This window comes from Pelobates fuscus, chromosome 2 (genome assembly GCF_036172605.1).
Source record: "Pelobates fuscus isolate aPelFus1 chromosome 2, aPelFus1.pri, whole genome shotgun sequence".
Classification (NCBI taxonomy): Eukaryota; Metazoa; Chordata; class Amphibia; order Anura; family Pelobatidae; genus Pelobates; species Pelobates fuscus.
This window is the reverse complement of record NC_086318.1, coordinates 171,630,534-172,729,454: the sequence shown is the minus strand read 5'-3', so window position 1 is coordinate 172,729,454 and position 1,098,921 is coordinate 171,630,534. Positions and strand designations below refer to the sequence as shown.

General features: G+C 40.7%; 6 protein-coding genes and 1 non-coding gene across 8 annotated transcripts; 3 read left to right on the top strand and 4 right to left on the bottom strand.

Moving 5' to 3' along the window:
- Positions 1-103,710: 103,710 nt before the first annotated feature.
- On the bottom strand, positions 103,711-111,054 carry PTP4A1 (protein tyrosine phosphatase 4A1). Its single transcript, XM_063442957.1, has 5 exons — positions 110,950-111,054; positions 108,091-108,183; positions 107,802-107,932; positions 106,543-106,617; positions 103,711-104,998 (listed from the first exon to the last, which is right to left on the bottom strand). Exons 1-5 carry the CDS (start codon positions 111,052-111,054, stop codon positions 104,881-104,883), a joined length of 522 nt encoding a protein of 173 aa, XP_063299027.1. The 3' UTR covers positions 103,711-104,880.
- A 359-nt stretch (positions 111,055-111,413) lies between these two features.
- Positions 111,414-117,514, bottom strand: LOC134586973 (uncharacterized). The gene is made up of 2 exons (XM_063442959.1): positions 117,281-117,514; positions 111,414-111,514 (listed from the first exon to the last, which is right to left on the bottom strand). The coding sequence occupies exons 1-2, from the start codon at positions 117,317-117,319 to the stop codon at positions 111,419-111,421; spliced, it is 135 nt and encodes a 44-aa protein (XP_063299029.1). The 5' UTR covers positions 117,320-117,514; the 3' UTR covers positions 111,414-111,418.
- A 29,685-nt stretch (positions 117,515-147,199) lies between these two features.
- On the top strand, positions 147,200-167,034 carry LGSN (lengsin, lens protein with glutamine synthetase domain). Its single transcript, XM_063442956.1, has 4 exons — positions 147,200-147,277; positions 147,745-148,588; positions 156,236-156,426; positions 165,670-167,034. The coding sequence occupies exons 1-4, from the start codon at positions 147,248-147,250 to the stop codon at positions 166,864-166,866; spliced, it is 2,262 nt and encodes a 753-aa protein (XP_063299026.1). The 5' UTR covers positions 147,200-147,247; the 3' UTR covers positions 166,867-167,034.
- An 81,180-nt stretch (positions 167,035-248,214) lies between these two features.
- LOC134586975 (isoaspartyl peptidase/L-asparaginase-like) lies at positions 248,215-348,452 on the bottom strand. 2 transcript variants are annotated; one of them, XM_063442961.1, is made up of 7 exons: positions 348,329-348,452; positions 319,767-319,973; positions 314,323-314,465; positions 285,461-285,624; positions 271,093-271,211; positions 256,884-256,994; positions 248,215-248,480 (listed from the first exon to the last, which is right to left on the bottom strand). In XM_063442961.1, exons 2-7 carry the CDS (start codon positions 319,957-319,959, stop codon positions 248,266-248,268), a joined length of 945 nt encoding a protein of 314 aa, XP_063299031.1. In that variant the 5' UTR covers positions 319,960-319,973; positions 348,329-348,452; the 3' UTR covers positions 248,215-248,265. The 2 variants fall into 2 exon arrangements, with proteins under 2 accessions (XP_063299031.1, XP_063299032.1); XM_063442962.1 differs by lacking the exon at positions 348,329-348,452 and adding an exon at positions 342,338-342,389.
- A 150,864-nt stretch (positions 348,453-499,316) lies between these two features.
- On the top strand, positions 499,317-1,094,391 carry KHDRBS2 (KH RNA binding domain containing, signal transduction associated 2). The gene is made up of 9 exons (XM_063442960.1): positions 499,317-499,714; positions 591,787-591,914; positions 683,937-684,053; positions 763,239-763,385; positions 847,178-847,305; positions 854,738-854,930; positions 956,630-956,712; positions 1,014,743-1,014,801; positions 1,093,614-1,094,391. The coding sequence occupies exons 1-9, from the start codon at positions 499,624-499,626 to the stop codon at positions 1,093,709-1,093,711; spliced, it is 1,044 nt and encodes a 347-aa protein (XP_063299030.1). The 5' UTR covers positions 499,317-499,623; the 3' UTR covers positions 1,093,712-1,094,391.
- Positions 800,801-802,292, top strand: LOC134585675 (dnaJ homolog subfamily B member 6). The gene has a single exon (XM_063441130.1). It carries the CDS (start codon positions 800,881-800,883, stop codon positions 801,619-801,621), a length of 741 nt encoding a protein of 246 aa, XP_063297200.1. The 5' UTR covers positions 800,801-800,880; the 3' UTR covers positions 801,622-802,292.
- On the bottom strand, positions 982,470-982,543 carry TRNAN-AUU (transfer RNA asparagine (anticodon AUU)). Its single transcript has one exon. It is a non-coding gene; the product is annotated as a tRNA-Asn (tRNA).
- Positions 1,094,392-1,098,921: the final 4,530 nt, after the last annotated feature.

Here is a 1,098,921-nt window from a genome sequence, read left to right as displayed (position 1 = left end):
AATCAGTAGAAACATGTGAATAGCGTGTTCGTGCGTTTAACCGCATGAACGTCGAAATTTATGTGAAATTCTATGTGAGTAAGAAATGAGCGGGAGAAATATACAGTAAATAACATCATAAGTACCGAACGTGTAAATGCATATTCCTGAAAATGCCCTGTAAACGAACAGCTGAAAAACCGGACGGCTGAAAAAACGGACGGATATTCTGATTTAGCAGAGCAGAATTAGCCGAACGAGACAGTAAAGTGAGGACCTGAACCGTAATTGATGCCGTGGGACTTGTTGCCTGGCGTAACGGTTAGGTCTACTTACTGTTTGACAGTCATTAGGACGTGATCTGCGGCGATAGTAAAGGCAAGAAGCTGATCCAACAGAAATCTGCAGTAGGATTCCTGCACACAGCTCAGCGATGGAAAACCTCGTGGGAAACAGAAGTACTCCAAAATGGCGACTGGATTAACCGGAAGTGCATTCAGACGCTGACCTTGATCGGTGTGGAGTCAGGTAAGGGTTGTACCTTATATAGGGGAGTGAATTAATTTAAGCCCCTCCCACAAATACAGGCCAAACGGCCTTAATACATGTGAAAAACTATGGGGATTTAGTTACATTATATGATCATACATTGCATTAGCCTGCCACAACGCCAATGTGCCCCATATTTGGCAGGACCTACTCTGCCTAATGTCTGCTAAATAAACCATAATAAAGTACATACAGCACTTACCTGCAAGAAAAGGCAGAGAACTTGAGCAACTGCCTGCAGGGACAAACTGAAGCAAAAGGAATCATGGAAAAGGAACGGGTGTGGCAACATAAAACATACATTTAACAGAATCCAAGAGACTGGGAATTCCAGGAACGGAATACAGGAACCCAGAAAACCCAGCATAAAGAAAACCAGACATAGAATAGAAAACCATAAAAACCAAGGAAAACAAAACAAGAATCGTAAAAAGAGTACTGGATACCAGAAGCCATTGCCAGAATGATCTGCAGCTAGGAACAGGATGTGACACCAATAGAGTCTGTACTGCATGAGGAACTCGTACATAGAGTTCTTGACCCAATGTGAGTTTATCGACCTCCGCTATCAACAAAGCTGCGCCGCTACTGCTCATAAACAAGGTGGGAGGCCACTAGCCACTGCATCCAGCTGCTTAGACATGTATGCTACAGGTCGTTGCCATGATCCCAAGTATTGTGTCAACACTCCTACAGCCATTTTCCTTTGCTCATGTACATAGAGAAAAAAAGGGAGGGTGTGGTCTGGTAGGCCGAGGGCTGGGGCACTCATAAGTGCTTTCTTGATTTCCTCAAATAACTTCTGTTGCTCTGTAGTCCACAGGAACGGATCATGTTCTGTGCCTTTTATAGCCTCATACAGTGGTTTTGCCAGTATCGCATAGTTAGGAATCCATATCCTACAGAATCCAGCTGCTCCCAAGAATTCTCGAACTTGTCTTCTATTTTTTGGTGTTGGTATGTGGCATACAACTTATTTTCTTTCAGGTCCCATTGTTCTTTGACCCTCTGAAATATGTAATCCTAAATACAACAGAGTGTTCAGCACCCGTATCAATCATGAAGGGACTTTTCTTTCCCCCTATTGTTACTTTGACCATAAGCTCCGCTCGGCCAAAGGGGAGGGAGCCAAGTCTGTATCAATAGTCCTCCATGACTGTGTCAGCTAGACCCACAAAGTCCCTATCATCCCTATCCCTTGGTCTCTGAGTAGGGGGATAGTATCTACCTTCCTTGATATCTCCTCTGTTACTACTGTCGCTCCCTCCAAGACTTCCTCTTCCTCTATAGCCACCTCTATAACAACCTCGTCCCCTTTTTTCCTCTTGTCGAAAACTTGCTTTATATCCCCACTGTGGGCAGTCACTTTTCCAATGTGGCCTTAGTGGACAAACAAGTTCTGTCAACCATGAGACTGCATTGTTCCTTGTGGCATAACTTGATCCAATTAGGCTGTTTTCCCAACAATTTGCTTCTAACAATCAATATACGGAAACTAATCATAAAGCCCCGTCATACTAGCTATAACATTGTGAACCTGCTGTATTAAATCTGGATCAAGGCTACCACAGGAGAGCCACTACTACACAGAGTATTCAACCTTTTTGGGGGACAGTGTTACATAATAATCCCAAACAGCATATCCCTTAGCAAAGCTTTTTTTTTTTTTTTTTAACATGCAAGACAAAGGATCAACAATCTTTGAATCGGACGCACCCATGATTTCAACGAGAGTCTGATCAAAGCAATACAAATATACAAACACAGTTACAATTGACACACAAATCTCCTTATCAATAACACTACGGGGCGCGGTTACCAGGCCAGTACACACACGCACAGGTTCATCACATGTTTCACAACATTAATGACGTCTCACACATACAGAACAAAGTCAAAAGCCACCAAAAGCCATGCAATTATCTATACAGTTAGAAGTCAAAACCCACCAAAAGCTATACAATTATCTATACACTGCGTGCAGAATTATTAGGCAAATTAGTATTTTGACCACATCATCCTCTTTATGCATGTTGTCTTACTCCAAGCTGTATAGGCTCGAAAGCCTACTACCAATTAAGCATATTAGGTGATGTGCATCTCTGTAATGAGAAGGGGTGTGATCTAATGACATCAACACCCTATATCAGGTGTGCATAATTATTAGGCAACTTCCTTTCCTTTGGCAAAATGGGTCAAAAGAAGGACTTGACAGGCTCAGAAAAGTTAAAAATAGTGAGATATCTTGCAGAGGGATGCAGCACTCTTAAAATTGCAAAGCTTCTGAAGCGTGATCATCGAACAATCAAGCGTTTCATTCAAAATAGTCAACAGGGTCGCAAGAAGCGTGTGGAGAAACCAAGGCGCAAAATAACTGCCCATGAACTGAGAAAAGTCAAGCGTGCAGCTGCCAAGATGCCACTTGCCACCAGTTTGGCCATATTTCAGAGCTGCAACATCACTGAAGTGCCCGAAAGCACAAGGTGTGCAATACTCAGAGACATGGCCAAGGTAAGAAAGGCTGAAAGACGACCACCACTGAACAAGACACACAAGCTGAAACGTCAAGACTGGGCCAAGAAATATCTCAAGACTGATTTTTCTAAGGTTTTATGGACTGATGAAATGAGAGTGAGTCTTGATGGGCCAGATGGATGGATTGGTAAAGGGCAGAGAGCTCCAGTCCGACTCAGACGCCGGCAAGGTGGAGGTGGAGTACTGGTTTGGGCTGGTATCATCAAAGATGAGCTTGTGGGTACTTTTCGGGTTGAGGATGGAGTCAAGCTCAACTCCCAGTTTCTGGAAGACACCTTCTTCAAGCAGTGGTACAGGAAGAAGTCTGCATCCTTCAAGAAAAACATGATTTTCATGCAGGACAATGCTCCATCACACGCGTCCAAGTACTCCACAGCGTGGCTGGCAAGAAAGGGTATAAAAGAAGAAAATCTAATGACATGGTCTCCTTGTTCACCTGATCTGAACCCCATTGAGAACCTGTGGTCCATCATCAAATGTGAGATTTACAAGGAGGGAAAACAGTACACCTCTCTGAACAGTGTCTGGGAGGCTGTGGTTGCTGCTGCACGCAATGTTGATGGTGAACAGATCAAAACACTGACAGAATCCATGGATGGCAGGCTTTTGAGTGTCCTTGCAAAGAAAGGTGGCTATATTGGTCACTGATTTGTTTTTGTTATGTTTTTGAATGTCAGAAATGTATATTTGTGAATGTTGAGATGTTATATTGGTTTCACTGGTAAAAATAAATAATTGAAATGGGTATATATTTTTTTTTGTTAAGTTGCCTAATAATTATGCACAGTAATAGTCACCTGCACACACAGATATCCCCCTAAAATAGCTATAACTAAAAACAAACTAAAAACTACTTCCAAAAATATTCAGCTTTGATATTAATGAGTTTTTGGGGTTCATTGAGAACATGGTTGTTGTTCAATAATAAAATTAATCCTCAAAAATACAACTTGCCTAATAATTCTGCACTCCCTGTACAGTTAACGTCTATTTCTACAACCCCGTATCAATAGTCAGTGGTTATAGTATCGGTGGTTATGGTGTTGGGGGTTATGGTGTCAGTGGTTATGGTGTCGGTGGTGATTGTGTCAGTGATTATGCTGTTGTGCGTAATTAAACACTATCTACACTTTAAAAGTCTTCTAAACAGCATATACATCAAACTTTATAAACCAGAGCTTAGCTATACATATTATAAACCAGAGCTTAGCTATACAATATTTACACTTGAATCTAGCTAAACAATATATATACACATCAGGGTTTAACTAAACAGTATTTTTGGAGACTATGTTCTAAACTGAACAGAGCTTATACTGGAATTCAGTTAATCAAATAGCTCCACATTTCGAGATCTAGTGAACCAAATTTACCAAAGAATTAATCTAGTCTACTAACTCCAGAAACTGTGATCTAGTGGATGGAATTTACAACAGAATTCAACTAGTCCAGAAACCAGAATCCGAACATACTTCGAGATCTAGCGAACGGAATTTACAACAGAATTCGGCTAGTCTACTCACTCCAGAATCTGCGATCTAGTAAACGGAATTTACAACAGAGTTCAACTAGTCCAGAAACCGGAATCCGATTGAACATATATACATCAGAATTCAGATGGACAAACAGACCCTATGCTAAACGGGCTAACTACAGAGCATTTAGCTTAAGGCGATCAGGCACCTCTTCTTTCCTGTGGGAAAGGTCAGATACAGATACAGATTTTACCCCTAGTGGGTTACCTGAAATTCCTGGACCTGGGGTTTGAAATTCATCGACGGGACACCCCGATACCCACTCTGCAGAAGCCAATGTTCTCCTGGACAAAAGGCAGGTGGCGCCAAGAGATGAAAGGAGGTCCACGCAGTATCGGCCCAGGGGTGTTGCCATGGAGAGGTGGGTAAAAGTTTACCGTCACGGCGGTTTCTGTGATGGCTTCCCCGCGATGATTTCTCGGCCAATTGCACCAAATATGTTACAGAGGAACACTGAAGAAGCCACACACAGAGAATCCAGACACAAGTCATTTCAGGAAGCAAAGGTCTTTATTTCTCACAGATCGGGTCTCAGATGAACTCGTGTTCAAAAGGTCTGAGCACTGAGCACATGGAGTAGAGGCTTTTTATAAGCTATGCATCCCCCATCTGTACCCTTACACCAATCAGCAAACAGGATACACAGGATTACGTTACATTGACAGGCAACATGGCCCTTGAAGAGAATGGAATGTGGTTTCAGTTCTTGCACACGCTCAGTACATTGATGACAATATCTTAGCTTCATTTAACTAACAGATACCTGTACTTGTATATGCCACATGGAGATTTTAGGCCTACTAAATTTTGGGCCTAGCTGAAATCCCATCACAATACCTCACAGTCGTGTATAAATGATTAGCATAATTGCTAATTAAATTTGTGTATTACAAATTAATTTAGTTTGCAAATGATGCCATAACTACAGTCAGAGAGCTCACAACACAGCGGCACAGGGATATGCGACACTGCAAGCTCTGAACAATGAATACAGAGACTAGCTCAATACAACTTCAGCACCTTGTATACACAATGCAACCTCTATTTTTTTTTTTTTTTTTAGTGTTAGTGGGGGCCTCATGTTTGAGTTTCGCCTAATGCCTCACAAAGTCTAGAGCCGCCACTGGGATTACCTGTTCCATACTGGCAGTGCTCAGACTTAAGTTTTCAGTAGTATCCCTGAATGAATTAAGGACTGTCTGTAGCTGAGCGATCACTGTCTAATTGTCTCATCCCAGTGGAAACACAATACAAATGTACTAGTCTGATACCAGACTATGGATTGCCCTCTGCTGCTTTCAAATTCTCTCCAGCATCTCTCTAGTAGAGTTCCACCGCGTACTCAGTGGTGTATTTTGGATCTGTGCTGCCCTAGGCATGACGGAACTCGGGCACCCCCTAATTTACATTAGCCCCACCCCTTCCTGTCAATGCCACACCTCTTCTTGTTAAAGACTAACACACATACTATGACTGACACACACACACTCTCAGATACACTGACATACACAAACACACTGATTTGACACAATTTGACAGACACACATAATCACTGACATACACATACAATGACGCAGACACACACACTCACTCATACTCACAGACACACACACTGACAGGCATACACAATCGCTCAGACACACACACATTCACTGACAGACACACACAATCACTCAGACAAACAGGCTTCCTCACAGACACACACACTTACAGACACACTTACCGACAGACACACTTACAGACAGACAGACACACAGGCACCCTCACAGACACACACAATCACTCAGACACACATGCTCCCTCACAGACACACACGGACAGACATACTCACTCACAGACACACACTGATAGACATACACTCACTCACAGACACACACTGACAGACATAGTGACAGACATACACACACACACACACACACACACTACCACAGACAGACAGACACACACCCCCCCCCCACAAACACTTATTGGCCAGATTGTTTTTTAATTTTAATTTAAATCCACCCAGCCTCCCTACCTTTGGGAGAGCTGGGTGGATTTTTTTACCTGTGGGGCTGCTGGCTGGGCTGCTTGGGCGGCTAGCTGAATTCCAAGGCGGGCGGTGAGGGAGCACTGATTTGTGAGCTCTCTCTGCTCAGCTCCCATACGTCATGTAACAGATTCCCTCTGGGCTCATTCACGGGATCTGTATTTTATGTGAACTGTTCATTCGTTTGAAACCACCGTATAACTGATTGCCATAGACTACAATACAGACTGTTCAAAAATCCCGAATTAACTATCGAACACCGGACCACCCTGATGCTTAATTGTGCTTCAATTTACCTCCCTGTTCGGCTAATGTATTCCTATTGAAACCCACGAACGCTTTGTTCAAGTACCTGAGTGGCCGCCATTTCGGGAGTTTTACACGTGGTGGCGGCCATCTTAAACTCCCAAACAGCGGTGTTTTGGCGTCCAGTGTCTGGAACTAAAATCGGACACTCGACTAGGCAAACACCGCTGAGACCTCCAGACTTCCATAAATCCGTGCTGAAACTACCGAACGTCCCGCCGTTCGGTAAAACGACTAAGTTAATCATGGGGATTCATACGAACGCCAGGATACCTATGGAATTTCAAGCAGTTCGGGACTTTTAAGTACACAAACAGAGACAGACCGCAAGGCCAAAACTTATGGAACAGTTTTCGGCTACTGTGCCTGTGCGGTCGGTCAAAACTTTCAACCCTCATAATGCCCGAACCCCTGGCCTAATCTGGGTGATTTTTAAATATGTTGCTCACCCAGATTAGGGCTATCAGTGGATACCGGATTTATGAGGGTACCCCAGATATTTGGGGTACATCCAAAACTCGGGGAGAAATGTGTTCTTGTTAATTGTGTTAAATGCTTATCTAAGGGGAGGAGAAGTGTGGGTTGTGTCTTGTGTTTTATTGGTTACTGTATAATTGCTTGTGGGTGTCCCCCTTGCATGGGAGCACTGCATAAAAGGAGAGCATCTGCCATTAAACATCAGTTCTTCTTCACCTTCAAGACGTAGCTGTATCTCGTTATTGAAAGGGAACCTGCAGCATAATCACTAGCTCTTCTCAGAGCTCTGCCTCTCTATTGCTCCAGGGATCTAGCTGATGGGACTTCGCCTCTTCACTTCAACCAAGCACCTGACCCGGAGGAAGGACGTCCCCAACGGCAAATACCCCTCTCCACTCTGGGTAGCCGTTACACGTCATATTCCAGCTCCCGGCATCACTCTGCGCCGCCCGCCTTGGAACTCAGCTAGCCGCCTGCCACCAGGCTAACAAGGTATTTGCCTGGGCATTTGGGGGTGAAGCTTTTAAACGCCCCCTGGAGAGTGCCGCCCAGGCCAAATGCCTTATTTACCTTGCGGTAAATACGTCACTGCGCGTACTTACATCTTGACATAGACAGTGTTTGGGAAGACCTGCCTTCTCTTCTCCTGCCTCAACAGTTGGCTAGTCTTCACACTGCGGTGGAAGAGCTCGGCAATCTTCCTGCACCGTTCAATTACACTTGCTGCTCTATTATTTCATTCTATGTTTGACTTGACCACAATATGGAGAACGTGAGCTGCACAGCGCACACCAGCAATGTTACCATTGCGCAGAGCTTTCACCATATTTGAAGCTCCATCAGTTACCACAAATCGCACTACATTGGTGCCTAACACCGGTTCTACGCAAACTGACACCATCCTCTTTATTGCCTGCAAAAAATTCTCTGAAATGTATTTTTCATCCATCAATTTAGCTTGTAGAAGCTAGGGATCGACAGATATTAAATTTTTTAGAGCCGATACCCATACAGATAATCTGTGAACTTTCAGGCCGATAGCCAATAACTTACTGATATTCTGTACATTTACCGTTTTTTGTTTTTTTTTTTATCTTTTTTTTTAATTAAGTAGTAAATGCACAAAATATACATCCAGTCAGATTTTGGTTTTATGTTTTCAAGAATATTTATGTGTGTGTGTAGTAAGAGTATTTGATTAGTAAATGCATTGTGTGTGTGTGTTTGTGAAGTGGATGCAATGTGTTTGTGTAGTGGATGCAGTGTGGGTAGTGGATGCAGTGTTTGTGTAGTGGATGCAGTGCGCTTGTTTGTGTAGTTGATGCAATGTGGGTAGTGTATTCAGTGTATGTGTGTGATGTGTAGTGGATGCAGTGTGGGTAGTGGATTCAGTGTGTGTGTTTGTGTGTACATATGTGTGGTAGGAACTCCCCTCCTCCCTACCCCTTACCTGTCTCTTAGTGCCCTCCCTTACCTGTCTCTTAGTGCCCCCCTGCCTCCCCATTCCCCTGTTCCTCTCCCATCTCTTTTAGTAGATCAAAGCAGGGGTTCAGAAAATTCCTGGAAGTCTCTTTTTACCGACCGCATGCATGGCTTCATGCCTAAAATAGTCCCAGAGAATTAGGCTGTGCGGCCAGTCTATTTCCAATGATTAAAGTGTACTTCAAGGGGGGCGGGGCCTGACCGCCGACCGGATCAGACGCATGTCGTCTGAGCTCCTGCACCAGAACTGGAATATCGGTGCTAACGGCGATCCGATCACAGCTACAGCCCTAACTTTGGACCCACAGTACTCACTAGCTGACGCTGAACACGGGGATACCCCTCAAGTTCCGATCCGGATTCAAAGTAACCTGATTGAGGTCTGCGGCCTAGGAAGGCTTGAGCTGGGGTGAGACGGCCGCTCTCCCAGTTCTCCGGTCGGCGCTCCGCTGCCCCGTCCCCCCCCTTGGACCGGTGGGGGTCATCCCGGTCCCCATGGCAAACCACTGCTACACTTCACCACACTTACCCATCCTGCGGAGAATCGCGGCCTGGACACGGCGCCCTAAGATGGCGGCCGACTGACTGCCTCGTGCACTAGGTAGTGAGGATCAGAGGCGACACAGCAGAGAAGGGGCAGATAACAGCCACTGGAACCAGCTCCTGACATCACCAGCACTACTTATACTATTCCAGTGATTGAACAGGGGACAGAGAACAACCAGGACCCCCCCGGGCGCCCCTCTCACACCATCTCCTCATTCCTACTTACAAGGCCCTTCCGGGCTGAAGGCCACCGGGGACGCAATCCCGGAGCACCGGCCACTAACGTTGAAGACTCAACACCGCTGGCGGCGCCAAAATGCAGGGACCGAGAAAGAAAACTGCGACCTCCTGCCTGAGGACCCAGCTACAAGGCCAAGAGGTGCAGGCCTACCAAACAGCCCGGGCTCTGGGGGGGGGGGACTGCTTAGACGCTGCCCCCAGCCCTCACATCACCCCCTGAGCTGGAATCCGACACAGAGCATAAGAGGGACAGAGTCTTTGCTGCACACTGGCGCAGACAGCCACAGTAAACAGGACTAAATATCCACTAATGACAATCTTGCTTTTGCTCCAGCCATGCACAGGGCCACCCTCATAGCGAACTGTGATACTTGTACCCTGAAACAGTAGAACTGCCCCGGACACATGTTAAAGCAATTGATTCAGAATGTTGGCAGTGGCGTCGCTAGGGGGGGGCCAGAGGGGACCATGGCCCCCCCTACATCATGCTGTGCCCCCCCCAAATGCCAGCAACCTACTGGCTATGTGTTTAAATTATATTCCCTCGGGCTGTAACAGCATGTTACAGCCCGAGGGAATGCAGGACAGAGCAGCTGGAACTGTGCAGGGGGCTGTCTGGGGCTGGAGGGAGCACTGACAGGCTCCCAGGCACAGGCCCCACCCCCAAACGAAGCCCCGCCTCCCGCACACAAGCCCCGCCCCCGCCGTTAAGCAGCAGCCCATGCTGCTGCTGGAAAGGATGAAAGATGGCTGCCTGACCAACAGCCTCCAGTGACAGGTAGGCTTGCTTAATGTGCTTGTGTGTGTGTGTCTGTCTGCTAGTGAGGAAGAAGTTTGTGTGTCTGTATGTATGTACCACTCTCCCCACCACCCTCAGCCTCATTACCCTCCCTACCGCCCTCAGCCAGCCTCACCACCCTCCCCACCCTCCCTACCACCCTCAGCCTCCTCACCCTCCCTACCACCCTCCCCACCACCCTCAGCCTCCCTACCAACTTCAGCCTCACCACCCTCCCCACCACCCTCAGCCTCCTCACCCTCCCTACCACCCTCAGCCCCACCACCCTCAGCCTCACCACCCTCAGCCTCCCTACCAACTTCAGCCTCACCACCCTCCCTACCAACTTCAGCCTCACCACCCTCCCCACCACCCCCACCACCCTCAGCACCCCACAACCCTCAACCTCAGCACCCCACACCACCCTCAGCCTCCCCACCCTCCCCAATAACCTCAGCCTCCCCACCCTCCCCAATATCCTCAGCCTCCCCACCCTCCCCAATACCCTCGGCCTCACCACCCTCCCCACCACCCTCAGCCTCACCCCCTCACTACCCTCAGCCTCACCACCCCACCAGCCTCAGCACCCCCCACCACCCTCAGCCTCAGCACCCTCAGCCTCACCACCCCCACCACCCTCAGCCTCACCACCCTCAGCATCACCCTCCCTCACCACCCTCAGCATCACCCTCCCTCACCACCCTCAGCATCACCACCTTACCATCCTCAGCATAACCCCCTCACCATCCTCAGCATCACCCCCCCCCCACCCCAACCACCCGCAGCATCACCCCCTCACCATCCTCAGCATCACCCCCACCCCCCTCAGCCTCACTCCTCACCACCCTCAGCCTCACCCCCCACCCCCCTCAGCCTCACCCCCTCACCCCCCTCAGCACTCTGTGTGTGTATGGACTCAGCAGTCTATGTGTGTGTGGATGGACTCAGCAGTCTATGTGTGTGTGTATGGACTCAGCAGCAGGCCCGCCATCAGGGCATAACAACCATAACGGTTGTCATGGGCCCGGCGGTCCTGGGGGGCCCAAACTACTCTGGCAGTCCGAGCCCCACATTCCTTATGTGCACTTATATATAATTTTTGCTAAATATATGTGCACAGTAGAGGGCCTATATGTGTGTAGAGGGCCCCTTGCTACCTGTACATTGAAGAGGGTGCCCAGCAGTACACTCTGTCCTCCTTTCCAGCTGCTCTCTGTCTAACTTCCCTACGCCCTGCGGCCGCCAGCGCGTTGCCATGGGTTACCATGGCAACGCTCCGCACAGCACGCAGACCTGTCTCGCGAGAGTTAGTCAGAGAGGAGCTGGAAAGGAAGACAGTGGGCCCCCTCTTCAATGTAACGCGGCTGGCTCGCTCCACCATGCCACTGGACCACCAGGGAATGCGATCTCCCCCCTCCCTGGCACAGAAAGAACCAGGGAGGGGGGAAAAAATTGAAATATACACAAATAAATAAAAAAAATACTCCCCTCCCCCCTATTTTACACACACACTGCATCCTTACAAGTACACACTCTGCACTACACACACTACATTCACTAAACACACTCTGCACTACACATACACACACTACATTCACTAAACACACTCTGCACTACACATACACTACATTCACTAAACACACTCTGCACTACACACACTACATTCACTAAACACACTCTGCACTACACATACACACACTACATTCACTAAACACACTCTGCACTACACATACACACACTACATTCACTAAACACACTCTGCACTACACACACACTACATTCACTAAACACACTCTGCACTACACACACACTACATTCACTAAACACACTCTGCACTACACACACACTACATTCACTAAACACACTCTGCACTACACACACACTACATTCACTAAACACACTCTGCACTACACATACACACTCTGCACTCACTACAAACACTACATTCACTAAACACACTCTGCACTACACACACACTACATTCACTAAACACACTTTGCTCTACACACACTACATTCACTATACACACTTTGCACTACACATACACAAACACACACACTACATTCACTAAACACACTCTTCACTACACATACTCACACTACATTCACTATACACTCTCTACACTCACTACAAACACTACATTCACTAAACACACTCTGCACTACACACACACACTACATTCACTAAACACACTTTGCACTACACACACACACTACATTCACTATACACACGTTGCACTCACTACACACTACATTTACTAAACACACTCTGCACTACACACACACACACACACACACTACATTCACTAAACACACTTTGCACCACACACACACTGCATTCACTTTACACACGTTGCACTCACTACAAACACACTGCATTCACTACAAACACACTACATGCTCTATACACACTACATTTACTATGCACACTACATCCACTACAAAAACACACACTCTGCATTCACTATACACACCTACATTCACTACACACACTCTGCATCTAATGCATGCATACAAACATTACATACATTACACAAAACGTACAATCTGCATCCACTATACACACTGCATCCATGACACACATACCGCATCCACTACACACATTCTACATCCACTATACACACTGCATCCATGACACACATTCTGCATCCACTATACACACACACACACCCTTCATCCTTGTGGGCAGCTCGGGGCTGGCCCTGGAGGCCCAGATCTTGAGCTGTGTCAGGGGCCCTAAAATTTCTGATGGCAGCCCTGCTCAGCAGTCTGTGTGTGTGTATGGACTCAGCAGTCTGTCTGTGTGTGTGTATGGACTCAGCAGTCTGTGTGTGTGTCTGTGTGTATGGACTTAGCAGTGTGTATGTGTGTATGGACTCAGCAGTCTGTGTGTGTGTGTATGGATTCAGCAGTCTGTGTTTGTGTGTGTGTGTCTTTGTGTCTGTGTGTGTGTATGGACTCAGCAGTCTGTGTGTGTGTCTGTGTGTATGGACTTAGCAGTGTGTATGTGTGTATGGACTCAGCAGTCTGTGTGTGTGTGTATGGATTCAGCAGTCTGTGTTTGTGTGTGTGTGTCTTTGTGTCTGTGTGTGTGTATGGACTCAGCAGTCTGTGTGTGTGTCTGTGTGTATGGACTTAGCAGTCTGTATGTGTGTATGGACTCAGCAGTCTGTGTGTATGGATTCAGCAGTCTGTGTTTGTGTGTGTGTGTGTGTGTGTATGGACTCAGCACTCCCTGTGTGTGTGTGTGTATATGGACTCAGCAGTCTGTGTGTGTATGGACTCAGCCCACTGTGTGTGTGTGTATGGACTCAGCCCACTGTGTGTGTGTGTGTATGGACTCAGCCCACTGTGTGTGTGTGTATGGACTCAGCCCACTGTGTGTGTGTGTGTATGGACTCGGCGGTCTGTGTGTATGTGTGTGTGTATGGACTCAGCAGTCTGTGTGTTTGTGTGTGTGTGTGTATGGACTCAGCAGTCTGTGTGTTTGTGTGTGTGTGTGTGTATATATGGACTCAGCAGTCTGTGTGTGTGTGTATGGGCTCAGCAGTCTGTGTGTGTGTGTGTGTGTGGACTCAGCAGTAAATGTGTGTGTATGGACTCAGCAGTGTGTGTGTGTGTGTGTGTGTGTATGGACTCAGCAGTCTGTTTGTGTATGGACTTAGCAGTGTGTGTGTGTGTGTGTGTGTATGGACTCAGCAGTCTGTGTGTTTGTGTGTTTGTGTGTGTATGGACTCAGCACTCTGTGTGTTTGTGTGTGTGTGTGTGTGTGTGTGTATATGGACTCAGCAGTCTGTGTGTGTGTGTATGGGCTCAGCAGTCTGTGTGTGTGTGTGTGTGTGTGGACTCAGCAGTAAATGTGTGTGTATGGACTCAGCAGTCTGTGTGTGTGTATGGACTCAGCAGTCTGTGTGTGTATGGACTCTGCAGTCTGTGTATGTGTGTGTGTATGGACTTAGCAGTCTGTGTATCTGTGTGTGTGTATGGACTCAGCAGTGTGTGTGTGTGTATGGACTCATCAGTCTGTGTGTGTATGGACTCAGCAGTCTGTATGTGTGTATGGACTCAGCACTCTGTGTGTGTGTGTGGACTCAGCAGTCTGTGTGTCTGTCTATGTGTATATGGACTCAGCAGTCTGTGTGTGTGTGGACCCAGCAGTCTGTGTGTCTGTCTATGTGTATATGGACTCAGCAGTCTGTGTGTGTATGGACTCAGCAGTCTGTATGTCTGTGTGTGTGTGTGTGTTGGATTCAGCAGTCTGTGTGTAAGTGTAAAAATCAGCCTGTGTGCATTCAGCAACGTCTGTGTGCATTCAGCAACATCTGTGTGTGTGTATTTAGAAGTTTCTCGGTGTTCGTATTTGTGTACTGTGTGTATGTACTCAGCAGTTTATCAATAATTACAATTTTTATTCCTGTGAGTTGTTGTGTAGGAAGGGCCCCAGTGCACTGCTTTGCCCGGAGGCCCTTAACACTGTTAAGATGGTACTGCTTGTGTGTGACAGTGAGCTTCTATTTATTGAGCATGTGTGTGTCCCTGAACTTCTTTGCAGTGAGCCTTGTGTTTATACAAGTGAGTTTGTCTGTAGTAAGCCTGTGTGCGAGTCAGAGAGTTTTTTGTCTGTCAGTGAGCCTATTTGCGCATGTCAGTGAGCTTGTGTGCTCACTGTACTATACATATATATATATATATATATATATACATATATATATAGACCTGTAGGAATGGCATACATTTTTTTTCCAGGGCTGCTTTCCAGTTTGGCTCTGCCAGCGAGTGCGCTTTACCGCTGAATCATCTGTGTGAGCTGCCGCACACTTTAGCCCTGTTACACGCATCTGGGAGCTGCTGTTGACAGGTACTTGTAGTCTAGAGATTGTGACATGGGATATATGCTCAGCTATCTGTATAATACTATAGTGCTGTTCTCTGTATAATACAGGTCTGTGTCTGTATAATATCCTGGGACAATCATTGTTCCCTGTATAGTGCTACTCTCTATCTTTGGATATTATACACAAACAGATCTGTATTTACAGAGAGCAGCACTATACAGGGAGCACTGGTTGTCCCAGGATATTATACACACAGCCATGTATTATACAGATAGCAACACTATACAGGGAGCACTGACTGTCCCAGGATATTATACACACAGCCATGTATTATACAGAGAGCAGCACTGTACAGGGAGCGCTGAATGTCCCAATTTCTCAAATGTTGGCAACTATGGCACTATATCAAGGGAAATGTTTGTTTTTTTAATAATCCCTGGTGGCAAATAATGAATCCTCCACCAGGGATTATAAAAAAAAAAAAACACATTGTGTCGGGGGCGGGGCTTAACATGAGGCAGGGGCGGGGTCAAACTGCGGCGAGGGCGGGGTTAAATGTGCCCCCCTACTTTTGTCCCTGGCCCACCATGTGCCCCCCCTAAAAATGAATCCTAGAGACGCCACTGAATGTTGGGTATACATGTGAATTAGCTGAGCGACTCACCAATAACCGACAGGTTTCGTACCAGTACACACATAGCATGCAACTGATACACGCATACAAATGAAAGGAGCAAAGCCACCTACCTACCCAGCAGACCACAAACATCCGCACACACTTACCGCACACACGGCAAGCCTATATGGGGGACACCAGACCAGACCCACATCTCTCACTAGTGTAAACCGCAGGGTGGAGGCCATGGCTCCCTGAGCCTGCCGCTAAGCAATGCGACCTAAGCACTTCTACCAAGCACCCAAATATGAGCATAACGTTTAAGCGCACTATGATAGCTGGTATACCTAGCCTAACACACTCATATCTACAGTTTACAAGCATTGCCTAAATGTTTATTCTAATGATCCTCGACTATTGTTTTCAACGAATGGCACACCGTCAGATAACCTGAATATAGAAACATAGAAACATAGAAACATAGAATGTGACGGCAGATAAGAACCATTCGGCCCATCTAGTCTGCCCAGTTTTCTAAATACTTTCATTAGTCCCTGGCCTTATCTTATAGTTAGGATAGCCTTATGCCTATCCCACGCATGCTTAAACTCCTTTACTGTGTTAACCTCTACCACTTCAGCTGGAAGGCTATTCCATGCATCCACTACCCTCTCAGTAAAGTAATACTTCCTGATATTATTTTTAAACCTTTGTCCCTCTAATTTAAGACTATGTCCTCTTGTTGTGGTAGTTTTTCTTCTTTTAAATATAGTCTCCTCCTTTACTGTGTTGATTCCCTTTATGTATTTAAATGTTTCTATCATATCCCCCCTGTCTCGTCTTTCCTCCATGCTATACATGTTAAGATCCTTTAACCTTTCCTGGTAAGTTTTATCCTGCAATCCATGAACCAGTTTAGTAGCCCTTCTTTGAACTCTCTCTAAGGTATTAATATCCTTCTGAAGATAGGGTCTCCAGTACTGTGTACAGTACTCCAAGTGAGGTCTCACCAGTGTTATGTACAATGGCATGAGCACTTCCCTCTTTCTACTGCTAATACCTCTCCCTATACAACCAAGCATTCTGCTAGCATTTCCTGCTGCTCTATTACATTGTCTGCCTACCTTTAAGTCATCAGAAATAATCACCCCTAAATCCCTTTCCTCAGATGTTGAGGTTAGGACTCTATCAAATATTCTGTACTCTGCCCTTGGGTTTTTACGTCCAAGATGCATTATCTTGCACTTATCCACATTAAATGTCAGTTGCCACAACTCTGACCATTTTTCTAGTTTACCTAAATCATTTTCCATTTGGCTTGGAACATCAACCCTGTTACATATCTTAGTATCATCCGCAAAAAGACACACCTTACCATCAAGACCTTCTGCAATATCACTAATAAAAATATTAAAGAGAATGGGTCCAAGTACAGATCCCTGAGGTACCCCACTGGTGACAAGCCCAAGCTTCGAATATACTCCATTGACTACAACCCTCTGTTGCCTGTCACTCAGCCACTGCCTTACCCATTCAACAATATTGGGATCCAAACTCAAAGATTGTAGTTTGTTGATAAGCCTTCTATGTGCAACAGTGTCAAAAGCCTTACTGAAATCGAGGTAAGCAATGTCTACTGCACCACCCTGATCTATAATTTTAGTTACCCAATCAAAAAAATCAATAAGATTAGTTTGGCATGATCTCCCTGAAGTAAACCCATGTTGTCTCTGATCTTGAAATCCATGTGTTTTTAGATGTTCAACAATCCTATCCTTTAACATGGTTTCCATCACTTTCCCCACTACTGAAGTTAGGCTTACTGGCCTATAGTTGCCCGACTCCTCCCTATTACCTTTCTTGTGAATGGGCACAACATTCGCTAACTTCCAATCTTCTGGGACTACTCCTGTTATCAATGATTGGTTATAAAATTTATGTTTGTGTTGATGCCTACCAGTGTCACCTTTTGCATATGTGTTTGGAATGTGCAGTAATATCTAATGCCACCGAATATGTATGATACAGTACTGTGATTAGTCCAATATGTTGTTAATACTAAAATGAAAGGCTTTTGGTAAAACTGATGACACATCACTGCACTAATTAGGTGGCTTCTAACATGGCTTTCGCAACGATCTAACGTTCATATACCTTCACTCTATGTTTAAATCCAATTGTTTACGCCTGATAACAATATAAAAAATGTGCTTGATATTCATGTACCCCACATGTTCCACGTGGAAAAGCCTGAGGACTGCTATTGGGGCACCTCTCGCCTGCTTGTACTATGTATTTGCACGTCAAAAATAAAGAATTGAAAAAAAAAAAAGTGTACTTCAAATAGTCGAACGGGACCGTTCGTGCACAAAGTCAGGGTTGAAATGTGTTCGGTAGATTACCTCTACTGAACTTGCGCTCTGTTCATGGGGATTTAGTCAAACTTAGCTGGAGGTAGAAGTCCCAGCGGTGTTCGTGCCGTTGAGTGGCCGATTTTCATTCCATGAACTCGACAGTGAAACACTGCTGACCACGTTCGACTAAACAAGATGCGCTTCGTGTTTGGATTCAGTAGAAAAGGGGAAATAATATAACCACTGGGCAAAACAGAGGGCTCCTGTTACACCAAAACCCTGCTAATTTACTTCCCACAAATTCTGAATTTTTCAAAGCTCCCATCTCCAGGACTTTCAAAGTAGTTCCAAACTTTGGTGCAGCACAAAACATTGGCCTCTATCCTTGCTGTGGGTGTGAGCACCAACAGAAGCATGACCATTTGGAGTTGGCACAGTAGCATCTGCACTGCTACTGTGTCCAGTAGTACCAGTGGTGATGGTGACTGATGGCACAGTTACACTGGTGGTGATAACTGTGCCACTGCTTAGTGGAACTGGTAGTGGGTATAGTTCTACTTCAAATAGATTTTGAAGGCAAAGAGCTTGGCCTCCTAGGCAGTGACTAGGACACTTCAAGCAGTGACCAAAGGACAGCAAAAAGGTTAAAATTAGATTAATGGGGACAAAATGACTTTAAAATTCACTGATACAATTTATTATCTTGTAACAGACAAAGTAACTCTGATCGTCTCTTTCCACATCACAATTCACAACACGGTGGAAGGAGGTGGATCATATGTCCTTATGGGTAGAAAAATTTCCATCTTGCATCGCAGTGGGGTTAAGAGCTCCTATTGACATACTAAAATACTATATTGGGCAGCTTACCACTAATAAAATACACTAAAATAAGTTTCCGGCAAATCCATATTAGGTTACAGTTGCTAACACAGAGAGTAATTTACTGTTCAAAGATGAAAAACGGGCCAGCATCTGCAAGTTTGTACTCACAATGTGAATAAATTCTGATTTCGTCCGAAAATTTGTCCGAAAGCCCTACATAAGAAATATAAACGAAACTAAACCATATGACGAATGCATTACCTTTTCTTTTTGTTTATTTAATAGACTAAATGCTGCAGGGGAATTAACCCCCACAATACGGAGAAATCACACTGTGCATGCGTGTAAAAAAAAAAAACAAGGAGGGAGCCAGCAGCGCTACCAGCTCCCTCCTTGTAATAATATTAATTCCTACCCCTCTCCCCCATTAAAACCTATGGGGGTAACAATGACCCCCATATTAATAAAAGGGACGTTAAATCCTCCCACATGCACCTACTCATGGCATGCCGTGAGTAGGGGCATGTCGCCTAAACAGCCTGTGGCTTCTCGCTGTCATTTAAAACTGGATAAAAAATCCAGTATGGGGGTCACTCTGAGAGTGACCCCCATATTAATAAAAGGGAGGTTAAATCATCCCGCATGCCCCTAAACAATGGGGGGGGACCTAATGTCCACCCCAGGTCCCCACCAATGAGCGGCGGATGGGGACCCTAAATAAATAAAAAAAATGGGGTAGACCTAATGTCCTCCCTGGTCCCCACCCATGAGCGGCGGGTGGGGACCCTAATTAATTAAAGGGGGGACCTAATGTCTCCCCTGGTCCCAACCCATGAGCGGTGGGTGGGGATCCTAAATAAATAAATAATGGCTGACCTCCTCCCCCCCCCCCCGTCCCCACCCATAAATCCAGGATTTAACCTCCCTTTTATTAATATTGACTTATATTTAGTTTTAAATGACAGCGAGCAGCGACTGACTGCTCACTGCTTAAACGACATGCCTGATATGGTGCTATTATAAAACTGTATTTTAATCTGTTGAATTTGGAGTGAAGCAAACAAACTATTCAGCTGACACCCTAGCTACAACTCCAATGATTCTTTGCGTCCCTTTAGAATTCTTTAGAATGACAAAGCATCATGGAAACTGTAGTTTTAAAACATCTGTGGATCTACCTTTTGGGCACCCCTATCACCACTGCAACATATGTGAAGACTATAGGAGAGGAGGACAGACCAGGGCTTGCGGGGGTCTCCACTAGTGATGTTGCGAACATAAAATTTTCCGTTCGCGAACGGCGAACGCGAACTTCCGCAAATGTTCGCGAACGGGCGAACCGCCATAGACCTCAATAGGCAGGCGAATTTTAAAACCCACAGGGACTCTTTCTGGCCACAATAGTGATGGAAAAGTTGTTTCAAGGGGACTAACACCTGGACAGTGGCATGCCGGAGGCAGCTTCCCGGGGGCGGGGCCTAGCTGTCATGGAGGAAAGACGCACTTCGTGTGAGCTCCCTCAATATCTCACTTTAAGCAGCTATCAACAAGCGAATTTCACCCCAGAAGGGGATGACCCAGCAATGTTGCTCCTACCTGACCGACCCGACATGCTTAATAGTGGTCAGCAACTCGACAGAGTCTTACCTCCGCGTGGCAAGTGTGGCCTGGTGCTCACCGGGTGGGAGAGGTGGACAATCTCCCAATCCTGGGATGCCCAGGAGCAGCTACTTCCCGGCAGGAGCTCCGTTACCCCCCCCCCCGGACCGGTGGGGGTTATCCCGGTCCACCCCTGAGAGGCTGTCTGGAGCTAATGGACGCACAGAGCACAGCCGCCCAGGCTGACATACTCATCTGCGACTCTCCCAATATGGCAGCAGCCGTGTGTCCTCCTGGTACCAGCAAAGCATGGCAGGATATTGAGTCTAAGCTGGACAGACTCTTTAATCAATTTTGGAAGCAAATAACAAGCAGGAAGCCCCAGCAAGCTCCACCACAGCCCCAACAAGCTCCACCACAGCTAAGCGAAGCAGTCCCCATGAAAATCCACCAACGCAAAAGGCGTCGAAGACGGGACCGGAGGCACAAACAGAAATGCAGAGCCTGCCCCACGTCAAGCACTCGCCTCCACCTTAAGTCACCACAATCCTGCACCGGACGTGAAGCACCACCGGGACAGATCCGACCAAGTTCTCCTAAAAAGTTTATTGTCGTAGTTCCTTACATGCCTTTACCTTAACCGTTCATGTATTATGTTATTCACTAGTCTCATCTCATGGGGCGACTCACACTTGATTTACAACTAGTGGTGGAGCTGCTGATATAAATACACAGTTGATAACGTGCAAGCTACACCCTAAACATGACAGCCATCTTTCACAACAATGTACTGCTATATACTCATACCCTCAGTGCAACTAGCCATGATATACGTACGTTCAGCCTAGCATGCTCAAATATAACACACTTCTGTCTAAAAAAAAAAAAAGTAATACAAAAAAAAAAGAATGCAGCTTCCGAATGAATCTAAAATGGATGCTGTCCAGGAGGTGGGAGGGTCTGGGAGGGAGGGTCTGCTGCTGATTTGCTGGAATGTGTCTGCTGACTGTGAGGTACAGGGTCAAAGTTTACTCAATGATGACGAATAGGGGGCGGACCGAACATCGCATATGTTCGCAGTCTGTGGCGAACGCAAACAAGCTATGTTCGCCAGGACCTATTCGCAAGCGAACTATTCGAGACATCTCTATTCAGGATAGATGCCTCTGGAATGGGAGGTACGGGTTGAGATGGTACACATACCAGTGTCTCAGGGGCCAAATAATCATTTCTGGACAAAAGTGTCTGATGGGCCTGGGCAATCTGGTCCATACGGTGATCCTGTTCTTAAAATCTTGCCTCATAGGAGGCCTTTTTCTGTCCTAAACCTGCAGGGCTCATGGTCCTATCATAATGTCATGATGTAATACCCCAACACGCAGAGTTTAGGATAGCAAGGGACAAGACTAGGATATAACTTATTACCTGGACTGAGAATAGCCAGACTAAACGTCAGACAGAGATAAAGCGTAATCAGAAACGAGACGAGGTCATGGTAACAGGGAGACTACGAAAATGAGAACAAGCCATAGTCAGGTAGATGGTAATCAGTCACACGGGCAAACAAGACAGGAAAGGGTTAAAGATAAATTCAGAGTCAAGAACAAAGCCATGGTCAATACAAAAATAAACAAAATAGAACGCACTAAAGGGTACTGACACAGAAACCACGATAGGACAAAGTGGATAGGGTTAGGGAAGTTTAAATATCCTTTAACATTTGATTGACCCACGTCATGCCTACGCCCCCAAAACGTTTGTGTGTGGGGGTGCTGGAATGACGTGGGCCAATGGGAGCCTGAATCAACTTTTGGCTCCTACTGCCCCTTTAAGAGCGAGCTAGTGACTCGAGCCGTGCTCCTAGTGCCAGGCGGGCCACGTGACCGATCACTGCGATCAGTGCATGCGGCTAAGTCAGAAGAGGAGATCAAGCCGCATTCGGCTCGTGTGGAGGCAGTAGTGATCCAGCCACGCGCGGCTCAAGCTTTGGAGCCAGGTCGGTCCCAGGATAAGGTAAATACAGCCACAACCACTTATCCCAATCACACACCTTTCATAACGTCCTATCCCGATATTCTGAGCCCTCTCTGATTTACATGTACACGACTCGATATTCCCACAAATTTTATATAGCATTTTATGTTTGTTTGAGACCACCTTAAAAATATTGGATATCGCTAAAAATCATGATCACAATATACTTTCTCTACAAACCTCTAAAACGAACCAAACTACTCATCCATCCGCTATACCACATAATCCCACCTAGAACTAGTGCCCAGTTAAAATACTTGACTCTTACTTACCCACACTCAGTCATGCCACACACATTTCACCACTACTCTCATTGAATCCCTCTGACTACGGCTAAAGGATAATGTATAATAAACACAGGTTACTGGCTATGGGGGATAATGTATAATAAACACAGGTTACTGGTTGTGGGGGGATAATGTATAATAAACACAGGTTACTGGCTATGGGGGGATAATCTATAATAAACACAGGTTACTGGCTATGGGAGGGATAATGTATAATAAACACAGGTTACTGGCTATGGGAGGATAATGTATAATAAGCACAGGTTACTTGCTATGGGGGATAATGTATAATAAACACAGGTTACTGGCTATGGGAGGATAATGTATAATAAACACAGGTTACTGGCTATGGGGGATAATGTATAATAAACACAGGTTACTGGTTGTGGGGGGATAATGTATAATAAACACAGGTTACTGGTTGTGGGGGATAATGTATAATAAACACAGGGTACTGGCTATGGGGGGATAATGTATAATAAACACAGGTTACTGGCTATGGGAGGGATAATGTATAATAAACACAGGTTACTGGCTGTGGGAGGATAATGTATAATAAACACAGGTTACTGGCTATGGGGGGATAATGTATAATAAGCACAGGTTACTGGCTATGGGAGGATAATGTATAATAAACACAGGTTACTGGTTATGGGAGGGATAATGTATAATAAACACAGGTTACTGGCTATGGGGGGATAATGTATAATAAACACAGGTTACTGGCTATGGGAGGGATAATGTATAATAAACACAGGTTACTGGCTATGGGGGGGATAATGTATAATAAACACAGGTTACTGGCTATGGGAGGATAATGTATAATAAACACAGGTTACTGGCTATGGGGAGGATAATGTATAATAAACACAGGTTACTGACTATGGGGAGGATAATGTATAATAAACACAGGTTACTGGTTGTGGGGGGATAATGTATAATAAACACAGGTTACTGGTTGTGGGGGGGATAATGTATAATAAACACAGGTTACTGGCTATGGGGAGGATAATGTATAATAAACACAGGTTACTGGCTATGGGTGGATAATGTATAATAAACACAGGTTACTGGCTATGGGAGGATAATGTATAATAAACACAGCTTACTGGCTATGGGGTGATAATGTATAGTAAACACAGGTTACTGGCTATGGGAGGATAATATATAATAAACACAGGTTACTGGCTATGGGAGGGATAATGTATAATAAACACAGGTTACTGGCTATGGGAGGGATTATGTATAATAAACACAGGTTACTGGCTATGGGGGGATAATGTATAATAAACACAGGTTACTGTCTATGGGGGATAATGTATAATAAACACAGGTTACTGGTTGTTGGGGGGATAATGTATAATAAACACAGGTTACTGGCTATGGGGGGGTAATGTATAATAAACACAGGTTACTGGCTATGGCGGGATAATGTATAATAAACACAGGTTACTGGCTATGGGAGGATAATGTATAATAAACACAGCTTACTGGCTATGGGGTGATAATGTATAGTAAACACAGGTTACTGGCTATGGGGGATAACGTATAATAAACACAGGTTACTGGCTATGGGGGGATAATGTATAATAAACAGAGGTTACTGGCTGTGGGGGATAATGTATAATAAACACAGGTTACTGGCTATGGAGGATAATGTATAATAAACACAGGTTACTGGCTATGGGAGGGATTATGTATAATAAACACAGGTTACTGGCTATGGGGGGATAATGTATAATAAACACAGGTTACTGGTTGTTGGGGGGATAATGTATAATAAACACAGGTTACTGGCTATGGGAGGGATAATGTATAATAAACACAGGTTACTGGTTGTTGGGGGGATAATGTATAATAAACACAGGTTACTGGCTATGGGAGGGATAATGTATAGTAAACACAGGTTACTGGCTATGGGGGATAACGTATAATAAACACAGGTTACTGGCTATGGGGGGGATAATGTATAATAAACAGAGGTTACTGGCTGTGGGGGATAATGTATAATTGTGATGTAATTCCAGTAAAATACAAGTTTAGCAGGCTAAGATTGCCACAAGGCATATGTATGTATATGTGTTTGTAGTATCAGTTAGTTAATTACACGTAGCTAAGATACTGTTATCACTGTACTGACCAGGTGCAGGAATGTAAGAACTGGAATTACGCGTCCCTCTCCTTTGTATCAGATGAGCCACGTGGTTAGACCGGATGGATGAGTTTAGACTCTATTTATTAAATAGGTTAAGGGTATGTGTGGGTGTAGTTAATTGTGGGAGGAGCTACAGTGCTATATAAGGAATGTACTCTATGTATTCAGTACTCAGACTTTGCTGTATTTTGGTGACGCTAGTCCCTCTGAGTCCCGATCGGTGATCCAATAAAGAATCTCTTCCTTCCTGAAGAAACCTGTGTCCATCTCTCTGTGCTTGGCTTCCGTCAGTTTCTCCGGTATCATTTGGTGCATTGGCCGGGAAGCTCATCGTTCAACGGTAGCTGAGAGGCAGAGGCGTGAGACGGTCTATCTTTGCCCACGTTCTCTACGGCTGCACCCCTGAACTTCTGCGTGGACCTCCCTTCGTCTCGGCGCCACTGGTCTGTTGTCCAGGAGATCATCGGCCTCTACGTAAGAAGTGCTGGGGTGTCCCCGTCGATGAGTGTGAACTCAGGTTCAGGAACGAGGAGGTAAGACAACTGCTGTTTTAGACGGCAGGACCCACTAGGGGTATACCGATTGTGCGGTAGGCCCAAAGGGGTTTTGAATCTGTGTATCTGCCCCCTCTGTCGGAGGGAAGGAGCGAAGGCGCACCGCTCGATCGAACGCTCTTTAGTCAGACCGTTTGATTTGGTTAGTCAGGCGGGGTCCTGGTGTAAATAGCCCTAGCCGGACACCGGTGTCTTGTCTAGACTAGCGTTCTAGGGTGTATATTACGTTCGCTAGGTCGGAGGGACCGGGAGACTAAGCGGCGCCTGTGTAAATTCGGTTCGCTAGTTCTCATCCTATCTGGGCTAAGTGGGAAGGCGTGTAAATTTGGAACCCACTAGACTTTTGATAGTGCGACTAAGAGGCGCCTGTGTAAATTCGGTTCTCTAGCTCGCTATATATGTGGTGATTGGGCAGTGTGGCTAACCAAAACGGGTGTATATAGTTTTAGGTAGTCCATTCAAGGTACTGGCCAATAGTTTAGTTGGGAATTGTAAATGTGTTAACGATTGTTTTAGTAAAGTGTATATCTTGTTAGATAGCGCGAGCTCAGCCGTCTAGCGAGAGTGTTAATAGTGTGTTGCTGTATTATAGTGCACGGTACCATAACCCTGTATATTTACTGACATTATATAATAAGTACTAATCATTGTCGTCCATTGCATGTTTAACACCATAACCACTAATAATTGTATTGTGACCTTAACTTGTGCTTTGACCTATGCTAACCGTACTGTAACCGCTATTTGTAAAAGACGATGTTACTGGGGTGTGTTATAGACGGGTAATTCGTATATAGAGAATTATAGCGTGGGTGACTGTATAGTTACGCCAAAGGGCATAATATTGATTATATAGTGACTGGTGTAACAGCTGTGTGTGTACGGGAATTCCCTGAGTGTTTATTGTTATTGTGTACGTTTCACTTGGTAACCGTACCACGTGGTGCTGTTGCCAGAGGAAACGGGTGTGACTGTTGAATAGTACGCGTGTATAGTATTCGTTGTCGACGACGTTCCATTGTTAAGTATGGGTGCGTCGCAGTCAACGATTCCGGATCCCTTAGGATGTATGGTTAAGAATTTTAAAAAGGGATTCAAAGTTTGTGATTTTGGGGTAAAGATGTCTCCTGTACGTTTGGTCACTTTGTGTACTAGGGAGTGGCCTACTTTGGTTGCGGCATGGCCGCCACGTGGCAGTTTGGATCCAACTCTGGTACAGCGCTTACACGTGGCTGTATCGGGTAGGCCTGAACTTTACGGCCAGTTTCCTTATATTGACTGTTGGAGACAGGCCGTAAATGACTCGCCAAAATGGCTCCAGACATGCCACGAGGAGCAGTGTCGCCTCATGGTAGCTAGGACTTGCTCGTCCACTAGGACTGGTGTTAGGCCCATTTTGGACACGCCCCCTGAGTCCGAGATCCCTTTGCCGCCCCCTTACTTTCCGTTAAGAAGAAGTGACGCAAACGCAGGAAGTCCTGCACCCCTCCCCTCATTACCCTCATCCACTTCCGCTTCCTCCTCCAGTACAGGATCCACCCCCCCTCGTACTAAATCTCCCCTTCCGGAACCAGAATCCACCCCCATTAGAAACGAATATCCTGATTTGGCGCCACTTCAGACTTCCGGTCAAGCTTCATCTAGCTCGGCTCGAAGTGTTTTATTTACGACCTTTTCCCAAAACCGACCTCCCACATCCCCATACCCTATCTCTCCCCGACCGGAACCCATGACTGACGCCTCTCTACGTAGCCCCATCCAAACCCGACAGTTGACTGGTGCCCAACAATTAAAGCACTATCAGATGCCTCTTCGTCTGAATCCCGGGTCAGCTTATATCGATGCCGCAGGTCAAATGGCACACGCTGACCCAGTCTTCGTATATGTCCCATTTACCACAACCGATCTTTTAAACTGGAAGACCCATAATTCCTCGTATACTGAGAAACCACAAGCTATGACTGATCTGTTCACCTCAATAGTACAGACGCATAATCCGACATGGGCTGATTGCCAGCAGTTACTAATGACTTTATTTAACAATGAGGAAAGGACAAGAATAAATCAAGCAGCCATTAAAGCATTAGAGGATAGAGCCCGTGCTTTGAACCAAGCCAATCCAGCAGCATGGGCCGCGACACACTATCCCAACACCGATCCCGATTGGAACGTAAATGGTGCTGATATGGTTCAACTCAGAGCCTATAGAGACGCTATAATTGCTGGCATGAAAGCCGGAGGAAAGAAAGCCATTAACATGTCGAAGACAGTTGAGGTGATCCAGAAAAGCGATGAAGCGCCCAGTGTCTTTTATGACCGATTATTGGAGGCATACCGCTTGTATACCCCCTTTAATCCGGAAGACGCAGACAATTCCCGAATGGTTAACTCCGCCTTTGTCAGCCAAGCATACGGAGATATTAAGCGCAAGCTACAAAAGTTAGAAGGGTTTGCAGGTATGTCCATCACCCAACTAATGGAGGTAGCAAATAAGGTCTATATGAACAGGGATACAGAAAGTAAGAAAGAGGAAGAGCGCAAGATGCGTAAAAAGGCTGATATGCTAGCGGTAGCGATCGCAGGCGTAGATAAACGGGGCCCAGATAGAGGCAATAATAGATGGAGTAGGGAGCCTTTGAGTAGGGATCAATGCGCGTATTGCAAGGAAGAAGGGCATTGGAGGAACGAATGTCCGCAAAGAGAGCAGTACGAGAGAGACCAACCCAGGGCAGGCTACGGAAACTTTAGAGGTAGAGCGAGAGGTAGAGGAGGCCCCGGAGGGAGTAATGGTTATAGAGGGAGTAATGGGAACAGAGGAAGTGTTAGGGAAGACAGGTATATTCCAGCAGCGCAAAGGTCCCGCGATAGAGAAGGTAGGGACTTTGTAGGATTGGCTGACACTGTCATGGAGGACTATTGATACCGACCGGGCTCCATCCCCCTTGGTCGAGCGGAGCCTATGGTCGATGTATCAATAGGGGGGAAAAGGAGTGCGTTCATGATCGACACTGGTGCTGAACATTCAGTGGTGACTAATCTAGTTGCTCCTCCATCTGGAAGGACTATTACTGTGATAGGAGCAACTGGAAGAAGTGCTGAAAAACCGGTTCTTAAAAGTCGACTCTGTACATTGGGAGGCCACGTAGTAAAACACCAATTCCTTTATATGCCTGAATGTCCAGTCCAATTGCTGGGACGTGATATGCTATCAAAATTACAAGCGCAGATTACGTTCCTACCAAATGGAACAACATCCTTAAAGTTTAATGGACCTTCAGGTATTATGACTTTATCCGTACCAAAGGAAGAAGAGTGGCGACTTTATACAGTGTTGACTAGCCAAAACCCTAGGAGTGATGAGACATTGTTTAACATACCAGGAGTTTGGGCAGAGAACAACCCACCAGGACTGGCCCGCAATATTCCACCAATAAAAATTGAACTGAAACATGGGGTTTATCCAGTGAGCCTAAGACAATATCACATTCCGCAGAAGGCTAAGAAGAACATCCAATCCTATCTGGATAAGTTCATACGGTATGGTATCCTAAAATTCTGTACTTCCCCCTGGAACACCCCATTGCTGCCTGTTCAAAAGCCCGGTACAGATGAGTATCGACCTGTACAGGACTTAAGAGCAGTCAATGATGCGGTTGTTAGCATACATCCAGTTGTACCCAATCCATATAACCTGCTTGCTTTAATTCCGGGCGGGGCTACTTACTTCACAGTCTTAGATCTCAAAGATGCCTTCTTTTGCCTCCGAATTGCCGCAGAAAGCCAATGTATTTTCGCTTTCCAATGGGAGAACGCTGTAACGGGCTCAAAACGCCAAATGACTTGGACAAGACTGCCCCAAGGGTTTAAAAATTCACCTACCCTATTTGGTTCAGCTCTAAGTCAAGATCTACTGGATTTCGAGTCTATCCCAGGAGAATGTGTATTGTTACAATATGTAGATGACTTGTTGATAGCAGCAGTTACAAAAGAAAAATGTCAGCAAGCAACGCACGATCTACTACATATTCTCTGGAAGGCAGGATACAAGGTGTCCAGGAAGAAGGCTCAGTTGTGTTTGCCAACTGTCAAGTATCTGGGATTCCATATCTCTGAAGGTCAAAGGATTATGGGGCCAGAGAGAAAAGAAGCTGTCTGCCAAATACCAATACCCAAGAATAGAAGACAAGTGCGAGAATTCTTGGGGGCAGCAGGCTTCTGTAGGATATGGATTCCCAGCTATGCGATACTGGCAAAACCTCTGTACGCAGCCATCAAAGGTACAGAGCACGACCCCTTCTTATGGACCCAAGAACAGCAAACGGCATTTGAAGATGTGAAGAAGGCTTTGATGAGTGCCCCAGCATTAGGTCTACCTGATCACACACGACCATTCTACTTATATGTACACGAGCAAAGAAGAATGGCTGTGGGAGTATTGACACAGTACTTGGGATCATGGCAAAGACCTGTTGCCTACATGTCTAAGCAACTGGATGCAGTGGCCAGCGGACTTCCACCTTGTCTAAGAGCCGTAGCTGCAGCCGCCCTGCTAGTAGCTGAAGCCGATAAACTCACTCTGGGTCAAGAACTTTATGTACGAGTCCCACATGCAGTACAGACGTTGTTGGATTACAAAGGAAATCATTGGTTTAGTAACAGCCGTATGACCAAGTATCAAGCAATGTTGTGTGAAAACCCAAGAGTGCATTTAGAGACTGTAAACACCTTAAATCCAGCTACCCTTTTGCCGCAACCTACTGAAAGTCAACATGATTGTTTGGAAGTAATGGATGAAGTATTTTCAAGTAGACCAGATCTTCGTGATTTTCCCATCCAGAACCCCGATGTTCAATATTACACCGACGGCAGTAGTTATGTGAAAGAAGGGATCCGCTATGCAGGATATGCAGTGACAACAATAGACAAGGTGATAGAAGCTCGGCCACTGGCGAAAGGAACATCAGCACAAAAGGCAGAATTAATAGCACTAACACGAGCGTTACAATTGGCTGAAGGTTTAAGAGTAAATATCTATACGGACTCTAAGTATGCGTTTTTAACCACTCATGCCCACGGAGCTTTGTATAAAGAAAGAGGACTACTGAATTCAGAAGGCAAAGAAATCAAGTACGCAGCTGAAATCCTACAACTATTGGAAGCAGTGTGGGAGCCGAAAGAAGTCGGTATCATACATTGTCGAGCGCATCTGAGAGGAGATGGTGATGTAACCAAGGGAAATCGGATGGCAGATAGTGCAGCTAAGCGTGCTGCTGAATCAGGAAGACAGGAGTATGTGGGGCATATAGCTGCTCTTATACCAACTCCACTGTCCCAATGGACTCCAGTTTATACAGCTCAAGAAGAGGAGTGGTTAAAGACTGAACCGGGAAAGTATTTGGAGAACAAGTGGTATCAGCTAGAAGATGGAAGAATAGTCATACCAGCATCACTAGCGGTAGAAATTGTCCAAAATTATCACAACGGGACACATTCTGGGAGAGACAGTACTGAAGAATCTCTCAGGAAACATTTCTACATACCAAGATTGTCCAACTTGACTCAGGCCATTGTACGCAGATGTGTAACGTGTGCTAAGAATAATGCAAGACAAGGACCAGTAAAGCCACCAGGAGTCCAGTTTATGGGGGGACTCCCCATGTCCGATCTACAAATAGACTTTACAGTAATGCCTAAATCGGGTGGACATCGTTACCTGTTGGTAATTGTGTGCACCTATTCAGGCTGGGTAGAAGCATGTCCTACTCGTACAGAGAAAGCAGGAGAAGTTGTAAGATTCCTGCTACGAGAAATAATACCCCGATATGGACTACCCTGTTCTATAGGATCGGACAATGGTCCAGCTTTTGTTCATCAGTGCCTACAACAACTGACTCATATGCTTGGTATAAAGTGGAGGCTTCATACTGCATATAGACCCCAGAGTTCTGCGATAAAAGTAGCCGAAGTAACTCCGTGGATACATCACTCCAGGGTTAAACCAGCAGCAGTCGATTCTTGGCAAATTACAGCAGATCCAGAGAATCCCTGCAAGATCCGGTTGAAACGCACTACTCAGTCGGAGTAACGAGGAATTATTGTGGATTACAAATTTTATTGTTACAGGTGTGAGTGAGAAGGCCATAATAAAGCCTGTCCGCTTACCAACACATAGTGTATAAGCCAGGAAAGTCTCGAAGGGACACCTGTGAAGACGAGCAGAACTCCATTCCCTGCAGCCCTCACATCCTGGAAGCTGAGGTTCCATCGCACGGACGAAGACTGAGGATGACGGCGAAAGATGTGCTTTTGATTGTGTTTATTTATATGTGTTTTTATATTCAGGAAGGTAGAGGTACCGACACTCCTAGCTGTGAGGTATGCATTAAGACTACGAGAACAGGTAACCATATTTCCCAAACCCTAATTTGGCATTCACAATACGAATGTAAAGGAGAGGTATCAAGATGTAGATACCTAAATATAGACTATAGTGTGTGCCATTTAGGAGTAGGAGAACCTAAGTGCTTCAGTCCAGAGTATCAACCTCGTACAATTTGGTTGACTCTCAGGAATGGAGATCCTCAGGGGACCCTAATTAATAAGACGGTGTTAGAATCCGTACATTCTTCGGGTGTTCTGCTATTTGATGCATGTAAGGCGATATCAAGTGGTAGAAAACCGTGGAATGTATGTGGGGATCTTAGATGGGAGAGGACGTATGGGTCTAATGATAAATATATTTGTCCCAGTAGTAAAAATAAATATGTGAGTCCTAGATGCCCAAATAAAGACTATAACTTTTGTCCATATTGGTCTTGTGTGGGGTGGGCGACTTGGGGACAGACAGTAGATAAAGACATGATAGTGACTAAGTTGCCGACTAGCCCTTATTGTAAGTCTATGGAATGCAACCCAGTCCATATACTTATTAATAACCCCGACAAGTTCCTAGATAAGTATGGAAATTTATTTGGGTTTCAGATATACGGGACGGGTTTAGATCCTGGGACATTATTGTTTATAGGAATAGAGACTGATACGGTATCCTCCCAGACTCATCAAGTATACCATTCCTTTTATGAAGAGATGAGTATAGATAATAAGATCCCCCATAACGCTAAAAACCTGTTCATTGACCTAGCTGAAAGTATTGCCGGTAGTCTTAATGTTACCAACTGCTATGTGTGTGGAGGTACTAACATGGGAGACCAATGGCCTTGGGAAGCAAAGGAGGTAATGTCCGGTTCTGAGGCAGTTGACCAACTAATATCTACACAAGCCGATTATCATTTGAGTGTTAGAGGTAAATCTGAGTGGAGATTAAAGACCTCCATCATAGGTTATGTTTGCATAGCAAGGAAAGGAATAATGTATAATACTTCTGTAGGAGAATTAACTTGTCTAGGGCAAAAAGCTTATGATGATGATACTAAAAATACAACTTGGTGGTCGGCTTCAAATGTCTCAGAACCATCTAACCCGTTTGCTAGATATGCCAGTTTAAAGGATGTGTGGTTTGATTTATCCATCACATCTACCTGGAGAGCCCCAGCAAATTTGTACTGGATCTGTGGTAAGAAAGCCTATTCGGAGTTGCCACAGGACTGGGAAGGGGCATGTGTGTTGGGTATGCTCAAACCATCCTTCTTCTTGTTACCGATTGAAACAGGTGAGACTTTAGGTGTTAAAGTGTATGATGTGAATCATAGGAAGAAAAGGGGACCCTTAGAGATAGGCACCTGGGAAGATAATGAATGGCCTCCCCAGCGTATCATAGATTATTATGGGCCAGCCACGTGGGCAGAAGATGGTACCTTTGGTTATAGAACCCCAATTTATATGCTCAACCGTATTATAAGATTACAGGCGGTGGTTGAGATTATTACTAATGAGACCTCACAAGCACTCAATCTTCTAGCGAAGCATAATACCAGGATGAGGACAGCAGTGTACCAAAATAGATTAGCCTTGGATTACCTTTTGGCAGTAGAGGGAGGTGTATGTGGGAAGTTTAACCTGAGCAATTGCTGTCTTCAAATAGATGACGAAGGGCAAGCAATAGCTGAGCTTACTAGCCATATGGTTAAACTAGTGCATGTGCCTACTCAGGTATGGAAAGGGTACAATCCAAGTAGTTGGTTTGGTAGCTGGTATGAGTGGTTTGGAGGGCTTAAGGCAGTGGTAGGTGGAGTCCTACTGATTTTACTGTTGTGTCTACTCCTACCGTGTCTTATACCCTTAGTAGTTAGGTCTGTGCAAAGCCTGATAGGAAGTATAGCAGAGAGGAAGGCTGCTGCACAGATAATGGCGATATATAAGTATAAGGCTCTAGATCAAGGAGAACCAATGCAGGAAGATGAGTGTTAAAAGATTCACATCATAAGATAAGTCTGGTCTGGTTCATGGTAACCTGAGGTATATGCAAACCAAGGTTAAGTGATGCCTCAAGTAATTGTGAAATATCAGAGGCATCAAAGGGGGGAATGTGATGTAATTCCAGTAAAATACAAGTTTAGCAGGCTAAGATTGCCACAAGGCATATGTATGTATATGTGTTTGTAGTATCAGTTAGTTAATTACACGTAGCTAAGATACTGTTATCACTGTACTGACCAGGTGCAGGAATGTAAGAACTGGAATTACGCGTCCCTCTCCTTTGTATCAGATGAGCCACGTGGTTAGACCGGATGGATGAGTTTAGACTCTATTTATTAAATAGGTTAAGGGTATGTGTGGGTGTAGTTAATTGTGGGAGGAGCTACAGTGCTATATAAGGAATGTACTCTATGTATTCAGTACTCAGACTTTGCTGTATTTTGGTGACGCTAGTCCCTCTGAGTCCCGATCGGTGATCCAATAAAGAATCTCTTCCTTCCTGAAGAAACCTGTGTCCATCTCTCTGTGCTTGGCTTCCGTCAGTTTCTCCGGTATCAGTATAATAAACACAGGTTACTGGCTATGGGAGGGATAATGTTTAATAAACACAGGTTACTGGCTATGGGAGGGATTATGTATAATAAACACAGGTTACTGGCTATGGGGGATAATGTGTAATAAACACAGGTTACTGTCTATGGGGGATAATGTATAATAAACACAGGTTACTGGCTGTTGGGGGGATAATGTATAATAAACACAGGTTACTGGCTATGGGGGAGATAATGTATAATAAGCACAGGTTACTGGCTATGGGGGGGATAATGTATAATAAACACAGGTTACTGGCTATGGGAGGATAATGTATAATAAACACAGGTTACTGGCTATGGGGGGATAATGTATAATAAGCACAGGTTACTGGCTATGGGACTATAATGTATAATAAACACAGGTTACTGGTTATGGGAGGGATAATGTATAATAAACACAGGTTACTGGCTATGGGGGGATAATGTATAATAAACACAGGTTACTGGCTATGGGAGGGATAATGTATAATAAACACAGGTTACTGGCTATGGGGGGGGATAATGTATAATAAACACAGGTTACTGGCTATGGGAGGATAATGTATAATAAACACAGGTTACTGGCTATGGGGAGGATAATGTATAATAAACACAGGTTACTGACTATGGGGAGGATAATGTATAATAAACACAGGTTACTGGTTGTGGGGGGATAATGTATAATAAACACAGGTTACTGGTTGTGGGGGGGATAATGTATAATAAACACAGGTTACTGGCTATGGGGGAGATAATGTATAATAAGCACAGGTTACTGGCTATGGGTGGATAATGTATAATAAACACAGGTTACTGGCTATGGGAGGATAATGTATAATAAACACAGCTTACTGGCTATGGGGTGATAATGTATAGTAAACACAGGTTACTGGCTATGGGAGGATAATATATAATAAACACAGGTTACTGGCTATGGGAGGGATAATGTATAATAAACACAGGTTACTGGCTATGGGAGGGATTATGTATAATAAACACAGGTTACTGGCTATGGGGGGATAATGTATAATAAACACAGGTTACTGTCTATGGGGGATAATGTATAATAAACACAGGTTACTGGTTGTTGGGGGGATAATGTATAATAAACACAGGTTACTGGCTATGGGGGGATAATGTATAATAAACACAGGTTACTGGCTATGGCGGGATAATGTATAATAAACACAGGTTACTGGCTATGGGAGGATAATGTATAATAAACACAGCTTACTGGCTATGGGGTGATAATGTATAGTAAACACAGGTTACTGGCTATGGGGGATAACGTATAATAAACACAGGTTACTGGCTATGGGGGGATAATGTATAATAAACAGAGGTTACTGGCTGTGGGGGATAATGTATAATAAACACAGGTTACTGGCTATGGAGGATAATGTATAATAAACACAGGTTACTGGCTATGGGAGGGATTATGTATAATAAACACAGGTTACTGGCTATGGGGGGATAATGTATAATAAACACAGGTTACTGGTTGTGGGGGATAATGTATAATAAACACAGGTTACTGGTTGTGGGGGATAATGTATAATAAACACAGGGTACTGGCTATGGGGGGATAATGTATAATAAACACAGGTTACTGGCTATGGGAGGGATAATGTATAATAAACACAGGTTACTGGCTGTGGGAGGATAATGTATAATAAACACAGGTTACTGGCTATGGGGGGATAATGTATAATAAGCACAGGTTACTGGCTATGGGAGGATAATGTATAATAAACACAGGTTACTGGTTATGGGAGGGATAATGTATAATAAACACAGGTTACTGGCTATGGGGGGATAATGTATTGTGGTGGAATCTCGGTAAAAATAAATTTAGTAGGCCGAGATTACCACGTGGCATGTGTACGTGCATATGCTGACGTATCGATCAGTTGGTTGCACGAGGCAAGATACGATCAGTAGTGTACGGAGCATGTGCAAGAATACAGGATATAGTATTCCCCCTCCTCCATTGTGCTGGACAAGCCATGCGGTCAAACAGGAAGTTAATTCTTATTTGGGTTGATTGGTTAAGAGAATGTGCGGGTGGAGCTTAATATGGGAGGAGTTATGTGCCTATATAAGGAGCCTGCACTATTGTCCGGGGCTCAGACTTTGCTGTATTTTGGTGACGCTAGTCCCTCTGAGTCCCGATCGGTGATCCAATAAAGAATCTCTTCCTTCCTGAAGAAACCTGTGTCCATCTCTCTGTGCTTGGCTTCCGTCAGTTTCTCCGGTATCATTTGGTGCATTGGCCGGGAAGCTCATCGTTCAACGGTAGCTGAGAGGCAGAGGCGTGAGACGGTCTATCTTTGCCCACGTTCTCTACGGCTGCACCCCTGAACTTCTGCGTGGACCTCCCTTCGTCTCGGCGCCACTGGGCCGTTGTCCAGGAGATCATCGGCCTCTACGTGAGAAGTGCTGGGGTGTCCCCGTCGATGAGTGTGAACTCAGGTTCAGGAACGAGGAGGTAAGACAACTGCTGTTTTAGACGGCAGGACCCACTAGGGGTATACCGATTGTGCGGTAGGCCCAAAGGGGTTTTGAATCTGTGTATCTGCCCCCTCTGTCGGAGGGAAGGAGCGAAGGCGCACCGCTCGATCGAACGCTCTTTAGTCAGACCGTTTGATTTGGTTAGTCAGGCGGGGCGCTCTGGTGTAAAATAAGCCCTAGCCGGACACCGGTGTCTTGTCTAGACTAGCGTTCTAGGGTGTATATTTTGTTCGCTAGGTCGGAGGGACCGGGAGACTAAGCGGCGTCTGTGTAAATCCGGTTCGCTAGTTCTCATCCTATCTGGGCTAAGTGGGAAGGCGTGTAAATTTGGAACCCACTAGACTTTTGATAGTACGACTAAGAGGCGTCTGTGTAAATTCGGTCCTCTAGCTCGTTGTATAGTGCGACTAAGAGGCGTCTGTGTAAATTCGGTTCTCTAGCTCGCTATATATGTGGTGATTGGGCAGTGTGGCTAACCAAAACGTATGTAGATTGTTTTTAGGTAGTCCATTCAAGGTACTGGCCAATAGTTTAGTTGGGAATTGTAAATGTGTTAGCGATTGTTTAGTAAAGTGTATATCTTGTTAGATAGCGCGAGCTCAGCCGTCTAGCGAGAGTGTTAATAGTGTGTTGCTGTATTATAGTGCACGGTACCATAACCCTGTATATTTACTGACACTGTATATAAGTACTAATCATTGTCGTCCATTGCATGTTTAACACCATAACCACTAATAATTGTATTGTGACCTTAACTTGTGCTTTGACCTATGCTAACCGTACTGTAACCGCTATTTGTAAAAGACGATGTTACTGGGGTGTGTTATAGACGGGTAATTCGTATATAGAGAATTATAGCGTGGGTGACTGTATAGTTACGCCAAAGGGCATAATATTGATTATATAGTGACTGGTGTAACAGCTGTGTGTGTGTACGGGAATTCCCTGAGTGTTTATTGTGTTATTGTGTACGTTTCACTTGGTAACCGTACCACGTGGTGCTGTTGCCAGAGGAAACGGGTGTGACTGTTGAATAGTACGCGTGTATAGTATTCGTTGTCGACGACGTTCCATTGTTAAGTATGGGTGCGTCGCAGTCAACGATTCCGGATCCCTTAGGTTGTATGGTGAAGAATTTTAAAAAGGGATTCAAAACTTGTGATTTTGGGGTTAAGATGTCTCCTGTACGTTTAGTTACTTTGTGTACTAGGGAGTGGCCTACTTTGGTTGCGGCATGGCCGCCACGTGGCAGTTTGGATCTAACTCTGGTACAGCGCTTACACGTGGCTGTATCAGGTAGGCCTGAACTTTACGGCCAGCTTCCTTATATTGATTGTTGGAGACAGGCCGTAAATGACTCGCCAAAATGGCTCCAGACATGCCACGAGGAGCAGTGTCGCCTCATGGTAGCTAGGACTTGTTCGTCCACTAGGACTGGTGTTAGGCCCATTTTGGACACGCCCCCTGAGTCCGAGATCCCTTTGCCGCCCCCTTACTTTCCGTTAAGAAGAAGTGACGCAAACGCAGGAAGCCCTGCACCCCTCCCCTCATTACCCTCATCCACTTCCGCTTCCTCCTCCAGTACAGGATCCACCCCCCCTCGTACTAAATCTCCCCTTCCGGAACCAGAACCCACCCCCATTAAAAACGAATATCCTGATTTGGCGCCACTTCAGACTTCCGGTCAAGCTTCATCTAGCTCGGCTCGAAGTGTTTTATTTACGACCTTTTCCCAAAACCAACCTCCCACATCCCCATACCCTATCTCTCCCCGACCGGAACCCATGACTGACGCCTCTCTATGTAGCCCCATCCAAACCCGACAGTTGACTGGTGCCCAACAATTAAAGCACTATCAGATGCCTCTTCGCCTAAATCCCGGGTCAGCTTATATCGATGCCGCAGGTCAAATGGCACACGCTGACCCAGTCTTCGTATATGTCCCATTTACCACAACCGACCTTTTAAACTGGAAGACCCATAATTCCTCGTATACTGAGAAACCACAAGCCATGACTGATCTGTTCACCTCAATAGTACAGACGCATAATCCGACATGGGCTGATTGCCAGCAGTTATTAATGACTTTATTTAACAATGAGGAAAGGACAAGAATAAATCAAGCAGCCATTAAAGCACTAGAGGATAGAGCCCGTGCTTTGAACCAAGCTAATCCAGCAGCATGGGCCGCAACACATTATCCCAACACTGATCCCGATTGGAACGTAAATGGTGCTGATATGGTTCAACTCAGAGCCTATAGAGACGCTATAATTGCTGGCATGAAAGCAGGAGGAAAGAAAGCCATTAACATGTCGAAGACAGTTGAGGTGATCCAGAAAAGCGATGAAGCGCCCAGTGTCTTTTATGACCGATTATTGGAGGCATACCGCTTGTATACCCCCTTTAATCCGGAAGACGCAGACAATTCCCGAATGGTTAACTCCGCCTTTGTCAGCCAAGCATACGGAGATATTAAGCGCAAGCTACAAAAGTTAGAAGGGTTTGCAGGTATGTCAATCACCCAACTAATGGAGGTAGCAAATAAGGTCTATATGAACAGGGATACAGAAAATAAGAAAGAGGAAGAGCGCAAGATGCGTAAAAAGGCTGATATGCTAGCGGTAGCGATCGCAGGCGTAGATAGACGGGGCCCAGATAGAGGCGATAGTAGATGGAATGAGGAACCTCTAAGTAAAAATCAGTGCGCTTACTGTAGGGAAGAAGGGCATTGGAGAAATGAGTGCCCGCGAAGGGAACAGTCTGAGAGAGACAGACCTAGGACAGGTTATGGAAATTTTAGAGGCAGAGCGAGAGGTAGAGGAGGCCCCGGAGGGAGTAATGGTTATAGAGGGAGTAATGGTTATAGAGGGAGTAATGGGAACAGAGGAAGTGTTAGGGAAGACAGGTATATTCCAGCAGCGCAAAGGTCCCGCGATAGAGAAGGTAGGGACTTCGTAGGATTGGCTGACACGGTCATGGAGGACTATTGATACCGACCGGGCTCCATCCCCCTTGGTCGAGCGGAGCCTATGGTCGATGTATCAATAGGGGGAAAAAGGAGTGCGTTCATGATCGACACTGGTGCTGAACATTCAGTGGTGACTAATCTAGTTGCTCCTCCATCTGGAAGGACTATTACTGTGATAGGAGCAACTGGAAGAAGTGCTGAAAGACCGGTTCTTAAAAGTCGACTCTGTACATTGGGAGGCCACGTAGTAAAACACCAATTCCTTTATATGCCTGAATGTCCAGTCCAATTGCTGGGACGTGATATGCTATCAAAATTACAAGCGCAGATTACGTTCCTACCAAATGGAACAACATCTTTAAAGTTTAATGGACCTTCAGGTATTATGACTTTATCCGTACCAAAGGAAGAAGAGTGGCGACTTTATACAGTGTTGACTAGCCAAAACCCTAGGAGTGATGAGACATTATTCAACATACCAGGAGTTTGGGCAGAGAACAACCCACCAGGACTGGCCCGCAATATTCCACCTATAAAAATTGAACTGAAACTTGGGGTTTATCCAGTGAGCCTAAGACAATACCACATCCCACAGAAGGCTAAGAAGAACATCCAATCCTATCTGGATAAGTTCATACGGTATGGTATCCTAAAATTCTGTACTTCCCCCTGGAACACCCCATTGCTGCCTGTTCAAAAGCCCGGTACAGATGAGTATCGACCTGTGCAGGACTTGAGAGCAGTCAATGATGCGGTTGTTAGTATACATCCAGTTGTACCCAATCCATATAACCTGCTTGCTTTAATTCCGGGCGGGGCTACTTACTTCACAGTCTTAGATCTCAAAGATGCCTTCTTTTGCCTCCGAATTGCCGCAGAAAGTCAATGTATTTTCGCTTTCCAATGGGAGAACGCTGTAACGGGCTCAAAACGCCAGATGACTTGGACAAGACTGCCCCAAGGGTTTAAAAATTCACCTACCCTATTTGGTTCAGCTCTAAGTCAAGATTTACTGGATTTCGAGTCTATCCCAGGAGAATGTGTATTGTTACAATATGTAGATGACTTGTTGATAGCAGCAGTTACAAAAGAAAAATGTCAGCAAGCAACGCACGATCTACTACATATTCTCTGGAAGGCAGGATACAAGGTGTCTAGAAAGAAGGCTCAGTTGTGTTTGCCAACTGTCAAGTATCTGGGATTCCATATCTCTGAAGGTCAAAGGATTATGGGGCCAGAGAGAAAAGAAGCTGTCTGCCAAATACCAATACCCAAGAATAGAAGACAAGTGCGAGAATTCTTGGGGGCAGCAGGCTTCTGTAGGATATGGATTCCCAGCTATGCGATACTAGCAAAACCTCTGTACGCAGCCATCAAAGGTACAGAGCACGACCCCTTCTTATGGACCCAAGAACAGCAAACGGCATTTGAAGATGTGAAGAAGGCTTTGATGAGTGCCCCAGCATTAGGTCTACCTGATCACACACGACCATTCTACTTATATGTACACGAGCAAAGAAGAATGGCTGTGGGAGTATTGACACAGTACTTGGGATCATGGCAAAGACCTGTTGCCTACATGTCTAAGCAACTGGATGCAGTTGCCAGCGGACTTCCACCTTGTCTAAGAGCCGTAGCTGCAGCCGCCCTGCTAGTAGCTGAAGCCGATAAACTCACTCTGGGTCAAGAACTTTATGTACGAGTCCCACATGCAGTACAGACGTTGTTGGATTACAAAGGAAATCATTGGTTTAGTAACAGCCGTATGACCAAGTATCAAGCAATGTTGTGTGAAAACCCAAGAGTGCATTTAGAGACTGTAAACACCTTAAATCCAGCTACCCTTTTGCCACAACCTACTGAAAGTCAACATGATTGTTTGGAAGTAATGGATGAAGTATTCTCAAGTAGACCAGATCTTCGTGATTTTCCTATCCAGAACCCCGATGTTCAATATTACACCGACGGCAGTAGTTGTGTGAAAGAAGGGATCCGCTATGCAGGATATGCAGTAACAACAATAGACAAGGTGATAGAAGCTCGGCCACTGGCGAAAGGAACATCAGCACAAAAGGCAGAATTAATAGCACTAACACGAGCGTTACAATTGGCTGAAGGTTTAAGAGTGAATATCTATACGGACTCTAAGTATGCGTTTTTAACCACTCATGCCCACGGAGCTTTGTATAAAGAAAGAGGACTACTGAATTCAGAAGGCAAAGAAATCAAGTACGCAGCTGAAATCCTACAACTATTGGAAGCAGTGTGGGAGCCGAAAGAAGTCGGTATTATTCATTGTCGAGCGCATCTGAGAGGAGATGGTGATGTAACCAAGGGAAATCGGATGGCAGATAGTGCAGCTAAGCGTGCTGCTGAATCAGGAAGACAGGAGTATGTGGGGCATATAGCTGCTCTTATACCAACTCCATTGTCCCAATGGACTCCAGTTTATACAGCTCAAGAAGAGGAGTGGTTAAAGACTGAACCGGGAAAGTATCTGGAGAACAAGTGGTATCAGCTAGAAGATGGAAGAATAGTCATACCAGCATCACTAGCAGTAGAAATTGTCCAAAATTATCATAACGGGACACATTCTGGGAGAGACAGTACTGAAGAATCTCTCAGGAAACATTTCTACATACCAAGATTGTCCAACTTGACTCAGGCCATTGTACGCAGATGTGTAACGTGTGCTAAGAATAATGCAAGACAAGGACCGGTAAAGCCACCAGGAGTCCAGTTTATGGGGGGACTCCCCATGTCCGATCTACAAATAGACTTTACAGTGATGCCTAAATCGGGTGGACATCGTTACCTGTTGGTAATTGTGTGCACCTATTCAGGCTGGGTAGAAGCATGTCCTACTCGTACAGAGAAAGCAGGAGAAGTTGTGAGATTCCTGCTACGAGAAATAATACCCCGATATGGACTACCCTGTTCTATAGGATCGGACAATGGTCCAGCTTTTGTTCACCAGTGCCTACAACAACTGACTCATATGCTTGGTATAAAGTGGAGGCTTCATACTGCATATAGACCCCAGAGTTCTGGTAAGGTAGAGAGAATGAATAGAACTATCAAGAACCAGTTGGCTAAAATGTGTCAGGAAACCCAACTTAAGTGGAACGTTCTCTTACCTATAGCTCTATTGCGAATCCGCAGTACCCCTACCAGAAAGATGGGCCTCTCTCCTTTTGAAATTATGTATGGGCGACCACCTCCCGTACTTGGTAACTTAAGGGGGGATTTGAGTCAGTTGGGAGAAGGAATTACTCGGCAGCAGGTTGTAGAGTTGGGTAAGACTATGGAGGAGGTACAGAAATGGGTACAAGATAGATTACCTGTGAATATTTATCCCCCTGTTCATAGTTATCATCCAGGAGACCAAGTGTGGATTAAAGAGTGGAATAATGTACCGTTAGGGCCCAAGTGGAGAGGTCCTTATGTTGTTCTTTTGTCTACCCCTACAGCGATAAAAGTAGCCGAAGTGACTCCGTGGATACATCACTCCAGGGTTAAGCCAGCAGCAGTTGATTCTTGGCAAGTTACAGCAGATCCAGAGAATCCCTGCAAGATCCGGTTGAAACGCACTACTCAGTCGGAGTAACGAGGAATTATTGTGGATTACAAATTTTATTGTTACAGGTGTGAGTGAGAAGGCCATAATAAAGCCTGTCCTCTTACCAACACATAGTGTATAAGCCAGGAAAGTCTCGAAGGGACACCTGTGAAGACGAGCAGAACTCCATTCCCTGCAGCCCTCACATCCTGGAAGCTGAGGTTCCATCGCACGGACGAAGACTGAGGATGACGGCGAAAGATGTGCTTTTGATTGTGTTTATTTACATGTGTTTTTATATTCAGGAAGGTAGAGGTACCGACACTCCTAGCTGTGAGGTATGCATTAAGACTACGAGAACAGGTAACCATATTTCCCAAACCCTAATTTGGCATTCACAATACGAGTGTAAAGGAGATGTATCGAGATGTAGATACTTAAATATAGACTATAGTGTGTGCCATTTAGGAGTAGGAGAACCTAAGTGCTTCAGTCCAGAGTATCAACCTCGTACAATTTGGTTGACTCTCAGGAATGGAGATCCTCAGGGGACTCTAATTAATAAGACGGTGTTAGAATCCGTACATTCTTCGGGTGTTCTGCTATTTGATGCGTGTAAAGCGATATCGAGTGGTAGAAAGCCGTGGAATGTATGTGGGGATCTTAGATGGGAGAGGACGTATGGGTCTAATGATAAATATATTTGTCCCAGTAGTAAAAATAAATATGTGAGTCCTAGATGCCCAAATAAAGACTATAACTTTTGCCCATATTGGTCTTGTGTGGGGTGGGCGACTTGGGGACAGACAGTAGATAAAGACATGATAGTGACTAAGTTGCCGACTAGCCCTTATTGTAAGTCTATGGAATGCAACCCAGTCCATATACTTATTAATAACCCCGACAAGTTCCTAGATAAGTATGGCAATTTATTTGGGTTTCAGATATACGGGACGGGTTTAGATCCTGGGACATTATTGTTTATAGGAATAGAGACTGATACGGTATCCTCCCAGACTCATCAAGTATACCATTCCTTTTATGAAGAGATGAGTATAGATAATAAGATCCCCCATAACGCTAAAAACCTGTTCATTGACCTAGCTGAAAGTATTGCCGGTAGTCTTAATGTTACCAACTGCTATGTGTGTGGAGGTACTAACATGGGAGACCAATGGCCTTGGGAAGCAAAGGAGGTAATGTCCGGTTCTGAGGCAGTTGACCAACTAATATCTACACAAGCCGATTATCATATGAGTGTTAGAGGTAAATCTGAGTGGAGATTAAAGACCTCCATCATAGGTTATGTTTGCATAGCAAGGAAAGGAATAATGTATAACACTTCTGTAGGAGAATTAACTTGTCTAGGGCAAAAAGCTTATGATGATGATACAAAGAATACAACTTGGTGGTCGGCTTCAAATGTCTCAGAACCATCAAACCCGTTTGCTAGATACGCCAATTTAAAGGATGTGTGGTTTGATTTATCCATCACATCTACCTGGAGAGCCCCAGCAAATTTGTACTGGATCTGTGGTAAGAAAGCCTATTCGGAGCTGCCACAGGACTGGGAAGGGGCATGTGTGTTGGGTATGCTCAAACCATCCTTCTTCTTGTTACCGATTGAAACAGGTGAGACTTTAGGTGTTAAAGTGTATGATGTGAATCATAGGAAGAAAAGGGGACCCATAGAGATAGGCACCTGGGAAGATAATGATTATTATGGGCCAGCCACGTGGGCTGAGGATGGTACCTTTGGTTATAGAACCCCTATTTATATGCTCAACCGTATTATAAGATTACAGGCGGTGGTTGAGATTATCACAAATGAGACATCACAAGCGCTCAATATTCTAGCGAAGCATAACACCAGGATGAGGACAGCAGTCTACCAAAATAGATTAGCCTTGGATTACCTTTTGGCAGTAGAGGGAGGTGTATGTGGGAAGTTTAACCTAAGCAATTGCTGTCTTCAAATAGACGACGAAGGGCAAGCAATAGCTGAGCTTACTAGCCATATGGTTAAACTAGCGCATGTGCCTACTCAGGTATGGAAAGGGTACAATCCAAGTAGTTGGTTTGGTAGCTGGTATGAGTGGTTTGGAGGGCTTAAGGCAGTGGTAGGTGGAGTCCTACTGATTTTACTGTTGTGTCTACTCCTACCGTGTCTTATACCCCTAGTAGTTAGGTCTGTGCAAAGCCTGATAGGAAGTATAGCAGAGAGGAAGGCTGCTGCACAGATAATGGCGATTTATAAGTATAAGGCTTTAGATCAGGGAGAACCAATGCAAGAAGATGAATGTTGAAGATTCACATCATAAGATAAGTCTGGTCTGGTTCAAGGTAACTTGCGGTGTAAGCAAAACTAAGGTTATGTGATGCCTCAAGTAATTGTAAAATATCAAGAGGCATCAAAGGGGGGAATGTGGTGGAATCTCGGTAAAAATAAATTTAGTAGGCCGAGATTACCACGTGGCATGTGTACGTGCATATGCTGACGTATCGATCAGTTGGTTGCACGAGGCAAGATACGATCAGTAGTGTACGGAGCATGTGCAAGAATACAGGATATAGTATTCCCCCTCCTCCATTGTGCTGGACAAGCCATGCGGTCAAACAGGAAGTTAATTCTTATTTGGGTTGATTGGTTAAGAGAATGTGCGGGTGGAGCTTAATATGGGAGGAGTTATGTGCCTATATAAGGAGCCTGCACTATTGTCCGGGGCTCAGACTTTGCTGTATTTTGGTGACGCTAGTCCCTCTGAGTCCCGATCGGTGATCCAATAAAGAATCTCTTCCTTCCTGAAGAAACCTGTGTCCATCTCTCTGTGCTTGGCTTCCGTCAGTTTCTCCGGTATCAGTATAATAAACACAGGTTACTGGCTATGGGAGGGATAATGTTTAATAAACACAGGTTACTGGCTATGGGGGGGGATAATGTATAATAAACACAGGTTACTGGCTATGGGAGGATAATGTATAATAAACACAGGTTACTGGCTATGGGGAGGATAATGTATAATAAACACAGGTTACTGACTATGGGGAGGATAATGTACAATAAACACAGGTTACTGGTTGTGGGGGGATAATGTATAATAAACACAGGTTACTGGTTGTGGGGGGGATAATGTATAATAAACACAGGTTACTGGCTATGGGGGAGATAATGTATAATAAGCACAGGTTACTGGCTATGGGTGGATAATGTATAATAAACACAGGTTACTGGCTATGGGAGGATAATGTATAATAAACACAGCTTACTGGCTATGGGGTGATAATGTATAGTAAACACAGGTTACTGGCTATGGGAGGATAATATATAATAAACACAGGTTACTGGCTATGGGAGGGATAATGTATAATAAACACAGGTTACTGGCTATGGGAGGGATTATGTATAATAAACACAGGTTACTGGCTATGGGGGGATAATGTATAATAAACACAGGTTACTGTCTATGGGGGATAATGTATAATAAACACAGGTTACTGGTTGTTGGGGGGATAATGTATAATAAACACAGGTTACTGGCTATGGGGGGATAATGTATAATAAACACAGGTTACTGGCTATGGCGGGATAATGTATAATAAACACAGGTTACTGGCTATGGGAGGATAATGTATAATAAACACAGCTTACTGGCTATGGGGTGATAATGTATAGTAAACACAGGTTACTGGCTATGGGGGATAACGTATAATAAACACAGGTTACTGGCTATGGGGGGATAATGTATAATAAACAGAGGTTACTGGCTGTGGGGGATAATGTATAATAAACACAGGTTACTGGCTATGGAGGATAATGTATAATAAACACAGGTTACTGGCTATGGGAGGGATTATGTATAATAAACACAGGTTACTGGCTATGGGGGGATAATGTATAATAAACACAGGTTACTGGTTGTTGGGGGGATAATGTATAATAAACACAGGTTACTGGCTATGGGAGGGATAATGTATAATAAACACAGGTTACTGGTTGTTGGGGGGATAATGTATAATAAACACAGGTTACTGGCTATGGGAGTCAACTTGGTCCCTACCGGTTTGGGATTTCAGGTGGGCTGTGGTGGGTTCTACAGGAAACGCCTAGTAGGCCTCAATGGCTGTAAGCCCTCTCGGGCTGGTGAGGAGATCAAAGATCTCCCTCACCAGCCCGCTGTCATTTAGTTCCAGCAGAGGGAGGAAAGGGCCTGGGCTCTGTGTTCCTCCCACGAGCAGGCTGGCAATGCTCTGATACAGTGCTGTGCTCACAGGTGGACAGGAGAGTCAGCCTGCAGCCGGAGTAGCTGCAGGCCAACGTGAATATGCCAGCACAAGACCACCAAGGCTTGCAGCATTATGTCCACCTTCCTGGCAAAAGGTAAGGGAGGTGGAGAAATTAAGATAGATTTTCACATCTCACCTACCTACACACAGCATAGACCCTATGCACCCTTCAATCATAAACACACACTACAACCCTCACAGACTCTACACCCCTCACACACATACTGCCCCCCTCACAGACACACAGACTGCCCCCTTACATACACCACACCCCTCACACATACACACTGCCCCCTCACACACACACTGCCCCCCTAACACACACACAGTATGCCCCCTCACACAGACTGCCCCTTCAAACAGAATGCCCCCTCACACAGACTACCCCCTCACACAGACTGCCTGTAATGGACCGCCTGGCACCCCGACTGGGTAGCTCCGTTACTGGATGCTCCTAGCACTTCCAGTGGGCTCCAAGTGCTCCTCCAGACACCACAACCACCGCAGACCCCACGCACCGCCGTAGCTTGGTTGGGGTCTCGCCATCTCCTACCCACCCTGGACCTACGACAAGACTCCAGGCTCCAGTGGATGAACCTCTCCTCCAAGAGAGTGAAGCAGGAACAAGCTCTTAAAAGAGCTTAGAAGTGATTATTCAAGGGAGCATGTAGAGCATAGCAATCCCTTGTAGTGATATAGCCGGTTACCCCCAACAAGAGACAAGACTCTAGATTGAGGGTGAAGAAGAACTGCAATGAGCATTTATTCCTGCTTATATACAACTTTCCCAGCAAGGTTACCACCCATGTGGACCTTGTGGGGCACTGGAACTGTAAATTTAACAACCAATAAAATAAAAGCACATGGATAATCACACCCACTTTTTACAACAAGAATCCTCCCCTCTGCTTTGGAGATAATTGAGTTAATTACTTTATCAACTCAATTATCTCCAAGCTAAAAAAACATACTTTTATGCTATTTTTGTAACTTTGTGAGTTTCCATGCAATATTAATAAATATATATATATATATATTTTTATAACAAGCATTATTTGGGGATAAACATATTCAAAATTCACTTGAATCGGTTAAGTGGTTCAGGAGATTGGTGGAAGTTATATTTTGACAGAGGAGGGACAAAACAGCCAGTTCCAACTGGTTTCGCAGTGTCCCTGGGACAACACCCTGCTGGAGAACAATGGGACAGGAGGAGGGGAATTCAAAGGGGCAGAAAAAGTTTCCCAAAAGTTTCAATATGTCCATACACTGTTTTTAAAGGGCCAGCACTAGTCCAAATAAAAGTCCATGAGACCAAGTAATGGTTTTAACCCCTTAAGGACACATGACATGTGTGACATGTCATGATTCCCTTTTATTCCAGAAGTTTGGTCCTTAAGGGGTTAAAGGGCCATACACCCCAGGGCCATAGTCATGTGGCAAGAGGCTGGCAAGCAGGCTTCTCCATAAGCCAGGGGAGCAGAGTAGTTTGGCACATAGAAAGCAAATGGCAGTTTGTCACACTGCCCTATTACACTCACTGCCATCCACACACATACTACCCCTCTCACACACGCACTGCCCCCTTACACACGGACTGCCCCTACTTAGACACAGACTGCCCCCCACTGCCCTCTTCACACATGCACTGCCCCTTTCATACATGCACAGCACCCTTCACACACTCACAGCACCTCTCACACATGTACAGCACCTCTCTAACACACACTGCACCCTTCACACACATACAGCACTCTTCACACACACTGCCCCCTCACACAGACTACCCCACAACACTCACTGCCCCATCATATTCACTACCCCATCACATACACTGCCCCATCACAAGCAACTGCCCCTCACACACGTACTGCCCCACTCACACACGCACTGCCCCCTTACATACGCACTGCTCCTTTACATACGCGCTGCCTCCTTACATAGGCACTGCCCGCTTACATACGTACTGCCCCCTTACACATGCACTGACCCTTCACACATGCACTGCCCCTTTAAAACATGCACAGCACCCTTCACACACATACAGCACCCGTCACACACATACTGCACACTTCATCCACACCCTGCACCCCTCATCAAGACACAGCAACCATCACCAACACACAGCAACCATTACCCACACACAGCACCCTTCACACACACACACACAATGCACCCTTTGCACACACTTCCCCCTCACACACACTGCACCTCTCACACACACAAACACTACACCAAGCATGTCAAACTCAAGGCTTAAGTTTATGTTGGCCACAAACTGATTCCAACCCGGAAGTGACAGGAAGCAACAAGTGTCGTTATGACGTTATGACGCTCACAGAGATATCGTTGTTACTAGAAAACCAGCTAGATTATGAGACCAAGCTGACGTGGTAACTAGGTGATAAATCAACAAATAGGACAAAGGGAAAATGTAATCACGATAAAAACACCAAGCAAGAATGACATATATATATATATATATATATATATATATATGTGTGTATCTTATTTAATAATTAAAGCATATTTATTTATTAGTCCCTTTCAATTTTCATTTAATGGATCTTCTAATGGAGTCCAATAGAGCCTGGATGGGGTCTTATATGGCTGTTTGGCGTGAAAGTGGTGGTGGTGACTGATAACCCGCCTCCCCCCGGCACATTCACAATATGCTGCCCCCTCCCCCCCTATCCGATTTCTAAAAAAAAAAAACAGCACCCCCTATACTAAGTCCTAGCACCCCCTCTCTACTAAACTCCAGCACCCCCTGTACAAAACCCCAGCCCCCCTTTACAAAACCCCCTTTTAGAAAAAAAAAAAGCAGAATAGAAAATAGAAAAAAAATAGATACATTTAAGTACATATTAAAAAAATAAATCAAATATCGCACTGGAGCTATAAAATTAGTAATTGAGGCACTGGTGGGCGGTAAGGTATTAAAAGGTTGACTACCCGTGATCTAACCTACTGGAATATATAGCCATTCTGGTCCAACTATTGGTGCAGAACACAAAATCATATTTAAAAGCTAGTATGGGCATACTTAAAATCTAGAATGAGCATACTTAAAATCCTTAATGATGTTAAAGTGCCACTATCAACATTTTGGGTTTGTACTGAATTCAGAGAGTCCCCAGATGGCAACATTGCCAGTGGTGGTCCAGTGGCCAAGGGTTTGCAGGTAATGGTGATTTTACTTACTGAACCTGTCCCTCGTGGGCACCACAATCTTGGTCCGGTGCAGTCCTCCTTGACACTGACGTAACTGCTGAGAGAACAGCATTAAGGTCCATGGGGGATCCTGTGAGACCTCAAGAGACAGCCAATTCCCTGCAGCAGTCACTAATGACTGCTACAAGGACTGACTCTTAGGCTCCACCTTACATAGTCCATAGTTACATAGCTGAAAAGGGACTTGCGTCCATCAAGTTCAGCTGTCCTCACATATGTTTTTGCTGTTGATCCAAAAGAAGGCAAAAAGCCCAGTCTGAAGCGACAAACTAGGAAAAAACTAGGAACAACAAACTAGGAAAAATTCCTTCTTGACCCCAAAATGTCAGTCAGATATCTCCTTGGATCAAGCAGCTATTACCCCACTAATTAGAAATTATATCCCTGTATGTTATGTTTTTATAAGTATTTATCAAATTGCTGTTTAAATATCTCTATGGACTCTGATGAAACAACCTCTTCAGGCAGAGAATTCCATATCCTTATAGTTCTTACTGTAAAAAAAAACTTTCCTTTGCCTTAAATCTCCTTTCTTCCAGCCTAAATGCATGACCTTGTATCCTATATATAGCCCTGTGTATGAATAGATTTCCAGATAATGCCTATGACTGGCCCCGAATATATTTGTATAACGTTATCATATGCCCTCTGAGGCGCCGTTTTTCCAAACTAAAGAGATTTACATTTTTTTATTTTTCTTCGTAACTACAGTGCTCCATTCCTTTTATCAATTTTGTAGCTCGTCTCTTTAATTTTTCTAGTGCCATGATATCCTTCTTTAGAACAGGCGCCCAAAATTGTACAGCATATTAAAGGTGTGGTCTTACCGGCGATTTATAAAGAGGCAAAATTATATTTTCATCCCAAAAATTTATGCCCCTATTTATACATGACAAAACCTTACTGGCCTTAGCAACTGCAGATTGACATTGCATGTTGCTGCCTAATTTGTTGTCTATAATAATTCCCAAATCCTTCTCGTGTGTGGTTATCCCTAATTCACTACCATTTAGGGTGTAAGTTGCTTGTGCATTCTTGACTCCGAAGTGCATAACTTCGCATTTCTCTAAATTAAATTTCATCTGCCATTTTAGTGCCCAGTCCCACAATCTATCTAAATCCCTCTGCATCAAAGCAATATCCTGCTCACATTTTATTACTTTACAAAGTTTTGTGTCATCTGCAAACAATAAAACATGGCATTCAATGCCTATTGCATGATCACTTATAAATATGTTAAATGGAAGCGGTCCCAAAACAGAACCCTGCGGGACACCACTTACCACTTTTGTCCAGCTTGAAAATGTACCATTAATGACAACATGTTGTACTCTATACTTAAGGCAATGTTCTACCCAAGATCAAAAATATTCATCTAGACTAGGGATAGGCAACCTTCGGCTCTCCAGATGTTTTCGACTACACCTCCCATGATGCTTTGCCAGCATTATGTGTGTAAGAGCATTATGGGGGATGTAGTCCACATCTGGAGAGCCGAAGGTTGCCTATCCCTGATCTAGACCAATTTCTTTTAGTTTAAAGACTAACCTCTTGTGAGGAACCGTATCAAATGTCTTGGCAAAATCCAAGTAGATCACATCCACTGCAACACCCTGATCTATACTTCTACTTACTTCTTCGTAGAATGCAATCAGGTTAGTTTGGCATGACCTATGTTTCATAAAACCATGCTGAATATTGCTAGTAACAAAGTTCTTCCCAATGAATTCCTGAATATTATCCCTTAATAGCCCTTCAAATATTTTCCCAATCACAGAAGTTAAGCTCACAGATCTATAATTTCCAGGCATGGATTTTAAACTCTTTTTAAATATAAGAATTACATCTGCCTTCCTCCAATCCTTCGGTACAATATCTGAAACAAATAAATCTTTAAAGATTAAATACAGAGGTTCCTTCTGTCAAGAGAAGTCAAATGAAGTCCTACTTTGTCTCTGTATATCTCTTGTCTGGGTTGTAATTTCAGTGAAGTTCCAACACAGTCATAATTAATATTTCATAAAAAATCTATCTTTAAGAAATACTCATTTTTATGAGGATAACTGTGCCACTTTAAGTGGAAGTCCAGTTACATTCTAGTTACAAGTAATGTTCATTCGTTATATACAATTATACCCTGTGAAATAGGATGCATGGCAGTTAGATGTATCCTTTCGCAAGATAACACCTATTTGTTTGAGGAAATAATAGTATCATAGGAAGATATAAAGAAATATTTACAAAAACAAGGCAACATGATGGGAACTAGGTCCAGTTCCAACTATGCCAATCTCTTTATGGCACATTGAGAAAATTCTGCTGTTTGGGGCGGGCATGGCTGGGTTGCGAATCTGGTGTTATATCAATATTATATCAATGTTTTATTTTGGGTTTTTTATTTGGGATAGTCTAGAATAGAGCTAATACTTTTTGGGGGACTTTGAAGTTCTAATGATAAAGGAATCATGTTAGTAAAGTTACGTTTTCAGACTGTGCTATAAAGGAAGTTTAAACATTAGATCTCTCTTTACAGGAAGTGTGTATGAAGACTATGTAAGGCACACGCAGGGAGGTGTCACTAGGGCTGTATAAACTATGTGATTTAACTCCTGATTTAACTGCTTACTTAAGTTAAAGTTGTTTTGCTGTCTAAAATATCTGTAACAGGAAAGACTTCTGAAAGTGGCACTGCCATTGAAGTCCTTCTCTATTACTATTAAGTTAGACCATTCGCATGTATTTAAATTTGTGTTTGTATGACTCACTATAAGTTGAATTATGCATTTCTGGAGGCTAATCCTTGTGGTGAATAAAGTATTTTAGGGTATTCTTTCCCACCTGAACAGTACTGTTGTTGCTTATCTGAGGGGGCATGGGGACAGAGTCTCTAGACCTGTGTGCTGAAAGCATAGTCACTTAGACCTGTGAGCAAAAGCATCTTTGTAAAGACCATGTCAAAAGCACTCAGATGAACTGTTTCTTTATACAAGAAGAAGCACAGAATATTTGCGTGTGGGTAGAGGACAAGACTTTATCCTGAAGAATCATGGTGGTCGACTCTGATGCCAGTGGAGAAGGGATAGACAATATAGCAGGACAGGTCTGCATTCAAGCTGGGGTCCAGTGTACCCTGTTCCCATTACAATATCACTTTAAATGACCAACTATTCTGACTAGAATTCAAAAGTAGATTAGGTCTTCATTCAAAACTGAACATATTTAATTCCTGATTCTATTTAGCTTCTCTTCCCATTAATTTAAAGAGTTGCCTCTGAGGATTTCTTTGGAATTCTAATTCAAAACTTGAGATGGATTAAAAAAATGTGTTTATTTTTTTAAATGTATTTATTGAGAAACAGAAATGGGTTAGAAGATTTAAGATCTCTTCCATATGAGCAAGTATTGTTTATAGAGTTTAAGATATAAAAATGATTATCATCATCATCAGTTGGACATAGCACAAATATATTCCGCAGTACTTTACAATAATACAATGGAGATATAAAACATCAAGTGTTGACATACAAGCAATGTATACAGAAGAGATGAAGAGTGAGAAAGTCTAATAGGAAGTGGTAGAGCATTCCACAGAAAAAGTGCAGCCCTTGAGATGTCCTCTATATGAGATTTAGTAGAGGTGGATCAAACAGGACAGGATAAGGTAATTGGCAGGGTGAAGGTAATGGGTATATTTGAAAATTTGAGAGGAAATGTAATGAGGATTTGTTAAGGGCCTCCCTGAAGTAAATCCATGTTGTCTCTGATCTTGAAATCCATGTGTTTTTAGATGTTCAACAATCCTATCCTTTAACATGGTTTCCATCACTTTCCCCACTACTGAAGTAAGGCTTACTGGCCTATAGTTGTCCGACTCCTCCCTATTACCTTTCTTGTGAATGGGCACAACATTCGCCAACTTCCAATCTTCTGGGACTACTCCTGTTATCAATGATTGGTTAAATAAATCTGTTAATGGTTTTGCTAGTACACCACCAAGCTCTTTTAATAGCTTATTTGTCTTTACTTTTGAGAGTTGAAATAGAACCTCTTCCTTTGTAAACTCATGTGTAATAAATGACTCATTTATCCTTTTTCTTAACTGAGGTCCCTTTCCTTCATTTTCCTCTGTAAATACCGAATAAAAATATTCATTGAGGCAGTCAGCTAGACCTTTATCCTCTTCTACATACCTTCCTTCTTTTGTTTTTAATCTAACTAATCCTTGTTTTACTTTTCTTTTTTTTTCTTTTCTCATTTATGTATCTAAAAAAAGTTTTGTCCCCCTTTTTTACTGACTGTGCTATTTTCTCTTATGTGTGTGATTTGGAAGCTCTTATAACTTGCTTAGCCTCTTTCTGCCTAATCTTATAGATCATTCTGTCTTCCTCACTCTTTTTTTTTTATAATTACTAAATGCTAACTTTTTGTTTTTTACTATTTTGGCCACATCTGCGGAGTACCACAGTGGTTTCTTGAATTTTTTGCTTTTTCAGTAGTGCAACTTTTAAATAATCCCATTTCTATTGGACTCCATTTAAATTGCTCCAGTCTGATAATGACTCCTTTACACATATTATAATTTTAGAAAAGTCTGTTTTTCTAAAGTCTAAAACTTTTGTTTTTGTGTGGTGTGACTCAGTCACTGTTCTTATATTAAACCACACTGACTGATGATCACTGGATCCTAAACTTTCACCTACAGTAATATCAAATACCAAATCTCCATTTGTTAACACTAAATCTAGTATGGCCTCTTTACGAGTTGGCTCCTCAACGACTTGTTTTAGAGACAATGCCAGTAGGGAGTTTAGAATATGTGTGCTCCTGGCACAAGCAGCTATTTTTGTTTTCCAGTTCACATCAGGAAGATTAAAATCACCCATGATGATAACTTCCCCCTTCATTGTCATTTTAGCTATTTCCTCAACTAGTAGATTATCTAACTCTTCAATTTGTCCTGGGGGCCTATAAATCACACCTACACGAGTTACTGTGTGATTACCAAATTCTAACCTAACCCAAACTGACTCTATGTTCTCCTCACTAACTTATATTAGGCTAGATTTTATGCTATCCTTCACATACAGGGCCACCCCTCCCCCTTTCCTGCCTTCCCTGTCTTTTCTATATAAAGAGTACCCTGGTATTGCTATGTCCCAGTCATTTTTTTCATTATACCATGTCTCAGTAACAGCGACTAAATCTATACTATCAGTTGCCATTATTGCCACAATGGATCTAATTTCCTAAACTGCGAGCATTTGTAGACATGACTCTAAGCTTATCATTTTTTAACACACTTGCTACAGGCACCTTCTGTCCTTGTTTTGGGGGACAATTGGATTGATGTTTTATCACCCTTTTGCCCCCCCCTCCTAGTTTAAATACATCCAAGCAAAACCTCTGAACTGCTCACTGAGAACATTTGTTCCCTTTTGAGCAAGATGCAAACCATCTTTTTTGTACAGTTTATTTCCATTCCAAACAGAGCTACCATGAGAAATAAAGCCAAATCCTTGCTCCCGACACCATTCACCAAGCCACAAAATAAAGTCCCTAATACACATCCGCCTGTCGTTCTGAGTGTTATGCACAGGCAGAACTTCAGAGAATGGCAGTGTGGAAGCAACCTGCCATATATCATTGGCAAAAACACTAAAAACGTCCTTAACCTCTGAAACCTCATTGCAAGCCAAGTCATTTGTTCCTAGATGGACAAGTACATCTAATTCGCCTTCCTGCTTTGCTCGCTTAACAATATTACAGATACGTCTCCTGTCTCTGTGAGCAGTAGCTCCGGGAAGACACCTCACAAGACCACCATTGTCCATCTCCACACCTCTTATGATGGAATCCCCTAACAACAACTGCTTTCTATTAGGCCTCACCATAGTCTCCAAGCCTCTTTCCACAACACCACTAGCCTCAGTGCCTCTCTCGACAACACCACTAGCCTCAATGCCTCTCTCCACAACACCACTTGCCTCAGTGCCTCTCCCTAAAACACAACTAGCCTCAGTGCCTCTCTCCACAACACCACTAGCCTCAATGCCTCTCTCCACAACACCACTAGCCTCAGTGCCTCTCTCCACAACACCACTAGCCTCAATGCCTCTCTCCACAACACCACTAGCCTCAGTGCCTCTCTCCACAACACCACTAGCCTCAATGCCTCTCTCCACAACATCACTAGCCTCAGTGCCTCTCTCCACAACACCACTAGCCTCAATGCCTCTCTCCACAACACCACTACCCTCAGTGCCTGTCTCCATATCACCATTACACTCTGAAAGTGCAGAAAATGAATTATGTAGAGCAACAGACTGTGCAATTTGCCATTATCCACAACTCTAAGTCTACCAGATCCTACAGTGATCCATCTGCCATTCCTAGTATGTCTCTGCGGCAGTGGCTTTGCAGCAGTTCCAGCCTGAGTTTGTTTACCAGATAATTTACAAATCTCAGTCTTCAAAAATACAATCTCCTGCCGCAAGATAGAGAACTGTCTACAGATTAGACAACAACCAAACCTCCAAAAAGTGGAACGTGAAACAAATGCATAGCAACTATTATATTGAACTAAGTCTGCCATTCCAATGAGGTGAATAATTTAAATCAAACAAATCTTAACTTTTTATTTATCCTACTGAATACCTCAGATTACCTCTAGGTTATCTCCAAAATATCTCCAACCACACTTAGAAGCAACACTCTCCAGAATATCTCCAACCACACTTAGAAGCAACACTCTCCAGAATATCTCCAACCACACTTAGAAGCAACACTTAGATGAAGCAACCAAGCTATATTAGCCAAGCTAATGACAACAACCCTTATATAACTCCTAAAATCACCACCCACTAGGAATGTTTAACACCTGGGTAGGCCTCTGCTTATTTGCACACAATAGCTAATTAAACAGCAATCAGTGCCAATTTAATATTTTTGGATAAGCTTTCCAAATAATTTAATATTTTTTAATAAACTTTTAAGATGATGTTTATTTTAAATTAAAAAAAAAAAAAAATATATATATATATATATATATATATATATATATCTCAATATATAAAAAAATATATATTTTTTTCAAAATATTCGATTATTTTAAAAGTTTATCCAAAAATATTATATATCTTGTATAAAAAGCTTATCCAACAATATTAAATCAAAGCCTACAATGGCTCTTTTAGCAACAAGTAAATCAACTGCAATGTATTTTATTCCCCTCACACTGCCTTGCGTAATAGTAAGACTATTACTTAACTTTCATATCTGCATGTTAGATTGCACAGCATTTCATCATTTTTTTTTTAAAACTCCCACAGGACTCAGCTTGTAGTTTGTTTGCAAGAGCCGGCTAATATAAATCTCTTCACTACCAGGTGATTGTCAAAACAATGACCACAAAAACAAGGGATTAGGATATTTTTTGTTCTGAAAAGTAATCCGTATTTAATTTTTCCAATCAATATCTATAATTACAACATTGATAGTATAAAAATTAAATAGATGTTGATTTACCCCTCCACACCCAAGCACTTAAAAAATAAGAGATGCTTTATTTACGTACAATCATGAAACTACACATAAAAAACTCAATAAATTTATAGGTGTGTGAACCTATACTTAAAATAAAAAATAAACATTACATTTTTGTATTTTTAAAGAGATTAAACAGTGCAAGTGGAATATAGGCAAACATATAGACCATGTCATAAAGTATAAATGAATAAGTCTTGTTGACTGACGATATTTTCTCTTCATAATGCTTGTTTTTAGAGCAGATTCCATGGACAGGGTTTTCACCAAATAATCTTTTTGATTAGCATGGCTTCACCTCAATAAAAATTTTATAAAACTAAATTAACACAACAGAAACAACAATATATATCAAACTAAGGTGTGCCTAGGGTGGGGGGGACAACCAGTGTCACCTATATTTAATGTCTTTGATACTGCTCCCATGGAGCACAGATTGTGTTAAATGTGGACAATGTATTTCTAACCTGGGCAATCAGTTTGTCCATCAAGCAAGCATACTTTATTTTTTATATAACCTGAGCTAATGGTGGCGCTTCTGGTTTAACCCCTTAGTGACCAGACCGCTTTTTTAATTTTCTAACTGTTAACCCCTTAAGGACACATGACATGCCGTTTGTGTGTGAAAAATGCAAAAAAATCTTCACTTTCACTGACAATATCATCGATGTGACATGTTTTTCTATTTATAAACAATAATATTTGTGTTCAGCAAAGTCTACTGAGCAGGGCTGGCGCGTCCATAAGGCGGCACAGGCGGCTGCCTTAGGGCGCACCGGCTCTGGGGGCGCAAAATTCCAGTGACCGGCAGGAGGGAAGTGCTCCCTCCTGCCTGGTCACCTCCTGGATCCCCGGAGCCGCGCGGCGTGTGGCTGAACTGAATTAGGAGGCGGCGAGGGAGCTCTGATCTCTCTGACCGGCTCCCTCGTGCACCTTTTGCTGATGCCGCGGGAGCCGGAATATGATGTCATATTCCGGCTCCCGCGGCATCAGAAAACAGCCTGCGAGGGAGCCGGTCAGAGAGATCAGAGCTCCCTCGCCGCCTCCTAATTCAGTTCAACCGCACGCCTCCCAGCAGCCCCACTGGACAACCAATGAGAGACCCACGCCAGCTCTCCAGGTAGGGAGGCTGGGTGGGACATTTACATTTAATTTAGATTATTAATTACTGTGTGTGTATGTGTGTGTGCATGTGAGTGTGAGTGTGTATGTCAGTGTGTATGTGTGTCTGTGAGTTTGTGTGTGTCTGTCAGTGTGTGTGTGTGTGTGTGAGTGAGTGTGTGTGTGTCTGTCAGTGTGTGTGTGTGAGTGAGTGTGTGTGTGTCTGTCAGTGTGTGTGTGCATGTGAGTATGTGTGTCTGTCAGTGTGTGTGTAAGTGTGTCTATGAGTTTGTGTGTGAGTGAGTGTGTCTGTGGGTGTGTGAGTGTGTATGTCAGTGTGTGTGTGCGCGCGCGCATGTGAGTATGTGTGTCTGTCTGTGTGTGTGTGTTCGAGTATGTGTCTGTGAGTTTGTGTGTGTGTGTGTGTGAGTATGTATTTTTCTGTATGCCTGTCTGTATGTATGTATCTGTATGATGGTATGCCTCTGTATGTATGTGTCTGTATGCCTGTCTATATGTATGTGTCTGTATGACGTTATGTCTCTGTATGCATGCATGTATCTGTATGTGTGTATGTCTTTGTATGCCTGTATGTATGTATGTATGTGTCTGCATGCCTGTATGTCTCTGTATGTATGTTTCTTTATGCCTGTATGTCTGTATGTATGTGCCTGAATGTCTTTGTATGTATGTTTCTGTATGCCTGTCTGTATGTATGTGTCTGTATGACGATATGCCTCTGTATGCATGTATGTCTTTATATGCCTGCATGTCTCTGTATGCATGTATATCTCTGCTTGTATGTGTCTGACTGTATGTGTCTGTATGTCTCTGTATGATTATTGCTGTCTTTGTATGACAGTGTACCTGTATGACTGTGTGACTGAAAAATGATGCCTGTGTGCCTGTGGCTTGGGAGGAAAGACACACAGGTGAAGATGCATTTTTTTTTTTTTAATGAGGGTTGGGGGCGCAAAAATGCATCTTCGCCTGTGTAACTAAAAATCCTAGCACCGGCCCTGCTACTGAGTAAAACAGTACCCCCCATGTACAGGTTTTAGGGTGTCTTGGAAAGTTACAGGGTTAAATACAGTGCTAGCAAACTAAATTCTCTAGACTTTTGGCCTGGGTTGTCAGGCAGGTCACCCAAATTGCAATCAATAAAATTACTTAATTATGAAAAAAATATTAAAAAAATATGCACGTAGAATTTAAATATATATACATATTTATATATTTGAAATATATGTGCGTATTTATGAAATTATTTATGGAATTATAGAAATAAAGCAAATAAAGATAATAAAGGAGCAAGTCCAAAAGGAACCCTATAATATAAAGGGACCAGATAATAGCTCCCAAGAAAAAGCCACTTGTTATTCTCTGTGTGGGGGTAACCCACTAGTTAGGCGGTAAACAAATAGAGAGAAAGTGGACTAAAAAGTCCAATCAGAGAATAATGTGTTAAAAAAGGAAGCCCTACCTTTAATAAACCAATAAGAGAAAGGTAAAGGCTAGAGAACAATCTAAATGTCTATATTAGAGACATATAGTAGAAGGCATATAGGCACAGAAAAAACTGTATGTAAGATCAGCTAAAAAGCTGAAAATGCCGAGCTGCCTATCCAGAGGGTATATTCTTGTCCCTCTGGATAGGCAGCTCGGCATTTTCAGCTTTTTAGCTGATCTTATATACAGTTTTTTCTGTGCCTACATGCCTTCTACTATATGTCTCTAATATAGACATTTAGATTATTCTCTAGCCTTTACCTTCCTCTTATTGGTTTATTCCCTATACTATTTCCTTTATGTTTATTAAACGTAGGGCTTCCTTTTTTAACAAGTTATTCTCTGATTGGACTTTTTAGTCCACTTTCTCTCTATTTATTTATGGAATTATGGATATGGACATATGTATTTTTCTATTATTTTTATTTATATATACTTCGATATATATAAAATGTCATTCTAAGTGTATTTTGATATATATATATATATATATATATATATATAGTAATATAAAAATACAGTTAGAATAAATTACATATATATATACCTTATTTATCAGCGTATAACACGCACCGGCGTATAACACGCACCTCATTTTAAGAAGGAAATTCCAGGAAATTCCCCCCCTCCCATAGTATTCCCCCCCCTCATCCCATAGTGTCCCCCCCCCTTTCCATAGTATTCTCCCCCCCATAGTATTTTCCACACCCTCCCATAGTGTTCCCCCCCTCATCTCATAGTGTTCCCCCCTCATTCCATAGTGTTCCCCCCTCATCCCATAGTGTTCCCCCCTCATCCCATAGTGCCCCCCCTTTCCATAGTATTCTCCCCCCCTTTCCATAGTATTTCCCCCCCTCCCATAGTATTCCCCCCCTCCCATAGTATTCTCCCCCCTCCCATAGTATTCTCCCCCCCTCCAATAGTATTCTCCCCCCATAGTATTCTCCCCCCCCTCCCATAGTATTCTCCCCCCCTCTCATAGTATTATCACCCCCCTCCCATAGTATTCTCCCCCCCATAGTATTCTCCCCCCCATAGTACTCTCCCCCCCCTCCCATAGTGTCCCCTAGTGCACTTTCCCTTGTCCCATAATTACTTACCTGTCTTGAAGCGTGGACCGGCTTCACAGCACGCACCGCGGTACAGGAACTTCAATTTCAGGTTCCGGTTTCCGGCGGGACTGAAAGGAAGTGTGCACAAGTCCCGCCGGAAACCGGAACCTGAAATTGAAGTTCCAGTACCGCGGTGCACGCTTCAAGACAGGTAAGTAATTATGGGATATCGGCGTATAACACGCACCCACGAATTTCTCCCTATTTTCAGGGAGAAAAAGTGCGTGTTATACGCCGATAAATACGGTAGTTATTTTTAAATTTTTTAAATTTATGTTTAATTAAATATTTATTTTCAAAAAAAAAAAATATATATATATACAATATTTATAGTTATTATATATATATATACGTGTGTAATTTTACTCTAAGTATATTTTTATATTAAAATATGTATATATTAATAAAAAATACACTTAGTATGACATTATATATAAGATATATATATATATATATATATATATATATATTTGTGCTCAGGACAATAAAGCCATATGTGTATTGATACAACATTACTCTGTAGAATCGCTGTATCTGCTGCTAGGGATGGAGCATTGGATAATGGTGGGTTAGTTGCCAAATGGCCCGAATCTAATTTATCGATTCTGTCTCTTATCTGGCCCATGGAAGATAGGAGAGAGTTCATTATGGTCTGTAAGTCAGGCATGTTGATGTTACTGCTAGACCCCTCCCCTGCTTCAGAGTTATCGGTGTTCGTTTGCATCAATCTGAACAACTCCACTTTTCTGGCAGTAGCTGGGAATGGAATGCCCCTTTTCCTTAGTTCTGCTTGAATGTGTGGTATGGTCCATGAACTCATACATGAAGGACTGGCAGATTCTTGCCTTCTAGAAGGTGAACCAGACCTAGCTGGAGTGCTAGGGAGTGAAAGCTCATCTCCCCCTTTTGGAGTTTGTGACATACTAAAAGGAAAATTTGAGATTTAGAATGTTTACCTGCAGGGTACTGCAGGGTACCAGTGCCAAGTGGCAAAGACATTTGCTTAAGTGATGATAGATGAGGCCCTACTAATGCCAAGCGGCTTGAGAGGCTCTATATATGCGTTGGACCTAGAGGCTATACCACGTAACGTAGTAGTGGGATTTTGGGTGTTGGCCTCTCCGTGAGGTGTAAAAGAAAATAGAATTGGCCATGACTGGTGAGGCCCTCTCTATGTAACTTGCGAGGCAGCTAGCTATACGTTGGACCGAGGGCCGATACCTAAGAGTATGAGGATGGGTGTTGGCCTCGCGGGACCATTAGTATAAGGCGTAGAAGGCCTTTAGAAAGCTAAATATGGCTCCTATTGCCCTGTAGCCAGTAATTCACTTCCCTGAAGGACTGAAAAAGCAGGGAGATTTGAATATATGTCACAGGGGAACGTATCTGTAAGACTTGAAACTTGAGTGCGTAAGCCAAGTAATTTGGAGGTTCAGTGGTTATTGGTGCACCTAAATTATGTGGAAGGGAAAATTATGTCTAAGGAAATTGAATCTTAAGACCATAGTATAGTCAAAAGAGTAATGGCCTATCTGGTTTTGTACAGAATGAATATGAGATTTGGAATTCTTAGGGCAACGCCTATAAGTTGTAGTATGTAGTATATCTTGGAAGTGTCCGTGTGCCATTGATACTCTATAAATACCGTAACAAGACATACTATAAGACATAAGTATTCACGTCCATGAAGTTACAACGTATGATATGACTTATGCTCCTATCCCTTAAGGTGATTCCAATTATGTCGTTATCAGTACAAGCGTATTGATATTAAGCCAGCACAATCATGCTTCCCCTAGGAACTAGTGTGAATACCGTAATGTTGCTGAATAACACCATTGTTCTATCCGTGTAGCCTCTGTGATGCTTATACTTTAACAATATATAAGTAGCCATGGCCCCCCAGTATTGCTAGAGGACTATATATGTTTAATTAATAACTGTTATATGGCGTTACTGTAGTAACCATGAAGAACGTATGCTTGGTATGGAGAAAAAGGGGAGTATGTAACCATCACCAACCTATCAAGATAGTTTAAATCTTAAATCCCTCATCTATATCAGTGACTGTTGAGGTGTTGTAAAGTGAGCACGTGTTGACTTGCCATAAGAAACGTATTTGTAATTTGTACATGTACCCCTTTAATAAGCAGAACATACACTTGGACTTTTGAATGGCTAAAGTTCATATGAAGTGCAGCCTATAGCCTAAAGCAACAGAAAAAGGTAATAAAGGGTTAACAGAGATATGAGTAATGCCACAATATATCCCATAGAGAAGAGATGGAAATCTCCGTTATCTGACACATAATATGAGTACTGTATGTAGAACAAGATAATCCACATCAAATAACAGTACATAGAAAGGTGCTTCCGCCTCCATTATTCTGACTTAAAATTATGTCTCAGTCAGAATCTATCCTTACTAATAGCGTAATGACAGAATCTAATAACATCTATACCAAGCCACATTGTGGCAATCAGTCGGCATAACTGTCAATCTTGTGCATGACAAGCTAAGACAGTGTGCGTGCAAGGGAACGTGTATAAGGAGATATCCCTGAATGAACTGTTGTTCAACCCATTGGGTTGGAGTACAGCGAAACCCCAGCCAAGCTCTGGCAGCTAAGAGGCTACAGTGCTTATTGTGTCTAGTGGAGTGCTAGGAGTCCTCAGTGAGCACTAGGAGCATGGATTGATGGAGGCACCCTGGCGGGGTGCCAGGCGGTCAGTCACAACCGCTCTTTCAGAGTGTTCACATGGCCCCTGGGGGTCCTAATTTGCAGAGGGGGGACTGTCTGGGCTGTCAGACAGTCCTGCCAGTGAAAAAGAACACCGATTGCCGGCGGGGAAACGGCGCAATCGGGTAAGTACATGGGAATGGAGGGAGAGAGAGGATGGGAGAGGTGTTAGTTTTTTTTAAATGATTTATTTTTTATTTTTTATTATTTATTTTAATCTTCCCTGAGTGCCTCACTGCCGGGCGCCACGTGGGGCAACCCGCAAATAATTGCTCCGGGGGAGCGATCAAGCAGCGGACCGGCAGTGAGGGGGGTATTGCAGGATGCCTCGACATCGAGGCATCGCTGCAATACCATCAGAGTGGCTGGAAGCAATCATGATCGCTTCCAGCACTCCAATTCACCGCGGACGTATAAGGTACATCCGCGGTCCTTAAGGACCATTTTTTGTCGGACATACCTGATACACGGTCGGAAAGGGGCTAAAGGGATACTATAGTGCCAGGAATACAAACCTGTATTCCTGGTACTATAGGTCCCCCTTCCTCCCCCTTCCCTTACCCCACCCCCCTCGCCCAAGTGAATAAAGGTGAGTTTTTTTACTCACCTTATTCCAGCGCTGATGTTCCTTTAATGTGCATCCGCTGCAAATCAATGAATCAATGCTTTCCTATGGGAAACAATTCAATGCTGGAGGTCCTCATGCAGAGTTTGAGTACGTCCAGCATCAGATACCGGACCAAAGGTCCACTTCAATTCAGGAAGCTGCCCACTGAGGGCAGACTTAGAGCTGCAATGTAAGCATTGCAGTTTCTCTGGAACTGCAATGTTTAACATTGCAGCACTAGGTGCAAAAGTGACACTGCAGCCAGACCACTTCAATGAGCTAAAGTGGTCTCTGTGCCTACAGTGTCCCTTTAAGCCAAGATTGAGCTAATGTTCTGCTTGAAGCCAGAGAGAGCATGTGAAAGAGTTTTATCAAGCACCTTTTGATTGAAAAAATATTATGATAATATTATTTGATGTAAGGAATGCATAGCGTATAAACATACCACAGCACATCAATCTTGTGTATAGAATGTTTTTCAGACAAATGCAAACACTTTAATTATGTAAATTTACACCATTTTTATTTTTCACTTATTCGTTCAGCCTCGAAACCTTAATGATGAGAGGATCTGCAAAGAGGAGTGGGACAAAATCCCTCCTGAGATGTGTGCAAACCTGGTGGCCAAATACAAGAAACATTTGCCCACTCAGCAAAGCATCCCGAAACAGAGTGTCTAGTGCCTGTGGTTCCTAATAAGGTGTGTGACACTCCAGAGGGAGACCCTAAGATAATACAGTTTCTAGCTAAATTGGGTTGGAACCCACACAAAGGGCTGGACTCGGACCTAGGTCGTGCCAGGACAAACACCTAGATGTATTTGGCCCCTTGGCTAAACTGTTTGCTTTGGCGGAAGACACTAGAGCTCAGAGCTGAATGGTCGACCCGGAGAAGTTCTGTGGTTTGGTCCAAAGGGCGAGTGGTAACACCTCCTGTCCGTGGAACGGTAAAAAGCCCTTCTATTTAAAATCAAGCCCAAACTGGCCAATCTTGCCTTCACTGAGGCTGGTAAAGACAACCAAGGCATGTTATTTGGCAATTCCTTTATAAAAGATCTGGGGCGCTTTGTGGGGGCATTTACTGTCCTTGATAAGGCCCATTCCTCTTTGAGGAGGGTGTTCCAGGGGCGGTTTCTACCAGTGCCGGCAGATCCAGGGGCTGTCTGGCCAGCTCCAGTTATTTCTAATCCCATGGCTCAGGACGAGGCTCCTCTCAGCACCGCTACAATTACCAGGAGGCGATTACCCGGTCCCCTTTCTTCCCATCACATGGACGACCATGGCAGTCGAGAGGTTTCAGTGGAAATTTTGGCTCAAGATGCCCATACGGTGAGTTTACACCATATGGGCATTTTTGCTCATTTTTATGTTGGTGGCAGACTCCATCATTTTTTCCCCCGCTTGATCAGTGATAACCTCAGATGCATGGGTGCTCGACACGGTTTGAGGTTTCCACATAGAACTCCTGGAAACACCCTACAATATTCCGTCTCCTCGACTGATCTGCTTCTCCCTCCAGGAACGCAGGTTGATCAGCTTCCTTGGCAAAGAAGCGATAAAACTAGCCCCACGGTACCCTGAAGGGGTCATAAGTTATATCTACCTCGTGGAAGAAAAACGTGGATAGATGCGAGCTGTCACCAACTTACGCACGCTCAATTCTATGGTACGCTACCGCCATTTCAAGTTGGAGGGCATCCACCTTCTGAGGGACCGTTACCTACGAACGGATTGGTTGGCAAAACTAGAATCGAAGGACGCATATCTGACAGTTCCGGTGGCTGACCTTCTCGGGATCTACTTCGCTTCCATTGGAAGGACAGAATGTGGCGCCTTACATGTCTTCCTTTTGATCGCTCCTCAGTGTCTTTGTGAGCACAAAGCTGCTATGCCCGGTGATGGCCTGTCAGGGCGTGCACCTGATCGTCTACCTGAACAACATACTACTCATGGCTCAGGAGCATTCCACCCTTACACAATATGTACAATGAACCATGGATCTACTCTCCTGACTGGGGTTCATCATCAGCTGAGAGAAATCCTGCCTGATCCCATCCAGGAGCATAGAATTTCTGGGTTTCCTCGTGGATTCAGAGGAGGAATCGTGAAGCCCTCTGTCCGACAAGATTCGGGCGTTCTGCAAGGAACTTTGCAGGGCGATTCTCCGTCTGCAGATCACCCTACGTCCTATGGCATGGCTCATTGGTCTGTTTGCCTCGTCTATCCAGGTGGTGTTTCTGGCCTCTTTCCACTACAGGACCCTTCAGCGATTGAAGATAGCTCACCTACGCTAGAGTGCGTCTTACACGGACCTGGTTACTATGGATAGTAAAACGAGGGCCGAACTGCAGTGGTGTATCCGAAACCTGTCTGCATGTAATGGCAGAGTGATCTTCGGTTCGCAACTGGAGTTCACCATAGACTCGGACGCGAGCCTCCATGGCTGGGGTACCCACTGCAAAGGCGTGTCGACGGGAGTCCGTTGGTCAGACTCCGAGCCCCGGCTCAACATAAATGAGTTGAAACTCTTGGCGGGCTCCTTTGTGATCCGGAGTTTTGCGAGGGCCCAGTCAGATGTGTGCATTCGCCTCCACATGGACAACATCTCAGCGGTGAGATTGTCAACAACATGGGCGGCACCCAGTCAGCAGCCCTAGCCAGGTTGGCGAAGGAATTTTGGGAGTTTTGTTTGGCTCGGAACTTGGTGGTCCAGGCAGAATATCTACCGCGTCAGTACAATGTCCAGGCGGATTGAAGTTCACGGTATCTCTCGGACGGCAGCAACTGGAAATTGGACGCGGAGGTGTTTTCAGCAGTGTAATTTCTTTGGGGTCCTTTTGCTATCAACCTATTCATATCATGGCTCAACGCCTAACTCCCACAGCTCTTCAGCTGGAGACCAGACCCGACAGCAGAGATCGAAGACGCTTTTCTGCAGGACTGGCATGGGAACCTCCTGTACGCATTTCCCTTTTTTCTTTATGATTCCCCGCACACTCATTCAGGTCTGCTGCCATCAAGCCGAACTGGTCCTCGTGGCCCCCTTTTGGGGGATGCGGTCATGGTTACCTCAACATATGGATGATGTCGGTGGATAGCCCCAGACTGTTGACATCTTTCCCGTGTTTACTGCGCGATCCATCCGGATGTGGTCACCCTCCGCTTGTGGAGGGATTCCTCCTTCTCATGCAGTGTGTGAGGATATTTACGGGGTGTTTTTCGTAAAAATTATCAAAAATTTATTTAATAAATTTTATTATATTAAAATTTAAATTTTGGCACTGTTTCCCTGATTATATTAATTTAAAGCTGAGAATTACCAACTATTTTAATTCTCATAGATCCTGGAGTACGTTTCATTAGAGGATTTTATTTCACATATTAATCACAAATTAATTATAAAAATATAATTTATTGTACCAATAATAATAATAATAATATGTAACATGCATGACAATAATTAGTGAATATTTAGGTATAACATAAGGATACAATATGGCAGTGTTTTAATTTACCCACCACCAGCTATAGTACCCCTAGCACTACCACGTTTGAACCAAGAGGGTTAAAAGACAAACTGGATAGACCGATAGTCTTCTTGGGGAATGCGCCAATATGCAACAACTTCAACGCATGGGGGTTGCAGTTTCAGTGCCTGCAGGGTGATGCATGTCTGCTCCATTTGTTTAAGAGCCCATGCCAAGACCATGTGCCTTAATTGTCTCTTTTCTAAGAAATTACTAACGGAGGTACAAGTTGACACACAAGCCTTTTACCTCGTTACACACCCGTCACCAGACCTAGTCAATTTTCTCATCACAGGCTTCACCGAAGGGTTGATTGCACTACCAATGGGCACGTTTGAATGTAATAACTTACAGTCAGCAACTTCAGATCCCACAACAGTAGATACACTCCTCTGCACCGAAGTAGAGAAAGGCTTTTTGATCGGGCCTTTCCAAACACCCCCATTCACTTGTTGGCGAACCAACCCTATAGGTGTCGCTACCGGCAAGTACAACAATAACAAACGGTTGATCATAGACCTGTCGGCTCCTCATTCTGTCATTACACCAAGTCTCAATTTACTCATACCTTCAGAAGAATTCTCCCTGCCATATGCCACAGTAGACAATGCCATACAGGCAATATTGGAGGCAGGGGAGGCAGCTTGGTTGGGAAAAACTGACATTTCCATTGCCTTCAAACTGCTCCCAATACACCCATCACTGTGGCATCTGCACGGAATAAAATGAAAAGGTTCATACTATTTTGCAAGCCGACTTACTGTTGGAGCAAAGAGCAGCCCAAAAGTTATTCGATTTGTTCGCAGAGACACTGTGTTGGCTGTTGTTAAATATAAGTGGCTGTCCAGTCGTCATTCACTACCTAGACGGTAGGTTTTTCTTCCTGACCATAGAAAAACACGAGACCACACCACTAAGCATAACCAAAACAGCTGCACTCTTTTCAGCCCTAGTAGCCCTAGTAGCCTTGGAAAACTGTGGGACCCGTCACCAGGTTGCCATTTCTGGGCATATGCTTAGTCACTATGCAGGCAAGTCTTCCCACAGACAAAGTTCAGAGAATCAGGACTGAGGGAGAGTTGTTCCTCGACAGAGGTACCAAAAGCTGGAAAAACCTACAATCCCTTATTGGTTCTCTGAACTTTGCCATGAGGATTATCCCACAAGGATGAGCTTTTATATCCAGACTACTCAGCCTCTTACCCAAACTACCTAACGACCACAGCACGGTCACTCTGGACCAACAAGCTAGGTCAGACTTATCCATGTGGAGTCAATTCTTGACTCAATGGAACGGTATCAATATGTTTATACCAACCTGGAGAAAGATTTCCCCAGTTATATGGACAGATGCAGCAGCCCACACAGGGTACGCAGCTATTTTTTTGTAACAAATGGTTCAGACCTTAACAAAATAGGGGACCACTATGTTTTGACACTTTGACACTCCAAAACTAATCAAACAGGACTACCCGACAAGATACCAATATACCCCACAGGCAACAAATGGTGCCCAGTACAGTTATTTGACCGACTATATCAGTGTATAACAATACAAGATCATTTACGGTCTATATACGGACCCTCTTTCAAAAATAGGTGACCCATCAGCTTTCACCGGTCATTCATTCCGCATAGGTGCAGCAACTGCCGCTTCTAGTCAGAACGCCCTAGCAAATGTAATTAAAAAATTAGGAAGATGGAAGTCGTCCGCATACAACCGGTACATATCCCAACCGGAAAAAGAACAGCATTTAAGAACATAACCAAATAAGGTGTACGTGTCAATCACAGTCTTGTATTCAACTGATACGTATTAAAGATGTTTTTGCCTATACCTTTTTGCCCTCTTTATTTTATAGGCCTGCCCGTTCATTCAGTTTCAGCACACCACAATCGAACTTAGCTAATAACATGATCAACGCTTACTCGGCTAATTTTCCCTGACCACAAATGGAAAGGCGGAGTCTGGAGTTGTGGTAGGGGGTGATCCGGCCTGTATAAACACAAACTTACCTCCATACTAGCCCAACGTTGATTGGTCACCCAACCCACCGCACCACATATACACATCTATAGATTCAATCCTTGGCGGGCCTTCTTTATTTTACAGGCCTGCTCGTATATTCGGTTTCAGCACACCACAACCGAATTTAGCTAATAACACGATTAACGCTTACTCGGCTAATTTTCCCTGACCACAAATTTATATATATATTTGTCTCTGGGTTGTTGCGTCCAACCCCCCTCACTGCAGACATCATGTCTTATCTCTGCCAATGTTTACATTAGTCGCATTCCTTAGCTCAGGCTTGAATGAATAGAATTAAGACAGAGAAGCAAAAATATGTCTGTCTTTACACTTTTGTTCTGATGGTGACTTACAGTATACACTTTTCATTTCTGTCTTAACACAAAATGTCTGCCAGTATAAATATACTGACAAGTGGCAGATTTCAGGGACCCTGTGATCCAGGGAGTTTCGGAGACTACTCAACAATTGTTGGTGGCTGCATGCGCTCCCAGCACTAGACGATCATATTGGTCAGCTTGGTGATCTTGGGCTGGCTGGTGTCTGGCTGGTGTCTGGCTATGGACTTGGATCCCGTTTCAGCCCCTGTGACCCCGATTATGCAATTCCTGACGTCTATTTGAAAGACCGGTACGGCTTATCGGATTATAAACCTGTACAGGTCGACTATATCTTCGACCCATCGCAGTTTTGATGATTGTCCCGCAGGCCAACATCCTTTGGTGTGTCGCCTTCTACTAGGTTCCCGTCTCTCTCTCGTCCACCTAGGCCTTTTTATTCCTCTACTTGGAATGTTTCTGTTGTTTTATCTGTTATCAATGCCTGGCCTTCTAATCCAAATCTCTCGTTACACCAGTTGTGGGCAAGATTGATTTGTCTTTTTTGCCTCATCTCTTGCAAAAGGGTGTCTGTGCTTTGGATTTTGATGCCAGGTACTACACCCCAGAGGGTGTGACTTTCAATATTTACAGGCATACTAAGACTTCTATTAAGTCAGTGTCGTATACATTCCATTCGGCACCAGCTTTATGTCCTGTGGCTTGCTTACGCGAATATAAGGATTGTACCAGGCCGCAGTATTCCGTGTCTACACCCCACATTTTCCTGTCTTTTCTTCCTCCTTTTGCTCCTATAGTGAGCGCCACATTGTCCCGCTGGTTGAAGTGGATGTTGGGCCAGGCTGGTATCGGCACTTCTGTTTTTGGCGCTCAATATGTTAGGGGTGCTTCTGCCTCCACGATTATGGTATCGGGCGCACGTTTAGAGGATCTTATGCCGATTGGTTGCGTGAATTTTATTTTCTACCTGTTATTCAAATGTTTTCTGCGTGTCTACTTGCAATAAAATTACATGATTTTGCTATTACATGACGAAAAGTCATGATTTTATTAAAGACACAGAGGCGAGTATTGTCCCACCTGATATGAAAATTTTGTCAGCTTGTATTATGTGTTTTTCCCACAAATGTTGCTCGTTTTATGGGATTGGATACGATGGTACGGTAAGTGGGGCATTGTATTTACGGCGGTTTGGTTTGGCTATACGTTTTTAGACTTTTGGGATGTGGATTGTTGACCATTCTGGGACGTAGATTAATGCCTATAAGTTCTCTGGCCTTGAAATGGCCTATGTTAGTATGTATGCATTATTTTTTTCATTTTGTTTGTATTCTTTGCTGCTATTGCATGATTTTGCTATTACATGACTAAAAGTCATGATTTTATTAAAGACACGGAGGCGAGTATTGCATATCCCTTTCTTTACTGTCCACCAATAGCAGCAAAGAATACAAACAGAATGAAAAAACAATGAACATACAGTAGTATAGGCCCCTCCTTGCACAGGTCCCAGTATAATAGGCAGCACTTCCCTTCCATTTCCTCTTTCTGAAGATGCGACACTATACACAAAGTCTATAACAGGAACAGCAATATAGCCCGGAGGGAAGCCAAAAAGACATATAAACTTCAAACCAAGAGAAGGATCATCACGTCAATAAACAGGGAAGTATAACTGGATAACTGCCAACCAAGCTTCATTTGCAGGGAAAGGTCCACACATGTTGAAGCCAGACATTCCGCAGGATCGGTTTAGGCTGGGAAAACATAAAGAACAGGAGCCATGGGGTTAAACCTGTACTTGAGACTAACATCAAGGCCAGACAGCGCAAGGCCCCACCAATATCTGCAGTAAAAGAACCAGATAGACCCAAACTGACATAGTTACATAGTCAAATCCCATCCAACACAGGCCCTACTTACCGTACCAAGCAAGACGATACATGTCACCTATACAGTGAAATAAACTGGGGTGGGGGGGGTGGAAACAAGCTAAACATAACATGGGTACTATAAATGGGTGGGACAATACTCGCCTCCGTGTCTTTAATAAAATCGTGACTTTTCGTCATCTAATAGCAAAATCATGCAATTTTATAACAAGACACGGAGGCTTATATTGCAAGTTTAAAGCCAATCGACCATTGCAGCAAACGTATGAGGAACCGGTCTAAAGTAAAATTCCCAGAAAACCGATTCCCTCGACCAGTCAGCCATCTTCATGAGATCCTCCAGGCATGCACCTGAAGCCATCAATGAAGATGTCGAGGCTCCCCTGATCGAGTGGGCGCCTAAAAGCGCAGTATCAATACCGGCTTGAGAGAGTAGCCATTTAACCCAGCGAGACAATGTGGTGCTAGTGACGGGGTTAAACGGAGGACGGATAGATAAAAATAGATGGGGAGAGGATGCAGAACGGTGTAGCTTGGTGCGATCCTCATATTCACTTAGGCAGGCCACCGGACACAGCGCCGGTGTAGAGGGGAAACTCGGATAAAATATTGACCTAATAGACGTTTTGGTGCGTCTGCTGATAATGAATGTTACACCATCTGGGGTATATGTCTGGCATCAAAGTCCAGTGCACGGACATCTGAGACCCTTTTGCAGGAGATGAGACAGAACAAACAGACCAACTTGGCCGATAGCTGTCGTAGGGAGAGAGCGGAATTAGTGGGCCAAGAAGTGAGGAAGGATAATACCACCGATACATCCCAGGTCGTGGTGTAGCTCGGCCTGGGCGGTCGAGATAGGTGAGAACCTTTGAGGAGCCGACACACCAGGGGGTGCTGGCCCGCCGGGCAGCCATTGAACCCTTGATGCGTCGAGGAGATGGCCGATCGATATAGGTTGATGGTCCTGTAGGCCTTACCTGCTTGAAAGAGGGAAGTCAGGATCTGTAGGACCGTAGTTGCAGGGGTTGAAACAGGATCCATGTTCCTAGCCTGGCACCAGCCAGCCCAAGCTCGCCAAGCTGACCCATATGCTCGTCTAGGGCCGTGAGCCCATGCCTCTGCCAGCAGGTGTCTAGTAGTGTCCGAAACTCCCTGGACCTCCCAGGGTCCCCTGAAATCTGCCACGCCGGGAGCGGGAGGGAACCCTCCAACAGGAGGGGGTGGCAACACCCTAACGACTCCAGTAAAAGTTCCTGGGAGGATGGCAACAGCCTGGGATAATCCACTGTCATCCAGAGAAGCTGGGGGAATCACGATTGTGTTTCCCAGAATGGGGTCACTAGGACCAGCTCGGCTTGGTGTCTGTAGGAGTGAACAAGAGTGCGAGGGATCATGGAGAAGGGGGGGGGAGGCGTATAGGAGGCCTCCGCTCCAGTCCTGCAGGAAGGTGTCCACTGCCTCTGCTGCCGGGTCCGGCCGAAGAATCGTGGGAGTTGGGTGTTGAGCCGGGATGCGAATAGGTCTATAGCAAAAGGGCCCCAGAGAGACGATATACTGGAGAACATGTTCGTGTCCAATTTCCATTCGCTGGCGTCCGATAGATATCGTGAACCCCAGTCCGCCTGGACATTGTGTAGTCCTGGTAGGTATTCCGCTTGGACAACCAGGTTCCGGTCTAAGCAAAAGTCCCAAAAGTCTTTCGCCAATCTGGGCAGAACCGCAGACTGAGTACCGCCCAAGTGGTTGACATGAATGAGCCCGGTCCCTCGCGAAGCTGCGGATCGCGAAAGATCCTGCCAAGAGTTCCAATGCGTTGATGTGGAGTCGGGATTCAGATTCCGACCAGCGACACCCTCGCAATGAGCCCCCCAGCCATTGAGGCTCGCATCTGAGTCGATGGTAAACTCCGGCATGGAGCCGAAGATTGCCCTGCCGTTCCAAGCGGATAGGTTGAGGATCCACCATCGCAGCTCGTCTTTCGTCTCGTTGTCTAGTGACACGAGGTCCGCGTAGGATGCGCCGGCTTTCAGGTGAGCTCGTTTCAGGCGTTGCGGTGCACGGTAATGGAGTGGACCCAGGAACACGGCTTGAATGGAGGAAGCGAGGAGGCCGAGGAGGCGCGCCAGTTGCCTCAAGGTGAGTTGTGGCCGTATGAGAGCTCTGCGGAGCTCCTTGCGTATCGAACGAGTCTTGGACCTCGGAAGGCTCAGAGTGGCCGTCTCCATATCCACTAGGAATCCCAAGAATTCCATACGAGTGGCGAGAGCCAGGCACGACTTTTCCTGGTTGATAATGAAACCCAGGCGGCAGAGTAGGTTCATCGCCAGCCGCAGGTGTGCCAGAAGGATGGAGCGATCCTGGGCCATGAGCAGGATGTCGTCTAAGTATATAATTAGACGAATGCCTCGACTGCGTAGCCAGGCCATAGCTGGGCGCAGCAATTTTGTGAAACACCATGGTGCTGATGACAGGCCAAATGGAAGGCAGGTGAACCTCCAAGTCCCTGTCCGCCAATGGAAACACAGGAGATCTCGGGATGTTTTGGCTATAGGCATGGTGAGATACGCATCCTTGAGATCCAGCTTTACCAACCAGTCCCCCTGAAGGAGTAGGTCTCTCAGCAGATAGATATACTCCATCCTGAAATGGCGGTACCTCACCATAGCATTGAGTGGGCGCAAGTTTATGACTGGGCACATTTGGCCGCCTTTCTTTTCCACTAGGAAAATATTGCTTACGACTCCTGTGGAGCTCGGGGGTGCTCGTTCTATCGCTCTATTGGTGAGGAGCGCAGATAGCTCGTCGTCGATCGACCTGCGATCTCGGAGGGAGAAGCCGATCGGTTGAGGAGGAGGGATACTTACACGGTTCCTTCAAGGTCTATGTGAAAACCGCAAATAGTGTATAGTACCCAGGGGTAGGAGGTTATCTGTGCCCAGGCTGGGAAAAAAATGTTGGAGCCTGCCCCCTACATAAACATGAGAAAAAGCATGTGGTATGTGTAAAATCACCATAAGGTCGTCTGGAACCGGTGTTACCCCGGAAGCCTCTGGATCGCCATGGGCATCCGCGTGACGGGAAGAATGGGGAGCGGGTACTTGTCTCCTGGAAGTTGGAGCGGTGCTGTAAAGAGCCTTGTCCCGAGGACTGAAAGTAAGACCTGCTGTACAGATGGCTCCTGGATCTGCCGGCCCTGGTGGAGACCCGTCCCTGGAATACTCTTCTCATGGAGGCTTGGGCCTTGTCAAGGGCTGTAAATGATCCCACAAAGCATCACAGGTCTTTAATGAAGGAGTCGCCAAAAAGTAAACCTTGGGCGTCCTTCCCAGCCTCTGTAAGGGCAAGGTTGGCCAATTTTGGCTCTATCTTGAATAAAATGGCTTTATGCCATTCAATAGAGAGGGAGGTATTGACACTCCCGGCAATACCATATGGTTGACCCAGAATACCTCCGTGGTTGGGTCCCTTTGGACCCAACCACGGAGGTATTCTGGGTCAACCATATGGTTTCCGGCTCTGGTATCCTCCGCCAGTTCAAAAAGTTTTGCCAGTGTGGAAAAAATGTCTAGGTGCTTATCCTGACATGCCTTTTGGGCAGAGTCTAGACCTTTACGTGGATTCCAGACCAATTTTGTCAGGAATTGGGTCATTTTTGGGTCAACCTCAGGGGTATCACAGACTTTATTTGGCACCATCGGCCTCGGGCATGCATATATGGTCCGCTGGGAGTCACTCTGCCGACCTCGGATGGTTTAGCTTATCCGGGTTGAAGAGAGGTTCGCCCAACGGATCCAAGAGGGCGGACCCCGCAGTTGCGGGGTGAAGCGCCCCCGTGTCACCTCCGGACATCTCTGCCTGAGCAGAGGGAAGGAGATCAAGGCCCAGCTCAGCGGAATCAACATCGGAGTTGTCATTCGACTCAATCATAGCCTCCTCACCAGACCCGATTTCTGAGTCGGAGTCACTCTCAGGTTGTGTTCTGGCACATTTCCATAACAGTCAGACACACACACACAAGCAGACATTCACACATAGTTACCTCTGTTCATTGTGGAGGCAGACAGGCAGTGCAGCTCCTAAAGACTGCTTGTTGGGGAAGCAGGGACTCCTTCCTGCTTCCCATGCTGCAGTTACCCAGCACATTTAGCTCTGCCCCTGCCGTCATTTTAGCCCCGCCTCCGCCGCACGGTAAGCCCCACCTCTGTCTCAGTAAACTCCCCCACTGCATAAGTTGGCCGATTTAAAAAAACCAAAAAGCAATTATAATCCCGTCCGGCCATGTGTGAGCTGTGTCTGCCACACGGCGCCCCCTGCTCCATGGCGCCCTGTGCGGCCGCACAGCTCGTACACCCCTAAGGCTGGCCCTGCCTGGATGTACCCATCCAGGGTCCATACCTCTGTGACGGTTGTGTGCGAGTGGCTTTTCTGGAACCTCAGATCGGAGATCTCGAGAAGTAAATTGCAACATTGAGGGAGATAGACAATCTTGAGAGGAGTCTGCTCACTGAGCAGAGTTTATTGGGGACAGTTTATTGGGGGAGAGGGAGGAGATAAGATAGATGGGGAACTGGCACGTAACAGGGTGACAGTGGGGCGAGGAAGCAGGGAGGGAGGGAAGAGGAAAGGGATAGCTAGTCCTGATTTAGTGCAACCTAGCAGATTTGCCCATTTGAGTGAAGATGTTGGGAGCATCAGCTCAGGAGTAGCTGTATAAGAGGAAGCTGTTACTTCTAACAGTTGAGGGAAGAGTCCATCTAGTAAGGGTGGGGATGAGAATGTAAGGAAGGCTAGACAGGTTGTGGTGGTATGGGACTCTATCATTAGAAGAGTAGATAGGGCAACCTGTTGATTGGCAGGGCCGACTTTGCACTTGGGTACAACCTTTATAGCAGTGATGGGTTGCACCTAAACGGGAGAGGTTCTGCATTGCTGGGGATAGGATGGCTAGAAGGTTGGAGAAGATTTTAAACTAGTAGTATGGAAGAGGGTCATAGCAATCTGCAAATTGGAGATAAGACAGAAAGGAGATGCTTTAGCTCAGTATAAGGGGGGTGGAGATGGGGGGAGTGGCAAGCTCAGAACATAGAAGGTATGTAATGTTGATAATTCACAAAAAGTACAAGTGACTCATGATATTAAATGTATGCTTATTAATGCAAGGAGCCTAAATAACAAAATGGAGGAACTAGAGGCAATGGCATACACTAAACAAAATTACATTATAGGTATAACTGAAACATGGTGGGATGAGACACTTGACTGGGCAATTAACTTACATGTTATTTAGAAAGGATAGGAAAAACAAGAAGGGTGGTGGGGTATGTGGTGGGGTATGTTTGTATGTCAACCATGAGTTAAAGCCAAATCTTAAGGAAGTGGAATGTGATGAGGAAAATGTGGAAGCTTTATGGGTAAATATCTGCTTGGGGCAAAAGAAGCAAAATCAACTATTGGTTGGAAAATTTTATAAACCACCTATTGTTAATATTGACAAGGAACAACAGCTGTTTGAGCAAATTGAGAAAGCTGCAAATCTGGGTAACACTTTAATTATTGGAGATTTTAATTACCCGGACATAAATTGGGACAGAGGGACTAGTAGCTCAGCAAAGGGAATTAGGTTTTTGAACGTGTTAAATGACACCTTAATGTCACAACTTGTACAAGCACCAACTAGAAAGGACGCTTGTCTAGACCTGGTTTTAACAAACAACGTTTATCTTTTAAACCTAACATTTAAGTAGGTGAGCACTTGGGAAATAGTGATCACAATATAGTGTCCTTTGAAATAAACTCAAAAAAACAAAAGCACATGGGGTATACTAAAACATATAATTATAAAAAGGCCAATTTCTATAAGTTAAGGGCAGCTTTACAATATATTGACTGGCATGAACTCTTTCGTGAAAAGAACACTGAGGATAAATAGAACACCTTTCAACACAAATTAGAAAGGCACATTTCTCAGTATGTACCGTTGGGTAATAAATATAAAATAAACAAATTGAAACCAATGTGGCTTAGTAGAAAAGTAAAACAAGAGATTAAAAATAAGAAAAGGGAGTTTAAAGCATTTAAATCGGACAAATCATATGCATCCTATAAAAGATATAAGAAAGCCATTAATGTGTGAAAAAGGCGATTAGATTCGTTAAACTTCAAAATGAAAAAATGATAGCCAAAGAGAGCAAAACCAACCACAAAGCATTCTTTAAGTACATAAATTTAAAAAAGAAGAAAAAATGAAAGTGTAGGTACACTAAAAACTGCAATGGGGGTGTTAGTTAATGAAGACCAGGAAAAGGTAGAAATTTTAAATAACTATTTCTCCTCCGTATATACTAAGGAATAACCCATGGCAATAGATGTGCAAATGATTGCTGCTAAAAACTTGCAGAATAATTGTAATTGGTTAACTCAAGACAAGGTGCTTCAGCAACCAAAGAAAGTTAATATAAATAAAGCTCCAGGGCCTGACGTTATTCATCCATGTGTACTTAAGGAACTAAGTGTAGAAATAGTGAACCTCTGTTTTTAATCTTTCAAGATTCTTTTCTTTCAGGAAATGTTTCGGAGGATTGGAGGAAGGCATATATGGTTCCTATATTCAAAAAGGGTTCAAAATCCTTGCCTGTAAATTATAGACCTATAAGCTTAACTTCTGTGGCTGGGAAAATATTTGAAAGGTTATTAAGGGATAATATTCAAGAATTCCTTGAGAAGAACATGGTTATCAGCAAAAATCAGCATGGTTTTATGAAGCACAGGTCATGTCAAACGAACTTGATTGCATTCTACGAAGAAATAAGTAGAAGTATAGATCAGGGTGTTGCAGTGGATGTGATATATTTGGATTTTGCCAAGGCATTTGATATAGTTCCACACAATAGATTAGTGTTTAAACTCAATGAACATTGGCTTAAAATAGAGTACAAAGAGTTGTCATTAATGGTAAATTTTCAAGATGGACAGAGGTGGCAAGTGGTGTCCCTCAGGGTTCTGTTCTGGGACCCCTTCTATTTAACATGTTTATAAATGATCTTGGAAAAAAAGCATTGAAAGGCATGTTTCAGTGTTTGCAGATTACACAAAACTCTGTAAAGTGATACAATGTGAGCAAGATATTACTTTGATACAGAAGGATTTAGATAGACTGGGGGACTGGGCACTCAAATGGCAGATGAAAGTTAATGTTGAAAAATGCAAAGTTATGCACTTTGGCATAAAGAATGCACAAGCAACGTATACCCTTAATGGAAGCGAATAAGGGATAACAACACACAAAAAGGACTTGGGAATTGTTATAGACAACAAACTATGCAACAATTTGCAATGTCAATCAGCAGTGGCTAAGGCCAGTAAGGTATTGTCATGCATGAAAAAGGGCATTCATTCTCGGGATGAGAATATCATTTTGCCTCTTTATAAATCACTGGTAAGACCATATATTGAATGTGCTGTGCAAGTTTGGGCACCTGTTCTAAAGAAGGATATTATGGCACTAGAAAAAGTGCAGAGACGGGCTGCAAAATTATTCAAAGGAATTGAACATATCAGCTATGAAGAAAGTTTAACAAATGTTTTTTTTGAAATTCTTTATTTTTAAGATTTTCGTGTTCATTCAGGTTAGGGTACAGAAGACAACAAGGGAGTAAAAGTATTGGTACATTTTGCATAGAGTTCGTTTTACATTTGTAGGTTATGACAGTCATGCATGTGATTCTTGTTTGGCATTTGCATCATTTGGTAGTTGCTTATTCAAAGTTGCTCTGTATATAACATTTGCTATGACTCTAGCTCTATGGGTCGGGGGGGTTACAGAATAAAAGGGAGGGGACAGGGGTGTCCTATTGGGTTGCTCCCCCTACCCCCTGTCCCCCCTCCCCCCACCCCCGCGGCCGCTCCACCCTCTTGTAGGGTCTGTATTGTGTTTTTTGCTATATAGGCGACCATGCGGGTGACCGAGGTCTGAGAAGAGGGGGGACAGGTTGGCGTGTGTTTCCATATGTGTTCTTTCTCGTGTTACAGCCTTCCGGTGGTTGGGAACCATCCGTCTGTAGCTGCTGTGTGTCAGTGCGCTCTAGGGTTCGGGGCGTGTGTTCTTGCCCTTTGTTGCAGGCGTATAGTGGGCTGTTGGTCAGCGAAGGATGGGTGTTCTAGGGGCATATCCGTGGTTGCAAGGCCTGTAACTCCTGGGTGCTCTTATTTGTGTTAGGTGTTGTTTGCATGCCTTGGGTAGGGTTGCTGTCGGGGGTCTGGGCCCCGTGTGCTTTTGGGCAAGGTGGTTAGGGGGTTGGGGTGGGGGGGTGCGGTATTCCGCGTTTGGTTGGTCTTATGTAGGGTGGCTTGGCGGGAGGCGCCGCTCCTCGCCCGCGCGGGCAGGGTCCCTGTTGGGCGGGGAGAGAAGGAGAGGAGGAGGGGGGGGAAAGAGAAGGGGGTAAAAAAAAAAAAGAGGGGGGAGTTCAAGTGGAAAGGGGATGCCCACCCGTGGTGCTCCTTCTGATTGGTTCGTATCCGCAGTGTTTGTTCGACTCGGGGCGAGGTTCGATGTGGCTACTGATTGGAACTGTTGTGCGTTAATTCGTTGCGTTTTCGTTCAGTTTCGCGGTGGAACGCTTTGTACGTATCGTTTATTTGTGCCGTTAGTTCGTCCAGATCGCGGGTTTCTTTGATTTTGCTTATTATGGTTGAGGTCGTGGGTATTTTTGGGTCAGCCCACACATTCCGCTATCGCTCGCCGCGCCACTAGGTTGATGCGGGCGGTTAGTTTGTTTTCACTCCTTGTTAGCGAGTCTAGCGGTTTGCTGAGAAGCATGGTCCATGGTTGTGCGGTGACTGGTTTGTCTATGATCGTTTCAATGAGGTTGCTTACCTGGCCCCAGAGCGGTTTGAGTTTGGGGCATGTCCACCAGCAATGTAGGTAGGAGCTGGTGACGCCACACAGTTTCCAGCACCCATCATCAGGTTTTTGGCCCATTTTGTAGAGTCTGTGTGGTGTCAGATACCAACGATGCAGCGTCTTGTATGCCTGTTCCTTGTGCGTGACGCAGACCGTTAGAGAGTTTGTCGCTTCCCAGATTTCGGCCCAATCGCTCGGGTCTTCTGGTGGTCCCAGATCCCGCTCCCATGCGGCGATGTAGGTGAGGTTGACTTGTGAGGCGTGGGTCGTCAGTGTGTTGTAGAGGGCGGAGATTTGTCGCGATTGTAGGTGTGCGTCGAAGCACTGTTTCTCGAATGTCGTCGGAGGTGAGATCCCTGCTTGTTTGATCATGGGCTGTTGCGCCAGGTCTCGGAGCTGTATATATCGGAAATGGTCTGATGTGGTTAAGGTGTCCGCTTGGGGAAGTTCGTTGTATTTGAAGATTTCTCCCTGGCGGTACAGGTGGAGTAGTCTTGATATGTCGCGTTGGTCGAATGCGAGGAAGTGCTTCGCTGTCATGCCTGGTGGGAAGAGTTTGTTGCGGTATATCGGTGTTACCGGGGAGAGGAAGGAGGATAGGTCGTATCTTGGGTTGAGTTTGTCCCAGAGGGTTAGTGTGTGGGTGATTGCCGGCGAGGTAGGTGGTGGAAGCGGTCGGTGTATGCGTGGCACCCACATGTATGAGGAGGGTTGGTCCCAACCCAAGATGTCATGTTCCAAATCCACCCAGCGTTTGGTGCCTGGGGGAGCGTGCCATTGTTGGATGTGGGCCAGTTGGGCTGCATTGTAGTATTGCTGAAAATTGGACAGTACTAGGCCGCCTCTGGGTCTAGGGATGTACATTGTAGCTCTGCGAATTCTAGGTCTCTTGGCTTTCCATATGAACTTGTCTATTGCCGCCTGAAGGCGTTTGAAGTCCGATTTTGGTATCGGGATGGGCAATGTCTGGAAGAGGTAGAGGAATTGTGGGAGGACATTCATTTTGATGGTGGTGATTCTTCCCAGCCACGATATCCCCAGTTTGTCCCAGCGTTGTAAGTCTGAGTACGCTGTTGCAAGGAGCGGTGTATAGTTGAGGCCATAGATGTCTCCTAGTGTTGGAGCTAGTTTGGTGCCCAGATACATGAGGGCAGTCATGGTAATGCGGAAGGGGAAGGAGTGGTGAAGCAGGTGGAGTTGAGTGGGAGTCATTGCTATTGGCATTAATGTTGACTTGGTTAAATTGATTTTGTAGCCCGATATGATTGAATATTCGGCGATGAGGGTGAGTGTGGCGTGCAGGGAGGGGATGGGGTCCGTCAAAGTTAGGAGGATATCGTCTGCGTAAGCTGCCACGGTGTACGTGTCTTGTCTGATCTGTACTCCTTGTATGGTGGAGTGAATGCGGATAGCTTGGAGCAGTGGTTCCAGGGATATTGCAAAGAGTAACGGGGAGAGGGGGCATCCCTGCCTGGTCCCGTTTGCTATCTTGAAGGTTTGGGCTTCGACATGGGGGAGTAGGAGCTTTCCGGTTGGGCGGTTGTATATTGCCCGTATGATGTTCAGGAATCCCGGTGGAAATTTCAAGTGCGCTAATACTCCGTACATGTATGGCCAGAGAAGGCGGTCGAATGCCTTCTCGGCATCCAGTGATAGCACTACTGAGGGGATGTTTCAGTGTCTGGTTAACCAGATTGTGTCATAGGCTCTCCTGGTATTGTCTGCCGCATGCCGTTTGGGGATAAAGCCGACCTGATCTGGGTGAATCAGTGATGGGAGGTATGGATTGAGGCGGTTAGCCAGTGCTTTCGTTAGTATTTTCAGGTCGGTATTTAAGAGCGAAATTGGGCGGTAATGTCCTGGGTCAAGGTGTTCTTTTCCCGGCTTCGGTAGGAGGCATATGTCGGCTGTCAGCATGTCGGGGGGGAGTTCGTGTCCTTGTAGCAGTGAGTTGAAGGCTTTGCACAGGTGCGGTATTAGGATGGCCTGAAATGTATTGTAGTAAATGGCTGTGAAGCCGTCAGGTCCCGAGCTTTTCCTGGGTTTCAAAGTCTTGAGGACCAGGGCGATTTCCTAGGGTGATCATGGCTGGTGCCCTGTTGGAGAGGGAGGGTAAATTGAGGGGTCGTAGGAATGAGGAGATAGTCTCCGTCTGATCTGAATCTCTCGTGAGTATCATGGCGGTGTGATTGTATAGGTTGGTGTAGTATTGAAGGAATTCTTGGGCTATTGCTTCTGGATTTGTTGTCGTTTCTCCTGTCTTATTATACGAAGACCAGGCATTTTATTAAGGGGTGCCCTCGAAGGCACAAGACTCAGGAATCTTTATTCTATATGCCTTCCTCTGTCACTTTCTGTATATTTTCTACTACCTAGGCAACCTGTTCAAAACTGTTTGCAAACCCTCTCTTTATACTTTGACCTACTATTTAGATGCAGCTAGCACTTAGGCAACTTGTGTGACTTTTAACCGGTTAACTGCTGCCTGTCAGCAGTCCTTCACAGGTGAGCTACTACTTTGTGCTCCACTGTGGTAAAGCATAAGATAACTCAGTGCAGTCAGCCGTTGTTACACTAGAATATACTGCTGGGTATCTTGGAGAAAAAACGGGGCCAGGTCAGCAACCCCTTATTTTACACTTTACTGCTTGACAGCAACCTTAATTTATTATCAATACGCTGCTATGATCTAGGCAGCTTTTGTGATATTTAACTGGCTAATCGCCGTCTGTCAGAAATCTGTCTGAGCTGAACCATTATCTTGGATCTTTCAGAGGTTAAGCACCATAGAACATTATCAATTATTGTATGTGGGGCTAACCCATGTCGCTAGTTGTACTATCATGTAGGGATTTACTTATCCATAAATCTTTTAACTATTGACAGCACTGGTTTAGCAGTCGTCTTATCTCCCCCCTCTTGTTACAGCTATTAGTGATATATAATATAGTATCACTTCTATTACTTGGGAATACACTGATGTTATATTATAGCAAAACAGTATTGCTTCAGCATTAGTGTTATGTATACACTTTTACAGCTTGTATAAGTAGTCAGAGTTTTACTCACTGTATAGTCTCCACCCACTCCTGTTGTTCATATGATTTTTCTTTAACATATTTTTATTTTAGATTAATTTATTAAAAGTTACTTTTTAAGCCTATAATCTTCTCAGTAAATCATACACAGGTAGAATGGCATTTTTTTCTTTTTTTTGTTTATTCTCTATGAGTTTCTCCTGTCTTAGTTCGAATTTTCAATATTTTCTTGTTATCCTGTCTTTTTTTGAGGCAACGTGCCAATAGTGAGTCCGCTTTGTTACCCTATTCGTAGAATCGTTGCTTGGACCAGATGAGGTTCCTTGCCACGTCCGTTGCCGACAGTTGTTTGATGAGTTCTCGTATTGTCTTGAGCTGTGCAAGGAGCGTGTCGGACGGGCTTTGTTTGTGTAGGGTTTCGAGCCTTGTTAGGTCAGCCAAGGCGTCCGTAGGTTTCCGGAGCCTTTGCTTTTTGAGGGCCGTGGCTATAGCCATAAGATTGCCTCTGATCGTTACTTTGTGAGCTGCCCAGACCGTTGGTGGCACCACGTCGTCAGTGGTGTTGAGGTCGAAGTAGGTTTTGAGTTTCTCAGTCACGGTGTGGACCGTAGCCGTCTTTGAGTATCCATGGATTGAGTTTCCATCGCCAAGGGCGTGCCAGTAGTGGGATCTGTGCCATCAGTGCCACTTCAGCGTGGTCGGACCACGCAATGTTTCCTATATGCGTGTGGGTGGTCCAAGGTTGGACTGCCGGGGAGATAAGGAAGCTGTCGATTCGGGAGTAGGACCTGTGTGTGTGGGAGTAGATGGTAAAATTGATCGACAGTGGGTGCTGGATTCTCCAGGAGTCTAGTAGGGGCGTGTCAGTAAGGAAATCCGCGTATAGTTTGTTGTTTCTAGTTGGGACCGGTGTGCTGACGGTGTGTGTTCTGCGGTCCGGGCGGGCATTGGGGTCGCGTTGAAGTCGCCGCCTACGATTAGGTGTTTGGCTGCGAGGCTCGTGAGGTGGGTCTTGAATGTGCTCCAGAATGAGGCGTCCGGGGTGGTGGAAGCGTATAGCGAGCATATGGTTAGGGAGGTTGTTCCCGCACGTCCTGTGAAAAAGAGGAATCTCCCTGAGGGGTCTTTGCGGGTTTGCATGTCCTCTAATGGACAGGAGTTTCGCAGCAGTATTGCGACCCCCTTTGTTTTTGCTTCCGGCGAGTTGGCCAGGTAATACCTTTTAAAGTGTTGGTTGACTAGCGGGAATTGTTTGTGGTCGGTAAAGTGGGTTTCCTGAAGCAGGATGATGTCCGCTCCCGTGCGGTTGGCCCAGCGCAGTATCCCGTGTCTTTTCCCTGGTGAGTTAAGTCCCTTGACGTTGAGGGAGGTGAGGCGGATTTGGAGGTTCTTTGACGCCATGTTGTCGTCGATGGGTGGTCCCGGTCGAGCGTGATAACTTCGGGTGGCCAATCAGTTCGGTTAGGGGTCGGCGGGGAGAGCGGGGGCGGGAGAGAGGGGGAGGGGGCTGGTAGGTCCTGCCGCGCGGGCTGGTCGGGTCGCAGAGCCCTCCCGCGAGGGCCGGTGTCTGAAGGACTGGGCTTATCTAACTGGCCAGTCGTAGGTTAGGCGGGGATCTCGATTAACTGACCCAAGGTCCGTGTAGCGATCCTCGGGAGAGTCGAGGCCGGTGGGGTGGGGTGTACACAAGTGATGGCAGGGTCCACCTGTGACCTGCCCATGGATGTATTGATTTGGCTGAGCCGGGTATTGGGTTGTGGGATGGGGGAGATGGGTCTTGGGTGGGGGCTCTCGTATGTGCGGTCCATTCTATGGCGTGGTAGTGTGCTCGTGTACGTGTAGTTAGTGTGTTGGAGAGATCCCCATGTGCGGGTCTGGGTTCTGCTGTGCTGGCTTGTCGATGTGGGCGTGTGTTATGTGTCGTTAGGCGTTGATACCGGAGAAACTGACGGAAGCCAAGCACAGAGAGATGGACACAGGTTTCTTCAGGAAGGAAGAGATTCTTTATTCGGTTCACCGATCGGGACTCAGAGGGACTAATGTCACCAAAAAACAGCAAAGTCTGAGTCCTGATCATACAGTGTAGGTCCCTTATATAGGCATGTAGCTCCTCCCATAATCAGTTCAACCTACACATACTCTTATCTAATCAACCGAATAGAGACTAAAATCCTGTTTGACCACATGGCTTGCCCAGCACAATGGAGGAGGGGAAATACTCATATATCCTGTATTCCTACTTTTGCTCCTTACACTACTGATTGTATCTTAGCTACGTGTAACTGACTTAACTGGTACATCAACATATGCAAATGCACATACCATGTGGCAATCTTGTCCTAGTAAATTTATTTTTACTGAGATTCCACCACAGCGTGTGAGTGCCGGGTGTGTGTGTTCCTTTGCGGGGTGTGGTTGTGTGTGCCAATGGTACAAAAAAACAGCGCTATGCGGGGTATCGCTAAACGGGGTATCCCTGTACATATATATATACATGTATATGTTACATCAAATTAAAGCCCTTTCTGTCCTTTAAAAAACAGTATATAATATGTGTCGGTGCAATAAATTAGTAAAATGCAAATTGCAGTTGAACGCAAACAACAACAAAATGCAAAAATTGCTTGTGTCATTAAGCGTGAGATAAGCTTCTGAAGCTGTGTCCTTAAGGGATTAAAGAACTAAGGAATCACAGTGCAAATTATCGAATCTCAGCAACTGGTAACAAATATTTTGTATGTTTTGAATCTTCCTGGTTCCTATATTTTGAATATTCAAGATATTGTTCTTTGATTTTGTCATAGAGGATGCTGTATTGTTCGCTCTTTAAAATTATGGATACAAGGAGGGCAAAGGTGAAAGCTGACGTAATTAGTCCCCAAGAAGGTTAAAGCAAATATTCGCCTCCTGTCTTTAATAAAAATTTAGATTATTCGGTCACTGCAAGCTAGAATAATCCCTAATTATCTCATTTATTGCTTCATTTCCTCCTTTATAAAATTGTAAAGAGCTGCAGAATAAGTTGACGATACAATGACAATAATAAGCTTTTGTTAAAAATATTCATAGAATCTGTTTAGATATTCTCTAGGAAGAGAATTCAACATCGTTTTTGTTTTTTACTGTAAATAACAGTTTTTCTTTCCTGTAAGCAAAACTGCTTTTCTCAATAGGTAAAATCTTTTCTGTTTTATATTCCTATTAAAGGGACACTATAGTCACCAGAATAACTTTATTTTATTGTAGTTATTCTGGTGAGTATAATCAGCCTCTGCAGGCTTTCAGAGAAAAGGCAGTGTCTACATTACAGCCTAGGGACACCTCCAGTAGCCACATCTCAGAGGGCTACTAGAGGTGCTTACTGAGGCAGTGCTGCACATTGTGCAGCACTGACATTCAGTGTTTCTGCCCTTTGCATTAAGACACTGAACTTTTCTGATAACGATGCATTGATTCAATGCATCTCCATGAGGAGATGCTGAATGGCCAGGGTGGCGTTTGGCTCTTCCTTGGCAATCTCAGCCAATCCAATGCTTTCCTATGAGAAATCAATGTGCTTGGCTGGCTGAAATCATCACTTCTGATGATGTCAGCTAAGGAGGCAGATCAGGAGCAGAGCCAGCACCAGCAGACTGGAATGAAGGTAAGATTTTACTATATTTAGGGTGGTTAGGGTGCCAAGGGGGCTAGATAGTGATTTTAACAAAATAGTGACAGGAATAAAGGCATACCCCACTTTTAAGTGCACAATGGGACCAGAGCATGTATGTAAAACAAAAATGTACTTAAAGTGAAGCAATACCTTTTTTCACTTCCCACTGCATGTACTGCCTTGCAATAGTAACCAGTGAGAGCCAGAAAGAGAGAGAGAGACAGCAAAATCCAACCTGGAAAATCCATTGGCAAGGTACAGAATGCTTTCTTTGTTCCCTTGTTTGTAATAATGTGATTATTATTAGCTGTCTAATACAATTTTTCCCCCTGGTTTCTTTGTTCCCTTTGTTTCCCTTTAACTTTCTTTGTTCCCTTGTTTTTAATAATGTGATTATTAGTTAAACAATTTAAAAAAAAAAATGGGGGGGGGGGGGGGGGGGAGGGTAATGCAGATAGAGTCACATCTAGTGATTGTTATCAGGGACCCCCAAATCCTGCAGAGAACATCCGCTGGCAAGGTACAGTACAGAAAATACTGTATTGTCATTGTTCCATTGTGTTGCATAATGAAAATCTACATTCATTGTACTGTATTTTTATACTGTTTTACAGATGCCTGGGTGCAAAGAGGAGCAGGCTAAGGGCAAGCGCCAGAGTATTCCTCTGGATGTCAAGATCCAAGTACTGGACCGCCTGGATAAAGGAGAGCGCCAGGTGGATATCGGGGCAGATCTCCATTTGCCTACCTCCACTATCCGCACTATCCTCAAAAACAATGATAAGATCCGCACTTCAGCGACGACTAGCACTACTTCTTCAGCCAAGAAGATCACCCGCTCCAGGTCCTACGCTCTTGAGGAGATGGAGAAGAGGCTTTCCATATGGATAGATGATAAGCTGGAGTGTAACATGCCTCTCAGCCAGGCCATCTTGATGGAGAAGGCGAAGAACATTTACGCTCACTTACAGAGTCAAGATCCAGATGTGATGGAGAGTTTTGCAGCAAGTAGAGGTTGGTTTGACCGCTTTAAGAAAAGGTACAACCTCTACAACCTTAAGATCACCGGTGAATTTGGGTGGGAATGCCAGCGGTGACTTCCGTATAAAGCCATTGCTGGTATACCACTCCCAGACACCGAGGGCAATGAGGGGCATTAGCAAGTCCAGCTTGACAGTCATTTGGAAGGCAAACAGGAAGGCATGGATCACCAGGGATATTTTTACAGAGTGGTTCACTGACCATTTCTGCCCTTCCGTGCAGCGTTATTGTCGGCGCAAGGGACTGGAGGAGAAAGCGCTGCTCATCATGGACAATGCGCCGAGCCACCTGACTAACTTGGCTGAGCTGCCCACCTGCATTCCTGTGGAGGTCCTGTTCCTACCGCCCAACACAACTTCGCTTATCCAGCCTATGGACCAGGGGGTGATTGCCACCTTCAAGGCCTACTATCTCCGCCGCACATTCCATCAGCTGATTGAACACACGGACCGCGAGGACAAGCAGTCAATGTTGGACTTCTGGAAGCAGTACCACATCATGAAGGCTGTCTCCAACATTGATCTTTCCTGGAAGGAGGTGACACAGCAGTGCCTCAAGGCTGTGTGGAAAAAGATCTGGCCAGATCTGTGTGAGGATGTGCAACTACCAGAGCCCATCATAGCGGAGATAGTTGACCTTGTGACCACGGCTGGACTAGGAGACACAGATGCTCAGGACATTGAGCAGTTAGTCCAGGCTTCAGGTGAGAGCCTCAACAATGAGGACCTTAAAGAACTGGCTGAACAGGGCACACAGAAACCTCAGGACACCAGCGACTCGGACACTGAGCCTCCAAAAGAGCTTTCCTCTGAGCTTCTGAACAGGGCATTGCATCAGGTCAATGACATAATGGATGAGCTGGTGGCCAATGATCCTGATGCAACTAAGAGCAGGAATGCAAGGAGCATTGTGCTGGGAGGGGTGTTTTGCTACCGCCATCTGCTGAATAGCCGCAAGAAGCATAGACAAATGACCCTTGACCAATTTGTGGCCAAAAAAACGAGGCAGGAGGAGGACCCTGGAGCCTCCACATCCACCATTTAAACCTTTTTTTTTGGACTGTTACTTTAATTTAGTACTGTTTCTTTAATGTAATGGGTGCAAAACCCTTAGTTTATTTAGCTTTTTATTTATGCTGCTGTGTGCAGTTCACAGCAAGTAAAAAAAGTTTTAAAATTCTATTGGTGTTGTGTCTTTTTTTCCAAAGTTAATTCCCTATGCCTATCTTCCCCATGTTAAACTGCACCTTTTAGAGCTGTTTTGCTTAGCAGTCATAGCAGTTGGAACCTATCTACAGCGTTAAGCGAGGTATTCCTGTATATAAATGCTTATTTATTATAAAAAAAAATACAGAAAAACTTTGTTTGTTTTTTCTTCAGTTTTTGCAATAATAATGTGTGAATTAGGAAAGTAATTAAAAATAAATTCATTAAGTTGTTCTGATTTACAGAATATATAATGTGTCTGGGATTTTAAGTTTTTTTTTTATTGGTAGTTACAGGTCACAAAGCACAAGGAGTAAAATTAACTTTTAATGTGGAGCGATTTTAGAATTTGGTATGTTTGTCTTGTAAGATGAATAGCCATAAATGAAAACAAAATTGCCACACAAAGGTATATATTTATCTAACAGAAAAACTGACAACCTAAAATGGTGTAAATGTTCCAGCAGCTAATCCACCTAAAATGGCTATTGATATACCACCAATAGGATTGTGTTAAAATTGATATTTGTTAGAAATAAATAAAAACACAATTGGGCATTTCAGGAAAAAAATCAGCAGTAGCGTGTGGTGTGTACACCTTTAAATCTGCTATAGGTAGGATAATTGGAGTATGCACCAAATACTATTCTTCATAGGTAAAGTTTGTAGACCATATATGATAGAGATATAGTACACAGAACTATTCTCTATAATGTGATGGAATTAAGTCACCTGACTTGGTAACAAAATACAACCTTATATGGTGTATATGTCTTCCAATCTGTTATAGACAGACAGAATTAAGTACACACCTCTATAATATACTTTATCGTGAAAAGATGTAAACCATATAAGATATAGGAATACAGTATTTAAAGCTTACAGCTTTAAAATTAGATAAGAAACCACTTGATGTCTAAAATACTTGATGTAAAAAGATGATTTAAATGACAAGAAGTTTATTAATATAACAAATATATATTAAAAAGTTAAAATATATGAAAAAAACAAGCCAGGAACGATGTGCATGAATGTTACCAGCAAAATAGTAGTCCTTGTTTGAACTTTGCCACAGGGACCGGCTAGGATGGATATGGATGCTTTGTGTTGTAGTTGTTTTCTCTATCTACAAATAGAAGGTACGGGACACGTTTTGCGCCAAGTTATGCAAACCTGTTTATGGGCAAATGGGAAGAAGAGTTCATCTGGAACCATTGCCCTTTCGGCGCAAATCTGTCCCTATGGCGTAGGTACATAGATGACTGTTTTTTTATTTGGAAAGGGGACTTTTAAGAAATCTGTGGACTGTAACAGTTTTATCCCTTTTAATAGTCACCTCAAACAGACTTGGCTCAAGAACATTCCACACAACCAATTCAGGAGGATCAGACGAAACTGTTCAACAATGGAAGTATGTGAAGAACAAATGGAAGAAATGCAACAGAGATTCGTGGACAAAGGATACCCCACGACATTACTGATTGAAGCCAAGAAGAAAGCCTTAGCTATCCCAACTAAGTAACTTTCAAAAACGCTATAAAACCTGTACATGGGGGGTACTGTTATACTCAGGAGACTTTGCTGAACACAAATATTAGTATTTCAAAACTGGAAAATGTATCACAACAATTATATCATCAGTAAAAGTGCTGTTTGTGTGTGAAAAATTAAAAAAAAGTCACTTTCACTGACAATATCATCGCTGTGATATGATTTACTGTTTTGAATCACTAATATTTGTGTTCAGCGAAGTCTCCCGAGTAAAACAGTACCCCCCATGTACAGGTTTTAGGGTGTCGTAGAACGTTACAGGGTAAAATACAGTGCTAACAAATTAAATTCTCTGGACTTTCGACCTGGGTTGGCAGGCAGGTCCCTTAAATTGCAATCAATAAAAATACTTAATTATGTAAAAATATTACAGAAATACACACGTAGAATTTAAATATATATGCATATTTATATATTTGAAGTCTACGTGTATATTTATATAATTATTTATGTAATTTTGTATATGGACATATGTATAGTTCGTATTCTTTTTATTTATTTATATATACATAGATATATATACAATTTCATTCTAAGTGTATTTTGATATAAATATATATATATATATATATATATATTAATATCAAAATACAGTTAGAATAAAATTTCATATAGATATATAATTTTTTAAATTTTTATTATTATTTTTAAAAAAATTTAATTTAATTTAAATTACTTATTATTAGTATTTTATAATAATATATATATACAATATATATAGTTATTATATATTATATATATACACGTGTGTAATTTAATTATAAGTGTATTTTATATTTATATATGTACATATTAATATAAAAATACACTTAGTATGACATTATATATATATGATATATAGACGTATATAATTATCATATATATGCACATATATAATTATCATTTTTATTTATTAACTTTAACCTTTATTTTTTTTTTATTTCTTTGATTTTACACTAGCAGGGAGACTGCCTGTCAGCACAGACAGTCCCCCTGCAGGCAGACACATGGACACCTATTGTGACCATGTGGTCGCTCTGTTGAGCGATCACATGGCCACAGGGGTCCTAATCTGCCATGGGGAGACTGTCTGGGCTGCAGGCAGTCTCCCCACAACGGGAGCACCGCCGATCGCCGTTGGGGGAACGACGGCGATTGGGTAAGTAACTAAGACCGTTAGGACGGTTCAGGACCGTCAGCGGTCGGCAATGCAAGAATGCCGATGACGGTCCTGAACCGTCCTCGGTCCTTAAGCGGTTAAACCACTACTGAACTGCTAAGCTCTATCCTATCTCTGAAGAAGTGGGGCTGACACCCACGAAACGCGTCAGATTGAAACTAACCAAGCAGGATACGTATGCAGTCTGCAGATCCAGCAGTAGGAACACTGTTTGTGCCAGAAGACTTTCCACGAATTGGGGACCGATCGGCATACGGCGTTCATTTCTCAGAGTGAGGTCTGAGACGCACGCCAACCTCACTGACAGCCGACCGCTAGAGAAAACAACTACAACACAAAGCATCCATATCCATCCTAGCCGGTCCCTGTGGCAAAGTTCAAACAAGGACTACTATTTTGCTGGTAACATTCTTGCACATCGTTCCTGGCTTGTTTTTTCATATATTTTAACTTTTTAATATATGTTTGTTATATTAATAAACTTCTTGTCATTTAAATAATCTTTTTACATCAAGTATTTTAGACATCAAGTGGTTTCTTATCTAATTTTAAAGCGATACCTGACTTTATTGCAAAATAGGAAGCAGTTCTATATACTGCATTCCTATATCTTATATGGTTTACATCTTTTCACGATAAAGTATATTATAGAGGTGTGTACTTCATTCTGTCTGTCTATAACAGATTGGAAGACGTCTACACCATATAAGGTTGTTTTTTTTTACCAAGTCAGGTGACTTAATTCCATCACATTATAGAGAATAGTTCTGTGTACTATATCTCTATCATATATGGTCTACAAACTTTACCTATGAAGTATAGTATTTGATGCATACTCCAATTATCCTACCTATAGCAGATTTAAAGGTGTACATACCACACACTACTGCTGCATTTTTTTCCTGAAATGCCCAATTGTGTTTTGATTTATTTCTAACAAATATCAATTTTAATACAATCCTATTGGTGGTATATCAATAGCCATTTTAGGTGGATTAGCTACTGGAACATTTATACCATTTTAGGTTGTCAGTTTTTCTATTGTACTTCCAGACAGGTTTTTGGTGAACTCCTGTTTTTATCCAGTTCTGAGCAATTTACTGAAAGTCAGACTCCCTCATCCCTGTGTGTTGCAATAGGCATACCAGACAACTTTATATATATTTATATAAAGTTGACATCACAGGCTATTTACCTAAGGTTGTTTTGACACTTTCTACGTAGCCATTTCACCGCCAATCTCTGCTAAATATTGGAGTAAAATTGTTTTTTTTTTTGTTTTTTGGCACACAAACTGAACTTCTCATGTGTATTTTGTAAAGTTTTTGTGTGCTATTCCTGTACAAAATTTATTTTGTGTTCAGCTACATCTGCTGAGTACGATACCCCCATTGTATGTCTTTGGCACTATTTCGTGAAGCTACAGTGCCATATAGGAGACCTGTCCTTTTCAGTATTTACAGTAGAAGAGACGGATTTAATGGGCCTATGCTTCAATTTGGGGTATTATAGCAGTTTGACTGTTCAAAAAACCCCCACAAAGGCCTACCATTTGTAAAAGTAGAGACTCCAGGGTATCTCATATGGTGCATATTGTGCCTTACCATGCCCCCATCTTTTCACCAATATATGCCAAAGCATGTGGTAAAAAATAATTTTGGGCATTTTTTACATACGGATTACATTTTTGCTGCGCATTTTGTATATTTCATATGTGCCACTAAGTTCAAACCCCCCAAATTATGCTCAGCTACGTCTTCTGAGTAAAACAATATGCCAAATGTATGACCTAGACACTATTTTGTGAAGTTACAGTGCTGTAAAAGAGACGTGACAAGTTCAGGTTTTTAAGTGTGAATTTTCATGGAGGGTTTTGATGCGTTCGTGTCCCACTTTGGAGCACTTGAGCAGGGTACATATTACAACTACACCATAAAGGCATACCATTTCTTAAAGAACACATCCCAGGGTATTTCAAAAGGCATATTTTGAACCTTGACGCTGGATAATTTTTCCGCTAGCTTGTACCAAGTGTAGTGGTAATAAGTGTTTTTTCTGCCTTTTTGACACACAAAGTGAGTTTGGACAGTATATTTTGCAAATCATATGTGTGCTACGACTGTATAATACTTCATATGTTGCTCAACTATGTCGGCTGAGTACAGCAATACCCCCGTATGTGCCTTTGCCAGGTATATGTGGATATCAGAGGGACACATTTGGGACACAGCCATTCTAGTTTTTTTCAAACTTTAAAGTTTTACGCTGTGCCCATGTCCCATTTTAGCGTATTTTACCAGGCTATTTAATCCAAATACCCCATAAAGCCATACCATTTCTTAAAGAAGACATCCCAGGGTATTTCAAAAGGCATATTTTGGACCTTAGCATGGGATCATTTTTCCGCTAGCTTGTACCAAGTGTAGTGGTTATAAGCGTTTTTTCTGCCTTTTTGACATACAAAGTGAGTTTGCACAGTATATTCTGCAAACCTTAAGTGTGCTACGACTGTATAATACTACATATGTTGTTCAGCTATGTCATCTGAGTACAGCGATACCCCCGTATGTACCTTTGCCAGGTATATGTGGATGTTGAAGGTGTACATTTGAGACGCAGCCATTCAGTTTTTTTCTAACTTTGAAGTTTTACGCTGTGTCCATGTTCCATTTTGGAGTAGTTTAGATGGTTTGTTATTGAAACTTCCCCACAAACACGTACTATTTATTAAAGAACACACCCTGGGGTAATTCAAAAGGCGTATTTTGAACCTTAGCGTGGGATCATTTTTTCTCTAGTTTGTTCCAGGTGTAGTGGTACTGAGCATTTGCAAATGTATTTTTTTTACTTTTTAAATCTATTTTTTGCTTATTCATTTTTTAAAACTTTCCTAAACTTTCTTAAAACTTTTATTTACAGATTTAACATTTGTATAAGCTTTTTTTTTTTTTTTTTTTACTGTTAACCCCTAACTTGCAGTAAGCAGCACTAACAGGTAAATTCCCCAATTTCCCATAACTCCCAACACCCCAGCTAGCAAAACATATAATTTTAAAATATTTAAATTAATGAATTAAATAAATTGAACCCCTGAGGGTTAAAACAAATAAGTTAACCCTAAGGTGTTAAAAAAATAACGGATCACAGTATAATACTGTGATTTGTATTTTGATCACTGTAAGTAGTGATCAACTGGCAGGGAAGGGGTTAATTTTTATTAGGACTGGGTAAAGGAGGGTTGGATTTTTTTAACTTTTAAAAAAAAATTATTAAAATTTTTTTGTAACTTTTTAAACTTTTTTTTAAAAACTTTTTTTTTTGCGTTAACCTCTAGCTAGCCTAACACCAAATTTCCCAATTCCCCACTAACTTCCACCCACCCCAGCTAGCTAAATATACAATTTTAATATTTTTTAATTAATTAATAAAATAAAATTACCCCTGAGGGTTACAAAAAATAAAAGTTGACCCTCATGGGGTTAAAAATAAAATAAAAAATCAGATCACAGTAAAATGTATACCCTGCCAACTGATCACTGTAGTCAGTGATTAATTGGCAGGGAAGGGGTTCAGTTTTTATTTAAAAGGGGTAAAGTGGGGTGGGATTTTAATTTAACTTTATTTTTTTTTACACAGGAAAGCAGATCATCACTGATCCGTCTCCTTGCACTTCACACAGAACCCGGAAGTGCAGGGAGGCGGATGGTAAGTCCCTGCAGCACATGTGCTCGCTCTGACAGCCTGACCGCGATCTGGGGTTAATTTTAACGCGTGACGGACAAGGTCCGTCACCCGGCGTTAAGGGTCTTAAGGGGTTAAGACTGAAGAACACTTCACAAAATGATTAGTTTCAGGGGTGTGCAACTGTTTGCACTCCAGATGTTGTGTACTACATTTCTCATATAGCTCTTACAGTCATAATGCTGACAAAAAATCAGAAAGTTGTAGTCCACAACATCTGGAATGACAAAGATTGCCTAATAGGGGTTGCATTGTGTGTACAAGGTGCTGAAGTTGTATTGAAGGCCAAGCTTGCAGCGCTGGATACATTGTTCAGAGGCTTGCAGTGTCGCAGATCCCTGTGCCGCTGCGTTGTGACCTCTCTAATTGAAGTTATGGCATAATTTGCTAACAAAATAATTTGTTATAAATTTAATTAGCAAATATGCTAATTGTTTATACACCATTGCAGGGTATGGTTACATAGCCTGGTAGTCGTTTATACATAAGTGCAAGTGTGTGTATTTCTGAGTGTGTCTGACATTCTCTACCTGTGTATGTTCCTGGAAGTGTGTGTCTGACAGAGAGTATCCTTGTGTTTTAATGTATGTCTTTGTAAGCATGTGTATGGGACCTATGTGTGTGGGGTAGTTGCTTGCGGTGTATTATGTTTAATGGGGCCTTTGTGCATTGTGTTATGGCACACAACTACGTTTCATGTCTGTGTGTGTGCGAATGATGAATGTCTTCAGGTGGTGAATATGACAGGGTGTTTTACATGGTGAGGGGGGTGTAACGGATCGCCTGGCACCCCGACTGGGTACCTCCGTTAATGGATGCTCCTAGCGTTTCCTGAGGACTCCAAGCACTGCAGCAGACACCACAACCACCGAATCAGAGAAGCGTATAAATCTTCTCAAGCATATGAATGCTGTAGACAGTTGAATAGGAAACCATACGAATAGGTTTACACTCCTAGTAGTCAAACTGGAACAGCATACAATAAATCCTCCCCCAATAATGAGACGACACTTCACTTTGAGGGTTAAGCAGGAACTCTGGACTGGCACATCCAGCCTGGCTTTTATTACAAGAGTACACATACAGGCCACACCCAGGGGGAGGCATAAAATAACCAATAGTATCACGGGTGCAACCCACACATCCCCTCCCCTTAGTGTGACACATAATCCCATTATTCATACAGTTTAAAATATACTTTTTACACAATATTTATAACTTCAAAACCATACATCACATAAAATTACATATCCACAATCCATCCATTCAGGGGAACAACATATTAAAAAATGGCATGGATCAGACCAGGGGTTCAAAAGTTAGTAAAGTATCTTTTAAAACCCCTAGCTTTCCAGCTCAGACCGGTTTTTCTCTGTGCTGGAGAAGTAATCCAATTACCTCCCAGCACAGAGACAGACTCCATTGAGCACATGGGGACACAAAGACAGTAAAACACTTTAAAATACATAAATTCACCTTTTACACATAACACACAGACATTTCACCTATTCCCAGATAGCTGGGATCTGAGCGGACAAAACTACCGAATAGCGCGCAGATCCTACTCACACAGTTCACTTGCCATGGGGCCGAAGTCTTTAACTACACGAATGGGCTCCATGGCATAGCTATCTGGGTTAACACATTCACATAAAGTCTGGTCCATAGTCCAAAGGCAAGAGGCGGGCAAGCAGCCCCCTCCAAGGACACGTGGCGAGGTCGGTTTCGCCACAGGGGGTAAATGAGACAGGGTTGGGAAGGTGAGTGTGACATAATAAGGGAGGGTGAGAATGATGGGGGGGTTGTGACATGGCTGGAGGAGGAAGGGTGACAGGATTGGAGGAGGTTAATGTGACAGGGTGAGTGTGGCATAGTTGGGGGGTGTATCACAGGTTTTGGGTGAATATGCTTTGTTTGGAGGAGGGAGTGTGACAAGATTAAGGGGGTTTACAGTGACTGTGTGTGGTGGTGACGGTGGATGGGGATGACTGAGACAAGGTGTATGTGGAGTGATAGGATGGGAGTGGGTAGGGAGATTGTGAGAGGCTGGGGAGCTGTGAGGTTGGTAAGAGGTCTGTAAGTAGGTAGGGAGGCTATGAGATGGGTTGGGTGGCTGTGAGTGGGGTCCCCTACCCACTCACAGCCACTCTATCCACCTCACACCCCTCCTACCCACTCACAGCCACTCTATCCACCTCACACCCCTCCTACCCACTCACAGCACACTTTCAGAGTTCTTGTGGAGTGCATCCCTCGATGCATCAGAGCGGTTTTGGCAGCAAATGGGGGACCTACAGAATATTAGGCAGGTGGTTTTAAAATCCAACACTCACCCCTGTACGCAAATGCAAACATTACCTACAAACACATAACCTGTATTAATATGCTAAAATTATATTCGAACTTAACTCTACACACCTGCTCATGAGTGCTACAATTTGTTTACTATCTTTAGAAATGAGTGTGTGTATATGGCGGAAAAAAAAATACATTATTGTAATTAAGAGGTTGGTGCAACGGTTTTTTGGGGGCTTCACAATGTTTATACACTATGTCAAAGGGTTCCACAGGAAAAACATTCATTGGGAACCCCGGTCTCAGCGAGGTTTGAAGAGGTGGACTTGCAAAGGCTTCAGGTAAGCAGTCTGTTATTAGATATACCCCCAACGAAAGCATACATGGATTAAATTATGCATTTCTTTCATTGAGATATGTCTACTGAACAATGTTTGATTAGGTCAGTGGAGTGTAAGTGTTTGGATTAACCCCTTAAGGACCAAACTTCTGGAATAAAAAGGAATTATGACATGTCACACATGTCATGTGTCCTTAAGGGGTTAAGCAACCTTCATTGGTTTGGATTTTTTTTTTTTTTTTTTATATGGGGGATTCTAAAGATTACAATAAAATAAAAATGTCATTGCTAACATTTTAAATAGCATAGTCCTAGCCTAAAACGCCTTGTGTGTGCTGGGGCAAGATGGTAGCAAAGCAGCAGTTGACAAGAGCCAACCTGGAGTCTTCATTAGCTATTTTGGGCTTTATATGTCTAAATCTGAAACCTCACAAACATTTTTACACCAAGTGCTACAACGGATTTGTACATATGTATTTTCACCCCTCGATCACATGCAGTCCACAAGAGTGACAGGCAGATAATGAGGAGCTTTTACTTTTGCTTTTATATCTGATCTCTAAGATTTGAGATCTTCAAGCAAGATACGCAGACACCTTTACTGGAATCCACTAATTTACACATGTTTGCTGGATGTATCGGTTATAAACTTTGAATCTAATGTCACTTCTGGTTTATTGTCCGAAAACCGGAAGTATTCTAGGAATCCAATGAGAACCTTTGACCAACACCTGCTAATACAGAACTTGTCAATTCCCAGGCACCAGGGCATCTGGGATAAGCCAGCTCTTTAGTTAATGTGGCCGCTGAGAGAGCTTTGAAGGCCCGCTGCATTGAATATTGGAGCTGGCTAGCATTGTAGGCGGTGCGCGGGGGAGCAGTACTCTGCATGCAGCTCCTTTCTTCTCCCTCACTCTTTTTAATGATGCAGAGAGACAGAATATGACACCACTACAGTGAGGAGCTGCAGTAAGTTTACTGCTCCCTTGCAAGCAGGAAGAGAGCAGCCCTACTGGACTCAAGGGAAAAGACCCACTCAGCTCTCCCAAAGGTAGGGAGGCTGAATGGGTTTCAATTAAAACAAAAATGTTTGTTAGCCAGTCAGCATGAGTGCGTTTAGGTACCTGCCCCCTCTGATTGCATGAGGAAGGTGTTTTTACTCATCTTTTTCCTATACAATGCCAGTTTCGCCACAGCTGGTCCCACCTCCATGGCTGAGATTATCAATATTTATGATCTCTGCTAAACCAATGCTTTCCCTTAGGAAAGCATTGGGAGGATTTTGCGAATGCGCAGATCGACATCTCCTTAGAGATGCATTAAATTAATGAATATGAGGAACATCCAGTACCTCCATACAGGTGCAGCAGTGACCCAGGACACTAATTGCCTTCAGAGTGACTGTAACAGCTATGTTAACACTGCAAAGCCTGCAGGGACAGGCTATAGACACCAGAACCACTACAGCTAGTGTCCTTTTAAGAATAGCATTTTTCTCGTTGACAATTACTGGCTCCTAACTTTTTAAGCCAGCTCCGAGATTCCAAACAGATGTGTCAAGTCATGTACCAATAATAAGGACAATAAAACTTGACTCATAAACAGACTCTTCGCAAATTAATTTCACACTTCTAAAAAAACACCTTAGTGAAATCTGGATTGTTTTGATATTCTATTTTTTCCTGTTTGTTTATTATTTTTGGATTAAGGTTTATACATGTAAATTGAATTTATTTGGAATTTAACTTGTATTTTATGGCTTCCTGATTTTCTCTACCATCTGCATTTCCCACGTGGGGATTTTATCACCAAAGCTCCACCATACCAGAACAGGTTCATGCTCTATGCAGAAAGATAGGCCCTGCGCTCACTCCCATTACTACTGGGCAGCAGCAAAGACTACAGTACACATCAGCCCCAATATATAGTAAAAACCAAAGAAAAACAAGTTACCTGTGCTCTCTCCTTAATCCCCATGTATTTTTAATCAAATTAAGGTTGTGTTTTTTTTTTTTTTTTAGTTACCTCCAATGGCCAGGAGAGGATAAGCCCACCTGCCAACGTCAAAGCAGACCCACCTAAGTGGGTCCTAACTAACCATTCACCTTGTTTCCTTGAGCCTCTGGCAAAAATATCTCAGATAAGAGATAAGAGAGATAGAGATAATGAGAGATAGAGATAAGAGATAATGAGAGAGATAGAGATAAGGAGAGAGATAAGAGAGAGAGAGATAAGAAGAGAGAGAGATAAGAAGAGAGAGAGATAAGAAGAGAGAGAGATAAGAAGAGAGAGAGAGATAAGAGATAAGGATAGAGAGAGATATATACACACACACACACATATATATATATATATATTGGATGTAACTAAGAAACCTTCATTTGTTTTAAAAATACCTAGGGATTAAGGAGAGAGCGCAGGTAACTTGTTTTTCTTAGGTTCATGCTCTACTAAATGTGAGTAGAATACTTAGCACTACACTATTTTGAGCTTTATCATACATATTACACTATTGCATGTTTCTGTTTATGTCTCCGCATGCTGCACGAAAGGGATTTGTGCTTTTGTTACAAAATGCTATTTAGTAACTTTAAAAAAAAAAAAAAAAAAACTGGTTCTTTTACCTTTTGAGATTTCTACAACAAATAAGACAGTGTTAAAATAAGTATGTATACAAGTGTATACCTCTATGGTTTGTTTTTGTCTAGATCAGCTGCAGATAGGGGTGGAATATGTTCAAGCAAATTATTTTATATCTTAAGTCCAGCATGTCTTCTGAGGAACAGCTGTTAAACCCACTGCTCATGGCTAACGTGACGACACTCCAAAACTGATTTAGTTTGCACCTGGCAGCTGTAACTAAACAAGGCTTTAAATATATTTATTGAATAATTCTGAATTGGGTTGTGGCACAAAGTGTGTTCCCACGATTGTATTGTGCATATTTTATGCACATTACTTTCATATGGCACAGAGCCTGTGTGCACATTCCACCTTTGAATAGCCCCCACCAGGGCTTGGAAGCACATCCTCCCATTTCTGGCAGCAACATTCTGTAATATGCAGGTGCCCAGCATGAGTTCCTGTAACACCTTAACATTTTGAAATAATCTGTTCCTTCAATGAGAAAGGTACAAACCAATTTAATAGGAAAGACCAGCAAAATATTTATTTCCTTCTTTATTAAGATGTTTTTAGCTTCCATATTAGATTTTACAAGCTGGTGAACACTGGTAACTTATTCTCCTACAAAAAAAAAAAAACACATTCCCAAAACAGTATAAATATATGGTTGAGCTAACATTAATACAGATCACTGTTTTTATTACATAAAACAAATCATCAAGTATCCAAATATTTAAGTTACACTGCTCAAAAGGCTTACAAAATATTACAGACATTGAGCTCTGCACTGGCAGTAGCAGAATCTCTAGAAGAAAAATAAAAATAAATCACAAAGCAATTATTGGAAAACTCAAATGTACAGTAAAATGACAATTTCATAAATTTATGATAAAGGATTTAGCTACATTAAAGCGTCTACATTTAAAAAAAATATTCATGAAAAAAAAAAAATGATATTCTATACTTCCTGCACAAGACAAAGGCAACATTTTACGAGAAAAAAAAAAAAAAAAAGAAACCCATACACAAAAACATCCTCCATATCAAGGAGCACCAAGAGGTGCGGACATTAATTGAAACTGTAAGGCTTTGTCTGGAGAATTGTAAAATGTGATAGGTGTGCTTTTATAACACAATCATCAATTAGGTCATTGCAAGTCTGATATGGACTTAAACCAAATCAGTTTTAGAGTGGCTATAAAAGCATCAAAAGGAAAAACAGAACAGGTGTAACATTGCAAAGTTGTGCAAATCCTCACACCACTTCAACCTTGGGAGAAGCTGTAAAGACACAGCTAGCAGTTGGCCAACTGTGAACTCATGCCCACGGTTAAAGTTACAGTGGGAAGCAAAATATTTAAAAACGTCAACATGTCAAGAAATAAACAATTACAAAATGTGCTGGGAAGTTTGGCATTTTTTTCTACAAATATACCACTCAACATACTTGTATTAGCAGTTGGAAAGAAGTTTCACTATCACATGATTAGTGTAAGTTATGAGCAAGGAGGGATGTTTTAACCACAAATAAGCAAAAAATTGTAAGCTCAATTACATGAATATTAATTTATGTGACAGCAGTCTCATTCCTGCCAGGGATATCACCTACACATGTTCATAATGCTTGAAAAGCTTTATTATACCTAAAACATTAGCATTTAAGCCAGTGAAGGACTTCCCTGCAGTCAGCAGCATACACTTGTAACCATCTTATTGAATGCAGCAGTTATTACGGTGGCCATTTGAATCCTTAAAGCGTAAACGCATCTTGGGACGATACTTTTCCAAGTATAGCAGCTGTTTGCTATTAAAGGCTCCACGGCGCTTCCTGCAGAAGAAAATACATTAACAATTTTAAAAGATGCAGTTACAACTTTTTATTTTGGAAAACTTTAATAAAAACTTACATCATTTTATGCTAGCACATCACCTGTACCAAAGTGCATTATATACAAGATGGGGCAAAAGCATGTAGTCCATTGAAGGAACACAAAACTCTCAAACTAATTACATCAGTTTGTGTGGTCTGGAGTCCCTTGGTGCCTTCATGTTACTTGTTAAACCATACCAAATAGTTTAAGTTCGTTCCCCAGAAACCCTTACAGACTGTATTATGCTCATAGGAGAACAGGAAGGAAAACAGAGGCGCTGGGGAAAGGTTAGGTCAGCTTTTAAACAATTTAACAGCTTATGGTAAGACAGTGCCCAAAAGACTCCAGCTCTCTCTGTGTCTAATAAAGTTGGCATTTTAAAGAAAAAAATTATAAAAAAAAAAATTGAAGACAGCATTTGAATTCCAGAGATATTTGAAGATTAAAGACAGAAGTACTAGACTACATTTTGCAAAGAGTTCTCCCAGATGAGATATTACTGGTCTATACTATGAATCAATATTTTGGCAACCATTTTCTCAAAAAGGGTCTAAAAAAAAAAAAAAAATTATATATATATATATATATATATATATATATACACACACACACACACACACACATATATATATATACATACCAACTGTCAAATGTGAACATAGGGTGCCAATGAAATAAGTTATGTTAGTGTAAGTAAAAACTAGTTTGCAGTAATTATCTAAACTTCAGAGAAGATTAAAGGACCACTATAGGCACCCAGACCACTTCAGCTCAATGAAGTGGTCTGGGTACCAGGTCCCTCTAGTTTTAATCCTGCAGCAGAAAACAGCAGTTTCAGAGAAACTGCTATGTTTACACTGTGGGTTAATCCAGCCTCTAGTGGTTGACTCACTGACAGCCGCTAGAGGTGCTTCAGCGATTTTCACTGACTCTGGACGTCCATAGGAAAGCATTGGGTAATTCGCATCTGACGTCGGCAGTGTGTGTTGAGTTCCCCAGCACAGAGGGGGCCCGGCGCTGGAGAAAGGCAAGTGGCTGAAGGGGTTTAACCCCTTGAGCCCAGCAGGAGGGGGGACACCTTATTACCCTATAGTGCAAGGAAAACTATAGTTCTTTAAGGATCAAATGTATGTATTAGCATGTAACAACAAATTCAAGTTCTACTCCACTGTACTGTGAAGTGACTTGAAAATAAAATATTTCATTACCATATGTGCAAGTGACGCAGAAATTAGTACATTTTCTAGTGAACGTTGTAATAAATTAATGGACAGTTTAAATTGTAAAAATAAAGTTGCTAATTTTGCACCTGTATAACTTTGTAAACACAGAAGATAAAGACCTGCAATTTTGCATACTCTCATATCTCAGGTGACCCTTTTAGCACGCAAAATGTATTAAAAACCCCAAAATCAAACTTAAAGAATGTGAGGTTGGTGACATCGAATGTACTGTGTGTTAAACTAAATAGGTCAATATTTCAGAAATTGTATATACTTACTGCCTTATGAACTGCACTGCATCTTCATATTTCATTCCACATTCAATGAGAGCAAGTGCAACAAGTACAGGAGCCCTGAAATAAGCAGTAAGCAATAGTTAACATTTTGCACCGCCTGCAATTAAAACAGTAAACGACAGTGAACCAGACACCCTCACAAGGAAATCGAAAATTGAAAAACCACAAGAAATATCTATTATAGAACAAAATACAAAATCCTTTCACTATATAACTTAGTGAAAATACAATTTCACCAATGTGAAATATCACTTTTCAAAACATATCAAATGATATCAAACATATCACTTTTATAATAATTTCAAACAGAGTTGCACTGTTATTTTTTATTTCCCTATAGTTGGATTGACCCATATTTTGGTTTCACAGAAATATCTATTATACAGCAGGAAATCTCAGCTGAATACCAGAAAGGTGTAAATACTGTAGAAAGGTGTAAATACTGTAACTATATACAGACATATATGTGTTAATAGGCATATAAACTCACATGGGATAAGAAAATCAATTTACTGCCCATGCTCAGAATTCTAGCTATGGATTCTAAGACACTGTCAGAACAGTCATAATGCCGCAGACAATCTATTTTGTGAGAGGACATGGCAGAGCCAACATGCATGTAGTTATGCCTTGCATTTTAATAATGGCTGGACTCAGTTGATCACAAGCAGAACATGTGCACCTATGGAGGTGGTAAGCAACATTCGGCACTTCAGATGTTGTGGATTACATTTCCAGCCATAATGTTGGCAAAGCACTAGGGGAAGTGTAGATCACAACCTCAAGTGCCAATGGTTGCCTAAACGTGACCATGGCATTGGAGAAAGTAAAACGGTCTGCCAAATTAAATACAGATGTTGCGTTATTTCTAAAAAGAGAAAGAACTCAGATAAAAAGACATTGCCAAGTGCCACGATTAGTACATCTGGTAATGGTTTCCTAGGCAGGCTATATCAATTTTATTTATATATTTATTTATTTACGATTTATAACTTGGGCCGAGCCGTTACCGTTGACTGCTTAACTTTGCAAGACTCAATCAAGAGTAGAGCTATGGGTAACCTAACATTGCTAAAGAGAAAGGGTAACTTAAGCAATAGCTGTGCTTAGTGAGGGGCTGAGACACAAGTATCAAGATTTTGTATCAAACCGCTTAAATTTAACATCCTTACACTATAGTGGCAGTTTATGTACACAGAATATCCCTTACTTTAAAGGCTACACATATAAAACCATCTTACCTTCCAAGGCCAGCAACACAATGCACTGCAATACAGCAGCCAGGTTCTTCACGGAATTTTGCTTTAAGAAGATTTAACCAATCATCTACAATCTGACTGGATGGTGGGGCACCATCATCAAATGGCCAATCCTTAAAAAAAACAAAAATAAGAGATTAGAATACATATACACACACACACACACACGTTACAATATACACAGGAAATCATCAAGCCAATTAAGTGCAATTTCCTACACAAAAACAGTAAAAGTAAAAAAATAAAATAAAAAAAATACATGTTTACTCACCAAAACCTGAATGCCTTCTTTTTCTACTAAAGTGGTGTCATAGGTGGCTTCACATACTCGTACGACTGTAGTGACACCATACTTTTTAAGCTCCTACAAGGAAAACGTTGCCATATTAATAGACCTATACTTTCTGAAAATTTTAAACAAATTCAACACAAGTACATTAGACACACCAGGAGATATGCTTAGAATTTTTTAAAAATCGCCTCATATAGTGGAAAAAATTTCGCAGTGGAATGATCTTCACGTTAAGAAGAGTTGAGATTTAAAAATAAAAACTACAGCAACATTTTAACATTTTGCTAGCACTGCTTTGTATGGGAAATAAAGCATTATAATAAAACCCTTTCTACTCACCTAGACAGATTCTATAGCATAATCAATATAACATTTTATATCCAAGTCTTGAGCACAGTACACACATACCTCTATTAACAACAGCATTAAAACTATGTAAAAGCCACTGCCAGAGGCTCACATGTACAAAGTGTGCTTCAGAGGCCAAAAACATGACCCCATACTTAGAGTGCTTTTAAGTTGTCTACTTAGCCTCCCTGATTTTTTACCGTCACTCCGGCAGTCTGCTCTGAAAATCAGAACTGGCAGAGTGCATACAGCACTATAATTGAATTAAACAATATCTGAGTAACTGATTCTCACAATATTAATCTCCATCAGCTAATGTGGTCATCCAGTGAAGACAAAAAGACACCACAACAAATATCTGCCAAGTCAAACTTCTACATAACAATTTAGCATTACCCAAGTTACATTTATGAAATTCACATTGTACTCCTTATCTTTATCATCAGTATTCCTACATGCTGAACATTTTTTCCTTATATTCTGCCTCTGCAGTTATAGACACTACACTATATTAGCATTCCTTTCCCATTTTGTTTTCTCCCTTATATTGGCTCCATTGGACTCAACACAAGGATTTTTTTTATTGTTTTCCTGGCACTGCAGGTTCTCTCTCTCTCCCACCCCCCAATCCCCGGTTGCTGAAGGGGTGAAAAACCCTTCAGTTACTTACCTGAGGCAGCGACGATGTCCCTCGTCGCTGCCTCCTCCTCTGCGCCGCTTCTCCTACTGACTCCGTCGGCCGGTGGGCGAGACTGATCCCTCCCACCGGGATTAGCGCTCCCCATAGGAAAGCATTGAAAAATATTTTCAATGCTTTCCTATGGGGAATTGAGCGACGCTGGAGGTCCTCACACAGCGTGAGGACGTCCAGCGACGCTCTAGCAAAGAAAATCTTTGCTATAAATCAAGAAGTTCCCTCTAGTGGCTGTCTAGTAGACAGCCACTAGAGGTGGCGTTAACCCTGCAAGGTAATTATTGCAGTTTATAAAAAAAATGCAATAATTACACTTGCAGGTTAAGAGTAGTGGGAGTTGGCAACCAGACGACTCCAATGGGCACAAGTGGTCTGGGTGCCTGGAGTGTCCCTTTAAGCGCTGCTTCCCTACATCCCCCGTTTTAAATATTTATCCCCGGCTAGTAGGGACCTTCTGATGAGTCACATTTTGGCAAAATGTGCACGTCAGAGGCTTCCTGACAGTTCCCAAAATGCTCATCTTATGGTAGCTGTATGATTGTACATTTTGATTTAAATAAGATCATTGAAGAGTGGGGTTTGGAAAGAAGATACACTAGTTTTCACAGAGTAGTGAGATATTTTATATGCAATATCCTTCACAGTAAATCTCTTTATAGTAGATTAGAAACATTTAGTGAGAGAGTTATCGCCCAGTGCAATATTTAGTTAATAGGTGGCCTCTACAGGTTTTTATTGCACAAGTATATCCATATAGTATGTGAATAGGGAGATCCTTTTTTTTAGTGTCAGAGTCTTTTTACCCAACTTTTATTGTTTTTGCACTCAGTTTTTTGGATATTATATAGTCACATTGTTTTATTACTAGCTTTAAAGGAACACTAGTCACCTAAATTACTTTAGCTAAATAAATCAGTTTTAGTGTATAGATCATTCCCCTGCAATTTCACTGTCATTTAGGAGTTAAATCACTTTGTTTCTGTTTATGCAGCCCTAGCCACACCTCCCCTAGCTATGATTGACAGAGCCTGCATGAAAACAAAACTGGTTTCACTTTCAAACAGATGTAATTTACCTTAAATAATTGTATCTCAATCTCTAAATTGAACTTTAAGCACATACAGGAGGCTCTTGCAGGGTCTAGCAAGCTATTAACATAGCAGGGGATAAGAAAATCTTAATTAAACCGAACTTGCAATAAAAGAAGCCTAAATAGGGCTCTCTTTACAGGAAGTGTTTATGGAAAGCTGTGCAAGTCACATGCAGGGAGGTGTGACTAGGGTTCATAAACAAAGGGATTTAACTCCTAAATGGCAGAGGATTGAGCAGTGAGGCTGCAGGGGCATGCTATATACACCACAACTTCTTCATTAAGCTAAAGTTGTTCAGGTGACTATAGTGTCCCTTTAAGGTTTGTGTGCAACAGTTATTTCTAAGTGTCAATTTTTCAATTGCAACTATATCCTATGTAGGCAGTTGCTACATTCTCACCATAATTTGTATACTCTGTTTTAGGAATATACCTGATTTTAGTAGGTGCAAATAACCAGCCCCTCTAAAGATATAATCAAATACATACAAGGCTGCAATTCAGATTCAGATTCACACACAAGCATTCAGTAAAAAAATAAAACCCTGTACTTTTAACCCCTTAAGGACCAAGCTTCTGGAATAAAAGGGAATCATGACATGCCACACATGTCATGTGTCCTTAAGGGGTTAAACAGATTGTGCACACATTTAATGGAGAAGGCATTTCTAGATTAACAGATAGAGTTTTAATAGAGAAGGCATACCTCTATAAATTTGTTTAAGGTTGCGTTGGTTGGATTGTGTGTAATAAGAAATCTCATGTTCTTGTAAGTTATCTCAACTGGAGCAGGGCGGTTCATACGAGCCATTTTGAATTTAGAAAAAGCGTGCAGCAAGTTAAAAACAAACTAAAAACCTTAAACTTAAATTGAAAAACAAACAAAAAAAACTGCTCTTCAACCGAAGTCAGCTTCACTCTACTCCACACACAAAAAAAATCTCCGTGCTTGCTTGGATGGAAGCAATGGAAGTGAAATGAACCTCCTTATGAGAAGCAGCAAATCTTCAATCCAGTAATACTGAGGCAAAAAGAAATGCAGAGCACCGAAGTTTACCCCATCCAGATTTTAGCCCCTTAAACAAAGTGCTATTCCAAAATCAAACACCTGTTTTCAAGGTTTACTTCTTTTAGGGGGGTTTCTTGGTGGAGTAGAAATGAATTTCTTTTACAGTTCACTTGTCTGCATATAGGTCATGCTGTGCCTGGCAGTAGTCTCCACTGCCCTTCAGAAACTCCATAAATGTGTGACCAAGAACACCACAGAACTGCTGTAAGAAAATGAAAATATGAAAAGATTAAACAAAATTATCATTTACGAGAAGCTAAATACATTGAATGGTAGATTTTGACTCAGTCTGATTACCAGGAACATCTAAAATTAGAGCTAGCAATTTGTTACCTTGGCTGCTGGACATTGCACTAATCTCTCACGTGATTTAGAGCCCACCAAAAACAAAGCTGACTTGGGAGCCTGCAATAACGTTAGTCAGTTCTGACTATTTCTAGCAATGGGCAAGACACCTCCCACAAAAGGTTAACTATGGGTGCACTGCAGGCAAATGCATATTTGTAGGAACCCAAACATACTCTGTACCCGTGGCATCTACTTCGCAGCAACACTAAGCCCAGTGTCCAAGTCAATAAATCCAGTAGAGAGAGAATTGGTTCAGTTAAGTGAAAATTGCTAATTATATTTTATAAAGTCACCTCAACTGTAGCCTTGAAATGACAGTCACAAATTCAAGTTGTGGTGTGCAAATAAAGTAAAACTGCACACCATAATAAGTATTCAACACCCAATCATATTAAGGAGGCAAATGAAGAGGACGGGAAACTGTCACCAAGATCTTTAACATGATAAAATCTAATTTAGAAATACACTGACAATAAGCACATCCATGTTAGCTCCCTCTCAGACACTATAGCCACAGAAACATCTAACTTAAAGGGACACTATAGTCACCTGAACAACTACAGCTTAATGAAATTGTTCAGGCGAGAACTATAGCTCCTTGCAGCCTCTCATGTAAACACTACTTTCTGAGAAAATACAGTGTTTACATTTGAAGCTAGGAACACCTCCAGTTGCAGTCAGACTGCCACCAGAGGGACTTCCAAGTTGATGAATGCATAATTTGCATTCATCTTCACGCTTGGGTGAAGACATCAAACGTGCCATCAGTATACAGGAGAAAGGAGGCACTGTAAACGCGCCTCCTATGTCCTGTAGTAACCCCGGAGCCTGTCAGCTCAGAGCCGACAGTGGGGAAGATAAGATCTCCTGCATACAGCATCGGCTCGAGCAGACAGGCTGAAGGATGCAGAGATCTCCTGACTTCAAACATTAAGTACACTTATTTAAAAAATTGAGAGCGAGTGCGAGATAGTTAAAGAGATAGCTAGAAAGAGAGACAGATCGAAATAGCGTGTGTATGTTTGAAATATATATATTTTGTATATATATATTTTGTAAATATATTATATATTTTGTTTGTAATACTAACTTTGGGCTGGAGGGTTGCCGTGGGAGGGCATAGGCAGCGAGACCAGATATTTGAGCTCAAAATGACAAAATATCTGTGTATATGGTTGACATTTAATAAAGTCAGATGGGATGCATGGGAGCAATTAGATGCGGAGATATAACGCTAAATGTGTTTTGGATGAGGAGTGACAATTGAGTATATGACAGGAATATTGAGACAGTGGCTTTGGTTAGGGAGAGGCATCGCAAGAGTAGAAATTATTGATCAATGATGGTGCGATTGTTGAGGAATCAACAGAATGCGGATTTTAATATTTTCATTGAGGATTGTTTCCCTGTGCAAACCGTGAAGTTTATGGATACAAAAGCCAACACAGGAATGCCCGAAAGGAACTGAAACTTACAATGTTTGACTAACTGGAGCTGCTCCTCCTAACCTGACCGCTACAAACTTGTCAACTCACTTCACTGAAAAGATTTCTGCAATAAGAAGAGACCTATAATCTCTTTCCTATCCCTGCCAATACTTCCCTCAAACCCACATCATCCCATGTTCTATGCTCACTCGCAAGCATATCTGTAATCCAGCCCCTCCATTTGTGTTTTCCATCCTATTCCCTGACATCTCACTTGTGCACTGCCCCTCACAGAGATATTCAATCTCTACCCCTCCTCTGGCATATTTTATTCACACATGAAGCATGCAACTGTTACCCCAATTCTAAAAAGAGTCCAACCTTGACTACAACTCCCATTCTCTACTACCGTTGGCCTAAAAGATCCTTGAGAGAGTTGTGTATGCTAGATCGACTTCCTTGAATCAAATTCTCTGCTCAACATGCTTCAGTCTGTATTCCATGCTTGTCACTGTCGAAACTGTCCTGAGTAAAGTATCCAATAATTTAATGACTAAACCCAGTGGGGTGCTGGTCCACGCTGCCATCATCTATCGCCTTGATTAGAGCAAATCACTTCTCAGTGGACTTACGCGTTCCCAGGCAGACCTGTTACAGTCTATAACGAATGCAGCGATGAAGCTCATCTCCCTGCACCTCCCACGTCCCCCTCCTCTGTCAGTCCTTCCACTGGCTTCCCGTAAGACTTAGGGCTCAATTCTTCTCAAATCTCCACATAACACCGCTCACGCTTATCTCACTAGTAACAAGCATGTTCCGCCCGGACCCATTATCTCAGCCAAAGATCTTTGTATATTTTCTGTTTGCACTCGCACCTCTGATGCCCAACGTTAAGTCTTCACACGGAAAGCACTGTTCCTATTGAACTCCCTTCCCTACTTTCACCCAAAGTTCCTTCAAACTATCATTAGAAACTCACTTCTTTAGGAAGGCATATAAAATTAAACTGTTAAAGGGACATTCCACTGCCTAAATACATATTCATACGATAGCCACAAATGAGAGATTCATGCTCCACACACAAAGCCTTTAATCACATGTATTTACAGAATAATATCTGCTGCACTTGTCATAAAATGCTACACAGAAAACTTATTCTATTTCTTAAAGGACTGGACTGCCTTCACTACAGCACTTAAGTCTGGTAACCCGGTTATGTGAGTATTGTTAGATCCAGAACTAGCTACTTAGTATAGCGGATTAATTTCCTTCATAGTACAAATGAAATTCAGCCTTTAGTAGCAATCAGTTGTTTATCAGTTTAACTCAGGTGACAGTTGACTTGCAGGTTCACCTACAGCAAAGTCACCATTGAAGATTGTTGGTAAACCAATATATAACATACACACATGCTAAAACTAAATTTAAAGTAAACCTCCTATCCTGCTGTATGCCAGGAGTTTGTTCATGAACGCGGTTCAACAGCATTTCAAAATTACAGCACAACACACGACAAAACAAAAAACGCAAACACCTGTATAAGAGTAACTGTAACTAGAAAAGCTACAATTTCTGGGGAAATTGTGAAGTGTTCTTGCCTCCACCAGTAGTATACAACTGGAGTGGGCGGAGTAACTGTTATTATTTATTTATATAGCACATTTAATTGCAACGTTGTTGCACAGTTACATTAAAACATACAGTTATAAAAACATTAGCAGGTGCAAATGGCCCTGTCTATGACATCACTTGCTGCTGCAGCCTTGCACAGGTCAGAGTATTTTTGTGGTTGCCAGCTTTATATTGTGAGAATCACAAGACCCAGACCTACATTTTGATGTATAGTATGTCTCTGAGATATTAACAAGGAAGGCACAGTCGCAGTTTAGAAATTGCCCTTCAAATGTGAGCTTTGCAGAGTGGCGTTTCAATGAATGTCAATGGACTGCGTGAGTTGCAAACAAATGGTCATATTGCGAAAACAATCAGGACTATGGCTTAGCCGTGGACATTTTTAGTGGCAGCAGGGATAGCTGAACGTTTTGATATAAGATTTGTGTAGGTGGGCTTGAAAATGAGGGAGTAGTGGCAGTTTAGAAATCATGTCCTGATTTTTCAGCTTTTGCCAGCTCCCACTCTAGCTTTGCCATTCATTCCTATGGGACAAATTTCGCCACAAGAACGACGATATTCCGAGAACCATTCAGCGAAAGGTTCCACAAAGTAACAGCAACGCGATCGGGAACAATCTGCACGTTTTGGTAAATTTTTGTCTATGTAGTGTAAAAACTGTGGGAGGAGTTAGGGTGGCAAATTTGGCTATAATAAGAATAATAACTAGAAAAGCTACAATTTCTGGGGAAATTGTGTGAAGTGTTCTTGCCTCCACCAGTAGTCGACAACTGGAGTGGGCGGAGTAACTGTTATTATTTATTTTTATAGCACATTTAATTGCAACGTTGTTGCCCAAAGTGCTTCACAGTTACATTAAAACATACAGTTATAAAAACATTAGCAGGTGTAAAAGGCTTTGTCTATGACATCACTTGCTGCTGCAGCCTGGCACAGGTCAGAGTATTTTTGCGGTTGCCATCTTCAAATGGTCGTATTTTTAAAACTATAAATCCTACAGTGAAGAGCTTTATATTGTGAGAATCACAAGACCCAGACATACATTTTGATGTATAGTATGTCTCTGAGATATTAACAATGAAGGCACAGTCGCAGTTTAGAAATTGACCTTCATGTTTGAGCAGGCTAGAGTGGAGTTTCAATGAATGTCAATGGACGGCGTGAGTTGCAAACAAATGGTCATATTGTGAAAACTTACAGGACTATGGCTTAGACATTTTTAGTGGCAGCAGGGATAGCTGAACATTTTGATATAAGATTTGTGTAGGTGGGCCTGAAAATGAGGTAGTGGTGGCAGTTTAGAAATCATGTCCTGATTTTTCAGCTTTTGCCAGCTCCCACTCTAGCTTTGCCATTCATTCCTATGGGACAAATTTTGCCACAAGAACGACGATATTCCAAGAACCATTCGACGAAACGTTCCACAAAGCAATAGCAATCCGATCGGGAACAATCTGCACGTTTTGGTATATTTTTGTCTATGTAGTGTAAAAACTGTGGGAGGAGTTAGGGTGGCAAATTTGGCTATAATAATAATAATATATATGTGAGATAACATTAAGTGGTCTTGCTATGCAAGAACACTTAATAATATATATGTGAGATAACATTAAGTGGTCTTGCTATGCAAGAACACTTAATTAGACATGAAGGCTAGTCAAATCTGTACAAAGGAAACCTGATGAGCCACTCCAAACCTGATGAGCAAACCACCACCTAGAAACAAGCAGATCATGCACTTCTACAGTAACCCAATAGTGGAGCCTGTTAGTGACCCCTGCAGACCATACTGGAAAGAGCACAGCAATTCTATGGACAAGACCCAACTTGTCTGAGCACTTCCAGCCATACAGGTCCTGTAGGCGGATATAAGCACCCAGATGACTGAGGGCGAACAATGCAACAGTTATAGAAAACCCACACGTCTGTATAAAGCAGTAAGTGTTGCAGCCAGCACTGTGCTATATGGCTTAACCTTCATACCTGGGAACCGGCACATGTCACAAAATAGCCAGGAATCCAGACAGTGCCATTACAGGTACACATGGATCCTTAACAATCATGGAAACAGACTGACATTTCTAAGGAATATTCGCACTAGACAAGCTCAGCACAGAGATAATGCAGAGACATTGGATTAACAGGATTTGCTTTGATTGACAAGTTCACCTGAGTAAATCTTTTAAAGGTCATCGAGCCTGCCGGCCGGACAGACTGCCGGCACAACACAGTCAGACCCGGACAGGCTGCCGGCACACAGTCAGACATGGGATTAGAAAAAACTTGGTCATACCGGGAGAGCCAAAATACCGAGTCTCCCATTACAATCCCCGCTCGGTAATACAGGGAGAGCCGGGGACCAGCCGGTATACCGAGTCCCCCATTACAATCGCCGCCCGGTAGCGGTAATGCAGGGAGAGCCGGTATACCGCGTCTCCCATCACACTCTGCGATAATCCCACACACAGACCGATTAGCAGGCGCCTATAGCCACCCACACAAAGGCCGCTCTGGGCCCTGCCGCTCGCAGTCCGTTATGGGAGCGCGGACACGATACTTACAGGGCTATGCTTACTCATTGAAGATTGTAGCTTAATCATACAGCCGGTTCCTAGGAAGACGCGGTGGCACAGGGCAGGGGCGGCCGGTGATGGGGCATACAGCAGCTCGCTGTGTGCCGTGTGTGGGGCGCGGTGTGGTGGGCTCTGATGATGCGCTCGAAGCTGCTCCGACCTCCTCTTTTCTTTCCCCCCTCCTTCTCCTCCTTCTCCTCCTCCTCCTCTGACTGGTCTATCCGCAGTGACCAGCTAGCAGCAGGAGACGCAACTCACGCACGGCCACAGAGCGACGCCGGAGCGCGTGCGTCACACGAAGAGCATTATATATGTCACGTGACGTCTTCGCCGCCGCCGTCCAATCAGCACCCGAACTTTCCTCTGGAAAGGCGTGTTACGGCTGACCACGTGCCCTAAGTGACGTCAAGCCGCTAAAAGCCGGCGAGGACCGGTTGAATAATCAGAGATCCCACGTTGTGCAGTGTGTGGTGCGGGGGAGGGGGCACGGCCACTGTGTGTCTTGGGCCGCACGGAGACTTCAATCTGTGGACTCTGACTGTAAGCCTTTGTCCGCCGGGTTTCGGAGCCGGCCCGGTCGAAGCTCGCCGGCAGTCTCCATACCAGCCCCGGTTCAGTGTGTGTCGGGGTCGGGCGATGTCACGCTTACGTAGACTGAGAAGTCGGCGCATTGCGTCAAAAGCTGATCTGGCGCAGTTCTATTAATATTCTGAAGTGTGTCGCAAGCCTGTCTGTGTTTTAAACCTTACAGTGTGACTGTAACAAGCACCTTTAACACGTGTTAGCAGACACGAATAATCTCCATCTTGTTGGAGAGAAGGTTAGCCTGCCAGTGTATCAATAAATAGAGAATAAAAGGCACAGCAGTGCCCATTGTTATGTAAATGCACACACACTGGCTCATTTCACCTCTCACTACAATTAATACATAATATTACATCGGGTGGCTTCCACCATTTCTTCTGGACACCTAACTCTGCTGGTTGGCAGTACATGCACTAACAGCCCTGTGATACGGTATGTATAGTGTGCCCGACTGCCTGGCACCCCGACTGGGTACATCCGTCAATCGCTGCTTTCTAGTAATCCTTGAGTACCATAAGCACCGGACACCGTAAACCCCACAAACCACCGCAGCTTCCAGTGGGTAGACCTCTCCTAGTCCAGAAATCAAAGCAGGCTGCTCTTAAAAGAGCAATCGAGGGAGTATAGTGATTATAGCTCTCCAGTCCTCCAAACATAAGCCTAGACTTCATGAACAAATCTATTTAATGGCTTCCACAACTGGCCTAGTATGCAGGTCCCAACATATCCAAAATTCACCTAGATCGGTTCAGGAATTTCCTGGAAGTCATAATTTGACCGACTGCCCGCATAGTCCCATGCCCAAAACAGTTCCAGAGAATCAGGGCTTGCGGTCAGTTTAATTCGGTAGTTTAAAAACCGGACAAACTACCGAATAGAGTCAATGTTCTTACCCTGGAGCTTGTTCACCTTGTTCGTAGAACGTTTCCACCTAACAGCGCCTTTCTAAGTGTTGTAGAACCGAATGCAGGTGATCAAGGAAGTCCAGCGGTGTTCAGGAGTTTCAGTGTCCGAAAATAGTTCCATGAACTCGACAACCTAACACCGCTGCCTGTTTTCATGCAAACAAGATGGTTGCCACCTCGTGGTCATCCATAGGAATTGTGGCCATCTTGACGAACACTTAGAACATTGTGGTGGAAATTGCTACAAAGTAGCAATTAAAGGACCACTATAGTGCCAGGAAAACATACTCGTTTTCCTGGCACTATAGTGCCCTGAGGGTGCCCCCACCTTCAGGGTCCCCCTCCCGCCCGGCTCTGAAAAGGGGTAAAACTTACCTTTTTCCAGCGCTGGGCGGGGAGCTCTCCTCTCCGCCCCGTCGGCTGAATGCGCACGCGCGGCAAGAGCTGCGCGCACATTCAGCCGGTCGCATAGGAAAGCATTTACAATGCTTTCCTATGGACGCTTGCGTGCTCTCACTGTGATTTTCACAGTGAGAATCACGCAAACGCCTCTAGCGGCTGTCAGTGAGACAGCCACTAGAGGATTAGGGGGAAGGCTTAACCAATTTATAAACATAGCAGTTTCTCTGAAGTCAGAGTGAGAAATCCAAACAAGTTCCTGAGACAACCTACTCATATGATGAGAATATCTACCTAACTGGTAATTATACTGGTTTCATTTAATTAATCTAAATTAATAAAAAATTTCTAATAGCATGATATATGACTGGATAAATCACGATCAGAATTTAATATTTAGAAATCTTAGTTACTTAAGAATATATAGTTATAGCATCCCATTCTGCAGGTGGGAAAATAATAATTATATATATTAATGTGGTTACAATCACATGTTAGCATATCGTGTTATTTATCCAGGTGTATTGATTTGCTCTAAATTAAGATAAGATATCTTTTTAGGCAAGTTAAAATTCAGTTTATAGAATATGGTAGATTACTCTTATTGGATGGTTCCAGGAAATGACTAATGAGCTGGTTTAGGTGTTATTTTATTTAAAATTACATGAGAATAGGTCTTAATTACCTAGGAGGTCTAGCCAGCATTGAAAGGGTTATTCTAACTGTTAGCTAAAGTTTTATGGCCTTACGCTGCAAGCTGTGTGAAAGAAAGCTTTTCTGTGTGTGTAAGTTTCACTTTCGTTCTCTGTGAAGTACTGTCATAAATCTTGTCTTGACAGCTAATGTTGTAGATTCTATACTGTGTCAGCCATTGGAGTGTATTGCCATTGGATTGCATATTCATGTTATACTAAATATTCATTGATTATTATCACGCATGTTACATATTATTATTATTTAATTTGTCACAATAAATTGTATCTATTTTTTATAACAAATTGTGATTTTATTTATATGGAATACATTTCACTTACATGATAACGATCTTTGGGATCTGAGAATTGAAATAGTGGGCAAATTCTCAACTGTTTACTATTATCACCCCACAAATTGGAGGCACGGTGCTGAGATCGTTTAAGTTGAAATTAATATTCCATAAACAAATAATAATATTTGTAATTCATGCAATATTAATCTTGATATAGAAAAGAGTTTTGTATTGAGATTAAATCAGTGTATAAATATGGCCAGCGATGCATCTGTATCCGACAATGCTGAAATTATTGAAGACCTAAGAAAAAATGCTTTAGTCCATATTCATAAACATATTAAGAATGATTTAAGCTATGAGGTTTGGTTGAAAGGCATAGAATGGGAAGCTAAAGAAACCATTCTAAGTGATACACACATAATAACATATCTTAAAGAAATTGCTGGACAAAAGAACATAGAAAGGAAAATGGCGTTCATAATACACTCTTGGCCTTTCTTTATGACAGCACTTCTTAAGGCGTTAGATGAAAACAAGTTACTGAATGCCAAATTGGACACGTACAGTGACCATCTGGGCATTCAAGACGGGAAATACCAAGATTTACTTGCTGAGCATAAAACTCGTCAGGCTGATCATAAAAAAGAAATGAAAGCTTTGACGGATAAATATGCACAGGAAATAAGTCAGCTTAAAATGCAATTGGATGAGTATGAAAAGGAGAGGCAGGAATCAGGCAGTGAGGTTAGTAGCCATCATTGTGTGCCAAAAAGTTGCACAAAAATGCAAGAAAAGACTATCTGTAAATCCCCTCCTTATTATGATTTTCCCACACCAGACCGGGGTTTCATAAAACAGTCTCAAAGAAAAGATATGAGTAATTCAGAAATATCGCCTGTGAAACAGAATTCTCCATCTCACAATATTGTCTCTCAACCTTGGGAGAACTTGGCAGAACAGTTTGAAAAAAGACTGTCTTGGCCAAACTTGAGAGGGAGAGTCCAGTTATGGCAGATATGCCATCTGCACTGTTGTACGGATCTAATTCCTCTCCAGCAGCCAGATTGCATAGACGTTTACCCAGACACAGGGAAAGTAAAAGAGATTGTAAATTAACGATGCCTGTTTATGAAACGCCAAAGGTTATTATATTCCTTAGAGAGACTGTCCCACAATTTTCTAGAGGTACAGGAAACATCTGAACATCTGGAAAATTATGATAGAGCCATTAATTCACTGGGCATGTATGATGACATCCATAAGAAATGGTTCATCGCATGGACCTTTGATTCAATGTGCCGTGTTTATCTAGAAAGTCTTCAAGCTATACAGCTAATGTCCTGGTCCAAGATGAAATATGAAATAATCATGCAATATGGTAAGTATAAAACCATTGCTTCTGCAAAGAAATCGCTTTATAACTTAAAGTGCCGTCCAGATCAAAGCCCCAGAGAATTTTTAATAATTCTTAAGAATGCATACTCCGTGACCCAAAGAAAACCCAGGTATGAAAGTACAGACTTCAAAGATCTGTATTTTCATGCCATGCCGGTAAACATACCAATGAATCTCGCAAGAGATTACGATTGTAAGTTACCATTAGAATGGCTAGTCAGTCAGTGCATGAAATTGTATACTATACACCATGCACATGACGAAAATCAACCAAAGGTTAAGAAACCTGGTGATAAAATGGTGTCAGAGACTAAAATTCAGTTAGGTTTAGAAACCCAACCGAAAAAGAGGACCTATTCTGAGGTTTTGAAAACAAACACCAAAACCTCAGAAACAGGAAAACACCAGAAGCAATTCTGCAAATTCCTCTGATAACTCTGAAAAATCCAATGCCAATGGGAATAAACGCCCCCGGGTTAATAAGAACCAAGGCAATTCCCAATGGAGAAGGAATCCTCAGGGAAATAGGAGATATGGAAACAGAAAACAACCAATCTGCTTCCAATAACTTCCAACAGTCTCAGCCATCCCAGCCAAATTCTAATGGGCAAAGACAAAACGGCAATGGGGGAAATAATTTGCGTCGTCAGGTTGGTCAATTGACAGACCAGATGGGCAAATTAATGGAGGAAATGACAAAGATTAACCAAGTCTTTGACAACAATGCTTTTTTAGGGACAGCTCCAATTGCAGAGCCACTTGTGCAACTGCAGCAGCAACAACAGGTGCCACAGCAAATATAGCCACTGTGACTAAACAGGCTAGGCTGTCAGTAGATGTAATACCTACCCCTGTTTCCTTTCCAGGTACTAACAGTCAAATAAACAATAGTTTTGTTAGGATACCTATTGCCTACCCCGTCACTTCACTTCCGGGTGAAGGAGGCGCAACGTTTTCCTCTGCTTTTTCATTTCAGCCAAAGGCTAACATAGCCCCAACAGCCACTAGTTTCCAGGATCCAGACCTGAAAGGGTTAACTGATGAGATGCCGACCGCTAGTTCCCGCTTGACAGTTCAAGATATTCCTAAAAAGGATGGGCCTGTGGGTATGGTCACAACTAAGGTTCCTATAACCTATGAGAAATCACATGTACAATCTGATCGTAACTGCCATGTGATAGAAGAAAGACCTGACTCGATTGAGATACATTTTAGGAATAGTCAGTCACCTGATGTGACTATCCGGCAGGTGAATGATGCAATCGCACCTGTAGATGAGCATTCCGTAAGAATTGCTCCAGAAAGGATCCAGAATGTCTCTCTGGAAGGTGATGTTTTAACCATTTCTCTCCACAGGGACTGTGTTGAATCTGTCGATCTGGCAGGTCATGCTCAATTCCTTGCCAGAATTGAAAGGGCTAATAACAATTTATTCTTTGCTATGCAAATAAATGACTTAGGAAGAAGTAGGAATGCAAAGCTGGACTTAAAGAATGAGAACAGCTATATTAGCAGAAGTCTGTTAAAGCAGATCGCTAATCCTAAAATGATCAGGTACGCTTCCCCACATGACAGGTGGATCCAAAACCTGGATGGCGAATCAGAGAGTCACAATGTGATAGCAAAATGTTTACTATCTATTTCCATCGGAAATAAGACAGTTAAACATTTATTCCTAGTGATAGACGAACCTCGCTATCAGGTTTACATCGGCAATGATGTCATACATCGCTTTGCCATACACCTTAACCTGATTAATTCCAACTTGTGGACAGGGTTAAAAGGTAATCCTTGTTGATACCTACACGAGGAAAACGCCCTGAAATCAGGACAAATACTCCCATATGCAGTAAGTATTTAAGTACCTGATGACATAACCATTCCACAAGGGACAAGTAACTTTCTTTTACCCCTACAGGCCAAGGAGGGTCAGAGATTAGAAAATTGGGCAGACTAGATGGGCCGAATGGTTCTTATCTGCCGTCACATTCTATGTTTCTATGTTTCTTGTGAAGGCTTTTTCTCCATGCATCAGGAGTTGAGCTCAGTTTTAACAATGAAAGAAAATACCCTGCACTCCAACCCTCTCTGAAATGGATAATTCTGGTGATCCTCCTGTCAGCTATGATTTAGATTTTGATTTATGTTCTTCCAAAGCTAAAATCAAAGATTCCAGCTAGTGCTATTTTATGGCTCAATTGTATTTTTAATTTTTAGGTGTTTTATGTTATTTTAAGTGATTTCCCTATCCACATTTGTTTGCAGGGCACTTGTCCTACTCTTACCCCCTTTTACTTCATTTTGAAGCCCTCTAGCCCTTTCCAGGACTTTTTTAGAGGCATTTTAGTGCCCAAAAGTTCGGGTCCCCATTGACTTCAATGGGGTTCGGGGTCAAGTTCGAGCCCGAACTCGAACTTTTTGACGAAGTTCGGCTGAACTCGGCAAACCTGAACATCCAGGATTCCGTTCAACTCTAGTCATGATAATAGTAAAAAATTGGTAATTAACTAACTGCAAATTCAGAACTATAGAATTTCCATTGTTCATTTATGTATTTTAAAAGTTCAATTACATATTTACGTAAATCAGTTTCTGAATTTCAGCTGTTGCAGCCAGATACTTCAAATATATTGTACATACATGTCCACTTGTAAGTGGTATTGCAAAATCTGTCCTTTGATAAATATTGAAGCAATGTCTGTATTTTGTTTTCAAACACCCACAGATGTGGACATTTGGACTTCAGCAAATAACTATATCAGGGCTATTTGCTAAAGTCCCGGCATACAAGGCTATCCACTAAAGTGAGAATTCAAAGTGGATTTGAAATTTAAGGCCAGAGTAACTGAACTCAAAACAAAGATGACTTCTCACTTTAGTACATAGTTACATAGTTACATAGTTAGATAGCTGAAAAGAGACTTGCGTCCATCAAGTTCAGCCTTCCTCACACCTGTTTTTTGCTGTTGATCCAAAAGGAAAAAAAAAAAAAATAAAACCCCAGTTTGAAGCACAATTTTGCAACAAGCTAGGACAAAAAAATTTCTTCTTGACCCCAGAATGGCAGTCAGATTTATCCTTGAATCAAGCAGTTATTACCCTACATTGAAAGATTATATCCTTGAATATTCTGTCTTTGCAAGTATGCATCTAGTAGCTGTTTGAACATCTGTATGGACTCTGATAAAACCACTTCTTCAGGCAGAGAATTCCACATCCTGATTGTTCTTACAGTAAAAAAACCTTTCCTTTGCCTTAGACGAAATCTTCTTTCTTCCAGTCTAAACGCATGGCCTCGTGTCCTATGTAAAGTCCGGTTTGTGAATAGATTTCCACACAATGGTTTGTATTGGCCCCGAATATATTTGTATAATGTTATCATATCCCCTCTCAGGCGACGTTTTTCTAAACTAAATAGGTTTAAATTTGTTAACCTTTCTTCATAGCTGATATGTTCCATTCCTTTTATTAATTTTGTAGCCCGCCTCTGCACTTTTTCTAGTGCCATGATATCCTTCTTTAGAACAGGTGCCCAAAATTGCACAGCATATTCAATATGTGGTCTTACCAGTGATTTATAGAGAGGCAAAATGATATTCTCGTCCCGAGAATGAATGCCCTTTTTCATGCATGACAATACCTTACTGGCCTTGGCCACTGCTGATTGACATTGCACATTGTTGCATAGTTTGTTGTCTATAACAATTCCCAAGTCCTTTTCGTGTGTTGTTATCCCTAATTCGCTTCCATTAAGGGTATACGTTGCTTGTGTATTCTTTACGCCGAAGTGCATAACTTTGCATTTTTCAACATTAAATTTCATCTGCCATTTGAGTGCCCAGTCCTCCAGTCTATCTAAATCCTTCTGCAGCAAAGTAATATCTTGCTCACATTGTATTATTTTACAAAGTTTTGTGTCATCTGCAAACACTGAAACATGACTTTCAATGCTGTCTTCAAGATCATTTATAAAAATGTTAAATAGAAGGGGTCCCAGAACAGACCCCTGAGGGACACCACTTGCCACCTCTGTCCAGCTTGAAAATTTACCATTAACGACAACTCTTTGTATTCTGTTTTTAAGCCAATGTTCTACCCAAGAACAAGCATTTTCATCGAGACCGATTTCCTTGAGTTTGAACACTAATCTTTTGTGTGGAACTGTATCAAATGCCTTGGCAAAATCCAAATAGATCACATCCACTGCAACACCCTGATCTATACTTCTACTTACTTCTTCGTAGAACGCAATCAAGTTAGTTTGACATGACCTGTGCTTCATAAAACCGTGCTGATTTTTGCTGATAACCATATTCTTCTCAAGGAATTCTTGAATATTATCCCTTAATAACCTTTCAAATATTTTACCAGCCACAGAAGTTAAGCTCACAGGTCTATAATTTCCAGGCAAGGATTTTGAACCCTTTTTGAATATAGGAACCACATCTGCCTTCCTCCAATCCTCCGGAACACTTCCTGAAAGAAAAGAATCTTGAAAGATTAAAAACAGAGGTTCACTTATTTCTACACTTAGTTCCTTAAGTACACGTGGATGGATACCGTCAGGCCCTGGAGCTTTGTTTATATTAACTTTCTTTAGTTGCTGCAGCACATTGTCTTGAGTTAACCAATTACAATTATTCTGCAAGTTTTTAGTAGCAATCATTTGCACATCTATTGCCATGGGTTCTTCTTTAATATATACGGAGGAGAAATAGTTATTTAGAATTCCTGCCTTTTCTTGGTCTTCATTAACTAACACCCCCGTTTCAGTTTTAAGTGTACCTATACTTTCATTTTTGGGTTTTTTGGAATTTATGTACTTAAAAAATGCTTTGGGGTTGGTTTTGCTCTCTTTAGCTATAATTTTTTCATTTTGAAGTTTAGCAAGTTTAATTGCCTTTTTGCACGCATTATTTGCTTTCTTATATCTTTTATAAGATGCATCTGATTTGTCTGATTTAAATGCTTTAAATGCCCTTTTCTTATTTTTAATCTCTTGTTTTACTTCTCTACTAAGCCACATTGGTTTTAATTTGTTTCTTTTATATTTATTTCCCAATGGTACATACTGAGAAATGTACCTTTCTAATATTTGTTGGAAGATGATCCATTTATCCTCAGTGTTCTTTTCACTAAAGAGTTTATGCCAGTCAATATATTGTAAAGCTTCCCTTATCTTATTGAAATTGGCCTTTTTAAAATTATATGTTTTAGTATACCCCATGTGCTTTTGTTTTTTTGAGTTTATTTCAAAGGACACTATATTGTGATCACTATTTCCCAAGTGCTCACCTACTTGAATGTTGGTCAAAAGATCAACGTTGTTTGTTAAAACCAGGTCCAGACAAGCGTCCATTCTAGTTGGTGCTTGTACAAGTTGTGACATGAAGTTGTCATTTAACAAGTTTAAAAACCTAATTCCCTTTGCTGAGCTACTAGTCCCTATGTCCCAATTTATGTCCGGGTAATTAAAATATCCAATAATTAAAGTGTTACCCAGATTTGCAGCTTTCTCAATTTGCTCAAACAGCTGTTGTTCCTCGTCAATATTAACATTAGGTGGTTTATAACATATCCCAACCAATAGTTGGTTTCCCTTCTTTTCCCCCAAGCAGATATTTACCCATAAAGCTTCCACATTTTCCTCATCGCATTCAATTTGCTTAAGATTTGGCTTTAAATCATGGTTGACATACAAACATACCCCACCACCCTTCTTGTTTTTCCTATCCTTCCTAAATAATGTGTACCCATTTAAGTTAACTGCCCAGTCATGTGTCTCATCCCACCATGTTTCAGTTATGCCTATTATATCATATTGTTTAGTATATGCTATTGCCTCTAGTTCCCCCATTTTGTTATTTAGGCTCCTTGCATTAGTAAGCATACATTTAATATCATGCGTCTCTTGTTTATTTTGTGAATTACCAACATTACATAGCTTCTCTGTTCTGAGCTTGCCCCTCCCCCCGTCTCCACCCTCCTTATACTGTTCTAAAGCCCATCTCCTTTCTGTCCTATCTCCATTTTGTAGATTGCTATGACCCTCCCCCCCTACTACTAGTTTAAAATCTCCTCCAACCTTCTAGCCATCCTATCCCCCAGCACTGCAGACCCCCTTCCGTTTAGGTGCAATCCATCACTACTATATAGGTTGTACCCAATCGCAAAGTCGGCCCAGTGCTCTAAAAACCCAAAACCCTCCTTCCTGCACCAAGACTTCAGCCACGCATTAACCTCTCTAATCTCCCGCTGCCTTTCCACTGTAGCACGTGGCACAGGTAATATCTCAGAGAATACCACCTTGGAGGTCCTTTTCTTGAGTTTGCTACCTAATTCCCTGAAATCATTCTTTAGGACCTTCCATCTTCCTCTTACTTTGTCATTGGTACCAATATGGACCATGACCGCTGGGTCATCCCCAGCCCCTCCCAATAATCCATCCACTCTGTCAGCAACATGCCGGACCCGAGCACCCGGGAGACAGCAAACTGTCCGGCATAACTGATAGCATTAGAAAATTTGATTCAAATATCAGAATTTTAACTGAATATACAATTCTTATGTCGTAAATGTGTTGAAATTAATTTATTTCAGCCAAATGAGTATATCTCTTTGGTACAGTCTTATGTCTGATTTAAAATTAGTAATTCACATTTGCAAATCCTATACAAACTAGATAATTTGCACTTTTACCAATTTTGCTATATATATATATATATATATTTTTTTTTTGTTTGTTTCTTGATCCTGATTAGTGATGTACCGAACTGTCCGCCGGCGAACAGTTCTCGGCGAACTTAGCGTGTTCGCGTTCGCCGCGGCGGGCGGACACATGCGCAGTTCGATCCGCCCCCTATTCGTCATCATTGGGCAAACTTTGACCCTGTGCCTCTCGGTCAGCAGACACATTCCAGCCAATCAGCAGCACTCCCTCCCTTCCACACCCTCCAACCTCCCTCCCAGCATCCATTTTCGATTCATTCTGAAGCTGCATGCTTAGTGAGAGGAGGGAAAGTTTAGCTGCTGCTGATTAGATAGGGAAATTGATAGCTAGGCTAGGGTATTCAGTGTCCACTACAATCCTGAAGGACTCATCTGATCTCTGCTGTAAGGACAGCACCCCAAAAAGCCCTTTTTAGGGCTAGAACATCAGGCTGCTTTTTTTTTTTTTCCTGTGTAATGTAATTGCAAGTGCCTGCCTGCCAGCTTCTGTGTGAGGTTCACATTGGATACTGTGCCCACTTGCCCAGTGCCACCACTCATATCTGTTTTTACAATAGCTTAAGCTTTAGATTTAAAAGAAATATTTTTTTTCACTGTAATAGAAGAGCTGTTGCCTGCCTGCCAGCTTCTGTGTCAGGTTGGATGCCTTGCCCATTTGCACAGTCAGTGCCACCACTCATATCTGTTTTTTACAATAGGTTAAGCTTTAGATTTAAAATAAATAATTTGTTTTCACTGTAATAGAAGAGCAGTTGCCTGCCTGCCAGCTTCTGTGTGAGGTTCACATTGGATACTGTGCCCACTTGCCCAGTGCCACCACTCATATCTGTTTTTACAATAGCTTAAGCTTCAGATTTAAAAGAAATAATTTTTTTTCACTGTAATAGAAGAGCAGTTAGGTGTCTGCAAGCGTCTGGGTGTCAGGCCTACTTCAGCGTGTGCTCTGCAGACCTGTGCCAGCGTGCTTTGACAGTTGCCAATCATATTTGGTGTCTCTTTAGCGTGCTTTTACAAAGAAAAAAGGTTTCCAGTGTAAGCTAATAGCAGCCAGTCAGTGTCCTTCAAGCGGCTCTGTCAGGCCTTCCTTCAGCGTGTGCCCTGCACAACCCTGCCAGCGTACTTTGACAGTTGCCACTCATATCTGGTGTCTCTATAGCGTGCTTTTACAAAGAAAAAAGGTTTCCAGTGTAAGCTAATAGCAGCCAGTCAGTGTCCTTCAAGCGGCTCTGTCAGGCCTTCCTTCAGCGTGTGCCCTGCACAACACTGCCAGCGTGCTTTGACAGTTGCCAATCATATCTGGTGTCTCTTTAGCGTGCTTTTACAAAGAAAAAAGGTTTCCAGTGTAAGCTAATAGCAGCCAGTCAGTGTCCTTCAAGCGGCTCTGTCAGGCCTTCCTTCAGCGTGTGCCCTGCACAACCCTGCCAGCGTACTTTGACAGTTGCCACTCATATCTGGTGTCTCTATAGCGTGCTTTTAAAACCAAAATTTTGTTTCCACTGTAATAGAAGAGCAGTTGCCTGCCTGCCAGCTTCTGTGTGAGGTTCACAGTGGATACTGTGCCCTCTTGCCCAGTGCCACCACTCATATCTGTTTTTACAATAGCTTAAGCTTTAGATTTAAAAGAAATAATTTTTTTTCACTGTAATAGAAGAGCAGTTAGGTGTCTGCAAGCGTCTGGGTGTCAGGCCTCCTTCAGCGTGTGCTCTGCAGACCTGTGCCAGCGTGCTTTGACAGTTGCCAATCATATCTGGTGTCTCTTTAGCGTGCTTTTACAAAGAAAAAAGGTTTCCAGTGTAAGCTAATAGCAGCCAGTCAGTGTCCTTCAAGCGGCTCTGTCAGGCCTTCCTTCAGCGTGTGCCCTGCACAACCCTGCCAGCGTACTTTGACAGTTGCCACTCATATCTGGTGTCTCTATAGCGTGCTTTTAAAACCAAAATTTTGTTTCCACTGTAATAGAAGAGCAGTTGCCTGCCTGCCAGCTTCTGTGTGAGGTTCACAGTGGATACTGTGCCCTCTTGCCCAGTGCCACCACTCATATCTGTTTTTACAATAGCTTAAGCTTTAGATTTAAAAGAAATAATTTTTTTTCACTGTAATAGAAGAGCAGTTAGGTGTCTGCAAGCGTCTGGGTGTCAGGCCTACTTCAGCGTGTGCTCTGCAGACCTGTGCCAGCGTGCTTTGACAGTTGCCAATCATATTTGGTGTCTCTTTAGCGTGCTTTTACAAAGAAAAAAGGTTTCCAGTGTAAGCTAATAGCAGCCAGTCAGTGTCCTTCAAGCGGCTCTGTCAGGCCTTCCTTCAGCGTGTGCCCTGCACAACCCTGCCAGCGTACTTTGACAGTTGCCACTCATATCTGGTGTCTCTATAGCGTGCTTTTACAAAGAAAAAAGGTTTCCAGTGTAAGCTAATAGCAGCCAGTCAGTGTCCTTCAAGCGGCTCTGTCAGGCCTTCCTTCAGCGTGTGCCCTGCACAACACTGCCAGCGTGCTTTGACAGTTGCCAATCATATCTGGTGTCTCTTTAGCGTGCTTTTACAAAGAAAAAAGGTTTCCAGTGTAAGCTAATAGCAGCCAGTCAGTGTCCTTCAAGCGGCTCTGTCAGGCCTTCCTTCAGCGTGTGCCCTGCACAACCCTGCCAGCGTACTTTGACAGTTGCCACTCATATCTGGTGTCTCTATAGCGTGCTTTTAAAACCAAAATTTTGTTTCCACTGTAATAGAAGAGCAGTTGCCTGCCTGCCAGCTTCTGTGTGAGGTTCACAGTGGATACTGTGCCCTCTTGCCCAGTGCCACCACTCATATCTGTTTTTACAATAGCTTAAGCTTTAGATTTAAAAGAAATAATTTTTTTTCACTGTAATAGAAGAGCAGTTAGGTGTCTGCAAGCGTCTGGGTGTCAGGCCTCCTTCAGCGTGTGCTCTGCAGACCTGTGCCAGCGTGCTTTGACAGTTGCCAATCATATCTGGTGTCTCTTTAGCGTGCTTTTACAAAGAAAAAAGGTTTCCAGTGTAAGCTAATAGCAGCCAGTCAGTGTCCTTCAAGCGGCTCTGTCAGGCCTTCCTTCAGCGTGTGCCCTGCACAACCCTGCCAGCGTACTTTGACAGTTGCCACTCATATCTGGTGTCTCTATAGCGTGCTTTTAAAACCAAAATTTTGTTTCCACTGTAATAGAAGAGCAGTTGCCTGCCTGCCAGCTTCTGTGTGAGGTTCACAGTGGATACTGTGCCCTCTTGCCCAGTGCCACCACTCATATCTGTTTTTACAATAGCTTAAGCTTTAGATTTAAAAGAAATAATTTTTTTTCACTGTAATAGAAGAGCAGTTAGGTGTCTGCAAGCGTCTGGGTGTCAGGCCTCCTTCAGCGTGTGCTCTGCAGACCTGTGCCAGCGTGCTTTGACAGTTGCCAATCATATCTGGTGTCTCTTTAGCGTGCTTTTACAAAGAAAAAAGGTTTCCAGTGTAAGCTAATAGCAGCCAGTCAGTGTCCTTCAAGCGGCTCTGTCAAGCCTTCCTTCATCGTGTGCCCTGCACAACCCTGCCAGCGTACTTTGACAGTTGCCACTCATATCTGGTGTCTCTATAGCGTGCTTTTAAAACCAAAATTTTGTTTCCACTGTAATAGAAGAGCAGTTGCCTGCCTGCCAGCTTCTGTGTGAGGTTTACAGTGGATACTGGGCCCTCTTGCCCAGTGCCACCACTCATATCTGTTTTTACAATAGCTTAAGCTTTAGATTTAAAAGAAATAATTTTTTTTCACTGTAATAGAAGAGCAGTTAGTTGTCTGCAAGCGTCTGGGTGTCAGGCCTCCTTCAGCGTGTGCTCTGCAGACCTGTGCCAGCGTGCTTTGACAGTTGCCAATCATATCTGGTGTCTCTTTAGCGTGCTTTTACAAAGAAAGAAGGTTTTATCTGGTACCCGTGGTGTTGTACGTGGCTGGGGGCAAGAACATACCTTCAATGACATCAGTGAGGAGGAGGAACGGGAAATGAGTAGCTCGGCATCCAACCTTGTGCAAATGGGGTCTTTCATGCTGTCCTGCCTGTTGAGGGACCCTCGTATAAAAAGGCTGAAGGAGAACGACCTGTACTGGGTGTCCACGCTACTAGACCCCCGGTATAAGCAGAAAGTGGCGGAAATGTTCCCGAATTACAACAAGTCGGAAAGGATGCAGCATTTGCAAAATAAATTAAAAAGTATGCTTTACACAGCGTATAAGGGTGATGTCACAGCACAACGGGAATCTAACAGGGGGAGAGGTGGAAGTCATCCTCCTCCTCCTCCTCCCACGACCACGCCGGCAAGGACAGGACGCTTTAAAGACGTGTTGTTGATGGAGGACATGCGGACCTTTTTAAGTCCTATGCATCGCCACAGCCCTTCGGGATCCACCCTCAGAGAGCGACTCGACCGACAGGTAGCAGACTACCTCGCCTTAACTGCAGATATCGACACTCTGAGGAGCGATGAACCCCTTGACTACTGGGTGTGCAGGCTTGACCTGTGGCCTGAGCTATCCCAATTTGCGATAGAACTTCTGGCCTGCCCCGCTTCAAGTGTCCTGTCAGAAAGGACCTTCAGTGCAGCAGGAGGTATTGTCACTGAGAAGAGAAGTCGCCTATGTCAAAAAAGTCTAGATTACCTCACCTTTATTAAGATGAATGAGGGATGGATCCCGAAGGGACTGACACTGGGCGATACATTCGATTAAAAAAGGCCTGATGAGATGAGCTGCCTTGGGCTAAAAATGGTCCACACGCTGCTGTATTTTAGCTCTGAATGACGTTTGACTTGCGTGACTTATCCGCCACCAACTAGGGTTCAAGCCGCCATGTTTTAGGGCACTTTCTGCCTGTGAAACAAACATCAATTTTTCTGGCCGCTGCTACAGCAGCGGCTGCAACAATACCAAATTATTCAGGCATGTGTACATGCCTAATTTTTAGGCCCACTGGTGCAGCACTGTGGCTTCAAAAACCAAACCAAAAAAAAATCCTCCAAGATGGCACCAATATACCAGTGGTCTAAGCATCTTCCCACCTTGGCCTAAAAAGGGGAGGTGATTCAACAATTAAAAATCTCTGCCATTTACACGTCCACTGATAGGAGACGCGGAAGGTATTAAACTGATATGAACAATACTAAACTCACGACTCCTATCTGGTGGCACATTAGCTTGCCCGCGCAGTGCCCCAAATTTCAAGTAAGAGGACCGACTAAGCATCTTCTTCCATCTCCCTGTTACATAAATCAATGCCATATCCATAGAAATTGTAGAGAATATCCAGGATAGTTTTACAGGGCCAAATCATGTCGCCTGTTGAAAGAGGTGACCTTGCTCGGGTCCCAGGTGTGCGGTTCCTAAAATGGCTGCCATATACATGTCCTCTGATAGGAGACGCGGAAGGTATTAAACTGATATGAACAATACTAAACCCACCACTCCTATCTGGTGGCACATTAGCTTGCCCGTGCAGTGACCCAAATTTCAAGTAAGAGGACCGACCAAGCATCTTCTTCCATCTCCCTGTTACATAAATCAATGCCATATCCATAGAAATTGTAGAGAATATCCAGGATAGTTTTACAGGGCCAAATCATGTCGCCTGTTGAAAGAGGTGACCTTGCTCGGGTCCCAGGTGTGCGGTTCCTAAAATGGCTGCCATATACATGTCCACTGATAGGAGACGCGGAAGGTATTAAACTGATATGAACATTTACTAAACTCACCACTCCGAGTGCTGTTATTTATTTAATTTTTTTGTGGTGAGGCTTTACAGGACAGAGTGCTTCTCCACGGGACATGTTAACTCACGGGCAGCTGGCTCATCAAGGAACCAGAGCAGCTTGAACGAGGTGACCTTGCTCGGGTCCCAGGTGTGCGGTTCCTAAAATGGCTGCCATATACACGTCCACTGATAGGAGACGCGGAAGGTATTAAATTGATATGAACAATACTCCACTCCTATCAGTAGGTCCGTCCCATTGTGATTTATGCCCCCCACCCACCGCGCAGGGATGGGGGCCGGGGGGGAGGAAAGTAGGCCCCCCATTGTGATTTTTGGCCCCCACCCACCGCGCAGGGGTGGGGGCCGAGGGGGGGAGGACAGTAGGTCCCCCCATTGTGATTTATGGCCCCCACCCACCGCGCAGGGGTTGGGGAGGACAGTAGCTCCCCCCAGTGTGTATCATGGGCTTTGAGGACAGGTGTCAATCCATACCTGCCAAGTGACCCTATGTAGGGGTAACAGTCCCTATTCTGCTCTGTGTCAGTGTGTATCATGGTCTCTGTGGACGGGGAACAGTCTCTATTCTGCTCTGTGTCAGTGTGTATCATGGTCTCTGTGGACGGGGAACAGTCTCTATTCTGCTCTGTGTCAGTGTGTATCATGGACTCTGTGGACAGGGAACAGTCTCTATTCTGCTCTGTGTCAGTGTGTATCATGGTCTCTGTGGACGGGGAACAGTCTCTATTCTGCTCTGTGTCAGTGTGTATCATGGACTCTGTGGACAGGGAACAGTCTCTATTCTGCTCTGTGTCAGTGTGTATCAGGGGCATTGAGGACAGGTGTCAATCCATACCTGCCAAGTGACCCTATGTAGGGGGAACAGTCCCTATTCTGCTCTGTGTCAGTGTGTATCATGGTCTCTGTGGACGGGGAACAGTCTCTATTCTGCTCTGTGTAAGTGTGTATCATGGTCTCTGTGGACGGGGAACAGTCTCTATTCTGCTCTGTGTCAGTGTGTATCATGGTCTCTGTGGACAGGGAACAGTCTCTATTCTGCTCTGTGTCAGTGTGTATCAGGGGCTTTGAGGACAGGTGTCAATCCATACCTGCCAAGTGACCCTATGTAGGGGGAACAGTCTCTATTCTGCTCTGTGTCAGTGTGTATCAGGGATCATTAGGATAGGTGTCAATCCATATCTGCCAAGTGACCCTATGTAGGGGGAACAGTCCCTATTCTGCTCTGTGTCAGTGTGTATCAGGGATTTCACTATCTTTATTCAGATTGAAAAATTACAATTCCAGGAAAAATTTTACAAACATTTACAAGAACATGTTATGCACATCATAGAAACAACGTGAACCTCTTTAAAGCCACAAACTTAAGACAAAAAATATGTACACACAATGTGTAAGGGTTTGAAAGAATATTCTGAATCCTTACATGTTTACTTTATCGTTTGTTTGATTTTTGTGAACCATATATAAACTACAAGCAGCGTGAAAACTATAAAAACTCAAGTGGCCATGCTGATCAAAATAAATAGTATGCTTTACACAGCGTATAAGGGTGATGTCACAGCACAACGGGAATCTAACAGGGGAAGAGGTGAAAGTCATCCTCCCCCTCCCACGACCCCGCCATATCTGCCAAGTGACCCTATGTAGGGGTAACAGTCTCTATTCTGCTCTGTGTCAGTGTGTATCATGGTCTCTGAGGATGGGGAACAGTCTCTATTCTGCTCTGTGTCAGTGTGTATCAGGGGCTTTGAAGACAGGTGTCAATGTTAGGTGATTTCTGCCCTTTATGGATTAAAAGCAGACTCTGCATCAACTGTGTAATTTTCCATGGGAGTTTTGCCATGGATCCCCCTCCGGCATGCCACAGTCCAGATGTTAGTCCCCTTGAAACAACTTTTCCATCACTTTTGTGGCCAGAAAGAGTCCCTGTTGGTTTTAAAATTCGCCTGCCCATTGAAGTCAATGCGGAAGTTCGCGTTCGCCGTTCGCGAACCGAAAATTTCGGGTTCGCGACAACACTAATCCTGATGAAAGTCCTGGACGAGGACTGAAACGTTGATCCACATTTAAACATTTTATTTTTCAATAAAGCATGACATTTTAACCCTGGAAAAACAGTGAGTACAATCAGGGCCGGACTGGGAATTAAAAGCAGCCCTGGAAAAAAAATATTTACCAGCCCCATAATGCATTGCGCCAGCATAGTGTGCAGATACAGAGTTAGAAAAGATAACTTAAAATTAAAAATTATTACTCCAACGTGGAAAAAAAACACATATAAGCTTAAAAAAAAACCAAGAGTGCAGATTTATTTTAAGCAGACGTGCCTTTGCATGTAATCAATGTTTCAGTCCAACTACCATGACATATTAAGGGAAGCTTGGTAATGGGACTGAAATGGTGAATGTATGTAGGGCACAACTGTGAAAAATTGACGTTCTCTTGTTTATTTTGAAGTCCTGTGGGTGCGCTCTTCACTTTAAATATGTTATTGTGCTGGAGTATGCACCTAGCAACAAGACTCGGCCAATATCTGCTCATTACATATGGTACATATTAATGACATTTCTCTGTGTATTATGCATATATAAATGTACATTAATATATGTGTAAATATTAAAGGCATAATTATTTATATATATCTCTCTCTCTCTCTCTTGTGTCTCTTTCTCTCTCTCTTTCTCTGTCTCTTTCTCTCTCTCTCGTGTCTCTTTTTCTCTCTCTTGTGTCTCTTTTTCTCTCTCTTGTGTGTCTCTCTCTCTTGTGTGTCTCTTTCTCTCTTTCTGTGTCTCTTTCTCTCTCTCTTTCTGTGTCTCTTTCTCTCTCTCTTTCTGTGTCTCTTTCTCTCTCTCTTTCTGTGTCTCTTTCTCTCTCTCTTTCTGTGTCTCTTTCTCACCTCTCTCCTATCCCCCCCCCAAAATTTACCTGAGAGGAGTCAGGGGACCGGCCGTGTTCCACGCTGGAGCTGCCAGGCTGCAGCCTCGCCGGTACGGCGGCACACTTAATGCTGAGGACTGAAGGAGGAGGGAGCATGTCTCGCTACCATGCTCCCTCGCGGTTCCCACAATTCACAGCAGCTGCTGTGAATTGTGGGAACCGCGAGGGAGCATGGTAGAGAGACATGCTCCCTCCTCCTTCAGTCCTCAGCATTAGGAGTGCTGGCGAGGCTGCGGCCCGGCTGCTCCAGCGTGGAACACGGCCGGCCCCCTCTAAGTGTGCCACCGGACCGGCCACCCGGTGGCACATACCTGCGCAGCCCCCAGATGCCGCGGCCCACCAGGAAATTTCCCGGTATCCCGGTGGGCCAGTCCGGCCCTGAGTACAATCTACGTCTTTGATAGTTTTATACTTATTGTTCCTGGCAAACAGCACCCAGCAGTAGATTTGAATATATGGCCTGAGTGCAAGGATCTATTGGAATAAATAAATATACGTATACATATATGAATTAGGGTTGACTAAATAATTTGCTACCATTCCAAAATTGTGCACAGTAACACACACAACCTCTCACTAGCATATAATATTAATAATAATAATACAAATAAAAAAAGTGTTTTATAGATTGTGCAAAAGCACAAATAGGCAGTTAAACAGCCGCATTAAAGTACACTGAACAAAATTATAAAGGCAACACTTTTGTTTTTGCCCCATTTGTCATGAGCTGAACTCAAAGATCTAAGACTTTTTCTATGTACACAAAAGGCCTATTTCTCTCAAATATTGTTCACAAATCTGTCTAAATCTGTGTTAGTGAGCAGTTTTCCTTTGCTGAGAAAATCCATCCACCTCAAAGGTGTGGCATATCAAGATGCTGATTAGACAGCATGATTATTGCACAGGTGTGCCTTAGGCTGGCCACAATAAAAGGTCACTGTAAAATGTGCAGTTTTACTGTATTGGGGGGAACCGGGGAGGTCCAAAACCAGTCAGTATCTGGTGTGACCACCATTTGCCTCACACAGTGCAACGCATCTCCTTCGCATAGAGTTGATCAGATTTTTGATTGTGGCCTGTGGAATGTTGGTCCACTCCTCTTCAATGGCTGTGAGAAGTTTCTGGATATTGGCAGGACCTGGAACACACTGTCGTATACGCCGATCCAGAGAATTCCAAATATGCTCAATGGGTGACATGTCCGGTGAGTATGTTGGCCATGCAAGAACTGGGATGTTTTCAGCTTCCAGGAATTGTGTACAAATCCTTGCAACATGGGATCGTGCATTATCATGCTGCAACATTAGGTGATTGTCATGGATGAATGGCACAACAATGGGCCTCAGGATCTCGTCACGGTATCTCTGTGCATTCAAAATGCCATTAATAAAATGCACCTGTGTTCGTTGTCCATAACATATGCCTGCCCATACCATAACCCCACCATCACCATGGGCCACTCGATCCACAACGTTAACATCAGCAAACTGCTCACCCACACAATGCCATACAAGCCATCTGCCCTGTACAGTGAAAACCGGGATTCATCCGTGAAGAGAACACCTCTTCAAAGTGCCAGACGCATTTGCCCACTCAAGTTGGTTACAACGACGAACTGCAATCAGGTCGAGACCCCGATGAGGACGACGAGCATGCAGATGAGCTTCCCTGAGACGGTTTCTGAAAGTTTGTGCAGAAATTCTTTGGTTACGCAAACCGATTGTTGCAGCAGCTGTCCGGTGAGTTTTCTCAGATGATCTTGGAGGTGAAGATGCTGGATGTGTTGAGCTGGTGTGGTTAAATGTGGTCTGCGGTTGTAAAGCTGGTTGGATGTACTGCCAAATTCTCCAAATTTGGAGACAGCTTATGGTAGAGAAAAGAACATTCAATTCACAGGCAACAGCTCTGGTGGACATTTCTGCAGTCAGCATGCCAATTGCATGCTCTCTCAAAACTTTTGACATTTGTGGCATTGTGCTGTGTGATAAAACTGCACATTTTAGCGTGGACTTTTATTGTGGCCAGCCTAAGGCACACCTGTGCAATAATCATGCTGTCTAATCAGCATCTTGATATGCCACACCTGTGAGGTGGATGGATTATCTCAACAAAGGAAAAGTGCTCACTAATACAGATTTATACAGATTTGTGAACAATATTTGAGAGAAATAGGCATTTTGTGTACATAGAAAACGTCTTAGAGCTTTGAGTTCAGCTCATGAAAAATAGGGGCAAAAACAAAAGTGTTGTGTTTATAATTTTGTTCAGTGTATGAATCAACTCTAAGCAATCATTCCAATAGTATTGAGACAGCTCAATTCTTGCTTTAACAAATGTATGATTTTTTTTTTTTTTTGCTGGTTCTAATGTTGAACTTTCTGAATAGTTAATGCTTTCTTTGTCTGAGAATCCTGCTGCTCCTGGATCCTTGTTGTATTTGCTGACTGAGGAACGTTGAGAATGTCTGGCTAGACATATGAAGATGATGATCCATGATGAAGAAGAAGGGTATTTTTTTATAATCTCAGTTTTCAGCCACCAATATTTTCCACCAAAAATATGTAAACCAATATTATATTAATTTGTGAAAAAAAACTCATTGTCAATAACATCAGAATAAGTATTAGTGCAGTGCACGTAAATGGACTCTCAATGCACCAACACAGCATTTATGCATTTTATAGCGTTTAGTCTAATTAGCTGCATATTGTGCATACCCAATTTTAAATATTTTTCGAAAACAGTTATACACAAAAATAAAACAACACTTTGTTTTTTGCAGAATTCTGCGTCTTTACCCTGCATCCTAACCTTCATATGGCTATTCACTGAATTCTGAATTGAAGGAGATTAAATCCAAATTGCAAAATGCATGCAAAAATAGGCACTATGAAAATGAATCTCCAACTCCGCTTTAATCACAGCTGGATCCAAAGTTATCAATTTGTATTTAATTTGCTCACATTCAGTCTCGTAAAGAAACCTGGCAATATCCATTAGAACAATTGTGTTGCCAAAAAGCACCAGCAAATGTTTCTCAGAGATCTAGTTAACAGCTTTTATGACTAGAAAGTGGATATCTTAATTACAAGTCTCAGAAACCGCTGCACAAAGTTTTGAAATCTGTTAATCATAAACATCCCATTGCTTTTTAATCACAGCTTTAGCCTAATGAAGCAGTTTTTATTGTATAAATCATGCCCCTGCAGTCTCACTGCTCAATTCTCTACTTTCTTTGAGTTAAATCATTTTGTTTATGCAGCCCTAATCACGCCTCCTGTAGTTAGGCTGTGAGCTGTGCAGCCTTGCAGAGGGGCTGGGCTTAATGAGAGAGGCAGAATCTACTCGAGGGGTGAAGCCTAACGCCGAATACCCAACCTATCTACAGAGAACATGGGCAGTCCACAACCCATCTAGGATCATCCCTGCCTCCCTGCATGTCACTTGCACAGCCTTCCTACTACAAAGTGAGAGCTAATGTTTAAACTTCCTTTATTGCAAAGTCTTTTTTATTTAGAATGTCTTATCTCCTGCTCTGTTAATAGCCTGCCAGACCATGCAGGAGCCTCCTCTATTGAATTAAAGGAGTAAAGGAGATGAAAACTCAGACTTAATGTCTGATTAAAAAATTAAACCCTTTTTTTAATGCAGGCTGTGTCAGTCACAGCCAGTGGAGGGGTGGCTAGTTCTGCATAAACAAAAAACAATAGTGATGTAACTCCTGAATGGCAGAGAATTGAGCAGTGAGACTTCAGAGACATGATCTATACATAAAACAAATGCTATAATGGGGTCTCTGAGAGAAGCAAGTTCTGTATTGGAGAAAGGAAATGGTCAGTGGGGCCAGATGGAAACAAGTGGAGAATTGATAACGTAAGGCAGTGATGGAGGTATCCCCAACATGTCTCTGTTCAGTAAGGGAGAGCAGCGAGTGATATCTGCTAATGAGAGAGGCAGGGAGAGAAGAAAATTAGTGATCATACAGACAGTAAAGGAGTGTGAGTAGATAAGGCTTTAGGATATGGTTGGATGTGGAGAGGACAAGGTCCTAGCATACGAAGGTTGACACCATGGCTAGGAGGCAAGCAAGCATCCTAACCCTAGTTGTTCTAGTGCTATCCATTGCTTTTAAAGGAGAGCCTAAGAGCACTCCCCAAAACACCAGAGAGGCTTTATAATGTTATAAAGTTGTCCATATTAGAAACAGATAGGCCATCTTGAAATTTAGGCATAATCAAGTTAGAGTAATTGAGCCAGGTTAGCTTTAAAGCCAGGTATCTCGAGAGAGTATCTTCAAAACCAGCACAAAGGAAAAGACAGTGATGTGTTTAGGGAGGTCTTGTAATAAATAAATAATTCAGGGTAGTATATTCATTTTTATTACATTAATATGGACAAGCCAGGTATAATTTGAATATGATCAGTGGGACAGGTCATTGGAGATGGCATGAGCAAAAAAAGGAAAGTTATATTGGAATGGATCTCTAATGTGTGGGGTCAATAATATTCCTAGAAATTCGAGGTTGTTTTGGTACCATTGAGAGGCGCAAAGGAAATTAGATGTGTTTTGGGAATTGTGTCTATATGAGTCGGACTTATAATTTCTCACCTGGTTATATTAATTTTCAGGTTCCCAAGAACTCTATATATAGAGAATTCTTGAATAATTGTAAAAAGAGAAATTGATGTTTGTGTAACAGCAAAAATCATCTGCTCTGCATGAGTTCTTGTGTTTTACTATCATTGAGTTGTCCATGAATAGAAGGACTGTGCCATAGGTTCGAGAGGAAAGGCTCTAATGCAAGGACAAAAAAATGATAGTGAAAGAGAACCTCCCAGCCATGGACCATTAGTGATAAGAAAAAGTTGTGAAAATGAGACATTAATACAAGAAGGCCCTGTAGATATCTTGAGTGCCACCGTGAGAAAATTGGGACCCAACTCCATATGTCTCAAGGTGGAAAATATAAAACCATTGAATACTTTTTCTGTGTTTGAGGACATGTGCACGGTAGGAACAATGAATTTAATTGCTTGGTAAATAATGTTCTTAACTCTAGTTGTGCCATTGTATGCCTTCCTGACGGAGATAAACCCCAACTGATCTACGTATTTAGTAAATGTAGCAAATGTGTTTGCATTCAATTTGAGATTGATGTTTAAAAGGGGGATAGGGTGGAAACTAGTGCATGGTTCTGAGTCCTATACCAGTTTAGGGAGTAACGTGATTGTGGTTGGAGATGCATTCCACAAAGGGGGCACTTGTATATATCATTAAAAGTCATGTAATCTAAGTAAAGCTTATAATAATATGATGTGAGGCCACCTGGTTTAGGGGAATTATCTAAAGGAAAGTATGAATATTAAAAAAAAAGTCTAGAATCTAGACTCTAGATCAAAACAGTGTGCACTACCTAGAAGGAAAACTGGGAGGTGCTGCCTTTTCACTACAGGAAAAAAGAAACTCCCCAAAAGAGGATCATAAATCCCTGTATAGATTACATTTAAAAAAAAAACACAAACACATATAGGTGCATACACAAAACAAAAATATGTGTACAAACTCCTGACCAGACAGCACCTCCCAGTTTTCTTCCTGGAAAGTGCACACTATGTTGAAGTATGTATATTCTCAGTAAATGTTATATCTGCTTCTAAAGCATCTCATGTACTGTCACATTCATCTATAGCAACAGTGGAATCTGAAAGATGACCTTTCTAGAGCTTATCAAAAGTATGTTCAACCATATGACAGAAAGACAATCTTAGGTGACTAGGATATACAGTAGGCAGAAGAGAGAAGAACTCATACAATGTAACAAGACCTCTGCATCAGAGATGGAAATATCAGGTGTTCTGTAGAATCTCAGGTAGTATTTGATGAAGAATGTGCCTCCTTAAACAGTGGATTGTTGAAATGTTGCTTGGTCGAAGGAGGCTTATGTTCATGTGGAGGAGCAAGAAGATATCCAGCTAGAAGGTCACGCTAACCTTGGATAAAAGTGCAGGATCCGTGGAAGGTCTGCTTCTGCATTCATGATAGTGAGCCCTGTGGTGCACCAATTTTTAAACCAAAAGTAAACAACCATCTGTATTAGACTGCATTCTTGTAAGGCTTACGTAGAATTGAAGTTGAAATTTTGATGAAATAGAATGGAGGATTGTTCTCATGCTTCATAATCTACTCTTTGAGTTCCTGGTGGGGCAGGCATAATACAACAGCTCATGAAAGGTCAATAAGCAGATGGAGGGCTCTGTGAAAGTGGTCTGATTCAATGGCCCTAGCAGACTCTCTAAACAATAGTTGAATAAATTAAGTTGTCAGTAGAGTTGAGCGAACCCGGACTGTAAAGTTCGGGTTCGTACAGAACATTATGTTTTTTGGACCCTGGATCCGAACACGGACATATCACTGTATGTTTGGGTTGGAGTTCAGTGTTCGGTGATTTAATGGCGCGTTTTCAAAGGCTGCAGGGCAGCAAATTAACAAGCATTTGACTCATGTGCCCTTAGAAGCCATCACAGCCATGCCTACTAATGGCATGGCTGTGATTGGCCAGTGCAGCATGTGACCCAGCCTCTATATATAAGCTGGAGTCGCGTAGCACCGCATGCACATGAGGTCTTATTAGTATAGGGAGAGGATGCTGCCGCTATGAGGGACAGCTTAGGAAAGAATTCTGCAAACTAGTACATTAGTGGGGTGCACTTCATATCTGAGCGTCAAATAGAAGCGTCAAATACTGCGGTTACATCGGAGTTTTAAAAAGTAAATTTTTTTGGGTGCTAAATAGTACATTAGTGGGGTGCACTTCAAATCTGTGAGTCAAATAGAAGCGTCAAATACTGCTGTCACATTGCAGTTTTAAAACTTAAATTTTTTTGGGTGCTTAAAAGTACATTAGTGGGGTGCACTTCATATCTGAGAGTCAAATACTGCGCTTACAGCGCAGTTGTAAACATTCTTATTTTCTGGGTGCTAATCTGCTAAATAGTACATTTTGGGGCCTGCTCTTCATATCTGAGAGTCAAATTGAAGCGTCTAACAGTGCGCTTACAGCGCAGTTGTAAACATTCTTATTTTCTGGGTGCTAATCTGCTAAATAGTACATTTTGGGGCCTGCTCTTCATATCTGAGAGTCAAATCGAAGCGTCCAATAGTGCGCTTACAGCACAGTTCTAAACATTCTAATTTTCTGGGTACTAAATAGTATATTCGGGATGTGCACTTCATACATCCTTTCATGTGCTTTTCAGATGTCATATTGTGAATTACCAATTTTTGTGTAGACTGATTTTTTTTTTTTAAAAGTGAAAAATAAGTGTTATTGTGATCGCTTCATATACAGAAGCAATAATATATATTTCTATATTGTGTAAAGACACAACTACAAAGTTAAAAAACAAACACCAAAACAACGTGCTAGACAATCTACCTGTGCATGGCTAGTGTGATACAATAAGTCTATATCTTAAAAATGCAATAACCCACAGAAGATGGGCGAGATTTTTTTTGCAAATGGAACTTGGATTCGAATTTACTACATCAGTCACTTGTAATATTGTTTCACACCTACAACACTTGTTACACGGATCTAAGTGATAGAAACAGACTGATATTTTCTACACTAGAAGACTACCAGATAACAAGCTGCTATATTTAAACCAGTTATCAATAGCTAAGAGGTACTTAAACAATATTGTAATTCTGGGGCAATACCTTCACAAGTCAAACTGAGAGGTCATGCTGGAAAAACACAGCTGCCAACTGCTGTGGCTTTCTGCAGTGTGCATACCGACAAGGAAGGCAGGGTTGAGGAGTGGGTGGAAGATGATGTGGAGGATGATGAGGTCCTAGACCCCACATGGAATGAAGGTCATGCGAGTGACGTGTGCAGATTGGAGGAAGAGGCGCTGGTCGCACAGAGGCACCAGCACAGCATAAGAGGGAGCAGGGTGCAAAAGAGGAGTGTCCATCCCCTAGCGCTCGTCGGCATCTATTAGCTTGAGAATTACCAGTTATCCAAGTAATACATGTAGCAATCAAAGGATCCATAATAGAGTTGAGCAAACCCGAACTGCAAAGTTCGGGTTCGTACCAGATTTAACGATCCATTCGTAGTTTGACAGTCAGGTGGGCAGTCTGGTGACCAGGACCCAGACACTGTCTGGGCGGCAGTCAGACAACCGGAACCCAGTATGCCTGATGTTGAAGTTAGGAGTCACAGTGTGGAATGGATTAGCAGGGTCTGGTGCAGGGTAACCGCACGCCCCCTGGTGTTGAGCACCAGCGTTTGTGCGGCCACATACCAGGACCCTGATGCAGCTTCAGTAAAAAAAGTACTGTATACCAGAAGCCATCACCAGACTGATCTGTAACTTGGAACAGGATGTGACATTCACTGTAGTGGCTCTGCACGCTTTTGGCGTTCTCACCCTGCTGCTGCTCGCCTGTCTACGCTGCAGCATAACTTCGGCCTTCCCGCTCACTGCCTCACGAGACTGTGCGAGCACGTTTCAGCTGCAGCACGCACGGGTCAGTGGCACTGCACCAGACTTCCCTCCAATTGATCAGAGTTAAAGGATTTCAAGTGGACTCATTACAATTACAGGGCCTCTAAAGAGCCCTGTATTGTTATTTGTCGTCACTACCTTCCCGCGTCAGGAGTGGGTCATTTGCGCTCCTGCTGCCTTCCTTGCATGTGGTAGCTGTTTCTCAGAAACCTGTACGGAATGGGAATCATAAAAGATATGGACAATAGTCATATTTGTGCGCAATCTCCAGTTGTGTCACAGGGCACAAATAGTGTTTTCAAATGCCATATATCCCAGGGCCATAGTCAGAAGGTAGGAGGCGGGCAAGCAGCCCCCTCCAAGAACACATTGCGAGGTCTGTTCTGCCACAGCTTGTGAAAAGTTTGAACAATGAAAGAGAATACCCTGCACAGCAACCCTCTCTCAAATGGATAATTCTGGTGATCCTCCTGACAGCCATGCTTTAGATTTAGATTTATGTTCTTCCAAAGCTAAAATCAAAGATTCCATCTTGTGCTATTTTATGGCTCAGCTGTATTTTTAATTTCTAGGTATTTTATGTTATTTTAAGTGATTTCCCTATCCACATTTGTTTGCATGGCACTTGTCCTACTCCTACCCCCATTTTACTTCCTTTTGCAGCTTTCTAGCCCTTTCCATGAGTTTTTTAGAGGCATTTTTGTGCCCAAAAGTTCGGGTCCCCATTGACATGGACTTTTTTTCAAGGTTCGGCCGAACCCGCTGGAGCCGAACATCCAGGTGTCCGCTCAACTCTTTTAGGGACAACAGTACAGAATCACTACCCTATAAGCAATGCCCTAACTAACCAACAACATGGCCACCTACCCATGTAAACATTTCTAAAATATGGCTACTCCAGGTAATTTAGCTTTTAATAATCTTAAAATAGCTTCACATTTTACCATACAATTATGGTATTCTTTGTAGATAGTGACATCTGCTGGATGTTTTTTTTATTTTTATTATGTTATGTAAATGCATAAAATTAATTTCTGTATAAATGTTGAAATCTTTTCAGTTGTGACATATGCAAAAATGAATTTGACTTATTTTTATCACCAAAAGCAATGAATTTGACTTATTTCTAATAGATGACATGTTAGGACTGTCACTATACAAGGAAGCTTGCATAACTATTGACACAAAAGGGTTACAATGCAGTGGCTATTCAAGTTCAGCAGTACAAAAACATTAATTGTTAATTTTGTTAGCTACTATATAAATGCAATATAAAACATTAATAGGAGAATACGGGATAACACACAAATAAGTAGTTTTTTTCAGGCGATAGACACAAATACAAATAAAATGTTAGAAAACAATCTATGAAAACTTTATCAGGCAGGAGATACATTTTCCAGAATGAGGTCTAATTACAATCAGGCCCTTTGCAAATTAAACACTGTTGGCCATATCAACATCAGTGTTTGAAACAAGGGAACCTTTTGTTCCCTTTGTTTCAAACTGGCAGCAAACTATTAAAGTATAGTATCATTTGACCACCTCTACTTCATTCCAGTAAACTATGGACACTGTTTAAACTCATCAACAACAGTTTTTTACCATTCATTGTCTACACTGACTTAGAACTCTGGAAAATGCTGTAAAATAAAGGTTCTAGGTCATCAGTATTATTACATAGCCTATAAATATTGTCTTCATTTGTGTCATTATCTGTTCCAGATGGTAACCTGAGCTAGCACTGTGTATACTTGTAATGGACAAAGAAACTACTATCAATTCAGAGGTATGAAATACAAGTCTTTATTGTTTCCAGTAGAAATTATCTGATAACGGCAATTGTTTAAATACAGTCCCATAAAAACATTACCAACAAGTTTCTTTCAGAAACATTAATTGTTTATATATAACAATATCTAATTAACATTGAGTGGCATTTTTCTCTCACCTATTTTGGCCTGGCAGTTAATCATAATTCTCTGGTTAGTGAGTAAACCCCTTAAGTAACAATCCGATTTATGGAATCACATTACGTACTATATCTTTTATGGAATTGCAAAGTAAAAATTCACAATGACATTTGAAATTGCTTTCCGTACTGTATAAATAAATACTACTTATGCATTTTTCAAATGGTAAAGTTTGCCATTTAAGAAGACAATCACTAAAGTTAGCAAACTATATATGACTAATAATGCACGTACGTACATAAGGATACACTTGGTAACATTTGAATTAATTTCCTGGATCCAGGAATTGGCCATCACTGAAAATGATGAAATTGATGGGAGTGTGCTATCCAGAATAAGAAGAAAGAGAGGTGTCAAAGTTACGGGCAAGTATATTCCACCACTAGAATGGGAGAAAAAAGATACATTGCATACTGCAAGTTTCTGGGATCAGTCTAACTTTGAAAAAGTGTATGATGGTATGGAAAATTCCACAGATTCTTCTTTTCAAACAATTGACCGTATGTCTACTAAACTGCTTCTCAAAGAAGAAAAACAAGGTTTTGCTCTCACAAATAACAGAAGAGAGGACACACCTAAAATGGAACAAGAGAAACAAAGAAAAGATACCAAACAAGTGGAATCTCCAGAGGCTTTTGGGTCCAAAAGTACCAAAGATGTATCTCAGGAAAAAATAAAAGATAAGAAAACGGACACTAAACATAGCACAGAAAGAGTCTCTGAAGAATTGTTACCTCTTGGTTCTGCAATACCTAAAGAGACACTGGAAGAACTAAAACACTTTCTTAAGGAAAGTCCATTATTTATCAGCAGGAACAAACACAATCCTAAGCAAACTACACCTATAGCTTTAATACCACTTCCAAACACAATGGAAAATCTGGCTGACGGCTCAAGTTTAGCTTTTGAAACTTTTCGGCCAAATATGGAGAAGAATAACAAGCTACAACCTTTAAATACACTAGAAAGAAACCAGTCAAATGAAGCTAAAACTGGTGAAAAAACATCTGGATCCGAGCAATCACAAGTAGTAGAGGAAGCTGTTGAAGGGAAACATTCATTGCTGAATGCTAAATCAGGTACAACCAATGGAAAAGAAGACGACCAAGGATCAGTTGATTTTGCTGGTAAGTACTACCTTCTTAGATATTGTCATGTCATGTTTTTATGTTTGAATAAAAAGAGTTACCTGTGCAGGAGCCCAAATTCCTATACTTATTTAAATAAAAGTAGGTTATTTAGTAACTCCAATGGCCATTAGATGTAAGCCCACCTGCCACGTCAATGCAAACCTCTTAGGTGGGTCCTACACTAACAATTTACATTGCTTCTTTGAGCTTCAGGCAAAGAAATCTCTAATGAGACAGAGAGGGGTATTTTTCTGAACCGCCACCTACTTATTAACTCTTAATAAGGAACACAGGGGATGGGTGGCAGCATTGTAACATGGCTGTGTGATACAAAAGTGAATACAAATACCCCAAGATAGATCCTGCGTTCAAACTCCCACTACTCCTGGGAGGCAGCAACGACCATAGCACACATCAGCCCCAATACATACAAAACAAGCAAAGAAAAAAACTGTTACCTGTGCACTAGCCTAACTTCCTATGCATATTTAAATATATGGAGGCTATTTAGTAAGTCCAATGGCCATAAGATGTAAGCAGGGCCGGCGCTACCATTAAGGCGGACTAGGCAGCCGCCTAGGGCGCCGATTGGGAAGGGGCGCTGCCAGGAGCGCCGGCCCCCCTAATGCTGCAGCCGCCCGAGCGCTCTGTAGAGCGCCTCAGGCGGCTGCAGATTCGCCCGGGCTGGTGCGTCCATGAGGGCGCACCGCCCGGGCGCAGCATGAGGAGAGAGGCTGACAGGAGGGAAGCGCTCAGCGCTCCCTCCTGTCACTCCCTCACTGTAGCGTGGCCGAGCCCTGCACTGAGTGTTCACTTCCTTTTAGTCCGGCCGGGTACAGGAAACAAAAGCTCCCTGTACCCGCGGACAGTACAGAGCTCGGCCATGCTACAACATAGGTAGGGGAGGGTGGGGGGAAATAAAGGGAGGGGGGGGAGAAATAAATGGAGAGGGAGGGAGGGAGGGGGGGAAATAAATGGAGAGGGGGGGAGAAATAAATGGAGAGGGAGGGATGGGGGGAGAAATAAATGGAGAGGGAGGGGGGCAGGAGAAATAAATGGAGAGGGAGGAGGGGAAATAAATGGAGAGGGAGGGGGGGGAGGAGAAATAAATGGAGAGGAAGGGGGGAGGAGAAATAAATGGAGAGGGAGGGGGGAGGAGAAATAAATGGAGAGGGAGGGGGGAGGAGAAATAAATGGAGAGGGAGGGGGGAATAAATGGAGAGGGAGGGGGGGAATAAATGGAGAGGGAGGGGGGGAATAAATGGAGAGGGAGGGAGGGGGGGAAATAAATGGAGAGGGAGGGGGGAGGAGAAATAAATGGAGAGAGAAGGGGGGAGGAGAAATAAATGGAGAGGGGGGATAAATAAATGGAGAGGGAGGGGGGGGAGAAATAAATGGACAGGGAGGGGGGAATAAATGGACAGGGAGAATAAATGGACAGGGAGGGGGAATAAATGGACAGGGAGGGGGGGAATAAGTGGACAGGGAGGGGGGGATAAATGGACAGGGAGGGTGGGGGAATAAATGGACAGGCAGGGTGGGGGGAATAAATTGAAAGGGGGGGGAAATAAATTGACAAGGTGGGGGGAAGTAATTGACAGGGATTGGAATTGACGGGGTTAGGAGGGGGAATGAGAGTGGGGAGGGGAGAAGAGAGTGACAAGGGAGGGGGGAGAAGAGAGGGACACGCAGAGGAGAAGAGAGTGACAAGGGAGGGGGGAGAAGAGAGGGACAAGGGGGGGAGAGAAGAGAGGGACAAGGGGGGGAGAGAAGAGAGGGACAAGGGGGGAGAGAAGAGAGGGACAAGGGGGGGGAGAGATGAGAGGGACAAGGGGGGGAGAGAAGAGAGTGACGAGGGGGGGAGAAAAGAGAGTGACGAGGGAGGGAGAGGGGGAGAAGAGAGTGACAAGGGAGGGGGGGAGAGATTGACATCCATCACACACACACAATGCACCCCTTGCACACAGAAAAACACACAATGCATTACACACACAGACACACACACACAAGCAATTCATCCCTTACACACACAGAAACACACAATGCATTCCTTACACACACTCAATACACCCCTTACACACACTCAATGCACCCCTTACAGACGCACACACTGCATCCCGTACATACACAGAAACACACATTGCAGCCCTTACACACAGGACATCCCCTACTCCTGTGAACAAACTATTTGGTGGAACATGAAGGTGGACCCTGGGGCCCAGACCATGAGCTGTGTAAAGGGCCTTTAAAAAAATGGAGCTGCTTTCCGTTCTCCCAGAACACAAACAGCCTCCAGAGAGCCTGTTCTACACCAGACGAGTGGAGCCAGACTGCAGCTAGAGCCCATCACCATCCTCATCTGATTGTAAGTAGGCAATCTAGTATATTATTCGTGGCACTAATCTCTAATTTACCTCACATTAAAGGGACACTTTAGTCCCCAGAACCACTGCAGCTTAATGTAGTGGTTCTGGTGTCTATAGCCTGTCCCTGCAGGCCTTTTAATGTAAACACGGCGGCACTGCAGCACTTGCGTTAGTTAACATGGGGCATTGTGATGTCATATGGGGGGGGGGGGGGCGGCGACAAACTTTACTTTTGCCTAGGGTGGCAAAAATCCTTGCACCGGCCCTGGATGTAAGCTTAACTGCCACGTCAAGGCAAGCCTCTTAGGTGGGTCCTACACTAACAATTCACCTTGCATCCTTCAGGCAAAGACATCTCTAATGAGACAGCGAGGGTGGAGTATTTTTCTGAACCTCTATATACATATTAACCCTTAATAGATGGATGGCAGCATTGTAACATGGCTGTGAGATATGAAAGTGAATACAAATACACAAAAATAGGTCCTGCGCTCAAACTCCCACTACTACGTGCTATGGTTGTTCCTGCCGCCCAGAAGTAGTGGGAGTTTGAGTGAAGGACCTATTTTTGTGTATTTATATTTGTATGTCTACCCCGGCATTTAACATTGACTAAATAGTTTCAATTTAGATGACTCGCTATCCAAGACAAAATTTGAAAAATTGTGAGAATTCAAAGTGAATTCCAAGTCTAAGGTGGGAGTAGCCAAACTGAAACCATAGCAGCTAAGAGAATTTCCATCTTGGTATTTTTGAACTTAAACATATAGTCACCAGAACTACTACAGCTAAATGAGAAAATGCTGTTTTTACACTGCTGCCTAGGAACACCTCTAGAGGCAGTCACTCAGACGGCTACTAGAGGGTTTTCCTGGGTCAATGCTGCACAACATTCTATGAGGAGATGCTGATTGGCACAGTGTGGCGTTTTGCTGTGCATACGTGATAGCCTCCCAATGCTTTCCTATGGGAAACCATTGGATTGACTGAGATAATCAACTTTGATGATCTTAGCCAATGAGGTGGAGCGTTGGAGGAGCCAGCCTTTGATGGACCCACAAAGCACTGGAAGAAAGGTGACCAAAAACACCTTTCAGTTTGCTGACTGGGGGCCTAAAATGTGTTTTAATAACTATAGTAACAGGAATAAGCAGGGACGGACTAACAGTGGCCTGGGCCCCCGGGCAAAATTAGCACCTTGGCCCCCAGCAGACCGATATATATGCTGGTATAGGTGTACCGTATATTTGATTGTATGTGCATGTTTCTGTGTGTATATTCACTGTGAGCGCTACTGTAAGTTAATATATGTATGTCTTTGTGTGTAGTGTCAGGATATGTGGATGATTAGTATATTTGAATACATGATTTTGGCTTTGTGAATAGGGTAGTATTTTTTTGTGTGTGTTTGTGTAGCATGGCAGTATGTATAAGGGGGTATTTGTGAAACCAAGTGTTAAATGTTACAAGCCACCTTAAAGGGACTCTCCAGTGCCAGGAAAACAACCCGTGAAAACCCCTTCAGTGACTTACCAGAGGCAGCGACATGTCCCACGTCGCTGCTTCTTCCTCCGCTCACGCTCCTCCCCTTCATCACGTCAGCCGACAGGGGAGACCTAATGCGCGTGCGCGGCAATGCCGCGAAGGCACATTAGACCTCTCCATAGGAAAGCATTGAAAATGCTTTTCAATGCTTTCCAATGGGGATTTTAGCGACGCTGGAGGTCCTCACACAGCATGAGGACGTCCAGTGACGCTATAGCACAGAAAGCCTGTGCTATAGACCAGGAAGTGCCGTCTAGTAGCTGTCTACTAGAGGAGGAGTTAACCCTGCAAGGTAATTATTTCAGTTTATAAAAACTGCAATAACTACACTTGCAGGGTTAAGGGTAGTGGGAGTTGGCACCCAGACCACTCCAATGGGCAGAAGTGGTCTGGGTGCCTGGAGTGTCCCTTTAAAGGAACACTATAGTGTCAGGAATAAAAATGTGTATTCCCCCCTTAAAAATGCGATTTACTCACCTGTTTCCCAGCACCGACTAAACTCCTTGGCAGAGTTCATCAATTTAGATGATCTCAGCAAACCCAATGCTCTACCATAGGAAAGCACTGGAAGGCTATTGTGCACACGCAGCAAAACGCTGTGCTGTGCCAATAACCATCGCCTCATAGAGATGCATTGAATCAGTGCTTCTCTATGACAAGCGTTCAGCGTCGACATGCAGAGCATGGAGATGCTGAATGTCAGTGCTGCACATTTTGCAACACTGACATAGGAAGCGCCTAGGTGTTCCTAGGCAGCAATGTAAACTCTCTTTACAGCAAAAAACCTCCAGTGGTAGACTATACTCACCAGAACAACTACATTAAGCTGTATAATATAAATTAAGCTGTAGTTGTTCTGGTAACTATAGTGTCCCTTTATGTTTGTGCGTGCAAAGGGGTAGGGACTGCAGAGGGTGCCGAAAGGAAGGGGCTGTAAAGGGTGTGAGTGGAAGGGGCTGCAGAGGGTAAAGGGGGAAATAGAGGCTGTAGTGGGTGCAGAGGAGGGACAGGATGTAGTGTGTGCAAAAGGTAATAGGAACTGCAGTGGGAGCAGTTGGGTAACCCACTAGCCACTACCAAAAGCGAAACCCTACCATTGCGCACAGTGCAGGGGGTAGGAGCTGCAGTGGGAGCAGCAGGTAAGGGCTGCAGTGGGAGCAGAGGGGTAGGGGATTCAGTGGGAGCAGGGAGGTAGGGGCTGCAGAGGGAGCAGGGAGGTAGGGGCTGCAGAGGGAGCAGGGAGGTAGGGGCTGCAGAGGGAGCAGGAAGGTAGGGGCTGCAGAGGGAGCAGGGAGGTAGGGGCTGCAGAGGGAGCAGGAAGGTAGGGGCTGCAGAGGGAGCAGGGAGGTAGGGGCTGCAGGAGGTAGGGGCTGCAGTGGGAGCAGGGGTAGGTGCTGCAGATGAAGCAGGGAGGTAGGGGCTAAATGAGGTAGGGGTTGCAGAGGGAGCAGGGAGGTAGGGGCTGTAGGGGTTATGGGCTGCAGTGGGTAGGAGCTGCAAGGGGTATGGGCTGCAGTGGGAGCAGGGAGTAGGAACTGCAGTGGGTAGGGGCTGCAGTGGGATCAGGGGATGCAGTGGGGGTGGGGGCTGCAGAGGGAGCAGGGTATGCAGTGGGAGCAGGGGGTAGGGGCTGCAGAGGGGGCTGCAGAGGGGGCTGCAGAGGGAGCAAAGGGAGCAGGGGGTAATGATGTAGTGGGAGCAGGGGGTAGGGGATGCAGGGGGAGCAGGGGGGGTAGGTGATACAGTGGGAGCAGGGGGGTAGGGGATACAGTGGGAGCAGGGGGGTAGGGGCTGCAGAGGGAGCAGGGGATGCAGTGGGAGCAGGGGGTAGGGGCTGCAGAGGGAGCACGGGCTGCAGAGGGAGCAGGGGTAGGAGATGCAGTGGGAGCATGGGGGCTAGGGGCTGCAGAGGGAGCGGGGGGTAGGGGCTGCAGAGGGAGCAGGGGATGCAGTGGGAGCAGGGGGGTAGGGGCTGCAGAGGGAGCAGGGGGGTAGGGGATGCAGTGGGGTAGGGGATGCAGTGGGAGTAGGGGTAGGGGATGCAGTGGGAGCAGGGAGGTAGGAGATGCAGTGGGAGTAGGGGATGCAGTGGGAGCAGGGGGGTAGGTGATGCAGTGGGAGCAGGGGGGGTAGGGGATGCAGTGGGAGCAAGGGGGAGGGGGGTAGGGGCTCCCCAAACCTTACCTCTCTGGTGGTCCTCTTCTGAAGGAACCTCACTGAGGGCACACAATGCTGACATACTGCCTGTAAGTCTGCTCAGGGCAGCTCCGCATAGCTCACTGTGACTGATGATGTCACTTCCTGCAAAACAACCTGCACGGAGCTGGCCTAAGCAGTGTTACAGGCAGCTCAGTGAGGCTGTGTTTGGAGACAGGCACACTGCGGTGCAGCCTAGTGGGGTATTTGGAAGGCCCCTTAGCTGTCTCTCAGTGTGCCCTGCACGGAGGACATGATTAGTAGCAGCAGGGGCCCGCGGAAGGCTGTGCGGGCCCTTACTGAGTGCAGGCTGGCTGGGGAGATTGTTTAACTCCCCAGCTCAGCCATTACTTACTGCAGCAGGGGCGGGCCCCCCAGAGCCTCGGGCCCTTGGTCCATGACCGATTTGCCCGAGTGCTCAGTCCGCCCCTGGGAATAAGTTTGTTGTCCTGTCACTATAGTATTCCTTTAAATTTATAATTCACTTTGAATTCTCAATGACTCTGCAAGTATTACCAGATACACACACGTTTAATTAAGCTAAGCTACATTGTATCAAAGGAACACAACAAACTTTCCGTATAACAATTGTATCAATGTATCAAAAACATAACATTCTTTTATAGGTTTAATGTCCCCTAAAGAGTATAAGATACAATACTAAAAGGATACATTCCTAAAATGAGGACCCTATTAGATATGCATAATTGACTCACATGCCCAACGATGCTGAACTAAGTAGCATAGACTTTGTCAAGTTCCAGTCAGCTACTTAATTTCACATACCCCATACACATACTGTTTCTCTACAGAGGGGTTTGGATAAATCAGTGAACTATGTAGACAAGTGGCAGATGAGATTCATTACAAATAAGTTACTCTCACCCACTGGGCACTTAACAGGCTCCCAGCTTTCCTAAAGGGTGACTTACAGAGTGAAGAGATTTCAGGCAGTAAAATAACCATAAAAATCTGATAACATATACACACAAAGATCACATTACTTTCTTTTTAGCCACCTCTGCTTCCATAACTTTTTGGTGCAGGAGGATGGTTTACCTGGGGTCCAGTGGCAGATGGCTGTGTGTGATGAGAGTTGGATCATCCCTGCTGTCATGGAGCTCCGTCTCCTTCCTCTCTGGTCATCTCCCCCGCGCTTCTCTTTGGTAAGCTGGGAGGAAGTGATGTGTGCTCACTTCCTCCCAGCACTGTACCACGAAAGAGCCCTGTTACTCTGCTAAAGGGCCGGGGCGCCTGACTGGTTCCCCAATCAAAGATGCCCATCAAGTGGCCCTAAGTGCATGGGTCACCTGATGGGCCCCCTGAGCCAATGGGCCCAGGTGCAGCTGCACCAGCGGTAATTTCGACACCTCTGCACGTGAACCTGCCATGACACAGTAATTTTTTGTTTTTTCCATTAATGTTCTACACTAATGTATAACATTTTGGAGCAAAAACACCATACATAAAAGTTATACCTAGTATAGGAATAATTGTTTACTACAAAATTATTTAACTTATGGCTATTGTCTTTCAGAATGTAAGTATTTCAGCGAGAAGGATCTTAATTCATGTGACAGTGGAATTCAAAACTCTCTTCATTTGATAACTCTTGTTGAACATGTTAAGCAACAGATTGCTAGAGAAGATATACGCTTTGTAAGATTTGAAGCTGCTGACCTTCATGGAGTGTCAAGGTCAAAGATAATTCCTTCACGTCTTTTCCATGTAAGTGTAAACATGCTATCCTAGTTATAGATATTAAAGGAACACTAAATTGTTAGGAATGCAAACCTGCAAATGCTATAGTGCCCCTGTCACTAGTCATATACAGGCACCCCTCCCCACCATGTGCAATAATTGAAGATGGCCTTCTGATGGACCAATCCATTGCTCCTGATAGAGGAGCATTGTTCACCTGATGTGTGTCATAGCATTCATTGTATTCAATGTTTTCCTACGAGCTTCCGTGTCATGTGTTTGGGTTTTATTTTGTCAGTGAAGTTGACTCTCCTCAGTGACCGTAAGGAAGACAGCCACTAGAGGTGGATTTAACACTACATTGTAAACATTGCATTTTAGGAAAACCCATTGCAGAATTAAAAGGACAGGACCACTGTATCCACTTCATTGAGATGAAGTGGTCTGAGTGACTTTAGTGTCCCTTTCAGAAAAGTGCTAAAAACAGATATTGGACAAATGATAAGGCAAATATTTTTGTACACTTTTTTTAATGTACTTTTTTATGTACCTCTAATGCAATTTTTTAACCAGCGTTGCTGTATTTATTAAAAGGACATTTTTAGAAATTCTTGCCCAGAGCATTCTCTCCATTGGCAGGGGTGGTGCCATGTAAAAGGGGCACTCTATCTACACTATACAATATTCTAATAACATATTGTTATATTTGAGTCTGAAATGTTCTCTTTTGATGATTAACCTCATAACACGTTCCATACTGTCCTGCATTTAATGGGTTTTAAAGCCATTGTAGTGGCATGGAACGCCTAATGGCTTTCAGCCCCAGAGCCTGCAAGACACTTACCTCCACCACAATCCTCTTCAGGAGGATTGCCTGATATCCCAAGCAGTCCCCCCCCCTGCTGAATCAGGCACCTGTGGGCAATGTGGTCACTCTCACTGTCACGCAGTCCCCCATCAACTAAACAGTGCATTACAAAATTAAAATCAGTACTCCTAAATATTATATATTATATATGTATATATTTATATATATAAATATTTATAGAAGATATATGCATCTATTATATATATATATATATATATATATATATATATATATAATAAACAATACACAAGATCCAGCGCACTCTCCTATCTACTAAACAGCAACTTCAATGTTGACAGATTTTATTAGTTTTTAAAAGTTTTTTTAAAAACACCTAATCTAGGCAAAAAAAATAATGGGGATTTAGTTACATTATATGATCATACATTGCATAAGCCTGTCACAACGTCAATGTACCCCATCTTTGGCAGGTCCTACTCTCACAGTCTAATGTCTGCTCTTATGAGATTAACCCACTTACTTGGGAAAAAATTCCATCTGAGGCTGTCCATCTGAGATCTGCAGTACAAGGCTAAATAGGGACCTGTTTTTGCCTAGATTAGGTGTTTTTAACAAAACTTTTAAAAACCAATAAAATCTGTCAACATTGAAGTTGCTGTTTAGTAGATAGGAGAGTGCGCTGGATCTTGCGTATTGTTTATTGTATAATATGGCCCCCAGCAGCACCCCATTTAAGCATGTTCAGGTGAGTGCAACCATCCCCCATGTTTCATATATATATATATATATTTGGGAGTCTAGCCAACTCCTTGGTTTTGCACCCCTCCCTGTTACAGGTGCCTCATCTCAGGTCCCTATTTAGCCTTGTACTGCAGAGAGCCTCAGATGGATTTTTTTCCCAAGTAAGTGGGTTAATCTCATAAGAGCAGACATTAGACTGTGAGAGTAGGACCTGCCAAAGATGGGGTACATTGACGTTGTGGCAGGCTTATGCAATGTATGATCATATAATGTAACTAAACCCCATTATTTTTTTTGCCTAGATTAGGTGTTTTTAAAAAAACTTTTAAAAACTAATAAAATCTGTCAACATTGAAGTTGCTGTTTAGTAGATAGGAGAGTGCGCTGGATCTTGTGTATTGTTTATTGTATAATATGGCCCCCAGCAGCACCCCATTTAAGCATGTTCAGATGAGTTCAACCATCCCCCATGTTTCATATATATATATATATATATATATATATATATATATATATATTAATTTGTGTATTTTTATATTACTATATATTAATAATATAAAAGTACACTTTCAATGAATATATATATATATATACCGTATTTATTCGAGTATAACGCGCAAATTTTTTTACCGATTTTTAATTTAAAATTAGGGGTGCGCGTTATACTCGAATAAATATACCTCCCAAGACCGCCGGGCTCATTACAAGCCCGGCGGTCCTGGGGGGGCGGGCAGCAAGCGTTTACTCACCTCTGTGCAGCTCCTCCAGCTTCCCAGTGTAAATCTCGCGAGACCCGCGGCCAGCTCTGACGCTCTGACGTCGTCAGAGCTGGCCGCGGGTCTCGCAAGATTTACACTGGGAAGCTGGAGGAGCTGCACAGAGGTGAGTAAATGCTTGCTGCCCGCCCCCCCAGGACCGCCGGGCTTGTAATGAGCCCGGCGGTCGGTATTATCGAGCACCCACTCGAATATTTATTCGAGTATAACAAGCACCCTAATTTTAGATTAAAAATCGGTATAACATTTTATACCGATTTTTAATCGAAAATTAGGGGTGCGCGTTATACACGTGTGCGCGTTATACTCGAATAAATATGATATATATATATACTGTATTTAAATAAATAAAAAATGCTAAATAAATAAATACAAAAAATACATGCATTTATATAAATAAATTATATTAAATATATACAGTGAGGGAAAAAAGTATTTGATCCCCTGCTGATTTTCAATGTTTGCACACTGACAAAATAAATGATTAGTCTATCATTTTAATGGTAGACGTATTTTAACAGTGAGAGACAGAATAACAACAACAACAAAAATCCAGAAAAACGCATGTCGAAAAAGATATCAATTGATTTGCATGCCAATGAGTGAAATAAGTATTTGATCCCCTATCAATCAGCAAGATTTCTAGCTCCCAGGTGTCTTTTATACAGGTAATGAGCCGAGATTAGGAGCACTCTCTTAAAGGGAGTGCTCCTAATTTCAGCTTGTTACCTGTATAAAAGACACCTGTCCACAGAAGCAATCAATCAGTCAATCAGATTCCAAACTCTCCACCATGGCCAAGACCAAAAAGCTGTCCAAGGATGTCAGGTTCAAGATTATAGACCTACACAAGGCTGGAATAGGCTACAAGGCCATCATCAAGAAGCTTGGTGAGAAGGTGACAACAGTTGGTGGGTTTATTCGCTAATGGAAGAAACACAAAATAACTGTCAGTCTCCCTTGGTCTGGTGCTCCAAGCAAGATCTCACCTCATGGAGTTTCAGTTGATCATGAGGAATCAACGGTGAGGAATCAGCACAAAGCTACACGGGAGGATCTTGTTAATGATCTCAAGGCAGCAAAACAATTGGTAACACACTATGCTGTGAAGGACGGCAGCACCCGCAAGGTCCTCATTCTCAAAAAAGCACATGTACATGCCAAAGAACATCTGAATGATTCAGAGGAGAACTGGGTGAAAGCGTTGTGGTCAGATGAGACCAAAATCGAGCTGTTTGGCATTAACTCAACTCGCCGTGTTTGAAGGTGGAGGAATGCTGCCTATGACCCCAAGAATACCATCCCCACTGTCAAACATGGATGTGGAAACATTATGCTTTGGGGGGGGAGGGGGGGGGGATTTCTGCTAAGGGACCATCAAATCTTGGGTGAGAACCTCCTTCCCTCAGCCAGGGCATTGAAAATGGGTCGTGGATGGGTATTCCAGCATGACAATGACCCAAAACACATGAGATCTGTGCAAACCTGGTGGCCAAATACAATAAACGTCTGATCTCTGTAATTGCCAACAAAGGTTTTGCCACCAAGTACCAAGTTGAAGTGGTCAAATACTTATTTTACTCATTGACATGCAAATACATTTATAATTTTTTTTACATGTGTTTTTCTGGATTTTTTTTTTTAGTCTGTCTTTCACTGTTAAAATACACCTACCATTAAAATTATAGACTTATCCTTTCTTTGTCAGAGGGCAAATGTTTAAAATCAACAGGGGTCAAATACTTTTCCCCCTCACTGTATATTTATATATGTAATTCTATTCTAACTGTTTTTTGATATTTATATATATATATACCGTATATACTCGAGTATAAGCCGAGTTTTTCAGCACATTTTTTGTGCTGAAAAACCCCAACTCGGCTTATACTCGAGTCATAGTCTGTATTATGGCAATTTGCATTGCCATAATACAGACAGGGGGGAGAGGGGGGTTGGCAGAGCTGTACTTACCTTTCCTGCAGCTCCTGTCAGCTCTCTCCTCCTCCGCGCCGTCCGTTCAGCACCTCGGTCAGCTCCCAGTGTAAGTCTCGCGAGAGCCGCGGCTCTCGCGAGACTTACACTGGGAGCTGACAGAGGGAGCTGCACCGACCGCGCGGAGGAGGAGGGAGCTGACAGGAGCTGCAGGAAAGGTAAGTTCAGCTCTGCCAACCCCCCTCTCCCCCCCACTGAACTACCAATGACACTGGACCACCAGGGAAGGAGCCCCCCTCCCTGCCATGTATCAAGATCGATAAAGACCTTAGGGTCGAAACGTCGATTTTTTACACGTAATAAATTACTTCAAACAAGTCCTCTGGAGTGTTCTCCTCACTTCCCGTATATATATATATATACACACGGTATGTATAATGACATAAATAACGCCATAAATATACACGTAGACTTTAAATATATAATTATGTATATTTAGATTCTAAATGTATATTTATGTAATCTTTTTTACATAATTATTTGATTTTACGAATTACAATTTGAGGGACCTACCTGACAACCTAGGCAGAAAGTCCAGAGAATTTAATTTGAAAGCCCTATAGTTAACCCTGTAACGTTTCACAAAACCATAAAACCTGTACGTGAGATGTACTGTTTTACTCGTGAGACATTACTGAACACAAATATGAGCGTTTTAGAGCACTAGAACATATAATGCTGATGATATCATCGGTGAAAAAAAAAGGATCGCCAACTTTGGCCAGTGCTTGTGACTAAGTGGTCACTAGGAAAGACTGGACAAACCCCATTTTGAACACCGTGTGTTGTCTACTTTTCCAAATGTTGTGCCATAATAGGGGACATTTTCATGACTGGACTGCCATATGGTCTCAAACGCAACATAACCAGTATAGCAAAATTCAATGTGCAAAAACTGGAAAGGGAAATGTGCTATCTTTGACCCTGTAACTTTCCAAAACACCATAAAACCTTTACATGGGGGTTACTCTTGTGCCCGTGAGACATAGTAAATACAAATATGTGTATTTTATTGCAGTAAAGGCTAACCGTATTATGACATTCACAGTTAAAATGCCACGCAGAACATAGAAAATAACATTTCTTAATTTATCCCACATTTTTAGTTTTTATTCCCATGAAATTATGTTTCATATATAAATATTTGATGTGAAATTAAATCCCTGTTTCTTCTGAACAAAATGATATACAGTGGTACCTCAGTTTACAAACGCCTCAGTTAACATAATTTTCGGTTTACAAATGAAAATCCATTGAAAATAATGCCTCGGTTTACCAATTTTCTTTGCAATACAAAGCAAGTTTCCCCAGGATGCATTGCATCTGGGAGGTTTATAGCGCTGCCCCCATGCATGCTGGAGTCTGAGGGTAGCACGAGGTCTTGGAGGTGTTGGATCAGTTTTTGCAGCGGGTTTTGGAGCAATTCTGGAATTCTTTTCAGTGGTTTGGGGACTTTTTGGAACTTTTTTGGTGCATTTCTCAAGCGGTGGAAAGGTAGGGAGCTGAGCTTTGCCATTTGCATGCCTTTTGTGTGTTCTGCATTGTGGGTTAGTTTCCATGCCAGCTCATTTTGACTTTTTTCTGACCTCCGAAGAATGCTTTTCAATGCATTCTTTTGGGAAACCGTGTTTTGGTTTACAAATTTTTTGCAATAAGAAATGTCCCGGAGAATGCATTAAATTCGTAAACTAAGGTACCACTGTATAATAAGTTTGGGTGCACTTAATATGAAAGAGGTGAATTATAGTTGAACAGACATAAAGTCAAATATCAAGGATTGTTTCGATTTTGTTTTGATCAGAACGTGTACAATTCCCTTTGTCCTTAAAGGGACACTCCAGGCACCCAGACCACTTCTGCTCATTGGAGTGGTCTGGGTGCCAACTCCCACTACTCCTAACCCTGCAAGTGTAATTATTGCAGTTTTTTATAAACTGCAATAATTACCTTGCAGGGTTAACTCCACCTCTAGTGGCTGTCTACTAGACAGCCACTAGAGGGAACTTCCTGCTCTATAGCACAGAAAACCTGTGCTAGAGCGTCGCTCAAATCCCCATAGGAAAGCATTGAAAATCGTTTTCAATGCTTTCCTATGAGGAGACCTAATGCACATGTGTGGTATTGCCGCGCATGCGCATTAGGTCTCCTCGGCCGGTGGGCGGGATCAGTCTCGCCCACCAGCCGACGGAGACAGTAGGAGGAGCGGCGCGGAGGAGGAGACAGCGATGAGGGACATCGTCGCTGCCTCAGGTAAGTGACTGAAGGGGTTTTCACCCCTTCAGTAACCGGGGAGTGGGAGGTGGGAGGGAGAGGGTACCTCCAGTGCCAGGAAAACTGATTGTTTTCCTGGCACTGGAGTTTTACTTTAAGGTGTTAAGTAGGTTTAGTGACAATATTTACAATAATATTTACAATACTATCAAGATTGGAGATGCAAGTGATCTCTCAAAAATAATTTTCAAACAGACAATTCATACAGTTTGTTACAACTGACGTTGATCGTCCCCACGCAATATCAGAAAAAGTGTGTACGTGTATTAGGTAAAGTCTTTAAGTTAGAGGTTGCTAATTAACAAGTTAGGTATGCGTGTCTAAATTAAGCATCTTGAAACTAGGAATTCCCAACTCTAACCAGGTAAAGTCATGCAACAGGACAGGTGGCCTTTGTTTTGGACATAAGACCAGAACAGCATTCCCTTTGGCCAAATACATAATGAACAAGTGCATGAGAGAGACAAAGATAACCTGCATGTATTTCACAATTCTACCATACCCTAAGGCCTTCTATATACACTCACAGCCCATCCTCAAGAACACATCTCTGGATTGCAGTAAGCTTGGTTTCTTTTGGAACAGTTTAAAAGATCATGTAAGCATAATATGGTGAAATCCGAAATAAGATGGAGTCATATAAGAAGCAATATTGCATTTACAATATGAAATACATATAAAAAAAAATTAGAACATGAATGTATGTATGTTTGGTGCTTATTGGCTTGTTAAATCATTAGATGATAATTTCCCAAGTTGAAAATTTGGCAGCACACAATGGTCAATAAATAACCAAGAAAATGTATATTTTAAAAGGATATTACAAACTGTAATATAGAAATTGTTATATACATATATGCTTTGATTAACTTAAAATCTATTAATTGTGTAATCTAGAAAACAAATATACCATGTTATATGGTAGTGTAAAATGACATATTACTAATTTACAAGGCAGACTAATACATCAACTACACAAATAATGTAATTCTCATATGTTGATCCCTACCCAGGATGATTTTGAAAGATTAGTGACTATACTTTATGGGTTACAGACAGTAAATTATGTACTTAGGTTTATTGACACAATAAATAGAAAAATCCAACAAAATGTCTTATCTAGCCTTTATAGTACTTCATTACAAAATAATATATGGGTCACTATGTATAACAAATTTACAGACTTCACTTCTTGAACTGACCTTGAAATACCTCATGATGCTGATTAGATGTTAAATAATGCTATATGACAGCTGACTTGTTTAAGAGTGCTGTCAGAAAACACGTTCCGTGAAATAAATGGGACATGAATGTAACAAGGGCATAGCTACTGGACAATATGCATATTTTGTTTCTGCTTGAGATTTCTGATAAAAAATATTTTGTTACAGGTATTTGTATTGGGTTAGGTTAGTAAAAAGACCTTCTATTTCCACACAATTGTAGGTAATTTAAGGCACACACATGCAAAAAGATCAAAGAGTTATGGCATTATTGGTGACAATGCATGAACACCTCTCTAACATTTGGGGGAAATATGTTATATCACTATCAATGGCAGAGGGTAGAAAAACCCACATGTGATGTCCATAGTATTGGGTGTGGGCAGCTTCAATAGTCTGGAGGATAAAGGACCTAATGGACTATAATTTAATAAGATGCAGGAAAAGCAGTTCCAACATACCAACACCACAATGTGAATTCATCTAGAATTCATCTAGAAGAGTGCTTTAATGATGAATGCACATTGTGGGTAATGTCTTCTTACGTTTCACAAACTGCCTGGTACTAAAAAAAATATTCCCAAATAATTTCAAAATACTGATACACTGTGGTGTCTACTATTTTACAAATCTTTTTATAATGGATTATTTAGTACTCCAGAGTTTAGGATATTTGGTGCAACCCAACTGTGATTGATGCTTCTTCGAATCATTATTCTTGACTAAGGCCTTGATTTAATTTGTTTGGATCAACATCATAAATGATCACAATATGTTAAAAAAAAATGATGATGATAATGATTTATCTGTAAAATTCCCATAGACTTTAATGGTGACTTCTGTAGATAAATTTGAAATGTTATTCTAACAGATTGTGATAATTTATGAAGCTGATCCAATAAAATTAAACTGAGGCCTAATTTTGAAACCCATAAGTTTCATGATTCCTTTTTTGAGATTGTTTGATACTTTAACAACACAGATGGCCCTAATTCAATTATTATGCCACTTCTGAAGGTAATTGGTTGTTTATAATTTTTAGGGGCTTTATAACAAGGGTAAATGCTATGCATTCAATATCTGTTTTGTTTAACTAACTTTTAATAAATATATTTTGCACTTAAATGTGTTAGGCATATTGTGTAAAGCAAACTGAAAACAATTCAATAAAATCTATCTTAATTCCATTTTGTAACACTACAAAACATGGAAACACCATTACTTATGTAAAACATTTGTAGATAGATAGAATGACATATACATGCTGACAGGCACAAGGTCAGGCAGATAGATTAGTAGCTTGACTTACAGTTTGACACATGAATATAGAGATAGATTGTTCGATTATGAAGTCTTGCTTTTTCACAAATATGTATACACATATAAATATATAGCTCAGCAACTCTCTCTAAACCCTGTTTTATCCGTCCTAATACAGGAAAAAAATGTGAATGGCATCTACATGCCAAGAGATCATCTTGAATTAATTAAGAATCCAAGAAATGTCGAAGTGGACAACATAAATGCAGGACAGTCTAACAGTGATATTAGGCTGAAACCAGATCTAACAACTTTCAGAATCCTACCCTGGTTAGAAAAGACTGGCAGGGTAATTTGTGATACTTATACAATTTCAGGAAATCCTCTTTTAACCTCACCAAGGTATCTAGCTAAACAAATGCTTAATCAGCTGCAAGAAAGTGGATTTTCTCTGCATTCTGCTTTCACTTACGAGTTTTGTGCTTTTGGTGTTGCTGATATTATAAATTCCAAGTCGATAGCTTTTCCTGCTGCAACCTTGCTAACTGATCATGACCAATTATTCATGCAAGAACTTTTTGATGGAATGTATTATACAGGGGGGAGCATAGAGAGCTTTTCATCTTCCTGCGGGCCTGGACAAATGGAAATTTCCTTTCAACCTGAGTATGGTTTGACATGTGCTGACAATGCATTCACTTTTAGGACTGGCTTAAAAGAAATAGCTAAGAAGCATGGCTATATAGCAAGCTTCCATGCTGACACTGAAGGGTTCTATAATTCTGGGCCTTTATCACATTGTCTGTGGAATGCAAATGGAACTAAAAACTTATTTTCCAGTGACTGTCAAACTGAAGATCTTACGGAGATTGGCAAAAAATGGTTATCTGGTCTGCTTACTCATGCCGCTGCCATAAGCTGCATAGTTGCACCTGGAGTTAGCAGTCGTAAACATTTTTCTAGAGATGTGAAGGATTCCCAAGACCGTATCTGTGCTACTTGGGGATCAAACGATAATAGATGTGTATACAATATTAAATGTCATGGCTCCAAGGGCACATACATAGAAAACAAGTTAGGTTCAGCCACAGCAAATCCATATTTAGTACTTGCTGCCACTATTGCTGCAGGTTTGGATGGAATCAAGAGGAATCTTAACTTTTTTAATGGTGAAAATAGCAACTGTAATCTAGATAAATTGTCTACTGTACCACTGAAACTAGAAGATGCCCTTTCCTCATTGGAAGAAGACACATATATAACTGCAGCCTTGGGAGAGACATTCATAAGATATTTTGTTACTGTGAAACAATATGAGCTAGAAACAGAAGAACTAGATTCAGAGAGAAATACATTTCTAGAATACTTTATCTAGAACCAAAACATATTAAAATTGTTTAGTGATGTTAGATTTGTTCACAAAGATCTTACAATATAAATACATTAGCAATCTCAGATTTTCAGAAAGTTTGCTTTCTTTTCATATGGCAATGCATAATAATGACGGCAAATATATTTTCTATATTACAATGTGTCATTTTAATTTGACTTCTTAAAGCAAGTTCCATTGTTTCTATTGTTTTAAGAAGATGGTATGAAAAAGAAAGGAAAAATACGTATATAGAAGTATATATAATATACAAATTAAACATACTCCTTAATTATGCATATTTTCAGGTTTTTGAAAATGATCATGCAGTTAAATGAAACATATTTTAGAAAAACATTGAGGGCAATTCATTCCTGAAGAGACACATAGATATAAAAAAATTTAAAAGGGGGGGCGGGGTCTGACTAGCATGTAGGACAGACGTGCTTTAGCAGAGCTCCTCTGAAAACAGGGTGATTGGTGGGACTTCTAGCCCAACTAAACCTAAACTTGGCGAAAGCACTCAACTTACCTAAGCCACGATTGGGCAGGGATCCGACACAGTGGACTGTGACCCTCCTGAAGCCTGCTGGCCGCACTCCTCGCAGCATGAGGCCTAGCGTGGGTCGGGCGGGAGAGGCGGCCGATCTCCCGGTCTGGCACTGCGCGATGCCAATTCACGACAAGCAAGAGCCTTGTTACAACTCCCCCCCCGGACCTACAGGGGTGATCGTGGTTCACCCAAGTGAGGCAAACCTGTAATAGAGGGAGCATAAGGCGAAGCACCACCAAAACACCTTTGACCCAGTACGGCCCCCATCATGGCAGATGCCACATGTCTCTCCGACCCTACTGACTCAAAGCATGGAGTCCTACAAAAGCTGGACGCACTAATCACCAATTACTGTCGCAAGCTGGAAGGCAGGACACAGCCACTTGCCTCGCAGCAGTCAAGCAGCCACCTACCCAAGAAGCGACCTTCAACCTGGAAGAACGCCCCACAGATCCAACGAAGACGAAGATGCAAGGCGCACCAGAGCAGCATAAATCGACCGGCTCATTCACACCGCCTGGGTCCAGAGGGCTGCAAAATCCTACTCCACAACAGCTCCGGACTCGACAAGCAGATCGGCCCCTTCTACTGACACTTGGGCACAGAGACTCGCACTGCTTTGCTGTGATACAAAAATACAGGATACCCATGGTGGGCATTAGCGGCATGCAATACCAGCCTTTGCAACCAACTATGTCAGGGATGTTTTACTGCCCATCAGCACACTCCTGGATCTACCCGAACCTGGGAATCGTCTGACTTTCTGATATTTAAGCTTCAAATATTTTAGATAGCCACCATTAGATCTGTTTTACACCAATTTTATTTTTTATGCCATGCTCTTGTGTTTTTTTTTTAGCTCTCATTGTGCAAGGAGCAGTAGTGAGGTGAAACCTTTAGCTGTGTTAGTAACTGTCATCAAGTAGACCTAGCCCGTTCTCCATCTCATATACTATATAATGCACAGTTCTCCATGCCTAAAGTGTTTCATGCATATTGGAATTGTTTCTTTCCTGAATGAAGACATAGATGCTTAACTAAAACATGTACATAATGTCCATCGTCATCACTCATGGCTTAGCCACTTTGCAGGATAATAATACTATGTTGTTTCAAGCAGAGGTGAGTCAGGTTTGCCTGATTGTTTTCTTAAGGTTTCCATAAAAACGTGCAAATTACTCAGCTGCCTGTTATATGGAAGTTAACCCCCTTCGCTGCCATTACTGAACCCTATATAGCATGATATTACTGCTCCACACTCTAACTGTCACCAGCCTGGGACCTCCCTGGGGGCCTACCCTTGTCTTACAATCGTTACTTACCATTCTTATTAATTTGTCTATGACCTTCTTAGCCGTAGCTCTGTACGTCCTAACTTACTGTTAAAAGCAGGTCTTGTGATATAAACTGATGTTTTTAATTTGTTTTCTCTATAACATAAAAATGTGCTGTTTGATATGCTATGAAAATGATTGTTACTGCATTGCTTGCTTCAGCTGTTGTGGCGAAGTAAGCCTGTTTGCTATCCTAAGCACAACAAAATAGAATTAAAAAAAAGAAAAAAGAAAAAAAATCAGAGTATTAGTGCTTGATGTCACAAGTTCTTGATACTTTTTGTTACATTTGCTACAAAGTATGTATTTAGTAAGAAAAAAACATCACAACTTCTAACTCAGGGAAATCTCAGATATGTCTCATTAGTGGGTCTAAAGTTACAGCTAACCATCCAGGGATAAATGTCTAATTAATCCTACTTTCACTGTAATTTACAATTGTGCATTTACAATAGTAACATATATAAAGCATACAGGTTTAGTCAAAGGCTGTCTGTCTGTCAGATTAACAATGATAACCAACAGAGTCATTACAGCGACATGGAACCTAATGTTTTTTTTCCAGCTGTCTTGTCTTTAACCCCTTTTTTTTACCTGAATTATTATGACATTTTGCTTTCTGAGACTTAACGGGTTACTCTAACTTTTTTTTTTTTTTTTAATTCTTTATTTGTGATGTGCAGAAAATAAACAGGTACATAGAGGTGGCCACGGTAGCCGATGCAGACCTCTAGCAAGTGTACGTATAAAACAATGTCGTGGCACACAAATTTAAATAACATTAATAGCTGCACAGTTTTCGTTGGTGGTAAACATTTGAAACTAGTCAGTGATTAGTTATAAAACATAGTTAAACAGTTTAAACATAGTAGACAAATCAGTGGTTATTTATAATATATGATTGCGATTATGTTGGTGTGCATGTATACAGGTGAGTTTCGATTTATGTCAGCGGGTAATGCCTTTCTATAAGGAGGCACTGAAGGTGGACCTTTTCTCTGCCGCCACATGGGTGAACCATTGATGAACTTATATGGTGCTCTATACGGGGGGCAACCCTTGTAGCTGAAGGCTTATATCTGGTATCAGCTGCCCTGTGCCAGGGACGAAGTAACAGATAGTGCTAATTTGCAATCTGCACAAGAAAGCCACTAAGTGGACCCTATAACGTTCCACGACTTCCAGGAGGCTCAGCAGAGCCTGGTTCAACAGGCATAGTGACTTATAAAATATTTGCCGTCCTAAGTATATTAATGGTAGATAATCATTATTTAAACCCCCTTCTGCAGTTATGTGGAACGTATTTGGTCACGTATTATGGGCGCTTAGTGCAGGAGGGTTAGGGAGACCCATTCTATGCCAACCACAGCCACTGGCACCAAAGCGTCTTTCAAGATTAAGAGTTTGATGTTTCACGTGCTGCCTAGATTCCCAGGTAAGTGAGGGGATATGATCTATGCTAGTGTGCATCGCATCATGCCCTGTAGTATATGCAGTCTTTTGGGGGGAAACTGGCGATTATGCTGATGTGTGTCTGTACCTATGGGGTTTGTTCTAAATTATCTGGTAGTGCCTTTCTGGGGGGAGGCACTTAAGGTGGACCTTGTCTCTGCTGCAGCTTGGGTGATCAAGTAAGATGCCCATAATTCTGCTATACGGGGTACAACCCTTAATGCTGCCGACATATATCAGGTATGGGCTGCTATGGGTCCAAAAATGGAGCAACAGACATTACTAATTTACATTCTGCGTAAGAGAGTATCTGAGCAAATCCTGCTTCATAACAAAACTATTAGGAAGTAAAACAAAACCTGGGTCTATATGCTTAGTGGTGTTTAAAGTGTATGCTATCTAAGACATTATATAATAATTAAAACCTTGGCTGCAGTTATACGCCACGCATTTTGTCATATAGCCTATATGCTTAGTGTAAACAGGATAAGTAAATATATTCTATACATTCCATAGCTATTGGCAGGACATAAACACTCAAACTTTAGGGTTAGATCGTTCATTAGTTGCCTAGATACACATGTAGGCGAGGGGAAACTGTCTGCATACGTTTACTTCTTATCATGCCCTGTAATACTTGCAAGCTGTCAAGGGGACACTGGATGCTGAGAGAACTGGAAACTAAAAAAAAAAAACCAAAAAAAAAAAAGGAGTGGTCAAACACTGCGAACATGACCTGACTCAGTGGAGTAAGGTCCAAATCACGTATGTTTCGGTGCCGCTTCTGTCTCAGGTTCCTGCAGGGCCTGAAGCGCTTGATGTGCTTGTAGTACGCGGAGCTGTGTTCCCCGTGCGACGGTGGGTGTGCAGGCTGTTATCTTTGCCCCTTTCAAGTCCGTGAGGGGTTCTGTGGGTGTTGTGTTCACGGGCACGCACTGTCCCTGTTCCATTGTCACTGTCCATGGTGTCTGGTATGTCTTCCACGGGTTTCTGTCGTTGCAGCTGTAGGGCCCGAAGGAATTCCGCTGGGTCTTCGTCTGCAGACAATGTCAAGATTGAGTCTTTTAATGGGACTACCAAAGTACCCGCCACTCCCCATCGGTACCTGATGCCCCTATCTCTCAGTTGTCTTGTAATCGGCAAGAACTTCCTTCTTTCCACTAGGGTGAGGAACGAGAGGTCAGCATAGACCTGCACCTGATGATTGTCCACTTTGATGGAGGGAGTCTTCCTGGAATAGGCCATTAAGGCGGCCTTTACCGCAGTATCCCGGGTAACCGCTATTATGTCCCGTGATGCGTCTGCTGGAGCGGTCGGGGCTTTGCTTATCCTGAACGCTGCCTTTATCGGCCAGGCGTCATCTTCCTTTCTCGCCCCCATTAGCTCGGCCAAATTATTGACATAAGTCAGCAGGGCCTCCGTGCCCACGTCTTCTGGGGCTCCGCGGATGCGGACATTCCGCTTGCGGTGGCGTGTTTCCAGAGCTGTTACGGAGTGGGTAAGTCTGTGGACTTTAAGTGTTAACGTATCAATTTGTGTTTTGGCTTCAGCCAGCAGGGTGTCCCTTTCACCCCCTTGTGTTTCAACTTTGTCCAACCGCTCTTTGACGCCCGTTACCTCAGTTTGGACCCCCGTCAGATCCGCCTTCCACAGCGCCCTTAGGTCCAGGAGAAGTTTTTTAATGTCTCCCTTTGTAGAAGGCAAGTCGTCAGGGTCGGATGTTTCCGATTCAGACGGGTTTGCGACCTGAGGGTTCTCCCCTTCTGCGGATGAGTCTGAGTCGCTGGAACTTCGAGGCCTGTCCGGCGCCATTTTAGGCTGTGGATGCGGTTGCGGCCTTTCGAACGATCGCCTGATATCAGGCTGATAGGGGCTCTCCAGGCGGGCGATTTTTTTATTCTTTCTACCCATTCTACTGTTGAGGGGTTCCCCGCTTGATGTGGCTTGATTTACAGGTGATTGCTCTTCTTTTTGCGGCAGATATAGACTTTTTCCAGGCGATGAGGCAGGAGCTCCCTGAAAACACGTCTGCCATGCAGCTCGGCTAGCCACGCCCCCCTACTCTAACTTTTTATATAAAGCATTTTTAAGTTAACAATACCCTTCAGGACATTATTAGCTAGTCTCCCCTTTAATCTTGCAAATAAAATAGAAACCTGGAATTCAGTGCTGGGCGAAGATCCCTGCGCTGATTTCCATGACCCCTGTAAATGTCATTGCTGCCCACTCATACAGAAGCATTTGAGTGGATCTTTCTACAAGCTCAGAGTACATGTGCGCTCTCTGAGTCACGTAGGGGAGGAATCATTTTTTTTTTTTTTTTAAATTAAACATAAAAATCTTTATTTATATATTTTATATAGTAAAAACCAAAGAAAAACAAGTTACCTGTGCTTTCTCCTTAATCCCTATGAATTTTTAAACAAATGGAGTTTTTTTTAGTTACCTCCAATGGCCATGAGAAAATATATATTATTTATCTGATAATTACATAATATATAACTAAATACATTTTTGCTGCTCCTCGTTTATCTCTTCTTTCTTGATCTATAACCAAATTGTGTGGAAACGCGCCAATCAGTGTAATGTAAAATAAATACATCTTATTTAAATTTTACAGTAAACTAATTGGCCAAGTTTTGTGCCTTTTTGGTTTGTCCGAATCTGTTTTAACCAAAACGCCACATGGGTGAAAAATTACCCACCTCCCCATTTTTGTTTTTTTGTTTGATGAATTGATTTGGACGTGGCAACTGTTTTCATTGTGCACAAGTCTAATGTCTACTGCTTGTGTTTTATGGTTAATGGACTATAGATTAACCCCTTAAGGACACATGACGTGTGTGACACGTCATGATTCCCTTTTATTCCAGAAGTTTGGTCCTTAAGGGGTTAAAATTGCTAAAATCCTAATTTAAAATTAAAAATCAACCTAAATTAATTTTAAAGCTAAATGCAAGCTGCTTGTAGTTTAACAGAGCTTTTTGATGATTTGGATAGTTTAAAAAATAACATTGTCCCCACTATGTTTTTTATACTGGCTATTAATGAGATAGCTCAGTGATTAGGACTCCAGCCACCAGAGGCATTGACTGAGGGGACTGGAGCCCCAAATGTAGGACCCTATAGCCTTGGATCTCATCCCCCTCCCCCCCCCCCCCCATCTGCAGGCCTAGTACTACCTTAAAACATGGCACACTGGCCCATGCAGACGGGTGTCTTTATGAACCAAGAATCTTAATCATTAGCCGACTGCACCCTCTCTCCCTCTGATGGGTGCCGACCTGGTATATAGCTAATGCAAGCTCCAGGCAGTGTAGCACATTTCCACAGGTTACCATGGCAACTCTCTGATACTGTAAACCTAGCAGATGCGCACACACACAAAGACATCCACACCCTCAAAGAGGCAGACATCCACACCCTCACAGAGGCAGACATCCACACACACAGGCAGAAATCCACACACAAAGGCAGACACACATATACACAGGCAGACACACACACACACAGGCAGACAGTCACACACACACACAGGCAGCCACACACACACACACACACACACAGAGGCAGGCAGACAGTCACACACTCTCACACACACACACAGGCAGGCAGTCACACACACACAGACACACACACAGGCAGACAGCCACACACACACAGGCAGACAGTGTCACACACACACACACTGACCTGCTTCTTACCTCCACATCCCTTGGAGCTCCTAGAGACTGGTTGTTGGGGAAGCAGGGACTCCTTTCTGCTTCCTATGCTGCAGTTACCCGGGTAATTAAGCCCCACCCCTGCCGCACAGTAATCTCCACCGCTGCCGCATGCTAAGCTCCGCCCCACTGCAATATTGTGGTTTTTTTTGTTGGTGTTTTTTTTATAATCCCGGCCGGCCATGTGCGAGCTGTGTCAACTGCCTGGCACCCCTGCTCCCAGCTCGCATATGGCTGGACGGGATTACAGGAGCCTGATTAGTGATGATTAGGGCTGTCAGCCCAGCCCCAGGTGCCGCGGCCCACCGGGAAATTTGATGGCATGATGTAGGAGGGCCGTGCCCCCTCTGTGCCCCCTACCTAGTGGCACCCGGGGCGGACTACCTCCCCATCCCCTGCTCCCTCCTTAGTACGTCATTAGCTGTTGTGTCACTTTACCCCACTTTCTCTAGAATGTAAGCATGTTTGAGCATGAACCTCAACACCATCTGTACCTGTGCGTCCAACTCCTCTTGTTACGAATACATATCTGTTAGCTTGCCCATTGTACAGTGCTGTGGAATTTATTGGCGCTTTATAAATAATAATTATAATAATAATTTTTGGTATTAAATTGCCGCAGCTTATTAATGTACTTTTTTTTGTGCTTGCATGTTATCAGTATGGATATTTTGACTTTATTTTTTGTATTTACTTTGAATTCCTGATGATCAACAATTTAGTGACAGTGTTGCACTATTTTATATTAATTAGTGGTTCACATTATATGTATACGCAGATTGTTTTGTGCACTTTTGAGGTGATAATGATTATACATTTTTGGTGATTGTGGTTTAGAGAACACAATTGATTTAAGTGCATCATTTCTTTGGGGCGTACTTAATGTTTATTTATTTTTAAGTGCCTTGCAAACGTGTTTGGTGTACTTGAATGACCTGAGAGTGTGATAGTACACTTATAAGGAAAAGGGTTGTTTTAAAAAAAAAAAAATATATATATATATATATATATATTGTTTTCTTTGATTCTAAAAGTATACATCTCTCAGCTTCTTAGATATTTTAATTGAAATACATTATATATAGTATATAATATTTTTTAATTATAATGAAATATTAACTTTTACGTTTTAATGACTAAATTAAATATTTAATATAGTTGAAAAATCTAGTGTATAGGAAATGTGAAGGGTAGAAAAATCATTACGTTTATAGATGCAGGTCTCTCTTCTGTACTTGTTAGTAATTATGTTTTTATGTTTCAAGAAGTAGTGCAATTTCAGATAATGAACTTTGTATCACCTTAAGGCATTTTAATCATAGTACGGCTGTATTATGTACAAGAGCTAATATAATAAATCCCCTAAATGAGAGAAAATATATACAGTAAAGGATTATACTAGCCATTATTATTTTACTTAATTTAACATCAATATACAGGCAATATAGCCAGAATATGAAAATCTGCAATGCAGCAATAATGACATAACTACACTATAGAAATACCAGAACAAAAACAATTAACACTATATACTGTATTGTTTCCTATGTGTAGTTATATGTTATGGTGAACCTGATATGACATGCTTACTTTACTAATTTTCACTCTCCTAAATGGAGTTTAAAAATGTGTGTGAAGAAACAAATCATGTAAAGAATATACAGAGGGAAATATTGTCAAAACCATGTATTCATTTTCAACTCACATCAGAAAGTAGTTACATAGTTACATAGCTGAAAAGAGACTTGTGTCCATCAAGTTCAGCCTTCCTCTCATATGTTGTTGCTGTTGAGCCAAAAGAAGGCAAAAAAAAAACCTAGTCTGAATCGCTTCCAATTTTGCAACAACTAGGAACAAATTCCTTTTTGACCCCAAAATGGCAGTCAGATATCTCCTTGGATCAATCAGCTATTACCCCACTAATTAGAAATTATATCCCTGTATGTTATGTTTTTGGAAGTATTTGTACATTGCTGTTTAACCCCATAATGACACATGACATGTGTGACATGTCATGATTCCCTTTTATTCCAGAAGTTTGGTCCTTAAGGGGTTAAACATCTGTATGGATGATAAAACCAACTATTCAGGCAAATAATTTCACATCCTTATAGTTCTTACTGTGAAAAAACAACAACTTTTCTTTGCCTTAGATTAAATCTCCTTTCTTTGAGCCTAAATGTGTGACCTCGTGCCCTATGTATAGCCCTGTTTATGAATATATTTACAATTAATGGTTTGTACTGGCCCCAAATATATTTGTATAGTGTTATAATATCCCCTCTGAGGCAACGTTTCTCAAAATTAAAGAGATTTACATTTTTTGAACCTTTCTTCATAACTAAAATGTTCCATTCCTTTTATCATTTGTGTAGCTCGTCTCTGCACTTTTTCTAGTGCCATGAAATCCTTCTTTAGAACAGGTGCCCAATACTGCACAGCATATTCAATGTGCAGTTTTACCAGCAATTTATAAAGAGGCAAAATAATTTTTTCATCCCGAGAATTTATGCCCCTATTTATACATGACAAAACCTTACTGGCCTTAGCAACTGCAAATTGACATTGCATATTGCTGCCTTTTTTGTTGTCTGTAACAATTCCCAAATCCTTCTCGTGTGTTGTTATCCCTAATTTACTACCATTTAGGGTGTAAGTTGCTTGTGCATTCTTGGTCCCTGAAGTGCATAACTTAACTTGCTTGCGCATGCTTGGTCCCTGAAGTGCATAATAGTGCTTATATTTTATTACTTTGCAAAGTATTGTTTCATCAGCAAACACTAAAACATGGCTTTCAATACCTATTTCAAAATCATTTATAAATATGTTAAATAGAAGCGGTCCCAAAACAGAACCCTGAGGGACACCACTTACCACTTTTGTCCAGCTTGAAAATTTACCATAAATAGCTGTGTAATAGGGGGGTGAGGAAGCAGTGAGGGAGGGAAGAGGAAAGGTTTAGCTAGTCCTGATCTTGTGCAACCTAACAGATTTGCCCGTTTGAGTGAAGATGTTGGGAGCTTCAGCTCAGGAGTAGTTGTACTGCAGGAAGCTATTTCTTCTAACAGCCGTGGGAACAGCCCTACTAGTACAGGTGGGGCTGAGAGGGTAAGGAAGGTTAGACGGGTTGTGGTGGTAGGGGGCTCTATTATTAAGAGAGTAGATAGGGTAATCTGCCACTCTGATCATCTCAACCGGACAGTTTGCTTTTTCCCGGGTGCTCGGGTCCGGCATGTTGCCGACAGAGTGGGGATGACCCAGTTGTCATGGTCCATATTGGTACCAATGACAAAGTCAGAGGGAAAATGGAAGGTCCTAAAGAATGAGTTCAGGGAACTGGGAAGTAAGGTATACTTCCTATATATTACTTGTGCTGCGCGCTACAGCAGAAAGGCAGCAGGAGATTAGAGAGGTCAATGCGTGGCTGAAGTCTTGGTGCAGGAAAGAGGGTTTGGGGTTTTTAGAGCACTGGGACGATTTTGCACTTGGGTACAACCTGTATAGCCGTGATGGATTGCACCTAAATGGAGGAGGGTCTGCTGTGCTGGGGGATAGGATGGCTAGAAGGTTGGAGGAGATTTTAAACTAGTAGTAGGGGGGGAGGGTCAAAGCAATCTAGAAAATGGAGATAGGATAGAAAGGAGATGGGCTTTAGCTCAGGATAAGGGCAGTGGAGATGCAGGGAGGGGAAAGCTCAGAACAGAGGAGGTATGTACTATTGGTGAAAATTCACAAAAAGTACAAATGACTCATGATAATACTAAATGTATGCTTACTAATGCAAGGAGCCTATATAACAAAATGGGGGAACTAGAGGCAATAGCATACACTGAAAAATATGATATAATAGGCATAACAGAAACATGGTGGGATGATACACTTGACTGGGCAGTTAACTTAAATGGGTACACAGTATTTAGGAAGGATAGGAAAAACAAGAAGGGTGGTGGGGTATGTTTGTATGTCAACCATGAGTTAAAGTCAAATCTTAGGCATGTGGAGTGTGACGAGGAAAATGTGGAAGCTTTATAGGTAGATATCTGCTTGGGGAAATCAATTATTGGTTGTGATATGTTATAAACCACCTAATGTAAATATTAATGAGGAAGAACAGCTGTTAGAGCAAATTGGGAAAGCTGCAAATTGGGGTAACACGATAATTATTGGAGATTTTAATTACCCAGACATAAATTGGGATAGAGTGACTAGTACTTCAGCAAGGGGAATCAGGTGTTTTAATGTGTTAAATGACACCTTTATGTCACAACTGGTACAAGCACCAACTAGAAAGGATGCTGGTTTGGATCTCGTTATAACAAACAATGTTGATCTTTTGACCAACATTCAAGTAGGGGAGAATTTGAGAAATAGTGATCACAATATGGTAATTTTTTAAAAATAAACTCAAAAAAGCAAAAGCACGTGTTGTATACTAAAACGTATAATTTAAAAAAAGCCAATTTCAATAAGATTAGGGCAGTTCTACAACATATTGACTGGCATAAACTCCTTAGTGAAAAACAAAAACAAAATTGAGGATTCAAACAAATACTAGAAAGGTACATTTCTCAGTATGTACCATTGAATAATATAAAAGAAACTAATTGAAACCAATGTGGCTTAGTAGAGAAGTAAAACAAGAGATTAAAAATAAGAAAAGGGCATTTAAAGCATTTTAAAGCATTTAAATCGGACAAATCAGAGGCATCCTATAGATATAAGGAAGCCAATAATGCTTGCAAAAAGGCAATTAAAGAGGCTAAACTAGAAAATTAGAAATTGATAGCCAAAGAATGCAAAACCAACCCCAAAAGTTTTTTCAAGTACATCAATTCTAAAAAAAAACAAAAAATGAAAGTGTAGGTACACTGGAAACAAAGATGGGTCTGTTAGCTAATGAAGACCAGGAAAAGGCAGAAATGTTAAATAACCATTTTCTTCAGTATATATTAATGAGCATCCTATGGTAAGAGATATGCAAATGATTACTGCAAGAAATTGCAGATAACATGTGATTGGATAACTCGAGACAAGGTACTACAGCTGTTAAAGAAAATTTATGTAAATAAAGCTCCGGGGCCTGATGGTATTCATCCACGAGTACTTAAGGAGCTAAGTGGGGAAATAAGTTAACCTCTGTATTTATTTTTTCAAGATTCTGTTGTTTCAGGTATTGTACCAGAGGATTGGAGGAAGGCAGATGTTGTTCCTATATTTAAAAAGGGTTCAAAATCCTTGCCTGGAAATTATAGACCTGTGAGCTTAACTTCTGTGACTGGGAAAATATTTGAAGGGCTATAGATAATTGAGGATATAAAAAGACAAATAAACAATATTCCAAGAGAGAAAACATATAAAAATCTGGAATATATGAGTACTAAATGGTACTGCAGGGGTTATAGATCGGACAAAATGCTAACTAATAAAGTGAAAGTGAAAAAAAATGTAGTATATAAATATATATAAAAAAATAATAACAGAAGACGAACCTCAAATATCTCCCCCAAAAATAGGAGATGCCTTTAATACCTATTATCAAAAATTATATAATATTCCAGATTCAAATATGGATGTAATTGAACCACATAAACCCAATGAGATGAGAATTATTACAAAAGAACAACTTAAAGAATTAAATATACCTTTTACAGTAAGAGAAATGTCAACAGCTATAAATCTACTAAAAAAAGACAAAGCACCTGGCCCAGATGGTTTCCCAAATATATTTTATAAGATATTTATAAAATAAATAATGGAAGAATTGACTAATACATTTAATGAGATGGTAAAACAAAAAACTATGTCAGAAGAGATGCCGTATGGAAACATTCCTATTTTAAAACCTGAAAAAAAAAAAACTAACAAACTATAGACAAATTTATTTGATACATTCGGATACAAAAATATATGCATCGATATTAGCCAATAGAATACAAAAGATATTAACAAATTTGATTCATTTAGACCAGACGGGATTCATAAAAGGAAGATCCTTGGTAAATAACATAAGAAGAATGATAGATATCTTAGGCAATGTAGACAGATCGGGAGTCCCATTTGTAGCCCTATCATTAGGGTCAGATGGGACTACCTGAAGTCAATATATATAGAACGGGGACTGACCGGATGGATATATGATGTGATATGGGCATTATATACAGATCCTAAAGCAAGAAGGATGGGGGACTGCAGGGGAGGATATCCTCAGACTGGTTTAGGATGACTAACGACACTAGACAGGGGTGCACCCTGTCCCCATTATTATATGTAATGTCCATCGAGTCTCTAGCAGATGATATTAGAAATAATACAAACATGAAAGGGTATGTAAGTAATAGGAGAGAATATAAGATCTCGCTCCTTGCGGATGATGTCCTTATAACACTGGAAGAGCCGATATCTTCATTTAAAGAATTGATGAGAAGTATAACTGAATATAATAAACAATCTAACTATAAATATCGACAAGACATTGATTATAGATTAAAAAAAAAACTATGTTTAGACATGAAAAGAGAGATGGAGAGTACATACAAGATTAAATGGGCAAAAAACAAGATCCAACACTTGAGTATAAAATTAACAAGAAATCCTAGATAAATAAAGTGGATATCAAAGAAATTAGAGTACTCTCCCGCATCCGCACTTCTACATATAGGATGGCAAAAAATATAAATTAGATCTAATAATCCATATTCTATTCGCAACAAAATTACATATAGCTAAATATTGGAAATCTAATCATCCACCAAAATTAGTAGATATAAAACTCCAAATTATAAACTAGTGCCAAATTGGAAAGTATGGATAGAAAAGATCAAAAAAGAGTAATAATTACAAAGAAAATGAAAGGAAAAGGGGAAGGAAGAGTACAAATTATACGTAAAACATAGATTGTAGAGGTAAATGAGTTACTAGTATGTATGATACAGGATAACAGGAAACAAAATTATGAGAGTTTTATGTAGGTGTGTTATGTGTTATAGTCCTTTATACCTATTATATGATCCAGGAGAGAAAGATGAAAATACAACTTTAAAGAAAATCTAATATAATATACTATGCCAACACTAGTTAATAGGATAAAGGAATGTATTGATGTAGTGATGTATGTTTTTAGTTTTTTGTTATGTTAAACAGTTATTGACTCAAGATAGAATGGGATCTATTAAAAATGGAACTACTTATTTAATATAAAGCCCTGTGAGAACACCTTGCCTTGGGACTCATTACAAATAAATGTAATATAGATGTGATAATATTTTGAGGTTAGGAAGACAGATGCAGTATACTCAAGGTTTCATGATGACATTAAACTGGGCTTCATGGATGGCCAGATATCCCAATTTATAGCTTTAAAAAACGCTCAGGAAGTAAGTGAGTATTCTCCCTCAATTAGTATTTTTATCCTTTTTGTTTTTCAAATATAAAATCAACTTAATTGGGAATGTCTTGCTCTATACTTGAGGTGTTTCATATGTTTTGTCTTATGTGTCTTTTATGTAATGCATTTATAAAACATTAGAAATATAAATAAAGATTAAATGTAAACATTTTTTTTGCAAAGATATGCAACAAGAAATTTAAATAAAACACCAACACTGACTCAATCGTGTTCTCAAAAAGAGGAATGAAGTAATTAAAACAAATGAAAGATGCAATAGAGTTGTAAAATAGCATGTAGACTACTAATAAAGAAGTCAACAACTACGAAGAAGGGCTTAACAAAGGTCTCCAAGGGTACAGTGTCCTTGGGGGGTTCTAGGCACCCAATTAGGAGGAGATGTCAAAAAATATATACAAAGATAAACCACAATACAGAACATATAAATAACAAAATATCTCAAATATATATATATATATATATATATATATATATATATATTCATACACAAATATATACGATCCTGCTCTCACATTTGTAGCATAAGTGCCATGAGGCTCTTTCAGCCAAATCAACATAAATCTCCACGGAGAAAGGCACACATAGAAACATAGAATGTGACGGCAGATAAGAACCATTCGGCCCATCTAGTCTGCCCAGTTTTCTAAATACTTTCATTAGTCCCTGGCCTTATCTTATAGCTAGGATAGCCTTATGCCTATCCCACGCATGCTTAAACTCCTTTACTGTGTTAACCTCTACCACTTCAGCTGGAAGGCTATTCCATGCATCCACTACCCTCTCAGTAAAGTAATACTTCCTGATATTATTTTTAAACATTTGTCCCTCTAATTTAAGACTATGTCCTCTTGTTGTGGTAGTTTTTCTTCTTTTAAATATAGTCTCCTCCTTTACTGTGTTGATTCCCTTTATGTATTTAAATGTTTCTATCATATCCCCCCTGTCTCGTCTTTCCTCCAAGCTATACATGTTAAGATCCTTTAACAGTTCCTGGTAAGTTTTATCCTGCAATCCATGAACCAGTTTAGTAGCCCTTCTCTGAACTCTCTCTAAGGTATCAATGTCCTTCTGAAGATACGGTCTCCAGTACTGCGTACAATACTCCAAGTGAGGTCTCACCAGTGTTCTGTACAATGGCATGAGCACTTCCCTCTTTCTACTGCTAATGCCTCTCCCTATACAACCAAGCATTCTGCTAGCATTTCCTGCTGCTCTATTACATTGTCTGCATACCTTTCAGTCATCAGAAATAATCACCCCTAAATCCCTTTTTCCTCAGATGTTGAGGTTAGGACTCTATCAAATATTCTGTACTCTGCCCTTGGGTTTTTACGTCCAAGATGCATTATCTTGCACTTATCCACATTAAATGTCAGTTGCCACAACTCTGACCATTTTTCTAGTTTACCTAAATCATTAGCCATTTGGCTTATTCCTCCTGTTACATATCCCTGTTACATATCTTAGTATCATCAGCAAAAAGACATACATTACCATCAAGACCTTCTGCAATATCACTAATAAAAATATTAAAGAGAATGGGTCCAAGTACAGATCCCTGAGGTACCCCACTGGTGACAAGCCCAAGCTTCGAATATACTCCATTAACTACAACCCTCTGTTGCCTGTCACTCAGCCACTGCCTTACCCATTCAACAATATTGGAATCCAAACTTAAATATTGCAGTTTATTGATAAGCCTTCTATGTGCAACAGTGTCAAAAGCCTTACTGAAATCTAGGTAAGCAATGTCTACTGCACCACCCTGATCTATAATTTTAGTTACCCAATCAAAAAAATCAATAAGATTAGTTTGGCATGATCTCCCTGAAGTAAATCCATGTTGTCTCTGATCTTGAAATCCATGTGTTTTTAGATGTTCAACAATCCTATCCTTTAACATGGTTTCCATCACTTTCCCCACTACTGAAGTAAGGCTTACTGGCCTATAGTTGCCCGACTCCTCCCTATTACCTTTCTTGTGAATGGGCACAACATTCGCCAACTTCCAATCTTCTGGGACTACTCCTGTTATCAATGATTGGTTAAATAAATCTGTTAATGGTTTTGCTAGTACACCAATAAGCTCTTTTAATAGCTTTGGGTGTATTCCATCAGGTCCCATTGACTTATTTGTCTTTACTTTTGAGAGTTGAAAGATAACCTCTTCCTCTGTAAACTCACGTGTAATAAATGACTCATTTATCCTTTTTCTCAACTGAGGTCCCTTTCCTTCATTTTCATTTGTAAATACCGAACAAAAATAGTAATTGAGGCAGTCAGCTAGACCTTTATCCTCTTCTACATACCTTCCTTCTTTTGTTTTTATTCTAACTAATCATTGTTTTACTTTTATTTTCTCATTTATGTATCTAAAAAAAGTTTTGTCCCCCTTTTTTACTGACTGTGCTATTTTCTCTTCTGTGTGTGATTTGGAAGCTCTTATAACTTGCGTAGCCTCTTTCTGCCTAATCTTATAGATCATTCTGTTTTCCTCACTCTGGTTTTTTTTATAATAACTAAATGCTAACTTTTTGTTTTTTACTATTTTGGCCACATCTGCGGAGTACCACAGTGGTTTCTTGAATTTTTTTGCTTTTACTGACAAGCTTAATGCAATTTTCTGTTGCCTTCAGTAGTGCAACTTTTAAATAATCCCATTTCTCTTGGAAACCATTTAAATTGCTCCAGTCTGATAATGACTCCTTTGCACATATTCAAATTTTAGAAAAGTCTGTTTTTCTAAAGTCTAAAACTTTTGTTTTTGTGTGGTGTGACACGCTGGGCTTTTTCAAGAAAATTATTTGTCTTTATTCATAACACACGGGTTACAACTAATTATTCGTCTTTATTCATAATACACGGGTTACAGCAGGACGTTTCAGTCCTTAATAGGACTTTCATCAGGATACCCCATAGCTCCAAACACCATCTTTAAAAAGCAAAAAAGTGGACACTTGTAAAGGTGAAGAACCCTCCCCCTTGGCAAAGGTAATACCTGTGATCAAAGATCCAGACTAAACAGTGCAAACTGTAGATTGATGAGCCACATGTGGACCACAAAACTTCACTTAAGCACTAAGCACTAAATTGTGTGTTTCATGTGAATATGAATATAACTAGATACAATCCATGTATCATAGTGTATAAGATACATTATATAAATATTAAACAAGAAAAAATGTGACAGATATGTGAATCGTATGATATCACCCTTGGTGTAACTAAAAGTGAAAAGTGAAATGATATATATGCATGCAAGACAATTTACATACATAATATATAAAAAAAATAGAGTGGAAGCTTGATATGGACTAAATCGTTAGGACAGTGAAGGGGATAACCCTGATTAAAGAATATAAGTAGAGAAGGAGAGAAACACTGTCCGATGCTAGGATAATTTAAAACATAACTTTTAATCTTAGACAAAATAAATAAAATAATAGTAAAAAAAAATAAACCTAATTGTATAAAAAAGAGGATATATAAAATTAAAAAGAATATTTAACTAATAGACACAATGTCCTTGGACAAAATGTCTATATGGACAGACCTAAAGAAAGATATATATCTTAGCTTTCTATGAAATCTAAAGTCTCATATAGCAGTAAGGTCTACAAATGCTATTGAACGTAACTTATAAATGTGGCAATAAAGTGTATAATTGTTGTAGCAACATCAAGAGCATGGATTTATTAGTAACAGTAACGTTAATGCCAAGGAGAGTAAGTTCAACAGTAAATATATGTTGCCTAAACGGTTGTTTTGTCAGGACTGTATATACTGTGAAAATGCTTGTGAATATGGTAAGACTTTAAAAAGGAGATTTGTGTTTTTCGGTCTGCTTATTAACTCCACGCATTTACTGAATTGTAAGAAATGCTGGAGATGGTAAAAGTCTGTTAGTGCTAGTTGGCGTTACAAATAGAATTGCTGAGTAAATCTATTAGATAAAAGTAACTTGAATCTGTGCCTTCGAGGGCACCTTGCTGTATTAACAGCTATAAAGCTGACTTTATATCAGAAAAATACTATCTCACGCTGGCTTTCATAAAAATATATATAATTATGACATCCTAATTGACTAATAGATACGTTTAACTTTGCCTTCAAGGGCACCTGTCCATAGATGATAACTTCTCAACTAGCTTCACTAACTCAGAACTACCTGCAAGACACAACACTGCATCAACTGAATGGCAAGTGTTTGTCTGCAGTATATAACTGCACTGTTAGTGCCCGCCATGGTTTTACAATTAGGTCCCCCCCCCCCAATTTTTATTTATAGCCCCCACCCACCGCTCAGGGGTGGGTGCCGGGGGGAGGACAGTAGGACCCCCCTCCACATTCTTATTTAGGGCCACCACCCGTCGCACCGGGGTGGGGGCCAGGAGGGGAGGACATTAGGTCCTCCCCCAATTTTTATTTATGGCCCCCACCTGTCACACAGTGGTGGGGGCAATAGTTTTTGTTTGTTTTTTTACAGTGAGCAGCCACTGGCTGCTCACTGTTTACTAGACACACCCCTTCTCCCGGTATAGCGAGTGGGGGCTGAATTTACTAAATGTGGCTGAAAGACCAATTTAGGTGACCAATTTAGGTCTTTCAGCCTTTTGGTAGATAGCTCCCTAATACCGTGGGAATTAGGGAGTTATCTACTAAGCGGCTGCTTATTTTATGTTATTTTTAAGTGATTTCCCTATCCACATTTGTTTGCAGGGCACTTGTCCTACTCTTACCCCCATTTTACTTCCTTTTGCAGCCCTCTAGCCCTTTCCAGGAGTTTTTTAGAGGCATTTTTGTGGCCAAAAGTTCGGGTCCCCATTGACTTCAATGGGGTTCGGGATCAAGTTCAGGGTCAAGTTCGAGCCCGAAACCGGACTATAATAAAAAGTTCAGCCAAACCCGCCGGACCCGAACATCCAGGTGTCCGCTCAACTCTAAACAGAACTAGACCCATAGCACTGTCATTTATACAAATAAAATATTGTAACTAAGGCCACAAAGTGGCGATATAAGCTCAGTAACCTGCTACTAGACGTTAAACAAAAGGCGGACATCCAGACAAACTGAGGGGAATAAAATGAAAAGTCCACATCCTAAATTTGTAAGTGAAAATTTCGTAAGGAAATGAAAAGTGCCGAACGCGTCATGAAATAGAATGATTCATGCAAACCGTTAATGAATATACATTAGGTGAGACATTCAAACAGCCGAATACTCCTTTGGTAAATGAAAAGCCAAAATGCCACAAGTTTGAAACAAATTAAAAGTGTACGTGGCAAACCCAGTGTTTTATCTGTGTGGTGGTAGGGGTCTTTACCACCTACAACGTGGTGCAGAGGGAAACCTGGTAAGTCAATGGGTTCCGTGCCCCCGGTCACACATAGCGGGTAAATGCTGCAGACGGTGTGCAGAGAGGCACCCAACTGTAAAGGCTCTCTGTTTGGCATGAAGAGACACGAAGTCAGTGGACAACAGGCGCCTGGCAGAGGGGACTCTCAGCGAGAGCAGGATCTCCGTGAAGCTATGCCATTCAGGATCATCTGCAGACTTGATTTGGAAGTGAAACCCGACCCAGAAGTGAAAACCCACAGCAACGCTGGAACTCAAGTGCAGGTAAGGGGAGGAGGTCTGGGCTTAAATAGGCCAGACAACTCCTCCCACAACTACAGGCTGACACCTTTACATATATGTAAGTTAAGTGTTAAATGAAGGGGGGGAATGAAATCCTTTTGTTGAGTCCCATGAGACTCAGTGTTTTTTTAGACAGTTTATACAGAATGCCTCCCTACAGTGTAGATGTAAATCCCTTCACAAGGTTGTTCTGGTATATGCTGAATACCCATAAACCTTAGGCCAGCTGCCAACGCTCCATGATTTTCTTTCAGATATCTAGAGAGGGGAGTTTCCATTCTATTCAGGAATGCAATATTTAAATTGTCTAAAGATCTTGCCTACATATAGTAGACTACAGGAGCATGTTAACAGGTATATCACTCATGTGGTACAGCAATTAAAAAAGGAATGTACTTTGAATACTTCAATGTTTTGACTATCTAGATTTAGAATGTTGAGAAATACATTTACAGGCTGTATATCAGCCACATAGTAAAGTACCAACAGGTTTGGACAGCCATGTGGAATAGATAGTCTCAATATGGGTTAAGTGACTTGGCACCAGGGAGTCCCTCAAGTTTTTTCCTCCTAACTGTAATAGATGGACTTGTATATGACCCTGTCTCAGCTTGGTATCCAAAGTTAAAACTGGCTAATAATTATCCAAAATACATTGCATAATGGGCCAACCTTCATCTAATGTCGTTATAAAACTAATTGGCTGGACTTTTTGTCAAGGTTTTTGATCTGCCAAGAAGTTTTCATTCTTCGTATTCAAGGCGTGCAAATAAGTGGGGTTCAGGCAATGAACAGCCTATCCCTTTTGGTGTTATGTTCTATGAAGATCATTGTATTTTACCTTAACGTCATTGACAGATGATCAATTATGTCTAAATAGTAACTATTGGCTAGTGGGGATGCTTTGCTTCAAGGATTTTGGATGATGGTTTTGCCAATTCAGGAGAATATTGCAGGTTGTCTCTTTACTAACTAGAGTAGTAGATATTATGAGGTCTTCCTGGATGGATATTGTAAGATCTAGAAAATTGACGGTACTTATTATTGTTACATACTCCAGAAAGCAATGTATCGTCAATGGACCTACGCCACAAAAATATGTTCCTTTTTTTTTTTTCATATATCGTTTTTATTGAAAGATGTTCATTTGTGCATTATTACAACAATATCTCACATGCAACTTGCGATCGGGTCTTATACATTGTCTTCATGTTGCGTTCTGCATTAACAATTAATTCAAGCTAATTTGTGTGCTTACATTCAGTTTTGTAGTCATTTTATGTTTTTGAGCTGAAAATCTTATCCTGCAGGACTGAGTCGCATATTCAGTGCACAAGTCCCTAAGCAATGCACCGTGATCGTCAAGTGGTTGCTTGCATGTTTTATTTAACCATACTATAGATTCAAACATTGTATTAACATAGTATCAACATGGGGGGGGGGGGGGGAGGGCAGGAATACAGAAAGGAAACATTAGGGGTAGTGGGTTCACATTGTTACTGGTCCGTTACCATGTCCTGTTGTCGGTGTTCCTAAACCTTTAGTTGTCTTTAGTTGGTAGTCCCGCAGTATTTTGTGTTCTCATTGATAGTTTTGTCAGTCAGTTGTTTCTCTGTGGCTCTGCCTTTCCCTTTGCTGTAGCCTTGGTGTGCCCTGCTAGTCTATCCGCTCCAGGGTTCCTTTTCTAGTTTTTGTCGATGACCTCTGCTGCTGTCCTTGCAGTCCAGCTTTCCCAGTCTCAAGCATATTTATTCTCACATCCCTGTAGTCTACATGCCATCTTTTCAGAGGAGCTAATGATGTATAGCTGATACTCTCCATTGAGGGGACCATTTTGCTCTTCCAGTAGAATGCTAAACTAATTTTCCAGTAGAATGCTAAACTAATTTCTGCTACCATGAGAATGTTGAGTATCACCTTTTGGTTGGGGTCGTTCACTAACCCCGGGATTACATGTAGGAGGTAGCATTTTGGGTTTGTAGGGAGGTACCAGTGTGTAGTTTTGGAGACAAGTGATCCCACCCGCTCCCATTAATTCCCTAAGGATGGGCAATCCCAAAATATATGCAGCATAGTGCCTATCCCTTCTTCACACCTCCAGCATAGCTCCGACGCACCACTGTAGATGCGCGACAACCTATAGGGCAACAGATACCACCTCATTGTGATTTTACAGAAGTCCTCCCAGAGTGATAAGCTCCTTGAGGCTCGTTTAGTGTTCGCCATGGCTTCATGCAATTGTGACAGTGAGATTGTGCACCTCCCACTGGGTCATGTAGGACATCTTTTCTTGGGCCAGTCCCTGGAGAAGAGCATTGTAGCATAAGGATAGAGGTTTTACTAGCGTGGACGACAGTATATGTGGCGGATTCAGCACCGCTATAGGGAGTAGGTTCCGCGCTGTGTTCATCTTATCTGATAGGATGTTTTTCACCCTCAGATACAGAAATAAATCCCTCAGTGGTAGAGAGTATTTCTGTTGGAGGAAAATCTGTTGGAGGAAAATCTCCCACTCTAACAGGTCCTCTCTGCACTCCTTTAGCGACCCATGGTTTTACCGTTAAGTCAGGGGATAGAGCCACCAACGACTCCACCGGTGCTAAGTGGAATATAGATTCTGGTTCTATAATGCTTTGACACCAGGATTTCCAGGACTGTACTAGGAACTTTGAGCATTGCAGCATGTATGTTTCTGCTACCAGGGGGATTGTATTTGTCCACAGAGAATGTGCAAGATCGTGTGGGCGCAAGCATGCTTTCTCCAGGGGCAGCCATAGCGGGCATTGGCATGTATGTGAGAGCCTTAGAATGCATATACCCTGTGCTAGCGCAGAGGCCCTATAGAAGGCTCTAATGTCAGGCAGGCCTAATACCCCCTTTCCATAGGGAAGCCCTAGTTTGCGGTGCACCACTCGAGGGGGTTTCCTCTTCCATATGTAAGATTGAAATTAGTTGATGAGCTTGTTTGATAGTGCTATTGGCAGTGTTCAGAACAGGTAGAGAAATTAAGGGCAGTACCATCATTTTTAACGAATTCGTCCCAGCCAGGACACCTCTAGGTCAGCCCACCTCTCCAGCAAAGCTTTGATTTTATGTAACACCGGATGGGATATTTTGAATTGTACCCCAGGGTATTTAGTTAATTGTACCCCAGGGTAGGACAGGGTTTTCTTCCACCAATCAAAGATAAATTGTTTCTCCAGCTTAGCCACTGTAACTTGTGGGAGATTTATGGATAGTGCCTAGGTTTTGGTCATGTTGTTTTTGTAGTAAGAAACTCTGCCATATGTTCCCAGGAGTTCTAGAAGTTTCGGGATAGAGTTTACTGGGTCTGTTAATGGTATATAGCTGTTTTTCCGTCACCGGCGCATCGGTGTGGTGACACACGTTTTGCTCTAGCTCAGGCTGTAATTAACCTTCCTGAAATGACAGCAGGCCATCGTCGCCATCTTGGGTAGGCCTCAAGTGGTCTTTATTAGTCCTATGGAGCAGGTCCATGAGTTTTGTCTGCTTTGCCAGTTCCATTGTGAATATCGAGGCAGGAGGCTTATGTGTAGTCTTTAGGCAGTGTTTTGCTTCGGTTTATCAGGCTTTTGGGTCATTGAGTACCGGAGCACTCACTCCATGTGTCCTTTTGCCTTGGAAGTCATCCATGCCCCCCACTAAAATATATTCTTAATGAAATTACTTAAAAAGGGTGCTGCCATGGTATGTTACTCCCACAGACCAAGGTACAAGTTTAAGTATGAATGAGCACAAGACATACCTATGGCAATCCCCTTGATTTGATGATAAATGTGTCCATCGAAGAGAAAGAAATTACTAGTTAGGACAAATTGTTGTAAGGTGAAGACCAAATTGACAAAGTTCATATCAAGACAATACTTAATGGGCTGAATGGTTAGTTCAAATAGTATGGGACTATATGGTGCCTTGACGTCAAGGCTACATAAGATAGCGGGAACTTTGAGGTTATTCATAGTATGTAAGGTACATTTTGTATCAATCAGAAATTATGAAAGTTTCTTACTGAGGGTTTCAAAATCCAGTCAATATAAATGTTAGGGTTTTGAGTTAGAGTCTTGTTGCCAGACATGACTGGCCTGTAAATGGATCATTAAGATTTTTATGTACTTTGCAAAGGCAATAAAGTGTGGCAGTGGTGTGTATGGGACACCACATTAGACAAACTCATATTTCTTCATTTTCTCTGTAAATAGATCTTTCAAGTCAAGGAAGAATAAATGGGATGGATCTTTAGGTATGAGTTTGAGTCTCAGTCATAGAGATGTAATGAGACCAATCCATTATAGCAACATTGCCACACTTATCTGATGACTTAATGATGATATCATGGTTATTCTGAACATCCTGAAGTGCCCTTTGTTTACCTATTGTTACCGGGGGAATAACAGGAACAAACCGCAGAAGCCACACATAGAGATATGGACACAAGTCTTCAGGAAGCAAGAGGCCTTTATTAACATACCGATCGGGTCTCAGATTGACTCCTGTTCCAAAAATATCTGAGAGGCAGAAAGCATGGTGCATAGGACTTTTGATAGCAGCATATCCCCTCCCATACAGTACAACCCCTCCTTTATTCCTCAGACCAATCAGCACACAGGCTATTCAGGATCACCTTATATGGGCAGACCACATGGCTTGTTGAAGACAAAGGAATTTACTAACCACTTCCACACATGCTCAGTATACTGATGACTCATCCAACTGTTTGTAATCAGATACTAATTAGCATATGCCATGTGGAGATTTCGGCCTACTAATTTTGGGGTTCCAACTCCAATAATGTTGGATCAATTAGTTCCATTTCCCTACAAACCATCTCCACAAAAACCTCAATATTATGATAATTGTTAATGGGGGGTATATATTTGGTTGTACGGACCAATTATAATCCTTAACTGTCAAGCCCTCATATTTTGCTTTTTGTTGCTTACAAGCTAGATTGTATTTATTTAGTGCTTGCTTACGGGCGAAGAAGGAATTTCCTAAGTCTACCCAGATTTATCAAATGGTGGGCCAGGGACAAAGACAGGCCTTTGGACAGGATGTTAGTTTGGCATGTAGCAAGTGTTGTATAAGACAGGTTAATCACTTGAAGTCTCGGTACTTCTGTAGTTAGCATTTCCAGCATCTGTCTGTCCTGGGCTGAGATATCAATTATGTCTTTGGTCCCTAAAACGCCTCTGTTTGTTTGTCAACTCTCTTGATCCTTTTACATTTTCATTATAGCCTGCCTGTCTGGAGCTATCTTTCAAATATTATAGATGCTTCTTGTATTTTAGTTGATTAGTACATTTATCCAAGTTGTTTTTTTAATTATCACATTTGTGTAAACATGTTATACTCAATCAAGTAGGTGTGTACGGAGTGCTGTCAATCTCCAACCCCAGGCTGCCCACTGGAGGAAATGCACATGGCTAACTGCCTAATGACACTTAAATTAGAAAAATGGTCAGAGTTGTGGCAGCTGACATGTGGATAAGTGCAAGATAATGCATCTTGGATGTAAAAACCCAAGGGCAGAGTACAGAATATTTGGTAGAGTCCTAACCTCAACATCTGAGGAAAGGGATTTAGGGGTAATTATTTCAAATGACTTAAAGGCAGGCAGACAATGTAATAGAGCAAGAGTAAATGCTAGCAGAATGCTTGGTTGTATGGGTAGAGGTATTAGCAGTAGAAAGAGGGAAGTGCTCATGCCATTGTACAGAACACTGGTGAGACCTCACTTGGAGTACTGTACACAGTACTGGAGACCGTATGTCCAGAAGTATATTGATACTTTACAGAGAGTTCAGAGAAGGGCTACTAAACTGGTTCATGGATTGCAAAATAAAACTTAAAAGGAAAGGTTTAAGGATCTTAACATGTATAGCTTGGAGGAAAGACGAGACAGGGGATATGATAGAAACATTTAAATACATAAAGGGAATCAACACAGTAAAGGAGGAGACTATATTTAAAAGAATAAAAGCTACCACAACAAGAGGACATGTTTTATATTAGAGGGGTAAAGGTTTAAAAATAATATCAGGAAGTATTACTTTACTGAGAGGGTAGTGGATGCATGGAATAGCCTTCGAGCTGAAGTGGTAGAGGTTAACACAGTGAATGGGTTTAAGCATACGTGGGATAGGCATAAGGCTATCCTAGATATAAGATAAGGCCAGGGACTAATGAAAGTATTTAGAAAATTGGGCAAACTAGATGGGCCGAATGGTTCTTATCTGCTGTCACATTGTATGTTTCTATGTAAATAAAAGGTAGTGAGACTCACTCTATTGGCTAACATTGACAAAGGTGTGTCATCACAGAGAAAAGTGATATAGGCTATTTGCTTTTGTTTGTTTCATTTATGGGTAGCACACAGTTTTTTTCCCCTTATCTTTCTGCTCCACCATGGGAGCAATCTCTTTGGTATTGTAGATTCACAGCTCTTTATTGTGTGCAGAGGAAGTCTTACGGATTTTAGTGCAAATTAAGCCACAAACAGGCAGTTTATCATTTGCTCACTTAGGTCCACTGCTTAGCTGACAAGTGCCCTTTATAGCAAGACGTATATATAATTTTTTAGCCTGCCCTTTTAACTGACTATATGTCCCTTTCAATCCCTTCTATTAACATTCTTTAACCATTTTGCAGATATAAAGTACTGCTCCCTCTTTAGTGGTTTTCCATTAATTAGCAGAATTTATTCTCTATATTTCTTTTTTTATATTTAGGCATCTTTTGCCTTCAACCTGCATCATTTCAATTGCTTTATATGTTATTTTTGTCGTGTATTTCTGAGCAGATTGGTCTCTTCAGACTAGATGGGTCGAATGGTTCTTATCTGCCGTCACATTCTCTGTCTTTATGTTTCTCTGTTTTTATATTTACTTTTCTATTTTATGGTCAATCTAAGTAAAGATGTATTAGTTTAGCCTTTTCAACATTCCTGTAATTTCTGTTTTTTTTCCAAAAATTGTTTAGGAATAATTTGTAATTTTGTGCTCTGATTTTAGATACACATATTTACCAAACACAGAAATGGATACCAAATTTCCACAAAATCTTGTCAGGAGAAGGGAAAATCCACAAAATAAATTATTTTTCTTTTTGAGCATGTGTATTCACGGAAATCTACTATTTACTGCTGGCAGGGATGGTTAAAAAACCACCAGCAGCACAAAGGTTAACTTTGAGGCAGTTGACTCAGAATCACTAGTCACAAGTCAAGAAAGCACATCATGGGCAAAATAAGTCAGTGGTGGAATCTATATATAATTGTTTTCATATTGTTTATTTATATTTATATATTGTAATACAAGTCAATATTATTTCAGATAAACTTGAAGGCTGCTTGTGTATCTGGGTTATGTCCTCTCCATTAGATGTCCACTGGTTGGGACTCTAACACCAATTGTCTTGAACACAGAACAGGTAGATCGATCTGCATAGGGTAAGTATGCTATTACTAACATTTTTTTCCTATTTTCTGTATTTATAGTCTTCATTATATATTGCCTCTTTTCTTTCCTACACACTACAGACTTTTTGGAAGATACATGCCCATGCAGAAGCGGGAGACAGATTGGTATTTCATATCCAGAGACAGGGATTTTACTGCCCACGCTGCTTCTATTTAATCTATTATAGCTGTAAATGTGAGGTTATCTGAGTTTATCTATTTTGAAAATCTAGGTAATGGTCCTGTAAGGAAACTCTTTTTTAAAAGCAAAATCAAAGGGTTATGTAGACAGATAATGATGCATTAATAAGGCAAAACTCGAACCCTGTTGTCTAATGGAAATATTCAGAAATATGAACATATTTTGTATTTTGAAACCAGTATCTTAAACGAGAACAAAAAATGTTATCCACAAAATAGACATTATAGAGAGGAGTGTGAGAAAAAAAACTCCTGTTGTGGTTTTTCTTGCACTTCAAATTGTTTTTTCTTATCCAAATAGTTGAAAGTCGAATAAATCAACGCATTCCAAAACTGTGATTTTTCTAACTCTCGAACAAATAAAATTGAGTTTTTGTCTTTAGCCTAGATATTCAAGTAATATGTGAGAGACGTGAGCGAGTATATATTTGTGATTATTTTATTCAAACATTCATATATTTTTCAAACCAAGTAAGTCTATTTTTTTCTCTGAACATTGTGATTTATACAAGTTTCTATTAGCACCACTAGATGCCACCCTAGTGCAGTAACAGTACAGCTAATGCTTATCGGAGTGGATTAACTATTTCATTGTTCTGAAGTACTAATCTGAAGATAAGTACAGGAAATGCACAATAAGCTTGTATTGGCTTATTATTGTTATAATTTCTGGTAATTATAAAGTGCCAACATATTACATTCTGTGAGCTTTGAAATTGCTGATCTCATAAGAGATAATTGGTGACATAATTGGTGACTCACAAAGTCTAAACTAGTTGAAGAATCTGTAATTGCAGTAACAGAGTTAGCTACGCCTACAACAAGTAGAAGTGTGATAGTAAAGCATTCTTCCACTGGCACTGCAGCTCCTTTTACCACAACTACTTCAAGCATTATACCTTCTGTGTTTTATGGTCATAGCAAGAGATTGGTGAAACCAGTGGACTTGTTGCAATTCTCAATGTTACCCCTATTCCTTCTAGACTAGGAGAAGGCAACTTTTAGCCCTCCAATGTTGTGGACTACATCATCAATTAATGCTCTTGAGCAATAATGCTGGCAAAGCATCAGGGGAGATGTAGTCCACAACATCTGGAGTGCCGAATGTTGCATACCCCTGGAATAGACCATCCAAGGAGCAACTAAGGGAGAGAAAGGAGTATAGTTTATTGGTGCCTGAAGAGGTAGAGAAGAGTACCAAACTAGTGCCTTAAATGTCTGATCTTTGTGGTGGTGATTAATCTAGTGATGATATTACTCTTACCCCCACCACTGCAGATTTAGCTTGTTTAGCTTTTAGCTCTGGTCAAGGAAGAGTTCAACTATGAACTTAGCAAATGGCTGCCCGCTTTCTCCCCTCTTATATGTCTTGGCGCTCGAGCCATTGGCGATGCAATTTTGGGCCCAAACATCGATCCAAGGGGTTCATATAGGGCACAAACTAAGCCTCTTTGTGGATGATGTCCTCCTCACCATCACGGACCCTAAAGCCTCTCTACCAGCACTCACAGAAATCCTAGGCGAATATAGAAAAGTTTCTTAATATAAGCTAAATACGATTAAAACCCAGGCCATGCCCATCAACTTTGACCACGACACCACACACCACCTTAAAACTTGCCATGACTTCGACTGGAGGAATGACCATATAACCTACTTGGGTGTAAAATTGACCAAAAACTTAGACAATATAGTTAAAGTGAACTATGCTAAAATAGCCTCTGAAATCTGGTCCACTATGGACAAATGGACAGACACATTTCTGTCCTGGGTGGGCAGAATTGCAACATTTAAAATGATGTTACTCCATAAACTGCATTTTTTATTCCGTTCTCTGCCTGTAGAGGTCCCAAAGTCCTATTTTACCCAATTGCAAAGATATATAGACAGGTTCGTCACTGGCCGTCGTAAAGCTTGCATCCCCAAGACCACTGCCACCAGGAAATTGGGGGACGGGGGAGTGGGGAGACCTGATATACGCACCTACTACCTAGCCACACTCCTCAATCATGCAATTGAAGCACACAACTCAAAATCCAAACCTCAATAGGTAGAGATCAATTCACATTGGTCCCTATCCGAGGGGCTTCAATATCTACTGTGGATACCTAGAGCATTGCGTAGCCAAGTTTTTCTCCTGGTCTCCGGTATCTCTAGCCACACCACTCAGATGCTTTAAACATTTCATCCACATGTTTGATAGCAGGGGTTGGGAAGACAAGGGCCTACTGTTTCTACACCAAGTATGGATGGGAGAGGGCTTGACTGCCTATTCCCAACTTAGGTCTTCTTACAACTTACATCAGACAACTTGCCTGCAATATCTGCAATTGCAATCACTACTACGACACGTCAAGCAAACTAGGTCACCTAAACTGCCCACGGTCCAACACATTTCCATAATAGAGAAGATATGCATGGGCCTCGTACCCAAAAAAAAGGTTATCCCAGTCTGCTACCATACACGGTCGTGGGACACGAAAAACCCCATTACCCAAATACACTAAAGAGTGGGGGAGGGACCTGGGCCTGGAAATTTCAGACATAACCTGGACCAGGGCCTTTACGATCCTTCACAAAATGCAACTCATATGTGGAATTAATTCGGAAAATTGCTACTAGATGGTATCTTACATCTGGCACATATGTTCCCCAGTTCCTCGGACAAATGCTGGAGGTGCACATCTGAAAGGGGAACGATGTTCCACATCTGGTGCACAAAAATTAGGCCCTACTGGGATGTGATCGCCAAACTCATTTCAAAGGTCCTACACATCCCCATGCAGGACTCTGCAGAGGTTTTTTTCTATTATTTATGTTCCCAGAACACATGAACAAAAGTCAGGGGGCCATAGCATTTCAAATTCTGATCACTTCCAACTTACTACTGGCTAGAAAGTGGAAATGCACAAGCACCACCACATTGGATGAAGTGGTTAGTCAGGTAGCCACCAATGGGCAATATGAAAAAATGGCCCATATGAGCTCAGAAAGGTCCAACAAGGGACTTTGGGCCATATGGGAGGCATGGTTGGAAAAGCACGCTAGCTTACGACGCTAGCATAGAAACATAGAAACATAGAATGTGACGGCAGATAAGAACCATTCGGCCCATCTAGTCTGCCCAGTTTTCTAAATACTTTCATTAGTCCCTGGCATTATCTTATAGTTAGGATAGCCTTATGCCTATCCCACGCATGCTTAAACTCCTTTACTGTGTTAACCTCTACCACTTCAGCTGGAAGGCTATTCCATGCATCAACTACCCTCTCAGTAAAGTAATACTTCCTGATATTATTTTTAAACCTTTGTCCCTCTAATTTTAGACTATGTCCTCTTGTTGTGGTAGTTTTTCTTCTTTTAAATATAGTCTCCTCCTTTACTGTGTTGATTCCCTTTATGTATTTAAATGTTTCTATCATATCCCCCCTGTCTCGTCTTTCCACCAAGCTATACATGTTAAGATCCTTTAACCTTTCCTGGTAAGTTTTATCCTGCAATCCATGAACCAGTTTAGTAGCCCTTCTTTGAACTCTCTCTAAGGTATCAATATCCTTCTGAAGATATGGTCTCCAGTACTGTGTACAGTACTCCAAGTGAGGTCTCACCAGTGTTCTGTACAATGGCATGAGCACTTCCCTCTTTCTACTGCTAATACCTCTCCCTATACAACCAAGCATTCTGCTAGCATTTCCTGCTGCTCTATTACATTGTCTGCCTACCTTTAAGTCCTCAGAAATAATCACCCCTAAATCCCTTTCCTCAGATGTTGAGGTTAGGACTCTATCAAATATTCTGTACTCTGCCCTTGGGTTTTTATGTCCAAGATGCATTATCTTGCACTTATCCACATTAAATGTCAGTTGCCACAACTCTGACCATTTTTCTAGTTTACCTAAATCATTTGCCATTTGGCTTATCCCTCCTGGAACATCAACCCTGTTACATTTCTTAGTATCATCCGCAAAAAGACACACCTTACCATCAAGACCTTCTGCAATATCACTAATAAAAATATTAAAGAGAATGGGTCCAAGTACAGATCCCTGAGGTACCCCACTGGTGACAAGCCCACGCTTTGAATATACTCCATTGACTACAACCCTCTGTTGCCTGTCACTCAGCTACTGCCTTACCCATTCAACAATATTGGAATCCAAACTCAAAGATTGCAGTTTATTGATAAGCCTTCTATGTGCAACAGTGTCAAAAGCCTTACTGAAATCTAGGTAAGCAATGTCTACTGCACCACCCTGATCTATAATTTTAGTTACCCAATCAAAAAAATCAATAAGATTAGTTTGGCATGATCTCCCTGAAGTAAACCCATGTTGTCTCTGATCTTGAAATCCATGTGTTTTTAGATGTTCAACAATCCTATCCTTTAACATGGTTTCCATCACTTTCCCCACTACCGAAGTAAGGCTTACTGGCCTATAGTTGCCCGACTCCTCCCTATTACCTTTCTTGTGAATGGGCACAACATTCGCTAACTTCCAATCTTCTGGGACTACTCCTGTTAACAATGATTGGTTAAATAAATCTGTTAATGGTTTTGCTAGTACACCACTAAGCTCTTTTAATAGCTTTGGGTGTATTCCATCAGGTCCCATTGACTTATTTATCTTTACTTTTGACAGTTGAAATAGAACCTCTTCCTCTGTAAACTCACGTGTAATAAATGACTCATTTATCCTTTTTTTTAACAGAGGTCCCTTTCCTTCATTTTCAGCTGTAAATACCGAACAAAAATATTCATTGAGGCAGTCAGCTAGACCTTTATCCTCATCTACATACCTTCCTTCTTTTGTTTTTAATCTAACTAATCCTTGTTTTACTTTTCTTTTCTCATTTATGTATCTAAAAAAAGTTTTGTCCCCCTTTTTTACTGACTGTGCTATTTTCTCTTCTGTGTGTGATTTGGAAGCTCTTATAACTTGCTTAGCCTCTTTCTGCCTAATCTTATAGGTCATTCTGTCTTCCTCACTCTGGGTTTTTTTATAATTACTAAATGCTAACTTTTTGTTTTTTACTATTTTGGCCACATCTGCGGAGTACCACAGTGGTTTCTTGAATTTTTTGCTTTTACTGACAAGCCTAATGCAATTTTCTGTTGCCTTCAGTAGTGCAGCTTTTAAATAATCCCATTTCTTTTGGACTCCATTTAAGTTGCTCCAGTCTGATAATGACTCCTTTACACATATTCTAATTTTAGAAAAGTCTGTTTTTCTAAAGTCTAAAACTTTTGTTTTTGTGTGGTGTGACTCAGTCACTGTTCTTATATTAAACCACACTGACTGATGATCACTGGATCCTAAACTTTCACCTACAGTAATATCTGATACCAAATCTCCATTTGTTAACACTAAATCTAGTATGGCCTCTTTACGAGTTGGCTCCTCAACGACTTGTTTTAGAGACAATCCCAGTAGGGAGTTTAGAATATGTGTGCTTCTGGCACAAGTAGCTATTTTTGTTTTCCAATTCACATCAGGAAGATTAAAGTCACCCATGGTGATAACTTCCCCCTTCATTGTCATTTTAGCTATTTCTTCAACTAGTAGATTATCTAACTCTTCAATTTGTCCTGGGGGCCTATAAATCACACCTACACGAATTACTGTGTGATTACCAAATTCTAACGTAACCCAAATGGACTCTATGTTCGTCTCACTAACCTTTATTAGGCTAGATTTTATGCTATCCTTCACATACAGGGCCACCCCTCCCCCTTTCTTGCCTTCCCTGTCTTTTCTATATAAAGAGTACCCTGGTATTGCTATGTCCCAGTCATTTTTTTCATTATACCATGTCTCAGTAACAGCGACTAAATCTACACTATCGGTTGCCATTATTGCCACAAGTTCATGGATCTTATTCCCTAAACTGCGAGCATTTGTAGACATGACTCTAAGCTTATCATTTTTTAACACACTTGCTACAGGCACCTTCTGTCCTTGTTTTGGGGGACAATTGGATTGATGTTTTATCACCCTTTTGCCCCCCCTCCTAGTTTAAATACATCTTAGCAAAACCTCTGAACTGCTCACTGAGAACATTTGTTCCCTTTTGAGAAAGATGCAAACCATCTTTTTTGTACAGTTTATTTCCATTCCAAACAGAGCTACCATGAGCAATAAAGCCAAATCCTTGCTCCCGACACCATTCACCAAGCCACAAGTTAAAGTCCCTAATACGCATCCGCCTGTCATTCTGAGTGTTATGCACAGGCAGAACTTCAGAGAATGACAGTGTGGAAGCAACCTGCCGTATATCATTGGCAAAAACACTAAAAACTTCCTTAACCTCTGAAACCTCATTGCAAGCCAAGTCATTTGTCCCTAAATGGACAAGTACATCCAATTCCCCTTCCTGCTTTGCTTGCTTAACAATATTACAGATACGTCTCCTGTCTCTGTGAGCAGTAGCTCCGGGAAGACACATCACAAGACCACCATTGTCCATCTCCACACCTCTTATGATGGAATCCCCCAACAACAACTGCTTTCTATTAGGCCTCACCATAGTCTTCAAGCCTCTCTGCACAACACCACTAGCCTCAGTGCCTCTCTGCACAACACCACTGGCCTCAATGCCTCTCTCCACAACAGCACTAGCCTCAGTGCTTCTCTCCACAACACCGCTAGCCTCAGTGCCTCTCTCCACAACACCTCTAGCCTCAGTGCCTCTCTGCACAACACCACGAGCCTCAGTGCCTCTCTGCACAACACCACTAGCCTCAGTGCCTCTCCGCACAACACCACTAGCCTCAGTGCCTCTCTGCACAACACCACTAGCCTCAGTGCCTGTCTCCATGACACCATTATACTCTGAAAGTGCAGAACATGAATTATGTAGAACAACAGACTGTGCAATATGCCTTTTATCCACAACTCTAAGTCTACCAGATCCTACAGTAATCCATCTGCCATTCCTAGTATGTCTCTGTGGCAGTGGCTTTGCAGCAGTTCCAGCCTGAGTTTGTTTACCAGATAATTTACAAATCTCAGACTTCAAAAATACAATCTCCTGCCGCAAGATAGAGAACTGTCTACAGATTAGACAACAACTAAACCTCCAAAAAGTGGAACGCGAAACAAATGCATAGCATCTATTACACTGAACTAAGTCTGCCATTCCAATGAGATCAATTATTTAAATCAAACGAATCTTACCTTTTTATTTATCCTCCTGAATACCTCAGATTACCTCCAGTTTATCTCCAGAATATCTCCAACCACACACTTAGAAGCAACACTCTCCAGAATATCTACAACCACAGACACTTAGAAGCAACACTCTCCAGAATATCTCCAACCACACACTTAGAAGCAACACTCTACAGAATATCTCCAACCACAGACACTTAGAAGCAACACTTAGATGAAGCAACCAAGCTCTATTAGCCAAGCTAATGACAACAGCCCTTATATACTCCTAAAATCACATCCCACTAGGAATGTTTAACACCTGGTTAGGCCTCTGCTTATTAGCAAACAATAGCTAATTTACACAGCAATCAATAGCAAGTAGCTAACTAATCAAATCAAATGCCTTATAATTACCAACAGGAAATCAAACCGTGTGCAATCAGTAACCTTCTCCTACAGATGAATCTTACCTGTAACAGTAAAAAAGAAAACTCTTAGCACAAGTCTTAGACAGTTGAAGCTTCTGTAAAACTCTCCAGAATATCTCCAACCACAGACACTTAGAAGCAACACTTAGATGAAGCAACCAGGCTTCAGGGCCCCACACCCAGAGGGCCATAGATATAAGCCGCTGCCCCGCGACCAAAGGGCCACGGACACTAGCCAGTTATTACTCATACAAAAAACCCTTAAAACTATCAAGAGGGAAATCTACGGAACCTCGCACTATTGCTCCCTCCCATCCACTTACTCAACCAGCGCACCCCGTGGGGACATACTTATCGCTTGGTCCGCTGCACTGTACTTAACTTTACTCCTCTTTACTTTTCCCTACTCTTTACCTCCTGTTTATCCTCTTTTATGCCTACTACCTTCTACCTAGCTGAATGCTGGGTGTTATCGCAAAACCCAGTGACCTCAAAGATAGGGAAGCACCCGACGGGCACACAACCCAGTGTCTGCCCAGGATTAACCCCTAGTCTCACCCAAGAGTATGGTGAAGAGTGGACACTTGATATTGGAACCAGGGGAATAAGTAGCATATCAGGACAGATTTCTATATATTCACGCTGGGTCTTGATCAATGTGCCATGCTGACACTCACAGCAACAGAGTCCGACCCACGTCTAAGGACATGTTCACATTGAGCACCTGCCTTGTCAATATGTATACATATAAGTTTATGTTTTATTTTCATGTATTTATGCATACATGATTTGTTAATGTACTTGACACCGGAATAAAGAAATAAAGAAAAAATAATAATAATAATACCTGCTACCAAACAATGTAATTTATCAGTAGAAATCTAGGTAATACAAATAACATTTCTTATAAAGAGGTGAGACAAAAAAAGTTAAGACTACCATTTCATAAATATAAGGAAAAGGCAAGAGAGAAAAACAATGAAAGAGAAAGAAAAATGCTTTAAAAATTGTGTTCCAGAGACCTGCCAGACTTGCCTCAACAAAGGGACACAATTATAAAATGTTTTTAACTCTAGAATAATATTTTAAACCTATGGTGGTATGAATGTGTTTTTTTTTTATATTTAACACAACATGGTGTTTGTTTAATTTAATACTTTTGGAAGGATTATTATACTAAAATCTGACTTAATGTACATTAATATTAACTTGGTATCATCTAGAATAAAAAGCTGCTCATAGTTTGTATTCATTTCTTATATTTTTTTGTATATTTGTTTTTGTTTCATTCCTAGCTGAAATATATCATATTCAATATATTAAGATGATGTACAACTTATTTGTACTTATCCAATGGTTTTGGTGATGTCTCTGCTATTCTTGAATTTTCATTTTAAACTTTTAAGACATGGATCAGACTGCCATGTTTTTACAAGTTCAGACAGCCACAAGAGGCTGTCATTTTTTATACAATGAAAAGTTTATTTTGCTAAATATATGAATTGAAAAACATTACTTTAGGCAAGAATGTAGGATTATTTCAAGACAAAACAGAACATACTTGATTTTAAAAGAGTTTGACTGCAACTTTAATGTTATTATTTCATGCTGAGCAAATTCATTTAATTATGCAATGCATTAATATAAAAATAAAGCTTTTAATAATGCACAAGTAAATCTTTGATTCTCAAACTTTTGCAGCCTTATTACTCATTGTTATAAATGACTGTATCTTTATTTTAAATAATTTCCAGTGTTTAATTACACACTAATTTAATGAGATGGCTGATCTTTGATTGTATTGATATATAACACCTTTTTGCCTTACTCTCAAAATATTGTTTCTTTGACCAGTGTAAGATGTCAGCAAAATAAACTTCTGTTACTTAGTTGTTGAATATTTGTATCCATTATAAAAGAAAAATATGTAATCAAGTTTTTGTTTTCATAGAAAAAAATATATAGACATTTTGTTACACTCCTGATCAAATTCCAACTTGCATCCTATTTTTAGAATTATTAAATGCATTAACAATATAAATTGGAGGGAGTGGTTTGGCCGTTCATGGATCAGGACGTGTGAGTGTTGAGCTCTGCACTTTTAAACTTGGAACTCTAGCCTCTATATACACGATTATGCATAACAAGAGGTTTCAAGCATCTAGTAACTTACACGTGAGCTCACCAAGGAGACTCAACAGCCCTATGGATGACTATATCTCCACACCGGACAATCTGAGAGGCCAAAGCATGTAGGCAAGATGGTGCTCCCCTCTCCAAGCTCAGAGAGTGTAGTGGATTCCGTACATGCATCGGCGAGTGAGGGAATCCAAGCCCAGTGCAAAATTGAGTGGATCACGATTTCAGCTAGAAGGCTCATGAAAGCCACCACACGTGCACTGATAGCAGAGCTCTACTGCACCGGCTATGAAAAGGTGGCTAAATTACATAAAACACCTTTCCACTCTAGGGATGCAAATCTAGGCAACGGAGCATGAGGCAATACTTTGTGCCCAACATCATCAAGCTACTGAGCTTGCCACTACACGCCAAGGAAACATACTCTTTGAACTCCGATGTCAAGTTCAAAATAATTCAATTAATTTTCAATTAATCGCAGAAAGGCAGAACAACATAAGGGTATGAGGCCTACCTGAACCCAATGAAGAGTCACCCTTGGTAAAGTTTGAGGCCCTATTTAAACAGGTCTTGGGAACTGAGGCTCCAGACATGAACCAACTAGACCAGGCATATAGGGTCCTTCAATTTCCTCTCCAGGATTGACAGCCACAAGACATAGACTTTTGCCTACATGTCTTCACTCTGATGGGGGCGACCAGAACTTCCATCTTAATTCAATTTCGAGGAGCCCCGATCTCTCTCTACTAGAATCTTTTGACCCTAGCCCTGGATGCTAGATGGACCCTGTTACCAGTGCATTGAGTGAGTAGGGCTTCCTGTTCAGCCTCCAAGCCTGCCAGACTCCTGGCATATAGTTCGATAGCCTGATGATATCCCACGTTTTCTCCGATCTCTGCACCTACCGAAGATTCCGGTCTAGAACTGGATCATGGACAACCCAAGTGCTAACAGAAATACAGATCCAAACGAAAACAAAACTATCTCTCTTTTTAGGGATAGTGGGTGATACAGTATAGTGCCTAAACAAAAAGCAGCTCAATATATATGTAAAGTGGAATACCCTTATTTCCGCAATCAATCTTAAGTATCAAAAGAATATATGGTATAAAACATATACCAATTACTGGAGCGCTATATAAATAAAAAATAGTGCAGGGGTTCACTTACCTCATCACTTGAGTGTAACAACACACTTGGGAATACAAATTTGAAGGTACATATAAAAAAAGAAAAAACAGATATATAGTGCAGATAGTCTTCGATAGTAATTGGTGGTAAATAAATAACTAGAACCACTCACATGGTCTGGAGCCTATATGGTATTGGCTCTGTAAAGTAAACCTTTTTGCTCTTTGGGTAGAAACACACAACTCTCTCAATGATGTTCCTCCAAAGATACAAAATCGAGAAGAAAACAACCAGATGTATAGTACTGTGCAAAATCACCTTTTTAAGAGCCTTCAGTTCCTGGCCCTAAGGATAATCAACGTTTTGCCACTTGCTTGGGATGGCACTTCCCTAATAAAGGTTCTTAAAGGCTCCAAGGACATGGTTTGGAATAACTAGACTTCAATAGAAGATAAAGAAATAAATTAAACTTAACTAGGGATGGATAGTGTTATACCCATATTTTGTAATTATAGCCATGGTAACCAACAATTTAGGAGAATTATTAACAAAACATTGGCCAATTTTAAATGAAGACCTGATTTTATCCAGTATTTTGCTGGACAAACCAAGAGTGATTTTTAGAGGAGCACCAAACATGAAAAAACTATTAGTAAAAAACCATGTTAAAAAAGAATGTAATATAAAACCTATTGAAGCAAGGAATGGTTTCTTTGGGTGCGGCATGTGTTTAGCATGCAGAAGCACTAACAGCAAAAAAAGACATAGGTTCAATTTAGTTTAGCTCTGTAAATTGAATAAAGTTTAATTTACAGAGCTGGAGTTAGCATCTGATTGAAAAGTTAGCATCTGATTGAAAATAAACACTTTTTGTCATGCAGGTTGTGTTAGCCACAAGGTGTGGTCAGGGCTGCATAAACAGATATTTTTTTTTTTTAAATACTTAACATAATTTTATTTTCCTGGCTAATATTCATGTCAGCATCACCAATGGGTTAAGCTCCTCCCTCTCGCTGATAGGACAGGAATAATAAACTTTGAGTTAGCATATATAAGGACCTTCCTCCCCTATACCGGCAGTCATGTATCCAAGCCAAGCAAAAAAGAGGGAATTTATTTATGCTGACATGGATATTAGCCAGGAAAAGAAAACAAAAGTAAGTATTTTTTTTAATTTTCTGTTTTCCTGGCTAATCTATGTCAACATAACCAATGGGACTTCCAAAGCTAAAAGGGTGGGTATAAAACAAAAAACACACACATAATGATGAAATAAAATTTATTTGCAGGACAAAGCAGCAGAAAGAAAACTTTCCCAGAAAGATTGAGAATCTTTAGAATCTTGCTGCTGAAGTCTTGGTGCAGGAAAGAGGGTTTTGGGTTTTTAGAGCACTGGACCGATTTTGCGCTTGGGTACAACCTGTATTGTCGTGATGGATTGCACCTAAACGGAAGAGGGTCTGCTGTGCTGGGGGATAGGATGGCTAGAAGGTTGGAGGAGATTTTAAACTAGTAGTAGGGTGGGGACTCTCAAAGCAATCTAGAAAATGGAGATAGGATAGAAATGAGATGGGCCTTAGCTCAGAACAATGGGGGTGGAGATGGGGGGAGGGGGAAGCTCAGAACAGAGGAGGTATGCAATATTGATTCACAAAAAGTACAAATGACTCATGGTAATATTAAATGTATGCTTACTAATGCAAGGAGCCTATATAACAAAATGGGGGAACTAGAGGCAATAGCACACACTAAACAATACGATATAATAGGCATAACAGAAACATGGTGGGATGAGACACATGACTGGGCAGTTACCTTAAATGGGTACACATTATTTAGGAGGGATAGGAAAAACAAGAAGGGTGGTGGGGTATGTTTGTATGTCAGCCATGAGTTCAAGTCAAATCTTAGGCATTTGGAGTGTGACGAGGAAAATGTGGAAGCTTTATGGGTAGATATCTGCTTGGGGCAAACAAAGGGAAATACGTTATTGGTTGGGATATGTTATAAACCACCAAATGTAAATATTAATGAGGAAGAACTGCTGTTATAGCAAATTGGTGAAGCTGCAAATCGGGGGAACACATTAATTATTGGAGATTTTAATTACCCGGACATAAATTGGGATAGAGGGACTAGTACTTCAGCTAGGGGAATCCGTTTTTTGAATGTGTTAAATGACACCTTTATGTCACAACTGGTACAAGGACCAACTAGAAAGGATGCTTGTCTGGATCTCGTTATAACAAACAATGTTAATCTTTTAACCAACATTCAAGTAGGGGAGCATTTGGGAAATAGTGATCACAATATGGTAACTTTTGAAATAAACTCAAAAAAGCAAAAGCATGTGGGGTATATTAAAATGTATAATTTAAAAAAAGCCAATTTTAATAAGATTAGGGCAGCTCTACAACATATCGACTGGCATAAACACCTTAGTGATAAAAACACTGAGGAAAAATGGAAACTATTCAAACAAATATTAGAAAGGTACATTTCACAGTATGTACCATTGGGTAATAAATATAAAATAAACAAATTAAAACCAATGTGGCTTAGTAGAGAAGTAAAACAAGAGATTAAAAAAAGGAAAAGGGCTTTTAAAGCATTTAAATCGGACCAATCAGATGCATCCTATATAAGATATAAGGAAGCCAATAATACTTGCAAAAAGGCAATTAAAGTGGCTAAAATAGAAAATTAGAAATTGATAGCCAAAGAATGCAAAACCAACCCCAAACATTTTTTCAAGTACATTAATTCTAAAAAAACAAAAAATAAAAGTGTGGGTACACTGAAAACAGAGATGGGTCTGTTAGTCAATGATGACCAGGAAAAGGCAGAAATTTTAAATAACTATTTTTCTTCGGTATATATTAATGAGGATCCTATGGCAAGAGATATGCATATGATTGCTGCAACAAACTTGCAGATAACTTGTGATTGGATACCTCGAGACAAGGTGCTACAGCTATTAAAGAAAATTAATGTAAATAAAGCTCCGGGGCCTGACGGTATCCACCCACGAGTACTTAAGGAGCTAAGTGGGGAAATAAGTGAACCTCCGTATTTAATTTTTCAAGATTCTTTTGTTTCAGGTATTGTACCGGAGGATTGGAGGAAGGCAGATGTTGTTCCTATATTTAAAAAGGCTTCAAAATCCTTGCCTGGAAATTATAGACCTGTGAGCTTAACTTCTGTGACTGGGGAATTATTTGAACAGCTATTAAGGGATAATATTCAGGAATTCATTGGGAAGAACTGTGTTATTAGCAATAATCAGCATGGTTTTATGAAACATAGGTCATGTCAAACTAACCTAATTGCATTCTACGAAGAAGTAAGTAGAAATATAGATCAGGGTGTTGCAGTGGATGTGATCTACTTGGATTTTGCCAAGGCATTTGATACGGTTCCTCACAATAGGTTAGTCTTCAAACTAAAATAAATTGGTCTAGATGAATATTCTTGTTCTTGGGTAGAACATTGGCTTAACCCCTTAAGGACCAAATTTCTGGAATAAAAGGGAATCATGACATGTCAGACACGTCATGTGTCCTTAAGGGGTTAAAGATAGAGTACAGCGAGTTGTCATAAATGGTAAATTTTCAAGCTGGACAAAAGTGGTAAGTGGTGTCCCTCAGGGTTCTGTTTTGGGACCGCTTCTATTTAACATATTTATAAATGATCTTGAAATGGGCATTGAAAGCCATGTATCAGTGTTTGCAGATGACACAAAACTTTGTAAAGTAATAAAATGTGAGCAGGATATTGCCTTGCTGCAGAGGGATTTGGATAGATTGGGGGACTGGGCACTAAAATGGCAGATGAAATTTAACGTAGAAAAATGCAAAGTTATGCACTTCGGGGTTAAGAATGCACAAGCAATTTACACCCTAAATGGTAGTGAACTAGGGATAACCACACACGAGAAGGATTTGGGAATTGTTATAGACAACAAATTAGGCAGCAATATGCAATGTCAATCTGCCGTTGCTAAGGCCAGTAAGGTTTTGTCATGTATAAATAGGGGCATAAATTCTCGAGATGAAAATATAATTTTGCCTCTTTATAAATCGCTGGTAAGACCACACCTTGAATATGCTGTGCAATTTTGGGCACCTGTTCTAAAGAAGGATATCATGGCACTAGAAAAAGTGCAGCGACGAGCTACAAAATTGCTAAAAGGAATGGAGCATTTTAGTTATGAAGAAAGGTTAAAAAATTTAAATTTCTTCAGTTTGGAAAAACGGCGCCTTAGAGGGGATATGATAACATTATACAAATATATTCGGGGCCAGTACAAACCATTATCTGGAAATCTATTCATAAACAGGGCTATACATAGGACACGAGGTCACACATTTAGGCTTGAAGAAAGGAGATTTCATCTAAGGCAAAGAAAAGGTTTTTTTACAGTAAGAGCAATAAGGATATGGAATTCATTGCCGGAAGAGGTGGTTTTGGCAGAGTCTATACAGATGTTTAAATTGCAATTGGATAAATACTTGCAAAAACATAACATACAGGGATACAATTTATAATTAGTGGGGTAATAGCTGCTTGATCCAAGGAGACATCTGACTGCTATTTTGGGGTCAAGAAGGAATTTTTTTCCTAGTTTGTTGCAAAATTGGAAGCGCTTCAGACTGGGTTTTTTGCCTTCTTTTGGATCAACAGCAAAAGCATATGTGAGGAAGGCTGAACTTGATGGACGCAAGTCTCTTTTCAGCTATGTAACTATGTAACTATGTAACTATGTAACTAATAAGAAATAATCAGGCAATGATGTCTCACAAATGTGTTTGATGAAGACCGAGCTGCAGCCCTGCATATTTCCTCAGTTGAAGCATCCGCCAACGATGCCCACAATGCCGAAACAGCCCTAGTTGAATGAGCTTTAATTCCTTCTGGAATAACTTTACCAGCCACTTTGTAAGCTTTTTGGATGGCCGAAGTTATCTACCTACGTATTGTAGGAGTTGATGTTGGCTTTCCTTTTCTTGATTTTAGAATGGTTTCTACCACTTTATCAGTCAGACCTTTAGATTTTAAGAAATTATTTTCAACATCCAGGCCCTCAGTTGGAATCGTGGTGAACCGGAACTTTCCATGGTACTTACTGAGATAATTAAAGAAGAAGCGGGAACAATGGTCTTCTCGGTCAGTATGGAAGAATGGCAATGGCTGTTGCTTGTTCCTTCCAGATTTTCTTGAGAACCCTCGGAATCAAAGGGAAAGTAGGAAAAATTTAACTAAGTTTGAAGTTCGATTTCTGGGAAAGTGAATCTTGAACCATTGCCCTTAAATCGAATCTTCTGGAAAATAATCTGGGGAGTTGTTTGTTTTTGAAGGTTGCCATGAGATCTATCACCAGTTTTCCCCATTTCTTGCAAACTTCCAAAAATATTTCCACATCTAGCTACCACTCTCCTGGATCTATATAGTTCCTGCTCAGATAGTCTGCCACTATGTTGTCTTTTCCCTGGAAGGTGGATAGCTATAAGCCCTTCTAAGTATTGTTGGGCACAGAAGATAATAGGTTTTGATTCTTGAATCAATTTCCTGCTTTTCGTTCCACCTTGGTAATTTATATATGCCATGTCCGTAATGTTGTCCACTTGTACTTTCACTCACTTGTTTATCTGGAAGGGTTTGAATCCGCGCTTGGAACACTGCTCTCAATTCTAATATGTTTGATTGTAGATTCCAGTTTTTTAACAGCCATACTCTTTGAGCCACATGGTGTTTGTAATTGGCATCCCAACCTGTTCCGCTGGTGTCCATTACTACTATTTCCCATTCTGGTTCCTCCAATGGGAAGCCTCTCCTGATGTTTTGTTCATTCATCCACCAATGAAGACTCAGTCTCACTTCTTCTGTTAATACAATTGGTTCATGCCAATTCTGAACTTTCTGGTTGAATTGTAATAGGAACATAATTTGAACCGGCTTTAGGTTCCATTGTGCCCATCTCACAAGACCAATAGTCAAGGAGAGGGTTCCTGTAAGACTCATGCATTCCGAGGCTGTCATTTCCAGGCAATTTATGGCTTTCTGCACTTTGTTCCATAATCTCAATATATTGTCTTCCGATAATGATACCCAATTACTTTTTGTGTTGATACTTGCACCTAGAAAGTTTATCTCTTGGGAAGGACTCAATTAACTTTTGTTTATGTTTACTATCAATCCAAATTCCTGTAAGGTTTTTATCACCATATCCATGTGATGTATTAGAGAATCTTTGCACTTGTTTACTACCATGATGTCATCTAAGTAATGGAATATTTTTATTCCTTTTTCTCTCAGAATAGCAATCATGCTGACCAGGATCTTCATAAATGTCCTGGGAGCTGAGGTGAGACCGAAAGGCATCTCTTGGAACTGATAATGATTTTTTAAAATCCAGAACCTTAGATACTTTCTGTGATTTGATGCTATAGGAATATGGTAATAGGCATTCTGAAGGTCTATTGATATTAACCATTCTGATGTTTGAAGTTGAGGAATTATTGAGTGAAGATTCTCCATTTTGAATGTTCAGGAAAGTATTCAGTCTGAATAGGTCCAAAATCATCCTCCAACTTCCTGATGCTTTTGGAGCCTGGAAAACAGGAGAATAATTCCCTGTAAATTCTTCCACGTAAGGTACTTAACAAATCACCTTCTGTTTTAGAAGCTTTTTTATGCAATTCTTTTTCTACCGATATCCCTGTTTTTGTATTCTATTGTACCCTAATGTATCAATGCAATGTTTTGTTGACCCAGGACATACTTGAAACCTAGAGAAATCTCAATGTATCTTTCCTGTTAAAATATTTTCTTTCCTTACGCTGCTTTCAATATAGCCACATCCAAGGCTTTGCCGAATAGAAGGTGTAACGGATCACCTTCCGTTGACGGATGCTCCTAGTGCTTCCTGAGGACTTCAAGCACTGCAGATGACACCACAACCACCGCAGACTCCACAACCGCCGTAGCTTAACTGGAGCCGCGCCGTCTTCCTTCCACCCTGTGTGAACCTCCAGCCTACCTGGTTTATACAAACCTGCATAACCACTATCTGGACATTGCTGCTCACTCTTATTTTCAAGGTGTTATTTTCTTACCCTGAAACCTTATTGTTCCTGTCTTACAATCTATCTATAATTTTATCTCTAGCTTTCTTATTATTTGCAACCCTGTTTATTATCAATATAGGGCATATTGCCTAAACGTTTATTTCTTCATTTCCTTCTCCTTATTATTTCATTCTATAAGTTATACCGCTGATATGTCAAAACCTGCAAATAAAGCCTCTTTAGTTAACTGGCAATCGTCTCCTACCTGACCTGATCAAGAGCATGACAATGCATATCTTAAAAATAGACGTCAGATTCTTTAAGATCACCCCGTTCTTCTGGGATATGTAAAGTGTCTCTGATAGGGAATCTACTGATTTTTCCATCCAAATTATAGGGATATTCCAAAGTTTCTTCCTCAGAGGATTTAGATCGTTGTGGTAGTTAACCTTCAGATTGGGAGCTAGAGGAATCCTCTCTTATTTGTATATGAGGAAAGACTTTTTTGAGTCACCTCTTTAATACCTGCCTTAGCGATAATGTCTGCTAGTTCTACATTAGTGTTCTGGGATGAAGTAGATGCTCCTTCGTTAGCAATAACACGGAGGAAGTCCCGGCAGACGTTTTTCCCTTCAATAGCCACAGCAGGACAAGCATGACCCTGTTTATTCTTTCCTTTTTCTTGTGGAACCTTCTTAACCGGCTGTCTTGGGCAGCAATATATGTATATAATTAGTGTTGTCGCGAACATAAAATTTTCGGTTCGCGAACGGCGGACGCGAACGTCCGCAAATGTTCGCGAACCGGCGAACCGTGCGAACCGCCATAGCCTTCAATAGGCAGGCGAATTTTAAAACCCACAATAGTGGTTGAAGAGGGGGGGAGGAGAACTACTCTCCTCCCCCCCCCGGCCCCCACCCCTGGGTTTGGGTGGGGGCCATAATGATAATGAGGGGGGGACCTACTGTCCTCCGCCCCCCGGCCCACACCCCTGGGCGGCGGGTGGGGGCCATAAAGATAATGAGGGGGGGACCTACTGTCCTCCCCCTCTCCGGCCCCCACCCCTGTGCGGCGGGTGGGGGCCCTAAAATTAACAATAGGGGGGGACCTATTGTCCCCCCCCGGCCCCCACCCCTGAGCGGTGGGTGGGGGCCCTAAAATTAACAATAAGGGGGGGACCTTTTGTCCCCCCCGGCCCCCACCCCTGAGCGGTGGGTGGGGGCCCTAAAATTAACAATAGGGGGGGACCTATTGTCCCCCCCCGGCCCCCACCCCTGAGCGGTGGGTGGGGGCCCGAAAATTAACAATAAGGGGGGGACCTATTGTCCCCCCGGCCCCCACCCCTGAGCGGTGGGTGGGGGCCCTAAAATTAACAATAAGGGGGGGACCTATTGTCCCCCCCCCGGCCCCCACCCCTGAGCGGTGGGTGGGGGCCCTAAAATTAACAATAAGGGGGGGACCTATTGTCCCCCCCGGCCCCCACCCCTGAGCGGTGGGTGGGGGCCCTAAAATTAACAATAAGGGGGGGACCTATTGTCCCCCCCCGGCCCCCACCCCTGAGCGGTGGGTGGGGGCCCTGAAATTAACCTATTGTGGGGGCCCTAAATACAAAGGGAGGGGGGGGGTGCCCTTGTTAACCCTCCCCCCCCAAAAAAAATGATCAACCTACCTACCCCCCTCACCCTAAAAATAATGAGGGGGGGGGGACCTTTAACTAAAACCCTGTAAAAAAAAATAGATAAAAACAACTTACCATTTGATGTTTTCTTTCTTCTACAATCTTCTTTTTTCAGCCCCAAAAAAGGCCAAAAAAATCCAATAAGAGTGCTCTTTGTCATTTTACACAGTGTGAGAAAATTCCAAAGAACTTTCCCACGCGTGTAAAATGACACAGAGCACTGTTATTGGATGGCTTGAAATCCATCCAATCACAGTGCTCTGTGTCATTTTACACAGCGTGGGAAAATTGATCTTTCCCACGCTGTGTAAAATGACACAGAGCACTGTGATTGGATGGCTTGAAATCCATCCAATCACAGTGCTCTGTGTCATTTTACACAGCGTGGGAAAATTGATCTTTCCCACGCTGTGTAAAATGACACAGAGCACTGTGATTGGATGGATTTCAAGCCATCCAATCACAGTGCTCTGTGTCATTTTACACGCGTGGGAAAGTTCTTTGGAAAGTTCTTTTTTGGCCTTTTTTGGGGCTGAAAAAAGAAGATTGTAGAAGAAAGAAAACATCAAATGGTAAGTTGTTTTTATCTATTTTTTTTTACAGGGTTTTAGTCAAAGGTCCCCCCCTCATTATTTTTAGGGTGAGGGGGTAGGTAGGTAGATCATTTTTTTTGGGGGGGGGGAAGGGTTAACAAGGGCACCCCCCCTTTGTATTTAGGGCCCCTACCCACCGCTCAGGGGTGGGGGCTGGGGGGGGACAATAGGTCCCCCCTTATTGTTAATTTTAGGGCCCCCACCCACCGCTCAGGGGTGGGGGCCGGGGGGGGGACAATAGGTCCCCCTTATTATTAATTTTAGGGCCCCCACCCACCGCTCAGGGGTGGGGGCGGGGGGGGACAATAGGTCCCCCCTTATTGTTAATTTTAGGGCCCCCACCCGTCGCTCAGGGGTGGGGGCCGAGGGGGGACAATAGGTCCCCCCTAATTGTTATTTTTAGGGCCCCCACCCGCCGCTCAGGGGTGGGGGCCAGGGGGGGACAATAGGTCCCCCTCTTATTGTGATTTTTAGGACCCCCCCCCTTTTTTTTTTTAACAGTGAGCAGCCACAGGCTGCTCACTGTTTAATAGACATGCCCCTACTCGCGGTATTGCGAGTAGGGGCACAATTTACTAATACTAAGTAATTTTTACTTAGTATTAGTAAATTAATAGGGGGCGGACCGAACATCGCATATGCTCGCCCGCCGTGGCGAACGCGAACACGCTAAGTTCGCCGGGAACTATTCGCCGGCGAACAGTTCGGTACATCACTATATATAATGTAGTTTGAGTGTGTATATATATATATATATATATATATATTTTTTTTTTTTTTAAAAACCCTCATGCTCCTATACATATGTATATATTGAACCTAAATACACATATACATATGGCTAAATTTAATATAATAAGTTTTTAATATAGATCAATGAGAACCGCTCTTACCTTGCAGCAGTATTCAGACAATCCCACACTGCACCAGTTCCCCTAAACCAGGACTTTTCACCAGAAGAAAGCTATTTGCAAGGACTCCCTTTAACCCCTTAAGGACCAAACTTCTGGAATAAAAGGGAATCATTACATGTCACACATGTCATGTGACCTTAAGGGGTTAAACACCATACCACCTTAACTGACCTTTTGTACACTACTGGCGCTCTAACAGACGCTCGCACATACGCAATTGCTCCCGAGAGATGCCGGTCGGCCATGTTAGATTTTTGTAGAACACACATACAAGCTGAGCCGGGAACCGCAGTATACAAATAAAGTTTCCCCAATACCTCCTGATAATCAGGGACAGTCCAGCAGACATGGTGAATCGGGAGAAAAGGATGATTCTTTCGGCCAATCTCTTAGTTTTGTGACATTCAATCGGATGGGTTCCAGACAACAAGCTTAACAGAGGAATAATTGAGCCCTTACCCTTCTATGCACACTAAACAGCAGAATGGAATTAGATAGGGAAATAAAGAGAGAAGAGAAACAAATGAGGGAGGCTTTCTTACCTCCTATAAACAGATATAATACTGTGAGATTTCTTAAATTACTATATCCTAAAATAGTAATCATAACCCATGGAGTCCGAAACTGCTTGGGCTGTATCTGGGCTCTTCCTTAGGGAGAGAGGCTGAACTCCCAAGAGGGCCCTAATGAAAACCTAATGGCAGGTGAGCTTTAAAAGAAAAATAATTTAGTTGCCTAGAGGACAGGAAAAAAGACTGCCGGTATAGGAGAGGAAGGTCCTTATATATGCTGACTCAAAGTTTATTTCTGTCCTATCAGCTGAGACGGAGGAGCTTAACCCATTGGTGATGCTGACATGGATTAGCCAGGAAATAAAGGTGATTTAACTCCTAAATGGCATGGAATTGAGAAGTAAAACTGCTGGGCATGATCTATACACCCAAGCCGTTAATTAAATTAAAGCTGTTTAAATGCCTACAGTATACTTTTAGCCCCTTAAGGACACATGACATGTGTGACATGTCATGATTCCCTTTTATTCCAGAAGTTTGGTCCTTAAGGGGTTAAAAACACCTGTGGTGGCTTATGTAACACAGTTTTTAACAACAAGCTATAGTTTAGGAGATAGGGCACAAACAATTATTTGTTTCAAAATAGGTTTCTTCTTCATTGTGTACTGTATCTCTTTCCTAATATTTATAGTTTAATTTTTGGCTCAAACGAATTGCAATAACATAGGTGTTTTTGGAAGATTGTGTAAGAAACCAGCAAAAAAATAAAATAAACAAAGGCCATGGAAAAAAAAACATTAATAGTGCAGTATTTAAGCTACTAATACAAAAAACAATTAGTCGAAAACAGGCATACCCATATCTACAATTTGATTTAGACTAAATTTACTCTTTCAAAAATAAATCCAGGTAGATAGATTCACATATAAGGATCATGTGTGCTACTGTGAACATCAATGGCTTCATATATACAGCACTCCTGCACTAATGTGATTTTAATTAGGTTTTTTTTTTTTAACATCTGCAATTTTTCCTTTAAATTTACATTTCAGTTATCAATTTCCTACACTTCAATGTTACACAATATTAATACTGCTGAGGTGTTATAGAAGACCAGGATGCTTCAATAGTGGCCTTCAGCTCTTCTGCATTGTTCGGTTTCATGTCTCTCATCTTTCTCTTGGCAATGCCCCATAGATTCTCTATGGGGTTCAGGTCAGGTGAGTTTGCTGGCCAATCAAGCACAGTAATCCCACTGTCTTTGAACCAGGCTTTGCTGCCAAGTCCTGTTGGAAAATGAAGTCAGCATCCCCATAAAGCTCGTCTGCGGAAGGAAGCATGAAGTTCTCCAAAATCTCCTGCGTTGACCCTGGACTTAATGAAGCACAGTGGACCAACATCAGCAGATGACATGGCTCCCCAAATCAACACAGACTGTGGAAACTTCACACTGGACTTTAAGCATCTTGCAGTGTATGCCTCTCCATTCTACCTCCAGACTCTGGGTCCTTGGCTTCCAAATGAGATGCAAAAGTTGCTCTCATCAGAAAAGAGGACTTTGGAACACTGAGCAACAGATCAGGTCTGTTTTTCTTTAGCCCAGGTAAGGCGCTTCTGACGTTGTTTGTTTTTCAGGAGTGACTTGTCAAAAGGAATACGACATATGAAGCCCATGTCCAGGATCCGTCTGTGTGTGGTGGCTCTTGATGCACTGACTCCAGCCTCAGTCCACTCCTTGTGAAAGTTCCCAACACTTTTGAATGGCCTTTTCCTGGCAATCCTCTCTAGGCTGCTGTCATCCCTGCTGCGTGTGCACCTTTTTCTTCCACACTTTTCCCTCCCACATAACTTTCTATTAATGTGCTTTGATACAGCACTTTGGGAACATCCAACTTCCTTCGCAATTACCTTTTGAGGCTTTCCCTCCTTATGGAGGGTGTCAATGATGGTTTTCTGCACAACTGTCAGGTCAGCAGTCTTCCCCATGATTGTGATTCCTACTGAACCAGACTGAGAGACCATTTAAAGACTCAGAAACCATTTGCAGGTGTTATGGCTTAGTTAGCTGATTAGAGTGGGACACTGTGAGCCTAGAATATTGCACCTTTTCACAATATTCTAATTTACTAAGATTGTGGATTTGGGGTTTTCATGAGCTGTAAGCCATAATAATCGCAATTGTGACAAATCACGGCTTGAACTATCTTGCGTTGCATGTAATGCGTGTATCTCATATATTAGTTTCCCCTTTAACGTTGCATCACATCCAATAAATGAATGTGTTTAAATTCATTGGTAACAAACAATGTTTAATTGCACATATAACACTTTAATAGAATCCATGCAAAATGGTCAATGCATACAGAAGATTTCAAATATGCAGAAAAAACAACTCACTGAATCATAATTGTACTATACTAAGATGTCTGATCACGATAATTAATCATCAATAAGATACATTTCACTTAAGGTTGAAATATTTAAATTATGAAAACCCATTTATTTGACTAATTTTAGATACAAATATTCATCTGCGATTACACTACTTGCTTTGAAGAAGAAGCAACAGATGCCTTAATAAATATCAGCCAGCTGGTTTATTGATAAAACATCACAATCAATTATATCTACAGATTAAAAGTACATAAAACCAGGGCCGTCTATAATATGATTAGGACCCTGGGCAATGTATTTTCGTGGGCCCCCTCGGCCCTGCCCCTCCCACCGCCTCACCCCCCAATTACGCCCAACCAGCAATCACACTGACAGACGTACTGGCACAAACACACACAGAACATTAAAACATTCACAGATACATACTGACACACACAGTCACTGACACACAAATATATACTGGCAGACATACATACATACACAGACACATACACTAAAAGATATACTGACACACACACAAACACATACGCTGACAGATATACTGACACACACACACAGGCATACTGACATACACACTGACACACACACAAAGGCATACTGACATACACACAGACAGACGTACTGGCAGATACACACAGACAGACATTAAAACATTCAGAGATACATACTGACACACACATACACTGACACACAAATATATCCTGGCAGACATACTGACACACACACAGATGTACATACACACACACACACACAGGCACATACACTGACAGACATACTGACACACACACAGGCCTACTGACACACACATACACACACAGACATACTTACATACACACACACACACACACACAGACATACTGACACACAGACATACTGACACACACAGACATGCTAACACACACACACACACAGACATACTGACATACACACTGACATACACACAGACTGACGTACTGGCACATACACACAGACAGATATTAAAACATTCACAGATACATACTGACACACACATACACTGACACACAAATATATCCTGGCAGACATACTGACACACACACACACAGACTTACATACATACACACAGACACATACACTGACATACATAGTGACACACACACAGGCCTACTGACACACACACAGACATACTGACACACACACACACAGACATACTGACACACACACATACTGACACACACACACACAGACATACTGACACACACACATACTGACACACACACATACTGACACACAGACATATTGACATACACACACACACACACACACACACACACACACACACACAGACATACTGACATACATTTAGCCACCCTCCAGGTTCTTACCTTTTCCTGGAGGGTGGTTTCCCTGGTCTAGTGGCAGGCTGAGGCAGATAGGAGTTCTCCTCTGGAACTCCCCTCCTCCCTGCCTTCCTCCTCCCGTGCGGCTATTATCTTCGGTGGGAGGAAGTGACGTCACAAACACACATAGAACATTAAAACATTCACAGATACATACTGACACAGATAGGAGTTCTCCTCTGGAACTCCCCTCCTCCCTGCCTTCCTCCTCCCGTGCGGCTATTATCTTCGGTGGGAGGAAGTGACGTCACAAACACACACAGAACATTAAAACATTCACACATACTGACACACACAGTCACTGACACACAAATATATACTGGCAGACATACATACATACACAGACACATACACTAAAAGATATACTGACACACACACAAACACATACGCTGACAGATATACTGACACACACACACAGGCATACTGACATACACACTGACACACACACAAAGGCATACTGACATACACACAGACAGACGTACTGGCAGATACACACAGACAGACATTAAAACATTCAGAGATACATACTGACACACACATACACTGACACACAAATATATCCTGGCAGACATACTGACACACACACAGATGTACATACACACACACACACACAGGCACATACACTGACAGACATACTGACACACACACAGGCCTACTGACACACACATACACACACAGACATACTTACATACACACACACACACACACACACACACACACACAGACATACTGACACACAGACATACTGACACACACAGACATGCTAACACACACACACACACACAGACATACTGACATACACACTGACATACACACAGACTGACGTACTGGCACATACACACAGACAGATATTAAAACATTCACAGATACATACTGACACACACATACACTGACACACAAATATATCCTGGCAGACATACTGACACACACACACAGACTTACATACATACACACAGACACATACACTGACATACATAGTGACACACACACAGGCCTACTGACACACACACAGACATACTGACACACACACACACAGACATACTGACACACACACATACTGACACCCACACATACTGACACACAGACATATTGACATACACACACACACACACACACACAGACATACTGACATACATTTAGCCACCCTCCAGGTTCTTACCTTTTCCTGGAGGGTGGTTTCCCTGGTCTAGTGGCAGGCTGAGGCAGATAGGAGTTCTCCTCTGGAACTCCCCTCCTCCCTGCCTTCCTCCTCCCGTGCGGCTATTATCTTCGGTGGGAGGAAGTGACGTCACTTCCTCCCAGCTGGCTGCAGAACAGGAAGGGGCCCGGTCGCGCTGTTTAAGTGCCACAGCGCCCAACCGGGCCCCTGCTGACACATGCTCCCCTGGTGGCCCTTAGTGCATGGGCCACCCGGGGAGCCTCCTCAGTGTGTGGGAGCCGCACCGCCCGGTCCATAGGGGCTTTGCAAATTGCGGGGCCCACAGAGCAGCTGCTCTGGGCCCCCCAGGATCAACTGGGCCCGGGGCAGCTGCCCCGTTTGCCCCATGTTAAAGACGGCCCTGCATAAAACATCTGTACTCAGCTAAGAGCTTTTAATAATTTCATATTAGTTTTGCAATATTACTCATAATTTCATAATAAAATACACATTTTGTTGGTTTAATATTTTAATATAGTCATTTGAAAAATCATCTTAATGTAGACAATTTTGCTACTCAGTTAAAATTCTCTAATTTGTTGTCTATCTTTAAAAAGGCATCCCTATATGTGTAATCCATGCTATGTCTTGAAAATGCCATAGAATTATTTAAAGAATGAGAAAATAGTGCAGCGCACTCAGACTACAAAAATACAAAAAACAAAGAAGGCTACTAAAATGCCTAACTAAGTATAAATATGGGGATTTGGTTCCACCATATGGCCATATGTTATTAAGCCCACCACTACTTTCAAAGTACCCCATTATCGGTGGGTCCTACACTACAATGTGGGGGACAAATAAATAGTAATAGTGTCATAAATAAAATAGTGTTAAATACTAGTAAGAGCATAGTGAGTATACAAACAAAAGTGATGAAAGCAATTAAAAGCAGTGTTAAAACTAAATAATGTGTTAGTGCTGAAAATGAGTATACTCACTAATGCAGATGACTGTGTTCACTGGAAAAAATAATAAAAGTGACTTGACTAATGACAAACTCCTCCTTAATATACACACCTGTGGCCACCTCTAAAGGAGACTCTGAAGCTGGGGGGCCTGGGCGGGGTGCTTAACCCCTAAGGAATCTGGTCTGGACTCCAAATATAGTATAAACAGAGAAAGGATGGGGGCACTCCCGAGACCTGAATTTTGCATGAAAGGTGCTGCCGCTGTGACCAAAATTTCATGAATGAGAAAATAGTGCAGCGCACTCAGACTACAAAAATACAAAAAACAAAGAAGGCTACTAAAATGCCTAATAATGCCCATAATAAAATACACATTTTGTTGGTTTAATATTTTAATATAGTCATTTGAAAAATCATCTTAATGTAGACAATTTTGCTACTCAGTTAAAATTCTCTAATTTGTTGTCTATCTTTAAAAAGGCATCCCTATATGTGTAATCCATGCTATGTCTTGAAAATGCCATAGAATTATTTAAATACTTTAGCTTTTATTCTACCTATCTTACATTCTACATATTTTAACAGTGTGTATGTTTTTTTTTCTTTTACATATGAACATTCAGTACACTATGATATGTTGATATGCATATGCTAAGTTGTTTAGACAACAAATTTATACAATTCTTAAAAATCTGCTCTTTAGCTAGTTACTTTACTTTTTTTTCTTATTGAATTTGTTCTGAATTTGTTCTGGTGAGTAGAATCATTACCTTCAGGCCTTTTGCTGTAAACACTGTCTTTTCAGAGATAATGCAGTTTTTACATTACAGCCTAGTGATAACTTCACTGACCACTTCTCATATGGCTGTTAGAGATCCTTCCTGGGTCATGGCTGCCTAAAATGCATCCAAACTTTCAGTCTCTACTCCCTCTGCATGCAGACACTGAACTTTCCTCATAGAGATGCATTGATTCAATTCATCTCTATGAGGAGATGCTGATTGGCCAGGGCTGTGTTTGAATCATGCTGGCTCTGCCCCTGATCTGCCTCCTTGTCAGTCTCAGCCAATCCTATGGGGAAGCATTGTGATTGGATCAGGCCACCACTTCTGATGATGTCAGCAGACAGCTTGTTTTTCTGAATCAAACAGCATGCAGAGTTACAGCTTCAGGCTTGAATTCAGTAAGATTTTGCTATATTTATGGAGGCATGAGGGGCCCAGGGGGGCTAAATGGTGGTTTTAACACCTAAATCACGGGCTTCCCACCAACTGTGAGGTGAGATGAGGTAGCAATTATTGTAACTATGGACAAACAACTGATATTTGTAGCCTTCAGTAGTGATTGGGCAGTCATCTGATTTCAGAATAGGCAAGAAGCTCCAGTCATGCTCTTCCTGCTTCCTCTTCTTTCTCTCAGCGGGCAATTTATATGATAATGACTGCTAGTACTTACTTAGCAGGCAGCTGGCACACAATGCCCTGCAACTCCTCATGTGCACCCACATGCTAAGAATAGTCAGATTTTGTGTAAAGTATTTGGAGGTAGGGCGAACATATTTTCCTGAACTGTTCATTTCTAGAAGTCAGAGGGGAGTTGAAGAGGTAGGTAGAAAAAAGGAAGAAAAAAAAACCCAAAAAGGGATGTCTTATATAAAGACCGCCCAGAGGGTAAATGAAGAGGTAGGTACATTTTATTGTTGGCTAGTAGTTCAGCATATCTAATATGCAACATACCTAACCACTCTTTCCCAAACATAGTCTCATATTCCACACTCTGCTCTCCACCTCTCCCACTCTATAGACCATAGGCATTCAGTACTTTTCTTCTCTGCATTATAAAATAGAGGATATAGAACTGGAAAAAATGATAAACACACACACGTATGCCTATATTACCATATACGCCCATTTTTTGGGGTTCAACATGAATCAAAATAATTTATTGTGATAGGAAAATGGGTTGGCCCATACGATAATTATAATGTAACTGGACAGAGAGGGGGTAACCCTCAAAAGTTTGAACAAGAACAAAGAGAGAGAACACTGTCCTAAAGAATGAAAACACAATAGTGAATATTGGTATCACAAGGGACGTTCCCAACGTCAAGTGTCACAATTATTCAAAATAATGTGCTCTAGAATATAAAACGTTTAAAAATCAATATTTTAATGAGTAACAGAAAAAAGTTCCTAAGGTAAACTGTCCCCAGTGTATTTAATCCAGTGTATCGTGGCTAACTAGTAGCTGGTAGCTGAAAAATATTTTTTATGTACTTTAAATGTATTTAACGTGTTGCTATAAATATTATAAGTTTTATTCGGATTGCTTCAAGAACACTGAAATTGAGAAGCCATACCTTGGCCTATAGAGTATTACAGACTTTCATTGTATAGGAATGGAGACCACATCTGGTTCACTTTAAGAGTGATGTTGAAGTGCTTGTTTATAGTAACCTTTGACCTAGCCTTGAAAGCCTGAATTCCTTTGAAGACTCACATTTCTACAGGCAATTATTCATTACATCATGTATATAGAAGTTCTTTGTCTCACATATATTGCCGCCAAATATAACGTATGACTTTAATCATAGATTTCAAATGATGCTAAGTCACACCCCTTTCTCTAAGATAGCCACTTATTTTAAAGTAAGGCAATCTTATGTATACTCCCCTCTGTAACTGAATTTTAAACCCATAAAACTAATTGTAGTTTAGAATTCGTGGCCAATACCTTTAACATCAAAAATGGATAACACCTGGAATATTGCTCTGTATTGGACAAAGACTGTTAAAGACATTTGTTATTACCAGATGGATGATAATTGTTATGTTTGAATAAACATAAGTTAAACTGCAAGATACTTGATTCGATTGTTAAGAAAACTGATATGTGACAAACAAAGATTTCACGGAATGCCAATTTCCTACATTTAATGGTGGAGAATGCGGGCACCAACAACAGCAAACTTTTGATTTAAGCCTGAATTATGACTGCTACAAGCTACAAGAAGATTACAAGAAGAAGACAAGAAACTCACTGAAGAAAAGTTGAAATTGTTCCCTGAAGAAAAAGCTTTAGTACCCGGCTTGCAACAGGAGAAACACAAGTGACTGATACAGCAGGATGGCATCCCAAAAATACTTTATTTAAACATTCAGTTTTACTATGCGAAAATAGAGTTGCGCAGGGTGAAAAATCGTTCGAACGTGGAAATATGCTCAGTACTGACGGAAGAATATGACGATAATAATTGAGATGACAATCTGGATCCTTTTATTTTACTTTATTTATGAAGAAATAAATGTTATGACGAATTGCAGATCGAAGATGACATTTCGGAGGATTCTCAAGAAATAACTACATATTCCAAAAAGTATTCTTCCATCATGATGCGCACACCTGTGGAAATCAAATACTTCAAGGGTATGTGTCTTTAACATGTCTGTAGAAGTTGCTCATATGTATATTGAAACAAATTATATTAACTGTTTAGTTAATTATGGATTGGCAGCAAAAGACTGCTGTCAAATGTAACAGGATCTGTCTGTAAACGAGTTAATCCTGAAAACGCTATTGTGTATTGAAATAGTTAGACAGATTAACTGGTAATGAGCAAAGCAATGTGGTTAAAAGGGAAAGAAAAAGTTGCATTACTGGCAAAAGGCTTTCTGGAAACTAAAGATTCTATAAAGGAATGGTGTCAACTTAAAAAGACCAGTAATTGTTATGTTTGTAATACATCGAAACAAAAAAGAAATGTGTTGTTAAAAACAATTGAAAAATATATGTGTTGTTGCAAGGTCTAGTAATTTACCTAGCCTCTAGCTAAACTGTAAATCTCCTTAAAAGTGTTAAAAGAAGGAAATCGCCCCCCATGGCTCTCTTTTGAGAGTGCATTGGATGCAACATTAGTTGAAACAAAAACTCAGACTCTCGGCAGTTGTTGAAAGGATTAAGTAATGTCAAGGAAATTAAGATTTTAATATAATGAAAGAAATGCTTAAGAATCAGACTGATCTGTTAAATAGAACCCATAAAACAATGTCTCACATGTCCAATATTAGACGTTGTTGCTAATTTTGACAATTTGCAAAAATTGTTAGTCTGGGGAATGTTACAGATATTTGTGGAAAAATCTGAAAGATTTGGATTAAAGTAGAAGTTGTGTGAAAAGGGCAGAAGAGAAGAAAAGATATAGGAAAATGGGGAAATTGTGCAAGAAAAAGGGTCAGATGGATACTCTCAGATTAGCCAGATTGATTAAAAATGTGTCTAAATATGATGAGCAGAGAGGACCTTTTTAAAATATGAGGGTTTTTGAAGGTGAAATGAATAAACGAAAATTTAGTGATGTGGTAGCCACCAGATGTCGTTTGATCTGGCTGTCAGTCTCATTAAGTGAATGGGTTAAAAATTAACTCATTGATGTGTTGGAGGATAAAGAATGTGAAAAAGCCCAGAGTTTAGTTGCAGGAATTGTTTCCAAATATATTGCTAATGGTTGTACAGTGTGCAACTGGTTTGAATAGTTTTGAATTTTCTATTTTTGATTAATTTAAATGGAGAAAAATTATGATATACATGTTTGTGCTAATTTAAGGAATAAGGCATGGAATTGATTAATGATAAAAAAAAAAACCAGTTTACTATGTCTAAAGAGTAACACAGGCAGAGTGTTAGTGAATATGTCTCTAGAATATCAGGGTAACCAAATGAGCTAGATTAAGAGATTTTGCTGCTATGGAAATTATGAAATCCTTGCAATTGTTAAAAAGGAAAAACACAGGAATAACTACAATGTTGCACAGACACACTTTTGTCTAGGGATACTTCAGCAGGACTGGCCCCTATTAAAAATGTAAAATCAAACCAATATGTGAGCGCTATAGAAACACTGTACAGATATTATGGCAGCACTTAAAATACAATACACAAAAAATGTGCAAAAAATAGACAATAGTTACCAAAACAGCGCGCTAAAATAATCTGCAAATATAAAATACAAATAATAGTGCAGACTGTCTGAATACACTCCTATATATTTAGAGAAATCTTAGGGAAAAAAAACTCACATGTCCCAGAGCCCTATCACCCCTGGCTCTGGGTTTGCAAGGCTCTTTAGGAGAGGGGATATCCCCACACCGCTGAATTCTTCAAAGGATATGTTCACTGCCGATCCCTGCTGTGCTGTGTGTGAAAACAGAAGGGGAGGACCTCCAATTGAATAATATCTTAAGTAAGTTTATTACATAAAAAAATTAAAACCCTTACTTGGGATGTGGTGGGTATAGACTCGCAGAGTCACCCACATAAAAGCATGAACAAATATTGTAAAAACGCTTCCTGATTGCAGTCCGATCAGTCCGATCACGTGACCGTTTCCGGGTCCGCCCCTCCAGTGACGTTCGTGTGACGCGTTTCGCCCGCCTCCACAGGCTTCCTCCGACCTATTAAAAATGTGTCTAGTGAAGAAGGTAGAAGGAGAAATGAGGTTATTAATTGAATATGGTAATTTTAGAGTGAGGTTTAAGGAAAGACCACAAAATTAACAAAATTACCAGGGTACTAAAAACTATTTGGCCACACCCCAAGATAGATATTATAGGGTTTTATTAGAGTAATTCTATGGTATGCTATAATTGCAACCAATAAGGTCATGTTAGGAGATATTGTCCTAAATATGAAGAAAAAACTTACCCAGTGAAAGGGAAAGAAAATTGAATTTCCCAGACCATAAGAATCTACAGAGAGTGGCAGCTGTAAAAACAGAGCATACATCTTCAACCAACCCCCCCTCACATATCAAATTCATGTGAAGAGTGTATACTGATGTTAAGTGCCATTGAAAGAAAGGTGGAGGCAGTCACAAATCGACAAGTAAAATCTGCCTAAACTCACCAATAAATAGGGATGTGAAACCCCTAGCTATTATCAGATCTATCTTGCTGATAACGAAGTGAAGATGGGCGACCATATATTTATGGAAGACTAGAGGGAAATATAACAGAGTTTTATTAGAAACAGGAGCAGGAATGACTCTAATAAAACACGCTTGCCTTTAAAAATGTAAGCATATCAACAAATCCCTTCTAAGTTTTTAATGGAACACATGCACATGCAATTCTATCCACTGATAATGACGTTGAGTTTGAAGGAGGTAAAATAAATTGTGACTTATGGGTCGACCTCTCCTCACACTGTACTATTATGGGAATGGATGTTATCAATGAAAAGAAATTGTATGTGGATTTATTAAATTTGGTTTTATGGCAAGCTTTAGGTGAGAGCAAAACAGGTTGAGTGCTTAAACCTAATAATTTAAGATAGTTTAGTCATGATATAACTGTAAAACAGAGTGAAGTGTCACCTTCTATACAACAAGATGATGAGGTTGTACCATATCTTAAAACTAAATACCCCACAGTGTGCTCTAAGTCTAAACAAGATTGTGGGATAGTGAATTTGCAAGTTGTAATTGTAGTTCTAGACCCCCTGCAGTTAAACAATATAAGATCCCAAAGAATAAGAAGAAGGTGTGAATCAGGTGATAAAAGCATTAGTATCTCAAGGAGTGTTGAGAGTGGGTAATTCCAAATGTAAGTCACCATTTGGCTAATAATCAAGTCGATGGCACTTATAGTTTAATTGTGGACACATATGTGGTGAATAAGTAAATCTCATCAGATATCATGGTGCAAGTAGATGGCACTGTTAAGTACTTTCTGTATTGGATATAGTCAATGTGTTCTTTTCTATACCATTCAATCCAGATAGCTAGTATCGCTATGCTTTTACCTTTAAAAATCATCAATATCTGTTCCAGGTGTTGCTACAGGGCTTCCACGCCTCACCAGCTTACTTTCATAAAGCAATGGCTCAAGTATTGGAACCCCTGGGGTATGGGAATAAGATTTTGCAATATATTGATTATCTGTTAAGTTCAAACAGTAACAAGGGAAGAGCATGAGCAGATACTGTGTGATATTTGTCAAACACTGGCAGATAATGGGTTAAAACTGAACACATTCAAAGTGCAGATCTTGAAGGAAAGATTTACTTTCCTAGGAGTTAATATAGATCCAGAATGTAAAACGCCATGTACAGCAAGGGTTAAAGCATTGCAGCAATTGCCAAGGCCAATGACAGTGTATCATCTACAGAAATGTTTAAGCTTGATAAATGTTAGCAGAGAATTTATATATGATATGGCAGGGATAGCAAAACCCTTATGCAATATGCTAAAATATATAAAAGATAAGATCATCTGGACAGGGGAAGCTGAAAAGAGTTAAATCTGTTAAAAGATGCTCTCACACAAGCGCCTGTGCTAGCTGCTCCCATTGAAACAGTACCATATATTGTTCAATGTTACGCAGGTGTCTCTTCATTAATAGCAGTTTAATGCAAAGGTAGCATGAATCTTTATGAATACTGGGATACATTTCTAAAATTATGTATCCAGTGGAAAGAGGAATGTTTTCCTGTGTAAAACAGCTCATGGCTGTATGATGGGCTTTAGAAGCAACACAACACATGTCAGGATTTGGACAGATAAATTTACAAACCCCTCAAATATCTAAAACTGTTACAAAATTGTTCTGAGTTAGGAGTATATAGCCAGTTACAAAATAAACCACCCAGGGTAGAAACCAGTAAAAGCTATGTTATTCCTGATTTGATGTCAGAAGGAAATGGAAATATAATGCAGATCTCCTTTTGAGAAACAAACAATACAAGGGATTTCTAGTTTGTATGTGGAGGAACAAGATTTTATGTTGATGGATTACATCACACAGGTTATGCCATATATGACGATTAAACAAAAGAATTGCAAAGATAGACTGCCAGGCCATATGTCTGCTCAGAAAACTGAGTTAGAGTCTGAAAAGAAAGTTCTAGAAATAACAGTATATGACCCAGTGAATATAATCAGTGACAGCAGTCATGTAGTTAAAGCTTTAACACTTCACCTCCCAATATGGAGAAAAGAGGAATGGTAGATTCTCAGGATAAAGCTTTAAAACATGCAGGTATTCTGGCAGAACTGTTTAATTATGAAAAAGAAAAAAAAGGGTTTAACTTGTTGTTGTGAAACAGACTTGTAGATCAGGAATCAAAGGAAACTTTGTCTGAGGAGTTGTAATACTTGGAAAATCTAATGAGTGCAACTGTTATTAAAAGACAAATAACAAATACCCTATAAGATCAGATAGAGAATGAAAGGATGTAGCTTTCAGTATAGAAAGAATGGGTCTAGATACTGAAACTGGCATGTACAGGGTTAAACACAATGAAACACAAACATTTGTACCTAGTGTCTTATTACAAGGGCTGATTGTATTCAATCATCGTACACAGGGCATTTGGGTACAGGACAACTGTTTAAGGTCCTGCAAAATAAATTGTATCATCCTAATTTAAAACAAAAAGTGTAGAAATATATTGCAGAAGTGTCTCATATGTGCTCAATTTAATCCAAGACCTAAATACTAGAAACCAAAATTGCAGAGAGTTCCTTTGGCAAAAAGAACATGGTACTCTATATAAATTAATTTCTAAATTAAAATAAATAAAATAAAATAGAAATAAAAATGCTTTAAGATAAGAGTAATTGGTTAACATATTTACCAGGAGTATTAATGTCTATTCCTGCAAATCCAAACTCAAGTGTCACCTCATGAGTTAGTGACATGTAGAACTATGTAATCACTTTCCCTAATGAACCTTTTGTTCCAAGTTACAGCAGAACATGCTGAATAGTTGAAAGTATTACAGGAACATCTATTGTTAGATTTGAAGTTTGCTACTTCAAATGTCGTCCCTTATGGTAAACTATGTGTTAAAGTTGTACAGCGCTACGGAATCTGATGGCGCTATATAAATAAATTAAATAAATATAAAGAAGTAACACAGGGGAATTATGCAGATATGTTTAAGCCAGGTTACAAGGCAATGGTAAAATCCTTTAAAACACCAGGTCTATGAAAAGCAAGTTGGGAAGGTCCTTATGGTCCTTATGTTGGTCTAAGAATAAAAATTAGAACAAACTGTGTTACAGGTTTAAAAAGCAAACATTGGTACAAAGTGTAATAAATCAATTCTTGTGTCCAGTGATCAATGTAAAAGAAATGTACTAAGGTATAAGAAATTTACTAATGTATAAGACATTTACTAATGTATAAGAATAGTAAACTGCCATCTGTTTTTCATTACAGAACTAATACTGTTTTACATGGACAAAAACCTGTATGATTTTAAATAAAAGGACAAATTGTTTGGACTTTCAAAGGACATTATGGACTTTCAAAGAGACTGTGCTTGTGGATTCGATTGGAGAGGACAGTATTTCATGGACTAAATCAAACCGATTGTGTTTTTTGGTTAATGTAAACTGTATACAATTGCACAGCATAATAACTATGATACTGTTATTATTAATGTTAGGTAAAATCAATGCCCAAGGTAAATTAATGAATTAGTGAAAAATTTAAAGGTAATTGTAACAAGAATTTTGTTCTTAGGAGTTCAGAAATGAAAGGGTTAAAATGGCTTGCTTCTCCCTCTTGGAGTGTAAAAAGCAATACAGACAACTGGAAATGGCTGTGTTAAAAGGCCTTTCCTTGTAAAGTAATACTTAGATCAATATCAGAAAACAAAATTAAAATCCCATAAGTAATTGGTATAAGTAAATTATGATGCATTATATTTACATAAAAAGCATCATAGAGGGGCTTGAAAAATATTTTTTTATGTACTTTAAATGTATTTAACGTGTTGATATAAATATTATAAGTTTTATTCGGATTGCTTCAAGAACACTGAAATTGAGAAGCCATACCTTGGCCTATAGAGTATTACAGACTTTCATTGTATAGGAATGGAGACCACATCTGGTTCACTTTAAGAGTGATGTTGAAGGGCTTGTTTATAGTAACCTTTGACCTAGCCTTGAAAGCCTGAATTCCTTTGAAGACTCACATTTCTACAGGCAATTATTCATTACATCATGTATATAGAAGTTCTTTGTCTCACATATCTTGCCGCCAAATATAACGTATGACTTTAATCATAGATTTCAAATGATGCTAAGTCACACCCCTTTTTCTAAGATAGCCACTTATTTTAAAGTAAGGCAATCTTATGTATACTCCCCTCTGTAACTGAATTTTAAACCCATAAAACTAATTGTAGTTTAGAATTCGTGGCCAATACCTTTAACATCAAAAATGGATAACACCTGGAATATTGCTCTGTATTGGACAAAGACTGTTAAAGACATTTGTTATTACCAGATGGATGATAATTGTTATGTTTGAATAAACATAAGTTAAACTGCAAGATACTTGATTCGATTGTTAAGAAAACTGATATGTGACAAACAAAGATTTCACGGAATGCCAATTTCCTACAGTAGCCAGAGTAATGGATATAACACCTATGGAGGCGTGTACCTAGGGGGTGAGGTGGGAAACAGGAAAACGAATGGGGGAGGGTTGGGAGGACAAAAAGACACAAAGTGTAGCAGAAGATGTGTTGCCACGATAAGTGTGATCCACTACACCAATACTCCCATAATAGTTAAATCTCTCACTAAAATGGTAAGCTTGTAGTGACAACCATTCAAATAATTTGTCGGTTCCAGTACAGGTAGTCTGGATGGACCGGGATGAGGATATACCTCTGAGAATCCCTGTGGTCCAGACCTTATAGCCAAACTATTAGCCAGTGTCAAAGCCTCAGTAGGAAATCACTTAGTGAATCTCTAGCGCTACAGGAAGTTAACCAAGTTATCCTGAGGTGGTCACGGTAATAATGTATCGTTATAGATACTGTGTTACAATGGGGATGATCCGTACAAGTGAGTCTAGCGGTCTCAGCAATTTCACAGGTGCTACGGTAAGCAGTGTAGCCCTTGGCACCACACCAAGATACTTTGGGGGGTCCGTATAGAGGGATAACTATTGCACGGATCATAGAAATCCTATTGATCCTGATAGTTCTCAATGCTACAGAAGTTTTGTTGGCTAGATACGGAGTGTGGTAATATCTAGTCCAGCATAGGGTGATAGCTGAGAGAGCGCCATAGAGATACAAATCAAAGCCTTAGGATTGCTACAAAGTAGGAAAAAATGCCTTCATGGGCATTTAGTCATAGGAAAGAGAGGTTTAGAAAGGGTTTGAAAGAACTTGCTGGTATAAAAAGTAAGTACAGGCAGAGAGTGGCTATAGTACCAGATGGTTGGCACCACAAACGGTATGGAGCTCAATACTGCTCGTCATTTACTACCATCAGGTAAGTATGCTGACGAAAGTGCAGAGAGCTTAGTAAAAGTGTGTATGTATATATATACAACCCTGGTCGGAATAGCACTCAATACTACTCGTCACTGTACTACCTTCCCGGTACCACGGTCAGTAATGCGAACAAATTGGTTTGCTCAAAAACCCAGGAGGCAGTCATAGATGAGTATCTTGACGAAAGTACTAAGAGCTTTGTCGGAATGTCTAGAGACCCGACGAGCGTTTCACCCTGTTTAGGGGCTTGTCAGGGGAAAGAAATGAATCCCCCAGGGGCAGAGTTATATATCCCGCCCTTGCAGCCGATTGGTCCGTTTTCAGCCGGCAAAAATAAGGTGCTCTAGAATATAAAACGTTTAAAAATCAATATTTTAATGAGTAACAGAAAAACTTTTTTCTGTTACTCATTAAAATATTGATTTTTAAACGTTTTATATTCTAGAGCACATTATTTTGAATAATTGTGACACTTGACGTTGGGAACGTCCCTTGTGATACCAATATTCACTATTGTGTTTTCATTCTTTAGGACAGTGTTCTCTCTCTTTGTTCTTGTTCAAACTTTTGAGGGTTACCCCCTCTCTGTCCAGTTACATTATAATTATCGTATGGGCCAACCCATTTTCCTATCACATTTCTCTGAGGTTTTAATACCAATTTGGCCATGCTGACAAGCTCCTTCACAGATTATTAGCGGTTGGGCTCTCCTCCATCCTATTGTCCTCCTAGACTTGATCACGTGGAACTTTACTACTTGTATTAATGACTGACCTTCTTGATAAACTTGGTGACCCGAACCTAGGTCAAGAGGAAATCACAAACGTTTTCTCCATCAATCCATTATCTTCACAAGGTATTAGCAATGATAATATCAACACAGCATTTTTCGAAATTCAAAAAACGTATCAACAACAACTAAAGAGTTTCTGGGAACTTACGAGCCTCAAACAATACTTAGAACAGAAACTAGTTCAGAGAGGCCTACGTCCCGAGATCCTACTCCCTGATAAAGTCCAAACCGATGAACAACTCAGCGAATGGAACTCAATTTTGCTGAGCTGTTCCTTCAAGTTAATGGATTTCCTGGTAAAACTGGAAACTAGCAATTTTGAAGTCTGCAACTTAAAACTTAAGGGTGAAATCACACAAATTAAAAACTATAAGACAGATGACCTATACCCATCCATGGAAACTAAACTGCAACAGAATATAACTAATTTTAAACAACATCTAAAAACAAAGAAACATAACAAATTCCAAAGAGATTTCAAAGATTTTAAAAACGGAAACATCTTTAGACAAACTAATATCACCAGACGTAAAAATACCTATAGGGGTTCCTCATCCGGGGAAACTGACTGGTCGGATCAGGAACAACAGCCACAGAACAGACGGAGACCCCCATTCCCACGGAATAGGTCACAGATAAGAGATACGAGTTCACAGCCAAACTCAAACAGGAGTATCCTCAAAAACTCAGATAAAGCGGTCTCATTCCTTGATATTCCCATCTCAGGGGACAGCAATATTGCTGAACCGACCGTCCCAGCTGCAAATCCTTTTTTAGACCAGGTACAGCCACACCAACTGCGGGGTCGCCTAAGAGACAGGGACCGATGGTCATACAAGACCCAAAATCGTACCCAAAGGCAGTAACAACAGAGAAAATAATTAATTTGTCTGACGTACACCTCTCAAAACATCACATGAGTCTGCTAAACAAGGGATTATCCTTCGTACCTACCCCTATTTGTGACAAATTCAATTGGGCTAAGGATTTAAACCTTTTTGGAAGAAAACTAGCTCTTAATATAATGCACGCAAAAAAAGACCAAGCAGCAGCCAACGAACTAGGTTTAACTATCCAGGAATATGAAATGTCGAAAACACTGGATAGCCTCCTATATGAAAATGACCCTATGAGACCACTCACAGAATTCAAACCACCAAGCTACTTCACCCCCAATTTCTCGGACACTCCTCATGTGGACCTATTCCTTCAAATGTCACTAAAAGAATTTGAGACAAATAGAGACCTGAATCGTAGAACAAGCAATTAGAGTTTTTCTGAACGTAGAGCTCTAAAAGAATTACAACAACAACCTGACCTGGTAATAAAACCAGCCGTCAAAGGCAGCAATATTGTGGTCCTAAAACGCTCAGACTATGTCGAGATGTGTTTATCTCATCTGAATGACAGCTCATATTACAGAACACTCCCTTCAGATCCCACCAACATCTATGTCAAAGAACTTGAATCTTTACTACAAGATGCCTTGAGTCAACAGATCATCAACCAAGACAAACTCAAATTCTTGTTGCCAAATAAGACACCGACTATCGCAACATTCTACTGTCTACCCAAAGTCCACAAGGGTATTCGACCTCCCCCAGGTAGACCGATTGTTTCCGGTAACAAATGCTTAACAGAGTCCTTAAGCTAATTTATTGAAAGAATTCTGCATCCCTTAGTATTGAAACTACCATCCTATCTTCAGGACACAAAATCCACCCTACTTGCATTACAGGACTTGATTGTCCCCCCGTACACACAACTAGCGAGTTTAGATGTGGTCTCCCTCTACACTAATATTCCCCACCAGTTGGGACTTAGGGCCTGTAGGTTCTTCCTAGACAACACAGCGTACAATGACTCCCAGAAGGATTTCATTTTATCCTCACTTGAGTTCATTTTGATGCACAATTATTTTGTGTTCAATGGCTCTTACTATCTCCAGGTCTCCGGCACTGCCATGGGGACAGCTTGCGCACCCACATATGAAAATCTATTTTTGGGGTGGTGGGAGCAGCATGTCGTCACCACCGCAAGGTTCAGCCAGTTTCATGAATTTATCCTAAGCTGGCACAGGTATATAGATGACATGCTGCTCTTTTGGACAGGCTCTGTGACCATGTTTGAAGACTTTGTTCAGCTGTTAAATGACAACGACATCAATCTCAAATTGACACGCGTGATTGACGAACATCAATTAGTGTTTCTGGATCTCAAAATTCTCTTAGAACAAGATGGCACTATCCAGACGGAACTGTTTAGAAATGAAACGTCTACAAACAGTTTGTTACATTGGACCAGCCACCACCCTTATTGCCTCAAAGCTTCAATCCCCTATGGCCAATATTTGAGGGCAAGACGTAACTGCTCACAGGATGAAACCTTTTACAAAGAATGCAGGATCCTCAAATCCCGTTTCAAAAAATTACAATACCCAAATCGGGTCTTGAAACGGGCATTCCAAAGGGCTAACAGCATTGACAGAAACTCTAGTCTCCATCTCACAAGACCAGCTCAGGAATCCAAGGCTCCTCGATGCATAGCCACTTTCGATCAAGGGTGGGACCACATGACTAACATCTTCAAAAGGAACTGGCCCATTCTGCAACATGACCCAGTTCTCCAAAAAAATACTTCCTGGTCACCCTTCCCTAACAGCACGGAGACCTTCCAACCTTCAGGATCAACTTGTCCATAGCTACCTTTCATCCCCCGCAACACCATCCAACTGGCTGTCTGATCTCAAGGGAACCTATAAATGCGGCCATTGCAAGGCCTGCCAATACGTCTCACCTAGCAAGTCGGTGGTTTCCACTCAGACGCGTATAAGCATTGACACAAATGCCTTAATAAACTGCGGCACCACCCGGCTCATCTATCTTATCACCTGTAGCTGTGGAATCCAATATATCGGGAAGACCTATCAACAATTTAGAAGGAGGATCCTGCAGCACGTCAATTCCATCAAGAATACGGTCACCCCAACCACAGTTGCAAGACATATCCAGAATTTCCAAAACGGCATTGCTGACAATCTACGTTTTCAAGCCATCGAGAAACAAATGCCTAATCCAAGAAAAGGCGACTTCAATAAGACTCTATTACAAAAAGAATCCCGCTGGATATTTATCTTTAAGACCATAGCCCCTTGTGGCTTAAACGAAGAATTTAATTACACACCATTCATACACCGATAATTGGAGGTCATCGAGCACCACTGTTCCTCCCTCCTCTGGTCCTTTTGTAAATATGTAAATAGCCAATAATTATCATGTACTTACAAGTGACCTCATCTCGTGCTCTCAAACACGGCATGCTTTAATTGACAAATAAATGTCATGAACTTCCTTTCTATAAACATCGCTAGGATGTTCACCAAGGGCTGGAATCCGGCCACTTTTTGATCTGTGCACTACTTCCTTATCACAAAACTTTCCTTGTAAAATATATTCAACATATAATTTCTAACAATGCAACTAGGGATTACGGTACCTTTATGCATCTATAATGAGGGGTGCTTTAGCCTTATCTGGCTTAAATACTCCTGTTTATCATACTTCACCTCCTCTTGGCATAATAACAATAATCTGTGTATTATGCCACACTCTAGGATCCCTAACAACTTCTGAGAGGATTACTAGCACTACAGATATGCTCAGAAATGGATACGATGAGAACTCTTTTGGAAACTCAGTCAGTAAAAAAATGTTTTATTTTTTTTTTACACCGACAGATTTTTGACCCTACTGAGCCACCGTAGTTTTTTTTTTTTTCTTGACACCGACAGATTTTTGACCCTACTGAGCCACCGTAGTTCTCCACTTTTTGCCGGCTGAAAACGGACCAATCGGCTGCAAGGGCGGGATATATAACTCTGCCACTGGGGGTATTCATTTCTTTCCCCTGACGAGCCCCTAAACAGGGCGAAACGCGCGTCGGGTCTCTAGACATTCCGACAAAGCTCTTAGTACTTTCGTCAAGATACTCATCTATGACTGCCTCCTGGGTTTTTGAGCAAACCAATTTGTTCGCATTACTGACCGTGGTACCGGGAAGGTAGTACAGTGACGAGTAGTATTGAGTGCTATTCCGACCGGGGTTGTATATATATACATACACACTTTTACTAAGCTCTCTGCACTTTCGTCAGCATACTTACCTGATGGTAGTAAGTGACGAGCAGTATTGAGCTCCATACCGTTTGTGGTGCCAACCATCTGGTACTATAGCCACTCTCTGCCAGTACTTACTTTTTATACCAGCAAGTTCTTTCAAACCCTTTCTAAACCTCTCTTTCCTATGACTAAATGCCCATGAAGGCATTTTTTCCTACTTTGTAGCAATCCTAAGGCTTTGATTTGTATCTCTATGGCGCTCTCTCAGCTATCACCCTATGCTGGACTAGATATTACCACACTCCATATCTAGCCAACAAAACTTCTGTAGCATTGAGAACTATCAGGATCAATAGGATTTCTATGATCCGTGCAATAGTTATCCCTCTATACGGACCCCCCAAAGTATCTTGGTGTGGTGCCAAGGGCTACACTGCTTACCGTAGCACCTGTGAAATTGCTGAGACCGCTAGACTCACTTGTACGGATCATCCCCATTGTAACACAGTATCTATAACGATACATTATTACCGTGACCACCTCAGTGTCACGTCTAAACATTTGTTATGAAGGAACATAACTGCAGATTTCGTATAGTTTGAATATTTATTAAAGAAAGTAAAAGGTAAAGACTTTAATTCCAATTTACAGGTACTGTAGTTTTAAGTAGTAAACGATAACTGAAGTCCACAATTACAGGCACTGTAGCTTTAAGTAGTAAATGATAACTGAAGTCCACAGTTACAGGCACTGTAGCTTTAAGTAGTAAACGATAACTGAAGTCCACAGTTACAGGCACTGTAGCTTTAAGTAGTAAACGATAACTGAAGTCCACAATTACAGGCACTGTAGCTTTAAGGAGTAAACGATAGTAAATTGCAGACACTGAATCAATAAGGAGTCTCTTAGTAGAGTTAACGGTTTAGGTGATAAGTAATTACAATAGCTGTTCCATACTTTAACTGAAGCAAGACAGATGCAGATAACTGATATGAAGTATGAGTTGAAGTTAGCTGTAACGGAATTGTTTTTACCGAAGGACTTTTGGAGACAGGTAATAACAGCTTTAGATGCAACTCTTATCACATTGGTTTTACTTAGCTTCCGGCATATAGAACACTGGTTCCCGAGATCTCCTCAGAGGCGTATGAAGAGTGTTTAATCTTTAGTCGTGGATGAGGAGAGGTGAAGGGAACTTTGCAGAGTCTTTCAGTCCGGTCTGGTAGCAGAGGCTTTCACAACGAAGTTGTAGCCGGGTTGTGAGTAAGGAACGTAGTTCAATAATCCAGCCCTGATCAGCTGGTGCAGTCAGATTAAGTAGGCAGACCGTGTCATAAAGGGGTGTGGCTAGGCTCTGTGGAACCAGGAAGTAAGAGGATACCATAGTTAAGGCATGACAGTACCCCCTCTTTAATGAGCAACCTCTGGGTGCTATTGACTTGGTTTAGAAGGGTAACGCTTGTGAAATTTGGAAATCAATATGTCAGCATGAACGACAGAGGAGTTTTCCCATGTATCTTCATCAATTCCATATCCTTTCCATCTGATGAGGTATTGTAAGGAGCCACGATGGATCCTTGAATCCAGTATACTTTGAATTTCGTATTCTTCTTCACCCTGGACCAATATGGGATCAGGAGAAGTAGTGACATTTCTTTGGAAAGGGTCAGGATGATGAGGCTTCAACAAGGACAATTGATTGGATCTTTGGCATACAGAACAAGATTTGACATAAGATTCGATAGTTTGGTCTTGACGAGGCCACCAACAGTATCTTTTAGACAATTCAAGGGTCTTTTTTATACCTGGATGACCTGCCAGAGGAGAATCATGAATACATTCGAGTACTTTAATTCTGAAAGAGGGAGGTACGTAAATCCGGTCTTTGAAGTAGTAGAGACCGTTTTTCTTGGATAATTGAATTGATTTAGGAAGTTCGAGAGCATCTTCACTGAGATCTTTAATGTCATCAATAAGAGAAGATAAGATTCCAATGACTTTAGGCAAAGGAGGTTCTTGAGGAGTTTTGTGTTGAGAAAGGACAGCTCCAATTGCAAATTCCGAAGCATCCGTTTCAAGGACATAAGGATATGAAGGATTTGGAAGTTGAAGGATAGGAGCTGTTGTAAACTTTCTCTTTAATTCACCAATGACTGTAGGAGGAGGAGACTCCAGTTCGGTGTCAGAACAACATGAGGTTTTAGCTGGTTCTTTCGTAGACTGAAGAATTGGAATTTGCTGTAAACATGTTTCTTTACAATAATGTGAGTTAAAGGTGAGAGAGAAAGGAAACCATGAGATTTGAGGGTTGTGGTTCCTTAACCAGTTGATCCCTAATATAATAGGAAAAAATGGTGATGAGATAACATCAAATATAAGACTTTCCGTATGAGTATGATTGATGGTTACTGTTAGAGGGACGGATTCATGAAGTATTGGTCCCGATGAGATGAGGGACCCGTCAATCACTTTAACAGGTACAGAAGTTCTTTTACGAACACAAGGAATTTTATTCTTTGTTACAAAGGCTGAGTCGATGAATACTCCATTTGCACCGGAATCGATAACAGCCTTGGTTATGATTCTTTTATTGTCCCACTGTAATACAAGAACGATAGGGGACATTTGAGTATTTGCTGTAGAGGGAAGTACACTTAGGATGGAAGAGGCATGAGACTGCCTTCTGCCTTTTATCCGTTTTAATGAAGGACAATCAGAGACTAAATGAACTTGAGAGGCACAATACATGCAGAGGTTTAACATACGTCTTCGATTTTTCTCTTCAGGAGTGAGGGGACTTCTTATTATCCCTATTTCCATAGGTTCGATTGGTTCAGATGGGTTGTCAGGAGGCTTTGGAGCCCCTATTTCCATAGGTTCACTTGGTATGGAATTCTTATCTGGAGCTTTTGAGGGAGTGAAAGGTTTGCGGTCTTTTGAATGTGAAAGGGCTTTTTCGGCCTTTCTTTCTCTTAATCTTCTGTCAATGCTGATTGATAGGCGAATTAGAGCGTTCAAATTAGTAGGGAGTTCTGTTCTAGATAATTCATCTTTTACAGCTTCCGATAAACCAATTCGAAACTGGTTGCGCAATGTGATGTCATTCCATTGCGTTTCTATAGCCCATCTTTTGAATTCAGCAATGTAATCTTCAACGGGTCTATTTCTTTGCTGTAGTGTTCTGATTGTTAAATCAGCTGTAGCTTGTTTGTTAGGATCTTCATAGAGAAGAGACATGGCTTCAAAAAATTCATCTAGTGAATTTAAAATGGGGTCATCGTTTTCCAGAAAGGAATGAGCCCATGACATAGGTTCACCTCTTAGAAAGGAAATAACCGAACAAACTTTAGTTCTTTCTGTAGGATAGGATCTAGGTTTCAAAGCAATTAAAAGTTTGCAAGAGTTGAGGAACTCCCTGTATTTTGAACGATCTCCATAGAACTTTTCAGGGTTACACACAGCAGGATCACTAGCCGAGTGCAGAGTAGTATGAGGAGTATGAGTTTGTAAATCTCTGATATAAGTGAGAAGTCTTTCGTTAGTAACTTGCAGGTCTTGCACACTTTGGGCTAGTGCATTAACTCTTTGATTCAGCGTAGTTATAGTAGAATCGAAATCTGCTGGATCCATTACAATGGCTGGATTATTCTGTCACGTCTAAACATTTGTTATGAAGGAACATAACTGCAGATTTCGTATAGTTTGAATATTTATTAAAGAAAGTAAAAGGTAAAGACTTTAATTCCAATTTACAGGTACTGTAGTTTTAAGTAGTAAACGATAACTGAAGTCCACAATTACAGGCACTGTAGCTTTAAGTAGTAAATGATAACTGAAGTCCACAGTTACAGGCACTGTAGCTTTAAGTAGTAAACGATAACTGAAGTCCACAGTTACAGGCACTGTAGCTTTAAGTAGTAAACGATAACTGAAGTCCACAATTACAGGCACTGTAGCTTTAAGGAGTAAACGATAGTAAATTGCAGACACTGAATCAATAAGGAGTCTCTTAGTAGAGTTAACGGTTTAGGTGATAAGTAATTACAATAGCTGTTCCATACTTTAACTGAAGCAAGACAGATGCAGATAACTGATATGAAGTATGAGTTGAAGTTAGCTGTAACGGAATTGTTTTTACCGAAGGACTTTTGGAGACAGGTAATAACAGCTTTAGATGCAACTCTTATCACATTGGTTTTACTTAGCTTCCGGCATATAGAACACTGGTTCCCGAGATCTCCTCAGAGGCGTATGAAGAGTGTTTAATCTTTAGTCGTGGATGAGGAGAGGTGAAGGGAACTTTGCAGAGTCTTTCAGTCCGGTCTGGTAGCAGAGGCTTTCACAACGAAGTTGTAGCCGGGTTGTGAGTAAGGAACGTAGTTCAATAATCCAGCCCTGATCAGCTGGTGCAGTCAGATTAAGTAGGCAGACCGTGTCATAAAGGGGTGTGGCTAGGCTCTGTGGAACCAGGAAGTAAGAGGATACCATAGTTAAGGCATGACACTCAGGATAACTTGGTTAACTTCCTGTAGCGCTAGAGATTCACTAAGTGATTTCCTACTGAGGCTTGGACACTTCCTGTAGCGCTAGAGATTCACTAAGTGATTTCCTACTGAGGCTTTGACACTGTCTAATAGTTTGGCTATAAGGTCTGGACCACAGGGATTCTCAGAGGTATATCCTCATCCCGGTCCATCCAGACTACCTGTACTGGAACCGACAAATTATTTGAATGGTTGTCACTACAAGCTTACCATTTTAGTGAGAGATTTAACTATTATGGGAGTATTGGTGTAGTGGATCACACTTATCGTGGCAACACATCTTCTGCTACACTTTGTGTTTTTTTGTCCTCCCAACCCCCCCCGTTCGTTTTCCTGTTTCCCACCTCACCCCCTAGGTACACGCCTCCATAGGTGTTATATCCATTACTCTGGCTACCAGCTAGTAGTTATCCACGATACACTGGATTAAATACACTGGGGACAGTTTACCTTAGGTACGTTTTTCTGTTACTCATTAAAATATTGATTTTTAAACGTTTTATATTCTAGAGCACATTATTTTGAATAATTGTGACACTTGACGTTGGGAACGTCCCTTGTGATACCAATATTCACTATTGTGTTTTCATTCTTTAGGACAGTGTTCTCTCTCTTTGTTCTTGTTCAAAATAATTTATTGGTCATGGTTGATGAATGTTAAAACAAAAAAGTAAAATACAAAATAAAAATAGTAGCAAAGAAAAAAGTGAAATATGGCGAGAAGTAGTAGACAACAAAAAAGAGACCACAATAAACATAATTATTAAAGGGACACTCTAAGCACCATCACCACTACAGTGCACTTTTGGGGTTATGGTGCCCACAGTCTCCTGGTGCCATACTATGGTAAATTGTTGTGTCATTTTCAAATGATTTGATGCTTACCTATCTCTGTTGGGCTCTATGTTCTATCTGAGCTGATATGCTAAAGTAGTAGTAGAGAAGTAATGTAGAAGTCCTGCACCTTGTCAGACTTCCTCCATTATAAATTCATATTGTGTTCATACAGCACAGCCCTCACCCTTGCTTCTTCTCCCTTTGCTCCTCCCTCTCACAACCATACCTGGACCGTACCATCCCTGCCCTACAAGCCTTCTCCCCAGCTACAGAGGTGGCTGCACTTCTCCTTTCCTCTCGTCCCTCTTCAACCTCCACTCTACTGAGACTGCTCTTATTAAAGTTACAAATGACCTAATCACAGCTAAATTCAAAGGACACCACTCCATACTAATCCTTCTTGACCTTTCTGCCACCTTTAACACTGTCTCCTGACCTGTCACTTCTGCCTTTAAGGTGTCTCCTTTTGCAATGACACCTCCTGCTCTCGTCCTCTCTTGGTTGGAGTCCCCCAAGGATATGTTCTTGGTCCCCTTCTGTTCTCTCTTTATACTGCCTCTCTTGGCAAACTCATTAACTCCTTTGGATTCCATTACCATCTGTATGCCGACGACACCCAGATATATCTCTCTTCCCCTGACCTCTTCCCTGCTGTCCTACAGCATGTCACTGCTTGTCTTTCTTCAATCTCAGACTGGATGTCCTCCCGCTTTCTGAAACTCAATCTCTCTAAAACTGAGCTTCTTATCCCCCCCCCTCACAATGCTGATCCTCCTCCTACGCTTTCCCTGCAAGTTGACGGTACTTACACCAGTCCATCCTTGCAAGCTCGTTGTCTTGGTGTTATCTTTGATCCTAGCCTCACCTTTGGGCCATATCCAGAATGTTGCTAAAACCTGTTGATTCCACCTTAAAAACATTGCCAGCATCCGCCCCTTTCTCATGCAAGATGCTGCCATGGAGCTTGTTCATGCTCTGGTAATCTCTCGCATGGATTACTGTAATTCTCTCCTAGTTGGTCTCCCCAGAAGATGAACAGCTCCGCTGCAATCAGTAATGAATGCTGCCACCAGGTTGATCTTTCTCACCCATCGCTCCTCCCATGCCTCGCCCCTATGTAAATCCTTACACTGGCTTCCTGTATCCTATAGGTGTCAATTCAAAATATGAAGCCTTACCTATAAAGTTCTAACCAACTCTAGCCCATCTTACATTTATTCACTGATTTATAGATATGCCCCTTCTCGGTCTCTCCGCTCTTCCGTGACCACCTCCTGTCCGCTGCTCGCACCCTTATTGCTAACTCGCGCTTGCTGGACTTCTCGCCAGTGGCTCCCTTCCTTTGGAACAACCTACCTACCCCCATCAGACTCTCCCTTTGTTTTCAATTGTATAAAAAGTCCCTCAAAACGTATCTGTTCAGAAATGCTTATGGACTCCCATAGTAACTTATCTATACCTATCCATATCTGTCTCTTGCTCTTCTGAAGAGCCACACTTCACTCTCTCCTCCAGTTCTGCTATTTTTCACCTTGGTTTGTGGCTGTCAAACTTGCTGCCCTGTTGTATATTTGTACCCCATCTCCTCTAGAAAGTAAACTTGTTTGAGCAGGGCCCTCATTAACCTATTGTTCCTGTTTCACTGTGTAATTGTCTAATTTATTGTAAATATCCCCCCCTTTCATAATATTGTAAAGCACTGAGGAATTAGTTGGCGCTATATAAATACCAATAATAATAACAGTAATAATAATTATCATGCCATCTCGTACCAAGTTTGGACACTATTCATTAGCTGTGAGCCATCAGGTGAATTCATAATAAAAATACCAAACATTACAGACAAAATAATTTGATGAATTCAGATTATTACACCAAAAAAATTATAATCTATTAATATTGCAGTTTGCATTCAGAGACTTCGGTGTCTTCTATTTTGAGCTAGAAGACCTGAAGCAAGAAAACGGAATTTGAATTCCATAGGTCATTCATTTGGAGACAATGGCACTAATATAAATATATATATATATATATATATATATATATATATATATATACACACACATTTTAAAACAAGTGTACAGATTCTCTACAAGAATAATGTAATTGCTTATAGTTACTGTAAAGTGCTGTATAAACATGAAAATAAAAAGTTTTATTTGTTGAATAACAATACGTCACACATAAAGGAGAAAACAAAGTTTGATGACTAATCCAGATACACACATAATGATACACATGCAGATACACAGACACACAGAATGACATACACTCACATATACAGTATGACACATAGATACACAGACACACTCTGACACACACGCGAGTACACAGGCACACACACATACAGATACAGATACAGATATAGACACCCCTACAGACACACATACAGATACACTTACAGACACACAGATATACATACAGGCACCAATACACACACACATGCAAACTGTATTTTTTTTTTATTCACTCTCCTGCCTTTTAGGTACAGGAGGGTGACTTCCCTGGAGTTATGAGGCAGACTAAGGCTGATAGAAGTCAGAGCTCCCACTCTGACTCCCTCTTCTCCTTTCACCTTCCACGCGTTGCTCTCCTCCTTTTCCAACTTCATGGCTCTGTAAGCTGGGAGGAAGTGACTGCTCACTTCCTCGCAGTTTGACGTCATCACAACAGGACCTGGTCTCAACAGGACCTAATCCCCCTAAGGGTTGAATTATAGGTAGGAATAGGGGTTGGATTATACATTCTATTATGGGTGAATTATGGGTAGGATTTTAGAGTGGATTATGGGATGGATGTAGGTTGGATTTTTTTAAATAAGATTATGGGTTGGATTAAGGGTTGGAATAGGGTTTGTTTTAAGGGTTAGCTTAGAGACAAGATTAGAGGTAGAATTACAGGCAGGTTCAGGGAAAAAAGTATACATGTGGCATATCATTGTACATGAGATCAGCTGCAGAATACACATATATAGTGTTTGCAGAAGTAGGACATGCATATTTTACGAATTAAAAATAACAAAACATGTGTAGAAAAAAACAAACAACGAAGAAACAAAGTTTTCAAAATGCCCTTGCTTACATTGCCTGGTGGATGTACTTTCTACAAAGAAATACTTTTGTGTAGCGGTTTTGGATTCTGTGACTACTATAAAGCTGTAGTCCCAGCATCACAGGTGTCACTAGAAACCATCTGGCCCCAGTGTGAAAACCAGGCCCCTCTCCCATGAGTCTTCATCCCCCCCTCCAATGTCTCATTCCCACCTCCAGCTTTTCCGGATGTCTCATTGCAGTACCCATGCCCCCTCAGCCCCTCCATTTGTCCCAGGGCCTGATCGCACTCTTAAAGTGCTGCAATGCTGACTGGGCCCCTTAAAACAGTGCATCGGGTGACCCTACGATTATGGGCCATCCGATGGGCCCCCCGGGGCCCTCATCCAATGGGCCCCCTCTCTCCCCTTCCCCTCTGTGTCCCATTCCTCCCTCTCTCCCCCCTCCCGATGGGTACCCTATCTCCCCTTCCCCTCTGTGTCCTATTCCTCCCTCTTTCTCTCCCCCTCACCTCCATGTGTCCCATACCCTCCCTCTCTCCCCTCCACGTGTCCCATTCTTCCCTCTCTCCCCCTCCCTTCCATGTGTCTCATCCCCTCCCTCTCTCCTCCCTCCCCTTTATGTGTCCCATTCTTCCCTATCACCCCTTCCCTTCCATGTGTACGATGCCTTCCATCCCCCTCCCCTACCTCTCTCCTCTGCTTCTGTACCTGCTTCTCTGCCGCAGTTCCCGGTCTGACAGGAAGTGCTCTCACAGTGAGCTCTTCCTGTTAGACCGCTCCTCCATGCTACACATGGGCAGGAAGGGAGCAGCATAGATCTCCCCTTTAGCCAGACACCCAGGAACCACGTACTAGGGCCAGTGCAGATTTGCACCGGCCCAGAAGGTATCCAGGTGGCCCTCCAGTGTGGGGCCCGGTTTCAGCCGCGATCCCTGTGACCGTGGTAGGTACACTGCTGCTCAGCATACCAAATTTTGCAAAGTTTTAACTTTAAAACTGTAATTCACTCCTTAAAGTAGTTGTTTTATAACTTCAATTAATTCATTTTAGTCCTAGACAGATTGGGCATTTTAACAATCAGTACTAATTAGTGGATCTATTTTGAGTTAGTTTTCTTTAGTTGCACTTGGTGCGTACAAATTATTAAATGTAAAACTGAAATGTTTATTTTAAAAATAGTTTTTTAAATTTTTTATATTTTATTCTATTTAATATTATGTTATGTATACATGTAGGGTATCAAAAGAAAGCTCTGTTTCACTTATTCTTTTTATCTATAACATGTATGGGTGAACTTATACAGAAAGGGGGAAATTGTGGTAGAATTAACTCAAGGCAAAAATTGCAAATTTTTAAAATATTTTTTTTAAATGTCTTTGCTCTCTAATGGGTCACATCTCAAACAACCTTGGTGCTTAAGGGATTAACATATTTTCACAAGAAACATTGTTGATGCATTTAAGTTAGGCATAGTTTAATTTTTGTTGCAATATAACTTATGTTTTTCTTTATATCGCATTATGTAATGATTCTTGAAATTGTTCTCCAGAGTTCAGGCCATAGTATAACATTTCTCCATCAATCCCTGCCCATGCCATCCTTTGTGTGGTAAACCTTGCAGCCCATTCTCCGGTTTTACTGACAGTAATCAGTCCACCTCTCCCATGTACTTTGTTTTTCATGTAGTCAAGTGCTTGATCTGAAGCATCCCTTGGACTTTTACCTAGAAAAAAGTAATATAAAATATGAATTAATGAATAAAAAGGTGATATGATATACAGTATATGCAACCTTTCTAATGTCACAAACATACTTACAAGTAGAAAATATATAAAAAAAAATGCATGTTTTAGAGCACTCATTGACTAAAAACTGAAACTTTGTTTACGGTAGATGTCTGTTCCACTGTGAAATTTCGCTCGGATTCTGGGATACAATTCAGTTTTAAATCAATTAACTATATAAATATAAATAAAAACTTTGTCTTTATTTAAACACCTTACAATCATGTTTTTTTTCCATATTCTTTATTTTTGTCATGCAAAACAATAACATGTCAGAAAGAATATACAAATTTTCAAGTTTGGGTCAAACATGTTAAGAGTTATTGCACTTTTTTTTTGTCATGCTAAGTTAACACATCTAGATACTGCTGAAACACAAAACATTGCAAATTGTGAGTAGGTGCTTGCAGACTTGTTGTGCCTTGAGGGGGAATCACCTTCTCTGGTGCAATGGGTCAGGCAGGAAGCCTGCATTAATAATTTTAGCAGAAGGTTTGCTGTATACCAAATTAACCATTGAAAGAAATAGTTTAGGACATGCAAATCTATTCATGATTGTCTCTAAGAAACACCAGCCTAATCGGTCAGATGTGTTTTTGGAATCTAAGTAAAACAGTAGTCCCTCCTTTGTAATAGAATTTAAGCTGTGTACAATGTCCAATACTTTTCTTGTATTGTATGCAATTTGTCTCGCCTTTACAAACTCCACCTGATTGTCCCCTATATTTTGAGGTAAAATCTTGCTCAGATCATCCACAGATAATTTTGCAAGTATCTTAGCATTGGGAAATAGAGCAAAAGTTTTGGCACCGGGTGGGTGCTTTTCCAGGTTTTGGAAGTGTAAAACCATGGGCTGACAATTTTGTTGGTAAGCTTTCTTGAGGTTGTTTCAGTTGGTCAGTGTGGGTATTTTGGACATGTATCTAATACTTGATGTTAGATATCTGCTCCTGATCTTGGTCATCTCTGCATTATATTTTGGAAAGAAACATTTGTTTGTTACCAGAAATGTGGTGATGCATATCTTACTTTATGATTATCTATTCATTGTCATTCATCATTTCTGTACTCTACTTCCCAAACTTTGTTGATGATTAATCATTCTGAAAATGTACAGCCCTTACGTTCCGACGTGTACTCTTTTGACATTAATAGGCTAAGATTTAAGACTGTGTTTGCTGGAGTGGGATAAAATGAGTTGCTTAAATCAATGAAGAAAAATGATCATCAGTATTCTCACTTGCGACTTTTTTATGTGTCTCAAAGTTTGATTATATTGAATTATGAAATTGATTTTTCATAATCATATTTATAGACAGTCTTTGCAAACAAAATTATACTTGCTTAAAATATTTTTGTTCCCTTTCTTATGATTTTAATCTTTAAATTAATGTATTCACACTACTCAACTTTTCGCTTGCCCATCCAGTGTATTGAAAAATAATATAATGCACATTATGCAAAATAATTGAAATTTTAACAAAGTCCAATTACATTGATCAATGTACTAAAGTCAGTTTTCATTCTCATTTAAAGAAAAGCTATTACTGGACCCAGAGTGCAGCAACAGAAATGTAGGGATAGAGACAAATGGTTTTACACTTTGTTTTACAATAAATCTTTTGAAAGGATTAAACCATACAATTGTCATTGGTTTCACTCACGGGCTAGAACTCTTCAATTCAAAAACATAAAATGTAAATTACTTGACTCAAAACATGTGGATGTGAATGTCTTCTTCAAATAAACATTAGGATAAATTGATGCAAAGTATTGGTAAAATTGTATTAGCCCCTTAACCACCAAGCAGTTTTGTTTGAAAAAGCATAACATTTATTTGAAACATGGAATGCATAGCACATAAACATAAAACAAAACAGCAATTTTGTGTATAGATTGCTATTCAGACAAAATGAAAAATGAAATTAGGTAAATGTACACATTTAATGTATTTGTGTGTGTACATTTACCTAATTTCGTTTTCAATTTTTTCATATTAAGGTTATTTAAGGGACACTATAGTCACCAGAACAACTACAGCTTATTGAATTTGCTCTGGTGAGTAGAATCATTACCTTCAGGCTTTTTGCTGTAAACACTGTCTTTTCAGAGAAAGTGCAGTGTTTACATTACAGCCTAGTGATAACTTCACTGGCCACTCCTCAGATAGCTGTTAGAGATCCTTCATGGGTCATGGCTGCCTAAAATGCATCCGAAAATTCAGTATCTCCTCCCTCTGCATGCAGACACTAAACTTTCCTCATAGAGATTCATTGATTCAATTCATCTCTATGAGGAGATGCTGATTGGCTGGGGCTGTGTTTGAATTGTGCTGGCTCTGCCCCTGATCTGCCTCTTTGTCAGTCTCAGCCAATCCTATGGGGAAGCATTGTGATTGGATCAGGCTACAACTTCTGATTATGTCACCAGGCAGTGGGCAGGTCTAAAGGAAACAGGGACAGAGACAGAAGCGTCAGACTTGAATACAAGTAAGATTTTACTATGTTTAGGGAGCCATGAGGGGACCAGGGGAGCTAGATGGTGGTTCTAACCCTGTAGGGTCAGGAATACATGTTTGTGTTCCTGACCTTATAGCGCTCCTTTTACAATGTTACCTGAATCATAACCAGTGTAGCCCAAAACACAAATATATATATATATATATATATATATATATATATATTTATATATTTGTGTTCGGGGCTACACTGGTTAAGATTGAGGTAAAATTGTTAATAACCTTAATATGAAAAAGTCTGTTGAAATGTGCCAAAACCAACGTATGCTGTAGGCCAGTAAATAAAGTGGGCCTACACTAGCAGTATATATTAAAGGTAGTGGTGGGGCAGCAGATCGTCGGACCAATTACGATGAGGTAAGGAAGGGGGGAGTCCCTTTTAAAAGTCCACAAGCCCCTCCCACAACTTCAGGCCCTGCCTTCCAATTTGTGTTCGAGGGTACACCGGTTATGATTCAGGTAAGATTGTTAATAACCTTAGTATGAAAAAGTCGGTTGAAATGTGCTGAAACCGACGTATGCTGTAGACCAGTAAATAAAGTGGGCAAAAAGTAACACATCCTTGCTTACACACATTTATTGATAAATACACATAATGCAACCTAGGTACTTTAAGAGGAAATTTTCTCAAAGGCTTTATGCATCTCTTGTATTGGTTGAGGAATGTAGGTTATATAAGATGATGACTTCCAGTGGCCCAGCGATTTAATGACATGGACTGGAACATTCTGGCTGGATGCCGTAGATGCGGCCCCTATTCTAAATGAGTGTCCTGAATAAATGCTAGGGTTCAGGCTGAGTCTCATTAACAATAAGCGGACGTAAAACATGAATTTGGACGTAGTGAGGCTAGCCCAGTGCAGTGACAGAAGTGACCGTGAGGCATGAGTTTGTAGGGTAAGAATCAAAAACTTTAACTGAGCACCAGGAATTGTTCGTGGGGTAATAAGGAATGTGGACAGGCTGGCATAGCTGGCTCATTTTGGTCACTGGTAGAGTGAATATATAATGATCTAGGTGTTACCTTAAATATGAGACATAGAGGCAGAGTTGTGCGTTATGTTGTCTACTTATGGGGAACTCCCTTGGTCTCAGGAAGCCGTAAAAGGCTAGGTATATGGCTTCCTTAATGACTGAGTTAGTCTGGGGTTCGAACGGGGCTGAATCTAGTACCTTGGACATGTCTTTGAATAACTGTTTGTTGATAGGTAGCCTTTTTTGTGGGTTAGGGCCATCAGGCTTGGCTATGCCCTTAAGTATGGTCTTGATGGGGTATAAGGAGAGGAAACTAGAGTTATTGGGGAAGGCGGTGTACATATGGTGTTGGATGCCTATCAGGTATAACTTAATTGTGTTGTGTGATAACCTGGAATGCCACCAGGGAGGTCATATCAAACATGTTGTCTAGTTGATGGTTCATCATAAATTTCCTATATAAGGAAAATGCCCTGTCATAGGTAGTATGAGTGTTGGCGGATAGGGACAGTTTTGTCAGAGTCTGGCTATGGTGTAATAACCCGCCTTGTCCATAATTAGTTCTTGGAATAGGGGAACTGTTTTGGCCAGATGTGAGGCAGTGGGTAGGGATTCTAGGAAAGCTTGAAATTGAAAGCGAGACAAATCGATCAACTGCAGTATTTAAAACACCTGAGACATGGCAGCACACTAAGTAAAACTGATTGCAGGCTGCCAGCCATGTCAGTCTCCTGATGAACTTCATTATTATCAAAGAATCCGAGCGGCCTTTGTTAATAACGTGGCAAATCGCCTGATTGTCTGAAAAGCATTGTATTCGTTTTGCCTGACCACAAATGACCCCATGCTACTGCTGTGGCTACAATTGGGTAGACTTTGAAAAGCGCTGAGTTCTTGTAGAACCCCTCTATATCTTGTACCTCCTCAGGCCATCTACCCCAGAGCCATTCGGTGCCAAAAATCGCTGCGTAACCTGTGGTAGCTGCGTAACCTGTGGTAGCTGCTGCATCCATCCAAATGACGGGGGAGTGTATAGACAACTGTGGGAGAAACATGCTTATCCCATTCCATTCATGTGAAACATGTTCCACATAAGAAGATCTGCTGTGGCTTGGGCGTTGAGGGAGATGCAACTTTGGTCGTCAGGGAAAATGGGTACTAGACTCAACAGTCTGGAAATGAATGCTCTATTTGTGGGATGATTCTCATTGCAAAGTTTAGTGAGCCTAGCAGGGATTGTAATTCTTTCCGGTTACATGAGCCGGTATGTCTGTAATGATTGATGTCGTGGAGGATGCTCGTGATTTTCCCCTGGGGAAGATTGGCTTCCATAGCCACTAAATCTAGTTGTATCCTTAAGACATTGATAACTGTGTCGGGACCCTCCGTCTTCTTAAGTGAAACTGGTACCCCTAGTGAAATGAAATAGCTTGACTGCTTTACCCAAACTGCAAGAGGGTGAGGAATTACTTTAAATAAATAAGAAATCATCTAGATAATGTACAATGGTGTGGCACCTGCATGAATTCATCAGGAGCCAACACAGAGTTTCTGCGAAGGTTATAAAAATCCTTGGGCTACTCTTAGACCCAAAAGTGAGCCTAGTGAAAAAATGTAGGCCTCTCCATTTGATCCCGTGCAATGGATGTATGGGTAACAATTTAAAGGCGTTGACAATATCGGTCTTGCTAAGCCATGAACCCATGCCAGTCACCATCTATGGCATTGTCAATTGTGGTGTATTGCAGTGAGAACTCCTCTGAGGGTATTAGTGAGTTAAGGCTCAGGACAACCGAGGAGTGCAGATGGATCTATAATCAGTCTCTGCTTAGCCGAGTTTTTCCCGGTGACCAGGCCAATAGGTTTAGTCCTCCAGTTGGAAAAAGGCGGCACTTTAAACGACCCTAATATAAACCCCTGCTCCAGTTCTTGTTGTAATAACACCTCTACCGACTCGGTGTGAGCCATAGCTGACTGTAGGTTATTACACTCTAAAATTCCCGCTGGCAAGTGAATAAGGCCCCTGTGGATCCCCTGGGTGAAACCTGTTATCAATCCACCAGGTGTCATGAAGGGTGAGTGGATAGCAGATGAACTAGAATACCAACTGTAACTGATGTCAAATAAGGTTTATGATGCATTTTATTTGGGCACATGGCTTTCGCATGAGCTCTGAAACAGTGAGAGCAAACATGCAACAAACGACAGGCACTGTAACCACATGCACCTTCATTAAAATTATTGCAAATTTGCAACTTGCCAAGGTATATAATCCAGGGGTCCCAGTTTATCCTTGCCTTGTTTCTCAACCCTAGTAGTGCCCGGGATGGCTGTGTTAGCGGTGGTGTCAGGTGTATTGGGACAGAAGTTGGCCGAATGTGCAGTTGATGAGCAAAGTGCACAAGCTGGGGATCTTAGCCCAGCGAAGTGTCTAAGGAACAGCTCTGTATCCAGTTGGCTCCAATCCAACCTGACATTGTACTGGGCCAGAGCTGCCACTGCCTTTGCTGAAAACGACCGGTGGTAGTCATAGAAAGACGTACCCCTGTATTTGCTGCAAAGATCTACCAGCTTGTGCATATAGAGGTCTAATTCCTCCCTACTATGTGGGTGCCCTGAGCACAACACATCCCTATAAATACCCAATGCTATAACAAAATCTGGAATTGATAGTTTTTTACTGAGTCTTGGATCTCTAGCTTTCAGCACAACGAGATATCCCTATATGCGTAAGTGCGATTCTCAACGACATCCTGAGAGGCAATCCAAAGGGAGACAAGATTTACATCTTGGTACTCCAGGATGTCTTTTTTAAGATTCGCCGAAACCATATGGGCCGGGTTAATGACGTGCTCTTCTGCACTAGAGTGGGTACACTATTACCCGGTTGTAGCTGTGGTGAACCTGGCAGTTCAGCTGAGAAAGGCTCAATTGTAGTAACGGGAAGGCTACATGCTTTCAGTCTTTCTAGCCTGTCTTTTCCCCATTGAGGATACTAGGGAAGCGATCATCATATGGATGCTGGTGTCGTTTTAGCCACTCGAGCCCTCCCCTGCGTCTGTATTGTCTGTGCAGGTGCGCATAAGCCGGAATAGTACCGCTTTGTTTGCTGTTGCTGGGAAAGGGATGCTGCATTTGCTTAGCTCGGCTGTGATGTCCATGACCTGATGGATGCGGGGCTACTGGTGTCGCCCTTGCGTGTGGGAGTAGCAGATCTGGCCGGAGTGCTGGGGACTGATACATCATCACAGTCATCGGGAATCTGAGACATACTGAAATATAGTAATAATATGCTTAGACCCGGGGGTATGTACTGGCTGGCTAGCTAGCTAGTGCCAAGTGGCAAAATGATTCACTGGGCCAGTGACAGGTGAGACCTACCTAGTTGCCAAGTGGCTTTAGAGGCTCTACCTAAGTGTTGGCGCAAGGGGTTTCGTGGCCACTGAAAAGTTGTGGCGGGGTGTTGGCCTCTTGGTGACTGTTAAACAGAAGATAGACAGGCCGTGACAAGTGAGGCATTAACTATGCAACAAGCGAGGCAGCTGGCTATGATTTGGCCCATGGGGCGTATTATCTCCTATGTGGAGAATGGAGGTAGGCCTCTGAGACTAAGGCAAAGAGCGCCAAAATTAAATTACCTAAATGGCCACCTAGCTCTCTATCAGCCAGTAACCTAATTGTTAAGCCAAAAGGCTCATGGAGCGGAAATGGAGCGGAAATCTCATACCTGGTGGTAAGGAGTGTGTTTGAAGGATCAGCCATGTGATAATCTGAGATCCCAGCTAATAAGGAAGGCCTAAACCAAATAAAAGGTATATAAATAGTCATACTGAATCAGCAAGTGGATATGACATATAATACCTTAAGCTACCCACCTATAAATTAGGCTGAGGCTTTAAATGAGTCAAGCGTGTTTCAAACAGGTAACCTTGTAATCTGCTAAACTTAATGTAAGATATGAAACCTGTTATGCTTCATGCCCCTGAGTAATATAGTAACCTCACTATAACCAAAATATATAACCGGTATCCATAAAGCTTAATAAACCGTACTCAACCCATAATACTATGACCTACCCACCTATGCATTTAGGATTTGAGGTTTGAAGAGCCAAGCGCTGCTCTACTAGGGAACTTTGCAATCTGTAAAACATGACATATGGTTTGTCAGAACCATAAATTCCCCAGAGTGACTGAGCAAATGACCCGACACCTTAGACTTTAATATATTAACCAGTTAACCAGGTTCTGAAAGCATATAAAATAGTGACATCCACAATCTTTGAAACCAGAGGTGAAACCAACACAATATATTTTTTTTTTTTTTTATGATTTGTTACAGATTTAGATTTAAAGAGTTAGGCTTAATTCTATATATATATAATGTACAACCAAACCATGGTAAAGCATAACAGTACTTGACCCCTGCCAAAGAGGAATTAAACACCACGGAGGCCAGTCCTCTCCAAGGGGGAAGTTCCAGTATACCGAACTAATGACACATGACTGCGGGAACCAAAGGTGCGAAATGTGTCTAGCCACAGAATGTAGCCTGTGACCTTCCATGGTTTTCCTTTAGGTACAACAGTAGCAGAACTAACAAGCTCCCCGCCGAAGTATGCAAAAGATAAACATGGGGCACGGAGGCCCTATACGGCCATAGAGTCTCTGTGCCCTTCACCCACCTAACTCTGCGACCGTGTCCATGGGACTATGTCCCCATTTGTCATACAGGTTGTGTGACAAAAAAATAGATAAATAAACATGGTAAAATAGCTTGCTGAATATTTTGAAAGATTTTTTTTCTGCTAAGGAGAAAACATTTTATGACACCTATAGAACAGGTTTACCTTGTTCCATATGCAACAGTACACGTCTTGCAAGGGTGACTTTCATTATAGATTCTCCGTGCCCAGTTGTGGATACAGCACCAACAAAGTTATCAGCATATCCACCAGATCCTTAAAACAAACAAAAATAAAACAATCTATCATAATTTTTTATTAGATCTCTAAAAAGGTATACTATCTGTAAAGAATATTTCTTACTAATGATATTAAATTGCTATAACCTGAATTTCCACTAATGTTAAAGAATTTCTTTCCCCCAATATTTTTAGGTCTGATAAGAAGCCTAGATTTTTTAATATGTATGCTTCAATAAACAATCAGTTGTGCAAAATTGACTAGTAAGTGCAAATTGAGGACAAAATAACTAAATCAAAAACATACACTGAACAAAATTATAAACACTTTTGTTTTTGCCCCCATTTTTCTTAAGCTGAACTCAAGATCTAAGACTTTTTCTATGTACACAAAAGGCCTATTTCTCTCAAATATTGTTCACAAATATGGCTGATAAATCTGTGTTAGTGAGCACTTCTCCTTTTCTGAGATAATCCATTGCTGAGATAGGTGTGGCATATCAAGATGCTGATTAGAAAGCATGATTATTGCACATGTGTGCCTTAGGCTGGCCACAATAGAAGGCCACTCTAAAATTTACAGTTTTACTGTATTGGTAGGGTCCGGGGGGGGGGGAGGGGTTCGAAAACCAGTCAGTATCTGGTGTGAACACCATTTGCCTAACGTGGTGCAACACCTCTCCTTCGCATAGAGTTGATCAGGTTGTTGATTGTGGCCTGTGGAATGTTGGTCCACTTCTCTTCAATGACTGTGCGAAGTTGCTGGATATTGGCAGGACCTGGAACAGGCTGTCATATACGCCGATCCAGATCATCCCAAACATGTTACATTCTGTGGTTTTTTTCTGGTATTGGCTTTTGATATCCAGTGCACTTTTTACAATTCTTCTTTAGTTTTTCTCGTTATCTATTCTATGTCTGTTTTTCTTTATGCTGGGTTTTCTGGGTGCATTCCTTTATTCTGTTCCTTGAATTCCCAGTCTCCTGGATTCCTTTATATGTTTGTTTTTTGTTGCCACACCCATTCATTTAAACTCAACCTGTCAAACAGAACTTCTGGTCTTTCTTCCCTCAAGTGTTACCACTCCTGTGTCTGTCTCCCTCCAAGTCAACGGCGCTACCATCACCTCTACCTCACAGGCTCGCTGCCTGGGTGTTTTTTTTTACTCAAACCTCTCCTTCACCCCTCATGTCCAATCAATCACCAAATCCTGTTGCTTCCACCTCAATAACATAGCGTGCATCCGCCCCTACTTAACGCCAGATGCAGCTGAGGTGCTGGTCCATGCTGCTGTTCTCTCTCGCCTTGACTACTGCAATCCCCTTCTCAGTGGTCTTACATGTTCCCAGATTGCACCGCTGCAATCTATAATGAATGCAGCGTCGAGCCTCATTTTCCTGTCCGCTCGCACCTCCGTCAGTCCCTGCAATGGCTTCCAGTTAGATATAGGGCTCAATTTAAATTCTGGTGCTTACTTACAAGTCCCTAAATAATGCTGCTCCAACCTACCTATGCTCCCTAATACGTAAGTATGTCCCGTCAAGGCCCCTATGCTCTGCCAAAGACCTACGTACATCCTCTGTCTGTGCTCCCACCTCTAATGCTCGCCTCCAAGATTTCTCCAGGGCTGCACCTCTGGAACTCCCTTCCCTCCTCCTTAAGACTTTCACTCAGTCTCCACTCATTCAAAAAAATCATTGAAAACTCACTTCAAGAAAGCATATCAATTAAACTGCTAGCATGTTTTTATCCGCCACGCCCCATGACTCCTCTCCTGCAACTGTCAAAATTACCTAGTAAGCCCTCAGTGAATACTTTTCTAACAACCTACTTAATACCCCTACTTTTACCCTTTGTGTCACTATACCCCACTCCCTCTAGAATGTAAGCTCATTGAGCAGGGCCCTCCACCTCTCTGTTTCTGTACATCTAGTTGTCTGGTTACAATTGCATGTCTGTTAGTCCACCCAATGTACAGCGCTACGGAATCTGATGGTGCTATATAAATAATAATACTTAATCCTTTTTGTTTCAGTGGGCTCATTCCTCTGCTCCTTTCCTTGCAGGTAAGTACTGTGTGTGTTTTATTATTGTACTTTGAGTCATGCATAACTAGGCAATTAGGACCCACTGTAATTGGAGTACTTTGGCACAGTGGTGGGAAACATACATCTTGGCCATTTATGTATGTCTAAATCGTCAATGCTTATTACATATATGGTACTTAGTTATTTCTCCTCTTGTTTTGCCTTGTATCTTGTCTTGTTTTATTTTGTCTTGTATTCCCAATTCATGCCCTGTCCATGTCCTGTTCTTGTTTTCCCTCATGTCTTGTGTACTATTCTCGGTTCTGCTTTCTGTCCTGCTCAGGTTCTGTGTTCTTCTAGTAATATCTTGTTATCTTGTTTGGTGCCTTTTCTAGTCTAGCTTTTTTATAGTACTGGATACATATCTGCATAATATCTAGCTCTTGGGATCCGCAGAAGCTGCATCAGGGTCCTGGTATGTAGCCGCACAAACCCAGTGGGCATGTGGTTACCCTGCACCGGGCCCTGATTGTTCATTTCCATGCTGTGACACTTACCAACATCCGGCATACAGGGGTCCCGGTCTCCGGACCGCCACCAGTGACACTCAATGGGTGACAGGTCCGGTGAGTATGCTGGCCATGCAAGTACTGGGATGTTTTCAGCTACCAGGAACAGATCCTTGCAATATGGGGCCGTGCATTATCATGCTGCAACATGAGGTTATGGTCGTGGATTAATGACACAACGATGGGCCTCAGGATCTCATAACGGTATCTCTGTGCATTCAAAATGCCATTAATAAAATGCACCTGTGTTCGTTGTCCATAACATACGCCTGCCCATACCATAACCCCACCGTTACCATGGGCCACTCGATCCACAACGTTGACATCAGCAAACTGCTCACCCACACGACGCCATACATGCTGTCGGACATCTGCCTTGTACTGTGAAAACCGGGATTCATCCATGAAGAGAACACCTCTCCAAAGTGCCAGACACCATCGAATGTGAGCATTTGCCCACTCAATTTGGTTACGATGACGAACTGCAGTCAAGTCGAGATCCAGATGAGGACGACAAGCATGCAGATGAGCTTCCCTGAGACGATTTCTGACAGTTTGTGTAGAAATTCTTTGGATATGCAAACCGATTGTTGCAGCAGCTATCTGGGTGGCTGGTCTCAAACGATCTTGGAGGTGAAGATGCTGGATGTGGAGGTCCTGGGCTGGTGTGGCTACACATGGTCAGCGGTTGTGAGACCGGTTGGATGTACTGCCAAATTCTTTGAAACACCTTTGGAGATGGCTTATGGTAGAGAAATGAACATTAGATACATGGGCAACAACTCTGGTGGACATTCCTGCAGTCAGCATGCCAATTGCATGCTCCCTCATAGCTTGCGACATCTGTGGCATTGTGCTGTGTGAAAAAAAAGATCAGGGTGGTGCAGTAGACATTGCTTACCTAGATTTCAGTAAGGCTTTTGACACTGTTGCACATAGAAGGCTTATCAATAAACTGCAATCTTTGAGTTTGGATTCCAATATTGTTGAATGGGTAAGACAGTGGCTGAGTGACAAGCAACAGAGGGTTGTAGTCAATGGAGTATATTCGAAGCTTGGGCTTGTCACCAGTGGGGTACCTCAGGGATCTGTATTTGGACCCATTCTCTTTAATATTTTTATTAGTGATATTGCAGAAGGTCTTGATGGTAAGGTGTGTCTTTTTGCGGATGTTACTAAGATATGTAACAGGGTTGATGTTCCAGGAGGGATAAGCCAAATGGCAAATGATTTAGGTAAACTAGAAAAATGGTCAGCGTTGTGGCAACTGACATTTAATGTGGATAAGTGAAGATAATGAATCTGAGGAAAGGGATTTAGGGGTGATTATTTCTTATGACTTAAAGGTAGGCAGACAATGTAATAGAGCAGCAGGAAATGCTAGCAGAATGCTTGGTTGTATAGGGAGAGGTATTAGCAGTAGAAAGAGGGAAGTGCTCATGCCATTGTACAGAACACTGGTGAGACCTCACTTGGAGTACTGTACACAGACCATATCTTCAGAAGGATATTGATACCTTAGAGAGAGTTCAAAGAAGGGCTACTAAACTGGTTCATGGATTGCAGGATAAAACTTACCAGGAATGGTTAAAGGATCTTAACATGTATAGCTTGGAGGAAAGACGAGACAGGGGGGATATGATAGAAAAAATTAAATACATAAAGGGAATCAACACAGTAAAGGAGGAGACTATATTTAAAAGAAGAAAAACTACCACAACAAGAGAACATAGTCTTAAATTAGAGGGACAAAGGTTTAAAAATAATATCAGGAAGTATTACTTTACTGAGAGGGTAGTGGATGCATGGAATAACCTTCCAGCTGAAGTGGTAGAGGTTAACACACTAAAGGAGTTTAAGCATGTGTGGGATAGGCATACGGCTATCCTAACTATAAGATAAGGCCAGGGACTAATGAAAGTATTTAGAAAACTAGGCAGACTAGATGGGCCGAATGGTTCTTATCTGCCGTCACATTCTATGTTTCTATGTTTCTAAACTGCACATTTTAGAGTGGCTTTTTATTGTGGCCAGCCTAAGGCACACCTGTGCAATAATCATGCTGTCTTTGATCTTGATCTTGATATGCCACACCTGTGAGGTGGATGGATTATCTCAGGAAAGAAGAAGTGCCCACAAACACAGATTTAGACAGATTTGTGAACAATATTTAAGAGAAAAAGGCCTTTTTTTGTGCATAGAAAAAGTCTTTGAGTTCAGCTCGTGAAAAATGGGGGCAAAAACAAAAGTGTTGTGTTTATAATTTTGTTCAGTCTATGTGTCCCAGAACCACTACATTAAGATGGAGTGGTTCTTGTAATTATAGTGTCATTTTAATTGTTTGCCTTTAATTTTGGAATAGTACATACACGGGTACATGTTATTGTTTGGCTAATGTAGCTGAATGCATTCCTCAAATCTAACTCATAATAAAAAAGTTATACAATTAATTCTACATAGGAAAGTTATAGAGATAGTAGAATATCTTATTTTGTTGTTCACGCTATTTTCCTATATATAAAAATTTTATCCCTTAAATGAATCCAAAGGGATGCATTCCAAATCACCATAGAAACACTAAAGAACAAAATCTAGCTTTACAGTGGAGGAAATGTAACGTTTACAAAGTTGTAATTTCAAACATTATAGTTCTATTGAAAAAAAAAAACAGATTAAAAATGAGACACTATTATCATTTACTATATTGTTTTAAATACCGGTTTTATTTTTGGGAAACTTAAATGCTGAATAGGGAAAAGGGTGGAAAAAAAGTTGTACACTGCAGCTACAATGAGTAATAACAGATATCAGGCTGCGAACATCTAAATTAGACTAACTTGGAAGGTGTTTTGACAGTTTCATAGGTTATTGTAAAATAATTGAACATAAAATATTTGATCTCAGTCAGAAAATATGTATCTCACTTGCACATCAATTGTGAAATGATGTAGTAATTTAAAAAGGCTTGTAAACTATGTGGATTCTATTAAACAATTGTATAGAAAGAATCAATTTCTTATTGAAAGTCTATTTTCTCCATATTCCTAGGGACTAAAACTTTCAGAGAATCTGATTATAAATGAAGAGAGAAATATTTGTAAAAAACCATAGAGAAAATGTACAGCTGCTAAAGTGTTCCAATTTTTGGATAGGGGATATTTATATTTTTTGTTGATTAATGTTTAAAATTTTAGAATTTTAGAGTTTTGGTATAATTGCATTGTAATAAAAAATAAAGGTTTCTGATTATTTAAATAAATGTCATACCTTGCTAATATGCACAGTATTAAATGTGCTAAAAACAAATCTTCAAACCTTAAAGTGAAAATATAAAAATAATAAATGTCCAGCACAAACCTTTAAGTTCAGTGATCCTTTATTAAAGTGTCAAAGAAAAAGGTGACATAACTTAGCATGTACTAAACATTCTTTATCTTACTAAACTATTTTTGGATGGGGTGGAGCCAGGGTCTGTGCACCCTACGTGACCAATAGTGATGTCCCGAACTGTTCGCTGGCGAATAGTTCGTGGCGAACATCGCTTGTTCGCGTTCGCCACGGATGGCGAACACATGAGCTGTTCGGTCTGCCCCCTATTCATCATCATTGAGTAAACTTTGACCCTGGCCTGTACCTCACAGTCAGCAGACACATTCCAGCCATTCAGCAGCAGACCCTCCCTCCCAGACCCTCCCACCTCCTGGACAGCATCCATTTTACATTCATTGTGAAGCTGCATTCCTAGTAAGAGTAGGGACAGTGTAGCTGCTGCTGATTTGATAGGGAAATTGATAGCTAGGCTAGTGTATACAGTGTCCACTACAGTCCTGAAGGACTCATCTGATCTCTGCTGTAAGGACAGCACCCCCAAAAAGCCCTTTTTAGGGCTAGAACATCAGTCTGCTTTTTTTTTGTGTAATGTAATTGCAGTTGCCTGCCTGCCAGCCAGCCTGTGTGTCAGGCTCACAGCATATACTGTGCCCACTTGCCCAGTGCCACCACTCACTCACTGGTGTCACAATAGCTTGCATTTAAACAAAAGAAAACTTTTTTTAACGTAGTATAATAGCAGTCAGTTTCCTTCACTAGTGTGCATTTCAGGGCCTACCCAGTGCCACCACTCACTCACTGGTGTCACAATAGCTTGCATTTAACAAAAAAAAACTTTTTGGACTGTAATATAATAGCAGTCAGTTTCCTTCACTAGTGTGTGTTTCAGGGCCCTCCAGGGCACAGTGTCACACCAGTGCAACTCATATCTGGTGTAACAGTAGTGTACATTTTTTAAAAAAAATAAAATTTTGACTGTAATAGATTGAAGAGCAGTTAGTTGTCTGCCAGCGTGTGTGTCAGGCTCACAGCGTATACTGTGCCCACTTGCCCAGTGCCACCACTCATATCTGGTGTTACAATAGCTTGCATTTAACAAAAAAAAAAAACTTTTTGGACTGTAATATAATAGCAGTCAGTTTCATTCACTAGTGTGCATTTCAGGGCCTGCCAGGGCACGGTGTCACACCAGTGCAACTCATATCTGGTGTAACAGTAGTGTACATTTTTAAAAAAAAAAATTTTTTTGACTGTAATAGATTGAATAGCAGTTAGTTGTCTGCCAGCATGTGTGTCAGGCTCACAGCGTATACTGTGCCCACTTGCCCAGAGCCACCACTCACTCACTGGTGTCCCAATAGCTTGCATTTAACGAAAACAAAACTTTTTTGACTGTAATATAATAGCAGTCAGTTTCCTTCACGAGTGTGCGTTTCAGGGCCTGCCAGGGCACAGTGTCACACCAGTGCCACTCATATCTGTTGTCACAGTAGCTTGTACGCATATTACCACTAATCGAAAAAAAAAATGACAGGGGCCGCAGGGGCCGTCGTGGTCGTGGTTCTGTGATTCCCTTTGGCCCTAGAATAATGCCCAGTGTTCAGAGGCCACGTACCCTGAACTTGAAAAGTTCTGAGGACATAGTTGACTGGCTAACATAGGACACCCAATCTTCTACAGCTTCCGCTCGGAACCTCGACGCACCATCCTCCTCCAGCTTAGCTTCGGGCACCTCTCAAGTTACCACTCGCCCGCCTGACGCCACCACCAACACTAGCACCACAGCCGCTTCACTTGATCTGTCAGAGGAGTTATTTACACACCAGTTGGAAGAAATGAGTGATGCGCAACCATTATTGCCAGAGGATGTAGATAACAGGGATATGTCTCAGTCAGGCAGCATTACACATGTACAGTGTGATGATGATGATGTTGTACCCACTGCTGCTTCCTTTGCTGAGTTGTCAGATACAAGTGAAGCGGTTGATGATGACGATGCGTCTGTAGATGTCACGTGGGTGCCCGCAAGAAGAGAAGAAGAACAGGGGGAAAGTTCAGATTGGGAGACAGAGAGGAGGAGGAGGAGACGAGTTGGAAGCAGGGGGAGGTTGTCGCAAGGAGCTAGTGGCACAGTCAGACAGCATGCATCGGCACCCGGTGTCAGCCAGACAGCATGCCAATCAACGCATGCTGTTGCCACCACCAGAATGCAGTCATTGCAGAGCTCAGCAGTGTGGCATTTTTTGTGTGTCTGCCTCTGACAACAGCGATGCCATTTGCAACCTGTGCCAAAAGAAACTGAGTCGTGGGAAGTCCAACACCCACCTAGGTACAACTGCTTTGCGAAGGCACATGATCGCACATCACAAACGCCTATGGGATCAACACATGAGTACAAGCAGCACACAAACTCAAAGCCGCCATCCTCCTCCTGGTCCAGCATCTTCAGCCACGTTAACCACTGCTAAACTCCTTGCCCCCTCTCAACCATCCGCCCCTCCGTCTCTCGCCTTGAGCAGTTCCTGCTCATCTGCCCACAGTCAGGTGTCTGTCAAGGACATGTTTGAGCGTAAGAAACCAATGTCACAAAGTCACCCACTTGCCCGGCGTCTGACAGCTGGCTTGACTGAACTCTTAGCCCGCCAGCTTTTACCATATAAGCTGGTGGAGTCTGAGGCGTTCAAAAAATTTGTAGCTATTGGGACACAGCAGTGGAAGGTACCCAGCCAAATTTTCTTTGCACAAAAGGCAATCCCCAACCTGTACTCGATTGTGCAAAAGGAAGTAATGGCATGTCTGGCACACAGTTTTGGGGCAAGGGTCCATCTGACCACTGATACCTGGTCTGCAAAGCATGGTCAGGGCAGGTATATCACCTACACTGTGCATTGGGTAAACCTGCTGACGGCTGCCAAGCATGGAATGCGTGGCTCTGCAGAGGAGTTGGTGACACCGCCACGACTTGCAGGCAGGCCTGCTGCCACCTCCTCTACTCCTCCTACTCCATCCTCTTCCATAACATCCTCGACTGAGTCCTCTTGCGCTGCTGCGTCTTGCTCCACATCAACGGCACCCCCCCCCAGCTCCCCAGGTACTGTTCCACATCCCGGTTACGGCAGTGTCACGCCGTCTTGGGGTTGACTTGCCTGAAAGCAGAGAGTCACACTGGACCAGCACTCCTGTCCGCCCTGAACGCACAGGTGGATCAGTGGCTGACTCCGCACCAACTGGAGATCGGCAAAGTGGTTTGTGACAACGGAAGAAATTTGTTGGCGGCATTGCATTTGGGCAAGTTGACACATGTGCCGTGCATGGCACATGTGTGTAATCTGATCATACAAAGCTTTGTGCATAAGTACCCAGGCTTACAGGACGTCCTTAACCCCTTAAGGACACATGACATGTGTGACATGTCATGATTCCCTTTTATTCCAGAAGTTTGGTCCTTAAGGGGTTAAGCAGGCCAGGAAGGTGTGTGGCCATTTCAGGCATTCCTACACGGCCATGGCGCACTATGCAGATATCCAGCGGTGAAACAAACTGCCAGTGAGGCGCTTGATTTGCGACAGCCCGACACGTTGGAATTCAAAACTCCTAATGTTCGACCGCCTGCTCCAAGAAAAAGCCGTTAACGAGAATTTGTACGACCAGGGTGCTAGGACAGCCTCTGCGGAGCTGGGAATTTTTTTGCCATGTTACTGGACGCTCATGCGTAATGCCTGTAGGCTCATGCGTCCTTTTGAGGAGGTGACAAACCTAGTCAGTCGCACCGAAGGCACCATCAGTGACATCATACCATTTGTTTTCTTCCTGGAGCGTGCCCTGCGAAGAGTGCTGGATCAGGCCGTAGATGAGCGTGAAGAGGAAGAGTTGTGGTCACCATCACCACCAGAAAAAGCCTTATCAGCATCGCTTGCTGGACCTGCGGCAACGCTGGAAGAGGATTGTGAGGAAGAGGAGTCAGAAGAGGAATGTGGCTTTGAGGAGGAGGAGGAAGACCAACCACAACAGGCATCCGAGGGTGCTCATTGTCACCTATCTGGTACCCGTGGTGTTGTACGTGCCTGGGGGGAAGAACATACCTTCAGAGAGATCACTGAGGACGAGGAACAGGACATAAGTAGCTCGGCATCCAACCTTGTGCAAATGGGGTCTTTCATGCTGTCGAGCCTGTTGAGGGACCCTCGTATAAAAAGGCTGAAGGAGCCTGTACTGGGTGTCCACGCTACTAGACCCCCGGTATAAGCAGAAAGTGCCTGAAATGTTACTGAATTACGGGAGTCGGAAAGGATGCAGCAGTTCCAAAATCAAATAAAATGTATGATTTACACAGCGTATAAGGGTGATGTCACAGCACAATGGGAATCTAACAGGGGAAGAGGTGAAAGTCATCCTCCTCCTCCCCCGACCACGCCGGCAAGGACAGGACGCTTTAAAGACGTGTTGTTGATGGAGGACATGCGGAGCTTTTTAAGTCCTACGCATCGCCACAGCCCTTCGGGATCCACCCTCAGAGAACGACTCGACCGACAGGTAGCAGACTACCTCGCCTTAACTGCAGATATCGACACTCTGACTACTGGGTGTGCAGGCTTGACCTGTGGCCTGAGCTATCCCAATTTGCGATAGAACTTCTGGCCTGCCCCGCTTCAAGTGTCCTGTCAGAAAGGACCTGTCAGGGTACCTGTAGTCTCTACCTCAGAGGAGGTGAGAGACTTAGACGTTTATCCTCCCAGAGGGGTTGTTTCTTCCGTTCCTCGCGGTTCTATCGGCCATTTACAAGCCAACCGCGAGGGATCCACTTCCTTATATGACGCGACGCTCAGTAGTCGACGTCATGACGCCAACCCGGGTCGACCTGTCAGTCAAGTCCCGAGCACTAATCAGGACTCGTCGGGGGCGTGATTACCCTCTAGAATCAAGGTATAAAGTAAGGCTTTTGGCATCTGCTCATTGCCCTGTCGTGGTTCTAGCCTGTCTAGTCACTCAGTGCTCTTGTATTCTAGTTGTCTCTTTGGTTCTGACCCGGCTTGTTTGTACTACCCTGTTTATCTCTGTTACCCTTTGACTCGGCTTGTCTCTCGCTTACCTGTCCTCTCGTTCCCTCGACCTCGGCTTGTTCCTAGACCATTCTCTACTTACTCCTTACGTTAAGTCCGGCCATTCTAAGGTCCGGTATACGTACCTACCACCTGTTTGTACTCTGCGTGTTGGATCCCTGTCCCGATCCTGACAGGACCTTCAGTGCAGCAGGAGGTATTGTCACTGAGAAGAGAAGTCGCCTAGGTCAAAAAAGTCTAGATTACCTCACCTTTATTAAGATGAATGAGGGATGGATCCCGAAGGGACTGACAGTGGGCGATACATTAGACTAAAAAAGGCCTGATGAGATGAGCTGCCTTGGGCTAAAAATGGTCCACACGCTGCTGTATTTTAGCTCTGAATGCCGGTTGACTTGCGTGACTTTTCCGCCACCAACTAGGGTTCAAGCCGCAATGTTTTAGGGCACTTTCTGCCTGGGAAACAAACATCAATTTTTCTGGCCGCTGCTACAGCAGCGGCTGCAACAATACCTAATTTTTCAGGCATGTGTACATGCATACTTTTTCGGCCCTCTGGTGCTGCACTGTGGCTTCAAAAACCAAACCAAAAAAAGGCACATAACAGGGATTAAACTGATAGGAATAGTACTACTTAACACACCACTCCTATCTGGTGGCACATTAGATTGCACGCGCAGTGCCCCAAATTTGAAGTAGGAGGACCGACCAAGCATCTTTTTCCATCTCCTGGTTCCTAAAATCGATGCCATATACACGTCCCCTGATAGGGCGCCAGCTCGTTATTCTCTTGGGCGCCAGCTCGTTATTCTCTTTTTCACTTCACTAGGGACACTTTACTGCACTATGGGCACTTAGACCCACTCTTTGTCTTGCACACTGTTATTCCTAGCCAGCATCTGTGATGGGAAATCAGGCAGTCATCTAAACGTTTAGATTGAGCTGTAGCTTAGAACACCCTTGAAGGTGTTTAAGGAGATTAGGGCTAGTTTAGAGGATTCTTCTTAGACTTCTCTGGGTCTTTATATCCCTTCTACTTATCCAGCATTTCTGGAAACTAGCTAAGAGAAAGGGTGACTGTGTGTCTGTGATACATTTAACTTTATATCACCTTATTGACACTTTATTACTCCGGTCTCCATACTCTCTGCCTATACCCATCTATTTAGAGGGAATTTCCTTGCCCCTGCCAATATTATATAATAGGTAATAGTATTACCATTATTACACAATTAGGTCTCTGAGGACAGGTGTCAATCCATATCTGCCAAGTGACCCTATGTAGGGGGAACAGTCTCTATTCTGCTCTGTGTCAGTGTGTATCATGGTCTCCGAGGACAGGTGTCAATCCATATCTGCCAAGTGACCCTATGTAGGGGGAACAGTCTCTATTCTGCTCTGTGTCAGTGTGTATCATGGTCTCTGAGGACAGGTGTCAATCCATATCTGCCAAGTGACCCTATGTAGGGGGAACAGTCTCTATTCTGCTCTGTGTCAGTGTGTATCATGGTCTCTGAGGACAGGTGTCAATCAATATCTGCCAAGTGACCATATGTAGGGGGAACAGTCTCTATTCAGCTCTGTGTCAGTGTGTATCATGGTCTCCGAGGACAGGTGTCAATCCATATCTGCCAAGTGACCATATGTAGGGGGAACAGTCTCTATTCTGCTCTGTGTCAGTGTGTATCAGGGATCCTTAGCATAGGTGTCAATACATATCTGCCAAGTGACCCTATGTAGGAGGAACAGTCCCTATTCTGCTCTGTGTCAGTGTGTATCAGGGATCCTTAGGATAGGTGTCAATCCATATCTGCCAAGTGACCCTATGTAGGGGGAACAGTCTCTATTCTGCTCTGTTTCAGTGTGTATCATGGTCTCTAAGGACAGGTGTCTGCCAAGTGACCCTATGTAGGGGGAACAGTCTCTATTCTGCTCTGTGTCAGTGTGTATCATGGTCTCTGAGGACAGGTGTCAATCCATATCTGCCAAGTGACCTATGTAGGGGGAACAGTCTCTATTCTGCTTTGTGTCAGTGTGTATCATGGTCTCTGAGGACAGGTGTCAATCCATATCTGCCAAGTGACCCTATGTAGGGGGAACAGTCTCTATTCTGCTCTGTGTCAGTGGGTATCATGGTTTCTGAGGATAGGTGTAAATCCATATCTGCCAAGTGACCCTGTGTAGGGGGAACAGTCTCTATTCTTCTCTGTGTCAGTGTGTATCATGGTCTCTGAGGACAGGTGTCAATCAATATTTGCCAAGTGACCCTATGTAGGGGGAACAGTCTCTATTCTGCTCTGTGTCAGTGTGTATCATGGTCTCTTAGGACAGGTGTCAATCCATATATGCCAAGTGACCCTATGTAGGGAGAACAGTCTCTATTCTGCTCTGTGTCAGTGTGTATCAGGGATCCTTAGGATAGGTGTCAATCCATATCTGCCAAGTGACCCTATGTATGGGGAACAGTCCCTATTCTGCTCTGTGTCAGTGTGTATCAGGGATCCTTAGGATATGTGTCAATCCATATCTGCCAAGTGACCCTATGTAGGGGGAATAGTCCCTATTCTGCTCTGTGTCAGTGTGTATCAGGGTCTCTGAGGACAGGTGTCAATCCATATGTCAAGGTGTCAATATGTCATATGTCAGGTGTCAATCCATATCCATTGTGAATTAGGAATGTTAGGTGATTTCTGCCCTTAATGGATTAAAACGAGACTCTGCGTCAACTGTGTAATTTTCCATGGGAGTTTTGCCATGGATCCCCCTCCGGCATGCCACAGTCCAGGTGTTAGTCCCCTTGAAACAACTTTTCCATCACTTTTGTGGCCAGAAAGAGTCCCTGTGGGTTTTAAAATTCGCCTGCCCATTGAAGTCAATGGCGGTTCGCCCGGTTCGTGTTCGCGACATCACTACTTGTAACCCTTGAAATTCAAGAACTGACTGGTCACTTGCTACCTGATATATCCCACCACTTGACAAGTATCACTGTAATGATATAATCAATGTTATTAATTTCACCTGTCAGTGATTTTAATGTTGTAGCTGATCTGTGTAAGAGTTTTAAACCATTAAAGAATAAAACATACTAAAGAACAGAAATTTTAATTAATATGAACATTTTTTGTAATAATTATTTTAAATGTCTTACCTATAATTGGACTGTCTCCAACACGTCCAACCATTTTATTGGTTATGCCTCCAGTTGATGTTGCACAGGAAACATTTCCATCAGAATCGATTGCTACAGCACCAACTGTATCATGTACCCTAAGAGGAAAAATTGATTTATGAAGCAGGGAAATAGACCAATATATATAACATTAACAATTTAACACCTCTCAAATTTAATATACCACATACCACAAATATACCACAGACCCCCCCTAACATATGATTGGCTTCACATGCTAACTATAGATAAGTATATGTTTTAAATCTATACTCTTAAGGGAATATAAATCGAGGTTATCTATCTCTAAATATGAACTTAAAATTCTGAAGTAAAAATGTATGGTTACTAATTAAATAAAATGTATAACCCCTTCACTGACAAAATCCAATATGTTTTTATTTTCATGTATTTTTCAATCTGATATTTAGACAATAAAGCTTCACACATCCTATGCATGATTATCAGCCTGTATAGAAACAAATTGGGCAGCCGGAAACCACTAGTCACTGATATAATGCCTGCAAACTTGCAGAACATTTAAACTCACCCCATGCTTCCAAACAGTAAAGGATATTTTAATTGTCATATCATTCCTACAGTTGGCGAGGGGGAGAAATGGATAGACTCTACCATTTCAACATTTTCTAGAGATTGATAAACATTGCTATAGCAGTTTTAAATGCATTCATTTTAGCACTATATGATTTTATTACATATTTACTGTATGTTGGCATGACACATAAATGCAGAAATTCTAGCAAAGCCTTTAGGGTCCTTACAACTACATATAAACAAAGTATTTAACTTTTTTTTTTTTTTTTTGTCACGCCTAAAATGTTTCACTTACATTTCAGACTCTGTGTGAAATAATGCAAACGATAATGTATACGGTCTCAGGATTTAAATTTCCTAGATAATTTTAATAAATGATGATTGAATAAGTTAAAAATACAATTTGTGTAAAAATACATAATTTAAATTTGTGTTTCTGCAAAATTGCTGTGTTATGATTTGTTTATATGCTAGCTACACATTGTTCCCTATGCTAACATTGTTAAATCAAAAAGTACTTGACAGTGAATAAGTTATATAAATGAACACAGATGAACATTCATACGTTTGGTGATAACTTGCATCCATATCATGTTTTAAAGACTTACTGTGACAAAACGCCTTTTGTTACTGGATTGTTAAGCGACAAGCTGCCCTTTTCCCCTGGCTGTTGGAGGAGCCTGATTGCCAGCCTCCTTCCGCATGACTATGGCCCCTGGGAGATTGGGCCCTTTAAAAACATTATTTAGCCATACCGTAGTGTATTTCACTACTTCTGGCCCTTTAAATACTATGGGGAAGGATTGGTACTTTTTATATGGCACTTTGGATGCAGCCGAAGTGCCGAAGTCGTCGAAGTGGCCGCCATTCGACAAACGAACACGTGGCGGAGGCCATTTTAATTTAGTCGAACATGGTCAGCGGTGTGTGCTAGTAAAGTCATGGAACTAAAATTGGATACACAAATGCACGAACACCGCTGACCCTTACCTTACAATTCGAACGCCATGTTACACTGTGCTATTTGCACGAACAGGGCCCGTTCGTGCATTCGAATGGGACTTAGTAGTTTTTTCTAAGTGAACTGCCTTTAACATCAGAAATTGACCGGCCGCACAGCCCAAATCTATGGAACTGTTTTTGGGCAGGAAAATGTGCTTGCGGTCGGTCATAAAGGACTTCTGTCTATCTTTTTATGTACTGGAGGGATTTGTATGATTTTTGGTTTATATTCAAAGTATGCTGATTCTGAATATGTATGTGAATATGATGCATATTTTTAAAGTTACAGTGAATGTATAAAAAGTGTATTTTTCCTGCCTGTGATAAATTACATTAATCCATTGTGTTCAGTAATTATATCACAGGCAGAGGGGAGGGATTGTAGGTTTGTGCTGGGTGTGTTTTACGGTTTTCCTGTAAATTATTGGTTTACTGTGTCCCACCCTGTGGGATGTTCCCTTGCATGGGGACTTGCATAAAAGCCAGTGTGTGGTCATTAAAAGTTCAGATCATCTTGTACCTTCATGATGTTTTGGCTCATGTTTGGGGGATTGGAGAACTACACTCTGGGGATTGCTATAATCTCTATACTCCCCAGGATATAATCACTAAGCTCTGCTAAGAGCTTGTTCCTGCTCTTTGGAATTCGGAGAGGTCGACCTACTGGAAGCTGGACCCTGGTCTTGGGTCCAGAGTGGGTGGACACGGCGAGACCTCAACCAAGCTGCAGCAGTTCGTAGGAGTCTACAGTGGTTATGGTGTCTGGCTGAGTGTCACGGTAATATACCCCAACACGCAAGAATAGTCCAGATAGTCAGAGGCAAGAAAACAAGATACGTCTTACCGGACCTTAGAATGGACGGACTAGACGAGGACAAGAAAGGACAGAGTCCAGAACAAGCAGAGGTTAAGGGGACAGAGAGACAGCAAAAACTAGAACAAGCCAAGGACTGGTACATGGGAGAGCAAACCGGTGGACAAGACAAGCAAGGATAAAGAGAAAACGGAGTCAGCAACAAAGCCAAGGTCTAGCACCAAAATAACAACTGAACGATACAAGCACTAAAGGGAACTGAACAGAAACCACGATAGGGCAAGGTACTAAGGAACAGGTGTGTATAAATACCCTAGACTTCACTTTGATTGGCCCCTGTCATATCCACGCCCCCCAAAACGTGAGTGTATGGGGAATGTGGCATGACAGGGGCCAATGGGAGACCGTTTCAAATTTTGGCTCCCACTGTCCCTTTAAGAGCGCGCCCGAGACACGCGGCACGCTCTTAGAGTCAGGCGGGACAGGTGACCGCTTCTCGCGGTCACTGCCCACCTTCCTGATTTCGCCAACGGATGAGCCGCGCGCGGCTCGTGCAGAAGCAGGACCGCGCGCGGCGAGAACAGAGGACCCCGGCCGGCCCCTGGAGAGGGTAAGTACCGCTATAGTACCCCCCTGAAGACATGCCCACCGGGCGGGGAGGACCAAGCCTGGCAGGAAAACGAGAATGGAAAGAACGTTTTTCTTCTTTTAAATATAGTCTCCTCCTTTACTGTGTTGATTCCCTTTATGTATTTAAATGTTTCTATCATATCCCCCCTGTCTCGTCTTTCCACCAAGCTATACATATCCTTTAACCTTTCCTGGTAAGTTTTATCCTGCAATCCATGAACCAGTTTAGTAGCCCTTCTTTGAACTCTCTCTAAGGTATCAATATCCTTCTGAAGATATGGTCTCCAGTACTGTGTACAGTACTCCAAGTGAGGTCTCACCAGTGTTCTGTACAATGGCATGAGCACTTCCCTCTTTCTACTGCTAATACCTCTCCCTATACAACCAAGCATTCTGCTAGCATTTCCTGCTGCTCTATTACATTGTCTGCCTACCTTTAAGTCCTCATAAATAATCACCCCTAAATCCCTTTCCTCAGATGTTGAGGTTAGGTTTTTATGTCCAAGATGCATTATCTTGCACTTATCCACATTAAATGTCAGTTGCCACAACTCTGACCATTTTTCTAGTTTACCTAAATCATTTGCCATTTGGCTTATCCCTCCTGGAACATCAACCCTGTTACATATCTTAGTATCATCCGCAAAAAGACACACCTTACCATCAAGACCGTCTCCAATATCACTAATAAAAATATTAAAGAGAATGGGTCCAAGTACAGATCCCTGAGGTACCCCACTGGTGACAAGCCCAAGCTTCGAATATACTCCATTGACTACAACCCTCTGTTGCCTGTCACTCAGCCACTGCCTTACCCATTCAACAATATTGGAATCCAAACTCAAAGATTGCAGTTTATTGATAAGCCTTCTATGTGCAACAGTGTCAAAAGCCTTACTGAAATCTAGGTAAGCAATGTCTACTGCACCACCCTGATCTATAATTTTAGTTACCCAATCAAAAAAATCAATAAGATTAGTTTGGCATGATCTCCCTGAAGTAAACCCATGTTGTCTCTGATCTTGAAATCCATGTGTTTTTAGATGTTCAACAATCCTATCCTTTAACATGGTTTCCATCACTTTCCCCACTACTGAAGTAAGGCTTACTGGCCTATAGTTGCCCGACTCCTCCCTATTACCTTTCTTGTGAATGGGCACAACATTCGCTAACTTCCAATCTTCTGGGACTACTCCTGTTAACAATGATTGGTTAAATAAATCTGTTAATGGTTTTGCTAGTACACCACTAAGCTCTTTTAATAGCTTTGGGTGTATTCCATCAGGTCCCATTGACTTATTTGTCTTTACTTTTGACAGTTGAAATAGAACCTCTTCCTCTGTAAACTCACGTGTAATAAATGACTCATTTATCCCTTTTTTTAACAGAGGCCCCTTTCCTTCATTTTCAACTGTAAATACCGAACAAAAATATTCATTGAGGCAGTCAGCTAGACCTTTATCCTCATCTACATACCTTCCTACTTTTGTTTTTAATCTAACTAATCCTTGTTTTACTTTTCTTTTCTCATTTATGTATCTAAAAAAAGTTTTGTCCCCCTTTTTTACTGACTGTGCTATTTTCTCTTCTGTGTGTGATTTGGAAGCTCTTATAACTTGCTTAGCCTCTTTCTGCCTAATCTTATAGGTCATTCTGTCTTCCTCACTCTGGGTTTATTTATAATTACTAAATGCTAACTTTTAGTTTTTTACTATTTTGGCCACATCTGCGGAGTACCACAGTGGTTTCTTGAATTTTTTGCATTTACTGACAAGCCTAATGCAATTTTCTGTTGCCTTCAGTAGTGCAGCTTTTAAATAATCCCATTTATTTTGGACTCCATTTAAGTTGCTCCAGTCTATACTTAGGAATGGTTTCAACATTTGGTTAAACCTCAGCACAAAATTCCCATTAACACTGAGTCTATCACATAAAGGTGGAAAAACAGAACATCAACATTAGCATAAAAAGTACGTTGAACATAATTGCCACACTATGAAACATTTGTACTTTTTGCATTTATATTATAGCAGGTTGTCAAAGCTCAAGCACAAAAATACATTCTAAAAATATTGATAAGAACTGTTACTTTGTTCACTGCAAGAAAGGCATTTCAATTTGCAGGCTCCGTATATACAGTTGTGTCATTAATAATAGAATTTAGCCAAATAAGACGAATGACGGCAAATTAACACTGTGCCTCAGAGGAGGGATGCTAGACTATTTTTATTGCCACCCCTAGGAGATCGCCTTACTTTGTTATATCAGTAACAAAGCTACTCACTAATTTCCTTTTAAGCTTTTAACTTTGCAAATTCAAGGTGACAATGAACAAACTTCTGTACGATCTGTCTGGCAGGTTTCACACTATGCCTGCCGGACGTCTCAATTTCCATTTCATACGTCTCCAATTTAAATTGCATGGTACTGTTCTTTGAATGGCATTATACAGCTTGGTATGATACCTTATTTAATGGTCTCATTTTACAGCTGATTTCAGCTTTTTACATTAAGAAATGATTTTGTTTTTAGTCCCTGAGGATAAATTGAAACTTTGAAACCTATATAGTTCTTAAAAAGTAAATCAGTATTTTAAAAGTTTTTGAACTGTGATTGCCATCACTAGCTCCAGGTATTATAGACCACTGCATCCACTATAATGATATGCAGTATATAATCTAGCTTATCAAGCAGTTCCAAGGATCGTGGAGCCCCACATCCTGAAAAAAAAGGGTGGTTAAGGGACACTCCAGGCACCCAGACCACTTCTACCCATTGGAGTGGTCTGGGTGCCAACTCCCACTACCCTTAACCCTGCAACTGTAATTATTGCAGTTTTCATAAATTACATTGCAGGGTTAAGTCCTCACCTAGTGCTGTCTACTAGACAGCCACTAGAGGGCACTTCCTGGTCCATAGCACAGGTTTTCTGTGCTATAGCGTCGCTGGACGTCCTCACGCTGTGTGATGACCTCCACCGTCGCTAAAATCCCCATAGGAAAATATTGAAAAGCATTTTCAATGCTTTCCTATGGAGAGGTCTAATGCGCGTGCGCGGCATTGCCGCGCATGCGCATTAGGTCTCCCCAGCCAGTGGGCAGGATCAGTCTGCCCTGCCGGCTGACGTGATGAAGGGGAGGAGCGGCAGTGGAGGAAGAAGCAGCGACGAGGGACATCGTTGCTGCCTTTGGTAAGTGACTGAAGGGGTTTTCACCCCTTCAGCAACCGGGGATGGGAGGTGGGAGGGAGAGGGGACCTGCGGATTGTTTTCCTGGCACTGGAGAGTCCCTTTAAGCCCAATATATCAAATGTTACACAAGGGTGTATTCGCCTGCTAACACTGTTAAATGATGTAGATGTGTTCTTGAAAGAAAACGGATTATAGCATGTTAATCCCTTAAAACATAAGTATAACAAATGATGATGATATCACTGCAAACCTTGCAATTTAATCAATAAAAAAAGAGAAAGTAAGACAAATCCATATGCTAATGGATTCGGGTTAGCAGGGGAATCCACCCTTGTGTTACATATAATCTAGTTTTAAACATATATCATACTGTAGTAAGGAACAATCTAGTAGTTTGCTGTAGTATTTATGGTGGCATGAGTGTCCTGATGTAAGGAGCCAAACCATAATAGAATATTTAACATCTTACCTGGGTTTGTCTGGGTGCTACTCTCAGTCTTCACTTCCTATGGAGAGTTGGATGCTCCTAAGCAGGGGCTTCCCTTAGCTCTCCTGTAAACTCCCGTGGAACAAATTAACACTACATAAATGTCAATAATAATAATAATTATTATTATTATTGGCTGAGGGTGTCAGCTGATCTAAGTAGAAATCTGATTGCCATTTCGGAGTCAAAACATTTACTTAATATTTTTGGACATCATTTGAAACCAGCTTGCATTTTTGGACCAGCAGCAGTAACACTGTAACAAACAGTAATACATTAAAATATAGATATAATTCAATCTATACAATATATAGGTAGAGAGAAAATCATTTCAAATAAGTATACCCCCCACTTGTCAATCAATTCTTATCTATAGAGACAGTATAGATATTTATGCCTAAGAAGTTACTAACTGTAGAGAGTAGTATAACTTTCCTGCAGGCTTTTATCCTGCTCTCTGCAAGAGCAAAAGTGCAGTGGTTGCTATGGTTACTTATAGCTGTTGCTACTAGCGCTGGCAAAGGATAATTGGAGTGGAGTGACTGATGCCCCTCTGTTCTGATATGAATGTTCAGGCCAAAGTCTTTTGGCATAATTGAAGAGGATTACACTGCTTGGGAAAGCATCGTCAAACATGGTAAGTAAGGAGACAGTCAGGACACCCACAGAGCTTCAGAAATTGTGATGTTGGGCCTAAGATAATTATTTTTTATTTATTTATCAGGGTGATCGATGACTCCCCATTCATTTGTCTTTGTATTGACTTCAGTTAGAAGTGTGCTATTGGTCCTTAATCAAGGTCTAGCACAGAGTAAAAAGTGTATTTTAATACCCTTACACTACTAAGTGTAATTAATCCACATACCTTCACTATGTAATGAACTTCACAGTGAAGATTATTTGTGTCATAATAACTGACATCATTACTTAACCCCTTAAGGACTGGACTTTTTTTGCGATGTTGTACATTTGCGACAGGCATCTTTTTGACACTTTTGTGGTGTTTGTGTTTAGCTGTAATTTTCCGCTCTCTCATTTACTGTTCCCATACAAATTATATATTGTTTTTTTCAGGACAAAAGGGTCTTTCTTTACATACCATTATTTATATAATCTCATGTAATTTAATTTAAAAAAAATGAAAAAATATGATAAAAAATTGAAAAAAAAACGTGTTTTTTGACTTTTACTTGGAAAATCTTTTACTCATCTACAAAAGCGAATGAAAAAAACTGCTAAATAGATTCAAAATGTTGTCCTGAGTTTAAAAATACCCAGTGTTTACATGATTTTTTGCTTTTTTTTTTGCAAGTTATAGGGCTATAGGTACAAGTAGGATATGGCGGTTTCAAAACATACATTTTAAAAATGTATCACTTGTGACATTGTAACACTATTATCTGTCATAAATCTCTGGAAAACACTCCACATGTATATATATTTTTTTAAAGTAGACAGCCCAGGGTATTTATCTAAGTATATTTTGACACTTTCTATGCATCCATTTTACCACCAGTCAATGCCAAACTTCACATAGGTATTTTTTTTTCTTTTTTTTTTCACATACATTGCCATTCAGGTATAAACTTACAGATCCTGTTATGTCTTGCTGCCAAAAAACACACTAATATATGTTCAGCAACATCTCCCGAGTACAGTGATACCACCCATGCATAGGCTTGTTGAGTTGTTTGGGGGCTAAAAGGCCCAATTTGGTAGGTGCGCATATCCATTTTCCAACTTGGAATTTTGACATGTAGTGAACCGGCGCACATGTCCTATTTGGGACATTTGTAAAGCCGGCCAATGTATTTTACCCCCACCAAACCATATATTTTTGGAAAGTAGACACCATAGGGTGTTTCAAATGGTGGTTTTTTAACACTTTCCATGCACTAATTCTACCACCAGACTTTGTCAAACATTTAGGTAGTCCTTTTTTGTGTGTTTTTTTCACACACATTGTACTTTAGGCATGAATTAACAGATCGTGTTATGTGTCACTGCCAAACAACACGCCAATATGTGTTCAGCAACATCTCCTGAGTACAGTGATATCACCCATGCATAGGTTTGCTGGGTTGTTTGGGGGCTAAAAGGCCACAATCGAGACTTGTGCATATCAGTTTTTCAACTTCATATATAGGTATGCTTGGCCTATCTTCAGTTTGGCATATTTTTGCATCCCCCAGGTAATGTTAACATCATGAAAGTTAATATTTTTATAAAGTAGACATTCCAGGGTATTGTATATGAGGTGTTTTCACATCCTTCCCCCAACCATTGTGCTAAACAAATTTCAGAGAACGTGCATGGTGGTAATTTTTGAATTCTGCTTTTTATGCACACGTCATCTGGTTTTGGCCAGCCAGTTATATGTTACTACCATAAAACTTGTTTAACCAAATGTGCAGGTATCAAATGCACCTTTAGCAGCATTCTCTAAACTAACTCCTGCAAAAAGAATCTAAGTGGAGATTTGGGGGAAGGAAACTGACTAACTATAATGTGCTGCTTTCAAAAGAAAAAAAAAACAGTGCAAAGGGGTGTCTGTCGTTTTCCCTTTTTTTATAACAGACCCAGCAACATTTCAGGGGATTTGTGTTTTTTTGCAGTTGGCGGTATCTTAAAAATAAAATGTCTGGACTCCTCTGGCACCGTTGTTGAAACTTCTCCAACCATCTCCATAAATTATTGTGGAAATCAGCTTGAACTGAAATTGGAGAAAGGTGTTTCTTTCTGGATTTATTTTTTTAAAGAGTAAAAATGAATTATGTGTCGCTACTTGCATCAGGTAGATAGCCACCTTTTTATACCAGGTTTTTGTCTTTCTTAAGACAAGATATGGCTGCGTCAGCTAATCAGCCAATTAAACACCCCCATGTGCATTTTATAAGCCCTGATGCAAACAGGTTTGGTCTGTACTCTGCCTCGGACAGTGACGTCTGACATGCTTTCGTCATGGATGGTGGTTAGTATATTAACATCCTTCCTGTCCTTAAATTTTATTGCAAGCACTTTAGCTTTGTGCAGACCTTTACATTCACTTTTTTTTTTTTTTTGGCCTCTATAAAAGGTCTGGGAAAATCCTTGGCATATCTTCTCACAATGCCACAGGCCAGTATCTAGAAACCCTAAAGAGTTTGAAACAAACGGACAATGCTATAAAAGTTGTCCACATAAAGGTGGTAACTCTTATTGAACAAGGGGATCAGTAAGTCAAAAACAAGTTTCCCACTTGTCCCCAGAGAGTCAGTACAGCCAGGAGGGTCCAGTTGACCATATTTCCCCTCATATATACGAAAGGCAAATGAATAGCCACTTTCGCTCTCGCACAGTTTGTAGAATTTTACGCCATACCTAAAGCGCTTTGAGAGGATGTATTGTTTGTATCCTAATCTGCCTTTATTTTTCATTAACGATTCATCAATAGATAAAAAAATTTGTGGAGTATAAACTTCAGTAAATTTGTGCTGAAGATGGTCTACCAGTGGGCGTATTTTATGAAGCCTATCATATTGAGTGTGATCTCTGGGGTGACAGAGGGTATTTTCATTGAAATGTAAGTATCTCAGCAGCAGCTCATATCTTGTTCTAGACATGGTTTGAGAGTACACTGGACTAGAACAGATTGGGTTGGTGCTCCAGTAATAGATGGCTTCTTTATAATCCCCATGAGAATTGTAAGAGCCCAGAATTTTTTAAGTTCAGCGACATCTGTGGGATGCCAAGCACGCTCCTCCCTGACTGCATAGCTATCTGGATTGGTATCAATAAATTGGGTAGCATATAAATTAGTCTGGGGAGCAATCTCCTCCCAGATGGTATCCCCTAAAAATAGCTCCATATATTGCATAGGGGAGAAGTCATCCACATTGACATTAATGCCTGTGTTGGCACTAAAAGGGGGGATTTTGGGCTCAGCTGACTGTGGAGAAACCCGTTCCTCCTCCACATTCGGCGTAGCAGAGAAAGCACAGCTTCTTTTTGCAGCTGGCTCACACACAGATGACATGTCACTAGATGTGTCAGAAAACTGACCTGGGTCAAAATCGGACGCAGTGTCAGTGGCGTCAGAGTCTGACTAACACAGAGTTACTAACACACAATTTTTTTTTTTATACTAAAAACAGACTAAAACTGATAAAAACAAACTAAATGAGACTAAAACTTCCGTTAGCAGCAATCTGTAAACTAACTCCTGCAAAAAGAATCTAACTGGAGATTTGGGGGAAGGATACTGACTAACAGAAATTTGCCACTTTCAAAATAAAAAAAATAAAAAAATCAGGAACAAGTATTATAAAAATGTATTTTCTGTGTGGTAGACCTTAAAACATGCTCCGATACACAGTCCAGGTTTTGTAGGGCAATCGGGACAGTGAAAAGGGGTGTCTGTCCTTTTCCCTTTTTTATAACAGACCCGGCAACGTTTCTGGGGATTTCTTTTTTTTGGTGTTGGCGGTATCTTAAAAATAAAATGTCTGGGCTCCTCTTGCACCGTTGTTGGTACTTGACCATCTCCATAAATTATTGTGGAAATCAGCTTGAGCTGAAATTGGTGAAAGGTGGTTCTTCCTGGATTAATTTTTTTAAAGAGTAAAAATGAATTATGTGTTGCTACTTGCAACAGGTAAATAGCCACCTTTTTATACCAGGCTTTTGTCTTTCTTAAGATAAGATAAGGCTGCATTAGCTGATCAGCGTATAAATTAGTCTGGGAAACAATCTCCTCCCAGATGGTATCCCCTAAAAATAGCTCCATATATTGTGTAGGGGAGAAGTCAACCACATTCACATTAATGCCTGCGTTGGCACTAAAAGGGGGGATGTTGGGCTCAGCTGACTGTGGAGGTACCCAGTCCTCCTCCACATTTGGCGTAGCAGGGGGAGCACAGCTTCTTTTAGCAGCTGGCTCACACACAGATGACGACATGTCACTAGATGTGCTGCTAAACTGACCTGGGTCAAAATCGGACGCAGTGTCAGTGGCGTCAGAGTCTGACGCCAAGAAGGCATATGCCTCCTCCAAGCTGTACATGCGCTGCATGTTTCACACTAACAGACTAAACTAACAAAATACTAAACACAATTTTTTTTTTATATATATTTTTTTTTTTTTTTTTTTTTAACACTAAAACAGACTAAAACAGACTAAAACAGTAATCCCTAAACTAACTCCTGTTACAAAAATCTAATGGAGATTTGGGGGAAGGAAACCGACTGACTACGACAGACTACGACAGACTACGACAGACTACGACAGTCTAAGACAGTCTAAGACAATCTAAGACACAGATCTTTAAAATAAAGTTAACCCTTAAGGGCAAAAAAAAAAATACAGACAGTACCAATGCACTGTCTGTAACAGATCTGGCAGGGAAGGGGTTAAAAAGGGATTTTTTTTTTCACTACAGATACTTTTGACAACTCTGGAACAACTGCTGCAACAATATATCACGATCTCTGTCTCTCTCGCCTCACAAAACGCTACAGAGGGGAGAGAGGCAGAGATCAGTGTCAAAGTGAGTGTTTGTAACACCCACTTTGACACCAGCCAATTGTGAGCGATCGCGGATCGCTCACATGCCGCAATTGGCTGTTACTATCTGCCTGGGATGCCAGGCAGATAGTAACAACGTGATTTCGGCGGAAGTTTTCGCCGATCGCTCCTGCCGCCCGTTTTCCGTTAGGACGGTTCAGGACCGTCCTCGGTCGGCAACGCAAAAATGCCGAGGACGGTCCTGAACCGTCCTGCGTCCTGAAGGGGTTAAAGACTAGCTTTTATGACACTAGCAATACACACCAGTTTTAAAAATAAAGACAAGGGATAAATAGTCTTCATGGGGACATTATTATTATTATTATAGATATGGTAATAATAACATGGCATATAACCAACAGCTGTAATGATTTTAAGCAACCTAACATATTATGCAGCCAGAAGTTTCTAATTATGGCCTCAATTTAATATTTTTGAATAAGCTTTTTAAATAAGTTAATATTTTTGGATACACTTATAAAATTATTTAATATTTTGTAATATTTTGCTAGTTCTTTATATATTGATATATATCGATATTTTATTATTTTAAAAAAAATAATTTACTTTAAAAAATATTAAATTGAGACCTATAAATGGATAGAAAGGGATCACCAAAGAAAACTGTTGAATGAATACTGCATTACATATTAGACTGGCACACAGTCTTTTGTAGGGCTAGCTTCCATTACGATGTATAAATAAAAGTTATCAGTTCTCCAAGATTCTGGGTTTGTGATCATTAAGGTAACATGAAGGGCTGATTGTTCCTTTAGAGGAACTATGTGAAGTACAGGGCCAATCAGGATGACATCACAGGCAGAAAGAGAGGTTATAGAACAGGAAAGAGAAAATAGACTAATTGAAAGGAAATAGAAAAGTTCCCTGAACTCAGCACTAGCAGGGCTGGGCTGTGTGTGTTTTGACTAAATTGACTCTTTTCCCTCAAAACAACTTCACCTCAATAAAGTTGTTTTAAAGGCTGGGGACCCCTAAAAATTCTGACCATGAGATATTAACACGTAAGATGAACACTGAGCACCTGGCACCACTCATTTGTCATTTTTCTGCTTACCCACTGTAGTGAGCAGAGAAGGAAAATACCGAGAAGCATTGAGTGCCAGTGATTAGCGGTCAGTCACTGGCAACCCATGGTTAGTACAGTACATATTGTTATTAAATGGGTGGCCAATGGGCATTAGTTGATGCTCTCAGCCAACCACCGGTATCCAATACTTCTCAATGATTCCCCTCTCTGCTCACTATGATGTCTGAGTAGAGGAGATATGGGACAGTGCACATGGGCATCCGGAAAGCACCTTAGGTGTCAAACTATTCAAAAAGGCAAGGTAAGGTTACACCCAGGAATTCCAACCCTCAAAACAACAAATGAAAAATGTTTTGAGTGAAGAAAGCCTTTGATAATCTTAGTGACCCATGGCTACCTATTATTTCAAAATCAATATATTTAATGTATATTTGACATTGGATGTAAATGTATAATTTAAATACACTGTACAAATATCAGTTCATCATATTTTTACATAGCAAACCTGCTGGAGTAAGAGTTTTTTAGTTTTAATTTAATTTAGTTGCTGTTTATCCATATTGTTATTAGGTTTACTGTCAACTTGCAAGGATTACAACTTGAGTTGACTTATAAAAAAACATTTGGATGGTCCTTCTGAATATCAGGCTTATTAAAGAAAAATACTTTAAAACCATCACCTGATCACTTTCAGGCATTGAACTAAGACCAGGAGAGCTAACATAAGTTCCTGCTGAGCAATGTCTGTCTCTCCAGAGACAGAAGTGGAGGTGGGAGCAGTGTTTGCAGACCACAGTTAAGAGGTCAAACCATTCAAAAACAGTTTGACTACTTATGGTGAGAGGGTGTCAGGGCACTGCGCATTGTATTGGATATGGTGTCTAGATTGTTCCTTTAAAGCAGTGCTCTTGTATTAGAATTAAGTTGTGTAATTTGCAAGAATGAGTTAATGAGCACATATACATCAATGTCATTCTTTTTTATGAATAAAATGTATATATTTACTTTTATACACGGTCTGTCTAATCTATATGTCTGTCTATCTTGTGCAATTCTTATTATACAAACTGTGTACTTACTTTTCCGAGTTAAAAAGATTTGTGACACTTTGTGTATATTTTTGGTACTCTTCCCACTCCTTAATGCTATGTTCTGTCACTAATTCATCTGTTGACACTCTTGGAATATTCATCTTTTCAGCAAAGGCATTTGCTCCCTCCCCAGTCAGCATAGCGTGCGGTGTCTAGAAAACACACATATTATATCAAACATTATTTAAACATAATTATCGTCTCTGTTATAATAGAGGAATACATTGTACTATATCCTGAACACATACTATAGGATATTATAGTGGTTAGAGAAAACATTTTAATAATTTGCCAGGATACAAATCTTCCGCATGGATATATATATATATATATATATATATATATATATATTTATTTCACGCTGGGTCCCGCACTCCTGCTCCCAGTCTTGTTTATTGCCTAGGTGCCACTCCGACCTCAAAATATGAAATACCTTGTTGGAAGTGCACTCACAGGACTCGATACTGTTGCCAAAAATGTGCCATTTATTCAAGCTTCAAAAGTTGATTACATAGTGTTGACGTTTCAGTCTACTAGAGACTTTTTTCAAGACAATCTAACAACGTGACTCATTGCATTTAAATATACACTGTGATTGTATACTGATCGCTCCAGTCCAGTATGTATTCTCTGCTTGGGGAAAACATTTTGTTATGTTTTGTATATATGTAAATAGTTGAGTTTTTTCACTTTAGGTATGTTCAATGGTTTTATTGAATACCATATATATAATTAATTAAACACTTTAGTAATTGGTACCATATGTTATACTCACGATGCACATGATGTAATTGAACCTCGTTAGTGTTCCTTTACCCTCCAATCAACAGTTCACAGTGTATATTTAAATGCAATAAGTCACGTTGTTAGATTGTCTTGAAAAAAGTCCCTAGTGGACTATGTAATCAACTTTTGAAGCTTAAATAAATGGCACATTTTTGGCAACAGTATCGAGTCCTGTGAGTGCACTTCCAACAAGGTATTTTTTATTTATATATATATATGTATATATATATATATATATATATATATATATATATATATATATATATATATATATATATACACACATACATTGAAGTCTTTTTTGTAACAAATTAGATATTAAATAAATCTCTCTCAATGGTGACATTGGTTCAACAAAAGAGCATTCAAAAGTTAATTCTCTTATTAATTCCATTTTTCTCTGTCTCTTGTCAGGGAGAGATTACACTGAGGTAAACATTGTTTAGTCTAATGTGTTTAGATTTATTTATCAACTTGACAATAGTTCCATATATGTGCAAAGTAAACCATTACATCATATTTTCAGAAATGCTTGATCTGTGTTTTACTAAACAATTTTCTGAATATCAGGCTTTAAAGTGAATAGAATCGTAAGAATTATTCACCCGTTTATTATACTCTGATTGTAGTTATTCATGAAATAAATATTTAAGACATACAACAGCATGCAATTACATAACAGCGTGAGTCATTACTTTGAAGAAACATAATAACACAACCTGTGATTCAGATGTCTCAGTATAGGGGTAATTAGTAATAATTCCTATTGTAAGGAAATATTAAGGACAATAAATAAATTGGAGTCTAATTTAAATTATACATAAAACACAACTGGTAAATTTGGGTGGATTCTAGATTAAACTGCATAATGACTCAAAAGGTTCAAACAGATACATTTGAAAAACTGTCAAGTTGAATTTATCTTCCAAATTATCCATTATATAATACATTTTGTACACAAGAATTCAATTAATCACTGTCCACCATTTAATAAATGCACTATTTTATTAATATGCGTATAATAGATTAGTAACCAACCTTGGAAAGAAACTATAATGATGCACATAAACATATAACAATTATTTACCAATTGCCAAACTACATAATAAGTTAAGTACTTAATAAACAGGATTATTAAGAAATGGGGTTTCTTCCCTAAAAAAATGATTCTATAAAAAAATACATTTATGAATTTCCAGGGGAAGTATTCCAAGCATATGAAACCAATTCAGAAGTTAAAGAATAGTTTGCCAGGTTCATGACTTTTCATGAGATTTTGTGGTAAGTTCAGCATAGTCACATGATTTCAATCATTGTTAAATATAAATAAAATGTAAAATAGCAGTGTTATTTAAATTATACATATTCTATATTTATTTATATTCAAATTAGGTTGTTTTTATAACACTGACGTCTTTACATGGGCAGCTTTCCCACCTTGTACCAGGTTTAATCTATTAATCTAACCAGAAAAACTTCTTTAACCCCTTAGTGACCAGACCGTTTTTTAATTTTCTCACGGTTAAGGACCAGGGCTCCTTTTACATTTCTGCAGGGTTAGAAACATAGAATGTGACAGAAGATAAGAACCATTCGGCCCATCTAGTCTGCCCAATTTTCTAAATACTTTCATTAGTCCCTTGCCTTATCTTATAGTTAGGATAGCATTTGTGTTTAGCTGTAATTTTCCTCTTCCTCATTTACTGTACCCACACATATTATTTACCGTTTTTCTCGCCATTAAATGTTTTTTCTAAATATACCATTATTTTTTATCATATCATATAATTTACTAAAACATTTTGTATAAAATATGACGAAAAAAAACAAACAAAAAAACCACACACTTTTTTGAACTTTGACCCCTAAAATCTGTTGCGCATCTACAACTGCCAAGAAACACCCATGCTACATAGTGTCAAAATTTTGTGTTAAATTGTTTTATTTTGTATGCATAACATTGTCACATATAGAACAGGTTTAAGGTAGAGATGCTTGTTTGCTTACGCAGAGGCATAGGTTGCTTAAGTGGACTAAACTTATACAGCAAATTTCACATTGATTCCAGCCTGAATAATGATATGGCATTGGCAACATTTAAAGGTAAACATTGTGCCCACGCAGGGGCGGTTATGCTCATTCAAAAAGCAGTTAGGGTTGTGGGATTGATACATCAACAATCTTGTAACGGGTTGCCTGTGCAGAGGCTGTTATCACGTGATCCCAGTTGTCCCTGAGATTGGTAGTTTCATCTTTTTTTTTTTTACTCCAGTTGGGGGGCAGGTGGGGGGGAAGGTGGTATGGCTATTGTGTCATGTGAAGTTCCTGGTCGCCTACTGTGCTCTGATGTTTTATAGAATCGTTCAACTTTGCTGAGAATAGAATAGCTACTCCTCTTTTCTTTTTCTCCTTAAAAGATGAATAAATGGAGAGAGGAAAAATCTTTAAGCTTATATATTTTTTCATCTGCTTGTCGCCATTGGGTCTCTTGAATACATATAATATGAGCATTTTCTATTTTCATGCGGTCAACTAAGATTCTCCTTTTTTGAGGCGAATTGAATCCCTGAGCATTAATGGAAACAATATTTAACATTATGCTATCTGATTTTGAAAAACCACACATCTAGGCATACAGAATTCTATCCTTGTAATATCAATGTGTGTCCTATATTTAGAGCACAAGTACCTTCTATTTGATATCATAACCTCAAAAGAAAAAGTTAAAACCGCCACAGGAATTCCCGACTCAGTTATCCAGTGCAACACTTACTGATTCAATTTTACCTGAAGACAAGGCATTAATACAATAAAAAAAACGACCCTATAAGGAAGTCTGGAAGAATCAATGAATTATCCCGCCTCATTTGGCCTTCCACCGTAATCCTATTCAATGATCAATCTTAATGCTATGTTACCTCTGTGAGAGAGTTGTAACAGCTAATCTCATAAACCATTTAAAGTTTCCCCTTTAGAGAGAGGTAGAATATTTTTTATTTTTTTTTTAATTCCCACCACACAAAATTTTGAAAATTATCATTCTGGCCTAAATTATCCTACTTATTGTCGTACTTTTATTGCAATTTGTGTTTGAAGTTATCTTTACCCTTTTATGTGTCTTGTGTAAACATTATTTTATATATCGACAGTCAATGTTCCTATATCCGGTGTTTATTCTCTCTTATTCTATTTCCTTCTTCCCCTTTACCCTCCTTTTCCTTACAGCTGTGTATTATTCATAAGCCTATAAAAAAAAAGCACTCTTACATGGATTGTCGAGCTTATCATCCTGCTTTAAATTGTATACAGTGATTAGTGCTTATAGTCATTTTTATCATCTTATGTGACTTATATAAAAATTGCTTAACATATCATTTATCTGTAATTATTTTAAATTGTCCTTACATTTGTTTTTTAAATCTATATGGTTTTCGTGAGTTATACAATTATAATAATATTTTAAATCTAATTTACTCATAAGATATTCCAAGTAATCCCTTATATTAATTTGTCAATGTGCATAATAACGTGAAATATCCCTCTTTCAAAAATTGTGATACTTCGAGGGGAGGAACTAAAAGAAAAAATAAAGAAAAAATAAATAAAGAAAGAAAAACAAACATAGTCCCCATCCTGTGTTCTTTATAACTTTTTGCTTTTCTTTCAGTTTCCTTACTGCCTCTTAACTCAATTCAGAATTCAGTTCCTTGAACCACTTGGATAGAGCTAGTGTATCTGAAAATGCACATGTCTTTGCCTCATAAGAGGCAATAATTTTACATGGGTATCTCCAGGCATAACGAATGTTCCTTTGTTGTAAGATTTCCATATGAGTTGAGAATGGCTTTCTTTTCATCCTGGTATAATATGACAGATCAGGAAAAATAGAGATGTAATTGTATGGTTCCTTGAGTCTGATCACTCGTGCTGCTTTCAAGACTTGTTCTTTCACTTTATAAGATGTACAACAGATAAGAACATCTCTTGGTGAACGTTCCACAATGTTAGATGGTTTCATTGCTCTGTGACACCGTTCTAAAGCGTTTAGGGGATTTGTTAATTGAATGCCCAATTGTAGAAATAGATCTAAAATAAATTCATTCAGTTTATTGTTTGCTATTGTTTCTGAAATTCTGCTAAATCTTAAATTATTGCATCGCGATCTGTCTTCAAGATCTGCTAATTTAAATTCTAAATCTGCTATTTTCTTTTTTGAGCTTTCCTGTGAGTCTTCTAGTTGGGCTTGTTGGTATACCAAGGATTCTATTTTTTTTTTCATTCATCTTAACTTTTTTTCTCGATCAATAAGAGTTACGTTCTGAATTCTGTGAGACCAGTTTGAATTTAATTTTTAATTTTATCTAGTTGACGTTCAAAACATGCATCCAGGTATTTGTGTAAATAATCCTGAATGATCTCCTTTGGAAGCTGTTTAGTAGATATAATCTTTGGTGTCATTGATTCTGTTTCTTTACCTGCTTATATCGAAATATCCATTTCTTTCTGATGATCTGTTTCTTGTCTTTGTAAATGAGGTGGAGTAAAAAAGGATAGCCGCTTTTCTGTCTTATTCTCCTGTTTTTTTTCCTTCTCCTTCTTTAGAAGTTGCTTGTTTTCTTGGGCTTTTTTTGGAGCCATAATAAATGAATCGAAGCAAAATACCTTACGTTGTCTCAATAAGGGGTAAAACTCTTGGCTCTTTCTTTTCTGAGTCTTCCACTGCTTGCTGCTTTTAAAGGGATTAACAATTCAACACTAACCCCTAAGGCTTTAATAATATATGTGCTATTGCTTTAAATCTGGATCCTCACTTGCATCTTTTCTATTGCTTATCTCTTTGCCTCTCCTTTTTTTTTTTTACTTAGCTTTAGCTTAGTTGTAGTGAAGCAGTCACAGAGCTCGTCTCCAATGATCTGGGTTTAGATTTCTTCTGCTAATCTTTCATCACAGATTCTGCTCTGTTTCTGCATGCTTGGCATTATCTCTTTTTGTATGTTTTTTTCCTTTCTTTTCTTTCTCTCCCTCCTTTTCACTTTTGGGAAGTACGCCACATGGAACGCTGAATGTTACTGCGGATTGCCCCGCGTCCTACGTCATCGCTCCTCCCCCTGTCACCCAAACCATATATTTTTGAATAGTAGATACCCTGGGGTATTTAAAATGGTGGTATTTTAAAACTTTCCATGCACTAATTCTACCACCAGGCTTTGTCAAACGTTTGGGTAGTCATTTTTTTGTGTTATTTTTATCACACATTTTACTTTAGTAATGGATTCCCAGCTCCTGGTAGGTGTTACTGCCAAAGAACACCCCAATATGTGTTCAGCAACATCTCCTGCGTACAGTGATACCACCCATGTACAGGTGTGTCGGGTTCTCTGGGGGCTAAAATACCTTATTTGGAGGGTGTGCATTCCAGTTTTCCAACTTGGAATTTTCATAGCTGGCCATCATGCACCCATGTCCCATTTGTGAAATTTTTAAAGCCGGCCAATGTAACTTACTCCCATCAAACCACTGCCAAAGAACACCCCAATATGTGTTCAGCAACATCTCATGAGTACCGTGATACCACCTATGCATAGATTTGTTGGGTTGTTTGGGGGTGCAATGCCAAACGACTGACATGTGTTTTTCAAATTTGACATATCTTCTTTGCCTATCTTCTTTTTGGGGGCCTTTTTAGATATCACAATTTTTTTTCTTGCCACGAGCGTGCATATATTTGAAAAGTTGACACCCCAAGGTATTGTATATGGAGTATTTTGATGCCTTTGATGCAATCGTTTTACTCAAAAAATTTGAGAAAATGTGTGGTGGTAATTTTTCAATTTTCATTTTTACACACACATTTGTGTGTGATTTAGGGGACCGCCTGTTGGTTATTGCAAGAAAACACTCCAGGCTGTTTTCTTCAAGGCCTCATGAGTACACCCATGCCCCCAATGCATAGCTTTGCCAGGATTTTGGGAAGGTTCAGTTACAATTGTATAGTTTGTAATTTGAGTTAAAATTGAGAGTATTTCTTCTGATAGGCCTATCTTTAGTTTGGGGCTTATCACATAACCCAGTTTTATTTATTGCCATGAAAGTGTATATATTTGAAACGTAGACACCCCGAGGTATTGTATGTGGAGTGCTTTGATGCAACCATTCTAGCCCCAAAAATTGGAGAAAGTGTGTAGTGGTAATTTTTCAGTTTTCATTTTTACACGCTTTTGGACTGATTTAGGAGAACCTTTATTGTAAGAAAACACTCCAGGTTGTTTTCTGCAAGGCCTCCTGAGTACACCCATGCCCCCCATACATAGGGTAAACGTAACCAAAAAAAACTGAACAGCAAATGTTAAAAAAAAATAAAAAATGCACCAGTGTGTGGTATCGTTTGAAGCAGTCCCCCTGTCCAGGGCAATCAGGACAGTAATATACAGTATCTTTTCTCTGCCCCCTCTTAAAACAGACTCTACATTTTTGGGGGGGATTCTGCTTTGCCACAATAGAGGGGGATTTTAAAAATAAAATGTGTAGCCCCATCACCGCCTGGGGAGCAGGTGCATCACAGTTCAAAATCCCCAAAATAATTTGGAGCTTAAACTGTAAAAAAAACTCAGTTGCATTCCGGGGTTTGCTTTTTTGAACAACAAAAAGCGTTGTGGATTGCAACCTGCATTAAGTAGATTGCAACATTTTTGTACCAGGCCCTTGTCTTCCGTATAACTAGGTAGGGCTGCAGCAGCTGATCTGCAAGATCAACCCCACCCATATGCCAGTTATAGGCCTTAATGCACACTGGCTTCCTTGTGCTCTCAGCTCTGCCACATACAAAGACCTCCACAGTCCTCTCAGTGTGGATGGTGGTACTTAACTACCAACAGCTCCTCTTGGCGCAGAGCTGAGGTCTCCCCCCTTCGTAGCCGGGTGCGTGCAAGTTCTCCTGGGAAACTTGTGTGATTCTTTTTTATTGTACTGCAAGCTACTGTATCAAAACAATACAATAGCTTGAACAAAGGGACACTTGTATAAACATTGTCTGTATACAAGTGGTACCCTTTGTCCATCAGGGGGAATATCAGGTCCCAGACAATTTTGCCACTGGTTCCCATATGTTCTGGGCAACCTTTCCCTCATACACCCGGAAGGACTGAGTATACCCAGTCTCACTATCACAGAGTTTATACACCTTTACACCATACCTAGAGCGCTTGAAAGGAATATACTGCTTGAATCCCAGCCTTCCCTTATATTTTATCAGGGATTCATCCACACATAAATTCCTTCCAGGTGTATAAGCCTCTGCAAACCTGACAAGTGGGTAATCAGGGGGAGGATTTTATACAGCCTGTCCAACTGGGGATGTTTCCTTGGGGGGCACAGGCTGTTGTCGCTGAAGTGCATGAAATGTAGAATCATTTCATACCTCTTCCTCGATATACACTGGGAGTAAATAGGGGTGGCCCATCAGCATAGTCAATGCCCAGAAATTTTTAAATTATGGCACATCGATGATGGCGCATTGCTGCTTTGCCAAAGAAGAGTCAGGCTTTGCAGCACGGAACTGATCGGCACATAAATTAGTTTGGGCGACAATGTTCCCCAATACATCATCACCCAGAAACATCTCCATAAACTGCTGAGGGATAAATCTTGTGACATCCAAATTGATGCCAGGATTCGCCTCTGGCGATGAGGCACTACCCACTCCTCAGCAGTACTCCCTGCTGGAGCAGCACATCTCCTGGACTAGCAGCCACAGATACATCATAACTAGATACATCACTAGCAGCAGACACTGTATCTAGTGATGCATCTAAGCACCTGGCAGGGTCAAAATCATGGTCGAGTCACACATAGAGGCGTCAGACTCTAACGCAAGGATGGCATATGCCTCCTCAGCGCTATACGACCTCTATGACATGATCACAATCACTTTACTAAGTGATCTGTCACAAAAAAACACAAAAAAATGAATCACCCCAAAAAATGCACAGACAGCAAAATAAGTGCTGCTCTGCAAGAGCCGGTGATCTATACACTGATAGGACTAGGAATATTTTGAAAAGTACAGTATATAAAAAAAAAAAAAAAACAGCATCCCCCTCTACTAAATCCCAGTCCCCCCCCTATACTAAATCCCAGTCCTCCCCCTATACTAAATCCCAGTCTCCCCCTCTAGCCAACAAGCAGACTCCACTCATATTGCCGCAGGCCCTATGCTACTCCGGAGTCCGGCCTCTGGTATACCCCTAGTGGCGCTGTCTGCACCCTGTGCCAAAGCAGACCCTCAGGCTACTTCTTGAAACCCTGTGAAGGTGGAGCACGTCAACGTCACGTCCTGGAGGTGCCTTTGTGCACCTCCAGGAACTCCACTGTCCAGTTGCGGCCATCGCAACACTGACCGACACACACACACACAGACACACTCACTGACAGACACACATACACACACACACAGACACACTTACTCACAGACACATACACACTCACTCACTGATGGACACACACAGACACACATTTAAACATTGTTGCACACACTCACATCATTCCCTGGGGTCCAGTGGGGATCTTCATTTGGGAGGTCTCCTTCCGGCTCCTCACTGCTCCTTTGCACGCAGTTTAGATGACTACAGGCGTCGCACGCAAGGGAGCAGTGAGGAGCAGGAAGACTGAGCTCCCTTGCTGCCACAAGCATCCTGCTTCCTCCCTGGCCGGGTAAATTTCTGCAGAGTAGGCACCTGCAATGTGGAGAAAGCAGGTACCTACTTGGCTTTAACAGTAAGCATGTACATGCGGCTCGCAGGGCCACAAAGATGTCCATTGTGGGCCGCATGCGAGTTTGACATGCTTGCTCTACTCACTAAGCTGTAATATGTTTACACCTAGCACGAACTACTTCTTTAATCTAAAAGATATGCTGTTGTCGTTACATGCCTTGTGTACTAGATATGATTTTACTGTTGACTTTAAAAGGTATGACATGCTATCCTTGTTCTTGCACAGCACAACAAAAATAAAGAATTGAAAAAAAAATATATATAGTGCAGATGGTAATTAAATTGTGTACTGTTTGGTAATACAGACAAATTGCTATGTTATTGGAAGAAGTATCAATTTTACATCAACACTGGCCCTGCCATGTTACTATGTCATCACATTCAATTGGAAAAAAAATGTGTTGCCTAGAATATAGGTAGGCAAGGAGTTGTATTCATGTTTTGACACCAGGTATGTTTATTTAAGCAATGCTGGATCAGATAGCCTCATCAACTAATAAAGAAGCCTTACATAAAATTAGATGCACAGAGCTGATATTTGTCTCACCAGCTATGCGGTACCTTGTTACAAGGTTAGTGTAATTAGCTGGATTTTCTAGTCACACTGATATTTTGTTATGACAACACAGCATATTATTAGTCTCATATACCTCATCTTTAGGAGAGAACATATCTCCACGCCCCTTCTGGATAAGTATAGGAAACCTCAATTTCTTTTTAGTTTCCCCTCATTTCTTTCTTTTTTTTTTTTATTGTTTTCTGGCAGAACATTTGCTGTTTTTTTTCAGTGACACATTTCTTCAAATCAGAAGGGCAAATTTTACAAAAGCAAGATAAAGAAGTGAAAAAACAAGGGCACACAAAATGTATTAATTTAAAAACGTATTAAAGTTCTAATATGTGATGTTAAAAATATGGTGTGTGTATCACTTTAAGTGATATTTTAACATGAGTAAGTCAAATTGAAAATACACTAATCTTGCCCCCAATTTTTTTTTCCATTTACCAATATAATTTGCAAAAGAAAATATTTTGTGCAGAAAGAAATCATATAGTGCAGCAACCAACAAAGAATCTGAGCCTGGTATGGACATGAGGAAATTATTTAAATATGGCGCAACTCATGTAATAATTTGGTTTTGTATTAGGTAGAGTTTCTTTTGTGTGTGTCTTTCTTTTTCATACAAATGTTAACCTCGAAAGTCTACTAGTTTAAATACATTAATAGTTGGAACATCTATCCGAGTAATGGATTTTTGTACTCTGGATATTGTATGGGTTTGTGTTTTCGGTTGGCTCCAGTAATTTGTAACAACCTGTCTATTTTTGTAACCTTTGAATAATGTACCAATATTTAATTGCTTTGTAAACCTATCGAAAGATTTAGAGAAAGATTCCCAAAAGCTATTAGAAACCAACACAACACAAAAAAAGCAGAGGCAGTATGGAAGGCAATAAAAAAAAAAAAAAATCATAAAGCACCAGGCCCAGATGGGTTCCCTAACTATTATTTTAAATTTGCAAAGGAATTGATACCAAAGCTTATAAACCTTTTTAATAGCATCTTAGATTCAGGAGAGATGCATCCGGAACTATTGGAAGCCAATATAATTACTTTGCCTAAACCAGGAAAATCACCCTCTAGCTGAGCTAACCTAAGACATATACCATTGCTTAATGCAGATATAAAATTGTTTGCAAAAGTTATGGCATTAAGATTAAATCCACTACGATCTAAATTGATAGGAGGAGGACAAACAGGCTTTTTGCCAGTGAGACAGGTGGAGGACAATACCAGAAGGTTCATCGATATATTGGAAATAATGAAAAGACAAAAAATTGAGGGACTTCTGGTGGCACTTGACGAGGAAAAGGCATTTGATCAAGTTATAAACTCAGGGTTTGTATCACGAAAGTTCTGCATTGCTAATGGCACGAGACAGGGCTGTCCTCTCTCTCCATTATTTTTTATTTTGACCCTTGAATCTTTAGCATATAAGATAATAAAACATGATCCAATAACGGGATTAAAGGGAAACTCCAGTGCCAGAAAAACGATCCGTTTTTCTGGCACTGGAGGGTCCCTCTCCCTCCCACCCACCAATCCCCAGTTACTGAAGGGGTGAAAACCCCTTCAGTTACTTACCTGGGACAGCGGCGATGTCCCTCGCCGCTGTCTCCGCCTCCGCGACACTCCTCCCAGTGATTGCATCGGCCGGTGGGCGAGACTGATATCGCCCACCAGCCGAGGAGACCTAATGCGCATGTGCGGAAATGCCGCGCATGCGCATTACGTCGTCCCATAGGAAAGCATTGAAAAATCATTTCAATGCTTTCCTATGGGGTTTTGAGTGACGCTGGAGGTCCTCACACAGCGTGAGGACGTCCAGCGATGCTCTAGCACAGGTTTCCTGTGCTAGAACCCAGGAAGTGACCTCTAGTGGCTGTCTAATAGACAGCCACTAGAGGTGGAGTTAACCCTGCAATGTAATTATTGCAGTTTATGAAAAACTGCAATAATTACACTTGCAGGGTTAAGGGTAGTGGGAGTTGGCACCCAGACCACTCCAATGAGCAGAAGTGGTCTGGGTGCCTGGAGTGTCCCTTTAAGCACACATATGGGACCCCAAAAACTAGCTTTACTTGTGGATGATGTCCTGATAATACTCACAAATCCATATAATGCAATAAAATCGGTAATGGATTTATTGAAAGATTATGGCACAGTGTCATATTATTACCCATGTGCAATTAGTTTCATTCTGAATGTACATTCAGACGAATTACATGCAATTCGGACATTTGGATGCTTACAAATGTCCGAAGTTTGAATTCACGAATTTCCGAATTGACGAAGTTCCGAATTGCAGAAGTGCTTTGGATTTCTGAAAAGTGACAAAACAAGTGGTTAGGGTTAGGGGTTAGTGTTAGGGACAAAGGGCAAAACAAGTGGTTAGGGGCTAGTGTTAGGGTCCTAATTACCGAAGTTCCGAACCAAACCGAATGCCATTGGTCCAAATTGCCAAAGAAGACAAATGTTTTTACAACCCTACATATTATAAAAACAATATTGTTAAAACCCAAGCTTTACCTATAAATATGCACCAATCAACAATGCAGTTGTTAAAAACGGAATACCCATTTGAGTGGAGAAAGAATTCGATAAAATATTTGGGAATTCAGCTGTCAGTTTCGAAACAGGTTGTGATAGAGAATAATCATTGCAAATTATTGAGAGAGGTACAAGACATATTACAGCATTGGGACCAGGGCACTACCTCATGGGTGGGATGAATTAATTCCATTAAAATTTGCATCCTACCACAGATTATTTTTCTTTTTAGAACTATAACAATAATGATCCCGAAGTTAATTTTAACAAAATTCCAGAATATTATAAATGCACACAACTGGAAACGTAAACCCATAAGGATATCATTAAACACAATGAGCCATAAAATCACAGAGGGTGGTATGAGAGTACCGCACATTCAGAAATATTATATAGCATCCTTACTTGCAGAAACATAGGCGCTAATAGATAAGAACAACACACCACTATGGCATACATTAGAACAATCTATTGCCAAGAAATATTAAACCTTATTTGGGTAGCACACCAAGGAGAACCTGCAAATCTTAATTTTGTATCTGCAACACAAACATCTTTGTTGATGTGGAGGAACTGGGCCCCTAAACGTTTGAGAAAATATAACGATCTGTCAAGGTGGTAGTCCTGTGCCTGGACACATGTGTCCAGGAGGCGGTGCGTGGACCGGGACCCATTATGCCTGATGATAAGTAGGAGTCACAGTGTGGAGGTGGATTAGCAGGGTCTGGTGCAGGGTAACCACACGCCCCCTGGTGTTGAGCACCAGCATTTGTGCAGCCACATACCAAGACCCTGAATCAGCTTCAGCGGATACCAGGAACTAGGAGCTTGGAAATTAAGCAGACCTCCCAGGAGCTGAATAGGGAGGCTCTGCAGCAAGATTGTATCCAGTACTAGAAACAAGGCTAGACATAGGCACCAAACATGAAAACAAGACAGAACTAGTAGAACCCAGAACCAGAGAAGGATAGTAAGCTAAACCCAGAACATATACACAAGACATGAGGAAAACATGAACATAACATGGGCATGACTGGACAGGACTGTACATGGGCTGGGTATACAAACTAAAACAAGACAAGATAACAAAGGCAAAACAAGAGGAGAAATAACTAAGTACTACATATGAAAATCATGGGGATTTAGTCACACTATATGATCATACATTGCATAAGCCTGCCAACAACGCCAATGTACCCCATATCTGTCAGGTCCTACACTGCCTAATGTATGCTAAAACATCCTAAGTAGACATACTTACCTGCAAGAAAGGGCAGAAGCTTTGAGCAGCTGCCTGCAGGACACTGAAACAGAAAGGAATGATGGAAAACAAATGGGTGTGGCAACATAAAACAAACATTTAAAGGAAACCTGGAGACTGGGAAATCCAGGGACAAACTATAGGAATGAACCCAGAAATCCCAGCATAAAGAAAACCAGACATAGACTAGAAAACCAAAAAAACAAGGAAAACTAAGCAAGAATAGCAAAAAGAGTACTGGATACCAGAAGCCAAGTCCAGACATCAGAACATCTTTACTATGGAACTTTGCAAAGTCTAATTTACTACACATAAAAGATTTAAATGTATCAACATGGAGAAAAAAATGGAATAAAAGTTCAACATTTAATAACAGGTACGGATACATATCAATTCCCAAATATACAAACCAAATACGGATTACATAATAGTGAGCTGTATACATATTTCAGAATGAAATACATTTTAATAAAATTTCAATTGGTAGAGGTGAAACTTCTGATATACTGGAATTTTGTAAATTATGCCTAGAGGGGAGATCCCAAGCTCTTTCAATATGTTAAAGAGAATTATTAAACAAAGCAAACCTGATTAACTGTATTTTATGTTAGACTGGGAGAAGGAATTAAACAAGGAATGGGAATCCTCGCAGTGGTATAGGGCTATGAGACTGACCAATGTCACCACTCACAGTATATAACACATAGTGGCAACATATAAAATGTGGTCACGATGATATATGACACCCCAACAATTAGAATATCCAGGGAATTTGGAGATAAGTTGGAGGTGCGGGGAAGCGGAGGGGTCTATGCCCCCTATGTTTTGGTACTGTAAAATTATTACTGCTATGTGGAAACATATTCAACAATTGATATTTAATGTTACAAATAATTTGGTACCCCTACAACCAGATATCTATTTGTTACATATTATGCCAGAGAGGCTCATGAAGCAGGAAACCACAATGATGATACATATCTTAATGGCCACAAAAATTGCAATTGCTAGCTTATGGAAAACAACACAAGTGCCATCAATACATACAATAAAGGAAAAGATTTCTAACACAAAACAATTATGAGGAGATTGCATATAGGATAATAGGTAACCAAAACATTTAAAAAAAAATCTGGGTGAAAAGTAGGTAGCAAGGAGAAATCAATTAATCAGTTAGATATTTAGGAATAAAGATATTCCATACTCACTGAAGATAGTGTTATTGAGTGATAAAATATTTCAAATTTGATAGGGACCCCAGAAGGGGAGAAGAACTAACATAGTTGTCTGTATAGATTTGCTAAAAAAAAATAAAATAAAAAAATTTGAAATTGCAAACTTATGGAAAAAAACGATTAGCACATGTATTTGTTTTTATTTTATTTCTTTTGTTTTTATTCGTTCTTATTTGTTTTTCTATATTATTTAATCTGTGTTTTTGATTATATTTGTTTTAGAGTCACCATGCATAATTACGTACTTACAGTTTGGCCAAAATCACTACAAACTAGCCAATATATAGATAGAACAGGAGGGAGTATAAACCAATAGATTGAGAAATAGAATAAGTGTAATTCATATAAATGATTGTGTGATCATTTACTGCTGTGGATGACCACTGTGTTGCTTATACAAAATGCCTAGAGAGATATCAGCTATGCCTCACTGATGATGCCTAACAAGGCTGAAACGATCATCTGGGGTTGCTGTGTCTCTCGTGCAGAGAGAACTTGCTGGCATTTTGGATCTTAACTGCCCGTATGGGTGGGACCAGTCTGTTATGTTTCAGAGATGCTCTTTCTGTAATGGCACAATATGAGCTAAAACCAGATGGAGATCTGAGCGGGGACCCACCGAAGGGCAAGCTATTTCAGCTGCTGCCCGTTCTCAGTATTCTCTTGCGCCCTGTTTTTTGCTTATACAAAATGATTTGAATTGTTAAGGAATGAAATGAGGTGACTGAACAGACTGTAAAATTAAAATTTGTGACATTATATTACTTTATATATTAATTTGTAATAATGTAAAAAGTAACAAAAAAATAGAAACCATCACATTAAGCTAGTTTCAATAAATGCCTGTAGGATCAATACATTGTTCAAAATATCTTTATTTTTAGATTTCTTGGGAAGAAATCAAGTAGAGATCTGTGCGCTTCAAGAAACTCACTGAAAAAATCTGACAAAATCAGTATAAATTAAGAAACACACCCAATTATTGTAAGTGCTGCTCTAGAAGAGAGAAAAAAAAGAGTCATTGCTTTTATGTTTTCTTAAAATGTATATATTAAATATCAAGAATTAGATCAAGAGGAACAATTCATTATTTTAGTATATACCTGTAACGACACCCCCAGGCATAAAAGGGTTAAACCACCGTTTAGTAGATCTTCCCCTTCCAGAGACACAGGCACAGCTACTGCAGAACCCCAAACTCCCGAACAGGATACCAAGTAGCACTCCAAACTCCCGAACTGGAAACTCACGAATAGCTGCTAGCAGCTGAACAGGAAAAGCACCCAAGCGGCTTAGACTCCTGGCAATCAGTCTCTAACAGCATACAGTAAATCCCCCCAAGAATGAGACATAGCTCTGTGTTGAGGGTCAAGCAGTGAACAGGCAGAGCTGTGGGTTTATTGTTCTTATATACACATTAGTACCACCCACAGGGTTTTGGAAAACAACCAATAAAACGTACAATACACTCAGACACTCCCACACAAAATCCTCCCCTCTGCCTGTGATACAATTACCTTACACAATGGGTAATGTAATTATCACAAGCAGAAAAATACTTTTTTTCCACGTTATTCATAACAGACAGAGGCAAAACTCCATTGAACACATGGCAGCAAAAGACAATAAAATACATAAAAATATATAACTGTGCAGCGATTGCATAAAACATATACATTCAACATATCCCCAGATAGCTCAGATCTGAGAACACATTATTACTGAATGGCTCTCAGATCACATACATACGGTTCAATTGCCATGGAGCTAAAGTCTTTCCCATAGTCTTTCATTATACGATTGGGCTCCATGGCATAGCTATTTGGGGTATCACCGCTCAAACAGGGCAAGCACCAAATGACACGGCTTTCATGTCTTTGCAGGGGAAAATCAAGCGTTTCAACATGGGGCCATAGTCTAAAGGCAGCAGGCGAGCAACCAGGCTCCTCCAATGCACAGTGGTGAGATTGATCTCGTGATAATACCAAAATTTTGTGTTTATACTAGCCAGGAGAAAACCTGTGACACAGAAAATATTATAGAGATAAAATATCAATACAAACGTATATCCATAAAAATGAAGAACACAGGTTACCACAGGTAGCCTAAAAACAGAAAATGCAGAAAAACATAGTGTAAACCATTAAAGGACATGTAGAGATAAGAGATGGGGTTGGAATATCACTCACATGGCCCAGAGCCATCCCAGGCTCTATATAACAGGCTCTAGGGTGCCACAGATACCTAAATGTCTCAATATCCCCAGAATTAAACAACAAATGATGATGGATCTTCAGTATAAAATACTTTATTGTATAAAATAGAACAAGCAAAATATCACCTATTTTATCACTCGTCACATATTTAGTTACCCAAAGAGTAAAATAGCAAAGTGCCTGTGTTGTCAGCAGGCGCGTTTCGGCAAGATAACCTTCTTCCAGTGCTCCAGTATTATTTTAGTATGTGTAATAAATAACAAAATGTTCACACTAGTTAATATATATGCACCAAATAAGTCCCCAGCAATATTTATTGCAAGAATACTGAAGAAAATCAATCAGATTAAATAGGGAGGATATTAATTATGGGTGATTTTAATTGCATACTAGTTTTTTTCTAAAGACAGAAGAAACCAAAGCTAGAAAAAACAACAACTACTAAATAAATATTATCTCAGACATATGGAGAACATTACATCCTCCTGAGATTGATTTTACATGTTACTCTAGAACATTTAATCCTTTCTCTAGAATTGATCCTATATTCGGCAATGTGGCCATACTTAATCTGGTTAAAAAAAAAAAAATAGAATAGAAAAAGATATATAACATGGTCAGACCACAGCCCAATTATGTTAGATTAAAGATGCTTTTGATGTATTCCGTAAAGATTGGCGATTTAACAATCAAATAATTCATAAAAAAAAAAGAATTTAGAAGAGAATTCACTTTTTTTTTTTTTTTTTTTAAGAAAATAAAATAAAGGTATATCAGATATAAGAGTTTGGTATTCTTACAAAAATGTAGTTAGCGTAAACTTGAGCAGCATGACAGCTATTGCAACAACAAGAAAGAAAGCAGTCCCTTCTATAGCTATATCTAGCATTAACTGATTTTAAGAGGCAGAATAAAGATGTGCTCCCAAAAGAAACTGCAAGCAAGATTGTAGATCTAGAAATATGTGTAAATGATTATCAAATTAATAAAGCAGCTAGAACTCTAGAATGCATTCAACCCAAATGGTAACCAAAAAGGCATTAAGAAAACAGAAGCTCTAATGACTAATAAAGTAAAAAGAAATTAAGAAGTAAAAGAGTTATATCTAAAATCAAGGATAAAGATACATACTTGTTGGCCCCAGGACAAATAGGTAGATGCTTTTTAAGAGTTCTATAGAGATTTAAACAATTACCAATAGAGATGTTTAGGGAGAAGAGGAGATTAAGAAATTATTCACGATTAATTACATTTATAAATCAACCTATGTCAGAGGAAGAAGTAATACACAATTGATAAGCTTAAATTCAAAGCTTCTCCTGGTCCTGATGGTTTCACAAATACATTTTACAAATTGATGGAAGAAAAGTTAAAGGGAGAACTTACACAATGTTTTAACATTATAATAAAAACAAGGAGATTCCCCGTAGAATTATTGAGAGCAAGCAATGTTCAAATTCCAAAGGAGACAGAGATCCTGAGTTGATCAGTAATTATAGATCAATCTATCTGATGAACACGGATAAAAAAATATTTTCCTCTATTCTTGCTGAAAGATCAAAAATAGCTATATTAAATTTAATCACGAACGATCAGCTAGGCTTTATACCAGGCAGGTTGTTAGTTAATAACTTCATAAGAATAATAGATGTCTTTGATGAAACAGGGGTTAATGGAACTCCACTCATACTCCTATGAATAGATGCAGAAAAAGCATTTAATAGGGTAGGGTGGGTTTGAATGTTCACTACTTTGAAAGAATTTGGAATTACAGGCTCCATGTTACAAGCTATATCATCTCTCTTTAATTCCCCACAGGCTAAAGTTACATGATCAGGATTCACTTCACAGTGTTTAATATTACAATGGGATAAGACAAGGGTGCCCTTTCTCCCCATTGTTATATATGGGGATTGGAACCACTAGCCATTGCAATAAGACAGAATCGTGCATCTGTTTCTGCATCTATTCATAGGAGTATGAGTGGAGTTCCATTAACCCCATGTTTCACAGTGTTTCAATATTAAAATGGGATAAGACAAGGGTGCCCTTTCTCCCCATTGTTATATATGGTGATTGGAACTGCTAGCCATTGCAATAAGACAGAATCATGGAAGTCATGGTTATATACATCCCTCAGGTTAACTAAAACAGTTAAGCCATTACAACAAATAATTGAGGAATGCTCCATTCCATATAGAGATATTTTCAATTTGAGAATTAAAGGTTTAATTTTAACATATCTCTAAAGTAGTGGAGAGACAACAAGAGAGTTTACTCAACTCCTCAAGCTATAGGAAACTGTAAACATTTATTGGCAAAATATGTCAAAGTTTTATGTAACTTGAGACAATCTTACAGGAGCAATAAATAAGTTGGAAAAAGATTTAAAAATACACATCGAAGAAGAGGATTGGAAAAACTCTCTAAATAAATTATATAAGCATATCCACTGCTTAAATTTGACTGAAATATATTTTAAATTATTAAAAAGATGATACCTGACACCAAAACTCTGGATGAAAATATTCCCAGATATATCTGACATTTGTTGATATGTAACTTGAAGACAGGGAGCTTGATCTATATTTGTGACAGTGTGACAAATTATACAACAATATTCGAAATATATAATAAAACTAATTTATTAAATTAGAGAAATCAAACTGGAATGAGAGACTTTAAATTTAAAGTGGCCAAAAATGAGAAAAAAAGGCCTTAATGATAATTTTACACATTATAACTGCTGCTAAACTATTTATGGCACCTAATTGGAATATGGTTAAGTCCCAAGTGTCCAGAAAGTTGTCTTACAAGTTATATTGCAAATGGAAAAGTATATACTAAAAAAACTTAGAAAACACTCAGTTAGAAGACTGGGACACTTGGATAAAGAAGCTAGAATTATTAAAACAAATTACCTAAAGGCAGTTAAATTTCTATAGGGGTGAGAAGTGGGGGGAGGGATTCCGGTTATTATTATTTTCTTTTTCTTCATCCTTTCTCTCTTTTCTTTGCCTACCCAGATGTAAAATTAAATATGAGTACAAACAGATGACAAAACTGACACTATAAACAAGCAAATAATTTAGTACATAAATTAACATTGAACTAAATAGATACATGGACTCTCTCCAAACAAAAAGAAAAGAGGATTACAAATTATATATAAAAAAGTGCTCAACGGAGATTAATAAGATAAGGTAAAAAATAATAATAAAAAATTAAATAATTCAAATATATATATATATATATATATATTTGTGTTCGGGGCATTCTCATATGATATAGAATAAGATTATTGTAGCGATGTAGCTTTAGGAATAATCGGTTGAGGTGTGCCGAAACCGACGTATGCTGTAGGCCGGTAAAAAGTGGGCTTACATAGAGGAAATATGAACAATGGGAGTGGAGGGAGGGGCTATTCGTCTGACCCACAAAGGTAAGTAGGGAAAGGGGGGAGTCCCTTTTGTAGGTCTATAGCCCCTCCCACAACTTCAGACCATGCCTTCCAATATATATATATATATATATATATATATATTGTGCTCGGAATTTTTAATACGTAATGAAATGTAGAAGGAGAAGCAAAGTTGGTAGAGGTGTGCCGAAACCAACGTACGAGTAGGCCTGTAATAAAAGAGGGCCCACAAAGGTGAATTGTTAATATAGATAGGTGTAGGTGGGTGGGGACAAACAGCTTGCACGACAAAGGTAAGTAGGGGGGTAGGGTTTAAATAGGATCATAACTCCTCCCACAAATTCAGGCCAAGTGGCCTTCCAACTTGTGCTTGGAATTTCTAATACATAATGGAATGTAGAAGGAGAAGCAAAGTTGGTAGAGGTGTGCCGAAACCAACGTACGAGTAGCTCTGTAATAAAAGAGGGCAAAAGAGGATTCAAAGAAAACACACTTTATTGCAAGTTTATAGAGCTTGGGTACTCTGATTGAGGTATATATGTAACTGAGCTGAGGATTACCTGTGGCCCCATCACATAGTGATGTAGACTGGGGTGTAAGAGCTTGAAGCTGCTGATGCAGCGCTTTTGCGAAAAAGAGAGACCAGAGAAGGAAGCCATGATGTAGCTCACCTTAATGGAAGGTTTAGACGTGACGTAATGGATTAGGACTGATAATGTGCAGTTGAACTTGGATACGTAAAAGCGGAGTGACAGCATAGGAGGTATAAGTAAGATGCTTGACTTGTAGGTTTAGAGGAAGAGGCAAAAATTACCATAAGTTAACTGCAAAAGTCTTGAATCAAGCAAACTCTACTTGTGACATGGTACAATACACAAAGCCCTGGCGTGAGTGATAGAGTAGTCATGAAACTGCGTGAAGCGTGCGTACCTGTACGAGGTATAATTGTGTGCTTAGTCCAAGATTAGCTCATGGAATGGTGGTATCCTGGATGGTAGGTAGTGGGTCGTAGGGAGTGCCTGAAAGAAGACCTTAAATTGAGCGTGAAAGAGCGTCAGTGGCTGTGTTGTGGACACCAGGAATGTAAAAGCAGACTAAAAAGAGCTGAGAAGTTTCTGCCAGCCAAATCAGCCTGCGAATCAGCCAAAAAATGGTTAGTGAGGATGGACGCCCTTGTTAATGATGTTGAAGGCTGCGGACTTGCCAGTCCAACGATGACCCCATGTGAGGGTGGCCACCACAATGGGGTAGATCTCCGACAAAGTAGAAGTCTCTCTGCCGGACAAGGCATCCGTCACAGTGGCCAGGCATCCCTAACCAGTGGTTGCCTGGTGACAGAGAGACCCCGAGTGTTGTGAAAATGAGGCTGTGGTGGTGTGAACCCTGTTAGGTGTTTGTGAACCTGTTAAATCAACAACAAATTCATCCAGATAGTGGATGACTGATGGACACCTGAATATTTTTAGGAGCGGCCAGCAGAGGGTTTGTGCGAAGATGTTGAATACTTAGGGCGGCTCCTAGAGTCAAACGTAGGCCAGGTGCCATAATGAAGGGTGAATAGGTAGTAGATTAAAGGCATTGGCCAAGTCTGTCTTGCTCAACCAAGCCTCACAACCTGCTGAAGTGATAGTTTGCATGGCATCATCGATTTGCGCAGTGCAGTGAGAACTCCTTAGCAGGAATGAGGGAGTTGATGCTGGGAATGGATGTAGAGTGCGGTGCAGAAGGTCTATGATCAGATGTATTATAGAGTATTGTGAATGGCTACCTCGATGGTATTGGTACGCCAAGATGTGAAGTGTGAAGACTGGAAAGAGGCGATCGTGAAACCAGCATATGATTGCTGTGGACAGAAGGTGGTCCACCGTAAGTTGGTCAATGGATGCAGATAATAGGTTAGGGCATACAAGTGTACCTGTGGGAATGGCGATAAGGCCCGTGTGAAACCCCTGTGAGAAACCCAGCCCCAGAATCTACCAGATGCCTAACTGGGTGTAAATGCAGATTGTATTCTAGGATATCAATGTTAACCTTAGTTAGGCGTATCTTAGGTGACAAACAGTCTGTATATGTGGACTAGGTGTGGGCTCTGGAGCAGATGTGCAATACCCTGCATGTAGTGAAATAGCATACCCCAGCATTAAAGACAGACCAGCGAAGGAAGCCATGATGTAGCTCACCTTAATGGAAGGCTAAGACGTGAAGTAATGGATTAGGACTGATAGTGTGTAGTTGACCTTGGATACATAAAAGCGGAGTAAGATGCTTGACTTGTAGGTTTAGAGGAAGAGGCAAAAATTACCATAGTTTAACTGAGCCTTCCCCAGAAATGAAATGGTCAGCCCAGTTTGTCTCTCTGCCCATCTCGCTGTCTAGCGCGTGTGGTGAATGAGTGATGAGAAGTGGAAGTGGCTGACTCTATGTGAGAGGTAATGACAAACAGAGGAATGGAAAGCTTTGTTTAGTCGTCGGATTTAGGACTACAGAAATGTCACCATGAATATAACCTTTGTACTGTAGGGTGTCTTGGGAAGTTAAGTAGTGATGTTAGTTTAACGTCCTTTGCATCGAGAATTTCCTTCTCCATGGAAATTGGAACAGAGTGGGCCGGTGAGACGTATGGAGTAGTGATAGTGGGTGATGGGAGGCGGGGAGGGAAATGAGGGGTAAGCCAGACTGTATGACCGAGATCGCCAGGGGAAGGATGAAATAGTCAAACGTAAGTTTGTTCAGTGCGGTTGGCAGTTAGCTTATATGAAAATACAAACAAAAGGATTGTGTACTCTGCGGTCGGCTGTTAGCCGCACGAATGCAGAAGTACACGAACAGTGTAAGAGCACGAACGGGTAAGTAATGAAGGGAGTCTATCCCCACGTTTTTAGGCCCAAACATAGGAAATAGCCTCATGAGTATCCAACTATATGTATTGAGGCATGTCTGCCTAGTACACCCCACAGGGCAAACTTCATCTATATTATATCTTCAAATCAATATGTTTGACACATACAGCTTTATTTACAAAAGTGGGAATTGTTGGGAATTGAAAGTGAATTTCAAATTTAAGGGCAAAATAGCAGAACTGGCAACATTCTTCAAGTATGCTTCCAGTTTTTCTATTATGGTCTGCAATTCATTTCTAACAATTCTCAGTTTAGTAAATAACCGTGCTAAATAAAATGTTATCACTTACACAACGTGTATTCTATTAGACACATTTTACAAGAGACAGGCGCACTTTAAGGTTTAATTAGGAAAAAATATAGAAACCATAAGAGCTTGTGACAAAACCCACTATTTTGCCTATTGCATAGTTACATAGTTGCATAGCTGAAAAGAGACTTGCGTCCATCAAGTTCAGCCTTCCTCACATTAGTTTTTTGCTGTTGATCCAAAAGAAGGCAAAAAAAAAACCCAGTTTGAAGCACAATTTTGCAACAAGCTAGGAAAAAATTCCTTCTTGACCCCAGAATGGCAGCCAGATTTATCCTTGGATCAAGCAGTTATTACCCTACATTGAAAGATTATATCCTTGAATATTCAGTTTTTGCAAGTATGCATCTAGTAGCTGTTTGAACATCTGTATGGACTCTGATAAAACCACTTCTTCAGGCAGAGAATTCCACATTCTGATTGTTCTTACAGTAAAAAAACCTTTCCTTTGCCTTAGACGAAATCTTCTTTCTTCCAGTCTAAACGCATGGCCTCGTGTCCTATGTAAAGTCCGGTTTGTGAATAGATTTACACACAATGGTTTGCATTGGCCCCAAATATATTTGTATAATGTTATCATATCCCCTCTCAGGCGACGTTTTTCTAAACTAAATAGGTTTAAATTTTCTTCATAGCTGATATGTTCCATTCCTTTTATTAATTTTGTAGCCCGCCTCTGCACTTTTTCTAGTGCCATAATATCCTTCTTTAGAACAGGTGCCAAAAATTGCACAGCATATTCAATATGTGGTCTTACCAGTGATTTATAAAGAGGCAAAATGATATTCTCGTCCCGAGAATGAATGCCCTTTTTCATGCATGACAATACCTTACTGGCCTTGGCAACTGCTGATTGACATTGCACATTGTTGCATAGTTTGTTGTCTATGTCTAATATATCCTCCTCCTATGAGCAATACTAGGTTATCGAACTCCATTCATGTTTCCCCATTCGGGAACTACCCACTTCCGAACACAGACCACACCTGACTCATTAAACATCAACGAAAACCACAGAATTAAGTGCTCTCTCTGTGTGGCCATCTTGTCGCACGAACATAGGCAGCTGGACCTGGTCGTGTCTGGAACTACAAGTCGGACATTCAACCGCACAAACACCGGTGAAAGTATATAAACGCCTGCTTCTTTCCACGACAAGCCAGGATAGCACTGTTCGGTAGGTTTGTTCGGACGAACAAGGCAAACAAACGCTACCTATGAGCCAGGGGAACTGTTAGTATTTGTTTGGTTTGGAACTCCCGAAATTGACAGACCACTAAAACTCCAGCCAAGGGTTTGAGAGACACCAGGTACAGCCACACATGATGCATCTGGTACAGCCACGCATGATGCATCTGTCCCAACATACAAGTTGCCTGTAGTCCAGGTCCATATTGACTGGGGTACCAGAGCTAAATCCCTGGAAGAGGGGATTTTGAGAGAAGTACTACTGGAAATGACTTAGGGTGTTTAACCTCAAGGTTCGTTCCATCAAACCTGGAGAGAGCACTACCCATAACCACCCAGCTGCATGCTTGAGAGATGAACTCCTCACACTCTCAGGAAAACCAGGTAAGAACCAATACCCCGACCCGGGCCATAGACCCTGCTCCATATTAGGGCACCCCACAAGACTTTGCGAAAGAGCAGAGGGAGGTGGGCAGACACCCCACAGGGGGACCTAGATCAGGACTGGTTCCAATGGGAGAAAGGACTAGTGGAACCAGAGGAACCGGGGTAGGAGCGGGCAAAGTACCCAAGAGACAGTTAGTTAGTATTACCCCAGAAATACCATGCTGAATTACTAAGCATCAGCCACAATATACCCATAGCAGGCCACATAAGGAAGAGGAAGGACCAGTTGACCTGGCATTCTTTTGGCCTGGAGATGAGCATCAACTAATAGGAACGAGGTGTGATCACCCTAGGGCTAAACTCAGACCACTCCCCATAGTAGAAGAACCCTTATACCGGGTAGTGGTAGATCTGGTAGGACCCCTAGGTAAGCCTAGTCCCTCGAGGAAGAAGTATATTCTTACTGTGGTGGACTACGCTACTCAGGGCCCTGAAGCCGTGGCCCTTTCCAACATCCATACAGAAACCATAGCAGAAGCCTACTTTACTCGGGTAGGATTTTCCAGGGAAATCGTATTCGATCAGGGGACCTAGTTCACAGCAACCATTACTCACTAGCTCTGGCAGAGCTGCAGGGTGAAATCCATATTTAGCTCTTCTTATCACCCTCAGACAAACAAACTCTGAATGATTCAGTGGCACCCTTAACCCCTTAAGGACCAAACTTCTGGAATAAAAGGGAATCATGACATGTCACACATGTCATGTGTCCTTAAGGTGTTAAAAAGATGCTACGAACTTTCACAGAGTCCTGTCAAACTGGGAAAAGTTTCTTGCCCATTTATTGTTCACGTACAAGAAATTGCCCCAGGATTCAACCAGATTCTCCCCCTTTGAATTATTGCATGGGCGGCGAGTTCAGGGACCCCTGGACCTTGTACGAGAGCATTGGGAGGGAGTTATGGGAGAAGCAGATACTCCTATAGTACCCTATGTTCTGGAGCTATGGGACCGACAGCAAGCTCTAACTGAGTTTGTGCGAGAGAACATATGGGTGGCCCAGCAGCTCCAAAAATGTTGGTATGACCGGGGGGCTAGGAATCACATTCTAGAACATGGGCAAAAAGACCCACTAAAGCAGATAGGCTACAAGCAGCCTGGCAGGGTCCCTTCAGGGTAGTAGAGAGGATAAGCAACACCAGCTATATAGTGGTGAAATGTTTGGATGAGAGGATCAGAAGGTCTTTCATGTGAACATGCTTAAGCCTTATCTAAAAAGGACAGAAGAGGTAGCATCAGTTTGCGCCCTTGCCTTCAAGGAAAGTGAAGGTCTTCCCTCACCCGATATGCTCCCCGCCACCCAAGTTAGAGTAGAGCAAGTCAGTCTAGTGACTGACTTAAGCTCCTCTGAGAGACAGCAAGCCTCCCAACTGCTAGGGGAATATCATGAAATGTTTTCTGCCATACCAGGGTACAAAACGTCGGTGATACACTGAGTGGAAACCCCAATACCTCTCCTTCAGCAACCGTATCACATCCCTAAAGATGTTAGGGAGAGCATGCACAAAGAAATTTAGAACATACTAGAATTAGGGGTAATAGAACCCTCCCAGAGTCCTTGGGCTTCCCGGTGATTTTGGTGCCTAAACGGGACGGTACGACTAGCTTCTGCATTGACTAGCACAAACGCAATGAATGGTCGGTTACCAACGCCTACCCTATGCCCAAAGTAGATGAGCTATTAGACCAGATGACCGGAGATGGCAGGAGAGAAGTACTTGACCACTATAGACTTGTGCAAAGGGTATTGGCAAATCCCCTTGGAGCCTGATGCTATTCCTAAGTCACCAGAGTGTGAGGACTCCTTCCAGAAGCTGAAAATGGCACTGAGCGAGGAACATGTATTAGCTGCACCTGACCACACTAAAATATTTCTCATTCATACAGATGCCTCAGTGTTTGGACTGGGAGCAGTATTAAGCCAGGTTGAAGACAATGGCATGGAGCACCAGTTGGCCTGAGTACAAATGGTTACCCTGGGAAGTCAGCTATGCCACCGTAGAGAAGGAGTGCCTAGCCCTAGTTTGGGCACTAAAGAAATTACAGCCTTACTTGTATCATCATCAAGACTGACCACAACCCCCTAATTTGTCTCAGCCGAGTGTCTGGAGACAACCCCAGGCTGTTGAGATGGAGCCTGGCACTGCAACCATACAACTTTACAATGCAATACCGGTCAGGATTGCAGAATGCCAATGCTGATGGGTTGTCTAGACATAACGATTACTTGTCCAGCTATCCCCAAGCCAACCCATTAGGCGCGTATGCCATCCCATGGAACTGGGGGTGAGCAATGTGACAAAACCCACTTTTCCTGTGTCCAAGATATCCTCTTCCTATGTGCAATACTAGTTTATCGAACCGCAGAATAAAGTGCTCTCTCTGTGTGGCCATCGTTTGTATAACTGAACATCACGTGCTGGAGAAAACAGCTGCCATCTTGTCTCACTAACGCAGGAAGCGGCACCTAGTCGTTGAGTGTCTGGAACTATAAGTAAGACACTCGACCGCATGAAGTATACGAATGTCTGCTTCTTTCCCCGATTAGCCAGGAAAGTGCAGTTTGGTAGGTTTGTTCACATGAAATGCTACCTTTGAGCCAGGGGAACCATTCGTCTTTTTGTTCAGTTTGGAACTCCCGAAATTGACTGACCGCTACCACTGAAACTCTGGAACTGATTTGGGCAGAAGTCTCAGGAGGGGTAAGTCAAAACTTTACCCCGGTGGCGATTCAGCTGTGTTCATGGGAGCGCTATTTGGACAACTTGGGCGCTCAGATCCAAGCTATCCAGAGATATAATATTTGTGTGCGTTTCTTTATGTTTTATAAGTATTAATGTTTTGATATTTTATGTTTTTGTGCCGAGTCACTCTGACACAGAAATTTGTAGACATTTTGTGGGAGTATTCTGGGCGTGTTTTACTGCATCCTTGTTTGTATATAAGTGGGCCAGTTGGCCATATCAAAAACATTAGTTTCTACACTTCATCATGTCTAGGCTGATGTTTGGGGAACTTGGAGCTATAATCACTATTTCACTTGGGACTCGGGAGATTTATAACGGATATACTCATCCGGAGTATAGGCGATCTGTTACAGAGTTACCTAACTTGTCTCTAGCAAATGTTATTCACTGAACAGATGCCAATACCATTAAAGCACAGAGTGAAGAACGGGCTTTGTCAAAAGTTTAGTACTTTACCTTTTCTAAGACTGAGCGAGCAAACGTGATTGGATTTGAAATATTTCTGATGCAAGAAACAGCACCTACAGCAAGATTTTTCCCATCCATTATGATTGCATCAAGCTCTACGTTACCATCAGCATTCAGTACTGCACCATGACCTAAATGAAAAAAGTCAGTTTGTAACAGAAGCAAACATATATGTCCTAAGGCTTTATGAATAAATATGATAAACTATTTTAAAACAATTTACTACAACTGGTAGCTTTTGCACTACATTCTCATAAAAAAATATTTATTTTTATTGTCATAAGCTTTTAAGTAAATAAAATGCTTCTGGCAACTAAAAAATATAATTGGTTTTATTCAGTCATAAGGCTTTTATCGTCTTTCTTTTAAGTGTGAAAGACTGCAATTCAGTGCTTACGATGTCTGAATTTATTGACTGATATACCGGTACTTCATTCTTAAGGTAATTATATAGCACTAAGGATGCAATAGCTTATGCTATCTAAGAAAACCCAAATATTACTACCATAGCTAATGTTGTTGATATTTTTTTTTAATATAGTAATAGATGTCTTCTTATCATTGCCATATTTTAGGCTGCTACCATTTTATATTCATTGTTGCAATACAGTGCTTTTTACTTACCGGTACTTAAACACTACTAAATATATTTTAAATCTCACTCCACTCAACCCTAGTGCAGTCACTGTTTGCATGAAGGTAAAACCTTTAATTGTATTGTAGTTTTGTTATACCAAAACTCTTTTTTTATTTCATATTGTCAATTTTTCAAAGGACCATCAGCCTACTAATATTAATTTTCATAATATTTTAGGAGGCCTGTTAGCTAAATGTATCTACCTCCTTTTTATATGAATTATGTGTTAAATTTAACAGCACAATCTACTGAGATAGCGGATTCCATATGTTTATTTTCCTTACTTTAAAGAATCCTTTCTGTTGCAGCAGATTCTAGCTCCTGTCCATACACTTTAACCCCTTAAGGACAGAGGGCAGCATAGAACGTCCCCACCGTCCTATGTACTTACCCGGTCGCCGGTGATCCCACTCCGGCGATCGCGGTGTGGGGGCTCTCCTGGAATGCAAGGGAGTCCCCCTGCTTCCAATCCGGCCCTCCTGGGCCATGTGATCGCGAGGTCCTTGTGAGGACCTCACGATCACATGGACAGCATAACTGTCCACAGCATTGCCAGCAGGGGGACGGTTTAAATAAATAAAAGTAAAAGTTAATAATTTTTTTTTTTATATATATATATGATCTAAGTATATATATATATATATATATATATATATATATATATATACACACACACACACACACACACACACACACACACATTTACATATACACACATATACACTAATTGTATTTTAATATATATATATAAATTTAAAATACACGTAGAATGATATTGATTAAATATATATAATTGTAATTATATATATATATATTTATATATAATATAATAAAATATGTATATACGTTAAAAAATTAAAAAATTTAAAATAAATAATTAAACTATATATATATGTGTGTAATTTCGTTCTAACTGTATTTTGATATTAATATATATATTGATATCAAAATACACATAGAACGAAATACATATATCTGTAAACATAAGTATATACGTATATATCTTGTATTAATTCTACGTATATATTTATGTAATACTGTTGCATAATTTGGTCATTTTATTAATTACAATTTGCGGGACCTGCCTAACAACTCAGGCCGAAAGTATAGGGCAGTGATGGCGAACCTTTTTGAGCCCGAGTGCCCAAACCGCAATACATGCCAACTTTTTTTTTCCTTAAAGTGCCAACACGGCAATTAAACCTCAATACTGAGGTTTAAGTTTAGAAAAAAACAACTCGTACTGTTGTCCGAACTAATTAACAACTTTTGTTTTAAAAGAACACAACAGCAGAGAGTTCAATAATACAAATTTTAAATAATGATATAAATAGATCAAATTAAGCTTATATTTATTAGTATCTCCAACAAATGCAATACATACACACAGAGACTGCTGAATACATACACACAGTCTGCTGAATATACACACACAAGACTGCTGAATACAGAGACTGCTGAATACACACACACACAGTCTGCTGAATACACATACAGACAGACTGCTGAGTACACACACAGAGACTGCTGAGTACACATACACAGACTGCTGAATACATACACACAGTCCGCTGAGTACACACACACAGACTGCTGAATACACACACACACACACACACACACAGACTGCTGAATACACACACACACACACACACACACACAGAGACTGCTGAATACACACACACACACACACACACAGACTGCTGAATACACACACATACTGCATTGAGGGGTGTAGTTTAAGGGGCATTGAGGGTGCTGTGTGTGTCTGAGGGTTTCTGTGTGTGCTGTGTGTGTGTGAGGGGTGCTGTGTGTGTGTATGAGGGGTGCTGTGTGTGTGTATGAGGGGTGCTGTGTGTGTGTATGAGGGGTGTGTTTGAGGGGTGGTGTGTGTGTGTGTGTGTGTGTGTGTGAGGGGTGGTGTGTGTGTGTGAGGGGTGCTGTGTGTATGAGTGGTGGTGTGTGTGTTAGACAGGGGTGCTGTGCTGTGTGGGGGGTACGGCTGCTGTGCAAGGGTAGGGGTGCTGTGCTGTGGGGAGTAGGGGTGCTATGTGGGGGGTAGGGCTGCTGTGTGTGGGGGGTACTGTGTGGTGGGTAGGGGTACTGTGTGGGGGGGTAGGGGTACTGTGTGGGGGGGGGGTAGGGGTACTGTGTGTGTGGGGGGTAGGGGTACTGTGTGTGTGGGGGGTAGGGGTACTGTGTGTGGGGGTAGGGGTACTGTGTGGGGGGTAGGGGTACTGTGTGGGGGGTAGGGATACTGTGTGGGGGGTAGGGATACTGTGTGGGGGGTAGGGATACTGTGTGGGGGTAGGGGTACTTTGTGGGGGGTAGGGGTACTGTGTGGGGGGTAGGGGTACTGTGTGTGTGGGGGGGTAGGGGTACTGTGTGTGTGGGGGGGTAGGGGTACTGTGTGTGTGGGGGGGTACTGTGTGGGGGGTAGGGGTACTGTGTGGGGGGTAGGGGTACTGTGTGTGGGGGGGTAGGGGTGCTGTGTGGGGGGGTTGGGGTGCTGTGTGGGGTGGTAGGGGTGCTGTGTGGGGGGGGGTTGGGGTGCTGTATGGCGGGTAGGGGTGCTGTATGGGGGGTAGGGGTGCTGTGTGGGGGGGATAGGGGTACTGTGTGTGGGGGTTAGGGGTACTCTGTGGGGGGTAGGGGTGCTGTGTGGGGGGTAGGGGTGCTGTATGGGGGGTAGGGGTGCTGTATGGGGGGGTAGGGGCGCTGTGTGTGGGGGGGTAGGAGTACTGTGTGTAGGGGGGTAGGGGTACTGTGTGTGGGGGGTAGGGGTACTCTGTGGGGGGGTAGGGGTGCTGTATGGGGGGTAGGGGTGCTGTATGGGGGGGTAGGGGGGTATTTAAGTAATAAAAAAATAAAATAAAATAAAAAGTATATTAAATTAGTCCCCCCCCCCTTCCTCCTTCTTACCTCTAATGAAGGAAGGGGGGGACACAGCCATCCCTGGTGGTCCGGTGGTGGCAAGCAGTCTTCCGGGTTGGGAGGCAGGAGAGGGATCTTTGCAGCAGCTCCCCTGTCCTCCCGCGCGATGCTGTGTAGAGCGTTGCCATGGTAACGCGCGGCAACGCTCCACACAGCTTCCTCGCGGGAGGACAGGGGAGCTGCTGCAAAGATCCCTCCCCTGCCTCCCGACCCGGAAGCAGAGTAGGCGCCTGCCTTTTCGGGCAGGCAGGCGCCTACTCTGCATTATTGGCGAACCTATGGCCACATGCCCACCGAAAGGGCCCGGCGTGCCACCACGCGTGCCATAGGTTCGCCATCACTGGTATAGGGAATGCAATTTGCTAGCACTATATTTAACCCTATAACTTTCCAAGAAACCATAAAACCTGTACATGGGGTATACTGTTTTACTAAGGAGACGTCGCTGAACACAAATATTAGTTTTTCAAAACAGTAAAATGTATTACTGATATCGTCAGTGAAAGTGACTTTTTGCATTTTTCACACACAAACGGCACTAACACGGACGATATTAATGTAATTCTTTTTAATGGTTTGAAACACAAATATTTATGTTCAACGAAGTCTCCCAAGTATAACAATACCCCTCATGTACAGGTTTTAAGGTGTTTTAAAAAGTTATAGAGTCAAATATAAGGCGGCTTGTGTTTCAGTTTTTTCACATTGAAATTCGCCAGATCGGTTACATTGCCTTTGAGACCGTATAATAGCCCAGGAATGAAAATTACCCCCATGACGGCATACCATTTTTAGTACCCAATTAGTCACAAACACTGGCCAAAATTGGCGTTACAATTAGTTTTTTTGCATTTTTCACACACAAACAAATATTAACGCTAACTTTGGCTAATGCTTGTGACCAAGTGGCTACTAAAAAAGATTGGACATACCCCATTTGCAATACCTTGGGTTGTCTACTATTGCAAATGGTATGCCTACATGGGGGTAATTCTCATTCCTGGGCTACCATACGGTCTCAAAGGCAACGTAACCAATCTGGCGAATTTCAATGTGAAAAAACTGAAAAATTTAACATGCTATATTTGACCCTGTAACTTCCCAAAACACCATACAAACCTGTACATAAGGGATACTGTTTTACACGTGAGACATTGCTGAATACAAATATGTGTATTTTATTGCAGTAAAAGCAAAGTGTATTATGACATTCACAGATAAAATGTCACGTAGAACTAAAAAAAAATTATCTTATTTTCTCCCATTTTTTTATATTTTAATCATATTGAATTATGTTTCATAGCTAAATATTTGATGTTAAATGAAAGCCATGTTTCCCCTGAATAAAATGATATATAATAAGTGTGGATGCACATAATATGAAAGAGGTGAATTACGGTTGAACAGACATATAGTCAAATTCTAGGTTGTGTTTATGTTTTGTTTTGATCGCAACGTGTACATTTGGCTAATATTTGGCTTGATCGCAACGTGTACATTTGGCTAATGCTAATAAACAGGTAATTGGTGTAAATGTGTTTGTGTTATCGAATACTATTAAACATTCGGCTTTTTGCATTCCACTTATTCATTTTTACATAAGTTCATAAAGGTCTGCCTATCAAGTGAGAGAAAAAAAAAAAAAGTTGACAGACCAAGTTGGACTAGGCTCAGAAACCTGATACAGGTAGGATGGCCAAATTGGAGATTTTACTAAGGCTCAGAGAGAGACATTGTGCAAGGACTAGGACAGGTATCCAAGGATTACCATGACCTCGTCTTCCAAGATGTTAACATTAGTAAATATATGAAAAGAAAAAAATAAATAAACCAAGTCATGGGTCAAAACACAAATCTGTACCTGCATCGAATGCTTTGTCGTCTTCCAGAACACGCACTGCTGCCTCTACAGCGTGCATGCTGCTTCCACCCTGTGCAAGTATGGAAAAACCACAGCATGCTGCACTTTTTACACCATTTGTGCTACTTTCTGCAAGATAATCTGGTATTGCCCATGCCCCTCCATGGACCACAATCACTGGTTTACGGTCCATTTATTGGATTGAATCTATAAAATAAACAAACATATGGTTGCTGAATTAATTAAGACACACTTTCATACTATAGCCTCAATGTTAATGTTTTTGGTTAACCTTGTCAAATAATTTTATATTCTTGAATACACTTTTAAAGTGCCTTAATATTTTGAAAAATGTATTAATTTGATATTTTATATATTGATATAGTTATTGATATTGTTTTATATTTTATATATATATATATATATATATATATATATATTTTATTTTTTTATTTTACAAATTTGATAACATTATTTTAAAGGTTAATCCAAAAATAATAAATCATTTGAAAAGCTGATCCAAATATATTAAATTGAGGCCTATAACAGGCAGTTATACAATGATATATTCAATCAAATTCTTTTTACCGGTATACTGTATTGTCTTTTTGCAATTCTCCTTCAGTACTTGACATTTTATTTACAAATATGCAGTTTTAGATATATTTTATGATGTGAATAGAATTTGTTTTTGCATTACATACTTAGTATAATTGAATAAATATTGATCTATTTCTTTATTTCTATCTATCTGGTGTAACATTTATGAGAGATCATTTCACTGCTCCTCCCCTGGCTGATTATAGCACTATAAACACGTGACATAACCACTGACAAAGAGACACATCTGTTTGATATTAAATTATACTACAGAATACATTAGTTGTTATATGGTTGTGACATTTTATTTCTTATTTTCTTGGTTGATTCACTAGGCTAAATAATGGATTTGAACCAAGCCATTAGTAGATAAAATAATTACTACCCATTACTACCTATTAAATAAAACATAAACACAAACCATGAGAATTAAAAATCTACAAAGCTAGTCTACAAATACCTTAAGGTATATTTTTTCAAGAATGAATCCCAGAACACGACATCATACATTTTCTTTAATTTTTGAAAAATATTTTTTCCAAGAAATAAATCACATAGATGGTATGATACAAATTTTTTTTTTTTTTTTTTTAACTACTACATTTTCAGGCATTCATACAAACCATGGATGAAATTACATTATGCCAAATGATATTTAAACATGGAGCTCACAAAAAATAATGTCTTAAAATAAATGCAGGTCTACCGATTAAGCAGTTTATTAGAACAAGAAAAGAAGCAACGTTTCAGCCTACACAGAGGATTTTGTCAAGCTATCACTTAAGTGCACAAAGTCCTAATAAATAGGATACACAATACACGTATAACCCAATCATATTAGAAAATAAAAATCAATCAGTTAAACATTATCAGAAATTAAATTACCTACCACCTAAAATTTCTACTCCAGAATCTGAGAAAATGACAAAAATTACTAAAATTATATGGAGTAGATTTTTACATACCTCATTACTACTGGTATTCATAGTAACTAAGCCTGCCTTGTACAGGCAAGCATAGTAAATAGGATAATCCCCGGGGGGTGTAGTGCTAGCCTTCCGGAACCGGGTCTTCTAATAAGGTTATGTAGTAACTATTCCCAAAATAGCCGGTCACAACCATAGAGCAACCCGGTCGCAAGAGTAAAGACTGGAGCAGAACAAGACACCATGGGTGAGGACACACGCAATGCTGATGGAATCTGGCAAAGCTCAAAAGAAATTTAGTGTAAAACTACCTGGGATAGTGTGCAAGACAAAGAATGGTATGGCGTCTATGGAAACAGCAAAGGGACCAATTAAACGTTCAGTCAAACCTTATATTTATTTATTTATAAAATATTTTACCAGGATAATTATCCTATATAATTATTTAACACTATGATTACCGAATCTCTATCATGTCTAAAATTCAAACATTCAGATTCTGGATAACGAAGCTCAGTAGCAGATCATATCAATAAACAATTATTATAATAACTGCATAATTTTTTTCTGAATTGATTTCACTAGGGTTTGCCAGCACAAGACCTGGAGCACTTTGATCTATATATAAGAGTGTGTTATCCTCTTCCAGTGTGGATTAAAATAAATATTTATAAGAGGCCCCACATTTTTTTCAGATGCTGTAATAGGTATACATGGATCTGACATATGATTCTGCCAGCAACAGTACATGTGAAACAGAGGTGGCAAAAGAACATAGAAAAGGAATTTAATTTATGATTGGCTTAGCATAGATTCTTTTATCGTTCCAGTATATTTGCACATTATTCTATGCAAATTGAACTGAAGGTGAGAGAGGCACAATAAGCTTTGTCATAGTTCAGGAAATATATTAACATCTTTCTTATAATATAATTTCATCTTTCACCCAGTTCATTAGATTGTAGGAGTTACACAAGTATTAAATGTCATTATACCTTGAGTAATTTGCATTTAACATTCCCAAAATTAGATATATATTCTGATCTCTTGTCAGATGCTATTTTGTCAGGTAAACTATGGTAAACACTATTTCAATAAGAAAAATCACAAGGCACTTTTAAAATACAGTTTAAACCAGCTTTTTGTGAAATAAACCAAATCTCCCACAAGTACTGAGACTTTGGAGATCTTACAGAGACTTTGGAGTTGAATATCAGCCACAAGAGTTCATATGAGAACATTGCATTTAATGGTTTCCTATGTATAGCTTTTAGATATGTGCACGGTGCTTGCAGTGCATGCTCCTCAGTTTCCTCTGTGAGGAGCATTGGATTGGTCATCAGCTCAAAGCCAGAAGAAATCATGTGACATGAAGCAGCTGCCAGCAGCCATGGTAAAAAACGATAAGTAAAACTTTTTATTGATTCTTAGCACAACAGAGAGGACCTAAAACCAACCTGCAAATAGGGCACTCTAGCACTTGGATTCCTAACGCTAAAGTGTTCCTTTAAGAGCTAATGATGAATGCATGTGTATGGCAGGATAAATGGCTTTAAAACCATGCCAATGGATTGTTGCAGCCACTTTGTGATCAAGGCATGCATTTTCGACAAACTTTTAAAGAGGAAAGTTCATGATCACCTCTATTGATTGCTAAATTGTATATTTGATCTCTACTTATTACGGTCTTGCTTTTCTAATTATCACAAACTGGTTTGCTTTCTTCTTTGTTTAATTTGTACATGCTCAAAAATAATCCTAAGTGTTTGTATACATGTGAGGTGTTGTGTAGTAATGTATAGCACAAAGTACTACATACTGGCACCAATAAAATTTGTATAATTGCACACTACTGATGAATGTGCATTCATCCTAAAGTATATAATGTTAATATGTGTCTTGGGGTTCTCTGAATATATTTGTCAAACACTTTAATTTTGTCTGAAGATACATATATATCTAACATGATATATCGTGAAAAAAGTCCTGGTATATGGACTGAAACGTTGATGATTGTACAAGTGTGATTTAACACAATAAAGAATATTGACACTTATTACGAAGCCCTCTGGAGTGCAGTGATATGTTAAAAGCTGGAAGATGCACCGAGACAAGAACAAGATGGAAGAGTGAGTGACGGGCCCACGGCAAATAAATGTGTTTTATCTGGACCAGTCTGCTGGAGATGGCTTCCTTATTTTTGTCGTGGAGGAGGTCGATCTGCTAAGCTGTACGGTGGTCGCTTCAGGTGTTCTCTTGTGATGCTTGGTTCCTGTTTCGTAGTAGTGTTCCTTTTCTGGTGGTTCCTATGCAGGAGGCCCTTCGTCTGGCAGGGGATCCTTGCCTTTGTGGAAGTCAAGAGGACTTCATTGCAGGATCCGCTCGCCATTCCTGGTCTCTACCTTGGAGCTGTTTGGGGCATCTGGAATTCGCTACTTAAGAGGGGCGTTAGGTCACAACCTACTCTGATTCTGTTTCCTGGTAATGCTTCTGTTTTTGAGTGGACCTTCTTTCGTTGCTGGTGGTTCCTATGCAGGAGGCCTTTCCAGTGGGGGATCCTTGCCTCCGTAGAAGTCAAGAGGACTTCGTTGCAGGATCCGCTCACCTGGTCTCTGCCTGGGAGCTATTTGGAGCGTCCGGAGTTCGCTCCTTAAGAGGGGCGTTATGTCACGTCCTGCTCTGTTCTGTGGAGATGTCTGGCCCTGGCTTCTGGTATCCAGTACTCTTGTTACAATTCTTGTTTAGTTTTCCTTGTTTTTTTTGTTTTCTATTTTATGTCTGGTTTTCTTTATGCTGGGATTTCTGGGTTCATTCCTGTAATCCATCCCTGGGATTCCCAGTCTCCAGGTTTCATTTAAATGTTTGTTTTATGTTGCCACACCCATTTGTTTTCCATCATTAATTCTGTTTCAGTGTTCCTGCAGGCAGCTCCTCAAGGCTTCTGCCCTTTCTTGCAGGTAAGTGCTATATATGTCTTCTTAGGATGTTTTAGCATACATTAGGCAGTGTAGGACCTGCCAGATATGGGGTACATTGGCGTTGTTGGCAGGCTTATGCAATGTATGATCATATAGTGTGACTAAATCCCCATGATTTTCATATGTAGTTATTTCTCCTCTTGTTTTGCCTATGTTATCTTGTCTTGTTTTAGTTTGTATACCCAGTCCATGTACAGTCCTGTCCAGTCTTGCCCAAGTTCATGTTTTCCTCATGTCTTGTGTATATGTTCTGGGTTTAGCTTACTATCCTTCTCTGGTTCTGGGTTCTATTAGTTCTGTCTTGTTTTCATGTTTGGTGCCTATCTCTAGTCTTTCCTTGTTTCTAGTACTGGATACAATCTTGCTGCAGAGCCTCCCTATTCAGCTCCTGGGAGGTCTGCTAATTTCCATGCTCCTAGTTCCTGGTATCCGCTGAAGCTGATTCAGGGTCTTGGTATGTGGCTGCACAAACGCTGGTGCTCAACACCAGGGGGCGTGCGGTTACCCTGCACCAGACCCTGCTAATCCACCTCCACACTGAAGACTCCCACTTATCATCAGGCATTATGGGTCCCGGTCCATGCTCCGCCGCCTGGACACTGTCTGGGTTCCGGGCACCGGACCGCCACCCTGACACTTTCCCACTTACCATTTTCCAAGAAAACAAAATAGATTTCCAATAAACACAATTGTTCTCTCTCCTTCAGCTATCCTAGCTGGCTTTTTCTCCCTCTCTCCGCCGCAGGCTGATCTCTTCTTTTAAAGGCCAGCCTGCTAATTGACCTGCTACAGGTGAGTGTCAATTAGTTCACATCTCTGGAACTCTTACGTGAAATCCAAGTTCTGGTCTGTTACAGAGCAACTAGTGCTGTTGGAGCACTGGCCCACCCTGCTCTACAAATGCTCTGCCTCAGGGACCCATACCGTGTTTAACATCTCTCCCTGGGACATTTTACTGAAAATCCTCTGGCTGCTGTTTAGCAAAGCATATATATATATTTTTATATATTTTCCTTCAACCACTATTCCACATTTTTACTCAAAAAATATATCTATCTATATATATATATACATAGGGACTTCAAAAAAGTATGGTGAAAAAATAACTTAGCTTTTATCTCTATCTATATAAAAAAATGAAACATTTATATTTTAATTATATATGTATATTGCTGTAGTATTTTTACATAAGTAATTGATTTTTTTAATTACAATTTGTGGGGCCTGACTGACAACCCAGACAGAAAGTCCAGAAAATGTAATTTCCAAGCACTATACTTGAAACCTGTTGTACTTGGAAGATTTCGCTGGACACAAATATGAGTGTTTCAAAACAGTAAAACATATCACGACGATGATATTATCAAGTGTGAAAATTGCAAAAAAGCAAATATGAATGATAAATTTGGCCAGGGTTTGTGACTAAGTGCCTACTAAAAAAGACTGGACATACCCCATTTTGAATACCCTGGGTTGTCTACTTGGTGCAAATGGTGTTCTATGATGGGGTTGATTTTCATTCCTGGGCTGCAATATGGTCTCATAGGCAAAGTAGCCAAACTGACAATTTTTTGTGTGCATAAACTGAAAAGAGAAAACCCTATATTTGATCCTGTAACTTTCCAAAACCCTATACAACCTGTACATGGGGGGTAAACATGGACATAGTAGAGGAATGAAAAGCTGTAGAATGTTTAGAATTTCCTTGTCACATGAATTTAACCTTGTCACATTTCATACATGGTCACAAAAAATAGTATAAAGGCAAACATATTTTTTTTCACATACAGTTGACCTGACAAATAAAGATATATAAAATGGATGGCACAGTTGCAGTAAGGCTCACTAGAATACAAAAGAATGTAAAAAGAATGCCTGCATGGAGTAAGTACAGTTAACCCATTAAGGTATAATAAAGATATGTACAATGTTATGTAGTAATCTCAAGAATGCTAAGAGCAAATACAAGGCAGATGTCATTCACTCTTCCCCCTCCCTTGCTGTAGGAATGGTATTGACTGAAGCTTATTTTAGTATGTGTAAGGGGATGGCTGTTCTGGACAATTGCAGATTTACATGGTTGAAATGGGCTCCTGGCAAATGCATTCTTTCCTGGGGTGTAAGCAGGGCCAACCTTAGGCCATTAGATGCCCTGTGTGAAAAATGTTCACAGCGCCCCCTCCCCAGTCATGCACCTTTATCCATGTATGTGTGTTTGTATAGGGGATTAATTACATTAATAATAATTTAAAAACAAATATTCGTTCTCTCTTCTCGGCTGTTACCTTGCAGTGAGAGAGGCAATGCTGATCTCTGGTGTTCCAGTGTGCTGGGATCTGTCCCTTCGCTGGGTGCAGACTATGAATAACTGCCTCGTTAGCTCAGGCATTTACAGTGTCAGAGCTTTCCTGTGGTAATCCACAGCAATGCACTGATTGGCTGGAGCTCGGTAGACAGCTACTTATGGTCTGCAGCCAGCAGAAGTGCAAGCCAAAGTTGCCAAACTCCTCAGTTACAGGCAAACAGTCACACACACAGTCAAACAGTCACACAAACCTACTTACAGAAGTGCAAGCCAGAGGCGCCACACATGCTCAGTTACAAGCAGACAGTCACACATGCTCAGTTACAAGTAGACAGTCACATACGCTTAGTTACAGGCAAACAGTCACACACACAGTTACAATTAGACAGTCACACATGCTCAGTTACAGGCAGACACACAGACAGAGTTACAGACAGACACACACACACACAGTTACAGACAGTCACACACACACTCTCAGTTAACGGCACATAGTCACACAGACAGTTGCAATCACACAAACAGGAAAAGTTTCAGTCACACACAGGCAAACAGTCACAGACTCATGCACAGTTACAGGCAAACAGTCACACACACTCAGTTCCAGGCAAACAGTCACACACACAGGCAGACTGTTACATTGGCAGTCACACTCACACAGACAGTTACAGGCAGACAGTCACACACACTCACTCAGTAACAGGCAGACAGTCACACACACACACACCGTGGCAGTCACACACACAGGCAAACAGTCTCACACACACACAAACCGTTACTTGTGATCTGCAGCCAGCAGAAGTGCAGGCCAGAGGTGCCAGACTGCCTCCCATGTATTACAGAGGGGCAGACTAAGTATCTCACACACAGGCAGACAGTCACACATGCTCAGTTACAAGCAGACAGTCACACTGACACACACACACAGTTACAGACAGACAGTCACACATGCTCAGTTACAGGCAGCCACACATTCAGTTACAGGCAGACAGTCACACACACACACACACACACACACACACACACACACACACACACACAGATGCAGGCACACACACACAGGCAGACAGACATAGTTACAGGCAGTCACACACACAAATTTACAGGCAGATAGTCACACACGCACAGTTTCAGTCACACACAGGCAGACAGACACACAGACAGAGTTACAGGCAGTCACACACACACACACACACAAATTTACAGGCAGATAGTCACACACGCAAAGTTTCAGTCACACACAGGCAGACAGTCACGCATAGTTACAGGCAAACAGTCACACACAGTTACAGACAGACACACACACACTCAGTAACAGGCAGAAAGTCACAGACAGTCTCACACACACACACACACACAGACAGTCAAACAGGCAGTCACACTCACATCACACACTCACTCACTAACAGGCAGACAGTCACAGTCACACACAGAGGCACACACAGGCAAACACTCTCACACACATACAGAGGCAAACATTCACACACACAGGCAGACAGACACACAGTTACAGTTACTCCTTGGCTTTAAACCCCACCCCCGATGCCATGTTAGCTGCGCATCAGCCTTGCGATAAGCTCTGCCTCTCATTATTTTTTCCATAGACCCGGGTAGTTAATAATGAAATCCTCCACCCACGTACCTGCTCTAGCTCCCCCATGCATACCTGTTATGAGGCCATGTGTGAGCTGTTTCGGCCGCATTGTACCCCTTGCTCCATGGCGCCCTGTGCGGCCGCACAGCTTGCACACCCCTAAGGCCGGCCCTGGGTGTAAGTGTAGGTTAGTGAGGATTTATGACCAAGATTTTCTTTCCTAAAGCATATTCAAGTCTAAAAAAATTATACATGCTTTTGTTGAGATGAAATGTTAAATAATAAAAATGGTTTTGCAAAGTAATGCTTTTATTATTTGCGTATTTTGTTTTACTTTATTTAAATTAAAATGTTATATATTGTGGGACAAGTAAATTATTAAAATATACATTTGAAAAACTGCTTGATATTACATTCCCTTTTATGAAAACTATTGTGACAAAAGCTAGATGCTTTTTTATTTTTTTATTATTCTTTATTTTCAAGATTTTTTTTTTATAAATGTCTTATTTACAGAAATAAGTTACACATGTTGGCAATGCATATTTTACCTACTAATATTTTTGCATTTAGATATATTTCCCAGCAGAAGAATACTTTGAATTTAAAGTAATTACAGAAGAAGCATTAGTGTAGAATTTAGCAGCATATTGACTGTAATAAGGGAGAGCCCTTTATCAACACCCAAATGATAATAGATAAAGAATAATATAAAATATAATGTTACTTTACAAAAGGAACATTTTGAAGGCATGCATGAATTATAAAATGTGTTAGGAAAAAAACAAAACAGCAATAGTCTCAGTGCTGAACGTACTCTTATGGGCCATTAGAGATCTGAAATGATTGATAGATGCATTTAGATGGTAAAATGAGAAAGATTGCCTTACTTTAGTAAAAGAGTTGTCAAGATATGACTCAAAATGTGACACACATTTCAAAACAATTAGGGATTATTCTAGCCTCGGTGAGGGAATAATCTAAATTTTATTAAAGACAGGTGGCAAATTATTGTTTTACCTCCTTTACTGAAACCTCCAGCAGTAAGAAATAGTAAACATAACTTTTCAAAACAACCAATCAGAACAAAATAACAGCAGTATAAAACCACTTAGGCAGACCCTCCCACTTCTTCTTTCTTTGCCGCTGCCTCCAGGTGAGCACTCACCAACTCAGAGTTGTCTCTGCTCTGGGTTGTTTTTTGCATAGTACTTACTTGCTGTGTTATTTGCTATGTTTACTTGTAAACTGTATATGTGGCTTTTGCTGGGCTGTCTGTGGGGTGGGTTCCCTGCTTCCTGTTGAGGGGTTTTGGATTTTTTCTCTACCCTGTTACACAATCCTGGGGTTTTCCCTGGGGTTTCCCCGGCCGGCCCTCACACTGTGCGTTCCAGCGATTCCCTCCTGGGTTCTACCGCCCCCACTTTCTCCCCCTCACTCCACAGCTGCTCCTCTTCTTCTTACTCCCCCCACCCCTCTTCTTACTCCCCCACCACTCTTCTTACTCCCCCACCCCTCTTCTAACTCCCCTTCCCACTTCTTACTCCCCTCCCCCTTCTTACTCCCCCCTCCACTTGTCTTCTTCTTACTCCCCCACCTTCCCTCTTCTTCTTAACCCCCCTCCCCTCCCCCAGTTCTTCATAACCCCCTCCCCCAGTTCTCCTCCTAACCTTACCTCCCCTGTAGCGTGGCAGAGCTCCTCTCCGGTCCGCGGTACAGGAGTTTCTGTTTCCTGTACCGGCCGGACTGACAGGAAGTGCACACTAAGTGGTCGGGTCGCGGACCGGAGAGGAGCTCGTCCACGCTACAGGGGAGGGGAGGTGAGGCAGTGCGGCAGCCCTCTATAGAGCGCTCAGGCGGCTGCAGCATTTAAAGGGCCGGCTATGGGGGCGCTAGGCGGCTGCCTAGTTCGACTTATAGGAAGCGCCGGCCCTGCCTGTCACGACAGTGACCCCTTCACACAGAGTGTAACCCAGAGGAAGACGTTTACCGGACCTTAGAATGGCCGGGCTTACGTCAGAGAATAGTCAAAGGGAATAGCCAAAAGGTCAAGGGAGTACAGAAGACACACAAGATAAACCAAGCCAATAATACGGGAAACCAGGGAGTAGAATAGTCAGAAGGAGAGCCAATAGTCAAATACCAAAATCAGTCAGAAAATATCAAGAGCGCTAGAGGGAATCAACAAGAACCACACTAGGGCTCTGAACAAATGACAGGGGCGCCTTCTATAGTGTGGGATCTTTAGCTTTAAAACCATGCCCCCAAAAGGTCCGGGAGCATGGTCACGTTGAAATTTAGGCTGCACTATTTTGTTGACGTCGGCGCGCATGCCCTGCGTCATAAAAATGGTCGTGTTGCGAGCGGCCAGCGTCAGTAAGACTGTGCCGCCTCCCGGAAGTGTGAGCAGAGGACGCCGTGAACATCAGAGGCATCCACCCATGAACGTTCCTCGGGACCGCAACCCTTCCAATCTATAAGATATTGTAGTTTCCCCCTAGAAACACGGGAATCTAAAATGGACTGCACTTCGTATTAGTTTTGGTCCTCTACGAGTGCAGTAGGAGGTTTCGAGGATTTTTGAGTATAACGATTACATACTAAAGGTTTGAGGAGGGAAACATGGAAGGAATTAGGTATCTTCATGGCAGTCGGCAAGCATAGGCTATAACAGACTGGATTAATGCGTCTGAGTATTTGGAAAGGACCTATAAAACGTGGAGCAAACTTCATAGAAGGGACTTTCAATTTTATATTATGAGTGCTCAACCATACTTTGTCCCCTGCTACGAATACAGGAGCATCCCTTTGATGTCTATCCACACTACTTTTTTGTACATTGGCCTTTTGAATCAAAATATGTTTAACCCCTAACCAAGTCTCTTTCCTATCATTGATAGTGCTGTCAACACTTGCCACTCCAGTAGATGAAAAAGAACTCGGAAGAGTTATAGGGTCAAAACCATAATTGACAAAAAAGGGACTGTGTTGAGTAGATTCATGCACCAGATTATTATGGGCAAATTCAGCCCACGGAAGTAACTCCACCCAATCGTCTTGATGAATGGAAGTGAAACAGCGGATGTATTGCTCAAGGGATTGATTCATCTTTTCCGTAACCCCGTTCGATTGGGGATGGTAAGACAGATTTAGATTGATCCCTAAATGGTTACAAAACACCCTCCAGAACCGTGAAACGAATTGCGGACTTCTGTCGGAAATAATATCTTGAGGTATACCATGTAAACGTGCCACCTCCCTTATAAACAAAGAGGCCAGTTCGGAGGAAAATGGTAATTTGATTAGCGGGACCAGATGGGTCATTTTAGAGAATCTGTCTATAATAGTCAATATCACACTGTGATTCTTTGAAAGAGGTAGGTCGACTACAAAATCCATGGTAATACTCGACCATGGTTTATCGGGAATAGGTAATGGCATGAGAAGACCAAAAGGACAACCTTTAGATGATTTAATAGAGGAACAGATAGTACAGGCAAGAACGAATTCACGAACATCCTTCTTGTATGAAGGCCACCAGAATAGTTTTTCCAGTAGCGATTCAGTTTTATGAATACCGGGATGACCTGCTAATTTGGAGTCGTGTACAAGAGATAAGACCTTTTTTCTATACGTCAAAGGCACGTATAATTTCCCCTGAGGAACAGTCAAGGAGGTATGATCCTGGAATCTGAATAGTTCCTCCATCAACCCAGAAGAGATTTTGACATGAACAGTGGCTACTATGTGATCGGCTGGGATTATGGAGGACAATTGGGTTTAGGGGGGTGATTGATGTTCATATTGGCAGAATAGGGCATCAGCCTTAGTATTCTTTGATTACATGTTTCAAGGTAATTAAAGCATGTTAAAAACAAAGACCATTGAATCTGCCTGTCTGACATTCTTTTAGCCTCTCAGAAATAGGAAAGGTTTCTATGGTCAGTGAGAATGGTAACAGGAACAGATGACCCTTCTAATAAATGATGCCATTCTTTAAGAGCTGAAATAATAGCCAACTGTCAGGATCGGGACAGGGATCCAACACGCAGAATACAAACAGGAGCTAGGTACATATACCGGACCTTAGAATTGGCCGGACTAACGTAAGGAGAAAGCAAAGAATGGTCAGAGACAAGCCGAGGTCGAGGGAACGAGAGAACAGGTAAGCGAGAGACGAGCCGAGGTCAAAGGACACGAGAGGTAAGCAGGAACGAAAATACAAGCCGAGTCAGAACCAAAAAGACAAACAGTAATAAGAGCACTGAGTGACCAGACAAGCTAGAACCACGACAGGGCAATGAACCATTACACACATCCCTATTTTATACCTTGGCTCTTTAATTGATGACTCCGCCCCTGCCGAGCCCTGATTCGTTGTTCGGAACTAGATTGACAGGTCGGGACGTGATAGCCGTCATGACGTCGGCTCCTGAGCGCCGCGTCATAAAAGGAGGTGGGGCTATCGCGGCCGGCGTGTAAACGGCAATGAGAGCTGTGAGGATTGGGTGAGTCAGCCCCCCTGAGACGGCCATCTGAAAGTCTAACCTCCTCCGAGGTAGAGACTTCAGGTACCCTGACAGTACCCCCCCTCTCAGAAACCGGGGCGAGACGGAATACGAGCATGAAATGCCCTGAGGAGACGAGGGGCATGCACATCTTCCCGGACCACCCAAGACCTTTCCTCAGGACCATAACCTTTCCAGTCAACAAGATATTGCACCCTCCCCCGAGAAACCCTAGAATCGAGAATGGACTTGACTTCATACTACTCCTGACCCTCAACCTGGACAGAACGAGGGGAGGACACAGCGGAGGAAAACCTGTTACAAACCAAAGGTTTCAATAAGGAAACATGAAAGGAGTTGGGGATGCGCAGGGCAGGCGGAAGAGCCAGACGATATGCAACCGGGTTTATACGAGACAGAACCCTGTAAGGACCTATGTAAAGAGGAGCAAATTTCATGGAAGGAACCTTCAAGCGGATGTTTCTGGTACTCAACCATACCCTATCACCCGGGGAAAAAACCGGAGCCACCCGTCTGCGTTTGTCAGCGTGTCGTTTGGACACTGTGGAATTATGAAGAAGAATTCGTCGAGTCTGATCCCACAACTTCCTCAGATTGACAACATGAACATCAACCGACGGTATCCCTTGGGAAGGGGAAACCGACGGAAGAACGGAAGGATGAAAGCCATAATTCATGAAAAAAGGGCTAGAACGAGTAGAATCGCAAACGAGATTGTTGTGCGCAAACTCCGCCCAAGGAATCAGACCGACCCAATCGTCCTGGTGTTCAGAAACAAAACAACGCAAAAATTGTTCAACCTTTTGGTTGGTGCGTTCGGCAGCTCCGTTGGACTGGGGATGATAGGCAGAAGAAAAATTCAATTTGATGCCAAATTGAGAACAGAAGGACCTCCAAAACCGGGAAACAAATTGGGACCCTCTATCAGAAACAATTTCAGAAGGAATACCATGTAAACGAAAAATCTCCCTCGCGAAAATCTCAGCCAATTCGGGAGAAGAGGGCAATTTAGGCAGGGGTACAAAATGAGCCATTTTAGTAAACCTGTCAATCACCGTGAGGATAACAGTATGTTTTTTAGAAACAGGCAAATCGACAATGAAGTCCATAGCCAAACAAGACCATGGTTTCTCGGGAATTTCTAGGGGGTGCAAAAGCCCACATGGAAGCGTATGAGCTTGTTTAGTCCTCATACAGACATCACATGCCCCGACGAAGTCCTTAACATCCTTACGTAACGAAGGCCACCAGAAATCTTTAGAAATCAGAGAACACGACTTGTGTATGCCAGGGTGTCCGGCAAATCTACTGTTATGAAAACACTGCATCAGTTCCAGTTGGAGTTCAGGAGGAACGAAGTACCGATCCCCAGGAACAAGTCTGGGAGCCAGATGCTGTACTTTCTTGATCTCAGCAAGCAACGGGGAGTGAATCTTGATGCTCGTGTTGGCAACAATATTACACTTGGGAACTACAGAAGAAAAAAACATATCAGACATAGTAGAAGGTTCATGTTGGCGGGACAATGCATCAGCCTTAGAGTTCTTAGAACCAGGTCTATAAGTGAGCACGTAGTTGAAATGAGTAAGGAACAAAGACCAACGAGCCTGCCTGGTGGACAAGCGCTTGGCTTCCCCTATATAGGACAAATTCTTGTGATCCGTCAAAATAGTAACCGGGTGTAAAGTCCCTTCCAACAAATGTCTCCACTCCTTTAAAGCCATAATGACCGCTAATAGTTCCCTGTCACCAATATCATATCTGCTTTCAGGCCCAGACAATTTCTTGGAAAAAAAACCACATGGGTGCAGCGGTTTATTCAAACCTAGCCTTTGGGACAAGATAGTGCCTATACCTGTCTCTGAGGCGTCTACCTCGAGTAAAAAAAGGCAAAGAGGTGTCAGGATGAACTAATATCGGTGCTGAGGCAAACTGTTCCTTGAGTGTTCTGAAAGCAACAAGCGCCTCAGGAGACCAGGTCTTGGTATCAGCACCCTGTCTAGTCATATTGGTAATAGGAGCAATAATAGAAGAGTACCGTTTAATGAAGCGCCTATAATAATTGGAGAATCCGATAAACCTCTGAATGGCCTTGAGTCCCTTGGGCAATGGCCAATCTAAAATTGATTGGAGTTTAATCGGGTCCATCCTAAACCCGTCTCCAGAAATAACGTAACCAAGAAAGTTTATCTGAGATTGGTCAAAGCTACACTTCTCCAATTTGCAGTACAAACCATGTTGTAGAAGTTTGCGCAATACCCTTCTGACTTGTTTGTGGTGAGTCTCAGGCTCTCAAGAGTGTATTAGTATATCATCCAAATAAACTATAACACATTCATGTTGAAATTCCCTAAGAACCTCATTAATTAGGTCCTGGAATACAGCAGGAGCATTGCAAAGCCCGAAGGGCATTACCATATACTCATAGTGGCCATACCGGGTATTGAAAGCCGTTTTCCATTCGTCTCCCTGCTGAATTCTCACCAAGTTATAAGCTCCCCTCAGATCTAACTTGGTAAAAATCTTGGAGCCTTTCAGACGATCAAATAGCTCAGTAAACAAGGGAATAGGATAAGCATTTCTGATCGTTATCTTATTCAAGCCCGATAATCAATGCAAGGCCGTAGAGTGCCATCTTTCTTATCTACAAAAAAGAAACCGGCCCCGGCTGGAGGAGAGGATCTCCTAATAAATCCCTTGTCTAGATTCTCCCGTATGTACTCCTCTAAGACTAAGTTCTCCTTAGTGGATAGAGGATATACTGTACCCCTCGGAGGCATAGTACCAGGCAGGAGTCTAATCTTACAGTCAAAGGACCTGTGTGGGGGTAAAGTATCAGACCTCTTTTTATCAAAGACTGCCTTTAAATCCAGGTGCTGAGATGGTATCCGTAAATCTGTGGACTGGTTAGAGTTACTTGGTGCGTCAACTACGCAAACCGGTGAGATTTTCTGTAAACAACCTCTCTGGCAACCCTGACCCCAGGAGACTATCTCACCTTGTTCCCAATCAATAATAGGGTTATGCTTCTTAAGCCAGGGATACCCCAAGACTATTGGAACTGAAGGAGATGAGATAAGCATGAGGGATATTCCCTCCTCGTGTAAAATACCAATGGTTAACTTAACTGGTATAGTCTCACGAAAAATAACAGGGTCTGATAATGGTCTACCATCTATGGCCTCAACGGCCAAGGGTGTATCCCTTAGCTGAGATGGGATAGAGTGGTAAAAGGCTTGGTCAATAAAGCTTTCAGCTGCTCCGGAATCTATCAATGCCATAGCATTCCCAAGCTAAAGAAACAGGTAACAGGCCTGTCCTCTTGAGAAACTTAGGTGCGAGCGTTTCCCGGACGGTTAGGGCAATTTAGGCGTAGGTGACCTCTTACTCCACAATACATACACAGACCCTCCCTTCTCCTGTATTGTCTTTCACTTTCTGAGAGACGAGTGTTACCTATTTGCATAGGTTCTGGGAGAGCTAGAGTTGTAGATTCAGAATTCTGAAATGCGGGAGCTAGTCTTAAGGAAGGTCTATGAGTTCTATCTCGAGTGTTCTGCCTCTGTCTCATGCGTTCATCTATTCGAGAAATAAATGAAATTAATTCTTCCAAATTTTCAGGAAGATCTCTTGTGGCAACCTCGTCTAGGATCTCATCTGATAATCCGTTCAGAAATACGTCCATATAGGCCTGTTCATTCCACTTGACCTCTGCCGCCAAGGATCTGAACTCTAACACTGTCTAAGACGTAATAGTAGTCTAGCTGCATTGGCCTTTCTTCCTGGAGGGTCAAAAGTCCTCCTAAAAGTAGCGACAAATGCATTATAATTATAGACTAACGGATTATCATTTTCCCACAGAGGGTTAGCCCATCTAAGAGCTTTGTCAATGAGTAACGAGATTATGAATCCAACCTTCACCCTGTCTGTAGGGTAGGCGCGGGGTTGTAATTCAAAATGAATCCCTATCTGGTTTAGGAAACCTCGACAGGTATCCGGAGAACCGCCATAGCGTAAAGGGGAAGTAACACGGGAAGAGGCTCCCACTGTGGCTACCTCTAGGCCTGTATTAACAAGAGAGATGGATGGTGTACGCATCTCCTCTGATTGATTACTAGGATGGGATAGCAATGCTTGCAGCGCCAGAGCCATCTGGTCCATTCTATGGTCCATGGCTTCAAATCTCGAGTCAGGAGAACCAATCTGAGCGTTTGTACCTGCAGGATCCATTGGCCCTGTCGTAATGTCAGGATTGGGACAGGGATCCAACACGCAGAATACAAACAGGAGCTAGGTACGTATACCGGACCTTAGAATGGCCGGACTAACATAAGGAGAAAGCAAAGAATGGTCAGAGACAAGCCGAGGTCGAGGGAACGAGAGAACAGGTAAGCGAGAGACGAGCCGAGGTCAAAGGACACGAGAGGTAAGCAGGAACGAAAATACAAGCCGAGTCAGAACAAAAAAGACAAATAGTAATAAGAGCACTGAGTGACCAGACAAGCTAGAACCACAACAGGGCAATGAACCATTACACACATCCCTATTTTATACCTTGGCTCTTTAATTGATGACTCCGCCCCTGCCGAGCCCTGATTCGTTGTTCGGAACTAGATTGACAGGTCGGGACGTGATTGCCGTCATGACGTCGGCTCCTGAGCGCCGCGTCATAAAAGGAGGCGGGGCTATCGCGGCCGGCGTGTAAACGGCTATGAGAGCTGTGAGGATTGGGTGAGTCAGCCCCCCTGAGAGGACGGCCGTCTGAAAGTCTAACCTCCTCCGAGGTAGAGACTTCAGGTACCCTGACACCAACAATTTCCTATCCCAAATATCATATCTTTTTTCTGTTTCTGTTAATTTCTTAGAAAAAAATCTACAGTGGTGCAGAGGTTGATCATCAGAAGGTCTGAGATAATACAGCCCCGATACTAGTCTCTGATGCATCTACCTCTAACAGAAATGGACGTGAAGGATCTGGATGTCTCAATACTGGCGCTGAAGAAAAAGCCTTTTTTAATCTCTTTAAAAGCTTGCTCAGCCTCGAGACTCCACTCCATATAATTCTTACCCTTTTTTGTCATGGCGGTAATAGGGGAGGTGATGGAGGAAAAACCCTTGATGAATTTCCTGTAATAATTTGCAAATCCCAGGAAACGTTGGATAGCTTTGAGTCCAATGGGTAAGGGCCAGTGTAGGATTGCCTCCAGCTTTTTTGGTTCCATTTGAAAGTCAGACCCTGAAATTATATAACCCAGGAAATGTACTTCGTCTTTGTCAAACAGACATTTCTCTAATTTATAATATAGCTGGTTTTTTAATAGTTTAGAAAGAACTAACCTGACATGCTTATGGTGTTCCTTAACCCCTTAAGGACACAACTTCTGGAATAAAACTGAATCATAACGGAATATTTCCATCATGTGTCCTTAAGGGGTTAATGCTCTTAGAGTAGATCAATATATTGTCTAAATAGACTATTACAAACATCTGTAAATATTCTCCTAGAACATCGTTTATGAAGTCTTGAAAGACTGTAGGAGCGTTACATAAGCCAAAAGGCATAACCCGATACTCGTAGTGCCCATAGCGAGTATTAAAAGCAGTCTTCCATTCATGCCCTTTCTTGATTCTGACTAGATTGCATGCTCCCCGCAAATCCAACTTAGTGAATATGGTTGCCCCCTTCAACCTGTCAAAAAGTTCAGTTGTTAATGGTAGAGGATAAGCGTTACATATCGTAATTTTGTTTAACCCTCGGTAGTCAATACAGGGTCTTAAATCTCCCTCCATTTTGGAGACAAAGAAAAAACCAGCGCCAGCTGGGGAGGAAGACTTAGTGATAAACCGTTTTCTTAAGTTCTCTGTGATGTACTCTTCTAATACTTTATTCTCAGCCACAGAGAGGGGATATACGGTACCTCTAGGGGTCATAGTACTGGGTAACAAATCAATGAAGCAGTCATATGAATGATGCGGAGGTAACTTTTCTGCCTCCCGTGGCTCAAAGACTCCTTTAAGGTTCAAGTACTGTTTGGGTATCTAGGTGGTCAATGGCTCCATAGTAGGAACATTGAGCAAACCTACAGACAAGAATCACCCCATTTTAAGATTTATTTTCTCTCCCAGTCTATTATCCCCTTAAGGACCAAACTTCTGGAATAAAAGGGAATCATGACATGTCACACATGTCATGTGTCCTTAAGGGGTTAAAGGATTATGCTTGGAGAGCCAAGGAAAACCAAGGATAACAGGAAAGGTGGGAGAGGTGATTTGTTACAGGGTTATAACCTCCCTATGCAAGGAACCTACGGTCAATACCACTGGATTATTTTCTTGAGTGATAAAAGGAATTGACAGTGGTCTACCATCTATGGCCTCAATGGTCAAGGGTGAAGATCTATTTAGAAATGGGAGAGCATGTTTCTGACCGAATTTGCGATCAACAAAATTCTCGGCTGCCCCAGAATCTATCAACGAAATGGTAGGTACCTTATTTTCTTCCCATTCAATAACCACTGGTAGAAGAAGCCTAAGATCTTTCTTGTCTTTTAAGGAGGACATACACACTACACCCAAGGCCTGTCCTCCTTGAGGGCTTAGGTGCTGGAGTTTTCAGGCCTGCTAAGACAGGTTAAGCGAGAATGTCATTTTTTGCCACAATATAGGCATAGTCCTTCCCTTCAAATGTATTGTTTTTCAGTCTCAGACAAATGCGTAACTCCCAATTGCATAGGGGGAGTGACTGCTGTTGTCTCAGATGAAGGGAAAGTTAATGCCAGGCATTCCGGCACCCATCTAGGTCTATCCCTGGTATTTTGCCTATGCCGCAGACGCTCATCAATGTGGGCTAGATATGTTATTAATTCCTCCAGCACATTCGGTAAATCCCTGGTAGCGACCTCATCTAAGAGCTTATCAGAGAGTCCATTCATGAACACATCCACAAATGCCTGCTCATTCCATCTAACTTCGGCAGCATGAGTACGGAATTCTAGAGCATAGTCGACTAGGGAACGAGAACCCTGTCTCATACGTAACAAGGTCTTAGCAGCGTTAGTTCTTCTCCCTGGAGGTTCAAAAGTCCTCCTAAAAGCTGCGACAAATTCTGCATAGTTAAAGACTATCGGATTGTCGTTCTCCCATAAGGGATTAGCCCAAACTAACGATCTATCTACTAACAAGGTGATTATATAGTCAATTCTCGCCCTATCAGTAGGATACACTCTAGGATGAAGTTCGAAGTTAATACTGACTTGGTTTAAGAAGCCTCGACATCCCTTAGGATCACCCCCATAACGAAGAGGGGATGTAGCATGATTGGAAATACCTGCTGCAACCATTTCCATAGGCTGTTCCTGGGGTCTATGGGCAGGGACTTGATCCTCCGGTTGGAGATGAGCAGTACGGGCTAGTAAGGTCTGTACGGCTATAGCGATCTGGTCCATGCGATGGTCCAGCTCCTCAAACCGGTTATCAGGTACCAGCCCAAGAGGGTTGACACCTGCAGAGTCCATGGCTCTAGTGTAATGTCACGACAATGACCCCTTTACACATAGTGTAACCCAAAGCACGACGTTTACCGGACCTTAGAATGGCCGGGCTTACATCAGAGAATAGTCAAAAGGAATAGCCAAAAGCTCAAGGGAGTACAGAAGATGGACACACAAGATAAACCAAGCCAATAATACGGAAAACCAGAGAGCAGAATAGTCAGAAGGAGAGCCAAGAGTCAAATACCAAAATCAGTCAGAAAATATCAAGAGCGCTAGAGGGAATCAGCAAGAACCAGCTCCCCCTTCTGCTCCTTTCTCTTTCTGATCCCTGCAGACCCTTTCTGCTCCTTGCTACCCTTTTCTGCTCCTTCTCCTACTTTACCTTTGTGCTCATTCTGATTCTTTCTGCTCCTTAACGGGTGTACTCCTTCTGTCCCTTTCTGCTCTTTGCAGTCCCTTCCTTCTCCTTGCAGACCCTTCCTGCTCCTTGCTGCCCCTTGCAGATCATTCCTGCTCCTTACTGCCCCTTCCTGCTCCTTGCAGACCCTTCCTGCTAATTTCTGCTCCTTCTACTTTACATTTGTGCTCCTCCTGCCAGTTCCAGCTCATTGCTGACCCTTCCTGCTCATTTCTGTTCCTTCTCCTACTTTACTGTTGTGCTCCTTCTGTCCCTTCCTGCTCCTTGCTGACCCTTCATGCTCCTTGCTGACCCTTCATTCTCCTTTCTGACCCTTCCTGCTCCTTGCAGACCCTTCCTGCTCCTTGCAGACCCTTACTACTCCTTGCAGACCCTTCCTGCTCCTTGCTGCTCATTTCTGTTTCTTTGTGCTTCTTCTCCTACTTTACCTTTTGTGCTCCTTGCTGTCTCTTCCAGCTCCCTGCTGCGCCTTTCTGCTCCTTGATGTCTCTTCCTGCTCATTTATGTTCTTTCTCCTCTCTGCTCCTTCTCTTACTTTACCTTCCTGCTCCTTGCTGACCTTCCTGTAGGCTGCCCCATCCCTCACTTACCTGATCTGTAGGTGAATCCCCCCATCTCTCACTTCCCTGATCTATAGGCTGCCCCCAATCCCTCACTTCCCTGATCTATAGGCTGCCCCCATCCCTCACTTCCCTGATCTATAGGCTGCACCCCCATAACTCACTTCCCTGATCTATAGGCTGCACCCCCATCCCTCACTTCTATAGGCTGCATCCCTATGCCTCACTTGCCTGATCTATAGGCTTCCCCGCGATCCCTCACTTCCCTGACTTATAGGCTGCCCCCCTATGCCTCACTTCCCTGATCTATAGGCTCCTCCCATGCCTCACTTCCCTGATCTATAGGCTGCCCCCCCATGCCTCACTTCCCTGATCTATAGGCTGCCCCCCATGCCTCACTTCCCTGATCTATAGGCTGCTCCTCCATGCCTCACTTCCCTTATCTATAGGCTGCCCCCCATGCCTCACTTCCCTGATCTGTAGGATGCCCCCCATCCCTCACTTACCTGATCTGTAGGCTGTCTCTGCTGGCTGCATGTGCTGCTCCCCTGCGGTTTCAGTCAGCAGAGAGAAGCTGGGATAAGATGTAGCTTCCTATCCCTGTTTCTCTCCATAGACTGGCCAGCACCGGTATTGCATTGTATTTTCAATCTCTCAAGAAGAATAGCAGAACAAGCTGAAAAATCCAGGGGGGGGCAAATGCCCCCCTCCCCCCTCCACCAGCCCTGTGGACACCCATGCTTTACGTACCTTATAATATCACACTTTCTGGAAGCTCAACCTACTTTTAAATGATAAAAAGTATGTATATCCACTACTACAATGGATATTCAAAAGCACACATGTAAGCACACATAAACTGGATCCTGCAAATCCACGAGGGCTACATGTCATAGCTAAAATGCATTTAGGTACAAATCACTGAACTGCGGCAGGTTAAAATGTGAATAGCAAAATTTATGCTAAAGGAACCAGTTTACAAAAATATCTGGATTAAAGATGTTCTGTAACTCTAACATTTTTCTACAACATTTGCAATACAGTTGTTAGTACACTGTAATTCACTGTTTAGTGAATATATGTTTAGTGCAGAGAACAAGATACAAACATGGTTAGTCATTGTCTGAACGAGTAACTGGACTGTGAAAGTGTTAACATTTAAACTTACTTATTTACTGGAGTTTTCTTTCATAGATCAAAGGGCACACTGAATTGTAGACACTCTTCCTGTTGTGACTAGCAATCTGGCAAAATCGGCTGTCTATTCAAGGAATTTCAAATCTCCCGCCTCTGTGCTATTGTGTCATTCATATCCCAGGATGCATTGTAAGCTTTCTTTTTCTATTTCATAACATGTTCACAGTAAGAAGATTGTGAGAGCATGCAGTCCACTGTGAACTGTGCATAATTACAATAATGTTACATAAATATCAAAAGCAGGCATGTAATTCCAATGACACATAAGCAAATATAAGATAGTATAATATAATATATATATATATATATATATATATATATATATATATATATATATATATATAAATAACATCTCATAGAGAATGGCTGGTCTTTTAAAAATGCAAATCTTTTATTAGATAAAGTTTAAAAAAGGACAGGTGAGCAGCCATTCTCTATCAGATGTTGTGTTGTTGGAGCTCTGGCTTATGCACCCGGCAGTGAAGGAGTTAAAGCGTGAGGGCAGTGGATTTATTTCATATATATATATATATATATATATATATATATATATATACAGAAAAAATTGAGAGCACTCAATGGATTTTGTAAATAAATACTATATTAAATCAAACGCATACAAATCAACGTTTCGACCGTCTAGCGGTCTTTATCAAGATGCTATGTTATGTGAAAATATTAAATATATACAATATCAGGTGTTAAATTTACCCAATCACCAAGTGCACCCTGTCTGTCCGATTTGCTCTGTGAATAGAACCGCAAAGCGCAGACTGTCGAGCGTGCTGTCGAAAAGTGACGTAAAGCACCGCCACCCAGTGTTGCCTAGAAACAGCAAAACTAAAAAAGAGAAAACCGGAGCAAATATGGAGGAGAAAAATGTTTTAAAGTCTAAATATATAGTCTAAATTTGTATAAATGTGGAATGTTGAAAACAGCAGTCTGAATATAAGCGGATAAACCGGCAATTAAATAGAGCAGACTAATATGTTGTGTACTGAATGAAAAGAAGGGCTATAAACAACCTGAAGTGAAAAACTGAGTGAATGGAAGAAATGCAAGGAAGTGAGGTGTGTGAGATGTAGTGTGGTGTTTGAAATAAAACCAAATATGAAAATTATATCGAAAAAGATCTGTATGATCTGAATAGACTGAATGTATGACAAAAAATATGTGATGATGGAGATTATGTTGAACAGACAAATGTGATGTGTGAGGAGCTGACAAAAAAAATGTGATGAAACATGAGTAGAGGATAGTCTAAAAAGTGCTAAGTGAACGTGAAATGGGTGAATGATTGTGATGCACAACCCACATGTTATAATGCCATGCAGAATGTAAGCAGTGTGACGAAAGTCTAATAATGCCAATGGACTGATATGTGTTAATATGCTGAATCATGAAAACGTAATAAAAATAGAAACTATGTGGTATAAGGTAAATGAATATGCTGAGCTGAGATATGTAAAGTGTATTGTGAGAATTGGAAACTGTAACTATGATGAATGTGTGATATGAAAAACTAGAAATACACCAAGAAATTATAATGTGTGCAGATAAAAAATAAATAAACAAACCATAATAAATGATGCTAGGTCCAGAATGACCTAAATTGTCTAATGAACCGAACAAAAAAGTATATATATTTCCTGGCTAATCATGGCAGCATATACATATGGGTTAGCTCCTCCCCTTACAGCCGATAGGACAGGAATAAAATAAACGCCTTTAACCCCTTAAGGACTGGACTGTTTTCGCACTGTTGTACATTTGCGACCAGGCCTCTTTTTACACTTTTGCGGTGTAACAATAATTGTGTTTAATTATTATTTTTACATTTTTTAATTTAATTTAATTGACGTATTATTTGTATTTTATAATATATATATATATATATATATATATATACATACAATTTATATAAAGTTATTATATATATATATATATATATATATATATGTGTGTGTAATTTAATTCTAAGTGTATTTTTATATTAATATAAAAATACACTTAGTATGACATTATATATATATATGATATATAGACATATATTCTTGTGCAAACTGTAAAAGTGCAGCAATGTTTTGTTTGGACAGCAGTGGCTTCCTCTGTGGTATCCTCCCATGAAATCCATTTTTGTTTTACATATTGTAGATTCGCTAACAGGGATGTTAGCTTTTGCCAGTGACTTTTGAAAGTCTTTAGCTGACACTCTAGGATTCTTCTTCACCTCATTGAGCAGTCTGCGCTGTACACATATATAATTATATATTTTATATTAACATTAACCTTTATTTTTTATTTTTATTTTACACTAGCAGGGAGACTGCCTGTCAGCACAGGCAGTCCCCCTGCAGGCAGACACTAGGACACCTATTGTGACCATGTGACCGCTCTGTTGAGCGATCACATGGCCCCAAGGGGTCCTAATTCGCCATGGGTAGACTGTCTGGGCTGCAGGTAGTCTCCCCACACTGCGGTCGGCAACGCTAAAATGCAGATGACGGTCCTGACACCTCCTTGGTCATTAAGGGGTTAAAAGGAGTATCCTTGTATAGGTCCCTCAGTCTTTTTCCTGTCCTACAACCCTTAGGATGTGAGCATTTTGCTCCCTTTACTTTATTTGTATGTGCTATTTTAGGGTGCCTATATTCTGTGGTACCTTTATATTATGGTTCCTTTATATTGTGGTGTTGTTATACAGTGGTACTTTTACACTGTGATGTCTTTAGACTGTGGTGCATTATGCAGCTGTGTCTTATTACTATTATTATTATTGCCATGTATATAGCGCAAGTTATATTTACATAGAATACTCTGACTAAAATTTGGAATTTCGATCTGACGTACATATTTTTCAAAAGGAGACAGTGGAAGGCCACAAAGATTCTAAATCCCTATGTTGAGTAAGATGAATCTGGAACCGCCAAGGTAAATTCCTATATGTCCAAACCTATTTTTACAAGTTCCCTTGACACACCAAGATCCACAAGCTCTGGTGTTCATGCGGGAGTCTCTATAAGTATAGGCATCCCTGAGACGGTCATTAAGATCCTCTTAAAGTCCTATAAATACTTTACATATTACTAAACTTGACATTCATTTGTCTGTTGGTCTCAAGAATTGAGGTTGGAATTACTCCTCAATCCGGCCTAGAAAGGGTCTAAGTTATAACACTCTAGAGGAGCACATATTGGCTCTTTCCATATTGATGGGTCCCATTGAGCATTAGAGCCTATGGTGCTTTGCTTCATGTAAGCAGTGATTTAACTCAAGCCTCCGTTGGGGGTGTTCATTCCAATATGTGACCTACCACTGGTCTTACAAGCTGTGACTAAACCAGGGGTGGGGAACCTTCGGCTCTCCAGATGTTTTGGACTACACCTCCCATGATGCTTTGCCAGCATTATGTGTGTAAGAGCATTATGGGGGATGTAGTCCACAACATCTGGAGAGCCAAAGGTTGCCTATCCCTGGACTAAACCATCATTCAAACCTTGAGCTTCCATAGTGTTAGCACAGAAGGTAGTACCTCAGCAAGGAGAATGAGTGAACTCCAGGCTTGGTCCTATGAACCCCCATTCACTAATTTGTAACAGGATATGGTCTTGCATTTAGCACCAGAGATCTTGCCTAAGGTGAAAGCTTATCAATGCCATTCTCTACCTGTACCAAAGGGTATCAGGGCACTCTCCACTAGTGCAGTTGCAGCATCTTGGGCTTCTATGGCAATGGTCTCTGCTAAAACTTTGGTAAAGTTGGCATTTGAACCTCTTTGAACACGTTTGTCCGGCATTACATACTGGACATTAAAACAGTGATGTGGCGCAATATGGACGTTAAGTTCTTAACTCGGTTCAATCTTCTAATCTATGTTGAATTGTTCTGATTATTTGATTGGCAGTTATTTACATTTCTGTCCCTCCCTGGTTAGCTTGGGTATTCCCATATGTATATGCTGCGATGATTAGCCAGGAAAGAGGAAAATGTATTCATACTTACCATAATTTTCTTTTCCTGGCTATTATTCATGGCAGCATAAACTACCCGCCCAGTATTGGTTTTACATATTCTGTAGGAGCTTGTTACTGACTGAGGGACTTTTACAAGGATACTCCTTTTAAAGGCATTTGTTTTATTCCTGTCCTATTGGCTGTGAGGGGAGGAGCTAACCCATATTTATATGCTGATTATATTATTGCTTTGTTTTTTTGCTTATGTGTCATTGGAATTACATGCCTGCCTTTGATATTTATTTAACATTATTGTAGTTAATCTTAATGTAGTTGATCTGGTGAGTATAGTCAGTTCCTGCAGGCTTTTGCTGTAAACACAGCTTTTTCATAGAAGTGCTGGTCCTCCTTATTGTCTACATATCATTAAACCAGAGACAGAGAAGAACTGGAAAACTATAGTTTTAAATAACCCCATGTTGCTTTACATAAAAAACATGAAATGCAAAATTTAGAAATCCACAGACCTTCATAAAGGTGACCCCATTTAAATATTTACAAATGAAAATGCCTCTGGGATTATGCAAAAAAAGTATCACATATTACAGATTTATAGATTGTAAGCTTCTTTGAGCAGGGCCTTCTTTAACTTTTGTCTCTGGCAATATTATTCTTTATGTCAACTACTTGTAAAATATTCTACACTGATCAGCCACAACATTAAAACCACCTGCCTAGTATTGTGTAAGTCCTTCTCGTGCTGCCACGGTAGCTCTGATGTGTCGAGACATGAACTGCACAAAATCTCAGAATGTGCCCCTAGGAATCTGGCACCAAGACATTAGCAGATGGATCATATGTGTACATCACACAAATGCTCGCTTGGATTGAGATCTTGGGAATTTGGAGACCAAGGAAACAGCTTGAACTTTTTGTCATGTTCCTCAAACCATTCTGGAACATTTTTTGCACCATGGCAGGCTGCATTATTTTGCTGTAAGTGGTCACTCTCAGGGATCACCATTGCCATGATGTGGTGCGGTATGTTAAAATATAAGTGCATATGACTAAAATGCAAACAATACCTGTTAAAGGGCACTATACCAATAGTGCTAATGCAATATTGTGCAAAGAAAGTGCTAATACTAACTGTGCAAAAACAGTGTAAAGTTTGTGTGTGTCTTTCTCTATCAGCTCCTTTGAGTGTCTCTAATGAAGTGAGAATTGTCTGTCAGAGCACTATGATTTTTTTTTTATTTTTAGCAAGTGCTGGCCAATCACCACATGATTAACTCTCACAGTGATACACATTTTAACTGTATGCTTGCTGGTTGCTAGAGCTGCAATTGGGCAAACTAAAATAGATGAGATTTTTAAACTCTGGGTCTGGAATAATTCAGGCCTGGATTGCAGCCACCTGGCAGCTTTCTTTCTGACTGAAATATGGACTAAAATCTGGCACCTGTCAAATAATGTAAACAATTTCCTAATTTCACAGTCAGTTTGAAATGTTGGGAGGTATGCGATCAGTCAGCCACAAGACCTATCGCCTCGTTACATACTCTGATTTTGAAGGATTTCATGTTCTTTACTTACATATGATGACACAGAATGTGACTAATACCACATTCTGGGGGCCTAATCTAAAAATAAACACATGGGAGAGGTACATAAACTATATACCCTGTGTGCACTATGGTATGTCAAACATGCATAAGTTGTCCCTTCAACAGTTCTTAACTAGGTAAACTGAATACACATAATTATATAATACAGAACCATATCTCAATCTTACCTCCAATAATGGCTACCAACCTGCCCTTTCAATTACAGATTGCATCTAGAATCCACAGGTAGTGTAAAACCAACATTGGAATATACAATGGCCAAAGCTAAAAGTTTACTCTCCTCTTAACTTTAAATAAATTAACTTGTAACTAACTAGTTAACATTATTAACTATAAAAATACACTCTATGTGTTAACTCTGCTTGAAGTCGCCAAACTTACCTGTAGTTTAAAAAGGAAACAATGTTGATTCTTCACAGTCCTTGAAAAGACAGCTAGAATTAGCAACTTTGTCCAGTACAGGAAAAATGTTTGTAATTGCTTCTGTGCCTCAAGGATCTGAAAAGTCAGCCCCACATATAAAAGACAAACTATGGTATATGCCTTCCACAAATGCAGTAAGTTCAAGTTAATAATTAGCTATACATTATATCTTAACTTATTCTGCATTGCTAGCATTTCTAGCATTGACATAGTAGACAGCAATTCTGGAATGGGGAAAAACAATAGGTCTTGGGTGGTTTATTTTAAAGTCTCTGTCACCCCCCTCAAAATGTGTATTTTATATAGATAGATCTATCTCTATGGAAGATCCCATGATCTCCTGGAATCCTTCATAGATCTTTGCTTGACCTTGAACTTGTTCTTAGTGCTGTTATCGCACACATGAGCGAGAGTACAGCACTGACGTTGTATCCTGGTAGCTAAAACACCAGGAGCTGAAGTGGATATGGCAGATCAAGATGGCGGCGCCCTTGAGAGACAAGTAAGTAAATCTCACCTTTCTCTGCCCCCGGAAACTCAGCGGTGATGTAAGCATTCAGGTCTTTGCAATTAAAGTCTACTACCGTATATACTCGAGTATAAGACAAGGTTTTCGGCACATTTTTTGTGCTGAAAAAGCCCCACTCGTCTTATACTCGAGTCAGTGTCTGTATTATGGCAACTTACATTGCCATAATACAGACCAGGACCGCCGGGCTAATTATAAGCCCGGCGGTCCTGTTGAGGGCTGGGAGCAAGCTGTTACTTACCTTTACTGCAGCTCCGTTCAGCTCCCTTCTCCTCCGTGCCGTTCAGCTCCCATTGTAAGTCTCACGAGAGCCGTGGCCGTCAGAGCGTTACCACTGGTTACCGTGGCAATGCTCCGCGCGGCTTGCAGAACACGAGATTTACAGTGGAGCTGAACGGCACGGAGGAGAAGGGAGCTGAATGGAGCTGCTGTAAAGGTAAGTAACAGCTTGCTCCCAGCCCCACTCCTGCACAGCCCATCCACTAGACCACCATGGAATAATATAGCCCCCCTCACTGGCCATGTATCAAGCAGGGAGGTTGGACCAAAAAAAATAAAGATTTAAATAATATTATAATAAAATAAGAATTTAATAATATCAAAACAAATAAAAATAAAATGTAATATTAAAATAATAATAATAATAATAAAATAATAATAAAAATGCCCACCCCCACCAAGGTTACACACTCTGCATCACATACACAAACACACTCTGCATCATATACACAAACACACTCTGCATCATATACACACACTGCATTCATAAACACACACTCTGCATCACATACACAAACACACTCTGCATCATATACACACACTGCATTCATACACACACACACACACTGCATTCATACACACACACACACGCTGCATTATATACACCCACACTGCATTATATACACACACTGCATTATATACACACACACACTGCATTATACACACACACAAACACTGCATTCATTATATACACACACTCTGCATTCATTATATACACACACACACTCTGCATTCATTATATACACACACTGTAAATAAATATTCAATGAATATAATTTTTGGGGGATCTAATTTTATTTAGAAATTTACCGATAGCTGCTGCATTTCCCACGCTAGTGTCAGGGTACCTGTAGTCTCTACCCCTGAGACGGGTAGAGACTTAGACGTTTTTCCATCCAGACGGCATGATTCTCCCGTTCCTCGCGGTCCCCTCGCGCATGTAAACGCCGGCCGCGAGAGAACTATGCCTTTTTGTAACGTGACGCTCAATAGTCGACGTCATGACGCTATTCTAGCCCGACCTGTCAGTCAAATCCCGGACACGAATCAGGTCTCGGCGGAGGCGTGATTAGTCTCTAGAACCAGGGTATTTAAGGGAGCTCTCAGCATTTGCTCATTGCCCTGTCGTGGTTTTAGCCAGCCTAGTCACACAGTGCTCTTGTATTCTCTTGTCTTTTGGTTCTGACCCGGCTTTGTTATTACTTACCTGTCTTCTCTGTTATCCTTGACCCGGCTTGTCTCTCGCTTACCTGTCTTCTCGTTCCCTCGACCTCGGCTTGTCCCTGACCATTCTATACGTAGTATTACGTTTAGTCCGGCCATTCTAAGGTCCGGTATACGTATCTGCTACTCTTTGTACTCTGCGTGTTGGATCCCTGTCCCGATCCTGACATTACGACAGGGCCAATGGATCCTGCAGGTACAAACTGTCAGCTTGGTTCTCCTGATCCTAGGTTTGACGCCATGGATCATAGAATGGATCAGATGGCACTGGCACTACAGGCGTTACTATCACGTCCTAATAATCCACCTGAGGAGATGCGTAATACTTCTATTCCCCCTGTGAGTTCAGGGCTAGAGGTAGCCACTGTAGGTGCTTCTTCTCGAGTTACCCCACCTGTACGTTATGATGGTTCTCCTCAAAGGTGTCGTGGCTTTTTGAACCAGATCAGTATCCATTTCGAGCTACAACCCCGTTCCTACCCTACTGATAGGGCAAATGTGGGATTTATTATCACCTTACTCATTGTGAAGGCTCTGAGATGGGCTAATCCCTTGTGGGAGAATGATAATCCATTAGTCTATAACTATAATGCCTTTGTAGCTGCTTTTAGAAGAACTTTTGACCCCCCTGGCAGAAAGGTCAATGCAGCTAGATTACTGTTGCGCCTTAGACAAGAGAACCGAACACTTGTGGATTACGCACTAGAGTTCAGGTCTTTGGCGGCAGAGGTTAAGTGGAATGAACAGGCTTATATAGACGTATTTTTAAGCGGATTATCTGATGTAATACTTGACGAGGTAGCGACGAGAGAGCTTCCCGAGAATTTGGAGGACTTAATTTCCTTTATCTCTCGCATTGACGAATGTCTAAGAGAGAGGCACAACACTCGAGATAGAACCGGTAGACCTTCCTTTAGACTAGCTCCTTCATTTCAAAGTCCTGAAACCAAAACTCCACAGTTTCCAGAACCTATGCAGATAGGCCTTACTCGCCTCTCAGAAGAGGAGAGACAGTACAGGAGAAGGGAGGGACTGTGTATGTATTGTGGAGTCAGAGGTCACTTACGTTTGAATTGTCCCAATCGCCCGGGAAACGCTTGCACCTAAGTTTCTCTAGAGGACAGGCCTTGGGTGTTTCTATTTTGTCCTCTACTCATAACTACAAAGAACACAGGCTTCTATTACCCGTCTCTTTAACTTGGGAGAAGGGAACTTTAGAGACTGTGGCATTGATAGACTCCGGAGCTGCTGAGAGCTTTATCGACCAAGTTTTTCTCACCAAACACGCTATCCCATCCCAGTTAAGGAAGACACCTTTGGCTGTTGAGGCCATAGATGGTAGACCTTTAGTTGAGCCTGTGATTTTCCGGGAGACCACACCTCTTAACTTAACTACTGGTATTCTACACAAGGAGGAGATATCTCTACTACTCATTTCATCTCCTACTGTTCCCATAGTCCTGGGATACTCCTGGCTGAAGAGACATAACCCCATTATAGATTGGAAATCAGGGGAAATAGTCTCGTGGGGTCAGGGTTGTCAAGAGAGATGTTTAAAGAGAGTGTCACCCCTTTGTATTGTTAACACACTTAATAACTCTACCAACTCTACTAAAGTACAGATACCGTCCTTGTATCTAGATTTAAAGGCGGTATTTGACAAAGGAAAGGCTGATACCTTACCACCACACAGGCCTTTTGATTGCAAAATTAATTTACTTCCTGGTACTATGCCTCCCAGGGGCCATGTATACCCTTTGTCTACGAATGAGAACTTAGTCTTAGAGGAGTATATTCGTGAGAACCTAGACAAAGGGTTCATTAGGAGATCCTCCTCCCCTGCTGGGGCTGGATTTTTTTTTGTTAAAAAGAAGGATGGTTCTTTAAGACCTTGCATTGACTACCGAGGTTTGAACAAGATAACCATTAGAAATGCCTATCCGATCCCCTTGATCACCGAGCTTTTTGATCGATTAAAGGGTTCCAAGATTTTCACTAAGTTAGACCTCAGAGGTGCTTATAACTTGGTGAGAATTCAGCAGGGACACGAGTGGAAGACTGCGTTCAATACTCGTTATGGGCACTATGAGTATACTGTAATGCCTTTTGGTCTCTGTAATGCCCCGGCGGTATTTCAGGATCTTATTAATGAAGTTCTTAGGGAGTTTCAGCATGACTGTGTTATTGTATACCTCGATGATATACTTATACATTCCAGGGATATTGAGACTCACCACGGACAGGTCAGAAGGGTTTTGCACAAACTTCTTCAACATGGCTTGTACTGCAAATTAGAGAAATGTAGCTTTGACCAATCCCAGACTACCTTTCTTGGTTACGTGATTTCTGGAGAGGGGTTTGAAATGGATCCGGAGAAACTCCAATCCATTTTAGATTGGCCTTTACCTAAGGGTCTCAAGGCCATTCCGAGATTTATTGGTTTCTCTAATTATTACAGACGTTTCATTAAGGGTTACTCCTCTATTATTGCTCCTATCACCAATATGACCAGACAAGGGGCAGACACTAAGAATTGGTCTACTGAAGCACTTCTGGCTTTTAAGACTCTCAAGGAGCTGTTTGCTTCCGCACCAATTTTAGTTCACCCTGATACTACTCTACCTTTCCTACTCGAAGTTGACGCTTCTGAGACGGGTATAGGTGCCATCCTGTCCCAAAGGTTGGGTGTGGATAAACCATTACATCCATGTGGGTATTTTTCCAAAAAATTATCGGGTACTGAGAGCAGATATGACATTGATGACAGGGAACTCCTAGCGGTTATCATGGCTTTAAAGGAGTGGAGACATCTATTGGAGGGGACTTTGCATCCTGTTACCATTTTGACGGATCATAAAAACTTATCCTATATTGGGGAGGCTAAACGATTATCATCAAGACAGGCCCGTTGGTCTATATTCCTCACTCACTTCAATTACATACTCACATATAGGCCTGGTTCTAAGAATTCTAAAGCTGATGCCTTGTCTCGCCAACATGAACCTTCTGCCATATCTGAGCCGGTTTTATCCTCTATAGTACCTAAGTGTAATATCATCGCTAACACAACTCTCAAAATCCATTCTCCGCTTCTGGATCAGATCAGGAGCTTGCAGCATCTGGCACCTAGACTGACTCCTGCATCTAGACACTTCGTTCCTCCTGAACTCCAACTGGAGCTCTTACAGTGTCTTCACGAGAGTAAGGTGGCTGGTCATCCGGGCGTTCGCAAAACATATTCCTTGATCTCTAAGGATTTCTGGTGGCCTTCTTTACGGAGGGATATTAAGGATTTTATCGGAGCCTGTGAGGTCTGTACTAAGACTAAACTACCTCATTCGCTTCCTTGTGGTCTCTTACATCCCCTGGAAGTTCCAGAAAAACCTTGGTCCTGTTTGGCGATGGATTTTATTGTGGATTTGCCTGTTTCGAAAAAGCACACTGTTATTCTCACAGTGGTGGATATGTTTACCAAGATGGCTCATTTCGTGCCTTTACCTAAACTTCCGACTTCACCTGAATTAGCGGAGATTTTTGCTAAAGAGATCTTTCGCTTACATGGGATACCTTCCGAGATTACTTCTGATAGAGGTTCCCAGTTTGTTTCACGTTTCTGGAGATCATTCTATTCTCAACTAGGCATTAAATTGAATTTTTCTTCTGCTTATCACCCTCAGTCTAACGGAGCCGCTGAACGTACCAATCAAAAGATTGAACAATATCTGCGTTGTTTTGTTTCTGAACACCAGGACGATTGGGTCGGTCTGATTCCTTGGGTAGAGTTCGCACACAATAATCTTGTTTGCGATTCAACTTGCTCTAGCCCCTTTTTCATGAATTATGGTTTTCATCCTTCCATTCTTCCGTTGGTTCCTTCTTCCCAGGGGGTACCGTCGGTTGATACTCATGTTGCCAATCTGAAGAAGTTGTGGGATCAGACTCGACAAATTCTCCTACATAATTCTATACTGTATAAAAAACACGCTGACAAACGCAGAAGGCCGGCTCCTAGTTTTGTTCCTGGTGATAGGGTATGGTTGAGTACTAGAAACATTCGTTTGAAAGTACCGTCTATGAAATTCGCTCCTCGCTACATTGGACCCTATAGGATCCTGAATCGAATTAATCCTGTTGCGTATCGCCTAGCGCTCCCCTCTGCCTTACGTATTCCTAATTCCTTTCATGTTTCCTTGCTAAAACCCCTGATCTGTAACATATTCTCCTCCAAGGTCTCCTCTCCTCACTCTGTTCAGGTTGAGGGCCAGGAGGAGTACGAAATCAACTCCATCATCGATTCTCGAATCTCCCGGGGGAAAATTCAATACCTGGTTGACTGGAAGGGATATGGTCCAGAAGAGAGGACCTGGGTACCACAGGAGGATGTCCATGCTCCTCGTCTTCGCAGGGCTTTTCATTCCCGCTTTCCATCTTGTCCCGGTTCCTTCCGCCCGGTGGGCGTTTCTGAGAGGGGGGGTACTGTCAGGGTACCTGTAGTCTCTACCCCTGAGACGGGTAGAGACTTAGACCTTTTTCCATCCAGACGGCATGATTCTCCCGTTCCTCGCGGTCCCCTCGCGCATGTAAACGCCGGCCGCGAGAGAACTATGCCTTTTTGTAACGTGACGCTCAATAGTCGACGTCATGACGCTATTCTAGCCCGACCTGTCAGTCAAATCCCAGACACGAATCAGGTCTCGGCGGAGGCGTGATTAGTCTCTAGAACCAGGGTATTTAAGGGAGCTCTCAGCATTTGCTCATTGCCCTGTCGTGGTTCTAGCCAGCCTAGTCACACAGTGCTCTTGTATTCTCTTGTCTTTTGGTTCTGACCCGGCTTTGTTATTACTTACCTGTCTTCTCTGTTATCCTTGACCCGGCTTGTCTCTCGCTTACCTGTCTTCTCGTTCCCTCGACCTCGGCTTGTCCCTGACCATTCTATACGTAGTATTACGTTTAGTCCGGCCATTCTTAGGTCCGGTATACGTATCTGCTACTCTTTGTACTCTGCGTGTTGGATCCCTGTCCCGATCCTGACAGCTAGTCTTATACTCGAGTCAATACGTTTTCCCAGTTTTTTGGGGTAAAATTAGAGGCCTCGACTTAAATTTGGGTCGACTTATACTCGAGTATATACGGTAATTAGGTACATTAAGTTAATGAAGTATGTGTTATATATATTTTATTTGAATAATTTAATTTTATTAAATCAAATATACAAATTTCAAATATATTTTCAATAAAATACAAAGTGTATATAAACATTGAGTGGAAACTATGTACATTTTAAATCTCAGTTGACAAACTGAGCTAGAAAAGCCACATAAAAAGACCACACAAAATCTACATCTGATTAGCCTTGTATTTGCAGAGATGGAAAATAAACAGTTTCTAGACTCTATTAGTGCCAGGGTGGCACTAAAGCTAGATCCCTACCTGTCATACAACTATGCTATGCTATGCCAGCAGGAGATCTACCATTTGTCCTTCCTTGCAGAGTTGTATTTGTGTACAGTGTTTGTGTATTTGAATGTAAGCATTTTTTTTGTACCAAGTATGTGTGTATGCAGGGCTGTATTATTTTGTACTGTTGTTATTGGAACACAGTGGTGCACTTGTGTAAACTATTTGCATTTGAATGCAGAGATGTGTTTGTATATGGAGTACATCCCAGCGATCAAACATACTTACATAGATATACATACACATTAACTGACACATTCTGATACACACTGCAACATACACACACTCAGAAATACGCATCACGTCCTGACGAAGCCGTCCGAGAACGGCGAAACGCGTAGACAAACACGTAATCACGCAAAAGAGGAGGCGGAGCCTAAACACGAGCCGGGAACACGGAAGAAGGAAACGAGTCTATACTCACCTGCCGACCCGACTCCATTCAACTCGTGTGATTCAGGAGACATCACCCAGTGTGGGACAGTCTTGCTGTGAGCAAACGGGAATATATACCGTTATGCTCACCACCATTTCCAGTAAGCAGGAATTTGTTTTTACTGCCATTTAGCTATATTTTAGCGGTTTTTTTTTATAAATTGTATACAATAAATTGTTATTTTTATATCATACACACGTATATGAATTCATACCAGTTTATGCAGATCTGTACTATGATCTCTTGTTGATCTCTCTTTTTTGCATGCTGTATCTGAAATTTGAGTCCTATCCAGCAAAGTCTAAGTATAAATTCATCTTTGTTTGGTGATAGGGGCTTATTCACTCTATAACGCTCCACTTCTTATACATTTTACTACACACTGACAAATACATATACCCTGACACACAGATCCACACACTGACACATACAAATACTCTGATACAGATACATACACTGCCACATGTGCACACCCATATACACAAACTCATTGATACAGAGATGCACACAATTACACACATTGATTCACACTTACACATTCACACATACTGTTACTTACACAAAAAAATCATAATTTTATATTTGCAGCCATCCTCATGCTAGCATACCTTTTGTGCACAGGAGGGTGGCTTACTTGGGATCCAGCTGCTGGCTCTCTCCTTTCTTCTTCCCACTCATGTGCCTCCTCTCCCTCCTGGTCATGCTGTTAAAGGGTAGCTGTTCAGCAAAAAACAACGGGTAGCCCTAAGTGCATGGGCCACTCGATGGGTCCCCTGTAAATGCGGGCCCCTGTGCAGCTGGACCAGCAATAGTTCTGCCACTGTATGTGCTGCTGGGGAGTTAATAAAGTCATCGGAAAAAGAAAGTACACCCTCTTTAAATTTTATGGTTTTACATATCAGGACATAATAAAAATCATATGTTTACAGGACTTAAAATTAGACGAACAACACATGACATATTACACCATGATAAAAATCATACCTTTGCAGGACTTAAAATTAGATAAACAACACATGACATATTACAACCTGAATCGACACACACACATATACTCACTCACTCACAGACACACACACACACACACACTGACAGCCAAACACACACACTAAGACTCACACACATTCACTGACAGGCACACAATGACAGACACACACTGATACTGACACACTCACACATATTTTCTCATACGCTCACAATTTATTTATTCATTTTCATTTATTATTATTATTATTATTATTATTATTATTATTATTACAGGTATTTATATAGTGCCAGCATATTCCGTAGCGCTTTACAATATTATCAGAGGGGAAGATTTAACAATAAATGAGAATTACAAAAACTCACAGGAACAATAGGTTGAAGAGGGCCATGCTCAAACAAGCTTACAGTTTATAGGAGGTGGGGCATTAAAAACCCAACAGGACAGGAGATAGCAATCAAACAAGGTAGGATAGAATAGAGTGCTGCCCTTTAGGAGAGAGCAAGGGATAGACATGTGAGGTAGAGGTTACTCTGGAAGGCCATAAGCTTTCCTAAAGAGAAGGGTTTTGAGGCACTTTTAAAATGATTGAAGACTAGGGGAGAATTTGATGGTCGTAGGCAGGCTATTCCAAAGGAAAGATGCCACCAGCGAGAAGTCCTGCAAGCGTGAATTGGCCATACAGGTGCGAGCAACGAAATATAGGAGGGGCTAAAATTGGTCAGTGCTTTATAGGTGTAGATTAGTACCTTGAATTGACTCCTATAGGATACAGGAAGCTAATGTAAGGACTGACAGAGGTGTGAGAAGAGCTACAGGAGAAGAAAATCAGTCCAGCTGCAGGATCCATTACAGACTGTAGCGGGACAATATGACTTGTGGGAAGACCTATTAGGAGAGAATTACAATAATTTGTGTGAGAGATTACTAGAGCAAGGACAAGCACCTTAGTAGCATCTTGTAACGGATCTACGGGCACCCCAACTGGGTACCTCCATTGAAGGATGCTCCTAGCGCTTCCTGAGGACTCCAAGCACTGCAGCAGACACCACAACCACCGAAACGGAAAAGCATACGAATGCTCTCAAGCATATGAATGCTGTAAACAGCTGAACAGGAAAAGCATACAATCAGCTTACACTCCTGGCAATCAGCATACAATCCAATTCCCCCAATGACGAGACGACACTTCGTTTTGAGGGTCAAGCAGAACTGACTGTACTGCCACATACAGCCTCTTTTATTCACAATCCACAAACATAGTACTGCCCACAGGGTTTTTGAAAACAACCAATAAACACGTACAATAAACACAAAATCCTCCCCTCTGCCTGTGATATGATTACTGAACACAATGGGTAATATAATTATCACAGGCAGAGAAATACAGTTTTATAAAACATATCACAGGGACCCCAAAACATGCAATAACCGGGGGATCTGGGTGAACCACATATCCAAAATTCACCCAGATCCGTTCAGTAGTTTGGAAGATACAGTTTAATGCAGATTCCGCAGAACCTATACAGGCTATATGAAAAATAATTACTGTATAATGTGTCCCCTGTTGTATAGTTTAAAACTACTGCACGATGTCTTTGTGCACCAAATACCGGCGAGATGGCACCGTATAGAAAAGTCCAAACAGTGTCTGTGAGTTAAAATGGCCGCCATCCATTGTTCTCACCATGTGCTTCATCCATTGTTCTCACCATGTGCCTCTGATACATGAAATGGTGGCCACCCAGTGACTCCACAGTGTGTCCCCAGATGGTTCTTAAAGGGCCAGCAGCAGCATAATAAAATACAATATGCCCAAATCTGTTCCTCGAAGGGCAATACATCCCAGGGGTCATAGTCAGCAGGCAGGAGGCTGGCAAAAAGGCCCCTCCAAAACCCTGTGGTGAGGCTTGTTCCGCCACACATCTTGCATAAGAAAAGGGCAGATGCGGGTTATATTTTTAATGTGGAATCTACAGGATTTGGTAACAGACTGGTTGTGAGGATCAAATGTGCCAGAATCAAGTATAATGCCTGATGTGGGTACCATTCACTTGAAGGGAGAGCGAAAGAGTGGATCAATATTAGGAAGAGGAAAGATAAGGAGTTCAGTTTTAGAGAGACTGAATTTTAAAAAGCAGGAGGACATCCAATCAGAGATGGAAGAAAGGCAAGCAGTGACACATTGCAGGACGGCAGGGGAGATGTCCGGGAAGGGGAGAGTCATAAGCATACCGGTGGTATTGGAATCCAAATGAGGTAATACGTTTGCCAAGAGAGGCAGTATAAAGAGAAAATAGAAGGGGACCAAGTACAGAGCCTTAGGGGACTCCAACAGAGACAGGACAAAGGGAGGAGGTATCATTAAAAAAGGAGATACTGAATGAGTGAAAGGAGAAAAACCAAGAGAGGACAGTGTCACAAAGGCCGAGTGATTGAAGAGTTTGGAGAAGGAGAACATGGTCAACAGTGTCAAAGGCAGCAGAGGGGCCAAGAAGAATTAGCATAGAGTAGTGCCCTTTGGATTTAGTTGCAATTAGGTTGTTAGGTACTTTACTAAGAGCAGTCTCAGTAGAGTGGAGGGGGCAGAAGTCAGACTGAATAGGGTCAAGGAGAGGAAGCAATTGAGGAAGCAAGTCAGGCGGGTAAAGACTAGTCTTTCCAGAAGCTTTGAGGAAAAAGGGTGCAGGGATTTGTAATGATAGTTAGGAGGAGACGGGTCAAGATATTTTTTTTTTAAAGATAGGTACTACAGTAGCATGTTTAAGGGCAGCAGGGACAACACCAGAAGAGAGAGAGCAGTTGAAGATGTGTGTTAAGGAAGGCACAAGACAAGAGGAGAGAGATATGAAAAGGTGAGACGGGACAGGATCAAGCGGGAAAGTAGTGGGTCGAAAGGAAAGGAGAAGCGCAGCCACCTCTTGTTCAGTAGTCTGAGAGAAAGTCTGAAGGGTAGGAAAGGCAGGACCTAGGTGTTGTTGAGAAAGAGAAGGGCAAGGTGGTGAGAATTCTTTCCTTAGATGTTCAATCTTGTTGGTAAAGTAGCATGCAAAGTAGGGATGCCAAGCAGCAAAGTGGTCAAGGTAGAAGAGAGGGGAACCAGGGGGACAATAAATAATGGCCATGTTAGCAGAGATGGGTTTGAAAAGACAAATTGAGTGAAATTTAAATGAGGAGAAATAGAGGGAAGGGGAGGTGGGTAGAGGTTTGAAGAAGGAGGGAGGTGAGAGCAGAAACCTTACACCACCACCTTTGCTTTCAGAGTGTCTTGAGTTTTGGGAGATTTGAAGACCACCAAAGGATAGAGAGACAGCGGTAGCGGTGTCAGAGGGAGAGATACATGTTTCTGTTATGGCTAGTAAGTCTAGGGAAGAGATGAAAAGGTTGTGCACAGCAGTGGATTTAGTAACACTGCAAACAGAGCATACATTCCAGAGGGCAGTATGGAAGGAGGATTTAAAGGAAGAGTGACATGAGATGGGTATGAATTATTGTGATTCCTAGAGTTACCACATGGTGAGTTTGCTGAGGTGGGACTGGGATTTGGAGAGACATCACCAGCTGCTAGGGGCAGTAGGATAGAGAGTAAGAGAAGATGGGAGTAGGATTTAAAAGCTTTGTGAGAGGGTGTGTATTTAGACGTTTTAGAAAGGATTGGTGGAGATAGGCTGGAAAGGTATAAGTAGAGTGCATGGGATGAAAAGAGAGGGGAGGGAAGTAAAGTGGGAGCAATAAAAATGGTGTCAGTAGGGACAAGGGAGCTTTTATTCCAGAAGTTTGGTCCGTAAGGGGTTAAATAGGGAGCTAGCAGCTCTGCATATGAGGAGGTTGTTGTGTTTAGAGAGAGGCAGCCTAACTAAGTAATTAATGCTAAACATGACTGCTGTTTATCTCACTATGCACAGCTTGGGTGCTTTTAACCAACACGCACAGCCACAATATGCATAAATGTTTACATATTCACCATGCCTCCTTTTTATGTGAGCTATTCAAATTTTGGTGTGTGTCTGTCACATATAGCAATAACTGTATTTTGCTATATGTTTTTCAAAATGGCTTTATATTTTTTTCTATTATTTGTAGTGAGTTGTGAGCTAAGGTTGATGTTCATAGGGGGTATGATATATCGTAAAAACAAAGTGTACATCTGATTTATTGAATGCTCTGCAGTTAGAAGCTAGCAAATTGTATATATGTATATATGTATATATATATATATATATATATATATATATATATATATATATATATTGTAGATCTCGAAAGCTGGTCTTTGAAATATTATGTTAGTCCAATAAAAAAGGCATCATTGCATACTGCAATACTCTAGTATTTTGGCATATATTTTGGCATATATATATAAATCCCCATTATTTTTTTTGCCTAGATTAGGTGCTTTTAAAAACTAATAAAATCTGTCAACATTGAAGTTGCTGTTTACTAGATAGGAGAGTGCGCTGGATCTTGTGTATTGTTTATTGTATAATATGGCCCCCAGCAGCACCCCATTTAAGCATGTTCAGGTGAGTGCAACCACCCCCAATGTTTCATATATAGAGGGGGGGGGATGAGGAGAATGAGGGGGGGGATGAGGAGAATGAGGGGGGTGAGGAGAATGAGGGGGGGTGAGGAGAATGGGGGGGGGTGAGGAGAATGAGGGGGGGTGATGAGAATGAGGGGGGGTGAGGAGAATGGGGGGGTGAGGAGAATGAGGGGGGGTGAGGAGAATGAGGGGGGTGAGGAGAATGAGGGGGGGTGAGGAGAATGAGGGGGGTGAGGAGAATGAGGGGGGTGAGGAGAATGAGGGGGGTGAGGAGAATGAGGGGTGGAGGGGGAGAGTCCACTAGGAGAGGGGGGTGGTGAGGAGAATATGGGGGGGGCAGGAAGAGTCCACTGAGGGAGGGTAGGTGTGAGGAGAACGTGGGAGGGAGGGGGTGAGGAGAACATTGAGGAGAACGTGGGGGAGGGGGAGACCACTAAGGGAGGGAGGGAGGGGGTGGCGGAGAGACCACTAAGGGAGGGGGGGTGAGGAGAATGTGGGGGGGGACATGGGAGGGAGGGTGAAGAAAATGGGGGGGAGGAAGAGTCCACTAAGGGAGGGAGGGGGTGTGTGAGGAGGAAATAGGAGGGAGGGGGGTGAGGAGAACATGGGGGTGTTGAGGAAAATGTGGGGGGGAGACCACTAAGGGAGTGAGGGGGTAGTGGAGAGACCACTAAGGGAGGGGGATGGAGAAGAGACCACTAGGGAAGGGTGGGAGGAGAGGAGAGGAGAGACCACGAAGGGTGGGGGGGAGGGAGGCGAGACCACTAATGGAAAGTAGGTGAAGAGGGGAGAGACCACTAATGGAAAGGGGAGGAAGAGGGGAGACCACTAATGTAAATGTGGGGGGAGAGGAGAGATGACTAATGGAAAGGGGGAGAGTAGAGACCACTAGGGGGCAGAGGAGAGCAGAGACCACTAAGGGGGAGACGAGAGACCACTAATGGAAAGTTGGGGAGAAAAGGAGAGACCACTAAGGGGGGGAGGAGAATAGAGACCACTAAGGGATAGGGATTGAGAGGAGAGACCACTAAGGGGCAGGGGAGAGGTCTAAGGGATCGAAGGGAGAGCTCTATAGGACAGGGGGCAGGACAGGGAGCTCTTTCACACCACGCACACACACACACACACATAATGCATCCCTATACATACACAGAAACACACAATGCATTCTTACACACACAGAAACACAACATGCTTCCCTTACACATAGATAAACACACAATGCATCCATTACACACACACAATGCAACCTTTACACACTAAGACAATGCATCCTTTGCACACATACACAGAATCACACAATGCATCCCTTACACACACATGCAAACACACACTGCTTCTTTTACACACACAGAAACACAATGCATCTCTTACACATACTCAATGCACCCCTTACAGACACACACATTGCATCCCTTACATACACAGAAACAAACCTTGCATCCCTTATGCATATAAACACAGATTCACACAATGCATCCCTTACACACAACCAGAAACACACAATAAAACCCATATACACAAACACACACTGCTTTCTATCACTTACACAAAAACACACTGCTTCCACTACACACAAACACACTACATCACCTACACAAACTGGTATCCCTATACACTACAATTCATAAGCACACACATTAGATCATCTACAATAACACATAACACATCCCCTACACACTACACTCCCTGTTTTGAAACTCATGGATGGAACATATGGGTCAGCGTTATGGGCATACTCACCATCAGGCCCTGGGGCCCAGACCTTGAGTTGTGTTAGGGGCCCCAAAAAATGGAGCTGCTTCCCGTTCCCCCAGAACATTGAATTTTGTGACCACAGTTACAAACAGCCTCCAGAGATCCTGTTCTACACTAGACCAGTGGAACCAAACTGCAGTCAGAGCCCATCACCATCCTCATCTGGTTGTAAGTAGGCAATCTAGTATATTATTAGTGACACTAATCTCTAATTTACCTCACATTAAAGGGACACTATAGTCCCCAAAACCACTGCAGCTTAATGAAGTGGTTCTGGAGTCTATAGCCTGTCCCTGCAGGCTATTTAATGTAAACACACACTGTGTGCAGCACTAGGGAAGAGGGGGCACATTTTTCTTTTGCCTAAATATCTTTTGCACCGGCCCTGCATATGGCAGGCCAGGAATGAGAATTACCCCCATGGTGGCATACCATTTGCAAAATAAGACAACCCAAGGTATTGCAAATGGGGTATGTTCAGTATTTTTTAGTAGCCACCATAAAACCTGTACATGGGAAATACTGTTTTACTTGGGAGACTTCGCTGAACACAAATATGTGTTTAAAAACAGTAAAACATATCACAGCGATTATATTGTCAGTGAAAGTGACTTTTTTGCATTTTTCACACACAAACAGCACTTTTACTGATGATATAATTGTTGTGATACGTTTTCCTGTTTTGAAACACTAATATTTGTGTTCAGCAAAGTCTCCCGAGTATAACTGTAACCCCCATGTACAAGTTTTATAGTGTTTTGTTAAAGTTACAGGGTCAAATATAAGGCTTGATTTTTAGCCAGATTGGTTATGTTGCCTCTGCGAGCGGAATAGTAGCCCAGGAATGAGAATCACCCCCATGATGGTATACGATTTGCAAAAGAAGACAACCCAAGGTATTGCAAATGGGGTATGTCCAGTATTTTTTAGTAGCCACAAACACTGCCCAAAGTTAGCGTTCTTAATTGTTTTTTGAATTTTTAACACACAAACAAATATAAATGCTCATTTTGGCCAGTGTTTGTGACTACTAAAAAAGACTGGATGTACCCTATATTGAATACCCTGGGTTGTCTAATTTAAAAAAAAAAATATGTACATGTGAGGTGTGATTCAGAGATTTATGACAGATAACAGTGTTACCATGTCACTATTGATACATTTTTAAAAAATAAATATTTTTAAACAGCAATTTCCTATTTGTACTTATAGCCCTATAACTTGCAAAAAAAAAAACAAGGACACATTTTTGAATCTATTTAGCAGTTTTTTTCATTAGCTTTTGTAGATATAATAATAATTTTTCACCATATTCTATTATTTTTTTTTTAAAGTAAGTTATATTACATGATACAAATAATGGTATGTAAAGAACGTCCTTTTTGTCCTGAAAAAAACAATATATAACTTGTATGGGAACAGTAAATGAGAGAGAGAAAAATTACAGCTAAACACAAACACCACAAAAAGTGTTAAACAGCTCTGGTCCTTAACGTACAACATGGCCACAACAGACCGGTCATGAAGGGGTTGAAGGGGAAACTATAGTGCCAGAAAAACAAACTAGTTTTCTTGGCACTATAGAATCCCCCCTCCTCCTCTGCCCCCCCCCTCCCCCCCTGGGTCCAGCGCCGATGTCTCTCGGCACTGGTTCGAGTCCGCCTTGCCAACAACAGCCAGTGGGGAGCCCTAATGCACATTATATAAAAAACATGCAATTTTACCATTAGTCTGTAGACATCCTAAAAATATAAAATACAGAACATAGTATAGCCTGTGTAACGGATCGCCTGGCACCCCGACTGGGTACCTCCGTTAATGGATGCTCCTAGCGTTTCCTGAGGACTCCAAGCACTCTGGCAGACACCACAATCACTGAATCTGAGAAGCATATAAATCCTCTCAAGCCTCTGAATGCTGTAGACAGTTGAATAGGAACCATACGAATAGGTTTGCACTCCTAGCAGTCAAACTGGAACAGCATGCAATAAATCCTCCCCCAATAATGAGACGACACTTCACTTTGAGGGTTAAGCAGGAAATGAGGCTGGCACTCCCAGCCTGGTTTTTATTACAGTTGTTGAGAATACAGGTCCGCCCACAGGGAGGGACAAAACAACCAATCAATCGGTACAATACACACAGACACTCCCACACAAAATCCTCCCCTCTGCCTGTAATATGATTACTGAACACAATGGGTAATCTCATTATCACAGGCAGAGGAGTACAGTTTTATAAAAAATATCACAGGGACCCCAAAACATGCAATAACCCCATATAAAGTATATCCTCAGAACCAGGGGATCTGGGTGAACCACATATCCAAAACTCACCCAGATCCATTCAGTAGTTTGGAAGATACAGTTTAATGCAGATTCCGCAGAACATATACAGATTATATAAAAAATTATTACTGTATAATGTGTCCCCTGTTGTATAGTTTAAAACGACTGCACGATGTCTTTGTGTGCCAAATACCGGTGAGATGGCACCGTGTAGAAAAGTCACAACAATGTCTGTGAGTTAAAATGGCCGCCATCCATTGTTCACAACATGTGCTTCATCCATTGTTCTCACCATGTGCCTCTGATACATAAAATGGTGGTCACCCAGTAACTCCACAGTATGTCCCCAGATGGTTCTTAAAGGGCCAGTAAGGTCATACATAATCCATTATGCCCAAATATTGTACTTGCAGGGCCATATCTCCCAGGGACCATAATCACAGGGCAGGAGGCGAGCAAGCATTCCCCTCCAGGAAACTGGGGCAGACTCTGGTGCAGGGTCCAGTCCGCTACAGCCTGCATATAACAGATGATTTAAAATAGATAAAAAAATCTCCCACTCACGTGGTGCTGAGTCGTTTAGAAGTGGTTCAGACTATATGCGCCTTTTCCAAACAATTTGGAGACTGTAATGCTGGAAACAAGGTCAAGATGCTCACTGTAAAGTTGCTACTTCCCCTTGTATAGCTTAGATAAACGCCAGGTTGAAGGTAGATACAGGAACAAAAATCTTTATTAGTAACATAAAATACAGCTAAAACGGAATCTCCTATACAAAGCTGCACTGACGCGTTTCGACCGGTCTTTATCAAAGTGCTGAGTATCATAACAAACTTTTACGTTTAAATATCATCAAAAAAGGCGCGCTGTTTCTCCTCGTCTTCTCACTTCCGGTTTCTGTTTGTTACTCCCGGTCATCTGACTTCAGGTTACGTTACGTGTTCCAAAGGCACTTCCGGGTCAGCGGTCATGTCTCTGTTGAATGATCAAACTTCCGGTGAAAATAACTTTATACAAATGTTCTTAATGTGCATGTTGCTTTAAAAAAACTTAAATAAAACCATCCATACAGAACAGACGAAGCGATCTTCTTTATACTATGCCATAATAAAACTATATAGAAACACATGACATTTAAATGCTCAAAAGAAAAGAAAAAGCATAAGAAATAAAAATGTGTATATGAATCATATGAACTATATCAACCAATACATATATGGGGGTGGGGGGGAGGGAAAAAGAGGAAGGAGATATATATGATTAGATGAATAAAACATGAATTGCATCAAAATTCAATAGTTACACAAAATATGTATATCTCAAAAGACAATACAAAATAAATAATAAATATATAATATAAGTCCATATAGAATACATAAAAGCATATACAAGGTATCATCATAAAAAGGAGGTAATCTCGAAACCTACATTTAGACCATCTGGAGTTAGGGTGTTGAGGTTGAACATCCACCCAATTTCTGCTATACTTAAAATATTGTCTTTACATCCCCCTCTCCAGTGTACTTTAATTTTTTCTATACCTATAAACATTAAATCATCCGGGTTACCACCATGTTGCTCAGAAAAATGTTTAGAAACACTATGATTTATCCATTTTTTCTTTATGTTGTTAATGTGCTCACCTATTCTTAACTTCAGTTCAGTTTTCTTGTTGTTTTACCAACATACTGGTAACCACAGGTTAAAAGATATATAACATTAGTTGTATTGCACGTAATTTTATCACAGGACAGGAGGCGAGTATTTTGCATAATCTTTCTTTACTAACTCCATAGCAGCAAAGAAAAGAGTGACATAACTGAGAACCAATCACAATGCAGTATAGAGTATAAGAGGTGTTACATATGACAACATTTCCTCTTTCTTTGCTGCTCCATCACAAGATAAGTACAGCTTTTGGTTTATCCTCTCTGTCCTTACACTTTTACTGTGTTTTATATCATATTTTATAGCTATTCTATTATTGTATTTCTGTTACTACTATCCTTTGGGGCTATTCCCCTTTGTTTATGACCACCCCCCCCCCCCCGGCTCAGGGACCTTTCTAGCGCCTTTTCTCCCCTATCCCGTTTACAGGAGTTCTTACCGGCATTCTCTCAGTCTTCACCTCTACTCCCCAGAGCCAGATCTCTCTTCACGGTATTTTCCGCCTTTCAACGTCATTCACACGTTCTTTTCGCTTCACGAACGGCCCTAATCTTACCATTCATTCGGGTAGGTTCGTTTCACTTGGTGAACACCTAGCGTTCGGCGAATTTCCCGCGAACGCCTTGTATTAGGCGCTCGCGTTCGTTTAGTGCGCAGAACTGTCAGGGTACCTGCGGTCTCTACCTCCGAAAGAGGTAGAGACTTAGCTGTTCCTCCATCCAGACGGCCTGATGGCTCCCTTCACCAAGGTCTATCCGGTCATGCAAGGCCGGCTGCGAGGGAGTGAATGCCTTTTACAGCATCTAGGCAGGAAGTTGTCATCAGGACACTCCTCCGGAACGACCTGTCACTCAATTGCTGCAGGACCAATCAGGACGCCTCGGAGGCGTGGTTACTGCTCTGAACAGGGTATTTAACAGAGCTTTGTTCATTAGCTCATTGCCCTGTCGTGGTTCTAGCTTGTTCTAGTCACTCAGTGCTTGTGTATTCTATTATCTCTTTTGGTTTTGACCCGGCTTGTTTACCTTACTCTGCTTATCTCTGTTACCCTTGATTCGGCTTGTCTCTCGCTTACCTGTCTTCTGTTACCCTCGACCTCGGCTTGTCTTTGACCATTCTATACTGTACTACTTACGTTAGTCCGGCCATTCTAAGGTCCGGTATACGTATCTGGCTACTGTTTGTACTCTGCGTGTTGGATCCCTGTCCCGATCCTGACATTACGACAGGGCCAATGGATCCTGCAAGTACAAACAGTCAGCTTGCTTCTCCTGATCCTAGGTTTGAAGCCATGGATCACAGAATGGATCAGATGGCGCTTGCGCTACAGGCTCTATTATCTCGTGCCAATAACCCACCAGAGGAGATACGTAATACCCCTGTTTCTCCTGTTGGTTCAGGTCTAGAGGTAGCCACAGTGGGTGCTTCTTCTCGCATTACCCCCCCAGTACGCTATGGTGGGGCTCCTGAGAAGTGTCGTGGTTTCTTCAACCAAATTAGTATCCATTTTGAATTGCAACCTCGCTCTTACCCTACAGATATGGCAAAGGTAGGATTTATTATCACCCTACTTATTGAGAAAGCTCTGAGATGGGCCAACCCATTATGGGAGAACGATAACCCATTAGTTTATAACTATAACGCCTTTGTAGCTGCTTTTAGAAGAACATTTGACCCTCCAGGTAGAAAGGTTAATGCAGCCAGATTACTGTTGCGTCTGAAACAGGAGAACCGAACACTGGTGGATTATGCACTAGAGTTCAGGTCTCTGGCGTCAGAGGTCAAGTGGAATGAGCAGGCGTATATGGATGTATTTTTGAATGGCTTATCTGAAGTAATCCTTGATGAGGTTGCTACCAGAGAACTCCCTGAGAATTTAGAGGATTTAATTTCATTCATCTCTCGTATAGATGAACGTTTAAGAGAGAGACAGCTCGAGAGAGGAACCGGAGACCTTCTTTTAGGTTAGCCCCCGCTTTTCCAAGTCCTGACTCCATGGTATCTTTGCTTCCTGAACCTATGCAGATAGGGTATACCCGCCTCTCTGAGGAGGAAAGACAGTACAGGAGAAGAGAGGGTTTGTGTATGTATTGTGGAGCTAAGGGTCATTTACTCTCAAACTGTTCTAACCGCCCGGGAAACGCTCGCACCTAAGTCTCTCTAGAGGACATGCCTTGGGTGTTTCTATTTTGTCCTCTACTCCTAATTATAAAGATCACAGGCTTCTCCTACCAGTTTCCTTAACTTGCGGGAGGGAAGTAGTAAGGGCTATGGCTTTGATAGATTCCGGTGCTGCTGAGAATTTTATCGACCAAGCCTTTGCTAGTAAAAACAATTTCCCATCCCAGCTAAGGGAGACACCCTTGGCCGTTGAGGCCATAGATGGTAGACCACTACTAGACCCTGTTATCTTTCGTGAGACCATACCCATTGAGTTAAATGTTGGTATCCTACACGTGGAGAATTTATCTCATCTGCTCATTTCGTCTCCTTCTGTTCCCATAGTTCTGGGGTACCCATGGTTGAAAGAACATAACCCTATTATTGATTGGGAGTTAGGGGAGATACTCTCGTGGGGCCAGGGCTGCCAGGATCGGTGTTTGTGCAAGGTTTCTCCATTAGCTAATATTAACATACAGGAGAATCCTACTCAGTCCACAGAGAGACAAATACCAGACCTTTACCTAGACTTAAGGGCAGTGTTTGACAAGAAGAATGCCGATTCTTTGCCGCCACACAGGTCATTTGACTGTAAAATTAAGCTTCTACCCGGGACTATGCCTCCGAGTGGCCATGTATATCTTTTGTCTGTTCAGGAAAACTCGGTTCTAGAGGAGTATATTCAGGAGAATTTAGAAAAGGGATTCATCAGGAGGTCTTCTTCTCCGGCCGGGGCGGGGTTCTTTTTCATTAAAAAGAAAGATGGCACGCTGAGACCTTGTATCGATTACCGAGGCTTGAATAAAATAACTGTCAGAAATGCCTATCCCATCCCACTGATTACCGAGTTATTTGATCGTCTTAAGGGCTCCAAAATCTTCACCAAGTTAGATCTCAGAGGGGCTTACAATTTGGTGAGAATCCAGCAAGGTCACGAGTATGAACAGCATGCATCCGGTATGGCCATTACGAGTACACTGTTATGCCATTTGGACTATGCAATGCTCCTGCAGTATTTCAAGAGTTGATTAATGAGGTACTTAGGGAGTTTCAGCATGATTGTGTTATTGTTTACCTGGACGACATACTAATACACTCTAAGGAGATTGAGACTCACCATAGACAGGTCAGAAAGGTGTTACACAAACTTCTGCAACATGGTCTATACTGCAAATTGGAGAAGTGCAGTTTTGATCAGTCTCAGGTAGACTTTCTTGGGTACGTGATTTCTGGGGAAGGTTTTAAAATGGATCCTGGTAAACTCCAATCTATTTTAGACTGGCCTTTGCCCAAAGGAATCAAGGCTATCCAAAGGTTTATTGGTTTTTCCAACTACTATAGGCGCTTCATTAAGGGTTACTCCTCTATCATTGCGCCTATTACCAATATGACGAAACAAGGGGCTGATACTAAGTTCTGGTCTGAGGAAGCTCTTGGTGCTTTTAAGACTCTCAAGGAACTTTTTGCCTCAGCTCCCATTCTAGTTCATCCTGATACGACTCTGCCTTTCTTGCTCGAGGTCGATGCTTCTGAGACAGGAGTTGGGGCTGTTCTGTCTCAAAGGTTAGGGGTGGATAAACCGTTACACCCTTGTGGTTTCTTCTCTAAAAAATTTTCTGGGCCTGAGAGCAGATATGACATCGGGGAGAGGGAACTGTTAGCGGTCATTAAGGCTTTAAAGGAGTGGAGACATTTACTGGAAGGGACACTACACCCTGTTACTATCCTAACGGATCATAAGAACTTGTCTTATATTGGGGAGGCTAAGCGCTTGTCCGCCAGGCAGGCTCGCTGGGCTTTGTTCCTCACTCACTTTAATTATGTACTTACGTATAGACCTGGTTCTAAGAACTCTAAAGCCGATGCTTTGTCTCGTCAATATGAACCATCCACTATAACTGAACCACTTCTGTCCTCCATAGTTCCTAAGGGGAATATCATCGCGAACACGAATCTCAGGATTCACTCTCCATTGCTTTCTGAGATCATGAAGTTTCAGCATTTGGCACCCAAACAGACTCCTGGGGATCGACACTTCGTTCCTGCCGCTCTCCAACTGGAGGTGCTACGCTGTCTCCATAACAGCAAGGTGGCTGGGCATCCTGGTATCCGCAAGACTTATGCGCTGGTCTCTAAAGATTTTTGGTGGCCTGACTTACGCAAGGATATTAAAGAATTCATCGGGGCATGTGAAGTTTGTACCAAGACCAAGCTACCCCATTCGCTTCCATGCGGATTTCTGCACCCTTTAGAGGTTCCTGAAAAGCCTTGGTCCTGTCTGGCAATGGACTTCATTGTTGATTTGCCTATCTCTAAAAAGCAGACTGTCATCCTCACTGTGGTAGACAGATTTACTAAAATGGCTCACTTCATTCCCTTACCTAAACTCCCATCTTCGCACGAATTAGCGGAGATATTCGCCAGGGAGATTTTCCGGTTGCATGGGATACCTTCCCAAATTGTCTCTGACAGAGGCTCCCAATTTGTTTCCCGTTTTTGGAGATCTTTCTGCTCCCAACTAGGCATCAAATTGAATTTCTCCTCTGCCTATCATCCTCAGTCCAATGGAGCTGCTGAACGCACTAACCAAAAAGTTGAACAATATTTACGTTGTTTCGTTTCAGAACACCAGGACGATTGGGTCGGTTTGATTCCTTGGGCGGAGTTTGCACATAACAATCTCATTTGTGATTCTACGCATTTTAGCCCTTTTTTCTTGAATTATGGCTTTCATCCTTCCATCCTTCCTTCGGAGTCTTCTTCTCAAGGGATACCGTCGGTGGATGTTCATGTTGCCAATTTAAGAGAGTTGTGGGATCAAACTCGACAAATCCTTCTGCACAATTCTACGCTGGTTTAAAGACACGCTGACAAACGTAGAAGGGCAGCACCGGTGTTTGTTCCAGGCGATAGAGTATGGTTAAGTACTAGAAACATTCGGTTAAAAGTGCCGTCCATGAAGTTTGCTCCTCGATATATTGGACCTTACAGGGTACTGTCTCAAATTAACCCAGTTGCGTATCGTTTAGCGTTGCCTAATGCCTTACGCATTCCTAATTCATTTCATGTTTCCTTGCTAAAACCATTAATATGTAACAGGTTCTCCTCCACGATCGCCCCTCCCCGCTCAGTTCAGGTGGAGGGTCAGGAGGAGTATGAGGTCAATTCCATCGTTGATTCTCGAATCTCCCGGGGGAAAATGCAATATCTGGTCGATTGGAAGGGTTATGGTCCTGAGGAGAGAAGTTGGGTACCTTAGGAGGAGGTGCATGCTCCCCGTCTCCGCAGGGCGTTTCACTCTCGATTCCCTTCTCGCCCTGGTGTATTCCGCCCGGTGGGCGTATCTGAGAGGGGGGGTACTGTCAGGGTACCTGCGGTCTCTACCTCCGAAAGAGGTAGAGACTTAGCTGTTCCTCCATCCAGACGGCCTGATGGCTCCCTTCCCCAAGGTCTATCCGGTCATGCAAGGCCGGCCGCGAGGGAGTGACTGCCTTTTACAGCATCTAGGCAGGAAGTTGTCATCAGGACACTCCTCCGGAACGACCTGTCACTCAATTGCTGCAGGACCAATCAGGACGCCTCGGAGGCGTGGTTACTGCTCTGAACAGGGTATTTAACAGAGCTTCGTTCATTAGCTCATTGCCCTGTCGTGGTTCTAGCTTGTTCTAGTCACTCAGTGCTTGTGTATTCTATTATCTCTTTTGGTTTTGACCCGGCTTGTTTACCTTACTCTGCTTATCTCTGTTACCCTTGATTCGGCTTGTCTCTCGCTTACCTGTCTTCTGTTACCCTCGACCTCGGCTTGTCTTTGACCATTCTATACTGTACTACTTACGTTAGTCCGGCCATTCTAAGGTCCGGTATACGTATCTGGCTACTGTTTGTACTCTGCGTGTTGGATCCCTGTCCCGATCCTGACAAGAACCCCCTGAACCACCTATTGGCGCTCGCGTTCGGCTAGTTCATTGCGCACGAATGCCTGGCGTTTGTGTTATTCCTTTTGCCGCCCTAGCATCTAGGGGAGGTACTAAAACCTTCCCTATTTCAACTGCTTTCAGTCCGGAGACCATTTTAAACGGCTACTGCTGTCCTGTTGCAGACTCCAGTCAATTCTAACTGCCAGATTCTCTGGAATATTCTTCTGAATTCTGCCTCCTTTTCACAGCTCACTGTGGGACCAGTATCAGGTTAGTGCTTTGCACTTGGGGTCGGTTTGCGCCAGTTGGATTATCCTTATTCTGGCCGGGGTGAGCCCCCATTCATGTGCTGCTGAACGGACCTGTCCATGCAGGATTCCGAATTCCTGGGTGAGCCCCAGTGACAGCCCTCACTACCTTACTTGACCTACCAGTCACATACCCTCTCAGGTTAACCATTACCTACTTCTATACCACACCCTGATCCCCAGGCCTCTCTAATTTTTTGTGCCACAAGTGCCCTCACGAATATTCACCGGGTGAGCCCCGAGTGTGATTGTAAGACCATGAAAGAATCTCAAAACCCCTCAGATCTCCAGGCCATGATTGCAGCAGCTGTAGCTGCATCTATGGAAAAGGCCTTTGCTAAATCGTTCCAATCGGAACAAGACGCATCTAAGCCACTTCCAAAGTGGGCTCACTATCGGGCGGATTCTGAGGACTCCGATTCCTCTAGGGAACGCTCCCACCCTCCTAAGCGCCATTGGAAAGGCGAGGCCATGGGACCACGTAAGTCCAAAGTAAAAGCCCCTGCTAAACACAGAAGAGCCACAAGCCTATCAACCCAAAAACCCGCTCAGGCTTCCTCTGTTTAAGATGACGCAGGACCATCACACGCTCTAGCCGTGGTTGACGAATGGCAGATGGCAACCTCCGACGAGGAGGAATCCGACTGGGACTCCGCTGCCAACTCTGACCCTTATCTCGTAAGGGAACAGACCCTGGGTGAGCCCCAGGACTCCATGGCCACAACCTTGGATAACCCACATCTTTGAGTGTGGAATACACCACTGACGGAGGAAATTTTCCCTATATCCTAGAAGCGGGGATCATACCACTGCACGCCTTCTATACTAGAACGAGTTATAGCTCTTACAAATGTGAGTTTTATACTAGCTTTTAATATTTTATCTATTTTATTATTGGACGTATTGCACTATCCTGTTTTTTTATTTGTTTTATCTTTCACATACGAGTGAATTTCCAAGAAGGAGAACAGCGAGGACCTCTTTCTCTGATCAAGCACCCACAGATTCCTCATTCTTCATAGGAGCATCATTTAGATAAGACTTTCTTTTACATTTTGGACTCATTGCTATTCTATATTGTTATTTATATATTGATTCCCCTCGGCGCAGCCCTTTCTTGTTATTTCTTTTTCATATAAATAGATATAATTACATAAATATACACGCAGGATTTAAATACATATATATTTAAATTCTGTGTGTATATTTATGTAATCTATTAACATAATTAAGTCATTTTATTATTTATAATTTGAGGGACCAGCCTGACAACCCAAGCAGCAAGTCCAGAGAATTTAATGTGCAAGTACTGTTTAACCCTGTAACTTTCCAAAACACCATATAACCTAGACATGAGGTGAACACAAATATGTGTGTTACACAACTGTAAAACTGGGCTACTAAAAAACACTGGACATAACCCATTTTGAATAACTTGGGTTGTCTACTTTTTCAAATGGCATGCTATGGTGGGGTTAATTTTCATTTATGGGCTACCATACCATCTCAAAGGCAGGATAGCCAATCTGGCACATTTCCTTTTGCAAAAACAGAAATTGGCAAATCTTATATTTGGCCCTGTAACTTTCCAAAACACCATAAAACCTGCACATGAGGAGTACTGTTGTACTCATGAGACATTACTCTACACAAATATTAGTGTTTTAGAGCAGTAAAATGTATTATACTGATAATATCATCGGTAAAAGGGCAGTTTATTTGTGAAAAAACACAAAAACAAAACAAATATAAACCAACTTTTGGCCAGGGGTTGTGACTAAGTGGCTACTTAAAGATTGTACATACCCCATTTTGAATACCCTGGGTTGTCTACTTTTACAAATGTTTTTCCAATGTTTTCCAATTTTCATTCCTGGGCTACCATACGGTATCATAGGCAACATAGCCCAGCGAACCAATCTGTAAGTTTCCAAAAACAAATAGAACTTGTATGGGGGGCGGGTGAGGTGGGGGGAGGGGATTCTGTGTTACTCGTGAGACATTGCTGAATACAAATATGTGTATTTTATTGCAGTAAAATCTAACAGTATGATGACATTCACAGTTAAAATTTCATGTATAAAAAATGTATTGAAAAATAAATAGTTTTTCTTAATTTCTCATACTTTTTTTTAGATTTTATTCACATTGTTATGTTTCATATATAAATATGTGATATAAAATGAAAGCCCTTTTTCTCCTGAACAAAATTATATATAATAAGTGTGGGTGCACTAAATATGGAAGAGGTGAATTATGGTTAAACAACATATAGCGCAAATTCCAGGATTTGTTTACGTTTTGTTTTGATCACAACTTGTACAATTGGCTCCGTCCTTAAGGGGTTAAAATATCTATAGAGAAACATCTGTCTTCTACATCAATTTGATTGGAAAAAATAAACAGAGCTAATATTTAATAGATATTTAAGTATATGGTGTATAGGTAACACACTTTGTATTTCCTGTGCACTTTTAGCCTTAAAATATTGCTGAATAAATTATTTACTAAAGCTGCCTCTATATGCGTCTTTATAAGTCAAAGCTTGTATCCTTGCCTTTTGCACATAAAAACAAAAGGAAGAAAAAGGAGGAAAAAAAAGTTATTGTTTAGTATGTTGAATGAACTACAAAACTGCCAATGAAAGCTTGCATACCACAGGGCAGACTAATCAATCACCTTTTTAATCATACTGGCAAGAGTGCAAGTCTATAAAAAATAAAGCAACTTGCTTTAGGCTGCAGGTGATTCATTCTGCCATTATAACCAGGGCTGCTCTTTCTGTGGCCTTTTTATTGTCTATATTAATTTCCACAGAAGAGCTGCTCAGGTAATCTGGAAAGGCTATGTGTATTCATTAGTGACAAAATGTTGCGCTGTGTCATATTCATTAAAGATTGTTACAGTGTACCTTATCCAAATTTTTCCTATTAGAGTTGCATGATTAGAAGACATTATAGAACAGTATGGCACTAGTAAGAAGTGACAGAAATGTAAACAATGCTTTGTCTCTGTAGTACAGCAACAACATAACATAATACTTATTCTCTCTAATCATGGCAACTACCAGTTTCCCACGCCATATATGGGAGGTCATCCAATAAATTGCCCCCATTGTCCATTGTCCTCTTGGACAAGAAATGTACAAATGTCAAGGGTTTGTATAATATATTTGCACATAAGGCTTGGAACTTATCTAAGTATTACTCATGAACAAATACTGTAACAAAAAATGTGATCTTTTGCACTAGCTTTGCTAAGGTAGATGTTTATACCCTAACTAAGACCTTGATTTAATTATTTTTGGTAAGATTTCCAAAATGTTTAAATAACCAGAGCACTGGTTATTTAAACTCATACACAATCCCGCTATTCTAAGGTCTGGTAATACATTGGAGTTTCTTTGTTTATTTGTGTTACTTAAGTTCTGCATGTTGGTTGTTCCATTATCCTGACATTATGATAAGACCCTGCAGGTTTAAATTAACAAATGTTGACTAGTGAGGCTAAGATTGAGGAACTCAATCACATCATGGATCAGTTTGCTCAGGCTTTTCAGAACTTGCTGGCACGTACTGTCCATCTCCAGCCAGAAATATTCCCTTCTCCACATGTTCCGCAACAAGCTACTGTGGCAGTATCTAGTAAAACAGGAGAATAAGAGATATAGGCACCAATAGTACCTAAAGAGTTGAATAATATAAATAAAAGGATTTGACCTGTGCTGCAACACCTCTTACAGTATAAGCAGTGTAATCGGGCAAACATAAGAAAAATTAGGTCTGTGCATCCAGTTTAGATGTGCACCAAAGTGCTACCAATGTTTTATTTAAAGGAAATAGTAGAAAAGGCAAAAGTTTCAGGCAAAATCCCTTTTTTAAAGTGTCTTTAAACATGAATCAACACTCATGAGTTTATATACAGTGCAGTGATACAAAAACCAGTGTGACATAAGCTCACCGGCACCGCACCCCATCAATTTATTGCACCCAGGGCCGTTTGAAGGAATTTGGGGGCCCCAAGCAAAATGGACATGAAGGCCCCGCGAACCCCCTCCCCCCCCACACGCACGCAAAGCCTACAGGAACCACAGCATAGCCATACAGTTTAAAGGACCACTCTAGTGCCAGGAAAACATACTCGTTTTCCTGGCACTAGAGTGCCCTGAGGGTGCCCCCACCCTCAGGGACCCACTCCCGCCGGGCTCTGGGGGGAGGAAGGGGTTAAACTTACCTCTTTCTCCAGCGCCGGGCGGGGAGCTTTCCTCCTCCTCTCCTTCTGCCTTGCGACGTCATCGGCTGAATGCGCATGCGCGGCAGGAGCCGCGCTCGCATTCAGCCGGTCGCATAGGAAAGCATTTACAATGCTTTCCTATGGACGCTTGCGTGCTCCCACTGTGATTTTCACAGTGAGAATCACGCAAGCGCCTCTAGCGGCTGTCAATGAGACAGCCACTAGAGGTTTTGGAGGCTGGATTAACCCTCAGTATAAACATAGCAGTTTCTCTGAAACTGCTATGTTTATTTAAAAAAGGGTTAATCCTAGAGGGACCTGGCACCCAGACCACCTCATTAAGCTGAAGTGGTCTGGGTGCCTAGAGTGGTCCTTTAAGTTAACCCACACTTTATATAAATAAAAAAGGTTTACAGTGCAAATACTGCTGTTGCATATAATGTGCATACAATTTTAACATTTTCAACTATTTAACATTTGCAAAAAACACCAGTGTACCATAAAATCAAATATACATTAAAAAAGTGCACAATAACTAAATCCAACATACTTAAAATACACACACATTTTTCAGTTTTCACAAACATGAGAAAATTATCTAAAACTGCTGTGCACGTAGTGTGAAAGAGCTCCCTGTCCTGCCCCCTGTCCTTTAGGGCTCTCTCTTCCGTCCCTTAGAGCTCTGCCCTGCCCCTTAGTGGTCTTTCCTCCCCCGCCCCCCGTGTTCTCCTCATCTCCGCTTCTCCTCACCCCCTCCCTGTGTTCTCCTCATCTCCACTTCTCCTCACCTCCCCCCTCCGTGTTCTCCTCGTCTCCTCACCCCCCTCTCCCTGTGTTCTTCTTACTCCTCCCCTCCCTGTGTTTTTCTTACTCCTTCCCCCCTCCCTATGTTCTTCATACTGCCCCCATTTTCTTATTACTCCTCCCCCCTATGTTCTTCTTACTCCTCCCCCCTCCCCCCATGTTCTTCTTATTACTCCTCTCTCCCCCTCCCTATGTTCTTCTTACTACTCCTCTCTCCCCCTCCCTATGTTCTTCTTACTCCCCTCCCCCATCTTGTCCATCTTACTCCCCTCCCCCCTCCCTGTGTCCTTCTTACTCCCCTTCCCCCTCCCTGTGTCCTGCTTACTCCCCTTCCCCCTCCCTGCAGGGCCGCCATCAGGGCATGACAACCGTGACAATTGTCACGGGCCCGGCGGTCCTGGGGGGCCCGGCCCGCAGCCGGATTGCTGGAGCGGGCCGGGACTGAGAAGAGGACTCATTTGTCGGGTGGGCTCGAGTCCCGACAGTAGGGGGGCTCAGCAGCTTAGCCTCTGTGCCGCTGGATGCTGGGCCCCCCTGTGTGCCGCCGGGAGAGAGCTGTCACCGTGCACTGTGACTGCAGACAGTGCACAAATCCGGATCCCTGTGACTCCTGTCTGCAGCTCCGCCTCCACGGGTGCAGAGCTGCAGACCATGATTGATTGTCAGCGAGCTCAGCCAATCAGAGCTCGCAAGACAATCTCCACATGGTCTGACTGCAGCTCTGAACCCGTGGAGGCGGAGCTGCAGACAGGAAGGAGAGCATGGGACCACGAGGGTGCTGCTGCTGCAGGAAAGAAGATCACCAGGGACAGAGGTAAGTTATTTTATTGTCTCACTCTCACTGCCAACCTCCCCTCACTGCCACCCTCACTTCCCCCACTCACTGCCACCCTCACTTCCCCCACTCACTGCCACCCTCACCTTCCCCACTCACTGCCATCCTCCCTTCCCCCATCACTGCCACCCTCCCCACTCACTGCCACCCTCCCCTTCCCCACTCAATGCCAGTCTGCCACCCTCACCCCCCCACTCACTGCCACCCTCACCTCCCCCCATCACTGCCATCCTCCCTTCCCCCCATCACTGCCACCCTCCCCACTCACTGCCACCCTCCCATCCCCACTCACTGCACCCTCCCTTCCCCCACTCACTACCATCCTCCCTTCCCCCACTCACTGCCATCCTCCCTTCCCCCATCACTGCCACCCCACTCACTGCCACCCCCACCTCCCTCCACTCACTGCCACCCTCCCCCACTCAATGCCAGTCTGCCACCCTCACCTCCCCCATTCACTGCTACTCTCACCTCCCCCACTCACTGCCACCCTCCTGCTGCTGCAGGAAAGAAGATCACCAGGGACAGGGAGTCACTTCACTCTTGAGGTAAGTTAATTTATTGTCTCACTGCCACCCTCCCCTCACTGCCACCTTCACCTCCCCCACTCTCTGCCATCCTCCCTTCCGCCCTATCACTGCCACCCTCCCCTCCCCCATCACTGCCCCTCCCCTCCCCCCATCACTGCCACCCTCCCCTCCCCCCATCACGGCCACCCTCCCTTCCCCCCATCACTGCCACCCTCCGCTCCCCCACTCAATGCCAGTCTGCCACCCTCACCTCCCCCACTCACTGCCACCCTCCCCTCCCCACTCACTGCCACCCTTCCTTCCCCCATCACTGCCATCCTCCCTTCCCCCAATCACTGCCACCCTCCCCACTCACTGCCACCCTCACCTCCCTCCACTCACTGCCACCATCCCCATCCCCACTCAATGCCAGTCTGCCACCCTCACCTCCCCCACTCACTGCTACCCTCCCCTCCCCCACTCACTGCTACCCACACCTCCACTCATTCACTGTCACCCTCACCCCCACACAAAGTCATCCCCTTTACCATGCCACACTCACATCTATCCCTGCTAATCCTGTATCACACTCCCCTCCAACAACGTTGCCACACTCACATTAATACATCCAATCCTGTCACACTGAAAACCCTTCGCTCTGCCACACTCACCATGTCATAATAATCCCTCAATCCTGTCACACTCCATCCTCCAACCATGCCACACTAGCACCAAATGCTGTCACACTCACTGATTCACACTTCAACCATGTCACACTGAACCTGAATATTAATCCTCCTTAAAGGGACACTCCAGGCACCCAGACCACTTCTGCCCATTGGAGTGGTCTGGGTGCCAACTCCCACTACCCTTAACCCTGCAAGTGTAATTATTGCAGTTTCATAAACTACAATATTTACCTTGCAGAGTTAACTCCTCTAATGGCGGTCTTCTAGACTAGACAGCCACTAGAGGACACGTCTGAAAAGTGTGCTATAACGGCACAAGACGTCCTCACGCTATGTGAGGACCTCCAGCGTCGCTGAAATCCCCATAGGAAAGCATTGAAAGCATTTTTCAATGTTTTCCTATGGGGAGGTCTAATGCGCGTTTGTTTGTGTGCGTCTCCCCCGCCGACGGCCGCGCATGCTCTATAGGTCTCCCCGTCTGATGTCGGTGGGGGAGGAGCGTGAGTGGATCCTGACCCAGCGCCGAGGGACATCGGCGCTGGATACAGGTAAGTCACTGAAGGGGTTTTAACCCCCTCAGCAACTTGGGATGGGGGGTGGGATGGAGAGGGGACCTGCAGTGTTTTCCTGGCACTGGAGTGTCCCTTTAACCCCTTAAAGGACCACTCTAGGCACCCAGACCACTTCAACTTAATGAAGTGGTCTTGGTACTAGGTCCAGCTAGGGTTAACCCATTTTTTTTATAAACATAGCAGTTTCAGAGAAACTGCTATGTTTATAAATGGGTTAATCCAGCCCTCAAAGCCTCTAGTGGTAGCTCTTGCCCCGCGTGCGCATTCAGCCAAATGGGAGGAGAGGAGGAGGATCGGAGGAGAAGAGCTCCCCGCCCGGCGCTGGAGAAAGGTAAGTTTTAACCCCTTTCCTCTCCCCAGAGCCTGGTGGGAGGGGGACCCTGAGGGTGGGGGCACCCTCAGGGCACTATAGTGCCAAGAAAACGAGTATGTTTTCCTGGCACTATAGTGGTCCTTTAACCCTTTAAGGACCAAACTTCTGGAATAAAAGGGAATCATGACATGTCAGACATGTCATGTGTCGTTAAGGGGTTAAGGACACATGACATGTGTGACATGTCATGATTCCCTTTTATTCCAGATGTTTGGTCCTTAAGGGGTTAAGCATGCGTGGGATATGCATAAGGCTATCCTAACTATAAGATAAGGCCAGGGACTAATGAAAGTATTTAGAAAATTGGGCAGACTAGGTGGGCCGAATGGTTCTTATCTGCCGTCACATTCTCTGTTTCTATTAACACCCCTCATCCTGTTACACTCCCTCCTCCAACTATGTCACACTCATCCCCAAATCTTTCCCTGCCACACTCACCCTGTCACTTTAACCCCTTAAGGACACATGACATGTGTGACATGTCAAGATTCCCTTTTATTCCAGAAATTTGGTCCGTAAGGGGTTAAGCCCCACATTCACCCCAATTCTGTCACACTCGCCCTGTCACCAGTGGTGTATCCTGGTTTTGTGCTGCCCTAGGCAAGGCTAACAAGACATTTGCCTTGGGCATTTGGGGGCGGCTTTTTTTGCCGCCCCCTGGAAAATGCCGCCCAAGGCAAATGCCTTGTTTGCCTCGCGGCTAATACGCCCCTGCCTGTCACACTTACTCTCATGTTTTTTACTCCCCCCTCCCCATGTTTTTATACTCCCCCCTCCATGTTTTTTTTACTCCCCCCTCCATGTTTTTTTACTCCCCCTCCATGTTTTTTTACTCCCCCTCCCTATGTTTTTTTTTACTCCTCCCTCCCCCCCACTATGTTTTTTTTTTACCCCCCATGTTTTTTTACTCCCCCTCCCTATGTTTTTTTACTCCCCCCATGTTTTTTACCCCCCCTCTCCATGTTTTTTTACTCCCCCAATGTTTTTTTTACTCCCACTCTCCCCCATCCTATGTTTTTTTTACTCCCCCCCTCCCTATGTTTTTTTACCCCCCACTCCCTCTGTTCTTTTTACTACTCCCCCCCCATGTTCTTCTCAGTTACCTCCACTTCCCTGTAGCGTGGCCGAGCTCCTCTTCCTCCTGGCTGTCAGTCCGGCCGGGTACCGCGCGGTACAGGAGATTCAGTTTCCTGTTCCCGGCCGGACTGAAAGGAAGTGTGCACTTCCTGTCAGTCCGGCCGGGAACAGGAAACTGAATCTCCTGTACCGCGCGGTACCCGGCCGGACTGACAGCCAGGAGGAAGAGGAGCTCAGCCACGCTACAGGGAAGGGGAGGTGACGAGAGAGGAGTGCTGCAGCCATCTGAGCGCTCTCTATAGAGTGCTCAGGCGGCTGCAGCCTTATAGGAAGCACCGGCTCTGCTCGGGGCCCCAAGCAATTGCTTGGTTTGCCTGCCCGGTAGCGACGGGCCTGATTGCACCTGTGGGTAAAAATTTGGCATTCCTCCACCCTCTTGTGGCTCTCTTCCGGTTCTCAGCAAGCATGTACATGGCGTCATGACGTCAGACATCACGAACGCCGCGTGCGATGTCATGGCATTCGGTTTCTAGGAAACGAGCACACAAATGCTTGTTGACATTAGTGAATACATAGAAACGAAGGATAAAGATGCAGGGATTCAGTACTGGTTAAATAAATATGCCCCACAGAAATAGGGTATGCCCTCTGCCCACCCATTAAAGTATTCTCTTGTTTTGCGGGTGCATGGTTTTCTTTTGTTTCCAAGGAAGAGGGAAATCTATGCCCATGCATCGATTACAGGGGTCTTAACAAAATAACTATAAGGAACATCTATCCTATTGCCTTTATCACTGAGCTATTTGACAGATTGTAAGGGGCCAAAATATTTACCAAACCTGAACTCAGAAGTGCTTACAACCTAGTCAGAAAAAAGTGGGCCATTAATAGAAAACCACATTTAGCACATGAAGTGGACATTACGAATATCTTGTAGTGCCATTGGGATCGTGTAATGCTTCAGTGTGTTTTCAAGATATTATTAAATACGTTTTATGAGAACATACCCATTCATGTGTTCTAGTGTATCTTGATGATATACTCATGTATTCATCTGATATCTTCACTCACTACAGTCATGCCAACAAAGAACTCTTTTGCAAAATGGGTTATACTGCAAACTGGATAAATGTTTATTCCATCAAACAGAGGTACAAATTGACTTATATCAACCAGTGGTTTTAAAATGGATCCCAGTAACTTAGAGACAGTCTTGCAATGGACCATATGTAAGGGGTTGAAAGCTATATAAAGATTTATTGGATTTGCTAATTACTACTTCAAGTTCAGAAAATGGTTTTCCTCTGTCATATCTCCAATCACTAATCTAATACAAAATAGAGCCAACACCAAAATATGTCCTCCTGAAGCCATATCTGTTTTTTAACTACTTAAGACCGCTTTTTTTACTGCCTCTATTCTCCCTTAACCATATCCTTCTAAACCCTTTGTCTTTTTGGTTGGTACCTCATAAACAGGATTAGGGGCTTTACCACCACAAAAGGAGTCAGAAAATAGTCCTCTACATTGATGTGGCTTTTTCTCGTAGAAAGTATCTCTTGTAGTAGTCAACTATGACATTGGAAACAGGGAACTGGTGGCTATAATTCTGGCATTAAAAGAATGGAGACATTAAAGGGACACTATAGTCACCTGAATAACTTTAGCTTAATGAAGCAGTTTTGGTGTATAGAACATGACCCTGCAGCCTCACTGCTCAATCCTCTGCCATTTAGGAGTTAAATCCCTTTGTTTATGAACCCTAGTCACACCTCCCTGCATGTGACTTGCACAGCCTTCCATAAACACTTCCTGTAAAGAGAGCCCTATTTAGGCTTTCTTTATTGCAAGTTCTGTTTAATTAAGATTTTCTTATCCTCTGCTATGTTAATAGCTTGCTAAACCCTACAAGAGTCTCCTGTATGTGATTAAAGTTCAATTTAGAGATTGAGATACAATTATTTAAGGTAAATTACATCTGTTTGAAAGTGAAACCAGTTTTTTTTTTCATGCAGGCTCTGTCAATCATAGCTAGGGGAGGTGTGGCTAGGGCTGCATAAACAGAAACAAAGGGATTTAACTCCTAAATGGAGGTGAATTGAGCAGTGAAATTGCAGGGGAATGATCTATACACTAAAACGGCTTTATTTAGCTAAAGTAATTTAGGTGACTATAGTGTTCCTTTAAGTGGAAGGATCTAAGGTACCCATAATGATCATCTCAGATCATAAAAATGTGGCTTATATGAGTGAGGTAAAATGTCACTGATCTAGACATAAAGATGGTCTTTGTTTATCACCTGCTGGGAAACTTCCTGATAAATTATTTGTTCCACCAACAGAAAGAAGAGAAGTACTCTCATTAAATCATGACACTAAATCCAGTGGTCATCCTGGGATTCGTAAAACCGTGTCCTCTGTTTATAGATTATTCCGAAGGCCTTCCTTGAGTTCCGATGTTCTAGACTATATTAAAGCTTATGCCACTCCTGCCATGGCCAAAACCTCACATCAATTACCTTGTGGTATTTTACAACCACTTCCTATTCCAGAGGTACCGTGGTCTCATCAATGGACTTCATTGTAGATTTACCACAATCAAAGGGGCATACTACCATCCTAACTGTGGTAAATACAATTTTCAAAAATGGTCCATTTGATTCCACTCCAAATATTACCTATGTTGGCTGAACTAGCCAAAATATTCATAAAATAAATCTACAGATTACATAGACTTCCTCAGGAAATGGAGTCTGACAGATGAAGACAATTTATATTCAAATTCTGGAGAAAGTTCAGCTCTGAACTTGGGATTTATCATTTTACTTCATATCATCCTCAAACAAAATGGGGCACCAGAGAGAGCTAACCCGTCTTTGGAAGCTTTTTTGTGATGTTTTATTTCTCACAATTAGGATAATTGGTCTGACCTTTTGTCTTGCGCAGAATTCACCTGCAATAATACCAGACGTGACTTTTCCCGACACAGTCTATTTTTCTTTAACTCTGGTAGACATTCCTCTGTTATTCCATCTCAGTTTAATATTACTAGGTTACCTGCTCTTGACCACGATCTTGATAGGAAAGGTGGAAAAATGTGGAACGAGCCCTGACTTTGGCTTCATCTTGCCAAGTATCATGCTGACAAATGCCGTACTATAATGCCTAGTTATCAGGTTTGGGAAAGGGTCTGGCTTCCCACACATAATATACAATTTAAAGTATCAACTATAAAGCTATCTCCCATATTTAATTAATCTACACATTATTACAAGGAGGATTAACCCTGTGTTCTATCCTTTGGCTCTCTCTCTGGCCTTGCGCATACCTTGTGTTCCATTTGTCTTTGCTCAAGCAACTGTTTAACTCTGCACTGTTCATTCTGCCCCTATTAGTGTTGAGGGATATGGAGCTAAGGAGCATTCATGGGTTCCCATCTCTGATATGCATGCTGCTAGGTTGATCTTTTCTTTCAATGCCAGGTTTCCTCACAATCCATCACCTTCCCAGCTGGGGGGCAGTTTCTTGGGGGGGTACTGCCAATGCACCAGCATCTTATTCAATTGTGGCCTTGGATCCCGTGGGTGCCTTACCATGAGCTTGTGGGAATGCCGCCAAGGTCTACTCAACCAAGCAGCGGCCGAGACTGTAAGAATTAGAGACACCGGCCGCTTAGGGGCAAAGCCTTTTTGTAAGCTTCCTAAGTACCCCTGATTGTTGATGATTGCGGACATGCATGCGCACATGTTCTGACATCACATTCTGACCTCTATGAGCCAATCAGAGCCCTTCCTTGGTTGTTTAAACTTAATTTAGCTAGTTTTTATTGTCCTGTTTTTTGCTTGACTTTGGCTTGTCTACCATTTATATACATTCTGTTTTTCCTGTTTCCCTGACCTCGGCAGCGGCCCACGTCAAACTTTATGCCAGCACAATGACAACCATGAGGGGGGTGATTGGTAAAATGATGTATGGGTGCTGTGTGCACAGTGATACTGCATTGGAGTTGGATGCATGGTACTATGTCGCACTGATGCCGTGATACCATTAAAGTGTAATTTTACAAGATAAATCATTTGGAAAGTTTTTCTAACAGTATAGAATTATTTGGAACGCTTACAAAAAGCTTTTATGAGTGACTTCTGTTGATTCGTCATTTGAAAATAATGTTTCTAACAGAATAGAATGATTTCTGATTTTGATTCAAACAAATTAAATCAAGACACGCCTGTGTTAATTTAAAATGCTTATCCAAAAATATTAAAATAAGGCCATTGTGGAGCTTTGGCATCAAAGTAGACATCAGAAGATGTATAATCAATACTTTTCATACATACTGTACTTAATTTAGACAACAAGTTAAATGCCCTATTCCAAAATATAACTAGAACTTTCTATACATTTGCAAGCTTTTATAATATATCGCAAAAGATAAATTTTTCCATAAAGCAGAATCATTTGCCATTTATCAGGGCATACAAAATATTGTGTTACATTTTGAAACTAACAACATGCAAGAATTTATAAGGTGACTTAATACATATTCCAAAGGTTGCAAAATCAGGGATGAATATAAAAAACAAACAAACACTGTAATTATTCATACAGAACTCTAATGGGAGCTATACTTCAAAGCAGAAAAAATAGCAGAGTATAACAAAAAAGCATGCTGGCTTGGCACCCCACTTGACAGGTATGATGTAGGAATATAACTATTCCTCACAGCATCTGTTTGCAACTATCAAAAATCACCATAGCAACTGCTAAGGAATTTTGCAGTAAATGTTACCTGCTAAAACTAATTTGCTGTTTATTTATTTTTTTCAGGGATGAATCTTATAAATGTCAGGCCAGCAGTAATAAATATTGCAAGAATCTTCTGTTTTCTATATTCTGCCAATAAACAAAGAATTAAAGAAATGTATTAAAAATGTGTATTGCATGTCATAGACTAGATAAAAAGTTTTCTCTGTTTTTCTGTATAGTACCATGGGAGAAACTAATGATGTAATGATCCTCAGATTTCTGTGCTAGTTCTGGTGATTTTCATTTCACAATACAGAATTATTGTTGTTTATATTAATACTCCTGTGATAGTTTACTATATTGCCATATTTTCATTTAAAGTCAGATCAAGGATAGGTTTCACATGTGGGTTAAAATATCGTCATTTAAAAAAAGCTATTTCATTTTTTATTCTGCTGATCAGTGAGTTTGTTAATATATTTATTTTACTTTAAGATTTGCTTTGCAGATTAGTAGGCTCATATGGTAAATGGCCATCAATTAGAGAAGTAGATTAAAACATTATAAATACACTGCTCAAAAAAATAAAGGGGACACAAGAATAACACATCCTAGATCTGAATAAATTAAATATTCTTCTGAAATACTTTGTTCTTTACATAGTTGAATGTGCTGACAACAAAATCACACAAAAATTAAAAAAATGGAAATAACCCATGGAGGTCTGGATTTGGAGTCACACTCAAAATTAAAGTGGAAAAACACACTACAGGCTGATCCAACTTTGATGTAATGTCCTTAAAACAAGTCAAAATGAGGCTCAGTAGTGTGTGTGGCCTCCACGTGCCTGTATGACCTCCCTACAATGCCTGTACATGCTCCTGATGAGGTGACGGATGGTCTCCTGAGGCATCTCCTCCCAGACCTAGACTGAAGCATCTGCCAACTCTTGGACAGTCTGTGGTGCAACGTGACATTGGTGGATGGAGCGAGACATGATGTCCCAGATGTGCTCAATTGGATTCAGGGAGGGGGGGGGGGGGGGGTCAGTCCATAGCATCAATGCCTTCATCTTGCAGGAACTGCTGACACACTCCAGCCACATGAGGTCTAGCATTGTCTTGCATTAGGAGGAACCCAGGGCCAACCGCACCAGCATATGGTCTCACAAGGGGTCTGAGGATCTCATCTCGGTACCTAATGGCAGTCAGGCTACTTCTGGCGACCACATGGAGGGCTGTGCAGCCCCCCAAAGAAATGCCACCCCACACCATTACTGACCCACTGCCAAGCTGGTCATGCTGGAGGATGTTGCAGGCAGCAGAACATTCTCCACGGCGGCTCCAGACTCTGTCACGTCTGTCACATGTGCTCAGTGTGAACCTGCTTTCATCTGTGAAGAGCACAGGGTACCAGTGGCGAATTTGCCAATCTTGGTGTTCTCTGGCAAATGCCAAATGTCCTGCATGGTGTTGGGCTGTAAGCACAACTCCCCCCCCCCCCCTTTGGATGTCGGGCCCTCATACCACCCTCATGGAGTCTGTTTCTGACCGTTTGAGCAGACACATACACATTTGTGGCCTGCTGGAGGTAATTTTGCAGGGCTCTTGCAGTGCTCCTCCTGTTCCTACTTGCACAAAGGCGGAGGTAGCAGTCCTGCTGCTGGGTTGTTGCCCTCCTACGGTCTCCTCTACGTCTCCTGATGTACTGGCCTGTCTCCTGGTAGCGCCTCCATGCTCTGGACACTACGCTGACAGGCACAGCAAACCTTCTTGCCACAGCTCGCATTGATGTGCCATCCTGGATGAGCTGCACTACCTGAGCCACTTGTGTGGGTTGTAGACTCCGTCTCATGCTACCACTAGAGTGAAAGCACCGCCAGCATTCAAAAGTGACCAAAACATCAGCCAGGAAGCATAGGACCTGAGAAGTGGTCTGTGGTCACCACCTGCAGAACCACTCCTTTATTGGGGGTGTCTTGCTAATTGCCTATAATTTCCACCTGTTGTCTATTCCATTTGCACAACAGCATGTGAAATTGATTGTCACTCAGTGTTGCTTCCTAAGTGGACAGTTTGATTTCACAGAAGTGTGATTGACTTGGAGTTACATTGTGTTGTGTAAGTGTTCCCTTTATTTTTTTGAGCAGTGTATATTGTAGTGTATATAATGCAGATGGTCTTTGGTAAAGACAACAGTTAGTTACCTGCCCTGTAGAAATATTGCCATTTATTGCATTAAAATATATTTCAGTTCACCATATAATCTGTGAATGCAAATGCTATTAATGTTCATTTAACTAATATTTTCTTTATTTATATTTTCTTTAACTAATATATTTTTAACTCAAATCCCAATTCAGGCTAATGTTGGATATAAGTCATTTTTTTTATAATGCATCATATACATGCTACATTAAAATGCGCAACAAAGCAAATGTTTAAAAATTAGGAATGTGCATGGGCAAAAAATTTGGTTCGGAAATTTAAGTAAGTAAAAATGTGTCTGTTTCGACAATTCGGACCAATGGCGTTTGGTTCGGAACTGCCGGACGTCTTCACTTCAGAACTTCAGTGCTTAGGAACTTCGGCACTTTGGACATTCGTAAGCATCTGAATGTCTGAATGGCATGAAATTCGTACGAATGTACATTCGGAACCAAACAAATTGCACGTGCCTACTTTATATATCCTATATAATAATTGGCTAAGGATGTTTGTCCGATGCAGTCGTGCGCTATAGAGACTGCGCAAGACTGCATGGTACAGACATACCAGGTGGTGAGGGAGCAAAGTACTTACTGTAACAACCAACAGAACAAACACCAATCCCTCACACAGTGGTGAAATGGTGTTCAGAGGTGGAGCGCTTAAATCATACACTTACCCCTCGGGGTTGAGGAGAGGTGTGCAGTAGTGATAGAATCCTAAATGGTATACAAAAATGCAAATATAGAGTAGTATTGTATAACAAATATACTTTATAAGTTTCTAATAGGAGCGCACTCACGTGGTTCAGAGCCTATGGGTGATCGGCTCTGATCTTGAGGGCAGACGTGTACTTTGAGGTGACACACACCTATCTTGCGTGGATAATAACCTCAGAAACGAAAAGAATAAGGAAAACAGGGAAGCAGAATCGACCCTGGTGTAGAGACCTTCAATAAATTCGGCAAATGCAATAAAAATTCAGATAATTGCTCACCTTCTGATGAGCCTATGACTTGGCTCTCAGTATATACGCAGATATATCGATTCAGGGTGATATTAGCCCTTCTTGTCAGCAGTAAACAGAATTCCTCCAAACCAGCTTGTAGTAAAATTAAAACATTTATTTCAATAAAATATACATACATACAAATGATGCTGGTATAGGGAAATCCACCAAGCCTCGAAAGCCTCTTTCACCAGCATCATTTGTATGTATGTATATTTTATTGAAATAAATGTTTTAATTTTACTACAAGCTGGTTTGGAGGAATTCTGTTTACTGCTGACAAGAAGGGCTAATATCACCCTGAATCGATATATCTGCGTATATACTGAGAGCCAAGTCATAGGCTCATCAGAAGGTGAGCAATTATCTGAATTTTTATTGCATTTGCCGAATTTATTGAAGGTCTCTACACCAGGGTCGATTCTGCTTCCCTGTTTTCCTTATTCTTTTCGTTTCTGAGGTTATTATCCACGCAAGATAGGTGTGTGTCACCTCAAAGTACACGTCTGCCCTCAAGATCAGAGCCGATCACCCATAGGCTCTGAACCACGTGAGTGAGCTCCTATTAGAAACTTATAAAGTATATTTGTTATACAATACTACTCTATATTTGCATTTTTGTATACCATTTAGGATTCTATCACTACTGCACACCTCTCCTCAACCCCGAGGGGTAAGTGTATGATTTAAGCGCTCCACCTCTGAACACCATTTCACCACTGTGTGAGGGATTGGTGTTTGTTCTGTTGGTTGTTATTTTATATTAGGATAAAGGGATCCTATTTTGGTGGTAGCTGCTATCTGACTATAACTGTTTCTATATTATACAAAGCGCCTATTTCACAGATATACACATCTTTTCTAAAGTACTTACTGTGCTCTTGCAGCACAACTCCCTTGCACGTCCTTCAGGGTCCGCTGGCAGTCGTGATGTGACGCGTACAGGAAATGACGTCATTGCACAAAAGGAATTAGCTTATTGGTAAAGATTCCTGTCATTATTCACATAATTTTCCCTCCCTCTTTCTAGTTTTGCCACTTTTCAGAAATCCGAATCACTTCGGAGCTTTGGGACTTCCGAACTACGGAACTTCGGTACTTCGGACATTTGTAAGCATCTGAATGTCCGAATGGAATGAAATTCGTATGAATGTACATTTGGAATGAAACGAATTGCACATGTCTATTAAAAATAATTGAAAAAAATATATATATACACATATGAAGTCTGCAAACCTCTACCCATGCTCCTAGACTTTGCAGCACATGCAGCAAGATAGCTAATCAAACTTAGTTAACTTTATGCAAAGCTAGAGAGTTTATACCATCAATGGGGGTTTCTGTAAATTGGACTTTAGTTCTTAGTTTTAAATGTAGAAAGTGAAAATCTGAACTACAACTCCCAAAAAACTAAGACATTGTATCTTGTGCAGCAGTACCTTTGGAGGTGTGGGGGGGGGGGTGGGGGGAGCAGAAAAGGTAGGCGCATGGAGCAAAAGTGATTATTAATTATGATAAACAAGGAGATTTAAGCAGCTCTGTCACTGCCCTCCCCCCCCCCCAAAAGAGCATTTCATAAAGATAAATTATTTATGGAAAACTCACATTGACTGTGTAGGAATTTCACTGGTCAAGTCCATGCAGTGATTTTATCATAGACTTTCCTCCAGAGACAATACTGTCATATTAATGGTGGTAGACAGATTCACCAAAAATACCTTCATCTGCAATATGGCTGCTGTTTTTGCCAAGGAAGCATTTCAAGGTCACGACATCCCAAAGAAACAATCTTCAACAGGGGTATCCAATTTATGTCAAGCATTATGTCCTTTAGTGGAGATTATATTACCTACACAGTGAGGTCTAAGAAATATCTTATCTGTTAGTATTTTTTCAGCTTTCATGCACCGCAAAGGCTGGTAGGGAGATATAGAAATCTCCCTGCAGGACACTATGTTCCTCACTTTGCAGGTTGCTCTCTGACTGAGAGCAGCGCTAGCCAAATACTCCCTCATCAACCCACACACAAACATAGAGAGACCCTGTTACATCACCCCCACTCACATACATAAAGACACCTTGTCACATCAGCTAACATACACACATACAGACAACCTGTCACATAATCCACCCAAACACATACAAACAATCTGTCACATAACCCCACATACACACATACAGACAACCTGTCACATCATCCATCCAAACACATGCAGACAACCTATCACCCCCAAAACACATACAAATACCCTGTCACATCACCCACTATAAACATACAGACACCGTGTCAAACATGACATCACCCATCCCACACATGCATTCAGTCAATGTGTCATTGTCGCTCCCAACACTTACATTTCTCACACGGTCACATTGCCAAATTCACCCAGCATTTCTGATCAAGACGTTACATAGAATTCAAAGTTGAGTTGTGATACAAGGGCTAAAACAACATGTACAGATAGGACACAGGTTTCATAGAAAATAGACACCATTTTAGCAGAGGGTCGTAAATATCTTGTGAAGATTAGAGTGAGGGGAAGAGAGAGAGGAAAAAAAACCAAGAAAACAGTGCAGAAGATGGTGCTAGAAGGGGAGAATAAAAACTAAATAATTACTTGTATTAAGAATGCATGAATTCCCATCCAAGAGTTACAGGATATGCATGAAGGCCTATATCCAGCATGCAAGTAGTGTATATGTACAAGTATACACAAGCACATACACAATATACATAAGCACATACAAAAATATATGAACAACCCATCAGCGCAAATATATTAGACCTCACAGAGATAAATATAAGGCAGCACACCTGAAAAATAGGGCTCCCTCATAGGCCCTATATAGTAGACAAAGCAAATAAAGGTGGAGGGGCAGGCTGTGTCACAGGTAAATAAAACATGATTATAAACTATACAAGCACATATACAAGACACTATATAAGAGAAAATACATACAAGATAAAAAAAAAAAAGAGTGTAAAATATAATGAATAATAAGCAGGAGTCCAAAAAGTAAGTCCAAAAGAGTCTATGCCTGATAAATACAGAAAAAAGTCCAAATAAAACATTGTATATGAAGTAAATCACAATCTTGTCAGGGGAAATATTCCTCAGTAAGGTATGGGCATGGGATATTTGTGAGATCCGTATGAAAAAAAAATAAAAAGACAGCAAATAATGGTGCAGTATATCCCAACAGGTACTAAGTACTATTTTGTAAGAGGTCTATATGATCCTACTCACGTTTTCCAGAGCTATAAGACTAGCTCTAGTGTGAATTGCATACAGTCCCCACTTATGGGATACGTGAAGTTTTGTAGTAGATGGATATTTTGTTGGTATAAGGACCATATGAAATATAAAAGAAACAATAAAATAAACAATAATAGTTCTTATTGTAAAAAAGGCCAGTGGTGAAATAATAAAATACCAAGTGGTTACTTACATTTTATTGAGCAGGCAGACTGCTCAATGGATAAAGCTAGAGTGGTATAATCCCCACCAAGGATTCTTTGGAGTAAAATTCTCACTGGAACAATCAAAACTCAACAAACTCAACAATCAAAACTCTGGTGGAAGAAAGGCACCAGAATTTGAGCCAATATATATAGCAGTCCAGTGTGTGTGGAATTAATTAATTATCTTGCAGTACTCCTCAGTATTTGGCTTCATAAACTTTTGTTACCACTACTCTTCATTATTGTATAGCAGAGAAGGAAAGGGAGATGCCGCCCTCAAAACAAACCAAGCTAACAGATTCAACACGTTATTCAAAAAAAGATAAGCAAAGGCAAATGCAGGAAGAAGATGAAATACAATCACGGGATTATCAGCTGGAATCAGACCCCATGCAAGATAGTTCTCAAGAGGGGCATATCTCTAAGGGGGTTTTAAAACAGGTACTCCAAGATCTAAGGATAACTATTAAAGAGGACTTTGCCAACATAATAACAAGTATACACCAGGAACTATCGGAATTAGGTGACCGTACTGATCACTTGGAAAAAAAATCTGATGATTTGTGTAAAGCACAGAATATGCTAGATGAGAAAATGAGTAGATTGGAGGAAGAAAACAAGAAATTATGGCATAAAGTTGCAGACCTTGAAGATAGGTCTTGTAGAAACAATGCCAGATTTAGAGGCGTGCCTGAAGCAATTTCGGCTGATAATTTGGAAGAATACATCACAACATTATGTTCTACCTTGGCTCCTTCTATGGATACAAATATATGTGGAATACAGAGAGTACATAGACTACCGAGACCTACAAGGCTTGCAGCAGATATACCAAAATACACCATTGTGTGCTTTAATCGATATACTGCCAAGGAAGCTTTATTTTCAGCAATCCGCAAGACTCCAGTTCTACCTTCCCCGTATGAAGCATTAACTGTTTATACGGACTTATCTCCACTTACTATGGCAAGGAGCTGCAATCACTAAAGTATTAAGAGATAATAAAATACCCTATCGTTGGGGTTTCCCAACTAAAATTCTAGTTTAGAAAAATGGGAAATTGACAGTAATAGACGACCAAGTCAGTGGCTTGTCCACTTTGAAAGAATGGGAGGTTGAGCATATTGAAAAAGTAACAAATGTTAGTCAAAGTCCCTACTCTACAAATATACAAACAGAATGGAAGTTAGTAGGGAAAACTTTAACAAAACCCTAAAAATGTTAGAAAGTTTGAAAGAAAAAGGAAAAAAAAAGAAAGGAAAAAAATAATAAAAAAAAGGAAAATAAAAAGTCTGTAGATGCATTTGTACAGGATGTATAGAATTCTGGTAATTTAATTAGCCTAATTTAACATTTTGGAAGTTTCTGTTGATAACAGACCTTTAAAAGGGAGGCTTGGTATAATTATAGGTGAGTGTGAAATATTAATATTGCATTTACTACAATTCGAAACTCATATCTTAGAGGTCCTTTGTCAGTTTATTAAAGTAATGTACCCCAGACGGCTATGTCGGAGTAAGAGCAATTAGTTGCTCTTTAAATTATAAAGGCGGGTTTTGTTTCTAATACGGTATGAATTGGGATTATGATTTAAACACTGTAATAGGAAGCTTTTTTTAAGCCCATAATCAATGGGTTATGTTTTTTTTTTGGTTTTTTTTCTTGCATCTAGATATGTAAATATTGGTCTCAGAGAGGTTTGAAGAGCCATATTTAAGGCTAGATAATGCTCTTTATGCTCTATTCTATTCTTTAAAAAACTTTTGTATCATATCGTTCCATGTTACCATCATCGTGAGCTCCCATTGTGATGGGGATTCTCACGTTCACTACTCCCATAGTATGCATACGAGTTGTACTCGGGGCATTTTGGCTCCTAACTAGGGAGCTATATAGGGCTTATTGCCAACGTCAATTCCCCCTTCCCCCTTTCTCTTATCCCTTTTTGTGTTCCCTTTCCATCCTCTTTCTTATACATCCAATTTGCCTGTTTTTGTTACACAAAATTAACATAAAACATACTGTTCAAAACGAGTGGCTTTGGCCTTAGTATAGATATAAAGGAAATATGTGTAGGAACCATTATTACAAAGGGTTTTATTATAGATTTATATAATTAAATTAGTGTCATATAATGTAAAAGGTTTGAACTCCCCAGGAAAACGAAGGTTACTTTTTAGGGACCTTACCAAACACGCAATTGATGTAGCATGCATACAGGAGACCCATTTCAAGAAAAATAGTATCCCAGCTATTTTTAGTAAACAATTCCCTATACAGGTACACTCTTTGTCTAGTTCTAAATCTAAAGGTGTATCAATTTTAATTCCTAAAGATACAGCCTATATTCCTCAAAGACAGTATGTGGACCCAGGAGGGAGATGTATTATATTGGTGGGTAAATTTAATAGCGTGCAAATGACGTTGGTAGCGGCCTATTTCCCCAATGACAACCCAAGGAATTTCCTGAGCTCCCTCCTGAGTAAAATTTAAAAATATAGACAGGGAGACTTGATACTCTGTGGGGACTTTAATTGTATTCAGTCACCAGGGTTAGATACGACCGCAACCCCGAAAGGTGTGAATAAACAGAGAGCAGAAACTTTATCTAAAGCGTTTATAAAATTATTAGATCAATATGATTTATGTGATGCATGGAGAGTTTTACACCCTACAGATAGGGATTATACCTTTCATTCACGTGTACATAACACATACACTCGCCTAGATACCTTCCTCTTGCATAGAGCACTTTTACCACAATTAACACAATGTAATATAGGGGAAATAACTTGGTTGGACCATAGCCCAATGTATTTAGAGCTCTCAGAGACGTTTTATTCTCAAGGTCGGGGGTCATGGCGATTGAACGATTCCTTGTTGTCAGATGCAGTCTTAACAGAAGATATTAGGTTAAGAATACAAGAATATTTTCAGCTAAATGCGACTGAGGAAGTCTCAGATTTTACAATATGGTCAGCACATAAAGCGGTGTTTTTGAGACGTGTTTCTTTTCTGAAAAAGCAAAACGGCCTAAATCTATTTGATTGTCATAGACAAATCACCATTATTTCAAAACAAAATAAAATATGTCCCTCCCCTGAATTGGCGGAACAGCTTACTGTGCTCTATGCGAGACTGAAGGTACTTAATGCGGAAGAAACTAAACATATGCTTCATAAATTAAGAGCCAGGGCATATTATAGGGGTGGGAAAGCCAATAAATATTTAGCCTCCAGACTTCGAAACAAGTATTCCAATTCTAAGATACCCTATGTAATGGGAAGCGATGGCTTGAAGAAAATCACTCCAATAGATATTGGTCAAGAATTTGCAAACTTTTATTCTAGTTTGTATAATTTGTAAGGAGACAGTAGTGTCTATAATGTCAGCATAAAAGATATAACTCAATTTTTAACCCAAGCTCACTTACCCCAGATCACTAACACCCAATTAGATATACTCCTTAGGCCTATTAAGCTTACAGAGTTGTTAGATACAATTGCTAAATTACCACAGGGGAAGTCACCCGGAGCAGATGGGTTGACAAATGCCTATTATAGAAAATATGCACAAGATCTAGGCCCTTATTTATTAAAAGTTTTTCATAAGGCCACAGTCTTAGGTAAGCTCCCAGCGGAGATGCTTCGAGCTACTATAGTAACCATCCCTAAGCCTGATAAACCCTTTGAGGCATGTAAAAATTATCGCCCAATATTGCTTTTAAACACCGATGCAAAGATATACGCAAAAATTTTAGCAAATAGGCTTAAGGAGGTGTTACTGTCCCTTATTGGAGATGATCAGACAGGGTTTATTCAGGGTAGACAGGGGATGGATAATACTAGGAAATTAGCACTGATTTTGGATCACTTAAGGGGGGCCAGAGGAGGCAGACTTTTTTTGGCACTAGATGCTGAAAAAGCTTTTGAACGCCTCAGCTGGCCCTTCCTGCAACAAACGTTGCTCGCCTATGGGTTTCCACAGCAATTACTTAAACAGATTTTCGCCTTATATGCAGGCCCCTCGGCCCAGGTGTTACAGGCAGGTTTCATATGTCCTCCATTTAACTTAACTAATGGAACGAGGCAGGGGTGTCCATTGTCCCCATTGCTATATGTTCTTGCATTAGAGCCTCTCCTGCAAACCATTCGAAACCACCCTCTTATACAGGGTATTCAAGTTAAAGGAATAGAATACAAAATCAGCGCCTTTGCAGATGATATTTTACTTTATATTACCGATCCTTTAAACACCCTTCCTATACTTATGCAGATAATAAAAGAATATGGTCTGCATTCTTATTATTTGTGAAATACTACTAAAATGCAGGCCTTGGGAATAGATCTATCTTCTCAAGTCTTAAATATATTATATAAAACATATCCCTTTGAATGGAGATGTGATAGTATTAAATATTTAGGGATAATTTTCACCAGAAGACAAACGGATTTGAGTGCAGGTAACTATATTAGGGTATGGAGGGAGTGTAAGCAAAATCTGTTAAAATGGAGGTCTCTTTTTCTTACATGGACTGAAAGAATAATAACTATTAAAATGTCTATACTTCCGAGATTACAATATGTTTTTCGGAATCTTCCGCTATTGATGCCACAGTCTTATTTTAAATCGATTCAAAAGGATATTACTAAGTTTATTTGGGACAAGGGGAGCCCTCGAGTATCTATGAAACTTTTGAGAGCACCAGCTAGGGTAGGAGGATTGGCAGTCCCTGATATTCGCACTTACTATTATGCATCTATATTGGCAGCCGCCATATCGCATTTTTCCAACCATAATCCTCCTCAGTGGGTCCGAATTGAACAGCACATGATGGCACCATATGACATTACGCATATATTATGGCTCCCTAAACAGTTATGACCCCCTTTAAAAGCTGACCCTGCCCAAATAGCTTTGTTAATACAAATTTGGGATATACACAGACATAAGTTAAGCAGATACCCAATCTCCCCCGCTACTCCTATAGAAGCTCTTATATATTGTATACCTACCTTCCATGCTAAACCATGGCGTGAGAGGGGTCTTACACATTTAATTTATTTTTAAGGATTTTCAAACCCTTCAATCACTTTATGATATTCCATTGACCTCTCAATTTTCTTATAGACAATTACATTCCTTTTTACAAAAACAAAATACACAGCCTCTTCTTCGCTGTATTGGTGAACAACTTACGATATTAGAAAAATTCTGTATTTATAAAAAACCATCTGCATTATGTAAACCAATCTCCATATGTTACCAATTATTATTAGATTATACACCACTTTCAGACTCTACTCCAGGGAAACAATGGGCAAATGATTTGGCTATGCAGCTTACCCAGGAACAATGGATCAATATATCCATAAATATTAAGAAATTTATTAAATCCACTTCACTTATTGAACAAAATAAAAAAATGATTTATAGGTGGTATATGGTCCCAGAACGGATACATAAAATGTTTCCTTCCTTTTTACCTACCTGTTGGAGATGTCAAAATAACATTGGATCAGTTATTCACATATGGTGGAATTGCCCACACCTCCAACCCTCTTGGGAGGAGGTACATATATTGTTACAAAATCTTACAAAACTTAAATTACCATATGACCCCCTTTTATTTTTGCTATTGTACATGCCCTCAGATATCCCCAAATATCTAAAAAAACTAATTTTTCATATAGTACTGACGGCTCAACGCCTTATTGCACGAGCGTGGAAGACTTCAAATATTCCTAAAATTCAGAAAGTATATTCTGAGATGGATGAGCAGAAGCTTTACTAAAGTTGTTTTTCTAACACATACTACTCTACTCAAAATGTTATAGCAACATGGGACATATGGGACAAGTGGAGATTGGGGAAGCAATAATGTATTCTATAGTTCATATTATATTGTCTTACATATGACGATTTTAGAATATCTTAACATTAATTAAGTTTTAGTCAAAGAAATTACTTAGGTATATTGGAATTTGCGATTTAGGAGGGTTTATGAGGATATGTTAAAGTATTGTGTATTACCAAGGTTAACTACGTTTTTTTTATGTCTCTTCAAACTGATGGATGGCACTTGGATGTTACCCCTTCCCCCTTTCCCATTTTTGACTTGTGTATCCCTTCCCCATCCTTATGTTTTCTATAAATAGAATAAAAATTGTCAAATAAAAAAAAACAAGAAAAACAACTCTGGTGCCAGGTAAAAATAAAAGTAAAAATAAATAAAATAGTAAAATGGCTGTCTCACAAGTTGGAAGTGGACAAAATACCTTTAATAAAATACAGAAATTAAAATACCACAACGTGTTTCTTCCCTTAGGGCTTTCTCAAGTGGATAAAAACATGTACCTGACAACACTGGCTTTATATAGGCCTCAGACTACTTGATTTTGGCGCAAAAGTGGCATCATGCTTTTTTTTGTTTTGTACCATAGGCGTGCGCACGGGGTGTGCCGGGTGTGCCTGGGCACACCCTTATCACACCTCCGTGCTGCACTGCCTTAGGGCAGACTAACATGTCGGGTCTGAGGACCCGACACAGGAGGGGGCCGGCGGCTTGCCCACAATGCCGCCGGGTGCGAGGCCCCTCCTGTCCGTCTGCCCTGACGGAGATCCAGCCTCAGTCTGCAGCTCCGCCGGGAGTGAGCTGCAGACTGAGGTGTCTCGCGATCTCCAGACTGTCAGAGCGTTGCCGCGGCAACGCTCTACCTAGAGATCGCGAGACTCACCATGTGGTCTGCCGCTCACTCCCGGCGGAGCTGCAGACTGAAGAGAGAGGGCGCCCACTGGACCACCAGGGAAGGTATTTAAACCCCCCTTCTACTCCCTGTCACTCACTGCCCCCACCCCCTTCTACCCCCTGTCACTCACTGCCCCCCACCCAACCCCCTGTTACTGCCCCCCGCCCCTCTACCCCCCTACCCTCTGCCACTGCCCCTCTACCCCCCTAACCCCTGTCACTGACCCTCCATTCCCCTCACCCCCTGTCACTGCCCAGCTACCCCCCTAACCACTGTCACTACCCCTCTACCCCCTAACCCCTGTCACTACCCCTCTACCCCCCAAAGCCCTGTCACTACCCCTCTACCCCCTAACCCCTGTCACTACCCCTCTACCCCCTAACCCCTGTCACTAACCGTCTACCCCCGCTACCCGCTGTCACTGCCCCTCCACCCCCCACAACCCCTGTCACTACCCCTCTATCCCCCTTAACCCATGTCACTGCCCCTCCACCCCCCCTAAACCCTGTCACTGCCCCTCCACCACCCTAACCCCTGTCGCTGCCCCTCCAACCCCCTACCCCCTGTCACTGCCCCTCCACCCTCCTACCCCCTGTCACTGCCCCTCCACCCTCCTACCCCCTGTCACTGCCCCTCCTACCCCCTGTCACTGCCCCTCCACCCCCCTAACCCCTGTCGCCCACACAGTGCACCCCTCACAATCATACACACTGTGCCCCACACACACTGCATTCCTCACAATTACACACATTGTACCCCTTACAATTACACACACTGCACCCTTCACAATTACACCACACTGTACCTTTTACAATTACACACACACACACTGTACCCCTTACACGCTGCACCGCTCACAATCACACACACTGCACCTATTTATATTTGTGTATATATATATATATATATATATATATATATATATATATGTATGTGTATATAAAAATACATATACACGCGGCGTGTGTTTGTGCTTTAAGGTGCACACCCTAATGCAACAGGCTGCGCACGCCTATGTTTTGTACCTTTATTATGGAACATGTTTCAGCCATATTAGGGAGGGCAATGAAACATGTGTCAGCCATATTAGGGAGGGCAATGGAAGAAATTGGAAGGAGGGAATGAATGAATAAAACATATATGTGACAAGTAGCAAGTGCAAATATGGTTACTCAGACCAGGTTTCTTTTTTAGCATACATTTTAACTTCTTAACGCCGTTACGGCGTTCTATGCCGTCCCGGCTTTAAAGGGCTTTAAAGCCGTTGCGGCGGCATAGAACGTCGTAACGGCTTAAGCCCCCAGGAGGTGAGATGTACTCACCTCCGACGCAATCCTCTTCTGGAGGGCTGCTTCACAGCCCAGGCAGCCCTCCCCTGGCAAATCAGGCCCCTGGGGGCCATGTGATCGCTCTCAAAGAGCGATCACATTGCCCCCTATAGATGGCTGTGGATCCGCCAGCAGGGGGGGACTGTCTTAAATGTCAGACAGTCATACAAAGTGTATTTTAATATTAATGACGTTACATATATATATATGTAGTGCGTAGTGCCAAATTTGGAATTGCTGAAGTGCTTCGGACTTCTGAAAAGTGACAAAACTGGTAGGGGTAGCATTGGGGTTAGGGATAGGGGTTGGGGTAGGTTTAGGAGTATCAGTATGAGGAAAGAGAGACTGTTTGTATCGATCTCACACAATTTGGGAATCGAACGCACAGAGGTCAGTATGGTGGTTCCAGATCCACCATGAGGGGCTTGTACCCCAAATATTGTAAAGAAAACGAAAATAATAAATTAGAGTCTCAAGGGAAAGAGGCTCAAATATGGTTTTAAAACAAAGTCAAGGACAATAATGATTACAGATATATACTATAAGCAAATTGGTAAATCAGCACTGAGTAGTAGTAATGGGGGTAACCTAACCTAATTGCTAACATATGACCGTTCCAAAGAGGTGCCAATATTAATAAACGCTTTATTATATAAAAAAAGAGGCACTATAAATGGAACATATTCAGTGAAGCAAAAAAGGACAATGATAGTGTCTATGTAGAGGGATCAAGTATAAAACATGAGGCAGTTAAACATAAAGTAAAGGTTATCCACAACAATAAAAAAAAAATGGCTGGTGAAAGAAAGTCTGCTAAATGGTGATAGTACACATATCCAAGTCTACAAAGGAGGTAATGGACACATATAGTTGGAGGACACTGTAAAGGTTAAAGGGTAAAGGGAGAAATACTGCAATGCTTCAATCCCTGTCAACTCCCCAGGGCACTCCAGTAAGTATATGACATTTTTTGTGTTACAACATATTAGGTCTTTCATGGAAATGATGTATTAGTATTATTAGAAGTAAAGTGCATGTTTTTTAACTTGATTTGTGGGTCTGTGGTTCTGCAACCCAACCATCTGTTACATTAAAAAAACTTTAGATTTAGTTAAAAACAATGAATTAGTGGTAGTGGGATCTTTTGTATAGTTTTTGGTAAAGTGTCAGGATTATGTTTGACACTTTATGACTATATTTATGACTATATTTTAGCTTCATTTATTTATGTTCCTTTAAAATAAGTTACAGCTCTCCACCACTAGTGGCCTCCCTAACCACTAGTCACCTCAGTCCTCACCTGGATAGGACTAATTAAAGGTCCTACAAAAGGCCACACCTGAGAATACCAGTGGCCTTTACATTAAAGTTGGTGATTTACCTGAATCACTTTATATCCTGGCTCCTGTGAACCTGCTCCAGATTTACCTTCAAACCTGCTCCTAACAATAACCTGCTTCAACCTTACCTATACTTCAAACCAGCCTGCCTCTGTAACCAGCCTGCCTCTGTTACCAGCCTTCCATTGTTACCAGCCTGCTTTGATACCAACCTGCCTTTGTTACAACCCTACATGGAAATATCAGACATTCTTTATTATTTGCAAGTAACCTGTTCTGTGGCAAGTATCCTGTTTTGTGGCATATTGCCTAAAGTCTGTTTTCCCTCAAGTTTCATAATATGTCTAAAAACACTAATAAAGTACCTGAAGCCAACCCTGGCATAAGTCTCCTATTTGACCTGCTAAAGATCATGACATAAAGTTAAACATGACTACCAAAGAGGGTGGATCTTTTTTTTTATTCTTTGTTTTAAGATCCACCCTCTTTGCCAGTCATTTTTAACTTTAACAACAAAAGATTGTGAAAAAAAATCATCAAGAAACACTGGCACATCTTAAAACAGGATGAAATACTTAAAACGCTCATTCCAGACAAACCCAGTGTGATTTTAGAGGCGCTCCTAATTTTAGAACTATTCTTACCAAAAACTATACTTAAGATCTCACTACCACTAATTCATTGTTTTTAACTAAATCTAAATGTAACATACATGGTTTGCAGAACCACGCACCCACAAATCAAGTATCTAGTTTTATTAGAAGTAAAGTGTGTGTTTTTTGTTACTTGATTTGTGGGTCCGTGGTTCTGCAAACTATGCATCTGTTACATTTAAAAAAAACTTTAGATTTAGTTAAAAACAATGAATTAGTGGTAATGGGATCTTTTATATAGTTTATAGGTGCATTATTTTGAGATCCTGAGGCCCATTGTTGTGCCATTCATCCATGACCATCACCTCATGTTGCAGCATGATAATGCATGGCCCCATGTTGCAAGGATCTGTACACAATTCCTGGAAGCTGAAAACATCCCAGTCCTAGCATGGCTAGCATACTCACTGGGGTGATGAGATGCTCTGGATAGGGGAATACGACAGAGTGTTGGCAGGTCCGGACAATATTCAGCAACTTCGCACAGCCATTGAAGAGGAGTGGACCAACATTCCACAGGCCACAATCAACAACCTGATCAACTCTATGCGAAGGAGATGTGTTGCACTTCGTGACACAAATGGTGGTCACACCAGATTCTGACTGGGTTTCAGACCCCCCCCCCCCCCCACGCCCGCCCCCCTGGACCCATCCCACTACAGTAAAACTGCACATTTTAGTGTGGCCAGCCTAAGGCATACCTGTGCAATAATCATGCTGTCTAATCAGCATCTTTATATGCCACACCTGTGCGGTGGATGGATTATCTCAGCAAAGGAGAAGTGCTCACTAGTGATGTACCGAACTGTTCGCTGGCGAATAGTTCCCAGTGAACATAGCGTGTTCGCGTTCACCACGGCGGGTGAACACATGCACGGTTCGATCCGCCCCCTATTCGTCATCATTGAGTAAACTTTGACCCTGTGCCTCACGGTCAGCAGACACATTCCAGCAAATTAGCAGCAGACCCTCCCTTCCAGACCCTCCCACCTCCTGTACAGCATCCATTTTAGATTCATTCTGAAGCTGCATTCTTAGATAGAGGAGGGAAAGTGTAGCTGCTGCTCATTTGATAGGGAAATGGATAGCTAGGCTAGGGTATTCAGTGTCCACTACAGTCCTGAAGGACTCATCTGATCTCTGCTGTAAGGACAGCACCCCAAAAAGCCCTTTTTAGGGCTATAACATCAGTCTGCTTTTTTTTTCTGTGTAATGTAATTGCAGTTGCCTGCTTGCCAGCTTCTGTGTCAGGCTCACAGTGGATACTGTGGCCACTTGCCCAGTGCCACCACTCATATCTGGTGTCACAATAGCTTGCATTTAAAAACAAAAAAATGTTTTCACTGTAATAGATTGAATAGCAGTTAGTTGTCTGCAGGTGTCTGGGTGTCAGGCCTTCAGCGTGTACTCTGCCAACCTCTGCCAGTCCACTTTGCCACTCATATCTGGTGTCACAATAGCCTGCCTTTAAAAAGAAAAAAAGGTTTTCACTGTAAGCTAATAGCAGTCAGTGTCCTTCAAGCGGGTGTGTGAGGCCTTCAGCGTGTACTCTGCCAACCTCTGCAAGTGCACATTGCCACTCCTATCTGGTGTCACAATAGCGTGCATTTAAAACCAAAAAACTTTTTTCACTGTTATAGATTGAATAGCAGTTAGTTGTCTTCAAGCGGGTGTGTCAGGCCTTCAGCGTGTGCTCTGCCAACCTCTGCCAGCGTACTTTGCCACTCATATCAGGTGTCACAATAGCGTACCTTTAAAAGAAAACAAACTTTTTTCACTGTTATAGATTGAATAGCAGTTACTTGTCTTCAAGCGGGTGTCAGGCCTACAGCGTGTACTCTGCCAACCTCTGCCAGTGTACTTTGCCACTCATATCTGGTGTCACAATAGCGTACCTTTAAAAGAAAAAAAACTTTTTTCACTGTTATAGATTGAATAGCAGTTACTTGTCTTCAAGCGGGTGTCAGGCCTACAGCGTGTACTCTGCCAACCTCTGCCAGTGCACATTGCCACTCATAACTGGTCTCACAGTAGCTTGCACGCATAGTAACACTAATCCCCAAAAAAATGACAGGCAGAGGCAAGCCACCCCGCAGGGGCCGTCGTGGTCCTGGTGCTGTGATTCCCTTTTGCCCTAGAATAATGCCCAATTTTCAGAGGCCACGTAACCTGAACTTGAAAAGTTCTGAGGACATAGTTGACTGGCTAACACAGGACACCCAATCTTCTACAGCTTCCGCTCAGAACCTTGACGCACCATCCTCCTCCAGCTTAGCTTCGGGCTCATCTCAAGATACCACTCACCTGTTTGCCGCCGCCACCACCAACCCTAGCACCACAGCCGCTTCACTTTATCTGTCAGAGTAGTTATTTATACATCCGTTTGAAGAAATGAGAGATGCGCAACCATTATTGCCAGAGGATGTAGATAACAGGGATATGTCTCAGGCAGGCAGCATTACACACATGGACGTACGGTGTGATGATGATGATGATGATGTTGTACCCGCTGCTGCTTCCTTTGCTGAGTTGTCAAATACAAGTGAAGCGGTTGATGATGACGATGCGTCCATGGATGTCACGTGGGTGCCCACTCGGCAAGAAGAAGAACAGGACAAAAGTTCAGATTGGGAGACAGAGAGGAGGAGGAGGAGGAGACGAGTTGGAAGCAGGGGGAGGTCATCACAAGGAGCAAGTGGCACAGTCAGACAGCATGCATCGGCACCCGGGGTCAGCCCGACAGCACGCCAATCAACGCATGCTGTGTCCACCACCAGAATGCCGTCATTGCAGAGCTCAGCAGTGTGGCATTTTTTTGTGTGTCTGCCTCTGACAACAGCGATGCCATTTGCAACCTGTGCCAAAAGAAACTGAGTCGTGGGAAGTCCAACACCCACCTAGGTACAACTGCTTTGCGTAGGCACATGATCGCACATCACAAACGCCTATGGGATCAACACATGAGTACAAGCAGCACACAAACTCAAAGCCGCCATCCTCCTCCTGGTCCAGCATCTTCAGACACGTCAACCACTGCTGTCCTACTTGCCCCCTCTCAACCATCCGCCACTCCGTCTCTTGCCTTGAGCAGTTCCTGCTCATCTGCCCACAGTCAGGTGTCTGTCAAGGACATGTTTGAGCGTAAGAAGCCAATGTCAGAAAGTCACCCCCTTGCCCAGCATCTGACAGCTGGGTTGTCTGAACTATTAGCCCGCCAGCTTTTACCATACAAGCGGGTGGAGTCTAAGGCGTTCAAAAAAATTGTAGCTATTGGGATACCGCAGTGGAAGGTACCCGGCCGAGATTTCTTTTCACAAAAGGCAATCCCCAACCTGTACTCCATTGTGCAAAAGGAAGTAATGGCATGTCTGGCACACAGTGTTGGGGCAAGGGTCCATCTGACCACTGGTACCTGGTCTGCAAAGCATGGTCAGGGCAGGTATATCACCTACATTGCGCATTGGGTAAACCTGTTGACGGCTGCCAAGCATGGGATGCGTGGCTCTACATAGGAGTTGGTGACACCGCCACGACTTGCAGGCAGGCCTGCTGCCACCTCCTCTACTCCTCCTACTCCATCCTCTTCCATAACCTCGTCGGCTGAGTCCTCTTCTGCTGCTGCGTCTTGCTCCACATCAACGGCACCCCCCCCCCCCCAGCTCCCCAGGTACTATTCCACATCCCGGATACGGCAGTGTCACGCCGTCTTGGGTTTGACTTGTTTGAAAGCAGAGAGTCACACCGGACAAGCACTCCTGTCCGCCCTGAACGCACAGGTGGAAAAGTGGCTGACTCCGCAGCAACTGGATATCGGCAAAGTTGTTTGTGACAACGGAACAAATTTGTTGGCGGCATTGAAGTTGGGCAAGTTGACACATGTGCCGCGCATGGCACATGTGTGTAATCTGATCGTACAACGCTTTGTGCATAAGTACACAGGCTTACAGGACGTCCTGAAGTCGGCCAGGAAGGTGTGTGGCCATTTCAGGCGTTCCTACATGGCCATGGGGCACTTTGCAGATATCCAGCGGCGAAACAACATGCCAGTGAGGCGCTTGATTTGCGACAGCCCGACACGTTGGAATTCAACACTCCTAATGTTTGACCGCCTGCTCCAACAAGAAAAAGCCGTTAATGAATATTTGTATGACCGGGGTGCTAGGACAGCCTCTGGGGAGCTGGAAATTTTTTTGCCACGTTACTGGATGCTCATGCGCAATGCCTGTAGGCTCATGCGTCCTTTTGAGGTTGTGACAAACCTAGTCAGTCGCACCGAAGGCACCATCAGCGACATCATACCATTTGTTTTCTTCCTGGAGCGTGCCCTGCGAAGAGTGCTGGATCAGGCCATAGATGAGCGTGAAGAGGAAGAGTTGTGGTCACCATTGCCACCAGAAACAGCCTTATCAGCATCGCTTACTGGACCTGCGGCAATGCTGGAAGAGGATTGTGAGGAAGAGGAGTCAGTGGAGGAATGTGGCTTTGAGGAGGAGGAGGAAGACCAACCACAACAGGCATCCCAGGGTGCTCGTTGTCACCTATCTGGTACCCGTGGTGTTTTACGTTGTTGGTGGGAAGAACATACCTTCAGTGAGATCACTGAGGAGGAGGAATGGGAATTGAGTAGCTCGGCATCCAACCTTGTGCAAATGGGGTCTTTCATGCTGTTGTGCCTGTTGAGGGACCCTCGTATAAAAAGGCTGAAGGAGAACGACCTGTACTGGGTGTCCACGCTACCAGACCCCCGGTATAAGCAGAAAGTGGCTGAAATGTTACCAAATTACAACAAGTCGGAAAGGATGCAGCAGTTCCAAAATCAATTAAAAAGTATGCTTTACACAGCATATAAAGGTGATGTCACAGCACAACGGGAATCTAACAGGGGGAGAGGTGAAAGTCATCCTCCTCCTCCCACGACCACGCAGGCAAGGACAGGACGCGTTAAAGACGTGTTGTTGATGGAGGACATGCAGAGCTTTTTAAGTCCTACGCATCACCACAGCCCTTCGGGATCCACCCTCAGAGAACGACTCGACCGACAGGTAGCAGACTACCTTGCCTTAACTGCAGATATCGACACTCTGAGGAGCTATGAACCCCATGATTACTGGGTGTGCAGGTTTGACCTGTGGTCTGAGCTATCTCAATTTGCGATAGAACTTCTGGCCTGCCCCGCTTCAAGTGTCCTGTCAGAAAGGACCTTCAGTGCAGCAGGAGGTATTGTCACTTAGAAGAGAAGTCGCCTAGGTCAAAAAAGTCTAGATTACCTCACCTTTATTAAGATGAATGGATCCCGAAGGGACTGACAGTGGGCGATACATTCGACTAAAAAAGGCCTGATGAGATGAGCTGCCTTGGGCTAAGAGCATGTCTGGAAACTAGCTAAGAGAAAGGGTGGCTGTGTGTCTGTGATACATTTAACTTTATATCACCTTATTGACTCTTTATCACTCTGGTCTCCATACTCTCTGCCTATACCCATCTATTTAGAGGGAATTTCCTTGCCCCTGCCAATATTATATAATAGGTAATAGTATTACCATTATTACACAATTAGCCACTATAGGGGAATGAGTATAGTATCCCTTTGTTATTTATAAATGATACAATAAAGACTTTTGTCCATTACTCAATTTACATTAACAAAGGGTACTAACCACGGTATTAGGAAGCATTACTCTGCTTTCCTTTTCTCCCTCTATTATACACCTATGCTCACTAGGATTTGTAGGTATCACTTTATTATAGTTGTCTAACCTTTCCCTATGCCAGTTTTAGATCTCCTTCTTGGGAGATGTTTTCTTTTTTCAGTTTATTAGCATACTTTCAGGGACCCTTGGTGTTGTACGTGGCTGGGTGGAGGAAGAGACCTTCAATGACATCAGTGAGGACAAGGAACGGACATGGCTAGCTTGGTATCCAACCTTGTGCAAATGGGGAGTTTGCAGTTGTGCAAATGGACTGTTTGCGGTGCGTTACATGGGGAGTTTGGTCTGTCACTGTGAAGCGGGCGTAACCCTTACACTACTTGGTCGATACAACATCATACAGTAGGTCCCCCCTCATTATTTTTATGGCCCCCACCCACTGCTCACAGGTGGGGGCGGGCGGGAGGACAGTAGGTCCCCCCCATTGTGATTTATGGTCCCCACCCACCGCGCAGGGGTGGGGGCCAGGGGGAGGACAGTAGCCCCCCCCTTATCCTTATTTACTGAATATTCCCCTGTATAACAATGTTTGCCATTTAGTGAATATTCCCTATTCTGCTCTGTGTCAGTGTGTATCAGGGTCTCTGAGGACAGGTGTCAATCCATATCTGCCAAGTGACCCTATGTAGGGGGAACAGTCCCTATTCTGCTCTGTGTCAGTGTGTATCAGGGTCCCTGAGGACAGGTGTCAATCCATATCTGCCAAGTGACCCTTTGTAGGGGGAACAGTCCCTATTCTGCTCTGTGTCAGTGTGTATCAGGGATCCTTAGGATAGGTGTCAATCCATATCTGCCAAGTGACCATATGTAGGGGGAACAGTCCCTATTCTGCTCTGTGTCAGTGTGTATCAGGGATCCTTAGGATAGGTGTAAATCCATATCTGCCAAGTGACCCTATGTAGGGGGAACAGTCCCTATTCTGCTCTGTGTCCGTGTGCATCAGGGGCTCTGAGGACAGGTGCCAATCCATATGTCAAGGTGTCAATATGTCATATGTCAGGTGTCAATCCATATCCATTGTGATTTAGGAATGTTAGGTGATTTATGCCCTTTATGGATTAAAACCAGACTCTGCATCAACTGTGTAATTTTCCATGGGAGTTTTGCCATGGATCCCCCTCCGGCATGCCACAGTCCAGGTGTTAGTCCCCTTGAAACAACTTTTCCATCACTATTGTGGCCAGAAAGAGTCCCTGTGGGTTTTAAAATTCACCTGCCCGTGGGGCGGAGCCTAACTGCCGAAGCGAGCGGACGCACCACATAGAAGCTCCGAGCACAAAACGGGGAAACTGAACCCAAAATTACCCTCACCAACCCCTGCACAGCTGTGGGAACTTACCAAGGTCCATGGGACGAAAAAATAAAAAAACGACTGACAAGCCTACTCCGGGGCTGACAATCGGAGATATGTGGAGGCAGGCATGCAGCACCAGCGGCTCCAATATGGCGGCTCTCCACGGAGGCTGCTCATACTTCTCGGACGACTGCTCGGGGGAAGACTACCCCACAGCCTCAATCCCGATGCAGAAGGCGAAAAATAATAAAACTGGAGCGGATTCTGACCCAGTCACCACAGGGATTTTAAAATCATTACTTGCAGATCTGCAGAAGAACATTCTGGTAGACGTCACAGCTCTCCGGGGTGAACTGCAGGCTCTGACAGGCCGCATAAACTCCTTGGAAGACTCATCAAAAAACCACCTAAGGGACATTTTATCATTGCAAAAAGCCGTGCAGGACTTGCAACATCAGAACACAATACACGAACGCCGCTTTGCGGCCCAAGAAGATGCTAGAAGAAGAAACAACCTAAAAATTAGAGGGATTCCTGAGGAGGTGCCAGAAGCTGAGCTGCCACAGGTACTCAGGCGCATACTAACAACAATTCTACCACCCGGACAGGCTAAAGCTATCATCCCCACAGACCTCTTCCGCGTCCCCAAACCCACCAGAGCCCCAGCTACAGCCACAAGAGACACAATAATCACCTTCCGAACTGGGAAGGACAAAATGGTGGTCCTTTCAGCTCTCCGGGATAAACCCCCCTCCAGCTGGAAAATATGGCACTTACCGTATATACTCGAGTATAAGCCGAGTTTTTCAGCCCATTTTTTGGGCTGAAAAACCCCAACTCGGCTTATACTCGAGTCAAGGTCTGTATTATGGCAATTTGCATTGCCATAATACAGACCGGGGGAGAGGGGGGCTGGCAGAGCTGTACTTACCTGTTCTGCAGCTCCTGTCAGCTCTCTCCTCCTCCGCGCCGTCCGTTCAGCACCTCGGTCAGCTCCCAGTGTAAGTCTCGCGAGAGCCGCGGCTCTCGCGAGACTTACAGTGTGAGCTGACAGAGGGAGCTGCACAGACCGCGCGGAGGAGGAGAGAGCTGACAGGAGCTGCAGAACAGGTAAGTACAGCTCTGCCAGCCCCCCTCTCCCCCCCACTCAACTGCCACTGGACCACCAGGGAAGGAGAGCCTCCCTCCCTGCCATGTATCAAGCAGGGAGGGGGGACGAAAAAAAAATAAAATAAGAAATAATAATAAATAAAAAAAATAATAATAATAAAAAAAAAGGGGGTATAAGGACCACTGTGGGAGGGGGGGGGTATAAGGACCACTATGGGAGGGAGGGGGTGGGATAAGGACCACTATGGGAGGGAGGGGAGGGTATAAGGACCACTAGGGGAGGGAGGGGGGGGATAAGGACCACTAGGGGAGGGAGGGGGGGATAAGGACCACTAGGGGAGGGGAGGGGGAAGTAAGGACCACTAGGGGAGGGGGAAGTAAGGACCACTAGGGGAGGGGTGAGTCAGGACCACTGGGGGAGGGGGGTGAAGGAACACGGGGGTGGGGAGGTAAGGACCACTGAGGGAGGAGGAGGGGAGGTCAGGACATATGGGGGGGGGGCAAATATCCTTGCACCGGCCCTGCACACACTGCATTCATACACACACACTGCATTCATACACACACACACTGCATTCATACATACACACGCTGCACTCATACACACGCTGCACTCATACACACACGCTGCACTCATACACACACACGCTGCACTCATACGCACACACTGCATTCATTATACACACACTGTAAATAAATATTCAATTAATATATTTTTTTTAGGATCTAATTTTATTTAGAAATTTACCAGTAGCTGCTGCATTTCCCACCCTAGTCTTATACTCGAGTCAATAAGTTTTCCCAGTTTTTTGGGGAAAAATTAGGGGCCTCGGCTTATATTCGGGTCGGCTTATACTCGAGTATATACGGTACCTTTTTCGCCGGCATATCCAACGGAACCCTAGCATGGCGCAGGTCACTCCGACCTCTTACGTCCCTTCTCCAACGACAAAAAATAAGCTACAGATGGCGGCCTTCCCGAATACTCCTAGTACAACATGGAGCCAACACACATCGGATACAAGGCACCCAGGACACAGCGGATCTCTTACAGTCGCTAGGCCTACCACAGGACTCACTCTCCCAAGACAGAACCCACGAGCTAAACTCGCCCACCCAAAATTGGGATCCATCCAGAATCATCCCGTTCTTCCCGCGAGGCTCCACGCCTGACATCTACGCCTCAATCACCACCTAACCGGGAACGATGAGCAACACCCACTTGCCTTATGGGAACATAAAGTGCCTCCTAGAACTGTTGCAAACCGTTTCTGGGGTTCACTTTATTTCACTTTTTTTTTTTTTTTTTTTTAACCTTATAGAGTTGAGTTAAAAATGTTGATGTCCCATTATATGCTCACTTTCACCATTGATTATACCTACATCCACAGAAACAACTCATACAATCTACCAGTTCACGTCCACAGTAACACGAACATCATACATGCTCTCTTACATAGTTACCGATAAAACAAACAAGGGTAGACACAACCCAGGTAGCAGGGCCGGTGCAAGGATTCTTGCCGCCCTAGGCAGCAATCCATTTTGCCGCCCCCTCATGTAGGCAACTACATTCTCTCACAGGTTTATTCACTAAATTCTGAATTGCAATGAATTGTAATAGAAATACTCATCCAGTATATGCATCCATATAAACACACTGCCTGATACATCGATCCACACAGACTGCCTCTTACATACACTCAACCATATGCACATTACATAAATCCTCTCACACACACACCGCCTAATAAATACATTCATACACTCATACTTCTGAATGCATAGATCAATACACACGTACTGCCTAATACATACATCAATAGACACATACTGCCTAATAAATATATCCACACACTCTTTATCAATGCATTTGGTGCTGTTTACTACAAACTACAAATGTTACTACAATCATTTTTTCGGTTTAATATAGAATTCTCTTAATATATATTTTAAATATAATTTAATATATACGTATCTAATTACATGGTCACTCACACACTCTGACATACATACACATTTTCACTAACACACTTTCACTGACATGCAATGTCACATACACATTCTCACTAACACACACTCTCACTGACATGCACAGTGTCGCTTACACACTCACTGACATACAGTGCCAGTTACACACTTTCACTAACACACACACTGACATACACACTTTCACTAACACACACTCTCACTGACATACAGTGTTACTTGCACATTCACTGACATACACAATGTAATTTACACAGTCACTAACACACACTATCACACACACACACACTGTCACTGACATGCACACACAGTTTCACTTACACACACTCTCAGTGACATTCACAGTGCCACTTACACACTCTCATTAACACACACACTGTCACTCAAGCACAAACTCACACCACTTTACATATAGTCACACTTTATTTACACACACAAACACAGCAATTCAATACACACAGACCAATTTACCATCATACACATAATCAGTTCCACTTACCTTCAGATGGATCATTCATAAGTGCTGTGAATGGAGCAGAGGGGTCTAGCCTGCAGGTAGCTGGTGCTGTTCCTGGTGGGGGGAGCTACTTCCTGTTCCCCTCAGAGTGCTTCCGGTGTTCACAGGCAGGGGGCAGCTGGGATATTAAGTTATGTCCCGCTTCCCCTGCCTGCAGGAAGCACAGAGCTCTGCTCAGGTGCTGGGGTTACAGCCTACCTCTCTCCCGAGCAGGCAAGCAGCTGAATGGCTGCGCTGGGGGGTGGCTAAGAAGCCGCTCGCCCAGCACACCAGCCCCAGGCAGCAGCAGGGCAGCCCACCAGGAAACCTCCCGGTGGGCGCCCCCCAGAGGCCGGCTCCCCAGGTGAATGCCTTATTCGCCTTAATGGTAGCGCCGGCCCTGCCAGGTAGTTGCAATATACACTAACCACGTTACTTCTGAAATGTTCATGTCGTTGATCTCGTTTTTCTTTAATCACTCACATGTCCAGCTAACCCACACATAATGTAGCACCTATAGTACTAGCTAACCGGGCATACATGAATAGTCTGAAACCCAGCCACTCGACTGGGAACAAGAGCAATAACACTATACTGTGATTTAAGCTAACATCTATCTACTATACATTAACAAGCACTTACATCCTGGATACTCACCTTGGCTAATCACTCCCATGTGGGCAGATAAAGTATTTAAAACTTAGCCTATTGCCTCAATATTGTTTACTGACACATGTTTAACGTGTCATCTTCTCGCTATGTGCTTAAAAATTGTGTCTAGCCTGCTATAACATAATATCTAAAAATGTGCAGTTTTCAAGTGCCTAATTGATTGACTGTTACTTAATCTATGCGTGCTGTTGTGGCACTCCACGAACGCTTGTAATTTTCTCGCACAGTAAAAATAAAGAATAAAAAAAAAAAAGAATTTGCCTGCCCATTGAAGTCTATGGCGGTTCGCTCGGTTCGCCAGTTCGCGAACGTTTGCGGAAGTTTGCGTTCGCCGTTCGCGACCGAAAATGTTGTGTTCGCGACATCACTAGTGCTCACTAACACAGATTTAGACCGATTTGTGAACAATATTTGAGAGAAATAGGCCTTTTGTGTACATAGAAAACTCTTAGTTCTTTGAGTTCAGCTCATGAAAAATGGGGGCAAAAACAAAAGTGTTGCGTTTATAATTTTGTTCAGTGTGTGTGTGTGTGTGTATATATATATATTGTGTGTGTGTATATATATATTGCAGAGAGTCCCAGTAAGGAAGCATTTCCCAAGTAAGTGGATTCATCTCATAAGAGCAAGCATTAGGCTGCTAGTGTAGGACCTGCCAAGAATGGGGTACTTTGATGCAGTTGTTTTTACATAGTACTATTTAGGATTTGAAATCACTATTTAGTTAATAAGCGAGTGCACTGGTTTATGTATTATATATATAAAACAAAATAACTCCTGCACTCACGCTCCAACATCCCTTGATTACCGGGTGCCAGACAAAAAACAGCTTTGATATCCCAAAAAATCCAAATAGATGGCTGCACTCACGGTTTAAAAGTCCAAAGTTTATTGAAAAATAGTTAAAACATCAGCGATCAACGTTTCAGTCCCTCTCGTGAGTGCAGCCATATCTCTTTCTCTCTCTCTCTCTCTCTCTCATCGCTGATGTTTTAACTATTTTTCAATAAACTTTGGACTTTTAAACCGTGAGTGCAGTCCTCTCTCTCTCTCTCTCTCTCTCTCTCTCTCTCTCTCTCTCTCTCTCTCTCTCTCTCTCTCTCTCTCTCTCTCTCTCTCCTCCTCCCTCCTCCTCCCCCCCCCCCCGGGGGGCCTGTTCAGCAGGGGGAGTACAGCCTGGGCTGTCAGACAGTCCCCCAGAAGTGAATCGCCACAGAGGTAAATAGCGGCTGGCTCCAGGCGCAGAAAGCCGTTATAGCATTCCATGCCACCGCAATGGCTTTAACCTCTTAGTGAACAGACTGTTTTTTCAATCTTCTTACCGTTAAGGACCAGGGCTGTTTTTACATTTCTGCAGGTTCTGTTTAGTTGTAATTTTCCTCTTGCTCATTTACTGTACCCACACATATTATATAGTGTTTTTCTCGCCATTGAATGGTCTTTCTAAAGATATTATTGTTTTCACCATATAATATAATTTACTATAAAAAAAACTATAAAAAATTATGACTTTTTTTTTTAAAAAAAACACACTTTTTCTAACTTTGACCCTCAAAATCTGTTGCGCATCTACAACTGCCAACAAACACCCATGCTAAATAGTTTCTAGACTTTGTCCTGAGTTTAGAAATACCCAATGTTACATGTTCTTAGCTTTGTTTTGCAAGTTATAGGGCTATAAGTACAAGAAGGACATTGCTGTTTCAAAATATATATTTTTAAAATGTATCAATAGTGATATTGTAACACTGTTATCTGTCATAAATCTCTGAATCACACCTCACATGTACATTTTTTTTTTTTAAAGTAGACAACCCAGCTTATTCAATATGGGGTATGTCCAGTCTTTTTTAGTAGCCACTTAGTCACAAACACTGGCCACAGTGAGCATTTATATTTGTTTGTGTGTTAAAAATGCAAAAAACAATTAGAATTACCCCCAATATACGATTTGCAAAAGAAGACAACCCGAGGTATTGCAAGTGGGGTATGTCCAGTATTTTTTTAGTAGCCACTTAGTCACAAACACTGACCAAAGTTTGCGTTCTTAATTGTTTTTTGCAATATATATATTGCAATATATATATATATATATATATTGCAAAAAACAATTAAGAACGCAAACTTTGGTCAGTGTTTGTGACTAAGTGGCTACTAAAAAAATACTGCACATACACTTAGTATGACATTTTTTTTATATATAATATATATATATATATAATTTCATACTGTGTATTTTGATATAAATATACAGATATATATTAATATCAAAAACAGTTTGAATAAAATTACATATATATAATTTTTGTAATTTTTAAAAATATGTTTACTTTTTGTATTTATTGTTATTTAGTTATTATTTATATTTTATAATAATATATATTCAATATATATATATATATATATATATATATATATATATATATAGTGCAGAATTATTAGGCAAGTTGTATTTTTGAGGATTAATTTTATTATTGAACAACAACCATGTTCTCAATGAACCCAAAAAACTCATTAATATCAAAGCTGAATATTTTTAGAAATAGTTTTTAGTTTGTTTTTAGTTTTAGCTATTTTAGGGGGATATCTGTGTGTGCAGGTGACTATTACTGTGCATAATTATTAGGCAACTTAACAAAAAACAAATATATACCCATTTCAATTATTTATTTTTACCAGTGAAACCAATATAACATCTCAACATTCACAAATATACATTTCTGACATTCAAAAACAAAACAAAAACAAATCAGTGACCAATATAGCCACCTTTCTTTGCAAGGACACTCAAAAGCCTGCCATCCATGGATTCTGTCAGTGTTTTGATCTGTTCACCATCAACATTGCGTGCAGAAGCAACCACAGCCTCCCAGACACTGTTCAGAGAGGTGTACTGTTTTCCCTCCTTGTAAATCTCACATTTGATGATGGACCACAGGTTCTCAATGGGGTTCAGATCAGGTGAACAAGGAGGCCATGTCATTAGATTTTCTTCTTTTATACCCTTTCTTGCCAGCCACGCTGTGGAGTACTTGGACGTGTGTGATGGAGCATTGTCCTGCATGAAAATCATGTTTTTCTTGAAGGATGCAGACTTCTTCCTGTACCACTGCTTGAAGAAGGTGTCTTCCAGAAACTGGCAGTAGGACTGGGAGTTGAGCTTGACTCCATCCTCAACCCGAAAATGCCCCACAAGCTCATCTTTGATGATACCAGCCCAAACCAGTACTCCACCTCCACCTTGCTGGCGTCTGAGTTGGACTGGAGCTCTCTGCCCTTTACCAATCCAGCCACGGGCCCATCCATCTGGCCCATCAAGACTCACTCTCATTTCATCAGTCCATAAAACCTTAGAAAAATCAGTCTTGAGATATTTCTTGGCCCAGTCTTGACGTTTCAGCTTGTGTGTCTTGTTCAGTGGTGGTCGTCTTTCAGCCTTTCTTACCTTGGCCATGTCTCTGAGTATTGCACACCTTGTGCTTTTGGGCACTCCAGTGATGTTGCAGCTCTGAAATATGGCCAAACTGGTGGCAAGTGGCACCTTGGCAGCTGCACGCTTGACTTTTCTCAGTTCATGGGCAGTTATTTTGCGCCTTGGTTTTTCCACACGCGTCTTGCGACCCTGTTGACTATTTTGAATGAAACGCTTGATTGTTCGATGATCACGCTTCAGAAGCTTTGCAATTTTAAGAGTGCTGCATCCCTCTGCAAGATATCTCACTATTTTTGACTTTTCTGAGCCTGTCAAGTCCTTCTTTTGACCCATTTTGCCAAAGGAAAGGAAGTTGCCTAATATTTATGCACGCCTGATATAGGGTGTTGATGTCATTAGACCACACCCCTTCTCATTACAGAGATGCACATCACCTAATATGCTTAATTGGTAGTAGGCTTTCAAGCCTATACAGCTTGGAGTAAGACAACATGCATAAAGAGGATGATGTGGTCAGAATACTAATTTGCCTAATAATTCTGCACTCCCTGTATATATATATATATATATATATATATATGTGTGTGTGTGTATTTTTATATTAATATATGTATATATTGATATAAAAATACACTTAGTATGACTATATATAGTGTGTATATATATATACATATTATATATAGATATAATATATGTATTTATATCTCATATATATATATTTTTATTTTTTTAACATTGTTTTTTATTTTCCAGATGCAGGGAGACTGCCTGTCAGTTCAGGCAGTCCCCCCTGGAGGCAGCACTATGGACGGCTATTGCGGCCATGTGAACGCTCTGTCAGAGCGATCTCATGGCCCGCGGTAGCCTAATTTGTCGAGGGGGGACTGTCTGGGCTGTGATGGTGGGAAAAGCGCAGAGGACCTAATTAAATATAACTCAGTATATGCAGTGTTTCAAACTGAAACATTGCACATATATGCTCCTACCACTATGACCACTTCAAATCATTGATGTGGTATTAGTGGTTGGAGTAACCCTTTAACCCATATTCCCTAGGTGGTAGTTTTCTTGCATTCAATTTGTCCTGTATCTGCTTGCAGAAGAGGTCAAACCAAAAATGTAAACCATAATCCAGAGTACAGTCAAGTTAACTCAGCATTACAAAATAAGGATATTGATAAATGTCATCATTAGCTGTATTTTGTGTTCTGAATTCATCAGATGATATTGTTTTTTTTGTTTGTTTGTTTTTTTATGATCTGGATTGGTTCAGCCTTTAGTAAATAACCCTCATTTTCTTTATGGTGGTTTTAGTTGAAAATTAATTGATAGGAAGCAGAGTTAATAACTATCTGCAAATAAGTTTACAGCTAACCTTTTCTCCTGGGTATCACACTAAGACCAAATGCATATTATACTTATTGATGTTATAATAAGTGTTGCAGTTATTTAAAACACATTAGTGTAGCCAAGGACAGGCTCTTTGCCAAGCTGCAGTAGTGGCGAGAGTGTGGGCATGAAAGGATTAATGATGGCACTAGACTTCCTGACAAGTTATCACTCTTTTCTAACAGGACAAGTTTAAAGGGCAATCCAGATGTGGACCCCTTGCTCACGGTGTCTAGAGGGATATTGGCTATACCTCACTGATGATACCTTACAAGATTGAACCGATCGTCTGGGGTTGCTCTATCTCTCGTGCAGATGGAAATTGCTGGCAATTCAGATCTGGACTGCCCGTACAGGTGGGACTAGTCTGATATGCTTCAGATATGTTCTCTCTGTAATGACATAAGATAAGCTAAAACTAGCTTGAAATCTGAGCGGGGACCCACCGAAGGGCAGGCTAATTGAGCTGTTGCCCGTTCTCACCTCTCTTGCTACTTGTTTTTCTATATATCAATAACACATTCACAACCTAAACCTACAATATTTGAATCACCAGGCTTTAACTATTGCCCTATCAATACCTCCTATATGCAAGCATTTATTACATTCATGCATGGGTTACTCTATTGAAGTTATGTGATTCCAAAGTCACAATCCGCATATATATATATATATAGATATAGATATATATATCTATATCAGGCCTAGCCAATAGGCGAAGCCTGTCATTTTGGGAGGAGTTACCCGGCCTATAAATACACAGACCGCCCCTTCCTCAGGGCTGAGACTGCCTGGTTCAGTAGAGAACCATCTACTTCCGGTTCAAAGATCATCAACACAAACTGCCTAAACTCCAAACAAACTGGTTTTGGCCTTGTGCGGCCTATGCAAGTATTCATTTGACCTCACTTTAGTAAAAAAACAGCCACCTCCTTTGATGCTCATGGGGCACTGCCACTTTTCCTGTTGCTGTTTGCGCATTTGTGACAGCAAAACCGTAAGTTTGTTCATTCAGCCCACCTTGGGCCACACTGTCCCTGACATTAAACATGTATTTGCCCCATGTTCAACCTTTTACTAACTTGCTCCGGAAGAGCAATTATTTGCTGAAACATGGGTTGGGACAGTTTAGTGTAGATAGATAAGCCTCACTCAATGGTTTTACTATACCTTCACTTTATTTACTTAAATTAATTATTTTTCTTTTACTATCAGACAGCTATATGTATGTGGTGAGAGTACTCTTATATTGACTTACTTCGTATTTACAGATGTTTCTAGTCCTTAGCTGGGGAGCGGGTAGGGTTTAGAATTTAAGGGGTGCCCACGAAGGCACGTTAGGGAACTACTAAGCGCTATAGGTTATTCCTTCCCTATATTACTGTTTACTTTTCTCCCCTTGATGTGCTCTACTCTTTAGCAGTCCCACCCCAATAGACACATCTATTTGTTACACAAGTTGCATTTATTTCCACTAGTTAGTGTTTCTTTTCCTCTTACTTTATCTGCTACCTAAGCATTTCACTCTCAATTTCTGCTATGGCTTGCTTGGTCATTTTTTATTTGTTTGATTTATTATTTGGTTTCTATTAGCCTTTTTTCATATTATCTGATGGTTTTATTAGCCTGGTGCAGGCTAGCATACTATGAATAACCACGTGGTGTATACTCTAGAATTCATTTTATATTATATTTATTAAAGGTTATGTTTTATTAACTATTTATCTTTCAGTTGCTTTTTAGTCCGGGGAAGGTCAGGATTGTGAGGTATTAACATTTATCTGCCTCTGATCCTTCTTTCCTCTCCGTTCCAACATTACTAACTAAGGAGGCATTCGCAGTTCAGTCCGTATTCTGCCCTTATTCGGATATGGCGATTTTTACTACTAATGTGAATTTGGCCTATTTTAATCATACGTAGCATCATAGTGATACCTCAATTAGATTTGTGCATTCTGCTTACTGTATTCGGCTCTCATTTGACCATATCAATTTCATCATATGCAATTAATTTAGTCACCCTGCATTATAATGTTTAATGCTATGCTATATATTTAGTTTTTCATCATATTTACAGATTATTATTGTTGGCCCATACGGCCTTGGTTATACTTGTCAGATTTGAGCAGATCAGCATTTGTTACTTCTGCTCACCAGGCCTCTTCCAGCTTCAGTACCTATATGTCTGCCATCTGGGTATTCAGGCACTCATTGGGCCTTCATTGTTTAATAATTATATGGGTAGGTGTTACTACTGACTGTCTAAATTTATGTCAGGCCCAAACTTGGGCCTATACATGTTGTTAGCATTTATGGTACTGCCTGTTAATAATCTTATTACACTGTTCATCATTACTATTTACATTGTTTAATCCCTTTCTGGGTTCCGCACAGGCCTGGTCAGGTGTACTTTAACATAATGTTGATCATAATTATGTCTGTTATATGGTTATATGGACATATTCATGGCCCTCATCTAAATGTTATTTTTACACTTCAAATCAAGACATGCCACGAACTAGGTCCGCCACTTGGGTTTCACCAATAACATACTAAATTGCAACCGGTCTACTTAAATATTTTCAACATTCATTAAACCCCATTTAATTGTGTTATTATGCACCTGTAACTTCTCATTAGGCCCTCATTTGCCCACCCTGCATCTAAGTATAGTTATGTTGGGCCCTCATTTGACCTACACTATCATAAGAACGTGAAGGGTGTGTTAAACAGTGTGAAAACAATATGTATACTTATTAATATAGAGGTAACTGCATACATGTAGAGAAAAATAAGGCACAACCTTTCATAAAAAAAAGGGACAACTTTTCATGAAACAAAAAAAAAAGAAAGGTAAAATTATTAAGTCCCCACGAGAGATGCAGGATATCACACATATACGCTTATGTTAGGCTTTCACTTGGCCTTCCACGACATATGCTTAATATGGCCCTCAATGTCACAGTGATCCAGACAGTCAGACAGTCAGACGTGGTCGCACCAGAAATGCCCAACAGGGGATCTGAACTCTGGACTCTTTCTGCCTTAGTCCTGCTGTCTTGCCTCTGGGCCACACTTTAGTTCTTGTTGCTGCCTAATGTTTATCCTTGCCTTGTCTCCAGTACTGGAGGCTGGACTTTACCTGTGGCTGCTCCTGTCAATCTCAGCCCACCTGAAGCAGATGCATAATTAGCCAGGAATAAGACACTGCCTCTCCCTGAAGGCAGTGTCAGTTCAGTGACTCTGGTTCACGTTTTTAGTTCCTGTTTCTGCGTATCCAGATTGTGTGTTCTCGACTCCTGACCTTGGCTCTTCTCATAATTTTCTCTCACCTCTGGCTTTCCATGACTCCTCTTCTGCTTGTGCTTGCCTGTACGGCGATGAGGATTGGATTGTTGAACATCTAAAATCACACGGATTTCAAGATCAGAGACACTATGGGTTTACTTCAGGGATATCATGCCAAATTAATCTTATTGATTTTTTTTGATTGGGTAACTAAAATAATAGATCAGGATGGTGCAGTAGACATTGCTTACCTAAATTTCAGGAAGGCTTTTGACACTGTTGCACATAGAAGGCTCATCAATAAACTGCAATCTTTAAATTTGGATTCCAATATTGTTTATTGGGTTAGTCAGTGGCTGAATGACAGGCAACAGAGGGTTGTAGTCAATGGAGTATATTTGAAGCATGGGCTTGTCACCAGTGGGTACCTGAGGGATCTGTACTTGGACCCATTCTCTTTAATATTTTATTAGTGATATTGCAGAAGGTCTTGATGGTAAGGTATGTATTTTTGCTGCTTATTCTAAAATTTGCAACAGGGTTGATGTTCCAGGAGGGATAAGCCAAATGGCAAATGATTTAGGTAAATAAGAAAAATGCCACAAAACAAAATACAGTACGCACTCAGGAGTAAACCCTTGCGATCCACAAAAAGAAAAGCACAGACATTTTGAAAAAAAGTGCACATTTATTGATATAAAAATTGCAGCGATGTATGGCAGAAAATAGTCATGGCAGCACTCCAAAAAGCTGAATATAGGAGTAGGAATATTGAGTCATGCAAACAGCATATAATAATCACAAGGTGAGTATACAGATATCCAAGCAAGGACAACACACTTGCAAAAAATAGGAACATTTAGGGAAATGAAATATTAGGTAGTTGTGATACCTGCTGCTGCCAGACGTGAGGAAGACCACCTACACTGCCACCCACAAAGTGAGTACCCAGAGTGAGTACACTAGATGCGTTTCGCACCCCCGATGCTTTCTCAACATGAGTGAACATAGAAAATTCTGGAGAGATATAGGAGGAGGAATCCATTCAAAGTGAGGCTCCTTATAATATAAACCACCCACACCTGAATCTAGACATGGGTGAAAGGAAACTAAGGCAGACTTACTAAAGTGATTTAGTGGATTAGTACGATAAAGAAATATATACCAGATAAATGAATCCTAGCCCATGATAAATCCTAACTCCATCTTTTAAAAAAAGCCTGGATGTATGGAAGGAAGATCTATACTAATTGGCAGAAAAAACACCACTGACCTTAAGCACTGCTTAGAAATAGTTAAAGGCCAAGTGTGGATAATATATAAAATTCCTTTTGAAAGGTTTGATCGAAACAAAGGTGAATACACCAATAAACAAATCAAAATTAGCAAAAAAGGGGGGTGTACTAGCGCTAATTTAGTGATTGTGATATAAGTGAATAAGCTGCTTCAACATAAAATTCTTATCTTTAAACAGTAGTGGAACAGTGAGATATAAAGTGAAGCGCTGTATATTTAAACAATGTGAGGTATATAAATTTAGATAATACCTTAGTTTCATACATACAAATCCATGTGTGACATATAGTACCTTCAAATAAAACACAGATAAAAACAAAATAGTGTATCCTGTGATATACAGAAATAGGTATAAAACGAAATAATTTCCCACTCACACTTTTAAGAGCTAATGGATATAGCTCAATAAAATCGCTTGTAGGATCCGTAAAGGCGATCCTAATCCCTTCTTTTTTGGTGGGAGATCTTCCTCTTCCTTGGTTTCTAAAATCAGGAGAGGTATATGGTGCAGTACCTTAGATAGTATGTCTTAAAAGGGTAAAGTAAAAGGGTACTTACAAACCCAGAGCCATCCAAATCGGCTCTGATCAAGGGCGTATGTGGTTAAGGACCACAATCCTTCTTTGTGCAAATAAAAGCAGCAGGAACAATGCCAGTGGTGTTTAAAAATATATATAAATACTTTATTACATAAAACTATATAACATTATAAAAACACTTGACTAGGCATTAAAAAAGTCCAATTCCGGTGGTTTCCAAATTCCCAGGACGCGTTTCGCTATATCAGCTTCATCAACTGGATGTGCAAAAATGGAAAAGTCTTCATTTTCCTCCTTGGACCTGTTCCTGCTTATATACTCTTCTTAAATCCGTAATGTCAGTCCTGCTTGTAAATTTGCGGGTAATTACCATGGAAACGGTGACGCCCTGCGTTTCAAGTCTCACTTTCAGTCCATTTCCTTGGTTTCGCCGTCATTTCCGGTCACATGGGGATATGCCGATATGTCATGCGTTCCAATTTGCGGTTCATTAGGACCGCATTTCCGGTAAAACATAAGTGAGATCGTAAAAAGAACAGCCTTTCTAACAATTATTCATAACTATGTACAATCATTTTGTTTTAACTTAAATCCCAAGCCATTACATTATTTCACCATATGGCTATCGATAAAAAGTATAGTGGCATATTATATATGCATGCAATTTTATATTAAAAGGATAATAAAGATGTATAATATCTTGTGGAAGAGCAAATCATTTCATTATTTCGGCATATAACTTAGTATAGATATAGTATATAGGATGATTTCCTATACATACAGTAAATATTAAAGGGATAGTATAAAATATATTTTTTTTAGAGAGTGACTCCTAAAGTGCATAAATCTTAATCCATTTAAAAAGGCTAAATATAAAGTTTTTTATAAAAGTGAAAATTATGTCATTTAAAAAATTTAAAAAATTAAAAAGAATTAGAAAATAGATGAAAATCTAACTTTAAAATTCTATTTTAAAAAATGGCACATTTCAAAATCTGTATTAAGACCATAGGGAATAAGTGTATTTAATTTAAAAATCCATTCCATTTCATTTTTGCTTAATTTGGTATCGAAATCTCCTCCTCTCCAATCTTTTTCTAGTTTTTTTATTCCCAAGAATTTCGTATCTTTCATTTCACAATTGTGGTATGTTTTGTAGTGAGCAGAGACACTGTGATTTTCAAAACCCTTTACTATGTTTCTTCCATGTTCTTCGATTCGAGTATGTAATGCCCTTGTGGTTTTACCAACATATTGTAAACCACAAGGGCATATCATTAAGTATATGAGATTATTTGAATGGCATGTCAGAAATTCTTTGATTTGATACTCTATTCCCTCTTTGCTAAAAAAATGTTTTATGTGTCTTTTCTTATTTACGGTCCTCTTACAGGCCAAGCAATAACCGCACCCAAAAAAGCCTTTTTCCGTGTTTAAAAAAGTGCTAGTTTTTCTCTTCTCTTTTATAAAACTTGATGTGAGGGCGGTGCGGAGATTGCTGACTCCTCTATGTATAAAACGAGGTCTTTCTGGGAGAAATGTTTTAGCAATAGGGTCTTGTAAAAGAATGGGCCAGAATCTTGAAATTATTTTTCTAACTTTATAATTTTCAGTGCTAAAGTTGCATACAAATGGTATATCTTTGAAGTCTTCTTCTTTTTTCTCTTTATATTTTAATAAATTTTCCCTTTCTACTTCCTTTACCAGCTTTCTATCATTTTCTAATTTTTCTTCTTCGTACCCTTTCTCCAAAAAGTCTTGTTTAATTTTGTTTGATTGAGTTTCAAAGGTTTTAGAGTCGGTGCAATTGCGCCGTATGCGTAAGAATTGACCTTTGGGGGCATTTTCAAGCCATGGGGCAAAATGGCAGCTATCTCTCCCTATGTAGCTGTTGGCTTCTACTGTTTTAAAATAGTTTTTAGTCTTTATTTTATTGTTCTCTATATATATATGTAAATCCAAAAATACAATCTCTGACTTACTCCAGTTATTAGTGAGTTTTATTCCCCATGAATTGGTGTTTAAATAGTTTAGAAATTCTTTCAGATCACTTTCTTCTCCCTCCCATATGAAAAAAATATCGTCAATGTACCGGCCATAGGTAACCAAGTTCCTCCTCCAGCTATGTTGCCCATAAACAAACGATTCTTCCCAGTGGGCCATAAATAAATTTGCATAGCTGGGGGCGAACTTGGTTCCCATGGCCGTTCCATTTGTCTGGAGAAAAAACTCCTCTCCATACCAGAAGAAATTATTTTTGAGAATGAGGTCTATTCCTTCCAAAATATATTCTATTTTTACTTCCGTCAGATCTGAAAAATTGTTTAAAAAGAATTTTACTGCATTTTGTCCATAAGAATGAGGGATATTACTATAAAGTGCAGTGACATCACTAGTGACTAAAAAGCAATCTGGATTCCAAGTGCATTCTTTTAAAATATTTAAAATGGTAATCGTGTCTTTTATATATGAGGTAGTTGCTTTGACGAGGGGTTGTAGATGGATGTCTACAAAATGGGATAGTCTACTTGATACTGAGTCTATCCCAGCCACTATAGGTCTTCCCGGGGGGTTGTTAACATCTTTATGTACCTTTGGTAAAAAATAAAATACCGGTATTTTAGGGTGTTTGATATTTAAAAAAACAAATTCTTTTTCATTAAGGATTTTGAGTTCTTTACCTTTATTAAAAAATTTTAAAAATACTTCATTTATATCTTTATTGGGGTTATAATTTAATTTTTTATATGTCTGTTCATCTGCTAGTATTCTTTCGGCTTCTTTGCAGTGGTTGGAAAATGCCCCAAAAGGTCAATTCTTACGCATACGGCCCAATTGCACCGACTCTAAAACCTTTGAAACTCAATCAAACAAAATTAAACAAGACTTTTTGGAGAAAGGGTACGAAGAAGAAAAATTAGAAAATGATAGAAAGCTGGTAAAGGAAGTAGAAAGGGAAAATTTATTAAAATATAAAGAGAAAAAAGAAGAAGACTTCAAAGATATACCATTTGTATGCAACTTTAGCACTGAAAATTATAAAGTTAGAAAAATAATTTCAAGATTCTGGCCCATTCTTTTACAAGACCCTATTGCTAAAACATTTCTCCCAGAAAGACCTCGTTTTATACATAGAGGAGTCAGCAATCTCCGCACCGCCCTCACATCAAGTTTTATAAAAGAGAAGAGAAAAACTAGCACTTTTTTAAACACGGAAAAAGGCTTTTTTGGGTGCGGTTATTGCTTGGCCTGTAAGAGGACCGTAAATAAGAAAAGACACATAAAACATTTTTTTAGCAAAGAGGGAATAGAGTATCAAATCAAAGAATTTCTGACATGCCATTCAAATAATCTCATATACTTAATGATATGCCCTTGTGGTTTACAATATGTTGGTAAAACCACAAGGGCATTACATACTCGAATCGAAGAACATGGAAGAAACATAGTAAAGGGTTTTGAAAATCACAGTGTCTCTGCTCACTACAAAACATACCACAATTGTGAAATGAAAGATACGAAATTCTTGGGAATAAAAAAACTAGAAAAAGATTGGAGAGGAGGAGATTTCGATACCAAATTAAGCAAAAATGAAATGGAATGGATTTTTAAATTAAATACACTTATTCCCTATGGTCTTAATACAGATTTTGAAATGTGCCATTTTTTAAAATAGAATTTTAAAGTTAGATTTTCATCTATTTTCTAATTCTTTTTAATTTTTTAAATTTTTTAAATGACATAATTTTCACTTTTATAAAAAACTTTATATTTAGCCTTTTTAAATGGATTAAGATTTATGCACTTTAGGAGTCACTCTCTAAAAAAAATATATTTTATACTATCCCTTTAATATTTACTGTATGTATAGGAAATCATCCTATATACTATATCTATACTAAGTTATATGCCGAAATAATGAAATGATTTGCTCTTCCACAAGATATTATACATCTTTATTATCCTTTTAATATAAAATTGCATGCATATATAATATGCCACTATACTTTTTATCGATAGCCATATGGTGAAATAATGTAATGGCTTGGGATTTAAGTTAAAACAAAATGATTGTACATAGTTATGAATAATTGTTAGAAAGGCTGTTCTTTTTACGATCTCACTTATGTTTTACCGGAAATGCGGTCCTAATGAACCGCAAATTGGAACGCATGACATATCGGCATATCCCCATGTGACCGGAAATGACGGCGAAACCAAGGAAATGGACTGAAAGTGAGACTTGAAACGCAGGGCGTCACCGTTTCCATGGTAATTACCCGCAAATTTACAAGCAGGACTGACATTACGGATTTAAGAAGAGTATATAAGCAGGAACAGGTCCAAGGAGGAAAATGAAGACTTTTCCATTTTTGCACATCCAGTTGATGAAGCTGATATAGCGAAACGCGTCCTGGGAATTTGGAAACCACCGGAATTGGACTTTTTTAATGCCTAGTCAAGTGTTTTTATAATGTTATATAGTTTTATGTAATAAAGTATTTATATATATTTTTAAACACCACTGGCATTGTTCCTGCTGCTTTTATTTGCACAAAGAAGGATTGTGGTCCTTAACCACATACGCCCTTGATCAGAGCCGATTTGGATGGCTCTGGGTTTGTAAGTACCCTTTTACTTTACCCTTTTAAGACATACTATCTAAGGTACTGCACCATATACCTCTCCTGATTTTAGAAACCAAGGAAGAGGAAGATCTCCCACCAAAAAAGAAGGGATTAGGATCGCCTTTACGGATCCTACAAGCGATTTTATTGAGCTATATCCATTAGCTCTTAAAAGTGTGAGTGGGAAATTATTTCGTTTTATACCTATTTCTGTATATCACAGGATACACTATTTTGTTTTTATCTGTGTTTTATTTGAAGGTACTATATGTCACACATGGATTTGTATGTATGAAACTAAGGTATTATCTAAATTTATATACCTCACATTGTTTAAATATACAGCGCTTCACTTTATATCTCACTGTTCCACTACTGTTTAAAGATAAGAATTTTATGTTGAAGCAGCTTATTCACTTATATCACAATCACTAAATTAGCGCTAGTACACCCCCCTTTTTTGCTAGATTTGAACTGTGGTAATTTTTCTTATCTTTTTACTATTCGTACTTAGCCGCTCTTAGATTAAATATGTCACTGTTTGACACAAGGAACAAAACATATCTAGATATGGAAACAGAAATAGCAAAATGGACAGATCCACAATGCATTAGACAAAAAATAGCATACAATGATGAGCAATTAGAAAAATTATTGCAAAAAGAATTAAAAATAAAATGGGAAATAGCTACATTGGAAAAATATTTAAAAGAAGGCATAACTCCTAGGGGTTTAAGGTACTTTAAGACCCCAACATTTGATAAAGATGTAGAAAGTTTCATGGAGGAGTGGAACTGCATGCTGGAAAATTTTTCCATTACCTCCATGAACCTTATAATAAAAAGAAGGAAGGAATACCTAAAGGAACTAGATTTGAAGATAAATAAAAATCAAAATGCTATCCTTAATAAACTAAATCAGGAACAATTTGATGATATGACACAAGAAATCAAAGAAAATCTAGACATATTAGAGAAAGAAATTATTAATACAAAAAAAAGCAAATACTTGAGAGATATTAAGGATTACAAAACTAAACAGGTTAGAACATTCTCCAAATATAACCATCAAAATAAAGATCCTGAAATAAGGGAAAACCCAAAAGGACCTTTCAACCATAGAACTACCTCATACCATCAAAGAGAGAATACAGATAGTAGGGCCCATACAAAATACAGGGATTACAAACCCCACAACTATAGGAAAAACTATGAACAAAACCCTGTTAGAAATTGGGATAATTTTAAACCCAGAACATATAATTTTAGAAACAGGGACAATCATGGGGAAGAGAGAGAAGGAAGGAAACCCATATATGAAGAAAAAGTATGGGAAAGAAACGACTATAAAAAGAGATCGATGTACAATGAACAATCAAGGGAAAGAAATAGAGAAGGACACAGATTTGAGGAAGTACGACCAAAAGAGAGAAATAATAGAAGAGAAAATAGAGACAGGACCCCGTATAAAAGACCCACTTACTACAGAAAGGATGAACCTTTACCCACTAGCAACAGATTCCAAATTCTAGATGAATTCGAAGATCAGGATTTTTGGAAGAGCAAGGGAAAAGAGAGGTACAAAAGAGAAAATATTCCAAACACTTTGACACCATACAAAAGACGGAGAAATTCGAGTGTAGAGGAACTAGAGGAGGTAAACTTATCCAAAAAAGAAAAAAGAGAGCGAATACAGAGAAGCCAAATCCCATAAAAGGTATTTTTAATTTAAGCCAAAAAACTCTAACTGAACACCATAAAAGAGTGCTAGCAAAAGGATTAAAATTTGCACCAAATAAACCTTTGAATCAGTTTGAATTTTATATAGACTTAAATAAATTTAAAAGAAATATCTGTCTAAAAAATTTTTTTTTAAAAAATCCAGTAGAAACACAATACAATAAGGAAGAGGAATCGAAACACACAAAATTGAGAGAAAAATCATCATTTTACCCAAAACAAATGATCTCAGAAAAAATGGTGACATTTGAGACAATGGTATTAACTGAAATAAAAAAATTAGAAAAACGGGATAATTTTAACAATAACCTTACGACTCAAGAAAGAAAAGCATTCAGGGATTTAAAATCAGACACTAACCTTGTAATTAAGCCAGCGGATAAGGGAGGGGGGATAGTTTTAATGTCCAAGGAATCATACTGCAAAGAAGCCGAAAGAATACTAGCAGATGAACAGACATATAAAAAATTAAATTATAACCCCAATAAAGATATAAATGAAGTATTTTTAAAAAATTTTAATAAAGGTAAAGAACTCAAAATCCTTAATGAAAAAGAATTTGTTTTTTTAAATATCAAACACCCTAAAATACCGGTATTTTATTTTTTACCAAAGGTACATAAAGATGTTAACAACCCCCCGGGAAGACCTATAGTGGCTGGGATAGACTCAGTATCAAGTAGACTATCCCATTTTGTAGACATCCATCTACAACCCCTCGTCAAAGCAACTACCTCATATATAAAAGACACGATTACCATTTTAAATATTTTAAAAGAATGCACTTGGAATCCAGATTGCTTTTTAGTCACTAGTGATGTCACTGCACTTTATAGTAATATCCCTCATTCTTATGGACAAAATGCAGTAAAATTCTTTTTAAACAATTTTTCAGATCTGACGGAAGTAAAAATAGAATATATTTTGGAAGGAATAGACCTCATTCTCAAAAATAATTTCTTCTGGTATGGAGAGGAGTTTTTTCTCCAGACAAATGGAACGGCCATGGGAACCAAGTTCGCCCCCAGCTATGCAAATTTATTTATGGCCCACTGGGAAGAATCGTTTGTTTATGGGCAACATAGCTGGAGGAGGAACTTGTTTACCCATGGCCGGTACATTGACGATATTTTTTTCATATGGGAGGGAGAAGAAAGTGATCTGAAAGAATTTCTAAACTATTTAAACACCAATTCATGGGGAATAAAACTCACTAATAACTGGAGTAAGTCAGAGATTGTATTTTTGGATTTACATATATATATAGAGAACAATAAAATAAAGACTAAAAACTATTTTAAAACAGTAGAAGCCAACAGCTACATAGGGAGAGATAGCTGCCATTTTGCCCCATGGCTTGAAAATGCCCCCAAAGGTCAATTCTTACGCATACGGCGCAATTGCACCGACTCTAAAACCTTTGAAACTCAATCAAACAAAATTAAACAAGACTTTTTGGAGAAAGGGTACGAAGAAGAAAAATTAGAAAATGATAGAAAGCTGGTAAAGGAAGTAGAAAGGGAAAATTTATTAAAATATAAAGAGAAAAAAGAAGAAGACTTCAAAGATATACCATTTGTATGCAACTTTAGCACTGAAAATTATAAAGTTAGAAAAATAATTTCAAGATTCTGGCCCATTCTTTTACAAGACCCTATTGCTAAAACATTTCTCCCAGAAAGACCTCGTTTTATACATAGAGGAGTCAGCAATCTCCGCACCGCCCTCACATCAAGTTTTATAAAAGAGAAGAGAAAAACTAGCACTTTTTTAAACACGGAAAAAGGCTTTTTTGGGTGCGGTTATTGCTTGGCCTGTAAGAGGACCGTAAATAAGAAAAGACACATAAAACATTTTTTTAGCAAAGAGGGAATAGAGTATCAAATCAAAGAATTTCTGACATGCCATTCAAATAATCTCATATACTTAATGATATGCCCTTGTGGTTTACAATATGTTGGTAAAACCACAAGGGCATTACATACTCGAATCGAAGAACATGGAAGAAACATAGTAAAGGGTTTTGAAAATCACAGTGTCTCTGCTCACTACAAAACATACCACAATTGTGAAATGAAAGATACGACATTCTTGGGAATAAAAAAACTAGAAAAAGATTGGAGAGGAGGAGATTTCGATACCAAATTAAGCAAAAATGAAATGGAATGGATTTTTAAATTAAATACACTTATTCCCTATGGTCTTAATACAGATTTTGAAATGTGCCATTTTTTAAAATAGAATTTTAAAGTTAGATTTTCATCTATTTTCTAATTCTTTTTAATTTTTTAAATTTTTTAAATGACATAATTTTCACTTTTATAAAAAACTTTATATTTAGCCTTTTTAAATGGATTAAGATTTATGCACTTTAGGAGTCACTCTCTAAAAAAAATATATTTTATACTATCCCTTTAATATTTACTGTATGTATAGGAAATCATCCTATATACTATATCTATACTAAGTTATATGCCGAAATAATGAAATGATTTGCTCTTCCACAAGATATTATACATCTTTATTATCCTTTTAATATAAAATTGCATGCATATATAATATGCCACTATACTTTTTATCGATAGCCATATGGTGAAATAATGTAATGGCTTGGGATTTAAGTTAAAACAAAATGATTGTACATAGTTATGAATAATTGTTAGAAAGGCTGTTCTTTTTACGATCTCACTTATGTTTTACCGGAAATGCGGTCCTAATGAACCGCAAATTGGAACGCATGACATATCGGCATATCCCCATGTGACCGGAAATGACGGCGAAACCAAGGAAATGGACTGAAAGTGAGACTTGAAACGCAGGGCGTCACCGTTTCCATGGTAATTACCCGCGAATTTACAAGCAGGACTGACATTACGGATTTAAGAAGAGTATATAAGCAGGAACAGGTCCAAGGAGGAAAATGAAGACTTTTCCATTTTTGCACATCCAGTTGATGAAGCTGATATAGCGAAACGCGTCCTGGGAATTTGGAAACCACCGGAATTGGACTTTTTTAATGCCTAGTCAAGTGTTTTTATAATGTTATATAGTTTTATGTAATAAAGTATTTATATATATTTTTAAACACCACTGGCATTGTTCCTGCTGCTTTTATTTGCACAAAGAAGGATTGTGGTCCTTAACCACATACGCCCTTGATCAGAGCCGATTTGGATGGCTCTGGGTTTGTAAGTACCCTTTTACTTTACCCTTTTAAGACATACTATCTAAGGTACTGCACCATATACCTCTCCTGATTTTAGAAACCAAGGAAGAGGAAGATCTCCCACCAAAAAAGAAGGGATTAGGATCGCCTTTACGGATCCTACAAGCGATTTTATTGAGTTATATCCATTAGCTCTTAAAAGTGTGAGTGGGAAATTATTTCGTTTTATACCTATTTCTGTATATCACAGGATACACTATTTTGTTTTTATCTGTGTTTTATTTGAAGGTACTATATGTCACACATGGATTTGTATGTATGAAACTAAGGTATTATCTAAATTTATATACCTCACATTGTTTAAATAAACAAATCAAAATTGATCATTTATGTCCTACTTAAGCGGTTCTTTACTCCATTGAATGAATAAATTCCCTCATATCTTTAAAATAACGAAGTATGATATAATGACTCCCAAATACATAGAATAATTTTAAATTGCTAGATTTAATAACCCCATATAAGATATGGAGAGCGGAGAAGCTAAGGAATGTTTCTTATCCCCTAAAAGGAATGAAACTTTAATTAAAGAGAGAGAAACTCGATATTAGAGCGTAGTGTTTTAAAGATGGAAAAATTGGCAAACTGTTGATAGCGGGGTCTTTACATAGCCATGGTTCCAAATCTATTGCTGTTAATATGGAAAAAATACTAATACAGATGTTTATGTTCAACAGTCTTCGTTTTAAAATCTCCAGAATTGACTATGAATTTTTTTTTAAACCAACCAAATAAAGTGTTAACCATTTAGTGAATATAAGTGAACTTAAAAACAAAGAAGAGATGGTTGCAGAAGTGTTGCATGCAAGATAGAGGAGATTCAAACAATAAGATACTATAGCATAACATATCAATTGTCCATAACGGTTATGACAATGACAAATCACATATTAATTAATAAAAACTATGTGCCTTTGACTTTTAGGATAGAAAATGAGATAATCTATAATACACATGATAACCCAATGATAAGATTAAACACGTAGGGGAAGCATGGAAAAACAATAAGTCTTGAACGAGAATATATACCCCAATCTAAAATGGGACTAAGCTCCAAATGTTATGATCTAATGTCTAAAGATATAATTTGTGTCCCATTCCACATGAATTTTAAAGATATGAGGGAATTTATGTATTCAATGGAGTAAGGAACCGCCTAAGTAGGACAAAAATTATTAGCAATTTGGATTTGTTTATTGGTGTATTCCCCTTTGTTTCGATCAAACGTTTCAAAATGAATTGTATATATTATCCATAGTTTCCCTTTAACTATGTCTAAGCAGTGCTTTAGGTCAGTGGTTGTGTTCTGCCAATTAGTATAGATCAGTGTTGGCTAACCTTAACACCATAAATTGTTTCTGGACTACATTTCCCATGATGCTCAGCTAGCTTTTAGACTCTCATAGCTAGCCAGTGATTGCGGTGGAGGGACTTACTTAATATATATATATATATATATATATATATATATATATATATATATATATGTGTGTGTGTGTGTGTGTGTGTGTGTGTGTGTATATATATAATAATTCTACGTATATATTTATGTAATATTTTTACATAATTAGGTAATTTGATTAATAGCAATTTGCGGGACCTGCCTGACAACCCAGGTCGAAAGTCCAGGGAATTTAATTTGCCAGCACTATATTTAACTCTGTAACTTTCTGTCAGGGTACCTGTTGTCTCTACCTCGGAGGAGGTGAGACACTTAGACGCTCGTCCTCTGAGAGGGGTTGACTCACTCGTTCCTCGCAGTCCTCTCGGCCGTTTACACGCCGGCCGCGATTGATCCGCCTCCTTTTATGACGCGGCGCCCTGTAGCCGACGTCATGATGACTATCCGTTCCGGCCTGTCAATCAAACCCCGAGCAACGAATCAGGACTCGTCGGGGGCGAGATCATCAATTTAGAACCAGGGTATAAAATAGGGTTTTGTGTATTGGTTCATTGCCCTGTCGTGGTTCTAGCTAGTCTAGTCACTCAGTGCTCTTATTACTGTTTGTCTCTTTGGTTCTGACCCGGCTTGTATTGTTCTACTCTGCTTACCTTTATTATCCTTTTGACTCGGCTTGTCTCTCGCTTACCTGTCCTCTCGTTCCCTCGGCCTCGGCTTGTCTCTAGACCATTCTTTGCTTATTCCTTACGTTAGTCCGGCCATTCTAAGGTCCGGTATACGTACCTAGCTCCTGTTTGTACTCTGCGTGTTGGATCCCAGTCCCGATCCTGACATTACGACAGGGCCAATGGATCCTGCAGGTACAAACGCTCAGGTCGGTTCTCCTGACTCTAGATTTGAGGCCATGGATCATAGAATGGACCAGATGGCTCTAGCGCTGCAAGCTTTACTATCTCGTTCTAGTAATCAATCAGAAGAGATGCGTACTACATCCATCTCTCCTGTAAGTTCAGGCCTAGAGGTAGCCACAGTAGGTGCTTCCTCCCGTATTACTCCTCCTGTACGCTATGGTGGCTCTCCGGATACCTGTCGAGGTTTTTTAAACCAGATAGGCATTCATTTCGAATTACAACCCCGCTCCTACCCTACAGATAGGGCGAAGGTTGGATTCATAATCACACTACTCATTGATAAAGCTCTGAGATGGGCTAATCCTCTATGGGAGAATGATAACCCGTTAGTCTATAATTATAATGCCTTTGTCACTGCTTTTAGAAGGACTTTTGACCCTCCAGGAAGAAAGGCCAATGCAGCTAGACTACTGTTACGTCTTAGACAACATAACCGAACCCTTGTGGATTATGCGTTAGAGTTCAGATCCTTGGCAGCAGAAGTCAAGTGGAATGAACAGGCTTATATGGACGTATTTCTAAACGGACTATCAGACGAAATTCTAGATGAGGTTGCCACAAGAGAGCTTCCTGAAAATTTGGAAGAATTAATTTCTTTTATTTCTCGAATTGATGAACGTTTAAGACAGAGGCAGAACACTCGAGATAGAACCCGTAGACCTTCCTTTCGACTAGCTCCCTCATTTCAGAGTCCTGAATCTACAACTTTATCTCTGCCAGAACCTATGCAGATAAGCAATACTCGTCTCTCAGAAGATGAGAGACAGTACAGGAGAAGGGAGGGGTTGTGTATGTATTGTGGAGTAAGAGGTCACCTACGCCTAAACTGCCCTAACCGTCCGGGAAACGCTCGCACCTAAGTTTCTCTAGAGGACAGGCCTTGGGTGTTTCTATCTTGTCCTCTATACATGATTATAAAGATCATAGGCTTCTGTTACCTGTTTCTTTAGCTTGGGAGAAGGGAGTACTAAATACTATGGCATTGATAGACTCTGAAGCAGCTGAAAGCTTTATTGACCAAGCCTTTGTCACTAACCACTCTATCCCATCCCAGCTAAGGGACACACCCTTGGCCGTTGAGGCCATAGATGGTAGACCATTATCTGAACCTGTTATTTTTCGTGAAACCATACCTGTTAACTTAACTGTTGGTATTTTACACGAGGAAGGTATATCCCTTATGCTTATTTCATCTCCTTCAGTTCCAATAGTCTTGGGGTATCCTTGGCTTAAGAAACATAACCCTATTATTGATTGGGAACTGGGTGAGATAGTCTCTTGGGGTCAGGGTTGCCAGAGCAGGTGCTTACAGAAAGTCTCACCGGTTTGCGTAGTTGACGCACCGGTTAATTCTTCTCAATCTACAGACTTACAAATACCGCCTCTGTACCTGGATTTAAAGGCAGTCTTTGACAAAAAGAATGCTGACACTTTACCTTCACACAGGCCCTTTGACTGCAAGATCAGACTCCTGCCTGGTACCATGCCCCCGAGGGGTACGGTATATCCTTTATCCACCAAGGAGAACTTAGTCTTAGAGGAGTATATTCGTGAGAACCTAAACAAGGGATTCATTAGGAGATCCTCCTCCCCTGCCGGGGCTGGGTTCTTTTTTGTGAATAAGAAAGATTGTACTCTAAGGCCTTGCATTGATTATCGGGGCTTGAATAAAATAACTATTAGAAATGCATACCCGATTCCTTTGATTACTGAGCTCTTTGATCGTCTAAAAGGCTCCAAGATTTTCACCAAGTTAGATCTCAGAGGGGCGTATAACTTGGTGAGAATTCGACAGGGAGACGAGTGGAAAACAGCTTTCAATACCCGTTATGGGCACTATGAGTACACGGTAATGCCCTTTGGGCTCTGTAATGCACCTGCAGTATTTCAGGACCTGATTAATGAGGTTCTTAGGGAATTTCAACATGATTGCGTTATTGTATATCTGGATGATATACTAATACACTCTAGAGAAATTGAGACTCACCACAGACAAGTCAGAAGGGTATTGTCAGGATCGGGACAGGGATCCAACACGCAGAGTACAAACAGTAGCCAGATACGTATACCGGACCTTAGAATGGCCGGACTAACGTAAGTAGTACAGTATAGAATGGTCAAAGACAAGCCGAGGTCGAGGGTAACAGAAGACAGGTAAGCGAGAGACAAGCCGAATCAAGGGTAACAGAGATAAGCAGAGTAAGGTAAACAAGCCGGGTCAAAACCAAAAGGGATAATAGAATACACAAGCACTGAGTGACTAGAACAAGCTAGAACCACGACAGGGCAATGAGCTAATGAAAGAAGCTCTGTTAAATACCCTGTTCAGAGCAGTAACCACGCCTCCGAGGCGTCCTGATTGGTCCTGCAGCAATTGACTGACAGGTCGTTCCGGGGGAGTGTCCTGATGACTACTTCCTGCCTAGATGCTGTAAAAGGCAGTCACTCCCTCGCGGCCGGCCTAGCATGACCGGATAGACCGCGGGGAAGGGAGCCATCAGACCGTCTGGATGGAGGAACAGCTAAGTCTCTACCTCTTTCGGAGGTAGAGACCACAGGTACCCTGACAGTACCCCCCCTCTCAGATACGCCCACCGGGCGGAATGAACCGGGACGAGATGGGAAGCGAGAGTGATACGCCCTGCGGAGACGGGGAGCATGAACATCCTCCTGAGGTACCCAACTCCTCTCCTCAGGACCATATCCCTTCCAATCAACCAGATATTGTACTCTCCCCCGGGAGATTCGAGAATCAATAATAGAGTTAACCTCATACTCCTCCTGACCCTCCACCTGAACGGAGCGAGGAGGGGCTATTGTGGAGGAAAATCTGTTACATATAAGTGGTTTCAGCAATGAAACGTGAAACGAGTTCGGGATGCGTAAGGTATTAGGAAGAGCTAAACGATACGCAACTGGATTGATACGGGTCAGCACCCTGTAGGGTCCAATATAACGAGGAGCGAACTTCATGGAGGGCACTTTTAAACGGATGTTCCTCGTGCTCAGCCATACCCTATCACCAGGAACAAAGACCGGAGCCGCCCTTCTACGTTTATCAGCGTGTTTCTTGACCAACATAGAGTTGTGCACAAGGATTTGTCGAGTTTGATCCCACAACTTCCTCAAATTGGCAACATGAACATCAACCGACGGTACCCCCTGGGAAGGAGAATCCGAAGGAAGAATAGACGGATGAAAACCATAATTCATGAAGAAGGGGCTTGAATGAGTAGAATCGCAAACGAGATTGTTGTGTGCAAACTCCGCCCAAGGAATCAAACCGACCCAATCATCCTGGTGTTCAGAAACAAAGCATCGTAAATATTGTTCAATTTTCTGGTTGGTACGTTCAGCAGCTCCGTTAGACTGAGGATGATAGGCAGAAGAAAAGTTTAATTTAATACCAAGTTGAGAGCAGAAGGACCTCCAAAAGCGGGAAACAAATTGGGAGCCTCTGTCCGATACAATTTGAGAGGGTATCCCATGTAGGCGAAAAATCTCCTTAGCGAATATTCCTGCCAATTCGGGAGAAGACGGGAGTTTAGGCAGGGGAATGAAGTGTGCCATCTTAGTAAACCTGTCAACCACGGTGAGGATAACAGTCTGTCTTTTAGAGATAGGTAGATCGACAATAAAGTCCATGGCCAAACAGGACCATGGTTTTTCTGGAACCTCCAAGGGTTGCAGGAATCCACATGGAAGCGTATGGGGTTGTTTGGTTTTAGTACAAACTTCACATGCAGCGATGAACTCCTCAATATCCCTCCGTAAAGCAGGCCACCAGAAGTCCTTAGAGATCAACGCGTAAGTTTTGCGAATACCAGGATGTCCCGCCATATTGCTATTATGTAAACACTGTAAAAGTTCCAGTTGAAGAGCAGGAGGAACGAAATGACTGCCTGCAGGAGTCTGTTTAGGTGCTAGATGTTGCAACTTAATGATCTCGGCCAATAATGGAGAATGAATCCTGAGATTCGTATTAGCAATGATATTGCATTTCGGAACTATAGAAGAAAGAACTGGTTCAGGTACAGTAGAAGGTTCATATTGGCGAGATAATGCATCGGCTTTAGAGTTTTTAGAACCAGGTCTGTAAGTCAGTACATAATTGAAGTGAGTCAGGAATAAGGACCAACGAGCTTGTCTAGAGGATAAGCGCTTAGCCTCCCCAATATAGGACAAGTTTTTGTGGTCCGTCAAAATCGTAATAGGGTGTAGGGTCCCCTCCAACAAATGTCTCCACTCCTTTAAGGCTTTAATGACTGCTAACAGTTCCCTTTCCCCGATGTCATATCTGCTCTCAGGCCCAGAAAATTTCTTAGAGAAGAAACCACAAGGGTGTAACGGTTTATCCACCCCTAACCTTTGAGACAGAACAGCCCCAACTGCTGTCTCACAGGCATCGACCTCGAGCAAGAAAGGCAGAGTCGTATCAGGATGGACTAGAATGGGAGCCGAGGCAAAAAGTTCCTTGAGAGTCTTGAAAGCACCCAGAGCTTCCTTAGACCAGAACTTAGTATCAGCCCCTTGTTTGGTCATATTGGTAATAGGCGCAATGATAGAGGAGTATCCTTTAATGAAGCGCCTATAGTAGTTGGAAAAACCAATAAACCTTTGGATAGCCTTGAGTCCTTTGGGCAAGGGCCAGTCTAAAATAGATTGAAGTTTTACAGGATCCATTTTAAAACCTTCCCCAGAAATCACGTATCCAAGAAAGTCTACCTGAGACTGATCAAAACTGCACTTCTCCAATTTGCAATATAGACCATGTTGCAGCAGCTTGTGTAATACCTTTCTGACCTGTCTATGGTGAGTCTCAATCTCCTTAGAGTGTATTAGTATGTCGTCCAGGTAAACAATAACACAATCATGCTGAAACTCCCTAAGTACCTCATTAATCAAATCTTGAAATACTGCAGGAGCATTGCATAGTCCAAATGGCATAACAGTGTATTCGTAGTGGCCATACCGGGTATTGAATGCCGTCATCCACTCGTGACCTTGCTGGATTCTCACCAAATTGTAAGCCCCTCTGAGATCTAACTTGGTGAAGATTTTGGAGCCCTTAAGACGATCAAATAACTCGGTAATCAGTGGGATAGGATAGGCATTTCTGACAGTTATTTTATTCAAGCCTCGGTAATCGATACAAGGTCTCAGCGTGCCATCCCTCTTCTTAATGAAAAAGAACCCAGCCCCGGCCGGAGAAGAAGACCTCCTGATGAATCCTTTTCTAAATTCTCCCGAATATACTCCTCTAGAACAGAGTTTTCCTGAACAGACAAAGGATATACATGGCCCCTCGGAGGCATAGTGCCGGGTAGAAGCTTAATCTTACAGTCAAATGACCTGTGTGGAGGCAAAGAATCGGCATTCTTCTTGTCAAACACTTCCCCTAAGTCTAGGTAAAGGTCTGGTATTTGTCTTTCTGTGGACTGAGTAGGATTCTCCGGTATGTTAATATTAGCTAAAGGAGAAACCTTGCACAAACACCGATCCTGGCAGCCCTGGCCCCACGAGAGTATCTCTCCTAACTCCCAATCGATAATAGGGTTATGTTTTTTCAACCATGGGTACCCCAGAACTATGGGAACGGAAGGAGACGAAATGAGCAGAAGAGATAAATTCTCCACGTGTAGGATACCAACATTTAAATTAATGGGTATGGTCTCACGAAAGATAACAGGGTCTAGTAGTGGTCTACCATCTATGGCCTCAACGGCCAAAGGTGTCTCCCTTTGCTGGGATGGGAAATTGTTCTTACTAGCAAAGACTTGGTCGATAAAATTCTCAGCAGCACCGGAATCTATCAATGCCATAGCCCTTACTACTTCCTTCCCCCAAGTTAAGGAAACTGGTAGCAGAAGCCTGTGATCTTTATAATCAGGAGTAGAGGACAAAATAGAAACACCCAAGGCCTGTCCTCTAGAGAGACTTAGGTGCGAGCGTTTCCCGGGCGGTTAGAACAGTTCGAGAGTAAATGACCCTTGGCTCCACAATACATACACAAACCCTCTCTTCTCCTATGCTGTCTTTCCTCCTCAGAGAGGCGGGTATACCCTATCTGCATAGGTTCAGTAAGCAAAGATATCGTGGAGTCAGGACTTGGAACAGCGGGAGCTAACCTAAAAGAAGGTCTCTGGTTCCTCTCTCGAGTGTTCTGTCTCTCTCTTAGACGTTCATCTATACGAGAGATGAACGAAATTAAATCCTCTAAATTCTCAGGGAGTTCTCTGGTAGCAACCTCATCAAGGATTACATCAGATAGGCCATTCAAAAATACATCCATATACGCCTGCTCATTCCACTTGATTTCTGCCGCCAGAGACCTGAACTCTAGTGCATAATCCACCAGTGTTTGGTTCTCCTGTCTCAGGCGCAACAGTAATCTGGCTGCATTAACCTTTCTACCTGGAGGGTCAAATGTTCTTCTAAAAGCAGCTACAAATGCGTTATAATTATAAACTAATGGATTATCGTTCTCCCATAGTGGGTTGGCCCATCTCAGAGCTTTCTCAATGAGTAGGGTGATAATAAATCCTACTTTTGCCCTATCTGTAGGATAAGAGCGAGGTTGCAATTCAAAGTGGATACTAATTTGGTTTAAAAAACCACGACACTTCTCAGGAGCCCCACCATAGCGTACTGGGGGGGTAATGTGAGAAGAAGCACCCACTGTGGCTACCTCTAGACCTGAACCGACAGGAGAAACAGGGGTATTACGTATCTCCTCTGGTGGGTTATTGGCACAAGCTAATAGAGCCTGTAGCGCAAGCGCCATCTGATCCATTCTGTGATCCATGGCTTCAAACCTAGGATCAGGAGCAGCCAGCTGACTGTTTGTACTTGCAGGATCCATTGGCCCTGTCGTAATGTCAGGATCGGGACAGGGATCCAACACGCAGAGTACAAACAGTAGCCAGATACGTATACCGGACCTTAGAATGGCCGGACTAACGTAAGTAGTACAGTATAGAATGGTCAAAGACAAGCCGAGGTCGAGGGTAACAGAAGACAGGTAAGCGAGAGACAAGCCGAATCAAGGGTAACAGAGATAAGCAGAGTAAGGTAAACAAGCCGGGTCAAAACCAAAAGGGATAATAGAATACACAAGCACTGAGTGACTAGAACAAGCTAGAACCACGACAGGGCAATGAGCTAATGAAAGAAGCTCTGTTAAATACCCTGTTCAGAGCAGTAACCACGCCTCCGAGGCGTCCTGATTGGTCCTGCAGCAATTGACTGACAGGTCGTTCCGGGGGAGTGTCCTGATGACTACTTCCTGCCTAGATGCTGTAAAAGGCAGTCACTCCCTCGCGGCCGGCCTAGCATGACCGGATAGACCGCGGGGAAGGGAGCCATCAGACCGTCTGGATGGAGGAACAGCTAAGTCTCTACCTCTTTCGGAGGTAGAGACCACAGGTACCCTGACAGGTATTGCGCAAACTTCTACAACATGGATTGTACTGCAAATTGGAGAAATGTAGTTTTGACCAATCTCAGATAAACTTTCTTGGGTACGTTATTTCTGGAGACGGGTTTAAGATGGATCCGGTTAAACTCCAGTCTATTTTAGATTGGCCATTACCCAGGGGGCTCAAGTACATTCAGAGGTTTATTGGATTCTCCAATTATTATAGGCGCTTCATTAAAGGGTACTCTTCTATTATTGCTCCTATTACCAATATGACTAGACAGGGTGCTGACACTAAGACTTGGTCTACTGAAGCTCTCGTTGCTTTCAAAACACTCAAGGAACTTTTTGCATCAGCACCGATTTTAGTTCATCCTGATACGTCTTTGCCTTTTTTACTCGAGGTAGACGCCTCGGAGACAGGTACAGGCACTATCTTGTCCCAAAGGTTAGGTGTGGATAAACCGTTTCATCCATGTGGTTTTTTTTCCAAGAAATTATCTGGGCCTGAAAGCAGATATGACATTGGTGACAGGGAACTATTGGCGGTTATTATGGCTTTAAAGGAGTGGAGACATTTATTGGAAGGGACCTTGCACCCTGTTACTATTCTGACAGATCACAAGAACTTGTCCTATATTGGGGAGGCCAAGCGCTTGTCCGCCAGGCAAGCTCGTTGGTCCTTGTTCCTCACTCATTTCAATTACGTGCTCACTTATAGACCTGGTTCTAAGAACTCTAAGGCTGATGCTTTGTCTCGCCAACATGAACCTTCTACTATATCTGATGCGGTTTTGTCTTCTGTAGTTCCCAAGTGTAATATTATCGCCAACACGAGCCTCAGGATACACTCCCCGTTGCTTGCCGAGATCATGAAGGTACAGCATCTGGCTCCCAGACAGGTTCCTGGGGCACGGTACTTCGTTCCTCCTGAACTCCAACTGGAACTGCTGCAGTGCTTTCACAACAGTAAGGTGGCTGGGCATCCTGGCATACGCAAAACGTGTTCTCTGATTTCCAAAGATTTCTGGTGGCCTTCATTACGTAAGGATATTAGGGATTTCGTCGGGGCATGTGAGGTCTGTATGAAGACTAAGCAACCTCATACGCTCCCATGTGGGCTTTTGCACCCCTTGGAAATTCCCGAGAGACCATGGTCCTGTTTGGCTATGGATTTCATTGTTGATTTGCCTGTTTCTAAAAAGCAGACTGTTATTCTCACGGTGATTGACAGGTTTACTAAGATGGCTCATTTCGTGCCCTTACCTAAACTTCCATCTTCTCCCGAATTGGCTGAGATATTCGCGAGATAAATTTTTCGTTTGCATGGTATACCCTCCGAAATTGTTTCTGATAGAGGTTCCCAATTTGTTTCCCATTTTTGGAAATCCTTCTGTTCTCAAATGGGCATCAAATTGAATTTCTCTTCTGCCTATCATCCCCAGTCTAACGGAGCTGCCGAACGCACTAACCAAAAGATTGAACAGTATTTGCATTGTTTTGTTTCCGAACACCAGGACAATTGGGTCGGTCTGATTCCTTGGGCGGAGTTTGCACACAACAATCTCGTTTGCGATTCTACTCGCTCTAGCCCCTTTTTCATGAATTATGGCTTTCATCCTTCCATTCTTCCGTCGGTTTCCCCTTCCCAAGGGGTACCGTCGGTTGATGTTCATGTTGCCAATTTGAGGAAGTTGTGGGATCAGACTCGACAAATTCTCCTTCGTAATTCCACGTTGTTCAAACAACACGCAGACAAGCGTAGAAGGGCAGCTCCGGTTTTTGCTCCAGGTGATAGGGTGTGGTTGAGTACCAGAAACATTCGCTTGAAGGTTCCTTCTATGAAATTTGCTCCTCGTTACATTGGTCCTTACAAGGTTCTGACTCGAATTAACCCGGTTGCGTATCGCCTTGCTCTTCCACCTGCCTTGCGCATCCCTAACTCTTTTCATGTTTCCTTGTTGAAGCCTTTAGTTTGTAACAAGTTTTCCTCCGCTGTCTCCTCTCCTCGCTCTCTGTTCAGGTTGAGGGCCAGGAGGAGTAAGAGATCAACTCCATCCTTGATTCTCGAATTTCTCGAGGGAGGGTACAATATCTTGTTGACTGGAAAGGATATGGTCCTGAGGAGAGGTCTTGGGTGGTTCAGGAAGATGTGCATGCTCCTCGCCTCCGCAGGGCTTTTCATGCTCGTTTTCCGTCTCGTCCCGGTTCCTTCCGCCCGGTGGGCGTTTCTGAGAGGGGGGTACTGTCAGGGTACCTGTTGTCTCTACCTCGGAGGAGGTGAGACACTTAGACGCTCGTCCTCTGAGAGGGGTTGACTCACTCGTTCCTCGCAGTCCTCTCGGCCGTTTACACGCCGGCCACGATTGATCCGCCTCCTTTTATGACGCGGCGCCCTGTAGCCGACAACATGACGACTATCCGTTCCGGCCTGTCAATCAAACCCCGAGCAACGAATCAGGACTCGTCGGGGGCGGGATCATCAATTTAGAACCAGGGTATAAAATAGGGTTTTGTGTATTGGTTCATTGCCCTGTCGTGGTTCTAGCTAGTCTAGTCACTCAGTGCTCTTATTACTGTTTGTCTCTTTGGTTCTGACCCGGCTTGTATTGTTCTACTCTGCTTACCTCTATTATCCTTTTGACTCGGCTTGTCTCTCGCTTACCTGTCCTCTCGTTCCCTCGACCTCGGCTTGTCTCTAGACCATTCTTTGCTTATTCCTTACGTTAGTCCGGCCATTCTAAGGTCCGGTATACGTACCTAGCTCCTGTTTGTACTCTGCGTGTTGGATCCCAGTCCCGATCCTGACACTTTCCAAGACACCATAACACCTGTACATGGGGGGGTACTGTTTTACTTGGAAGACTTCGCTCAACACAAATATTAACGTTTCAAAACATGAAAATATATTACAACGATGATATCGTCAGTGAAAGTGAATTTTTCACACACAAATGGCACTTACACAGACAATATAATTGTTGTGATATGTTTTACTGTTTTGAAACACTAATATTTTGTTCATCAAAGTCTCCCGAGTGTAACATGTACAGGTTTTATGGTGTTTTCAAAAGTTACAGCGTCATATATAAGTCTTGCGTTTCAGTTTTTTCACATTGAAATTAGCCAGATTGGTTACATTGCCTTTGAGACCATATGATAGCCCAGGAATGAAAATTACCCCTATGATGGCATACCATTTGCAATAGTAGACAACCCAAGGTATTGCAAATGGGGTATGTCCAGTCTTTTTTAGAAGCCATTTAGTCACAAACATTGGCCAAAATTGGCGTTCAATTTAGTTTTTTGCATTGTTCACAAATAGTGATGTACCGAACTGTCCGCCGGTGAACAGTTCCCGGCGAACTTAGCGTGTTCCAAACTTTGACCCTGTGCCTCTCGGTCAGCAGACACATTCCAGCCAATCAGCAGCACTCCCTCCCTTCCACACCCTCCAACCTTTCTCCCAGCATCCATTTTCGATTCATTCTGAAGCTGCATGCTTAGTGAGAGGAGGGAAAGTTTAGCTGCTGCTGATTAGATAGGGAAATTGATAGCTAGGCTAGGGTATTCAGTGTCCACTACAATCCTAAAGGACTCATCTGATCTCTGCTGTAAGGACAGCACCCCAAAAAGCCCTTTTTAGGGCTAGAACATCAGGCTGCTTTTTTTTTTCTGTGTAATGTAATTGCAGGTGCCTGCCTGCCAGCTTCTGTGTGAGGTTCACATTGGATACTGTGCCCACTTGCCCAGTGCCACCACTCATATCTGTTTTTACAATAGCTTAAGCTTTAGATTTAAAAAAAAAAAATTTCCACTGTAATAGAAGAGCAGTTGCCTGCCTGCCAGCTTCTGTGTGAGGTTCACAGTGGATACTGTGCCCTCTTGCCCAGTGCCACCACTCATATCTGTTTTTACAATAGCTTAAGCTTTAGATTTAAAAATAATAATTTTTTTTTCACTGTAATAGAAGAGCAGTTAGTTGTCTGCAAGCGTCTGGGTGTCAGGCCTCCTTCAGCGTGTGCTCTGCAGACCTGTGCCAGCGTACTTTGACAGTTGCCACATATATCTGGTGTCTCTGTAGCGTGCTTTTACAAAGAAAAAAGGTTTCCAGTGTAAGCTAATAGCAGCCAGTCAGTGTCCTTCAAGCGGCTCTGTCAGGCCTACAGTGTGTGTTCTGCAGAACTGTTCCAGTGCAGATTGACAATCATATCTGGTATCTCTATAGCGTGCTTTTACAAAGAAAAAAGTTTTCCAGGGTAAGCTAATAGCAGCCAGTCAGTGTCCTTCAAGCGGCTCTGTCAGGCCTACAGTGTGTGCTCTCCAGAACTGTTCCAGTGCACATTGCCAATCATATCTGGTGTCTCTATAGCGTGCTTTTAAAACCAAAATTTGTTTTTCACTGTTATAGATTGAATAGCAGTTACTTGTCTTCAAGCGGTTGTGTCAGGCCTACAGTGTGTGCTCTGCAGAACTGTTACAGTTCACATTGCCAATATCTGGTCTCACAGTAGCTTGCACGCATAGTACCACTAATCCCCCAAAAAATGACAGGCAGAGGCAGGCCACCCCGCAGGGGCCGTCGTGGTCGTGGTGCTGTGATTCCCTTTTGCCCTAGAATAATGCCCAGTTTTCAGAAGCCACGTACCCTGAACTTGAAAAGGACATAGTTGAATGGCTAACACAGGACACCCAATCTTGTACAGCCTCCGCTCGGAACCTTGATGCACCATCCTCCTCCAGCTTAGCTTCAGGCACCTCTCAAGATACCACTCACCCGCCTGCCGCCACCACCAAAACTAGCACCACAGCCGCTTTACTTGGTATGTCAGAGGAGTTATTCACACAACCGTTTGAAGAAATGAGTGATGCGCAACCCTTATTGCTAGAGGATGTAGATAACAGGGATATGTCTCAGGCAGGCAGCATTAAACACAGGGAGGTACGTCAATCCATATCTGCCAAGTGACCCTATGTAGGGGGAACAGTCTCTATTCTGCTCTGTGTCAGTGTGTATCATGGGCTTTGAGGACAGGTGTCAATCCATACCTGCCAAGTGACCCTATGTAGGGGGAACAGTCTCTATTCTGCTCTGTGTCAGTGTGTATCATGGTCTCTGTGTACGGGGAACAGTCTCTATTCTGCTCTGTGTCAGTGTGTATCAGGGGCTTTGAGGACAGGTGTCAATCCATACCTGCCAAGTGACCCTATGTAGGGGTAACAGTCTCTATTCTGCTCTGTGTCAGTGTGTATCAGGGGTTTGGAGGACAGGTGTCAATCCATATCTGCCAAGTGACCCTATGTAGGGGGAACAGTCTCTATTCTGCTCTGTGTCAGTGTGTATCATGGGCTTTGAGGACAGGTGTCAATCCATACCTGCCAAGTGACCCTATGTAGGGGGAACAGTCTCTATTCTGCTCTGTGTCAGTGTGTATCATGGTCTCTGTGTACGGGGAACAGTCTCTATTCTGCTCTGTGTCAGTATGTATCAGGGGCTTTGAGGACAGGTGTCAATCCATACCCGCCAAGTGACCCTATGTAGGGGGAACAGTCTCTATTCTGCTCTGTGTCAGTGTGTATCATGGGCTTTGAGGACAGGTGTCAATCCATACCTGCTAAGTGACCCTATGTAGGGGTAACAGTCTCTATTCTGCTCTGTGTCAGTGTGTATCATGGTCTCTGTGGACAGGTGTCAATCCATTCCTGCCAAGTGACCCTGTGTAGGGGGAACAGTCTCTATTCTGCTCTGTGTCAGTGTGTATCATGGTCTCTGTGGACGGGGAACAGTCTCTATTCTGCTCTGTGTCAGTGTGTATCAGGGGTTTTGAGGACAGGTGTCAATCCATATCTGCCAAGTGACCCTATGTAGGGGGAACAGTCCCTATTCTGCTCTGTGTGAGAAAGAGGAATGGGAAATGAGTAGCTCGGCATCCAACCTTGTGCAAATGGGGTCTTTCATGCTGTCGTGCCTGTTGAGGGACCCTCGTATAAAAAAGCTGAAGGAGAACAACCTGTGCTGGGTGTCCACGCTACTAGACCCCCGGTCTCTATTCTGCTCTGTGTCAGTTTGTATCATGGTCTCTGAGGACGGGGAACAGTCTCTATTCTGCTCTGTCAGTGTGTATCAGGGGTTTTGAGGACAGAAGTCAATCCATATCTGCCAAGTGACCCTATGTAGGAGGAACAGTCCCTATTCTGCTCTGTGTCAGTGTGTATCAGGGGCTTTGAGGACAGGTGTCAATCCATACCTGCCAAGTGACCCTATGTAGGGGGAACAGTCTCTATTCTGCTCTGTGTCAGTGTGTATCATGGTCTCTGTGGACGGGGAACAGTCCCTATTCTGCTCTGTGTGAGAAAGAGGAACGAGAAATGAGTAGCTCGGCATCCAACCTTGTGCAAATGTGGTCTTTCATGCTGTCGTGCCTGTTGAGGGACCCTCGTATAAAAAGGCTGAAGGAGAACAACCTGTGCTGGGTGTCCACACTACTAGACCCCCGGTCTCTATTCTGCTCTGCGTCAGTGTGTATCAGGGATCATTAGGATAGGTGTCAATCCATATCTGCCAAGTGACCCTATGTAGGGGGAACAGTCCCTATTCTGCTCTGTGTGAGAAAGAGGAACGGGAAATGAGTAGCTCGGCATCCAACCTTGTGCAAATGGGGTCTTTCATGCTGTCGTGCCTGTTGAGGGACCCTCGTATAAAAAGGCTGAAGGAGAACAACCTGTTCTGGGTGTCCACGCTACTAGACCCCCTGTATAAGCAGACAGTGGCGGAAATGTTACCGAATTTCAAGTCGGAAAGGATGCAGCATTTGCAAAATAAATTAAAAAGTATGGTTTACACAGCTTATAAGGGTGATGTCACAGCACAACGGGAATCTAACAGGGGAAGAGGAGAAAGTCATCCTCCTCCTCCTCCCACGACCACGCCATATCTGGCAAGTGACCCTATGTAGGGGGAACAGTACCTATTCTGCTCTGTGTCCGTGTGCATCAGGGTCTCTAAGGACAGGTGTCAATCCATATGTCAAGGTGTCAATATGTCAGGTGTCAATCCATATCCATTGTGATTTAGGAATGTTAGGTGATTTCTGCCCTTTATGGATTAAAAGCAGACTCTGCATCAACTGTGTAATTTTCCATGGGAGTTTTGCCATGGATCCCCCTCCGGCATGCCACAGTCCAGGTGTTAGTCCCCTTGAAACAACTTTTCCATCACTTTTGTGGCCAGAAAGAGTCCCTGTTGGTTTTAAAATTCGCCTGCCCATTGAAGTCGTTGAAGTCGGTTCGCGAACATTTGAGGAAGTTCGCGTTCGCTGTTCGCGAACCGAAAATTTCGGGTTCGCGACAACACTATTCACAAACAAACAAATATTAACTTTGGCCAGTGTTTGTGACCAAGTTGCTACTAAAAACTACTGGACATACCCCATTTGCAATACCTTGGTTTGTCTACTATTGCAAATGGTATGCCATCATGGGGGTAATTTTCATTCCTGGGCTACCATACGGTCTCAGAGGCAACGTAACCAATCTGGTGAATGTCAATGTAAAAAAAAAATTGCATGCTATATTTGGCCCTGTAACTTCCCAAAACACTATAAAACCTATATTATTATTTTACACATGAGACATCACTAAATACAAATATGTGTATTTTATTGCAGTGAAAGCAAACAGTATATGACATTCACAGTTAAAATGTCACGTAAAACTAACAAAATAAAAAAAATCTTATTTTATCACTTTTTTTTAAATATTTTTTTTCATATTAAATTATGTTTCATACCTAAATATTTGATGTTAAATGAAAGCCCTGTTTCCCCTGAATAAAATGATATATAATAAGTGTGGGTGCACTTAATATGAAAGAGGTGAATTACGGTTGAACAGACATTAGGTCAAATTCCAGATTTTGTTTACGTTTTGTTTTGAGCACAACATGTACATTTGGCTCAGTTCTTAACCCCTTAAGGACTGAGCCAAATGTACACGTTGTGAACAGAACAAAACGTAAACAAAACCTGGCATTTGCGCTATATGTTTGTCCAACCGTAATTCACCTCTTTCATATTAAATGCACCCCCCCTTATTATATATCATTGTATTCAGGGGAAACAGAGATTTCATTTAATATCAAATATTTAGCTATGAAACATAATTTAATATGAAAAAATGGGAGAAAATAAGAAATTGTGTTATTTTTTTTTAGTTCTCCATGACATTTTAACTGTCAATGCCATAATACTGTTTGCTTTTACTGCAATACAATACACATATTAAATACACATATTTGTATTCAGCAAAGTCTCACATGTATACTGTTTGCTTTTACTGCAATAAAATACACATATTAAATACACATATTTGTATTCAGAAAAGTCTCACATGTAAAACAGTACAGGCTTTATGGTGTTTTGGGAAGTTACAGGGTCAAATATAGCGTGTTACATTTGAAATTGAAATTCGCCAGATTGGTTACGTTGCCTTTGAGACTGTATAGTAGCCCAGGAAATAAATTTACACCCATAAATGGCATACCATTTGCAATAGTAGACAACCCAATGTATTGCAAATGGGGTATGTCCAGTCTTTTTGTAGTAGCCATTTGGTCACAAACACTGGCAAAAGTTAGTGTTAGTATTTGCTTGTGTGTGAAAAATGAAAAAAAAAACGCCAATTTTGGCCTTTGTGACTAAGTGGCTACTAAAAAAGACTGGACATACCCCATTTGCAATACCTTGGGTTGTCTACTATTGCAAATGGTATGCCATCATAGGGGTAATTTTCATTCTTGGGCTACCATAGGGTCACAAAGGCAACGTAAGCAATCTGGCGAATTTTAATGTGAACAAAATTAAACACAAGCCTTATATTTGACGCTGTAACTTTTGAAAACACCATAAAACCTGTACATGAGGGCTACTGTTGTACTTGGGAGACTTCGCTGAACACAAATATTTGTGTTTCAAAACAGTAAAAAGTATTGCAGCAATAATATCGTCCGTGTAAGTGCTGTTTGTGCGTGAAAAATGCAAAAAATTTAACTTTTACTGGCGATATCATCGTTGTAATACATTTTACTGTTTTGAAACACTGATATTTGTGTTCAGCAAAGTCTCCCGAGTAAAACAGTACCCCCCATGTACAGGTTTTATGGTGTCTTGGAAAGTTATAGGGTTAAATATAGTGCTAGCAAATTAAATTCTCTATACATTCGGCATGGGTTGTCAGGCAGGTTCCGCTAATTGTAATTAATTAGGATACCTAATTATGTAAAAATATTACATAAATATATGTGTAGAATTAATATTTGTGTGTGTGTGTGTGTGTGTATATATATATATATATATATATATATATATATATATATATATATACACACACGTGTTTATATATGTATATATATATTAATATTTTTTTTTATATTTTTATTTATATATAGGTGTGTATATATATATATATATATATATATATATATATATATATATATATAGTGATATGTATATATTTATGTATATAGATATATATATTTCGTTCTACCTGTTTTTTTATATAAATATATATATTAATATCACAATACAGTTAGAACGAAATAACACACATCTATATATTTTTTAATTATTTATTAATTTTTTAATTTTTTTACATTTTTTTTTATATTATATATAAATATATATATAACAATTATATATATATATATATATATATATATATACATATTTAATCAGTATCAGTCTACGTGTAATTTGATATTAATATATATTAATAGTAAAATAAACCTAGACGGTGTATGTGTGTGTGTATATATGTGTATATATATATATATATATATATGACAGTTAGTCCCCCTGCTGGCTGGAAATAAAATAAAATGAATTAAAATTTCCAGCCAGCAGGGGGACTAACTGTCATTATTTTATTTCCAGCCAGCAGGGGGACTAACTGTAATGACAGTTAGTCCCCCTGCTGGCAATGCCTGAGCCAGCTAACCCGGCCATGTGATTGTGAGGACCTCACTCTAACATTACCGGGGGGGCCCCCAGGACGTCGGATGTGCCGCGGGGTTACCCTGGGAGTCCCCCCAACCGCGATCGCCGGCGTGGGATCGCCGGCGACCGGGTAAGTAAGAAAAAAAACAGAGGGTGTACAATTACGCCCGGCGGCGTTTAGAGCCGCTCGAAATAGGGCGTAATTGTACGCCCTACGGTCTTAAGGGGTTAATGGGTTAAATGCAACTCTATGGGGTGATGCTGACTGGTGCAGTGCTGCATTTTGCTGTGCAAGCACAATGGTCTTTCAATACTTTCCTATGGGAAAGCACTGGATGGACTAAAATTGTCAAATTTGAAGCTATTGTGCTGGGAATACAGCTTTGTATTCCTAACACTATAGTATCCCTGTAAACTATTAGTGACAGGCAGCAGAGTGCTGTTAGAAATGGCTGCCATTTTCCCTCCCTTGCCTATCTGGAATTCCTAGGCATCATATATTAAATGACATACTGATTACATATTTTAGTAACTTCCATTGCTTAATCAGATGTAATGCAGACACTGAGGTGTAGGTATAGGGTAAAGAAAAAGATAATATTACACATTTTTGACAGGAACCAGTAGCTGCTGCTGTGCTATCTCTCTCTGTTACTTCTAAGAAGGTTTCTTGCTTCTCTCTGTAACCACACCTGGTGCTATGAGCTAATAATTGCCCCTATGAGGCTAATAGATTGTCTCCCGTCACAGGCAGCTGACTATGCTTCATGAATAGCAACTGAAATTCCTTCTCAAAGTAGGAATGTAAAAGAAACCGTGAGACAGGACAGATTATTATTATTAATATTATTATTATTTTTAATGCCTAGTTGCTTTCAAGAAAGTTTCTCCAAACAGCCACCAATTGGGTGAAGGGGCACTGTAGAACTGAAGCTGATGACAAATGCTGAAGTATGTTAATTTTTTTCCCCTATATATTTTAGCTTACTAAACTATTGCAAATATATATTTTCACATAAAAAATAATGCCCCTATGTACCAAACTCCAATGTATGCAGTTATTTAAAAAATGAAATAAAAAAAAATACTCATTTGGACATTACACATCATTCCCTTGAATGACTGTTAAAACAGTAACACATGTTACATCTCTATAATAGTGAAGAAAATTTATAATTTATGCAACTTGCCTGATGCTAACTTTCTTCTTTGGCAAATTTATTCACTAGGGATTATTCAGGTTCCATCAAGGAATATATTTGGCACTGGGAAAAAAAGGTTAATGCACCATACAGAAAGAAAGAAGTGAATGAAGGTTCATTTTAAAATAACAAGGTTAAAGATTTAACTTTAAAGATGTCAAAGGCGAAGGGCAACCAGATTCTTTTAAAAGAAAGAGATTTGTTTACTGAGTGAAGCCTTGGTATTACAGAGTAGAAAATCCAGAAGGAACACACTTAATTTTACACATAACATGGCTCAAATGTTTAATTCACCCACTAGTGACTGGCAAGTGAAAATTCAGCTCTGGTAAGTAGATATTCAACCCTGTTATGTAAAACATGACCCCGAGATTTGCAGTGGTGAATAACTTTTATACGTACATTCTACAAACATTTAGTTTGCCTAATCTTAAACCATCACCTCTGCATTTAAGCAAGAACTTTCTTTCATTCAGACGACTAAACAATACAATTAGATATTCAAATAAAAGAGAAAAAAAAATACACCGAGTAGGAGAACCAAAAAAATAAGGCGCCCTACCATGGGACAAGCCTCCATGAAAATATACAAAATGAGGAAACTTGTTTTAAGAACTCCTTAAATATATTTCCTTTTTTTATCTGAGCTAGGTTGCAAGTAAATCAAATTCACAATGATGGGAAAATGTTAATTCATACATTTCTAGCATCATCTTTTAACCTCTCAAGGATCAGCAACATTTTATAATTAAAAGCATTTGCAAAAACCTCAGGGCCATTTTCCTTTATATAAACTTGTTTGAATTATCTTCCCATCTACTTACCACATTTACGACTTTACACTTTTTTGTCTACTGTAGCAGGAGTTGTCGCTATTGGAATTTAAAAAAAAAATTAAATTCTTTAAGTTTTTATTGAGAATTTACAGAAGAAAACAAATAGGGTTAATAGGGATAGATTCATAATATTACAAGAGGTAGAGTCACTTGTATCATGTTACAGCATAGGGTCTTTGGTTCTGGTCTGTCGCGGTTCCTGAGGAGGTTCTACTGCAGACTGATGCCAAAGGTGTGTCATACTACCATTGCATACAGAGAGAGAAGAAATGATAAAAGAGAAAAAATATTCAACAGTTTGCAACCATAATAACATATTTACAATCAGTCTATATGATCATGTACATTAGGTGAGTTGTTCGCTCAGGTATTCATATAGATATAGGGGGTGCTGCCCCTAAGTACCCTGTCGAGGGAGGCGGAGAAGTGTCCGCGCTGATGCCTTTGGTACCTCTTCCCAAGTGGTGTTGGTGTGCTCTGTGTCTGGGGTATAGATGAATGCGTGATGTATCGTCCGGGTGGATGGGTGTCAGGTGTGGTTGAGAGTCGACTCATCGTGTAGGATTGGATTGTCTCATGTGTATGCTCAGGTGGTGGTCTATATGTTAGGGAACTATGTGGGGGTCTGGAGGAGTGGTAGAATAGGAGAAGGGAAAGAGGGAGAAGAAGAGGTGAGAAAGAGACACAATTTTTTTTTAAATGGTGGGGAAAAGGGGCAAGTGTCTGGGGATCGTCACGTAGAAGGGGGTGGGGGCTTGTCACACTCTGCCAGTGGAGTGGGGGACTGGCCACCACGTGGGGATGGGAAATTCAAAGAGCCATGGGTCCCAGATTTTATTGAAATGGGTGGTGGTTTCGTGAAGCTGCGCTGAAAGTTTATCCATTTTGATTGCATCACTAATTTTATTTTTTACGGTGTCAATGCTAGGGACCTCTGAGCGTCCCAAGTTTCTGAAATTGCGCGTCTTGTGGCTAGAGCTACTCTGGCAATCAGTTTGTTCTGTGTTTGGGGAATGTTTGCGTGTGGCTTGGAAAGGAGCCAGAGGGATGTCTGCGTGGTGTATCTTGGAGACCAATAATGCGATCTGGTGCCATAACTGGGTCACTTATGGGCATTCCCAGCATAGGTGGATGTAGGTACCCTTGTGTCCCTTCCAACAGAGGTCCATATCTGACCTGCCCATTTGTTTCAGTTTGCGTGGAGTGATGTACCATCTCATCAAGGTTTTATAAGCTTGTTCCTTATGATTCGTGCAAATTGAGATGGTGGATACGGCCTCCCAGATGGTGACCCAGTTGGTCAGGTCCTCTACCGGCCCCAGATCCCTCTCCCAAGCCAACATGTAGGACAGGGCTCCCTCTCTCACGGTCTGGATAATGTGGGAGTATAACAATTCAATATGGTCCTTCTGTACCGGATTTTGTACGCATGTTTTTTTCAAAAAGTGTTAAAGTTCCTGCCTGTTTATTAGCTGGTGTGGTCAGAAAGCTTTGAATCTGTACATATCTGAAGAGATTAAAGGTTGTCAATGGTGTGGTCTGAGGTGGATCAGCTAACGGAAGAAGTTTTCAGTTAGCGAAAAAGTGGTCGAACCGTATTAACTTCTTGTCTTCGAATTGTGTATTGCGCAGAATAGGTGTCAGCAGTGAGGATTTTGAGATTAGCTTGCATTTCGTCACTATTTTGTCCCAGACTGTGATCGTACTTTATAGGGCGGGGGTAGTGGGCAGCATTGGTGGCCTAGAAGTTCTGGACTGCCGTAAGTATAAGGATGGGAAATCTCTGCCAAAGATGGTGTGTTCCAGGTCCACCCATCTCTTGAACTTACATGGTGTGTGGAGGTGTTAAGCGTTTGCTATTTGCGCTGCGTGGAAGTAGTGGGTCGTGTGTGGGAGACCTAGGCCTCTGGCTCTGTTTGGAACATATAGTGTTTGACTTTTACTTCTTGCTTGTTTGTTGGCCCATATATATTCGTTAATGTGTGTTTGAAGGTTCTTAAAGTCAGACTCCGATATGGAAATGGGTAGAGCCTGGAACATGTATAAGAGTCTGGGTAGGAGGTTCATTTTTATAGATGTGAGCCATCCTAGCCAAGAAATGGGCACGGTATTCCATGAGTTTAAGTCCACGAGGACCTGTTACAAGAGAGGAGAGTAGTTGAGGTGGTATGTTTGTGTTAGGTCGGCTGTAAGGTGGATACCCAAGTATTTGATGTTGGTGCCTTGGAAGTTAAATGGGTGTGCTCCGCAGGGCATCTAGTGTGATTGGGTCAATTTGTACGGGTAGCGCTTCAGTTTTTTTATGTTGAGTTTGTAGCCTGCCACTTTAGAGTCGACATTTAGGGCTGACAGTAATGGTGGGAGTGATAGTTGGGATTCGTGATGGTCAGGAGTAAGTCATCCACATAAACTGCCATCTTGCATTCGTCCCCCAGTATTGTGACTCCCTTGATTGCGTTGTTGTTTCGTAGGGTTTGCAAGAGTGGTTACAAGGACAAGGCAAACAGAATGGAGGAGAGGGGGCAGCCTTGATGCATTCCGTTCCAGATGCGGAAGAATGGGGGGTAAGTGAGGGTCAGGAGTAAGTTCGCCGTGGGGGAAGTATATAGTGTATTTACTGCTGTCAGGAAAGCGGTAGGGAAGCCAAATTTTCATAATGTCGCAAATAGGAAGGGCCAGAGTAGTCGGTTGAAGGCCTTTTCAGCGTCTAGGGAAAGAATCAGTATAGGGATACGTCTGTGGTTCAAAACCCAGATAAGGTCCAATGTCCATCTGGTATTGTCCATGGCCTTTCTAGTAAGAATGAATCCCACTTGATCCGGTTTGGATCAATTTATTTAGATATGGGTGAGTCGTTCGGCCAAGAGTTTTACGAAGATTTTGATGTCTACATTCAGTAGACCTCAAAATGTCCGAGTTTTAGATGGGTCTTGTCCAGCTTGGCAGATGTTGGCCTGAAGCATGTTTTGAGGCAACGTGTCTCCGTCTAGCATGGCGTTAAAGAGGTTGCAAAGGTGGGGGGTTAGGTGTGTGGAAAAGGTTTTGTTTTAGAGGCCTGTGAAGCCATCAGGGCCTGGGCTTTTATTTGTTTTAAGGATTGCTGTTAGTTCTTCTGGTGTGATTAGTTCGGTGAGTTTCATTGCCGTCTCAGGTGTGAGGTTCTGGCAGTGGGATGAGATTCACATATTAGTCGATCAGGGCTTTAGTCAATGTCAGGTCTTCTCGCAATTGGGTGCTATGGTCGTATTTTGAAATAGTTCTGAAATATTTTGGCTATTTTGTCTAGTTCATTGTATATCGAGCCATCCAGGGCTTTAATTGTGGCAATTTGCTTTTGGGGTATTCTATGTTTCGTTTTTCTTGCAAGGAGCGCATCTGCCTTATTGGATTTTTCGTAATATGAGTCCTTTGCAATTGATTGATAGGCAGGTCAGAGAGGATGGCATGTCGGATTGGCGAATGTGGTTATGGTGTGTTGTGTAGGTGGAGCGCAGTTGGTGACATCTAGGGTGGCTGTCAGGTGTGGGGGGTGCTGTTAGGGAATGGGATGTAGAGTGTGAGAGGAGGGAGGTGGGTGAGAAGGGGGAACTAAACAAACAAAAAAAAGTGGTGGGAATAAGTTGCGGAAAAGGGTGAGGTTGGGATCTAGAAGTAAGTAAGGGGTTTAAGGTCCCTGTGCTTTTTAAGCATAGAGGGTTCCAGGGTTTGGTAGAAATGGAGGGTCTGGCCTTGTAGTGTTGGTGGATTGTCCCTGGTGGCAGCCATCAGCTACTCCTTATTTGGAAAATGTAAGAGTCTGGCGATGATATCTCTGGGAGTAGTGTAGTTCCATGCTGGTAAGAGACGTAAAAACTTCCCTCAGAGTAGGAGTAAGACCGTTTCCAGTATGCCCCTGATGCGAATGTTCTGCCTGCGTGACCTGTTGACCTGTTGTTGAGGTCCTCCAAGCCATCTTCCAACTGCCACATTTTGTCTTGTAGCATATTCAAATTCTCACTTTGTGTATTCGATTCTGTAGTGAGGCTGGCAATGTTGGTTTCCACATGGCTTGTGCGTGATGTGAGGGCCTCTAGGTCTGCTCTGATGCCGCCCACTTGTTTTTCCAGTGTGGCCGCCGTGTACACTTTGAAGTTGTCGGAGGTTTCCATGAGCAACCTCTTATGGTCCGTTTTGGTGAGGGGGGCAGCGTCACCTTCTTAGGCTTCACTGTCCTCTGAATCAGTGTCTGATTCTGGAGGGCTTTGTGAGAAAGATGGTCAACCCTATTCTCTGGTGCAGAACAATGACCACGGATGGTGTCCGTTCCTTACGTTTCATGTTGCCTCCCATGTTGGCAACAGTAGGGGCAGTTATAGCGTTAAGTGAGTGCTTTGTTTAGAGTCAAGACGTGCTCGTGGAAATGCTGATGGATGCGGATTTAACCCCCAGGGGTAAGAGAGCTCTGGGTTCAAGCATCCAACTCCATTGAAAGTTATCCCCCCATGGAATACTCTTTTATACCTTTCAAAATTAATTTCAATTAATGTATTTTTTTTATTCGGTACCTTACCTCCTGCTTTCCATATCTAGTTCTCATCTATCAGACTATTACTGTTATAATGTCTAGTGAAACACAGGAAACGGCATAGTAATCCTGCATGTGTTTTCCAGTGAAATACACACTGGTTAAAGAACCTAAATCCTTATTTTAAATAAGGAAACAATCCAGTTATAATTTTGTATAACTATCCATTGTACTCTTTGATTGTTAGTTGTTTTGCTGGGTGCAGTAATTATGTTACTTTTGAGAAAGCTATTTTACTTTTTTCTTTGTATTGTAAATGTGGTCATTATTAACCACTAGGGTGCAGTAGTGCATTATGATTAGAGGTATTCTACCTTCATCTCAAGCTTTTTGTGTTGTTGTCCTGTTCTGGCAAGATTTATGTTATGTTTATTATAAAAGTAAAATGTGTTTGAGTTGTAGTTGGGTTCTTTCATTGTAAGGACAATTAAAATGTAAATGGACAAAGTGTTAATGCTTGTAATTGTGTATTAATCTCAGTGCCTTCTGTAGATTACAGTGGTTAGCGATGTGCCTCTGGAAAACTACCATTACACAAAATAGAAAAAGCTAACGCAAGTTAATAAAAAACACCGTACCGCTTCAGAACATCTTTAATACCTCATTCCATGTTATTTACTGTAACAACAGAAATGCTGCCTAAAGCATTATGAGTGGCCCTTGGTCCAGTTTAGCACCCGAATCGTGATTGCAGTGCAGTTCATTTTTTTCCTATTTCTTTTCTCTTTTTTTTTTTCTCTTTTTGCTAAAGCATTATCAGTGGCATGAGCTGATCTAAACTGACTGGAAAGCCCAATAACTTTTCAACATTTTATGTGTCCCATACTATGGCTGCTAAAGAAGTTTCACTTTGCTAAATGACCCTTACACCCCGACAGCACACTATTCTAAAATTACTATAAGCTAATAATAATAAACTGTGACAATAATAATGCATTCATTTAAATTATGCTTAATGGTCTAAAATGTTGAAATAAACATTCAACCTCTCCTCCCGCCCCCCCCCCCCCCCCCCCAATTTTTTTTTTTCAAATCACAGATAAACCAAATACACACATTGGCAATCCACAGGAATACATTCCTACACATAGTCATACTGTCACACTTAATAAATACACATTTGCACACACACTGCCACCCTACATATAAATTTTCACTGACACTTTCATACATACTTCCACACTACATCAATACATCATGAAGCCTTTTTTATCCTTAAAGGAACACTACAGGGTCAGGAACACAAACAAGTATTCCTGACCCTATAGTGTTAAACCCACAATTTAGGTGGCTTGGCCCCCCTCAGCCCTCTTAAAAGGAATTAAAACTCACCTTATTCCTGCGCTGGCCCTGCCCCGATCCTCCTCCTTGATGACATCATCAGAATTGCCGATTTTTTTTTTTTTTTTTTGCGAATCTAATGCTTTCCCATAGTGGTAGGGGTAGGGGTAGGGTTAGAAGAAGGTTTCGTGTTAGGGTTAGAGTAAGAGGAAGGTTGGGGTAAGGGTTAGGGTTAGGAGTAGAGGAAAGTTGGGGTAAGGGTTGGGCTAGGGTTAGGAATTGGGTTAGATTCCTGTCATCATTCCCTTAATCTTCCCTCCTTCTCCTGTTTTGCCACTTTTCAGAAATCCGAAGCACTTCGGCACTTCCGAAATTCGGCACTTCCGAAATTCGGCACTTTGGCAATTGGGTTCGGCACTTCAGTAATTCGGGACTTCGACAAGTGGGTTCGGTTCGGCACTTTGGAAATTTGGCAATTCGGCAGTTCGGATATTCGGAATCATTAAATTCGGAATCATTAAATTCGGACCGAAACTAATTGCACATGTCTATCCCCCATAGCAACTGCAATGCATGCACTGGGATCCCTATGAATATAAAGTGTATTCAATATATATGGTAAGTTAAATTATTCATGACCGGTTCTCTTTAAAGGACCACTCTAGTGCCAGGAAAGCATACTCGTTTTCCTGGCACTAGAGTGCCCTGAGGGTGCCCCCACCCTCAGGGACCCCCTCCCGCCCGGCTCTGGAAAGAGGAAAGGGGTTAAATCTTACCTTTTTCCAGCGCTGGGCGGAGAGCTCTCCTCCTGCTCTCCTCCTCCGATCCGCCTCTTCTCCTCCCCGTCGGCTGAATGCGCACACGCGGCAAGAGCTCCGCGCGCATTCAGCCGGTCACATAGGAAAGCATTCATAATGCTTTCCTATGGACGCTTGCGTGCTCTCACTGTGATTTTCACAGTGAGAATCACGCAAGCGCCTCTAGCGGCTGTCAGTGAGACAGCCACTAGAGGAAAAAGGGGAAGGCTTAACTAATTGATAAACATAGCAGTTTCTCTGAAACTGCTATGTTTATAAAACAATTAGTTAACCCTAGCTGGACCTGGCACCCAGACCACTTCATTAAGCTGGAGTGGTCCTTTAAGTACTTATTACTTTACTTTTCAATGGAATTAACATTTGAGCTTAAAGGGACGCTATAGGCACCCAGATAACTACATCTCATTGAAGTGGTCTGGGTGCAATGCCCATGTCCCCTTTACATTCAGAGAAACTGCAATGTCTTCATTGCATGGTTAAAGGAATACTATAGTGCTAGGAAAACTGTTATGGCTCCACTTCCTCGATTGTCGCGCTTGCATTCTGATTCCCCCCCCCATAGGAAAGCATTGTATAATGCTTTCATATGGGGTTTTGAGTGACACTGGATGTCCTTGACCAAAAGTTGCCTAACCACCCAGAAGTTCCTCTAGTGGCTGTCTGGTAGATTTGTCATTTGTTTCTTTGCCATTTGTTTATTTTATTAAAAATTACAATTATTCTAAACATTAAGTGACAAAGGTGACAAAATTAAATGTTTGAAAGTAATAGAAAAAAATAGATATAAAACATAAACACACATTTACGAACAATACTTGTGCAGATTCCAGTTATACTATGTGAACACTGAAATAGGCGTTAGTCAACAAGAAGAAAGGATTCACTTTTCGCCACACTGAAAAATATAGAGGAAGCAGATTATATAAAGAATGGGATTTTAAATGTGAAATTTATGCTTAACTGAATAACATTTTACATAGTACATTTGTGTACTTTTAATACCCTTAGTGGTATAACTTTTCTAACCGTTGTATCACTCTTTGATCTATTTACATTTAGGTAATAATTTCTAATTATTTTAATGTATTTTACACCTGCTGTATTTGTATTTTAATGTTTGTATATTTATATCATATTTGCACTAGTGACTTTAATTAACTCAACTTGTATTAATTGCTGGAAGTCTCTAATTTTTAAACTTTTTACTTTTAATTATTGGTTTAGTTTTCTCCCTATCGTTTAGATGTGCCTCAGTTGATGACATTTGTTTTGTCTTTTTTCCATTTGACGCTGTGCATTATGACGTCTATGGACGTTCTTTTTGCACTGCCCTGTGTTCATGCTGTGTCATATGTCTTTATGGTTACATGCGGTTCTGAGGCTATGGTTTGTTTTGGCCTTGTCTCTATAGACACCGATTGTGTCCTATGATGCACCTCTTTTTTGGACACACATTCATTGTGGAGCTTCTGGAAATCCTGAGGGGTTATATAGCTGCTAGGAAAAACAGTGTAAGTTATTTATATGAATTATTTACTCTATATATACAGTTGTTTTGCACTGTTGTGTTAGCTTGATAAAGACCTCACTACTCGAAAAGTTGCTTCTTGATTGTTACACTTTATTCCTGTACACCTGCCTCTTGTGTTACCCCTGAGTACCTGGTCCATGCTTGTCTACTAGCATGTAGATCAAGCATGGTAAACTCAAAGGCTAGCATGGGCCACAAAAAAAACAACAAACCTTAAATTTTCATAGAAACCTAGATAACTAAACCCCAGCCTCCCCCTCTACTAAACCCTTGTCCTCCCCACCTCTGTACTAAATCCCAGTCTCCCCCCTCTATACTAAATCCCAGTCATTGTCCCCCGCCCTCTACTAAATCCCAGCAACCCCCCCTACAAAAACCCCGACCCTGGTTTTAAAAGAAAAAAAACAAAAACAATGTTGGCCAACAAGCAGACTCCACTCACATTGCCGCTGCCAGTATGCGTCTCTGGAGTACAGCCTCAGGTATATACCCCCAATGGCGCCGTCTGCACCCTGTGCCAAAGCGGATACTGACACTACTCCTTGAAAACCTGTGAAGGTGGAGAACGTTGGCATCATATTGGAATGTGACGTAGCATTGCATGCCTCTGTGCACCTCCAGGTCCTCCACTGTCCAGCCGCAGCCATCACAACACTGACCAACATACACTGACAGACACACTCCCTAACACACACACTGACAGACACACACTCACTCTCTGACAGACACACACTCACTCTCTGACAGACACACACTCACTCTCTGACAGACACACACACACATTCTCTGACAGACACACACACACATTCTCTGACAGACTCACACACACACACACACTGTCTGACAGACACACACACTGTCTGACAGACACACACACACACACACACACATTTCCACATTCTTGCACACACACTAACATCATTTGATTTATTGCTCCCTACCTTTGTGAGCTGGTGTGGGGCCTCTTCTCTCAGGAGCTCAGTCTTCCTGCTCCTCACTGCTCCCACGCACGCAGTTTAGGTGTCTCCTCTCCCTTAGTAAGCATGGCAAACTCACGGCTCACCAGGCCTCTTCTCTCAGGAGCTCAGTCTTCCTGCTCCTCACTGCTCCCTCGCGCGCAGTTTAGGTGTCTACTCTGCCTTAGTAAGCATGGAAAACTCACGGCTCACTGGGCCGCAAATATATTCATTAAGGGCTGCGTGTGGCCCGCAGGCTGCCAGTTTGACATGCTTGATGTAGATTATAACATGTCTTACCAATCCTATTTAATTAATCGTATTTCTTATTAACAATAAAAATCACAAGTGTACTTGAATATATCTTCACATTTCAAAGACACACTCCAAGCACCATAACCAAAACAGCTCACTCTAGGGTCCTGATGCTCAAACCGCCTTTGTTAGGAATCAAACCATTTTTACTTGGTGTCTCCTGTGTGTTGATCCATGGCTTCCACTTTCTATTAGCTGTCCTAAGCAGAGGAGAGCAAGCAAAAGTTCTAGCTTAGGAACATCTGACTCTATAGTTATGGTAGTGGAGGCAGGAAGCAGCGCCGAGGTAAAAAGTCATCATTTATATACGGTTTGACTCCTCACAAGGGTAAATCCAGGACACCCTTGGCACCATAACCCCTACAGCAAAATGTATACTGGGATACTATAGAAACAATTTCAATGAGGTACTTGTAGTGGTACCAACCTTCTATTCAGTGTTAAACTGTTTTCAAATGAGGGTTTCTGAATGAGGGTCCCTGGCCACCTTTCGTCTGGTCCTTATTAGAAGTGTGGCTGAGGTGAAATTTACATTCCACCATAACCATATCAATTCACACCACCAATGAGCAGCTGTAATAGACTGAGAATATTCAGTTGACATTCTCAGCCAATCACTTCTGTCTATCACTGCCCATCCTAATGTGTAAGCATTAGTCCAAACTTTACAGGGTGGCCAGGCTTCAGGATCCTGTGACACTCATCCAGTGTTTGACCATTCAAAAACTGTTTAGTACTGAATGAGGGATGGTGCCAGGGGAATCAAAGCACAATGACCACTTCAATTATATTAAATAGTTATAGTGCTTAGAGTGTCCATTTAAGCTAGCAAGACTTTGTAGACCTTCTATGCTGCAAACAGGTTTTAGAAGAATACGAGGATACAAAGCAACTGAATGGTTTAAAATGAGACATGGAAAAACCTAGAGATAGAAAGCAGGTAGCTTAGGACAAAATTTGAATTCTGGAGGGTGGCAGGCATGATGGGGGTAATCTGAGAAAGCATGGAAGAATGGGAACAAGGGGCAAGAACTAGCAAAGGAGCACAAGGACAATCTGAGAGAGTAGTCGGGCACACAATCCAAGTATTAGAGCTGATAATTAATGTAACTGGCGGGTAACACACAGCAAGTCAAGCCAGGGTAACTCAATAACTGAGAAGGAGGCTAGCAAGGAGCAATTGTTAAATAAGAAATAATTGATTAAAGCAATCTGCATTAATTAGGTATTGAATCATAACATCATTGAGCAAGAAACACAGGTCTGAGTAAACTCTTTCTTGGGCATTCTGACACACTGTCACATAATCTATTTAAAGAATTTATATAGTTGCATAAAGATTATAATGGTCAATTCTCTTTCTTTCTGGTTATAATGGGATTTAATTTTTATGCACTTATCTTTTAAACTCTCAGCTTATTTGTGTAGGTCCTTTTGAAATAAAATAATGTAGCAATTAATACATGTCAAGAAATATGTGAATTTGAAGCCTTGACCTATATTGCAATATGTACTTTATTTTCTTACATTTATGTTAATGCTTGTTATACATTCATTAAATTGTCTATATCTGAAATGCATACATAAAGTATGCTATAGCTTTTTTTTATTCTTAACGGCAAATGTCCCATATTTTTATTTAAATGTACATAGCTGCATGAAGATATTATAGCAGTCAGTTTTCTTCCCTTTTAGATACAGTTCAGTTGAACCTTTTGTGTAATTATGCTGCCTCTTCCATCAAACTATAAGTTTATGTAATAGAGGTCTGCTTGCCTCTTGTTCCCACACTCCTATTTTGTTTGTTGTATGACTCATAGAGAAACAAGTAAACTGATGTTACAAAGCACATTTTTTTTTTTTAAGAATAATGATCATCTAAAGCAGGGATAGGCAACCTTCGGCACTCCAGATGTTGTGGACTACACCCCCCATAATTCTCTTACACCCATAATGCTGAAAAAGCATCATGGGAGGTGTAGCCCAAAACATCTGCAGTGCCGAAGGTTGCCTATGCCTGATCTAAAGCTTTAACTTTTATTATTGCGATCTGTAATTATTTTCTTTTTATGTTGATGGTAGTTATATACTCAGTAGCTGATCGTGAGTCATCCAAGTTTCTGTTAATGAAATGCTGAAATTTTTTATGATTAAGATAGGGTCAAGAGATATTAGCACAGGCAAGTTCATTATATCCTCATGCAACATATTCAATAAAAAATGAAATAAAAACAGAAATAAAGTGTAGTGGGAACCCAAAGTTAAGTACCTTCTTAAAGGGCACCAAAAAAACTGAAAGTGCACAGGGCCTGACAAATAACTGATGATCAACCAATTGGTTTATGTTCTAATGAATGGTCAAAGATAAAAAAGTTTTTGTTCTCTCCGAAGGGATGGATTACGTGTATAAATTTCATTGCTCCATTTAAGGCTATTTATCACTGGCTAAAAAAGAAATAATGAAAGCTAGAGTTTATTAAATACAGAGACAAATTATATGCTTTTAGCTGTTTGAATTACTGTCTATATTTATAAAAACTCAAAAGGAATAGTCACTTTAAACAGAAATTGGTTATTGTGTCAGTTATTAATCGGCACTGTCACCCCTCCCCCTCCAGAATGAGTATTTCATAAAGATACAATCTTTTTCAAATGCTCATACTGACTGTGTTGGAAATCAAACTCAGTCAAAAGATAATTTGACACAAAATAGGAACTACTCTGTCTCAGTGTTTTTCCTATGCTTGACAAAGTTTGACACAAGGTGAAACTTGACAATCAAGCCGTCATTTCCTCCAGCCATCACCAGTGACGGCTATATCAACTCTTTTTATGGAGGATCCCATGGTCTTGCAGGATTTTCCTTAGACCTCAATGCTGCCCTCTCACACCTGTGCAAGAGTACAGCGCAGATGTGGGAAAAGGAGCATTTCAGGTAAATAAATATCACCTTTCCCTGCCCCCTGGCCATCCAGACACTGAGCAGCAACATCACCGTTGGGGGTCTTTGAAAATGGTGCAAAGACACAAGATGGTGACAGAGCTGCTTTAATAAAATCATTTTTATTTAGCATTAAAATACTAAGTAACAATAAGTTTGCATTTCATTTATATGTTCATCAAGTGCCAACTTGTTGTTTTCCTGTGGTACAGGTAAATTCTGGCAAATACAACAGAGAGGATTCATGACAAATCCTATTATATATTTAAAGAAAAGATTAAAAAGCTAAGGAGGATCATAGCTTCAATAGGCTACATCTCATGTAGCAAATTGCATTTCCTCAAAGAATTGTTTTTGCTATTGTTATTTCATGTTAATCCGAATCCTAATATAAAGTGTTGAGGGTTTAATGTTAATAATATTCACAATGTGACCCACTTTCAAGTGTTACATAACTTCTTTTAAAATGTGTCCTAAAATACGATTTATACATTGTTATTTAGGCATTCAAAAATGTAATAGGCTTGCATTAGTTTACAAGCAAATATTCATTTAGTAACAAAAAAAGCAAGAGTGTAAAAACATCAATACCAAATTCACTGAAATGTAATAAAATAAAACTAATTTATCCATTGTTATTTCTAACATATTATTAATATTATACTCACTATAAAGGAATGTAAAATGTGTATTGTGCGTCAACAAACTTTTAAAGTTTACAAGATATTGTTTAAAAATGTTCTCTGACTCAAGTGGACATTTTGGAATGCCTAAGAATTTTAAAATTATCCATATAAATGAGCGACAAGAAATGTTATATTGAAGTGCATATTGCAGATGCATAAAATAGTTCTAACAGGGATACTAGAGACCCAGATGCAAATTAGTAGTAGAAAAAAATATTTGAGAACTGTAAACCTTTTCTCTAGAGTATAGATCTAGTTACATTTGCCTGTACATGTACACTGATCAGCCACCACATTAAAACCATTGACAGGTGAAGTGAATAACACGTATTACATTGCTTCAGTGGCACCTGTCGAGGGGTGGAATATATTAGGCAGCAAGTAAACAGTTAAATCTTGAACTTCATCTTTTGGAAGCAGGAAAAATGGGCAGGGAACAATCAAATATTCAAATATCTGTGTGACTTTGGCAATGGCCAAATAGTGATGGCTAGACAACTAGGTCAGAGCATCTCCAAAACAGCAAGCCTTGTGGGATGTTCCCAGGATGCAGTGGTTAGTACCTACCAACAATGGTTCAAGGTAATACAACAGGTGAACTGGGTCATGGGCGTCTAATCCAATAACACAGAAGAGCTGAAATTGCTAAAAAAAACAAAAAACAACTTTAATGCTGGCCATGATTGAAAGGTGTCAGAACACACAGGACATTGATGGGGATGTTAGTTGGACCACGGTGCTTTCACAATTCAGTTTACTTTTAGTCAGGTGCAGTACCGCACAGTGCCACCATCTGTCTGTGGTGCTATTGCAGTCTGATGAACCCAGACTGAGATCTCTTTGTTCCCAGCTGGCCTTACTTTGTAGTCCTCTTCTTCCAATTTTGTTGAGCCTCACCCCTTCTTGTTGTCAGTTCGTTAATGTTGTTGGTCTCGTCCTTTTCTCCTGAGTTCCTGTGCCTATCCTGAGTTCCTGTGTTTGCTGCCTGTCTCTCCTGTGTTCCTGAGCTTGCTACCTTTCCTGTGTTCCTGAGCTTGCTACCTTTCCTGTGTTCCTGAGCTTGCTACCTTTCCTGCGTTCCTGAGCTAAGTGGTGTATTTTGGTTTTGGGCTGCCCTAGGCATGGCTAAACCTGGGCACACCCCCTAATCTAAATATGCACCACCCCTTCCTGTCAAGGAGACACCTCTTCCTGATTAAGAACCCACCCCTTCCTCTTTAGAATCCATCTTTTCCTACTCTTTTTTAAAAGGATACTATAGTGCAAAGAAAACAAAGCTATTTTCCTGGCACTATAGTTCCTTATAGTGCCCCCTTCCCTCATGCCCCCGCCCCACTAGGCACTGAAGGGGTTAAAACCCCTTCAGTCACTTACCTAAATCCAGCACTGGTGTCCCTCGGAACTGGTCCTCCTCCTCCGTGCTTACATTAGGCTTCCCCACAGAAAAGCATTGTATCAATCCTTTCATATGGGGATTTAGCAGACAGTGTGAGGATGTCCTGCATCAGTAAGGAGACTTTTGGTTGACTTAACCATCTGGTAGACAGTCACTAGAAGTGGAGTTAACCCCTCAAGATAATTACTGCAGTTTCTCAGAAATTGCAATAATTAAACTTGCAGGGTTAAGGGGACTAGGACACTGCACCCAGACCACATCAATGAGCTGAAGTGGTCTAGGTGCCTATAGTGTACCTTTAAACAAACACTCTGACAGACACACACACACATTCACTGACAGATACACACTGGCAGATACACACTGACAGTAACACACACACACAGAAATCACTGACAGACACAGACTCACTGATTTGACACACACTCATTTATTGACAGACATGCACACTGAGACACACACACTGACAGACACACAAACACTGACAGACACTCATTGACAGACATACACTGATAGTCACACACACACTTAATGACACTCATTTATTTTAATAGACACTCATTAACAGACACACGCACATACACTCACCGACACACAAACATACACTTACAGACACACGCATACACTTCTACACACAAATACACTCATACACATACACTCAGACACACACTCATACACTTACAGACACACACACACACACACACACACACACACACACATACACTAACACACACACACATATACACACACATACACTCACAGACACACACAAGATCTTCTGTTATTGTCTTGGTGCCAGATACCAGAGGACCCGTTCTGAGGTCTTGTGGAGTCCATGCCTCAACGCATCATAGATATTTTGAAGCACTAGGGGAACCTACACGATTTATACGGATAGTTTTAATGTTGTGAGTGATCAGTGTATATCAGGTGAACTTGTTATATTTTGATTCATTTTTCATTTGTTATTCATTAGCTCTTTTCATTTATATCCTTGGTTTTAGGTACAAAGTATAAACTCAATATGCAAACTCTTGAAAATGTATGTAAAACCCTTACCTAAATTAATGCTTTCTCTTCTTCTTTGTAGAGTGACAATTTGCAGTACATGCATTAATGACATAGCTGAAAAGAGACTTGCGTCCATCAAGTTCAGCCTTCCTCACATTTGTTTTTTGCTGTTGATCCAAAAAAAGGCAATAAAACCCAGTTTGAAGCACTTCCAATTTTGCATCAAGCTAGGAAAAAAATTCATTCTTGACCCGAGAATGGCAGTCAAATTTATCCTTGGATCAAGCAGTTATTACCCTACAGTGAAAGATTATATCCTTGAATATTCTATTTTACAGTGATAAAATGTGTGAGTGTTTAGACAAAAGGCAAGCACATATTGCATACCTTGTATGTTCATAATTTTTTTTTGTTAATAAGAAGCAACAATAGTTAGCTAATGCACACCTGAATGTCCTATTACTTGTCTATTATAGCTCTTCATTCTATGACCGTACATTGCTCCATCATCCTGCGCAAAAAATAATGTATATGCCATAACCCCAGACTTAAACTTGTTACACTAAGGTTTTCAGCCATTTAAAAGGTGTCAGAATGGCCAAGTGAAAATGGTAAAGTGTTTTTATTGTTTAATAAATGAGTATTGGAATGACCCCCCTCCTCCAGTACAGTCCAAAGATGATTCATCACTCCTGCCTATCATTAGGATTACTTTTTTTTTTTTTTATTAAATGCTGCTGTAGTCTAGATAATTATTAGGTGGTCATGCCCTGTAGTATATAGAATAGGTTGTTGAATGTTAGAAAATGCTTTAGTATTTCATTTAATCCTGGAAACGAATAGGTTGTCATTTTAATAAGAAGCAAAATACCACGTCAAACTTGATCTGAATACATAATCTGACATGTATTCACAGAAGCATCCTACTGCAATGCACTGAATAATAATAATACTAATAATATGCATGCACTAATAAACATGATTGATATTTGACAGAACATATATTAATAAAAAAATAGATTTTATACTACATACACAAATGCTAATATTTAATATTTTGTATGCTCAAATAAATATTACATGTACATTATGTGATAAAACAGTAATTTTATATAATATTAGAGAAATTTAGAATGAAAGCAGACATGAATCATATTTAAAATGATTTTTTTTGTAAGCATAAAATATGAAAGTTTGTTTAACTAAAGAAATAAAGAAATGTTATCATTAGAGTTGAGCAAACCTGGACTGTAAAGTTCGGGTTCATACCGAACATTACGTTTTTTGGACGTGCTCTTCATATCTGAGAGTCAAATAGAAGTGTCAAATAGTGCGGTTACAGCGCAGTTGTAAACATTCTAATTGTTTTGCTGCTAAACTGCTAAATAGTACATATTGAGCGTGCACTTCATATCTGAGAGTCAAATAGAAGCATCAAATAGTGCGGTTACAGTGCAGTTGTAAACATTCTAATTGTTTTGCTGCTAAACTGCTAAATAGTACATTAGTGGGGTGCACTTCATATCTGAGAGTCAAATAGAAGCGTCAAATAGTGCAGTTACAGCGCAGTTGTAAGAATTCTAATTGTTTTGCTGCTAAACAGTACATTTTGGGCGTGCTCTTCATATCTGAGAATCAAATAGAAGCGTCAAATACTGCTGTCACATTGCAGTTTTAAAACTTAAAATGTTTTGGGTGCTAAAAAGTACATTAGTGGGGTGCTCTTCATATCTGAGAGTCCAATATAAGCGTCAAATACTGCGGTTACAGCGCAGTTGTAAAGATTCTAATTGTTTTGCTGCTAATCTGCTAAATAGTACATTAGTGGGGTGCACTTCATATCTGAGAGTCAAATAGAATTTATTAGAAACCCTGTTCAAAGTCATCAACAGATGGTATCTCATGCCCACTAGATTAGCCAGTATGTACAGCTCAAGCTCACCAGTATGCTTGAGGTGTAAAAAAATTTTAGGTTATTTTCTGCATATCTGGTGGGAATGCGAGACCGTAGGCAAAATATGGCAGGAAATATTTGATAAGCTCGAAAACTTAATAGGTAAGCCTATCCCTAAGTCCCCTGAGAATGCTTTATTACACTTAAATATTGAAGCGTTACAGCAGAAAGAGATGGTTATATACATCCACTTTATGATCGCTGTTAAGATAACTATAGCACGGAACTGGAAGAACTCACTCCCTCTTTCTTTTGATAAGTTGATATCGCAAGTAAATTTCCAGTTGAGAATGGAATCTCAACTGGAAAAGTCACAAGGAGAACTGCCAAAGAAAAAAAGTGTATAATGCCTTTTGGTTAGAGAAACTAAACTGAGAGTGGAAGCAGATCCTGAGTGAAAGATTTCACATGATCCAGTTGTATACCAACTGTTTTTCCTGTGTTTGGCCTAAAAATGATCACAGAACAGTGAGAAAAATATATTGCGCTCCCCCAGGTATTGCCGCCGGCATGAGAATGGTTATAATGTTTGTAGATCTCATGATGTTCATCTAGAGTGGCACTGGATAGGAGAGCACAAGGTTACAAGGTAGAAGTGCTCCCTTTAGGTGGTCACAGAATAATAGAGATGCTAGCATGAACATTTGGGGTATTGTATGTATATACATATGACATTTTTATATGGATGTTTATGTAAATTTGTCTTGTTGTTGTAATATGGTAAAATAATAAAAAACTTTGTTATTTTTTTTAATTTCAGGCATATGTGGAACGTGTAGAGCTTCTTACTTTTTGCCTCGGTATCTTGTCATCATTAATATTCCTCCCCATCCCATTCATATATTTACATAGATATATATTCCTTTCCTAATTAATTATTGTATTATTGAATCATGTAAAAATATAGAAAGGAAACACCGGAGGAGATAAGTGCTAAAACTCTATTTGTTGCCTCCCACCCTCCCACACTACCCTTGTGACTCCTATGGTAGCTGTTGCCTTGCTGGTCTATTTAACTTCCTATTTTGGAGAGAGAGAACCCCTTATTCTAACTACTGTAGTATTATTATTTTTTTCCTTATATTATAACAACTCCAAGTCAATCACACTTCTGTGAAATCAAACTGTCCACTTAGGAAGCAACACTGAGTGACAATCAATTTCACATGCTGTTGTGCAAATGGGATAGACAACAGGTGGAAATTATAGGCAATTAGCAAGTCACCCCCAATAAAGGAGTGGTTCTGCAGGTGGTGACCACAGACCACTTCTCAGTTCCTATGCTTCCTGGCTGATGTTTTGGTCAGTTTTGAATGCTGGCAGTGCTTTCACTCTAGTGGTAGCATGAGACGGAGTCTACAACCCACACAATTGGCTCAGGTAGTGCAGCTCATGAGGGTGGTATGAGGGCCCGACGTCCACAGGTGGGGGTTGTGCTTACAACCCAACACCGTGCAGGACATTTGGCATTTGCCAGAGAATACCAAGATTGGCAAATTTGCCACTGGCGCCCTGTGCTCTTCACAGATGAAAGCAGGTTCACACTGAGCACATGTGACAGACATGACAGACTCTGGAGACGCTGTGGAGAACGTTCTGCTGCCTGCAACATCCTCCAGCATGACCGGTTTGGCAGTGGGTCAGTAATGATGTGGGGTGGCATTTCTTTGGGGGGGCCGCACTGCCCTCCATGTGCTCGCCAGAGGTAGCCGAGATGAGATCCTCAGACCCCTTGTGAGACCATATGCTGGTGTGGTTGGCCCTGGGTTCCTCCTAATGCAAGACAATGCTAGACCTCATGTGGCTAGAGTGTGTCAGCAGTTCCTGCAAGATGCTATGGACTGGCCCGCTCGTTCCTCAGACCTTAATCCAACTGAGCACATCTGGGACATCATGTCTCGCTCCATCCATCGTCACGTTGCACCACAGACTGTCCAGGAGTTGGCAGATGCTACAGTCCAGGTCTGGGAGGCAGGGCCGGATTAAGAGCCCAGAGGGCCTGGAGCTGATAATTATGATGGGCCTAATTACGGAATCTTATCGACCAAAAACACTAAAACAGTCATACCTCTCAAGCATCATGTATCTGATGGAGATGGTGCTGGAGGGAAACTCAAAGGATGCAGCTATAAGAAAACACATACTCTATGCTAATCTCCCTCTAATTTATGCGTTCATCTTATAAGTAAATCCATACCCCCTAACAGCAGTGTCCAGTGAAGCAGGAAATCAATGGGCGCGGTAAAAGGGTGTGCCACTGGCGCGAATCACGTGACCAGACCTGCCAAAAGGGGTGAACATGCCCAGAAAGGGGGCATGTTTGTCCAAAGAATTGGAAGGTCAGTCTGGCATGTCAGGCTACCCGCCAATCCTGCAGGCTGTCCAACTAAGGACATACTATGCAGGCAGCACCCTGAGCTTGACATAAATGTGTCTAATGATGCGCTCACTCCATGCTTTCTAAGGACTGTACCCCTAGCACTCGCTGGTCCACTAGTCTCCTTACCTTCTTACTAGCAGGCAGAAGTTCCTGGTATATAGTCTGAGTTAAGGTTGCCACCTTTCTTGGAAAAATATACCAGCCTTAATAATTTGTATAATTAATTAGTTAAGCGTGACATCACATGATGTAAATCACAAGGAGTGACATCAGAGAAAATTCTGTAAAATCACCAACAAACTACTCACAGTTTGATTCTGCTGTATAGATGGATTGCTCCCAGTGTCTCCCTGTCTCTCAGTGTCTCAGTCTTGCAAGTCACCCAGTGTCTCAGTGTCCCTATATATCACAGTGTCAGTGTCCCCATGTTGCCCAGTCCCCTAGTTTCCCAGTGTCTGTGTCCCCATTTCTCCCAATGTCTCAGTGTGTCCCCATGTCACTAGGATACTGGGGACACAGTGAGACCCAGGGACACAGTGAGACCCGGGGACACTGAGAGACCCGGTGACACTAGAGACCCGGGGACACTAGAGACATGGGGACACTAGAGACATGGGGACACTGAGAGAACCGGGGAAACTGGGAGACATGGGGACACTGGGAGACAGGGGGACACTGGGAGACATTTAGGGAAACTGGGAGAAATGGGGACACAGACACTAGGGACACAGAGACTGGTAGACATGGGGACACTGAAACATTTGGGGACACTAAGACACTAGGCACACAGAGACATGGAAACACAGACACTGGGAAACTAGGGGACACTGGGAGACTAGGGGACACTGGCTGGGAGACAGACACTTGGGGACACTGGGATACATGGGGACAGTTGGGACAGACATGGGGACACTGGGACATATAGAGACACTGGGAGACATGGGGACACTAGGCACACTGAGACACTAGGAACACAGACACTGGGAGACATGGGGACACTGAAACATTTGGGGACACTAAGACACTAGGGACACAGAGACATGGGAACACAGGCACTGGGGGACTAGGGAACACTGGGAGACTAGGGAACACTGGCTGGGAGACAGGCACTTGAGGACACTGGGAGACATGGGGACAGTTGGGACATATGGGGACACTAGGCACACAGACACTGGGAGACATGGGGACACAAACATTTGGGGACACTAGGACACAGAGACATGGGAACACAGACACTAGGAGACTAAGGGACACTGGCTGGGAGACAGACACTTGGGGACAGTTGTGGACATAGACATGAGGACACTGGGACATATAGGGACACATGGGGTCACTAGGTACACTGAGAGACATGGAACACAGACACTGGGAGACTTGGGGACACACACTAGGGACACTGGCTGGAGGACATGGGGACACTGAGAGACATGGGGACATAGTGTCCCTATGTCTTACAGCATCCCCATGTGTCTCAGCGTCCCCTAGTGTCTCAGCGTCCCCTGGTGTCTCAGCGTCCCCTAGTGTCTCAGCGTCCCCTAGTGTCTCAGCGTCCCCTAGTGTCTCAGCGTCCCCTAGTGTCTCAGTGTCCCCATGTTTTCCAGTGTCCCCAAGTGTCTGTGTCCTAGTGTCTCAGTGTCCTCTTGTGTCTGTGTCACCATATGTCCCCTAGTGTCTCAGTGTCCCCTAGTGTCAGTGTCCCCATGTTTTCCAGTGTCCCCAAGTGTCTCAGTGTTACCAGGTCTGCCAGTGTCTGTGTCCCCTAGTGTCTCAGTGTCCCCACATGTCCCCTAGTGTCTCAGTGTCCCCATGTGTCCCTGCTGCCTTTCCCCCCCATCCCTCACTTACCTGAGCTGTAGAGCTGCTTTCTGGACTCTGTGCTGTGTTGCTGCTCCCCCACGGATCAAGGAGTAGTAGAGAGAGGCAGGGTTATGCTGTAACTTCCTATCCCTGCCTCTCTCCACACACAGTGACCCCTACTGGCCGGTGCTGGTATTGCAGAGTAATCTATTAATTTTCTCATTTACTCTGAGAAAAATACATGCATTGTATTACTGGTATTACTGCAATACCGGCACAGCCAGGCAACCTCAAATACCAATACCAGCTGTGCCAGTAAAATACCAGTCAGGTGGCAAACCTAAGAGTAGTGTGTTAAAAAATGGGCCTATTCCATGGGCCTGGGCCTGGAGCTGCAGATCCATCAGCCCCTATGTTAATCCGGCCTGCTGGGAGGAGATCCCTCAGGAGACCATCCGCCACCTCATCAGGAGCATGTGCAGGCATTGTAGGGAGGTCATACAGGCACGTGGAGGCCACACACACTACTGAGCCTCATTTTTGGCTTGTTTTAAGGACATTACATCAATGTTGGATCAGCCTGTAGTGTGTTTTTCCACTTTAATTTTGAGTGTGACTCCAAATCCAGACCTTCATGGGTTGAAAAAATTGATTTCCATTTTTTTATTTTTGTGTAATTTTTTTTTGTCAGCACATTCAACTATGTAAAGAACAAAGTATTTCAGAAGAATATTTAATTCATTCAGATCTAGGATGTGTTATTTTTGTGTTCCCTTTATTGTTTTGAGCAGTGTATAACATGTGAATCCTAAACTTTACTGCACTGGCCTTGTAAGCCTTAAATGATGTTGTATCGTAAAGCTGAAATATACACCAAATAAGCAAATTTCCTAATAATAAGCCACTCTCCATTAAATCTTATCATGCTGTGTCATCACTGTGTTCCTTGTATCAACCCCATTAAAAAAACATAAATGTTTACTCATGGGATATTTGCTATCTGTGCCAGCAGATACATGCTGTGAAATGTTATCTCGGTATGTTCAAAGGGAACTAAAATGCTTTTTGTCTTGAATAATAAACAATGGATTAAGGTGGACCTGAAGATATGCTAGAAGAATGTTCTTAATTTACACAAAATTTTACACTAAATTAATGCACATTTTAGGTATATTTTAAGTATATGTCTTTAAGAAATGACCAATCCGTTTAAGAAAGTGAATTGAGTGTTATTAACCCCTTTACTACCAGGCAATTTGCATAAACAAAACCCCCCAAAAAGTAATGTTTGAATGGATTTTTCAACACAATATATTAGCCTATTATTTAGTGGAAAATAAAATGCAAACTTTTGTCGTACTAAAAAATGTAGGAAACAAATTATGTATCAAGTATTAAAGTTAAAAATGGAAAAACAGTATTGTAAATACATATTGTTTCTGAATATGTAACATAAACTTTCCCCCACATATGCTATAATCCTTTCACAAATGCACTATCCTATGTGTACTCAAGCAAATGTAACTCGGGTTAATGCAGGATACAGTATAATACATATTTGTGTGCAATACTGCTTGTTACAAATGTTCTTTACTTGTAATGTGATGGCAACTGAATGAATAAAATGATCTGTTCTTTACATGTGCACAGTACAATATTTTTTCAACCCTCAGGTAACTAAGCCTATGCCTATTCATTTTAATATGCCATTAATATATTTCATGTAAGCTTTTCTTGATTGAGTGCCCCTTTTTCTTATAGCTTGTGATAAAAAAAGACCCCTCCAGCCCCCAACTGTCCCAATTTCAGTGGGACAGTCCCATTAGCCTGATTTAGTTCCCTGGTATACCATACCAGGGAACTGTCCCTGTGCAATACAGCATGAGTGCATCGTTAGTGTGCATAGACTCTAGGACCCTGCAAAGAGAGCTTCTGTAGCACTTTCTGGTCAACCAGGCATGCTTCTTCAGTCCTTCAACCCATTACATAGTCTTATCATTGATTTATAGAGAGGCAAACTTATATTTTCATCCCGAGAATGAATACCCCTTTTTATGCATGACAATACCGTACTGGCCTTATCAATTGGCAATTGACATTGCACATTGCTGCCTAGTTTGTTCCCTATAACAATTCTTAAACCTTCTCTTTTTGTTATTCCTAATTCGCTACTGTTTATGGTGTAAACTGCATGTGCATTCTTAATCCCAAAGTAGATTCTATCTACTTTAAATTTCATCTGCCATTTGAGTGCCAGTACCTCAATCTACCTCAATCTCTCGGCAACAAAGTAATATCCTTCTGACATTGCATTACCTTACTTAATTTTGTGTCATCTGCAAACACTGAAACTTGACTTTCAATGCAATTTCAAGATAATTTTTAAATATTTTCAATAGAAGTGGTCCCAGAATCAAACCATTGAGGGCAACCACTTACCACTATTGTCACGTTTAAAAAATTACCATTAATGACAACTCTATCTTTAAGCTGATTTTCTATCCAAGAAGAGTTTTCATCTAGACCAGTGGTTTCCAAACTTTTTTCATTTGAGCACCCCTTAGCAGCCCATTTCTATAAATTGTACCCCTGATGTTAGCAAAATATTTAAATAGTTTGTTATTTCAATATATTATATACATTGTCCTCTTCCTCAGGCTATCCCTGCTCTCCCCTCTGCCTCAGGCTTTCCCTGCTATTCCATCCGTCCCAGGCTCTCCCTGTTCTCCCCTCTGCCATAGGCTCTCCCTGCATTTCCCTCGGTCCCAGGCTCTCCTTGCTCTCCGCTTTACCCCAAGCTCTCCTTGCTTCTCCTCTGCCCTAGGCTATCCCTGCTCTTTCCTCTGCCCCAGGCTCCCCACACACAGATACAAAAACTGACACTTATACAGATGCAGACACACAGATACAATCACTGACCCACTGTTGCACGGACACACATACAGATACATACACTGACACACATTCAGATACAAAGACTCGCATATGCAATAGACATGCAGATACATAGACACACACATACAATCACTGAAACACATGCAGATACATATACACACAGATACAATCACTGATACACATGCAGAAACATAGACACACTGACACGTGTGTGTAGGGGTTGTAGAGTCTGTGTTTAGGGAATGTAGTATGTGTTTGCTTACAAGGAATCTAGTGTGTGCATTGGGGTCTAGAGTGTGTATATCAGGAATGTTTTGTGTGTGTGTGTGTGTGTGTGTGGAGGGGGGTCTAGTGTGTGTTTGTAGGACACAGAGTGTATAGGAGATCTAGTGTGTGTGTGTACAGTAGTCAGAGTGTATATAGGGATCTAGTGTGTGTGTGTACATAATCCAGAGTTGGGTAAGGGAACTAGTGTGTGACTGCAATGAAACGTGTGTAGTGGTGCAGTGTGTGTGTGTAAGAGAGAGAGAGAGAGTGTCATGCTGTAGTATATATATATATATAAGTTTGGAAGTATTGTGTGTGAGGGGTACAGTGTGTATATGTAAGGGGTGATGTGTGTTTGGTTGCTGTGTATATATGTGAAGAGTGATGTGTGTGAGAGTTGGTGTGTGTGTCAGGGATGCAGTGTGTATGATGGGTGCTGTGTGTTGGAGGGGTGATTTGTGTTTGGGTGCTGCGTATATGTGAGAAGGGCGTTGTGTGTGTGAGGGGCGCTGTGTGTGTGAGGGGTGCTGTGTGTGTGTGTGAGAGGGATGCTGTGTATGTGAGAGAGGTGCTGTGTGAAGGGGGTTGTGTGTGTGTGTGTGTTGCTGTGTGTGCATGAAGGGTGCTGTGTGTGTGATTGGTTGCTGTGTGTGTGTGTGTGTCAAGGGTGCTGTGTGTGTGTGTGTGTGTGTTTGTGTGTGTGTATATGTATGAGAGGTGTGCTGTGTGTGTGAGGGGTGCTGTGTTAGAGGGGTTCTGTGTGTGTATGTGAGATGGGTGCTGTGTGTGTATGTGTGCGTGTGAGAGGGGTGCTGTGTGTGTGTGTGTGTTTGTGTGTGTAGGCAGATTAATTTACATGAATTACATAATTAAAATATATTTGAAGGGATTGTGTGTGGGGAGGCATAGTAATTAAATTACATTAAATTTGTATATTTTTTTTATTTAAAAAGGAAACATTGGATCCCCCCCTCCCTTCTAACCTGGTGGTCCTAGTGGTGAGTGAACTCTACCCTGCAGCTGAGTTGGTTTGACATGCTATATGTTTGACAAAAATGTGCTGATTTTTTTGCTAATTACATTGTTCTTCCAAAAGAATTCCTGAATATCATACCTTAAAAACCTGTATATTACTTCCCACACAAATCGAGGTCTATAATTTCCTGAAAAAGGTTTTGAACCCTTTTTGAATATAGAAACCGCATTCTCCAATCCTCTGGTACAATGCTGAAAGAAAAGAATACTGAAAGATTATATTCCACACTTATGAGTACTCATGAGTAAATGCCGTGTGGCTGTGGGGTTGTGTTTACATTAAGTTTCTTTAGTTGCTGCAGCACCCTATTTTAAGTCATCCAGTCACAATTTTTCAGGTTTTTTTTGTGTTTTCTTTTATTTTTTTACAGCAATCATTTTTAAGCTCTTGCCATATGCCTTCATATGTACTGAACAAAAAAATATATATTTTTTTAATCTCTGATTTCAGTGTACCTACACTTTCATTTTTGGTTTTGTAGAATTTATGTACTTATGTACTAAAAAAATGTTTAGCTTGTTCTCTTTGTCTATCACTTTCTCATTTTCTAGTTTAGCCCGTCCGAGCACATTTTTACAGGCATTATTGGCTATCTTATATAGGATACCTCTGATTTGTCTGATTTAATCCCATAACGACCGGTGACGGTTCAGGATCGTCATCAGAAAAATCCCCTTGAGGACCGGTGATGGTCCTGAACCGTCATAATGGTATTACGTAATTACGGCGTTGCTCCCAATGTGGGGAGACTGCCTGACAACCTAGGCAGTCTCCCCTCGGTGAATTAGGACCCTGCGGCCATTTGACCCAAACGTTTTTTTTAAATCACCTCCCTTCCACGGTATTTTACATTTTTGAATTCCAATACATTTTAGATGTTTGGGGTTTTTATCCTGTTTGATAAAGTGCTTTGAGACTGAGTGGTTAGGGTAACCTTTGATGTTGTTCCAACAGTGCGCTGCCAGTCTAATTTTTAGGCATCTAGTGGTCATTCCTACATACTGGGCCACAAGGGCACTCCAGTAAGTATATGACATTTTTTGTGTGATGCCAGTCATTTTTAACTTTAACAACAAAAGCCAGATAGTGAAAAAAAGTCATCAAGAAACACTGGCACATCTTTAAACAGGATGAAATACTTAAAACACTCATCCCAGACAAACCCAGTGTGATTTTTAGAGGAGCACCACATTTTAGAACTATTCTTACCAAAAACTATACAAAAGATTTAAAATGTAATCAATGCATGGTTTGCAGAACCACAGACCCACAAATCAAGTAAAAAAAACATGCACTTTACTTCTAATAATACTAACACATCATATCCCATAAAAGACCTAATATGTTATAACACAAAAAATGTCATATACTTACTGGAGTGCCCTTGTGGTATTTTCAATACTGTTTTCTTGTCTGCAACTGGATTATTTGATAAATATGTTTTTAAATTTTTCCTGTCTAATTAAAACTTTGTTTTTTGTTTCCATAAAAAATTTGCTATTTATGCATACTAACCTGAAAAATTCCCTAATTCTCCCTGCAAAACAATGAGCAAAAAAAAAAATGTAGATGTACTTAATTTAAATAAAATAAAATATACATTTTTATCATAAGGATTACTTTGTCATTATTTTTCAAGTAAAGACAGTGATATAAAATTAGAATATTTCAAATAAGAAATGTAAAAGTAATATGTAAGGACAAATACTGATTAGTACGTTCAAAGGCACCACATATTTTGTCTGTAATCCCTGATATAGAGTGCCAGTATCTATTCCCCACCTGATCTAACATAAAACATGGTTCATCAGACCAGGCCACATATTTCCTTGCTCCATGGTCCAGTTCTGACATAAAATCCCCAGTGAAGGTGTTTTTCAGACTAGACTGAGATAAGCATTCCCACACTCAGCAGTGCCGTGCACTGTGTGTTATGACAACTATCATTGCCAGCATTAAGTTTTTCAGCAATTTGAGCTACAGTAGCTTTATATATGATCGGACCAGATGGACTAGCCTTGGGCACCTATGGTTCTGATGCCAGTTCACCAGCTGTCCTTCCTTGCACCACTTTTGACAGGTACTACCCACTCCATATCTGGAACACCCATCAATACTTGCCATTTTGGACATACTCTAGCCCAGTTGTCTACCTATCACTAGTTGGTCCTTATCACAGTCACCCAGATCTTTCCTACGCCCATATTTTGTGTTTCCAACACAAACAATTCAAGAACTGACTATTTACTTATTGCCTGATGTATCAAAGTAATGTATCCAATGTCTGTTGTTGGTATTGGTGGTGGTGATGAACCCGGTGATGACAGTTCTGTTTCCCATACCACTGCAAATCAAGAATGAAATTGGATATTTTTGGGCTTCTATAAATTGGTTTCTTCAAGATTCTAGTATGTTGTGGTTCGGAAATCTGAATTTCAGCTGATTACCTGATCAGATGGATTAAGCAAAATTGCAATTTAGCCTGCAATGAATCTCTGAGTGTAACATACAGCACCTAAGAAGTGCCGGGTCTGTCACAAAAAAACCCCAGATGTTTTGGTTCCTATGGCCACGGTGAAAATTAATGGTTAATTTGTTCCACTAGTAGCTAACAATTACGATGTATAAATCCATGCACAACAATCTTTGAGAGGAAAAGCACATAACATAATTTCCTTCTGCTAAGTCTGATTGACAGCACAGGAAATTAACAATGAGAAAAAAGACAGAACTTATTTATACCTTGAGTTGACTACATACTAGCTTTTCACTAATCAATAAGTAAGCCGTTAACTCTATTGCTGTAGGAAACAAATGTAACAACAAAATAAACCTACACGGTTGTATTTTTACAACAGTAAAAGCTAGCAAAGCAAAGAAGAAAACACAATGTAAAATGTAGTTTATAATAAACCTTCTACTGTCTATTCTAAAATGCAATCCTTTCCAGACCCTGTTGAGAGCAAAATTATTTCTAAAAATGCATGATTTCCAAAATGCTAACTAAAAAAAGGTAATCTGTTAATTGTTTTACTATTCAAGGGTTAACAAATATTTTTTTGCACATGTTTTTATATCATGTGTTGACATTATTACATTTTATTTCAGCAGTCGTGGATCCCATTTATTTAATTGGCAGGTTAATGAAATAACCCATGTAAAAATATTGTATTCCTTATTTATTTACTTGTCTCTTGTAAATACATTATTGCTATTTTGCTGTATTTCTAAAGTTCTGGTTCCCTCTCACCTTGCAGTAAATAACTGACCTAGTCTTTAGCTTATTTGTTATAAGAGCCTGATTTTCATGTACATTGTTTAAATATGATTCTAGCTACTCATGGTTTAGTCTGTAACTGAGCCAGTAGCCATGCTGGGTATAATTATTACTGCAGGCTATCCTTTGCTCAGTGCTGCTTAGCAACCGCATTAGCTCAGTTACTATAAGACATTTTGTTTGCGTTTCACTGTGCGTTTCACACACTCAACACTCAGTCCAATTATTTATTAGCAGTGTGTTCAATAAAATATGTTTACATTAAAACAAAACCGTGAAAACTCTTCTGAATCTATTTTATGTGCCTGGCCATAGAGATATCACTAGAGATTTGTATAATTAATTATGGGCGTGAGAACTCTGCACCCCTAAAAATAAATACATGTGTATACATTCTTATTATATGGCCTGTGACATTATCCCTTTCCTGAACACTTGTCCTGTCTCCCATTATAATAAATACCTAATTACCAACTTTGTGCCATCTGCTGTTATTATTAACCCTACTATTAACTGCTGTCAAATTTATACCCCTCCTGTGCATTGCAGTAAGATTTTACTTGATGGAGGCACCTTAGGCACACCAGAGCTTACATTTTATTCCTGCGATCATTGGGAACAAATACATGGGATACAGTCGCACCTTGGAGGATCTCAAGACACTGTATGGAAGGATGTAGGCATATTGCAGTGGGAGCTGAGTGAGTAGAGTCACACCTGAGTTGACATTAGAATGCTATCATGTATATTAGTGTACTTAAATAACTTCACATTTATTGCACAAAGGGATACAGTTACTTGACTATTTGGTATTCAGCCAAATTATGATAAATCAGCATTTGCACTAATCGCTTGTTCGGTTAATTTTGTATCTCTAAAGCGCTATGCAGATGGATATTGTTCCATTCTTGGTGCCAAAAAGGGGGACATAATGGTGATGAAGCTTATATTTTTATTTATTTTTATTTACTTCAAGGGAGAGCAAATAAGCAACTTGATGTGTCATGATGGACAAGAGGTGAGCCCAGTCATGCAGGTTTCATTTCCTGTCAAAACAAGAGGGGGAAAAAAAGATGATTGTTTGGGAACAGCCACTACATTTTGATTCAATTCATAGATCAAGTGACAAGTGACCAGTAGAGGGGGGGGGGGGGGGGGTGGGAGGATGATTATTTTTAGAAGATGGGATATTTTACTTCAGCCAGTTAGGTATTGCTTGCCTTTACCTTGCTGTGTCTGTGTGGGAGAAGAAGATATCCTGTGTCATTCATCCTAATGTGAAACTGGTTAGGTAACTCCTGTGCCTAGCCACTGCCAGTGCCACCTATGCCACCTTTGAGAAGAAGAGAGCCTGTGTAATTGATCCTACTGTGAGTCCTGTTAGGTTCCAACTGTGCCCACCTGGCGCTAGTGGTGTGACTTACACATACTTTGATTTGGAGATAGATATATCCTATTTAATAATAGTTTAATTGATTCTAGTGTGAGACTGTTGGTTAGATTATTGCAGTGTGTAGCCACTGACACTTACTACAGCATAGATTCACTAATTGAAAATGTAATATTGTTTGTTTGTTTTTTTTAACTGGTTTTGGAAATATGTTCAGTCTAGTGTGCACTTTGCAAGTGTATGTGAATACATCGGACTGAACACACTAAAAAAAAAAAACTTTATAAAAACAAAAAACAAACACTAAATCAGTGAATCAAAGTTGGTGTGCCAGTGGCTAGGCACTGCACTACATTTGCAGTGTAGAGTTTCTTAAAGTCAAACACAATAGCATTACAGAAGTTTCTAAATAAAGATGTATTACACATTTTTTTTAGTAATTAAACGTATCATTGTCAATGTTGTGTTCTCCTAATCCCACAAAGTAATTTATAAAGTGTAAGTGAAACACTGTGCTCCCTAACCTACCATCAGCAGTAGTGCCTTGGCCTCTCAGAGCCTTAACCACTCTTCCTCAACCATTGGAACCGCTGAAACTTTCTCCATCCCTGACACCACCAGGATATTGTAGCCATTTTTCCATTGCACCAAATTATTAGGCACATTAGGTTAAAAGTGCTCAATACTTTGTTATCTTTGTGTAAATAAAACATATCTGTTCTCTCTCTCCGTTCTCAGATTGTCTGTCCAAAGTGGGTTAAATAAATTATTCTACCTTTTTTGTCTCCTTTTAGTTCTGCTGCTGTTCGCATGCAGAACCAATCCTCTTTCATCCTTCCCCTTGAAACATCGCTTTTTTCTTAGGCTCAATGCAAGCTTGGGAGATGGCAAAAGAAGGGTAACCTGAAAAACAGATATAAATAGACCAGCATTCTTATCACTGTGTTGAATGGCGCAAGTTTGGCACAGCCTGAATTGACTGGGAGTGTGGGGTAGGGTTGGCTTTTAACCTCTGATTTTAGGGAAATCTAAATGCTAGCACAATGTAGAAATAAAATTTGAGTCTCTATCCTTTAATATTTGAGTCTCTATCCTTTAATATTAGGTTATATTTGTTATTACAGGTACAACTTAACTCTTACAATAGAATGTTCTAATTATCTACAGAGATTGTATGTAATCTATGAATACTTAACACTTAAGGTACACATTTAGGGCACATGATAGACACCAACACAACGTATGTGCGTGTGAAAGTTATTTTTTAGATGTTTGTTAGAGAGTTTGTGCTCAGCTCGGAAAATCAGTGGTCAGCTAAATTACTGACAAGACTGCCCACAGCTAATCCCTGTCCTCTTAGCATGTCTTTGACATATATCTAATAAAAACAGGCTTGTGAAGGTGAAAAATATGACATATCTATACAGATATACACAGAGGGCAATGCTTGACTGTGAAGTAGAGTAAGCAAGCTGGCTATCTCACACTGATCTTGTATTGGCTGAGCAACACTGTTTAGCAAAACTAGAAAGTTTTGAACAGGGAGAAAAATATAGATAAACGTAAGATCAACCCCCATCAAAAGCATTTCTTTACATTTATTTTTTGAATTTCTTAAGAATAAATAAACAAAATAACTTTTATTATATCCCAATAAGGATAAAGCCAATTGTTCAGGTTTTGAACTAAAACATACATGTGCTTGTTATGATGTAATTAAACAGTTTATATTTTAGTGCCCCTATACATATTATATATTGATTTTGAAAAGGCTTACTTTTAATATCCTCTGTATACACTAAATACAACATTAAATGTGAATAAAATGTTCAAAAGGGGAAAAAAAGTATTTTTTTCACAATTTTTTCTTGTAATAAGAAATTAAATAAAACCAACTATATAAAATAACTCAAAATACATTTAATTGTCAGTCCAGATTGTTAAAAATTAAATATATCTAGGTTCTAAATTAAATTTTGTTAGTTAACGCTAACTCTATACCAACACTCAAATCTATACCAACCATAACCCTTACCTTCTGCTTACATTAACGCTAACTGTATACCTACTCAAACCTTACTCTTAAATTTAATGCTACACTATCTCTAACCCTAAAACAAACCCAGCATTAGCCCATAACTTACCATAGCATTAACTATATACTAACGCTAATCCTAACCCTACAGCTAGCTCTAACTTTACTGCTAACTCTATCGCTACCACTACCCCTTCCCCTAACCCTACAATTACCTCTCCCCCTTAGTCCTAAGAAAACCCTTCTGCTAATATCAGTACTGATATTAGCAGATGGACTTCCTAGATAAAACTATAGAGAGTGGTATGTTGCCACCATCTCTTGGCTTTTTTTCACTATTACAGATAATGAAGCATGCTTTTCCAGCCAATTACAATCTGATTGATTCTGGGCAGCTGGTGAATCCTATTTTTGATCACAATTTGCTTGAAACATGCAGGGAGACCCTGTTCTGACTGTTAGGGTTTTCCTTCAGCAGTCCTAGAATTAACGCAACTGTGCCTAATTACTCAGCTGTGGTGTTCTCAATGTATTTATGCAGAACAGACTTTTAGTACTGCATACAGCTCATCAGTCAGTCTGGAGCAACAGAAAATAGAAATGAGCCCAAGGTATTGATTGTAATGTGGTTCTTCTTGGTGTGACATCTGTGTCATGGAGTTACAGCATTTACTGTTTGCTGTTTGCATATGTCTGCTTAAAGTAAAGCATTTATTTTGTTTATTTGGAGTATTATCAGTGTATTATTTAATACTTGAGAAATCTACCTGTATATCTGTGCACTATACTGATGCCATACATTATAAGGATGATATACAATATTCTCCAGGACTGCTTTTTTTCTCAATCTAGTCATACTCTTACGTGAACTGAAACATCAGCTCTGTAAATGTCTGAGCTAGAATTCCCATGATACTTAACCAGTCCTTAAAGATGTAGTTTAAGCATGATAACCAGTAGAGCTTGCTGTAGTGGTTATGGTGCCATGAGTTAAGTAGCTGTGGAGACTGTTTCATAGTGAAAGCAAGAGTGGCATCCCCAGTTTTTTTTGTAATAATAATAATAATAATAATAATAATAATAATAATAATAAGTCTATTTACATGGTAAGGAATAATGGTAATCCCAAGCAGAAAATTAAGAGGGGTATGGGAAGTGGTTGTGTTCCCCATTCCAACATTAGCATTAGCCACGTCATCAGTCATGAGGACTGCTGAAACTTCTGTCTCCACTACTATGATCATGGGATTGCCAGCATGTCTGTTATATCTGATTCGCCACATAGGAGCAATATCACATGCAACGTCACTGGACCTAGGTCAAACGCAAAAGTGTAGTCTTATTAATCCCTTTTGCTATAGGCAGAAATCAGTTAAGCATTGAGAACAGCTCATCAGTCAGCTTTGGCCCACTAATTGTGGCCATAGCTGACAGAGGAATAATCCAGGTATTGATAGATACCTGGAACTTACTAGCACCAACAGGTATTTAGCCTTAAATAGCATTTCAGTGCTGATATATTTCAATGTCTTATCAAATGCTACTCATTCATGTTCTACTCCTGAATAGCTTGTGATATATGATTTGAGAAATGGAGGCTGCTGGGGCTCTGAGAGGAGATTTAAAATGTTCATGTATGTTCCATCAATATGAACTGCCCAGCAAAATGAGTTGTTCACAGAGATTGCAGACTTCACTGATACTAATGACAAATGGTGTGTGTTATTAATGTCATGAGCACTGTCTCATTTCACTCTGTGGTCATTTGTAAAAACTTCCAGTGTCAACATAGATACTCATCATAATCTTGTAGCCTGGTCAGCCCAGATAGCTACACATTTATGGAAATACCAGAGACAAGTCAACAGTAAATGCAGACCAAGAGTCTTCATACATTTTCTTGTGCTGTACTTTTCAGACACAGGGCATTTCCCATAGTATAATGCCCTTCTGCAGGACTTTGCTCATAGGATGCCCTGGAAGGGCATCAAACTGGCATGCCCACTTTGGGGCCAGTGGGTAGCAACACATGCCCTCCCAGGCCCTATCCCCTTGTATTGGCCTGTTCTGCCTTTAAAAAGAACAGATATGTTTTATTTACATATCTTAATGCTAACATAAAGTGTTGGGAATGTTTGACCTGTAATGGGAAGCAAGTCACTGCTTACAAAAAACAGGGTATGCAAGAGAGCTATGTCGTGCACCAAGTGTTACCTCTGCTGAAAACATGATTCATGTTCTCAGCAGGAAGAATGGAAAAAAGGGATAATGGAAAAAAATGAAAATATGAGCCTTTAAAAGTATTAAATTAAGAAACACTTTATTGTATAACATGAGGCATAAGAGGTAAGAACAGTTTTTTATAATTTATCTGGGTCCCAACTCGAACTTGCCATTACCTCACTCACTCACTGCAAGAAGCTCCTGCAATGAGTAAGTCCTGCCATGCAGGGTTGCACTATTGGCTGAGAGCATCAGCTGAATGTTCTCAGTCAGTGAGCATGGCACTTCATTGCTGGGTTAGCTCAAAGACCTGTGCTTCCATCAGCAGGATAGGTGATAACAGGCATCCAGCTGGACCTAGGTAAGTAATCAAATCATTCTTAAACAGTTTGACTACTTAAACTTGGAGGGCACAATAACTACTACATTGGGCTGTAGCGTAAAAGGTAAATGTGATGAATCTAGAGTGGTGAAAATTGAATTACCTGGGTGTAAGCAGGGTTGGAGAAGACAAAGTATCTTAAGATGGGTAAGAATGAGTATAAGTGGCTAATAAATGGTTAATGTCTGAGAAGATTCAGTTCTGCTGTACCATTTTTATGATAATGGAAAAAAAACTCTTAAGATGGATGAATTTCAGCCACTTGTTGGTTTGGCTCAGCAGAATTTAGGTACCAAAACCTGATTAAGAAAACAAATCAGATGAACCAAAAGGGCATGATCAGTGTACTGCAAAATATATACATAATATTAATATTACGAGCATTTTCCTGAAATTTGGTTCACTGATCAAGTGAGTAAAAGTAACTAACAAAGGGATAACAGGAGAGCAGTAAAAACAAATCTGTGTAATATATAAATATAGATTATTTTTTTTTTTTACTGCTCCTAGATCTGTTCCTCTTTTGGTAACTTCTCACTTGATCTCTGAAAGAATTTATGTTCAGGGATGTTTCCATAGCCATCAATCATCTTTTACCCCATTAGTCATCCATTTATTTATTTATTGCACCATGGGCAAAATTCAGAATCATAGAATCATAGAATGTGATGGTAGATAAGAACCATTTGGCCCATCTAATCTGCCCAGTTTTCTAAATACTTTCATTAGTTCCTAGCCTTATCTGATAGCTAGGATAGCCTTATGCATATCCCATGCATGCTTAAACTCCCTCACTGTGTTAACCTCTACCACTTCAGCTGGAAGGCTATTTCCTGTGTCCATTACCCTCTCTGTAAAGTAATACTTCCTGATATTATTTTTAAACCCTTGTCCCTCTAATCTAAGTCTATGTCATCCTACTGTGGTAGTTGTTCATCTTTTAAACATAGTCTCCTCCTTTACTGCGTTGATTCCCTTTATGTATTTAAATGTTTCTATCATATCCCCCATCTCATCTTTCCTCCAAGCAACACATTAAGATCCTTTAACCTTTCCTGGTAAATTTTATCCTGCAATTCATGAACCAGTTTAGTAGCCATTCTCTGAACTCTTTTTTTTTTTTCAATTCTTTATTTTTGACGTGCAAATACATAATACAAGAAGGCGAGAGGTGCCCCAATAGCAGTCCTCAAGCTTGTCCCACGTGGAACATGTGGGGTACATGGATATCAAGCACATTTTTTTATTTTTATCAGGCGTAAACAATTGGATTTAAACATAGATTGAAGATACATTAACGTTAGTTAATGCTATTTAGTATTAACAACATATTGGGCTAATCACAATGCTGTATCATACATATTCAGTGGCAGTAGATATTACTGCCTAGTTTAGATATGTATGCAAAAGGTAACAGTGATATGCATCAACACAAACATAAGTTTATATTCAGTTTATCAGACGGTGTGCAATTCGTTGCATATGTACTGAAAGTATAACCGTTTGATAAAAGATTAAAGCACTATAATCGCGTGGGTGTATGTCAGGAGGATAAGGCTCAAAAAGGTAGGTCGAGGTGATAGACATACTTTATGTAAATGTTGCGTAAAAGCAAGCCTATACATATGTTAAACGATGTAATAAACTGATAAGTTTAAGCCCTGTGTTAACAGAGTATTTTCTACTTAGTTAAACAGTAGCACCCTTTACAATCATAAGATATGACAGGCTAACAGTAGTTGTTTTAGTTATAGAAGGAGGTACACATGTTGGGGCAAAGTGTCGACAATAGCAGTAGCGTGACTGGTATGTACTTATGTAGTGACATGTTGTGCTTTGCAGTAGTAACTAGATAAAATGTGGTGCAGAAACGGGTCATACTGCGTGTGTAAAGGTTAAAGTACATTGAGTATTAGAAAACATCGCTAAGGGTTGCGTAGTTCGTGGGGTATTAAGTACACATCATATTCCAAGCAGCAACATTTTGAGAGGAACTATAAAATAAACCATAGAAGGAAAGGTAGCACACAAATTACTTATATTCAGCCAGTTTAGAGTAATGTCTTGTCTGCTCAAGGGTGTTCAGGAGGGTGGCTGGCCTTCGGTGCCTTTCGTTTCAGTCAGCCGATGCCGGCTCTGTATGTTGGACTTGTGGGCCGGGGTTCTGTCCCGCAGAGAGCCAGCAGCTTAGATATGGCGATGTGCCAAGTGTAAGTAAGGTGGCCGCCGGGGTGTAGTGCTGTGTGCTTGCGCCACGCTTTCAACAGTCCAAGAGTGCAGGTAATATAAGTCCCTGTGCGAGGACTTGACTGACTGTGTGGGTATTGGTTAGACCGGGTAGCAGGTCTCCTTGCTTGGTGTGGTCGCAGGCTGCAGGTTTTCCTGTGTGGTCGGTCTGCTATGTCCGCCATGCTGTGTCTGACTCGAAAGGTTGTGTCTCTCTGGGGCCTGTGCAGGGGTTTGGTAAGAAGGCTGTGTAGCCTTTGGTGTTTGCTCGCTGGTCGCCCCCTGTTGGTCTTTTTCGGGTCTTGTCTGCTCCCTGTGGGGTTCCATGTTCCTGTCTTTGGAGCGGCCCAGTTTGGATGCCTGCTCGTCTTGGGATTGGGGTCTGGGAGGACAATTATGTCCGATTCTTCGGCTTCTCCTTTTGGGCCCTGTGATGTGCCGTCAGGTGGCGTTACCTGTGCTGATGGCCACAGGAGTGCCTCCAGCTTCTCCCAGAAAGCGCTGAATATGCCATTGAGACGGAGCTCCGTTTCCTCTTTGGCGCTGCGCATGGCTGCGATGTGTGGGCCAGCCGCCATTTTGTAAGCTTCCTTGGTGTTTTCTCGCTTCAAGGATTTCGTCGCTTGGGTATCCCCTGTTTGGGAGATTGTAAAAGGGTGGTCCGTGATAACCCCCGCCGGACCATAGGGGAGGGAACGAGGGCTCTGGGTCGAGGATCTCACCGTCGTTGGCGGCAGGAGAGCGGCCGTCTCTCTTGTGCCTGCCATGCTGGTAGGCCTCGCTGGGGTGTCGGGTGCGTATTTATGAAAACGTCGCTTGATAGGCATCTACTTGTGCACCCCGCTGTCCCCTTGCATTTGGTGGTTTTTGTGTAGCTGTAAGTTGCCGTTTTGGTGGCACAAATCGCCGTTTAGTCGCTTTGAAGCAGGAGCTCATGTAACCTGCGACCATCCAGCATGGCCTCCAAGCCCCGCCCCCCTCTCTGAACTCTTTTTAAAGTATGAATATCCTTCTGGCTATACGGTCTCCAGTACTGCGTACAATACTCCAAGTGAATTCTCTCCAGTGTTCTGTATAATGGAATGAGGAGTTCCCTATTTCTACTGCTAATACCTCTCCCTATGCAACCAATCATTCTGCTAGCATTTCCTGTTGCTTTTTTACATTGCCTGCCTACCTTTAAGTCATCTGAAATAATAACTCATAAAGCCCTTTACTCAGATGTTGAGGTTAGTGTTGTATCAAATATTTTATTTTCTGCCCATGGATTTTTACATCCAAGATGCATTATCTTGCACTTATCCACATTAATTGTCAGTTGCCACCGCTCTGACCATTGAAGGAATGAATCGTGAACCAAAATGAACATGCTTGGCCATTGCGCATTTCAGTTTTTCATGATTCAGCTATATTTTGCCTCAAAGTTCAGAAGTTAGACTGATCATCTGATCAGCCCAATTCAGATAAAATGCAGTTCAAACAGAAATGTAACTTCCAATCTAGTGGGGACAGTCTGAATCACAATTGGTGACTGACTGCATGGAATGCCGTTAACACTGAGATGGGACTACACGAGAAAACACGAGGTTAAATTTGCTGTATGGAAGACTAAGATGGGAATTACAGGGGTCAACATGAAAAGGGATAAATGGCTTACATTTAACCACAATTCATTTGCTATTTTAGATTGTGTTCCATAAATCAAAATAAGTTTTACTTATATACCATATGTTTTGTCAATGTTTCAGTCCTCAAACAGACTTTCAAAAAAAGAAAAAAGATAATCCAGTGCACTCCATCCCAGGGCCCTTGTACTGCAGAGAACTCTAGATGGATTTTTTTTCCCCAAGTAAGTAGCTCATGAAGTAGACACTAGGCTGGTATTGTAGGACCTGCCAAAGATGGGGTACATTGATGTTGTGGCAGGCTTATGCAATGTATGATCATATAATGTAACTAAATCCCCATTATTTTTTGCCTGGATTAGGTGTTTTTTTAAAAAAAATGAACTAAATCTGTCAGCACTGATGTTGCTGTTTAGGGGATAATGGAGTACTCTGGATTTCTTTTTTTTTTATTGTATAAATTGGCTCCCAGCAGCACCCTATTTATGCATATTCAGGTGAGTGCAGCCAACCCCCTGTTTTCCCAAACAGACTTTCATCAGGACAAATAAAGGAATGAAAAAACAAGGTTTTAATAGCCCAAGACGCCCCCACCCCCAAGTGATAGAGATACTAACAGACAGTGAGGCTGGAGCCCAGGTGATACCTAATCATAGCACCCTGTGCATAGAGACACTATACCAATCCCACACCCCATGTGCCCCTGTAGACATAACAAGTGGAGATAAAAAAAAAAAAAAGCTTTAAAAAAGTGAATAGATATGTACAAACCTGATTTCCACCAATGGAACATTAAAGTTATGTATATTCACCACATGAGATAATGACAAAGTGAAAGATATACATATATAATAGACCCAACACCGGGAGGAAAAAATCAATCGCAGACATAACTAATCAATACATGATGTTCTGGTTAAACATAAGGAAACAACTTGCATATAGGCATATTAAGAAATTGAAATACTGTAGAATATCTCCATAAGCAAAAAAAAATTAAAAAATAAATCAATAGCAGGTATGATCAATAAATGCCTATAAACTACAGATATCATATAGGCATAATGAGGCATAAATCACTGTAGGAAATCTCAAAATGTACATAGGCTGAGGATACTGAAATAAATACAATGTATAACAGTGTAAGCAAACATCAAGCCACATGATAAAGAAACATCTGAACTATGAAAACAAAACAAATATTGCAAACATAACATCACAAGTTTGCCATCACAGCAAAACATCATATAGCTGCTTGATCCAAGGAGATATCTGACTGCTATTTTAGGGTCAAGAAGGAACTTTTTCCTAGTTTGTTGCAAAATTGGAAGCGCTTCAGACTGCGTTTTTTGCCTTCTTTTGGATCAAAAGCAAAAACATATGTGAGAAAGGCTGAACTTGATGGACGCAAGTCTCTTTTCATCTATGAAACTATATAGAGCAATAGGGTTCTAACCCAGTAATTCGAGCAGCATATTATTTATCAAGAAAAAGATAAAAGGTAACTACATCTGTTGTGTAGTTGCCATAAAGCAATTACCATAAAGCAATAACAAAAACTGATGAATGGTACCAGAATATCTATCAATTGTACACACCACTGAACCCCAATAGTACATAAGATTACCTGCCGATTCCTACAGCTCAATAGTGGAAAAGTGCTCAATATGGAAGGTGAAGGTCCTACTGCAAATTGCACATCAATATAAAGTAAATATCATTCATGTCATGCATCAGATTTACAACTTATGGGCAGCTATTAAAGGCATATAGACAAATATTTTACATAGGGGTATCGAGAGAATACTGATGCAACTATTTAATAGCAGAGAACAAAATCCTTAAAAGGATATAGGGCCCCTACAGACACAATCTCAAACACCTACAACATCAAATCCAGATGTCCTAAAGAAATGAGTCTATGATGTCCTTGAAATATTAAATATCAAAAACAGAAAAGAAAAAAATGCAATACATAAGAAAAGACATGATAAGCTGCACAACAGGGCACCAGCGACCTAGCTGTGGCAACAAATTCCTAGATACATGAATCTCTACAAAAATATCTAATATTTCTGGCTACAGGCAAAATAAATGAAATAGTTGAATTAAAAATTTCCAGAAAAGGATCAGTTGTCATTTATCTCTTGGGAATATAGCAATGAAAAGGATTAAACTCATGCAAGCCCCCGGGGGCTACCGTTCCCTGAGTAAAATCCAAAAAGCCTCCTTTCGAAGTATTTCATTGTCTCTGTCACCCCGTCTCGGAGAGGGTGGAATGTGATCAATGCTGGTAAACTTTAGCGAGGCTAGTGGATGCCCAGCTTCAAAGTGCCTAGCTACAGGGATAGCAATAGCCAAGTCCCATGGACCAGCGATTATCTTCAACGTTCTCTGAGTTGATTATTGGTCCTGAAGCAAGAGTGGTGACCGACTGCACTGAATCGGGTTAAAGCAGACATGAGACCACACGAGGGGACATGAGGTTCAATTTGCTGTATGTAAGATGGGAATTACGGGGGTTAAGAGGAAAAGGGATGTATGACTTATATCTAATTTAGTATGTCCATGAGTACCTTAACAACAATTTATATGTTAGAAGCTGTCTGAGCAGCACATTATGAAGTTACAATATTTTATTTTTAAACATTGCTCAGGCATGATCAACGGTGGCTGGAATTTAAAATGCTTGATCCTGCCATAGGCAATACAAAAAAAAAAAAAAGAGAGATTCTAAAAAGAGAGAGAGAGAGAGAGAGAGAGAGAGAGAGAGAGAGTGGTGTGTCTGTGTGTCTGTGTGTGTGTACATATTTGTACTTTCAAAATAATGGAATAATAATAATAACTACAAATAATCTACCAAGTGCAGAACATTTGTGAGTTGACATCTACAATCTCTGTTACGTATATTTCTTCACCTAGAACATGTCAGGTGTGTCTGGTTGTAGAGATATTGATGCCTTTCTTTCCCTTGATGCTGTATGTACCTGCAGTAGAAGCTATGTGTGTGTGTGTGTATGTGTGTGTGTGTGTGTGTGTGTATATACATGATGTCGGTCACTATCCCCTCTCTCAGACAGCTATCTCCACTCTATCCACTTAGCGTTCCTCTCAGCACCTCGGACAGCTCCCGGAGAACTGCTCATTCATTGCTGTCAATCTAAGGACGTGACGAGACAGCACAACCAATACCAGTTCACACTGTGCTCTAAAGAAAAAAAGAAAACCTCAGATTAATATTATGAGAGGCGGGACTCACTCATCTCTACAACAGCAGCTCTTATTACGTTCTAGCTGAATTTTTCAAGGGAGAGAGATATAAAAAAAAACAAAAAAAAAAAACATCCAGGTAGTAAGGAAGGAGCCAAGGCAGGAAAGTGTCAAATAGGCTTCACATAGCTTGTGGCGTGCTGTGTGCACTGAGCATCTCCTGCACTGGACCTGTTCATAGAAGTGCTGTCCTCCTCATCCCCCTAAAAATAACGTCTCCCACTATCAAGGGCGTTTGTTACATCTAGCCTCCTCTCTTTCCCATCGCTGTGTGTAGATTCTAAACAGTGCTATGGAGCAAGAGAAATATTTGCCAGAGCTGATGGCAGAGAAGGATACCTTGGATCCATCTTTTGTTCACGCTATGCGCCTCTTAGCTGAAGGTAAGGGGACTTCCAGTCCAGTGTGCGGGTGGTTTGTTGCTATGAGCAGTAATGCTTGCTTTTAACCCTTGAAGTGCTGGGGAGTTTCAAGTGGCCCACTCCTCTAGCACTCCGTGTTAAAGATACATTTTTTCTTTCTAGAATGTTTGGTTGCAGCATGCAATGTTTTGCCACAGATCTGGAGGAATTTGCAGCAAAGGCAGGCTTTGTGAAAGTATAAATATAAGCAAATCAATGATGATATGGAAATCGAATCAGATGTTTCCAGCACTATCAAAGCGCAAGATCGCAAGCATACAGCACTCACTGCATTAAATATGAATGAAGGAACTGTTAGATTGGAAACTAATCGATGCTTTTTCTTGTGTTCATCTCTGATTAGAAGAATGCTTTCTGGTAGTCATAATGTTTGATTAAAGACTTTGTTAAGCTGGAGGTTTAAATGAAGCCTAGGTTGTATTTGGAAAAAAAAAACATTATTCTGCTGGTTCTATTATTCGCGTTTGGGGTGAATTGTTTATGACAGAGGACTGCAGAGAGTGTCAGTCATGCTTTCTTCTTATAATCACTTATTTCGAGTCTGCTACACACTTTCTAGTCTCCACATTGTGCTCACAATTATTTCAAGGCATGGTTTCAGTTTAAGGAAATCGCTTAACAGCTGTTGTACTGAAATTGAAAATGCTGTTCGTTTGTTCTTGTTTCAGTAAATAATATCACACAACTGCTTATTTCCCCTTTTCACACTGTAAATAGTTTAATCAATTTTACAACTTTAGCCAGTAATAGTCAAACTGAGTTTTTATTGAGCCATATGATTCCAATGACATAGTTAAAAGTCAGATTTTTCTTTTGGTCTGTTTTTCATTACTAATTTCTTACAACCATAGATGTAGAAAGTAAGGAGGATGAAGATGAATCCCCACATCCCCCTACATAGATCCTTAAAAGGATGTCTCAAAGTTAGAGGTGAGGTGAAAGTGTAATCAGGTCCCTGCAGATTCCATACTCTCTCTCCTCCTGAGAGAAAGAGAAAGGGAAACATGCTGATGCTGCTGTGTTGACTTGCTGGAGGAAAGACAAGTCAGTTAAGAAACCTCCAGAACTTGGACATTCTACTAGTGGGGTGGGTGATGTGGACATTCACCAACTATAGATTAGGACTGATTGTGAGGCAGACACACACTCATATTACCACTATTCTGCACCAGCCCACTGTACTCTTACTCCAACTGTTCCCCAACTTCCACTATCATGCCCAGGCCCACTCCACTGCAACTCCCACTAACCTGCCCAAGCCTACTCTACCCCAACTCCTATTAACTTGCCCTCAGCCATGGTATCTCAAATCTCACTATCTTGCCATAACATCCAATATTCTGCCCCAGCCAACTCTGCCTCAGAAATCCTGCCCATCCCACTACAGCTCCCACTGTACTGGTCCAGCCCACTCTACTCCAAGTCCCACTAAAACTTCCACTATCCTACCCCAACACTCTCTGCCCAGACTCCAACTATCCTGCCCTAGCCCACCGTCATCTCTCGCTATTCTACCATAATGCCCAACATCCTACATCAGCTCCCATTATCTTGCTCTGGAGGTCATTATCTGGCTTGTCTTTCCTCCATCAAACTCCCCAAATTCTTCCCCAGCTCACTCTACTGCAACGCTTACTATCTTACCTCATCTCTCACTATCCAGCCATAACTCCAAATATCATGCAGTAGCCCACTCAAGCCCATATCTCATTAGTCTACCATAATGCTCAGTATCCAGCTCACATTAGCTGACCCAATCCCCCAAAATCTTCCCCCATGCAACTTTACTCCAAATGCTATTGTCTTGTCCCACTTCTGCTCTGCCCTACTGCCACTATCTCTACTGATTACTCTATCTCAACTCGCACTTTCCTGCCCCAGCCCAACTCCCACTGTCCAGTTACTGCCCCACTTCTGCAATGCATTCTGTAGTAAGTGCCACAACTTTCATAATGCTACCAAAGCCCAAAGTCCCACTGTCATTATGTTACAACATCACTTTACCTCAACCTCCATGAGGCTGCCTTCTCTTCCTCAGCTACCACTAACTTCATCCTACCCATTTCCACCCCTCTAAAAATCTCATGATCCAATATACTAAGACAGCAAACAACTCTCACTGCCTCTCTTACCACTGCCAGATGCTCATGTATCTTCCATTACCCATATCCAAGTGCCCAATATTTGTCAGAGAAACAATAAATAAACCACATCAAGCATAGACTGCCTGTGACAAATTATTTATTGATAATAATAATAATAATAATAATAATAATAATAATATTATATAGTGCCAACATACTCTGCAACACTTCAAAATGATAGAATAGGGATATCTGACAACAAGTAATTGACATACAAAATATTAACAGACAGAAGAGGTCAAGACACAAACAAACTTGCAGTCTATGAGGAATGTGTCAAAATAAGCTGAAAAGGGCGTCATTACTTCCACGGATGGACCTGCACTCCATGGAGACCCCTGGATTCCCATGTACCGACACTCTGATGCAAGCTATATGTATGCTTGTTAACGGTGGCTAGTATTTTTTAGTCATGGCTAGTAGCACAGGGTATGAAATGTTAAGCCCTGTTAATTCTAAATTTGCAGGTATACATGCAGAGTGTTTTTTTTTTTGTTCTACATTTTAAAAATCTGTTTCACCTATTAGTGATATAGTATGCTTTATATTTAAGGTATGTATGGTGTGCATTTTTTACATCACTGATTGACAGTGTCACTGCTATTGGTTAAAAACAATGTTAATGTAATTGAATTACATTCCAGCAGGGGGTGCATGTGCTATTTGTGAATGTTGTATGGACATTTATGGCATCCTTAGAGGGGGATTAATTCCAAACAAACATTTAAACATGGATGCTGACATGATATATGGGATAGGTCATATAGTAGGTTATAGTAGATTTCATAATCGCATTTCTTGATTTTTGTGGTTTCATTCTTTATTGTAAACACATTCTTACTTTTATTATTTTAGGAATTAATAATTATCTGTAGCTTGACTTTTTATTATTAAAGGTTGAATATAATTGGAGAAACTCATTAAAAATTACTTTATTATACTATAGCAAAGACCCTGTCACATTGTATAAGGGTGGCAAAAATGTAACTGGAGCTGTAATGCAGCATATTTTGTCTTTACTAGCAAAGGTTGTTGAAGCATAACAAGAACACTAACACTGTGTGTATAACAAGGATCAGCACAATTCCATTACATTTTTCCTTTTCTTGTGTTAATAAGAATTATTTCGAATTTCTCTTTTGTTAGATGCAATTGTAGTCAAACCCAAAGACAGGATAGCATATGGGAACACTAAAATATATTGTCTCTGCATTGATTGCATTTTACATATAAAACTTTAGTCTGCATTTTTCAATATCCATATAATACATCTTTGTGTTTATTTACATATATAAATTATATACGTATGTGTGCGTGTGTGCGTGTGTGCGTGTGCGCGCGTGTGCGTGCGTGTGTGTGTGTGCGTGCATGTGTGTCTGTATATATATATATATATCATTTTTTTTAGATTTTGCTGTATAACAGGTATCAAGCCTAATGTGTATTTTTATCCAACAGTCTCTTATAATAATGATTACAGGTTTTAGTATATCATTTATCACACAAACTTTAAGTTCATTTTGCACATTATGCAATTAGGTAGTCCCGTTTATTTGGTATTATTATTTGTGATCTCACAATACAGTTAAGTAATGCAAGGCCAATAGTTATAATTTAGAAATGTTATGTTGGTTTGTTTTGAAAAGTTATGGGTTAAATGTAATAAGTATTTGATAAGGCATGTGTTTGCTAAACTTACTCATAGCATCACAGAAGGTATCTGTGCGTTGACTATAAGCAAAACTCAGAGCAGTTATGAGTCAATGAAACCAAGTAATGTACAATTTCGGTTTATCTTAATGTCATACAATACATAAAGTACAGTTATGATTAGCGGTGGTGTACATTCATATAAAGAAAAATATATACAAAACATGCTTAGAATGTTACTGACTTTTAAAGTTTTTTTTGCGGGGGGGAGGGGCATAATAATCAAGTTGCAAATGTTGTAAAAAAAAATATTATTTTTTTTCCATATTAGCTATTTTATGTCATAATTTTGTCGATTTGATTATTAATTTCCCGCAATTACATTTTTGCTTGTTACCATCAAGAACTACATAATTAAAAAAGGTGCCTTTTTTCTCATTCTTAGCAAGCATATTTTATCCAGTATAGGAAATCATAACAGCTCTGATGAATCACATATCGAAAAAAAATGTAACTATTTAAAATAGGGACCAATGAGGTATTATCTAAGGAAAAAATTAATTCCTTGGACTCATCATACATGTATTCGTTAAGATCTATTCACAAAGGTCAAGCTGTACAGGTTTTGAAAGCTATGGCTCTGGGGAAATACTTATGGAAAAACCTTGCAGTCTGCTTATTACTAAGGCAAGTCAGTAAGTGCCTATTGTAGCCTATGTTAATTAACGAGCTCAGATGAGTTGGGTCAGGATAGAGAATATCCACATTGTAATTATTAAACAACTATTTATATGGATACAAAACATAGGCAAGTGACTTCTTCAGAGAACAGAATATCCAAGGTAGAAAGCACGCTGCAACAGCTTTAGGATTTCATAATGTATTAATTGTGACATAATGAGGCTTATTCATGCAGTAGTTAGTGTGGTTAGTAGAGAACTGACTTGCAAAACATGGGCCAAAATTGGTGGACAAATATTACTTTTTTATTATTTTGTTGACCTTCAGATTTGATTTTCCCTCTTGGTTTCATTCATCTACATTTTGGAAGTTAGATCTCAATGAAGCACAATGTTTAGTAAATAGATCTCAAAATGGAAATTAGAAGTCAAATATGGTTATGACTTTGATGCCCAAAAATCACTGCATAGATAGATGCATATGCAGGTAGACAGACAGACAAACAGGCATTTAATATAATGATGCAGAGATTGTCCTCTGGGTCTCTCATCCATTTAGTTTGTGTTTGCTAGAATGAAGAGAAATACCCAGAGGTGATCCTCAGCCTAATATTGTGGAAGGATTTACTGCAGGATATTTATGAAAAGTGACATGGGATTATCCTGAAACACTCCTTGAGTAGAAGAAGGGCGTAGAGATGTCCAGTGAACTTGGCATCAATTCAAGCTTTGACATTTCCACTTACTACACTATGTATACATTATTTTTTTCTCTGATTTATCCATCCAATGTGCTTTGTGATTAAATAAAATAGTTAAGTATCTCAAAAAAAATCGAAACATTCCAATTTCTTTTTTTAGTGTTTTTATTTTCATTTTTTTCTATTTAACGTCTTGTTATTACATTTGAATTTAAATGCTGTCACACAATTTAAAAAAGCTTAAAGGGACACTCCAGACCCCTAGAGCACTTTAGCTTGCTGAAAAGCTTCATGTGTGAAGAGTGTGTCCTCTTTATTTCATTTTGCAAAAAGTGCAGATTTCAATAGAAATCAATACTGCTAAAATGAAAATGGTTACACCCCTTGGGTTTCAAGCAGACAATGGGTAATGTTACTTCCTGGTTTGTTAGGTCAGTACAGCTAAACACAAGAGCCAACAATTGCTCAGAGCAACTGTTTTGCAAAGACTTCTCATTGAGCTGTGTTGGGAAGTCTGTCATTGGACAGTCACAGAAAGTCTGGGTTGGGTTAGCAGGGGAGTGTTTGCAAAGGCAAACAAGAGAACTGCACGTGTTGCAAGCTGTTTTTAGATACAATTAGGTCCAGATATATTTGGACACTGACACCATTTAAAAATAATTTTGACTCAGTATGCCACTACAATGGATTTGAAATGAAACAACCAAAATGGGATTGAAGTGCAGACTTTCAGCTTTAAATCAAGGGATTGAAAAACGAGTTGCAGGAAATGTTTAGGAATTGCAACCATTTTCATACACAGTGCCCTTATATCAGGGGATCAAATGTAATTAGACAAATGAACACAATAATAATAAAATGTACATTTTTAATACTTTGTCGAGAGTTCTTTGCTGGCAATGACTGCTTGAAGTCTGGAATGCATGGACATCACCAAACGCAGGGTTTACTCCTTTGTGATGCTTTGCCAGGCCTTTACTGCAGATTTCTTCAGTTCTTGTTTGTTGGTGGGTCTTTCTGCCTTAAGTTTTGTTTTCAGCTAGTGAAATGCATGATCGATCGAGTTGAGGTCAGATGATTGACTTGCCCATTGCACAATATTCCACTTTTTTGCCTTAAAAAAAAAACTCCTGGGTTGCTTTCTCAGTATGTTTTGGATCATTGTCCATCTTTAAAGTGAAGTGCATTTCCAATCAACTTCACTAAATTTAGCTGAATCTGAACAGACAATATATCCCTAAACACTTCAGAATTTATCCAACTGCTTCTTTCTTTTGTCACCTCATCAATAAACACTAGTGACCCAGTGTCATTGGAAGCCATGCATGCCCATGCCATCACACTCCCTCCACCGTGTTTTACAGATGATGTGGCATGCTTCAGATTATGAACCGTCCCAAGCCTTCTCCATACTTTTTTCATTCCATCATTCAGGTACAGGTTGATCTTAGTTTTCTGTGTAAAGAATGCTGTTCCAGAACTGGGCTGGCTTTTTCAGATGTTTACGGCAATGCTTTGCACCATGTGGTGAACCCTTTGTATTTGCTCTTATGAAGTCTTCTCTTTATAGTAGACATGGATGATTATATGCCTACCTTCTGGAGAGTGTTCTTGACTTAGCTGGATGTTGTGAAGGGGTTTTTCTTTACCATGAAAAGGATCCTACAATCATCCATCACTGCTGTCTTCTTTTTTTCCCCCAGAATGTACTAAACTGTCTAAACTGTTGATTTGGCCATTCTTAAATTTTCTGCTGTCTCTCTGGTAGATTTTTTTTGTTGTAGCCTGTTTCACTTGCATTGGGAGCTCTTTTGATGGCATGTTGTGGGTTCACTGCAACAGGTTCCAAATGTGATTGCCACACATGGCATTAACTCAGGACCCTTTACCCTGCTTAATTTATGAAACAATATTGAAGCAATAGCTCAAACCTGTCCATGAAACAACTTTTTAGTCAATTTACTTTTGGTCTCTTGAAAAAGAGGGGGATACATATTAAAAAAAAAACTGTAATTCCTAAACCATTCCTCCAATTTAAATGTGATTACATCCAAATTAAAGCTGATTCGTTATTTAAGATTAACTTGAATTTATTTTGGGAAACAGCCAAAATAGCAAAACTTGTGTCTATTACCAAATATATCCAGACCTAACTGTATACCCACAATAACAAAATGCATAATTAAATGCATGCATGTTTTCATTTGGGGTATATCTACTAAACAGTGATTTGTATTTATTTTGTATTTGGGCAGCAAAGTACCCATTTAACATTCTTTAATGTACTAAGCAATAACCTAATAACACCAAGTGCCCTAAGCAATGTTGTCTTTAATAAAATAATGTATGTATATTTCCTAACATATGTCTTATTTTCACCATGTAACACTGTATTAATATAAATTTAAATATAGTATAATTTACTGAGCTCCTATTATTATATTGTAACTGAATAAGTTATCATTGGCGCAATATGTCAAACCTATTTCATTTATACTGGAACTAAAGCCGACTATGAAGCCAAATGCTCATACATTTTCCAATGTATTTATTTTCTAATGTATTTATTATAATTATTTAATTGTAATAACATTGTCTTGAAATGTGGCTTCTCAATCACTTATTTGCACATTTAATAAATTAGATGTGTTAATTGAGGTACTGAATTAATTATGTGCATAAAATATATTGTTCAATTCCACCTCCAGCATTAAGATCATTTTCATAGGGGTATATCATTTTAACACAATGTGTTATTGAGTTTATGACTGTTTTTCTTTACATCACTGTTTTGCTTTATATTTTTGCAAGCCTGTCTTCAACTCACCACACTTTGGTGTTTAAGAAATAAGCTTCAAAATTTCCATTTATCTTTTTTTCTTCTTAGTTTCCATTTGTGTGCTTAACACCCTTCCACCCAAGCATGCTTATTCAGGAGTCAGAAGTTTTAGCCCTGTGTCTATGGATGTTTGATTTAATGTTGATGACAGAATGGAATCAGTTACACATATAACAAATTTTGAAAGTCATTAAGAGATCTAGTAAACTTGTTATAATGGGGTCATTATTGAATAATTCATTGGGAATATGCTGTGTGATTAAGGGTTACTTAAATGAGCCTAAGGGATTAAAGTTCAGCTTTAGGCAATATACCTTTTGATTGAGAGTTATTTTTTTTTTTTTAAATTAATGTTTGATTACAAATTTTAAAACAACAAATCAAATACATCAGTCACCATGACTGGTCACAAAGAAAAGATTTTAAGCAAAAATGAGAAACAAACCAAATCAAAGTTCTTGTTAAACATTCATAAATAGGTGCATGCTACTTCACAATTATAGCTTCTGCTCTTTGGTAGTTACTACATGAGAACAATTACAAACAGACCTCTCCAGTTTTTTGAGGTGAGGACATCACTCGACAATAAGGTTCCCACATACAGGTTATTTTCTTTTTCTGTGCTGGGGTAAGGGCCGTAGCCACCTCATACATATAATTGGTATGCAATTGATCAATTAATTATGCCTCATACATCACTTTTTCCAGTTGAGAGATATGAGAGATTGAGCTGCTAGAGATACATGAAAAGTGAAAGCTTGTTCAGAAAATGATAGATTTGGAGGGAGGTCTATCCAGAAATAATCTGCAGATGTGCTAGTTATATGAATATTTAAGCAAGTTAGCTTCCGGAAGACAAGAGACCACAGTGGACGGATCTCTAGACAGCTCCACCACATGTGAAAAATATCTCCTATTTGAGCCTTGAATCTCCAACACAAAGTGGATGTGTTTTTTATAGATTGTATGGAGCCTTTCCAGGGTAAGATTAGTATTTTGTATCGGTATAGTAATTTGCGATGAACCTCCAGATGGATGTATTTATCACCCATCTGTACCATTTTCAAAATTACACTTTTTATTTGTAAATATAAAAATATATATATTTTTATCCTAAATTGTAGGTTGTCTGTAAGTGCTAAATTTATGATAGACCCCATGGAAAGAAAATCGGAGATCATTGCTAAGCCATTTTATTCCCATGGAACTGTATTTTAATCTGGGGTTGCATTAAATAAGGCGCAGAGTGGGAGATTAGATTGAATTGATCAGGTTTCCCAATTTTCCTACAAAAGAATCCCTAGGGGAATTCAGGTTGATAGTTTACGCCAATAGAGCTGCTCTGTAGTAAGCTTGTACATGGTATGTGCCCATGCCACAAAGCATCATTGGATATTGAATAATACCTTTAGCTAATTTGGCTTTTTGTTGGCTCCAGATTAGGGGAGAAAATATACTGCACTAAGTTTAGGTAGAAGGTTAATTTTAATCACATTGATTGACCCTACTTCTCTGAGTGAACAAAAACAGAGAAAAAGAGAACTCGGAAAATGGGCAAAAGCTTAGAGAAACACAGTAGTGTGCTATTTGATTAGTAACTGCTCAGGTCTCAAAAATATTTTTGCTAATTTGTTCTATTACAATGAAAGCCTGTCCCGTTTGCATTTTGGACTGATCCCACTAATAATGGCAGTCCACAACCAAAATGCCAGCAAGCTTTCTCCGCACAAGAAATACAGCAACCCTTGGATAATTGTTTCGGCATTCTTTAGGTCTTGGCAGCAACCTGTAGCTGATACTGCTCTAGGCACAGTGAGCATCTGGTTTACTCTTTGAACCTCCTGCAGGATGGCTCAGCATGCCCGCTGTCTTAAAGGGTTAAATCTATCTGGATGAAAAATCAAAGTGAAAACTTTTTTACGACATCATATTACGATCTATGTTTTATGTTCCTTACGATTGGTTATACATTTTTTGTGTTGGCAATAATGCAAATGTTCTTCTAAAGGCAGCACTTCCATAAATAACAGTTTTGCGAAGTTCCCAAAGTATAGTTTTTGTTGAAAGTTAAACACAGAGATGCTGATTCAAGTCTGTGTCAAATTTAGAGTTTGCACTTTTGAAACATTTAGCAACTCTTCTGTAAAGTGCCCATCTGTTCTTGTTAGCAAGCTTCTCCTTCAACCATTTTCCTCTTTGCCAAATTCATGTGTGGCATATACAGTCATTATTTTTTACGCTGCTTTTCTTTCACGCATTACTTTAGCAGTATATTTGCGTCCAAAGTACCTGTAAGTTGGAAGATTGCACTGGTGCATTAGTCACTGACGTTCCTTACAAATAGACTCAGAAAAGGGCAATTGACTAGACTCTTATTACTAAACTGCAGACAGAAGATTGTATCTTCTACACTTTGTCAGAATTGTGGATTTCTTAAAATGTTAAATATCCAGCATACTTTACAACATGTATGTGTATGAACCATATTTGTAAACACCACTCTGTTCTGCAACATATGTGATTATTTATTGAATAAAATACACATAAATATAAAATCTCCAATTATTATTATATAAATCTAAAACAACAACCCTTTAGCTGTTCTAAATAAATTCACATTACTAAATCCTTAAGTGGCTTTACAGAAAAAAAATATAAATATGATAACACATGCCAGGCTACAATTAAATGATAGCTTTAGGCATGGCTGAGCATCATGAAAAAAATGATTTTACAAATATTCCTTGAGATTATCATTGACACTTTAATATTTGTGCAAGGTAGTAAGGGTTTAGTTTGGGGAGAGTTAGAATGAAAGAGAATGGTTACATGTAATAAAAATATGATCTAGGAGTGTGGTGTAGCACAATACCAAAAGGCAAAATAGGTTAAAGGGAAACTATAGTCACCAGAACAACTACAGCATATTTAATTTATTCTAGTGAGTAGATTCATTACCTTCAGGCTTTTTGCTGTAAACACTGTCTTTTTAGAGAAAATGCAGTGTTTACATTACAGCCTAGTGATAGCTTCACTGGCCACTCCTCAGATGGCTGTTAGAGATCCTTCCTGGGTCATGGCTGCCTAAAATGCATCCAAACATTCAGTGTCTCCTTCGTCTACATGCAGACACTGAACTTTCCTCATAGAGATTCATCGATTCAGTCCAACTCTATGAGGAGATGCTGATTGGCCAGGGCTGTGTTTGAATTATGCTGGCTCTGCTCCTGATCTGCCTCTTTGTCAGTCTCAGCCAAAGCTATGGGGAAGCATTGTGATTGGATCAGGCTACCACTTCTGATGATGTCAGCAGACTGCTTGTTTTTTTTTTTTTAGGCAAACAGCATACAGCTACAGCTTCAGGCTTGAATACAGTAAGATGTTGCTATATTTATGGAGGCATGAGGGGCCCAGGGGGGCTAGATGGTGTTTTTAACCCTACAGGGTCAGGAATACATGTTTGTGTTCCTGACCCTATAGTGATCGTTTAACCTAGTGCAGCTATTGTGGAGACCCAAGAGCAAGCAAAATATAGCTATCCAAAGTATTAATCCACAATGTGCAGCTTGGTTATAGAGGCTCACTAGTGCAGCCCAAATGTATTCAAAGAGCATCCAGAGTTCAGACGTTTCGGGAGCCCTGTCCCTTTATCAATGATAAATATTCTCCAGGATAAAAGGACAGGGTAACCCCACTGTAATCTAATAAACTAGCACATGGCCTCTTTAATTCCACCATCCTCTGTCTAATGCTTTATATTTTCTTGTGCACCTTTCTATCATCTCATCCCATTAAAAGTAGGGCAAAAGTTTATATTACAATTGGAGCAGGCTGTAACTTTGCTCCTATTATAATGTTCTGTGCTTTCAGAGAGATGCACACTGTTGAACAAAAAAGAAATATCCACTTCCTTGACCTGTAAATAGGTCTACACTCCCCCTGTGGGTTTTTTACTTAAAAACCTTAACACCAGAGGGCCTTAACACTGATTTTGATCTTGTTATGTTTTAATAATTTTTACAAACTTTTTTTCATGTAATAATGTATTATTTAACCCCTTAAGGACACATGACATGTGTGACATGTCATGATTCCTTTTTATTCCAGAAGTTTGGTCCTTAAGGGGTTAATGGTTGTTTTACAATTTTAATTTGTTTAAATGTTGAATTTCATTCTTGTAGCCCTTTTTATAATAGGTTAATATCATTACTAGCTCTAATATAATTTTTTTTAGCTTTTCCCCCAGTATTATATGTTACTACTTTTAGACTTTTGCTAATTTGTATTAGTATATGTTTATTTTTTATATTTTTTATATATAATTAGCCTTACTTAATGACTAATTTTAAATTTCCCCTCACAACATTGCTGCTGTACGGTGGCCATATATGTTTCTAACTCCTCATTCCACCTGTTGTATGGTAACTATAGGCCTATCAGGTTACGCTCGTTGTCAATTATATTGCCATTGTTTTCCACCTTTTCTCTCAATACGCTACTGTGACTAAGCTTTGTAGCCACCCATTGACGTAACCACACTTTCGCTATGGCTGCCATGATAAACAATGTGGTCCACGGCGGCTAATCATATTGAATGCAATTAATTTTCCTACAGCCACCCCCATGTGGTATGTGGCTTCTCCTGTGAGTATAGCGTGAACTGCGATGCTTCTTTCTATGGAGGGCCACCCTCCTTTTGTGAGCACTACATTACCCAAAGACCCATGGGGGTCAACAGGTGACGTGGCAATGACGCAGCAGAACAAATGATGCCACAATCTTATTTTATTTTTAACTTTCCCAGCCATCTAAATCCTCATTTTAGTACATACATTTACTCATACACCTATTTTTATATCCTAGAGTCTATTACTAACTTAAAGTATTGTAACTTTGCAATGCCAGTTACGTGACAATGACATAATTTGTCCACCAATATTTGAAATTGGTATGTTTATTTACTTATATATGCATGTCTGTTTGTCAGGTATGCTATTTTTCCACTTGATAAAGCCCTGTAGGGTGAAACACATTGTGGATTTTATTACATTGCTTTTAATCAATAAAGTATTGTTTGGCTATTTTATTGTTTTTGGTTTCTGCCATATACTTTACCTATTATTTTATGGTTGCTTTTACCTGGCATCTGGTCTCACACTCTTCCATACCTATGGATACCTGTGTAAAGAATCCCAGATGGGGACCATACCACCCATGCCTGATGCATAGAGCGGTTTGTCTGCTCTATAATATGTAAGTAAGGTTTTAATTATTACCTTTTACACATATTTATATGAAGAGCACGATTGTTTTCTGCTCATTATCCTGTTGCTGAGCATCACACAAGAGATATCCTATAAGTGGGGATCTATACCACTGCATGCTGATAACACTGGAGCTGGCCTGAGCTCCATTATATGTGAGTTGGCAATTACTTAGTCTAACATTTCTAAGCTGGTGGGCGCGACACTTTGTATTTTATATTTATCTTTTTGCTGTTTTGCCATGTTAGGGATGTGAGAATGGCTTGCTCGATGTGAGCTTAGAGCCCTCACACATTTTGATCAAGTCTTTGCCATGTCTCGCATTCTATTTTAGACTAATGCCCACCATTTTGCCGAGATGCACAAATTTTGTGAAACCTCACTGGGGCCATTTTATTTACAGCCCCTAATCCTCGAACCGAGCAGTGAAGTTTTTTCAGCTTCTCACTTTTAGCATAGCCCTGGTGTGCTCACAAGGGCGCCTTTCTCCCTTGCCAGCAGCAGGCTTTCTTCAGGCCTCTTGATTTTACTGTCTGACTTAAAAGACCTCTATAGGCACGCAGACCACTTCAGCTAAATGAAGTGGTCTGGGTGCCAGGTCCCTCTAGTTTTAACCCTGCAGCTGAAAACATAGCAGTTTCAGAGAAACTGCTATGCTTCACTGAGGGTCAATCCAGCCTCTAGTGTCTGTCTCACTGACAGCTGTTAGAGGCGCTTCCGCAATTCTCACTGTGAAAATCACAGTGAGAAGATGCTGGATATCCATAGGAAAGCATTGAGTAATGCTTTCCTATGGGCGGTTTGAATGCGCGTGTTGCTCTTGCCATGCATGCGCATTCGGATCTGACGTTGGCAGAGGGAGGAGAGGTCACCAGCACCGAGGGAGGCCGGTGCTGGATAAAGATAAGTGGCTGAAGGGGTTTAAACCCCTTCAGCCCAGCGGGAGGGGGTCCCTGAGGGTGGGGGGACCTAATGACCCTATAGTGCCAGGAAAACAAGTTTGTATATCGTGCTGCTCTGCACACACAAGCATTAACCAATTTATGGCAAGTGATTATTTTACTGCTTACTGTCTGCCTGCGGTGAGCCCCCTCCTACAAGCCCATTGGGCTTTGTTCTGAATGGTGCCTGTTCATGCGACCATCATTGGTGGGTGCTTGCTTTTGCAACCCTGTTTAAATGTGTTAATCCCAGATATCTCTCTGTTAAACACAGGGGCGCTATTTTCCCTATTTCATGATATTTGCATCCAACTATTTACAAAGTCCATCCTTAGTAATGTTTGTCTGTTTTATTTGTTTATAATGGGCAAGACTATCTCACCTCAAAGAATCCTATATATCCATTCTGGAGGAATTATCCATGCTCCACGTGACTTACAAGCCATGATCAATGAGTCAGTCACCACATCTGTCAAAAAGGCTGATAAATAGTGAACTGATCAGTCGGCTATGGACAGGGAGAATGGTTTCAATGAAGACACTCCTCACCAGTCCCAATTGATACAGTAAACCATTGGCCCCACATAGCAATGGCACAAGCCACTCAAGAGTCTGGCAGTCTCATTAATGCATATGCTGGTCTTGACTTATAAGGCATGAGCGTTTGGATCCACAAAAACTGAGACAGTCTCTATCTAGGGATTGGATCTGTCCAGATTACATAACCAAATGTATCCATCTGATGCTGAGAGCCTTTGGACAAAGAGATGCAAGATAGAAGGGTGTAATGCCGATGCCTTCAATCCCAGTCAGTCAGCAAGACACAAGAGTTCAACCTTACCACTGTCACCTATATGGCCCACAGAGGCAGAGACCTAAATGGCCCACAGAGGGTATAGATCATGGTGCAAGATAAATTACTAGACATCCTAGGGCTGTTGATTTCATATTTGGCAGATGACACATTTTCCTGGGGTTTGCCTCTTGATGAAAATTATATCAGAGAATGGGCGCAAATGTGTATTGTACTAGGCAATGCCAATGTTTCACAAGCAACTGAATGAAGGAAAGCAGCTCTCCTGGTATTCAGGAAACCCTTCATCGAGAAGCTGAACAAACACGTAAACCTTTTCTACTGCTTAAATAAGTCACAATCCTCAATAAAAAGGGTTTTGTGCAACACTTCCATAAGTGTTTTTTCCAGGCCTGTTTGGCAGAGAAACCATGCCACCAACTGTTTTTTGGCCCACAGGCCCAAGACTGTTCCCACAGGCCTGGGACTGTTCATTTTACCTGGAGTTCTCAACAAGACCGCAGTTTACTCCCTTTAGAAGTTCGCAAAGATGACATGACTCGCAAGCCCATGATGAGCCAAGTCCGTGTTTCAGGTGAGTATCTTATATGCCACAGTTCTTCCCAATGTCTAATTGCATGTTGACTGTCTCTATTTTTACAGACTTGGTCTAACATTTTTACCTATGTGTGGATCCTGCAAATTGTACATGGATACCACGTAGAATTTTATTCTTTCTCACTTCAGAGGACAACTCTGCAACCTCTGCAGGTCTCCCTTCCCCAACAAAAGCTCATAAACCAAGAGATACACATTGTTTTATATATTTTATTTGCTCATTCAATGGGTACATTTGTCTTGGACTTAGCTTATTATGACCTCATATGCACATGATGTCATTGTTACTGTTTTTCCTTTTGTTGGGAGTTCAATTTCTTTCATGCATTTTTCTTTTTTGTTCAGAGTAATGTTTCCTAGACCTTATAGGTGATTTCTTGAACGTTATTTGTTATCAAGGTGCAACTGAATTGTTCCCTACTACTAAATAGTATCTGTTGAGTTTGCTGTTAGTTCTTTATATTAATTGTTCCTAATTAATTAATGAGGTCTTGTATAGCCATTGTATAAGTTTCTGATTGGTTAAACAATTTTTTTTTTCTTTTATGGAGTAGCAATAAAGAACGTTAAAACACTATAGTGTCATGGATACAAACATGTATTCCTGACACTATAGTGCTGAAGTGGCTTTTTAGGTATCTGCAGCCCTGAGGAATTGTTTTCTCTGTATTTTATATTTATTTGTATTTTTTAATGATTCTTTATGAATGTGGCTAGATATATGCACTTATTTAGAGTTTAACATTGTATAATATACATTAGCAGCTTTGTGTTATTTTGTTTGCGGTATCTGTATGCAACAAGAGGATGAACACTAGCTCTAACACACACACCCACAGAGGAAATTTAATTAAATCATTTACGATCAGACCACACCCCCCGGACCAATGGAATACATGTAGGGGAGGAGTGGGGAATTTAAAAGGAGGTTGAGGACGTCGTCGGAAGAAGCCCAGGAAGGCAGGCGAAACGAATCATACAGACGTCATCACAGAGGTGGACACGGAAGTCAACACGTGATCGGGACGTTTGAAACCCGGTAGTGACTGTTATCGTGGAGTTATAATTGATGTATACATGCTTTTTTGTGGGTAGCTCTATCAGCCAGTCCGACCACTTACTAAGTAAGCGTTTCTAACCACTTTTTTTGTATAATAAACTACTGAAGATATTATTCAATTAGGGGTTTCTGCCTCTCTATCCTATATCACCCATAATTGCTTGGTTACAGAGAGCACATCATACATATTTTATCCCTACAGTGTGGGATTTTCCCTCTCAAGTTTAGCCTTGCAAACCCAGAGCCAGGGGTGATAGGGCTCTGGTCCATGTGAGTCTCCCCCCTCCCCCCCCCCCATTCCTCAATACTCAATATGTTATTCAGATAGTCTGCACTATATTATCTTTTGTTTATTTGCAGATTTGTAATCCCCAGTTTTTAGCATGCTTTTAAGGTAACATTGTCTGTAATTGTGAAGTCAATTACTAAATGCCAGATATAGAGGGAATGTAATGCAGTTCACAATAAATTAATTTTATTTTCAGAAACCATAGCAGTTATTGAATTCTTCCCAGAGAAACACAAAAATCAGTTTCATATATTTAGACAATCTGGGGTGATGAGGGGAATAAAGAGTAAATGTTGAATTTCAGGTGTTGCACAATAATATGAATAGATATTTTGTACAACTGAGATCAAAAACTCCAAAAATAAATTTAGGTTCTTTCTTGTTGACAAAATAAAATGACTGTGAAGTAATTATTTTGTGTAGGAAATGTGAATAGTGTAGAGAATATCTAATTGTTTTCACTACTCATTTCTACTAACAAAGACAGTTTACATTGCTTTTAGTTGTGATGAGTATTTTGAGATGATCCCATATTGCTAGGAGATTTATTCTTAGCAAGGTAGATTCTTGGGTAGGATGACTCCTTCTCCAATCAAATTGATAGGTTTCCTGAAGCAGAGTCATTGGCATGTCTAATACTCCCACTGACCAAGTCTGCATTTTCTATAGTTTGATTACATAAAGTTAAACGCTACTTTCCTTTTATTGATGTCCAGGCATCAGAGTCATCAACACTTGGTATATGACATTTTACTTGTGCTAGGAGATTATTAGAATAATTACGTGAAACAATTTAAATTAGCAATTAGATCCAATTAAAGAGCTTAACTGGTTTGAATGTAATAGCCCCTGGCCCTTTTTAGAATTCTATTATATTGGAATTTGCATAAATCATGCACATACTTGGATTGGACCTTATGGAACTCAGATCATAATTAATTAACTCATAGATTTAAGATTAACTATGTAAAACTAGTGCTCAGTAAGTATCTCTATATACCCCTAGTATATATGGGGAATGTTAAGATACTAGTTGGGGCTCTTTGTTATTTTAGTTATTGCTAGTTAAGCTGAAACAGCAGAATAGCTTTCTGTCCTAATACTGACATTATGTATTTGAATGATACAGTGGTACTGAATGCTTATATTTGCTGTTTTTCTGTGGCTCTATCCTCAGTAAAATAATTTTAAAACATTCAATTCAGCAACTCCAGATACTTAAATATTTAGTTCAGATCTACACAGCACAGCCCAGATGCTATGCTGTTCTCAACCTACTAGTCCTTTTTTGTTGTCATCTAAGATCTCCTATAGCATTTACTCAGATCATTTTATCATTGATCTCCGGCTTCAAGCTGATTGGCCATATGCATTACACGGCTATAGTGAGGGAAGATCATCCCACCATCCATGGCATCTATGTCCAAAATCTGCTGTTCAGTTAAATGGTTTTTTTACACAGTTAAAGATGCATGGTCAGTATCAACTGGATATATGCTCTTCTGTGGTCCAGTCGTAATACAGTATTAATGTTTCTTTGGCTCTCTCTTTTTTTTTTGTTGGTTTTGACTTATCTATGTATAACAAAACATATGCTGAGACAAGGTACATAGTTAAATAGTTACAAAGTCCAAAGATAAATCTGACTGTCATTCTGTAAAATTGGAAGTGCTTCAGACTGTTTTTTTTTTTTTACTTCTTTTAGATCAACCGCAAAAACATATGTGAAAAGGGTTGAACTTGATAGACACATCTCTCTTCAGCTAATGTAATTATGTAACTATGTATCAATTGCAATGACTGGGATACTTTAGTACAAGATGTTATGGGGTATGAGAAGTCCATTAAAAGATTATCGGTATATATCGATCTGATTTTGGTGAGTTATGCTATTGAAATAAATCATGAGGATATATCTTTGTCATATATGGTTGTGTTGCATGCTTCTAGCACTAAAATATAGACGTGTTTTGATAAAGGGAGCTTTGTATTGTACCCGGAGTGACAAAGAAGACACAAATCCCAAGTTAAATGGAAAATGAACTGTCACCATGGAAATTTTAATGAATACATTTTCTGCCTGCTAACAGCAGCAGTCCAAGGATTCAGAGAGGCATCCTCTATGTGCAACAATACAAACATATGATCAAACTCCTAAATCCTAACAAAGTGTCTTTGACTTACAACTCTTCTCCTCCCTGCTTGTGGATATAGGTTTTTTAAAGAGGAATCAAAGTCTTTTTTTTTTTTTTTTTTTTTTACTTATGATCTTGAATGGAGGATGTTTTTTCCCACATTACTAGGGGTTTGCATTCCTGATACTGGAGGCAGCAAAAAAGTTAAAAGAAATGCTAAATGTAAGGACTACTATGATACAAACATTTTTTTTATACAGAAATGAAGCCTCTATGAACTGTACTGGGAAATGACATTTTTGGTATGACTGATTTTATAGAATTCCAGTGATGGTGGTTGAATGCCTTTTTGGCATCTAATTCCAGAAAACAACACAAAGCTGATAATGTTACTTTTATTTTATCTTTACATTTTTACAAATTGTGAGAAGATTACTTAATGTGGATATACATTTTCGGCTATAATTATTATAGAATATTAAAACAGAAGACTATATAAACACATAAGCACATGCACACATATTAATCCATGTTTATATAAGGTAACATTGCAAAAATACCAGTAGTCCCCAAAAATTTGGATTATTATAAAGATATACAGAATCCCATGTACATCAGAATGTGCTTCTATGGGTTGTATAAGCAAATAGACTACATTTACAGACAATTTATGGTCAGAGCAATATTTGCTGTGATGGTAAGATAACATATATAATAAGATAACATATATAATAAGATAACATATATAATATGACAAGTAGATAGTGACACCAGTCAGTTTTGGTGTACTGGAACCGACAAGGCAGTAGGCCTCTAATAAAGAGGGCCTCCCTTAGAGGGTGATGTGAGTAAAGGGAGTGGTGGGAGGGATCATTCGCCAGACCAACAATGGTAAAGTGGGAGAGGATAGGCAACCCTTATAAAGGGGACCCAAGCCCCACCCACACCTACAGGCCCAGACTTAAATATACCACATAAGGTCACACAGAAACCATAAATATTTTAAAATATTAAGCCTCTGTTCATGCACCAATAAACCAATAATATTCCAATATTGGCCTTCTGAGACTGATGAAATAAAAACAAGTCTGTTAAGGAATTGTTCAGTTTTTGTGCAAATCATATTCATAGCTGTAACATAAATATATGAATGTTTTCCTTCTAAAGGTCCTGAGCATACAGAACCAAAACTGCCAGCTACCATCTAACTTCTTGAGATGTCTATGGGAGGAAATATGGCAAGTGCATGTTGATGCTAGCACCAGTAGACTAAATACCATTCTCTTGGTCTTCATTTTGATGATACTGTTAGTAAACTGTTATTATTGAACTTTTTATTTTTACATATTAAAATGATGTAGATTAGAAAGAAACCAAGCCAACTGTACGGTGCATTTTTTAAGGATACATGTGTTCACTTATGGACAGTATTTCACAAAGAGTTCCTGGCACTATTTAGTGGATATGGCACTTATAATACATCACCACTTAGCATGTACTATTTTTTGTTATGTTGTTCAGTTGTAAGCATTCAGATATCTGTTTCTTCATATGTCACCCTTGAGTACTCCCATATGAACAAATTCTGTTTAAAGAATCTATAATAAAAAATAAAATATGATTATTATTTTTTTCAAGAACTTTTTCTGTGGGTCTTTTTTTTTAGTTCGTGAGTGCAATGTTTTGACTACAAATATTCTACTATTGCATAGAGGATGGAGGGTTTAATTACAATGACATTAGCACTCTAATAAATACAAATGTACCAGATCTGTACATTTTTTACAATTGTTATAGTACCAGTATAATTACATAGTTTTAAAAGCATGAATTAGTTGTGTTTGTGTATTAATGTACACTTGTATCCTTTGTTGTTCTTTAAAAACGTGACAGTTTACTTTAGAAGATTATATTTTATGCAGATTATGATTCTAAAAAAAATCTCTAGCTGAGTTCTTCTTATACTGTGTTTTTCTGGGCAATGTTAACATCCGGTAACAACATTTGTCATTTTGACATAATGTGCCATTTGTTAGTCACAGCATAAGCAAAACATCCGTGACTAAAGATACCGTATATCAATCAGAAATCCTGCCAAGTGTAGTTTCCAGGCTGGTTCATTCTGTGAGCTGCCAAACGCTCAAAACTCTAAAAATTAGAAAAAAGGTCTCCTTAAAAGAGGATCGCAATTACATTAAGCAATTTTATATAAACATCACTAGGCAAGCAGTTTTTCTTCATACACTTCATGGACTAAACAGCATTTCTAGCAATCTTGTATACAGAAATCCTAAATATGTATAATCAAGTTTGTCATTAGAATATGAGTTAGTACTATATCAAGCTTAACTTTCACCTCTACTGAATGTATTAATATTTTATTCGAATTATCAACACTTTAATGCATCTGGTGCTGCAGACATATGAACTATATTGGAAATGCTTCTTCACTGCTGTTAGCCAAGTCAGCTATTTTTGAATGCAGAGGTATTTTTAGGTTACAAAAGCATCTATTCTTGAGCAAAACATGGTGAACCCCAACTCTTGCCCATCCTGACTACACCTCAGAGAAATGCACATGCACATAGTCACACATTCCAATACACATCAGAAATTATTCTTAAGACACGCATACAGAAATATTGACTTTTGCAACTGCGATATGTGTGAATTTCGGATGATTGGCAATTTATCCGAAATTCCAGAACTCCGAATCTGTATATGATCGAATAATGAAAGAAACGATAATGAACAGTTGTGTTTGATTTGTGCTATAACGTTGTGTCCGTGGTGCTAAAGAAAAAGATGATTGATGTTTGGGGACATCTATTGAATGTTAATTGTATTCACAGATCAACTGAAATGTGGGCAATAGAGGGAAACATTCAGTAGCTGTCAAACAAAAGCAAAGTAATATTTATATGTTACATATGTAATAAAACAAAATTTTTATTTTTTTATTTTTTTTACTGCTTCTTTTTTACACATCTATTGGTTGTTTCTTATCACTTGATCTACGAGCTAAATGGCACAAAAATTTACTTTTTACCATTTCAGCAGTTTTTGCCTAAATTTCAGTCCTCTTAATGTTTCTCTCTCCTTTAAAGTCTAGACTAGAGTATAATTTTCAAACAAGAACATGTAGGTGTATTCAGTCCAACATCAAAGTCAGAAGTCTTTACAGTGAACACAGGGTTTCACTAAACTCAGAATGTATGTGAATCCACCATGAATGTTAAAAATAAGAAAGGCAAAAACAACACAGGCCAGGCACAGCATGGCTATTTCTGCCTCAGTTTTGACATAGTTCTGAGTTTATTGAATAGGCTTGTTAATATCACATTGTTACAGTGTATCACATTATACATCAATTTTAGAATTTACACCAACTAGTTTCATTGCACAAATGTTGGCATCAATATCATCACAACCTTTATTGTGTTAATGTAGTGCCCTTTTTTTGTGACTCTTCCCAAGTTGTTCTTTTTTAATATACTATTATAATGTGGTGAGATGTTCACCATGTATTTATGCCATTCTTTAACATTTTACTTTATGTAATTTATATTTATGCACTGTGTATTATTTATTTCATAATATTTATAATTTACTAATTTACTATACAACCCATTGTGTACATCCACTTACAGTTTGTTAAACTGTAATATTGTATGTTATAAAGGGTAGAATTCATGTACAATACATGTTTCATATTTACTCCAAGTTGTCTTTACATTTTTGTTTTCATTCAAATATATGCACTCATGCATCTGAATTATAGGCTTAATTTAATTAAATAGATTTCTATACACACATCTTTTCCACAATTAGGAAAGATTTGTCTTTTGACTGTTGGCCTTGTAGAAATAAACATGCTGTTGCAGGAAGTATAACTCTTTAGGTGCTGGGCCATTTCACATGAGTGCAAAATGTTTAACCCTTTAGCTGCTTGGTCATTTCACATCTGTGCTAATTTTAGACCTTTGCACTCACTGCATGTAGACAGTAATACGAGATACCTGTGAGTCACACTTACAAGTTATATCTATTTTTTTTTTTTTAAGATCATTCACTTATACAAAATGACTTTGGTTTCCTAAAATATAAAAATCAGCAACCATACAAAACAAAATGCAAATAAAAATAATAATCATTTGCACCCTAAATGAGAGAGGAAGAAATAGGGGCAAAAAATCATTTTTTCCAAGTGTTGAAAATGATTGCCACTTTTGTACCAGTTGCCTGCAACACAGGCACATACCCGACAACTCTTAAAAGGCACAATGTGACCGTTTGAACAAGGGCTCTCATGAAATTTCATGTGTGGTGGGGGCAGACATACAGATATACATGCAGTAGAATGAAGAGCCACATCACTACAACGAGGAAATGCCAGTGTATCTTGTCCTGTGGTGACACACAGTGCTGGACAGGAGATTTAATTATGTTATAATGAAGAAGGGTCATTTGATCTTTCATCATTATACTCTCAAAACATAATGTGGCAATAGACATCTGCAATAAATGTGATAAACAAGATCAGCCTGGTAAGAATACTTCTGAGTTAACATGAATTTACACAAAGAAGATGTTTCAGTCCTTTAGAGAGACTTTTATCAAGATAGGTCTTGCTAAAGTTTTTCTAAAGGACTGAAATGTTGACTTTGTTCATATGTAATAGTTGAATAAAAGCAGTATCACTGTTTAGGTTTTACAAAACCTTGAATGCACCTCTTATTGGATCATATGGATGGTAGCTGAAGTGAGAGCACTGGGGTATTTAACACTTACTAATACAGAGTGCACAGGCCAATTAAGATGTTCAATTTATGTGATTGGCTCTCAGGTGATTATTCAGCATGGGGCCTGTTTTGCTTTATCTCTGCTCATGGGATGTAAAGAATCACACCAATATAAATAATATAATAGATCAATAGTATTAAAGAATAGATCAAACGTTTTATAATAACTAGTATTTATTAAAAGACCACTATAGGCACCCAGCTCAATGAAGTGGTCTGGCTGCCATGTCCCTCTAGTTTTAACCCTGCAGCTGTAAATATAGCAGTTTCAGAGACACTGCTATGTTTACATTGAAGGTTAAACCAGCCTCTAATGGCTGTCTCCCTGACAGCCACTAGAGGCCGCTTCTGCGATTCTCGAGATGACGCTAGACGTCCATAGGAAAGCCTTAAGTAATGCTTTCCTATGGGTGGTTTGAATGCGCACGCGGATGCTGACGTCGGCAGGGGGAGGAGAGGTCACCAACGCCGAGGGAGCCTGGCGCTGGATTAAAAATTTGATATTATTTATTGACCACAGAAGGATGAAGGGTTGAGTTGACCCTGCTGGAATTTGATCTGTGACCTTACAGTTTGAACAGGCTCTGTTGTCAGGGCATTTAACCAACTGAACTATCTCAAGAATAAAGAAATCCATAATATTATTTACAAGAGTTAAAGAAGAATACATCACCGATTTATCTAGTGTAAAGCTACATTTAGGCAAGTACAAGCACGACTTCGGCCTTTGGCCTAGAGTCTCAGGTTAATCGGGACAGTCACTGTGTGGTGCATCCACCCACAGTTTAGGCCCAAAGGAGGACACAGGCACATGTATGGATGTGTGTGATTGGTGGTTTGTATGTGTGGGGGAGTGGTTTGTAAGATGAGAGGGTGGTAGCTAGTCTAACTGCCATTTTAGGTTTTAACCATTTTAGGTTTCTGGACAGTAACAAGTTCCCTCCCACTCTACCTTTTTCTCTTTAATCTAGGTAAGTTTTGTCATGGCTGGCGGGAGCATATCCTTGCAAAACAGGTGGGGAGGCAGTTTACAGGAAGAGGGATATGTGGAGAAGGGTCTTAACCTCCCCTGTCTTTATATGGTAAGTGGTAAAGTTATCAGTTTTGACGTCCCCACTGAGTCAAAAGCTGGCTAGTTGTTGGCATTAAAAGGACGTGCCCACTGAGCCAAAAGCCAGCTAGTAGTTGGCATTAAAGGTTAAAATGAAATGGTTGGATGAGAGGAGGTGAAAACCTGGTGGAGGTTATGAACATATGCTGAAGGAAACAGAAAATTGCATTAGGCTTGTCAGTAAAAGCAAGAAATTCAGGAAACCACTGTGGTACTCCGCAAATGTGGACAAAATGGTAAAAAGCTAAAATTATGCATTCAGTAATTATAAAAAAAAAAACAGAGTGAGGAAAATAGAGAGATCTGTAAGATTAGGTAGGCAGAAAGAGGCTAAGCAAGTTATAACAGCTTCCAAATTACACAGCTGTTGGAGTCGGTCCTCTGAAAGTTGGCCTCAATTGACATTGAGGTTGGCTTTGGAGTTTGAGCGTTAGGTATTGTTCAATTCTGTGTATTGGTCTCATCTCTCCCATGCTTCCACCCAAAATTTAGAGGGTGGTAGTGCCTTTCACACCATGATTTTATAGTGTTTTGTTATATGAATTTGGTCTTCGACATTCTTGGGTCTTACTGGAGGTGGTTTGTAGCCCGTGTCGGCTAATTATGGTCAGTGCTGCTATTATTATATGGTACATTATATATAGTTGATAATTGAAGTTTTGTTTCAGGAAATACTATAATAGAAAGGTTTCTGGTGTGTTTGGTAAACCTACTCCTGTACTTGCGTGGATCAGCTTGGCAGTATATATTAACTTTGTCAAGCCCTTCATTAAGGGATAATTGTGACTGATTTGTGTTTGGAATGTATAGGATTTGTCTTGCTAATATTATGCTGGGGATCTGGAAACTGTTAAGCTAGAGTTTGTGTACCAAGATGTATTACCAGTCCTTAGAATGGCTGGATTTAATATGAATACATCAAGTGAGATAAAATGAAAGAAATTCCACAAACGGAAGAGCTAGGAAAGTAATGAGCCAGATAGGGTCAGATGGGTCAGATAGGACCAAAACAACAAGTTTAACTACTAAATGTACTAAATATGATATAAAGAGCAACAAGCAGGCCCTGTAGAAAGGTTCATGTGGGTTTAATCACTCAATTTATAACTTTATAGCACTAAGACAGAAGAGGGTCATGTAAGGACTTACATTCAGGAAAAACAGGTTATCTGCTGTATACACGCAAAGCAACAATCTTACCAGCAATTAAAAGAACTAATTAAAGAGACACTGTAATTATGTATATAAGTGCATCATCTCATTAAAATAGTTGTAGTGTTTGGGGTCTCCTTGCACCATTTTTTCTTTCACTGGGCTGTGAGTGGCCAGGGACACTCTATGGAATGACAGCGCAAGAGAACTCAAGGCACTATAACCAATTCAGTTAGGTGAGATAAATATAGTACCTACACCGCCCCTTTAAATTAGTGTTTCTTACATGTAACTGGATCATTAGACAGTAAAAATCCAAAGCAATAATGATACTAATGAAACTTGGGCACTAGTGCAATTATTTTTTGACCCTCGTATAGAGCAAGGGTGGCCAAAAGGTAGATTTGAAAGTAGGGCTGTGTTCATAGTGTCAAAGGCAGGGGTGTGTTTTTTTGTAGAGTAAGTGTTTGAATGCAGGGCCAGGTTTGTTTTTAGTGTTGGTATTTGCATGCCGCAGGGGCGTACCTAGAGTATTTGGCACCCGGGGCGGATCCTGTGTTTGGCACTCCCCCCCTCTTTAAAATGTAAAGAACACCCACACATTTTTTTAAATGGTTTCAAGAATATTTATTGCACACATTTGAAAATCGTATATCAACTTGAAAACACTAGAACTATGAACAATAAATGATTAACTTAGAAAAAATACATTGTTCTCCACCCATTATACAAAACCCCTGTCCTGCCCCCATTATACAAACCCCTATCCTTCCCCTCTTATGCAAAACCCCTGCACCCCCATCCACAAAAAACCCCGGCTCCTTATACAAAACCCCTGACCTTCCCCATTCCAGAAAAAATCTGTCCTGCGCCCTTATACAAAACCCCTGCACCTCCCCTTCACAAAAAAACCCTACACCCCTTCCATAAAATGAATGCACCCTCCTTCACATAAAAACCCTGCACCCCTTCCATAAAATTCATACACCCCCTCTTCACATAAAACATTGTGTACCCCCTTCACATAAAAATACTGCATGGCCCTTACACACAAAAACCCTGACCCCCCTCTTCCCTTCACATAAAAATCCTGCACCCCAGCTCCTTTACATAAAGTTATTACACCCCCTTCACATAAAGTTAATACACCCTCTTCACATCAAATTCATACCCCCTTCACATAAATTTCAAACCCCTCCTTCACATAAAGTTTAAATCCCACTTCACATAAAATCCATACCCCCGTTCACATAAAGTTAATACCCCCCCCACCCTTCACACAAAATTAATACACCCCTGACCCCTCAGGCAAAGACCACTACTGCCGACGCAGTGCCGCCCTGAAGTCAGGTCGGATCCTTCTGCTGCTGTAGATCCGTGAAGGTGGACAGGCGGACAGGTGGCGGCGCACATCGGCGTGACGTTGCACACCTCCACGCGTCTCAACATTCCTCCTCCCCCTGCTCCCCATTACTGCAGTATAGTGTGGACTGACGGCCGCAGCCCGCACTATAAGAATGCATGGGAGTGACTCATGACACTGACAGTCATGGCATCCCCCTTGTGAGTGGCACCTGGGGCGGACCGCTCCTCCCGTCCCCTCCTTGGTATGCCATTGGCATGCCGCGCTGTTTATTGTGTACAGTGTTGGAATTTGAATACAGAGATGTGTTTGTGTGTAATATTTATGTTTACACATGGGCATGTATGTCCATACATTTTCACACACTGAAACACGCAAACACTGCCACACTGCCACACAAAGATACACACAGTAGGCAACAGAAAATATTTTCCAAGATTATATTATGGAATTGATGGGGAAAAATATGTTTACAATTCAATGCATAATTTGACAACATTTAATAATTTTTGGAAGTTCCTTTACGTTTTAGACATACAAAATATTTGAAACAAAAAAAATATTTTAAAAGGAAACATATACATAAACATTTTAAAATGACTTAATGTGACTGTTTCCTTGGCATTGCATTATTTGTGAACTGACACATACACACATAAACACAAAGTTTGACACACTTTTACAGTTAAACTGACACACAAATATAAAGATATACACAGAGATTCACAGACACTGACATATGCACAGTTACATACACTAAGGCACACAGATATATTTACCATAACTCTAAATCTAGCTCTCCCTTCTGCTGCAAGCGATGCAGTGTCTCCCTAGTGCCCTGGTGATCCACTATCCAGCCCTGCCTCCATCTTTTTCACAGAGGGAACTACTGGAGGCGCCATTGCATCTAGGAAAGGCCCCCTGACCTGCTGAGGTCCTGGTGGTGTCACTCTAGCTGCACCGCTGGTAGTTCTGCCTGTCTCAAAGAGGGGCTAGATAGGTGAGTGGTTAGTGCTTCAGCTGTAAAAATGTGAATTTGTGTAAAAGAGTGCCTTTCACTGGTTGTTTGCTAATGAACGTTAAATATAACATTTCCGGTTAAATGTCTAAATGACAAATTTTAGTTTTCTTACTTAATAAAGCGATCACTGTGATCTTCTGAGAAAGTTTTAAAGAGACAATGTTTATTGCATTGATCATCTGCTTTTCTAGAGGCTACAATACTGGACTATACTAAATCTATGGACTATGTCTATCTCTAGCAGCCCATCCATATTCTTTACTGGGTGCTAATACCCTTCTGCTTATTGCCCGATTAGTCTTAGTGGTTTTAGACTTTATGTAAAATACTAGAATTTTCCACTCTTTTTCTTGACTAAAGCTGATCAGTTTTTGTGGCGGTGCTATCCAAATTACATAAATTGTGATTTAACAAAAAAAAAAAGTTTTTTTTTTTTCCCAGACATAGCTACATTATGCAGCAGTTCTGAGCAGAAAATAACCTTTCTGGAATTAATTTTAGAGATAGCTCTCTGAAAATAATTGATATGGCTGTCAGAATTGTTTTAAATCATTGCAGTAATGTGTATCTGCTTCATATAAAGACTCCTGTGCTACATTTTTTTCATATCAACTTTATAATCATCTTTTTTATTACAAATATAAATAATATACTATACTTATTTTATATAAGGATATATGCCTTAAATAAATACATAATAATAATTTAAAAATGCTGATGCAATTTACATTAGGAATACAGTATATAACTTAGCATGGATTCACAATGATGTAAAAGATTATTTACATACATAAGCATCCTTAATAAAAACATTTTGATAGTCAATATAGTTAGTGATTTGCAATGATTAGTAGAAGAAGTAGAAAAATAACAATGCTTTATTTAGGAAACTGGATAAACTCTGGATGCGGTTTATGAGACATCGGGTGTTGTGTGTGAGACAGGTACTTGTTTAGCTGCCTTGTGGCACAACTTTTAGCTGTTTTTTTTAGAAACGTACTCAATTTACCAAGACCTACAGTATTGTATTTACTTACTCTGCTTTTAAATGTTGCTGAAAAATATTGTTGCAATTGCCTTTAAGGTCTTTTTGAATTAGATAAACATATTTTTCTCATTATTTGTTTATGTAGTATAAAGTATTGTATTACAAATATCTTATAAGCTTACTTTATTTACACTTTTATACATGAATATTCATATAAAAATTGTCATTTACTTTTTTTTTTTTTTTTTAAATATGTCACTAAATCTCTTTGGCAAAGTACTCAAGATGCAGATGGTTAGTTATTAATGGAATAATTCTCCGTTGGCTAGGTCTAGATCATTAAATTGCTGCCTGGTGAGAAGATTTTGGATTCCAAAGACATCATTAATTAAATTTGCTGCTGTCCCAATGTGCAGTGAATAATGTAACATTTAAAACTATACAAAGTAAGCTAATAATTAGAAACTATAAAAAAAGAGTGCAGATTTCAGGTATATAGTGTACTATAATAATATGAATTGTTATGATTACTGCAATGTAAGCAGTGCTATACAATTGGGGAAATAGAAAGTACAATATACACAGACCAATAAAGAGTAAGCTAAGTAAGCTAAGGTCTAGAAATAAAAGTTATTTTATACAAAGCGCTATGCTAGATAGCCAGTATGTTTACAAGCTAAAGGTCAAAATGGGAATCTAGGACTAGACATGTGCAATAATTGATGTGAGCCACGCATAAACTAATTGACTTGTCTGGGGTTTACTTGGTTGGTCTTATTCATTGAGTAAGATTCCACAGGTAAATATCAGGCAAATCAATTCATTCAGGTATTGATTAAAAGGAATATGAGTCTGATAAACCAGCTCAAATTTTTGCATTTATTTGAGACAAGAGGGTGTAGGGGGAATTTTAAGGCAATTGCCATTGAGAATTAAAGGATAAGTGCAGCCAATTGTATTTGAAACAAAAAATAGATCCTCTACAACAAGCATGTCAAACTCAAAGGCTAACTAGGGCCAAATAACGGGCCGCAAAAAAATACAATTTTCAGTTTTAATAGAAATGTAGTTTTTTTTTTAAAAGAAAGGTACAGTATAAAAATCTTGCCTAATTGACACTGGACGTCCTCACACTCGTAGGGCTTCAAAGTAAACAAAAGAGCATATTTATTTTAAGGAGATATCTATTTGCATAAAACCAATGTTTCAGTCCAACTAACTTGACATATTAAGAAAAATTTGGTAATGGGACTGCAATGGTGAATGTATGCTGTTGCACAGTTGTAAATAACAAATGACATCATCTTGTTGATTTTAAAGTGTGTTCTTCACTTTGGCTGAGATCATCAAACTTGATGATCTCAGTTAACCCAATGCTTCCCCATAGGAAAACATTGGAAGGCTATTGTGCATGTGTGGCAAAAAGCTGCATGGCAGGTCAGCATCTCCATGAGGAGTGTTCAGCGCCTACATGCAGACCCATTCTAATGCTCCCCCATTCTAATACATTGCCCCCAAATCCAATACACTGCCCCCTCCTTCCACTCTTATACACTGCCCCCTTCACCCAATCTAATACACTGCCCCTTAATCTAATACACTGCCCCACTCCCTCCACTCTAATACACTGCTCCCTCTCCCAATCTAATACACTTTCCTCCTCCCTCCACTCTGATTGAATATACTGCCCCCTCTACCTCCCCTAATTTAATGCACTGCCCCTCCCCAACTTAACACACTGCCCCCCTCCCACCACTCTAATACACTGCTCCCTTACCCTAATTTAACACACTGCTCCCTTACCCTAATTTAACACACTGCTCCCTCCCACCACTCTAATACACTGCCCTCCTTTAACAACTCTAATACACTGCCCCTCCTTCCCCAATTGAATACACTGCCCCTTTCCCTCCCCCAATTTATTACACTGTCCCGCTCCTACCACTCTAATACACTGCCCACTCCCTCAAAGTAATACACGCCCCGCTCTAAGCAATTTAATACACTGGCCCCCTACCTTCCCCAAACTATTACACTGCCCCCTCTGTCCCTCAAATTAATACACTGCTCCCCTTCCCAATTTAATACACTGGTGCCCTCCCCCAAATGAATACACTGCCCTCTCCTTCAAATTAATACACTGCCCCATCCCCAATTTAATACACTACACAGGAAAATCCCCAAGCCCCTCTTCTTCTACCTTAAGATGCGCTGTCCGTCCTCCATTTCCAGCTCTGCTCTTCTCTGCTCAATGCTCAAGCAGGTTACACGCTCCTCTGGCAGGAGAGCAGGAGGGAAGGGGGAGTGGCTGACCTGCTCTGCAGACAGACAGACACTCTGCCCTCTTGTGGCCACGGGAGACAAGGATCAGACAGGAAAGATTTTTCCTGTCTTGCGGCTGGTTGCAGCCACAGCACAGGGCAGGCGGGCCACAATATATATTCACAGTGGGCCGCATGTGACCCATGGTCCGCAAGATTGACATGCTTGCTCTACATTAAAATTAAAATGCAATCTTAAAAGTCAATTGTGTAGAAAGTTAATAAAATACATGTTGATCATTTTATAGGGGTATAAACTATAATGTATATATTTTTTTAATTCTAGAGGACATATATATATATATATATCATATAGGTTCAATATATATATTAGTTCTAATTGTTCTGCACTATTTAGAGTGAAAACAACTACTACTTTTCGTCTGTGTACAGCACATGGACACTGTAATGAAAGAATATTTTTGCACATTTTATTGATTTTAACCCTTCAGTTCATCAGGTTTTTTATTTTCATTCCATCACAATTCCTTATTTTTAAGCACCTAGACAATAAAACTCAACACCTCCTTATCTCCCATCCAATGCTACCATAAAAATGCAGTGTTTCTAACTGTCAGGGTTTCTTTGCTGTTTTAAACAGCAAACCTGTCTGTTTCAGTGATTGAGTTTGCAGCTGCAATTACTATGAGCTGCTTCTGCTTGTTGCCACGGTTACTCACCTGTGAGTAGTAATCAACCCTGCTGCTAATCAGTTCTGCCTATTTAAGCAGCTAAGCCCAGAACCTCCTTGCCCTTGCGTGGTTTCCTGTTTCCCAGAAGTCTCCTTGTTCCTGTGTTTCCTGTTTGATCCTGGTTCCTGACTCCGGCCTTGTTCCTGACTCCGCTGCTCTCCGTGCTCCTGATCCTGGCTTGTCTGACTACCCGCTCTGGTGACTGACCCCTGCTTGATTCCTGGACTTTGCTTTTGTTTATTATTTGTTATTTATTAATAAAGGTGTGTTTGCATCTACTTCTGTCTCTGTCTGGTTCCTGGTCCCTGACATTACGCAAGGGCCATGAATACAGATGGTACAGGCAAGACACCTATACCTAACCTGCTTACCCAGTGGGACCAGCAGAACCACCATTTGGACCAGTATGCCCATCTGGATCCAGTACCCGGCCAGCCTGCGATTGCGGCCGCCTCTGCCTCACTTCCTGTTCTAGCACCGGTTGTAACCTCCAAACCTGTAGCGGCTAGAGAAATGACTGGGTCTGTCCCGCTCCCTCGGCATTTTGGGGGCGACCCAGCACAGTGCAAAGAATTTATAAATCAGGTTAAAGGATACCTTGAAACCCTGCCCCAGGCATTTCCTACAGACAGTGACAAAGTTCACTTCATGATTTCTTTGCTGTCTGAAAAGGCCCTAGCTTGGGCAAAACCTCTCTGGGAGGCAGAGAAGCCTATTATTTACAATTACCCTGAATTTGTTGCATCCTTCAATAGGGTTTTTGATATTCCAGCTCGCTCCACCCCTACTGCCGAACTACTCTTGTCTAATTCTCAGGGCACAAAAACTATTGTCGAGTATGCCAGTGAATTCCGTACCATGGCAGCAGAGGGTGGCTGGAACAACGAGACTCTTGTGGCTGCCTTTGCACAAGGTCTCTCCGATGTGTTTAAAAATGAGATTGCAGCCAGAGAATTACCTAAAGATCTCGAGGAACTGATATCATTTGTCACCCTCATTGACATCAGACTCCGAGAGAGATCCTCATCCAAGGAGCGCCTGCGGAGGCCTCTTGTAAATTTGACACCGAGCTTTTCTTGCCCACCCGAACCTCCCTCACCTCCCTTGCCTCCTGGTCCTGAGTCCTCTGTCTGTGTGGAGCCAAGGCGGTTAGGCTTCTCACGCCTCTCGGCCGAGGAGAGAGCCTTTAGGAGGAGGGAGGGCCTGTGCCTATACTGCGGACACCACGGTCACATGTTAAAGTCCTGCCCGATCCGTCCGGCAAAGGGTCCGTACCCAAGATACTGTCAGGGGCAGATCTTGGGTGGTCTTTCTGCAGACCCAGAGATATGTGTGCACAAACCCTTGGTGCCTGTTATCCTCTCCTGGTCTGATTCATCCATTGAAACCTGGGCGTTACTTGATTCTGGGGCCGCAGGCTTGTTTATAGATTGTGCATTTGCAGCAAAGCACTCTATACCCTTACAGTCTCGCAACTCCCCACTAGCCTTCGAAGCCATCGATGGCAGACCAATACAGCCAACCCACGTGACCCAAGAAACGTGCCCATATCTCTGGCTGTAGGGGCTCTACATCATGAGACGACCCAATTCCAGGTCATTTCCTCTCCATATTACCAGGTTGTTTTGGGATACCCTTGGTTACAGAAGCATAACCCCACAATTGATTGGCGCAAAGCTGAGATATTATCATGGTCCCAGCAATGCACATTGTCCTGTCTCCAGAAACCGGTCAAAGTTTTGGGCGCATGTTCTGCCTCGTCCTTACCCGCTGAGTACCAAGAATTCCAAGATGTATTTGACAAGGGTCAAGCCAGCGTTCTGCCACCACACCGCCCGTATGACTGTGGTATCGAACTCCAACCGGGTACCAATCCTCCCCGGGGCCGGATTTACCCACTGTCTGTAGCAGAAAATCGAGCCATGGAGGAGTATGTTACCGATGCACTGTCTAAGGGTTTTATTCGGAAGTCATCTTCTCCTGCCGGGGCCGGCTTTTTCTTTGTAAAGAAAAAAGATGGCGAGTTGAGACCCTGTATCGACTATAGGGGTCTCAATCGCATTACTATTAAGAATGCCTACCCCATTCCATTAATCACGGAATTATTTGACCGCCTCAAGGGAGCAACGGTCTTCACCAAACTTGATCTGAGAGGGGCATATAATCTCGTCCGGATAAAAGAGGACCACGAATGGAAAACCGCATTTAACACCAGGAGCGGCCATTACGAATACCTAGTAATGCCCTTTGGTCTTTGCAATGCTCCGGCGGTTTTCCAAGAATTTATAAATGACGTCCTGCGAGATATGCTGCAGCAATGTGTGGTGGTTTATCTTGATGATATTCTGATCCATTCCACATCTCTCGAGAACCATCACGCAGACGTTTCTCGTGTTCTACAGAGACTTAGAGAAAATAGTCTGTTCTGCAAATTGGAGAAATGTGAGTTTCACTGCAAACAGGTTACATTCTTGGGATATGTTATCTCAGATACTGGATTCTCTATGGATCCGGAGAAACTTTCGGCTGTACTTAAATGGCCTCGACCTACGGGTCTTCGCTCTATACAACGGTTTCTGGGCTTCGCCAATTATTATCGGAAGTTCATACGCAACTTTTCTTCCTTGGTTAAACCTCTCACGGACATGACCAGGAGAGATGCTGATCCACAGCATTGGTCACAGGAAGCCATTACTGCCTTTGAGTCTCTCAAAGTCGCCTTTGCTGCTGCCCCTATACTGGCACACCCTAACCCTGCCTTACCATTCATTCTTGAGGTCGATGCGTCTGAGACAGGAGTGGGCGCCCTCCTGTCTCAACGTCCTAACCCAGAGAGTTCCAGGCATCCGTGCGGGTATTTCTCGAGGAAATTGAACCCGGCGGAATGCAACTACCAGATTGGTGATAGAGAACTTCTAGCCATAATTTTAGCTCTCAAAGAATGGAGGCACCTTCTTGAGGGTACTTCAGTGCCAATCCTCATACTCACAGACCACAAGAATCTAACATATCTTTCTGAAGCTAAGCGACTTTCCCCCCGGCAAGCTAGATGGGCTCTCTTCCTATCAAGATTCAATTATGTGGTTTCTTACTTGCCCGGTACAAAAAAACATCCAGGCTGATGCCTTGTCTCGACAGTTCTCCCCTCCATCTAGAGAGGAGATAACCCCTACTCCTGTGATTCCTCCGGACCATATACTGGCAACCATCCGTACTAACCTCACCTCACCCCTAGGCGAGGAGATTCTGGCTGCACAAAGTAATGCTCCTCCAGAGAAACCTAATGGCCGTTGTTTCATACCTATTAACCTCCGTACGAAACTATTGAGTACATACCACGACTCCAAAGCAGCTGGACATCCAGGCAAAAACCAGTTAATCTGGTCCGTATCCCGGCAATTTTGGTGGCCTAGTCTCCGTTCGGATGTCACCGCTTTTGTAGCTGCCTGTCCTGTGTGCGCTCAAAACAAAACCCCACGACGCCCTCCAGTGGGTCTCCTGCAAACCATACCTAATGGTGAACGACCCTGGACCCACTTGTCCATGGATTTTATCGTAGATCTTCCGGTCTCTCGTGGCAATACAGTCGTTCTCATGGTTGTTGACCGATTCTCGAAGATGTCGCATTGCATTCCCTTTGTCAGACCTTCCGGCATCCGTACTCCGGGGACTTCCGGGTAGACGGAGCGCGGCCACTCCCCCTCCTCTGACGCGGTCGCTCCCAGGATACAAAGGGAGACCGCGTCAACACCTCAGTGCTGGATCAATTTGAAAGCCTCCCGCGAAAACCTCAACGCTAAGTGCATTTGTGTTTACCTCTACTGTGTATCGGACCCGGACTGTTTATCGTTTACCTGCCTTCTCCTCTCCTCGACCACGGACTTGCCTTTGGATACTCTTTTGTCTGCAGCAACCTTAATCCTCTCTGAGATCATCTCACCGAACCGGATTACAACCCCTACAAAGCTAAGTAGAAACTCATCTGCCTAAACAGGAGTATAGTTATCCTGCATCTCTGCTTACCTTCTCTTGCTTCTCCCTAACTAATTGTTCTGCTGCCAATTAACAATTCTACATTGGAATCTCATCTCTATTCGGACTAATAATTGCCTCAACCTAATCTTCTCTGCAAATCCTGCTGCTGCTTAAATTTCTGACAAGGAATTAAAGAGACAGCTCAACTTGAATTTTACTTTATTTCAATTATAACAAATTAATAAACAATTTCAGTTATCTACAGTTGTGATCCATATTGTCAATAATTGAACATTACAGATTGATCCAGCCCTCTTAATGGATCCAGTAGATCTCACTTCTGAAATCACAAGATTGAACCAAAGAGTGGATACGCTTACTCAAGGCATGCAAGACCTACAGGTCACCAATGAACGAATCCTTACTTATGTAAGGGACTTACAAACACATACTCCTCATACCGTTACACACTTGGCCAGTGATCCTGCTGTTTCCAACCCCGAAAAGTTTTCTGGAGACAGGTACCAATACCGAGAATTTATCAATTCTTGCAAATTGTTGATTGCCTTAAAACCTAGATCATATCCCACCGAAAGATCTAAGGTTTGTTCTGTTATTTCATTTTTAAGAGGCGAACCCATGGCCTGGGCTCATTCCTTCCTGGAAAATGATGACCCCATATTGGATTCTCTGGATGAATTCTTCGAAGCCATGTCTCTCCTTTACGAGGACCCTAATAAACAAGCAACTGCAGACTTAACCATTAGAACACTGCAGCAAAGAAACAGGCCTGTCGAAGATTATATTGCTGAATTCAAACGATGGGCACCAGAAACTCAGTGGAATGACATAACTCTACGTAACCAGTTCCGTATTGGGTTATCTGAAGCTGTCAAGGATGAGCTCTCCAGGACGGAACTACCTACTACACTGAATACTCTTATCCAATTGTCAATCAGCATTGACAGACGACTTAGGGAAAGAAAAGCTGAGAAATCACTCACTAGCTCCCTATGGAAAAAACCCTTCACTTCTTCACGAGCACCAGAGAAACCTGTAACTCCCACAGAACCTATGGAAATAGGGGTTTTGAGAAGTCCTCTTACTCCAGAAGAGAGAACCAGAAGAAGACAAATGAACCTCTGCATGTACTGTGCTTCACAAGAACATGTGGTCCCAGAATGTCCTCTATTGAAACGTCCTAGAGGCGGTAAGCATGGTTCTACTACGAATGTAATGAGTGTACTTCCTCCTAAAACTACTTCTCATCTCTCCTCTGTTTCTCTCATATTGCAGTGGGACAAAGAAAGGATTACCACTGATGCCATTGTTGATTCCGGTGCTAGTGGGGTGTTCCTGGACTCATCCTTTGTTACAAAAAATAAAATTCCTTGTGTTCAAAAACGTAATTCCGTCTCTGTCAGAGTTATTGATGGCTCCTTAATATCCTCGGGGCCCATTCGTTCTGAAACTATCCCTCTAAGAACTACTACCAATCATATCCATTCTGAATTTCTTGTTTTTGATGTTATAAACTCTCCTCTTTATCCAATCATATTAGGAATCGACTGGTTACGGACTCACAACCCATACATTACATGGGCTCCTTTCTCTCTCACCTTTAACTCTGCATATTGTAAGGAAACATGTCTACAACACATCCCCATTTTACAAGTTACTGAAGAAACCCCCATACCTTCCATCTATTCTGAGTTCGCCGATGTATTCAGTAAAAAGGAAGCGGAGACACTTCCTCCTCATCGACCCTATGATTGTCCGATTGACCTTGTTCCTGGTGCTCCTATCCCTTTTGGACACATTTACCCTCTCTCTGAATCAGAGTTAAAAACACTCAAAGAATACCTGGATGAGAACCTCCGTAAAGGGTTCATTAGACCTTCCTGTTCACCAGCCGCTTCCAGCATGTTTTTCGTAAGAAACAAGGACCAGACCATACGCCCAATCATCGACTACAGGTCATTAAATAAAATAACTATCAAGAATCGTTACCCTCTTCCCCTGATCAATGAGTTGATCGAAAGATTAAGAACAGCTACCATCTACACTAAACTTGACCTTCGTGGGGCATATAACCTTGTTAGAATCAAGGCCAATGATGAATGGAAAACGGCGTTCAGGACCCGATATGGCCTTTACGAATATCTTGTCATGCCCTTCGGGCTCTGTAACGCCCCTGCAACCTTTCAGCATTTCATAAACGATATCTTCAGAGATCTCCTAGATGTTTGTGTCATCATCTACTTAGATGATATTCTCATCTACTCCAACAACCTTGAGGAACACAGAAAACACGTGAGATGGGTATTATCCAGATTAAGAACACACAAATTATATGCAAAACCTGAAAAATGTATTTTTGAAGTCAATGAAATCACTTTTTTGGGATACGTTATCTCCCCTCATTCCATAAGTATGGATACCTCAAAAATAGATTGTATTGTCAATTGGTCTACTCCTGCTAATCTTAAGGACTTACAACGTTTTTTGGGATTTGCCAACTTCTACAGGAAGTTCATTAAAAATTACTCCAATGTAGCTCATCCGCTTAACCTGCTCAATAGCAGTAAACGTTCCTTTGCTTGGAACGAAGAGGCTCAAGCAGCCTTTGATGAATTAAAACGGAGATTTACAAGTGCTCCCATTCTCCAACTCCCTAATCCTGATTTTCTCTACGTCATGGAAACAGATGCTTCTGACGCAGCTATCGGGGCTGTCCTTTCTCAGCAACGATCGCCTCAAGATCCTCTCCATCCAGTGGCTTTTTTCTCTCGATCTATGTCTCCTGCTGAACGAAATTATCCTATAGGAGAAAAAGAATTGTTAAGTATTAAAGCAGCATTCGAAAACTGGCGACACATACTTGAAGACTCACGCACTCCTGTAATTGTTTACACTGACCACAGGAACCTTGAATATCTTCATTCGAACAAAACTCTCTCTGCCAGACAAGTAAGATGGAATCTTTTCTTTGCCCGATTCAATTTTCAAATTATTTACAGACCTGGATCCAGAAACAAAAAAGCAGATGCTCTGTCCAGAATTCAACAAGATCTTCCTGTGATTGGAACTCCCCCACCTAAAATCATAGGTATCATTTCGTCATTAATAGATGATATTAAACATCTTAAAGAAGAAGATCTTGAGCTTCCCAAACAAAAGAAACTATCAAAAAAGGACGGTCTCTACTACTTCAAAAACAGGTTATACATTCCTCCCTTGTTTAGGAATAAAATTCTCACCTTAATACATGATTCCCCTCTGGCTGGTCATCCTGGTACAAGGAAAACACTGGAACTGTCTAAAAGATATTACTGGTGGCCTCGCCAGGACAGAACCATAGAATCTTATGTCAAAACCTGTCCAACCTGTCTGAAATCAAAATCTGACCATCATCCACCATTCGGTCAACTATTAAGCCTACCGATCCCAGAAAGACCTTGGCAGTCCATTTCAATGGATTTCTTGGTGGAACTCCCTCCTTCGCAACATCATAACACCATTCTAGTAGTGGTAGACCGTTTCACCAAAATGTCTCATTTTATTCCTTTAAAGAAATTACCCTCTTCATCTGAGCTTGCAAAAATATTCATCGACAACATAGTGAAACTCCATGGACTTCCTGAGGAAATCATTTCAGACAGGGGAACACAGTTCACCTCCAAATTCTGGAATGAGATGTGTTCCTCTCTCAGTATTCAACGTAAATTGTCTTCAGCCTATCATCCCCAAACCAACGGACAAACAGAGAGAGTTAACCAGTGTGTTGAACAATACTTACGGTGTTACTGCTCTCACTTACAAGACGATTGGATCACATGGTTACCAATGGCAGAATTCTCATATAACAACTCTGTACACGCTAGCAGTAAAATGACTCCATTCTTTTCAAATTTTGGATTCCATCCCTCTTCGATTCCTGATCAGGGTCTCCCTTCATCTAATCCATACGTCTCCAACCACAACGCTTTCATGTCTGCCCTCTTCCTCAAGTTACGTGATAACCTCAAAAATGCATCATCTGCTCAGAAAAAGTTTTTCGATACTGGCAGACGACCTTCCCCTGCTTACAACGTTGGTGATCTCGTATGGCTCTCTTCAAAGAACATTGTCACCAACCGTCCCTCAAAGAAACTGAGTTCTCTCTTCCTTGGCCCTTTTCGTATATTGTCTCTCATCAACGAAAACGTGGTCAGATTGAAACTTCCACCTACCATGAAAATTCATCCTGTCTTCCATGTGTCTCTGCTTAAACCACACCGCTCCGACCCTTTTCTAAGGGATACTCTTACCACTCCTGATCCCATTCTGGTACAAGGTGAAGAGGAATACGAAGTCCAGAGGATCCTGGATTCGCGAATCCATCGTGGTTCCTTACAGTATCTTGTCCGGTGGAAAGGCTACGGAGTTGACGAGGATTCCTGGGTGTCGTCCTCCGCGGTGCATGCTCGTCGACTCATCAACGCTTTCCATGCTCGCTACCCTTCCAGACCTCGTTGACAGCATCCGGTGGCTGCTTCTTATGGGGGGGGGTTCTGTCAGACCTTCCGGCATCCGTACTCCGGGGACTTCCGGGTAGACGGAGCGCGGCCACTCCCCCTCCTCTGACGCGGTCGCTCCCAGGATACAAAGGGAGACCGCGTCAACACCTCAGTGCTGGATCAATTTGAAAGCCTCCCGCGAAAACCTCAACGCTAAGTGCATTTGTGTTTACCTCTACTGTGTATCGGACCCGGACTGTTTATCGTTTACCTGCCTTCTCCTCTCCTCGACCACGGACTTGCCTTTGGATACTCTTTTGTCTGCAGCAACCTTAATCCTCTCTGAGATCATCTCACCGAACCGGATTACAACCCCTACAAAGCTAAGTAGAAACTCATCTGCCTAAACAGGAGTATAGTTATCCTGCATCTCTGCTTACCTTCTCTTGCTTCTCCCTAACTAATTGTTCTGCTGCCAATTAACAATTCTACATTGGAATCTCATCTCTATTCGGACTAATAATTGCCTCAACCTAATCTTCTCTGCAAATCCTGCTGCTGCTTAAATTTCTGACAAGGAATTAAAGAGACAGCTCAACTTGAATTTTACTTTATTTCAATTATAACAAATTAATAAACAATTTCAGTTATCTACAGTTGTGATCCATATTGTCAATAATTGAACATTACACCCTTGAAAAAACTACCAACTTCCCAAGAACTTGCAACAATTTTTGGTCGGGAGATCTTTCGTTTGCATGGGTTACCCAAAGTGATAGTCTCAGATAGGGGTAGCCAGTTCGTGTCCAGATTTTGGAGAGCTTTTTGTACGCAAATGGGAATTCAGCTTTCCTTCTCCTCGGCCTACCACCCGCAATCCAATGGTGCAGCGGAACGAGCTAACCAAACACTGGAACAGTTTCTGCGTTGCTACATTTCTGACCACCAGAACAACTGGTCTGATCTGCTACCCTGGGCGGAGTTTGCCCACAATAGTGCGATTAATGCCTCCTCCCGGCTATCCCCGTTCCTGGCAAACTATGGGTTTCAACCGTCCATGTTGCCTGATACGTTCTTGCCACAGGAGATACCGGCATTGGAGGGACATCTCAGGGAACTCCGTTCCACTTGGGTGCAGGTTCAGAGTTCTTTGCAACGCGCAATGCAGAACTACAAACTCCAGGCCGACCGCAGACGCCTTCCTGCACCTACCTATCAGGTCGGAGAGAGGGTCTGGCTGTCTTCCCGCAACCTACGCCTCCGTGTTCCCTCACAAAAACTGGCACCCCGATACGTTGGGCCATTTCGTATACTTCGAAGGGTTAACCCTGTAGCTTACGCACTTGACCTTCCTGCTAACATGCGCATCTCAAATGTTTTCCATGTTTCCCTCTTGAAACCGTTGGTTTGTAATCGCTACACCAACTCAGTGCCACGTCCACGTCCTGTTCTGATTGACAATCATGAGGAATATGAAATACGCAGCATCATTGACTCACGGGTCTTCAGAGGACAGATCCAATACTTGGTGCACTGGAAAGGATACGGTCCAGAGGAACGCTCCTGGGTTCCAGCCTCTGATGTCCATGCACCATCCCTCCTTCGTTCCTATCACGCCCGCTTCCCCATGAAGCCCGGACCCACCAACAGAGATGGGGGGAATCGTTGAGGGGGAGGTACTGTCAGGGTTTCTTTGCTGTTTTAAACAGCAAACCTGTCTGTTTCAGTGATTGAGTTTGCAGCTGCAATTACTATGAGCTGCTTCTGCTTGTTGCCACGGTTACTCACCTGTGAGTAGTAATCAACCCTGCTGCTAATCAGTTCTGCCTATTTAAGCAGCTAAGCCCAGAACCTCCTTGCCCTTGCGTGGTTTCCTGTTTCCCAGAAGTCTCCTTGTTCCTGTGTTTCCTGTTTGATCCTGGTTCCTGACTCCGGCCTTGTTCCTGACTCCGCTGCTCTCCGTGCTCCTGATCCTGGCTTGTCTGACTACCCGCTCTGGTGACTGACCCCTGCTTGATTCCTGGACTTTGCTTTTGTTTATTATTTGTTATTTATTAATAAAGGTGTGTTTGCATCTACTTCTGTCTCTGTCTGGTTCCTGGTCCCTGACACTAACCTACATCCGTCCCTCTAATATTGATATGGAAACTGTGACTTTATGAAATAAAAAATACTATAAAGCTAATAAATTACTTATTTGTTAGTGTCCTGGTTGATTATTTTCTTTTCTCAGAATAAACTAGCCAAAAATCCTTAATCACCCAAAAGTCAAAACAATCAACACACAAGCACTGCACTTTTTGGTGAATGTAATTTTAAGTATTGTATTTGAACATTATTATAACATGACAGACATCTATACCTAGGGGATGGTATTTATTCAAATTAGAGTCTATGTACGTCCTGTCCTGCAGAGTGGGGGAATTTAACCCATTAGTGATGCTGCTGTGGGAAACGGCCAGGAAATTCAAATTCCGGTAAGTATGGGTGGGTGTTCTTAATAAGAAAAACATAAATTATGGATGAACAGGCATGCAGCTCAAAGCATAAGGAACACTCATGAAAGAAGAGTGAAAATTAGATAGAGGTCATTCAACTATAACTTTTATGATAGAAAGCAAACTGTTAACATTGTAATAAAAGATAAAATTTAACGACTAATATAATATGTTAAAATAGTCTTAAAGAAAGTGTATATAGTAATCCTATCTACTGTATCGTCAAAAAGTCTATAGGGCGTGTGAAGTCAATATCGCAAAATAGAAGTACCGTATATACTCGAGTATAAGCCGACCCGAATATAAGACGAGGCCCCTAATTTTACCCCAAAAAACTGGGAAAACTTATTGACTCGAGTATAAGACTAGGGTGGGAAATGCAGCAGCTACTGGTAAATTTCTAAATAAAATTAGATCCTAAAAAAAATATATTAATTGAATATTTATTTACAGTGTGTGTGTATATAATGAATGCAGTGTGTGTATATAATGAATGCAGCGTGTGTGTATGAGTGCAGCGTGTGTATATGAGTGCAGTGTGTGCAGTGTGTGTGTGTATGAATGCAGTGTGTGTATGAGTGCAGCGTGTGTGTATGAGTGCAGCGTGTGTGCAGTGTGTGTGTATGAATGCAGTGTGTGTATGAATGCAGCTTGTGTGTATGAGTGCAGCGTGTGTATATGAGTGCAGTGTGTGTGCAGTGTGTGTGTATGAGTGCAGCGTGTGTGTATGAGTGCAGTATGTATGAATGCAGTGTGTGTGTATGTGTGCAGTGTGTGTATGAGTATGTGTTTGTGTGTTGCAGAGCCTTTGTGAGGGGTGGGCAATTTTATTATTATTATTTTTAATTATTTTAATATTTTATTTTATTATTTTTTATTATTTTGTTTTATTATTTTTTATTATTTTATTTTATTTTATTATTATTTTTTATTATTTTAATATTTTTTTATTATTTTTTATTATTTTATTTTATTTGTAATATTATTATTTTTTTACTTATTAATATTTTATTATTTCGATTTTTTTTTTCGTCCCCCCTCCCTGCTTGATATATGGCAGGGAGGTGGGCTCTCCTTCCCTGGTGGTCTAGTGGCATTGGCAGTTCAGTGGGGGGGGGGGCTGTGGGGGCTGCAGAGAGTTTACTTACCTCTCCTGCAGCTCCTGTCAGCTCTCTTCTCCTCCGCGCCGTCCGTTCAGCACCTCTGTCAGCTCCCAGTGTAAGTCTCGCGAGAGCCGTGGCTCTCGCGAGACTTACAGTGGGAGCTGACAGAAGAGCTGACCGGATGGCGCGGAGGAGAAGAGAGCTGACAGGAGCTGCAGGAGAGGTAAGTAAACTCTCTGCAGCCCCCACAGCCCCCTGTCTGTATTATGACAATGTAAATTGCCATAATACAGACACTGACTCGAGTATAAGCCGAGTTGGGGTTTTTCAGCACAAAAAATGTGCTGAAAAACTCGGCTTATACTCGAGTATATACGGTAGATACAATGTAACCACTGAACACATATCAAGTTCGGAAAGAAAAAGACAGGGAGAAACCATCAAATGTATCTGATGTCTAGATACAAATTGTCAATAAAGGTACAGATAGGGAAAGAAAAACGGAAGTATCCCAATCGTGCCTACGAGGGCATTCCTGAGGCTGCTAACTATAAAAAGGAGAAAATACTTCTATCCTGCCTTTGAGGGCACCCCTTAAAAAATTCTAACTCCCCCCTGTCTATTACACTAAAACATGTGCCAATAAAAAGTGAAAGAAAGAAAGAAAATAAAGATAACTAGAAAATAGTGAAGATAAAATCAAAATGATACTAAGGATGAGGTGGCAATTTATGTAATCAGATATAAGGCTGCAGCATTGTCTTAAAATCTGGAGCCACCCTCATACACAACTAGACATGTGCAATTAGTTTAGTTCCGAATGTACATTCGTACAAATGTCATGCCATTCAGACATTCGGATGCTTACGAATGACTGAAGTGCGAGGGTCCGAAGTGACAAAGTTCGGTAGTTTGGAAATGCCGAAGCTTCGAAGCGCTTAAGCTCCAAAGTGCCAAAGTGATTCGGATTCTAAAAAGTGGCAAAACAAGAGGGAGGGAAAATTACATGAATGATGACAGGAAACCAATAAGCGAATTCCTTTTGTGCAATGTAATGCTTGCTTGCCCAATCCAGTTTCACTATTCCCTGTCAATTTTTTGTGATTCAAGTTAGAGGACAGACAATTAATGGTTATTTTGTCACTAACACAGAGTCAGAGAGTTTTGCCTTTTTTTTCTTCTGCATTTTTGTTTCTTTTTTTTTGAAGAGGGGGGGAGTGAGAGAGTGTGTGGCTGTGTAAGGTAGTCTGATTGCCAGGGTGTCTCTCTGCTGCACCATGACATTACTGCAGTGAGTAATTTTTTGTATCAGCTCTCATTGTGCTCTCCCTCACTTGCTTGTTCACATACAAATTGCTTTCTCTCTGCTCTCACACTCTGCTCATTCTCTGCACCTAAACTCTTCACAAATATGGTGTCACAGGGGTGGGATTATATAGTGTGCAGAAGTGTTGCATGCTGGTAGTGCTCCCTGATTGGCTGCACTATCTGTGCAGTGAAAATATAATTTCATAAATTGTATATATACTAAGCTAACACTACTAATTATTAACTAAACCCAGACCATTTCTTTAAGATTAAGTGGTCGGGGTGCTGCTCTGGTCCACTATGCAATGTAAAACATTGCTGTTTAAGAAAAAACACACACAAATGTTTATGTTTCAAAATGAACGACATTCTGAACTGCCGAATGTCTGAAATGAATACCGGAATGCCACGTGCCTGAATGCTGAATGTCCATACTGAATGCCATTAGGCAGTTCCTGAAGTGCCGAACCAAACCGAATGTCATTGGGCCGAATTGCTGTAGCAGACAAATTTTTTTACTTACCCGAATTTCCGAACCAAACTGAATTTTTTGCCCATGCACATCCCTATGCCCAACTGTCCTGACGCACATTTTGCCACTAACTGGCTCTTCCAAGGCATCCCCTGGAAGAGCCAGTTAGTGGTGAAACGCGCATAGAGACAGTTGTGTATGAGGGTGGTTCTGAATTTTGGGACGATGCTGCAGCCTTATATCTGATTACATAGATTGCCACCTCATACTTTGTATCATTTTGATTTTATTTTCACTATTTTCTAGTTATCTTTATTTTCTTCACGATTCTTTCTCTCACTTTTTATTTACACATGTTTAAGTGTAATAGATAGTGGGTAGTTAGAACTTTTTAAGGGGTGCCCTCAAGGGAAATTGGAGAAGCAAATCCTTTTTAAAGTTAGCAGGTGCCCTCGTAGGCCCGATAGGGATACTATCGTTTCCCCCCCCCCAATCTGTACCTTTATTGCCAATTTGTATCTAGACATCAGATACATTTGATGGTTTCTCCCTGTCCTTTTCTTTCCGAACTTGATTTATGTTCGGTAGTTACATTGTATCTACTTCTATTTTGCGATATTGACTTTACACGCCCTATAGACTTTTTGACGATACAGTAGATAGGATTACTATATACACTTTCTTTAAGACTATTTTAACATATTATATTAGTCGTTAAGTTTTATCTTTTATTACAATGTTAACGGGTTGCTTTCTATCATAAAAGTTATAGTTGGAATGACCTCTATCAAATTTCCACTTTTCTTTCATGAGTGGTCCTTATGCTTTTTTTCTTTATTTTTAGGGGTTATCCCCCATTCTTTGTGTAGCAACCTGACAATGTCTCCCTATAATTCACTAAATATTTACAAGGCATGCAGCTGAAATTCTAGGTTTTGTATTGTTTTAGAACTTGGACAATTGCCTTCATCATTAAGGAGTTAATCAAAGCTTATTTAACAGCAAAATAGATAAACAAATATGTACATAATATATAGAATTCTGAATATTTAGAGTATATTTTACCATTATGCAAATATTAAGATTTTGTTAATTATTCACAATTACATCTTGGAAAGTAGAGATAATTTGGATATATTAAAGTAAAGAGTCTTAATATGTATGAGCAGATACATATATACTATTACAAAAAATTGAAAATAATTATAAAAACTTACATTGTATTTGAAAATACAGAGTTTTAGGCTTTGCTCCCCATATAAGTTACACTTAAACAACTGCTATTTTTTATAAAATTTTCATTAAATGTTAAAATGCTCAATCCAGACTAACATCCTGCCTTTTAGAAAGTGTCCTTAAAGAAGGCAATTTAAAAAGTGACATCTTCACATTGCTCTCCATCTTTTTAAATGAGCCGTCAATGTATCCTGCTTCTTACTAACTTCTGATAGAAGAAGTGAGATGTCTCCTGAAGATGATATGCAGTAGTGTGACCTGGCAAGTCCTCTAAGGTATTAATAGTAACTAGTGGAAAAGGGCATGTCTGCAGGAGAAATAATTGTGGTACTGGTAAAATGTCTAGAAGATCAGGAGAGCTGCTATAAATGAGATTTTGTTGCACAGTGAAGCTATACTAATAACCACAATTATATTCTCTTTCATTATTTTATATGAAATGCATTCCAGTAAATAAGAAATGTTATCTTTTTAACTGAGGAAGGAGTTTAGAAATATGAATTTTTTTATGATTTACCTGAAACGTCAGTCTACTTTCATCACACTTTTTTTTTTTTAATATATCTTTTTAATGGTGCTGTAATTCCAGATTTCCAGATGAGGACATAGAAAGGACATACATATAAAACGATGGCTCATCTCAATCATTATCATTGTTGGCTCTTTAATATATTTTCTACATTGGATTGTTTCAGGAAGACATGTTAACGTGTTATGTGAAATAATATGACAATGCACAATTTTTGGGGAATGGTTAATTATATAATAATAAAATAGAATCGCAAAATAAATTATGGGATATTGAATAGATAATAAATACTTCTTTCATTTTCTTTGAACTGTTTTTAAGGACATCTGTAATAAATATAAGTTTATGGCCAGGGCTGGATTTACCCTTCCTGCTGCCCCAACGTCAGTTTATTGTATGCCTCACCCCATCCCAACTAGTTTGTGGTAATATTAAATAGTGAATTTGATTAGGTGGGTAGTTAGTTGATAAGTGGGAAATGGCTGAGAGAGAATGTGTGTTTATGTGTGTGAAGGCTGCTTTTGATATTGTATGTTTGTGGGGATGCGGCTTGTGGGTTTGCACATGTATGGGTGGCTTCATGTGTTGTTGCATTTGTAAGGGTAGGCTACTTGTGGTGTTACTTGTTTCTACTTGTGCTTGTACTCCTTTTGTGAAGTTTTGTGGGGGTGGTGCTGCTTGTGTAATTGTGTATGTGAAGCAGGCTGCTTTAAGGCTTATGCACGAGAGGGGGATACTGCTTGTGTGGTTGAGGGGAAGGATGCTTGGTAATTGCATATGTCAGACAGAGGCTGTTGTGAAGTTGTGTGTGTAGATAGGGCTGTCTGTGGTGCAGTATGTGTGTTTTGAGGCTCTAGTGCATGTGTGCAAGGAACTTGGGATTGTAATGTATGTGTGTGGGGGATAAGGGCTGTTGTGTGTGTTTGGCATGATAGGAACTATTGTGTGAGATAGAGGATTGTGCTACTTGCCTGGACCTCTCTTTGGTGCAGACAACTCCTTATGATCAGGAGAATTGATTAGAGCATTGCCATAGTAAACTGCAGCAATTCACTCATATGGTAGAAGTATCAGGTCAGCCTGGCTGCAAGATTTTCGATCTCCCAACCGGCAAATTAGATTCCTCACAACTCTAGTGCTCGACCTGCTGAGATGTCCAGGGAGATCTCCCGTGTCAGCGTCTGCCCCTTAGAAGGAGAATAGGCTGGCCAGTGTGTGAAATCTTTGATCGCCCCACCTGCCGTGTTTGTTCTGTTCTGCCTGTTGCCCCAAAGTTGTGACCTATGATGGCCATATGGTAAGTTAGACCATGCTGATGTCATAAACATATAATCAGACTTCCTAGAATATAGTGGTAAAGGGACTTAGTACTCTCAAGACAATGTTCTTATTATATAACGGTTACAATAAATATTTCAGATTATTTAGTGGTATTAATTGGGAAAAAGCTTAGCTGCCTTCAGTTAAATTTCTCAATGCATGCACAATGATTGTGGTGTCTTTTGTCAAAGAACAGTATGTTAAAGTCAATGGAAGACTAATTAAGAATTGCCAGAGGAGTACAAATGACTTTCTCAATAGCCCTTATGTGCGTTTGGGAGTATTTTACAAATGTGAACCTTGAAAAACTGATAGATGATTGCTTGGAATTACTAAAGCTATCTATCTTAATTTATGCATTCACACTGCTTAGAATGTTATTAACAGATACTCTTCCTAACATATATATTTGAAAAATGATTGTTTTATGACAAGATTTCAGTAAAATTATTGATCGCAATAGTGCTGCATTTAGTATATAATTTACTTTTAGATTATTCAGTATAAAAATAGATATATGCCTATAGATGTATATATAGTGCATTTCATATTTAAACAATCCAATAGGCCTTGATGCTTGTATTTGTTCTACTGATAATTAGATTAAACATGGAAAACATCTTAGAAGCAAAGGATACACCTTAAAACTGTTTTGTTTTGCAAATTCTGCAATGACCGCCAAAGGTGACATCACCGCTATGGTACAGTGATCTGTGGGTGGGACAGAGACTATACTTACTTGGAGCTGTCTCTCAGCTTGTGCCGCTGACCCCCCCAAAGGTGATATCACTGCTTGGGTACAATGGTCTGTGGGTGGTGCAGAGGGTATACTTACTTGGAGCTGTTCCTTAGCTCTTGCTGCAAAACAATAGTACTGAGTTAATGTCTCGCATATGTGCAACTGTACAACAATGGTGTCTGTTCAGGATCCTGTAAAATCACAGAAGCCTCCATATTTATTTTCAGAACACATAATCAGTGCAAGGATGGAAAGAGCCCTGTGCAAGGCTGAAGGAAGAAGAGAAAGGCTATGTAACTCTTGGCTGGTTAAAAGGATTCTGGATTTGGTAACAGTAACTAAAGGGCTGCATAGGCCTAGAGACAGAGACATGTGCTGGACTTGTATACAAGGACATTAAAGGGACACTATAGTCACCTGAACAACTTTAGCTTAATGAAGCAGTTTTGGTGTATAGAACATGACCCTGCAGCCTCACTGCTCAATCCTCTGCCATTTAGGAGTTAAATCCCTTTGTTTATGAACCCTAGTCACACCTCCCTGCATGTGACTTGCGCAGCCTTCCATAAACACTTCCTGTAAAGAGAGCCCTATTTAGGCTTTATTTATTGCAAGTTCTGTTTAATTAAGATTTTCTTATCCCCTGCTATTTTAATAGCTTGCTAGACCCTGCAAGAGCCTCCTGTATGTGATTAAAGTTCAATTTAGAGATTGAGATACAATTATTTAAGGTAAATTACATCTGTTTGAAAGTGAAACCCATTTTTTTTTTCATGCAGGCTCTGTCAATCATAGCCAGGGGAGGTGTGGCTAGGGCTGCATAAACAGAAACAAAGTGATTTAACTCCTAAATGACAGTGAATTGAGCAGTGAAATTGCAGGGGAATGATCTATTCACTAAAACTGCTTTATTTAGCTAAAGTAATTTAGGTGACTATAGTGTCCCTTTAATACAGTAGTCGTGCAGGCTTATTCCAAATCTGTCTAAACCAGAAAATAACTTTCCAGGTTTGTATGTGCACCTAACCCAAGGATGAGTATGGACTAGGTTAGAGACTGTCAACCTGTTATATCAAGGAGTATCTATACCTAAAGGAAAGTATTTCTTTATCATAGGTGTTACACAGTTATCATTGCATAATTATAATGTGTTGTAGTAATATTGTTTAGAAATATTGATATTATTAGTAAAGTAATTTGTTACAGATCCCAGTTCTTAGTATTTTTACCACATAATAGACTGAAATAAGTAATATGATATACCATTTGCGTGTCAATATACAAAGTATACTTAGATCATATATTTTTTTTTTGTTATTTAGGTACCCTGATTAACTTAACTAAATAATTGAATCTAATATCAGGCTACCCTTACAACAACAAAACAATGCCTTATTTTTACAGCCATTGTTGGCGTCAGCTACAGGAACTGACAAAACGTGATGACTGAGCCTCCATCTTTTGTCAAGTTACAATTTATCATACTAAAGTTATCCTTCCTTATCTTGTGGTATATTTAGTATTTCTTAAAGATTTTTTTCTTTATGAAATGCTCAAAAATATTGTTGTTTTCTTTGGTGTCAGAGCCACTTTAAATTGCCACTCTAAACACCATAACTAGTTACTGAAGATATTATGCTACAAAGACCACTCTGCTGGGAATGTAATCTCACTAGATTGAGTGCAAAACTGTGCCTTTCAATGCTGAATAAAATCTCCTCTTAGCACAGTATGATATTAGCTGAGGTTGCGAGGTAAAATATGCATCTGATGTAATGGAATGGTAAGGAAACAACTTCCTAGACAGCTAGTGTGGAAAATAAGTCCAATCAAACTCATCCAGTTTTTTATCTAAGTTTTATAAGAATATACACTGGTCGAGAATAGCTTCATATCGCAAGTCACCATTTTAATGAACACAAAAATGATTTCTTAAAATTGGCACTTGAATTAATGTAGTCATAAAGTATGAATTATTTTCTCACAATTTAGCAATAAAGTGTCCAGTATAATAGAAAGAGCTGCTACATTAAAATAATTAATTCATTTTTAAATCAAAACACATTCCATACAAAGGCAGACCAGCAATAGCATGTATACTGACATAGAAGCACAGAAACTTTTTTAGCATAATTCACGATCAGCTGGGAACAGAAAACAATGCAATTAGCCTATCTTTTGGTGGGTCTTTGCTCAGGTCTCGTGATAGTTTAGCTCATTTGTGACATTCTAAAGATAATCTAAACCATTTACATATCAGAATGGGGTAACTGATTTGCCTAGTCAACCTTTCAATTCTTCCTCTCTGATATACTTTTCAATAATTTTGTTGTAACTGCCAGCTATGCCACTTAGTAGGTTCATTAAACAATGGTTTGCAATCTGCAGTATGTAATTTGAAGTAATGCTGGTCAATTTTTTGGGGGCAGTACTCTGACATGTGTGTGCCAAAATCCTGGAGAGAGTTCTTTTTGTGTTGACACTCTTTAGTCATCCACTGCAGTGGCCTTTTATAGTTTATCACTTGTAAAGCGCCGCGGAATTAGTTGGCACTATATCAATACCAATAATAATAATAATGCTTTCTTTTTATAGGAATGTATCACACATTGGGCGATGTTACCCCTTCTTTGTTAGATCAATTTATTACAAATTTACAAAACAATCGTGACCTGTCATACTGCACAAACACGTCATTGTTCCACATACTTAATGCACAGCTAAATTACCCTTTTTGAATTACCTGTAGACCTTTTGATGTCTATCTTTTGCATGAACTAATGATACCACTAATCATTCCTGGCCAAGACAAATGGTTGTAATTTCTTCACAGTTTCTGATGGATAGATTAAATATCCTCAGATAAATATAACAGTATGCACGTTATTGTCCTGGCATGTTTTATTTAATATCAAAGTCAAAACCTGTTGTTTTTAAATATTTATGAACAACATGTGTGCATGTTATGTAAGTATACACTATTATTATTATTATTATTATTACGTTATTATTTATATAGTGCTTTAAGATTCTGTAGCGCTGTACAATGGGTGGACTAACAGACATATAATTGTAACCAGACAACTGAACGTGCAGGAACTGAGAGGTGGAGGGCCCTGCTCCATGAGCTTACATTCTAGAGGGAGTGAGGTATAGTGACACAAAGGGTAAAAGTAGGGGTACAAAGTAGGTTGTTAGAAAATAATTAATTGAGGGCTTAGTAGGTAATTTTGACAGTTGCAGGAGAGAAGTCATGGGGGTGGGGGATAAAAACTTTCTAACAGTTTAATTGATATGCTTTCTTGAAGAAGTGAGTTTTAAATGATTTTTTGAATGAGTGGAGACTGGGTGAAAGTCTTACGGAGAAGGGAAGGGGAGTTTCGCAGTGGTGGTGCAGCCCTGGAAAAATCTTGGAGGTGAGCATTAGAGGTGGGAGTATGGGCAGAGGATATACGTAGGTCTTTGGCAGAGCGTAGGGGCCTCAACGGGACATACTTGTGTATTAGGGAGGATAGGTAGGTTGGATATACGTTGTAGAGTTGTGGAGAAGTAGCGATTAAAGGAAATATGATAGTAAGGAGACAGTATAGAAACCTATGGTGCAAATAGTAACAATAACAATACTAATAATAATACGTGTTTAGCTTGTGAAATGGTTAACATAGAGACCGTAAGAAATACACATGTTAAAAGTTATACAATACATACTTACTGAGCTAGTTGAACGGAGGGTATAAAAGAGAATTTACGACAGGAATGAGGTTTAGACCACTAGAATGCAATAGTGCTGAATTGGTTTCAGGCCATGATGGCTGTACACTAAACGTAGGAGGAGACAGAAATTATAAGACATACATTTATAAAACGTCTAGCTTGTGAAATGGTGAAAGTTATCTTTGCATTTTATAATTTTTTTATATATAATGCATATGTTTATAAGGCATACTTGTGGAATGCTTAGGAGTATGATTAACACTCATGCATGCATAACTGGTATGGCACAATAGGGTTGAAAGCAACGGCAAATGCTAGTATAACGTAGAGTAACATGCATTAATGTGAGGCTAGTGACGGTCGAATCAAATGGCAGTTCCATGAGTTAGAGGCCCTATAGGGCTTGTTAAGACACATTTATACGTGTAATCCCAATAAAAAAAATTAAACAATTAAAATAATAAAAAAAATGCATATTTTCATTTGGGTATTTCTACTAAGTAGGTTTTTTTTTAGGGGGGGGGGGGGCAGTGGAGTGTCCCCAAGTGGCGGACATGGTTCATGGCATCTCTTGATTCAAGTGCGAGTATAACATATTTAGATGAGGGCCATGTATATGGCCGTATAACCATCATAGGCGTGCGCAGCCTATTGTATATTCACGCAGCGTATATATATATATATATATATATATATGTTGTGCTGAATTGATCCTGATGAAAGCCACGGACGTTGGCTGAAACTTTGATCGGATTTTAAAGAGATGAAATAAAGGAATCTTTTAAAGAAAACCAAGACCGTGAGTGCAAGCCTTTCAATATTTATATGATAATTGTGGCATTGGCTAAAATGCACCCGGCATTTTGAAAATTAAACGTGTGCGTGCAAGGACAAAGAGAGACATTATAAATATATATATATATATACATATACATACACACACACACACACATACTGCTGTGTGTGTGTGTGTGTGTGAGGGTGCTGTGTGTGTGTGTGTGTGTGTGTGTAGGTGCTGTGTGTGTAGGTTCTGTGTGTGTGTCCGGGCGCTGTGTGTGTAAGGGCGCGGTCTGTGTGTGCAGGCGCTGTGTGTGTGTGAAGGCGCTGTGTGTGTGTGTGAGAGTGCTTTGTGTGTAAGGGTGCTGTATGTGTGTACCCTCACCCACATAGCACACTACCAGCACCCTCACACACACATCACACTAACAGCACCCTCACACAGCCCACACAGAAACACAGCAGTGTATGTGTGTGTGTATATATGTGTATATATGTGTATATATATATATATATATATATATATTTATACGCTGCGTGTGCTTATGCTTTAGGATGCACACTCTAATGCAATAGGCAGCGCACGCCTATGAGTGTGTGCTGTGTGTGTGTATGTGTAAGGGTGCTGTTAGTGTGTGCTGTGTGTGTGTATGTGTAAGGGTGCTGTTAGTGTGAGGGTGCTGTTAGTGTGTAATGTGTGGGATGGGGGGGGCATTTAGTTAATATCCCCCCTCCCTTCTTACCTTATGTAGGGAGGGGGGACCATGCTGCTGCCATCCCTGGTGGTCCAGTGGAGAGTAAACTCTAGACCCGCAGGGGGGCTAGCGTTCACTCTCGCGAGATCTGAGCGTTGCCGCGGTAACCGTAGCAACGATCCGACCTCACAAGAGGAACCCGGCAGAGCTGCTGGCAAGAGCTCCCCGGGTCCTCTCCTGCCTCCCTCCCTGCCTGTGGTTAGGTGAGGTAGATCTTTGATCTCCCTCACCGACCCACGGAGGGAGGCACATTGCGCGTGTCGCGGGGATTAAGGTGTGCCCAGGCACATCCGGCACACCCCGTGCGCACGCCTATGATAACCATAGAACAGACATAATTATGACAATTTTAAAGTAAGATTGACTATGCCCGTGCGGAACCCAAAAAGGGCTAAAACAATGTAAGTATTGACACAGTGAAATAATACAGATTATTAACAGGCAGTACCATAAATGCCGAACACATGTATAGGCCCAGTTTTGGGCCTGACATGAATTTAGACAGTCAGTAGCAACACTTAGCCACATAATTAACAGTGTAGGCCCAATGAGTGCCTGAATACCAAGAGGACAACCATAACAAATACATATAGGTACTGAAGCCTGGTGAACATAAGTAACAAAAGCTGCATACATGAAAAATGTATATGGCATAGCATTTATTATGCAAAAGAACATAGTGTAACTAACTAAATTGTATATTATAAAAAACGATATGTTCGAATACAGTAAGCAGAATGCATATACTGAATTGAGGTATCACTGTGATGCTGTGATTGAAATAAGCCGTATTTGCGTTAGTAGTGAAATTCGCCATATCCGAATGAGGAACGAAAGCCAACCTAGTTGGTGAAAGGCCAAATGTGGGCTGAATACGTGTGGAATGTCAGTGATAGCATTGCCCAACGCGGATCAAAACAAACAAATTAACAGTTTTGCTGAAAAACATGTGAACAGCAATAGGAAAAGCCACAGCTGGGCCAGATGTGGCAGTGAGATTCAAGGGAAGGCTGTTTTTTTACTCGAGTGAGGTAAAATTAATACTTGCATTGGCCTCACTAGGCCAAGGCCAGCTTGTTTGCTTGGAGTTCAGGTAGTTTGTGTTGATGACCTTTGAACCAGAAGTAGATGGTTTTGTACTGAACCAGGAAGTCTCAGCCCAGAGGAAGGGGAGGAGGTCTGTGTATTTATAGGCCAGATAAACCCCTCCCACAACTACAGGCTCCTCCTTTCCATATATACACTATATGCCGATGGTACACCCCAAAAGGGAAGGGAGAAGAAGGACAATGAAAATGGAGGATTTAACAACGAGAGAAGATGGCAGCAAACTATATTAAAAACTAAATTAAGAAGGACTGGTAAAATGATCTAATTGATGCCTGTCTTATAATATGCAATAAAATCCTCCTTTTCAGTAATCTGAGGACTAATAAGGTGGCCATTCATGAATAGGCAAACTGATGTGCATGTCCAAATAAGTCCTAGCTCAGTCTCAACCACCACTATTGCACTAAAGCACTTTAAAATATTTTAATAGTAATAGCCAAACTCTGCACATGTGCTTAATATATGCACATTAATTGGTAGGTGTGATTATGCCTTTAAGAAATGGCATGCATTATTTTTGGTATCACTTTGTGTTAGCTTGATTTGACTTTGAATTTAAAATGTAGCTGTAATCAAAAATCTGTTAATGGTTGAAAGCCTATGGCACACTTATGTTGCAGACAGTGATGTCGTTGAAGCCCTAAGCACTTTTCATATGACACACTACTTTATTTATTATGACAAAATTCAAGCCAATTACCGGTGCCTTAAAATACAGCATTTTACTTGAAGATGAACTATTGTTATACTCTGATATATTTTACTCTGACTTATTTGAATGTTATATTTATTTTTCAATCACATTTTTTTTAGCTTTACAAAGGTAGATAGATAGATAGATAGATAGATAGATAGATAGATAGATAGATATCCCCCAGAAAATGGGAAAAGGGGGAGTGTAGGGGTCAGTGTGAAGGAAATGCCTAACAAGGTGAGATTTTAAATTTTTTAAGTGTTAGAGTCAGGACCTGTATAAAAATTAAAAAAAGAGCATGTCTGTTGCAACCAAATCTTACTGTAGACAGTCACTTTTTGTATTCTTTCATTTCATAGTATAGCCAGCAACATATTATTTCCCTGGATGGTTTCTATGGTGAAGGATTGGGTCTGATGGACTTAATATCAATGTGTATACTTAATGTGCTGCTCAGTAGACCATTGAAAAGCTGTGCCAGAAGAGGCATCAGATCTGTTGGTAGGGTCGCTTATGTTGGGCCATGGATATCGCATCTTATGACAATGAGTTTTGTGAACTTGTCCACGGGTGTTTGAAAAAAGCATGAAATTGCCAATTGGGAGGTTTTCATATACAGGATTCATTTGTACCATGCTTCTGCTCCAGATTGTACAATCTGGAAATTATAGCCTACAGGTCCGATCAGGAGGGTCTCCTGTACTGTGTTACCTCATCAGATCCTAGACGCCATGCTTCACACCTTGTAATATCCTTTTCAACGTGCAATACATTGGGTGCTTTAGGTGCTATGTATGTGTGTGTATGGCGTGTGATGTCACTGTACAGAAATTCATGCCTGTACTTTATTCCTACAAACAGAAAAATAGAGCAGACAGAGTATACTAACACTTGCTTTGCCATGTTATAGAAGATATTGACGGAACATTGGCAGAACAAGAAAGAGCTGTATATAAAGAGAGATGCATAATCATGTTGCCATGGAAACAATTCATATCAGCATCTAGCTTTTCTTACACTTTTTAATCAAAGAAAGGTGCTGAGTTTTTAAATTCCACATTAACAAAATTTAAAGTTTGTTTCCTTAATTGATGAATTGAGAACCAACTTGGAAAAAATAAGGCTAAATAGTCAAGTTTGAAAATATATTCTCTTCAGCAGATTTGAGGGAACTTTTCTAACTTGATTATTCTGGCCTTAATTTTATTTTTCTCAACTCCCCACATTGTGCAGTGGTCCTAACCACGCAATATCCATGAATTTACTTTACACGAGGTAGTTGCCTGGTACACTGATTGACTCTTAACAGATAGATTGGAGGTGATCTCACTCGTTAAGGTTAGCATAAAACGGACCATATATGTCTGAGGCAAATAGCCCTTCAACTGATAGATTTTGCATTTCTGGATTTTTATTTTTATATGGGAATGGCAAGTGTGTTTAGCAGTGTATATATCATACAGAGGAAATATAAGACCTAATTTTATCACAGAGGGAAGTAATTTATGTGCTTTGTGGGATAAGGTGCCCAGGGCCGGTGCAAGGATTTCTGCTGCCCCAGGCAAAGATCCATTTTGACACCCCCTCATGTCACTCACTCACTCACTGACAGACACACACTGGCAGACACACACACTCACATAAACACACTCACTGACAGACACACACTCACTTACAGACAGACACACACTCACTGACATACATTCACTCACTGACACACACACATTCACTCACTGACAGACATGCACTCACTCACTGACACACACATACACATACACAGACATTTGCTGACAGACATACACTCACTCACTGACAGACATACACTAACTCACTGACAGAAACACAAACAAACACACACTCACTGACAGACTTACACTCACTCACTGACAGACATACACATACATACACTCACTCACTCACTGACAGACACACACACACACAGACACTCACTGACTGACACACACATGCACACACACACACATACTCACTGACATACATACATACACTCACTCACTGACATACATACATACACTCACTCACTGACAGACACACACACTGACAGACATACACTCACTGACTCATTAACAGACACACACACACTCACTGACATACATATATACGTACACTCACTCACTGACAGACAGACACACACAGACAGACATTCACTGACATACATACTCACTGACAGTCACATACTGACAAAGACACACACACAGGCAGACACTCACTGACAGACACACACACACACACACACAGGCAGACACTCACTGACATACATTCACTCACTCACTGACACAAACACATGCAGACACTTACTGACAGGCATACACACACACACTCACTCACAGTCAAACACTCACACACTCACTGACACACAGACTCACACAATTTTATTTTTTGAGGCCCATCCAGCCTTCCTACCTCCATGGGTCCAGTGTGGGGTAGCTCCTCACTCCTCCTGCCCGCTGTTTTGGAATGACGTTATATTCTGGCTCCTGGCGTCACAGAGTATGCGCGAGGGTGGAGTGAGAGGCTGCAAGAAGAGCCTCCGTCGCCACCTGGCTTCTCCTTCCCCCTCTCCTCTGGATGGTCACTGGCATTTTTTGGCAGAGCAGGCACCTGCCATCAAGGTAAGCAGGTGCCTGCTTTGCCTTACCTAGCACAGCTTCGGGGGTGCCCTGAGGTGGCCAAATGTACACCTCCTGGCTCCCCTGTGACAGGGCTCCTCTCGGCACCCCCAACTTCGGGCATCTTGAGGATTGGCCCAGCGCTGGGGGTGGCTCAAGAGCCGCTTGCCCACTGCTGCCGCCCCAGACAGGGTCAGACAGCCCACCAGGAAACCACCTAGTGGGTGCACCCAGCAGGCCGGCACCCTAAGCAAATGCCTAGTTCGCTTAGGCAAAAAAAAAAAACGGTTGCCTGAAGGTGCCTGTGCAGCTTTTCAAGGAACAGTAGGAAACATATTTGGCAACTTCTTTCAAGGTACTAACTGAGATGCTAAATGGCACAAAATATACATATAAATGCACAATAAGCAACTAAGGAAAAGTATATATACATATCTCTTTTACAACTCTATCTCTCTATTTTTAGATCCCTGAGATGAAGCAAGAATTCCCAGGGTCAAGCAGGGAATTTATCTCCAGCAATGTATCATGGGTGTAATTGACAGACAATAATATTACTTTTATTGGCCTACGGCAGGATGCATCCTTAAATAGCAATTGAAGCATTTATCAAAGATATAACATATATTGTATTGTTCTGATAGTTACTAAGACCTAACATGCTCTCCAGTTGTGTTCAATCCAATTACTATGAAACATTCTGCACAGCATTACTCTTAATGTACTCAGACTGGGTATGCTCAGGCCCATGCAGCATTATGGTACCACGTTGAATGGACATAAGTTGGGTGCAGAGGCAATAGGGTGATTCAGGAAATCATCTACTATAAGTCCCTTTAAAAAAAATATGCTTCAGGAACATTGACTAATGTTCCTTTAACATTCTGCAGGAAAAATCCAAAAATTCAGGTAATTTGCTGCAAAACTAAACTGATGTTATTTTTGGTCTCCTTTGTTACAACTTTTTGGAAGGTCACGAGGAGTAAAGGGATGTGTCTAATAGCTTCCTATGACAAAAGGGATGTGTGCAATTCTAAATAAAGAGGTCTAATGTCATTCACTTGAGATGTACACTTGCTGGGTCATGTGATGTGTGGTAGATAAATGGATGGGGGCTTCTTGTAATTAGGTGGGGGCAATTGAGGTAGAATGTGTGTTGAGTGGACTAGTTGTTAACCAAGCTTCTTAGCTCAGCAATAAACAAACCAAGGAATGACTAGTAGTTGTTGCTAATATCTTTAGGGTTAGAGGGTGACCAATCCGTCTGGTCCTTATGATATGCATTGTTTCCCCCATAGGGTTTGTGGACTACTTGAAACCAGGGATTTGCCATTTTGGATTAGGGGACTGATGGGGGTTGGACATTTTATTTGGGCAAAAGAGATTGGGGATAAGGCTTAAAATGCCCCCCCCCCCCCCTTGCAAAATTAGTATTTTATAATGATTTTCAATCAAACTTATAACGTTTTAACAGGTCACGTTACATTTTAACATAGGACCCCTTATTTGATAGCAGCTTCACAAGTCTTGTATCTATTGAACTTGTGAGTTTATTTTTTTTTTTTTTTGCAAGATGTCAGAATAGCCTCCCAGAGCTGCTGTTTGGATGTAAACTGCCTCCCACCCTCATAGATATTTTGCTTGAGGATGCTCCAAAGGTTCTCAATAGGATTGAGGTCAGGGGAGGATGGAGGCCACACCATGACTTTCTCTCCTTGTATCCCCATAGCAGCCATTGATGCAGAGGTATTCTTTGCAGCATGAGATGGTGCATTATCATGCATGAAGATGATTTTATTATGGAAAGCATAGTTCTTCCTTCTGTACCAGGGAAGAAAGTGGTCAGTCAGAAACTCCACATACTTTGCAGAGGTCATCTTTCCACCTTCGGGGACCCTAAAGAGGCCGACCAGCTCTCTTCCCATGATTGCAGCCCAAAACATGACTCCACCACCGCCTTGCTGACGTCGCAGCCTTGTTGAAACAGGGTGGCCGTCCACCAACCATCCACTACTCCATCCATCTGGACCATCCAGGGTTGCACGGCACTCATCAGTGAACAGGACTGTTGGAAAATTAGTCTTCATGTATTTTTCTGCCCAATGCAGCCGTTTCTGCTTGTGAGCATTGGTTAGTGGTGGCCGAATATAAGGTTTATGCACAGTTGCAAGACTCTGGAGGACTCTACACCTTGATGTCTGTGGGACTCCAGAGGCACCAGCAGCTTCAAATATCTGTTTGCTGCTATGTAATGGTATTTTAGCAGCTGCTCTCTTGATCCGATGCATGGATCTGGCAGAAATCTTCCTCAATGTGCCTTTATCTGCACGAACCCGTCTGTGCTCTGAATCAGCCACAAATCTCTTAATAGTGCGATGATGACGCTTAAGTTTTCGTGAAATATCTAATAGTTTCATACCTTGCCCAAGGCATTGAACTATTTCACTCTTTTCGGCAGCAGAGAGATCCTTTTTCTTCCCCATAATACATGAAAATGGTGTTCTGCTTAATAATGTGGAACACCCTCCTTTAGTAGTTTTTCCTTAAATTGGGCTCACCTGGCAATCTAATTATCACAGGTGTCCGAGATTGTTTTCAGTGATAAAAAGAGCCCTGATACACAATGCCATCCATGAGTTAAACTGAAAAACAAAATATTTAATCTTTGTGACACTTAACCCCTTCAGGACGGAGTCAATAGTACACGTTCTGATCAAAACAAAACGTAAACAAAAACTGGAATTTGCGAATTTTGCGTAATTCACCGCTGTCACATTAAGTGCACCCACACTTATTATATATCATTTTGTTCAGGAGAAACAGAGCTTTAATTTATCATTAACTATTCATATATGGAACATAATTTATTATGAATAACATTTTTAAAAAATGTGAGAAAATAAGATTTTCTTTTTAATTTGTATTTCCGTCTGACATTTTAGCTGTGAATGTCATAATACTGTTAGGTATTACTGCAAAAAAAATGCACATGTTTGTAATCAGCGATGTCTCACGAGTACAACAGTAGCCCCATTAACAGGTTTTATGGTGTTTTGGAAAGTTACAGGGTCAAATAGAGAACGTTCTATTTTCAAATTGAAATTTGCCAGATTAGTAATGTTACCTTTGAGACGGTGTGGTAGCCCAGGAATGAGAATTATCCCCATAATGGCATACCATTTGAAAAAGTAGACAACCCAAGGTATTGAAAGTGGGGTATGTTTAGTCTATTTTAGTAGCCACTTAGTGACAAACACTGGCCAAAGTTAGCGTTCATATTTGTTTTTGTGTGAAAAAAGCAACAAACTAATATTTGGCCAGTGTTTGTGACTAAGTGGCTACTAAAAATGACTGGACATACCCCATTTGCAATACCTTGGGTTGTCTACTTTTGCAAATGGTATGCCATCATGGGGGTAATTCTTATTCCTGGGCTACCATACGGTCTCAAAGGCAACATAACTAATCTGCCAAATTTCAATGTAAAAAAAATGAAATGCAAGCCTTATATGTGACTCTCTAACTTTCCAAAACACCATAAAACCTGTACATGGGGGGTACTGTTATTCTCGGGAGACTTCACTAAACACAAATATCAGTGTTTTAAAACAGTAAAACATATTACAACAATAATATAGTCCATAAAAGTGCAGCTTGTTTGTAAAAATGCAAAAAACTTCACTTTTACTTAAAATATCATCGTTGTAATACAATTTACCAGTTTTAAACACTAATATTTTAGTTCAGCAAAGTCTCCCGAGTAAAACAGTACCCCCTATGTACAGGTTTTATGGTGTCTTGGAGAGTTACAGGGTCAAATATAGTGCTTGTGAATTAAATTCTCTGCACTTTCTCCCTGTGTTGTCAGGCATGTCAATCAAATTTTAATTAATCAAACGACATAATTACGTTAAAAGATTACATAAATATACACGTAGAATTTTAATGTATATGCATTTATAGGTTTTTAAATTCTACGTGTATACTAATGTAATCTTTTATGTAATTATATGTATTTATCTCTATATATTTATATATTCGGTTATTTGTATTTTATATATAGATAGATATTTATATAGAATGTCATTCTAAGTGTATTTTGTTACCAATATATATATATATATATATTAATAACAAAATACAGTTAGAATGAAATTACATATGAATATATAATTTATTTAAAATTTTGTTTCAATATTTTATTTATTTATTTTATTATTATTTTATTTATTTATTATTGTAATTATACGTATATATGTATATATATATATAATATATGTGTATATATCTATTATATATATATAATATATACATATTATATATATGTAACGTCATTCTAAGTGTATTTTAATACTAATATATATACTAATATTAATATTAAAATACATTACGTATGATGTTACATATATATAATATGTATATATATATTATATATATATAATATATATACATATATTATATATATATATAAAAATACTTTTAATTTAATTCTAAACATGTTTAATATTTTTTTTTTACACTACCTACCAGCAGGGAGACTGTCTGATATTTTAGACAGCCCCCCTGCTGGCAGATCCACAGCCAGTTATAGGGGGCCATGTGATCGCTCTTTGAGAGCGATCACATGGCCCCCGGGGGCCTCACTTGCCGGAGGAGGGCTGCCTGGGCTGTCAGGCAGCCCTCCAGAAGAGGATCGCGGCGGAGGTAAGTACCGCCGAGGTCCTGGGGGCTTAAGCCATTACGGCGTTCTATGCCGCCGCAACGGCTTTCAAGCCCTTTAAAGCCGCGACGGCATAGAACGCCATAACGGCGTTAAGGGGTTAAATAGAATTTGCATAATAATTTGGAACAGGGTGTAGTCTTTAATGTTTTTCTGTGAATCAGAGCATTTACTCCAGAAAATGTTTTAATATTACTGACATATCTCCTTACCACCAACTAAATTAGATTTGGCTTTGCAGTTTTTTTGCGTTTCTATAGAATTTCCCTCGGAGAATTGTTAAATCTAGCATCACTGCAGATTTAACAGGCCATTATTTTCAAGACAGATATACTCTGATGCAAATATATTTTGTGTGATAGAATTGGTTAATATTCACATTGTGATTTTTTGCTATTATGATCTCATGTTTCTAAAATTCTTCTGTTGATCCAATTACTAATATTTTATGAATCATTCCCATATGCAGTATAGAAATAGTTAAATAAGTAACTTTAACAGCTCATGCACATATAGTAATTGTTCTCAACTCCAGACATATAAACAATAAATCAGGAGGGACTAGAGTCCACAGTTCAAAGGAATCCCCTAGTCCATTAATTTCTTCCATCAATTTCAAGTGTCTTTTTTTATACACACACTTTTTCAAAATAATGTTTTTTCTAAGAACACAGCAGATCAAAGACACATCAACATTGCTGTAAAATTAAATTAAGAAAAGATCAAAGATAGTGGTACAAAGTGATGAAGCATACAGTGGAAGTATTTACTAAGGTTTTCTTTAACAGGTAGATTGCATTTAAGACAATTGCAAGTTATGCACAATTTATGAATGGATATTGTTGCTAATAAAATCTCTTGTTGACATTATGGGAAATGTTTTTTTATTTTCTGACCTATACTAGCAGGAAGAAATAATTTCTAAGCTTGACTTTGTTGTGTAACATTAGGATGCTCTGGCCTTGGGCTTTAATATGACAAAAAAACAACAAGCTCTTAAACAACAACAAGCTCTTAGACACAAATAATAAAAAAAAAAAACTTTTGGAATATGCTTTAGAAAATAGTTTTTCCTATTTTAAACCCTTTAATTGTATGCTATATTCAACAACCAACACGAAAACAAGTTAATATTTGTTTAAATGCAAAGGTATCTTGCAATATACGTGTCCTCCTTAACTGAATTATATGATTTAAAAATAGTTTTTATGTAAATGTATTACTATTTTCAATTGTAAAGAAAATATATTCTTTTAGTTAAAAAATGTTTTAAAGAGAAACTGGAGGCAAACATGCCACGCCCGAGCGGATTAGACAGACACATGACACCCCCATGGGCAAATGACATATGACAGACAATAGGTGGTAAAACCTCCACGGAAGAAGACGAGCAACCCACATGACCCGGACTACACCGGAACACCTGACACACGCTACAAACAAACACAGGGAAAAGGCAGGGGGATCCCGGGGAGGTAAGAAGGGGGCACAGAGGCTAAAAAATAAGATTGTAACACCTACATACTCCCTTCACCCTCCAAATGAGATGCAGCGATCCTCAACAAACTAGTTAACTAAGGGTCATGCAAAACGAAGTACAACCGCCAATGCATGAACATACCCAGTCACCTAACCCCCGATATGTAAGCCTAGGCGGGGGGAGCAACTCGAAAGATGTACCCACTTGGGCATATATACCTTAAAGAGCTATGTACTTTAAAGCGTTGTTTTAACACTACTCTATCCTTTCTTTCTGTATCACCTAATGTTTTAAATAAATATTCTAACAAACAAAGATTGACCAAAAAAAAAAAAATGTTTTAAAGAGAGACTTAAGGAATGCGGAAATCGAGAATTGACTGTCCCATATTTAAATAAAGAAAGTGAATGGAGAGATAAATGAAACACATAACAGTAATATAAACATGGTAAAACTTATCTTTACCCGTATGTCTCACTTCCTCAATGTCAACTCTCTCCCTGAACCTTTTTCAATCTGGCTTTCGCCCTTTCCACTCTACTGAGACTGCTCTCATCAAAGTTAACAATGACCTAATCGCAGCTAAATCCAAAGGCCACTACTCCATACTTATTCTTCTTGACCTCTCTGCTGCCTTTGACACCGTTGATCATGCTCTCCTTCTTCAAACTCTTCAACCACTCTGTCTCTGTGACACTTTTCCTGTTATCTCTCCCAATGCTCATTCAGTGTCTCCTTTTCTAATGATACCTCATCCCCTCATACTGTTTTGGTTGGAGTTGATGACACCCAGATATATCTCTCCTCCCCGGATCTCTCCCCTGCTGTCCTGCAATGTGCCACTGTTTGCCTTTCTTCCATCCCTGACTGGATGTCCACCCGCTCTCTGAAACTCAATCTCTCTAAAACTGAGCTCCTTGTCTTTCCTCCTCCTAATACTGATCCTCCTCTTTCGCTCTCTCTTCAAGTTCGTGGTATACACATAAGTCCATCCTTGCAAGTGCGCTCTCTTGGCATCATACTTTATTCTGGCCTCACCTTTGAGCCTCACATCCAGTATGTTGCTAAATCCTGTAGATTCCATCTTAAAAACAGTGTCAGAACTTAACTAGCGGCTTCGCTGCGATCCGACACTTCTGGGTTCACGGACTATTGACACACCTCCTCTGATGCGGCTTCCTCACGCTACTTAGAGGAACCGCGCCAGATTCAAAGGGCTTGATCATTTTGAAGCTTCCTGATCAATCAGACTGGCTACAAACAAGCTCTCTCTTTCTACAAATTACGTGTACCGAAACTGGATTGTTATAACCGCTGATCTCCATTCACCTTCCAATTGACTCAGATTACCTTTGGATTCTCTCGGCTTCGTAAAAGCTCATCATCATAAATGCAAGTTATATTGTTGGATGATTACCTTTCCATTGACACTTCAGTTTTCACTACGTGTCTTCCTACTGAGATTAATTGGAAGTTATAATTGTATTTACTACATGAACTTATTCATATGGATTCATCTTAAGAACTTTCCTTATAAAAATAAGTCACTAAATTTATACTCATGTTCCTTAAAGCTACAGAAACTTTCTCATCAAACTATCCCCATATTGTGTTCCTTAAAGCTACAGGAACTTTCTCATCAAACTATCTCCATATTGTGTTCCCTAAAGCTACAGGAACTCTCTCATCAAGCAATCTTCATATTGTGTTCCTTAAAGTTACAGGAACTCTCTCATCAAGCTACATCTATATTGTATTCCTTAAAGCTACAGGAACTCATCAAATTCCTAACTCTGCATGTCTCGTTCCTTAAAGCTATAAGAACTCTTCTCATCAAACTACATCTATATTGTATTCCTTAACCCCTTAAGGACACATGACGTGTGTGACACGTCATGATTCCCTTTTATTCCAGATGTTTGGTCCTTAAGGGGTTAAAGCTACAGGAACTCATCACATTCCTACATCTGCATGTCTCGTTCCTTAAAGCTACAGGAACTCTTCTCATCAAACTACATCTACATTGTATTCCTTAAAGCTACAGGAACTATTCTCATCAAACGATCTTCATATTGTTCCCTTAAAGCTACAGGAACTATTCCCTTCAAACTTTCTACATATTGTATTCCTTAAGACTACAGGAACCCTTCTCAATGAACTCAAATTATCTTCATTTTTTGTTCTTCACATTACTGGGACTGTTCTCATCAATCCCCTATTAAATAACTCTTATTTAAGAATTATTCTAGCTCTCCTAATTATTCTATTAAAACCTAAGGGTTCTCCTAATTATAATTCTGCAGTTGAGTCCCACTACAAATCCATAGGAAGTATTACACATAGCCCGCATCCGCCTCTTTCTTACTCAAGATGCTACCAAGGAGCTTTTCCATGCTCTAGTAATTTCCTGCATGAATTATTGTAACCCTCTCCTATTTGGTCTTCCCAAAAGCCGTATTGCCCTACTACAGTCTGTAATGAATGATGTTGCCAGCCTTATTTTCCTCTTTAGTCGGTCCTCTCACACCTCACCCCTCTGTCAATCCTTACATTGGCTTCCTGTATCCTATAGGAGTCAATTCAAAGTGCTAACCCATACCTATAGAGCACTGAACAATTCTAGCCCCTCTTATATATCTATGCCCCTTCTCGGTCTCTTCGCTCTGCCCGTGACCTTCTCCTGTCTGCTGCTCGCACCCGTACAGCCAATTCACGCTTGCAGAACTTCTTGAGGGCGGCTTCCATCCTATGGAATAGCCTGCCTACCGCCACCAGACTCCCTCCAAGTCTTCAATCGTTTAAGAAATGCCTTAAAACCCATCTCTTTAGGACAGCTTATGGCCTCCCAGAGTAACCTCTACCTCTCTCTCTTGCTCTCTCCTAAAGGGCAGCACTTTACTTTCTCCTCCAGCTCTGCTTCACTCCCACCTTATTTGATTGCTATTTCCTGTCATATTGTGTTTTACACCCCACCTCCTATAGATTGTAAGCTTGTTTGAGCAGGGTCCTCTTCAATCTATCGTTCCTGTAAATTTTCTTGTAATTGTCCTATTTATAGTTAAATCTCCCCTCTCATAATATTGTAAAGCGCTACAGAATTTGTTGGTGCAGTTCTTAATTCTTTTACCCTAGTAAACACTTTGAGAGCACTTATGCTGGGATAGGCAACGTTTGGCACTCTACATGTTTTGGATAATATCTCCCATGATGCTTTGCCAGTATTATGGCTGTAAGAGTATTATGGGAGATATAGTCCACAACACCTGGAGTGATGAGGGTTACCTACCCCTGTAAGAGTGAAGTTTGCTTATGTATAAAATGTACTTACCTCCACAGCATTTTATAAATGAGTAGACGTCAATCTTAAAGGGGTAGGTAAGCTATGTCACTTCAGGCTAGGCCATCTGGTTCAATCACACAGAAGAGCTATGGTAGCTCAGATTGCTGAAAAACTTAATGCTGGCCATGATAGAATCATGTCAGAAGACGCAGTGCTGGTTTGCTGCATAGTTGCAGACTGGTCAGAGTGCCCATGATAACCTATGTCCATTGCCAAAAGTGCCTTTATTGGGGAAGTCGGCATCCGTGGATGGTAAACAACATTTGGTTGCCTAACTGATGCTGGACATCCTAATGCTATGCATAAGGACATCCAGCATCAGTAAAATCTTCATAGGAAAGCAATTGACATGCATTAGCCCTTCCCACCGTCGGATTACGGTAAGACTAGCTTATACATCGTTATGGAGTACATTTGAACATTAATACTTAAGGCTTAACAGGCTCTAGCTAACTTTTTGCTCAGATGCACGTGTGTATAAATAAAAAAAGTGACCTTAGTGAGACATAAGCAGTCTTTACACCATATTAAGTGGAACGGTGCTTTCTTTTATAATGCTAAGCTGCTGTATGTTATATTCCACCAGTACCACTTATGGGAGCAAGAAAAAACAAAGAAATATCGAAGAAAAAACAAAGAGAGATGGGAGCCCGTATGAGCTAAATAGACCCTATGAGATAGGTGGGGGACTGTTAACATGAGACCTGGGGCCTTAGAGATGTAGTAGCCCGGTCCTGCTTACAAGTAGGGTGGTCAGCCTATGCCCACTAGGCTATGCTTTTTGCGTGGTGCTGTGTTACATGGCTGTGTCCCCATATAGCTACCCCACCAGCTACAGTGTCCAGCACAGTCCTGACCCGGGTTCTCCCACAACTGCGGGTCGCTGATGGTCCAGGTAAAAACGCGGGGTCTGCTTGTGGGTTGTTGGTTACATAATGGGTGACAGCCGGACCGGGGTTCAAGTAGGTGGCTGCGTGATGCATGATGGCGTCTCCCGTTTCGGGATGTGCTCTGCGTTCCCCCTCTCCACTTTCTCTCCAGCTGCCTCTCGGGCTTTCCCTTCTGTGCAGGCTTGGGTGCCGCCCATTGTGTAGTCTTCCGTGCAGGCCTCTTTAGTGGCACCATCTTTGCTTTTTGAGCTGCCAGATTAGGTGTTCTGCCCGTGGGAAGCTTTCCCGCCAACCCTTTTGGGCCTCTCTTCGACCCCTGTGTAGGCTGGTTGATATTTGCACGTGCCTGCTGCTTGTCCCAAAAGCCTTGAAATATTGCCTCCAGTCTGGAGTCGGCGGAGTCGAGGTGTGTCTCTTCTGTTTGGCTGGGTGCTAGCGATGTCTGTGAAGAGGCCTCCGTCATCTTGTGTGGTCTGGGCTCCGCTTCGTCGCTGCTGTGCACGCTGTGCAGTTGCGGTAGGGTGGAAGCTGGGCATCCGTTGGGGACCGGGATAACCCCCACCAGCCCAGAGGGGGGGGATAGGAGTCCCTCAGTGTTGCTTGTTGGGTCCGGTTCCGGGGAGATCGGCCGCCTCCCCCCAGCTCCTTCTCCAGTAGGCCGCACTTAGCGTTCCGGTTGCCCAGTTCCGACGGGCGTCTATTGGGCATCATTCTGTTCAGTGGTGGGTCTGTGGGCTCCATAGCCCCCGATTTTGCCTCAGATTTTGCCAGTTCGGCAGGAGCTCGCGGTACTCGCGTCTGTGCAGCTCAGAGGTCAGGCTCCCCCCCCCCAATTTGGTCTGGTTTCTACTGTCATAGACTACTGGTTTTACTTTTAGCGCAGCCCTTACTCCTTTAATCTCCTCTAGTCTGTTTTACAAAGGGTCTTGAGGGATTCCCTTTTTTTGGGTTGCTGCTCATATCTCTGTTATTTAGCGCTGACTCTTCCCCCTTGTTCTTACACTTACCCCTGTGTTTGCATTACAATTCCCTCCTACCTTCAGTGGCACAAGCTGCCGAAGGGAACTGAACTTTGTCAGTCTTGTGCTGTACTGACCAGCTCCTGAGGTTAATCTCTACTGTGTAGGGCCTGAGCCAGACAGGGAGGGCCAAGGTTAAGACAATACTCCAAGGAGCCAAGGGCCAAGGAGAGACCAGTGAGGCTGCTACAACAACCAAGGGATAAAGGGACTGCTAAGGCAATCTCTTATCTCAGTGTTAGGACCCGCTTAGGGGGGTCTGCCTTGACATTGGCAGGCGGGCATTCCCTCCAATGGCCATTGGAGCAACTAAATGACCTCCATTTATCTAAATATACATAGCGATTAAGGAGAGAGCGCAAGTAACTTTTTCTTTTCTTTAATCTCTTATTTTGCCTATTACTAAATCAGTCTCTATGGTCATGCACTTTCCAATTACAATACTCTGAATACTGTTCAAGCTGGCAGGTGCAAAAACATTATATATTGATTGAAGAGCACTTGAAGAACCCTTTATTGTTGAATTTCAGTGACAATGGGCTTAAAGATATAAGCAATTTCTATTTGTTCTGGCAGGTTTTTTATGTTGTGTATGTTTATGATGTCATTATTTAGGCTGTAGAAAACAGTTTAAAGATTTTCAATCAAGACATAAACAGATAAGTACTAAACACATTATTTTCATCGTTTTATATTTCTTTTAAGTTTACTGTCTAAGTTTACTGTCTCTAAAAAGTTATTATTATTGGGCATAGGTAGGTGATTAGGTCTTTTTTTTTTTTTACCCATGGTGAGGTGTTACACAATAACATGGAAATGTACTAACGTGAGAATTGTCTGGAATTAAAAGTGAATTCAATGAAAATTTCAAATTTGACTGTTTTCAAAAATGAAACAAATCCAAATGTTCTTTAAATTCCTGACAATTCTCACTTTAGTAAATAACCCTGTAGGAGTTTGGCTATCCCAAATAGGTTGGAGGGTTGTTCACTATTTGCAACTAGGGAACTAGGAGTACTGGGCAAGGAGACATTTTTTTTTACAGAATACACAGACAATACAACTAGCTTTACCATGTAGCCTGAACTTTTCACTTTATCCACAACATTAATCCTCTGACCTTTCTTGTAATGTAGAGATTGATTTTTTTTACTGGTTCTCTCTTTGGCACTGAGAACTAATGCCTACAGGCACGAGAGTGACTAATCCCAAGAGCTGTAATGTGTCTGTTTTCCTCGCATCCGTGAAGATGTTATTGTACATAGCAGTCACATGCCATACACTGTAGAGACCACCTAAGCACACCACACTGTCACAATCACACTACAAACGATATACTGCAATATTACAGTGCTTGCATCAGCAATAAATAGAAAGTACTACTGACATGACATATAGATCAATGTTTGTTTTATTACCTATGTGTTGTTTTTATTTCCTATGTGTATTGTTTTTTTTTTTTTTTTACTAAGAATATATGTTAGTTTTGCCATGTTTTTGTTAATATGTCTCTTCATGTGTTTTAATTAAGAAAAATAGCAAACTGCTTATAATGCCAACATGCATTGTTGTTTTTTTTATATATTGCCGCACTACTGTGAAAATTGGGCTTCTATTGAGTCTATAGAGCATGTTTAATATATTAAACTCTTCACTTCCAAACAGTCTGCAAAGAAAACACCACCAGAATCTGAGAATCAATGTCTAAATGTATTGTACATTTCAGTATGTATAGCTAATACAGTATTTAATGGAAACAGATATGAACATTTTAGTTGGACAGGAAAACTTTAAAAAAATAATTTATCAAATAATGAAGTTGGAGGTATGAAAACAGTGCCATAAATAAATAAAATTTCTGAATATTGTTCGGGATAATGTATATATATATTTTACATATGGGATAATGTATATGTTAGGGGAACAACTCCATGTCCTTTGACAACTTTTGTCATTTGCTGTAAAGCCCTTACTCACCTTCTGCAGCTTTGCACCATTGACTGTTTGTTCGGACACTTGATGCTCTGGGCATACGTGTGATATACCAATCAAAGGTTACCTCTTTTTACAGAGGAATGTGTGTAACAAAGTGCTTAAAGAATGAAAGTGATTTACAGGCAGCTCTGTACACTTGTGCGGAAATATCCTCTATTCCACTAAACAAATTTGTAGATTTTAGTGCAAGGTAAGTGACAGAGACCTACACCTATAAGTGGAGCGCTCAAACACATAAACAGCTTACCAAACGTTATTTCGTTCAATGGTGCAGTATGAAGTACATGTCAAGGAAAATACAAAAAGATGCAATATAGTGCAGATGCTATTTAAAGTGGCAATGCAATAATAATAATAATATCGTAGTGAACTGTACACTCACATTTCAAGGAGCCTGGATATAGAAACACTGGCTCCGTATTGAGGCTTGTGTGCTTATTATTGTAGCACCACCCTTCTACTTCGACTTGGAGTAGTTCTCAAAGACATAAAAAGAGAGCGGACCAATGTGTAGATTGTAACAATAAAACACAGGTATGTGATAGTAAATGTAGTGCTCACCTGGTCCTGAGCCTATGGGTCCCGGCTCTAGGTATATAGATTTGGTGCCAATTTAAATGGGGATGGCACTACCCCTATGAAGATTCTTTGGAGGCTCCAAAAAGGACTTGAGTAGGATCTTGAGTAAAATAACAAATTTATTGGTATATAATAAATTAAAAAATAAATGTTAAAAAAAGTCCTCAATAAAAGTCCTTTAAAAATGGCCAATATTAGTTTCACTCTCAAATCAAGCTTCTTCAGTCAGCTGCGTGTGATACGTGTGATATAGTACACATGCTTTTGGAAGAGCAGAGGAAGCGGTTTCTGTCAGGGTGGTAGTCCGGTGCCCGGGGCCCAGACACAGTGTCCAGGCGGTGCTGCAAGGACCGGGACCCATTATGCCTGATGTTAAGTGTGAGTCTACAGCGTGGAGGTGGATTAGCAGGGTCCGGTGCAGGGTAACCGCACGCCCCCTGGTGTTGAGCACCAGTGTTTGTGCAGCCACATACCAAGACCATGAAGCAGCTTCAGCGGATACCAGGAACTAGGAGCTTGGAAATAAAGCAGACCTCCCAGGAGCTGAATAGGGAGGCTCTGCAGCAAGATTGTATTCAGTACTAGAAACAAGGCTAGACTAGAGATAGGCACCAAACATGAAAACAAGACAAAACTAGTAGAACTCAGAACCAGAGAAGGATAGTAAGCTAAACCCAGAACATATACACAAGACATGAGGAAAACATGAACATAACATGGGCATGACTGGACAGGACTGTACATGGGCTGGGTATACAAACTAAAACAAGACAAGATAACATAGGCAAAACAAGAGGAGAAATAACCAAGTACTACATATGAAAATCATGGGGATTTAGTCACACTATATGATAATACATTGCATAAGCCTGCCAACAACGCCAATATACCCCATATCTGGCAGGTCCCACACTGCCTAATGTATGCTAAAACATCCTAAGTAGATATATATAGCACTTACCTTCAAGAAAGGGCAAAAGCTTTGAGCAGCTGCCTGCAGGAACACTGAAACAGAGAGGAATGATGGAAAACAAACGGGTGTGGCAACATAAAACAAACATTTAAAGGAAACAAACAATTAAAGGAAACTCAGCACAATGGAAGAAAAGCTGAGTAGCACTGTTCCTGTTGTTGTCAGGAATGGAAATACCCTAAAATGCAAACTTAAAGAAAACAGTAATGGAAAACATACCAGTCCTTAGAGCAATTGGGTCTTGGTGCCCGAGACGGATAAATGAAATGTCTGCAATTATACAAAGAATCAATGAGTTATAGGATAACAGAAACACACACAATTGATAGTCAGGCCAATGTCAGGATAATAGAGAGCAAGAATAGTCAATCAAGCCAAGGTCAGAAAACAGTAAACCCAGAAACAGTATAAACACACTCTAATGTAACAAGAACCATGACAAGGCAAGGAAACAAAGACAACCAAGAAGTATATACACACTATACTGAGTTGTGATGTCACAGGTATGTATACACCATCAAAAAGCACCACATAGACTGATATTATAAAAAAAGACCAGTGCAAGGGTTCCATCAGGCCCAGACTGGACTGGCCATGGGCCGAGGCCGGCAGGGGAGATCACAGGATCTCCCCTGCCAGTCTATGCAGAGCCGGCACTATCCAAGCGCTGGCCCTGCTTTGTTCCATGATGGGCCGGTGGGGAGATCGAAGATCTCTTTTACCGGCCCACATGTAGTATATTCCGGCTGTCGGCTGGGGAGGGAGAAAGGAGAGGAACCCGGAGGAGCTCTAACTTGCAGCTCCGCCGGGTTCCTCTTGCGATATTCGGAGCAATGCCATGGCAACGTTCACTCACCACCAGCACCACCAGGGATGGCAGCAGGACGATCTCCCCCTCCCAGGCTAAAGGTAAGAGGGGGGATATAATCACTCCCAGCACCCTCACTCACACACACACACACCCTGCACCCCTGACACAGCACCCTCACTCACTCACACACATACACACTGCACTCCTGCCACTCACAGCACCCTCTCTCACACACACACACTGCACCCCTTACACTCACAGCACCCTCACTCACACACAAACACACTGCACCCCTGCCACTCACAGCACCCTCACACACACACATACACATACACTGCACCCCTGACACAGCACCCCCACTCACACACATACACACACTCTGCACCCCTGACACTCACAGCACCCTCACTTACACACACACACTGCACCCCAGATACTCACTGCACCCTCACTCTCACTCTCACACACACTAAACCCCTGACACTCACAGCACCTTCACTCACACACACACACACACACACTGGTAATGACAAAACACACCCTATCTGGCCCCACCCACTTTTTAGTGGGCCTCTGTAATGAAAAAATGCCCGGGTCGAATTTTCTTCCCAGTCCGGCCCTGGGTTCCATATCATTTTTGATGTCATAATGAGGCACTATGAAGCTATGGATGAGTAAATGTGCATCTGAAGACAGAAAAAAAGTAATTTCTGTGATCGCATAGTGCTGCGAAGGACAGCTATTGTGACAGTTGATTGTGGAAAGGGCCAGGCGGGACATGAGGGAAATATATATCGCTGGGAAACAGCAGGTTTAGCAAAATATTATATTGTGATATATTTGCACTGAGTCTAATGTATCACTGTTGTATATAATACAGTCATTAGTAGGTGATATACTGGTCACACTACATCACTGTATTGTGATAACACATTTTATCTTCAAAAACCAATAGCACTTTGTATATTGGTTTATTTTGATATGCATAGTCATCTAGGATGAAGTCCTACAAACTTTAAAGGGACATTATAGTAACCAAAACAACTTTACTATATTGAAGTAGTTGTGTGTATAGCTCATGCCCCTGCTGTATGACTGCTTAATTCTCTGCCATTTAGGAGTTAAAACACCTGTGTTTCTCTCTATTCAGCTTTAGTCATACTTCCCCTGACTCGGACTGAAATAGCCTGCATGAAAAAAAAATGAAAATGGTTTCATTTTCAACCAGATGTTAACTTACGGTACTTTAAAAGTTTTTATCAACTTCTCTGCAAAATGAACTTTAATAACACAGGAGACTCCTGCAGGGTCTATGAGGGTATTAACAGAGCAGGAGATGACATTTTATTCTAAATTATACACATTGTGCAATAAAGAAAGATTAAGCATTAGATACACAAATGTTTAGGCTGTGCAAGTCATGTGCAGGGAGGTGTGACTAGGGCTGCAAAAACAAAAGGATTTAACTCCTAATGGCAAAGAATTCAGCAGTAAGACTGCAGGGGTATGATGTATATGCCAAAATTATCTTATTAAGCTAAGTGTTGTTCTGGCGATTGTATTTTTATCCATAGGTGTTTTGCACAAGAATGGAAAAAAACAACAACCAACAATTGTAGCAATTCACAATTATGCCTAAAAAACAAAAAAAATCCTTCTTAACTCTATAAATATGACAATAACAATCATATAAATTAATTATATTGTTGAATATCCCGTTTTTGCAAAAAAAAGTCCCAACTTTTTTTTACAACTATCTATAGAATCTAATAAGTGAACCTCTTTGGTTAGAGTATTCCATGTCTGTATTGTTCTTACTGTAAAAGAACCCTTTCTTCTGCTGTAAGCAAAACTGCCTTTCTTACAGTCTTAATGGGTTACCGCGTGTCTGTTGTATATTTCTACTAATGAACATGTTACTTCATTGCGGTTTATACTAACCCCGTATATATTTGTATAGTGCTATCATATCCCCTCTGAAACCCCTTTTTTTTTGAGAAAACAAATGCAGTTATCCTATCCTTTTTTCATAATTGATGCTTACTGTAACCTAAATTGCACTGCATAGTCAAGGTTGGTATTAACATTAATTTAGAAAGTGGCAAAATTAGATTTTGATCACTTAAATCTGTAACCCTTTTTATACATGGCAGCATCTTTGTTGCCTTTCAATGGCAGACTGGAATTACATACTGCTGTCTAGTTTATTATCTATAATTGTTCCCAAGTCCTTTTCATTTGATGTTATCTCTAACTGAATCCAATTTAACGTAAAAGTGGCTTGTGGGTTCTTTATTCCAAAACGTGTGCCTTTGCATTTATTCTGGAGCACTTCCTGTGAGACGGAGACTGTGGCAACCACAAGCAGGTACAGGAGGGGAGGGAGGTAATGGGACTGATGGGGAGGCTAGGGGAGAGAGACACATAGAGGAAGGGGGAAGCTAAGGGAGATAGACATGAATGGGGCTAGGGTCCTGAGACGTGGAGGGGGCTAGGGGAGAGAGACACGTAGAGAGGGGGCTAGGGGAGAGAAGGTGAGCTACAGGAGACACCTGGAAGGAGGCTAGGGAAGAGAGACACATAGAGGAGGGGGGAAGCTAAGGGAGATAGACATGAATGGGGCTAGGGACCTGAGACATGGAGGGGGCTAGGGGAGAGAGACATATAGAGAGGGGGCTAGGGGAGAGAAAGTGAGCTAGAGGAGACACATGGAAGGAGGCTAGGGAAGAGAGACACATGGAGGGGCTAGCGGCTATGTGAGAGAAATACATGGAGGGGTTGTTGATATGGGGGAGAGACACTTGAAGGGGCTGGAGGGGTGGGGGAGAGACATTAGAAGGGTCTGGGGGGGCTAGGGTAGAGAGACACATGGAGGGGATGGGGGCTAGGTTAGAGAGACACAAGGGGGGCTAGGGGAGAAAGACACATGGGGAACTAGGGGAGAAAGACACATGGGGATCTAGGGGGCTGGGAGAGACAGAAACATGGAGGGGATGGGGGCTAACAGACAGAGACACATAGGAGTCTATTAGAGAGAGAGGGGGCTAGAGGAGTACACATGGAGGGGGCTAGGGGAGAGAGACACATGGAGGGGATGGGGGCTAAGGCAGAGAGATGCATGGAGGGGCTGGGGGAGCTAGGGGAGAGAGGCACAAAAGGGTTGGGGGCTAGGAAATGACACACGGAGGGCTGAAGGGAAGGGAATGAGATACACGTAGGGGCTAGGGAATGAGACAGACGGAGGGGCTGGGGAGGGAATGAGCCAGATGGAAGGGCTGAGGATTGAATGAGACACACGGAGGGGCTGGGTATTGAATGAGACACACGGAGGGGCTGGGGGGCAGAATGAGACACATAGGGGAACACTTGGTCAATTTTTGCACTGGGGCCTGGTGGTTTCTAGTTACGTCTCTGTGTGCAATGTATTTAAATCCTCTGTAGTGAACTTATATAAGTCAGTGAGTCACTGATTGTGTGTCTGCATGGGTCAGTAAATATCTACATTAGTCAGTGAGTCTCTGCATGGCTCAGTGTGTATATGTGTGTCTACATGGATCAGTGAGTGTGTGTCTGAATTGGCCAGTTTGTGTCTGTATGGGTCTATTACCGGCCCTTAGTGGTGGTTAACATGATGTATAAAGTGAGGCTAATAATTGTAAATCTGCAAACAGATTACTAAGAAAGGAAGCCAAGATCAAGTATTTAAAAGAGATCAAAGAAATGAGAAAACCAGAACACCGGAATTCAGAACAAACATTAGTCAAGGCCAGATTGTTACACAGCAACAGAATTTACAATACATGCACTATAGGCCTCTATAACAATATAAAGACGGTATCCCTGTGAATATATAGTAGAGAGTGTCTAAGTGGTGTGAATAAATCACTAAGAGTTAAGCGTATGTATTGTATCTAGATTGCCCTACAAGAGATATGTTGTAACGTTAAATTGTAATGAAATGATCGAGTCCCTAGATAGGAAGTACAAAAGAGTAGAAAAAAAAAATAGAAATGTGTATAGTTATAATCAGTACAGCTACCAAAAAAGGAAGGTGAGTATATCCTGATAAAAGGGGAATATCACCTAAATGTCTAGATGAATACAAATTAAAACGCGGATTAATGCCCTTAAGATCACATTTTATCTCTTTAGAAAAAGCAAATATGATGACAGTGCATAGATAAAGCAGTATATAGTGTAGGATAACTAGAATACAGCATATATATAGGGTACATTGCTGAATATTTAGAGCTTGGTAAAGCTGAAGTGTAAGTGATAATAGCTGACTGGAAATGATACATATATATATATATATATATATATATGGGAGCCCTAAGCCTGTGCCTTCAAGGGCACCTAAATGTCTGCTGTATATGTGCCTAACAGTAGAGACTCCCAATATCTATAAGTAGCCTGAAAAACCCTAAATCTCTGCCTTCAAGGGCACCTGATCTACTGCCGAAAGAAAGATAAATACGCTAAACTAAGACCAGCTTCGGCTACTGCCTGAGCTATGTAGGCGCACCATCACATGCATTACCGCTTCTTCAATGACCCATAAATCCTCTTTTTTTATATATCACAAACTATTCAAATACTGGCCCACTGCTATTGGAAAGGAGAAATACCCCACTTTCTCTGGAGACCCCCTTTTGAGGACATCCAAGGACCATCTACATATCCATAGACGGGGATTATACTGTCCAGGTGCACATATCTGGAGCTGAGTATAAGCTCCAGAAAATTGTAAGTGCAATTCCTTTACCTTCATTTATTATCACATAAGATCCTAACATACTACACTATATCTGTGTCTTCTTCCTTCCCTCCTCCATATCGCTCTGAGCGTGGGAATTCCATCACAGGCACTTCTCCCTGATCCTACTATTTACACCCATCGTACCACCAGAAAAGAAGCGACTCTGGTTTTTGGGAAGTTTCAGCAGCCACATACTATAATCTACATATAAATTAAAATATATGCAGACAGAAAGACCAGAGAACTTGGCTCTCAAGACCTGTATTTAACCCTGTAACTTTCCAGGACACCATACAACATGTACATGGGGGGTACTGTTTTACTCAGGAGACTTAGCTGAACACAAATATTAGTGTTTCAAAACCGTAAAACATATCACAACGATGATATCGTCAATAAAAATGCAGTTTTGGCATTTTTCACACACAAACTGTACTTTTACTGACGTGATACGCTTTAATATTTTTTAAACACTAATATTTGTGTTCAGTGAAGTCTCCTGAGTATAACAGTCCCCCCCTCACCACCCCCCCCATGTACAGCCTTTATGGTGTTTTCAAAAGTTACTTAGTCAAATATAATGCTGGAATTTCCTTTTTTTTTCACATTGAAATTTTCCAGGTTGATTATGTTGCCTTTGAGACCGTATAGTAGCCCAGGAATGAGAACTACCCACATGATGGCATACCATTTGCAAAAGTTAACAACTCAAGGTATTGCAAATGGGGTATGTCCAGTCTTTTTTAGTAGCTACTTAGTCACAAACACTGACAAAACTAGCGTTCAATTTAGTTTTTTGCATTTTTCACACACAACAAATATGAATGCTAACTTTGGCCAGTGTTTGTGACCAAATGGCTACTAAAAAGACTGGACATACCCCATTTGTAATACCTTGAGTTGTTTACTTTTGCAAATGGTATGCCATCATGGGGATAATTTTCATTCCTGGGCTACCATTCGCTCTCAAAGGCAACATAATCAGTCTGGAAAATTTCAATGTGTATAAAATGAAAAATGCAATGTGCTATATTTGACCCTGTGACTTTCCAAAACACCATAAAACCTGTACATTGGGGGTACTGTTTTACTCATGAGACATCGCTGAATACAAATATGTTTACTTTATTGCAGTAACAACTAACAGTATTGTGACATCCACAGTTAAAATGCCATGCAGAACTAAAAAAAATAACATTTCTTAATTTCTCAATTTTTGTTTATATTTTATTCATATTGAATTATGTTTAATATACAAATATTTTATGTGACATGAAAGTCCTGTTTCTCCTGAACAAAATGATATATGATTAGTGTGGGTGCACATGATATGTGAATTATGCCTTACCAGACATATGCACAAAGGCTTTGTTTACATTTTGTTTTGATCACAACTTGTACAACTGCCTCAGTCCTTAAGGGGTTAAAATAAATCATTTGAAATGTTGTTGTTTTTTTAAACAGATTGGAACCATTTCTCGCTCTAATTCAAACAAATTAAAGTGATGCCTAAGTCTTAGTGGCAAAGCTGGGTCTAAACTAGCCAAGCAATGGCTATAGGTGAATTTGAGACTTTTTCCAGAGCAGCTATTTTAGCCTCGGTTTTCCTATTTGGAAATTATGTGCTAAACTTTAGTGTATAATGAGTAACCTTAGATGTATTTACTTGATAATTCACTTCACTGCATTTTTCTTTCATACTTCAGCTCTTTTTATATTTTCTCTTGAGAACCTCAAAATGAAAATGAATGCAAGCTTTCATCAAATTCCAGCTGTCTTTAGCTTTACACTACCTTACCTCTTACAGAAAGAGTGAGCTCTGATGATGTATCACTTACTAGCATAAAGAGTTAGAAATAACAATATAATAAAAGAAAACAAAATTTCCAACTGCCCAAATCTGTTCCATCTTTACTTAATTTTAAAAAAACTATCTATTAATTATGCACTCAAATGCATCCAATATGCATCCAAAAAAGAATCAATATATAAATCTGCAAAAAATTATTTATTATACACTAAATACACCAAATTTATAAAATAGAAAAAAGGAAGGAGAAAAAAAGACCATTATTGCCAAATATACAGACTGATGATCCCTCTGTGAATTCATCTATAGTGAATATGAAAAAAATTCATGATATATACATCTGAATTATTTACAACTATATACAGTCCATTAATGTCATATGGATAAAGCTGAAAGTTCATATATACTATGTTAGATCCACCACTAATTGATAATCTGTTTAAACAGAAAAATATGTTTAAAAAAAAAAAAAAAAAGGGGGCAAAAAGAGAAAAAAGAGGAAAAATACAAAATGAAAAACTGAAGAGTTCAAAAAACTGCAAAAATGTTGTATGAAATTGGTTGGATCTCACCACAGGTTATGGAGGCTGTAGACATGGACTGTGGAATGAAATCTGTTCACTTATAGGTAGATGTCCAATAGACCGATGGGAAAAAGGTTCAAAAGTATCACTTTATCCGATGAACAGTCATTAGAGATCATCCCCATCTGATCCAATTTCCGGTCTCCTGTCTCACGTGTCTTGTGTGTAACTGGGCTGCGTGCTCGGGACAGAAATGCCCCTTCAAAAACCCTAAATTAAGAAGTAAGATTACTGAACTTTTATATCGGCATGGCCCGCCCATCAGCGTACTTCCCACAATGGTGTGATGACGTCATTAAAAACAACTTTATTATACATATAATAGAATTTTTTTTTAAATTCTAACACAGTCAATGTGAGTTGCACAGCTGCTAACACAGTCATTAGCATAGCTGCTATTTTACACCTTTGAATTCAAAATTCTCACTTTATTAAATAACCCTGTGTATTATAGAAGTTAAATAAATACTGGTTGCAATATGCATAGTAATTATTGTCTTTGGATTTTAATACTAAAATTTTAAGACAATCCACGAAGAGTCACATTGTTGCAGAGATTTTTTTAATTTCCTTTCCTGTTAGCAGTCTAGACTGTGAAAATTAGTAGCATGAAATTAAATTCAATATTTGCATATTTACAGTTATTATAAGGATTAAATCATACTTTTTGCAGTCAAGTAATTTAAAAAAAAAAACATTTTGTCACTAAAGCAAAATGTTTATTACAATGCCCTTGTGAAAAACTTTAAAGTAATGCATACATCTATGGCTCCAAATTAAATTAATACAATATGCATAAAATATGAATCTTGAATTTCTCATGAACTTCATATAAATGTAAAATATTGTTACTTTATTATGTTGTTTAACCTCTCAGTTTGTATACTTGGTAAACTGAAATTGCCATTGCTGGCCTTACAGCACCATGTACACAAAGGTTTAGTTTCAGTTTAAAGAAGAAAACACATTTCAGAAATAGAAAAAAAAAATCTACCCCTCACATTCCAAAGCAATACTTATTAGTTAGATAATTAGAACACTCCCCCCTCTGCCGAAAAGGAAGAAGAAAAAGTAGGTGAGATATAAAGTTAAATAAGTATTGGCTTATATGACTACATAATATATATGTTATGCCATTCAAACTTCTGTTTTTGTATTAAAAAGCACAAAACTGTATTTTGTGTCATCTATTATTATTATTTTTGTTTTATAAAGCGCCAACAAGTTCCGTAGCATTGTACAATGGGTGGACTAACAGACACATATTTGTAACCAGACAAGTTTGACACACAGGGCCCTGCTCAATTAGCTTACATGCTACTACTTTATATTTTGAAAATTAGCAAATCATTTTCATTTTACCTATTCTTTTTTGTTAGTCGAATGGAAAACAGAACTACATTGACTTTATTTATTTTGAAGAGGGTTCTTTTCAAAATGGTATTATCTTAAAGGAAAAGTCTGAGCTTAAACATAACTAGAGCTCAGTGTTAGTTGAGCTGCTGACTTGTCTCCACCTCCACAGCTATTTACTCCTTATTTTAGCTGTATAGTATTTCAAAGCCATGCTAAGGCTACAGGGAACAGTGATTGGCTATGAGATGGAGTGATATCATCTGCTGAGCTTATCTCATCGGTTGAGCTGAGTATGTACTCAGAATGTGCCCAATATGAAATCTGCTTTGTAAAAACATGAGTGTGGGAGAGGCATTAAACTTTAGAAAACTGTAAAAATATTTTAGCAAAACTAATGAGATTTAAATGTGAATAATAAGTATAAATGTTATCAGGTAACTTATGTTGTATTGGTGCCCAGAGTATGATTAGAGAGTAATTTTACTGTATATTTGAAAGTGTATCAAGTAATTATTTTTATTAATTATTATTAAATAATATTACTATTTCCTTTTTTCAGCTTTACATGTTTTTTTCAATAGTATACTGATAATACACCAGAAAGACATTTATGTATATAAACATATAATGGACATAGAATATTATATACTCCATTCATAAGTACGTAGGATATAATCTCAATATACAAATATATGTTATTCTTATTACAAACACTGTAACCCCATAATCCACACCATCTATTATTAACCCCTTAGGGACTGAGCCAAACGTACACATTTTGATCAAAATAAAACGTAAACAAAACTTGGAATTTGACTATATGACTGTTCAACTTTAATTCACCTCTTTCATATTAAGTGCACCCACACTTATTATATATCATTTTATTCAGGGGAAACAGGGCTTTCATTTAGCATCAAATATTTTGCTATGAAACATAATTTAATATGAATAAAATATTAAATAAAATTGAGAAATTAAGAAATGTTATTTTTTTAGTTCTGCTTGACATTTTAACTGTGAATGTCATAATACTGTTTGCTGTTACTGCAATAAAATACACATATTTGTATTCAGCAATGTCTCACGTGTAAAACAGTACCCCCTATGTACAGGTTTTATGGTGTTTTAGGAAGTTACAGGATCAAATATAGCATGTTACATTTTTCAGTTTTTTCCCATTGAAATTAGCCAGATTGGTTACGTTCCATTTGAGATCGTATGGTAGCCCAGGAATTAGAATTATTCCCATGATGGCATACCATTTGCAAGAAAACTCAAGGTATTGCAAATGGGGTACTTCCAGTATTTTATAGTAGCCACTTAGTCACAAACACTGGCCTACCATTTGCAAGAAAACTCAAGGTATTGCAAATGGGGTACTTCCAGTATTTTATAGTAGCCACTTAGTCACAAACACTGGCCAAAGTTAACGTTAATATTTGTTTGTGTGTGAAAAATGCAAAAAAACTATTTTAATGCCAATTTTGTCCAGTGTTTGTGACTAAGCGACTACTAAAAAAGACTGGACATACCCAATTTGCAATACCTTGGGGTGTCTACTTTTGCAAATGGTATGCCATCATGGGGGTAATCCTCCTTCCTGGGCTACCATACGGTCTCAAAGGCAACGTAACAATCTGGTGAATTTCAATGTGAAAAAACTTAAACACAAGCCTTATATTTGACTCTATAACTTTTGAAAACACCATAAAACATGTACATGAGGGGTTCTGTTATACTCGGGAGACTTCCCTGAACACAAATATTAGTTTTTCAAAACCATAAAACATATCAAAGGAATTATTTTGTCAGTGTAAGTGCCGTTTGTGTGTGAAAAATGCCAAAACTTTACTTTCGCTGATGATATCATCGTTGTAATACATTTTACTGTTTTGAAACACTAAAATTTGTGTGAGTAAAACAGTAACCCTCATGTACAGGTTTTATAGTGTCTTGGAATGTTACAGGGTTAAATATAGTGCTAGCAAATTCAATTCTCTGGACTTTTTGCCTGGGTTATCAGGCAGGTCGCGCAAATTGTAATTAATAATATGACTTAATCATGTAAAAATATGACATAAATATATACGTAGAATTAAAATATAAAATATACATATATATATATATATATAATTTGTTACCATTTTTATTTATATATAGGTGTATATATATAGTGATATATAAATATGTATTTATGTATATAGATATATGTATTATTTTGTTCTAAGTTTATATAAATATAAAAATACAGTTATAACAAAATTACACATATATGTATATATTATTTTGTTTCATTATTATTATTAATTTTAACGTGTATATATATTTCTTTATTTTATATTATATATATATCATTTTATATATATATTTAATATTATTTTACGTGTATTTTGATATTAATATATATATGTATAATTATAGATATATTAATATGAAAATACACTTAGACAGTGTATGTGTATGTCAGGTAAGTCCCCCCAACGTGATTGCCAGCATGGGATCGCCGGTGAGCAGGCAAGCGTTTAGAGCCAGGTCCCCAAGTACAGCATAGCATATCCGCCGTCCTTAAGGGGTTAATTTTGAGTTTTATTAAATAAACAAATACAAAATATTATTACAAATAGATTATAACTATTGACAACTTTTTCCATTCGCCATGGCAAACTATGGTTTCGATGTAATATTTTTAGAAAATATTTTTAGAAAAGTGTTTCAAATTATCACAATCTGTTAGAAAAACATTTTTAAATGATTTATCTTCAGTAAAGTCTATGATAATTTTTTATATATAAATGATTTGAAATGGTTATCCAAAAATATTAAATAGAGGCCATAGTCTGTGCTGGGCAAAATTAAGTAGAGTTCTAGTTTTGAAAATGTATATAAAATATTGTAAAAGTGTGACAAGGTCACAGTCTTTTATTTTAAAGAACTCTGTCATTGAAGACAATCATGCCCCAAGATTTAATACCACTATTTTTTTTTTTTAAATAACAGATAAGGACTTTTAATGACTTATCCCTGTTAAAAAAAAAAAAAAAAAACATCCAAGTGATTCTTCTCATGCCAAGGATAGGCCTAAAGAAAAAGCAAATAGATGTGCCACATTACCAGATTACATTTCTCAATTTGACACATCTCAAAACCAAACAGAGGTCAAGGGTATGCCCCATTCTAGGCTATGAGTATAATTAAATCAGATGGGAGAGCAGTTGTCCGTTTTATAGCCAATCACCGCACTTATTCATACTAAATGTAAAACTGTTATTTGACAATGTTTAGTTTTTACAAAAAAACTGAAATGTGTTAGTTCTCATCTCTGTGTATTCTATAAATGTTTTTTTTTAAACCATGATAGCTTACCTTAGAAATATTTAAGGGAAGCATAGAGGATTGTTTACTTACTAAACATGGATTTGTGATATGTATCACCTATAAACTAAGATGCATCCTAGAAATGAATGGAAAGGGAGTTGAATGCATTTCTATAGGGAATGTTTAATGTCTCCATGCTGAGGACACAGTGGTAGTTCCTTCAAAGATTGAAAGGCTTTAATAGGAAGTATGTCTAGTGGCTTCCTCAGTGACAGCCCCTAGAGGTGTTCCTATGGAAAATGTAAACATAGTCTCTTCACGGAAAAGTTTTTACAAAGCAGAGCTTGCAGGGACAGCCTTTTGTTCTCCAAAACCACCACAATAAGCTGTAGTGATTCAGGAAATTACTGTATACTTTAATACTCAGCAGTGCCATGGGCTAATTACATCATGTTAAAAAGTGGATACACTTTTTTATGTATGCTGCTTGTGCTGGCAATAGATAGGTTAATTACTTTCCATTCCCTGTGGCAATGCACTGTTAATTAGGATACTTCCATCATTAACAATTACGAGATCAATTAGCTGTGTGTATTGATGGCAATCATAGGTTAAGCTATAGCTACCACTGACAGTGAACAGACTTATTAACCTGCCCTTCTAGATGCTACAAGCATACAGTGTCAGATTGTAAAATATAACACAGAGAAGCTAATTAACTCCCTCTAACTGAAAGCAGTCTACTATAATATAGCTACTAGATTGTTTTAATTATATTTTCATTAGGGATTTTTTTTTACAGAAACATCTATGAATAGATATTTAGGGATTATTTGTGGGGGGAAAAAAACATAAACGTGAACATAATTATACCTTTATTTGTCTGTGAGTTTGTGTGCTTATGTGCCTCAAATTTACTAATTGCTGTGTCAATCAGTATCTCCTTATAGATGATTCAATGTATCTCTATGAGGAACATTAAGTGTCTCCATGCAAAGCATAAAGATGCTGAGTGTAGGTGCTGCAGAGAGTGCATTACCTCACCAGGAAACCCCTCTAATTGTTGTCTAGTGAAGTAAAGGTAAAGTAAAGGTGGCCTTATGCACCAAAGTAAACAATGCCTTTTCTCAAAAAATATAGTTCCAAAGCAGTATAGAGGATACAGTCATAGATCTACAAGAATAAAAGATTAAAATAGTGCAACACAGTAAACCATATAATTTTGTATGCTAATAGAGCGCACTCACTGGTTGTAGACAGGTATAGGAATGTGGAGGGATCATCCAAAACTCCTCCTCCTTTGGCAACACCACTGCAGCATGAAGGGCAGGACTCAAGGTTTGAAAGATAAGATCTGCTTTATTCAGTATAACAAATTATATAAAATAAAAAATATGTAAAATAAAAATGAAAAAACTAAAATATAAGTGCTACCAAAATATATTTTCTCAGAAAAGGCAGCTTTTACACTCAAGAACATGCAGGGCCAGGTTACATGCTCTAGAAAACTCTTAACCACTACATTAACCTGTAGTGGTTCTGGTGCGTATATTGTCCCTTTAATTAATCAAGAAGGGTCTAAATTAATTGATCTCCTTCCTGTAGTTAATACATTCTACATGCTACACAAACAGATGTGTTGTTTATGGACATGTTTGCAAATGCAATCCAGTAGGATATTGTTTTCCCCTTTTTGATGTCATCTCTTTCTTTTTGGGACACTAATCTATTTTTTTTTCACAGGTATAATATCAGAATGATTTTAAACTTCATTATGAGACATATTGTTGTATATCTCTTTTTAAATGCATTATAATGTGATATATATGTTGCTTAATAAAATATAAGTATGTTTAGGATGTTAGTTAATTTATTCTGATAACTGGCAGTGGCCTTTTGAAATGAGAGCACGGTTTAATATATTAGTACTATGGGTCCTGTGCCCAATATGGCTCCCTCAACTTCAGGCAGCTGTTTGAATAATGCGAAACCCGGAAGGATGCACCACGCAACGGTGCTCGAGTGTCGTTGTGCATGTGTGGTGATGTCATACGCGAGGTGAAAGGTTACACTGCCGGAACCCGGAAGTGACTGGGAGAGTTTGAGGAAATGGTGCCAAACCTAAGTACAGAACAAGATAGACCCGTATATAAAAAGACAGAGGGAAGGACTAATCATGGACCTAGAGGAAGACCATAAGGTTGAAACACGTTGTGCTCTTTATCTTGGGCTTTTATGCACTCTTGTGTCACTGCTATTTCTTGTATTTTGCACTTTTATTTTGAAGTAAATTGATTTTAATATACTTCAAGTCTCTTCACTATATCTTTGGAAGAAGAAGCTACAGGTCTAAATAACACATCAAAGCAGCCTGATTTATTGACAAGCCAATACAGTTGGAGTCTGCTATGTTGCTCTGGGAAGTGTGAATGACCCATTACCTCTGTGTCCTTTCTTTTTGTATGTTAAAACAGTATTGTGCTATGTAGCTTTTCTGTTCTGCGATTGATCAAGGGTATATCACTGATCAATATTCTCTATTGTTTGTTTGAGCTTGTATGAACGATTCAAATTTTTTTTAAGCTGTGCCCAAATAAATCAATCCATCTGAGATTTACCTGTGGACTCTTATTCAATGAACAAGAGTCCATAGGTAAAACCTGGACTGATTGATAAATTCAGGCATAGATTAAAAACAATTTGAATCATTCGTACCAGCTGAAATGCATTTTTGCACAAGGCTAGTTGTCTATCATGCTGTGATATATCATTGAAAACATGGTAGATCTAATAACTTTCTTTATAGAACAATAGAAGGAAGGAACAATATAACCCAATAATTTTATTTTATTTTGTAAATTTTTTGAGTGTTTGTTTATTTATTCACATTAGAGCAAGATTAAACATGATTTGAGAAGAAGAGCAAAAATACTTATTTTTTTTTTAACTCATCAATAGTTGCCTACCGCCATCAGACTCTCCCCGAGTCCTCAATCATTTAAGAAGGGCCTTAAAACCCATCTCTTTAGGAAAGCTTATTGCCTCTGAGAGTAACCTCTACATTACATACCTGGCTCTTGCTCTCTCCTATAGGGCAGTGCTTTACTCTCTCCTTCAGCTCTGCTTCACTCCCACCCTATTTGATTGATATTTCCTGTCCTAACGTGTCTTATTCCCCACCTCCTATAGACTGTAAGCTCGTTTGAGCAGGGTCCTCTTCAACCTATTGTTCCTGTAAGTTTTTTTGTAATTGTCCTATTTATAGTTACATCCCCCCTCTCATAATATTGTAAAGCGCTACGGAATCTGTTGGCGCGATATAAATGGCGATAATAATAATAATAAATTATACAAGTTCATTTATCTTCATTCTGTGTACTATTAATTTATTCACTCAAAACCAAATTGTGGTTAGCTAAAATCTGAATTGAAGAATTCAGGCTAAAATATTGTACCTATATAATAGTTATATAATATAAGCTGAATATATTTTCTAGATCAGATATTTTTCCAGTACATTTTGAATTTCAGTTTTCAACTAAATACATTTTAAAGTTTAGTTAATAAACACCACACTAATTATTTACTTGGAATATTTTCATATACTAGCTTTTTGGTTGTGCTTATAGCGGACATCGAACACATTACATTGCATTTTTAACAAAATATATTCTATATTTTACATTGTTGATAGTATGGTTTACATGTTGACATGACAGTAGGGTTTATAATGCTGACTGATTAAAATAGTCACCAAAAAATGTGCTTTGCGTTTAGCCACCTACAGATTTTCTTACAGCAGAATGGCATCAATTTAAAACTGTGTAAAATGCAAATGGACATTCACTGCACAGCAATTTAGAGAAAGGAAATGCTAACTATATATTTTATAGATTCGACAGCAGGACACGTCAGTTTACATTGTTTAGTACAATAACACTGCAAACATGACAGTAAATTGTGAACAAGACACAATGAGGGCAAGCTGGGTGAAAAGAATGGAACACTCAGAATTAGAAAAGACAGAATCTGTTGCAATGTTTACTCCTATGTCAGCAAATCTTAAGATACAAATAAATGTGATTCCAATGTTAGTGGCTTAATCCATTAGTATGTAGTATAGAGTCATAACTGCTGGTTATGTGCTTTTTACTGGAAAGTATTTGTTGACTATTATCAGTAAATGGAATATTATCAGTGAATGTGAATGTAGATGATGTTGCAAATTATTTCACACTGTCAAATTTACTCACTTTGCCAGGGCTGCGATAGTCTTCAATATATTTTGAATATTTTTTTATTTTTTTTTAAAAAGCAATCACAAATATCTAAATGCATATAAGAACATTTATTTTTGTATAGTGATAATGCATATTTTAACGATAAAAAAAGATCTACGATTTTAAAATCTGTGTATCTCCTATTTCTTTGCTTTTTTATGATTTTGCCCAATTTTTATTTCCTATTTTTCTTCTGTAGAGATCGAAAAGTTCCATGATTCCGAGGGAAAGAAAGAAGATGAGGAAAAGAAATATCTAGATATAATCAGCAACAAAAATATAAAGCTATCAGAGAGAGTATTGATACCAGTTAAACAATATCCAAAGGTAATTCCCTTTTCCATACATTTTAAAAAGATGATTTAATATGAACATGACACTGATAACATACCATTTAGCACTATTAAGGGGAACAGAACGCTATGAAAATCTATGCTAGTAAGGATTTGTATAAAACAAATTGACATTATTCCAGGCAATGTGAGATCTACAAAAACATCTTGATAACCACATCTTACCATTTGGCCTTCATATGGACACAACTCCAGTCAGAATGTACCATATAAATATATCTTGGGACAGAATGGTAGAGTCCTTAATTTTAATGTATTCTTTGTGCTGTATGTCAGGAGACTGGACTGCTCCAATGGAAACACAAGAGGGTGGCTTTGCCTATGGTGTCTTGGCATTCATTTTGGAGATTAGTTTTGGCCTGAACAACAATACGTTTGAATTTGTGCAGATGAGGTGATTGGATAAACTATCCAGACTCTCGCAACACCGAACAATTTGATTTGCAATTCTGAACGGCGTTCCTTGTATGGGGGAAAAAAAAAGTGATGGAAATAGAAATATGAAAAAAATTTGATGGGGCAATCAAGCATATTTAATATTATTTTACTTCAGCTATTTAGGTAGACAGACCAGAAGTAGTACTGTGTGCTTGACCTTGTTGTGCCTGTGTAGGAGTGAGAGATAACCTGTGTCATTGATATTAGTGTTATACTGGCTTACTGCTGTATATTCCTTGCTTGCTACTGCCAGTGGCCCTTGAAACAAGTTTGAGCGGGAGATTACCATTGCATTACTGGTAATTGCATTACTGATTCTAGCATTAGACTAGGTTCAGGGCACTGATGTATCTATCTACCTAGTTAGCAGTCTAGCTACTGTGTGTCAGTGGCACTTAAAACACCTATACGTGGGGGATAGGAGATTGCTTTTGTGTCATTGATCCTAGTGTGAGACTAGGTTTACGGTACTATTTATTTACCTAGCCTAGCAGTCTAGCTACTGTATGTCATTGGCACTTAAAACAACATTAAGTAGGAAATAGGAGATTGTCATAGTGTTATTAATCTAATGGCACCAGCTTAGAAATGTATTGTTTGTATTATTTTTTATATATTTTTTTACTTTTTACTGAACACCCCCCTCCCAAAAAATGTATTTCCACAGACACTTAACAATTTTTTATTTATTTTTTTCAACTGCAATATTGCCTAACTACTGCCACATTGGCAGCCACACAAACTTCATCCTAGTGTGAAACTGGTGGTTACGGTTAATGCAGTGTCCTACTGCAAGCCACTGACACTTACTTGGAATCACCAATTTACAATTTGACATGTCTTTTTGTGTTAGGGGTTTGTAAAAGAATATACTTTTTTTCTAAGTGTGTTCCATCAAGTGTGTACCGTACAAGTGTATGAGCACTGTTGGCTGTTTGAAATATAATGCTTCTTATAGACAAACACAATAATGCTATAGTAGTCAATCCTCCAACAACCAATCCACTTTGCAACACAAACATTTATTTTTGCTGAATAAAGTTGTGTTAGTTTACACAATACATAATAATTATATCTTAAATGTATTGCAATAAGAAAAACACAAACCCACCATTATCAATGTTACCCCATAATCCCAAAACGTGTTTGAGGGAGGGTATGGGGAAAGGATCTTGCTCCGCAAACACCATAAGCAATAGTGCCATGGCCTTAGAGTCCAAACAGTTCTTCCATGTCCATGAGGATTTCCAATACCTTGACCACTGCTTCCTCCACCACCAGCACCGTGACCACCCATATTAGTAGTATTTGTCTTCAGGACATTGGAATTTGCAGCATGTCTATTACATTTGCTTCAACATCAATGAGAGAATTTTTTTTTTTTTTTTTTTTCATCATCTTTCTCATGCTGCAACAACATGTAATGCTGCTTCTACTGGCACTGCAGATCCACAGCCAGCTATAGGGGGCAGATCCACAGCCAGCTATAGGTGGCCTGATTTTCCAGGGAGGGCTGCATGGGCTGTCAAGCAGTCCTCCCGAAGAGGACCGCGGCAGAGGTAAGTACCGCAGACTTCTTGGGAGCATAAGCCAATATGGCGTTCTCTGCCACCGCAACGGCTTTAAAGCCCATTGTAATGGAGACGGAATAGAACGCCGTAACGTGTTAAGGGTTTAAGAAACTATTTTTCCAGTTTGGTTGTTTTGGTCTGGAATTTGTGAATAAACAATGTTAGGTATATCTAGATAATAAAATAATTACTAAATAAAAAAAAAAGATACAATCCTATGTATAAGGGAAATTTTACACTGTTTACATCAGAGAGGCTGAATATCCTCCTTGCACTCTAAGACAAAGGCAAAAAAGGGAGAACAAAGATCCCATGAGGATGAGATCCCAACATAATAGGTCATTTATCTGAACTTGTGGCTTACAGTAGAATTACTAATCTGAAAGGTCACACCCGAGAGCTAAGCCGCATTCTCTTGCACTTCTTGCATCCAGCTGTCAGCTAAGACATGTCATTAGTATGAAAAGTTTACAGGGTGATCCCTTGGCTTTGCAGCCAGGCTACATGTGCAAAATTGCTATACTTGGAGTTAGTATCACAATACAATTCTGGAGCACACAAGGTCTGTAACATTCCCCAAGTATGTGAAACGTGTATAAAAACAAAAAGAATAATAATAATAAATATATATATATATATATATATATATATATATATATATATATATATATAACCAGCAGATTTGGCAGAAGTTGGTAAAAAAATTATCAAATAAAACTGTTCTTAGTTAAAGATCTAACGAGCCAAAATTATACAAATATATACTTTTGTGGTTTTAGAGTCTGTTAAAGTTAAAATCTTTAGCTTTAACAACTGCTTAGATTTAGCCTTAACAACTGCAATTCACTCCTTACAATATTTGCCCTATACATTTCAAAAGTTAATAGAAATCAGAGACACGTAATGGATTTTATCAGCCAGGACAAAAAAGTAAATTTGTTTTTTTGCACCAGTAGTGTTGAATTTATTCATGTATATGTGTAAGCAAAATGCTGAGAATTTTGTTTTCTATTCTGTTTTCTTATTGTCCTTTAAAAAAAGAAATGTGTGTGCGCATTGGTGAGCAATCTTGGTAATGCTTCAATCACTAAGTCTGTATTAAATTAATTTATATCCCAAAAAGCAAAGCTGTGATCTTAGAGAAATCATTATTTTCAATGCAAAAAAGTGAACACAGAAACAAAACTCTTCTGCACAAGGTTTCTATAAAATTATCTATGCAAATGTATATAAATGTGAATTGAAGTGGACATTATTGAAGCAGAAAAGGTAAGCACATCACTACAATGTTTTAAAATCCACATAGACTGGTAAAACACCAATTTCCTGTGCTCAAAATATTATATGATATTGTTTTGTAATTGTTCAAATTGTTCCTAGATATAAGATAAGGCCAGGTACTAATGAAAGTATTTAGAAAATTGGGCAGAATAGATGGGCCAAATAGTTCTTATCTGCTATCACATTCTATGTTTCTATCTCAAATCCTTCTTGAAGAAAGTCTAGAATATTCTTGATGGAAAGAGTCTGGTTTGGGTACTGTGCAGACAGGCCTAGGGTGGAAAATGCCCATATACAGTAATAGGCTGATGATCTACAAGTCATCAATATCAGGGTAAAAAGGGATTGATGAAACACCAGACCCTTTTGCAGGAGGAGATGATTATTCTCAATGGATTTTACATAGAAAAAAGACAAAAGACAATCAATTTCAAATCAATGCATCTCTATTATGAAAGTTCAGTATCTCCATGCAGAGAGTGTAGACACTGAATTGCAGTGCTGCACACTGTGTAGCACTGCCCCAGAAGCACCTCTAGTAGCCATCTGAGGAGTGGCCATTGGAGGTGTCCCTGGTCTGTAATGTAAACATGTTTCTCTGAAAAGACAGTATTTAAAAAAAGACAGTATTTACTGCAAAAAGCCTTCAGGGACTGAATGTACTCACCAGAACAACATTAAGCTGTATAATATTGTGTTTATGCAAAAAAAGCATCCAAGCAGCACCCTCCTTGTAATATGTAAAACTAGAAGCAGCAGGGAGCCTTGCCACCCTTGTCACTTAGGAGGGTTGTTTTTATATTTAGCCCCCACCTGACACCAATGCATGGGGGGAGACAATAGGTCCCCTCTTATCACGTAGTGCTCCCACCCAACGTTAATGGGTGGGGACTAGGAGGAACAATAAGTCCCCTCCATTATCATTTTGACCGTTAATGGGTGGAGGCTGGGGGGAACAGTAGGTCCCTGATTTAGTATGAGACCTTACTCGTGGGGCATGGGTGGGTGCTAAATGGGGACACTAGGGGCAGGAAAGAGATATTAACCTCCCTTATTTACCAATACTAATTATGTTTTACTTAATATTAGTACAATTGGCTGAAATACTAATTTTGGTCTTTCAGCTTTTTAGTAGATAGCTCCATAATATGTAAAGGTACCAATTTAAGGGCAAGATGCTACGAATGAAATTCTAAACCGTAAGTAATAGACAATTTTATCTGAATACCAATGGACAAACTGTCGACATTCTGTTCAGACCTAATTTGACGAATATAGGCTATGGGTTGGTCTTGATCTCTTTTGCTTTGAACTTTTTATTTTCAAGTTTAGCCCATCTATAGTGATGTCCCGAACGGTTCGCTGGCGAATAGTTCCTGGCGAACATAGCATGTTCGCGTTCGCCACGGACGGCGAACATATGCGATGTTTGGTCCGCCCCCTATTCGTCATCATTGAGTAAACTTTGACCCTGTACCTCACAGTCAGCAGACAAATTCTAGCCAATCAGCAGCAGACCCTCCCAGACCCTCCAACCTCCTAGACAGCATACAGCATACCCTGAGCGCTGGGTGGGGGCCCTAAAAAACAATAAGGGGGGGACCTACTGTCCCCAACCTGCCCCCACCCAAATCAAGCTATCCCCTACCTATCCCCCTCACCCTAAAAATAGTGAGGGGGCAATAAAATAACTAACCTGTAAAAAAAAATTAAACTTACCATTTGACGTCTTCTTTTTTCTAAAATTTTCATTTTTCAGCCCCAAAAAAGGGCAAATAAAAAGCCATCATACCCGACGAACTTAAAATAAAATAAAATACCCGAGCGCAAAAAAAAACCCAACGAAAAAGAAAAAACCCGAGCGCAAAAAATAATCCATCTTCACCCATGGAGGGCTCCGTGCAGACTGAGTTACGCAGGGCGGGGGAAGGCTTATAAAGCCTTGCCCCGCCCTGCAATTAGGCTAAGAACACTCTGATTGGTTGGTTTAAGCCAATCAGAGTGCTCTTTGTCATTTTACACAGTTCCAAAGAACTTTACCACGCTGTGTAAAATGACACAGAGCACTATGATTGGATGGTTTTCAAGCCATCCAATCACAGTGCTCTGTGTCATTTTACACAGCGTGGGAAAATTCCAAAGAACTTTCCCACGTTGTGTAAAATGACAAAGAGCACTCTGATTGGCTTAAACCCACCAATCAGAGTGTTCTTAGCCTAATTGCAGGGCAGGGCAAGGCTTTATAAGCCTTCCCCCGCCCTGCATAGCTCAGTCTGTGCAGATACCTCCATGGGTGATTTTTTCTTTTTCGTCAGGTTTTTTTTTTGCGCTCGGGTTTTTTATTTTATTTTAAGTTCGTCGGTTATGATGGCTTTTTATTTGGCCTTTTTTGGAGCTGAAAAATGAAGATTTTAGAAAAAAGAATACGCCAAATGGTAAGTTTAATCTTTTTTTACAGGTTAGTTATTTTATTCCCCCTCACTATTTTTAGGGTGAGAGGGGTAGGTAGGGGATAGCTTGATTTGGTTGGTGGGGGGGTGACTAGGGGCTTGGGACCCCTAGTCACCTTCATTGGGGGGGATTTTCATTTAGGGCCCCCACCCGCCGCTCAGGGATGGGGGCCGGGGGGATGACGGTAGGTCCCCCCCACCATTATTATCTAGGGCCCCTACCCACTGCTCAGGGGTGGGGGCTGGGGGAGGACAGTAGGTCCCCCCTCTTTATTTAGGGCCCCCACCCACCGCTCAGGGGTGGGGGACGGGGGGGACAGTAGGTCCCCCCTTATTGTTTTTTTAGGGCCCCCACCCACCGCTCAGGGGTGGGGGCCGGGGGGAGGACGGTAGTTCCCCTCACCATTATTATCTAGGGCCCCCACCCACTGCTCAGGGGTGGGGGCCGGGGGGAGGACAGTAGGTCCCCCCTTTGTTTATTTAGGGCCCCCAGCCACCGTTCAGGGGTGGGGGCCAGGGGGGAGGACAGTAGGTCCCCCCCTTATTGTTATTTAGTACTTCCCCCCTTATTTTACGTGCTTTAAAGCATGTTATTCCAAACAATTTAGGAATGTTAGGTGATTTATGCCCTTTATGGATTAAAACCAGACTCTGCATCAACTATGTAATTTTCCATGGGAGTTTTGCCATGGATCCCCCTCCGGTATGCCACAGTCCAGGTGTTAGTCCCCTTGAAACAACTTTTCCATCACTATTGTGGCCAGAAAGAGTCCCTGTGGGTTTTAAAATTCGCCTGCCTATTGAAGTCTATGGCGGTTCGCCCGGTTCGCCCGTTCGCGAACATTTACAGAAATTTGCATTCGCCGTTCGCGAACCGAAAATTTTATGTTCACGACATCACTTCCCATCTAATCGTTCTCTTGCGTACTTATATTTATCTAATCGCTCTTTATTGGCATGCTTATATTTGTTGTAGGATGCAATCAACCCCTCTGATTTAAATGTTTTGAATTCCCTTTTCTAATTTTCTATCATTTGTCTGACCTGTGTACTAAGCCACATTTGAATTTGCTTCTTTTGTATTTGTTTCCCAATGTATGTAAATGTACTTTTTGTATAATTTGTTTAAGGGCGTTGCATTTATCCTCTGTACTTTTTCCACTGAATATTTCCTGCCAGTCAATTAGTTGTAAAGATTCCATTATCCATTATTGAATTTAGCCTTTTTAAAATTAAATATTTTTGTATAAATATATATCTATAATTTTTTTTATTTAATCTCAAATGATACCATATTACGGTCACAATTTCCCAAGTGCTACCTAACTTGATTGTTTGAAAATAAGTCAACATTATTATGGTAGGCAAATATCTTCAAGTTGGCGCTTCTAATAATTGAGACATAACATTATTTATCAGGTTCAAAAATCTTTTTCCCTTATTTATTTATTTATTTATTATTGACATTTATATAGCGCCAACAGATTCCGTAGCGCTTTACAATATTATGAGATGGGGATTTAACTATAAATAGGACAATTACAAATAAACTTACAGGAACAATAGGTTGAAGAGGACCCTACTCAAACGAGCTTACATTCTATAGGAGGTGGGGTGTAAAACACATTAGGACAGGAATTTACACTCAAATAAGGTGGGCTGCCCTTTAGGAGAGGGCAAGAGACAGGTATGTGAGGTAAGGGTTAGTCTTGGAGGCCATAAGCTTTCCTAAAGAGATGGGTTTTAAGGCACTTCTTAAAAGATGCAAGACTAGGGGAGAGTCTGATGGCGGTAGGCAGGCTATTCCATAGGAAGGGAGCCGCCCGCGAGAAGTCCTGCAAGCGCGAGTTGGCCGTACGAGTGCGGACAACGGACAGGAGGTGGTCACGGGCAGAACGGAGAGACCGAGAAGGGACATACCTATGGATCTGTGAGGAGATATAAGAGGGGCTAGAGTTGTTCAGTGCTTTATAGGTGTGAGTTAGTACCTTGAATTGACTCCTATAGCATACAGGAAGCCAATGTAAGGACTGGCAGAGGGGTGAGGTGTGAGAGAAACGACTAGAGAGGAAAATCAATCTAGCAGCAGCATTCATTACGGACTGTAAGGGTGCAGTACGGCTATTGGGAAGACCAATCAGGAGAGGGTTACAATAATCCATGCGGGAAATTACTAGAGCATGGACAAGCTCCTTGGTAGTATCTGGTGCAAGAAAGGGGCGGATTCGGGCTATGTTTTTAAGATGGAATCTACAGGATTTGGCAACATGCTGGATGTGAGGCTCAAAGGTGAGACCAGAGTCAAGTATGACGCCAAGACAGCGCGCTTGCAAGGATGGACTAATGTTGGTACCACAAACTTGGAGGGAGAGCGAAAGATGAGGATCAGTATGAGGAGGAGGAAAGACAAGGAGCTCAGTTTTTGAGAGATTGAGTTTCAGAAAGCGGGAGGACATCCAGTCAGAGATGGAAGAAAGGCAAGCAGTGACACGTTGCAGGACGGCAGGGGAGAGGTCCGGGGAGGAGAGATATAGCTGGGTGTCATCAGCGTACAGGTGGTAGTGAAATCCAAAAGAGGTAATAAGTTTGCCAAGAGAGGCAGTATAAAGAGAAAATAGAAGGGGACCAAGGACGGAGCCTTGGGGAACGCCAACCGAGACAGGGCAAGGGGAGGAGGTATCATTAGAAAAGGAGACACTGAATGAGCGTTGGGAGAGATAAGAGGAAAACCATGAGAGGACAGAGTCACAGAGACCAAGCGATTGAAGAGTTTGAAGAAGGAGAGCATGATGTAACGAGTATATACCCCTACACGCAGGATCCAGCCTAACAGAAGACAGTACAGAGGAGAGATACGTCTACCGGACCTTAGAGTGGCCGGACTCGACGTAATAGGATAAGACAGAGTCAGGAACGATCCGAGGTCAAGGGCACAAAGAGACAGCGTAAACGAAAACTAGCCGGGGACTGGTACACAGGAATCAGCAAGCCGGCAAACAGTACAGAATAGGATAAAGCGAAAACGAAGTCAGAATACAAAGCCAAGGTCAAATACGGAGAAACACAACTGAACACAACAAGCACTAAAGGGAACTGTAGCAGAAACCACGATAGGGCAAGGAACTAAGGGAAAAGGGTAAGTATAAGTAGCCTTCAAACTAATGTGATTGGCTCCTGTCACTTCCACTCCCCCAACAGGTAAGTGTATGGGGTGATTGGCATGACAGGAGCCAATGGGAGCCTTTTTGCAATTTAGGCTCCCACTGTCTCTTTAAGAGCGCGCCCGAGATTCGCGGCGCGCTCTTAGCTGCAGGCGGGACACGTGACCGCTTCTCGCGGTCACTGCCCGCCTTCCTGTCTGAACAGTCGGACGAGCCGCGCGCGGCTCGTGCAGCCGCAGGACCGCGCGCGGCTTGAAGAGAGGACCGCGTCCGGCCCCCGGATAAGGTAAGTACCGCTACACATGATCAACGGTGTCAAAGGCCGCTGAGAGGTCAAGAAGAATTAGTATGGAGTAGTGGCCTTTGGATTTAGCTGCGATTAGGTCGTTAGTAACTTTGATAAGGGCAGTCTCTGTAGAGTGGAGAGGGCGGAAGCCAGATTGAAGGGGGTCAAGGAGAGAGTTGGAATTGAGGAAATGAGCCACACGGGTAAAGACAAGTCTTTCCAGAAGCTTTGAGGAAAAAGGGAGCAGGGATATGGGACGGTAGTTAGAGGGGGTGGATGGGTCGAGGGATGGTTTTTTTAGTATAGGTACTACAGTGGCATGTTTAAGGTCAGCAGGGACGATGCCAGAAGAGAGCGAGCAGTTGAAGATGTGTGTTAGAGAAGGCACAAGACAAGTGGAGAGAGATCTAATAAGGTGAGATGGGACAGGATCGAGCGGGCAAGTGGTGGGGCGAGAGGAACAAAGAAGAGCAGCCACCTCTTGGTCAGTAGCTGGGGAGAATGTCTGAAGGGTAGGAAAGGCATGATCTATGTGTGATTGAGAAACAGAAAGGCAAGGAGGGGAGAATTCTTTCCTTAGCTGTTCAATCTTGTCAGTGAAGTAACATGCAAAGTTATCAGCAGTAAGGTTAGTTTTGGGGGTGGCCACAGCAGGGCGAAGAAGAGAATTAAAGGTGTGAAAGAGACGCCTGGGGTTGCGGGAACATGAACTAATGAGAGCGGAAAAATAGGACTGTTTGGCAAGGGCAAGGGCTGCACTGTATGAACACAATATGAATCTATAATGGAGAAAGTCTGATTGTGTACGAGACTTCCTCCAGGAGCGTTCAGCACAACGGGAGCATCTTTGCAGGTAGCGCGTTGATTTAGTATGCCATGGTTGGGGGCGGGTCCTCCTCGAGGTGCTTGTTTGGAGTGGCGCTGCAGTGTTCAAGGCAGATGTAAGAGTAGAGTTATATATGGAGATGGCCTGTGAAGGACAGGAGAGGGAAGGGATGGACAGCAGTTGTGAATCAATGTCAGCTGACAACTGTTGGAGATCAAGAGAATTAAGGTCCCTCCTGAGTTGAGGGGGTTTAGGCTGAGGTTTTTGGGTGAGGGGGTATGTGAGAGCAAATGATAAGAGGTGGTGATCAGAGAGTGGATATGGAGTGTTGCAGATATTAGATACTGTACATGCATAAGTGAAGATTAGGTCAAGGGTATTGCCAGCTACATGGGTGGGAGAATTTGCCCACTGCGATAGCCCGAGGGAGGAAGTCATTGAAAGTAGTTTAGTGGCCGCAGAGGTCAAAGGTGGGTTTATAGGAATATTGAAGTCCCCGAGAATTAGGGATGGAATGTTAGAAGAGAGGAAATAGGGTAGCCAGGCAGCAATCCCTTAACAATCAACCCAATCAATGTTTGGATAATAAAATCTCACATGATTAGCACATTATCCAGTTGTGCATCCTAATTAATTTAAGATAGCAGTTGCTCTTCCCCATTATTATTATTGTTTGGGGCTTATAATATATTCCTACTATTAATGGATATCCCCTGTTTCCACTTCAAACACTTAAACACAACTTTGTTTCCAAGAAAGTAGGTTCTACCTCACATATTTGGTTTTAAAAATGAACCCCCAAACATCTGAACAGTTTACTGCAATTGTACCCCTCTTGCTGCAGGAAATTTAATTTGACCAACTAAAATAGAACAAACCAACCATCACCTGGACAAGTAGACTCAATGTTCTAAAAATGAATGGTTTACCTAGAGTTATCTATATGCTCATGGCACTTCTGATCCACATTCCTGACTTGTTTTTTCATAGCCTTAACTTTGCCTGCTTGAACTTTATTTGGATAGGGTAAAAAGCCACATCTCAACCAGATGGACTTGCTTTCCTCAACACTAAGAATTATTACATAGCAATCCAAGGAAAATGCTTGAAGCAAGCTTCCGTACTACACCACTCATGACCCTACCTTGGCAGATAGCTTACACATCCACACTCTATCCATGTAGCCAATCTACACTACACCCAAATGTGTCTCTCTGGCACAGGCAAAGAACTAAAGCATGGCTATCTCCCATCTGTTCCCCATTACTTTCATTAACTCACAATCCCGATATACCGCCAGACCTTGATGGCTGGTTATCCTCATACTTTCCTGACAAACAAAATGTTCAACTACATGACGTACTCCCTACCAACTCTCTCCTACTCTGGACACATACTTGCGCAGCAAACGCCGAATTTGCAGATGACTTAAAACACCATCAGCTTTTACATTACATACATTTGCTGCCAGGCCCTGAGTGTGGAATAAGACCCCCTGCAGTCTTTGAACAAACATGCATATCTCAAACATGTCCCAAATGGATGCGTTCTGAGGCTTATAAACGACCTTATAAACCTCTAGCACAATCGTTTCCTTCATACACTATCATGTGGGAAAAATACTTAAATATCTCAATCAGTACTCACCAATGGCAAAATATTTTTAGATGACCTATTCAGTAACTACGCACTTAAAATATCTGTAAGTAGGCTTAAAACTCCTCATGAGATGGAATCACACTCCAGACAAATTACATATGTGGAACCCTTCTATACCAGATGTGTGCTAGCTTTGTGGTGCAGATGAGGGCACAATCATACACATCTGGTGGCAATACCATCCAATCAAAGATTTCTGGGACAGTGTTATCCCCCTTGTACATACTGCCAGCAGGTACTGAATATTGACTGACCCTGTGGAGGGACACTTCTAATATACACAGACATTTTTCTAGCCAAACGACAAAAATCATGCCTCCCATTATTATTGTTAGCAGCCAAATCCCTTATCCTCCCTTCATTGGAGATTGCCCCAGGTACCTTCCATAACAGAATGGAGAAACAAGGTAGAAGATATTAAAATGATGAAATAATTAACTGCTTTCTTCCTAAACATCTATCCCAAATGTAACAAAATAAGGCTTTCTTGGATAATCTATACTACTGATAGTCGTGACTCACCTCTCGCACAAACCTCTAGCATGACACAACTACCTATTTAAAACTTCTCCCCAGGCCCGGACTGGCCATCGGGCAAACCGGGCAAATGCCTGGTGGGCCGCGATGGCCACGGGCCGAGGCCGGGGAGATCCAGCCGGTCTATGCAGGGCCGGCGCTATCCGAGCGCCGGCCCCGCTGTGTTGCATGAAGGGCCGGTGGGGAGATCGAAGATCTCCCTCACCGGCCCACATGCTGTTAAATGCGGCCGCCGGCTGGGAGAGAGAGGGAGGGAGCCAGCCTGGTGAAGCAGACCCGGCGGAGCTCTAACTTGCAGCTCCGCCGGGTTTCTCTCGCGAGATCCGGGCCGTTGCCATGGCAACCGGCCCGGTCTCGCGAGAGTGAACTCTAGCCCGAAGGCTAGAGTTCACTTACCACGAGGACCACCAGGGATGGATGTCAGCGCTCCCCCCCCCCTTCCAGGCTACAGGTAAGAAGGAAAGGGGGGGGGGGGATATAATCTATTTATTTTTATTAAAAAAAAAAAAAACTCAATATTGGCATTTACCTGCCTCCCCCAATACACAATCCTTGCAAACACACACATCACCCTCACCCAGCACCCTAACACTCACACAGCACCCTAACATTCACCCATCACCCTAACATACTCACACAGCACCCTAACATACTCACACAGCACCCTAACACTCACACAGCACCCTAACATGCTCACACAGCACCCTAACATGCTCACACAGCACCCTATCACTCACCCAGCAGACTAACACTCACCCAGCAGACTAACACTCACCCAGCAGACTAACACTCACACAGCACCCTAACATACTCACACAGCACCCTAACATACTCACACAGCACCCTAACATACTCACACAGCACCCTAACATACTCACACAGCACCCTATCACTCACCCAGCACCCTAACATACTCACCCAGCACCCTAACATACTCACCCAGCACCCTAACACTCACACAGCACCCTAACACTCGCACAGCACCCTAACACTCACACAGCACCCTAACATACTCACACAGCACCCTAACACTCACCCAGCACCCTAACACTCACCCAGCACCCTAACGTACTCACCCAGCACCCTAACATACTCACCCAGCACCCTAGCTCAAACAGAACCCCATCACAAACAGCACCCTAGCTCTCACACAGCACCCTTACTCACATAGCACCCTAACACACACAGAACCCTCACACAGCACCCTAACACACACACATCACCTTCGCACAGCACCCTAACACATAGCACCCACACACAGCGCCCACACACACAGCGCCCTCACACACACATACTGCACCCTCACACACACATACTGCACCCTCCCACACACACAGCACCTTCCCACACACACTATACTTTTCACAAATGCACACTACACCCCTCACACACACAGCAGCCCCCAAACACGCTGCACCACTCACACACACACTCACTAGATCTCCTATACGCACTCCTTCACACACACTAGATCCCCTACACACAGACGCTGCACCACCTACACACACACTACATTTCTGACATACACACTCTGGATACCCTATGCACACACTAGATTCCATTTAAGCAAACACATAGTGTCTCCATAAATGGGATACCGTGAGTATCCCAATTATGGAAACCCCTGAGACAAGTTTCAAGCAAACACAACGCAAGCATGTTATTACATTTGCTTGCACTGTGCAGAACAAATACAGGGCCCTTTTCTCATGCCCTGGAAGAGCATTGAACCAACATGCTCACTTTGAGATGGGGCGTGCTTGTCATTGGGGATGACAAAACACACCCTATCTGGCCCCGCCCCCTTTTCAGTGGGCCGCTGTGAATAAAAAATGCCCGGGCCGAATTTTTTCCCCAGTCCGGCCCTGCTTCTCCCTATTTAAAACTGCTCTACTCCACTGTTGCTCACTCTTGATACAATTTATACCTGACGTTTGGAGTGTGATTCTACTCACGTGAATCTGTTTTGGAATGAATAATACTCTCGTCCCCAAACTGCCTGAGAATTCTTCTATTTGTTTTTCTTTCTCCCCTTGTTAATTTTTGTGTTGTGAACAATGTCAAACTGGGTACATTGTACCTGTACAAGTTTACTTCATATTGCGCTGAAAATAATTGGTGATCTGTACTGTACCGCTGATTTGTTCAATAAAATCTTTAAAAAAAGAAAATTGGAATATATAGATGGAGAGATCATTGTGGTTGTTATAGTGAATTCAAAATCGCGCTGAGCAATTCAGCTAAAAATATCAGAGAAGTAAACTAGTTGAGATGAAAAAGAATATATCACTGCCATCAGGTCGACATTTTGTATTTGATGCTTGTCTTTATAATCCAAAAACACATTCCCTTTGTTGCATGACAACAGGATACTACGGGCTCTTTTGCCTATCACTGCTTATTTGCTAGGCTAATATGTTCAATGCATTTTCAAATTCATCACAATTCACTGTTTAGTAAATAAACCCCTTAACATTTCTCAAAATGAGCATAACTCAAACACTTAGTTTGCATTTTTAACCCATAAAGGGGTTTTTTTGTGAAATCATTTCCTCTAATAAAATATATGCTGAAAGTATCTGTTTTACATTATCAACAGAATATTTAACAGGAGCTATAGTCATGCAAGAAAAAGCTATTCTCTCTTATCTGTCTTTGAAAGAGATTATAGGACTATGAAATCAAACAGTTTCTGTAGGAATATTTGATGCAAGGAAGTTGATGAATTGTGTAAATTAGTAGGTGGAGGTGAAATGAGAGATTTAAATCACAGAAATTTATGCTTTTAATGATGAATCATAGTTGGCTTTCGAGTGAATGTTTTATTGAACTGTGCCATAAATCTGAGGGATAAACTCTGGTGAAGAACAGAGCCAGCTACAGACATGTTAACCTGCTAGATATAACAGAGCAGATTTATGTGACATGCTGATAGAAGATATTAAGCAAAAGACTGATTGCTTTTACTTGTTCACTACTTTTAGCATGAAATAACTTTAAAGGGGTACTCCAAATATAAACATTTATGCAATGTGCCATCTTCACAATTTTACTTTACTCACTTAACTACCAATTATTTTGCACAAAAAACACATCCCCAGACTGTATTTTTGATTTCAGTATGCATTGATAGCACCTTATTAAAAAAAATGTGTTGGACTTAAAAACATGTACAATGATGTTATATGTAATAAAAACAATTCTCATTACATGGACTTTTCTATAATGCTCTCATATACATTATCCTATAATCATTCAGTTCTCAATTCTCAGTATATATATATATATATATATATATATATATATATATATATGCATATATATATATATATATATATATATATATATATATATACTGAGAACTGAATGATTATATATATATATATATATATATATATATATATATCTATATCTAAGAACAGTATCCTTGACAACCAAGCGAAAGTAAAAGAAAATGTTTCATAATCTCTCTATAAATCTATAAAAGACTTGAAAAATAATCATGATCACCATTAAACCAGCAGAAAAGGGAGGAGCAGTAGTGATAATGAACACCGAGGACTACATAAAAGAGGGGGACAGGCAATGGTCAGATAACAAATAGTATAGAAAACTAAATGAAGACCCCCACCAAGGAATATACATTACAACTAAGGGAGCTCATTAAATCTTTCCCTGAGAATTTGCATCTAGAACTGCAATCACTCATACCAACTAGTCCTTACATGGGCACTTTCTATATGCTTCCCAAAATAGACAAAGCAGGTAATCCTGGAAGACCCATAATTACAGGAATGTTAACTCTCACAGAACAGATCTCAAGACTGGTAAAAAAAAATACCCTAAAACCTCTAGTCACCAACACCAACAGCTTCATAAAAGACACAACCGACTTCCTCAACAAACTCAGCTAAATCACCAATCTCCCTGCTAACACCATCCTTGTAACCATGGATGTGGAATCTCTGTATAGTAACATTCCACATACAGATTGCATCAATGCTTGCTTCCATTTCCTCTCTTATGCCAACAACCAAAAATACAGCCCCAAATTATCACAGAACTGGCACTATTCATCTTCACACATAATTATTTCAGTTTTAACAATGAGGTTTACCTACAAACCATGGGCATTGCTATGGGCACTCAGATGGCACCCCAATATGCTAATCTGTTTATGGCAGATCTTGAACAGCGATTCCTAGAAATACAGCACACCAAAGCATACAAATATTATCGCTATATCGATGATATCTTCATAATTTGAACTGAAAGCGAAGAAAAACTGATACAGTTCCATGACTCTTTTAACACATTCAGTCCATCAATCAAACTAAAAATGGAATTTCCACTAGATGTGTGAATTTTCTGGACACCACTGTGACATGTAACAATGGCACAATGCACACCTCGGTTTACAGAAAACCCACAGACAGGTGTAGTTACCTTCACAGTTCCAGCTTCCACTCCTCCCATACTAAACAGGGCATTATCTAAAGCCAAACTACTAGCTACCATCACATATGCTCTGAGCCTGAGCCTAATGACCATAATTCCCATCTAAATGTACTCTCCCAATCTATGAGACAGAAAGGCTACAAACCAAAGACTATAACCAAACAAATCAACTCTGCTGTAAAAACTCCACGCACACGCCTGCTACAGTACAGAGATAAAAATAAATAAATATCTACATGAGTGCCACTTGTGGTCACCTACAACTTGAGGAAATCCAGAAAATAATCAAAGACCTACAACCAGTGTTAACGGAAGATGAGACTCTGAAAAACATTTTCTCTGAAACACCCATTTTGGCCTTCAGACAACCACCAAACCTCCAACAAAAATTAATCAACAGGAAGTTGCCCACTGATGGGAAGAATAAAGAAACCGGGACCAGTTAATGCACCGACAACACACAACAATAAAACCTACAGCATTAAAGGATCATACTCCTGCACATCCAGCAATGTGGTATACATGATTCAATGCACCAAATGCCACCTAGGATGCTACATTGGGGAAACCACCCAGCAACTAAATAGCAGAATGAATATGCACAGACACTCCATTAAATACCACAAAAAAGGATTGTACTGTACTACAGTGGGACATCACTTTACCCAGCCTGGTCACTCAATGAAGGACCTAAAAATCAATGTACTGCGAGGGGGTTTTAAAAATATCCAAGAAAAAAAAAAGTTTGAAACCAGAATGATCCAATTGTTTAACAGCAAGAATAGAGCACTAAATATTGATTTGGGTTTCCTGTCCCTCTTCCAACACTTTACATGAACACTCCCCCACATTATTTTACTGTTCTGTCATATGTATCAACATTTTAAAATGAATTCCAATATGTTTCTTCTATCAATATACAAAGTACTATGTGTAGACCTATGTTTTTCCATACTCTTATGCTTGTATGCTTATATATGTGACTGTGCATTTAGATTTAAGTCCATTCAATAATGGGATAATCTGTACTTTTTATAAAATCGGTTCTTCTATTTTTTTTATTTTTTTTCTTTCCACATCAGATAATGGTCTTAATTTATGCCACTTAACCTCAGAGGTAGCTTAGTCAAGTCCCAAATCATCACGTGTTACTTATCCCTTCTATTACTATGATTAAAATTATTAAATATAAAAAATAAAATAAAAGAGGAACAAAATAAGTTCTAATGTGGAAGAAAAACAAACAAAAGAAAAAACAAAGAAAACAACAGAGAGACAGAACAAAACAAAATGAAATAAAAAAGGGGGGGGGGAATAAATCTGCCTATTAACTTCTCCAGCAAATATACCATAAGCTCCATGTGATAGGTTAGGATGTTTGATAATTGTCAGTCTATACAGATTCCTCCCATTGAGCAAGCCAGGGCTCCCATATCTTAGAGTAGTATTCTCTATTCCCCTGGGCTGCCCAGTGGATTTCTTTCCTTTCCCCCCTTTTTTGTTTCCACTCTCTGTACCCATTGTTTTTTAGTCGGGGCTGTGGATTTACGCCAATTTACCGGGATCATAGCGTTAGCTTCATTTAATAAGTGATTCAGCAGTATCTGTTTATGTATCTCTTTAAAGGAGGCTGGCCATCCAGGCAGTATCTTAAATGTGGATAATTGTTTAAGTGTTGGTAGGATCTTTTATATTTCCTCTAGGACATGCTGCCGATAACATCTAATATGCTTGCATTCCCACCAGATCAGGGCCGGCGCCACCTGTAAGGCGACCTAGGCAGCCGCCTAGGGCGCAACTTACCAGGGGGCGCCGGATCCCTGTCCCCGCTGCGCCTCCTCATGCTGCGCCGCCTGAGCGCTTTAACAAGCCCCAGGCGGCGCAGCACTGCAGCATGGAGGGCGGCCGGGTTTCAGTGACCGGCAGGAGGGAAGCGCAGAGCGCTCCCTCCTACTGGTCTCTCCAGGTAGCGTGGCCGGGCGGCGCGGAACCCGGGACAGGAACCTCTGTTTCCTGTACCCGGCCGCCGGCGGACTGAAGGGAAGCGCTCACTGAGTGAGCACTTCCTGTCAGTCCGCCGGCGGCCGGGTACAGGAAACAGAGGTTCCTGTCCCGGGTTCCGCGCCGCCCGGACACGCTACATGGGCAGGAGGGGAGGGTAAGGACCAGTAGGGGAGGGGGGGGGGAATAACGGACCACTAGGGGAGGGGGGGAATAACAGACCACTAGGGGAGGGGGGGGAATAACGGACCACTAGGGGAGGGGGGGAATAACGGACCACTAGGGGAGGGGGGGGGATAACGGACCACTAGGGGAGGGGGGGAATAACGGACCACTAGGGGAGGGGGGGGATAACGGACCACTAGGGGGGGATAAGGACCACTGGGGGTGGGTAAGGACCACTGCGGGGGAGTAAGGACCACGAGGGGGGGATAAGGACCACTGGGGGTGGGTAAGGACCAGGGGGGGGAAGGACCACTAGGGGAGGGGAGGGAGGATAAGGACCACTGGGGGTGGGTAAGGACCGGGGGGGTAAGGACCACTGGGGGGTAAGGACCATGAGGGGGGGAAATGACCACTAGGGGAGGGGAGGGAGGATAAGGACCACTAGGGGAGGGAGGGAGAGGGGGGATAAGGACCACTGGGGGTGGGTAAGGACCAGGGGGGTAAGGACCACTGGGGGGTAAGGACCATGGGGGGGTAAGGACCATGAGGGGGCGGTAAGGACCACTAGCGGAGGGGAGGGAGGATAAGGACCACTAGGGGAGGGAGGGAGAGGGGGGGATAAGGACCACTAGGGGAGGGAGGGGTGGATAAGGACCACTGGGGTGGGTAAGGACCACTGGGGGGTTAAGGACCACTGGGGGGGTAAGGACCATGAGGGGGCGGTAAGGACCACTAGCGGAGGGGAGGGAGGATAAGGACCACTAGGGGAGGGAGGGAGAGGGGGGATAAGGACCACTAGGGGAGGGAGGGGGTGGATAAGGACCACTGGGGTGGGTAAGGACCACTGGGGGGGTAAGGACCACTGGGGGGGTAAGGACCATGAGGGGGCGGTAAGGACCACTAGCGGAGGGGAGGGAGGATAAGGACCACAAGGGGAGGGAGGGAGAGGGGGGATAAGGACCACTAGGGGAGGGAGGGGGTGGATAAGGACCACTGGGGGTGGGTAAGGACCAGGGGGGTAAGAACCACTGGGGGGAGGAGGGGGGAAGGACCACTAGGGGAGGGGAGAGTAAGGACCACTAGAGGAGGGGGAGGAAGGACCACTGGGGGAGGGGAGGGAGGGTAAGGGCTACTAGGGGAGGGGTGAGTCAGGACCACTGGGGGGAGGGGGGTGAAGGAACACAGGGGGAACGGGGGTGGGAAGGTAAGGACCACTGAGGGAGGAGGAGGGGAGGTCCACTAGGTGTTTGGGAGAGGGAGGACCACTAAGGGGGGGGGAAGGACCACCAAAGGGGGGTAAGGAGGGAGGACTACTAAGGAGAGGGAAGGAGGGTAAGGACCACTAAGGGGGGGGATTACCACTAAGGGGGTGGTGGGAGTAGGGGAAGGTCTACTAAGGGGGTTGGGAGAGGGAGGACCACTAAGGGGTTTGGGAGAGGGAGGACCACTAAGGGGGGGAGAGGGGAGTGAGAAGACCACCAAGGGGGGACTGCAGAGGGAAAGGGGGCCAAGGGAGAGCACTAAGTGACACACACACACACACAGAAACATACAATGCATTCCTACTCACACACAATACATCCCTTACGTTCTCTTACATAATTAATGCACCCCTTACAGACACACACTGCATTCAATTACATACACAGAAACAAACCTTGCACCCCTTACACACACACACACACGCACACACACACACAGAAACATACAATGCATTCCTTACACGCAAACACACACTACATCCCATATAAACACACTACATCCCTTACACAAATTGCACATATAAAAAATCCCCAACTCATGGATGGGTCATGTAGGTGGATTTATGGGTGGGCATTGTAGGCGTATGCCCCCTGGGGGCCCAGACCTTGAGCTGTGTAAGGGGCCCTAAAAAATGGAGCTGCTTCCTGTTCGTTAATTGTTGTGAGCACTGTTAAAAACAGTCTCCAGAGAGCCTCTTCTACACCAGACCTGTGGATCCAGACTGAGCCCATCATCAGCCTCTTGTCCTCATCTGGTGGTAAGTAGTCAATCCAATATATTATTAGTGGCACTAATCTCTAATTTACCTCACATTAAATGGATACTATAGTCACCAGAAGCACTACAGCATAATGTAGTAGTTCTGGTGTCTATAGCCTGTGCCTGTAGGCTTTTTAATGTAAACACACTGTCTTTTCAGATAAAAGACACTTTGTGAAGACTGGCGTTGGCCCATATGGGCGGGGCATTGTGATGTCACATGGTGGGCAGGGCATATGGGGGGGGGGCGGCAAAATTTTTTTTGCCTAGGGCGGCAAAAATCCTTGCACCGGCCCTGCACCAGATATGCTCCATATTCCCCCCTTTATCTTTGCCTCTCCAACAGCAATCAGTAGCTAGTAAACCGTATTTGTGTAATCGATCCTGGAGTCCTATACCATCTAGGCACTCTTTTAAAAAATATAATTTTTCTAGCGATGCTAACTTGTTAATTCATCCCCATTTTAAACACATATGACCAATCCTCATTAGTCATTTGAATATTCAGACCTATCAGTTGAAACGAAGGTACTATCCCCTCCATAGCACCTCTCTGTATTAAACTATATATACTAGACAAATATCGTTTGTCCTCCTATTCTACAGTCAATAATGAAGTTCATACTCCAATATTAAGACAAAATGACTAGTGGAACACACAATAAAATCTTTATGTTCCAAACTGATAATCGTCTGATTTTGCAAAGTCCCACAAAATATACATACATATTATATACATACATATTAGGGAAATAAATGGATACCGATATAAGCTTCAAAAGAATAAAATCAGATCAATACATAGAATGATAAGAACAACTTTTAAAATCACATATAAAAAAAGTGTTTTATGTTTTCATAAAATGGATGATAATTGGTAAGGAAGTGCACTTACACTTTCCAGAGTTAATGTTTAGCTCCAATATGTGTGCCTAGGCGATATAATCCCCACTAATGGATGCAAATGTCCTTTTTCCTCCTTGGGGATTGCTCTATCAAAAGTATGGTAGCCCCCCAAAAAAATAAAAAAAAACACAGAAAAGGACAATTCATACTCCAAGGTGTGGGAGACTATATTTACAAGTTTACACTTGCATGCGAATGAGCCCTAGAATTATTCCTTGTATGCAGCATGAAGCGGTATCATACTTAAGAATATTTGTTTACTAGATGTGCCTAAATTTTTGTTTGTGAAAGTTATTTATCTGCTTGCATGAATAAATGTGACTGACTAGTAAGGGATGAGGAATTCATGTCACTTGACATATAGTTGCTTGCACCAGGAAGTCAGTGTTTTTTCTGCCTCTGGCCCTGCCATGGGCAAGCAGAAAGGATGAATAGTGCACCTCTGATGTGTGTTTTATTTATATTTTTATATATATATATTGTGAGTTGTATAGCTCTAATGCTTTGTTATACATTCATACACGCCTCTTGCACATTATATATAGTGATAGATAAACTATAACATTGACACTCTAGGCATATGCAATTTTACAGTAATTAATTTTGTTGATGAATTTCACAAATCTGCTAAATTAGTCTTGGGTTTATTGCTGTGGAGCAATACATGCTACTATCTTAATGCTTTATTTCTATAATGCACTCACACATGGCACATTATTTAGATTTGTTATTGATGTTACTCTCACAGCAGCTCACTTTCAATTGTATTACCTTGGAGCTCTGTGGTACTATGATTTGCACTGTATTACTGTGAATTTCATTACTATGGAGCTCTGTAACAAAAAATTTCATTACTAAATAATTCATAATCCAATGATTCTTACTTCTGACATGCCTGTATAAAATTAGGATTGGTTCCTCTCAAACAATTATTTGCTTGCCCTGGGTTATGTATCAATCTTATTTCTTGCACCAGTGTTTCCAACGTTAAATAAGACTAGTTAATATATGTGCATATTTTTTATTTTAGCAGTAAAAAAATGCAATATTTGTGAGCCCTTTACTTTTGATTGTGGATTCCTGTGTGTCCTTCTAAAATGTATTGGTGTAGTCTCCATTTCTTCTTTTTTTGTTATACCACTGCTTGCCTCAGGCCAGATCTACTGTCATTCCTATTTGCTTCACAGACAGCCATTAAAGTACCCACCCCCTGTAATGACTATGGATGACAGAGCATTACTTCAGTCCCAAAGACAGTTTACGTCCTGCATTTTTATCCCTGACTTCCAATGACAGTCTAGCTGGCCATTCACAGGAGAAAGTGTTAAGCATTATTGTCCTGTTCGTGTATTAATGGGAAACAGTCGTGTACATTGAGAATTTGTTTTATATTTGTCTGCAATGTCTAGTTTATATGTACATGAAGAAATGGTTTTGGGGATAGCATAGTTGGCAAAGGTTCAGCCAGTGAAGCAACCCCAAGACCCACCAGAAGGTGGTTAGAAATATAAGTTGTTTTTTGTTTATTTCTGTGTGCATATCAGTTTGTCAGTATTTGTGTATCACTGTGACACTGTATGTATCTCTGTGTGTCATTGTAACAATGTATGTATCATTGTTGGTTGTGCATATATATGTGTATTTGTGTCAGTGTGCATGTTTATCTGTGTGTGTTGTGTCATTGTACATCTATTTGTGTATATGAGTGCATGTGTGCATGTGTCTGTGTGCGTACTTGCCATAAAGTGCCTCTGGAAATATTTTTCAAATGTTGACGACAATGACATTTCTGAACTGCCTCCATTCTCTCTGTGCGTGAAATGATTGTATTTTTTTACTGTTTTGTAAAATGTATATGTACTGTGCCTTCCACTAATATTGGCACTCTTAAATATGAAATATGTATGACATTTCTTCTTTATTTTTTAACCTTTGTAACTTTTCTTAAAATAGACAACAATATTTTACTCTCATGGATATCAAACAATTGCAAACAAAACACAGGTTTGTAAAAAAAAAAAACAATCTTTGTTAAAAAAAAAAAAAATGTGTGACAATTATTTGCACAGCTATGATTTCATATGAGAAAAATATATTTAAATGTATATATTTTTGTGGATAAACCTGTATTGTGTTTGCAGTTGTTTGGTATCTATGAGATCAGAGCATCTTTGTTTTGCAGAATATTTTAGTGAAGGTACTGTACACAAGAAGGTGGTTCTACACATGCCTGTTATTTATTTCTGTGTGTGTTATTTGTCAGTATTTATACTTTTATGTGTGTTTTTGCGTGTCTCCATGTTTGTCAGTGTGTGTCTGTGTGTGTCATTGTGTACATATCTTTTTTAATTATATCTGTGAGTATGCATGTTTGTCTCTATACACCTGTGTGTGTACTTACCACATTGTGTCCCTGGAGATTCTTTTTTTAATTTTGTAAACTATGACATGCCTGAATGTACATTAATTTTGTGAGAAAATTTCACTTTTTTGTCTGGTCGAGCAGCCATTTTTGTTATATCAATATTCAGTACCAGAGAAGAAATATAGGCATTTTTACAACAATAGTAAAATGGTAAAAGAAATGGCCTGTGTAAGAGTCCTACCACTAGCCCCTGATGTTCCTCATAAAGTTGCACTCCAGAAAGGGAAATGAAAATAGAAGGATCGTGAAAGTAGTAAATAAAGATACAGCATGAAGGACCCTTAAAAAAACATTATGTACCCTCTTGCACCTTAAAAAGGGGCCAGGGAGTAACTAATTACGATTTTGCATGTAGGAAGAATGGTAAATTCCTTAATGATGTAATTATTAGCTGTTATTTAACCCCTTAAGGACACGACATGTGTGACATCATCATGTCATGATTCCCTTTTATTCCAGAAGTTTGGTCTTTAAGGGGTTAAAGTATCTCTTAGAAAAAATTCCAAAAGCTTTTGCAGAGAGATGTCATATTTCTTAGCAGTTTATTTTATACATATTCATTTCAGTTCAGAAAACAACAATACAGCAACAGAACATCATGAGATTGTGAAAACCTGGGCTCATAATGGGGACATCTCAAAAGATTTCATATTTGTTCCAGTTAATGAGCATTCCCACTGGTATCTTGAGATTTTCTTTCCAGGGTTAAAACATGCTACCTTTTTAGAGTATTCAAGAGACTTCCTTTATAGAATGTCTGAAATACCATACTTTCTGATCTACAACTGCCTTCTGATCTACATCTACAATCAGCATATGTGCATTCTACTATGTACACTGCACTACAATGTCTAAAAGTAGAATGGGAACTGATAAGAAAATGCATAGATAATTTACAAGGTGTAATTTCCAAGTTTCAAAACAGGACAGACTTTGGACAATCTTGCTCCATTATCTAAAAAGATGTGCTCAGTAACCAGTGGAAAACATTCTACAGGCATACACCGTGTAGTGGAAAGAAAAAGAAAGGACCTTAGAGAGTTAATTATTCACCTACATTTAAAGCAAAATTGTAATCTAATGATAAAATCGAATGACACTGCAATCAATAATAATTTTACAGTGACTTTGTGTTGCAAATACGGTATATATATATATATATATATTTTTTTTTTAAATAAATACCTCTGCATAATTCAGTAAGATGATATGTAAATAAGTGTGTTGGAAATTATGTATGTGTATGTATAATTACATGCTTCCCAAATGTCCCACTTTTAATGGAATAGTCACAATTTTGGGTTGCTGTCCCACTGTTCCCTGGTGTCTTGCATCTGGGGATAACAGAAAACTGCCCCAAACAGCACAGTACTCCTGCTTCATTAGATGCAATGCACAGTAGGCACTAGTACCAAGCAGGGAGCACATCAGTAGCATTCCCTGCATGGTCCTGATATTTGGGGGCTTGCCAGGCTGCCTGTCAAGTGGCAGATCTGCCACTCTCTGGGCTGGACTTCACTCATAACCCTCCCTCAGGACTTTGTTTACGCATCCTGACTTAGGAAGTTGAGATGTATGTAATGATATAAATTATATATTTGTTCTTTATTTCTCACCTCTAGAGGTATGGTATGTGTGTTTGTCCTTCCATTTTTCCAGCCTGGTGCCTATTGCAGTACATTTTCTGTGGATGCCCAATCACAGACTTCCTAACGCAGCTCAATGAGAAATCTTGACAAGGCAGGTGGTCTGGGCAATTGCTGCCTCTTGAGTTTAGCTCCACTGAGCATACAAACCCAGGAAGTGGCAGGAATGGTTGTCTGCTTGAAAGCCGGTGGGTCTAACAAGGTTGATTTTTAAAAGTGTCTATTTCTACTGAAATCTACACTTTTTGCAAAAAAACAACAACAAAATACAGCACCCTGAACGCTGAAGCGAACGGTCGCATGTGCCTGCAGCTCCGAGCTACACACGGCGGAATTAACGGCTGGCCTGAACCCCTACAAACCCCAAACGCCTGGAGAGACCCCCCGAGACCACATGGGGTGAAAAACGAAAAAATCGGTACCAAATAAGCCCGGGACCGGGCTGACTATCGGAGAAATGTGGGGACAAATCCGAGGCGCCAGTGAGCACAACATGGCGGCACTATCCGAAGAGGCAGATGGAGAATATCAACCTGCCCCTGCCCCAACACCAATGGCTAAACAGAGCAAGAAGGGAGCAGACTCTGAGCCAGTCACCACGGCGATTCTGAAAACGCTATTAGCAGATCTGCAGAGGAACATACTTGCAGATGTCACGGCACTGAGAAGCGACCTACAAGGCCTGACAGGCCGCATCAGCACGCTAGAGGGTTCCACACAAACAAATGCCCAAAACATCACCACGCTACAGCAGGCGGTGCACGACTTACACACACAGGCCCAGCAGCACGAAAGACGCCTCGCTGCCCAGGAAGACTCTAGGTGGAGACATAATCTGAAAATGAGAGGGCTTTCAGAGGCAGTACCGGAGCAGGAGCTGCCACATGTGGTGAGGCGACTGTTCTCGACCATCTTACCACCCAGACAAGCCAAAACGATTGAACCTGCTGACCTCTTTCGGATCCCCAAACCCACGGGAGCTCCAGCCACGGCCTCAAGGGACGTTATACTGGTATTCCACAATGGTAAAGACAAAGCTGCAGTCCTTACCGCCCTGAGAGGAAAAACACCTCTCCAATTTGAGACCATGGAACTGACTTTCTATGCTGATCTCTCCAGTAGCACCCTAGCGTGGCGGCGGTCGCTCCGACCACTTACCGCCTTGCTCCAACGCCACAAAATAGACTACCGCTGGAAACTACCCCGTACGCTCCAAATTCGACAGGGGGCAAACTTACATCAGATCCAGAACATCGAGGACGCTGAAGCAATACTACGGTCCCTGGGCCTACCGCAGGACTCGCTCTCCCAGGGGGGACAAACCACCCTCACCTCACCAGTACGCACCTGGGATCCGGCAAGGATCACGCCATTTGTCCCCAAGGGCTCAACACCGGACTCTTACGCAGCGGTCACCACCTAGCTAATCAATTTGGATAACCTACTTGGGGGCCCATCGCACCCAACCCCCACCCATCGCACCTGGGAGTTGGCTGAGATGTTGGTGGATGCGTGCGCCCGACCGCAGCCGGACAACCCTATCACCCTGCGGGGAGCTTCCAGGCCACAAACCTGCTGCTGTTGATGTATGACTTGACCACCCACGGCATCCTACCATACGGGATACACCTAGTAGTATGTACTATATCTAGCAGGGGGCTTTTCCTTTGACCAAGGAGTGTTTCCATTTATGTGTTATTCTTATCGTTGCATTTCTCGTTTTTCTTTATTTTTCTTTTCCTTTCTTATCACTGTTGATGTAACACTGTTGCCTGTCTGAATTGCAAGAGGAGGCGCAGAGGGGATATACTCGCCCTACACATACCACATAGTTCAGGGGACCACCGAGTAGTAACTCCTCTACCATGCGGCCATATCTACCTTACTGAGCACTATGCCCGCCTCGGCAGGCTCCCTCGCACTACAAGTCTAAACGTTGATACAAGTCTAAATATTGAGGGGCTCACCCTGAACTGCGACTCCAGTAACGAATGAGTTTGCAAGGAGACAGGGACTCCTACAGCGAATTAATTTTGTTTCTGAAATTTTCTTTTGATCTTTACCCACTTTTGTGAAGCAGTACCTGTCACAGACCCTTACCTAGTCCTATGCCTGTAGACCAAATAACACTTACCCTAAGGCAGCGCCAATACAGCTTTATCTTGCCTGGGATAGTTAGGGCAGGCATGTTATACATCTTGTAGCGGGGACTACTGATACAGTTTGCCGTTTCACACAGGGAAATAGCTGTCTCAACTAAGATTGCCAATTACTATGCCGACAACTGAACTCCTGCTCCTAATCAATCAGTTTACTCTATATGAGTTCGATGGTCAGCGATGATCTACAGTCAGAGGCTCTGTTAAATATAGTGTTTCACTTGAGACAGCCGACGGTAACGAGCTGGTAGGCAAACTTCTCTGCGGAGAGGCCCTTTAACCCCTATGGGCCACCCCTTCGAGCAAAAAAATAGTTTTTCTAACAATGCCCTGCACTATGGCTTAATCCCAGGGACCTAGTCCCCAGACAGACGAATCTGCGATACTGAGGCACAACATATAAAAGCATACACGTTAAATTTTAGTTAAAGCTCGTTGCCTACCCATGCTACACACGACTCTTCCCTACACTAACTGGTAAAAGACTGGCAGGATAATATGCTAAGAACACTCCTAGTTTACTCGCTAGCATGCACATAACATCACAAACTGTTTCTAAACAATGTACAGGCATAAGAAATTCAACGCGCTACCTTAACCAGTAAGGCCAATCTAATATCAATCATTTATACTTCCGGATAGTTAAAGCTTGGTTTACCGCAATGTTATTTTATTCCCTTAAAAAATGTATGCATACTCCATATGTCTCAACTGTTGTACTATGAATATGAAAATCGAGCCTGCAAACGCTGTTGGGGCGAAACAGGCACTGTTGTACAAACCTGCATACCAAAAATAAAGAATTAAAAAAAAAAAATACAGCACCCACTCTTTATACATAAAGCTTTTCCGCAAGCTTAAGTGCTTTAACCCCTTAAGGACCCATGACATGTGTGACATGTCATGATTCCCTTTTATTCCAGAAGTTTGGTCCTTAAGGGGTTAAGGGTTTGCAGTGTCCTTTAATGTTACAGACCACCAGAAGGAAAGCCCTTCTAAATCATTAAGGTTATTTAACCCCTTAAGACCGCAGGACGTACCATGCCGTCCTTATTTGGGCGGCTCTAAACGCCGCAGGACGGCATGGTACGTCCTGGGCGGTCTTACCCCCCACGTGGCCGGCGGAACATGGCCGCTGCAGATCGCGGTCGGGGGGCATGCCTGGCCCCCCAGGCAGCCCCCCTGTGCCTGGGGACCGCGGTCTGCAGCTTCCGATCGCAGGCTGTCACTGCGATCGGAATTTACCATGTGTCAGCCGATTTTAAAATCGTCTGACACATGGAGCCGGCCGCATTTTCACTCTGCAGATCGCGGTCGGAGGACATGCCTGGCCCCCCAGGCAGTCCCCCTGCAGTCAGTGACCGCGATCTGCAGAGTATGATCGCAGGGAGAGGCTGTCTCTGCGATCTGAATGCAGAGACAGCCTCTCCCTGCGATCTGATCGCAGTGACAGCCTGTCACTGCGATCAGAGTTACTATGTGTCAGCCTATTGGCTGACGCATAGTAACTGCAGGCAGGATCCCCCTGCAGATCGCGGTGGGGGGCATGCCTGGCCACCCAGGCACTCCCCCTGTGGCCAATTACCGCGATCTGCAGGAGGTGATCACAGTGACAGCCAGTCACTGTGATCACTGATCCTGTGTGTCAGCCAGTGATGTAAAATCACTGGCTGACACTGTCTCTGCCCCTCTCCTCCCCTCTTAACCCCTTAAAGTAAATAAAAATAAAAATTAAAGTTAAAAATAAAATATACTTAGATCATTTATATATATTATATATATGATCTAAGTATATATATATATATATATATATATATATATATATATATATATATACGCACACATTTACACATACACTAAGTGTATTTTAATATTTATATATATAATTATATATATATATATATATATATATATATATTAATATCAAAATACACGTAGAAGGATATTGATTAAATATATACATAATTATATATATATATATATATATATATATATTATAATAAAAAAATATGTAAATACGTAAATTAAAAAATATATATAATTAAAAATATATATGTGTGTAATTTCGTTCTAACTGTATTTTGATATTAATATATATATATATATATATATATATATATAGATATCAAAATACACGTAAAACGAAATAATATATATATATATGTATATACCTAAGTATATACGTATACATCACTATATGTATACCTATATATAAATAAAAATAATAGTAAAAAAAATTATATACATATATATACATATATATACACACACACGTGTATATATAATAATTTTACATATATATTTATGTAATAATTTTACATAATTAGGTCCTTTTATTAATTACAATTTGCAGGACCTGCCTAACAACCCAGGCCGAAAGTATAGGGAATTTAATTTGCTAGCACTATATTTAACCCTATAACTTTCCAAGACACTATAAAACCTGTACATGGGGGGTACTGTTTTACTCGGGAGACATCGCTGAATACAAATATTTGTGTTTCAAAACCGTAAAATTTATTACAACAATGATATCGTCAGGGAAAGTGAAATTTATTGCATTTTTCGCACACAAACGGCACTTACACTGACGATATTTTTGCTGTCATACTTTTTACTGTTTTGAAACACAAATATTTGTGTTCAGCAAAGTCTCCTGAGTATAACAGTACCCCTCATGTACAGGTTTTATGGTGTTTTCAAAAGTTACAGAGTCAAATATAAGGCTTGCGTTTCAGTTTTTTCACAATGAAATTCACCAGATTGGTTACGTTGGCTTTGAGACCGTATAGTAGCCCAGAAATAAGAATTACCTCCATAATGGCATACCATTTGCAAAAGTAGACAACCCAAGGTATTGCAAATGGGGTATGTTCAGTCTTTTTTAGTAGCCACTTAGTCACAAACACTGGCCAAAATTGGCTTTCAAATTAGTTTTTTGCATTTTTCACACACAAACAAATATTAACGTTAACTTTGGCTAGTGTTTGTGACCAAGTGGCTACTAAAAAAGACTGGACATACCCCATTTGCAATACCTTGGGTTGTCTACTTTTGCAAATGGTATGCCATCATGGGGGTAATTTTCATTCCTGGGCTACCCTATGGTCTCAAAGGCAACAGAACCAAACTGCCAAATTTCAATGTGAAAAAACTGAAAAGTGTAACATGCTGTATTTGACCCTGTAACTTCCCTAAACACCATAAAACCTGTACATAGGGGGTACTGTTTTACACGTGAGACATCGCTGAATACAAATATGTGTATTTTATTGCAGTAAAAGCAAACAGTATTATGACATTCACAGTTAGAATGTCACATAGAACTAAGAAAATTTTAAAAAATCATATTTTCTCTCATTTTTTTATATTGTATTCATATTACGTTATGTTCCATACCTAAATATTTGATGTTAAATGAAAGCCCTGTTTCCCCTGAATAAAATGATATATAATAAGTGTGGGTGCATTTAATATGAAAGAGGTGAATTATTGTTGAACAGACATATAGTCAAAATCTGTGGTTTGTTTACATTTTTTTTGGTTCACAACTTGTACATTTGGCTGCGGTCTTAAGGGGTTAAAATACTGATAGTAATCTTTAAAATAAAATAACACAAGGTCTTAAACAGACAGAGAGATTGGAACAGAGGGAGCCTATGCCTAATGAAACATACCTATCAGGTGGATCTACTTCTGGATTTTAGTCAAGAAACAGAGAATAAGTATTAAAGGAATATTATGGGTAGAATTAAATTGCTATGGTACCTGGAAGTCCCTGACACTGGCTTACCTCAGCAGTATAAAGCAAAAATTAACAACACAGCTCTGCCTATTTCCTTCCATTTCTGTCTGTGGCTTGAATCAGGAATCCTCGGACAGTGGCACTGCTGATTGGTTGAGAGTGTCAGCTTATGCTCTCAGTCTTTCAATAACTCTCCATTCACAAAATGGCTGGAGAAATGTACACATATTTTCAAGCTGCTTTGGGAATGGGTGAGTGCATCAGCTGAGTTAAAACTGGATTCAACACTTTTTGAGCTCAGAAGGTAAGCTGATGCCATGGCACCGTAATAACCTAATTCCAAATAGATTGATATGGTTCTGGGAATGTTTCTTTTTTTATTATCAATGCTCAAGAAATCATAAACTACAGTACACCCATTATACAGTTCATATCAAGACATAAGGTACGTTTATTTTGAATAATTTTTTGTAGTCATTTAAAGGGGACCCTTTCACTTAATTATATCTCTCTATCTCGCTTTTAAATATTTTTTCTCGCTTAAAATGGCTGCACAACATACATAACCCTAATTGTTTCAGTCCTGAATTTCATGAAGATTCAAATTAATTAAAGACTAACTTTATTTTAGTTATTTCTCTATAACCCTCATTAACAATTAATTTAAGCTTTTGTTTAAGTTTATTACCTGTGTTTTTTTTTATTAATTGAGTAGTAATTGTGTAATAATTGATTTCATTTTCAAATTCTTAAAAGCAAAATTGGGACCTATAAATTCTGTGAAGTTATATGGAATTTAATATAAAACCTGGTGAGGCCATTTTTTTCTTGTAAAATAATAGATCTTTATGTTTGCTACAATTTTTTTTTTAATAATAAAATAAAATAAATAATAAATAATAAAAAAACAAACATATTAATTAGAGTACCGATGTTCCAAAGATACAAAAAATATCCTCAGGCTTTCTCTCCTCCTCCTCTGTGCTATCTGACCTTTTATTCTTCCTCTGAAGTTAAATAATGCAGTCTCCCTTTTGAAGGTTATTCTTTCCACCTAACATTTCTGGAATTCCGGATTACTCAGCTTGGGTTCATTCGCTGATTATGCTTATCAAGATTATATTTTGAGGTCCTCAAATCTGTTTGGAAAAACATTCCTTTATTTGGTGATTAACCTATTTGTTTTCTTTTATCAAATTATGTGAATTTTAAATTTAAAGAACCACTAAAGTTATCCAGACCACTTCATCTTAATCAAGAGTTCTGGGTGCAGTTTTCATACCATTTTAAACCTGTAACATTTTGTAGAAACAGCAATGTTTACATACAGGGTAAAATATACCTCTAGCTGCTTTCATTCTGAGAGCCAGTAGAGGTGCTTCCTCCTCCAAAACTGAGTGAAACTCGGTCCTGGAATTAAATTCTCTATGAAAAGATGTGGATTGGAGGAGATCACAAATGATGTCAACAGGCATGTTGACATCTTTGAAGGGGGAGCGGGTGGCTGCCGCAGAGGACTCCTGGCACTCCAAAGGAGGTAAATAATCTTTCCTAAACTTTATTTTAAACTAACAAAGGTAAGGGGAAGGTGGGGGGTGGAAAGGTTCTTAATTGTTATTTTCATGATTCTAGGTTTCCTTTCATTTCCAGGTTCAAGACCTGTTGTTTTAGATATCTTTATTAGATATCTTCCTATGTTTACTACAAATTTTTGTTATGTCCACAGCACTAATTCATGATCATTAATTGTTCTACAAAGGACTATCCCTACTTTTCTCTTACAATATTTCAATCTCTTCTCATTAGAGGAAAATGCTCATCCAGTAAACTTGGCTTTTGAACCTGCTATAACAACAACCTCCATAACATATTAGTATTTTTATAATATGTTGTTAATCTCTCTCAGTATTATTTTTTTCTCTTAGTTTTTCTGTTAACAAATACTGCTTTATTTCAGGTAGCAAAAACAAAACTTCATATACAAAGTTTGCTTAATTGCATTTGCGCATAAGTATTTTATCAAGGCTTGCAGTTGGTTGATACTATAAAATTAATAATGCCACCACGCTTATTTCTACTCCCCAATATTCTCAACCTTAATGAGTGATTACAGCTACACATCTATCTCCTTAATGTACCAATCACCTCCTTATACAATAAATATTCTATTCAAACTTTATCATAGTGTCACCTAAATTAATTGAACTGTTGCTCTTAATATCATCATCAAGGTTATTAATAAACAAGCTAGTAATGGCCAATTGTGTTTTGCAGTAACATATTTCAGCAAATATCATAAATAATGTAAATCTATGAATTTTATGTCATGCAAACTCATAAGGCAATATACCCTATTCAAAATATGTATACATTTAACAGTATCTATAGAGGATGTGTGCAAATTGTATGTAGAAAACCACACATCTCTAAGTTATTTAATAGAATAGTTCATCATGTTGTTGCATGTACTTTATTTTCTACATTACAAAGAGTGCAATATAGCTGATGTCTATCAATCAACCCATCTGCCAGCAGTGACATGAAGCTACTTTATAGGTTTTGAACAAATCCATTTTAGATACAGCACATTTGTATTTCACTGCAGCAAGAGATATTACTTCATGAATAGAAAGCACCCTATTAATCTTGGTGTGATAGCACTGCACATGTCTTCTTTATCATTTGTGGAAAGCAAGGTCTTGTCTGATATAACATCTTGTGATATTGCTTATTTACTATACAGTCTAGAATAAATATATCAGCATAATGACAATGTAGGTGTGCATCATAAAATTTTGTGAAAATTACAAAAAAGTTAAAATGTTTTCACATTTTCTATTTATTTGCACCCTTTAATATCCATATCACGTCCTTATATTTTTGTTTAAAGACACAACAATCTAAATGGACGAGAATTATCAGCCATACAACAGATTATGTGAACTTATATATCATTTAGTACTGTCTAAAACAAGCCCTCAGACCACCAGCAATACCTTGGGTTCAAGCTCTGTAAACATACAAAGGAAGGTGGAGCTGGAACCACACTCAAGAAGATCTTGTAATCAATTTTCCTGTAGGTTAATGAAATCAAACCATAGTGTGTGTTAGTCTGAATGTTCAGAGGTGTTTCTCGATCCAAGGGAGACTGTATCTTAGACAACAGGGTATGAAGGTTTACTATGGCATTTAAATAAAAGCAGCACTCTCCCTCTGATTAAAAATGATAATAAAACAATAAATGGCAATTTGAAATATATCAATGTGACAGAAGTCCTGTTGCCACAGCTTTTTGGAGAAGCATTACAGCCAGGCTCCTGGCCATGGACTATGGGCCTGGTCCCAAGAGCCATTAAAAAGTCCTAGTGTCAGTGGCCAAGTTTGTACCAGGGATGGGAGGTAAGCAGCCTTACTCCCCAATTGCAGAATAGGTTTCAGGGAGTATAAACTAGCAACCTTAATCCCCAGTGGCAGAATGATTATCTGGGAGGGGAAGCCAGCATCTTTACTTCCCAGTGGCAGAAGGATTACCCGGGAGGGGAGGTCAGCAATCTCCTTTGCCAACAGCACAGCGGATCTATACGGTGGATCTTTGAGACTGGAAGTGAGAACCCACAAGCTACATAGTGTAGTGTGAATACTCAGATAAGTTTGTGGAATCAAGGACAAAACACAAACGGTGTTTTGGCAGTGAAGCTTTAATCACGCTGTATCTCTCTTTTGTCCTTGATTCCACAACAAACCTATCTGAGTATTCATCCTACGATATGCAGCTTGTGGCTCTTCACTTCCAGTCTCCAATAATAAATCCGTCCTAAATCTGAGTATTCACTGTAAACAATGCAGCCTTTGACTCTTCACTTTTGGATGCATTTTGGAGGTTAGCAGACTCATTTTAAATTTGTTTATGGCTTGGCTGGATTTGACCTTGTTAGCTGAAATTTGACCGCGTTCAGCTGGAATTTTATCCCATTCGACTATAGCATGGAACTGTTTCCTCCATAAGATTTAGAACAATTTAGTTCATATCCAACTTTATATCGTAAGTAGGAGGCTAATAGGGGTAAGATTCCCTGGTTATACATTATTATTACTCATCAGTTATTACTCATGTTATGTATGGTTTCTATAGGTTATGTTCTTCTGATATAATGATTTCAATTATCATAAGATTTTTCCTGTGACAAGAGACATATGAAGTGGGTATATTAATATGTTAGTTGGCTACTAGTACTGTCATTCTTTTCAGCCAAGGCATTGACAGCCTTGATTGCAATTTAACATAAAAACAGCCGGAAGTCAGTTAGATACAGAGCTTTTGCAGGCCATAGGACACCAGCTTGTGCAATTTGCACTTCTACATCACATTATTCTATCTTATTCCCTACCAAAACTAACATGCCTACCTACCACCAGCCATCCACATACTAATATCACAGCAAGACCTGAACAAAGAGAGTTGAGAGACAAACTGGAATGCCCTATTGTTTTCCTTGGAAAGCACAAACTTGTAGTAAATTTAATGCCAGCACTTGTGGTTTCAGTGTTTGCAGGTTGTTGCCTGTTTGCTCAGTATGTTTCAGGGCACACACCAAGTCTATGTGCCCAAATTAAATGTACCCTAAAAACTATTTAACATCTGTCAAAGTTGAGGTTCTGACTCATCTATTGTCTTTTCATCCATCACCCCCCTAACAGAATTCCTAATCACTGAGTTTAACCACCTTTTTCACACTGGTATACTTTCCTTACCCATAGGTATCTTGGAATGTAATAATTTGCAATTTACTTTGTGAGTCGACTCATAGCTATAGAATTAGAGCAAGGTATCATAATAGTTCCATTTGATGATCCCCCATTTACAACATGGCATACAAATCAGATAGGGTTTGCTATGGGGAAAGGTTTTAATAAGAAATGTTTCATAATCAACCCCCCATTCTATCCCTAAGCCTAGCCTGAATTCTTTAATTCCATCCGAAATATTCTCACTTCAGTATGAAACAATAGATAATGCCATTCAAGCTATTATTTCAACTGGAGTTGGTGCATGGTTAAGCAAAACATACTTTGTAAATGCCTTTAAACTCTGCCATGTTCATCCATTTTTGTGGCATCTACATGGAATCAAGTGGAGAAAGCAGCACTATATTATTTATTCACCAATCTTACTTTCAGCTCAAAGAGCAGCCTTAGGCTTTTTAGCATTTTCGCCAAAACACTATGCTGGCTACTAATTGAAACATGTAGATATCCTACAATCATACGTTATTTAGATGATTTCCTAGCAGTAAAAAATAAAACCAAATCACCACGGAGCTTAAAAGACACTTTAAAATTATACAATAATCTTGATGTTCCAGTTTTAGTCAATGAAACCGAAGGTCCTGACACTGAAGTAAATTTCTTAGGCATCCAGCTAGACTCAATAGCCATGGAGGTCAACCTCCCCATAGAGAATATTACTCACATCCTGGCTAACATTCATATTATTTTACAACATTCCTACAAAGGTAAGGAGCTACAATCCATTCTAGGCCCTTATTTTTACCATGATGATCATCCCTCAAGGCCTATCTCTAGACTACTCTGTTTGCTTACTGGTGATAGTCTAGACATCATAGATACTCAAGCTATGACAGATCTTTACATGTGGCAGATGTTTCTACTCGAGTGGAATGCCACCTTGGATAATTCAACGACAAACTGGACTGATTCCACATCCTTAATAGGTTTTGTGGCAAGTTTTGATAATGATTGGCTATGGGGCATATGGCCTCCAGAAACAAAGGATCTAGATGCCTTCAAAATTAACTCTGCTCTATTTGAGTTGTACCCGACAGCAGCTGCAACCCAAGCCTGGGGACACTCATTGTCCAGTCAGATCATAAAATGTTCATCCGATAATCATGTGATATGTTTTATTATCAACAAAGGGCAGTCAATTCTTTAAAAATGATTAATTTTATTCGGAGGTTGACCTGGTTACACACCATGTACCAATTTTCCTTCATATGTGTACATGTTTCAGGATTCAATAATGTGGCAGCTGACTTGTGTCATTGTAATTTCCAGGAATTATTAAAAGCACATCCAACTGCCTCAAAGCATGTGATAGCAACCCTAAACTTTCAGGATCTAATCTTGAACACAATAGCCTCAACTACGAATACCAAAACACTACCTATTGATGGTGACATATTTCACTTCATATCAGACTTACTAGACTCCTCTCCTTTTGAAACAAAAACTAACCTGAGAAATAAAGGACCACTATAGTGCCAGGAAAATGAGTTTGCCCCCATCCTCATGGCTCCCCTCCCGCTGGGCTGAAGTTGGAGGAAGGGGTTAATTTCTTACCTTTCTCCAGCTGGGGACTCTCCTCCTCCTTCGGTCATCACCTGCTGAATGCACATGCGCGGCAAGAGCCGCGCGCGCATTCAGCCAGTTCATAGGAAAGCATTCTCAATGCTTTCCTATGGACGCTGGCGTCTTCTCACTGTGAAAATCACAGTGAGAAGCGCGGAAGCGCCTCTAGCGGCTGTCAATGAGACAGCCACTAGAGGCTGGATTAACCCATATGTAAACATAGCAGTTGTTTACAGCAGGCAGTGTTAAACCTAGATGGACCTGGCTCCCAGACAACTTCATTAAGCTGAAGTGGTCTGGGTGCCTATAGTGGTCCTTTAAGACCGCAATCTACCTGGCATTCTACAAGCTCCTCAGGCCCAGATATTTAACTAATAATAACTCAACTAAAACAGATCTATGTATAAAAGTTGGCCATATAATAAAACATTTATACCACTATAAACTATCCATGCCCCATGTGAAAACCAGCCAGACGGGTCAAATTGAGGAAATCCCAATCAACCCTGCACATAATAAATGGTACCTGTTAAGATGTTAAACCACCAGGCCGGATTAACATAGGGGCTGATGGAGCTCCAGGCCCAGGCCCATGGAATAGGCTCATTTAAAAAAAAATATATATATATTTTTTTTTACACACTACTCTTAGGTTTGCCACCTGACTGGTATTCTAAGGCACAGACGGTATTTAAGGCTGCCTGGCCATGACGGTATTGTAGTAATACCGGCAATACAAATGCAAATATTTTTCTCAGTTTAAACGGAGATTACTCTGCAATACCAGCACCGGCCAGTTGGGGTCACTGTGTATGGAGAGAGGCAGGGATAGGAAGTTACAGCATCTCCCTGCCTCTCTCTACTCACTGATCCATGGGGGAGCAGCTACACAGCACAGAGAGTCCAGACAACAGCTCCCAGACTGCCGAGACAGACTACAGTTCAGGTATGTAAAGGATGGGGGGAAAGGCAGCATTGGGAGACTGAGACACTAGGGGGACACTGGGAGATGTGGGGACAATGAGACACTTGGGGACACTGGGAAACATGGGGACACTGAGATACTGGGGACACTTTGAGTTGTGGGCATGCTGAGACACATGGGGATGCTGTGAGATATAAGGAGACACATTGGGACACAGAGACACTAGGGACACAGTGTCTCCATGTCTCACAGTGTCTCCATGTCTCTTTTAGCCAGTGTCCCTAGTGTATCAGTGTCCCCATGGCTCCCAATGTCCCCTAGTCTCCCAGTGTCCCCTAGTCTCCCAGTGTCTGTGTCCCCATGTTTCCCAGTGTCCCCAAATGTCTGTGTCCACATGTATCCCAGTTTCCACATGTCTCCCAGCCAGTGTCTCAGTGTCCCCATGTCTCCCAGTGTCCCTATGTCTCCCAGCCAGTGTCTCAGTGTCCCCATGTCTCCTAGTGTCTGTGTCCCCGTGTCTCTGTATCCCTAGTGTCCCCATGTCTCCCAGTGTCCCCGAATGTCTGTGTCCCCATGTCTCCAAGTGTCCCCATGTCTATGTCCACACATGCACCCATGTCTTCCAGTGTCCCCAAGTGTCTGTGTCCCCATGCCTCCCTGCCAGTGTCCCTAGTGTCTAAGTGTCCCCATGTCCCCAATGTCTATGTTCCCATGTCTCTCAGTGTCCCTAGTGTATTATTTTCCCCAAATGTCTGTGTCCCAATGTCTCCCAGTGTCTGTGTTCCCATGTCTCTGTGTCCCTAGTGTCTGTGACCCCATTTCTCCCAGTGTCCCCAAATGTCTCAGTGTCCCCATGTCTCCCAGTGTCCCAATGTCTGTATCCACAAGTGCCCCCATGTCTCCCAGTGTCCCCACGTGTCTTAGTGCCCAATTGTCTCCCAGTGTCCCCAAGTGTCTGTGTCCCCAGGTCTCTCAGTGTCACCATGTCTCACTGTGTCCCCATGTATTTCTGAAATGGGGACACAGACACTGGGAGACGAGGGGACTGGGCAACATGGGGACACTGTGATACATAGGGACACTGATGCCAGGCTGGTCTTCCAATTCTTTGAACAGACATACCCCCTTTTTGGGCATGTTCGCCCTTTTGGCACTTCTGGTAACGTGATTCGCGTCAGTGACCCACCCTTTTATCCCGCCCATTGACTTCCTGCTTCACTGGACACTGCTGTTAGGGGGTATGGATTTACTGGAAAGATGAAAGCAAAACTTAGATAAAGAGATTAGCATAGATTGTGTTTTCTTATAGCTGCATTCTTTGAGCTTCCCTCCAACACCAACTCCATCAGATACATGACGCTTGAGAGGTGTGACTGTTTTAGTGTTTTTGGTTGATAAGATTCTGTAATTAGGCCCCATCATAATTGTCAGCACCAGGCCCACTGGGCCCTTAAACTGGCCCTGTAAACCACTATTTATCCTCATTATGGCTTAACCATTTTTTACTCTTCGCAGTTATATAGTTTCCCAACAGAACTTTTAGCAATATTTATCATGCACTCAGTGGTAATGTTTGACTTAAGAGAATTAAGCAAACTTTTCTTCTAATATCCGTGAAATAGTCTAGCCCTAAAGTACTGATCTTACATTTACAATAAGCTTGTTTTGCAATGTGGGGTAATTAACATGATAATGGTATTAAAAAAGACCATTAAAGGCTTTGTAGACTCATAAAAAAATAAGGACACTAATTTAAATGTCATGCATTGTGGTACTAACTTGAATTAGAAGACATATGGCGTACTATAATATGCTATGTCTACTACCATAAACATATTCTGCTTTGTAGCACTGCTTTCTAAATAAAATCAACAAACAGCATTATAGGCAGATATTCATTTATTGTAGTGTTCATCTAGCAAGAGAGTTTCTCTGTATTGCTATAGATACAGAACACGCTCCATTTTCTTTGGCCCACCTGCTGTGATATTACATGAATATCTTTGCCTTACATTCCTATACTTATTTATGCCTATACATAAGAAGCATGGTTCTGACAAATAAACAAGAAGAAATAACAGTTTATTTGATTTCCAGTATCCTCTGTGCTACAGAGATAAGTTTGGGAATACTGATTTGCTTTGCTGACTATCAAATGGTTATTTAAGACTAAACAGCGAGCAGCAGTTCTTCGATTGCTGATTAAACCAAGTAGCACTATAAATGCATTGTGAAAGGACAAACTGTATAATACATTTAGATGTTAGGACAAACTAATCTAATACATTGCACTCATATAAAATATTAAATATTAGATTCTAGCATTCACACAGGATAACAGGAAACCTGTAAGTCATCAAATATTATACAGTGTTTAAAAAAAATGCACTTCACAAGTTAAATCACCATAAGAAACTGAATATAGAAATAGAAATTCAACCTTCCCTTAACCCCTTATGACAGCCGCCATAGATGTCACTGTCGTTTATACACTTGATGGCTAGGGTACTCTAGTAGTCATTACAAGTGCTGGCAGAAAGTCGATCTTGCCAAGACTTGGCTTTTTCTTCATGCCTAAGAACTGGGGCATCATAGAAACAGCCTTTTTGGAATTGCCCTGAGGATATCACATGTACAATCATCTCTGTGATTGCTGTGACCAGCCAGGTGGAGGGATCTTCACTAGTAAAAATAGACACCACATTTGTTTTAATAAACAGAATTTTAATATAATGCAGGTTGTATTTAGTGAACAACAGATTTATATACTAATCTATTCTGTCCGTAGGTATGGTAACAAGTTGTCTATTTCAACCTCTTAAGAGTGTTTTATTCTTATGCCTGAAGATGCTGTACACTCATCCTTTAAGAAAACATAATTGATCCATGAGTAGTGTTAAAACACCAGTCAAGCGACTAATCAATGTTGATAGGGTGAATTCAAGGATGTTCTGATATACGTGTGGGTGTTGAAATACATAAAAAAGGGAGGTGATGAAGGAAGAAATTCTGCACACTGTTTATACTTGGATTCCCTAAGAAAGAATGACTAATTAATGATGTGCGTAGCGACTGAACTTTCTATTGTTTTCATTTCTGATTTATATTTTTGATTGTCAACATCTTTGAAGCTAGAATACCCCAAACACACATGACACACTATCCAAGGTTGTTGTACCAAGGATGGAGAAAAGGAGAACACTTCAAGATTGGTTGTTTATTGCTTAATTTCTTTTTTCATTTTTTTTCAAATAACTTTTATTAACGATTTTTCAAATATTTTATAATAACAAAAACAACAGTAATGAAATAAGGGAAGTGAGGGGAAAGAAAAAACAAAATGGGGAGGGGAGTGATATCCATCCACATTTGTACAAAGGTACAGTATATTTATGCTTATGACAGTAGCATATGTATATTTGTAACATATAAAAGCAATATGTCCATTATTAAGAAAACACTATAACATATTATGTTAATATCACAATAAAGTTTAATATTAAAATTATAAATTATACAGCTTTTTAACATCATCTTCCCACTTGGACCAATGGTATTTAAGCTGGTCAAGACTTGGCGATGGTTGTCTCAGAGTTGTTCTATACATTTTATTCTCTAATGTTAAATTAAGTACTTTCATAAATAAGGGAAGGGATAGTAGAGGACTTCAAATACTGGAGTAAAAAATACTTTTTTCTAAATATAGGGTGATTTTATAATCGGCACTATTACTTGTGGTTTTTTTTTAATTTATTCCATTGGGGTGCTAATAAAAAAGAAGCATACGGCATAAGAGAAGGTGTTGAGAAGGGCACCTGCTTAATTACCTGTAAAGACAAAAGTGTGGCAAAGAGAGCACACTTTTTAGCTGGGCATACTACATTTTGAGTTTTTCTTGTGTATTGCTTGAGTTTCAGGACATCTTATCTTTTATTTTTGGAATTATTAATAGAAAGAGTACAAGTGAGAGAGGTTGAGGGATAAATACTTTATAATGTTTGGACCTTTAAAATATACATTATGCTGCTGCTGGGCTTCCTTCCTTATAATTTAATACAAATAAAAAATAAAAAATAAACACAGGTAAGCAAACAGCTGTTTATGAGCACTGAGGCCAAAGAAGGGGGTGTCAGTGCAGAAAGAATTAATTTACACTAGTGCTCCTATGCATGGCATATCTGTATATCATTCTATCTGATGTCCATTAATAAATTAATATGCACTTTACTGAAATGCATATACAAGAACTTGGCACACAATTGCAGTTCAGGTGAACAGTAATTGTATGCAACACTGAACCTGGAACCATATCAGAACTGGTGGGAGCAATAGGACTGATAACCCAATGTGAATGAGAACTCATATGGGCCAGCTCCAACTACGGGAGAGCTGTCATCTTTTCGCCAAGACAGAAAGTATAAATGAATATATCTATATACAAAATGAAATGATCCATGCACAACATGGTAAAATCATCTTCAGTTTCCATGAGCCTCTTTAATAAAGATTAGTCAAGCAGCAACATCTGGTGCATTTCGTACAAAACAAAGGGACTTTATCATAGACAGTCAATAAAAACAGTTACTGTTTTTATACCTACAAACAAGGCAGGGTTGATAAGATAGTACGTGCTTACTACACTTTACAAAGTACGGAATACACATTAACTCCATCTTCACCAAATTAACATAAGAAAGAAGATGCAAAACTAAATAAAAAATACTGTCATAAGAGAAGAATAAATCTCAGGACATGAAAGAGAGGTGCCCCCATTACGAATTAATTACACATAATTTTTTGTGAGTGCCACAATATGGGATTCCCTATGTTCCTTACATTATGGCTAAGTATAAATGAACAACTTTTGTGCACATGATATGTGTGCAGATGGCCCTACTCATGTGGAGCATGTGTTATGAGAGTTTGCAAATGAATGATGATGGAGTTGCAATCAGTATGCAGTATGATGCATTTAGAAAGATCCGTGCATGCCTATATATGTGTGTGTGTAAGAAGATATATTCTTAAATATAGATAAAAAAAAAACAATAACTTTCTGTACAAATATCTCACGTTATCAGCCAACAATTAAAAGAAGTGCAAGTATTATCAAGAGACAAAATCTTAAACAAGAAAAAATGTCTAACTCAAAAAGATAGTAATAAAGGTCCCATCATTCTAGATTTTAACAGTCAGCCCAATTAAATTAAACACATTTTAAGAAAATGTGGGTATGTTTAAAAATGGATAATGACCTGAAAAACATAATTGGATAAAAATCTATTTTTTTGTTTTTTAGAGGGGCGAACAACTTAAAACAAAACTTAGTCATACGTTTTATTAAATCAAAAAATTAGATAATGTTTTGTTCCAATAAATTTTCACTTAGAATATACCTGTTGGACCATTGATGTCTTCAACATCTACCTCGTAGCCTGCACAGGCACCCTGGAGCCTCTTCTATAGAGCCTGATATGGCTCTTTGCTGTGTGAGTTTTATTTCACCTGTTTTTATGTATGTTTTATATACACAGTGATGACTATGTGTTTTCCTATTTATTTTTTGCAGATTGTTTGACTTGCATTCATCCTACTGTGCATTTTATGAGTGATCACTTTTTGGAATGTATTATCTATTTATTTATCTATCTCTACTGAATTTTTATTCATTTGGCACAGTAAGGAAATGCATCAAATTCTATTTTAACAGTACTGAAATTGAGGTATTACTATAACTCAAAAATAGTACAATGGATTAAGATGTGATTACGTGCCTGTCTTTGACTAGACAAAGAAATATCTAACTAATATTGAAACTATAAAAAATATCTAATAGGTACCTTTCTTCAAATATAGAATAAACTGAAATATTTACACAGGCTGTTTTTTACATTTAACACATCACTTATCTCTATCTAGTTCAGGCTTCCCCAAACTCCGGCCCTCCAGATGTTGCTGAACTACAGCTCCCATGATTCAATGAATGAAATAGATAGGCTGAGAATCATGGGAGTTGTAGTTCAGCAACATATGGAGGGCCGGAGTCTGGGGAAGCCTGATCTAGTTCATTGATTTTTTTCAAGAAAATGTTTGTGGTGGTCTTATTGTTGTTTCCTTGTGAGCACTGGTATTTTCTGAACTAACAACCAAAAACGTAAAATGTATTTATTTTTAACTTTTAATTTGGCCTTAGAATATCCAGTGAGTCATTGATACATTTTCTGCTTATATTATCACATTAACAACGTTTAACGAAAACTCCAGAGAGTGGTGCATTACATCAGAACATTGCTCTTTTAATATATTGGTGCATCGCTGCATTTTTACGATTACATTTGTCATTCATATCTCGTACTTTTAAATCATTTTATTCCTGCTGCTAAAGAGCAGAGAGCTTCTCTGAATTAACGCTTAAATTAATCTGTAGAACACACATTGCTTGCTGCTAACACAATGTGTAACCCACTGCAGTGCATAAGTCGGAAGAGAAAAAAATACTAGGCCGACTATCAATCCTGCGTGCAAATGAGTAATGTGTTTACTATTAAGTAAGCAATTTAGTTACGACTACAGATGTTTTTTTTTTTTTTAAATCATAATGATGATTAATATTAAAAGACCTGAGGAAAAAAAATAATAATATTGCTTTATCATATCATGTCCTTTCCTATAAACATGCATACGGCGTGGCCTTTTATGCAAGTCCCCAAGCAAGGTATACTCCCACATGGACCTTGTTGGGGACAGGGACACAATTACAATAACCAATCAGCATACAGTTATAATGTAAAACACTCCCACACAAACAGTATAATCCCCCCTCTCTATCCTGGAGATAATTGAGTTAAGTGGCTGTAGTAAACTCAATTATCTCCAGGTACAGAAAATAATGTACTGTTTTAAAATTCACCAAAACACCTTAAAATACATAAAATCATATTTTGCATAACTGAACCCCTATAGTCTACATATCCCCAGAGAGTTTGGATCTGAGCGCCCAATATATCCAAAAAAGCGCTCAGATCCCATGAACACAGTCAAATCGCCATGGGGTTGAAGGATTTGACTGACCGCTCTGAATAAGTCTGTCCAGAAATAGTTCCATGATTTTAGCTGTAGTGGTCGGTCTAGTTCGTGAGTTTTCATCCAAACGGAAATCAGTGAAACTATCAAAAATGTGAATGAATCCCCTGGCTCAAACTATAGTAATGGTTCGGTAGTTTTAGTCATACAAACCGTCGAACTAGGTTCTCCTAACTTGCCACAACAGAAGCAGGCGTTTGTATGTTTTGAACGGTGTTTGGGTTGTCGAGTGGTCGCCTCAGAGTTCTAGGCACTCAACGACCATGCCCACTGCCTGCGTTCGTGTGACAAGATGCCCGCCGTTTTCTTCACCACGTGGCGTTCTGCTATACGAACGGCAGCCACATAAAGAGAACACTGCATTCTTGAGGTTTGTTTCAACTTTTCGAGTCAGGAGGGTGGTCAGTGTTTGGTGATTAGTTCGGCAAACGAAGCAAGAAGTGAAATAGTACCAAATGCTCAAACAGAATACAAAAAGGGAACTGGTACACACAAAATAGAAGGATTATGTCACAGACTTGATGGCAACTGCACAGAACACACAAGTAGCAAGGTTCTTCTCTCTTCACCTAGACCATTAGTCTTTGGGACAGGACGCTCTATCACAAGTTTGGGAATTCAATCTGGGGTATGTGTTTCCTCCCCTACCAATCATTCACCCAGAGCTGAAAAAAAATCTGGAAGGAAGAACGAGTTATAATAGCCATCATGCCAGTGTGGCCAAGGAGACCCTGGTTTCCTCTCCTGTGCAGGATGTCTTTGGGGAAACACTGGCTGCTTCTGAACAGGCCAGATCTATTGAGTCAGGGCCCTGTCCTCCATCCCAACTCTGAACAGCTGAGATTGGGGGCCTGGCTTTGGAAAGAGAGAGGCTCCTGCAATCAGGATTGTCTGAGGCAGTAACTGATACTCTTCTGCAGTCTAGAAAGTCTACATCTAAGTGCTATCACCATATATGGGAGACATTTAAATCTTGGACACTCAACAAGGGAGTGGATTTCTTGCACCTTTTCTTGGAATTTCTATAAGCTGGCTGAGAAAAAGTTTTAAGTCTGAGCACCCTGAAGGTCCAGTGTTCTGCTCTATCAGCCCTATGTAACTATTCTTGGGCTTCAAATCCCTTGATTACTAGGTTCTTTAAGGCTACTCTTCGTATTAAACCTCCTCAATGCAACTATACACCTCCATGGGACCTTCCTCTAGTCCTAGATGCCTTGTCTGAAGCACCATTTTCTCCTCTGGAAGAGTTGGATATCACTTCTCTTACATATAAGACTCTATTTTTGCTGGCAATTACGCCGGCTAGGAGAATCTCAGAGGTGAGAGCTCTCTCCTGTGACAGAGTGGTTTTGCGTCCTAAATTAGAATTCCTTCCTAAGGTAGTTTCTAAAATTCCTTTTTTCCAAGTCCGTCCTCAAAATTGGAGGTCAAACTTAATCATCTGGATGTCAGATGTCATCATCTGAAGGGAATTTTTGATCAGATACTTATCTGTCTCAGGAGTTTTCCGTAAAACAGATCATTTGTTCATTATACCAAAGGGCACCAGAAAAAGTGAAGCTGCCTATGCTTCTACTTTACGTAAATGGGTTTCCAATATCATCACGAAGGCTTACACTTTAAGAGTTAAACAATAGTAATTACAGGACTCCGTGGAGATGGAACTTAAATGGAAAACCTTAATTTCAAGATATATTTAAATATATCATAGAATAAAAATGTATCAGCTAATCATACCATTTCCTCCCATGTAGAGGGTTAGGAAAAATAAAAAATAGCTGAAATAGTAATCTAGTAGGGGTTCTGTAATACACATGAACCAGTACACATTAAGATGGATATAATAATTGAGAAAATAAGTTATCTCACTTAGGGTTAAAATCCAAAAGATGTGTCAGTTATATAGTGTAGCCGACAGAGTGCTTACTATAGAAGATTTTATTAGCACATATACACTGTCAAAATAATATATATATATATATATATATATATATATATATGAAGATATATATATATATATATATATATATATATATATATATATATATATATAAAAGACAAATACATAAAATGTTCCAAATAAAAAAGCAGATAATACCAGGTTTACAGTCTGAGGGTCCAATGCTGTTAATATCTCTCTCTCACAGGCCGGATAAAAGTGAGTCTGGACCTCCTCGTGTTGTGTCAACACTGTCTGTCAGCCGCGTGCGTTCTACCGCGGCTCTGGATGCGTTCCAATCTGCTTTTTCCTGGGGATCAGTGTAGAATGCTGCCTAATGTGTTTCGTGATCATAGGATCACGAAACCGCAGTGGAACGCACGCGGCTGACATACACATAGATACACATAAATACACATACACTGTCTAAGTGTATATTAATATTAATATATATAGTATATAAGTATATATGTATATATCACTATATATATATATATATGTATATATAAACCCGACTGAAGCATACATATATATCTATGTAATTTTTTTAAATTATTTTTTTATATATAGGTATATATACATATATATATATATATATATATATATATATATATATATATACCTATATATAAAAAAATAATTTAAAAAAATTACATAGATATATATGTATGCTTCAGTCGGGTTTCCACGCTAAGCACTCTGTGGAAACGGCCCTGATCAAAGTATCCAATGATCTACTCGCTGCAAAATCTCGTGGTCACTACTCTATCCCAATTCTCCTTGACCTGTCTGCGGCTTTTGACACTGTTGATCATCAACAGCTTCTTCTCATCCTCCGCAAGCTATTGCTCTCTCCTGGTGCTCCTCCTACCTCTCCCAGCGCTCTTTCAGTGTTTCTTTCTCTGGCTCTGCTTCTTCTCTGCTGCTTCTCCTCTCTGTTGGTGTCCCCAAGGTTCAGTCTTTGGTCCCCTACTGTTCTCCATCTATATTGCCTCCCTTGGTAATCTCATTAGCTCCTTTGGCTTACAATATAATTTCTATGCAGATGACACGCAAATCTACCTGTCCTCTCCTGATCTCTCCCCGTCCCTCTTGACTAGTGTATCTGACTGCCTCTCTGCTATTTCTAACTGGATGGCTGCCCACTTCCTTAAACTAAACTTGACCAAAACTGAAATTCTGGTCTTTCCTCCCTCAAGTGTTGTTACTCCTGTGTCTGTCTCCCTCCAAGTCAACGGTGCTACCATCAGCTCCACCACGCAGGCTCGCTGCCTAGGTGTTCTCTTTGACTCCGACCTCTCCTTCAAGCCTCATGTTCAATCTATCGCCAAATCCTGTCATTTCAAAAACTTTGCGCGCTTCCGCCCCTACTTAACGCCAGATGCGACTAAGATGTTGGTCCATTCCACTGTCCTTTCTTGCCTCGACTACTGTAATCCGCTTCTCAGTGGTCTTACGTGCTCCCAACTTAAGCCGTTACAGTCCATAATGAATGTGGCAGCGAGGCTCATCGGCCGCACCTCCCATGCCTCACCCTTCTGTCAGTCCATACTTTGGCTTCCTATAAAATATAGAGCTCAATTTAAAATTCTGGTTCTTGCTTTCAAATCTCTACATAATGCTGCTCCCACCTATCTATCCTCCCTTATACACAAGTATGTCCCGTCTAGGCCCTTACGATCTGCTGAAGACTTAAGTCTATCTTCTGTCCGTACTCCCACCTCTGATGCTCGCCTTCAAGATTTCTCGAGGGCTGCACCGTTCCTGTGGAACTCGCTTCTCTCCTCCGTTAGATGCTCACCCAGTCTCCACTCCTTCAAAAAAATTGTTAAAAACCCACTTCATAAAAGCGTATCAATTAAACTGTTAATAGCTCCTGACTGATTCCTCTTCTGCAACTGTCACTAGTCTAATACTATCCTTACCTTTTTGTGTCATTTACCCCACTCCCTCTAGCATGTAAGCTCATTGAGCAGGGCCCTCAACCCCTCTGTTCCTGTGTGTCAAACTTGTCTGGTTACAACTACAAGTCTGTTCGTCCATCCATTGTAAAGCGCTGCGGAATTTGATGGTGCTATATAAATATAATAACAATAATAATAATATATATATATATATATATATATATATATACACATAAATGTATATATATATATATATAAATATATATACACACTATATGTATGTATATATTTATATATATATATATATATATATATATATATATATATATAAACAGAAATAAAGAGATGCATTCCACTTGGTAGATGAAAAAAAGGGTAGTTTATTCCAATAGGTATAGCTTAAAAAAATAGCCGACGTTTCGACCCGTTCAGGTCTTGCACCCAGGCTAAATTGAACTATGCACATGAAAGGGTGAGTGCCAAGAAACACTGTTTGAATATATATATATATATATACACTATATATATATATATATATATATATATATATATATATATATATATAAATATATATATAATAGTTCTTCATATATATTTATGTAATCATTTTACATAATTAGGTCATTTTATTAATTGCAATTTGCGGGTCCTGCCTGACAACCCAGGCTGAAAGTCCAGGGAATTTAATTTGCTAGCACAATATTTAACCCTGTAACTTTCCAAGACACCATAAAACCTGTACATGGGGGTACTGTTTTACTCGGAAGACTTCTCTGAACACAAATATTAGTGTTTCAAAACAGTAAAATGTATTACAACGATGATATCGTCAGTGAAAGTGAGATTTTTTCATTTTTCACACACAAATGGCACTTACATGGACGATATAATTGTTGTGATACGTTTTACTGTTTTGAAACACTGATATTTGTGTTCAACAAAATCTTCTGAGTATAACAGTACCCCTCATTAGTGATGTCGCGAACATGAAATTTTCCGTTCGCGAACGGCAAATGCGAACTTCCGCAAATGTTCGCGAACGGGCGAACCGGGCGAACCGCCATAGACTTCAATAGGCAGGCGAATTTTAAAACCCACAGGGACTCTTTCTGGCCACAATAGTGATGGATTAGTTGTTTCAAGGGGACTAACACCTGAACTGTGGCATGCCGGAGGGAGATCCATGGCAAAACTCCCATGGAAAATTAAATAGTTGATGCAGAGTCTGGTTTTAATCCATAAAGGGCATAAATCACCTAACATTCCTAAATTGTTTGGAATAACGTGCTTTAAAACATCAGGTATGATGTTGTATCGATCAGGTAGTGTAAGGGTTACGCCCACTTTACAGTGACAGACCAAACTCCCCGTTTAACGCTCCGCAAACAACCGCAAACAGTCCATTTGCACAACCGCAAACTCCCCATTTGCACAAGGTTGGATACCAAGCTAGCCATGTCCCGTTCCTTGTCCTCACTGATGTCATTGAAGGTCTCTTCCTCCACCCAGCCACGTACAACACCAAAGGTCCCCGAAAGGTGACAACAAGCCCCCTGTATTTTTTTTTAAATGTACACTACTGTTACACCAGATAATGTATAATAAACACAGGTTACTGGCTATGGGGGGGATAATGTATAATAAACACAGGTTACTGGCCATGGGGGGATAATGTATAATAAATACAGGTTACTGGCTATGGGGGGACAATGTATAATAAACACAGGTTACTGGTTGTGGGGGGATAATGTATAATAAACACAGGTTACTGGCTATGTGAGGATAATGTATATTAAACACAGGTTACTGGCTATGGGGGATAATGTATAATAAACACAGGTTGCTGGCTATGGGGGGATAATGTATAATAAACACAGGTTACTGGCTATGGGGTGGATAATGTATAATAAACAAAGGCTACTGGCTATGGGGGGATAATGTATAATAAACACAGGTAACTGGTTGTGGGGGGATAATGTATAATAAACACAGGTTACTGGTTGTGGGGGGATAATGTATAATAAACACAGGTTACTGGCTATGGGGGAGATAATGTATAATAAACACAGGTTACTGGATATGGGGGGATAATGTATAATAAACACAGGTTACTGGCTATGGGGGATAATGTATAATAAACACAGGTTACTGGCTATGGGGGGATAATGTATAATAAACACAGGTTACTGGCTATGGGGGATAATGTATAATAAACACAGGTTACTGGCTATGGAGGATAATGTATAATAAACACAAACAAAAAAAAGAAAAAAAAAAGAATGCAGCTTCAGAATTAATCTAAATTGTATGCTGTCTAGGAGGTGGGAGGGTCTGGGAGGGAGGGTCTGCTGCTGATTGGCTGGAATGTGTCTGCTGACTGTGAGGTACAGGGTCAAAGTTTACTCAATGATGATGAATAGCGGGTGGACCGAACATCGCATATGTTCGCCATCCGTGGCGAACGCGAACACGCTATGTACGCCGGGAACTATTCGCCAGCGAACCGTTCGGGAAATCACTACCCCTCATGTACAGGTTTTATGGTGTTTTCAAAAGTTAGAGTCAAATATAACGCTTGCATTTCAGTATTTTCACATTGAAACACTGGCCAAAATTGCCGTTCAAATTAGTTTTTTGCCTTTTTCATACACAAACAAATATTAACACTAACTTTGGCCAGTGTTTGTGACCTAGTGGCTACTAAAAGAATACTGGACATACCCCATTTGCAATACTATTGCAAATGGTATGCCATCATGGGGGTAATTCTCATTCCTGGGCTACCTTACTGTCTCAAAGGCAACGTGACCAATCTGGCGAATTTCAATGTGAAAAAACTGAAAAATGTAACTTCCCAAAACACCATAAGACTTGAACAGGGGGTACTGTTTTACACGTGAGACATCGCTGAACACAAATATGTGTATTTTTTTGCAGTAAAAGCAAACCGTTAAAATGTCACGTAGAACTAAAAAAAATTAAAAAAATCTTATTTTCTCCCATGTTTTAATATTTTATTCATATTAAATTGTGTTTCATACCTAAATATTTGATGTTAAATGAAAGCCCTGTTTCCCCTGAATAAAATGATATATGATTAGTGTGGGTGCACATAATATGAAAGAGGTGAATTACGCATGAACAGACATATTGCGCAAATTCAAGTTTTTGTTTACATTTTGTTTTGATCACAACGTGTACATTTGGCTCAGTCCTTAACCCCTTCACGACGGGTGACGGACGAGGTCCGTCATCCTGGGGATGCCCTTAACGACGGGTGACGGACCTCGTCCGTCACGCGGTAAAATTAACCCCAGATCGCCGCAATCGCGGCGATCGTGGGGTTAATGGTGCTCCGGTCTGCCTCTGCATTAGAGGCAGACCGGGAGCACCGGATCGGGCTGTCAGAGTACATGTGCCCGCTCTGACAGCATGCCAGAGCAGGCACATGTGCTCTTTATACTCACCTCCGCCTCCCTGCACTTCCGGGTTCAGTGTGAAGTGCAGGGAGACGGATCTTCAGTGATCCTGCCCCCTGGTGTTAAAAAAAAAAGTTAAATTAAAATCCCACCCCCCCTTTACCCATATTAATAAAAAATTAACCCCTTCCCTGCCAATTGATCACTGACTACAGTGATCAATTGGCAGGGATTACATTTTAATATGATCTGATTTTTTTTTTAACCCCTGAGGGTTAATTCTTTTTTTTTTAACCCTCAGGGGTTAAATTTATTTTATTAATTAATTTAAATATTTTAAAATTATAAATTTAGCTAGCTGGGGAGGGTGGAAGTTAGTGGGGAATTGGGGGATTTAGTGTTAGGCTAACTAGGGGTTAACGTTAAAAAAAGTTTTAAAATAAGCTTTAAAAAGTTAAAAAATTAAGTAAAAAAAAAGTTTTAATAACATTTAAGTAAAAAATTAAAAAAATAAACCCTTTACCCAGTCCAAATAAAAATTAACCCATTGCCTGCCAGTCTATCACTGCCTACAGTGATCAAAATACAGATCACAGTATTATACTGTGATCTAATTTTTTTTTAACCCCTGACGATTAACTTTTATTTATTTTTTAACCCTCAGGGGTTAAATTAATTTAATTAACTAATTTAAATATTGTATAATTAAATATTTTGCTAGCTGGGGTGGGTGGGAGTTATGGGAAAATGGGGAATTTACTGTTAGTGCTGCTTACTGCTAGTTAGGGGTTAACGGTAAAAGAAAAAGCTTAGAAAAATGTTAAATCTGTAAAAAAAAGTTTTACGAAAGTTTAGGAAACTTTAAAAAAATGAATAAGCAAAACAAAAGTTTAAAAAATAGTTTTAAAAAGTAAAAAAAGTTTTAAAAAGTAAAAAAAATACATTTAATAACGCTCATTACCACTACACCTGGTACAAGCTAGCGGAAAAATGATCCCACGCTAAGGTTCAAAATATGCCTTTTGAAATACCCTGGGATGTCTTCTTTAAGAAATGGTATGGCTTTATGGTGTATTTGGATTATATAGCCTGGTAAAATACTCTAAAATGGGACATGGGCACAGCGTAAAAATGTAAAGTTTGAAAAAAATGGAATGGCTGTGTCCCAAATGTGCCCCTCCGATGTCCACATATACCTGGCAAAGGTACATACGGGGGTATTTTTGTACTCAGCCGACATAGCTGAGCAACATATAAAGTATTATAGAGTGGTGGTACACAAAATGTTTGCAAAATATACTGTGCAAACTCACTTTGTGTGTCAAAAAGGCAGAAAAAACGCTTATTACCACTACACCTGGTACAAGCTAGCGGAAAAATTATCCCACACTAATTTTCAAAATATGCCTTTTGAAATACCCTGGGATGTCTTCTTTAAGAAATGGTATGGCTTTATGGAGTATTTGGATTATATAGCCTGGTAAAATACTCTAAAATGGGACATGGGCACAGCGTAAAAATGTAAAGTTTGAAAAAAAATGGAATGGCTGTGTCCCAAATGTGCCCCTCCGATGTCCACATATACCTGGCAAAGGTACATACGGGGGTATTTTTGTACTCAGCCGACATAGCTGAGCAACATATAAAGTATTATAGAGTGGTGGTACACATAAGGTTTGCAAAATATACTGTGCAAACTCACTTTGTGTGTCAAAAAGGCAGAACAAACGCTTATTACCACTACACCTGGTACAAGCTAGCGGAAAAATTATCCCACGCTAAGGTTCAAAATATGCCTTTTGAAATACCCTGGGGTGTCTACTTTAAGAAATGGTAGGCCTTTGTGGGGTAGTTTGAATTTAAAACTTATGAAGATGCTTGGAAATTGCACATAGGTCCAGCGTCAAAATTCAAAGTTCTGTAAAAACTGATATGGCTTGGTCTCCAATATGCCACTGTAGCTTCACAAAATAGTGCCAAAGACATTCATTGGGGATGTCTTTTTACTCAGAAGACTTAGCTGAGCATAATTTGAAGGTTTTGAACTTAGTGGCACATATGAAATATACAAAATGCCCAGCAAAAATGCAATCCGTATGTCAAAAAACGCACAAAATTATTTTTTACCACATACTTTGGCATATATTGGTGAATAAATGGGGGCATGCTAAGGCACAATATGCACCTTATGATATACCCTGGAGTGTCTACTTTTACAAATGGTAGGCCTTTGTGGTTTTTTTTTTGAACAGTCAAACTGTTATAATACCCCAAATGGAAGCATAGGCTCATTAAATCCGTCTCTCAAAATTCTACTGTGAATACTGAAAAGGACAGGTCTCCTGTATGGCACTGTAGCTTCACGAAATAGTGCCATAGACATACAATGGGGGTGTCCTTTTACTCAGAAGACTTAGCTGAGCATAATTTGGGGGGTTTGAACTTAGTGGCACATATGAAATATACAAAATGCCCAGCAAAAATGCAATCCGTATGTAAAAAATGCACACAATTATTTTTTACCACATACTTTGGCATGTAATGGTAAAAAAATGGGGGCATGTTAAGGCACAATATGCACCTTATGAGATACCCTGGAGTGTCTACTTTTACAAATGGTAGGCCTTTGTGGGGGTTTTTGAACAGTCAAACTGTTATAATACCCCAAATGGAAGCATAGGCTCATTAAATCCGTCGTTCAAAATTCTACTGTGAATACTGAAAAGGACAGGTCTCCTGTATGGCACTGTAGCTTCACGAAATAGTGCCATAGACATACAATGGGGGTGTCCTTTTACTCAGAAGACTTAGCTGAGCATAATTTGGGGGGTTTGAACTTAGTGGCACATATGAAATATACAAAATGCCCAGCAAAAATGCAATCCGTATGTAAAAAATGCACACAATTATTTTTTACCACATACTTTGGCATGTAATGGTAAAAAAATGGGGGCATGTTAAGGCACAATATGCACCTTATGAGATACCCTGGAGTGTCTACTTTTACAAATGGTAGGCCTTTGTGGGGGTTTTTGAACAGTCAAACTGTTATAATACCCCAAATGGAAGCATAGGCTCATTAAATCCGTCGTTCAAAATTCTACTGTGAATACTGAAAAGGACAGGTCTCCTGTATGGCACTGTAGCTTCACGAAATAGTGCCATAGACATACAATGGGGGTGTCCTTTTACTCAGAAGACTTAGCTGAGCATAATTTGGGGGGTTTGAACTTAGTGGCACATATGAAATATACAAAATGCCCAGCAAAAATGCAATCCGTATGTAAAAAATGCACACAATTATTTTTTACCACATACTTTGGCATGTAATGGTAAAAAAATGGGGGCATGTTAAGGCACAATATGCACCTTATGAGATACCCTGGAGTGTCTACTTTTACAAATGGTAGGCCTTTGTGGGGGTTTTTGAACAGTCAAACTGTTATAATACCCCAAATGGAAGCATAGGCTCATTATATCCGTCTCTCAAAATTCTACTGTGAATACTGAAAAGGACAGGTCTCCTATATGGCACTGTAGCTTCACAAAATAGTGCCAAAGACATACAATGGGGGTACCGTTGTACTCAGCAGAAGTAACTGAACACATAATAAAACTTTGTACAGGAATAGCACACAACAACTTTACAAAATACACATGAGAAGTTCTTTGTTATACGTTTGTGTGCGAAAAAACCCCAAAAACACAATTTTACTCCAATATTTAGCAGAGGTTGGCGGTAAAATGGCTACGTAGAAAGTGTCAAAACAACCTTAGGTAAATAGCCTGTGATGTCTACTTTATATAAATATATACTTTTGTGTGGCAATTTTGTTTTATTTTATGGCTATTAGGCTTACAAGACAAACATACCAAATTCTAAAATCACTCCATATTAAAATTTTATTTTACTCCTTGTGCTTTGTGACCTGTAACTACCAAAAAAAACTTAAAATCCCAGACACATTATATATTCTGTAAATCAGAACAAATAAATGAATTTATTTTTAATTACTTTCCTTAACCTGCACTAATTATGCACACATTATGATTGCAAAAACTGTAAAAAAAAACAATATTTTTCATTTTTTTTGCATTTTTCTGTATTTTTTTTATAATAAGTAAGCATTTATATATTTATATGTTATATCAAATTAAAGCCCTTTCTGTCCTTTAAAAAACAGTATATAATATGTGTCGGTGCAATAAATGAGAGAGATGCAAATTGCAGTTGAACGCAAACAGCAAGAAAATGCAAAAATTGCTTGTGTCATTAAGCGTAAGTCAAGCTTCTGAAGCTCTGTCCTTAAGGGGTTAAGGGGTAAGTATATACTGAAGAAAATAGTTATTTAAAATGTCTGCCTTTTCCTGGTCTTCATTAATTAACAGTCCCATCTTTGTTTCCAGTGTACCTACACTTTCATTTTTTGTTTTTATAGAATTGATGTAATTTTTGGGGTGTTAGTTTTCCATTCTTTGGCTATCAATTTCTAATTTTCTAGTTTAGCCACTTTAATTGCCTTTTTGCAAGCATTATTAACTTCCTTATATCTTATATAGGATACCACTGATTTGTCAGATTTAAATGTTATGTTTTAAATGCCTTTTCTTATTTTTAATCTCTTGTTTTTCTTCTCTACTAAGCCACATTGGTTTAATTTATTTATTTTGTATTTATTACCCAATGGTACATACTGAGAAATGTACCTTTCTAATATTTGTTTGAACAGCTTCCATTTATCTTCAGTGTTTTTTCCCTTTTTCATGCCAGTCAATATGTTTTAGAGCTGCCCTAATCTTATTGAAATTGGATTTTTTTTTAAATGTTTATGTTTTAGTATACCCCACGTGCTTTTGCTTTTTGAGTTTATTTTAAAAAAATACCATATTGTGATCACTATTTCCCAAATGTTCCCCAACTTAAATGTTAGTCAAAAGATCAATATCGTTTGTTATAACGAGATCCAGACAAGCATCCTTTTTAGGTGGTGCTTATACAAGTTGTGAAATGAAGGTGTCATTTAACATATTCAAAAACCTGATTCCCCTAGCTGAAGTACTAGTCACTCTATCCCAATTTATGTCTGGGTAATTAAAATCTCAAATAATTAACATGTTACCCAGATTTGCAGCATTCCCAATTTGCTATAACAGCTTTTCTTCCTCATTAATATTCACATTAGGTGGTTTATAACATATCACAACCAATAATTGATTTCCCTTTGTTTGCCCCAAGCAGATATCTACCCATAAAGCTTCCACATTTTCCTTGTCACACTCCACATGCCTAAGATTTGATTTTAACTCATGGTTGACATACAAATATATCCCACCTTCTGTCTTGTTTTTCCTATTCTTCCTAAATACTGTGTACCCATTTAAGTTAACTGCCCAGTCATGTGTCTCATCCCACCATGTTTCTGGTATGCCTATTATATCATATTGTTTAGTGTATGCTATTGCCTTTAGTTCCCCCATTGTGTTATATAGGCTCCTTGCATTAGTAAGCATACATTTAATATATTTATCATGAGCCATTTGTATTTCTTTTTAATTTTTATCAATATTACATACCTCCTCTGTTCTAAAAGTGCCCCTCCCCATCTCCACCTCACTTATACTGAGCTAAAGCCCATCTCCTTTCTATCTTATCCCCATTATCTAGATTGCTATGACCCTCCACCCCACTACTAGTTTAAAATCTCCTCCAACCTTCTAGCCATCCTATCCTCCAGAACAGAAGACCCTCTTCCATTTAGGTACAGTCCATCATGGCTATACAGTTTGTACCGAAGCGCAAAATCGACTCAGTGCTCTAAAAACCCAAAAACCCTCTTTCCTGCACCAAGACTTCAGCCACACATTGACCTCTCTAATCTCCTGCTGCCTTTCTGCTGTAGTGCACGGAACAGGTAATATTTCTGAAAATATAACCTTGGTGGTCCTTTTCTTTAGCTTACTTCCTAGTTCCCTAAACTCATTCTTAAGAACCTTCCATTTTCCTCTGACTTTGACATTGGTACCAATATGGACCATGACAGCTGGGTCATCCCCAGCCCCTCCCAATAATCCCTCCACTCTGTCAGCAACATGCTGGACCCGAGCACCTGGAAGACAGCAAACTGTCCTGTACTCATGTTGCCAGCTACTAATGTTACATTTCAGCTTTGTCCTCCAATTGGATGCGACCTAGTGCAGTCTTCTGATGAGGGAAATGGAACTCCAACCTGCACTGTACAGGCCTCCATGATGACTCTAGTGCCCGCACTGTCCCTCTGGACCGGTGGGTGTTATTCGGGCCCCTGCTAAGCTGAGCATGTTCATCTTCTTGTGGCTCTGCATGACTCTGGTGTGAAAGACTACCACGTAGCCTGACTTAAATGACTGATGGCAGTGTTGCCGCGAAGCATGTCATCTAAACTCCAGCGCGAAGCTGGTAAGAGGAGTTCCATAACACATTTGGTGTCATCTGCCAGCCTTGTTGGGGAAACCTGCAGAAGTCGCACTCTATGCTGCCTTCCCTTGAGGTGAAGCTTTCTTGCCTCCCTCTAGAAGGTAACCTTGGTGGCCTCACATGCACATGCACGGTGTGGGCACTCAGGAGTTTTAGCGTTCCTTGGAGTCTCTAAAACATTGCCTCTTTGTTGTGAGGAGATCACATAGTTGTGGGAGCTGGATAATGGCGGCAAGATGTTTAATCTGTGAATGTCTAGATTATTGTGTTCACCTGCTTGAACTATGCCTGGTTGCTCAGGGCGTTGGTGTCACGGTAATATACCCCAACACGCAGGAATAGTTCAACAGTCACGAGACAAGAACAGAGTTCGTCTTACCGGACCTTAGAATGGCCGGACTAGGACGAGAGAAAGACAGAGTCAGAACAAGCCGAGGTCAAGGGAACTGAGAGACAGCGTAACGTAGAACAAGCCGAGGACTGGTACACAGAGAACAAAACAGCGGATAAGCAAGCAAGGATAAGGAGAGAGCGGAGTCAGGAACAAAGCCAAGGTCAAGCACCAAAAAACCAACTGAACGATACAAGCACTAAAGGGAACTGGACAGAAACCACGATAGGGCAAAGAGCAAGGGAAACAGGTGAGTATAAATACCCTTAAGGTTCACTTTGATTGGCCCCTGTCATATCCACGCCCCCAAAACGTGAGTGTATGGGGAATGTGGCCTGACAGGGGCCAATGGGAGACTGATTCTAATTTAGTCTCCCACTGTCCCTTTAAGAGCGCGCCCGAGACGCGCGGCGCGCTCTTAGTGTCGGGCGGGACATGTGACCGCTTCTCGCGGTCACTGCCCGCCTGACTGATCCCATCGTTGGCTGAGCCGCGCGCGGCTCGTGCAGGAGCAGGACCGCGCGCGGCGAGAAGAGAGGACCCCGGCCGGCCCCTGGAGAGGGTAAGTACCGCTACAGTACCCCCCCCTGAAGACACGCCCACCGGGCGGGGAGGAGCAGGCCTGGCAGGAAAACGAGCGTGGAAAGAACGCACAAGGCGAGGAGCGTGAACAGCGTCAGCGGAAATCCAACTGCGTTCCTCAGACCCATAGCCCTTCCAATGTACCAGATATTGGAGGCGACCCCGAAGCAAACGAGAGTCAATTACAGCCGCCACTTCAAACTCCTCATGGCCCTCCACCGAAACCGGAGGAGGAGGGGGGACATGCCGAGTAAAACGGTTGCACAGGAGGGGTTTTAACAAGGAGGTATGAAACACGTTAGGAATGCGTAAATTTTTTGGAAGATCCAATGCATACGAGACAGGATTAACCACATGCAAGATACGAAAAGGACCAATAAAACGAGGGGCCAACTTCATAGAAGGCACACGAAGACGAATATTGCGAGTAGAAAGCCAAACCCGGTCTCCCACAGCATAGGATGGAGCCGCCCTGCGATGCTTGTCAGCCTGAACCTTCTGGCGAGCAGCTGAGGCCACCAAAGAACACTGAACCTGCTCCCAAGTATTACGTAGACTAGCCAAATGTTCGTCCAGAGCTGGCATGCCCTGTAAGGAGAATGCAGCTGGAAGAACCACGGGATGCCGGCCATAAACAACGTAAAAAGGGCTGTTACCGGAGGATTCATGAGCAGCATTATTACGAGCAAACTCAGCCCAAGGAAGCAGGTCAGCCCAATTGTTCTGATGGTGGGACACGAAACAGCGAAGATACTGCTCCAGAGATTGGTTGGCACGTTCAGCAGCTCCATTAGACTGGGGGTGGTAGGCTGAAGAAAACGAGAGGGAGATACCCATCTCTGCACAAAACGCTCTCCAGAATCTGGAAATAAACTGGCTACCCCTATCGGACACGATCGAAGTGGGAATACCATGCAACCGAAACACCTCCCCGGCAAAGATAGAGGCAAGTTCCTTGGATGATGGCAATTTGACAAGAGACACAAAATGAGCCATCTTAGAAAAACGATCCACAATCATCAGGATGACAGTTTTACCATTAGAGGGAGGTAATTCAACAATAAAATCCATGGATATATTGGACCATGGCCTCTCGGGTATGGGCAACGGATGCAACAACCCACAAGGAACTCTGTGGGAGGACTTCATACTGGCACAAGTGCTACAGGCATTAACGTAATCGGTGACGTCCTTGCGCAAGGAAGCCCACCAGAAATATCTAGAAACTGCTGAGACTGTCTTAGAAATACCAGGGTGTCCAGCAGTTCTAGTGTCATGATATAATGACAAGATGTCTCGTCTCTCTGGTATATCAATGAATAGCTTATCAGCAGGCCTCTCCTCAGGAGCCAAGTTTTGTTTAGCCTGAATAGTTTGTAAGAGAGAAGACGAAATAGAAAGAACAGTAGTCGCTATTATTCTGTCAGGCGGAATGACAGGGGTAACATCGACCTCGAGTTTGTCAGTAGTCTCGAATTGTCTGGACAGAGCGTCAGCTTTAGTATTACGATCACCCGGTCTGTAAGTGATTATGTAATTAAAATGAGACAAAAACAGAGACCACCTGGCCTGCCTAGAAGACAATCTTTTTGCTTCACTAAGGTATGAGAGGTTTTTGTGATCCGTTAAAATGAGGATAGGATCCCTGGTACCCTCTAGCAGATGTCTCCATTCCTTGAGCGCCAAAATGATAGCAAGGAGTTCACGATTGCCTACATCATAATTCCTCTCTGCTTTGGACATCTGTCTGGAAAAGAAGCCACAAGGGTGTAACGGCTTTTCAGGTGAATCTCTTTGAGACAAGATAGCACCTACCCCTATCTCAGAAGCATCAACCTCAAGAATAAAGGGCAGTGAAGGGACAGGATGCTGTAAAACAGGAGCAGAGGCAAAAGTAGCTTTCAAGAATTCAAAGGCCTCGAGTGCTTCTGGTTTCCAGACATGAGTATTACCATCCTTCTTGGTCATTCTGGTTATAGGCGCTACAATGGCAGAAAACCCTTTAATAAAACGCCTATAATAATTAGAGAACCCCAGAAAACGCTGAATGGCTTTCAAACCCTGGGGTAGAGGCCATTCCATAATGGCAGACAGTTTCTTGGGATCCATACGAAAACCCTTGGCAGAGATTATATAACCCAAGAATTGGACTTCAGATTGATCAAATGAACATTTTTCGAGTTTGCAATAGAGACCGTTAACCAGAAGAGTTCTCAACACTAATTTAACATGCATGTGATGAGTCTGTAAATCATTAGAATAAATTAATATGTCGTCCAAGTATACTATAATGAATGTATGTATAAATTGACGTAGGACATCATTAATAAATTCTTGAAAAACTGCTGGGGCGTTACAAAGACCAAAGGGCATCACAGTGTACTTGTAGTGGCCACTCCTGGTATTGAAAGCAGTCTTCCACTCGTGATCCTTTTTGATACGTATGAGGTTGTAAGCACCCCTAAGGTCCAATTTAGTAAAAACTGTGGCCTGTTTAAGCCTATCAAAAAGTTCTGTGATCAAAGGTATGGGGTACGCATTTTTGACGGTGATTTTATTAAGGCCCCTATAGTCAATACAAGGCCTTAATTCGCCATCTTTCTTAGATACAAAGAAGAACCCAGCCCCTGCCGGGGAAGAGGATCTTCTTATAAATCCCTTCTCTAGAGATTCCTTGATATATTCCTCCATAACCAGATTCTCCTGAGGAGATAAAGGATATATTCTCCCTTTGGGAGGCATCGTACCAGGTAATAAATTAATTGCACAATCGTAAGGCCTGTGAGGTGGCAATCTTTCAGCCTCCCTTTTATCAAAAACAGATTTAAGAGACAGGTACTGAGAGGGTATGACCGTAGGCACGGGAGGAATATGAGTAGAATTCAAAGGGGTGACTTTAACAACACAAGACTCTTGGCAAGAATCACTCCAAGAAACTATTTGTCCTGACTCCCAATCAATGGTGGGATTATGAGTACGTAACCAAGGATACCCTAACACGAGGTGAGAGGAAGGAGAAGTAATGATCTGAAACCGAATGGTCTCAGAGTGTAACACCCCTGTAGACATATGAAGTGGAACAGTTTCATGTGTGATAACTGGAGAGCATAATGGTCTACCATCTATGGCCTCAACGGCCAAGGGTGTCTCCTTCTCTCTGGTGGGTATGTTATTCTCTTTGACAAAACTGGAATCAATAAAGTTTTCGGCCGCTCCGGAATCAACCAGGGCTAGTATATTCCCTGCTATGCAGTTACTATCAAGGTGCAGGGAAACAGGAAGAAGTAATTTATTAAGAGGCAAATGTGAGGACTGTGATGTCACACCCAAGGCCAGTCCTCTATACGGACTTAGGTGCGATAGTTTCCCGGACGCACGGGACATTCTTGTCTCATATGACCCCTCCTACCACAATAAAGACAAAGTCCCTCCTTTCTCCTATAAAGCTTTTCAGCGTCAGTGAGTTTGGCAACCCCTAACTGCATAGGTTCCTCCTCAGAACTTTTAGATCCCTCGGGAGTCTCAGCTCTAGGGGAGTTAACGGAAAAAAAATGTCTATTTCTGGACCTGGTGTATAACCTGTCACGGATCCTGTTATCTATATCGATAAGATAGTCAATCAGGTCCTCCAGGGGTACAGGGAGGTCCTTAGCTGCTACCTCATCCAACATAGTTTCAGACAGACCTTCCAGAAACGCGGTAGTAAGCCCATTATTAGTCCAATCTACCTGTGAGGCCAGGGTACGGAACTGAATAGCATAATCGGCTACAGATTTAGATCCTTGCTTTATTCTCATTAATGCCCTGGCGGCATTTTTTGACCTTTTAGTCGTGTCAAAAGTTCTACGAAACGCTGTGAGGAAGCTAGTGAAGTCGTGTACCATAGGCCCATTAGCCTCCCAAATAGGAGTTGCCCATTCTAGTGCCTTATCCGTAAGTTGGTGCATAAGAAAACCCACCTTAGATCTATCAGTGGGAAATGAACGTGGGTACATTTCAAAGTGGAACTCCACTTGATTAAGGAATCCCCTACATGTCTTAGCGTCCCCTCCATACCTAGGTGGCGGGGTTAGATGTGCTGAAGCATTAGGCATATTAGCAGTATCTGGTATAGGGTTTACAGGAGGCGCAGGTACAGGTACCGGAGCTGATCTGGATAACAGTGTCTGGATGGCTTGAGCCATTTGATCCATACGGTGATCCTGTTCTGCGAATCTAGCCTCATGAGTGGCCATCTGTTGTCCTAAACCTGCGGGGTCCATGGCCCTATCGTAATGTCACGGTAATATACCCCAACACGCAGGAATAGTTCAACAGTCACGAGACAAGAACAGAGTTCGTCTTACCGGACCTTAGAATGGCCGGACTAGGACGAGAGAAAGACAGAGTCAGAACAAGCCGAGGTCAAGGGAACTGAGAGACAGCGTAACGTAGAACAAGCCGAGGACTGGTACACAGAGAACAAAACAGCGGATAAGCAAGCAAGGATAAGGAGAGAGCGGAGTCAGGAACAAAGCCAAGGTCAAGCACCAAAAAACCAACTGAACGATACAAGCACTAAAGGGAACTGGACAGAAACCACGATAGGGCAAAGAGCAAGGGAAACAGGTGAGTATAAATACCCTTAAGGTTCACTTTGATTGGCCCCTGTCATATCCACGCCCCCAAAACGTGAGTGTATGGGGAATGTGGCCTGACAGGGGCCAATGGGAGACTGATTCTAATTTAGTCTCCCACTGTCCCTTTAAGAGCGCGCCCGAGACGCGCGGCGCGCTCTTAGTGTCGGGCGGGACATGTGACCGCTTCTCGCGGTCACTGCCCGCCTGACTGATCCCATCGTTGGCTGAGCCGCGCGCGGCTCGTGCAGGAGCAGGACCGCGCGCGGCGAGAAGAGAGGACCCCGGCCGGCCCCTGGAGAGGGTAAGTACCGCTACAGTTGGATAATCTCTGAGCACTAAGCCTCTCTCTTTCCATATTTTTCATTTGCTTTCCTCCTCTCCCTCCTTAGCACATCAGAACTATTATATTCTCTTGTCGGTATTCATCTCTTATATATTAACTCTGCTTGCAGTTAGTTTACTTAGCCTGAGAATCATGCTATATAATCTGTTTTAACTGCCTCATGCTCTCTATATGCTTGTTTTACTTATAAAAGTGCAGTATCTTTGGCATTTAATGTTCTGCTTGAATTCAAGTGCTGCAATCCGACAAGGAGATCAAAAGATCCCCCTGCCAGCTCTTTAAAAATCATTCTCTGGTGGCATGTGGTGCAGCCACACTCCCTTATGATTCTGGCACTTGTGAAGGAGTCAGAGAGCAGGTGCTGGATTTTCCAGCACAAGAAGTAAGCAGGAGGGGCGCAAGTGTAACAAATATAATAAAAGTCATCACTATTTGGGGAGACTGTATTTAACATGGCCTCCCTATGTACTGTCACTCACCCCCCCCCAGGCTTCTGATACTCCCTCTCTCACATTTACCCCCCAACATTGTCACATTCACCAACAACTATGCCAGGAATCGATAACCATATATAGAAGTTGTGCACAATTCAGTGTACAATATGTGCCAGAAAAAGGTGGGAAGCAGGGAAAAACAAACTTGAATTAAAACCTAAGTTCCTTTTATTTCATTTTATTTAATACAACCCAGCCACTAGCCTTACATATACACACACTCTCATACATACACACACACACACTCACTCTCATACATACACACACACACACACACTCACTCATTCATGCCCACACTCATACATACCCACACACACACACACAATATTTTTAATATCTCCAGCAACCCTCCTGTTAGCTTACCTTTTGTGTCCAGGATGGTGGCTTGGAGTCCTGTTAGTGGGAGTGAGGAGTCTGGAGCTCTTCAAGCTCCTCTCCCTTCATGCTGGGAGTAAGTGACAGGCTATCACTTCTTCCCAGCCGGCCGACATTACTGGTGCACGGTCACGTCACCCGATTGGGCCCCTGTTCAGCAGCAATGTTTCCCTAATGCTATTGTCATTACACCAGGGAAACATTCAATGGCACCCCTGGGGCTCCGCAGAACACAGTTTTGGAACTGCTGGTTCAAGGCATTGTTCTACTTGCAAACATATGTATATTGATATACTGTATAAGGCCTTTTAAAACTGAATTTAGAAATATAGCATCAAGGTTGTTTTATGTGGTTGCTGATATCTAGCTGTTGTTAAATTTAAATTGATACTTATTTTCCACTGGAAGCAATTTTACTTGAGCCCATAACGTTCAATCTAGCACTGTGAGGTGTGCAATTTCAAAGGCACAGTCTAAAAAAAACTAGGTCCCTTTATTTTACATAAATCCTCAATACATAGCCTGGGCCACAAAGAGGAGATAGCATGGGTAACTACAGTTTGCAGAAAATATTTTGGTAAACAATGATAGCCTCTGCAGCTTTGCACTGCTTTTAAAGAAACACAAGATTTAATTACTCTATTGAGAAATTATTTTAAATCTAAATGTAAATAGTCAAAATCTTAATACATTTTCAGTACTCCATAAAACTCAGCATGCTGCCAAATTTTGCAAGTATTTGTGTTAAAATCCTTTAAGGCAAATTATAAAATCACGATGTGATAGTATTTTAAAAAAAGTTGTGAAGTCTATGTTTGGTGGATGAAAAGCATATATTAGATAGTATAATTGGAATGAGTTGTTAGATTAGGACATTGTCTATGCAGAAAGGTGTTAAACTGTGTGAGGTAGATGTTATAAAAATGAAGTGTCAATGCATTCTGTGCTTACAGAATTGATTTTAAATTGCCTTACTTTGTAAAAAAAAATAGATAAGTAGATTTTAAAGAAACAGTTAAGGCATTATATTCAAAATAAATTGACTGTGAAAGAACATGAACTAACAGGGTTCCTTACAAAGTTCTGTTTTAATTAAGATGTGCATTTTTTATTTAGAATTCTAGAACGTATGTGAAAATCTCCAAAACCCTACCGAACAAATTCTCTCATGTTATTACACCTTGATGAAGGAACTGACTGTGACAATGGCTATAGTTAATATAGGAAAATAAATTTGCAATTTTACAGATCTTTGTAAACGATTATGTTAAAGTGCAAATATAATTTAATTTGCATGTCAATGTTCTAATTACTTTTTAATGATTTAACTGTTACCTTCGAACCACTTATTGTCACAGGAACCCCAACAAATCCTATACTTTACTTTGGAATGTTTCTGAACACACTCATATTATCCAGAATCATATTTGCTTATTTGAGGCTAATAACTGAATGTTCAAGTGCATTACATTACATTTATAGACACATTTTATTCTACCCTTTTTTAGCAATGCAGGTATACCTTTTGTGCCCAATATTCTGATAATAATTTTAACGATACAGACCGGAGCCGCATTTTAATACATTTTTAAATTTTATAGAATTACTTATTTCTGCTATATGGACTCCAAGAACTAGCTAATTCTTTTTTTCTCTTCATGGAAGTCTAGCTTAGTGTTACTGAATAATCTCCAACAGTACTGAAAATCTGTTTCTATTGTACTGATTTGCTACTATAGAACTATGCGGCTCTTTCTCTCCATAGATAAGTATATAATTTAGCTGGAAACACATTGCATATATATCATACTTTACAATTACTAATTTATTATGGAATGACATAGATAAATTGCACCAGAGCATTAACTGTATTGTAAGTTGGGTAGAAGTTCACTTCTTGTTGAGAGACTGCTTCAAAACACCTACTGATAAGGATGTGGTAGGATTACCCAAGTGAATAATTTCTCCAAGCAGTGCACCCATTTAGGTGCTGAGAACAGAGCTTATCTGATCCTTCTGCCATGCGTGGCAGTGTACCCAGGGTTAGAATTATCAGTGGTGAAGCCACACTAAGGCCCACAGAGTTGCAGGGATCCATGGATAGACCGACATGCTAAGGATGAACATCAGGGCATTCAAGCTCATTATCTGATTGGACTGCGGTCAAGCTTCATGTCTTTTTAAGATCTTTTACTTTGGGACGTGAATAGGGCAACCAAGGTGACTACTTTGGGACAGGTATATGTTAATTCTGGTTCTTTTAGTGAGAATATAGGAATTATGGTCCTCGTATAAATAGATTTGAAGGTGAGCTTGTTTTAATGTATGTTTTAATGAAGCTTTGTTTTCTATTTATGGAAACATGTGCCTGCAATGGTTGTATTTTGTCATATATTGAATTGTAAGGGAGGGATATTTAACGGTGTAGGATGCAATTTCCACTGATTACTACATTTCTTGTTATGGGGGCACTGTTGTATGTAATATGTATTGGTGTTTTGCTATCTATATATATATATAACCAAGAGGACTGCACTCACTTGAACATACATAATTGTAGGGGTACCGCTGGGGCCATCTCATACAACATACAAAATCCAGCACATTCACTCATTCACTACGCAGCAATTTCAAGTTTCACAGTCCATTTAGTGCATTTATTGTGTGTGGATATATAAATATATAGTGTTCCAGTAGAAATTGTAGCCGTTTTGTCCAGTGATGTAGATTTAGAAAACAGATACAATTTGTATCTTGTAATACCTTTTTTATTGGTCTAACAGAATTTTTTAATGACAAGCTTTTTTTTTTTTATACATACATGCACATGAACTCATACACAAATATAAATGCGCAGTCATATATATATAAGCATTCATGCATAAGAGTATGGGAAAGTATACTACACATAGTACTTTGTATATTGATAGAATAAACATATCATTGGAATGCATTTTAAAGTGTTGATACATATGACAGAACAGTAAAATAATGTGGGGGAGTGTTCATGTAAAGTGTTGGTAGCGGGACAGGAAACCCAAATCAATATTTAGGGCTCTATTCTTGCTGTTAAACAATTGGATCATTTTGGCTTCAAAAGTTTTTCTTTCTTGGGTGTTTTTTAAACCCCCTTTCAGTACTTTCATTTTCATGTCCTTCATTGAGTGGCCAGACTGGGTAAAGTGGTGTCCCACAGGAGTGCAATTGGATTCTTCTTTGTGGTGTTTAATGGAGGGTCTGTGCATATTCATTCTGCCATGTAATTGCTGGGTGGTGTCCCCAGTGTAGCATCCTAGGTGCATTTGGTGCATTGAATCATGTATACCACATTGCTGGATGTGCAGGAGTATGATCCTTTAATGCTGTAGGTTTTATTTTTGTGTGTGGCTGTGTTGTCTGTGCATATGTGCTGACACAGTTTGCAGCGAGGTTTTTTGCATTGACTGGTCCGGTTTTCTTTATTCTTCCCATCAGTGGGTTGCTTTAGTCCAATAAAAAGGTATTTCAAGATACAAATTGTATTAGTTTTCTACATCTATATATGTATGTATATGTGATATCACATTCTAAATAAATTTACATTAATATGCAGTTGGTCCTCCCCTTTGCAGCTCTAGTTACTTTCACTCTTTGATGAAGGCTATCTACACAATCATGGAGTGTTTCTGTGGGAATGTCTGCCCATTAATCAAATGAAGCAGTTATGAGGTCAGACTCTGATGTTGACCAAGAAGGTCTGGCTCGCAACTTCCATTCCAGTTCATCCCAAAGGTGTTCCTGGCATTTCAATTAAGCTCAATATTTATTAACTGTTAAGTACATTCATTTCAAAGCCATCATTAGAAACCCCAACTCTGGTAAACCTATTGACGTTTCTGAACTTGTGACTATGAATGAACAAGTGGAGATATTCCCCAATCAATATATTTCAAAGCAAAATGTTTGTGTCATATTACATTACGAACTATGAAACATATTTCCCTTTGCTACTATAAAAGGTTTTAAAGTGCTACAGTATGAAATGCCAAATGACATACTTTAAAAGCAATCAATACTTTTTCCATTTGCTACTAAAAAGGAACATGCCAATTTGTCATTTTCTTTGGCTTGCTGATATGTAACTTTGTGTGCTTTAAAAACGATCTTCATCTCTCAGTCCTTTACAGCAATAGCTCACATTTCACTGTAAACAGATTGCAATCCCGAAAGACTTGCAAAGTAAAGGAAATCAATGTGAGAGTTTCTGCTATCAAAATGTACTACTTTAGACAAAATATGAAAATAGATGCTGTAAATTAGAAACTAAGCTGCAGAAAACAAACATTTTCTAGGATAAATAACTATTGCGAAAATTCAAATTGTGTTCCTCTAGCTATAATATCTGAAAATAGTATTTTAGTAATGGGTCTGTCAACTGAAGAAACAGCAGTGGTAAAATGACTTTGTTACGGAAGAGGTCACTTTCTATAATACTACAAAAAATATTAGCATTACTCAATCAGAAATGTGCAATATCAACTATAATATATTAGATGTCTTTTAAATGTGATGCGCAAGGACAATATTGTAATAATTTGCCAAGTTTTGTAATTCTTCAAAATTTAAATCATATTATTAGTTTAAAAATGTTCTTGTTACTGTGGATACAATTTTAGTAGTGTGAGCTCTCAGGATTCACCAGCAGTGTTCTTCACTAAAGTTGGAATTCAAAGAAAATTTAAAATTTAAGTTTAAACCAGCTAAATTGGAAGTCAGATATGCATTTAGTTTGGCTACTTTGGCCTAAAACATGAAATTCACTTTGCATTCACTTTGAATTCTCACGTTAGTGAGTTGCCCATCGTGGAAAAAAAACACTGTTAAAATGCATACAAGTAACCTTTTTTTCTGCATTATATTGACACCTATGCATCATAAACACTTGATCTTACTGAAGTGGTTTTGGTGCATAGATCATGTTCCTGTAGTCTCATTTTTCTTCCATTTAGGAGTTATTCACTTTGTTAATGCAGCTCTAGTTACACATCACCTAGCAGTGACTCACACAGGCTCAAATAAACAAATTATTTGGAACCTATGATATGTGCTCTTAATTTGGAAGTTCTAATCTCCTGCTAAGTTAGTTGCCATCTAGGATCAACATACAGCACAACAAGCAGCCTCCTTTGTGTGAGTATAGTTCTCACACAAGCTTCACAGTAAAGCATCAGAGAACCACACAATGGAACCTTTTTCTGCACAATGTATTTTATTTTATTCATATATTATTAGTAAAGATGCACTGTGTATGCACTATTTAGTTATTTAGGAATGATATATAATGTTTTTACTCTTATCTATTCATGTATATTTTTATAGCTCACTATGTTCACAATGCTTCTCTATGAGAAGCATTTAATTGGGCACTGCCTAGAATAAACAATGACATTTGTCGTGTCCAAAAAGATAGTTGATCAGCTTATTTGCAGAATTTGCAGAAGAGGTAGGATTATACACCATAAATTCACATTATTTATATTAGCTGTCGTATTCAAGTATATTAAAAATAAAACTTTTATTTTGTTTTAATTTAACTAAGACTTTCCCTTTAATATATTCCACATGTGCCGCCTCATAGATGTCTGCAACTACATATACATTTGAGAGATTGTGTCGTCTTTTGTTTACATTCTTCAAGACATAATGCCTTCATCAGTGACCTTATTCCTCAAGCACCGCACTGTGCTGACAACATGATATTGTGTTGCACTCAGTAACCACCAAGCTCAACTGGTTTAACATAAGACTTGCATGACCTTGACAAAGGCTTAGGTTTGCCTTCTGGTGGGAAAAGAGGAGGCACTCTAAGAAAGTCAAGAAGCAAGGCCACCTTTTATCATGAAGGTGAGCAATTATTTACTAGAGTCTTTATATTGAGTGATTATGGGAAAGAAAAAGACAATATCTTGACAGAACATGAATATAGCCTTTCCCTTCTTCTCGGGTGCAGAAGTGCTAGAAGTCAAGACTCTTGTGATTGTTCACCAGACTATTAATGTGTGGGGGTAATCTGTATGGGTCTCCAGTAGTATGCTGGGTTTTACCACAAAACATCCTGCTACTGCACAGGGATGAAAGAAAATACAGGTTCATTGACTTGGCTCCAGTGGAACAATAACTGGGGTAGTGGTAAACCGATCATTAGGATAACCAAAACCTCTATGTAGAATACAGTCTGTTGGACCAAAAGGTTAAATATAGATTAAGAGATGGAGTTTTGGTGTGGCCAAAATTGACTTATTTTGACAGATTAATCATCAAGTTTTACTCTGGTGACAAGCCCAAGTATATTGGAACTTATCAAGACCCTGGACAGTGCTTAAATGCAGTGCATAGACTTGTTGGGGTTAAACTGATAGTACCCCTGAATATAAAACGAATTTTATTAAAGGACACGGAGGCTCATATTATGCTTATCTCTTTCTTTAATATACCTCAGCAGCAAAGAAAAAAGTTTTAAAACATTAAAAGAATCAACTAGGATAGGTACTCCAGGGGTTAACCTAGTATGCTATCCTTAGCCAATAGGAACAGTCCATGTATCCATGTCCACCCATGTGACCTCTCTTCTCCCTCTTTCTTTGCTGCTGCCTCAGCTAAGTATCACCTAATTTTAGCTCTCTGTATTTGAGTTAAATTATTGTTGATTTTGGTTGTAATAGATTGATTTGTGTTTATATTATTGTTTTACATTAATATTGTACATAATTTGCTGATTTCAGGGAGGTAGAAAGAGTGTTTTAGTGTCCCTTTATAGGGATTTCTATAGGTAGAGGAGGGGCAGCCCTGGTGTTTACTGGGGCTTATGCCCCTAACTTCGTACTGTGGACCGGGCTTTTTCCTCCGGTCCAAGAAACACTCTCCCCCCTCCCCTATCCCGCTGGGTAGTTTATTACCCGCAATCTGTCAAGTTTTATTTCCCTCATAGCTTCCGCGGCGGCCGGCTTCAGTGCGGACATTTCACTGAGCCGCCCGCGCATGCGCATTCGCGGTCGCATAGCGCGGCGGCCATTTTCCCCTCTAACGGCAGAAATTTGCCGCGCTTTTTCTCCCGACGCTCCCAACCCACTGGGCGGGAGCACGAGGAAGGGGTAGTGGCTAATAACTGTCAGCCAGCCTAGTGTCCCTTTGCAGCCATTTCGGAGGGAACACTAGGTAAGCTGACAGCTTGTTTGTGCCTTGCCCTATCTCCTCAATTTTAGTTACCTTTTAAGGTAAATTCTTCCCTGTGTCCTTGATTACTAATATTAAAGGGCCAGTATTGTACTGCATCACAGCAGTTATAATTAAATTGTTTATTCCGAGGGCCAATATTACTGTGCAAAATTAGTGACTTTTTATAATGCAGCAGCCTAAGGAACAAGAATGTGCCAGGACGGCTGCGAGCAATAAGGACACCACACATGGTGGGTCCCTTGCCCCACAACCTATCTCCCCTCTAGGGGAAGAGGTGGCGTCTGGGGAACAATTGAACTCTGAAGAGTTCCATTCCTTATTAGATGCAACCATGACTAAATCAGTCACGCAGGCAATCTATACGGCTATGGGGGCGATGTCTGACAATCTGACCCTATCCATTAGTAATGCCATTATGGCGTCTGGTCATAACCACAGAGGCCCCAGCTCCAAGGCCCAAGATGAAAAGCCTGCCCCCCTTAGCGGTCGCAAGGCTACTAAAAAGACCCATTATATGGGAAAACAAACCTCCAAAACTGATTTTACGGACAGGTTGCGCCCTGTCACTGATGAGGACGTGGGGCCCCCACGTAAGAGAGCCTCCCACCGGGCAAAAACGGTGAGGTCATGGAAATGGGCAAAAGCCCAAAAAGAAATATCCGACACTGATTCGGACCAAGAGGAGGTATTGAGCGAGCCAGAAGAGATGGGCTCATTGGAATCGGAGAACTCTTCTCCAGAGCACAGTTTAACTGGCAAAACAGCCAACAAAGGCCAAAAGCCAGCGGATGATTCAATTATTTTAGATCCGCAAGGGGAACCCCTATTTAATCCTGATGACCTTCAGCACCCGAGGTCGACAGAATGGTTTCCTGCTGACCATGTGGCCCAATATATAGCGGCCAGAATTAGGAAACCCCTGGACAAAGGTACCAGGAATAAGTTGAGGGCAGAATGCCCACGCCCGACAGTCCCGGATATGGCTTGCGCCACACCGGAATTGGACCCCAAAATTGCCCAGTTTCTGGGTAAATCGGGCTGGAAAGCCAAGAAAGGGCTGGATTATTCTCTGCGCCATTGCCAGGACAAGGTGCTGGATTCTTTAGGCCCCAGTGCAAAAATATTCGACATGGTCGAAGCGGCACTTTCAGGGGACACACCAGTGGACCTTTTGGCCATCAGAGAGTGGGCACAACGCTCTATATGCCTGATTGGCAATTCCAATGCGGCACTTTGTACAGAAAGGGGCAAAGCGGTTCTTATGAAAATCGACCCTAAGCTGGTCAACATGGCATTGTCTGAACCTGGACCGCAGGCAAAAGGTCTCCTTTTTGGAGACAATTTTGTCAAAGAATTAGGCAATTACGTTAATACATTCACAGCCCTGGACAAAGCACAAACAAACTTAAAGCGTGTGTTCACCCCAAAGGTTTTTGGGGGGGCTGGCAGACAACGGGGCCGTCTGTCCAGCCGTTCATCTAGGAGCTCCTACCGGGGCTACCGAGGCTCCTCTTCACCAAGATTCCCACAGGTGGAAACCAGAAACCCCTCACCCTTCTTCCCTGTCAGGGGCAGGGCATGGCAACCCAGAGGACGCAGAGGCGCCACTTACGGCCGACGGCCTTATGGTGAGTACCTTTCAGAATTCCCATTCTTGTACACCATATGTGGGGGGCAGACTATCCCAGTTCATCGAGGCATGGCACAGACTAACGTCCGATGCCTGGGTCCTCAACACAGTGGGGGGGTACCACATAGAATTTGTTCAAACCCCAGTCCAAACTTCGGTCCCTCGGCCAATAGTGTTTACCCCACAAGACAGGGAACTCGTGTCAAAGGAAATAGAATTATTAAAGGAGAAAGGCGCGATCTATCAAGTCGCGCCTCACTCTCCAGGTTTCTTGAGCAACCTGTTTCTTATCCCCAAAAAGGGCGGAGGTATGAGACCAGTGATAAACTTACGCCCACTCAACGCATATGTGCAGTATCGCCATTTCAAAATGGAAGGGATTCATTGCCTGCGAGACCTCCTCAGGTTGGGAGACTGGATGGTCAAATTAGACCTACAGGATGCCTACCTCGCCATCCCCATAGCGGAAGAATGCCACCACTTCCTGCAGTTCCAATGGAAGGCTCAAATGTGGAGGTTTCGCTGCCTCCCTTTCGGACTGTCATTGGCTCCATAGTGTTTTACGAAACTGTTGAAACCGGTAGTGGCGCTGCTACGCAGCAGAGGAGTGCGCATGATCGTATATTTGGACGATATACTGATCATGGCTCAAGACGCACTCCTACTCCAACAACACCTAACTTGGACAATTACACTTTTAAACAACCTGGGATTTCTATGCAACTGGGAGAAGTCAGTTCTGACCCCTTCACAGTCCATAGAATTCCTAGGATTCAATATAGAAGCGGTCCAAGGAACCTTGAAATTACCGCAGACAAAGATCAAAACCATCAAAAGAGAGATCCGCAGAACACTAACTCGCCCAACGCTCACGGTGAGACAACTGGCCAGGATTATTGGACTACTTTCAGCGTCCATTCAAGCAATCTTCCCGGGACCTCTACATTACAGGGCCCTACAAAGATTGAAAGCGGCCCAACTACAATCAGGTCAATCTTACTCAGACTCCGTTCAGCTCGATCACACAGCCAAAGAGGAACTCAAATGGTGGCTGCAGCACATGGAAGCGTGGAATGGCAGAGCAATCTTTGGCAGCGCTCCAGATTGTATAATAGAGTCCGATGCCAGCACACAGGGCTGGGGAGCGTGTTGTGGTCGTATTTCAACAGGCGGAAGATGGTCCCAATCGGAAAGGATGCTGCATATCAACAGCCTAGAACTTATGGCAGGAGAATTCGCTCTGAAGAGCCTTTTAGGTGCCAAGACACACTGCTCCATCGTATTAAGGATGGACAACATATCAGCGGTGCAATATATCAACCGCCTTGGCGGCACCAGGTCCAAAATCCTAGCAGATTTAGCCACGGAATTCTGGCAATATTGCCTGGACCGCAACATATCAGTACGAGCCGAGTACATCCCAGGCCTCACGAATGTTGTAGCGGACTGGAATTCCAGATATCTGCGGGACGCCAGCGATTGGCGCCTGAATCGCGGAGTATTCCTACGATTACAGGACCTGTGGGGCCCACTGCACATGGATCTGTTTGCGTCTCGTTTGAACACGCAACTACCGAAATTCTTCAGCTGGAGACCAGACCCAGACGCAATAGCTACGGATGCGTTCCTCCAGCCATGGCCGACCAGAAAACTATATGCGTTTCCTCCATTCGCTCTGATAGCACGAACCCTAGTACATCTCTACCGCTCTCAGACGACGTTGGTCCTGATAACACCATTCTGGACAACACAGCCATGGTTCCCTTCTCTCATGGAGATGTCTATAGATCTTCCCAGACTACTCCCAGAATACCCATACCTTTTGTCGGCCCCCGAATGGAACCCACACCCACTGATGATGCAAGGGCAACTCAGGCTGTTAGCGTGGCTCCTATCAGGGGACCATGGGTCGTCCCGGAGGTTCCACAGACAACGCTGGAATTATTGGCGGGAGCCTGGGCCCCAGGAACCAGGAGATCCTACAGTCGAGCATGGAACTCCTGGAGTGGTTGGTGCTTGGAACAACAGGTGGATCCCGTATATGCTCCTGTGAATTACCTGCTACGTTTCCTGACATACTTATATGATCAAGGCCTAGCTTATCGTACTATTAATGTCTATAGGTCAGCAATATCGGCTGGACATCAAGGCTGTGAAGGAACACCAATAGGGAAGCACTTATTGGTGTGTAGACTCTTACGCGGAGTGAGGTTCGCAAGACCTCCACAACCCAGATATGCATCAACGTGGGACGTAAACCTAGTCCTAAATTTATTGGAATTATGGCCACAGAATTCTGACCTTACACTTAAACAGCTATCAGCGAAACTGGCCATGCTCTTCTGCTTGATATCTTGCAAAAGAGTATCCGATGTGAGGGCATTGGACGTGGATGCATGTTCGTTCACCCCATCAGGGGTCACTTTTAATATTACCAGACAGACAAAAACAACGATTACTACGGTATCTTACCCAGCATTCCCTCACAATACAAACCTATGCCCAATAGCGTGTCTCAAAGAGTATGAAAAACGGACGCAACCATTTCGGAACCCTAATCGGCACAAACTATTCCTAGCTATCAACACACCACATCAACCAGTAACCTCGGTTACCATAGCCCGATGGGTAAAATGGGTGATGACCTCCGCTAACATTGATACATCCATGTTTGGAGCACACTCCACTAGAGGAGCTATGGCGACTAAAGCATTTAATCTGGGATGCAGGTTGGAAGACCTGTTGCGGACGGCCGACTGGTCAAGGGAATCCACGTTTAAATAATACTATTTTCACCCTACAGAACACATAACATCATCAGTCATTGCTCAGCTTTGAACTAGCATAATATGAGCCTCCGTGTCCTTTAATAAAATTACCAGATTTTACTAATTTCATGACGTAAAGTCATGATTTTATAAAGGACACGGAGGCGAATATTAGCCCACCCGGTAAGTATCGCGAAACAAACATGATAAGTATCGCAAAAGATGACTAGAATATCAAGAAAGATGTGAAATCCCACCCAGTAAATTGTATGACTAGTAATATTGTGGGTTGGTATGAAATGTAATGAATGAACTAGAATGACTCTTAAACAATATCGCTTACAGTAGAACATATGGTCTGTAGAGGTTCATATATTATAGGATTTAACCTTCATAACTGCGACACACAGTTTCTAGACCACACATTACCATTTCTTTTTTCTCTCCTTTCAGCTTAACGAATCACAGTAAATGCTATGGTTGATCGAGTTTCATCTCAATTCAATTGGTTAAAGTTCATTGTTTGGTTATGAAGATGAAGGTCGACGCACATGTTATGGACCCAGTATCTACGCAAGTTGATGAATTGAAGCTTCGGCAAGATCAAAGAAAGAGGGAGAAGAGAGGTCACATGGGTGGACATGGATACATGGACTGTTCCTATTGGCTAAGGATAGCATACTAGGTTAACCCCTGGAGTACCTATCCTAGTTGATTCTTTTAATGTTTTAAAACTTTTTTCTTTGCTGCTGAGGTATATTAAAGAAAGAGATAAGCATAATATTCGCCTCCGTGTCCTTTATAAAATCATGACTTTACGTCATGAAATTAGTAAAATCTGGTAATTATTTACACTTTCTTTTTCACATGGTGCCAATCTTATCTCCCCACAGGGGCCGGCCTGCAATTTAGCAAAATGTGAAGATGAAGTTAAAATGGAGCTAAGTTTGCTTTTAATTCCTGTTTAACCAATCTTGATAATCAAACTGTCAATTGGTCTGTATTGGCAGTGTTTACAATGCAATGCAGGAGGTCTACATGTTGATTGTGTAGTGTAGCATATGTGATTTGTATCACATGTGGTTTGCTTTTGATTTGGCTAAGTAACACATGAGATTTGCGTGTGTAGTGTTTAAGATCTACATGGATAGTGAAGACGATTTGAATCTTGCACTTTAGGTATATTGTGGCTATCTGTTGTGTGCATTTCATACTCTGTCTCTCCCCTGTGCTGGTGACCTTCTCCTGTCCCATGCTGCTAAATCACACTTGTAGGATGTTTTAAAGCTCTCCTTTGGAATAGCCTGCCTGTCACATCAGTGTCTGCCCTAGTTTAAGAAGTCCCTCAAAACCCATCTCCTCAGAATATCCTATGACCTTCCATAGAAGCTTGTAATTGACAAACCTATGTCTCGTGCTCTCCTAAAGGGCCAATTTGCTATCACATTTCAATTCTGCTACTTTCCAACCTGATGCTTGGCTGCTATCCCAAACACTGCCCTTCCTATTGCATTTTTTACCCCACCTCCTCTAGATTGTAAGCTTTTTTGAGCTAATCAATCTATTGTTCCTCTAACATTTTGTAATTGTCTCATTTATTGTTAAATTTCCCCCTTTATAATTTTATAAAAAATCTGTAGAATATGTTGGGGCTATATATATATATATAAATACCAATAATAAAATGAATATTACTAATATTAGTTTGACTAGCATAGCCAATGGGCTTAAAAGGCTGCAACCAAATAAAGGACCACTAAAGGCACCGCGGCCACTTCATCTCAATGAACTGATGTGTTTCATACCTCATGGTACTTTATCACAATACAAATACATAGAAATATAAGTTCCTCTTATAAACAGTTCTTCCATTTATGTTTTATATTAGACAATTGTATATCCATTATTAGCTGTCTTTTATATTTATAGTTTAACCCTTTAAGGACCAAACTTCTGGAATAAAAGGGAATCATGACATGTCATGTGTCCTTAAGGGGTTAATGGATTTTTCTGCCGCTAAAATGCTCATATATAAATCATTTTTATTTCATACTTGCATGCATTCACAAATAAGTACAAATATGTCTTCAATGCTATGGGAAGGGATAATATTCATAAATTAATAGGATAACCCTAGGCATCAGTTAAATGCTGGTATTTTTTTTTTTTTTATTAAAAATTTCAAAAGATCATATAATCATAAAATTGATTGCTGATACATTAACTTTCAATTAGATTGTAAAGTGACTGAAAGGTTTAATTGATAATTACCATGCAAAGTGATTTTGAAAAACTCATTGATATCAATTATAATCTACTTTTTCCAGAAAGCGGATTTGCATAATTGTAGGTATAGCTGATGTGCACTGAAGAGAAGATTTCATTTCTCCCATATAACATAAATGACCAGAGGTTAGAATCTGCCTTTGGTTTTAAAAATAGCTTTTCTATTCATACATTAATATTCTTTTAATTTATTAAATTAGCTTCTTCACGTGATTCCAGTCTTATATTATCATATTTTTCACATGATGTTCCTATGAGAAAAGTCTGAACACACACAAAGAGTCAAGGTGGATAAAGTCAAACAAGGTTTCTATATCTGCCACACTGGACAAGCATGATTTTTTTCATCATGTTGTTTAGCAGCAATGAAAATGTTGCCCAATAGTATGCATAATGTAAATGCTGCAGTATTCCTCATTTTTCACCTGCTTTACTACCTGTAGTATTCTACTACTCTTACATACCGCAGAGCAGCACTTTCCCCATGTTGCCCAAACATTTCTATAAGTGGTATGTGTCCTGAAAAACATAGTGGATATGGTATCCGTAACTATCAGGGTTATTCACTAAAGTGAGAATTCAAAGTAATTTCAAAGTGAATTTCAAATGTAAGGCCAAAGTAGGTGAATTGGAAGCATTGCTGTGTAGATGACTTAGATAAGTTTTCCAGTTCAGCTATTATGGCCTTAAATTTGAAAATCTCTTTGCATTCTCACTTTAGTGAACAACTCTATTCAATCTAACTTGAGAAATTTTATAACTCATAAGAAACTCCCTTCATAACCTTAGAGACAATAGAAGAAAAGGACGTGGAATACATTAATGAAAAACAAGGCCCCAGGTTTCCGGTAGTTGCCAGAGAAAATACATTTTGATATAAAAGCACATATACTACTGAACATGGATGTGTAAATGAGTAGCTACTGCAACACTTGTCTCTATGCCACCGATGTGATTGACTGTAATGTAGAAAAAACAAAATTCATAGCTGTAGAATTTATACGAAAAACACGCTTTCAAAATATGTGCTAAATATTATAACAATGTCCAGTGTATTTCAAGCATCATTGTAATATATAAAGTATGCATTTGTTTTTAATATTTGTCTTTCATGTAAGTGGTCTATTTTTGTGCTTGTTTAATGCTATTAAAGGGAAACTCCAGTGCCAGAAAAACGATCCGTTTTTCTGGCACTGGAGGGTCCCTCTCCCTCCCACCCACCAATCCCCGGTTACTGAAGGGGTGAAAACCCCTTCAGTCACTTACCAGGGGCAGCGACAGGTCCCACGTCGCTGCTTCCTCCTCCCCCGCCGCTCCTCCTTCTGGTTACGTCGGCCGGTGGGCGAGACTGATCTCGCCCGCCGGCCGAGGAGACCTAATGCGCATGCGCGGCAATGCCGCACATGCGCATTAGCGCACCCCATAGGAAAGCATTGAAAATGAATTTCAATGCTTCCCTATGGGGAATAGAGCGACGCTGGAGGTCCTCACACAGCGTGAGGACGTCCAGCGACGCTCTAGCACAGAAAACCTGTGCTATGAAGCAGGAAGTGTCCTCTAGTGGCTGTCTAATAGACAGCCACTAGGGGAGGACTTAACCCTGCAAGGTAAATATTGCAGTTTTAAAAAAACTGCAATAATTACACTTGCAGGGTTAAGGGTAGTGGGAGTTGGCACCCAGACCACTCCAATGAGCTGAAGTGGTCTGGGTGCCTGGAGTGTCCCTTTAATTGCTCCTATCAATCATTTTTATGTTTGGGACAAATAATGAATAATGTCAAGGGAGCAAAGGCTGTACACCAAAACGTTGAGGGTTCTTTCTTCTTCTTTTTTTTTTCAGTAACGTGTAGTATCTCCCTCTTCTCAAAGCATTGTATATTCATTATGTTCAGTTTTTTTTCCTTTTTTATTTGGTATGTATCATTATTTTGTTGATTGGCATTCTGTTATGTTTGTTTTTTGTTTCTCTTTATTATGTAGCTCTTCTGTTATGAATCAAGCATTGCACTGCTTATGCCATAATTTGTATTATATTTAGTGGTGAAAGCTTTAATGGACATATGCTTTTTTGTCTTTAGTTTGGTTTATATATATATATATATATATATATATATATATATATATATATATATATATATATATATATATATGTGCAGAGTCTGTGGACTTAAATTGTTATGTTTTAGATTTTTGTGTAAGTATTACATATTTACAATAAAGCAGTTCATTTGCTAATGATGGATTTTTCTTGTATTATTTCTGATATATTATATTAAGTATTTTCAGACTCCTAGGGATAGAGTATTTTAGTTAGCACCCATTTGATATGGTATATATTGTTTGCTATTCTTTTTATACGGATTATTATTCATTGTTTACAGTGTACCGTCCTGTTTAACTATTGTATATAGGGTCAAATAATGAACCCAACATGGGGTTGGCAGGGGCCTAGGCTTTTTCATGCTCATGCTGTAGTCTTTGAATCATATGAATGTTATAGGGTAGTTTTGTTTGTTTGTGTTAATCCTGCCAAAGGATTATTAGTTTTATTATTAGAGCCAAAAGTGATTTTTTTTATTTGCTTAGATAATTTTATTTTCTTTACTAGTTTTATACATATATATATATATACCTACATATATATATATATAATACCTACATATTATATTTTCTTTACTAGTTTTATTTTCTTTACTAGTTTTATACATATATATATATACCTATATATATATATATATATATATATATATACATATAAAATACCTACATATATATATATATATATATATATATATATATATATATATATATATATATATATATATATATGTAGGTATTAGACTTGTGCATGGCAAAAAAAAAAAAATTGTTTTGAATCATCCAAAAACATTTTCTATTTGCTTGGAAAACCAGATTTCATTCATGTTTCATTTTGATTTCAATTAACTACTTCTATGCAATATGATTTTGTATGAATAAAAAATGTAAAGAAGCCTATGGTGGTTCAATATAACCACCATATTAGAATAAAGGAAGTATAATATCTCCCTTTCGCCCACACATGCTACTGCCCTTTTACTGAAATTAGTGGAACTGTGGCTGACTTGATCTGTGACTTGAATCAATTATTCAAGCTGGAGGGCACACATAAGGTTAAATAAAGACACCATAGAGAGCAATGTAAGGGTGCTCACTATGAAAGTATTGTTCCATCAGGTTCAAAAATCACTCATAACAATACAACATAAGAGCACACCAAGTTATGGGCCAGATCAAGTCGTCAAAATATATATGCAATTACATAAACAAGTCAAAGCCTTGGAAGTGTAGCGAATTTTCCATGACACAATGTAACACAAAAAGATAACATGTACTCAATATAAAAAAAGAAATACATACCAGTCACAAGTAGCAATACATTTACAAAAAAGAGAGAGCTAATACCAAAGAAATAACCCAACATTTTTAGCCAATGGCATTGTGTTACATTGTGTCCTGGAACATGCCCTATACGTATAAGGCTTAGACTTGTTTATGTAGTTGTTTATATATATATATATATATATATATATATATTTATTTGATCTATTTGTCTTCTTTCTGTGTATGTTTTCTTTTTATATTTTGGATTACTAATGATGTTTAAATATATACTTGTTTAAAATCTGGTGTGCAGTTATGCTGTATTGATCTGTGACCTGTTGACCTGTTTATTAAGGATTAGTGAAATTTAGTGCTTAGTACTTCCGCACCACACCAATCCTGTCAATCTCACTTTGCTATTCCAAATATAAGGGATGGCAAAGAAACTGCCAAGGCCATAAATTAATGATATGTGATAAGAAACAGGAGCATTTTGCGAGCATTATCTGACTTATGTGGGTACTAGAATCCATGTTTGTTTTTTTACATTTCTATTGGCCATGTTTACCTTTTGATACATGTGGTTTACATCTGGAGCTTTGGCAGCAGTAAAAGAGATAAGTTACACATTTCCTGTGAATGGTGGGTGATTATGACAACATATTCTATTTTTTTAAAGTTTTCTCTGATCAAGCAAGTAATATTCAGTAAGTTTACCAATTTGGACAATTTGGTTAAACTATGAAACTACCTGGCATGCTTTGTTAATCATCTCCTTATTGGTGCTCAGTAGATGTTCAATACATGAGTTTGGTATTTGCAGAGAACATTTTGACTAAACTGAGTCCCCATTAACATTCTGAACACTCGTTGACAGCAACTTTCCCCAATTTTCAAATCTCAGCAATCTATCAATGCATTAAAAACAAGATCTCATGGAATTTAATATAATGATTTTTGAATCAGTTTTATTGTGTTCAGATTTTCTATAAAAAAAAACTTAATCTAGGGTTGGTCTTGAGAGGTCTCTTGGAAAAATAATATCATCAAAATATATATATATTTTTTACATCCCCTTATCATTTATCAAATGAATAAATCAATACAGCTAACCCTTACATTTATAATTTCAGAATCATGTCTTACGTTACTTTTTGCGTGAACAAATGCATAATGTAATGCCCACTTTGATATTAGCTGGTTCTTCTATTAACAGTTTTCTTTTGTTCTCACGACATGTTGCTATTTCTTTAACTTTAGGAGTTCTCTTTCTTTTCTTTGCTATTGTTCCTGGCAGCTATATAAATAATTAACTATGTGCATGCTGTGCATAGCTGCCTCCTGCTTAGCTTCCACTTTAATCTTACTCACCTTTATATAGTTTCACAAAACCTCATCCAATGCTGTTTTTGTTTAATGTCTCTTTAGACAGTTGTATGATTCTTACATTGGATGATGCCCTGCTGTTTTTAATGCACAAACCATACATAATTAGATAATTTCCTGCCATGAACCACAGACCTCACTTTTGTGTTATTTTTGTTTATATGTGGTTTCATTAAAAATAAAAGCTTTTGAAACATTAATCCATGCACTCCTTTGTATACTTTACAAAAATATGTCAACTGTATTTTCAGTTGATTTGTTTTTTTCTCTTTCCTAATAGGGATATTTTTCATGCTAGGGATAGCAGTTTGTTATAAAAGTGTTTTGTTGTGAGGTGAGAGTTTATTGATTCATTACTTCGATGTGTTGTCAGGAACTTTGCTATTGTGTATAAATTATAAAGCAGGACTGATTATTTTATTGCTGGAATACATCTTAGTTTTTTGTTTTCTACATTTTTAGTTCAGCACATACAGTTAACAGGTTTTCTCCAATGGGGTTGTTATGGGTATGTATACTTGTATACTGTTTTTGCTGGTTGTATTCTAATAAAAAGACTGATAAATAATTATATATAGTCATTATACCATTGCTAAAACAATAGATCTAATGGTGGCCTAAGACTTTTGAACACTATTGTATATCAAAATAAACTCAGCCCAACACATTGCACATAACCCCGAAACAAATTTGTGATGCATATAAATGTTTAGGAGCTTCTAGGAAAGCTCTATATTTTATTACATTTTTAGACTTATTAGATGTTTTTTTTTTTTTCTTTTTGGCTGTTATCAAGTGACAAGAATTATAAGTATATATTTTAATTTTAATAACCTAAATTTGACTTAATTTGTGTACTTGACATTTGAGGCCATCTTGTTATTTCTTGATTGCAAGGGAATGGTTGTGGCTATTATTTACCATTTTATTTATAATACTTCAAAGAGATTCATGGTAAATATGGTGCATTTTAATTCCATTACATGTATGGCCTAATAAAACATGCTTTATTTATTTAACTTCACAATCTACATTGTATGAGTGATTACTGGTTGGATAGCTCATTGGTATATATGATCGTCTATATCTAAATGTAAAAATATTTACTTGGAACCTGGTATATTTTAAGATGTTTTTATATTTTCATAGAAATTTACTTTGCATTTGCAATATTTAATGTATACCAGCTGAATTAATCGATTCTATATTATATGTACATATATGAGAATGGTAGCCACTTTTATCTGGAGAATTCTAAGAGTTGTGTCAGATACAACGAGTCCCGGACTTAAACCCAAAAATATAACATACATTGGAATGGTATTTGACACCACTGTGTACGGCAACATTTTAAATCCCATTTGGAATTCTTTTAAGGCTTGTAAGTTATTGTAGGATCATACCTTGCCTTGCACAATTTTACAAATACAACACATTTTGAATACACAAATGTTCATTCCTTAACATGAAGATAACTAAATGCAGCTTTAAAATTTTTCTAATGTTCCTAATTTCTAAAACCTAAATACTTCTTAAATTATTAATTATATTAAATTATAATATGCAAATATAATGGATTATTATTTAATTACAGTAATTAAATACCAACCTATTTCCTAATTCTATTTCTAATACTTTTTGTGAAATTAGTTACCATGATTTTGACAATTTTGCTGTGAAAAATTCTAAATATAATTACATTTGGTTTAACTTAGCAGGGAATTTTGAAAGTTAACAACGTGTTGGTTGAGGCATTATAAATTAACTTTAGAAGTGTTTTTGTTTTGATGATCTACAAGACCTTTGGTTTTTTGATTCAAATGTGTTTCTTTTTACCTCTTACTGTGATTTCTTTTTCACATGGCTTTTTTTTTTTTTTTTATAAATTCTTTTTCACTGAATGACAGTTTATTTTCTATGAAACATATTGTATAGGATCTGTTAACCTTGGAGGCATTTTTCTATTTTCTGCTACACTTCCATTCACTAGCCAGTGAATTTTTGATCAATACTGAACATGCATTTCAGTTGGTGTTGCAAATAATGCCTTTTAAATTTTGAGAGCGAATGCGATTGGAAATATAAATAGAAATGTTTGTCTAGTAAACAAAACAGAAAGAAGATGCCAAAAGTAATTACTTTACAGAAAATGAAAAGTACAGTGTTAAGAAAAAATATTTAAGACCAGTGAAACTACAATACCCCCAACTGGAGAGGAGTTATTCACATGCATCACATCTTCTCTGGGAGTTGAGTCATCAGTTTTCATGTTGGAGGACAGATCAGTTTGCAGATAAGCAGCAGAGGAGCTAAGAGACTGTCCTTCAGATCGTAGATGTAAAAACATAAAATTTAGCTAATATTTAATATATTTCTCTTGAATTACTGAGTTCAAGTTGTTGAACATGTTGGCAGACCAAGGCAATTATAAATCTTGTCTTTCGTAAGTAAACAAACAAACTTAGTTAGTAAATAGTATGTTACATAGTCATTTCTAAATTTGAAGGAAAATAGGTAACTAAAAATCATTAAATACATTATTTCACACTTCACCAGTAAACATTGCATGCTTCATTAAAGTTATATATAAAAGTATGTAAATAATATGGACCACAGCTTGTAAATAACATAGAATGCCTAGCACAAATCTTTAGTGCATAATATAAACCAACCTTTAGTGCATCAAAACCCAAGGGCACAGTATAGAATATTTGATGTGGTATTGTGCTGTGTTATAAAACTGCACATTTTAGAGTGGCCTTTTATTGTGGCCAGCCTAAGGAACACCTTTGCAATAATCATGCTGTCTAATCAGCATCTTGATATGCCACACCTGTGAAGTGGATGGATTATGTCGGCAAAGGAGAAGTGCTCACTAACACAGATTTAGACAGATTTGTGAACAATATTTGAGAGAAATAGGCCATATGTGTACGTCTAAAAAGTCGTAGATCTTTGAGTTCAGCTCATACAAAATGGGGGCAAAAATAAAAGTGTTGCATTTATAATTTTGTTCAGTGTATATATATATATATGTTGCCAGGTTTTTATTGAACACACCATGTAAACATTCACAGTGCAGGTGGAAAAAGTATGTGAACCCTTGGATTTAATAACTGGTTGAACCTCCTTTGGCAGCAATAACTTCAACCAAGCATTTCCTGTAGTTGCAGATCAGATGTCCACAACGGTCAGGAGTAATTCTTGACCATTCCTCTTTACAGAACTGTTTCAGTTCAGCAATATCCTTGGGATGTTTGGTGTGAATCGCTTTCTTGAGGTCATGCCACAGCATCTCAATCGGGTTGAGGTCAGGACTCTGACTGGGCCACTTCAGAAGGCGTATTTTCTTCTGTTTAAGCCATTCTGTTGTTGATTTACTTCTATGCTTTGGTTCATTGTCCTGTTGCAACACCCATCTTCTGTTGAGCTTTAGCTGGTAGACAGATGGCCTTAAGTTCTCCTGCAAAATGTCTTGATAAACTTGCGAATTCATTTTTCCTTCAATGATAGCAATCCGTCCAGGCCCTGACGCAGCAAAGCAGCCCCAAACCATGATGCCCCCACCACCATACTTCACAGTTGGGATGAGGTTTTTATGTTGGTGTGCTATGCCTCTTTTTTCTTCCAAACAACTCAACTTTGGTTTCATCTCTCCACAGAATATTTTGCTAGTACTGCTGTGGAACATTCAGGTGCTCTTGTGCAAACTAAACGTGCAGCAATGTTTTCTTTGGACAGCAGTGGCTTCCTCTATGGTATCCTCCCATAAAATCCATTCTTGTTTAGTGTTTTACGTATTGTAGATTCGCTAACAGGGATGTTAACATTTGCCAGTGACTTTTGTAAGTCTTTAGCTGACACTCTAGATTCTTCTTCACCTCATTGAGCAGTCTGCGCTGTGCTCTTGCAGTCATCTTTACAGGATGGCCACTCCTAGGGAGAGTAGCAGCAGTGCTGAACTTTCTCCATTTATAGACAATTTGTCTTACGGTGGACTGATGAACAGCAAGGCTTTTGGAGATACTTTTATAACCCTTTCCAGCTTTATGCAAGTCAACAATTCTTAATCAGGGGTCTTCTGAGAGCTCTTTTGTGCGAGGCATCATTCACATCAGGCAATGCTTCTTGCGAAAAGCAAACCCAGAACTGGTGTGTGCTTTTTATAGGGCAGGGCAGCTGTAACCAACACCTCCAATCTCATCTCATTGATTGGACTCCAGTTGGCTGACATCTCACTCCAATTAGCTCTTGGATATGTCATTAGTCTAGGGGTTCACATACTTTTTCTTGGAACTGTATTATACAAAAGATTTGCTTTTCACCTTGTGTCATACTTGAAAATACTACCAAATTGTGTTATTACCATTTTATATTATACTCTCCACTTTTTCCTAATACAAATTACATAAATTTTGATGTATACAGAAAATAATGTTTCTCTGCTATAGAGAAAAGATTTAACCTTTGTGTTTGTTCTGGGGATTTATTGTGTGTGCAGGGCAGGCCTTAGAGGTGTGCAAGCTGTGCGGCCGCACAGGGCGCCATGGAGCAGGGGGCGCCCTGCGGCCAACACAGCTCACACATGGCCAACCGGAATTTAAAAAAAAGAAAAAATGTGCGGCGGGGCGGAGCTTCCCGTGGAAGGGGGTGGAGCTAAAAGCGCCGGAAAACTGCTACAGGGGAAGCAGGAAGGAGTCCCTGCTTCCCCACCAAACAGTCTCCAGGAGATGCACTGCCTCCACAATAAACTCCACAGGTAACTGACTGCCTGTGTGTCTGTGTGTTTGACTGTCTGCCTGTGTGTGTATGACTGCCTGTGTCTGTGTGTCTGACTTTCTGCCTGCCTGTTTGTGTCTGTGTGTATGTATGACTGCCTGTGTGTGTGTGTATGACTGCCTGTGTGTGCGTGTGTGTGTCTGTGTGTATGACTGTCTGCCTGTGTGTGTGTGTGTGTGTGTATGACTGCCAGTTGTGTGTGTGTCTGTGTGTATGACTGTCTGCCTGTGTGTGTGTGTATGTCTGCATGTGTATGACTGTCTGCCTCTATGTGTGTGTGTCTGTGTGTATGACTGTCTGTCTGTGTGTGTGTGTGTGTGTGTGCGTCTGTGTGTATGACTGCCTGTGTGTGTCTGTGTGTATGACTGTGTGTGTGTATGACTGCCTGTGTGTGTATGACTGCCTGTGTGTGTCTGTGTGTATGACTGTGTGTGTGTATGACTGCCTGTGTGTGTGTGTCTGTGTGTATGACTGTCTGCCTGTGTGTGACTGTCTGCCTGTGTGTGTGTGTGTGTGTGTGTATGACTGTCTGCCTGTGTGTGTGTGTCTGTTTATGACTGCCTGTGTGTGTGCGTGTATGACTGTCTGCCTGTGTGTTTGACTGTCTGCCTGTGTGTGTGTCTGTGCGTGTGACTGTATGCCTGTGTGTATGTATGACTGTCTGCCTGTGTGTGACTGTCTGCCTGTGTGTATTTGTTTGGCTGTCTTCCTGTGTGTGTGACTGCCTGCCTCTGTGTGTGTGGATATCTTGCTGTGTGTGTATGGCCATCTGACTGTGTGTGTGTGTGTGTGTGTGTGTGTGTGGCTGTCTGCCTGTGTGTATATGTGTGGCTGTCTGTGTTTGTGTGTGTGTGTGTGTGGGGCTGTCTGCATGTAAGTATGTGTGTGTAAGACCATCACACACAGCCAATAAACCCAGCATAAATATCACATACAACCAATACACGCATATCACACACTGTTAGTACACCCATTACAAATATCACACACAGCCAACACATAGCATACATATCACACACAGTCATCACACCTACTATCACATACACAGACAACACAAACATTACATCATACATGGATGACGGGGGGGCGCTGTGAAGATTTTTCGCACAGGTTGCCTAAAGGCCTAAGGCCGGCCCTGAGTGTGTGTGCTTGGTATGCATTGTGTGGATCTGTGCTGGGGATGCAGTGTGTGTGCTGAGAATGCCATGTGTGTTTGTGCTGGGAATGTATTATGGAATTGGTGCTATATGTCACACCAACTCAGCGCCATGTAAGAGAGAAATTCTGACTTCATCCTGGTACTTTGTTCCACTAAATGCAGCTATCGCACCTTAATAGACAAAATGGAGAACCACTACAAGCTATAAAGGGCCCCTGGAAACAATTTAATTATCAGCTACTCTTAGAACAGCTAATAATAGTGCTGATATTATGTGTTTATGTGTTTATTTAAGCTTAAACTACTCTAGCCTTAGTTTGTCATAATTGTTTACCTGACATCATTTGCTCATAGCATTGTACAGCGCTACGGAATTTGCTGGCTCTATATAAATAATAAAATAATAATAATAATAATGATAATAGTTGCTCATGCATGGATAGTGCAGGTTCAAGTGAAACTGAAATAGGTGAATAAGTTTAGAGGTGGATAAAGGGGGTGGAGGCTGAAAAAACTCCCCTAGCTCAGAGACATCCCATACAAATGCAAAATGTATAGTTTTTATTTCAGTAAAATTATTTGTGTTACATTTTAGTTATCATTGTGTAAGTGAATGGCCACTTTAGCTATTCTGTTTATTAGAACATTAATTGTCTCTCTTCTGTATAGATCTACCCAACGATTAACATTACCATTATTACTGTTCCCTGCACACATTCAATGTATTATCATTATTACGTCTGTTCTAAAAATGAGATATGGATGCTTATTTTACAGTTCAACTTTGTTGGGAAATTACTTGGCCCAAGAGGCAATTCTCTGAAGCGACTACAAGAAGAAACTGGTGCAAAAATGTCAATACTGGGAAAAGGTTCAATGAGAGACAAAGCAAAGGTAAATAATAACTATTTTACAATAAACTCATTATTTTGTGTATTTCGACTGTTCAGTTTGAATTCTGTAGATGGGTATCATGTGCTTTCCATGAAAGGAATTTAGAAAAATTAAGATTATTTCAATTTAAAATATAGTGTATGAGTCTTTAGTTCGGATAACACCGCAATATCAGAATGAACCAACCCCTACATTGAAATTGTTGTCACAAATGGATCAATTCTTTATGAATGGACACCCCATACAGCTCCCATATCATTCTATGATTTAAATATTTGTATTTGCATAGAAATCTTTGCATGACTTTGTGTTCAGCATATTAAGCAATTTTAACTCCATGGAACACACTACGCACCATAACTGCTGCAGCAGGTTGTAATGGTTATCATGCCTGCAGTGCCCTGGTACCTCTCCACTCTTATTTAATTTATCACACCTGCCAAGTGACTTACTTTACCCCAAGATTTGTTTTAATGATTTATTTTTCACACACTGCTGAACATTTAATCTGATTCTTGGTATTGCACCAGACCCTGCTAAACTTTTTTAAATGATCCAAAAAAATATACCAAATAATACACATTGTAGTGTTCTCATAAATTCATTATTAACAGTATTATATAGGTTATATATTAATCTACCTTGCACTGATGCTCTCAAAAATATTAACTCTATGATGTAACAATATGATACCATATGTAAAGTATAACAGGTGTAATGATCATATGATGGGGTAGAGCCAGCAGAGCACCAGAGCAGTTGCACTAACTGCAAGCTTCACATTTTGTTGCTCATACAGGCTGTTTATTGATATTAGAACATAAACACTGCTGTAATATTCTAATCCTACACTTAAGGGTACAATGGGCCAGAAAAAGACAAAAGTCAAAAGCTGATGAAGGAACTCCTAGCTGTGATGTAGGAGAAATTCTCTGGAGGTCTCCACACAAACATCACAGTGGACATCGCCTATTTTAAGGATGCCATAGAGGGAGCCACCATGAGGGTTACCCAGCTAGAGTTCTCTAACAGCACTCATGACACCAGGCCTCAGTGTAGCGGAAACTTGAGGAATTCCAGCAGCAACAACTTAGTATTACTGCAACATTTAGATGAACAGAGAAGATGTTACAATTTAAAGATCAGGGGCATACTGGAGACTCAGACTTATTAACCTACCATACTTCATTTGGTGACCTTTAACAGCATTTCTACTGTCAAAACAAACTGCCTAAACCTCGAGAGCACTACTATACACAATCACAGTTCTCATTATTCGATTTCAATCAATTCAGGACAAGACCCTACTCCTCCATGCAATAAGGGATACAACTTCACATTGAAGGCTCTACAATGCTGATGTTTCTAGATCTAATGAGGAACCCTCTTACTTGGCTCATGTCCCTGAGACCCCTCCGACAGCACCTCCGCACCAGGGACATTCCCTCTACATGGGGGATACTGTGAGTGCTCTCTTTACTTTCCAAGGAAATGCCCACAGATTAGAGAGCGATCAAGAATTAGAGACACCCTTACCCAAGCTGAGTTATTGGAGGTCGCTAGGGTGGGCCTGTCTCACTTGGATCCCTCTAAAATCCATGAGTAAACACCCGTCTCATCTCAGATTCCCTCATCCACCCGAGCGGTGACCTGACTGCCTTGTTTACTACATAATGACCACAAACAGGAAGAAGGAGTCTAGCAAACTCCCAGGGATCCACGAAATATTACCACCAATGATTGCAATTATATTTTGCTACCTGTTATTTTCTTTTTCTTTCCTTTTTCTATTTTTATATAAATGATGTAATATGTTTCTCGGTTAGCTCACTATGTTCCATACATTTGCTTAAAATACCTGGTGCGACAATTAAAAGCAACACTCTTTATAGTATTGAAAATGATAAATATAATCTTCAGTCCACTCCCTGTTTTTGAGGGATTTATCTAGGCTAATTTTGTTACATACTGAAGGGGGTGAGTCTCCTTAGGCGTATTGTTAAGCTCTAGGTGTACGTCACTGTTAATGTTGTATTTTTATAATCTCAAGGAGAATAATAGTAAGTTGCTTATCTCACGCTACTCTACAACATTTAATTCTATAAAAACATTCAATCTACATGTTTCGTTATGTCCATTGGCTGTTGACATTATGGTTTATTTCGTAATATTTTGTATTACTAGGAATTAATAGGTACTGAGGAATGAGATAGAGAATTAAAAACAAACAAAAACACAGATATAATCATATGCATAACAGCAAAAAGATTTATATGATTTTATATACACTTTGTATCTTGAAATACAATTGGTATATAATATTAGGTATAACAATCGATTATGTGGTAAGAAATGCTATGAGCTTTTGTGATCTGTAATAAAATCCTTTACCAAGAATAGCAATATTCTAATCTAAACTATAATAGTTAATATTAATTAAACAAATATATTCTTTAACAGGGCTATACATAGGACACGAGGTCACACATTTAGGCTGGAAGAAAGGAGTTTTCATCTAAGGCAAAGAAAAAGTTGTTTTTTTTTAACAGTAAGAGCAATAAGGATATGGAATTCTTTGCCTGAAGAGGTGGTTTTGTCAGAATATATACAGATGTTTAAACTGCAATTGGATAAATACTTGCAAAAACATAACATACAGGGATATAATTTCTAATTAGTGGGGTAATAGCTGATTGATCCAAGGAGACATCTGACTGCTATTTTAAGAAGGAATTTTTTCCTAGTTTGTTGCAAAATTGGAACCGTTTCAGACTGGGTTTTTTTTTTCCTTCTTTTGGATCAACAGCAAAAACATATGTGATGAATGCTGAACTTGATGGACGCAAGTCTCTTTTCAGCTATGTAACTATGTAACATTGTAATTAGGCAACAATAAATTAATAATTTCCTTTAAGTACACTTGCTCCTTTATGTAATAGATCTGTTGTCTCTGGTTCCTGGCACATACACAACTGTGTCTGGAGTCCTCTAGTTAGGTGTGCATACAATCCTGGAAAGTTACTGCTGCAATTTCCTTGTATACAATATATAACTTAAATATGATATAAGAACATAAGTAATATTCTGATAACATAAAATATTAATATGTTTCAATAGATCCTGAGGCCTTTTACTATTTTCAGAAGGTCCCAGTTGGTAATAACAGGCATGTGAAATTCATCAGACCTTAGGCAATTACGCACAGCAATACAGATACACTCTGGAAACACCTTTGACACTGTAAAGAGCTTATGAATGTGTTGGGCAGTTTTTGCTTTGTTGTTTTTTTGTTACATTTTACAGCTGAAATTGCCCCTGAGCTAATATTACCATTGAAATATGTCATATACATAACATGTCAAAACATGTGAAAATAACTATTAAATAAGCATATGTGACAGGTTTAGACAAATAAGAAGGCAATAGGGGGATAAAAAAAGGCATGCACAATCAGTGAATCAGTGGGGTAGAAAGGTAATATCTGCAGCAACATATGTACCTATTAACAAGTTAAGTCAAAGAGCTTCACAATCACACAAAAATAAATTCAGTGTGGAAGCAAAGTGATAATAGTCCAAAAGTAGCTTGAACACCAATATAGAGTCTCTCTTTTCCTATCAGAAAACTGGATAAAAACAGGGGATAGGTGCAGCGCTCCAGTAATCCTTGAAAAGTTATATGTAGAGAGAACCAGAGAAGAAATAATAGGGTAGTATTTAAAACTGTAGTGGTGACAGGTAAAATAAAAGATGTGCACTCACACTTTCCTGGAGCTTCAATACAGCTCCAGTGTATGCGCCTGGGCAGAATAATCCCCACCTACAGATCAAGTGCAGAGGTAATTTTTTGAATTATAGGTGTGGTAGGGGGTAGCCTAAAAAAAAAAGTAAACAAATTAAAATTGTATATGGTGAAGTATGTAGAGCTACGGAGCAAGGGTAGGTAAAAACAATAAAATATACACTCACGTGTAATGGAGCCATAAAACCTGGCTCCCCTGATAGCGCTTGAAGTGGTATGATCCCCACTCAAGGATACAGGTGTAAAAATAAATTCTTCTGTCCATGTATATGTGGAGATAAACAAACAGAACCACAATAGTGTACACCGTAAAAAGGAATGTAAGCAGAATTAAATAAGTTAAACCTACTCACATGCTAAAGAACAAGTTCCGGTTTGCTCAACCCAAAGCGCTTGGCTGGTATGATCCCCACCAGGGATATAACTCCAAACAATCCAACAGCAGCAAAACTAGGTCCAATTACAAAAGTACTTTAATATTGAAAAAATAATAAAAGTAATACAATATATAATAAAATAGTGATAAAAAAAGTTATAAAAAATAGACTTCATGCGTTTCTCCTTGGATAGGCTTTATCAAAGTGTTTTACAGAGTGAATGGGTCCTGAGCTACTTAAATAGGGTTAGTATTTTGAAAATAACGGTTTTGTGACATCATAGTCACATGACCAATTGAGTTTTTTTTTTGGGCTCCAACAAAATGGCATCTGCCTGGATAAGCTAGGGATCCAAAAAAATATTGGACAGGTAATTTGTATAACAAAGATAAAAGGGGCAGTAGCTCCCTCTACAGGCAAAAAAACCTGAATAATACATATGCTAAAAGAAATAAGAGGAGCAATAGCTCCCTCTATAGACATAAAATTAAAATAAAAAATTAAGATAAGAGACTAAAACAACTTCTATTAATAATAAATAATATTATCTATGCATAGACAATATTAGATAAAAGTAATAAGTATAATTTAGGGAAAACTAAAAGCCTAAAAAAGACCAAAATCATTTTTACAAATGGAGCACATTGTTATAACTGAATCTAAGAGCATCTTTGTAAATACCAATAAAAGTTTAAAAATATACTTAATATAATGACAAATCTAGATGATACAGTCTGAAGCTAATTATATAATGAAAAATAATAAAAGTGTAATTCACATAAAAATGTAAAATAAAATTTCAGAATTTACAACAACACATAAATAATATATGTAAAATATAAGTGCATTGAAAAAAATAATAATATAGAAGAAAAAGAAAATAACAATGAGTGTAAAACAGAAGGTAAAATTTAATACAGAGCTATAGGCATTATTTTTTAAAAAGAGGAAACAAAATGATAAGATGGAAAATGGAATAATAAGATAAAAAAAAAAGGTTATAAAAATTGTACAGATCAAAGTCTGAATTAAGCCCGGTGAGAATTAAAGTTTTTAGGTTAAAGACCCATTTCATTTCACACTGCCCAAGGATTTTTGTAATATTGCCACCTCTCCATGGTAAAGTGCAGACATCTATAGTGTAAAATTTCAGGAATTAAGGATTTTTATTGTGTATTTGGAAATGTTTGGACACTGTATGGTTAGCAAACCCTTTTAGAATATTCCTGCAATGTTCCACTATCCTGGTTTTAAGTTTTCTGGTTGTCATGCCTATGTATTGGAGACCACAAGGGCACTCCAATACGTGAATTAAATTTTTAGTATTGCAAGTGATGAAATTATTTATTTTGTATTCTTTATTAGTGATATTTGATTTAAATTTAGTAGTACTATTACAGGAATTATCTGTGTATTTGCATGCCGAACACAATTTACATTTAAAGAAACCTTGTTTTTTTGTTTGTTTTTTTAAGTGTTTTTTTGTTTAGTGGATATTTTTGTCTAAATTGTAGTTAGGAAGGATCTGAGATTAGGAGCTCCTCTGAATATGATTTTGAGTTTGGACGGTAGGATCTTTCTCAGTATATCATCCTCCTTAAATATATCCAAATGTTTATTGACAATTTTTTTCCATTTGGTTACTTTTGTTGCTGCAATTAAAAACTAAAGGAAGCACTATGTCTTGTTTTTGTTTCTGTTTATATTCCAGCAGGGTATTTCTGTCAAGGGTACCTATATGTTTGATTAGAGTGTCTAAGGTGGTGGCATTGTACTTCTTTTCAATTAATTTATCTTTTAGCATCTGAGCTTGTGTATTAAAAGTAATGCTGTCGGGGCGTGGTCTGCGGTCGGAGCGAGCTGGACGTACCTGCGTGAAGCTCCACCGGGATCGCCGGACCAACAGCGAATTTCAGCAATCAGACTGTGAGTTTACCGGCAGCTGCCTGCGGGGGAACCCGAGATGGACAAGCGGGCCCCTAAGAAGCAGACGAAAAAACACGCTGAGCAGGGAGTGACGGTGTCGGATCTCTTTGCAGCCTCCCGCGCCATGAGGAATTCCACCCAAGATGGCGGACGGGAGAGCACAGGAGGGCCTCGATCTCCGTCCAGTCCTGGCTCCAGCGCGACACCCGGACCCCAAGAGCCAGATACTAAGCAGATACTGGCTACCTTGGCAGAGGTAAGGTCTTTCCTGGCAACAGAAATAGCCAGGAATACCGCTGAGGTCAAGGCGGAAATTCATGCCCTGGGGACCAGAACTGCAGTCTTAGAACAGCGTGTAGAGTCCATGGTGGGAGCCCACAATGCGGCCGCGGCCCAAATTAACCTCTTAACGTCCAGGTTGGCGGCGGCTGAATCTGCGTTAGATGACCTGGGTAACCGCTCGCGCAGGAATAACATTAGGCTGCGGGGTCTGCCAGAACAGGAGGGGGAAGGCTCCCTGATTGAGGTCGTATCCTCCATATTTAAACCGCTCCTCCCAGATATATCGGAAAATCACTGGCACATAGAGAGAGCGCACCGCGCATTGAGAGCCCGCCGGGTGAACGATAACAAGCCCAGAGATGTCATCATCAAGTTTCAATTTTTTCAAACGAAAGAAGCCTTGATGAGACGCGGGAGAGAGGGCCACATTAAGTATAAAGGAGCGGAATTGGCCTTATATCAAGACCTGACGCCGGACACCCTGAGGCAGCGGCGGGAATGGCGGCCTATAACGGAATTGCTCCAGCGGCATTCCATTAAATATGCATGGGGATATCCGTTTCGGCTGATGGCGTTTAAGGACGGCCGCTCTAAGATTTTACACCCGGGGGGCGACCCGGTGTCATTTCTGCACGAGCTAGGGGTGCAAGAAACAGGAGGAATCACGATCCCAGATGCAGCGATGGCGACGGTGCATCCCCTCCCCCGAGATTGGTACACGGCGGGCGAGTGAGGTCTGAAGGGTGTTCTATTTCATTTTGGGGCCAACTCCTCGTGGGGATGGCTGGTGGGGGGTGTTCTGCATCCTGATTTTGGGAGGAGGTGTTTTTTCTATTTGCGGGCAAGTTCTTCAGTTTTTTATCTTTTTTGGGAGTTTGGGGGCTCTTATACCCGCTAAAATTGGGCCCTCTACACTCGGCCTGAGGCTCTCTTACGGGGGGGCTCCGATTTACCATGGGGAGGGTTAGGGTTTCTATCTCCTGGCAGGAACTACCTAAGGCGAAGTTGAGGGTAGTGTCCCCCTTTTTTGGGCCCTTCTGGGGACTTCGGGTCAGTGCTCATCCATGCCCGTACCTAGGTTTTGACTGAAACACAGTGCTAAGGCTTGCAGGTGCATGGATGATTTTCGGGACCTGAACTTAATTTTTCAAAATAGCCGTCGGGTGGCGGGAAGGTTATGGAGGGCGGCGGGGCGGATTGCGGCAGGGAGAACTTATTTTTTCTTTCTTTTTCTGTTCCACAACTATTGCTTTATTTTAAGGCATTGCCTGTTTTCATATCCTTCTATATATTTCTATGTTGGATTGTTGCCATCTAGCTTAAACCGAGGCTAACTACCAAGAAACGTAGTGGTGGGTGGCGGGGGGATACCATTGTTCCTCGCTATCTTTTTGTCAGTGTCACTCGCGCCACCTAGTAGAGCATTGTCTCAGGGGGCCCCTTAACCCCTTGAGGACCGAACTTAAGGAAGGAAAGGTAATTATGACATGTATCACACGTCATGTGTCCTCAGGGGGTTAAACACGTGGTAAGGCGCGGGATTTGCGATTTTGTGATGGGAGGGGAGTTCTCGTGAGTCTCAACTGCTCCGATTCTCATTTTCGATTACGGGGACTGTACCATACTTTTTTGGGCTCTACATTTTTCCTGAAGTGTGAGCTGGGGCAACGCTGTACTCGCCATAGCTCTCCTGGCCGGGCTTTCTTAGGGATTTATGTCACAGCTCTCATCCTTGGTGGCAACATTATGCTTTTTAGGGGATCAGGAGGGCGGGAATACTGCGGGATGGGCGGATGGATGGGGGAAGGGGAGAGCCCAGAATGGTGTACAATTATACTGACCCTCGTCAGATTGTGGTGAGATGCCCCTACTAGGCGACTGTAACGGCAATGGAGGCTTACGATGCTATACTATGCGAATGTGGTCTCATTTACAATTTAAAATTTAGGTTGGTCTGAGTCCCTGCTCCTATAGGACCTTTCAGGAATACTGGAGGAACGGGGACTCACACCCCACACATGCCTGGCTACCGGTAAGACCAGGCACCTGTTGTATATAATATGTTTCTCGATTCTTGTTTTCCTTCTTTCCACTTTACTCTTTTCCTTTCCCTTTTTATTCCCTTTGCATTCCCTACCCTACTTTTCCCTGGAGGGGGGCGTGGGGGAGACACCCCTAAGGATTGGCCGGAGATTAAATGGAGTTCACCTGAAGGACGTGCAAGTCCAATCAAGGAAAGGAAGCGGGACGGCCGGTGAGAAAACATTGATTGAGGTTGCATGCACTGAGCAGACTAGAGCATACGGGCGAACCATGGTCCTTCCACCAACGAGAAAGGTACCTGGGGTCAATTTAGTGCGCATGCGTAACAATATGCCCTATCATAGCGAAACCAGTAGGGCAGGTCCATGCCGGTAAAGATATTGTCACTGAATGTTAAGGGACTTAACGCACCCAAAAAAAGGCGCCTTATGTTTAGGGACCTCAAAAGATTAAACCCAGACATAGCCTTCCTGCAGGAGACACACATTCAAGCGTCAGCTAAGTTTGCGCTTAGGGACCATACATACCGCACCACTTATGAGTCTAGAGCTCTAAATAAGAGGAATGGGGTAGCAATTTTGATCCATCACAGATGCCCGCTCACTGTTACAAAGATACACACAGACTCGGGAGGCCGCTTCGTACTCCTGTCAGGAACGCTCTACTCCCATAGTATACATATTCTTAATCTTTATGGCCCGAACGACCCCTCCAAGGAGTTCTGGGCAGAATTGACTCAGGTAATCAATGCATTGCCACATGGAATGGTGATAGTAGGTGGCGATTTCAATGCAGCTCCATGCCCAGCGAGAGATAGGGGATCTGGTAAAAACCTCCCTAGATCACACAACAGGGGCGGGCAAGACAAATTACTACACATCTTCATACAGGATACAGGCCTTGTTGATGTTTGGAGGGCGCAACATCCTGATGAGGACGATTTTACGTTCTATTCAGCACCCCACGATACATACTCGAGAATTGACTTCTTCTTGGTCAATCCCTCCTCGGTTCCCAAGGTGTCGGAGTCGACTGTAGGCTCCATCACTTGGTCGGATCACGCAGATGTGTCCTTAACACTAGATAGACTAAGTGTGGCGTCCCCGTGGTCCTGGAAATTGAATACGTCTATGCTTCGTGATTCTGAGATTGTTGAGACGGTAAGGGGGGAATTGACTGACTATTTTGCCAGAGAAGCCGAATCAGGACTGTCTAAGGTGACGGTGTGGTCGGCTCACAAAACGGTGATTAGAGGCATTTTGATTCGCGAAGCTACACTAAAGAAAAAGCGCAAAGCCCTATTGCTATCATCCCTTCTGGAGTCTTTGCGTAAGGCTGAACAAAAACATAAGGCGGACGCTACACTCACTAGTTTGCGGGCGGTCCAGGACCTGAGGGCCTCGGTCAGGGGAACGCTACTTGACGAGACGGCGCGGGCTATCATTTGGTCTAAACGGACCTACTTCGAAAAAGCTAACAAGATGGACACCCTGCTGGCGAGGTCGCTCCGACCACGACAGCAGAGGACCCACATCACACAAATCAAGGATGCCTCGGGTCAAAGCCGCACAGACCCAACAGACATAGCAACGGTATTTACAGAATTTTTCACTCAATTGTACAATCATTCCACAACAGACCCGGCCAGTGTACAAAGTGAGAGGGACAGATTACAAGCTTTTCTTACCGGGCTGGACTTGCCAAAACTAAAAGAGGCGGATGTTGAATACTTGAGGAAACCTATCTCGGCAGAGGAAGTGGACATAGCAATCTCTGCCTTGAAGAGCAATAAGGCACCGGGACCGGATGGTTTTGATGGCTCTTACTATAAAATTTTTAGGGAAGAACTAGTCCCGCATATGGAAGCTTGGTTTAACGAGTTACTGGAGGGAGGACCTCCTGATAGAGACATGTCACTTGCAGATATTGTATTACTGCCGAAACCAGGTCGGGATCTGTCGTTCCCGGAAAACTTTCGCCCAATATCCCTTATCAACCACGATTCCAAACTACTGGCGAAAATTCTAGCCGCCAGGATTAACCCAATGCTGTCTCGTTTGGTTCACCCCGATCAGGTGGGGTTTATACCAAATAGACAGCTTTTCGAGAATACCAGGCGTAATGTAGATCTCATATGGAGACAAAACATCAGGAAAATACCGACAATGTTACTGTCATTGGACGCCGAAAAGGCGTTTGACAGGGTTAAATGGCCTTATTTATTTACATTGCTGGACCATTTTGGCTTCCCAGCCCAGTTTACGACGGCAGTGCGAGCCATGTACACCAACGTCAGGGCGCAAATTCGCATTTCGGGCGCAAGGATAAAGCCATTCGATCTGAGCAACGGTACTAGACAGGGCTGCCCATTGTCCCCCTTATTATTTGCTTTATCGTTAGAACCACTCCTTCAGGCAATACGCGTAGCTTCGGACATTAAAGGGATAGATGTAGGTGGGCAAAGATATGTGGTATCGGCATTTGCGGACGACGTATTATTGACTCTGACTGAACCGAGAGACTCTATGGCGGCATTAACGACCGTACTGAAGGATTTTGGGGAACTGGCCGGATACAAAGTGAATATGGACAAGTCTAGCGTACTACCTATAGGTATGCCAGAGACGGACGTCACTTACATAAGGATGACACATAGCTTACGAATAGCGAGGGATTACATAAAATATTTAGGCATCCGATTAACGGCAGACCCATCTCAAATGTTTCAACAGAATTACACCCTGCTGATACGGACGTTGATAGCGGACATGGAGAACTGGACTGATAAGGCGATTTCTTGGATAGGGAGGATCCATTCTGTTAAAATGAATGTACTCCCCAGAATATTATTCCTGTTTCAGGCCCTCCCGATTAAAGTAACTAGGTCTGACTTAGGGACACTTCAACAAACGATAGGCAAATTCATATGGCAAAACAAAAAACATAGAGTCTCACGCAACATCCTCTACCGAGCTAGGGACAGGGGCGGACTGGGCCTTCCACACTTACATTTTTATTATGAGGCAGCCCAACTGGCCCAGGTGGCAATGTGGCACTCTCCACCGGAGGAAAGGAGATGGGTAGACCTGGAAGCATCCCTTATGGGACTGGATATGCCTCAGTTCTATATGTGGACCCCTAGAGAGCACAGACCACACATCACAGTGCCCTGTCCAGCGATTATCAACTCTCTGAGGATATGGGACGCAGCCGCTCCTAAGTATGGCCTGGCGTCCTCCCCTTCTCCGATGACCCCTCTCTTGAGGAACACGGCATTCCTACCAGGAATGACGGCCCGGGATTTTAGAGGCATAGAACGGGCGGGGTTGCAGAGATTATACCAGTTGTATGAGGGAGGGTCGTTGGTGACATTTGAGGATTTGAGCAACAAAACATCTTTGCGAACCTTTGATTTTTTTAGATACCTCCAGATTAGAGCTTACGCCCAAGACACTCAGGTTAAAAAAGCCGCAGTAGCAAAGATGACATTCTTTGAAAGAATGTGCGCGACAGAACAATTCCCGAGCAAACTGATTTCGCTTCTATACTCACAGTTGTGCAATAACACTTTAGAATGGGGAGGAATTACATATATAGATCAATGGGAAGCAGACTTGGGGGAGACACTGGAAGGAGTGGAATGGCAGGAAATGTGGGAGGCGGCCGCGCAATCCTCTATGTGCGTCTCAATACAAGAACAAGCATACAAGACGCTGTTTCGATGGTATGTTACCCCAGTTAAGTTGAGCCGTATGAACCAAACTACTACAGACTTATGCTGGCGGGGGTGCGGCCTCAAGGGCACTTACGTTCACATGTGGTGGGAATGTCCAATAGCACAGGTCTTTTGGCGGCAGGTTGCGCAATTGATACAAGACATATTTGAGAGGGAGGTTAAGCTGGACCCGTGGGTGTTCTTGCTGGCTAGATCTATGGAGAACTGGACAAAAGCGGAACAGACCCTGTTGCATAAGGTGAACCTAGCCGCTAGGAGAGCATTGGCACAGGTGTGGCTGCGGAGAGAGGCTCCGGAAATTGATATGGTAATTCGGAAGATTAGAGATCATTATCTGATGGATGACCTAACAGCCAGGGTTAGAGGCTCGACCAAAAAGTTTGAAAAAATTTGGGGCCCTTGGGAAGCCAGCGCAGCGAATGCCTGAGGTACACGCTAACGATACTACCAAGGCTAGGATTAGATAGATTGGATATGAACTGGCCGGTTCTTCCCTGCACCCTCCCCCCCCCCCCCCCCCCCCCTCGTACTCCCTTTTTCTTTCTTCCTACTTACCCCTCTTATCTGTTTTCTTCTATTTTCTTTTTACCGTGAGTATTCACCGCAAATGTTGAAATATAACCACTCAATACGTAACTAACATGCATTACGAGGGGACATGGACCTGTACGCACAGAAACAGACGGATAGCAATTCTTAGGTGACTCAGAGGCGGATTTTTTGAACCCGCATATGAAAACCTGAGAAAGAATAGGGCATGTCCCATCGACTAAAGAAATGGATATGTGGTGATTTATATTTTATTCACGTCTTATCTGATTTTACTTTTATGTTATAAATTAAAATATACCAGGGAGGACAGTGTGTCCACGCTATATTGTTTGTTCTACTCACTCCACGATATGTCGGTGTAGGAAAAGTATGTAAGGAGTGTCACTCTTTTGTTTTTAAAGATGCACTGGAGACAGGGCATACAAACTGTTACTATATCTTCCAATATTTCGATGTAATGTGTGTTCACTGTACTGTTTTTACCTTGGCATAAATAAAGAATTAAAAAAAAAAAAAAAAAGTAATGCTGTCTGTGCAATTTCTTTTTAATCTTAAAAACTGACTTTTTGGTACACCATTCAGCCAAGGGGCATAGTGGCAACTAGTGCATAGTATGTACTTTTTTTAAAAAAATGTGTAGATTTTTATATTATTATTTTCCACATAAATTTCCAGGTCTAAAAAAATTGATAGAAGTTTTGCTGTAATTAGAGCTTAAGATTATACCTCTGGTGTTTAAATTTAAAAAGTTAAAAAAAAAAAATCAGCTAAAACTTTCTCTGGCCCCTTCCAGATAAAAAACAAATCATCGATGTAGTGGCAATAGAGAGCCAGGTTCGCCACCAAGGCAGGCGAACCTGGCAGGCGATAGAGAACCAGGTTCGCCACCCAGGCATGCACCCCCCCATACAGAGGAGTACAAATACAGATTAACATTTTATAAGGCTATACGTAAATTCACCTATCTCAGCAAACAAATATGGGGATTCAGTTCAACCATCTGTCATATTGTCTTAAGCCCACCACTACGTCACAGTGCCCCAATATCGATGGGCCCACACCAATTACAACATGGGAGACAAATTAAATGGTGCTAGTGCTCAATAAGCAAAAGTGTATTTTATGCTTTAAAGTATATACTTACAATGCATAACATATCTTTCTCTATTGCAAATTAAAGTTATAATTAAAGTGACATTACATTCTAAAACCTCCCCAAATGTATATATAAATATATGTGTGTGTTAAGGTTGTGTCCTGGAGTTGTGGGAGGGGTTACCCAGCCACTTAAATACAGACAGCCCTCCAATTGGGTCATTGATGCTTGATTCATCCTACCCACCACTACCTTTTCTCAATCACTACCTGTCAGGATTACAAGTTGATCCAGCACGCAGTACTGTGTCACACCTAGGACTAAGGGTAACGCCTTAGAATGGCCGGACTTAATGTCTCCAAGAATAGTCAAAATGCTAGCTGAGGTCAAGAACACAGAATCAGACACAAAGATGAGGGAAAGACCAAAGTCAAGGATACCAGATATCAGGGAAGTCAAAACAAAGCCAAAGTCAAATACCAGAAAATCAAGATCAGGAACGCACTCTCGGATAACCATATAGATGAAACCACGACAGGCACTGAGCAAGAGGAGAATTGGGTTTAAATATCCCTCCTGTGGATCTGATTGGCTGTAACCGGCCTTTGACCCCAAAGGCAATTACCGGGTTTTCATTTGCATGATTGCTGCTCAGCACAAACCCTCCTGTGAAATTGATTGCTGCTCGGCACAACTTTTCCTGTCAGGACAGTAATTTTGCTCGGCACAACTTTTCCTGTCAGGACAGTAATGTTGCTTGGCACAACTTTTCCTGTCAGGATAGTAAATGCCATTAACCACATTTTTATGTGTGGATGAATATGTGACACTACCTTGCTTTGCTCTCTTTATTTACAGGCCTATCCAAATGTCGGTTCCTGCACACCACAACCAAATTTACACTAGTTCTCGGCCTTTGTCTCCAACCAACCAAAATTAAATATATATATATTTATTTATTTATTGTTATATTTTTGTTTTGTTTTGTTTGTGACGAGATTATACTGAACCGTCGTATGGGCGGAATTCAAGTCTAGTAAATATTATTACTAGTGAATCATCAATTAGGTTAGAGTATGATTGAAAGAATGCATACTATAATTTTAACTAACTTTAGTACCTAAATAGCATAAGAACTGGAGAAATGTCTCACTGGAGAAAAAACAGATTGCATTATACCATCATCTCACATTTCCTTTATGATTATTTTTAATCTTCTTTTTGTATTTCTTTAGTTTCTGTACAATAGATCGAAAACAAACTGCAGAAAAATAAAGTGAAATAGTTTGTTAACTTGGATTAATGATAATAGGCAATAGGAAATAAATGTCCCAATACTCACTGAAGTGTCTAGATAAGTCTGCTGTCAGGTTTTCAGTTTCTGCTTCTGTGGTTTTATGTTAAGCATGTGTTGGTTCTTGACAAAGACTGACTTAAATTACTGTGCTTGCTGCAATCTCAGTGGCTATGCCTCCTTGCACATATATACCAGCATTCATTTACCATTTACCAATGAGTCTGAGAAACCAGTACTCACTTCTCTCTGTCACAGTAGTTTTTTCATGATATGTATTTTATTGGATACAGGAAAAAAACAAAACAAAAAAACAAAACAAATGCAATTGCCCTTGGCCTTTGTTTTAGCAAGTATTAGCGATATTAGAAACTATTTCACAAAATAAAATGTTAAATTCAATCCACAGTATCTAAAGCATTTATGCCAATGGGGAGAATTTGGATGATATGGCCATAATATCATGCCTTAATGAATATGGATAATTTGTTCATAACAAAAAATAAATAATAACTAGGAGGGCACTTGTAAACTGATGTTTGTTAAATTGGAGTACTCATAGTTGAGCCTTAGTATTCAATTTAGTGATACAAATATATAAATATAATGAAGAAGAGACCTAGTGAGAAGATGTATGCTTGAGAACCTCCATTGTTTGTAGACCTGACTATGAGCAATATATATATGTATATAAGGGCCGTCTTTAATATTGATTGGACCCTGGGCAAACATTTGCCTGGGCCCCTTGGACTCTGGCCCCCCCATCTCTCGGGCATGCAATCACAACCTCAACTCCAACTAAGTGGCAGAACTAATGTATAGAGTGCCCTGCTACAAGAAAAATTTTCAAGCCTTCCCTGTATCGCAAGAGGAAAGAAAAGAGAAATCACCATCTTTCATATAAGTCATGCGATGCTGTGACAGCTGGGGATCTACCATCCTTGCAGGGTTGTGTTTGTGAGCAGTGTTTGTGCATTTGAAGGTAAGCATGTTTTTGTATAGAGTGTATGTGTGCATGTAGGGGTGTATTTGTATGTACTGTTACCATTGGAATGCAGTGGTGTACTTGTGTGTAGTGTTTGCGTTTAAATGCAGGCGTGCTTTTGTCTGTAGAGTTGATGTTTTAATATAATTTTAGCGTTTTAATACAGGGATGTGTTTTTATGTAATGTTTGTATTTGCATGTGGGGTGTGTTTGTATGTATTGTTTGCATGCATGGGTGTGTTTGGATGTAGTGTTGTCTTTTAAATGCATATGCACATTTGTGTGTAGTATTGGTATTTCAGCAAAGGGGTTTGTTTATATGTAATGTTTGTGTTTGCATGGGTGTGTCTCCATGTTCTGTTTGATTTCTGGGATGTATGTACATACATATTAACACCTATAAATATACACATTAACACCTTGACACATACTGGCATATACACACACATACACAGATACATGCACTTTGATACACACACCAACATACACACACTGGCACAGCCACACAGAGACACACCGACACAGATATGTACACACACTCAGATACACACATACACAGAGGTACACATGCAGGGGTGTATTTGTGTACAGTGCTAGTGATGAAATGTAGGAGTGTATTTGTGTTGGCATTAAAATTCTGGGATGTATGCATTACCACACACTCAGATGGACACTTACACACACACAGGTACACATACACAATGACACACAGATACACACACACACAACTAGATAACACACTTACTGAGACCCATGTACACACACACACGTGTCAATTTACATAGTTTATTCTCTGCCCTCTAGCAGCTTCTGGATAGCAACTCCCAACAACCTTGGCCAATATAATGCCTCAACTCTGTTCTTACATAGTTAAAATAAATATTTGTCAATGTTTTATTTATTTATATTTAATATGGCACTGTCAGGATCATCTAGAATTTTTTTACATGTAGTTATCCCCAGTGTGTTTCATTACAAACACCCACACATGGGTGTTTGTAATGGCTGATAAATAAAAGTGAAATCAGAAATTACAAACAGAAAAAAAAATATTTAGCCACCCTGCTGTCTCCTCACCTTTTGGGTACAGTGGGGTGGCTTCTCTGGGGTCCAGTGGGAGCTTGCTGGCCCTGGCTGATGGGAGTCTGCATTCAGCTGCCCCAGTCCCTCTCCCCCACAATGCTTGCATTCTCCTCTGTGTGGTGTGTGCCCCCTCCCCAGCGGCACTGAGGAGGAAGTGATCTGTTCTTACTGGGAGGAAACGATCTGACCTTACTTCCTCCCAGCATGCCCGGGGAACAAAGAGACTCACAGGGCAGTGTGTGAGATGGGGGCTAGCAGTGAGTATGTAGTCAGCCACCCCCATATTACAGTACCCCGGTCGGGAACAGTATTAAAGGGCTGTGGCCCCTGATTACCTCTGGTGCTGCAGGGGGCCCATGGGGAAGCTGCCTTAGGCCCCCCAGGAGTAACTGGGCCCGGGGCAGCTGCCCCTTTTGCCCCTCCTTAAAGACGGCCCTGATGTATATTCATCTGGGAAATAGACAGAAATCCTAACCAGTCATTTTGCACATTGTATCAATATAAATCAGTTCAATTATTACTGTTAGTGATACTTAAAAAAAAATAAAAAAAATAGTCCAAATTTAATTTTTTCCATCTGTTTGTTTATTCAAAATATACAAAAACAATGGGGGAGTTGAAATGTTTTATAGATTGCACTGTAAATCTATACTGTAATTTTGCTATCGAATATGTTCTGGAAAATCATCTTTGATTTAGAAATGCTGTGTTTGTCACATATACAGTAGTTGAGAAAAACAAAAAAATATATAAGCATGGTCAAAAATCCTGCTTATGGGTATTTCTTGGGAATCCAATGTTATTTCCTGAAGCACAGCTTGCCAAAGATGCCATCAGGATGTTAAATAAAACTTATAAATGGGCAAATGTTTTTTAATGCAAACCTACTCTAAGAAGAGGAGCATTGATCTACCTTCCCTGAGGACGTTCAAGCTAATTGAACATAAGGCATAGGACTGCTAACTGTGAAGGCTTTCTATGTTGTTTTTGTTGCTATTTTAGCCATTAATTTTGTTTAACAGCAACTTGGTAGAGAGAGGACATTTCCTTGATTTTGTAAGAGATTACTGGGACCTTACCTTCTGGCACTCCCTGCCTTTAAAGGAGCACTCCATACCCATAGAGCACTTCAGCTTGCTGAATTGCAATATGGATGTGGAGAATACCTTTTAAATCCCCATTTATAAAAGTATCAATTTCATTGTGAAATTAGCACTTTAGATTTGAAAATAGAAACGTCAATCAAACAGCTGGGGAGATTCACTTCCTACTTCCGTTAGCTCTATTGAACTAACAGAAGTAGCAGGCACATCTTACAGTATTGGCTGCCAGAACTGCCCAGGTGGCAGGCAGGAGGGGAAGCACTCCCCTCCTGCCTGTCAGTTATTGCAGTGTCTGTCCCTTCTTCCTTCCCTATGTGAAAGTCTCCCACTCCTCTCCTGTTTCACAGCTCCCCCCACTCCCTTCCCTGTGTTAAAGTCTCTCCATCCCCTACTCTGCCTGCTGACCTTTTAATGTGCAGATCCGTGGGTTGATGATTTTCAGTTTCCTCTACCCGGACTGACAGGAAGTGAGAACAAAGATCTACCCACAGATCGCCAACTCCAAGGTCAGCAGAGGAGGGGGAGACTTTCCCACAGGGAAGGGAGTGGAGGGGGCTGTGAAACAGGAGAGGAGGGGGAGACTTTCACAAAGGGAAGGGAGTGGAGGGGGATGTGAAAGAGGAGTGGAGGGGGAGACTTTCACATAGGGAAGGAAGTGAAGGGGGAGACTTTCACAAAGGGAAGCGAGTGGAGTGGAGCGGCTTTAAAATGGGGGGCTTTGAAACAGGAGCGGAGGGGCTTTTACACACGAGAAGAAGGTGCTTTGAAACAGAAGGGGAGGGGGATCTTTGAAGCAGGAGAGGAGGGGGACTTTGACACAGAAGGGGAGGGAGGCTTTGAAACAGGAGTAGGGGGGCTTTGGAATAGGAGGGGATGGGGGACTTTAAAGCAGGAGGGTAGGGGGACTTTGAAGCACTAGGGTAGGGGGACTTTGACACAGGAGGGGAAGGGGGGCTTTGAAACGTGTGGGGACAGGGGACTTTGACACAAGGAGAGGAGTAGGGATGAAACGCATGGAGAGGAGGGATGAGACACATGGTGGGACTTGGGGGAGGAGAAATAGTATAGAACAGAGGCTTTTCTATGAGAAGTCTCTGATTGGACAATTCTCTGTGAATTGACAGAAGTCACTTCCTGTGAAAAAGGGCAGGGCTTACAAAGGCTGCAGTCATAAAAAACTTCAGCTTTTTGTTTTATACTGTACTCACAATGAATACATACATACAAATATGCATGCATTTATTCATTAGGGGGAAAATCTACTAAACTGTGTCCCCCCACCTTTTTTTTTTTTTTCAAGTGTGGAGTGGTTTTATTTTTATCTTTTTAAGTGCAAATTATATTAAAGTATATACCTTTACATAGAACCTCTGGACTATGATTTTCTCTTTTCCTCTACATGTCCAATCATTGCTTTGAAGACATCATGTTTGGCCTTTTGACTTAACTGATGTGTCTTCAATCAAGTATTGATTTGTGAGTGAATTGTATTCACCCCTATTCATATCACTGTGTGTACAATATTACTCTATGTTTTTTCTCTTTATCCTTATTTTTTTACTGTAGATAATCTTGGTGTTTTAGAATATAAATGTAAACAGTTTAATTTTTCAATTTACATTGCATCGCTGGCATCCTTCACCTCTGTGTGTCGCCCTCATTTTTACAGACTTAAAATTAAATATATAATTATGTTGATATTTTATCACACCAATTAATTTACATTTAAGATGAGACACACCACAGCAGTTAAAGTTAATTAACTATGATATTTGTATCCTCTTTGGTGGTGAAACCAAAATTTAAAAAGACTCTTGAAATTATGTTAATGATGAAATCCACAGAATTATTTCACCATTTACTGATGCTATTTAATTCCTCAGACAACATAGAACTTGCTACACTGAGTCGGAACTTCATAATTAATAACTTTAGATGTTCCACAGCACTTAAATTAGGTACATTTGCCATATGCAGTAATTACCAGTTTATCCACTAAAGACCAGTATTGCTTGAGGTCTGAATTCACCTTCTGTTTTCCTTTAAAATCTCCCTTGAGCTAATTTACATGCTTATGGCTCACTTGACTTTACGCAAGTGACATACACAGAAATCAGATTTTTCTTTACTAGAATTCTAATGTTTGCTGATCAGCTGCACTACAGAAATAATTGTAAAGTGGCTCATTTATTCAGAGATGATAAATGTAGTGAATATTACCTTCTAGATTTTTTTTTTACAAAATTTCATGCTGTGTTTGTAAAGCAGATCTGTATTATATTAGGGATTCACAGAAAAAAATGCATATATATATATAACCAGGAAAGGTACATTCAGATTACTCTGGTTTTCAAGTACATCCTGGGGATGTTACCATAAGCCCAACATCCAGGGTTGCATTAGTTCACTGAGCTAAACTTACAGTTCCAATGCTGAGTGCACACTGTGGATTAAGATATCCAGATAAGGGTTGAAGTTAGTAACACTCAAAATCTTGTTAAAAGTCTTACTTTATTATTTCAAGTTAAAAAAACGACCAATGTTTCAGTCCACTCTATGGACTTTCTTCAGGATCAACATAAAACAAGTAACAATACAACCGTTTATATACACCAATACTAAATTAAAATAAACTCACCCTAGGTGCTGGGAATGATTGGCAGCGTTCTGCTCCACCCCCTACTGGTGTCGCTGTGACGTAAGTGCGGGATGACGTTGCGCCTCTTACCACAGCAACGTTGCACAACAATGTGTAGCCATAGTTACGTGCCGATACTGTCAAAACAGTGTGGGACTGTGCCAGGAATAAAAAGTGCTTAGTGCTTTACTCGCAATCAGTGAATAAGAAGTGACAATCTATCTGGGGAGTGCAGATGGATGAATTTATATATTTATATTAAAGTGCTATTTAAACATGAAAGTGCTTAAGTGGTTAAAGGTGCTGAAATATATTAAAGTGCAATAACTTAATAAAGTGCAAGTTAGTGATAAAGAGACTTTATAGGAAAGAGTGCTTAAAAATTTAAAGTGCTGTGAAACCACTATCGCATTCTAAATACTATATATACACATATTATAAATTAAAAACAAATTCTTATGTCTATCTAAGGCAGGAAATTGATCATATGTCCACAATCTATTCTGTGAAACTCATATATAAGCTCATTTACAAATACAGGTAGGCATTACAGGTAAGAGTAATTTGTATTGTCTGATTGAGGCCCTTAGGAGACATAGTCTCTAATTCATGGATCCAGAATGCCTCTCTATTAAGGAGCATTTTACCTCGATCACCCACTCTCTTCAACTCTGGAACATGGTCAATAGCTACAAATTTTAGCATTGTTAAAGAGTGATTTTGCAGAAGAAAATGCTTTGCTACTGGTTTGTCTGTGACACGTCCCTAAATGTCAATCTTATGCTAGATCAATGTCCCCTAATTCGTTCACAAAGTGCCATTTCAGTTTTTCCAATGTAGGATAAGTCATATGGACATGTAAGTTTGTAATACACATGGGATGTTTTACATGTTATTGTTTAACAAATCTGATATTTTTTGTTCCTGTGGGGATGATTAAAGACGTGGGTTGGCACCATATGTCCACATGTGACACAACCAAGTGTGTGTGTGACAAACAATATGTGTGAAGTTTTGCAGTAAAAAATATTTTAAGAAAGTACTACATAGTTTATTGGTTTATGTGAAAGAGCATTTATTCCTTACATTATACATATATATTAAAGGGACACTACAGGGAGTGCAGAATTATTAGGCAAATTAGTATTTTGACCACATCATCCTCTTTATGCATGTTGTCTTACTCCAAGCTGTATAGGCTCAAAAGCCTACTACCAATTAAGCATATTAGGTGATGTGCATCTCTGTAATGAGAAGGGGTGTGGTCTAATGACATCAACACCCTATATCAGGTGTGCATAATTATTAGGCAACTTCCTTTCCTTTGGCAAAATGGGTCAAAAAGAAGGACTTGACAGGCTCAGAAAAGTCAAAAATAGTGAGATATCTTGCAGAGGAATGCAGCACTCTTAAAATTGCAAAGCTTCTGAAGCGTGATCATCTAACAATCAAGCGTTTCATTCAAAATAGTCAACAGGGTCGCAAGAAGCGTGTGGAGAAACCAAGGCGCAAAATAACTGCCCATGAACTGAGAAAAGTCAAGCGTGCAGCTGCCAAGATGCCACTTGCCACCAGTTTGGCCATATTTCTGAGCTGCAACATCACTGGAGTGCCCAAAAGCACAAGGTGTGCAATACTCAGAGACATGGCCAAGGTAAGAAAGGCTGAAAGACGACCACCACTGAACAAGACACACAAGCTGAAACGTCAAGACTGGGCCAAGAAATATCTCAAGACTGATTTTTCTAAGGTTTTATGGACTGATGAAATGAGAGTGAGTCTTGATGGGCCAGATGGATGGGCCCGTGGCTGGATTGGTAAAGGGCAGAGAGCTCCAGTCCGACTCAGACGCCAGCAAGGTGGAGGTGGAGTACTGGTTTGGGCTGGTATCATCAAAGATGAGCTTGTGGGGCCTTTTCCGGTTGAGGATGGAGTCAAGCTCAACTCCCAGTCCTACTGCCAGTTTCTGGAAGACACCTTCTTCAAGCAGTGGTACAGGAAGAAGTCTGCATCCTTCAAGAAAAACATGATTTTCATGCAGGACAATGCTCCATCACACGCGTCCAAGTACTCCACAGCGTGGCTGGCAAGAAAGGGTATAAAAGAAGAAAATCTAATGACATGGCCTCCTTGTTCACCTGATCTGAACCCCATTGAGAACCTGTGGTCCATCATCAAATGTGAGATTTACAAGGAGGGAAAACAGTACACCTCTCTGAACAGTGTCTGGGAGGCTGTGGTTGCTGCTGCACGCAATGTTGATGGTGAACAGATCAAAACACTGACAGAATCCATGGATGGCAGGCTTTTGAGTGTCCTTGCAAAGAAAGGTGGCTATATTGGTCCCTGATTTGTTTTTGTTATGTTTTTGATTGTCAGAAATGTATATTTGTGAATGTTGAGATATTATATTGGTTTCACTGGTAAAAATAAATAATTGAAATGGGTATATATTTGTTTTTTGTTAAGTTGCCTAACAATTATGCACAGTAATAGTCACCTGCACACACAGATATCCCCCTAAAATAGCTATAACTAAAAACAAACTAAAAACTACTTCCAAAAATATTCAGCTTTGATATTAAGTTGAGTTTTTTGGGTTCATTGAGAACATGGTTGTTGTTCAATAATAAAATTAATCCTCAAAAATACAACTTGCCTAATAATTCTGCACTCCCTGTATAGCCACCCAGACCACTTCAGCTCAATGAAGTGGTCTGGGTGCAATGTCCCTCAGGTTTTAACCCTTCAGATGCAAACATAGCAGTTTCAGAGACACTAGAGGCTGGGGTTAAGCCAGCCTCTTGTGGCTGTCTTCCGGACAGCCACTAAAGGCGCATCTGCGACGCTGGAGACATATTATGCTTGAATGCGCACGGCACTTGCCACGCATGTGCATTCGGCTCTGCTGACGTCGGCAGAGGGAGCTGACGTCGGTGGGGGAGGAGATATCACCAGCGCCGAGGGAGTATGGAAGTATGACATACATCGACACTAACTTTTAAGTAAGAAAGTGGTGCTAAAAATCCAATAAAATGTACTATATAAAACCCAGTGCAGTTAACACCCAAGTGTTATGTTACTAAAAACAGTTACATAGACAATTGGATACAATGACAGGGTGATTTGCGCACACAATGGTGAATAGTGTCAGGATCGGGACAGGGATCCAACACGCAGAGTACAAACAGTAGCCAGATACGTATACCGGACCTTAGAATGGCCGGACTAACGTAAGTAGTACAGTATAGAATGGTCAAAGACAAGCCGAGGTCGAGGGTAACAGAAGACAGGTAAGCGAGAGACAAGCCGAATCAAGGGTAACAGAGATAAGCAGAGTAAGGTAAACAAGCCGGGTCAAAACCAAAAGGGATAATAGAATACACAAGCACTGAGTGACTAGAACAAGCTAGAACCACGACAGGGCAATGAGCTAATGAAAGAAGCTCTGTTAAATACCCTGTTCAGAACAGTAACCACGCCTCCGAGGCGTCCTGATTGGTCCTGCAGCAATTGACTGACAGGTCGTTCCGGGGGAGTGTCCTGATGACTACTTCCTGCCTAGATGCTGTAAAAGGCAGTCACTCCCTCGCGGCCGGCCTAGCATGACCGGATAGACCGCGGGGAAGGGAGCCATCAGACCGTCTGGATGGAGGAACAGCTAAGTCTCTACCTCTTTCGGAGGTAGAGACCACAGGTACCCTGACAGTACCCCCCCTCTCAGATACGCCCACCGGGCGGAATGAACCGGGACGAGATGGGAAGCGAGAGTGATACGCCCTGCGGAGACGGGGAGCATGAACATCCTCCTGAGGTACCCAACTCCTCTCCTCAGGACCATATCCCTTCCAATCAACCAGATATTGTACTCTCCCCCGGGAGATTCGAGAATCAATAATAGAGTTAACCTCATACTCCTCCTGACCCTCCACCTGAACGGAGCGAGGAGGGGCTATTGTGGAGGAAAATCTTTTACATATGAGTGGTTTCAGCAATGAAACGTGAAACGAGTTCGGGATGCGTAAGGTATTAGGAAGAGCTAAACGATACGCAACTGGATTGATACGGGTCAGCACCCTGTAGGGTCCAATATAACGAGGAGCGAACTTCATGGAGGGCACTTTTAAACGGATGTTCCTCGTGCTCAGCCATACCCTATCACCTGGAACAAAGACCGGAGCTGCCCTTCTACGTTTATCAGCGTGTTTCTTGACCAACATAGAGTTGTGCACAAGGATTTGTCGAGTTTGATCCCACAACTTCCTCAAATTGGCAACATGAACATCAACCGATGGCACCCCCTGGGAAGGAGAATCCGAAGGAAGAATAGACGGATGAAAACCATAATTCATGAAGAAGGGGCTTGAATGAGTAGAATCGCAAACGAGATTGTTGTGTGCAAACTCCGCCCAAGGAATCAAACCGACCCAATCATCCTGGTGTTCAGAAACAAAGCATCGTAAATATTGTTCAATTTTCTGGTTGGTACATTCAGCAGCTCCGTTAGACTGAGGATGATAGGCAGAAGAAAAGTTTAATTTAATACCAAGTTGAGAGCAGAAGGACCTCCAAAAGCGGGAAACAAATTGGGAGCCTCTGTCCGATACAATTTGAGAGGGTATCCCATGTAGGCGAAAAATCTCCTTAGCGAATACCTCTGCCAATTCGGGAGAAGACGGGAGTTTAGGCAGGGGAATGAAGTGTGCCATCTTAGTAAACCTGTCAACCACGGTGAGGATAACAGTCTGTCTTTTAGAGATAGGTAGATCGACAATAAAGTCCATGGCCAAACAGGACCATGGTTTTTCTGGAACCTCCAAGGGTTGCAGGAATCCACATGGAAGCGTATGGGGTTGTTTGGTTTTAGTACAAACTTCACATGCAGCGATGAACTCCTCAATATCCCTCCGTAAAGCAGGCCACCAGAAGTCCTTAGAGATCAACGCGTAAGTTTTGCGAATACCAGGATGTCCCGCCATCTTGCTATTATGTAAACACTGTAAAAGTTCCAGTTGAAGAGCAGGAGGAACGAAATGACGGCCCGCAGGAGTCTGTTTAGGTGCTAGATGTTGCAACTTAATGATCTCGGCCAGTAATGGAGAATGAATCCTGAGATTCGTATTAGCAATGATATTGCATTTCGGAACTATAGAAGAAAGAACTGGTTCAGGTACAGTAGAAGGTTCATATTGGCGAGATAATGCATCGGCTTTAGAGTTTTTAGAACCAGGTCTGTAAGTCAGTACATAATTGAAGTGAGTCAGGAATAAGGACCAACGAGCTTGTCTAGAGGATAAGCGCTTAGCCTCCCCAATATAGGACAAGTTTTTGTGGTCCGTCAAAATCGTAATAGGGTGTAGGGTCCCCTCCAACAAATGTCTCCACTCCTTTAAGGCTTTAATGACTGCTAACAGTTCCCTTTCCCCGATGTCATATCTGCTCTCAGGCCCAGAAAATTTCTTAGAGAAGAAACCACAAGGGTGTAACGGTTTATCCACCCCTAACCTTTGAGACAGAACAGCCCCAACTGCTGTCTCAGAGGCATCGACCTCGAGCAAGAAAGGCAGAGTCGTATCAGGATGGACTAGAATGGGAGCCGAGGCAAAAAGTTCCTTGAGAGTCTTGAAAGCACCCAGAGCTTCCTTAGACCAGAACTTAGTATCAGCCCCTTGTTTGGTCATATTGGTAATAGGCGCAATGATAGAGGAGTATCCTTTAATGAAGCGCCTATAGTAGTTGGAAAAAACAATAAACCTTTGGATAGCCTTGAGTCCTTTGGGCAAGGGCCAGTCTAAAATAGATTGAAGTTTTACAGGATCCATTTTAAAACCTTCCCCAGAAATCACGTATCCAAGAAAGTCTACCTGAGACTGATCAAAACTGCACTTCTCCAATTTGCAATATAGACCATGTTGCAGCAGCTTGTGTAATACCTTTCTGACCTGTCTATGGTGAGTCTCAATCTCCTTAGAGTGTATTAGTATGTCGTCCAGGTAAACAATAACACAATCATGCTGAAACTCCCTAAGTACCTCATTAATCAAATCTTGAAATACTGCAAGAGCATTGCATAGTCCAAATGGCATAACAGTGTATTCGTAATGGCCATACCGGGTATTGAATGCCGTCATCCACTCGTGACCTTGCTGGACTCTCACCAAATTGTAAGCCCCTCTGAGATCTAACTTGGTGAAGATTTTGGAGCCCTTAAGACGATCAAATAACTCGGTAATCAGTGGGATAGGATAGGCATTTCTGACAGTTATTTTATTCAAGCCTCGGTAATCGATACAAGGTCTCAGCGTGCCATCCTTCTTTTTAATGAAAAAGAACCCAGCCCCGGCCGGAGAAGAAGACCTCCTGATGAATCCCTTTTCTAAATTCTCCCGAATATACTCCTCTAGAACCGAGTTTTCCTGAACAGACAAAGGATATACATGGCCCCTCGGAGGCATAGTGCCGGGTAGAAGCTTAATCTTACAGTCAAATGACCTGTGTGGAGGCAAAGAATCGGCATTCTTCTTGTCAAACACTGCCCTTAAGTCTAGGTAAAGGTCTGGTATTTGTCTTTCTGTGGACTGAGTAGGATTCTCCGGTATGTTAATATTAGCTAATGGAGAAACCTTTCACAAACACCGATCCTGGCAGCCCTGGCCCCACGAGAGTATCTCTCCTAACTCCCAATCGATAATAGGGTTATGTTTTTTCAACCATGGGTACCCCAGAACTATGGGAACGGAAGGAGACGAAATGAGCATAAGAGATAAATTCTCCACGTGTAGGATACCAACATTTAAATTAATGGGTATGGTCTCACGAAAGATAACAGGGTCTAGTAGTGGTCTACCATCTATGGCCTCAACGGCCAAAGGTGTCTCCCTTAGCTGGGATGGGAAATTGTTCTTACTAGCAAAGGCTTGGTCGATAAAATTCTCAGCAGCACCGGAATCTATCAATGCCATAGCCCTTACTACTTCCCTCCCCCAAGTTAAGGAAACTGGTAGCAGAAGCCTGTGATCTTTATAATCAGGAGTAGAGGACAAAATAGAAACACCCAAGGCCTGTCCTCTAGAGAGACTTAGGTGCGAGCGTTTCCCGGGCGGTTAGAACAGTTCGAGAGTAAATGACCCTTGGCTCCACAATACATACACAAACCCTCTCTTCTCCTGTGCTGTCTTTCCTCCTCAGAGAGGCGGGTATACCCTATCTGCATAGGTTCAGTAAGCAAAGATATCGTGGAGTCAGGACTTGGAACAGCGGGAGCTAACCTAACAGAAGGTCTCTGGTTCCTCTCTCGAGTGTTCTGTCTCTCTCTTAGACGTTCATCTATACGAGAGATGAACAAAATTAAATCCTCTAAATTCTCAGGGAGTTCTCTGGTAGCAACCTCATCAAGGATTACATCAGATAGGCCATTCAAAAATACATCCATATACGCCTGCTCATTCCACTTGATTTCTGCCGCCAGAGACCTGAACTCTAGTGCATAATCCACCAGTGTTTGGTTCTCCTGTCTCAGGCGCAACAGTAATCTGGCTGCATTAACCTTTCTACCTGGAGGGTCAAATGTTCTTCTAAAAGCAGCTACAAATGCGTTATAGTTATAAACTAATGGATTATCGTTCTCCCATAGTGGATTGGCCCATCTCAGAGCTTTCTCAATGAGTAGGGTGATAATAAATCCTACTTTTGCCCTATCTGTAGGATAAGAGCGAGGTTGCAATTCAAAGTGGATACTAATTTGGTTTAAAAAACCACGACACTTCTCAGGAGCCCCACCATAGCGTACTGGGGGGGTAATGTGAGAAGAAGCACCCACTGTGGCTACCTCTAGACCTGAACCGACAGGAGAAACAGGGGTATTACGTATCTCCTCTGGTGGGTTATTGGCACAAGCTAATAGAGCCTGTAGCGCAAGCGCCATCTGATCCATTCTGTGATCCATGGCTTCAAACCTAGGATCAGGAGCAGCCAGCTGACTGTTTGTACTTGCAGGATCCATTGGCCCTGTCGTAATGTCAGGATCGGGACAGGGATCCAACACGCAGAGTACAAACAGTAGCCAGATACGTATACCGGACCTTAGAATGGCCGGACTAACGTAAGTAGTACAGTATAGAATGGTCAAAGACAAGCCGAGGTCGAGGGTAACAGAAGACAGGTAAGCGAGAGACAAGCCGAATCAAGGGTAACAGAGATAAGCAGAGTAAGGTAAACAAGCCGGGTCAAAACCAAAAGGGATAATAGAATACACAAGCACTGAGTGACTAGAACAAGCTAGAACCACGACAGGGCAATGAGCTAATGAAAGAAGCTCTGTTAAATACCCTGTTCAGAACAGTAACCACGCCTCCGAGGCGTCCTGATTGGTCCTGCAGCAATTGACTGACAGGTCGTTCCGGGGGAGTGTCCTGATGCCTACTTCCTGCCTAGATGCTGTAAAAGGCAGTCACTCCCTCGCGGCCAGCCTAGCATGACCGGATAGACCGCGTGGAAGGGAGCCATCAGACCGTCTGGATGGAGGAACAGCTAAGTCTCTACCTCTTTCGGAGGTAGAGACCACAGGTACCCTGACAAATAGTTCCTTTGGTATTTAACCTAGATATTATAAACATTAAAAAAATCATACCAAACTTTCAGGCGAACCTAAGCAAATGTGAAATCCTCCCAATCACACTACCCTCACACACTACAGAACATCTACGACATGACTATCCATTACATGGGCAACAGGGTCACTCAAATACCTAGGGGTACACATACCAAATGACATTTCACAGATATACAACAACAACGTCCCCAAATTGATCCAAGCAATAACTACAGACCTTAAATCTTGGAACATGCCTCATTTCGGATGGTTCTGCTGAGTAAGCATTCTAAAAATGAATGTTCTACCGCGCATCCTTTATTTACTGCAAGTCCTACCCATCTCTCTGCCCAAGCACTTTTTCAATGCTCTCCGCAAGATATTTACCACCTACATATGGGCTAATAAGAAACCCTGGTTACCCTTCACACTTCTTAAACGACCAAAGGATGAGGGTGCTGGGCCTCCCAGATGTGGAGTTTTACCACAAAGCAACCCTGTTAACCAGAGTATACGAATGGTGCAACCCACACTCAGACAAGCAATGGGTAAAACTGGAAGCTGCTTGCTTCAGAACCCCGATCTACACCATTCCGTGGCACAAGGCAGGCTCTGCTCTGCTACACCATGGCACACATCCTACCATCACCCCACGCTCAGACTGTGGGCACACTTACACACCCACCAAGACATGTCCCCTTACCCCTCGCCTCTGTATCCAATTACACATAATCCCCTATTCCCTCCGGGAGCAGATGGGAAGGTATTTAAGCAATACCACAACTCACAATACCTGTCGTTGGGGACAGTAACTGATGGGAATGTAATCAAACCTCTCCACAAATTGTTACCGGAGACTGAAATCACAGCAATACAAACATTCTCATTCACCCAAATGGTACACTTTTTAAAGAAACGACGCTCAGAGGACACACCGAGAACTCACGCCCTTTGAAAGGTACTGCACGGGGCACACAATAAAAAGAAAGTTTATCTCTGTCATGTATGCTCTCCTCCTTTCCACACAGCCCAAACACCCCCAGGTCTTCATCTTCGCATGCGAGTCGGAGCTCAGTATCACCATACCACCAGACCGAAATATCCACAAAACATCTAGAAACACAGAGACCCAAGAGAGCAACTACAAGAGACTAGTTAGATGGTATTATACACCAGCAAGACTGAGAGCAATTTTCCTTCAATCCTTTGAGCAATGTTGGAGATGCCATCAACCCACAATCACGGCATCACACATCTGGTGGTCCTGTCCAGAAATACAAACATACTGGAGGCACATCTCTAGCCTCATACAGACAATACTAGGGGAAACACTAGCCCTAATCCCACTTTCATTGTCTTCTCCCACTACCAAAGCAAAAACACAACTACTCCTGCATCTGATAACAGCGGCAAACCAATTGATCCCACTGTACTGGAAAAAGCCAAATCCGCTCCCTGCGGCCGCCAGCACAGCTATCAGTCTGCCCACCCACAGGTACCAAAAAGTATGTATGTCAGTGGGAGTGTGTGTGTGTGTGTGTGTGTCTGTCTGTGTCATGCTGTGTGTGTGTCTGTGTCATGCTGTGTGTGTGTGTCTGTGTCATGCTGTGTGTGTGTGTCTGTCTGTGCCATGCTGTGTGTGTGTCTGTCATGCTGTGTGTGTCTGTCATGCTGTGTGTCTGTCATGCTGTGTGTGTCTGTCTGTGTCATGCTGTATGTGTGTGTGTTTGTGTCATGCTGTGTGTGTGTGTGTCTGTCTGTCTGTGTCGTGTGTCTGTGTCACGGTGTGTCTGTATCATGGTGTGTGTGTGTCTGTCTGTGTCATGCCGTGTTTGTGTGTCTGTCTGTGCCATGCTGTGTGTGTGTGTCTGTTATGCTGTGTGTGTGTGTCTGTCTGTGTCATGCTGTGTGTGTGTCTGTTTGTGTCATGCTGTGTGTGTGTGTCTGTCTGTGTCACGGTGTGTCTGTATCATGGTGTGTGTGTGTGTGTGTGTGTGTGTCTGTCTGTGTCGTGTGTGTCTGTGTCATGGTGTGTCTGTAGCATGGTGTGTGTCTGTCATGGTGTGTGTGTGTGTCTGTCTGTGTCATGGCTGTGTGTGTGTGTCTGTCTGTGTCATGCTGTGTGTGTCTGTCTGTGTCATGCGGTGTGTGTGTGTCTGTCTGTGTCATGCGGTGTGTCTGTGTCATGCTGTGTGTCTGTCTGTCTGTGTCATGCAGTGTGTGTGTGTGTGTCTGTGTCATGCTGTGTGTCTATCTGTGTCATGCTGTGTGTGTGTCTGTCTGTTACGCTGTGTGTGTGTGTGTGTCTGTCATGGTGTGTGTGTGTGTCTGTCATGGTGTGTGTGTGTGTGTCTGTCATGGTGTGTGTGTGTCTGTCATGGTGTGTGTGTGTGTGTCTGTCATGGTGTGTGTGTGTGTGTGTCAGTCGTGGTGTGTGTGTGTGTGTCAGTCGTGGTGTCTGTGTGTGTTTTTAAAAATAGTGTTTTACTCACCTTTTTTTTTTTTTCAACGTCGTGCTGGTCTATGACTGAGATCATCAAGCTTGATGATCTCAGCCAATCCGCACTGACACAGGAAGCGCCTCTAGTGACCGTCTGAGTGTCTGTCACTAGAGGTGTCACTAGGAAGCAATGTAAACACTGTCTTTTCTCTGCAAAGTCAGTGTTTACATTCAAAAGCCTGCAGGGACAGGCTATAGATACCAGAACCACTACATTAAGCTGTGTGTGTGTGCGCCTGCTACTGGGCTTGCTTGCTTGCATGTGTATGTGTGTGTGTGTGTGCCTGCTAGTGAGTGAAATGTGTTTTTATGTCAATGAGCTTATGTATATTAGTGAAATTGTTTGTCTATGAGGCTGTGTATCAATGAGCTTGTGTGTGTCAGTGAGATTGTCTGTGTCTGCATGTGAGTATGCTTACTGTATAATTAAATGTTTTACTCTGAAAGGACCAATATATTATATTATAAAAAGCAATATATATATATATATATATATATACATATATATATATATATGTATATATATATATATATATATATATATTACTCTATTATCTGGGGTGGCAAGACATATCCTTACATATTACATGCGACAATATATGGCGCAATGACTTATGGGGCTGGCATAGACTTTTTTTTTCCAGGGCTGCTTTGTATCCCCAGTACGGCCCTGGCTATTTGAACTCTTCCCGATTTTCAAACCTTATAGATAATTGTTACCAGCAATTTCATGTTTCCTATGTATCCAATGCATACAGATTATTGTAAAATCTCGAGCTACTATGTTAATGGATCAGTAAAATCTGTACCATGAACTTATGCAAATAAAAACTTTAAAACCAAAAAAAAACATCATAGGACAGTATGTTTATACAAAATAAGAAGTGAGAAATGACTTGGAACACTCACCATATTTAGAGCCCATTTAAGTCGCCTCTAAACTATTATGGCATGGTCACCAATCCAATGTTGATGCAGGAAAAAGGTACAGGTCCCCAAGAAGGTAGCGGTATTTCTCTGGATAGCAATTCAGGAACCAGATAAAAGGTAGTTTTAAACATTTATGAGAGTAAAAAGTAGTACAAACAGGCACAACGCGTTTCAACCTTTCAATAGGTCTTCCTCAGATGCATATGGTGTGAATGAATATAGCATGCTTATATACCAATATAGAATCATTACAAAATAATCACACATGTGTCTATAAAAAAAAACAATCCCAACCCCTTGCCCACAAAAGGAAGTTCCAGCTCCTGTTAGCCCCATTCAATATGAAGGGCAAGATAGTTTCTTTATGAACGTCCGGAAAGACCTTCTCAAGATGGCGTGCGCTGCGGCTAATCACATGTGGTTACTGACTTCCAGTCACGTCTGGTGAGCGTGTTTCCGGTGGGCATCACCACAAGGGATCTAAGAGCTCAGTCAGAACGTCCTCATCATTCAAAGGGGTGTGTGTTAGTAACCCCTTACGTCCATAATGTTCAAACAAGCGATTTCCGGAAATGCCATTATATAGAAGGGAAAAGATAAGGGCAAAGGGATTGATAGATAAAACCAATTAATATTTATACCAGGAATAAAAGAGAAATAACTTCAATAATATATTCATTAAAAGTTAATTTTATGTATATAACACAACAGGATAAAATTAAAACTATGTATATAATAACAAAAAAGTGTAATTTATAGTAAAAGGGTGTTAAATAAATTAGAGGGTCGCTCCAATTTTGTTTAGCCCCTTAGAGCATAATGTTTGGAGTTTAAAAATCCAATGAATCTATTTTTTACTGAAACTGAGAGCATCATCCCCACCTCTCCAGTGGGTTGACACTTTCTGGATGGCCATAAACTCCATTTCCTTCGGATTGGAGCCATGGGCATTCAAAAAGTGTTTTGACACACTGTGATTTAAAAATCCATTTCTTATATTCCTAACATGCTCATTTATTCGGGTTTTGAGAGATCTCAGTGTATTGTAACCCGCATGTACATTTTAATAAATAAATCAAATTTTTAGATACTCAGTTAATAAAATAAAGAACATTAAAATAATTTTTAGTTGTGGTGGACATACAATTTTCTTTCTTTTTCATAGTAGTAACAGTACTTTTACATGCTTTACAATTACCACAATGATAGAAACCTTTTTGTTTATTTAGACCAATCTTCTAAAAAGTTATGTTCTCTATCATTTTCAACATAACTGAAGGTTAAAATCTGTTTAAAACGTTTTGCCCCTCTAAAAAATAATTTTGTCTTTTCACCTAAAAAATCATGAATCTCATGTTCTTGTTAAAGGATATGCCAGTTTTTATTTACAATTTTCTTTAAAACACCGATATTGCTGGAGTAATTAAAACTAAAATTTGTTTGGATTATGTACAAATACATAATATACGGTTTCTTCCTTTATAGTTTAATAGTTGAGATCTATTTAACTTATTAACACTTTCAATACTTTTTTGAAGTCTATCCTCCTTGTATCCTTTCTGTAGGAATTGTTTTTTTTTTTTTTAAAGAATAACTAGTTATTAAAATCAATCTGGTCCATACAATTTCATTTTAAAAATGAAAATTGATATTTTGTAACCAAGGGTCATAAAGGCAACTAGTGGTTTCGATAAAACTATTGACGTCAATTTGTTTAAAAAAAAGTTTTAAGTTTTAAGACGGCTATCTGAGACAAAAATATTAAGAACTACAAAATCAATGCTACTGGGACTAATATTTGTAGTTAATTTGATGCCCCAGTTAATATAATTAAGATAGTTAAAAAAAATATATAAAATTATTCCTCAGATCCCTTACAGACCATAAAAACCGCATCAATTTATTGTTTACATAGGGCCAAATTTTCCCCATAGCCATTTCCCTGGTAAACAAATGTTCTTTCCCAGTATGACATAAACAAATTAGCATAGCTGGGGGCACATTTGGTCCCCATTGCATTCCCTCTGGGTCTGGAGATAAAATAAATGTTCAAACCAGAAATAATTATTATTTAAGATCATTAAAATACCTTGAATAATACAATCTATTTTTACATCTAAAAACTAATTTGATTGTTTTAGATAATATTTCACGGCTTCTATTCCTAAACGGTGATCTATAATCGTGTGTAAACTGGTAAAAAATATCCTTCCTCCCATTTAGAATTATCCAAAAATGTTTAAAAGACTCATGGAGTCTTGAAGGTATGCAAGGCAGGATTTAACTAATGGTTGTAGAAAATAGTCTATAAATTGTGATAACAAAGATAAAATTGAGTCAATACCAGAGACAATAGACCTGCCTGGGGGGTTAACCAAACTTTTGTCGATTTTAGGCAACGCATAAATTACTGGTATTCTGGGGTGCTCAATCATAAGGAATGCATATTCATTTTTATTTAATACATTATTGTTTAAACCTTCTGGCAACAGTGGTTCATATTTTAATTTTATTTCCATAGTTGCATTTTTATTACGTTTTTTATAAGTGGTCTCATCACAGAGTTGGCATTTAATCTCATTTAGATAAGTCTCTTTGTCTAGAATAACTACTCCTTTACCTTTGTCTGCTGGTTTAATTATGATGGAGGAGTCTTGTTTTAGATCCTTCATGACTTTCTTTTCTTTAACCCCTTAAGGACCAAACCTCTGGAATAAAAGGGAATCATGACATGTCACACATGTCATGTGTCCTTAAGGGGTTAAATGATAAATTATGCTCATATTTTTCAGAGGTTTCATTTTATCAATTTCTTCTAGGCATGCTTTCTCAAACACTTTCATACTTAAAGATTTGAGAAATTGTGGATACAACGTGTATTTTTTCTTAAAATTGGTATGTTTAATTGCACAGTTTTGATCGTTATCCGTCATACTTAAATGTTCTCCCTGTTTTTCATTTTTATTAAAAAACTTTTTTAAACATAGTTTTCTGGTAAACCTATTTATGTCAATAAAAGCTTCAAATTTGTTAATAGAACAACTTGGGGCATATTTAAATCTTCTCGTTAAAACTTTTTCTTGTGTTGCAGATAAAATATTTTTAGTTAAATTAAAAATCCTTATCTCGTTGTTGTTTTCTTTCTTTCCTGGTTTATCTCTCCATCCTGTAATTCCTCTTCTAGTATTCTTTGTCTTTTTGGTGTTTTGTACAACTCTTCATTTCTCTATTGTGGTTCTAATAAAAACTCTTCCTCTTTTTCACTTCTTAACCTTTCAAATCTATTTTTTAAGGGGATGTGAAAATGTCTCTCTTCAGTCCCCCTATCCCTTCTCTGTTGAACTTCTCTCAGAGATGAGAAGGTTTTTATGAAAGTTCAGAAAGACCTTCTCAAGATGGGTGTGTGCTTTTTGTTTTTATTTACACTTTTTTATTATATACTTTTTAATGAACATATTATTGAAGTTATTTTCTCTTTTATTCCTGGGATAAATATTAATTGGTTTTATCTATCAATCCTTTGACCTTTATCTTTTCCCTTCTCTATAATGGCATTTCCGGAAATCGCTCGTGTGAGCGTCATGGACGTAAGGGGTTAACAACACACACCCCTTTGAATGATGAGGACGTTCTGACGGAGCGCTTAGCTCCCTTGTAATGACGCACGCCCGAAATACACACACTAGACGTGACCGGAAGTCAGTAACCACACGTAATTAGTCACAGCATGCGGCCATCTTTAGAATGTCTTTCCAGACGTTCATAAAGAAACTATCTTGCACTCCATATTGAATGGGGCTTACAGGAGCCGGAACTTCCTTTTATGGACAAGGGGTTGGGATTGTTTTTTATATACACATGTGTGATTATTTTGTAATGATTTTGTGTTGGTATATAAGCATGCTATATTCATTCACACCATATGCACCTATTGAAAGGTCGAAATGTGTTTTGCCTGCTTTTACAACTTTTTACCCTAATATAAGTTTGAAACTTACCTTTTTTTCTGGTTCCTGAATTGCTATCCAAAGACATATTGCTACCTTCTGGGAGACCTGTACCTTTTTCCTGCATCAACATTGTATTGATGACCATGCCATTATAGTTTAGAGTCGACTTACATGGGCTCTAAATATTGTGAGTGTTCCAAGTTATTTCTCACTTCTTATTTTGCATAAACATACTGTTCTATGATGGTTGTTTATGTTTATAATATCTAGGTTAAATACCAAAGGAAACTATTCACCATTGTGTGCGCAAATCACCCTATTGTATATACATATCTAAACACCATCACACTCTAATATTACACCTAACGTATTACCCATAGCCGAAACCCAAACCCTTACCCCTAACCTTAACACCAACTGTAACAACAACCACTACACATTAACCTTTACCTGAAAAGATAACGTGTTACATAATGACAATTCAGACATTCATTAATCCCTCAGTTTTCAGTATATATGACATATAATGATGTTTCCAGAACTCCTCATTAATTTCCCCTTAAACACTGTTCTATTAATTCTAAGCCCTCTCTGTTATTATTAATTGAAGCTGTATAACTATGGGATGTTATGTTTTAAATATTTGAATACTTTAGTATTGAAATAGGGATATGTTAAAAGCATATGCTTTTTGCAGTAATATATTTTTACTGAATATAGCTGCCAGAATTTTACTAATAATATGTTAATTTATTTACCAGTTGCCAATTAGATGTAATATTATTGCTTCACATTACTTTGCATACAATTGTTACATGTCGGTAACCAAACACCCTTTCAATGTTGAGACTAGAACATGTTTTCTATACACTTACCTTCTCTTGAAAACATTGCATTACTGTTATTACTTTGAATGTTTCTCTTGTATTTTTCTGCTATTACACTGTAGAAACTGTGATTGCTTTAATTGATGTGTGTTTTTTGTTGTTATTGCACCGTGGCAGCTATGATATATTTTGTACAATACAAGTGGTGTTGCTGCAATTTACTACTCATAACATAGTACCCTGCCTATAAATGTAATATTTTATCGTGAATTGTGGTGAATTGAAGGCTGAATTGTGAATTCAGGCTAAATCAATAACTCTGTGGCTATTGTGCATTTGCAGAATTTCTCCAAATCAGCTATGTTAGTCAAATGTAGTTTTCTAAAGCAAGAATTAAAAGTGAGTTTCAAATGTATGGCTTGAGAACTGAAAGCATAGCTGGCTTAGATATTTTTTTCAGTTCAGCAAATTTGACCTTTAATTTACAATTTACTTTATTTTTTTTATTTCTTTATCTTTTTATTAATTTTGTCACATATATAACAAAGGATTTAAATACATAAAAACAGTACATGCATTTGTTCGTATTTGGCTTATTCAATCAGGTATCCTATTACATAGAAGTCGATAAACCCAAATTATAGTATCATGATTTAACGAATTGACAATACAAACAATTTAGATCATTAAGATCAGGAGCATCTTTTTATTTTGTTTTTATCTTATTTTAAATAATTCAAATTGTATTTATGTTGTTTTGCACAGGAAATTCAATACCTTTGTTTATTTTCTGATTATATTTTTTCCAACCATGTTTCAAATAATTTTAGTTTCTTAAAATAATATATAGTGCTGGTAGACAGTTATTTTTCCATTCGTAGTTGGTATGTAATTTGATTCAATTTTTTTTTTTTAAAGGGTACTGCATTTCCAATTTCTGGTGATCAATATCTTTGTAGCCATAAGACAATGCTAAGCATTTAATATTATTTGTTGTTAAATTCCATTTCGTGTGGAATAATTATATTACAGGTCCCCCCTTTGAATTTTCTACTGGATAAAACTGGTTCTAAGCCCAATTCCATAAAAGTGTAATCAAAGGGCATAACCACTATATTTGAATAAAGGATCCAACTGGATTACTACATCTCCAACAGTCTTATTTGTATATTTTAAGAGATTTAAGACATTTACTTCTATTGTCCTCTACACCTATGCAGGTATTGTTACTCCTAAGTTGTTGAATTCTTTCTTTGCCAATATAAATTATTTTTTTTTACTTAATTCATTGATAGTTTGATTGTCTATATTATATAATATATTTACAATTTTGCAACTTGTTTTTCAATTCACAATTTATGGTTTAATCAATAGAACCATTTGATTTTTAAGTTTAAGCAAACAATTAATTTATTGGGTGCTTACATTGATAAGCCACAATATTAAAACCACCAACAGGTGAAAAGAATAACATTAATTATATTGTTATGGAAGCACCTGTCAAGTAGTTGGATTTATTAGGCAGAAAGTGAACAGTCAGTTTGTGAATTTCATGTGTTGGAAGCAGGAATAATGAGCAAACAAAAAAGATATAAGTTACTTTGCAAGGACCAAATCATGATGACTAGATCACTGGGTGAGAGCATTTCTAAAGCGGGAATTTTTGTGCAGTGTTCCAGGTGCGAAGAGGTTTGTACCTACCAAAAGTGATAAAAGGAAGGACAACTGGTAAATTGGTGTCAGGGTTATGGGCGCCCAAGGCTCACTGATATGCAGGAGTGAAGGCTAATCCATCCGGTCCAATCACAGAGAAAAGCTACTGTAACTTAAATTGGTAAAAAACATAATGCTGGAATGATAGAAAGGTATTAGAACACACAGAGTATCATATTTTGTTGTCTGGTCAGAGTGCCCATGGCCCACAGCTGGAAGTGCCTTCTGTAGGGACATGGTCATGAGAACTGGTTGCCTGGTCTGATACATCATGTTTTGTTTTAGATCAGGTGGATGGCCAGGTGCATGTGCCAAATTTACTTGGGAAAAAGATGGCAGCAGAATGGACTATGGGAAAAAGGCAGGCTGACAAAGGTAGTGTCATTCCCTGGGCAATGTCCTGCTGGGACCACGTACAACCCTTCATGTTAACATAGAAACTTAGAATGTGACGGCAGATAAAAAAACGTTTAGCCCATCTAGTTTGACCCCAAAGAGAGTCCCCTCTGATGAGCTATCCTGGCGAAACGCGTGCGTCATGGGCTCAGGACACCTAGTCAGCAATTGCAGCAATCTTGTATTGACAGTATACTTATCTGTCTCCTAGGCGTCCTGACTTTTGGAATTTGACGTCCGTATGCTCTTATAACTTTTCCTATTTGACAGCGGGGGGTTTATATTAGAGCAGGCAGGCTTTTTGCTTAAGGGGTGCCCTCGAAGGCACATTACATTCATATATTTTGATAGGATCTTAACCCTGATTTCCAGTCTGTTAATCGCTATCTAAACGCCTTTGTTATACCAGTACTGGACATATAATCCCGCTCCTGACCAAAAAGGAGTTTAGATATACACAGCTGGTATACCTTTATTCACATGTCTTTCACGTCCTGCGTTGATTTGCATCTACCTGCATTAGGCTCATGACATCAATTGCTGCGATTAAATATTGACAAAATATTTACCTGTTACTCAGGCGTCCTGAATATTTGTATTTGCAGTCCGTACACATCTATAACTTACCCATTTTAAGTGGGGGGTCAACATTTGAGCAAGCAGGCTTTTTTGCTCAGGGGGTGCCCTTGAATGCACATTAGATTCACTTATTTTGATAGGATCTGCACACCGATTTTTATCTTGATAATCGCTATCCAAATGCTTATAATATATACAGCTCCTGACCAAAAGAAACTAAGAAATGCATAACTGACAAATCTTTAGTAATGTGTTATTTTTCGTTGAGCATTTATTCCCATCTTCCTGCATCATAACGTCTAGCAACACACTACTAGATTAATAGTTGGGCTCCTTAGTATAAACCTACTTTTAGGTTGCTAGTTTGTAACGGCTGCACTCAAAGTTACGAGAGTTCGCTTAAAGAAACAGGTGAATAATTTAACATTCTCCTCTGGGCAGCCCAGATGTTACACAACAAGATACTAGTTATTCACTTTAATTATAACAAGAGTCAGAACATTTAAACTGACTAGTTACTTGGACAATAGCCCATCTTTCTAGCATTACTAGAGTCTGTACCTTGCTGGCACAGTATATATTTAAGGACCGCTTACCCAATTTGAACTATTATTGCTTTATTTCTCGTTTTTGCATATCTTATTATTTATTACTACATTAAAAGTTAAGTTATAATATATAGACTCTATTCAGATATCACGTTTCTATCTCTTTGGTGACACCTGCTGGTAGTGCCCTATTTCGTTTCAAACTTTTAAATTTTTTTCAACCATGCTTTCATCCCGTTATTAAATATAAGTTTTATCCTGCAATCCATGAACCCGTTTAGTAGCCCTTCTCTGAACTCTTTACAAAGTATGAATATCCTTCTGAAGATACAGTCTCCAGTACTCCGTACAATACTCCAAGTGTGGTCTCACCAGTGCTCTGTACAATGGCATGAACACTTTTCTCTTTCTACTGTTAACACATATCCCTATACAATAAAGCATTCTGCTAGCATTTTCTGCTGCTCTATTACATTGTCTACCTGCCTTTAAGTCATCTGAAATAATTACTCCTACATCCCTTTCCTCAGATGTTGAGGTTAATAGCGTATCAAACATTCTATACTCTGCCCTTGGGTTTTTATGCCCAAGATGCAGTATCTTGCACTTATCCAAATTAAATGTCAGTTGCCACAGCTCTGACCATTTTTCCAGTTTAGCTAAATCATTAGCCATTTGTCTTATCCCTCCTGGAACATCAACCCTGTTGCATTCCCTTATTGTAGTGGCCTCTTTTAGCAGGATAATCCTGTCACACTAAAAAAAATATTTGATGAGCATGACAGAGAGTTCAATGTGTTGCCTTAGTCTTCACATTCCCAAAATCTAAATTCGGTTGAGCATCTGTGGGATGTGCTGGAAGAACATATCTGATCCATGGAGGTCTATCGTCGCATTTTGCAGGACTTAAACGATCTGCTGTTAATGTCTTGGTCCCAGATACCACAGGCCATTTCCAGATGTCTTGTGGGGTCCATGTCAATGCATCAGAGCTGTTTTGGCAGCACAGTGGAACCTACATGATATTAGGCAGGTGCTTTTAATGTTACTGATCAGTGTATATTGGTATATTTATTGGACGATTCTCTGCATCACCCACACACCTCCCCCCCACACACACACTAAACCCCTGACACACTCTAAATCCATCACACACTGCAGCACTTTGCACTTCTCAAACACACATTGCACCCCTCACAAACATTGCATCCTTACACACATTACATTTTAGACATACATACATCTCCTACACAACTCTAGATCCTCTACATACACACATAAATAGACACTAGAACACCTTTACACACTCTTCATTTTCCACACACACACACACACACACACACTAAAGCTCTACACACTCTGGGTTCTCCACACACACATAGTAGATCCCCTTTAAGCACACAGTGCACCACCTAGACACACTACATTCCTGACATACACACTCTGGTTCCCTTTGTACACACTAGATCCCCTGTAAGCAAACACATACTACATTCCCTAAACACACACACACTACATCACCTATACACACATGCACTACAGACCCTATGCACACACTCACTACATTCCCTATACACACTATGCCCTCTTTACACACATACTCTCTCATCCTCTATAGTCGCTAGCCACACATATTACACCACAAACACAACACAATTGAAACAAACTTATTTATACCAAACAGTACACAGTACAATCAGCTCACTCTACACACACGCAATCCCACAAGCAGGCTCCAAACACATCCAAAAACACATACCAAGCATGTTAATAAATTTGGTTGCGCTGTGCAGAACAAACACAGAGCCTTTTTCTCATGCAAGAGCTCTTCAGCAGGGCTCTGCACATGGGCTGCTCTGGAAGAGCACTAAACCAACACACTAACATGATGACAAAACACCCCTTCTCTGGCCCCACTACCTTCTCAGTGTACTGCTGTGATTCAAAAATGTCGGGGCCACATTTTTTTCCTAGTTTGAACAAGATGATAAAATATATTTAACACCTGCTCATGTGGTTGAGTGTGGTAACTGCAGTACCAAATACAAAAAAACATTATTAACAAAGTGCTACACTAATGCAAAACCACTAAGGTTCCCCTACAGTGAAAAAAAAATTAGATACAGCAGGGTTATTCATTACAGTTATAATGTAAAGTGAATTTAAAATTGTAGGCCAAAGAATCTGAATTGGAAGCATAGCTGACTTAGAAATTTGAGGTTTAATTGAATATTCCTGTCTGTGTAACTGTACTCACTTGCATTGACTTTGAATACACAATATTATTTTTTATTTTTTAGTGGTATTTTTGGAAAATCCTTCCCAGAAATCTGGTGTCTTACAAATATTCAGAAATGTAACATTTGACCATTTGTATTTACGTATTATTCTAATTCCTGATATAAGTGACATAAATGATAATTCTTTAAACCAGGCTTCCCCAAACTCCAGCCCTCCAGATGTTGCTGAACTACAACTCCCATGATTTTATGAATAAAATAGATAGGCTGAGAATGATGAGAGTTGTAGTTCAACATCTGGAGGGCCGCAGTTTGGGGAAGCCTGCTTTAAACCCTTAAACCTTCTGTACCCCTTGATAAAGACATGGTTTCAGGTCGAAATGTTGCAATAAACTGCCTTGAAGAAATCAGTGAGTGTCTGAGATTTTTTTTCATTTATACAGATTATATGGGGTTTGCTGACCCATGCTCAGTGCAGCCTGTGTGTAACTCTGTGATTGAGTGCAACCCTCCTTTTCCTCTTAAGGAACACACACACACACAGACATACACACATACCTTTCCCTGGGGTCCAGTGGTGGCTCAGCCTGATGGGAGTCAGAGTTCCCACTCTGACTCCCTCTCCTTCCTCCCGCATGGCTCCCAGTGGTTGCTGGTAGGAAGTGACATCATCAGAGGGGGCCCGGTCTCGCTGTTAAAGCGCTGACCAGGTCCCCATGAAATACATAGCATCAGGTGGCCCTAACAGCATGAGCGCCTTAAATGCGGCCCTAGCCGTTACACCACGCAGGCCGGTGCCGCATTACTCAGCTGGTGGGACCCGCGGTCACAGGGTCAGCAAGGCGCCCTGGCCCCCTGAAGTGACAGCCCCAGTCGCAGCTGCGAACCCTGTAACCGTGGTAGTTCCGCCACTGGCCTTTAATCTCCCCCAGAATACCTTCTATCTTTTCTATCTAGTATTTTGTCTGCCTACAAATTTCACCTTTGACAATCCAACCAAGCAGACAATCCAATAGCTTCTGTTTTAGTCCTTTGTATTAGTCCTTTGGACAAAGGCAACTCAGTTTTCTGACTATGATATTTTAAACTTCCCTCTGATACTTCAACTGAAAATCTTTATTTAGGTCTCCTTGTGGTCAAGATAAGAATTCAAGTAGCCTAGTAGGTGTGTTTTAATTAAATATAGTCCTCTCTGTACTTTTCATATAATCTTTATATATTGTATTAATATTATAGGTATCAATTATGCATTAATTATTTCAGCTGAATTGATATTTTTTTGTTGTCTAACAACTTAAATACCGATGTAGTTAATTATATAATTACACAAATTACACAATTCCCACCTATCCATCAAAACAAATTCAAATGGCACACTGACCGCAGTCCACTCTTTCAAATACTTGGGTATGATGTTATACCCCAATCTATCTTTTGGCCTGCACATAGAAAAGCTTGCATCTAAACTTTATCCAAAACTAGGTGCCCTGTACAGAAACAAATCCTGCCTGAGCCCTACAGTAAAGGAAAAGATTGTACAGCAAATGCTGAAGCCAATCATTGATTATGGGGATGTAGTATATGCATCTGCATCGCAATCCCACATTAATAAACTCAACACATTGTATAACTCGTTCTGCCAATTTGTGCTACAATGTAATTACAGGACCGACCATTGTGACATGCTAAAAGAACTAAACTGGATGTCACTGGAATCCAGACGCACCCTTCATCTTTCCAGTCTTGTGTTTAAGAGCTTTTCTGGGAAACTCCCACCCTACCTGAACACAATGCTTTCCCCGGCTGTTCCCACCTCCTATAACCTCCGATCCAGTACCAACACTTTACTTAGTCTACCTCAATACAAAAAGAAAGCAGCCCGATCCTCCTTCTCCTACAGAGCACCACAGTTAGAATGACCTCCCGCACAATTTAAAATCTTCCACAAGCCTAAAGATCCCTCTCTACATACCTCAAAACAGAATGCACCTGTCATGGTTGATTATATATTTCCTACCTGTTCTATGTAAAATGTTGTATTTATTGTGTATTAATATTTTTTTTGTATTTTATTGTACCCTAATTGTAACAATGCAATGATTTGTGGACCCAGGACATACTTGAAAACGAGAGAAATCTCAATGTATCTTTCCTGGTAAAATATTTTATAAATAAATAAATAAATAAATAAATAAAATAAATAATATCGCTTGCATACAATATTCCTTTATAACATTAAATCTGGTCAGTATTCTCTTTGTTCTCAGTCACTCATCTCAAGTATATTGATATATAGGGTTACAAATAAACTATGAAACTGGACATGACCTCCATACTTTATATATGTTAGTGAAGAAGGCACACATATAATATTGACTTCCATATGATAAACATAGCACCCAGGATATTGGAATATATGTATTTTATCAGCACATGAACAGCAGACCACAAGTTATTTATATATTTTATTGCCATTTACATCCAGCATAGAGGAGTGAAAGGAATTGTTACAGTTTTGATTGATTTGATTTTCTCATAATTAATGTTCTTACATTATTTATATAAAATAGAAATTGTAGACTTTAATATATATATATATATATATATATATATATATATATATATATATATATATATATATATATATATATATATATATATCATTGCCATAGTCTTAATATGCGTATTACATGTCTTTGAGCAATAACTTATATTTAGACATTTTTACTTTGTCATCAGAGGCGTTTTCTGGTTACATTTAACATCCACCTTGTGGCACTGTTAGAGATAAACTTCAAATCCATTATTGAAAGATAAGTCATCTTGAAGGACACATGCAAAATTAAGAGGGTTAAAAACAACAATCACAAAATATGCATAATAACACAGGGCATGCTAGAGGGAATATATAATTTATATTTAAGATGAATTGTTTCCAGATTCTATAAAGCATTTGGTACAACCTAAGGAAATGCATGTAGTTACTTACTAACACAATTATCCAAACATGGATAGCAATAATTAAAGTAAAAAAGGGAAACAAATCAGTATTCTAAACATTTTAAACAGTGCTCGGTAATGAGTGGCAGGTTGAATAGAGAATACCTTACTAAACTCATATATTATTTGGCATCGAACACTATAAGACATCTCTTTGTAACTTGCTCTTAAATTAGGAAAGTACAAGTTTTTTTCAGTTCCAGAAGCATCTGTCTCGAAAGAGTGGCATCCTTAATTAGTAGCAGTGTTTTCCCTACTTCTCTGCTTATTGTAGTGTGTAATGCAAAGCACTAGTAATTTACTAATAACAATAGCAGGCTTACACGATAAGCTGTGCTAGACTCATTTTGTCCATGACCTTACTCTTTCTTTTTTTGTGTAGAATAATCAGGGATTTGTCATTTCCTACATCATGAATACAATACCACATAGCATTCCATACAGGAAGCAAACATTACGTTATGTTGACATAGCTGAATATCAAAACATCATTTCATTTGGTGAAATAAGGACAAGGTTGTGGAACCATATTATGAATGTTTATTTTGAAAACATAATCGCACTTGCGCACTTGCTTCTAAATTCTTACTTACTTGTCTTGAAGGGAAAAAAAGAGTCAACATTATGGTATGCAATGATACCTTTTTTTTTTGTATTCTTTTTTTTTTCAGTGCAAGTTTAATGATACAAACATTGTATGGATATGCCACAACAGCAATTGCATGAGGTATAGTACTAGTCTAAGCATCCTGCAGTTGGAGCTAAGGTGATCAGTGCATTTTTATTTTTTTTTTTTAAGGAGGACTGGGTAGTTGTAACGAGTTGGTCGCCCGTGCCAGTGAGGATTGTGATTGTGATAGCTAATATTTTTGGTAGATTTCACCAATGTTGGTATGGCACTTGTACAGGAGTTGCGCTGGTAAGCCTCCTGTTCCTTTTTGGCCATGTGGTGGGTTCGGATTTCAGAGTATGGGTATCTGTGTCCTCGTGGGGCTGAGCTCGTTGAGGCTGTGGAGGGAGACTGTGATTCGAGTAGGTTAGATTACACTGGTTACACTGGTGAGTATGTGCTCCATCGATTGCTATGCCCCTTGACCCGAGGCATTGGGGGGGGGGGGGGCCCGGTCAGTGTGTTGCTTTACTGCCTTAAGGCTACAGGGTTATGCAACCCTTTGCGGTGGAGGGGATGAGTGCCTAAGGAAAGGTAGGTTATTCATAACTTGGTTTAGTGAGTGAAACATGTATCTTAAGCAGTAAGAAAAAACAAAACAAAAAAAAACTTTTAGGTAACAATAACAGAAGGTCTGTTGTTCAGTCCAGGTTTTATGTCACAGGTCCACTGTGTAAAGTGTCCGCCCCTATGGCGTTGTTGGAAAGCCCCAGTGTGGTCAGCAAGGCCGGTCCTTCTTCCGCATTGGTGATTTTGTAGTGTTGGTCGCCTTTAGTCACCCACAGTGTTCTGGGGGTTGCCCATCTGTAGACGAGGCCCGCTGCCTGCAGGGCAGTGGTCACATGCTGCATGCTCTTGCGCCATGTAAATGTATCCCTGCACAGGTCCTGGAAGAAAGTGATTTGCTGTGTTTCGAAGTTAAAGGGTGCCTTCCCTTTTTTTTGGCAGTTATTAGGGCTATTTTGTCTGTCAGGGTTTGGCATCGTAAGATTACATCGCGTGGGGCTGACTTGGGTGTCCGTTGCGGTTTGGCTATGCGATATATTCCATCAAATATAAAATGTTTTGCCTGCCTGTTGGGACTGAGTGAGGCCACCAGGCGCCTGATAAAGTGGGGTAGTTCTTCCAGTGGCACCAATTCCGATATCCCCCTGATCTTAATATTTTTCCTCCTACCCCGGTCTTCTAGGATGTTTACTTGCCTGGAGATGTTAGCCTGTGCTGTTTGTAGCTGGGCGACTGTGTCTGTTAGTGAGTTTAGGTCTTGGCACAGGTCTTTAGCTTCTTGTTCTGTGGCCTGGGTGCGGGCTGACACCGCCTGCACCTCTGCTGCTAGCCCCTTTAGGTCTGCTTGCCACATTAGTTGTAGGTTACCTTGGAGTCCTGCCAGCATGGCCTGGATGTCGTGTTTTGTTGCTGGGGCTAGTCCATCTGTAGCTTGTATTTTTGTATTGCCTGTGATGGCCGCTGCTGTGCTATGTTCTGAGTCTCCATCTTAAGACCTCTCAGGTGAGGCTGCCGTGTTAGCCCGGGACTGTGCAGGTGGAGGGTTTTGCAGCATGCTGTTTATGTCCCGGTGTGGCGTGGAAGCGCTTGTGGCTGGTTTGTGGGACCTCCGTCCCATTTCTTCCGATGTGTGGAAATCTGCCTCTGTGAGCTGCAAGCTCCGTTCAAGCCACGCTGTCAGCTCACTGGTGAGGTACTGGTCGCGTGTGCGGTAGGCCCCCGGTCCCTTGGTGTGGCTTTTGAAAAAAAGGCATCTGCGGGTTCAGCAGGGTGTCAGGAGGTTGTACTGGTCGTTTGTTGTAGTCGATGGGCTGCGGGTGTGCAGTTATTTCATATTTTTTTCGCTGGCCGTGTGGAGCTCTTGCAAATGGCGACTGCTTCGTTGCATCGTTGGCTCTGCCCCCCCAAGGATACCTTTTTTAATGGACTAACACAATACTTGAAAGACAAGCTTTGGAGGGTTTTCCTTTCGCCCTCAGTATTCTCTCCATTCTATGGTTTTACATATCACAACATAATAACAATAATCTGTTCTTTAGCAGGTCTTAAAAGTAGGGAAATACAACTTCAGATGAATAACAACACGGCATATTACACCATGTCATGATTTATTTAACAAAAATAAAGCCAAAAAGGAGTTTACATTTTTAATGCTTACCACTACTAGTGGCTGTCAGACGTATAGCCACTAGAGTATTCAAACACAAATGTCAGACACTGTGTGCACATAATGCATCCATAAGAGGCATTGGATTCAGTGCTTCTCAAATTTCCATGTATGTGAGTTCCCTCGATTGCAGTTTTCTGATTGATAATTTCACCAGTGGTGGATCAGACTGCAATGAGAAGTCTGTCCCAGCATTCGATTTCAAGTAAGTTAATGGACTTAATAATGTGCCATTTTGTCCTACAACACCTGGGCTATAACGCCATTAGGACATATTGCATGTCCTAACATTCAGGTGTGAGCAGGGTTTATGAATAAACTCTGTTAGCTGGAGCCATATTTAGATATCCATAGATTGACAGCAATTATTTTTTTTGGGGGTACTGTTTTACTTAGGAAACTTCGCTGGACACAAATATTAGTATAAAATCTATCAAAATCTAAGGGATGCTGCTGTCTTGTATCAAATAAATACCCACACTCCTATGTACAATGCAAACCGAATTTAATTACATAATACAAATAAAAATGTATTAATAATTAATCTATATACACCCAGCAAGGATCAATTTTCAAATAATTGATATAAAATCAAATACTAATATGGCTAATCCTATCGTATTATACTATACGTAACAGTTCTCATATATAGTTCATATCTATATAATCCATAGATAGAACAAAACAAAAAATGAAAAATAAATTCATCCACTGTATACCAAAAGTTCCAATTAAAAATGAATAATTTCATAGATTTCATAGATGCTGCTGTGTTGCTCAAGAATCTTTTTAATGGAAGCACATCCGAAATCAAGAGGAATAATCGTATAGAGGGATTGAATATCAATCATAATCATAATCGTAAATTATAATTTGGTTTACATGTAAAATTATTTAAAATTTATAAAAGACTCAATCTGTTTTTTAAATAAGATGTTGTATTAAAAACATAGGGCTGAAGGTGAATATCCAGGTATTCTGATAAATTAGGCCAAATGTAATTAATCCCAGTTACAATGGGGCATTCTGGAGGTGTTTTTTTATGGCTTTTAGGTAAAAAATACATGACAGGTATAGTAGGGTGGGTAATCAGTGGAATACATACAGCTATGACTCCTGTGACCAGGGGCTGGCTGCCCTGTCCGACCCTTGCTGATTTACACCACCGCAATAAGGAGGCTTTGAGAGGAGGGGGAGTAGGCATTAAGGAGAAGGGCTGGGGTACAAGAGACAGCCTCTAACTCCCAACAGCCTAATACTAAATCCCAGGGAAGCCACCGTCCTGCCCCAAAAATATAGGAAACTAGATGTTTGCTATAAAGTGGAAATTTTGACCAGCGTGTGTGTATGTCTGTATCTGTATGTGTGTCAGTGTGTGTGTATATATGTCTGTAGATATGCATGTATGTCAGTGTACACATCTGTGTATCTGCATATGTGTCAATGTGTGTTTGTGTGGCAATAAATGTGTATATGTGCAGAAATCTCAGCATTCAAATGCCAACACTACACGCAAATAAAGCTCAGTATGCTAAATACAACTGTGCAAGGATGGGAAAATGGTAGAGCCCCAGGTGACGTCTTGGTGCACGTCCAGGTGACGTCTTGGTGCACCTTTAAAGTAAAAAAGAAAAGAGGAGATAATCCGCGCCAATGGTTTAGTGAAACCACATGTAAATACAGATATATACATAAAAAAATGCAACAGGATCTTGTTTGTAGATGGATATTTCAAAAAGACAAAAGCAGAGATAACAAACAATTTAAGTGTAGTATTTTTGACTTTTTATGGGGTTAATATGTTTGTAGCGAAGGCTCAGTCACACTTTCAAGAACTATATAGAGCTCTGCTGTTGAAGGCGTGGACGGTATAATACCCGTCTAAGGATATAAGTACAGCAGTAGTGATGATATATTCAACAGTGGTGATAGTGCTTTTCTTGGTAGAGTACAATATGTAAAGACATAAAGAAGAAAATCCAAGAGTGTATATGTCTAGTACATTATTTTCTTCTAGAAAAATGGTAGGTCTCTTACTCACATTTTTAGAGCATGGGCCTGCTCTAGTGTAGTGGGGCTTTTAGTGAAATAATCCACACCTGGGGTATGCTGGTCTGGAAGTGCAATAAAGTTCAGGAAACCAAAAGGGATATAAAGTAAATGCCAAATAAATTCAAAATAATGAAATTTACAGGAATAAATCAAATAAACAAAAAGTATACATAATGGTATATGTTAAAATCCAAAGTGGGTAAAAGAACACTTAGCGCATTTAACCATGAGGTTTTATCAGAAGTGTGACTTACTGTTGAAATAGGTAAGATTTATATACATACATATTAATAGCAATAACAATTAACAGCTGAAACAGAACATTCTGATTGGTTTCCTAGAAAACTTCCGGTATTAAAATGTCAATTAGGGATGATGTCATGTTGTGTTAGGTTTGCGGTTGGTTCATCCAGCAGACCATATGTAGATCCAGTATAGATGCCCGCCCATCCGACTGCTGGGAGGGTTTGTTCGCAGCGGCTGTCAATGTACCATAATGCACCTTTAAAGTGCCCAATACCCTTTTTATGGTCACATCCCATTTCTTACATGTACATTCTTACACATATTTTAATTACACTTGTCTGTACCTCTTTGTATTTGTTTTATTCTTCACATACTTATTTTAAATTCTCTTTTTATCTGTGTATAAGTTATATGCTGTATTGGTCACATGATCTATGATATCACTTGACAGTTACATTTGAATTTGTTTGCCATATGTTCAGGATAGGTCCTTCCTATGTAACACTTTGTAACGCTCCTTGGTGAAATGCATTAGTGTTTTACCTTATGTATGGTTTTAATCTTTACTTTCAATAAAATGTGTTTCTTACAATACTTGGACCTTCCTGATTATACCTTAAAGATTTTATCTGGTGGATTCTCACATTGAATTCCTTGGTAGGGAATATACCACCAATGCTATATGAATTGACCAAAACCTAATTTTGCTCTCCAGCTGTGACTATATCTCCTCTTATTACTATCTTTATTTATCTTGAAACAGAGAGCACAATATTCTGTTTTATTTTCATTCCATAATGATGAATTCTTGCTGCTACACTACTGCACATCCAAATGAAAACTCCCTAATGACTGGAAATAGGGGTCACGTCTGTATATACCTCTGAGAAGAAGTTACATACTAGTCCTAAAAGTCCTTCTCCAAAAGACCAGAACAACAAATATATCCTCAGGTGGAGATTTTACCACACAGGTGTATACATATGGAGCTGATTACAAGCTCCTAAAAGCTGTAAGTGCATTTGTTGTATTTAATTCACAGAAAATATCAGAATACCACACTTTATTCAATTTCCTGTTTTCTCTTTTTTCCATATTGATCCAGTTTGATTCTCAATGGAGGACACCCTTAAGGTGCTGCTTACCTGCACCCTCAATACAAGTCAGAGATACTGTGTATCTCTTACACCATCCCAGTCTAGACATCTGCAACCACAATTCCATTTCTACTGGTGTGGAGACTGTTTGAAATACATGGGGTCTGGCTCTGTAGGAATTAAGAAACTTACACAAGGACAAGATCTCTCCTTTGCTGCAAACACCCTGCTCAGACATGAACAGGTGGTCCTACCAATATATTACCTGGTTCAGGATAGTAAATTTAATGAAAATTAATCTGTGGCCCCGAATCCTATACATATTTCAGACCATCGCCACTTAATTACATATGGTATATTTTAAGTCACTTAACTCAGCACTCCTCACATTAAGTAGGTAGGGTAGGAGGGTATGGGTGAAAACTTTTCAACTCACCTTACCTAAACAGAGTGGAGGGTTGAGATTTCCATCTCTGTTGAGATATTACCAAGCGACCCATCTCCTCAGGATCTTGAATTGGCATGTGGTCAACCCCACCAAAAGATGACTGGAACTGCACCATAACATTACTAAAAGCAACTTGCAAGCCCAACTGTTGCTAGACAGAGCTGATGTTTGAGCCCAGTTATTGGAAACTGGAGGTTTGGTTATCAGTTTGATTGCCACTGCAATTAACAACAGTCCCAGGCCCATTTTTTCATAATGAGGTGAGGGGTGCACACCCCTTGGAAAACTCACACATTGTGTTTGACACAATTTGAATTGCTTTTTATACAAAGAGCACAAATGGAAAGGCATAACTACTCTTGATGCAATGCTAATAGGTGTGGAAGGGGAGTAACTCTCACTCTGAGAGGAAGAAGTGGGGATAACCCTGATAGAGAAACAACATGAAAAAAATATCATATTGGCCAACCAGGGTTCTATCCCATTAAATTACCAACAACTAAACTACAAATGAAAACATACTGGTGTTGGAGATGTGATGGGGGTGGGTAGTTTGAACCACCCTTCAAATATGGGGGTCATGCCCAATAAATGTGGCTTATTGGAGAGACCTACAGCACTGAGGAGAACGACAGAGTGGTGCATTCAAAGATGGGCATGATGGATAGATTACATCACATGTAGGCAGACTTAGATGGCTATGATTACCCAACTTTTGCCTTACTTGTCCAGGAGTGGAGAGAAGTCATATAATTGTGCTCTTCACTTTAGAAATTGTGTGCACGTAGCAACTGCACTGGGCCGCTAAATGCTTGTTACATATATTTGTTATGTATTAGTGTAATCACTGAGCATATTATGCATATATACAGGTATTTGAATATACGTATCAATAGAATAGGCAAAATAATACATGTATTATTAATACACACATATTAATATACATTTATATGTATATATCATAATACTCTCAGAAACCATATACATTAAAATTTGTATTTATATATTGTAGATTGCCAGCAAAATGTATAGATTGGGAGACAACCCTATTTAAGAAGAGGTCTTTCCCTCACCTGACAATCAACTCTTTGGCTAGTTAGACTCCTGTGCTGAAGAATTGAGTTACAAGGAGCTTAGGAGACACATCCTGCTCTCCACGCATAGCAAACAAAGAGCATTATCATTGTTATTATTTAGAATGTGCCAACAAATTCCACAGCACTGTACAATAGGAGTACTACCAGAAATGTATTTACTGTGTAAGGGGTTGAGGGCCCTGCTCAATAAGCTTACGTGCTAGAAGGGTGGGGTAGAAAACAAGGTTGCTAGAATAGTATTCACTGGGGGCTTAGTGTGTGTTTTTTTGTTTTGTTTTTAATAACAGTTGTAGGATAGGAATTAGGGTGCGGGGAAGGAATGCTATTAACCACTTAATTGAAGAAGTGAGTTTTCAATATTTTTTTGAAGGAATGAAGACTGGGTGAAAGTCTAACCAAGCACAGAAGGGAGCTCCATAGGAACAGTGCAGCCCTAGAGAAGCATGAACTTTGGTTGCTATGTATCCTCCCTAGCCATTGTTAGCGCTGGCTAAGAAATATATGTGCAGGCTGTTTCGTGCTTTGTTCTAAGAAAATACAGAACGTAAGGGCAACATTTATGGAAGGCAGGATAGGAGCTGTATTGGGGAGGGGGGCTGTAATGTGAAGGGATAGGGGCAGTAATGTAGGGTGTGTTAATTTTAAAAAAATATAAAAGGTAATTTAGTGAGGAATAGGGGCAGTATTTGGGGGGATAAAGTGCTTTAATGTACAGTGGTAGCATTATGGGGGAATGTGGGTTGTATTGTGAGGGTATAGGGACTTTATTTTGGGTGATAGGGCAGTATTGTGTAGGATAGGGGTTTTAGTGAGAGATAAAAACAACATTGTCGGAGGATAGGGGATTTACTGTGGGGGGACAGTATTGTGGGTGATATAGGCTTTATCGTGGAGGGATAGGCTATTTGGGGATAGGGAAGCCAATAGATTGGGGGAATAGTGGCAATATTGTATGGAAACAGTGGCAGCAATGTGTGGGGGGGGTGTAGAGCTTTACTTTGGAGGGTAATGAGCTATTTTGTGGAGAATATGGATTTTATGGCTCCTGGAACCTCTATAGAATGCATGAGGGAGCTGTGCAGGCAATGCACAAATGAATCGGAGCTCCCTTGCGGGTCTTACCACTCTTTGGTCTTCAGCTACAGGCAGCTGAAACTTTAACTTAGGCAGTGTATTTCTAGTAGCTGCTCTGCGCCGAGGGAAAGTAACACAGTGCTGCACTAGGGAGAGGCTGAAGTGCCACTAACATAGAGCAGTACAAATGCACCTCTCGCACAGGTCAAGCGAAGCCCACCAGAAAATTCCCCAGTATTCCTGATGATCCCAGCTAAAAATTATAACTGTATTGTTAGGAATACATGTTTGTATTTCTAATGCTATAGTATTCCTTTTAGGGATTATGAAAATATAGGTTTTCGGATGTGTTTCTAAAAAGATAAGTTATACCATAACTTGATATATTGGCACCCGTAAATAGCATAACACCCCTCCCCAACACAGGTACTGTGGCTAAAGAAAATTAACTTTCAAATTTTTTTCTCGAGTCATTCCCATAAACTTCAACATTTTTAACACACTTGCAACTGCAATACTGAAAATGCTGTAGACTGCAAAATGTAGCATCTTATAATGCCATGCATCATTCTTATAGATAGCCTGATATACTAAAACAGAGTTCAATACTTAAAATCCTCCCTAGCGGAATATAACAAAATAAATTAGGGAAGCTTTCTTCACTACAGTAATTCAATTTATTGGACATTCTACTATTGTGTGCTAATTGTTGAGTTTGGATAGTAATAAGGAATTATTTTTCTTATTTTATTCCGGTGAAATACATGACCTTGAAACACACTTACTTAAAAATACATTTGAATATATGATAGTCAGCAAGTATAATAAACCAATATAATTGAACATAATTTCTATTTTGTGGCAGTTTCTGTTTAATATTTTTCTAGTCCAGTGACATATGGATAGCTAGGATATGTGATCTTTTAAACACAAGGGGCAAGAAAAATAATAAAAACGGGCTTTTATGTTGCTGAACTTGTGATTTTTTTGCTGAATCAGCTTGATAGACTCAAACAATGATCCACTACATCTAATGGCAAAGGATACAGATTTCCCATAAGGTACAATTTTTGCTGAATGCAAACTATTAGACAAAAAGTGACCGTTTGCAATATACGGGGAAATAACATAGCTATGTACTGGTGATTACGTGAGAGCTATTGTCTCATACTACGTAAATGTAATGTGTTCAACCGTGATAAGAATGGAAATAGTAAAATTGTTCAAACCTTGTTTCAAGCTTATATTTCTTAAAGAACCTTTTTCAAAACTTAAACCTTATTATGTCAGATTTAGAGAAGGGTCAATATTATAGAAGAAGAGAAAATTCCTTTACAGTTCTATGTTTTTTTTTTTCTTTGTAAAGTTAAATTTTTAAACCAACAATGAAAATAACTATTGTTGGTTTTTGCTTTCCTCATGATACAAAGCAAAATATTTTGCAATACACTTCCAGTCCCCACACTGATCATCACTCGCCAAATGATCCAATTCCTCCTTCTGGACTCCTGCCAGTAATTTTGCCTATTGACATTAGGTATATTTGCAGTGACCCTTTTCACATTTGCTCTAGCTCACAATTGAAGGCTGTGTCTTGCTTTGTTTTCACAATTTTTTTTTTTTGATCAGTATTAAATAAATAACTTAATTGATCGTGATAGCTATAGAAATTGAGAACTAAGGGAAAGTGCGAAAAGAAAGGAGTACAAAAAACTTATCTTGGATGTGTCCAAGAGAGGAAAAGAGGCTCAGGTTGGTGTAGAAAATAATTAATTTGGGAAGTGGGCAAGATTAGAAATGGAACAAATATTTGCAGAAAATGAATGTTTTCTGAGGATATTTATGTGTCAAAATTAGATTGATTATACATCAGAGAAAAGTAACTGTGAAAAGGTCACAAGAAGTAAAATGACAGAGATGCACAGACAAGGAAGGAATATTGGTTAATAGTCACTGAAGGGATAATGGGAGCTCAGTACTTGGTTTAACACTTGCTATCCTTCACAGATTTATTTAATTTCATGTATATCTATAGTTTTTGCCCTTTTCCCAAATTTAGTATTTTATTTTTCTATGTAGCTCTTTGAATCCCCTTTCCTTCAAAGCACAATTTTAACCCCCTTTTGTTCAAGGTGCAATTTTTGCCTACCCACTTTGGTATGATTTACTTGCAGAAGGTTTACTCGACTAGGTATAATGTTGCCTGTCTGCTGCTCTGCTTTTTACCAACTAGATTTGAGAACCATTGGCCTGAGTTTTTTAATGGATTTTTTTTATATGCTGATATCAGTGCCAAGATACTGATGTAAACTGTGGGCAGTAGTATGAGCAAGCAGGGTTAGTTAAATTAATTTTTTCAAATATGGCAATCGTGTTCCACTTCCACCTTTCCCATGCAATTTCTTCTTCCTACCTGTCACTGATAGGTTCTCCAGATCTTCCTCCTGCTTTTATCAACTCTAATCTTATCCCATTGTTAATTTGTTTTCTTTAGTCTTCTCCACAGTCTCTTCCCTCCTCTTTCCTTCACTCACTGTTTACTCAGCTCTCTTTATCTAATCTCAAAATGCTCTCTTCCTTGTACATCTCTTGTATTCTTTTGTCTTATTGCCTTTCTTTTTAATCCACCTTGCTCTTATGCTCTCCATGTATATATCCCTCCCCTTTTCAATTGCATATCATCACATCTATTAGACTTTCTAGTCTCCCTCTTTTAAAATTTTTATTTTCCCCTCCCATCTAGTAAATATTTAAACCATCCCTCTCCCAGTCTTCTTCTCAACCACTTCTTTCTATTGAGTAGTCTGTTTCATTCATGTCTTCCACTTTATTTCACACTCTCTTCACCTTTCCTTTCCATCCATCCACTGCCCTGTCTACTCCCTTATTGCCCCTGTTATATTGCAACTTAACCTGGTATATTACAAACCCAAAACACTGTGGAATATGTTTGCACTTTTTAAATGACTGTAATAATAATAATAATAATAATAATAATAATAATAATAATAATAATAATAACCATCCTGATATGTACTATTTTGTCCCTGATATGTACACATGCACTTCTCACTGTTTCCTAGTATATACTCTTCAGCCAATATGTTTTTTTCATTCTCATTTTTACACATCTGCTCTTTATTATATTCCAGCCCTCCATGGCCATTGTATATATCATTTTACTTTACCTCATACATAGTATTTTCTTCTGCTCATCTGTTACATCAATGTTATATCATAAGAAATGTTGCTCCTGTAGGCACCCAGTACCACTCTGGGACCGCTGTAGGCACCTAGACCACTTCAGTTTATTGAAGTGGTCTGGGTGCAATGTCCCATGTCCCTTAACCCTACAGTGGTAATTATTGCAGACAGAGAAACTGCAATAATCACCTGCTAGGGTTAACTCCTCCTCTAGTGGCTGTCTACCAGACAGCCACTAGAGGGACTTCCAGGTGCTTAGATGACTTTTGGTTGTCTACATGATGCTAGACGTCCTCACGCTATGCATGAGGACTTCCAGAGTCACTAAAATTCCCATAGGAAAGCATTAATTAAAGCTTTCCAATGGGGAAATCCTAATGCGAGCGAGGCCATTGCCGCACATGCGCATTAGGTCTCCCCCGCCGGCTGATGTCGGCAGGGGAGAAGCGTGGGCGGAGCCTGACCCAGCACCAAGGGACATTGGTGCTGGAGTCAGCTAGGTGACTGAAGGGGTTTTAACCCATCCAGCACCGTGGAAGAGGGCGCAAGGAAAGATGGCATTGTAGAGACCTATAGTGCCAGGAAAATGACTTTGTTTTCCTGGCGCTATAGAATCCCTTTAATCCTCTCCATTATGTGTTCCCCCAGTATCATCCCCGAGATATAATTATGGATTCATATTATGGTTTTCAGTTTACCATATCTTATACTGATAAAGTAAGAACAAAACCTCCATGTCTAAAGGAGAACTGAAAAACCATGATATTTATGTATAGTAACACGTCAGATGTGAACATACCAGTGCTTAAGCATAGATGTTGAAAATTATCCCTTATGCCTTTTCACTGACATTGTTGTGTCAAACAAGAATACTTTTAACAATCTTGGTTTCTAATAGACCTGAAGGATTCAATTATGAAGTCATCTAAAATGAGCTTGTGAATTTACAAAGCTAATTGTTTCTGACAAGCTTATCAGCCACTAAACAATTATTGTCAAAACACATCCATGCTCATTTCCAAAACTAAACTCACAACAAACTAAAATGACTCACGTTAAAGGGATAGCATAGGCATCAAATCAACATTAGCTTAATGAATCAGTTTGTGTGTATAGATCATGCACCTGCAAGCTCACTACTCAAATCTCTGCAATTTAAGAGTTATATCACTTTTGTTTCTGTTTATGCAACACTAGTCACACCTCCTCTGGCTGTGACACACACAGCCTGCCTTAAAAAAAATTAAGATTTTATTTTCAATCAAATCTTAAATTTACTTCAGAAGTTTTTATCTCTTGCTCTGTAATTTGAACATTAATCACACACAAGAGGTTACTGTATGGTCTATCAGGCTATTAACAGAACAGGAAATAAGAAATTCTAAATTAAATAGAATGTGCAGTGGCAATGTTTAGGAAGTCTGCGCAAGTCGCATGCAGGGAGGTGTGACTACAGTTATGAAAACAAAGTGATTTAACTCCTAAATGGAAGAAAATTTAGCACTGAGAATGCAGAGGCATGATCTATACACCAAAACTACTTCATTAAGATGAAGTTGTTTTGGTGTCAATAGTGTCTCTTTAAGGCAATAATTCCCCTCCCTTTGCTCCTCTCTGTCACAACCTGAATTCATATGTACTTGAATTGCACTGTGCCTCTCCTGCCCTTCAGTCCTTCTCCCTGGTTACTGAATAGGAGATGTCTGCTCTTCTCCTCTCACTCCTCCACTTGTCCCCTTGATTGCATTCCCTCTCACATTTTTTCTCTCCAATTGCTTTGTGCTGTCCTTAACCTATATCTGCAACTGCTCTCTTTCTTCTAGCATTATTCCTGCTCCCCTTAAACACGATACTGTCTGTAACCCTCTTCAATCTGGCTTTTGTCCCTTTCATTATATGGAAACTGCTTTTACTTCCAAATACAAAGGCCAGTAATCCATGTGGTCAGAATGCCACCAAACTCCATACTAATTATTCTAGACTTCTCTGCTGCCTTTGACACTGTTGATGCACTCTCCTTCTCCAAAGTGTTCACACTAGTGATGTCCCGAACGGTTCGCTGGCGAATAGTTCCTGGCGAACATAGCATGCATGCCACGCACGGCGAACATATGTGATGTTCGGTCTGCCCCCTATTCGTCATCATTGAGTTATCTTTTACCCTATACCTCACAGTCAGCAGACACATTCCAGCCAATCAGCAGCAGACCCTCCCTCCCAGACCCTCCCACCTCCTAGACAGCATACAATTTAGATTAATTCTGAAGCTGCATTCATTTTTTTTTTATTATTTTTTTTCTGTGTTTATTATACATTATCCTCCATAGCCAGTAACCTGCGTTTATTATACATTATCCCCCCCATAGCCAGTAACCTGTGTTTATTATACATTATCCTCCCCATAGCCAGTAACCTGTGTTTATTATACATTATCCTCCCCATAGCCAGTAACCTGTGTTTATTATACATTATCCCCCATAGTCATTTATCGTTGGACCTAGGCAGCATGATGTCTTAGGCCGGCCCAGAGAGTGAGTGAGTGAATAATATAATATATATGTTCAGAAACATATTAGTAATATAAGTAAATCGGGTTCATGGAAAGAGGGTGAAAAGGTATTAAAGAAAAACACACTTAATGCATCAAATTTACAAAGCCAAACTTTTAAAAGCTTTCCTCATTTCTTTCTCAGGATGAGGAATATATCGGTTGTAGACTGAGGATTTCCATCTGCCCAATCTTTTAATAATATGCACTGGAGTGTCAGTGTTGAAGGAGACCGAAGCTGCCCCTATTCTAAATGAAAGACCCGAGACATGGATACAACCCAATCTTAGGAGTAGTGTCCTGATGTAGAAGATGAATTTAGCCGTAGTCAGAGGGATTCAGTGAGAGTAGTGGTGAAATGTGTGTGTGGCATGACTGAGTGTGGGTAAGTAAGAGTCAAGTATTTTAACTGGGCACTAGTTCTAGGTGGGATAAAGTGGTATAGCGGATGGATGAGTAGTTTGGTTCGTTTTAGAGGTTTGTAGAGAAAGTATATAGTGATCATGATTTTTAGCGATATCCAATATTTTTAAGGTGGCCCTAGTTCCACCACTCATATCTGGTGTCACAACAGCTTGCATTTTAAAAAAACAAACTTTTTTGACTGTAATATAATAGCAGTCAGTTTCCTTCACACGTGTGCGTTTCAGGGCCTGCCAGGGTACAGTGCCACACCAGTGCAACTCATATCTGGTGTAACAGTAGTGTACATTAAAAAAAAAAAACAACTAGAAATTTGACTGTGAAATAATAGCAGTCAGTTTCCTTCACACGTGTGCGTTTCAGGGCCTGCCAGGGCACAGTGTCACACCAGTGCAACTCATATCTGGTGTAACAGTAGTGTACATTAAAAAAAAAAAACAACTAGAAATTTGACTGTGAAATAATAGCAGTCAGTTTCCTTCACACGTGTGCGTTTCAGGGCCTGCCAGGGCACAGTGCCACACCAGTGCAACTTATATCTGGTGTAACAGTAGTGTACATTTAAAAAAAAAATACAGGGGGCTTGTTGTCACTTTTCGGGGACCCTTGGTGTTGTACGTGACTGGGTGGAGGAAGAGACCTTCAATGACATCAGTGAGGACAAGGAACGGGACATGGCTAGCTTGGTATCCAACCTTATGCAAATGGGGAGTTTGCGGTTGTGCAAATGGACTGTTTGCGGTTGTTTGCGGTGCGTTAAACGGGGAGTTTGGTCTGTCACTGTGAAGCGGGCGTAACCTTTACACTACCTGATCGATACAACATCATACCTGATGTTTTAAAGCACGTTATTCCAAACAATTTAGGAATGTTAGGTGATTTATGCCCTTTATGGATTAAAACCAGACTCTGCATCAACTATGTAATTTTCCATGGGAGTTTTGCCATGGATCCCCCTCCGGCATGCCACAGTCCAGGTGTTAGTTCCCTTGAAACAACTTTTCCATCACTATTGTGGCCAGAAAGAGTCCCTGTGGGTTTTAAAATTTGCCTGCCTATTGAAGTCTATGGCGGTTCGCCTGGTTCGCCCGTTCGCGAACATTTGCGGAAGTTCACGCTCGCGAACTGAAAATTTCATGTTCGTGACATCACTAGTTCACACGCTGGTCTTCATGACACTGTCCTTTTATGGTTCTCTTCCTATCTCTTCCAGTAATCTTTCATTGTCTCCTTTTCTGTTAAAACCTTCTCCCTTCATCCTATCTAGGTTGGAGCCCCCTGGCCCCTGTTCCCTTCTGTTTTGTCTCTATGCGGCCTCTCTTGGAAACCTTGTCAATTCTTTTAAATTCCAACACCACTGATGACAGCCAGACATACTTCTCGTCCCCTGATCTCTCTCCCTCTGTCCTAGAATGAGTCTACAGTGGCCTCTTTTCCACCTCCGATTGGATGTCCTCCTACTTTTTAAAATTGAATCTGTTAAAACTTGGCTTCTTATTTTACCTCCTTGCAATATTAATCATTCACTGACTGAGGTTGTATTTGATGAGTGCTTTTTAAATGTATAATAAATGTCATTTTCCTTTCAAACTTACTGTACAGTACATTGACATTACTTTACCATTTGACCATCTCTGACACCTACTGATTATATATTTCTTTCTCTTTCTCTGTAAATTTCCTGACTACATAGCCTGTTCAAAAACACAAAGTCACAGGTTCAAATCTCGGCGGCGTCAACACAATCCTTCATCCTTCCGAGGTCGATAAATGAGCACTACCAATTGAGGAATAATAACAACTATTATTATTAAGCTGCCAATTTGGTTAATTCTGAGAGCATTCGGTGAAAAGTGCTTTATGTTTGACTGGGAGAAAGGCACTATATAAATACAAGATATTATTATTATTATTATTATTATTATTATTATTATTATTAAGTACAAGTAGAGTGTAGACAGTAAAATATTAACTGATCTTAATTATAGTGTATTTGAATCTATATATAGAATCAAGAACAAACTGACAGTGGCCTGGGCCCCTGGGCCATATTAGGCTTGGGCCCCCCGCAGGAGAATATAAATACGGTAAAAGGGACAGTCCAGGATGATGTAAGTGTACCATGTATTTGATTTCATGTGTATGTAATATGAAAGTATGCATGTTTGCGTAAAGCCACTGTGAGCCCTGGTGTAAGTTAATATATTATATATTTGTGTGTATTGTGGATGCAGAGTATATTTAAATACATATTTCTTAGAAAACAGGGTGGTATTTTTTCTGTGTGTAGGCTTGTTTGGGTAACATGGTTATATGTAAAAATGGGTATTGTGAATTGTGCCAATGTGGTTTTATGACAATATGCATTATGTATAGCATAGCAATGTGTGTGCATGAGGGGAGTGTGTTTATGCAATGTGGCACTGAATTTGTATGAAGTGGGGTATTTGTGTAGTGTGTCAGTGTGTTTTTATGACAGTGTGTATTATGTCATGTGATTGTGTGCAAGTGGTTTAAATGTGGTGTCCACTCTGCATTCCCACGGCTTTTGCTCCCCAATTGTAGTACCTCTTTCCAACACCCTTCCATATGTATACCACCTGTTAAATGTATTTAAACATATCTACAGGGAGTGCAGAATTATTAGGCAAGTTGTATTTTTGAGGATTAATTTTATTATTGAACAACAACCATGTTCTCAATGAACCCAAAAAACTCATTAATATCAAAGCTGAATATTTTTGGAAGTAGTTTTTAGTTTGTTTTTAGTTATAGCTATTTTAGGGGGATATCTGTGTGTGCAGGTGACTATTACTGTGCATAATTATTAGGCAACTTAACAAAAAACAAATATATACCCATTTCAATTATTTATTTTTACCAGTGAAACCAATATAACATCTCAACATTCACAAATATACATTTCTGACATTCAAAAACATAACAAAAACAAATCAGTGACCAATATAGCCACCTTTCTTTGCAAGGACACTCAAAAGCCTGCCATCCATGGATTCTGTCAGTGTTTTGATCTGTTCACCATCAACATTGCGTGCAGCAGCAACCACAGCCTCCCAGACACTGTTCAGAGAGGTGCACTGTTTTCCCTCCTTGTAAATCTCACATTTGATGATGGACCACAGGTTCTCAATGGGGTTCAGATCAGGTGAACAAGGAGGCCATGTCATTAGATTTTCTTCTTTTATACCCTTTCTTGCCAGCCACGCTGTGGAGTACTTGGACGCGTGTGGTGGAGCATTGTCCTGCATGAAAATCATGTTTTTCTTGAAGGATGCAGACTTCTTCCTGTACCACTGTTTGAAGAAGGTGTCTTCCAGAAACTGGCAGTAGAACTGGGAGTTGAGCTTGACTCCATCCTCAGCCGGAAAAGGCCCCACAAGCTCATCTTTGATGATACCAGCCCAAACCAGTACTCCACCTCCACCTTGCTGGCGTCTGAGTCGGACTGGAGCTCTCTGCCCTTTACCAATCCAGCCACGGGCCCATCCATCTGGCCCATCAAGACTCACTCTCATTTCATCAGTCCATAAAACCTTAGAAAAATCAGTCTTGAGATATTTCTTGGCCCAGTCTTGACGTTTCAGCTTGTGTGTCTTGTTCAGTGGTGGTCGTCTTTCAGCCTTTCTTACCTTGGCCATGTCTCTGAGTATTGCACACCTTGTGCTTTTGGGCACTCCAGTGATGTTGCAGCTCTGAAATATGGCCAAACTGGTGGCAAGTGGCATCTTGGCAGCTGCACGCTTGACTTTTCTCAGTTCATGGGCAGTTATTTTGCGCCTTGGTTTCTCCACACGCTTCTTGCGACCCTGTTGACTATTTTGAATGAAACGCTTGATTGTTCGATGATCACGCTTCAGAAGCTTTGCAATTTTAAGAGTGCTGCATCCCGCTGCAAGATATCTCACTATTTTTGACTTTTCTGAGCCTGTCAAGTCCTTCTTTTGACCCATTTTGCCAAAGGAAAGGAAGTTGCCTAATAATTATGCACACCTGATATAGGGTGTTGATGTCATTAGACCACACCCCTTCTCATTACAGAGATGCACATCACCTAATATGCTTAATTGGTAGTAGGCTTTCGAGCCTATACAGCTTGGAGTAAGACAACATGCATAAAGAGGATGATGTGGTCAAAATACTAATTTGCCTTATAATTCTGCACTCCCTGTATACAATTTAAATATAATTTTTATATACTTTAATTAACTGGGCAATTGTAATCTTCCTCCAATAGCCAGTAGTAACTCATTCTCACCTTCACTATTGATAGTAGTAACACATTTTCCCTGATTCCTCTCTATAGCCTGCAGCACCAAATTGTATACCTATCCCTCCCCATAGACACTACTAGCCCATTTACCAATGTACTCCATCCTTCCACTACTAGCCCATTTACCAATGTATTCCCGTCCCTCCCCATAGCCACTACTAGCCCATTTTCACATCCTGTCTCTCCCCATAGCCACCACTAGTCAACTCTACCCTCCTTTCCCTCCCATTAGCCACTACTAGTCAATTCTTCCCTCCTGTCTCCATTAGCCACTACTAGTTTATTCTTCCCTCCTGTCTCTCCCATTAGCCACTGCTAGTCCATTCTTCCCTCCTGTCTCTCCCATTAGCCACTGCTATTCCATTCTCCCCTCCTGTCTCTCCCATTGGCCACTGCTAGTCAATTTCCCCTTCCTGTCTCTCCCATAAGCCACTGCTAGTCCATTCCCCCATCCTGTTTCTCCCCCACAGAGAAAGGAGAGTAAGAATCCACAAGTATTAGCCAATTATCACACTCATAAACGTGAGTAGGTCACTCTCCCCATAGTCTTACCTCTGATGTGTTTTAATGCAGCATAATCTGGGCTCTTCTTTCTGCCCAGCCTTAGCAAAGAAACTCCATGTGCAGCCAAGCTATGCAGGAGGCAGTGAAGTGTCTTGTTTCATAACCCCACCCACTCCAAACAGCCAACAGCCTGCAGTCACTCACTAGAGACTGCTGGGACAGGTACTGTAACTGCAAGGGGGTGGGGCTTTACTGAAGGGGCCCGCAGAAGGCTATGTGGGCCACATATTGCGTGCAAGCTGGCTGGGGAGCTCTTTGAACTCCCCAGCTGTGAAATTAGTTTGCACACCACGGGCAGGCCCCCAAGAGCCTCGGGCCCTTGGTCCATGACTGATTTGCCTGAGTGCTCAGTTCGCCCCTGTATAGAATTTGTCTGTAAGACTTGGAGCAGGACCATGTCTTTTGACTGACTGGTATGTGTAGATTTTATGCAACCTTATTTACTCAAATTTTTTCATCATGATACATTACCATCATAAATTTGTTAATTAAAAGTATAACGCAATCTTACAGGTGGGACTCTCTATAAAGCAGTCAATAGATCCACAACTGGAGAATTACTTGGTGTTATATTAAAGAAAATATAATTATAGCAGAGTTGGTGTTTTCATAAAAACCCCATCTAAATAACGTAATTCTCATTTGCCTTATATAACAAAAATTCTAAACTTTTTAATTCAGGACATTTTATGCAATCTTATAATTCTAATACTTTTACCGATGTAGAACAGCATTTTCACTACACAATGCATCTTGATGTTCTGTACATTTCAAAACATTTTGTCAGCCTACAATGTAAGACATAATTGCAGTGATAATTATACATGTATTCAATTATTTTAATAAACTAAATAATAACATACTGCTGGTTTGAGATATTCAAAGCCAATATATGCAACAGTTATAGTTTAGTGAGAATTGAACTTTTGAAATGAAAAAGAGAATCTCAAATTTGAGTGGTGCCCATCTGAAGTGCTTATTAGCCCAAAACACGTCTATGTATATCATTAGCAATGTAAACTCACATACAGCATCTTGTTTCTAGACAAACTTTAAAATATTTCTCAGAATTTTTTACAGAACAAATGTTTTCTTAGTCCGGTGGGAGATTCTTTATTATCATTTGTCTCAGTACTCTGTCTGAAAAACTTTATGACCCTTCACATTTCATTGTCAAAATCTGGCAATCCATCTATTCATTGTATTTAGCTTGACTTACTTACTGAAAAGGATGCTATGCCACAAATCAAAACATTTACAATAGAAGGGAGCAATGCAGAATGAAACTTAGGACTTACAAAATCTATGAAACACAGAACGAAGTGACATTGAAGAATATAACTCCAAAGAGATGTTTATTTATTAATATTTTTTTAAAGTGTTTTAAGGAAAAGTATGATATTTATGTTCTCCTCTGCATTTTAAAGAAAATTATAATATAGCTTTATATAGGTAATGGAGAAAGAGGGGAAGAAAGTCCGTATCTGAAGCATTACTGAAGCATAACAAACATATACATGGAAAGTGTTAGCTGTGGGGACCTAAAAGTTGTTACTTTAAGGATGACGCTTAAACAGACAAGTTTGATGCAACTGCCTAGTGGTGCACACTGAAAAAAAAAAACTCAGCAGATTGTGTGCTAAGTATAAATCAGCCATTCGAGAGTAAGTGAAAAAGCATATTTGTTAACATAGAGGAAGATGTAAAAAACAGATAAAATGTGAATCTTGTAATACCTTTTTTATTGGAATAACAGCATTTTTTAATGACAAGCTTTAGGGAGACTAATACGGCTACAATCTCTACATGGGGGAATTTATAAGTCTTCATTTATTAGTGGGACGGAATCAGGGACGGATTAACATAGGGGCTGATAGAGCTGCAGCTCCAGGCCCATGGAATAGGCCCATTTAAAAAAAAAAAAATTTAAATTACTTTTTTTTTTTTTTTTTTTTTATAACACTCTACTCTTGGGTTTGCCACCTGACTGGTATTTTACCAGCACAGCCGGTATTTGGGGCTGCCTGGCCATGCCAGTGTTGCAGCAATACCAGCAATACAAATGCAGATATTTTTCTCTGTATAAATGGAGATTACTCTGCAATACCAGCACCAGCCAGTAGGGGGTTACTGTGTGTGGAGAGAGGCAGGGATAGGAAGTTACAGCATATCCCTCCCTGCCTCTCTCTACTAACTGATCCGCAAGGGAGCAGCTACACAGCACAGCAAGTTCAGACAGCAGCACCCAGCCTGCAGAGACAGACTACAGCTCAGGGAAGTGAAGGATTGGGGGGGGGAGGATGGCAGCAGGGAAACATAGGGACACTGAGACACCAGATGACACTGAGACACTTGGAGATACTGAGACACTAGAGACACTGTGAGACATAGGGACATTGGGAGACACATTGGGACATGAAGACACTAGGGACACAATGTCTCCCAGTGTCCCCATGTCTCTCAGCCAATGTCCCTAGTGTCTCAGTGTCCCCACGGCTCCCAGTGTCCCCTAGTCTCCCAGTGTCTGTGTCCTCATGTCTCTCAGTGTCCCTAAAGTCTCGTTGTCCACATGTCTCCCAGTGTCCCCAAATATCTGTCTCCCAGTGTCCACATGTCTCACTGTCAGTGTCCCTAGTGTCTCAGTGTCCCTATATCTCCAAGCCAGTGTCCCTAGTGTCTCAATGTCCCCATGTCTCCCAGTGTCCCAATTTTTTTTCAGTGTCCCCATGTCTCCCAGTGTCCCAATTTTTTTTCAGTGTCCCCATGTCTCCCAGCCAATGTCCCTAGTGTCTCAGTGTCCCCATGGCTCCCAGAGTCCCCTAGTCTCCCAGTGTATGTGTCCCCATGTCTCTCAGTGTCCCTAGTGTCTCAGTGTCCCCAAATATATGTCTCCCAGTGTCCACATGTCTCCCAGTCAGTGTACCTAATGTCTCAGTGTCCCCATGTCTCCCAGTGTCCCTATGTCTACTAGCCAGTGTCCCTAGTGTCTCAGTGTCCCCATGTCTCCCAGTGCCCCCAAATTCTTCAGTGTCCCCATGTTTCCCAGTGTCCCCATGTCTATGTCCACAAGTGCCCCCATGTCTCACAGTGTCCCCAAGTGTCTGTGTCTCCATGCCTCCCTGCCAGTGTCCCTAGTGTCTCAGTGTCCCCATGTCTCCCAGTGTCCCTTAGTTTCCCATGTCTCCCAGTGTCTGTGTCCCTAGTGTTTGTGTCCCCATGTCTCCCAGTGTCTCCATGTCTCCTAGTGTCCCCATGTCTGTATCCACAAGTTCCCCCATGTCTCCCAGTGTCCCCAAGTGTCTCAGTGTCCCCAAGTGTCTCAGTGTCTCCTGGTGTCTCACTGTGTCCACATGTCTCACTGTGTCCACATGTCTCTCATTGTCCCCTAGTATCCTATTGACAAGGGAAACACTGAGACATGGGGACACGGGGAGAAATGAGGACACTGCGACACTGGGAGACTAGGGGACTGGGCGACATGGGGGCACTGACACTTTGATATATAGGGACACTGATGCCAGGCTGGCCTTCCAATTCTTTGGACAGGCATGCCCCCTTTGTCAGCCTTTTCGCCCCCTTTTGGCAGCTCTGGTAATGTGATTCACGTTAGTGGCCCACACTTTTACCCCGCTCATTGACTTCCTGCTTCACTGGACACTGCTGTTAAAGGGTATGGATTTACTTGAAAGATGAAAGCATAAATTAGATGAAGAGATTAGCATAGAGTATGTGTAGCTGCATCCTTTCCCTCCAACACCATCTCCATCAGATACATGATGCTTGGGAGGTATGACTGTTTTAGAGTTTTTGGTCGATAAGATTCTGTAATTAGGCCCCATCATAATTGTCAGCACCAGGCCCACTGGGCTTTTAATCTGGCCCTGGACGGAATGTAATATCTTATGGGTGCAAAGTCGTCCTGATTCTCACTACAAAACTGCCTTTGACATGACAATAAAAAGAAAAAGAGGGATGGTTGCGATGGAGCAAGAGGGCATCCCAAAACAAGAAACTTGTATAAGGTATCCCAGCAAATAAAGCTTCATTAACACCAATAATTTACCAACATAAAACAATCTTGGTCATGTTTCTTTCAAGCAGAATAAAACAAACAATAGAACTCTGTATTAGAATAGAAATGTAACTCTGTATAAGCAGTTGCAAACCATTGTACAACTGGATAGTTTATAATATTCCACATGATAGCAGGTTAATAATAATACTATGTAGTCCATTAAAAATGTCCAAGCACAAATAATGGTAAGTAGCCATGCATGAAATATATAAATATTGACAGGATAAACTGCAGGTCTGCAACAAACATGTCCATTGACTTTTTATGGACTGAACTGCATCCATCATTTTGCCTAGGAATATTTAGTAAGTGAGCTCTGATCTTGAAACCAGACACATCTCTATAAGCCAAATAAGAGATTGGTATCCACAACTGGCCAGCATGGGCTGGGGAAATAGAGGATATGTTTAGGTTACTCCATGTTTTAAAGTGATGTTTCTGTAAGGGAACAATGACTGCCCCTGCCCTGAAATCCAAATCAGGCTGAATAGCCATCCAATAATCTGGTGCTGGGTACCACAAAAACACATTCAACCTTTGCTTTGATGACATGGTGTTAGGGCAGTGCCCTCAGTCTGAAGACTGCCAATAAAATGGTTTGTTAAATCAACATTGTGCATGTAGGCTGTACGTAGGCCATACCATGAAATTCCATTCTAGTGGCTTGAACTGGGATGAAAAGTGGTTCATATTGCTTCTTAGTAGAAACAGATACCATTTATGATGGCATCAAAGAGTTCTATACACTCTAGGTACAGTATAGAGCACGATTAAGATTAGCAGTAATCAGGGCCGGCGCAAGAATTCTTGCGCGTTAGGCAACAATCCATTTTGCCACCCCCCTCATGAATGAAACGACATTCCCTCAGAGGTTTATTCCCTAAACTCTGAATTGCAGTGAAGAGACAATTAGGGAAAGATAATTACTGAGTAGACATTAAAGGGAAACTACAGTGCCAGGAAAACAATTGTGTTTTCCTGGCACTATAGCTTCCCCATTCTGCCAAGTGCACCACCACCCTTGTGGTCAAAAGAAATTAAAAACCCCTTATGCCACTTACCTGGGTCCAGCTCTGATGTCTTTTGGCAACAGAGACTTGGAAACATGTTAGGAGAGAGACATAGTGAGCACACATTTAGGGAAAGAAAGAGAGACACTCTCACTAACATACACATTGTCAGTTACACACTTTCACTAACACACACACACACACACACACACACACACAGAGTCACTTATACAGTGTCACTTGCACACTCTTACTGACATACATAGTATCAATTACACACTCTCACTAACACACACTGTCACTTGCACACTTTCACTAACACACACTCTCACTGACATATACAGTGTCACTTGTACACTTTGACACACAAACACACTGTCACTCAAACACACACCACTTTACATAAAGTCACAGTTTATTTACACACACAAATACAGCAGTTTAACACACACACCAATTTACAATCATTAATACAGTAAGCAATCCCCTTTAGCCTCCAGTCATGCCATACCTGGGTGCTGTGTCTGGAGGAGAAGGGATCCAGCATGCAGGAAGTGTTTTTTCTGGTGGGGGAGCTGGAGAGCTATGCACTGTGAGCACATACTGCTTCCTGCTCCCTTAACTGTGCTTCCAGCTTCCCCTGCCTGCAGGAAGCAGATTGCTCGAGTGAGTTACAGTAAACCCCGCTCCCATAGCAGATAATTAGCTGCCGAGGGAGCCCAGTAGCTGAATGTGTGTGCTGGGGGGTGGTTAAGGAGCCGATCGCCCAGCACATCAGCCCCAGACAGCAGATTTAGATTGTCACCTACCAAATTAAGTAAAATTATTATCATATTAAATTAAAGGTGGTTAAAAAAAATCTAATAATAAAATGTTACACAAGCAAAATAACAAAAAAATTAAAAATAAAAGTAAAACATCAAAATGTAACTAAATCTAAAGGGAAGGAAAAATGCTAAAAGTAATATAAAAGAGACATAAATATTTAACTAATTAAGTTTCAGGAATGAAGAACTTTTTAAACTATGAAATTAGATCACATAACTAAAAATAATTACCATATATATTCACATAACTTAAACTTGCAGAGGCATTTTCCCCTGCTAAGAAACATTTCCCTGACAAGATCACACATATAAAACAGTATTCCAATATGAATGAATTGATACATTTTATGACTACACAACTATTTAAAATCAGGAAGTCCTGAAAAAGTACACTAGAAATTAAAAAGGTTACAGTTTTATAACTACATTATGATAATCTAAGCATCTATTAAAAACTACTCATTAAAATTAATTAATTTAGAGAAAAGACAAGTCAAAAATAAACAGTAAACCGCACTATTGAGAATTTAAAATGTTATTCTTGCAAAATATACAGTAAAGGGAAAAAAGTATTTGATCCCCTGCTGATTTTGAACGTTTGCCCACTGACAAAGAAATTATTACTGTATAATTTTAATGGTAGGTGTATTTTAACAGTGAGAGACAGAATAACAAAAAAATCCAGAAAAATGTCAAAAAAAGGCATACATTGAATTGCATGTCAATGAGTTAAATAAGTATTTGACCCATTTGACTTAGTACTTGGTGGCAAAACCCTTGTTGGCAATCACAGAGGTCAGAGGTTTCTTGTAGTTGGCCACCAGGTTTGCACACATCTCAGGAGGGATTTTGTCCCACTCGTCTTTGCAGATCTTCTCCAAGTCATTAAGGTTTTGAGGCTGATGTTTGGCAACTCGAACCTTCAGCTCTCTCCACAGATGTTCTATGGGATTAAGGTCTGGAGGCTGGCTAGGTCACTCTAGGACCCAAATGTTCTTTTTCTTAATCCACTCCTTTGTTGCCTTGGTTGTGTGTTTTGGGTTATTCTCATGCTGGAATACCCATCCACGATTAATTTTCAATGCCCTGGCTAAGAGAAGGAGGTTCACACCCAAGATTTGACTGTCCATCGTCCCTTTGATGCAGTGCAGTTGTCCTGTCCCCTAAGCAGTAAAACACCCCCAAAGCATAAAGTTTCTGTCTCCATGTTTGACGGTGGGGATGGTGTTCTTTGGGTCATAGGCAGCATTCCTCCTCCTCCAAGCAACGGCGAGTTGAGTCGATGCCAAAGAACTCGATTTTTGTCTCATCTGACCACAACACTTTCACCCAGTTCTCCTCTGAATCATTCAGATGTTCATTGACAAACTTCAGACGGGTCTTATATGTGCTTTCTTGAGCAGGGGGACCTTGCGGGTGCAGCAGGATTTCAGTCCTTCACGGCGTAGTGTGTTACCAGGTGTTTTCTTGGTGACTATGGTCCCAGCTGCCTTGAGATCATTAACAAGTTCCTCCCGTGTAGTTCTGGGCTGATTCCTCACCATTCTCATGATCATTGAAATTGCACGAGGTGAGATGGAGCACCAGACCGAGGGAGACTGACAGTTATTTTGTGTTTGTTCCATTTGCGGATAATTGTACCAACTGTTGTCACTTTCTCACCAAGCTGCTTGGCGATGGTCTTGTAGCCCATTCCAGCCTTGTGTTGTCTACAATCTTGTCCCTAACATCCTTGGACAGCTCTTTGATCTTGGCCATGGTGGAGAGTTTGGAATCTGATTAATTGCTTCTGTGGACAGGTGTCTTTTATACAGGTAACGAGCTGAGATTAGGAGCACTCCCTTTAAGAGAGTGCTTCTAATCTCAGCTCGTTACCTGTATAAAAGACACCTGGGAGCCAGAAATCTTGTTGATTGATAGGGGATCAATTTGACATTTGCTTTCCTGTAATTTAGGAATGACAAACATCAATAACAAAAAAAGGTTTTGGATGCAAATGGTCACACACACTTTACAGAGCCACATTAACTTGGCTCTGGCTGTGAAGGCATTGCATTAATGTGGCCCTGTAAAGTGTGAGTGACCATTTGCACCCCAAAAAATAATTTGCTGATATACAGCTATAATATGAGAGTTTTTCTCTGTATATTCTTTATTTAAGATGTGATATATACTGTTGATGTTTGTCATTCCTAAATCACAGGAAGGTATCACACAGTGTGCTTGGGGTGGTATCCACTGCGCTTTTCCATTTTATTTTGGTTTTCATCATTTTACCACAGTGCCTTTTTTTGTGATTTAAGGCATTGGGTTTAGGTGCACATACTTATTCATTGTAACAATGTAGCAGTTGTAAAAACACATTGTTATAGCAAATAAAGCAGCTCATCAGAGATCAGTGGCTTGAAATAACCATATAATAGTAATTAATTATAATAATAATTAATAATAATAATAATAATAATATTAACAGCTCGCGACTATCCTTACCTTTTTGTGTCACTTTACTCCACTCCCTCCCTCATGTAAGCTCATTGAGCAGGGCCCTCAACCCCTCTCCTGTTTGTCCAACTTGTCTGGTTACAACTACATGTCTGTTCGTCCACCCATTGTAAAGCGCTGCAGAATTTGATGGCGCTATATAAATAACATAATAATAATAATTATAATAATAATAATAATAATATTATTACAAGTAGTACTCACTTAAAATAATAATAATAATAATAATAATATAAATAAGCCATAAATGTTACAGCTATATAGATTTAAAAAGGGTACTGTACAGCAAATGGTACATATCTGGTCATATTATCTGGGGTTTCTGGTAATTTGATCTGGGGTAAGATGGGAATTGTCTTGGATAATGTAGAGTACAATATCAAGAAGTTATATTAAACATTTCCAGAAGGAACCAGTTGGCAGCCCACTACAAATTGTCCTAAGTACCATTGAACATACCAAAATGTCTTGTGAATTCTCATCCATATTGCATCTTCAAAAAAAATAATAAATTCCCTACAATGTTTGAAAAGTCTTGTATGGTTTTTTTTTTGCATGTTTTTTTCTTTCCTTAAAGGGACACTCCAGGCACCCAGACCACTTCTGCCCATTGGAGTGGTCTGGGTGCCATCTCCCACTACTCTTAACCCTACAAGTGTAATTATTGCATTTTTTTAGAAACTGCAATATTTACCTTGCAGGGTTAACTCCACCTCTAGACAGCCACTAGAGGGCACTTCCTGCATCATAGCACAGAAAACACGCTGTGTGAGGACCTCCAGCGTTGCTCATTTTCAATGCTTTCCAATGGGGAGCTCTAATGCGCATGCGCGGCAATTAGGTCTCCCCGGCCGGTGGGATCAGTCTCGCCCACCGGCCGGCGTAATCCCTGGGAGCAGTGGCGGTGGAGGAAGAAGCAGCGACATGGGACATGTCGCTGCCTCTGGTAAGTAACTGAAGGGGTTTTCACTCCTTCAGCAACCAGGGATTGGTGGATGGGAGGGAGAGGGGGCCTGCAGTGCCAGGAAAATGGATTGTTTTCCTGGCACTGGAGTTTCCCTTTAAGGAGATATTGATTTCATCCAATCTATTCAGAAGGTGGAATACTTTGGAGTGAAGTAGGGAGATTGCTGGTCTAGTTTGTTGAATCAAAATATGTATGATTGATTTCCTGGTTAGTTTTACATTTCAAATTTAACTCTGGCCAGGATAAAAAAATGACAAAAGCTGCAGGTTGTAGTCACTGGTCATGTCAGCCTCTGGCCTGCCATTTTATCTTTGCAACACATGGCAGACATGTTTTATAGAAATTACATTATTGTTGCTATTAGTAATTTTGTTGTACAAACACAGGAAATGGAATACAGAATCGTGTTCTAAAAATTACTTCTTAAAATGTCTGACATCAGTGAGATCTTTCACAGTAATTTTTAATCACAATCATGGGGTTTCACAAGTATCTAATGTACATCAAATAAAAAGACGTAAATATAATGTCAGACATCAATGTCAGTGGGATCGACTATGCCTTTGGTCATTTCTTTGCTTTTTTCCACACTTAGTATAAGACAAAATTACATTATAAATGCATTTTCTGAAAAATGAGATGTTTAGGAAATTTCAACACAGCATATAGGCAGTTTTTAATATAAAATGTAATTCATTAAAAACAGTAGCATGTCTGTAATTAACCCTCCATGAAATTAGCAGTGCATTTTTTTTTACATTTTATTAAATGTCTATATTAAAAATCTCAGAACATTTTTGATAAAGGAACTATATTGTTTATGGTCTACTAATAGGGAAGAAATCAAAGTGGACAAATATGTGAGCTGACTTATTGGCAGACAAGAAGGGGAAATTGAATAATGACAGCATCACTTCTGATAGAAAATTTGATTTCACATGGTAGGAGATGAGTGCAATAATAACACAGGCACCAGGTAGGATAGATATGAAATACATTGACAAATTGTAATGGAAACAGATATATATATATAATAACTATAGAGAAAATGAATGATGAATAGATCAATGTGGTTGTACCGAAGCTCCCTGTACCCCTGGCAGGGTACCTCCGCCAAGGACCACTTCCTCTGTGGAACAGGTAGCAAACCGCAGCACTTCTGCCCACAGTCGCTCCTCCTGGAGCCGAATGGGGAACTCGCTCTATCCACCCCCAGGCACTAAACAACACTCAGTCCTGGGAGCTATAGTCCTTACAAGGACTTTCCCTGTTGAATCATCCACACTGGAACAGTGATTAGTGATTAGCCCTTTTCCCTCCCAGTAACCAGACGGCAAATAGTTCTGGGAGTGCAAGCTGGAATGTTTTAATCTGGCCAGATGGCCTGCTTTTATACAATTTCAGTTACAGTTAAGCACGCCCATGACACTCCCACACAAACAGGATAATCCCTCTCCTAGACCTTAGAGGGGACCAGTTATAAGTTACAAACCCATCCTCTATGCCTGAGAGATAATTGAGTCAGGAACTGAACCAACTCAATTATCTCCAGGCACAGAAAAACATACAATATTACAAAACCCCCAAAATACCATAAAACACCCACAAAAGTTACATCCCCTGATAGCCCCGATCTGGGTGACCAACATACCAAATAGTAATCCAGATCGGTTCAGAGGTTTGGAATTTCCCTGGAAGCCATAATTTTGACCGTGCACATGGTCCAATGCGTAAAACAGTTCCATGAAGTCCGTGCTAACGGTCGGTCAAGTCCGGTAGTTTAAAAATGAACAAACTACCGAGCGGAATCCATAGTTCTAAGCTGGCTTGTTCACCTTGTTTGTGGGAACTTTTCCACCGAACAGTGCCCTTCTAAGTCATATAGAACCGAACACAGGCGATCATAGAAGTCATTGGGGAGTTTAAGAGTCCGTTTTCAGATGCATGAACTCGATGACCAAACACCACTGCCTGCATTCATGTGAACAAGATAGCCACCACCTCGTGGTCATTCATGTGAACAGCGGCCACCCAGATGAACAATTAGAACACTGAGGTGGAACGTGTTACAAACTGTCAATTAGGCTTAACAAACTCCCGGGTGGTCCATGGTTCATGTGCCTGTTCGGTTCCCGAACAGAATAGAGAAAGGGCACGAACCAAGTCAGTTAACTAGGCTTTTACAAGTTTCCCTGCAAGGCCCATAATCTGTGGGCAGGAGGCTGGCAAGCAAGCTCCTCCAGAAGTTTGTGGCAAACTCACTTGGGAAGGGGAGTTTGTCACAGTGGTTCCGTTGAGTTAAGTTGCAGTTGTTGGAAATAGAGACTACCAACAAATCGAACAAAAATATTTCTTTATTTAGAGTTACCCAAATGTGACTGATATCTGAAATGATTTGACATATTTAAAATGAACACAGGCAAGATCTATAGTATATGAAGTTGTTTCACAAACTACTAGTTTGTAGATTAAAGGACCACTCTAGGCACCCAGACCACCTCAGCTTAATGAAGTGGTCTGGGTGCCAGGTCCAGCTAGCTTTTACCCTTTTTTTTATAAACATAGCAGTTTCAGAGAAACTGCTATGTTTATACTGAGGGTTAAGCCAGCCTCCAGAGCCTCTAGTGGCTGTCTCATTGACAGCCGCTAGAGGCGCTTGCGTGCTTCTCACTGTGCAAATCACAGTGAGAGCACGCAAGCGTCCATAGGAAAGCATTATGAATGCTTTCCTATGCGACCGGCTGAATGCGAGCGCGGCTCCTGCCGCGCATGCGCATTCAGCCGATGACGTCGCGAGGAAGAAGAGGAGGAGGAGGAAAGCTCCCCGCCCGGCGCTGGAGAAAGAGGTAAGTTTAACCCCTTCCTCCCCCCAGAGCCCGGCAGGAGTGGGTCCCTGAGGGTTGGGGCACCCTCAGGGCACTCTAGTGCCAGGAAAACGAGTATGTTTTCCTGGCACTAGAGTGGTCCTTTAAGGTAAAATAAGATTTATATGGAATACACTCTTGGGTTCTAGACCTTCTGTGACACTTCACATATCTTTAACTTGATTCCCATAACACAATAAGAAGAGTTACCTAACTGTATACCATCAAACACTAGAATAATTACCAAAAACAATTCTAGACATTGTAATAAATAGCTGTAATGTTGCATTTGCCCAGATTAAAAACAAAAACATATTTTCACACTTCATGCATGAACATTCTTTCTGTTATTAGCTTAAATATTAAATGGCATGTGCCTAATAAGGTGTTAGAATAAAAATGGTTCATGCTATTGCTGTTTATTTTACAATTAACAATCTACATGCTTTAATGCACTTTAGTGCTCAGTAAACAGCTTACTTGCAATACCAGGAATAGCATGGTGGCTATTTCAAACCATACTAGACTTTAATGGAGACAAACAGTGAGAATCAGTTGAAATAGTTGGTTTGCCTTTAGTAGATAACATTTATGAAAATGTGCACGTTTGCAATTTCTCCTGTTTCTTCTATTATTGCCAAGGAAGCTCCAGCTTTATAGCCATTTGATCTAATAGCTAATACTCCTGAACTGATATTAGACTTTAGTAACTAGTATTAGAAGCAATGGTGAATTCTTATTTAGTATGCAAGCCATGTGTCTCCAAGATTTTTATAAAATGACCCTCTATAGATTTTAAAGTGCTAGATTACTTGTGCTCAACAATTTTTATATTCTCATGTCTGTATGTATAACATCTTCCAGGAAGAAGAACTAAGGAAGAGCGAAGAAGCAAAATATGCACATTTGAGTGATGAACTCCACGTACTTATTGAAGTGTTTGCTCCACCAGGAGAAGCTTATTTACGTATGAGTCACGCCTTAGAAGAGATTAAAAAATTCCTTGTTCCGGTAAATCTTATTCATATTTCTTCACAGCTAAATTAATTTGTCTGTGATAATACCACTGTAAGTAATATTTCTGTAAAAATGACTCTTTGCATGACTTTTCATAATAAATTAGAAAGAAATATAAAAGGATTCAATAAATATCCTTTTCAAAGTTTAACAGACAGAAAGCATGTCTGGTGAAAACTATTATTGTTTTTAAAACATATTAAATGTGTATCCCCTTCACTGCTAAGCAATTTTTTACTAAAATAAAATATATATTATACTGTAAAGTGTAACAGTTATTTGAACCAGGGTTCACATAGCTATTAGGTAAGCATGCGGTTTTGGCCAAAATGAGTTTCGGACAAATTTGGACTGATCAACTGTTTGGCAGATTTTCCTGTCTCCGAAGTGCAGTGCAGACATTTTCGAGCAAACATCAAGGCATTGTCCAAACATGTTAAGAGGGTTTGGGATTAGAGAATCCACACATGGTGTCAAAAAAGGGGGGATTGAGGGGGCGTGTCCTAGCAGCGCATGGGAACAGACGTGTAGAACGGAGACTCTCCCGTGTGGCGGCTATTACAGCGTGTTATAATCAACGACAACGGCAAAAAACACCCTGCTTACCGAGCGGAACGATTACCCAGCGATATGGCAACAAAATCCATCAAAAAATTGAAACAAAAAACCCTAGAGAAGCAGCAGCCCTCAGAACACGGAGACCAAGATGGTGCCGGCAGGTCCCAGTCCCCGACAAACTGTTCAGACACAAGAGAGAACCATGCTGAAATGGACGGACTCTCCAACCCAGCGACAGAACTCTCGGTGAGGAACATAATGATGGAACTTAAAACCTCCTTTAAAGCCGATCTTTTACAGATGACAGCGGAAATCAAAGCTGACATACAAAATATTGGCGAAAGAACGGCACGTCTGGAAGACTGCACAGACGAGCTGATTGATGCGCACAACTCTGTGGCTGAGGCCTACACCTCGTTATAACAGAAGCTGCACTCCTTAGAAGAGAGGGTTGTGGACCATGAGGACAGAAACAGATGGAATATTGTCCGCATAAGGGGTATTCCTGAGTCGGTAGCGAACGCAGACCTCCCCAGGTATGTCCAAGATCTCTTCAAGACGCTCATACCGTCTCTAAATAACCTGGACTTAACCCTGGACAGAACACATAGACTCCCCAAACCCAAACACTTACCTCTAGACACAACGAGGGACGTAATCACCAGGGTCCACTTCTATAACACAAAAGACAGAATTATGCAAACCTCCAGGACTCTGAAGCAGTGGCCCGAACCATACCAAAACCTCAAAATATTCACAGATCTCTCCTCCGCAACAATGACCAAGCGCAGAACCTTCGCTCCTCTTACAGAAGCTTTGAGGAATGCCAACATCCCCTATAAGTGGGGCTTCCCCACCAAATTGCTTTTGAAAAGGAATGGAGTGGACAGGCCAATACGTGATTTCACAGAAGGCAAGAAACTATTCCAGGACTGGCAAATACCGCTTTCGCACAATGCAATGAAACAAGTGGCAGATACCATGGTTCTGAAATCCCTGGCTAAAGAATGGGCGCTAAACCGTAAAATCTCTAATAGACCAATGGACTCCAGCACTTCTACAACCTGACCAACCCCCAAAGAAAAGAAGATATTGAGACATCACGTCCTAGCACTGAAGTCTTGAATCAGTGTAATGTAATGTATATGTTAATATGTTCAATGTTGATTAATCTAAATGAATATATATTCCGCCCATTCCTACAGCGACTGACTTAACTCCCACCCCAACAAGCCGCATGCGGATGAGCTCCTGCCCGTCCTCCCATCACCCCACAAGGTTTACTACCCTTAGTTCACCTTCACCTATGGGCCACCCCCAAGGCCACTTTCTGGCCAAGCCCATTCATTGCTATAAGCAATCCTACGTTACTCCAGATGACGAACGGAACCCTGTACATAGTTTATCCCCAGTTAACCCCACCCCTATGAGTGTACTACCTATTTACTATAAGTCAGCTCAATGCTGGTTAAAATTACGACAGATAATGATGGCTGAAAAATACAGAATAGGGCTAACTTCACAGTCCAAGGGGCTCATGAGTCAGCATTCAGTTGAGCATACACTTAATCGACTCCATGCCCCTTAAAATTCTATCCTTGAACACGAAAGGGCTTAATTCCCCTAATAAACGATGACTAGCTTTTTCTGAGGCCAAAAAAAAACAAGGCACAGGTGGCGTTTTTTCAAGAGACGCATTTTACTTGGCAAGGCAGACCTAGATTTAATTCCAAAGAATACCTCCACGACTTTCAAACGTGTTTCACAACAAAAAAAGAGGGTTCTCCACCTTGATAAGCAGAGATGTCACGTCCTCCTTAGTACGCAAAATTGGCGACAAGAAAGGTCACTACTTACTACTTCAATGTTTAATTAATAACAATCCTTACACATTAATTAATATTTATAGCCCCAACAATAATCAACACGATTGGTAATCATTGGAGGCGACAGGGGAGGTAATCATTGGAGAGGTAATTGGGGAGGTAATCATTGGAGGCGACACCAACTTTTTAATTGATAGCGCTGTTGACTCCTCAGCTACAGCGACCATTTCTGCGACCTTGCAGAAACAAAGGACGGCTTTATCGACACGCATTTGTGCCACACTTGCTTCCCACCATTTAGTAGATCCATGGCGCATACAACACCCAACAGAGATTGATTATACATGCCACACAACGGCACACAATAGCTACTCACGGATAGACCGCTTTCTAGTTCTGGCTACTTACCTGCCTTATATAGAAGAATCCACTATAGGGCTTGTTTCGTGGTCGGACCATGCTCCCATCACGTTAACTGTTAAACAACCTTTCCCCAATAAAGGAACAGGTACATGGATGTTAAACGACACGTTATTAACAAACCCCAACATTGTTACTCAAATCTCTACTGATCTAACTAATTATTTCAGAGAGAACACTACTGACAATTCCTCTATAGACCAGATCTGGTTGGCTCATAAATCCTGTATTCAGGGAAGTTTCACAAAACATGCTAGCCATGCAAAAATTAAGGACAGACGAATACAACGCACTACTGGTTGAAATTGCACAATGGACGCACTCTAACAAAAGAGACCCTAACCCCGTCTTAGAACCATGGAACTTGGAACTAAAAACAACTTTTATGCTGCGAAAAGCCAAATATTATTTTTTTGCTAACGGCAACAGAGCGGGCGCTAAACTAGCTTCCCAACTCAAACATAAAACAGTCGCCTCCAGGATTGCCCACCTAGATGATGGGAAAGGGAAACGTATTTTAGATCCGCAAGGAATTGTGACCCAGTTTGCAAATTATTATGAGGAACTATATAACCTTAAGAATGACCCCAAAACAACTATCCCTACACCTGAGACAATTGACAATTTTTTAAGAGATGTACATCTGCCCAGATTGACTGCAGAGTACCAACATAGCTTAACACAACCCTTCTTCTTAGAAGAACTCTCAGAGGTCATTTCTCACCTCTCAGCCCATAAATCTCCAGGCCCTGATGGTCTCTCCAACGCATATTTTCAAACTTTCTCTACTATCTTATCCCCCCACCTACTTAAGGTCCTCAACCAAAGTGCCACAAAAGGTGCTCTCCCAGAGGAGATGTTGGTGGCACATATTTCTTCTCTCCCTAAGCCAGGTAAAGCCCCGACTCAATGTAAGAACTTCAGGCCCATTTCACTGTTGAATGGGGTTGCCAAAATATATGCGGAACTACTTAGCAACAGGCTTGCCCCTTTTCTCCATAAACTTATACATAATGATCAATCTGGATTTGTGAGAGGACGACAGGGCTCTGACAATACCAGAAAAATCCTAAATATCATAGCCACACTTGAAAAGAGCGGACAAGGGGGCCTTTTTCTCGCGCTGGACGCAGAGAAGGCCTTCGATAGGCTAAACTGGACATACATGACTAAAGTGCTGGAGGGGTACCATTTTCCCAATGATGTCATCAGGAACATCATGGCCCTCTATACTGCCCCTACAGCAAAAGTATCTCATGGCGGATTCATATCTGCACCATTCCAAATCACCAATGGGACCCGTCAGGGTTGCCCTCTCTCGCCTCTCCTATATATCTTATCGCTGGAACCCCTGGCATATAAGATACGGACACATCCTAATATATACGGCATTAAAATTCATGACAAATCTTATAGTTTGGCACTTTTCGCAGACAACGTATTTGTCGCTCTCTCTGACCCCAAACATTCCTTACGCTCTTTAATAAAACTACTAGAAGAGTTTGGTGGAATCTCGCATTATAGATTGAACCAGGACAAGACCAAGGCGCTGCCAATGAACTTACCTAAGACACTAATAAACGCCTTACATAACCTCCCTTACATACCTAGGGGTGAAAATAGCTACGGCTATACCGACTACAATAAAACTGAATTACAACCCTCTAATAACACAATGCAAAACGGAGATGAACAAATGGAACCACGTCCTACTATCATGGTTGGGGAAAATAAATGCATATAAAATGATGCTGCTCCTGCGCATCCTCTATGTTTTTAGGATGCTGCCACTAAGGATACCCAAACTATTTTGTAAAGCCCTACAAAAACTCTGCGGCTCCTTCATCTGGGAAGGTAAAAGGCCTAGAGTCTCATTAGCCCTTCTTCAGACTGCCCTCACACTTGGCGGCGTAGGCCTGCCCAACATCTGGTAATACCACAGCGCTACAGTCCTAGCAGCTGGTATCCTGCTACATGCCCAACCCAACCTTATACAATGGGCAGACATGGAGAGAGCCCAAGGCTCAGACATATCTCTTGTCGACTACATATGGACACCTAAACAACTTAGAAAACAAAGACTTGGAGGAATACAGCACACTCTCCAACTTCAAAATTAATACGGACAAGTGCGAAATTCTTAACATTAACACTCCCCTAAATCAAGTTAAGAAATTAAAACAAAATTATCCGTTTCAGTGGGCCCCTCATTATATCAGATATCTAGGGATCAAAATCACCAAAACACACAAAACACTCTACAAAGAAAACTTCCCAGATCTAATAACAACAATCCGGAAAGATCTGGATAGGTGGGACAGACCCCACTTTAGGTGGATGGGGAGAATAAACATAATTTCCATGAACATCCTCCCGCGAATTTTATATCTTTTAAACACTATTCCAATACACATCCCCAATATTTTCTTCAGAACCGTCCAATCTATGCTCACCTCATTTATTTGGGCTCATAAACGACCACGAATTGCCTTTAGTCTATTGACCAAACCTAAGACGGGAGGAGGCCTGGGCTGCCCCAACATACAAAATTACCATAAAGCTATACACCTAGGAAGGATCCTGGAATGGTCTAAAGAGCATAATACAAAAGCATGGGTAAACTTAGAACAATCTCAAATACAAACTCCTCTGAAATCCCTTCCCTGGATTGTATCTGTGGGCGAGGATGGGCTGGCAAGAGATTTGCCCACCGTATCTACTACCCTACAAACTTGGAAAAAGATATATACATATCCAGACTTTTCACCAACACCTTCCCCGTTTTACCCAATATCACAAAATCCCAGATTCCCCCTGGGAAAAGAAATTACATGCCTGGCCAATATAAAACCCAGCTCCAGGGATAGAGGCCTGACGCTACAAGACCTAGTGTCTTCAAATGGCATCTTACCACTAAAAACTTTCCAAGAATTGAAACACCCCACGTTGACGCAAATCCTCCAATACAGTCAGATAAAACACTTCCTATCCAAAGAAGGGCTCCTCACATGGCAACCTAGAGAGCTTACACGATTTGAAAATCTCTGCTCCTCTCCACCAAAAACGAAAACAATCTCCACATGCTACCACATAGTACAGAGAAACACCAATGGTAATCTCCCATGGTACACAATACGAAATAACAAATGGTTCCCTTCCCCATTGGAAGAGTCTCAATGGACACTGATCTTCAATAAAATGATGAAGTTCCACTCTAGCATAACACTACAAGAAATAAATTACAAATTCTTGTCCCAATGGCACACCACTCCTGTAGATATCAACAAATTCGACCCAAACGCGTCCCCTAGCTGCTGGAGATGCACAAAAGCACAGGGCACCTACAAACACATCTGGTGGGAATGCAGTAAGGTGGAGGGATTCTGGAGAGAAGTGCAGAGAGTCACAGAACTGACTAGTGGTATCCGTTTACCTTATACCCCTGAGACACTCCTATTCTACCACACTCCCATATCTATTTCTAAATTCAAAAACTCTCTGATTTTTTACCTGCTGACTGCAGCTAAACTAGTTGTTGCAGGACTCTGGAAAACTAACACAAGACCATCAAGGAGAGAATGGTTTCAGAAAATTGAAACAATCCGCAGAATGGAGGAACTGAGGATGTCCTCCTTAGGCAAGTCTAATATACATAAATCAATCTGGTACACATGGAACTCCTTTATGTTGGGCTTAAAATAACCTAGAAACACAACAGGACCAATACTAGGCCAGGACAACACACTGGTACACCCACCATATAACGAACAGGTAAAACTAAAACACCTACACAACTTTACAACTTAAACTTAAGAAATATAGGCTGGAGGACGATATTATTCCTTCGACAACAAAGAAATACCTTATGCATCTGTATTGTAACAAATGTAACCACAATTGTATTGCTAACGATTTGTATGTAAGCATTATGTATTATGTATTATGTGTAATGTTATTTTTTCTTTATAGACTATTGTCTAACCAAAGTTTGTAATTCAATATGCTCATTGCGCAAAAACGAAATAAACATAAAATAAATAAAAAAAAAAAAAAAAAAAAGAAACACAGTAGAAAGTAAGCTTCGTTAACATTAAAAAAAAAAAAAAAAAAAAAAGAAAACAAAGACTTACCCTCTTCCCGACTACCCAATACATGGTGGAGGTGTGGGATCAATTTTTCCTCACCCTAGGTCACACTAACATGTTTCATTCCAGGGCGCCTCTGTTGGACCTCAGAACAGTGTCCAGACACATACCACTCACAGACTGGCTAACGGCAGGAATAACACATATCCCCCACCTAACAGAGAACAAAGAAATGATTCCATTCCCTGACTTACAAGCCAGATGGCCTATACCGAACCGTGCCATTTTTTCCTATCTACAACTCAAAAGCATCATCATAGCCTATGCACTGCCCACACATAACACACAAACGCACAACCATATAAACTCTTGCCTGGTTATAGACAGATGTTGGTCAACACCAACTAAGCCAAAGACACTAACGCTGTGCTATAAAGCATGGCAGGAGGCTACACCGCTTAAACCCCAGCCACACAGAGCACAATGGGAATCCGACTGTGACGTAACACTGACTGATGAGGAATGGTTGCGGGCCCTAAACGGTTTATCTAAATGGACCTGTTGCTTTTCCCACATAGAAGCCCACAGGAAACTTATGTACCGATGGTACATGACCCCCCAGAGACTCCAACACGTATTTCCCAATACACCATCTACCTGCTGGAGATGTGAATTAGAGGTAGGCTCACTACTTCACGTGTGGTGGTCCTGCAAAGCTATACAACCACTGTGGACGATGGCACGTTCTATTTTAGACACATTAGAAATCCCAACCTTCCCTATGACTGCGCCTATTTGTCTGATGCTCTTACTACCTAAGCACCTAAACCCAGGCGAAAAACAGGTTACAGCATTAATATTCATGGCTGCTAGGAACCTTCTTGCACAAAAGTGGAAGACCACTGAATGCCCCTCCATGCCCCAACTAATAGACAAAACCCACCAATTCTATATGTATGAAAAGATGACTATAAACTTAGCACACAAACAAGTTCTATTCGAGGAGGCTTGGAAAATATGGGAAAAAGAATATGGAAGACAGAATGAAAGAGTAGGAACCGATAAGACATAGATCTAAGACCAGAGAATAACAAATGGGGAACTATACCCACGCACTGCAACATAAACCTAAACAACCATCTACCTTAAAATAAACTCGCTTACCCTTCCACCTCCTATCCCTGTTCGACTATCACCAGTTATACCCCTACCCATACCACACAGAATTCTTAAAAACATCAACACAAGTACAGACCGGGTTAGGTGTGCAACAATGTAAATAACCGATACCAAACATACCCCGGTAACAAGAATGGTCATAGATACTTAATTGCTACTAATCACACAGTTGAAACGACTACCCAATCGATAACTAATCGGGTAGATGACGTTGTTATTATTATTGTCATTGTTGTGATATATTGGATGCCACCAATGTCATAGAATGCTGAGAATATTGTGAATTGCTTGTGACATCTAACGGTTCCCCGTACCCCTTTTACCTTCTGTACCCCCGAACTATATAAGGAAAACCAATAAAGAACAAATTTGAAAAAAAGGGGGGATTGAATGAAAAATAAGCTGATTTTATTTTTAAGCAAATAAGCAGCTTAGTTTGCCTTATTGGACAAGCTGTCTGCCCAATGATATGGGCTGCATTTACTGTACAATCAAGAGGTGGAAAAAAAGATGATTGAAGTTTAGAGGACAGCCAGTAAATGTGAATTTTATTCTAAGATCAAATTAAAAGTGACCTCTAGAGGGGAAAAAGAGAGAAGCACTATTATTATTTTAATATTTCCAAACAGAATTATTTTAGACAAATTGACTACATATTTAGAGAAAGACAGCCTAACATGCAGAGATTTCCTTATTTTACCCTTGCTGTGCCTGTGTGTGGGAGTGGAAGATTTGTGGGAGGACTATGTCATTAATCCTGGTGTGAGACTGCTTGTGCTTAGGTTACTACTTTGCCTGCATAGCATCTGCTAGTGCTACCAACTTTTAATGGGAGATAGGTAACCTGGGTCATTAATGCTAGTGCGAGACTGTTTAGGTCACTGCTGAGCTTAGCCCCTGAGTTGCACAGTGCAACTTAGCCCCTCCTGCTAGTGGCACAGTGCCACTTACAAACACTAGATAGACAGATTTGATAGATAGATAGATAGATAGATATTAATTTCAAATTATATAAATACTAATATCAAAATAAACTTAGAATGAAATTATATGTTGAGTATAAATATATATGATTTACTACTAAGTATCTAAGTATCTAAGTATATTTTGATATTAATACATATCAAATATATATGTATATTAATATCCAAATACACTAAGAATGAAACTATATATATATAAGCTAATTAGGTACAGCTCCCTTAGGTATACTACAAAAGAAGGGGATAGCCCTTGGTAGAATGAAGAAAGGAGGAGGATGGTAGTATACTAATGTAAGGGTATGGGAAAGGTATAGAAAGTATTATGAGTTGTAATACCGATGGAGGCTAGAAGTACCAATCATAATCAAAAATAAAAAAGAGTTTATTAGAAAAAATATATATATATGAGTTAAAAATTGCCTAATAACTTGGCAATCACCCAAAGTGTCACACACAAACTAAATACAGTGAGAACCTGAAAATCAATAAAGTAAAGTAAATAAGTGGTTAAAAGAAAAGGGCTTGATAACTGAAAAATTCAGCAGTTACAAGGTTGCACTCCAGTTAGTATCTGTAGAGCACACGTCTGTGTTACAGAGACATCATGATACATATGAGATATGGGTGGGGTGGAAAAATAAAAAAAATAAAATAAAAAAGGGAGGAGTTTAAACGATGGGATGCTTAAGAAAGTGTGGGAATTTGGCAGAATCTGTGTCGATATATCATTAAAGAAAATACCGAGATGCAAAGTCTGCAAACATCAAGCTCAAAGGATTGGCATATGTGTAAGGATATACCTTTTTACAAAACATGTAGCCAATATTGCGCTTAGTGTGTTCGCTATAATTGTGTGAGTTGGCAGTAAGACTCAGTAAAGCAACGCAATACTGCAAACAGCAGGCTCAGTAAATAGGCATATATATGTTATGATATAACAAAAAATCAGATCATGTTGCCAATATAACGCCCTGTCTGTTCGCTGTGTGTATAAGGTCGCAATAGGTCACCTTTAGGACATCAAATGCTTTAGCCCTATCGTATTGCCCAATTAACAAGGATGTACACGGAGACAAAGTATCAATGCACGTTGCCAGTTAGACTGTCCGTTCATTATATATGCAGACTAGTAGTGAATAACTGTAACTGCGGGGCACGACAGGCTGTCACCTTGTCCATAAGGTGAACATATAAAACTCAGATTAGTAGTCCAAATACTGGGTAAGGCTAGATGTGTTGCCAGAGCACAGGATTCAGCAAAAAACCACACTAGTATTAAGTATTGTAAAATAGCAGGGGAGAGAGAGAAAATGACGAGAAATGAAAACGCCAAAGTTGCTACAAAAAAATTATCCATAGATAATCCCCCGTGCCTTCGAGGGCACCTAAATCCAACCCCCCTAGAAAGATGGATAAGTTAGTGGAGTACAGCCGTGAAAACTTGATAATTAGTAAAGTATGATAAGCCGCAAGGTAATTCCCTTGACGCGCGCGTTTCACCCGACCAGGCTCGTCAGAAGGGAACCGGTTGGTGTGAGGCATTCGTTTAAAAAGGAGCAGAAAGCTCGTGATTGGTTAGCGAAGAAGACAGTGATTGGTGAATTAATCTGACGTCACAAGGATGGGACTTCCCATTTTGTGACGTTTGAGAGAGGGAGAGAAAATATTAACCCCTCTATTCCCAGACAAAAGGGGAAGACGAGCAAATCGTAAATTATCAAGAGGGAAGATTGATTGAAAACAAGTAGACAGAAATGCAGTAACATTTATGTTACAAAGTGCATTGACAAATAGATCCAAGAGATTTTCGTGATGTTAAGCTAATAAAAGAACATGGTTGATACTGATAGTGATGAAACCTTCAATGGGAGGTAATAAGTATTTTGTCATAAATAACATCTATGTCAATTTCAATACACAGGTAGGTATGGGTCTTCCTCAAAGATGGATATTAATCTTTTTTATATATATTATATATTCTCACTTATGGATGAAAGGAGTAAAATTAAACTCCTCATTAAGACCATTGGGAGTTAGTGTTTTAAAGTGATAGATCCATCTAGATTCCTTCATTAGCAGTATCTTATTATAGTTGCCTTTCCTGGAATTCATGGACAGATGCTTAGATAGACAGATTTGATAGATAGATAGATAGATATTAATTTCAAATTATATAAATACTAATATCAAAATAAACTTAGAATGAAATTATATGTTGAGTATAAATATATATGATTTACTACTAAGTATCTAAGTATATAAGTATATTTTGATATTAATACATATCAAATATATATGTATATTAATATCCAAATACACTAAGAATGAAACTATATATATATATATATATATATATATATATATATATACACACAAAAATGTATATTAATTTCAAAATAAACTTAGACACCTTCCGATTGGGATTGCCATGGAGGGTTAGTATCTGGTCTCCTGGGCGGGCACAATTCTTGGGTGTTCAATGACGCCTGAATGCAGGGTGGCATGGGACCCCTTAACATCATTAACGGCTTAAAAAACAACTGAATGAATACTTGCAAAAATATAATATGCAGGGATATAATTTTTAATTTAACTTTAGAGTTTGACCGTTTGTTTTTTCTTTCGTTAACTATTTGTAGAAATAAAATCATTTTTCTGGTTGTGTCTTGCTCTATTGTTTTTTTTTTTTGTTTAGTTTTTTAATTCTTTATTTTTGCTGTGCATGTGGTTACAAGGAATCAACAGACCCCACAACAGCGTATTTCAAGATATATAATCTTCAAACAGTGGCATGAGAGTTCGTACATTTTTATATTTTGGCAAGCTTGACTAAACAACTATATTGTTAGCGTAAGGTTAAATAAAATAAGATAATTGCTGCTTAACTGGTATAAATCGGCATTTGTGCTAGGCATATTTATGAGAAACAAAACAGAGCTTATTTTTACCGTTAAAACAGGAGCTAACGTCCTATAGATGCTTAATAACATAACACAGATGTATATGGAATTGTTTAACGTAAGCTAAGTTAATATAAGATCGCCACTGGGCTACACATTCGCATCGAGACAAGCATAGGGAGTCCCAAGGCCACTTAAACTACTGCCCTAGGTGTAGTCGCAAAGCCATCATAGTGAGCTCTGAAAATAGGCTTTGCGTTTAGAGAGCCTGCGCGGAATTGTTTAGCCGATGCCTATTAATGGTAGGCTATTATCATTTGGGGACAGAAGTCCAGTGGCCCACTTAGCTTCTCCCCTGCAGCCAGGGATTAGAGCGCGGTCTCGCCGGGCAGCACGTATGATCCAGATCTGAGGACCATTTCCCAATGTGTTTTTGTTCTGGTCTGTGGGTGCCGCCAGTGGGCTTGCGCGGGTGGTGTGGAGGCTTCCCTGGTCGGTCTGTGGTTTATGCCGGTGGTTGTTCCCAGAGTTACCATGCCTTTTGCGGCAAAGTCCTCTACGCAGTGTCCTCATCCTTGTTCCCACTGTCGGTCCCATGTTTGGGTTTCGCCCTGCCTGTTTTATTTGTTGTGGGCGTATGTGGGGTGAGGCTGCGTTAGCAGGTCCCGGTGGGCCGAGGTAGGTCTGCACAGATGAGATGGGGGTGTGGGAGCGTGCGGCTATGCGGGTCCAGAAGTCGCTGCATACCTTGTTGAATCTGGCTTCAAATTGCCTCTGCCATTCCAGATCCTCTGGGCTTACTGGTTGTGTTGTGGCGGCCATCTTTGGTCAGCCACGCGGTCTCTGGGTATAGCGGGTTACAGACTCCGGGCTGCTCGTTGGTGTGTCCAGTGGGGACCAGGATAACCCCCGCCGGTCCAGGGGGGGGGAAGGCAGCAGGGCTTCTGTAAGTTCTCGTTGGATTACTTGGTCCCAGGTGGGAGATCGCCCGCTTCTCCCGGCCGTCGGACCCGCAGTCTCAGTAGGCCACCGGACCAGAGTAACAGCAAAGGTCAGCTAAATTACAAGAGTTGGGAAACGTCATTGTCCCTGTCAGTAGGTGAGGCTTTTTTATGCTGGTTTTGGGTTTCACTGCCACTCTTTTATGCAATTTAGGTGCTTTCAGGCGTTTAGCTGGCAGGAGCTCCTCGAGAGCATGTCTGGCCAGCTTGCGAGTCAGGCCCCGCCCCCTGCCTTGCTCTATTGTTCAGTAAAAATAAGTTCACCTAGCTACTCCCTGTCCTTGCCACTTACACCAATTTTCAGTGGGAGATAGCCTGGGTCATTGATTCTAGTATGACTGGTTAGGCTACCTAGACTCTGCCAGTGGCACAGTGCCACTTGCACAAACATTCAATGAGAGATAAACTTTTTGATTGATTAATTGCAGAAAAAAACTGTATACTGTGCTGTGTGCAGTGTTTTATAAAGTCAAAGATAATAACAATTTAACAATACTAGTAAACCCATCAAGCAACAACTGATTTGTCAACATAAACAACTAATTGAGCTTATTAAAATCGTGTTAATAATTACACAATCCACATTCATATCCCAATATATTTTATTAATTATAATAAAAACAAGCTCATCATCATCCATGTGACATACAAATCCCAAAATGAAATTAAGAGATGGTGATGTTCTTGTTTCCCAATCCACAATCAGCAGTATTGCCTTAGCACCTCTTCTTTGGCTATAAGGACTGCTCACTTATCCTCCTCTACCACTGACCTCACCACCACTGCTTTCACCAACACTGTTAGTAACGTTCACCTGCAGGATAGTGGGTCTAGAATATCCTTTATGTCAAGTTCACCACCCAGGAGTCAAATGTTTTCTCTGTCCTTTTTTTTTTTTTTGCTGCATTTGGTGATTTAAAGTCTATACTAGCAGAATAATCTGTTATAAAGAAGGCCATCATCTCCACAATTTATTCTATTGACACTGCAACTCCCTCTACCACAGCCAGTTCAAGTTGTATACCTTCTTGTACCCACCCCTCCCCCCAAGAAGAAACTAAGTGGGGCCTTAGCAGAGCATACTTGGTGGGCATCAACAGATCAACTCTTTACTGGAGATGTAGAGCATACTACCAAAGTAGTGTCTCAAAGGTCTTGATAGTGGTGACAGTGATAAATCTGGTGATGATGATATTGCTGTCTCCGAAACCACTGCAGATATTGCACTTTTACCTCTAGCCCAGGAGTTACTTGATTGTGAGTATGAGTCAGAGGTATTAGAAGAAGAGTATAGAGACAACAAGCCCCAGCCCACTAAATTCTCATGCACATAGTGTGTACTACCCTCCTGCATCTTCTTTAACTTGTCAAAGTAGAAAAAAAAATGGTGGTGGTGCCGATGTTTGTAATATTTTCAAATACCTTACCTTGTTGTGGTTTGGTTTTCCTCTGCCTGGTTGAGTCTTGCATTGTGACTACACCTCCTACATTTGCAGATGCAGTTAAGAAATGCTGATAGGGCACTGTTTTTTTTCCACACACTAAAGAACTGCCATTCATGCAATAGACTGGTTATGTGGGAATAAGGTGAGTGAGTTGTCAACTTCCCAATTACTTTTTCATAATTTTGGGGGGGGAATTCTGTTTTTTCAACTTAATATTGACTTTTTCTGCTCCCTATTTACAATACTGCAAAAGAAAAAACAATCATGTATTATATACCTCTCCTCCCCTGACCTCTCCCATGTCATCAATTGCTTCTCTTCTATCTCTGATTGGATGTCCTCCCGCTTTCTGAAACTCAATTTCCCTAGAACTGAGTTTCTTATTTTTCCTCCTCATAACACTAAGCCTCCTCCTTCACTCTCCCTGCAGGTTGTTGGTACCTGCCTCACTCCATCCTTTCAAACTCACTGTCTTGGTGTCATTTTTGATCCTGGCCTCACAATTGCGCCTCGTGTCCAGTCTGTTGCTAAAACCTGTCGCTTCCAGCTTAAAAACATTGCTTACACAAGATGCCCCTTTTTTACACAAGATGCTTCCAAGGAGCTTGTTCATGCTCTAGTAATCTCTCAGATGGATTACTGTAATTCCTTCCTAATTGGTCTCCCCAGAAGACTCCCCCCTACAATTGGTCTCCCCGTACTGCTCCCCTACAATCTGTGATGAGTGCTGCTGCCAGTCTGATCTTTCTCTCCTATTGCTCCTCTCACACTTCACACTTTGTTAATCCTTACACTAGCTTCCTGTACCCTACTGGTGTCAATTTAAAATACTAACCCTTACCTATAAAGCCCTAACCAACTCTAGCCCCTCCTACATTTCTTCACTGATTCATAGGTATGCCCCCTCTCAAGTATCTCTGCTCTACCTTCTCCTGTCTGCTGCTCGCACCCTTACTGCAAATTCACACCTACAAGACTTCTCACAGGCTGCTCCTTTCCTTTGGAACAGCCTGGATACCCTTGTCAGACTCTCCCCTGGTCTTCAATCCTTTAAGAAGTCCCTCAAAACCCATCTTTTCAGGATTGCTTATGGCCTCCAAGAGTAATTTCTATCTCTCTACCTTCCTCTTGGTCTCTCCTAAAGGGCCACACTCCACTCTCGCCTCCAGTTCTGCTACTTTCCCACCATGTCTATTTGCTGTCTCCCTCAATACTCTTCCTATTGTGTTTTTATACCCCACCTCCTCTAGATTGTAAGCTCGTTTGAGCAGGGTCCTCAACTACCTATTGTTCCTGTTACATTTTGTTATTGTCTCATTTGGTAAATTCCCTTCTTATTGTAAAGCACTGTGAAAAAACGGTTGAAACGATTCAAGAAACTGTCAGAAATGCAGCCGAGCAGTAAAAAGGCAATTAATAGAAGCAATCATACAATCTTGGCTTTACGTTATATAGTGAGGGGAAAAAGTATTTGACCCCCTGCTGATTTTGAATGCTTGCCCACTAACAAAGAAATGTTTAGTCTATAATTTTAATGGTAGGTGTATTTTAACAGTGAGACAGAAAAACTAAAATCAAGAAAAATGCATGCCAAAAAAGTTATAAATTGATTTGCATGTCAATGAGTGAAATAAACATTTGACTCCTTTGGCTTAGTACTTGATGGCAAAACCATTGTTGGCAATCACAGAGGTCAGATACTTCATGTAGTTGGCCACCAGGTTTGCACACACCTCAGGAGGGATTTTGTCCCACTCTTCTTTGCAGATCTTCTCCAAGTCATTAAGGTTTCGAGGCTGACGTTTGGCAACTTGAACCTTCAGCTGCCTCCACAGATTTTCTATGAGATTAAGGAGACTGGCTAGGCTACTCCAAGACCTTATTGTGCTTCTTCTTGAGTCACTACTTTGTTGCCTTGGCTGTGTGTTTTGGGTTATTGTCATGCTGGAATACCCATCCACAACCCATTTTCAATGCCCTGGCTGAGAGAAGGAGGTTCTCACCGAAGATTTGACTGTGCATGGCCCCATCCATCGTCCCTTTATGCGGTGCAGTTGTCCTTTCCTCTTAGCAGAAAAAACCCCAAAGCATAATGTTTCCACCTCCATGTTTGACAGTGGGGTTGGTGTTCTTAGGGCCATAGGCTGCATTCCTTCTTCTCCAAACATGGTGAGTTGGGTTGATGCCAAAGCACTCGATTTTGGTCTTATCTGACCACAACACTTTCACCCAGTTCTCCTCTGAATCATTCAGATGTGCATTGGCAAACTTCAGACGGGCCTGTACATGTGCTTTCTTGAGCAGGGGGACCTTGCGGGCGCTGCAAGATTTCAGTCCTTTACAGCATAGTGTCTTACCAATTGTTTTCTTGGGAACTATGGTCCCAGCTGCCTTGAAATCATGAACAAGATCCTCCCGTGTAGTTCTGGGCTAATTCCTCACCGTTCTCATGATCATTGAAACTCCATGAGGTGAGATCTTGCATAGAGCACAAGACCGAGGGAAACTGACCGTTATTTTGTGTTTCCTCTATTTGCGAATAATTGCACCAACTGTTGTCACCTTCTCACCAAGCTACTTGGCGATGGTCTTGTTGCCCATTCCAGCCTTGTGTAGATCTACAATCTTGTCCCTAAAATCCTTGGACAGCTCTTGGCCATGGTGGAGAGTTTGAAATCTGATTGATTGATTGATTTCAATATCCCAATCAATAACCCTAATTGCACTGATGCCTCTCGTCTGCTCTCTGTAACCGCCTCCTTTGGCCTTACGCAATGATCCAATTTACCAACCCATACAGCAGGAAACACTCTTGATCTTGCCTTCACCAACTTCTGTACTGCCTCTAATCTCTCCAATATTCCCTTTCCTCTATCTGACCACCATCTGCTGACTTTTGACATTGGCATACCTAAGACCCAATTGACACCGCCGTCTGAACATCACTCTCACAGAAACCTCCAATGTCTTGACCTAGAGCATTTCTCCACTAATCTCCAAACTCTCCTTTACCTATCTCAAACCTCACCTGTCCTAGTTCTGCAACCTCCTTCTACAATTCCACCCTCTCCTCTCAACTAGACATCATGGCACCTTGTACATTTAAATGCTGCAGGCCCCCCCAACAACAACCCTGGCACACCAAGCTCACTCAATACCTCCAAAAATGCTCCAGAACTGCTGAACGCTGTTGGAGAAAGTCTCACTGTGCATCTGACTTTCTCCACTATAAATTTATGCTGAGCTCATACAGCTTGGCTCTTTCCTCTGCAAAAGTTAATTACTTCAATACCCTCATAACCACACTCTACCGCGAACCCAAACGACTATTTCACACATTTAACTCTCTTCTTCAGCCCTCCTGTACCTCCTCCACCTACTAACTTGACTGCCTCAGACTTTGCAACTCACTTCACTGACAAGATCTCTACAATCAGAGAAGAGATCTCTCATCTTTCTCCTCCCCCTTGCAATACTTCCCCTAACTTCACTCCCTCTGCTGTTCTATGTTCATTCGCACCCGCTACATTGGAAGAGGTTTCTGCTCTGCTCCAGTCCTCCCGCCCCACCACCTGCTCCCTAGATCCAATTCCCTCACATCTCATCCGTACTCTGTCTTCTTCTCTTTCTCCACCTCTCACTAAAATTCTCAATCTCTCTCTCTCCTCTGGTATATTTCCATCGCCCTTCAAACATGCAACTGTAACCCCAATTCTAAAGAAGCCCAATCTTGACCCTAAATCCCCATCCAACTATCGTCCCATCTCGCTACTGCCTTTTGCATCCAAGATCCTTGACAGAATTGCGTATGCGAGATTGACAGACTTCCTCGAATCAAACTCTCTGCTAGACCCGCTTAAGTCTGATTTCCGGGCTAAGCACTCTGTGGAAACGGCACTGACCAAAGTATCCAATGATCTACTCGCTGCAAAATCTCGTGGTCACTACTCTATCCTAATTCTCCTTGACCTGTCTGCGGCTTTTGACACTGTTGATCATCAACAGCTTCTTCTCATCCTTAGCAATATCGGATTACAAGATAATGCTCTCTCCTGGTGCTCCTCCTACCTCTCCCAGCGCTCTTTCAGTGTTTCTTTCTCTGGCTCTGCTTCTTCTCCCCAACTCCTCTCTGTTGGTGTCCCTCAAGGTTCAGTCCTTGGTCCCCTACTGTTCTCCATCTATACTGCCTCCCTTGGTAAACTCATTAGCTCCTTTGGCTTCCAATATCATTTCTATGCAGATGACACGCAAATCTACCTGTCCTCTCCTGATCTCTCCCCGCCCCTCTTGACTAGTGTCTCTGACTGCCTCTCTGCTGTTTCTAACTGGATGGCTGCCCACTTCCTTAAACTAAACTTGACCAAAACAGAAATTATGGTCTTTCCTCCCTCAAGTGTTGTTACTCCTGTGTCTGTATCCCTCCAAGTCAATGGTGCTACCATCAGCTCCACCACGCAGGCTCGCTGTTTTAGGTGTTCTCTTTGACTCCGACCTCTCCTTCAAGCCTCATGTTCACTCTATCGCCAAATCCTGTCATTTCCATCTCAAAAACATTGCGCGCATCCGCCCCTACTAAACGCCAGATGCGACTAAGGTGTTGGTCCATTCCACTGTCCTTTCTCGCCTTGACTACTGTAATCCGCTTCTCAGTGGTCTTACGTGCTCCCAACTTGCGCCATTACAGTCCATAATGAATGTGGCAGCGAGGCTCATCTTCCTGTCCGCCCGCACCTCCCATGCCTCACCCTTCTGTCAGTCCCTACATTGGCTTCCTATAAAATATAGAGCTCAATTTAAAATTCTGGTTCTTGCTTTCAAATGTCTACATAATGCTGCTCCCACCTATCTATCCTCCCTTATACACAAGTATGTCCCGTCTAGGCCCTTACGATCTGCTGAAGACTTAAGTCTATCTTCTGTCCGTACTCCCACCTCTGATGCTCGCCTTCAAGACTTCTCAAGGGCTGCACCGTTCCTGTGGAACTCGCTTCCCTCCTCCGTTAGATGCTCACCCAGTCTCCACTCCTTCAAAAAATCATTAAAAACCCACTTCTTCATACAAGCGTATCAATTAAACTCTTAATAGCTCCCAACTGATTCCTCTTCTGCAACTGTCACTAGTCTAATACTATCCTTACCTTTTGTGTCATTTTACCCCACTCCCTCTAGCATGTAAGCTCATTGAGCAGGGCCCTCAACCCCTCTGTTCCTGTGTGTCCAACTTGTCTGGTTACAACTACATGTCTGTTCGTCCACCCATTGTAAGCGCTGCGGAATTTGACAGCGCTCTATAAATAATATAATAATAATAATAATAATAATAATAATAATAATTGATTGATTGATTGATTGCTTCTATGGACAGGTGTCTTTTATACAGGTAATGAGCTGAGATTAGGAGCACTCCCTTTAAGAGAGTGCTCCTAATCTCAGCTCGTTACTTGTATAAAAGACACCTGGGAGCCAAAAATTTAGCTGATTGATAGGGGATCAAATACATATTTCACTCATTGACATGCAAATCAATTTATAACTTTTTTGACATGTGTTTTTCTGAATTTGTTTTTTGTTATTCTGTCTCTCACTGTTAAAATACACCTACCATTAAAATTCAAAATCAGAAGGGGATCAAATACTTTTTTCCCTCACTGTATCATCTAATTAACTATCTATGTTTCACAACATAGGTCTCTGTGTCACAACATAGGTCTCTGTTTCAAGGCTATAATTGTAGCATAAGGTTTTCTGACTCAGTACAAACTCAAATGATAAGAAAATATGATGGTTTTCATCTTGCCTTTATTATCGTTTTCAATGTATAACTTCTTTTAAAATGCAATGCTTTTTTAAGTGTGTTGCATTACATTCTGCATTATCATATTTCTTTCATAATATATAATTACATTTTTATGAGCCACCAAACTTCAGAAATATTAGTTTACCAAAAGTTTCTTAAGCATTATGGGAGATGTAGTCCACAATATCTGGAGTGACAAATGTTGCCCACCCCTGATTTAGATCATACAATAAAAAAGTATGCTAGTGGTATTGGTAGTTTTTACATAGGTCAGATGACAAATCTGATTCAATATCTAAAGTTGTCCCTATATTGAGATCTGTTACCATATTCCTTGTGGATATGACTTTCTTCTCAGTACAGATGTTCATTTACAGGTTCAGGTTAATGGCACTGATGCTAAATTCGAGAAGAAAGACTTTTAATGATGAGTTTACAAGGTGTTCAAACTCACATGATTGTGTGGTTTCAAATGGTTGTATAACATAATCAATGCTTAGGCTTTTTGCATATAAAATGTAGGTGTGTTGGCTAGCATTGATACATGCATACACATGACGTATTTGAACCTCACAAAAACAGGGGAAATGCAGCAATATTTATTTATGCCCCAAAGAAAAATAATTGTGTGTTTCTGCTAATAAATAGTTTAGCTCCTTCACTGGTAATAGAAGTCATTTTAAAACAATTAATTGTAACATATTCAAAACACAGGCTGCATGACTATCACAAAACTTGTCTTGAGGATAAAAGAACAGTTTTCATTATAGATTGCTTTTCAAGGATACATAAACACTACCGTATATACTCGAGTATAAGCCGACCCGAATATAAGCCGAGGCCCCTAATTTTACCCCAAAAAACTGGGAAAACGTATTGACTCGAGTATAAGACTAGGGTGGGAAATGCAGCAGCTACTGGTAAATTTCTAAATAAAATTAGATCCTAAAAAAATTATATTAATTGAATATTTATTTACAGTGTGTGTATATAATGAATGCAGTTTGTATATAATGAATGCAGTGTGTGTGTATGAATGCAGTGTGTGTGTATGAGTGCAGCGTGTGTGTATGAGTGTAGTGTGTATGAATGCAGTGTATGTGTGTGTGTATGAGTGCAGTGTGTGTGTATGAGTGCAGTGTGTGTATGAGTGCAGTGTGTGTGATCAGTGTGTGTGTATGTGTGCAGTGTGTGTATGAGTATGTGTGCAGTGTGTGTATATGAGTGCAGTGTGTGTGTGTGTGTGTGTGTTGCAGAGCCTTGTTTTATTTTATTTTATTTTATTTTATTATTATTATTTTTTTATTATTTGAATATGTTTTATTGTTATTTTTTATTATTTTATTTTATTTGTAATATTATTATTTTTTTACTTATTAATATTTTATTATTTAGATTTTTTTTTCGTCCCCGCTCCCTGCTTGATACATGGCAGGGAGGGGGGCTCTCCTTCCCTGGTGGTCCAGTGGCATTGTTATGGCAAATTGCCATAATACAGACAGTGACTCGAGTATAAGCCGAATGTGCTGAAAAACTCGACTTATACTCGAGTATATACGGTATTTTGTTTTACATTCATGCAATGTATTTAGTTTTTATTTATGTGGTTGTCTTTTAGAGAAATAGAAGGAGAACTAAATGTATTTTCAGATAATATGGAATTTGAATCTGAAATATGGTACAACTAAATAATATTGCAGATATACATGAGGTGGAGCAAATAATTTAATATTTTCTACATTAATCAGCCACAACATTAAAATTACCTGCCTAATAATTTGTAGGTCCCCCTTGTGCTGCCAAAACAGCTTTGATGTGTTGAGGCTGGACTCTACAAGACCTCTGTACATATCCTGTGGTATCTGGCAGCAAAACATTAGCAGCAGATCCACTAAGTCTTCCAACTTGTGAAGTGGGGACTCCATGGATCAGATTTGTTCCTTTAGCACAATCGTTAGGGAACACCATTGCTATGAATGATCTGCAATAATCTCTAGGTAGGTGGTGTGTGTCAAAGTAACTTCCACATGAAAGCCTCCACCGATCTGCCTACTTTCTATAGCCCATCCTGCTGCCTTCACTGGCCTGCCTTTTTCCCATAGTCCATCCTGCTGCTTCCACTGGCCTGCCTTTTTCCAATAGTCCGTCCTGCTGTACATGCACAAATAGAAATAACAGAGCAGGAAAACTTGGTGCACATCTACCAAAACATCAGTTTAATATGAAGAAACTCACTTTAAACATATTTGCAGAAAAACAATCTGAGAAAAATATTTTCATGGGTGTGGGCATAACTGTAAATAAAATATGGAATCCCAACAATCCTAGATGCACTGCATAGATATTTAGATGATAATATAGACTGAAATCCCTCTTGCCCAGTTCATGTGCATGTAATTCCAAGATGATATGTTGTTGATGAGAATGTGGACATAATGGACTTTAAATCTAGACAATGCTAATGTGTAACTCCTAACTTGTATTCTGATTTAATTCTTCAAGAATGTATTTTTCATACTTCTTCTCATGAAAGTATTTATTTTTGTTATTACGCTTACTTAAAGGACCATTATAGGCATCCGACAACTTCAGGTTAATGAAGTGGTCTGGGTGCCAGGTCCCTCTAGGATTAACCCTGCCTGCTGTAAACATAGCAGTGTCAGAAAAAATGCTATTTTTACCTATGGGTTAATCCAGCCTCTAGTGGCTGTCTCATTGACAGCCGCTAGAGGCGCTTGTGAGCTTCTCACTGTGATTTTCACAGTGAGAAGACACCAGCGTCCATAGGAAAGCATTGAGAATGCTTTCCTATGAGACTGGCTGAATGCGCGCGGCTCATGCCGCGCATGCGCATTCAGCCGATGACGGGGAAAGGAGGCAGAGAGTCCCCACCGCCGAGGGAGCCCGGCGGTGGAGAAAAGGTATGTGTTAAACCCCTTCCTCACCCTAGAGCCCGGCGGGAGGGGACCCTAAGGGTGGGGGGGACCTAGAGACCATATAGTTCCAGGAAGCCGAGTATGTTTTCCTGGCACTATAGTGGTCCTTTAAATATTGGAAATTATACTGAAAGTCCAAATTATTTTCAAGGGTTACTGTCTTAACATCATATAACATGATTATGATAAGCCTTGGCTGTAAATTGGTTATTTTAAATGAATAATATTCTAATTGCCTAGCTGATCACATGATCTATGATGTAATGTGTCAGTTACATTCAAATGTGCTCCCTAGAAATTGTATGAAGCCCATGTGTATGTAATCTCTTTGTGGTGAAATGCGTTGAGTGTTATTCTACTATTTTGCATTGCTTTTATTATTTTATATACTAGTGTATTAAATAAAGAAACGATTTGCTCATCTCTGTGGTCTTCACTCTGACCTTCCATGGAGCTTGGGACCACATATTCCTTTGGTGGGGAAAATACCACGTGAGCACTGTGGATTAAGCAAAACATAATTTTTGCTTTCATTTTGTGAGTAACTCTACTAATTGTATTCTTTTATTTACAACAAGAGTGATCACTATATTTTTTTATTCGTGTTTTTTATATATTAATTACCAAACTACCCAAAAAACCTGAAACCCTAAGATGGGGTGAACCCTTAGTCACCATACCTAGACTGAGTTCCTCTGCATGAAAGCACTTTAAAGAAGACACAGAATATCCCTACATGGGGATTATATCACCCAAGCGCATTCAGATAGAGCTACCTTTGCTCTACAAACTGTAATTGCAATTCTATTTGTTATATTCTTATTTTACGCAAGATGCACTATACTATATTGTGCTGTATTCTTCTGTTTTGATATATCCCACTACCTCTGAGACTACACTTACCTCAACAAATACACTAAAGTGTTTACATCCTCTACTTATTTTATGTACTTTCTACCGGACTGGAATTAAGAGACTCTAGTTTTGGTGTTTCAGCCACATTTTACCTCAAGCATACACTCGAAATCAAGTTTTTATATATGTGTACTGTTAAGCATCAACTGTTTTATAAACCCAATATGTGTAGGTGTAGGTGTGATTGTAACTCATGTATGTGTGATTTACAGGCCCCTTGGACAAATAGAAGAGTTAGATAATTTACTAGTTGAGGAAATAGCTAAAATGACAATGAAGGGCAAAGTTATTATCATGGGTGACTTTAAAGGATAACTACAGGGTCAGCAACACAAACATGTATTCCTGACCCTATAGTGCTAAACCCACCATTTAGGTGGCTTGCCCACCCTTAGCCCCCCATATAAAAGTATAAAACTCACCTTATTTCCAGCGCCGCGCGGGTCCGCCGGCGCTGGCTCTGCCCGCTTTGTGACATTTTTAGCCAATCCAATGCTTTCCCATAGCATTAGCTGAACTCGGCATGGGGGCGGGTCCAAATGCTGTTTTGGCAAATCAGGACCTCCTCATAGAGATGCATTGAATCAATGCATCTCTATGATGAAAAGTCAGTGTCTCCATACAGAGCGTGGGGACGCTGAACGGCAGGGCTGCTTACTGTGCAGCCCTGAGCCAGGAAGCCCCTCAAGTAGCAATCTAAGGTGTGGCCACTTGGAGGTGTCCCTAGGGGCAAAGTAAACACTGCCTTTTTTCTGAAAAGGCAGTGTTTACATGAACATGCCTGAAGGGAGCTATTATACTCAACTACATTAAGCTGTAGTTGTTCTGGTGACTATAGTGCCCCTTTAATCTTCTGGATGTGAACTGGATAACCAAAACAGCTGCTTGTGCCAGGAGCACACATATTCTAAACTCCCTACTGGGATTGTCTCTAAAACAAGTCGTTGAGGAACCAATTTGTAAGGAGGCCATACTAGATTTAGTGTTAACAAATGGAGATTTAATATCAGATATTACTATAGGTGAAAGTTTAGGATTTAGTGATCATCAGTCAGTGTGGTTTAATGTAAGAAAAACACAAGTTTTAGATTTTAGAAAAATAGACTGTTCTAAAAATAGAATATGCGTAAAGGAGTCCTTATCAGATTGGAACAGTTTAACCCCTTAAGGACACATGACATGTGTGACACGTCATGATTCCCTTTTATTCCAGAAGTTTGGTCCTTAAGGGGTTAAAGAGTACAGGAGAAATGGGATTATTTAAAAGCTGCACTTCTGAAAGCAACAGAAAATTCCATTAGGCTTGTCAGGAAGAGCAGAAAAATTAAGAAACCACTGTGGTACTCCGCAGAAGGGGCCAAAATAGTAAAAAACAAAAAGTTAGCATTTAGTAATTATAAAAAAAAGTGAGGAAGGCAGACAGATCTATAAGTTTAGGCAGAAAGAGACAAAGCAAGTTATAAGAGCCTCCAAAGCAGACACAGACGAGAGAATATCACAGTCAGTAAAAAAGGGGGATAAAACATTTTTTAGATACATAAATGAGAAAAGAAAAGTAAAATAAGACTTAGTTGGATTAAAAACAAAAGAAGGGGGGGGCGGAGCCTGATGCTAAAGCGGACGGACGCAGTTTCTCAGAGCTCCGGCACTGACAAGCCATTAAAGGAACACTATAGTCACCTAAATTACTTTAGCTAAATAAAGCAGTTTTAGTATATAGATCATTCCCCTGCAATTTCACTGCTCAATTCACTGTAATTTAGGCGTTAAATTACTTTGTTTCTGTTTATGCAGCCCTAGCCACACCTCCCCTGGCTATGATTGACAGAGCCTGCATGAAAAAAAAAACTGGTTTCACTTTCAAACAGATGAAATTTACCTTTAAATAATTGCATCTCAATCTCTAAATTGAACTTTAATCACAAACCGGAGGCTCTTGCAGGCTCTAGCAAGCTATTAACATAGCAGGGGATAAGAAAATCTTAATTAAACAGAACTTGCAATTAAGAAAGCCTAAATAGGGCTCTCTTTACAGGAAGTGTTTATGGAAGGCTGTGCAAGTCACATGCAGGGAGGTGTGATTAGGGTTCATAAACAAAGGGATTTAACTCCTAAATGGCAGAGGATTGAGCAGTGAGGCTGCAGGGGCATGTTCTATACACCAAAACTGCTTCATTAAGCTAAAGTTGTTCAGGTGACTATAGTGTCCCTTTAACGTGACAAAATAAACAAATAACGAAAATAAACAAATACCGCTGCAATCCCGGGAAGCATGGGCAGAAAAGCGAAGAAGCACCGTCCCGACAAGCCCCGGATGGGAATGGATATAGGAGATATGCTCCGGCAAGTACAAGAGGCGGCAAGGCTAAAGATGGCCGACTACCTGGAGGAAGTCACAGAATCCTCAGACGAGGACCCGCTCTTTGGGGAGCCTGAAGACCCAGCACCGCGGGCGCCTGCACCACGAACCCAACGGAGCCCAGACACTCAGCCAGTCACGATGGGGGCACTGAAGGACCTACTCACAGGCCTCCAGAAGACCATCCAGGCTGATGTAGCCTCCCTACGCACAGACATCTCGGGCCTAGTGGGACGGCTGAGCAATCTCGAGACATCCTCAGATGAACAAACACGGAGGATTGAGACACGCCAGGTCAAAGGCCTCCAGCAGCAACAAACTAACACAGACCAGAGGTTTGCCACCATAGAAGACCAGAGACGGCGCAAAAACCTCAAGATAAGAGGTATACCTGAAGAAACCCCAGTGGCCAAACTTCCCCACCTGGTAAGACGCCTACTAGTATCATTGCTCACACCCAGATACGCGAAGGCCGTCGACCTAGACGGAGTATTCCGCATCCCTAAACCGAAAACGGCCCCGGCGGCTGCCTCCAGAGACTTAATAGTGCGCTTTCAAAACGTGAAGGATAAATTGGCGGTATTGGCGGCACTCCAAGGATCCTCCCAATACCCGTTCGAAGACATGAGGCTATCATTCTATGCAGACATCTCGGGGAACACCATGATGTGGAGGAAAACGCTCCAACCATTCACCACACTTCTCAGAGACCGGAATATAAAGTACTCCTGGAGGACACCCCGGACTCTCTTGGTTACCCATGGAGGCTCCAACTATCCGATACATGAGTTGCCCAAAGCGGACGCCCTACGGGAAACTCTTGGCCTCACCCGGGACAGCCCAAACCCCCGCAGAAGGGGATCATGGACCCAGCTATCAGGACCCAGCGATCAGGACCCAGCGATGACCCACAGGTGGGATCCCACCAAAGTTACCCCTTTCGTCCCACAACAAGCGGAAACCAGTGCCTACGCGGCCACCACTACTTGAGACTGTCCATAACCCGACGAGCTCAGTGTGCTCGCCAAAACGGGACTGTAGCTTACCGGTCCTACTAGACTGGTTTGTTGTTTTATTTTACAAAGTTTCACATGATGACTAATATGTTGCTTTTGTTTTAAGTGCTGTCCACCCTATGCCCAACACACCCTACAAGCCCAAGGCCCCAGCTGACGAGCAAACTGCTGACTAGTAAAATATCAGATATAAAATGTATCTAACTCTAGGACCCAGACTTGGCTCCTTCAGCCATGATGTCTCTCCTCTTTGAAAAATCAAAAACCCTGGCATATAGCCCACCTGAGACCGGGCTCTGCATCTGCCACGCGGCAACTACTCGCATGCTTACATACAAGCCACTAGTGGGTCATAATGCAGGGTCATGGGTATCACAGAACGAGAGAGCAGATATGCCGTGTTTTGTTTTAAAACTCTGTAATGATGAATGTTCTTTACCTGCATTAACACACACAGCTAGATACATCCAATTCAAGGTGTATATAATATTGAGAAATTTGCATGGCCAATAAAAGAGCTAGTGGGAAAACATAAAATTAAAAAAAATGGTACTTTAAATTCGCATACATTTAAACAACTAGCCTGCTCTAAACCCTAGGCGCAATTCGCAAAGCTCCATACATGACTAGCTTAACAAAAACGCTGTTTAATAATAGACTGAGAGTTTCATGTAATATACAGCGGGGACACTCACTATAACCACTAATCCTAAGTTACCGTTACCAGACAATCAATCAAGTAACCCACTACGTCCAACCAGCATGTGCCTAGCCTGTATTATTAGCCAAACATTGTGCGCTTTAGGACACGACAAGCAAATTGTACATCACGGTTTTCCCATAGGCATGCAAGCCTGTCGATCTCACCAGGAGGCCTCAGGCTAGTCACACTAACTCAGTTCACACCATATTGTTAATAGCTTATTTGCTGTATCATTACCTTTTTCATAAAAAAAAAAATGTATGCATATCCAGCTTGCCACAATACTGCTATCATAGATCTATGAAAATTGAGCCTGTCAATGCTGTTGTGGTGACACAGGCGCTGTTGTAACTACCTACATACCAAAAATAAAGAATTAAAAAAACAAAAACAAAAAAAACAAAAGAAGGAAGGTATGTAGAAGAGTATAAAGGTCTAGCGGACAAATGTACAAATGGGTCATTTGGTACATGTGAGTTTACAGAGGAAGAGGTTCTATTTCAAAACCATTTACAGATTTATTTAACCAATCATTATTAACAGTAGTATCCCCATTATAAGATTGAAAATTAGCAAATGTTGTACCCATTCACAAGAAAGGTAGTAGGGAAGAGTCTGGCAACTACAGGCCAGTAAGCCTTACTTCAGTAGTGGGGAAATTGATGGAAATCATGTTAAAGAACAGAATTGTTGAACATCTAAAATCACATGGATTTTAAGATCAGAGACAACATGGGTTTACTACAGGGAGATCATGCCAAACTAATTGGAGATCATGCCAAACTTATCTTATTGATTCTTTTGATTTGGTAACTGAAATAATAGATCAGGGAGGTGTAGTAGACATTGCTTACCTAGATTTCAGTAAGACTTTTGACTGTTCTACATAGAAGGCTCATCCATAAACTGCAATCTTTAAGTTTAGATTCCAATATTGTTGAATGGGTAAGGCAATGGCTGAATGATAGGCAACAGAGGGTTGTAGTCAACGGAGTATATTCGAAGCAAGGTCTAGTTACCCATGGGGTACCTCACAGATCTGTACTTGGACCCATTCTCTTCAATACTTTTATTAGTGATATTGCAGAAAGTCTTGATGGTAAAGTATGTTTTTTTGCTGATGATACTAAAATATGCAACAGGGTTAATGTTCCAGGAGGGATACCCCAAATGGCAAATGATTTTGATAAATTAGAAAAATGTTCAGAGCTGTGGCAACGAACATTTAGTGGATAAGTGCAAGATAATGCATCTTGGACGTAAAAACCCAAGGGCAGAGTTTAAAATATTTGATACCCTACTAACCTCAACATCTGAGGAAAGGGATTTAGGAGTCTTATTTCAGATGACTTAAAGGTAGGCAGACAATGTAATAGAGCAGCAGGAAATGCTAGCAGAATGATTGGTTGTATAGGGAGAGGTATTAGCAGTAGAAAGAGGGAAGTGCTCATGCCATTGTACAGAACACTGGTGAGACCTCACTTGGAGTATTGTACGCAGTAATGGAGACCGTATTTTCAGAAGGATATTGATACTTTAGAGAGAGTTCAGAGAAGGGCTTCGAAAATGGTTAATGGATTGCAGGAAAAAACATACAAGGAAAGGTTAAAGGAACTTAACATGTATAGCTTGGAGGAAAGACGAGACGGGGGGGGATATGATAGAAACATTTAAATACATAAGTAAACACAGTAAAGGAGGAGACTTTATTTAAAAGAAGAAAAACTACCACAACAAGATGACATAGTCTTAAATTAGAGGTGCAAAGGATTAAAAATAATATCAGGAAGTATTACTTTACTGGGAGGGTAGTGGATGCATGGAATAGCCATCCAGCTGAAGTAGTATAGGTTAACACAGTAAAGGAGTTTAAGCATGCGTGGTATAGGCATAAGGCTATCCTAGACTTAAGATAAGGCCAGAGACTAATTAAAAGTATTTTGAAATCTGGGCAGGCTAGATGGGCCAAATGGTTCTTATCTGCCGTCACAGTCTCTGTTTCTATGTTTCTATGTTTCTATATATTGTTTAGTGTTGCCATATCTACTGGTACTGTTCAAAAATAATAATAATACTGAATAAATAATACAAGCATGTACAGCTCTTTTATTTTAATGTATGAGATTCCATGTCATATGTGTTGACACTCTTTTACATTTTTCAAGTTCCTGAAAAGCACTCTGAATGCTAAAAGCATTTTTGTTTTTTCATTCTGTCACATTCAAACAACATCTCATTATCCACATGACGATTGTTATAGCTTATATTAATGTCACGTGAAACCCCCTTATTTTTAAAATTAACTTATATCTCTGACTTCAATCACCTTCCTTATAAGAACACGCATGTAATGACTTTCTAACAGTAAATATACTTGAAATAGATAAGAAAGAGAGACCACATGTGCAGACTGGCACAGAGATGACAAAGATGTTATTCATTTCTCACTCTGTAAATCACTTCCCCAAACTTTTGCAATTCATAAATGTGAACTACAAGATTTATACTGGAAAATGTTATATGTATTTTAGTTATTATTTAATTCTTTTGTAGAATTTAATATATATAGCACTGTTGATGTATTAAATTTGACAGATAATATCTTCATCCTGTGTAAATTAAGTTGCACACTGGAAAATTTGATTGTCTGATTTTTGATAAATACTGCATGAATCCAGATTATTCCAATTGATTTAACAGGGAAAGCTGTAGCCTTAGGGTTCCTGGAACACTCTGCAACCAGAGGGCTCACACCCATGTTCAATTTCTCTATTCCCCAACCAATCCATTCAGTGAACAAGGCAACTAAGGCATCTATATTCATGTATTTTTTTATCAAAGAACTACTAACATTGTATTTATGAGTAGGCTGACCAGGTTTTGGTTTAAGGCAGAAGATTTTTGGATGTGTTGTGATCTGTATATATTTTTATTAATTAATTTTATTTACTTATATCTTACCCTGTCAGGAAACCTCTATGGATTTAAGATTGTTGCACACTGAACCCCCAGTTCCTTTACTCTAGTACCATCGCATTGTAGTCACTGCACAGAGTCAGATGAAAATACACTTGCTTCTTTTATAATTGATAGACAATGTTTACATTTGTATGGTGTGTCTTTAAGTAGTTATCTACCCAAGTTTGTGTGTCTAAGAATGTGTTTTGCATGTATGTGCATCAAATTATGTAATCGCTTGTGTGTGTATATACTGAAATATATGTGTGTTTCTGTGTATGGTTGGCTATGCATATGTGAGTGTGTGAGTATAGCAAGCATTCATGCATCTGTGTGTGTGTGCCTAGGTTTGTAAATGTATGACTTAAACAGAAATCTATGTATTTTTGTGTACAAACACAAATTTACATATATTGAAAAAAGCATGACACTCTCCTGACACAAAACAACAAAATAACGCAGCCTAGGTGCTAACCTGCAAAAAATATATACAAATAAATGTAGAGGGTGCACTCAAAGTTCTTCTTAGTTATAAGTAATTAATGTTACATCAGCAAAATTACAAAAAAGTGCATTTCAACCCTACAGGTCTTTTTCATGATTTTGAAAAAGGCTCGTAGGGTCGAAACATCGATCATCCACATTTTTGTCATTTTGTTTGAAAAACATTAAACCATTTATACCTAAGAAGACCTTTGAGTGCACCCTCTACATGTATTTATATAAAATGTACTGTGTTCACATACTGTATTTCCTGATCAATCATGTCAGCATTTACTCATGGGGTTAGCTCCTCCCCTTACAGCAGAAAGGACAGGAAATAGAACTCTGAAACTGGTATAAATAGATCCTCCCCCTTCCCATTAGGCAGTTTCCTACTCAGGTTGCACAACAGTCTCTAATAAATTTGATTGTTGTTTGGCATAATCTGTACTATTTACGTTTATCTTTAAATGTAGGTACTGACGTGGTTGGCCTACATTGCCTACTTATAATTTAGTAGTTGCCACAAATTCCACGGTTCATACCGATATTTATTTTTTCCTCAACTAATCTGTATATGATTCTTTTTGCCTTTGCCTAGTAATGTTATTGGTTTATACCTCTCCTGTAACTGATCATTACTGTATCAATTCATCCACGGTGTGTAGTATTGTTGTGAGTCTGATTTTGCAATTTATATTCATTGTTTCAGTGTTTTTTATAACCGGCTCTTATTTCTCTACTAGGCTCTGCCTCTTTCTGACAGGCAGATATTGATTTGTTTCCTGTATCTACAGGTAAGTAGTTCACTAGGCAAGAGGACACAATGTGAATTGTCTTTAATAAATACATCCAGAAGGTAGTGGGATTTTCAGTGTAATTCTCCCCCTGTTAAATAGCATGGTGTGACTGTTCTCATCCAACAGTGTCTGATTGTTCCAGGATGATTTCTGGAAGTTAAGCCTTTGTCAAGGTTCTGATTTGATGATGCCATCCATTTGGTTTTGAATTTATATCAGAGAAGGACATTATCCTTTCTTGTTGACATAATAGATCTACAATTTCTAGGTTCTCTAGCCTTGTTCCTTCTCTAGACTAGGCTATCAGGGCCTTAATGCCTTTTTGGCTCTATATTTATTCAGGATATTTCAGACATTTGAATGCCAGGAGGTTGCTGACCTTGCAGCCTCTAGGGTAAATTAACTTGTCTGAGCAGATTTTAGGACAATATCCTATTGATTACGTGATTGGCTTTTTTAAAGTCTTCTAAAGTTTATGCAGCTCAATAATGGTTTTATAGCTATTAGCTGTTTTTGAACTTTGTCCCTCCCTCGATATATACTGCTTGGGTATTCCCCATGAGTAAATGCTGCCATGATTGATCAGGAATAAGGAAAATAGTTTCATACTTACCGTAATTTTCTTTTCCTGATCATTATTAATGGCAGCATTACGTTCCCACGCATATACTATAAGAGTTGTGAAGCTAGTTACAAAGACTGCCTGATGGGAAGGGGGAGGATCTATTTATACCAGTTTCAGAGTTCTATTTCCTGTCCTTTCTGCTGTAAGGGGAGGAGCTAACCCCATGAGTAAATGCTGCCATGAATAATGATCAGGAAAAGAAAATTACGGTAAGTATGAAACAATTTTCCTTAATACTTGTGAATTCACAGACACTATACAAATTCCATGTACATTTGCAGGGGATGTGTGTAAGTTATGATTGTTGAAATATAATGAGATGGCGCATGGCTTGGTGTAGCAAAAAAAAAGAGAAAAGTACTATTATACATTTTCCCAGAAACAAGATAGTTGATAGTTAGCAACATTGAGCAGTTTCTGATGGGATTAAAAACAACAAACAATTAAAGGATCACTATAGGGTCAGGAACACAAACATGTATTCCTGACCCTATAGTGTTAAAACTACCATCTAGCCCCCGTGGGCCCCTCATGCCTCCATAAATATAGAAAAAGCTTACCGTATTCAAGCCTGAAGCTGTAGATCTGCATAGGATTGGCAGAGACTGACAAGGAGGCAGATCAGGGGCAGAGCCAGCATGATTCAAACACAGCACTGGCCAATCAGCATCTCCTTATAGTTATGAATTGGATCAATGAATCTCTATGAGGAAAGTTCAGAGTCTGTATGCAGAGGGAGAAGACAGTGAATGTTTGGATGCATTTTAGGCAGCCATGACCCAGGAAGGATCTCTAACAGCCATCTAAGGAGTGGCCAGTGAAGTTTTCACTAGGCTGTAATGTAAACACTGCACTTTCTCTGAAAAGACAGTGTTTACAGCAAAAAGCCTGAAGGTAATGATTCTACTTACCAGAACAAATTCAATAAGCTGTAGTTGTTCTGTTAACTATAGTGTCCCTTTAAGTTAAGTAGGGGATTCACTGAGGAGCAGTGAAAGAGGCAAAAAATGGATACCCAGTACATCTAAAAAGTAGGATATGTCCTTATCACAAGTACAAGGGTGAGATTTTATTATAACTGAGCATGTGGTTCCTAACTTCCACCTGGGCATTGCTATTTCTAATTATGTTGTGATTTAGATAATCAAATGTGAAGACTTTATATTCTATTGAGTAATAAATCACTTCAGTAGCAGTGATATGCCAAGGTTCTACCATTACAGTGGAAATCTGTAATATTTGTAATATCTTTAAAGATACAATGGTATTCTAAACTTTCAGATCAATACATATGATTATTCTTTAGTTCATTATTATTTTAGGTTGTATCAATCTCTCCTGGAATACTGTCTCATGCATACGCATTGATTTCACTGAGGCACTACAATTTTCAATTGTGTTGTGGTTTTGTATACAAAAGCCTGATTATTTAATCATTATTAATCACGTCACTTATAACATAAATGATGTAGGAAGCCACAAGTAAAGTAATTTTTTAAAATGTATTATCTTACAGCATGTATTGAACACATGTCCATTGGTTGCATACTACTCCATGTTTTTTAAATTATTTTAATGTCTCTTGAGTAAAATTGCAAATAACTTGTGAGTTTTTTAACTTACTAAGTATAAACATTTTACACCATACATGTTGATTCACTATGCAGTGTAAGGATGCATGATGCGTGCTATCACATATTACAGGATGGCTTCTGAGCATAACTAAGCTCTGCCAGTGGATCTATTCCCCTGGCTTAAGTGCTAATAAACAGTGCAAAGAAAAACTGTATAACAACAAAGTTAAAATACAGTGTAGGGTGCCACTTCACAAGCAGAGTGGGGTATATACAGTGGTGTATTTTGGATTTGTGCTGCCCTAGGCACGACTAAATTCGGGCACCCCCAAAATCTAAATTTGCCCCCCAATTCGTGTCAAGGCCATTTTTTTGACTGACAGACACATGTCCTCATTGATACATGCACTGATATACACTCACTGACAGATACACAGTCATTGGCACACACTGTTTAACCAACACACACTTTCACTGACAGAAACCCACTGACACACCCACTCACTGACACACACTCACTGACAGGCACACACTCTCAGATACACATAAAATGACATACACACACTGACACACACTCACAGGCACACCCATTCTCACTCACAGACACACACTGACAGCTACACTCACTCACAGTAAGGGGGACAGCCTCAGAACACGAGGCAAACAAGGCATTTGTCTGGGAGCTTGGGGTGGCATTTTTTGGCACCCCCCTGAAAGTGCCGCCCTAGGCAAATGCCTTGTTTGCCTTTTGGTAAATACATCCCTAGGTATATATTTACCAACTGGAAGCCGAGCCAGTGGAACTCACATGAAAATAGAAGGACAAAAAATCATAGTGCAAAAGCTTTAATTAACAATAAAAAAGACATGGATAAATGGAACACTCACAAATGAGGTAGCACAATTGAAAAAATCTTATTTTTTTTCAGTTGTGCCACTACATTTGTGAGTGTTGTTTTTTTCTTTTTGCAATTTGAAAAACCATGACTGCCCATGTTCATTTTGACCCAGGGATTCTCATATGTTCTTGCCATGTCTCCCCCCACCCCCTCTTTAAAAAATGCCATTCTTCTGAGCTCTTTACTTAATTTGAGTCCCTAAGGCCTAGGAGATGCTAAGTTTCCTGTGCCATTTATTTAATTTACTAATTTGCTTCCATAACAGTAAATAAGATGTCCATGCTAACCACACCTTTTTAATGGGGCCCTGGTCCCATATATTTAATGTATGGGTTTACTATAAAACACTTGCACTCTGAATGGATCACTTTACTAATTGGAGTTAGTACCGGTTAATGGATATCAATATTGGCATATTTTTTTCTATAATGCCAATTTAAACCCTTAAAATCCTTAGTAAATATAGGTGATAATGTTTTTACACCTAATGTATATGGGTATTAGCCTTTTGAATTGGCTGCTCTCAAATCTACTCAGAAACTTAAACATATGTAATGTATTTCCTATTGTGTTATATTTATATGTGAAGCATTTCTTTATTCTTTAAAAGTAGTCATTTGTGATCTTATTTTTCAAGTAATTCAAACTATGGTAGAAAATGGATTTATAGTCACGAGAGTGCATTTATGGCCACAACTATGCAAGACAGACCTCCAGTGAAACTCGATTTCTCATCTTTTGACAGTAGGATTTCTCACCCATTCATTAACTTAGATAAAATATATATTCTGCAAAAATCTATTTCATCCGTCAAAGCAATTTACTAGTGATAAAACAATAAAATGTCCTGTGTACAATAGGCTCAACATAGCTACGAAAACAAACTAAGAAATGTACTTTTTGATACCCCCCTTCCTTTCTGTAACCCCATCCCTTGTTTCCCAAAAAAACTTCTACAAATCCCTTTATAACCATACCCCTCGGGACAATGACAAGATGGGCCTTGGGCAGACTAGATGGGCCAAATGGTTCTTATCTGCTGTCACATTCTATGTTTCTATGACAACACAACCGACTCAATAGAGGCCATACACACGCACCTCAACAAAATAGACCTGCCAAAACTGAATCCGACAGCAATAGCAACCCTGGGAGGGGAGATCACAGCTGACAAGATCGACCGTGCCATCTCCAACCTAAAAGCACACAAAGCCCCTGGACTGGATGGATTTCAGGGGGGCTACTACAAAACTCACAGAAAGGAACTGGTACCATACATGATGACCTGGTTTAACTACTTAATGGGGGAGGGCGCCCTGACCCCGAAATGTCCACACTACATACCCTGAACACTACAGGCCCATATCACTGATCAACCACGACGTCAAGATATTAGCAAAGATTCTAGAGGAGAGACTGTCCCCACTACTGACAAGCCTGATTCACGTCAGGTGGGCTTCATCCCTGGCTGCCAACTCTTCGAAAACACCATACATAACATAGACCTAATTTGGAAACAGGCCACCACACGTACACCAATACATCCTATCCCTAGACGCCGAAAAGGCTTTTAACAGGGTGAGATGGATCTACCTGTTTAAAGTCCTAAAGCACCTAAAATTCCCTGAGATGTAAATCATGACTATTCAAGCTATGTACACAGACATAAAGGCACAAAGGCTCCTCTCTGCTCCCTGTAGTGATGCTGGGGCTAGAATGACATAATGGTTGAGAGAAAAAGGAGAGCAAGGAACACTGCCTATAAAGTATACGTGTGTCCAGAAAAATTAAATTAAAGTAAAAATAAAAAATATATTTATTGGTGAACAGGATACAAAGTGATTATTTCGTATATCCACTCCTAAACCGTCTGTATAAGTACATACAGGGGCATACGGAAGTGCTATGCAGAAATAAAAAAAGGTTTAAAAACGAAAATTAGAGCTCGCAGACACCGGGGAACCGCGGCCGCAGGAGGAGAACGAGGTCTCTAAACGTCACCTTTTTTGACACTACCCTTTTAAATCATGGTGGAATACTATTCTATTTTAGGAGTTAATAAGAACGCCTCAGCAGATGACATTAAAAAAGCATACCGCAAGTTAGCCCTAAAGTGGCATCCAGATAAAAATCCAGACAATAAGGACGAAGCTGAGAGGCGTTTTAAAGAAGTCGCGGAAGCATATGAAGTATTATCCGATGCTAAAAAGAGGGATATCTATGACCGATATGGAAAGGAAGGATTAACCAACAACGGAGGTGGTGGTGGTGGTGGAAGTCATTTTGACAATCCGTTTGAATTTGGATTCACATTCCGTAGTCCTGATGATGTCTTCAGGGAATTTTTTGGAGGAAGAGATCCATTTTCGTTTGACTTATTTGATGATCCATTTGATGACTTCTTTGGTAATAGGAGAGGACCCAGGGCACCCAGAAATAGACCTGCTGGAGGCCCCTTTTTCTCTGCTTTTGGTGGTTTCCCTAGCTTTGGAGGGGGCTTCTCTCCATTCGACACAGGCTTTACGTCTTCATTTGGTTCAATCGGACATGGCGGCTTCACTTCATTTTCCTCTTCGTCATTTGGAGGATCAGGAATGGGTAACTTCAAATCTGTATCAACCTCAACCAAAATGATTAATGGCAGGAAAATAACCACAAAGAGAATTGTTGAGAACGGACAAGAACGAGTCGAAGTTGAAGAAGACGGGCAGTTAAAGTCCTTAACAATAAATGGTAAGGAGCAGATGCTACGCTTGGATAACAAGTAAAATCAACGCACGCATGTATCAGAAATATTAACCTAAAACAAGCGCCATTTGTGGATTATCAGGAACATTTTTGAAGATTTCAAAAGGAACTGTTCAGAGTTTCTGCACTCTAAGCTAAGATATAATAAAGAAGCTTGTTTGAGTTTCTGATATTTAGCAGATTCTCAGTTCTATTTGGGGACCACGTTCATAGAACATTTTTTTTTTTTTCTTATGTCTTAATATCGTAATTATCTGTATGCACTTTTAAAGTAGCCTTTCTAATTGCCAGATGTTTGCTGTAACAGTATAGTACGCATTGCTCTGGCAGTTGAAGGATTAAGCGGAGGTGAACTGTGATATTTCATAAGTGGTTGAGCAGATCGTCCACTAACAGCATGACTTTTGTGGTTTTCTTTTTTTTTTTCTTTTTTCTTTTATATTTTTCAAATTTTGTTTAAAATGTGATGAAAGTGATAACTGTCCAAACTGCTATAAAGTTGACTTTCCCAGTGAACCTTTTTCCAGCAAAAACTCCTGCATTTCAGATTTCAAAAAATTGCGTGTAGACGCCAGCACGTGTAGTTTAATAATTTTTGAACGCTGTTAAAAACTGTAATTCCACCAAACAAGATAAAGGAAAGACCATTCTTTTCAGTAATATTTGTTCATTTTTGTTGTTTGCTAAAAAGTTGGACGTGAATAAATGCTGACGTTTGTAGTGCAAAAAAAAAAAAAAAAAAAAAAAAAAAAAAAAACGAAAATTAACAGCATTTGAAACACAGCTATTCTTAAGTTAATCTTTGCAATGTCTATATTGTCACGACTGGTAGTACTTTCAGCAGTTCGTACAACTATAGAAAAATTGCTGTCTATAGCTGTGGTCAGCTTAAGTTAATCTTTGCAATGTCTATATTGTCACGACTGGTAGTACTTTCAGCAGTTCGTACAACTGTAGAAAAATTGCTATCTATAGCTGTGGTCAGACGGCAGGAGACAGTATTATCAGAGTGATGTCTCTGCCGTTGTGATTAGTCTCAATGCTGTCCTAGAGTTATAGAGTACTGTCTATAACTGTGGTCACAAAGCAAAAGACAGTGCTGTCTGAGTAGTGTCTCTATTGTAGTGACTAGCAATGTCTCGATGTAGTTTGTCAGGTCGCAAAAGATATATTATCTGTAGCAGTAGTTAGGACAGGAGACAGGTGCTGTCTAAATGCTGTCTTAGAGTTATACTGCACCGCAAGCTATGGTCGAAGTATCTCTTATTTCTGAGCTGCTGACTCCTCCGGGTAGTGAATATTGTAAGTCACCCTAAAATTAGTAAGGAGAAAAGACAGATAGGAAGATATATATATCTCTGTTCCTTCAAGGGCACCTACCAGATAGGAGAGCTAACTACAGAGAATAGAAAGGTACAGGAGGAGAGAGTTATAGATGAATCACAGGTTAGTCGGATAATAAATACTAACTGTGCCTTCAAGGGCACCTCCCTTTAACCCCTTAAGGACACATGACATGTGTGACATGTCATGATTCCCTTTTATTCCAGAAGTTTGGTCCTTAAGGGGTTAAAACAACTCACTAGCTTGCGTCTAAATGGTTAAAGTATAACCAGTGTAACAGTGTAAAGTCTTATCAGACTGACCCTCCCGATTCACCCACAGCCTATATATGGTTGTCGTTTCGGAATCCGAATATTTGAGAAATATTAACTGCTAGTGCAGAGAGGAATATTAGGAGGGAACAGAAAACACCCCGACGCGCGTTTCGCCGGTAAGGCGGCTTCTCAAGGGGAACGAGATCATTTTCCAGCGGGCTATTAAATAGGGCGCCCAAACCTTTAATTGAAGTCACAAGAACGCCGACGTCATCAATTAGTTCTGACGAAAGACGGTGGTCCGGAGGAACCATTCCCCTCCGTCTTTATTGTGTTTGCAAAGTTTCACAGAAAGTGAAACAAATATGTCGGCATGTATCCAGTAAATGGATACACAGTGTAGGAGAATAGGTGGCATGTTCAAAGTGGGTGACATGTAAAAGAAAATTTTATTACATGTACATTTTACTGTCAGAGACAATTCAGATTATTAGACTACTCTCCAAAGTGTTGGCAAAATATTCATATTTGTTTAGCATAATAAGCGATACTAAAAAACTTAAGCAGGGAATACTGGATCTGTTCCCTTATGTTGGATGCTATTATGTGTTGTGATGGACATATATATACGGATCTATAGTATATGTCCAGTATGTAACATATATATGAATATATCAGTAGACGTTCATATAGTGTTGACGATTTCTGCAATATCTGGTGATTAGAAAAAGTATTAATACTCAAGAAACATTAAAGATAGTTGATAGACAATTATTATTATGATATGTATATGTATTTGTTTATTATTTGTGAAGTGCCAGCCATGATGACAGAGAGAGCTTTGGTTAGAGAGAGAGAGAGAGAATCTCTCTGAGTATGGGAACTAGATGTAGCTAATGTATGAAGGGTGTATAGTTAAACTCCTCGTTGAGTCCCTGGGGGGCGAGGGTTCTGAAGGAATATATCCATTTAGATTCTTTTTGTAGTAATTGTTGATTGAAGTTCCCTTTCCTAGGGTTAGGAATCAGCTTCTCAATAGCCTGGAATTTTAGATTATCAGTATTACCCTGATGAAAATTTATGACATGTTTTGCCACAGGGGTTGGTGTGATGATATTCTTTACAGAGTTGATATGCTGAAGGATCCTTCGACGAAAAGGTTGGATGGTTTTGCCAATGTACTGGATGTCACATGAACATGTGATCAAATATATTACACGGGTGGTACTGCAATTGACCAATGCATTGGTTTTAATGATAATCTTTGATTGCGTGGAAGTAGTTGACTTGGAAGGGGTAATGAACGGGCAGGCTTTACAGTGGCCACACCTGTATGTACCCTTTGTATTCGCGCGTCGGGGTGTTTTCTGTTCCCTCCTAATATTCCTCTCTGCACTAGCAGTTAATATTTCTCAAATATTCGGATTCCGAAACGACAACCATATATAGGCTGTGGGTGAATCGGGAGGGTCAGTCTGATAAGACTTTACACTGTTACACTGGTTATACTTTAACCATTTAGACGCAAGCTAGTGAGTTGTTTTAAAGGGAGGTGCCCTTGAAGGCACAGTTAGTATTTATTATCCGACTAACCTGTGATTCATCTATAACTCTCTCCTCCTGTACCTTTCTATTCTCTGTAGTTAGCTCTCCTATCTGGTAGGTGCCCTTGAAGGCACAGAGATATATATATCTTCCTATCTGTCTTTTCTCCTTACTAATTTTAGGGTGACTTACAATATTCACTACCCGGAGGAGTCAGCAGCTCAGAAATAAGAGATACTTCGACCATAGCTTGCGGTGCAGTATAACTCTAAGACAGCATTTAGACAGCACCTGTCTCCTGTCCTAACTACTGCTACAGATAATATATCTTTTGCGACCTGACAAACTACATCGAGACATTGCTAGTCACTACAATAGAGACACTACTCAGACAGCACTGTCTTTTGCTTTGTGACCACAGTTATAGACAGTACTCTATAACTCTAGGACAGCATTGAGACTAATCACAACGGCAGAGACATCACTCTGATAATACTGTCTCCTGCCGTCTGACCACAGCTATAGATAGCAATTTTTCTACAGTTGTACGAACTGCTGAAAGTACTACCAGTCGTGACAATATAGACATTGCAAAGATTAACTTAAGCTGACCACAGCTATAGACAGCAATTTTTCTATAGTTGTACGAACTGCTGAAAGTACTACCAGTCGTGACAATATAGACATTGCAAAGATTAACTTAAGAATAGCTGTGTTTCAAATGCTGTTGATTTTCGTTTTTAAACCCTTTTTTTATTTCTGCATAGCACTTCCGTATGCCCCTGTATGTACTTATACAGACGGTTTAGGAGTGGATATCCGAAATAATCGCTTTGTATCCTGTTCACCAATAAATATATTTTTTATTTTTACTTTAATTTAATTTTTCTGGACACACGTATACTTTATAGGCAGGGTTCCTTGCTCTCCTTTTTCTCTCAACCAAATTCTATGTAGGGTTAACCCCTTCACTGCCTAGATATACTTTCACACCAGGCTCTCTCTTTTTTGTAGAATGACATAATATTCCGGCTCCTGGCATTATTAAACAGCATGCATGGCATATCTATGGCAAAATCATAGGCTCATCTCAGTGAGCACCGCGCATGTGCCCACATTCTCAATCCTCCTCTATGAGAAGCATTGGATTGGCCTGTTATCCTGGGGGATAACATAATACTAGGTGGAGGTCGCGGCAGGGGGGAATTACAAGGGGCATCAGGACTGTAGCGTTAGGAATACAGATATGTTCCTTTAACTAGAAGCCAGGACGCGATATTAACAGCCAGATGAAATTCATATTTTTTTTTGGCTCACTTTTTATTTAATTTGTAACGCACATGAACCAAAAACATTTCCTGTAAAAAAAGGCTCACACTGTAAATGCATTCTTCACCCTGTGATTAGCCTTAGCAATCTATTAAACTGTGATTCTGTGCTGTGCCGGATACATAATGATACTTAGTGGCAGTCTTTAAGTGGTGGCAGCTAGTAGTACCCTGCTGCTACTGGTAAAACATGTTCTCTAATGTTTTTGATAATATTAAGACTGTGTGCTAAAAAGGTACATTTAATAGTACATTAATGTTAGTAATATTACCAAGCCAAATATATAATTAATATGTAAACATTCATCATTTCAGTTGTTACCAGGAAAAAGAAAAACAAATGAAACTACACTAACAGAGATTTTGATACAAATTTAATATTATTTTAGTGCATTTTTTGTTATTTCCACAAAGGAAAGTATACTTATTCTAAAGTAGGTCAGAAAATTATAAAATGGAACAGACAGTGGGTAGCATAGCAATTCATGCAATTACAAGCCCTGTCTGCACTGCTTTTATCTGTTCCTGGAACTGAGTGAATATGTCACATGTAATTCTTGCTTTTTCTAGTATAGATTTTGGCAGCAATAGCCAGTTTCTTGTGAGAATTCCTGCAATGTGGAAAATATATTGTTATGCTACCCTCATGACCAGCCGTTTGTCCAGTGGCTTAATTTTAAACGTTAACAGAATTTAAAAAAAATCAACATACTTTCAGTACCGAATTCAGATATAGATATCCACAGAAGGTAGAGTATAAAACAATGTATTTATAGGGCAATAAAACAAAACAAAACAATAAAAATAATTAGATAAGGCATGGACCCAGGATGGAATAGTAGAATCATGCCTGATGTGGAATTCTATCAGAACACTGAAACCATGTGGCTAATTTCCATATGCCCCACCTCCTCTTACAGTTGCAATGCGTCAATTATAGAATAATAAGGCAAAAATGTGATTCTTTGTTGAATTTGCATATGCCAACCCACAATCCCTTGCAGTAGTAACATCACTGGAAATGTGATATTTCTGTGGGAAAGCACATGGCTTGACTGGTGTTCAGATCTCTGTTTAGCAATGTATTGACATATATATATATATATATATATATATATATATATATATATTCCCACAAGTGTGCGTATGTGGTGCAGTGTATCTATAAGGGATGTGGTGTCTATAGGAGATACAGACTTAGTGACCATGTCACATCACCCTCAATCACCCCCACACACAAACTCAGTAACCACGTCACAGTCACCACCTCCCCCCACACACAGTCACCCGGTCACAGTCACTCCACAAACACAAATACAGTAATCTGTCACAGTCACTCACTCCCTCCACACACTAATTCATCCTGTCACATAATCCCCCACCTCCAGACACACACTCAGTCATCCTGTCACATCACCTCCCTCACGAACACTCAGTCACCCTGTCATAGTCACCCACCTCCTCCACACACTTAATCACCCTGTCATAATCACTTGCCAATTCCTGATGACTACCAGTTCCATTCTAAAGTGGAACTTACTAAACAATGTAGACCTATTGATGTATTCTTTTCAGATGTGTTTATTGATGCTTTTATAAATATGTCTGTAATTGTTTAAAACGTTTCAGAACAGTTTTTTCAATTTTCCAAAATTACTGCTTTCTTAAAGGTACTGTTTGCACTCAAGCATTAATTGACAATCTTATTTTTCTGCTGTCTTAATTAACTTAATTATAGAACAAATGGAATTGGAAGCTATCAAACTGCAATAAATATTCTCTATATCCAGGAACTTAAATTCTATGTGCAGTAGACAATTTTTTTCTGTGTGAAATATATTTCTTCACCATGATTGCTCCATTCCCTTTTAACATTCTGAACAAATTTCCTTGTAACATGAATCTAACTGGGAAACATCACTCACAGCTCTAGTGGCAACGGTCCAAAAAAGCATACAGAAAAATAATCTTCCTTGCCCTTCAGTGTTTTATTCAGGGCAATAGGAGCACCCTTGTTCTGACATTTTACTGTGAGTAATTGGTGCTCTTAGAATTTATTATTTCTATCTTCCATTACTTTGGTTGAGTTCAAGCAGGGGAGAAAGAAGAATGCACATTCAAACTCCTTTGCTGCATAATTAAACAGTAGTTCACATCTTAACCAGGGGATTTTTACCTTTCTCTCCTGCAGCAGTTCCATATCTCTAAATAACTCAGTACCAGCGACTGCTAACCTTGGTACCCTTGATGGGTGTGATGCTCAACCAGACTTTACTGTGCTACTGATAGCCATGTTTCTTCTGTATGCATATAGACAGGCACAATGATTCTGCTGCATGGAATATAAGATCTATATTTACATATATAGTTCATTATCACCTTAAATCTATTTTACAATGAAATATGTTTACCACATTCTTACAACATAATAATACATTATATAAATATGTCAACAGTGTTGTCTATATATTGGTGGATACATCAATATTATGATTTTGCTTATAATGTTATTTTTTTCTCTTGAACTTTTTTTCTTTTTGCATTACAAAGGAAACTAAAAAGCAAAACGGAAAATTGTATGATAAAATGACAAAGGAAAGCAAGTAACATCTGGTCAACAAAAGATCTAATACAACTAATTCTCAAAACTACCATAAAAACAGAAATATAAGATGAAAATATTTAGTCCAGATATATGTGAACATGTGATTTCGACTGTCATCATTTGGGGTTTTCATGAGCTGTCCTGTAAGCCATAATCATCGCACTTATGACAAATCACGGCTTGAACTATCTTGCTTTGCGTGTAATGCGTCTATCTCATATATTAGTTTCCCCTTTTACATGCATTACTGAAATAAATGAACTTTTGCACCATATTCTAATTTTTCGAGTATCACCTGTATATTACATAAATACAATGGTTTGCTAGACCAAGTCTTGTCTACACAGAACAACCTATTACTAACTAATGTAAGTTATACAGTCTGAATGTAAAGATGGCTCTTTGTTCCTGAAGTTATTGGGTTGATGCCCCCTTTTTGCCCTTCGACCATCTATACATTTCCTCTCCCAGACTCCCACCTTCTCTTAATGATCATAGGGATGGTTACAGATAGAGAGATATATAATTAGACATGCTGCTACAAATGTCTTGAGAACCCTATCCATTGCTGAGAGATTTTAATACTTTGGCATTGCCTGCCCTGCAGATTCACAATGACAACTGGTGCAGAACTCTGTTACACAACACAAGCTAAATCATCCCCAGCCCTACCTCTACTCCTCTCCTAGCTTCCACAACACTGAGTGCTGTAAGACCAGCCCATAAAACTGTTCACTAAGGCTCTAACCAGGTGCTCATTTCATGGCCTCAGCCCGGTCAAACTTAATTTGCCAATTTCTAGGGCTAGGTACATTGTATTAATTTTTATCCCAAGTATGATCAAGTGATGCTGCACATGAAATCTGCATTCTAATGGACCTCACTACCTGGAACTCTACAGGCTTAATATTTAAATTATTACACACAGAGCAGGCAGTTTCTATGTATTACACACAGAGCAGAGGGTGTCTCTGTATTACGCACAGAGCAGGGGGTGTCTCTGTATTACGCACAGAGCAGGGGTTGTCCCTGTATTACGCACAGAGCAGGGTGTGTCATTGTATTACGCACAGAGCAGGGGGTGTCTCTGTGTTATGCACAGAGCAGGGGGTGACTCTGTGTTACGCACAGAGCATGGGGTGTCTGCAGAGAGAGCTCCACGGTGAGGGACGGTCACTTAAATGGTGACAAGGGAGCTATTGCTATATACATATTTGTGTTCCTAAAGGCTGCCGGTAGACACAACTCTTTGACTGAAGCACATCTGCACAAGGTCTTTCTATATTTCTACTTGTATTCACAGTGTCACCACTGATACCCCACTCACATTAAAGTGATACAATGTAACTGCCTGTTATAGATGCTTTGCTGCAAATGTATCTATTGCACACCAAGGATGCATGGTACTGTTGGTGGGAACGTGGTGTTATAACGGTCTACTCAATAAAGAGAGAATTGCAGGGAATTGCGATGGGAATCAGGGGGCTGCACCCACCTGAACATGCATAAATGGGGTGCTGCTGGAGGCCAATATATACAATACACAATTGTGATGGGAATGTCAAACTTTAGGTCGAAATAGTGCAGCTGAATGGGAGAATTTTTCCAACTCTGCTACTTTGGCCTTAAGTTTAAAATTACCACCCCAATTCCCTGTAATTCTCTCTTTAGTGAGTAGACCCTGCAATCTGCACTATAAGTAGGCAGAGATTAATTATGTGGGTTGGATATAGTGGGTGGAGCTTTGAGGCAGTGGGTGTGGTAAATTTTCAAGATAGTAATTGATAGCTGTGCTGCAAAGTGTCCCTAGAAATTTCTTTCAAATGTTGGCAACTATGGAGGGGGGACAGTGGCTGCTGTGTGAGAGGTGAAGAGGGGGGTGGGAGTGCTGGGTAGCAGGTCAGAAGCTTCTGGGTTAGAGGGGAAATAGAGGATGCAGAGGGGGAGACAGGGGATGCTGGGTATGAGAGGGGACATGTGGCTGCAAGCTGAGAAGGGATGACAGGGGTCCTGGGTGGGGGGACAGGGCCAGCTGGGAGGGAGGGGGAACCAAGGAATGCAGGGTATGAGAGGGGGAGACATGGGATGCTGGGTGAGAGGGGAAAACAGGAGATGCTGAGTGAGAGGGGAAGACATGTAGTGCTGGGTGAGAGGGGGAACCAAGGAATGCAGGGTATGAAAGGGGGAGACAGGGGATGTTGGGTGAGAGGGAAAAACAGGGGATGCAGGGTGAGAGGGGAAAACAGGGGATGCTGGGTGAGATGGGGTGACAGGGGCTGCAATGTATGAGAGGGGCTGCAGGATAAGAGTGGGGCATGGGCTGCAGGGAAAGAAGGAGGCAGGGGCTGCAGGGAAATAGGGGGGAGGGGCTGCAGAGTGAGAGGGGGTAGGGGCTGCAGGGTGAGGGGGCAGGGGCTGCAGGGTGAGGGGGGCAGGGGCTGCAGGGTGAGATTGGACAGGGGCTGCAGAGTGAGAGGAGAAGACAGGGGCTGGAGGGTGAGTGGGGACAGGGGCTGCAGGGTAAGAGGGGACAGGGGTTGCAGGATAAAAGGGGGGCAGGGGCTGCAAGGTAAGAGGGGGGCAGGGGCAGCAGGGTAATAGGGGGCAGGGGCAGCAGGGTAATAGGGGGCAGGGGCTGCAGGGTAACAGGGGGGGCAGGGGCTGCATAGTGAGAGGGGGTAAAGGGGGCAGGGTGAGAGGGGGTAGAGGGGGCAGGGTGAGGGGGACAGGGGCTGCAGGGTGAGAGTGGTCAGGGGCTGCAGGGTGGGAGGGGAAGACAGGAACTGCAGGGTGAGTGGGGGCAGGGGCTGCAGGGAGAGACAGGAAGACAGGGACTGCAGGGTGAGTCAGGGCATGGGCTGCAGGGTGAGAGGGGGTATGGGCTGCAGGGTGAGAGGGGAGCAGGGGCTGCAGGGTAAAAGTGGGGCATAGGCTGCAGGATGAGAGGGGGGCAGGAGCTGCAGGTTAAGAGGGGGAAAGGGCTGAAGGATAAGAGGGTGACAGGGCCTGTAGGGTGAGAGGGGGACAGGGCCTGTAGGGTGAGATGGGGATAGGGCCTGTAGGGTGAGAGGGGACAGGGTCTGCAGGGTGAGAGAAGAAGACAGGGGCTGCAGGGTGAGAGGGGGGCAGGGACTGCAGGGTGAGAGGGGGGCAGGGACTGCAGGGTGAGAGGGGGACAGGTGCTGCAGGGTGAGAGGGGGACAGGGGCTGCAGGTTAAGAGGGGGCAATGGCTAAAGGGTGAGAGGGGGACAGGGCCTGTAGGGTGAGAGATGGACGGGCCTGTAGGGTGAGAGGAGAAGACAGGGTCTGCATGGTGAGAGGAGAAGACAGGGTCTGCGGGGTGAGAGGGGGCAGGGGCTGTATGGTGAGAGTTGGAGAGGGGCTGCAGGGTGAGAGGGGGACAGGGGCTACAGGGTGAGAGGAGAAGACAGGGGCTGCAGGGTGAGAGGGGGACAGGGGCTGAAAGGTGAGAGGGGAAGACAGGGGCTGGAGGGTGTGAAAGGGACATGGGACTTCAGGGTGAGAGAGGAGCAGGGTCTGCAGGGTGTAAGAGAGGGAGAGGCAGGGACTGCTGGGTGAGGAAGGGGGACATGGAACAAATAAAACAAACAAAAAACGTACATACTCCCCCATCCCTCTTCCTTGCCTTGATCCTTGGCAGGAGAGGATGCTGGGGAGGAATTATTTTCCCTGGTGGTCGAGTGGAAGAAGCATCTGGTCTACACCCCTTGACAGGTGTAGACCATGTACACAGGGCCTGCTCTGTGCATCAGTATGTAGACTGGTGAGAGAGATCTTTGATCTCCCCACCGCACAGAGCTCCCTCTATGGGCGGGAGGTCAGGCAGCACCAGCCCTAAAGGGGCCGGCTGGGGAGACTCCGGTGTTCTATCAAATTTCCCTACCCGTTAAAATCCCCTACCCTTCCGGTGATCCTGTGCTGCACATGCGTGCTAGCATTCCTGCTATTCCTCCACAGCAAGGTCCTGGGAGGTAAGTAAAGCTAGTTTTACACTTTCATTATAGATATTTAGGGTTAATGTTAGAGTTCAAATGAGGGTTAGGTTTAGGCTGTTGTTTTTATTTTGTAATAGTTCACATTAGGGGAATATCTATAAATTGTGTTTTTTCTTAGTGAATGGACTAACTATAATGAAAAGGTAAAAGTAGCTTTAGATACCTTCCATGATCTTGATGTGGAGGAGTAGCAGCAGTGCTAACATGCATGTGCAGCACAGGATCCTGCTGATTTCCCTCACCGGAAGTGACGAGGGTAGGGGATTTTCACGGGGTAGGGGATTTTGATAGAATACCGGGTTTGCCCCATGGCCAGTCCGTGCCTGCTGACAAATAGAAGTGTTGTTACATTTTTAAAAAGTGTGCAATTAATCACAGCAACATTTATAACTTAATTATTTCAATGTATTAATTTTTTTATAATAAATATCTGTGCAAATGTCTTGTGAGGAATTAAAGACCTATCCAAGGGATTTCTGATATTCTCACATATGGTTAGTGATTTGTAGACTTGCGTGAACTAGATTTATTATTTAAAATGATGATCGTGCTCTGGTTCTGTCTGCAAACATTTAATTTGCTCTTTGCCTGCACTTGAGGAGTGGGCAGGGATAAATGGGTCTTTTTTAAAGAGGCAATATAGCATCAGGAATACAAATCTGTATTCCTAACACTATTGTCTTCATGTCCCTAGTTTGTTTTAACTTACCCTCAGAGCTGCAGCCTACTTATCCTTGTATGACCTAATCTTGGAGGCATGCCTGTAGGATGGCGGTCCACCAATGATTCTTATAGAAGAGAATTGGGGACCATAGGCAGATGTGTGTTGTTCACCAGTGTGCCTCCGTTTGAGAGCTGGGAAGTACGTTTTGGCTCTATCTATCTAGGGTGCTTGGAGGTGGGTCTTAAGTCACACTTTCAAGCCTTCACATTATTAAATTATGGGAATTTGGAGGCCAGGTCATGGTAAAACTACTGTAGGCACTATAGCAGTTTTATGTGCCAGGGCACAGTGTCACACCAGTGCAACTCATATCTGGTGTAACAGTAGTGTACATAAAAAAAAACAACTAGAAATTTGACTGTGAAATAATAGCAGTCAGTTTCCTTCACATGTGTGCGTTTCAGGGCCTGCCAGGGCACAGTGTCACACCAGTGCAACTCATATCTGGTGTAACAGTAGTGTACATTTAAAAAAAAAATACAGGGGGCTTGTTGTCACCTTTCGGGGACCCTTGGTGTTGTACGTGGCTGGGTGGAGGAAAATATCTTCAATGACATCAGTGAGGACAAGGATCGGGACATGGCTAGCTTGGTATCCAACATTGTGCAAATGGGGAGTTTACGGTCGTGCAAATGGACTGTTTGCGGTTGTTTGCGGTGCGTTAAACGGGGAGTTTGGTCTGTCACTGTGAAGCGGGCGTAACCCTTACACTACCTGATCGATACAACATCATACCTGATGTTTTGAAGCACGTTATTCCAAGCAATTTAGGAATGTTAGGTGATTTATGCCCTTTATGGATTAAAACCAGACTCTGCATCAACTATGTAATTTTCCATGGGAGTTTTGCCATGGATCCCCCTCCAGCATGCCACAGTCCAGGTGTTAGTCCCCTTGAAACAACTTTTCCATCACTATTGTGGCCAGAAAGAGTCCCTGTGGGTTTTAAAATTCGCCTGCCTATTGAAGTCTATGGCGGTTCGCCCGGTTCGCCCGTTCGCGAACATTTGCGGAAATTCGCGTTCGCCATTTGCGAACGGAAAGTTTTATGTTCGCGACATCTCTACAAATAACGTGATAAAAAAATTTATTGATGCACTTAAACATAAAGTATACAATTGTGGTGATATAAACACATTACAAAAGTGTCAAAAAGGCCTCTTTTTTTGGAAAAGAGTCAGAAATTAAGGAGTTAAATACAGATTTCCAGCTGTTACAATGAGGCTTAAAGGGTTTAACAGAACTTGTATAATAGATATTCAAGCTTGCTCATCATTGATTGCATGCAAATGTATCAAGAGAATATTATGTTAATTTTAATCACTGCACTATAGTTACAAATCATATAAAAGCAAAGTTAAATGTTATATGATTCCATTTCACTTAGCCATTACACTATCTAAAGAAATAATACTAATGCTACACTAACGTAAACACTAATGGTTCTTTACCTGGACACTGGTAACCTGCTCATATTCCAAGTATTGGGAGAGTTTAAGAAAGGGCTTTGTACCATTTTCATGTTGGCGGCAATTTTTTTATATTTATACTTTGTAAGTGCATTTTTATTAAAGTGACTTTTGTTTTAAAGCACTATATTTTATGTTTTATATTTGTGTCTATACTGATCAGCCACGACTTTAAAACCACTTGCTTAATATTGTTTTGGTCCCCTTTGTACTCTTATCGAGGCATGGACCTACAAAATCTCTGAACGTATCCTGTGGTATCTGGCACCAAGATATTAGCAGCAAATGCTTTAACTCCTGCAAGTTACAAGGTGGGGCTATCATGGATGCTTCATCAAATTATGAACTGGGGAATTCGGAGGCCAAGCCAACACCTTAAACTCTTTGTCATGTTCCCAAAATCATTACTGAACAATATTTACAGTGTGGCTGGATGCATTATCCTGCTGAAAGAGGGCACTGCCATCAGCAAACACCATTGCCATCAAGGGGTGTGTATTGCCTGCAACAATCTCTAGGTAGGTGGTACATTTCAAAGTAACATCCAAATTAATACCAGGACCCAGGGCCGGCGCTACCATAAGGCGGCACAGGCGGCCACTTAGGGCGCTCCGGCCCAGGGGCACAAATGTCCGGGTGACCAGCAGGAGAGAAGCACACAGCACTCCTCTCCTGCCGGTCACTTCTTGTAGCGTGACCGAGCGGTAGCAGCATCCCCACAGACCAGCCGTCCTTACTGCATCATGCCGCGGACTGGGTGGAGGGGGAAGGGATATGAACACGTCATATCCCTGCACCCCGCATAGCACACAGCCCGGCTGGCTCCTTGCAGGAGCTGGAAATACCGCCCCCTCCGGATCTGCATGGTTGGAGCTGCGTGGGAGAGCAGAGAGGATGGGCTGGATGAGGAGATCAGCCCATAACTCCCAACTACCTCAGCCAGATCTTCACACTGGATTCCAGGGAAGCCACAAAAGGTAGGAAATAGGAGGGTGGCTATAAAAGTATATATGATTAGCATGTGTATGTGTATGTATCTGTATGTCTGTCAGTGTGTGAATGCGTGTGTATCTGTAGGTCTGTCAGTGTGTGACTGTGTGTGTGTATCTGTATCTGTATGTCTGTCAGTGTGTGACTGTGTGTGTATCTGTATGTCTGTCAGTGTGTGACTGTGTGTGTATCTGTATGTCTGTCAGTGTGTATGTCTTTATCTGTATGTCTGTCAGTGCGTGTGTCTGTATTTTTATGTCTGTCAGTGTGTGTATCTGTATGTGTGTCTTTGTGTGCATCTGTATGTCTGTCTGTGTTTGTATCTGTATGTCAGTGTGTATGTCTGTCACTGTGTCTGTGTGTGTGTGTGTGTGTGTGTGTATGTTGTCAATCTGTGTATCTGTATATGTACCAGTTTATATATATATATATATATATATATATATATATATATATATATATATGTGTGTGTATGTGTATCACAGTGTTTGTTGCAATGTTTGTGTAAATGTGCATACATCTCAGCAGTAAATGCCAACACTACATACAAAGACACCCCTGCATTCAAACGTCAACACAACACACCCCTACATTCACATAAACATACTCCATACTGCATACAAAAACATGCTTACATTCAAATACATAAACGCTGGCCTGAGATGTAAATATGTACTTGTGACTGCATGTGTGACTGCTTGTGTCTTTATGTCTCTCTATGACTGTATGTCTGTGTCTGTATGTCTCTGTATGACTGTGTCTGTATGTCTCTGTATGACAGTCTGTCTGCATTTATATGACAGTTTACCTGTAAGTGTAGATTGTTTGACTGTGTCTGAATGCATGTGTTTGTTTGATTGTGTGTCTGTATATCTTTGTCACTGTGTGCCTAAATAACGGTCTGTATGCCTGTATGATTGTGTGTTTCTATTTTTGTGTCTTTGTGCATATATGTATTTTTGCCCATTTATCTATGTTTGTATGGGAGAAAGAGACAGAAAGGGGCTGGGGGAAGAAATAGACATAGAATGTAGCTGGTGGGGAAGTAAGAAATAAACAAGAGGGGTTGTTAGAGACACACTAAAGGGGGTGTAAGAAACAAAAGGGCAAGACATTAAAGAGAGGGGATATGAAGCACTAAAGAGGGTAAGAAATTCAAAAGGGGGCTACGAGACTCAAAGGTGAAGATGCATTTTTGTTGTTGGGGGGGATAGGGTGGGGGGCAGCAAAATGCATCTTCGCCTGTGTAGCCAAAAATCCTTGCACCGGCCCTGCCAGGACCCAAGGTTTCCCAGCAGAACATTGCCAAAAGCATAATACTGCCTTTACCAGCCTTCCTTCTTCCCATAGTGCATCCTGCTGCCATCTCGTTCCAAGGTAAATGATGCACATGAATGTTGCCTTCCACTTGATCTAAAAGAAAATGTTATTCATCAGACCAGGCAAACTTCTTCCTTTGCTCCATGGTCCAGTTCTGACACTCACATCACCACTGAAGGCACTTTTTGTGCAATAACCAAGTTTGGACAAAATACATATGGTTTATTTTTTTAGTGCATCCTTAATTTGTACAACTATCTGCCAATCAGATCTGATGAGCTTTCCTCAATTTAAACTGGCATGCTACTTCTTTAATTAAATCAGTATGAATATCACTCGGGCAAACTCAGTGAAGCTTAGAGGTGCACTTTTTTTTTTACTAATCATTCATGTTGCTTTTTGATTGTAAGTTTTGAAAATAGGCTTAGTTATTTGAAGAGATTAAAGTTATGACTTTGTTAAAAATCGTTTTTGTTTTTTCTATTCTTGGAAACCAAATTCATATAATGTAATAAAAACTATACTGTTTTCATTCTAATGAGAAAACGCTGATTGATGATCATCCATTTTTTTTTTAATATACTATAATTGCATTTATTATCCTATCTTACAATGCATTTAATGCTTGGTAATAAAATTGCTCACACATATAATTCTACAAAAGTATACTGTATTATATTTGCTATATCTTAATTAACTTGGGCGAAGATTATGAGTAATCCTTAACAGTGCCTCCAGTATTTTTCGGAATATAGGATACACATGAATATTTGATGAACCAATATATTTTAAGTATTATATTAAGAGGAAAAATAAAACTATCAGCAGGGGATGTAGCAATTGTGTGTGTGTCTTGGGAATATAGTGTGTTTTTATAGGATATGTGGTGTGTGCTTAGGGAATATATTGTATGTTATTATGTGTATTTAGGGAATATAGTGTATGTGTGTGTCTAGGGGACATAATGTGTTAATATGTGTAGTTAGGTAATATAGTGTATATGTATGTCTATATAGGGAACGTATTGTGTGTAGGTTATGTTGTGTATGTAAAGGGAGAAATGTGCATAGGGGATATAGTATGCATTTGTGGAGTGTTCTATGGACCATATTGTGTGAGGCTGTAAGAATAGTGCTGTTTATTTTTTTAGTTATTATAATTTAAATGTATTTTTTTCAATAACATACATATAAGGTGTGCTTTGCCTTTAAACCAAAATATTCTGTGTTTGTTATTGCCACAATATATAATACAAAATGCATCTTCACATAAGTAAGATGTGATTATCCCACCTCCAGGAGGTAACTTTGAAGAACTCTGAGAGACAGCATTGCTGGCAGTTATAACCAGGAGCCTTGGCATTATGCACATTGCAGACGTACTGCGTAGAGGAAATAGTTTTTTTTTTTTAGTCCATTTATTAATTTAAACAACCCAAACTATGGATAGCGCTTTAAAATATATAAAATAAACAATATCTGTATATGTTTCTTTTAAAGACAAGTATTGCGCTCAAATCATACCTAACATTGAATTTGTAGTAAATGTTGAAAAAAATAACAAATATACTTTTGTGCAGATTATCCTTATTAAAGGATCACTATAGTGTCAGAAAAACATAGCGGTCCCCCTCCCGTGGCGCTGAAGCAGCTTACCTTATTCCAGCGCCGTGCTCCCTCGGCGCTGGTGACCTTTCCTCCCCCGCCGACGTCAGCTCCCTCTGCTGACGTCAGCGGAGCCGAATGTGCATGCGTGGCAAGTGCCGCGCGCGCATTCAAGCTGTCAATAGGAAAGCATTTCTCAATGTTTTGCGATGGAACATAATATGCCTCCAGCATCGCAGATGCGCCTCTAGTGGCTTTCCGGAAGACAGACACTAAAGGCTTGCTTAACCCCAAATATAAACATAGCAGTTTCTCTGAAACTGCTATGTTTGCATCTGAAGGGTTAAAACCTGAGGGACCTGGCACCCAGACCACTTCATTGAGCTGAAGTGGTCTGGGTGACTATAGTGTCCCTTTACCCCCTTAAGGATGTCAGGCGTGCTATGCCGTCCTTGGTGACCCGGCTCTAAAGGCCGGCAGGCGCCATAGCACATCCATGCCGTCCTTTCCACTTACCTGCTCGCTGGCGATCCCACACTGGTGATTGCGATGGGGGGACTTACCTGACATCCCAGGCAGTGCATGGAAATGACAGTATATATTTATATATATATATATATATATATATATATATATATATATATATATATATATATATATATATATATATATATATATATATATATATATATATCTTTATATATATATATATATATAAAATTAAATATATAATACATTAAAATTGAAAAATAAAAAGATAAAAAAAATAGATAATTGAAAAATATATATGTGCAATTTAGTTCTAACTGTATTTTGATATTATTATTTATATTGATATCAAAATACACTTAGAACAAAATAATATATATATCTATAAACATAAATATACATGTATATATCACTATATATATACCTATATATAAATAAAAATTATAAAAAAATTATATATATATATATATATCTGGGCAGACTAGATGGGCCGAATGGTTCTTATCTGCCGTCACATTCTATGTTTCTATATATACATACATATACTTAGCCACTTAGTCACAAACACTGGCCAAAATTGGCATTCAAATTAGTTTGTTGCATTTTTCACACACAAATATTAACGCTAACTTTGGCCAGTGTTTGTGACTAATTGGCTACTAAAAAAGACTGGACATAACCTGATTTGCAATACCTTGGGTTGTCTACTATTGCAAATGGTATGCCATCATGGGGGTAATTCTAGATCCTGGGCTACCATAAGGTCTCAAAGGCAACGTAACTAATCTAGCGAATTTCAATGTGAAAAAACTGAAAAATGTAACATGCTATATCTGACCCTCTAACTGCCCAAAATACCATAAAACCTGTACATAGGGTGTACTGTTTTACACATGAGACATCGCTGAATACAAATATGAGTATTTTATTACAGTACAAGCAAACAGTATTATGACATTTAAAGTTAAAATCTCACATTGTTTTATATTTTATTCATATTAAATTATGTTTCATAGCTAAATGTTTGATGCTAAATAAAAGCCCTATTTCTCCTGAATAAAATGATATATAATAAGTGTGGGTGCACTTAATACGAAAGAGGTGAATTACGGTTGAACAGACATATAGTCAAATTCCAAGTTTTGTTTACATTTTATTTTGATCAAAACGTGTACATTGGCTTAGTCCTTAACCCCTTAATGACGAATGACAGAACCGGTCCATCATGCCAGGGAAGTACTTAACGCCGGGTCCGTCAAGCGCTAAAGTTAACACCAGATCGCCACAATCGTGGCAATCGCAGGGTTAACAGTCCTCCGGTCTGCCTCGGCACCCGATCGCGCTGTCCCTGCAGCTGTGATTGCTTTGACAGGCTGTCAGAGTGAGCACATGCACATGTGCTGCAGGAACTGCTTATCCGCCTCCCTGCTCTTCCACATTCTGTGTTAAATGCAGGGAGATGGATCAGGGCTGATCTTCTCCCTGTGTAAAAAATAAAGTTAATTTAAAATCCCACCTCCCTTTACCCATTTAAAATAAAAAATGAAACCATTTCCTGCCAATTGATCACTGACTACAGTGATCAATTGGCATGGACTACATTTCACTCTGATTGGATTTTTTTTAACCCCTCGGGGGTTAACTTTATTTTATTAATTAATTTAAATATATTAAAATTATATATTTAGCTAACTTGGGTGGGTGGAAGTTAGTGGGGAATTAATACTCTTTGTATTTTGTGACCTGTAACTTTCAAAATAAGCTGAAATTCTATACATATGATGTAACCTATAAATTGTGACACATAAATTAATTTATTTTGAATGACTTTTTCTAAGCTGGACATATTATGCACATGCTATTATTGCCAAAACTGTGGACAAAAATGTATTTTGGGGGGGGGAGGGGTTATCAATTTTTTGGCCTTTTTTTATAATTAATGAGAATGTATCTATGTAAATGTGACTTCAAATTAAAGCCCTGCTTGCCCTCTAAAAAAACACTATATAGTATGCAATAAATGAAAGAGATGCAAATTGCGTTTGAACACAAACAGCAAAAATTTCAAAATGGCTTGTGTCCTTAAGGGTAAGACAATGGGTTAATTAAATAATCTATGGGGGTGGGGCCTGACCAGCATGGAAGACAGACGTGCTACTGCAGAGCTCCTCAGACAATAGGGCGATTTATGTCATTTTTGGCCCTAACTAACTTGAAATTGGCAACCCAAATAGACTTACCTGACCCTCGAAGAGGCACTAAACCGACACCAATCTGAGGCTGGCTGGAAGACTGGCTTGTGACATCAGGCCTGGCACTCATAGAGTGGGAGAGGCGGCCGATCTCCCGGTCCGGCGCCACGAGATGCCGACACATCGCAAGCACGAGCCCCGTTACTCCCCCCCCCCGGACCGTCGGGGGTGATCGTGGTCCATACCAAGGAGGCAAACATAGACCAGAGAGGGTGCAGTGGGGGTCTGCACTGAAAAGCCTACAACACGACACGGCACCCGGTATGGCGGATGCCACGCACCTCCCTGAGCCTCCAGACCCACCGCACGGGGCCCTACAGAGGTTGGATGCAATCTTCGACAATTTCTGGTGCAAGCTGGAGGCCAGACTACAACCGCTTGTCTCACCACACATAGGCGAGCGACACATGGGCAACCAGCACGGCGCTACCAAGATGGCCGCCGAGCTGCAATTAAAGCAGAGCAACTTGAGCCTACCAACACAAGAGCGGAGGGAAACATGTGTCAAGAGGGCGTCCAAAGCTGCCGTCCTGACTACACGACACCCTTCTGGGCTGGGAGCCCACCTGGAGTTTACTCCATGCCATCCATACACACGTGGGGACACCCGGGACAGGGAGAACCCACGGGCCCCAGAGCCAACCACCGAGATTGGGAGACTCCGTGGACACAAGGCAAGGGCTCTCACTAAGGATATATAATAATAATATATATAAGTTTGGACTCATTAAAAGCAATTAACAATTCATCTTAGCTGTATTCCTAACTTGGCTATATTGTTTTGAATAATTGTATAAAATTCGTGTTTTTCATTCTCATTCATCACAATTTATTTTTCAATGAATAAGTCACTTTGTGCTTTTGTAACAGTACATTTAAAAACAATCTTGTACACTGCATCTATTCGGTATTCTGCACCTGAACTATTTGAAACCACACATTTCATTATAGAACATCTGTTTTGCTGGTACAATATTAATAGTGATTGATTGGTTAAATTCCACTATTTACAATCAATACTGCTTTGCAAAAGGACCAAAGCATAAATCTTAGTGTTACTTAGTAGTAAAACAATGAAAATGGCATTATATTGAATATGCTGATAGTCATACTCTCTGTGACATTTTAGCTTCATTAGATATGTTTTTATTTGTACAAAAGGCTTGTAAGTAATCAATGTTGTGTGTGGCATTTTTCATCAATTGTTATTAAATTATCTGAAAATAATTTAACATAACCTATTGGATTTTTGAACTAAGTGCAGATTTCCGACTGGTATTTAGGTGGGAGGATTTTTTAGACTCCCATGTACTATGATGTAATAAAAGCTTCAAAACTAACTGCACCAGGAGAAAAAAAAAAGCTAAAATGCTTTTAGAATGATGACTGAGTGCAGATGCCAGTAAATATACACACTTGTTAATAAATAGAGCTAATGCCCTGCATGTCCTATACCATTGCCAATCATGCTGGTGGAATATATAAACTCCTGACTTTGACTTTATTTGGGTGAAAATAAATAATACCGCCTCACCCTCCATATATATAACCTACAAAAAAAACAGGCACAGGAAAGCCATACATGTATTTTTTGTATCTACCCCCTAATTCTCCCACATTTGTATCAGAATATGTGCAGAGACAATGCGGCATGCAATTTACTTAAAAAACCCTCTCCCCCATAGCCTGCAAAACCTCACCCCAGAAAAAGTGCTTAGTGTTACAAAAAAGGAGTTAGAAGGGCTCTATATACGTTTGCCCTTTCTGACCATCTCTACCTGGCTTATGTGTTACCTTACTGACTGTTTAAAGTGTACCATACAGAGTTAAACTATTATGTCTAAAGACTTTGTATGTGACTTGATTTACTAGCTAAATGTTACTCTAGATTCTTGATCTTGGCTAACCTGGTTAGTCTGTGTCAATTCCCTTTACTGACTTATTGGCTTGTTATATTCTGATGTCTGGATCCCCTGATTTTGTCCTGTCTCTGTTTTCATTAAGCCCAGCCACTCTAAGCTAATTAAAAAGTGGCTACGCAAAACAATTAAAAATACTACATTTAGAATACCCTGGGCTGCCTACTTTTGAAAATGATAAGCTATCATGGGTGTAAGTTTCTTTCCTAGACTGCGATAGAATCTCAAAGGTGACATGGTTCATATATAAATATTTAATGTCAAAAGAAAGCCCCATTTGTCGTTAACAAAATTATATTTAATAGGTATAAATGCGTTTAATGTGAAAGAGGTAAATTATGTTTGAACAAACATATAGCTCAAATTCTATATTTTGTTTTGGTACATTACTGTGAGTATTACTGGAGTGGAAATACTAATGAATGATAGTATATATTTATTTTTCTATGTTTTAGAAGTATATCCAATTATTGTTTGACTTTGTCAGACCTTGCAACCCTCACGCATGAAATCATTTGAGTTAATTGTAATACTAATAAGTATTTACCTTTTATGTTATATTATACTTTATTTACAAAATACCAACACATTTTTCAGCGCTGACCATTGATAGGATTGATTCAAGTAAAAATACAAAGGTACAATACATCTAAAAGACAATGCAAAATTTGACAAATAAATAGTGTAGTAGTTGAGGCTCATATTACTATGGTAACTTACAATCTAGATGGATAGAAGGGCTGAGAAACAAATGGCTATTTAGATTAATGTGAGCCGAACTGTTCATTTTTGTTAAAGAATTTTATATTAAAAAAGGTGAATTAAAAGTGAATTTTAAAGGCAAAATAGCTGAACTGGAACTGAGCTGAAAACAATAAGTAAAAAGTTCCTTTTGCTTAGCTATTCTCACTTTTTTAAGATGTTTATTTTTGTTAACTGTTTGTAGAAATAAAATCCTTTGTGTTGGTCAATAAAAAAAAGAAAAAAGTTCCTTTTGAGTAGCTATTGCCACAATGGCACTTATAAAGTCTTTTGAGTAGTAGACAGCTGCTTTCAAACTAGTTTGAGACTGGTGGTTATGGCTAGTTCAGTATCCCACTAGTAGCTTCTGCCACTTGACAACGACTTAATATTACCAATTTACAGTTTGACACTTTTTATTTTTTAAGTGTTTGAAAAATGAAAATCCTTTTTTAATTGTTTTTCTGCCCATGTTTAGTCCAGTGTGTGCAGTGCAAGTGTGCAAGCACGGTGCGGTGCACTGTGTGAAGGGTAGTGCATCGTAAAGTTAAACAATAACATCACAGTAGTAAATTCACCAAGCACAAACCCATTTTGCAATATAAATACCTATTTTGCTGAGTAAAGGTGTATTAGTTTGCACAGTGCACAATTATTCATATCCCAAATGTATTCAAGGGAGACATGCACATTGAACCGGCCATGCTGCCATTGTCTTCTACTACCAGCAGCAGCACAAGAAGTACAACTGCAAGACTGCAGAGTGGAGCAGCTGTGGTTTAGGCAGAAGTTGTTGGCAGTGATGTTGGAGCAAGTTGGAGCAAGTGAAGCTTCAAGTAGCCAAAAGGAGAGTAGAACCTCTGAAATGGTTAGAGCTTACCTGTTTGAACCTTCTTTGCCTCTTACTAAGGGTCCTCTGGGATGAGAAGAAGCGTGTGAGTTCTGCTCTGTGTCTGGTTGCTCAGAAGCTATTGTCATGTCTAATGGCCAATGTCCAAAGCAATGCTCACAAATCAAATGTCCATGAAACTGATAGAGCAGATAGACTTCCTTAAATTCAATCTCCCTAGGTTGAAGCATTATCATATGTTTACAAAGATGCAATTAGCTACTCACCTTTCCCTTCAAAATCATTTCTAAATGTGTAAAAGTATTCTAAAATTTGGCAGTGAAAAATAAATATTAAAAATGTAATTTCTCCTGCTTATTTCCTTTATTTTTATTTTTTTGCCTTTATAGCTATTTTCAAAATTACTCCTGCTTGACGTTTTTAATTAATGCAAAATAAATCACTCTTTTTAAAAAAAAAAAATCTTGCATCTCATTAGTCCAGGTGGTATTATAGCTGTTACTGCATGTCAACACGGTCATATGAACAATTGTTCTGGCTTTTTTGGCTGCCCTAATTGCTTCCTGAATTTTTTTTTTCAGTTCCCAAATTTGGGCAAACTGAACCACAACATTGACTAAATTCTGCCTACCAGAAACCAATAACATGACAACAAATTTAGTATATGGCTGGGCAATATGAACATGAGAGGAATCCCTTATTCAATATTAGGAAATGCAATAATTTTGCCTGCCTCTCTGTTTGTCTACCTTGCTTATATTAGTCTTAATTTGCAAATACACACAAGTTACTTTATTGAATTTCAATGTTTACTTGCCATTTTGAGTCTGTGCCCAGTATCACAATGACTGCCTTTCCTTAGATTAGAAATTGAAATGCAAGACTGTGTAGAATATCTCACAATTTTATTCACATTTTGTCGTAGAGGACTTGCAGAAATATTAAGAACAGCCAAGTAGCAAATGGAAGATGGAAAGTTTTGAATTACAATGTGCACACCTGCAAAAATAAATTGATTTGCTGTCATATAGAGATTTAATAAATGTGTATCATTGCATACAAATCTAAATGATGAAAACAGAATTTCTAGTGTATTTTTGTACTTGTTTGAGAATAGACGTTTATCATATAAATACTATAAATATAAAATATTTATAATGGGGTCTTGTATGCATGAATTGAGGACTTCTGGAAATTATCATTTATAATAAGAGCGGATAATCTTCACTTCTGACATTTTGGTTTAAGATGGGCTATGCAGTCCTCATACCACCCATATTTATATGGTTCATAATGATTTACAAACAGTTCATTTTATTGTGTGTTTATTTCAGTTGTTTTAATAAGATACTGAAATACATAAGCAAATTATACCAGTACTCTGTATACAAGTATATTTATTTAATCCCTTCATTAATACTTAAAAGAGCAATGGTTTTATTTTGTGTTGTATTGCAAAAATTCTGTTTTGTATGTGTTATTCACATGTCTGACTTTTTTTTGTTAGAAAGAACTCTGTAGTGAAAGTATTAAAATGGATACTTCATAAACAAGGACATAGAGTTGTTTACATAAAAAATGGCAGTAATAGGTAATGGATATATTACATAAAACAAAAACATAAATAAAAACGCATATCAAGCACTAAAGGCAGTATCCAAGATCACCCAGCTAACAGGGAATATAAAAAAATAAATATGATGATTAGTGATGTCCCGAACGGTTCACTGGCGAATAGTTCCTGGCAAACATAGCGTGTTCGCGTTCGCCACGGACGGCGAACATATGCAATGTTCGGTCCGCCCCCTATTTTTTTTTTTGTGGTCTTTCAGCCAAATTTACTAATACTAAGTAAAAATTACTTAGTATTAGTAAATGGTGCCCCTACTCGCAATACCGCGAGTAGGGGCATGTCTACAGTGGCTGCTCACTTTAAAAAAAAAAAAAGGGTCCCCCCTCCCTGAGTGGGTGGGGGCCCTAAAGTAAAAAAGGGGGGAGGACCTATTGTCCTCCCCCTGGCCCCCACCCCTGAGTGGTGGGTGGGGGCCCTAAATACCAATAGGGGGGACCTATTGTCCTCCCCCGGCCCCCACCCCTGAGTGGTGGGTGGGGGCCCTCAATACCAATAGGGGGTCCTATTGTGCTCCCCCACAGCCCCCACCCCTGAACGGCGGGTGGGGGCCCTAAATACCAATGGGGGGGGACCTATTGTCCTCCGCCCGGCCCCCACCCCTTGAGCGGCGGGTGGGGGCCCTAAATACCAATAGGGGGGACCTATTGCCCTCCCCCCGGCCCCCACCCCTGAGCGGCGGGTGGGGGCCCTAAAAAAATGTCCCCCCAGGTGACTAGGGGTCCCCAAACCCCTAGTCACCCCCTCCCCACCAAAAAAATGATCCCCCTACCTAAAATAATGAGGGGGGGACATTTAACTAAGAACCTGTAAAAAAAAAAATAACTTACCATTCGATGTTTTCTTTCTTCTAAAATCTTCTTTTTTCAGCCCCAAAAAAGGCCAAATAAATATTCATAATAACCGACGCAATAAAAAAAAAAAAAAAAAACGAGCGCAAAAAAAAATTATCCATCTTCACCCAGCGAGGGCTCTGCGCAGACTGAGCTCTGCAGGGCTGGGGAAGGCTTATAAAGCCTTGCCCCGCCCTGCAATTAGGCTCAGGGCACTCTGATTGGTGGGTTTAAGCCATCCAATCAGAATGCTCTGACAGGTAAATGAAGAGACTGACAGGTAAGTCTCTACATTTACCTGTCACAGCACTCTGATTGGTTGGTTTGAAATCCACCAATCAGAGTGCTCTGTGTCATTTTACACAGCGTGGGAAAGTTCTGTGGAATTTTCCCACGCTGTGTAATTTGACTCATAACACTCTGATTGGTGGATTAAGTAACCAATCATCTGTCCCTCAATATTGGCAGATGGCACAAGCTAACACATGACAGTGCATAAAATATCATTTAACAATATGTGTGGTCTTGCATGAAGTAAAGCAATACGTTTAAACAGTTTCTGGTACCCCATCACTAATTTAACATTATGGAAAAAATAATATCTATGGTGGGGGCCCCGTGACTAGTACAGAGTTGCATGTATTTGATTGCATGTCACTGTGTCTCAAATAATGGGTTTTAGTTAGGAGGCAAGCTCCCAAAGTCGTGGTTATTTAGCCCTCTGATTTGGCAGTGTGCTAGGTTTTAGCATTGGTCAGCAATCTCATGTTAGTTTTACCCATTAAATACAGTGCAAACTTATGACAATGTCAGTGTTAAACTAGGTGTGCAGATGGAGTGTAGGTTAGGTGCATGGTGAGACTCACACCATTTTGCCTCCTCGTGGTATTAAGTCCGTATGGGGTACTGCACTCTGGAGGCTTGGCGGTAGGTCTCCATTTTCAGGCGCATGCCTTCTTCCACTCTGGTTGCAGTTTGGCGGGGTGCTGTTGGTTGCTGCCCTGCACAATAAGGCACATTCAGCGAGCGGAGAGCATCTGTGATTTCCTTATATTCCTTCCTCTTGTGAAGGGTGAGTGCAGAGAGGTCCCTGAAGAGATGTACTGAGCGGAACTGGTCAGAGAGATCTTTGTTTTGTCGAGATGCCTTCATTATTGCTTCCTTTGCATGGAAATAGTGCATGTGGGTAAGTACATCTCTGGGTGCTTCCTCTGTAGGAATTTAGGTTTAGCGACCCTTTAAGCTCTGTCCATTAGCAAGACATCTGTAGTAAGGTCTTTTTAAAATATCCCGCGCAGTCATATGTTTTGTCTCCTAGACCTGTCTTCTAAGTCCATGAGCTTGGTTTGACAGGACTCCAGTTGATGTTCAATTTTCTGAACATTTTGCGCCATGTCATTGTGTGCTTCTATGTATTCACCCATGCGGTGTTCCATACGGGCTGTACGGTCACCGAGGTCCTGTACATCTTTCAGAAGGTCCGAGATTGACCTATTGAAATTGCGGAGTAATTTGTTTGACATCTCTTCCAAGCAGGCTTGGAGTATATCTTGTGGGACTGGCTGGCCTCTGGTGGTTGGAGTGCCTGGCAGCGGCAGTGTGTCGTCGCCGTTGCCATCTTGCCCTTAATCCTGCACGCTGGGGAGTTTTGGCGGCTGGTTACGGTCGTGAAAAAACAGTTTTTTCCCCCTTTTTTGAGGATTCTTCTTCCCCTTGTGCTGTGCCATCTTGGGGGTAAGCTTTTGGGGCTTTTGTAGGTCAGTATCGCTGTTGTAGTCACTATATGGGCTGATATAGGACAGAGCTTCACTCACTTGTGACCATCCACGCCATCAGCCAGGCCACGCCACCCCATCCCTATATTTGTGCACGTTATTTTTTTTAACTCACTGACTATTTAGTTAACAGATCCCCTTTAATTATCTTGACTTCAAAACCTTCTTATACAATTCAATGTGGAAACTATTATCTGGTTCCATAATTAAACTGAAAAACAGAGCAGCCTTTCATGTCTAGATCTAGGTAGAATAAAAGAGAATACATCACCCCTGGCTGCCTTGAGAACTAATATCAGTGTCTAAGAGGTTTGAATGTAGCTGTTCAGGTAACAATGCATTGTAGCTAATGAGTTTATTGTACATTGACACAATGTGTGTTTCATTTCATCCATTGGTTGGGTTCAACAGAGAGTCAGGAATAAGCAGTCTAACTTCCTAGATTTTCAGCAAGTGATGAAACTGATTTAGCATCAGTTCACATCAGGAGGAGACCTTCTTATGCTAAATGTTGTGGGGTTGGAATGGGGGAGTGGAGTAGACTGAAGGAGTTGTTGGCAAAACAAGTAGTATTGATTTTGATCTGGGACATTTAACTGAAAAATCTCTGGCTGCTGTTTAGCAAAGCAGACCTGATATATCTTCCGTCAACCACTATTCCACATTTTCGCTCACACTAAATTAATACCAGATATAGTATCAATTGGTATCTGTTAGCACTTTACAGGTTGCTCCCAAAGTTACTAATGAAATAGAGGTAATCCAAAATAGAGTCCACTCACCATGTGTACTATTCCAAAATGGAGTTATCCTCATGCAGCATGTATCACAATGGGAGTCAAATAACACTCTCGTGAAAGTATTACCTCAACAAATTTCAAAATATCAAAAAACTAATACACTCAAAGAAGCTTAACAATTATTATGATTTAACAATTAACTTTAGTAGTTGTCTAAAAGATATATAAATGTTTAATACATATACATAAAAAACAATATATACACATATATAACAGTTGACAAAAAAACGTATATACTTTAAGTAACAATGCAATAATACAGAGGCAATTTTATTACAATAACAGGCTATGCTAAAACAGAACTAGCATGAACTGGAAATATATAATCCGCAATAACACCACCAGGGCCGCCATCAGAAATTTTGGGGCCCCTGACAAAGCACAAGGTCTGTCCCCCCCTCCCTCCCGGGCCCGCCCACGCCCTACCTAGTCCACTGACAATGATGCAGGACTGAATGTGGTGTGTATAGTGGAAGTGAATTAGAATGTGTGTAATGGATGTAGTGTTTGTGTATTAGATACTGTTTGTGCAGTGAATGCAGAGTGTGTGTTTGTGTAGCGGATGCAGTGTGTTTAGTGAATGCAGAGTGTTTGAGTAGTGGATGTAGTGTGTGTGTAGTGGATATAGTGTTTGTATGTACTAGATGAAATGTGTTTAGTAGATGCAGTGTCTGTAGTGGATGTAGTGTGTGTATTAGACACAGTGTCTGTGTATAGTAAATGCAGAGTGTTTCAATTTGTGGTGGATGTAGTGTGTGTACTGTAAAAACAGGATGTTTGTGTAGTGGATGCTGTGTGTACAGTTAATGCAGAGTGTATGTTAGTGTAGTGAATGCAGAGTGTGTGTCAGTATAGTGAATCCAGAGTGTGTGCATAGTTTAGTGAATGCAGAGTGTGTGTTAGTGTTTAATGAATGCATAGTGTGTGTTAGTGTGTAGTGAATGCAGAGTGTGTCAGTGTAATGAATGTAGTGTGTGTGTTAGTGCAGTGAATGCAGAGTGTGTGTAAATTTGTAGTGAATGTAGAGTGTGTGTTAATGTGTAGTGAATGCAGAGAGTGTGTTAGTGTGTAGCGGATGCAGAGTGTGTGTGTTAGTGTAGTGAATGCAGAGAGTGTGTTAGTGTGTAGCGGATGCAGAGTGTGTGTTAGTGTAGTGAATGCAGAGTGTGTTAATGTGTAGCGAATGCAGAATGGGTGTCAGTATAGTGGATGCAGTGAGTGTGTTAGTGTGTAGTGTATGCAGAGTGTATGTTGTATTAGTGTATGCAGTGTGTGTATTGTATTAGTGCATTAGTGTATGCCGTGTGTGTTGTATTAGTGTATGCAGTGTATGTGTTGTGTTAGTGTATGCGGTGTGTGTGTGTGTTGTGTTAGTGTATGCAGAGTGTGTGTGTTGTGTTAGTGTATGCAGTGTGTGTGTTAGTGTATGCAGTGTGTGTATTGTATTAGTGTATTAGTGTATGCAGTGTGTGTGTTGTGTTAGTGTATGCAGTGTGTGTGCAAATGTGCAATCTGGGGAGGGGGAGAGGAAGGGGCATTTTCACATTAATTTTTTATTAAATTTATTTAAATGTTATTCCCCCTTCCCTGCTTACCTGTGTCCAGGTAGGGGGGAGATTCCATGATCCCTGGTGGTCAGGTGGCATGGGGGACCCCCCCGGCTCCCTGTTACCACAGAGGGGGCAGCACACTGCTTCTCCTCTTCTCTTCTCCTCTCTTCTAATAACTCTCGCGAGACCCGCGGAGAGTTGCCATGGTAACCGGGTCTCGCGAGAGTTATTAGAAGAGAGGAGAAGAGAAGAAGCAGTGTGCTGCCTGGGCCCCCTCTGCGGTAACTGGGAGCCGTGGGCCCTCGGCTGCACACATAGATAGCGATATTCGCTATATATGTGTGCAAAGAAAGAAAGTGGGGCCCGGGACTGCCAGAGCAGTCCGGGCCCCCCAGGGCCGCCAGGCCCATGACAACCATAATGGTTGTCACCCCCTGATGGTGGCCCTGAACACCACACCGTTATATACACATCAAACATTGTATAGAAAATACAAATTATTTTGCTCCACTGTGTGTGTTATTTAAAAAGATGTTTTTAGTTTAACCCCTTAAGACCGGAGGGCGTACTATTACGTCCTTTTAAAAGCGGCTCTAAACGCCGCCGGACGTAATAGTACGCCCTCCGGTTTTTAGTAACTTACCCGGTCGCTGGCGGTCCCACGCCGGCGATCGCGGTTCGGGGGACTCCCAGGGAGCCCCCCGCGGCACGTCCGCCCTCCAGGAGCCCTCCCGGCCATGTGAGAGTGAGGTCCTTGCGAGGACCTCACAATCACATGGCCGGTATAGCTGCCTGCTGCATTGCCAGCAGGGGGACCAACTGTAATGACAAATAAAAAATGTTTAAAACAGTGTAAAAATAAATAAATTATATACTTAGATCATATATATATATTATATATATATGATCTAAGTATATATATACACATATACACATACACCGTCTAGGTGTATTTTAATATTAATATATATATATAATTATATATATATATTAATATCAAATTACACGTAGACTGATACTGATTAAATATATATATAATTATTGTTATATATATATTTATAAATAATATAAAAAAAATTCATATGTAAATACGTAAAAAAATTAAATAAAAAAAATAATTAAAAATAAAATATTAAAAAATATATAGATGTGTTTTATTTCGTTCTAACTGTATTCTGATATTAATATATATATATTTATATCAAAATACACTTATAACGAAATAATATATATATCTATATACATAAATATATACGTATATATCACTATATATATACCTATATATAAATAAAAATATTCAAAAAAAAAATATATATATATATACGTATATATACACATATGTATATATATACATATATTAATTCTACACATATATTTATGTAATAATTTTACATAATTAGGTATCCTAATTAATTACAATTAGCGGGACCTGCCTGACCACCCATGCCGAAAGTATAGGGAATTTAATTTGCTAGCACTATATTTAACCCTATAACTTTCCAAGACACCATAAAACCTGTACATGGGGGGTACTGTTTTACTCGGGAGACTTCGCTGAACACAAATATTAGTGTTTCAAAACAGTAAAATGTATTACAACCATGATATCGCCAGTAAAAGTGACGTTTTTTGCATTTTTCGCGCACAAACAGCACTTACAGGGACGATATTATTGCTGCAATACTTTTTACTGTTTTGAAACACAAATATTTGTGTTCAGCGAAGTCTCCTGAGTACAACAGTACCCCTCATGTACAGGTTTTATGGTGTTTTCAAAAATTACAGCGTCAAATATAAGGTTTGTGTTTAATTTTTTTCACATTAAAATTCGCCAGATTGCTTACGTTGCCTTTATGACCCTATGGTAGCCCAAGAATGAAAATTACCGCTATGATGGCATACCATTTGCAATAGTAGACAACCAAAGGTATTGCAAATGGGGTATGTCCAGTCTTTTTTAGTAGCCACTTAGTCACAAACACTGGCCAAAATTGGCGTTTTTTTGCATTTTTCACACACAAACAAATACAAACGCTAACTTTGGCCAGTGTTTGTGACCAAATGGCTACTAAAAAAGACTGGACATCGCTTATTTGCAATACCTTGGGTCGTCTACTATTGCAAATGGTATGCCATTATGGGTGTAAATTTATTTCCTGGGCTACTATACAGTCTCAAAGGCAACGTAACCAATCTGGCGAATTTCAATTTCAAATGTAACACGCTATATTTGACCCTGTAACTTCCCAAAACACCATAAAACCTGTACATAGGGGGTACTGTTTTACACGTGAGACTTTGCTGAATACAAATATGTGTATTTTATTGCAGTAAAAGCAAACAGTATTATGACATTGACAGTTAAAATGTCATGTAGAACGAAAAAAATCAAAAAAAATCTTATTTTCTCCCATTTTTTTCATATTAAATTATGTTTCATAGCTAAATATTTGATATTAAATGAAAGCCCTGTTTCCCCTGAATAAAATGATATATAATAAGGGGGGGTGCATTTAATATGAAAGAGGTGAATTACGGTTGGACAGACATATAGCGCAAATGCCAGGTTTTGTTTACGTTTTGTTTCGTTCACAACTTGTACATTTGGCTGCGGTGTTAAGGGGTTAATCAAAGCACTAAATAATAATAATTTGATTAAACTTAAAGTGAACTAAACATAATAATAAGCAATTATACAATATACTTATAAGTGCTAAACACAGATCACAAGGAGAACTGCTCGGCAAGTCTTGTATCTGGTTACACTGCTGGCCTGCTGCAAGATGTTCTCTGCTGGTCAGAAAAAATATGGTTCTGCTCTCCAGCCTGTGGCTTCACCTTATAAAGAGACTGAGCATGTGACTTTCCTTACCCAATCCCTGTGTGCCATTTCATCTTGAAACTTCACGACTGCATGCCACAAACAAAGAAAGTCTCCAAAAAGGTGCCCCCTAGTGGTATAATTCTAAAATGTCACTCATAATAAACTGTATTAAGTGAAATCTAATGAGTAAGACCATAACCCTGTGTCCATTACAGTGTTATATGTCTATGGTGTTCTTTTCATTCTTCTGTGCCTTTCATTATATTTCAAATACCTTCACAGTTATAATGCCTATAGGCCAATTATTGCAACTATAGCTCAACCGTACTGGCTGAACCATATTCTTGCATATTTAGATATTGCCTTGTTTAATGTATAATGTGACTGTGATCAGTATGTGTTGCTTTGTGCCAATATTTTGATTCCTAATAGTTATATCACTATATTACTTCATGTAATGAATATGTTGTATTTTGAGCACAAACGCCAATAAAATACAAATTGGAAAAAAAAAACTGTAAATATTAACATAATGTACGTGGAATTCTGATATTGTAATGCATTTGTTTAGTAGGCGCAATTTATTCTCAAAACAGTAAAGGTAAAATGAAAAACAAATTGGAAAATGTAGGTCAATTTTGTTGATTTAGAAAATTCTCTATCTAGCCTTAGTCTTGGCTTTGCTGTATCCTAAATTTTGCAATTCGTTTTAATTTACCACCACATGTTATTTAGTGAATAAACTCCCATAGAAGTGGTCTGCATTGAAATAAGTACATTTTCTACGTAGAGGAAAATGTCATGTCAATTTCTGCAATTGTTCCTATTTTTTGTGCCTTGAAAGCAAATACCTAGTGAATATTCATGTTAGTTTTTGTTTTTTGACTGAGATGGTATTGGTATTATACTTTCTTACTTGAGTATGTTATTTGTCTTATTTTTTTTTTATATATTTTTTTTTCCCCGTAAGTTAGCAAAAACAGAGAGGTACAACTTATTATGCTGTAAGTAGGAAACAACAAATCATACAGATGACCTGCTACAGATAATGGTCGGTAAGCTAATGTAATGTACAAGTTATTCTGAGAGACAGTATTGTTCTAGATGGATAGCGTATGTCATGCAGGTGCGTAGCAACAATCATTGACTACAGAAAACACTACAATAAAATGTAACATAGTAATTACAACATGAAAAACATCCTAGGGTGGATTTGTGTAGGTAAAAGATGATGTTCCCGGATGAGATGGTGAGCGTTAGTGCCCAGTCGCATTCCCAGTCGCATTCTGATATTTATTTTCTACGTAGGTAAGCAAGTGGTGTTGTTCTGGTGTCAGGGAGTGTAAGTCTTTTTGGGTGTGAATGAACAAGGTCAGCCCATGGTTTGGTGGATTAGTCTATCATTTGGTCTGTGGGAGTGGTGATGTAGTGTGCCACTTATTGGATGTAAGATGCCAGAATTGTTACAGGTGAATCTAGTGTTGTCTTACTTTTTTAAATGACTGAATATAGATGATTAAAATTATACTCTATTAGGTTTATTTACTAAAGTGAAAATTGTGCATTTCAAATTTAAGGTCAAAATGGCCAAAATGGAAAAATTCTCTAAGTCGGCTATGCTTTTACTTTGCTACTGTAGCCTTTAGGTTAAAAATCACTTTCAATTCACTTAGAATTTTCACTTTAGTTAATAATGCTTTATGTAGAAATATACTGGTTTAAAGTACCAAATCATTTTATTTGTCATATTTTTATGGTGTAATGGAATCCTTCCCATGTGCAATAATTGCTATGTCAGCTAAGTTGTGCTTTGTTTTTAGTGGTAAAATTATTTAGCAAAAATAGCACCCTTTAGGTAAAAAATATTGATCTCAAGTAGTTTACAGTTTCCCAGAGTTTATGTAGTGATAGATGTAGGAAGCATTAGATTTTTCATAAATTATGTTTCCAGTTTATAGTATAAATATGTTGAGGGGAAATAAAGTTAGGATCACAACAATATTGTTACTTTTACTGTGTAGGACACAGACAGACTGATAGACAAACTTATAGCTTTGATATTAGAGGACAACACATTGTTTAAGACCTTTAGAGCATGGAAGTTATTTCTAATTTGTAAACCATTCTAGTTAATTCACATACTGTGACTGATTACCGTATTTATCGGTGTATAACACGCACCGGCGTATAACACGCACCTCATTTTCAGAAGGAAATTCCAGGAAATCCCCCCCCCTCATCCCATAGTGTTCCCCCCCCTTTCCATAGTATTCTCCACCCCCTCCCATAGTATTCTCCACCCCCTCCCATAGTGTTCCACCCCTTTCCATAGTATTCTCCCCCCTCCCATAGTGTTCCCCCCCTTTCCATAGTATTCTTCCCCCCCTCCCATAGTATTCTCCACCCCTCCCATAGTGTTCCCCCCCTCCAGGGCCGGATTAAGAGCCCAGTGGGCCTGGTGCTGACAATTATGATGGGCCTAATTACGGAATCTTATTGACCAAAAACACTGAAACAGTCATACCTCCCAAGCATCATGTATCTGATGGAGATGCTGCTGGAGGGAAACTCATAGGATGCAGTTATAAAAATTCACATACTCTATGCTAATTTCTCTCTAATTCATGCTTTCATCTTTCAAGTAAATCCATACCTCCTAACAGCAGTGTCCAGTGAAGCAGGAAGTCAATGGGCGGGGTAAAAGGGTGTGCCACTGGCGCGAATCACGTGACAAGACCTGCCAAAAGGGGTGAACATGCCCAAAAAGGGGGCATGTCTGTCCAAAGAATTGGAAGGTCAGCCTGGCATGAATGCATGTCAGACTGCCTGCCAATCATCCAGGCTGTCCAACTAAGATCATACTATGCAGGCAGCACCTTGAGCTTGACATAAATGCATCTAATGATGCGCTCACTCCATGCTTTCTAAGGACTGTCCCCTAGCACTCGCTGGTCCACTTGTCTCCTTACCTTCTTACTAGCAGGCAGAAGTTCCTGGTATATGGTCTGAGACAGAGAAAAGGTGTATGTAGTGAGTGTAGAAGAAAGGGGACATGCCACACTGTTAGAGAGACCAACGTCGCATTACCTAAACTAATTTTAATGTCAGCCAGTCCACACAAATGTTGTTCCCATACATCCCTCTTAAGCTTCCAAACTTAAAGGGACACTATAGTCACCAGAACAACTACAGCTTATTGTATTTGTTCTGGTGAGTAGAATCATTCCATTCAGGCTTTTTGCAGTAAACACTGTCTTTTCAGAGAAAATAACTCCACTGGCCTCTCCTTAGATGGCTGCTAGAGGTGCTTCCTGGGGCAGTACTGCCTAGTGTGCAGCACTGCCATTCAGTGTCTCCACCTTCTGCATGCAGACACTGAACTTTCCTCATAGAGATGCATTGATTCAATTTATCTTTATGAGGAGATGCTGATTGGCCAGGGCTATGTTGGACTTGTGCTGGCTCTGCACCTGATCTGCCTAGTTGACAGTCTCAGCCAATCCTATGGGGAAGTATTGTAATTTGCTCAGACCACCACTTCTGAGCCAGCAGCTGCAGACTTGAATACAAGTAATATTTTACTATATTTAGGGAGGCAAGAAGGGGCCAGGGTGGTGGTTTTAACATAATAGGGTCAGAAATACATGATTGTGTTCCTGACCCTAAAGTGCTCCTTTAAGCAAGAGTATGTGAAGAGTAGTTAAGGTTGCCACCTTTCTTGGAAAAAAATACCAGCTTTAATCATTTGTATAATTAGTTATGCGTGACATCACATGATGTAAATCACAAGGAGTGACATCAGAGAAAATTCTGTAAAACCACCAACAAACTAATCACAGTTTGATTCTGCTGTATAGATGGATTGCTCCCAGTGTCTCCCTGTCTCCCAGTGTCTCAGTCTCGCAAGTCACCCAGTGTCTCAGTGTCCCTATGTATCACAGTGTCAGTGTCCCCATGTCGCCCAGTCTTCTAGTCTCCCAGTGTCTGTGTCCCTATTTCTCCCAGTGTCCCAATGTCTCAGGGTGTCACCAAGTCACTAGGATACTGGGGACAATGAGAGACATGGGAACACAGAGAGACCCGGGGACAATGGGAGAAATGGGGACACTGAGACACTAGGGACACAGACACTGGGAGACATGGGGACACTGAAACATTTGGGGACACTAAGACATGGGAACACAGACACTGGGAGACTAGGGGACACTGGCTGGGAGACAGACATAAAAACATAGAATGTGACGGCAGATAAGAACCATTCGGCCCATCTAGTCTGCCAATCTTCTAAATACTTTCATTAGTCCCTGGCCTTATCTTATAGTTAGGATAGCATTATGCCTATCCCACGCATGCTTAAACTCCTTTACTGTGTTAACCTCTACCACTTCAGCTGGAAGGCTATTCCATGCATCCACTACCCTCTCAGTAAAGTAATACTTCCTGATAAAGTGTCCCCATGTCACTTTATGGGGACACTGGGAGACATGGGGACAGTTGTGGACATAGACATGGAGACATGGGGACAGTTGTGGACATAGACATGGAGACACTGGGACATATAGGGACACTGGGAGACATGGGGACACCAGGCACACTGAGACACTAGGAGACATGGGGACACTAAAACATTTAGTGACACTAAGACACTAGGGACACAGACACTGGGAGACTAGGGGACACTGGCTGGGAGACAGACACTTGGGGAGACATGGGGACAGTTGTGGAAATAGACATGGGGACACTGGGACATATAGGGACACTAGGCACACTGAGAGACATGGGACACAGACACTGGGAGACTTGGGGACACTGAGACACTAAGGACACTGGCTGGGGGACATGGGAACATAGTGTCTCTGTGTCGCAGTGTCTCCCAATGTCCCCATGTGTCTCAGCGTCCCCATGTGTCTCAGCGTCCCCATGTGTCTCAGCGTCCCCATGTGTCTCAGCGTCCCCATGTGTCTCAGCGTCCCCATGTGTCTCAGCGTCCCCATGTGTCTCAGCGTCCCTATGTGTCTCAGCATCCCCATGTGTCTCAGCATCCCCATGTGTCTCAGCATCAGGGCCGGCGCGCCCATAAGGCGGCACAGGCGGCCGCCTTAGGGCGCACCGGCTCCGGGGGCGCAAGATTTCAGTGACCGGCAGGAGGGAAGCTCTCCCTCCTGCCAGCCACCATCTCCGCCCCCAGTGCGGCAGGGCTGCGATCAGGCGCTGCGAGGGAGCTCTAACCTCTCTGCTCTGCTCCCTCGCGCGCTGTCTAGTGATGCCGCGGGAGCCGGAATATGACGTCATATTCCGGCTCCCGCGGTATCAGCAGACAGCCCGCGAGGGAGCAGAGCAGAGAGGTTAGAGCTCCCTCGCAGCGCCTGATCGCAGCCCTGCCGCACGCCGCCCAGCAGCCCCACTGGACCCCAGGGAATGATCCACACCAGCTCTCCAGGTAGGGAAGCTGGGTGGATATGATTTATGTATTAAAATAATTTGTGAATGTATGTGATGTGTCTGTGTGTGTCTGTGTGTGTCTGTGTGTGTCTGTGTGTGTCTGTGTGTGTCTGAGTGTGTGTGAGTGTGTGTGAGTGTCTGTGTGTGTGTGAGTGTCTGTGTGTGTGTGAGTGTCTGAGTGTCTGAGTGTGTGAGTGTGTGAGTGTGTGAGTGTGTGAGTGTGTGAGTGTGTGAGTGAGTGTCTGTGTGAGTGTCTGTGTGAGTGTCTGTGTGAGTGAGTGTCTGTGTGAGTGAGTGTCTGTGTGAGTGAGTGTCTGTGTGAGTGAGTGTCTGTGTGAGTGAGTGTCTGTGTGAGTGTGTGTCTGTGTGTGAGTGTCTGTGTGTGAGTGTCTGTGTGTGAGTGTCTGTGAGTGTGTGTCTGTGAGTGTGTGTCTGTGAGTGTGTGTCTGTGAGTGAGTGTGTGTCTGAGTGTGTATGTGTCTCTGTGTGAGTGAGTGTCTGTGTGTCTGAGTGTCTGTGTGTCTGAGTGTGTATGTGTCTCTGTGTGAGTGAGTGTCTGTGAGTGTGTGTCTGTGTGTGAGTGTCTGTGTGTGAGTGTCTGTGTGTGAGTGTCTGTGTGTGAGTGTCTGTGTGTGAGTGTCTGTGTGTTAGTGTGAGTATGTGAGTGTGAGTATGTGTCTGTGTGTGTGTGCGTGAGTGAGTGTATGTGAGTATGTGTCTGTGTGTGTGTGTGCGTGAGTGAGTGTATGTGTTACTGTGAGTGACTGTGTGTCTGTGAGTGACTGTGTGTGTGAGTGAGTGAGTGTCTGTGTGTCTGTGAGTGTGTATGTGTCTCTGTGTGAGTGAGTGTCTGTGAGTGTGTGTCTGTGTGAGTGTGTGTCTGTGTGAGTGTGTGTGTGAGTGAGTGTCTGTGAGTATGTGTCTCTGTGTGTGTGTGTGCGTGAGTGAGTGTATGTGTTACTGTGAGTGACTGTGTGTGAGTGTATGTGTGTCTGTGAGTGACTGTGTGTGAGTGTATGTGTGTCTGTGAGTGTGCGTGAGTGTATGTGTGTCTGTGAGTGTATGTGTGTCTGTGAGTGACTGAGTGTGTGCATGAGTGAGTGTATGTGTGTCTGTGAGTGTGTGCGTGAGTGAGTGTATGTGTCTGTGAGTGACTGTGAGTGTGTGCGTGCGTGCGTGAGTGAGTGTATGTGTGTCTGTGAGTGATTGTATGAGTGTTGCATGTGAGTGTGTCAGTGTATGTGTGTGTCTGTCAGTGTGTGTGTCTGTCAGTGTGTGTTTGTGAGTGTCTGTCAAATCAGTGAGAGTATCTTTGTCATTGAGTCTGTGTGTGACTATCAGTGTTTCTGTCAATGAGTGTCAATCAGTGTGTGTGTCAGATCAGTGAGTCTCTGTGTTTGTCATTGAGTGTGTGTGACTGTCAGAAGAACACTAAGGGACAGGGAAGGGAGGGGACCAATAATGGACGGGGAGAGGGGCTGGTTAAGAGGCACATAGGTGAAGATGTTATTTTTGAATGGGGGGGGGGCGGAAAAATACATCTTCGCCTATGTACCCAAAAATCCTTGCACCGGCCCTGCTCAGCATCCCCTAGTGTCTCAGTGTCCCCTAGTGTCTCAGTGTCCCCATGTTTTCCAGTGTCCTCAAGTGTCTCAGTGTCCCCATGTTTTCCAGTGTCCTCAAGTGTCTCAGTGTCCCCAGGTCTCGCAGTGTCTGTGTCCCCAGGTCTCGCAGTGTCTGTGTCCCCATGTGTCCTAGTGTCTCAGTGTCCCCTAGTGTCTGTGTCCCCTAGTGTCTCAGTGTCCCCATGTTTTCCAGTGTCCCTATGTTTTCCAGTGTCCCCAAGTGTCTCAGTGTTCCGAGGTCTCCCAGTGTCTGTGTCCTAGTGTCTCAGTGTCCCCTAGTGTCGGTGTCCCCATGTGTCCCCTAGTGTCTGTGTCCCCTAGTGTCTCAGTGTCCCCATATGTCCCCTAATGTCTCAGTGTCCCCATGTGTCCCTGCTGCCTCTCCCCCCATCCCTCCCTTACCTGAGCTGTATAGCTGCTGTCTGGACTGTCTGGACCACGGATCAGTGAGTAGTAGAGAGAGGCAGGGATATGCTGTAACTTCTTATCCCTGCCTCTCTCCACACAGAGTGACCCCTACTGGCCGGTGCTGGTATTGCAGAGTAATCTCCATTTATTCTGAGAAAATTACCTGCATTTGTATTGCCGGTATTACTGCAATACCGGCACGGCCAGGCAGCCTCAAATACTGGCTGTGCCAGTAAAAAACCTGTCAGGTGGCAAACCTAAGAGTAGTGTGTGTAAAAAAAAAAAAAAAAAAAAAATTTTTTTTTTTTTTAAATGGGCCTATTCCATGGGCCTGGGCCTGGAGCTGCAGCTCCATCAGCCCCTATGTTAATCCGGCCCTGCCCCCCTCATCCCATAGTGTCCCCCCCCTTTCCATAGTATTCTTCCCCCCTCCCATAGTATTCTCCACCACCTCCCATAGTGTGTCCCTCCTCATCCCATAGTGTCCCCCCATTTCCATAGTATTCTCCACCACCTCCCATAGTGCCCCCCCCATCCCATAGTGTTCCCCCCATTTCCATAGTATTCTTCCCCCCCTCCCATAGTATTTTCCACCCCCTCCCATAGTGTTCCCCCCTCATCCCATAGTGTCCCCCCCTCCCATGGTGTTCCCCTCCCCTCCCATAGTGTCCCCCCTCCCATAGTGTCCCCTAGTGCACTTTCCCTCTTGTCCCATATTTACTTACCTGTCTTGAAGCGTGGGCCGGCTTCACAGCGCGCACCGCGGTACCGGAACGTGAAATTGAAGTTCCAGTACCGGCAGGACTGAAAGGAAGTGTGCACACAGTAGTGTGCACACTTCCTTTCAGTCCCGCCGGAAACCGGAACCTGAAATTGAAGTTCCAGTACCGCGGTGTGCGCTGAACACCGGCCCACGCTTCAAGACAGGTAAGTAAATATGGGATATCGGCGTATAACACGCACCCATCATTTTCCCCCTATTTTCAGGGAGAAAAAGTGCGTGTTATACGCCGATAAATATGGTATGTGCATTCAATGTCAGCAGATTTGTTTTTTAAACCGGCAATTTTAGGATCTTTGCAGAGTGGAGTAAAGTCTGGGCGGTTTTTAGGTGCTCTGTACTATAAAAAGGGAATTGAGGTTCATTCTTTCCCCTCCCTCTATTTTGGAGGTAATGCAAAAGAAAAAACAAGATAAATGCAATCTTTTTTGGTATCATCATAAAAGTCCAACATAACATAATATAAAAAAATTGGCATATATAACGGACCAATAATAATGGGTGATCAAGTTAGGGAATATACCTTTCTCCCATCAGAGCACGCACATCTATACTCCTCCTCTCAGTAGTAAGCAATAAATTCCAATAAATTAGTAATCTTTCCCTATTGGGAGGGGAATCAAATAGGCGTGTAGCATTAATACTTGAATTTGCCTCCGCTTATGTGCGGTTATAATTGTGTTACCGTCCTGTTCCCAGCGGCATGTGGGCTAAGCCTATGTCTGGTGCTCTAGCTCTTCAGGGTCCTCCCCTGGCACAACCACCCCACCCCCCCCAGGCTTGTCATTGGATTATTGTTAGGCTGGCAATATTGCTGCCCGTGGCTCCTCATCAATACCCAATGCTGTGATCCTAGTAATCGGCTCCACCAACACTGCAAATGGTAAGTCATCAAAGATTTTAATCTGGGTGTTCTCCACAGCAACAGTAGGGTGGCTTCTGGAGCGTGTCAGGAGGGATGTCTTGATTGATATGCCCAATGTGACCACTATGGTGTCACCAGGTGTGTCAGCAGGAGCTGTGAGGGCCTTCCAAACTCTGAATGTCGACACTATGTGCGACACTCCACTATCTCCCCGCACTCCTAGTGCCTCAGCCACTTTATTAGCATAGTCCATCAGGGCTTCTGGGTTCACATATTCCGGCACCCCACGGAGCCTTATGTTCCACCTGCAGTGTCTTGCCTCCAACTGATCTGCTAAGTCTCTGTATTTGCTGGGACACGGTGTCTATTTTGCTTTGCGTCTCAGTCAGCCGGCCAACTCATTCATCATCTCGGGATTCTACTTTCCCTATGCGGTGAGTCAGGGTGCCAATTTTCATCTGCACCCCGGTGAGGTCCGCCTTCCAGATGGCGCGAAGGTCCAGGAGCAGTTTTTTGATGTCCCCTTTAGTAGATGGGGATGTGTCAGCATCAGAGTCTGTTCTCCGGTGTATACTGCTGGGTGCCTGAGAGGCCACTGATCCTTCTTCCCCCTTGGAGTTATCCGAAGTGCTGGAGCCTCGTGCTCTACTGGGGGCCATCTTGGGCTGGGCCTGAGGTTGTGGTCTATAAAAGGACCAGCAGATATCGGGCTGGTATGTGCCCTCAACGTGGGCTATCTTTCTTTGTTTGCGCCCCATCTCTCTATTGGGGGTTTAGACTGCAGAATGTCTTGTATTTTGCTCAGTTTTTTTTTACTTTATGGCTATTTAGTAGTCTGTGTAGCCAGAGCTCTTCGCAGACACGTCTAGTCGGTTGCTTAGCTGGCCACGCCCCACCATAAATGCAATCTTGGGCCAGAAGTAACCAAAGAAACCAGAAGGTGTCTTGTACTCTCCTTATAACAAATGTTAGAAGGCAGTTAGGTTATTGAAGAGATTATATAGTGTTAGGAATACAAATTATGGTAGACAGCCACTAGAAGCTGTCTTACTACTGCAATGTAAACATTGCAGTTTATTTAACAGGACAGGGATACTGCACCAAGACCAATTCAATAAGCTAAAGTGGTGTGGTAGCCTATAGTGTCCCCTTAAGGATCAATTCTAAACACTGTAGAAACTAATGCTCAATGCCCAAGTCATGATGCATAATAGAATACCGTGACTCGCTTCCCAGTAGGGCAGGATACTGACGAGTATTCTAAAAGTCACTGCTGCCATAAAACTGACCCCTCACATTGCATATTATACATTCCTTTGCTTTCCAAGATTCATCCAATTTGTGTTTGTGGATTGCATACACATCTCTGCCTTTCTCTCTCTATCTCTGTGGAGAACCTGAGCCACAAATGCAAATGCATGTAGCCATTGGCTCGGGGGACTGTTACATATAACTCTGTGCACAAGACTGAGAGCCATGGTGTGAATAGGTGGATTATCAGTTTACCAGCTTATCAATATATTTATCACTTCTAGTTCTGATGAGTGGAACTGCCCATAGGGGCTAAACCTCACCCATAAAAATGTGCTGTTCTGTGTTTCTGAATAAGCGTATATAGAGCATTCCAAGGAGCTCACTTAATCCAGTGAATGAAACAAGAACTAAATCCTAAATCTACAGCATCAATGGAGGAAAGTTCTCAAAAAAGAAAAGGGTTGCAAGTGATATAATGTAACCCACTGTTAGCAAGGAATACATGCACATTTGATTTCTAGCCAGTGACATAACTACCACGGGCACAGTTGTTGCAGTTGCGACCAAGCCTGTCACTCAGGGAGCTCGGCCACAGCTACAGGAGAGAGCAGGTACAGAGGGGGATGGGTGAGAGATACATGAAGGGTATTTGGGAGGGGTGACACATGGAGGGACTTGGGATATACACATGGAGGGACAGGAGGTGGAATTGAGTCACATGGAGGGATCGGGGATTGACAATGGAAGGGACGGGGGGGAATTGAGACCCATGGAGGGACTGGGTAGGAATTGACATATGGACACGACTGAAGGGGGAATTGAGACACATGGAAGGGACTGGAGGAATTAAGACACATGTAAGAGCCTGGGGAGGATTGACATGTGGAATTGACTGGGGGGGGGGAGGGTTGAGACACATGGAGGGAGTGTGGGGAAATTGACACAGGGAAGAGACTGTTGTTCCTCTTGTTTTCTCAAGAAAAAAAATGGTTTTCTCAACATAATTTTTTTTCTTAACATAACCAATTTGTTTCTCAAGATAACAAGATGTTTTCTTAACATAACACAGTTGCTTTCTTGACATAATTTGTTTTCTCTACTTAACAAGCTGTTTTATGAAGAATATATTTTTACACTCAAATTCTAACAATTGCCTGACTCGATTATTCTGGCTGCTGGTAAGCACACTGCTGGGAATAGTAGGTAGCAGGTTGCAGGCTCCTGTCTCAGCTTGGAAAGCAGTTTTTTCTTCCAATGTGTGTGCTTCATCACTGTAATACTTCCTGACTGAAATCTAGTGAGGCAAACGTAAGAATTTGAGTTTCAAGAAAACAACTTGTTATGTTAAGAAAACAATGTCTTATCTTGAGAAAATACGTTTTGTATGTTGAAAAAACAAGTAGTTTTTTTCAGTGGTAGTTAAGTTGGCATCTGTTTCACCCACGCCCTGTGTCTCTTACCCTCATCTCCTTTTTTTCTAACCCATTTGTTTCAAGCACCCCCTTTATGTGTCTTACACCCCATATGTGTCTCTTATGCTTCCTATGGTCTCCTAACCCCCTTTTGTCTCTGGTACCACTCTTTGTCTATTGCGCTCACTGTTTCCCTCATCCTAGCTTGTATCTCTTGCAACTCCCTGTGCATCACTGGCAAGCCCTTCATTTTCTTTACTATATTTTGTGTCTCTTGCATAAATTTCTTTCAATCAACCCCTTTGAGGGTATTACTTCCCTCTTATAACTTGCTGTTTTCCCCCTTTTTTGACTCTCAACACCTGTTGTACAGTGGCCTGACAGACCATGGTAGAGACCATGGTCTTTATTCTATGCCCGGTCTGACAGAAAGCTGCTCTCTGCTCTTAGCTACCAGCTTCTTTCCAGTCCAGGTAGAGGGTAAAGAAGATCCTCTACCAAGGCCACACTACATGGAGTGACTGTGGGAGGGTTGAAAAATGTGCTATATATGTTTGGATGAAAGAAGTATACATAATTGTAAAATGTTTGTGTTATTATCTTATGAATATTGTGAGCAATGCAATGTATTAGTGGATGACTTTCATAGATGTTTGTGTGCTTATTTTTTGCATATGTTTTACTAAATAAAAGCAACTCAACTGCCAATTTTCATTAATAGAAAGAATACTTTGAAGGAAACTTTAATTGAATGACACATAAGACCAATATAACTCCTAAAAATATATACACTCTTTTAGTAGCTTTTTTTTTGTGTCTATATTTGAGTTTTGTTCAGACCCTTGAAAATATGCTCACTTCAAATGCACTATAATGTATTCAGATGTATGAATTTGTTTATTAATGGTTTCTGTCCTTTCCTGTAGGATTACAATGATGAAATTCGACAGGAGCAATTACGAGAACTATCATATTTAAATGGATCTGAAGATTCCATTCGAGGAAAAGGGACAAGAGGTAGAGGAGTTAGGGTAGCACCCACAACTCTTACCAGGTGAGCATTGAATAAAGATTAGATGCATTTCCCAACAGGTTCATGCAGTTAAATGTTGTGCTTCTGTTATTATCGTCTAATGGAAAACACCATTTATTATATATTTTTTTGCAGAACCTAGGATCAACCGCTTAGGATTAAATAAAAACAAACTGTAATGTATGGGCCAGTAAAATAGAAAATGCTATAACAAAAAAAAAACTGTTTATTTTTAGTTTTGCTTCAAGTCAGGATATATTTTGATGATATAATTGACTAGTAGAGGTTTTGACAGTCAGCAGTACAACAGAGTATCTTTAGCAGATTAATTATTAATTTAAGGGGATTTTCCATCAATCACTGATTTACTGAGGACAAAAATAAAAGTAATAAATGTGAATAAAGCCTGTTGATTGTATTTTTTTTATTGTTTCCCTTTGGAGTCTCATAATTATCTTCTTTTTCCATGTATAACATTTCATTTTTAACACATCACCTGCATTTTCCTGAAATTCACATCCTGTATGGCAATTAGGCAATTATGCCTGTTAATTTTTCCACTAAATAAGGAAGAAAATAAACAACCACATTGAGGATTTCCTTCACAACCATTTTCCCAAAGGATTAAGCCCTCATGCTCTTAATCTTCTTAGAATATTTGACACACCTGATACTAACATAGGCAGGAAAATAACTGAAATACCAGCAGTAGGAAGTAGTAGCAGATGGAGAGATGGGTGCCGGAATACTGTAACACTGCTTTTGAGATTGATAGATTGATAGAGAAAAACCAGGACTATGAAACACATGGTGCTGGATACCAGAAGCCTTGTAACCAGGAATAGTGTTTTAACCCCTTAAGGACACATGTGGGACATGTCATGATTCCCTTTTATTCCAGAAGTTTGGTCCTTAAGGGGTTAAAAATTTTTTTTTTTTTAACTAAGTATATAATAATGAATATGATAAGTATAAAATATTAATTACATTTCTTTTTCCTTATGTGATAAGGGCAACAGAGCCCTGTCAAAAGGTAAAACATAGAAAACATAAAATATGCCACAGTGGGACGGAGTAAGGGTAGAGGAGGAATGTCCATGTTCTTCAAAAACTAGATTTACAGGATTATTCACTAAAATTAGAATTGTTAGGGATTTAGTTTACATTTTAAATTCACATTGAATTTTTAACAATTCACATTTTTGCTGTATTCATTATTGCTGTTGGATTGGGATGCCCCTAACCTATGGCATGGTGCATTTAATTGAAAATTATGCAATATTTTAGTTTCTGGAGAAATAACCTGTTAGGTCTTCTATCGTGTGGTTTATTATGACATCTCTAGTTATGTTCAACCTATTTGAAGGATCTAAACGGGTGTCAAAACTGAACCTGTTAATGTATTCTAAAATATGTATATCATTAAATCTATTATATAATTTATGTTTTATATATATATATATATATATATATATATATATATATATATATATATATTACAGTACAGCGATAGGCTCATTTCCTTGTCCTTTTATGAACCTAATTCCAGTCAGAATTTGGTTCACTGAATACCAAATGAGTAGAATGGTATTTTTACCATTCACATTTGGTCTGTAGTCAATCAATATTTGTGATTTTGAGTATTTGGTTATTTATGAGCATTCGCTGTGGCTGATCCTTGGTTTATTTCTTTATTATTTATTTATTTGATTTATTCCTATATTTATTTCTTCATTCGTTTGATTTTGATTTAGTGACTCTCACCTAACCATCAATCATCTCTTGTTGCTGCCATAGAAGGAACATTGAATCACAAAGCAAACAAACCTATTTGGCCATTGTCTGTGTGTTTTTTTTTTTTTTTTCTTAATACGTCCATATGGTGCGTCATTAGGTTGACCGACTGATTGGCCATAATTCAGACACATTGTAATTTATTTGAAACCTGAATGCACATGTTTAATCCTGAGTATCTTAATAGTTTCCAAAGCCATACTGCACATATATTCAGTGTGGAACTCGTAATCTCAAGGCAGCAATAAGACATACATGTACCAGATTTCCTGAGATTGGTTGGAGGCATTGCAGCTACAGTTCTCTATCCTCAGCTACTTTTCAAGAATATCACTAAAAAGAAAAGATCTGGATTAAGCTCAAAGTTGGAGCTCTCCTAATATCAAAGTAGCACAAGCTCTCACTCTAGATTTAACCTTAGATTAAGCATTAACCCTGACTATAGTTAAAAATAATAATGTAATAGAAAATATACACAAATGTATCATATTTTATCATGACCTCTCCAATCCATGTTAATGCTATTGTTTTTTTTTGATCATACATGCAATATTGAAAAACAGCATTAAGTAACTTCCTGCAGAGATGGCTGGTATTTAATACTGACTTCATTGATTTTATTTTTAAGGCCAACACTGTTTAAAATGTACAGTGGATGTGTTAAATACATATATAATGTATCTGCTCTAATTTGTCATTGAGAAATATTATTTGTTTGCCTCAGGTGTCTATATAAAATTCCAGCAATTCCACGCATTTTGTTTTAGTGTTGAACTAAGTTGGAATTTGTGTTTTTTTTTTCCTGTTTAATTATGAGCCAATGTGCATTCAGTCTTCTTGACAAGATTAGCATTTATTTAAAACTTTGCTTCTGGACATTACTGTGTGCCATTACAAAATGATACATTGCTTAAACTGATGCTGAGTAGACACATAAATGCCGAACTAAGTAATTATTTAACCATACGCTTTATATATTCCTTAGGGTTTTGAACAAATTGCCAAGTATGTTGGTTCTTAAATACGATTATTTTTCCTCAACCATAAATATGAGAATGTATGAGTTGCAGAATCCCTATTGCGAAATATTTAACTGCTCATTGCTTTCAAAACATGCGTATACCAAATTGAAAAAAATCCTAGATATTAACACTCAGATGTAAAAAAAAAAAAATAGGCACATTTTTCTCATAATTTTTTACAACTTTTCATATAAATTGTAATGAATACAGTAAATAATAAATAATAGTAATGCATACAAAAACAGAATAATATTAACAGAAAAAAAGGTGAAAGTCCAAGTAAATATTAGCGTATAATGAATTTTTGCATTCCAAAGGTCTAGAAGAAATCTAGAATTTTAGTTTGCATATTGACATACACATATGAACACATCACATTATAGCGATTACAATAAAAAAATGCAGACAGCATACAGCAAACTAACATTAAAAAAGTAAGATCAATATGTACAAAAAAAATAATATAAATTCATATGACATTTCCAGTACAACATGTATTACAGAAAATATTTATACAATACTTTGCATCAATTATTGATTGATCATAATGTAAAATATGTTACACTATGTTAATAAATATTAAACAGCTGAAATCATGTATTGTGTTCAGGAATACTCTAGAGAACAGTAAGTTTACCTAAATTCATGAGGGCACTCATTTTATTTAATGGCCATGCCAAGGCCAAAAAGTTACTCGGCACCTTGAATAGTATTTTCATTTTGATTCATCGTGTGTCTGCTGATTTCTGCATTTACTGAGCAAGTAAGACTTCCCACATTTTCAGGGCTATTCATAAAACTCAAAAAGTCTGATCAGTTATAGTCACAGTTAGGCCTCAATTTTTGTCATTGGGCATTAATTTGCAAACATTTTGTGCTTATTGAATAACCATGTTATAATTTGCACTGCTTTTGAGTGAACAGATTCTAGCAGCAGTTTTGCCTCCATATATAAGTAGCCTACAAGTTATTAAACAAATACTATATTGTTAGGAATACAAAGCTGTCATCACAAAGGGGAATCTAATACTCATGTGCGGTGAGTGCCGTGCGCGCACACTAGGTCTTCCCCATTTAGAAGATGCCGGACGTCCTTGTGCAAACTTAGTGAAACTGCAGAAATTGCTTCTAGTGGATGCCCGGTAGTCTGCCACTAGAGGCAGCTTAACACTGCAATAAAAAATGTTGCAGCTTTTCTAAAATTGCAATGCTTTCAGCTTCAGGGTTACGGGGTCAGGGAACCTGCTCCCAGATCACTTCAATGAGATGAAGTGGTCTGGGTGCCTATAGTGTCCCTTTAATGCCAGTGCCTGTTCTCCACCACCATGTTTTAGTGCTCTTCCTCCATGAAATCGGTAGCCATTTTTGTTTTCAAAATCAATACACCTCTCAATAAAGCTGTGGTCTATTCCCTTAACCAATAAGAAGTGGGTTAATATGTTGTTTAATGGAGGCATGGGTCAAAGGACATACCTGCTTCAGCAGTCATGCACTTAACCTCAACTGCCCATTCAAACAGGTCTAGTTAAATAGATGACCATAGCATAGGAAGGACTCAACATTTCTACTCGTCCCCTTCACATTTCGTGAAAAAATTCAACCCCTTCAAGTGTAAAATGTGACCTGCCAATATAGACTCAAAAGAAAAAACAAAAAACAAAAAAATACAGCACAAATACTGCCGTAAAAACTGTGGATAAAACTATTTGTTGTTACTCTGCTGGCATCATGGTAACTAAATTATTTTTCCTGTCTGTAACATTTATTTTAGCCAATTCCCTTTGCACTTAACCTGACTCTGGCCAGTAGTCATGCACCCCTTCCTTTCAGATCCAAAAGGTATTCTTGACCATTTTTTTAAAATCAGTGAAACTTTACTTATTATATAGCTTCTGCTCCTTGCACTAGGACGCCATCCCACCGCTGCCACCGACTGTTACAGTTGCCCCAGGCTAGCTGAAGGTTGGACCATAGAAAGGATGCTCCTAGCACTCCCCAAGGACCAGACACCATAAGCACTGCAGACTCCACAAACCCCGCAGCTTGGTTGGGGTCTCGCCGTCTCCTACCCAACCTGGTCCTGCGACAAGGCTCCAGGTTCCAGCGGGTGAACCTTTCTTTTCCCAGAGAGCAAAGCAGGAACAGGAACAAGCTCTTACAAGAACTTAGTGAAGCTAAGGGAGTATGAAGAGCATAGCAATCACTGTAGTGGTTATAGCTGTCCCCTCCAAACACGAGTCAAGGCTGCGAGTTGAGGGTCAAGTAAAACTGGTTTAACCCCTTAAGGACACATGACATGTGTGACATGTCATGATTCCCTTTTATTCCAGAAGTTTGGTCCTTAAGGGGTTAATGGGCACACAGGACTTTCTTATATACACATTTTCCCACAAGGTTACCAGCCACGTGGACCTTGTGGTACACAGGACACAAAGTTACAACAGCCAATCCACACAGTACAGTCAGACACTTCCATCTAAGACACACAAACCCTACCCTCTGCCTGTGATATAATTAATAAACACAATGGGCTAACTTAATTACCACCGGGAGAAAATATACAGTTTTTACCCAAAACATAGAAACACCCCAAAACAACCACGTATCCCCATAAATCATACATCCCTGGATAGCTCTGATCTGGGTGAACAACATATCCAAACATCGCCCAGACCAGAGCAGGGGTTCACGAATTCAATGGAAGTCATATTTGACCGACTGCAAGCATGGCTTTCATGCCCAAAAGAGTTTCATAGATTTGAGCTGTGAGTTCGGTCTATTTCACGTAGTACCATTTGAATGCACAAACGGGCGCCGTTCGTGCAAATATCCAATGTTAACGTGGTATTCGAATATTCGAACGCACTTCGATTTCTGGCGAAGTGTCGAAGTAGAAGAGAAGGTAAGGTTCAGCGGTGTTCGTGCTGTTGAGTGTCCGATTTGAGTTCCATGAAAAAGTTCTATGGCAAAACACCGCTGACCGCGTTCGACTAAACAAGATGGCCGCCGCCACGTGTTTGACTATACGGACGGCGACCACCCAGCCGTTCGTCAATTAGCTTGCAGTTAACCACAGCTTCTGGGAGGTAAATTGGCTGTACACTCCACTTGTGTGGGGTCCGGCTGTTCGGTAATTCGAAGTTCCAATTCGAACCACTTCGACAGTTTAAAAGGGGCTCTCAAGATGCCCCAATAATGTTCTTAAAGGGCAATACACCCCAGGGCCATAGTCCTGGCTTCCCCAAAAGTCAGTGGCAAAGGGCAGTTTGTCACAAATCTTAAGAAACAATGTTTACAAAACCTATGTAAAAAACAAGGATGTACCGTATATACTCGAGTATAAGCCGACCCGAATATAAGCCGAGGCCCCTAATTTTACCCCAAAAAACTGGGAAAACTTATTGACTCGAGTATAAGACTAGGGTGGGAAATGCAGTAGCTACTGGTAAATTTCTAAATAAAATTAGATCCTAAAAAATGTATATTAATTGTGTGTGTATGAATGCGGTGTGTGTATGAATGCGGTGTGTGTATGAATGCAGTGTGTGTGTATGAGTGCAGTGTGTGTATGAGTGCAGTGTGTGTATGAGTGCAGCGTGTGTGTATGAGTGCAGCATGTGTGTATGAGTGCAGTGTGTGTATGAGTGATGTGTGTGTATGTATGAATGCAGTGTGTGTGTATATGAGTGCAGTGTGTGTATGAGTGATGTGTGTGTATGTATGAATGCAGTGTGTGTGTATATGAGTGCAGTGTGTGTATATGAGTGCAGTGTGTGTATGAATGCAGTGTGTGTATTAATGCAGTGTGTGTATGAATGCAGTGTGTGTATGAATGCAGTGTGTGTATGAATGCAGTGTGTGTATATGAGTGCAGTGTGGGTATATGAGTGCAGTGTGTGTATATGAGTGCAGTGTGTGTATGAGTGCAGTGTGTGTATGAATGCAGTGTGTGTGTATGAGTGCAGAGTGTGTGTATGAGTGCAGTGTGTGTGTGTGTGTGTAGCTGAGCCTTGGTTAATTATTAATATTTTTTATTATTTTTTATTTTATTTAAAAAAAAATCGTCCCTCCTCCCTGCTTGATACATGGCAGGGAGGGGGGATCTCACTCCCTGGTGGTCCAGTGGCATTGGCAGTTCATTGGGGGGGAGGGGGGCTGGCAGAGAGTTTACTTACCTCTCCTGCAGCTCCGGTCAGCTCCCTTCTCCTCCGCGCCGGTCCGTTCAGCACCTCTGTCAGCTCACACTGTAAGTATCGCGAGAGCCGCACTATGACCCCGCGGCTCTCGCGAGACTTACACTGGGAGCTGACAGAGGTGCTGAACGGACCGGCGCGGAGGAGAAGGGAGCTGAGAGGAGCTGCAGGAGAGGTAAGTAACCGCTCGGCAGCCCCCACAGCCCCCTGTCTGTATTATGGCAATGCAGATTGCCATAATACAGACATTGACTCGAGAATAAGCCGAGTTGAGGTTTTTCAGCACAAAAAATGTGCTGAAAAACTCGGCTTATACTCGAGTATATACGGCATTTTAAATATCTGCGCAACCTGTATTTTATGTCTGTATGTTTTTAATTTAAAAAAATACTCTTACTGATATTAAAGATATAGTTAATACTCTGTAACCACTCTCTACTTTAGAAATAGAGGAGGTACAATTCTTCCTTCGATGTCTGGTCGAGGAAAATCAGTACCAAGAGGGGCACCAGTGACACGTGGAGCATTACCACTTCCACCAATAGCTCGTGGAGTCCCCACACCACGGACAAGAGGAACTCTTACAGTAACAGGATACAGACCACCACCACCACCACCTGAGCCATACGATGAATACGTAAGTTTTATGTAAATGTTAGCATGAGCTTCACCGTTCTATATAATGAAAATACACGAGTACTTTTTAAAAAAACATGATTTTTTTTACATGAATCTTGATGCAGTTGTTTACCCTTTTGTATGATGTTTTGTGTTTAGATAGGAGAGATTTGTTACATTTAGAATACCTAGCTTTGGACACTCTAAAGCATGTTTTGTATGATTGTGCACTGACTCCTCTCCATTTAAGATAGATAAATAGATAGATAGATAGATAGATAGATAGATAGATTCCAGTTTTGCAACAATCTAGTAAAAAGAAAATCCTTCTCGACCGCACAATGGCAATCATATCTCTTCTTGGATCAAGAAGCTGTTACCCGACATATTAAAAATTATATCCCTGCATATTATATTTTTTCATGTATTCATTCAGTTGTTGTTTAGCTCTTAATGATGTTTAAGGAGTAACATGCCACCCTGCAAAAGGTGGGCTTTAAGCCTGTTAAGAATTGTGCCCATACAAAACCCATACAACTTGTACATGGGGAATACTGTTGTACTTTCACCATTTGGATGAACACAAATGTGAGTGTTGTAAAACAGTAAAATGGATAATGAAAGTGATACCATCAGTTTGTGACTAAATGGCGACTAATACATAGTCTAAAACCCTGAGTGGTCTACATTTTCAAATGGTATGCCAACATGGGGATAATTCTCATTCATATAGTCTCAAATTTAACATAGGCCCAGCAAACCAATCTGAAAATTGAAACAGGCAAGCTCTATATTTGCCTTTGTAACTTTACAAAACCCCATAAAAGTTGTCCATTGAGGGGTAGTGTCGTACTCGTGAGATATGGCTGAACAGAAATATGAATGTTTTAGAGCAATAAAACATATAATTGGTTAAAGGGCAAATCAAGTGTAAACATTTTTAAACAAAATATGAATACAAACTTTGGCTAGGGTTTGTGACTAAGTGACTACTAAAAAAACTAGACATACCCCATTTTAATTACCCTGGGTTGTCTACTTTTACAAATGGTATGCAATGATGGGGATACATTTTATTCCTGGGCTGCCAGATGGTCTCAAAAGAAACAAAAGTCCAGCCTACCAATCTGGCAAATTTCAATGTGTAAAAACTGAAATGGGCAAGTTCTTTATTTGACCCTGTAACTTTCCAAAAAAAATTGTGTTCTATATATAAATATTTGATCTGAAATGAAAGTCCTATTTCTCCTGATCAAAGTGGTATACAATAAGTGTGGGTTTACTCAATATGAAATAATTATGGTTAAATTATGATTGAACAGACATATAGCCCAAGTTTTAGGTTTTGTTTCAGTCACAACTTGTACAGTTGCCTCCGTTCTTAAAGGATAAAACATCTGCACAGACTCTGATAAAAATTTGCCTTAGACTAAATCGCCTTTCTTGCAATCTAACTGTGTGACCTTGTGTCTTATGTATAGCCCTGTTAATGAATAGATTTTCAGACAATGGCCTGTATTGCCCCCAATATTTTTGTATAATGCTATCATATCCACTCTGAGATGCTATTTTTCTAGACTAAATAGATTTACATTTGTTAACCTTTCTTTATAACTAAAACATTCCATCCCTTTTATTAATTTCATAGCCCATCTCTATACTTTTTCTAGTATTATAATATCCTTCTTTAGAACAGGTGCCCAAAATTACTCAGCATATTCAAAGTGTGGTCTTACTTTTGATTTATAAATAGGCAAAATTATATTTTCATTCTGAGAATTAATGCCCTTTTGATAATATCTTACTGGCCTCAGCAACTGCTGATTAACATTGCTCATTGTGATAGAGAGATGGGTTGGCCCATAACGTTGTCAAATGTGACCGGACAGAGAGGGGGTAACCCTCAAGGTATAAAGTGCAAAGAGAGAGAGGAAAACTGTCCTTATAGGGAAACCTGATAGAGGGATGTTGGTATCAAAAAGAGATACAGAGTAGGTATAGTATCCTGTCCCAAAAGGTATAACAATATAATACTTTATTAGGGAAAATAGGCCCCAGTTCTGAGTAGTAGTAGGTACTATTTACCTCTTGGCTGGCAGTCAGACCTACTATCATAAGACAGAACGGGGCATGTGGGTAAGGGGGTTGGTACTATTTTAGTGTATACTAAAATCCGATAATACCAAACACATAAAGAAGTAACAAATAACAAATAGAGAGTGAACAGACAATCAATAATAATAAAACCACCCTGTACTTGCTCATAAGCTGGTCCAGAATTGTAGGTCAGTGGCAATAGGGAGGGAAGGGCGAGTAGGAAGTAGGGGGAGAGGGGAAAAGGGAAAACGAAACGAGGCTAAGCAGAATGCAGTGCCTCGGGTAGCAACCTTTCTTTACAGTGTCCTAATAGCGTACTATGGTAATTGACCACTAAGGGTCACTCAAAAGTAAGTCTCAAATCTGGTAAACCCACCGGGTTGACCCGAACCTGGTAATCGATGTGGGTGTGTATACCAGTAACGGCTCCAACCAGTAGCTGACAGACACAGATCGAGTGTAACGAATCTGTCACTATGGTGTTTAGCCTTATGCTGACTTGAAGACCAATGCTGTGGTAATGGCCACTAGGGGTCGCTCCAGGGTAGGTATCAAATCTGGTAAGTTTGCCTGGTTTCTAACTGTGCTCACGATTTGTCAAAGTCCTTGCAATAATTAGATTCACAGGTCTGGTTCACATACTAGACAGTTCATACTTAGAGAAACCCGCAAAAGAAAAAGTGCCTTCATGGGCACTGGTTATAGTAAAGAGAGTGCCAGGGAGACGGCACAATAGTTGGTAGATGACAGGAGTTATGTACACTGTAAGGTAGTTTGCATGAATATATACCAAAGTCGGTATATAGTTGGCTTTCCTGATTAAATAATAACAAAGTGTCAAGTCCCCAAGGTGAATGTTTAAACAATGTCCTCTTTTAGCGAGATCGGTCAATTTAGCTGTCTATTTGGCTGACTATGCTGCCACAGGGTAATGGAGCCCAATGTGGTAAATTGCAGCGTGACAGGTACTATGAGCCGATCATCAGGTATCTAGAGGAATAAGATCATTTCACGAGGGGTGACGGAAAGCAGGTAACGGTCTGAGAATAATGTCGGTGTAGACCCTTATACGGACTTGACATCCAGCATGGGAAGTGAAGTCATTCAGTGGTGTGTACTCTTCATCATGAATTTAATACACTGTTGATGCGGCATCTGATAATGTTTGTAATTCAACAGGATATTACCAGCAGTTCTATTAGCGAGTTTGCTTCGCTGACACAGTAGTGTCCAATGTTGGTGTGTATACAGGTGTATGCATCGACTAGTGTCCGACAGATTACGGTTAGGTATAATGGGTCTGTCGCTATGGTACTTAGCCTGATGCTATCCTGATACCCAACATGGGAGGTGAAGCAAGATCGTAGTGTGAACTCTTGCAAATTGTTTGAGTTCAGTGTTGGTCCTGTGTGACCACTAACTGTGCTCACGATTTGTCAAGATCCTTGCAATAATTAGATAAACAGGTCTGGTTCACATACTAGATAGTTCATGCTTAGAAAAACCCGAAACAGAAATAGTGCCTTCATGGGCACCAGTTATAGTAAAGAGAGTGCCAGGGAGACGGCACAGTAGTTAATAGATGACTAGAGTAATGTACACTGTAAGATAATTAGCATGAATATATACCAAAGTCGGTATATAGTTAGCTTTCCGATTAAATAATATAATATCAAAGTGTCAGGTCCCCAAGTTGAAAGTTGAAACAAAGTCCTCTATTTAGCGAGATCGGTCACTTTAGCAGTCTATTTAACTGACTATGCTGCCGCAGGGTTAATGGAGCCCAATGTGGTAGCTTGCAGCGTGACAGGTTCTATGAGCCGATCGTCAGGTATCTAGAGGAATGAAATCGTTTCACGAGGGGTGACGGAAAGCAGATGCTGGTCTGGATAATGTCGGTGTGGACCCGACGCGCGTTTCGCCGTGTTTAGCGGCCCCCTGACGAGAGTCGGCAACAGCGGGGAGGTATCCGGCGATGGGTCCGCCCGCGTCACCCCGGCATAAAGCCCAACAACTCGTGTCTTCACTAACTCCCGTCTATTCGGTCCCTCGTCCCCGGCCACCCGCCGGCACACGGGCCGTGTACGCAATCCAGGGTGCCCAGAGTCTGGCGCACTTTTCCGCCGTCCCCCTGAGGTCAGCTGTGAGGCTCTCCATACTGTATATTTCTTCTACCGCCTCCATCCAGTTAGCTATGGTTGGGGCTATTGTGGTTTTCCAGCGAGTGGGGATTAGGCTCTTGGCTGCGTTTAGGAAGTGTCGCGTAAGAGATCTCTTGTATGCTCCCAGGGGCATCGCGGAGTGGTGTAGTAGCATCGGCAGGGGTTGCAATGGTATGTCCGAATCCAGTATCTCCCGGAGTTTCTCGTGGACTTGTCGCCAGAATGCCTCGATGGGAGGGCAGGACCACCAGATGTGTAGGTCTGTACCTTCGTCTGTCCCGCACCTCCAGCATGTAGCCGCTGGTAGCAACCCCATCTGATACAGCCTATGGGGGGTCCGATACCAGTTCGTCATGAGCTTGTAGTTGGTCTCTTGGAGTTTCGCACTGGACGTGCCTTGATGAGAGAGGATGTGTATCTTCTCCCAGTCTGCCTCCGAGAGGACTGTGCCCGTGCTTTGTTCCCATTTAGATTGGTATCGCGCAGTGGGGAGTCTGGCAGCCTGTATTAACATAGAGTATAGCGTGGAAATTCCTCGTGGTAAGTGTCGTTCCTCCGTACAGAGGGTCTCAAAGCCCGTCTTTTTTCTGAGTAGTAGTTGCTTACCCGGTAGGGTGCTGTGGTAGTGCTGGATCTGTAGGTAACGGAACCGGGTGAGCCCCGTTGGGGGGGCTGAGGTGGTTAGAGTCTCTAGCGGTTTTAGGCGAGTTCCCGCGCACCATTCGCCCAGATATGGAGTGTTCAGGTCAGTCAAGACGGCAATGTCCCTGGGGGCCAGTCCGCCTCCAATCTCCGGATTATGGATCACTGGGGTCAACGGGCTTGGGTTAGTGGTGAGGTCGAGTTTGTACCGTATAGACGCCCAGATCTGTAGAGTAGCTCCAATAAGTGGGTGTGAGCGAATCTCAGTTGCCTGCGCGGGCCTCGGCAGCCAGGTTGCCCAGGGTAGACGTTCCCCGGAGGCTGCTCGTTCCAACCCTACCCATTGCTTATCCGTGTCTGGCACGTGCCAGTCTATCATCCTGAGGAGATGCGCCGCCTGGTAGTAGGCTTGAATCGAGGGTAGTGCCACCCCTCCCTGGCGCTTTGGCCTGATCAAGTGCGTGTATCTAAGTCTAGCTACTCCTGAAGCCCACACGAAGCGACTGATTGCCGTGGATATCTCGGTGAAGAAGTTTTTGGGAATATAGATGGGGATCGTCTGAAATAGGTACAGGAGGCGCGGCAGGAGGTTCATCTTGACCGCGTTTATTCTCCCGAACCAGGATATGCAGGACCCTCCCCATCTTTTCATGTCCGTGGCCAGTGTCCTCAGGAGGGGGAGGAAGTTTTCAGCGTAGAGCTTTGTCATGTCCCTCGTCAGCCAGATGCCAAGGTATTTAATGCGTTGCGTGCACCATCGGAAAGGGAAGTTAGCTTTCAGTTGGGTTGTTAGGTCGGGGGGGAGCACCAGGGGTAGTGCCTCGGATTTCTCTGTGTTCAGGCGCAGGTTGGAGAGCGCTCCGTATTTATGAAAGGCCTGCAGCAGATTGGGGAGCGTTATTATCGGGTTACCAATAAAGAAAAGCAGGTCATCCGCATAGGCGGCTACTTTGTGTTCCATGTTAGCCACTTTAATTCCCGTAATGCCCCCATCCCGTCTGACCGCCGCTAGAAAGGGCTCCAGCGTGAGGGCAAACAGGAGGGGGGACAGGGGGCACCCTTGTCTCGTGCCATTGTTGATGGAGAATGCAGGGGATAGTGCTCCGTTTATCCTCAGGCGGGCCTTCGGGGATGTATACAGGGCCGCTATCCAGGAGCGAATGTTTGGGCCGAAACCCATATTCCGGAGGGTTTCTTCCATGAACTGCCAGTCGACTCTGTCAAAAGCCTTCTCGGCGTCAGTGGAGAGTAGGAGGCCTCCCCGGGAGGAGGACGTAGCGGAATGAATTATGTTGAGGGCTCGGGTCGTATTGTCCTTCGCCTCCCGTCCCGGAATGAAACCCGTCTGGTCCGGGTGAACCAGGTCCGGCGCCACTCCCCCCACGCGGCGGGCCAGAATCTTTGTGAAGAGCTTGAGGTCCGCGTTGAGGAGGGAGATAGGTCTATAACTGGCGCAGGACGTGGGGTCCTTACCCTCTTTCGGGATCACCGCTACTGTTGCCATCAAGGTGTCCTCCGGGAACCTCCCACCCTCCAGCACCGAGTTAAGGCTCGTCAGCAGTTCAGGCAGGAGCTGTTCCTCAAATGTCCGCAGGTATGCCACCGGGAAGCCGTCCGGGCCCGGGGCTTTGTTCGTCTTTGCCGCCTTAAGGGCGCCTTTGAGCTCTTCCAGGGTTATTGGGGCGTCTAGGTCCTCGGTTTGTGTCTGCGTAAGCCTCCGGGTGAGGCGTTGTTCCAAGTATTCCTGGATGTCGGCCCGTCTCCGCTGGACCGCCTCTGCATCGTTCCCTTTCGGTAGGTTGTACAGTTTCGAGTAGAATTCCCTGAATTCGTTCATGATGGCTTCTGGCTTCCGTTCGGGGGGTGAATTAGTCTTTTGCAGGACTGTAATGTTGGACCGTCTCCTTTTCTTGCGAAGCATGCGGGCCAGCAGGCGTCCGCATTTGTTCGAGTTTTCGTAAAAGAATCTCCGGGACCTGCGGAGCGTGTGCGTCAAGTTTCGTGACAGAAGGGCACGGAGGTTCCTCCTCGCCTCTAGCAAGGGGCGGAGATTATCCGCCGTCGGATCGGCTCTGTGTGTTTTTTCGAGTTGCGCTGCGAGTTCGTGTAGGTCCTTCAGTGCAAGATTTTGTTCTCGTTTGCGTCTCGTGCAGGTCTTTATAAAGTGGCCGCGTAGGACACATTTGTGGGCTTCCCATCTCACTTGAGGGGAGGTATCCGAAGCTGGGTTCTCCAAGAAGTAGCGCCGAATGACCTCCCTCGTATCCGTACATACTACTGGGTCCCCGAGCACCTGTTCATTCAACCTCCATTGTCTGTTTCTGGGTTTAAACAGGGGAGAGCGTAGCGAGGCTAAAACTGGGGCATGGTCCGACCATATCGTCGTCTGGATGTCGCAGGACATAAGGAGGTGCAAGTATTCCTGGGAAATCAGGATATAATCCAGGTGGCTATGGCCAAGGTGGACCTGTGAGTAGAACGAAAAGTCCTTATCGTCAGGGTGGAGTACTCTCCAGGTGTCTGCCAGTCCCGCGTCTCGGAAGACCTTCCCGATCGTCCGGATACAGAGCCCGGAGTGTGAGCTGCAGCCTCTAGAGGTGTCGAGTCTGGGGTCTAACGGAACATTAATGTCACCGGCAACGATGAGCAGGCCCTCTCGGAACTGTTCTAATAGTTGGAGGGTCTTAGAGAGGAATCGGTGTTGTCCCGTATTCGGGGCGTAGAGTGATGCCAACGTGTATTTCTTATCGGCAATCGTACCCTTAAGAAATAAGTAGCGCCTGTTAGGGTCGATTTTCGAATCCGTGCAACAGAACGGAATGTGTTGGGCGAAAAGGATTGCCACTCCTGCCCTTTTTGCCGACTGGTGGTTTGCGAAATACCCAGTTGGGAACCTCGAGTCCCCCAGGGAGGGGGGGGCAGTACCCTTAAAGTGGGTCTCCTGGAGGAATGCTATAGAGGCCCGCGCCGCCCACAGGGACCGAAGCAGGTGGGACCTCCTTTCCGGGGTGTTCAGACCTCTCACATTGTTGGTCCAGAGCCGCAGGGGGGCCGGGTCAAAACCACCACCCGAACGCCCCGCCATAGCCGACAGGGGGAGGGGGGGGGGGGGCGGGTTCTGTGGGCCGGGGGGGGGGGAAGGGGGGGAAGGTAGTCAGTGGGGAGGGCGGGGGTGTAGGGGAAACTCGTCGGGGGGGGGGGGGGGTAGGGGGAGTCCGTAGGGTCGGGAGGTAGGTCAGGAAGTAGCGGATATCCCGCTATCAGGATTAATTGGACTTGACTGTGTGGGAGGTGTCCGACAGGTCTGAGTCCCCAGTCCCTTTAAATAACTCAGTCACCCGCGGTCCTCCCGTCCGTTACCCTCAGTCTGTCCGCGGGGTCGTACGCGTGATCCGTACAGGTAGAGTCAGTGCACTCTGTGCAAGGCGCGGTGAGACAACTAGTATGTATAAGACATAACGTCCGGCCCTCGGCCGTTCTAACATGAGCAAAACAAGCATAAGCAAAACTAACACCATATCTGATACTAAGGTCTAGGTAAGCATCTGGTTTCAACTGGTCTTTAACATGGTAGGGGGTCTAACTCTCATCTAACTGACCAATACTCAAAGCCCCTCTCCCCGGGCACCTAGGCCCAACGTGTTTAGCGGAACCCAGTGGAACACATCATACACCCCCGCCTCCCCCCAACCCCAGCCACCCCCCCGAGGGCAGCCAAGCCCGGAGGTTTAGTCTGTTCTCTCGAGTCCAATCAGGCCCATGCCCTCCAAAGACCCGTCCCCCACCCAAATCCCGGGAGGGTCTAACGTTTAATCTGTTTGCTTGCCCTGATAATCCACGGGGGGGGGGGGGGGGGGGAAGAGAGCGGGTACAGTTCCTTGAGAGCGTCCCAAAGTTCGTTGCAATGCATTTCTGCACGGGGCGGGGGGGGGGGAGCGGTAGCAGAGTCACCTGTGGCCAGCGTCCGAGGTTTATTCCCACCTCCCAACCTACAGACTATTGCCCGCTATGGTCAACCACGATGCCCACCCCAGGTACCTCAATAGTAGGCCGTGTCTATTCTCCGTCAGGGTGTCACTCTTCGGATCCTGCCGGGCCGCCGAGCATCCTGGCTGGGGATTCTCTTATGCTCCGTGCGTCCGGCGGTGGGCTGCTCGTTACCCGTCTCCGGTTAGGGGCCAGCGGCGTTTCCAGCAGCCAGTTACGGATGCGCACGTGGGGTAGTCGCAGTGCTCGCAGCGTGGGGGCCACATCATCAGGCCAGCGGATGTGCAGCCAGGTGTTGCCCTGTCGTATCTGCAGGCTGAAGGGGAAGCCCCAGCGGTAGGGCACATTCTTCTCTCGCAGCATGGCCGTTATGGGCCGTAGTGCTCTCCTCGCGTCTAAGGTCAGGCTAGAGAGGTCCTGGAACAGTGCCACGTTTGCTCCCTGGAACATTATATTATCGGAGCCCCTAGTGGCCGCCATTAGTGCGTCTTTCAGGCTATAGGCGTGGAGGCAGCATAGCACATCTCTGGGTTTCCCATCTTGCCTTGGGGGGCCCAGGGCTCTGTGAATCCGGTCAAATTGGATTGTCTCAGGGCAATTGCGGCCTAATATCTGCCTGAATAGGGCCTGTACTTTTTCTGGCAGTGGGGTTGAGTCCGGTTCCGGTAGGCCGCGGATGCGTATGTTTTGGCGGCGGCTCCGGTTTTCTAAATCCTCTACCTGTCGCCTCAGTGTTAATAGCAGGTTCCCCTGCCTAGTGGTGGCTATCTCGGCCGACCTGTGTTGGGATCGGTTGGCCTCAGCTTCCGTCTCTAGTGCCTCCACCCGTACCTCCACTGCTGTCAGCTCGGAGCGCATGGCGGTTATCTCCTCACGCATGGCAGCTCGGAATTCTTTCAGCATTGCAGTGGAGTCCGTCTTCGTGAGCATGCTGGACGAGATCCGGGTAAGTTCTTGCCGAATCATAGTTAATGCGTCCATCTGGTCTCCGTCTTCGGAGGGGACTCCCGCGTTTTCCACCTCGGGGGAGGCCGACGCCATCTTAGCGCTCGGCCCGGCGGAGCGAGAATCAGACGGCGTGGAAACAAAGTCGTCCAGGGTACCTCTACTGCTCCTCGGGGAACCGGTGTTGGGGGTCCCCAGAAGCAGGTGTCGCTTAGTTCTCACCATTTAGGGCTCGTTTGCAGGCTTAGATAGCTGTGAATATAGGCCGAGGGCACGGAGCTCACCGACTACACGTCTGCTCCCATGCACGGTCCGGCCACGCCCCCTACACTTTGTTATTGTCTCATTTGGTAATTTCCTCTTTTATTTTAAAGCTCTGCAGAATAAGTTGGTGCTATATAAATACCAATAATAATAATAATAATAATAACACGATGGCAGTCACTACGAGTATGTAACATTTAAGCTGAAGTAAAAGGTCTTCATATAAGATGAATCCCCATTTACCCAATTCCAGAGGTTGGCTGGACATTGGGACTAGCAGGAGGCTAACAGATAGTAGCTGCAGAACCAGAATAAGGTAGGGCTTTCCTTCTGCCCCCGGCATGCAGCACAATACCACAGACTTGGATACTTACAAAGTTCCTCTCATGCAATGGAGAACAATGGATCATGTTGTTCACTCACCTCTTACTGTGGACATACCTCTGCTGATGTGGTTGATGTAAAGTACTGATCCTAAGCCCCCATCTGGTACAGACACTAAGCAGAGTTATTTAAGAGCTGAGTGAGTGATAGGAGTTTTAGCTCAGAAGTAGGAGCTGCAGCAAGATGTATCCTGCCACCTTAAAGCACCTCTTCAGGTAGATGATTCCACATCCTTGTTGTTTTTATTGTAAAAAAACCTTTCCTTTGCATTAGACTAAATCTCCTTTCTTTTAGTCTAAATGCATGACCTCTTGTCCTTTGTATAGTCCTATTTCATTTTCCTGTCCGCTCGCACCTCCCACGCCTCCCTGCTCTGTCATTCCCTGCATTGGCTTCCAGTTAGACATAGAGCTCAATTTAAAATTCTGGTGCTTGCTTACAAGTCTCTACATAATGCTGCTCCAACCTACCTATCCTCCCTAATACACAAGTATGTCCCGCCGAGGCCCCTACGCTCTGCCAAAGACCTACGTATATCCTCTGTCCGTACTACCACCTCTAATGCTCGCCTCCAAGATTTCTCCAGGGCCGCACCTCTTCTGTGGAACTCCCTTCCCTTCTCCATAAGACTTTCACCCAGTCTCGGCTTATTCATAAAATCATTGAAATCTCACTTCTTCAAGAAAGCATATCAATTAAACTGTTAGCAGGATTTTATCCCCCACCAACCATGACTCCTCTCCTGCAACTGTCAAAAATGACCTACTAAGCCCTCAGTGCATACTTTTCACAACCTACTTTTACCCTTTGTGTCACTATACCCCACTCCCTCTAGAATGTAAGCTCATTGAGCAGGGCCCTCCACCTCTCTGTTCCTGTATGTCCAGTTGTCTATAATTACATGTCTGTTAGTCCACCCATTGTGCAGCACTACGGAATCTGATGGCACTATATAAATAATAAAATAATAATAATAATAATTTATGAATAGATTTCCAGACAATGGTTTGTATTGGCCCCAAATATGTATTTGTATAATGCTCTCATATCCCCACTGAGGTGGTGTTTTTCCAAACTAAAGAGATTAAAAATATTTAACCTTTCTTCATAGTTAAAATGCTCCATTCCTTTTATCAATTTTGTAACCAGTAACTATAATTTTGTAACTGTAACAAGTGCCAAGCATTTTCATGTAGCCCAATTTGTTTTAGTTTGAACACTAACATATTAATGAGGAACCATATTAAATACTTTGGCAAAATCCAAATCTTTGTAGTAGAAAGAAATCTAACTATTGAACAAAAGAAAAATATAAATAAAAAATATATATTGCAAAAGGTCTCTTAACGTAAGTTTACTTTTAAACTTATTTAGTTTATAAATACCAAGACCTATTAAAATTGTCCGTGTGTTAACTGCAAATATTTAAAAAAAAAAAAACACTTTAATGTCACTGTTATATTTTTTTATGTAATGCCCTGTCTATTTATGAAAAGTCTGTGTTACTTGCACATTGGCTGTTTAGCGCATTAATCTGTTAATTGCCTGTGAAATTAGAGATCCTAATTCAATAAGGCAGCATTTTCAGTCCGCACAAAGTTACAATTCCCCTGTTAACTATGACACATTATTATATGACATCTAATAATTGCTGCATAGTTCGAGAATGCAGAAAGGATGAGTAAATATATGTCAAATATGTTTAAAACTCCACTTCCTGACACTTCATTCAAGGTGCAGAGTATATCTTTCTGTTGGATTTATGTTTCTAGGCATTATTCTGGAGTAATTCTAAATTATTCAACATGTAAACATAACCATGAATTACTCATGTCTGCATGCAAAAACCAAAGCTTTGGTTGTGAGCAACTTATAAAAGGCTTTTATTACTGATAGCAATAATAGTTAATTTGTATGAATCTGCACATAAATGTAACCATCGGTACAGTTGGATGTAGGTAATGCAGATTGGGGATTCAGTTTAAATACACATATACCTGCCAGACTTCATGCAGCAAATGTAAAACACGGCATACTCATGCCTACAGAATATTGAAGTTCACTGTGTTGCTAGTAATATTTAGCCTAAGCCACACCATGTGGAAAAGCTTCTAAAAAAATTTTTTCCCAGATGTGGTTGCTCAAAAAGGACTACATGTAAAAAAAAAAATTGCACCTTTCATAAAAAAAAAATCTTTAAATGTTTTTTACAAAAATATTATTTATATGCACATAGTTACTGCACATACTGCCCTCAAACAAGAGCTAATTTGGAACAAGATTGCCTTAGTATCATAGCTCATCAATACTCACTCACAGGCTTCACTGATTCGCTGCCAAAATTACTATTCTCTTGCTACATATTACAAAAAGCTGTGGCAGGGGCAAATTTGGTAAAAATAAATAAATTATCAGCTCTTAACCAATTTTTGTAAACTATTCTACATCGTTAAAGAAGGTGAAGTTTGTACAGGTGATACTCGAAAAATTAGAATATCGTGCAAAAGTTAATTTATTTCAGTAATGCAACGTAAAAGGGGAAACTAATATATGAGATAGACACATTACATGCAAAGCAATAGGAGGGTGCAAGGTAAAGCACTAGGTTCCCTCTTATCAATATTATAGCCCCCATGCACTTCCCATGTGTGCGGGCTGGCTGCCCCCATTAAATAAGAAGTTACCCCAACCTGCTATCCACAGATGGGAGCACCCCTGTTTTTTTTTATTAATAATTCCACCTGCTTACCATAGGTAGTCACCCACTCAAAGCCCATGGGCGGCAGCATGAGGGGAACAGTGCCCCCCCACCCAATATTTTACAAGCCCCCATTCTCTATCACTAGTTTTCACATTTAGTAGATATGCCTGTTGTATGGCAGTTGGGGGCATAAATTATATTAATATTTGGGTCATATTGTGGTTGGCTAATAAGTGCTGGCCCCTCAGCAGTGCAAAGGTTAACAATAACCATTTGCCCACTGTTAAATGCAATGATCAATGAAAATGTTTACTGAATTTTAGCCAAAACGAATCGACATATGACCGAACGTTGGTCAAACTAAAAAATAACATTTTTGTGACCAAAAACACCAAAATTTGCACGTCTATATAATACTCTCTAAAAAAATAAATCACAATTTGAGATTGTAAAATATTATTTTTCTAATGTTGGCAAATTGATTTCCAAGAACAAGCTGTTTCTAAATTGTGAATCGAACAAACTGCATGTTGTCTAAACTAAACAACTCCATTTTAAACATCAAAACATTATCAATCCTCATTTAGATTTCATACTGGTAAAGTATCAAATAAAGTCCATTCTAAATCTAGCCCTCTGTTCAGAGGCAAATCCGGTTTATATCCTATAGGAGGGAAACAGAGAGTACAATAAATATTGTACTATATTGACTACCGAAATATACTATGTGCATCTGCCCCTCAAATTCACCTCCTTAAACTAAACACTTGATATAAATTAATTTGTCATTATATTCTGTACTGTAATTACAGTGTTCTTCATTAAAATATATTAAAATAGCCAATGTGGCTAGCATGTAATTCAAAATGAACTCCTTCTTTGTATTGCCTGATAAAAGAAACACTCCAATCACTATAACTACTACATCTCTCTGTAACTCCCCACATTGTAAGTAGTCAAAACATTTTAAAATGGTTTGACTTCTTACCTGGTACCCGCTGGGTACTTCTCTCGGCCTCCACTACTTTATATGGAGTGCAGTAGCTTCTATTCGCTCTCCTGAGCTACGCCTTGCATGATTGGACTAGTAGAGGCACAGATAAATAGCTGGTGGACCCCAGGTAAGAAGTCAGTCCATTCTATAACAGTTTCATTCCTTACAGTGATGGGGGTAACCAGGGCACTCCTTGCAACATAACCACCACAGCATGTTGTAGTGAATATGGTGTTTGGAATGCTTCTTTAACCTCCCTAGCGGTATTCCCGAGCGTGACTCGGGGTTAATTTTCGCTGCCAGAAGCGGTAACCCCGAGTCACGCTCGGGGTAGAAAACTCAGAGTCTCCTTACCTTCTCCCTGCGACCCAGCGATGTCCCCGCTGTGATTGCCGGTGAGAGCCCCGGCGGATGCCTCCATCTGCCCTCCCGGATCCGTCTCTGTGAGCCGCAGAGGCTCATGGGGGCGGAACTGGGCGAGTAATTCAAATGTATAAAAGTTTTAAAAGTGACACACACACAAAGTTAGGTGATACAGTGAAATCCTGTCAGATTACATTGTATCACCTCAGATTTGACACAGTATCACCTCAGATCATCCTACACTGCCCTGCCTGCCCCTTTTGCTGTAATTTCTGCCCATAAAATATTTTTTTTTACCATGGCATCAAAGCGTCACTTTAGCATCTCCAAAGCGGCTTTGGATCAGATGAGTGACAGCGGCAGCGACACAGAGCCCCTCGCAGAATTGAGCGACGGCGATAGCGATTCGTGGCATGATTCGTCATCCGACTCTGACAGTGACCAGAGTAGTGGCGACAGCGACGATTCTGCACCCGAGCTCAGTTATGTGCGCACTTGGTGCCTTATTGATTGCGGTATGGATGAGGTACCGCCGCCAAGATTTCCGTTTACTGGATCACCTGGGATGAAGGTAGACGTTGAGCACAATGATCCTTTGGCATACCTAAAATTATTTCTCACAGATGACGTCATTGAAAAGATTGTCACGGAGACAAATCGCTACAACGAGCAGCAATCAGCTACTCTGCATAGCAAGTTTTCCAGGAACAGAAAATAGAAACCGGTGACTAAAGAGGACATCTGGAAGTTTCTGGGGCTAATACTTCTTTAGGGGGTGGTGGGGAAACCCCAGCAGAAATGGTACTGGACTACCAATAAATTGCTGGCAACCCCATTTTTTGGCACCATCATGTCCGAGTACCGATTTTCCCTCATAATGAAGAATTTGCACTTCACCAACAACGAGGAATTTGACGAAGCCACACATCCAGCGCCAAAACTCAAGAAGATCTGGTATAGATCTATATCTATATCTATATCTATATAAGAAGTATACCAAATGATCCTAAAAAATTTCCAGCAGGCCTATGTGCCAGATAGAGACATCAGCATTGATGAAAGTCTGATGGCTTACAAGGGACGCCTCAGCTGGATTCAATACATCGCATCCAAGAGAGCACGGTTTGGAATAAAATCCTATATGCTCTGCGAGTGTGCCACTGGCTATATATGGAATTCCGTCATATACACCGGTAAAGGAACACAATTCAACCCCAGGTACAGCGGCTATGGGATGGCAACGTCATCAGTCCTTACACTGCTTGAGCCATTGCTGAATCAGGGGTATTGTGTGACAACGGACAACTTTTACACATCGCCTGAGCTGTACGAGTTTCTGATAAAACACAAGACTGATGGATATGGAACCGTTAGGGCCAACCGACGTGACCTGCCATCTATGTTTGCCAAGCAAAAACTGAAAACAGGAGAAATGGTTGCCTGGCAGAAAGGAAAGATGATGGCAATGCGTTGGCGTGACAAAAAATACGTATGCCTAATGAGTACAGTGCATAACACCTCCACTGCCATGGTCCACACAAGAGGTGGGAAAGATGTCATGAAGCCACAACTTGTGATTGACTACAACAACACCATGGGAGGAGTCGATAGAGCTGATCAGGCGATGACATTTTATCCGGCTATGCGGAAACAACAAAAAAAATATTACAAAAAAATCTTCAGGCATCTACTGGAACAATGCCTCTGGAATGCCTATATACTGCACAAAGGAAAGAGTGACATGCCTCTTGTTCATTCTGACTTTATCTGGAAGGTGGCGGAGCGGATTTTTGTGAACTACCAAACGGCATCAGTGGCCGTGAACAGATCTGGACGTCGTGCTGTTGACGTTGTCAACCCAGAACGCCTGACTGGTCGTCACTTTATGGATTACATCCCGCCAACTGCAAAAAAGGCAGCACCTACAAGGATGTGCGTAGTTTGCTGCTCAAAGCGAGATAGCAATGGAAAAAAAATCCGAAAGGAATCCAGATTCCATTGCCCTGATTGTGATGTCGGTCTATGTGCAGTCCCATGTTTCAAAATTTACCACACCCAGGATGTTTACTGAATTTTCTTTGTTTGACAAATTTCATTATTTATTACATTATTGAATAAAATTATATTATTTATTAGATTATAATTCATGATTTTATGTTTCAAACTTTATCACATCTGAGAGTACTTTTGGTCAGGTTTAAGAAAGTAATTACTGGCCTACAATACATAACACCAAATTTCCATGCAAAAAAATGGTACCGCTTTTGGTACAAAATTCCTGACATAATCATACCGCCAGGGAGGTTAATAAACACATCTTTGATAAGCTTCCTCATTATGTAAGCAAGATACTCATCTTTTTTCTACAGTCCATGTAGCCCAAGATTCACTTCCGGCATCTTCTTCTGCATTCCTTACTACAGCAAGGAAACAGGTCATGAAGTCAGCTCATATAGATGACCACATGTGTGGAATAACCTCCCGGAAAAAACCCAAAATCTTCTGCAAGCCTTTGAGGAGAACATGTATCTAAAGTCAAACCAAACAGCTGCTAATAGTTATCTAATGCCCTGAGTAGGATAAATCTCTATCTTTATAATCAGATTCTACTTTTCGCACATTCTAAAACATCAAACGTGAAAATAAGAGATATCTTAAATACATTCCTGCTGGTAAAACACTTTCTAAATAAAGTAGTCCCAGTGGGAGATTCAAAAGAACATCATGCAAGAAGGCATATAATCTTGTTAGTGATCTGTGCTGCTCCTATGTAACAACACACATTTCAAGGGGGAAGAAAAATCAGATTAGAATTAGCTGACTCAGAGTTTTTTAATTGTACTGATCTATTTTGTTTTATTTGACATTGAAGAAAAGTGGGTTTATAGGTTATGGCAGGACACCATGCTTTCTGGGGAGATATACTTTTTACTTTGCAAATTAGGAGCAGATTTGATTTATTTTAAAGTGTTAAATAAAAGAAGTGCATGCTTGATTACCTCCCAAGTATGAGTTCCTTGTTATCTTTAATTCATTCCCCCAAAAAGTTTTTATATTGGTGCACCTGTTTTCTTTGGCAAAAGAGCAGAAAACAAATTCTGCTTTACTACTGTATTTCACTTTGCCTGGGCTCCATTCTGGCATTCTGAATTTTTCTTAATAAAAAAAAAAATGCCAGCAACTCCCTCTACAATTTTTCCAGAAACCTTTTGTATGTCATATTTTACTGCATTCTAGAAACCAGCTGGGAGCAAGAGTTCTGACATAAGACAGAAGGTACATTTTAAGGATTCTGTGTAAGTTATAATAGTTCTATATAGTAATGACACATAATGGAAATGTGCTTTCTGTATACAGGCATTATACCTATGTGCAAATGTTGTGTTTACATGCTGGTTGGAGTTTTAGGAAGATGCAATTACTTAAAAATACCTGTAAGCAGTTTATTTGACAATTGTCGTCACATCTAATATGCAAATTCACAGCATGTCTTTATAAGGGATTTTGTATAATAAAACAAACATTTTGTCCCCCAATATTTTTAGAAAGGGTGACAGAATTTGTGAAAATATAAAATTATGAACAATTACACAATTTTCATTCCTAAACGGCAGTCTCACTGAATGGCAAAAGTGCTGTTAAATTCTATTTAGGTGCTTGCTATGCACAACAAATTAAAAATAAATGGTATGATAGTTGTATTAAAACAGCTTGATATGGAATTGGCTGTCGTAAATAGCCAGATCACATTTTTTTTTTCCAAAGGCAGTTATTTTACCTTTTTTTGTATTTTTTTTTAATTTATTATATGTTTATCCATCCTTTTTCTTAAACAATATACATAGTTACATAGTTACATAGTTACATAGCTGAAAAGAGACTTGCGTCCATCAAGTTCAGCCTTCCTCACATATGTTTTTTGCTGTTGATCCAAAAGAAGTCAAAAAAACCCAGTTTGAAGCAAAAAAAAAAATTCCTTCGTGGCCCCAGAATGGCAGTCAGATTTATCCTTGGATCAAGCAGTTTTTACCCTACATTGAAAGATTATATATGTTACAAATATATATTTGTGAAAGGATTGATACATAAGGTGTAAACATAGTATTAGAGTGTTTTTATGATTCTTGGTATTTTCTTGGTCAGTTGTCCTGTATTCATTGGTTGATGAATATCAATTAAATTAACATATGGGGCGAATATCAATTAAATTAACATATGGGGCGAGGGACGAGAGAGTGTAATAGTGTAATATATAAAATATAAACATACTTTTATAATAGTGTAAAATATAAACATACTTGTTTTTACTACTAACAGCAGCAAAAACAATTATCTAAAAAAGTCATCTGACACTCCCTATATATATATATATATATATATATAGTATACAATGTTACCCAGCACACACACTCAAAAATATGAAAAAATGCCGGGTGCATAACAAGCCATAGCCAAAAACTACTATAATATGTAATGAATGAGGGCTTGCACTCACGGTCTGTAGATAAGTAAAACAATTCTTGTTTATTTCAACGATTAAAACATGGTTGCTGCCATCAACGTTTCAGCCACTCCTGATTCAGGTATGCTGAATTGATCCTGATGAAAGCCACAGGAGTGGCTGAAACGTTGATGGCAGCAACCATATTTTAATCATTGAAATAAACAAGAATTGTTTTACTTATCTACAGACCGTGAGTGCAAGCCCTCATTCATTACATATATATATATATATATATATATATATATATAGGGAGTGTCAGATGATTTTTTTTAGATAATTGTTTTTGCTGCTGTTAGTAGTAAAAAAAAAAGTATGTTTATATTTTTGCAGTGACATGGAGATGTTGGAATAAGGGAGAACCTGGTTTGAATGGTATATCTTTTTTCAGAGACTATGTATTGAGTGCCAGTAAGTTGCGATGTCATGGTATGATCACCATTTATGTCCAGTGGTTCCTCCTCCAATCCACATCTCCAGCATTTAGGGGAATGTGTCAGGAGGGATTTGTGTAAGTCCACTGTTGTTTTAAACAATTTTATGATTACCTCTTGCATTTGCTACTATGGGCATTAAATATGTTAGAAAAGACTATGTTCCACTCCTTATCTGAGACAGATAAGCCTAGTTGATACATGTTTTAGTGAAATTTGGCAATGTATAATTATAATTTGTTTGTAGTAACTTATAGCTGTTATTGTTTGAAGAGTGTGAGTTCTTGTAGAGAAGAGGCAATAGGGAATAATTTCCTGATGAATTGTTTGACTTAATAATATTGAAATGTATGTAGTAGGTTTGGGTTATCAGTACTGTAATACTCTTGAATGGGGATCATTGAGCTTGTATGATATATGGCCTGTAAAGGTCTATATTTCAAATTGTGAAATATTGGAGGTTTATTAAATACCTAACCTTCTTGTCCTACTGGTAAAAGTGGGTTATGTGAAATGGGATAATAGGAGGACAAACCAGGTGAGATGGCTGGTAGATGGGCCACTTTCTTCCACACCCGTAACATTGCTGAAATAATTGGGTGGGTGGTAGGACATGTCTCCGGAGAAAAGGCTGTAAGCAATGGTAATGCTTGTAAATGAGTGGTTATAGAAGCCTGTTCTATTGTTATCTATCATTTATTGGATGAGCTATGTGCCCAGTCCTATATGCATCCTAGGTGAGTGATAGTATACTATATTAGGTAAACCTATTCCTCCTAGTTGCTTTGGTGTGCGTAAAGTGGAAGATGCTATGCATGGTCTTCTCCCAGTCCAAATAAAGGTAATTAAAGTGGATTGCTCTTTATGAAAGAATATTTTTGGTATCGTGATGGGAAGAAGATTTATGACTCAGATGTTTATTCTGCCAAGCCATCAAAAATGAGGATGGTTCCATTTCTTAAGGTCTGATTGAATGGATTCTATAAAGGTGGAAAATTGAATAGATATAAGTGTTTATAACAAGCCATAATTTGTATATCCAGGTATTTAATCCTTTTGGGGGCCCATTGGAGGGGAGTGATGTTTCATATGGGGGATTTCTGATTGTGGAATCAAGAAATTCTTAATTTTGCTTTTACTGAGATTGACTTTGAAATTTGAGAGATGACTGTATAGGATAATTTCATCCATAAGTTCTAGTAGAGACGTGAATGAACATATAATAATAAGTAGTAGGTCATTAACAAAAGCTGGGACTTTAAATTCCTCTAATGGTGAAGTGTCGATTGTCCCTATTGCAGGGGTAGGCAACCTTTTAGCAGCACTGTGCCGATATAGGATTGTGATGTCCCGTAGCGTGCCGGTCCTATTTTTTAAAATTTAGGTGTGTATGCTGCCATATTCTGCTTGTGTTATTTTTACTGCAGTTGCTTTGCATCATTGTATTTGTGCGTATATGAGCTATTATACTGTATATGTTCATTAGTAGTTTATGGTATTGTGTATGATACATATGAATGTGGGCTGTGTATGAGGGCTGCTTGTGGAATTGTGTGTGGATGGATATGTCCCATTGTGTGTTTGGTAGTGTGTGTGGGCTGTTTGGGGTATTGCATGTGAAAGGCTGCATGTGGGGTTTGTGTGCATCTATGTGGATTGTTAGCGGGTTACGTTTGTGCAGATTGTGTGTATGTTTGTGTGTGGGCTGTTCGTATTATTTGTATAAGGGGAGGGTTATTCTTAATTTCTGTGTTATGAATGTAAATTAGTGATAGTAAAAATGTCTATTTACTGTGTATACCTGTATTCAATATCTACTCAAAATGGCTGCTAGAGCACCCGCTCCCACCGACTAACTACCTCATGTAACAAGATGGTGCCTATATCCGGAGTAAAATCCCGGGATGATGGTGACATCACGCCTCGTAGGATGTGCATTAGATAAGACACTTAACACCTAACCAATTAGAGATGTTTTCTCTCTGTTATCTACATTTTTGCATATGATGTATTTTTGCCTTTATAAGTTCCTTGCCGCCCCCTGAGTAAAGATTCCAAAGTTTTTTATTAACCTGATACCTGTGTCTCAGTGTAATTTACTTCAAAACGTGCACGCATTTATTTTAACAATTTGGAAAGGAGCAGATACTCAGATAAACACTTGGTTTGATCCACAATATCTGTGTATATCTAGCAGTATGGTTGGCTTCCCTGGGTTCCAGTGGGGACCAGGCTGGCCTGGTACAGGTCAAAGACAGGAGCTGCAACAGCAGCTGCAGGCTGCTCTACTACGTTGTGGATTCCCATTCACAAGTGCTTGGAGGAAGTGATCTGAGATCATTTCCTCTATGTGCTGCAATGCTTAAATTGAGGATTGTCCTTCACCATCTTTTCATATTAGCAGATATTTGAAGTTTTACTGGGACTCCTGATAGGCCAGAGCCTGTTTGGCTCTAGCAGCCTTGAGTGCCGTGCAAAGACACCTCGAGTGCCGTGCACGGCACTAGTGCCGTAGGTTGCCTACCTCTGCCCTATTGTCTTCTGGTTTCCAAACTCTGTGTCCAAAGAGGACAAGTTAGTAGATAGCAAGTTAGTTAGGATCTCTCAAATGTCTGGTTCCCTGGAGCATGTTGAGTGTTCTGAGAGAGTCGGACTTTGTGAAAGGGAACCACAGGTCTGGGGTCACCTTTTACGTCCACCTTGTGCTCCTCTGTTTGTCCTTAAAGTACATGTTCTGGTCTCTGGATAGCTTAGCGCGTCCCAAGTCTAGAATGTCTTGTGGACCAACAATTTATTTTTATTGCCCAATTATCTGCTTAAACATCAAATACAGCTGCTAATTAAGTCTTCCTGGCAGAGTTCACACACCGAGTGTGTGCTCACATCACGAGTAAAGTCATGCCTCTCCTCATTTTTGTTTTTTGATTAGGAAACTTAAGCAGTAAGGCAAAGAATATAATTTTCTTCCCAACCTACATTGATAAAAAACAAAGAAATATAAGCTAATAAAACTTACTTCCCAACAATTATAGTCTCTGGAATATTTTGCAAAAAAAAGAATAAAGCAAGTTGTAAAGTTTAGGAGTTTTGAAAACAGGGACAAAGTATAACTGTGAAGCAAATCTAGCATTACTTGATTAAATCCTAAATTATATTTAGTGGAATCTGCACAGCTGGATAGCATATTGATTAAATAAAACTGATTAGATATTATGCCAGAAGCACTTAAATAAAGAGCTAAGGCTTGTCTGACAAGCAGCTGGTGATACTTGAAAAATCCAATTGTATTTCTAGCATAATAGCAATAAAGTGTGGTGATTTTATTACAGAAAACTCGCTGAGTACTATAACAGTAGAGGAAAGTAATAAAGAAAATGCTATACAGAGATAGGAAACCTCTGTAACTCCTGCTAATGTAGCCTATAACTCATACTGTGCTCATCCAGCCAGCAGATGGCTGACTATCAAGGAAAGTGTCCTTTAACAGCAAATAGAGTGGCATGGGGTGTCTACCTATTTAATCTGACAACCATTGTTTGTTACAATTTATGTGCAGGGATAAATTCTGGCAAGGCAATGCAGTGCAAGCATCATTCATTCTGCTCTCTTGGTTTAATGTGTGCATAGAGTCTGACTTTAGTAAAATAGCCAGTGACATACTTACATAGAAGACAAAAAAAAACAAAAAAACATTGTACTAAATAATCAATCTTCAAATTTAAAATACACTGTCCTATTTAATATATACAACTACAGTAATATTCTTCTCAAGAAAGATCATTAATGGGATTGTCAGGTAATACTCAAGATGCCTCTACTTTTCAACTTCATTGCAAATGACTTGCATGATGTCAGATGAAACAAATATCTTACTTATAAATATAGCAAGTAAGCTGTTCACTAAACAATGTCAGGTATTCTACTTCAGAATCCAAGTTAAAAAGATTTTCCAGACCCCTAAACCAGGTCAGTTTGCTGAAATGCTTTACAAAACAGAACGTCTGGTCTTTTCTCCCTCAAGTGTTGCTACTCCCGTGTCTGTCTCCCTTCAAGTCAACGGGGCCACCATCAACTCTACCTCACAGGCTCAATTATATATAGGGCTCAATTTAAGATTCTGGTGCTTGCTTACAAGTCCCTATATAATGCTGCTCAAACCTACTTATCCTCCCTAATACACAAGTATGTCCCATCAAGGCCCCTGTGCTCTGCCGAAGACCTACGTCTATCCTTTGTCCGTACTCCCACATCTGATGCTTGCCTCCAAGACTTCTCCAGGGCTGCACCTTTGCTGTGGAACTCCCTTCCCTTCTCTGTTAGAATTTCACCCAGTCTCCACTCCTTTAAAACAATCTTTGAAAACACACTTCTTCAGGAAAGCATATCATTTAAACTGTTAGCGGGTTTTCATCCCCACCCCCCCATGACTCCTCTCTTGCAACTGTCAAAATTAACCTAAGTTCTCAGTGAATACTGTAACCTATTTCATTACCCATACTTATACCCTTTGTGTCAGTATACCCCACTTACTCTAGCATGTAAGCTAATTTAGCAGGGCCCATAACCCCTCTGTTCCTGTGCATTAATTTGTCTGTTTACAATTACATCTGTTAATCCACCCATTGCACAGCGCTACAAAATTTGCTGGCATTATATAAATAATAAAATAATAATAATAATGTGTAAAGAATGTGCCCTTTCAATAGAAATTGGCACTTTTATAAATTAACCTTTTAACTCCCTCCACCAGTCATTCAGACCACCGTCCTATTACTTCCGCAGAGGAGCTAAATTCAAGAAGCAGCACTTGCCCAAAGCATCTGCCTTGCAAAGACTTCTCAGCTACATTGGAATATCTGTGGTTGGACAGCCACAGGAAATGTGGGCGGTGTTTTCAAAGGCTTCAAGTATGAAATCTGCAGCTTTTGCAAGTTGGTTTTAGATATACCTCCAATGAGAAAATGCTTTGAGTATATGTACTAAATTGTATGTGAGCAGTGGAATATCTATTTAAAGGAACACTATAGGGAAGGAACAAAACCATGTTTTAAAACCACCTTCTAGCCCTTCCCCCTCCTCCCTTTGCCCCCTCTAAATATAGTAAAATCTTACTTGTATTCAAGTCTGGAGCTGCTGGTTCTGCCCCTGATCTGCCTGCTTGGCTGACATTATGAGAAGTCAAAACCAATTGCAATGCTTTCCCATAGGATTGTCTGAGACTGTCAAGAAAGCAGAAAGGGAGCAGAGCCAGCACAAGTCAAACACAGCTCTGGCCCATCAGTGTAGCGGAGCTCCCTGTACCCTGACTGGATACCTCCGCCAAAGGACAGCTTCCTAGCTGGAACAGGGGAATAAACTGCAGCACTTGTGCGCATAGTCACCATGGCTTGACTGGGGTCCTGGAACCACTACCTCCTGGAACCGAATGGGGAATTCACTCTAGACACCCCCAGGCACTGGACTACACTCAGTCCTGGGAGCTCTAGTCCTTACAAGGACTTTCCCTTTTGAATCCCTCACACTGGAACAGTGATTAAAGAGTAGCACTTTCCCCTCCCAGTAACCAGACGACACATAGTTCTGGGAGCACAAGCTGGAGTACTTTTAATGGCAGCCACAACTGGCCTTATATGCAGGTCCCGATGCAAGGGGCACTCCCCCCTGGACCTGAGAGTAGACTACAGTAAAAACATACACACAATTACATTGACTCTCAGGTCCAGGACACTCCCATACAAAAGAAGATAATCACCCCCTTGTGCCTGGGAGATAATTGAGTCAAGCACTGTACAAAACTCAATTATCTCCAGGCATAAAAAAACACACATTTCCCAAACACCCCAAAATCACCTTAAAAATACATAAAACCCCATATATGATATGATCTGGTTGACCAACATATCCAAAAATCACCCAGATCAGTTCAAGGGTTCAGGAATTTCCTGGAAGTCATAATTTGACCGACCGCACACATGGTCCCATGCCCAAAACAGTTCCAGAGAATCAGGGCTTGTGGTCTGTCTAGTTCGGTAGTTTAAAAATGAACAAACTACCAAACATAGTCAATAGTATTACCCTGGAGCTTGATCCCCTTGTTCGTGGGAATGTTTCCACTGAAGAGTGTCTTCCTAAGTGTTATTAAACCGAACACAGGTGATCATGGAATCCAGCGGTTTTCGGGAGTTTCAGTGTCGGAAAATAGTTCCATGAACTCGACGACCAAACACCACTGCCTGTGTTCATGCAAACAAGATGGCCGCCACCTCGTGGTCGTCCATAGGAAATGCAGCCACCCAGACTTATACTTAGAACACTGCGGTGGAAATTGCTACAAAGTATCAATTAGGCTTAACAAGCTCTAGGGTGGTCTCCGGTTCGTGCGGCTGTTCGGTTGCCGAACCATATAGTCCAAATACACGAAAGGAGACTTTTACATCACATTTTACAAGGTCCATAGTCTGTGGGCAGAAGGCTGGCAAGCAGGCTCTTCCAAGAACTCATGGCAAACGCACTTGAAAAGGGAAGTTTGTCACAATAAGCATCGCCTCATAGAGATGCATTGCATCAATGCATCTCTATGAGGAAAATTCAGTGTCTGCATGTTGAGGGTGGAGACACTGATTGGCAGTGACTGCCCCAGGAAGTACCTCTAGCACATTAGTACTCCTCTAATCTGAGGAGTGGCCTTTATTACTAGGCTGTGATGTAAACACTGCATTTTCTCTAAAAAAAAAGACAGTGTTTCATGAAAAGAGGCTGAAGGGAATGATTACACTCACCAAAACAAATACATTAAGCTGTAGTTCTGGTGACTATAGTGTCCCTATATTGTCCCTTTAACGTCAGAGGTATCAGGTAATGTGCAACTGATTGCATTTGCAGACAGTTGTATGCAGGTTAATGCGGTGTGATTTGCTAACACAACCCATGCAATCACATTTCTCTTCAACAACAAAGATGCTTTGATGTAAGTCAAAGGCTGTCATTTGTGACTATTTTATTAAGTTTACAACAGACATTGATTTTTTTTTTTGATTTTTTTTAAACCTCTTTCAATGGATGAGAACATGTTGTTATTGTGTGGCTATGTTGGTTTTAGTAAGTAGTTATTTTATAGGAAACCATTAGCAAATGATTCCCACAAGCATTTTGAAGTATTGGGGAGATGTTTTAGTTTGATCTATGAACATGCCCTTAGCACTTGACTTTAATGGCAGTGTTAGTGTCTGGGACTATGGCTATCTATGACACTTAGCGTACTGAGTTAAGAGCCTGCATGTTTCAGTTTCCGCCTGCATGTTTTAGAACAATTTTAGTAGTGCCTTGTCGAGTGACAATCAATCAATTTAGCGGGGAATCCCAAAATATATAAAATATTGTTTGTGCACAATGCCTGTGTAATTGGCTGAAATTTTCAGTGCTTGCTCATTGTGAATGTGAGTGTGGGCCCAGCCATGTGCTGTACAACGTGCGGTGGGGTGTAAGCAGTAGAGCTATCGCAACTTGGTGGAGCGGGATTTAAGCTAAGCATGGATGTTTGACAAGAATTTCTTCCCATTAGTCCCAATTAATCGTTTCTCCAGAAAGAGAAGAATTCTGTTGGCTGTTGCTGCTGGAGGTGCTATTGATAAATCTCAGTCAATCTGAGCTAATAGGCAGCCATCCTTGTTGTGCACCAAATATGCTCCTTTAAACTTATTTATTTATTTTCTCCTTTTATTTATATTCTTGTTACTTTTATTAGAAATAGGAAAAAGACAAATAGTGAAAAGAATTGATATATGAACCTAGTAATGTAAATTCATAATTTAATATAGTTTTGGCAGGCCGCCTGGTACCCTGACTGGGTACCTCCACCAATTCATACTTTCTAGTAATCACCGAGTACCATAAGCACTGCACCAGAACACCATAAGCACTTCCAGCCACAAGCCGCCGCAGCATGACTGGGGTCTCGCCACCTCTGCCCACCCTGGACCCAAGTCCTGGATCCAGCTCCCAGTGGGTAGACCTCTCCTCCAGAGAGTATAGCAGGTATAGCAAGTATAACTGTGCCCCCCACACATGAGCCGAGGCTTAATACTGGGAGTAGACTGTTTAATGCAGGCAAACACTCACAATTTATACACACATTTTAACCCCCAACAGCCTCATTTACATACAATAGGGAACACGGAGTACTATAGTACAAAGAAGGGTGGGGTCAGACAAGGGCTGATGGGAGATTGAGGAGGGACAAAGCAGCTAGTTTAACCCCTTAAGGACCAAACTTCTGGAATAAAAGGGAATCATGACATGTCTGGGGGTTTAACAGGGGTTAAACTTGTCTGGCAGTATCCCTGGGACAACGCCCTGCTGGGGAAACAATAGGACAGGAAAAAGGGGGAGTGAGAGAGGCACATACAAGCAATACATTCAACATACTCCTCCTCTGAGATAATTGAGTCAGGAACTGTACAAATTTAATTATCTCCAGGTACAGAAAAACACACAATTTCACAACACCCCAAAAGTACCCCCAAAATCTATGGAAACCCTTCCAGAGTCACATTCCCGGATAGCCCCTATCTGAGTGACCATCATATCCATAAATACTCAGATCGGTTCAGTGGTTCGGATTTTCCATGAAAGTCAACTTTTAACATGTCTTTTTACATGGCCCATAGTCCTGGGCAGGAGGCATGCCAGCAGGTCCCTCCAGGAAAACACGGCAGAGACATCTTTGCCACGATAGTTATATGGAGTAAGTACTAAAATATGTGAGGTTGCCAAAGACACACAACTGACAAAATTTAAATCGGGCATGTATGAGTTATTTTTCATTTATTTATGTCTACATCCAGTTAATAAAATGTGTCAAGCTGAACAACTCTTCATAAGACACGACTGGAAACTGAAGTTTAAATGATTCATTTTAGAAATAGCAGTCTAGTGAAGGAATACATGCTGTTCCAAAGTGTCTGTGTCAGTAAAATACCAAAATACAATTTTCTGTTGTTAAAGCAGGTCAGCCACTGCTGTAAACGTGTCAATTCCTAATTTCCTCACCCCAGTATTGTAACATCACCTGAATTAGTAGTGCAGCAGTGGTAAGTATCCACTTATCTCTATAGTACTTATCTGTACAGGGTGGTATCGTTGTCGCCTGATTCCCTGAGTTCCCACATGCTAACACAGCATCTCCAGAGAAATGTTATATGAGCATAGTCATACTCTGGTATACCTTTCTGCAGAGGTTAAATACATTTGCATTGCATGCTCTGGCTTTGCCAGGGTAACTATTTATACAGTTTAAACATACATATTTCTTTTTAGACAACAGCATGACTCATAATTCACATTTATTTAGCTATCGGGTTTTGCAAACATTTTAGATTCATTACTGAATATTTAAATCCTCCTTTATTTGTTTTACTGTTCAGCAAAGCTGACAGAGCCTACCATTTTAGATACAAATTAAACAAAATAAGGTAGTGCTAATTATATCCCCTAAGACAAAATAATATGTGTAATGAAATTCAGTTGGAGAATCTGAGAAAAATAATGATAAGATACAGAAAAGAATAATGTTTATGAATATGTAGCACAACATGCACAGATTACATGATATTGGTCTATAAAACCACTGCCTGTTCAGTAGTCATGTTCTAAATTTGGATGTATTGATGCATACTTGTTTTTTTTTTCTTGAACTACATTTATTACTCAGTATACAGTATACTGGAACCCTTTGACATGCTATAGCAAAACTATAACAACTGCTGGCAAATTCCTTTTACAACTGGTTTAATTGTTGACAATTGTATTTGCATGTCTGTAGTTGCATCACGTCGATTTCGATAGTCCAATTCTGGGTATTCTTTGCATAAATCACCCCAAGAAGCAATAAGAGAAACTTCTTTTGGCTTAGTTGACTGTCAGAAGTTATATCGATCAGAAGCTCAAAATGTACATCATAAAAATTATCTGGCTTGTATTTTATGAATGGATTGCAACCCATTCATTATTGTTTTCATTCAAGAATGGAAAATACTGATTAATAGATGTGATTAAATGGTGAAGATGATCTACAATTTCATTTTCGAATTTCATCTTCAAGTTCAATTTTTTTTTGATTCTTCAAGAAAATCCTTAAGTGTTGGCAAAGAGTTCAAATTATTTTGCTCATCAAATGAGGTCCAAAACAGCAGCTTACGAGACAGTGAAAATATTGTATCTCTTTCATTAAAAAATATTAGTGGTTATTCCTTGGAGTGATAAACATATGTCATTTAATTTTGTGAATATGTCTGCAAGATATGCTACTTTGGATAACCACAAAGTGTTTTTTTTTTTTTTTTTTTTTAAATTTCTTTATTTTTGGTTCGTCACGGAGTACGGCATAGCAATGTACTGTGGCTCACGCAGGAGCCGAATACGAACAGTTTTACAAGTTATACGTCAATAGAGAGATGAAGTTATAGCATATGCGGTGTTAATATGAGCCGCTCCGTGGCGTCTTAAACTGAGGGGGGGGGGGCATATCCCGCCCTTTGAAAATGTAACAAGAAAAAACAATTATATGATAACAAAACAGTACAATACAATACATTAAAATATAACGTGGCAATGTAAATGTACAGTGCGGTAGTCAGAGTCCATTTCGTCTGAGTCACGATGGTTAAAATACAATCCATGCATATATCTGGGTAGGCTTTAACATCGTTATGTAGCGTCGGTTCTAAGCGTGGTCCGCCGAGACACAGCGGCTCACACAGAGGACCGACCTCCGAGGGGTGGCGTGTGGCCTACGTTAAAAACTAGGTGTGTGTCGGCCTAAATGGCCTTGGTATCCTGCCTTATTATGTCATTTATAACCATCGTGGGCGTGTTCATCCCGTACATAGAGTAAAAGGACAATGCAATACAGTGCCATATGTTAGTAACATCGTAAGAATCTATTACGATTCGTCCTGTTTTCCGATTTTGTATAACAATGAATAAAAAGAATGAAAATAAAAATAAAAAATAAAAACAGTGGAGGGGTGAGAGGGGAGGGTGAGCCAGGATGAGAGGTTGGGGGAGGGGAGGGCGGGGGGGGGGAGAAGCACCGGTCGTGGGAGGGGGGCGCGGCGGAGGGAGGCCCTTCCTAAAGTCTCTGTCTGTCAGCGTATTAATGATATGGCCCTAATCGTCAAGATAGTCTTCCCAGGGCTGCCAGATTTTGCGAAATGATTTCTCTGTGTTCCTAATTTGAGCTGTGAGTTTGTCCATCAGATATGTGTCCTAGATCTTTACAATTACGTCGGTGTCTGTGGGTAGGTCAGGTTTTAGCCACGCTTGGGCGATGGCCCTTCTGGCCGCTAATGTAATTTTGTTAAAGAGTTGTTGCTCCTTCCTGGGGAGGCCGTCTACGGGTTTGGACAGTAGGATCGACCAAGGTTCTAAGGCAACAGGCATCATTAGGACGTCTGCTATTAGTGTCTGTATGCGTGTCCAGTATTTGTGTATTTCAGGGCATTCCCACCACATATGCACAAATGTGCCTTTACCCCCGCAGCCCTTCCAGCATGTATCGGTCGTGGTTTTCCCCATTTTGTGTAGTTGCACTGGTGTGGTGTACCATCTCATGAGCATTTTATACGATTGTTCTTGGTGCAGTACGCAAATTGAGGTCTTGGCTGTTGCTTCCCAAATGTCAACCCAATCCTCTCCCTCCAGTGTCTCCCCCAGGTCTGTCTCCCATTGGCCAATGTAACGTGGGTCTGTAGCGTCTTTGGCGGGGGCGCTGAGTTGTGCGTAAATAGCCGTTATAAGGCCTTTCTGTACGGTTTCGGCGTTACACAGCTGTTCATAAAACGTCATTGGGGTGTGTGCAGCTTTTTTAACCTCTGGAGTTTTGGCGAAGTCCCGTAATTGCATGTGGCGAAATACATCCTTCGTAGTTAGGGTCGTTAGAAGTTTCAGACTATCAAACGTTCTAAAGGTGTCGCCCTCGTACATTTGTCTATATCTCTGCATCCCCGTGCTCTCTAAGCCCCTAAAGTCTCGTGCGCTCAGCCCGGGCTCAAACGCCTTGTTTCTCAAATATGGTGTCAGGGGTGAGGGGGTGTGTTTAAGTGCGTACTTGGTAGCTGTCTGGTCCCATATTCGCACGGAATTTAGAATGGCCGGGCAGGTGGTTCGTAGGGCGGGTCTGTCTTGTTTGGGGACCCATATCCAGTATTGTGGCAGGTCCGTGCCCATTAATTTCGTTTCCAGGTCAACCCACCTATGAGAGCCTTCTGGTGTGTGCCACGCCACTATTTGGGCTAACTGAGCCGCCAAGTAGTAGTGGTGCAAATTTGGGAGCCCAAGTCCTCCTCTTAACTTCGGTCGATACAGCACATGTCTGGCTATTCTGTGTAGTTTTTGTGCCCATATGAAGTTATCTATGTGTCTTTGTAATATAGTGAGGTCTTGCTTAGTGACTTTGATCGGCAGGGCTTGGAACAGGAATAATAGGCGTGGAAGCAGCGTCATTTTTATGGCATGTAGTCGCCCAATCCATGAGATTGGCTTCTCCTGCCATTTGTCTATATCCCTGCCTAGTTTCTGCAATGTGGGCGCGTAGTTCGCGTCGTACAGTTTCCCTGGGTCTGCTGTTAGTTTTATCCCTAAATATTTAACTTCGGTTCTCGAGAAGTTGAGGGGATGGGCGGCTTGTATGGCAGTGATCTCAGCTGTTTCTAGTTCCAGCGGCATTGCCACTGATTTTTCTAAATTAATTTTATAGCCTGATACCTGGCCGTATTCTTCAAGGAGGGAGAGTAGGTGTGGCAGGGATCTCTGGGGGTTAGTGAGTGTGACCATGATGTCATCGGCGTACGCCGAGACTTTGTATTCCTCCCCCCCTGCCCGTATACCTGGGATGTTCCCATCTTCCCTTATCCGCTGCAGAAGTGGTTCTAGCGCTAGCACGAACAATAAGGGGGAGAGGTGGCAGCCCTGTCTGGTGCCGTTGGTGGGCGTGAATGGGGTCGGGGCTGCTCCTGGGACGGCCATCTGCGCCCTTGGTGCGGTATACAGGGCTTTTATGCCCCGTATGAATGTGTCTGGCATTCGGAGGTGTTCTAAGAGTGAGAAGAGGTAGTGCCACAGGACCCTATCGAACGCCTTCTCCGCGTCCAGGGAAAGGATCAGAGAAGGCGTCCGGGTCCTCACCGCCCACCAGATGACATCCGCCCCTCTCCTAGTGTTCTCGTACAATTGTCGAGATGGCACAAAGCCGACCTGGTCCGGGTGGACCAGTCTTCCCAGCAGGGGGTTTAGACGCGTCGCTAGGATTTTCGCGAACAACTTGACATCGAAATTTATAAGCGAAATGGGCCTGTAGTTCCCAGCCTCCGACGGATCTTTACCAGGTTTTGGGATGAGGGTGATGTCAGCTGTTAGCGTTTCCGGGTTGGGATGTCCTCCGTTCATCCATTCCGCGTACACCTTGACTAGTCGTGGGATCAGGGTGTCTCTAAGGATTTTGTAGTAGGAACCGTCGTACCCATCCGGTCCCGGGGCCTTATTGCCTTTAAGTGCTGTGATGGCCCTATCCACCTCATCCTCCTCAATCGGAGCACTCAGTGTTAATATGTTTTCCGGCGTGAGATGTGGTATTTTCGTTTTGTTTATGTAGTTTGTAACCGTAAGTGCATATGACGCATTGTCTCCGTTTAATTCCGGGGAATGATTATAAATGTTGGCTAGGAGCTCCGTGAATACCTGGTTGATTTCTATGGGGTTATGAGTTATCAGCCCTGTCGTGTTTCGAATCGCCGTTATGGTTTTGAATTGTTGTTTGGGGTTGAGTGCCCTGGCCAGGAGGGTGTCCATTTTATTGGAGCGTTCATAATACAGACGTTTTTTACGGACTAGATCCCTACCAAGGTCCTCTACCGCTAAGGCCCTTATTTTGTGTCGGAGTGCCCGAAGGTCCTGGAGTCCCTGTGTCGTGGGGGTGTGTTTGTGCTTGGCTTCGGCCCTCCTCAGCGCCTTTTGGAGCTCAAAGAGGGTTTCCGCCTTCTGTTTTTTCAACCGAGTTGCCAATTTAATGAGGGAGCCCCGGATGACCGCCTTGTGAGCGGCCCATATTGTGGTTTGTGTTAGGTCCGGTGTATCATTTTCATTAAAGTAGGACGTAAGTTCTTCCTGAATAAGCCGTACCACATCTGGGTCCTTAAGGAGTGTGCTGTTCAACCTCCATTTCCAAGGTGGTCTTGGGCCTGGGAGTCGTAATAGAATCTCTATATCTGCGTAGTCTGACCACGTAATGAGGTTGATCCGCGCAGAGTGGATCCACGGGATCCCATTCTGATTGACCAAAAATAAATCTATGCGGGAGTAAGTGGAGTGTGCCGCCGAGAAGAAAGTGTAGTCTCTCTGCCCCGGGTGCCGCAGTCTCCAGGGGTCAAGAAGTTGTGTGTTTTGTATGAACTGGGATAATAGTTTGTCCTGTCCCCCCACCCTCGGGGCCCTCTGGCCTCCCGTCGGTGTGCTACGATCGACTGGCGGACTGGGAGTGGCATTCAGGTCGCCCCCCATTACTATTATGCCATGCGGTAGTTTGTGTACTATGTCCTGTAAGTTGTCCCAGAAGGCTGGGTCTGGTTGGTTGGGTGCGTATACGTTAATCAGGTGGTAGGTGGTGGCATGTATGGTCCCCGTAAGGATGACGTATCTGCCCATGGTGTCGGATTGTGTTGTGTGAGTGAGAAAGGGGCAGTTTTTATGAATGAGTATTTCTACTCCGTTTTTTTTCACCAGAGCTCTGGAAGAGTATGCCCTGGTGTATAGGTGGTCGGTTAGTTGAATCCGGGCTGAGCGCAGCATATGTGTCTCCTGCACGAAGGCTATGTCTGTCTTTTGTCTTTTTAGTTCCCTCATTAATAGTCGTCTTTTGGTCGGCGTGTTAAGGCCGTTGACGTTAAGGGAGGTTATTTTGAGTGTGGCCATGCTTCGTCTAAGGTCCTGCTAGTCACTTGTGCGTTGGAGTCAGGACCGTCCGCCGCGCGCCCCTCCGAGGTGCGACGTGTGTGGGCTAGGGAGGAGAGGCAAAAATTGGACACTGTTTAGTGACAGGTATGGGGGGGGGGGAAGTCCTCGCCGGGGAGGCTTCGTTTGGCCTGTGAGCTGGGTAGTCTGAGGCTGTCTGCGGGAGGGTTGCTGAGGGTCCGGGGAGCCCGCTTAGCAGTCTCAGCCTTTGTATATGAGGCGATGATAGGGGGGGAAGGGGAGAGGGAGAGTGGGGGGGGGGTAGGTAGGTACGAAGTGGGGAGGTAGGGGATCACTCCGGTCTTATTCGTGCCGGGTGTACCGGGGGGTGGTTATCCGCTCCGCGAATACCTCAAGTAGCACGGAGGGGACAATCAACCGCCGAGCACCCTGCCGAGGACCCGAACATCAAAATATTATAGGATATGAACATCAGTTCCCTGCTAAGTTTGGTTAGGATTGTGCGTAATCTCATACCAAGTCATTGGTGTGTAAATAGAACTGCAATATGGGTGCGAGACGAGCTTACTTTACAGTGAGCAGACAGGCAATATATACATGAGATGAATAAAACGTTAAACATGAGATACAAACCACATTGAATACTCTCAGAGCCAGTAACCCCATCCCCACCTCTAGTGTTCCAAACCCCGTTCTCAGGTGTCTTTTAAGGTCGGTAAGGGGGAGGGGGGGGGGTCACCCCGTCTGTGTCAGTGCTGCTGGGGGTCGTACCATTCCGGCCCACGTCCAGTAAGATGGTGGTGGGGGTGGGGCGGGGGATGGTAGGGATGGCCGAAGGAAATAAGAGTTTCTGTCACCCCTGTGAGGGGGGTCCCGGTGGCGGGTCTAGGGGGATGAAGTTGAGTACGGGCTACCCAGCATTACCCTAAACCCTTGGTGCAGCGGTCAGCCTATGTCACATCCCCTAACCTCCGTTATCTCCAGGTAGCCCCTGAGATCCCTTTAAATACAGAGAATGCAAAGTAAAACAGAAAATAATAAAGAGGGGTGGGGGGAATGGGAGTATACACTTGCATGTCTGGACGTAAATGCAACATTCTCAGTAACCCGGTGCAGTGTCCATATGCCTGGGAATGGACCAAAGTCCCATGCGGAGGTGAGCTCCGACACTGTCCCAGTTGTAAATGATCAGTGTAAAAGTCATAGAGCTGTACAGCTCGGTGAGTTCTTAGAAGATTCGGGCAGAGGTGGAGTCGCCATATAAGTGTGTTCTCGTCTTCATACGTCCACTTCACCAGCCCAGTAGTTTAATTCCACGGTCGCGGGATAGCGTGGTATCTTCTTCTGTTCTGTTTGTTCTTCTTGGTATATTAGCGTTCTTTGGTATACGTTGCGTATTGTCTTGCTTGATTCCATTCCCTTGTGTTCAGGCCGGTTCTCGGGTTTGTTACGTTCAGGCAGTGTTACGTACTTTCTCTCCCCCAGCTCCTGTGTGCTGTATTGTGGTGTATGGTCGTCTTTCTCACGTCTCATGTTATGCCTCGATTTCTTAGCTGTTGCATTTGGGACAGCCCTGACAGGTGTCTCTTGTGTTTGGTTTGTTTGAGGATATGCGATCTGTAGCTGAAGCAGTCTGTTTTCGATGTAGTCGTCTACTTTTGTCTTATCTTTAGTGACTTGGGTCTGAATTTCAACATGTGGGTCTTTGCGGGAGGGGATTACTTTGGGTTGAGTCTGGTTAATAAGAGGTAGGGTTTAGTAGAAGGAAGGTCCCTTGGGGTCCACTATGGAGCACCGCCGTCCAGACCTGCGTCATCCCTGGGCAAGTGGCCTAGTGGTTGGGTGCCCCTTCTGGGGAGTCGGAAATCCTCTGGGACTTCTATGCCTAATCCATGGAGGAAGGCCTTAGGGTCTGCCGTGGGTAGGAGTACAGCCGGTCGCGGACCGTTGAACACCAGCATTTTAAAGGGATGTCCCCATGCGAAGTTGAGGCCCTTGGCCCTGACTAGGTCGGCTACGGGCTTCCATTCCCTTCTCCTGGCTAAGGTGGCAGGCGCTATGTCCTGGTAAAGGTGGAGTGCAGAGCCTTCCAGTGAGTAAGTGTGGCGGCGTGCGCTTTTAATAATCGCTTCTTTGGTGGAGAAAAAGTGCCACCGCATTATCACATCCCTAGGTGGGCCGTCAGGTGGGCCTCTGGCTCTCAGGGCTCTATGCACCCTATCTATTGTCCACAGGTGTTCTGGTATGGCAGGCAATTGCTCTTTAAACAGTTCCAGCAGCACATTCTGTAAGTCTGCATCTTTTATTCTTTCAGATATGCCTTTAATCCTCAAATTATTCCTGCGGGATCTATTAGAGGCATCTTCTAGTTCTGCCTCTAGCTCAGCTACCCTAGTAATTAGTTGGTTGGTAGTGGAGGCTGCTTCATTATGGGCTGCCACCACGTGATCCATCCTCCATTCCAGGGCCTCTGTGCGCTGGCCCACTGACTGAATCTCCTCTTTAACCTCCCTTGCTGATCTCTCTATCTCCCCAGCCAAGTAGTTTCTTACCTCTGCTATAGAGTGCAGGATTTCTGCATTGGACGTCTGCAGAGGTCTGTGCCTGTGTTCTCCTGCTTGTGGGGAGTCCGGGGAGCCCGCGCTCATTTGGCCGCCGCCATCTTTTGTCGCATGCGGCCTGGGCGTCGCGAGGAGTTCGGCGACGGAAAGGGTCCCTTCCTTCGGCTTCTTGCTGTTTTTTTTGTTGGTGGCCATCCTCTGGCGGATCCCACATGCGGCGATCAGCTTTTTAAATCGGTGGCAGGGGTGAGTTGCGTTTTGCGCGGCTTTTCGGGTCTGGCAGGGCGCAGAGCTCTCTGCCTAAGCAGCCATCACTGTCGGCGGTCAAACCACGCCCCCACCACAAAGTGTTTTTTAATCGATTTTTAAAAAGATTAATGTGTGTCACAGGGCCTGCCACTTTCCCAACCATTGCTTTGGCACCATCACTGCACACACTTACACATTTGTCCCAATTTATACTGTGTGTGTTCATGAACTTCTGGATACAGTTAAAGATGTTCTCACCAGTGATATGAATTTTCAAAGTTTCCCACAGTAGCACGTCTTCTTCAATCTGTTTGTCAAAATTATATCTAACAAAAACCAAGAAAACTGAAAGTCCTGCAACATCTGTGGACTCGTCCAATTGCAGTGAGTACCTATCACATTGATGCAGTAAAAAATTAGTTCAGTATGCATGCCATCAGCAGGTTCATGAATACGGCGCAAAACTGTGTTGTTGGAAAGTGGCACAGCTTACATTTTTTTACTCAACTTCTCATTTAAAATACATGAAACTATGTATTATACACATGGATTTATTAGTGATTCCCCAATTGTGTGTGCTTCTCCTGCAAGTGCTATGCGATAACTTACTCTGTAAGAAGCCTCTGTGGCTTTTTCATTAGCATTTTGAAATGTTTTGCTCATAAATTGTTTAGTCCTCTGATACTCCTTTAGCTTTTGCTTAAAAAAGTCAATGTCTTTATCTTTGTACTCTGCGTGGTTTTGCTCAAAATGACGGCGTAATTTAGCAGGTGCTAATGAACTGTTTGGCAATATTTTATTGCAAAGTACGCATTGTGCTTCAGGACAATCTTCATTTTTGGCACTTGTGAATCAAATGACAAATAGCTATCATCATATCATATTTTCTTTTCTTTGTTTGAGAAGAAGATTGGCTAGCATTGTGTGCTTTTCTTTTTTTCTGACTTGACTTGTCACTTGTCTCTGATATTTGAGGAACAGTAGGTACAACTATTTTGGGCATGTTCCCCGCTTTAACCAGCTTTCCAAATTCATGGTTGTTTATTGGTAAAAACAAAACAAAACACTTTGAAAAATACAGATCTCACAACCTGACTGAAAAGGATGCTGATTTTGATAACGTTCTTAGAAAGAACTGAACTTAAGCAGGATTTTTGAGTTAGACTTGGAGCAAAAAGATTTGAACACTTTGAAAAATACAGTTAACAGTTTTTTGCCCATGACAGAGTCTTTCAATGCCCCTGACATAGCCGTTTAATGTCCCTTACAGATCATTTTAATGTCCCTAGCAGAGAATCTCAATGCCCTTGAGAGAGTCTTAAAATGCCCCAATAGAGCCTTTTAATGTCCCTTACAGAGCCTTTTAATGTCCATAACATTAAACATAAAAATTCAATGCCCCTGACAGAGTATTTCAATGCCCCTCACAGAGACTTGTAATGTCCCTAACAGAGAATGTCTGTTAGGATACCCTGACAGTCTTTCAATACCCCTGACAGAGTCTTTCAATGCCCCTGACATAATCTTTCAATGCCCCTGACAGAGCCTTTTATTGTACCTTACAGAGCCTTTTAATGTCCCTAGCAAAGAATTTCAATGCCCCTGATAGAGTCTTTCAATGCCCCTGACAGAGTCTTTTAATGTCCCTAACAGAGAATTTAAATGCCCCTGACAGTGTCTTTCAATGTCCCTCACAGAGCCTTTTACTGTCCCTAACAGAGCCTTTTAATGTCCCTAATAGAGAATTTAAATGCCCTTGACAAAGTATTTCAATGCCCCTGACAGAGTATTCTAATGTCCCTTACAGAGCCTTTTAATGTCCCTAGCAAAGAATTTCAATGCCATGACAGAGTCTTTCAATGCCCCTCAGCGAGTCTTTCAATGCTCCTGACAGAGTCTTTCAATGCCCGTGACATAGCCTTTCAATGTCCCTAACAGAAAATGTCAGTGTACCTACCTAACAGAGCTTTCTATTTCCCTACCTAACAGAGCTTTTTTTTAAGCCCGTCCTGCCATAAATCCGCCTTGCCGTCAGCAAGCCTGGCCATCTGAGAGCCCACCCTGCCATCAGAGAGCCCGCCCAGCTGTCAGCCAGCCAGCCCTGCCATCAGCCATTTCCTATCACTCGTGGTAGAGAGTGAAAGAGAGTGGACCTGAAAGTGCAAGCTCTCTTATGGGCATTGAAATTGTTTGATTGGGACATTGAAAGACTCTGTTAGGTAGGGAAATAGAAAGATCTGTTAGGTAGGGACATTGAAATTCTCTGTTAGGGACATTGAAAGGCTCTGTCAGGTAGGGACATTGAAATTCTCTGTTAGGGGCATTGAAAGACTGTTAGGGACATTAACCCCTTCAGGACGGGTGACAGACGAGACACGTCAACCTGGGGATACCCTTAACAACGGCGATCGCGGGGTTAATGGTGCTCCGGTCTGCCTCTGTATTAGAGGCAGACTGGGAGCACCCAATCAGGCTGCCTCAGCACCGGTGCTCGCTCTTACAGGCTGTCAGAGCGAGCACATGTGCTCCATTTACTCACCTTCCGCCTCCCTGCACTTCCGGGTTCACTGTGAAGTGCAGGGAGACGGATCACTGCTGATCTTGTCCCTGTTAGAAAAAAAAATAAAGTTAGTTTAAAACCCCACCCCCCTTTACCCCTTTTAATAAAAAATTAACCCCTTCCCTGTCAACTGATCACTGACTACAGTGATCAATTGGCAGGGATTACATTTTACTGTCATCTGATTATTATTTTTTAACCCCTGAGGGTTAAAGGAACACTAAAGTCACCTAAATTACTTTAGCTAAATAAAGCAGTTTTAGTGTATAGATCATTCCCAATGCAATTTCACTGCTCAATTCACTGTCATTAAGGAGTTAAATCACTTTGTTTCTGTTTATGTAGCCCTAGCCACACCTCCCCTAGCTATGATTGAAAGAGCCTGTATGAAAAAAAAAACAGTTTTCACTTTCAAACAGATGTTATTTACCTTAAATAATTGTATCTCAATCTCTAAATTGAACTTTAATCACATAAAGGAGGCTCTTGCAGGGTCTAGCAAGCTATTAAAGTAGCAGGGGATAAGAAAATCTTAATTAAACAGAACTTGCAATAAAAAAAAGCCTAAATATGGCTCTCATTACAGGAAGTGTTTATGGAAGGCTGTGCAAGTCACATGCAGGGAGGTGTGACTAGGGTTCATAAACAAAGGGTTTTAACTCCTAAATGGCAGAGGATTGAGCAGTGAGGCTGCAGGGGCATGTTCTATACACCAAAACTGCTTCATTAAGCTAAAGTTGTTCAGGTGACTATAGTGTCCCTTTAATTCTTTTTTTTAACCCTCAGGGGCTAATTTTTTTTTATTAATTAATATTAATATTTTATATATTAATAATTATATATTTAGCTAGCTGGGGTGGGTGGAAGTTAGTGGGGAATTTGGGGATTTGGAGTTAGGCTAACTAGTGGTTAACGTTAAAAAAAAGTTTTAAAATAAGCTTTAAAAAGTTAAAAATTACGTTTAAAAAAAAAGTTTTAATAAAGTTTAAGTAAAAAATAAAAAAGACACCCCCCTTTACCCAGTCCAAATAAAATTAACCCCTTCCCTGCCAGTCGATCACTGCCTACAGTGATCAAAATACAGATCACAGTATTATACTGTGATCTAATTTGTTTTAGCCCCTGAGGATTAACTTTATTTATTAACCCTCAGGGGTTCAATTTATTTAATTAATTAATTTAAATATTTTATAATTATATATTTTGCCAGCTGGGGTGAGTGGGAGTTATGGGAAAATGGGGAAATTACGGTTAGTGCTGCTTACCGCTAGTTAGGGGTTAACGGTAAAAAAAAGCTTAGAAAAATGTTAAAGCTGTAAAAAAAAGTTTTAAGAAAGCTTAGGAAAGTTTTAAAAAAAATAATAAGCAAAACAAAAGTTTAAAAACTAGTTTTAAAAAGTTTTGTAAGTTTAAAAAAGTAATAAAATACATTAAAAAATGCTCATTACCACTACACCTGGAACAAACTAGAGAAAAAAATTATCCCACGCTAAGGTTTAAAATATGCCTTTTGAATTACCCCAGGGTGTATTCTTTAATAAATAGTATGTGTTTGTGGGGAAGTTTCAATAACCAACCATCAAAACTACTCCAAAATGGAACATGGACACAGCGTAAAACTTCAAAGTTAGAAAAAAAACTGAATGGCTGCGCCTCAAATGTGCCCCTTCAACATCCACATATACCTGGCAAAGGTACATACGGGGGTATTGCTGAATGGCTGTATTGCGTAGTAGTTGTAATATGTAGCCTGCTCAAGTGCTCCAAAGTGGAACACGGACACATCAAACCCTTAAAACTAAAAAGGCCATGTACACGTCAGTCAGCTCAGCTCGCGGTCTTTGCCCGCCCCCTCTCCTCTGCTGACAGGCAGGAGAGAGAAGGCACGCGCACAGTGCCTTCTCTCTCCTGCACACGTCAGACGTATTTAAATATGACGTGTACATGGCCTTTTTAGGGCCATACATGATAGGAAGTCTCTCTGGTGGCCGTCTGAGTGACGGCCACTGGAGGTATTCCTATCAATCAATGTAAACACTGTATTTTCTCTGAGCTATAGATTCCCTGCAGGGAGCTGTAGATCTCACCTGAACAACTACATTAAGCTGTAGTTGTTCAGGTGACCATAGTGTTCCTTTAACACAATAGCTCTCTTCCAGCTCAACATTTTACATAATAACTCAACATTAACACAATGTAGCCCCATATCCTATACATAATTTTAAAGTCTGTGACCAAGCCCATAGTCTGTGGATGCCGCCCTATGAAGTATGTGTGCATGTGCGGCGAAGCCGCGCATGCGCACAAGGGAGCACAAGGGAGCAATGATGCTTCCAAATGGAAGCGTCTGATTGCTCCCTGCTCGCGCCCGCCTATTTCGTCATTTTGACGAAATAGGGGGCGCGGCTTCACGAGGCTTCCGGCGCTGAACCCAGGTGAGTAAAAACGGCTGCCTGGAGAGTCCCTTTAAGTTAAAGCTGTTGTGTTTGTGCTAAAACCAGACTCCCAGGCCACTTATGTGTGACTTTTCACGCCTTACAGAGTAGTTCTGCTGGGGGTCCTAGCTTCAAAGAGGAATTTAGGTTGTAAGCCCTGACATCCCATACAATCAAATTAACTCCTTTTGAAATTATTATTATTATTATGTTATTTATATCAAATTCCGCAGCGCTTTACAATGGGTGGATGAACAGACATGTAGTTGTAACCAGACAAGTTAACAGAGACAGGAACAGAGGGGTTGAGGGCCCTGCTCAATGAGCTTACATGCTAGAGGAAGTGGGGTAAAATGGCACAAAAAGGTAAGGATAGTATTAGACTAGTGACAGTTGCAGAAGAGGAATCAGTCAGGAGCTATTAACAGTTTAATTGATACGCTTTAATGAAGAAGTGGGTTTTTAATGATTTTTTTAAGGAGTGGAGACTGGGTGAGCATCTAACGGAGGAGGGAAGCGAGATCCACAGGAACGATGCAGCCCTCGAGAAATCTTGAAGGCAGGCATCAGAGATGGGAGTACGGACAGAAGATAGACATAAGTCTTCATCAGATGGTAAGGGCCTAGACAGGACATACTTGTGTATAAGGGGGATAGATAGGTGGGAGCAGCATTATGTAGCGATTTGAAAGCAAGAACCAGAATTTTAAATTGAGCTCTATATTTTATAGGAAGCCAATGTAGGGACTGACAGAAGGGTGAGGCATGGGAGGTAATGGCGTGTGGGAAGGAAACCCCTGTGATTTTGTATAAGAAGGGGGGCACTGCATAACAAGCCGAGTGGCCTAATAAAGTCAGTTTGCTTCTTTTACCCAATGCGACTGGTTGCATCCATTATATTGGGGAAACTATACACGACAAGAATAACAGTAGTAGTTCTCTTGTTTTACCAAATACGACTGGTCTTGTCCACCATATTGGGGAATTTTACAAGGTTCTAGAGGGTTGGAATCACTGTATGCTGTAGCTGAATCCAGGACCAGCGGAGGATTAGAAAAGCGGTGACCAAGTGACACTAAGAGACCCTGCAACCCGTGCCACCACTTGTTCTGGACTCATGTGCTGATTTCAGAAACTGACAGATGCTTTGTGGATTCTGCAGTGGAAACAGTCCACTGTTTAATGGGAACAACAACTTCTGCAGGGCAAAAAGTTTACTTTTATGGATTTTTTGGCAAGTTCAAAACCTGACATTCAAGAAAGAAGAAAAATATACTTTGAAGTTATAATCTCCTCCTACGTTTTATCAATGGCACAACCTATAGCAAAATATAATTCAATGTGATTTGCACCACTGGCTTAAAGGAAAAAAAATGTGGTCCTGACCCAATAGTGTAAGAAATAAATGTACACCCCCCCCCCCCCCCCTTTGAGCCCATTAAAAAGAATAAAACTACCTTTATTTCAGCACCTTTATTCTGCTGGCTTTGGCTCCACCCACACGCTGCCCCCTTGGCTGAGATAATCAAAACCTCTCAGCCAATCCAGTGTTTTTCTATAGGAAAACGTTGGGAGGCTAATGTTCACACGAGGAAAAACACTGCACTCCACAATTAGCATCTTCTCATCGAGACGCATTGACTCAATGCATCTCTAATGGGACTCAATGCATCTCTACATCTCTACAGGGAAGTGCAGATTGTGGAGATGCTGCACATTACGCAGCACTGACCCAGGAAGCACCTCTAGTGGCCGTCTAAGTGAAAGTCACTAGAGGTGTTACAAGGCAGCAATGTAAACACTGCCTTTTCTCTAAAAAGGTAGTGTTTATAGCAAAAATACTACAGGGGTAGGCAGTAGACACCAGAACAACTGCATTAAGCCTTTAATATGTCCCACAGGGGGCAGTTAGTAAATGAAAACACAACTAGTATATCTGAATTGAACCATAAATTTGCTCACTATTGACACTGAACATTTTTTACTTAAAGACTATAGGAAATGTGATTCAGCTTTGCTTAAAGGGACATTCAGTGTTTTAAATAAATACACTTAATTTATAATGATGCACTGTTTTATATACACACACCCTTATTCATAAAATAAAGGGTTAATCTTCTCACTGGAGCTCTTCTCACCTTCAAGAGATCATCAGTACTGATGATCTTGCATCAAGTTCATAGAAAAGCAATGGGAGTCAAAGTGCATGCACAGACAGTACATACAAGTGCAAATTTCTCTTTAAATCATATTTTTTTAAAAATAAGAATGGGGGCACTCTGTTACCTCCCAACGCTCTTCAGCGTGTTTTGGGGAGTTGGAGTATTCCTTTTATAATGAACAGTTCTACAACTGGAACTAGCCAAAGGGTTATTGAATTACTTTTTTTTAAGTCATAGCATATGCTTCATGATACTGTTAGTTTAATGGACTAGATTTGAGGACTCAAAGGGCAAAATATCAAGTAAACAAAGGCGCTTGTGAATAATTTACAAGTGAAAATAAAGTACCATAAAAGGCAAGCAGCACTAATTAAGTGTAAGCTCAAAAAACACTCTGTATACAAAAAGAAAAAGAAAATAGTCGCTGTGCCTTTAATTGATTTATATATACATCTTTGTGTGTATTATTATACAAAAATCCAAAGTGTAAAATCGTGATACACTATATAATGTATCAAAAAAGTGACCAAGTGATATCATAAAGTGCAGAAGAGATAACACTTACATAGAAATTTTTTTTTAGGAGGAGAGATGTTTCTTCCCAAATACTGAATGACTCAGAGCGCAAAATGTGGGAGATAAAAAAAAGATAAAAATGTACATAGTGTAAACCTGTAAGTATGTACATAAAAGTATATGGAAAAGTAAACCAATCAACTCACAAAATGTGGAGCAGTAGAAGTCGGCTCTCACTATAATAGCCCAGATAATGCAGAATGCAGGACTACGACTGTATAAACAGGACAGCAACTTGGATGCGTTTCAAACCTTTATTTACAGCAGTAGAAAATTAAAATCACATCAGCTCCATCCCTGTATGACCAGTCCTCAGACCCTCTAACATGCTCTTGCAGTATGTTCGTGCACTGGAACGCTGCACAGGTCTCCCAGAGGATACAAGCTTTCACCGTGCGTCCTGACGTTGTGCATTGTGCGTCTGACAACGTGATGATGCGTTTCGCCTGGATGGCTTCTTCGGATCACGTTCTGGGTCTAGTATCTGTATTAATTTATATCTATTCCATTGATACATAATTGCCAGCAGTTGATTGGTATTTCTTCAAAAGTCCTTAATGAGTCTTTTTAATAAAAGTTTAAAGTGACATATCGCCTAAATGTCTCTTTCTTAGATATAAAACAGATATCTATATGGATTGCTAAAAACAGTATTTAAACACACACATTTATACATACATATGTCTATCAGAAAAGGCATAACACATTATTAAAACAAAATTAAAATTAAAAAACTTAGTTCATTAGGGAGCTTATTGTATTAAAGATTTGATTTGAGGACTGACAGCAGCCATTTAATATATTAAAAAAACCCTACATAGTTTGTTTTTTGTATTTTTCATTTGTCTTTTGACTGTTCTTAATGCTTGTTTTAGAAAAAAATAACAATTAGTAATAATTTAGAACAAAGTGTACCTCGAGGCAAAACGTGTCCCATACAATTCTTTCAAAAGGACAGTAAAAGGTTGATGTGTCTAATCAATTTATTTTCCTTAGACAATTATTTTTTGTACAGTACCAGCTAATTATCCCATGGTAGAAATCACATGTGTCCATTTGAATACAATTAACATTATTGTCACACTTTGTTTTCCAAATGTGCTTAATTTCATTTAATGACGCAATGTCACACTTTGTATATACAGAAAAAAAAAACTCTATAAAACTCTACAAAAATTCTAGAAAATACTCAGCTTTAAACACATTGGGGGGATTTGTCCACAAAGTGTGTGTCATTATCCAGTATTTATGTGGTGTACATATGTATTTTTAGAGAGTAGATAAAAGGTTCCACTCAAAGAGCAGAGGTCAATCAAAATTGTTATATCATGACTTGCCTGGCATATTCTTGGCCCTTGTAAGAATATTAAAACAATTAAATTCACATTACAGTTTATTCCTCTTTGTGACTTTATACAGTTATTATTACTATACTTGTTATAATATTAATAAAAGTCAATAAAGTTTATATTGATGAAAAGAGTATTACATTTTAAAAATTATACATTCCAGTCAACCAGTATTTCTCCTTGCCTATCAACGCTATTACCTATATCTTATAATGCAAATTTAAAAATTAAACTATTAGAAATTGCAGGGAAATGATACACTCAATAAGATATGAAGCATATGTACTTTTTCAATTATTTCATGTAAAATATCTCAACTAATGAATCAAATTTTAACCAATAGTTTTTTTAAGAAGCTGTGGCATCATTTGTACCCAAACACATACAGCATACATTATGGGGAAACCAGGTACTCTTAAGACATCTTTCTGGGTTACTAAACATACTTGTGTTAAGATCGGTCACTAATTATGTTTTCATATTAAAATGTGGGCCATTCAAAATGTAGATCAAATAAGTTAGAAGAAAATTTCTCTTCCTCACTCACTAGAGTGCAAATATCTTTCCATCTCTGAGAACATGGACTTTAGAAGCCGGAAACCAACATCTTTCCTGAGGCTCTGTCCAGTGAATCAAATACCGCAAAGCGCCTCTAGATAGCTAATATCAGACTGGAACGTGTATTCTTCCTGACCATCAATGAGAAGAGGTGTGGCTAAGATGTAGTTGTTTCATGCCAGGGGTTTCAGCAAGGAAGCATAGCATATATTAGGTATGTATAGAGTTTTGGGTAGTAAAAAAGCATAGGAGACAGGGCTGATTCTGCACATGATTCTGCAAACTTCAAAGATAGCATCTTAAAGAATCACTATAGGCACCCAGACCACTTCAGCTTAATGAAGTGGTCTGGGTGCCAGGTCCATCTAGTGCTAACCTTGCCTGCTGTAAACATAGCAGTTTCAGATAAACTGCTATGTTTACATTAGGGTTAATCCAGCCTCTAGCAGCTGTCAGCCGCTAGAGGCGCTTCCTTGCTTCTCACTGTGATTTTCACAGTGAGAAGATGCCAGCGTCCATTGGAAAGCATTGAGAAATGCTTTCCTATGAACTGACTGAATGCGCGCGTGGCTCTTGCCACGAATGCGCATTCGGCAGATGACATCGGAAGAGGGAGGAGAGTCCCCTGCGCCAGGGGAGCCCGGCGCTGGAGAAAGGTAAGTGTTTAACCCCTTCATCCCCCTATAGCCCGGCGGAAGTGGGACCCTGAGGGTGGGGGGGACCCAAAGACCCTGTAGAGGCAGGAAAACAAGTTATTTTTTTCCTGGCACTATAGTGGTCCTTTAAGACAGTTTTGGGTGGACAACTAGACCTTGTCACCCACTTGTTGTATAGGGACTGCAAAGTTGTGATATAATTTGGATGTGTAAGCTTCCATCCAGGTAAGACGAAGGTCTGTCAGGTGTTGGTCCAATGCTGGCATCCCCTTATTAGAGAAGGAAGCAGGCAGGACCGTTGGCGTACTTACCACGGTCGCAAGGGTCGCTGCTGTGACTGGGCCCATCACTCCAGGGGGCCTGGCTACAGCAGCCATCCCTGCCACTGTGGGCTGGCTGCATACCTTGAGGGCCAGTGCTGTGGGTGGTGACAAGGTGTGAGTATAGAAAAGAGGAAGAAAGGTAAATAGTGCTGTGCTGCTCCCCTCCTGCCAGTCTCTCTGTGTGTAGCGTGGCCGATCATTGCGGTATGACATGAAGTGCTCACTGAGAGAGTTCACCAAAATTTATTTTAAATAGACAATAACAAATGATTGAAGATACTTTTGAAGGACATAATAAATGAGGTCCTGGAAGACAGTCAGTGCATTGCCAAAGGCCAAATGGCATTATTATATACTCGTAGTGACCTCTGCAAGTATTAAAGACTATCTTCCATTCATGACCCTATATAACTCGCAACTAATTATATGGACCCTGTATGTCCAAGTTAGTAAAATAATGGGATCTCTTCAGCCTGGGATGGGTAGTCTTTTTTAAATTGATATATATTTAGACTAAGGTAATTAATACATGGGCTCAAGTCCCTTTCTTTAAAAGAAAAAGAAAAAAAACTCTGCCCCAGCAGGGGAGGAAGCATGACATGTTCTGATAATGGATTCTACATACCCTTAGGGGGCAGTGCACCAAGCAACAGCTCTATAGCACAATCATATGCTCTGTGCGGTGGTAACTTACCTGCCTTTTTCTTATCAAACACCTCCCTGAGGTCAGCATACAGTGGACAAACTTATGTGGACCATGGGAAAGCAGTACATACATTGAGAGAATTAATAAGTCTGACTGTATGCTACCCATGAGATAATTTGGCCCTGCTTCCAGTAAATTCTGGAATTGTGTCTTCTTAACTAGGGTTAAGCCAAAATCAAATCACAAAAAGTATAGGAAATAATCTGCAGTAAAACCCTTTTCCTGTAAAGAACACTGACAAAGAGTTCAAGTGTGATTTCAGGAATAGCGAGTGCTCATGGCCTGAATGGTCAAGAGTGTCTCTTTCTCTCTCTCTGTGTTTAAATGGTATTCCATTTTGCTCGGCAAATGTTTCATCACGAAAATTCTCTGTAGCAGGGATATCAATTTATCCTGCTATATGCTGCGGTGATGAATGAAAAGCACACTTTAGCAAACATGTCACAGACAACTTTATGCCAGCTTTTTGGGCTTTCTTAATTGGTTTCCAAAATTGTTTTCAGTCTGGTAAAATCTGCCATACTGTGACATAAATTCTGCTGCCCCCAGATTGTTTTTTCGACCAAAGTGGTTCAAGTCTAAAATATACTGTTTCCATCAATGGTTTTTACTATATTTAAAAATAATCCATACTGTCTCTGTGTAAACCTGTGTGAAGTCAGAGATTGTTGACCTCACACAAATAAGCTTACAATCTGTGAGGATCGCTATACCCTCATACACAGAGCCTAGGAAAACAAATACGTAGAGAAACAAGGAACGTAAAGATAAATAAGTTATGGATAAAAGCTAACTTGGCAAAGCGGCATACAGAGCAAGCCTTTCAAAGGGTGCATCAAAAAGGGGGAGCAGAGGTGGAGCAAGAGGAATGTATATAATTGGAGGAACAAAAGGAGCAGGATCATGATTATGTGAAATGTTCCCAGCTGCAAGGAGCAAAAGAAAAGTAAGTAAGAAAGAGAAGATGGAAGTAAGATTTGTGCTGTGGATGCGGTACTGACATCTTGGAGAGCGGGTAAAAGGAGGAAGTAGAAGTGAATAAAAAGCTTAGGTGGTGACAAGGTGTGAGTATAGAAAAGAGGGAGAAAGGTAAATAGTATTGGATGTATGAAAACAATGAAATCACAAAAGTGTTTATAAAACAGGGAGGCAACAAAGTAAGAAAGGAATATGATTTCAGGACATTCTAGCATAATTAATGCATTTGGCTGGATAGTGCCACTTAGAGAAGCGGGAATCCAATATTTTGTTAAACAAACTCAATATATTTCAATACCATGTGGAAATTCATATTCACCCTTACCATGCATTTATAACGACTTATAAATTCTGGGCCACAAAGAATTCAGTTTAAAGACTGAGTAGTATAGTATAGTGTAGTACAGTATGGTATAGTGTAGTATGGTACAATATAGTATTGTATAGCATGATATAGTATATATTATAGTATATTGTAAATTATCTGCTTGAAAGTAAACTACAAAGGGCTGTTTGTGAATTTCAGGTTAATCTTTGTTTTCGTATATCTGACTTTCAGCCTGTTTGTTTGTCTCTCATATCTTGCAAAAATTAAAACAAACTCTTAGTACCAAATTGTGTATTCCGGGCTGTAGATTATTTCAAGCTATACATTCTTATTTCAATTCAACTGTAGTTGTTCAATTACAAACAAGCTAATTATCTTTTTTAAACATATCATTGTTCCAGAAGGAAATCATGAGAAGCTAATGATCTTCCAAAAATATATAAATATTTGAACAAAAAAATGTGACTCTCTATATGAAAATAAGATAAAATACATGCACTGTTTAATATGTTTGATTTTTGTGCTTTACTTCTGTTTTCCAGCTATAAATCAATTGATGACTCTTTTTGCATGTTCCCTATTAGATATATCAACTATTTCAATTAAAGAGAAACGGTAATTTTTATGAAGTAAAATAAAAGGTTATATTTATTATAGCCTTTGTGTGTATCATTTTATAAATGCATACATAAAAGTAAATTCTTCTTTTCTATACATTTTCTTGCTTACCAATGCTGAAAGTACCAGTTATCCAAAGACTGTGCAGACTGTTGAGAAATAGCTCAGACATCTGGACATTTTGTTCAAGCAATACAAAAATATGCTCTGACCTTCAGCCATTCAAAGTGTTCATGTACAATCAGAGATGGACTCAAAAGAGATATTCACTTTTATTCATGCATTACAAATTGCATTGCATTAATTTTTTTTATTTACATAAATTATGATTTTAAGTTTTTCTTTATGTCAGTATGGAGTAAAAAAAATATTTTCTTAATTTCTTTGAAAATATAAATTTACAAATGTAATGAAATGTAATATGTATTTAGGAAGTAACTACAGGAAGATATTTTTAATATTTAGAAAAATATTTTAGGATTTTGATATTTTTAATTCTAAATATTAATTATAAGTATATATATATTAAATAAAAAATATATAATACATGAATATGTATTATATATTTTTATATATACTGGCTTTGTATCTTGTTCTAAGTTGTTTTAAAGTTGTTGAATACAGCAAACACAGACTCAAAGGAATCCATGTTTAAAATGGAATGAGGCAAAAATGTGATTCTTTGTTAAACTAATTTGCATATGCCCACCCAGAATCCTTTGCGGTGGTAACATCACTGCAAATTTGTGATTTCTGTCGGAAAAGCAAGTCTTATGGCTTGACTGGTGTGCAGATTTTTGTTTAATGTATTGACTATCCATAGAATATATACTTAAAAAATATGATAGATTTTGGAAAAGTGTGACTTTTTAATGTTTATCTTAAAATATTAAATCATTTAATAAGCATATCTAAAAAAAAATACTAAATTGAGGCCTATGTCTAAAAAGCTGGTTGTTTGTAGGCAATTTATTTGATCAAATTGTTCTATTTTTTAAACTGTAATGCCAAATTGTGTGTGGTTAGCTCAAACATGATAAAACTTCCCAGACTTTATCCTCATTTCCACAGATACCTTTAGCAATGGAAACTGTTTTAAACACAGTTTTTTTTCACAAACTATGCTATGATTTTAAGAAGCTGTGCTTAAAATAGTGTCCATTGCCAAGGGTACTGGTAGATATGCAGAGTGAAGTCTGAAACACAATGCCTGTTTGTGTTCACTTGTATGTCAAGCTGGGAACTCCGGGTTAGTTGTGGGAACGTGATTTTTCAAGTTTCTATGCCCAAGAGGGGACTTTCCAAAGTCCAGCTTGATAAATACAGCTGATGCAAAACAGTAATTTGAAGAGGCACTTTGAGTTAGACTTGACCTATGCCTTTTTTTGCAATGCACATATAACAATTCTTAAAGTATGCAAACATGAAATAAATAAATTAAATAAACATAAAGATATCAATATTTAAATTCCTTTCATCCTTTCAACACCTGTCCATTCCATCATCAGCTTTAACCTACTACAGAAAGTAGCTTGACCAATCAGGTGCCTCTCATTCTGGTTTATGGAGTATAAAATGTTGGGTTGTGTTTAACTCAATATGCAAAAGCTTAAGTTGTAGGAGGGAAGGGCCAATTAACCTCTTCACTTCTAGAACTGATTATAAGCAGTTTTATTTCAATGCACTTTGCAGTATTAAAATATACTTATAAGGCATCACTTATCCTTATTTATACTCTAGGAATGATTACCAGTCTGTAGAGGAACATAGTTTTTATGCCAGATGCAACAAGTCCCTCACTTAATGCCTGCAAGTTAGCGTACAATGTCAGCTCACCCTCTCTTCTAAAACAGTAAAGGAAGTTTCAATTGGTAATACCATTACTACAGTTGGGGGAGGGAGTTAATGAACCTTGCCATTTCAGTGTTGGCATTCCAGACTCTGATAAATGTTGTAATAGCCCTTTACTTTCATTGTGTCAGTGAAACCATATTTTATAGTTAATAATACCTGAACATATTCAGGACTTAGGGTTCTATTCATCAGGGCTTATGCTAGACTCTAGACCAGGCATTGGCAATCTTCGGCACTGCAGATGTTTTGGACTACACCTCTCATGATGCTTTGCAAGCATTATGTGTGTAAAAGCATTACGGGGGATATAGTCCACAACATCTGGAGTGTTGAAGGTTGCCTATCCCTGACCTAGGCTTTAAAAGTTACTTTTCACTGCAAGCCTGGAGGGCGCATGGCAGACTCGCCAGGGGAGCTGTTTTTCTTGCTTGTGGATTATCTTCTTAATGTTGCACTGGACCTAGCTGTTGATGGAGTGCATTGTTGTTTTATATATAATATATAGTTCAAATGTATCTACATTTTAATTTGATTTATTATAGTCTGTAGTTGTATTATGCTTATTCACATAATATCTGTCCCTGTGGAATTGTGGAATAGGATCATGCAAACACTAATAAATATGTGGATATTTCTAAGACACTAGAAACGTCTACTTTTACCGTAATAGCAAACAAGAAACCATAATGAGAGAGTATTGTTTGTAGGTTATAAACCATTCTCATAAATCAGAAAATTAGACAACTTGTGACTTTTGGTAGCATTGCATAGGATGTGCTATCTGCAAAAAATAACAACAAATACATAAATTGCAATTTAAGTTTTATGTAAAACTGTTCTATAGTGATTGTTTTAACAAGGAAAATAATAACTTAAATTTGTATGTTTACTTTTTAAATGACACATGTCTTTTTAAACTCTTATGTTCATTTTTTTGTATTTGTGAATAAATCCTGATGCCATGAAAAAATAAATATATATGGCACCATGCAGTGATCTCCATATTTTAACAGCTCAGAAACGATTAAAAAAAAATCTGCAGAATTTTCAACAACGTTTTCAGCTGTTTTTTTACATCTCACAAACTCTAATCCCCTGCAAAACCACAAAAGAATGATGCAGCAGTGAATCTGTTGTATTCCATTGTATTTTCCCCAATGGGCAGAATGTCCTATTTTCTAATACCATATTAAAACATGGCATAAAATCCATGCTGACCATGCCGACTGTTATCAGTAAACAGAGTTAGTTCAAGGAGAGTGCAAAGAAAAGTTTGCTTATATGTGTGTATTGATTATTGATTATCTTAGAACCAGAAACATATTTTGTATGCACTTTTTTTTTTTTTTTTTTAATATATAGTTTTTATTCGTTTTATAAAGAGGTGACAAAAGAGAGAAGCAATGTACATATACAATGCAATACAATATATGGTGATAGTTGTCACAGTAGAACTGTCACATAGGCTTACATGTTGTAGAAAACATACAGGTATTTTAGGCATCGAGGGAAGTAATGAGAGAGAGCTAATTTATACATACAATACAATACATAATGAAAGCTTTTGCATAATACTGTTACATAGGTTTACATGTTATATAAAAACATACAGATATACAAGTCATTGGGAGGTGACATGACATGCCGTCAGGCTTAGTAGGTGTATAGGATGGTATTAAGTTGGAGATGGCAATAGCAACGAGCCATTTGCTGCAACAGTGTTACACATTACTGGACTATGGTACAAGATATTGTATCTGTTACTGCATGTGTTGGTGTTAGTTCCATTTGCGCATTAAATGTGAACATGTATAAGAATGTATTGTTAGCAGTCCATTTACAACTGGTAGTGTTGTGTTTAGTGCCAAGTAAATGAGGTAGAAATCTTGGGATATAGTGACATCGAGATTGTCAGATTTCGCTGTAATACATACACCCACCAACGATAGTTAAGGTATACACGCTCGGTGTCAAGGTAGCATGAAAAGGTTATAAAGATTAAGACGTTGCTCATAAGTTCTCCAAGATTAAGGAGCGGGGCCATGTCGGCTAAGTCACTCCAACTGCCCTGTAGTAAGTAGCTGTACACCATATAAATAGTGCGAGTAGAAACATAACAAAACGTAAACAGGTATATATATGTACAAAAAATAAAATACAATAAGAGGAGGGAAGGAATGGTGGGTGGGGGGACATGTGAGGAGTTGGCTGATCATGTAGATAGATCTTTATTCTATATGGGATATCTTGTGCATTCTGGGTTTGCGGATCTGCAACCTTGTTGGCCACTAGTAGCGAGGAAAGGGAGACGATAAAGACCATAGGAATCAGGGAGCACATGCATTTTGTTACATTGTAGCATTGGATTCCATAATTGATACCCAATTCTGCCATCGGTCCAGGAAGGTTGACACGGTACCTCCTTTAGCCCATTCAAATTCATGACGTATGTCAAATCCACCCTGCGTATAACCTCTAGTAATGAGGGGGTAGTGGTACTTTTCCAATGGGATGCTCTACTTATTTTTGCTGCTACTAGTATATTTAGCACCGCATCTCTGGACGGTATATCACGTAGGTTTGGAATGATGTGGAGTAAGTAAATCTCCGGGTTCAATGGTAAAGTAATCTTACATAGTGCATGAATGAGTTTTTGAATGAGCTGCCAGAAATCTTTTAAGTTAGGGCAGTGCCAGAATATATGCTCTATAGAGCCTAAACCCGACTTGCAGCGCCAGCATGCTGAGGGGGAATTCGGGTAGATTTTGTGGATCCTACTTGGGACTAAATACCATCTCATTAACATTTTAAAGTAAGCTTCCCAGATTGTGACGCATTTCGAAGATTGTTTAGTATAAATGATGGCTTGTTCCCATTCTTCGAGTGCCGGGGTTATCCCTAAAGATGTTTCCCAATTCAGCATATAGGGTAATATGGAGGGTTTGTGGTGGTTCAACAGCTTCATATAACATAAGGAAAGAAATTTACATGAAGGTCGAGGTAGTTTGGCATAGTACCATTGTGCGCCTAGATTACTAAGAGACAACGGGTCGAGAAACCCAATCGAGTGTGAGAGTAGGATATGTTTGATACGTAAGTACAGGAAAACATCTCTAGATGGTAGATTATATTGTTCCTGCAATACGGGGAAAGGGTGAATGCCCTCCTTACTGAATAGTTTGTGTACATGAGTCACTCCTAGGGATGCCCATTTAGACGTTTGGAGATTGGGAGATATGGTAGAGAGGGCTGAAATGGGAGCAAGGTACAGTACTTCTGATTTAGACCACAATGCTGTGCTCCATGAGGACCATGATTTTGTAAAGAATCGTGATGCTGGGAGTGTGGAGAGTGTTGCTAAGGGGGTGGACGACCATAGGGCATCAGAGAGGGAGTGTGAACCTCCGCAGGCGGTTTCTAGGTCCAACCAAACTGGTTTGTGTGTTCCCATCATGATACTTAGGCCTTGTGACAATAGGGTTGCTCTGTAGTATAGCATGATATTGGGAACGCTGAGTCCTCCTTTTTTAAATGGGTGCCATAAAGAATGGAAGGAGACTCTTGGAGGTTTTTTTCTCCAAATATGAGCGTTGATGGCTCTTTGGAATCGTTTAATGAGAGAGTTTGGTAGGGCAATAGGTAGCGTCCTAAACAGATAGAGTATGTGTGGCAAAATCATCATCTTAATAGAGTTAATTCTACCAAACCATGATGTATAGAGATTGCCCCAAGAATCCATCTGTTTGGAGATTTTGGATAGGACAGCGATATGATTTTCTTTTATGGTCAGGGATCTAGAATGCGTAAATTTTATACCTAGATATGAAATCGCTTTGGATTGCCATGCGAAGGGGTAGATGGTTTTCAATTTGTTTACTAATTGTTTTTCGAGTCTTATGGGGAGAATCTGGGTTTTACTAATGTTATTTTTATAATAGGAGATGTCTCCATACGTGGTTAATGTGTGTAAGAGGTGAGGGATGGATTTAGATGGTTTGGCTAGGAAAAGAATAACATAATCGGCGAAGAGTGCTATCTTTTTTACTCCAGCCGGAGTATCTAGGCCAGGTAATGCTGCGTCAAGTTTTATCGTTCTGACTAGAGGTTCCAGACATAAGATGAAGATCAAGGGTGACAAGGGACACCCTTGCCTCGTGCCATTAGATATGGGAAAGCTTCTTGAGGTGAAGCCTGAGTTAAACACTTTTGCAGAGGGAGCAGAGTAGAGGGTCATGATACTGGTAATAAAAGTTTTGGAGAAACCAAAGGCCGACAGAGTGTCGGACATATAGTCCCAATTTAGGCGATCAAATGCTGTTTCCGCGTCTAATACCAGCATGACGTCGGACTTGTTTTTTATATTGGCCCAATCGATTAGGTCCATGCAATATCTGGTGTTGTCCCCAACTTGTTTGCCAGGAACAAAACCAGCCTGTTCTTCCGAGACTAAATTGGTCAGCAAGGGTCGGAGCCTATTAGCAAGCAATTTGGCGTATAGCTTAACGTCAGCATTAAGTAACGAAATCGGCCTGAGTTTGCTACAAAGTGTTGGTGATTTATTTGGTTTGGGCAATGTGATAATGTAGGCTTCTAGCATTTACCAGTCGCTCTAATCTTGTTAAACAATTTGGTAAGGTGTGGGGTTAGTCGTGAAGCCAGTTTTATATAATAATAGTTCGTGAGGCCATCTGGCCCAGGTGCTTTATGTTTGGGCAGGGCTTTAATGGTGGAAGCCACTTCTGTTTCCGTAAAGGGGGTATCTAAAAGACTATTATGATGTGCTGAAATTTGAGGGAGTGAGATTTGAGAGAGATATCGTGTTATGTCTGAAGAATTTGGAGTATTCGTGGTTGCGCTATTGCGAAGGTTGTAAAGATCTTCATAGAAGTGGGCTAATTCATCCACAATGTTAGTCGGGTTGAATATTTTAATATTGTCCTTGGAATATATATATGGAATTTTAGTTTGTAGATATTTTGCTTTCAGTTGGGCAGCCAGTAACTTGCCGGCTTTGTTTCCTGAGATGTAATATGTCTGTTGGGTTTTGCGTGCTTGGGTAGTGTATCTTTGTGTTTGAAGAAGGTGGATTTCGTTTTGTACTTAAGTGATTTGTCGGGTTAGTGATTTAGTTGGGGATTGTTTGTTGGATTCTTCTAGCGTTTGGAGAGTATGACGGAGTGTAGAGTCTTTTGAGATATAACTTTTTTTTGCTAAAGAACCTAATTTGATGAAATGACCCCTGACAACTGCCTTATGAGCCAACCATTGAGTTTCTACCGTAGTATCCTCTGTGGAGTTGGCAGTAAAGTAGTTATCAAGTTCTGTGGATATATGTTGAATGTCGGGAGGGTTATCAAGGAGGGATTCATTTAAACACCATTTGCCCCTTCCTGTTGTGGGGTATGGCACGGTCAGAGTAATCAAGATAGGGGCATGATTGGACCAAGTCCGAAGCCCGATGGATTGGTCTTTAAGAGGAGGGAGAGTGTTTTTATCAACCAGGCATAGGTCAATGCGCGTATATGTTAGATGGACTTGTTAAAAATAAGTATAGTCTCGTGCAGTTGGAAATAAATTTCTCCAGGTGTCATAGAGATCTTTCTCCTGAAGAAGCTTAGAGAACAACTTGCTATTGTGAATGGAAATTTTGCTGAGAAGTTTATTTTTGACGCGCTGTATATCTAAAGAGGGCGTAAGGGTACAATTGCAATCGCCACAGATAATTACATGGCCTCGTTTAATGGAATTTATTTTCTTGATTGACTTATTAAGAAATTAAAATTGAGCCTCATTAGGGGCGTAGAGCGACACTATTGTCACTTGGATACCATTTAGTTCGCCTACTAGAATCAGTAATCGGCCAGCCGGGTCAGCAAATTTTGTATGTACTGTGAAAATCCAGTCTGTATGGAAAAAAATTGCTACACCTTTAGATTTGTTTGGGGAATATGCGTAGTATGCTGCTGGATATTTTAGAGAACGAGTCTGAGGAGGGTTATGTTTCGCGAAGTGCGTCTCTTGGACATAGACAATAGCTGCCTCCGCTTTGTGCATGTCTTTTAGTAGTTGCTTTCGTTTGTAGGGGCTATTGAGGCCTTTGGCGTTAAGGGAGAGAATTTGTAATGTGTGAGGTGTCATCAAATCAGTTTAGTGAGGGAGCAGTGTAACCGCTGTGGCACTTGAGGATAGTACGGTGCAGCTTAGCACCTCTAGTCAGATATTGCGTTAACCAGACCGGAAACATGCAGTCCATAACGGTGTTGGAGTGTGTCTTAACATCACCTGTGAAGTGGAGATTCTCAGATCTTGTGGGACACTTTGATGAAGTGGAGTCTGAAAAGCCTATATGTAGAATGAAAGGGGGAGTGGGAGGGGGGGAGGGAAGAACCAGTGGAAGGGAAACAATAACAGTAACACAAGTATATACACAAGGAACCCTTAGTGGGGTTCACACAAACTGTCATCTGAAGGATATGAAAATACATACCCTAAGATGACCTAGGAAGGGTCTATGGGGCTCCTCCCGACCATTGTCCTATATAAATTACATTGTATTGGGATACATTGTAGGAACGGTCTTAATGCATGCTATAGAGTTACCCTGAGGATGATATTGGATAGGGTAGTACATTCAAGACATAGTAGTGGTCAGCAAGACATACTACAGAAAGTATGGTATAATGAGACATAAGCAGTATGATTTTGCTAATTGGCATAGTCAGCGATGGAGCGCTGTTGTAGCCGGGGTCCAACTTTTAGTGTGGATGCGTATCTTAGCTATACGTGTTCAAGTCGGTGATAATATTTGCAGCACACAAGCAGTAAATTAAAAAATTAGAATTCGAGTTTCCATACCTCTAAATGAGATATCGTTAAAAACTAACATATATATATAAGTATGAAAATGAACGCGCTCCCTATGGGAGGAAGTGAGAAAGGTCATATTTAAACACCAAGATCCAGGTGGCATATGTGCCGGTAGTACATCATAGTGTGGATACTATCCGTTGTTAACACGGTACTATCACAGTGGTTCTAAACCATGGGGGCGATAACGTTACAACATAACAGGCGGTACAAGTGGCCCTGATTTATAAAGTAAAGTTGGAATTAAAAATGAGATAAGCATAAGTGGGATATCGCTATATACGAACATGTATGTAAGATATGAAATATAGAGCGATCCCCTATGGGCAGGGACGAGAAAGGGCTCAACCGAGCATTAAGGCTGTGCATCAGTTGCACTATAGAGTATATTACTCCCCGCTATGGACATTAGATAATTGTAGTATTGTTGTACCATGATATATATGAAAACTCATCAAATGTGCCGGTAGTACAACATAGTGTGAAAACTACTAGTTGCTTATATGGGGCTATCATAGCCTAAACCCTGTCATGGTTCTAAACCCTGGGGGCGATAGCGTTACAACAGAGCCGGTGATACAAGTGGCCCGGATATATAAAATAAATTTAGAATAAAAATGAGATAGGCATAAGTGGGATATCGCTATATACTAACATATATGCAAGATATGAAATATAGAGTGATCCCCTACGGGTTGGGACGAGAAAGGGCTCACCCGAGCAACAGGCTATGCATCAGTTACGGACATGAGATAATTGTAGTAGCGTTGTACCATGATATACATGAAAACTCATAATTCTAAACAAGATAAACTAAACATTATGCTCAAACATTTCCAGGTAGGGCTTAGGAGTAGAGGACCAGAGATACCGCTACAATCTCGGTCACATATACAAAATACTTATCAATATGTCCCTTAGGTGGGTATACACAGCCAGAGGGGGCTCAAGGAGTGCTGGTTGGTGATTTCACCATTTGCCAGTCCGCTTGAAGTCTTCTCGGGGAGGCAATATTCAATGCTTTTTGGGGGTTAGATGCTCCAGACCATAGGCCCCAAGCTGAGATCAACTTCATTCCCTCAGTCGGATCCGCTGCTATGTGATTTCGACCTTGTCGCCAAATGATCAGTTTAGTGGGGTATCCCCATTTGTAAGCCACGTTGTTGTTCCGTAAGGTTTTAGTGACTGTTATAAATCCTCTTCTTTTCTCCATCGTGGCAGCTGATAAATCGGCATAAAGTGCGATCCGTTGATGAGGTTCTGGAAGCGATTGGGCTTTTCTCGCCGCCGCCAGCAGGGTTTCTTTATGTGCAAAGTAGTGAAATTTAACGATAACGTCCTTAGGGACATCAGCGGATAGGCGAGCAGGCCACGGGAGCCTGTGCATGCGGTCGTAGGCCCATGCGGAGTCAGGTAGGCCTGGGACCAGGGTGTTGCATATGGACAGAATGTGAGCTGGTAGCGCTTCCTGGGTAATATCGTCCGGTATGCCCCTGAATCTTACATTTTGTCTCCTTGACCTGTCTTCCATATCAGCAAGCTTATCTTTCAATATTGAGTTTTCTTCGGATAGTTTCTGGACTTTGTCCACCATTTCATTGTGTGCCACACAAAGCTCGTCGGTTTTGTTTTCTAGGTGGCTGGTTCTATCGCCGATATTAGAAATTTATTTTCTTAGATAACCGTCAATATGGTGGAAGTCAGCGGTTATAGTGGCTCTGAGCTCCTGCAGCATCTTGTGAAGGCTGCGTTCCGTTACTGGAGCTTCAGAGTATTTGGCTGAGCCTGATTCGTAGTCTGATTGACCATCAGATAGATTAGACATTTCGTCACCATCTTGAATTTCTTTTCGGCGCTCCGATCTTTTAGTTTTCGACATGTCAGTCAGCTTTAATTGCTTGGGAGGAGGCATTGTAGGCTTTTGCAGCACTCTGGGAGGAGTAGGGTAATCGGTATATTTGAATCAGTCGCTAAGTGCTATATAAATAGTTGCTTGTGGTCGGGTTGGCGGCGGAGCTCCTATTCCATGCGACTGCTCTCACTGGAAGTCGGACACGCCCCTTTTTGTATGAAACTTGTATTGCTAGTGTAGTCTTTTTGGTTAATCTAAAATAATCAAATATTTATGTCATTTTGGTTTCTAGATAAAGCTAAAAACCTTTTCCAAAATCATTGATTAATGTAATATTTTTTTTTTTTGTTTAATATTTCAAAACGTTATATTGGGTGAATTCAGTATTGACTTTTATAATTCAGATGGTACAGCAGGACTTTCACAAAAATGTGTACTACAGGTAACAGTCCTGACAGATCAATTACTGTTTGTCATTTTTGTATGTGCAGACTTTGCACATGTGATTGCTGCAACAGCAAATCGCATGTCATAAAATATACCAGAAGCAAAGACTATTTATGTACGTCTTGGCTGTATCAGTCCTGCCTGTGTGTCTGCTCTTACAATCCATATGTCATCACAGGACACCCTAGTATCCCTAGCATCTTTATATTTTTTGTGTATCAGTCTTAGATATGAATGATTCTGAAGGGCACAACAGCCATGGTTTATTGCTTTATACCATTCATATGCTAGTTCAGTTTTAGTATTTGTCCACAGAAGTGCTGATCTAGTTATATGTTCAGTTTTGATGTGTGTTATTAGTATTAACTAACTATCTTATGAAACATATATGTATTTGTTTGTTAGCCTTATATTTGACCTTTGTGCATTTGAAGGTGGTGTAAATATTTTGTGTGTACATTTATCTCACCATTTAAAGTTACACACCTAGACTATATTAGCTACTTTTGTTCCTATTTTAGATGATGTCACAGTATTGCATTTGAACTTTTTCTACTGTCTCCAGATGTTGCCAAATAAACACTAGTAGACAGAACTTTGAAACTGAAAGGTACAGATGTCTGTTGTAGCTGAGTTACTATTACTTAAAGGAATTGCATGGACACCATGGCAACTTTATCAAAATGAAGTTGTTACATTGCCCAGAAATCCCTGGCGCTTTCTTACCCGAAGAGATTAAACCATTCTCTAATGGTTTAACCCCAAAGGTTGCTCTCCAGTACCAGATCTTCCTTCCTCCAGTGGCATCCGACTTCTTCAACTGAGGTTCAGGAAGCTCAGAGTGCCTTCAAGCAGGGGAGCTACTGATTGGCTCAGAACGGTCAGCTAATGCTCTAAACCAGTCAGTACCCCATTCATAAAATTGTATGTATGCATTATTTAAAAATCAAGAGCTGCTGATGGATTAGTTTTAACTACTCACTAAAGTAATTACATGCTAAATATTATTTTACTAAATCAAAGGATCAACAGTTCAGGGGTGATCCATGAAGAAGTCAGCAGTGGAAGTGAAGTAAAAAGTTACAGAGAGCCTGTACATAGAAATCTGACATTAAAAAGCTAAAACTTCTGTGACCATAATTTATTGGTAAATCGCAAAGGCACCACTCATGTGATCCACACAAAGTTAATTGAATTGTTGATTTAGTGGGAAATAAATATTGTGAGAAATGAAAATGTAATTTTATCCCACCATATAAGAAAAAAAAATGGGTTACCAAAAAAAAAAAAAAACAATGACAGTCCAAAGAAGTGATCTACATACGTTTATAGCAATAAAGATTTCCCACAAAATATTCTGTGTTTATCATTTAGCAGGATTATCAGATACAGTGCTAGATAAGATAATTTAAAGGAACATTCCCACTTCATTGCTGCATCTGAGGTATTGGGCGCTGTTTTGCCTTCAGGGTTTAAACTGTTTTCAAACTGTAAACTTCAAAGTTGTCTCTACAGAATATGTCAGCACTGCTTTCTTTAGTTTTGACTGATAGTACTTTTGAACAGCAAGTTTTTGTAACCCCTTTATCAAGTCTAAATATGGCCAGAAATCATTATCCTTTATAAAGGAAGCAACTCCCGATACCTCAATTCCTACCCAAATATGTTATTAGTCCAGAAAAAGGTAAACCTACAGGATTATACCATTTTAATGTAATTTGAGTATTTACTATAGAACCATAACCTCATCAGACATTTTATTTGTATTAGTTTCATATTTTGCCAACATAAAAGGAAAATCACTCAGAAGTTTAAAAGGCCCCACAGACCCCTAAATTACGTGCTTTATCTGTAAATAGTGTATCCTCTCTTTTTTTTCATTTTAGAAAAAGTGCAGATTACAGCAGTTGGCACATTTATAAATAAACCTTGTTACACCCACTGACTGTCAGACAACCGATCCTGTTACTCCCTGGCAGCTTTACTCAGTGGAGATAAACTCAAAAGGCAATTGCTCAGAGCACATGCATTGAAAGACTTCTCATTGAGCTGCATTGGGAAGTCTGTGATTGGATAGTCTGGGCTAGGTTATAAGTGGAGAGCTTGCAAAGGTTTGAGACAAGAGATCTGCAGCTTTTGCAAGCTGCTTTTAGATATATCATATACATTTTCATTGGGTGTAGATCTTTATTTATTTCTTCTATTTTGGCAGTGGAGTGTCCCTTTAAAACAAAATAACAGCTGAAGAAGTTTTAACTTTACAAAGGCATAATATAATTAGAAAAAGTTTGTTTTCAAACAATGAATTCTGAGAATTAAACAGTAGAGATACATTAATTAGTAATATTTCCAATATCATATTATTGATAATCTTTATGGTTCACTCAAGCATTCAGGATATTGTTACTTCTATATAATTAATAAACTAAACGCAGGTGGCTTGGAACATATTACATAAAACACTCAAGAGAGAAGCATATCAAAATGTTTAATTGTCTTGCAATCCAATGATCAAGTAACACTATAATGTGGTAATCAGGGGAAATGTCAGCCATAAACATTGAGAATTATCTTAATATTGTACAGTAAACAAAGATAACGGTATTGCACCCTATGGAGTATATTAGCATCACCTGCTTAATGAGCCAACATATGACGCCAATCAGCTCATTAACTTTTACACACACAGTAATAATACTTATTTACAAATTCTGTATAAAGGTCAAACCTCATATTAACTTGAACATATTTAAAATATGGAATGCAACCTGAATAAGGTTTTATGCAGCCCAATGAAATGGAATGCATTGGTGTTTAACCATGTTAATGCAATGATTAGAGCATACAAAGTTGATATACTTGTATTTCTATTTGATTGCTATAAATAATTTACACCGGAAATTCCATAACATATTACCAACTAAATAGTATTCAAGGAACAAAGAAATTAGGACATTTTAATATCAATTTATAGGTCAACGTGGAATCTATGCAAACATCAGGTTGAGGAACCTACCTTTTGCAAAGTGTCAATAAGTTCAGTAATCCAAGGCTGAGTTTAGCCGATTTGCATCATGAAGCTTGGGAAAATCTAATATAACATGTTTGTATGGATGATGCCTTTCTACACCAAACAAAACTGGATAACGGTCCTATTTTGTGTCTGTTATGATCTTAGGTGGACACTATAGGTACCCAGATCACTTCATCTCATTAAAATGCAATTAGCCCTGCAATCTACCAGGCAGCCACTAGAGGTGCTTACTTCTGTTTGATTAAATTTGACTCTGTATATCAATGTTGGTGTCCTTACGCTTTGCATGAGGACATCCAGCGTCAAGAAAAACCCAAATCTAAAGCATTGATTCAATGCTCTCCTATGGGGAAGGCCTAATGCATGCAAGGCACTTGCTGTGCATGCGCATTAGGTCCTCCACATCGGCTGATGGGGGCGGAAAAGAAGCGTGACCCAGCACCTAAGTACCTCAGCGCTGGGATCAGTTAAGTGACCAAAAGGTTTTTATAAACCTTTTATGGATGGCTGATTGATGCAGGGTCAGAGGAACACTTTAGTGTTTTAAATACAGCTTTGTATTCTTAACACGTAAGTATTCATTTAAACCTTTACTATTATGCTCTTTTTTTTTTAAATGAAGTGAATTCTTAAATGTTTGGCTCAAATCATAGAAATCCTCATTAAAAGAAAGGTTATACATAACATACCATCTTATAAATGGGTCTTGACTTAACAGTTAAAGAATTTATATTTTCTTAATCTAACTTGTGTTAACCTGTTACAGAAACTGGTTGATACGTTTCGTTAAACATCTATGTTACATAGTACTACATGTCTATTTTACATATACAAATGTTGCAACTTGTTACAAGCCAAATGTTTTTGGGGGACAGTATATCTTTATTTGCAGTTTTCTGGTTTTGAATTTGTAAAGCTTTGGATTGCATCCATCTTTTGTGATATAAGCCTTTGACCAAGAGGCTAATCAAATAAGGCTTTCAAATTAGTTATATAAATATACTTCAGTCAGGTAGTTTCTCCCCTATATACCTATTCTTAGTTTATCTATACACAATCTATTCTTGTATAGTATTAGGTTATCAGTTACTTTCATTGTCTAGCTTTTCTTATAAGAGGGAAGTGGCATGGCAATGTATAATGTTCTAGGTAATAATTAGACAATGTCTGATGATGGTCTGATGGTGTATTCTGTTGACTTGTGCAAGAGTGAATTAATTTATCTTATGATTGGATACAGCAAATAATGGATGGAAACCAAACCATATAAAACCAAAAAGGTTATTGTGAAAAATTGTGATTGAAAACCCCTTCCACCTGAAGTCTGTGGATAGTTAATAGTTAAAATGTGATTGTTTGTTAAACTAATTTGCACATGCCCACCCAGAATCCTTTGTGGTAGTAACATCACTGCAGATTTGAGATATCCGTGGGATAGTTAATACAATGATAAACAGAAATCTGCACACCAGTCTGAAGTCCGTACCAATCTGAAGTCCGCAGACTTCAGGTGGAAGGGGTTTTCTATCAACAATTTTCACAATAACCTTTTTGGTTTTATATATATATATATATATATATATATATATATATATATATATTTGGTATTTTTGGTTTTTGCTTCCCAAGCACTACCAAGTCTTAATAAGCAAACAGTAACCAACCTCATGCTGATGATTTGCATTAACAATGAAACAGCTGTCCATGAGTGGTTCACTGGCTTTGCATCTTTTCCTAAGTTGTATTTCAAAGCTGTTGTATACAGCAAACACAGACTCGAAGGAATCGATGTTTAAAATGGAATGAGGCAAAAATGTGATTCTTTGTTAAACAAATTTGCATATTCCCACCCAGAATCCTTTGCAGTATTAAAATCACTGCAGATTTGGTATTTCTGTGGGAAAAGCAAGTCTCATGGCTTGACTGTTGTGCAGATGTTTGTTTAACATTATATTGTGTGTATGTATGTATATATATATATATATATATATATATATATATATATATATATATATATATATATATATATATATATATATACCAAATTAGAAAAAGGGTGCACTCACAGGTCTTTCCATAAATTCAGTGGTGTTTATTGGAACATAAAGTCACAAAAATAACACATTGACATTTTGACCAGTTCGGGTCTTCCTCAAGATCAATGTGAAAACAAATATAGAGTGTATATATAAGAAAATGTAAAAAGTTTACTCTCCAATTGTGTGTAAATCTCTCTCAATTCAGTGCTAACCAGGAAGTGATTTCGGAAGGTCACGTGATGTGACTAACGAGCAGTGAGGAGGTAATTCCCAGTGAGACAGTGGTTGCTAAGTAACAATTGTATACAAGCAGAGATTGTGAAACAGAAAAGCACTGAGGGTGCTATGTAAATCATAGACGATCTAGAGTCATGACAAACCTATATTATCTAAATATTTTCGAAAGATAGGACCACCCTCCAAAGTGAATGTGATAGGACACCGAAACATATGCAGGAGTGAGTGAGAAGTGTGTATGTTTGAATGTGCAAAAACAACAACGTGCTGGTGCTCAAACAGAGTGTAAATGTAGTGTCCGGACATAGAGTATGAGAACGGTAGGGGGTTCACTTAAGGTCCCATAAGAGTCAATATAGTGTGAAGTCTGATAATAGACAAATACAGTACCATAGTATACTATATTAAAAATATACTACTCATCATCAATGCAGACATAATCACAAGAGTAAGAGGGCTTATCTACTTAAATATCATCAACATGGCTGCAGAAATAAACTACTCAAATACTGTGCTTAAACAAGCCAGTACAACTATACTCAAGGAATTTTTTTTAAGAAAAAGGAATTAACCCCTTAAGGACACATGACATGAGTGACATGTCATGATTCCCTTTTATTCCAGAAGTTTGGTCCTTAAGGGGTTAAAGAACAGAGAGACTGCCTAGAAGGAATACATGCACACATGTAAATGTGCAAACATAATGCTACATAATCATACTAAGGAATGTATCCCTGCAATCAGGACGGCTAAGGGGTTTATCACCCCTTATTAAAGTGGATATACTAGGCAATATTTACATTCATATTTAAAAAACATAAACTATATAACTGTCACGGTAATATACCCCAACACGCAGGAATAGTCCAGACAGTCAAGAGACAAGAAACCAGGATTCGTCTTACCGGACCTTAGAATGGCCGGACTAGACGAGTACAAGAAAAGACAGAGTCCAGAACAAGCCGAGGTCAAGGGAACGGAGAGACAGCGTAAAGTAGAACAAGCCGAGGACTGGTACACAGAAGACAAACCAGCGGAGAAACAAGCAAGGATAAAGAGAGAGCGGAGTCAGGAACAAAGCCAAGGTCAAGCACCAAAAAACCAACTGAACGATACAAGCACTAAAGGGAACTGGACAGAAACCACGATAGGGCAAGGTGCAAAGGAAACAGGTGAGTATAAATACCCTAATGTTCACTTTGATTGGCCCCTGTCATATCCACGCCCCCAAAACGTGAGTGTATGGGGAACGTGGCATGACAGGGGCCAATGGGAGACTGATTCTAATTTTGTCTCCCACTGTCCCTTTAAGAGCGCGCCCGAGATGCGCGGCGCGCTCTTAGTGTCAGGCGGGACACGTGACCGCTTCTCTCGGTCACTGCCTGCCCGACTGATCTCGTCGTTGGATGAGCCGCGCGCGGCTCGTGCAGGAGCAGGACCGCGCGTGGCGAGGAGAGAGGACCCCGGCCGGCCCCTGGAGAGGGTAAGTACTGCTACAATAACATTCTCGTTAAGTCCCTTGGGGTCTATGGTGTCCAAACGAAAGATCCATTGTGTTTCCTGATGTATAAGTAGCCTGAATCTATCACTTCTGCGAGGTACGGAGGGTTGTGGTCTATAGCTGTGAATCTCAAAGTCAGGAGTCTATGCTGCATGGCAATAAAATGTTTAGCCACTGGTTTATCACTACATTCATCTCGGAGTGCAGTTATGATGGTAGTAATTAAATAACCTCCATTTGTTTAACTATACATAGGGATTTAGATGAGAGCGCGCACAACTTTTTATTTGGTTTTACTGTATGTATTGGGGCTGATGTGTACTGTGGTCTTTGCTGCCGCCCAGGAGTGATGGGAGTGAGCGCAGGACTTGTTTTTTTGTATTTGTAAGAAAATGTTTAGCCACTGGTTTATCACTACATTAATCTCGGAGTGCAGTTGTGATTGTAGAATGATGTCCACTGATGCGGTCTCATAAAGTGAGATCCGTCTTGCCTATATATGAAAGTCTGCAGGAACATGCGATCATGTAGATGACATGGTCAGTAGTACAAGTAATATGATGGGATATGGGAATCCTTTTCCCACTATGCGGATGTACAAGTGTGGACCCACTGATCATGTGATTACATGTCACACATCCACTGCATCTAAAGCATCTTGATGCCACCAGTAGGTATGTAATAGCAGTGATGTGGTTCACTACGTGCAAACAAGTCTTTTAAGTTCTTGTTTCTTTTGTAGCTAATTATAGGTGGTACTTGGGACCGGTTAGGTAAATCCTAACATTTTTGAAAAGCTTCCTGAATTTTGGACATACTGGTGGGAAAAATTAATGGTAGATGTATCCATGATACAGAGGACATTTTGGTAGGTCTCTCTCCCTGAATCTCTAGGTGCCATAAATCCATGGCTCTATTTTTGGCAGTTTTGAGTGTCTGTTGGAGGTAAACTCTATCTCCGAATCTACTCCGCATTTCTGATAATTGGATATCCCTTTTACCTGGTTCACTGGTATACCTATACACCCTCAGAAATTGAAATATAGGCAATAATTACTTGAATTGTTGGTGAAAGCTGGTGGCCAATAACAATTTTGACATTTTGGTCAGTAGGTTTCCGATATAGTGCGTATCCCAACTTGTCCTGTTTCTTAAAAATGGTTACGTCCAGAAATTGCATAGACATTCTATTCCAGCATATGCTCAGAGTAACCATGAAAGTAAGCAAGCAATAGTGAATGATTGATCTGTTGTACCATTAATTCAAGACTTTCAAGTGTGCCTATCCAGACCATGAAGATATCATCTACAAATCGATGATAATGTCTGATCTTCTCTCCATATTTCTGCAAGATATAGGTCAGTTCAAAAATATATATGAAAGTATTTGCACATGATGGTGCCATGGCCGCCCCTTTTTAGTCCCAGAGAGTAGTAAAAAGAACTTACTTTCAAATTAAAAATATTTGCAGGTGAGTGCGATTTCTAGGAATTCCATCAGATATTCAATAGGAGGCCCTTCATATAATTATGACTCACATAGTACATCCTATAGTGCCTGCATCCCCTCCTTGTAGGGTATAATGATATAGAGGCTTTGAACATCCATAGTCATGAGGAGATCATTTTCATCTTTAAACGTTGGTTGGTTAACATGGTTGATAAAATCCTGAATGTCATGAAGACAGGTGGGAAGGGCCATTACAAATTCCTTAATAAAAACATCAATATATTTAGCTATTGGTTCCAGTAAGCTTTCCCTGGCCGACACTATAGGTCATCCAGGTAAGCGAATCTTTGTAAAATTATAGGTAATGTGCATATAACTGGATGCTTCGGATGTGTGACATATAAGAATTTGGCAGTTTTGGTGTCCAGATACTCGCACTGTAATCCAAGGTCAATATGATTTCTGATTCGTTTCTGAATCTTACCTACTAGATCAAAGGTAAATCCACAGTGGTTGTTGGAGTCTGGAATTTAGTTGGTGAAATATCTCTTGTTGATACTTATAGTATGGCTGGATGACAACAGCTCCCCCTTTGTCTGCAGATCAGATACCAATATGTGGGTCCTTTATTAGATTATTATTATTATTATTATTATTATTGCCATTTATATAGCGCCAACAGATTCCGTAGCGCTTTACAATATTTTGAGAGGGGGGGGATGTAACAATAAATAAGACAATTACAAGAAAACTTACAGGAATAATAGGTTGAAGAGGACCCTGCTCAAATGAGCTTACAGTCTATAGGAGGTGGGGTATTAGAAACATTAGGATAGGAAATATCAAGTAGGAGTGAAGCAGAGCTGGAGGAGAGAGCAAAGCACTATCCCATAGGGACAGGTATGTAAGGGAGAGATTACTCTGGGAGGCCATACGCTTTCCTGAAGAGATGGGATTTAAGGCCCTTCTTAAATGATTGAAGACTAGGGGAGAGTCTGATGGCAGTAGGCAAGTTATTCCATAGGAGAGGAGCCGCCCGTGAGAAGTCCTGCAAGCGTGAGTTGGCCGTACGGGTGCGAGCAGCGGTCAGGAGGTGGTCGCGGGCAGAGCGGAGGGTACGAGGAGGGGCATACCTCTGGATCAGTGAAGAGATATAAGAGGGGCTGGAATTGTTCAGTGCTTTAAATGTATGGGTTAGCACTTTGAATTGACTCCTATAGGATACAGGGAGCCAATGTAAGGACTGGCAGAGGGGCGAGGTGTGAGAGGACTGACTGGATAGGAAAATCAGTCTAGCTGCAGCATTCATTACAGACTGTAGCGGGGCAGTACGGCTTTTGGGGAGACCAATCAGGAGAGGGTTACAGTAATCCATGCGGGAAATTACTAGAGCATGGACAAGCTCCTTGGTAGCATCTTGCGTAAGAAAGGGGCGGATGCGGGCTATGTTTTTGAGTTGGAACCTACAGGACTTGGCAACAAACTGGATGTGAGACTCAAAGGTGAGACCAGAGTCAAGTATGACGCCAAGACAGCGCGCTTGTAGGGATGGACTTATGTGGATATCACTGACTTGAAGGGAGAGTGAGAGAGGAGGATCAGTATTAGGAGGAGGAAAGACAAGGAGTTCAGTTTTAGAGAGGTTAAGTTTGAGAAAGCGTGACGACATCCAGTCAGAGATGGAAGAGAGGCAAGCAGTGACACGTTGCAGGACGGCCGGGGAGAGGTCCGGTGAGGAGAGGTATATCTGAGTGTCATCAGCGTACAGGTGGTAGTTGAATCCAAAAGAGGCAATAAGTTTTCCAAGAGAGGCAGTATAAAGAGAAAATAGAAGGGGACCAAGGACAGAGCCTTGGGGAACTCCAACCGAGACAGGGCGAGGGGAGGAGGTATCCTTGGAAAAGGAGACACTAAATGAGCGTTGGGAGAGATAGGAGGAAAACCAAGAGAGGACAGAGTCACAGAGACCGAGTGATTGAAGAGTTTGAAGGAGGAGAGAATGATCAACTGTGTCAAAGGCAGCAGAGAGGTCAAGGAGAATTAATATGGAGTAGTGACCTTTGGATTTAGCGGAGATTAGGTCATTAGTCACTTTGATAAGAGCGGTCTCAGTAGAGTGGAGAGGGCGGAAGCCAGACTGAAGAGGGTCAAGGAGAGAGTTGGAATTAAGGAAGTGAGACACACGGGTAAAGACAAGTCTTTCCAAAAGCTTTGATGAGTAAGGGAGCAGGGATATGGGACGATAGTTCGAGGGGGAGGACGGGTCAAGAGATGGTTTTTTCAGGATAGGTATTACAGTGGCATGTTTAAGGTCAGCAGGAACAGTGCCAGAAGAGAGAGAGCAGTTAAAGATGTGTGTTAGGATAGGCACAAGACAAGGGGAGAGAGATCTGATGAGGTGAGATGGGACAGGATCAAGTGGGCAAGTGGTGGGGCGAGAGGAATGGAGAAGTGCAGCCACCTCTTGTTCAGTAGCTGGGGAGAAAGTCTGAAGGGTAGGGAAAGCATGATTTATGTGTGGTTGAGAAAGAGAACGGCAAGGAGGGGAGAATCTTTCAAAGCCATTTTGCACCAAGGCACTGTATTTGGAAATTATGAACTAAAGGGACTAAATGGACTAAAGGATGAATGCCAATCTACCTTTGTTTACAAATATATTTTTGTGTAAGACGTAGCACCAGGCATTACCCACGTTACCAGAAGTATATATATATATATATATATATATATATATATATATATATATTTTTTTTTATTTTATTTTGACATACATTGCTATATATATATATATATTATAATCTTCTATAAAAATATATATTCACTTAATCCTAAACATGATGTAAATGTATCCATTGTTTATAGTTGAGCTTGCTGCTGTAGTCTATGATGATTCAAATGGTGGATGCCAGGTTTATCAAATTGTGTACATAAAAGCAGGTGTAATTCATATTTATATTAATCTCTTAATTATTTACACTGAGTCATCCTTTATGCAAATAAACATATCAAAATATTTATGCTAACATATAGAAGCTTACATTGTCAGAACAGAAGGAAAAGAAAGATGTAGTGTAACGTTTAAGAGCCAAGAGTTGGAAGATATCTGAAATATGTCACTGTAATAGGCCAGAAAATAGTAAAGTAATTATATTGTGTTTTCATTGCTCAGCTATCACCTATATAACTGGGGACATAAATTCTAATTGCTTTGGACAGTAGAAGCTGTCAATCCACAAGAGCATATCGGAGAGTGCCTTGGTTACATCAGTAACCTAATTACAGAAAACCTGGCTCTTCACCAATATTTTAACACTTGATTTATTTCCTGTTCAATTTGTTCAATAGAGCTAGAGTTAATTGGTTTTCTGAATGAGTGTTAAAATATAAGGATCTGGCTTCATTAAAGGAAAGCTCAAGTTATTACGCTTCAGTAAATTTCAAGTCCATTTACAGTTTAACTGGATTATCTGTTTGGGCTATATGTACAAAACCACAAATATGAAAATTACTTATATAGCATAACAATGTTATAATATAGTATAATCCAATGCACATTTCAAAATACATAAAATGGCAAGAGTATTGATTAGATTTCTCCTGTTGCCTAACAAACCCAATTTAGGTTGTAGGAAATAAGGCTTTAATGAGCAATAAAACTTTCCTTGTAGTAATATTAGGAGCCTGGTTCACAGTTTCTTAAACTCAAGAAATAGACAAATAAATGACCAATATAAAGATTTTAAATTTCTATTATATAAAGATAATATAAAGATTATATATAATATAAATAATCTAGACATTTCTATTCTGATTTTATTCACTGATGAGGAAAGAATCTGGAAACGTAAAGAACTAATATATTGTGTAAGGATTTATTTGGCAATGCTAGTTGTATAGTGTTTACACATTAGTAATGTGTTTTCGAATTTTGTCTTTTGAGCAGAACTACTTATTACTGTAGATAATAGTACTCCCTAGCTAGAAAACTAGCAGGGGGTACAAAGAGGAATGGGTTATAGGGGTGGCAACAAGGGCATAACCCTGCATAGAGCACAAAATATATAAAGAATAGGAGATGAAGGCGAGACCACCTCGTACCAAGACGGGTCGTTCTCCTTCAAACCACCCCAAAATAAACGTCTATAGAAAATAAATACATTTTATTAAGAGTAACGGTATAAAAAAACAAATAGCCTAAGGACTCATCAGGAAAATCTGGCCTATTGTCTGCAAAGTGTATCAGTCAACAGTAGATTTAAGTTTAGAGTGCCACACTCAATAGTGGTCTATACTACTTTCACCACTTCTGGCATCAACTCCGCCTAAGTTTACATTGCGATATCTACTGTTGACTGATACACTTTGCAGACAATAGGCCAGATTTTCCTGATGAGTCATTAGGCTATTTGGTTTTTTATACCGTTACTCTTAATAAAATTTATTTATTTTCTATAGACGTTTATTTTGGGGTGGTTTGAAGGAGAACGACCCGTCTTGGTACGAGGTGGTCTCGCCTTCATCCCCTATTCTTTATATAATTATTACTGTATTTGTTAAGTGTCAGAATGTAAAGTACAAGAGTACATTGATTTTATAGAAATCTGTATCTTGAAGGGTTTCCTTCTGTCTCTGAATTGCTAAAAAACAAAGTTTGTAGGAATTGTAGAAATATCCATTTTGTTAAAATTAATCAAATTCCAACTTTTGTGGAATATATTAATATTTGAAGCATATATATTTAAAAGAGGATGTTACTAGATTATTTACTGAGCTATTTTGATCAGAGATGTATTGTGTTTTATCTCTACAGTGGGAAAATTACCTTTTAAATACTGTTTTTGTTTTACAGTGCCCCTGTTTTATCAAGGTATTTTAAATGCAGATTTCATAAACCATGTAACCATGGGCATCCAACGGAAATTTTCCAGGGGGGGCATTATTGACATTCATCCTCTGCCCCTTTTTGAATGGGGCGGATCATAGTCATTATCACATAAAGCGCAGGCATGCAAAAGATTTGAAAATGACTGCACACAAAGCCATTGCCACATCACTAGGTAGCATGCACAGCAGTTTCCATAGTACTAGGAGACACTCACAGCACTAGCTACAACACCAGAATATGTCCACTTTACCAGATTGCACCCACAACACTTCCAGCGCCTTAAATTCCAGTAATAATAATAATAATAATAATAATAATAAAAAGGGCCCTGGAGGGATCCCTCTAACAGAGGCCGTCTCAGCATCAATTAGAGAGGCTGTTGGAAAAATAAATTTTCACCTGTGTGTCTCTTAACCCCTGTTTTTTATTTCTTATTCCATCTTTTGCATATCTTACCCCTCTAAATTTATCTACTCCCCTTAGTTTACTTTATCCTCAAATTTTCCCCTTTGTGTCTTACACCCCCCTTGTGTGTCTCTTACTTTCCCCTTTGTGTGTTTTCCTCAAGCCCCTTTGTGTGCATCTTACTTCCCCAGCCCCTTTGTGTATCATTGTCACCTTCCCCAGTTCCTCTGTGTGTCTATTGATCTTCTTCCCAGCCCTTCTGTGTCACTGTCACTTTCCCCAGCTCCTCTGTGTGTCATTGTCCCCTTCCCAGACCCTAAGTGTGTGTCATTGACTTCTTACCCAGTCCCTTTGTGTTTCCCTGCCCCCATCCCCAGCTCCTCAGTGTGTTATTGTCCTCTACTCAGCCCCTCTGTGTGTTCCTATCCTCTTCCCAGCCCCTCATTGTGTCATTGTCCCCTTCCCCAGCCCCTCTCTTTGTCATTGTCTTCTTATTAATTCCCTCTGTGTTTCTGCTCCCCACCTGCTAAATACATATACACTGATGAATACAAGCACACAGACTGCCGAGTACACAAACTGCTGAACACACACAGAGACTGCTAAAGACACAAATACAGACTGCTAAATACACACACAAACTGCTAAATACACACACACAGACTGCTGAATACACAATCACAGACTGCTGAATTCACACACACAGATTGCTGAATACATACACTCAAAACTGAATACACACACAGACTGCTGAACATACACAGACTGCTGAATAAACACACACAAATTGCTGAATACACACATAGACTGCTGAATACACGCAGATACTGATGAATACACACAGTGCTGAATAAACTACTGGCGTTTGTACCAAACATTCTGAAGCCCTGTCCTCCCCCCGCCCCTTCCTCTTTGGACCGGCAGGGGATATCCCGGTCCCCACTGGTGCAATCTTGTGGCCTACTCTACAAAGCATACTCGACTCACCTAATAATCAAGATGGCTGTCTCACGAGAGTCTACTTCGACCTATGCTTACCCACAGACACCCACCCATGTGGACCAGTTAATTTATGCGTATGGCCGCATATGTGCACAATTTTGGATGAGGTTCAGCCAGCTACTCCTGTAGACCAGGCTATGGTGCCCCGAGCTAGGCCTTCTGGCCGACTGCACAGGACTGGGTTTCTCCTGCGCAGCCACCGCGTGGTATCACGGAAGTGGAGACACAAGCGGCGGGCACAGGACATCATACTTGCTCCCACTCACCAGGGCTGCGAGTCCTCAGGATCTATGTCTCCAGTCTGCGGGAGGTGTTGGCTGTGCGGTGTTGTTTTCGGGAGTCGGAGGGACTGGAGATCAATGTACCAGAGTGCCTCAGAGTTTGGTCCCCGATAGGCAATTCAATCAGAGTAGCTTATCCACCTGATTATTCTACTGGCCTGCCGACTTCTGGAATTGGGTGAAATGGGACTTTGGCTACATAAAAACCTATCGTTGCAGACTTGCTAACTGCATGATAACAGTGACTGCCATCCTGATCTATACTTTTGATTAGTTTTAACTTGTTGTTTTTTAGTTTATTTTCAAAACTTGAGGCCTATAACGCTTTGTTATAAGTAGAAGGATAAATCCCAGTGGATTTTCTGTGATGTGTGCATCTCAATCCTATAGCTATATCAGAGACGTCATAATTATACGATAATGTTTAGTAACTTGCTATAACTACTCTCTTATTCGCACACACAGCATCATCCTTGTCTCACTTATATTTTATTTTCACAAAATGTGCTCTTGATATTTATGCCATTCCAGTGTCCTACTATGTCTGATTTTATGTGTTTGACAATGCTGTCATGGCATTGTTAACCTTGTCTTTATCTTGTGCACAACAAAATAAGTATTAAAAAAACACACACAGCAAGAAGCCCTCTCTCATTCATTGGCAACACCAAGGATCCAGTCCCTGTAATACGTTCAATATGACATTTTTCAAAGGCTAGGATATGGTTATAAAAGGCTGGGATAAGAGAGAGAAGTTTGATATGACCTGCTAGAAAGACTACAGGCTTCTTGTGACTCACAGCTGCAGTCTAGGAGCAAGACACCAGGTTTCTGACATTTTGGACATTAGGAAATGGTATACTGCTCTTTTCAAGTGTATTTTGTATGCTTTGTGCTGCCTCAAACACTGTAGGCAGCAGTAATGCACCTAGTTAACCCTTTCGTGACTGTAGTCATGTCCCTTTTCTCTAATGTATTATAGTCCACAAATGTGGTAATAGTGAATCTGACTTCATGGGACATACAGTAAAGTTGGAACTAAAAAAAAAAAAATGAAAAAAAAATAGGGATTACATCCTCCTACTCTGACTTCATACATTAAGTCTTGAATTATTTTTATAATCCCCATGCATCATTTACCTGAACTGTAAGCTGCCCCCCATGCCTCACTTACCTAATCTGTAGGCAGCCCCCCATGCCTCACTTACCAAATCTGTAGGCTGCCCACCCCCATGCCTCACTTACCTGATCTGTGGGCTGCCCACTCCCATGCCTCACTTACCTAATCTGTAGGCTGTCCCACCATGCCTCACTTACCTGATCGTATGCTACCCCATGCCTCACTTACCTAATCTTATGCTACCCCCATGCCTCACTTACCTAATCTTATGCTGTCCCCTCATGCCTCACTTACCTGATCTTATGCTACCCCCTCATGCCTCACTTACCTGATCTTATGCTGTCCTCCCATACCATACTTACCTGATCTTATGCTGCCCTCCATCCCTCACGTACCTAATCTGTAGACTGTCTCTGCAGTCTGGGATTTGATGGCTGCACTCTGGGCTGCTCCCCTGCGGATTCAGTCAGGAGAGAGAAGCTGGGATAAGATGTAGCTTCCTATCCCTGCCTCTCTTCACACACAGCTGGTGCCGGTATTGCAGTGTACTCTCACTTAAATAAGAAAAATACCAGCAAAATTGAAAAAGTCAAGGGGGGTGGGGGCAAGTGCCCCCCATCTACCACTCCTGCGTACACACATGCCTGTAACACAGATTATGTTTGCTCTTGAGAAAGGTAGTAAATGTGAAAGCATTGCCAATGATAACCTTGTTGTTCTTTACTTTTTGATTCATAGTTACCACATACGTAAGTGGTACTTATGGAGATTAGTGATTGAAATGACTCCCAGGTAGAGTATAGAAGAAGACAGACTTGGAGCCCTGTTGAGTAGATCACAGTAGATATCTGAGTTATAGCTATTGCACTGCAAAGCATTTTTGTAATCTATTGCCCTACACATGATTCTAAATAAAGATATATCATATTGTATTTATCAATTATATATATTTATTTGGGGTATTTACTAACACTTGGCCTCCACATTTGTTTTAATATATATATATATATATATATATATATATATATATATATTTATATACACAAACATTTTTGAATAGTCCTTGCACTCAGGCTTTATAAATGCCGGGTGCCAGTCCTGGGGTGTGAATATTCAAGATAATAAACAAAATTGGGCTGCACTCACAGTCTTTCCATGTATAGTTTTCTTTATTCCATCATATTAAAAGCAGATCAACGTTTCGGTCCACTCAGGGACCTTCCACATATTATCTTGTGTGTATATATATATATATATATATATATATATATATATATATATATATATATTATATATTTATTTGTGGTCAAGGATGATAAGCCGAAATCATAGTAATGTGATGAAAGTTGGATGAGGTGTGCCGAAATCGACAGACCAGTAAGCCTGAAAGAAAAGATGTAAAATTATAAAGATTGTAAGTTGTAAGGGAGAGGACGGTGGGGCCCATGTAAGCTCATGCTGATGGCAGCCTTAGAAATAGAGAAGCAGAGGATCAATTAAATTGCCACCAAACACCCCTCCCACAACTCCAGGCTGCCACATTTTCATTTGTGGTAATTTGATGAATATTGGTTCAGGTGTGGAGAAACCAACAGTCAATGGAAGCCTGAAAGGAAAAAGGGCAAACATTTAAAATGATCAAAAACATTTGAATACATAATATATAAGATATTTACAACGCTAGATCACAAAAAGGTGCTTCTAATTTCCCATTCTGGTACAGGGATATATTTACAGTATGCTGATGACTTCCAGCATCCTAATTTTTGAATACTGTGTACATGGATGTTTTTTTCCTAAAGTTGTAGAAGCTGCACCTTTTCTAAATGAGTGCCCAGAAAAGGAGGAAGGATTGAACACTCGTCTTACCAGTAGAATTCTTACATATAGCATGAATTTTGAGGTAGTTAGTGGTGAACTATGTAATGAAATAAATACCGTATTTATCGGCGTATAACACGCACTTTTTCTCCCTGAAAATAGGGGGAAAATGATGGGTGCGTGTTATACGCCGATATACCATATTTACTTACCTGTCTTGAAGCGTGGGCCGGTGTTCAGCGTGCACCGCGGTACTGGAACTTCAATTTCAGGTTCCGGTTTCCGGCGGGAACCGGAACCTGAAATTGAAGTTCCAGTACCGCGGTGCGCGCTGTGAAGCCGGCCCACGCTTCAAGACAGGTAAGTAATTATGGGACAAGGGGAGGGGGGGACACTATGGGACAAGGGGAGGGGGGGTATATGGGACAAGGGGAGGGGGGGACACTATGGGACAAGGGGAGGGGGGACACTATGGGATGAGGGGGGGACACTATGGGAGGGGGTGGAGAATACTATGGGAGGGGAGGAGAATAGTATGGAAAAGGGGTGAACACTATGGGATGAGGGGGGGAACACTATGGGAGGGGGTGTAGAATACTATGGAAATGGGGGGGAACACTATGGGAGGGGGGAAGAATACTATGGGAGGGGGAGAATACTATGGAAAGGGGGGAACACTATGGGATGAGGGGGGAACACTATGGGAGGGGTGGAGAATACTATGGGAGGGGGGGAGAATACTATGGAAAGGGGGGGAACACTATGGGATGATGGGGGAACACTATGGGAGGGGGTGGAGAATACTATGGGAGGGGGTGGAGAATACTATGGAAAGGGGGGGGCACTATGGGATGGGGGGGGAATACTGTGGGAGGGGGGGGAATTTCCTGGAATTTCCTTCTTAAAATGAGGTGCGTGTTATACGCTGGTGCGTGTTATACGCCGATAAATACGGTAGTTGTCAGTGTAGATGTCCTGACAGAGATCACATATATTTGTCCAAACTAGCTACTGTGCGCCATTTAGTATTGCAGGGATATAATGGTATATCAGTGGGGTGCAGTTGGTTTGATTTAGAGTGAATTAAAGTTAGTACATAGTGGTCTCAAAATTGTCTTATGTTTTGAATTTTTAGACATTAGTCTAAATGTGCAGTATATACCACTGTAAATTCTCTAGGTCAAAGTAATCCGTAGAAAGCTAAGTAAATGACAATTCTGATGAGATATCGAGAAGATCTGATAGCACTCTAAATAAAGAGCTGTCAATTAGTAAATGTGGCACAGGGGAAGTACCATTAACCCTTTGTATACCCCTCAAAATACTTTTGACTCGGTATGTGGACATACATATTTTTTTAGGAAACTGACTGAGCATATAGTGTTGGTTTCCCGTGAGATACAATTTAATAGTATTGTGAAATAGTTTTAGACTGAAGGGCAAAAAGTGCCACTATAGAATCCAATGGAAAAAATATCTTATATATGAAAATCTTGCTTGAAATTGCCAATTATGCAATGGGCTCTTTCAAAAGAGAGCGGTGTAGTCTGCGAGGCCTGCATGTGCCAGGATTTCACTGTGAAGTATAAGACTAGTTTTTAGAATCTAGAAATTTAGAATTTTAGAAAGAGCTAGCTGGGCATCATGGACAATGTAGTCCAGAAACAATTTATGGTGTCAAGGCTAGCCATCACTGAGTTAGCCCTTTATCAGGTCAAGAAAAGTCAGTACTTCTGAAGCTTCTTTCACTGCTGTGGTGTGTACTGTACCCCTAGTACATGAATACATACTATGAAGAAGTGCAGATACGTTGCTATCCATGCCAGTCTGCTAATTAGTCTCATGCTGGTTGACCAGTACAAGTTGCAGCAGCCTGGCTAGTGGTTGGGAAAGAGGCCTCAGTGGGTCCAAATTGGTGGAATATGATGTAGATAAACAGATAGTGGCGTTAAGACCAACATAAAAGCTCAGTATCTAGTTGGCTCCTTTTTCTGTGAGTGTTAAACTGAACTAATGCAGCTGCAGCTTTGGCTGAGAAAGAACAGTGGTTATCATAAAATGCATGACCACCCTATTTGTGTTCTAAATCTACCATCTTGTGTAAGCAAAGGTCTAACTCTTTACTTCGGTGAGGAATGTATAAACACATGACATCTATAAAAAGCCAAAAGGCCAAGGCAAACTCTGTAATGGATAGTTTTTGTTTACGCCTTTAAAATTACAAACAAGTCACCATATGTGTAAGACTTGTTCTCTATTATATATTGAGAATCTATGAATAATGACACCATATGAATGCCTTTCCTTAGTAGGAGGGAGCGGGTGTGCAGGTGTAATCATCTTACGAGCAGAAACAGTAGAAGAAAACATAGAAGTATTACCCAATGTGGACATCCAGGTACATCTATAGGACTGGAGGTGTTAAAAACAGCTGTATTGGCTGTTTTGAGTCTCTCCAATCTATGCATAATAGCGTTAATTGAAGAGACCACAGAAGACATCATAGCATGGAGAAAGGAGCACGGATGCAAGGGAGGGACAGATCCTCGTTCTGCTCAGATGCTTTAGACATGCTAAGGAAACAATAACAAGACATATCAGTTGACATAATACCCTACCAATAATCCTTGAACTAGCTTACCTAGAACTAGCTAATACCATGTGGCAGAATACTAAATAAATAGGGTGACCAGTGAGGCCCTTGATAAGTGCCAAGCAGCTTGAGAAGTTATACCTATGATTGGGTCATAGGGTTTTGTGAGGCACTGATCATTGTGGCGGGGTGATGCCTCTCAGTGAAATTTACAAGAATCAATAAAAGTGTCCACGACAGGTGAAGCCCTAACTATAAACTGATGTGAGTCTCTATCTATGAATTGGACAAAGGGGCAATGTTCCTTTTCAATAAGACAGGGTGTTGGCCTTGTTGGACCACCAGCTAAGACAGAGCGGCCAGAAACTTAGATCAAAAGTAGTAAGTACCTAGAACATTTCTAAAAGTTAATTCAGCTTACCCTATATAAACTAAGAGCATAGAAACATAGAATGTGTCAGCAGATAAGAACCATTCAGCCCATCTAGTCTGCCCAATTTTTTTTAAATACTTTCATTGGTCCCTGGCCTTATCTTATAGTTAGGATAGCCTTATGCCTATCCCATGCATGCTTAAACTCCTTTACTGTGTTAACCTCTACCACTTCTGGCTGTCCCATGCATCTACAACCCTCTCAGTAAAGTAATGCTTCCTGATATTATTTTTAAACCTTTGCCCCTCTAATTTAAGACTGTGTCCTTTTTGGTAGTTTTTCTTCTTTTAAATATAGTCTCCTCCTATACTGTGTTGATTCCCTTTATGTATTTAAATGTTTCTATCATAACCCCCCTGTCTCGTCTTTCCTCCAAGCTAAACATGTTAAGTTCCTTTAACCTTTACTTGTAAGAGCAATGAAGTATAATGTAAATGTAAAATTATGGGATCAGTGACCATAATGTACCTGGAGTTGAAGGGTATAGGAATAGATGTAAGGAAACATAAAATATGCCCTTATACTATTCACTATTAAAGACATTCACTATTAACAATTCACTATTAGAGAGATTAACGCCAGTAATTGCGGATTGTCAGTGAAAGTAACAATCAAAACTTACAAGTCACAAAAGAACAATGTCTCAACTGAAGGAATGCAGATGATAAAAGAAAGTCTAACCCATTACCAACCTGAGGTTGAAAAGTGTATCAGTAAGCAAAATTTTTGAAAGTCTGAACAATTGTCACGTATACATCCTCTCCATATGCTATGCACAACATAAATCTGTTATGTAGCCCCAAGTCTGTCCACGGTGGTAGTGACGTCGACGTGCGGGTGACGTCACGCAGAGGACACGTACGCACGTTTTGGGGTCAAAGGCCAGGTATGGCCCATCGGATTCACAAGAGGGATATTTAAACTCACTAATTTCTTCTACTCATTGCCCTGTCGTGGATTCCCTTTGCTGGTTATCCGAGAGAGTGTTCCTGATCATGTTTCTTTGGTTATTGACTTTGGCTTTGTTCTGACTTCCCTGAATTCTGGTTTCCTTGACTATTGGCTATGCCTTGCAACTGTGTTTCATTCTGTGTTCCTGACCTCGGCTAGTATTTCAAGTATTCTCTGGTACGTTAAGTCTGGCCATTCTAAGGTCTGGTTAGACGTTATCCTTATTCCTAAGTGTGATACTAATACTGCATGTTGGATCAATTGTAATCCTGACATTACGACATGGCCATAGATCCTGCAGATTTGTGTCAGCACAAGCTAGAAGAGAATGATCACCATCTGAATCATTTCGCCCATGCTTTCAATACACTATTAATACGTACGGCTCATTTACAGTCTGAGATTCCGTTGGCAGGTACACCCCCACCTACTGTACCTACTCCTATTGAATGTATGGCACCTAATATCACGCTATCTTCACCCTCGCATTTTGAAGGAAATATTCATGAATGTCAGTTTTTTTTTTTAAATCAGATTGAGTACCATTTTGAAGCCTCTCTTTTCCCATGGATAGAGCCAAAATTGGATACTTAATGTAAACTAATGTAAGCATTGCAGTTTCTAACAAGAACTGCAATGTTTTAAATTACAGGGTTAAAATAACAGGAAATTTTGTGGACTTTAGTGGTCCTTTAATACAACCCGCATTATACCCAAAAGTTGTAGTCAATGACGTATTCAACAAAAACATTATACAATGTACAAATACATTTAATATTAATACATAATATGTAAGAACATACAATGTACACAATAAGAAAATATTTCTTAAAAGTTGTGTTTCAGATTTCTTTTTTTAAACCCACTAAAATGTTCATCAAAGTAAAAGGAGACGTTTATATAAATAAATAAAGACATCTTAATATGAGTGGAAATTTAAGAGAAGGGAATATCTGTATTACTTGTAAATGACCTTGTATGATGGTAATGAAATTACCCTTTTGAATTTTATAATGAACAGTCAACCTAATTGTGTTCAGCAGTGAAGTATTCAAAATGGAAATGTACTGTGATTTTGTACTTTTCATTTTTAACTTGACGCTCTGATTTCTATATACAGTGATGAAATGTTCTGACTCATTTAACAAGTTCTAAGTAGCTTAAAATATATGTGCAATGAGGTTTTTAGCACATTTATAGCTTTCTTGAAAAATGCAGAGTACAACTTAGTTTCTTGACCTTACCTTGAAAACAAATTGCAAGAGGAATAGGAAAACTACATATTTTTCAAAGGGTTTTAATACTTAATAAAACTGCTTACCTTGTCGAAATTTTGCACTGAATACTTTTTAATATATTTTATACACCTACTCAAAAACATCACAAAGCTTAAACATTCTACTTCTAAGTAAGATAATAAACAATTTTACCAAATGTAAGATCTAAACTGCTTTAAACCTATGTATTAACCAAATTACTTTTACAAGAAAATGGCAAATACATTGTTACCATTAGCCAGCAACATTGCTATAAGATATTTGTAACTAAATACTGTAATTTTGTACTAAATCACGTACTAAATGTCGTTTTAAAGGGCAACTGACATTATAGTGATGCTATAGTGGTACTGCACTGAAAAGTGCTCTATTTATAATAGTGAATCTAACTAGATTGTACAGAACATCATTGTAATCAGTGGGATGATGGTTATGTCATTATATATTGTTTATTGTATGTCCCATAATAAACTAGCTTTAAATCTTATACAGTGGCATTCTGTAAAAAAAACAAAAACCTAAAAACGAGTCAGTATCAGAATCAAAGGAAGTTATTCTGCCGCAGAATTGAATTCTATGGGCTTGAAATGGTGAAAGACAAATAAGGAAGGGTGCATAGATAAAGGAGTGGAAGTGAGAATTGTCACACCATCCAGGGGTCAGCACTTCATCATATCTAAGGACTTCAAGTGAAACCTAGCAAGTTTACAAGTAGAAAAGTAAAATTACAATTGGAAGGCATACTATACAAGTCCAACCACAGAATATGTATACAGAAATAAGTAAAGTATCAGGGTTTTCACTCAATGGCCCTGTTCCCCATAGGACCCTAAACCATAACAATCTCAATACAGAATGAGGAGTTCAACCAGTAAAATTGAATCCACTTTATTGTATTTCCACTTTATTTAACACTTTATTATACGTGGTACTCATGAACCACATTAAAGAGAAAAATAGGAATATAGTAATAATTATCTGTATATCATGAAACAGAGAGTGTATATTTAAACAAATGGAGGTCATTTAGTTACTCCAATGGCCACTGGAGGGAATGCCCATCTGCCAACTTCAAGGCAGACCCCCTAGACGGGTCCTACTCTGACCCTTCACCTTGCTTCCTTGAGCTTCTGGCAAAGATAAATGATAAATTAACATATAAAATAAATTGATTAGGATCCAATGGGTTCTTCTTGAGGTTTGTTCAAGGTCCTTTTTTTTTTGAGTTTTGCACTTTTCAACAAACATCTTCTTTAAGAACATCTATTTGATACAGCCTTAGTGGCAAAGAATATTTTATGTGAACATTATAAGAATTAGATATTGATTGGAATGTAAATATTGTGCTTTATTTTTATTTGATGTGTTCAATAAAAATATGCATTTATTTTTGGTGCTTCATTTGGGGGTTTTGATTCTATTGGTTTATTTTTAGTTTTTCAATTGTTACTTTCTGTCTTTCCCTGGTACTTCTTGTTGGTCTACTCCATTGTAATAAAGATTTTTCCCTAATTCTTTTCCTTTTATTCACAATTCCTTTTGGGCCTTTTGGTGCCTTTTCCTTACCATTTTGTGGCTTGCATAGCTAATGCGTGCCAATCATTTGTGATCGGGCATGTGCATGAGACATGTATTTCTGGATCCTGTCCAAGATGTATGCTGGCTGGAATGCATATGCATTCCATTGTAAATAATTATGATCCAAAACTTCAGATTTTTGCTTTGGCGATCTGCGCTTTGTGATCGGCATTAACTTCTTTATTCCTTCTGTACGTTTTTTATTACACTATTCTGTTTGAGATTATCTATAGCTTGACTTTTTTTCTATATTCATGTTAAGATGTTTATGTATTGTACCATTTTTTTTAATGTGGTTTATTGACTATTTATTCATGTTTGTGGTTTACTTTGTATTCTCTGTACTTATCCCCTTAAGGACAGAGCTTCGGAAGCTTGTCTTTCACTTTATGACAACGGCATTTTTTGCTTTTTTTGCTGTTTGCGTTCAACTGCAATTTGCATTTGACTAATTTATTGCACCGATGCATATTATATACCGTTTTTTAAAGGACAGAAAGGGCTTTCATTTGATGTAACATATATATATATATATATATATATATATATATATATATACATGCTTATTTATTATAAAAAAATACAGAAAAATGCAAAAAAAATTAAAAATTTCGATTTTTTTTTACAGTTTTTGCAATAATAATGTGTGCCTAATTAGTGCAGGTTAAGGAAAGTAATTAAAAATAAATTCATTTAGTTGTTCTTATTTACAGAATATATAATGTGTCTGGGATTTTAAGTTTTTTTTGGTAGTTACAGGTCACAAAGCACAAGGAGTAAAATAAACTTTTAATGTGGAGCGATTTTAGAATTTGGTATGTTTGTCTTGTAAGCGTAATAGCCATAAAAGAAAACAAAATTGCCACACAAAAGTATATATTTATATAAAGTAGACACCACAGGCTATTTACCTAAGGTTGTTTTGACACTTTCTACGTAGCCATTTTACCGCCAACCTCTGCTAAATATTGGAGTAAAATTGTGTTTTTTGGGGGTTTTCGCACACAAACTTATAACAAAGAACTTCTCATTAGTATTTTGTAAAGTTGGTGTGTGCTATTCCTGTACAAAGTTTTATTATGTGTTCAGTTACTTCTGCTGAGTACAACGGTACCCCCATTGTATGTCTATGGTACTATTTTGTGAAGCTACAGTGCCATACAGGAGACCTGTCCTTTTCAGTATTCACAGTAGAATTTTGAGAGACGGATTTAATGAGCCTATGCTTCCATTTGGGGTATTATAACAGTTTGACTGTTCAAAAACACCCCACAAAGGCCTACCATTTGTAAAAGTAGACACTCCAGGTGCATATTGTGCCTTAACATGCCCCCATTTTTTTTACCATTACATGCCAAAGTATGTGGTAAAAAATAATTCTGTGCATTTTTTTCATACGGATTGCATTTTTGCTGGGCATTTTGTATATTTCATGTGTGCCACTAAGTTCAAACTCCCCAAATTATGCTCAGCTAAGTCTTCTGAGTAAAAGGACACCCCCATTGTATGTCTATGGCACTATTTTGTGAAGCTACAGTGCCATATAGGAGACCAAGCCATATCAGTTTTTACCGAACTTTGAATTTTGACGCCGGGCCTATGTGCAATTTCCAAGCATCTTCGCAGGTTTTAAATTCAAACTACCCCACAAAGGCCTACCATTTCTTAAAGTAAACAACGCAGGGTATTTCAAAAGGCATATTTTGAACCTTAGCGTGGGATCATTTTTCCGCTAGCTTGTACCAGGTGTAGTGGTAATAAGCGTTTTTTCTGCCTTTTTGACACACAAAGTGTGTTTTGCAAACCTTATGTGTACTACCACTGTATAATACTTCATATGTTGCTCAGCTATGTCTGCTGAGTACAAAAATACCCCCGTATGTACCTTTGCCAGGTATATGTGGACATCGGAGGGGCACATTTGGGACACAGCCATTCCATTTTTTTTCAAACTTTAAATTTTTTTACGTTAACCCCTAACTAGCAGTAAGCAGCACTAACAGTAAACTCCCCATTTTCCCATAACTCCCACCCACCCCAGCTAGCAATTAAATAAATTTAACCCCTGAGGGTTAAAAAATAAATAAAAGTTAATCGTCAGGGGTTAAAAAAAAATTAGATCACAGTATAATACTGTGATCTGTATTTTGATCACTGTAGGCAGTGATCGACTGGCAGGGAAGGGGTTAATTTTTATTTGGACTGGGTAAAGGGTTTATTTTTTTTTATTTTTTACTTAAACGTTATTAAAACTTTTTTTAACTTATTTTTTTAACTTTTTAAAGCTTATTTTTAAACTTTTTTTAATGTTAACCCCTAGTTAGCCTAATACTAAATCCCCCAGTTCCCCACTAACTTCCACCCTCCCCAGCTTGCTGAATTTATAATTTTAAAATATTTAAATTAATTAATAAAATAAATTTAACCCCTGAGGGTTAAAAAATATAATAATTAACCCTCAGGGGTTAAAAAAAAAAAATCAGATCATAGTAAAATGTAATCCCTGCCAATTGATCACTGTAGTCAGTGATCAATTGGCAGGGAAGGGGTTAATTTTTTATTAAAATGGGTAAAGGGGGGTAAAGGGGGGTGGGATTTTAAATACACTTTATTTTTTTGTCACCAGGGGGCAGGATCAACACTGATCCGTCTCCCTGCACTTCACACTGAACCCGGAAGTGCAGGGAGGCGGAGGTGAGTATAGAGAGCACATGTGCCCGCTCAGACATGCTGTCAGAGCGGGCACATGTACTGGGGCAGCCGGATCCGGTGCTCCCGGTCTGCCTCTAATGCAGAGGCAGACCGGAGCACCATTAACCCCACGATCGCCGCGATTGCGGCGATCTGGGGTTAATTTTAACGGGTGACGGACGAGGTCCGTCACTCGTCATTAACGCATTCCCCTGAGTGACGGACCTCATCCGTCACTCTTCGTTAAGGGGTTATATATGTTACTCATGTGTACACTCTCTTTTTTATGTTGTACAGATAATTGGTACTATATTCTTATTTTTGTCTTTAATGTTGTTCATGGGTACCAAGCAAATTTGGTTCACATAATACATTTGGTTAATTTTTACTGGTCGTAGTCCTCATTTGGTATTGAGATTGTTAAGTTTCCAAGTATAGTTATTTGCCTTAATGACGGGTTGACAGAAATTTCAGTACAACATTTGAGAAAAGCGTAATAGTTAAGACTAGATGAAAAAAGCATGTATATTTGTTATATTTGGTTGAAGGACACTTTTGCTTCAGGAAGGGTAAATGTTAAATATTGTTTTAGCATGAAGGAAGATGAATTAGGATATTGAGGAAATTTAAATAGTGTAGTAATGGCAATAGACTAATGCAGAATGTATTTGCTGACAGTGTTATGCACCAGTAAGAAGTTTAGTTATTCAGAGATTACATTATAGTCAGCATTTTAAGTCTAATTTAACTTCAAGGCTAATATGGCTTAACATTCACTGAATACAGTAGCTGGTAAAGGAGGATTGGTGATAAGAGAGCAAAGTACACTTAAGGTTTAGGCAGACTGCATTTCAGTTTATATTTTAATCTAATGTTGTGAATAGTCTTACATTTCAATATAATATTCTAGTTTGTATTTAAAACTAGTATAGGTATCTTTATTTTGAAATGAATGAAATTATAGCTAATTATAAAGATACTTCACTCTCTCCATGAAGAAACACCAAATGCAGAAGTTTACCCCTTTTATATCAGCTATCATACCTCCCAACATGTCCTGTCTATAAATCTTTGGTGGATGGAAGGAATTTAAAGGGGGCATCACCAACAACAGGAAGCACACAATAGGCACGGTCATGCAGGAGAGGGCTGCTTTATCAAAAAAAAGAGGACAGGTCAGCCTGAAAAGGAGCAGACCCAACAGGCATTCTGGCCGCCCCCAGCATTTCTGAAGCACTGCCTGCACGATCCTAATGTGTACTCTGTATTTTTCCAGAAAGCTATAAATGTCCTAAAAACTTATTGCACATTTATTTTAAGCTTCTAGGATCTAGGTTAAATGAGAACAGACAACGTGAGCGCTTTTCATGGTACGCTCATGCTATCTGCTTGGGGACAGTTCACTGGTGCCCCGGATGAGGGACACCAGGGAACTGAAGTGGGACAGCAGGAAAGCACCCCAAAATCAGGACTGTGCTGTCAAAAGTGGGACAGTTGACTGATACAAGCTATTGATTATTTTTTGATAATTGTAGCTCTTCTGTTTTGGCAGCTCTTTGCCTATGGGAAATAAGCAAATACATATTATAACATTTGAGTTAACTGAATTGATAAATGATGATATGCTGAAATAGTTATTGTTTTGTTAAAAAAAAATAATGGTTCTTCTTAAACAGAGGCATAACCATGGTATTCGGCACACAGTCATAGTGCATTGGTTTGCTCGCAACTCTCCAAGTCATCATGGCCTATCACATAGTGGTTATGGTGCAAAGAAGCTAAGGGTTACAAAGTCAACCCATGTTGATTGATACCCCAGTGGGCAGTGGCGTACATACCGGGGTCGCAGGGGTCGCGGCTGCGACCGGGCCCGGCCCACCAGGGGGCCCGGCCGCCCTGCGACACGGTATGTATGTCACTGGGCCAGCCTCTTCTCCTGGGGGGCCCAGGAGCCGGCCACCTCCGGGCCCCCCGAGGCTGGCCCTGCTGTCATCCGGCTGGCCGGTACTGCGGGCGCGCGAGGGAGCACTGTCTCCTGGGTGCTTCCTCTTCAGCTCCCTCGCGCACCGCACTGATACCGGAGCCGGAAGATGACGTCATCTTCCGGCTCCGGCATCAGTACGCGGCGCGCGAGGGAGCTGAAGAGGAAGCACCCAGGAGACAGTGCTCCCTCTCGCGCCCGCCAGCCTGCCTGCCCACCGGGTGACCGGCCCCCCAGGAGCCCAGCAGCACCACTGGACCCCAGGGAATCCCCTCAGCTCTCCCACAGGTAAGGAGGCTGGGGGGATTTAAAAAAAAAATTGTTTGTGAGTGTTAGTGTTAGTGAGTGTGTGTTAGAGTGTGAGTGTATGTTAGTGTGTGTTTGTGAGTGTATGTTAGTGTTAGTGAGTGTGTGTTAGAGTGTGAGTGTGTGTTTGTGAGTGTATGTTAGTGTTAGTGAGTATGTGTTAGAGTGTGAGTGTGTGTTAGTGTTAGTGAGTGTGTGTTAGGGTGTGAGTGTGTTTGTGAGTGTGAGTGTATGTTAGTGTTAGTGAGTGTGTGTTAGAGTGTGAGTGTGTGTGTGTGTTTGTGAGTGTGAGTGTATGTTAGTGAGTGTGTGTTTGTGAGTGTATGTTAGTGTTAGTGAGTGTATGTTAGAGTGTGTTTGTGAGTGTGAGTGTATGTTAGTGTTAGCGAGTGTGTGTTTGTGAGTGTGAGTGTATGTTAGTGTGTGTGAGTGTATGTTAGTGTGTGTGAGTGTGTGTTAGTGTGTGAGTGTGAGTTAGTGTGTGTGAGTGTATGTTAGTGTGTGTTTGTGAGTGTGAGTGTATGTTAGTGTGTGTGAGTGTATGTTAGTGTGTGTTTGTGAGTGTTAGTGTGTGAGTGTATGTTAGTGTGTGAGTGTGTGTTAGAGTGTGAGTGTGTGTTAGTGTGTGTGAGTGTATGTTAGTGTGTGAGTGTGAGTGTATGTTAGTGTGTGTGAGTGTGTGTTAGCGTGTGTGTGTTAGTCTTAGAGTGTGTGTGTGAGTGTATGTTAGTGTGTGTGTGTTAGAGTGTGTGTTAGTGTGTGTGTCTGTTACTGAGTATGTTTGTGTGCATCTGTTAGTGAGTGTGTATGTATGTCTGTCACTGAGTGTGTGTCTGTCAGTAAATGTGTGCGTCTGTTCATGAGAGTCTGTGTGTGTGTGTCTTAAGCACTTACCTTTCTCCAGCGCCGGACTCCCTTGGCGCTGGGAATCTCTCCGCCTCTCAACTCCGAATACGCATGCGTGGCAAGAGCCACGCGCGCATTCAAACCGCCCATAGGAAAGCATTATTCAATGCTTTCCTATGGACGTTCAGCGTCTTCTCACTGTGATTTTCACAGTGAGAATCGCAGAAAATCCTCTAGCGGCTGTCAATGAGACAGCCACTAGAGGCTGGATTAACCCTCAGTGAAACATAGCCGTTTCTCTGAAACGGCTATGTTTTCAGCTGCAGGGTTAAAACTAGAGACCTGGCACCCAGACCACTTCATTGAGCTGATGTGATCTGGGTGTCTGTAGTGGTCCTTAAAGTGTATGTGTTTATGCATGCACTGGCGTACATACCGTGGTCACACAGGTCACAGCCCTGCGACCCGGTGCCCGCCGCCATGTGTTGCGGCGCGCGGGGGGGCCCACGGATCATTTTTCGCACCGGGGCCCCATGGGTTGTGTGTACGCCACTGCCAGTGGGTCCATTCTGTCTCTTTACTCCCTCACTTTGTCTACCCACATTCTCTGTTTTTCCACTCTATTCCATGCCCAAACCTCAAATTCTGTCTGTCCACTCTTTATTTTGTTTGTTCACCACTATTTTTCAGTCCTACCAACCCACATTTTCTGTCTGTTTACCTCCACCCCATTTTCTGTCCTCTTCCATTTTGCCTATTTTCATTCTGACCACCTAACATCCCTGTCTGCCCTCATTCTGTTTGTCCACCACTCTCTCTCGGTCTGTCCTCCCCCAATTGTCTGTTTGTTGAACCCATTCTGTCTGTCCACTTCTGATTTTTAGTTTGTCCACTCCCAACACTTCCATTCTGTCTGTCCATCCTCCCATTCTCTGACTATCAATCCCCATTCTCTGTTTGTCCAACCCTATTTTGTATGAGAAGGGAATGAAATGAGGGGAGGATATTAATTTAAGTTTCTGCCCCCTCCACTCACTACAAGCCAGACTGTCAGGAGAGCAAGAATATGCTCTGCCATGGTCCTGCTTCGCTATGCTGCATGCACCCCCATCCTTGCTGTCATCCAGAGAGGTGGTTAACTCCCCCCCCCCCCCCCTCAATTTTGCTACTATTCTTTTATACAAATAAATACATTGGTGGCACAGGGTCAGCTCAAGACATTGTGCTGCCTGGGTCCAAGGATAAAATGCAAAATTGTTGCTCGTGTTTGCACTCAATTACTAAACGGTGCAGGTATTTAGAGGTATTCCCCATAAGTAACCTCGAGTAAGGCCGAGGATAACTTATGCCTTACGATTATCCACACTCCATTGCTAATATACGGATTGAAAATACACGTCCAGCATACATTTTTGGCGTCTAGGAACAAGTCTGACTACTGGAGTACTGAGGACAACGATCACCTGAACTTTTGATTGAAACTTTCAATGTGGTGAGATCCAACCATACTGATACTAAATATATATATATATATATATATATATATATATATATATAGTGAACTCTCAAAGGACTTAAAACATATATTTTTTCTTTTTTTTACTTTTTTCTCATTTTCTTTTTTCACTTTTTTCACTTTTTTCATTTTTTTTTTTTTTTTTTTTTTTGTGTATACATCCTTTTTCTTTAAAAAAGATTACTCAGGAATGGATCCATCTGAACATTGGTCAATGTAGATTACTCTACATAGCCTAGGATGTGTGGATATATATTTGTATCATAGATTAATTTTATGAAGGGGATCATCAGAATGCTATGGTGTACATATTTTGTAGATATATGAATTTAGACATTTAGTGTATAATCCATTAAATTTAACTTTTTTGCATATCGAATAGAGACTTACTCATTACTTTTCTTACATGTAATAATACATATGAGTGCGGTATTTAATTATTGTTTTGCAAGGATAAAATGCTGCCACCTCACTAAAACCATGCCCACCAAACCACACCCACAGCCATTATGTGTGCCCTTCTCTCTTCCCCCATATCTTCCCTTACTTAGAATATAGAGAAGTCAATAAACAAAGCCAAAGTCAAAAACCAGGTAGAAAACTAATAACAGGAACGCGCTCTGGGACAACCACAAGGGAAACCACGACAGGGCGCTGAGCAGGATGAGAACTGGGCCTAAATACCCCTCCTTTAGTTATGATAGGCTGTAACCGGCCTTTGACCCCAAAGTCAGTTACCAGGTTTAATTTGCACAATTGCTGCTCAGCATTAACCCTGGATTAGGTTGCTGTTCAGCACAACTTTTCCTGTGTGGACAGTAAATGTAATTAACCAAATTTCTACAAGTGGATGAATACGTGACATTACCCCCCACCTGAAGAATGCCCACCGGGCAGACAGGACCAGGCTTGAGAGGAAATTTAGCGTGAAAAGCGCGGATCTTACGGCCCGCATGCAGGTCAGGAGCCGAAACCCAAGAACGATCAGCAGGACTGTAACCTTTCCAAACAACCAAGTACTGTAAAGTGCCCTGAGAAAACCTAGAATCCACAATAGAAGATACCTCATACTCCTCCTGACCACCCACCACCACCGGAGGGGGAGGAACACAAGGAACAGTATATCTATTGCAGACAAGAGGTTTGAGAAAGGACACATGAAAAGTGTTGGGAATCCCTAAAGATGCAGGAAGAGCCAGAGAGTAAGACACTGGATTGATCCTACGAAGCACTCTATAGGGACCAAGGAATCTGGGGGCAAACTTCATGCTAGGGACCTTAAGCTTGATGTTGCGAGATGACAACCAAACCCGGTCCCCCACCTGGTACACCGGGTTGGCACTCTTACGCTTATCAGCAAAATGTTTGAAGCATTCAGCAGCAGCATCTAGAGCAGTTTGAACCTCAACCCAGGTATCCCGAATGGAGGCCAGATGCTCATCCAGAGCAGGAATGGCAGTATCAGAAAATACCGCAGGGAGAACCGTAGGATGCCTACCATTATTGACAAAAAATGGACTGTGCCCAGAGGAGTCATGAACAGCATTGTTTCTAGCGAACTTGGCCCACGGGAGTAGTTCGGACCAATTGTCCTGTGTGCTATTAATAAAACAACGCAAATAAACTTCTAATGACTGGTTAGCCCTCTCAGCTGTACCATTGATCTGTGGATGGTAGGAGGAGGAGAAGGAGAGATGAATCCCAAAATGTTTAGTGAATGCCCTCCAGAACCTGGACACAAACTGAGAGCCCCTATCAGACACAATATTGTGAGGGATGCCATGCAAACGGACAATTTCACGTATGAAAATTAGGACCAATTCTTGCGAAGATGGCAACTTCTTGAGAGGAATGAAGTGAGCAATCTTAGAAAATCGGTCTACAACCATGAGAATAGAAGTGAACCCAGCAGAGCTAGGAAGCTCAACAATAAAGTCCATGGATAAGTGGGACCATGGAATATCAGGAACAGGAAAAGGCTGCAACAGGCCACAAGGAAGTGCATGAGTCACCTTAGAAACTGCACACACAGAACATGCCTGCACATACTCCTTTACATCTTTCCTGAGTGAATCCCACCAAAATGATCTAGTGATCGCGGCAGTAGACTTATTGATGCCCGGCAGTCCAGCAGTTATATTGTCATGGAACACTTTCATGATATTAACCCTTTCACATAGGGGAACGAACAGTTTATCACACGGTTTACCACTGGGCGCCAGTAAGGTGCCAAGCAGTGGAGAAGACAGTGAGAGGACAGTAGTAGCAATAATGCACTCTGGTGGAATAATAGGAGATGTCACCTGTTCCGGAGCTGACTCATTATCAAATTGCCTGGACAAGGCATCAGCCTTGGTATTTTTAGAACCAGGTCTATAAGTAATGAGAAAGTTAAAACGTGAAAGGAACAGTGACCATCTAGCCTGTCTGGAAGACAAACGTTTGGCATCCCCTATATATGGCAGATTTTCCTGGTCGGTTATGATCAACAGGGGGTCCTTGGAACCCTCCAGAAGATGTTGCCACTCCTTGAGGGCAAGAATAATGGCCAACAGTTCTCTATTGCCAATATCGTAGTTGCGCTCAGCAGGAGACATCTTTCTGGAGAAGTAGCCACAAGGATGCAATGGTGTTCCCTGGCTTTCTCTCTGAGAGAGAACAGCCCCAACCCCTGTCTCAGATGCATCAACCTCCAATATAAAAGGTTTACTGGTGTCAGGATGTTTTAGTATGTCCGCAGAGGCAAATCTTTGTTTAAGAGTCTCAAAAGCATTCACAGCCTCTTTGGACCATACCGTGCTACTAAACCCTTTGCGAGTCATATTAGTGATTGGGGCTATTACAGAAGAAAAACCATTGATGAATCTTCTGTAATAGTTGGCAAAACCAATAAACCTTTGAATGGCTTTTAAACTAGAGGGTAATGGCCAGTGTAGTACAGCCTCTAGTTTTTTAGGATCAATTTGAAATCCTGATGCAGAGATGTTGTAACCCAAAAGTGGACTTCAGGCTGGTCAAATATGCACTTTTCTAATTTACAATTAAGTTTATTTTTCAACAACTTCTGCAGAACCTGTTTCACATGGGAGTGGTGAGTTTGAAGATCAGGGGAATACAAAATATCATCCAAATAAACCAAGACAAATGAGTAAATGAATTCCCTGAGAACATCATTTATAAAGTCTTGGAATACGGCCGGGGCGTTGCATAACCCAAATGGCATTACCAGATATTCATAGTGTCCGCTACGGGTATTAAATGCCGTCTTCCACTCATGATTCTCTTTAATTCTAACCAAATTGTAAGCGCTCCTAAGGTCAAGCTTAGTAAATACTTTAGCTCCCTGAAGTCTATCGAACAATTCGGAAATGAGTGGGATAGGGTATGCATTTTTTACAGTGATTTTATTAAGTGCCCTGTAGTCTATGCAAGGGCGTAACTCACCACCCTTTTTCTCAACAAAAAAGAATCCAGCACCAGCTGATGAGGATGACTTTCTTATGTGCCCTTTGCTCAAGGATTCTTTGATGTATTCCTCCATTATTTTACTCTCCTGGGGAGATAAGGCATAAACTGCCCCCTTAGGTGGCATAGCGCCTGGAAACAGGTTAATGGCACAGTCATATGCTCTGTGGGGAGGCAATACATCGGATTGAGCCTTATTAAACACCTCCTGAAGTTCTCGGTATTGTATGGGAACTCCAGGAGTTTGGGGAGTGGTAGTGGGAAGGTCAATAGTATCCAATCTCTTTAGTGCTGGTTTTATACATCTCCCCATACACCCTTTACCCCATTCTAATATCTCCCCATTAGCCCAGTCAATATAGGGATTGTGCTTACTCAGCCAAGGAAACCCTAATATGATAGGACATGATGGAGAAGTAATAACCTGAAACGTCATCTCCTCCCTATGGGAGGCCCCAATGGAGATCGTAATATGGACAGTTATGTGGGTTATAAGCGGTTGTGTGAGTGGTCTACCATAAATAGCCTCTACAGCTAGCGGCGTAGGTCTCTCCCTGACCTTTATCTCATTACCCCTAATAAACTGGACATCAATAAAATTTCCAGCAGCACCTGAGTCCATTAGGGCATTGCAAGAAAACTTATTGTTATCAAGGGAAATAGATACCTCAAGGAGGAATCTACTTTTGTTTTTGTTAGTGGACAACTCCATCACACCTAAGATCTGTCCCCTTAAGGTTCTTAGGTGCGGAAGTTTTCCGGACGCACTGGACAATTAGTTATCATATGTCCCTTTCTACCGCAATATAGGCATAACCCCTCCCTTCTCCTATACTGTTTTTCGTCATCCGACAGTCTAGTGACCCCCAACTGCAAAGGTTCGGGTTTGGACTGTACAGGGAGGTTAGACAAAACAGGTTTAGAGAATTGAGGTGCTAGGGACATAGCCGTACTTCTGGTCTTGCTTCTGGTGACTTCTCTGAGTCTTAACCTATTATCAATATGCATGGCAAACGTAATAAATTCGTTAAGACTCTTAGGTAATTCTTTGGCGGTTACCTTGTCTGATGTGCATTAGGGCAGTGGAGGCGTCATCCTCTCTACCCAATGGCTCAAACATGAGCTTGAATTCAGCAAGGAATTCCTGGTAATTATGAGCTATGCTCCGATAACTCTCCCACACTGGATTAGCCCAGGCAAGGGCCTTGACCTTTAATTGATTCATTAGATAACCAATTTTTGCTCTGTCCGTGGGGAACGACCCTGGTGAGGCCTCAAAATGGTACTCCACCTGATTGAGAAAACCCCTGCATTCCTGAATATTGCCATCAAACTGTAGGGATGGCGATAAGGAGATGCTAGGAGTCTTATTAACAGTGGGTGGAGGTACACAGGGTAGAGGTGCTATAGGAGGAGACGCTGCAGGCTGCAGATGCTCCGTTCTAGCGAGAAGCGTACTGAAAGCCTGAGCGAATTGATCCATGCAGTCATCATTCTCCTCTAATTTCCACTCGCAAGCAGCTATGTGCTGACACAGTTCTACAGGATCTATGGCCATGTCGTAATGTCAGGATTACTGTTTGATCCAGCACGTAGAACTGTATAGCACGGATGACAAATAAGTAACGTATTACCGGTCCTTAGAATGGCCGGATTTAACGTACATAGAATAGTCAAAATACTAGCCGAGGTCAGGGAACACAGAAAGGGACGCAGCGATGAGGAAAGCCAGGAGTCAGGATACCAGAATATAGAGAAGTCAATAAACAAAGCCAAAGTAAAAAAACAGGTATAAAACTAATAACAGGAACGCGCTCTGGGACAACCACAAGGGAAACCACTACAGGGCGCTGAGCAGGATGAGAACTGGGCCTAAATACCCCTCCTTTAGTTCTGATAGGCTGTAACCGGCCTTTGACCCCAAAGTCAGTTACCAGGTTTAATTTGCACAATTGCTGCTCAGCATTAACCCTTCTGTGGATTAGGTTGCTGCTCGGCACAACTTTTCCTGTGTGGACAGTAAATGTCATTAACCACTTTTCTATAAGCGGATGAATACGTGACACCAGGTTTCATTTTCACAGTTGCTGCTCAGCATTAACCCTTCTGTGGATTAACGAAAAAGGGTAGTACTAGCGCTAATCTTTAGAAGTGAAAAAAAACGGATAAGCAGCTTAAACACCAATTCTTATCTTTAAAATGGATCTAGTGGTAAAGTGCTGGTGCAGCGCTATATTATTTATAACAGTCGTGAATATGCTCTTAGTGTATAAATATGAATAAACAGTACCTTCTAGGTAAACACAAAGTGTCCTAAGTTGATATTCAATACCTTAAAGATAAACAGAATATACCAAACATAGTGTAAACTGTGACAATAAAAGTTTTTTGAAATAAGAGTGAAAAATTCCCACTCACACTTTAGAGAGCTAATAGTGTATAGCTCAATTTAGTAGCCCATGGGGTCCGTGAAGGCGACCCTATCCCTTCTTTTTACTGGATATTCTTTCCTTTGACTTCTGAAATGTTGAAAAGCATATATGGTGCAATACCTTATGGTTCCAATAGGGTATAAAAAGAACAAGTTTGTACTTACAAACACAGAGCCATCCACATCGGCTCTGATCAAGGGTGTATGTGGTTAAGGCCCACACGCCTTCTTTAAAAGAGCAGGAACAATGCCAGCAGTGTTGAAAAAATATATAAATATACTTTATTTACATAAAACTATATATAACAATATAAAAACACTGACTAGGCATATAAAAAGTCCAAATAAATAAAGACCGATCTTCTCCAGATTCCAGGATGCGTTTCGCTGTAGCAGCTTCTTCAACTGGATATAAAAAAATCGGAAAAGTCTCTATATAGACTCGATATCTGTATAGACCTGGAATCTGCTCGGTTGCTGCTCGGCACAACTTTTCCTGTGTGGACAGTAAATGTAATTAACCACATTTCTATAAGCTGATGAATACGTGACACTAATACATGCACACCCTGCCTAATAGACACCCATATACTGCCTAATAGACACACACTGCCTAATACATACACACACACATACTGCTTAATAGACACACACTGCCTAACACATACATACACACTGCCAAATACATACACACTACCTAATACATGAACACACTGCTTAGTACACACACACACTGCCTAATACACACACACAAACACTGCCTATTACACACACACTGCCTAATACATACATGCACTGCCTAACAGACACACAAGACCTAATAGATACACACACTGCTTAGTACACACACACGACCTAATACATACACACATGCACAGCAAGCAGCACTTCCTTACATACACATGGCGGTTGGAGAAACGCCAAGCAGCCCATTAGAAGTACCTCTCCCATGCACATAGCATGGGATGGCAGCTCCTTGATGGTGATCCCTCGTGGTATCCTGCTCTTCCGGATCCACATCTTGCTAGTGGGGAGATAAGTAATGTAGTTACTGCTTCGGCCCAGAAACACACCTCGTACTCCATCCCCAACAGCTTGTGTTCATGTGGGGGCACTGCAGACAGCCAGCACAGTTGCTGAGAGCGCAACTTAATCTAAGTGGAGCACAGGCCGTGGATTAGGTTGCTGCTCGGCACAACTTTTCCTGTGTGGACAGTAAATGTCATTAACCACATTTCTATAAGCGGATGAATACGTGACACTAATACATGCACACTCTGCCTAATAGACACCCATATACTGCCTAATAGACACACACTGCCTAATACATACACACACACATACTGCCTAATAGACACACACTGCCTAACACATACATACACACTGCCAAATACATACACACTACCTAATACATGAACACACTGCTTAGTACACACACACTGCCTAATACACACACACAAACACTGCCTATTACACACACACTGCCTAATACATACATGCACTGCCTAACAGACACACAAGACCTAATAGATACACACACTGCTTAGTACACACACACGACCTAATACATACACACATGCACAGCAAGCAGCACTCCCTTACATACACATGGCGGTTGGAGAAACGCCAAGCAGCCCATTAGAAGTACCTCTCCCATGCACATAGCATGGGATGGCAGCTCCTCGATGGTGAGCCCTCGTGGTATCCTGCTCTTACGGATCCACATCTTGCTAGTGGGGAGATAAGTAATGTAGTTACTGCTTCCGCCCAGAAACACACCTCGTACTCCATCCCCAACAGCTTGTGTTCATGTGGGGGCACTGCAGACAGCCAGCAAAGTTGCTGAGAGCGCAACTTAATCTAAGTGGAGCACAGGCCGTGGGTAAATTGGGCATGGGGACACGTATGGAGTGGAGGTATGGAATAATTTAGGGGATACCTGCTTCCCTTTAGCGGCCCTCAATGGGGGGAGTGTGATAAGCAGCATAGGAACATGCTTTGACAGGAGTGACAAAATGCTGCCCCTGTAATTGTGCCGCCTGGAGTCATGGCCCCACTGTAGCCTATGGACAGCCCGGCCCTATGCTGCTACATACTATAGTTTACAGTAAAGTTCATATTATATTATATTATTATTGTTCTATTTTACATTAAAACTATCATCTTGAACTTAAGGATAATAACTCTTTATCACATAGGTACCCCTTAAGGACACAACTTCTGGAATAAAAGGGAAGCATGACAGAATATTTCCGTCATATGTCCTTAAGGGGTTAATAATAATGAATTTACACCATTGATCACGTTAAATCAAAATGTAATCAACAACTAAAACGCTATTTTCTCTTTTTTTTATAGGGTTATGATGATGGTTTTGGAGATGATTATGAAGAGCAGAGTTATGAAGAATATGACAACAATTATACAACACAAACAGAGAGGTACGTGTGTGTGAGAGCCTGTTAAATTGTCTTTTAAACCTCATAGCTCCCACTTTGTACATCATACATACATTTTCTCTGTGAAACATGTGAAACACACATTCAAAAAAAATGATCAGGGATATCACATTTTCACATCTTTTATAATATATATTTATAATAATATAACTAATTAATTTACAGAAGTCCAGGCAAAATAGTATGTGCTAAGCACTGCTTAGTACAGCGGAAATTAGATGAATGCTATTGAGATTAATTTATTGCAGCTTCAGCCACTAACAACAGCAATTGATATTCCCCCATCCAAAAATCTTTAAAGTTTCCAGTGGCAAATACTCTCCTTGTTCACCATAGGAGTCAAAGAAGGAGTGCAACAATCTAACTACTGACATGCAAATGTGGGCAACAAAATCTACAGGTCCATACTTATGTATATTAGTGTTGTTTACCCTTTGCATGTCAGTGTGTTTGTCATTGGTAGTGTATGTTTGTGTCTGTTTTTATTTGATTTTTTATTTTTAATCTGGATCTTGACATGTGTTTCTCAGTCTTTCAGTGTTGTGTCTGTGTTTATTTATTATTATTATTATTATTATTATTAATAATAATATTATTTGAATGAGTGTGGCATGTAGCATATCCGAGTGACTAGACTGCCAATATATCAGCAGTATATGTGCCCAGGCACAAAGAAATAACTAAAATAAGAACACAATTATAAGTGTATACAAGATATAATACAGTGCACCATGTGTTCTAGAAAAATAATAATACTTTAATAGTACTTAAAAAAAACAAAAAAAACTATGTAGGTTATTTTCAATCATAAAGGTTAAATCGAAGACAAAAGTTGCAATTCTACAGAAATTAATTTACCTAAAATATAAAACTTTAAAAAGATTCTAACTCGATGGGCATGGTCTGGCAGCCAACTTGAATGGCAGCATAGCTTGAGAGCTCCCATGCATCCACCCGCAATCCCGCAGCTGTAACCAGCATCGCAACTCACAACCTACGGTTAGATGTCCTACCTAGGCTCTGGAGGTACACCACACTTTGATGATCTCCATTCCCAGACTTGTGCATGACTGCCGCCCGCGTCGCTGGGGAGGGGGGTAGCAGGCCCTACTCCAGACCTGATCCATGCTGGGATGCCAAGGTGACTATATAGGGACCCTCAGGGATAACACCATCGCCACTGCTGTGAAACTAAACATACTACATAATGGCTCTGAAGGTCCTATCACTTAATGTCAAAGGGCTAAACTCCCCAAACAAATGCAGGTTGCTCATGAGAGATATAAAAGCCAAAAAAAGTTGATATTGCACTCCTGCAGTAGACACACCTCCCCAGGTTGGCACCCATAAGATTGATTGACAAGACATACACAATGGTACATGAGGCATGAATGATGCTGAAGCAAGCAGGGGTAGCAATCCTGATCCATAAACGGAGGCCATTCTAAATAACGGTCGCCCAGGTTGATCCAGAGGGGTGTTACATTTACATTGGGGGGACTCTCTATAACACAAAAATACATACGTATATGCTTCTAACGAGCCAAATTCCCTATTCTGGTCAAATCTAGAGACACTGGTGGCCGGAGTGGGAGGAGGGTTGCTTATGGTCAGAGGAAACGTTAATGCGGTGACTTGTCCGTCGGTTGACTGTAGCTCCAAACCAGTTACCATGAGGTCACAGGGGAGAGGGGGGCAAGATAAATTACTTCACACATTCTTGACACATACTGGGCGACTACAGCACCCAGACACACAAGACTTTACATTCTACTCAGCGCCCCATAATACATACTCTAGAATAGACAATATATTTCTTAATGGGACGGGGACAATATACAGGAATTGACCCGGATAGCTATCAAAGAGTATTTTGAGCTCAACACAAACCCAGAAACGAACCACACTTTGATATGTGCGGCTCACAAGTCTGTCTTCAGTGGATACTTCATAAAAATAGCCACACATAAAACGCAAACTAAAACAAAATTATTACTAGAGTTACAATCAGCACTAAGGAAAACTGAGCAACAACAAAAAAACAAATCCAACAAATACAAAATTAAGAGCACTTAATGCCCTCAGACACTCAATAAAATAAATTTCACTAGAAGTATCCTGTTCGATATTATGGTCCAAAAGATTATTCTATGAGAAAGCAAGCAAAATGGACACCCTCCTGGCCAGAGTCTTACGACCAAGAATGGGACACAAACCCATAACCAAAATACGTACTGAAACCAATACAGTAGTCACAACACCAGACGCTATTAATGAAGTGTTTGCAACATACTTTTCGGTCCTATATAATCAGTCACCCAATCTTACGAATGACAATACAGCATACACCACGGACCTACATAGGTTTTTATCAGAACTTACCATACCAAGGGTAACTGGGGAAGAGGCAGCAACGCTGAAGGACCCAATCACACAAGGTGAAGTGGAGATGGCCATAGCATCTCTCAAGGGAAACAGAACCCCGGGACCGGACAGCTATGACATTAGCTACTACAAACGATTTAGAGACGTATTAGCCCCCCACCTCACGACTCTAGGTAATCACTTCACGCAGGGAGGAACGCCTGATACGGACATGGCAATGGCCAACATAGTACTCCTACCGAAATCGGAAAAAGACAATACACTGGCCCCAATCTACAGACCAATATCACTCATTAACACTGACCACAAAATATTCACAAAAATCCTAGCATCCAGACTCACACCCCTCCTTCCTCAACTGATCCCCCCAGACAAGGTTGGCTTTATACCAGGGCAACAACTGTATGAAAATACCTGACGGGAGTGGACCTAATATGGGCAGAATCCAGGATGCCTTCTCTAGCGCTTTCATTAGACGCAGAGAAAGCATTTGACAGGGTGCTGTGGCTGTACATATTCAACCTACTCCATTTTCAGGGGTTCCCTGAAACCTTTGTTATAGCATTAAAGGCTCTATACACGGACATATGAGTGCAGAAGAGAACACAAAGGTGCAAAGAGAACACCATTCTCACTAGGCAACAGAACCAGAGAGAGGTGCCCCTTATCCCCACTACTGTTCGCCCTGACGCTGGAACCACTCTTACAAGCTGTCAGACAGCACCCAAACATTCAGGGGGTAGAGGTGATGGGAAAACCCTTCACGGTGTCAGCATACGCCGATGATATCCTCCTAACCCTCCGTAAACTATTAGAATCCCTGCGTCATTTAACGTTAATACTAGACCGTTTTGGGTATCTAGCGGGCTACAAAATCAATTTCACTAAACAGTGGCTATGCCCCGGACAAGGCACTCATCCGCAGCCGACATCACGTATAAATAAATACGGAAGAATTAATGTATTTGGGCATTCGTCTAACAGCGAATCACATATCACTATTTACTATATCCCCCTGTTCCAAACCTTCACCAGAGAGTTAGACCAATGGACAGACAGACCTATCTCCTGGTTGGGACGCATACATTCAATTAAAATGAACATCCTATCGTGATTATTATTTCTATTTCAATCTATTTCTATTTCAAGAGTTACCAGGGGTGACCTAGCAGGCATACAAAGGGCAATAAATATATTCATATGGCAAAATAAACGCCCAAGATCAGCCTTGTATACCACCCAACACTGAGAGGGAGCTTGGGACTGCCCAACCTTCACCAATATTACCTAGCGGCACAACTAACCCAGATTATACAGTGGCACACACCCCCGACAAGAGATACTGGGTAGATCTCGAATCTCTGATGACAGGGATGGATCTTCCCCAGTTTTACATATAGGTACCCAAGACCCAATGAGCTATCCTGAGAACCACTAATCCAGCTATCCTCAACTCCATACAAATATGGGACCAAACAAGATGGAAACACTCGCTGAGTACCCTCCCGTCCCCAATGACCCCAGTATTTAGGAACAGGGCTTTCCCATCAGGGGATAGAGGCTACGGGATTACATATATGTTCACCTATATGTTAATCAAGAAATAGTTACATATGAACAACTGAACACCCTAGCCACACAAAACGCGCAATTACTTTAGATTTTTACAAATTCGGGACTTTGCACAAAGAGCTGAAGTTAGGGAAGCAGCTACAGCACCAATGACTTACTTTGAAAAAATTTGTTTTAATGAAATCACACAAACCAAACTTATTACATTACTTTATAACCATCTTAGTACAGCTACTGAAAAAAAGGGGCACTATGTTATACAGACCAATGGGAGGCCGACCTGGGGGAGGTGTTGGAGGGAAAAGATTGGCCAGACATCTGGGATGTGTGTACTAAAACAACAATTTGTGTAACGCTCCAAGAGCAATCATACAAAACACTATTCAGATGGTACACAAACCCGGTAAAACAGAATCCGATGAAACTGAACCCCTCACATGACTGTTGGCACCTATGCGGCAGTAAGGTCACATATATACATATGTGGTGGGAATGCATAGGGGTAGCAGATTACTGGAATTACATTATGGACTCAAGCTCACAGATCCTACAGAGGAAAATAGCCTTGGACCCATGGGCATGCCTGCTGTCCAGACCCACAGAAAGCCTAACCAAACATAATCAAAAACTCCTTAACATGATTACTCTAGCGGCCCATAGAGCATTGGCGCAAAAGTAGTCCTGCCCAGAAATCTGGTCAAATCTTGGTCAAAGCAAAACTCAGGGACAATTACCTTATGGACAAGCTAACAGCACAAGTCAGAAACACACAGAATACTTGCAGTAAGGTATGGGACCCATGGGAACAATACAATACATAAAGTATTATGATAGGAGGGGAGCGGGGGGACGGAAGGGAAGAGTGTGGGGGTGGGCTGGGGACCTGATCTGGTGATGCGAGGCGGCATCCTCGCCTTAAACTCACAACATGAACTTCTGGGAAACATCCTCACAAACACCGATGAGTGGCAGCGATGCCTCTATTAGGAGGGTTTTTGGTCAAGGCTATGGTATAGGATAAAAGCTTCAGGCGAAGCACTGCTAATGATAAATAAGATCGGACACTCTTTTCTCTTTAGTTTTCCTTTACTATACTCTCTCACTTCTTACTTTTATCTGTCCGCAGAAGGTGGAAAATGGCAGAAATACAAAAAATTCTGCCAATTGTTCTATAGGCTATCCTCACAAGCCAAAAGCTCAATATGATACCACTGTAAACATACTGTAAAACAATATGCTCAATATCACATGTCATTATATACTACCTGTTTAATGTAACATCTGTTGAACATTGAATGTCGCTTTGGCCATATCTCAGCTGAAATGCCAATATATAAATAAAGAATAAAAAAAATAAAAAAAGAAGGAAAGGCCAGGATAAAATGGGGTTGCCTCAACCCAAGAATATGTCCACAACACAGCTCTGTTACTTCATGTTCATTATGTTAATTTCCTATTTTCTTGTTCTCTTATTTTACTTATGAAATGTAAAACTCTGACAAATTGCGACCAAGCCAATCACCAGTCTATGACCTAATACATACCCTAACACCATGAATTTCCTATCTGTATTTCAAAGATGACATATGTATTGTGACTTTGCTTTTGCACAAGCCTTATACTGTTGACAAGCCACACTTTCTGTCATCGCATAAATAAAGAATAAAAAAAGGATTCTAATTCAAACTTCTTGTGAACATTGTATCACCACAGTTTGTACAGGTTTAGCTTCATAGTTTCCAAGAAAAAACAATAGTATTTTGGCTGGTGACTTCAATGAACAACATATATCCCTCGATTTATTGGTGGCAAGCAGTAAAAATGTTCAGCTTCGGTTAACAGTTATGTGAAAATGCCAATTACTAGTGTTGGTATCTATCTAATCAGTTGCACTGGCGATAAAAACTCTCTAATCAACTTAAATGCATAATTGGATACATTTACACCAGAAATTCTATCCTAGGTAGACATTGGGATGGCATATCTCTGCACCTGTTGCTAATTTTTACAGGGCAGCCATTACTTAGTATTGTACATGCCAATTACTTTTAGCAAGTAGCGGTTATTTAATATCTACCAATTTCTACCAGTAACACAGAGTTACTGGCAGCTGCTACAAAGAAAATAGGCATTAACAGCTCTAATTATTCTCTAGTAGAAGAACTTAGTGACTAGTTCCAACACTGTTTTTACTTTTACAAGTTGCCTTAAGCCTTCAGATTGACTTATTAATAACATATGTGAAATATCACCGTTGTCGGAGCAAAGGTGCATGTTCAATTTCTCTTTGAACATTGGGATGGTCAGGCAAACCTCATATCACCACTACTTTGATGGATTTATACCTGGAAATTGATTACACTTGAACTGTATATTTATGTTACTTTTTAATATCAAAGTAGGAAAACTCATAGTTCTTGTAAAAAGCTACAAGATACAAAAATACAAGCGTAAATATATTTCTTGCTTGTGATGTTTTTTATATTTTGGTTGTTCACTGCATTGGTATGATCATTTGTGAGGGTAAACAACAATGAAAAATCACTGATACTGCTGTTTAAATGCAGTGAGTTCACAAACCTAAAGTTGGTTTTGGCATACATGCATGAAAAGGTGTATGCATATTGTCTTATTGATACCTATGAACACAGCAAAAATGCAACATTGATTATTTTTTGTCTGCAAAGTCTTGGTATTTTCTATCAACCATCACTTGTGAGGCTAATGGGAAAAGTGTCTTCTTGCACACTTTGTTGTCTTGTTGGTTGTACAACAGACCCTGTTATGTGTACTTGTATGTGCTGTTGACATGTTGTAGCGGTACTTACCCTCTCCAGGGGCCGGCCGGGGTCCTCCCTTCTCGCCGCGCGCGGTCCTGCTCCTGCACGAGCCGCGCGCGGCTCAGCCAACGATGGGATCAGTCAGGCGGGCAGTGACCGCGAGAAGCGGTCACATGTCCCGCCCGACACTAAGAGCGCGCCGCGCGTCTCGGGCGCGCTCTTAAAGGGACAGTGGGAGACTAAATTAGAATCAGTCTCCCATTGGCCCCTGTCAGGCCACATTCCCCATTCACTCACGTTTTGGGGGCGTGGATATGACAGGAGCCAATCAAAGTGAACCTTAGGGTTTTTATACTCACCTGTTTCCCCTTGCTCCTTGCCCTATCGTGGTTTCTGTCCTGTTCCCTTTAGTGCTTGTATCGTTCAGTTGGTTTTTTGGTGCTTGACCTTGGCTTTGTTCCTGACTCCGCTCTCTCCTTATCCTTGCTTGCTTATCCGCTGTTTTGTCCTCTGTGTACCAGTCCTCGGCTTGTTCTACATTACGCTGTCTCTCAGTTCCCTTGACCTCGGCTTGTTCTGACTCTGTCTTTCTCTCGTCCTAGTCCGGCCATTCTAAGGTCCGGTAGACGAACTCTGTTTCTTGTCTCTTGACTGTGAACTATTCCTGCGTGTTGGGGTATATTACCGTGACACATGTCAGGAAAGTGAAAAACAATAGCAGTGCTGAGAGAAATAAGGAATAAAAATATGAACTGAGTAAATCTCCCCAAGCAAGTACCCCTGCAGGTCTAAAAATATTCCTAAGTACCCCTGCCTCGAGAGAGTAATTTCTGTTAATTTAAATTCCAAGTGAAACGTGTAGACACTGATATGTATGTTAATCACATATTGGAGAACAAGCCTGATTAAAGCTAGCAAAGAATATTTTAAAAATACATTTGACATACTGTGAATATTGTCTTTTTAAGGAGGAGTTTATAAACTATAACTCTAAAGTATAAAAGGCACAAAATGAAAATATAATACACACAATTGTTACAAAGAGGGCACTGACACACACACACACACGTAGGACACTGACACACACAGATGACACTAACACACACACACATTTACACGCAGGGGACACTGACAAACACAATTACACACAGTGGACACTGACACACACACATATTTACACAAAGAGGGCACTGACAAACACATTTACACACAGCGAAAACTGACACACTCCCATTTACACATAGAGGAAACTGACATGCACACTTAAACACAGAAGACACATTCACTGATAGACACACTTTAACTGATTTGACACACTTTGACAGATACACTTAAAGACATGCACACATTAAGTGACAGACACCCCCCCAGATTACGTATACCATGGGTTGGGAAACTACGACCTAGTGGACAGGTTACCAGACACATTTACAGACACACACACACAATTATTGACAGACACACTCCTGTGGTACTCGTACCATGGGTTGAGAATGTAGGACCTAGTGGACAGGTTACCTAGGTGGTTCATTGGTAAAAAAAGAAGAGAGCCACAATAGAAATTACTGTCTTAAAGCATGTTGTCAGGTGTTTTATATTTTCTAAACTTTGCCATTTATATTGTCCTTCATATTATCCCATTATTTACACCAGAAATAAACACCAGAATAATAACTGATAGAGGACCATACCATTTCATCAGAAGTCTGACTACAAATACAGATGATTTTCTTTTTATTCTCAACCAACCATAGACCCCTCCTCTCAAAATTGACTATACTTTCATTGCATATAGTGGACTATTAAACTGTAGACCTCAACAAAAATGGGCAAATTCAGCTCATCAGATTTTTGCTAACAAAAAAAAAAAAAAAGATTTGGGAAAACAAACTAGATGTACCAAAAGGTCATGGAAATAAGTTGCAAAATGTATACATATGATGACTTTTTTGCATATATTGTTGATTAACTTAATAGGTTAAATTTACCACCATTTGGTTCATAGATCAACTGAGATAAAGTAACCAACAGTGGGAAAAAAAGAGTAGCAGTAAAGAAAATCTATATTAGTATATTTGTAAAATGTATACATATATACAGTCCTGAGAAAAAGAAAGTACACCCTATTTTAATTTTATGGTTTTACATACAAGGACATAACAGTCATGTTCCTTAGCAAGTCTTAAAATTAGGTAAATACAACCTCAGATTAACAACAACACATAACATATTACAATGTGTCATGATTTATTTTTCAACAAAAAAAAAATATTTATTTAACAAAAATACAGCCAAAACGGAGAAGCTAGTTGTACAAAACTAAGTACACATTATGATTTAATAGCTTGTAGAACCACCTTTGGCAGCAATAACTTGAAGTAATCATTTTAAGTATGACTTATCAGCCTCTTGTATCATTGTGCAGGAATGTTGGCCTATTCTTATTTACAATGTTGCTTTAGTTCATTGAGGTTTATGGCATTTGGCATCTGGCATTTGTTTATTCACAGCTTTCTTAAGGTCCTGCATTTTAATCAGTGTGAGGTCTGGACTTTGAATGAGCCATTGCAACACCTTGATTTTTTTTTCTTTTTCAGCCATTCTATTGTAGATTTGCTTATTTATTTGTGTAGTTGGGACTATTCTCCTGTTCCATGACCCCAAGCTATAGCTATCAGACAGAGACTCATATTGACTCTAGAATACTTTGGCATATAGAGGAATTGATGGCCACTGAATGATTGAAAGGTTCCCAGGTCCAGTGGCTGCAAAGCAAGACCAAATCATAATCCCTCTACCACTGTGCTTGACAGTTAACATGATGTGTCATGTGCTGAAATGCTGTTTTCTTTTATTTTTCACCAAAAATCTCCACTTTGGTTTTATCTGTCCAAAGGACACCGTTCCAGAAGGTTTGAGGTTTGTTCAGATTGAACTTTGCAAAACTAAGCTGTGCTGACATGTTTTTTTTTCTCCTGGCAACGCATCCAAACAAACTAAACTTGTTCAGTCTTTTTCTAATTGTACTGTCATGAACTTTAACATTTAATGGGCTAACTAAGGTCTGCATGAGATGTAACGCTTGGGTTTTATGCAATTTCTCTAAGTATTGCACGGTTTGACCTTGTGGCGAATTTGCTGATACGTTCACTCCTGGGAAAAATGGCAACTGTCTTGAATGTTTTCAACTTTTGAATAATCTTTCTCACTGTATAATTGTGGACTTAAAATTGTTTGGAAATGGCCTTATAACTCTTCTCAGTTTGATGGGCAGCAACAATTGCTTCTCTAAGATCATTGCGATTGTCTTTCCTATTTGATATTGTGTTAATACACACCTGAATAATCCAGACCAGCAAACTGATAAAACTTTGACTTTTATGGTGATGGTCACACTTGTTGATGAATTAATCAAGGGCGTTTGATTAGTAGCACCTATCTGCTACTTAGCCTCTTAAACTTTATGAAAACAGTAAAAGTGTACACATGGAGTTGTTGTTCATCTAAGGTTGCATTTACCTAATTGTAAGACCTGCTAAGGAACAGATGATTGTTAATGTGTCTTGTTATGTAAAACCATAGGGTTTAAAAACAGTGCACTTTCTTGTTTCCTAAGTGGCGAGATGAGCTGCCATTCACCTCATCTGACTCCCAAATATGTAGATGAAACCTGAACATGAACATGCATATATGGGGGGCTGCTGGGGCCAATTTATACAATGCACATGATCCAGCACACTCACGCATCCACTAAACAGCAACTATAAAGATCACAGATTTTATTTATTTTATTTTTTTTTTTTAAACATCTAATCTAGGCAAAAATATATATATAAAGCAAGAGAAGAAATCCAACACACAGACTGAAAAAAACTGTCCCTTATTTGAATTATGAGTTAAAGAGCTGTGGTTGGTTTTATTGAGTAGGATGGCAAGGCATTGGGCACTCCTAGTCACCTAGAGGTTGTTGAATTTCCACCTCCATGTTATTAACACCCACATACAAAGCTCATAGGTGGGAAGGATTCACTCTGTTTATATACCACTTCACCTGGAGTGGAGACACCAGCATATCCACTCCCTTTTTGTTTTAATACCCTCCACCTGAATTCCATGGGTGTAAAGATAACCCATGTTGTTTCAGTACCCCATATCTCAAGCCAATGAGTAGGGGGGTGAGTGGACAATAGCATGACCATCCCCCACTAATGATTTAATGCCCCCAAAATCTTTCTTTGGACAAATCAAGTTTTAAAGTCTACTGAAGTAATCTACGGCACGGTTCAGGATGCACTATTAAAATATTTTTTGAGTATTACTTGACAAAATACATTGCAAAAACATAATGAGAAGTAAGTGGTCTAAGTGATTTACACTAGTTTTAACATGATATTTTCATTTAATTAAATTTGAAAAAAGTATCTGTAAATATCTGTTTTATGCATAATTATACAAGTTGGTTTATTCCTGTTACCATGCAATCTTTGCCTAATGTGATGCTTTATTTTCCTGAATGTAACAGCATAGCTACATGTACCAGTTGACAGACTTGGAACACACTGGTAATAAATGATCAAAATCTGTGCTGCATTGAGAATAAATATGTTTAATTGCATATCCTACAGACATCAAATTCACTGTTACATAACACAATAGGGAAACAAACTAAATTTAATGAGTTAGGCATGACCACTTGCGTTCTCTTCCAGCTACTCAGCAAATTATTGAAAAATTACTTTAATAACAATCTCAACACTTCCAGGGAGTAAGTATTAAATATTTCTCAGCTGGTTCTTTTTATGATAACTTTGTTCTTGCAAGTTAATCTTCATTTCAACATGAAATAACAACTTGATGAATAAATAAAATTAATTTTACTGGGAAGAATTCTGGTCGGTTTTGTTTTATACAAGATTATATATATAACATTTCATTTTATAAAATTGGGGTCATGCATCAATAGTTACATATATATATATATATATATATATATATATATATATATATATATATATATATATATATTTACTTTACCATTTTGCAGTGCACATTTTAAAGAAGCAAATTGCAAAGCTTCATGCTGTACCAATACATATTGCCAAGGAATTAGATTTAGGGCATCTACCCTCCACCCGTACAGCATGCGCATTTCTTAGAATACATGAATGAATTCAGTCAGGAAGGTGGGCAAGGGAGAGAGTTTATCAGCACAACACATTGATTACTTGTAAGGTATTTTGTCCTGATGCAAATTCCATTAGGATCCTTTCAAATACACATTAAAGGACCACTCTAGGCACCCAGACGACTTCAGCTTAATGAAGTGGTCTGGGTGCCAGGTACCTCTAGGATTAACCCTTTTTTTTATAAACATAGCAGTTTCAGAGAAACTGCTATGTTTATAATGAGGGTTAATCCAGCCTCCAAATCCTCTAGTGGCTGTCTCATTGACAGCCGCTAGAGGCGCTTGCGTGCTTCTCACTGTGAAAATCACAGTGAGAGCACGCAAGCGTCCATAGGAAAGCATTGTAAATGCTTTCCTATGCGACCGGCTGAATGCGAGCGCGGCTCCTGCCGCGCATGCGCATTCAGCCGATGATGTCGCGATCAAGATGGAGAGGAGGAGGAAAGCTCCCTGCCCGGCGCTGGAAAAAGAGGTAAGTTTAACCCCTTCCTCTCTCCAGAGCCCGGCGGGAGGGGGTCCCTGAGGGTGGGGGCACCCTCAGGGTACTCTAGTGCCAGGAAAACGAGTATGTTTTCCTGGCACTAGAGTGGTCCTTTAAGTTTTACTTTTTTTTAATTATCTATTTTCATCATAAGTACTGTGTACAATAAGAAATGGTACCTTACCTTTACCGTTTTGGTAATACTTCAGACCCATATTAATTTGATTTTTATAAATTATATGGTGTCCCACACAATACTCAACAAGAAATATTGTATGAAAAAGGATATCATATTATTTGTAAATGTAAATATGGAATGAAATGAAATATTTCTGTAATAAAAACTAAAATGTAATTATGTAAATGTACATCATTCTATGTTTACTCTATATCTGAAGTGTAATCTGTATGCACAATTGTTGTTCTATCCTAAATTCTGTGCTATATATGCATCCTATGTTTTGAACAAATGCTATTTATTTTGTATTAAAATTATTTTCTTAAAGGGACACTCCAGGCACCCAGACCACTTCTGCTCATTGGAGTGGTCTGGGTGCCAACTCCCACTACTCCTAACCCTGCAAGTGTAATTATTGCAGTTTTTCATAAACTGCAATAATTACCTTTCAGGGTTAACTCCACCTCTAGTGGCTGTCTACTAGACAGCCACTAAAGGTCACTTCCTGGTCCATAGCCCACCGGCCGACGCAATGGACAGGAGGAGCATCGCAGAGGAGGAGACAGCGGTGAGGGACATCGCCGCTGCCTCAGGTAAGTGACTGAAGGGGTTTTCACTCCTTCAGAAACCGGGGATTAGGGGGTGGGAGGGAGAGGGACCATCCAGTGCCAGGAAAACGGATCGTTTTCCTGGCACTGGAGTTTCCCTTTAAGGAAGTGACAAGGTAGATACTAAAAAGCATAACGGAAACAATATTAAAGTAATTAAAGTACTACATATTAAACAAATTTGTAAGCACTGACCCCAAAACAAAACATATCCCACTCGAGTTCTTACCTTTAGTAAGCCACCACCACAATCTTCAAATTTGGGGCTCTGCGCGTGCAATCTAATGTGCCACCATATAGGTATGGTGTGTTAAGTAGTACTATTCTTATCAGTTTAATCCCTGTTACGTCCCCCTCATCAGGCCTTTTTTAGTCGAATGTATCGCCCACTGTCAGTCCCTTTGGGATCCATCCCTCATTCATCCTAATAAAGGTGAGGTAATCTAGACTTTTTTGACCTAGGCGACTTCTCTTCTCAGTGACAATACCTCCTGCTGCACTGAAGGTCCTTTCTGACAGGACACTTGAAGCGGGGCAGGCCAGAAGTTCTATCGCAAATTGGGATAGCTCAGGCCACAGGTCAAGCCTGCACACGCAGTAGTCAAGGGGTTCATCGGTCCTCAGAGTGTCGATATCTGCAGTTAAGGCGAGGTAGTCTGCTACCTGTCGGTCGAGTCGTTCTCTGAGGGTGGACCCCAAAGGGCTGTGGCGATGCGTAGGACTTAAAAAGCTCCGCATGTCCTCCATCAACAACACGTCTGTAAAGCGTCCTGTCCTTGCCGGCGTGGTCGTGGGATGAGGAGGATTACTTTCACCTCTTCCCCGTTAGATTCCCATTGTGCTGTGACATCACCCGTATACGCTGTGTAAAGCATACTTTTTAATTTATTTTGGAACTGGTGCATCCTTTCCGACTTGCGGTAATTCGGTAACATTTCAGGCACTTTCTGCTTATACCGGGGGTCTAGTAGCGTGGACACCCAGTACAGGTCGTTCTCCTTCAGCCATTTTATACGAGGGTCCCTCAACAGGCACGACAGCATGAAAGACCCCATTTGCACAAGGTTGGATGCCGAGCTACTCATGTCCCGTTCCTCGTCCTCAGTGATCTCACTGAAGGTATGTTCTTCCCCCCAGCCACGTACAACACCACGGGTACGAGATAGGTGACAACGAGCACCCTGGGATGCCTGTTGTGGTTGGTCTTCCTCCTCCTCCTCAAAGCCACATTCCTCCTCTGACTCCTCTTCCTCACAATCCTCTTCCAGCGTTGCCGCAGGTCCAGCAAGTGATGCTGATAAGGCTGTTTCTGGTGGTGATGGTGACCACAACTCTTCCTCTTCATGCTCATCTATGGCCTGATCCAGCACTCTTCGCAGGGCACGCTCCAGGAAGAGAACAAATGGTATGATGTCGCTGATGGTGCCTTCGGTGCGACTGACTAGGTTTGTCACCTCCTCAAAAGGACGCATGAGCCTACAGGCATTGCGCATGAGCGTCCAGTAATGTGGCAAAAAAATTCCCAGCTGCGCAGAGGCTGTCCTAGCCCCCCATCATACAAATAGTCGTTAACGGCTTTTTCTTGTTGGAGCAGGCGGTCGAACATTAGGAGTGTTGAATTCCAACGTGTTGGACTGTCGTAAATCAAGTGCCTCACTGGCATGTTGTTTCGCCGCTGGATATCTGAAAAGTGCGCCATGGCCGTGTAGGAACGCCTGAAATGGCCACACACCTTCCTGGCCTGCTTCAGGACGTCCTGTAAGCCTGGGTACTTATGCACAAAGCGTTGTACGATCAGATTACACATATGTGCCATGCACGGCACATGTGTCAACTTGCCCAAATTCAATGCCGCCAACAAATTTCTTCTGTTGTCACAAACCACTTTGCCGATCTCCAGTTGGTGCGGAGTCAGCCACTGATCCACCTGTGCATTCTGGGCGGACAGGAGTGCTGGTCCCGTGTGACTCTCTGCTTTTAGGCAAGTCAACCCCAAGACGGCGTGACACTGCCGTATCCGGGATGTGGGTGCCGTTGATGTGGAGCAAGACGCAGCAGCAGAAGAGGACTCACCCGAGGAGGTTATGGAAGAGGATGGAGTAGGAGGAGTAGAGGAGGTGGCAGCAGGCCTGCCTGCAAGTCGTGGCGGTGTCACCAACTCCTCTGCAGAGCCACGCATTCCATGCTTGGCAGCCGTCAGCAGGTTTACCCAATGCGCAGTGTAGGCAATATACCTGCCCTGACCATGCTTTGCAGACCAGGTATCAGTGGTCAGATGGAACCTTGCCTCAACACTGTGTGTCAGACATGCCATTACTTCCTTTTGCACAATCGAGTACAGGTTGGGGATTGCCATTTGTGCAAAGAAATTTCGGCCTGGTACCTTCCACTGCGGTGCCCCAATAGCTACAAATTTTTGGAATGCCTCAGACTCCACCAGATTGTATGGTAAAAGCTGGCGAGCTAAGAGTTCAGACAAGCCAGCTGTCAGATGCCGGGCAAAGGGGGTGACTTTGTGACATTGGCTTCTTACGCTCAAACATGTCCTTGACAGACACCTGACTGTGGGCAGATGAGCAGGAACTGCTCAAGGCGGGAGACGGAGTGGCGGATGGTTGAGAGGGGGCAAGGAGGACAGCAGTGGTTGACATGGCTGAAGATGCTGGACCAGGAGGAGGATGGCAGCTTTGAGTTTGTGTGCTGCTTGTACTCATGTGTTGATCCCATAGGTGTTTGTGATGTGGATCATGTGCCTTCACAAAGCAGTTGTACCTAGGTGGGTGTTGGACTTCCCACGACTCAGTTTCTTTTTGCGCAGGATGCAAATGGCATTGCTGTTGTAAGAGGCAGACACACAAAAAAATGCCACACTGCTGAGCTCTGCAATGACTCCATTCTTGTGGTGGCAACAGCATGCGTTGATTGGCGTGCTGTCTGGCTGACCACGGGTGCCGATGCATGCTGTCTGACTGTGCCACTAGCTCCTTTCTACGACCTCCCCCTGCTTCCAACTCGTCTCCTCCACCTCTCTGTCTCCCCATCTGAACTTTCCCCCTGTTCTTCTTCTCTTCTAGCGGGCACCCACGTGACATCCACGGACGCATCATCATCATCAACCGCTTCACTTGTATCTGACAACTCAGCAAAGGAAGCAGCAGCGGGTACAACATCATCATCATCACACCGTACGTCCATGTGTGTAATGCTGCCTGACTGAGACATATCCCTGTTATCTACATCCTCTGGAAATAATGGTTGCGCATCACTCATTTCTTCCAACTGATGTGTAAATAACTCCTCTGACAGATCAAGTGAAGCGGCTGTGGAGCTAGTGTTGGTGGTGGCGACAGGCGGGCGAGTGGTAACTTGAGAGGGGTCCGAAGCTAAGCTGGAGGAGGATGGTGCGTCAAGGTTCCGAGCGGAAGCTGTAGAAGATTGGGTGTCCTGTGTTAGCCAGTCAACTATGTCCTCAGAACTTTTCGAGTTCAGGGTACGTGGCCTCTGAACACTGGGCATTATTCTAGGGCCAAAGGGAATCACAGCACCACGACCACGACGGCCACTGCAGGGTGGCCTGCCTCTGCCTGTCATTTTTTTTCGATTAGTGGTACTATGCATGCAAGCTACTGTGACAACAGATAGAGTGGCACTGTGCACTTATCAGAAGTTTTCAGAGTAGACGCTGTAGGCCTAACACACACGCTTGCAGACAACTAACTGCTATTCAGTCTATTACAGTCAAAAAAGTTTTTTGTTTTTTTTTTAAATGTACACTACTGTTACACCAGATATGAGTTGCACTGGTGTGACACTGTGCCCTGGCAGGCCCTGAAACGCACATGTGTGAAGGAAACTGACTGCTATTATTTCACAGTCAAATTTCTATTTTTTTTTTTTTTTTATGTACACTACTGTTACACCAGATATGAGTTGCACTGGTGTGACACTGTGCCCTGGCAGGCCCTGAAACGCACACGTGTGAAGGAAACTGACTGTTATTATTTCACAGTCAAAAAGTTTTTTTTTTTTTTTTTAAATGTACACTACTGTTACACCAGATATGAGTTGCACTGGTGTGACACTGTGCCCTGGCAGGCCCTGAAATGCACACGTGTGAAGAAAACTGACTGCTATTATTTCCCAGTCAAATTTCTAGGTTTTTTTTTTATGTACACTTCTGTTACACCAGATATGAGTTGCACTGGTTTGACACTGTGCCCTGGCAGGCCGTGAAATGCACTCGTGTGAAGGAAACTGACTGCTATTATATTACAGTAAAAAATGTTTTGTTTTTTTAAATGCAAGCTATTGTGACACCAGATATGAATGGTGGCACTAGGCAAGTGGGCACAGTATACGCTGTGAGCCTGACACACATGCTGGCAGGCAGGCAACTGCAATTAGATTACACAGAAAAAAAATAAAAAAAATCAGACTGGAGTTCTAGCCCTAAAAAGGGTGTTTTGGGGTGCTGTCCTTACAGCAGAGATCAGATGAGTCCTTCAGCAGCAGCTACACTTGCCCTCCTCTCACTAAGAATGCAGCTTCCGAATGAATCTAAAATAGATGCTGTCCAGGAGGTGGGAGGGTCTGGGAGGGAGGGTCTGCTGCTGATTGGCTGGAATGTGTCTGCTGACTGTGAGGTACAGAGTCAAAGTTTACTCAATGATGACGAATAGGGCTGTGGCGAACGCGAACAGGCTATGTTCGCTGGGAACTATTCGCCAGCGAACTATTCGGGACATCTCTAATAATTATATTATGATTTTAATGTATTTTTGTAAGATAATTGTATTACACTAAAATGGTGCTGCATTAATTTACACAGCAATAGATATACTTTTGATTATATATTGATTGGGTTATATGGTCACATGTTGTATTGTAACTAGTAGTGGTATATGGAAGAAAGAGAAGTTCCAGATGTAGGACACGAGGTCTCACTCTGTTACTCAAATAGGTTATATAGGTAATGTGTACATCATCCACAGTCAATATCACAAAGAAAAAATTAGTGAAGTCAAACCCCAAATAAAAGGGGAGGCCTGACTTCCCGAAATATTTACCACCAATCTAAAATCATTCTTATAGGTAAAAAGGAAAATAAGTTTAGATAAACTTTATTAGAAAACCAAATCTATGATGTAAGTTACAAAGTGTATTAAGTAAAGTGCAGTTTGAAAAGAGTGAGGAAAGATGACTTGTTACTGACGGAGGGAGCAACAGATCTAAAAAAACAACAAAAAAAAATTTATCCTGATTAATTTTAAAGGTAGATATTTAGATTACTGTATACAAAAAAAACCTAAAATGTTTATGCCAAATCTATGTTGCTAACTTGCAACATTATATCAAATGTCCTGGCAAGGTTGAAAAGAGGTACATGTAGGGAGTTTAGATGGAAGAGTTAGAAATATACTTATGAGATAATGGAAAATAGAAGTCAAAAATCCCTTGCCAAAAAAATAAGCTTCATATATGTAAAAAAAAAAAAAAGAGGTCCAATCAAAGAGGAAACACCAGCAATGTAGGTCAATATATATGGACTAACCACAATAGTCATAGATCATTTAGATTTGTATTATAATTCCTAGGGGTACCCTAATGATTGAACACTGGCCCCCAACTTGTCAGAATCTATATCAAAGAGAAAATCACTATACCTGTGGTAGATGGACACCATCAACTAAAGAGCCATAATTAAGGTGCAGTATATAGCATATCTCCAATAAGAGCATATGTCACCACTGTGAAAAAGGAAGGAACATTATGGGCGCTTGTAGCAAAAAAGCGAAAGCTTTTTAAGCCATGAATAAATTATACCAGTGTTAACTTACAAAGAAAAAAGTGAAAAGGGATTCAATTTCCCTAAGTAGGAAATCAATCAAACCTCACTTTCCCCTCCATAGAGAGGTTTTATCACAAGGGAGATCCCATATTCAAAACTAGTAATTAAATTGTTCTATTAATGGGAAAATGGATCCTGAGTTTACCTTGCTATACACTGATACAAGTCCTCACTACCAGCATATATTTTATACAGTCACTCCTGAGGCTGTCAAAGCCTTAGGACTTCTCTGACAGTTGATTGATAGCTGATTCTGTGATCAGCTGTCAATTGACTACTACTGGACTACCTCAAGATGAGACAGTCCAACAGTAGTACCTGATTGACCCACTGGTTGAATAATCACCCTAGGAGCCAATCACAGGATTAGCCTGCCTTAACTGTCAATTAAAGTATGCCATTACTGTGATTGACCCAAAGGAAGATCAATCAAACTTGGGGTTATCTATTAAATTGCTTAAACAGCATTAGTGTTAAGGATACAATTAGAGTTAGGGTTAAGGTTAAGAGAGGGTTAGAAATAGCGTCAAAGTGTGACACGGGACAGTATGATGACACAGATAGTGTCAATGCCAATTAGCATATCTGAAAAGCAAGTAAAGAGGATTTTTTTTTTTTTTAAATGAGGGCTTGTCTCTAATTGAAATTTATACTCTGATGGATCTGCCTCTACAAATATATGTTTTTGTGTAGCAATTTTGGATTCTGCAACTATCAGAATGTCAACATTCCTAATTTTGGTAAGTGTTAGTTTTAAAGCCACAATATACTGCTTGCCATATTGTCATACAGCTTTCAAAAAATTATTGAAATCCTAGAAATCCTGAAGAATTTTAAAAATTGGAACTAATAAGTAAATTTATTTTGAGTTTTTTTTCTTTTGTTGCACTCGTTGTGTAGAAGTTACTAGGAACTTACTTTGAAAATTGTATATATTATGTATGGGTAAAGGAATTGTGTTGAATTACAGTGGAACAAACGCATGGCAAAAAAGGCAAGAAAATGGTCTGTCATGAAGAGGTTAAAGAATTAAACAAAAACCTGCAACCAGCCTTTTTTTTTTTTTTGTCCTGCGCCTCCATCATTGAGAATACAGGTTTAAAAAAACCTACTTTGTGTTCCAAAATTCTTCTAGTAGATTGAGGGCCAATGACTAACCCTACCTCTATAAAGCGGCTAAGATACCAGGCTGGGGCCATCATGAACAGAGTTTTGTTTCAACAAACCTTTGTTGTTGAATACAGGAATAAGCAATGCAAATGGGAAAATTAATCTTTAATACAAATTGCTAGAATATTGCCCTGGCAGTGAGAAAGTTGAAAAGTCTTTTGCCGAAGGATTTCAAAATACCATAAAGGAAAAAAAATTGAACAAGGAGAATATTTCTTATGGAATGGAAATAACAGTAAAAGCAAGTGAAAAGTTGCAAAAAAGATGTCACATAACTTATAACATTATGAGTTTAGGCTTCCCTACAAGTGTCAGGAAATAGTAAACAAAGCAACCAGCAGAGATACATAAAAACATGTCTCGGAAAATTCTTAGCTGAAGGATGACTAACATTTCCTATGAAAGTATCTACTTGTTACTAAGGAAAGATGTTCCTGATAGATGAAAACTGGATAGAAAATTCATGAACTGCAGGTGACAGAAACCGATCTCCCCCAAGAAATACAGATGGCATTTGTGTCTGTAAAATTCTCTAGAGGATTCTCAATCAGCACTACTGAGCCAGTCCCTAGATTGGAAAAATGACAGCCTGAAAAAACAGAATTGCCTAGCATTGGTTATACATTGTCAGGTCATTTATTGTGTTTACAGGAAAAGTGAAGCAGCACTAGCAGATTTTGGCATGAGCAGAAGCAAACACAGTTTGTTTCAGATCTTAATTATATCAGTATATTATATAATCAAATACTGCCTGATGCTTCCCTTGTTCCTTGAAATATTCACATTTAAAATGCAATATATCTTTTAGTTATGTATTCTTACAAATGTTACACATTATTCTAACAGCAAGTTACGCAGCAAACAAAGAAGGTTTTAATTTTCTTTATATAGTGTTGATATATAAAGGGAGAGAGAGAGAAGATATTTATGAGTGAACCGTTTATTATGAAAAAATAATGCCATAGAAGAGTGTTAACGTAATAATAATAAACCACAACACCACAAAGCTTGAATGGTTTATAAATCTCTACATAACCCCCAACATTATTATTTTCCCATAATACATGCCTCATCATTAAGTGTCTTTTAGATTACATGCGGGAGCAGATCCAGAGCCTAAATTCAGGAGAAATTCTTGCACAAACAAGATACATAGAAATACAAAACATAAACACAGATATTACATCTATACCCACACATACACAGATTCATACATATGACCAAACACACATTTCTACACCCACATACAGACAACCATGCATAGATGCAGAGATGGATTTCAGGTTAGTGTGTAGGTACTTTAGGGGTTAATGGTAGTGTTTGGTTAATGTATGGGGTAATGTTTATTGTGAGTGTAAAGTATTGGGTTAATGTGTATTGTAGGGTCTTTAGATTTATTGATAGTAGAGTGCATTATAGTAATGTAGGGGTTCATGCATAGTGAAGTGTAATGTATTCAGGTAATGTAATAGTTAACCTGTAGAAGAACATACTTTTCCCCGTGCTACCTGGGATCAGTGGGGATTACACTGAACAAATGTATAAATGCAACACTTTTGTTTTTGCCCCCATTTTTTATGAGCTGAACTCAAAGATCTAAGACTTTTTTCTATGTACACAAAAGGCCTATTTCTCTTAAATATTGTTCACAAATCTGTCTAAATCTGTGTTAGTGAGCACTTCTCCTTTGCCGAGATAATCCATCCACCTCACAGGTGTGGCATATCAAGATGCTGATTAGACAGCATGATTATTGCAAAGGTGTGCCTTAGGCTGGCCACAATAAAAGGCCACTCTAAAACGTGCAGTGGCCTTTTATTGTGGACCGGGGGGGTGAGGGAAATTCCGAAAACCAGTCAGTATAATGGGTGCATGGATTGGCAGGGGTGATCCTTTGATTGCCAGCCTTTGCCCATGGCCATCGTGACCCACCTGGCATTTGCCCAGTTTACCCGATGGCCAGTCTGGGCCTGCTCTAGAGTGTATGTTCCACTAATCACTAGGAGACCAGCACCTCTATTTCCAGTCTGCTCAAGATTCAGATCCCCAAATGGCACAGAGATGATTCATCATTATTGCCCATTCATTATGGGGTTCATTGAGCAGATGACAGCACCAGAAAGTTAGGCATTCATGTCGTTTTAAGAAAAAAAATAATTAAAGGGATGTTATAATCACCATGTTTAATGTAGGAATTCTGTTATCTATAGCCTGTCCTTGCAGCCTCAGAGAAAATGTAGTGTTTACATTGCTGGCTAGTTACACTTCTAGGTGAAGTCACTCACACAGCCACTAGAGGTGCTTCATGTGTCAGTGCTGAGCAGTGTGCAGCACAGTATGCAGCACTGGCGTTCAGCGTCTCTACGCTGTGCATGGAGACGCTGAAAGTTCACAACAGGAAGTATTGAGTGAGTGATTCATTGTATCTCTATGTAGAGATGCTGATTAGCCGCTTGACCCCTTGATTTCCCCTCTCCCTCAATGGCTGACTCACAAATATGTATCTGTTGTGTAGGGGGCGGTAATGGGCTGCCATTTACATTCATACAGTGTGCAATGAATGACAAGCTGCAGGTTAAAAACAAAAGTTGGAGCCAGAGGGAAGGTAAGTGGGGCTTTATGGGCTATATTTTATTTAGCATTTCTTCATAATTCAAAATCAAAATTAGCATGAATATACAAATAGTTTTGTATGGCTAGTGAACAGCCAGTCAGCATTAAACCCTTAAGGACCAAACTTCTGGAATAAAAGGGAATCATGACATGTCACACATGTCATGTGTCCTAAGGGGTTAAGCAGATTAACAGAGTTGGGAGATGTCTTAATCATCTTTTATATGGTTAATTAAGTTTATCTTTATTTCTCATAGTCACATATAAGTAAAAAGTGAGTGCACAAGCTATCTTCAGCTGACCTAAAACAACCGTATTTCAATGGATTTATTTTAACATTGGTTGAAAGTCAGAGTTCACAGGATCCACACACGTTTCTATTTTGTATTCAAGTGTCTATGCTAAAGCCTCTGCTGATAGAAGATGATAGTAAACCTCTATCTTTAAGCTTCCCTTGGGCAATACAGAGACATGCTTTATTGCAAGCAATTAACCTGCTTTATATCTTCATGCAAGTTTTAGACCCTTTTATTAAGAGGTTCAATACACTTATTACATTTTATAGATCAAATTAACTAAAGGTTAGATAAAATACAACCACAGGTCACATATTTCATTCAGAATCTCTTCTCAGAAAGAAATGCGGTTGTCAGGAAAAGCAAAAGACTGTACTCATTGCTACCCAAAGCTGAATCCATTTCATGAAGATGTACTTCAAGTAACATTACAAGGTGCACACCTGTGATCTACTGTATGCATATGCTGACATTTACCAATTCTTTAATACTTTAACATTGAACAATACTGTGTATTGTAACAGAATTAAACATATAATGTTTTCTTTACTTGTGGGATAAATACTACATGCATGTTATCGCATTACTATTACATAATAAAATGACCTATGCTGTCTATGCATTCCAATAAATTGCTGATGTAAATGAAACTATTATCTAACCCCTTAAGGACTGAGCCAATTGTACAGGTTTTGATCAAAACAAAATGTAAAAATAAAACCGAAATTTAACTATATGTCTGTTCAACCATAATTCACCTCTTTCAAATTAAGTGCACTCACACGTATTATATATAATTTTGTTCAGAAGACACAAGGCTTTCATTCCACATCAAATATTTATACATGCAACATAATTTTACATGAATAAAAACTAAAAAAGTGTGGAAATTAAGAAATGCTAATTCTTTAGTTCTGCATGTAATTTTAACTTTGAATCTCTTAATATTGTTGGCTTATACTGCAATAAATTACACATATTGTGTTCAGCGATGTCTCACAAGTACAACAGTCCCCCCATCTACTTTCTGCTTGGGTTGTCTGGACTTTCTGCCTGGGTTGTCTGGCAGGTCCCTCAAATTGTAATTAATAAAATAATTTAATTATGTAAAAAAATTACATAAATATGCACATGGAATTTAAATATATATATATATATATATATATATATATATGGAATACGTGGCATGTAGTTGTGGGTGGGGCTTGGTTTCCCTACTTAAAGATCACCAGACCTCTCCCCATTACCTTTAATGGTCTGACAACTTGCATACCTGGACTTAAGGCCACAGCAAATTACCATTTACTTACCTTACCGCGTGGAAACTCTTACCTGCTTCTACAGAGTCTGCCCGTTCCTGTTCCTAGACTTTTCAGCCACCCCAGGCCTCCAGGATACTCGTACCTGTTCCTCTGATCTCCACCGCAAACTGTCCGGGAACTTCTAAAAACAGTGAGTTATGTTGACCGTCGCGGACCAGTTGCAGGCGCACAGCGTCATCACAGGCTGACTCTATACTTATAACACAAATAAGGTGAAGGGGATACCACACAGGTGTTTTGAGCTAATCACTACTTAAGGCTACTGCTTGACTCTATACTTATACTTACCTCTAATTCGTACGCATGTTTTCATGAGGTAGTTTGTTCAAATTCATATGAACGTATGCGGTTCTGTAATCAATCGGCTAATTCCAAATGCATGTTGGTTCATATAAATTATTGGCTTTCGGGAGCAAAGCGTCTCGATACATATGCACAAACAGAGCAAGCATAATGTTAAAATTAGGTTAAACGTGGGAATGTTTGGTTCATATGCAAGTTTTGCTCCTCATTGGGGCCGTTTGTATAATACAACCGAACGTCCTATTATATACATATAATTTTTTCCCCGAGTGTAGGCAAAAACACACGAATGATTAATCTAATGTGTAGGCTAAGTGTGTTATGCTGGCCTCTAGTGGCAAAATCAGAGCACTGCAAGTTATCTGTATAAATTGGTTAAAATGCTTTATTCTGTTTAGTTTGATTCAAGCAAGCACATTGCTTGTCAGTTATGACATACTACATTCTCAGATATGTTATGACATGTTGGTATTTGTTGTAGGTTGTCGGGTTTTGAACCTTTCATCTAGCTGTGCCTCTGCGGGTCTTCAAGTCTCCACTCGCTTTAGGTGGGTCTATTGGTTCAGATAGTTGGCAGCCCTCTCATATAATTTTATTAGAGGATTCTGATTTATCTTGTATTATATTACAGATTCAAGGTGCTCAGCATTTGAGAAATCATAATCTAATTTCTTAGTTCTCTACTGTTCACATTAGTTAGTGGTTTTAGTTATTTGGGGTCCACGATCTGACCCTCGCAACCAATGTAACCTAATATGTTTAATTTCTATGTTATTAGATAGAAACATAGAAACATAGAATGTGACGGCAGATAAGAACCATTCGGCCCATCTAGTCTGCCCAGTTTTCTAAATACTTTCATTAGTCCCTGGCCTTATCTTATAGTTAGGATAATCAGCATAGAGCCACTGTTTTTCAGTTTGATTACTACAGGCTTATTTTCAACTTCTTAGAGAAAAAGCTACTGCGACCGTGTCATCTTGTACACAGTGAACTCACGTCCCTGGGTGGGCTTGAACCACCAACCTTTCGGTTAATAGCCGAACGCGCTAACCGATTGCGCCACAGAGACAGCTCTTCTAGGCCCAGCTAGTTCAACAATCACTTACGTTTTTGAGCTGGTTCAAATTTAGCAAAAATACAAGATAGTGAGTAGGCGCTTCCAAATATATAGCAGAGATAAATGTAAAACAGGGTATGATACAGCGGTGTTTCCCAGACACTAAATCAGAATACAAATAAGTAAAAGGTGTGTATCAGAGACCACATAGGGAGAAAAGATCCCCAAAACAGGTGTAATAGTAAACAATAATAATAACCATAAGATACGACCTGAGCACAAGCGAGTGGCAGAGTCTTATCTATAAAATAAGAATAAAAAACATAACATAGTGTATACTGTATACTGAAAATATGGGAATAATATGAGGATGGACTACCACTCACATTTACCAGAGCCGTACCAGGCTCTGTATATCAGGCTCAAAGGTGCCAATTCAGGCTAACGAAACTCCAAAGCAGAAATATGATGAATTCCGTATTAAAAAAGAATTTATTTGATGAATAAAAATATAAAATATCAAACTCCTGGTTACAAGGGGGTGGAACCCAAACAACAAATGGTGTAAAATAAAGGTATCCACTTACCCCAAACAAAGTAAACCGTAGGAGTGAATATAGAGAACAAATAAAATACAATCAAATGATAAAATAACAGCAGCAAATTTTATCATTTGATTGTATTGTATTTGTTCTCTATATTCACTCCTACGGTTTACTTTGTTTGGGGTAAGTGGATACCTTTATTTTACACCATTTGTTGTTTGGGTTCCACCCCCTTGTAACCGGGAGTTTGATATTTTATATTTTTATTCATCAAATAAATTCTTTTTTAATACGGAATTCATCATATTTCTGCTTTGGAGTTTCGTTAGCCTGAATTGGCACCTTTGAGCCTGATATACAGAGCCTGGTACGGCTCTGGTAAATGTGAGTGGTAGTCCATCCTCATATTATTCCCATATTTTCAGTATACAGTATACACTATGTTATGTTTTTTATTCTTATTTTATAGATAAGACTCTGCCACTCGCTTGTGCTCAGGTCGTATCTTATGGTTATTATTATTGTTTACTATTACACCTGTTTTGGGGATCTTTTCTCCCTATGTGGTCTCTGATACACACCTTTTACTTATTTGGTTCAAATTTAGGCCAAGTAATAGACTGGTATGTATCTCAAACTATTTTTATTTTTCCTTTATTCACAATCACGATTTGGGTAATACAACATAACTATTACTCTCACAGGTATTGCTTGGGTCCCACTACTCTGACCTTCTCCATATCTATCTGACACAATAGGAATGTCAATCCAGAGGTTGTCACAACCCCCCTCCCCCCCACCTGCAACAGGTGCTAGGTTTAGATTTTGGTCTAATGCTCATAGTGTTTAGAGTCCTCTTATTAAGGCTTTCAGGCCTTTATGCCTTAACTTAGTGGTCCCGCGAGGCCAACACCCATCCTTATACTTCTAGGTATTCACGCCCATGGGCCCAACTCATAGTTAGTCGCCTTCATAGTGGCATAGAGAGGGCCTCATCTGTCAACGAGAGGCCGACACCTCGCCACATCAGTCGGTGGCCACAAAATCCCCTTAGGCCAACACATAGCTAGAGCCTCTCAAGCCGCTTGGCAATTAGTAGGGCTCCACTAATCACTAACACTAGATAATTTCTTCGCCACTTGGCATTAGTTAGCCAGCCAGTAAAGTATAGTCGCCTAGGTAACTTATAAATATTTATCCAATCCGTAGTATGTCTGAACTACCAGAAGCTATTGAGGATTTGTCAATCCTCAGCACCCCAGTAAGGTCTATCACTCCATCTCACGGAGGGGACAACACCAGCCTGACTTCCCTCAGGTCTTGTACCATCCCAAGAATCACAGATGAATTAAGATGATGGAACATACCCTACCCTGCCACTGCCAGGAAGGCAGAACTGTATAGTCTGATAAATACTAACACGGATAACACAGGGGCAGGAGAAGGGTCCAGTGGTGACCAGTTATCCAACATCCATGCCGTCCTATCGTTGGTCTTGTCTTATCGGGCCGGATTCACCTTTCTGGATTAGTTACACCAGAACATAAAATTCTCCCCAGCACTCAAACTAGTAAATCCACTGATCCTCTAAAAAACCCGAACATCATCAACCCAGCACAATGGTGCCGGCAAACCATAAGAAGGATATCTTGAAAGGCAAAGATGTCAACATGGTTTCACTACTGATTGCCTCCCAAGATATACTTGAGAACAAAATATACTCTTATGGGGATGTCTCTGTTGTACTGAAGGCTAGGGATCCCAGTTTAAATAGGAAATGATCCATTCCTGAGTTTGTCCTAGCCTTCGGTAAATATAGGGACGTGGCATTCTCTGTGTATCCTGAACGCAGAGAGGTGTTCGACCTGTACTTACACAAGCTGGTGGACTTGAGGCATTAGTATGGAGGTACATAGTTTAACGATTACCATAGATCATTCTTCGTGAAGGCATCTGCAGCACTGGCACAGTTCAATTTCCAGACAGACTGGAGCAAGTTGGACACAGAGCTATTTTGCAGGCACTTTGTGGGCCTCAGGACACCAGCTGGTGCTACTTGCTCCTTGACTTCCCATGCAACTAACCTTTGTCTTAATACCCCAGGGTTTGGTACTAAATTCCCTATTCCGCCTCCTCTTCTAAACTAGAGAAAGTAATCAAGGGCAAGCTGGGTTGTAACATTGTTTTCCTGGGAAAATCCCAGATATGCAATAACTTTAATGCAGGTCCGTGTGGGTTCAGTGCCTGTAGGTTGTTGCATGTGTGTTCACAAGGTTTTAAGGCACATGTCAAGACAATGTGTCCCAATAAATTGTACCCCAAACCCTATCTGGCTTCGATCAATGTGATATTTTTCGCCAAATTATTACATAACCACCCCTCTCCACACTTGGTGGAATTTTTGGTTTCAGGGTTCAGGGAAGGGTTCCACACAGGCATTATTTACATGCCATATGGCATAGTCGAATGTAAGAATCTGCAGTCTGCCTTAGCCAATCCTGCAGCAGTAAACATTCTATTAAAAGTAGAGTTGGACCAAGGTTTCCTACTGTGGCCTTTCAGTTCCCCATCTTTCTCAATAACCCCACAGGGGTGGTCTCAGGAAATAATTCAGTTAAGCAAAGGTTGATCATCGACCTCTCTGCTCCCCACTCTTCCACAACTCCCGGCCTGAACTCACTAATTCCTTCAGAGGAATTCTCCCTCCAATATTCCATTATTGATAATGCCATAGTATGCAGCACTGGCATTCAGCATCTCTACGCTCTACGTGGAGACGCTGAACGTTCACAATAAGAACGTATTCTGACAGCAGTGACTGGGGCATGGCTCAGTAAGACTGATATCATAAACGCCTTCAAAATTCTCCTAATCCATCCCTCTTTGTGGCATCTGCACGGTGTTAAGTTGCAAGGTTCAAAGTACTTTTTCTTCCACTCCTCCATGACGACATCACGGAGCAGGTGGATGTTAGAGACCTTGCTCTTCCCCACCTTCTGTTTGAGGATGCCCAACAGATGCTCAATAAGGTTGAAGTCTGAAAACATGCTTGGCCAGTCCACCACCTTTACCTTCAGCTTCTTTAGCAAGGCAGTTGTCATCTTGGAGGTGTGTTTGGGGTCATTTTCATGTTGGAATACTGCCATGCGGCCCAGTCTCTGAAGGGAGGGGATCATGCTCTACTTCAGTATGTCACAGTATATGTTGGCATTCATGGTTCCCTCAATGAACTGTAGCTTCCCAGTACCGGCAGCACTCATGCAGGCCCAGACTATGACACTCCCACCAACATGTTTGACTGTAGGCAAGACACTTTGTACTCCTTACCTGGCTGCTGCGACACACAATGGCTGCTGCCATCTAAACCAAATAAGTTTATCTTGGTCCCATTGGACCACAGGACATGGCTCCAGTAATCCCTGTCCTTATTCTTCTTGTTTTCAGCAAACTGTTTGCAGGCTTTCTTGTGCATCATCTTTAGAAGAGGCTTCCTTCTGGGATGACAGCCATGCAGACCAATTTGATGCAGTCTGCGGCATATGGCCTGGGCACTGACTGGTTTGCCCCCTACCCCTTCAACCTCTGCAGAAATGATGGCAGCAGTCATACATCTATTTCCCAAAGACAACCTCTGTCTCAACTTCTGTGTTCGACCATGGCAAGGCCTGTTCTGAGTGGAACCTGTCCTGTGAAACTGCTATAGACTTGCACACCTTGCTGCAGCTCAGTTTCAGAAAAAGAGATGTTCCTGGAAATTATTAACAAGAATATGTTATGTATAGTAACACACATAGTTCTACACTACTTATTTTATTCTCAATTCATTTTTGGATATTAGATTAAATTATTGATCTAGTTAATAATTTAATTAATGATATATATTCCATATACTAACATTTTGTGGTGATTAGATTATATAGGATTATATGATATTCTTAATTTCTGTTCAAGAATTAATATTAGTTAATATGTTTGTATGTTAGATAACATATCCAATCATACCAAATAATTACACGTGTGGTTTTCCCGAATACAAATAATTCGTAAACTTAAGAGACTCAAAACCTATTAGGATTTATGCCTTTTATTCTTAATTTTTATTGTTTGAATATATAGGGTGTGATGCCCTGTCATACTAGACTCTTTTGAAGATTTCAGTGTGTTTTGCAAAGATTTCCTTTTCTTCTTGAAGATAACAGTATTATTGTGAGTTAAATTTAAGGGAACATTTCATTCGAAAGTGTGGCGATTTTTTGTAATTGATTCCACAATGATTTACTACAGTTTTTTGTGTTTTCTAGTTTTTGTTGCTTAGGATGTATCATATGTGTTTGTTTATGTATGTATGTATGTGTATGTATGTGTATGTATATGTATGTGTGTATGTGTATATATATATATATATATATATATATATATATATGCATTTGTGTTACATTTTTCTTTATTGTGCTGTTAGTGAACGCAAAATCAGAATGGTGCAATATACTGTACATTAGCATCTCTTAACCTGTGACCTGCGCAGAGGTCTTAAGTATCTTTTATGAAAGTAACAGTGTTCCCACGTAGGGGAGAGGGTTTCTGCAGCGCATTTTTTATGGAAACATTTACATTAAAACATCTTATCCTTTGTATCTCTGTGTTGCTTCTCTACCCGTCCACTTATGTCTGTCATGTTGTGGCATATCGTTTGCTTTTGTGGCGAGTGGTGTTGTCGTGTTGTTTTCATATGAGTGTGGGTATAGGGGTAGTAAGATGCGTTGTGTCGCTTGTATTTCCGAGGTTTTTCCGGGGGCTATGATGGTGGCAGGTGAGCAGATTTTAAGTGAGTGTGTTAGATCTAACTGCGTTGCCTTTATAAGACTGCGTTGCCAGATAAGATGATTCCCATGTTGGGAGTAGTAGTTGTGGTGTCGGGGACAGTTATTGTTGTCTCTTGCGGTTAACTCCGAAAAACTCATGTACTGCATAGTTTTGACTTTTTAGTTCTCTGGATGTCGTCACGGGGTGAGACTAATAGCTCGGTAGTAAGTCTGAGCATTTCCGTCGTAGTCCTTCTCAATTCGTTGCTATTGTGTAGATTTCAGAAAGTGTGTTGGGTAGTTAGTCTGAAAAAGGGTTGTGTGCGTTGCTGTGAATACCCTATGGTCCTACCTCTCGTGGTGGTGGAGTGTGGGTTTTCTCGAGGTGGTGTGGTGACATATGGCCTAGTGCCAGGGTCCCCAGGTTGTGTATTTATAATTTATTTTGGAGCACCTGAGCCGCAGTCGGATCCTTCTGTTGTCAATCTGCGTGGGGTGTGTCTGAAACTTGGAGTGGGGGGCAGGCAGCATCCTCTGTCATCACTGTAGCCCGCCATAACCCGCGGCCCACTCCGAATTCGCCCGAGTCCGATGTCTCTCCCTCCTCCGCCTCTGCTCATGGAATGGTAATGTATTGTAGAAAGTCATCTAAGGAGAGGAGGAACCAGTGGAACCAGCGTTTTGTGTAGCCATCCCTGTGTTTCAGGGTGGTCACGTTCATGTCTTCGAATTTCCTTGTGTCCTCTACCTCCTCCACCCATCGTTGCAGGGGGGGCGTAAGGTCTGTCTCCAGAAGATGGGTATGGTTGCCTTGGCCGTGTTGAGAAGCCTTGGGATGATGGACCGTGTGTACGCCAGCGTTGGCATGGTGTTGTGGTGGAGGAAAAGGTGGCCGGTGACAGTGGTAGGGATTCATCTATCACTTCCTGTATCGCGTGCCAGATTGCCTCCCTGAAGGGACAGGATAAGGGTGCAGTTCCACCATATGTGCGTGAAGGTGCCTACGGCCTCCTTACATCACCAGCAGTTGTCGGGGATCGTAGGGTCTCTGGCATGGAGTGTCGACGGAGTTAGGTACCACCTTGTGAAAATTGTATATGAGTTTTCTTGTAGCCTCACCAGTGTTTTCTGCACATGAGTTATGATCTTATCCTAGTCCGTCTCCATTATTGACCTTTCAAGGTCCTCCTCCCATTGCATGATGCAGGGAGATGCTAGGAGATATCTGTTCGTTAATAGGTCAGAGTATATCTGAGATATGGCTTGAGGTGGTTCCAGTTCCTGTGTGCATAGAAGTTCGAACTGTGTTTTATCTCTCAGCAGGTAGTGTTTTTTGTGGGATTGCTTTGGCGTATTGTACGATTTGTGCTAGCGCCAGAGTGTGTGTGAATGTATGTGGTCATTCGGGAAAGAGTTTAGTCAGTTGGCGGACGGCGAACGGGTGTTGTTGGACGTCCATCATGCGTATAATTGGTATATGCCTGGTCAGGCCTGGGATATGACCCTGGTCTCCCACCAGGAAGTCTGGGTTGCCCCTCAAGGGGAGTAGCGGGCTGGGGCCCGTTGTAAGGTATTGCTTTGTGCCCTGTCTATGCCGGATCTGCATGCTCATTATGCTTCATTGGTAATCCATGGCAGGGTCCTTAGGTCGCAGTTGGAGGTGTCCAATTCTAGCTGGGTCCATGGTTTGGTGCTTCCTGTTACTGACCAGCTGATGATCCTGGTTAGATGTGTCGCTTTTAGGGTGCCGAAGATTGATTTCGGGGCTAGGACCGGCACCATTTGGAATATGAGTATGGGAAGGTAGTTGTGGGTGTAGAAGTTAGCGTAAGCCTGACTCCAGGTATCTCATGTGTTGGTCACAACAGCGGTATGGGAACTGTCATTGAAGCTTTTGTCTGAGAGTGTGGTGGATTGAGAGGCCTAGTATCTCATATTTTGAGTAATTGATTTGAAGGTTGGAGACATGGCCGTTTGCCTCAAATTCGGACTGTATTTCTTGTAAGGAGGGCCCCGGGTCTGTGACTATGAATAGAAGGTTGTTAGTTTGTGATGGGTTTTTCCAATTTTCATTCCTTGTATGTGTTCATTGCACCTGACCCTGTTAAGGATGGGTTCCAGTGTCAGTGTGAATAGCAGGGGCGATCCTGCTTTGTCCCGTTATGGATCTGGAACGGTTCTGTCAGTGCACCATTGATCCAAATGCGGCTGTTGAGTAAGAGTATAGTGCCCTCCCCCAAGTGAGGTATTTTGGTCCGATTCCGAGGTTCCGGAGTGCTCCAAACATCAGGTCACAGTCCACCCTGTTGAACGCTTTTTCTGCGTCCGTAGACAAGAGGACTGCTGTTTTTTTGTATATACTTTTTTTCCTTTTTCTTTTTTGTCCCAGTTGTTTTTTGTCTTTTTAATATTGTTTTTTTTCGTTTTTTTTATTTTTAATTTATTTGCATTTTTTTTTCTATCTATGTTTTCATTGTTATTGTTGGTAAACTATGCTGTTTTACTATCATATGGTGTGTTGAGGGCTGTGCATGTGTTGACAGTATTTGTTTAATTTGTTATGCAACATTTTCACCTCGTGTGTCTGAACTTTTGTATTCTCTTGTGGGTGATGTGTTCGGTTCCTGTCTATGCTTTTTTGTGAATGATGGTATAACTTAATGACATTGAAATTATTGTCCTTCAATGTACGTGGACTGAACAAACCCCATAAGAGAAAACTATTATTTAACGAGGTGAAGGCCTTAAAAACAGATGTTGCCTGTGTTCAAGAAACACACTTTAAAAAAAAAAAGTATGATCCCAAGCCTTATGATGATGCATTTCCCTGTTCAATTTCATTTCACCTATAAAACTGAATCGAGAGGTGTGTCAATCCTGTTTAGTAGGAATGTGGTATGCCAAACTGTTAAAGTAATTGATGACTCTTAGGGCAGATTCCTTATTTTGGTAGGCAAGATTAACAATATAACTTACACAGTGGCTTATATTTACTTTCCAAATGAGGGTCAATTTAAATTTTCAAGTACATTGTTAAGAAAGTTTTTCTTTTTTTGATTTTGTGCGGTGATACAAACTTTGTGATGGATCATAATTTAGATATAATGAGAGAGACTGTTTCTTCGCCTGAAAGGCATGACAGTGAAAGTTTGGCACAGAGATGTTCTCAATATCTTTTTTCTATGGGCATATATGATGCATGGCAAGTGACTCATGAGAGTGAAAAAGACTGTACTTATCATTCACTGCAGTATTACATGTACTCATGTATCGATAGGTTTTTGGTGGATGAGGCAACTTTGCATACTGTATTAAGATCTGAAATATTGGACATCAATTGGTCTGACCATGCCCCGATCATATAACTTGTTTCTGAGTCCCTCTAGGTGACTCCACCTAGAGATTAATTGACAACTTGGTTTTGGAACTTGATAATAAATTACTAGCTGAAATTACCCTCAATAAATACTTTAAAGATAATTTGGATCCAGACCTGGCTCTTGGAACTGTGAGGAATGCTCACAAATCTGTTATGAGAGGTCAGTTTATTCAATGAGCATCTTACTTGGAAAAAAAGCAAATCTAAAAACGTGAAATCTTTGGAAAAGGATTTATACAACTTAAATCAGGCGAATAAACTTGGCCCATCTCCCTCATTATCAGCTATGATAAATGACAAGAAACAAATTGACACTATACAATTGGCTCGTACAATGTCTCAATCTAGGCTTGGGTGTACCTGATTTTCAAAGTTATTATTTTTCAATGAATGCCGCACACGCCTTTAAGTTTAATCTGACTGCCAATCAACATGGTGGTTATTAATTGAAAAAGATAAGATACATCTGTATTCGATTAAAGAACTGTTATGGTTACCTCATAATTTGTGCCCTAAAATCAGGAAAATACTTGCCACAACCAGGACAACGTTAAAGACTTGGGATATAATGTTTAGGCAGAAAAAGGGAACGGCTTTGTGGTTCAGGACCATGCCAGTGTCTATTTTTTAAATATGATACTCCTGGGGTTGATGTTGATTTCTAGAGGTCCCATCCTCTACATAATCTGGAAGGTTTTTTCTCAAATAATTAATTGTTGATTTAGAAGATTCAGATGCCACTAAATATGAGATTGTAGTTACCAGATTAAGCAAGATATTTGAAGTCCCAATACTTTACCAAAAAGGTACTCATTTAGAGAAGTCCCAAATAGAAAAAATGTATATTAATAACCCAGGAAGGAAACATACTATATCATTATGTTATTCCAATATTAATGCTAGGCCACAAACCAAATTGGATTACATAGTCGCATGGGAGAGGGATCTCCAAAGAGAAATGTCTCTTGATGACTGGTTGGCTTTTTCTTTAAATTTAAAAGGTTCAGCTCATTTGGAGAACCACTATAAAGTTTTATATCGGTGGTATATGACTCCTTTCAGGCTCCAGAAAATACACCCCAATTAAACAAATCTCTGCTGGCATGGCTGTGGGCAAACATATTCCCATATGTGGTGGCATTGTCCACGTTTACAATTATTTTGGAAGAATGCACATACAATAATCAGGGATATCACTCCTTTTTTGTGACTATGACTCTAGAACTATGTGTATTCAAGTCTTTTCCTGAAAACTTTATAAGATAATGGTAGGCCATGTCTTGATAGCGACCGCTATGGTAATACCACGTTATTGGAGGTCTGACATAATTCCTGCTATTAAAGAGGTATTAACATTGGCCTTAGAGAATAAGTGCTATGAGATGACCTCAGATTGCCATCAAACACAACAGAATCATTAACTTAACACTGGAATATATTGGAGGATAATGTCAAACTAAAATACTCTTTATGATTACATTTTTGCCAGATTGTAGTTTATGTGCCTGTTTATCGCCCGTATGTGTAAAGTGCTTTTACACTTTATTTGACACTATGAAGTGTTTTTCAAAAAGCATATGTTATCAATTTTATAATGGATGGATATTTCCCCCCTGTTTCTTTTTGTTTGATTTATATGTTTTCTTTATTCCACATATTTCATTGTTTTACAATGATTATTATTGTTAAAAATAAAACCCTTTCCAAAAAAAAATTTGACAAGTATAAAATTATATATAGATACATATTTATTTTTTAAGTGTGTGTGTATATATAAATGTAAAAAAACAGATACAATTTGTATCTTGTAATACTTTTTTTATTGGACTAACAGAATTTTTTAATGACAAGCTTTCGGGAGATCCTCCCTTTCTCAAGTCTAAAGCATTTCTGAGCCGGCACATAGAATTCAAACTTGAGTTTTGATACAGGGGTTAAAGCGACATGAGTGCAGATAAGACACAGGTTAGATAGAAAATAGACAACATTCTGACTTGAAAAATAATCATGCTATCACCATCAAACCAGCAGACAAAGGAGGAGCAATAGTGACAATGAACACCCAGGACTGTCACGGGTGGCGGTCCGAAGACCGGGACCCCTGTATGCCTGATGATGATGATAGGAGTTATAGTGTTGAAATGGACTATCAGGGCCTAGTGCTGGGTAGCCACACGCCCCTGGTGTTGAGCACCAGCGTTTGTGTGGCCATATACCAGGGCCCTGATGCATCTTCTGTGGATCCCAGGTGCTAGATGGTAATATGCAGACCTCCCGGGATCTGGATAGGGAGGTTCTGTAGCAGATATGTATCCAGTACTAGAAACAAGGCAAGACTAGAACAGGCACCAAGCAAGATAGCAAGACAAGACTAGAAGAACCTAGAACTGGAGAAGGACACAAAGCAGAACCCAGAACATGTGCACAATACATGAGGAAAACATGAACAAGACATGGACAGGGCAGGACAGGACAGGACTGTATATGAACTGGGAATACAAGACAAAATAAAACAAGACACGAGATACAAGGCAAAACAAGAAGAGAAATAACTAAGTACTATATATAGTACTATATATATGTAATAAACATTGAAGATTTAGACATACATAAATGGCCAAGATGTAAGCAACCCACCACTGCAACCCACCACTACAAAATACTCCAATTATGGTGGGTCCTAACTGCCTAGATATTCATGACTAAAAGTACAATAATAAAACACAAACAGTACTTACCTGCAAGGAAAGGAGCAGAGGAAATGAAACCACTGCCTGCAGGAACAGACTGAAACAAAAAGGATTAATGACAAAGGAACGGGTGTGGCAACAAAAAACAAACATTTAAAGGAATCCAAGAGACTGGGAATTCCAGGAACGGAATTTAGGAATGAACCCAGAAAACACAGCATATAGAAAACCAAACATAAAAAAGAAAATCAGAAAAACCAAGAAAAACTAAACAAGAATTGTAAAAAGAGTACTGGATACCAGAAGCCATTGCCAGAAATGATCCGCAGCCAGGAACAGGATGTGACAAGGACTACATGAAAGAGGGGGCGAGGCAATTGTCAGATGACAAATACTATAGAAAACTAAATGAAGACCCCCACCAAGGAATATACATTACAACTTAGGGAGCTCATTAAATCCTTCCCTGAGAATTTGCATCTAGAACTGCAATCACTTATGCCAACTAGTCCCTATATGGGCACTTTCTATGTGCTTCCCAAAATCCACAAAGCATTGAATCCTGGAAGACCCATACTTACAGGAATGGGAACTCTCGCAGAATAGATCTCAGGACTGGTAGAAAATATCCTAAAAACTCTAGTCACCAACACCAACAGCTTCATAAAAGACACAACCGACTTCCTCAACAAACTCAACCAAATCACCAATCTCTCTGCTAACACCATCCTTGTAACCATGGATGTGGAATTGCTGAACAGCAACATTCCACATACATATGGCATCAATGCTTGCTTCCATTTCCTCTCTGAATTGGCACTATTTATCCTCACACATAATTATTTCAGTTTTAACACTGAGGTTTACCTACAAACCATAGGCATTGCTATGGGCACCAATATGGCACCCCAATATGCTAATCTGTTTATGGCAGATCTTGTACAGTGATTCCTAGAAATACAGCACACCAAACCATACAAATATTATCGCTATATTAATAATATCTTCATAATTTGGACTGAAAGCGAAGAAAAACTGATACAGTTCCATGACTCTTTTAACACATTCCATCCATCAATCAAACTAAAAATTGAATATTCCACCAGATTTGTGAATTTTCTGGACACCATTGTGACATGTAACAATGGCACAATCCACAACTCAGTTTACAGAAAACCCCCAGACAGGTGCAGTTACTTTCACAGCTCCAGCTTCCACCCCTCCCATACTAAACAGGGCATCATCCACAGCCAAGCCACTAGATACCATCACATATGCTCTGATACTAATGACCACAATTCCCATCTAAATGTACTCTCCCAATCTATGAGACAGAAAGGCTACAAACCAAAGACAATTTCCAAACAAATCAACTCTGCTGTAAAAACTCCACACACGTGCCTGCTACAGTACAGGGAGAAAAACATATTTACATGAGTGCCACTTGTGGTCACCTACAACCCAGCTCTTGAGGAAATACGGAAAATCATGAAATACCTACAACCAATGTTAACAGAAGATGGGACTCTGAAAAACATTTTCTCTGAAACACCCATTTTGGCCTTCAGACAACCACCAAACCTCCAGTAAAAAGTAATCAACAGGAAGCTACCCACTGATGGGAAGAATAAAGAAAATGGGACCAGTCAATGTAAAAAAAAAAAACTCACTGCAAAGTGTGTCAGCACATATGCACAGACAACACACCCACACACAACAACCTTCAACTCCTGCATATCCAGCAATGTGGTAAACATGATTCAATGCACCAAATGCCACCTAGGATGCTACATTGGGGAAACCACCCAGAAATTAAATGACAGAATGCATATGCACAAACACTCCATTAAACACCACAAAGAAGAATCATACTGCAGTCCTGTGGGACACCACTTTACCCAGCCTGGCCATTAAATTAAGAACCTAAAAATCAAAGTATTGCAAGGGGGTTTTAAAAATACCCAAGAAAGAAAAACTTTTGAAGCCAGAATGATCCAATTGTTTAACAGCAAGAATAGAGGACTAAATATTGATTTGGGTTTCCTGTCCCACTACCAACACTTTACATAAACACTCCCCCACATTATCTTACTGTTCTGTCATATGTATCAACATTCTAATGATATGTTTATTCTAGCAATATACAAAGTACTATGTGTAGACCTATGCTTTCCCATACTTTTATGCATGTATGCTTATATATGTGACTGTGCATTTATATTTGTGTATATGAGTTCATGTGCATGCATGTATATGCGTTTATGTATATGTGTTCATGTGTTTATGTGTTTATATATATATATATATATATATATATATATGTATATATATATTCGTGCTTGTGTGTGTGTGTATGTATAAAGTGTACAATCTTATGCACTGTCTGCTTGGTTTTTGTTTGTTTTTTCTCCCTCTCCCCTCTCACTCTGATCTTCAGAAAGATATGTATAACCCTCTGCAAGAATGTTGTCTATTTTCTATCAAACTTGTTTCTTATCTGCACTCATGTCGCTTTAACCCCTGTATCACAACTCAAGTTTAAATTCTATGTGGTTACTTGCTCAAAAAGGCTTCAGACTTGAAAAAGGGAGGTTCTCTCGAAATTGTGTCATTAAAAAAATATGTTAGTCCAATAAAAAAGGTATTACAAGATACAAATGTTATGTTTTTTACAGCTACATCACTGGAATAATAGGGCTACAACTCTACTTGAACTATATATGGGCACTAATAATCATTTTTTAATCTAATATTTAGTAGATGGGTGATGACAGACAGCCCAGGCAGCCCCCCTGCAGGCAGATCTTAAACTGTGTTAGAGCGATCACATGGCCCGGGAGGGTCTGATTTGCAAGAGGGGGACTGCCTGGGCAGTAAGAAGTGGAGCGCCGGGGTAGGTGAGTATTCTGGCTCCTTGGGCTGAAAGTTGTCACTGTGGTCTATGCAGCAGTAACGGCTTTAAAGCCCATTAAAATAGCGCCATAACAGTGTAAAGGGGTTGAAGAATCTCTTTGATAGAGATACAAACTTGTATTTCCAGTGTTAGAGTGTTCTCCTAAATGTTTTGATTTATGAACAAACAAAAAATGAGTGGAGCAAGAATAGAAGCCAATCTTAGCAGCCTGTGCTGCTGGTAAAGTCCCAGTCCTACAGGACTATAAAACAAAACGTTTTGACACACTAAGTGTCATGGCTTTAGAGAGACAATTAGTGTGTTGAGATGAATTTCTTTGATGACTGAATGAAATCACTGTTATACCACAATCGCCAAATGCTGGGCATTTCTTCTTCCTTTTCATACTATTTATATTTATGGATGTACATATGAAAAGTTAAATAAAGAAAATAAAGAAATTACACTCATCTTTAGTCCCATGCTGTGCTGGAGTAACAGTGGCTGCCATTTCTCCAATGGCTGATCATTAGTGAAGATGATATCAGGCAATCCAGTGCTTCCCCATAGTTAGAGGGCTACTATGTCTGCTTGTTAATTGCTTCTATTCTCCAATTGCTGCTCTGTGTCAATCAGCATCATACATTCCAGGAACATAATAGGAAGTACCTCTACTAACTGTCTGAGTGACAATCACTGGAGGTGTCCTTGGGGACAAATGTAAATACTGTGTTTTCTCAGCAACAACATTGTTTACAATTGAGAATCTGACAGCAGTGATTCTGGTGCTTGGATTGTCCCTGTATGGTTATGTGATGTGTGATCACATTGAAATAAGGAACTATTTCACTAGAAGCATTATTAAATAATTGAACATTATCATTTCTAATGTATTAATAAATAAATATTTCCTTTTTCATAAGAAAACAATACTTTGTGAAATCGCTATCATTATAGCCATATAATGTAAGCATCATTCTACTAGAAATAATTGATTTATTTACTGTATTTATTGAAGGGGATATATCAAATGCATAAATATTTAATTTGTGTTTAACCTGAGTGTCTCTTTACTAGAGAGAAATCTTACCGTGAGGCATTTTTGCCTATCTAAGATCCGATAATGTATCTAGAATTTCTAGGTCAAATTGTGCAGTTATAAAAATATGTTCTGTGCATGTGGGAGTCTGAATAACATATATCCAAAATAAGGCTGCAATCAAACTTATTCTTCAGTAAGATAGACATCATATTCCTGCACAAATATTAATTGAACTTTGGCAATTTTAACGCAGATTTGCTGAAAAACACCATGTGAAATACATTTAAAGCAAATTTCGACATTCTGAATACATTTTGAAAATATCCCATGAGAACTTTGTTTGCTGCAAAAGTTAAATATCATGTTGTGTGAATAGTTATGAGGTTTAATCACATATAATAATGCAATTTCTGCAGTTATCGTTACCAGCAATCTGATGTTTCCAAATTAAAAAGCTCTGCATATTTTTGAGTATTTAACATGAACCTATTTTTATTCCCCAATCCTCAAATGTGATATTTTTGACAGCATCTGAATGTTAATTGTTAATGTATGCACATACAATCAAGCCCTCTTGCCCCTACTAAAAATAAATAAGACTACTTCTTAAATAACCGAAGATTACAGCATAATTACTTTAATCGAATGTGTGCCTCACATATCTCTTTAATAAAATGGTATATATTTTATAAGATAAGATAATAATATATATATTATAAAAAGTTGTCTGGGATCAAAATGCCGAAGCATACAATAAAGATTGAATTATAGTAGTAGTAGCAAGTCGGTTGAGGTATACCGAAACCGACAAATGAGGTAGGGCCTGAAAAGAGGCCCTACCTATTAGAGTTTATATATATATATATATATATATATATATATTGTGATAAAGTGAAGGCTGAGAGGCCTTTTAACCCCAGGGGAAGTACGTGTAGTTTGTGTGTTGCACAACACAAAGCTATGTTTAGTTATGGGCCCCTGGGGTGGAGCATTTGGAGAGAAGGGTGGGCCAATGCTCCACTCCACAGTTTAGTGGTTTTCTTGGAAGACATAGATCCAGGCCAGGGTTTTTTGGACTGTCTCCAACCCACTGCTCAGCTGCAGATAATCAGCTGTAGCAGTGGGAATAAACCACTCCCTGCTAGGCAGGTACAGGGGGGATTGCTGGCTTCCTCCCAGGAAGCAGGAAGGAGAGAGGCTGTTCTCTCCACTGAGAGAGTCAAGGAGACTAAGCACTAGGAGTGCAGAAAGGAAGCAGTCAAGGCTGGCTTGGAGCACTGGCAGTGCAGGAGGAAGCAGTCAATGCTTGCTTGGAGCACTGGGAGTGGAGAAAGGAAAGCAACAGGCTAGCTAGCAGAGTGTTTCTATCTAATAAGGTTGGTGCGATATGTTTTTGTTAGTTTAACCCTGATAGAGAGGGATATTAAAAGTGAGTCAGTGCTCAGACGAGCTAGGTTTTTGTTTAAAGGGGAAACCTGTTATATTTATGTTTTAGTTGTGTTGCTGTGTGGACTTTATGCCAATAAACTTGCCTGGATTATATGAAAACTAAATGACTGTGCCTGTTGTTTACCCTAGAGGACCGTGCTACCTGCTGACATGGATCACTATATATATATATATATATATATATATATATATATATAAAAATGGCAGAGGTGGGAGGGATTCCAAAACGTAGGACAAACATCAGGAGGAGAGCTAGGAGGAGGAGATATATAGATGATTAAAGGAGAAAACTGTGGTACTATTTTGTTTGGATGGACAGATGTGTTAAAATTAATATTGATGTATAAAGGGAGTAAAATTAAATTATTCATTAAGGCCATCTGGTGTAAGTGTTTTCAGATGGTATATCCATCTTGACTCTTTCATGAGTATTGTTTTGTTGAAATCACCCTTCCTGGTGTTTAAGGTCAGTTTTTCAAGTGCCTGAAACATTAAATATGTAGGGTCATCCTCATGGTAATTTCAAACATGGTTGGATATTAGAGTTGATATTTTCAGATACGTGATTAAACATATGTGCTGTAAAATCCTATGTTTAAACTGCTGGTAGGTTTTTCCTACATATTGAATACCGCAGCTACGGGTAATAAGGTATACCACCCGTGTGGAACTGCAATTGATAAACTCCTTAATTCTGTATTCTTTTTTTGTTTTGGAGCTTATTACCGTTTTGGTGGGTTTAATATACTGACATGCCTTGCAGTGTCCACAGCGGTAAATGTCTGTTGTCTGTGTTAACCAGGTAGTTTGTGCTGGTTTAGTTGGTTCAGTATGGCTATGGACCAGATGATCTTTAAGGTTTTTTGCCCTGCGTGCCGTGATTTGAGGAAAATTAGCAATATTAACATTTAGGTCTATATCATGCCGTAGAATTGGCCAGTTATGGGACATTAATTTTTTGTACTGAGTCCCGATGTAGATCACATGTGCCTATACAGCGAGTTATCTTTGTTTCATTCCTCAGTCTAGTTCTTAGGCTTTTACTCCTATTTATTGCCATTGCTCATTGGTACACTTGTTTGAGAATTTTATTGGGGTAGCCCTTCTGTTTGAACATGGTCCTTAATTTATTGGCTTCAGCTTGAAAAGTTGCTTCATTTGAACAGTTTCGTCTTGCACGTAGGTTTTGGTCAAATGGTATTCCTGATTTTAATCTCACTGGATGGTAACTCATCCAGTTGAGCAGACTGTTGGTTGCTGTGTCCTTTCTGAAGAGTTCAGTTTCGATTTTACCATCCTCAAGAATTTTAATATTCAAATCTAGAAATACCAAATGTTCAGAATCAATGACGTGTGTAAGTTGCAGACCTATGTTATTCTGATTGAGCTCCTTATCTAGATCTTGAAATCTATCAACTGATCCAAGCCAGAAGACCAGTATGTCATCAATGTATCTGTGCCAACTATAGATACACGTGTAATACTGGTCCTTGATGACTTCTTCCAGCATGGTCTCCTCCCACCAGCCTAAGTAAATGTTAGCGTAGCTATGGGCACAGGCAGTACCCATAGCCGTGCCCCTAAGCAGCAAGTAGAATTAAATACAAAAAAGTTATGAGTCAAAACATACTTTAGTAGTCTAACAATAACATTTATTTGTGCTGATGTGAATTCTTGTGCTTTGTTGAGAAAGTATGACGTAGCTTGTAGTCCTATGTCATGTGGAATATTGTTGTAAAGTGCTCCAGCATCAAGACTACCCAAAAGGCAGTATGGTGGTAGCTCCAGATTTTCCAGTAAAAAGATCTGTTTGGTTATAAGAATTTTCAATAAAATGTATTTATTTTTCGATTTTATTAATCTAGTATTATGTCTGGCAGCTATTAGTCTGTCATCTCTGACATTTGGTAGTCAGTTATGTATTTTCAATTTCTATCTTAGGCTGTGTAGGTACACCACCTTTTGTCTTGCCATTTGTTGATATATGCATTTATATACTCTGCTCAAAAAAATAAAGGGAACACTTAAACAACACAATGTAACTCCAAGTCAATCACACTTCTGTGAAATCAAACTGTCCATTAAGGAAGCAACACAGAGTGACAATCAATTTCACATGCTGTTGTGCAAATGGGATAGACAACAGGTGGACATTATAGGCAATTAGCAAGACACTACCAATAAAGGAGTGGTTCTGCAGGTGGTGACCACAGACCACTTCTCAGTTCCTATACTTCCTGGCTGATGCTTTGGTCACTTTTGAATGCTGGCGGTGCTTTTACTCTAGTGGTAGCATGAGAAGGAGTCTACAACACACATGATTGGCTCAGGTAGTGCAGCTCATCCAGGATGGCACATCAATGCGAGCTGTGTCAAGAAGGTTTGCTGTGTCTGTCAGCATAGTGTCCAGAGCATGGAGGCGCTACCATGAGACATCAGGAAATGTGGGGGAGGCCGTAGGAGGGCAACAACCCAGCAGCAGGACCGCTACCTCCGCCTTTGTGCAAGGAGGAACAGGAGGAGCACTGCCAGAGCCCTGCAAAATGACCTCCAGCAGTTCACAAATGTGCATGTGTCTGCTCAAACAGTCAGAAACAGACTCCATGAGGGTGGTATGAGGGCCCAACGTCCACAGGTTGGGGTTGTGCTTACAGCCCAACACCGTGCAGCACATTTGGCATTTGCCAGAGAACACCAAGATTGGCAAATTCGCCACAGGCGCCCTGTGCTTTTCACAGATGAAAGCAGGTTCACACTGAGCACATGTGACAGAGTCTGGAGACGCCATGGAGAACGTTCTGCTGCTTGCAACATCCTCCAGCATGACCGGTTTGGCAGTGGGTCAGTAATGGTGTGGGGTGGCATTTCTTTGGGGGGGCACACAGACCTCCATGTGCTCGCCAGAGGTAGCCTGACTGCCATTAGGTATTGAGATGGGATCCTCAGACCCCTTGTGAGACCATATGCTGGTGCGGTTGGCCCTGGGTTCCTCCTAATGCAAGACAATGCTAGACCTCATGTGGTTGGAGTCTGTCCAGGAGTTGGCAGATGCTGGGAGTCCAGGTCTGGGAGGAGATCCCTCAGGAGACCATCCACCACCTCATCAGGAGCATGCACAGGCATTGTAGGGAGGTCATACAGGCATCATCAAGTTTTCACTCACCAATAAGCAAGACTATAAAAAAACAAGACAATTCATCTCTCTCTTCATCAAGATGTGAAGAATCAATACAAAGTTCTTCTAGTCAAACTGAAAGCTATATTACAGCAGACTTCCAGAAACACTGTTTACAAACGCAACTTAAAGCTATAACTAACCAAATTAACAAAAATTCTGACAAAATTAAAACGAAGCTAAAAGATCTAGTATCTAAAAGATTACAAGAAAATGAAGAAAAAAACTACAGCTTTGGAATATAATGAAAAATTACTGAGAGGCCGAAATTAACAATTGACTGATCAATTAAGAATTAATAAAAATTCTGACAAAATTAAAACTCAGCTAAAAGATCTAGTATCTAAAAGATTACAAGAAAATGAAGAAAAAAACTACAGCTTTGGAATATAATGATAAATGACTGAGAGGCCGAAATGAACAATTGACTGATCAATTAAGAATTATGGAAGCTAGAAAAGTAGACTTAGAGGAATGTACAAGACGTAATAACCTCAGAATCCAAAATATTCCGGAGGTGGTTACACAAGAAACAATTCCAGAATTTTTGGAGAGGTTGTGGTTAGCATTGAAGATAGAAGTACCAAAACACTAACATGGAAAGACACCATTGTCTATTAAAACCAAAAGCCATACAAGTAGACCAAGAGACATCATAACAAATTTTCAATCATTCCAGTTTAAAGAAGTAATATTGCGTGCTAGTTGAACCAGTATAAATATGGAAGAAGACTTTAAAAATATAATTATATTCCAAGATTTATCATTCTTCACAAGGTCACAGAGAAGAAAATTTACTACAGTAACAAGCATTTTAAGAAATTGAAATATAAAATATTCCTGGGGCTACCCTAACAAGATTAAGATCATAACAGAGGGTCAAATTGAGACTTTCAATTCCTTAAAACAAATTGAAGATTGGCTCAAAAGGAAAAACAAAGTTACAGTATCCCCTGCATAATCAAGAAAAGAGAAGAGATGTGGAGAAAGAAGATGGAAGATAGAGATAGAATGTTAAAGATATAAAAGAACGGAAGAAAAAGAAAGGGAAAAAGAGAGGAATCAATAGATGGATGATTTGGGAAGAGAGAAGAGAGGAGGACAGAAAAATAGAGGACTTTTTTATGGTTTGAGTACCCAAGATAAATAATTAAGATATGGTTACTGACTTTAAGGAGCAGGATTGGAGAGAGGAGGACAGGAGAAGGGTAAAGAGGATGGAGGTAAAAAGTAAAAATTAAAGGGGTCATGCAATGGACTGCTCAGCACTAAGAGATATCTAACAATTACTTACATAGCAATGAGTGAGATGGATATAAAACATCTAGGAAAAAGATATGTATAATAGCTATTTTAAGGCATTCCTAGTATAAAGATGCTTCATATGTTTGCACGTTTTTGCACGTTTTTAGAAAAAAAGGAGAAAGAAAGGGAGAGGGAAGGAAATTATATATATTTTTTTCCTCTTTCTCTCACTTGAATTTGGACTCACAAAGATAAAGTAGAGATGGAAAGAGAGAAAAATGAGAGAAGAAGGAAGCAAATGGGTAGATAAGGGGAAAAGTAAATATGTTAGAAAGAAAATAAGAAATACACTAAATTAGATAAATGAAAGTACTATGTTTTTCAAAACTAAACTATAGGAAAAACACAATTACGTAAGGTATATATAAAGTAAAATAGTTAATGCACGAAAGGTCACTACCAGATAGAGAAAGAGAAGTAGGTACAAAGAACACAGAAATGAACATAAGGAATTAACACTGTAAAGGAAGAAACAAGAATCCTTTTTTCCTCTCTCACTTGAATTCAAACTCACAAAGATAAAATAGAGATAGAAAGTGAGAATACTAAGAGAAGAAGGTAGTAAATGGGTAAATAAGGGGAAAACTAAATAGGTTAGAAAGAAAATAGAAATACACTAAATTAGATAAATGAAAGTACTATATTTTTCAACACTAAATGATAGTAAAAACACAATTAGCTAAGGTACATATTAAGTATAATAATTAACATACAAAAGGTCACTATCAGAGAGAGAAAGATTAGTAGGTAGAAAGAACACAGAAAGGACAATAAGGGATTATTAATGTAAAGGAAGAAACAAGAATCTCTCTTTTTTTATATTTACACATTTTCTTTTCATTTTCCTAAACCCCTCTTATTACAAAAAAGTATCTGTTGAAGGGACATAAAGGGATATAAACTTAAAACATCAAAAGATATAAGGACACAATATAGTAATGCCTATTAATAATGGTTTAATGAAAAGTAGAAAGAAAAAAGGGAAATGGCATATAGAGGAAGGGAATGAAAAGAAGGGAAAGGAAAGGAAAGGAAAATGGAGAAGGAAAGGAATGGAAAGAAAAGGGTAAAGATAATAAAAGAAAGGGGAAATATTAAACTGATTTCATAGGAAAATTGCTGACTTGATGGAATGTATTCCTCAGCTATAAGCCTCCCCCATGACAATCTTGTAAGGTTTGAAGTGTGTGCAATTAGATACACATATTAGATTGTGCTATGACTCTTTTTAGAGTCTTAAGAATACATTAAGTTATGTCAGTTAAAGTTTGTGTATGTGATTATGGTTTTTTATGTTTAATGTTGGTTTATGTATCTGTCAACGAAAGCCCTCTAGTCAGCCCAGGAAAATTAAGGGCCAGTAATATATAATAATGGTCAAACTGGTCACTATTAATATACAAGGTTTAAATATCCCACAAAAGAGACAGGGTTTTCAAGATTATTTAAAAAAAAAAAAGAAATTCAAATTGCTTTAATTCAGGAGACTCATTGGTGTCAGAAGGAAGAAACCAGATGGTACAGTAAATACTTTCCATTAAAAAATATGTGCATCGGAGGCGGGGCCGGGCCGCCGAGCAGAGCGGCAGCCATCCGCTCCAGCTCCGACATTGAACGGCACAAAAGCTTGGAAAAAGCCGAAATAGCCCAAAAACGCTACATATAATATTACCCTTTCGGAGCACCGGGAGCCGTGGCAGCATATGTGAAGAGCCAAACGATGAACAAGCAGCCGCTCCACACGCTGCAGCCGCGAAGCTCGAATGACCGGCACAAGGCATACACACACGTGGAGACAGCGGAGCTCGTAAGGCAACGGAGGGAGAGGGATGGACGCCGGCCCGGCCCCGCTTCCCCCCTCGGCCGGTGGGGGTAATCCTGACCCATGAGTCAGACCTTCAAAGGCTGGGGGCGAAGGCCCGCGTGGCACGGGCCCCCCCCAACGGAGTACCAAGATAGGGCATGCACACATGCGGCTGTGAGCCACGCTGGGTCACCTGGACCCCCAGGATGCCGGATCCCATAGAGGGACCACTCGGAGCAGAGACCTGCCTGGCAAGGAGCCGGTCTGGGACCCAGGATTTGGTGGTGGTCCAGGGGCAGACACCCCACACTCTGCGAGCCCTGCGGCGCCGGGGTGTGCTGACCCCTGGCGGACCGGTGGCTGGGGAGGCACGCACCGGCGCCAAGCGTGTGGCGGAGGAGGGTGAGGCGACAAAGGACTGGAGCTCCAGCAGAGGTCAGCAGGGGTTGAGGAGGTGCAGGGGACGGGGTTCCAGCGGACTTTTCAGGGGTTGGAGGCTGCCGGCTTGCTCCCGACCCTGAGTGCCCACAACGCTGAAAGACTCTCTGATGCACAGCAGGGGCAAGCCCTGGGTGGAACTGAGGGGGTCTGAGGGGGTCTGCCATGTATGGGACGCTGGGGGACCCAAGCAGTGAGCAACCAGCTCGAAGCGCACAAGACCACCAATAGCTAGATACCGTGGGATGTGGGATCCCCCCACAGCGGAGCTGATAAACCACCTCCAGAGAAGGGACTCACCGTTTTTTAACACTGATAGACCTGGACCATGCCACCGGGACCTTAACTTGTGGTTATAGCACTATTACAGGTGTTTACCTGCCAGCCTCTGACTGAGCTAACCTGGTAGATAGATGTCAGCCAACCTATTAGCGTATAGTAGAAGGAGTATATCCCTCTTTAGCCTACCCAACAGCCGGATTTGCTGCATTATACGCAGGTTATATGCATGGCTGCGCCTCAGCCTAGAAATATAAAGTCTTACACGCAAGTGTACCTATTGTTGATGATTATTCACATGCATGCAGATAATCCGTATTATGGGTACCGCTAAGCTTATGCAACTTATTTTCATTTTCATATGTTTTAACCTTTCCGCCTTACCAGGCATTAACTGTTTTAATTGCTCAATAATACACTTTGGGGTACATGCCTTAGACGTATGTTAAGTTAATTACGTTATTTAAATGCGCATTCACATGTTTTCATGCCCACATGTTGATATATTTCCTTTGGCTATAAATATGCAGGATAGACGGATATGAATCAGGCCGGGCAGCAAGAGCTTAATGATATGTTATCTTTCAATGTCACATGATTGTTAGATACTGTAAAGTTAGAACATTGCCCTAATAAGAAAGACGACATAAACACGCTCAAATGTAATATCATATTAAACGCTGTAGAACAACAGACACGTTTGATGAGCCTCTGAGCAGGCAACGATTTGAATATCCATTCATGCAATGAAAATCAGGCCTCTGCGCAGGCACTAACCCGCTTTAACATTAATACGTTTGCATTGGAATATGTTATGAAACAAATAAACATATTTAAAAAAAAGTCTGAGATACAATTATATACACAAACGAAGTGGAATAAAGTGTGGTGGCAACCTGAAAGGTTGTCACAATCACCTGAGTGGAAACCCCTTACACCACTCAAAAGATACAATAAAAAAAAATACATACAATATTTAAAAAATAAATAAAAAAATACATGCATCTAGAACTGAAGGCAAAAAAGTGGAGTAGCCATCATCTTCTCTAATTCTTTAAAAATTAATATTAAATACAAAGATCAAGACCCAGAGTGTAGATTTATTATAATTATATGTACTATTAATGAAGAACTGTTTACTTTAGTAAACTTATATTTACCTAATAAAAACCCTATGAGTCTCCTTAGACAAGTGCTAAATAGAGTAGAAAAGGTGGGACAAGGCCTTAAATTTATTGCAGGAGATTTTAATTGTACACTCGATCTTGTATTAGACAAGCTCTCTAACAGGAAGATGTTTTTAAATAAAAAATATTCAAAGAAATGGCAAAATGTGTAATAACCTATTTAAAAAAGAAGGTCTATATGACATATGTAGTCAACAATCCTTTGCTTAAAGAACTTACATTTTACTCCTGGCCTCTCGATTCACACACTAGAATAGATTTTTTTTAAGGAGAGTCAAAGTTGATAGAAAGAACTCATAAAATCATAATAGTGTAATTCTTGAGTTAAATAAAACCAAGTGTAGAAGAAACTATAATACAACATGGAGACTAGATAAGACCTTATTTCAAAATAAACACCATAAAGACCATTTAGAAAAAATGCTAAAGTTTTATTTCCAAGAAAATAAAAACAGACAGGTTGAGGATGACATCCTATGGTGCTCTTATAAAGCTGTAATTAGAGGTCATTGTATTAAGCTAAAGAAACCAAGAGATAAGGGGAATGGGGCAAGTCTAACTGACCTTTATATAACATTATATAACTTAACCAAAGAAAATCACGCCAGTCCGTCTAGGGATAATCAGCTTAAATTAGTGAATATTAAAATAGAGATCCAAAATAAAACCTTTGAAAGAAAAAAATATGCTAAAATTGAAAGCCAAATATTATCATAAATATAATAGAGCCGATAAGATATTAACCAATATGCTTAAAAAAGAAATGCAAATAACTTAGTTGATAGAATTATTACAAATTATAAAATTTGTTTATCACTTGAGGAGATAGGGAAGGCCTTTTAACAAATATTACGCAAAACTATATAATCTTGCAGATATAACCCCGTAAGATCTGATTAAAGAATATATTAAATTGGCCAATTTGTCTAAACTATCAAATTCACATTTAATCTTATTGAATAAAGAAATATCAAAGGAAGAGCTTTTAAGGGCAATTGACAAATTAGAGAGTTATAAAACACCAGGACCAGATGGGTTTGGAAATAGATTCTATAAGGAGATGAAAGTTCAAATAGTAAATCATGTAACAAACACTTTTAACAACGCTGCCTCTAAAGGAAGGTTCCCAAGTGAGATGTTGAAAGCAAATATCTTACCAAAACTTAAACCTGGGAAAGATTTAACAAATATAAAAAGATATCACCCAATATCCCTTATTAATGTAGACATCAAGTTATTCTCTTCTATTTTTGCTCAAAGATTAAAAGAAGTTTTGAAATATTTAATCCATTCTGATCAAATAGGCTTCGTACCTGAAAGAATGGCGAACATAATATCAGAAGACTGATTGATGTAATAGATATATCAACAAAATTTAAGCCCTATGCTGATCCTGTCACTAGATGCCAAAAAAGCATTCAACTGAGTAAGCTGGGCCTTTATGGAAAACACTCTAGAGACATTTGGAATATCAGGTTGGCTCTTAACTGCAATTTAAGCATTATATAGAGATCCAATGGCCAGAGCAATTGCACATAACATATGATCAAACAGGTTCAAATTGAAAAACTGCACCAGACAGGGGTGCCCGTTATCTCCCATCCTATACATACTGACTATAGAAGTACAGGCCACTAGCATTAGACAGAGCACAGAGATAAGGGGTTACTTTACAAAAAAAAATAACTAAAGTTGTCACTTAATCCTGATGACATTATTATGTACCTAACAAAATTTCTCTACCATCTGTTATGTCAGAAATAGAATTATATAGTTCAGTTTCAAATTATAAACTAAATAAAACAAAATCAAATGTATTATAGATTATTATATCTAAAAAGGACATAGCTATTTATCAAGATAATTATGCATTTTTGAACTCAAAAACATTTATATATGTAGGAATTAAAATTTGTTAGAATATAAATAGTATTATGTGAATACACTTTATAGTTCTTTTAAAATAAACTAAGACAAACCTCAAAGAATGGAGGAAACTTGAAATATCCTGGGGAGCAGGATAAATATTCTGAAATCATATGTTCTTCCAAAATGGACATATGTGTTAAGGATGCTCCCTATAGCCACCCCTAAGCCTTGGCTAACAATGGTAAAACCTGCCTTCTCTAATTTTTTTTGGAAAGGAAAAAAACATGGATTAAATGGATTAAAAACTCACTGATATCTAGAGGAAGTAAAATGGAGGACTAGGATTTCCAAATATAATAAAATATTATGAGGCTGGTATAATTATGCATGTAATGACATGCCAATTAGAGCAAAATAAAACAGAGGCATGGTTTAATATCGAAATGGCAGTTAGTCAAATAAAGGATCCAGTAGATTTAATATGGAATATAAAAAATAATTAATTTTCTAACTCTTATATATTGAATCAAATTATACCTATATGGAATAAATTAAATAAGAAAATTGATCTTGAAAATAAAATCTTTGACTTTCAAAATTTGAATTCATTAAAAAGAATAATGAAGAACGTCTCTTTAAATACATTGAAAGCCAAGCATATAAACACAATTAAAGATTTAGTTTGAGATAACAAGATAAAACCTTTTAACATGCTGGTGTTAGAGTTTCACCTGACAGCCAAGGACATTTTCACCTATACAAGGATTAAACATTTTATGGAGAGAGCTATATTGGTATCAAAAGGTAACCTTTACAAAATAATGAAAAGAATATTACATGAGAATAGAGTAAAACAGCTCTTTTGTAGATGTGATAAATTGACAGAAGAGAATAATATTACAGAAACACCATAAGAAAATGGACCAAAGATCTAATAATAGTAATAGACGAAAAGGAATGGTTATCCTCTTCCTATTAAATCAATAAATATGTTCACTCACTTGTGTTGATAGAAACCCATTTTAAATTGATCAATCTATAGTATATGATTCCATCAAGACTATCGACATTCTTTCCGGGATCTAGTGAGGATTGTTGAAATTGTAGATCGGAGAAGAGTAGTTATGTTCATATGTGGTGGACATGTAAAAAAGTGTCAATCGTATGGCAGTAGGTTCAAAACATTATATTTAAACTGTGTGATGTCAAATTATCAATAACTCCTGAAGTAATGTTACTACATATTTACTGGCCTAATCTAAGGAAGACAGATACATTTTTGATAACTCATTGCTTGTTGGCTGCAAAAATAGTTATTGCCAGAAACTGGAAAGGAGAATATGACTTTACTGTTACCCAATTAAGCTCACAATTATTATATCAAATAAAAATGGAAGAAAAGAGTTATTCTAAATGCCTGAACAAGACTTATGGTCTATGGGATAAATGGGAAAAAGAATTGTGTATCATTTCTAAATAAAATCAGAGATGAAAAGATGTAGGACAAATGTCAGGAGGAAGGCTAGGAGGAGGGGGTATATATAGGCTGTGAACCCTCCCCTATATATATATATAAGCTAAATATTATAATAAATGTAGAATTATCCCAAACCATGCACTTCCCACCATGTAACAAGGTTTAAAGAACAATAGTTTATTAAAATAATTATTGATTATATGTGCCCGTACATTTTTCATCTGGTCCTATTAAAGTGCCACTGTCACCCACACCCCCTGCAAAATTAGTATGTCATAAATATTTAATCTTGAAATTCCATGTTGACTATGTTGGAATTTCACAGAAATTTCAACCCACTCAAAAGATATGCTGAGACAATGTAGGGATTACTTTGTTTTAGTATTTTTCCTACTCCTGACGCTTCTTGACACTGAGTAGAGCTACCACTGTCAAGAAGTGTCAATAACCCTGCCATCTTTAATGATGGCAGTAGGGATATTAGCATGCATGAGAGTACAGCAGTGATTTTGACTCCTGGCAGCTGAAGCACCAAGAGTAGAAAATAACCCACAAGAAGAAGACTGCAGGACCCATGAGCGACCGGTTAAGGTAAGTAGAACTCACTATTGCCTACCCCCCACCACCATTGGACACCCAGTGGTGATGTCACTTTCAAGGGTCTTTTCAAATTGTTACGCATAGATCCAATGCGGCAACAGTGCCGCTTTAAGCCATGTGGTTAATTAGTAATGAGCGATCACCAAAGCAACTAGATCACTTTTGCTAGCTAGAATAAAGACTGTTTTTTAAAGATTTTTTTTAGTTCTTGTCTGTCATAAGTGGCCCACTCCACATTCATTATTGAATTAGTCAAGCTCTCTCATTAATTGGAATGAGAATAATTTGATCATGTCAGAATTTTATTGAGTCTAGGACCATGTTAACTTGTATGGTTGTGTCACCTAAGTGTAGCAGGGGAAGAGGAAAGGGATTACCGGGATTTTTTACAGAGGGCTTACGCCACAATTTTTTTTTAATAATTTATCTCATGTTTGTATGATGCACTGAAATGACTAATTGACATGTTTTAGTAATAGTCATGCCATAGATACAGATGGATAAGATAAAGTTAGTTAGTATTCTCTATACTCTGAAGATTCTACAGATTAGAATAGATTAAGTTTGGAATGCTATGGAAAGTTAGGCTGTTAATATTAATTTCCTATTGGTTAGTGTGACAAACTCCCCTTTGTACAGGAGTTTGCCACGAGCTCCTGGAGGAGCCTGCTTGCCAGCCTCCTGCCCACAGATTATGGACCTGGTTAAATATAATGTTAAAGTCTATGTGTGTGCCTGTTTGGACTTATATGGCCAAACTTCATACTTTCAAAGCGGCACTTCAAATTATCGAACAACCGCACAAACCAGAGACCAACCTGGATCTTGTTAACGCCATAACAACTTGGAACGTTTCTCACCAGTGTTATAATTGTTCATCTGGGTGGCTGCAATTCGAATAGACAACCACGAGGTGGCGGCCATCTTGTTCACATGAACGCTGGCAGCTATGTTTGGGCATGAATCTCCTGGAACTAAAATCGGATACAGAAACTCCTGAACACCGCTAGACTTCCAGCCTGCGTTTGTTTCTATTCAGCTTAAAAGGGCACTGTTTGGTGAAATCATTCATCTGGATGAAGGGAACTAGTTCCAGGGTAAGACTATTGACTGTGTTTGGTAGTTTGTTCGTTTTCAAACTACCGAACTAGACGGACCGCAAGCCCTAATTCTCTGGAAATGTTTTGAGCATGGGACTATGCCTGCAGTCGGTCAAATACATGACTTCCATAAAATTTCTCAACCTCTGAACTAATCTGGCTGATTTTTGGATATGTTGGTCACCCAGATCAGGGCTATCAGGGGATGTAACCTGGGATATTTTGTGTTTTGGGGTACTTTTCAGACGTTTTAGAAATGTGTGTTTTTTCTGCCTGGAGATAATTGGGTTAATATCTGGCTCAATAATCTCACAGGCAGAGGGGAGGGATTGTATGATATGTGTGGGAGTGCATTACATTGTAAATGTGTTACGATTGGTTTGTAAGTTTGTGTCCCTGTCCCCAACAAGGTATATGTGGGCCTTGCCTGGGGACTAGCATAAAAGGCCAGTGTGGCACCATTAAAGAGAGATTTGTTTACCCCTTCATGAAGTCTTTGCTCATGTTTGGGGGACTGGAGAACTACATATACTCTGGGGATTACTATATCACAATACTCCCCTGAGTGTAATCACTAGCTCTTCTAAGAGCTGTTCCTGCTACGCTATCTGGAGTAGGAAAGGTCTACCCACTAGAAGCTGGAAGTAGGTAGAGGACGGCGAGGCCACAACCAAGCTGTGGTGGTTCGTGAGGTCTACAGTGCTTATGGTGTCTGGTGGAGTGCTTGGAGTTCTCAGTGAGCACTAGGAGCATCGATTGATGGAGGTACCCAGTTGGGGTGCCAGGCGGTCCATCACAGTTAGCTTATGCATAGGGCTTCAAATTATAAATTCTTCTTCAAAATTGACATTTTCTATGCAATCAATCATTCAACTAGTATTTCAGTGATTAATTGAATAGTTTTAAAAATTGGTAAGTAATATGCTGTTAATTACAGTTAAACAAGCAATGTTTCTAGATTTCCACTGGCTATGTTACCATTCTCTTCTTGCTGTTGAGCATATATACTAGTATTTGTAACTCAAAATATTCAGGCATATTTAAATGGTAAAAACCAAAGAAAAGAAAATGTTACTTGCGCTTTCTCCTTAATCCCTATGTATATTTAGACAAATGGAGGTCATTTAGTTGCTCCAATGGCCATTGGAGGGATGCCCGCCTGCCAACGTCAAGGCAGACCCCCCTAAGCGGGTCCTAACACTGACCCTTCAGCCTGCTTCCTTGAGCTTCTGGCAAAGATATCTCTAATGAGACAGAAAGGGGTATTTTTTATATACACCCCTTTACTTATTAACCCTTAATAGGGAACACATGGGATGGGTAGCAGCATTGTAACCAGGCTGTGTGATACAAAGTAAATACAAATACAAAAAGAGAAGTCCTGCGCTTAAGCAGCAAGGACTACAACACACATCAGCCCCAATATATAGTAAAAACCAAAGAAAAGAAAATGTTACTTGCGCTTTCTCCTTAATCCCTATGTATATTTAGACAAATGGAGGTCATTTAGTTGCTCCAATGGCCATTGGAGGGATGCCCGCCTGCCAACGTCAAGGCAGACCCCCCTAAGCGGGTCCTAACACTGACCCTTCAGCCTGCTTCCTTGAGCTTCTGGCAAAGATATCTCTAATGGTAGTTTTTAATTGGTTAGTAATATTCAGGTTTTAATATTAAAATTAGTTTTAATATTCCAGTGCATATAATAGAGAACATGCAGTTAATCCTTAATTAACTATGTAGAACCTGGTCTCTACCTTAGAAATAGAACATTTCTAAACAGTGATTTAAACAGTCTATGTATTTATTCACAAAATTCCAAATTGCACTCATTTAAAAAGTAGATTGTAAAATGTCAGCTAAAAAAGCTATGAATTGTAACAGAGCAGAAAAATTAAATGTTGCAATTCAATTTTTAACTACAATTATGAGTTCAGTGAAGAGCTAATAAGTCAACACATTTACATAATGATGATATAGATATGATCCCAACAGTCTCACAACAGACATAGATTGAATGTATAAATTAATAATCAGTTATTTGTAATTAACCATTTCTGCCAATGTAGGGTATTTCTTCAACAAAATAACGCACAAAAACACAAAATCAATTTATAACAATTTAAGTTTGAGGAGTTTGCATGAATTTTTAACTCTTTTTTTTCTTATTTTTTTCATAGTATACCTGAATATTATGACTATGGCCATGGAACAACTGAAGACAACTACAATAATTATGGTAAGGTCAATTGTTCAATATCGTTCAATATTCTGTTGAAATTTATATTAAATAAAGTTTATATAGATAGTCACATAATGTCACATAATCACAGTGGAATCTGGAATTAGTGAAAAAAATAAGCCTAGTAATCTAGAGAGACTAATTAGATTTTTGTTTCAATTTTTAAATTATAAAGAAATTTATATCTTATAACATTTTCAAAATGGATACAAATTTAGAAAAAGAGTTAGTCACACAGTATGTGAAAAGGAAATTTGTGCAAGGACTTGACATCACTTTACTATGAATAATCAAATAGACAATAAATAGCAGTTACAATGCACAGGCAAATTGTTACTAAAATTAGATATTCTTATTCTCTATTGGTGAAAACCTGAGCGGGTTCCATTATTATGACTCAATCGTAAAACAAATTGGTTGGTAAGTGAGGATACGCTAGAGAGTATGTGCTAGAGAGAAAGTCTATGTTTGGGGAAGTTTCCCCTGAACATAGACCAGCTCACTAGCGTAGGGAATCCCTCAAATCTATGTACGAGGAACATAGACCAGCTCTCTAACGCGGATTGACTACTTATATTGGGGGATGGAGGATAGGGGATGGGGGATGGGGGTGGTTATAATACGTGAAGTGTTTATTTTAAGAAGTTAAATTAAATCATATGTGTATACATGCTTTTCATTTTGTGAGGACTATATGCAGTGATATGTATGATATGTATGACTTATCCTTTAATATATTTATGAACATATTAAACAGTCTTTCACTATTTAATTTTTCATTGATTTATTTACATGGAATAGTTGCCATTTCAGATTAACGTGTTATATGTTAACATTATCAAGGGCACCATTAAAATTTAACAGGTATAATATACAGACATTGTTTAATTAGATATAGATTTTAATCTAAGCATTTTGGCAACCATCTTTCTACTACAGAAACAAAAATATGGTCTTTAATTCTACCTATATATTTATAATAAGTCCACTTTATTAACTTTTATTTTATTTATTTATTTAAAATTATTTTACCAGGATGGATACATTGCGATTGCATTTGTTTTCAAGTATTTCCTGGGTCCACAAAGCATTGCATTGTTACAATAGGATACAATATTACACAAATACAATATACAAACAATAGATATATAAATATACATATACCATATATAAATTTAATACATAACAGGTAATAAATATATTCAACCAAGACAGGTGCATTCTGTGCTGAAGTATATTGCCATAGATCTCTTAAAAGATTTTAGATGGAATGAAGATTTGACTGTGTCCCTGAGGTTATTCCATAATTGTTGTGCTCTGTAGTAAAATGAGGATCGGGCCACTTTATTTTTATTTTGTGGTATGCTAAATATCGTGCTAGTACTGGATCGGAGGTTAGAGGAGGTGGTAACAGACAGGGAGAGCATTCTACTCAGGTAGGGTGGGAGCCTACCAGAAATGCTCTTATGCACAAGGCTGGAAAGATGAAGAGTGCATCAGGATTCCAGTGATAGCCAGTTTAGCTCTTTTAGCATGTCACAGTGGTGGGTAAAGTAATTATATTCTAGTACAAAGCGGCAGAATGAATAATATAACATATTAGGTTTATTAAGGTGGGTTGGCGGTGCGGGTGCATACACTACATCCCCATAATCAATGACAGGCATTAGTATTTGTTGCACTGTTTCCTTACTATAGGGCTTAGTAGTCCTTGATCGCTTGTCACGTGTCTGGGACCCGCAGCTGGTCTGTGAGAATGGATTAGTTCAGCCTCCATGACTGTTGTCTTGGCCTAAATAACAGCACTCGCAGTCGCAGACGGAGTGGGTTGTAGTCCGACCATGTCATGGGGAGTATGTCTGCTCCCTTCAATCAGGCAAGGGGGGAATGCTTCATTAGGAAGTAATCCAGTCTCGAATATGAGTAATGTGTTGTGGAATAGAAGGTGTAGTCCCGGGTCGTTGTGTTGAGGGTCCTCCAGCAGTCCCTGAGTTGGTAGGAGAAGAAGCCATAGTGTTTTGTCATGTCTATTCATTTGTGCCTGCGGCTGTGGCATGGTGGTGTCCATGCCTAGGAGGAGGGTGAGATTAAGGTCGCTTCCTATGACCACCGTTCCTTTTGGGTGCTCTGCGAGGGTGCCCAGAGTTTTTCTGAGAAATTGGTGTTGCCTGGAGTTTGGCGCATAAATGTTCACAAATGTATACAGCTGGTCGTGGATGGTCCCTTGGATCAGCAAGTATCTCCCCCGGGGGTCCATTTTGGTGTTCTTGACCACCAACAGGTGTCTCCTGGAGATGTGGATGCCTAAACCTTTCCGGGTTGTTGCTGAAGAATCCTGTCAGGTAATGGTGGTCCTTCAGGGAGGGGGCCCTGCCTTCTTGGAAGTGTGTTTCCTGAAGAAAGGCTATCGCCGCCTTGAATCCCTTGAGATCCCGCAGGAGGCGGGTGCATTTCTCTCGTATGTTGAGGCCACAGACATTGAAGGAGAGCAGGTCCTCCTGTGCATAGTGTGAGTCTTCCTTGGTGGCATTGCAGTCCAAGGTCCAGCGGTGGATGGGGGGGGGGGGGGGGGAGAAGCGGGGAGGGAGCAGATGGGCCTAAGGGGAAGATAAAATAGCAAACAAAATATACACAAGGTGTATAGTTGTGTAGGCGCTTCCAACTTAAAATAGACAATAAAAGTAAGTGTGACAGAAAGGTGTAATCCCTTAACACCTAAAGGTAAAGTGAAACAATTAAAATAATTCACACCCACTTAGAAAAATATACAGAGTAAAAAGGATATACCACCTATTGCAGATATAGATATGGTGGTTACATCTGTAAAACAAATGAGACATACATAGTGTTTTCCATATAGGTAAAAACAAACAATTGTATCATATGAGGATTGAACTCACAAGGATGGAGCCTCTTAGGCTCTATGTACTTCGCTCTCGGGTGCCTATTCAGGCTTTCGATAATTTTCAGTTGAAGACCCAGACTCCACGAATTCAAGAGTAAATAAGGGTTTATTAATTGATGAAATATTATATTAAAATATTAATAATATAGGACAAAAATAGGCAGATATATGTATAAAATACAGCGTGGTATGGTACTGCAATAATGGCCAAAATTAAAAGCAGCAAAGCACCACAGCATATACACAAAATAACAATACCGCCAAATGAAAGTCCCAGTAAAAAGTCCAGTAAAGTGCAAACGCGTTTCAGCCCTAGATAGGGCCTTCCTCAGTGCTAAATTCCTGGAGAACCTTCAGGGCTTAAGTAGCCCCCTTGATAAGTCCAACTGCATCCAGCTGTGCTTCAGAAATCCCGCCAGCCATATCACTTCCGGTTTTGGGAAAAAAAATAAAATAAAAAAAATTCTAAAAATGATATATAATAAGGGGTGCATTTAAAATGAAAGAGGTGAATTACGGTTGGACAGACATATAGCGCAAATGCCAGGTTTTGTTTACATTTTGTTTCGTTCACAACTTGTACATTTGGCTGCGGTGTTAAGGGGTTAAAAGTAGTATTCTTGCACGGTAAGCACATTTTACATGGATAAAAACCTGGTCTTTGGTTAAAAAGATTCTTGTCTCCCTGTTTGCAATTAATAAAGCTTTTAACCAAGTGATCTTTAATATTTTTAGCCCCTTTAAAAATAACCTTCGGTTTCTCACCTATGATATCTTTAAGATCCCCATCCGTTTTTAAAATATGCCAGTGTTTATTCACTATGTGTTTAATTTGTTTAGAGTTGGTATTATAATCTAAAATTAAAGGTACATACTCTTTATCCCTACTTATTGTATCTGTCTTTGGTTTAGGTTTTAATACCTCAGCTCTATCCATGTCCTTCACCTGTTGAATCTGTTCTTTCAGGACTGTAGGATCATAATGTTTCTCTTTAAAAAATGACGTCAATGTGTTTGCTTGGTTATCAAATTGATGGGGATCTGTACAGTTCCTCAGCATTCTTATATATTGTCCTTTTGGCATGTTGTTGATCCAAGGGGCATAATGGCAACTGGTTGTGTCAACTCGCATTATGGAGCACATGGGGAACATACGGAGGGGATACACTAAACATAGTGTGTCAGCACATTTTATTGAATTCCATAATGGTGACACTTCTCTCTTAAGTTTTATGGTTATTGGGAAGAAGCGGATGAATTGGAGAGGAGAGGATAATGTCCGTGAACTTAGTAAGTTAGAGGGTAAATGGATTTTCACTTTGGACACTATGTGCCCTAAAGGTCTCAACATAGATTTTGAGTTAGTCCATTTTTTATAATAAAATATTTTATATATTTTTTAAATATTATATTTACATTTTTATATTAATATCTTTTCTTCTAGGACGTTTCCTCTCCCTTCCACATCCCCCTGAGTTACATTTCTTCTATTTTATATATGATGTTTTTTATGTACCTATATTAACAAATATTTTGTATTTTATATTTCTATCCTGATTTATTTATTCACAGCTTACTCAATTTGTTTATTTATTCTACTATATTATTGTATTATTTGTTTGGGCAAATGCCCTCTTTTAATATGAACACTTTCTGTAGTCAATTCCACCATGCCAGAGTGTGGAACGCATGGTGGAACACAAATACATCACATGACCGCATCCAACCGGAAGTCACATGTTTTTTAAATTTAAAAAAAAAATAAAAAATTTTTTAGAATTTTTTTTTCCCCAAAACCGGAAGTGATATGGCTGGCGGGATTTCTGAAGCACAGCTGGATGCAGTTGGACTTATCAAGGGGGCTACTTAAGCCCTGAAGGTTCTCCAGGAATTTAGCACTGACGAAGGCCCTATCTAGGGCTGAAACGCGTTTGCACTTTACTGGACTTTTTACTGGGACTTTCATTTGGCGGTATTGTTATTTTGTGTATATGCTGTGGTGCTTTGCTGCTTTTAATTTTGGCCATTATTGCAGTACCATACCACGCTGTATTTTATACATATATCTGCCTATTTTTGTCCTATATTATTAATATTTTAATATAATATTTCATCAATTAATAAACCCTTATTTACTCTTGAATTCGTGGAGTCTGGGTCTTCAACTGAAAATTATCGAAAGCCTGAATAGGCACCCTCATATGATACAATTGTTTGTTTTTACCTATTGTCAGGATCGGGACAGGGATCCAACACGCAAAGTACAAACAGGTACAGGGTACGTATACCGGACCTTAGAATGGCCGGACTAACGTACGGAGAGTATAGAGAATGGTCAGAGACAAGCCGAGGTCGAGGGAACGAGAGGACAGGTAAGCGAGGAACAAGCCGGGTCAAGGATAACAGAGGTAAACAGAGTAAGACAAACAAGCCAGGTCGGAACCAAAAGGATAACTGAAAAACACCAGAGCACTGTGTGACTAGACAGACTAGAACCACGACAGGGCAATGAGCAACAGGGCGAAGTATGTTTAAATACCCTGGCTAGAGAGGATAGACACGCCTCCGACGAGTCCTGATTGGTCTCCAACGGATTGAGTGACAGGTCGTTCCGGATTAGCGTCATGACGTCGGTCTCCGGGCACCATGCTACATAAGGAAGTAACTCCCTCGTGGCCGGCGTTTATGTGACCGGGTCGACCGCGAGGAACAGAGGAAACATGGCGTCCGGACGGACAAACGTCTAAGTCTCTACCTCTCTCGGAGGTAGAGACCTCAGGTACCCTGACAGTACCCCCCCTCTCAGATACGCCCACCGGGCGGAAGGAACCGGGACGAGATGGGAAGCGAGAGTGATACGCCCTGCGGAGACGAGGAGCATGAACATCCTCTTGAGGTACCCAACTCCTCTCCTCAGGACCATATCCCTTCCAATCGACCAGATATTGAACCTTCCCCCATGAGATTCGAGAATCAATAATAGAGTTAACCTCATACTCCTCCTGACCCTCCACCTGAACAGAGCGAGGAGGGGCTGTTGTGGAGGAAAATCTGTTGCATATAAGAGGTTTCAGCAATGAAACATGAAATGAGTTAGGGATGCGTAAGGTCGTAGGAAGAGCTAGACGGTACGCAACTGGATTGATTCAAGTCAGCACCCTGTAAGGTCCAATATAACGGGGAGCGAACTTCATGGAGGGCACTTTTAAACGGATGTTCCTTGTGCTCAGCCATACCCTATCACCTGGAACAAAGACCGGAGCCGCCCTTCTACGTTTATCAGCGTGTTTCTTAACCAGCATAGAGTTGTGCATAAGGATTTGTCGAGTTTGGTCCCACAACTTCCTCAAATTGGCAACATGAACATCAACCGACGGCACCCCCTGGGAAGGGGAAGCCGAAGGAAGAATAGACGGATGAAAGCCATAATTCATGAAGAAGGGGCTTGAATGAGTAGAATCGCAAACGAGATTGTTGTGTGCAAACTCCGCCCAAGGAATCAAACCGACCCAATCGTCCTGGTGTTCGGAAACAAAACATCGTAAATATTGTTCAATTTTCTGGTTGGTACGTTCAGCAGCTCCGTTAGACTGAGGATGATAGGCAGAAGAAAAGTTCAACTTGATACCTAGTTGTGAACAGAAGGCCCTCCAAAAGCAGGAAATAAATTGGGAGCCTCTGTCAGATACAATTTGGGAGGGTATCCCATGTAGGCGAAAAATCTCCCTAGCGAATATCTCTGCCAATTCGGGAGAAGACGGTAGTTTAGGCAGAGGAATGAAGTGAGCCATCTTAGTGAATCTGTCAACCACGGTGAGGATAACAGTCTGTTTTTTAGAGATAGGTAGATCGACAATAAAGTCCATGGCCAAGCAGGACCATGGTTTCTCTGGAACCTCTAAGGGATGCAGGAATCCACATGGGAGCGTATGGGGTTGTTTAGTTTTAGTACAAACCTCACATGCAGCGATGAAATCTTTAGTATCTTTACATAAAGCAGGCCACCAGAAGTCTTTGGAGATCAAAGCAAATGTTTTGCGAATACCAGGATGTCCCGCCATCTTGCTGTTATGGAGACACTGCAACAGTTCCAGTTGAAGAGCAGGAGGAACGAAATGTCGACCCGCAGGAGTCTGTTTAGGTGCTAGATGTTGCAGCTTAATGATCTCGGCCAGTAACGGGGAATGAATCCTGAGATTCGTATTAGCAACAATATTGCATTTCGGAACTATAGAAGAAAGAACCGGTTCCGGTATGTTAGAGGGTTCATATTGGCGAGATAAAGCATCGGCTTTAGAGTTCTTAGAACCAGGTCTGTAGGTCAGCACATAATTGAAGTGAGTCAGGAATAAGGACCAACGCGCTTGCCTAGAAGACAGGCGCTTGGCCTCCCCAATATAGGACAAGTTTTTGTGGTCCGTCAGAATAGTAATAGGGTGTAAGGTCCCCTCCAATAAATGTCTCCACTCCTTTAAGGCTTTAATGACCGCTAACAGTTCCCTGTCTCCGATGTCATATCTGCTCTCAGGCCCAGAAAGTTTCTTGGAAAAAAAACCACACGGGTGTAGTGGTTTATCCACCCCTAACCTTTGTGACAGAACCGCACCTACTCCTGTCTCAGAGGCATCGACCTTGAGTAGAAACGGCAAAGTCGTATCAGGATGGACCAAAATTGGAGCAGAAGCAAAAAGTTCTTTGAGATTCTTGAAAGCAACGAGAGCTTCAGTAGACCACGTCTTAGTATCCGCCCCCTGTTTGGTCATATTGGTAATGGGCGCAATAATAGAAGAGTAACCCTTAATGAAGCGCCTATAATAATTGGAGAAACCAATAAACCTCTGAATAGCCTTGAGTCCCTTAGGCAATGGCCAATCTAGAATAGACTGGAGTTTGTCAGGATCCATCTTAAAGCCTTCCCCAGAAATCACGTATCCCAGAAAGTCTATCTGGGTCTGGTCAAAACTGCATTTTTCCAACTTACAGTATAAACCGTGTTGCAGAAGTTTGTGTAATACCTTTCTGACTTGTCTATGGTGAGTCTCAATCTCTCTAGAGTGAATGAGTATGTCATCCAGGTAGACAATAACACAATCATGTTGGAATTCCCTAAGAACTTCGTTAATCAAATCTTGAAAAACTTCAGGTGCGTTACAAAGACCAAAGGGCATGACCGTGTACTCATAATGACCATAGCGGGTATTAAACGCTGTCTTCCACTCGTGGCCTTGCTGAATTCTCACCAAGTTATATGCCCCTCTGAGATCCAACTTGGTGAAAATTTTAGAATCCTTTAGCCGGTCAAAGAGCTCGGTAATCAAGGGAATAGGATAGGCATTTCTGATGGTTATTTTATTCAAACCTCGGTAATCGATGCAAGGTCTGAGTGAACCATCCTTCTTTTTAACAAAAAAAATCCAGCCCCGGCAGGGGAGGAAGATCTCCTAATGAATCCCTTGTCTAAATTCTCCTGAATATACTCCTCTAGAACAGCATTCTCTTTAGTGGATAGAGGGTATACATGACCCCTGGGCGGCATGGTACCAGGCAATAGATTCATTTTACAATCAAATGTCCTGTGTGGGGGTAGCGTATCAGCGTTCTTCTTGTCGAACACTGCTTTTAAGTCCAGGTATAGAGGAGGTATCTGTCTCTCCTTAGTCTGGATAGAACTGTCTGGTGTGTTAATTACAGCCAATGGAGATACCCTGCGTAAACACCTCTCCTGACAACCCTGACCCCATGAGAGTATTTCCCCTAACTCCCAATCGATAATAGGATTATGTCTCTTTAACCATGGGTACCCCAGAACTATGGGAACAGAAGGAGACGAAATGAGCATAAGTGATAAGTTCTCCTCGTGTAAGATACCAACAGTTAGGTTAATAGGTATAGTCTCACGAGAGATAACAGGCTCGAGTAGCGGTCTACCATCTATGGCCTCAACGGCCAAAGGTATCTTTCTTAACTGGGATGGGATAGTGTGTTTAGTAGCAAAGGCTTGGTCGATAAAATTCTCAGCAGCACTGGAATCTATCAAGGCCATAGTCTTTAGTACTCCCTTCTCCCACGTTAAAGAAACTGGTAACAGCAGCCTGTGATTCTTATAATTATGAGTAGAGGACAAAATAGAAACACCCAAGGCCTGTCCTCTAGAGAAACTTAGGTGCGGGCGTTTCCCGAGCGAATAGGACAATTCAAGCGCAAGTGCCCTCTGACTCCACAATACATACATAATCCCTCCCTTCTCCTGTACTGTCTCTCCTCTTCTGAAAGGCGAGTATTGCCTATCTGCATAGGTTCAGGAAACAGTGAGGTATTGGAATCAGGGCTTTGAAATGCGGGTGCTAATTTAAAGGTAGGTCTAAGGTTCCTCTCTCGAGTGTTCTGTCTCTCTCTTAAACGCTCATCAATACGAGAAATTAACGAAATTAAGTCCTCTAAATTCTCAGGGAGCTCCCTAGTAGCAACTTCGTCAAGGATAACATCTGATAACCCGTTCAAAAATACATCTATATAAGCCTGCTCATTCCACTTCACTTCTGCCGCCAGAGACCTGAACTCTAGTGCATAATCCACAAGTGTTCGGTTCTCCTGTCTCAGGCGCAACAGTAATCTGGCTGCATTGACCTTTCTACCAGGCGGGTCAAAAGTTCTTCTAAAGGCAGCTACAAAGGAATTATAATTATATACCAACGGGTTATCGTTCTACCATAATGGGTTGGCCCATCTCAGAGCTTTCTCAATGAGTAAGGTGACAATAAATCCAACCTTTGCCCTATCGGTAGGATAGGAGCGAGGTTGCAATTCAAAGTGAATACTGATTTGGTTTAAAAAACCACGACACTTCTCAGGTGAACCACCATAGCGTACTGGTGGGGTAATACGGGAAGAGGCACCTACAGTGGCTACCTCTAGGCCTGAACTTACAGAGGAAATTGGAGTAGTACGCGTCTCCTCTGGTGGGTTATTAGCACGTGATAATAACGCCTGTAGTGCTAAGGCCATTTGGTCCATTCTGTGTTCCATGGCGTCAAACCTGGAATCAAAGGGACAAACCTGACTGTTTGTACCTGCAGGATCCATTGGCACTGTCGTAATGTCAGGATCGGGACAGGGATCCAACACGCAAAGTACAAACAGGTACAGGGTACGTATACCGGACCTTAGAATGGCCGGACTAACGTACGGAGAGTATAGAGAATGGTCAGAGACAAGCCGAGGTCGTGGGAACGAGAGGACAGGTAAGCGAGGAACAAGCCGGGTCAAGGATAACAGAGGTAAACAGAGTAAGACAAACAAGCCGGGTCGGAACCAAAAGGATAACTGAAAAACACCAGAGCACTGTGTGACTAGACAGACTAGAACCACGACAGGACAATGAGCAACAGGGCGAAGTATGTTTAACCCCTTAAGGACCAAACTTCTGGAATAAAAGGGAATCATGACATGTCACACATGTCATGTGTCCTTAAGGGGTTAAATACCCTGGCTAGAGAAGATAGACACGCCTCCGACGAGTCCTGATTGGTCTCCAACGGATTGAGTGACAGGTCGTTCCGGATTAGCGTCATGACGTCGGTCTCCGGGCACCATGCTACATAAGGAAGTAACTCCCTCGCGGCCGGCGTTTATGTGACCGGGTCGACCGCGAGGAACAGAGGAAACATGGCGTCCGGACGGACAAACGTCTAAGTCTCTACCTCTCTCGGAGGTAGAGACCTCAGGTACCCTGACACCTATATGGAAAACACTATGTATGTCTCATTTGTTTTACAGATGTAACCACCATATCTATATCTGCAATAGGTGGTATATCCTTTTTACTCTGTATATTTTTCTAAGTGGGTGTGAATTATTTTAATTGTTTCACTAAGGGGAAGATAAGCAGTGGAGTCAGGAAGCAGAGAGGTTCTGTATTCAGGGAGAGAACCCACATACAGAAGAGATTCGTGAGGGACTGAAGTCCTAGTGGGTAGGATTGGACAAGCGCCACCCAGCCAACATGCCGGCAGCACCTCCAACCTTTCCTGGAGCGACGCTCTCCCTCCTTGCGGTAGGAGTGCCTAGTCCCTAGCTGGAGTGTAGGTCTAGATGCTATTTGTCATCCAGGGGTAAAGCCTCCGGTGTCGACAGTGTGGTGTATTTGTGAACGGCCAAGTGACGTGATGTAACTACTAACTCTGAACTGAAAAACTGGATAACTCATGGACAATAATGCAGGTGTGGCTTGTGCTTAGTGGTCCTGGGGCCTGGTTTGCATGTGAGTGCATGGGTTCCGAGTGGACTGGGGCACTGGGGTTTTGGGCGCTAGTCAGTTGCGGCAGTTCCCGTCCTGGGTGTTACCATGGTGGGGTAGTACTACTCGATCCGTTAGTCATCCCATGTGTCTGTCACCCTCTCCCCTCCATGTTTCCCCTCAACCGTTATTCCATTGCCCTCACCCTTCTCCATTTTTCTTTTTTACTGTTTGTTTGATGCATTTTATTCTGTTTTTTTATATGAAATAAATCCCCCCCACCAATAAAATATGTGTCCTTACTCCCCTCCCTATTGTGGGGATTGGCTTGAACGCAGCAGCTCCCTCCCCTTCCCCCCCGTGCCCCTGTCATGGGCGATGTGTCCACGCTGGGATGGTGTAGGGATCGTTTTGTGTGACCCGTGGTGCTATTTCCCACAGCTTGTCCGGCTGTTGTTCACGGGTTATTGCAGCATCCACAAGGAGCTCCTGGTTTACATGGCCATCTTGGACCGCTGTCAGACACGCCCCCATAATAATAAATTTGGATAATACTAAAAAGGAACAAATTGGAAGCTCAAATCTTACATAAAATTAAATCCATTAGTATAATCCACGTTGGATCACCTCCCTCGTCCTTCGTGCCCCCGGTGTCTCGCCATCCCCCTGTACTGTGTTTACCACTGTGTTCTATCCGTGCATCCTCGTGGCCTCTCCCCACCCTGCTAGTACATGCACTACTTATGTGACTTATGGGACAGCCCCCTAGCCCCCCCCCCCCTCCCCTTTGCAATGCCTATGTCCATTGTCAGTCTTTCACCAGGGTCTCCCTTCACTCCATTGGTGCATACATATCCCCCCCCACGTAAAGGTTAGATCATTAACTCCCCCCCAGCAATAGTGAGACTTTCATCTGTCAGCTGTTCGGTTCCATAACCACCCATCGCCCTTGTAGCACATGCAGAGCATTGGGGGCCGCCCTTCCACCCGACCCTTCTCCCCATGTGTTGGTTACCCCTTTAGATGCCCATGTATGTGTCTATTACTCCCCCGCGCTCTGAGGCACTAGCATAACATTTCAAGTGAGTCCTCCCCATCTTCATCCCCCCCAAATGTCCTGTATGCCCGTATGCTGGAGTCCCTTGGTGTTTAGTTATGCTTTTAGTACAACCCAGATGAATACACGGTCTTTGAAGCCACCATGGCTGTACCTGCGGGCTGCTATTCCCCACCTGGCAGCCCTGTGACAAACTCTTGGTATGCCCCCACCCCAAAAAGCGAACCTCCACTGCAATGCCCCCTCTGGAGCCAGGAGACGGTTTAAGAGAGAGTCCCCTGCTGTGCGTGTACGGGTTCGGCTTACCGGACATGTGAGGGAAGGTATTTACCCCTCTGGTGTAGGCCGTAGCCGCTCCCCCTCACCCTTCCTCCCTCCGGCTCCATTAATGCCTTCCTCTGGCAATTTTGGCCTGTCCCCCCAACTTGTCCTTTCCCCTTAATGTGTCCCCTGTCTCCATATCACTCACAGTTAGGTAGACAGCCCCCGGGCCTCATGGTGTGCCCTCCAAGCCTACGTCCCCTGGTCTGGTCTGTGTGGCTATCCCTCAGGCCGTGCAACTCTGGTTTGGCTGCTGCTGTGGTGCCTGTCGAGCTTGGCATGGTGGACCCAGTGGGGGGCCAATGGTCCACCGCAGGAACTGCTGTGAGAGACAATTCGGGATCTGCACTTCTGTACATCATAAGGGTTGTGGATAGTGAGGGTTTCTTCCCCATGCCTTGTTGAGAGTAAGAAGGGGTACCCCCATCGGTACTGCATCCCAGCTGCCTGCATTGCTGATGTAAGGGGGCGGCGAGTTTGTCTTGCCTGCAGTGTGATGGCGGTGGGGAGAACTCTACCAGTGATGAGGCCTGTGACGGACTGCCTGCACCCTGACCGGGTACCTCCGTCAATCGCTGCTTCTTAGTACTTGTGAGTACCATAAGCACTGTACTGGAACACTAAAACCACCGTAAACCCCATGAACCGCCGCTGCTTGGTTGGGATCTCGCTGTCCTCCACCCACCCTGGACCCAAGATCAGGATCCAGCTTCCCGTGGGTAGGCCTCTCTTAGACCAGAGAGCGTAGCAGGAAAAGCTCTAAAAAGAGCTAGAGATTATACTCAGGGGAGTATTGTGATATAGCAATCCCCAGAGTGTATGTAGTTCTCCAATCCCCCAAAACACGAGCCAAGACTTCATGAAGGGGTAAAGCATTCTCTTTAATGGCAGCCACCACAGGCCTTATATGCAAGTCCCCATGCAAGGGGCACTCCCACCTGGACCTTGTGGGGAACTGCAGCACCAAGTCAAAGACCAATAACAACAATGGTTAAATGCATGACACTCCCATATACAAACACACAATCCCTCCCCTCTGCCTTGGAGATAATTGAATCAGGAACTGTACTAATCTAATCCAATTATCTCCAAGCACAGGAAAAACTATTTTTAAAAAACACCCCAAAAGTACCCTAAAAATACATTACAATACATCCCCTGATAGCGCTGATCTGGGTGACAAACATATCCAAAAATCACCCAGATCAGTTCCGGAGTTCAGGAATTTCCTGGACGTCTTATTTTTGACCCACCATGCACATGATCCCATGCCCAAAACAGTTCCAGAGAATTAGGGCTAACGGTTGGTCTCTCTGTCTGGAGTACAAAAGTACATACTTCAAATAAACTGAGCCTTTTAAAGTGCATTGGGAAAGGTATATTGCAGGGCCCATAGTCATGAGGCTAGAGCCTGGCCAGCAGGCCCCTCCAACAACCTGTGACAAGGTTACTTTCATCACAAGGCCCTGGAGCTCCGTTCAGGGCTTTGCATGGCTGTTACAGGCGGCGTGGCCATGGCCATTGGGGTTGTAAAGTAGGACCCGATGGAGGCCTCAATGGTCTGGGAGTGCTGGGATGGTGTAGGGATCGTTTTGTGTGACCCGTGGTGCTATTTCCCACAGCTTGTCCGGCTGTTGTTCACGGGTTATTGCAGCATCCACAAGGAGCTCCTGGTTTACATGGCCATCTTGGACCGCTGTCAGACACGCCCCCATAATAATAAATTTGGATAATACTAAAAAGGAACAAATTGGAAGCTCAAATCTTACATAAAATTAAATCCATTAGTATAATACAAACTAAGCAAAACAAACTTTAATGTGACCTGAATTCGCTCCAGATTGAAGCCTGAAATAATTCAACATAGTAGAGATTATTACTATTGAATTATTATTCAATATCAGTCATGAAAAATAAATTCATAAATATGCCCCACATATGAGTGATTTTCCCTTCATGCTGCACTCCCTCACAGTCTTCATGTTGAATCTCAGCCGGGAATCAAAAAAGAACACATAGCACAACAACTGCATTAGTTCATATAGAGACTCAAGGAATATGCCACTGTCACTATGCCACTTCTGATCTCGGCCGAGACTCAACAGTTACACCAGGAAGGAGAGTAAATACCAGACAGATTTGGTTCCTAGAAGTACCAAGTCCCAAGGCCAGCCCTGCAAGTGTTAAATGGCTGTTGTCTGCCTTCTACCCCTGAGCATAGCAAAACCAGGTTTTAAAGATTTAAAAAAACATTTGTTCATAGTGTACAGATGATGATGTATGCCAAAAGTGTACATGCACCAATTTATAGAATAGAAACATTGTAATCTTGATTCATTCCACTGCAATGTTATTCCAATCACACACCAACTGGTCTTTCCTTGTAAGAAAGATTTTACCATGCATTGACTAAAAGCTGCAAAATGCAAAAATGCCCATGGGTCCATAAAGGATCTCAGGGTAAATGAGACTCTAATTTACCATGACAATAAGATTCTCCCAAGGTGCCCACTCTTATAAATGGTTCCACTGAATTAGTCTGATACATTCTTGAGGAGATTGAACACTACTTGTTTTATTTTTTATGGAGTGCATTTTCCCTTCTTGTATTGTATGTGCTTTCTTTTGATACTGTTTTATTATATTATTCTGCACTTGATTTTCTTAACTCATATGTTCTTTTTATTGTCGTGTAGCATTTTTAAAAACATTTTTTAAATATAAAAAAAACAATTGATGGACTTAATATTAGTTATTAGTGATTAGGATGAATAACATTGGCAGTAGACTTGGTGAGTCATTTCTGGATAAGCTGCCAGAATCCGATTTTCAAGCTGCCACACACTAGCCCCAATATGTTCAGTTCAGTTTTTAATTCAGAGTGGCATTCTTGGGACCAAAAAAAAAGAGGTAACAGCCTGGGTAATTTTATCTAGTGTGAGACTAGGTTTTGCTTGCTGCTTCATCTAGCTATCTGCTGCCAGGGGCACTTGTTTGAGTGGGAGGAAGGAAATTGGAGCCATGAGGACTCCTGACACCTTCACCACCACTGCCTCAACTGTCATCGCCAACACTATTAGTTTTTTTACAGCCTCATGATGGGATTACAAGTGGCTGGTTACAAGTGGCTAGGAGGAGTTACAACTGGAGTTACACGTGACTGTTGGTCAAAATATGATGCTTTCAAACTAATCCATAATCACAGCCATTGTTCTTACTCTATATTATCTTCCTCCCAGGTTTATCATCCACCCCAAATGCTGCAACTACTTTTTACTAACATTCCAGTCTTGTTTTTACTTGTATTTCTTCATGGTATGTCACACATCCCCAATTCTGCTGCTACTTTAATGCTCCAGTCCTGTTTTTACTTATATTATTTCTTGGTATAAATCTCTTCTATTCTCTATTCTCTAAGCACAATTCCCAAGCCTTGTAAATAGTTTTATATTGTCATTTATATATTCTACCATTTGTTAGACCATCTCTCTTGCTCTACAATCTAAGCGGCACTTGAGAAATTCCTGTGTAGCTGTGACGGACCGCTGGCACTCCGACCGAGTACCTCCGCCAATCGATGCTCCTAGCGCTTGCCGAGGACTATGAGCACTCCAACTGACACCATCAGCACTGCGGACCCCACTTCCTGCGATGCAGCTGCGCCTGGGTCTCGCCGTCTCTCACCCACCCTGGATCCACGACCAGGATCCAGCTCCCAGTGGGTGAACCTCTCCTAAATCCAGAGAGCGTAGCAGGAACAAATCAAGTTTTTACAAGAGCTTACTCTGGGGGGTAAGTGATTATAGCAATCCCCAGAGTGTAGGTATCCCTTCCCCCAAGCATTAACCAAGGCTTCAAGAAAGGTGCAAGTAGGTCTGGTTTATTGCCCGGTATTTATGCAAGTGTCCACCAGGTGGACACTCTCCTAGGGGACCTGATGGAAAAAAAGGACACATTTTGGATATTAGCCAATCACAGACAATACAAATAAAACACTCCCACAGTGACATCACAATCCCTCCTCTCTATCCTGGAGCTAATTGGGAAGTAACCAAATTATCTCCCTGGACAGAGGCAAGACTCCATTAACCACATGGTTACAAAAAGAGATAAAATTACACAATGTTACAATTACTACATAAAACATATACATGCAACATATTCCTAGATAGCTTACATCTGAGTGCACATTATTACCGAATGGCGCTCAGATCACATACATAGAGCTCAATCGCCATGGAGCCAAAGTTTTTTCCCTAGTCTTTCGTTACACGAATAGGCTCCATGGCATAGCTATCTGGGGTAGCACTACTTACATACTGAAAGTCCTGAACGCCACGGCAGAAATACACAAATAAACCTTTCTGCAGGGTAAAATACAGCTATCAGTAAAGGGGCCATAGTCGGAAGGCAGGAGGTTAGCCAGTAGTCCCCTCCAGGCACAAGTGGCGAAGGGCACTTTGTCACAGTAGCCATATTGATTGTAGCCAGGTGTATATCTTTAAATCATTTGTAGTTGGCTTACACTGGTATAATCAGCACTGGCTCTGTGGGGCCCTGTCTCTTGGCCTTGGTTTTAAGTGGCCTGGTTACAAGTAGCTAGCAGGAGGGAGGAACTGCCAGCATCATCAAACAACAACTCACTAACAGGTTATTTTCACCAATTTTACATCCACGCAATGCTTTCCTTATCTTTTTTCTCCTCCTGACTGCCCTCTTCCCACATCTCACTGCATCTCCTTATTACAGTAATAAACAGGTAATATTCAGCAAACTAACTATATTTTACGCTCCCTCCTCTTAACCCCCATGGTGGCCAACCTCACACTTTTAGGTTTTGTTGGGATCCCTTCCCCATCTAATTCTCCTACCTCCAGTCATACCCACTCCTACAAATCACATTCTCTCACTCACAATACTACTACTGCTTGCTGCTGGTGACATCTGTCCTAACCCTGTGCCATAATACTTCCCACACTTTCTCACTCTCACAGTAAAAACCCTAGGACATGCAATTCTAACAATCTCATTTTTATTAACCCACATCATTTATACCCTGCTTTTTCTTGTGCTCTCTGGCTCACTCCATATGTAACCAACTCACCACTATCCATGATCTCTTTGTTCCCAATTCTTTCAGCCTTTAAGCAATTGCTTAAACCTGGCTGTCTTCTTCTGACACTGCTTCCATTGCTGCTCTCATACATGGTGGTCTTTACTTTAGCAATATCCCAAGGCCAGGTTAAAAATATGGTGATGGTGATGGTGGTGGTGTTGGGATCCTGCTCTCCTGCACCTAGCAATATCTGCCTCAACTATCATCACTTTCCTTTTTCTTATTTGAAGTCCACTCCATTTTTACATTCTCTACTTTCTCTCTGAGTGGCAGTCCTGTAAGCATTCCTGAGCCAACCTTTCAATTCCTTGACAACATTGCCCCCTGGCAACCTCACTTTCTCTTTCCAAATGTACCATCATTAATACTTGGGGACTTCAACATCCCCATTGACAACCCATCTGTCCCTGCTGCCTCCAAACTGCTTTCACTCACATCTTTCTTTGGTCTCTCTCAATCCACTCTATTTTCTATGCACCGCGATGGACACATGTATTGATATGGTATTTTCCTACCTCTTCTTTATATCTGACTTCACTTATCGCAATTATCCCATTTCAGAAATCCACATTCTTTCCTATAATCTCAATACAATAGTTAAACCCACTTATTTTCTCTCACACATTTGCACCTGTAGAAATATGCATGGTGTGGATCTCTTCCAACCCAATTTTCCTAACTTACTCAACAGCTCCTCTCTAACACGTCAGCTATCACGTGCCATTATGTCACAACAGCCAATTAGAACAACAATTTCTCCTCTGTACTAGACCCTCTTATTCCTCCCCACCTGCAGAAATCCCCATGCCATCAGTTACAGCCCTGGCACTCCCAACAAATGCAATACTTGCAAAAATCCTCCCACACTGCTGAGTATGTCTGATGAAAAACCCACTCCGATGCTGATTTCATCCACTACAAATTCAACCTCCTTTCTTATAATTCTGCCCTACACTTAGCCAAGCAAACATGCTTCTCTTCTCTTATCTCTATTCTTTCCTCTAACCCTACTTTTCCCTACCTTTATCTCTCTCCTCTAGCCACCTGCACCACCCCCATCATCTGTACCTTACAATATTCTACCTCCACCCTAGGTAACCAGCAGTGCAAATCTCTGCTTCTCAGTGCAAATTACGTTATTTCTCTACTGTCTTCTTTACACCTTACTCTCTGTCTGCAAGACCCTATTCTGTCACATTTAATACCATTTCACTCCTGCTCTCACCACATCTTCAACCTCTCTTTTTCTACCGGTTAGTTCCCATCCCCTTTAAAACATGCAAAGGTTACTCCCATTCTCATACCTGCATACTATTTATGCTTCCCCTAGCATAAAACCTACTGGAAAAAAAAGCATCTTACAACTGCCTAACCCATTGCCTGTCTTCCAACTCCTTGCGTGACCCCCTGCAATCTGGCTTCTGTCCCTAACTCTCAACTGAAACTACACTCACCAGAATTACCAATGGTAATTTTATTCTGCTAAAAATAATGGCCTCTACACTATTCTTATTGTACTTGACCTCTCAGCTTGTGTTTGGCACAGTTGACCACCCCTCCTAATACAGACTCTCAGCTCTCCTGGTTTCTGCAACACTGCTCTATCTTTGATACACTTCTATCTTCATGACAGGTAATTTTCTGTGCCATTTGCTGCTAGCTCCTCCTCCATGCCTCTATCAGTTGTAATACCCCAATGCTCTGTCTTGGGTCCTCTACATTTCTCCATTTATACCTTATCATTTGCTAAACTTATCAACAGCTATGGCTTCAATATAACCTTTCTGCTGAGGACACTCAGATCTACCTCTACATCATGATCTTACTCCCTCTCTCCTTTCCTTACATCAGGACTGCATATATAGCCATTTTTCCTTAATGGCCTCCCACCACCTTAAAATCAATATGTGCAAGGCTCCCTTAAATTCCCCCCTCTAGCTCTACTACGATTTCTGACTTTTCTGTCTCTGTTGATGGCATCGCTCTCACCAAAGTCCAGATGGAAAATGGAAAATCATACAAATAAAACTCATTCCTGCCCATTCTGCAGTGAAGGGGGCTTATTTCAAACTGTTGTAGTACTAGCTAATTACTTGTTAAACATATTTCCCTTATATGGTTTTTACAACAGATAGAATTGTGATATTACTATCACCACTTAGTAACTAACCAGCTGTTTGTGACATTGTGCATAAAGTGTTGAATTTATAATACCATCATATTGTGTTTATGAAAAATTAAGGATACTAATGATAAGCAGCTACAGATATACGTGTGTGCAGTGCATTTCTTTATAATGTGCACTCAAGCATTTCATTTTATTTATTCTCATAAAAGTTTAATAGTTATTGATTTTGTAATAAGTAAGAATTGTTTTCTATTGAAAGAAATAAACAGTTAATGTTTATGGTCTTCATCAGTGAAAATAAGCAACCTGTACCGAAGCAAGAGTGCAGGTAGGGACCTAATTGGGGATGGGTTGGGATGAAATTATGAACCGATCTGCCAAACTTTAAGGCGTGCTTCTGTGCACCTGGCACACTTCTTGCATATGCCTGTGTAGAGAAATTTAGACATATTCCAAACTTTATCAGAAATAGTGGAAAATTACAATATTTAATGATTTGCAACAAAAACAGAGAATATGGGAACTATGGGAACAAATGACAAAAGCTTGAGAATTGCAATAGCTTGTCCTTCAGTAAATCTCAAATCAGGTCTTAAACTAGTTTTTAGTCACTTGTGCCATTACAGAGTTAACCTATACCATTTGTATATCAGACTGATTCCACTCAGAGGTCTAGATCCAAAATAACTGCAAGTTCCCTCTGCATGAGAAACAGCAACCCCAGACAATTATTTTGGTCTGGTTTGCGACTAGTCAGTGAGTTGTAGCTGATATCCATCTAGGCACATTGACCATGGTTTTGACCTCTGGATTACACTTTAAGTTTAGGAAAAGACTAAGTTAATACATTGCACCAAAACAGAGAATATAAAACAATTGAGAATAAACAAAACTTTGAGAAACTCAATAGCTTGCCCTTTGGTCTCTTTGCTTGTCCTTCGGTCCATTCCCCACTCAGGTCTCAAACTAGTTTTCGCTCATTTGTGCCATTACAAATAACTAATAATTTTGGTGAGTAGCACAAAAAACACTAGTGTGATTTGAGATTAACTTGCAATAGTATTACAATAAACTTGTCTCCACACTGTTTTATTATTGGCTCACTAGGTAAACATCCCCAATACCTTTAGACTAACTTAAATTGTCACATTGATTCATTAAATGTAGCAGAATTTCACTGCTAAATAGTGGCATTTTATATTTAATTGTACATTGCAGCCTGTGAAAAGTTATGCAGGGTAAATCTTTTACCCATGTGCATTGTGTGTGTGCGTGTATATGTATATGGTTTTCTGTATTTATATATACATTGTATTCCAAGACATTCCATTTACTTATTTTCAATGTAATTTCTTTGTTTTACAACTGATATAAAATTAAGCATTACAAAAATGTTAACAATATAAAATCTGAAGATGTAAACATAAAAACCCATCAGTGACTGTATATATTATTTACATATGTTGCAATCATACACAAGTGCTTAATACATCATCTTTTAGCTTAATTGCATTGTCACAAGCCCTTAACCCCTTAAGGACACATGACGTGTGTGACATGTCATGATTCCCTTTTATTCCAGACGTTTGGTCCTTAAGGGGTTAATGTATTGCTTTAGGGGCAGATAGAAGTTCACAACATATTGTTCTAACTATGAGAACATAAGAACAATAAAACCATTATGTAATAACCATAACAAAGAACAAAAATATATTTTATATATATATATATATATATATATATATATATATATATATATATATATATATATATATATAATATATATATATATATATATATATATATATATATGTATTAAGGCCATTTGGCCTGTATTTGTGGGAGGGGCTTAAATTGATTCACTCCCCTATATAAGGGACACCCCTTACCTGACTCATATCGCTTGAGGTCAGCATCAGAATGACCCTCCCACCCACTCCTCATTTCAACACTTTCTCTTTTCTTTCCATTTACTTTACTTTCTTACTCTTTGGTGGGCCCTCTTTATATACAGGCCTACCGTATCGTCGGTCTCGGCACACCACAACCGACTTGCTCCCTTTATACTATCCTACGCTTATGCTGGATCCTTACTCCATATACGGCTATTTGCCCCTTACACAAATATATATATATATATATATATATATATATATATATATATATATATATATATATATATATATATATACACAGTCATGGGAAAAAGAAAGTACACCGTCTTTGAATTAAATGCCTTTACTTATCAGGACATAATAACCATCATCTGTTCCTTAGCAGGTCTTAAAATTAGATGAATACAACCTCAGATGAACAACACATGATATATTACACAGTTTCATGATTTATTTAACCATAATAAAACCACCTTTATTACACTTTTTATTTATTACACTGTTTAGTACACTTTATGATTCAATAGCTTGTAAAACCACCTTTAAGAGCAATAACTTGAAGTAATCATTTTCTGTCTCACATAATTGTGGAGGAATTTTGTCCCACTCTTCTTTACATTGTTGCTTCAGTTCATTGAGGTTTGCCGGCATTTATTTATGTCCAGCTTTCTGATGGTCCCACCACAACATTTCACTTTGCTTCAGATCTGCACTTTGATCAAGTGTTGCTACCCCCGTTTCTGTCTTCCTCCACGTTAATGGTGCTACTATCAGCTCCACCACGCAGGCTCACTGCCCAGGTGTTCTCTTTAACTCCGACCTCTCCTTCACCCCTCATGTCCAGTCGATCATCAAATCCTGTGCTTCCATCTTAAAAACATTGTGCGCATCTGCCCCTACTTAACTCCAGATGCGGCTAAGGTGCTGGTCCATGCCACTGTCCTCTCTCGCCTTGACTACTGCAATCTGCTTCTCAGTGGTCTTATATGTTTTCAACACTGCAGGCTATAAGGAATGCGGTGGCTCATCTTCCTCTCCGCCCACTGCCAAGGTTAATACTCCCCAGCACGCAAACCAGAGAACAATAAAGGCAAGCACAGTCGGACGTATTACCGGGCCTTAGAGTGGCCGGACTTAACGTATATATATATATAGGAGATAAGAATAGTCGGACATGCCAAGGTCAGGGTTAGAGAGGTACGAGCAAGCGAAAAACAGAGCCAAGGGTCAAGGGAGCCAGAAACGAGAGTAACCAAATAACAAGCCGAAGTCAGAAACCAGAAAAAGACAAGTAATCAGAACACAACGCTGGCCGGAGATCCGCACTGCCTGGCAGGAAAGAATTGACGGGACGGACATGAGATATGACAGAACCCTCCCCCTGAAGGAACGCCTACTGGAGGAACACCAGAAGGGCGAGAAGGAAACTGAGCATGGAATGCCCGAAGAAGTCAGGGCGCATGGACTTCAGAAGCAGGAACCCATGGGCCCATAACCCCTCCAATGGACTAGGTATTGAAGTAACCCACAGGAGACATGGGAGTCGACCATGGGTTGGATCTCGTACTCCTCCTGACCATGCACTAAAACAGGAGGAGGACGAGACTGAGAACAGGAATGACTATTGCAAACAAGCGGTTTCAGGAGGGATGTGTGGAAGACGTTGGGTTTTGGGCAATTCCAAGGCATAGGACACAGGATTGACCCTCCGCAAAACCTTGTAAGGTCCAATGAATTTAGGAGCCAATTTCATAGAGGGAACACGTAAATGCAAGTTGCGCATAGACAACTAGACCCTATCACCAGCAACATAAGAAGGTGCCATCCTCCGGTGCCTATCAGCCATGCCATCTCCAAGATGGCATGAGCCATTCTCCAAGTATCATGTATGGTGGACAATTGTTCATCTAGAACCGGCATATCCTTGTGAGAAAACGAAGCCGGGAGCAGTTTCGGATGACGACCCTACGTGACAAAGAAGGGAGTGTAACCAGAAGCAGAGTGCTTAGCATTATTCCTGGCGAATTCAGCCCAAGGAAGAAGGTCAGCCTAGTTGTCTTGGAGTTGAGACGTAAAACAACAGAGATATTGCTGGAGGCTTTGATTAGTTCTTTTAGCAGTACCATTCGTTTGAGGATGATAGGCTGAGGAGAATGCAAGTTCAATCCCCATGTCTTTGCAAAATCCCCTCCAAAACATTGAGATAAATTGTGAACCTCTATCAGACACAATGATGTCTGGCATCCCGTGTAGGCGCAGTATTTCCTTGATAAATATGTTAACTCATTCAACAGAAGTAGGCAGCTTTTTCAATGGTATGAAGTGCGCCATTTTAGAAAAGCGATCAACACAACTAAAATAACCATAAAACCCTTAGATTGTGGTAGCTCAAAAATAAAATCCATAGAAAGTTGAGACCAAGGAACTTACGGCACAGGAAGGGGATGCAGAAGATCATATGGGACTTGATGGGAAGACTTAGACTGAGAACAAACATTACAAGATGATACGTAAGCTTCAACTTCCTTTCTAAGAGATGGCCACCAATATTGTCGTGTGATCAAATCAATGGTCTTCGATACCCCCATATGTCCAGCCATTTTACTGTCATGGTAATGGCTAAATACTTCCCTTCTCAGCTCGGGAGGCACGTAGTATTTCTCAAATGGTTTATTACTAGGTGCCCTATCTCGAACCCTCGCTAGTCAAGGCAATGATTCTCTCCTGGGGTATAATGGGTTCTGTCATGACCTCCTCTTTATCAAGAGTGGCAAACTGTCTGTAAAGAGAATCTGCTTTGATGTTCCGATCACCCGGTCTATGTGAGATCACATAGTTGAAGCGGGAAAGGAAAAGAGCCCAGCAAGCTTGTCTGGAGGAAAGTCTTTTAGTGTCACTCAAATAGGACACATTTTTATGATCGGTGAGAATCATGACAGTGACTGGAGATCCATCAAGTAAGTTCCTTGAGAGCTAATAACTCTCTATTACCTATATCGTATTTCTTTTCTGCAGGTGTCAGCTTACGAGAAAAGAATCCACAAGGATGCAACAGAGCGGTTGGAGATGCCCTCTGGGAAAGGATGGCTCTCACACCGGTCTCGGAGGCATTAACCTCAAGGATGAAGGATTTAGAGGTGTCTGGATGTACCCAAATGGGGGCTGAAGCAAAATACTTTATCAAGAGAGTGAAGGAAGCCTTAGCTTCCATAGACCAATTGACATGATTATCTCTCTTTTTAGTCATAGCGGTGATAGGAGCTATAATCTGGGAAAAGCCCTTAATAAACCTTCTATAGTAGTTAGCGAACCCAATGAATCTCTGTATGGACTTCAATCCAGTGGGGGCCATTCAAGAATAGACAATAGTTTTTTGGGGTCCATTTGAAAGCCATTAGCAGAAATTATGTACCCTAAAAACTGAATAAAGGTCTGATCGAATAGGCAATGCAATGCTGGCCGGAGATCTGCACCGCCCGGCAGGAGAGGATGGACGGCGGGACCGGGATGGCGCGGGACACGAGGTATGACACCCGCACTTCCCACACCTCACCCCTCTGCATTGACTTCTTGTAAGATATAGGGCTCAATATAAAATTCTGGTTCTTGCTTTCAAATCTCTACAGAATGCTACTCCCACCTAACTATCCTCCCTAATACACAATATGTCCCGTCTAGGCCCCTACACTCTGCCGAAGACGTGGGTCTATCTTCTGTTCGTACTCCCACCTCTAACACTCACCTTCAAGACTTCTCTAGTACTGCACTGTTCCTGTGGACCTCCCTTTTTTCGTTAGATGCTCACCTAGTCATTAAAAACTCACTTTTTCACAAAAGCATATCAATTAAACTGTTAATGGCTCAAAAAAAAACACACTAAGTTTTAATTTAATACTATTCTTCCAGTCTACTTACCTAATACTTCCCTTACATTTTCTGTCACTTTACCCTACTCCCTCTAGCATGTAAGCTCATTGAGCAGGGCTCTCAACCCCTCTGTTGCTGTGTGTCAAACTTGTCTGGTAACAATTACATGTTTATTAGTCCACCCATTGTAAAGCGCTACGGAATTTGTTGGCGCCATATAAATATAATAATAATAATAATAATAATTGGGCCTTTGCAACACCTAGATTCTTCTTCAGCCAGTATGTTGTAAATTTGCTAGCTTGCTTGAGATCATTATTCTGTTGCATAAAGCAATTCTGGCCAAGCCTTAGCTGTCAGAAAAATGACCTCACATTTAACTGTAGGTACTTTGGTATACAGAGGAGTTCATGGTCGACTCAATCACTGCAAGGTTCCCAGGTCCGATGGCTGCAAAGCAAAGCCAAATACTCACCCCTCCACCACCGTGCTTGACAGTTGTTATGAAGTGTTTGTGCTGATATGCTATGTTTTCTCCAAACATGGTGCTGTGCATTATGGTCAAACGTCTCCACTTTGGTCTAGTCTGTCCAAAGGACATTGTTCAAGAAGTCTTGTAGTTTGTTCAGATGCAATTTTGCAAACCAAATCCGTGCTGCCATTTTCTTTTTAGAGAGAAGTGGCTTTCTCATGGCAATCCTTCCAAACAATCCATACTTGTTTAATATTTTTCAAATTGTACTGTCAGGAACATTAACATTAAACTTGTTAACTGAGGCCTGTAGAGTCTGAGATGTAACTCTTGGGTTCTTTGCAATTTCTCTGAGCATGGCACGATCTGACCTTGGGATGAATTTGCTGGGAAGTCTACTCCTCAGAAGATTGTCAACTGTCTTGAATGGTTTCCACTTTTGAATAATCATTCTCACTGTAGAATGATGGACTTTAAATTGTAATATCCTTATAACCCTCACCAGTCTAATGACAGCAATTGCTCCTCTAAGATGACTGCTGATGTTTTTCCTCCTTGGCTGTTAACACACACATGAATGCTCCAGACAAGCAAATTCCTGACTCTTTAGTTTTATAGAGGTAGACATACTTGCGGATGATAATTAATCAAAGGCAATTAATCAAGGGCAGCACCTGTCTGCTACTTAGCCTCTTATTTCCTATGAGAGAAGTAAGGGTGTACCTTTACCCATGTCTTCTCCATTTTTGGCTTTTTTTTTTGTTAAATAAATCTTAACACAGTGTAATATGTTATGAGTTGTTCATCTAAAGGTTGTATATACTTAATTTTAACACCTGCTAAAGAACAGACGATTCATTTCTAATCCCCACGATTGTGTGTATGTGTATATATATATATATATATATATATATATATATATATATATATATATATATATATATATATATATATATGTGTGTTAGAATAAAAAGTGTCAATCAATACAGTTATTCTCAAATTCTCAACACACACAAACATAAGAAGAGAAGGTGGCCATATAGTAGTTGAATAGTTACATTGTTTCAGCCAATTTTGGTACTAAATCTATTTTTGTCATTATCAAGAAACTTTTCTTCATATAAAGATAAAATTCCTATTCATAGTCATCAGCTGTGATCACCTTTTAACACTTCAGCACATTATTATTATTATCAGCATTTTTATATAGCGCCAATATATTCCTCTGCGCTTCAGAATTATAGAAAGGGAATAATTAGAGGTAAAGAAGGCTCAAATAAGCTTATAATCTATGAGGATTTGAGCTAGGTCATTTCTTAGGCAGTGATGTTTCCACTTCTATAACCAATCGATCATACAAGGAAAAACTTGGTAAATTAGTGATACCCTTTTTTTTATCAGGTGAATCATTAGGTATCCTCTTAGAGAACCAGTAGAGGATAAGCTCACCTCCTTTACCTGAAAGAAACACTCCAACTATCATAACCACTATAGCACACTATAGTGGTTATAGTGCTTGGAGTGCCCTGTTATGCCCTTAATGTAAGCAGCCATATTATCTGCTATCGGTTTGACAACTTACCTGGGTTCCACTTAGTACTTGTCACCTCCTTCATGAGAGCCAGAAGTTTGCTGCTAAGCTCAGTATTGCAAGGTTTATCTCACTGACTGAAAGTGATCTTGGCCCTGCACAGCAAAGATTAGTTCAGGAGAGCTAACAGAAATTCCATGCAGGAGTTTGAGTGGAGGAAGTGACTGGCACTCTGTGGACCACAAATAGGTTGCCAAACAATTAGCAAATGCTTTAACTACATACAATGGATGGGGCATCATCAGGAATAGCCAATTTACCACTAGGTACCGAGGGCAGGCTAATTGAGCTGTTGTTTGTTCTCACCTCTCTTGCTACTTGTTTCTCTCCTTAAGTTTAAAGGGCAATCCAGATGTGAACCCCTTGCTCATGGTTCCTAGAGGGTATTGGATATAGTTAACAAAATAAACAATGTTTATGCTAATGGAGCTATTATAATATTAATAGGGGAGGATTTAGAGTCCCCACCAGGCCTCTAACTTGCCACCTATAAGAAGAGGCTGGGTGTCGACACTAGGACTTCCCCCTTAATATTATAATTGTCCCCACCCAGTGACCAGAGGGGTATAAGCAGACCCTCTGTTTATGTTGTTAACTGGGGTGGAATCGGGCGGAGGCATGAAGAGGACCATGTCCCCTTAAGTTTCCCTTAAGGCCCTATTCCGAGCAAACACTGGCTGGCTACCACATAATTGACCCTTGTACCACCCAGGGTTTTTGAACTATTTGCATACTGGCTTTTGTAGGATCCAGTCCTGAATTCAAGACAAAATTTGGTACTCTGGCAGCATACAATCCGTTTAACCCCTTAAGGACACATGACATGTGTGACATGTCATGATTCCCTTTTATTCCAGAAGTTTGGTCCTTAAGGGGTTAAAAACCAGACCCAAAGTCTGTTTGGGGCCTGAATTGCAAAATCCAGACATTGTTAAATAGCATGAATAATGTAAGACATTTTGCAGTTCGAGTGGCCCTGTACATAGTCAGATGGTTTTGGACTAACGAATTATCCAGTGAGAGTCTGATTCTCGGTCCTGATGCGAAGGACAGAATATAGTATCCTATTCCAAGAGGTTATATAGTTTTCTATAACATCATACAAAGGTATTTGCAGTTTCTCTAGGGCTCAGAGTTTTTAAGGTAGGCTAAAACAGCAGCAGACCCGATCCATTCTGAAAAATATGTAAACTGCAGTTTTGCAGTATAAATGTGGTTAATATAATAGAACTACATCACAACATTCAGATGTTTCAATCTAGTAATGATTCTAGGCAACAATGATGGTATTCTTGAGTGTTCCCACTGAAATGCATCCATTGAAAAATATAAGTAGTCCTCTGACTGCAATTATTATAGAGTGTATTCTTAATTATGAGATAGCACATGTACATAAAAGGACAAATTTGACTCCCATGGGAGAAAGGAATATATTACAATAATTTGTTTGAAATTGATGCTATCGATCTAAATTTTTCAGTTTTACTTCTGTTAAAGTGAAGGGGAATGTTATAACTGATATTTCATATCCTTTAAAAAGTAATTATTCAAGATTATTACTATTATAGAGAAACACAAAAAGAATTCAGCGCTAGTAAACACAAAATTAGTCAAGGTAGGCAGCAACCCAAATGAAGGAAAACCCCTCAAGTCCTTCAGTGGATAAATACAGATGGGGAAAAAGATATGAAAGGGCTGCGCCAAATGAGGGTAGATAGTCCAGTAAAATATTGCTAGGGTGCCGGTAGATGGTCTGGGATACTTGATAGAGTTCCTCTGTGGAGGTGGATGCGTCTAGTGTTGACCGTTCCGTATATGCAAACACAAGAGAGGTAGAGGCGACTAATGGTATAGTATGTAAAGTTCAGGGTGTGATAGGTAACAAAAAGTAGAGAACTCACATTCAAGAGAGCTATGGCCAGCTCTGGTGTGGATTGCGTACAGCGGTATAATCCCCGCTTATGGGATATGTAGGGAGGGGGTCTCCGTTAACACCATCTGGTAATCCAGAACTCGGAAGAGAAAGATAGAAAGCAACAATAGTGCTCTCAATTTTGTTGTGGTTCAATGTGCAAATAAGAAGAGAAAGGTAAAGAACTCACATTTGAGGGAGCTATGGCCAGCTCTGGTGTGGATAGCGTACAGCGGTATAATCCCCGCTTATAGGATATGTAGCGGCAATACGTCTGTCAGCACCGTCTGGTGATCCAAGGCTCCAATATAGAAGAATAAAAAGCAGCGATAGTGCTCTCAATTGTGATAGGTTAAGAGAGTATAAAAGAAAAGAAAATAATACTCACAAAGGTAGAACAGAGGTACTGCTCTATGGATAGGCGCTGGTGGTATGATCCCCACCTAGGATTTCTTGGAGTACTGGAACTTTAAAATTGCCAGTGGAAGTAAAAGTAACCAGGAAAGGTTAAAATGCCAGGAATAGGTAAAAAAAAAGTTTAAAGTGCATAGAGAGTGCAATAAAAAGAGGATTGGTACAATAAAGTAGCCAAAAATCTTTTATTGATCTAAAATGCACAGTAAAATACAGGGTTAATAACCATAAACGCGTTTCACCATAAGTAGCTTCTTCAGAATGGGATAAAAGTAATAACCTGGCAGGGGTTGTTTAACTAGGGCAGTGGTAATTAAAAAGTTGCGCCAAAACTGTGAGTGGCCAATCAGAAACGTTAATAGTACGCGTCATGTGACGCGCGATGTGTCCGTCCACGTGGTATACGGGGCATGACTAAAGAGGCAGAGCTGACTGATCGCGTCATGCGATCAGTCAGATGCCGTCGGCCATGATGCGGCTGGCGGCAGGGAAGGGGGGAAAGAGCCAACCATGTACTGGGCATGCGTGGTTGGCTGGAATTAAATAAATAAAGGAACCAGAGTATTAACTATATAAATTCCGATCCTCAATATAGAGGATATCGGCGAACAAGTTTTACAGGGGAAATAAATATTAAACTGTTATCACATATATTAAATATAAATAACACATAGATAAAAATTTAAAGGTACAGAAATACAAATATGCAAATTACATAAGTGAAATATGCATAGAGAGACGGTTAGTATAGTCCCAGACATAATGAGTTAAAGCATGTTAATAGGGGTTATATTGTACCACAGGATAATAGTGTATTTAAGAAGTTGGATAAAAATTATTTTAAATCCATAAATAGATAGAATAAAGATAAAAGTAATACAAAATACATAAATGAAAAATTCATAGGAAGGTGGAGGGTTGGTTAGGTCCAAACATGAAGAATAAAAGCATGTTGATAAGGGTTATATTTAAGAAATTAGATAAAATTAAAGAGATCAAAATCAACATTTAAGCCAGATGGGGTAAGAGTTTTTAAATTAAAAACCAATTCCATCTCAGCTTTACCAAGTGTATTATTAATGTTACCACCTCTCCATGGTATTATACATTTTTTTATGCCGATGCATTTAAGGAGTCTTGAGTCATTATTATGTGTACAAAAGTGTTTGGAGACTGAGTGATTAAGGTAGCCTTTTTTGATATTTCTACAGTGTTCACTCAGTCTCACTTTAAGACTTCTTGTGGTCATACCTACATACTGGAGACCACAGGGGCACTCCAGCAAGTAGATGACATTTTTGGTGTCGCAACTAATAAAATCTTTAATTTTTTTTTTTTTTTTTTTAAATTTTTTTTTTTTGTCGTGCACGGAAATACATCAGAGTCTGCGTTGCCACAACAACTAACACATACTCTTTTGTGTACATCAGGATACAACAGTGGTGTAGCGTGAGTAAATATGGCACATTTTGGTATATAATAGATTCAAGATACAAGATACAGCATAACATATGAGTCAACTTATTACCTGGTACTTTTCTGTGTACCTTTCTAGAGCTTGTACGTGTGTACAGGAGAGGTCAGGTCGTGATGAAGTGGCCTAGCGTCGTCTGCTTTACATTATTATAGGGAGTATATGTATGCTGCTTAGAGTGAGGGCTGATTAGGGTGAGAGACTTCTCTGTGTGTGTGGCACGTCATAAAACAAGAGATATAACATATTAACATAACAGAGAGCGTAACAGTACATGCTGAAATGTCATAACGAGTGATGGCGTAGGGGTCGGTGTGTGTCCTCGTGAATTACTAGGGCTATGTGTTAGCGCTGTTTGTCGATTTTGAAAAGGTACATCTATTTCAACCCTGTGTAATGTGGAGCCTAGGGGTGCACGCCGCTAAGTCGCTATAGCGCTAGTCGCGGCATGGAGTGGGTTAGCTATTGATGGCTCCATGTGTGCTCGTCCCCATGTCCCAGGGGTGAGGGGGGGGGGGGGTTATCACCGGAGCAGTTAAGGTCAGCCCTGTGAGGGTGTTTTCTCCGCCTTCGGGGAGCAATGTGTTGCAGTTTCTAGAGCATAGTGAAAATTAAAGTAAACTTATTAAACAGAATTAAGAGAGAGAGCAGTTCTGTATGGTCGGAATTAGACCAGTGGATCGCACGGGCGGTGCTGAAGAGGTGGCCCATTTCATGTCTGTGGAGGTCCCGTCGTTCTGGATCGAAAGACTGTCTCTTTGTCCGCTGTCTTCGGTTGAGGATGTGGAGCTGTCGTGTCGCTTTGACTTGAGAGTCCCAGTATGCCCAGTATAGTGTGACCGTCTTGGGGGGTCGTAGCCTTGTGTTGTTCTCCATTTACAGTCACCCATAAGGTTCTGGGGGTTGCCCATTTGTAAGGTATTCCAGCTGCGTGAAGTGGTTTGGTTACCGGTTGCATGTCCCTGCGCCACAGGAGTGTGGATCTGCTTAAGTCCTGAAAAAATGAGAGTTGGCAAGACTCAAATTCCAATGGGGTCTTCCCCCGAAGTGCCGCCAGCAGCCCAAGCTTGTCTGACATTGTTTGACATCTGAGTATAATGTCCCTTGGGGCTGCGCTGGGGGCCTGTGGCGATTTGGAAATCCTGTATACCCCATCAAATATAAAAGATTTAGCCTGCCTTGTCGGCAATACCTCTGACACCAGGCGTCTAATGTAGTGGGGCAGTTCCTCTAGTGGTACGGTCTCCAGTACCCCTCTGATTTTTATATTTTTGCGTCGGCTCCTGTCGTCCAGTAAATGGACTTGGTTGGAGAGATTTTCTTGGGCGGTGTGCAGTTGTCGAATCTTGTTGTCCATTGTGTGTATGCTGTGTTTTAAGTCTGTTATGTCCCCCTCTGTTGCTTGAGTGCGTGCTGTCACTGCTTGCACTTGTGTGGTGAGCGTTGCCAAGTCTGCTTCCCACATTTGTTTAAGATTGCGTTGGAGGCCTGACAGCATATTCTGGATGTCTCCCTTCGTGGCTGGGGTGCTGTCCTCACGTGCCTGTGAGGGTTCTGGTCTATATGGGCCTGGTGGGGGACTTTCATGGATATAGTCCTCGTCTGAGGGCGCAGGTGAGGCCTCACGCGGAGTGGGTGCTTTTACCACCCTGGGCGTTTGTAGCAGTAGGCCAATGTCCTGCCGTGATTTTGTTGTGACTGGGGTCGGTTTTGGGGTTTTCCGTCCCATCTCACCTGCGTTATGCTGGCTGATCTGTTGGTCTGCTGTGGAAGGTAAGTGCCACGGCCAGTCCCACTCCACTCGGTCTCCGTGCTGTCCGCCCGTGCGGTAGGCCTTAACGCCTTGTTTTCGGGATTTCACTCCGGGTGCTGCAAAAAATGGCATCAGCCTAGCTGGTAAGTCTGCCCGTATGCTGCGGTATCTTTTAAGACCACGGGTGTCGCTTTGTGGTCCCGATGTCGGCGGATTGCCGTTTATTTTCTCGGAGCTCCGAGAAATGGTGTCTGCTCCGGTGCGGTGTTAGGCTCCGCCCCCCTAAAATCTTTAATTTTATAGGTTTTGTTAGTGATATTAGATTTAAAACTAGTGGTTTTGGAAGGGACAGAGGGGTCTGTGTTTTTGCATACAATGCATCTTTTACATTTATAAAAGCCACTGGCATTGGGCATAAAATAATTAAAAGTGGGTTTGGTTTCTTTCGTAAAGTTGGTGGTCAGAATGGATTTGCAGTTTGGGGCACCTCTAAAGACAACATTAGGTTTGTCAGGTATAATATTTTTAAGTATTTCGTCTTCTTTTAAGAGGTGCCAATTTTTTTAACATGGCCACTTTTGTTGTTAAAATTGAAGATAACAGGAAGGGGCATGGGGTTAGTGGTGGGTTGAGTTTTGTAGGTTAGGAGGTCTGCTCTATCTTTTTTGGTGATGGTGTTTATAGTGGTGTTGAGGCGGGTTGGTGAGTAATTTTTCTCAATAAATTTATCCTTTAAATTATTTGTTTGTGTGTTAAAATCTTCTATTTGGGAGCAATTCCCTTTGAGTCGAAGGAATTGGCTTTGAGGGGCATTTTCCAACCAGGGTTTGTAATGGCAGCTAGATCTTTCGATAGCTGTGTTGACGCAGACTTTTAAAAAAAATGTTTTGGTGTGGATGGTATTGTCTGTAATGAAGATGTTGAGGTCTAAGAAGTTGATAAATTCCTTACTTGTTTCGTGGGTTAGGGTAATGCCTCTATTGTTAATGTTGAGGTGATGGATAAAAGAGTTAAAAATAGCTTCTGTGCCATCCCAGATAAAAAAACAAATCGTCTATATATCTAAAATATGTTACAAGGTTCATACACCATGCGTGCCTTCCCCATATGGCCGTGGATTCCCAGTCGGCCATAAAGAGGTTGGCGTAGCTTGGCGCGAACCTTGAACCCATCGCACTGCCTTGTTTTTGTAGGTAAAAAGAGTCAAAAAACCAAAAATAGTTATTGGTGAAAATAATATTAATACCGTCTAAAATGAAATCTATTTGGGCAGGGGGGATTCTGTTTTCTTTAGTTAAATTTTATCTGATTGCCTGGCATCCTATATGGTGGGGTATAATCGTGTACAGGGATTGGACATCGCAAGTAGCTAAAATGTAATTTGTTTGCCATTTGAATTTGTCTAAAAAACGATGTAATGACTTAGAGTCTTTTAAGTAAGAGCGCATTAACTTGACGGATGGTTGGAGGAGTATGTCAATGTATTCTGACAGATTACAGAGTAAGGAGTTAATCCCTGACACAATAGATCTGCCAGGGGGGTTATTAATATTTTTATGTATCTTGGGTAAAAAATATATGACAGGGAGTTTAGGGTATTTTATGTTAAGATAATTGAATTCGTGTTTGGTTAGGATGCCAGAGTCTAAGCCTTTTTGTAAAAAAGTGGATAGGGGGATTTGGATAGTAGGGGTGGGGTCAGAGGGCAGTTTGTTATATGTTTCGGTATCGTGTAGTTTTCTATGTGCCTCATCTATGTACATCTTGCTAGATAGGATCACAATCCCACCTCCTTTATCTGCCGGCTTTATGACAATATCTTTATCTTCTTGTAGTTGTTTTAGTGTGTTACGCTCGGCATGGGTGAGATTGTGTGAGTCATATTTGTTATATTTAATTTTTTTAAAATCTTTTAGCACAAGTTTTTCGAACATGATGAGGGGTGCGGATTTACAGTAAGAAGGATAAAATTTGGATTCTTCTTTCAAATGAGTGTTGATGATATCGGTGTTGGTACTAGACGTGGGGGTGGAGAATTAGTTGTGGTGGGTGGTTTGTCGTTAAAAAAATCTTTTTAGGGTGGCTTTGCGAACAAATTTGTTTATGTCTAAAAAGGCTTCAAAAGATTTAACCCCTTAAGGACCAAACTTCTGGAATAAAAGGGAATCATGACATGTCACACACGTCATGTGTCCTTAAGGGGTTAAAAGTGTTGGGAAAAGATTAAAAATGGGAAATAGCCACTATGAAGAAATACAGATGAGCAAATCACTCCCCGAGGCTTAAGATTGCTCAAACTCCCTGCCTCAGACCAAGATGACTTAGAATTCATGGACGAATGGTACAGTAAACTTGAACTGTGCACATTCGGACTCATGGATACTCTAGTCACTAAAAAAAGTAAAATATTGTCGCAACTAGACATAGAAATTAATGACCTAAAAGAGAAACTAATGCCATTTATGGATACACGTGTATACAGACAAAACTCCATCCTAATTCAAAGCAAAATAGAAAAAATAGAAATGGACACCAAACACCTAAAAATCAAAAAATATATGAGATAAACACGACTACGCAAACAAACAAGTAAGAACATACCACCTAAACAAAAAATACATTTCTGACAACCCTCCTCACAATGAATACTCCTCTGAACCATACAAATATGACAGATCTCATCACCGACAAATTGCACCCAAACCCTCATACCGACCACCACAACACCACTATCAAGGACACAGACCCCCCTACCGGTCTCCCTTCAAACCACATACTTATAGAACTAACAACTACCACCACCAACATACCTCCAAGCCATCCTACTCTCACCCTCCCCAACACTTACCAGCACCCCAAAGATATCGCAAAACTTCATACAAACCACCACGATCACCTAACTATTACAATGTACCAGAACATTCATCCAAACCCCAAACACCCCAAAACACCAATAGTCACCAACAATATTCCAATTTCACCCAATCACCCACATTCCCAATCACCTTAATCGTTTCCAATTACTGTCACTTGACTCAGAAATAGAAAACGAAGACCATTTTTTAGAGATTCACACCCACCCAAATTTAATAGCCAATACACCTTACCCTCCACGAACAAAAAAAAATTTTTAAGCCCAGAGGCAAACGTAGCGGCGGAAGAGCACAAAATAGAAAGAATAGACAGACAGTAAATTCTTCAAACACTTCCTACAATGGTAATTTTAATCTATCCAACAAAATCCTATCCGCTACCCAAATATCCATCCTTAACAAAGGTATGAAATTTGCACCCACTAACCCTTTTAAATCTTTTGAAGCCTTTTTAGACATCAACAAATTTGTTCGCAAAGCCACCCTAAAAAGATTTTTTAACGACAAACCACCCACCACAACTAATTCTCCACCCCCCACGTCTAGTACCAACACCAATATCATCAACACTCATTTGAAAGAAAAATCCAAATTTTATCCTTCTTACTGTAAATCCGCACCCCTCATCGTGTTCGAAAAACTTAAATATAACAAATATGACTCACACAATCTCACCCATGCCGAGCGTAACACACTAAAACAACTACAAGAAGATAAAGATATTGTCATAAAGCCGGCAGATAAAGGAGGTGGGTTTGTGATCCTATCTAGCAAGATGTACATAGATGAGGCACATAGAAAACTACACGATACCGAAACATATAAAAAACTACCCTCTGGCCCCACCCTTACTATCCAAATCACCCTATCCACTTTTTTACAAAAAGGCTTAGACTCTGGTATCCTAACGAAACACAAATTCAATTATCTTAACATAAAATACCCTAAACTCCCTGTCATATATTTTTTACCCAAGATACATAAAAATATTAATAACCCCCCTGGCAGACCTATTGTGTCAGGGGTTAACTCCTTACTCTGTAATCTGTCAGAAAACATTGACATACTCCTCCAACCATCCGTCAAATTAATGCGCTCTTACCTAAAAGACTCTATGTCATTAGTACGTTTTTTAGACAAATTCAAATGGCAAACAAATTACATTTTAGCTACTTGCAATGTCCAATCCCTGTACACGATTATACCGCACCATATAGGATGCCAGGCAATCAGAGAAATTTTACCTAAAGAAAACAGAATCCCCCCTGCCCAAATAGATTTCATCTTAGAAGGTATTAATATCATTTTAACCAACAACTATTTTTGTTTTTTTGACTCTTTTTACCTACAAAAACAAGGCATCGCAATGGGTACAAGGTTCGCGCCAAGCTATGCCAACCTCTTTATGGCCGACTGGGAATCCACGGCCATATGGGGAAGGCACGCCTGGTGTACGAACCTTGTAACATATTTTAGATATATAGACGATTTGTTTTTTACCCTAACCCACAAAACAAGTAAGGAATCTATCAACTTCTTACACCTCAACATCTTCATTACAGACAATACCATCCACACCAAAACATTTTTTTAAAAAGTCTGCGTCAACACAGCTATCGAAAGATCTAGCTGCCATTACAAACCCTGGTTGGAAAGTGCCCCTCAAAGCCAATTCCTTCGACTCGGAAGGAATTGCTCCCAAATAGAAGATTTTAACACACAAGCAAATTATTTAAAAGATAAATTTATTGAGAAAACTTACTCACCAACCCGCCTCAACACCACTATAAACACCATCACCAAAAAAGATAGAGCAGACCTCCTAACCTACAAAACACAACCCACCACTAGCCCCATGCCCCTTCCTGTTATCTTCAATTTTAACAACAAAAGTGGCCATGTTAAAAAAATTATCAAAAAACATTGGCACCTCTTAAAAGAAGACGAAATACTTAAAAATATTATACCTGACAAACCTAATGTTGTCTTTAGAGGTGCCCCAAACTTCAAATCCATTCTGACCACAAATTTTACAAAAGAAACCAAACCCACTTTTAATTCTTTTATGCCCAATGCCAGAGGCTTTTATAAATGTAAAAGATGCATTGTATGCAAAAACACAGACCCCCTCTGTCCCTTCCAAAACCACTGGTTTTAAATCTAATATCACTAACAAAACCTATAAAATTAAAGATTTTATTAGTTGCGACACCAAAAATGTAATCTACTTGCTGCAGTGCCCCTGTGGTCACTCAGTCTCCAAACACTTTTGTACACATAATAATGACTCAAGACTCCTTAAATGCATCGGCATAAAAAAATGTATAATACCATGGAGAGGTGGTAACATTAAGAATATACTTGGTAAAGCTGAGATGGAATGGGTTTTTAATTTAAAAACTCTTACCCCATCTGGCTTAAATGTTGATTTTGATCTGTTTAATTTTATCTAATTTCTTAAATATAACCCTTATCAACATGCTTTTATTCATCATGTGTGGACCTAACCAACCCTCCACCTTCCTATGAATTTTTCATTTATGTATTTTGTATTACTTTTATCTTTATTCTATCTATTTATGGATTTAAAATAATTTTTATCCAACTTCTTAAATACACTATTATCCTGTGGTACAATATAACCCCTATTAACATGCTTTAACTCATTATGTCTGGGACTATACTAACCCTCTCTATTCATATTTCACTTATGTAATTAGCATATTTGTATTTCTGTACCTTTACATTTTTATCTATGTGTTACTTATATTTAATATATGTGACAACAGTTTAATATTTATTTCCCCTGTAAAACTTGTTCGCCGATATCCTCTATATTGAGGATCGGAATTTATATAGTTAATACTCTGGTTCCTTTATTTATTTAATTCCAGCCAACCACGCATGCCCAGTACGTGGTTGGCTCTTTCCCCCCTTCCCTGCCGCCAGCCGCATCATGGCCGACGGCATCTGACTGATCGCATGACGCGATCAGTCAGCTCTGCCTCTTTAGTCACGCCCCGTATACCACGTGGACGGACACATCGCGCGTCACATGACGCGTACTATTAACTTACTAAATCTACGTTCCCACCCTCGTTTTAACATATTAATAATTTATAAGGACCCATCACCCTTATACTATCACCCCCAAACATCTTAATTCAAACTTTTAAAAGTCATTCTAAAAACTGTTTCTGATTGGCCAATCACAGTTTTGGCGCAACTTTTTAATTACCACTGCCCTAGTTAAACAACCCCTCCCAGGTTATTACTTTTATCCCATTCTGAAGAAGCCACTTATGGTGAAACGCGTTTATGGTTATTAACCCTGTATTTTACTGTGTATTTTAGATCAATAAAAGATATTTGGCTACTTTATTGTACCAATCCTCTTTTTATTGCACTCTCTATGCACTTTAAACTTTTTTTTTTACCTATTCCTGGCATTTTTACCTTTCCTGGTTACTTTTACTTCCACTGGCAATTTTAAAGTTCCAGTACTCCAAGAAATCCTAGGTGGGGATCATACCACCAGCGCCTATCCATAGATCAGTACCTCTGTTCTACCTTTGTGAGTATTATTTTCTTTTCTTTATTAATCTCTTAACCTATCACAATTGAGAGCACTATTGCTGCTTTTTATTCTTCTATATTGGAGCCTTGGATCGCCAGACGGTGCTGACAGACGTATCGCCGCTACATATCCTATAAGCGGGGATTATACCGCTGTACGCTATCCACACCAGAGCTGGCCATAGCTCCCTCAAATGTGAGTTCTTTACCTTTCTCTTCTTATTTCCACATTGAACCACAACAAAATTGAGAGCACTATTGTTGCTTTCTATCTTTCTCTTCCGAGTTCTGGATTACCAGACGGTGTTAACGGAGACCCCCTCCCTACATATCCCATAAGTGGGGATTATACCGCTGTACGCAATCCACACCAGAGCTGGCCATAGCTCTCTTGAATGTGAGTTCTCTACTTTTTGTTACCTATCACACCCTGAACTTTACATACTATACCATTAGTCGCCTCTACCTCTCTTGTGTTTGCATATACGGAACGGTCAACACTAGACGCATCCACCTCCACAGAGGAACTCTATCAAGTATCCCAGACCATCTACTGGCACCCTAGCAATATTTTACTGGACTATCTACCCTCATTTGGCGCAGCCCTTTCATATTATAGAGAAGTGCATTTAACAATGAGATCATTAAAAAAATTTACATGAACAATACGTTGAGGACCCTGCCAGAAAGAGTTGGTGGGGTATAAAAACAGGATAGGAAAAGCAGTGTTGGGGATAGCAGCAACCATGTGACAGGGTAGGCATCAGAATTTGAAGATGAGAGTGAAGTGTGGCTCTAAGAGAGAGAAATGTGTGAAATACTTGTAACTCTGGGAGTGCATAGGCTATTCTGAAGTGATTTCAGGTTTTGAGGGACTTCTTAAATGATGGAAGAAAAGGGCAGAAGTTGGAAGTAGGCAGGCTGTTACAAAGGAGTGAAGCCTCCCACAAGAAGTATCTTGTCTCCATAAATCCTGGTTTAGTATAGCTCACTGATACCTTACAAGGTTGAAACGATCGTCTGGGGTTGCCGTATCTCTCGTGCAGAGGGAACTTGCTGTCATTTTGGATCTGGACTGCCCGTATGCGTGGGACCAGTCTGATATGCTTCAGATATGTTCTCTCTGTAATGGCACAAGATAAGCTAAAACCAGCTTGAGATCTTAGCGGGGACCCATCGAAGGGCAGGCTAATTGAGCTGTTGTCTGTTCTCACCTCTGTTGCTACTTATTTTTCAGATCATAGAATACCTTTCATTTTGTTTTGTTTGATCAACTGAGAAAAGAACAATGTGGTTTCAGTTATGAATAAAGTTGGTTTGGCTTGTATGTCACAGGAATTGCTACAATTAATTCAATCTTGCTGATTAGATAGATGTAATAAAAGCATTTACAAAAATAGATGTCAATATAAAAATGAAAAATGATCACAATGCACACATAAGTTAAAGGGAATAATTACACTTGCAGGGTTAAAGGTAGTGGGAGTTGGCACCCAGACCACTCCAATGAGCAGAAGTGGTCTGGGTGCCTGGAGTGTCCCTTTAACAGCACTTGTACAAACATAGAAACCAGCACAAATACATAAATCCATTTCCACACATTAACTCCTTCACTACCAAGCACTTTTTGAAACATAAAATGTAAGCTATTTCGTTTACACATAATTAGAATATAATGCAGTAAATCCTGGTATAAATAACAAGCAGTTCTTGTACTTTTTTTTTGGTCAGTCTGTTTTTTATTGAGGCATTAAGCTGTATTATTGAAATTAGAAATTGGAGTTAATTATGGGTGCATAAGTTTCAAGAAAGTACAGTAGTTATACATTGTGAAATAAACTCCATTGTGAAGCACTTTTTTTGTAGAGTAAAATGATAAGAAAATAATAAGGAGTGATAAGGTGGGACCTTAACTGAGCTGTGAATAAACGCATGCCATCATACCTCATTGAACTGAAGCAACAATGTAAAGAAGAGTGGACCAAAATTCCTCCACAACGATGTGAGAGACTGATAAAGTCTTACAGAAAATGACTACTTAAAGTTATAGCTTTTAAAGGTGGTCCTACAAGCTTTTAAATCATAAAATGTTCTTTTTCTCACATGACTTCTCCATTTTGGCTTTATTTTTGTTAAACAAATCAAGACATGGTTTAATAATAATATGTCATGTGTTATTCATCTGAGGTTGTAGTTGCCTAACTTTACGATCTGTTGGGCAACTGATGACTGTTATTATGTATGATATATAAAATCATAGAATTCAAATAGACTTTCCTTTTCCCCATGGCTGTAAATAATGTAAAGAACCATTTTACTGATGGTAAAATGTTATTTTTGCAACTCTGAAGGGCATGGCATTGTCTATAAAATCATGCTAGATAAAATGTATCTGGCTATGTGTTCTTAATACTGTTAAATATACATATAATCATAAAATACATATTTAACAAGCACAAATTGTAAAACATTGTTTTCAGAACTAAAAGTTACTACTCTTATAATAACGCAATAATTGTGTTGTCCATTTATTAACTAATCCACCAGAACATGCTTTATCTTAAAATTACTACAGAAAATTAAAGACTTTAGATAACCTTTTAGCAAAGATTCTAAAACAGCAACGTTATGTTTTGCTCATGTTAGTTTAATTCACTCTTAAATGCTACACTAATTTTACACCAATGTCATTTTAGACTTTTGCTCTTACTTTCTTTAAAGGGGAACTGTCCTTTTCTATGATTTTTTAAGATTATGTTTATTTATGCAATATAGTTAACCAAATTTGTATTTCTGAGGTGTGAAAAATAAAATTGAAGTTGAAATTCGACCATCTTTATTCTGCTACTGGACTCCCAAGATTTTTTTGCTTCTCATGCACTTTTAGTAAATAACTCTGCAAAAATAACTAAAAAAAAAAAAAATATATGTGGCGAAACCGACCTCGCCACGTGTCCTTGGAGGGGGCTGATTGCCCGCCTCTTGCCTTTGGACTATGGACCAGACTTTATGGGAATGTGATACCCCAGATAGCCATACCATGGAGCCTATTCATATAATGAAAGACTATGGGAAAGACTTTAGCTCCATGGCAATTGTACTGTGTGAGTAGGATCTGCGCGCTATTCGGTAGTTTTGTGCGTGCAGATCCCAGCTATCTGGGGATAGGTGAAATGTCTGTGTGTTATGTGTAAATGTGACTTTATGTATTTTAAAGTGTTTTATGTCGTTTTGCAACCATGTGGTTAATGGAGTCTGCCTTTAGTCCTGGATAATTGGATTACTTCTCCAATTAACTCCAGGGCAGAAGGGAGGAAACCAGGGTGCATTGTGGGGATGTTTTTCTGCCAGCCAGAAAGGAACAAAAGATACTTTTAGTAACTTTTGAACCCCTGGTCGGATTCATGCCATTTTTTAATATGTTGTTCCCTTGAATGGATTGATTGTGGATATGTATTTTTATGTGAATGTGATGTATGGTTTTAAAGTTATGAAAGTTGTGTAAAAGTATATTTTACACTGTATTCATAATGGGATTATGTGTCACACTAAGGGGATGGGATGTGTGGGAGGTAACATCTATGTCATTGGTTCTTTTATGCCTCCCCCTGGGTGTGGCCTGTATGTGTGAGTTGGAAATAAAAGCCAGGCTGGATGAGCCAGTCCTGAGTTCCTGTTTAACCCTCAAAGTGATGTGTCGTCTCATTATTGGGGGAAGGATTTCTTGCATGCTGTTCCAGTTGACTGCTAGGAGTACAAGCCTATTCGTATGGTTCCTATTCAATGGTCTACAGCATTCATATGCTTGGGAGAATTTAAAAGGTTTCTCGGATTCAGTGTTCGTGTGTCTCCAGTCGGGAGAGTGGTGTTTGCAGTAGCTGCCTGTGCATCTGGAAAGGGGGATATCGCCTAAACTGGGTTTTATCCTCTTGTAAGTGAAACGGTCCGTTACAATTGGTGGCAAGCGGCGGGATCATTCCTAGAACCAGAGGGACAGCTACAGACAACACCATTTCTGGATTACAAATTGAGGGCAACGCTAGTATCCGTACAGCGACCCTATCCACAAAGGAACTCAGAAAATGGAGAAGAAGCTTCAAGATACAGTGTACGGTTACGTATGCCTGGGGTCTGGAGTAGTCCCAGAGGAGCACATGATGAGGTACAGAGAGTCGGCCAGAGCCAGATTATGGGACGAAGCCATAGAAGACGTACAGTATTCACGAGGGGATCGGCGCCGCAGCAGAAGGCAGCGAATCCTGGCTAGAATGGCAGAGCGGATGTTCCTCCTGAGAAAACAGACCACAGAAAAGTGGGTGACTAGACTCGAGATTCTAGTATACGCAGAACTGATGCTCGACGACGCGTACCAGGCGCTACAGTGGTACGCGGCTCAGTGTGTCCCCAGGATGGCAGAGTATGAGTTCCCAGCAGGCGGAGATTACACTGGCCCCGGTCTATTTTGGGATAATAGTGGTGACGAGGACTTTGGGGAAGATACCGACTCTCGTTTTTGGGTCCTGTACGACGTCCGAGAGAACATGCTGGGTCTCTTTGGCGCTATTGACCTCGAGGCAGACCTACGATATTTGGTTACCCAGGAATGGAACCTGGAGGGGGATTACCTGCGACTCATCAACGAGGCCTGGGAAGAGACAACCGGTCCTCCCGCCCAACAGCAACCAGCAGTACCCGAGGTAGCAGATCTCCTAGACTGGTCCTGTGAGCAACCCCAGGGAGCTGATGGTGTCGTCCATCCTCCCCAGCGGCAGTGTGTGTCCCAGGGAGCAGAAGGTGCCGTCCTTCCTCCCCAGCGGCAGTGTGTGTCCCAGGGAGCAGAAGGTGCCGTCCTTCCTCCCCAGCAGCAGTGTGTGTCCCAGGGAGCAGAAGGTGCAGTCCTTCCTCCCCAGCGGCAGTGTGTACCCCAGGGAGCGGATGGTGTTGTCCATCCTCCCCAGCGGCAGGCTGAGTTACAGGGGGCAGAGGTTGTTGTTCCTGCCCCCCAGCAGCAAAGTGATGTGCCAGGAAGGCAGTGTGAAGTGAAGGGAGAGGAGAGCAGCGTCCTCCCTCCCCAGCGGCAGTGTGTGTCCCAGGGAGCAGAAGGTGCAGTACTTCCTCCCCAGCGGCAGTGTGTACCCCAGGAAGCAGAAGGTGCCGTCCTTCCTCCCCAGCAGCAGTGTGTGTCCCAGGGAGCAGAAGGTGCAGTCCTTCCTCCCCAGCGGCAGTGTGTACCCCAGGGAGCGGATGGTGTTGTCCATCCTCCCCAGCGGCAGGCTGAGTTACAGGGGGCAGAGGTTGTTGTTCCTGCCCCCCAGCAGCAAAGTGATGTGCCAGGAAGGCAGTGTGAAGTGAAGGGAGAGGAGAGCAGCGTCCTCCCTCCCCAGCGGCAGTGTGTGTCCCAGGGAGCAGAAGGTGCAGTCCTTCCTCCCCAGCGGCAGTGTGTATCCCAGGGAGCTGAAGGTGCAATCCTTCCTCCCCAGCGGCAGTGTGTATCCCAGGGAGCTGAAGGTGCAATCCTTCCTCCCCAGCGGCAGTTCACCGTCCAGAGAGAGGAGCTTGTTACACCCTCTCTCCCACGGCAGCCTAACCCACCAAGGGGAGATGTTAAGCCCCACAACTGTGCAGATGGGACCGTAGTCTCTGCACTTACAGCACCAGGGGTAGGGACGGTCGGTCCTGTTCCCCAGCCTCAGAGTGATGTATCCAAAGGGGAGACAGTCGGTCTCTCCCTCCGACAGCCGAGATGTGCACCTAAAGGGGAGACAGTCAGTCTCAAGCAACCAGGCTCCAACCAGGCTACTCCCGGGGTAGTGCTGGCACCAGGACAGAGTACAGCTGGTCTCTGCACCCTCAGCAACCCACCAAGGCAGCCTACCAGTCCCCCACACAGCCGTGGTAAGGCACCTGGACATGGACAAGATTCTCCCTTACCCAGGTGTAGTAATGGTTTCTTGTGGGTGGGCTGTACTGCTGTTTCTGTCTTGTGGGTGGGCTGCTGGACTCACAAGGGCACTGACCGGGAGGAGGTCAAGTACCCTGTTAGTCTGGGGGGTAAAGGGGAGAAGTGTGGCGAAACCGACCTCGCCACGTGTCCTTGGAGGGGGCTGATTGCCCGCCTCTTGCCTTTGGACTATGGACCAGACTTTATGGGAATGTGATACCCCAGATAGCCATACCATGGAGCCTATTCATATAATGAAAGACTATGGGAAAGACTTTAGCTCCATGGCAATTGTACTGTGTGAGTAGGATCTGCGCGCTATTCAGTAGTTTTGTGCGTGCAGATCCCAGCTATCTGGGGATAGGTGAAATGTCTGTGTGTTATGTGTAAATGTGACTTTATGTATTTTAAAGTGTTTTATGTCGTTTTGCAACCATGTGGTTAATGGAGTCTGCCTTTAGTCCTGGATAATTGGATTACTTCTCCAATTAACTCCAGGGCAGAAGGGAGGAAACCAGGGTGCATTGTGGGGATGTTTTTCTGCCAGCCAGAAAGGAACAAAAGATACTTTTAGTAACTTTTGAACCCCTGGTCGGATTCATGCCATTTTTTAATATGTTGTTCCCTTGAATGGATTGATTGTGGATATGTATTTTTATGTGAATGTGATGTATGGTTTTAAAGTTATGAAAGTTGTGTAAAAGTATATTTTACACTGTATGCATAATGGGATTATGTGTCACACTAAGGGGATGGGATGTGTGGGAGGTAACATCTATGTCATTGGTTCTTTTATGCCTCCCCCTGGGTGTGGCCTGTATGTGTGAGTTGGAAATAAAAGCCAGGCTGGATGAGCCAGTCCTGAGTTCCTGTTTAACCCTCAAAGTGATGTGTCGTCTCATTATTGGGGGAAGGATTTCTTGCATGCTGTTCCAGTTGACTGCTAGGAGTACAAGCCTATTCGTATGGTTCCTATTCAATGGTCTACAGCATTCATATGCTTGGGAGAATTTAAAAGGTTTCTCGGATTCAGTGTTCGTGTGTCTCCAGTCGGGAGAGTGGTGTTTGCAGTAGCTGCCTGTGCATCTGGAAAGGGGGATATCGCCTAAACTGGGTTTTATCCTCTTGTAAGTGAAACGGTCCGTTACAATATATATGTTGTGTACATGATAAGAAGCAGTCACTTTAAGATTTTCACATTTAATATCAGTTTGGCTTCATAAAAATCAAGTTAGTATTCTATAAAAAAATACGAAAAATGTAAAAATAAAATGTATTATTTTTGTTAATTTGTACACTCAGGTAGAAAAACAACAGTGGATAACGATTGAATAGATACAGAAAGCAAAAATAAAAGGAGAATATGGATGTTTTAAAAAAGCATTTCTGGTATTTTCATCGTTTCATACTCTTAACAAAATGTACTTAATAATATATAAGAGAGGACCAACTACAATCTATTGGCAATTTCTTATCACTGTTAAGCAAAGAAATTGTTCTATAATTTCAACATTGGTCAGGGACCTTTGCTGACCAAAGTAATATAACTATATGTGCAACAAGGAGTTCATAATGAATGATCCATCTCAAAATATGGGGGGGAAATAGAGGCAAAAGTTGTATATATAAATGCGAACGTTCATCAGACCCAGAGGATGTTCTCAACAAATAATTTGTGAATCTCACGAGCATATTCACTAAACAACAGATTTTGGACAACATCCAATGTAATTTTGTCCACATTGGCAATTATCATATTTACAAAAGCAATGCAAACAAAATTTGGTCAGCTAGTGTGAATCAGCAGCAGTTGCCAGGATGCATTCAGCGTCTGGATTAAAATCATCCCTGCTTTTGCATCTGAATCCCATACAAAGTATAGAATTGGGGAGATTTACAAAGCACTATAATAAAATGTGGGACTGAATGCAAAGTTAGAATTTTATAGCATGATAAATTAACAGAAGTTCTGTTTTAAATTGTTCATTTAAAACCTGATAGTGTGGTCCCTATTCAGGGATCAAACGTTAAAATTCTAACTTTTAAGAAAAATCGTCTATAGGTTTCAAGCACAGGGTAGAATTGGAACTACCTGAACTGACCAACCCTAACCAGGCATAATTTAACTGGGAAGAGTTCTTATTCTCCAAATATGTTCACAAATTATAATTCACGTGCTTTCATGCATTGAATGATAATTATTTTGTATTATTGCCAGCTGGCCACACAAACAGCCAAGCGGCAAATTAGTGGAGCAGGTTTTAATTATGTGGCGGCTGGCAAGCATGTGACACATAAAAAAATAAAAAAATAAATAAAATAAAAAAAAAACATACGGGTGTCATTACTATATTTTAAACAGGTTTTAAATCACCATATTCCCCTACATGCCACATGGAGTATATCTCCTAAACATTTAAACTAAGGACTGTGCGACATTGCTGTCAAGTGGTTTGAAAGGTCATGGAAATAATTGGGTAGGGAGTGGGGCATAGTCATTGGGTAGGGGCTAGTTAACAAAATAAACAATGCTTATGCTAATGGGGCTATTATAATATTAAAAGGGGAGGATTTAGAGTCCCCACCAGGCCTCTACCATGCCACCTATAAGAAGAGGCTGGGTGGCGACACTAGGACTTCCCCCTTAATATTATAATTGTCCCCACCCAGTGACCAGAGGGGTATAAGCAGACCCTCTGTTTATGTTGTTAACTATGGTGGCATCGGGCGGGGGCATGGAGTTGCCCTTAAGGCCCTATTCCGAGCAAACACTGGCTGGCCACCACATAATTGACTCTTGTACCACCCAGGGTTTTTGAACAATTTGCATACTGACTTTTGTAGGATCCAGTCCTGAATTCAAGACAAAATTTAGTACTCTGGCAGCATACAAGCCGTTTAAAAACCAGACCCAAAGTCTGTTTGGGGCCTGAATTGCAAAATCCAGACATTGTTAAATAGCATGAATAATGTAAGACATTTTGCAGTTCGAGTGGCCCTGCACATAGTCAGATGGTTTTGGACTAACGAATTATCCAGTGAGAGTCTGATTCTCGGTCCTGATGCGAAGTATCCTATTCCAAGAGGTTATATAGTTTTCTATAACACCATACACAGGTATTTGCAGTTTCTCTAGGGCTCAGAGTTTTTAAGGTAGGCTAAAACAGCAGCAGACCCGATCTGTTCTGAAAAATACGTAAACTGCAGTTTTGGTAGTATAAATGTGGTTAATATAATAGAACTACATCACAACATTCAGATGTTTCAATCTAGTAATGATTCTAGGCAACAATGATGGTATTCTTGAGTGTGCCCATTGAAATGCATCCATTGAAAAATATAAGTAGTCCTCTGACTGCAATTATTATAGAGTGTATTCTTAATTATGAGATAGCACATGTACATAAAAGGACTAATTTGACTCCCATGGGAGAAAGGAATATATTACAATAATTTGTTGGAAATTGATGCTATGGATCTAAATTTTTCAGTTTTTAATTCTGTTAAAGTCAAGGGGAATGTTATAACTGATATTTCATATCCTTTAAAAAGTAATTATTCAATGTATTCAATTCACGTTGGGTTATTACTATTATAGAGAAGTGCATTTAACAATGAGATCATTAAAAAATGTTACAGGAACAACATGTTGAGGACCCTGCCTGAAAGAGTTGGTGGGGTATAAAAACAGGATAGGAAAAGCAGGTTTGGGGATAGCAGCAACCATGTGAAAGGGTGGGCATCAGAATTTAAAGATGAGAGTGAAGTGTGGCTCTAAGAGAGAGAAATGTGTGAAATAATAGTAACTCTGGGAGTGCATAGACTATTCTGAAGTGATTTCAGGTTTTTAGGGACTTCTTAAATGATGGAAGAAAAGGGCAGAAGTTGGAAGTAGGCAGGCTTTTACAAACGAGTGAATCCTCCCACAAGAAGTCTCTTGTCTCCATAAATCCTGGTTTAGTAAATATCTACCAAAAAGATGTTGTAAAGAGATCAGGGATACAGAAGGCAAAAGGGAAGGGTTATTCAGGGAAAAACAGTAGGTGATACATTCCATGACATTGCAAATAACGATGGCGCAGCATTGACAGTTCAGCAAAAATCAACCTGTTGCATTTATAATTGTCTGTTGGGGCCTCATCTACCTGAACCCTTTGTGGAGACAGAGGTGCAGGAGTGTACCTGGTTTAATCATTTGTTGCCTTGTACTGGTATGCCATATTTGTAGGCATTTTATATTCAACTTTAGTTGTGGCATGGTTCGTATTGGGGTTAGATGTTTGAATGGATGCAGGGGGGATAGAAAAATTGGGGCAGAAATCCAACTCCAACTCAAAAGAACTATGGTCTTTGCATCAGATATGATGTCGTAGAGGGGGATGTCATTGAGTTCTACCTCTTAGCCGGCTTCAGGTATTCTTGTTGCGTACGATTTTGATTCAGAGGTAGCTTTTCCTTTTAAGTTCTGTGAATTGAGTTTTTTATTCATTAAAAATAAAAATAACGGGGCGGAGCTTGAACGCTGAAGCGAACGGTCGCATGTGCCTGCAGCTCCGAGCTACACACGGCGGAATTAACGGCTGGCCTGAACCCCTACAAACCCCAAACGCCTGGAGAGACCCCCCGAGACCACATGGGGCGAAAAACGAAAAAATCGGTACCAAATAAGCCCGGGACCGGGCTGACTATCGGAGAAATGTGGGGACAAATCCGAGGCGCCAGTGAGCACAACATGGCGGCACTCCATGGCGGCTGCTCGGATTTCTCCGATGAACTATCCGAAGAGGCAGATGGAGAATATCAGCCTGCCCCTGCCCCAACACCAATGGCTAAACAGAGCAAGAAGGGAGCAGACTCCGAGCCAGTCACCACGGCGATTCTGAAAACGCTATTAGCAGATCTGCAGAGGAACATACTTGCAGATGTCACGGCACTGAGAAGCGACCTACAAGGCCTGACAGGCCGCATCAGCACGCTAGAGGGTTCCACACAAACAAATGCCCAAAACATCACCACGCTACAGCAGGCGGTGCACGACTTACACACACAGGCCCAGCAGCACGAAAGGCGCCTCGCTGCCCAGGAAGACTCTAGGCGGAGACATAATCTGAAAATGAGAGGGCTTTCAGAGGCAGTACCGGAGCAGGAGCTGCCACAAGTGGTGAGGCGACTGTTCTCGACCATCTTACCACCCAGACAAGCCAAAACGATTGAACCTGCTGACCTCTTTCGGATCCCCAAACCCACGGGAGCTCCAGCCACGGCCTCAAGGGACGTTATACTGGTATTCCACAATGGTAAAGACAAAGCTGCAGTCCTTACCGCCCTGAGAGGAAAAACACCTCTCCAATTTGAGACCATGGAACTGACTTTCTATGCTGATCTCTCCAGTAGCACCCTAGCGTGGCGGCGGTCGCTCCGACCACTTACCGCCTTGCTCCAACGTCACAAAATAGACTACCGCTGGAAACTACCCCGTACGCTCCAAATTCGACAGGGGGCAAACTTACACCAGATCCAGAACATCGAGGACGCTGAAGCAATACTACGGTCCCTGGGCCTACCGCAAGACTCGCTCTACCAGGGGGGACAAACCACCCTCACCTCACCAGTACGCACCTGGGATCCGGCAAGGATCACGCCATTTGTCCCCAAGGGCTCAACACCGGACTCTTACGCAGCGGTCACCACCTAGCTAATCAATTTGGATAACCTACATGGGGGCCCATCGCACCCAACCCCCACCCATCGCACCTGGGAGTTTGCTGAGGTGGATGCGTGCGCCCGACCGCAGCCGGACAACCTTATCACCCTGCGGGGAGCTTCCAGGCCACAAACCTGCTGCTGTTGATGTATGACTTGACCACCCACGGCATCCTACCATACGGGATACACCTAGTAGTATGTACTATATCTAGCAGGGGGCTTTTCCTTTGACCAAGGAGTGTTTCCATTTATGTGTTATTCTTATCGTTGCATTTCTCGTTTTTCTTTATTTTTCTTTTCCTTTCTTATCACTGTTGATGTAACACTGTTGCCTGTCTGAATTGCAAGAGGAGGCGCAGAGGGGATATACTCGCCCTACACATACCACATAGTTAAGGGGACCACCGAGTAGTAACTCCTCTACCATGCGGCCATATCTACCTTACTGAGCACTATGCCCGCCTAGGCAGGCTCCCTCGCACTACAAGTCTAAACGTTGATACAAGTCTAAATATTGAGGGGCTCACCCTGAACTGCGACTCCAGTAACGAATGAGTTTGCAAGGAGACAGGGACCCCTATAGCAAATTAGTTTTGTTTTTGAAATTTTCTTTTGATCTTTACCCACTTTTGTGAAGCAGTACCTGTCACAGACCCTTACCTAGTCCTATGCCTGTAGACCAAATAACACTTACCCTAAGGCAGCGCCAATCCAGCTTTATCTTGCCTGGGATAGTTAGAGCAGGCATGTTATACATCTCGTAGCGGGGACTACTGATGCAGTTTGCCGTTTCACACAGGGAAATAGCTGTCTCCACTAAGATTGCCAATTACTATGCCGACAACTGAACTCCTGCTCCTAATCAATCAGCGTACTACATATGAGTTTGATGGTCAGCGATGATCTACAGTCAGAGGCTCTGTTAAATATAGTGTTTCACTTGAGACAGCCGACGGTAACGAGCTGGTAGGCAAACTTCTCTGCGGAGAGGCCCTTTAACCCCTATGGGCCACCCCTTCGAGCAAAAAATTTGTTTTTCTAACAATGCCCTGCACTATGGCTTAATCCCAGGGACCTAGTCCCCAGACAGACGAATCTGCGATACTGAGGCACAACATATAAAAGCATACACGTTAAATTTTAGTTAAAGCTCGTTGCCTACCCATGCTACACACGACTCTTCCCTACACTAACTGGTAAAAGACTGGCGGGATTACATGCTAAGAACACTCCTAGTTTACTCGCTAGCATGCACATAACATCACAAACTGTTTCTAAACAATGTACAGGCATAAGAAATTCAACGCGCTACCTTAACCAGTAAGGCCAATCTAATATCAATCATTTATACTTCCGGATAGTTAAAGCTTGGTTTACCGCAATGTTATTTTATTCCCTTAAAAATGTATGCATACTCCATATGTCTCAACTGTTGTACTATGAATATGAAAATCGAGCCTGCAAACGCTGTTGGGGCGAAACAGGCACTGTTGTACAAACCTGCATACCAAAAATAAAGAATTTAAAAAAAAATAAAAAATAAATAAAAATAACTATAAGGGAGGGGGGTAACTGGGATATATAAAAACAGTGTGTTATTAGTACCCACATGTCAAATTGGTGTGTGTGAGCACCAGTTTGTAGGGTGTATGTGCCCGTCATGTTTCCCATGTAGTTTTACCATGTCATAGGTAAAGGAAACTCCCTCCATACCATGTTGGCTATGGGCAGGGAGTGTCACTAGTCGTCTCTGAGTTTAACTCAAGTTAAGGATATAGATGTTATGTTTCGTTCCGTAGTGTAAGATATATAACAAGGGTATCGGTTACCACTCCAGTAGGTATAATATTTCAGATACAACATCTCTATATGCGATAGAATCAATGACCATGACATTACATAATGAGAAAAACACAATAAAAACATAGCAAAGGTCAGATCAAGGTTCCCAAATGCCCTCCGTTTTTTTTGCTTTTGTATGTGATTCCATGGATAATTTTTCATATTGATAGCATTGATAAATTTTTATAAAAAGTTCTGCTTTAGAGGGGCAATAGGTGTGCTTCCAATTAAGTGCCAGGAGGTTCCTGGGTGCAAGTATAATAATAGCTACAATATTTTTTGACTCTATAGGCCATTCATCTGGGAATATTAATAGCAATCTCATGGAAGGCATAAGTGGGCAGTCTGTTATTTTTCATTTGCAAAGCATTGTTTGTACATTTTCCCAAAGGGGTTTTATGTCTCAGCAGTCCCACCATATATGTGTAATATTGCCCGTGTGTATACCACATCTCCGACAGAGAGGGGTAACATTTGGATATATTTTGTTTTAGTCGATATGGGTTGAGGTACTAATGATACACTAACTTTGTGGTGGCCTTAATATGTGAGAAACAATATGTTATGCCCTTGAGGGCATATAGAGATTGCACCAATTGTTCAGATGTGAGGTAAGTTATGCCTGCCTTTTCCCATTGACCCACGTAGAAGAAAGTATGTGGAGGAGCATTAGCTGTTAGGGCTTTATAGCATATAGATTGAGTTTTAGGTTTGTTTGGTGTAAGGCAACATCTTTTATTTATCTGAGTTAATTTATTGTTTGTGGGATGTGTTTCTCCCTGGGGCCTTATCACCTTTGTCTGGAAAATTCTTTTTAGTTGTAAATATGGAACAATATATGAATTAGATACAAAAACAGAAAATAGGTGAAATGGCGCTTTACAAATATGTACATAAAATCCCAGTGCGTCAAACAAACCAACCCGTGTTTTTGCCACCAAAAAACACTTACATGTACAGAATTGGATAAAAAGAAAGGAGGTTTTGCGCACACAATGGATATATAGTAGGTTCTGAAAGATAAACAACTTTCATAGGGCAATATATAAAATCCCAATAATCATAAAAAGGAGTAATATGAAGCACTCACACTTTAGAGAGCCATATAAGTCGGCTCTCTACTTTGAAGACACATAGTAGAGAGCCGACTTATTGTCAGGATCGGGTCAGGGATCCAACACGCAGAGTACAAAGAGCAGCTGATACGTATACCGGTCCTTAGAATGGCCGGACTAACGTATAACTACAATAGAATGGTCAGAGACAAGCCGAGGTCGAGGATAACAGAGGACAGGTAAGCGAGAGACAAGCCGGGTCAAGGATAACAGAAAGGCAGGAGAGTAAACAACAAAGCCGGGTCAGAACCAAAAGACAAGTGAATAATAAAGCACTGTGTGACTAGGCGGACTAGAACCACGACAGGGCAATGAGTGAATGAGAGAACCACCGTTAAGTATCCTGGCTAGGGAGAGGGGACACGCCTCCGGCGAGTCCTGATTCGTCTCCCGAGATTTGAGTGGCAGGATGTTTCGGGTTAGCGTCATGACGTCTACCTCCGGTCCTTCTGTTATAAAAGGAAGTGACTCCCTCGCGGCCGGCGTTAGCAAGCCCGAGTGAACCGCGGGAGACCGAGGAGACATGGCGTCCGGACGGATAACCTTCTAAGTCTCTACCTCTCTCAAAGGTAGAGACTCCAGGTACCCTGACAGTACCCCCCCCCTCAGATACGCCCACCGGGCGGAAGGAGCCGGGGCGAGATGGAAAGCGGGAGTGAAATGCCCTGCGAAGACGAGGAGCATGAACATCCTCTTGTGGTACCCAACTCCTCTCCTCAGGACCATATCCCTTCCAGTCAACTAAATATTGTACTCGTCCCCGGGAGACACGAGAATCAATAATGGAGTTAACCTCATATTCCTCCTGACCCTCCACCTGAACAGAGCGCGGAGGGGCGATTGTGGAGGAGAATCTGTTACAGATTAGAGGTTTCAACAATGACACGTGAAAGGAGTTCGGGATGCGTAAAGTAGCTGGAAGAGCTAGACGATATGCCACTGGGTTAATTCGAGTCAAGATCCTGTAGGGACCAATATAACGAGGAGCGAATTTCATGGAAGGAACTTTAAGACGAATATTCCTAGTGCTCAACCACACTCTATCGCCCGGAACAAAATTCGGAGCCGCCCTTCTACGTTTGTCAGCATGTTTCTTTACCAGTACAGAATTGTGTAGAAGAATCTGTCGAGTCTGATCCCACAACTTCCTCAAATTGGCCACATGGACATCAACCGACGGCACTCCTTGGGAAGGAGAAACCGGGGGAAGAATGGATGGATGAAAGCCATAGTTCATGAAGAAGGGACTTGAATGCGTGGAGTCACAAACGAGATTGTTGTGCGCAAACTCTGCCCAAGGAATCAAACCGACCCAATCGTCCTGGTGTTCGGAAACAAAACAACGTAAGTATTGCTCAATCTTCTGGTTAGTTCGTTCAGCAGCTCCGTTAGACTGAGGATGATAGGCGGACGAAAATTTCAATTTGATGCCTAATTGAGAACAGAACGACCTCCAAAAACGTGAAACAAATTGGGAGCCTCTATCAGAAGTGATCTCCGAAGGAATCCCATGCAAACGAAAAATCTCTTTGGCAAAGACCTCCGCCAATTCAGGAGAAGTCGGGAGTTTAGGCAAAGGTACGAAATGTGCCATCTTGGTAAACCTATCGACTACGGTGAGGATAACAGTGTGCTTTTTAGAAACCGGCAGATCCACAATAAAGTCCATTGCCACACAGGACCAAGGTTTGTCAGGAATCTCCAGCGGTTGTAGAAGGCCACAAGGAAGCGTATGCGGTAGTTTGGTTTTAGTACAGACCACACAAACCCCGATAAAATCCTTAATATCCTTCCGTAACGACGGCCACCAGAAATCCTTGGAGATCAAAGAATACGTCTTGCGAACACCCGGATGACCAGCCACCTTACTCTCGTGAAGACACTGTAAGAGCTCCAATTGAAGTTCAGGGGGAACGAAAAGTCTGGAAGCCGGAGTCAGTCTAGGTGCCAGATGCTGCAAGTTCCTTATCTGATCAAGTAGCGGGGAATGAACTTTGAGAGTAGTGTTAGCGATAATGTTACACTTGGGTACTATAGAGGACAAAACCGGCTCAGATACGGCAGCAGGTTCATATTGGCGAGATAAGGCGTCGGCTTTAGAATTCTTAGAACCTGGCCTATATGTGAGTACGTAGTTGAAGTGAGTGAGAAATATGGACCAACGAACCTGTCTAGATGATAGTCGTTTAGCCTCCCCAATATAGGATAAGTTTTTATGATCTGTCAAAATAGTAACAGGATGCAAAGTACCCTCCAATAAATGTCTCCACTCCTTCAAGGCCATTATAACCGCTAGTAGTTCCCTGTCACCAATGTCATATCTGCTTTCAGTACCGGACAATTTTTTGGAAAAGTATCCACAAGGATGTAATGGTTTATCTACCCCCAACCTTTGGGACAGAACAGCACCTATACCTGTCTCAGAAGCGTCAACTTCGAGTAGGAAAGGTAGAGTAGTATCAGGGTGAACTAAAATTGGTGCGGAAGCAAACAGCTCTTTGAGTGTCTCAAAAGCCCGAAGAGCTTCAGTAGACCAATTCTTAGTCTCAGCCCCTTGTTTGGTCATGTTGGTGATGGGAGCAATGATAGAGGAGTATCCCTTAATGAAACGTCTGTAGTAATTAGAGAAACCAATGAATCTCTGGATAGCCTTGAGACCCTGAGGTAAAGGCCAGTCTAATATGGATTGGAGCTTCTCCGGATCCATTTCAAACCCTTCCCCAGAAATCACATAACCAAGAAACGTAGTTTGGGATTGGTCAAAGCTGCATTTCTCTAGTTTGCAGTACAAGCCATGCTGAAGAAGTTTGTGTAAAACCCTCCTGACTTGTCTGTGGTGAGTCTCAATATCCCTGGAATGTATAAGAATATCATCAAGGTATACAATTACACAGTCATCTTGAAACTCCCTAAGAACCTCATTAATAAGGTCCTGAAATACTGCCGGAGCATTGCAGAGACCAAAAGGCATTACAGTATACTCATAGTGCCCATATCGAGTATTGAATGCAGTTTTCCACTCGTCACCGTCGTGGATTCTCACCAAATTATAAGCACCTCTAAGGTCTAACTTAGTGAAAATTTTAGAACTTTTTAATCGGTCAAAAAGCTCGGTGATCAAGGGAATCGGATAAACATTTCTGATGGTTATCTTGTTAAGACCCCGGTAGTCAATGCAAGGTCTTAAAGAACCATCCTTCTTTTTAACAAAAAAGAATCCAGCCCCAGCAGGGGAGGAGGATCTTCTAATGAACCCCTTGTCTAGGTTTTCACGAATATACTCTTCTAGAACTAAGTTTTCATTCGTGGACAAAGGGTATACATGACCCCTGGGAGGCATGGTACCAGAAAGTAAATTAATTTTGCAATCAAAAGGCCTATGTGGTGGTAAGGTATCAGCCTTTCTTTTGTCAAAAACTGCCTTTAAATCTTGATACAAGGACGGTATCTGTACTTTGGTAGAGTCAGTAGCGTTATTAAGTGAGTTGACACTACAAAGAGGTGACACTTTCTTTAAACAACTCTCTTGACAATTCTGGCCCCATGAAACTATTTCCCCTGATCTCCAATCTATAACGGGGTTATGTTTCTTAAGCCAGGAGTATCCCAGGACTATGGGAACAGAAGGGGATGAAATGAGTAGTAGGGATATTTCCTCCTTGTGTAGAATACCAGTAGTTAAGTAAAGAGGTGTGGTCTCCCGGGAAATCACAGGCTCAACTAAAGGTCTACCATCAATGGCTTCAACAGCCAAGGGTGTCTTCCTTAACTGGGATGGGATAGTGTGTTTGGTGAGAAACTTTTGGTCGATAAAACTCTCAGCAGCGCCGGAGTCTATCAATGCCATAGTTTCTAAAGTTCCCTTCTCCCAAGTTAAAGAGACCGGTAATAGGAGTCTATGTTCTTTGTAGTTATGAGTAGAGGACAAAATCGAAACACCCAAGGTCTGTCCTCTAGAGAAACTTAGGTGCGAGCGTTTCCCGGACGGCTGGGACAGCTCAAACGTACATGACCTCTGAACCCACAATACATACAAAGTCCCTCTCTTCTCCTGTACTGTCTCTCCTCCTCTGAGAGACGAGTAAGGCCCAACTGCATAGGTTCTGAAACCTGTGGATCTTTGGTTTCAGAAACTTGAAATGATGGTACTAGTCTAGAGAAAGATTTAGCGGTTCTATCTCGAGTATTCTGTCTCTCCCTTAGACGTTCGTCAATACGAGAGATAAAGGAAATTAAGTCCTCCAGATTCTCGGGAAGTTCTCTTGTCGCTACCTCATCAAGTATTACATCAGATAATCCATTTAAGAATACGTCTATATAGGCCTGTTCATTCCATTTTACCTCTGCCGCCAAAGACCTGAACTCTAGTGCATAATCCACAAGTGTTTGGTTGTCTTGTCTAAGGCGCAACAGTAATCTGGCTGCATTGGCCTTCCTGCCAGGAGGGTCAAAAGTTCTTTTAAAAGCAGCTACAAAGGAATTATAGTTATAGACTAATGGATTATCATTCTCCCACAACGGATTCGCCCATCTCAGAGCTTTCTCAATGAGTAAGGTAATAATAAATCCCACCTTTGCCCTATCAGTAGGGTATGAACGGGGCTGTAGCTCGAAATGAATACTGATCTGGTTCAAAAAGCCACGACACCTCTCAGGGGAACCAGCATAACGTACAGGTGGGGTAACTCGGGAAGAAGCACCTACAGTAGCTACCTCTAACCCTGAACCCACAGAAGAAGCAGAAGTGTTACGCCTCTCCTCAGGTGGATTAATAGGGCGAGACAGCAGCGCCTGTAGCGCCAGAGCCATCTGATCCATCCTATGATCCATGGCGTCAAACCTAGGATCAGGAGAACCAAGCTGACAATTTGTACCTGCAGGATCCATGGCCCTGTCGTAATGTCAGGATCGGGTCAGGGATCCAACACGCAGAGTACAAAGAGCAGCTGATACGTATACCGGTCCTTAGAATGGCCGGACTAACGTATAACTACAATAGAATGGTCAGAGACAAGCCGAGGTCGAGGATAACAGAGGACAGGTAAGCGAGAGACAAGCCGGGTCAAGGATAACAGAAAGGCAGGAGAGTAAACAACAAAGCCGGGTCAGAACCAAAAGACAAGTGAATAATAAAGCACTGTGTGACTAGGCGGACTAGAACCACGACAGGGCAATGAGTGAATGAGAGAACCACCGTTAAGTATCCTGGCTAGGGAGAGGGGACACGCCTCCGGCGAGTCCTGATTCGTCTCCCGAGATTTGAGTGGCAGGATGTTTCGGGTTAGCGTCATGACGTCTACCTCCGGTCCTTCTGTTATAAAAGGAAGTGACTCCCTCGCGGCCGGCGTTAGCAAGACCGAGTGAACCGCGGGAGACCGAGGAGACATGGCGTCCGGACGGATAACCTTCTAAGTCTCTACCTCTCTCAAAGGTAGAGACTCCAGGTACCCTGACACTTATATGGCTCTCTAAAGTAAAGTGCTTGTGTGCAGATTGGTCCCACCATCAGATTTCGTCTGGATATAATCAGGAACCAGGATAGGTGAAAAGTAAAATACTTTATTGACAATAAAAAATAAAAAAACAACTAGCACAACGCGTTTCGACCACTCTCTTGGTCTTCCTCAGGTGCAATGATGATACATCAGAAAATTTCTGTTTATATACTGCATTTTTCTTTCGAAAATTAATTAATTAGAAAACATATACACATAATCACAAAAATCCCACCCTCTATGCCCATATATAGTAGTTCCGGTACACTTGCCCTCCCAAGATGGTGTCTTTCATTCTCCACATTGTAAGGGACGACCTCCTCATCATGGCCGTGCGTTCCGAGTACTGCCGTGCGCACACGTGACTTCCGGTTCTTCTGCCGATACGTCATTTCCGTCTGCACTTCTCGGCATAAAGTTTTCCTTATCCTTTAGCATACAGCGTTTTCAGGATGACGCGCAACTGGCGTCACTTCCGTTCCGTTCGGACTCATAGGGAGGTGGGGAGAATCAAGTGATAGTCTCTTTTCAAAGTCCCAGAACTATATAAATCCAAATTTTAGCTCGATAAAAATTGGAGATAGGGGAGAGAAAAGTTATAGGAGAGAGAAACAAAATAAAGGTATTTTAATAAAGAATAATACCTGTAAAACCATAAATAATATTAAAACCCCAAGCTAAGAAATTATGTCTGTATAAAATAGCAATAAAAAAGATCATAAAAGGTTATAAGAAGTTTATATAACAGTTTCATAAAATGGGACCAATGTCAAAATCTAAATTTAAACCCCTAGGATATAAAGTTTGCATGTCAAAGATCCAGGAGCTTTCCTTTTTACTAAGGTTTAAAGCACTATTACCTCATCTCCAGTTATTTGAAACTTTTTGAATAGCCATGAATTCTAGATCTTTTGGATTCGACTGGTGGACTTCTAAAAAAATGCTTGGACACACTGTGGTTGGGGAAACCTTTTTTTATGTTTCTAATGTGTTCACTCACACAGATTTTTAACAACCTAGACGTTTTTCCTACATATTGTAAACCACAGGGACATTGTAATAAATAAATGACATTTTTTGATTCACAGGAAATAAAAGAACAAACTGAATACTGTTTCTTAGTTATAGATGATACAAAAGTTTATTTTTTTCTTTGATTGACTTTGGTGCTTTTACAGGGGTTACAATTTCCGCAATGAAAGAAGCCTTTCTGTTTTTTAGACCAGTCTTCCAAAAATGTATGTTTTTCTTCGGCATTAATAAAACTTGAAGTTAAAATTTGTTTTAAATTTTTGGCACCTCTAAAAACGAATTTTGTTTTTTTCCCCTAAAAATTCTTTGATATCATGTTCTTGGTTAAGACACCAAAGTCAATCAAAGAAAAAAATAAACTTTTTTATCATCTATAACTAAGAAACAGTATTCAGTTTGTTCTTTTATTTCCTGTGAATCAAAAAATGTCATTTATTTATTACAATGTCCCTGTGGTTTACAATATGTAGGAAAAACGTCTAGGTTGTTAAAAATCCGTGTGAGTGAACACATTAGAAACATAAAAAAAGGTTTCCCCAACCACAGTGTGTCCAAGCATTTTTTAGAAGTCCACCAGTCGAATCCAAAAGATCTAGAATTCATGGCTATTCAAAAAGTTTCAAATAACTGGAGATGAGGTAATAGTGCTTTAAACCTTAGTAAAAAGGAAAGCTCCTGGATCTTTGACATGCAAACTTTATATCCTAGGGGTTTAAATTTAGATTTTGACATTGGTCCCATTTTATGAAACTGTTATATAAACTTCTTATAACCTTTTATGATCTTTTTTATTGCTATTTTATACAGACATAATTTCTTAGCTTGGGGTTTTAATATTATTTATGGTTTTACAGGTATTATTCTTTATTAAAATACCTTTATTTTGTTTCTCTCTCCTATAACTTTTCTCTCCCCTATCTCCAATTTTTATCGAGCTAAAATTTGGATTTATATAGTTCTGGGACTTTGAAAAGAGACTATCACTTAATTCTCCCCACCTCCCTATGAGTCCGAACGGAACGGAAGTGACGCCAGTTGCGCGTCATCCTGAAAACGCTGTATGCTAAAGGATAAGGAAAACTTTATGCCGAGAAGTGCAGACGGAAATGACGTATCGGCAGAAGAACCGGAAGTCACGTGTGCGCACGGCAGTACTCGGAACGCACGGCCATGATGAGGAGGTCGTCCCTTACAATGTGGAGAATGAAAGACACCATCTTGGGAGGGCAAGTGTACCGGAACTACTATATATGGGCATAGAGGGTGGGATTTTTGTGATTATGTGTATATGTTTTCTAATTAATTAGTTTTCGAAAGAAAGATGCAGTATATAAACAGAAATTTTCTGATGTATCATCATTGCACCTGAGGAAGACCAAGAGAGTGGTCGAAACGTGTTGTGCTAGTTGTTTTTTATTTTTTATTGTCAATAAATTATTTTACTTTTCACCTATCCTGGTTCCTGATTATATCCAGACGAAATCTGATGGTGGGACCAATCTGCACACAAGCACTTTACTTTAGAGAGCCATATAAGTCGGCTCTCTACTATGTGTCTTCAAAGTAGAGAGCCGACTTATATGGCTCTCTAAAGTGTGAGTGCTTCATATTACTCCTTTTTATGATTATTGGGATTTTATATATTGCCCTATGAAAGTTGTTTATCTTTCAGAACCTACTATATATCCATTGTGTGCGCAAAACCTCCTTTCTATTTATCCAATATATGAATTGGGCAGGTCATACTTTGTCTGTAGTTCTAGGAAGGGTAGAATAGAAGATCATGACCATAGAGCTTGGATAGTTGTATACCCAGTGATGTCCATGGTTTTATCGATAGCCATAGGGATATTGCTCTGAGTACAGTAAGGGGTCTTAAGGATGAAATTTGTTGTTGTCTATTGCAGAGTATCATGAAGTATCTGTCAGATCTTACCTGATGTGGGGTCTGACATGCAGAGTTATACGTTCACCCTTGCAAATAAACACAGACCAAGGTGACCAGGTAAGAAGCCACCTGGGCTGTGAGTCTGTGCACGGGGGCTGTGCTTGAATATAGCTCCAAGTCGCAGTACAGGCACGGAGAAGCAGAAGAGAAGTCGTGGAAAGCCGAAGTCAGGGGAAGCCAGAGGTCAGAATAAACTATTAGATAAGCCAAAGTTAGGAGCCGTCTGGAGAACACTGGATCAAGATACACAAATACAGGAACCAAAGTCATCGAACTGACACTGCCCTCAGAGAGAGGCAGTGTTTTATACCTGGCTGATTTGGCATCTGCTTCAGGTTTACTGAGATTGACAGGAGCAGCCACAGGAAAAGTCCAGCCCCTAGTGCTGGAGATAAGGCAAGATCGAACTTCAGGCTGATACATGAGCTGAATTGTGACTCAAAGGCAAAACATCAGGCCCAGGAGACACAGAAGGATACAGGTTCATATCCCCTGTTGGGCACTTCTGGGGTGACCGCATCTGACTGTCTGGGGGGTCATGGTGAGAACTATGACATTATCCTAAATATGTAGAATGAGTTTAGTGGTGCAGAGGTGTCTAATCTAAATTCCCATAGGGTCCTTAATATATCTTTCAGTGATTTTGTAGGGTCCATGTCAACCCATTGATTGGTAATTTATATTTTATTTTATGTGTGCACTTTTTTCCTATTAGTCAGCAATACAATAACTGCTAACTATATTAGTTATTTTGTTTAAAATAATAGCATATATATTAACACTTACATGCATCCATCTTAAAGTGTATTTGGCACTTCCCAATTTTTTTTTATTTTTTTTTTTACTAAACATGTACAGGTATGTGAGCTCTTACATAAAACTAATTTAATATAGAAATTCTTGTTACTCTATCCTGGCACGAAGAATCTCCATGCTTCCCTGTCAGATTTTGTTATAATTTCTACCCTTTGAATTTTTAAGTCAACGTAAAATCTAAAGATATATAAAGATACAAAATAGAAATTTTTATATAAATATATATTTTTTATTTTTTTATTTTTTATTATTGGATTTGCCATTTATTGGACGAGACTCCAAACCATCCAAACCAGCACTATTTACTGTGACAGCTCACGGCAGCAACCATTAACGTAACATGATATAGTAATAAACTGACTAGTATTGGTGAATCTAAATCACTGACTCCGATGGATTCATAAATTATGGGTAATGCACAGACTAACTAACAGTATTAGCAATCTGACAGTGACAACTGAATTTGTACTCATTTGCATCCATTATTATTTTTATTTTCTGTGCATTACTGATTCCTCTTAGTTTTATAAATTACTCTGTTTCTTTCTCCTGCAAGAATAATAGTTCATATGTAACACTACATATCTGTAGTAATCCATCCCTCCAACTTCATTATGACCTGTCAAATTTTGAACTGCTTAGTTGATCTAACTGGACAATTAACCAATAGCAACCGTTGCATTTAAAAATCAGCTCACCTTCAGATCATTCCAAGAACTCCTGATGTTCCCGGAGACGGCTGCCGGGGGAAACGTGCGTTGAGTGCAGACCTTAGTATTACTGGTTGGGGGATTTTTCCTGGACTTAATTCCTCAAATTGTTTGACTCTACTCCCCCATCCGGAAACCTATTCATACCTTTTAGTTTCTCTGTTATCATTGGAGATGAGCTACTGACATGGAGGGAACACATGCCAGCTGTAAAATCTTGTCTTTATTTTCAGACAAGTGCAGAGAACAGCCAACATATGCACCTTCCTTGTCATCCCTCAAACGAATACTATGTTACAAAGGCTAATCTGATGCAATGCAGTGGGAGATTGATACTTTATATTTCACTGTTCTAAATTTTTGGTTATTTCTTTAGATACAATTATCCCTGGCACATCGGATTAAGTTATTAACCCTATATATGTGTGGACTTAGTTTTTTTAATTTATACTAATTTACTGGAAATATAGGGTATGTTTTTAACCCTCCAGCTTATTGGGATGATTCCTTATATAAATCCTTGTTTTGGATCAATTTCAGTGTTACAATTAAAGTAATGTTTTATATCTTAATATTGGGGTGTTTACCATATCTAAATTATTTGATTACAAAATATAAAAGCCATTTTTCTGATTGTCCTCCATTGCAACTGAACATTTTAAAATAAACTTCTTCCTGTCATAATTGCATAATAAAATACCTGGGTTCATGCATTCGGGAATATCTTTCACAGATTATAGAGCATTTTCATACACTCCATAATATAGAGAATACCCCAACAATATTACACAATTCTTGAATGATCTTTCCCACAAAATGAGGATCATTAACTGACTTAACTCTTGAGGTTCCTTAAATGAAAAACGTTTGTGTTACTGTGATGTTACTGTGACTCTGATCAACAAAATAACTGACCTATTTACCAAAACATAAATTAAAGGAGATTGTGGAGCAGCAAATTGTCAGTTCTACTCTGTAATTCCACTCATTTAAAAAAAAATCGTAACATACTCATACGTAGATATTGCAAGTTGCTATTCTATAAGGGGGTTATCTAACTAGATTCTTAAAATATATTCATCAATTATAAAATTAAGAAATACAAAAACATCAGGTTTTTACCAAAGTATTGTTGGAGACTGCTGCCCCTCCACCAACTTATATTTTTACCTCCGTTCTTACAAACTCTTTAAAATTGCATGGCTTTTTGCAATAATAACAAACTTCTAAAATTACTACATTTCTAGGTATAATGAGTTTTCCTTTCAGTTGATGTTGTGGATCAGCTGGATAAAAACTAAATTTCCATTACCAGCATAAGAGAACATTGTTTCTCTCCTTTCTCAGTACCCATAAAGGATTTTTTTTTTGTGACAATTATTTTTTCTTATTCTATATTGGACTGTAAATACATATGTTATGACACAAAGGGTGCATAAAATAATTGCAATTTCAACTCATAACTAAGACCTCCTATATGTGATATATTATCTTCTCATCTTGATTTAAATCCATCCACAAAATAGGTCACAAACAACCCCCACCTATAAGGGACTGGATTTTATAGATACGATACAACTGTACACTTGAAGAACTAAGATGGACTTCCACATGTAATCTAAACAAATACAACAATATCTGGCAGCCCTGTTTGAATTGCTTGCAGAAGAAAGGGGGAGGAGATGATAATGGGAATCACTAGGGACATATGATATATCGCACCTATACACACATTTTCCTGGAGAGGGAAACCTCAATCCCTGAGGGCTCATAAGTGCCAATGTCCTTGTGACTTGTAGCTTAGGATGAATGATTACTACTGTAACCTCTCATGTTTTGATGATTGAAACAGAACCACTGCCTCTGATGTAGTTGCTTCAATGTTCAGTGTGTTGACGTTTACACTTTTTAATTCAATATTTATCTTCTGTATACCTATCATTTTACTTATATTATCATTGATTTGTTTATAGTCTCTTCATATAGGTTCACTGTACATTTGGTGCTGCTTATCCCCACCATTTACTGCACCCGTGTACATGGTAATCAAGTATTTTTCTGACCGTCAATATATTTTATAATTCTAAATAACTGTAACAATCCTACACTCTGACAATTAATATGTCAAATTGTAGGAACAATAGTTTTTTTCATAAATTTTGTATGAGAAAGGAAATAAAGATAGAAAAAATGTTAACAACAACAAAATTACTATATAAAAATCTTGCTTATTGTATTTTACAAATAAAAATGCTAAGGACAGAATATAGTATTTTTCTCATAAGTAAACTATATATAAAGCTTATACAAAAGGAATGTTTCTTTTAAATTGGTTTTAAACATATTAACTTGGAAACCACAAACCCCGTTAGTTCTTGAACTCCTAAAATGTTTTTCCTAATTCATCTGGGTATGTATCAACAAATTTGTCAGTAGTTGCCAATTAAGTATCAGTTCATGCCCCTTTAACCCATTAAGGACACATGACATGTGTGACATGTCATGATTCCCTTTTATTCCAGAAGTTTGGTCCTTAAGGGGTTAAACTTCACATAGATTGCATTCCATCATGCACCTATTCACCTAGTAAAGAATGCAGCCACAAAAGACAAGCAATATCATGAATCAACCAAACAATGTTTGACATGTTTTCCTTCAAATGTACTTAAATTAAAGAAAAAAACATTTTGGGGTTCTTTTTCAACAACCTTTGCCAATTTCATTTTGTCTACATCAGTTCTTCTCTCAAACGGCATGAGATGCAGCAGGTCAGGTGAATGCATAAATGTTTTTCTGTCTTTGCTAAAACGATTTCTTTTTTTACTGATCTTTACTGGAATCAGCTGCTCACTCAAAGTCCCCATATTTTGTTTCGAATTACATTAATCACATAAACTGCTGACACTTAATAGCGCCTCTTCTCTTGCAAAAATCACTGTTTATTCTTGGAAGACTGGGAAAGATACACAAACAGGTCCTTAACCACTCTCCCCGTTTGGTCTACTTTCAAATAACATACCCTAATGTACTAATGTAAATGTTATATACTTTTAGAAACAATATTTGGACATGATCTTTGCTTGAACCCCCAGCTCCTCCTCTTTCATATTGGTTTGCCAAGGTTGGAAACATCTTCATCATATTTAATGGTACACATCCTACTTGATTTCAAAATGTGTATTGGTAGAAATTGGAAACAGCAAGGGCAACCAAATTGTCTTGAAATTATTAACCAAATTAATTACCCGTTTACAATGGAGAAAGGGTATTACATAATGAATAACCAATTAGAATTAAATTTAAAGACGTGGGCTGCTTGGGAATCCTCTCCCTGTGTATGGGAAAAAAACACCAAGACTAGTACTAAACTCTCACACTGTAAACAATAAAACGTAAGAGAGACTCTTGATCAGCAGTTAATTCTGGTAATCAGATTAATTTCACTACTTCCTTCGAGTCAGGGAGAATGAGGTATGAATGTTGCATGAATGATTACTAATTAATTGCATGTACTTGCTGAATATATTTAACAAAAATGTGCTGTAAATTTTAAATTGTAATAATGAAAACCAAATAAAGTTGAATAAAAAAAAAGAAATACCATACATTACCACTTCTCCTCTGAACTCAAATCTGGAACATAATAAAAGGGACATAAAAAAAAGTTAACTCTATCCGCTATTTGACAAAATAGAGGGTCTTTAAAACATTCTGTCCTTCCACTTTTTTTCACCAAAATATCGCAGATCCGAAAATTCACACATTCTTTTGAATTCTTTCAGGGGTTTTCATTTTTGTAATGAAGTTAAAAAGCAGTATTGATAAATAGAGATGCAAGTTTGCTCACAGAAGTGGCTAGCGTGGTTAGTTCTTCATTATTGCTCTTTGGTTATATGTTCTCATGGTTGTGTCTTATTGCATTCTCATCTTATTCTTTATTCTTAAACTTTTTTTAAGCTTAGCTTTATGCTACATCCTGTATTCAACTACTGCTAGAAGAAAGGGAAGGGTATTTAACTTACCACTTTCTCAATGCTGGCAGGAACTTTTACAGTCAGCAACTCGTAATAATAAGGGTAGCAGACATCTGAGTTTTAGCCAGAATTACAAGACAGCAAATACATATTCACCCATTCTATGCCATTATCATGCCTCATCAATATACAACTAATAAGCTGTGATAGCATCTCCTAAACATGTGTATATACTTTTAGGTCCATATACATATACATTTTTGTCATAATGTAAATCAATATAATATTGCAATCATTCGAAACAAAGATAATACATATCTTTGCTTGGCCTGCTTCACCAGTATGTTTTGGTATATGGTCTACTGTCATGTATTTGGTTTTAGTTATGCTGTGTTTTATAATAGTATTGGACAATATTTGCATTGTAGATACAGGGTACAAAAGATAGAGCAGGTTTAGCGCTTATCAACCAGATAAGGCAGAGCAAACCAGAGGCAAACCAAAAAAGGGGATACCTTCAGCCCTTTTCAGAATCAACATAAATAAACAAAAATAAAGAGGTTGTGCTACAAGTATACAATAAAATACTGTTGTCAGCAATTAAATGAAATAGTCCTTCAAATGTACTTAAATTAAAGAGAGAACCATTTTTGGGTACTTTTTCAACAACATTTGCCAATTTGATTTTGTCTACATCAGTTCTTCTCTCAAACTGAGTGAGATGCAGCAGGTCAGGTGACTGCCTAAATGTTTTTTCTGTCCATATAGATATGTAAAACAGAAAGAACAGCAAATCCAATAGTACAATAAATCAATATAAGCGTTGTGTATATAATAAAACAGCAGTATCTTACTCACATTTAATGGTCATAGCTCCATTAAATGTGAGTAAGATACCACTGTTTTATTATATACACAATGCTTATATCGATTTATTGCACTATTGGATTTCCTGTTCTTTCTGTTTTACATATCTATATGGATCCTACCAAGGAACCTACCTTCCAGTAGAATAATCTACCATATACCACTACTACCTACCCAAGAACTTATATTGCATTTAACCCCTTAAAGACCGAACTTCTGGAATAAAAGGGAATCATGACATGTCACACATGTCCTGTGTCCTTAAGGGGTTAAAGGTGGATTTCTTTTTTATTCTGGGCTATTTCATTTGATTACTGACAACAGTATTTTATTGTATTCTTGTGGCGCAACCTCTTTGTTTTTGTTTATTTGCATTGTAAATGCCTGTAAAGTATGTTTAACATACTTTCTCTATAGGGGAACTGAGTAACATGGGATAGTTCACAGAAATCTGAAATGTCATCAGTAATATGAAAGGGTATATTCTAAGGTAAATAAATGCATGTTTTAATATGTGGTAAGTTTTGTGTATCAATAATTATAATAGCCGTGCTTGTTTGTCAAACTCCCATCTGCTATAACTATATGGGGGCTGATATGACAACTTGTAATATTAATCGTACCCTCATGGAACTCAGCATCTTTTGCATTAATTTTATATATTCTCTATTTATTATTTTATTTTTAAAGAAAAGGGTCAACATTTTTTTTGTAAAGTTTATGTTGCTTATTGTTACTAATTACATAGTTACATAGCTGAAAAAAGACATACGTCCATCAAGTTCAACCTTTTGTTACTAATTACATAGTTACATGGCTGAAAAGAGACATGCGCTATCAAGTTCAACCTTTCGCATAACTGTTTTTGCTTCTGATCCAAATAATAAAAGAGTATTTGTATTGGAAATTTACCTTTAAGGTTATTTGTGTTTTCCTAAGTCATGAGGATACATTCATTTATCATGAATTTAAGCTGACATTAATGTGCTTAGTCTCCTTTTTCATAATATCTTTACAGAGAAAAATTTTTCTGAATACATTAACTTACCTAGTTTTTTGCTACTGTCAATTATTTAAATATTGCTTCCAATACAAACAACAACAAAATTAATTGACAGATTAACATGAAGTACAATATGCCAGAAGCCTGATATGAAATGCTTACAGGCATGTCCAATCCTTCAGTCTATCCAAGTATAGTTTTTCCCATCTCTGTCATATGTTATGTGCACTATAATAACTTGTCTGTCAGTTTATCAAAAGCTTAAGCAAAATCTAAACAGCCTATGTCTTCCTCAACATGCCATCTTGTCATTCCTGCAATGAAGATCGTTAATTGGCTTGTCTTTTAAAAACACATCAACTTGTATTTACAACTATCTAGCTCAAATGTATTCTTGCATGTAAGCTATATTACATGTCAAATAAGTCACCAATCAGGGAGTTTTCCAAGTCTGTAATTTCTATGTGCAATATTTTAAATATGGAATATGCTTTGACAGCATGCAGATAAAGTTTTTGAACAGTAACAGCCGTTGTACAGATTGTCCTGAATTCATTCTCTTCTGCAGCCCCATCCAGTAGGAATGCTTGTAATATCTGAGTTCAGAGTTTTATAAGAATGATATGAGAAGCAGCACTATTAAGAAAAGTAAAGAATTGCATATAAGGAAAATGTTTCATATCCATACGAGAGATAATTCAAGTTATTGAATTTCAAGGCACGATAACAGTTAAAATGTTGACTATTTTTGTTTCAGAGAAGATTTGAGATGGTTTATAGAGAAAGAAAGGACATGGTACCACCTTAATACCTACTTAATTTAAGTTTGGTAAAAACAAAATAAAATCACTAAATCAGCTGTTTACTAACTGTAACAAGGTGTGTTAAAGGGACACTATGGTCACTAGCTTAATGTAGTTGTTCTGGTGAGTATAATAGCTCCCTTCAGGCATTTTCATGTAAACACTGCCTGTTCAGAGAAAAGGCAGTGTTTGCATTGCCCCTAGGGACACCTCCAAGTGGCCACTCCTCAGATGGCCACTGGAGGGGTTTCCTGGCTCAGGGCTGCACAGTAAGCAACCCTGCCATTCAGCGTCCCCACGCTCTGCATGGAGACGCAGATTTTTCCTAATAGAGATGCATTGATAAGAACCCACGACAAAACAGCATTTGGCCCTGCCCCGTGCCGATTTTAGCCAATCCAACATGCTTTCCCTATGAGAAAGCATTGGATTGGCTAAAAATCGGCCATTTTGATGATGTCACAAAGGGGGCAAATCCAGCGCAGCCGAAAACGCGTGGTGCTGGAAATATAGTGAGTTTTAAACTTTTATATGGGGGTAAAGGGGGGGAAGCCACCTATATGGTGAGTTTAGCACTGTAGGGTCAGGAATACATGTTTGTGTTCCTGACCCTATAGTGGTCCTTTAACATTTGTGAGTAATTTGTGAGTAATCAGCCCTCAGAAATAATACAGTTAGTTCAAGATGGGTGAAAAACCCTTGTCAAACTGAGCTGGTGTTTCTAAAATGCCCACTACATTAGGAAACATCGGGTTTTCTATTTGCTATATGCTTGGCTGTTAGAGGGACCCTTGTGTGCAGTCCCCCTATTCACACGTTTCATATGACCACGCGTTTTTATATATATATATATATATATATATATATATATATATATATATATATATACAGCAAAACTTATAGCACTCCCGGGACTTATTTTGAAAAATAAAGTAACATTTAGCTTTAAAAATAAAATGTAAACTTTTCAGCTTTGGTAAAAACTTTCATCAGGACCAAATGATGATTTTTTTATTCCAAAAACTGAAACGTAAAAACAAAAGACAATTGGGGGCACACCCGGAACATGTATTTTTCAGAAATTGTGCTGCCGTTGTGACCAAAATGTATACATAATACAGATAAAGGAACAGCACACTCATAAAATACATGTTTAAATTCTACAAGGCTACTTAAAAATAACAGCAAACAAATATGGGGATTAAGTACCACCACATGGCCCTATTGTGTAAATCCCACCACTACTATACCGAATATCAGTGGGTCCTACACTAATTCAAACGTGAAAGATAAATCAAATAGTGCTAGTGCTAAATAAATTAATTTAAGTAATATGTTTGTAACCGCATTGAGAATATAAAATGCAAAATTAATATGATACCCACAACTAAAAAAAATCAGTGTCAAAACTAAACAATTAAAGTGATAGTGCTTTTATGTATAAAGTCACAATTCAAATTATACATCTGCTCAATGAAAATTATAATTAAAGTGAACTTAGGGAATTGTGGGGCACACCTGTAACATCATCTTACAGGAATGGTGCTGACGTAGTGACCAAAATGTATACATAACACAGATAAAGGAACAGCACACACATAAAGCACATTTCTAAATTCTACAAGGCTACTGAAAATCGCCTATCTCAGCAAACAAATATGGGTATTCAGTTCTACCATATGGCCATATTGTGACTACAGCAGCACCATTCCTGCAAAATGCATGTTCTGGGTGTGCCCCCAATCCCCTCTTTCAAATATTCCAGCTCACACACATATGGTGCAACTAAGGAATTTGTGCTAGTGTGAGGGATTCTATTCAGGTGGTTGAACAATTCTAAGACTGGAGGAGTCATGATAAGTTGCATTTTCAGTTGAATGTGGGCAAAACCACTTGAAGCATTCATGGTGTTGAGCTATTTCAATTGCTTTTGTTTGATTTGTTCATTGCAAACAGCTGAAAGTCTGTACATTTTGCCCCCCTAAATATAGTAAAATTTTACTTGTATTCAAGTCTGCAGCTAACCTTTTTGTTGTTACATTTGGCAGGTTGGCAAATACTGAGCCTTACATTAATTATTGGTGCTTAGATTTAAAGGGTTATTTACTAAAGTGAGAATTCAAAGTTAATTGAAAGTGAATTTCAAACCTATGTTTAAAAAGCTGAACGATACAAATTCTAGTCAGCTATGTTTTTAGTTCAGCTACCTAAAAATTCACTTTTAATTCTCACTTTAGCATCCTTACAACACTTGGTTATTATAACCTCAACAACCTAGAACATTCCAAAACATACTCAAAAAATGGAAAACTAAATGTATTTAGTTATAGAAAACTATAGGCATCATAACTACTTACATTAAAATGGCTATGGTGCCTGGAGTTGGTTCATTGAATTTGTCACATTCAATTGGAGGACTATTTTTGTTATTTTTTTTTAATAAAGGATGGATTCTATTTCAACTTCTGCAGTATGAAGACATTTTTTACACTTTTCTATGGTCCTTGACTTTCCTGGCATTGGCTCACAATTCTCTGCTAAACAAATTTTTAAACAGTTTATCACTGAATGAGAGTCCCCGACTGCCTGCAGCCAAGTACCTTTCTGCTGATCCTCTCTGCATAGGCATTACTTAAGTAGCAGTGAGTGGCAGTGTCCATCATCTGACCACTCTCTACCTATCACAGTCACCCACTGTAGGTTTGTGTTGGTATTGCTAAGGCAGAGCTACATTTGAGGCTCAGTAACATTATATGATTAAAAGGTGACTAATCTGCATATATTATATTCAAGTCACTTGTCCAAAATGTTAGCATCAAATGAATCTATTTGCTAGTTATATTGTGAATACCATATTGTACTTTCACAAACCTATACACACTATCAGGAAGGTGAACAGTAATAGCAGCATCAGAGGGTTCTACAAATGTTAAGTGTTATTTTCTGGTACTATTTATAACAAATATATTCTTACTTACAGTAATTGTCTCTTCCTGGTCATAGGACAGTATAACAGTGGGTACCTCCTCCATATCCCTAATTAGAAAGGAACCTAATTAAAACAAAAGGCATACATACCCCCTCCTACACCTCCCACCCTCACTTTTGCTGCCAATAATAACCAAGAGCATGATAATTCTTCTGCCGTGGCCCATGACCAGAAAATACAATTTCAGTAAGTAGGAATACATTTTCTGTTTTCCTGGCCATATCCATGGCAGCACAACAATGGGTAATACCCAAGAAATAGCCAAGGGAGGGAGAAGAAAAGACACAGACTCAGAAATTAGTGTATATAAACAAAACTATTGACAACCTGTCAGGGTACCTGAAGTCTCTACCTCTGAGGAGGTTAGACTTCCCGACGGCCGTTCTCTCAGGGGGGCTGATTCATCCAATCCTCACAGCTCTCATAGTCATTCTCACGCCGGCCGCGATAGCCCTGCTTCCTTTTATGACACGGCGCTCAGGAGCCGACGTCATGACGGCAATCACATCCCGACCTGTCAATCTAGTTCGGAACAACGAATCAGGACTCGGCAAGGGCGGAGTCATCAATTAAAGAACCAGGGTATAAAAGAGGGATGTGTGTAATGGTTCATTGCCCTGTCGTGGTTCTAGCTTGTCTGGTTCCTCAGTGCTCTTATTTCTATTGTCTATTTGGTTTTGACTCGGCTTGTACTTTCGTTCCTGTTTACCTCTCGTGTCCTTTGACCTCGGCTTGTCTCTCGCTTACCTGTTCTCTCGTTCCCTCGACCTCGGCTTGTCTCTGACCATTCTTTGCTTTCTCCTTACGTTAGTCCGGCCATTCTAAGGTCCGGTATACGTACATCTCTCCTGTTTGTACTCTGCGTGTTGGATCCCTGTCCCGATCCTGACACAACCCAACCATGACAACCAATGTATATTTTACCATTTGATACCAAAGAATTATCAGAATAATCAAATTACCTGCTCTGATATCTAATTGGTGATGTTTTATGAAGGAGATAACAGAGGCCCCAAAAGATGCTCTCTATATCAGTACTGAGGAAAACCAAGCTGTGGCATCCCATGATGAAGAAAATAACCTTCTAAGACCTGGTTAGTCTGAAAAAATGGCAAAAACAGTACATCTACTGATAGCTTACTTAAATGCTTGAGGGCTTCTCTGACTTATAATGGATAACAAACAGACTTTATGATAAAGTAAAAATATCTAAGTAGAACCAGAACATATGACTAAGACATATGTAGGACATTCCATTACTTTGTTTTCATCATTAAGTTGTAATGCAAGGCTGGGAGCACTATTTCCTTGCTCAGATGAAAATCTAAAAACTACCTTGAGAAAAACCTCTGTAAAAGATCTGAAATAACACGCCCTATAAAAACAGAGACGAGATCTTAGAAGATAATACTCAGAGCACTGGTATATTCCTGCCTGAAGCCGAAGTCACCAGTAGAACCATGATAGTGAAAAATGCTGAGAAATAGAATCTAAACACTCAAAAGGAGATGTCTTCAGAGCTTATACCAAAGGTAGATCCCATGGGAAAACAATGGATACATCTTTAGAATCATGGTAATAATTTTGTTATGTTGATAACACAGTACAACTTAAAGTATTGATGGCCAAAAGGGCTGAGAAGTGACCCCTCTGAGTATTGAAACTCAGGACTGGACCAGTCAAGATTGTAGGTCACCAGTGTGGTCACCAGTGTGACCTTAGATACTGATTATCCATCTGATTAAAAAGTAGTAAAGAAGAAAAAACATAGCATCCCTGAAAAAGAGAGTAGAATTGAAACACTGAAAATGTTTCAGGGCTAGGAGATGGCTAGTAGATCTAGGAGATTGAAAGGAGATTTAGCAAGAGAAAGAACAATACTTGTGCACACTAGATATGAAGATACAATACCTAATCCAGAAGGCTGACATCTGTACAGAAAACAGACCAACAAATCTCTCTTAGTAGAAAACAAACAAACAATTTCTTAGTAACCACCATATCATGGGCTGTAAACACCAGATGGAATCATGATAGATGCTTGCTTAAACTGGAGAAGGAAATTCATTGAAATATCCACAGGGAAGATATAGACTCCAGTAGACTCATCATTTGTCTGTTGATGAAACAAAGACAACCAACCTTCTCTGTCTTTGCAAAAGGTCTTTCCTTCGATCCTGAGAAAGTTGAATTGTACCATTTTCAGTGCTGAAAAGCACTCCCAGATTTGACATGGACTGGGAGGAGAGTCAAATAACTTAGGATGTATTGATCTTTCAGCCATGAGGAATAATTAACTAATACAAAGTTGTTTATGGTTAACAGAGAGCTCTTTATGTCTGCCAGGATAATAATATCACCCCCGTTGAGGTAAATATAAGTTCTTTAATTCTGCTACAAGCACCACCAGAACTTTGAAGAAGAACCATGGAGCAGAACTGATAGAAAAGTGAACTGAAAATGACCTACATCCAAGGCAATCTTAAAGGGCAGATCCCATGTAAGGCAAAGGTACCTGAAAATACCATCTCTGGTATCTCACTACAACTTCTCTTTACATATATAAATATGCTAAAAAAAGAGTTTATTGCCACCGCAGGATGAAAGCTTGTGCCAGCTCCCACATATGCTTTAACAATATTCTAGTGCCTCATAGAGAACTTGCAATATTCTCAAGAATAGTGGTATGTTGGCTAACTTTACCACAGCAGTGTACAATTAGGGACAGAGCCAATGATGAAGACTTGAAATTCTCCCTTGAGCTGAGCCCTTTTCCTCAGTCTTAGACCAATTGTCTGGAATAAAGTCTTTAATATTGTTATGAACAGTGAAAGCTATTCTTTCTTTCCAATCAGAGAAGCAGCTGCTTGAAATTGAAGAATCCTTTCCAAAGATTCACATATATTCAAACATTTACAAATTCTGTCCTGAAACAGAGATTAAATGATCCACGCAAACCAGATTCAGAGAATTGGGGTTGACTGAACATTTGCATCTAACGAATAAACCAGTTCCCTGAATACACCTTCCCATATCTCTGTATGATGACTTATCTTGAGGACATACCAACAGATCAGGTATCTTGGCTTCTGCAAACTTGCTGGTCTTCTTGATGCATTAAAGAAACACATGTTATAAATAACATATCATGTCAGGAGCAGGGGAAGAGGGGCCTGCTGCTCTCAAACTTTTAGTGTAGAGATGCTTTCCCTCCAAAGCTCTCTTATCACATGAGCCCTCAGATCCTTATATTATATATTATATCCTTAGAGGATTGCCTTTAGATGAACTGGACAATTTATTTCCTATAGAACTATCATAATAGGAAATTATAAAGACCAATCTAAACAAAGATTGACTGCCCTATTAGAATAGGACAGGAATGAAAAGACAGAGGGGAGGGGTAGAATGGGCTGTTTATACAGTTTTCTTTTAATTAGGTTCCTGTCTAATTAGGGATATAAAGAAGCTAGCCATTGTTGTGTTGACATGGATATGGCAAGAAAATATATATATACATATATATGTGTTTTAATATGACTTTGTTAATTAAATATATCATGTTAAAAAAAAAAAGAAAGACTGCAATGGGACATAATCCTGTCATAAAATCACAGCAAATCACACTACCATGACAGACAACCCTGCAAGCTTTCAACTCTGTAAATATGCAGAGCATGCTGTCAGGTACTCTAAAATACTGGGGAAAACTTTGTTAAGAACTGAACTTCATGGGGACTTTCGCTGGACTGTTTCCTACATTCAGGACTGTCTTACATTGTTTCTTAAATTTTTAACGTTTTTTTTTTAAATATATTTTATTCATTATATATTTGTAGGTATGAGTAAAAGTGGTGAGTTATTTCATTTTGAATAGTTTATTTTTGTTTTGAATTTGTTGAAACACTTATTTTAACATGTATAAATTATTGTTTTCTTGTAGAACACAATAGAAGTAAGTTAAATTTAGAGAGTGATGATGATGAGTGGCAGGAATATAGGTGCCAGTGATAGTAGGTGAGGCCCTATCCAACAATTACCCTCTACAGATGAAGCAATAAGAACCTCAACACATAGCTGTGTGATATAAATGTGGTTTATTCATCAATAAATTCACGGATAGGCAACGTTTTGACACTGAGTATCTTTCTTAATTTAAATATATAAATATATTTGTATGTACATCTTATTAACAAAAGACCACAACAATAAAATGAATAATTCATGGTTTTATTAACTCAATTAAGAAACATTCTTGAAATGAATTTCTCTGATTTTAATAAGTACAAAATAATTTATTTTAAAATATTGAGAGGTCATAAAAACATGAGATAAAATAAGAAACGGAAATAAATCCCAGTTAGTGATAAAACAATACATAAGACTCATGTTAAAATGAAAGAAATTCCTCACTAATACAAACACAGCAAATATTATTGCAACATGTAAAAGGTGTTAAAGGGACACTATAGGCACCCAGACCACTTCAGCTCATTGAAGTGGTCTGGGTGCAATGTCCCATGTCCCTTAACCTTACTGTGGTAATTATTAAAGTTTCTGAGAAACTGCAAGAATTACCTCACAGGGTTAACTTCACCTCTAGTGGCTACCAGACAGCAACTAGAGGGACTTTTTGTGTGCTTAGATGACTTTTGGTTGCCAAAATGATGAAGGGGTCTTAACCCATTTGTCACCGTGGGAGGAGGTGCAAGGGAAGGGGATACTGTAGGAACCTATACTGCCAGGAAAATGATTTTGTTTTCCTGGCACTATAGATCCCTTTAAGCAAAGTATTGATAGGTATCAATCGAAAAAACTTTCAGTGACAGTTCCTTTTGAGCATTGTGCAAAATACTAAATTAACAAATAATTTCATCCAGAAGAAACATTGGGACGCAAAGTGGCATGGAATGTGCAAAAATAGCTCTTGCTTGATTTGAAAAGGAACTATTAAATTTTATTTTTCTTTTGGTTTTAGCCCAGGAAGAATGGACTACTTCCCGACCCAGTCTAAAAGCACCACTTCCAAGATCTAATAGAGGAGGCTACCGAGAACACCCGTATGTTAGATACTGAAGGTCTGCATTTGTGTCTTCACCTTAAAGACAGTTAATAGCCTATCGGCTCTGCCTAACAGCAACAAGACAAGTAATAGTCCATTTTTATCTTGGGGAATTACTGTTCTTGGTTTCCCTGTGTATTTCCTGTATTTGCTATAAAATTGGTGTGTGACATTGGCTTTAACATTATTTCTTAACACGGACTCAAAACTTTTTGCAGGATCATGTTGTCCATAAACCATGAAACAGGATAATGTTCTCTTAGTTGTGATGCATCGTGGTGTACAACTTTTTACAAAAGCATGAAAGTGTAAAAGCTCTGAAGTATCTTGAAAAGTACAGAAAATGCAAAAGCCTGGATTTTTTTTGTGTAGGGTTGCTAAACTATTGTAATATGATTTTTGAACAGGAAATAGTAAAATTGTAGATAAGATGTTTTAAACTGGCTTTTTTAATATATGTAAGAAACAATTTGTTCAATATTAAGTTTGTAAATTTAATTTAAAATGCTGTTTTAATGGGGTTGAAATAAAACAGCTACTGTATGTATGTAGCTAACTGAATTTGTTCAGTGTTTTAATCTGTATTTGTTAAAATGATCACATAAAGGTCAATGTGTAATCTTCTCTAAATAGGAAATCATAACTTGTCAAATATGTTTGCCATAATTTGTCAATAAAGCTGAAACATTTTGTAAGAAACTAAATTTGCAATCACGTGCTTTCTAGTTCTAAATGCCTGCTTTATTTCCTTTTCTAGGGATGCCTAAAATGTTTTTATATTTAAAACTACAAAATGAACCCAAGTTTGTTTTAAGCATTTTGTGTAAGATTTTTAAAACTGTATTAATAACTATTGCTTGTTAAATAACTTAAAAGTTAACAAACTAAACTGTTATATGAATCACCACTAGATTTCTCTAATGTACAACTTGTTAATGGGAAAATGACCTAATCCAATAAATGGCTTCTAAACTACATTCTAAGCTTGAACTTGCTAAACAAAAACTCTTGATTGACTTGTTTGTACTGCTAGCATGTCTCTCGTGAGAATATAACGGACTTAAAAGAGGTAAGATACAACTTACCACCACCATTAGACTTGTCCTAATGCCTAACTCTTCAAACGTTGAAGTTCCCTAAATATTAAACATCCTTTTTAACATGTAAGCATTGTTTACATTCACTTTCTGGTTTTCACTCTCAGGAGGAGTGTGTTGGCTGCGTTTGCTTAATAATTATTTATCTTTACAAATAATCATCAGTGTCACTGCCCAGTTGTTGCTATTTAACTTCAACTTCAAAAACTCTATTTGTAATTTTCAGTGCTAAATATCACCAACCTTGAAAGCAGTTTAGAGCGCTGATATTTCTTTTGAGACTATCAGACTTGATGGCTGATGATTATTAAGGAAAAGTGTCGCAGGACTCAAAGGATGACTAAACCATAAACAGGTAACACTAATAGTAACTCTGTAATTTTCAGTATGCAAGTAATTGTTAAATATTCTTAGCTTTCAAGCTACTTATAGTTAAAAAAGTAAACCTACCAGAACATAACAACTAGGAATATAGGTTATTAAACAAATAATTAATATTAACTAGTGACATCAAAATTATTCTGCAAGATATAAATCGTAAGTGACTAAACAGAACTAAAATAACCATAACAGTAATGCAACTCTTGCTAACATCAATATAAATTAATACTTTGTCAACATTAGACGAAATATGAAAAATGAGAATATATAGTAGGGCAAACAAACTGAATTCTATTTCAAATATTTATTTTTGTTGAGATTTAAATGTTGACTTCTTGTCCCTGTGTTTGGTTTACTTTTTTGATAAGACTAAAGTACCGTATATTATTTTGAATATTTGCACAATAAAGTGTTGGAACTGGAGTTGCATGCTAACATTGCAATAAATATAGATATCTGTTTATTGTATTTTATGTAGTCCAATGTTAAACTTGTGCATGGTGTGAGACTGCCATGTGTTCCACAGTAAATTGATTTTATTCTGTTTCAGATGCACTCTTTAAACGAGAGATTGTAAGACTCTTGGGTGAAAATAGCAAAGTAAAAAAGGTGAGCTTAAATAATGGTAATTGATCTAGTACTATATTTAAATCACTATACATGTGCATTTTAGTTGTTTTAGACATGTCACACTGTTTGTATTATGTAAGATATGTTCAATTTAATTGTTGATGTAATTTAGTGTTTCAATGAATGTGGCAAATTGTTTGCCTATTAAAGATGGGCATGCTGTGTAGTATTTTTCCAAAAATATAATTAGTCCATCATATCTGACCATATTTACTTGGCCAAATATAATAAATGAATACACAAGTCTGTCACCTTCACATATCCCCATACCTTGTTCTAGTTCAACAAAAAAATGCAAACTCCAACTTGGAGTAATGTCTGATTTTGAGACAAATACAAAAAAAAAAATTTCTTGACTTTCAAATCTTAAAGAAACATAATATTATAGCAACACACTTTTAAGAACTGTACAATATACCACTAAACATGTTTCCATTTAACATGAATATTGAAGGAACCAGACGTTGTTTTTTTTTTTCTTTCATAGTTATTTCAAGTTGTCATTTGAAGAGGGTTTGGTAGAGGGTATGGGTTTCCATATTTGAAAAAAAAAATGTTTGCTACAGAATGCTGTAGTTATTCAATTCATATAGAATATGGTATATGTGTGTGATTATCGTCCCTCATGGTCCTCATCTTTTACTGTATTATCCAGACTTAGCAGACAATGTCTTTGTTTTCCTTTTCTAGGAAAATATTCCATATTACGTGCTTTCTGAATGACCCTTTTTAGGCAAAATTGAATGGCTGCTGTGTTTTCATATGTGTAATTTAATTTAAAGTTGCTTTCAGTAACTTTCAGTAACTTTCAGGACTGTCAGTACATAGGATATGAGGTTTGTAAACATAGACCAATAGTGTATAGTCTTGAGGAACATCCAGCATACATGCAGCATTGCCCCCACCAACATTTTGCATCTCCAACAAATATTGAAAGAAAAGAATTTGACCAAACACGGTGTACACTGTCTAAGACGGTACCACCTGTACATTATTTTGCATTGCAGCTCCAGGTGAGTTGTGCATAAAGTGAGACCTATTTAAATGGTCAATAGCACATCCTAATTCTTTGTGCCAAGCCTATTTAAAGCTTCATTTCTGCTCAAGTGCATTTTTCTTGAGTAGGCCATAGCAACGAGAGAGCACTTTTTTTGTTTGGTTTAAGTTTTAAACACATTTTTTCAAAGGTGGATAAGGGCACCACACCCCTAGAGTGTTGGATGTTAGCTTTTGTAGTTGTTAGTAATGATTTTAGTTTCAAAGAGTGTGCTAGAAGGCAGTGCAAATTAGGTTTGAATTTCTGGAAATGGCCTTATAGAATCACCATGATATAGCTGGTACAGGTATTTGACACCATGTATGAGCTACTGACTGTGATTGAAAGTAGGTACAGTCAGGAAGACAGATTGCAAGTATGGTGCTTGTGCTGCTGGTGAGAAATCAGTTAGTTTAGACTTGGTCTAATCCCATATGGTAGCCATGTAGATGGCAATATTTTCTTGAGATTCTGTCAGAGGTGTGGGGGTACACCAACTTCAAGCAACCCATTCAATAGGACTGAATAGAGTTGTGCTGGGTAGAGTTGTGCATGAACTATGTTTTTAATGAACTGCCAAGTTTGGAATGTTGTAATAAACTGCCAAGTTTGGAAATCCCAGGCATCCCTCCATTATACATTGTTTAGAATTTTAGTGGCTACTTTTACTTTTTTGTTTTGTCCAGTGAATTTCACAAATAAGTGTCAATTGTTTTAGAATTTTTTGTGGCAGGGAAATTTGTAGCATCTGAAGCAAGTACTTAAGTTTTAGCAATATAGACATTTTTATCTCCGCTATGAGTCCTATCCCTGAAAGGAACTTACCTTCCTAAATCATGAGTGTTTCTGTAAATTCTTTTATTAATTTGACATAATTTGCTTGAAACAAATCTCTCAGATTCTTGGTAAGTTTAATTCCTAGGAATGAGAGAAAATCACTTGTTCCCTGTACTTTTCCTCTTGGTACGAACGAACAGTTTCTTATGTCATGAGTTTATTTGAGCTTGCGATGTATGTTTTAATTCAGAAGCCTTTTGAATTAAAAGGTCACATGTGACATGCTTTTGCACCATCCACCAGGTATCTGGTGTTATGCCTGGGTGTTTGTGTCGAAATAGTGTTCTATTGGAGTCTTTAGTGTGCTAGTAAAAGCAGATTCATGTAAACGAGTTTCATAATCATCCAGGAACTTGTATGTTTGTAGTCATAGAAATATTTTAATGTGAGAGTGACTGGAGTGTGGTCCGACCAGGATATTAGTCCTGTGATGCATTCCAACATCTGGTCTAGATGGGTGTTAATAATATTACCAAAAAAGCGCACTAAAACTGATAACAATAAATCTGCAAATAAATAAAAAACAAATATAGTGCAGACTATCTGGATGATGTAATGTACAATGGGGAGTAAGGTAACAAACTCACATTTACCAGAGCCCTATCACCCCTGGCTCTGGGTTTGCATGGCTCCACATTTTTATTTATTTGCAGATTAGTTGATATCAGTTTTAGCTCGCTCTTTTGGAAATATTTTTTTATATCTGTGTATACTTTTTTGTGTCACTGGGGTTCAGTGAAGCTATACTGACTGTTTTATCATCTTCGTAGCACTTACACTTTTCTGTTTATTATAGATGGGTGTTAAGCATAAATAATCCATCTATGTGTGAGTTTGTATTGTGAACATTTTTCACATGGTGGAAAACTCTCCAGATCTCATAAAAAAATGTTTTAATAGGTTAGTTTAAGCATTGCAGGGACACTTGAGATTTGTGTAGCACGGGTCATTTGTACTTTTGGAAGAGACCGTTGCTAGAACTAAAATAGGATTGAGATCTCCATAAATGACTATCATACCTTGTTAGACTGGTCACAGTTTGGACAACACCTTTTGGTGGAAGTTCCTCTGATCAGAGTTTTAGGCATAACTATGGTGCATAAAAATTGTTTATGGTACATACCAAAATAGTGTATCTAACCTCTGCATCTAAAACCTATTTATGTGATATGAAAGAGACCCGCTTGTTAACAAGTAGACACCCCTCAACTTCAAGCCTGCTGTAGCATGAAATTAAAAGGGG

Bases quoted from the DNA above. Each gene is read 5' to 3' on its own strand.
- PTP4A1 (XM_063442957.1), bottom strand. From the start codon at position 111,054: ATGGCTCGTATGAACCGCCCTGCTCCAGTTGAGATAACTTACAAGAAC. The intron at 108,184-110,949 runs GTATGCCTTCTC...TTTTCCTTGTAG, and splicing joins CCTTAAACAAATTTATAGAG to GAGCTTAAAAAGTATGGTGT. The intron at 107,933-108,090 runs GTGAGTAAACAT...GTTTTTTTTAAG, and splicing joins AAGAAGGCATTCAGGTTTTG to GATTGGCCATTTGATGATGG.
- LOC134586973 (XM_063442959.1), bottom strand. From the start codon at position 117,319: ATGATTAAGCTACAATCTTCAATGAGTAAGCATAGCCCT. The intron at 111,515-117,280 runs GTAAGTATCGTG...ATTTTCTTACAG, and splicing joins CAATGAGTAAGCATAGCCCT to CAGTTCTGTGGTGTTCTTGG.
- LGSN (XM_063442956.1), top strand. From the start codon at position 147,248: ATGGACAAAGAAACTACTATCAATTCAGAG. The intron at 148,589-156,235 runs GTAAGTACTACC...ATTGTCTTTCAG, and splicing joins AGGATCAGTTGATTTTGCTG to AATGTAAGTATTTCAGCGAG. The intron at 156,427-165,669 runs GTAAGTGTAAAC...GTCCTAATACAG, and splicing joins TTCCTTCACGTCTTTTCCAT to GAAAAAAATGTGAATGGCAT.
- LOC134586975 (XM_063442961.1), bottom strand. From the start codon at position 319,959: ATGGACCGTAAACCAGTGATTGTGGTCCATGGAGGGGCATGGGCAATA. The intron at 285,625-314,322 runs GTAAAGTACTAA...TGTGTTTTCTAG, and splicing joins CTCGCTCAGTCTTAGAAAAG to ACACCGCACGCTATGCTGAC. The intron at 248,481-256,883 runs GTAAACCTGTTC...ACTTTTTTCTAG, and splicing joins ACTGTTGCATATGGAACAAG to GTAAAAGTCCAAGGGATGCT.
- KHDRBS2 (XM_063442960.1), top strand. From the start codon at position 499,624: ATGGAGCAAGAGAAATATTTGCCAGAGCTGATGGCAGAGAAGGATACC. The intron at 854,931-956,629 runs GTAAGTTTTATG...TTTTTTTTATAG, and splicing joins CTGAGCCATACGATGAATAC to GGTTATGATGATGGTTTTGG. The intron at 956,713-1,014,742 runs GTACGTGTGTGT...TTTTTTTCATAG, and splicing joins TATACAACACAAACAGAGAG to TATACCTGAATATTATGACT.
- LOC134585675 (XM_063441130.1), top strand. From the start codon at position 800,881: ATGGTGGAATACTATTCTATTTTAGGAGTTAATAAGAACGCCTCAGCA.